We start from the raw sequence: 1,153,433 nt of genomic DNA, 5'->3' as shown, positions 1-1,153,433 counted from the left end.
TACTCAGAACTGGTTTCATATGAATGATATTTGAGTTGTTTGTAGATTTATTTTATTCAAATAATGCAATTTAATCGTGCTATGATTTTCTATGACTTTCGACCTAGATTAAACCAACAACAGTGTGCCTATCAACTCGCTTCGACTTTTGGTGATAAAGCACCATCTCGGTTTTCCGAATTCAATTCAATAAAACTTATTGTCACCACTGTTCCATTAGAGCAACTTTGTACGGTCAATTCTTAGTGGTACACCAGGATTTGTTTGCAATGCGAATTCTCACATATCAGTTGAAACAGTTTTTGAACATCGAATTGATCGGTCATCCGCCGTACATTCGTTGTTTGGAACCATCTTATTCACGCACGAATACGATGTAAACCAATTTAAAATTTAACAATAATATGATGACTTTTGTTGTTAGGTCCCGTTGATTTGATAAAATTCCTCTTGTTAAATTTCTTAGTTCTATTATGTTTTCTAGTAGTAAACATATATATAAAATTTTCAGGTTTTTCTCAAGTCAACAGTTTCTGATAAATGGTAGAAAATTTTTCTTATTGAGATATCCGGTAAAAGGAAAAACCATAACTCAATAAGTACGCATCATATTTCAGAATTTGACAAGAAGAGGTATTAAGTATGATTAAAAATCTCAGTGATCGACATGGAGATAGCACCTCCAAGCAGTAGGAAGCACATGGGGTTTGAAACCCAAAATGAGGAATTGGATATACAAATTAGCCGTGCGACTTTTCATAATCTATGCAGCTTTCATATGGTGACTAAGAACAGAAAAAATTGGGGAAACGACCCTAGATACACTGCAAAGGGTGGTACAGGATCTTTATAGAAAGTGAAGCAGTCAAGTGTGCAATAAAGACACACTTAAATAAAATAAGAAGCCAGACAACGTGACTGCCGAAAAGGATAAATGCAGAGACTGCGCTCCCACAAGGCTAGTAAGTATTCTACAATAATGGCTTAAAATGAAAAATGGAGCCAGATCATTGCGTATGACAAAAACCGCCGCGATGGAAAGGTATTCATCCTATCAGATATCAGAGCAGTCCTTCAAGAGCATGACTTGACAGAAGAATTTGAATAAATTATATAAGTTAAGTTAAGTGATAGTGATAAGTGAATTTTTATAACTTAGTGTAGTGTTTACATAAATTGAGACGTAAGAGACAGTGTCTATTAGTTCACCGCACGAATGTAAATCATACAATAAGTACAATCGAAATAACGCCTTTTAGTTGTGTTCTATTTTAAGATCATGTCGTTCGTGGAAGTAAGTTTTTCAGCGACAAATTAATTTTTTCCGATAGGTTCAAATATTGTGCTTGAAATGAGTCGTGAACTTTAACAAAATTAAATAACTTCAGAGAAACGCCGAGTCGACGAAAACTGAGAAATTCTCCAACAGTTTGCAATTCTCCGACATTTTCTACGCTTTTAAAGTATAACTGCTGTCTTTCGTTTAATGGGGGCTTGTTTGTGAAGAGAAATTCTGCGAGATTTCCTGTTGTATCCACAATTTTAATAAATAAATGTAGTGGATTGAAGCAACAATCAATAATATATCTATTAGATATTAAATTTTTACGAATACGAATAGAGCTATCTAACAAACATTCTTCAACGACTTGTTTTGATCTAATACTTTTCATTATCCTTAATGTGAGTTTTCAATCACTCTACAATTATCAAGGACCATATTATAACGACTGCTATTTCTTTTTTCTTACTTTGAAATTCCGTAAATACTTAGAGAGACTGAATGGATTGGAATTAATCACAAATCTATATGGAGAGCTGCTGAAAAACTTAACCAGCCCATGAAATCAAACCCAAAGGAAATTGAAAACGATCAAATTCAGGAAAAGCTACACCTGGAGAATATTTTTAAACCACATTCAGCTGAAAATCCCAATAATAGTGAAGACATCCTACAGTTTTTAGACTCGCCCTTACAAATGACCCCACCTTTGAAAAAATTCAATATTGCCGACGTCAAATCTGTAATAAAAAAAGATGTAAGCCCGAGGGAAGCTCCGTGCTACGCCCGAATTACTGTTAAACTGCTCCAAAAGCTGCCAGGTGTATACATGAAATTCATTACTTTCTTTCAATGCTATTCGGAGACTGAACTACATTCCGCCGCAATGGATAGTAGCACAAATCATTCCTAAACTTGATAAGCTCTCTGAACAACCAACATCACATAGATCAATTAGTCTACTACCAGTATTTGAAAAATTATTCCTTAAAAGAATGATGCCCATACTAACTAGAAATATAATCAATCCGGATAATCAGTTTGGATTTCGACACCAACATTCAACAAGCGGAATAGTATATAGATGAATCGAAAAAATGACCTAGAATCTGTCTGTTTTCCTTGATGTGTCGTAGGCTTTTGATAGAGAAGACATTCAGACTTGTCTTATTTAATTAACAGGTACTTCCGAATTAGTTATCAAGATGAATATTCATCGCTACATCCTATAATAGCTGCAATGCCACAGAGTAATGTGCTGGGCCTCGTGCTCTACCTGATCTACATAGTTAATGTCGCTACATAAGCCTATGATACTGCAATACTTTCATTCCATACCGAACCAATCAATATTTCTGCAAAACCAAATGAACATAATCCAATATTATGGCATAAAAGTCAATGAATCTAGGTATATCCATCCAATCTTCACACTGAGAAAGGAAGCTTACCCTGAAATAAAACCAATATATACTATAAGCAAATGACGTTAAATACCTTAGTTTACATCTAGACCGAAGGCTTACGCCTTCGGTCCAACACTTTTGGACCAAATGCAAACAACTGGGTTTAAAATTCCGCGACAAGTATTGGTTAATCGGAAGGTACTGTAAACTAAGTCTAAGTGATAAACTCCTACTTTACATTATAATTATCTATGGAATACAGTTATGGGGCGCTGCATGCAGCTCAAATATCGATATACTGGGAAGATTTCAATCAAAACTATTAAAACAGATTTTTGATGTGTCTAACGATGTTATTCGAAGGGACTTAAACTTGCTACAGTCAGAGAAAAGATACAGCACAATTAATGTAAACAGGCTGGATCTACACCTGAACCATCTGGAGCTTCATCCACTGGACAATAGCCAGAAATAATATAAAGTAAAACGTGTAAAGACATTTGACTTAGTATATAGATATGAGTAAATGTAGAAATAAGTTTAAGATCACTAGCTCACACTAGAATTTTAAAGGACAGTAATCAAGCGATTACGGAACTTCATGTATTCAAATCACACTATTTTGATTAATATTAATTGGTTTAACAGAATGCAAATAATAGATGTTTACTTTAGACCTATTGAGTGAACATAAATTAAAGTAAGAGGCGATCAGTTTAAATATCAATTAATTTCTAATTTCTACAACAATTATTTGTTGTATTTTGATTTCGAGCCGTTACTTTAACTTGAGATGTTCTTAGAAACTTATTATCTATTCTTGGAAAGAAAAATGTCCACCCATTTCGCATGTCGAGTAAAGTTACTTTAGGAAATGTTAGTATTAAAAATTTAAGGCATTCAAACCCTTTGTATTATTAAAATCCGCCAGATTGCTAATGGAAACTTCTAAATTTGGAACAAAAGGACGTAATTTCAGTCAGTTTGCATTTGATTGTTTCTCTATTTCACCTTTGTGATTAAGAACAATGAAAGCGTGCACAAAATATAGTCAAATGAATATATTTTTCATGTTTTAACATACGCTAAATCGCACACAGTCCAGACCAATCATGAAGAGCTCTTACCCAACTGATACCTAGTTCATCTGGATACTTCGCACGCCAACGACGACGACGAAATTGAATTTTTAAATTTGTGCTATTGAAATACGTATTGCATGTCGTATTTTTTCAATCATATCATCTCTTGTCGAAGGTCCATTGGTATAAACGAGATAATTCATTCGGCCCCAGAAATTTCAAAGTTTAAATAAAAAATCTAACTTACACCAAGAGACTTACGACAAGAGATATGATTCAAAGAATACGACGATCAATACGAATTTTTCGATAGCAGAACCTGAAACTGTTATCTTATCCACCCACCAACGACTGATTTCTAAGTTGTCAATTGTTACATGGTTGCTTTAATGATTTGTTCTCTAGTGGCATTAAAAAGATTATTATGGGAATAGTTTGATTTATTGCAAGTAAGAACTTTTTTCCAAAATAAATTTTTAATTTCAGTTTGGGCGAGCCAGTAGTTTTAAAAAAATTCTCGCCGCTTAAACATTTATCAAGATATTTCGGAACATAAAAACATATCGATAAGCGTTTTCACTATTTTAATGTTAATTCAGGTTACTTTCAAGAGACCAACTTGAAATTCTATGCTTCTTCTTCAATTTACCAAGAAAAATCACAATATCTGAAATATATGGAACAACGTCCTGTAGAAAGAGGCGGATTTATAAATTTGACGCCTGTAGGCTACTCATTTTCTACCGCCTCAACTGATTTTTGAAATTTGATACCTCAATTCACAATTGTAGCGTTCCAAATCAAAACTCGCCTTATCCATGCCCACACCTAGCAACTCTTGTGCTCTGCTACTTTGAAATATTTTTTCTTTAATGATTTAATTTTTTAATTTTAATTATGGATAAGGCAAGTTTTGAAATATCTTTGTGGGTGAGGTGGATTTTGAAACGTTTTTTTTTTCGCATAAATTAGTTATTGATCAAACTAAGGACCACAAATTACAATTTTTTTTATTGAAATTTAAGCAAAATACAAAAAAAAAGCAAACATATTAACTAAACTCTATAAGCAAAATAATATGAAAATCATAACTAGACCCTAAGCTCTCCATTGTCACTTTATGTTTTTGGCAAAAGTTTTCGATATCGTCAGAAGCACCAACTACTTCATTAGCCACCTCAGGGCTTAAAAGGTTTTTGTAAAACGATAGTTCCTCTTTCTCGACCCATTATTTGCGAAAATGTTTTGATAAAAGCGATCATGTAACTTTTCAGGCTTGACAGGTACTCCTTTTTGAATAATCATAGGACTAAAAGTTGAAAGATTTTTTCCTCTTTTTAAGATCTGTTTAGAAACAGCAGTGTCTGAGTTGTGAACGATTTCACCCCTTATTAAAATATTATTCGCCGAATTTTTGGTTATGATGAACCTTTTTTCCTCGGAGAACTTAAAATGCCAAGACGCTACGTCTTTACAGTAATTTTCAGCCTCCTATTTGAAATTCAAAACTCTGCAATCTTGCCCTAAACTTTTAACTGTACCATGTTTTTGAAAAATCTCTATGTACTTTCTTGGCTCTACTATAGTCGCCTCTTTTTTAAAGCAGCAGAGCAGATTTGGTTAGATCCTTTGGGAAACTCGTTTTGTATGCAAGTGTATAAAAAAACATTGTCTTTAGTTAACTTCTAGTTTGAGAAGCATTTACCACTGTAAAATTGTACGGATAAAGTTGACGACTGTAGTATGCCGATTGATCAGGTGCTTTGGGAATGACAAAGAATTTCTGGATTCTCTTCTTTTAATGTTGAGAAAAAGCATTAGATCTCATTTTGTACACTCGCTTTTCAGTCATAAGTCTTACCTTGGTTTTCTTGAGACTTCTCAATTTTGTTTTTTTCGGTCAGCTTAATGGATTTTGAACAAGCATCAGTTGCCGGGCTGCCAAAACCTAGGTTAAAACAACGAACAAAGATGTTTGTAAAAAATGTCTTCTTCACTTTAGGTGGGCTTCAGCATAATCATTGTACATTCTAAAAATTTTGTTAATATTCAATCCACTTGGTAAATATTGCCTTTGAATATTTTTGCTTCGGCAATAATGACTCTCAACGCCTCTTAATTTCTCAATAAATTCTTTTACGCTGCATCTACGAAAGTGAACGTCTGTCCCCTCTCTTTTCTCCTGAGGCAAATGGCCTGTTGAGGCATGGTCTCGAGCAATTTTCTTTAATCTATATTTTGAAACATCCAAGATCTCCATAAAAGTTTTCTTACAAACTTGTAACTGAAAATGTCCTGTATCAGTTACTTTGATAAAGTATTTTGTAGTGACCCATTTATTACTACTGTTTTCCTTTATACTTCTACTTCTTGTAGGTTTTTTTACTGACATAAATTAAGTAAGAAAGCATCCTGTGAAATTTTTGTTACATTGGAATAAAAATTACTATGAAATGTCCGAATATCTCTCATAGTTAATTTTTGGCACCAGTATGTTTTACCCTTGTGTCCACATACAGGAAATTTAGGAAGAGTTTTGGCAGAAGATCTAAAAAAAAATATATACATGAACATTACTGCGTTTTGTCTTAGGAAACTATAACATACTAAAATACTACAAAAAATAATTGTTTACTCGTCAGGAAACCAAACAATACAGATGGAAAAATATGGAGGTTCTGATCACTTGATGCCGAATCAAGGTTGGGTAATTGGATAAGGCGTCTTTTGAAATGACAATGTACTCGTAGTTGGATAAGGCGAGTTTTGGTTTGACTGGTTAACTTAACCATATAAAATACAGGATAGGGCGAGTTTTGTTTGGTTTTGCGATGCAGGGTGCGTAGGTATTAGGACGAGGAATAATTATAGAGCACAAACTCGATTTTCACTAAAAATGGATTAGGATTAATTTAAATATAGGAAATTTCAATATGATGCTTTTAAATAAGGTGAAGTATATTTTAAAACTATTAAACACTTATACCGGGTGTTCAGGGCACTTGATGCGAAAAATTCGGAAATTAGTAGATAATGTGAAAATAACAAGTCCCGGAGCACCCTGTATAATATCTTTTTTCAATTATTTGTTTTTGTTTATATTTTTGAATTATAAAACCACAGCAATAAATTTATGCTGACTCTTTAAATTTCAATAAAAATTCAAAAACTCTTCTTTATGCGAACAGTATTTTTTCCCAGCTTTGTAAATCCAAATCAAAACTGCCGCACTTATGCTTCTAGCAATTACGTTGCTAATTAAATTGCTTAGAATCTATATATTTTGTATTGTTGGATAAAAGCTCTTTCAAACAACAATGAGCTTCGAAAAATCGGCTAAGCAGAACCGGACTTACAGTCATTTTTTCATATGTTCCCACTCTTCCCCACCTCTTATTTGAAGAGATAGACGGAAACTTTGTTGAAAAATTCGATTATCACATATAAAATGCCCTTAATTTGTTATACTTTTCAAAAAAATTTTTCCCGATTCAATATATTCTAATACATCCTCTAGTGATGGACCTAAAATAATAAAAATAATTTCAACGTGTTTTTGGGGCCACTTTTGTTATATTTTTTTCCCCTGAAGCTGTTATATAATCCGTTTATGACATATGACCGACTACTGTTCTTAGTTGCCCACCCCGTACGTTTTGTAAATCAATATCTTCGATGCCAATCCTGTTGAATGCAAATTTAAATAATTTTACTGAAACACCTAAAAGTTTTGTCAAGTGAATATACCAGGAATCCAATTTATTAATATGATGTACTCTATTTCCAGTATTCGGCACGCGGACTACTCGCTAATATTAATTAGGGTTTTGCAAAATTAATTTTTGAATTTAATGGCATCTCGTTATAAACACAATGAAGCTACGATATCAAATATGGAAAAGGTTTCAGCGTAATCCTGGTTGACGTATATAAAATAACTTCACATTATTTGATGGTTATATTTCAATTAGCTAACTTTATTAAATTTACACTTCTAATCGAATTAAATAATATGTTTTGGATACAATTATGAAATAACAAATTATTTCGAAAATATTCTACTATATTTATATAAACTTCGATTCGTATTTTCATCGTTTATATTAGGTCCTTCGATAAAGGATAATGGAATCTGTTACATCCAATGAATTGCACTATATTTTTGTAATACGAAGTTGATACAAGAGAATAGTTCTAGAAGTACCTTGTCCAACAAAAAAACTCCTTTTAATTCCATACACTTTTCGCTGCGATGTTCCATAACTTCGATACCCTTTTTATAATAAGAATTGTAGGAAAATCTTTGACCACCGAACTATTTTTCTGTCTTGGAACAGAAAATATTCCGAATGAGCTTAATTTGGCGAATAGGGTGGATGAGATAACAATTGAAACTTCAATTCATGAATTTTGACCATTGTAATAACGGATGTGTGAACTGGTGCATTGTCTTGTAGAAACAACACTTTCTTCTTACCCAAATGCGGTTGTTTTTGCTTGATTTATTTGTTCAAAGCGTAATACTCGCCGTTAACAATTTACCATTTTTTAAGATGACCAATGAAAATTTTCTCACGCGCGTCCCAAAAAATCGACGCTCCAAAAAATCGACGTCATTACCTTGCTCACAGATTGAACGGTCTTTCGCAGTTCTTGTTCCATTGTGAGCAAACGCGACACCCATCTTGCTCACAGCTTTCTCGTGTCCAAACTTTCAGTTATTATGCGATTTATCACCCTTTTTTAAACGCCTACTATGTCTGAAAGCTCGCGCATTTTCAGTCGACGATCATCCAGTATCACCTCATGAGGTCGACCACTCCCATGTTGGTCTTTGCAGGTGGTACGGCCTCGTTTAAACTCTACTACCTAATATATTACTGTTGATAACGAATGACCAGTCTCACCCAAAGTTTAAACATGTTCAGCTTTTATATTGGTTAGGCTTAGATCTTTCAAATAAAAGTATTGTATTACATAATGATGAGAAATTTTTCCACGTATAAAAATTCACTGAAAACTTTTGCTATTGGTGACTGCCATACAAATATTAAACAACTTGGCGTCTCCAAAATTGAAACAAATGCTGTATAGATTGTGTACTTTCTAAAACATGGTATTTTAAAGTAACTACCGCTATCTCTAGGTCAGGCCAGGTACTTCTGGGACCATCCTCGTAATACATTAAATTTGTTTTTATTTATACTTATTGGACATTTTTATATGTTTTTCGTGATGATTTGTCGTGATTTTAGGTCTCTTTTCATAAATGATTAGTTAAAAATAATAGATTTGACGTTTGGAGTCATTATCAGAACATGATTGACACCTGCATAATTGTAGGTGATCTATTGAGCAATCTAATGATGTAATTTCATGCAATGACGTTTGACGCTGCTGGTCTAGAGCGTCAAATGAGGTCACTTGGTAGAATTTTGACTTACCCATGTTATCGATACGTGGTACATGATAAATATTTTATACTATTGTATCAATAATTTGAACGATCAAAATAATTCACTCATTTAAGTGAAGAATTTAATCAAGCCACTATTAAATAGGTTATTTACGGACAGAGGTAGTATATTTTATTGTTTTTGTCAGAGTTTTGAAGCTTGACGCTCTTATACTTGAAGCTGCATCAATTTAAGATGGCGCTCCAGTCGAAATTATACTACGTGACTTCATTTGACGCTCTAAGTTGGCGTCGAGGCTCAACATGAAATTGCACCTTAACAAATTGTCAATATCAGCTGTTGCCCATTTAAACATGGTTGCCGTTGATTTAGACTAAATTTTCTCCCGGAAACCTGGTTTTGTTGGTTTTTTTCGACGATGCAGTGATGTGCTTAGTATAGGTAAGCGGTAAATATAGTCTGAAAGACAAAACTTGTGAAAATGAGCAGGATTCTAATGAAAAGATGTTAATTTCATCTAAAGCTTTGAATTTGTCCTTATAAATTTCGGTTGCAGCTGGGTTATCACTTTGCAGCCCTAAACTCACTTATGTTTGATAAACTTGAACGCAACAGTGGAAATTATATACTCCCGTAATTTCAGCACAAAGTGAATACAATTGTTCTAAACTATGTAAATTGTAAGCTTCCTTGCGGACATGAAAAAAAGCTGAAAAAATTCTCAGGTCTATTATTTCCACTGAAACAGATATTCAAAGTATCTATGGAGTTCTCATACTATAAAACAACTTTCACCACCAGAAAAAAACAAGAAAAGCTTAGATGGGTACATATGGGAAAATCAACTGTTTACCCACGGCCGCCATTTTGACGTAGATTAGATGTTTACGTAGTATACCTAATTGATTAATATAATTATTGAAGTTGTCAGTATCAAGTGATGATTTGATCAGAACGGAAGATTTTCTATCAAAATAGACCTAAAATTGAGACGATTTCAAAGAAAAAAGAAAATATGATGCAATAATTCAATTATCTTGTGAGCGGTAATTTGCGCCATAACTTACGCAAGTGAAGTTTGCAGCACGATTCGCATCTATTAATCTTCATTATTCATCATTCATAAAGAATTCATCAATTAATGATTCTTTAGTGTGAAACTTTCAGCCTCTTAGTTCGAGTGAACTTTCTAACAATTTTTGTTTCTATATTTGACACACTAACATAGAAATACATCCTTGGACTTCTAAACCTGTAAAAAAAATGCTTCACTAGAACTTTTAAAAAATTATATAGTACTAAATGATAGTGAACTTTTTCTGGTTGTCGCAGTGGCTACATTTGTATTCCACTTATCGAAATTTTAGGGTTATATTAAATAAAGGTGCATACACTATTTTCATAATTCAATAACTAAAATTTGTTACCAAAAGTTACCATGTTGCCTTTTCCACGTTGAACATTTGTAGCGGCAATGAAAAACTCTACTTTAAAGTAAATGATGCATTACTGTAAGCTTATTCAAGGTGTACCAAGTTTTATCCAGCAAGGATTGTTTTGAAAAGGTTTCCATTTACTCGGTCGTGGTTTTCTCAATATTACATGACAATAACAGAAATGGTACTGAAACGTTTCCTTTCCAGCAGATTCGTTGTTTCCGAGAGAAGTCGCTTGGTCCAAAGATAAAAAAAGACCTTACACATAATGAAGTAAAAAGCTATTGATATGTTTTTCAAAACTTATTATTACGCACTCGTTTTAATAAATTTTGTCTGTTTAAATAATTAACTTGTGGAAATGGCTCTACGTCTCATCATCTGCCATATTTAAGATCTCAGCTTCCAAAGGCAAAACAGCTATGATGACCCTCAAAAGTTCGCTACATGAAGAAAAAGGAAAAAAAGTTTTCTCACTGTTCAGTTTCTCATATTCTTAATCGACGTTCTTGAGCTTCCTGGAACTTTTTCTCGACATGGAATTAAACAAAATAAGATTAGATGTAAATAAATTCTCATCTAGTACCTTCAGATTGCGTTTAGCCGAAGCTCCAGCTAAATACAAACCTGCAACTTGAATTTATCAAACTGCCTTTGAAAATTTCACGTAAAATGCTATGATTGTTTCCTATTTAGAAATTACGTACAAAAAGAAAACGTGAATAGAACCTGAACTAGAAGAAGTCTTGTTATAGACTACAAATCATATAATTTCTATGTTGAAGTTACATCAGATTTAAAAAAATGATTTTATATCCGATTGTTGCAGGTAAATGATGGTATAATTATAATTGCAAGAAAGTTTGTTTCAAAAATAAAAATGCTAACAGCAAGACATAAATTCCATGTTTATTTTTGCTTGGTAAAATATTCACCTATATAGGTGCAAACGAAGTATAAACATTTTAACGAATTATGACTCATGTCCACGATTGGAACAAAAAAAATTATTGGTACGTGAGAATTTGAAGGAGAAAAACGACAACTACTATTTAAATGGGTCAAAAAGATTGGTAAATAGCTGTAAAAAGTGTATGGACTTAAAAGAAGACTGTGTTGAAAGATAAAAATGATTACAACAGAAAAAATGTCTTGATTTTTTGTTAGGTCGAAATATTTTCAGACAACCCTCGTAGTGTCTTGAAATATACACAGTGGCCCCTATATAATATAAAATCTTCCAAATTGAATTCAAAACATACAAAAATAAACAATGACTTGATATTCCCTAAGGCCTGTATGATATATCTCTTTGTTTCATAATTTTTGCTTCTTTCCATTTCTTATTTTTTTCGATTGTATTTTCACAGTTCGTTTAATATTATTTGACTCTTGTTATTGTTATTTTTCATTGTATACAAGGTGTCCTGCATAAAATCCTGGTCAAAGCAGAGGATAAGAAATGACATTTTGGGCAGTTTACCTCTATATCAAGTTACATCTCTAAAAAGTTATGGGACCTCAACTTGACAATAATAAATCTATTACACTTTACGAGATCGTTAGAGGTATGAATTAATGCTATGAAGAGGACGATGGAACAGTTTTGGGGGGTTAATTATGGGTGAATGGGTAAATCGATTTAGAAAATCTCATTTCATACGATAAATAATTTATTTTAAAACTTTTTTTTACTCTTTTTCATAAAATTTCTAGTCGAATAACCAAAGATTTGTTTTCAACAATGAAATGCAACTTGGTTGAACACAATCGTCATATATACGCCTGTATTCTGTATGGTGGATACACCCCGTATACAGTGAGCAGTGGGATAAAATTTAATACCCACATTTTATTGTACTATGTTCCTTAGCTATTATAATATATTAATATATTCAATAATATCAATTTAATCATTTTGTATTACAATGATTTAGGTTTTTTTTCAATTTTTTATCTAATAATTAGATTGCCAAATGACCCCTTCAATTTCCTCCAAATTTCTGTACTTTTTCCAACTTTTCGACATAAGCATCAGCGCCTAAAATTTAGTTTTACATTTATTTGTGTATTTTGAATAAAAACTGTTTCTTTAAAAAAAATTACCCAATGTTTTTCTCTCACACCAATATTTACACATTTCTCTCATCACCTTGTTAATGGAAATAAAAATATTGGGGAAATATATTGAAAAATCCACTTCCAATTGAAAAAGATGAGTTTGAATTGTACAAGGGGAGAAAAATTCTTTCAGAATCAAGACAGCTCCTTTTCATCCCTTGAAAAGATAACTGAATACTCTATCAGATCTAGTCCTTTGAATTGTATTCTGCCTCGGCTATAATTGAATTTTTCACCTCGTTCTCCTGAAGATAATTTCTCTTTATCTATCTAGGGAATTTATTCTGGGTCGAACGGCGATCATCTTCAGATTAGTTTTTTACAGAAGGTTATGTTACGATGTTATGATCAAAGGGTTAAAGAAGGTTTAGGATAAGATTTATTTAGATTAAATTTAATTGAAAATGGTTTCTATTATATTTATCTTTTTGACACTTTAAGAGCTTGAAATTCAGATTAATTATCTTAATCATTTCTATTGATATCTAACTGCTGATTGAGTAAACTCGGATCTTCTCATTGGTGTGAACTTCCTAGACATAATTTTAAATGACGATGTATGGTATCTTTAGAAGGTTCTAATGAAGTCCATTAATGCTGGTACTAGGATCTTTTTCTAGTACTCCACTTGTAACCTTTATTATCCCAGGTGAACGACCTAAACGCGAACGATCTTCAAATATCAAATCTTCACTATTAAGACTTATTTATCTTCTACTTTAAGTTAATTTATTTCCATAGCTGCCACGTCATCAATAAACATAAAGAAAGTGGTTAAAGCAAAGAGGGATCGATTGTACTCTCCATAGAATTAGCGATTAACTTCAACGAGTTAGGACTTGTTTAAATTAAAGCGTAGAAATTTTCACATATGAAAACCGAATTTTGAGAGAAACTTTCTGTGTGTTGTTTAATGAAATTATTTGCAAAGTTATGATAACAAATTACGTTATAAAAAATTATTATATTGATTTTATGTTGTCAAAACACTCTGTCCAGTATATAATAGATGAACTCCAATTTGAATGTAAACGCATTTCGACGGAAATTATGCAGAGTAAATTTTGCTCGAATTTCTTGATTTTTATAATCTATCCCATCGTTTATAAGAAGGGTCGAAAGATGCAACTGAAAATCTTGAATATACTTTCCCCTCAATGTAACGGATAAAACATAAATGAAAATATTGATTTTGGAGAAATAATTCTAGCTAATGAAAATATTCTTTATGATTCTCATAATATAAGCCTGAATTTTTAAAGCTAGATTTTTTAAAATTTTTATGTCCTTGACTTTATCCAAGTACGTCGTTTATTCCATCCCTATGGACTCTTAAGCCATAATATTCATATTCTCATTTTACGTTTTTTTCCATTTACGTATCTATCCAATTTTCTCTCTGAGTACCTATTTATTTCTGAATCTTTGTTTCCTTGATATTCGTGAAAGTTTTATATCTGAAGTTAGTGGAGTGGAAATAATTCATTTCTATCGATTTTTCTTCATTTATGTTGATTTGCCTTCATTTCTTTTGATTTTTGCTTATTACAGTTGACTTCTTCTAATTTTTATCGATTTCTGGTGATTATTACGATTTCCGTATATTTATGTTTATTTCTTATTTTACTTCTGCTCTATTGGTTACTAGGGTTCCTTTTGATTTCTGTCAGTTTTTGATGATTTATGTTGTTGACTTTTGTTAATTTATATTGTTTTCTGTTATTATCTGTAGTGTCTTTTAATGTTTGTTGATTCTGTGACTTTCTGTTTAAATTTTTTCACCACTTTTGTTGGTTTCTGTTGATTTCAGTGATTTTTGCCGATTTCTGATGATTTATGTTAATTTCTGTAGATTTATTTAATTTCTGCTTAGAATCCTGTTGATTTTGTCGATTCCTGTCGACTTTTGTATATTCCAGAGGATTTCTATTATTTTTGTTTATTTTATACATTTTGATTTCTCTTCATTCTGGTGAATTTCTGTTAGTTTCAACTGTTTATTCTTATTCCTGTAGATGATTTCTCCTTATTATGGTTCATTTCAATCCACTTTTTAGGTTTATCTCTCTCGATTTCTGTAGGTTTTTGTTATGTTCTGTTGATTTATGCTGATTTGAATGATTTAGCTTACTTCTGTGGATTACTATTGTTTTTTTGTTGATTTTCGCTGAGTTTGTGGATTTGTATTGATATCTCTCTGTTTTTTTCAGTTTCTGTAGGTTTGGACATTTTATTTTTATTCCTGTAGATGATTTTCTGACGATTTCTCTTTATTATGGTTCATTTTTGCCGATTTCTGTAGGTTTTTATGATTTTCTGTTGATTTATGCTAATTTCTGTAGATTTTTCTTATATTTCTTTTGTTTTTTGTAGATTTCTGTATTTTTTTGTAGATTTCTGTTGTTTTTCGTAGATTTCTATTATTTGTTGTAGATTTATGTAATTGTCTTCTGTTGATTTTTATCGATTTCAACTGATTTGTCAATTTCTGTGAATTTATGTTTATTTCTGCTTGGATTTCTATCGATTTTGTCGATTTCTATGAGCTTTTATCATTTTCCCTTGATTTATGCCGATTTTTGTTGATTTTTCTATATTTCTGTTGATTTTTGTTGATATTTGTTGAGATTTCTATTCATATCTGTTGTATTCATTTATTCTTATTTTTATTATCTTCTAAATACCAACATTCGATTTCGGAAAATTCATGTTTATTTTTTTGTCTGTATTTATTTTTACTCCCAAAGGATCATTCAATCATTTCTATTGATTTGTATTGATTCCCAACCACTTCTGTCGAATTTTATTGATTCTTTTTATTTTATTTATACACGAGTTTTGATTCTATATTTCCCCAGCTTCCTGAAGATTTTTTTCGTTTTTCATTTTTTCATGATTTTTTAAATCAATCCACCTCATATTTCTATTGATTTTCTGTTCAGTTTGATCGATATCTGTTTATATTTGTTGAGTAAAGTTCGATTTCTGTATTTTTTTGTATATAAATTTCTGATGGCTTCCATTGATATATGATCATTCTATTTAATCAAATTTAAATAAAGCCTCCTTCTAATTACTACTACAAAAAATCTTTAGTACATATTAACCAAGTAATTTCTAAAAAATTCAATTCGAAAGCTATCCTTTATTAGTACTAGGTTTTGACGTAATTTAGGTAAAACTCGAAGACAAATTTAATAAAAAATATGTTACAATTTTGTTATCTAGAATAAAAAATTTAATTTGGACTGTTGCGTTTATTTTTTAGTGAGAGTTCGAATTTTTCCATACAAACGTGTTAGTGGGGTTGCCGGGAGTTCACTGTTACTGAACTCATCGGAGACCTTAAAAATATATTACGGAGAATGGGTATAAGACTCAAATGACATTTGAAGGTATTGAATATTCTATTTAGGTTTTAATCAACAAAGGAGCTACTATGTTGGCACTCAAAAAATAGCTTACGACAGACCAATAATCATGTAACAGTCTGTATCTCATTTAAAACAATACGTTGGTTACTCTAGTATCGTTTTCTGCTTCTATATGTGAGCAAATCTAAGTATTATTATAGATTTTTGTTTAAACTTCTTCTCAATGTCTATACCAGATAATTACTTTATTAAATTAACGCTTCGAGGCAAATTTTCTGAAAAATGATTTTTCATATAATATGCCAATCTCGTCTTTATATTGTTAAAAACTGTCAGGATTTAAGTCAATAGACTTAAGTCAGGATCAGGAAGTCTATTGACTTAAATCATGACAGTAGTAAGTAGATTTTAGTTGATTCCTGTTGATTTTTCTGCATTATATCAATTTCTGTCTATGATTTATGTACATTTCTGTTGATTGCTGCTGAATTCGCTCGATTTCTCTTGTTATCAATCAATTTCACTTAAATTTTATTGATTTTTGTCGATTTCTACTGATTGCTGTCGATGTATACAGATTTTTGTAGATGTTTATAGAATTCTGTCAATTTTTGTGGAATTCTACTGATTTTTGTTGTTTTCTCTTGATTTCTGTAGATATATTTTTCTAAATTCTAACTAAAATCTATCGATTTGTCTTGATTTCCATTAGATTTTGTCGATTTTTGTTGATTTCTGCTGATTTCGTTCGATTTCTGTCGATGCTTCACGATTTATTATTATTATTATTTTTGTATTCTATAGATTTCTGTTCATTTCTGTCGATATATGCGGATTTTTGTCGATAGCTGTCGGTTTTTGTCGAAACCTATCGATTCCTAATTATTTCAATCTATGTATGTCGAGTTCTAGAAATTTATTTTTCCTATTTATTGATGTAGATATATATTCTGGTTGATTTAAATAGATTTCTCTTGATTTCTATTGGTTTTTATCAATTTTTCGTCGATTTCTGTCGATATATGTGTATTATGTCAATCCTATCGATTTCTGATTATTTCGATCTATTTATGTCGAGCTCTAAAGATTTATATTTTTTATTTATTTCTTTTCTGTAATCTTCTGTCGATATTTGTCGAATTCAACTAATTTCTTTAGAAGATTGTAAACTTTTATCAGTCGGTTTCTGGTGATTTCCATGTATCATCATTGTTCTTGTCCAATATTGTAGAATTTTATCGATTTCTACCCAGTCTTGTGAATTTCTGTTGGTGGCTGTCGGGTTCTTTCCATTTTTGTCGATTTCTGTCGACTTCTACTTTTAAATTCCTATTGATTTTTATTAACTCCTTTTGATTTCAATTAATTTTAGTTGATTTCTAATAATTTCTATTGATTTTTTTTTTTCATTCCTCCAGATATTTTTTGATTCTTATTGATCATCATGAAATTTCAAGTTGATTATATTGATTTTGATATCTCTTTCGATCTGTTGGTTAGGGTTCTATAAATTTCTTCTGATTTTTGTAAAAATTCTCCACCTCCATTTCATCCTTTTTATAATTCTACATAATCTTCGTTTTTCACAGACCATGTCTGTTCAATTAATTATTTAATAAATACCACTTCAAAATAGCAAATTTGAACATAAACATTCCTCTTAATCACTAAAATGTTATTGTTCCCATTACTAAGAGACATAAATTCACAATATTACTGTCCCGTAACATAACCGGATAGCCTTAAACCCACCCTATTCTGTCTGGTGTCCGTGCGTACACATTCCAGGCATTCACCAAACTCTCCGAAAAGGGGACCGACAACTTTAGGGTATAGCGGGGGGAAACGGAGACCTAAAAGTGGAGATTCGGATCGTGCCCCTTTCCTCCCTTTCTCCAACATTCCGACGAACTTACAAGACAGCAAAACGTCGGGACAATTTTTACCAGCTTTGCTAAAAAAGAGTTTTATTCGTTCTCTTTTAAAAAATATCGAGCAAAGTGGTAAAAAGTATGGAGACAGAATGGAAATATTGACAAGGGATTACACGTTTTCTGGCAATCATTTCAAGTTGATTGAGATGGAGATGGTAATCCTTGAAGAACCCTCGAAATCGAACGAAATAATGAGAGGATGTAGAGGGAAAATTATCCAACAAACTCAATTTTAGTGAGTGTGTCATAACTTTACTTTAAATATAATTTAAAGCAAAAAATAAATGGTTTAAAGATGCAACTCAAATAAGATGAAAATACTCAACAATTTATCGTTAGATACATCATATATATATATATATATATATATATATATATATATATATATATATATATATATATATATATATATATATATATATATACAGAGTGATTCATTAAGAATGTCCAATCTCTGAACTGTAGATTCTAGACCTCAAAATATGATGATTCTCTCAACATGCATTTTGTAAATATTGCTAGTTTCCGAGATACGGGGTGTTCAAAATTTAAATTTAAAGTTTGATTTTCGCAATAATTTTTTATGTTTTCACAATTTCTCTTTGAAAATTGGCAGTTTTACGTTTTTTGGCATGAGGAATCATAATTTGCACTCTAATATAACATTGCTAATAGCGGGCGCTAGTTAAACTTGTTTGTGTTCATTAAATCAAAGTAAACTTTTCTTGGGCTAAACTTACAACTAAAATGATTAAAAAATAGTAAAAAGCGTTGAATTCTACAAAAAAGTTACTCGTCTTTGATTCGTGTAACTCAATCGGTTATCGATTTATTTGCTTCTAAAAAGTTCAATAAATTCAATTTTTTCATAAAAAAATTTTTATTATTCCTTAAATATGTAACAATAACAAATTTGTAAACAAAAATAAAAAACTTCAAAGCAAATAGTCAAAATGCCCACCATTTACTTTATGATCCGCTGTCGTAAAGATTCTTAATATCAAATAATCCTTGTCTATCATTTTTTCTTTGTAAACTAATGCCTTCATTTGCGACCAAATTGAAAAATCCAAAGGATTCAAATCAGGGCCTCTTGGTGGCCAAGCAAACTCACTTCCACGACCAATCTATCGATGCGGAAACTGCTTATTTCAGAATCCCACAATGTTGCCTCATCAGTAAAAAGAATTGTATCCAGAAAAACGTAAAACTGCCAATTTTCAAAGAGAAATTGTGAAAACATAAAAAATTATTGCGAAAATCAAAATTTAAATTCAAACTTTGAACACCCTCTAAGTCATATTTCTAATTACTTATGTCAATAAGTGTTGACTTATTTTATTATATTATTTCTAAATCTATTAATTTCTCTTCAATTCTGTTGGTTGACGACTAATGATTTCCGTTAATTTTCCTTCATTTCCATTGCTTTAAAGTTAATTTTTTCCAATTACTATTTTATATTGCTTATTTCTGTACGCGTTTTCTCATTTATGGTGAATTAAATACGTTAATTAGTTAGTATTTCTATTAATTTTTCTTGATCTTTGTTGACTTCCGTTGATTTTGATCCATCATTTTGTTTTCTGCATATTTTTTATTATTACTATCAATAGTTAGTTAGTTCTGTCTGAAAAGATCTACTAAAATATTATCAATACGATAAAAAAAACCATAAAATATCAAAAAAACATGAATTTAATCAAAAAAATTTTTAGAACGGAATCTAATACATGAAATAGAGAATTTTTAAAAATGGTTCACAATTATAAAAAAAAGCTATAAATGATAAAAAAGGCCTAAATAATTTAAGTAAAATTTATAGCTTTTTTTTAAAAAAAACTAATAAAACTACAAATAATTTAAGGTTAAGATTGAGACTGCTACATATTTGAGATGTAAGAAATGGGGAAAAATTAATTTTCCTCATTACACCAAATTTCAATTTTGATATTCATGATTTAGGTGATCTATTGATTAATATAAATACGCAAATTGTGAGTGCCAATATCATATTTTGATAAAGTCTGAAGCTAGGTCGAAACGTTTATTTTTCATCAATCTTTCAAAAATTATTAAAAAAACTGCTCTTAAAACAGAAGAAAACTAAAATCAAGATTATTTAGAAGCATTAATATATCAAAAGGTGTAAGAAATAAGAAATTGAACAAATTTTGAAACATCTAGAGTTTTAGCAAGCGTTTCATGATAAAAACATTTCTGATATTCTGAAGCCATTACTTTCAATGCAGCTCTCCAGAAACCAATCTTAAAGCAGGTAGTCAAACGCTTAAAATAAATTCCCAATCGTTTCAAAACCCTTAACTCGGAGTTCTCGGAGCATAGGATGTAGACCAATTTGTGTCAGCTCTTATTTATCTTGTGGTTTGTAGTTGTAGTATTATATAGAAATAATGATATTCAAATATCTCGCTTAAGTTTTAATATTAATAGAGTTTATTACTACTTCCGGTACATACATCCGCAGTTAAGTACTAACCAATAAACCAGTTGACATTTTTAACTCCATCTTTTGTTCGGAATCAGAAAAATTGAATTCAAGTGATTGGAGGCATCACGGTAGTGTTGAAGTATTTTATTAATTGGTATGTTGTTTGAAGTGTGAAATAAACAATTTTACCCACGAAACTTTAAACGAGAAATGTGTTACAGTAAGTTCTTTTATATTCAATTGCCTTTATTTGAAAACATTGTATTATATTGAAAAAAAAAAGATGAACAACGAGTAAACTTTCATGTGATACATAAACAACACGCGATTCTGAAAAGTTTCATAAAATACCAGTTCTACAAAGCGTGCAAACACGGCTGAAGTTACGAAAAGTTTGTTATAAACACTGCCGCTATATATACCTACACGGTATAGAATCACAAACAGAAGCTGCTATTCCGAAAATTTGCGTATAAAATATGTAAACAACCAAAGAGAATAAAACATTTTGTTTGTTATGGAAAACATAAATATAAAGTGTTTTTTAATATTATTGACTGTTAAATCGACCCTAAATTGACATAATTTTGCAATGGAATCATACACCTAGTAGGAAACTTAAATCGGCCTTTATATTTTATTAAAACTTCAAAGGACAAAATTTAAACAAAACTGGCCCCGAGAAAAAATGCCTATAAGTTGCTGCTTAGTCTTCTATTCGGCCCCACAAATAAGAATCTAAACAAGTCACCTCCGCAGATATTGATGGCAATACCAAACATATATGGAATAATGTGCTAGGCAACTATCTAGTTGTAAGAATATGTCACGACGAATTGCTAAGGGTATGTATACAAAAAGAAGTGGCAATTCATTTCTCAAAACGTCTACATGTTCTTTTCCCTCAAGTGTGTTATTAAAACATAATTGCCCAATTATTTGTCCGCCTAGAATCCCGTACTACCATGTACAGACCAACGACCCTGATGTTGGATCTTCTGCATCCAACGGGGACTCGTTTCAGACCAGTAGTGCATATTATGATGATTCACTCTAGTATGAAACGTATCCTCATCTGTCCAAAAAATTCGTGAAAGTATTTCAGGATTGCGTGTATCATATTTAATAGCCTGTTGCAATAATAAATTTTCGCCGTTTGCACAATCCGAGACAAAAAAAATATATCGACATACGATTCGCGCTGTTTTAATATTAATTCAGTTTACTACATAAACTTTCATGATTACATTTGAATTTGTTAAAAAAATCATAATATATAAAATGATGCTATATTATCTGCTCTAGCACTCTACAACAACTTCTTATGATGTTTCTAAGGCTTTCGATTGTGTGAATCATAATATTTCAATTAACAAATTGAAGTACTACGGCTACTCTCGCATGGTTTGAGTCGTACCTTACCAACAGAAGTCAGCTTGTAAGGGTTGATACAACGATGTCTCCTTGCAAGCCAATAGAATGTGGAGTGCCCCAAGGATCAGTATTAGGCCCTATTTTGTTTCTTCTGCGTCTTGGAGCAGCCCTTCATACGACCACTTCTAGTGACCTAATCACCCTTAAATCATGGTTTCAACGTCGCAACGTTTCTAAAACTAAAGTTTTATCACATAAAAATACATTGCTGCATTTTCTATTGAATCACCATTGATGTCGTTGAATATGTAAAATTCTTATTGGGGCTGAAAAATCAAGTTCCTTCTGTTTTGAGCTAAGATTAGTTTCTAAATAACTGAACTTATTCACCTCCTTTTCAGTTTGTTATGACCTTATTGAGTCGCATCTCCGATATGCCCTTTCCTTCTGGGGTACGTGGGATGCGATTCAAATTGAGTTTGACTAATTCGTCAGCACGCTTCTCCAATTTCAGGAAGATCGTTACACGGCTATTCACTTAGGAACGCGAAGCACGACCTTTTACTACCTACTCCACGTTCAAAATTAGTTAAAGGCTCAATATTTTACAATACAAAAAATGCACAATCATTTGCCAATTGCAATCAAATTGATATGTGTTGATGAAACCATGAAGATTTCAGTTCTTTCAAGTTTCAACAAAAAACGTTAATTTGAGATATATAAATTTACCGACAAAGTGCCCTTAGTTTAAAGCATAGAATCCAATGGTAAAGAGAAAAATGGGGGTTGCCATTTGAGAAAATTAAGTTTTAGAAGTTTTACATAGCGAAATTCGGCACAATTTTCTGAACACCCTATATAAATGTTTGTCAAGGTTTTCACAGATTTAGAAAGCTGTGAGTGTTATTTGTCCAAATCACAAAAATATTAGACCTGACTCATTTGAAATTAGAAATATAATTTTTTTTAAAGGAGGGCTACATGTGTCCAAAAATTTCGAAAATGTGAAATAATTAAAAAATGGTGAACCGGTATAACCGGAAGCTTCAGAAAACTGAAATTATTTTAGCTGAAACGAGCATTTTGGAAAACCCATGTAAGCAAATTTTCAGAGCACTAGTCGCAGTACTTTCCCATATGCATATCTATTCAGCTCGTCGTGAAGGACTCTGTATAGTATATTGCATCTTATCATCCAGGGAAAAATAGAGGGAAAACGGAGTTCTGGAAGAAGACGAATATCATGGTTGAAAAATTAACGGCAGTAGTTAAAAATTAACGACAGTGGTTCGGTCAGACAACTAGTTCACTCTTCCGAGCTGCAGCGAACAAAAGTATCATAGTCAACATACGATAACGGACTCGGCACTATAAGAAGAAGAAGAAGATAACCTGTTCCGAGTACTATTACATATAATTTTGTTGCTCATTGTGGTTTTATTCTGTGAATTGAAATTTCTTTGTATTTATATCTTTATTTAGTTATTTTCATGTTTGTTTTTTAGTGTTTCAAGCTCTTGTTCACAAATTTTTTTGACAATAATGTCTCTCTCTCTCTCTTTCTTTCACGTTGCTATTTGAGTGTAGAAAAAAATATACCTTTTTTTTATTATATATTTTCCAATACGTGCTCTAATAGAGGACCTGTAATTCTGAAAATAATTTCCAAGTGTTTCTCGGGGCCACTTTTTAAAATCAAATATAGTATTGATAAATAATATATCAACTTCTTCCGTGAATTGTACAATTGTATCCCTTAGTCCTCTTCTGTCAACTGATTCCTTCGTATCACTGAAATATAATTTCAGTTAGAAAGGCATCAACCTGTTAAATCTAGCGTTAGAAGCAACATAGCCAGAAGGTATTTGGATTCCCAATTACGGATGGCTTTCCATTTCACGTCACTAGGTCTTCATCGGAAAAATTGATGACATATTGATAACATAGTAATAAGCCTTATTCTTGCTAGAAAATTTCGATAGAATTGTTGAGAAAATATTCGATATAGTACTAATGATGGCTATTACTCATAAGGATGAGTAAGTAATAAACATTATTCGCAAAAAATAGCATTTACAATGATCTAAAAATCCACATATCTCCTAAGCCCTTGATTTTATCGAGTTAAACGATGCTATTTTGTTGAAAACTCTTTAGATTGTACAGGTTGTCCCTGTAAAAGTTACTGATTGTTAACGTGCTTCCCATTATTTACACCGATGTTATGACATTGGCGCACCTGAAATTAAATCAGACAATAAGAAGAATGAAGAGATGGATGAGAGATCAAGGTCGACCCACTCGATTCTTCTGTAGGACTTCTGTAGGTGGTGAGATTTAGTCAGAGGTGCAGAGGTTGAAGAAATACTCCAAAACGATAACGATTATACAGAAACAAACTGCGCTATAGATTTTCAACGCCTACTGAACTGTCTCTGCACAGGCTATCCTAGTGATAGCGGGTATGATTCGCGTGGGTCACCTGACTTTTTACCGTAACAGGCTCAGATGTACGATGCGGCAACTATGAACCGTGCAAGAACAATACAGATTTGGCAACAACGATGGACGAACAGAAAGTCTGTAGATGTGAACGTTTACATTACTTAGCTACTGATGAAACATGGTTACTTACGATATTTTCACAAAATGAAGAAAGTACGGACACCCGGGTGTATACGAATCAAATGATGCCGAACACATGTCTTAAGTGTGTAACCACTGGGAGATTTTAGGAAGAATATTGACTGCATAGCCCCTGATAATGTCGTTCAGATGATGCTGAACAAGATAGCACTGGTTGCTAAAGAATGCAAACCGCTGTTTAACATGATCATGTAATAGACAACTAACGAATGGAGAAATCAGCCATATACGAAGCTAGAAGTAATTTTACCACAATTTCCAGTTGAACGGAGATGAGGGAACATGGGAGAGAATAATACATAACCATCAGCGCTCCTGATGGAACCTGTCCGCAAATTTCGTATCCTCTTGAAAAAACATTTTGTATGGTACAATTATTAATTACGTCCATCATTTTTATTATTCGTTTTAGCTTGATATTTGTGTTATCGTCGATTTTACTTGAGACAACTGCGGTTAATTTCTATCCTGTTAGTTTCTTCACAGCAAATTATTGGCAATGATCGGGATCAGGAGATCTTTTAGTATTAAGTCACTTTAGGCAAAAAAGGGGTCAACCTCGGAGATAATAAGCTGGAAACTCGTATACAGGTTCATTTTGACGTTCTAAAAGTTGTCTCGGTCAAAAGTTTCATATTAACTCTTGTCTGCGTCGTAAGTTATTCGAGAAGACATAGATTTGCTCGTTATTTCAATTGGACGCACTCAGTTACATCCAGAAAAAACCTGGAAAAGGCAATGTTAAGACACAAGTCTATTCTTCAAAAAGTTTTGGAAAATACCCCCTTTCTAAGAAACATATTCTATTTCTACATGAATTTAGTGGTTGTGATACAACTTCTGCGCTGTTTAATAAAGGGAAAAAAACTTTTATAAAATTACTGCAAAAACTTGTTAATTTCGACGAACTGGCTCAAGTTTTTCTACAAGTACACTGCCCTGTACAGCAATTATTCGAAAATGGAGTACGCATCTTACTAGCAATATATAATGCTCCGAAATCTGAAAATAATATTGATCATCAAAGATACATTCATTATTGAATCTACTAAACTTCATAAACCTGTCCAGCTATCTAATCTTCCACCAACAAGTGCAGCAGCTCATCAACACACAAATCGTGTTTGTTACCAAATTCAAAAATGGTTTGGATATGATTTAGAGCCTCTAGAATGGGGCTGGGTACTCCAAAATGAGTTTCTGCAGACAATAATTACACTATTACCCCCAGCTCCAGATGAATAACTCAGTATAATATTTTGTAATTGTAAGAATGGTTGTGGTTTACGCTGTGTATGCAGAAAATCGCACTTTAGCTTGTGGAAAGTGCAATGGACAAGCTTGTCTCAATGCTGTTATATTGCAACACAATCCCGAAGAAGAAACTGCTAATGATCCAGAAATTTTAGAAGGTTTTGAGATAATAATTTTCATAATAGGTGTTAAAGTGATTGGAACCATAAAAACCGATTTTCGTGACCTTTGACCTCGAATAACTTACGGCGCAGACACGAGATAATATAAGACTTTTGAGTCAACTTTTAGAATGTCAAAATGAAGCTGTATACGAGTTTCCAGCTTATTATCTCAAATTCCGAGGTGAAACCTTAAAGTGACTGGACTATATTAGAAATATACCAATTCGCTTGCCTTATAATTTAAATATTTTCAATTTTCTCTCATTAAACGAATAATTATTGCAGCCCGTTTAAAAAACTAATGAAATTCTTTTAAATTTATTTTTTAATAATTTACTTTAGTCAGAAAAAATATAAGTTCTGGTACTTTACTTCTTCAAGATATTCATTCCGTTCTTCTGGTATAAAAGTTTTAAAAACTATGTAGCTTCATATACCTTTCCAGATAGATGTTATGGTAAATATTCTAGATACGTTTTGATATGTAGAAGAAAGCGATTGGTGACTTATACTTCTTGTTTAATTCAACAAAATACACTTGTACGAGGGTTGATATATTCACATCAATTTGCCATATCTCAAAACATAACTAACAGCCCTCGTAACACGTATGTATGTTGTTTAGAAGCTTTATCTCTTTATTCAACTATGCCTCCAGAATCATAATTGACCCAAAATACGGATAAGTATGTCCAAAAACTGTGCCAAATGTATTTCACTCCTGAAAAGTAGACAATCTCCAAGGGTTATTTCATAACCGGCTTAATGGATTTTGTTATTTATTTTGAATCCTTCACATATTATAAATCGGTTTAAAACTTATTCAAATAACTAAGCTAGAAGCATGTTCCGGAACTTGCTTATGCGGGTAGGTAATATACTATACGAAAGCTCGTTAGGAATCGCCATCTGTTACCACCATGGATGACTACTAGTCTGCGACCTAGCTCCATCCCACGGTCAAACGAACTTGTAAAGGTCTATACAAGTTGTGTCCGAGTTGACCATTTTCTTACCTACAGTACATTTTACTAAGAATTACAGCTAACTTTAAATTTTGATCCGGATAGGCCAGGTTATGTGGATAGGCCAGGTTATGTTTTTGTTCATTAAATTCAAACCAATTACTTCAAATTTATCCCATCAATGGTATTTATTCCAACATGAGAGGGGGTATTTTACTTAAACTTTAGATAAAAAAATGGTTAAGCCGAATTCAATATTCAGCCACGGTGTGTCTGAACCAAAGTTAAATGAAATGGCTCAACACTTTGGAACTTGCTTCAGATATCGAAAGTAGATTACTTATAGGTCATAAAAAACCTATTTCCAAAATAATCTGTATAGCTCTTTTCAAAAAAAACTTTTTTTTTTCGTTTTATTGACCAGAAATAAATAAAAACTAATGAAATATGAAATATCTATCAAAAAATGCTTATTATTATTATTACGTATATGAAAACTATAAGTACAGCTATTACTATTCTCTTATTACATGGTTAATAAAAAATTAGAAAAAGTAAATAGTCTTTTTCAAACATGAAATGCATTATAACTACATAGGGCACTTAACAGTTTTGTAGAATACTGAGGGTTTTGCACATCAACTTTAGTTTTGAGCCACCAAGCGTTGAAATCGAAATGCACCGATTCCATTGCTTGTTCACTAAAAAATCCAAGCCCAGTTTGAGTTTTGCGGCAGAACTGTTCAACGTGAAAAAAAACGGCATGAACCTTGGGAGTGATGTTAATACCTGAAGATATATAGCTGTTTTTGAAACTTTGTATGCACTTCACATAATTTTCATCTAGACTGTTTCCAAAACATGCAGAAACTACATTATGGAAAGTAGCGAACACTTGTACGTATTTTAATACAGCAATATTTTTAGAACTCCGCAAGACGTTAACATTTTATAGAAGTTTTCTGTACGCATTTCCATTGAACCCCGAACCTTGGTGTGTAACTTCACGCTAAACGTGGCAAAATTCAGCCCAAGATTCGGCTTCACTTTGACATTCTTTCAACATGTGCGTAAAAACAGTATTTACCACACCAAGCATGAGATGCAGTTCTGGGGGTGGAATGTTTTATCTCCAGATGCTGTGATTAGAGGGGGGTGGATGCAATTAAAATAATTTTTTGCCAGGCTCTTCAATCCTTTTCCTTCAGCTAACCACTTTTCATAATTATTTAAAACATTTTACCTAGCTCTTAAATCACCACAGGTGTGAAGCTCATTACTTTTTGCGTAACAGTACGTACATGGGTATGTGCTACTGTGTGCCATAATACCTACCAAAATGTTTGCCAATTTTAGATCAGTCGCTATAGTGCCATTGAAAGGACTAATATTCAATTCTGAAAAAAGTTGCTGCACATTTTCATAATTTTCTTGAGCTTGTGAAACGGCTGCTAAGATAAATAATCGCTTAACACCAGAATCCTTGAATTTATTTGCTGCAATTCCTGTTTAAAAATAGACTACATCGTCATATAAAGCACTTTAAATGAAGTTGAATTTTGTACCGTATAAAAGTAAATAATACCTTCAATGTATTTTGCTCGCTTCTTATTTGCACTTTCAAATTCCATATTTGATTTTGATTGTACTGAAAGGCATATTGGCATATTTTTAAAAATCCACCTCCTCCATCAATACCTAACTTCAAGTGGTCTTCTGATAAATTGCGCTCTTGTCTCACATACTCAACAAACCCTGGCACATCATTGCAATAAACTACAACTAAAGGAGTATTCGAAACTTCATCATCTTTCACTTTAACAAGAGGAAATTCTTTATAAGAAAAATATTCATCTATTGAATGAGCTTTGGTAGTGAGCTTCTTTTTCAATCCTGGTTCAACAGCTTTTCTATTCTTTGTACCGGCTCGAATGGAAGCAGCCAATTTCATTGTGACTATTTACTTTTTCTAATTTTTTATTAACCATGTAATAAGAGAATAGTAATAGCTGTACTTATAGTTTTCATACGTAATAATAATAATAAGCATTTTTTGATAGATATTTCATATTTCATTAGTTTTTTATTTATTTCTGGTCAATAAAACAAAAAAAAAATTTTATCTTTAAATCAGTTTTTTTTTGAAAAGGGCTATACAGATTATTTTGGAAATAGATTTTTTATGACCTATAAGTAATCTACTTTCGATATCTGAAGCAAGTTCCAAAGTGTTGAGCCATTTCATTTAACTTTGGTTCAGACACACCGTGTCAGTTATCGCTAATCCTTGGAAGTATAATTTGTTCATAGAAATATTTAGTACCGCATTTCTTGGAAGGTCTTCGGGACGCGATTCATATACGATTCTTACAGTGACCCGAATTATCACAAACTCATTTTTCATCACGAAGTAGTGACCCACCAAACAATTCCACCTTTTCAAATGAATGATTTTCATCTTCAAAAGTCTGTTGCAAGTTTTTTGCCAATAAAACAAAAATATTGTCTTTAATTTGTTGTTATATAAAAATATTTTGATCGAAATACGAGAAGTATTAATTACAAGAGAGAGTTTCGCAAGAAATTTGACTTACCAAATTGTATTATGTAGTATTTTCTTATCTATATGAATTTCAGTATCGTATAACAAACCTCCCAGTTCATTAACCTAAGCAGACGACGATAAATTCAATGTTATGCATTAAAAACCCATAAATTTTCTGTATAATGAAAGTGAAATTTAGATTGTTTCAATCCAGATGTATCCAAGATTAATACCAATATAATATGATTCATGCTAGTTTGAGTACTTCCTATTTATTTTCATTAAACACCGATGATGAACATAGTTAATTGCTTTAAATTGAAATGTGGGTCTTTTTTCGCACGTTATTATAATAATATATTCGGTAATATTGAACGAAATGCGATACTAAATTAATACTAATTTATACATTCAGCGAAATTAATGCTGGAAATACCAACATTTGATCACTTGACAATAAATAACACCAACACATTATGAATAACATCTTTAGTTTTTTTTCCGTTCATAAAGGATGGAAATGTCTATCCCCACATTAGTGGCCATACGAGACGAGCTTACTAAGCTCCTTACTCTTCACGCTGAACCTCTTCGACGCGTTTGCTCTATTCGTAGGTCAGTGATCTTTTCAATATTGTATCAATGATACGGGGCCCCCGGCCTACAGAGGCCCCTCACGTGTGTGAGCAAAAATTAGTGAAATGTTATCGCCAATGTCATATAATCTCGTGTTTTCCGGGAAACAACATATAAAAAAACTGTCACACCTGCCTATAGAGTTTTTACTTCAGCAATCTATTTTTTCCCGGGTTAAGCACTGCGAATCCAAGTATATTATTCTTATAAATACTTTTAACACTCTTCACTATATATTTTTCTTAGGGCTTGTCACATTTTTTTCTTTACTATTTGAAATCATTATTCTGGTTTCTAAAGCTCTATAGTAAGGATATAATGACTTACAGAAAGTTAGTATTTTATTAAGTAATTTTTTGAATAGACTGAGCGAAATAAGAAATCAAAATTTATTTAATGTTTCAATGAGTCCAGAGATTTAGCAAAAGAGTGGAAACTAACAACTGTTTTCAAAAATAAAAGACGAAATATAACGATAGGTTATTTTGATGAGTTATCACAAGATGAGAGAATTTCAGAATATTTCGAAATCAATGTATACCATTGCAGTTTAGATATATTAATTTGTGACCTTTGTGACCTAAGTTATATGTCCGAAGTATTACAACCAGAGAAACTCAAAGAACCTAATACATATTTCCGATGAGGACATGGCGCACCAAACTGTTAACTTGGATGAAAGTATAGGTTGTTGATAAAGTTTTGTTTGTTCACAAATGCCGAAAAATGAAAATGTGCCTCGTCATTCATCCAGAGATTGTGAACAAGCTCCTCATTTTCTTCAACCATGTTCAAAAACGTTTCGCATAATTGCCGTCGGGTATCAAAATCGTTTTCGTTAAATGCCTGAACCAATTGATTTTTGTAAAGTTGATGGTGGTAATATGAACTCAAAATCATTCGGAGAGACCTTTCGGAAAATCCAGCTGGCGTGCTGACCTTCACGGGCTTCTTCCTACAACAACCCTCACGCATTAACATTATCAGGAACTGATCTCGTACTGCCACTCCTTTTGCTAGTTGCTTCACTGATATTGTCAAACTTTTATTGAATTTTCAATGGCTGATTGCAATTAACAAAATCCACGTCCATTTAAAAAATGTAAGGATTGAATGCCCCACCCTTTACATGAAATTTTGATTTAAGAAATCTGGTGAAATAATATTGAGGTGTAAGATCTCTATTATTCTCAATCCACCTTCATGAAGAGACTGGTGTAACTTCTGTCAGCAGAAATTGCAAATAACATTTCCTTGTACTATTTTCTTCAAAAAAAAATTAGGACTAATAATTAATTTAATAATTATCCTTATTCCAGTACCTGAGGATCTGATAATTCATTATAGACATCAAAATTTCGTTCATTTTACTAACAGAATAAATTATACCGTGCTTATAAATATACAAAAAATTAACTGAATTCAAAAAAGAAACAAAACGGACGTTTTCGTGCATATAACGCAAAAATCTTTTACAAAACACTGGCAATTCCCACTGAAAAATCTTTTCAAAAAGAATTTTTCATTCAGTGACAACAAAAAAGGTCATTACATAATTCAAACTTACAATTATTTTCAAAAGCCGGATGAATACACTTTACAAAAGGTGATACTCGACTTTTTAAAGACATCCCTTAATTGCATATAATTTTCCTGGCTATAATTATATACAGGTACACCTTTTTGAATTTGATACAATGTAATAGTGTCATTTGATATACGAATAAAATAAAAATCAGAGTATTATACATAGTCAAATGAAAAATAATTTTCTTAGCGAAAATTTTAATTGATGTTAAAATGAAGTTTGATTAATGCTAAATTTGGAAATAAAATATGGAGGACGAACTAACATTATCGATTCTTCGTCAATTCCAGATATTACGATCTTATTTGTCCACTATGTGAAAAATTTTGTCCCACAACAGTACATGTTCCAGCTGGCAAAGAAATCAAATCCACGAGACAATGCGTCCATCCACTTGTAAATTGAAAATTTGGATAACAATCAACCGGGTACCATTAAGTACTTTACGTCAACCCCAACCATCCCATTATTATACCTACAAGGTCATACGATTTAACATCATGTCAGTTATTTCCTGTAGGGCCAACTGAAGTTACTACTTCATAAAAGTGATATTTAAATTAAGGAATATATAACTGGACTTTTAAACGAAACGAAATTCACAAATGAAAATATTTATCAATATTACAAAGGTCGGCAACGCTCATAAGTCTGGCAACGCTGTCGACAAAGATTGCCGGCAGTTGTGTCTGTATCATGATAAAATATGCTTGTCGAGTAGACGCGTTTTCAGAAGCAATAACTGATACAAGTTCACGCTTCAAGAAGGAGTTTCTTCTGCGTACGAACGCGAATTACGAAGCTATGTTTTCGAAAACAGGCTCTGTTGCCGATGCCCAGCGCTATACACAACCGATATCTGTAACAAGTAACAAAAATGTGTAAACAGTAGCGCTGGCGTTAGTTCGTCTCCTCCACGCACCTCACTAGGATAATTTGGATCGTAGATTGGAATGTGGTAGCTCGGATGCAATCAGGATAATCTGCAGCTCCAGCATTCCATTGTGTGGTCGGAAAAAGCAACCTCCAAACTGAACGTTGCGTTCAATCCGCATAACTGTGTGTACTGGAACGATCGGAGAATGGATAGGCAGACCCGCACGATTTAGTGACCTGAAACCCTGTGATTTCTTTCTGCGAGGCCTTCTTCTAAAGGATCGCGTTTTTACAAGAGCACCTCCGAACTGCAATTGCCGTGAATGTATTGATGAAGATGGGCATCAATTTGAACACTTACGTTTCTTTCAATAAATTCATGTTGGCGCTGCATTTTTTCCCTTAATGCTTCTCCCCTTATTTCCTGACTTATGCCGACCTCTGAATATCCATTTGAAAAGGAATGGAACCAATTAAAAGAAATGGAATGAATAGAAAAGTTATGATGTGAAAACTTAAATGATGTACAAGATAAGGGAACTCATCTGGAGAAGAGCGTGTTGTTTACAGCTCTAAATTGTGGTCTAAGATTGACCGTGTTGTAGCAGTTATTCTTGAGCTTTATAGCGATGATCTAGCAGTATTTTTATTTGCATTATTTTGGCAACTGAATAAAATCAAAATGAAAAATGAGAATAGGGTAGGAACAAATGAAGATAAAACATATAGAGAGAATAGATCTAGATAGAAGAAGATTATGAACACAAAAAGAATGTATGGACAGAAATTTACTAGAATCGTACACAATACAAGTATCAAAATATATGGATAAATATAACCACAAAGTTACTTAAACTATTCAATTATTGTTGCTTCTAATACGATGCAGGATAGAGCTTTAAAAACCGAGATGCTGCTATTGCAAACTACTCAAACTGAGCTATAAAAAATGTATCGCCATTATAAATCTATAAAAATTCTTCATTCTTAACCTAATCTAACCGATAAAAAATTAATTTCATTCACTTTCCTTTGTATTAACTTAATAGAACCTCTCCTAAAGTTTGACATACTAAAAAACAATTTGAATAGCAACAAGAATCAATAAACTCTACATTTATATCATATGACATAATTGAAAATTGATTTTTGATCGCATAAATTGAACGATTTTCGAAATAAAAAAATATCACAATTCTCATGTATGTGTATTTAAGCGTTTTCGTAGTGGGAATGGTTATGTTTATGCTTTGCATTGTCAACTGAAATTTGAAGACCAACTTACCTCTAATATTCAAAATAGTAAATGAATGTACTCACGTGATTCGTCGTTAATTGAATTTCAGATAACCAGAGGGAGTCTATCCAATCTACTAAAATGATTACTGACGGTATCAAGATGATTTGGAGATCTCGCAGATGCTAATTTAGCTTTAAGCTAAGAGATATGGAGCGTACTGATTAACTGGATGAAAAACTCTTCTATTCAATCTAATTGTGGGTGTAGAATTATCTCGAAAATTTAAATGATGTTCTCGTATCTCAAATATCCATTTTAAGTGTTGAGACTGGGAACGTTATTTTAGATATTAATAATAGTTACGTCAAGGTATTATAAAAAAAATAAAGAATAAACAGTTAAGTAACTGTCTTTAATTATAGAATTTTTTAACAGACAATTGTCTTTAATGTTGAAATATAGGGAAATGCACCTTAAAGTGAATGATTTGAAATATTTAAGGTAGAAGATACAAATATAAAATGACTATCTCAAATCAGTCGCGATTGCACACGGGTCTTCAAGTCACATACTAAAGCAGTGGTCGCCAAACAGTCGATCGCGAACCATCGGGGTAATTTTGGGTAGCTCGCGGTGACGTTAAGCAAGTTGGCAACACTGAGTATCTAGGAGCGCTGCAGCCGATTAGTCATTGTCGGAGTTACACGTTTTGTTTTGCAGACTGTTATTGTCACGCGTGTAGCCAGAGTGAGGTTATGTCTGTGCCGTATGTGTTTAATTCACGTGTACACGTTTAAGCTCTTTCCTTGTTTGTTGTTACTATGGCTAGTTCAAGCAAGAAACCGAAAGCCTATCACTATCATGCAAAGTGGGAAACCCAATTCTTTTTTACACAAGTTAAAGATAAATGTGTGGGTACTGAAAGAAAGGAAATGTTAAGCGTCATTTCAAGATAGTTCACAGTGGAATTGTAAAATATTATCTACTGAATTCAGCTCTGAGAAGGTGGAGTGATTAAAATCTCAGCCGAATGCCTAACAGTAAACTTTTTTCAAAACACTAGATAAGAGCTAGTCAGCTACCGATGCGTCAATTTGGGTTTCCAAGGTCATCGCTCAACATAGAAAACGAAGATGGTAAGTTGATTAAAACTGCATTTTCGGAAGCTGCAGATACATTATTTGATAATTTCAAAAACAAAGCTGAGATCATGTCTGCAATTAAATCTGTTCAGCTTTCTGCTAATATACTGATGCGAGAAGTTGAAGCTATGAGTTCTGATTTTGTTTTCACAACTTTGATAGTTGTAGTTATTTTTTCTTCCAACGAACTAACTGATATAGTTATTAGCTATTTTTGTAAGAATGGTATTTGAAGATTTTAAACACAAGAAGAGCTGGTAAAGGTTGTGTCGCTTACTGGGCATACAACTAGAAATTATATATTTTTAGCATTTAAAAAGCTCATTGATCCTGAAAACATTCCTGTGAAGAAGTTGAAGGCCATAGCTACGAATGGAGGAAGAATTTCTTGCCTTGTGTCGTGAAGACATTGACATACCAAAATTACCATTGCATCATACACCAGCAGTCACTATGTGGAAAGTTCTTAAGTATAAACAATGTCAATATAGTAAATAAAATAAGAGCACATGCACTTCAAAGACGACTGTTCAGAGAACTAATTAAAGAGTTAGAATGAGAGTATGGTGATCTGTTGCTTCATATAGAAGTTCGTCGACTTAGTAGAGGCACCGAACTGGAAGATCCCACATAACTACATGATTTTTCCTTTCTTACTGATATAATTGCAAAGTTGAATGGCTTAAACTTGCAGTTTCAAAGCAAATATAATAACATCGGTGGAATGATTTCAGATGTAACATCATTTTCAAAAAAGTTCAAGATGTGGGAAAAGAGTATAGCTCAGTTTAAAGTATATCGTTGACAAACAAAATCCTCCACATCACCCCAGCAATAACCAAGATTACGTGGAAATTCATTCAGACTTAAGATAACAATTTGATAAACGATCCCAAGATTTCAAAAGCATATTTATTGAGGTACAGTTCTTCAACTCTCCCTTTGCAGAGATCGACGCAGAAGATTTTTCAGCTTGTGGTGTAAAACATTTTGGTGGAGATCAGGCTGCCGTTGAAATGGAAGTTGTTGATTTTCAGGATAATCAATCTGTGTTTAAAATCCCTCTCTACCAATTTTGGTTCAAGTTGTATTGAAAAGCTATGTTCAGCTCTACATAATTGTGTGAAGCATCTTTTTCAAGTATGAAATTCATAAAAAATAAGTATCAGATAAAAACAGATTGACTGATGAACATTTGGACAACTGCATCAGAATGGCGGCTACAACATACTCTCCAAACTTCAATAAAATACTTGATGGTCAAAAAGAGTTCCACTCCTCTCATAGAAATGAACATTCAAACTTATTTTGTGACACTTCCTATATATTTTTTGATTAATACTAGAAATGAATGTTCGTTTGTAATAAACTGGATTAAATTCCATTTTGTCTACTTTGTTTGGTCCAATATTCCTAGGTAGCTCACGTTTATAAATTTTACGATGGCTCACTAACTCAAAAGTTTGGCGACCCCTATACTAAAGCATATAATCTAATAAAAAAATTCTATTTTTTGGCAACTATCGATGAAATTATAATTAATCGAAAAATTGCGTTGAAAACTGTGAGCAAAGGGTAGGGGTTCTCAAGGGGATGGGAAAAAATTAAAATTACCTCGAAATACGATTTTTGTATTATATTTCGATAATTTACAAAGAAGTTTTGAATAAAAGTTGTAGGACATAAAATTTTAGGGTTACCTTATTTAAATCACTTTTTAAACTCACCCTTCTACTCCTGGAACGGTTCATAGTAAAAAGTATGATAAAAATTGGACACTGAGACGAAAAAAGGTAAGAGACCAATCGTGGAAAAAATTTTCATCCCTCTTATAAAAATAAAGGGGTGCAAATGGATATTCCATTTAGAACGGTTAATTTTTTTTGGAAAAATTTTTCAATTTATTACTATTTGATGTTAGATTTATATTTATTTTAACTGAAATATTGAATAAAATCCCATTCGATTCCTTCACTTTCAATAGAAAAAATTGATACAGAATTATTTTCCCTACGATTGCTCTTCATAACATATTTAAGAAAGGAAGACATCTAGATGAGGTAAGCTTGAAATTTTATGCTATATGTACAACTTTTATTTGAAACTGATTTCTGAAAATATTTTCCAGAAATCCTATTGTAGTATCCTATGTAGTATGTATTGTAGTACTTTTTTTTCGTCTCCTTCCCAAGAGAGAACTTATTTCACAGTATTTCTGACTATAAATATAGGGCGCGGAAATCATCCCATTCAACGGTTAATTTAAATATTATAATCACTGAAAAATCATTACAATTATTTGATTCGCAAAAAGTACCTAAAGGGTAATTTTCTTTATAACATACTAAAATTTAAAATTTTAAGAAAAAATAATATACAAAGTTTTAGAGATTAATAAATGAAATTGAAACTGACGTATTGAGTTACTTTCCATAACTTACTAATTAAAATCATTTCCCATCATTTAGGAAAAGAAAATTTTCCAGAATATTAATTAACTGTTTCATTTTCATTTGTATTATAAATTCCAACATCTCAAATGAAAAAAAAATACAGTTAATTTATATTTCAAACGATGAAACACGATCTAACTAACCAAACTTTCGGTTATCAAAAGAAAGCGAATGCAGCAAAAAAAAAGTTTGTATCGATCTACTCAATTTTTCAAAATTTTTTGTCACGAAATTGCAGTGCTGGCCCTGAATCCTCTCCCGTCTAATAGGATATTTATAATATTCGAATTTCAGTAAAAGCGCTGTTTTTTGTAAGTATAGCAAGAAATTAACTCAATTATATAAATATCCGATGAATAGATAATCGAAAATTGTAGGAGTAATAAAGAAAAATCAATCGTAGCTGAAAGAAATAGAATCGCGGACCCAAGAAGGTGCAAATTTATTAGTTGTTTGTTGTTTGTACAAATCTCTAGTCAGAATGGTGAGAAATGGTACAACTATTTACTTCAACAAACATGTCCAGATTGAGCTCTTATATGTTTCGAGAAAAGCCTACAAGCCACGGATAGCGTTCATGCGCGTGTGTGCATACGCGCTCTAAAATTTGTCTTTGTACACATTTGAGAAATTTTAGGCACACAGCGTTCGTACGCAAATGAATGCTTAGATCACTAAGCTGCTCAGAATAACAGTTTTTTCGAGAAGCATCCTTTGCCTAACGGGTGGTTTGGGCTGTCCCATTCGCTAGATCTAATAACATGGTAATTCATCAAACTCTTTATAGGGATTCAAATAATTTTGTGTATGGATTTTTATGTGAAAACCAAGCACAAGATTAGACTCGGATAGTTCGAGGAGTGGTGGTTGATATTGATTATAGAAGATCTTGCAAATACTGCTCTAGGTGGGATCATGTTGGACAGCTTGGTCAGCGTCCTTTTTCTCTAAGTATATGTGTATGTGTTGGTAGGCATGGCTCCAGTTCTCGCTATATGTTAACACAATATTGCTTTTAAGACGTTTTAAAGCTGACTGTTTAAAGTTACTGTAATTCTTTTTAATTACAGTTTTATCTGGAATATACTGATGAACAAGTTTTTGTCGCAATATACACATTTAAAAATGTCGACTGGTATATATATTTGGCGATTTAGGACAAATGGGGTCACTCGGTGTAAAATTGTTTAATTTTATATAATTATTTCAAAAATAATTCCTTTCTATTAAGACAAAAGCTTTTTTTAAATTTTAAAAGGATATGTAACTGAAAGGGTCGAGTCTAGCGGTCGAGTGTTTTAACTGCGAGTTTCTATTGTAACAACACCTTGGTAATAGAAAGAATCGACATATCTCGAAATTATTCAAAAACATCCCCATACAAGTCGACGATTTCTATCATTTTCACGCTTTTACTCGACTTCGTGTCGTCACATTCTCTCTTTTAAAGTAGCATTCAGATTATTATTAACAGACACGCACAAGTTCGTTAGTGTTGTATCAGACCCGGATTTGCCAGATTGGCAGCTTGGTGATCGCTAAAAATCCAATAATATTACCCGATTCTAAAGAATTATAACAATGTTATGTGTAATAACAAATTCTGAATTCATCGCTTTGCTCAGAAAAAATTAAATTAAACATATAAATTACAATATACAAAGTCATATTGGAGCCCATTTTAACGTATGGATGCGAGTGCTGGAAAATGATGGATAGACAGGAAAAAATAATGGATTAATTGAGAAGATCGTGTAGGATATCCAGAACAGAGTATATACGACGAAGAATATGTCGAGTATAAACGACTTCAGAGAGAGTACAGACTAAGCTCTGGTACGGACATGTGAAAATGGAGCAGAACAGTTAGCCGAAGAAAGCATTGAAGTATCAACCGTAGAATAGAAAAAAGATCCTCAAGGACCTGGAAGGAAAGAATTCAACAGACCATAAAAAAACGTGTGACGTACGAAATGCGGGATGCGGCAAAGGAAGCTGTAGAACCCCCGCTGTATATGTATGTGTATATGTAATGAATGCCTCTATCATTCTTTGGGCTTAGATACAAAGAAATATCATTGTCGATATTATGAATAACTCATTCGAATTTAAAATTTTCCTACGCAAAAATATTTCCGTGGATCTGATAAATAGTAATCTAACGGTGCAATGTTCTGACTAAATGCTGGATGTAGTAAGAGTTAAATACCACCAAGTTCTTCGATCTTATTCCGTGTAACTTCCGCAGTATGTGGCTTTGCATTTTCTTGTTGTAAGAGAACTCACTTTCGGTTAATTAAACCTTGATGTTTCTCCCATACCTCGGTATTGATAAATCGATCATGTAATGATTCCGATATGCTCTGAAACCTTTATAATCCCAACAGAAACATATCAAAACTTTTTAAGATAGTGTTGTGATTATTTGAAGCATTAATATTGTACAACTTGAACCATTGCTTATATTTATGCCTTGCGACGTAATGAAGCTTCTCAACTTATTACTAGAATCCCCAGTACCATAACTAATAGAAACCAGAAGTACAATATTGGATGATGACGTTTCAAAGTCTGCTAAGTTGTTAGAGGTTCGGATGGTGTGGCGTTTCTATGACTTATCCATCTCATAATTGATGGATTGATCGGCTACTGTCGCTTCCATCCAAATGTATTTATACCAACTGGTATTTATTATTTTGATTTTTTATACTAATAAATTACACAAATCTTCACGCCGACAGGCACCAAATAATCCGAAAATAGTTGGAAATTTAAAATTATTTCTCATCTGGTACCTGTTTTATAAACTTTTGAACTTGATGAGTGAGAATTTTTTATTTTTCGGGACAGTATCCTTCACTATGCGATAATTTAGAAGTATTTACTAACATCACCATCATTTTTAACAAAAGCGCTCGAATTGATTATTGAAAATTTGCTCTACGAAGTTAATTATCTCATTGTTTTTGATGTTTATTGTCAGTATGCTAAAAAAACCGATTCACTGAAGTTCTCTTCAATATTTTTCAATACACAACACGCTAATAAATTAGGTTATGCATATCGTACTGCTGAGCTGATTATTTAGGTATGATTTCCAAAGCTGCTCTTCTTGTAGACTTTGCAACAAACATATTGAACAGTTACGAATCGAAGATGAAAATTGAACAAAACTCAATTTAAATGACAGTATTTTTTATTTATAAACAAGCCTAGCGTTGGCAACGTTTACCATTCACAACAACCTAGTGATTATCTGAATATTAGAATGTATTTTGAGGTTCAATGCCATTCCAAAATCGTCTATTTTATTATCAAAATAGGGCAGTTATAGCAATTCAATTCGCTTCATTAATTTCACAAACTTTTTTTAAATAACATCACTTTTAAGAATAACATCATAAACTGTTTTATTTAGTTTACAGTAACCAAAAATCAAAACAGATACTAACATTGAAGATAAGTATGTAACTGTGGACTTATTACTTGATATTTTAGCTAGTATAGGAAATTAATAAGTTGGTTTAATACATAATTTTCATTAGATATTCGAATAATGTAAAAGGTGAACTCAATACATTCAATTACGTATTGAAAGAAAAAAAAGAAGGAAACGATGATATTTATTTAGTTTAGGTTGCAGATGCCCGATTTCCTTGAAATTTTAGTATGTTATACAGTTTTTTATGCTGAAAAAGAATACATTCTTCGCATAGTTCTTAAGGTTTGAGCATTGAAAATTTGTACACTATCATGAATAGTTGATATTTTGATAATACTTGATGCTGGAGAGGATTAGCTGCGAGGGAGGGGGGTATGTTCTGTTAAAAATTTAGACTATCTCTTAACACACCCCCTCCCCCGCCTCCAATCCTCTCCAACATTAAATATAATTAGTTACGACTAATATAATGACACCAATCAATTTCTACCAAAAATCATTATTTACACGTACAAATAATCATCAATTTCTATTGGATACATTCGTGATATTTCTTCAATAAATGCTTAAATTCTATTTGAATATGAATAATGTCTTTTAAATAGAAATTCCCCAAAATACTGACGATAATGAGATTTAGTTCTTCCATAACGAGGTATGTTATCACAAATATATCGCCAAAGTCGCTCAATATTTTGTAGTAAGAGCTTTGGTTAGGTGCATCCACCGTTCTTTTGAAAGACCTCTATACCCTCGCCAACAATCGGAAATTATCCTGGCGCCAGGAGCATTGCGTCGCGTAATAATTTCTTGCAAAACCTCACCGAATCTATTCGTAACAGTCTGAATGAAGCACTCCTTAGTCACCGGATATATTCCTTTAAACACCCACGTTCCTCGAATGATACGGCACTTGTGGTATTTTCTTTTGCCAAAATGCGCTTCATCCACCTCTCGACAATATGAACTCCAATCAACTGTGGTAGCCGATGAAACATTGAAATCTTCCATCAATTCGGCATGATGTGGTGGCCGGTGATACATAAAGTACGCGATTATTCTTCACGTGTGTTGAATGTCAATAAGGATTCCATGGAATCATGTTCCTGTTAGTGCACTTAAGAACAATCTACAGCGAACTCTGCGACGCCGTTGCCTTCGATGTACTTGATAATAACTATAAGTACAATGGAAAGATAAAGACTTGCGATTTATAGAAAGCAAAGAACCACACTCTGTACATATTATTTCACCTCTTAGCACTTTTTGATCAATTAAAAAATCGTTTAATTTTTCACGATTATCAGCGTGCTCCAAAAATTGATATTGTGAAATCAATTCGCTTCAATATTTCAACTGATGGAATATTTATCATATTTCTAATTTTTTGACTGAGCTAATCATAGAAGCATACAATAACAAACAGATGTAAACAAAGAAATCGACTTGTGGTGCAAATTCTTGCGTGATGATTCCATTATTGTAGGAAAAAGTGCTACTGTGATAAAACCTAATACACGTTATTATCTAAATTTTCAACCTCGAAAAAATATGTGAAGGAATAATTTCCGCGCTCTATATAAATTCGTGGCCATATATAACGCACCACCCTTTATTTCAATATCAAAACCTAAAATAATAATCTTTTTTAAATTTTCAATTTTATGCATATTCTGATGTTTCCTTCATTCTATTGTTGTACCAACTTGTGGACAGCAGTAATTTAAGCCAATCAAGGTGTGTTAAAGTGAAGACTAGTTAAACAAAAAATGAATAGAGTTACGCATTTAAGTGAACGCGAAGCTGAAAGAATAACCGAGTTAGTTGGACAGGGACAAAGTTATCGTGAAGTGGCAAATCTGTTTGGCGTACACCACACAACCATTGTCAGATTGATGCAAATTTTTCGAGAGACCGGTTCACATTCTAGGAGCCCTGGACAAGGACGTCCTTCAATTTTAACTCCTCGAGATGAACGTTTTTTGCAATTAAATTCATTAAGAAATCGGTCAATGGCAAGTGTCGAGCTCAACACCCTTTTACTAGAAGTCCGAAATGTAAATATCTCTGATAGATCAATAAGAAGACACCTTCAGATTGCTGGTCTACACAACAAAAAAGCTCTCCACGTACCTTTGCTAACCAGGCGGCATCGTGTTGCTGGACTAAGATTTGCAAAGCAACATTTAGATTGAAATTTAAAAAATTGGTACCAAGTTTTATTTACCGATCCAGATGGACGTAATCAAATTGGAAGACGGCAAGGAGGAAGATTTGAGCAGTCTTGTATCATTCCCAGGGAGCCGTTCCAAGGAGGGTCTAGCATGTTTTGGGGAGGAATTTGTTTTGATACCCGCATAGAATTAGTGTTTTCTCCTAGATCCGCCCTTAACGCAGCATGATACATAACTGACATTCTTGAAAATCACGTCATTCTGTTTCGGCCATTTATTTGTGATGATTTTCGTTTAATGCATGATAATGCTAGACATTGTTGTGGCAGATGTTCTGAATTACCTAAACGAAGTAGGAATTCATACCCTGGACTGGCCACCAAGAACTCTAGATATTAATCCTATTTTTACTCATTAAAAATCACTCAAAATTACTAAACATTTCTTATTATTGCGTCAAGAGGATTAAAAAGAAGTTAAACAATAGCAATATTAATTTAAATTTATTAAACAAAAAAATATTTTCAGAAATCGGGGTGGTGCGTTATTTTTGCCCACGAGTGTACATATTAAATTATTCAGCATAATTTTCTCCACAACATACTAAAATTTTAACGAAATCGGGCGTATGCAACCTAAACTAAATAATTACCGAAACGATTATTTTAATGTTGTGTTAGTTTAACGAATTTTGCAGAATCTAGTGACGGAATTAATATAAAAATTCATTTACATGACACTTTTAAATATGTAAAATAAAATTTTCTAAATTGTTTTTTTTTTTAATTTCATTAAGATTTTAATTGAAGGTAGTAAACGTAACCAATCCGGGTCTGTGCTTTATATCTACTCTGAAGAGCGAGAGGCGATCAACGTTACGGAAATGATAAAAAAACTTTTTATACCTATTCAGTAAATCTTTGAAAGGATTGCTTTTTAATGATTACGGTACTTCGATTCAGTGTTACCACCTACATTTCTAAATAAATGAATAGTTCGTGAAGGAATTCTCAAAATTGAATGGTTTTCAATGTTGGATTATTTTGATCTCGAAATAATAAAAAGAATAAATGCCTTTATCGCACGTTATGTATCTAAAACTTTTTACGTTTCGGTTTGTTCGCTTTGTTTTGATTTCACATAGCAATTTCACTGTCAAAGAAACCAGCATTAGCATCAAAACAAACTTTGTGAGGTATTCTTCTTTGGATAAAACTGAATATGGGAGATAAAAGGATGTATTATTAAAAAAAGCTGATGCTTTATTTTTCCGATATGCGCGTATCAGGAGAATATTTTAAATTTAAATTTTCAAAATACCTTTGGGAAACTATTCACCTGAAACGTCTAAGAGAGAATTTTTATATTGAAATTTGAAATAAGCTATAATATTAGTTGAAAAATTATATTGTTTTAGTTGCTATTACATTACTATCTATTAGTCTCCCTTTCGTGATATCAATTAATAAAAAAAATTGTTCATTTCGTATAAATTTTGGATTAAGTATTCTCTCTATTAATTACAAAATGTGAGGTTAATTTATTGTGAAAAATCGTTTGCGAGAAGTTAATTGAATGAAACACCAAAGTGTATAGTTCCTCCAATATCAATTGCAGATAATAAAAACTGGTTCAAAACTCTTGCCGACAATTTTGTTTGATCTACCTTACACGTAGATACCTCATTTTATAAATTTATTATTTTTATAAATACTTTTAAAAATATGTAAATCATATGCAAGAAAGTAGAAAAAATCATTATAATATCTCGTTAACTTGCTACAACTGAATATTAAATTATAAAACGTAAATAGACGAGTAAAATGTACCTGTCTGTGAACTGAACCCTTTTTGTACCCCATTCCTTTTTTTTCTGGAAAACGAAATTTTAAAGCAAAAACAATGAAGGGAAATGCATTTTTTGCAAATTAGAATAAAGAAAAAAACATTTCAATTTCAAAGTATGTTTATAAATAATAATGGTAGTCAGAATCGTCTGAACCATAGTCATCATTTATTTCAATTTTGGTGGGTTGTAAAGAGGGTGATATCACATACTCATCTTCTTTAATAACATGTTCAATATAATATTTCCTAAGCTATTGGCGGTCTCTGCTAGAACTTTACGAGCTCTACAACCTCTTTACTCAATTCTAGAGACTGATTACATTTTATAAATATGCAATAGTAAGGAGGTAGTCTGGAAAGAGTACAACCCTGTTCTTTGTAGACCTGTCATACATAGAGCCAAAATCTCTAACAATAAAGATACACAAGAAACGAAACCGAACCAAATACTTTTCTCCTTTCTTAATATCATCATTCATTGTCTTCTATCATGAGTAAGAGTAGTCTTCTATTCTTTATCACTGAAATTCTGAAAAAAAAAAAATTGTTTTCTTTCTACTCCTTTTTGATCTTTAATTTTGTTATTGATAACTCCAAAATCTTCCTCAGAGCTCAATATGTAGATAAGACAGTTCATAGTTGATTCTTCTTATTACTCCTTCGTTGGTCGAGAATGCTATTCAAGTTATTTTAAGCATTTGTATGAACTTTCTCCCAGTTGATGCCTTAGGTGCTACTGGAATACTTTTTTCCTTTCATTGCACCAAAAGTATATAAATGGTTGCTTTTCCAACTAGTGTTAAATGTGAACAAAAAAAAATCTTCAATCACTTAATTTATAGGAATAAAATTCTGAAAAATTAGTCTCATTATTTGAAATGTACATTATCTTCAAAAAAAGCAGTTACCAATTGATACTGTACGACTGGAATCAAAAAAAAGTTCTTTTCCATCAGGACAACGCACCCTCTCGCACTTACGTGATCGCTTTGGTTAAATACCAAGAATTGGTTAACCACTCTCACCAGATCTATTAATGAGTAATACAGCAACTATTATTTGGAAGGGTTAAAAAGCTTAAAGCATCGCTGGTAATTTGGCTTTGGAGGGTCTGAAGGGTCAGTTAATTATGAGAAAAATGTTTATTGTCCAAAACAGTGTTTCGAAATAGGTAATTTATTCTATAAATTAACAAAAAATGCAGTCAACAACAAGTTACCTTTTAGAGAAATGAAAAAAACAAAACTGTAAAATAATGACTACAATCATCGATTGTAGTATTGTGAGATCATCAATAATATTACCTAATCCTTATTATCCAATGCAGATAAAAGTATTTCGTATTCAACTGAAGATGTTGCATATATATCACACGACGAGAGAACGGTTAAAAATCTTTTTATTCGGGGCGCTTAGTAACTACACGTGAAACTGTCGCTCTGTTGCCAAATCATTTCAATTCACTCTTTCCTGATTATTATCACATTTACAACCACGAATAAGATTATCGATTTGCAAACTGCACTCGACTCAATAGATAGAAAAATGGTATGGCATAGTATGCGGAAAATAGGAATCTCCAAAAAATAACAGATTTTACAAAAAGAATATATGAAGACGTAAGAGGAGAAAAAGAAGTTAAGAAAGAAGATGGGAGTGAAAGAAAGAAATATTTTTAGTCTTATTCTATCTATAATGGTCATGGGTAGGATGATAAGATTAATAAAAAAAGAAGAACTATGAACTGGAGACAATAATCGGCCATAGAACCGGTAACAATAGACGGATTTGTATATGCAGACGATATAACAGATACATTTGGAACAAAAAGTATAATGGATGACACAAATAGAAGACCTAGGAATGGAAAAAGATATATAGATATGTAAAAGGGTGGTAGTAAATTAAAAACAGAACATAAAGAAGATTTAGTAATGAAAAGACAAAGAATAGATAGAATGACTACTTGTGAATAACTGGAAGTCGTTTACATGGAAGCCGGAAATTTACAACAGAGTGAGAAAAGCAACTCAAATATACTGTGCTCTAAATAAGATTGGAAACAACAAATAGGAGAAGACGTAATAATGAAAATATAATACTCGATAATAGGAACCACATTAATATATGGGAGTAAACTTGAGTAATAAACAAAAAAATACAGAATACAATAGTAAGAACAGAGGTGAATCAACTCAGGAAAATAGCAAGGATAACGAGGATGGTTAAGATAAGAAATAAGGTAAATAAAGAAAAGCTCAAACAAGAACCAACAGAAAGCAAAATAATTCATGTTTAAAGTGGTACTGGCACATAAAGAAAAGAATACAAAGCTTGCCAAAGAGAAGTGGCAGGAGCAAAAATATATAAGAAAAGAAGTTAAGGAAAATTCAGGAAAACTTGGCTACAGCAAGTACCACAGAAAGGAGAAAGGAAGGGGTATTAATACAGCTAATGAATATACGTTTTCTTTCAACCTCCGATAGGCTATAAATAAAAGACAAGTTCATATATAACAATAATTTTATTACCAAAAGATACTTTTAGCCAAAATCACCGAAGTGATTGTCATTGCCACCAATGTAATCTAACCGTTCAGTAACAATAGAGGACAAAACAGACCTTGAAACTTCTGGAAATTCCATAGACAAAGCTGTAATGGTGAATCTGCGGTTTTTTTAACCATTCTATCAACTCATTCAACCAGCTTTTCTGAAACGACAGATCATGCACCATTCACGCACAACAGCATCACACATGAAGTATTTCTCATACACACGATGGATGGATTTCTGTAGCACTAATGCCTTCAGCCTGTAAAAAACGAATCACACTTCGCAATTCACACTTGGCGGGAGCATCGATAATGGCGGACATGTTTACGTGGCGATAGCACTACGCCGACTGATGCCTGATTGTCAACAATGGTGGAGTGTGTGATGCGAGAGCTTCACAGTCTCCTACAGCGCGCGTAGCGTTTGCACGGAGCGATCGGAGGCTGAAAAAAACGGCTCCCGTAGTAACATAGAGTGGAAAAAATGGATAAAAAGAGAATGTAATCTAAAATTCCAATAAGCTGGAAATGGAATGAAAACTATACCTCTCCATTTCCCTGGAATAGTTTCCCACTAACCCTTTTCTTTCTTAAATTTGGAACATAAAGTAATCCAGATGAATTGTAATGAAATTTGACTAACTTCATTTCTTTAATTCCTTGGAAAAATTTAGTAACTCTTTTTGATTGAACTGAATGAAGTGGATTCAGTTTGCGAAGTTGTTTCAAAACTCAATATTACGTTACGTAAGTTTTTGATGTTTCACAATCCAATGTCGAAAAATCTGGTCATATTGCTTAATGGAAAATAGATCATATAGTGGAGTATTTTCTTAAACTGTACAACACACGTAAAGTGAGACGGAATATCATCTTACTCACGGAAGGCATATATCAATTCTCTAATAAAATCCGCTGGAGCTTCTAAGTACACATTTCGGTTATGGAAACTTTTTACACTAATTTCTGTTCCATTTTTGATCGTATAAAAAAATTGTACATAACATAACTGTAGGATATTCTATGACTTATAAGAAGATGGATTTTTTCGAACATTTATTTTCTCAATCTTATTGTATTTGCAAACTGCACCGTTTGAGCGGAATTTGTTAGAAAATGCAGAAAAATGATTAAGTGTCAATAAATTTTTAATTATAGATTTGATGTGAGGTTTATTTTTCGTCTTAACTTTCCTACACTAGATCGCTTGAATGCCACGGCACCATACACAGAGTTAACAGGGCTTTTTTGGACACAAGTTCATTAGAATTTCCAATAATAAACTACTTTTCATAGATGATTAAAAACAATCTCAATAACAGGAAGTATAACTGCACAATTATAAAAGATCTAGAAACAACGAAATCAAATTCACTTTCTCTCAATTGAATTGAATAATACTGATACGGTTACTTTCCAGCCATGTTCTCTGCCAATTTAAAAAATAATAATTATCTTCATCAATCGTGTGATTATGAAACATAATTGAATTAACATTTATAGTGTCGCTAAAAGTCAAAGCTTATAAACATTTAAATTTAAAACGACGAAATTCTTAATTAATTATTGTGAGAAATTTTTCATGATTGTTATAATTTTATACATATTTGTATATTATACTTGACCATAATTTTAGTATCAGACGATGAAGTATTCGAAAGCTCGGAAATATATTAGTTAGTACCGTTGGTGTTTAATTTTGCCACAATCCTGCGCGATTATCTATCCACAATCAATAATCGTAATATTTCTATCAAGCGTCAATTTGAATATTGATTTTTGAAATCGAAGAATTCAATTTTTTTTAAAGAAACAACGAAATTTAAAGCGCCACAACTCTTAACTAATTAATTCCCAGACGATAAATACACAAGTACTCGAAAGCTAAGAAATATATTAGATTTAGTACACTTTGGTGTTTAATTTTGTCACAATCCGCTTTTATGAAGTACCGTGAGAGCAAAACTGCGCAAATATCATCATTTAATTAGTTTCTGGAAATTGACGAATAGTTTTCAGTATCTCTTTTACAAGCTGGCCGTTTGTAGGCTATTTATTTTTTGTCGCCTCTACTAACTTCTGAAATTTTTTTGGTTCACAATTATTCAAAATACATTTTTTCATTGCAAATAATTGTTGAACTTGATTTGTTGACTTTATTTTAAGCAAAGTTGAATCATGTACTAATTCTACATCTAAATAGCTCTTCACTCTTTTCAAGCGAAGTAAACTTATGGTCACCTGAATGAACACAGAACAATAAGTAATAAAAGTTAGTCGCTTTGAAATTGTACGCGTTCCTGAACTAATTCCGATTCTAAATCACTGGTGTACAATTTTTCCATAAACCGATGGTAAAAACTCACCAAATTTGCAGTTGCCATAGTTATTGATTGTAGTGCATCAAATAAAATGTAAATGCGAATAATTCAAATAGATTCCTCCTTAACAAAGAAAAATTATTTGAATAAAAATTCGATATGTGACACCGCTAAAGATGGTTATTTCCTTTTTTCATATTTCTTGTTCAAGTAATAATGGAAAGACTTTACATTTACAATGAAATATAAAAAGTTGAAGTGTATTATGTTATTATGATAATATTTTTACATTAAATTGTATTATTGGTATATGATATTCGATTTATAGCCTTCTCCACATTCGGCGCAATCGGGCAACGTAGCAAAACGCGCCTCCGCTGGATGGAAATCGAAGGTTTTGAGAAAAGGGGGAACCGGCTCTCCTACTACATACAATAAGGCTCCGTCAGTTGTTCCCCGACTGAGTTTGGTAACATATGGATGCTCGTACATTGCGGGTGGGCGCGTAACGTCGCGTTAATGAAATGCGGAAAGACTAAAGTAACTTATAAGCCCCCTTTTCTATGTTTATATTTAGTTTTAACGTGGATTTTGGGATATTAATAGTGAATGTTGTATTTGTAATTGTGCAGGTGTCAGAAGTGTAAAATGTGAAATATTAATGTGGATTTTAATGTGAAGTTTAGTTCGTAGGATTGTTAGATTTATTTGACATTTGCAAGGTGTTACTACATAGTTATATGGCACGATAGGATAAGGCAGTTTATTAAATGGTAATTATTTATATTTTTGTTCGAAGAACTATAAAATATATATATTTTAAAATATCTGCGATTTATTGTTAAACTATATTATATTACTTCGTACTTATTTCAATTAAGACGAGTTGTTACGCAAATAATGGCTGACATATCTAACGTACGTCGATTTAACAAAAACCTATGACATTGTCATAATAAAAAATTGAAAAACTCTTCAAGAACTCTCGTTAATAGGAAGTCTGGAAGAGTCTAGATATATGTATATAAAGCCTTGAAATACAGTGAAAGGTCACTTAGTTCACACTTAAATACGTTATACAAGGTGTGCCAAAGTACCCAATAATTAGGAATCTATCTAATAATTGGTAAAATATATGGATTTTGATTCCAAGAGTTACAAATTTTCCTCTATTACTACTATACCCTATACCTCTTTATATTACCCAATTACCCCGGAATTTGACTACGTTTTATTGGGAAACCGTGTGTATACATATATAGGTGCGTTGATAGCTTAATTATTAAGTTATAGAGAAATATATGAAAAAAATTGAAAATGATATTTAGAAGGACTGAAAATTAAATTACGAGTATAACTAAAGACATATGCGAAAGGGTTTAAAGACAGAAAAACAGATGAAGTAGCTAAGGGGACATCCAATAATTACGTGAGCCATTTTTTGATTTGTTTAGACTATATCCCCCCCCCCCTTTAGGTGAGATTAGTTTGATTTGCCTGGACTCCCCTTCCATTATGTGGGATTGACGCTAAACATATTTTAAACTTTTCTTTTATACTACAATTAATTTAATAAAATTAAATAAAATTCAAAATAAAAATAGATAAATAAAACTTTTTTGATACTTTTACTCAATCCATGGAGAGTCGCGTGCTTTTTCGATTGAAATAATTGGACAAACCTTATCTGGGTTTTCTGGTAGTGCTGGAATTGTTTAAAGTTTCTTCGTCTATCCATTCCAAAATTCCATCCACAACATGCAGCTCTTTAGCACGACGCTTGACTACACTCATTGGTTGAATCCTGACTACAGTTTCTCGTGAAACGCATGAAAACCTGATGTGTACTTCTGCAGGTTAACACAAGAAGCGAAATAAATGCCACATGTCTTACAATATCTATTATCAAGTTTAATCATTTTCTTTATTACTCTTAAACTGAATGATTTTAATAGTCATGGGATTTATGGCAAAATTAATTTTTAAAATAATTTTTCTTTAATATCTCTAATATTTTTGATTATTCCCTCTCGGTTTAGATGAGATTCCATTGAACCCGTCCTTCCAATTTTGAGCTCACGTAATTAATGGATGCCCTCTACGATGAAAAAAGAGATTTTGACATGTTTATCTCGTTGTTTTCAAATGCTCATTTAGCTTATTTTTGTTTTCATAATACTAAAATGTGTGTCACTTAATATCTTTCAATCCTCTACATCTATAAATGATAAAATGAAATGAATTCTGGGAACGTGGCAATGAAACATCAAAGTAGACTAATTTTAATATTTTTTATAAGAAAACGCTAAAAATAATCAATATTTCTATCAACGTAACGTTGAATATTGAATTCTTCTGAATGTTCTTGATTTTAGGTCTCTTCTGTTTTAAAATTAGTTTTTTTTAATAATTTTTGAAAGAAAGATAAAAATTGACGTTTCGAAATTTCTTCAAGTCTTTATCAAAATATAATATTTCAATAGCCATATTGTGAAGCTAATCTAACTCAAGCCTTGCAGAGGAAACAAATCCTTTATCAGGTTTATCAAAATCGTCAAATTTAAAATGAACCAAACCCTTTCCAAATTACATCGAAATGCATCAACATAATTGATGAAAATTTCGTATTTTCATTCAATATATCGCCCACTACATCATCAAAACTTTTGTAATTTCATCTTCAACGCCCACACTTTTAGTATATGAGCAGTTTTAAAGTGAGATCATCTTTTTGATTCAGTTATACACAATGTAGAATCATTATTATTATTTGGCAACTTTCTCGAAAAAAAAAAATATCACTATTTATCGCATTTCATCAAAAATAATACTTCCCACAACTTCTTTTTCGTTAAAAAATGTTATCTCGAAGTTTTTAACTATGGTATAACAAAGTAAACATGAAATTAATGAACTACATTCTCGGCCAACAAAAATACTTATTATTCTTCTAATTACAACAGGAGTGTATCTTATATAATTTATTCGTTACACTTTAAACTATTCATTAAAATCTACACACTAAACAACTAATTTATTTAAATACAATTGATATTGTCACGAAGTATCCCATTGAATTGTTGTCTGGCATACAACTACTAGACGTTTGTTTTTATATGACTATTAAAATATTATGCCAGATTTTAACGAAAGGTTGAATAGATAACACACTGGTGTTGCAAAAAAATCACACAGTCCCGTATAAAGTATACCCCATTATGGGGTATAAGTTACTACCACAATATAATTCAGCTTAGGAAATAGTTTCTGTGAATAAAATGAGAGACAAGATTTTTTGAGGTAGAAAATATCATTGTTAAAAAAATAAACAAACCCAGACTACAAAAAAAGATCTTTTTTTTCGAAAGCAACCAATGACCATATATGAGTGAGATCTGCAAATAATGCACCCGTTTTTCAGAAAATAGTCCTCCTCCAATGGTTTTTACCATCTTTTGAATTAAAGTTTCGGGGGTTCTGTGAGGTGTCAATAATTTCAAAATGATTGCACGGATTTTAGCAAAATTTTAGTCATTGTGGTTTTTACTAACGTTTTAGACACATTTTGGTTGTGACATTTAATTAAAATTCACAAACCACAACACAAGTCAAGTCCCCTTGGTTCACACTTGTACCTATTTAAGTAGAAAAATGAGGTTAATTTAATAATAGTTACACATATTACATTGTAATTGATGTAGCCTGGTTTATGTGAGCCATTAGATACTAACTTCAATTATAAAAGGAAGAAAGGGAAAGAGCCTAGAGTGAGACTGAAAGAATAACAATCCCAAGTCTGTACGTTGAGTTTTCCTCATCTTTGTTGAAATGTTCTGCTTATATCTCAGACCTTCGGCATTTCTAAGAGATGTTTGTACTTTAAATCAATTAAAATTCAAATCATTATTTCTGAATACTCAAGTGCTAATCCATATTGTAATGTTTCTATTCTCTTTTAGATCACTCCATGTCTAAGCCATTTTTACGTCACTATTCTACTCCACTTCAGACAACAATATAATGTTTTTCTTTTTCATTTTACCTATTTTTTACGGTGGTGCTAATTCATATACTCGATATATCTCACTTACTTACTTGATATATTCATACACTAACCTCTTAATACGTTAAACCTTGCACTAAATACTAACACAAACTATTCAGTAACTTAACACTAAACACTTATCTAATTTATTTAAATCAACCATCTGATGTGTTCGGGATGACATCGGATTGTTTGCTCCTGTTTACACCCAACGGATTTCTCGATAACTCGGTTTTGAGACGTGATGTAAACAAATAAAATGGTCTTTGTAGAAACTGATTTTATAAAAACGACCATACTGTAATCATGTTATGAAAACCATTCAAAGATTTGCCGCTTTATAATTGTTTTTTGAAATTTGAAATTTGTTTCCGGCGCGTTCATCAAATTGTAGAATCTATGAACATAATCGAACAGGACCTGCTTCATGGTCCATGTCGTGGACAAGTTCGAAACGATATTAAGTAGTCCAAAGGTGATTCATAGCTATATAAGGGCTACAATTTTCACGGTGGTTTTATGTATAACGTATAAAACGCTTATTAAATTATTAAGTTTCAAGTAGAGATATTAGAGCCTGAAGTGAACAGAAATGTTCTTACTTAGTTGTGTTGTAATGCAAAATATCAACTTTGTTATATACATCCTCTTATGTTAAAAAATTACCATTAAAAAATGGCCTCCTTAGAACTGAAAACTGTTTGCAATAGTAATTTTTAAGGCTTAAACTCCAAAATATTCATTTAGTGAAATAGTCAAGAATATAGAAAAGACTGTTAGAAAAACTATAGATTTCCAATTCTAAGAAAATAAATTTTTTATAAGTGCTTATAAACTGAAAAATCGGCATGCGCAATTAAACAAAGATGCCTATCATTTTTTAACAGTTGACTCTTTAAAATTTGCTTAATATAATTTTTTTCTATAATGGTAAATGGTACATTCACTATTGAAAAATAAATACTTGAAGCAGTGGTCAAAAATCGATATATATTCCATTAAGATCTATAAAAAAATTCAAGAATATCGGGATGTTTTTTCCGACTTATACTGATTAGTTATACTCAGCGGATATTATTTATATTATTATTAACATTAGCTATTTAGTATTTTAGTTGTTGACCTTGACAATCTCGTTACCAACATTGAAATGTTTAATTGAAATGCTTAATGGTACGACTAAGATGTATTTTTCACAAAACAACAGACTGGTTTACATAAATACTGTTTGAAATCGTCAACATATACAGGGTGTTTCAATTTTACTATAAACTTCGGTATATTGGTTATTTCAAGAAATATCGAAATAGTTTATTGAGACAAATTATGGGTAAATATTTAGAACTTTACCTTAACCTTACTCCAAAAATTTTTTGCCGCACTTCAGATCCTTTTAGGGAATAAAATAAGTTATGTTAAGGTGGGGGTAATATTTTTTTAATATTTTCAACATAATTTCAGTTTACTGTTTCATGATTTGTTTATACATCAATAAAAAGTTATTTTATTTATTACATGAATTATCAACAATTACAAAATAATTAACAAATACATTTAATATGATCCACGAAATTATAAGTATGATTAATTGTCACGTCCTTGATACCTATAATATTAAATGGAAGAAATACATAAATATTTCACGATAAGCTTCCAACGATTGACCTAACCTAATTTATCCCAAGCTTATCTAACCTATCCTAACTTAACCTAACCTAACTTAACCTAACCTAACCTAACTTAACCTAACCTAACTTAACCTAACCTAACCTAACTTAACTTAACTTAACCTAACCTAACCTAACCTAACCTCCTCATGTGCTATTACTCTAGATAACCGCGTATTCCGATATGATTGGATAATTATTGACATTTAATATGCATAAGATAATGATGGTTGTGACAGAAAATATGTGTTTCCCCCACCCTTAAAGTACTTTCGGAGCACTAAAAAACAACACTATATGCGCGACAAAATTTTTGGAGCATGTTTGGAGTGGAGACCCAATTCTAACGAATTACCAAATTATGAATGAAGGTCTAAAAATAGTTTTTTTGAGGAATCACTGTATATTATACAGAACTTGTACTTTTCATGGTTTTTTGAAGTTTTGTTATGTAATATACAGAGTCATTTATTTAAAAGGTACGGAGTCGTTTATGTGAAAATCGTAGGTGAATCAACGTTCTGTACTGTACTCTTAATGCAGGATAATATCCTTCTACATACTGCATAAGGCAGTATTTACAGGATGTAGAAGAATTCTCAAGGATGTAACTTGGTATAGAGGTAAATGACCCCCAATCATCATATACAGTCTGTTTTGTGTCGATTCTTAAGTGGGGTACCTTGTATTAGTTAATGGAAAATAACAATCTATTTTTATCTTTCAATTCCTTCGATGCTGATTTGATCGGTGACATTATTGGTATCATCATAAATGGGGCTCTTCTCCAACCCCAATGATTAGGAATTTTTCTCTTGCCACTGTTGGATTTAAAAGTATAATGTGTATGTTAGTGTTGAGCAAATTTCTTTGGTGTTGATCAAGCTAACATAACTTCTTTGTAAAGTGCAGAGGATGAAAATATATTCAAATGTTTTGGTTTGTTTTCACCATATTATTTTTCCAGATTATTATATTAGTTTTGAAAATTATGTATTTCCAATTCTTCTTAATCGAAGGAGAAATGGCGTCAACAAAAGAAAAGGTAAGCTTACATTTACATCAAAAACAAAGTTCTGGTTCTATATGCTCTCTAAAAAAATGTATCTAAACATACAGGGTGTTTCTAAATTCATGCGACAAAGCTCAAGAGGTGATTGCTCTTATGAAATTAAAATGGGTTTTTTTATAACAAAATTTTACTCAGCCCACCCCTTTCCAAGATATTGATTAATAATAAATGCTGGAAGTAATCACCTCTAGCTAAAAATAAAAACTTGTGTCGACACCTTTTAAAGGGAGATATCTCGGTAATGGGTGGGCTGAGGTAATTTTGTTATAGTAAAGATACATCTTAATTTTATATGACCATTCACCTTCTGCATTTAGAAATACCTTGTTTATCATTTAATGACTTTCCATATTTCGACACCTTCATTTATTTTATTGTAATATTTTACCGAAGCAAGTTACGTCAAAAACGATAAACTTCCATTTCAATTTGGACTAATAAGTAAGGACTGCCTTGTATAATGTGCTTAACTATATTAAATATAAATGTACTTTATTCAATGACCTAATGTATTTCTTTATCGAGAGATTCTGTGTTTATATAATTATATGTGTCTAAATTTTGTGTATTTTTTTATTAAATAAAATAAATGAATTTATTTAGGATTGTATCATATCATATAGCACATGGTTTATAAAATCTGTAAAAACGGTACTTAAACAAATGCCCGTTATTAATGTAGGTCATTTTTTATTCTAAATATAACCCACGACCTTTTCCGCACTGATGGATCTACTCAAATATTATCAAGTTCCGTTAAATGTCAGCCTTCCTTTTTCCCGTGTACTTTTTGAGGTATTTTATAATAACTTCTTGACAAATGCTCTATAGAATGTAATTAATTTTCTACTACCCTATTTTTAATTAAGGTTTACGAGTTTAAAAATATTATAAATTAATTGATTTTGTAAATAATATGTTCCAAACATTTCTTATACTATTATCTAGCTGAGTATAAACCATTAAAAGATATAAATTGTGAAGAACTTTAAATTAATTAGAATTTTTTTTAAAGAATCACACTAATTTACAGTATTTACTCTACCTGTCAAAAGTTTTTGCCCACCGTAATCTATAGTTTGCGTGACACACACCAAATAAATAAAATACGATCGATTTTGATATTCACATTTCAAAGAACATATGCAGTGCTTTTCAGATAAAAGTCTCCACCTTTAATAACTTTTGTAATACTGGTATTTAGAAAAAATCCAAAAACACGTCAATTTATGTTGGAAGGGGCAAGCATTATGGCTTATTTAAACTTACTGGAAAAGCCACCCCCTCACCCCTAGCAGCATCCCCTTTATTTTTTTAAATTACTTTTCATATTTTTTATGTGAAATTTGGATACTCCTCTTTGAGCTGATTTCAAAAATGTATAATACTTTTAGGTTAAAGTGGTTAGTTTATGAGATAAACAATTTTTCTTTTAAGAGCACAAATTTTACTTATTATTTACTTTCACCTTATTTGCCTGTACTAAAATGGGTTGTACAACAGTTCAAACTCTTTAATCTTTTTAACTGTGCTATTTATTCTACTTAAAAAATCCAAACAACAAAAAACTCTACTTTTTATTAAAGTTTGACATTGTCAACTAGAATTTGTAGTCACTATTGATAGTGTAATTTGATACATTATTTATTTTGTTTCTCTGAAATGGTTTACTCTTTGCAAGAAAGAATTGAAATGGTAGGTTTATACTACCAAAATAATAATTGTGCAAGAGCTGCTGCTAGAATATTTAACGAATTACATGACGGAAGACATGCAACTCATAACTATGTAATTCAACTGATGGAGAAATTTACCACAACAGGGTCTGTTTGCAATAAAGTGCATAAGCGAGAGGGACTCGTAAATAACGAAGCAATCCAAGTGGCAATTTTAGGGCAAGTCAGCTTAGAGGCTCAACAACCCCAATCGTTGTCAACAATAAGTAGAGCGATCGGTGTTTCATCTTCTACAGTTTTCCGAGTTCTACATAAATTCAAATACCACCCATACAAAGTTAAGTTGGTGCAAGAGTTGAATGAAGATGATTTTGATCGTCGTCTAGAGTTATGCGAATCAATGACGCAAATTATCAATAACAATCCACAATTGTTAAACAATATTTGCTTTACTGATGAATGCTCATGGTCATTAAATGGCTTAGCAAGTAGGCATAATTGTAGATATTGGGCTGAAAGTGATCCACATATTATGCGTGAATTCCATACACAACATCCCCAAAAGTTAAACGTTTGGTGTGGTATCCTAGGTGACCACATTGTCGGACCTTTCTTCATCAACGGAAATTTAAATGGTGAATCATATCTTGAGTTACTCAGGGAAGGGGTTGACCCACGTATTACAACAATAATAGAAAATGATGATAACCTTTCCGAAGATTTACTGGTATTTCAACAAGACGGAGCTCCCCCACACTATGCTATGCCTGTCCGACAATTTTTAATCGAAACATTCCCCGCTCGTTGGATAGGTAGAAGGGGGCAGATGATGGAGTGGCCTCCTAGGTCACCGGATTTAACACCCCTAGACTTCTTTTTATGGGGGTATTTAAAAACAAAAGTTTATGCTACCCAACCAGAATCTCTGGATGATTTACGAGAGAGGATAGAAAATGAATGTCGACAATTAAATCCAGCCGTATTAAACAATGTCAGAGAGGCATTTCAAAATAGATTATACCATTGTATGGAAGTGAATGGTACTCATTTTGAACACTTATTGTAACTTCATAATAAATAGCACAGTTAAAAAGATTAAAGAGTTTGAACTGTTGTACAACCCATTTTAGTACAGGCAAATAAGGTGAAAGTAAATAATAAGTAAAATTTGTGCTCTTAAAAGAAAAATTGTTTATCTCATAAACTAACCACTTTAACCTACAAGTATTATACATTTTTGAAATCAGCTCAAAGAGGAGTATCCAAATTTTACATAAAAAATATGAAAAGTAATTTAAAAAAATAAAGGGGATGTTGCTAGGGGTGAGGGGGTGGCTTTTCCAGTAAGTTTAAATAAGCCATAATGCTTGCCCCTTCCAACATAAATTGACGTGTTTTTGGATTTTTTCTAAATACCAGTATTACAAAAGTTATTAAAGGTGGATACTTTTATCTGAAAAGCACTGTATAGATAAGAATATAGTAATAATAAAACTACAGTCTATAACTGTTACCTATTAAAATTTTTGATTCATCAATATAACCACCTTTTGATGCAACATTTCGGCATACTTTGTAACAATTTCGAAAACTAATCGTCTTCTATTCGTTTTTCAGCATATTCCAAAAATGTGGGAGATTCATCTCTGACTTCTCTCTGTCCAATTTGTCCTAAAACAACAACTCAATCGGGTTGAGTTCTGGTGATTGTGACGATCAAATCATTACTTTCAGTAAATGCTTTGTTTACAATTATTTGAAATACTCTTTGCACAACTTTGAAGAATGCTTGGGATCTTTGTCATGTAGGAAGATAAATTTTCTGTCAATTAGACGCTTGCCAGAACGAACTACATCTTTCTCATTCTTCATACGTGCAATTTTTATTTTCTTCTTCTTCCTAAAAGGCCAATTTCTCTCAATCCCCTTTCCACTGTAATGCAGAAGTACTTGAAGGCGGATCCCTAGATTCATTAATCTGAGTTGCTATCTCTGGAACCGTGAGTCGTGTATCACGTTTAATACAATCCGTTTATCTTCGGCGTTTCTGGTTTTTTGAGTTGCCCTGAACGTTTTCTATCGCCAAAACTCTTGGTGGATGCATATTTCCCACGATAAGTCGAGGTATTTCTATTTAGGCGGTGACAGTACGGTTAATTTTGCCTAGACTATGAAGACTTGTGATTAATGCACCATTAATTCGTTGGTTTTACCCATTTTACTACTTAGTAGAATGAAAACAATTCGTATAGGAATCTCCCAGAAGAATATCCTGGTCTATAAAGTGTAAATTACAGCATATTTTTGCTTCTCACAAGGCTAACTAGTACTAAACTACAATCATAACTATTGAGGACATAGTTCACAGTTAAAGGAATAATAAACAAACCAGACGGTACTTGCAAGTTTTAACTTGTCGTACTCATCGACAAAATAAACACGCTCGTATGAAAGAAAATTTTTGATTTGTAAGACACCGTTTTAACTTTCGCCTGACGAAATGGAAAATAAATTTGTTAAAATGTATTATTTCCAAATTTAATGGATGGATTATGGGGTGGGCAAAAACATTTGACAAGTAATGTATACTTGATGTAGACGCAGAACCCCACAGCTAGAATGTTATGTCCAAATAGGTTTAAGTATTGTCTTACATACTGTTATAACAAATTGATTGGAAACGACGCTGATCATATAAACGGCTTGTACTTATTGAAACTAAATCGAATAATAATAATATGACACCATGACTCTAAGAAGTAAGGTTTCAAGTACGACCTTGATTAGTGTCAAAAACAATTGAAGGTAGACAACTGTCATTTCTTTCATCATTCTGAGCTTGAGTTGAACAACTATGAACTGGAACCCTGGATGACCAAATTACGCGAATCAAAACAGTTATGTCTACTCGGTTTTTGCTTTATCTTTATCGCCAATTTGTTGTTATAGCAAATTGATGGAAAAGACGCTGGTTATGTGAACGTCTTGTAGTTGTAGAAACTAAATCTAATAATAATAATAATATGATGATGATAAATGGATGATTGCTTGATTAGAATCAAGAGTGCTACAATAACTGTAGTATACAACAGATCTCCTCCACTAATATGAAGGTTGAAAGAAAAATCTTTATTGGATAGTCTCTGAGGTAGTCTGTGATTTTTATGGTACGGATGGAACGGCCTACATGAGTATCTTTTGGTTCCTGCGTCGTAGGCAACAGCTGCTCTTCTTGAGGTTGCTTTTCTTGGATTACCGGCTACTACTGGAACAGCAATTGAACTGGACCATGACTCTCAGGAAAAGGGTTTTGAGGACGACCTTGAGGAATACCAAACACAATTGGAACTTTCTTTCACCAATCTGTGTTTCAATTGAACTATGAACTGGAACCCTGGATGACTAAAATTGATTAATATGTCGCTTTCAGCACATGTCCAGTATCTAGTTTCACCATGTAATGGCGTGAACCAAGACACTTATCTACAATCGGTTTTTGCTTTATCCTCATCGCTAATTTGTTGTTATACCAAATTGATTTGAAAAAACGCTGGTTATATTAAACTAAATCGAATAATAAAGATAGTGACACTAAATCAAATAATAATAATATGACAAGTGACAGAATGAATGATTGCTTAATAAGAATCGTGAGTGGCGCAATAACAGTAGATACAACATATACCATTAATTTACTCTCGATGGATAATGTTTCGCAAATTATCCAATATAGTTTTCAAGTTTAATCCCAATCTGTTTTCTTCTAGTAAAGAGGTGTTTCCTCCAAGAACGTCTACTATCCAAATGGTTTCCAAGATATTTGACCTACTCCCATCATAGAATTTCGTCCTCGTTTATTGTACTGGAAATTAGTTGTCATATCTGACATGATTTTAGTTTTTCGAATAAAGACTCACTATTTGTATGTATGAGCTTCGTGATATGTTTTTATTATGTAACCATTCTCTCACTATTTCTATTGGTACTTAGTTGGTAGTCTGTAAATGCTTGGTATACTTTGACGTTTATGTTCGTAGATCTCTTCATAACTTGTTTTATTGCCAAAAAATGATCGTGTATGCTTGTTGCTTTCTTGAACTCGCTCTGAGATTCTTATAACTTTAGTTCTCTTTTTCTTATCAGTATTTATCTCGATAGCACTTTTAATACAATTTTCTGTAATTGTTGTGGATCACTTGGTGTCGTTTCTGGTAAATAACCTATTATCCAATCTATTGGTATCTTCTTTTCATTGTATATTATTGTCAATGTTTGGGAATGTTTTCTGCCCATAACATAGTCCAGCTGTCTTTCCAGTTTTTCAACTTTCTAATGACATCTGTAATTTCTTCTAATTTCATCTCATCCTCTTATATCTCGTTTGTTCTCAACTCAAGCTTCTTTTGCTTTCCACTTAATTTTAGAGAATATTCCTTTTATTTATTTTCATAAAGCAATAAATAGAAAGTCTTATCTGTATTTGAACGAATTGGTGACTCCACTGGGATGCAATTGGATTATATCAAACCATTTACACACGTTTTTATCAGTGAGAAGTAAATAATTGTTAACATTTCTCAATGTTTGCTTAACCCTCCTGATTATTAAAAATTATATAATATCATATCTATATGGAATAAAATTATTAACTGTAATTAAAAATTTGTTGAACTACCAAATTTATTAGTTAGTTCAACAAACTTCTATCTATTAGACCAAATAATTTTTAATAATTGGAACTTTTAAATCCGCTAGGAATATGTTTGTCTATATCAAGTGAAAACAAATGGTCATTAATAATTAATAATAATAATTAGTCCCTCTTTAATGTAAAATTTTATTTTGCAAATTTTCTCCACCTTGTACAGCGAGCCAGTGGGTTCTATATGCCTTCATGTTTGAATGGTCATGAAGTACAGACAACATCGTCTTTCTTGAAGGATTGGAAGGGATAAAAGTGTAAAAGAATGAGGTCTGACCTATGGGGAGGGTATTCCGGGGTCTCGAAGCTCTATTATCCAAAAGTTGGAGCTGATATGCTTCTGGTGTTACAGCTAGAAAACAACTAATTTTTATGATTATGATTGAATAGCCCATTAGATGCAAATTAAAACTAAAAAATCAAATATAATAAAATGAAATCGACATAACCAGTTATGGAGACGTAGAAGACGAAGTAAGAGGACAAGAAGCAAAAGCGAATGTGTTCAGAACGTAGTACGACAATAATGACTTATACATAAGAAACAAGGCCGGAAGCGTAAACAAACAACTCTTGAAGATCACAGAGATGAAAAGTCTCAGACGGAAATCGGGAAAAAATATTTATTTATCAGGAAAGAAGCGAAAAAATCAGATGGTCATGGGACAAATAACATTAAAGAATAGATATCACAGTGTAAAAAACAGGTACCAACAAATGTATCGATTGACAGAGATAAACTGGGGATATACAAGGGGTAAGTCTCTAATTGGAATACAAACTAGACGTCGACTACAAAAGAGGCGATATTATAGAAAAAAGAATTTGTAATCTATGTCCAGAGTTTTGATGGACCTGTTTCTGTGCCAACATGAGGCATGTATTCTAAGTATCCCTTGAGTTGATCCAAATATACTGGAGAGGTGATGAATTGAGATTTTTTTACGTCATTCATGATTGGTGTGGAATGGTCAGAACGCGGCGTGATGAAAGATGATATTCTCAATGCTTTTATGGAATTGTGGTGTTGCTTTGGGCACACATCACACCGACAAGCAGTGCAGGAAGTGATAGAACCAAATTTTTTCGCTCTATATTTTGACTAAGATAATGCCCAAGAGCTGCTACTGATGATATGTGAATTCGTCACTTGCGATTTCTCGACTACTTAACGACATCTATGGGTACGGAACAATATATGTCTTCTTTGACTAGTTGAAAGATTGTCAAATTGAACGTATCTAAAAATACTAAGTTGGAATATTAGTACCAATAATTTAACCTAACTATTTAGTTACAATTATATAAATATTACTTTCAAATAATAAACTAGTTGAAGTCATGTCCATTTGTTTTTTTTTTGGTTCCGATTAAAAAACCCAATTTATCTCTTGGGATTAAAGAAACCCTTCAATTACGTCTTTGGACGTTGAACTCATCATTTACAAACTCTAAGGGCCTTATTAGACGAGGCAACTAGTTACTTACCCCGTCACCGGGAATTGGTTCATTAGACAAAGGCAACCAATTATCCAGTCACGTTTTGGTTGCCGACTGATCGCCCAGCTCGGTAACCATTGGCTTCTCAGTCTAGTTGCACTTCTATGTACAGTACCATCCCAATTATGTCATCTCTTATTAGGTCTAATAGCTCGAAAATACTTGATTTCGACTTGCGAAAGTAATTTAAAAACTTATTGTCATCTACAAATAGGTCTTCAAAAAGTATATAATCCTTTTGATATTCTTAAAGAAAAAATTGTATATGCATTGCCCTCCTTTTTCTTTCCCTTCCTTTTTTTTATTAGTAGTGATAGAAGAAATATTCATAACTCATCTTGATTGTCATATTTACCAAATGTTATAATCTATAGTGAACAGCGAACTGTGTACTCATTTCTCGTCTTCTTTCATAGCTGGTGATTTTCTGGCTGCTCTGCTCGTCAGCCAGACTTGCAACTGCTTATACAACATGCCTGCCTCGTGTAATAAGGGCCTAAGTACTTCGACATGAGATTCAAGATGATTGGAACGAGATAACTCGAAAGACAATCGTTCATCTTACTAAGAGTGTTTCTGAGTGCTTAAAACAAGATTATCAATTTTTCCTAGGCTTGGATTTTTGTTACTTAGCTCTAAGACACATGTATACAAAAATTTTTGTAATAATGTTATTAATACTGAATGTTCTGACTTCTATTTCCATTTTAAAAAGTAACGACACAATAATTGATTTGAATTACATAAATTGTTGTGATAGACATTTCCATTAAAAAAATGTGTGCTTTTTTTGCTCGCTTTATACAATCTTTTACTTATGAAATGCTTCAATTATCTCACGTATCAGGTAGTTATACACTTTTTTAATTTGAGTTCACAAAGAGAAGGTGCTTGGCCTGTTTTTATTCAATTATAGCATACAAAGTTTGTTACAAAAAATGCAGTCATCGTTGAATAACCTTGGCAAATGTTGAGTCATTTCGAAAGATGATTAAATACAATTGTGGTATTATCTTTGTTGATTGGCTACGTCTTTCGTCTTCTCTAGATTAATCTTTGTCATTATCCACACGATATGGTCTGTAAATATTAAAATAAATTGTTCCAATTTCGTAATCTCCTAAATGATGACTTCGAGTTGATTAAATATTATACAATGTATAATGCCTATAAACATGGAAAATGTGACGTATACAGTATGTGCATTATTTATTAATGTTTAAATTCTTTTTAGTTTTGAAAAAAAAGTTTTTTTTCAAATTATTCAGTTTATCTGTTTGAGGTAATATGTTCCTCCAAAATAATTTATTTAAAAACATATTTTAGTACACACTGTATATATTTTCCTTTCCACAAAATCTATTAAACTAGTAATATGAACATGAATGTTCCTCACTTCCCAGGCTATTAAGTAATTTTGTTCTAGTTGAGGAGAATTTCCATGTTCGTTTGATATTCCTTAAATCATGTCAGGCAGCATTCCTTATCTAAGAATCGTGTCTTTGTCACTATTTTTTCTTGGACGAAGGTTGTTGCTTAAGTTTTGAGATATGACAACACTAATGTCAATATGTCAAATCTGACAATGCCATCATAAAGTTTGACACTCGAATGCTAATTGAATTGTTTACAGATACTTGAAACAATCATCTTGTTAAAAAAATGGAAATGAATTGCGATGATTTTCTATAACTTTCGATGTGGATTCAACCAACAAGAGTGTGCCAACAACTCCTTTCGATTTTTGGCTGGTTTGACAGAAAACAACGATGCTATGCGATATTGCAAAATCGTATATGTCATTCCGTGAGATTGAGGCATACTTGGACATTAGTTCCACACACATACATTTGAAGATTTATTCTCGTTGGATACCGCAAAATTTGACAATCGCTCAAAAAAGTCTCGTGGTCTAAACAAATTAAAAAAAAAAATTGGATAGTGGTGCTTCATAGACGGCTCTAAGTTAGGCGACGAATCATGAATTTATGCAAACTAAACAACAATCTACTGTATGAGTCTTCAAGATGAGTCAAATCCAATAAAAGTCGTTCGCGCACAAAGCACGTCGATGGGAATGGGATGTTCGTGCTCAAACATATATATTTGACCTGTTTTATGACAATCCAACGGAAAATGTCTTTTAATGGATTGGTGTTACGATGTTACACGGTCACATGACTCCTGTAATTAACGAAAAATACATCGAACCGTTAAGTGATACACCTCGTATATACCTTTTTGATATCGATGTGGACCTAGCATATCAATTTTTCGATATACACCCCATATATGCCTCTTTAAATACCCCGATACTTCTTTCGAATAATTTGTTATCTTTCGTTATCTCCAAGTCTGGGGAGATATCTATCTATCTACTAATTAGTATCTAATTGCACAACGTAGAATGGTCAATTTTGAATGGTACACCAGCATTCGTTTGCCAGAAGTGTTTGAAAAAAATCAGAGAAGACGATTCCTTCTCCATCACGACAAAGCGTGTTCCCACACATAAGTTCAAACCAAAATGTTACTTAACAGTCAAAATATAGAATTGATGGATTATCCGCCGTACAGTCCTTGTTTGACATCCAATAATTTCTTCTTATTTCCGCAGATCAAAAATAAATTGCGAGGTCAACGTTTTTCTACACCTGAAGAAGCGATTGATGCGTTCAAATCGCATGTTTTGGATGTACCTCAATCGGAATGGGATAAATGCTTCGACGATTGGTTCAAAAGCATGCAAAACTGTATCAAATTATAAATATTTGTTCTCTTCTTCAAACTTAAGTAGTAACCCTCGCACAGCATAAACTTGATGATATTATTGAGTGATGCTTCCATAAGTCTTGTCTAGTTCCACTTTCAATAATTTCCAGTGATGATACCAGAAAAACTTCCATCCATAATCTTGGGTCCTTTCTCAGACTGCATCTCCATTTACTGGTTTATTTTTCTGTCTACCGTTATTACCATTCCTAAGTTGTAATTTCTGGAATCGGTGGTGATATTCATACTGAACACACTGTTCATACTACCACTACACGAACACTCGTTATTGTCTTCAAATGCTGAAAGTGGACAGTGTAATTGTGAGTGTTTAGTAGTAGTGTAAACAGTGTGTTCAATACGTTATTGCCATCTCTATATCGTCTTGACATGGTCGATGTTGCTGTTACTTTTGTCCTACATACAAGATACTCCTGTAAATTCTCTTGCCTTCGAAAAATAAAATAAAGAGAATCTTACTACCACCACAACATGTGTAGATGCTGTCCTGTAGTATCTGGCTTAAATTATTGAAATTGAAATATTAGTTTATGAACACACTATATATGAATAGAACTGATTTGATGTGTGGGACTAGGTTTTGAAAAAATCTCTCTATAAATATGATACATATCGTATTATGCCCCAATTAGGATATCATATTCTCATTTCCTAATAATAATGGTACTTTTTCTATATATCTATAAAGATCTAATGTCGACTTCAAAAAGAAAAGAAATTCTTTGTGGCTTTCAAACCAGATTGTATCGATCTGAATTGAAAGAAACCGATAAAACGGAATGTAACTTCTTTTGAAATAAAATGACAAAGGTATTAGAGTAAAAGCTGAGTTGTAATTTATCTAGAATGTTCTAAATTCGTTCATCGGTTGCAATCTGAACCGAAAACGCTTCGGTTGATTAGTGCATTTTGTAGAGTTAATAAATTTATATTGAAACAACGAGGGCCACTTTGTATATTTTGGGATAAGCCGTGACTGCAGTTCAAGTGCTGCTATCACTTAGTAAATAGATGTATATACGATTTAGCATAGAAATATTATCTACGATGATTTCAAGATTTGTTGAGTGTACAACAGTTTATACAGTTAGGTTAGGTTAGATTAGCTTAGGTTACAACGCGTATTTGATGATGAAAGAGGACGGATATCGCTTGGTGATGAGACACGGCCATGTTCTTGATGTTTGAAAACATCAAGAGATGGTGAGATATGATCCGAGGTGCACCAATCAACTGATTGATGCAACTCTTGTTGTTCAATCTGCAATAGTAAATTAAATCTTACATGATCATCTTCATGTGAATTTTTGAAAAAAACTTGTTATTCGTTAGGTGCCAACGATTTCCAAAAAGCAGAGCGAGCAAGAATCGTTGGGGAACTTTAACATTCCTACCAACCAGAAGAGCCAATTGGCCAATGAACAAAGGTGTATCAAGAAACTTATGTATGCAGTTTTTTCAAGTAAAACATTAGTTTATTTTTAGGCCTTTGCATTTATACATTTATAAACTGGAGAAGTCCCCACGACGTATGGCACAGTTGAAACCCAAACTCAATAACTTATTTTTGGAGGCATTACCAAATTTAAATATTGGAACTGTGTATTTTAAAGTTTTAATATGAACAATGAATAGCAGATACGAAGTATTTGAAGTACTTTTAAATTTTAAGCGTAACAGAAACTATTTTCGAACTTTCTAGATACTAAAGTTGGAATTATCTATTTTGAAAGCATTAAAACTAACTTAATTTGAAATTCCGAACGATTCCTCCACTTAAGCATTTATATAAAGTTTTAATGGTATGCATTCGATAATTCGGTACTGATGTGGACTACAGTCTAACAAACTACAAATGAAATTAGTCAGCTACATTCTGATTATGTATAATATTTTAATATAGTTTAAATAATTGTTGTCACTGTCTATTTCATTACTAATGATAACCAACAAATATTTTAAATTTCTTCTTTCTGTCTTTTACGTAACAGAGAGCGTTGAACTTGCTTTAAATCAATTTGATCTGTGGCTCGATAATTTTTAAATACCAAAATGACCTTTACCAATACAGATAGACACTTAAAGACCTCTTATAACTTTATACCTCACAACATACGTTGTAACTTTTAAAATTTTGGCGATTAAAAACCTAAAGAACTAGTTTTTGATAAAACGTTTTCAAAGTAGTCTAAACTCGCTACTGTTACTAGACCTGTCTCTGTACATACAATAGATACCGAGATTAAACTTCTCAAAGTCTATCATTTTTTTCGAATTTCTCTGTCTTTTCTTGATTGAATTTTGACTCCGATTATACTAACGAAGCCCTGTACTTTCATGATGGGATGTTAAAAAAGAAAACGATGATGTTTAAAGGTGAAGAATGAATTAGGAAGAGAATGGAATAAACAATTTGGAGAAAAAGGAGAGAAATGTAGAAGAATTGATAGATATTTATTTATGTCAGTTTTACTATTATTTTCGAATAAAACAATTTCATCTTTGATATCGTCTATTACTTATAAAGCTACAAATAATAAAGTAAATAAGATAAGTACAACAAAATAATTTATAAATTAATTTGTTAGAAAATTGAATAATAATCGAAATCAAAAAATTAAATCATTTTAGCTCTTTTAGAAAGTCCCGATTAACGTTCGTCCATCCAGGAGGGATTGTGATGAATCGTCGACGTCTTATGCCCTCAAGTCATCCTCCATTTCGACATTGGACAGCCGGTATATTGTCACAGTACAGTGCCTTCATGCAGCTGCACGCGTTCCAACAACCCTTCGTGCAGCCGCAAGAAATAATCTACAAGAAGTGTTGTGGGGCTGCATCATTTTGGGGTTGAGGCCTCATGGCTTGGATATCCGCCAACATGAGAGAGGGTTCAGTATGACTCCCAACCACGCCTGTACCTGAGAATAGAAAATGATGAATGATATGTAACTGATGCAAGGACATATTTGTACCAGATTGTATGTCCACAAGGAGTGAAATTGAGGAGAACTTCGTGTAGTAGTAATCTGGTTATATTGAGGCTGATTTTGGTAGGAGTTCGTCAAGGTTATGGTTGAGGTTGCCTCCGGATAGAGAAATTACGACACGCACTCCTGCAGCTGCTATCTCGTCAGGTGTAGAGTTGTTGTCGACACAAATCGCAGCATGTTTTTCAACGTTTTTTTCGACCATGGACATCATTTGCATTTTCCGTAAGCCAAAAAAAGCAGTATGGTCGAGTCACAACCACTAAACGCATGTATGGTGAGGAAAGCTCTGGTTTCCAAAAGGATTTTGAAGAAGCGATGCTGAAATATATGACACCTTATGTTTTATCCATTCCCATTTATTGTAAAAAGTTTCACGTTGATTTGAGATCACAGAAAGGATGATCAGCATCTCAATGTCCTCACCAATAACTACCGCTATGTCATAAGTAAAGGCTGTAGTAATGATGAGCCCATCAGCATTTTCCTCTGCTTGAAGTAGTCAGCAGCTTTATGAAACAAATGTCATTTGACTTGGATTATTCATTAGATCAATATTATAAACAAGTCTACAAAAAATCAAAACTGCCGTATTTCAAAAACTAGCCTCTTAGGGTTACAATCGCCAACATTTGGAAAAAAATGATTTTAGTGCGGTTTTTTCGATTTTTGACAAAGTTGCGTTCGACACTCGAGGTCACAAACATCCATTATTAATTAGGCCAAGTCTGCAACAAACTGGATTGTTATATCTGTATAAACATCATTTGCAGAAAATACAATAGTAAAAAAGTTACAGCAGTATAATGATTATGCCTAAGCGAATGTCTGAAAGGCAAAAGCATAGAAACTAAAATTAAATTAAATGAGAGACTTGAGTATGAAGGTGTTGAAAAACAAGATAATCAATATTGGTATCAATATCACCTCTATACAGGCGCAAAATGATTGATAAAAGCAGTTCACATTTATATGAGGGTCGTCTAAAAAGTTTCCTACCTAACCCACCGTGTTTGCGTTTTTCGGAGACAGGTTCACCCTCTGACATTCATTATCTTGAGCGGTTTTTCATTCCAGGAGTGCAATTGTGTATTCAGGTTTCATATAGAGTTACTAATAAGCATCAATAAGTGAGAATCTCTTAACGCATGCGCAAATAAATTTCCTAACTAATATTAACATCTGATACCTTCAGATTGAGGCTGTAAACTCTCGTACATGCTATCAAATTGTAGATCAATCAACTACATTTCTTTAAAAAGCGGTGCACGTTTGATATTACATTTATAAGGAGTTGCAAAAATATGTGCTATAGGTATTTGTCCTAACTAGATAATGTTAAAAAAGAAAACAATTTCTACTCTTCATTTGTGATTTCCCGATTTTTGTTTGGGAAAGCTATAAGATAACTGTAGAGCTGATTTATCAAATGCCTTTGCATTCACAAAGTTCCGTTACCGTTTTCTTTTCCGATTAAATGAAAATTACTTCTCTAGGGTCATGAAATCTACTTAGAATTTTACCTTTGCTTTGTCACATTAGTCTGCGTATGTCACATCAGCTTATTCGGAAGGTAGTTCATCCAGTGCTTCAAAATATCGCTAATTGAGGCCCAAGTGATTCATAAAATTAATGGTATTCATTACCAAAATCTAATTGAAGCAGTGAATGCGAAAAAATGAATATAATTTATGAATTTTTGTACCAACCGATGTTGACATCAAATTAATCAACGATGATGTAACGGAATATAAACACCTATATGTTAAATAAACATTGCCATGTTATCTGGAATATATCAGAGATTACACCAATCGCAGCTTGTTCATTAGAATTATCAAATGCAATGATTTTGATTATAAACAGTTATGGAATTATGAAAGTTTCAATAGGTAGCAATACTTTTAAATAACTATTCTTTTGTTTAATCTTTCTTGGAACCATTTAAATATAATACATTTGATTGGCCGTTGCAAATAGATGAATTTTTCCACCTATTTCAATCCATTTGAGTCTCAATATCAATCAGTTTTGAGAACGATCGCATGCGCACTTTCACTAAACTGATTCGGACTCAGATCCGCAAACAAAAGCTTATCGTTTGGAGTATTCAATCCGAATTGAAAATGACTACAAACAACGGTACTAGTGCTATCTCCACTGAATTTGCGAATCCAATTAACGAGTCACGACGTACGTTCAATTGATATATTAAATTATTACTTGGAGACTATATCTAAAAATGAGCTTCAGGTAGTACATAATGTTAATAAAATGAATTAGAATTAAATGGTTCAGTTTTCTGGGGAGCAAAAGTCTAAATATGTAAATAAAACATAGAACAGCCACAACCTTACCTTTAAAGAGACTTCGAAAAGACTACATCCTTATTACAAGGTACTTAAAGGTCCTAAAACATCAAGAAATCAATTCTCTATTAAAATTGAACTCAGATTATATCTTTTTTCATCTTCAACTAGGAGAATTAAAAAAAAAAGAAGCCTCATTTGATTTACTGACGATTCAAAAAGTATGAAAAGTATTAACTGACAATAACAATTTGGATACAAAATCTTAAACTATTGAAAAATCTAATTTTGGGTCCGAATCAATACACAATTTTTTTATGTCACTTCCGAATTTTTTGTATCAAGTCTTGGAACATTCTGTATATCAGATAACTCCAAATTCTGAGAAGAAAAGCATGATCTGTCGACTGGTTTTGATCTACTTGGGTCTCGTCAGGACACAACAGACCACGCTGCTATTTAGTTCGTATAAGTCTAGGTATTGAAAGTGATAATAAAATTATAGTTCTGCAAGTTTGTTTTAATAAAGACAAGAGTGAGGAATCCCAAGGATATGGAGATTCCTCCAATTTGAAAACATTCCTCACAGCATCGAAGATTTATGAAATTGATGAGAATTGATGAAAAAATTAATATGTAGGAGGACCCTCATTAGATTCAATCACATAGCCAGTTCAGAAAACAGAGTAAGCTTATATAATAAGTACATTTGGTACATTTTTGCTTGAATATCTTGAGATTCTGCTTTTTTGGTTCAAATTCATCACCTTGAAAAGATTTCGTATTTTTTGTAGTTTGTGTTGTCTTCTTGTTTATAATTAACTTTCATATGTATAATAGTCTATAAAATGGTACTAATATTTACAGAATTAGCTAACAAATTGTGATCTCGCTCCCAAAAAATCTTACAAGTTCAAAAAAATTAGAAGACATCTAAATTTCTCCCTCTGTTAGTTGATGCTTTAATATATACCCTCTACGTTTATTCTTATCCTTCAAAAAAAACTTTTTCATTTGATCTGCGAAAAAATAAGTTGTCCGAGTTTTCATCGCACCCTACGGGATAGTTTATTCCCCACGGTCCTGCTTTAAAATGAATGAAAGTAACAACGATTCATTCACCATGGGAACGACTACGAAAAACAGGAATAACACCCCTGCCGACCCTTTATACTCCAAGATATAGGGGTTGCAATAACAATGGCAAGCGCAGATACAGGTTTTATTCAAAAATCGATAATTACAGTTGGCAGAATGTCATCTTAGTCTGGCATAATCCGCATGTACTCGAGGGGTTGTTGTACAATACAAAAAAGTTGAAAATTGAGCAACAAATATTATAAAAATTAGCATAAGGGGTATTAACATAACGTCAATAGAATTTGTTATAGTGAAGAAAATTTCAATTGAAAAAATATAAGTTGAAATTTTTCTCTTTAACAATCCTTTCAGTTCAATAAAAAATTCTAATCAATTGATTGATTAATATAAAACACGTAGTATCTGAAGATGATAAAGCGGTTATCGAAACAGACAGTGTAATTGTGGTTGTTGGTGTGGTGGTAAACAAAACAATTCAATTTAAACGTGCAAATTAACGGATTACAAGTAATAGATATCTAAATAATGAAGTGAAAGCTCAAACAACAAAGGCATCAGATGTCAAATTACAGGTTGGCACAAATAGCAATGGAAGAAAAACCAAATACATCCCGACCATCAGGACGACCACCTACAAGATGGTATGAAAGGTGGTTTTCATCATCCCGACTGCAACTAGGCAATCATCGATGCAAACACAGAACTAAGTCTTAAAGTATGATGATGATGAAGAAGAAGAAGAAGAAACTAACAGAGTGAGATGAATAAATTGTGGTAAAAATGTTTTTTATCAGTTTCTACACCTCGTGTAATATTCCAAAGCTGACCTCATATTTTATAAATAGAAAGAAAAGTTTCTCCATCAATAATCCGCTCAAAGTTTATTGCTATAGAGAAAAAAACGAATAATGGGGATTGATAGATGTTTGCTTTTTCACTCAGCTCACTTATATACAAGCTACCCTTATTATATACACAAAAAACTTTCGATTGTCCCATAATAAATTCCAGCAAGGATAAGACTTTAGACTGATATACGGTGATAAATCAAGAGCTTTAGTTTTTACCAAGTCAACGAGAATTTCTCTCTTTTTATTTATTTATCTTAGGGCGGGGGATTTGTTTGACTCTATGCACATGATAAATAAGCTTTTTTCAAAGTAATTTTCTTTGTAGATTTAAGACGGCGTCGTGTCAGCAGTCTCTACGGATATCGATCAAAATTTTGTTTAAAAACCGTTGACGAAATTTATAGTTATCGTGTTTTGGTTGGCTTTAAAAACCACACAACTTTTTCACTACTGTCTTTCAAACCTTTATTAACTTTTATTATGGTAGAAAAGTTATTCATTATTCACAAAATTGTAAAATTACAAATTCTGCTTGATTAGATGTGGACATTCAACAACCTGGTCAAAAATTTTACACACGTATCCGTACAACTATAATCTTTTCGGAAAGAAATAAGAAAGAAAAATTCAATTGGAAGCAACATCTAGCAAGCAAAACTAAATTATAAAAAAACGAAGGAAAAAATAAAATACATAATAGCCAAAGCAGAGAAAACGAATTAGACATACTTTTGTAAAAAATTGGAAAGCAAAGGAAACTAAAAATTGTTTTGCAAAACAAGTCTTTATAAACGGGCGAAAAACACTAAATACATGAAGAATGGAAATTGTGAAATTTTATCAAAGGAAACAAAAATAAGGAAAGATGGAAGACGTATTTCAAGCAACTACACATGAGGACTGAAGATAATAAGTGATAAAGAGGACCACGACGAGAGCGAAGAAAGCTACAGCTACTGAAGCGATCAATTGGCTAAAAAATGAAATAGTTACTAGAGAATAACACCTGGAGTGTTGAAAGCTATGGAGGAGAGATATTTAGACTTATTCAGATGCACACAGCTTGGAATAAAGTAAATATGAAAATACTGGGAAATACCCTCTACCTATTTCAAGTCAGTAATAAATTTATTCTCTTCTTGACTAGGAGAAGTACATATAAAAAGTAAACATCCTCACAAATTTTCAGTCTACCTCTATTGATGGTTAATATTTGATGAAAACGTAGGAATAATAAATATTTTTTGTATTCCCGCACTCAAGGTGAGTTCTAATACAAAATTCTCATCATTTGAATCAAAAAACTTGTCGGTAAAATTGACCATTTCCACTTTCGCTAAAAAATCAAAGCATCTCTGTTGAAAGCCCCGCAACATTTTAGATGTTTCTGGAAAATTTTAACAAATTCAATCATTTTTTGATTCTTTTCCGAAAATTAACAAAACTCAGTATTTTAATTAAAATTCTCATTATTCTAATTAACGGTAAAATTTTTTCACAGAAGCTGAAAATCTTGCGATTAAAACTAATTAGTGCGATTTTTTGCAGGTGGAATGGCACGTGCTGGCATGGCATTAAGAAGAGGAACGAATCAGGGGAATACAGAGTAAGATATAAAATTTAATTAATAGATTAGGTGAGCTAAGGCGTAAAGGTCGTGAATCTAACACTTCGACCTATTGTGTACCCCTGACTGATCACCAATCAGGTAGCAACGACTTTGGAAAATGAACTACCTATCCCTATAATGGGCTGTGCGACCTACTTCTTCTGGGTTTAACCAAACTCGCACTCACAAAGGTGTTCTATGGTTTTCTTTGGCTCATTGCTTAAACTCCTGTTGTCGGAAGTTTCTTCGCTGTTCTGTAGGTGGCAGAAAGCCAAAACTCGAATATCTGTGTGTATACAACATATTCTACGGGATTGATAGACCATCAATTATTACTATGATCTTTTATATCAATGTTAACTTCAGAATAGAGATTATCCCCTCTGCGAAGTGCTAATCCACCACGATAACACCAGGCTTTGCATAAGCTGTTACAAGTGGAAACGAACTGGAAAATACTTGATCTTTCAACTTACAATCCAGATTTATTGCTATGTGATTTGATACCATCATTAAGAGAAAACATAGTTATATACCCGTCCAATTAAATTGGAAAAAATGTATGAAAAAGTATGAGAATTATATGGAATATATAACTGTTACAAACTCGTCAAGCTAGTCCTGTTCTATTATGTCAATAGAATCAAACCTTTGGCAGGTGTGGACATTATCGGAAGGACCATTTACATACGGCGTCAATTTCTTGATATTGGTTTTTATAACTTATTTAGACGTTGTTATACAATTATATTCTAGGAAGGCCTTTTTGTTTGCCTACATTCTAAGACCTGAATTATCAAGAAATCCGTTTTGTGTAAATAGGAGCTTGTTATTAGCGAGTAAGTCAGTATATAATTGGATGTCATAGTCAACAGATCGAGTTAGTTCAACATAAACGGTCAATTTGAATAAATTATATGAATTAATGATTAGCGAGTAGTTTAGCGTTTAGTGCATGGTTTAATGTAGAAATAAATTAAGTAAATACAAAACATCGTATTTATAAATTCTCCACCGTTAAAAACAATTTAAATAATTGAAAAAACTTTACTATATGTAGAAATGTGGTTGTTTCTTTAGCTCATATTTTCTTGACTGTAACACTGATAGAAAAAATAATACAGGAAGAGAAAGAAGAATTATGGTTATTAGAGATCTTGAGGACTTTTCAAGCTATAGATTTGAGTAAATATTTAAAAGAAATGGATATATCAACAGACTAATAACCGTCATTGAACATGTTGACTTTAAGATGCAGAAAAAATATCAGAAGAATTTCTAATGTAAAGTAATGTTAAAGTAAAAAAAGGAGGCAGTTGTTTTTTATTTGCATGATGGATTAATAAAAATTTGTATAAAAAGACATGTTCTAGTCACGACAATGTATTTTTGACAATATAACTATGAAAATTGAAGTAAACAGAAGCAGTATTCTGTTACACTATTCATCATCTTTCTCCCTTTGTAACAATGCGTCAATATTTTCCCTAAATATGGCAAACTGCCAACAATATTGAATGAAATCTGAATATATATACATTTGTATGCACGGTTTCGGGTATACCATTTGTATACTTTCATCAACGTTGAGTTAAAATTTTTCCTGTCGTTTCAATAATCAGTTTCAGTTATGAAATTCTGAAAAAACACATTGATAAATAGAAAATCTAATTAATAATAAGAACGATCGGATTCTGAATAATACTCGCCATGATACGAGATGTGATAAAAAAATTAAAAATTTCAATTAGTCTCTTCCAAAACCGGAATTTTAGTGACATTTTCAATGCCAGTAATGATCTCAAAACATTTCCTTCTCACATTTTTTCTATTATCTGATAGAACCAGAAATCACATAGTGTTAAATCTGTTAAATACTTCCAATGGCTAAAAACTCCTTATAACTTCTGGAAACTGGTTAAATATTCATACCATATCCGATATGGGCGTGAAGTTTTATAATAAACTTTATTATGAGCTAAATGTTTTCTAATCAACCTTTTGTACCAACTTAAACGAAGAATTCGTTACCAGGATTGTATTTAGATATTGATCCTTTGTACATTTGGTGTCGATTTTTGGTTATTATTGACAATAAACTTCATAAAAGGAGCGAGACGAATACCCCGAAAAATTATGTGAATCCTTCGTGGAATTTTCTGTTTTTATATTTTGTTTGAATGGAGAAAGCAAATGGCTTCCTAGCCTCCTATACTCTTGAAATAAATCCTCCTTTGTGTATTATGTTAATACTCACAAGTATGTTAATACTAACTTTTTAAATATTTGGCCCTTTCAGTCTGGCTTTAGAATACGGGGTCAATTTTTAAGAAGTAATAAGCACCTAGTGTCCAATAATGAGGTCATTGCAGGTTGGACACAATATTTGAAAAATAGTAACTGACACAGATGTTACAAAAGAGGTTCATTGTGTGACTATTGGTAATAGAATTTTGTTTTTAGAGGAGAGAGAGGTCGGGAGGAGCAGCAGTTAGTTTTTGAGGTGAAAAATGTTCATTTCGTAACATTTGTTGTATGTATTCGTGGTCTTAAAAGACTGACTGATCAATATTTGCAAACAGAGGAAAGCAAAAACTAGAGAAGTAGCTTTAGAGTTTTTTTTATCAACTGTATATTAATAAATCATATGCAGGAAAATCTCAAGCTCCAGTTTTCTCTTCTTATAATAATTGGTAATCATTTGCAGAATCGTTTCCTCGTAGTTTACTTTTATATTTTAACCAAAAGTTAAGTGTGCTAAGTCTACAAATTTTAGAAACTTCAGCCATGCCTTTCTACAACTACAGCTGAATAGATGCCCTTATAGTAATTACAAAATATTAGTTTCAAAAGAATCAAGTTCATCAATCTCTTTTAGGGGTTGTACAAAAATGAAATTATCAGGCTCTGTGTTGTGTGTTAGTGAAGCATGAAAAAAAAACTTACTAAAACTCTGGAGAAATTATCTTAACCCAATTATCTATATACCGATTTCTCTTTCTTTTCGCGAAAACGTTGCTCGCAAATGAGGAAAAAAATGTTCGGTTAATGGAATTTTGAAAGCTTGAGGATATTTGTTCTCTAACGGAGACTGTAATTTAGGTTATGTTTGGAGTTCTTTTTTAATGGAAACTTGATCAGGAAATTATTTCATTAAAAACAAAGTAAACTCATCCACAATTGGTAGCATTTGTAATGCTGGTCAGATAGATATAGAACCATTAAGATCCTTACAGGGATAGTTCAAAAAAATATAAAATCATCAAGATCCTAACAGGTATAAGTTAAAAAATATGAAGCCATCAATAACCTTACAGGGATTAGTTAAACAGAAATAAAACCATCAGAATCCTTATAGGAATGACTCAAAAAATATAAAGCCATGAAGATCCCTACAGGGATGGAATAGAAAGATATAAATCCATGAAGGTTTTTACTAGAATTAGTCAAAAACATATAAAACCATCCATATCCTTATAGGAATTAACTAAATAGAAGTAAAACCATTAAGATCCTTACAATAATTAATGCAAAGATATAAAACGATGAATATCCTCACAGAGATGAAGTCAAAAAATATAAAAATGAAACTATTAAGATACTCACCGGGATGTGTCAAAAAAATACAAAACCAACAAGATTCCTATAGAAATTGGTAAAAAAGATAGAAAAGGATGAAGGTCCTCACAGGGATGGGTCAGAAAGATGTAAAATCATCAAGATCCTCACAGAGATGGGTCAGAAAGTTATAAAACCTTCAAGAACCATATAGGGATGGAACAAAAAATATGAAGCCATCAAGATCCTCACAGGGATAAGTCAAAAAGCTATAAAACCCTAAGGATCTTCACAGGGATGGATCAAATAAATATAAAACCATCGAGATCCATAAAATGAAAGGCCAAACAGAAATAAAACCATAAAGATCCTTAAAGAAAATGGAAAAAAGATATAAAATCATGAAAATCCTCACGGGGATGGGTCAGGAAGTTATAAAACTATCAAGATCCCTACAGGATGGGTCAGAAAAATTTTGAGTCAGAAAGATTTCAAATTATCAAGAAGGAATTGATCAAAAATATATAAAACCATCCAGAGCCTTACAGGGATTGATCAAAAAGAAAATTACAACATAATAATGTCTTCTAAACGCAAATCAGGTTAAATACAATGAACCCTTCGAAAAATAGAAAAGAACAAAAAGCAGTTGAAAAGTTCTAATTGAAAAAAAGTGAAATATTAAAGACAAATGGAATAATTTGAGCGTGTTGTGTGTATTGATGAGATCTACGTTCGTAGTAATCAGACATCTTCCAAAAGTTAGTCTGACAATCCTAATTTCTCATTCTATATATACCTATTCCGAATAGAAAAGTTTTTTCCGCAATTTCTGTCTTTAGTTTCATATTTAATTTGACGTATAAAATAGAAATTCAAATGATATGAAAATCGCACAGAAATACACAACAGAAACATAATTTATACTGCTCGAAACTCATTCATGTAGCAACAATACAAACGACAACAGACGACGCAAATCTGAAATCTCATTTCTTCATTGTATCCGAAAATTGATTTAACAAACTTTTGTCAGGCTGTGATGTACTCGAAAGATGCTGAGAATATTTCAAGAGTGTCTCTGTGTGCACCTTTTAATAAAAACCGAAAGCTTTGCCGCCATAACGAAATTATGATATAAGGGCTCTAATGAGTACAGTAGCATCGCACCGAACAATGTAGTTGCAGCCTACAACAATAAACTACTTGTATCTGACTACCCCCTTGGGTACTCTCTATTCACTTTGAAAAAAATTTCTCAAGTCTACATTATCATCGGATACCTCGTTCACTTTACACCAATGAAGCTTTTTGTTGATATTTTCACAATATACGAGTACGGTTTAACGGAAGGTTGAATTTTTAGAGCTACGGTTATTATACTGTTAGATTCCGCCATGTTTCTGATGAAATTTTCCAAAATAAAACAAAAGTAAGCATTTTTGATCAAAAACCTAAGAGGACACCCATTTTTTTAAGGAACTTGATTCGTATGATGGTTTTGATGAAAACGAACTCGTATCTTTCACAAGTCGAATGTTTTGAAATAATTAAACTCGATGCAGTCATGTTTGATCCAATTTAGCTCAACAGGTTTTTTTCACTCTATCCAGTTTTTCAATTAATATATAAACTCACATGACAATAGTAGTGACAAAATTAATCTTAATGATTTCTTATTCAAACTGGATTTGGAAATGACATTTTATGACCTAATCCAACTTCAACAAGACGTGTTTTTACCAAATGTAACTAAAAACAGGTGTTGCATATCAAAATTAAATTGAGGAATCCATATTTGATAAAAAATAATCAGGAAAAACTGCTTATCCAATCTGTTTTGAGAAAATTGAATCATACGAAAAACAAGAATCGTGATGAAAAAATTATTCTCGAGGAAGTCATAATTGATCAAATTAAGCTGAAAGCAACGGATTTTTTCACACTATTAGACTCAGATATCCAGTTTTTCTACTAATTCAAACTCAAATGACAATAGTAGTGACAAAATTAATCTTAATGATTTTTTATTCAAACTGGATTTGGGAATGACAGTTTTTGATCTAATCCAACTTCAACAAGACGTGTTTTTACCAAGTGGAACTAAACAAGGAGTTGCATGTCAAAATTAAACTGAGCAATCCATATTTGATAAAAAATAATCCAGAGAAACTGCTCTTCCAATCTGTTTTGAGAAAATTAAGGTTATACAAAAAACAAGAGGCATTTGAGGAAAAAATTATTCTCGAACAGTCATATTTGAACAAAATGGGCCCAAAGGAACGGTTATTTTACACTAATAGACTCAGAAAAATAATTTTCTCACCTTATCCAAATATTACTTGGAAGAAGTAAAACCAGGCATCTATTTTTCCTCAAAATCTCTTTAGGAAAATTTGGAAAAGCCATTCCTCAAAATTAAACACGGTAAAGCATTTTTTTGACAAAAAAACTAAGACTAGAGGGATTAAGATTAAACTAATTAAACTCAATAAATACATTTCATGACTACAAGTTTAACTTTTCTGATCAATTAGACAATTTTTTGATAATTTTATAAAAGCAGTCGAAACCAAGCTACATATCTAATACAATGCCGGTACCAGAATGGCTAATTTCGAATAATCCGGATTTTTTATCTGAACGCACGGATTTTTGTTGGCAACAGGGTTACGATTAGTGAAATTCTTCACTTTTGTCGTCTTCAAAACTCGCCCTAGTATATCTGTTCTGCAGTTATACTTCTTACAGTCCTTCACATCAAAAAATTCACTTCACGTATTAGGAAAGAAATCAGAAAATATCTGAGCATTGAAGACATTTAAGCTCCCAACAATCATTACAAAAATTAATCTTCATTCTACTGGGAGTAGTTTATATAAAATAATTAAAGAATAATAATATGATTACGAAGCGTTAATGGCAGTAAATGCCCGAACTAAATTTTTTAGATTGCAAATTATAGTTCATTGAAGACTAGAAATTTATGGGTAGGGCCGGTTAACCTCAATTTACTTTCATAATAAACCGTTGGCTTTATTTTTAAATATACAAGGTGTTTTCATTAATAACAGACTTATAGATGTTCCTTTACAAGGTTGAACATGTCTTATAATGCTTTTCTCACCCTTATCTGGCAGGAAAAACGCGCCGTGGAGGAAGACTCTTCCATCAATTTTTGATGAAGAATTTTTAATCAGTGAAGACAGTGTGAATACAGCTACTTAATTTTATTTCGGTTTATAAAGAAATCTCTAAGAGAAGTTTATATAGCGAATCTCTATTCACAGCAGGAAAACCCATAAGTCAATGGTCCAGATTTGAAAACTTTTTATGTCTTTTGCTTTACTACATTTATTTTTGGTTATTTTCTTAGTTTCTAAGTACTTGACTATGCTTTAGTGTGGAACTCAGTAGAAACACTGTTGCAGAAAGTTTCCTGCGCTTCCGAACCACAAAGTTTCACTTGGAAGCAATAAATTTTCATCAGAAAAAGACGATATGGCATATGTAGTCGCCTATAAAAAGAAAACTATGGTGAAAAGTAAAAATTATTATTGAAAAAAAGTCTTGTTTCTTTGTTATGTCTCCAGATCATTTTCGTATGGGTCTAACGAACACTATCCAAAACAATTTCCACTACCTCATGAGTTGGTTGTTGCAATTACGATACATGACGAAGTTTGGTTAGCAACAAATTTTCATAGTATGTGTTGAAACAAAGATTGACCAAGACCGTTCTGTACATCAACCAATTCTCTATATTATTATTTTTGTTTCATCCGTTTTTGACTTGGTTGGGAATCAACTGAATGTTTGATAAAAGCTCAAATCACTCACAAATACATGTCAACGATAAATATTCATTACCATTCACTTATTTTAAAGTATTGTGAGTGCCCAGACAATTGTATAATAAAGTAAGATATTTCTCGAAAGAATTCAAACTGCGCACCGCAGAAGTTTGGAAAGTATATTGTGAAAAACTTTACAAAGATAATTCAGAACAACTGTCAGAAGAAATAACTATCTCTCAAGAGCCTAGTATACTAAGATCGGAGGTTGAGAATACCTTAAAACATCTCCGAAACCAAAAATCACCAGGCAATAGAAATATTTCACAAAATCTGTAACCTTATAAGGAAAACAGGACAGTGGCCTGAAGATTGGGGAGTGTCGCTGTTTATCCCAATATTTAAAAAAGGTTCGCCATTGGAGTGCAACAACTATAGAAAGGTTTCTCTCCCATGCTAGTAAGATATTCTTGTATATCTGCATTTGATCTTCGTTTGATAAAGTTAACTGGACCACAATGGAGGAAATGGAAACGCCAAAACACCTGGTTCAACTAGTTCGCAACCTCTATCAGGAAAACATTGCGATAGTTAGAATCGGAATTTACTCGGGGACATTCAGAACGGCCGCAGTAGTTAGACAGGGTTTACAGCGAATACGTTATGAGAGAGGTTCTAGTTGAGTGGCAAGATGGAATATCAGAAAGATGATCAACCTACTACACACTGATCAACCATACCAGCAATAACAGGAATTATGACCAGACTGTCTCTTATCAGCGAAAAATATGTACCTGGGACGTATAGCTAGAAGATCAGTAACAATGGAACGATTAATCATAGTAGGGAAAGTAGAAGGCAAACGCCCAAGAGGAAGATCTCCAACTAGAAGGGTAGACCAAACAAAATCCTTGATAAGGATAAAAAAACCTGGAAACAACTGCTGAATCAAATATAAACGGGGTAACTTTGGAGGATAACAGAATGAGGAGAGAAAGTGCCCGTTGAGTTTTTTCACGATATGACTTCCAATCTAACAAAAAAACTGATACGGTAGAAAACGGCTATACTGATTTATTTACCGTAACGATTATTTTACGGTGTAAACTACATTTTAAATGGTTTTATAAAATATTGTTCAATATAACCAACGTGTTTATTGCAGACAAAAACAGAAATTTTTCGATTAAGTATATATAAAAAAATTAATTTAGCGGCTAGGCTACATCAATTTGTTTTGGTTTATTTGTTGTTAACTGTAGCGGATCTAATTACGTAGTGACTGGAAAAATCTATATTTATGATAGCAACTCGGCAAATTTTCTATTGTTATTTCTATATTATGTAACGACAACAACAAATGAAAATTTTTGATTAGAAAATTTTATAATTTTGTTTAAAAATCAGACAGTTAGGAATTATTGTAAATATGGAAATGATATGATCACTAAACTAAAGTCAGAAGGGCGCTTCATATACACAAACAAGTGCGTTTTGAACAACTCAACTCCAGTTCAGACAGGGACGTAATTAGGACCACTTATATACTCTGACACCGTACCCCTGCTTTGTTAAAGAATAATTTTTAAAATAATTATTGTTTTGATACATCAAATATCCAGACATTTACAAAACAAAAATATTTTTTTACAGCAAAGTATCTTTTGTTTGGTAAATATATCAAAAAATCGTTATATCATATATCCTCACATCTATTCACCTACTAAAAATTACGCTCCATCCCTGTTACTCACGACATTTTTGTTTCTAATAACCTCCTTCTACATTTCCAGTTGTCTTAACAATTATTTCCATTCCAAAGTATAATTTGCCTGGACTATGAATCGTTTAAGGTAAGTAGCTGATTAAAATGTTTATGAATGTAAGAAATACAAATAAAAAGGTGGAAACAGAAGAAATGAAATGCTATTAACGAGAGTACACTAAATACCCAAATAAATATCAAGTAATATCAAATTATGAATTTAAAGAAGAAGAGAGAGTAGAAGGAATAGAAGAAAATAGTATCATTGAAACTGACAGAGAGACATGTTGTGTATCAAAAATACTTAACAAGCATACAATGAGGATAAAATGGTGAACGGATGAGATAAAAAAGATAATTCAAGAAAAAAAATGAATGATGAATACTTGAATAAAAACGAAGATGATTATGAAGACTATAAAACTATAATATATAATTGGTGAAAGTTGATAAATTACTCAATGCAACGAAAGCAGCTTTCTTGCTACAAAAAGGATTGACAAAAACATGAGAATAGTTATTATGAAAAAAGTAAAAAAGTTACCAGCTGTGAAATGTGGACATTGCCCAGGAAAATAGAAAATAGCTCAAAAACGTAAGAATAAAAAATGACTTTGAAATAGTTGAATATAAAATATATGAAGCACAATTAACATTAGATAATAGTTATAGAGAAAATAAAAACATAGATTAGAAAATGTTGAAGAAGCTGCTGAGTCGAAGAGAATAAAAGATGAAACAAAAGATAGAAAGAAATGGAGTTAAGAGCCGTACATCTCATAGTAATCTGCCTCATGATTAAATAATAATCAAAGTAGCTGATTGATTTATAGAGAAAAATATAGATTACAAAATGTTGAAGAAGCAGCTGTGTCAAGGGAATAAAATGGAAAAGAATAAAAGATTAAGCAAAATATAGAAAGACATGGAGTGAAAGCCATACATGTCACAGTAATCTGACTCATGATTAAATAAAAATGAAATTTGCTGATTAATTTTCAGAGTAATCTCTCTTTCAAATGAGAACAATATTCTATTGTTCTAACAGAATAATAGAAAATATTATTTTAAAAATCTATTATATCCATAAAAAAGTTTTCTAATAATACAAAAACTATACGAGTGCTATTAAAATTGCAACATATACTGTATCCATCTATTTTATGTATAATAAAGCCATGATGGATCACTAAAATTGTTTTTTTATGTAAATGGCTTCCTATGATTTATTTATGTTGTCATTCTAACTAATATATTCAAGGTCACGCGAAATTCAGAACCATTGCCGTGCTAATCAATAATTTCTCTATTAAAACATTTTTGCTTCCCTTATATCCATCTAAATCTGAGCCCAAACGTATCGTGAATGTTTGAAAATACGTGCACGATGTTTGTAGAAGAGATTTGCTTGCCTACACTTTCCTAATCCTGTGGGTTGTCGGTATATTTGTAGAAAAAGAATTCAGTGAAAAACGTTTGCTTGAAAGGTGCCAAAAATCATATTTTTCCCGTAAATCGTGATCGAATTGGTCTAAGAATGATGTAAATACCAGATATTGATAATGACAAAAATGAATGAATGTATGGACCATGGAAACAAGGCTGTGAGAAGTAATTGAAGAGACATTAATATATATTCAGACCAAAAAAAAAAACAGTAATAGATTACTAAAACAAATAGCAGGAAAGACTCCAAGACTATCAGGAGATATATTAAAAAACAATGAAGTAGATGAAATAACGATATAAAGAATTGAAAGAATTATAAAGGAAACAACCAATGCTATGAGACAAGAAATTTTTTAGAAACTATCAAGGAAAATGCGACGAAAAAGACAAGGATGTATTCTAAGCATATGGCAGTTGTTTTAGATTGAAGTATAGGAGAAGCAAAAAACAAGTTAGGATTATGGATTATGGAAGAAGTCAATGTATCTGACATAATCTAGATGAAGATGAATGAGAAAATAAATACTATGCTAGAATGAAACAAAACTGGAACAAGTAAATAGCTCTGAATGTTTAGGATTAGAAATAATAGGAGATGGGCCAATCGTGGATGAAATAAAGGAGAAATCAGGGGCGGCGGGAAGTATCAAAAATACCTTCCTGGTAAAGAAAGAAATGAAAACATAAATTTTTGAAACAGTAGGTACGCACTGTACGTAAGAGAAACATGGATCACAATACAAAGCAAAAGAAATGAGATACAACGCGTTAGACGAGATGTATGAGGATGCAAAGTAATTTGAGATTGAACAGAATTAGATATTATATATACAGAAAAATCTAGGAACAAAATCTTTTTCTTCTTCTTCCTGCTGTGTATAGGCATCATTGCCTGTTTTTCTTCACGTCATTGCCTCTGCTCAGTCACCTGGGAGGTTGTCATTCCATCTTTTCCTAGGTCTTCCAAGGCTTTTTTGTCCTGCTGGTGATTTGTCCCTTGATATTTTCACAATTCGTTCTTCCGTCGTGCTCATTCCATTTTATCTTTCTATCCAGTACCCATTCATTGATATTATCTATCCCGCATGTTCGTCTTATGTTTTCACTCGTTTCCCTATCCATTAGTGTTCTTCCCGCTATTCTTCGAACTATTTTCATTTCTGTAGTCTCCAATATCCGTTTCGTTTTAGAGGTCTCAGGTCGGGTATCTACTGCATAGTATTATATAGGTCTGATTGCGGTCTTGTATATGCGGGCTTTTGCTTCAGTTCGAATGTATTTATTTCGCCAGATTGTGTCATTTAGGTATGATGCTGCTCTTGAGGCTCTTGTAGCTTGGTTTCTTACTTCCGTCTCCACGTCCCCGTGTCCAAATATTTCGATTCCCAGATATATAAATTTCATTTCCTGGTGTATTATTTTGTTATCCACCACAAGCTTACATCTGATCGGTGTCTTGGAAGTAACCATTGATCTTGTCTTTGCCGCTGATATTATCATATTGAACTTTTTTGCTGTTTTGTTAAATTGGTACAGCAGCCTTTACAGATCGTCCTCGTTTTCCGCCAACAGTACCGCATCGTCTGCATAGCACAGGATTTTGACTTCTTTATTTCCCATTTTGTATCCTCTTAGTTTGCGTACTTGTTTTATGATTTCATCCATCACTATGTTAAATAGGAGCGGACTGAGAGAGTCCCCTTGCCTAATGCCCCTATTTGCAGAACAAAATCTATAGATACTAAAATAGAAATAGTGCAGCTTAGATGGCTTGGGCACGTGTCAAGTCTTGGAGAAGACAAAATGGTTAGTAAAACGTACAAAGCGAGAATAGAAAAAAGAACTAAAAGAAAGACCAAGAACACCATGGGATGAAGAAGTAAAGATAGCAGCTTCTTCTGCCATATATTCGAATATATCAGCCAGCACAAGACCAGGAACACCATGGAATGAAGAAGTTAAGAAGCTTCTTCCACCATATATTTGAATATATTAGCTAACACAAGTTTAGTCTAGTCTAGTGGTTGAAACTATTCGAATTAAATCACATTTTCTATGGTTACTTTCTTACAGTTATTTCTCTACATTTTCCTCCTATAACCACTCGGAAGATGCTTTTTTTTCTTTTGTGGGTGATTCCGTAAAGTTTGATTCTATGTAAATTCAAACTCGAGCAATACCAAGTAAATCCTCAATAATTACATCAGAAGAATGGGTTTCTAACAAATAATCTTATTTTCTAGACTCTAGAATTTTCTTAAAAAGATTTGAATACCCCCAGAATTTGAGTATACATGTTGTTTGCCCGCATCGTAATTACAGTTCCAATGAAATCTGGAGACAAACAGTGAACCTTGTTGAGAGAATATTTAGATAGCACTGAAGCGCGAAATATTTGTGTCAATAAGGGTCCAAATTATACAGTGGGACTAATTAAATTTATTAAAAGTCACTATTTGTTCTTGTTTCATACTAGCAATAATGCACAACTACAACTTGGGTGAGAAATAATTGAAACACAACGTGTTGGTTGTTGTACACACCTTTACAATGGAGTGGCTGCGAGAAGCCATAAACAAATATGCAAAAATATAAAACTAAACATAACAAAGGACGTGAATGTTTCCTGTATACTAAATCGCTTGTTTAAACACCTGGTTAGTTCTTATATTGAAGGCGGTTTTATCATAAATATTCATTGATTTAGTTCGCTCCGACTTCTGGCTGTTTTCACGTATCAAATAATTTATACAAGGTGGTAAACTTCTGTGACATATTATATCAAAGAATTCAAATTTCACTTTGGGTACTTTAGAGTTATTGAGACTCATCTATTTTTAAATAATGAATATTGATGAATGAATATCCATCAGTAAGACTAACTATAACAGCATACTTAAGACAGACATGGAATAAAATCTATGTCAGACATTCAAGGAAGTCTTTCAACATCTTAGCCAACTTTGGTCGACGATCCGATATCAAATGCAGCAGATTTGAATTAAATCGCAAACATTTTCGTGGAATAAACCAACAGCAGTGTGTCGATCAACACGCTTCGACTTTTGGTGATGAAATACCATCTCTAGTTACAGTTTTTCGCTGGTTTTCCGAATTGAATCGTGGTCGCTCTTCGATGCGGGATGAATTTCGTTAAGGTCGTCCAAAATCAGATGTTGTACCAAAAAACATCGAGATGCTGTGCGTAAACTGATATTGCAATATCGTCATGTGACATACATTTAGACTTTAGACGATATTCTCCTTGTGTTGAAAGTTGAAATATTCGTCATTAGGAACACAAAGCTGATGGAATATTCTATCATTCAAAGAGGTGTTACGGATTTTATTGATTTCCTTAGTGACATTTTACAGTGATTGATATAGTCGTTTACTTAAATTTCTGGTAACTAAATATCTATGGATAAGGCGAGGACATCTGAAATTTTATTTTTTGAGTACGCTATGAAGCCTTAATGGAACCTTGTTATAGCCGGAGCGCCATCCATATCAGCCGATATAATCCCAAAGCTTTTTCAATGTATTGAATATAGTTTCGCCTTGTATCTCAATCTTTAAATTTCTAGCAAACAATAGTTGTTGACATATTTTCTCATCTTTAATAAACCTCAAGGAAGACAGCAACAATTAGTTGGTATTCATCGAGTTGAATTGAGAATTGACTAGTCCTCATATGATTGCACAATGATTCTTCAATGTTATCAGCCACATCATCAATTCGTTATTGCACACCCGCTATACCTTCCTTCCTTCGTTTATTGCTGGCAAAATAAACTCTCGATGTTGTGTGGTTTACCTTTATGAGCAATTAACAAAGAGATATTGTACGAAGCTCGAGGTCCATCGTCATCTTGTTTAGCAGCAACCGCTAAAAGTTTTGAAACACTTGTAGGAGCATTAGGCTTCTTCTCTAGATCTTTGGAATATGCTACATTATTTTTTATTTATCTGGATGCATTTTATTCAAATGATTTCACAGATTTGATGCATCTGCTTGTTCCTAAAATGTTTTAGACATAGAAGACACAAAGGTGACAATGGGTTTGATGGATTTTCAATGAATCCGAATATATTGTGCTCTATACCACACCCCCATTTTTTCTTGGGTCTCTTTAAGCCTGCAGTAACCACAAGGAGGTGTTATCACCCATTTGGGGAACGAATGGTCTAACTGGATACCTGAAGACACTGAATTTAGCAGAGAATGCAACGGAGTTCCACAATATCATAACGAGGAGTGTGTTAAATAGAAGATCTGTGACAGCTAGAGCAATCTAAAATACTGGAGCTCTGAATTGAATGGGCTTAATAGATCAGCTCTAAAGAAAGCAAGAAAAGGGGATATACTAGGACATAGTGTATATGACATCCTGAGTAACAACAAACATATAGTATCCCTGAAAAAATACTATTAAAAAAAGGCTTGTTGGGTTAGACGAATATACTTCAATATTTTTGTATCCTAACAAATGGTCTCTTCAAAAATGCAAATCATTTTCTGCGGTCTTAATAGTTGGTGCTTATCATATGAGATGGGTCGAATCTGTATTTAATGTATTTTTCGGTAAATCCAAATACATTTACCCCGTTAAATTCCATAACGCTAACCACTAGGAGTAAATATAATCTAGAAAATGTCGCAAATGTTGCGTTTCTAATAGATTAGCGACAACATAATACAAAATTAATGACCACCGCGTCAGCAGTTCAATGTTAATCCTTTTGCTTTTGGGTCCGCAATGGTTATCATACCGATGACATTCTCGTAAGTGATAAATGGAGGTAGTCAACGGATCTACTCAGTTTGCTTAATGTAGAATCGTAAAATAATGAAACATATGTTTCAAATTCGATTTTGAAGCGAAATTCGTAATATGATATAATTATTTAAAATGTAGTAAATTGTTCAAACGCATGAATTGGCAAGAAACGAAGTATACAACTGAATCGATCACAGCGCTCGATGTGGTCAAGTTATCGTCAAATCATGCTCCTTATATAAACAAACACGTGAAATTCTTGAAATTAAAATAAACCATAATAACTAACTTTTGTTGGCAAATAGGTACTTAATAAAAAAAATCATGATACTGCTATGTAATTTTTAATACACAGAGTTTTTGGCATGTCCAAACCTTTTTCTATTGCTCTGTGCAGCTTATCGTTATAATAGACCGATAATTTCAGAAATTATTCTGTGACATCTAATAATCAGAATAATCGTTTTGCATTAGAAATTAGGTTTTATTAACCTTTCATACATAAAATAAGACTATAACATTCGTCTATTTAGGGTATTTTCCCACTAAATACTAACCTTTTTGCGAAACGTCAACAAAAAAACATTTTAAATTAGCACATATACGTTATGTATGAATATATCGAAAAGGAAACCAAATAATAATTTTACCTTCACAAACTGTATTCCTGGCGACGATATTACCACAATTTCCAGTGAAATTTTTGATGCTTCTCGGAAACGTGTTACGTTACAAGATCTCATCGACTCATAAAATCCTCAAATTACTAAATTTCTGCTGAAATATGTATCCAATTCATATTTCGCAGTGAACGTTGTCATAAATTCCAATTCCCTTACAGCAGTAGCAATATCACAAACCAGTGGGGTAACAAAAATAAAATACAGAGACAGAGACAGGTTTCAAACAGCACACTCCAGGAACCAGAGAAAACAGAATTTGAAATCATTTGAAAGAAGGAATTCGAAAACAATTTCCGACAGTTGGCAAAGTTGGATTAGCCTGAACTGAGTCCAAGCCTACTATGGAAATCTTCAAAAGTTTTCGCTGTAAAAAGCGTTCCAAAAGAAATTAGGAACCAAAGATGAAACATCGTGTGGGACAAAAACGAAATAAATTTTGGCAAGTCGAAGACAGACCTTTAACAGACACATCGTGTACTGTGGGTCATTATATCTCCAGTATATCATTGCCAGCTTGAATTGAACTGAACTGGTATGGGTACAGATAAAGGGAGAAGTTTCAAAACAAAATAATTCTTTCAAAATGAGAAATGTGGAACGATTGCATTTAGCCATATAATTAAAGAAGAAATGAAAATGAGGTGCACTTCCTTTACCTTCAACTGTTTGGAAGTTATAATCAGGTCAATTGGACAGATATGAGAACCACGGGAGAATTAATTCATACCACCAGAGACAGTGTGAAATGGTCAGAAGTAATCGCGAACAACTATTAATGGATAGCAGAAGAAGAAGACACCCGATACATTCATTATATTGATACAAACGTTATTTGAAACGAAAATACTCGAGGTATAATTTAGAAATATTTTAACTGTCTACTAAAAGAAGTACGCCTATGAATTACGAATGCTTCATCATTTTATTATTCCCTTATTTACAAAAATAGACTCTAGTTTCAATAACATACGAGGGTCGTTTTTTTCAATCTTTGACATGTTCATATAAAACAATAATTTTGTTACCAAAACATGAGTACACATAATCACTGCAGAGATTGAGACATTAGTCATATCTATGGACAAGCTTTTCAATACCGTCTTCAACGAAAGCTGCCGCCAATGTAGCCTAACCGTTCAGTAAGAATAGAATACAAAACAGACCTTGAATCTTCGGAAATTCCGTAGACAAAGTAGTAATGGTGAATCTGCGGTTTTTGTAACCATTCTGTAGACTCGTTGAACCAGGTCAGCTGAAACGACAGATTTGCGTCCTTGGCCCTCTTTATAATCCTAATCATTACGGCCATCTTTAAACTTTCAATACCATCACTCGTGAAGTTTTCCCCATACACACGACTCATTCTCCGATGAATTTCTGCAGCACTATTGCCTTCAGCCTGTAGGAAACGAATCACAATTCACACTTGGCAGGATCATCAATGGACATGTTTACATGGCTGTAGCACAACGCCGACTGACGCCTGAATGTCAACAATGGCGGAGGGTATAGTGCGAGAGCTAACCAGTTGCCTGCAATGCATGCCCGCTTTCTTATGACCGCGTAGTGATACATGGAACGATCGGAGTTTGAAAAAAACGGATCTCGTATTATTTTATGAGTTTTTTTCAAACTCGCCCTGGTATATTAGTTTGCGGTGGGAATTCTTTGATGCCTTTTATATTCCATGGAGTAAGAAGATAAAGAAAAAAAATATCATTAAGAAAAAACTTTTTTTTTGATCTGTCACATATAACAAATGTAGTATTACTTTTTACAAAGCTATGCTGGAAATTTCTAAGCGATTTAGTAATTACATATAATGTATTTAGGTTTTTCGAGGTGGTTACACTAAAATTTCCTAATAATTCCAATTCCAAGCAGTCTGATAGATTGCACTCTACCGGTAGATGTTTAAATTCTCATTCCTGTTCATTGTATTAAAAATAAATGGTACGGTCATGATTAGAAATAGTTCCAATGAACAAAGAAAGCCAATGCTCGTATTATATTCTTTTGGTCTACACCTCCAGACTTCCGAATCGATATTGATCATATGGACCCCAAAAAGTAAAATTTTATATGCTTCAAATTTAACGGCGTTCGTCATAAATCAACAGATCTAACACACTGCGTCAATTATCTCTGGTAGATTTACTCTGTAAATCGATTTAGTTTACAGTAACGGATCAAGCTACTGCAACCTAAACGAAATCATTTAAACTTTAAACTGTACTGCTTTGGTGTAACCGATTTTACAAGAATATCCAAAATTAATTTTCTTTTAAAAGTATACAACAATATGGACGGTAGTCTTTTTCAATATTTTCATTTGGTACTATTATGGAAAATATAATTTCCTCCAAAAATTGGACAATATTGGATTAGATTTTTTTTGATTTTAAATAAAAATTTAATATTTGGACTTGGTAATAATTTTTTTACATAATTATTATATCGATGTTGAATGAAAATATTTTATAACAAAACATTTGATTGATGGAAAATCATTGGAACTAGGTTACAATTCTCATAACTGAAGAACATGAATAAAGATTTTCTTTAATTCGTTGCAGATTTCTACTCGTAGAAATCAGTTTCTTTATCACTAAGCAGCATTGACTAGGATTGTGACTTGCACTTATCTTGTACCTATTGAAGTAGTTTCATGAAACTGAAGAATTGCTACAAGTTTTGTTAATATCAAAAAAAGTTCTTCACTAGTGTTCAATTCCATTGAAATCAAGGGTAATCCTCCAGTTTTTGGAAGAGATAAAAATCGGATAAGTCCTTTACATTATACAGTGCTTTTCAGATAAAAGTCTCTACCTTTAATAACTTTTGTAATACTGGTATTTAGAAAAAATCCAAAAACACGTCAATTTATGTCGGAAGGGGCAAGCATTATGGCTTATTTAAACTTACTGGAAAAGCCACCCCCTCACCCCTAGCAGCATTCCCTTTATTTTTTTAAATTACTTTTCATATTTTTTATGTAAAATTTGGATACTCCTCTTTGAGCTGTTTTCAAAAATGTATAATACTTGTAGGTTAAAGTGGTTAGTTTATGAGATAAACAATTTTTCTTTTAAGAGCACACATTTTACTTATTATTTACTTTCATCTTATTTGCCTGTACTAAAATGGGTTGTACAACAGTTCAAACTCTTTAATCTTTTTAACTGTGCTATTTATTATGAAGTTACAATAAGTGTTCAAAATGAGTACCATTCACTTCCATACAATGGTATAATCTATTTTGAAATGCCTCTCTGACATTGCTTAATACGGCTGGATTTAATTGTCGACATTCATTTTCTATCCTCTCTCGTAAATCATCCAGAGATTCTGGTTGGGTAGCATAAGCTTTTGTTTTTAAATACCCCCATAAAAAGAAGTCTAGGGGTGTTAAATCCGGTGACCTAGGTGGCCACTCCATCATCTGCCCCCTTCTACCTATCCAACGAGCGGGGAATGTTTCATTTAAAAATTGTCGGACAGGCATAGCATAGTGTGGGGGAGCTCCGTCTTGATGAAATACCAGTAAATCTTCGGAAAGGTTATCATCATTTTCTATTATTGTTGTAATACGTGGGTCAACCCCTTCCCTGAATAACTCAAGATATGATTCACCATTTAAATTTCCGTTGATGAAGAAAGGTCCGACAATGTGGTCACCTAGGATACCACACCAAACGTTTAACTTTTGGGGATGTTGTGTATGGAGTTCACGCATAATATGTGGATCACTTTCAGCCCAATATCTACAATTATGCCTACTTGCTAAGCCATTTAATGACCATGAGCATTCATCAGAGAAGCAAATATTGTTTAACAATTGTGGATTGTTATTGATAATTTGCGTCATTGATTCGCAAAACTCTAGACGACGATCAAAATCATCTTCATTCAACTCGTGCACCAACTTAACTTTGTATGGGTGGTACTTGAATTTATGTAGAACTCGGAAAACTGTAGAATATGAAACACCGATCGCTCTACTTATTGTTGACAACGATTGGGGTTGTTGAGCCTCTAAGCTGACTTGCACTAAAATTGCCACTTGGATTGTTTCGTTATTTACGAGTCCCTCTCGCTTATGCACTTTATTGCAAACAGACCCTGTTGTGGTAAATTTCTCCATCAGTTGAATTACATACTTATGAGTTGCATGTCTTCCGTCATGTAATTCGTTAAATATTCTAGCAGCAGCTCTTGCACAATTATTATTTTGGTAGTATAAACCTACAATTTCAATTCTTTCTTGCAAAGAGTAAACCATTTCAGAGAAACAAAATAAATAATGTATCAAATTACACTATCAATAGTGACTACAAATTCTAGTTGACAATGTCAAACTTTAATAAAAAGTAGAGTTTTTTGTTGTTTGGATTTTTTAAGTAGAATAAATAGCACAGTTGAAAAGATTAAAGAGTTTGAACTGTTGTACAACCCATTTTAGTACAGGCAAATAAGGTGAAAGTAAATAATAAGTAAAATTTGTGCTCTTAAAAGAAAAATTGTTTATCTCATAAACTAACCACTTTAAGCTACAAGTATTATACATTTTTGAAATCAGCTCAAAGACGAGTATCCAAATTTTACATAAAAAATATGAAAAGTAATTTAAAAAAATAAAGGGGATGCTGCTAGGGGTGAGGGGGTGGCTTTTCCAGTAAGTTTAAATAAGCCATAATGCTTGCCCCTTCCAACATAAATTGACGTGTTTTTGGATTTTTTCTAAATACCAGTATTACAAAAGTTATTAAAGGTGGATACTTTTATCTGAAAAGCACTTTATTTATTCTTTGTTCGATGAAATGCTTCTTACAGTTATGTATAAATTTTACCAAATCGTTACGTGTAAATATGAACTGAGTGGAACATCTGTTTTTTTTTGCCCTTTCTACAAGGTGTGGCTATTAAGTAACGAAAAAATAAACTAAAGAAAGTGACATATCAGAAGAAACTTAAACAAACTGCTACTGAGATGTCTAATTTATTGAATCAAGTGTCTGGCAATGAATATTTGTTGCGTCCACGTGTTTTTGAATGCTTTTAGTATTTTCATGACCGCCGAGAAGATGGTAAAGATGATTTATGTTCGAGTCGCCCTTCCACGTAAAAAATAGATAAAAATATCGAAATAGTCGGTAATCAATCCTGTTCGATCTGAATGTCGGCTCAGTATTAGTGGATTGCTCAACATACATACCAAAGATGGTTCCAAAATTACCTATCTTGACCTAGTGATAGCGGTAGTTACTTGAAAAATACCATACAGCATAGGTTTTAAGTTTGGAGACGCTACGTTGTCCAGTATTTGTTCAGCAGTCATCAATAGTGAACGTTTTAATTGAATTTGTAATCTTGGGAAAATTGGTCATCGTTATGTAAGACAATATCTCAGCCAACAAATATTGAAGCTGAATTAGATCCTACTCTGGATGAGAATGCTCCTCCGTTATCAACAGTAAACTATTAGGTAGCAGAGATTAAACAAGGTCGTACGACCTGCGAAGAACAGCATTGCAGTAGTCGACCAAATGGAGTGAGGATAAATGTTGAAGAAAATCCACAAAACGGCACTGGATGATCGTCAACTGAAAGTGCGCGAGCTAGCAGATATAGTAGGCATTTCAAAAAGTGCGATACGTCGCATATTATCTGAAAATTTGGACATGAGAAAGCTGTGGGCACAATGTAATGGCGTCCTGAAGATGTTTCCATCGAATGTTAGGCAATGTTTCACAGAAATACAGACGAAATTTGGCGCCGTTTCATAGCCATGAATGAAACATGGGTCCATCACTTCACACCTGAAACAAAAAAACAATCAAAACAATGTACTGAAAAGGAAGAAACAGCTCCAAAGAAGGCGAAGATCATCTGCATTCTTTGCATTTATTTAAAAAAGGAAAATTATCAACAGCCAGTATTTTGCTAACTTATTGTAATGTTTGAGCTAATAAATCAAGCAAAAACGTCCACATTCGACTAAGAAGGAAGTATTGTTTCACTAAGACAATGCACCAGATCACACATCCGTTATTGCAATAACCAACATTAATGAATTAAAGTTTGAACCTTTTCCAAATTTGATATCGTAACTGAATGAAAAATAAATATTTTTTTTCCTAAATTCTTGTTTTTTATTTGTTGGAACCATCCTCGTATGTGTGAAATCTCTGTTTTTAGGTCACCAGATTCAGTAAATCGTATCATTTGAATGGATAGTTGATATTCTTGTAGGAGGAATTGTTGGTGTTTGTACCGTTATTGTTACCTTTAGTATCAACCGAGTTCATTGTTTTTAAACTGACGACACACAGCGGAAGTATATTTTCTATCTCTCTATTCATCTATAAAACGGATGAGAAACATATATACAGCTGACTCTTTACAAAATTGGCTCGTGATTTACATTAAGCGATGCATGGTCAATTAAATTTTACGCAATACTATTCTGAACATAATATTTATCACTGAGGAAATGAAAGAAATTATTATAAATTACAAGACAAAAGAAATGTTATTTCATGGTAAAAAAGTTTATAATCCCATAAAAGTGTTATTTTTGATGATTTTGAAAAGCTTATCTTCATTACTTCATTACTGTACATTTATTTTCATTTTCGTATTTCTTGATTTGTCTCATTTATTCGATTTGTTTGCTACCTATATTCTCAATTTTTCTATTTTCTCTAGCAATTTTTCAAAATTTCATTAATCTTCATATTTTCATCCGTTTTTTTCTTCTAAAAGCTTGCTCATTGTGTTGTGAAAAGTGAAAAGTTGAGGAAAATCTTCATAAGAAATAATATAAAAAAATGAAAATATCCAAATGTCAAAGAAAGGAAATGGAAATAGTAAAACAAAAAGAGAATGAAATAAAGTGAAGTTGATGAAATAGATAGAAAATAGTATAGAATGTAAATTATCTAAGAGGATGAAAAGAAATGATAATACCGAATTAGTTTAGTCTAGAAAAAACTTGTGAGTGACTATAGCTCTTTTTGAACATAAAAAAGGTACCAAAAGTGATCAATTTTTTATGTTGAGAAAGATGTGACAGCAGATCAAAACCATTCTGTAAAAAGTCTTCCGAAATAGATTCAACGTTGGAAGTCTAAGCATTTTTCCATTGCGATTGAGGTACCTCGAAAACATATGATTTGAATACATCAATTGCTCCTCCAGGTGTAGAAAAACGTTTATCTGCAGGAATAAGAAGAAATCACTGGATCCCAAACAATTACTGTACGACAAATGACCCATCAATTCAATATTTTGACTGTTTTTGTGTGAGAACTCACATTGTCCTGTTGGAGATCGTCTTCTGCGATAAGTTTCATCGACACCAGGTCCGAGCTACGGTATCGAAGGCCCACCTACCTTTCGACATAATGCCATATCTATCCAATATCCATAGAAATCACTTTCAATGGAACCCATCCCAGCAACTGCACTCCAAAAGGTCAGCAATGAAAGAAGACCTAGAGCGGACCTTATGTAGATTGTGTGAGTTGTTTACGTGTTTTTGTCGTCGTCATTAGTATCATTTTGTCCCCCATTCGGCTATGGTCGTGTCAGTTATGTCGATGTTTGTTGGGGGGTATGTCATGTTCATTTGTTGAAGCATCACTAAATGGTGATGTAACTTGCAGTTTTTAATAAATAACGGAATATGCGGAATGAACCTAGGGTTAAATAGGGAAAACTTCTAATGCTTCTCTTTTCTCAAGAATATTCTATCAATCCGGCGTTTTTTTGAAGCCTATGACGATATCTCTAATGTGAAAATTTCGACTCCAATTCTGCAATTTTTAATTTCAAAATAATAGATTTGTTTTTGTTGTTTGCATAATTTTGTGATAAAACAATTCGCCCTTGATACATTGATTGTTTAATAAATTTTTAAAAACAAATTTTCGGACGTCGAAAATATAACTGGCGCAGTCATTCGGATTCGTGCGTTCGCGATTTTTTTCCACATAGTGCGAAAAGAAAAACCGGCTTTTAGTATTTTAATACTACAGTACGAAATCTATGTTCATCCAGGGACAGGACTTCACAACACTGTAAGTGCCAAGTCTTTTATAATTATTCCTTTTAATCTATCCTTATCAACTCGTTGAGTAAGGAAGGGATAATTTGAAATTTTTATAAACGATTTAAATAATTTATTAAATACATTTGATGAATTAAATATAAAAGATAATCCAGATTGAACAAATGGCAACGGCAAATCCGAAAACACTTATTTAATGACGGAGATATAAATACCGTTAATAAATTCCTAAATAGATGCGAAAAATTAATTGAAACAAACGCTTTTATACTGATCATGATATAAATATACAAGAGAAATTAATAGGAATTGCACTGGTCATGGTAGGAAATAGGATAGAATTAAATACATGGCAAAAAAATTAAAGAAGCATTAATACAACGTTTTGCTGACAGACGAGACTTAGATTGTATGCTACAAGAATTAACAAGAACAAGACCGTTAAAAAATGAAAACTTAACAGCTTTTGGAACTTTTAAAAAGTCAAACTATACAAAGAACAAGTAATAATTTGAATTTAATCGAAATAAATGAGAGAAGTTAAATTAATCATTACGAAAAAACGGCATTGAACACCTTTATCGCAGGATATTCAGGCATAATAAGAAACAATATGCTTTTGAAAAAGCTTAGCTCTTTGGAAGACGCTATGGCATACGTTTGAAAATTTTGAAAAACTCTATGGCCAATTCTATGAGCCTAGGGTTCGATATAATATTAATAATTTTGGAATGAATTGTAGTTAATTAGCTTGTGAAATTAATTCTGTCCATTCAACTTTGTAAAAATATTGTAATTTTGAGTTTTTTAAAAATAAATTTTCGGACATCGAAAATATAAATTTTTACAGAATTTTTACGTAATCAAATTACATCCATCTCCATGACGATATATCAAAGTTCAGCCTCCCTTGATAAATTAGTTGAAAAAACTCCCCCACATCTCTGCAATATTAAAACAATCCCTTTAAAACCGCACAACGTCGATCCTCACCCGCACCACGCCTATGGCAAAATCAACCGTCTACGACCCCGAATTTTTAATGGGAGAAGTTCACGTGCCATACGAGGGTAGATAGAAGGGACATGTCACGAAGGAGAGAGTTCATTATGTCCCTTATCTTTTTTTTCACATGTTTAGCATTATTCGGTAACTTGCCATCTAGTATACCGTTTTACTTGAATAAACACTATTGCTAGTTAATAAGGGTTGTCATCGAAGGGTGGCTGCTGACGATTGATTTGTTTTATGAGACTTTCAATTAGTTTATCTTTTTCGAGGCTGCGCGCTGGAAATGTCTTTAGGGGATCGTTTATCAAATACGCGGTTAGTGCTAGTGACATGTCAATAAAGTGCACAGATTTTAGATTTGTAGTGTGAATTTATATACCAGGAATATAATAAGAACGGAGGGGGAAATAATAGTTGCTTGCGTGACGCGAATGAATTTACTTTATTACATTTATATAACAAATGAACTAGAAAGGACAAAAAGTGATTAGACAACTTGATTGTAATATTACGTTACAAAAATATTATCAAAATATCTTCGTAAACAAAACATGTTAATTTTCTTAACACGTTAAGCTCCAACCAAAATTAATAAACTTTCCCCAGGGCCCATATGGGGTGTGGATACAAGGCAAAATAATAAAAAAAATTTATAAAAAGTGCAAAAAATGATGTTTTTTGTGAGTATTATACAAGTTTGGAACTATCCAGGAAGCTGCAAGGAAACCAAACACATTTATTCAGGACATCTGGACTACCGATAAACATTGTTCAAAAGAAGCTGATGAGATGAAATTACTAGTAAAGAAATCGATAAAGGAATAACAATACTAAAATGGAAGGATAATGATGTTTTCTTCAAAGTATGCTGATGAGACAATAAGCATTGACAGATGATCAGAAATGATTGTGAAGTCTTAAGCCGTGATCGACTATAACAAAGGCAAATCTTCTATATATCTGTCTGATCAAATGCCAAGCTACAACACTTCTTTGAGAAGGACGTTGAAGCGGCATAGGAAAATTGCTATTGAGCTGTTATTTGTTACAGAAAGAAACTACGGCTGTTGCTGATTAATAGACGCCAAAACCAAAAAAACCAATTGCCTGGTGAAGAAAGAAGGTCCAAGTCACAAGGTAAGGAAAGATTTTGTAGGGTACAGTGAAAAAATATGGAAGAAAACTAAAGGACCAAGTGTAAGCTAATGTTTCAAGGACCAAGGACAGTTCAACCAAACTGTAAAACACATTTTAATATAGTCCCAATCTCTTTTTTATGTCAGTTGGCATCTTCGAACCTCCTAAAAAGTGAAAAACTAAGAATTTTTGTCCACGAAAGCGCAGATAGACTATAAGAAGAGCGAAAGATAGAATTTCCGTAAGAAAATTAGCGAGTAAATATCATACTTCAAGCAATAGATGGTCAAAAATACTGAAAAAGATGATGAAAGGGTTCTAAATATACCCCAAACTAATTAGCACGAATACCAAGATGTTGTCGTCGACTAAGGCGGATATATTTTGCCGATGAGACATTTATTGATATACACCATGAAAAATACTTCACATTTACAAATTCGGAAACCAAAGAAAACAGTAGTTCTTATACGTACAATCTAGAACAATGTGAAATATAAAAAAAAGCAAGTAGGTCAAGTAAATGCCTTATCATACTAGCAGAATGCAAGCGTCTTCGTTGCGCGCTCGCTCCGCCCCATAGTCGCTCGCAAACCGCTAATATGATAAGACTGTAAATTTATTAGAGAGTAGTAGACGGTTCTATATTTCTTCAAACGGGTTTTATACAAGCCTACTGCTTGCTCATGAATAACTTGAACTCAATCAATCAGAAGAAGTGAAAATTTTCACCTGAGTCAATGGGAAAAACGAAGTTTATTGTTAAATATATTTACCTCCAAACATTCCATCTACAAAGACAAAAAAATCGTTTCTACCTTTGCGATTTTTATCATCGAAAATTGTGTAGGGTAATCGAGTCTATGAAAAGTTGGTGCAGAAAAGTCTATAATCAAATCAAGAGCGGGATATTTGAAGAAACTTTAAGGACTGAGCTGGGCTATAACATCCTTCCGATGAAGGCGGACGTTTTATTGTCGTATAAATAGGGGTTTGGTTTGGTTTGGTTATTATTATCACGACTTTAATGTAGGAGTAAAGCGTTCTGAAGATTCGTTTGAATCATTGAACAGAGTGGATGAGGCTCAGACTGTAGTGGACACTTACTTCAGAATTAAATACAACTCGGATGTTTCAGCTTGTAAGTAAAAGATAACGAAGGAAAAATATGAAAATGTTATTGCTAATTATAGTTAATGTTGGCAAGGGATAGGTCGAGTCGATTCTGACATAGATTTCCTCTTTTTTTCTTCAAAAATCTGTCAAATTAAGGTAAAAATGATTGTTGGACGCATTTGCACGAATTTTGTTAGAAATTAAATCATGATTAAGCTCAAATGAAATTTGATAACCAAATCTAACTTGTATTCAATACTATTTGGTACGAATCTTGTAACTAGTACTATCTATGAGAGTCAAATATAATAACAAATCCATGGGAATAGCTTCCAAACCATATTCTTATAAAATTTCTATCTTAAATCCAGATGGTGTCACGAATTTTATTAAACAAATAACTTTTAGAGATTTTTTTTGCAATCTAAAATGATGCAAGTTGCCAAAATATGTATGACATATTTCAAGTATGTTTGAGAACACGTAGTCAAAATTTCGCACCTGATTAAGAAAAAGAAACTAACAGGAAAAGCAAGTACTGATTGGTGTGATTGAATCAGAAAATGACCAGCGAGAAACATGACACAAAGTACATTTATATACATGTGCTCGACTTCCTTTTTCTTTAAAGATTTAGATATTATCAAATACGAGGATGGTTCAAATATATTTCAGACAACGCTGTAGATGGAGTTCCTGTATATTTTGAGGATCCTGGCTTCATTATGTTTCAGCTGGGCTGCACGTTTAACGCACGTGATACGACAATGAGTGAACGTCAAGCTCTAACCGCCGTTACGCAACATATTGTAATTCATTTTTTGGTATTAAAAACACGGAAATTCTTTGGCCTTTGCGAAATAAATTCCTGAGTACCTGAGTAAGTCTGCTGTATTTCAATGGACCAAAGCGTTCAAATGTGGCCGTGAAATCAACTAGAATGAACTGCATGATCATAGACCTTTAACCAGCATCACACATCATAAAATTCGCCGCATAGAACAATTTATTTTGGAGGATCTTAGACTGAACTCGGCATTAGTATTTGTAGTGTAGACGACACATGGATTCACTATTATACTACCTAAGAAAAGTATCCTCTAAAGATTGGAGGAAGAAGGAGGAAGAGCCGCCAGTCAAAGGGAAGACAACCAGATCCGCGAATACGATTATATGTAGGTATTAAGTCCGACGAGGAGTGATGCACGTTGACTTTCTGCACACACAACGTCCCTAAAAAGCTGCATACTACTCCAACCTTCTAAAAACACTCGCGAAACCCGCTTACCACTAGAAACGGAGGAGCATCCCAATGCGAAGAGCGATTCTTCTCCAGGATAACGCGCGCACTAAATACAATGTCAGAACTTCTGTAGTCCGAAGTTATCACCTTGCGATAACTACATGTTTGGATAACTGAAAAAAGCCCTCCGAGGTCAATAATTTAACAACTACAATGTGTACATGACTATCATAGCTGCCCAAGGGATTCTTCTGTAAATTTTTGTAAATATTTTTGATGATAACTAAAGTGTCATAGCATTTGGCAGAAATTTTAATTCTGTAGTTTAATTAAGTACAGGTTACAAAGACTAGTTCAATAAATTATAAAAACGAAAATTAAATGCAAACTATGTATTTTTCTAATCCTATACAACATTTTCTGTGTAAACTCAGTAGAAATTAGCTAAAAGTTACTGAACATGACGTATTATACAGAATATTATTTCTTTTATTTGAACGGACAGAAACCGAAGTAACATCCGTTGTTATACAATTCTTCCACTTTAATAAGAAATAGGTAGTAATTTGAAACGGTAAATAAGAAAAAAACACGATGAAAATGTCAAGTCTGTTGATGAATGAAAAAGTTAAAGAATGTATGTGAACACAGAGACGGACTACCATCAACAAATACATAAAAAAGTTGTATTGGAAGTTTAATACATACGAGGGCGGTTTAAGATGAGTAGTAGTTGAATAAACAACCTATATTATTAACCATGATGTAAAGACTACAACTAGAACGAAACGTTAAGCGGCGAATGTGAAACAAAACTAATTCAGTATATGGTAAATTGGGCTTGGTTGAAAGTTATTTCAATAGAAACAATTCTCAAAATAATGTGAATTCAATAATTTTAAATAGATTGCAATAATTTTCGCCATGTAAAGAATGTGTATTAAAAACTTTTTCGTTTAACAAGGAGAATCGGAAAATATATAAAATGCATCGAATTATTTTGTCGGGATTCGAAAATATGTTTTAAAAATATTTATTCAACACAAAATTACAAAGTTGCATGAATATAATTAATCTCACAAGCGAATTAACTATTTCTCAAAGTATAATAATATCCTCTATAAGATTACATGTTCCTAAATTAATTGGTAATAATAAATTGTTTATTTGTGTATTTTCTATATCTTCTGTTTTAATTTTCTTGTAAATTATTAGCAGTATTATTATCGTTGTTAATTGGTTTGAAGTCCTGTCTATCGTAGAACGTAGATTTAGTGCTTTTGTATTGAAATTCTTAGTCGAAACTCCTACCGTACTATGCGTGGAAAATCGCGACCGTACTAATCCGAATGACTGCGCCAATTATATTTTCGGGGTTCGATAATATGTTTTAAAAAATTTATTAAACACAAAACTACAATGTTGAATGAATATAGTTAATCTCACAAACGAATTAACTAACTTTCATTAAAAGGTTGTTTACAATAATCCTATTTTATATTAAAATAAATGCTGATACGTTAATCTTTTTACGTCGTAATTTTAAGAATATAAATTTTTCTCCATATAACTATCATGTGTTTATTAACAATTTATTAATAAAAATTTTTCTTCTTCTTCCTGTCCTGTCCTCATTCAAGGTTGTCCCTCTATCTTTTCCTGGGTCGGCCGGTACTCCTTCGGCCCAATGGGGATTAACCCATTCGTTGAAGTAATCCATTTTGCACAATCTTCTGATGTTCTCACTTTTTTCCCTGTCCAGTAGGGTTTTTCCGGCTATACTGCGTAGTACTTTCATCTCTACTGTTTCCATCATTCTGTTGGTTTTCGCCGTTCCTGGCCGTTAACTCAACCACCAAAAAAATATAGGATAAACTTGTAAACACTTACCATGTTGGAGGTTAAGTTGTCTTCCTTCAGTTACTCTTTTCCATTCGTTAAGTAATTTAATATGTTTGTAGGATATCTATGGAAACTAATACCTTTACCTCTTCAATTCGTATTTGTTATTTGTGCATAAAGGTGCAGAATAAAAAGGCAATTTAATTTCAATCTACTCTATACACTCAATGTAAATAAATATGAATCAATCAACTGGTGACAGCCAATATGGCAGAAAGTGGAACTGCGCAGTAGAAGTCGTAAATTGTCTTCGGTAAAAACACACCTTGTAGGTTTTTACATCATGTTATTAACCATTAACCCGGAAGGAAGAATTTTTTGTACAATATCGAAAAGGTGGCATCTGAGGGACTACTATTGTTGGGTGCTATGAGCAATACATGGGCTTTTACTTAAGTTTTGCGATAGACAAATAATAACGAATATTTATAGTTGGATATGGCTTTATATTTTTTCAAAATATTCTCCATTGAGATCAATACATTTTTGCATGCGTTTGAACCGATTGTCGAAGCATTTCTTCCATTCCGATTCAGGTACCTCCAAAACATGTGATATGAATACATCAACCGCTTCTTCAGGTGTACAAAGGGAGTGTATGGTAATGAATACAATATTTTGACTGTTCAAAGAAACTTCTGCGATTGATGTCTTTGATTTTTTCGAACTCTTCTGGAAAACAAATGCTGGTGTACAAGAATTGACCGCGATTTAATTCCATTTTTTGACCTGTTAACAACTCAAATATCACTCCTATGACAATACATTCTGAGTACGTTCACCATTAAAAATGTCAAACTTCGTGATCTCAGATTTGACGGATTCACATCAGTTTTGACACATCTCAAAACTCATATAACATGAGACTTAATTGATTTCAACAGAAAATAAACAAACTTTCACATAACTGCTTGTAGCTAAAACATTGGAAAAACACATTATTTGTATTCAGAAAAAAAAGCGTCTTTCCAACAACCGCTAATTTTCACGATACATGAATCGCATATCGGGTTTGATCATTGTAAGCAAATTGGGAGCTCTCATTTTACAAAAACGTATCTGGTAATTCGGTAAATAGCTCTTGGCCATATTGAACACCGAACATGTTTTTCTAGTGTAATTTGTTCCACAAAATACGGTTTTACTTGGTATCCGCAGTATTCTTCTTATAGAAGATATACCTAACGCCAAGCCATCTCATTTTTCCTCTACTTATTGATTCGCTAGGTTTTTTGGCAAATGAAGATTCTCCTCTAACAGTATCATTGTTTTTGAAGCACTGGTGCTGAGTGAATGAATTTACCATGGAAACGTCAGGAATACGATGACGACTGGTCATTTGGACAATTTTTGTCCATGGTATCCGTCTTTATTGCAGTTATAGTCAGCACTTATTTCAAGCTTATGTGTTTCTGGATCCATGCTATCGTACATAGAGGAAAGAAGAAGTACCGCTTTTACTTTTTCGCATATAGTGGTCACTTCTCGAAATCCGTAATCTGTTGATCCTTCAATTCACTTTCAATTTTAGTTATTTTTAGATATTAGATTTATTAGTTTAATTGAAGTGAACTAATTATCGGCGAATATATTTCTGTTAAAGCCAAACGGTTTTGCAAGTTTTTGCTCTTCTTCAGTTAGTCGAAATTTGATCCTTATTGCATGATAAAGATAAATTATCCATATCTGGATTGTCAATTACATGGCTTGACCGGGCGGTGAGCTTGTTTGTTTACAAATCTTCGCGAGCATTAGTTAACGATAAAAAACAAAATACTCGATCTTGGAAAGCAATTTCAACTTTCATCTGCTAATGATAATTAAACCCTATTTTTATATACTGAACTTATTCCATAATTATTAGTGAGTCGTCATGTATGCCAAAATGGTCATGTTCTTATTATTGTTACATACACCTTCGCTGATTTCATGTACAATATTCTATCACCTACCATCAGCCTTATCTGAAACCTAACCTCAAGGAGACGTAAAACTTTATCTCTCTTCAAGTGTGGGCTATCTCCATCTTCTGTCCTCAACCTTTCCGTAAATGATTAGGCAAGGAATGTAATATTTGGTACCTTGCAATATATGACCTCGTCTGTTTTGATGATGTTTAGGAGTTGGTGATCCTTATTCAAATGTCTAAGTTCATCTCCATTACTTGGGTGTGTAGCCCACGGGATTTTGAGAATTCTCCGATAGAATATTATTCATGATGTCAGCTTTAAGCTTCATCCGTCACAGAGGGATGTTTTTAACCGCATCTGAACTGTGAGCTTTCTATTAGTGAGAGTTGGTTTCCATTTGTTGAATTCCCTACGTGCCTTTTCAATCCGTGTTCTTATCTCTTAGTGGCGCTTTATGTCATTATTCAACTAGCTCCCCAAATCCTAGCTACCTGAAGTCATCCATTTCGTTTTTTCGGTGCTAATAATAATACCCCATCTTTGACAAGCCTCATGGACTCTATCCAGAGCATTTGTAAGACTTTCCATCTATTATGTCGCCACCTATCTTTATTTCCATATGAATCCTCGCGAAATATGTTTTCTTCGTGAAGGTTGAACAACAGGAGTCATGTATTTAATTTGTAGTGCTGTCATCTAGCCTAACTACTGCAGACTGCTTTTGAAACAGATTTAACAAAAGGCGCATATCATGATAGTCTACGTTATATAATTCTAGATATTGGAAAAATGTGTTGATTCGATCAAGCGCTTTTTAGAAGTCGATAAAATATATACAGCTACTTTTTCGATACTCACAATTTTTTTGTAGTAGTATCCTCGTGCAAAAAAGAGCTTCTGTATTCAGATTTAGCGTAAATTTTATTGAGATGTATCTTCAACAGTTATTGCACCTATTACTTTGTTGTTTTTGGATAAGGCCATGGAGAAGAAGTAGTTTTACCAGATCTATAGGAATTTAATGCAGTCTAAGAGTTTTAATTGCTTTCGATTGTTGTATTGCTTTTTCAACTGTTTTTTTTTTATATATGCCAAGAAATTCTTTTAGCTTTTTATGTACATTAATGTCATCGTTTATGGTCTCAAGCTGTTTGGAAGATTCTCGAAGTCATATTTCCATTTTTTCCTTAATTTCTTTGCGAATAGATAGAATGTATTTTCAGTATGATCATTGTTTTTGTGTTTTCGTCTTTTTACTATCTCTCCAATTTTCTTTTTGTTTTCAACTGCCCGACACAATCAAAGAAAGTCAAGAAATAGTGCTATGTTTGCCATTAAACAAAATTGTTCAACTTATTTTCCCAAATGACATCCACGTACCATTCTCAATCTCAAATATTTGGAGAACTGTTAAAAGAGATAAGCGAAACTGGACGACAAAGCATTCCGAAATAAAAACCTGCAATGGTAGCTCTATACAATGAAAGTCAGCTCAAATGTCTCTTTCATTTCTGTAACATATTATAAGAATCGAGTAGATAATTGGAGGTTCTCTTTAATTCGGACCTGGAAAATGCGAGCAAACCGACTGGTATCAAATTTATCTTTTCCGACAATGGTCTTTTGACGTTCGAAAATAGTTTCTATTTCTAAGTGTTCAAATCTAGCGGTTGCTATTTACTCTTCAAATATATCATGTTTTATGATTGATGGACCTATTTATACTGAACGAAGTTTATTTTAATAGATTCAGTGTATACAAGGCGTCCTATAACTGCAAAAGTAAAATTTTCTTTCTAAAATTATGTTGAAATAAAATAATTCAAAAGAGATATCAATCCACTCTACTCGCAATTTGAATTTTGTTGAAAAGGGGATTTTATTGGGTGAAAGAATGAAGGCATATTAAAATTTTGTCGTAGAATAAATGCATGTTGTCAAAAATTGTATTAAATTTTGCAGTGCATTTGATTTCGATTGAGTTAGATGCTCACTAAGTATGTCCCGACTTATACTTCAGTTTATTAATCAAACTCTTAATGTGGTTGAACTTCTAGAAGTATCAAAACAGGCGTTTTCTAAATTGGAAAATTACGAAGACAATAAACGTAAAATATAATTCTTCCAATATGAATTGCAGAAGACAGTTATGCGAGGAATATTTCATAAATACTCACGGCACTTATACCAAATTGAAAAATGAAATATAATGTTTACTCCCTGTATAACAAACCGTCAGTACACGTGGTCTCATCATCTTCATTGTTTACCAATGAAAACATCGAATCGTAAAAATAAATGCATTTCTATCGTCCGAAGCTGTCGAAAGGCGTATGTACCCAATTTCTTCGAAACATTCCTGCCAAAAAGTCTGCGATAAGCAGTGATTGCGCTTGGTGAGATTCATTTAATTTATAAATTTCTTTGAATAAATAGAAATATGGATATCTTTAGACCATGGGCGAACGAAGACAATGAAATTGCACAATGTAGTGAGAATGGTTTTAATAATTAAAGATTAAGATATACAAACACAGCAAGTTATTTTAAATATATTCGAATATTTAAAAAATTTGGGGTTGCTGTGGATCATTCACAGAATGGAAAAACATGTAAAGAAAAACTGAATAGAGGGTGTTTACTTGTGTCTACAATTTTCAACCAAGTTGTTTCGCTGGGAACGAGGATCATTAGAAGACGACTCAGATGTGATCCGATCAGTTGTAACTGGTGATGAGTATAAAATATTTTGTTATAATCCGACATTTAAAAGAGATTTAATGGAGTGATATAGGAAATGAGAGATCGTTCCGAATAATGAGACCACGAAAAGCATCAAAAAAGTTATGGGTAAAGTAATTTGCGACTGAGTGGGTATCGTTTCTGTTGACTTGGAGGAATCACATACAACCGTGAATGCGGCATACTCACTCTGACTTACTAAGGCTCTTGCGTCAAAAATAACGAAAAAAACATCCGAGTTAAGACAATGCTCCAATCCATACTGCTTAGCTTCCCGAGGGATTTAGATAGAAGGTTAACACACGCCATATTGCCCTGATCTGGCCCCGTTAGATGAAGACAGAGTTGTGAGATATATATAACAGTTATGATTAAATTAAACGGTGTACGAACATTTAGACTCATAAAGATGCATCATAATTTTTATAGTGGCAAATGTGTGGATATGAAGAGAGATATCTAGACATTTGGTCCGCTAAGCCCTTAGTTGATTATGACAACTGAAAAAAAATAGAATAACTTACACATGGAATTTAGAGGAAAAATAAAAATAAAAATATCATTATAAACAAAAATATACTAAATAAAATTATGAAATAAAAGCAATTAGACCAAATTTTGTAAGCATGAATTAAAGTTTCAAAAAAAGACTAAACGACAGTCAGCTGTTTGTTTAACTAAATTAAAAAGATATTTTTATGAAAATTGAAAGTCAATGTAACAGCTGTAAAATCCTGGAAAACATTTTCGAATTAATTGACTCCGACAACTTCCTATTCGGTTTTATTTATATAGAAACAAGTGTAAAGCTTCCGTTCCTAGTCTAACAAATTGCTAATGCAAACAAAGATAAAATGAGATACATATGTTTTCTTAAGGGGTCGTATGTAGGCCATATTTATCAAACAGCCTAAAAATAATGATTTTCACACACAAACACATGCTTCTTCATTGCACCTTTACCACATTGCATACTTTGCAAAACGATTGAAAAGTATTGATAAAGATTGTTATCTATTATCTAATATTAAATTATATATCTATTAATCAATTGCTTACACGGAATTAATAGTATTTATAAACAAACACCATAAAACGAAAAGTTATCTACCTAACAAAGAAATTGTCTTTTTCATATTCATTTTTATTTCCAACGTACTCAGCTTTTAAGTTTATATAATCTTCTGTGAGTGAAAATTTAAGGTTTGGAAAGAGAAAAAAGTCGCTGGGAACCATATCTTGTGAATACGGTAAGTGCAAATCATTATTATTAGCCATGTCGACTACCTAAATATGAAAAATGCGTTTTCCCGTCGGGAAATTACTTTTGTCTCAGATACAATTTCTCCCTTTACATCATCAAAAGACAAAATATTCTCTTGTTATTGTTTAACCTTGTTGAAAGTAGTCGATGAATATAATCCCATGCCCATCTCAAAAAACGGTCGCTCTAACCTTTTCGGTTAATGAATCCATTTGCCTCTTTCTAAACAGAATCGTCCTTCACAATCCATTGTCTTGATTGCTTTTCTATCTCAGGAGAATGGTAATAGATCCAGAAATTATGTACAGTAAGGAATCGACTCATAAATACGACACATTTTTCTTATAGTGCGTTAATTTTAAGCAAAATCAATCATAGTAAATTCGGCACCCAAGACTGGATAGCTTAGTCATGCATAATTCTTCAGTGAGCAAACGACTCCGGCTCAAATGGCTCTGATTGAGTTGTCTTCATTCTGTAGGGCACCTTCATTATCTGCCACTAGTAGCTCATCATCCTCATAACACAACAATTCCATTGAAGGATCTTCCATTCTCTAACACTTTATGATTCTCTCATTGCTTAAGCTGTATCTCTGTCGTACACCTTTTATTAACAGTATTGTGATTATGTACTAGAAATTTCTGGAATCGTTTGTGTTATTCATATTAAACTTATTTTTTACTATTACCATGTACTCACAATTATTTACTATTACCATGTACTCACAATTATACTGTATGTAAAATAAGACGCTATATAGGTGACGAAATTTGAAGATAGGATTCTAGAAGATGAGAAAATTTCCATTAAAAAATGTTGACCTCCCGAAACTTCATCTAAATTATGTATGAATTATGTATGATTTTAATTCAACGCTGAAAATAGGTCTCCTGTCATTAATTTAGGGTCGAGGTGTCTCAAGCGAGATACACTAAATAATTTTTTTAAATATTAAATATTAATTTGAAAATGTGAAAGGGTTATAGTACATTTTGAATTTTTAAGGAATATATTCTTGTTCAAATTATTTATAATTATAATTTTTTTAACAAACCATGCTGTTGTTATTTTGTATCCGCGCTAATAAATGTTAGAAGATTTCGTGTATATGGTGGTTTCCGATAATTATCTTAGGGGTAAGTCCCTCCGTCTGTTTTGCGAGATCACCTCAAATTTCCGTCTACTTTCCCTCTTTCACCTCTCAACTTGAGTACATTACAAACACCGGTAGTATTGTCCCGCAAAGTAATAGTTTACATCATGCTTTCTTTTTGCCCCGTCCTTCACGCTCCTGATTAGCCTGTAGGTTCATCGTTTTCTGGTTTCGCTACTACGTCTATTTTGCCAATTAGGAAAGTTTTTTCTCATTCCGTTTTCTCTTCGTTTCTGCAACAAGTAATCCTCACCATCTTCTCCACTAGAATATCTATTGGGACCGTGCCGGTGTTAACTGGAGCTGCTCTTTATGGAGATCACTTATGGCAGTTCCGAGGTGCATCAACTTAATTTTGGAGACGGAATGTTTGTTGTATATGGAGAAAGTGTCGTTATTTACGCTTCTTTCCTATATAGACTCTCCAACGAAGTCTTGTGTAAAATATTTTGCATTGTTAGTAAAAAGTGTCCTAAAATTAACGAAAGATTCAAATTTACCGCCATTTATGTAGTAAAATGTTGACAACGCTAACAAATCGACAGCTGACAGTTTATACAATTTCACACAAAATAAGGTGAAAATAGTGTTGCAGTTTCGTCAACTGTAGAAAGATTAATTAAAAAATTCTGGATGACAGGATTCATTGGACATACTGGTCGTCCAAAAACAAATCGATCGAATGTCAATATCGAAGCAGTAATAGAGAGTATCGGTGACAAAGCTTTCTACATCGTATACTCACTGCCTCTCCATGTTTACAAAGTTCAATTAACTGAAGCCTAGAAGAGAGTTTGTTGAATGGATTATTAAGCTGCACAAATGAATGTTGATCTTTTGAGCAAAACCATATTGAACGACGAAGCATATTTTCACCTTTATGGGAGTATTAATCGCCAAAATTGTCGCTTATGGGGTGCTGAGTACCCACATGGAATTGTCGTTAAACAAACACATCAACAACGTATTAATGTTGTACATTTGAGGCTGGAGGCACCATTGGATTATATTTTTTTGGAAATGAGTCTTATGAAGCAGTGACAGTCCATGAAATACTCTAATTACTTCATGAAATATTTCCAGGTCGTGTACTCTCTAGTTTCAGTGATCAGAATCGCCTTCTAGATGGTGTTATCTAACACCATTAGATTTCTTTTTATGGGGTGGAAGTCATTTTCCTATTTGTTATTTCTTGAATAACTCTAACCTATGTACTTTATCATTGAATGAAAAAAATCGATCCAAAGACTAAAATCAGTGTTTCCTTTTTAATTCGCATTTTGCGTTAATTTTGGGACACCCATTATAACAAATTTGAACATTTCCGACTGAATTATGAAAGTTTTTTCTTTTGTTTGTTGCATACGAGTAATTTCTGAGGTATTATATTCGATTCGGAATCATCAACATATCCAGAGTCTAATTATAGCCTTTGCATTTTTAACTATATTTATTATCCTCTGTGTTATGTTTCAGAAACGCATGTAATTTGAAATAGTTCTTAACATTGACTCCATTATTCATATCAAATGACCTTTTGCGTAGTATAAAGTTCATTAGATTTTTATAGTGAGTTATTATAAGTATTTATACAAACCATCAATATTTCACAATCAGTTGAAAAATTAATATAAAATTTAATAGAAGGACATAGAACCTTTTATCGTTTTCAGTTTTTCCATCTATTTATTCTTTTTAAAAAAAACTCAGTCTCCAAACAACGTTCAATTACATTCGCGCAATAAAACCCTGGGATTTTGTAAACAAAAGGAAATCCTGCGAGTAGGTTATAAAATTTCAGATGAAAATAAGCAAAGAGTAGTGAAGTTTTTGGTCAACAAGAGACTCTAGTTATACGTGTGCCCTTGTAAGTGGCTGCCTCATCTTCTCCCTTTCCAGATAAAGTCTCCCCTTAGGTAAAGACGGTCGTATCGATCGGGGTTGTCACGCCAGAATTAGCACAGGAGATGCTTTCGGAATTTTTGACGATCCTCCGGTAGTTGATGGAAAATTATATGTAGTTCAGAAGCAAGTTGATGTAGTTTCTTAAAAAAAATAGTCTGAAAGGCGAGATTTGAGTTCTAAACATTACAGGTCATCATTTTTGTGATAACTGCGTGAAAAATATACGAGGGTGGCCCTAAGTTTTTATAATCGATATAGGATTTGTGAAAATTGACGTTTGATATTGAGAAGTCAGTGGAAATTTAGAAATTGACTTAGTAAGTTGATAATGAACATTTAAAAGAATCAAATTTGTGCAAAAATGGAAATAACTCGTGAAAGCTTAAGAATGATTTCTTATTATTTTGAAAAATGTCTTACTCAACATCAATGCATGGAATCGCCTAGAGCAACTTTTGATAATGAAGCACCATGAAAGAAGAGTGTATACATATAGTTTGTTGAATTTCGTACGTCCGTCAGTAATGAATGTCAAGTAGATTAGAGAAAATCGGTTGTCATTCTGAGATTATGTGCGCAACATAAATAAAGAAGATCACCCTGTGACTTACAGATAGATAGAGAATCGTTGGTACATAAACATTTAGCTGTGAGATGGATGCATGTTTCCATAAAGCACGTCAAAGCATTGAATATTTGTCCGTAATCATACGATTCTTGTTCTGCCCAACAAAATTTGCGAGGATAGCGATTTTCATCACCTCAGCAAGTCTTTCAAATCTAAGTTTCCAGAATTAGCTTATTCAGAAGTGGAACATTTAACAATAGTCCTCAAGTTCCCAAAGTTCCCACAAAGTGTCAAATTTGAATTTTCGATTTTTTTCCAAAAACGGTAAATATATTCTAGAAGCAAAAGTATGGGGATAATATAAATAATTTCATGATCAGAAATTTTAATCTTGGATTCGAATAAAATTACTGGGGATATTCCCTTTGTTCTCAGAATATCAATTGAACAAAACCTTTTGCTACCCAATTTTCTCTTTAGTCTCTTCATCCGTATTCGTTACCAGCACTGTCGATGGAGTGAACTTCTTCGAAATTATATTCCTCGTTTTCCGTCCTAAAAGGTCTCCAGGTACATGCCAGTGTTGTGTCACATATTAAAGTGTTAACACCAAGGAATTATCTTTGAAATAAATAAAAAGTATTTTAAAAAGAAAACTGTGTGTTCTTTCAATCCTAAAGACTTGGTAACTAAAATGTCATCAGGGATTTTGAGATGAAACGGGATTAATAAGAAAAAAACACCCAAAAAAATATAAAAATCTCTCGTTTTTTAACATTTTATTTTTGTTGTTTCTAAATTTTATAAGTAATGTAATAAAGGATTTTTAAAAATATACGCGAAAGAAGAAACCGTATAAACTGGCGTAATTGAATATACCTACACGCCATAAAATAGCCATCAAAGCGATTTTGTTTTATCTAAACTGGGACCTACTATACAGGGTGTCTCATGAAGAGTTTAAACTATCTGTATATGGCAAAATACTTCAAACTATCTGTATATGGCAAAATACTTCAAACTATCTGTATATGGCAAAATACTTATGGTAAAATCATGAAAATTTCTACGTTTGAATTTTCGGATACGATATTTTTAACAAAAATATTTTCGAAGATGGCCGACTTCCGGTTATACCGAAAGTCGACTGAAACTTTGTTATTTGAAATGAAACACCCTGTATATTAATACATTTTTGAAATCTATGTACAATTTTAGTATACTTTTGTCTAAGAACTTTTTTCGAAAAATGCATACTTTTTGAGTTATTGATTTTTTTGTAGAAATTTTGACCATTGCGGACCCTTATAAATTATTTTTTTACGAGGATACCCTTAAAGATATGAGAATGGTCTTTATTCAGTTGCTTTTAGCAAAATCAGACGTATTTGAATCTATGTTGAAAAATTTTTCATCGTATACAGGGTGTGTATAACAAGTATTTTTCTTTATCTGGTCAAGGTCAATTTGATATTTACGAAGTTAAACTTTGAACACTTTTTATACACACCTTGTATAAAATGAAAAATTTTTCAACATAGATTCAAACACGACTGACTTGGCTAAAAGAAATCGAATAAAACCATTTCCATTTCTACAAGGGTCTCCTCGTAAAATATCATTTATAAGGGTCTGCAACAGTCAAATTTTTTACAAAGAAATGAATAACTCAAAAAGTATGCATTTTTCGTAAAAAGTTTTTGGACAAAAGTATACCAAAAGTTTACGTAGATTTCATATATGTATTAATATACAGGGTGTTTCATTTAAAATAACAAAGTTACAGTCGACTGGTAGAACCGGCCATCTTTGAAAATATTTCAGTTAAAAGTTCCGAAAACCCAAAAGTAGAAATTTTCATGATTTTACTAATAGTATTTTGCCATATACAGATAGTTTTAACTCGTTGTGGGACACCCTGTATACATTATTATAGTATTTAAAAAAAAACTGCCAGAATTTAAACAAAAAATATGAGTAATTATATTATCAAATTACAGATATACATAAACGTATATATATATATATATATATATATATATATATATATATATATATATATATATATATATATATATATATATATATATATATACAACTTACTAAACGTGATATAGTATCGTAAGTGTTGAGTTTCTTTGCAGTGTTGCCAAACTTTGTTCAATAATAGTCGTTGACAGAAAGTTCAGTAACCTTGAAAATGAAACGGTTCTATAGGTTTTCGCCAACCTTTACCGGAAAATGAAAGGACGATAACTGTTTGCGAGGGGATTTCCACGGTCGGGTCGTTAACTCAAATACGGGATTCTGGATATATACTGCTGGCGCGCGGAAACCTTTTTAGCGTCGCCATGGAGGGACTGCGAGTTGATAAGGAAATGATGCTGGTTGTGGTTTTGTGGTATTATACTTCTTTTTATACACTTTTAGTTATTTTTATAGTTATAATAACAGTTTAAACAGAACAGTTTCGAGCGGGATCGAATTGTAAAGAAAGACTTAAGAGAAAGCGAAAGTCGTATAAGAAAATAGACATTTTATGTTGAAAGCAAAAGTAAAAGAAAAATATATGCTAGGTAATTGAGAATTGATAGCGCACTGTTAAATTTGTTGTCAAACTATCGACCAGCGCAAACTTTTTGTGTTCAAGGTACACCTAGGAAAAGATAAATATTTAAAGGTATAACACAAACAAAAAAACATTTTTAAGTATTATTAATCAACATTTATTTATTAATCATCGAAACAATATTCATTATTAATTAGCAAACGTAAAGTTTAAATTGTACAAAAGGTATTTATTGCGAATCGAGCATAGACGGTTCAAATTAGGGGTAATAGTTTACAAAGCTTCGTTCTCAGGCGTTCTCTTTATTTGATGTTTATTGTGATAAGAGTCGAAAGTCCTAATTCACATAAATGGCAAAAGTATTGCGATAGCATTTTTAGAAAGCAAACGATATTTATTTTTCACCTATAGCCGAAAATGTTCTGAAAATTTCAATTTTAATGTGCGATCTGTTTTCATTTCCATCAGTTTCTGCTCATTTCTTGATAAGTGTCCAAAAAGAATACCCTCGTAGAATGCATTTCGAATCCAGTCCATAGGTTGCAGATCAATCTTAGGGAAATAGAAATTCATTCTCTCTGCAAGAAGTTTCAAGTGTTTGACAATCAAAGCCTAAACTCTTTTTTTCCGGATGCCATTACATTCGAGAACATTTCATTATTACCATTGGTAGCGAGACTGATCCATAGCTCTAATTTAGCGCCAAAGCTTTCAATTTTATCCAACGATGTTAAAATATTAGTACTTTGCATTATTTCATTGAGTTCATTCAAATATATCCGCCAGATATACAAGTTTTGCAAGCCATGTTGTTCCCCCATTTCTTGGCATACTGCATTAAAAAGACGAGAGATCAATTTACGATTTTGATAATTTCTTGAAGAACGCTTCCTTGTGTAAGAAACAATGCTGTTTTTCAATAATACTAAAATTTTTTTTAGCTTTATTATAAAGCCTTTCCTGACATAGCTGCTGCCCCGTCTGAGCAAAAACAAATTATGTTCATTAAAATATTCGTCCGTTATTTTGAATGTTTCTTCACCAGTTGTATGGTTAGGCAGTGGGGAACAAAATAAATAGTTTTCTTATAATTCACATCTATAAATGTATCTAACATTTGAGATGAGATGCGCGTTACCACTGATCTCACGGGACTCATCAACTTGTTTCGCAAAAACTCCACTTCAGGCTCAAATCAATGTGGATATAATATCGTTAGATATGTCATTAATTCGATATGGAATAGTTCCTATCGATGCAGGTATTTTTTCAATGTCTTTGGCAGCTTTTTGACTAATCATTATCTAGACGATTTCTTTGCAGATAGGTCAAACTAAAGTTTCAGCAAGAGGGCGCGAAGTTTTTGATTAAACGAGGTCTGGCTATTAAATAACGAGACTTGTTACGAAAAAGGGCTTTATTATAAAAATTATTCTACATTGGAACTCGCCACACACTTTTCCATACACTTTTTCCATTGATCGAAGCAGTGCTGTCAGTCTTCTTTGGTGAGGGCATTTAGGAGCTCTGCCGTTTTTTGATTTACCGCTTCCGTAGACTCAAATCGGGTCACTTTCAAAGCAGATCTTTTTCTTGCATTTCAAAGAGATCTAAACAGATCTGTTGACGCAAGATCAGGAGGCAGATTTTTTGGCACCAACTTTGAACAGCCTCGGCAATCATCCGGATACTTATTCGACGATCTGCACGCACAATTTGATTGATTTTGGTCGCTGTTTCCGGAGTTGGAATAGTCACAGGGCGACCTAGGCGTTGGTTATCTTCAGTGCTCTCTCGGCCCTCGCAAAAGCGCTTACATCACTCAAAAACACGCGCATGAGATATAGAATTGTCCCCATAGGTCTAATGCAACAATTTATAACACTCAGTCGGAGTTTTTTTTTTATTTAACGAGAAATTGAAGTTTCATATGCTGTTTTTCGTGACACATGAACACGTTCGTTTCAAACCGCTACTGCGCAAATACTATAATAATGACGGAAACGTGTTTTGGAACGTGCATAGTCAAGATATATATATATATATATATATATATATATATATATATATATATATATATATATATATATATATATATACCTAACGCACTACTCGTTTTTCATCCCATCCATCTAGGGCGCCCTCTAGGCGAGTAGATCTAGGCGGTTAGGTCCTTCAAACGTAGAAAATACGTTTTGTATTTTTTGGCTACTGATGGGTGTTTAGTTGTTACATGACTTATTAGCTTACTGGGTACTATCGTATTATTACTTGAAGTTTCTCCGCACACAATACATTTTGAGATCGTCTCCGCAATATGTGAAACCGTATCTTATATAGCTTTCGTCATATTTTCGTTCAATCTTTTTCTTCTTCTTTACTTTCACTTGAAAAAATTATACTACGTTTAATGAACTTATCCATTTGTTATAATATTTTTTTACGTTTACAATAAAAAGCAACGTCGACGGGAGAACGCCATCCGCGCTAAACGAAACCACACAATGAAAAAAGCGCTGGAAACACTCAATTATCCATACAAAATACTAAGCTGCCGGTACCATTTTGAAGAGCACGTTTTAGACCCAATTCTTTAATCTTTAATCAAAGCAACAAAATGTCGTTTAGATCGCGTCTCTAGCTCGTCTGGGTACCAGGATATCGCAGTTGGTTACATTAACTTAATACTCCAAATAACTCAAAAATAGTTATCAAGTTGAACGACCGGGGCTTTTCCCGTGAAAAATGGATCATAACATTTGAAAGCATCTTTACTCGAAATGATATATAACTAAATGTATCGCATAAGTCTTTTTTCACAAACAAAATAGTTTCAAAAAAGTTATCTTCATCTCGGGATCCTAATTCTAACAGTAATTGAAAAATGTTTTGAATCAGATGTGAATACAAATTAGTTTCCAATTTCTCTTTGGTTGATACAGTTTAATTTTTCGATATCTAATATGTATCTGAGAATCATAGTTTTAAGCTACCTACGGACTTTACAACTTTTTTCGTCCATTGCGCCTATACCACTTTTTGTCCACAATTCCCTTTATAAAACGATACTCCACCCATACCTGACTGACCGATACCTGACTAATAGCATACACTTAAATCAATCCTCCCCAATATACCTGATTTTGGGAAAAACCAAAAACCTTCTACCTGATCTTTCACATTCACACGAACCCAGGCGAAGCGTTTAGAATCGTGGAGAAATTCAGTCTCGAGACTTAGCTCACGCGACGTAGTTTTATCTGTCGATGTATATAGGTTTGTTGATATATTATAGTAAGTTTAAGTTATTGAACTTTGTTATTGTACTATCTCTCCATTACCCTCGACAATAAGACCATAAACATACGACATATCATATTTCGAAAAAAATATATTAAGTACAGTTTTTAGAGTTAAATCAGGGAATTTATGGATTTTTTGTAATTTTTTTTGGTCAAAAGAGAAACAATAAACAAAGTGGAATCGCTCCAAAAATTTTTCTCCATCTGGAAACTATTTTGTTAGGTAAAAATAGATAATTAAAGGTGGTGGAAACAGGTGGGTTATTTGGAATTTCATCGAAAAAAATACGTTTTTTATATAAAAAAATAAAGTAAAAAAGAGGATAGAGGGTAATACCGTCCATAAAACGTGTCTCCTTCAGCTTTAATTGTCTAATTCTACCTTATAAAATAGGTTCCAGGTGGTGACATATTTCTTGAAGCGATTTTTGCAAACAATCCCAATTCTGAGTAATTATCAATTTTTCGATATTTTTTGACTAAAGATACGGTAGACCCCGCTTCCAAATAATAACCAAATGGCACATTGGAAATCTCATCGACGAATTTAGGTTCTTTGAGCTACAGAAGGATAATTATCCTTCCAAGCAAAGATATTTGTAAATTCACAGAAAAAACCTGTATCGTATTTAAAAAAATGAAGTCGATGATGAATGTTGGAGTACGAAATGTCAAATGGTTCTCTAGGCATCGTACACACTCAAGAAAATAAAAAACTAGTAATCATTTTTTTCTAATTATTTCTGAAACAAATTATATTTTTCAAGATCATCCTATTATATTATTGTTTCTCCATTTTGAGACACCGTGTATATCTTTATAACTTTTTCTTCAACCTTTCTATTAACAAAAACTTGTTACTTTATGATGAATAGATTTATATAAAAACTAGAATAGAAATAAAAGTATACCGCAAAAACCATTTATTACTATCTTGCAAAAACACGTTTCGTTCTCGTTTTCTTTCAATCTTGATTAACTTGATTTCCGATCATTGCTCGCCACAAAATGCAGCACAATCGATTAAACGATAACGAAAGAAAATAATCAGCACATTCTACCATTCGAACCAATAAACTTGAGGGGGCTTGCAATGCCGAAGGGCAACAAAGTATAAATCAATCGTTTTCGGTCAATGACAAGCTATTAATAACACGGAGAAATGATTTTTCTTTGCGGCGGTAATTCATTAAGAGAAAAAAGATTATTCAGCAGCAATAGAGAGATAGTAAATAATTATAAGAAGTTTCCATTGAGATTGTTACACAAAATATATTTTTTGTTGTTTTTTTTTATCATAATGATGACTTTTCAATCTATTTCCCAATAAATGTGATGTTTGTCCGACGTACCACAAAATCGTCTCTTAATCTACAATGTTAGTGTTGCAGAGATGCATGGACGTAGTTTCAGAAGCTGATTCTTAACATACAAATCAATTAATATCAGTTCTTATAATTGCAAAAAAGAGAAAGGGTTAAATGGAATTTGAAGCAGATTTAATAACCCTCCAGTGTTTCAAACAAAACTAACTGAATAATATAACATAATAAAGGTGAATTTCATGAAAAAGTTTGCTGAAATACTTCACCGTCATAGAAATTATAAGAAGAAACTATTTCGACAATATTTATTAGACACCCTCTATATTTTTAGTATTGATTTCAACATGTAGATAAGGGGAATTGTACACTTAAAAGCATCGGTGTACCACATTGTATCTCTCTCTAGTTGCTCTGATTCCTTTACTCAAAATAATGAAGTACGTCTACAAAAATATTCAACAAAAATTCTTTGTTTGAATAATCTAAAAAATTCGAAGCTATGTCAATCAACATTTACAAATAAACACGTCGTTTGGAAATAAATTTAAAGATATTTATGGATAGATTTAAACGTATCATGAGCTTTTTGGCATTTTCAACTTTCTGTAATAACAGATTGACCACTCTAAATGTTTCAAACTTGTCATTGGTTGTATCAGCACAAAAGTTTGACGCCTTCTTCATCACTTATACTTACAAATGGTATTGAATTACAATGATTTTCTAGATAGTTAGTATTCTAAAAAAAGTTATTCTCAATTTTCGGAAATATATCACTTGAAAGACGCTTTGAGTACAAACATATGGAAAGTTTTGTCAAACATAAAATTACAACGTTCGTTTATATCTATAGACTTAACAGATTTGAGTTTGGTTTACCTTGTGCCCCATATACACATATCCCTCTTTCTAAATTGATTTTTCTTCGGGGTTTTGCTACTTCCTCCGCCCTTCTGCATAAATAGGAAGGAAGTTTTTATAAAGTGCTTCGGGTTTTTTCATGTACTCTATGCCCGGATTATCCTATGGAACCGTTTCATGTGAGAAGGCACGGCGGCATGTTCACATATGCTGAATTTATGTATGGCTCCTGACATATCCTGAATTTAAATATCCAAAGAATTTTCCTGTTGAAACATATAATACAGGTATATAAAAAAAGAGAACAAACATGTTTTTATAGTTATATTGAGCCGATCAGGCGCTTTGGATTGAACGTTTTGACGAATCTGGATATTATTCCTAATCAATCCAAGAGAAAAAACGGCCGCGGATTTATTTTATTATTTTTATTTAGCTCCAAGATGGAGACTGCGTGATGGCCCACTCGCTGCGTCGATTAAACCCAGCAGCTATACCTCCGTGAACCCGAATCGGGTTGTCACGGCCAGGCTCAGATTCGATATTACCTCCGATTTCGTGTACGTAGCAGCGGGTACAGCTTATGGGGCCAATTCATTGTTTGATGGGCGTAAAACCAGGGGTTCTTGGCTTTTCAACAAACTTTACCTGGACCTCCAGGCTAGAAGCCTGGGGGGAGTAGAGTTGAACGATCTGAAATATGTGGTGACATTGCGAACCCAAATGTTTCCAAATCTATTCAAAATATTTCTTTTTCATCTAAAACTATTCTAAATGTAAGTTATTAAGAATTTAAACTATCAGTGTATTTGATAGTATTTCATGATAAGCTTATTTGAGTGCTCTAACAGTATTATAAGTAAAAAAAACGTAGAGATGGGTCTATAATTTAGGGTGATTCATTTCCGAAAAATTTTTCAAGCAAAATATTAATCTAGAAAGAGATAAATGCTTTTTAGTCAAAAAATTGTTATAATTTGTAGACAAAAGCTTGTAAAAACTGAAAAACAAACATAAAAATAACTATATAAAGATACAAATGAAATAAAATTTCAATGTACAGAAGAAAATCACAATGAACAATGATACAAAATTAATATATACGATATAAAAAAAATTCTCATCAAGTTTGAGCTCTTAGTATCAATTTTAAGTACTTACAATATGTGTGTTTGTAATTCTCCTCCGAAACGGCTTGACCGATTCCCATAAAATTTTTTTGTGCATATCGGGTAGGTCTGAGAATCGAACAACATTTACTTTTCATCCCCTCAAATGTTCAGTGTAGACCACCCCTAAATTTTTTTATATACAGCATTAAAAATACATACAAACCTAAATTTTCAACTTTCTACGATCAACCCCTTTTTATTTGTTAATTATAAACTTTTTTTGGCAAGATTTTCATTTTATTTGTCATGACAGAATAAAAAATATTATATTACTCTGAATTTTTCACCCCTCTACGATCAACCTCTATTTTACGATTTTTTTATTTTATCCACAAATCCCCAATTTGATTGCAAAATGGCAATGGAATATAATAATACAGTGACTGTTATTCGTATCATTTTGATTTTTCTGTACTCTCATGTTAATTTTACTCTCATCGTAAACTTATCATTAGTTCCATTGCAATAATTATTTATTAATAGCTGAAAAGACAGTTTTTACTCTCATGTAAATAAACACGTGTTGTAAGCTCCCGCTAACAACGGCCATTATCGTACCTGTACATATTGTACTTAACATTTTTTGAAAATAGTTTTAAATCAAAACAGAAACGTGTTTAATAAATATACGTGTTCTCTTATTGTGAAAGTAAGTCAAATAATAAGCAAACGAATACAATATTAAGTCTCTGTTTATCACCAATATATATTTTAAATTTATTTACATGTTATATGTACATTCGGCAATGCCAGCAAGACTTAAAGGGACCAATTTAAGTCGTCGTACAATCAAATCTCATGCATATAAGAGCACGAACATAAGGCGAACAAAACAGAAGTGCGTGTGAGCACAATTAGAACGGAGAAAAACGCGTAGATTGATAGTTAACAGACGTAGAGGAATTTACCAACAAGTTCTTCGAGCATTTAGATCAGATTTATTTCTTCAACTAGCATTCCAGTATGGGCCTGATGTAGAATATTAGGCTCATTTCAAAGTGGTTATTGGACAACTATATGTGGCAAATTCCCGCCCAATTAATAGTAAAAATATGAATAATTAATTTTGATGTCTAGACAGCTATCAAGAATTTTAAACAAGATATTTATATTCTGTCTTTGGCAACTAATAAAGTTTTTTTCAATAGGCTGAACAGAGACGAAATAAGATACACAGGTTCAACGGAACTTCCGGACAAAATTCCAAAGAGGCCCACCGTCCAGACCCTCCATCCTTGCATGGCACATAAGCTTCATGAGCACCAGATCAGGATTGCATAAAAGAGGAGCTGGACGACCCAGCACAAATGTGGAGCGAATACGGCAAACATTCCAGCACAATCCGAAAACTTCAATTCGTTAGGCTTCAAGGCAGCTCCAAATGTCTACAATCGCAATCCACAGGGTTCTTCATAAACAGTTGCGTCTGTATGCTTATAAGGTACAATTGCTGCAGGCACTGTTACCAACAGATCGACCAAAACATGTGGAATTTGCCGTAGACATGTTACAACGTATTGAGCATGATGAAGATTTCTTGAAAAAGGTGAGTTTCAGTGATGAGGCCACGTTTCAAGTGTCTGGTACAATAAACCGCCACAACGTACGAATTTGAGGTTCTGAAATCCCACATGCAGTAGTCGAGCTTCAACTAGACAGACCTAAGGTTAATGTATGCTGTGGGCTTATGCACAACAAAATCATTGGTCCTTTCTTCTTCATAGAATCCACAGTTACTGGCTGCGTGTACCTGGATATGCTTCAAAACTTTGCTATTTCTCAGTTGTAAGAATTACAGTCGATTGTTTACTTCCAACAGGATGGTACACCACCACACTGGTTGACAGCAGTTCGGGAACACCTTAATGAAATTTTTCCCAACCGATGGATTAGACGGGATGGCCCAATTTCATGGCCACCAAGGTGCCAGTATATAACACCTCTCGACTTCTTCTTGTGGGGTTATTTAAAAGACATTGTTTACCGTACACTGATGATTTGAAATGCCGCATTACACAAGCTTTTAGTACAATCACAGGCGACATGTTACAGCGTACCTGGCTTGAAATTGATTATAGAGTGGAAGTGCTTAGGGCCACCAATGGTGCGCATGTTGAAGTATGGTAAAAAAAACTTTATTTGTTTCAGTAATACATGCAAAAGACAGAGTTTATTTTCGAAGTTATGAATAGTTGTAAAGATAATTTTGAAACACCCTGTATATTCGTTATTTTAATAAAGAATACTTTATTAACCTAATTTAGTTGTTTCATAGATATAATTTATATGGCAGAACAACGTTTGCTGGATCAGCTAGTTTAAATATAAAGTTTTGTCATTTAAAATGCATGTAAAATTTTTTCTTTTCCAAATTTCCAAAACTCATTTTTTACAATAATGCAAATCATTTCGATGTACCTAGTGGGGAATTTTAAGCTCTTCGACATCGTTTCAGAGTTTTTTTGTAACTCTGGTTTACCAATGGAAATCGTTAAATTACAATTTTTGAAAAAACTATACAAAACAACTCTAAAGCGATTTCTAAGTGCTTAAAATTCCACAAAAAATCTATCAAACTGATTTGCATTATTGTAAATGTGAGTATGCATAAGAAATTTTAAAAAAAATATTTTTTACATACATTTTAAACTTTATATATAAATACTAAGTACTTAGAATTGATATTAAGAGCTGAAACTTGGTGAGAATTTTTTTTCTACACGTAGATTAATATTTTGTTGAGCATAGAAAAAATGTTTCGGAAATGAATCACCCTAGACTATATATTCTTCGTAAACATTATTTAAGCGATGATTTTGATATTATCACATATTATCTTCGCAGACATCATCTCATTCAATTCCTAATTAAGATGAAAAGTTGACGTAGCGTAACCACCCATAATTTGCTCTTTTATAAAGCCAAAGATTAATTTCGCTTACGTAGGTTGCAATCTAAGTAATCGTTTAATAATATATTATGTACAAATACTACGTTTATTTTTCCATGGCTAGTTTAATGTTTAATGAAAAGTTTAAAGAAAAACTATTTCCATATCAAGAAGTTTATTATTCGATTCGTATTTGCTCGAATTAGAAGGAGGTATGCTCCAATAGAGAAAGTATAATGCATAGAAGAATGTTATGGATTCGGAACCATAACTTTTTATGAAAATTTGTTACTAATAGGCTTTTAGCTCAATGTTAAAAAGTACTTTGAATATTCATTATAACGACAATCTGGAAAATTGTATGAAATTGCAAGACTTTCTAAAACGTCAGTGCGATGGCTATTGACCTAAAAAAAGTCAAGGATGTTTATCTCAGAATTTTAGATACACATTTAGAGGGCGTATTTGAAAATATAAAATTAACACATTCACTATCGCCGTCCACTATACTTTTGGTTTTTCCTCTGTGAACCGCGGCCACTATACTGGCCCTTAAATCAAAATCATTTTCATGCGATACAGTTGAAGTCTGGACTGTCAGTGGTGCCGCGTATTGTTTCATCGGTTTATCGCGAAGTTGGAGGCGCGCACCCTGGTTTGCTGAGTGTGGTTGTGTTTACAGGCGAACACATGCATTTGATATTGCGTTTTTTTTATTACAAAACAAGCGTTTCCTGAGTCTTTTGCGTGCAAAAGTTTTTGTCAACCATCAGTTGGTTATGTATTTCTCAGTGTGTCGAAGAAAAGAAACTTAAAACGTCCGTTAACTCAAGCTGAATTGGATGAAGAACATAGACATTTCGGAAAATACTTTGGCCTTACAATATTTCCAGCTGTTTTTTGATGATTCCATCATTGACATAATTGTCCGTGAAACGAACAGACGAGCCAGAGTTTATTGATAAATAGCCACCATCTACCCGGTAGAAAAAGAAACTACAATGTCAGGATACATCTTTCCTACATTGGGAAAACAGTGGAGCAAGGATGCGCTGTATTTCCATCCTATTTTCGGGCAAACGATGTCTTGGAATAGATTTTCAGATATCCTAAGAATATTGAGATTTGTTGATCATTCTACTGTTAACACCGAAGATTGTCTCTTTAAAATAAGATCGATTTTGAGAAAGTACTTTCAAATATACTCTAGGGCAACATTTGAGGCGATGATTTTATGGCGAAGGCGACTAAGTTTTCGCTAGTGCATACCCAACAAGAGACAAAAGTATGAAATTAAACTCTACAGTTAACACCTGACAGAGGATTTATCCTAAATATAATTGTTTATGTAGGTAAGGTGTTGTTTCATTTACAGTGGGTTTTGGGTTTGTCGTTGCAAATAAATTGAGTCCAATCTTGATCAATGTTCGATTTATTGAACAGGATTTCAAAAGTGCGTTCAAATAACAATAATAACGGAATAACAATTTCGGAGCAGGTTTTTCTTTCGCCTTTCTTTTCGCTCGTGTCACTATTACATAAAACTGTCAAAAGGTGCTTATCGCCTACTAATTTAATAAAATCAGAATACATTAGAATACATAATTACCAACTTTGACTCTATATAAAACAAAAGTATAGTGTGAAGTTGGATAGGGTCAAGGTTGGGTTGGGTTCGGGTCAGCTGTCAATTGATCAATTCTCAACACTCCTCCTTGATCAATTTACAGCGAAGTGTCTCAAAAACTTTTCTGTTGAGTGCTTTTGTGAAAATGTCTGCAATCTGTTTGCTGCTCTCGACGTGTTGCAGTGTCACAGTGTTGTCGACGTGTTGCTGAATGTGTTTTCGTGGTATCTCAATGTGTCTCTTGCCTCTGGTTGTCTTTCCTTCGTGTGCATTCTGTAACATGTGAATCGCTGACATGTTGTCGATTTTCAGAGTGATCGGCTGATCACTTTCCAGGATACCAAGTTCCAGTGCGAGTCTCTTGATCCAGCACTCATCTCCAATCACAGACACTGCGGCTCGGTACTCGGCTTCTGCGGTTGAAGTCGCTACCAAACGCTGCTTCTGTGAGTAACAGACTACTGGTCCTCCTCTCATCACCAATACTCCACTTGTCGACTTTCCTGTCTCAGGATCTCCTCCGAAGTCTGAATCGGATTATGCTACGAGTTCTTTGCCTCCTCCGAAGTAGATTCCTGCTGTCACTGTCCCTCTCAAGTACTGGAATACACGTTTCACCATCGCCTGATGGCTTTTCATGGGATTGTTGCAGAATCGACTGAGGTAGTTCACGGCGAAGCTGATGTCTGGTCGAGATAATGTAGCGAGGTACAACAAACTCCCTATCGCCTCGCGATAGTTGTTCTTCGCCGGTAGTGCCTCGTCGTTCTTGAAATCTGTTTTCTTGGTGATCATTCCTTGCTCAATTGGTGTGGATGCTGGGTTGCACTGTTCGAGTTTCATCCTCCTCAAGATCTTCTCCGTGTACCGAGGCTGGTTCACGAAGATTCCATCTTTGTCGACCTTGATTTCCATGCCCAAGTACGTCAACTTGTCCTGAACTTTCTCACTGTAAGTGATCTGAAACTCCTTGCTTATTTCCTTCAAAAGTCTGTATATTCTCTTTTCATCTTTCCCAATTATCAGTCCATCATCCACGAAGAGTGAGAGCATAATGCTCTTGTCCTTGGTGTAGTAAATACACGGGTCGTCATCTGCGTTGATCAGGCCAACTTTCTTTACAAAGTGTGTAGTGACTCTCTCGTTCCACATCTTTGGGGCTTGCTTGAGTCCGTAAAGACTCTTATCCAACCTGCAAACTTTACCTGATCCATCGTCGAATCCTTCAGGCTGATTCATGTAGATGACTTGTTCCAGATTTCCATACAAGAATGCCGTTTTCACATCGAACGATACCAACTTCATTTTCTCTGACGCTACGTGACTTAGTAGTAGTCGAATCGATGCATGGCGGGCTACTAGGCTGAATGTTTCCTTGTAGTCCACTCCTTCCTTCTGTTCAAATCCTCTGGCTACGAGTCTGGCCTTGTATCTTCCATCTGCTTTCTCTCGAAGTACCCACCGACATGTGATAGGTTTCACTCCTTCAGGGCAGTCCACCAGTTCCCAAGTTTTCATTTCCATTAGCGAGTCGTACTCCTCCTGCATTGCTTTTCTCCACTTTTCATCTTTAAGTGCCTGACTCACCGGAATGTCTTCAGCTTCACCAATCATGGCTACTTTTGCGCTCATTCCTCCATGTCTGTTATTAAGTACATAGTCTTTCAGTCTCGGTGGTGGTTGCAAAGTTCGACGATCTCGCAAACTTCTCCTTCCTGGCTCTTCTTCTGGCGGTTGTGTCCCACTTTCGTTCTCACTTTCCTCTTCAGCACTTTCTCCAGTCGTCCAGTTGTCTTCTTCTTCGTCTGACTCACTGCTGCTTTCTTCTTTCTTCTCAGGTGTACCCTCTGTTGCCGATTTCTCAACTGCAGTGCCTTGCCTCTGTCGTATCCTCTCCTCGTAGAAGATTACATTGTCTGAAGTAATGACCTCCCTTTTCTCTTTCATGTAAATCCTGTAACAGGGCGAATCAATGTCATAGCCAAACCAGAATTCCCTTTTCTGATTTTCTATTTAATTTGCCCCTCTTTTGTGCTTGGGTCAGCACATAACATTCACAGCCAAAAGGTCGCAGTTTCTCAATCTTCATTTTCCTTCCAAACCACAATTCTGCTGGACTCTTTCCTGGTACGTTGCTGGTTCCTGTCTGGTTGATCGTGAAGATCACGTGGTTCATTGCCTCTGCCCATAGTTTCTCGTTCAATCCATCTTCATGTATCGCTGCCCTGGCTGCTTCGACAATAGTTCTCATTTCTCTTTCAACCCTTCCATTTTGCTCTGGCGTGTGTACATTCGTAAAGGTGTGAAAGATTCCCAACTTGTCCATGAGTTCTTTCGTTTTTGCATTCTTCAGTTCCGTGCCGTTGTCCGATCTCAGGCTCTTCACTCTCCTTCCTAGTTGATTTTCTACAAGTCTCAGGTAGCTGGCAATCTTCTCAGGGGCCTCACTTTTCGTCTTCATGAAATAACAGCTTCGGTAGTGAGTGAAGTTGTCCTTCAACATGAGCCAATACTTTGCTCCTCCCAGGGATGGGATGTTCATCTCTCCAGTGTCGACATGAACAAGATCTAACGGCTGCTTGGGATTGTTCGGATGTGCGGATCGATGTTGCTTGCCATATGCGCACCCTGTGCACACATAATTATTCCAGTCATCAACATACTTGATCCCTTTCCTTTTCAGTATGTCCCTCACATACTTCACGTTTTGATGGGCGAGTCTTTCATGCCATACTTTGATCGACTGAACCATCAAACTTGCCTCTTCTTCCTGTCCTTCTCTTCTGAGCATCATTTTGTATAAATTTCCTTTGCGCCTTGCTACTGCCACAACCTCGTTGCTTTTCTTACAATGGAATATCGACTCGTTTTCATCTGCCTTCTGTACATGTCCCTTGTCTAACATCTGACTGACTGAGAAAAGGTTAAAGTTGAGATTTGGTACATAGATCACATCTTCAAGTACCACTGGATACCACTTTTGACCATCAAAAGCCTCCATCTCAATGTTCCCGACTGCAACGCCATCTAGCCTAGTTGAATCTCCGATCACAATTGGGATTGGCTCGTCCAGCTCGACAAGCTGTACAAACCATTCTCGATGAGACGTCATGTGTTGACTGGCTCCACTGTCTTGATACCATGAAGTTGCCCTGTCCTGCGAGATGTCGTTGTCCACTGTCGAGAGAGCTGTGGTCAAAAATGCCTTCTTGGGTTTTCCATTTGCTGACTTATTTCTTTCTTCTCGGGATGGACAATCCTTTGCGAAGTGGCCTTTCTGCTTAGAATTGTTACATGAGCATTTCTTCTTGCAATACTCAATGTACTTCTGACATGCCTTTCCTCTGCACTCCTTGATCACGTGACCTGGCTTCCCACATTTGTAACATGTGAACTGTGACTTGTCCTGCTTGCTCGACGACTGCCCTTGTTTTCCACGTTTTGCCATGAGAGCGTTGCTCTTACTGCCCTCTGCGTTTGTCGTCGGTTCTCTAAGCTGCTCGTCCTCAAGTCTCAGACGTTCGATGAGTGTGTCCAAGTTCTTTGCATGTCCCGTCACGTTGTTCCACGCAGTTCTGAAATGTGCCAGTTTTGGCGGTAAGACACTCAAAATCCTCGTCATGACCCAACTTTCTCTCATTGGATCATTTTCAGTTGACAATTCCTCTGCCAAGTCCATGATCTCCATACAGTTCTCTATTGCTGACTTGCTCTCATCATACTCAAAGGTAAATAATTTGATTCGGGACGTTTCTAAAGTTACATCAGTCTTTGTACCATATAAACTAACTAATTTGTCTATCATGTCTTTGGAAGTTTTACAATTAGCAATTTTGTTAGCTATCTTACTGTTTACATTTAAACCTATCAGTGTTTGAGCTTCGACATCTTTCTTGGTCCAAGCTGAAACAGTTGCATCTGACGCAGCACCTGCTGGTCTGACTTTCGTGCCTGATACAATCTCAAACAGGTCTTTGTTCTTAAGTGCTAGGTTTAATTTAAATCGCCAAGAAATAAAATTGACATTCCCCTGACTATCTTCACTTAACATCTCCAACTGAGATTTTACAGTATCCATTTTGCATTTAAATTCTACAATTTGACTGACTTCTGACAATTTTTTTAAATAAACAAAATGAATTTACAATCTTTCGTGGCGATTTTCTGACTTAAAACGACTTGCGTGTGCGTTGTTCAACGTTGACTTGCTGTGCGAGTCGGATCTGGTCGTCTGACTGCGTGCCTGACTGCGTGCCTGACTGACGTTTTGAACTGCTTTCTAGACTTCGCCGTCGCTTTCCTGGCTTTATTTACAACAAAACCCTTTTACAGCTGCCCTGGGCCCATAACCTGTTGTTTCATTTACAGTGGGTTTTGGGTTTGTAGTTGCAAATAAATTGAGTCTAATCTTGATCAATGTTCGATTTATTGAACAGGATTTCAAAAGTGCGTTCAAATAACAATAATAACGGAATAACAATTTCGGAGCACGTTTTTCTTTCGCCTTTCTTTTCGCTCGTGTCACTATTACATGAAACTGTCAAAAGGTGCTTATCGCCTACTAATTTAATAAAATCAGAATACATTAGAATACATAATTACCAACTTTGACTCTATATAAAACAAAAGTATAGTGTGAAGTTGGATAGGGTCAAGGTTGGGTTGGGTTCGGGTCGGGGCTGTCAATTGATCAATTCTCAACATAAGGGTACCTTGAGCGACCAAAACTAGTCAAACGCCACATCGGTTGTAAAATAACTTTTCGAAAATTATTTGGGCAAAGGTCACAACCTTTACACCAGTGTCTCACTTGCCGATTTTTTTGCTCTTTCAAAATACTGGACTGGTTAACACTTTAAGAGCTAACAGATGAGGAAATCCCCAAAAATACTAAAAAGAGGGGAAGCTATATGGAAACGCAAAGGAAAAATTGTTGTAACCAAATAGAAAGATAAGAGGGACGTCAGAATAATAAGCACTCGTCATAAACATCAGATAGTTGAAATTACAACAAGAAGATGCCACGAAAAACTAAAACCACAAAACGTTCTAGATTATAATTCTCATATATTAACAGAGCCGATCAAATGATGTCATACTATTCCAGTTCAAGAAAGACAATAAAATGGTATCGCAAAATTTTTTTTCATTTGAAATGCCAGTTTCCTTTACAAAAAGAAACGCCAAACAAAAAACTCTTCTAGAGTTTCGTGAAGAACTCTTGAACGAACTTCTCAAACTAAAAGAAATTTCAAAGCCACAAGACACAGATCACCAGTCACACCACTATCCGGCTGAGAATGTTGGAGAAAAGAATACTATAAAAAGATGCAGGTGGAAAAGAAATATAAGAAATAAGTCAAAGTATGACTACCCGCAATATGAAAATCAACCTGGATTATGTGTTACGCCATGTTTTGCACAATGGCACCTTCATTTATTGTAGAATTAATTTTTTTATTTAATTTTCTTGAGACCACCATAATGGCTGTCGGTCTGCCAAAGTGTCTATGACTATTCGCAGACCAGCGGCCAGTTTAGTGGCCCCAGAACTGGCGGAATCTTTTCTGGAAGATCAAACTGAGTGTGTAGGTACTTGTATCATCAAAAAATTCCTACTAGTTTAAATGTTATCGCAGTTGGTTTAAGAGTAACGGGCAGCAAAATCTGGGCGGTAGTAAAGTACACGCATTTTTCATTTCACAACGTTTAGTGTATCTCTTCAAATAAGAGGTGGGGGAAAACCTTGTTATGGAAAAATGCCTATAAGTCCGATTCTGCTCAGCCGATTTTTATAAACTTGATGTTAGATGTCATAAAACGTTTTTGTCCAACAATACAAAATATATAAATACTATGAAATTTAATACTAGAGGGCGTTGTTCCATATATTTTAAATATTGTGATTCCTCTTGATAAAATGAACGTAGATGCCGATGCGGGGTCCTTTAAGGACCCTATAAGGAATATATAGGATATGAAATAAAACGCCATTTTGAATGTAAAACTTACTAACATGTAATTTTTAAGAACTTTTAAGAAACTTTACACAGCTGAATAATAAACACCTTACATTAAAAAAAGGACACTAAGTAAGTTTAATAAAGGATTGCCTAATCTAAATTACATACCCCGCATAAAATTGTTTAGTATTTTTTTCGATGAATTGCACACACAAACTTTTTGCAAATGCCACATCTAGTGTTAACATTTTTGTCTCAGTTACGTGGATAATGTTAATACCTGCTGCACCTGCATATTATGAAACTTTAATTTGCCTCGTTTTTCCATGCTGCTTTTCGTAAGGCTGTTCCACAGTAGTAGAATAAATAAACGACGACGTGTATAACTCAAATTAAGTGAGAGCACCAATATCAACCATGTTGTAAGTGACTAACGAGTAATTGTTCTAGCACATAAATATAAATATCAGTTGTCAGCGTTACCAACTGCGCCCTTTGTTTTGTTATAATCAAAAATTATTTGTGGCTTATTTTCAGTTTCAGTACAAATTTTGTCATCGTCATGTTGCGTAAATAGATGAACCATTTTGTTTTTTTAGGAATGTAAACGCAAACATTGATTATTCTGGAGGCTTTCAAGTTACACTAAGCTGCGGCGATGTATCAGGCTCATTTTTGTGTTTCCAAGGGTTAATTGCTTCGTCAACAACTAATTTGCAAGAGGGATGCTTGTAAAACAATTATCTGTTGTTATACCGCTCCAGCTACCATAGTATGGTTCAACCAAATCTAATACAACACGATTTGTTTCTGCTTTTCCAGTCGACAACTTCCCGGTGTACATTTGAAGATTACAAAGATGCTTTCAAATCTGCGGTTGCCCAAATTTTCATGCCATAATGCCCGGTTTTGATATGATAAACTATCTAAAGGGACCCTTACCGCTAAAACAAACTAGTTGATGATCAATTGGTTGAAAAGTCATCTTCTATTTATCAACGAACACATCCCAAATTTCTCTAATTGCCTCTAATTTGTCATTCTACTCTTCTTGCGTAGATTTGTCGTCGAATCGTAAAAAGTCAATTTATTTGTTTAAAACTATCTCTAGACATGGCGGCTCTAAAAACCGACCGAATTATGGACCTCATTTCTTGGGTTGATTCTTCTCTACATCTCAATGCCCCAGTTTTGTTCGCAATGCCTATAAAACTCTGTAGTTCGACTTTGATAAGTAACCAACTGTTTTTGTTTGTTTGGATTTATGTAATTCCAGTTGTTGTAATATCTAAGGACCTCTTCGTTAATGTGAAATTAAGTCTTTCATTTTAGTCGTATAAAAACAAATTTAAAAAATCTAAGGGCACACTTGCACCCTCACTATATTCCGTAAGACCTGGCCGTGCGCTTAGATTATTTTTTCTTTGTCGTTTGATACGGGCAAATAGTACAGTTTGCCATTTTAGACCAGATTTTGAAGTATATTCGAGCAATTTCAAATCTGGAACGACGGTAATCTTCTTCACTTTCTATTTCTATATTGCCCAATATTTCCGAAACAATTTCAATAATATTGTCCTCACATTCTTTATCTGATTCATAGTAAATTTCTAATTCCAAAATATCTATATTAGGGTTTTCAAATACTTCACAAAATATCTAACATTTTTGACAATGGAACAAAAAAAATTGTTGTTATCGAACTTAAGTTCTGAATCAAAATCGGATGATGCTGAGGACGAAATATTGTTTTATTCCTTGATGAAAGAGTAATTTAAATCACCTAATAAATTTATTCTATCGAGAAGATACTTGCCGGATACCAAAAATACATTCGAATAAACATTTCCCGGGCTTTTTACTACGAATCATAATGTAGGTGAAACCTGCTCCACTAAATGCGACCGGAAAATTGTAGGCGATCGTTTTTTGTGATATTATTATGGACTATCTTTATTTGTAAACGACATTTTGAGGGGAAATAGCTGGAAAGATTGTATGGAATCAAAAGGATACTATGTTGAACAACAATAACAAACAACAAACAAAAAAGTGTTTATTTGATAAGTCGAATACTTCTCTAACAACCCTCGTATTACTCCGAAACGAAATCGAAATTTCGTCATTAATTTCTAGAATAACCGGTATATGTTCATAGGTTCTTCGTTCTCAATCATAATTGTTAATACTTGGTTTTAAACATAAAAGAGGGATTCGAAGAGATGGAGAAGGTTAAGGATATCATTAAAATTAATCTTATTCTTAATCCAGCATTTAAACTAAGTCGCTAAGTTATCTCGGTCCAATTTTAAGTTTTTAGATAAAGTTCTTCCTAAGTTTAATTGCCTTGCGAAGGCCAGACCTTAGAACGAATAACTGACGGCTTTAAAGCTGCCACTGTAGTTTGACGGAAAGATCCCAGCAGTTGATTTCGACTTTTAATTTAAATACAGGGAATACTTCAAATAATGATCAAATTTGAATTGTACTATTTCAAATAATACCTTTTTAATTAACCTTATGGAACTAGCACTCGAAAAATTATCGGTTTTTGCCCAATATGTTATGAGTAGACACTGCTACGTATTTCAATTTTATCAAAAACCCTCGTATTAAACCTAGCATTCATCTTATAGTCGACGCAAATAGAACGCAAGAAAATAATTCACAAAATGACACATTTGAAGTTCATAATATCGATTGAGATCGCTAAAATAATGCATAATGATTTATTTTATTGATTGTTTGCTTATATGGAAAAATAGTTTCCAGTCAATTAAACTTTCTATAAACACCCTGTATATTTACCATTCAAAATAAAACGTTCCAATGAAATATAAAAAATACCAAGACCAAGACGGTCGACCTTAGGTTATAATAGAATAATAATGTTTCGATTGGTAACTGCTATCAGGATTATTTTATTTATTTTTTATATAAAAAAATCTCATCAATTATCAATTTCTGAAAATATCAATTTGTCCTGAACTAGGTATTCAAATATGTTTAGTAGTTCACTGTTTTCTGTTCAATGTGGTACCTCGGTCATTCTATGAGGATATAGTTCATTGTAGTTCATTATCGTATCTCATTTTGAAAATTCGATCAAGTGCTTTGACTTGAACCTTTTGATGTCACTAGGCTAGCTGTAACGCTTGCTCAAAAGTTTGAATTACACTCTGGTGAGAGCTGGGACGTAGTCTGCACATCGTCCTCCATGCACCAGCAGCACTCCATGTCATCCTTGGCGCTCATAGTGTGGCTTATTAGATGACTCTATCCAGTTAAAAGTCTAATCACTAGTCGAATTTGGAGCCTATCAAGTGTTGTTTGGCAAAATAAGAAATCTATATAAGGATATCAATATAAGCGTTGGCTTGTCCCATGTCAAGTATCTCTATCCATCCGTTGGAAGACGTAATAGTAACAATTTTGGCTACAACAAGGATGGATTCATTGAGGAGAAAGTCCGCTTCGTCGTTGCCCTTGTCGACGGGTACCCAAACGAGCTAGATTTGCAACCATCACGGACCAGTTTTTGTAGGACTTTCTTATATTCCATCATAAGCCTAGATCACACCGTTATGGTAGCTGTACTGTCTAAGTGGATTAAGATTACTGTCTTTATTCGGCTTGGAAGACTGTAGCATGTTCTGTAAGCGAGAAAAATTCTCTTATTTAGTTCAGCGGGCTTAGAGTCACCAGCCCACTGATGTCTATCATTCATATCTTCATATAAGCTTTTATTATAACGGTATGCCCATTAAAATGATTGAACCTTCAGATTGGTGTACTCTGCAGTTGGTTGACGATATTCAGCTTCTATACTATCCCTATGGCGCCGAATTGTTAGTTCCAAAGGTGGATACTTGGACCTGGTGATAGTAAGACATGAAATGGCTTTTTCTAAATGCGATGAACTGAATGGTGTTTTGATTAAATAGGTTGTATCGAGTGAAGGCAACTGAGAAAGTCTGTAAAGATTAGGAAATTGTTTTTATTTTATTTGTGTTAAGCCTTGAGATATAACCAATAGCTCTGCTGAAAGAATGTTTATGTAGAATGGAATTTTATATAGGATTTTCTGTGAATTACTTGCGACAATTTTTCCTAGGCCTACCATCGTTTTAAATGCATCTATATCCCTAGGTAGTTTGGGTTATTTTCTTTTGATAAACTTGGATCTAATAAAAGGTGGTCCTGTATTTTGTTTATTATAGATGGTTAAGCTTTTGTCGCAATTTGCTATATCTACCAAGCAGGATTCCATGTTATAGATGAAAATTGAGTAAACTGTTGGTGATCAGATGTCAATTTCGACTGTGACATCGAGAATTTCTACTTATATTTATCGTTTACTGTTTCATTGCTTTAATCTATGTATACATATGAATAAAACTCATAAAAATCGAATATATTTATTACAAATGTTTCATTATTCATTAGTTGTTACGAAAATATCGACTGTGCTATTTTTTAATGAATCTATACACGTAGCTCGTGTTTTCTATAGAAAAATAGGTTGAACGGTTTCTTTTCGTAACGTGATAAACGTATAAATTCGCAAAATATGTCGTGGGAGTAAAGTGATTCGTTAAATTACAATAAAATGGAAATGTTATTTATGAATGAACAAATTACCAGAGTAGGCTAGTGGGTAATAACTGAAAAAATTCACAATTATATATAGTGCATCCCTACAGATCGTCTATGCCCTTTTCTCCAATACTCCCAACTTCTTTTGGGTCCTTTACTACTTATCTCTATTAAATGTTTCCTATCTATATCCAGCTTGACTTCTTCTAATCTTATTTTATGCGGCCTCTTCTTGTACAACTTCTTCAGATACCTTCTGCCATTTCGACATCACTATATAGTTTCCTGATGATTTTTCATTCCGTTATTTTCAGTTTATTCTCATTTATTTTTGTCATTGTCCTTGTTTCTGATGCATGCTGTCCTTATACCTGTTTCATACGCCTTGATTTTGACTGCTATTGAAAAGACTTTAACTTCGAAATATTTGGAAAATACTCCAGTTTTAGTATGTGTGCAAATATTATGTAGGTAAAATTAAGAAAAATTAATATTAGGTTCTATTTCAAATAACAAAGTTGACGTCTACTTCAAGCAAAATTGAAAGCGCCTCAATCAGAACAATATATTATTTGAATTTACCTTCGTATTTTCAAATTCTCAGCATAACTTTAAATCAAAACTTTTCATGCCACACCCTGTAAATATATAATGCAGCTAAATGTTCTTGATTTTGGGTCTCTTCTGTTTTAAAATTAGTTTTTTTATAGATAAATTTTGAAATTTCGACTTTAAGTCTTTATCAAAATACGATATTGACACTGACAATTTGCTTATTTATATTAATCTATAGATCACCTTCATCATAAATATCAAAATAAGGATAAAATCAACTTAGAACCTTTTTTCCAATAAGAAAAATTAATTTTTCCTTGGTTTCCACAGCCCAAATATATTAAATTTATTAGAATTTACAAATTAGAGCTATAAATTTTACTTGAATTATTTAGATCTTTTTTATCATTTTTCGTTCTTATGAATGTGAACCATTTCTAAAAATTTTCTTTTTCGTGTATTAGATTCCATTTCAAGAATTTTTGAAACTTTATAATTGAATATATGTTTTTTTGATATTTCATGATTCGTTAATGCAGTTCTATTTTTTTGTATCGTATTGATGACCTCTTAGTCTATTTTCTAAATACTGAGATGTTTGCCCTATGTAGACAGCGTCACAATTAGTACAAGGCACTTGATATATAATATTACTTCTTTTGTTTTTTGGTGTTTTAGATTTTAATTTAGTGGTGTTGTAAACAGTGTATAAAGACTATGCTCTGTGATCAAAGTTGCAACCTTTTTTAAAAGAAAAATGATTGAATTCGCTTATGAAGTCAAGAAAAGTGGATTGGAACTCTCTAATTTCGATTTGAATTATAATGAAAAAATAACCTCTGCTTTGAAAATATACCTGTCATAAACTAACAAGACGTAGATAATGAAAAAAGTAATGATAGCGAACGAAATCAAATTTGACTATTTACAATTCATTTGATAAATTTTTATAATTGTTGTTCTATTGGATATGTTATTGGTATGAGGTTTTTGTGAAGGAAACTGTAGAGGAAGCGTTGAAGATTATAGGAGGAGGTTTCCTAATCCCGTGGATCCTCGCGAAGAAACATATTTTCTATTGTCGAAAACGTTTGTTCATATTAGTGTGGAAATTGTTAAATTTGATGTATAAATTGATAACTTTGACTTTTTTGTAACTTTTCAAAACTAGTCTTTGATTATTCGACGTTACCTTTAAAATGACAAAGTTTCATGAAAAATTAAAAGAGCAACTTGCAATTATAAGATTAGATCACATCTAATTAAACCCCCGGAACAGTTAGATCGCCTACTTACCATTACTAAATGCCTTTGACAGTTTTATACATTGTGCCAGATATGATATTTTTATGATTTGTAAAGAAATTTTGTGCTCTACTTTGAGGCCCTACAACTCCTCTAGGATGCAATTTGGTTTAGAGGTAAATTATCTCTGCTCTGTGCCGGTTCTTATTAGGCTCACCCTGTATATTTATTCTAGCTAATTATTCATGTTATATAACAGCATAATTAATTATTAAGGAATTCCTTCCACGTTTTGATTGCAAGTCCTTTCTGATTGTAAGACAGGAACATCCAAGAGATTAGTATCGTGTTAATGGGGGAAGTGGATAAGATGCAGGATGGGATTAATGTACTTTTTATGGGTTTGTAGCGAGAGTTCCGCCCTACAAAGGTATTAGGGTGGATCCATATACAATGTCTATTAGAGTCTTAGATTACTATCTGTAGTTGATGTTGGTTGATCGAGCAAAAAGGAATTAATGATAATGTTGTAACATTTATGTATGAGTCATAATGTAAATTGGAGAGATTAAAATGGAAAAATAAGTATAGAAACGACACATCGTTGTGAAATATTCAAAACAAAATAAATAAGACGGCCAAAGTATGTTAAATAAACCAATAAATAAAAATCAATGCATATTATATATAAAATAGATGATAGAATAAATAAAAGTTTCCAAATTGGTAGATCGGCCGCCTTAAATGAAGAAAATAAATAAATAAAATGGAATAAATAATTTTTATTGATCGAATAGTTTAAAATGTGGAATATTCGAGATAAAATAAATAAAACGGGCAGAGTATGTTGATTAAATTAAATAAATAAAAATATCTTAAAAAAATAAATGGTTAAAATAATAAATAAAACAGATAATCAATCGTCATGTGTATGTGGAGACTGTTTTTTTCAAAAACATACCGCCATTTGCCTTTTGAAAATTTTTTTTTCAATAAGAAACCGTTTTCAAAAATCTGCCGGTATTTGTCTTTGGAAAATTTATTTAAAAAAAAAACCGTCATTTATCTGTGGTGATCGTCTTTGGAAACTGCCTTTTTAAAAAAAATACCGCCATCAGTTCTTGAAAAATATCGTTTTCTAAAAGAAACTGTTATTTCTCTATGTAGACCGCTTTTGAAAACTTGTCTTTTTTAAAACAATTCGTCAATTATCATTTTTAAAAACAAACCGTCAGTTATTTGTGGTAACTGTCTTTTTTAAAAACATACCGCCATAAGTTATTTGGAAAATATCGTTTTTAAAAAGAAACTGTTATTTGTCTATGTAATCCGCTTTTGGAGTCTTTTAAAACAAATCGTCATTTATGTTTGGAGACTGTATTTTTTAAAAACAAATCGTCAGTTATTTGAGGAAACTCTCTTTTTTGAAAACATACCGCCATTAGTTTTTGTGAAATTTCTTCTTCAAAAAGAAACCGTCTTTTGTGTTGTGAAAATTTGATTCACGAGAAGAAACCGTTATTTGTCTATGGAGATGGTCTTTTTGAAAAACAAATCGTCATTTGTCTTTGAAAACTGTCTTTTTCCAAAATATTCCGGTATTTGTCTTTGGAAAATTACTTTTCAAACAGAAAACTGTCATTTGACTGTAGAGATTATCATTGGAAACTGTCGTTCTTAAAAACATACCGCCATTAGTTTTTGGAAAAATTCTTCTTCAAAACGAAACTTATCTTTTAAAACATATCGTCGTTTATCGTTGGAAACTGCGTTTTTAAAAACAAACCGTATTTGTCTTTGGAAAATTCATTTTTAAAAATAAAACTGTCATTTGTCTTTGGAGACCGCTTTTGGAGACTTATTTTATAAAACATTTCGTCAATTATCTTTGAAGACTATCTTTTTAAAAAAGACACCGTCATTCATCTGTAAAGATTGTCATTTTCAAAAAGAAACCGCCATTTGTCGCCTACTATTGTGAGATATCCAATTCACTCACACGACAATGAACTAAATAAACTTATGAATATTTCTTATATTACCTTGTAAGTGTTTTTTAAACGTCCCGTTCTTAATTTGACAAAAGATTAATAGAAAATGTTCTGCGCTAATTGTTCCTAAATTCATTTTCTTTTACTACTCCACGTACTTTACGAATAAATTGTACCAAATTACTGGAAATTCGTACTAATTCGTTGAAATTTACATAAATCCGTTTTGTATTTCTATCAGTAACTCTCCCTTTCATTTAAGTATTAAATAGAGCTTTTGTTGTTTATAAAACTTTTTTATCGTGAAGAAATATCATTGTTTTGCTTTTGTGTTAGCATTCCACAACTCGAAATATTCTCGGTAACTCGATTTCATTTCAAGTACTTAAGGTACAAGGAAAACAATTCGAATTTAAATAAACGTAAAAATCGTATATACGGCTTTGGATATCGGCAAACGATAGCTTAGCATAGTACAGTTTAGTCGGTATGAAGGAAAAATAGAACTAAGGTTCTAAATCAGGTATTATAACCTATATAAACCTATGAACAATGACTATTATTGGATACAATGCAACAACCATGCGAAAGTTGGCGCAACTTCGCAAAGTTTAAGTCTTTGTTCTTGTTTCAACATGTGTGGTGTTCGCGGGAAAAGTGTAATCTCCTCCAGCTTCTTTATAAAAATTTGTTGATTCAAGTGATAAAAATAAAGATGCAGTTCACAAAAAAGACAATTTCTTTATGTAGCAAAACACTATACAGCAATTTTTACCGTTGGCAATCAATTAATATTAACAAAAACCCTAATTTATAAAACGAAGTTTCAATTAAAAATAAAACAAGAAAAATTTCATTTCTTTAATAATTGCGTTCTCATTATTTCTTGATAATTCTCATAATAATTCGTTTATCAAATGAAAAATGATTTCAAATGACTTGAATTGACGTCCATTGAAGCCAATTGACTATCGTCATTTGATGTTGATCTATGTCTTATGATGTCTACTGACATCGATTGATGTCGATCCAATTCAAATTTTAGTCAATTTGATTAATTTCTTCGTAATAATGCACAGAATTTTGTTTCTGTACATCAACATCTTTAGTAATAGCTCCAAACAGGAAAAAACGCAGAGAAACAGTAAGAAAAAGAAAGTTTATTTACTGGACTCAAACATGATTGCCAGCCATCGCTCTCGCTTTCGAGTACCAAATGATACTTACATCTACTGAAGTATAAATAACTATTTAATAATCAAATCAAAAAAGTTATTTCTGTTCAAAGATTGAAAACTTCAATTTACTAAACACAAGCAAGGAAAATTAGCGCCCTCTAATATCAATACTAAATTAATAATTAGATATCTTCTTACCTATTTTCATATAGAACCTGTGAAAACATGAAAATTTGCATAAAACAACATTTATCTATTATAATTCTTACTAACCGGTATCATAAAATATGTTGAAGACATTAGAGTAAATCATAACAGTTAAAAAAAAACAGTCCAAGATAAAAATTTCTGACATAAAAAGATAGATACTTGATAGCTTCAAAGTCGTTTGTCATACTTAAGGGTAGTTTTCAGCCGACTCGAAAGTTCTGATTGATATTAACCAGTTATTTTGATAGATTCAATCCAATTAGATTTGATAAAAGTCAACAGTAAATTCATTTTTCACGCGAAGAAAAATTTCTTTTAAGTTTACTGCTGTCTAAAAGAGAATTCTTAATATGGGTTGCGGAACATTTTTCATTTCTTATTTTCAACTAACCAGAAGGTTATTTTAAAACTTTCCGTGTTGTTCTTCATCAATAGAGAATTCTTAGGAAATTTATAGAAATTCCCCTAGATCATTTCTACTTGATGTTTTGCTAATCTAGAAACTTTAATTAAAGGAATTAGATTTAAAGTTAAAGAAATTCTTCAAATTTTATTGGGAGATGGATACAACATGTGGAGGATATGATGCTTTCCAGGTTTGGGGATGGTGAAGCTTTGGTGATATAAATTTGATTGGGAAGCCGAGCGCAGTTCACGACACGTTTCATGTCGTCTTGAGCAATATATTATGAAAAAAATCACGTATTTCGATACAAATTAATATAATTTCTTGTTTGTTTCAGGTAAGTCGTCAATAACATCAAATTGAACTTTTATGTGGTGAGTAGGAAAATTTGAGAAAGTTTCTCTTTTACGACCATCCAAATATGTATCAATATAAAAACTCATTCATTATTTCCGACTCAAATGAAGATGACAACTTCACCACTCACTATTTACTTACTTCGGAAACTTCAAAATAGTAAAGTTGAACGTTTCAATTAGCACATTAACTAAAACGTCTAATTCAATTTCAAATATTCGCACCAAAAGATCTAGCAGGCAAAGTAAATATTGAAATCCACTTTATAAAGTTTAATTTTAATTATAAAGTAACAGTTTAGAGACTTTCTAGTCAGAACTATCGTTGAAGCGATGTCTTTTTATGTTTCGAGGAAGCGTCATTAGTTCGAATTTTCTCTAACCAAAATATACTAGAACCCTGCTAATCTGAATCATAAATCTGAATTGAAAGGTCGTTATTTGACATACTGTGAGATTGAGGCATACTTAGGGAATTATTTCCATCCACATACATACATTCAATATTGCAAGAACATTTGTTCGTATTTGATACCGCATAATTTGACAATCACTCAAAAAAATCTTGTATCGATTGGTATAAGAAATGTTGAATAAATCAACCTGAAACTAAACATCAATCGACTGTATGTACCTTTCTAGACGAGCAAATTCAAACTAAAATTGTCGCCTATTCGGCGGTCAATTCTGAATGGTATACCAACACTTGTTCGTCAAAAGTGCTCGAAAAAATCAGGGAAATCAATCGCAAACGGCAACTCATTCTCCACCACAACATTGAAAGCTCTCGTATATCAGTTCAAACAAAATCGTTTGTGAACAGTCAAAACTTTGAATTGGTGAGGCATCCGCTGTACAGTCCTTTTTTGGCACCCATTGGTTTCTTCTTATAGCCACAGATCAAAAATAAATTGGAAGGTCAACGTTTTTCTACACCTGAAGAAGCGTTGATGCGTTCAAATCACATGTTTTGGAGATACGAGGGTGAATCAAATATAAACGAGACTTTTGGACCTGCGCGCGCAATAGTGATGGAAGAACGTTCCGCTGTTATTGGCTGTTAGGTTGGTTTGTCAGGAGTGGGGGAAGCACGTGACTCATCATCATAGACTCGCTCAGTGTCCATCGTTACGATGTCCGAGCAGGAGGTACATCCCTCTATTGCGCAACGTATTGTTATAAAGTTTTTAGCTGCAGAAGGTGTAAAACCGGCCGAAATTTTGAGAAGATTGACTGCACAGTTCGGGGAAAAGACGTTGTCGCGAGCTAGAGTGTTTGCTTGATATAAACAGTTCGTGGAGGGCCGTGAACGTGTTGAAAATGAGAGTCATGACCGCAGACCCCGCACTAGCATTACAGCGGGCAACATCGACAGTGTTCGTCAACTTGTTGAAGGTGATAGGCGTCTAACAACTTCGGATATTGCAATTAAGGTTGGAATAAGTTATGGGAGCACTTACTCTATACTCTCAGAGGAGCTAGGGTATCGCAAGGTGAGTGCCAGGTGGGTTCCTCGTCTTCTGACAGTTGACCAGAAACTGAATCGTTTTCAAGTGTGTGAGCGTCTTCTTGCTCGATTTCGGGAAGAAGGAGACCCGTTTCTTTCTCACATTGTCACCTGTGATGAAACATGGGTACATCACTACACCCCTGAGTCGAAACAAGCGAGTATGGAGTGGAGGAAGAAAGGAGAAACCGGACCAGTGAAAGCCAAGTCACGATTATCGGCTGGCAAGGTTTTGGCTACCGTTTTTTTTGACCAGTGTGGCCCGCTGCACCTTGATTTTTTGTATGAGCGCAGAACAATTAATGCGGCGTACTACTGCAAAAAAGACGACACCTTCCAATGAGAAAAGTGATTCTCCTCCATGACAATGCTCGCCCCCATACGGCAGCCCTGACAGTACAAAAATTGGAGCAACTGGGTTGGGAGACACTGGAACACCCTCCATACAGTCCAGACCTGTCTCCCTGCGACTTCCATGTCTTTGGTCCTCTCAAGGAAGCTTTGGGAGGGCAAAAATTCCACAGCGATAATGAGGTTGAAGCATATGTGCGCAATTGGCTACAAACACGACCTGACTCTTTTTACCTGGAAGGAATTAAAAAATTACCTATACGCTGGGAAAAATGTGTTTCTAAATCAGGAGATTATGTAGAAAAATAAACTATGATTGTTTGTGCGTTTAAAATCAAAATAAATATTTTAAAAAATAAGTCTTGTTTATATTTGATTCACCCTCGTACTTCGAAGAGAATGGAAAAAATGCTTTGACAATTGGTTCAATCGCATGGAAATTTACTCAAGATATTTATGCCAAAAATGATTGGATTTATGGTTGTTACCATTTACCCCAATTCACAATATAAGTTTGATAAACTTATTACAACAAATTTTTACCACGAGTCGCTACTAAATATAAATAAAATAAGTTTACCTACGAAGCTACCGATGCTTCTTAATCGTCTACCATTTTTTAATAGATCAATTAAAATTAATAATCATTCAAAATCGATATAATTTCATTTCATTCCTGGAATTTAACATCCTTTATCGTTTAACATCGACCCGCAGTGAAAAATTGTTTCTAATTACAAGGAAAATAAATAACGGGAAAATATTGATTAAAAAACGATCAGTTGAAGCCAATTTCCTCGTGCAAAGCGCAAAATAATTACACCTGCAATTTGGTGTCGCATAAATTGAAGTTAAGGTTTTTCCAGTGGCGTGCTAATAGAAACTGGTAAATTCCAAATATTAATAAATATCCTTTTAAATAATATTTTAGTCGTGCATTGGTCATTTCAACGATACGGTCACTTTTCCTAATTTCTCTTAGGCCCATTTCGCACCAAGCCAGTCTAGTCTATTCGCGTCCAGTCAAGTCGGACGCTTTTGAATTGGAAATAATAACTTACCATTAAAACAAAGAGAATGTGAAAATCTGGTCTCATACTAAGCGCGTCCCGTCAAGTCACGCTTAGTATGAAACCAGATTTACACATTCTCTTCGTTTTAATGGTAAGTTGATATTTCCAATTCAAAAACGTTCGACTTGACTGGACGCGAATGGACTAGACTGGAAGCAACAAAAAGCGGAGCGACAGACAAGCGACGCGAGTGAAATGAGTCCCTTTGTCATCTAGCAATGTATCCAACCATTTATTATTACCTTCAGTCTCTGAGGAAGATAACTTGGTTATCGAAACGGAAGTAAGCTCGTATCATCATTATCAGATTGCTGAATATTTTCCGTTTTTAAACATTTGAATATATTTAGAATAACTTGCTGTATTTGTGTATCTAAATCTTTATTATTAAATTTATACCTGCCTTTATTCTTACTACACTGTGCAATTTCATTGTTTTCATTCGCTAATAGTCTAAAGGACTCCATATTTCTATTTATTTAAAGAAATTTATAAATTAAATCAATCTCACTTAGTGACGCCACTGCTTATCGCGGACATTTTGGCTGGAATATTCTTAAGAGGTTGAGTACATACGCCTTCCGACAGCTTCGGCCAATAGAAATGCATTTAAGTTTACAATTCGATGTTTTCATTGAGAAACATTGGAGATGACGGTTTGCTAGATGTTTTATACGGGGAGTAAACATTATTTTTCATTTCTTAATTTGGTATGAGTGCCGTTCGTATTTATGAAATATTGATTGTTCCTCTCATAACTGTTTTCTGTTTTTTGATATTGGAAGAACTATACAAAGTTGCTGTACTCAATACTTATTTTACACACTTCGTAGGATGTTATTATAAGTTTATAGCTAAGATAACACTATGGACTTAAGATATATTTTTATTACCACTTTTTTCTTTGCTTTGGTTATTCCATCGTTATTAGACATAAATAAAAACAAGTTCTATAATTAGGTTTCCAGGAATTTTTTTCAACAGTTTTTACTTTATTTTTAACCATCAATCTGCTGTGTTTAGATAAACGAACGTCGCGTCGTGTGGAATATCAAGTTCATTTATATTAAATTCCTTTAAATGAACTCAGCTGAGTAATTTAAAAGGGCACCACGTTATTGTTACCTAACGTTACTTTTCGACCTTTACTTGACCTTTGACCTACTTCTATAATTATTATGTTCTTTGTATGAAATTTTACCGTTTTTATTTTGTATAATGAACAATTTCATGAATCTAGAAGTAAATACTTTTTTGTATTTCGCTTTTTAACAAATAATTTTTTCCAGGCTGTTTGCCAATGGAAATGAGGCTTCCAAGCTTGTTAAAAAGTAATGAAATTGATTTTCTTGACATAAAATTCCTCGTGAAACAATTTTAATATCATATAGATTAACAAATTAAAAAAGAAATTAGTAAGCTATGTAAAATGAAAATAAATAAAAGCATTCTAATTGAAACGCCAGCTTTTATAGCATCAACTTACATCCACTCAAAGAGCAAGTGACAGTCTTTATACGAGGTATATCCACAAAATAAGTTCTGTTTGGTTATAAAACGTGTATAGATATAGAAAAAACAATTCATTGCTCAAAAATCTACAAGTTTTAAACTAATTTTCTACATAGTTTTCGAAATTTAGCGAGTACTTTTCATAACCAAGGGCAAGTAGAAGGTTTCTCCTGTGTTTTCTACCATGATATTTCAGCTGGTCATCATCGTTGAAGTATTAACCACCAAGGAAAGATTTAAGATGTAGGAAAACATGAAAGACACACTCGATCTGAGTGTAATTTTGACATTAGCTGTCAACTAGAATGTACTACGCTAAATTACTGGTGGGAACGGGAGGTGAGACTGTTCTCGTATTTTATGATATTAAGATTGTGGATTTGTTGAACGAAAAATTACTTTGCATCCCGCTAAAGTAGATCTGGTTCGTGATGATATTTCTTATGCTGAATTGAACAGGAATCAAATACTAGAGTTCTGTTTCTATTTTAGCTATAATATATTTTTTAAATATGAAAGTATATTTTGAAAGTATATAAATAGATTTATTTAAAAACCAGTGATATATATATGTGGAGGAGACGTGTTTTATATGTCCAGAAGACCAATGCTGTATTAAATGTAAAATACCTGCCCACAGTATGCCCAAAGTTTTATAATTTTCATTTTTGTTGCTCAATAAAGTCTGATTAATAAATTATTGGAAAAATATTTCATTATAGGAAGATTGAAACTTTTTCTTATTCATAAAGAATATAAGACTAAGCTCGTATCATTATTAAAACCCACCCTCTCTAGGGAGGCTTTAAGAAATGATGAAAAGAAAACTGAATATTATACAGGTTTACATAATTACACAGTTTTTGATTTCTTGTAATCTTTGAGTCATACAGTTCTCTTAGGCAAAGAAAAGATATTAAAGTTATAAAGTTATTTTTAAATCTGGATTACCAGGTTTAATGATTCCGATGTTTAAAAAAGAAGATAAAAAGTGTCCAAATAACTATAGGGGCATAAACTTATTAGAGACAACTTTGAAACTAGTCACAAAAGTAATAACAAACAAAATTAATGCAATTACATCTTTGTCGGAAGAAGGCTTTAGATCCGGAAGGTAATGCGTGGACGCTGTATTGAGATAAATAGTTGAGAAATCTATAGAATATAACAAACCAGCATATCTGTGTTTCATAGACCTCCAGAAAGCGTTTGACTGCATTCAACTTGAAGATGTTATACACCTGCCATATAAATCATCCCGATAAATATAGTTCAGACCATCGTGAATAAAGGGTACCAAATGGGTAACAAACAAATTAAAATAATTTGCTACGCGGATGATGCCATACTGTTCGCTGAATCCGAGGACAATCTTCAGAGACTAGTACACATCTTCAGCACAGTAGATAAACAATACAATACGACAATTTCCGCTAAGAAAACAAAATGCATGGCAACGTCTAAGGAACATATACGCTGTAAAATAGAAATTGATGGTTATGTAATACAACAGGTACTAAAATTTAAATATTTAGAAATAGACATAACGAGCTATGGAGATGTCCAGAATGAGGTGCGACAGCAGGTCGTCAAAACAAATAAAGTATCAAGATGTCGTCCAGTGTTGCACAGATTATGGTTCTGGATTGCCTTAAACTTCAATTCATTAATCACATGATTCTTATAGTTCTTCCAATATCAGTTGCAGATTATAAAAACACTTGCCGACAATTTTGTTTGATCATGCTAGAACTTCGAAAAAAATCATTATTATACCTCATTAACTTGCTACAACTGAATATTAAATTATAAAATATAAACAGACGAGTAAAATGTACCTTCCTGTAAGGGAGTTTGGTTTAAACAGGATACCAGAGTGAACTGAGTGAACCTTTTATACCCCATTCGTCGATTAGAATTTCGGAAGTCTTTTATCTGACGCAAATAATCTTGTAGCCATCGAATTATCCCTGACAATTCGGTTATTGCCATCCGTTTATTCAGTTTTTTTGTGTTTAAAACCACATACTGACAAAACTTGACGCAATGTTTTTAAACTGGTTCAATTGTATTCTGGATAATTTGGATAATCTTTTACTGTATTACTTCTAATGTCTAAACTGTCCTACGTATAAAATCTTGAATAGTTTTGTCAACTGACTTCGGTTTTTCCTTACATATTTTTCCATTCTCTGAATGATCCACAGCGACCCCATTTGCTACGCATGCATGCTAGGAGGCATATTTTTTAAGTAAGTACCGTTTTGCGATTCCGCCACTGCAACCCCAAGGTCGGCGTTCCGCACAAGCGCGCTGGTTACCTACATCCCTTGTCTACGCACTGATGTCATTACACTCTGATTCTTCACTGTGTACGTTATTTACTGAGTGTTTAAGATGCCTCCGACAATCGTGAGTCCCGCCGATTGTGAAGTACGGGCTTTTATACGATTTCTTAGTGCTAAATGCGTAAAGCCGATCGATATTCATTGTGAGATCTGTTAAGTTTACGGACAAAACATTATGAGTGATAGAATGGTAAGGAAATGAGTGAGAGCATTTAAAGATGGCCGCACAAATGTGCATGATGAAGGACGGAGTGGGCGTCCTTCGATCGTTAATGAAGATTTGGTGCAGAAAGTGGACGAAAAGGTGAGAGAAAACAGACGCTTTATAATTTCATCATTGTGCGACTACTTTCCTCAATATTCTCGTAGTGTTTTGTATCGCATTGTGACCGAGAACTTGAAATACCGGAAATTGTGCTCACGTTGGGTTCCAAAAATGTTGACGGATTTGCACAAAACCCAACGTTTAGGCAGTGCTTTGACTTTCCTTGAGCGGTACCACAATGAAGGTGAAGATTGTTTGGACCAAATTGTTACTGGTGACGAAACATGGGTGGCCTACGTCACACCAGAATCGAAACAACAATCCATGGAATGGCGACATTCATCATCACCCAAAAAAGTGAAGTTAAAGCAAAGAATTTCTGCCCGGAAAATCATGTGCATAGTTTTTTGGGACAGAAAAGGAGTATTGCTAGTGGAGTTTCGGCCTCGTAATGAGACAATCAATGCAGCGTCTTATTGTGAGACATTGAACAATCTGCGTCTAGCAACCCAGAACAAAAGACGTGGCAAGTTGAGTAAGGGTATCGTTTTGCTGCATGATAATGCCCGTTTACATGTGGCTAATCTGACCAAAGATCTCATCAAATCATCTCAATGGGAAACTCCATACAGCCCTGATCTGGCGCCCAGCGACTACAATTTGTTTCTGCACTTTCATCATCTTCAAGACAATAACGAAGTCAAAACAGTTGTGATACAGTGGTTAAAGAGTCAGGCGGCAGAATTTTATGAGGAGGGTATTCAAAAACTGGTGCCACGTTATGACAAGTGCCTCAATATTCACGGAAATTATGTAGAAAAGTAGATTAAGGTACATGCTTTCATGTAGAAATAAAATTATTGCGATATCTTTGCACTTCTTTTTTAATTCCAAAACGGTACTTACTTAAAAAATATGCCTCGTACTTAAGAAAACGTGTCCCATTGTAAAAGAAATTGTATAATGTGCTGCCTATATTTAGGGGCATCTCAATCCTAAATACAGTGCTTTTCAGATAAAAGTATCCACCTTTAATAACTTTTGTAATACTGGTATTTAGAAAAAATCCAAAAACACGTCAATTTATGTTGGAAGGGGCAAGCATTATGGCTTATTTAAACTTACTGGAAAAGCCACCCCCTCACCCCTAGCAACATCCCCTTTATTTTTTTAAATTACTTTTCATATTTTTTATGTAAAATTTGGATACTCCTCTTTGAGCTGATTTCAAAAATGTATAATACTTGTAGGTTAAAGTGGTTAGTTTATGAGATAAACAATTTTTCTTTTAAGAGCACAAATTTTACTTATTATTTACTTTCACCTTATTTGCCTGTACCAAAATGGGTTGTACAACAGTTCAAACTCTTTAATCTTTTTAACTGTGCTATTTATTATGAAGTTACAATAAGTGTTCAAAATGAGTACCATTCACTTCCATACAATGGTATAATCTATTTTGAAATGCCTCTCTGATATTGCTTAATACGGCTGGATTTAATTGTCGACATTCATTTTCTATCCTCTCTCGTAAATCATCCAGAGATTCTGGTTGGGTAGCATAAGCTTTTGTTTTTAAATACCCCCATAAAAAGAAGTCTAGGGGTGTTAAATCCGGTGACCTAGGTGGCCACTCCATCATCTGCCCCCTTCTACCTATCCAACGAGCGGGAAATGTTTCGTTTAAAAATTGTCGGATAGGCATAGCATAGTGTGGGGGAGCTCCGTCTTGTTGAAATACCAGTAAATTTTCGGAAAGGTTATCATCATTTTCTATTATTATTGTAATACGTGGGTCAACCCCTTCCCTGAGTAACTCAAGATATGATTCACCATTTAAATTTCCGTTGATGAAGAAAGGTCCGACAATGTGGTCACCTAGGATACCACACCAAACGTTTAACTTTTGGGGATGTTGTGTATGGAGTTCACGCATAATATGTGGATCACTTTCAGCCCAATATCTACAATTATGCCTACTTACTAAGCCATTTAATGACCATGAGCATTCATCAGTAAAGCAAATATTGTTCAACAATTGTGGATTGTTATTGATAATTTGCTTCATTGATTCGCAAAACTCTAGACGACGATCAAAATCATCTTCATTCAACTCGTGCACCAACTTAACTTTGTATGGGTGGTACTTGAATTTATGTAGAACTCGGAAAACTGTAGAATATGAAACATCGATCGCTCTACTTATTGTTGACAACGATTGGGGTTGTTGAGCCTCTAAGCTGACTTGCCCTAAAATTGCCACTTGGATTGCTTCGTTATTTACGAGTCCCTCTCGCTTATGCACTTTATTGCAAACAGACCCTGTTGTGGTAAATTTCTCCATCAGTTGAATTACATACTTATGAGTTGCATGTCTTCCGTCATGTAATTCGTTAAATATTCTAGCAGCAGCTCTTGCACAATTATTATTTTGGTAGTATAAACCTACCATTTCAATTCTTTCTTGCAAAGAGTAAACCATTTCAGAGAAACAAAATAAATAATGTATCAAATTACACTATCAATAGTGACTACAAATTCTAGTCGACAATGTCAAACTTTAATAAAAAGTAGAGTTTTTTGTTGTTTGAATTTTTTAAGTAGAATAAATAGCACAGTTGAAAAGATTAAAGAGTTTGAACTGTTGTACAACCCATTTTAGTACAGGCAAATAAGGTGAAAGTAAATTATAAGTAAAATTTGTGCTCTTAAAAGAAAAATTGTTTATCTCATAAACTAACCACTTTAACCTACAAGTATTATACATTTTTGAAATCAGCTCAAAGAGGAGTATCCAAATTTTACATAAAAAATATGAAAAGTAATTTAAAAAAATAAAGGGAATGCTGCTAGGGGTGAGGGGGTGGCTTTTCCAGTAAGTTTAAATAAGCCATAATGCTTGCCCCTTCCGACATAAATTGACGTGTTTTTGGATTTTTTCTAAAGGTGGATACTTTTATCTGAAAAGCACTGTATATCTCGCTAATGCTAAGTTTGTAATGTTTTTTAATTTACTAAATTTGTGTAAATAGACCAAATAAAGTCTTACGTAAATAAAAATTTGATTGTAATTTAATTAAACCAAGAAGTTTAAGTTTTGCTTCTCAAAATGCACGTGATGTTATGAGATTTCATTACGTGCATGTTATTGTTAAATGTCATTTACAAGGAATGTTGCCAGTGCGATTTTTGACGTTTACAGTCATTGGCGTAGAAAAAAGTTGTTTTGAGTCATTATTTCATCATAATAACCTTGTGCTAGGAATATTGCGAATAATAATTAAGTGAAATATTATAATTTGATGTTTTTATTTAATGAGAGTGTAGCTGATTAATTTCATTCGAACTTGCGGCATCTGAACTAGTTACGCCTCTGTGTCGTCTTGAAACCAACACCGAAAACACATTCTTTATCTTCATCTGAGAGTATACAAGTAGCAAATTTAATAGCCTGCTCAGCATTCACAAAAAACATCTTTCAGAACAACTTTTCTCATGTCCTTATTCCTAAGAGACTCCAAAAGTTTTGGAGTTATGTTGAAAAAAAAAAAAGATCATTGAACGCCACATTTATTTTACGTCAGATACACACCACCAGCGATATAACTTTTTTTCAACAAGTAAGATTTACATCATTTTAACGAAATTTTGGAAAATTTATAATAAATGATAGAATTAATCAGTTCAAATATTATTCGATGAGCTAAACACTTCACAATAGTTTGACATAACAACCTCATGAAACAGGCAAAACTACATTGTCGTGACAACATTGCATTATTTACACGTGTAAAAAGTGAGGTTATATACAAGAAACAATGGGAAAAGATAATGTTGTTTTCGATCGTCTACTTTTTGAAGAAATATGGGATAAAATGGATTGAATATTTAAAGATAGAATCACAAGTAGTAAAGCGGAAAAACATCTACAAAGGATGTCTGTTATATGTGAAATATAAGTTAATAAGCAAACGGCATATCATTGGTTTAATCGTTATAAAATTAAAGATTTGATGCTTGAAGATCATTCATGCTTAGGTAGTAGACCTCCGTGGGATATTAATGCTACAAGAGAAGTGGTAGAACACCAATTTAGTACCAGCACTCTTTGGACTCCTTTGGACCTTTTAAAGAAATCATACATCGGCATTTAGAATCATGGATTATCTAAACATAATTAACATGGAAAATCAGTGATTAGACAGAGGATAATTACTGGAACCCGTCGCAAATATAGAGATCGATTCGAGTAGAAATTTTTGTTGTGTGTCTTGTAGAATTATGAAAGTTAAGTACACTTCGAAGTCATTACAGATAGTCGAGCTATCAATGTCGAGGTATATAGTGAACAACTAATGCCAATGTGGTGATATTGAGCTCCCAAAACATGCAACATTTAGTCTAGACCCTCCACCATCAGATTTATATAACAATACCAATTGTGTGGACGCTTAAATTTTATATTAATTTTATCTCTATTAAGAATAGTACGAGGGTTGCTGCTTAAGTTTTGAGAGCTTGCAACACTGATTTAAAAATGACAAATCTGACATTGCCACCATAAAATTTGCCATTTTTAATGGTGAACGTACTCAGAACGTGTTGTTATACAAGTGCTATTTGAGTCATTTTGACCAAAAAATATTTTCGTGCGATGATTTTCTATTACTTTCGACTTGCATTTCACCGATTCTAATAGTATTCAAGTTGTCTATGAATGTTGTCGCTGTCGCTTATTCTGTATTAACTCTACTAGTGTGAATAATAATTTTCTGTGGTTGTTTAGAGACCTGATTTCTTCTAATTGGTATAAACTGCATCAGATCTACAAACAAAAGGCACATCGTTGTTCTTGAGCTCCCTCCAACGCGTACCTACAGTTGGCTCTTTAATATTAACGCATTTTATTATGTCAGCTCTCCCATTAGTTGCATAATTAGTCACATGCATTCAAAAGCAAATTCCAACATTTCTTTTTGAATATTCGGCTTCAAGAATCAGTTATAATTAATTATATCAAAAATAAAAATTGAACTTCTTACCAAAACAAACATTTTAAATTAAATAATCTGTGGTGAAAACGAAGGTACGATGATAAGGATTCAAAATTTTGATCAACTTTGTTGAATCCGTGTCCAGCAAATAATCAAAGACGTGAAGCAGTTAGTTGAAATCCGTTTCTATCGAAATTCGAAAGCCAAAAAAAGTATTGAGCGTCGAAAAATCATCTTTGCATTCTATTTTATAAAAAAAATCATATTTGAAAGCGTACAAAGTTCAAATGGTGCAAATATTGAATGATACGTAAAACTTTACGATGATTATTATGTTAATAACCCAAATTATCGAAGCTGTGCATAGGAGAATCCAAAAAGAAAGTATGAACGACATATTTGAATTTTAATTTGAATAGAGGCCGTTAACGCGATATTCTACGAAAGTTATTGATCCCATAGTTGCACTAATTTGAACTCAAGACCGTGGTACTACAGAGACTTATCATACATGCTACGAGGGCTGCTTCTTAAGTTTTGTGATAAGGAAACACAGATCTGGATAAATCAAATTTGACATCGTCTTTACAAAGTTTGTCATTTTTAATGGTGGACGTATTCAGAACGTGTTACCATACGAGTGTTATTTGAGTTGTTTACGGATACTTGAAACATTTATCTAATGGAGTATTTGTTTATCTCACAAATTAAGTAGCAACCTTTGTATAAGTTGCGTTATATCCTCTTAAAAAGTGCACAAAATCTAGGTTTATTATAATAATGTTTCTTCCATTTCTCTTATTATGAACCACCCTGTCCTGTCCTTATTTTTTAAGTTTCAGTACACTTTTAAACTTTTATGAATTGAGGTTCGTGAAAAAGTTTTTTGTTATAATATATTATTTATATTACTTTGATGATTTGGTGTATACCAGTCGTAAACTGTTTCTCGAGTTCTCAAACTTAGTATACTGAAAATAAATTAAAGTAGACGAGATTGAAAATATCTGGGGAGTATGCAGAGGCCGTTGCATAAATTAATAAATTAATTAAGAGCCTATAAATATTCCCGGCATTGTTCCATTAAAATTTTAGTAAAAGTACATTACCAAAAACTTTTAATAGCAGCCCCATTTTTGGCTTGATCCATTGAAGCGTTTTAGTAACTTACGAAATAACGTACGGGTATTAAACAGCATTTTATACTTACTGAACCCAACTAGCATATTTAGAACAATCAACAAATGCAATTATTAATTTAATCACACAAACGGTAGAAGACATTAAACATCAATCAAATTTATCAGATGTAGTTTATACGTTCACTGTCATTAATTTCTAATTCCATAACTGATTTCTATATACACCAGATGACAAATCAGCAATCATTTATCATTGTAAATACACTTTTTGTTTGTTTGCGTTAGTGAATCATTTGAAGATTTCTCTCTATTTATATTAACAGTGTATCAATATCATTTATACATCAATCATTAAACAGTGATAAAGAAGAATTGTTCAGTAATTCAATAAAATCATCGTCGAAACCTTGATTTACAATGCGGTTCATACGTACAGAATAAATTCAATTTTAGTTTTATTATCTGAAACCTGAAACAGGTCGATTTTTATTCTTGAACTAACAATTTTCAGTATGAACGTGGAACGATCGAATAGCCTGCTAGATCCCCCGATTTGACTTTTCTCGATTACTTCTAATGAGGTTATTTAAAATTAAAAGTATACTTTAATATACCAGACAATATTGCTGATTTAAAATTTAGGATAATGGAAGAAATTAACAAAATAATCCCTGGGGTTATTCAAAATGTTGTACGAGAATCCTAAAATCGTCTCGGCTATTATCAAAAAGTGAATTGTGGTTATTTTGAACATTCAATTTAATCGTAAAGTTTTACATCTTAAAAATTAATTTTCTCGGTTATGATTGCACCAAATTTGAAAAATCTTTATAGTGCTGAACAGAGAAGTAAAATCCCTTTACAACAAGATGCAACACGACCCCAATTTAAGAATAAAAATCGACCAAATCTATATTTGACTACTGAATATTTACATTGTTACCAGGGGTAAATTGTTAACCTTCAGTCAGACTTCAGATACCTTGCTCATTGTGGTATTGTTGATTTTGGTATAATGGTGTACTTTAAGAATATTACCAACTGTTCTAAGAATTCCAACTTACTTATATTTGTGTGTATACAAGCCCTTGAACATAATCGATTGAAATACCTTTGAAGATCCCTTTCAATTGGCATTTCCTTCAAGAACAAGACAATTAAAATGGCTACCAATCCATAATCAAACTGTTCTAATGTTTCATTATTATCTAGATAGGGGCGTATTCGGTTAGGTTGAGTATCATGATGGATTTTAATAAAACTATAAGCTTAATTGAAATACCGTTGCTATTACTTCAATATTGAATGAAGTATTTTGTACATATTTAAGTTGAATATGTAAATAAATTTCTTATCAAAATTTCAATATGCGAAGTGAAGTGTACAGGTGTGAGACCTGGGGCTAAAATCGACCCAAGGAAATCAAAATCAGCTCGAACTCTTTTAAATGTAATATATCAGTTTTAAATTGAAATATTATTTCATAAACTATATAAAATTTTCATTTACAAAACTTCTTTCTCTATTTAGTTTTGGCAAAAGTTTCAATTATCTCATCAAAATTTATTTTCTGTTCTATCTTGTTTTCAGTGCTCAGTCTTTAAGTTAATTACGACAATCGTAGACCCATCCTAAATCCGACGTTGGTAAGTGTTCCTAGAGATATTGAGAGCTTTCATTTTGGTCTAGGAATGCCTAGTTCAGCTCCTTGCGCTAGCTTTGAACCTTCTATGTATAAGATACATTTAGGAGCTTGTGGAAGTTTTTTCTTGACCGGACTCACAACAAATCAAATACTACAAAAGTTGCGCAAAATAAGATCGAAGAACTTGGTGGTATTATTACCACATCCAGCATTTAGTCAAGACCTTGCACTGTCAGCTTACTATTAATTTAAAAACCATAGCGAAATTTGAATCCAATGGAAATGTTGTTGCGAATGACAATTTTTACATCTAAGCCCAAAGAATGGTTTTACCAGTTTCCTACTGAACGTTGGGGTTAAAACCATAGAAAATGATGGGTTATACTTTGAACATGAAGTCTTTATTAGTTGAATTTTTCAAGGAAAAATTATGATGGTTTTTCGAATGTCTGTAGTGAATGAATCTTTCGAGGAGTCGCAGTGCAAAAACAGTGGTTTTTGACCTTTGCTTTGCAGGTCAAACGAAAAGCGACTGAAAAATGAAATTTCACATGTAGGTTCAATTAGTTGCGAGATGATTTCCTGTCTAAGGTCGAAACTTTCCATCTCCACCCCTCTCCATTTTATGGTCATTTTTGTTATATTTTCTTATTTTTTGGCAAGAAAAAGTTTAACTAGAGGGTTCGAACTTCGCATGCAAGTAGGGGTGATGTTGAAAAATTGTCTTTCTCAAGTTCAAAGTTTACTTCTTCAGTTTTTCGAGCACAAAACGCCCGAAATCATTTTGCTAGGGTGATTTTTTTACTTCCCATTTTCGAAATTTCTTGTCATTATGACAATTTTTTCTTTGTTGTCAATTGGAATTGAACAAGAGGGTTCGAGACCACCGGGTCTATTGAAATTATGAATTTTCATTCGAGAGAGAGAGAGAGAGAGTTAACTTGTGAAATGAAAAGTTATTGAGGAATAGCAAATTTTCCATATAAAGAAATAAGATTGAGAATTGATATCATTTCCAAGAAATTCATTTTATGCCAAGATTTGTTTGTGTATTAGTTAAATTCTTCATTCGACGAAAAATTCGACTTTCGTGATGGAGCTCTGATGCTCACGGCTTTTTTTAATGCTACAAAAATAGATGCGTCGTATACTGTGTTCTAACCTCGTTTATGTAGGTATATCGAAATATCTCAATATATTTTCAACAAAAATATGAATCATATTGCAATTTTCTTATAGTAATAGAAACATTCGCATCACATGCAAATCAGGCAATAAAGATAAAAAAAACTATCCATAAATTATGTTTATGGTGCAGCTAACTCGAAGTTGCTGGATGAATTTGAAACTTTTATTCGGCAAACTAAATTTCAAAGAGTAGAAAGCCATAAAACAAACAGTTCCATATACGGTATAAGTCAGGCAACAAATTTATAAAGAAAAAAAATGCAGCGTGAAAATTAATTGTTTGAAATAAATAGATAAAGGGATTCGGAAAGGATTACTGTAACTGAAGCCCATATTGATCAATGCATTTACGGCAACGTTTCTCAACGGAGAGGCAGGTCCGTCGAAGCATGTCAAGCTATCCACGAAGAGTTTCACATTCTTCTTCAATTGCAGTTCGGTCGAGAAGAGTCCTCTTGCAAAAATGAAGTCCTTGAAAAGGCCCTAAAGTCTATGTACTCACGTAAATATTTGAAGATTTCCATATAACTTTGGCCCGTTACGTGACCCTCCAAAAAGACAGATAGACCTCCCGCATGGATACCTGCAGATTTTTCGAGAGCGTTGCCTGAGTCATGCCTACTTTTGGAGCATCACTATACAAGGGTGGGAAAAATCGGTGGAACCCACACACAAAATTTTTAAGTGTAAATAATAGAAGAGAGATGGAAAAAAACTAACAAAGATGTGTCAGGCACTGCAAACAAATTTGTGGGGAAAAGAATAAAGCCAGAAAGAAGATGTAGAGCAGTTCATAATAGTAAGTAGATAATAGAAAAGATAAATGAAAAACTAACTGAAATGGAAGAAAAATTACTGAACTAAAAGAATTATAAACTTCTACCAAGAAAAGAAAGAGAAGAAATAGTCATGGACTCCGACACAAATAATAGAATGCTGAATACTAAAGACGAAGAAGGACAGATGTTTGAAGATGGGAGAGAACAAGGGGGAGCGGAAAATCAAGAAAATGTAGAATTTATTGAGCAGGGAATTGACTGCGCTGTGCCAGAGACTGTCCAAAAGCTGTTAAGGAAAAAACAAATCAATAAATAGAATGGTACAATCAGGATTGCAAACAAATGTGTGAGACAGAAAACTAATTAGTGCTACAAGGAACAAAGCCAGAATGAAGATGTAGAAATCGGAAACAGTAGAAAATAGAGAGCTGTTTAAAACAATGGGGGCATCGGCCATAAAAACTAAAAATATTTATACAAGAGGAAAGATGTAAATGAAAAATTAACTGAGATGAAATGAAATTACAAAAATAATAGAAACTATAAAGAAATGAAACGAAGTGAGCAAAAGGAAACCAAAATGACGGGGTATTATAAACACGAAAGAGAACAATTGGTGGAGGTCTCATACACAAATATGAATAGAATACTTTAATTAATTGCTGAATGCTAAGGAAAAACAAGTACAGATGTATGTTTAAAGATGGAAGAGGACTAGAGAGACGGTCAATCATGAAAATGTCTTAGAACCAAGTAAAGATAAAGTAATATTTTGCCTTATAAATTAACGTAATATCCGGTATTGGTCGAATAATAATCCACATTAGATGAAAGAAATTGATACATATAATCCACAAAATACATGATATTTGTGGAAGAGGTAGAAGAATGATATGGACGATAATAAGGACACATTCAATGGTGATTGATATTTACAATTATTACAAAATCAAAAATTACCAGAATCTATTCGTTCGCTTCCCAATCGTATTAATCATTTCACAGTAGAAATTTGATTTCAGCTTTGATTTAAGCGGGAAACGAACATTCAAAATTACATTTAGACACATATTAGGTACGGTCAAAACCTATGGAATCATGAATCCACAGAAAATTTTCCATCTATTTTGCAATCTGAGTCTCACCAAGACTCCCTTGATTGAATCAATCTGTGTTCGTTCTATACGGCATCCACATTGACTGAATTCTCTTAATATCGCCAGACATGTTGTTGGTGAACGAATCTAAGTTGAATAGAGAAAAGACGACAGTCTGAATGGTGGTATAGTGACAAAAATTACTACAACCTCTTATAATTAACGAATACATACATTTGTTTACGTTATTCTTACTAATTACATTCATGGATCCATTTTCCAATAATATAATATTAACCTGTTGTTATTGCTCAACATATCTTTGCAATTTTAAATCGATAACGTATATACATACAATTGAAATGATCAATATTTATAGAAAATATTTGGTTTTCATTTAACTCAAGTTTTTGTTTTTATTATTTTTGGAAAAGTCTCACAAACACCTTGCTGACTGTTTCCATGTGTTAGCTTATAGTTATTTTCGGAACTAGAGCAAGAAGATATCAACCTCTAAAGCCAAGAAATTTCAATATAATGTAACAATATAAACAAACAAACACCTAATGATAATAAACAAATCTGTTAAATAGGATATTAACACGTTATTTTTATTGCCAAGAATTTTTATTTTATTTTTAGTTTTTCTCATTATACTTAAATACGAGTGGCGATTAAAACATATACTTCTCTAGTTTTGTGAGACTAAAAATAGTTTTTAGTTAAAACATCTAAGTTGATCTACCAAACATTCAATCACGAACAATTGAACTATCAAATCTATTTTACTTTTGAAACTTCATTTGGTTAGATATTGATTCTATAAAAAATCAAATTATTAGACCTCTCAATATATTTTTTGTTATGATTTGTCTTTATTTTTTTTTAAACAGACCTACTATCAATCCAAGTTATCACGAAAAATTCTTGTGTAGATTGACAAAAATTTCCTAGTCAAACTTGATTCCGCGACCATATCACTGCAAATCGATGACCTGATCACGCGAATTATTTTTAAAAATACGACATCAAAACCTTTTATAAATATATATATATAGTCTTGGCTTGGGGTCGTTATACTGCTTTCCTTCACTTATTTATCTTTATGGCTGCTTCACACCAGTTCCTATTCCTATTCTCTCTAAATATTTTCTACATATTGTGGTCTATAACTTAATTCGTGGGGTTTCTTTTAAAAATTTGAACGTTTATTTGAGAAAAACATGTATAATAATATTATTCAAAGTATTGAAACTATGACTTTTTCCCATCTATCTGGCAATTTGTGGATCCCATCCCAAAAGAACTGCGCCGGCTTTGCAGCCAAGAATAAATCAAACCAGTGAGGGCGTTCTACATCGACCGGAACAAATGGTAGTCCGAAGGAGCAAGGTCTGGGCTATTAGGCGGGTGGGGTAAAACTTCCCATCCTCTGTTTTCCAAATAGTTCTTAACCGGAATAGCAACAGCTATTCGTTGTCATAATGGAAAATTATTGCCTCGTGTCTGGTCGCATATTCCGGGCGTTTTTCGGTTTCTGCTCTCTTCAAACGGATTAATTGTATTCGGTGGCATTCTCCATTGATGGTTTCACCCGAATTTAGCAGCTCATAATACAGCACACCCTTCTAATCCCACCAAATAGAGAACATTACGTTCGCGCCATGGATATTCGGCTTTGCCGTTGAATTGATTGGTTGGCCGGATTTCACATATGATTTTTCGCGCTTGAGGTTGTCGTTTGTTGTGTTTTCATTACCAGTCACAATCCGATTCAAAAATAAATTCTTCTGTGGCGTTCCAGCAGCATTTCGCACATGCAAAATCGCTTTTTAAAGTCTCTCGGCTTGAGTTCATGTGGAACCCAATTTCCTTGCTTTTAAATATATCCAGCTGCTTTTGAAATGGCTGCTTGAGTGACATCCAAAGATCCAAACTTTTTGGCTGCCCAGGACGTTCATCGTTTTCCAAGCCAAAATCACCACTTTTAAATCGTGCAAACCATTTTTGGCACGTTCGTTCAGCTAGATCATGTTCACCATAAACTTTCACCAAAATACGATGACTTCCGGCAGCATTTACCTTCATATTAAAGTAATGAAGAAGAACTCCCCGCCAAAACACTTTTTCAGGTACAAAGTTCGACATATTTAAGTGAAAAAAATTATTGTTGTTAACGTTTCAATTGAATGACATATACTGAAAAGATGTACAATAACAGTATCTTTCCAACGTAGGTTCGAAATATTGGAACGATGTAATATTATACAAGTTACGCCATCTCTTATCAAACCGCACGAATTAAGTTATAGACCTATACTTCGTCCATCAATATGCCCCAATCCACCGAGGTCCTTCGCTCTGAACATACAGCTCTTTGACCTCTGCATTCGCTCTTCTCCTTCTCCACTCATTCTTAGTACCTTTCTCTTCCATATGTTTATATTGTTTATTTTTCCTTTTTTGTTCATGGTCCAATACTCGCTGCTATACAGCACTCTCGTAAACGCGGCTCTTGAAATATCTTTCTATCTTAATAGTCCTCCTAGGGCTTCAAACGTTTTGTTCCCTCTCGTCAGTCTTTTGTCGATTTCCCTGGTTCCACCTTCTTCGTCTGTCACTGTCACTCCCAGATATTCGAATTTCTGAACTTTATCAATTCTACACTTTCTGATTTGTTATCTCGTCACTTTTGTCCATATACTTTTGCTTTCTAAACCTTTTTTCGATCTATTTGCGTTGACAAGGATGTGTATGTCAAAATATTGCATAACGGAGCTCCATTTTTCTCTATTCTATTTAAAAAATAGAATGCCGGCAGCGTCTGAACAGGATTATCATCAAAATCGACCAAACAAATAATTTTTCGATGCAGCCATAAAATAATTCAAACTGTAAATTTTAATACTCACGAAATAATAATATTTAAAACCTTATTTTTCACCTTCACCTCGTAAATATCTTAACAACATTCTACCTTTCCAAAAAATAAAACTGAAATCGAGCCAGCTCTTAACATAATTAATTTTTTCGTTTTGTTTATAACTCGGTGAAATGATAATTTTTGATTCAAAATTTCATAAGATTTTGTTTCACATGAAAATGGAGTGAATTATTTCACGAAATATTATTAAATATCGAAAGGTGGCAACACTGCATTCGTAGAGTAAATAAAGATACATACGAGTAATCATGTAGAATTTGTGATTACAATAATTCCTTTTTCAAGTTATATCTTGAGTATTTTCTTATGAATTGTTAGGAAGCTTCTGATTATTCGACTGCCATAACCAACAATAAAATTGATCTATTAATATCTCACTAACCGCTACATCAACGTCAAAGTCGGTTATTGCTTATCCGAACCTTTCAACCACCTTAGCGGCGCTCCACAAGCCTCCATTTTAGCCCCCTTCTATACATTATCTATCTCCTGAATCGATTTTTGGATTAAAGCAGAAAATAAAGGGTGACTCTCAATTCCCAAAAGAACCAAGCATCGTGTTCAAACATCCGAATTCCCTGAGCAAACATCATCAACCACAAAACCTTGCTCACCAATAGATGGCTCCTCGCGTCAAAGCCCAAGAGGAAACTCTGTACATTCATCAAATATTAAAATTATTCTGTAATATTTAAAATAACAATATGAAATTTTGCATTACAAAATACCAATTATTTATTATTTAACGTTATCAAAGATTAAAACAAAAAATCAAACCTAACCAACTACTTATTCCATACCTCTACATTAGAGTTATTCAATGGAAGTTATTCTAAAGTGAAATACTTCAATTTTCTTAGTCCTTGAAATTGAACACGTTTTTCAGATTTCCTGGCTGAGAGAAATCGTTTGAAAATGTTGAGAATACTTAGAGAAACATGAAGCATTGCACGTTATAGTAACCGTTAAATGTAATTTATCAAAATATAAAAAAAATATTTTAGTGATATTAATAAATAAGACATTATAGAATGAGTAGAAAATCACGTTGCAAAATTGATGACTTATAGTAAATATCTTTCAAAACGTCTAGTATACCAGATGTTAATACGAAGTTTAAAATGAATAAAACGTACAGATAAATCATAATTATTCGATGAAAATTAATTGGAATGAAATATGGTAATACAACGTGGAATAATGGAAGGATGTTGTAGCAACGGAACCGTGACGAAACTGATGCTTTGACCTACATTACGCCGTTGCTGGGACAATACCTCGGTGCCTGTGGAGTTCGATATGTGAAGGACATGATGAAACTAAAAGGGCGAAAGCTCAGAGCTGTACTTTAAATACAGATTTGAATAGAAAAACAAATTGTATGGTTCTAGAGAGATTCTATTATTGAATATCAACCTCTTTGAACTTGAACAGTGATATTCTACTTTAGATATTCCATTCCTGAAGTGAAGAATTTGTAACACCACCAGCTTCTAGATTGCAATTTTCAATATACGTGAACAACAAGAAATCAGAAGAAGCAAAGTATAGCGATCATGGTAGCCTTTTCGAAGACCGATCCATCCAGGTATCGATGGTCACACCTCAGAAAAGTTTAAGGTCAACGCCGGTGTTTTCCAGGGATAAATCTTGTCACCTTTTTTCTTTCTGCTGTACATCAACGATTAACTCGATAGCTTCGCCGACGATAGCACACCCAAACAAATCATCACTATAAATATGAATCTTGAAAACATTATGGAATATGGTGGAAGCAATATGAGTTTAATGCAGCTAAGACCCATGCTACTGTTTTCGCAAAGAAGGCTGGCACTGCAGATCAGGATTTGGTCCTGTCTGGACATAAATTAACACCATCACCGTAAATTGGCTTGTTAAGTGTTGCGATTGGAAGAAATATATCCTGGTATAGTTACGTGGCCGACTTAGCTAAGACAGCTTCACAAAAACTTGGAACCCTCTTCAAGACCAAAAAGCTATATACTCCGCAACAGCTTCTCGCACATTTGGAGCTCGATTGCCAAGCATACCCTGAAGATGCTAGACTCAATATAGAAGATAGCAATTCGACTTATAGGCGATCCCTAGTTGACCAGAAACTTGGACAGCTTAGAGCATAAAACAAAAGGTTGCCGACCTGACTCTGTTTCACCGAAAATACCAAGGCAAATACTCTTCCTAGCTGTCTAATATAATCCCGCCTATTGTAAGATTTACTTGACAGGCAGACGTGGCTCTTGAACACCGAGTTCGCCTGCAGTGCAAGCCTGTGGAATAAGCTACCAAGGCATGTCCGAAAATACAACATACAGAAGTTCAAGATCAATATTCACAGGCTTCTCCACACGGCAGGCACCTCTCGAATCTCTCGAGTGTAAAAGGGTTTGCCCTCTGGTACGTCGCTCCAAGTACGCGCTTATATTCATTCAAAAATCCTTGATGCACGATAGAACTGGCCTCAATGGTTCGGAGCCACTTCGTTCCTATTAACTCATAGATTTCCATTTTCCTTTTTATTAAGCTATCTAATACATTCCGACAACACTGCTTGAAATTTCAACGTGACCTTCAAGGCCTGAAGTGCTGGAATATATGAAATAGTATCTTCAAGCAAATCCTTTGTCCAATGAATGAGGATAATATGAACTCCAGTTTAAATCAACATTTTTTGACAGTCTTAGTTCATGTTTCATTTCCCAGTCGATTTAATATTAATAGTCATAGAATTTACTTATTTATTGGAAGGTCCAATATTGAGCGGCTTGGATAGCTCTGTCGTTCAGGTTCAGATTTTCTGCAGTGCAAAGTGCAGGTAAATTTGGGCACATGTTTTAATGTTTCTATGATTTACTTGTTTATGTTCACTTGTAAGTTTGGTGGATATGAAGAGGACTTCCATTTCAACAAGTTTAATTTGCTCCTGTTGTACAATAATTTCTCGCCCCTTAAGTTTTGGCAAGTATTTTTTGTCACTATTTAATATGACGTTTCAACAAAGTCTAATTGTAACAATAAAACTTCTACATTCATACTTAATGTGTATTTAAACAGATTTTTTTTCAAAAGATGAATAACCGGAACCAAGTATTTCTTTTGTTCGAATTAAAGGAGGTAGTTTACTATTTCAGCCGATGTTCTAAGCGAAATTCGAATTTTCACAAAAACATCAAATTCTTTGTTTGAAAATTTATTATTAATCAATCGAATCCGAACCTGTATTGTACATATAGGTCAGAAACGTTGTTGGCAATTTACCAATGAAGATTGATTGACATCAATTTGTTTTAATATGTGGTCTTCTAAACTACATTCATTAAAGGATACGATTCGGAAAAACAAAACGGGAATTTTAAATTTTGTCGATGTTTCGTGGTCGAATATTGTTAATTTCTTCTATTTTTATTTAAATATTATATTTATTCTATATCTACATTTGTTTACTCCATATAGTAATGGGTGGGAGTAATAAAAACAAATAATATGTCACATGACGATCTTGCAATATTAGTTTATTCACAGCATTGATGTTTAATGGCCGATTTTGGATGACCTTCACGAAATTCATCCTATAGACAAGTGCGGTCACGATTGAATTCGGAAAACCAGCGAATTCGGTGGTTCGAGATGGTGCTTCATCACCAAGAGTGTAAGCGAGTTGATCGTTGTTGGTTTAATCCACGTTGCAACAGAAAATTATTGCACGAAAATTTATTCAATTCTATTTTTTGACAAAGATAAAAGTTTCTAGTATCTGCAACACGTTCTGAATACGTTTACTATTTAAATATCAAACTTTAAGATGGCAATGTCAAATTTGACATATTCACATCGGTGTTACCTTATTTCGAAACTTGAGTAGCAACCTTCAAGCATATATGACAAGTCCCTTTAGTACCAAGCTCTTGAGTTGAAATTAGTGCAACTGTGAGATCGAAAACGCCTCTATTCGAGTTCAAATAGGTCATTCATACTTTCGTTTTGGATTCTCCCCACAGCTTCGATAATTTTGCTTATTAACATGATTATCATCGTGAAAGTTTTCCATTTCATTCAATTCTTGTACTATTTGAACTTTGCACGCTTTCAAATATGATTTTTTTATAAAATTGAATGCAAAGCAATTTTTTCGATGCTCAATGAGTTTTTTGGCTCGCGAATTTCGATAGAAACGGATTTTGACTAACTGCTTTACCTCTTTGATCGTTTCCTGGCCACGGATTCAACGAGGGTGATCAAAATTTTGAATCCATATTATCGTCCCTTCGTTTCTACCACAGTTTATTTAACTCACACAGTATTTTATTATCAATGACAATACCAGAAATAATCAGAGAATTTCCGAATTAATTGACCATTAATAGATATTAATGAGTTAACATTTTCAATATTTACTTTTGAAATAAGTAATTATAATTGATTCTTGGAGCTAAATATTCAGAAATAAATGTTATTTTAATACAAATAACCTCTACTATTTTTGAACAAATTGTACAGAACCATCTAAAAAAATTATACTTAATAATTTAAGATTAATGTTTCAGAAGGGTCAGCTTTTTCTAGCTCATTCGCTAACTCAGCTTCACAAATTAAACATGTGCGTATGCGATTTTGAGACGTTCTTAATTTACTAAATACCTTGAAATTTCCCAGGTGTTCCCTTTATTACAAAACTTTCTGAAATACAGCCGATCCCACGAGAAACTGAACAAACTTCAGAAACACCGTTTCTGTTTTGGTCTTAGAACAACGTTATTCTTGCACGAATTTTTGTGTGAGGATGGACTCCATTCTTAAAATATTTTTGGTAATAGTGAATTGGTGCTCCTGAATAACAGTTTTATTTTAACAGCTGACTGAACGATGCATTAAGCATTCATGTGTGAAGGTGATGTGAGGTTATATAAATTTTAAGATATTATTTACAGCAAATTATAATGAGTTGTTACACAAAGTAATTGCAGTTATGATATATCGACAAAACGTACAAATCTACACGAAAAAATTGCTTGGAAAGACATAACCTTAAAATGAATGGTACAACATATTGAAATTATTATCTGTTACTTTCTAGAGATTCCACTTACAGGTTGAGTTTTTTTCTGCCATAAGCAAACTTTCAAATTTAAATTCTATTCCCAAAGCCAACTGTCAAATATGAATCAATGCTACCAACCGACCACTTACCTATATAATTTCAACAATTTTGTTATAGACATATAATGTAAATACGAGCCAAAATAGAGAAAATAGTATAAAACATGCCATTCCAGCATTCGTATTTTATTTGAATACTCCCTTAATAATATTTCCAAAGCATATTTTTCACGAATTTCGCAATTTTGTCTCATTTTTTAAAGTGTATTCTATTCCGCGAATACACCAAATCAATTCTCAATTTACTCAAAAGATTTCATGATACGTCGAATGGTATAGACAACGTTCTTCGCCGAGGATTATTTTCTCCGTGTCGGAACAGAAACTAATGTTCTTTCAAGTTCCGATGGAAAAAGGTAGCGGCATCTGTGATGTAGGTTTGTTAAACTTCCTACGGGTTTAGCGTGATTGAACAGAGTTGTCAAGTTGTATTAGATCCTCGGAAAAATGATTGTAATCCCTTATTGGAAAGCAGCGTTGCAGAAATATCACTAGTAACAACATCTGTTAATGTTGAAAACAGAAATACATGATAAGAAAATGCAGAAGTAATAGAAAATTTATAAAACTCTATAATCAGTGTTATACGGGGCTTCTATTCAAAGTTTGAGATATGGCAACACTGATGTGAATATGTCAAATCTATTATAAGTTTGACGTACTCAGAACGTGTTGTCATACTAATGCTATTTGAGATACTATAAATATTCATTTTGATCAAAAAATCGAATTGAATCGAGTAGATTTTCTTTGATTATTGACGTGGTTTAAACCAACAGCAGTGAGCCAATTAACTCGCTTCGACTTTTGGTGATAAAGCAATTTCGTGAAAATCCAAATTCCAAAATCGGCAGTTGTGCTAGAAAACATCGATGCTGTGTGTAAACTGACATTTCAAAATCATCATGTAACATATCGAGCGAGTGAGAAATTCTTGGGCATCAGTTCCACTCGCATATATTCAATTCAACTAAACAATAATTGGCTGTACGGGTCTTTGAAGACTAGCCAAATCTAAAAAAAAAAGCCGTGAGCAGCAGAGCTCCATCACGAAAGTCGAATTTTTCGTCGAATGAAGAATTTAACTAATACACAAACAAATCTTTGCATAAAATGAATTTCTTGGAGATGATATCAATTCTCAATCTTATTTCTTTATATGGAAAATTTGCTATTCCTCAATAACTTTTCATTTCACAAGTTAACTCTCTCTCTCGAATGAAAATTCATAATTTCAATAGACCCGGTGGTCTCGAACCCTCTTGTTCAATTCCAATTGACAACAAAGAAAAAATTGTCATAATGACAAGAAATTTCAAAAATCACCGTAGCAACGATCATACTCGTATTATTCATTAAATAGGAGGCGGTCCAGTTCAACAATTACAACGATCAAAATGATTTCGGGCGTTTTGTGGTAGAAGAACTGAAGAAGAAAACTTTGAACTTGAGAAAGACAATTCTTCAACATCACCCCTACTTGCATGCGAAGTTCAAACCCTCTAGTTAAACTTTTTCTGGTCAAAAAATAAGAAAATATAACAAAAATGACCATAAAATGGAGAGGGGTGGAGATGGAAAGTTTCGACCTTAGACAGGAAATCATCTCGCAACTAATTGAACCTACATGTGAAATTTCATTTTTCAGTCGCTTTTCGTTTGACCTGTAGAGGTGAGAAAAAGTCAAAAACCACTTTTTTTGCACTGCGACTCCTCGAAATATTCATTTGTTTTCAACCAAACTCTAATAACATCAATCCGCCGCCAAAAAAGCCATGTATGCTAATTTGGAACCAAATCGGACCCATAGCAATTGCTCGAGAGACGAAAATAAGAATTGTAGCTTAAACAGATATATAGATGTATATATAAACTACAGTTATTCGAAAAACCATCATAATCGTGTTCAGGAGGTCTCCAAACATGGGAAAAATGATATGCCCCCCATTTTTCTTCTAGTCATGCCTACCGTAATAGTCGAATTTTTCTTCGTAATAATCTAAGAATACTAACAGGAGTTCTGTCAGAGTACTATCATCGCCTCAACAAACACTTGAACACCCTAGACTTAGCAGATAGTGTGAGGACGAAACCTCTATCCACAATCTTTCGAAGTGCGAAACTCCAGTGCACTACACCTAGATGCGCTTGAAATAGAAGACGAAGATCTCTGGTAATTAAAGCTATCCCATATTCTAGACTTTTTAAAAGAAGTGGGATTGATGGATCATCTGTAAACACTAGGTTCTCCAGTATCGGGGCAAGAACTGGGGCACACAATAAATCCTTTGGGTCGCAGTGTGTACGAGACCCCAAATCTATATATACATACAGATACATCCCACTTTTTACTATTTGTTCTACCCATCTATCATCTGTTATTTTATCTGTAATATATCATTCTCTGAGCTTCAATTCTATGCTCAAATATATGTATAATATATTCTTAGAGTTCCAATAAATGATATTCAATTTTTGTACTCTAAAAAAATAATGAAAATCATCGTTTAAACATCGTTCTAACCTTAATGTATTGATTGGAGTTTTCCATATATTGATACGCCCATGCTTTGCTATTACCCACCCGAATACCATCACAAATTTCCGATTAAGCTATAATGAAATCTCATCCTGATTGATTCCTACAGTTGACGGACCACCTTATTACTAGGTAATCATTTTCTCTCAAGCGTGGTCGTTCAAGTATTCATATTGTATCGATCAACGCATTACGCCCCGTCTTTTCACACATCATTTTATCAATAAATAATTTAAAGGGAAAAATTCTAGGTATTCGAGTTTGTATTTGCAATGAGTGTTTCGTCCTGGTTGTTAGCTTTAGTTGTGCCATGAATGCTACCAGGATCGCGTTTTTTTCAACCTCCGATAGGCTATAACTAAAAGACAAGTTCATATAAAACAATAATTTTATTACCAAAAGATTGGTACACTTATGGTTACTTTTCGACATAATCACCGAAGATATTGAGACATTTGTCATATCTGTGGACAAGTTTTTCAATACCCTCTTCCAAGAAAGTTACCGCGAATGTAGACTAGCAATAGAGTACAAAAGAAACCTTGAAACTTCTGTAAATTCTGTAGACACAGCAGTAATGGTGAATCTGCGGTTCCATTTAACCATTCTGTCAACTCGTTGAACCAGATTATTTGAAACGACCTTGGCCCCCTTCATCATGCACATCATTACGGCCATCTTCAAACTTTCGACTCCATTCACGCTCAACACCATCACTCATGAAGTTTTCCCCATACACACGACTCATTCTCTGATGGATTTCTGCAACACTATGGCCTTCAACCCGTAGAAAACGAACCACACTGACGCCGACTGACGCTTGAATGTCAACAATGCGGAGTGTGTAGTGCAAGAGCTTCGCAGTCGCTTACAGCGCATGCCTCCATTCTTCTTCCCGCGTAGCGTCTGCACGGAGCGATCGGAGGTTGAAAAAAAGACGGCCTTCGTATAAATGGAAATAATCACTTTTTCAATCAAAAACAAATGTTTCTGAACCAATTAGGTGGTTATTTTTAGATTCATACTTTCGATTAAATTGGTAGTATGAGATTCGATGGAAATTGTTGTAATTATTACCATTTTATTTGTTTATTGAATCAGAATTAATCAATTATTAAATTAAAAAGAGTTGACTAGTGCTAAGGTGTCCTAGATTACCAGATATAATTCCTTATAATTTTTTCGTCCAAGTATTCTTAAAAAGTTGTTCATTTCGACGTGATATTTATTGACAAGAAATTATTACTTTTGTTATTTTTAAGATTAGTATTGCGATAACTGTTTTTTCAGTGAATCTTTTTCAATTATTTAATGAGAAAAACAAAGCACAATAAATGGTCTATATATTACGCTTATTTACTGGCATGTTCATAGAAGAATAGTGGACCGTCAAGAGCCTTTAAGCACATGGTTCTTCTGATAAGCCCGTCATGACCCACTTGACTCAACCTTTAAAAAGCAGATCAGGCGCTTTGACTACAACCTTAGGATATGATTCCTAACCAGCCGAAGAGAGAGAAACAGCTTGATTCCACTTCCGAATGAAGACCGCATGGTGAATAAAGTCCAGCAGCTGTTATTCTGCTGCACTGGGGCCTACTACAGGTGCAGTTTTATTGCTTTTAGAGCTAACTTGACCTCTTTACAGGCTTTACCTGGATGGAGGAGGGGTTTTCTTTTTTCTCTTTTTTTTCTCAGTATCACTGATGCAGCGATGTTTGCGCCGTGCCTTATCAAAAGCACCGATCGGAGCTTCGACATAGGTAGACACCGATGGTTTGGGGGTAGTGGAAGCAATGGACATGATTTGCTCAGAGTCCTTGGGAAGAAGAGGAGGATTTGTTATGATCCCTGCCCTTGCGGGGTCCTTGGAATTTAAAAAGATTTTCCACGACACCTGATTAGAACTCAGGTGCCATTCTTCTGCTATTTTTTGTGTGAATCACCTCCATATCACTATGGGCGGCTAAACTAAACTAAACTAAACACTAAACCCATTTGTCAAGTTTCTAGTTTATTCTCTTTATCGAGAATTCTCTTTCAAAACCTGTACAATTTCCAATATTCGCTAACATCCATAGGACGATTTTGTCCGGTCTTGTTAATACATTTCTTTCATTTTATCATCGCAGTCGTGTTTCGAACCAACATTAACAATTAAAAGAAATGATGGAGTCCTCAACATCTGGATAGAACACGCAATTAGTAGTCTGCATATTCGCTATTATTGCAGAAAAATTAGCTAAATTGCGTTAAGATTTATCACTATATCTACCTTATCTGGTTTCTTCTAATTACAAGTACTTTCTGTTCACAAACTTGAAAAAGTCTCTTGATTGACAGCGATTTAAGACATATGAAGAGGTGATATCAGACACTCAAGTGAATTTTAAGATAGAAAGTCAGTTTTTGGTTTTCAGAAACTGATGGTTTGATTAGTTTAAACGTGGTGAAATGCGTCATAGCGATTTTTTCCTGTTCTTGGCCAAGAAACCAAAAAAAAAATTATAAATTCCCTTAAAAATAAAAAAAACAAACCGAGAAGAGTCGTTTTTACTTACAAGCTTTCTTTTCGTTTTCTTTTTGTCAAAATCTCCCATCAGAAATAGTTAGGCAAACACAACTCAACGCAATCACCCAGCCATGCAGAGGAGCTATTGCAATATCAGGGCTTACTCTAACAAACCCCTCTTCTTACAAAAATCCCCTCATCCTCCCAAATTTAACCAACGAATCTCTCTCTTATTGTACAACCATAGTAATCGTTGTTTTGCCTTCAAAGGTAACTACTTTAAATAATACAATCGAATTCTATTGAAAAAAAAAAAAGATTTCGTGTTAACCTATGAACGTTTTAGTTCACCCTGTTAACTGTTGTCAATTTCAAAAAGATTAGAAGGTTTTATGTACCTCAAAATTGTGTCTCGAGAATTCGGATACAAAAGACGAAGCATAGTGAGGAAATGAATGTAAAAATATGAAAATTCAATCAATAAGTAAGTTTTGTAAGTATTGTCTTTATTATTATGAATTACGCACTACTTTGAATATTTCGAATTCCAATAATATGTCGTCTACCTCTGGAAACAAAAAGTTCAATATCCGGTTGATGATGATATCCATTTGTTTGTTGGCCGGGTCGGTAGAAAAACTTGTATTACCTTTTTTGTAAATACTTGAAATTGTTGGTCGAAAATCAATTAACAAGTTTACATCTCGTTTGTGAACTATTATGAACCGAACGCAAAATTATTTGTGAAGTTGTTATTAATAAAATTATATTTTAAATTGGTCATTGTATGTGTTTCCCACATTATAGAAAGTTACTCATACAAAGATAAACATACATTGTAAATATAAGTACATAATGAAACCCGAGCGTAGGTATCATATAATATGTACCGCTAACCTACTATATAGGGTGATTCATCAACTTGAAACTGAATTCCACAAGTCAACTCAAAAAATGTATCATTTTTGTATATCATAATTTTGTATTAATAGTAAGACAATTTACTTGATGATGTCTCATAAGTAAAGTTGGTTTTTATACGGTGTGGAACAGCCAAATGGAATAAATGAGAGCGTGTTTGAAAAAACAGCTTGGACACGTCAATTTGTATTAACGCACATTTAAAAATTTTTAAAAAATTTCTCTTGAATAACAAAAATAAAGCTTATAAAAAATAAAGACACTCATACTTAAAGGACCTCTGTAAATTCAATAATAACTGAGTTATTGCTCGTTGAAGGATGGCTATTTTTGTGAAACCCCGAAATTGGTAGCTTTTAACCTCAAATAACTTGAAATGGATACAATTTTTGGAAAAAACCTAGAAGATATTTTCCAAAGCAAATAGAAAAACCTTCAAAAGTCTTTTACATAAGAGTTTACTGAGTTATAACAAAAATAAAGTTTGTTCCTTTATCTTTTTTCATAAAATATAATAATTATACCTCTAACATAACTACCCTAATTAAAATTAATCGTAATCCACTTGCAATTAATTTTATTTATATATTATTGATATATCCATGTGATCCAGTTTTTGAATGCTTATTTTAGAAAAAAAATGATTGATTAAATTGAACACTGCATTTCCGTAATCTTGAAAAAGAATAAACTAAAAACTAATCATCTTATGAGAAAATGTTTCAACTATTGATTGTAGGGTTTTTTTATCAAAAATTTTGAACATTTTTGATTCTGTATATAATAAAAATTGAAGGAGAAACGTAAAGCATACAATCGAGCAACAACTGGCGCGAACGAGAAGAGGAAGAAAATAATAGTGATGATGAAATATAATTATTGGATGAATTCGTCTACTTTCGCCTTCTTCGTATTGAATATGGCGAAAATATCATCCACATACCTGTATCATACCCTGGGAAAATACTGAAACTCTTGACTGATTTGCAAAATGACGCACGGCACTCATACCAAATTAAGAAATGAAAACTAATGTTTACTCCCCGTATAAAATTTGGTAAACATCTAATAAACCGTCAGTCCACGTGGAATAATCATCTTCACTGTTTATCAATAAAAACATCGATTCGTACACATAACTGCATTTCTATTGGCCGAAGCCGTATGTACACAATTTCTTCAAAATATTCCTGCCATAACTTCGAGATAAGCATTGGCGTGGTGTGATTAATTTAATTCATAAATTTCTCTAAATAAATAAAAATATGGCGTTCTTTTAGACCATGGGCGATTGAAGACAATGAAACGATATACAAATATAGTAAGTTATTTTAAATAAATTCGAATGTTTGAAAAAGGAAAATAATCAGCAATCTGATAATGCAAAAATTGCTGAATTAACTAGAATAAATACATTGTGAAAAAAGTGAAGAGAGTTAAATTATCACATACGTTGCACGCAGTAACGCCATCTCTAGTCGAGTAGCCGAACAATTCCTTTTTTTTTAAATAATTTTAAATTATCTTACCTTTTTTTAAATTAATACTTGACTCATAGTGGACGAAAATTTAATTTTCGCACTTATGAGTTTTACCTCCCAACGATATTTCATAAAATATAATTTTTTTATAATCTTTTTATTTACAGAGAGAAATGCTTCACAAATATTTTGTAATCAGAGAAAAACAATAAACAAATATAATATCATACAGTATAATACACCAAAAATCTTATACACATTTTTTCAGGTCAAAATTACTCGGAGAGTCCATTCTTCATCGCTTGTATCATCTATACAAGGCTCTGGAGCTCTTTCATCTGAAGTTTCTAGAAACGGTATATTTCTTTACCACTGCTGGACTTCCTTTGCAATGACTTTTTTGTCACAAAGTTGGATCAAGTCTTTTTCCTTTGCTTTATTTAACTTTAATTGGACACTATAGGCAGGGGCGGGAGCTTGGAAACAGTTGTCATTGCTTCGTGGTCTTCCACGTATTGATGAGCTATTAATATCTAAGGCCTTGTAGTCGTCTTTGTGACTGTACTTATAAAATATTTTGTTTCGTTTTGTTCTCAAAAATTTGATTTATTATCTTAGAACTGAGGTTTCCTAAATCTAAGAAATCTGTATACTTCAGCTCAAAGCATTTGTAGGGTGTCGTATTTTTTCCTGTTCTGGCTCCTTCAAATATTCGTTTATAATCATTCATCAGAAATATCTCTTGATTTTCATTTTCCTTTCTATTGTGGAATGAATAGAATCACATTCCATGTAAGAATGGCCGGATTCCAAAAATTTATGTTCAATCGCCTCTAAATGGCTTGATTTTACAACGGTATAAATAAGAGCAGTGACGACTTGCTGTTTGCGATTTTCGCCTGAGCAGGTGTCAGAAAATAAGGAGATTTCTTTTATCCCAGGGGGTAGCATGGATATAAATTTCATTATAATAGATCCAATTTCATTAGATCCTCTTTTCCCATTTATTTCATTCCAAAAGAAACAACTTCATTCTTTGTTTTTGCTTTCAAAGAAAGTCAAGTTTTACACCGAAATTTTTAGGCTATAATAAAATTGGGAAACCGCAGATATTGGGAGCTGCATTACTTTTTGCAGATCAAATGTAAAGGTTTGAAAGCTGCTATCAAATTTTGCACGCTCTTTGTCCTTACTTTTGGCTTCTTGGCAAACTGTTTTTCTTTCTATGTGAGCATTGTAGGATTCCTCCCGATCTTCACCTAAACGGTTTTTTTAGCAAGATTGTATTTGCTGCATAACATGCATTGATCTTTTTTGGGCACAAAAAAGGAATAATTAAATTCTGTACAAAAGATTTTTCTATACCGATGGATGCTAACAGTATTTATATTTTTGATTTTACACCATTCTTTGTAAAGTCTGTATATGGAGAAAATATTTAAATCGCTAGATAAATACTTTTTCTCACTATTTTTTCTGGTGTAGTGAGATTCCATAGTAGGGAATTCCAAGAATTTATGTGTTCTTTGACATAATTTCAATAGGCTGGGTTTTGTTGGGTGGAGGCTTTCTTCCCCTTTTGTCTATCCCGCCAAATGTCCCTGAAGGTGTGATAGCGGAAAGTGCTTTATTAGTGGGACCATTGGAAATACAAAGAGTTGGTTGAAAAAATGAGCTGCAAACCCTGAACTCCCCTTTGCTATTTTTGAGAAAATATTGCCTTGATTCACTTCGAGTCTTAGAAGCTTTTACAAATCTTCTAGACATCAAGAGTTGAATTTGAAAGAGAAGGTACATACTCTGACCCAGAATCTAAGAGCAGGTTATCTATTTCGTCTTCATTAAGGATAATGTTTTCCTAAATTTAAAAAATAACAACCGCGACTGAGCATTTTTAAGTGATTACAATGCACTTTTAACGAACAAAATAAACACAACAATGTTTTTATTGGGATAACCCATAACTCACTTGTAGTTAACAGGTTGAATTGGATAAAGAGAGATATGTAGTTCCAAAGAAAACTGCTAGGGGGAAATTCACCAAGTGCCATAACCTACAGAAACCATGTAATGGTAAAACTCATCAAGTGACTTTGATGAACTTTAACTTTTACGAAACTTCTCAAATAGTTAAATAGTGAATTTTCTCATTCTCTAATTTGCATTTATAACAGTTATATTCACTTAGTGACTTTTTATACTTATTGGAAATGATTACATCAACACACAATGACTTTTTTTCGAATTTGGAAAAAATTGCACTTAGTGACTTTTACCTCCAAGCAGACGATATAAACGACGCGTGACCGCGCTTATGGCAGTATTGTTTCATGCAAACTAAAAGCGAATAAAAAGTGGTGAACAAATAGTAAAGAGAATTAAGTGTACTGTGTAAGTGAGTAATTTTAGTGCAATTCGGTGATTGTGTTAAGGATAGATGTGTGAATGTCGTAAAATGGAGGGGAAAAGAAAAAGGGTGAAAACTTGAAGGTATGGACTACTTCCAACCAAACCTCTCCAAAACTAAATCCTGGCTACGCCCGTGCAATTGTAAAGCAATTAAATTGTCTTCAATATGTGTAAATGGGATATTGTTTGTTATTAATATGCATAGTTTCTGTATATCTCAACATTGGGGTTTTAAAGTTAATTCAACTATTAAGTTAAACCACTTAACAGAGACGTGGAGAACTTCATCCAAATTATAAGAAGAAAGTTCTACTGAATATATTATAGGTAAGTACTAGCTGCTATTAGAAGAAAATTTATGCTAATAGCTATAATATGACCATGATTTGCATCTTAAGTGATTTCTGTTTTATTCTATATAAAGTTTTAGTATTTATTATTAAAAAAATTCGTGCCAGTTATTGTATAAAAATTCAAAATCGAGAATTATATATTTAACTTCCGAAAATTCGATTTTAATAACTTTATTAATACAAAAAAACACAGTTCTTAATTTTATAAGCGAATGAACTTAATTAATTTCATGATGCAATAAACTAACATTCATTGAAAAGTGTTTCCAACAATCTTATTTTATAGTAAAATAAACGCAGACACATGTTTATAAAATATGATGTTTTTACTTCTTAATTTTTAGAATAATCTAGATTTTTCTTCTAAGAATAAAAAATAACGGAGGAATTTTCAGATCCTGTTCAGTGGTTTCTCTTCTTTCTTCAAGTTAATTTATTTCCTTCTTTTTTTCTTCAATTTATTGAATTAACCAAAATATTTAAACAAGTACACAAATTATTATATTATTGAACATAATCCAATTGACACATGGTTTCTCAAAGTCTATTTTACTCAAATTTGATGATTTATAGATTTGATTGTTTATAAACTTTAAATCTAATTTGCAAGAATTATCGATTTTCCTTTCGTAATTTGTATATTAGTTGAAAAAATTTTCCATTTGAATACTGCAATTTCTTGGGATTTTAATAACTGATGGATGTTTTATTTCTAGATAACGATCTGGTACATTTGGATAACATTTTATTGTTGAAATTTGGAATTACTGAAATTTCACTATTTGTCACTTGTTCAACTATAGTTTCCTGAAGATTCACAACACTAACGAAACAGTTTGAAAGAGAGCGGTCATTTAACAGTTCTATTGTCTTTAAATTTTTTTGCAATATTTTTCTTCTAAAAGGGGACATTCTTCGTTAATCAAAATTACTGGATTCTTGACCAAGTAAGGTTGGGAAGGAATAAATATTTTTTTTATTTTTGATAACAGGATACAAGTGGAAAAATTCAGAGGTTTGGGATTTTAATATTGGTAAATGAGTAGCAAAGATTATCTTCGATTTGGAAAAGGTTACTTGAAATCCCAGAAAGAATTGGAATATTATTAAATTTTGGAATTTGCCCTTCTCTATAAATAGTATTTAGATTTCTTGACTGGAAATTACTGAACTATGGATTGTATTTAATTTGGAAAGTGTAACTGTGTTTTCAATATTATTAATCAGTGTAGTTAAATTTTGATTATTCAGATTAATTCGTGAATTTGTACTATAAAATGTCATGAAATGAAAATGAACTTACATAGTATAAGGAAGTTTTTCGGAAAATTTAGGCTCTTAATATCTATGAATAACAAAAAGCAAGCGTTACATTTTTCATACTACACTGAACTTAAAAAATCGACATCTTTTTTTTTAAATCGGGATTAAAGGCTGGATTTTCCTGAAAAGCTCACTAAAACTATCTACTTTTGGACTTGTACATGTAGATATGGAGATAATTAGAAACTTTGTCACTAAACTTTTTTATTTTAATGTACGAAGTTGAGTTGAAGAATATGCTATTAAATTTTCATAAAGAAATTTTTATTTTTCGCTGATTTGTCGCGAGTTGAATGCAAAAAAAGATGTTTAGGAAAAAATGATATAAACCAATTTTAGCTATTAGTACGAATCTCGTCAGTTTTTCGTGTTTCTAAATGTCTTATTGGGGGTTTTCCGCTAGCCTAATCCTCTGGTATCCAATAATTGTAAAGTTTACCCTAATTTTCTTTTTCCTGGACTAATTTTTGTAACACAAAATGTTAATTTGTAGGAAATTATTGATTATCTTATTGAAAACAGTGGCATTATTTGTATCAATTTTGAATTTTCGATAAAATGTTTTATCTCCGCCACTGATTTTCACCTTCCGCTTTGGTGAGTAGGTAAATCTGTTAATAATTCCCACGTAGCCTGGATGATCGTGGTAGTGGATCCCAAATCAAAATAGGGAAATGAACTACTACTCTGTGGAAATATATGTAATTATGAAAAGCGACGATGGCGCGATGCTTGTTTCCGGTGTCTGGCGATTCCAGAAGCCGGCGGCTGTACGGTTTCACGCCCGAAATTCGTACATTTTTCGAAATCTATAATGGAATGTTGTATAATCAAATATATTAACTAAAAGCGACTGAGGTTTAAAAATTCTCGTCAACGAAATTTAATCAAAAGTCAATTAAAGAACGTTCTGGAAATATTTGAGGGTTAAAAATTTGTTTGAAACGTTTATATTTAAATTCCTATGTTCAGTTTGATCCTAACCTAACCTAACATAACCTAAAAAATTGTGAATCACGCTACTCATGCGTACATATCTTTTTACCTTCTTCCACACGTTCCTCGTCTATCTCAGCGATTCGCAGGACAAACTTTTAATCTGTAATATTCTGAACCATCTTCGATCATCCCATCGAACAACCAGTGTTCCTCAACAACTCGGCCTTTATGGAACTTGCACCTGCCAAATTCAGCACCATAATACCTGGGGCGCCAATTTTTCCCCTCTGACACTACTGACTGAGTTACTGCTGTTATATTTTCTCTACAGTAACTGTACCAATCAGCCACTGTTTCTGGAGATGATTTACGCGACCTTTTTATTGTAGTACTGTATATCAAACTGTAGGTGCGTCTTTGAATTCTTTACACCATTTGAGCACATGTTAAACGTTCCCCACACACCTCACACTCGCCTATGGCTTAAAATTAGGGCGTCAAATTAATGGAATAAGCATAGAAATATAATAAAAGGTTTTAGAAGAACTATCGTTTTGGTTGATAATAATGTCATTGAAAATATATAAGTTTGATTTCACTGGTTAAATTGATTTTATTTGGAAATATTTGGAAATATTTGGCTGGAAAGTTATAAGAATCATCTGCCAGCTTTTATGGAATTCTTTTCTTTTGATACTTTTTGCCGGAAAGAAATCCAGATGAGAGTCCAGCATATGTATTTTTGAGGACATATTACACTTCGAAGCATTGTAATTGTCCGATTTATAGTTTCAATTTTGGACAACTTTTACAAAACATTACTCAGTTAAGTTTTATCTGATCATTTAGCTTTTCTTTCGAAGCTCTTATTCTTCATCAGTTACCGTATTTGTAACCTTACAAATATTTTCTCTTTAGTATTTATCTTCCTGAGTTTGAGGAATTTCTCTTTCAGATTTAGAGCTTCACTGCTATCTATAACAACCAGCACTGAATGAAGAATATATCCATTATGCAGCAATACAACTTTCGAACTATCATTGGTATTGAAAACGAGTTCTTGATTAGCTTATTCTTATAGCAGACTCACAAATATGTGACCCGAATTCTTTCTTGATTCCTCACAGGAAACCCAAAATAATCTAAATAGCACAGTTCAATTGATAATATGAAATTTCGAACTAAGATGTAAAAGTTGATTCTTTAGTTATCAAAAAAGACACGTATATGAGTCAGAATTAGATATGTAGCTGTTAAGATTGACGCATTATAAATTGTTAATGAGGGTACACCAACTTAAATAAAAATCATTGAAAAGTTTTTGTGATAATAACAGTGTTTTCAATAAACCGACACGAATTAAAATGAAAATTCTCCACAACATATATTAAATCTATTTGGAATTGTTGGACATCTCAAGTTTGAGTAAATCTAAAAGTTTTCTTTGAGGGAAAGAATGAGGGCAAACAAACTAAGAAGATCAACATCCGGGTGTCCTGTGAAATCTTATATATCTCGCTTTTTTAGTAATTAGAAGACTCGAAAATGTCAAGTTCTTTTTGTCTATGAAACAAAACAAGAATCAACGAAATGGAATAAATTCCAACAAAAAAACTATTGTTGTAAAAAGATTGTAGAAATCAAATGGATTAATTTTTTTTATTCAATCTGTTAGAAAAAAAGAAAAGAAAGAAAAATTGTAACTGCGAAATTTTTTTGAAAAAAAAGTGGTTTTAAAGACGCAATATTCAACTGTAAAGATGGAAGAAGTGATTAAGAAACTGTACAAATTCGCGAGTAAAAAAAAGACCCAATGGATATTAATTGAATATAAAAAGCTATCACAAATCTTTTAAATAAACATAGTATCTCATTTTAGTAGTAATTATGAATTGAATAAACCTTTAATCTAATAACGACACGATAGTTTTAAAACTATTCAAAAATACATTGTTTTCTCATATATTATTTTCTTAATCCGATATCTACGTATTAGAGGTGTTGCGCCCCAAAGGTTGTCGAAGGTTTTAACCCGCTATTATTTTACATTCAGAGTCTCTATTTTTAATTCTAATTTGTTTAAAAGTCTTTGAGATGCTCTAGTCCACCTCAATAACTGTAAGATGCTATTATCTTAAATTAGAAACCTGTACTCCCTTCTTTTTGGCTTTGAAACGCTGGTAGTCAATTATCCTAAATTAAGAATCTCTACTTCTAGTGCTGGTCCAACTCAACGACTTCGCAGCACTTTTATGCTACATTTAGAGTTTTAATTTCAGCTTTGATTAACCGCATATGCTTTGAGATAGTATTTACCAACTCTCTATGTATTTTTTAACTTACTTATGATAGTATTATCCCATATTGGGAACGTTTAAAATCAGTTCCTGTCGGACTCACGGCTGTAACACTTCAATATTCCAAAATAAGAACCTAAACTTCCATATCACGATTCTAAATTAAGGAACTCTACATTTAATTATAGTTCATTTCGACGTTTTTAAGATACTATTATCCTATATTCAGAGCCTCTATGTTCAACTTAAATCTGCCTCGATGGCTCAAAGACGCTAGTTTACATTTAGAACCTCTAAAGTAATCTATGGTTCGCCTTAACGACTTCAAATCGCTATTATTTAATAGCTCTAGTTGTAGCTCTGTTCTATGTTAATGCCTTAGGACCTTACTACCCTAAATTAAGAACCTCTATTTCCATCTTTTAATTGTTGTGAAAGCTACCATCTTGCTATACTCAATTGACAGCTTCTACTTATAGTTATTATTCACTATTCTGATCTTGTCTGCCTCAACGGCTTTGAGACATGATTATCCTTAAATAAGAACCTCTACTTCCATATTCTAACGATTTTAAAGTAGATCTAGAACTCAACGGCTTTATCTTGTTATTTAGAACTCTCTACCCTATGGTCTGGTCCATCTCAACGACTTCCAGACGCTTACATTCTATATTTATAACCTCTACTTCCGGTCTTTGTCCGCCTCAACGATTTAGGCTGAATATTTGATACTATTCTTTTCAGATAAGTGTGGCAACACTGCATGATATTTTATCGTATTTTGTTGACATCTAGCCGTTCTCTTGAAACCTTTTCAGATTTTTTTTCTCTGAAAGATTACCGGAAATCAATTCTACCCAATATAGTTCGCTAATCTCGAAGTGTCGGATAACTGAGGTCTCTAAATCAACATCGATCCGATTAAAGCCTTCATAGTCCAAACACAAACAACCGAATCGCACTCAATCAAGAGTTTCTCTAGAGGATCGGGTAATTAGTAAGTTGATGCCTTGAAGATATTTTCAAAGTGACTTTCACAGTTTGTCGTTTGATAGTATATTGTTAAGAAAAGTTTTGGGATAGAAGTCAAGTTTTACTACGGAATTGGCAAAGTTTTTTCAAATTAGTAGTGCCATAAAAAGAAGTGTGGAAATATAAAAGGTCCTGTTTATTAAAGACATAAAACGTACACATCATTTTTTATATCTAGAAAGTTTTTAGGAGGCGCTATTCAATCTCGAAAAGAGTTTAGCGATCAAAAAAATGCCTTGATTACCACCATTTTGTTTCACGACGCAAAACTACTAATATCTATATATAAAAAATTAAAAACTAAATTTATCAGCTCTGTTAATAGTTTAAATTATTTGCGACTATATTTCAATAGCTCAATTATACATTTAGAGTCTCTTTTTTCAGTTCTGAATTGTTTAAAAAACTTCAAGACGCTATTATCGTATATTTAGATCTTTTATTTTTAGCTTAAATTTGTCTCAATAACTGTAAGATGCTAAATTAAAAACCTCTACTACTATCTATGGTTTTTTTAACGTCCTTTATATGATATTATACTATGTTCAGAACATTTATGTTCATCTCCAGACGACCTCAACGGCTTTAAGACGCCACTGTGCTAAAGTAAAAACTTTTAAGACTATAAGTACAGAATTTGAGACTATTTAGAACCTATACTAAAATCTATGGTTTATATATAACTCAAAAGCAAAAAAAAACGGAGACTTAGAAATTATCCCACAAATGCTCTATGGAATTCACATTGGGAGATCGAGCAGGCCAATCCATAACTGTGATTCCCATTTGCATCAAGTATTCAGTAACAATTCTGGCAGTATGTGGACGAGCATGATCCTGCATTAAAATGGATTGCTCACCAGCAAATGGATCAATTGTGATCACAGCCTCTAGGAGGACGTACCTCCGCGTAGTCAGCACCTCATTATTTATGAAAATCAGTTCAGGGCGTGGAAATTAATTCCGCTCCAAATCATAACTGATCTCCTTTCAAAAGATGATGATTTACGAATGGTACATTGAGCAGTATCCCGGAGACACCGGAGTGCATCGTGAATGGTAGACTTCGCCTCCCCAAGCGTTTCGTCAATGTACCGAAAGCTCCGACCTTCTCTGACTAAAGCAACAGCTCGGGCTCTGTTAACATTTGAAACAACCATTATTCTGGACCAAAACAGAAAAAAACTTGTCTATGAATCACAGAAAAGGCTTAGTTAGTAAATTAAAGATGTTAAATGTGCGAAAAACTACTTACAGTTTAAAATAGGTCCGACAGGTAAATCAATTTCAAAACAAATAAATAGAATTTGATTTTTATCTAATTGTTTACTTATTCTAAAGGGACTAGTTTAAGAGATTTAGACCTTACATTCTCTTTAATAACTAGAATATCCACAAAAACATTTACATTGATGAAAATTAGCTTTTAATAAGAAAAATATGAAGTGTTGGGTATTTATATACATATTATCTTTTATAGATAATCATTTACTGAAAAACGTATCTTCCATATTCAATATTTTACTATGGGGGGTTTAAACAATTACATTTTTTATGTTAAGGTTACTTCTTGAGCTGCCACTGTTCCTAGTGATTTAGAATAGATTCGAACTGAAAAATACCTCTGCCCTTCTAGCGATACCCTCGACAACTTTGATAAATGGTTCAACGTTTATTTTTACGTGGTCAAGTGGAAAAATAATGGTGAGAGATGTCATTTTTTTCCAACCACGAAATACGTTGTTACCCGAATTTCTTCAGAGCAAAAAAATACCATGAACTATTACCAAAACCATTAATAAAATTTGTCGAAATGAAATTTATATCAATATAAATGAAATATGATGAATAGGTCCACGTGGATGAATTTGATTTTGCAATAACATAGAAATACCTAAGAACTAAATTATTTATCATAAAATAATAAAATTTAATAACTTTCGAGACCGCACACACCAACTAGAAAGGTTAACGTGACTTCGTGGGATCAGTAGCAATTTTTCATACTCTTATCGTTTTTAGCTGTTTTCATAGAACTGATACAACTTTTTTTTCTATCACACCCATTAAAAATAAATGTCAACGTGGAACCAGTATTTTAGCAAAGTAAACAACAGTAATTGGCTGAAAATGTACTTAAACATAGACTTTAGTCAATATGCACTCTTGCAGTCATAATATTCGTACACCACCTGTTTAATTTCATTATCGCTGTTAAATAGTTCATCCCTCAGCCCGGTCTTCAGCTTTGCAAACAAAAAATAGTCGGACGGTGCTAGATCAAGGCTATGAAGTCACATGGACATGGACAGTTCTGGAAAACGAAGCAACAGCCTTATTAAGTAATTTGTCGCGTTCCTTAAAGTCAATCAAAAGGATACCCTCGCAGTCCCAAAATATTGTAGATATCACTTTTTTGGTGCTTTTCATGAGCTTTTTTGGCACAAGCTGTTCTTTCTATTGCCACTTAAAAACATTTTACTCGACGCTAATTTTGCACTGTGCTGATAATTCGAGGCAACTACTAATCCTTAGAAACCCTGTTTTTGAAATACCGGTCTGTGCTGAAATTTCTTTTGTTTTTAAGCACTTAAAACAATTTCTACAACTAATTTAATGTTTTCTGGAGTAGTACGTAAAGATGGTTTCGAACGCACTCTATTTACTATATGAGGCCAAGAACTCATGTACAAGTATTTTAACTTTGTTCAATAGCAGATTTTTCAGTATATTATTTTTTTTTAATTTCAGTTCAACGTGCCTCGACAGCGCTGGTCTTTTTCACCCAAAAACAATCATATGATACATAAGTTAAATAAAGGACTCTTATATTTTCTTATACAGCTTGATGGCTTTAAAAAACTGTAGGATTTGTTTATTTCTGTCGGGAAGTTGAGGTTGGTTTTCATATCAAACTACTGGTAGAGAGGACTACTTCCTGACAACATCAAATAGCAGTGAGTAAGTTTTGTGTGATTGATGCGGAGTCTTCCTATTGTCACAGCTTTTTTTCTAACTCAAAAAGTTTAGGGACAGATGAGAAGTAGATGGGTGGATGTTATGTAAGGCTGTAGTACTTTTGCTCGCTGGCACGCTGAACTGGGATTTCAGGAGGATTCTTTCGGGCTTCTTTGGCATGGCGATCTGTAGATTCGTTTCCAGCGATTTCAGCGAACGATGAAAGCCAGATGAGAAAGACTGTTATATGTATACGCAAGAGCGATGAGAGTTTGGTAGATGTCGTGAATGTTTTGGACTATTGGATGGTCGGTGGATATGGTTGTAATTGACTGTATGGATGAAAGAGAAGTCAGTACATAAGGCGATATAGTTCAACAGTGTAAACATTACACGTCGAAGGTAACCGGAAAGAACTCATGACTTGGTTTCTAGTGACTGTGCAACCGACACCGGATTGAGCCATCCGTATAGATGGGAAGCCTCCATTTTCAGGAATGCTTTCTCTACAAGAATGCTAGTGGATGTTTATTGTAAATGGTAAGTGAGGTGTCTACTAGGGGAAATTTTTGGTCCAAGGAGGGAAAGAAGGCAAAGAAAGTTTGATTTTTTGGAGTAGAGGTGCGAGCAATTGAGGGATAGAATTTACAATTGTTAGTAGGTATGGTCGTGGTGGTGAGTAGCGAATGAACAGGATAGAAGGATTGGAAGATACTTTAGCAGCATATGACAGAAGAAGAGATTGTCGTCTTAAATATATTTGTGGCTCATTAGCTTCAACATTGACAATAGCAACGGGTCTGGAGCGAAAGGCACCAAGGCGTGTTGTGTACAGAGTTCAATAAGTAAGTTTTAGACTTATAGATCAAACAACCATAATCAAGCTTTGAGCGTATGAGAGTTTTGCAAACTCTTAGCAGTATAGTTTCGTTGGAGACCCATTGAAGGTGGCTGAGGGTTTTAATTATGTTTAGGTAGAGGGGAGTTATGAAGGAAAACGTATTTACCTTAGCAGTTAAGGACTGAACCTTGAGGGATGCCAGTATGTTGTGGATCAGAAAGGGGGAGCTTACCATTTGCAGAAACCCTGAAAATTCTACCAGTTAGGTTAATTATTAGAAACTAATAATTCTTATATAAAATCATCGGCATCGTTTCCATACATTTCTGTGCCAATGCTATCAATATAGTTATATTTTATCGTTGTATCCATTTTCTTAATAAGCATCACCTAGAAAATACTAATGCAATCTTTTCGTGAAATTATTTTCTGTAGTTTTCCGACATTTCTCCCAAAAAGGTTGCTTCGTTTGAAATGAATTGTCCTTAACATAGTTAGTACATTCGGACTTTAGTAGTTGATTACATCGTTGTGAGTTTTCAATACATGTCTGTAAACAATTATTATTTGCCTAAGATTTTAGCCACTTTAAAATTTAAAATTTAATATCATACGAATTTTGACTGAATAAAAAGCGGAATTGGAATACCAATACCTACAATTTTTTAAACTTTTCATTTCTAATCAAAAACGGATGAATAACTTTTTGAATGAGTCCCGTGTCTGCATCGTTGCGGTCGGCGTTCTACCAGTACAGCATTGTTTATTGGAATTGGTTGATTTTTGCGTATATTTTAAATGGTTCCGTAATTCAAGAGTCCCACCGACTGCGACGTATGATTTTCTTTGTGTTCAGTGCCCTAAAAGCGATCGTTATCTGTCGAGACAAGAATGCAAAAGTTTCCTAATCAGACTTGATCTCGCGACCGTTTAACTACAAGGCGACGACTTAACCACGAGACCGTTAACACATTTTTTTATTAATCGTTTAGCCACCTCCTTTTAATTAAATGATGTACAACCATCAAAAGCGAGAAAATATACGGAACTTTAAGTGAATACGTTGTTAAAGAGATACTGAAAATTTGATTAGAAAATTCCAAATAATAGTCTATTGAAATGTGAATATTTTTTAGAGCATTCAATTTTATTTATGGGACATGTAGGGGGGGTCAACATAAGCTAAACTGCAAGTTTGTGTGGTTGCCGCCCTTGTTCCCCGGTCGCCATCTTGGAAAAATGGGGCTAAACACGTTTTTCCTGGTATTTTGGAAACTACATATCTTAAAAAAATTTTGTGAAGACTCATTTTGTAGCAAGTCGCTTTGTCTAAAAGTATGTTTATGTGACTTTTTGGCATAAATTTAAAAAGTTATGAGCAAAAAAGTGAAAAAGTTTCATCAAAAATTCCCTTTTTGCGTATAAACTTTTTCTCTATTGATTTGCAGCGCTGTAACGGTTTTAAATGAATGAAATTTGAAAAAATAATTTTGATAATTTTATATTTACGCGGTCCCCTCGTTTTTTCGCTCTAGAAAATCGAAAAATCATCCGATTTCGATGAATTTTTTTTAAATATTCGTTTTTAAGGGCGGATATAATCGGTCATAACTTTTTTAAAAAGCACCAAACGAAGTTCGTATATTTTTTTTGTTAATCTACATAACAAAACGAATATTTTATGAAAAAAATTGAAAATCGCTGTTCAACGTGCAACCTTAGTAAGATACAATTTTTTTAACGGTGAAAATTTTTAATTTTTCAAAGTTAACTTGTAATATTGTACAGTTGATTACAATAAGTGATTTTAAGAATGTTTTTGTTCATATAACATTAAAGATTACTTGATAAAAAAGGTACAAACGATTATATGTGGGAAAAGGTTAATTTTAAGAGAAATTTTATTATTTTTAATTGTAAAAACTTGATAAATCAACATTTCTGTATAATTTTCTTTTCAATTTGTTCGTTTTTCTATGTAAATTATGGGAAAATATATAACATCTTCATTTGATTATTTGGAAAAAAGTTATAAACAATAATACGTGAATGAGTGCATTTTCATGAACATTTAAAACTCTGAAACCAATCATTTTCTTATTCCCATAATTTTATTCATAAATTCGCCGTAAAAACGAAAATTTAATAAAAACCACTGAAAAATGTTGATTTTTCGATTTTCTGGAGCCAAAAAACGAGGGGACCGCGAAAGTATAAAATTACCATAATTTTTTGGTGAAATCAATAGAGAAAAAGTTATTACACAAAAAAGGGAATTTTTAATGAAATTTTTTCACTTTTTTGCGCATAACTCTTTAAATTTTGAATTTATGAGAAGTCACATAAACATAATTGTAGGCAAAGCGATTTGCTACAAAATATATCTCCACAATTTTTTTGTAAGATTGATAATTTCCAAGATATCGAGAAAAACGTGTTCCACCCCTTTATCCATGATGACGGCCGGGGGACAAGGGCGGCAATCTACCAAACTTGGCTTGTATTGACCCCCTCCTATATATCCTATGAATAAATTTGCGTCCTCTAAAGAATGTTCAGCCTATGTAACATTTCACTGGATTAATAAATATACTTCCAAAGTTGAATCAATTTTTAAAACAAATTCTTTATAATAACGCTTAATTATTATCAATAATAAGTCCGTCCATGTTCGAATTAACAGATGTGTATTACGTACCTACGTTTCGTATACATTCGTGACCCGAAATAAATTGTTTTCTCGATCAAACCGGTAAATTGGTCACGAACCGAAAAGGTCGCGGGATTGCGATATCGCCGGCATTTTGTTGTAGTTAAAACCATCCAAAGCAGCTACGAAACATACCGGGTAATATTGCACGAAGACCAGGGTTCGATAATACTATTCCAATACAAAATTTAGAGTGTATACAATTTATCAGTTGAAGTAAAAATACTATAGTTGAGGTTTATAAATGACAATTTCAGTCTCAATACGGCGTTTTTTCATTGCTGTTCAAGTCTAACAAACAATAAAAGTAATTCTGTTTCTCAACAATAAAATTGGTTCAGCACTTCGCATGTCACAGGATTGCGTACGGCCCCAAGAAAGATCCTTAAATTTCTAGTGGGTTTTCTTTTGCATTTAACGATACAATATATATCCTCAAACAATTCTAGGCTGGACCAACTGGCCATACGAAAATCTAAAGGTAGAATAATTTTGATAGGCAGTGATCAAATTGTAACTACGACCGTTATTGATAGCTTGGAGGCCCACATCAATGATATAAAGCGGTGGTTCGGCAACTCCAAGCCATCCGAGTGAACAGGAGGATAGAGACCCCTGACATGAGAAAAGCTGAGGTACATAAAGATGGGTGCTCTGCCTGCCTCTCTTACTAATCAACTTCTCCACTAAAATAGGCGCTAAATTCGACTGGTTACTTCTAGTTCTTCTAAGATGCTATCTCCACATTATGGGCAACATGGACGACTCGGAGCACCGCAGGTACATGGAGAAGGAGGAGACTGTAACCACTTCACCTGTGAGTTCCCAAAACTCACACGGGCACGGTTCCAACTCTTAGGCAGACATTATAACTTGCATTGAGCAAAAGTTTTTAAGCAAAGCGCCTGAATGGATTTTCAAAGGATATCAGCCTTGGCAATTTCAAGTGAGGCACGATACGACTATCAAAAGTTTATGTGCTATGATATTTATGTACGATATAACTATTTTGAGGTTATATTCATATGTTTATATTCATGTTTATGATGGAATATAACTTATTCGGTTGGTATTAAAGTGCAAAATAGCTTTTCTCATAAATTTGTCGTGTTGTCTTTTCAATCTCGCTCTCGATATGGAGTCTAGACGATATTTTAACAAGTAGTAAATTAGCAAATGATACTGGGTTTTGCAGATGACTTGGCTTTTGCCAGATGCACACACGTAGCAGCAAACTTCTTTCATGCTTAGAACCCAAGCAGTAGTGCTAGCGTGACCCGAAGATGATACATCACCTAACCAAATAAAACGGTATCTACTCAGTTTTGGCTGCTGCTCATCTCCGATAATTTTGAGCAGGAAAAAACTGAAAGAAATTTGAATATTTCGCCATTAATAGAAAAAGAGAAAGAATTTGTTCGAAGTATTATAAATTATGAACATGTAATCGCTTGTAATCATGTATAATTGTGATATACAATGAAATGTTGATTCGAGAAGTTAATAATCCACGTATTTCAATAGAATATCTTTTTTTACAATCAATTCAACCTAAAATTGAAAGAAGCTGAATCCACACACAAAAATATGGACAAATGGACAAACTATGAAGCACTAAACGTGTTCCAAGAGGTACTGTGAGTTAACCGATTCAATGAATAACCAGCAGTTTATAATTTACCCTACAGTTATCAGCTAGTTAGTTACCGGCTAGTACAAAAACGCTACAGTCCTTTCAAAAAAACTATGATCAAGAACTTAAAAATTCTGTGAATTAATTCAAAAAATAGAAAAAAATGATACAGAGTTTCATAAGTGACAGCAATTTTCATTCATATGTCTCAATTTAAACATCTCGGAACTTGTCTCAATTTCTATGAAGAATACAATTGCTTCAATTTCTTTAAATCATTCTCTCTTTGTTTATTGAAGACGTAGTGTGTTTTTATAATAAATAATATGAAGGGCGACAAATATTGATTGTTAAGATATGTTAAATATGCAGTGCGACAGTTTCTTGCATCTAAGCCCAAGCCCAAGCCCAAGATCTCAAAGAGCTTGCTGAACGTTGAATTAAACCCATAGAATACTAAGGGGAATACAGGATTTATTTTTGTATGAGGCACATTTTATATTTTTGAAAAAATAATTTGAGGCTATAGTTATATTTTGAATGTGTGTTTCTAAATTCATGCGACAAAAATCAGGACGTGATTGTTTGTATGAAATTAAGATGGATGGTGACTAAAATTGAGTTTTACTTTTTTTTTATAAAAATTCAGTGAAGTTAGAAATTTGCAATACTGTAATTTTCCAGCACTCGCAAAGAACTAATTACGGGTATTTTATCAATATTCCTGTTAAATTATACGGGGGGGAGTAATTAGCAACCATTACTTTATTTCATATTGAAACTTTTTTTCAAGATGAAATTTTTTCAAATAAAATTATAACTCGGAACAGTTGTTTTATTAAAAAACCAATAACTGCAAAGAAAAAAAAATAAACACCATAATTTATAACTTTTTTAATAAATTCAGTGGAAAACAGTAAAGATGTGAAATACGATTCATGCCCTTATAGTATTCCAGGAATATTGAAAATATACTCGTAGTTAATCCTTTACGGAATTTCAAATTTCTCGCATTCCTGAATTTTTAGAAAGAATAAATAAAATAAAAACTCAATATTAGTCATCATCTTTTAAGGGTGATAACTCGGAAAAGGTTGGGCAGAGGGAGCTTTATTATAGGAAAAACCCATCTTAATTTCATACGAGCAATCACCTCCACAATTTTGTCGCATGAATTCAGAAACATCATATATACTAGGAATTTTTTTTTTGAAATTTGAGTCTGATTAATATTTCTCTTAAATTTTGAAAACTTTTTAACTTTCATATCATTAGTCTTAGTGATAAATTAGGCAGGTTATTAACCGTCGTCCTAAACGTGATTAATTTCAATGTTTTATACACGAATTTCACTTTAGCAAACGAGAAAATGGCTTGAGAAAAGAACAGATTAAACCCGAGTTTCCTTCCATTACACGGCTCATACTTTCTCTAAATTATCTTAAACGGCGTTTGTTTTTCACTTTAAGTCCTTTTTATAGCGCGATCTACTATCAGTCATCGTGTTTACTGATAATCTGGGATCAAATTTAATGCGTTAATCAATTTCCTCGAATTATTTTCATTATTAGATCCGATGTTCACAATATATATCCAAGAAGCAAATGACGCGACGACGATGATATATTAAATACAAAATTGCTCTAAGAAGATTATTATGTTTGGTTACGAACTTATTCACGACATAGACCGTGAAGCCGATACTGTTCAATTATAATGGAAGTCTAAAATTTGGCAAACACAACGGTTTAAGTTTTAATACACGAAATTCAATGAACGGACTATGGGAAGGGTAGGTACACAAAGCAAGATGAGAATCTACTAAACTCATCTATACTCACGTAACAAAAGCCAAATCATCCAAACGCGAAAAACAACTAAGGAAGTGATCCTAAGATATTGATAATCGGAATATTAGTAAACTAGGAATTTAGAATTTGGTGAGTTGTGTTAAAGGTCATAAACAAGCTTATGTCGAAAGTATGCCAGAAAACACTTGGACAAAATGGCCGATAAAGCAGAAACCAAAACATGAAGACCAATTGACATGCTACCAAAAAGATGGTATGGGAGCTAAAGCTTAGCATCTCTAGTAGAAGGCTGAATTTTAGGAATTAAGCAATAAAAAGAATAATATTGATAAGATTTTTAGAAAACTGTTGAAACTGGATTGTTATTGATGACTTCCGACTGTTTTTCATATTAATTGACTATATATTTGAAACTATATAAAGTTCCAAAGGTGAGTATAAATATGGAATTTTCACTTCCGCTTTAAATCACAATTTCCATATATTTCAAACATTTTATCGTGTGGATGATTAAGATTGCATCCGCAAGATACAATTCTTTTATTCTCCTTTAGGGTCTACTGAATACACACAATTAATTCCACCAATAAAACTTTCCTTCTTTATATTTGAACGATTGTTTTTCTAAGCAGTTTAACTAAACTTCTTGGCGTTAAATCCTGGTAAAAATAAGATCCGAAATCTAGTGATTCGATTTTATCTTTTCTTGTGATTTTGAATCGTTTTTACGCGTCTGCACATACATTAGGATTCGTACAGGGAGATTAGACAAGAATGTAAGTTATATTTCCGAAACTAGTGTTCCCAATACATTACAATTTTAGTATTGTTTTTCAGTGTTTTGAAAACCAATATATAATATATCGATAGTGATAACACAAAAAGCTTTATCATGTTTTATTTGTTTATTATCTAACGAGTGATAATTTAAGTCATAATTCACGCAGCAGTTTCCAGCTTGAGCCACAAACGAGGTCAATCAAGCGTAGAGTTTTTTAGTGACGATGAGGGAGGAAATACTCATACACGTCTAAGAGTTATAACTCAATACTACATAATCAGACCTACCAACCAAAACCCTAATCACCTTAACTTATTGGAAACCTCTCGTTACTCCTGATTTAGTATAACTCCAAAATAGCCCATTTTCATCACATTGTTATAGTCCCTGGTCCCTTCCGTGCCTTGAAAGGCTTCTTTGTTTTGTGTTATTCTTTAACATTCTCTTTCCTTTCATATTATCTATTGATTTCTTTGTCTTTGAGCACTAGTAATACAGAGGTGCTTACAGCGTCCCTTATTTTCTTCCTTTCTATCATTTTTGTGATAATCGTCTCAGGAGTAAATTCCTCCACTTGTTATGAGAGTTAACATCTAAGTTGCATGTCAAAAGAAGATGTGTGGCTGAGTCTTCCTCCCCCAACATTGCTCATGCTTAAAGTGTCTCATATCTCCTTCCTTTTGATCATTTTTTTTCTTCTCAGGGATAAGTGCCCTCACTTGTTCTGCGAGATCATTCCTAAAGTGCACACTAAAAGAAGGTGTCCATCCTTCCAACATGACGTGCATCTCTCGACTCTACTATCATCATCAAAAAGAACCGGAAGTGTCCATGTCCTATAATAGTCACTTTATGCCCAGTCCTTCACGCTTCTGATTAGCCTGTGGATCCATCGTCCCCTAGTATCTCTGCTTTATCTATTATCAACCACATTTGACAAATATTTACTAAGCCTTCTAACTGCTGTTGAGGCCTTGTTCGAAATATTAAGCTGGGTATTCAACGTCACTCTTAAGTTACCTACTGAAGGTACTGTGATAATAAATTGAAAGTACTGCCTCCATCTTTTGGGTAGCCAGTGACGTCGACTTTGGCTCCATCCAATCCAATACACTACGCATAGTCTGATTCAGCAGTATCTGCAATTCCTCCATTATACGTGTGGTAATTTCCTAGTTTAGACAATCAATTCTAATTGTTTTGGATGCGTGTCTCTTAAATCTCTTTGTGTTTTTTTCAAAACTTTCATGATGTCTCGTTTCGATGTTTTATGTTCGTCGAATTGATCTTAACTTTTTCAAACAAATTCAAACGACTGTTAATAAATTTGATATCCTCGAGAAGTTGTTTTACGAGTGCGGGCATTACATATTCCCTTTATCCTTCACTTTCCTTTTACTTTCCGTTCTTTCACTTTCATCTTGATGTCTTTCGAAAATTCCACAGAATCGAATTTGATTTTGTGGTCTGACTATTTTTGTTGATAATCATGATAATAATTATATTCATTTCTCTATAATACCAATCAATTAATGATACAAGCATCGTTTGAAGATAGTTAGTAATATTTTCCATTTCAAAAAATGGAACTTTCAAAATAAATATGGATAAAAATTGAACCTCATAAGTTAGTGGAGAATTGTGAATTTCAACTAGTTATTCTTAATATGTGATTAAAGTTAGAATTAAATGGATCTAATCCAGCTTCAAACTTGAGCATACACTAGATTCTTGCTGAGTTTCGCTTCAAGAAAACCATTATTCACCCTACTACTCTCATTTCGACAACAATGAGTGATTACATTGTTTGTATGTTTGCTTACAAATATTGTTTGTTCCTTTATATTTCAGAATTCAATTTCTAACTCGAAATTCATCTACTCGACATTAAGACGTTAAAATCTATTTTTTTAAATTGAAAAAATTGTGCAAAGAACTTTTCATGGACCATTTTCAATATATGTGGAATTTCCCCTTGGAAATCTTCAAATTTACATATAAATAAATATGGCTTAAGTGGTTACGTGTAGGTAAATTGAAAAAGATCTTGTGATAGAAGATAGTAGTCTTTTGAGCAGCATTATCGAATTTATTTAAATAAAATTTATCAGTTATTCAAATTTCTCTTTTTCTGAAAATAAATTGGCAGAGGAATAGAGACTCTTAACATCCATGAACGCTGTGGCCGTGTGGTAAATCACTTCGTGGAGATCAATGAATCTTTTAATATAATCAATAAAAATATCTGTGGCTGGATGTACTCAACCTGAAAGTAGCAGAATTACCATTACCAGCAGAAACATATTGGATGGAATTGTAAGTTGAGGAATTCTGGAGTACACGGGAGTGATAATCAAAGCTACAATAACAACCTAACCTAAACAAAACTCATGTGTTAAATACTTCTGAAGTAAAAAATGAAAGCTTGTAGAAGCATGAACCGTTGTAAAATGTTTGGGAGTGCCACGACCAAAATAAGATTTTTGTCATGTTATGAGGATTTAATTCTATAGTTGTTGTATGCTTTTTGTTTGTCTATGTTAAGAGACAATATAAAAAAGAAGAGGAAGAAGATTGTGTTTTGTTGTTTTTTTCTATGCTTGATGCGTATTATTATCTTTATTATAACTTAGTAATAATGAATAAAGAGATAAATCCACAATAATTGAAGTTGTTAATCATAACAACATGGCGCAGTCAAGTCGCCGAAACTTTTAACAAATTTGAGCAAAATCTGGAAATACAACAACGAGTGATAAAAACAGCAAACCAGGCAAGGTGAAATTTGTTTTCTTAATTTGATAGGTGGAGAAGGGGTCGAAACACACTAAAGTTGACAGACGCCCAAAAAAGTTGCTATCAAGCACTTCTGGATGAACTGGAAGCTTTCGGCATTTCAAGAAAAATTGAAATATACGATACGTTTACGCTTTATATAAGATGGCAAAAAAATAGAGTGATTTAATCATTTCTATACAGATCTGAAAAGATTAACTCAAACATGTGAGTTTGGCACTGAATCAGATGAGGCCATTCATGTTAAAATAGTAAAGGAAACAAACAGATGAATGTAAAATTGTTCAACAAAGATAAACTAACTTTGAAATATGCTGCTAAGACATATGCAGAGCATACGAACTAGCCAAAAAACAAATTAAAACAGTAGAACAACAAATTCAGAGTAAAGTTGATGCTATCAAACAAACAAAACTTAAAAACAGAAAGCTCACTAATCAATGGTGTATCCACCATGGGTAGATGACCCATACGCTCTTTTGGTATGGACTCCTCAGAATCCAACCTGTGTAGGAGTTGATGAAAATGTAGAGCATGTATTCTGCAGCATGCTTCTTTATAACTGGGTTCAAATAAGGAGAGACTATATAAAGATTATCCCATTCGCGAACCAATATCTAACATAGGGTAAACAAAGGTCAGAGCTGGAGGAAATGTTAGTCGGTGTTTGCGCGTGATTTAGTTGACTAATCTTTTTAACCATATTCATATCTGTTTATTTCATTGCTTTAACCATCTACACATGAATTCATCTCTGCTTCATTCTGATTAAACATAGAATATTCAGCTATAAGTTTCAGTTGCGATTATTAAAATTAATTTCCAGGAGAAACAACGCGTAACGTATCAACTCCAAATAATCTAATTATATACAAAGTTTCGAGTAGCTTGCATTGTGTCGAGCTTAAATTTAAGCCGGTGACCTACTGTTTCTGGTAGTTATACCAAATTATGAAACCATGGTTGAGATAAAGTTGTAACTTCGGGTTTATTCAATATTCATTGTATCAAACCGAAGGATAAACTATAATTTGATGAAATAAATCCCCACACGTATATAAGGTGATACCTTAGAAGTCGACACAAAGTTTTATATTAGTTTTTTTAACAATATAAGGTGTGATATAGAAAATACGATGATTGAATTTGTATATCATTAAGTCGGGTTGCCACTTTCGCGAAAATGTATTCGGACGACTGGACGAAACGTTTCGGATTCCAGGTGAAAATTGCCCAAAATTTGTCAGAAACTATGATGCCTGATCCATTTTTGGGCGCGGTGTACGTTTACACGGTGAACTGTGAAGCACTTTGATATGCGATCGAAAACCGACTGGTGAAAGCTCACTTCGAAACATACTCGCGAAACAGTGAAAACCCGGATTTATATTCATTTCATTTTGTGCAATTCTGACTTAGGTGACTGTAGAATAGTTTTGTAACGAATACCCAGTGGATGGTGGTTTTGAACGTATTCTGGAGCAGTTTTGAGCAAAAATATAAAAACTGAGGTTGTAACATAAATGAAAACAAGTTGTCATCGTAGTTATGATATACAGTAAAAGCTCTTTATTCGCGGGGTATATGTTCCAAAAATATGCCCGAATAAAGAAACCATGAATACGGAATGGTAATTTATATGGGATTATGGGGGATACGTTCCTAGGTGACAAAATAGATAAATAAATACGTAAAAAACAAATATATAAAAAAATCAATTTTATTTAAGTTTTTGAACATTTTGATCAATTATCTTTAGGCTCAGGCTATGGTTTGTAGAATTTTGTAATTTTCTCTTGCTTGGCAGTTTTAAAAGCTCCTTCAAACATACGGAGCAGTCGCATTAGCAATTTGCCTCTTAAAAATAAGGCTTCTTTCCATAGACGGATCAATGTTCATAAAGATATCGCGAAGCTCATTTGCCATTCTTAAACCTTCACAAGATTTTTCAAATTAAATGTCACGTTTCTAGTGCTTGTTGAAGCCTCTTCTTCAATGGGCTGTGAATTTAATATTTTCTCCAATTCGGTTTCAGTCAAATCTTCAACTTGCGATTCAAGCAATTCCTGAATGTCACTTGATTCTATCTGCTCGAACCCCTCTCGTTCCATTCGCGATTTCGGCTATGTTTGGAGTCATAGTTTGAACTTGCACAGATTATTCATCATTTTCCGCTTAAAGGCCTGTATTATTCCTTGGTCCATAGGTTGAAGCGAAGTCGTCGTGTTGGGAGGTAAAAATGACACTTTTATATTTGGATGCATAGTTTCAAGTTTACGAGGACGACCTGGTGCATTGCCCAAAAGTAGAAGTGCTTTAAAGTCTAAATTCTGTTTTATTAAATAAGTTTCAACTTCGGAAACAAAACAATTCCGGAACCAGTCACAAAAAATAGCGCTTGTAACCTATGCTTTCTTATTAGCACGCCAAAACACTAGCAGGTTATCCTTGTTTTGATTTTTTAAAGCCCGAGGATTAAACGATCTGTAAAGCATCAGTGGCTTAATGACACAATCTCCAGATGGATTCGAACATAGCAGCAGTGTAACTCTATCCTTTGCTGCCATAAATCCAGGAGCAGACTTTTCGCTTTTAGAAATGAATGTTTTGTTTGGCATTCTCTTCCAAAACAGTGCAGTTTCGTCTTGCTCAGGTTTGTATCCTCCATCAGCTACTAGGTTTGCAAATTCTTCTGGATATCGCTCTGCTGCAGCAAAGCGACTTTTACCATAGAACGAAACAGCAATATTCAAAATATGTATATGTACTTCATCATTGAATAATAAGGTTGTATTCTGTTTATTTACATTCTAAAAAACACCGATTGTGGCGAAGGCGGCTTATGTCAAAGTCGTCAGCAATATCATTTAACAACATACTTTAGGCAAAGTTTTAATAAAATCTATTTTACTTTTATTATTATGTATGTACTTATAAGATCCGTGAATAAAGAAATTTTTAGCCGCGAATATAGGAATTTGATTACATTTTTTTACTCCGCGATTAGTGAAAACGCGAACAAGGAACTTTTACTGTATTAGGGGAAAGGAAGACAATTCTAAATAATAAATATTGAAGATGTTTCACCCAAAACGTATTCTATTATTTATCAATTAATACCTATGGTAAGAGATCGTTTTCAACGCGTTCTGGGGTAGTTTTGGAGAACTATTTGAAAATTAAGATTTTCATATAAAACAAATCGAATTTTGATACAAAAGGGGAGAGAAGGAAAGTTTTAAATAAAAAATACGAAAGAGTGGAGGGTGGTTTTCAATTAATTTTGGAAAAGTTTTGAATAAGTGTGTGAAATCTAAGGTCACAACATGGATGAATACAAAATATATATACACTAAAAGAGATACTGAGCTACGGAGAACAGGTGATTTCAAAACCGTGATCTACCAAATATTTGATACATCAATTACCCGTTAAACAATATGTTTTTGTAGCTGTTCTGACTAATTAGGGGAGCGCAAGGCAGTTGTGAACAAAAAATACGAAAGTAATACCATCTGTACTATATATTATTATTTGAAGAGTGGAGGGGTGGTTTTTTATGGGTTCTGATGTGGTGTTGACCAACTATGTGAAATATGAGGTCTTAACATGGATTAAAACACTAAAATCAGGAATACTAGGAACAAGCAACTTTTAAAATATATTGATATCAACAGCTAATGTTTCAAATATATAAAATATCTAAATTCCAATAAAAAAATTTCTATAAAGAATTGAAAGAAGTATTTTCGTTTGAGTCAATAAAATAAACGGTTCAGAAGAAATTTGAATATTTCTAATTAAATAAAAAAATAATGGACATTCTGTATATTTATATACAGAATATATATATATATATATATATATATATATATATATATATATATATATATATATATATGTACACATTTTCAATAGCCTTATTTAGTCTGGTTCAATTGCATTTGTTAATTGACAACTTTTTTAAATTGAAAGTTAACATGAAAATCCCGATGTTATTAAACTAAAACCCTAAAATTTTTTCTCTTAGTGAATTTATTCTTTATTGGTTAAAAAAAAAGTAACCGTTGCAATAATAGAAAAATTATTATTACCACATAAAAGTACTGGGAACTGATACTTGGAGGAGCCGAAGATGAGGAAGTAAAAGGTACTTCGAGACAGAAAAATACAGTAGAAACCCTAGATGATGAGAGACCGCCACTAAAAGGATCCAAAATTTTGCCGAAAAAAAAAATAATAAGAAATGTATATTATTGTTTATTGATTTATCCCAACACTACATGATTTTTTTAATTCTTCATATTTATATTTAATAACAATATTCTTTTGTGCTTTTGTGTCAGAGACGCAACGCGCGTGGAAGCCAGACAACTCATTTTTTTCTCTATTTTCAGGGCTTTGTTAAAATCATAAATCATTGATCTACAATTTCGGGAGTCCAAACTTTTTTTTTTAGCAAATTTACTGATCTTTTCAGTTCTTTCCCCAAATTACCAAAATTTCAAAAATTTCCGGAGATATTAAAAAAAAACCAAACTCCCATTTTTTTGCAGATAATTGTTTATAACTTTTGTTATTTTTTTCAGCGCTTTCTAGGTAAACAAAACAATTCGAATGACACCTTGATCGTAATTTTCGGAGATTACTGAACAATTTTACAAAAAATATTAGTAATATTGTAAAGACTAATTTAACTACCTAATCTGTTTTACACCGTTGTCGGATTCATAGAACATTATATTGTAAATTGGAAGGATTTTCGAGCATATAGTTACTTGTAATCTCTCTTTATTTTCTCTGTGACGCTTTTCATTCTTCTATCTATCCTATCCATTACAATCTGAATCCATTATTTTGTCCCAACAATCGATTGTTAAGGGTCTATTTCCTTCCAGACTCTTTTTTTTCTCCGTGACGCTTTTAGATCTTTTAGGAAACTTCTAGCTCCCTTGTTATTGAATAAATTAACATAATACGGTTTATTAATGAATTTTAAAAATAAATTGAAAAATTTATATATATATATATATATATATATATATATATATATATATATACAGGGTGCGGCAGCATAACTTCCTTTTTTCAAAAGTTAATAAAACTTATTGTATGAATCAGAAAATTTTTATTCGTTTTTTATAATACAGGCACATACATAAAGTTTTGTTTTACTGAGTTTTGAAGATCAAATCAGTTAGGTGACGTCCCCCATTCTCCATACACTGAGTAAACCGATTTCTGGCGTTTGTCATGACTCTTGCCAGCATATCAGGCGTTATGTTGGCAATTTCTTCCTGGATGTTCGTCTTCAAATCTTGTAGGGTCCTTGGACGGTTCACATACACACGGGATTTCAAAAAACCCTGTAAATTCCTGTAACATGTTTACATACCGGTGCGAATTCACTGTCACTGTGACTTCATTTTCCTCAAAGAACCAGGGACCAATAATTCCACGTGAGTAAATTGCACACCACACTGTGACTTTAGGTGAATGCAAAGGCCGTTGATGCAATTGTCGAGGATTGGTATCAGCCCAGTAGCGCATGTTTTGTTTGTTTACGGATCCACACAAATGAAAATGGGCTTCATCACTAAAAAAAACAATAGCGTCCTCAGGAACGACTTCCAGAAAAACCTCACACGCGTTCCTCCGAGAATTGAAGTCACGTTCAGAAAGTTCCTGCACAATTGCCATCTTGTATGGATGAAAATGAAGATCATCATGAAGTATTCTCCTCACAGAACGATCGGAAAGTCCAAGGGCAGACGCATGTTTGCGCGCAGAACGCCGTGGTGATCGCAACACTGAAGTTCTAACTAACTCAATGTTCTCCGGTGATCTAATGGGCCGAGGGACTCCAGTTCTTCGTCTTGTCACACTTGCAGTTTATCTGAACGTAGTGACCCACGTAACAATTGATTTCCGGTCCGAGACAGGGGCCAAGGGGGCTAAATTAAAGCGATTCCGAAAGGCGCGCTGGGTTGCGATCACAGAACATCCGCTCGAAAAGTAAACCTCAACGGCAAACGCACGCTCCTCACTGTTCCAACGCATGATGGCGACTGAACTGTGCCGGGACAAAACTTTATAGTCCCCCCTCTCGAACGAGACCACTAGCACTCCGTTACGACATCTACCGACTAAATGGCGAACTTTTTAAAAAAGGAAGTTATGCTGCCGCACCCTGTATATAACCCTTAACGATTTGAAAAAATAAAAAACGTGGTTTTGGGTCATACAAGATAAAATTTTTCGAAGCCAAATCCAAATTGACTCCAATTACGATTGATAAACTCTGATATAATTAGCCAACTTAATTTTGTCAACTATAAAAAAGTTTTTAATTATACTGAGAAAGTGGGAAAACTTCACTACCATGAATGAAAAACTCTAGAAGTTTTGATCGTTTTAATATTTTCATCCCTCAAAGTTTCCAGTTACTTCCGTGGTTGGATATTGATAAATGAATAAATTAATGAAATTTTCCCCTTAATTTTTATACCTTCTCCGTTAAAAATAGCCGCCCAAGGGCAAGTCATCACGGATCGAATTTAAGTTTATAAAAAAAATAGTCGGGTGAGAATGTGATCCAGATACATAATGAAAGAGGCATTTTGTCATAAATAATCGAACTTTAAGTAAATCATTTGAAAAATCCATCGCTTTTCCTATTATAGTCCATTTACACGTATTTCAAATCCAAGTTTTTCTATCTTTTCCATTGTCTAACTCTTCTATTTTTTCTTTGTCGTCCACCAAAATTGGACGTCGATTTTCTGGCAAGGCAGGACTCCAGTGAAGAAGATGTCAATGTCCAGTAATCCCCAAGTAGTTGGCAATGCCCTTTGGATTTACAATCATTATGAAAATTCTTCCAGGTTATTCTGGATTAGTTCTACTTTGTTGCAAGGCAGCATTGAGCCTGAGAACGAAACTTGTAGAGAAAATTTTTAACAAAACATTTTCGACCTGATACTTCCAAGGTATCGCGTTTCTGGTGGTTTTTCTGGATTGATGAAAACTCAATTTTGAAATGTTATTGCATTTTCGAGATAGCGCAGTTTTAGTGGTTGTATAGTATCTCAATTTTCAAAATTTCGGTGCAAATTTCTTGGATTGAGTGCTTCGTCTATTCTCTTCATTAATCCTTTGCCAAATCTCACTGGATATATTCTGCTTGATTATATCTTCTGATATTTGGTTCTTATGTCAAAAGCATTTTTAACAATTTCATCGATAGTTACACTGTAACTGTCACTTTTGCTTGCTCATCCCAAATCCCAAGTTATTTGCTTTAGATTTTTCTCCTACTTCATACTTTCCAAGTACCAGGTACCAGCATTGTTAGTAATTTAGGACAGTGTCTCGTGACAATTCATTTTGATATTTTTGATGGTATTGTACCCGGTTATCTGTATAGGTTGTTATGTTTTTTAACTTACCACTTCCCCACTACAATACGGCAGCCTTTGTTGAGATATCCTGTATCGAGTGTTTAATCCAAACGACTTCTGGATGTTGAGTTCCTTCAATTAACATGCTCCTGGTCCATCTTTTATTACAGAGCCAATATTTTTAATACAATTCCCGTACTCAAACTTTTCTAATACATTTGTTGCAACATGAAAACACGAGAAGTGACTGCATAATGATATGTAAAGTTTTGAAAATTCTTGTAGAGGCTTAGTGTAAATGAAATTAAACTGATCTGTAAGGAAAATTTCGAATGTCAATATTCGTCGAATCAAAATTTATAGACCCAGTAAGAACTGGGAAAGGGCAAAACTAGATAGTTAGTATGCGTCCTATCGCCCTTACGGTTTTAGTTAAAGGTAAATGGACGGAAATGAATGACGAAAGTTTACCTTCTAAGCGTGCTCCACGTATTAATAGTGATATTCGTAGTTTCATATGTTATTTCGTCTATACTAGGTTATGTAAATTTCCTTAGAATTAGATATAGATAGTAACTTATAAAATTATCTCTACAACTTGTAATTCTGTTAGTATCTAATGCTAAAGAAGCATAAGTATGAAACTTATTTATTCGTATATAATAATATATACTATTATATAATAATTCGTATGAACGATTTAAAAATGGAGAATAATCCGTTCAGAATGTTAGGATGGTCACATCAGTTTTTTAGATACTGTATATCTTGTCTAAAATTGAAAATATGAGGGTTATACCAATAATAATGTTCCCAATCAGTCATGGTCTCGAGGAAAGTCGAGGAATGCTAAATACGACAACAGTGCCGTGCGCACACTCAGTGTTCGCTTGTCAACCATTATGGATGTTACACCTAATTTCCCGTACTTAGTCCCTAGCGATTATCACCTTTTTCTTGGAGCTAAAGGGGCTCTTAGGTGTTGAACGCTTTAAAAGCGCCGATGAAGTCCTTGTAGAGGTCAGACGCTTCATCAACGGATTAGGGGAAAACTTCCCCAACTTAGGAATACCAAATCCTGAGAGTATGTTGAAAATAGGCAACGCTATTTAACTATATATAAATTAATAAAAATCAACAATGTTTTCTATTTGTAAAAATATGGGAAAGTTACTTTAGTTTTGGTTCACTCCTCGTATATTGACCCGCGCGCGGTCACTATTTTGATTTGGTAAAATTGGGAAACATCAAGTTTCATTATTTTTAATATATAAAATTTACAAAATTTTGACCAATTTACGGATTGAAAAAAATGTAATAAGGCATGAAATTCGCTGCAATTTGAAGTCTAAAATTTTGTTCTACGTACAGAAATGAAAGAGATATCAGCATAAAAACGCAAATTGCAACCACCCTAATTTCAATTAGAAATACTTAGAGACGTCACTTTCCCGGACTAATCGACTATTTGTAAGCTAGGAAAAAAATGTTGCAAAACATTTTGATATTTTTTTATGTGAACTTTTTTAATCCAGAGAAAAATCATACTTGAATTTGAGTGGCATTAAAAGATCGTTTTCATTGATCTGAATTTTAGTGCCTCTTGTTAAGAAAATTACATATATGTTTATAATATATAATATTTAGGCAAAATTTAATTTTAAATTTAGTATTCTACTTTCCACTTCAATTCGATTCTATTTAAAGTGGAAGAATCTCATTTTAAGATATTTTTCCCTTTCCACAAGCTACAATTAACAATTATTTTTAGTTTTGCCGGTGTTGTCATCTGTCAAAAGTTCATATTTATTATAGTCTAGGAAAGTAAAGTCTAAAAATGAACGTCACTTTATTTTTTTCGGAGATGGAATATTATGTCGCTGGACTATAAGTTCTAGTATAAATATTTTTTTCTACTACCGTGCGTAAGTATGTACTTTAGACACACTTTCGAGTGAGTAAAACTTCTCTTCACGCACTAGTGCATAAATAAAATTATTATTAAGGTCTAACGTAGTGGCTAGAGTATAAGGGTCACATCTGGGTGGTCCCAGGTTCAAATCGCACTCCTTAATATCAGTATTTTTAATAATTGAATTCGTCTGTTGTTTTGTTAATTTGTACTAATCTTGAATAAATATTCAAAATATTGATAAATATATGATATATTTTGATATAAAAAATATTGTATGTAATTCGTGTGTAAAGGCCTGTTTTCAACTCATATGATTAACTATATTCATATTCGCCGAAATTTACACAATTGTTACATAAATTAGTATTTGTAGAGTAAAGTAATTTTTCCATTAAAAATTCCATTCGCCCTTCAATCGAACATCCCTTGTACGTTATTTCACTGACCTTTAACAGACAAATAACATATTTCTAGAACCATTTTCTATTATCGGTATATCTGGCTCGAACATAACGACATTTCATTAAAATTTGACAACTCGAGCAACCGACAACGGCCCTCGGAATATTCTCCATCATTGCCAAAATCCATTCGTATTAGCCACCGGGAAACTTCATTCCAATCTAATCTCGAAATCCGTGACAAGATTAATAAAAAAGAAATGATGAAAAGCGACGACAGTGTCGTCAATATTTCCAAAGAAATAATATTTTTCGTATAACATTAGAAAATGTTTCCAGTGTATTATTCCATTGGTTTTGTTTCTATGAATATGTTTAATGAATAAAAATACATTTTTCTCTTTCTTATATTGTAAACAATGCATTTTGACACTATTATGAAGGACGGAAATATAGTTCTTCCATTATCTCCAAACCGTTAGTCCACGTGGATTCATCATCTCCACTGTTTACCAATGAAAACATCTAATCGTAAACTTAAATGCATTTCTATTGGCCGAAGCTGTCGAAAGGCGTATGCACCCAATTTCTTCGGAATATTCCTGCCAAAAAGTTTGCGATAAGCAGTAACTGCGCTTATCAATAATAAAGATTTAGATAAACAAACACAGCAAGTTATTTTGAATATAATCGAAAAGATTAGGAATTGCTGAATTAACTAGAGTAAATTATTTTTCCATTTAACGAGGAGTCATGAAAAGGGTTGCTGTGGATCATTCATAAAAACGAAAAACGTGAAAAGAAAAACTGAAATCAGTAATACAGCGAAAGGTAGCAAATTATTCAGAATTCAATTATACTAGTTTAGAAACATTGCATGAAGTTTTGTCAGCATGTGGTTTTAAACACAAAAAACTGAATAAACGGATGGCAAGGATAATTCGATGGCGACAAGATTATTTGCTTCAGATAAAATACTACCGAAGTTCTAATAGACACATAATTTACCTAGATGAAACATGGTTCGGTACTCACGATGTAGTAAATTTCAGTTGGGTTAACAATACTAAAACTTGCTGTTCGAATAGGCCATGTTCTAAAGGTAAACGCATTATAAGAACTGTGCAGCTGATTATCACGACCATATGACAGCAGAATTATTTGAAAAGTGGTTTAATGAACAGCTTTTACCTAACATTCCAGCACAATCAGTAATCGTTATGGACAACGCATCTTACTACTCGCGGCAACTCCTTAAGATACCAAATAGTAATAGTAACAAAGCTCAAATTTTAGTATTTATGTCTAAAAAAATAATCCAATTCCTGTCAGCAATCTTAAGAAAGGCCCAACAAACAAAGAATTTCTTACTGTTATTAAAAGTTTAAAGTTAAGATCAAAGAAAATTTATTATATTGACAAGTTGCGTGAAGGATCGCACGTAAAATCAGAATTTCGAAAATGTAATCAGTCTCCAGAACTGAGTAAAGAGGTTGTAGAGCTCGTAATGAAAGTTCTAGCAGCAGACGGCCAAGAGCTTTGGAAAAACTATGTTGAACATTTTATCAAAGAAGAAGATGAGAATGTGTATCACCCTCTTAAAAACCCATCATAATTTCAATCAAATGATGAATCTAGTTCAGACGATTCTGACTACCATTATTATTTATAAAGATATTTTGGAATTGATTTTTTTTCTTTTGTTTTATTAGCAAAGAATTTATTTTCGTCTATGGTTTTTACTTTGAAATTTAGTTTTCCACAAAAATAAACGAATGGAGCACAAAAAGCGCCCAGCTTACGTCTGGTACCTTATTTAAACCAAACGCCTTTACAGACAGGTACAGTACAGTACTCGTGTATTTAATGGTGGGTCCACACGATACAGACTTCCATAAAATTCTATAGAATTTTGTCTATACAAACTAGACAGTACAGACAAATGTCGGTGCGATCCAAAAGTCGGAGGATGCATCTAAGTCTGCGTATTTATCGTATCTAAGAAATTTAAATTGTATTTTCGAAGAAAAATCCGCAACTCTTTGATTCGATTTTTGCGACTGCAATATTTTTAAGACCCAGATAACTATTTGATAAATCAATAGATTAATTGAATAAAAATATTTTATTTTACTTTTGTCCAAGATTTTATTATCAAATAAAGATCCATATCTCTATGATTTAATTAAATATACATATCCACATAGATGTATTGGAATTGGAGTATCTTTCTGCAACTGTGATTTTTATTAGACCCAAATAATTATTTAATAATCAAATTGTAAATTCTATATATAAGACAAACAAATTTTTTTACAACTTTCTAATTTTTTATTGCGTTTAATGCTAAACAAACATTGACCTACTTTCCAAGTACGGAGCCATTAAATGATGTTCAAAACGATTTTTTATGCTATAGAATAGAAAATATTAACAAACAAAAATTTAAATAGTCCTTAAAGGAATATTTACGCTCACCACTACAACCTATCGTGCAAAAGTTTTATTTTTATGAAAATTCTCGTCAGTCAAGTTATTGGTGAAGTTTTATTTGAATATTTAATATTCATATAAATAAAAATGAGTGATTTTCTAAAATATTCCAAGGAGTAGTGAAAAATCTGTACAGACATTCTATCCAAATGTTTGGGTAAAATTTTTTACTCCGACTTCATGATTAAAAGTTTGTATCGTGTGGACCCACCATAATATTCAGTTGTATCAAGTTAACGAGGTATTTTCAGGTGTACATAAATTTTTAAATACATTAATTATATATTTTTTATTAGTAAATATCGGAAAATTCAGTTTCTAATGTCCTTTTTTTGTTACAGGTAAGTGTCATTTTGCCTACAGGAAAACAGTGAGTTTCTCTCAAATTTGTGCTTGTAGAAAAAATAATTTCTATTTTCCAAAATTGAAATTTGTAGTATGCCACGAGATAATAATAACACTAGTAAAAACAGATTCTGTCACACGAACTTTGTGATTATTTTTATTTGTTTTGATGTACTCTCATTAAAAAAAAAACTATTATTTAGATTCATTCAAATCCAGTTTCTTTGTGACACATTTTCTGACCCCATTTACGTGTTTTTGTATGAATAACTTAATTCAGGCGACAGTAGAATGATTGCATTTAACTAATTTACGTTTGTAACATTGTAAATATGCCGCAAAAGTATTATAATAACCCGGAAAGTTTTTGTTATGTTTGTGGAGAATAATCTTTTACATCTCAATGGCGACAATTCACGCCATCAATTGAAAAGTGCTATTTTGACTATTTTCATTTCCTTGTGTGCCACCAAGATAAATCCTAGGTTCCACATATATTTTGTGTAAGATGTGTGAGTTTCCTATTAGATTGGGCTAAATAAAAACCTAGACATTTGCTTTTTGGTATAACAATGATTTGGACGAAATCAAAAAATCATGTAAGTGATTATTATTTTTGTTTGATTCAAACAAAAGGCATCACAATTAAGACCAAACTTCGGCCAACAGATCAATCCTACATAGTGCCAAACTGCCTGTGCCGAAGCCTCTAAATCAATCAGTCCGGAATTTCTTCTTAATCAACCCGATAAGGTATCTCAAAAGAATGACTCAAGTTTGAATTTGTCTATAAAATATATAAAATAACCTGAGCTTCTTATTTTCATTTTCAACAACGTCACGATGAAATAAAACCTTACTTTTCTAGATGATTTCGTCTATTGTAATAATATTGCTGTAGTGATAAATTGATTGAATTTTGAATATGATTTTAGTCACGGGAGATTAAATGAATAATCTCCTGAAAAACTAGCTTGAACGCAGTGTTGCTATACAACGAAAACAAATGTCCGGCTGCTCATGGTTCTGATATGAAACAAGTTTCTTCTTGAAAACATGTTTGGAAAATTGATAGAGATTTCAAAGTCATCACTTGTTTGCTTAGACTACAGCTTGGTCACACAAATTATTGCTTTGTCATTTGCGAATGGGATAGCGAGACAGAAAAAAGTCACTACTCAAAGAAAGTATAGCCCAATTGAGGATCACTTCCTCCAGGGCAGAAGAATGCTGAAGATGATCCTTTCGTGAACCCTGACGACATACTTTTACCACCGTCGCATATAAAGCTCGGCCTGATGAAAAGTGGCAGTGGATTCTTACACCTAATTAGAAAGGAAATTGGTCCAAAAATATGGGATTGGATGAAGGATATAGTAATAGCCCCTGCAAGTACGAGTAAGGATAATAATAGAATAATACCTGTAATTACTACTTCTCAAAAAAATAAAGATATACGATTTAATGACATACCTTTAGGACGCATATTAATTACTACGGTAATAATTAATTGTTCCTAAAATAGAAGAAATTTCTGATAGATGTAGTATCAAAATAACTAAATCTACTGAAGATCCTCCGTGGGCGATATTAGATGCAAGGCAGGGATAAACCGTTCATCCTGTACCTGCACCTCATTGTACAATTCTTCTCATAAGTAAAAGAAATAATGATGGGGCAATAATCAAAAATCATATTGTTTTTTCATGGGAGTGCTATATTTGGGGCACCGATTATTAAGGGGACTAATCAGTTTCGAATTTCATTATAAATTTGGTCATTTCCAATTTAAGTTCCTGGTACTCTAAGGAAAGTACCTACTATTCCAGCTCAAATTCCAAAAATAAAATATTATGTTCCAATATCTCTATGATTTGTTGAAAACCATCATTTATTCTGTAAAATGGCTGAGTTGTCTCTAAAAATATGTATCCTGCACTCTCATCTAAATTTCTTCCTGGTGCTGTAAGTGATTAACAAGACGAAAGATTTCATCAGGACATTTCCTTAATAGAAAAGCGCTGTCAAGGGAAAAAAGTCCAGGAATACCAGCAGATCACTGTTGCTAAACATTCACGATAATTATAGATGTTTATTATAAATTAACGAATATGTTTTTGTACTTTTTATAAAAATATATGTCTTGATGTCACAAAGGATACTAATGTGTCATTTTTTTCCATTGATATATTATTGTTTGATGGCCATAATACATTCAAAGTTTGGTATGTTTTTGTATAACGAAAAATTTGTAGACCAATGTAATTATAATAAATTCCACTGGAGCTTGCAAATGCTTGTGATACAAGTATTTTGTTTTTATAAGCTGGTATCTTGTCCATTTTTACTTGTACAAAAAAAGGAAATTGTAGTAAAGTTTATGCCCTATAATATTATAAATCTAAATATGAAAACACAAAAATAACAATGTTAAAATTAATATTATAAGATATATAGAAAAATGTTTCTAAAAAAGTTATTTCCAAATTTTTGAATGTTTACAGAAGAGAACAACATGGAAATTATGCTCAATTTTTCAATATTTTTTGATCTAAACTACCAGTGAAAAAAAATATTTAATTTAAATCAACTAAAGCAATATTCAAAAGTGATATATGTATGAACCAGTACAAATTTTCGATAAACAAATGGAACTATTTGCACAGTAGAATACGCTGTTCATTCTCGATATCGCCAAATCTGATTTTCTATTCCATATGACAAACGAAACATTTCCTGTCGAATTTTAAAAGCCAATAGAGCGAGCAAACGCGCTGCCGCAATATTTCCTATTTTTCCATAGACGCAGCCTAAATTAAAAATAAAAACACGAACACGGATTCTCGAATACCAGAACGACATGAAGTATGCAATATATTCCACAAGAGATGGGATCAGTCAGCGGCGGGGATCGATTTACCTAGTGGACTACATAATCTAACATAGAAACAAAAGTCATAAATGAAGAAAACTGTGATTATTTTTTACTATATTCTCTTTTTATTTTCACACACTTTTGAGAACGTCTGATTGAAGCCACTATGATGCATCTTTACCGGCAGAATTTCTGTCAGACGAAGCCAAATCAGGGCTGTATGGTGGGTGCTCAATGTGCACTGGAGCATTGCCATGAAGTAAGCGCTCATCTGATTTTGCCGCGCTTTTTTTCGATAATTTCTTAACGTAACTAACTTAGCCAATCAGAGTAGTATACAGCGTTTACGATTGTATTTGAATTCTCAAAGAAAATCAAAAGAATACCCACGCAATACCAAAATATTGTAACAATCACTTCAGTAGTGGTTTTCGTAACTTTTCCTTCCCAATGCTCTTTCAAGGAATCTCTTTCAGTGTTAAGAATTGATCAAATTGACAGATGATCCGCCCTATCCCAACCTTCATCCTATCCTTATCTCACACTATTTTGTTTTATATAGAGTCAAAGTTGGTAACCATGTTCTTGTAAATTTTTAATTTTGTTAAGTTGGCAGGCGATAAGCACATTTTGATTTGTTCACACGACAGCGAAAACGAAAAAACGAAATGAAATGACTACAGGCAAACGTGCTCAAATTTGTAATCTCAAGAATTGTTAAGTATTGGTAACAAGGAAAAGGGTAACAAGCTACTAAGAGAGATTTCAAATTTCACATTTTAAGCAAATACTGAATTCGAGTTATATTTTCGATGTACGAAAATTTATTTTTAAAAATTCATTAAACTCAAAATTACAATATTTTTAAAAAGTTGAATGAACATAATTGATTTCACAAGCGAATTAACTACAATTCATTAATTTATCATTTACCACAATATTATTTATAATAAGACGTTTGTTTATGTAATTTAATCCTTATGCGTTTTAATTTTTAGAAGGTTCTGGAATTTTTTTTCAAGTAACTTTCATAATTATTAATCATACACAAAAATTTTTTGCAGTGCTATATATAAATGTATTAAAATTATCAAGCAAAACGAAAAAATATCACTAGGTAACAAAAAACTTTTTTTAGAAAAATTTCTCTTTTTCAATTTAGAAGCTAGGCCCTGTTTTAAAATATCGTAAATAATTATTTTCTTAACATTACACAAAATAAACTATTTTCCTTAGCTATCGTTAAGATCTATGTGTTATCTTCGTATAATATGTCGGTGGCCTCCAGTTCTACACCTAATAGGTCCCATGGTGGGTTCGAGGGGAATTTTTTTACCCTTCCAGTTAACATAGGAGTCGCCCAAATTTCTTCGTTTCTTTGCTTTTTCTTGTTTCCTGGATTCTACATTCTGATGACACCATCTGGACTTGAATTTTTTTTCAGGGGTCTCCGCCATTTTTCAATAACGCAAAATACAAAAATCCAGTAATGAGTTACTTCTTTCTTGGATTAAAAGACCCACTATCGTAACTTGATTCCAATTAATCTTCATCCTTTACACTATGTTCTCATCTGATACAGAACTAGCAGAACTATCACTGTTTTTGGCACTTAACACCTGCTGTACTTTTCAACGCCGTGATAAATCACATGTGGTTTGTTTCCGTTTTTACCAATAAAACATATTAAAATAGCTAGACGTAAAAACGAATGCAGCGTTGCCAAATGTTCACGGATTTGCGTGAAAACAGATCTGGGGCTTGTTACCTCTATGAATAACTGTATTCCGTATAATCTCAAGATTTTGTGAATTTTTGGCTTGTTACCCTCTTCCTCCAAGCCTGTAAATTCTAATATAAATTCGATTTCTCCCCATCACCTACTAGAGAAGGAACGATATAAAAATATGATCTAGTAGTTTCAAAAAAACTTCTTATTGTATCAAAAATAAAACAATCCATTTCATTGTCTTCTTACCCCAAGAACGGTTTCACGTTCAAGAAATCAACAGTAGTTCGCTATTGAACACACTGTTCACACTACCACTACACCAAAAATAAATCCAATGTTAAAACCTCTTCGGCGGAAAGCTTCACAATCATCCCTTAACTACTAACCTATAGAGCCTTCAAACGTGTCCAACAATTTATTTTTGGATACATTTTCTCATAATTTTACAAGATTTTATTTCTTTCATGATTATAATAGGCAACGTGTTCACCAAATCCAAATTGTTTGATGCGCTCATATTTTAAATGCACTTTGTGCGGACAATAACGGATCTCTTAGATCATATACCACTCTTTTCCAATTTTACGGTTGATAAACCTATCTACAATTCTCCTATCATAACTACATCTTCAGTAAGTATTTTCCTTATTGTATAGTTCGATGTTAAGTGGAAAATGAATTAAACTATGTTGCATAAAATGAACACTGGCCATCTTATTGTTACGAACAAGTTCGCGAAATGGGTCGTTAAGCCGGTCCTGTCCGGCTATTATTGATTTCTAAAATTCGGCGAAGGCCGCAACCTTTAATATATATAATTGAAATACCAGGAATTCTAAAAGCCTTTTTATATAATTTTTTATTATAGCAGGCGGTTTATTTACATTGTTTGTTTTAATTTCTAGGAATGTCTATTTATTTATTTTTTTGTTTCTTTATTTTTTAGTAGATTTTAATAGTTTTTTTGGGATATATAAGAAGTTTGTATGGCGCAGTTTATTTCAGTTTATAATTAATAGTGAACGGAACGGAATAGAAAAGTAAGAATTTTAACAAATTATTTAAGTTAGTTAAATGTAGTGTTTAAATAAACTAAGAATGTAAGAAACAGTGTTTATTAATTCACCCCACGGATATAAATCTACTTTATCACTATACTTAATTACTAAATTGTCTGTGACGAGAAATATGTTGGAAAGACTAACAAAACCTTTAATGTCAGGTTTAAAGAGCACATGAATGTGAAATTTTCTGCAGAGGAAGTTTTCCCGCTGGAGTTACGAGAATATATTGAAGAATACTTAGCCTACTATAGAACCAAATAAAATTTCAATGTCAAAATATTTTATTACTCAACATATTCTCCTCTTAATTGGATACATTTATTACAGTGAACCTACAACGTTTCTAGACCTTTCATAAAAAATGTTTCTTCTTGCTCTGCAAACCAGACCTCCACAGCTTTTATTACCTTCTCGTTTTCTTATTAATTTTTTCTCGTAGAGTGGTCAGTTATATCGAAAAGTAATCTCCAGTTATTGTTCCTACCCTTATCCAAAAAATCAATCATGATTACTCCATGGCAATCCCAAATTGAAGCAAGAACTTTTCCAACAGATTTTTGGACACGAAACTTCTTAGGCCTTGGAGAACCAGGGTGTCACCACTCCATCGATTATTGCTTTGTTTCTGGAGTCTCATCCATAGTAACAATTCTACATCGTTTTCAAATCGAGCACAGATCGAACGCGATGCTTCTACCCTTGTACGTTTTTGTTTCAAGGCTCAAACATTTGGGAATTCATTTTGCAGCAATTTTTCTCATGTCCAAATGGACGTGAATTAGATGATGAACGCGTTCGTATGAAATATTCAGTGTTTCAGATATTCGTTTTATCTCAATTCGACGGGGACTGCCACAGAAAGTAGCCTTCCCGATCGGTCATCATCTTCAATGGAAAATTTACCTCTTTTGAAGCTTGGAGTCCAATTTTTTCACGGTCGCATACGAAGTACATTGATTACCAAGGGTTTTAAGCATATCTTTGTAAATCTGCTTACCTCTTAAACCTTTTAAATACAGGTACAGATGATTGCTTGATACTCCAATTTTCCGATTTTCACAATTTCGGCGAACATCTTTTTTCTTTAATTTATTGCGTAACTCTGGTTTACTTTTTTGACGTCAAACTTTACACTAACACTTCTAATAAGTTATTGTTCGTTGCTATGGAACCGGTCTAGGCTAACTAGATATCAATACATCCTCATATTTTTCGCGAAAGGAACTATCAGTAGAATGAATTATGTCTAGAATTTTCCGAAAGAAATAAAAAATTACAAATAAACAGGGTGTTGCATTTAATATAAGAAATTTGGTATTGACCATTGTCACATGATGCACTCTGTATATTTGCTGTTTTCAAAATGTGCATTTAGAAATACAAACAGACGTTTTCAAGCTTTTTCCCAACACGCCATTATTTATTTTATTTGGCTGTTATACACACTGTATACAGTGACATTTTATTGTTATATGAACAGTTTGTTATTATTTTCTTTACATCATTTTAATGTCTATTATCTATACATATATACCCAAAATTATAACGTCAAAACAAGCTGATTATCAAAGATGTTTGATTTAGAGGAGGATCCTTGGAAACCTAAGTTTCACAGTAAGAATTTAATAAAGCGAAAGGAGGTTTCGTTAACAAAGGGAATGTCTGATAAATGCACTGAAAATCGCTCTAAAGTACAATTTAAGATTATGCTATATATTAATTAGGATCTTTTGTGCATGTCAGATGTTGATGTCTCCTTAATAGTTTCAATCTTTGTGTCTCTAAAGAAAATAGAAACTAGAGAGACAGTAACTGAGAGTTTATCTAAATGGAAATCTATTTATAACTCAATGCACTGATTATATACATATATATATATATATATATATATATATATATATATATATATATATATATATATATATATATATATATACAGTGCTTTTCAGATAAAAGTATCCACCTTTAATAACTTTTGTAATACTGGTATTTAGAAAAAATCCAAAAACACGTCAATTTATGTTGGAAGGGGCAAGCATTATGGCTTATTTAAACTTACTGGAAAAGCCATCCCCTCACCCCTAGCAGCATCCCCTTTATTTTTTTAAATTACTTTTCATATTTTTTATGTAAAATTTGGATACTCCTCTTTGAGCTGATTTCAAAAATGTATAATACTTGTAGGTTAAAGTGGTTAGTTTATGAGATAAACAATTTTTCTTTCAAGAGCACAAATTTTACTTATTATTTACTTTCACCTTATTTGCCTGTACTAAAATGGGTTGTACAACAGTTCAAACTCTTTAATCTTTTTAACTGTGCTATTTATTCTACTTAAAAAATCCAAACAACAAAAAACTCTACTTTTTATTAAAGTTTGACATTGTCAACTAGAATTTGTAGTCACTATTGATAGTGTAATTTGAAACATTATTTATTTTGTTTCTCTGAAATGGGTTACTCTTTGCAAGAAAGAATTGAAATTGTAGGTTTATACTACCAAAATAATAATTGTGCAAGAGCTGCTGCTAGAATATTTAACGAATTACATGACGGAAGACATGCAACTCATAAGTATGTAATTCAACTGATGGAGAAATTTACCACAACAGGGTCTGTTTGCAATAAAGTGCATAAGCGAGAGGGACTCGTAAATAACGAAGCAATCCAAGTGGCAATTTTAGGGCAAGTCAGCTTAGAGGCTCAACAACCCCAATCGTTGTCAACAATAAGTAGAGCGATCGGTGTTTCATCTTCTACAGTTTTCCGAGTTCTACATAAATTCAAGTACCACCCATACAAAGTTAAGTTGGTGCACGAGTTGAATGAAGATGATTTTGATCGTCGTCTAGAGTTTTGCGAATCAATGACGCAAATTATCAATAACAATCCACAATTGTTAAACAATATTTGATTTTCTGATTAATGCTCATGGTCATTAAATGGCTTAGTAAGTAGGCACAATTGTAGATATTGGGCTGAAAGTGATCCACATATTATGCGTGAATTCCATACACAACATCCCCAAAAGTTAAACGTTTGGTGTGGTATCCTAGGTGACCACATTGTCGGACCTTTCTTCATCAACGGAAATTTAAATGGTGAATCATATCTTGAGTTGCTCAGGGAAGGGGTTGACCCACGTATTACAATAATAATAGAAAATGATGATAACCTTTCCGAAGATTTACTGGTATTTCAACAAGACGGAGCTCCCCCACACTATGCTATGCCTGTCCGACAATTTTTAAACGAAACATTCCCCGCTCGTTGGATAGGTAGAAGGGGGCAGATGATGGAGTGGCCACCTAGGTCACTGGATTTAACACCCCTAGACTTCTTTTTATGGGGGTATTTAAAAACAAAAGTTTATGCTACCCAACCAGAATCTCTGGATGATTTACGAGAGAGGATAGAAAATGAATGTCGACAATTAAATCCAGCCGTATTAAACAATGTCAGAGAGGCATTTCAAAATAGATTATACCATTGTATGGAGGTGAATGGTACTCATTTTGAACACTTATTGTAACTTAATAATAAATAGCACAGTTAAAAAGATTAAAGAGTTTGAACTGTTGTACAACCCATTTTAGAACAGGCAAATAAGGTGAAAGTAAATAATAAGTAAAATTTGTGCTCTTAAAAGAAAAATTGTTTATCTCATAAACTAACCACTTTAACCTACAAGTATTACACATTTTTGAAATCAGCTCAAAGAGGAGTATCCAAATTTTACATAAAAAATATGAAAAGTAATTTAAAAAAATAAAGGGGATGCTGCTAGGGGTGAGGGGGTGGCTTTTCTGAAAAGCACTATATATATATATATATATATATATATATATATATATATATATATATATATATATATATTACAGGTGTTTAAAAAAAAGAAAAATTCCAAGTGAACTTAAACATCATTTAATTTGACAACAAAAAAGTACTCTTGATAAAACTCGATACTGTGTACTGTTTTCGGAATATTTTGATTTGAAAATTATAAAGTAATAACCGATGCTGATATAAAGTATTGATAAAGTTAGTAATTATTATTAATTAGTAAACATTATGTGAATTGAAAATTTTTTGCCGCGTTTTTTGTCAAACACAAAGACCCAAAGAGAGTACCTTTTTGGTGTAAAATTAAATGATGTTTATGTTCACTTGAAATTTTGCCTAATAAATCTAATATTCAAAAACTTATGTTCAATACTACTGTTCAATACGAACCGTATAACTAGCGCCCTCTACGAAAGTCAGACTTAAAAACAAATTCATTGGATGTATCATCTTCCAAAACATATTTGTATAAAATTTCAATACATTGTTGCCAGTAGTTCCGGCAAAATCGTGAAAAATGTGCATATATTTTTTTTCTTCAACGCCGCTTTTTTTTTATTTATTTTTTATTGAGCCAACCCGAATATTTTTCAGTTTTCTATCTATCCTAGAGATGAGATCACCTTTTCTTGAAACACCCTGTACGTCAGCAATAATGTTTAAACGAATCAAATCAAAATTTATGTCAACTCAGTAGAAATAATTGTTGTGACTCATTTTAGATTTTGGTATAATTTTGAGACACTTTTCTCTGGGTCCCAAAAAACAAAATTTATAAGAGTTTGATTTCCACAAGCGCTTGTTTCCGCTTATTTATAAATACTTGAAAATCCATATTCTCAAGCTTCACCAACTTTTTCTGTAAAATGTTTCTATTAGAAAATATCTGTAGGAAAAAGACCAAATGCCAACATTTCTATTTGTGATGCTTTTGAAATCGGATGGCGTTTCGTAAATTTTTTACTGAGTATATCCTAAATATTTTTCAGTTTATTCAGTTATTTCTCTATCCTAGAGATGAGATCACCTTTTTTGAAACACCCTGTATATCAATATATTAGAATTTAAATATTAAAAAATAACAAAAAAAATCTTAAGCTGCAATTATGTTGTTAATGATGAATTATTAAAGTTGCAACAGTATGTTTTGATTTCCTCGATCAATAATTGGTACAAATTAGGGGCTTCGCTAATCGCACTCGTAATTATATGTTTATATCGTGTTGTTTATTATCACGAACTATGATAAATTATTCACCGGAGACCCACTCGATTATATACCGCATCCTGCAACCATGTTTGGAATAATAGCGGAAAAACTAAATGATAAATGGCCAATGCACTTTTCTCTACATGAAAATGTTTTCTCTATACGGTATGGGAATCCTAGTGCTACCGAGCTCTCAAAAAAAAGAGCTAATACATTTTCTATTATTTACTTACTAAAGAAAATTTTCAATACTTGATCAAATCGACCAGTTGACTTATCCACCCACCAACTCGTCCACACCACCGCCAAATCAAGAGAGGCTGTTAAGTCCTTTCCCACCTACAAATCACCGGATATGAAGGGCATTACTACTTTAATAAGCACTGGAAATACTTGTTGCCACTATGAATAGCTTATGTGTAGAGTATCTCATAAATAAGCGTTTGAAGAACATGCTACCCTCTTCCGAGGAAATCAGGCACTGGAACGAATCGTCAGATAAATCCAAAATGTATTCTAAAAAGTATAACTGGAAACAACTGTCGTGAAATAAGCTAAGGTATACATATATGGATCTTCTGTCTTATCAACTGCTCTATTTTAAAGGAGATTGGAAATTTAACTTCTGACTTGTCTTTTAACTGGACAGGGTAATATAAGACGCACGGTACTCATACCAAATTAATAAATGAAAAATAATGTGTACTCCCCGTATAATATTCGGTAAACATCTCCACTGTTTACCAATGAAAAATCGAATCGAAAACATAAATGTATTTCTATTGGCCGTAGCTGTCGTATGCACACAATTTATTCGAAATATTCCTGCCAGACAGCCGGCGATAAGCAGTGGCGTCGCTTGGTAAGATTAATTTAACTCATGTATTCCTTTAAATAAATAGAAATATAGCGTTCTTTAGACCATGGGCGAATGAAGACAATGAAATTGCACAGTATGATGAGAAAAAAGACAGGTTAAAAATCTGTAATTTTTACTGGGACAACCTGTACAATCTAAAGATAGCAGAAATGCATGTTTCATTCGATTTTCCAACTGTTTAACTCGATAAAATATGTAGATGTTTAGATTGTTGTACGTGCCAAGGAAACCGTTCGCCATAAAGAGACATTCTGAAGAAAATTATCATATATTGTATTTATTTATTGGAAATACTCACAGGAGGAGAGGAAACCGTTGTATTATAATTCAAAAAATATACTCAAATATAAGTTATAATTTCGCAACTCTAATATACTATAACTCAGAAACAAGGAGTGGTATGAAAATTTTCTTTAGGTAAGAATGTTTTAAAGAATTCGGAGGTTTGACACCATTTTGAGCTTAAATGCCAGCACTATCATAGTTGTTCACTCCAATATCTCATTTTATTATTGTAAATGTACCTGTCATTTGAAAGGGGTTTGAATGGAGGGATTATATTTTAAATTGAATAATTTATATATAAATTCGTTTTTTTTTTCAATTATGCATATATTTTATCATTCTTGATTCAATTCAAAATATGTTGTTCTGCAATACTACTATGATTTGATCGCGAGGCAATTTACGAGTTTTATTGTTTGCAAAAGAAGTGATGTACAAGTCAGAAAAAAATAACGTATAAATGGAAGTCATTTGTTTTTATAACTTGTCCTTCAATCCACTTTCCATGTTTTTGTTTGTTGTTGGGTTCTAGTGAATTAATTTGAAAAGTTTCCCAAGCCATGAATGTTCCTCTTGAGAGTCTATTGCTGTTTTTTTTGTCTTAGTACTAATAAACTGTGTGAATATAGTTTTATTGCTTCAAATAACGTTCGTCATAGTTTAGATACACCAAGGAAGCCCAATTTTGTTTTATCGACATATCTGTCTCGAGCGTTTTTTCTTATTTGTGAAGCAAAAAATTCTTTATCGGCGACATAGTTGAGAGGAATATTTCTTTATACAGTCATAATAATATCTGTTACATAGATTTATCGTTTTTTAAAACATCTACGAGGGTTGCTACTTATGTTTTCAGATCGATAAATATTAATAATTGGATGTGGCTTCATTGTTTATTAAAATGTTCTCCATTAAAATCAATACACAACTGCATGCGTTTCAGCCAATTGTCGAAGCATTTTTACCATTTTGATTGAGGTACCTCCAAAACATGAGATTTGAACGCATCTACCGCTTCTTCAGGTGTAGAAAAACGTTGGCTTTGTAATTTATTTTCGACCTGCGGGACTAACAAAGAATCATTGGGCGGGACATTACAGCGAATGACCCATCAATTCGATGTTTTGACAGTTACAAAACGTTTTTGTTTGAACTGATGTTTGTCGTGGTGGAGTACGATTATTTTCTTGCTATTCGTTTCCTCTTGATTTTTCCAAACACTCCTGACAAACAAATGATGGCGAACCATTCAGAATTGACCGTTCTACGTTGCTCTAATGGAAAGGTGGCCACCGACCCTATTTAGAGCACACCCGATAATTATTATTATCGAATGTAATCCATTTACATGAACAAACATATTAATATGGTTGTTTCTTACGATGACGTGAGGAGAAAGGCTTCGAAAAATACAAAAGTACAAAATCAAACCTTTCAAAAACTATTAATTCAGTGGTTTCTAGTTTTTCATTTAATCTATACTGGGTGTTTCAGGACTTGATGAAAAATTTGGGAATGAGTAGATGACGTGAAAATAATACTATAACATGAGAAAATTTCTCATACAACACCTCGTTTCTGAGGTGTTATAGGCGTTATAGGTCTCTAAAGCTGCGAAATATTCTTCAATTTATACATTCGAACATTTTGAATTTTTAATGGATGATTACGTATATATATGCAGTGTGTCTGACGGAATAAATAATTTTACACTACTATCTGAAGGTCAGGAGTGGCTCATGCACAAGTTTTAACAATTCGTAACTTTTACAGGTACAACCTGTACAATTGAAATAAATTTTTTAATTTATTATTAAACAAAAAAATACTCTTTTTATAACTCAATAAAATCTGTGGTTTACAAGATATGTAGATTTTTAGATTGTTGTACATGTCAAGGAAACCGTTCGACGTAAAGACACATTCTGAAGAAAATTATCTTAAATTGTAATTATTCATTGAAAATACTTACAGGAGGAATTAAAACACAATCAAACATTTCTAATTAAATTGACTACTGTCGAATATCGTGTTACTTACATATTGAAAAAATTGAAATATAGAGAAATTCACTTGGCTAGCCTACAACTTATCAATTAAAAAAATAAATTGTGATAAATGTTCGCATTGGGTACCTTGTACACACTACCGGAGTCTACGAATTATAATATTTCTTTGAACTTGAAAGAGCATTACAAGATTTTGCCTTATAGTATCACAATGGAAGTTTATTCTATCGATCATTTCATTCTTTGTGTTTACTTTTAAGATATCCCCAAAAAACGGATCCATTGTATTTAATTCAGAGGAACGTGGTGGCCGTGCAAATGACCAATACACCTATCAGAAAAAATGTTATTAAGATGATTATTCACATCATTTAGGAAGTGGGGAGAGGCTCCATCGTGCATGAAACACATGTCTTGTCGAATATTTAGAGGAATATCGCAATACATGGTTGTGTATCGCTAACCATTTAGGTTATCATCAGAAAAATCTGGACCTACTAAATTATTACCCTCTATTCCTGCTCACACATTAACACAAAATCGATGTTGATTCTTTGTTTGAATTGTACCGTAAGGATTCTCATCAGTCAATAAATGTAAATTGTGGCAACTGATGAAACTGTCTTGTGTGAAACCGTGTTCATCAGTAAACAGTACTTTTCCTTACAATGTATTATCAAATCGATGTTTATCTAGATACCAACGAGCGTAAGCCAGTCTTGCTGGATAATCCTTTACTTCCATGGCATGCACTTTCTGGATGTAAAAGGGGTAAAAAAGTTGGAGAATCCTATGAACAGATGTCGTTGATACGTTATTTAATCATTGATCCCCAAAGAAATGTTTGATTGTGTTTTATAACCTCCTGTAAGTATTTCCAATAACTAATTACAATTTATGATAATTTTTTTCACAATGTTTCTTTATGACGAACGATTTCTTTGCATGTACAACGATTTAAAAATCTCCTAACTATCAAGTTAAACAAAGAATCCTTTTTGATGAATAATTAAGATTGTACAGGTTGTTTTTGTAAAAGTTACGGATTGTTAACAGACATATAACTCTGAGAAAAATTTTTCTATCTGTTCCCTCCCGAATTTTTTGCACCGGAACACCCTGTAAACTGTTTTGTTTTATTTCAAAACCATAAAATTATTCCGAAAATACAACGACTTGATTTGATAAAATTGGAATGCACCACAATATAGTCGAAACTGAACCATTCGAATTCTACTCCGAATTACTTCAACAATTAGGTTGAAAATAACCTTAGAAGGCCGTTTTCTTTCTCCCTGGATTCACAGGCTGGTATACCTTGGTAGAATATTATGTGGATTATCAACTGATCTTTCATATATCTTTATTTAATATAGTATTGTATGCAGGATGCAGCTAGGTTTAGTTTCTTCATAAGGCATAGCTTTTATCCACTGCATCTAATTTCCATTATCGTCCTTGAATATCCTTCCAAGAAAACTAAAGATTTTACATCCCGAAATCTCGCATATTTCAATTCTTCCACGATACGAATTATTCTTTTTGTTGCGCTGTGTTTTAGTGTTTTCTGTGGTTTCGTGTAATTTTGACGCACACTCAAATTTGAAATTCGCACATCTGGCATCTTATGGAGTTTTACCTGACCTAAATATCTAATTAGTAAATTATAGCTTACATTAATATCATGTCGACTTGGTTATGTTTTGCGAAAGACGTTCGTTATCTTTAATGACGTGGTTATTATTTGCCAGTTCATTATAGCAATGTGGGATGAATAAAAAAACATGGCATTTTTTTTTAATAGTTCAGTACACTTTTATTAATAACTTGATCATTTTTACTTACAAATAGGTAATTTTGAACTTGTTCATTTTTTATTACAACCCTTTACTCTGTTTTTTGCTCTTAATGTTATCATTTTATCTTTATCTTTAAAAAACTTTATTGATACACTTTCAAATTTGGTTTTGGTGATTCAAAAACATAGCGAGAGTCTTCACATTCAAAACATTCCGAATTTCAAAGCTCGTCCAATGTACTCGCAAGTAATAAATGATATTTTATTTTTATACGGTTTTAACCTGATAACTACCCAAATAAAAATATATGTGGCTCGAAAAGTTACATTTTTGCAGAAAGGGGCCGTTGACGGTATATAACTTTATCACTTTTCCTAATACGGATCGAACATTACTTTTGGGGTTGGCTTTTAGGAAACGTTAAAAGCTCTTTTGGTCCATTATACACATCTGCGTCCACACCACCGAATGTAGTTAAATTCCACGTGGAATCTTGATGCTTCCACGAATTAAAACTGCTCAACATGTGGTCGTAGCAGAACATAAAAGCTGAAAACGTAAAATATGTTGTGAATTTTTTACTCAATACAAGTCAAATATGGATAAAGGAACAGTGTAAAAAATTACGTTCTGGAAAAAAGTTACTTTAATATCATTATAACTGATATCAAAACTGAATATAGAAAACAAGCAATACCCGTCGCGGCTTCGCCCGCGGTTTATTGAACCTCGCGTAATATAGGGATAATTCAATGAGAGATATCTTATGTATTCTACGCATTAATTCAATTTGGAAGTGTTATAAAAGACACATTATACGATAAATAATATAACAAATATATACATACATTTAATTACCATAAAGATATTTAATAAATGATTTATTATTAAAGTAATAATGATTACAGTGACTGATGTTCTATTAACCATCGGATTTTTCTGAGCATACGTATTTGAAGCCCTTTGCAACTGTTTTGTACGCGTATAACCCGTATATCTTGCACGACGTTTTTTAGTTTTCGTACGGTCAGGCTGCGAGACTTGTGATGAACTTATAGAAAAAAGTTCATATATATCGAAATGGCCACTATGAAGATCGCCAGTGAAACGTAATCTTTTAACCGAATTACAAACTGCACCAAAACTTGCATAAAGTTCGTTCTTGCGATAAACTTGAAATAAGAACGGAAAAATATGTACCGTGGCCGTTAATTCACAGATTCCACCGTACGTTGAAGCTTGCGACATATCCCGAACATACTCAGTGTAACTTGAATGATTATTACCTTCAGAATCATGAGTCAAATTATAATACTCATCCCAATTATAAGCAACGTGCCTGACGATATTTTCGCGAACCTCTCTACACAACATTTCTGTGTTGTGCTGCATACTGCATAAGAAAGACAAGTAAAAAGACATGCACCGTCGCCAATAATTGAAATCACCTTATGTGGTATGTTAACCCCATTAACTTAACTCTCGAATCCGTCTGACCTTTACACAACATTAAATTTGACACTTCAACAAATTCACACATGTAATTCAACAGGTAAAGATCGTCACTGAATTATCGGTAAATATCACACCTATAGACTTTTTATTGACTCACAATAAACAATAGTAAAAGTAAATTGATAGTTTAAAACCTAATTCTTAGTAAATTAGGAATTTAATTCGAAAACAAATAAAGAACCATTTCCGATATTTCATGTATGCCGCGGAGAGAGATATTTTTATTAAACAAAATTATTATGATTTCTGAAAATGTCTCCTTCACATTATGAAAAAATCATATATCTATGCAGAATTGGCTGCGTAAAACGCTGGAAACCCAATTTCATATTTAACCCTTCTTAAACAAATCAAAAAGATAATTTCCAAAAACGGAGAAATTAGAAACATACCCTCAAAATTTCATGTCTCTATCTTTAATAGCCTTGGCTGGGCGTTAATGAGTGAATGAATCAGTCAATCAGTCAGGACATCCTCTTTTATAGATATAAATTTTCAAAATATTCATTCCGTCAAAAATGGATCTATTTGGGTAACATCTGATTTTTATGAAAAAAAATATATATATAAGCGAAGAAAAGATGGCATTTTTTCTATAAAAAACCGGATCCAATACGGCATTCCTAATTTTCATAATTTTTGAAAAAACCAATATCCCCTGTCATATAACACAGGTAAATGTTATCATTAATCCCAAGCGTTTACTACCCATCCCTGTACTAAAGTCAGTTTTCCACGGATAGTGTACGTGAATTTTAATAAAATAATATCCGCAGAAAAGTTTATGTATTTAGTTTAAATTATTTAAAACAAAAAATCAAATAAAACAATAATATTTTAACATTTTCCAAAATATATGTAAGCTTTTATTCGGGTTCGAATATAGTCCAAGTTTTCAAAGATTTTTTTTTATAATTGGTATTATGAGATTGTGTAAGAATAATGTTTCAATTTCATCATTATTTTATTTCAGGAACGAAATCAAACACCATGCTCATTTCATGAAAGAACTTTTTAATATTCTCAGAATTTCAAACAAAAATGAAATTGATGAACAGTTTTATTATTTAAAAGATGAAATAATGAAGCGAACTAAATATGAAAGTGTAGAGCTTTTAAAGCGGTTGAATAAAACTTTATCATATTTCAAATCACAGTTTAAATCGCGCTAGATGAAAGCGTTCAGGATAGATACATAAGATCCACTTACCTGGAGCGAAAGTCGTTCACAAAAATCGTGGCAACCTCTTTTAGCGGCCATTGTGCAATTGGCGACCATGAATTTTCATGTTCAATGTATATAAAACTTTAAATTTGCAAAATTTAAAAAAAAACCGGTGAATGCAGTTAATTTTCAATAATATACCTGTTTACACCTGGCGACCATAATGCTGCGGCCGACTGAGAGCTGACAACCATTTTTAGTTTAATTTGTGACATCATTTTCTTTCAAATGCTGTAAGATTGACTGAAAAAACATTTAGCTGCAAGTCATATTAGTATATAAATGACATTAAAATTAATTACAGATAATTGCGGCAACCTATCCTTAATCCATTCCATACATCGTCAAGATTTCTTTGAAATTAACTTCATCAAAAAAACAGATACCTGCAGGATCAAGAAGTGGGATCTTAGACTATAAAGTTAAAATTTAATATATTAAAAACTGCTTCCAACTCATGTTTCCAATTCTTCCAATGCAAACTTAATTTGTATTCAATTCTTGTGAAAGAATCTAAAACCATTTCGGAAACACCAAAATGTTTATTGATTCTTTTAAAGTCACTAAAAACAGCCAAAGGAATATAAAATCTTGAAGTAGCATTAGTTCTTTTGCCATTTACTAAGAAACAAATCAAAATAAATATTGTTTGAACAACTAATAAAAACACTTTTGGAGCTCATCAAACTGAAAAGTTAGAAATATTTTTTCTTAAATAAGCTGAAAGCAATAATGAATGAAAAAATCTAGTTTACTGTGAAAAAGCTTCAGGCGCTCGATGTACGAGAAATATGGAGCAAAGCGCCCCTCAGTTTCTTCTTTATGCCCATAGTTTTAGTAGAGCTTCGCAGTACAATTAATAACATCAAAAATAAATACTCATCTCGAACTGATGGATTTATATTGCGATTGTTTTCGAGTCTGCCCGATTGCACATTACCACTTTAATTAACATTTCGTTTCAGAATGGCACTTTTTCCAAATGAGGAGATAAGAATCAAGCATCGAATTATCGCCCAATTGCACTCCTTCTCGTGATGCTATATTCTACCTCCTAAATAATGTCTACTCTAGCTTAAATAGCCTTCACTCCAATGCAATGTGATTTTTCTAAGGCTGCACTACAGTTTCAGGGGAACACCTCTCGAATTGTTTAAGTTATACCTTACCAACAGAAGTCACCTTCTAGGGTTGATAAAACGATGTCTTCTTGCAAGCCAATAGAATGTGGAGCGCACCAAGGATCAGTACTAGGCCCTATTTTGTTTCTTATATTTATAAATAGGCACTTCATAGGACCATATCTAGTGACCCAATCACACTTAAATCATGGTGCGAATCTAATCTTCTTCGCCACCATTGAAGTTGAATCCGTAAAATTATTAGGGCTTGTTGTGGACAATTTCTTGAAATGGGAGTTACATATTGGTTTCAGTTTCCAAAGAACTGAACTTATCCATCTCCTTAATAGTCTATTATGCCATTATTGAGTCGCATCTCCGATATGACCTTCCCTTCTGGGGTACGTGTAATACGACTCAATCTGAGTGAATCTTCAAACTTCAAAAGAGATCTGTTAGATATTTACTCGGTCTAAGCAGCAGTGATCACTGCAGGGACTTATTTAAAGATTAAAAATTCTGACTTTACTTTCCTATTCTTCTTTGAATCCGTTTGCCTAATTTCGTAAGCACGCTCCTCCAATTTCAGAAAGGTCGTCCCCTTAGAAACGCGGAGCACGACCTTTAACTACCTACTCCACGTTCAGAATTATTTAAGGGCTCAATATTTTACAATGCAAAAAAAATGCACAATCACTTGCCAATTGAAATCATCTTTTCCCGCATTTCGCTATAATTCAAGGGCATATTTTTACTGGAATAGTCTGTAAACGACTATTCTAATAATATTTGATTCCGGGCATGCTGCATACTGCTTTAATTTTTGTTATGGACTATGAATTATTACCTGTTACAATTACTCATAATTTTGGTACTTATTGTGGTTTCTTTTGTACATATATTGAAATTTTATTTTATTTCTCTCTTTATTTAGTTATTTTTATGTTTGTTTTTTATCATTTCTATCTCTCTTTCTATCTCTTTGCTTTTCTTACAATAATACTAGATATGAGAGCGTTTTTTAATGTATATTCATTTTCCACTTATTAGTTCGATTTATAGTCGAAAATAGTTCTAGTCATTAGTATTTTTAATTTTCAATAGAGGGCAGAAAATTTTCCATGATAAGTTCTAAAATGAATTTGCGGAAAAAAAACCAATTATTTTACAGCGTGAACGGGATTTGAACCCACGACCGAATTCACCGGTCATGGGTTAAACGGCTAAGGAACGCAATTAAATTGTTGGGATATACTAACAGTAATAAGCAACAAACAAGGTCACATATGAACATACGAACAGGTGAAGCCAATAAAAAGCGTGTTAAAAAAACCGTTCTATGATTTTATTTTCTGTAAGAAATTGTGTAGAAACGTTTAAACTATAAGATATTGTATAGCAACCATATTGATAGAAACGAACAACCAGAAAGACCATAATTTTTAAAACCAGATAGTGACCTAAGTGAACCAAGTTACACAAACAAATGTCTTGTGGTAATCAGGACAGTATTGGGAAATTCTTTAGTGATTTTTCACAAAATTATTTTTACTGCCAGCAAGAAGAATAATTACTTGTTTTCCCTTGAGCAAAAAGGACTAGTAATTAAGTTGAAAACTAAATTCAAATATAAGGTTCACAAACTTATGGAAGGTAACTTGCTTCACGCAATTAAAGTGATGGGATATACTAACAGTGATAAGCTATAAAGAAACTCATAAATAAACATACTTACAGGTAAAGCTGATACAAGGGTGTTTGAAAAAACCGTTCTATGATTTTCTTTTCTGTAAGAAATTTGTGTAGAAAAGTTTAAACTATAAGAATTGTTTCTCTATTACAACACTGTTTAAAAGTTCACTCTTCTTCGTATAATGAAAGTTACTTGGACCATTTTAACATAACGGAATTTTCAAAAGGAGTTAGTTTTTTGCTAACAAAAATCGTATCATACTTAAAAATCTTACAAATGACGGGATTTTCACCGATAATTTGATCATTAAATAAAGATCAATGTGTAAATGTTGTTGCTGTGATGTTTGGATTGATATTTCCCTATAGCCTTCGTATAGGTATATAAAAAATATTGTCGCAAATGCAGAGAATATCCGGTGAACGGAACTAACCTATTGTTTGTCATTACTAACATAAATAATGTTGTGCATACACATCAACAAACATTGTAAGACTCCGTTATTTATTATCTTTGTTTAAACGAGGTTTTTCCTGTTTCAGATGTAATGCTTTCAGTATTTCTTTTATATTAGAAACGGTTATGTGTGAAAAAAAAATTAAATCAATTGTTAGTATAATTAGGAATTAATAAGAATAGTAAAATGTAGAGGTAAGTTGAATATAATACAATCAGTCATGTTCCAAGAAATGGATTCCGAAGTTGAGGGAAACGAAATATAAATAGCTTACATACTCGGTGAGGAAGGGCAGACAAACCCTTCATAGGACATGAATCCTATCAGTAACAAAACAGAAGAAAAAACACTTGAAAAGAAGGTAGATGGGAGTAAAACCAGTTACTAGGATAATCTACAGGAGTTGAGACAGTCAAAGACACTCCTGGGAAGATCTATTAAATGTATCAACCTAGATAGAGCAGCCTACGAATATTAACAGGTGTCCTGTTGGGGCACTGTCACTTAAATAGACACCTGAAAACTCTAGACAACTCTCTCGAACTATAAGACACAACGGAATTCCAGAGCAGTACACCTGGAAGCGAAAGAAATAGAAAATCTAATATATACATATTTCCAAAAAGACAGATATTGGGATTCTGCTCTAAGTAGAGATTAAGAACTGTTCGTTTAAAAAATTTTGAAACTGAACCTGAAACAAATTCTCTCAATGCTTCTTCTTCAATTTATATGTATTTGTTTGAGCTTTGTAAAATTTTATTTGGTGAACTCTCACGGCCGTTCAGACTATTTGGTGGTTGTTTTCGATGATATCACTGGGTGTCGAAGTTTTGGACCTGTCTAACGATCAGTTGCTAAGAACTTTTTCTAATCACGCAGTCTTCTAATTGAAGGTTGGCGGCCGCGTTTTTAAATGCGTCTCTGTCCCTTGCAATATAAAACAATTTTCTGACGCTGAGATTTATCGATTCTCTTATGTTACGAAGCCAAGATTTCCGTTTTTCTTATCTTAATAATTGTCAACAGCTTTCTCTTGCAATCAATGCGTCTTAGTACTTCGTCGTTAGTGATTCTGTCAGTCTAGGGTAACTTCAGGATGCGTCTATAGAGCCATATCTCAAATGCTTCAAGTTTTTTGATCATTTGAGCTTTCAAGGTCCTCACTGACCACACTTTACATTCCATGAATCCTGTTCTGATGTGGAGGTTTAGATTTCTGTTTATAAACATTGAGGAGTACTTAAAAATGCCGAGCTTCTTCAATTCTGATCTTGATTTCTTCGTTTGGATCCGTTAAGAACAGCTACCTAAAATTTTTGGGTCGTAAATGAAGGTGCAGACTCTCGTGAAGAGTGTATAATCTTTCATTTGCATAGACGTATTCCCTTTCAAAAACAGGCAGATTTATTCTTGATTCTCTCCATTTTCAAAAAAATCTTATGATTTTGCCAAATGGCGTCCAAACAAAATGGATTTGTGATTTTCGTGTAATCAAATAATCAATATTTGCATTATTATTTTTATACGACTTATTTTTTCGTACATTTCCACTCACGATTCCTATATAGAGAATTCTAGAGAATGTTGAAAGACCCAAAGGATGAATTAAAACAGGATTACGCACAGGAAAGGAAGAAAGCAAAGAAAATGTACAGAGAAAGAAAGCGAAAGCATCTAGAGGACAAATTGAAAAAATTGGACAGATGGAGGGAATATTCAAATGAAATGCTAAACGATGAAACAAGAAAACGACGAATTTAAAGAAGAGGAGACACTGAATGAACCAGTCTCGGTAGAGGAAACACCATCGAAAATTAAAATGGAATTCCAATAGAAGTTATAAAGTATGGTGGTGAACTCTTAAGGGAGGGATTATATAATTTGATTAAAAACATATGGGAACAGGATCAGTTGGTCTATTGGATGTATCCAAAGTCCTAACCAGAATTATAAGAAATAGTTTAGGCAAATACTTGGCCGAACAATTGGGTGATTATCATAGGAATTTTAAAAAGGGAAAGTCAACTAGTGATCAAATTTTTGTACTGAAGGCAATCCAGAACAATAGCTATGATCAAGGATTAAAGCTGAAGCTCCTATTTGTGGATTTCAAGCGGGCGTATGATTTAATAAGTATATAATACCTAAGAAAACATTACATTTGGTAAAAATGACAATGAATAACACCGAGAATGAAGTAAATGTCGAAGAAGCCTATCCGAAAAGTTTGAAACTAAAAGAGGTTCAAAACAAGGAGACCCCACTATCAACAGTACTGTTTAATTTTGTATTAGAAATTATCCTGAGGATTAGTGGCATGGGATGATTTACAACAACTTAACACAAATCCTTGCCTACGCAGATGATGTGGTATTAATATCTCGAATCTAGGATCTAGGATCTAGAAAAAATGTTCCTACTATTCGAAAAGAAAGCAAAAGAATTTGGACTGCTCATAAATGAATAAAAGACCAAAAATATTGAAACCAATTGAAAGTGACGACAGAGCAAAACAAGGTGTAGAGATTTGATGAAGTCCAGGAGGAGAAACAGGGAAATCCACTAAACATTGGCGAGAGGGATCAAAAAAACGTTTGGAGCCCTAGGAGGATTGTTAAGATCAAAAGATATTTTAAGAGCCGCTAATTCACGCATTTACAAGACAGTTATACAACCAACGGTGCTGTATGGCATTGAGTGTTGGATCATGAACAAAAAAACAGAAAACAAAATAAACATATGAAAGAGAACGTTACTAAGGAGGAGTGCGAAACGAGTGGAGAAGGAGAACGAACGCAGAGATCAAAGCAAAGCTATGTGGTCAGAGCAAAAAGACTTCGTTGGATGGGGCATATAGCCAGAATGGATAAAGACAGGTGAAAAGGTTTTTGTTAAGGGGAAAAAGAGCGAAAAGGAAAAGAGGGCGTCTACGGAAAAAATGGATAGAAGCATTTAGAGAAGATTTAGATAGAATTTGAATAGAGAAGCAGCTATGAACAAAAGGAAAGCAGTAGAACGACTCCAAGCGTTGCGCCTATAAGGCCTGTGAGAGAGTAATAAAACCCCATTTCCAATGCAAAACTTAGTGAGATCATTTTAAATATTGTTAGGGAATAATCTGAATATTTCCTGAAATTTTCATAAATGTTGAGCTAATACAAGTTGTCAGGCTTTTATTTGTCTCTTATGACCATAAACTATACAGAACAATAGGAAAAGCTTTAAAATGGTGAAAAGCTCTACGTATTAAACATTACATTGCCGTATTTATTTATTTTTTCAATTAGTACCTATCAATAAAGGTTAGGATTTTAATTCTAAGAATCTCTTTCTAGGAAATTTCACCCAAAATACGATTTAGATAAGTTTTTCTATTTAGTAAAGTTAACAGTTAAGTTACAACTTGCAAGGTTCAATCTATTATGAGTTCTATTGTGTTTGGAAAATCTGGAATAGGAAAATATAAATATTTAATTGTTTCCACTCATTTACAGATATAAATTTATGCAAAACTGTTGAATGCGTAATGACACGCTAAAATTATTTAGTAGTAAGCTACTAGTAGTCTACGAGAAAATAAATATGGAGAGGTCCAAACAACACGTAAAGCTCCAAGGAAACTGAAATGTCAAATAGAAAGTTATTCGAAAGAAAGACTTAAAAGGAAAGTACAAGTTCTTCTTGAGAAAGCCGAAATAAGCCGAAGTGTATGATGGGAAAAAATAAATTTTTACTGGAAAAAGCATTCCAGAAAGTCTATTGTAATAAGAAGAAGCGATACTGTAGTATGAAGAAGAAATTACCTGAGGACCATAAAAGAAATGAGAAATCAAAGAATATATTTTATTAAGATGATGATGATGGATCAACGAGGAACATATACGAAATAAATTTTAAAAGATTAAACTGCTACAAGTCGTAGAAGACTTTTTTTAATAATTTGTTTATTGGTATAAATCTACCATCAAGAAGTGGATGCAGGATGATGATAGTACACATCGGTAGTTGATTTTTGAACCAACTCGAACCGATGACAACCCTGGGGACATAATGATGATGTCTTTAAAGAATTGTTCAAACAAATGATAGATTTTTCTCAGAACTGTAAGTTCTGTTTATGACTGATGTGTTTGTTATTGTATGCAGTTTAGTAGCTATGGAGAATTGGCCGGTAAATCAACGCGTGTTCGCCGTAACGGCTTATATTGAAATGAAGTCTGTTATTACGGTCCAAAGACGATTTCGGGCTGAGTTTAATATCCCAAGGCATGGTCGCATTCCATCGTGGAATATTATTTTGCAATGTGATAGGTTTGCTGGTTCTTCCAGTTCTATGCGAACGCCTGAAAATATTCGAAGAGTTGAAGAAGCAGTAACAGCCAGTTCAACACGTTCAGCAAATAAACATGCAGGGGCTCTAAACTTATCAGATTGTACAGTGCGCCGTATTTTGCATGATGATCTCAAGTTTCATCCGTATAAAATACAGATTGTGCATAAATTATCCCCACAAGATGCACCTAACAGACTTGCATTTTGCAGGGAATTCGTAAGTTTGTTGGGCGAAAGAGAAGATCTGATGTATAATTTAATTATGTCGGATGAAGCTCATTTTTATTTATCGGGTTTTGTTAATAAACAAAACTTGGTGTGCAGAACAACCAATGTAGTTGCATGAGAAACCTTTACATGTTGAAAAAATTAACCATTGGTTAGGTTAGGCAACCATTGGTATTATTGGACCGTATTTTTTTGAAGAGAACAACCGAACTGTAACCGTTACCTCCGAGCGATAATTGCAAATGCTACAAACATTTCTTACTGGCGAATTACATAGATTGAGAGTTGAAGATCACGAAATATGGTTTCAAAAGAATAGGGAAACTAGTCATACCACTAGAATAGTTTTTAAGGAATAAGTTTCCTGGGAGATTAATTTCACGAAATGGAAACCTTGCCCGGCCAGCACGTTCTCCTGACTTAACTGCTCCAGATTGTTTCTTATGGGCCTACTTAAAGTCTAAAGTGTATTTAAACAAGCGTCTCACACTGGATGAGCTAAAGAACAACATAACTAAAGAGATAAGAAGAGTTTATGGAAGACTTCGAGGTGCAGTTATGAACCACGTCCGAGAAAATATTGAAAAATGTATAGAGTTTAATGGTGAACATTTAAAATCTGTAATTTTTAAAACATAATAAACTCTTAAAAACTGCATTCAATGGGTATTATTTTTCAGAGATTATTACTTGTTTTACAACAAAATTTCTAATCACCACAGTGTAGCGAAAAACGTCGCATTCTACTGCCGGACCCTGTATAATATTAATAGATAATAAAAGTTGTCACTCGATACTAGAAGAAAAATTGCCCACAACCAAGTGGTTGAAAAAGGATTTACAGAATTGGATAAGTTCAAAAAATATTAAGTGGATAAACGGTGGCTTGATCACTACTATATTATGGACAAAATATTTCAACTGTCTACTAAAAGAAGGCGATGGATTGGAATGGAAGGCTTTATTTTAATATTCTCTCAGAACGCTTTTCACAATTTTCTCTAAAAAATAACGTAAAATGAGGATTCTAAAATAGCACTTGCAAACTATACATCTACTTTTGCTATTAAAATCTTTATTACCAGAAACTAACAGCTGTAGCTCGTCACTGTCTAGAGTATTTTTTTAACAAAGTTGAATTAGAAACAAGAGACCGTTTCATTTTATGAGTACGTACATGACCACGTAAACTAGCCGTATATCTTGATAACTAAGTACAAGAACGTTATCCTTCTACTCGTGAACACATGAGGAATTTTTTTACGTCGTTAGTTCAATGTAACCGGCTAGACATCTTTTTGTTGCTTGTTTCCTAACTTGGTAACACAACTATACGACTTTGTATGGATTTTAAATCGAAAATAATTACGGGTATGTTTAAGTAATTTTATAAATATTTTGGATATTGTTTTTTCAAAGTAAATAATCTAGGGATGAACTTCCGAAAACCGCCAAGAGGAACTGGAAGGTAAAAATGATAGGGAATGGTCACAATCGAATAAGGACTGGGATCGTGCGCATGCGCCGAAAAGTGATATGAAAATTCGGTCAAAAAAGGCCTAAAAAGAAAAGAAAAATAGAAATACAATAATAAACGCACCGGACCTAACCTAACCTAACCTAACCTGAAAAGCAATTTTATTCCACAAAAATTTATTCACTTTCCTCATCCTCTTCCATTAGAGGTCGATCATTCTTTCCAGGATACAAAAATTTTATATCTACAATGATTGCATCGAATCGATCCACATTTTTTCGCCGGACTTGTCGCGTCCAGAGAAATCCACAAAGATGCTTCTTTATCAGCTCCATCAATTTTTCGGCACTTCTAGAGTTATCAGGACATATTTCCAATCGGTAGCTTTCGCCTCCACGCTCGATCATTCCTAATATCCAATGACCAGGGCCGGATTAAGCTAGGGGCTTGGGGGGGGGCTATAGCCCCGGGCCCCAAGTCCAAGAGGGCCTCATCATTTGGAAATCATTCTGTATTTTTTGATGTGCTGATACCACAAATCTAATGTATTGATATTATTTTGTGAATTTTTCTGGGTTTTCGAATTCCTTAAGGGGGCCCCGTCATTATTTTAGCCCCGGGCCTTATAAATGTTAATCCGGCCCTGCCATTGACCCTCGACCATGCGTCCTTTATTGTATTTTCTTCGTCCGATTTTACATTCATATTCATATGCTCGATCTAAACTGGCCATACAAACTTCACGGGCATAGTTGAAGATGTCGCTCACTGATTCTGACGAAACTGTTGTTTCCAACATTGAGGCATCTTTTATCGTCCGTTCAAATGAAAATCCTTGTGAAAAACAATAGGTGATGATTATTCTTTGACGGACGTTAGTGTGCAATCGTTCGAACCATGTGTCTGAACCTCTATGGTCGAACGATCTGCCCTTGATTTTTCCGAAACATCTGAAGTAGCCATAAACGGTACCATCATCATACCGTTTAGCAAACTGGTTGTGCTTGCTGCACCTTCTATTGACTCGCACAAGATTATTATTAATGGCCCAAATTTTTGCTTGAGCCTCTGTTGACATAATTGTTGCTATTTTAAAAAGGTTCCATCTTTTTGGGAGGGTCTGTGGGATGATCTTAACTTGCAATGTTTTATTAACCACTAATTCATTGAACGAGCAAAATGGCGGATATTTCCGCTCCTACTTATCTGCGCAAGAAATGACCGCGATTTTCGACCTTGCGAGGTCGCGGGAATTTCAAAAATATCGACGTCACCTGTAAAATTTCATTGGCATTTTTCGGAATTTCAACCCAATCTAGGAGTAATTCTTTAGGACAAGACATGGAAGTTTCCAAAGTTATCATTAACCTAAGATGAATTATAGTTCGATCAATTTAGACATTGGAAGTTACATGATTTCCCACCAAGATGAAAATCAGTTTCAAATACTTATAATTAAAAGTAAAATTTGTTCCCCATCATTCTCGTGTATGGAAACAATTTTATTCAATGTTGGTCTATATATGTGGGAGAGTTAATAAAAAATCATAGGATTAATTCCACTTTTGGGACATCCTGTGTGGGCACTACTATTCCAAAATTAGTTGTCATGAAATTATTTGCAATTATTAGGCATACTTTTTTCGAAATCTCATTAGTGTATTTTTGTTTATTTATAGTTTAATTGTCAAATTAATTATGTTTTTTGCCCCATTAATTGGTTCTCAAATCATCCGATTTCGATAATTTTTTTCAAAATCTTCGTTTTTACGGCGGATTTACGAAAAAAATTATGGAGAAAAAATGACTTATAATGGTTTCAGGTCTTCAAATGTTTATGAAAATGCACTCATTCTATCATAATTGTTGATAACTTTTTTCTAAATAATCAAATGCAGTTGTTATATTTTTTTTTCGTATTCTATACTAAAAAACGAACAAATTGAAAAAAAATTTACACAAAAATGTTGATTTATCATGTTTTTACAATTTAAAAATAATAACAATTTCTCTTAAAACTGACCTTTTCTCACATATAATCGTTTGTACCTTTTTTATTAGGTAATCATTAAAGTTATATGTACTAAAACATTCTTAAAATCACTTATTGTAATAAACTGTACAATATTAAAAGATAACTTTAAAAAATTGAAAATTTTCACCATTAAAAAAATGATATTTTACTAAGGTTGACTGTTGCGGATAAAAAATGAATAAACAAACATTTTTCAATTTTATTTTTCCAAAAAGTTCGTTTTTTGTGTAGATTAACAAAAAAGATATATGAACTGCGTTTGATACTTTGTAAAAAAGTTATGAACGATTATATACGAAGAAGTGCGTTATGATAAAGTTTAAAATTATAAAACTATATAAAATCTCCAGGTGAGATATTTCCTATATTTTTTCCATAAATCTACTGTAAAAACGAAGATTTAAAAAAAATTCATCGAAATCAGATGATTTTTCGATTTTATAGATCCAAATAACGAGGGAACCGCGAAAGTATAAAATTACCCATTTCTGATATTTATAAATCGGATAGAGATTGAAACTGTATAAATCTCTCATTCAAGTTAGCGCCATTTTGAATTTCAAGGATTTGATTTTGGTTTATTACTATAAATAAGAATAGACACAGTATTTTAAAATTTTTTAAGAACTATTCGTTGAACAAATTTCATGTTACAAGACGTGAAATTTCTCAAAATTTTTTGTACGATCATTAATATAACAGATATCATTGTGAAAAAATCAAATGTCGAGTCCACTAAGCTGTGCTTGGAAGTACGTTACCAGCTTCAGCGGAATCTTTGGAGAATTCAACAAAATGTTTGAAGAACGATAATTTTTAAGTGCAAAGAAAAACAAGTTACAATTTTTGAAATACCTGGATAGAATCAGCTTCAAAATATTTTGATCCAATTTAATTTTGAATAGATCATCCTCTCAACTCACCTAAAATTTGTTTTATCATCTACTTTCAAAACCGTTTAATTTATTAAGATTTTTATCGCGAATTTTCTCACTATGGGCTAAATAAAATTAAGTACATTGCAGTTTACGTTAATTATCCATACGAAGACATCAATCAAAAAATAGGGAATGTTATATTGATTATACAGTATTTTATAAAGTTAATTATAGAGCGCTCAATTCGTCTCGTAGATTTTAGAAACAACGTATTCGATTTCGAACAAGATTAGCATTTTGTAAATAATTAGTTTGTTAATAGTAGCGGGTTATAGAATGAAGTGGTTGGTTAAAATAAAATCAAATTCGATATTAGTGAGGATATTAATGTTATTACTGGGGCGTTTATCGACATTTGAGCAAAATGATTAAGTTTCTTAGCATATTTCATAAGTAAGGCTGTCTAGATCAATTATTCAACGACTATTTTCACATTTTTATGCAACTTTTGTGTTCAAAAGTTTGTGGAAATATTCTTCTGGTTTCTGGAACTATTTCATATAACATATTTTACATTGAAAAGTCTGTTCAAAACGAAGCTTTAATTTTTGATATATTTGGAATGGTTTTTGGTAGTAAAAGTATAAAATTACCTATAATCCATAAAATCTGATGCTATAATTATTTATGGATTCAAATTAATCAAACCATTTCCATATTTTTCCTTAGCAAAACTTTTTACTCGTACAATAGTTTCAATCGACTTGTCAAACCAGGTCACCAAAGTTTACATTGTTTTGTTTTTATTTTTAGACTATTAGGTCATTCGCAAAAAGTGTTGAATATCTTCGTTTTTTATTTTGTTTCAGTAGCAGCGGTGACGACGTTCAACGTTCCATCGAGTTGTTAGATCGAGTGCTCTCCGAATTCGATGATGTGGAAAATGCGAATCAGGTTCAAAACGTAAGTATCGACTATCGAGATATACATTCCATTTTTTATTATTTTCCTCATAAACGGAAAACAGGATCTTTTGTTCACTTTTATGATTACAAGGAAAATAATTGTTTAGACCTTTAGTGTTATATTTTTGTTTATTTCATTCACATTCAAAACCATTCGATATGGATCATTTAAATGTTTAAAAAAAATCATTAAGAAGTGATGAGTTTAGTATATCTTTTGAATTACTATTATAAGAACTGATAATAATCAGTAGTAATAAAATTTTGTAATAGATTTCGCATAAGCAACAAGCTCTGAAAATTTTTGAGAAATATTGGAGAAAAAAAATTATTTAAAGGTGTCATGGGGAGGGACAATATGTGACAAGGGGCAGGATGTAAAAAGTTTTATGATGAATTACTACTAATTAAATTAGTCTTCTATTATTTTCAAATAGTCGTTTGTTTGTTTTTTGATTATCTGAAATATTGGACATTACGTTGATTTGATTATTCAATAAAAATCTAAGTAAAAAATGTTTTCTGTCGATTATTTTCAAAAACTACATGCATTAATTTAAAAAATGTGTCACGTCACATCAGGAGGGACGATTATGAAATGTTAATAACCTTTGACAAGGACGTGGGGAGGGATTCGAAAGTCCTAAAATTCGTGTGACGTAATTTATGGATGGCCCTTTAAGTAAAGATCCAGATGTGTTAGTTTCTATAAAAGTTGTATTTCCAAATCGCATATTGTTAATAATTTGAATATGCAATATCAATTGCAGATTATAAAAACTGGTTCGAAACCCTTACCGACAATTTTGTTTAATCTACCGTAGGCGCAGATATCGCATTTTATAAGTTCATTATTTTTATAAATACTTTTGAAAATATGTATATTTTATGCGAGAAAGTTTTCGATAAATTGGACGGCATTATACGCCGTTATTTAGACAGATGCACTTATTGTAGTCCTACTTAGAACTTGGAAAAAATCATTATTATACCTCGCTTGCTATAATTCAATATTAAATTATAAAACATAAATAGACGAGTAAAATGAACCTGTCTGTAAGTGCGTTTGGTTTAAACGGGGTACTAGATGAGACTGAGCCCTTTTTGTACCCCATTCATTTTTTTATCTGGAAAACGAAATTTCTAAGCAAAATTCATGAAGGAAAATAAATTGTTTGCAAATATAACAAAAAAAAAACATTTCAATTCGAATGTATCTATATAAATAATGAATTAATTGAATTATGATGGGTTGTAAAAAGATTGATATTACATACTGATCTTCTTATTTGATAACAGTTTTTCCAAAGCTCTTGACGGTCTGCTACTAGAACTAATCTGACGTTGTTGCCGTTGTTTTCTATTGAAAATTTGCTTTCAGTACATATTCTTCAACCACCTTGGCTGAATATAAGGTTATATTCAACTCGATTTGTTAGGAAACCATGTTTGTTTGATTTCATGCAAAAAATTCTGTAAAGTAAGCAGCAGCTTCCTCACTTTGCCAAGCTAATTCTACCGCCGCTGTGTGATAGAATTTCCGTTGCAGCACTTCAGGGGTATTTTAATCATGAAAATGATTACTACGTTGATGATATAATAAAAAAGGCAAGTCTTACACACGCCGAAGTTCCGTCTGGTACTTAGCCCATATTACGAGGATGGTCCCAAAAAACCTGGCCCAATAAAGAAAACACGATAATTTTGGAAAAAAATATATTTGTTTTTTAACGTTATCTCCTTTTAGCTCTATACATTCTTCCCAGCGATGTTCAATAAGTTCGATATTTATAGTCTGAGAACATAAAATAATCCAAGAAGGTTAAATCTGGCGAATAAGTTGCATGAGGCAGCAATTCAAACTTTAAATCATTAATTTTGGCCCTTGCAATAACGGACGTGTGAGCTGAAACACAGTTTTGATGAACCAACATCTTCTTCTTAGACAAATTTTGGCCGTTTTTGCTTGATGCTCAAACGTTGCAATAAGTTCGCATAATCATTGCCATTGATAGTTTTTCCTTTTTCAATGTAGTCAATGGAAAATATCCAACGCGTATCCCAAAAACCAACGCCATGACCTTGCCTGCAAACGGAACATTCTTTGCCTTCTTTGGAGCCGGTTCTCCATTTTCAGTCCATTGTTTTCATTGTTCTTTTGTCTCGGGTGTGTAGTGATGAACCCACGTTTCATCCAGAGCTATGAAACGGCGCCAAAATTCGGCTTTATTTCTGTGGAACATTGCCAAATATTCCGCTTTGTGGGTTTTCTTCAACATTCTGGTCTACGCAGGTCGTACGGCCTTGTTTAAACTCTACTAACCAATATTTCACTATTGCTAACGAAGAAGCAGTCTCACCCAGAGTAGAATCTAGTTTAGATTTTATATTGGTTAGGCTAATGCCTTTCAAATAAAAGTATTGTATCACATAACAATGACCAATTTTTTTCATGTTTACAAATTCACTGAAAACATTCACTATTCACTGAAATAACGTGGCGTCTTCAAACTTGAAACATTTGAAGTATAGATTGTGTACTTTCTAATACCGTGGTATTTTTCTGGCAAATACCGCCATCTCTAGGTCAGGACAGGTACTCCTGGGACCATCCTCGTATGCTTTTTTTAATACAGAAGAAATATGTTTTGTGAAAACAGTGCATTTATTTTTATTTTAATCAATTTTATGAAACAGTGCATCTCTTTGAAAAGATCGTATTCTTCTGCATTTTAGAGGCCAGTAGGTGACACATTGTTTTACTTTCTACTATATACTTTTCTATAAACAACAATAACAATAATTTATTGATAAAATTATTCATTTTTCGTACCTACAAAATTAAAAAGTTGTACTTAAATTGTTGAGGCGTACATCAAGTTCGTTACGCATTTTAAGCATTTAATTTTCCTCTAAAAAGTCAAATTAGATTTCAATTATGTGACAATTTTATCTGCTTAAGAGTCACCATCTTCTTCACTTTCAGTTTAATTTTGAAATGTGGGGAAGGAAATGCGTAAAGGGGAGAAAGGTTTGTTAAATTTCAATTAAAAAAAAATAGTGATTCCGGTTCAAGTTATTGAAGCAAAATATTCAAAGGGTGAATATTGAAATTGATAAAAAGTATGTTCATTTTCGTCAATTTTGATTCAGAAAATCAATTAACCCATTAATACCCAGAACTATGAAAATGTTTTACAATGAATAGAGTAAAAGTTGAAAAATGATGAAATCTGACCTAAAAACATATCTTTGAATTGTAGCTCATGATTTTGATCGTGGGTCGTTAACGATCCCTTGGGTACTTATAGAAACAAAGAAAAAATAACGTAATTTATATTTACGTAGATGTAATTGAAGCACAATTTGTAGACTTGATCAAAACATTTATCGTGTAGTGGAACTAGACAACTCACGCAAGAATCTTATTCTGTCTATTGGCAGAAACACAGTACACAGAAACTTTTTTAAGCCTCGTAATTTTTGGTTAGTTCACTTCCATATGTTTTCAGGAGATAATGTGAAATATCTCTCATATACGTAAGAACAGGCTAACTGATTAGAACCTACCATTTATGTGTTGAACATTTTTATTACATGCCGTTGGGCCACATATATTTCCTTCTTGTATTTAACCGAGAAACTTTTACATTTTTGCATGGGCTAAACACCATACTGACTTGACAATACGAAATAGGGTTTTATTATAAAAATTAGTCTACATCCGAATGCTTCCTTTCAATGTACTCCCCTCCCGTCGCCACACACCTTTCCATACTTTTTTTCCATTGATCGGAGCAGTACTGGAAATCTTCTTTGGTGAGTGCCTTTAGGAGCTCTGCCGTTTTTTGTTTTACCGCTTCCAAATACTCAAATCGAGTCCCTTTCAAAGCAGAACTTTTTCTAACCTTTCAAGAAAATTTGAGTAGACCCGTTGACGCAAGATCTTTTGGTCTGGAGTCAAATTTTTGGGCACCAGCTCCGCACAGACTTTTGTCATGTGTAATTCCTTGTGTAAAATTTTTCTAACCGTTTCTTTATCGGCGTTTACCGCTTTGGCAATCATCCGGATGCTCATTCGACGATCTGCACGCACAATTTGGTTGATTTTGGTCACAGGGCGACCTGGGCGCTGGTCATTTTCAGTGCTCTTTCGGCTCTTACTGAAGCACTCACACCACTCAAAAACACGCTCACGAGATTGAGAATTGTTCCTATAGGCCTCTTGCAACAATTTATAGCACTCAGACGGATTTTTTATCAATTTAACGAGAAATTTGAGATTGATACGTTGCTCATGGTTTTCGGCACGACAAAAAAACTGTGTAGCTCCGAAAATCTGACTGAAAAATTCAGACATCAACTTCGCTAACGTAAGAAGTTAACAAAATATAATTAAACACGTAAACCAGGATATTCTTTATCAAAAATATCAGCAAATTTTAGCACTCATTCCTCAAGACCTTGACTTTCTATATTCCTTTCTTGGTCTTTTCAACAATCCTTCTGTTGCCAACATGTTAGGGGGAGAGCTTCGTATATGCCTTCTGGAATAATTTGAATACCATCCTTGACAAAATTTTTGGCCCCCTTTACCAGTTTAGCAGCTGAATATGGTTTTTCTCTAAAAAATCAGAGCTGTAAATAGTTTGACAGATATCCAAGGGTTGTTAACGACCCGACAAACAAAAACAAAGATCTAAATATCAATTTATGAACAAACTAATAACATGAAAGATACTTACCAATGATTGTTTGGTAACGCGAGTCGCGTGTGTTGAAGCATTTACCTTGTTTTAAGAAAGCCCTACACTATCAAACGGCTTCACCTTCGACTAGATCAAAATTTACTCAGTCGAAACTGAGAAGTCAAGCAGTGTATGTTGCGAACCTTTGCGAGTACAGTTGTGGTGTTAAATACAGATATGGTCTTCCTTTTTTTCAGATTCAGCAGATTACTACCTCTACATCCACACCTCAACTACGCCACCATCAAACTACCAATAACCACCATAATTCAACAGCTCCTAGTAGTGGTACAACAACGACAACGCCAGACGACGAGAGTCCTTCACTGGGTGGTCACCAATCGGAAGACGACGGATACATGAGTATGAACGGTCGGAAAGCAAAATTTAATCTTTCTTTCAAACCACTCGCAGAACATCATGAAAATCCCCCGCCTCCTCTATTATCGCCGCACCAATTAAGATCTCCTACGACATTAGTTAGACCAGGAGACCCGGATGATTTTCCACCGCCTCCCGAGGAAGCGCAAAGGTTGATTGCTACGCTGCTACCAAAGTAAGTACCTGGTTTTGATATTGAAATACATCTACAATATACAAGGAAATATCAAAGACGTATACTGTGTGTCCAGATTTTTGTAAAATATCAAAAATATATATTGTCCTGTGCAAAAGTATAAACTCAATAGGAAAAGTCATTGTTTTCGGAATTTGAGTGTCAAAAGATATTATTTCGTCTTTAATTAAACTATTAATTATAATTTTTCTTGGAAATTTAATAATATTATTGAGATTAGCTCCACTTATAACAAAAAAATATAAACTTCAAAGTTTTCTTTAATAAGTAAATTTACTTCAATAATAAGAACTATAATGTCATTTTTTGCTGGTATCTTTTCTCAAGCTACTGTTTTTCTTTGTACTTATCAATATTTTGGATTCCTGGCTTCTGAAGATTATAGACTATTTTTGTTATAATTCGTCGCAAATTATCTATTGAGTTGAGATCCGACCTAAGGACACAACACACTTGTTAGTGCGCGAAAATCGTCGATCCACTTGCTCTTTCTAGTAAGGTTAGGTTAGGTTAGGTGAGGTTAGGTTAGGTTAAGTTAGATTAGGTGACTACACGTCCTGGATTGGCCGGGATAGTCCCCGATTTCCACCTTACGTCCTGGATTTTTCTGGAAGCAATATTTGTCCCGAATTCAGGTTTTTTGTCACGGATTGTCCCGAATTTTTGAAAAGGTTATATCAAAATACACAGCACCCTTGAAATTGTTTGAAGCATACAGTGAACTCTCGATTCTACGATTGCTCTTCTATCTGACATTCTGAGACATGATGTTTATTGTAGGCGCTGGAAATCAGTGCTTCGTAAGGGCGCTTGTGGACGCCCGTTTTTTTCACCGGATAACGGACCATCAATAAACGGCTATCCTTGCATACATATACCGGGGACTGCGCTAGTTAATAGGTTTGAACTGGTAATCAGAGATTACGCACGTGTGAAATGTACACCACGGCGAATCCGGCAAAAAACACGCTCTGTTGTCCGGTTAAAAAAACGGACGTCTACAAGCGCTCTTATACATCGTGTATCTGAGCGTTAGGTGGAAGAGAAAACGCAGAATCGTGGACAGTATGGAGAGATCTCCTTAACTCTCATGTTTTTGTCAACTTGAGTTTATCAGTTTAAGTTAATATTCAGATTGTGATTTTTATTTCCTTTTGTTAAAATATTTTCTTAATGAATAGTTTTTGGACAAATGACAAGACTCAACTTGAAACAGACACGATAAAAGCGATATTACTAAAGTTATTTATGAAGAAAAATTGTACAGAATTGTATGCAATGCTTCGAAGCGAAAAAGATGTACTGAAAAAGATCCTTAGTTTAGAAAAATATAAAAAGTTTTGTACTCAGTAATTCTGGTTAAAAAAAGTTGATTGATTTAAAAAAATACTGATTTTTATTATATCCTCAAATATTATTTGTTATGTATATTTTTTAAAGAATAATTAAAAAAATCACTTAACTACCTACTAACTACCTGAGCGAATATTGAGATATGATACAACTACTTGCTCAGAAAATACGTCCAGACTGAGTCCAAAAGCCATTTGATGTTTCGATAAAAACCCACGGAGGAAGGGTAAACCAAATCGATTAAATTGGTAGGTAAGTAGCAGCTTTTGGACAATCAAAAAACTATTGAAAAATGCGTGGATATAGGAAAAGAATTAGTGAAGTTTCAATCTGATGTCCGATCCAAATTCCCTACGTGGCCTGTGGGTCGCAGTAAACATAGCACCCTAATAAAAATACTGCTTTTCATACAAATTTTTTGCCCACCCCATAATCTGTTCATTAAATTTCAAAATAACAAATTTTAACAAATTCCTCTTGCATATCCTCAAGAGTTCTCAACTCGATTGAGTTGATGTAGGACAAATTGAACATGGAAGTCAGAAATCACGGTGTTAATTCCATTTCACACCATTGGAATATTCTGAACAACAAATGGAACCAAATAGACGACGATTATTTGTCGAAATCTTCTTAGAGAATGTCAAACTATAGGTTTGGCAAAAGCTTTTTATTGGTAGTGTACATAAACACAAGAAGCTGTCTAAATAGTGATTTACTTCGAAAGTAGTGTTTTGTAATTTTTTTATATACGGATAACTTAGTTGATTAATTTCGTTTGTATTTTGTTGACCTATGTAAACATAAGGAAATTTTATGTTATCCGGTTCAAATATATGGAGCTATTTTTTTATGTAAAAAGCAAAGTAATTAACGGAATATTTATTAGAATTTTCATTCATAAATCTTTTCTCTTACGTCTATTATATGAAAAGTCGAGAAAAAAAATCACATAATGGCACATTCACAGCACTGCAATGTATAATGCATACAATCTATTGTCCACTCATCTTTTTCGATCCCTTTTTTCTGCTGACACTTTTTATTAATTTTATATTTAGTGGATTTTTCACTTTTTTTATTTTTCGATGAAGTCGATAACTCGATCAAAGGAAGCGCCACATCTTCATCCGTAATTTGTAAGTTACATAAATTATTCGACGTTAAATATGTGGAATTCTGCGTACCTTCGTCACCGTCTCTTGTTCTATCTTCTATAGGCACAGCCGCAGATAGTAAACAAACACCTCCGCTGCCATTTTGTATACCCACGTCTTTAGTAGTCGCTGGTATCGTGGAATTTGCCGTTCTACCATCTGGAAGTATGAAAATTTCGTTTTTGAGCGAATTTGGAGAATCGCCAGACATAGTTGTGACTTTTTTCGTTTGACGTTTGATGTGGGTCAGTGATGTTAGGTTAGAATCGAAAGGATACATCGGTGGGTGTTAAATAGAGACCTTATATTTTCGAAAATAATCCGATCGCGTATTATAATTATTCAAAAATAAAATAATTGCTTGATGAATGATATTTTGCCGATGTGATCTCACCGATGATTATATTAAATCATTTTTTTGACGTTTTGTCGAATTTTTTCATGACGAAACGGATAATTTGACAAATATAGTGTTATTTCATTAAACCAGTGCCGTTATGTTTTTGCAGAAATCTTGGCATCTTGTCACATCTACTTTAATAGATGATAAAGACAAATGTGGTAGCGGAAAATATAATTCACAAACCAGTAAATCATATCGGGGAGGTATAAATGAATATACGTGGCGTGTTACGAAAATACGCTCAGATTGGTCAAACAGCAATCAAATCGGTTGGAGGGTCGACATGGCTTGAAATTGTTCTACAGCGTGCTGAATAAACCGACGTTTCCGTCGCTTGTACTGACATTTTAACTTTGTTTAGTGTCAAGAATATTTGTAGTTTTGATTTCTAGAGTTTGTTAATTGTGTTTACTATAAAACGCCCGTAGAACGCGTCGAATTGAGTGATTAAATTAAGAGTAGAGGAATAAGAATTACAAAAACTTTAATTTAAACTAGTGTAAATTAGTAGAATCGGTTTTTTTAAACGGGCGGAAGTTCAAGAAAATGGGCTTTCGGAAAACTAAAAAAAAAAACTGTTTAAATCAAAATATTTCACTTGAAATATTTTTAAAAAAATATCAACATGTAAATAAATTCAATTTACTACAGGATTCAAAATTTTACGTTGTATCTTTATTCATAATTTAGTTATACGGGGTGTCCCACGACGAGTTAAAACTATCTGTATATGGCAAAATACTTTTAATAAAATCATGAAAATTTTTACGTTTTGGTTTTCAGATATGATCTTTTTAACTAAAATATTTTCAAAGATGGCCGACTTCCGGTTCTACCGGAAGTCGACTGTAACTTTGTTATTTTAAATAGAACACCCTATATATTAACACATTTTTTAAATATACATAAAATTTTAGTACAGTTTTGTCTTGAAACTTTTTTCGAAAAATACATACTTTGTGGGTTATTGATTTTTTTGTAGACAGTTTGACCGTTACATACCCTTATAAATTATTTTCTTAGGATACCCTTAAAGATATGAGAATGGTTTCTATTCGGTTGCTTTCAGCAAGGTCGGACGTATTTGAATCTATGCTGAAAAATTTTTCTTTTCATACATGCAGTGTATAAAAAGTGTTCAAAGTTTAACATCATAAATATCAAATTTCTTTACTTTTTAAATAGAACCACCTGATTTTTGCTATTTTAATGCATTCAGGGGTGAAAAATAAGGCAATTTCATGTGTACTGTAAATTTTTAGAGATGCAGGTGTTGTCTAAATTTTATTTTTACCCGTTTATACAAGCACTAAGAAATAAAAAAGTATTTTTCTTTATCTTGTCAAGGTCTGAAAAAAAATCAAATCTCCTATAAGGAGATAAAAAATCATTAAATTTCAAGGAAAAACTGTTATTTTTATTATAAGACAATGTTTAAAATTCACTAAAAACATAGTAAAATTACTTTTATGAGTTTTAAAGAGGAAAAAAGTCAAAGTTGTAGATTTGAGGCCAACCTCAGCCAAATCGCTGGTAATCTCTTTAGATCTGTCATTCTTCAAAAAATCCCCGATGCTCGTCTGGAATGTAGGCTCTCATTTTTTTAATATCTTCCATCTTTGTAGTTTTTATTGGCACTCGATCTTGGTAAGACTTAACCGTTATAGTATTCACGTTTTTTTATCATTAATTTGCATTTATAAAAAATGTACTTTCAGAATTGGTCAAAAAGCATGAAAAAGAGTACCGTAGCGGCTCATTATTTCAAGCTTTCGCGTTAAAAAAAGTGCCGTAACGTGTCATTTTTTAATGCAATTATAAAAGGAATATCGTATTATTATTAGTGATGGAGAGTGATAGTGAAGAAAGTTTAAGCTGCACACCCGAAGATGTTATTGAATCGGCAAGTGTAGCGGCTATGAATCTTCTCCCTGAGAAATCCAGGGAACAGTATTTAAAGGAATATGGAGGGGCGTACTAAAAAAGACATCAGCTTCACAGAAAGAGTATTAGTAGCTTAATTTGAAACTAAATCCAAAATGTCGAAGTCTTTGGTCCAATTATTCAAAACTGAAAAGCATCCTAATGGTAAATAACTACGTAGACATCAATAAATACTCGAAACTCATTGCATATTTGAAAAATAAATCAGTTGGAGGGGTGAGTACGATTTCCTCCACGATTTGACAGCGGATTTGGCTTAATTAGGCCAAAATTAATCGAAAATGAAGAATTAAATTTTTTGAATATCTCGCTTCGTTTCCGACATATCGATATTTAGGTTAGGTAGGATATTTAGGTAAGTTATAATCAAACGTTAGTTCAAAATTCGCTTTATTGAACAGATGGCGTTCAATACTTCGTTTCAAATGAAGGCGAAGCCGCCCATAAGAAAAAATAATAATAATAAAATAATCCTCACGAACTTTTTGCACCACGAGAAGGTATTGTCTAATAGCACTTCATTCCAACAAGAAGAGTCGTAAATACCTCGGCTCGTCACTTCCGAGGTATTTAATGACTCCAAACCTCTTCTGTTGGGTAAGATTCTTGTGAATCTTAAAAGACATCCTTACCTTTGTATTCAGAATCGGTTGTGTCTTCTTCAATGACTTTCCCTATTTATATCATCTTCATCATTCCCATCTTCTAATCGCGGTTTTTTTGCCGGAGGAAGATATTTTTCCTCTTGAGATGATGTAAATTAAGGAGGATCATTTTATTTAATTTTTAAACCTTCTTTCAAGTTTCCTTCCACTACTCCCGGATATACTAATTTAATATCAAGAAGAAACTGCATGATTTGGGAACCCAGATCATCCTTGTACTTGTCGAAACATACTTTTCTATAAAAATAGAGAGCCATGTTTTGGTGAAGTAACTATGGACTTCTACGATATTTTATTGATTTTTTCAATAGTTTATTTTGATTCTCCATATCATTAATGGTATTCAATGGATTTGATTGATCAAATGTTATGATTTGTTCGCAAATGAACAATGCCAGGCCCAAACATTATAACAATATAAACCCAGGACGGTTGTTGTCATGTGCTCGGCAATCCGGCCCCGATGATATTTTCTCTTCGTTAAAAACGTTTCATCAATCTGGACCGTTTTACCTTCGCCACCCAGTACCAAATCAGATTGCGAGTGATTACTTCAGCTAATTCTCGCACTAACTGTAGTAAGCAATTATCGTGCTCTTACTAAGCTCGTAGTCAACTCTATATCGACGTCAAGCAACATGAAACAAATGATTAATTATTTTAGGACACGAGCTACTATCTTTTTTTCGATCCTTTTGAGGCGCATCTCCATACCCATTTGAGATTTTTGTCTCCAAAATCCTCAACGCGCATTGGAAAATTACAACATGTTGGTGGTTTTGAAGAACGCGAAGGAATCAATCCAACTTCTTCAAGAAATTCGTTTTTAATATTTCACCAAACGAATAATAGATCGTAAACTTAACTAATTTTTTATGCAAATCAAGACATTAACCTGACATTTTGGAAGCTTAAAAGAATGAATGACAGCTAAAAGAAACTTGAAGTTAACAATATGGAAGAACAATTGAGACTAATGCCAATTGATAGATAATTAATAATTCTGTCAATAGAGATCGTCAATTGAATTTTAAGTTTATTTTCCGCCACAAGACTTTGAAAAAGCGCTAAAATGTATTACTAAATAACGTGAGATGGCGCAACTTCACCGTTCTCATCTTTTAAACTTAGTAATAATAATTTTAGAAAACACATTTACAATAAAATATTTAAAAAATTGGTTACAATTTATCATAATTTATAATTTCTAAATATTTTACTTGATATATACAAATATTAAATAAAAATAAATTTTTCCAACTTCAAGTATCGATATCTCGAAAACTAAGCGAGATATTCTTCATTTACGACTTATTTTGGGTCGGTATACAAAATGGAATAGTTAAATCCAGGCGCCACGGAAATCGTACTCGTGCCCACTTGGCTACAGACTCAAAAAATCTAAAACATTTGCCTGTGAAGGAATTAATAAGTTTCTTTTGAAGGCTCCAGACGATCGATCATTATGTCATGCATAAGGTATGTCTTCTTATCTGCGTTTTCCTTTTGTTTCTTGTGATATACACGATTTTTTTGTAAAACATATTTTGCCATTTCTGGAAATCTAAATCTATGTCAGATGATGTAACCTCATGAACAGTGAACATATTAAACCATGATGAATGTTGCAAAATTTTGCCAGTTATTTTAAGAACATCAAAAATGCGGTCATGTTTCCTTAAAACTTTAGATATTATTCCGAAATCCCTGTCACAAGGGAGGAAACTGTGGCCGCGAACAGGGAAATACTGAATGACTTTCTGGAAATTAACTGAATCTGTCAGGTATAAGCAGAACCTTGGTTTTCGTTTTGGCCTGAACAATTATCACTGAACAGACGAAGCCAGTGTATTGGCTTGGTAGTGATTTTAGGTATTCATTAAGAGAAAATGCTGATTTGACCCATTTCCACTCGTGAGAAAATTACTCTTTTCACAAAAATCGATGTATTTTGATGTTCATACAACAAAACCACCAAAAACTTAAAATCTAAAAAAATACTTATGTCCGTTTGAAAAAAAGCTGTTTCAGTCTGTTTTGTACCGTGGGCAACTAGAAAGACGTCGTCCGTAAGTCAGGAACGACTGATTACAACTTCAAGAAAAAAAATGCTAATAAAATTAGCACTAGAATTACGTGGAAATTATTTTAAGAATTTTAGGTCCAAAATTAGAGGGCGTATTTGAAAATACAAAATTAACAAAACAAAATTTTTTAGAATTTATCCAATTAAGTGGCACTTTATATACAATAATCGAATTCTTCGATAAATACTACGAATTTTTCATTATACAAGTTTTAGTCAAACTCTTCAAATGAAAAGTGGGGGAGACTGGGAATCTTGTTGTGAAAAAATTCCTGTAAGTCCGGTTCTGGTTAGCCGATTTTTATCAACTTGATGTTGTTTAAAAAAGCTTTTGTCTAGTAATACAAAATATACAGGGTGTTTCGGAATATCGATTTGATTCTACAAGTAAATATAAGGAAAAAAGTTGATATAACAAAACTTCCAAAAACGTCTATACGTATTGTGACCTGAAAAAATGATCTGAGATCTGTAACTGTTATAGTTTTTACGTTAACTGACATAAAATACCAAAATAAATTTTGTTAAATACCTAATAAATACATTAAACCTTCAAATAAAACACACATAAAATTACAAAAAAGAAAATTACAGAAACATTTTTGTTTTAATTTTGAATCAATGAAATCAAGATATTTTCAACTTGAATTTACTTTTTATTGAGGTTGGACACATCGTTCTCTTCAGAATTAAATTTTCTGTAAGTTTTACTTGAAAGTTTAATGCATTTATTGGGTATTTAACGTTATTTTACTACAAACGTAAAAAAAGTGTATTTTGGAGTTGAGTTTTTGTATTTTATGTCAGTTAACGTAAAAACTATTACAGTTACAGATCTGAGATCAATTTTTCAGGTCAAAATACGTGTAGACCAAATAAATTTTCAAGACAATTTCAGACCTGAAACATTCAATATGGCTTCCTATTATTGGTGGATCTGAAATCCTGGCGGGAAGCTCTGTTATATCAACTTTTTTCCTTATAGAACCTATAGAATCATTTGCCGAGAGATTGGACTGCTATTCCGAAACGCCCTGTATAAATTTAAAGCAATTCAATTAAGAACGTGAATGCTAGAGGGCGGTGTTTTGTATATTTTAGATATTGTGATTTCTCGTGATAAATTTAAGTAGAAGCATAAAAATTTGAGTGGATATTACAAAAATAAACTATTTCATTTGGCCAATTTTTGAAAAAAAAAACGAACTTTTTTACTATTAACCACCTTTAACTCGAATGAAATTGAAAAAACTATTCTATTATCACTGTATATAGTACTTTTTACAGAGTTTCGCCAACTCACCGCCTTTCAAAAAATCGTACTAGCGGTATTTCGACACCGGTAGGAAATGCTGGTAGAAATAACCGTTCATTTCCTCTCACACAATTACCACAACGTATGGACACGATACCGCCTCCGCAAAGATTTCAAAATGATCATAACGTCACTTCTAATATCAACGGTCTACCTCCTGATCCAATTCATACGGCCACACAAACAACATTGGTAAGAAAGACTAAGTAATAATGATTTGACAACTATGTATATATAATTGTAATAATAGGATAACATTTCTAAATATTCGGATAATTTACTGAATATGCAATAATATTTTACAGCCGATTTCTCAACTATTGGTATCAAAATTAATTCCTTAGTCGTGTATTTGTAAAGAAAAATTCTGTCTCTTGTTTAAGGACTACTTCATGAAACAGTAAGAGACATTTTTGTATGTATAAGAGACAACTTTTAAATTATCATTGTCGTATATAATGTTATGAAATGAGTTTTTATTATCAAACTATGAAGGTGTATTGATTTATAGTTACTTGTGATTATTTATGATAAGGATAATTAACTAATATGAATTCAAAATTTGTATTATCGACTAATCTATTTAATCAGATCTGCATTATCGACATTATCCCTTGCAAATAGGCCCGTGTTTTTATATAAAAAGCAAGCACAAGATAATAAATCTCATTGAGCTCGAGTAGTGTCTTCCGTATGGAAATGCCTGTGGATATTGATCTTGAACATCTGTAGGTTGTAGAGTTCGAGAAAGACGTGCCTTGATTTCGCAGGCTTGCACTTCTCCAAAGAAATGAGTCCCGAAAAATTGAAGTTCTGCAGGCGAACTTGATATTCATGAGCCACGTCTGCTTGTCGAGTAGATCTTGCAAATAAATACTGCTTCAGGTGGGAATATGTTGGGCAGCTTAGAAAAGCATATACAGTGATAGTATTGATTCGAGCATCCTCAGCGTATGCTTGGTAGCTGAGCTCAAAATGTGCGAGCAATACTCCAAATATGAACGAATTTGAGCATGGTAGTGGATTAGAAAATGTTGCGGGATGTAGAGCTTTTTAGTCTTGAAGAGGGGTCCTCATCAAGCAAATTTGTGACGGTGTTATTTTATGTCCAGACAGGACCAAATCCTGAGCTGCCAGTGCCAGATATATTTGTAAAAACAGTCGCCAGGGTGTTTCCTGCATTAAACTCAATCAAAATGCTTCCAGCCCACTCAAGAATATTTTAAAAATCGATATTAATGGTGTGGTGATCTGTTGCTGCCGACGGATTTGGGTATTGGGGGAGTTATTGGGGCGAGAAAATTGATTTGAACGAGGACACTAGCCAAAGAAACTATAGATCGGGTTTGCAGTTTTGTCGAGTAGATCCTTGATGTATAGGAGAAAGAGAGTAGGTGAACACCAGCTTTGACTTCAAACCTTTTTGAGGTGTGTCCATTGATAGTGAGATAGATGGATCGGTTTCAATTTATTGGCTTGCCTTCGATATATCCAGTGCGATTGTTCTGAATTCCTCATATTTTCTTTAGCTTCAGTCCATATGTTGGTGACATATACTACGAGATCCTCAGTTGATATATGTTCTAGAAAGTCGTATTGATGTTCGCTGATGATATCTTAGGATTTTTTGGTTAACATCTTTCTCCATCCTATTCTGAGGCTGATCGTTGGATCAATGAGCAGATAAACTCTTTTTACGCCCGGCAGGTTGCTGGCCTCACCTGATAACTCTTCACCCGGGCTTGGGACCGGCAGTGGCAGTTACGAGACTACTCTATCCACCCAGCAACCAACCACAGATGGAGAAACAAGAGCGGACAACAAAAGAACTAAAAACATCATTCGAACAACAGAAATGAAAACACTCATAAACACGAATGTGAGGTGGAAGACATAGTCAGATGGGTACGTAAATGAAGAAGAGCTTGGAACGAACACGTGGACAGGATGACCAGAGAAAGATTAGCAAAGATCGCACGGTAAACCAGGGACATGACGATCTTTAGGTAACCTCCAAAAAGATGGATGGATTCATGGACATCAACATCTCAAGGATGACAAGTTGGTAACTACAGGCCTAATATCTATAATACGTTGAAGAAGAAGAAGTTTTTCTCCATAACCTTGGCAATGCCAAGAAAGAAAAAGCAATAAAAATTGGAATAATAAAGTCCCAAATCCTAAAATATTATGGTCTCAATTTTTTGAAATCATCTTTTAGAAATAGGCCAGGCCTTATTGATGTACAAATGTAACAAAATCCTGTCTTTTATTTTATTTTAGTTTGAGGAGAGATATTTGAAAAAGGAGAAGACCATTTTATATTTTAAATAATTTTTAAATTTTTATTGTCGTACTTAAGTTCGAAAATAATTTTTTTTTAAATGCGGGAAAAAACGTAAAACGTAAAACGTAAAAATGTGTCGTAATTTCATAATAAAATTTTGAAAATATTTTATCTAGAGATAAACAATTATGAAATAATATTTATAAAATAATTATTTCAAAACAATAAGTTCATTAATATTCAGAGCAACATCATAATACAAAGTCTGGCTATTAAATAACGAGACTGGTTACGAAAAAAATTATTCCACATTCCAATGCTCCCCTTCAATATACTCCCATCCCCTCGACATGCACCTTTCCATACGTTCTTTCCATTAATCGAAACAGCGCTAGAAGTCTTCTTTGGTGAGTGCCCTTAGGAGCTCAGCTTTACCGCTTCCATCGGCTCAAATCGGGTCCTTTTCAAAGCAGATTTTATCTTCGGAAACAAAAAAAGTCGCACGGTACCAAATCTGGTGAGTACGGCGGGTGTTCGAGCACTGAAGTGGGATTACTGGCCAAATACTGTTTCATAGATAGCGCGTTATGAGCAGGTGCATTGTCTTGGTGCAAAATTCACGACTTGCTCTTTCACAACTGGGGCCGTTTTTTACGTGCTGCCAAATCTGACAAATAATAAGTCTGATTGACAGTCTGACCCTTTGGAACCCGTTCAGTCATAACGATACCGTTAATGTCGAAAAAAAAACGATCAACATTGTCTTGAATTTTGATTTGGACATCCTCACTTTTTTTACTTTGGGCGATTCAGACGTCTTCCAAGGCATCAATTGTCGCTTTGTTTCAACAGCGTATTGAAAAATCCACGTTTTGTCATAAGTAATAACGTTTTTCATCAGTCCAGAATATTTTCCTAAACTTTCAAGGAAATCTGAGCACTTTGACGCTTTTGGTCAGAATTAGATTTTTTGGCACCAACTTCGCACAGACTTTTGTGTGTAATTCCTCGTGTAAATTTTTTCTAATCGTTTCTTTATCGGCGTTTACAGCCTCGGCAATCATCCGGATGCTCATTCGACGATCTGCACACACAATTTGTTTGATTTTGATCACTGTTTCTGGAGTTAAAACAGTCACAGGGCGACGTAGGCGCTGGTCATCTTGAGTGCTCTCTCGGCTCTCACTAAAGCGCTTACACTACTCAAAAACACGCGCACACGATATAGAGAATTGTCCCCATAGGCCTAATGCAACAATGTATAGCACTTAGTCAGAGTTTTTTCAATTTAACAAGAAATTTGAGATTGATACGTTGCTCATGGTATTCGGCACGAGAAACAAACACGTTCGTTTCAAACCGCTACTGCACAAATACTATAAAAGTAACGGAAACGTGTTTTGGGTCGTGCATAGACAAGATATCTAGGTACCCATCGCACTACTCGTTTTTTACCTCACCCGTCTAGGGCGCCCTCTAGGCGCGCAGACTCGTTATTTAATAGCTAGACCTCGTATTCATTGAATGCACGCGGAAAAAATATAAAAATCCCATAAACGAAATTTAATTTAAAGAAAAACATTTATAAGTACATAGTTCAATCAATATTTCATTATTTTTTAGCCAAAAACAAAACATCAACGACCATACGGTTGGGAAAATAATGATTTCACGTTAGATCCACCACCTCCTCCGCCTGGTTATCGTTTTGGTAGTTTACCATACCAACACTGTGTTTACCCCATTACCTCACCTACTAGGGTACCTCCTAGAACTGTGCCTACTGCTTTAGAAAGACATAGAGAAGTGAAAAGGTTAGTTTAATCTTCAACAACAAAACCTCGATATAGTATTAGTGACTTACTATGTTTTTAACTATTTTTTATAGACATGGCAGTGACGACAATCTATCTAGCGACTTAGAAGAAACCCCAGCCTTACGTATTCGTAGTGAATTAGACGACGAGCATTTTTCTGATGATTCTTTAGAGGAAATACTTCCCCCACCCCCTCCGCCTGCTTGTAACAAACGAGCTAGTATCGCTTGGGAAGTACCTTTAGACGACGATGCTCTTCTTACACCTGGTAATATTATTTTAATTTTCCGTTTGATTTTTTTTATTTATTTTATTATGATTCATTTTAGGTAGCACAAAAGTAATAGGGAGAAGAAGACGAAAATCGGGTTCGTATTCGAGTACGAGTTCAATACCTAATAGACTTAAAGAACTAGAAGATTGGCCGGATCCTCCTCCTTGCACAACTGAAGATGAAGTAACTTCCCCATTTTCGGATTCCGATGAACACGTTATGTTACCAACGGAATTGAATAACGCTAATATGTCGGGAAATAACACTTATATCGTTAGAAGAGGTGAGTGTTACTCGACAAATCAACACCAATTTAAATCGTTCTAACGCATTTTCTACGAAACCAAACCTTGTTTGCCTCAACTGTCCCTCTGCTCATTAAAAATATAACCTGGTATATATGAAACTAAATGAAAACATCACACTTTTCCTTATCGACGACATTCAATTGGCCTACCAAGCTGACAAAAACTCCACCCTCGGAGAAAGAAAGATCACAAGACCGGCATTCAAAAACTGGCCACTTTTTGTGGACTATTCAACACCTATTTGGCAGTTTCTTATTTCCCTTGTTGTTTAATATCCGTCAATACTGTTTAACTAACCCCACAGAAACCCTCCAAAACCTGGTGCCGGAAATGGAGGTTAACTCTTGTTACCCAAGTCATTGCTTTCAAAACGTGTCAGTACCCATGGTGAGAGACTTCTACCTTAAAAATTCCGCCTGATACTTTGGGTAACACGCCTTGAGATTCACAAGGAAGCCGTTTATTTGATGGCTGCGAAAGAGTACGGATAAGTGTTATATCAAGATACCCAACTCCACACCCGGACAACATCGGATCTCAAGACAGCCGTTTAAAAAGTTACCTCTTGATGGAAATTGGTGCCGGAGATGAAGGGGAACTATCGATACTCAAAAAACTCAAGCTACTGTTTATAATACCTAAGGAAAGAATTCTACCTAAAGATTTCCTCCAGGTACTTTGAGGAAAATGCCTTGAGATTGAAGGAACTCTTTATTTGGAACTACGCCTTTTGGAAAGTGTATCGCAACATGTTATAACAAGATAACCAACTCCATACCCAGAAAAGACCGGATCTCAAGATAGGCATTGATAAACTTATCCCTAAACCACATAAATACACAAAAAGTCCAAGACATTGTCTTCAAAATACCCTAGCATCCTTAGTGAGAAAATAAAATTTCCTCCTAATACTTAGGAGAAAATACGAGATGGAAAAAAATGTCGTTTATTTGGAAAGTCACCCTCTGAAAAAAGTATGAAAATATGTTATATCAAGATACCTAAGTCCACACCTGCACAAGACCGGATCTCAAGACATACATTTAAAAAGTTACACTTTTTGTAGCCTATTCAAGGCCTATTTGGAATTGTCTTTCTTTCCTTGATGCCTAAAATCTGTCAACAATGTTCTTATCTATAACCTATTCAAAGACCCTATGAAACCTATCACTAATCAACACGCTGGGCAGAGATTGGTGCTGAAAAAGAAGGTTTCTTTACCCAAAAAAACCTAAGCTATAGTCTTCAAAACATCCCGGCACCTAGAAAGAAACTTTTCCGCAAGATTTCCGCCAGATACTAAGAGAAACACGCCTCGAGTTCCACAGAGAAGTCATTTAAGAGTGCGTCCTCTGTAGACTATCTGATCCATAATCAAGTATATAGAGTGAACATCCGTGGAGCCCTATATGTAATTCATCCGACAGAATCGGGAAAAAAACCTCCCTGTTTCCTGGTGTAGCAGAGATATCGGTCGGAACGAATCCAAAAGAAGGAAGCTTATTTAGTATGCAGTCGTTTCTATCAAGACACAACACAAAAATTTCCGACAAACCCACCTCTGAAAGTCCTATACTTAATTCTTACTATAGAATAAGACACACCTTTACCAAAAACACCCTTTTTGTTTACTGGTGTAGAAAACTGATCGCTTGGTACTTGGTAGAAAACCCAAGCGTTTAAATGGTTCGTGCGTTTTTGTACAAATTCGATTTTATTACCTTTCATGTTACCACTGGATGAAAAGCTTGGAAATTTTCAAATGTACAATAGACAACTTTTTTTGATATCGTATACAAACAAATGTTTATTACTTTTTAAAGCAATAACAATTTTTTTAGGTAATAAAGAACGCAAGTCCCTCCAAGCTATAGGCAGCTCGTTAACCTCAAATTCTTCGCTTAACTCTAGGTTAAGTTCAGAATTCAGTATACCAACAAGTAGATTCAGTGGAGAAATAAGCCATCGATTAAGTCGAGATCTCCACACGCCGAATTCTAGATATAGCGTAGATCTTGGTACGCCGCATTCGAGATTAAGCAACTCCCCAAAATCTAGGTTAAGTTTGGATTTGAACAACTCGAGATTACTCAGTCAAGAATTGAGTTCGTCCCCTTCGAGACACAGCATAGAATTGTCGAGCAGTAGATCCAGCACACCCAGCAAACACGATCAAGATTTAAAAAAACACAGCACAACTTTTGATAATATTAGATCGTTAATGAAAGATGGAGTCGTTCAAGATTTGGTATCTCCGAAAACGGAAATCGCCAAAGATTTTAGTCCGGTTGTATCCCCGATAGTGAGGGTAGTTTCTCTACCTAGCTTAAACGCCGAAGAATACACGCCGAAGCGGGAATTAGACGTGACAGTTGAAGAAGAAGAAGAAATAGAAAGCTCCCAGCCCAGCGCAGAAATATCCCCTTTGAGGAAAATTGAGCAAAATATTAGCGAATTGTTGGAAAGGAGAGATATCGAAGTTGTACAACAAGATCACGTTTTAAATGGAGTCGAGGATTTGAATAAGGAAAAGAGAAGGGCTCCGTCCAAACCTTGCAGGGATGCCAAACAGAGAATTGATTTGCAGAAATCTAGCAGCCACAATGAAATTCAGAAATCTGAAGAATACTACAGACGACTTTTGATTGAAGGTAAGTAAATAGATCAAGTAAATATTCAATTTAATAATTAATATTGCTTGTTTCTACTAAGAGTTTAAAGAAAACTCAATTATTTAGGTGGATAACTTTGTAGTTTTCTTTTATATGAAAATCTTATAAATTTATCATATGAAACCTACTTTAGTATTAAGTAAGCCTCAAAATATTTTTCAACATGTCATAGTAGTTGTCATTTTTGAAGAAATATGCCTCAAAGATCTTTTTGAAAGATACCCCTTATCACACAGTACATTTGATTGGTTGTAGCTTTTGCTTATTAACCGTTTTTATATTTTCAGTACCCACTAGTCCAATTTTTTGTTGAATAACAAATCCTTTTACGAAAATGATAAAATGCCGAAATGCTAGATGTGAAAAGTTGGCGAAACAAAAAAAAAATTTAATTAGTGACCAAAAACTTGATTTCGTTGCTCCACCTTATATTAATGGAAAATATTTCGTGAAAACAATAATCTCGAAATGTATTTTTGCTAATTATTTCTTTTATTTGATGATCAGAGATGTCATCTATGTCTCAATCACATACAAATACAATGTATACAATGTATACAACACTAATTCATTAGAAATACCATTGATGCCTGGTTTCCATGCAAATACAATAATATCAGAACGCAGCATACATCTATTGCTAATTAGTTGCTAAGAATTTATTTCACTTCTTTAACCAATAAATCAAAAATATATCGTTAATTAGTTGAAAAATTAATCTCCTTGCTTTAGCCAATTTATCATTAATTTCAATATTGCTCACTTTACTTTAAGAAAATAACAATTTGGCAAATACTGTGATCTCAAACACAATATACATGTGTTGCTAATTAATTGCCAATCAAATGACGCTATACAGAAAAATGTGTTGCTAATTAATAGCCAGAAAAAAATTGGTGGTTTCACAAGTGTTTAAAATGCATTTAAGATCATTTGGAAAGTGTTGCTAATAGATTTTGCTAATATAATTCCCTACAGAGCAAAACAAGCTCAGTCGTTCTTAGTTTTTAGTAAAATCACCAAATCAAATATAAGCGATGTCTTACTGACTCTATGAGTAATTATAACAGAAAAATCCGTTGAGAACAAATTCCATTTGATTTAAAATCTGTGAGGCTAACTTAATGCAATTCTAAGGGAATCAGCTACAAAATTTCAATTTTTTAGCAACCAATCAGTTACAAAATATCTAGTAGTGAGCAAATTATACTAATGTTAACATTAACGTAGCTTCAAAAAAATTAATCGGAGCAACAAAATTAATTTCTTGACAATTATTCAGCATCTTTTTCCATCAATTAAGTTTTGATATTGTTATAAATGCAAAATTTTGCTACCTTAATCTAAATTAAGTAATAACATCACTTTTTAATTGGTTTGAGCAACAAAATTGATTTTATAGATACTAATCAGTAACAAATTAGCAATATATATCTGTATAATGTATTTTTGTATTATTGTAATTACAAAATTGTTGCTCTATTAATGTGAAGTAAAAATTAAAGACATTTTGATTAGTCCGTTGAGGCAAAAAATAAATTTATTAGCAATTAATCAGCAATAAATTAGCAACAAAGTTGTTTGTAGTACTTTTTGATAATATTGTATTTATATAATTTTTGCTATTTCAATGTAAAGTAAGACTTTACGGCATTTATAAGAAATGAATTTGGGCAATTAATCAATTTCTTTAGAAACTGATCAGCAACAAATTATCAACGCATATTTCTGTAACATGTGTTTTGATATTACATTTGAAAAAATTTTATACCTAAATTGATGATTAAAACTGATTAATTGACTGGAGCAATATCATTTTTTTGATAAGTAATTAGCAAAAGATTGTAGGACTAGGCAGCATGTGAAATGGGGTCAAAATTCAATGAATAAACCTTCTTGGTAAAAAAAGTTAGACTTCACTGAATCAACTGACAAGTTATTGTCATTGCGGTTTAGTCTATACATTAAAAAATTAACCATATGTACGCTGCGTACAAATAACTGACTGAATGTTTAAAAAATAAATTTTGGGTAGTTGTAATTACCACTAAGCTCTTTCTAGATACTTTTTTTAATAATTTTGTTTAATGAATTCATTTTCTGCTTTGATTTTATCGTTAATTTTTCTCGAATTTCCTTGGGAATTGTGAGTCATATCTGTGTTACCAGTCGAATAAATTTTTGAAAATTATGGAAATTACTATAATTGGCATTTATAAAAAATTCTAAAATATTTTTTTATTTATAAGACTATTACCGCAAGAGAACTGGTAAGTATGTTAAAAAGTGTTTATTATTCATAAAATTCAATCATAATCAGTGACGAAAACCTCATTACATATATTTATTAGATTAATAATTAAAGTGCATTAACTTGGACAAGTCACATCATTTAACCATAAATGTTTCTCTGTCTGCAAAAATCTGGCAATAACGCGACCAACTAGATTGTTTACATACGAGGTTTAGCTATTAATTAACGGGACTGGTGATATGGAATATTTCAAACCTTTGGCGCATGCGTACTTTTTCTGTAGTGGCGCTAATTTTGTTATTCAATACCACACCACCCCTCGTATCAATAAAATCTGCTATCTACTTTAGCAAATCGTTTTAAAACCTGATCATAAAAAGATAATTTTTGATATTTTAGGTGGTATTCCGTTTCCGAAAAGAAACGGCATCCAGAAATCGGAAAGTGCGAAGGAAATGCTGATAGCTCATCGAGAACCAAGACCTCTTCCTACTTCAACATCGGCGGATTTTCCTGTACGAGTGGAGGTCCTCCAGCACGAGTTTCCGCCTTTACCACCATCGCCAGTTGAAGAAGACGAAGACGAATACACGGAAATTTTACATACTGTACATAAAAGCAGAGCCGATACGTTGCCGAATAATAACGAGCCACCCACAGTGCCTCCGCATCGCGAACCGGGATCCAACAGTCTGAAAACCCGATCTATGGACGTTAATTACAGCCGAGGTACGTGTCGGATTCGATCGGATAGTGATCAGTTCGATAATCAGATGATTTTGCAGGTCGTAGAACAAATTTCTATACCTCGTCGAATAGAAACATTCCATCGGAGCGTCGAACTCTTCCCGCTGAGCTGCAAGATAAACGAAGACCTTTCCAAAAACGAGCTTCCCAACAGAGCCCCCAAGACGAGCATCATCTTCAGACATCGTGTAGTCTACCAGAAACTCCTATTTTTGCTAGAGGTTGTGATATACCGAGGACTCCGCATAGAAGAGCCCCAGATATACCTGGCGGTAATCAAACGACGCCTAGGCAGAGTAATACGATAGGTAAGTGTTTTTCTTTTACGATTATATTTATTATAGGCATAGAATACATACAATAATTATAGTGTCCAAAATATTCTTGGAATCACCAAACCAGTAGCAAAATATTTTAAAACACGTTTTTGCTATTAATATCAATTTTCTTTTATATTATGAATTTTGTTATCAATTTTTATTTTGATTATTATCAAATATTTCCTTCATTTTGTTATAAAAAAATAAATATCGTATGAGGAAATTTGTGGGAGAAAACGATAAAAAGAGAGAAACACAAAACCAAATGGTGGACAGAAGAAATAAGTAAAATAGATAGGCAGAAGAAGCAGCATGGAAGAAATAGAAAATAGAAGTGAAGAAAATGAAGAGGCAAAACTATAAGAAACAAAGTCACAAAAGAAATTAAAACGTTGAAACAATTTGAAGAAGGACTAGCAAATAACTATAGAGACAATAATAGAGGCTTTTGAAACGAAATTGGATAAGTAGGAGGAATAAAAATAGGAGAAATAAGAATAATAACAGAGATTGAGGAAATATTAAGAATAAGAGAAGGAAGAATATAAAAAAACACAGAAGACATATTGAAGACATGGAAGGAGTTTTCTAGAGAAAAATTCTTTCACATTAGTGGAAACATTACAAGAGGAGTGAGAAAATCACGAAAGAGGAAGAAGAAATAAGGAAATTTAAAATAAGTAAAGCTTGTTAATCCAAAATAATGAAATAAATATGGCAAGCAAGAAAGAAATGGCTTTTAAAGATACTCCATTTAGCTTGGAAAAAAAATACAATACCCAGGGGCTGGAAAGAAAATAAATTGATGAGATTAAGTTTGAAAACTACATAGTAATATATTTGTAGTCACGACATATACGAGAAACATAGAGACAAATTTGAAGAAGTACATTGGGGAGGGAAATGAGATTGAACAGGATAACAAATGAGGTAATTATGGAAAAGCTCAAATAAAAACCAATAAGAAACCAAAATATTTGAGCTGGTACGGATACATACAGAGGAGAACATCACAAAATCCATTTAGAAGAATGGCAAAAGCAAAAAGACATAAGAAAAGAACGAAGAGAAGACTTGGCTAGAACAAGTAGCACAGGAAGAAAGGGATAAACAATACGATAGATGAATGAAGTAGCAGAGGACCAAGAAAAGTGTAAAAAATGGATAAAAGGACTCTGATGCTCAAAAGGGCATATAGTTTTATATAGGAAGAAAAACTTTTTTTATGTGTAAAACTCTCAATTGTGAAAGGAAGACCGAACATTCATTGGTAAATCTGTCAATCATTTTCCACAAGTTTTTTATTACTTTCCAATATTTCACTTAACCTTACAAGCTTTATAATCGACGTGATTTCTACTTTATCGACTTGAGAGGCGGTAAGATTCAAAATAAAAGAAAAAATTTGATAATTTCATACGATTGCGCCTCCGTCGTTTTTGATTGGTTGTAGAAAATCGAGAACTGATCCGAATACAAGTATTTTTTTTTCTAATTTTTGTTTTAATAGTGGATTTACGGAAAAAAATCATTTGAAATATCTCACTTGAAGATTTTATAACGAAGCTTTTATATTTTTTTGTTAAACTACCAAAAACAATTGACATTTTGAAAAAACATCGTATGAAAATTATTTTTTATTATTATTATTTTTACAAAAATCAACATTTTTGTACAACTTTTTTCAATTTGTGTTTGTATACATCAAGAAAAAATATGAAAACTTCATTTAAATACTTGTAAAAAAGTTCTCAACAATTATACGTGGATGAGTGTGTATATATAAACATTTAAAGCTCTGAAATTTTTTTCCCAATCCCAAAATAAAAATTAAAAAAAAATAATCATTGAAATCTCATGATTTTTTGATTTTCTAGAATCAACAACTAATAACTACTTACACATTTTCATATATTTTTAATAACTGATGAAGATACACAAATATTGAAATGGTAATGGTTAGAAAAAAAATATATTATATGTCACTAATTCATTATATTTCGTACTAACATTCAGCTTCGACTAACTCCATCGCATTTTCCCATCCATTTAGGTAGCCTTAACACCATCGGTACGACGATATCCAGTGGCGGGTACCGCCGCGGTCTATCACAAACCGGTCTCGAACAAGCCATTGTCGGAGCTGAACTTCTTCGTTTAGCTGGCGGACCAGGACGCGGTTGGTATCCCAAACAGAGACATCGACGTCCAGCTTCAATAGAACATCTAGATAGAACGGCGATGGGTCACAATCCGTGGGATACCACGACGTCGAATAGAAAACCGCAGACTTTACCGCCGAATTTAACTCCGAAGTTTTTCCAGAGATCGCCCAGAGATGCTCTTAGAAGGGTTACCAGTTTATTGATCAAAAAAGGTTAGTTTCATCATACATTAGCGGCTTCACTTAACAAATATAAACAAATTCATTAACACATCAAATCTTTAGAATTGTGGAAACTAGAAATTGAACCAAAAACATTTTTCAAATTGTTTGCTTCTATACTCGTAAACTTCTATTCCAGTTCTGTCTGCTGTTGGTGTTATCCGTATACGATTCATTTCTCGTGATGTTTTTTAATCCAATTTGCTTCTACAACTTAGTTTGCAGGTAAATTTTTTCTCAAAGACAAACTTTTTCGGTATTTCGTCTTGCGACATGTCTTAGATGTGATCATTTTTTTATTTTGTTTTATCGTTTCTTTTCGCAACGCTTTCCAAGACGATATTGGAAGCTGGAAGATTTAAAATCACTTCTAGTGCTGGTGTTGGGCATGATCTCATGGCTCCGGTTGCACATGAGCAAGCCAGTCTTCGAGAAATTGTTCCTCGTGGTGTCCAGACTAGTTCTAGTCCCCAAACCACTGCCCAATATGTAATGAATGGTCTCTCGATTGCAATATTGATCTAGTAAGATCTTTGGTTTATAAGCTCAAGTCCTCCCTGCGAAATTTCTACACACCCTCAAGGCTATTCCCTCACTGTTTTCCACTCAATGCGATTGAGATATACGTTTTCCTACCTACAAGGTTATTAAGGGTTGACATTTAGTCCCACCAATCGACACCACCCTCTTGTGCAATTTAATCCTCTCTGATTTTACAGAGTGTACTCTTGAAGCTACTGCTTGTGTAGAAAACTATGGGAAATCTAATTAAATTAATAAGAGGCCTTGTATGTATATAATGAATCACTTAACCCTAGAAGAACATGAGGCTATTCAAATTTTTATTTTAAAAGAGTTGGTGTTGGTTTTTTTTAATAGCACTGTAAATATCACACAAAAATGTGAATTAGAATCTGCCAGCTTCTTGTATTCTTCAGTTAAACCAATTTTAGTTTCCTGTTTTGTTCCAGGAAATAACGGCAAAGAAGGAAAAAAGGAAAAGGATTTGGTATCACCGACAATACACGAAAACGCTAACGGTAAGATCACAAATATCCTGTATAACATTTAGTTCACATAAATATGTTGAATTTCAGGTGAAGAAGTTCAGAAAAAGAAAGGTTTCTTTAAAAGCTTGTGGAAAAGATCTCGGCACTATTCTCTAGAGCAACAATAGTGAACCTCCTCTCTTATACAAGAAATTTTTTTGTGTACATTTTATATACCTAACAATAATTCAATTCTAACCAGTAGTATTACTAAACTTCAGAAAAAAAGGACACTCTTATTTATTACGTTACTGGGTTCGACATTTTGGAAATATTAATCTCAATAATTTTGTTGTTTTTTTTTGGAACATTGATACGATTAGCAACTCACATAAATAAATAAATTTGACTAAGTGCTACCTAACAATATCGAATTGTCTTGAAAATATCTCAGATCATGTGATACTTCAAAATTTGAAAAAGAAGTAATTTCTTATAGAGTAAAAAGTGATATGTACTGTAAAATAGAATGATCAAAGACGTGCTGTATAATACAATAATCAGCGTCATATCTGGATAAAAAAATAAGAATTTTGACAACTCTTTCATCTAAGAAAACAGCTGATCTATTTTAAAAGAACGGCCGTGGGGTAAACAATCGATTTATGTTGTTTTTTCCTTCATAAATTATATGAAAATAGACTTAATCATTTAATTTATGGTTCATTTAGTATTTTTATAGTGTTTCTTAAAATGCTCCTATTGGTTTAAAAACAAACTATAGTAAAAATTGAAAGAGATTAGAACTTAGAAAACACTATCAAAAAAAATTTGCATCTTTAGACTTTTGAATTAAACAAAATATCACCGAAAAAGTACCATTAATTGTTAATGTAAACGCTCTTACAAAATTTCAGAAACAAATTCACTCATTACCCCGACAAATTTTGTATCTGATCAATAAAAAAATTATTTTGCTCATGTCGTACCAAATACTTACTTATAGTTTCAAATTTTTGATATTTCCAAAGTTTTGAACACGTTATGGGATGTCCTTTAGTTACCGAAGTTGCTTTTTAATTTTTTTTACTTCAGGATGAAGTCTGAAAGGGCATCCAGTAGATGTAGATATTATATTACTAATTTATTACATGTAACACGTTTAGCAAACACTCTTTGTATTCGTAAAAAATTTTTGGGCAGTTCAGAACAAAATAAATTTCGAATAACAACCATTTACATATTGTGAGGCTAAGTAGGTTGTTCAGTTGGATAAGTCATTCTACTTTTTCCTACAGTTTGACTTTTTACGATATAATTATGTAGTTATCGTAATTTTTGGGAATAAAAAAAAACGAGCGAAATTGACACATGAGTTTGGAAAAGAAACGACTTTTGTTCATAAATTTAGATAAAATTCAGTATAATTTATAATTAAGTACAATTTATTTTCAATTAATCGTTATATTTTCAGTTTTTTCCTTGAATTTTAGATATAATTCCTAGAAAAATATTAGGCACCCGGTAATACGTCTGTGTGAAAAATTTTTCCAATATACAATAATATATTGTGAAGTATTATGTAACTAACTATAAATCTCTGTAAATTAGTCTGCCATTCTAAATAAATTTCTGCATTTTTTTAGTTATAGTTTTGACAAACTATAGATAATGATTCATATCAAGTTTTTATTGGGTTCAATTAATGGCATTTCTAGAGAATTTTCAAAATTTTACAAATATACAAGGTGCTTTGTTTAAAATAAACTAAACAGACTATTACTTTTTATAAATCACTGTATAAAATTAAGTTTCCGTTTTAATACAAAATTTAATTAGTTTCGGTGTTTAATAAGTATATAAATAATATAAGGGGTAAACACACTATCCATTATTTACCACTACATAGACATATACCTTCGCCTGGCACACGTTTCGATAACCAAGTTATCTTCTTTAGTAATCAAAAGTATTTGTGAGTTTTGGTATAATAAACAGCGGGGAATATAACCAAAGGTTCCTGAAATTCGATCTTAGTTATCTTTAATTGGTGTGTAATTATATAGTATTGAATTTTGTATGTTTCAAAACGTACATTTAGCAATAATTATTCAATATTTTTCTTAAAATTGTTCTGAACTAACCAAATTAAATTTTGCTTTTATAAAAATGTATAATTGTATATTAGTTTAATTTATATTGAACATATTTTTTGTCCTGTGTGTTTTATGGTTTAATAAAATTGATTTAACATTTCCTTTATTTTTATTTACAAGTCCTTTTACAACGAATACATCACAGCGCCATTCGGAAATCTGAACGGTCTAGTACCAAAATGAAAAATTATTTTTGCGTCAATTTTTCCGGGTTTGTTAGGAAATTGAAAGAAAAAATATTTTGAAAATATATTTTTGTTCAAAAATTTATAAACAAATTACTTCATAAAATATCGTGTAACCATACCTATATGAAACATTTTAATTTTGTACTTACATTAAAAAAATTTTAAATGAGGGCACGTTTTTTCTATTTTCCTTTTTTTTCAAAAATACGGTGATACAACTCCATAATTTTAAATTAATGACTAGTGGATATCATAAATATAAAAAATAATATTTATAAAAATATAATCAATTTCAAATAATATTTTTTATCAACTTTTGTAGCAAACTATTCCTATAAAAAGCATTTTCTACAATAATCAAACGAAACAACCTGTATTTTATTCCAATTTCAAAATAATCTCAACGATGTAAAAAGTGTTTCAATATTTTTAAAAAAGTTTAATTAATTTTCAATAATTATGATACCCCCTGTATAATTCAAGCTACTACGTTAATGAATAGATGATATTTTTTAATTTGTAACAAAAGTTGATATTTTGATTTATTTGTGTACATCAAAAACTATTATTCAATAATAAAAATTATCAAAATAGTTTCAAGATCTATTCTGTTTATATGTAACTTTTTATTTTATTTTTTTGGAAAGAATTTGGAGTAAAAAAATTTGTGGGGAAACTGTTAAACTGGTATTAAAGAGTATATGACTAATTTCTGACATCCCCTTGTATCAGAAATCACAGAGAACTTGATAAAGTTAAAAAAATGTTCCTTAATCAAATTTTTTGCTACCAAATCGATTCCATTTTATATTAATTTCTATCTATTTTTGAAATACTTAGTTAGTATTTTTGAACACATTTTTAATTGACCGAAAATTTCTGAAAAATAAATTTTGCCCAAAAAATTACTATTCACCTTCAAATTTGTGGATAACTACATTTTTTTAATTAACTGCGGTTTGTTGAAAAAAATTAAACTAAATATTGGAATTGTCACAACCCTTTTATACTACAAGCTCCTATGGACTTTTGGCAGCCCCCGCGTATCACAAATCGAAAATCAATGTTAAAAAAATGATAAACGTGGAATTATTAGATTTTTTTATCTGTATTATGCGATTTTAATCAATTTCTATATATTTTAATAATATGTTTGATCAAGCTTTTCAATTGAATGAAAATTTTTGAAAAAAATGTTTATCAAGTATTGAATTATCCATTTTTTACAAAAAATAACTGGGCAGATTTAATTTTGAAAGTAAATCGATACAATATAACTTTGAAAGCTCACATGTAACTGAAACCGAAGGGCATTAAATAAATATAAATAAAACATAGAAATTTGGAAACAGCAACTTTTTGCTTAATTTTGGAATCCCCCCTGTATCACGAATTAAAGAAAACTAAAAAATGACGATTGAAACTTAATGTTAATAGAATTTTTTCTAATTATTCCTTCGTTGGTGGAAAATTTTTTTATTTAACTGACATTTGAAGAAAACTCATGAATTAAAATCAATAGTTTTCATAAGAAAAAGTGAAAACTGTTAATTTTGTAAATAAACTAGCCGTAGAGAGCTTTTGACTTCTTTTGGAAAACCCCTTGACTATTTTGGAATCTCCTTTATAGAGATGTAACCATGTATAGGAAATTTATGGTAAAATTCGATGGCGAGAGAAACAAAAAAACCAAATTGGTGATCAAGTTTTTTGCTGTCACAAATATATATTTTTAATATTGAATGTTCCGATTTTTATTCAATTTTTCCATACAAATTTTTTAATTAACTAAAAATTTGCAAAAGAAAAACTGAATAAATCATTAATTTTGCTTAAAAACATGTATGGGTTCCCAGTACTAAATACTTTTTTTTAGACAAGAAAATAGTGTAATCAAACCAAGCAAAATTTTTATATACAAAAAAAAAATAATTTCGTATAAAATATTTTGCAAAAATTGAACATTAGAGTGATATATTTTAGATTACCCCTCGTAAACAACGGAAAAAAATTTGAACGAATTATGGAATTTGATAAAGAAAAAACCAAAATGAAGAGAAAAAAATTTGAAAAAGTTTCCAAAGGGATTTGACACTCTGACTGCCATGTTACTGACAAAGATGACTTGGTCTCTAATCTTAAAGACCATCATTATCTTCATATTACTTCTAGTCTGTGTTAGTTTTTCATCCAGACTTTCATCTGATTCATCAACTCCCTCGTAGTTTTTTTCTTCCATATTGGAGGAATTTTAGAATCGTGCCAATTTGAACATAAATTTGTGCCTTTTAAACTGTGTTACATTTTTCGAAAAATCAAAGTGTAAATTTTAATGAAAACTTCAAAATTGTATATAAAGACGAAAAAAATTTTCAGAATCGAGCTATTGGAGTTACTCCATAATTTTATTTCAAACTAATAGCGATAGTAAATAAAAAATAGGAAAACTATGAATTTAACCATGAATACAACTTTATCGTTGAATAACTTTTAAAAGCTAAATTCTATTAAAAAAAACATTCTGATCTTTTTCGTAGAGCGTTAAATTTCCTACAAGAAATAGCTGTTGAAATAGTTTTAACTACATTTGTTTAAATGGAAAAAAACTGCAAAAAGTACAAAAATCTCATTTTATTTAATTGGTAAATGATTTAGGCACGATTTGTGTGAATATTAAGGGCTGGTTTAGGTCTGATATTTTTTTTAGGTGATTACCTAGAAATTTGAGGGGCGTTTGCAGAACAAAATTCAATTTGGGAAATAATGGACACCCTATTATACAATGTGGTTAAATATAACCATTGTTTATAGAATAGAACCCTTAATACTATATAAATAAAATGAAAAAGTAACAGATTATTAAATGTTTTTGCTCTCCCGAAAAATGACCTTTTTGACATACAATTATTCGCAATTATACGCACGATATAGTGATTAATGAAAAACCTTCAACAAATTAAAAATTAGCTCATAAATTACTTTTTAACAATGTAAAAGATTTCTAATAAAAAATTTTTCGTAATTTCCAAATGATGTATTTCCAGTCCGAAAAGACTGAGGACGCAAAATTAACCATATCAATTAGTCAGTCATAAACAATTGACCAAAAATAATAAAAAAACCAAAATTCAGTACGTTGGCAGTCAGAGTGTTAAATGAAATAAATAAATAAAACACAAAAGATAAGCGAGAACAGTATACAAGAGAAAACAACCTGTCAAATCGACATATTTTATAGAAAATAAATTCAATGGAGGATATTTGAAAGTGAAAGGAAATTAATTGTACCTAAAGTCAAGAGGAAACGATAAGAAATTGAAAAAAATTATATAAATTTGCTAGAAAATCTCTTTATAATATATAACTGTGATAAAATGTCATAAAAATATTTGATATGTATATTTTTTTGCACTTACATCAATTCGCTACTGCGATTTTCAATTTATTCGATTTGAAAAATCGTTTTTTCTTCTTCATCGTTCCATTAATTGTTGGTACTTCTTCCACGCTTTTCTGCTTATCAGTTTTTTGGTTGAGGATTTTTCGGAATTTTTGATATAAAGAATTTTTCTTTTTCAATTCCTTTTGGCACGTTTCTAATTTTTCATTCGAGGACGGAATCGGCGGAGAGGATATTGGAATTTCTACTGTAGATAGTTTTGTTTCGATATGTTTAGTCTGTTCGCTATCGAATTTTACGTGATTCGATAGTTTCATTGATTCGGTACTAAAAGTTGAAAAAAATGTGAATACAAAACAGTTGTTTCTAAATAAATACTTTTCAACAACCCCTCCTAACACTAAAATTATACTGACTCAATCAAAACCTTCTAGAGCATATTTTTTTATATAATCAAGCAGAAATGAAAAAATTTATTGTTACAATTGTTTAAAAAAATTGATCAAGTATTGGTTTTTAACAAGAAAATACTGAATGGGAATGTTATGGAATCAGTATTTTGTTAATTTACTATTGGTAAAAAGAAATGATAATTATTGGACCTATCGAAGCACAAAATCACAACAAAACAGCCCAACAAATAGAGGAAAAAATACGTTTTCCTCCAAAAAGATCATGTACTGTCTAAAATCGATGAAAACAATGGTGAAATTTAATTAATTTACATTAGTACTGATTCCTTAGTAACCATATTCTCCAGATATGATTCCCAGTGACAACTGGCTGTTTTAGACCTCAAAATATTCAATTATTAATTTTGGATAAAAAAATTAATGAAAATATTCAATTTTGAATATAAATTAGCCTTATAAAGTCCTTAATTACTTTTGGAGGTATTGAAAATAGCTAAATAGATACTAAAAAAATTTTTACTATAAAATTATACCAATTTTTAGTCTTATAAATCTCATAAATCAATTTCTATCAATATCTACCTATTTTTCAATTATATAAATATTTGCAGCTTCAAATTCAATACCATTATCATTTAATTTTCTATAAAAAAATTAGTGGGGACTTTCAATTTCAAAAATAATCAATCCTTAGAAAGGTCCTGAGTATTTTTGAAGGCACCCACGTATCAAAAATCGAAAATAAATGCCGAAGAAATGATAAATGTGTGATTATAACAATGAATAGATTTTTTCTGTCCATTTTACTATATTTTATCAATTTCTACATATTTTGAAGATATTTTTGGAAACGTTTTTCAAATGACTGAAAATTTTTAGAAAAAAAAGTTTATTAAATATTTAATTATCAATTTTACACAATAAAATAAGTGGACACTTTTACACTGGATAACTTTTAAAAGTCTCCTTGTATAACAAATAACTAAATAAATATTAAAAAAATATATACACATAAAATTATAACACTATTTAATTTTTGTCATCCTGTATATTCCGTTTCTATGAATTTCTACCTATTTTTCAAATATTAAAATATTTTTGAACCCTCTTTGTAATTGATTGAAAATTCAACAAAAAAATCAAATTAAACTTAATACAATTATTAATTAATTTCGCACCGAAGAAGGTGGGGACTTTCAATAATTTAATTGGCATAAAAAATGAAAGGGGACATTCTATTTTTTATTCAAACGAAACTAAATTAGTCTCCATGTATCAAAAAATCTGAACAACTAAATAAAAATCGAAAAAATGGTTAATACGGAATAAATAGCAATTATTAAATGTTTTTCTGTTTGATTATTGAATTTTTATTAATTTTTACGTATTTTTCAAATCAATTTTGAACACATTTTTCAATGGGGACTTTCAATTATAAGGATCAACTATAATAATTAATCCTTATAAAGGTCCTATGTACTTTTGAAGGCACCCATGTATCACAAATAGAGAATAAATAAATGTTAAAAAAATAAACCTGGGATCATCAGATTTTTTTGACTAGACAATTCGATTTTTATCAATTTCTACGCATTTTTTAGAATATTTTTAAAAATAAATTATATTGCTTATCAAATAACATTTTTTTAACAACCAATGTGGGTTGATTGTGGGCATTGACTTTTAACTGGAAATGTTATGATGTACATTATTGCACCTAATGAAGAAAAAATCGCAAGGAAACAGAAAAAAAAACAGTACTCCATGGTAAGAAAATTGCAAATAATAATAATAATTATTATTTATTTTTACTCACGTTTTTTTGGGCACTTCTTTGGTTTCTTTTTGAGATATCATGTTCGATTTCGTGGACGAAGTTTTAGCAACTTTGACTGATTTATAGAGTTGTTCCCAAAAATTTCCGAAAGCCGATTGTAATCTAGTATAATTGAGAACGTGATATGCTTTTATCTGCAAAGGCATATCAGGATAATCTTTATATATACAAGGTATTATTTTTCTCTCTTCTCGTTCTGAAAATATTAATTATTTTGTAATTTTCCCTAAAATAAACTGCTATTTTTATTTCAATTTTTCCTTTGTAAGTATACACAAAAGTATTAAAAAAAAGGGAATAGAATATTGAAACTAAGGGCCTGGAACACCTGTAGAGCTGAACTATATATAAACTGAAAATAGATATACAAAAATTACTAACATTAATGGTAGATTCTATGTATATTAAGCTGCGGGGGCCATTTTGGAGGGCACGTTCCAAACTGAGCTCATAATTTGTCATAATAATTTCCTATTTAGAATTAGGCAGCATTGCACGAATGTAACCCAGATATAGATATAACCTCTTGTGTTAGGAACCATTAGGATCTGTTAATCATCAAGTTATACATGATACAAAGTGTCTCCCATTAACGTATCATCTCCAGATTACTTAATATTTGTCTTATATTAATGTGAGTGTGAAGAATAATAAATTGACCTACATAACTTCAATTTATTATTGTGTTAGTTAAGATTTATTGTACACTGACAGCTCTCATGAAAACCAACATCATAGTTAAGTGATTCCAAGTATCCCTTAGACACTTGAAGTTTCATTAACGTATTAAATTACTTACTTTTAATTTATGTGACTCTAACATAAATATAATAATTTAGCTCTTGTGTACAATATGATTTTGGTATTCAAAGCGATTTATAAACAGATATGAGGTTCTTAATAGTTTGGCAATCGTCGGATTATTAAAACTAAGTTTAATTACTTATTTTCTTGCATAATTAATAGTTATTTATTTTATTTATATTTATTAATTAATAGTGAAAACAGAAAAAATTTCTCCCTTTAGATATTTCTTAATAGATTTTTTGTAGTTAAATTTCATATAGATATATAGTGCTTTTCTTTCTTGGAAAATTGAGATCTTTCAGAAACAAATCAACATTTTCCAGATATGGAAATAGGGTGGACAAAAAAACTACCTTTTAATCAATTTTAGGCAAAAATAGTCTCATTTGAATGAGAAGAAAATATAAATTGGAGAAGAAATGGTTTTTTGAAGAGTTTTTCGCATACTTTGGGGTGAGGTGAAAGAAGCAACCATTATTAATCCTGGATCCTTTGTTTACAGCTTAAAGGAACCATATTTTTCAATAACAAAATGCATTTTCAGCTTTTTTGCAAAATGTTCACCTTTTTATCTTTTACGTATATACTTATTAATTCAATTAGTTGAAAATCGATGTGGATACAAAAACATTACCCCTCTAGAAATATCTAAATCATTTTTTTGCAGCTAAATTTTATATAGACATAATAGTGTATTTTCTTTTTCGAAAAACATATTTCTCAACCCAATCAACATTTTTCAAATATGAAAAAAGTCTTATTTTGGGAAAAAAAACTACTTCATACTAAATTAATATTACCCATCTAATAATACTGAATTAAATGATTTTTTTATTTTATCTTACTAATAAGAATATTTTCTATAATTTTCACCCAGAATTTCCATCTGAAGGGAACACTATGAACAAATACAAACAAAATAATAGAAACAATCACCCATCACAGGAAAAGCCTTAAACTATTGTTCGAAATTAAAAATTTTCATCACTAACTTACCAATTCCATCCATTTGAGCCAAAGTATAAAAATATTTATTCGAAGGACTCCCCAAAAATGAAGGAGAGACTACAACTACTACTCTGTTGCACCTAGTAGAAATCAACCTAATCACAGAATCATAGTTTGATTCTCCTCCTAGTACGTCTCTATCTTTGACGCACAATTTCAAACTATATTGACCTTCCAAAGTTTGAATAATGTCTGTAGCGAAACCTATATCATCATCATCAAACAAAACAAAAGCGTCGTAAGTTTGCGGTGGAAGCCCTGCTGTTTTACGCTCATAATCATCAAAAGTTATTATATCTTTGTCATCTATTTCTACTCTAGAAACTGTAAAACCCTCAGGATGTTGTGTGTAATATTCTGCATCTTCCTCTATAAAAAAAAAATAAACTGAGGACGGGAAAGAGACATTGTCAAACGCTAAATTAATCTCCAAAATACTGCTGAACATTATTTTCTATCAATCAATCAAATACACCAACTAGTTTTCATACATTTTGTGAAAAACTCACCTATTAATAACTTTACATCGTCAATAACATCAAATCTATCTAGAGTTTCCAAGTATGATATTAATTTGGCAGTGGTACTTTCATCCCCATTCTTTTCAGACCACAATTCTAAAACTTTCTTTGTCGGATCGTTGTTTCGTTCAATGTTTGGTATTTTCTCACCCCCTATACCGCATAGTTCAGCAAGACCATACCAATCACTAAAAAATCGATCATTTAAAAATCCTTCCTATATAAATAATATTCATAAAAAACTTTTACAAATTAAAAAATATGCATAAAAGTTTACCGTGATAGACCTGTCTCGTTTGGTATTATTTTTTTAGGGTTTAATAGAGCAGATATCAAGTCCCTGGTTTCTTTTCTTAAACATCGAATTGGTATGTTGGTCATCTAAATAATAAAAAGCTAATTAGATATAATGTAACATTCTTCGGTTGTTTAACAATCCTACCGTGGTATCACAAATTTATTGGAATAATATAGTGTACTACGCTAAAAGTAAATGTTTTTTCATTTCGCTTGAGAAAAATAGACGATTAACAAAAAATATTGTAATTTTGACAACTGCTAATGTATATATCTACTAATTGACATTTGATCGATGGTTGACTGGGTGCCAAACGTCAAAGCTATAATCCTGTATCAGATAAATCAGATGATTGAGAATCCTAGTCCGCAACGTGTTTCGAAGGATATTTGGATATTCCAAATTTACCAAGTATTTTCATTTTTATTACTAAAATTTCACAGAATATTTCAAAATCATTGAAATATTTCTATAACGAAAAGAAAAAGAGCACAAATTATTGTTGGAATATTATCAGTATAAAGGTATTCGATTCAATTGAACAAATAAAGGGCTTGTATAGAGCGATCTATTATATAGAGCGATCTATTATATAGAGCCATCTATATATAGAGCCATCTATCAACGTTTCAGGTGGTAAGATTGAAAATTATGTAAAAATAAACTCTTTAATAAATCATTTTATCCTCAAGATTAGTGGATAACAAAATGATAATATCAACTGCATAAACTAAACTGTATCGTTTTTTAAAATAAATAATAAATGCCTTACCTCACCTATACCCAAAGGAAAAATAAAAATGTTTAATAATATAAAAGTATTTATATATCTTTAAACTATCAATTGCCAACCTGTGGAAACATTAGCTAAGAATAGAATTGAATGAAATTAGTAGTACTTCCAAATAAGTATTAAATATATTTTGTTATATCTCAAGTTATTCAAACAGCTAATTGGAAAATGGACTGTGTTAACATGTTCTGCTGACCATAGGTACCGAAACCGGTCCATGTCCACATATTGAAACGTCATGAAAATTACGTTTTATTAGTGAAACTATAAATATACATATTACTGCACCGATAAGACTTTTAAGGATTCTTTAAAGTGAATTATTCGTGTCTTATTAAAACATATAGACTAATAAAATATTTGTTTATGCCCAACGAGTCAAGAACGATAAAATTTTTGAGTTATGCAATCATCAATACCTTGGTTTGTTTAAAGTATTGCCTAAATTTGCATCTAATAATCAAGCTTATATGTATTGGTTTTGAATAACAATATTTCATAATAGATGTAATTTATATATATATATATATATATATATATATATATATATATATATATATATATATATATATATATATATATATATATATATATATATATATATATATATATATATATATATATATATATATATATATATGTTGAATTATGCAAAACTTTACTTTCAAAAGCATGTCTTCAATTTCATTTACATAGGTTCGCATTTAGTATTAAAAACGTATTAAATGATCAAATTACATGAACAGGACTCGATTAACTTGATAGGTCTCCAAACAAAAATCAACATGTTCCGAGTTGGTTTCCAGACATTGAGAATATGATTGTGTTAACTCCATCATAGTTTCCGAAAAGTCCTCATATTTTACTGGTTTCTATAACTACTGCTAATTGATCAAACACGTACGTAATATTAGTGTCATTTTATAAATTGAAGGTGACAAAATGTTTTGGGGATTAACACCAGCATTAGATATGCTAAAAGAATATAAAACTTTAAAAAGTGAAGTACCTGAAACACTTAATATACTTATAGTGGGAAGTGCGGATTGTAGACACGTTCTTAAAACAGAAGCTCGAAAATACAGACACGGAAACGTGAAAGTTAATTTCTATTTAGTCGAAGTTTGTGTAGAATTAATAGCGAGACAATTACTCTTATTAAATATCGCACTGCAACCTCAAGAAGTTGTTGGATTATCACAAAAAACGAAAATATTCATGGAAATATACGGTAATAGTTTAGTACGACCATCGGTGGCCAAATTTTTTAAATCTACAGCAAGCGATTTAATAAAAATGATCACCGACTACGATTACTTAAGACAAATGATGAATTTCGTATGTTTGGATATAAAATATAAAGAGAGAGATTATTTGGAAAATCTTTTGAAATTTTGGTGTTCGAAAGACGAGTTCGATATTTGTAACATTTGGGATAGAAGACTTCGGAAATACCTCGGCGTTAGATACGATTCGAAAACCGGGGCTTTCGATTGGGATTTACATATGCGTTTACATGATATCGGCGCTAAACAAATTTGCAATCAGGAATACAGGAATTTTAGAAATAACGGAGTCGCTTTTACTTGGTTGGAATCGGAAGTATCCAAACCGAATCGATCCTTAGTGTGCGCTACTATACCGAACGGAACTAGTTTCGTACATCACGGATATTTAGGTAATGATATAATTTTATTTTTAAATCGATTCATGTATAGTCCGGGAGCCAGCAACAGAAATATACGACTAAGTTCCTCTTAAGGGATAATTAGTAGAGTGTAGTAGAAATTGGACGGATAATTTCGTCCAGAATTAAATATTATTATTAGAATAGAAGTCGTTTACAGAGTAGAAGGCACTTTCCAGTAAATATGCCGTCAAATTATTGCGGAATACGGGAAAAGATGATTTGATTTCAATTGGCAAGTGATTGTGCATTTTTTGCCTTGTAACATATTGTAACTAATTCTGAACGTGGAGTAGGTAGGTAAAGATCATGCTTCGCGTGGATAGTCATGCAACGATCTTTCTTAAATTGGAGAAGCGTGCTTACGAAGTAGGCAAACGGATTCAAAGTTGCATAAGGACGAGCGTATTAGAGTCTAAAAATTTATAAGTTTCTTCGAACAAAGCTACCCTTGCCTGATTGATGCTTTTGACGCGAATTTAATTTGAATTATTTGGCTAGCTCATATTTTTAGGAGGAAGCGATAACTTATAATTGATAAATATTTATTTTAATTTAATGCAAGCATTTTTGTTTCTTTTGTGAGAAAATTTTACCCTTCATTTGGGCCCCCAACTAATTTTGATACAGGGCCCCTCCAGAACACGCTACGCCACTGGTTATAGCCAAATAATATTGAATAACTGGGAACACATGTTGGTGAGGTCCTTCGGGAAAATGATTGAGAATGATTATAGGAATCTGATCAGGATCAAGAGAGGAGTGTTTGAAGGATTTTGATTTTAATGTCATTTCGAACTTGGAGATCTTTGTGAAGGATAATTTATATGTCGCGATTGATTTTGCTGAAGCTTTCCCCCACCTCAATTCTAGTATTACTTTTAATGCAGAACATTCTTCTCACTTTTTGCCAAATTTTGCTTAATGGTATATCTGAGTTTAGTGATAATAGTAGTATTTCCATGGTTTACGTTTACTTTGGACTTCATCGTCTTCAGTCTTTTACATCTATCAAAAGTTTTTTTGCTGGCTTCGATGGCGGTTTCCCATTCGTTGGAACAAGACGGTTTTTATAAAGATGGCTATTAATCGACGTAGTTGCAGAATCAATGATGATATATGTAAACTGCTTTAATGACTTGTCTTTATCAGAAGAAACTGTACAGGTTTCGATTCTTTTCTCCATTAAGGATGAAAAAAGATCCTAATCTGCATTCTTTTAAATTCCATGTTTGGAGAGTTGATACTAATACTGTTACATCTACAGTTATTAGCTACTGTACGTTAACAATGTTAGGCTGCAGATTGAAAGTAAATACACGAAGAGTCTCTAGTTCAAATATTGAATCTGGTAGGTCTCCCATCATTTCAAATAACAAGGTTGTGCTGATCAGTTATGTGTTCGATAATTTCACCTTCTTCAATTTCTTATTTCTTAGACCTTTTGATATATTAATTCATCTAAATCTTCTTGATTTTAGATCTCTTCTGTTTTAAAATCAGTTATTCTATCTAGAACATTTAGATTCATTAATTTCACCTTCAGGTTCGAATAGCATGACCCTCAATTGGAGTTGTGTGCATTAGAGTCCCCAACGATGATTCTAAGTTGAGGTACCTGTCCTAGCAAGTATTTAAAATGGTAAATTTATGTATGGGTGTTTGAGAACCCAGCGACTAATTAAGGAGCGGAGTATCTGTCGTAATTAACTATAGTCCATTCATTTATAGTTACAATGTGATTTGATTGAAAAATTATATCCGTAAAGTTGATTAGAATTTATTTGAAGCCGAAAAAAAAGATTGTAACGTCTATTTTAGGTGATATGTTGACCGGACCTTTCATTACTTTCGGTTTGGATTGCGAAGACGAAAAATTTTTAAAATCCGTACACGGTCAAAATTATTATAGAGCTACAGACGTAACGGAGAGAAATTTGAAACAAATTTTTTATGAAATCGAACATAAACAAAAGTATATACATCAATTCGTGAATGATACTTGTATGGGGAACGTCGTTATGAAAGAAACTGATATGGTGGTCGATGTATCCGGACTGGATTTTATACCTAGACCAACGAAGAAGTGTCTTGAAATCGATGATAAACTTAACATTATCTCGATTTCAATTTATAATTTGATGCGTTATAAAGAACAATATAGGAAATATTTCGATGTCATATATTACGCGAATACACATTTGAAATTTCTCGATCAAGAATTGATAAAAAACGTTGCTAAAAAAGACGCGGTTATGTTTATAGAAAATCAATTGTTTTTTGTGTCCAATAGAAAAAAGGAACTCGAAGCATATGCAGGAAGTATTGATGAGGCGGTAGACGGCTTAGATTTAGAAAAACGCCCATTTGATTGTCTGAAAGATTCATATGTTAAGTTTATCATTCATTAAATACACAGTGAGATCCTAAAATAACCGTTTAAATTATTTTTTTATAACTTTCACATCATCAATTTGAAATAATTATTTTGAACAAAAATTGAAATCTAATATTACAAGTTATGTTATTGTAATGATATTGAACGAGGATGGTTAGTTTCTTAAGTATTTACGAGGGTTGCCTGAAAAGTTTGCGATCAAAGAAACAAGATATCTTTTCTCCATAATCATGTTTATTTTCAACATTTTAAATTTAAACATAACGACTTTGTTTGATGGAAGTGTCTCTCCTGTGAGTTAAATGTTGAGGCTAGAAAGTAGAAAAATATTGCTAAGAATTAGATTTAGTGGTCAAGCAATTCGAAGACCACTTTGTCCACTTCAGCGAATTTGTCCCTTTAGTTATAGCCGATCAAACCGTTTTTGCTTTTTTCAGAGCAAGAACTCCCTTCACAATGCCTTTTATATCGTTTTCGAAGTGTAACGGTGAATTCAGTCATCAATCGACGCAGAAATTAAACTCAACTTTCTTAAACGACATCAATAAAGCTTGGAAAATATTCATTTGAATGCGCTTCTGGTCCAAAGTGAGTAAATGTTGTACTCAACGTGCGTATAGTTTAAACCAACAGCCAACACAACGGAAGTTGACGATAGACACCATTTTTCTTTGATACTTTTCTTATTATGCTTTTTGGTGTACTTCTCTTTATGTGTCCTTACCAATTTCAATAATATTGTTTCTTATTGGTTCCCGTTTTACCGAAAATTGTCTAATTTAGAGCATAATGTAATTTGCTTTTCTTACTTTGTATGAAAATGATTCCCAGGTATTCAAATGTGATCATTCTTTGTCCTTAAATATTCCTCAAGTTCTCTTTGTTGATTTATCACCATTCCTTCGCATTTCTTGATATTTACTTCCATTCTTAGGTCTTCTACAGTCTTTATCCACATGTCTACCTATCATCTATTTCCTTAAATGTATCTGCTACTATTATTTTGTCGTCTGCATATTCAAATCCCTCAACTATGACACCTTGTCCTCCACCACCAACTTACATCTGAACGGATCCTTCGCGATTGTCATACATTTGGTTTTGCTAATAGAAATGTTCATATTGAGTTGGCGGCTTACCAAGAAGAACTAGAAGATTTGTCTCTGTAGGTCGTTTTCTGATTCGGCGAGGATCGGTGTAGCACACCGTACCAACTAACCTAACCTAACCTAACCTAACTCTTTTGTTGCCCATTCTGTATCCGAGGTTGAGACGTGTTACTTTGGTTATAATTTTATCCATGAGGAGATTAAACAAGAAGGGACTTAGACTATCACCCTGTCTAATTCTTCCCGGTGTTGGGATATTTTCAGTGAATTGATCTCCTACCTTGACCATTGTTACGTTATTTAGGTTATGGATTATCTTCGTTATGTTTGCTGGTGCCTCATTTTCCATCAATATATGCAAAATGTCACCCAACCGGACCCTATCAAACGCATTTGTTAGGTCAATGAAGCAGATATACGCTGGCATATTGTACTCTGTAGCCTTTTCTTTTATTTGTTTTATTATGAACACTGCGTCTGTTATTGACCGTCCCTTTGTAAAGCCCTGTTGTTCTTCAGCATTCTTAATTTGTGTTTCACGTTTACGTTGTATATTTTTGTAATAATAGTTGCGCATAATTATTTGTAATTTAAATTATTAATCTGCTGTATGAAATTATTATTAAGTGCGGAGTCCTGTTAATTCAACTGTGATCACGTGCACTATGCGTGAATATGTTTTGGTTTACTATTTTTCTTCGATAAATAAACTTTATACTTTCTTTTTATATGAATATGGAAAGCTACTCTAATTATTAGACGCTCTATATAATTGCTAAAGGTATGTAGGTTTATTTAAAAAAAAAGTTACATTCCTCCAAAATGTTTTATTGGTCACGAAAACAAAACTCCTTATAACTAAGGCAAAATCGGGACTGTTCAAATTTAGAAACTAGTCATATAATTAACAAAAAATTGACCATTTGTTATAAATATAGCAAATAATAGCGAACGCAAACTACTCCAATATTATAATTTCCTCCATTAAAAATACTCATAATATTAGAACTTACTGTCTCTTTAAGTTTTTTTCATCGATTTTTCCACCCTAACAATATGACAATAATACGAGGCGTCAACTGTAGGAAGTTGAGGAAAACTTTTGACAGTTTTCTTTCTACTATAAACTATCACCTAGATTTGTCATAGTCTCCTTGTAACTGTGATAAATTATAATATGACAGGTAGAAGTGGCGAATATGATACAAAAATTGAGAAAGCAATTATATCTTAATAAACAATAATTTTATACTGAAATTATGTTCTATGGACACAAAATTTTGTTTATAATCTAAAAGTTTATCTTCTTATACAGCATCGACACTTAGAACTAAGGAGCGCAGACTCGTTTAAAATGTGGTGCTAGTGTATGTAGATTGCTTTGATTTCTCTGGTTCGCGAAAATAACTAATCAGTCGATGCTCGGTGGGTTAAGTATAACCAATAGATTATTATCGTTATGCATGAAGAAAGTGTTGCAATGTTTTGAATACGTGGTTGGAAGAGGAGATGACAATATAGACAGGCTTATGGTGATGGGAAAAGTACAATGAAAAAGAAGTTCCCGTTCGTCTATAAGATGGTTTGATCCAATAAAACAAGTTACAGATCAACCCCTTCACGTATCGTTACACCAGGCTGAAGATTGAGAAATATAGAAAAAGACAATAAAGAAGGGACTAGAGACGTACCAAAGAATTTAGGAAGCACATGACTGAGAAAACGAGAAGAGGGAAAGATCTGGAAGGCCATTTTTTTTTCGAAAATTTACTTACAAAAATATAACCAAACATTAACTAAGGTTTTCTCAGGAAAATAGAGTTGACTTCTTGACGTTTTGGTCTACAACATTAACTAAAAAAAGTCTTTTTATTTGAGTTTTTCACCACTCAGATTAATTGAGTTAGAGGAAAGTTAAGAGCAGTGGAAACTACTCAATAAAACAACTTCACGTATCATTACACCAGGCTGAAGATTGAGAAATATATAAAAGGACAATAAAGAAGGGACTAGAAACGTACCAGAGACGTACCAAAGAGATTAGGAACCACACGACTGAGAAAACGAGCAGGGAGAAAGATATGGAAGGTCACTTTTTTTCGAAAATTTACTTACAAAAATATAACCAAACATCAACTCAGGTTTTCTCAGGAAAATAGAGTTGACTTCTTGACGTTTTGGTCTACAACATTAACTAAAAAAGTCCTTTCATTTGAGTTTTTCACCACTTAGATTGATTGAGCTAGAGGAAAGTTAAAATTAAGAGTAGTGGAAACTACTTCTCAACTTTCTGGGATTTTGTACATCTATCTTTTTAATTCTAACGAGCAAAGAGGTAAGTTTTGATCTACGAATATTCTCTGAAATGGGTTCATTTAATACTAGAATTGGTTATATTGGAAGAAGGATAGGTGTGGGTATCCGGGTTGATTTCTGATATTTTTGGAATTTCTTCGAGAACCTTGTAATATCAAAGATCTATGATACAGATATTGAGCTTGAGATGTTTTGCTTAAGTTCAGGCAATGAATGAGCTTTCAATTCAATTCAATCAATACAGAATTATGTACATTTATAGATCTATATATGAAATTTTAAACGAAAGGTTCGCTTCGATTCAGAAACATTCGTTTAAATAACTCAATTCATTCAATACCATATTTGGATGAATTCGGAATAATTTAGGTGAGGATACTCATCCAGATAACTGAGCTATCATGGATTTTTTACCGAATTTTATACTTTCAAATATCTATATTATCAATTCCAAATGATTAAGAAATTTATTTTTTGGATATACATTCACTGAAATGAGTTATTTCATTTGTTAACAGAATTTTAGATTCATATTTTCGATTCTGCATAGGTTACAGAATTTGTTTGTTGCAATAAACATTGGCTACATTGAGTTACTTCTTTCTTTTCATACTATTGATTGAACTGGAGTGGATATTGAATTCTAAGCTATCAAGGTTTTTTTCAATAATTTTGTATTTTCAAATATACATATTGTCGATTCTAAATAAACTACAGAATCAATTTCTGAATATGAACATCGACTGGAATGATCTTATTCGCTTGTGTTTTCAAGTAGTGAAATTTTCTGTATTGGAAAGCAGTTTTCTTGGATTATATAAAAAGTTTTATGTATTCCAGATCTATATATCCATCTACCTTAACTTCCTAGATAATTCCTCCATATCCATCAAAAAATAACTCTTTTTACACTTCTCCGTAACCTGGTGATCCGATTTACCCACCAAATGGCCGACGATAGGGAAGAATGTAACCGCAGCTGTACCCACCCGCCCCCCATTTGAATTTAAAATGAACAAAAAAAATTCAAAAACTGAAAAACAAATAAAAAACTTACAAAATATCCCCAAACCGATAACAGCCGTTTTAGTTTACACTAGCTCTTTTTTACGTCTTCTTCTGGTCAATTGTCATTTACTTTTCCTCCTTCCAGCCAGGACAGCAAGCACAACTCCACGCAACCACCACAACCTCAGCACCGTAGAAGAGCAACTCCAACAAACCTACCTTCCTCCAATAAAAAAGATTTTCCTCATCCTACCTAAAAACTATCCAACGAATCTATCCACATATCCGATTATAAAAGAGCTACAACGTTTGTTTTGATTTAAGATCATTCACAAGAGTTAGTTCTTTTATTTGAGTTGGAATTGGTTGAATAGAAAGAAAATTTGGTATCAAAATCAATATTATCAAATCAAATAAGTTCATTACCTTCGCTTCTAATACTGTCTTTGCTCGATGCTCTGGTATATTTATTGTATACGTGTTCCCTATTTAATATGTCTAATTTCTTTTCTGAAAAGTTATTTAAAGATCAAAATGATGAGCCGTAATGAAGATGGTACTAATAAATATCTATAACTTATAATATTATCATTAATTTTTTTGTTAATTATATGAGTAGTTGATTTATTTAGATACACCACAAATTTAGAATTATGCATGTGCTGTTCCGGCGCACGTCATCATAACTAGTCAAAGAAGATATCTACTACCTGCAAAATGGTTATGCTTTCGTGCTAATACTACACTTATAGTAAGGTTTTTGGATACAAATAATAAAAAAAAAATCGAAACAAGTATATTAGATTTAGCAAAAAAGTGTTATTACATTAACAAAATCAATTTTTTGCATAAAATTATTGTAAATAGAACAAATCCTGTGTAGAGAAATTCACTGAAGAATTTGTATTCATTATTTTATATATTGGTAATTGAACATTATTTTGCATGTTAATTAGGAATAAAATTCTTATGTACAACTAGTGATTGAATTCAAAATTTCCGAAATTAATTTTGAATCACCCAGTATGATATGATAAAATCGTTGTAGTCCTGTATTCTAGTTACATTAGCTTTAAAAAGGTTACAGAAATACGTATAAACATTTAATATCTTTCATTTTAAGCCAATTAGATGACTTAGCTGCAAAATTAATACGTGATAATTTCCCTAGATGACAGCTGCCATGTGCTTTGACCAACATCTGCCACTTTAAGTGATTAGGGTGGTATACCTGCTTTATCTTAGTCATATATGTAATACTCCTATATGGACAGTTCCTACGTCGACAATAATCATTTTCTTCTCGTTCGAGACACTTTATATATACTGCGCATGCTTTATGCGCGCAAAAGATGCGCAGAACTAATTGAAGTACCTGGACGAGAGAGAGAACGATACACTAGTTCAAGTGCGGCTTAGTTATCAGCTAGGCCCAAAAGACAGAGAATGTAGGGCTGAAAGCTGGACTGTTTTACTCTGTAGCATGTACAAATTGTCTGGTCATGCTTCAATGTTCCAAGAATTGAGGACTCATTTGATGCTAACAAAGAGACACGCGATATTCCATTCTGATGGATTTCCCTATTCTTTTTTAATTTAAACCTCATAATCTTCAGGTATTTCTATTGTTTTGACATTACATAACCTCGAAATAATCATTAATCAAATTTTTACTTCTACAACGTTACTTGCTCTTATAAAAGATTTATTGTATAAATTTTGAATGTTTGTTGTCACGTTTTCTAATTTTGACGGAGGGTTTTCCAATAAGAGGTGTTATTTTGAACAGACCGCTATTTCGGTAAATGTCACTTTTGAAGCTGTCATTTTTCGACATTTGACAAGTAGACACTACGCCATTAATGAAAATGAAACGATACATGCTTCAACAACCCATTGAAATTATTAAAATTCACTATAAAAATGGTGAAAGTTTGGTAGAGACGGTTCGTAAAGTTAAAACATTTTTGGGTCGACGTGAAGCACCTTCTCGGACCGCAATACAGAAATTGGTGGAAAAATTTGAGCTGTTGGGACAAGTTAGTGATGTGAAGAATAAAACCCGTGCCCGTCGTTCAAGAACAACTGAGAATATTGCTGCTGTAGCCCAAAGTGTTGAAGAAAACCCAGGTTTGTCCATTCCTCGTCGTTCTTTGGAATTAGCTATCCCACAAACGTCATTACACCGTATTTTGGATAAAGACTTGGGTCTTAAGGCCTATAAAGTTCAGTTAACACAAAAACTCAAGCCAGCCGATCATCAACAACGTCGTGTCTTTGCTGATTGGGTCCTTGAAATGAATGAAAATGATCCGGAATTTCATGGAAAAATCATCTTAACTGATGAGGCCCATTTCCACCTTGGTGGTTACGTCAATAAACAAAATTGTCGAATCTGGGGCTCGAAAAACCCAAGAGTTATTGTTGAAAATCCTCTCCATCCTCAACGCATGACTGTTTGGTGCGGTTTATGGTCTGGCGGTGTCATTGGACCTTACTTTTTCGAAAATGAGGCTGGAGCAACAGTTACGGTGAATGGATTGCGCTATCGAGAGATGATTAATGATTTTTTATGGCCGGAATTGGATGGTATTGATTTGGACAACGTTTACTTTCAACAAGACGGCGCTACGTGCCACACAAGCAACAAAACCATCGATCTTTTACGGGAAAAATTTCCGGACCGTGTTATCTCTCGAAGAGGTGATCACAATTGGCCACCGAGATCTTGTGATTTAACACCTTGCGACTTTTTCCTTTGGGGCCATGTGAAAGATAAGATCTACGCCAACAGTCCAGCAGCGATTCAAGGCCTCAAAGATGGAATTCGTGAGGTTATCGAGGACATAGGGCAGCCGCTTTGTAATTTGGTTACGGAAAATTTCATGAAAAGGATATGGTCCTGTAAGCGCAGTCGTGGCGGCCATTTGGTTGATGTTGTGCTCCATTATTAACGGCATACCTTCCTCTTTATAATGAAATAAACATCCGATCATTTATCTCAAAAAATGGCATTTTTCTTTGAATATCAAAATAACACCTCTTATTGGAAAACCCGCTATCTCAAAATGCGATATCCGCTGTCACCCACTAAAAAATTTCTTCCAAAGTTTCTTTCTTCAATTTCCCTTCTCAAAACACTATTGTTGAATATTTTCTGGTCGTGAACGAAAACTTGTCAACCCGCTATAATGTTACGAATCCGAAGTACAGCACTTTGTAAGTTTTGATCTACGTCGAAATATTTTTCGACTTTGTATGAGTTTGAATTTTATGTTGTACGATATCTAGTTCCATAAACCTTTTATAAGAAACACACCTGAGCTAACTTATAATTCAAACATAGCCTTTTAACGTTTGCCACCAAAGAAGACTTCAATGTGCTGAAGTGAAACATTTCTAACTTTATCTTGAGGTTCAAATTAAAAGAATATTCAGGCTAAATGCCTATCACGATCTTGGTGTATCGAAAAGTGTCTGTTGAAAGGAAGTAAACTAAGGTGGAGCTATAGTAGCAAGTGGAAGAATTTTAAAAACAGCGCCACAAACTATAGAGTAGAATAGTAAATTAAATTCTTTTTTGAAAGCCATAACTATTTGAAAGAAACTATTAAAATTCAGATTCATTAGAAAATTGTACATGAAACATTTAACTGCTAAATACATATCATTTCCATTTGCTACACTAGCGCTATTTTGGCGTGTCTTCGTATTATAATTTGCTGTTGACAGCTGGACACTTTTTCAACTAATCCCCCATACAAGATCTTACCTGTACCCTCCATAATATCAAATTAGTTTGACAATTGCGTTTGACATTTTACAAGTTTGCGTAATTTGCTGGGAACCTCTAAAGCCTGCAGTGAATCGTATGTGAGTATGGACGTTAGAAGCAAAGGAAACCATTTTAAATAGGAGGAATGCTATAAAAGTGTCCATCCAGAGAAAATTATTGTTCGAAAACTCACCACAATAGCGCTAGTGTAGCAAATGGAAATGATATGAATTCATCAGTTATAAAGAGAGCGAAGTTGAAAAATTTTATGTTTCACCTGACTTGTGTAGTAAAAAAATATATCTACAATTATTATATAAAATTATATGAATGGTAATATGGAATAACGTATAAAAATAAATTTTAGATGTGAATCTGATATTAAGCTAAATAAGAAATAAATTACTATACTAGTTTAATAATTCGTTTTTAAAATCTTTCCACTTTGCTACTGAAGCGCCACCTTAATTTGATCTTTTTCAACGGAAACTTTTTGATGCACTGACATGTTTCTATTTTTCTTAACACATAGTATTTATATTTTTGATTTGTTTAAAAATTACCTTGAATGAAAAATTCCAATAAAAATAATTTCTCTAAAGTATTTGAATTATAATATAATTTTTAGGTTCTTCAATTTACTGTAAGTACCTTAAAAAAGTTTCACGTTCGAGGTGGTGCCTACAATTTAACATTGATGCGCGGAGGGCTGAGTTTAATTTGTTTTAGGTAAACTTCCTGCTCAAAGATCTTTATAAAAATTCAAAAATATTCGTACTCCACGAGCTACAAGCGGAAAACCAAAAAATCAAACCAAATTCATTTGGAGGTGTTTCTAAATAATTTTTGAAATTTTTTCACTAATTAACTTATTTCTACAATGATTTTCAGTAATTCTATGTCGAATTAACACTGATTTGAATTATAAAACGATTTTTCTGTGAATTTATCTTTTGCTCGTACATAACTTTCTATTAAATCATAGAAATAATTATGCATATGACAATAATGAAATATTTACTGAATGAATGCTACAAATATTCAGTGAATTTTACAGAAAAAAAAAACATTATGAAGATATAAAATAAAATGTTATACAGTAGCGACCGGTTACTCAATTCTAGAACCATTTCATTCTTCCAGTTATACACTATTTATTTTTTTAAAGTATTCTAACAAAACATTAAACGATCATAGCGTACATTTCGTGGAATATACTCAAGTCGTAAGAATATTAACAGTTGCATATCAATTTTTATCGATTCATGGAACGTTTAATGATAATTATATATTTTTAAATTAAATATGACAACAAGATTTATATGAAACTAATAAACATAATTTCTGGTTATTTACCACGCCATTGCTTGGCTATTTTATCTGCAAACAATTATGGAAGTCAACGTTGTCAAATTTTAAAAGTAACATGAAAATCGAGAATATTTTTTCAATGTTTTTGATTTGCGTCTATTCAAAATATATTATTATTTGTAATAGACTGAAAATCAAGTACTAAGAACCGCTGTTGACAATATCTCAATAATGGAGTGAATCACAGTTTCAGGAAAAAGATGATATCGAAAGTGGACTCAAGAAACACGTGGAAGTTGTTTTCAAAAATATACAATTATAAATGCATTTTTTTTCAAATTTATCCAATTAACCAGTAAATTCTCTGCATTTTTGATTCCAAAAGTTCTTCTATGAAAAAGTGCCTGTAATTTTGGTTCCACTTAGCCAATTTTTATGGAAATTAAACTAAAATGTTTCCCTTTTATATTTTACTAAATCCTAACAGAACGCAGTACTTTGATGCAAAAAATATTGATAAATTTTGATTTAATACTTTTTATCCATGATTACCAAAGTGGACCACCAGGGGAGGTTGATTTCTATAATTAACTCTATCAAGCAATCAATTCTAAACTTTTTTGCAAGGCTCATTATTTTTCGAGATTCGGAAATTGGTTAGGTTAGGTTAGGTTAGGTTAGGTTAGGTTAGGTTGAAGCTGCAGTGGATTCAGCAAAATTTTGAAAGTGGTCTATGAAATAAAAAAGATTGGGAACCAATGCTCTAGAAGGATGGAAGATATTCAGTAAGCAATATTCTGGATAAACAGTCATAGCTCCCTGTTGAAAAATATGATACCAACATCTACGCGGTTGTGGTATCTCCATATCTTCATACTTCATAGTTATTACAACATACTAAGAGAATCCAAATATTGAACTAAACATCCTATAGTCCTGACTCATCACCACGTGACTTAAGTGATTTTTCATTACCACAATCACAACTAAAAAAAACGTAAGTTTATTTTGGGAAAGAAGTTTATAGTTGCTTGGATAAAGAGAAATCGGTTTGATGATTGGTTCTTACGTATAGAAAGCTGTTTTCGATGTAGTGGAAATCATTTCAAGAAACAATTTTTTAATGTTAATACCTATGCCGGATCTTTTTAAAGGAAAGGATGAAGTGATACATGAAGTTCTTTTTTGAAAGTTTTAGAAACAATGATATAACTGCAGAAGAAAAGGCCTGTTATGAGTTTAATAGATTTCGAATTTATGTTACATGCTTATTTTAACGTTAATTTCAAATGATAACACATACAAATAAAATAGACACTATAGGAAATAAGTTTAACGAAATACGACGTGTGGTTATCAAGTAACGACACTAGCACTGCTACAGAAAAATTACACATACGCCAAAAGTTGACAACTGTCAGTTGTTTAGCCTGAAGTCTATTCCTTGGAATGCCATATCTGTCATGTCTGTGGACAAACCAGTGTAGCCGTTGCATTAGTTTGTATAGGGGTTGCTTTTTTGTTTTGACCTAAAAATAGAGCAATGGATTCTTGTGAAATACCACATGAAACCTGGAAAAAAATAAGGAGCTGTGCGCGTCCTAAAGAAACTGACAGAAAAAGACTTCCTAAACTGCTTCGATTAAAGGAAGATTCGCATGAAGCGATGTAGGGTTAAAGGAGGGGTATATATTTAAGGAATTTATTTTCTATAGTTTATTAACATTTGAATATATTTAAAATAACTTGTTGTGTTTGTATATCAAAATCACTACACTGTGCAATTTCGTATTCTTCAATTTATTTAAAGAAATTTATGAATTAAATTAATCTCACCAAGGCACGCCAATGCTTATCGCAGACTATCTCTGGCAGGGATATTTCGAATACATTATGTACATGCGGCTTCGGCCAATAGAAATGCATTTATGTTTACGATTTGATGTTTTTATGAGTAAACAGTGGAGATGATAAGTCCACGTGGACTGACGGTTTGTTAAATATTTACCGAATTTTATATGGACAGTAAACATTATTTTTTATTTCTTAATTTGGTATGAGAGCCATGCGTATTTATGAAATATTGATTATTCCTCCCATAACTAGGTACGGTATGCGACATGTGATAGAGATAGAGAGTTTTGGGGGTTCAAACAAAATATTAACTAATATTATACCGGAAAATACGAGGAGTGCAGAGTTTTCAATTATTACATTTGTATAGTAGCGCCTAGCGCCATCTTTTGACGAGAGGTAGACGCAGTTACAGCCGAACTAGTGGACATTGCGCACAGTAACATCATTTCTAATCGGGTAGATGAACTATTTTGTATTATATAGAAATTTTGCGTTGTATCTCGATTATTTGCCACGCTCCTCGGTCGGTATGAGCGGCGCTTTGTGGAAGTTCCTGGACGGCTACTGGGCTGCTATACAAGAGGCGCTTGACCGCGTTTACGGCTGTATTGTTCCATGCGAACTCAAAACGAATAAAAAGTGGTGAACAAATGTGACCGTGTTAAGGATAGATACGTGAATCATTATTACTGGGGCGAAAAAATGGAAAGATAATAAACTCGAAGGTGTGGACTACTTCAAAACAACCCCCCCCCCCAAAACTAAATCTTGGCTATGCCCTTGGTTCTGCGTGAGTAAGTATCATTTTTGCATATTGCTAAATTGAGAGAAATGAAATCTGGGAATCTCAAAGTTTCATATTTATACAGAAGACAAATTTTGTTTATTTGGGTGGTTTACTGATTTAATAACTAAAGACAATTTGTTTGATGTAATAAATGGATGTTTGGGCTTAGTTCATTACCTATGTAAACAAATTGCGATGCCAGTCAATTTCAAAGTTAATCAATAAATTGTTGTATGAGAATCTTTTCCCATATTTTCAACATTTTTTACATATTTTGGCCAAATCATTTAAATATTTATGGGCATATGTTGGGTGTTCCATTTGCATATATGAGTTTCTTTCTAAATAGCAGGGAATTTGACTTTCGAAATGTATTGCAAAATGAAATTTGGACGAACAATAATCAGTGCAGTTTTTTCATGAGTTTTAGGAATATATTTTTACGATTTTTCCTAAGAAATAAGCATAGTAGCGTATTTTCCCACGTAAAATAATGAAACTCCCCAAAAATCTAGTGAATGTCGCTCTAAAATGAGCTGAAATCGAAAAGACCACGTTTGATATCATTTCTATTGAAACTTTAAATAATACAAGCTCATTCTGCTTACAAATTTTTCTTTACCATTCTTTTTTGGACATCCTTTATATTAGATTTGGGCGGTAGTTAATGGCAGCTAGGTGACCATTTGGTGTAGTAAATACGTCCAGAGAAATTTAGTAGGTAACAATTTTTGTACATGTAAATTCGGCCAGATTTTAGGGTGCTATTATTAAAAAAATAAGTCATCATCATCATCATTAAGCCTTTCAATCCTTTGAATTATGACTGTCGCTTTTTTGAGGTGAATTACTCTTCGTTTTGTATTTATATTTTCCTTATAGTTTATAGTTTATTTTGTTTTGTTTGGTTATGTTTTTGTTTTTTAATAGGTTTTTGTTTCTTCCATAGACTCTGAAGCCTTTTTGTATCCTTTCCTTCATCTTGTCTCTGGTTGTTTGTCCATACCTTATTCCTAGATAGTTAAAGGTCGATACTGTTTCAAAATTGTGTTTGTTAGTTTACAGTAAGTTCGCTCTCTCTGGTTCTCCCCTTATTTTCGTATATTTTGTTTTTTGCATTTATTTCCAGTCCGTAATTTCTTGCTTTTTCTTCTAATTTGTTGACTTATTCTGTAATCCTGCGTTTCTCACAATGCCTTCCAATATTATACAGGGTCTTTCAAGACGTTCGTATAACAGTTATATCACTTCATTAAGCGAAAAAAATCGATTAAAAATCACCAAACAATCACATGTATATAACTAATAGATTAATCGCAAATTAACAATAAGGTTTAGCCAAACAAAGTTTTTGTTTTAGAAACAAAGGTAAGTTCGAAAATGCGGCAGCAGCTAAATACTTTATGGCTTTCTTGACGTCTCGAAAGGGAGGAACTTAAGCGTTCCACAAAGCTTTGATTGGTTAAAACTTATTGTTAATTTGCGATTAATCTACGCGTTATAACATTTGATTGTTTGGTGGTTTTTAATCGATTTTTTCTTCGCTTAATGCAGTAATATAACCCGCATGCGAACGTTTTGAAAGACTCTGTATAATAACGTTGGTGTGTGTCTTTTCTGATGTTTCACCTTGGAATATCACTCTAATGTCGTTCTTATTTAGTATTATTTCTATTTATTTTCTTAATTTTTTTGGAATTCCTTGTCTTTTTAGTTCTGTTATTTTTTCTCTTTTTATTGAATCGAATGCATTTCTGAGGTCAATAAAAACTATAAGTATTTCTATTTTATCTTTTACTGCCTTTTCTATTATTTGGTCTAGAAAATGGATTGTTGACCTTCCTGGTCTAAAGCCGTTCTGACAATCCCCTAGCTGTTTCTCTGCGAATTCTTTCAATCTTTTATCAAATTTGTAGGCAATATTTAATAGGGTTATGGCTCTCACATAACTTTCTATTGCCTTTCTTGAATATTGGTGTGATTATACTTGTGTTTCAATCGTCAGATATTTTGTTCTGTTTCCATATCTGCTCCATTAGTTGACGGTTATATTTACTTAGTTTTCTTCCACCATGTTTAAGAAGTTCCTGTACTATCCATCTTCTCTTGGAGCATTATTTCTTTGCAAGTACATCACAAATTATTTATACAGTATAAAAGCAAGCAACCGATTTCACGAACTGATTTATAACAATTTACCAGTGAATTTGAACAGTTGATTTGACCGAATTTACATCCCCTGTGACTTTTAACACGTAAAGCTTTTTATAGAATAATCAATTTGAGTCACGTAGTATGTTATAAATTAATTGTATATTTTTATAATTAAACGTTCCATTATTATATAAAAGTTATCTATTTACATCTTCTTCGAATGTGCTATGCCATGACACGCGTATCACATATTGTTAAAATAGTGTACGGGAGAGGTTATGAAACCACTATTCGCGTATCGTTTGCGACATCGTTTTTATCTATGTCAACAACTATAAAGTCAGTCTATTGTTCGACTGGGCAACACTTAACACTTTCGTTTGTCTTATAACACACGCACTAAGACGTTAGTTCTTTACCGGCAAGCGAGGTTGATTACATCAGTCTTGATTCAAATTCTTTTGGCACTCTATAATTTCGAACTCAACCCCTCCGAAGAGGACCTGTTTTTTAATAGGAGCTTTTATCGATTTTTGGTAAAAACGATTTATTTTATTGACAGTTTTATTAATCAACATCGATAACGAAAAGTAGATTCGCAAAATCATGATGTATCTTTGACTATTTTGTTTGGTTATGTAGTTTAGACATTCTACTAAAAGACAAGTCAAAATTGCACGTCCCAAAAACATTAATAGAGCTCACCAGAATGATGATGACTGAGTGTAAATCACTCTATCTATTAACAAATAATAATAATATCTCACTAGACGGAAACTGACATGTACAATTATTATTAAAGACGTCCAAATATTGGCAGATGATCTGGCGATAATGAAGAGCCTAAAGGAAACATTCTCGAAGATCGAACAGGAAGCTAGTAAAAAGGGATTTGAACTAAATGAAGGGAAGACTAAGTATATAGAGTTGAAAAGAAGAAAACATTACACCAAACATAAAAATATAGAAAGAAAAAGAAAGAAAAATGATGAGAAACATATATATGCCAAAAAAGATAATATAGAATCTTTATGATCGCCGAAATTAGAGAAATCTTATATGGAGAGAATGGGCACCATTAGGAAACCGGCCCAAAGTAAGACCAAAAAGCCAATGGGAAAGTCAAGCAATAAATGATGTGAACAAAATGGGAGTCCGTAGATGGTGGAGTACCTAGGACAGAAAAAAAAAATGGAAAAAGAAGAAAACACATGCAATGAACTTTAGTTTGAAAGAGAAACGTGGATTGACTATAATAAATGAGTCAAAGAGCTCTTGAGTGAGCGGTTATTATTAGATTGTGGAAAAATTGATAAAAAATTTTCGAACTGTCTTATATATCTTAACTCATGCATTTTTTCACAAAATTTGCTCTGTATATTTGTTAAGAGCATTAAATTTGTGGTAAAATAATTCCAAATGGAGCTTTGTAAGTCAATCGATTACACAAGTACAGTATTTTGAGAACAAAGCTGAGTTTTACCAATTATTTACACTTTGATCTAAAATTGTGTCGAAAATACTGATCTTACGAGGAAAACTTGTGGAACATAATTTGTAGATAATTGAATCAGCTTTAAATTAACTCCTAGAATAAGGTCTGTAAGTTTCGTACTTTTCAAAATCTTAAACAAAATTAAACATCCAAACTAGTACCTATTTTATTAATTATCAAACAAAATGGTACTTTAAGGTTGTGGTTGTAATGAATATTTGTTGTGTGGTTTCATTTGCTTTTTCACACCACAGGACGATTTTTATACTATATTTCAAGAAAATGTTAAATTTTTGAAGAAATTACAATAATTTTTGGTAGAAATTTCAAATTCAAAACATGATTTATAAGAACATTAAGTTATTACTGACCACTCTTTAACGATTTACCGGATCACATGATTTTTGCAATAAAGTTAAATACTAAATAGTAATTTTTATGCTGTAATAGCGGATTTGGACAATGTATTATGTCCTTTATGACTTACAATAATATCATATTTATTAAAATAATTAGATAGTTGTTGCTAAAGTCCTTGTACATATAGTAAGAAGACATGTTTTATGTTTTGATTATAGTATATTATTGATCCTTTTCTTAAATAGATTTTTCATCATTTTTTCCGGTTAATTATTTTCTTTCAATGCAATGAATAGCTAAGCATCTCAGTAATGATTTCAAAGAACTCACCAGCTTCTTTTTTTCATAACAAGTTTTTATTAACAATCAGAATATTTTATACATTCTATGGGTTAATTTGCTCGCGAGTGTTGGATAGTATAACATCTATAATGTCTTTGTGAGGCTTACATCCAGTGATGCAGTCTCTTATACCTCATATTAGATCTATTGGCCAACTTTTTTTAGTCTTTTCGCGTTTCGTGGTGTTAACAGCTCCTATAGTAGTGGATTTGTGGTATTTGATGATCCTCTATGGGATAACTTCTTGTACAGTGGGCACTTCCAGGTCCACTTGAATGGTGTGATTTGTTACATACCATGAAGCATCTACTAGTTGACGGAGTATTGTAGATTAGGATCTCTGAATAAAATTTATTTTAGATTTGGAAGCGCAACCCCACAGCTCTATTCCATATCTCTTTATAGGCTTGACGACAAATTTGTAGATAAGGACTTTGTTTTTAAGTGAGACTTTGGTTTTTCTCCGTATCAACCAATGTAGATCTTTTATATTTGAGTAAATTTAAATAATTCCTAAACCATAAATTTCATCGAGATAAACAGAAAATACCTTTTTGTTAAAAATTGGATTGAAAAATTCATTTTTGATATCTTTAGATTGTACAGGTTGTCTCTGTAAAAGTTACGGATTGTTAACCATGTAGATTTAGAGGATCACTATAGTTCTGAAAAAGTTACTATGGAATAGATCACAATCCATCGAAGATTTGTCCAATCAACAATAAAAAATAATAACTTTTGAATAATCAACGTTCACGTCAAAGTAATATAATCTATTTTGAAGTTGCATACTGCATTTTTGATTACGCATTTTTTTGATAAAATTACATGCCTTTCTTTTAATATACCTTTCACAAATTTTTTTAGAGAACTACGAGGCTTACATACTTCGTTCTGCACTCAATTTAAAGCTGATTAAATTAGCTATAAATTCTATTATGAAAGTTCTACTTGTAGGATGAATGGTTTTGCAACAATTTTGCTCCAAAGATGTTCTAAAACCAAAATTCTTGTAAAAATTTACATATTTTCAAAACGTCACAATTCGGGGCTCCATTTGGAGGTATTAATCACAACATTATTTGTCTCGAAGAATTGTTTTTGAAAATTTTTTTTAACTGTAAACTTAGGTAAACATAGCTTTCATAGGTCTAAGCAACATACAAATAATTAGGGATACATCATGTTTTTATGGTATATAAGTACATAAAAATGATTAAGCTAAAATATATTTTTACAGGGTTTCCTATAAGTTTCAATGGTCTTAAGCTTTTTTGAATATCTACTTGATTTATTGTTGAGTAATATTTAGAAATTTCTTTATAAAAAATCAAGTAGTATGAGATCCAAAGATCGCGATGTCTGGCTGGATGTTGATGGCTGATCTGTGCATCAATACCTTTCATTGAGCAAATTAAGCAAATCGGTTGGGTAGAACGCCTGAACGGACTCGGAATGGAAATCATCAATTTTTTTAATATACATATAAGATAAAAAATGTTTCACACTTTCTTGTAATTTATTTTGATAGTAAAACTTGATAAAAATATTTATTTGCATGGTTTCATCTTCAATCAAGAATTAAAAATTTTTCAAAATGATGTTTTAATGGTAATGGGATTATAAGGTATAATGAAACGATGAAATTCCGTATGGAATCTGTGGTAAATGGAATTCGTATTCCACAATGCGTCGTTTGTGTTTGAAGAAACCATAAAAAATCTTTATTATTTCAGACGCGTCGTAAAATGCGTACGGTGTACGTTTTTGGATTTTTGAATAAGATGGAGTGAAAAATATATTTTTGAATATCAAGAACGTACTAAATGGCGCGTTTCAAACAATTCTCTCGCTATTGATACTTTGGGCTTAGTAAAGGAAGAAAATATACCATCCTCTAAATGGAAACTTGGACTTGTGGTTGCAGTATTTCCTGCGTATAGAGTCAGTCGAGTGGCAGACATAAAAACTTCTAATAGTATTATTCGCAGAGCGTTCAGTAAGATCAGTCATTTACCACTTGCACCAGCGTTCAATACCCGGGGGAATGTTTGTACTTAAGTCATACTACATACTACCAAAAACGCATTCCAAATATCAAAAAATGTTGTATCAAAAATTAAAGCTTAATTTTGAACCGACTTTTCAATTTAAAATCCGTTTCATGAAATAATTCCAGTAACCCGAAGAATATTTCTACAAACTCTTGAAACACAAAAGCAAACTTTTTCATGCCATATATTTTTTTGTTTATTCATATCTGAAATTAGAACTTTATGCTTCAAAATGGAAGTTGAATTTGTATTGACTCGTGTAATACGTTGATAAAGAATAAAGTATAAAAACGTGTAAATAGTTGAATGATTTATCTAGACAGCCTCAGATATAAAATATGCTAAAAAACTTAATCATTCTACTCAAATTTCGATAAATGCCCCAGTAAAACATTAATGTCCTCACTAATATCGAATTTGATTTTATTTTAACCAACCACTTCATTCTATAACTGGCCACGTTTGTTTTAACAATCTAATTATTTACAAAGTGCTAATCTTGTTCGAAATCGAATACGTTGTTTCTAAAATCTACGAGACGAATTGAGCGCTCTATAATTAACTTTATAAAATACTGTATAATCAATATAACATTCCCTATTTTTTGATTGATGTCTTCGTATGGATAATTAACCTAAACTGCAATGTACTTAATTATATTTAGACCATAGTGAGAAAATTCGCGATAAAAATCTTAATAAATTAAACGGTTTTGAAACTAGATGATAAAACAAATTTTAGGTGAGTTGAGAGGATGATCTATTCGAAATTAAATCGGATCAAAATATTTTGAAGCTGATTCCATCCAGGTATTTCAAGAATTGTAACGTTTTTTCTTTGCACTTAAAAATTATCGTTCCTCAATAATTTTTTTTTTATTCTCCAATAGATTCCGCTGATGCTGGTAACGTATTTCTAAGCACAGCTTATTAGACTCGACATTTGAGTTTTTTCACGCTGATATCTGTTATATTAATGGTCGTTCAACAAACTTTGAGAAATTTCACGTCATATAACATGAAATTTTTTCAACGAATAGTTTTTAAAAAATTTTAGAATACTGTGTCTATTCTTATTTCTAGTAAAAAGAACAAAATCAAATGTATTTTAAAATTCTTGAAATTCAAAACGGCGGTAACGTGAATGAGATTTATACAGTTTCAATTTCTATCCGATTTATGAATATTAGAAATGGGTAATTTCATATTTTCGCGGTCCCCTCGTTTTTTGGCTCTAGTAAATCGATGAATTTTTTTCAAAATCTTCCTTTTTTCGGCATATTTCATATAGTTTTATGATTTAAATGTGATCATAAACGCACTTCTTCGCATATAATCGTTCATAACTTTTTACAAAGCATCGAACGCACGCAGTTCATATATTTTTTTTGTTAATCTACACAAAAAACGAACATTTTGGAAAAATAAAATTAAAAAATGTTTGTTTATTCATTTTTTATCCCCAACAGTCAACCTTAGTAAGACACCATTTTCTAAAATGTGAAAATTTTTTAACGTTATCTTTTAATATTGTATAGTTGATTACAATAAGTTTTTGTTCATACAACTTAATGATTACTCAATAAAAAAGGTACAAACGATTATATGTGAGAAAAGGTCAGTTTTAAGAGAAATTGTTATTATTTTCAATTATAAAAACATGATAAATCAACATTTTTTTATATTTTTTTTAAATTTGTTCATTTTTTTGTTTAGATTATGAAAAAAATACAACAACTCCATTTGATTATTTGGAAAATAGTTATCGAAAATTATACGTGAATGTGAGTGCATTTTCATGACTATTTTCTTCGAAAAATTTAAGCCAACCAAAAAGCTGTAATATTTAATGTTTACCTAGCAACGATCAAATTTCAGCGATAATACTGCACTAGTGCAAATTATCGATAATTTGCACTAGTGCCAAATTTTCGTCTAGGATTAATAAACATCATTTGGTTTTAATTTTATATTTTAAGAAAGGGAACAATTATTGAAAATGCAATTAGAATATACAACTTTACTGGAGGCCGACGATGGTGTTTCTATGCTGCTTCCACCACTTCTTATTGTTACTTCGCTACTGTCATTTCGCATTTTTTGTACAATTTCCTCGTGGTGTTCACTATTTACTTGAAGGTAACTCTTTATCGAGGCCTGATTTGAGTGTCCGGTAACCTTCATAATTTGATTTTCTGAAACCCCAACCTTGGCAAGCTGAGTAACTGCCGCAGCACGGTTCGAGTGATTTGTCACTTTTATTCTTTTCTCAGGAAATAGTCTGCCAAAATGCCCTCTCGTGCATGTCAAATTGTCTCATAATTTCCTCGAGAAAATTGAATTATCGACAATTTGACATGCACTCGGGACATTAATATTGAACATTTAAAGCCCTGAGACCAATTTAAGTTTTCATTTTTTTTATTCCCAAAACTTTTCTCGTAATTCCGCCGTAAAAACGAAGATTTAAAAAAAATCATCGGAATCGGATGATTTTTCGATTTTCTAGAGCCAAAAAACGAGTGGACCGGAAAGTATAAAATTACTTAGAAATGTTTTGCTGGAATCGAGGAAAGATAGATACCATGAACAAGATTTTGAAATTTTTTCTAGATATTTTTCGACATGTTAGCTAAAGAACGCTTTTTAGGGGTCATGATGGGGGAACAATGAACATATTGGTTCCAACAACCTTTGATGGTATGCGTCAGTTTATTGAATTTTGAAATTATTAGTAAATATGCTACCCTCGTATTATTGTTGCTATCGCTCGAAATATCTACATATAGTTTTCAAAATGTTAAAATATTTTATAAAAAATTGACAATGAGCTCAGATGGAATTTGTAGTCGATCCTGCCAGTGCCAAGTGTTTAATAATATAGTTAGTTAATTCATTTTAACTTCAAAAACAAAATTGTTTTAAGAAAATGGAAAACCTCATTCGAAACAGTGAATTATAGCACAATGTAAAAATAGTGGCGGTGTTACTGCTGATGGAAACAACAGCAAATTTGAAATAGATATTCTCATTGATTAATCGTTAGTCTTATATGATATTGTTGTCATCGTGTTGTCTTTACAACTTAAAATAAGACGAAACATTTTTTAATTTTTGAATTGAATATAATTTTCGTAGACATCATCTTTAACCAATATCTAGAAAAAATTTATAACGTTGCAACGTAAAACATTTGTCGTTACGTCTTTGTAAAGTTATCGCAAAAGCCAGTTTATTATGTAGTTTAAAATGTATCAAATTAACAAGATTTTTGAAATTTTTTTTTAAATTCCTGTCAACTACATTATGAAGTTGAATATGCACACTTCAAAACCGATTAATTTATAATAATATTGGTGAAAGTGTCATATTGTATATTATACATTTTAAATTTTGGTGTTTATTTAACTTTATATATAATTTAATCATTTATTTTGACAATAACAATAAATGTACAAAATATTCTAGTGATTTTACATAATTTTTAGAATGATTTACGATAACAAATGACGTAAGAATAAACAGAAATATTTTATGAGCTCAACTACTGGGTGAGCATTTTGTTTTTGAGTAACCAACTACAATATTTCACTAATATACATCATTGAATCTCAAAGATCATAATTTAGAGAGCTACAAACATTATCCTTCGTTATTTTGAACTTGAAAACAAATTGTACTAAATTGTGCAACTCTTAATCATATATCATAGACTCATACCTTATTTGAAAAATAACACGTGGATAATAATACTAGTAACGACTTTTTAACCGAGTTGTTGACTGTATTTCCTTCACCAAAATATAAAATTCGAATCATATTTGAAAAAGACAAGTTATTGTTATCTATGTTGATGTTTTTCAAAAAAAAGAATAATTTGTAGTCATCTAACAAGAAGAATTGATAGTTTTTTTTTATTTTATTTTGTACCTCCCCAATATTTATTTTTGAATACATCAAATTAAAGGACAGACACGGAATTAGTTTTGTAAAAATTATGTCATCTGAATGTCTTCCATCGAGTTCACGCTTTGTTCGAAACGTAGCCTTGTATTTCACGCTAGACTCTATAGTAGGTTCGTTTAAATTGCACTTATCTCTTGCCGAATGTTTCGTTCCACAATAGGTTTCTTTGGTAAGAAGGTGGATTAAGCAAGCAAGAAGAAGAGAAACTTCCGACGAAGAATGTGAAAAACGCTAAGCAACTATGGTATCTGAGTTGATAAAGATCCTTGAGACTAGGGTACAACATTTTAATGAAGAAGAAACTCGGTAAGTATCAAAATCACCACTACGACACGTTGAGATGATGGAGGTGATGGTCGCAGCACTCTTTCCTGCACACGAGGAAAGTTAAATTCGGCAAACAGAAGTCTTTGTGTTATATATAGTACATGTCTGAAAACTGTCCCAGATATATGGAAAAGGTAGAATCTAGTTTTCATACCTTAGGTAAAAGGAGGCTCAAATAGTGCATCAGGAAACCTTCCACTGGAGGCAAAATGCTAGAAAAGCTTATAAGACTAAGGTTTCTAACAGCAGTGGAAGTTAGTGACCTATCTCACAAGTAGTTCGATTTTTAAAAGGAAATACTAAAAGGAAATCGACATTAGGAAGTATTTTAATTTGGGAAGCTGGAAGAACCCTTAAGAGATATTTCGCATGGAAATAACAGATAGCTCCTTTATGGAGTCGTACGAGGGTTAATTCTAGAATCTCAGTATTGGAACATATCCTTTGACGATATTCTTGGACAAGAGTTGCCTAATAGATGCTGTCGATGGCTATGCCGATGATGTACCTATCGTCATCAATGGAAGGAACAAAGAGGTTAATCAACAAAAGTTACTAGCACTAAGCGGTTTTTTAAAACATGGCTTGTTGGCTAGCTGATTTGATCTTTTGATCGAAGCAAAAATGCAAAATTTTACAATTACCAAGCTATGAGAATCGAAGAAGTTTTCATCGAGTTGGAAGAATACAATGAATATTTAGGATCATGAGAGAAGTATCAATCGATTAGGCGACTAATAAGAAATATTAGGGGTCCGACTACTACCAAGAGGAGACTGTTGATATCAGTCAGAAGTATGGGGAGAGACTACGCAGCAAAATTGCAAAGCTGTTCTTAGTGTATGCAGTGTATACCGTTTAATATCAAAATTAGTAATATAAGCCTTTGTGGGAAGCATTCCAGTAGATCTCGAACTAGAACTCGAACGCGGGTCCAGGATGGAAGCGTCGAAAAGGTTTATCTTAAAGAGGAAGGATTTTAGTATGGTACAGCCCCATACACCAGTCGGTCTTGATGCGGATGCGCATTTTTTTGTATTCATAAATATAGATGGGGATAAATTTCTTAATATTTATAAATCCTTTAAATCAAATTATGATCTTTATTCAATTCACGTTGAATCTAAGCAAATACTGTGGTATGTATAGGAAACGATTGTTTTCTAAATGACAGTTTGCTATTAATTTATAAATAAGTGAAAATGTATATCTTGAATATCAAATCGAGTGTTACTAATGAAATCTGTTTATAATACATTTTGTGCTGATCACAAAATTTTGATAACATGTACTCAAACATTTATTAATTTATTGTGAATTGAAGACATGTTAACCCAATTCATTGCGTCAACAAAGAACACTTTTTTGGATATTAATTAATATATATATTAACTGAATAATACGAATATCAATTTTAGTAAAAAGTGCGTGTTAAAAAGCACAAAAAGTGTATTTCAACAGCCTAATAAATTTATTGTGAACAATTATTATCATTTCTATCCACGTATGTAATAGTGATGCTTTTAAAAACTCTTCCATTTTATTTAATACAATCTCGATTTTGTAAGTGGTCTAGAAAGTAGGTCTACATCATTTTTCTCACATTGTATATCAAATTGAGTGTCTTTTGTTGAAATATGATATCAAATTATATGTAGAATCAAAAAATATTTCAACTAATAAAAGAAGTGATACGCTTATAGATTACGAATACTTCATAATTTTATTACTCTCTGATTTATAAAAATAGACTATAAAATTCATAGTAACGAATTCAGAAGAAAACTAACTTAATCATTTCGACCTAATCACCTAGTAACAAATTCAATGATATTAACCCAAACCCAAAGCTTCAATACCCAACATCTGTACAAAATCAAGCATTTGAACGTGTTAGAAAAATTCCTAACCTTCCAATGGACCTCGAAGTTTCTGAAATTGATGAGAAATCCAAAATTTATAAGAAAATCTTCCGCAGAACTATAAAAATTATCTTTTTCTTTGCCAACATACCTACAGATTTAGACATTGGTTACAGTCCTACTGAAAATAAAAACTCTTTAAAATTATTTCTAGTATCAAAATTTCTACATAATAATCAATTCCAGGAAGACAATGATGCTGAAGATTATCAAGATTGATTGAACAGAATGTTATAAACATCCAATATTTCCATCCATAAATACTGATATTTCCATCCCCAAATATCAGTATTTATCCATCTTTACCTAATTATTTAGTAGAAAAAGGATATAGAAGAATCAGCAAATAGAGCGTGTCTGCCATAAAAATCGAGGTAGAGATATAAAGCAACATGTCAATACCTCCATAAACGGTGTCAGACAAAGACGGCTACTGGCGTTTCAAAAACCCTGCTTTTGGCGTACTTTCACGAAAAATCTGCTGTATTAAATCGCCATGCATCTTATGGTGTGAATATTCCACTCTTTTCGTAAAGGAAAACAAACAAAGAATCCAAAAACTCGCAGGCTCCAGCAACTATGTATGATTCACAGTTTCAAAGGCATTCAGGAGATCAAGGAAGACACTGAGTGAGGGTTTACCTTTTTTAAAGCGAGCTGGAAATTTGATGAAGATATTTTTGTATCAGCATGTTGAGTACTTATTTTTTCTCTGTACCAAATTGTTCCTTCGAGATGATCGAATATTTTTTAAGAGGTTCAGAAGTATCTTCTCAAAAATCTTTGCAAAGAGGGGAAGAAGCTGAAGATATCTTCCAGTAAGTATCTTCTCAAAAATCTTTGCCAAGAGGGGAAGAAGATGAAGATATCTTTCAGTAAGTATCTTCTCAAAAATCTTTGCCAAGAGGGGAAGAAGATGAAGATATCTTTCAGTAAGTATCTTCTCAAAAATCTTTGCCAAGAGGGGAAGAAGATGAAGATATCTTTCAGTAAGTATCTTCTCAAAAATCTTTGCCAAGAGGGGAAGAAGATGAAGATATCTTTCAGTAAGTATCTTCTCAACAATCTTTTCGAATAGGGGAAGAAGATGAAGATATCACATCACGAACACTTTCTCGCTCTTATTGTGATACTTATTTCGAAATTTATTATTTTGCAAATGTATTCTGCCGTTCTTCGAGGGAGAATACAACTACTTTCCTGTCTCATGCTTCTCAAAAATATTTGCCAAGAGGGGAAGAAGATGAAGATATCTTTCAGTAAGTATCTTCTCAAAAATCTTTGCAAAGAGGGGATGAAGATGAAGATATCTTTCAGTAAGTATCTTCTCAAAAATCTTTGCAAAGAGGGGATGAAGATGAAGATATCTTTCAGTAAGTATCTTCTCAAAAATCTTTGCAAAGAGGGGATGAAGATGAAGATATCTTTCAGTAAGTATCTTCTCAAAAATCTTTGCAAAGAGGGGATGAAGATGAAGATATCTTTCAGTAAGTATCTTCTCAACAAACTTTTCGAATAGGGGAAGAAGATGAAGATATCACATCACGAATACTTTCTCGCTCTTATTGTGATACTTATTTCGAAATTTATTATTTTGCAAATGTATTCTGCCGTTCTTCGAGGGAGAAAACAACTACTTTCCTGGCTCATGCTTCTCAAAAATATTTGCCAAGAGGGGAAGAAGATGAAGATATCTTTCAGTAAGTATCTTCTCAAAAATCTTTGCAAAGAGGGGATGAAGATGAAGATATCTTTCAGTAAGTATCTTCTCAAAAATCTTTGCAAAGAGGGGATGATAGATTTTTTCTCGAAGGGCAGCCCTTTTTACTTTTCATATCGACACCTGGTGATATTTTAGAGTCGGAGCTGGTCTTCTTTCTGATTACGAAATGCGTTGAGGAAATATTTTTTACCCTCAGCTATAGATATATCAATTCTTTGCTTGAAAAAGACTTATTTTTTTGTTGTTGTATAAGAAGTCAGTATATTGCTAAGTTTGAAAGAATTATTCGAGTCCTTATTACAGTGATATTTTATTTTCTGTTCACTTAAACTATCGCTGAGTTAATTTTTAGAGTTTTTCTTTGGAATCCACTTCATTCCCAAATTTTGATATAGAATATCCTGTCCGTTATCAATTGGTACATCTCTAGATTTATAAGAAGAAATTCATGTTATCAAATACTTTGACAAAAATTACAACCTCATTTACAACTGATTCCAATAATAATAATTATATAGTAACAAACTTTAGAAAAATGACTTTTCATAGAAATTAATGCCTCTAATTTTGATTGAGTACCATATTTTCGTAGCCTGGCCTTCAATACTTCCACTGATGTTGCAGGAGGTGCAGGTACGTCCTTCTTCAAAAAACGGTATATCACTATCTTCAAAATATTTTAATCTGATTTTTGACGTAGCCTAGTCTTGCTGGAATATAACATCCCCTTTGGAATTCAAGTTACTTCCATTGTGAACCATAAACTTCCAAAAAAATGGTAGATATTTATTAAACGTTTTGTTTCTGTTAATCTTATCAGAGTTGCATCTATCTCGTTACTTTCTTTTGTAATCTTGCTTCTGTCATTCTGTGAACATACCAGTTGTTTCCTTTCTATACAGTCTTTCCCACACCCATTTGTTTCTCATTTTAGACACTTTTCAATCTTGATCACATTTTTTGATTGTATCATTATTTTCCAGAACAAAATCTTGACCAATATGAGATAATATCACATTTTTCGTACTTTTCTTCAAGTTTTCTCCTCATTTACATATGAAGATCATCTTTCTCGTTTGTACATGAGGTGAGATACTTAATGAGTTAAATTGGAATACAATGGAAAAACAAACTTGGAGGAACATTTTGAGCGTATCAGTCCCTCAGGAGGGACCCCCGTAATTGTTCCACACGTTTGCCACTGTTTTCGCCTGCTACCCTGCCTATTTACTTTCTTTTAAAGTAATTCAATTTGCTTTTCAAAATATATAACACGAAATAACAATCAACCTAATACAAGAGGACAAAAACAGTAAAGGTGTTGAGTACTACAGCCTCCAGGGTCGGACTAAGTTGTACAATCCGATCAAATTATAATTGTATATATAAGATGATTAGTTGTGAAGTACGTGTAAGGAAATCGTTTTCTCTATAAATTTCAGAAGAAAACTTTTGCAATGAATATTCTACTTAATTAATTTGATAACGTTCTTAAGAAAATTCAATCTGAATTGGATTATAGTGAGAAAAATCCAAAAGGAAAACGTGATTTTTCTTTTCGTGTCATTTCGAATGAGAATTCTTTTTTTGCTATACTGAAAAAAATCTTTATTACAACAATTATCATAAACAAAAAGATATCAAGTAATTAGCAGAACTGGTTACAGTATCTTGATAATTGATTTCTCATTCAGGTCTTGATATGCGGTAGTTTTAAGTAAAATTTTCCGTGACAACTTTGGCTAGCTAAACCTTGAAAATACCGTGGTTATGAGTGCCATTACTTTGGAGTCATTTTTCCCAATGGTTTCATATGGGGGTTAGAATCCATAGAATGGACAGCGCCACCATCTAACAATAAACATCTAACAAACTTTCAAAAAAACTCTTACTTTCCGTTTATAAATATTTCTCTGTTGCCAAAAGCTTGTTAGTTATAAGATTACAACAAATTCATCTATCAGGTTTTGTTCTACAATGGGTATTTGAGTAAACCACAACCAACTTAGATCCAGATTATCCGTATTAACCTAACCTAGGTTCTGTGAATTTAATAAATTATCAGTATTCGATTAAGTTTTAATAAAAGCATCACTATCACGATTTAAATAACAGTGTCCGCGATTTGAGCGCTCACTCGTCTCGGCAACGAAAGATTCGAGCGGTGATCGACGTACCTCGCGGGCGTATACGTGGCTAGGTCAAGATCGGGCCTACGAGAGTACAGCGCCTCGAAGGCGCCCGTGAGTCACTATCAGTGTTTATATTCGGGGTATCTCTTCGGCCTGTGGATAGTCGCGTGATCGGGATGGGGGACATGACCTCCAGGCGTCGGCGCTGGCGCTCGAGCGATGCTCGGTGGCTCTTCGCTCGTCGAACTACTAGGAGAAGGATAGTATTCTCGTGGTACGGTATTGCTTACGTTGCCGCCGCCGCTGGGACCTGGCTGAACCCCCATCGCGTCTTCACTCGCCCACCGGGCTAGTTGCTGCTGAGCTTGAATAAATTCATCACTAGAAAATAGGAAGACTAAAACAGTACTACCAATACCAGTTGGTAGCAAATTTATTTATATACTTCTAAGGAGAAAAACTTGATTTATATAATGATCGAGAAAATGAAGATGATTGAAGATGGTCTTGGTCAATTCTAATAGGAAATAAAATTACAGATGAAATGAATACAGTGTGGTATAGTGAAAAACCTCATAACAAGCCTATTTTATCATGGATTTCTGAAGTTTATTAGCAAGAAAACAATAAGAAGGAATCTTAAAAGCAGAAACAACACTAGTCGACTTACAAAGAGAAATATAGGATCACCTACATACTAGAAATAGATGTTCTCTGGAAGGTCGTATACCAAACAGAACTAGGATTGAAAAATAACGATAATAATGACTTTCGTTAAGCTCTTACCTTTCACTATCAGGAGTATCACCGCATGGTACTCCTCTTTCATGATCTGCGGTTTCGTATATACTCTCCTCCTCGACTTGGTGATGGCTATGGGGATGAGGATAAGGTAGCCTTGACGACGGCTGCCTATTTAATTGAAAACAAAAAATTATGAAGAAAATTTGATCGAGTAAATATGTTTTACCTGTAGCGACCATAAACGAAGCGTGAGTCCCTGTGCGATTGATGGGAGCTCTCGCTGCAAGCCGAGGAGGATTCTTGTCGATAATGTCGATCGGCTTCGGTTTCTGACATTCGAATATCTTCGGATCCGCTCGGGCTCATGTGACGCGAATGATGCTCGAGTTGCCGGATTAGATCTTCTAGATTACGGATGCGGATCGGCCCGCAAGGAGGGACATCGTCGTCGTCTTCCTCTTCTTGCTCTATCACCACCTTAAGTAACAAAAAAATCGATCAGAGATTCTGTATTCTAGTTTGATGCTTCTAATTATAAATTGAGTGAAATTATCACGAGTGGGTAAATGCCAAACGAGTCCGCTCCTCCTTGCTCGCTTTGCGCATGCTCTAGAACGTAACGTCGTCTGGTTAGTGTTCGTCAAATGTCGTCTGCGCGGTTAGTGTTCGTCAAATGTCGTCTGCGCGGTTAGTGTTCGTCAAATGTCGTCAAACGCCCCTGGTAGAAACTTTGTACTTGATTTCTTTCTCAACCATCAAACAATTTGCGTTAATATTTACGTATAAATATATTTTGTGTTGATAGGTTAATCATTGAAGTAAGTAAAATGTGTAATATTCACATATACGTATCATATTACTTAACTAAAATATCATTTTTTATAACCTCAAAGTAGATTATGGACAGTAATAATAAAGAAGAACTGAAATCTGGATTATTTATTATGGAAAGTAAGAATGAAGAGGAATTGAAGACTGGATTATTTAATTGTCCTGAGTGTCATCGGACGTTCGTCAGCAAGAGACTAATTTAACTGGGAATTGTAATGAAGTACATTCTAAAAAGGACATTGATTCACTTACAAATGTACACACTTGTCAGGAATGTTTTACTCTCTCTAGCAATTTAATTAGGTATTTTAAAACTAAGTATAAAGGAAAATCTGAGACATTTTTAGACTGAGTTTAATCATGAAAATATTTATTTTCATTACAAATGGACAACAAGCTCTGCATATATCCAATAACTCGCTTATTTCAATTAATGTAAATGTTTGTATCTAATTTATTTTTGCTTGTAACTAGTTTACTTCAATTTTGCAATTAATTCTTTCTGATTTATAACTAATTTCACTTGTATTTTGTAACTCAATTATTTCTATGTACATACAATACATACGGTCCAAGTATGTAGGTCTGCAGAATATGTAATCTGAATGTTCGAATATACAATAACACAAAATGTTGAGAGCAAGTGTATTTGTGTCAGTATGTATTTTAAAAATTGCTTGGTGTATTACTCTTTTTGTATACTGTGTTTGATACCTTGGTTATTTTTTTATACAAATTTTTTTAAATGATTTCTTACTATCATGTGACTGATTTCTATGTTTTACATCAGTTTCATATGTACCACTTTATTTTCTTTGAAACTTTAGATATATGTGCGTGTGTGTTTGGAGTGCATTAATTACCACACATATATTTTTCAGATGTAGAACAGCAAACCATATTTTCAAAACCAACGGATATGGAAAAAACTCATTGAAAGAAACAATGATTATCAGAAAAGATTGTGCATACAGAATTCATTAAAAATTCTATATTTATTGTATTTATCGGTTATTAGCCTTGAACCCAAGAACGCCGCACTTTTTAGCCTTGCGAAATTTGAAATACTATTTCAAAAGTACCCGCCGAGACGCAGCGCATGCGCAAAGCGAACAAGGAGGAACGGATTCGTTTGACATTTATCCACTCGTATTATCAGCCTGTCAAGAGTTTGGAATGGTATTTTATTAATTTTTTTTTTGGGGCGTTTTTCGGTCTTGGAGTCACGACTAGGTTATTCTTTATTAAGTCGAAAATACTCTGTTTGAAATATATGATGTTAATATTTTAGCGTTTCCATGCCGCATTTTATTAAATGTTTGTGCTAGATCAATAAACAGTGTACTTAATCGTGTGTGGATTCTTTTAAATTCATTTCTTATGAAATTACTTTTGTTTCTTTTCCGAGGTAGTTTTTTAAAAATTTTCTAAGATTAGATCCAAATCAGGTGCTTTCTTTGTATTTATATTCGTTCTTTTTTCTTCAATAACTTATTTTAGTGAGACAAGTATTTTCTGATTGGTTTTTATCGTTATTTCTATTGTATTGTATTGTTTTGTACATAGTTTAGCTTGAAAAGTTATACATTCTGCAGAAGAATATGCTTTTTGTTTATTATTCTCTGCTTGCAGCTATTAAGATTCAAATAATTGCAGTGCTGCAGAAGATATCCAAGAATAAATTCATAGTATTAAAAATAAAAATATCATAGAGCCTTCATTAGGATCCCCCTTATCAAAATTTAAATGAAGAAGACAATATGAAATATGTTTTAAAGACTGTTGTTTCTATAAATATTTTGCCAGCCGTATAGAAAGTATTTTTCACGCATTTTTTTTGAAATATATCAAATTTAATTTCTATTTTTGAAATAAGTCGGAGAGTAATAACGAAATTGATGAAATAACTTACCGATGGCTCGCAAATAGTTTCTTTACTGCCACTTCTCTTATAATCAGAATAACTTTCTGCTACTTGCGCAATACTCCTTCTCAATAACTCTTCACTCAAAGCACTAGTGCTTCCGCTAGGCGTCGAGGTACCCCTGGGGATAATAATAAAATTACTGATGAGAAAATTAATATAAAAGCGTAAGATGCTCTGTGTGACGTTTCTATACTAACTGCGTTTTGTACCCAATCTGATGCCCAGTCCAGGAAATGTCAGAATGACTTTTTCGATTACTGAAAATTATTCACGGAGTAAAACTTCCCTTTTCATTATTTCTCTTAAAGTCGTCTGCAATATGTACAGATATGTTGATGGTTTTATCTCGATTTTGTAAGTCTCGTTTTGCGCGCTTACCTAATTCACCTAGTCGGTCTATCTTTCTTACTTTCATGTAAAGCAGGGGCTCCCAAACTTTTTTGTACCACCTCCCCCTCTGGTTAATTGAAGACCCCCCGCTCCCCTACACATATCAGCTTTCCATTTTGCAATATCATATTTCCACGGTGCCGTACATACCAACTCCCTAGTATATGTCTACTTGATACGGTGAGTAGGTAGATTTTTTTGTTTACTGTTGAATGCGGTAACGCAGAATGGAAATATTCAATAATTGTACGTACGATGAAAATTAAAACAAGTATTATATGAAAAACGAATATAATTACTGTTCCAAAATTTAACATTGTAACACAGATACATTTTCAATTTAAGGAAGGTAAATCAATAGGTCTACCCACTTACAAAAACAAAACATAAAATGTAATTTAGTGAGATGGGTGCGCTTGCATGTTCTGGATAAGTTGACAGATCCTGAGTTGAGTTTCAGACAAAGCATAGCGTAGGTCATTTTCGACATCAACTTTGAACGAGTCGGTTGATAGTTTGTAAAACTCCTCTAATAAGTTAGGAAAGTAACTGCTGAACTCCTTGAATTTCTTCAAATGGTCAATTATCAAGTTTTTCAAAAACGTCCTCAAAACATGCTTCTTCTAAGACTGACACTACTTTGCTGAAACTTGAATAGTTGCTGGGGTTCATTGACACTTTACGTATCCAAAGTTGTAGTTTCTCAACGTACATCTTGATGACATCCCGATGTGTTACATATTTGAGTCTGCACCTTGCAGTCTCAAGTTTAGGTTATTTAACGTGTCAAAAAAGTCTGATAAATAGGCCAAAATCACTTGGTTACTGGGTTTTTTGAACTCTGCACTAAGCTCGTTTTGTTTCTGCAATACCAAAAACATAATCACTTCCTACTTCTTTATGAAATAGCAGCGTTTTGTGGTCACTTCCTAAATCTTCACAAAGACTTTTAAACAGTCGAGTATTTAATGCACTGTTCTTTACGTAGTGGACTACTGTAATACATAGCTTTAAAACGGCATTGAGTTCGTTTGGAAGCGTTTTTGCTGCCAAGGCTTGACGATGAATGAAACAATGAATCCCAACCACGTTAGCATTCTTCTCTTTGACCAACTGAACAAAGCCTGAGCGAGAGCCGAGCATTGAAGGAGCACCATCTGTGCATACACCAATAAGTTTTTGCCAAGAAATTTCGTGTTTCTCAAAAAAGTCTGATACTGCTTTCATCACATCTACAGCTTTAGTAGTGGTCACCAGCTCAGTAGAAAACATCATTTCATCCTTCATTCTTTCATTTTCAATGTAACGAACATATACAATCAAATTAGAACATTGTGCTACGTCTATACTTTCCTCAAGCGGGATAGCAAAAACTGGGATTTTTTTATTGCATTAAACACCTGGTTTTTAATGTCCTCGGCCGTATTATCAATTCAGCGATTTACGGTGTTGTCTTAAGAAGAGATAATTCATAGGATGCTTCAAGCACTTTAAGAGATGACTGAGTAGCAGATCCAGTGCTATCTAACTTCATGCGCTTTAAATTCTGAGATTTTGCAGCGAAAAACTCTTTAGGTTTGTCCTTTAAAGAGGCATGTTTGGTTGACAAATGTCTTAAAGATGATTAGGCCTCCTCGCGTCATTGCTTAATACTTCATAGCAAATAACGCACTGAGGGTGATCAACATTATCTTTAAACAAGGAAACAAACCCATATTGAATATAATCGGCAATATGCTTGCGTTTCTTTGCCGATATTCCACGGAAAGCGCTGGACCAGAACGACCTAGTTCCAACGCAAGTACTGAACAAACTGCACACATTGGGCTGAAGATGCGGTTGGGGCGCGTATGGAAGGGGTGCGGGGACACTCGCACTCACACCAAGGCCACACGGAGTTATCGGTACACACGGCCGTTGCGTCTGACTGTAACTGCTATGGAGGGGGACGGTTTTGAGAACCTTCAACTCTTGTGTGTTTTGTAGTTTTAAAAACTGTAGCCTTCTTTTATAAAGTTTACAACTTTATTAAAACTTTACAAAAACAATTATGAAAACTTAGAAAGACTTTAGTTCAAAGATTTGAGGAAATTATTTTTGTAACTTTTTTATTTATGTATTTGGGTGTCACGCCCCTCCTGGACTTTCTCCATGCCCCCCCCCATTTTGGGAGCCCCTGATCTAAAGGATACGAAAAGAAATTTATTATTCCTGGCGAATCTAATCGGGATAATCAGATGTTTTGATCGGATCATTTCATTGTCATTAGGATTTGTTAAGTAGGCAGAGTTTAAATTAAAGCTGGTTGCACAAAGTAGCACAAAATCCAGGCTATTGAGTTTATTATTAAACTAATAAAAACACAACTAATCGTGGAAACATATAAATAAGTATTTGCATATAGAAACCAAGTCCTAATTCTAATATATGTAGTCTATAATATTTGTCGTGTTGGCAATGTATTTTTTCGGTAAAATCCAAAAATGGTAGCAGAATTGATAGTTTTTCGAATTAATTCTGTAAAATTGAAATAAGTAGTATAGTTTTTTAACTGTGGATAAAAAGAATTCTCGATAGTGATGCTAATATGAAAAAAAAGGGATTCTGTTCTTGAAATACTGAAAAATGTTAGTTTACAATCTGGTCTTATATAAAAATGGCAAAGATGTCGTTTGGAATGAAATGAATGCTTCGAGCCTTTAGAATTGATGGAGAAACTGATTACAAGACCAGGACAATGAAGAGACTTTTCCTACAGAGTATGATGATAAAGATGATCTCAATATTGACAGATGAAAAAAGTAATGAAAATATATAGCAGAGTAAATCAACGTAGGTGAGTTACAAATAGTAGAGGTTAGAAAAAGTGAAAATGAAAACACTGAAACAGAAAAGATGCCTCAATTACCAAGCATAGTCATTGAGTGCCTAAGCAACAATACAATTAGGGTATCAGTACTTTTATGATAAATATTTACAGTAGTAGACACACCTATGTGTAGCAGCATTCCTTAACGCCTTTATTATATCTTCATGATATCCATTCAAAGTTTTCAAAGTTCTTTCGACTTCCGCTCCACTGGTCAACTCCGAAATATCAACTTGACTTAAAATCTCGTCGTTTTGCGTACTGTTTACCCAATTTTCTTTTCCGTCTCCCAATAATAACATACCGTAGTCGTGCTTCTTCAGAATCCCCTTTTTCTCTGAAAATTTCAAATAATTATAAAGTAGATCTATAGAAACAAATTTTGAATTGCAAATAACCATTGCAATTTATCGGAAACTCCAATTGATTTTGACTTGTTTATACACCCTATATAAGCATTTTATACCAATAATGTTGTTAAATAAAAGTATATAAACGAATTGCTGTTCGTTACTCTCAAGAAAACTCGAGCACGGCTGGACCGATTTGGCTAATGCTAATTTTGGTTTTGCATTATTTGTGGAAGTCCAGAAAAGGTTTAAATGATGAATAAATATGTTGATGTTTTGTCACAAATTAAATTTTCGGACGCAACCATAATATTTGACATTTGACAATCAACTAATATGTTGATACATTCTCTATGTCGATCGATACCTCAGACAAAGAGTGATCCTTGATGATAGTGACATTTTAAGTTCTCTGTCCTCTTTTCTTGTTGATTTTCTTTGATAGTGACACTTTATTCCTAGCAAGCCGGTATTTTTGCAAATGTGTTTGCAAAGCAATTGGACACCTCGACCGGATTCATCACATTACCAACAAATTTCTGTCACATCACAGACTCAAAAGAGGAGCTAATTCAGCGTGTTTTCCCAGTTAGTTTCCTTCAAATCAGTGGATAACCGTTATGAACTCAACTATTCTACTGAGTTTCCAAATTCATTGGAATTGCCTTTATAACCTCCTCATAATTTGCAGTAGGATCAGTTCTCATCATGTTGCCTAACATTAATTAACGACTGTTCAATGGAACAACTTAACAGACTGAATCATAACTGTGACTGTCTGTCAATATCAAATTGAAAGTTTAATATTAGCAGTCGTTGGAGACGGTCGTGTGTGTTTGCGTTTCTTGCTTTGTTTCTATTTGTATTGAATGTTTATTTTGTTTTAATTTGACTTGTTTTTTAATTTTTCTTTTTGTCCGACATCATATAGACGTGCTAGTTTTCGCTACTGCATGTGTTGTTTTACTAAACTTGACCTTAAAAAAACCTTATAGATAGTCAATACTTCAGAAAAACTCTGTTTTGTATTTAATCAACATCATGTGTAATTCATCGAAAATAATAATAAAACTAAACTTATGCAGAGCATTTTGTTTTATTTGTTTTAGTAAAAAAATGTTCCTTTTGTTTATTTTTCACTACTACTATTTTATACAAAAGTTTAGCTCTTTTATTTATCGATTTAGGCAGTACCAAGTCTGCTGGAGCAGATAGTGTGTTTATAATAATAAAAAGCTGCTTATATATAAATTATTTCATATTTGCTCTACCTGATTGAGATTGATCTTCTTCAGCAGATGATCCAACGCCTATCCTTTTCAATTGCTGCATTTTGTGGTCTCTGGAAAGTAACAGTCTATCATGCATTTGTATTTTCATATTCTATATTTTAAATATTCACATAAATGTAGGAAATAAATGAAAAAAACGATATGAAAAAAATTAAATTTAGATTTTTTCTATTAGTATCCCATGTCAGAACTGTCTCAAGCATACAGAATATATTCCAAATATGTGTTGACTTCTCAGGAGAAAGGTCTGAAAATTTATTTTCAGAATTGCATAAGCGAGGATATATTGCTAAATTCTTAGCCTACTGTAGAACTAAAGAAATTTTCAATGTCAAAATATTTTATTGCTCAACATATTCTCCTCTTAAATTTATCATTTTATTACGTCTCTAGACCTTTAAAAAATGTTTCTTCTTGCTCTACAAACCAGACCTCGGCAGCTTTTATTATCTCCTCGTTGGAAGAAAATTTTTCGACCTTATAACCTTTTTTTCAGTTGAGGAAAGAGATGATAGTCGGACGAAGGTGAATAAGGTGAATAAGGGGAGTGTTTTGGTGATTCAAATCACGAATTTTTTGCATGGCAACATGAGATTTTTGTGCAGGGGCGTTGTCCTGCAAAAACAAAACACCGTTGGATAGCTTTCCGCGTTTTTTCTCTTTAATTTTTTCCCGTAGAGTGGTCAATAATGTCGAATAGTAATCTCCAGTTATTGTTCTATCCTTATCCAAAAAATCAATCATGATTACTCCATGGCAATCTCAAAAAACTAAAGCAAGAACTTTTCCACTAAATTTTTGGATACGAAACTTATTAGGTCTTGGAGAACTAGAGTATCGCCATTCCATCGATTGTTTCTTTGTTACTGGATCGTAGAAATGTACCCAATTTTCATCCATAGTAACAATTCGGCTTAAGAAGTTTTCAAATCGAGCACAGATCGAACGCGATGCTTCTACCCTTGCACACTTTTGGTCAACATTCAAACATTTTGCAGCAATTTTTTTTATGTCCAAACTATATGATTTTAATTTATAGCGTAACTCTGGTTTACTTTTTGGACGTCAAACCTTACACTGACACTTCTAATAAGTTATTATTCGTTGCTATAGTAACGCAATATTTTGTTTATGCATGGAACTGCTCTAGGCTAACTAGATATCAATACATCCTCGTACAAAGGAAAAGCAATCTTCATTTAGGTGAACTGAAGTTTATCTTTCTCCTAAGTGTATTTGTCTCCTCAGGTTCACTACGTGCCTACTAGTCTGGTAAATCCGTAGACTTGATCCAATATAATTCGGTGACAATGATGAAACGTGCTTTAGAGACATTTTTTAACATTGAAGGAGCATCTGTAAATCGTCTTTTCAAAATAATTTACCGGGGACTCCAGAGACATGGTACTGAGTCGTTACAAATTGATGAGAGTTATATAAATAGCAAAGTTATAAAGACGGTTGCGGTCAGAGGTTGCCGTAGTTTTTTCTCCAGCCCAGTGGTGTCTAGTTGTTGAAGATTTAATAATCGATTCAATCAATCCTATGCTGACAACTTGGTTATTTTTCTCCTGGAAAAAGACTGATCTCAAGTGCTAACCAGATTCATTTTCTCACATCTAGCGATGATATATATTTGATGCTAGTTTTAAAGGCTCCAACCCCGGCTTCTGTAGTGATTTTTGGAGACATCTTTATTTCATTTAAGGTGGTCAATGAATTGTCAGTCAATGATTGTTTGGAGGTTAGCTGCACTAGGAAAGTTAAATAGGTATTTGGGTGGTTTAATTGATATATTATATGAAAGATCATAAAACTTATTTTACTTACTGGAAATGTGCTGCTCCTCCAGCTCCCATATGGTTCGTTGGTCTAAAGAGCACCCTTTGAGAATCGGCACGGCTACCAACAAAGCAGAATTCAATAGTATACAGTGAAGGGTTGATTCACAATAAGTACAATAGATTGTTTCAAAAAAATTATGTTATTAGGACTTATAGAACAAGATTTTTACCATATTTAAAACGAAATAACCGTTTGCTGCGCCTGCTTGAAGATTTAATAAAAAAATTGATAATTTTAAGAGTATATTGAATACCAGACAACAAATTATTGATGTTAAAGAACATATTTTATAAGTTGTTTTTTATTATAGCTATAAGTTGCAAAGTAAGTGGACACGAGATCAAATCATTCATGTCTGTTGATGCATGGAGGTTCTGTATATAAAAAAATTTTTTTATGCCACGAAGAAGAGTTTTGAAGATGAAAAAGGCGAGTTATTTATTTCAAAAGGTCTTCTATAATATCCCAATTCTTTTTTCTCATTTAAATTGTTTTTATGGGTAATGAGCCTTCATTTTTATGATATTTCTGCAAAACGCAGCTTTTTTCATGTTTTGTTCTCTCTCGAAATCCCTCAAACACATGAGTGGTAATACTCACTGTCTTACAAAGTAAACGTCTAATTTGATTAGAGTATAAAGTGATAAGACAATTTTATGAGCCCGCAGGCCGAATGCGGCGTTTTTACTTTCTTTATTCAGCCCATTCAAAAATCCTGCATGCAATTTTTTTATTCTCTTATATGTGATATTGTTGAAATCAACTGTATTTTTGAGTGTATATACAGGGTATCTCACGACGAGTTAAAACTATCTGTATATGGCAAAATACTTATAGTAAAATTATGAAAATTTCTACGTTTGGGTTTCGGATACGATCTTATCTATTAAAATATTTACAATGATAGTAGAACCGGAAATCGACTGTAACTTTGTTATTTTGAATGGAAAACCGTATGTATTAATATATTTTTGAAATCTACGTGAAATTTTAGTATACTTTTGTCTAAGAACTTTTGTCGAAAAATGTATACTTTTTGAGTTATTAATTTTTTTGTAAAAAAATTGACCGTTGCAAACCCTTCTAAATTATTTTTTTACGAGGATACCCTTGAAGATATGAAAATGCTTTCTATTCGGTTGCTTTTAGCAAGGTTAGACGTATTTGAATCGATGTTGAAAAATTCTTCTTTTTATACAGGGTGTGTATAAAAAGTGTTCAAAATTTAACTTCATAAATATCAAACTTCTTTATTTTTTTAAATAGAACCACCCAGTTTTTTCTATTTTAATACATTCAGGGGTAAGAAATAACGCAAATTCATGTATACTTTCCTATACTTAAACCTCATCGTTATCCAGATATTAAATGTTTTCTGAAAATTTTTCAACATAAATTCAAATACGTCTAATTCCGCTAAAAGCAACCGAATAGAAACCATTTTCATATCTTCAAGGGTATTGATATACAGGGTGTTTTATTTACATTCGTATCCGAAAACCAAAACGTAGAAATTTTCATAATTTTACTATAAGTATTTTGCCATATACAGATCGTATATGACGTAACTCGTCGTGGGACACCCTTTATAAATAATGAGATATATAAACATATCTCTACTCGAATTTATGTGACATAAGGTTTGTTCCAATCCGCTAATCTGGACCGTTCTTAGAACGGTTATTGGAAGCGTTTAAATTATATTTCCGCGCAATCTTCGGCTATGCACGGGTTTGGTAACAGTACTTGCTATTAGCCAAATATTAAAAGGAACTTCCCAGAAGCGATTGAAACACAAAATAGAACTCTTTCTATAACGGTAACTGCCCTTTTGGAACACGTAATCTTTATTGCGCATAATCGTCGCTGTACCAAGGACCGTTCTTTGATGGGTCGGAAAGAACCTATACTCTGATAAAGTTAGTTGGTGGCTAACAACATAGAATTGAACGTGCACTTCTCTTACTCTTCGAGGTACGACAGGTGACAGCACGCGTACTATTTATTTTGATTTCGCACTGGTCGAATTTCTTTTGAAATTAATGTTATTTTGCAAATATAATAATGAATTGAAAAAGTGGACTTTTTGTAAATAAAATTTCAAAACTTTGTGTGTGTATTTTATTGTAAAAATATTATTACTATTATATTTTATTAAGTGTCAATTGATTCTGAACAAATGTTTTAAAATGATACTTATAGTTTATTTAAAAAAAAACATTCGCGTGTGCTCAGCAAGACATTTTGAAAATTTTATTTTGGCCCGCACTTAAAAGTATTTGCCCTAATCTAGTTGGTGAATTGTGAAATTGAGTGAATTTATTATCAGATGGTGAATTCACTCATAGTAAGTTTTGGTGGAAATAATCACAAATATATATGTCACATACGGTTCTATCAGACCAATTAACTTTTTTGAAACATTACTCGTAAGTGAAAACAAAATTCATTATATAATAACAGATTTTCCAATCGTTCTTATTACAAAAATGTCAGTAAATATGTATTTTCAGAAAAAATTAAACTTAGGTTATATAAAATATATTCTATCGAATATACAGAGTGAGTTTTATATATGGCACGCCTCAATTATCTCGGAAACGATTTTTATAAATTTTTGTGCACAAGGATTTTGTAAGACGGCCAGTTTTATGGTGGTATTTGCACTGTTGTCAGATTTTCCCTTTTCAGGAGAAATAATGAACGCTCTGTATAATATACGAGGTGAGATCAAGATGACAATGGATTAAATCTGAAGTGGTATAAGCGATTTAAAAATGGAAATGAATCAGTTAATGGAAAGAAAACGATAAGTGAAGAAAAAGCAAGGAAAACGATCATAATAAAGCTCCGTTTTTGATACGTGAGTTTTCGAGTCTTTTTGTTGATTTTAATCCATCATATTTACCATATTTGTCATCATGGTATTTTAAGCTGTTTCAAAAGATAAAGAAATATTCTAGAAGGTCAAATTAACAACATCGTCAGAAATGGAAATGTTAAATTGAGTTTTTGAATAACATCGTACAATACTATTGATGAATTAATAATAATTTAACAATCTAGTATTCAATTGAAAAGGTTCATAATCTTTTCTATCTCTTGATCTATACTTTGATAAAACATTTAATTCATGCTCAAAATGGAAATACTTCTGATGAAATTAATCTGCCCAGAAGAGCAACAGACTAATGGAAGCAGTGTAAGCTCTCATCAAAATCCAGCAGATATATCGAGAATTAGACCAGACGATGATAAAATAAATCATAAAAGATACCGCTAGACGAAGATTCTTAGAGTTTAAAACCCAACATTTCTATAAATGAGTTTGTGAACAAATCTAGAAAAAAGGTCAAGAGACCAGCAAGAGCGTAACCACTAAAAGTAGCAAAGGAGATGACTTCATCGGATGAGTATTCCAGGAATACATCGTTTTTTGAAATATAAGTAGATTTGGATTAGTATATGTCAAAATTGTTATACAAGAAACTAACGGTATCAAAAATAACTGTGATTTTTCACTTTTTTGTAAATAAGTAGCAAAAACCCATTCTGCTAGCCTTCAAATATGGTGATACTAAACAAAATCTTGTAATAAGAACGATTCTGTGGAATTGAGCAACAAAAGCAACGCTGTTAAATGAATGAAAATGAGACCTAAAATGTTGACTTCACTAATATTATTTCTACTTACTACACTGCGTGCTACACTATACAAATATGTGCAGAAATGGCATGTAATAAATCATTTTGAAACAAAAACCACGTGACAAATTTTGTACTCAAAAAATCATCACATCTTCAGTCTCTTGTTCCTGATTTTAGATGATAACATAAATTATATAGTTCCAGGACACGGTGCAAAAAATTCGGGGGTGAGAAGATGACGTGAAAATAATGTTGTGACAAAAATATTCTCACACGACCCATCGTTTTTAAGTTATAGGCGCTTAATGTTGCGAGAACAGAAATGAAATTTTAGTATATTTTCCAAATTATATATTAGAACATTATGAATTTTGTTTGGATGATTATGTATGTCCATGTGGTGTGTTTAAGGGAATAAATAATTCTACACTACTATATTAACACCAGGGACGGCTCGTGCTCAATGGTTAACAACCCGTAGCTTTTATAAGGACAACCTATACAATCGAAAAATAGCAAAAATAAATTTAAAAATCATTTTTTGACAAAAGTTACTCTTTATTTAACTCGATAAAAGTTATAGCTCAGAAAATATGTAGATTTTTAGATCGTTGTAGATTTTAGATGTAGAAGGAAACCGTTTACCTTAAAGAGAAGTTCTGAAGAAAATTATCTTAAATTGTAATTATTGATTGAAAATACTCACTCAGTATTGAAATATTTCTAATTGAACTGTATACTGTCGAAAATCGTGTTACTTACATAGGAAAAAACTCACGTGTAGAAAAATTTAAATAGTTAAAGTTAAGCAAAGAGTATTTTTCTGTTAAAAAAATTGATTTTTGCTATCTTTAAATTGTAAAAGTTACAGATTGTTAACGATTGGGCATGAACCACTCTTGACCTCTGGAGTGTAGAATTATTCATTGTATCGAACACATTAAATGTATATCCGTAATGATTCATCAAAAATACATAATATACGAATGTATAATTTAGAAAATATACTCAAATACAAGTTTTAATTTTACAACTTTGAATGCCTACATCTCTGAAACGAGGTGTCGTATGAGAAATTTTTTTGTCACTGCATAATTTTCACGTCATCTACCCACTCCCGAATTTTTCGAATCAAGTTCCGGAAGATCCGTATAAGAGGTTTCTGTACACTTCCTGAAAGCTCCTTATACAGCGCCGAATCGTTTATGAATGTGATTATATGACATAATTTCGTTGTTGTGTTACCAACCCCCTTTCTTTCCAAGATTCTAAAGTTACAATCTAGCTTCTACTAGATATTAATGGATCTGACGAGAACGAATAAATTTTTCCATTGAACTTTTATAACTAGAAGAACTCATGAAGCTGAAGAACTTCAATTTATTCAAGTAAGATCGTATTTTGAAGCAACTAACAGGGGGCACTCTCTATATTTTGATATACCACGATATTAGAGGACTAAGAACTAGTAACACTGCATTATAAAATGTCACCATCCTTAAGTAATTAAGTAGCTGCTGTCACAGAGTGGATATATAGTAGTACATTATGTAAATCGATTTTGGAGAGCATCCACCATGCGAATGTCCTGCATATTTCCTTAAAAAGCTTAGGTACCTCGAACAAGTAGCCCTAATACCTCGGGAATTGGGAAAAAACCCCAGAAAAATATTTTAGTTTAGTCTACGTACTTTGGAAGCAGAGCTATGCGATGCAGATTCATGCACAAAGTATTTTTTCAGGTATAGAAAAGCATGAACGACTGCCCAAAAAATCTACAAGGTAGGGGGCGATTTATTTGATCTTATTTTATGCTATATTTCTGATTAATAGAGTAACCAAAGAAAATATTTTGTTTTTTTATCACTTTTTAATTTGTTTACAACAAAATTATACAGACCGAGGATATTGATAATTAAATGATATCTAATGAAATGCGATAAATAGCTAAATGTTGCTGAATTAGCAACATAAAAGTTTTATAAAGAGAATATAGTTCAGCAGCACTACCACAAACAAATTAAAGCTTAAATAAAACTAAATAAAACGATCATTTTGCGCTTTTATTTAATTTTTATAGAATCATTTATTCGTCAAACTTACAGGGTAGTTATGGTCTTGGTATGGAACTAAAGTTATTATGTAGGTGATTTGTTATTATTAAAAGATTCAGCGTTTTTATTTATAAAATTTTTATTCCCAGAATATTGGAAATTATAATTTATTCCTAAGAATTCATTTTATATATGATTTTCATTATATAATTTCGTATTTAAAACTAATATAAAGCGATTGCTGAACGTTTATATGGAAAACAAATTATTGAGCTCTATGTGGAAGAAAAACTAGCTCTTTGTTGCTCTAATGTAATAAAAATGTTTTGTGTTTGTTGTATTCCTAAACACTTGTAAGCCCACTATATAAAATACAAACCTTTTTTGTGATATTATATTGAACAATTACTTATTTTATATAGAGTTGAAGTTATTATAAAAATGACCTCAACAAATCTACAACATAAGCACATAAAACTTTTTGAAAAATGCACAATGTAATCTTACTCTTTTAAATCGTATTCGTTTTATTAAATGCCATCTGCTACAACGCAGCCATGATACTCTTCGTCGCCCTGTACCTAATAATTTTTTTTGTGTTTTCATTTTGTGTCAAACTTCTTCATTTGCGATTCTATGTGCTCATGATATTTGCAGTATTCTTTCCAATATCCACATTTCAAAGACTTTTTTTCATTATTGCTTTGTTTAAAGTAGCCGCCTCCATATCGTACAGAAGGATCGAGTATATGTGACATTTTAACATTCTCTTTTTCAATTCTTACTATTATTTCTTCAGTACTGTGACTTCTCGAATTATTCCAGGTACCGTAGGCACATTTAAGTCATGATAAATATTCCTGTTTGGAATGAACCAAGCAGCATTTGCAATTGCTCTTACTACCATAGATTAGAAGGAAAGTGTACCAAATATCAAGAGAGCGATTTGCAGACTCCTGCTTTGAACAACGAGATGCTAATGGAGGTGGTTCCTACATGATATGGGGTTCAATTTCTATAGGAACACGAACCGAGCCTCTGTACATAAGTAGGTCCGACCATGTACGGAAGAAGAGGTTTAACGGTTGATAGATATACGTTCAATAATTGCGATGTTGCTATCTGATGCTGTGTTCCAAAGTTTAATTCTAAGCCCAGATAGGTCAAATCATAGCATTGTATGCTAGGAGCTTGCTTCGAAGGGATAGTTGCCATTTATGACCAAGCAACCAAACGTATTTGCTGAAGTTGTTTCCATATATGTGTTCTCCACGTTAATTTGGTACCTTGATATTTGGTACTGTCTGCCTTTGGTATTAATTTGTTGTTCATAAAAATATGAAGCGTTTTACTACGGCATTTGGTGAAGACAACAGGATTTTGATTCATTAATTAGTATTCTCCATTTGTTTGCACATTCTTGTGTTTTTTGTATGCTATACTGAAGTAATTCAAAGGATCGTTCCGGTTTCTGGTCATTGGCTAGTATCGACGTATCATCTGCCAAAGTGGCCGTTAATGAACCATCATTTAAGGAGAAATCAGCGGTGAAGAGCGTGTATAGAATTGGGCCAATGATACTTCTTTGGGGAACTCTGATATTTATTCCATGAATTTGAGTAGTGTGGTCAGCATATGTTACTTGAAAGTGTCTTTCTTCAGAGTACGACTTTAAGACAACATACAGTGCATGGGAAATATGGTTTTTAAGTCAAAAGCTTGACTGATATCTACAAATACAACATCGCAATAACTTTTTTCTTGAAAAGTTATCTCTCTCATTATTGCTTAGATGATTTGCTATTCCCTGCTTCGGCAGTTATCTGATTATTTTACTTGTGACTAGGTCATACTCTGAAGACTTTTTGGCACTTAAGTTTTTTTTATTGAATGCTCTATCTTATTGGATGTTGTGGATGTTGGCAATAAAGAGAGTTGGTGGGGTTATTTCAAGAATTCAAGTATTACCTCGCATTCATATAAATGAAAGTTTTTTTAGTACATTAGTGTCCATAGAGCAAAAGTAGTCATCTAGACTACGATGGAATATGAGAATTTACCATGAAATAAATATGTAATATGACTTTAGAGAAATAAGTTTCGAATTTTTGCCGAACAGTTTGCCCCAAAAAGTTTTATAAACTTGCGTGCGTAGAAATCTGTCCAACGTGACCTTTTGACATTAAATATGTTTTTTTTACAAATTATTTTTCAGATCAAAAAAACAGATATATGACAATTGGCGTCCCTAATGACATCGCGTTCTTCGGAGGAGATGTAATTTAATATTATTCGTGGTATTAGCCAAGAAAGTAGTTGTTTTCTCCTTTGAGAAACGTGTGTTTATGTATATGGCACGGTATGGCACTAGCAACATCTGCTTTGGCGAAAGGAGCCTAATATGGGTTGAAATACATTGATTAAGGGTTGAAAAATATAAATAGTATCCTAAAACATCATGCGATCTTTATTTTACCCTAAAAATGTTTTTTTTGTTTCTAAATGCTTTAATTTTTATTTCATTGAATTTCAACAATAAGTAGTAGTTTTCACCCTTACAATAATTCACACATATTGGAATAGAGTAAATTTTGGAGTGAAGGGTGAATAGAACTTAAATCCAGAGTTTCAAGTATATACGTGAGTCTTGATGGAGCTCTGAGGTGATACAGTATTTTCACCGTTGTTCACTGGACTATTTAGTTCTTTTCAGTTATTTATATTATTTGTAATGGAAAATTCTGAATTCTGAATTCATATCAGAGATTATAAAATGTTTTTTGATTCCTCTAATACCACAAAAATAACTTTATTTCTCAATTTAACGGAGAAATTAGTTCTGAAACATAATTAGTTCTAAGACATAATTATAGGGAATGTTTGTTCTTAGAAAAAACGCTGTATCTTTGTATATTTATATCGTGTTTATTATGTGAAAGAAGGGAAAGGGGTGAGAAAAACTTACCCAAAAGACGTCACACTTCCAGGACCAAGTGTGAGTATCTTGTTATTATCTAAACAGTCTTCCTGGGAATGGTTGCCGGTCACTACGAAGTTTTTCTGTATAGGCTGCTTGCATTCTTTTTCATATTTACGTACGGTCGTTTTCCTTCCATTTTTGTAATTTAAATTTTTGGTTGATTGAGAAAGAATAATAAACCGAGTTAATTTTATATGAAACTTAGTGATTCATGTAGCCTCGAGATTATTTTGTTTATCTCCATTCTATAAATCAATTTAGAATTTTCATTGTGTCTAAACATTTTTAATGGTATTACGGATGCTTTTTTGTTAACAGATTGAGCATTAAATCTAGTTTTTGAGCATCGTTGTCGTTTAATGAAGTTTTAGCGGGTCATTTGGAAATTTTTTATTTTTCCAATGGAACTAATTGTACTACTTTTCGTCTTTTTATTTTCGATGGTAACTTATTTTCCCCTTTACATTCAATTGGCTTATGTAATGTGCCCAAACAAAATCTTATCTTAACAACAAAACTTATAATTCATTGATTTCCTATCGTTAATAGAATCTGTTATAAAAAGAGGGTAATATTTGGGTATCTAGTGAACAAACCAACAAAGGATTTATTCTAGAATGAATGGGCTAGCATGACTTTGGGCGTCTCTAATTTTCCGAGGTCCACTTTTCGCCTCTCTCAAAGATGGTTGTATTTCAGTTTTAGTGGTGTACATAACAGGAAGATTCCTCTATATTTATTACAGTCTTTGCTGTCTCTTTTTAGGGCACTTATAGTATCAAACCTACTTTCCAATCTTAGGGATTTGTTTTCTATTTATACTTTTTCTTCAATGTTTCTCTTGGTGCTTCTTTTTTCTTCAAATGTTTTATTACATTTATTATATACTAAAATTTAATATTTCTTGATCAATTCACTATAATAAAATTTTATATACTCATGCATCTGATTTATTTGAGGAGGTCGTAGATTGTATCGTAGCCGATTTCCTTCAAATAATAATCAAACATCTTTCGTCATCTTTCATTAGCGTCTTCACACAAGAATTTTATACAATTTTTGAGCTCTAAATTCTCTATCTCCTAGCAGTTACTATATGTACAGACTCTTTCACATCAATAAACTCCTTTGGACAAATATTCATGATATTCAAGAAACTATTGAGCATCTTACAAGCTCTGGTGTCACGATTACTTTAATTTGGATACTATCGGTTTACATGGATTCGATGATCAAATCAGGTAATTTGAGAAAACACCTGATATATGTCAAAATGATAGCCGTGGGATAAATAATCGACTTCTTCGTATGTACCCGTGTTAGCTTTTTTTGATTTTTTTACCAATTTGGTTTTTCTGTATTGTTTGTTTTTGTTTTATGCTGTCAAGACGACTTTCATAGATAGAAATTGATGTAGCAAATAGCAAAGAATTCAGAAAATTTAGGAAAATTTGTTTTTTTTTAGAAATTACTTTCTACTGTTGCGTTCAAGTTTATCAAACATGAGTGAGTACTTTTTAAAGCTGCAAATGATAACCCGGTGGTAGCGGTAAGGTACAAGGACAAACTTGAAGCTTTAGGTGGAGTTAAGTCCTTTTTATTAGATCTTTAGTCCTACTCATTTACCTCCAGCTTCCAATATATTCGCCTTTCAGAGTATATTGATCTCTTGCATACGTTTCTGTGAGGAAATTTCGCACTTATTCAAGTAGCAACTATTTAAGAAGCCGTTTTAAAATGAAACTGGAAATAATGATGACTGAAATCCATCAAATAACTTCACAAATCGCACATAAACTAACGGCAAAAGCATTTGTTTACCATACGGCGCTCATTTTCAAATGAGCATAAGCTGATTTTGACAATTCATTGGATTTTTCAATCACAAAGAACTCATCGACATCTAGTACAACAGTACACAGTGTGTACAGGGAGGTATTATGCACTACGATAGACATTTAAGGGTGCCATTCAATGCATTGGAAATGTGTTGCATTTGATGGTAAAGTCAGAATTAAACTTTTCATTTTCGCAAAACTTGGTACATGCTATCAAACATATGCTCAAATATCGTGTGTTTCATTTAAGAAGTCCTATGCTTGACTTGCTTAACTCGTTTTTGGGACATTCTGTATGGCTACAAACACTTTTAGTTGATAGCCGTACAGTTATAAGAAAAAAATTCTGGAAAAAGTCTTCGTTTGTTCACTAGAAACCATATAAATTACAGTTGGGACAAACAGTATAAATGAATTATTAAATTATCCTATGATGCAATCATTTGGAAAACATATAAAAAATTCTTTATAAATTCATAAAAATTTTGACATGAAAAATCAAAGCACTTTATTTTGTAAAATCTACTGTTAAATTTCAAATTAAAGTACATATAGTTTGGAAATATAGTTAGTTATAATTATAGTGTGGTTCAACTGAAACATTCAGTCGATTAATGATATTTTTTTAAAATTATTTCGTTCTGATTCAGGAAGGCTACATGAATTGAGCAAATTGTGAAAAATAACTCAATTTACTTTCGGTATAAGTGATTGAAAACATGCTAGTAACATTAGAGTCCAGGAGAATGAGTGCCGAAAACTATTCCACCTCAATTTTTGTATGCGATCCTCTTCAAATCCCCCCACTGATGATAAATATAAATATTATTGATTCATTAAAAAAATAAGAAACCGGTCGTAAGTTAGCTGATAAGTTTGGTGTAGGTACATCCACTATAAGTGATATTGAGAAGAGTATGCAAATTAGATAGTGAAGACGGGAGTGAACTTCGGAAAATGATGGAGAATCCGAAAAACGAACTTTTAGAAGACGCTTTGTATTGTTGGGTTTTACCGATATCTGGCCTTTTACAACCATTACAGTTAAATAAAAAATTAGGTGGTGATGAATCGTTTGTCGCAGGTAACGGATAGTTATACAGATTTAAATCTCGTCACGGAATTCGTAAATGGAAATACAAGGTAAAAAAATGTCAGCGTACCATAATATTATTATTATTTTTGATTTTATTTATTTATTGATAAATATCACTATTATTAAATTTATTTTATTTCACAAAACCCGCTTCTCTTCATACATTTGATTATGCGAAATTTCGATTATCCGAATCCCCAAAGACAACAATTAGTCCGGTTAATCGAGTTTTCACTGTAATTGTAAATCCAAAAAAAAAGTTCAAATACAATTTTATCTTATTATTGTTGATAAAAATTCATGAATTACCGTAATAGTAGCAAAAAAATAATTTATAATATATGTTTCGATTCATACTTCAATAACTTTTATGAAATTTATTCGAGAAAAACATTCATGAAAAATAAATTGTAAATAATTTAATTATTAATAATATTTCTCTCCTTTTTTGGGAAGAGATTTTAGTCCACTGTCCAGCAATATGAAGTTCAGGGGTTATTTTTTTAAATTCTTTCGTTATCCTAACTTTTAAATCATCACTATTGCCTGATCTATTAAAATATAATTTATATTTAGAATAACCCGATAAGAAGTAATCGAGAGAAATCAAATCGGGGGATCTAGCTGGCCATTCGATCGTTTCACGTCTTCCAATTCACCTTTTGGGAAAAACCTCGTTTAAATAATCATTATCAAAATTTCACATCTTAAGAATTAATTTTCTCCTGTTATGATTGCACCAAATTTAAAAAAAAATCTTCAAATTGCTGGTCAGAGGACTGAAAAATTGAGGTGGAATTGTTCTCGCTACTCATTTGCCTATTCTTTCTGGACTGCTAATGTTTAGCGAGGGAAACAGATTATTTAATAACAGAAATCAATAGAAATAAGGCGTCACGACGGTAAATCTATACTTGTATATAGATTTTTCTGTCATTTTAGCTTGACCACCTTGTATCTTATTGAATCTGAAAATTTGGGATAGATGAGAATAGGAGTACATGGATTTGAGTGTAGATAACACCTTGTCCACTGTTTATTAACTTGAAAAGAATGATCTTGAGGTGTTCTTGATAAAAAGCTTAACAACCTTGTTGTTTTCGATATGTTTCATATCCAGTAATTTCTTCTAAAATTCTGTGTGTTTTTTTGAAAACTATTCATTATTACAACAAGTTTACGTTCACAAATAGAGCTCTTAATATTTATAATACGTGATCTTATAGAAAAGTTAATTCTCTGTGGAAAAATTATTTTTATAAGTAATAAAATTAATTGTTTTCATGTAATTTGTATTACAAATTTTGTTTTTTTCTAATTATGTGATAAAATTTGACCGTAATCTACAAAAAAACAACACTCAATACAATTTTCTATACACTAGTAAGCTTCACATAAGATGGCCTCCAATACTTTTATAGCTTCCATGAAGTGAAAAAGTGATTCCTGAAGCAAATTTTTCAGTTAATAAAAGAAGAAAAATATCGCACAATCTGGTACTGAGGATTCACTCGTGTTTAGGGAGTAAATTACAATCCTTTTATAATATGATGGTGCATTAGTGTGGTGGCATAGCTATGAATTTCCTGCTCAAATAGGCAATCAAAGAATGTGGAAACTTTGTTGCCAAACAACGTCTCTAGCTTTGGTTCTTTTTAATTGATTTCCATAAATTTTTAGAAGACTGCTCTTTTGAACCAATATAAATTATAATAAAGTTAATAAATAACGTACAAGCTAGATGGCGATATTTAATTGTTAAGCTTTCATATTTTTCTTTTTCTTGAAGTCGCATTTATTTTCCGCAGTTTTCTCACATAAATCGAAGTTATTCTTATTGAGATATTCGGTATATATCCTAAGCTCTTTTAACTATAATCTTTCTTATTTTATTTCAGAGTAATTTTTCTTTATTTATGCAAACTCAATAATCTTCTACATAAACTGCGCTAAGTTTGTGAGTTATTGAAATTTAAGTATCGTATGATTGCGGAATCATCCTATATGATTATAAAATACAAATTTTCACCTTATTTCTTATTGATTCTTCTCAAGTCAATATGTTTCGCATGCTAAATAAATGGACTATACATTTATACATTTAAGTGTAATTGGGGTGTAATTCTAAACATTATGACTATTGTGAACTATTATTTTTTAATATATGAATGCAGTGGTAGGTTCATTTTTAGCGTAATAGGTAGTCTTGTATATGTTGAGAGCTACCAGTTATTTGTACAATATCAAATAACAATGGTCGACAAAATTTTCGTAGCACAGGCGAGACCTTCTGTTTAAAATGGAAATACCCGACCGATTATAGAAAAAATATTTATTAAGTACTAACACGTACCATTTTTCAATAGCTTGATTATCATTACATTACATTAGCAGGTAGCTAATTTTATAAAGAGGCGTTTAATATAATAGCGAGTTTCGGCCTGGATCTCAAAATGTTAAGTTTAAAACCCTTGTGGATCCCGAGAATGTCCTTCTGCCCCTCCTTTACATTAAACATGGATTGGTGAAAAACTTTGTAAAGGCTATGAATCCAAACAACAGTTAGTTGATAAACTTCTAGACGCTTACTTGGTGCTCGAATTTCATTGGAAATTCATTTCCTCTATCCCCATTTCACATTTTTTCCCGAAAATTTGGGAGCTGTCAATGATGAGCAAGGTTTCATCAAGATATTAGAACAATGGAATTTCGGTATCAAGAACGATGAGATTTGGCCATAATGGGTGATTACTGTTGGGTTTTAATAAGAAAAAGTGCAAAAGGAAAAAATAGAGCTAATTGATATTTAAAGTGATTGTTTTCAAAGTTTTTGTTTTTAATATATGTGAGGCATGTTTATTAGATGTAAACTATAAATATTGTCAATATATACGATTTAAAAAACGTGAAATTATCTTTAAAATAAATATTAAATATTTTACCAATGAATATGATTCTATAAATGTAACATAAAAACCTTACGTGTTACAATAATTTTTTTCATATGTTCTTATTTGAATAGGTCCATTTTATCATAATATGCTATATATTCTTGTTTTACTACAAAGTTTTTTTGTCGACCAGTGTAGTAAATAAGATGAAATGTACAAAATTCATTATAATTATTTCGTTTATAATTCTGATTTTAATCTATCTACTCTTTTTGTAAAATGAATAGGATTTCAAAATACATTAAAACAAAAACTCATTCAATAATCTGGTCAATTTAGACATACATAAATACCCATGAAGCTGAAAAGCAGTAAAATTGTTTAAAATACAATTGAACATAGAATTTGAATGTTATCCATCATTTCCGTGCATGGAAAAAATTTTTATTCAAGGTCAAAGGTCAAAAATTGAGTTTTTCACAATTTTCAACAAAACTGTAAGTTTTATTATGAAAACAATTCAGACAAAAATTGTAGATCATAAAATTATCTACTAAAAACATATCAATATTTTTTCCCTACAAGGCATTGTTTTTGAGATATAATGATTCAAAAAGTTATAAAAGTTGACATTGACATAAAAGACAACATTGAATCGAACCGAGAATTTATTGTTGTGAGTATTTATAAGAAATTTGTTGATTGGTGGGAACTGCCATAAGTTCATCAACTTTTACAACTTTTTGAATCGATATATATCAGAAACAGTGGCTCGTAGGAAAAAAACTATTGATATGTTTTTTGTAAATAATTTTATGATCTATAATTTTTGTAAAAGAATTTTCATGATAAAACTCACCGTTTTGCTGATAATGGCAAAAAACTCATTTCTTTTAACTTTGACCATGAATAAAATTTTTTTTATACACGGCAATGGTGGGGAACATCATTTATTTTTAATTATATTTTAAAAAATTTCACTGATTTTCAGCTTGATGAGAACTTATGTAGTTTCACTCTTATTTTTTGGTCTAAATTGACCGGACTATAATCAGTATCAATACGTTTTAACTATATTTTGTAAAAAATAGAACTATTTTGTTTTTCGTAACGCAAAATAGCTAAAACAACGGTATTATTCACCAGAATCAATTAGTATGATATTAATAAATGAACAAACTTTTCTCTACCACTACTTGAGGCAAATTTTGGCTTGGTTATCATTTCCAGATATTACAACTTGACACAAATTCATCAGACAGGATACGTAATAAGAATCTAACAAAAAACGAGTTGATCTTTGATGTTATTACGATCAAATATATTGAGTGAGCTACAGAAAACAATTCACTCCGATTTATATCAGTTTTGAGATGTTTAGAATTCTCGAATCCTTCTCAATTTTGAATACTTATAGTGATGTATTTTTTGTTTCTCACATTGGATTATCCAAATAAAAAATATTTTTAGGCACAATAATTATTTAAAATGGAAAGCTCAAGTGATCTTTTTATCAAGAAGCAACGATAAAGTAGCACACGGAATTTCTTTTTAATCCATTGTTTTGAAAATAACAAAAGTAGCTTCACATAAATGGCTGTCACTTTTTTCTGACTGATCGAAATGACATGAAATTTGACACATAGTCTTTTGAAGTTTGATACTTCATAAACGTCATATGGATTTGACAATAGCAGCGCCATCTGTGTGGCATTCACACGACTTATTGACTGATGTAATACCTAATGATTGTAAATAGCGATGTACGGTATCTTTAGAAAGTCCAAACGACTTACGAGACACCCTCTGTAATTGTGTGAAGCTTTCAAGCATATTGTTCGTTATTTGGACTATAAAGTGCCCCACGAAAATATCATCTGACGTTTCGCCTCGTACAATTGGTATATTCAGAAGTTTCTTGCTACTTCTAACGATTCTCCTCAGAATCAGAAGTGATTTTCGACTATCGTCATTCGAGGTTATGTTTTTGACATATTTTAGTGACCCAATTATATCATTACACCTTACTTTGTAACTTTGAAGGATTTTTACTATGTTTATTGCTCATTTCACAGTATCTTTTAGGTTTGTATTGTAACGTGATTTTTTCGAAACTCTGGTTCATTTGAATACTTTAGTTAAGATAAAATCGTGTCTTCTATTCATCTTCATTAACGAGCGTATACTGAATTTACGTCTACAAGATAAATTTAAAATTATTAGCCAAAAAGAGATAATTTTGTATTAGGTGCGCAAGTTTATACATTTTTTTCATATCAATTGTTTTTATTTGTACACGGAGACGGTTCTTACAACTGATGATGATTTATTTTTTATTATTTTCTAAAGCCTTCTAAATTGACAGTACTGAGACATTTCCATCATATTTACCTGAATTCTAATAAAAAGCATCAAAAATTATTCGATAAAGCCTTCAATTAAACCTTTACTATTGGTGTAGTGGTATTAAAAAGTTTGTTCAGTCCAAACAAATAAAATAAGCTTTTCATCATATCCCGTTTGTGCTAGTTAATATCAACTTATTTCAACTTTTTGAAATTAATGCATATTGGAAGATGAAAACGTTATTTTTTTCATATCCCAAGGATGGTCACTTTGAATCGAAATTTGGTTGGTGTATTTTAAATTAATTTCTGGAAATTCTATCGAGCTTTCGTAAATATAGTTGTTATTAGACGTGTTATTCTATTTGCGTTTCGAAAATTATTATGAGAAGGAAATATCGGAAAGGTGACCATCAAACACTCTTCACACATATCCACATAGCCATCAAATGCTCCGAATAAAAAATAATGTGGCAAGGCTTTGAATTTTCTCGAAAATAATGTCAGGGATATTTGTTGGTTTTTTTTGTTGAATAAAGTTTTATTCTATATTGTAAATAACGTTAATTTCAACATTTTTTTTATTAATTTATTTATTATTAAGTTTACGATTAAAAGAATATCGATTGTCAAAGTTATTATGATAACATTACTAATGACGTCGGTGCTAGATAAAAAAATCAAACCAGTAGCATTATTAGCAATTAATCACTTTTTAAAAATATTTCAAAATCGCAGGTAGATATGAGAACATTTAATTACCTTTTGACGTATTGGCGGTAGGAACCGTCAAAATTCTATACAGGGTGATTGATTAGTGTGATATAGTTCAGTGCCTCCTTTGTCCTTTGAGGTATCAATTTGAAAATATGAGGGATTATAGTCAACATTAGTCTCCACATTTTGAAATTATTTACAATCTTTAGGGTGATCTAGAATACTGTGCTATATCAAAGTTACACCTTTTTAAATGGATCGCCCTATCATTTATTGCATATTTGGAATCAGCTTGACTTCTCTATTACAATATGGTGTTGTGATGTGTTCTACGGGGTATTAAAAAAATTATAACCAATTTTTCTTAAAAATCGTAACAAGCTCAATACCCTGTATAATGTTAGAGACATTCAAGAATGAAAATTTGTTGCCACTAAAGGATTCGAGTAGGGAAAGATTATTTATTCCGTTAATATTCATAGGAAATACTAATATATTATTCTCTCGGTTTTTTTCAAATAAATTTATCCTGTATTTTATGTGAATCTCGTAAAGTACCAACCAACATACTTCTTATTTTATCAAGCATGTTATGACAACAATTGATTTGGTACATTTTTTGACGTTTTGAACAATTTGAACTAGTGAAATAATGAGTGTCATTAGTGGTGATGAGTGTTTATGATATGTTCTGGATATTGGAAGCTTGAAGAGATTGACGGAGCGGTACAATCGCACGGGTTCAGATAATTATGAAAAGCATCAATGACGAAAACTTCTTTGACAGAAGAAAATAGAACTAATGTTTCACTTGCAGTTACTGAAAACCCTCACAAAAGTAAACAAGAACTGAGCTACTACGGTGTGCAACGAATCCTTAACACAATAAATATGCACCGTTACTACATTTATTTGCGATAGAAATCAAATGAAGTTGATATGAAGGAAAACCAGTATTTTGTAGGTGAGGTTTACGAAAAGTTGATCAATGAAAAGACTTTTTTGGCTTCAATTTGGAGATGAAAATAGTTGTGTTTCACTATTATTCATGAACTAATCCATATAGTGACCCACAGTGAAACTAGATGGTCGTTAAATGCATGGAGAGGTATTGTTGATGAATATGTAGTAGGACCATATTTCATTAACGAAAATTTGAATGATGGGATGTGATTAGATTCTCTAGTAAACCAATAACTTCTTTTATTAGCAGAAGTCCCATTTCGTAAGCGTCAAATGATGGCGCGCCTGCACACGTGAATCAATTAATTAATGGTGAACTAAATTAACTATTTATTTGGAAAATAATCAGGAGAAACGGTCCAGTACAGTGGCCACCAAGGTCACCAGATTTCAACAAACTGGACTCATTTTTCTGGGGTCAAATTGAGAATGAAGTGAAGAAAATACCTCTAACAATAGAGGATGGACGAAATACGGAATGAATTTTGGAAAGTTTCTATAAAATTTATTTGTAATGTGATTATATCTCTCAATAATCGCTTTCAAAGATGCGTAGATATATTTGAAGGTCATTTCGAACACCTATTGTGATAATCAAGACTTTTACGTATACTTTGGTAAATAGAACAGTTTTTTTATTGTATCGCTTCTGTATTTTATATGTCTTTTCGTCTTTGTATTCATAATTCATCTTCTACAGTACCGAATAGCAAAGATAAAAAGTTTTTTATGCACCAGTATTTTGATTCACCCTGCAGCAGATTCAACGAATACTAGCAAAATAAAAAAAGTTTCACTACTATTCGTTTTCTTTGGTCGCAACAGATCTTCATTCTTGAATTTCTCTTACAATGTACGGGGTACGTAGCTTGTTACTATTTTTATGCAAAATTGGTTAAAAACTTTTTAAGTACCCCGTAGAACATCATTGTAATTTGAAAGTCCCGTTGATTCTGAATATGGAATAGAATGTAGGGAGTTTTATTTAAAAAAATGTGACTTTGATATGGCATAACATTCCAGAAGATTCCATGTAAGATTTGAATCATTTTAAAATGTGAAAAAATAATGAACTTTATCATATTAATCCATCACGCTGTAGAGTAATTCTGACCAAGGCCATGACCATGTCAGATCTTGACGAGGTAGAGGTTTCTTCTTAAAATACTGGCAAAAAAAACTAATTTGGTAATTATGAATCTCCGTATCTTTCAAATAATTTTATAACAATCACATCTCGAGGATCATGTGTTTATTTTTGAAGATAAGATTAAAACAAATAATATTTTTCGCTTTTAAAGATGCGATTTTGTTATAACTTTTGACCGTTGTATACAATACAATCCAGACTATCAAAAACACCAGATAACGAAGTTCAAGTGTGCATTAATGGTAAATATAAAAAACCTTCACAACAGCTTTATCAGACAAGGAGATGAAGATCTTCAAAGATTCTTTAAAACCTTTAATCTCAATGGAAAAGAGTTTGATATGACTATATCGACTAAAAAAACTAGAACACACCGATCAAAAGATACAAAAGTGAATGAAAGTCAAATACATACCTTGGAATTGACATAACCAGTTATGGATACGTAAAATACAAAGCCAGAAACATCAAAAACTGGAGAAGTGAGAACATCAGACGATCATTTGACTTACATAACAATAATACCAAAGGATAAATCTCCAATTGGAACAGAAAAGAGGTCTAAGTGACAACTTAGAACCAGGATTAGGACAGATATCGAAGAAGGAGCAGACGATAGACTTATTATGGAAGAAAGAATATATTCTGTAGGTAAAACCAAATGGAATAAACTAATTTTTTTATGACATTGCGAATGACAAATACAGCCTCTATGTTTTGAGTGGTATGTTAAGTTTGTGATATATCGATGAAAAGATCTCTGAATTCTTTATTTGAAAATGTTAATGTTCCCAAGTTTATCACAGCAACCTAGATAGAATAATATGAAATATAGGATTATAGAAATTTGCTGTATTAAAATCAAAAACTGGAATATAATGCAAAATATGAAACAAGAGAAAAAAAAATAAATGAAACTGTCTTTTAATTGTGAGTGTTATATGTTATTTTAAGCTATTTGAATGGAAATGTATAGTTTTCTACACAATGTTCTCCACATATTTTCATGAATAAAAATCTGATAACGTGAGATCAGGTGATTGTGCAGGCTGTTATATCAACCCGCGTTTTCTTTTGTTAGAGACAAATGATGTGTTTTCGAACAATACCTGCCCAACATCAACCTTTTGAGGATATTTCGGATGTTCTCTCTTATCCAGTAGGGATTTCTTGTTGACCAGTAACGGTTCAGCATAACCTTACGTGAAAAAGTGCATTTATGAAAAAAATAAGCTCTACTACGAAGGTTGCCTTTTCAAGTTTCTAAAATCGAACAATAAGTGGGGTTGATGAGTATGGCATCACTGTATTTGTGAACATTGAAGTTTGCTTTTTCGAAACCAGGTGTTTGGAGCAGTCTTATTTCTCAGGGATATGAAAGCTATACTCTATAATAAAGTATCTCCCCTTGGAAAAGTTGATGTTGAAAAATTTAACGTTACTAAACAAATTCTAAGGCTTGCTCATGTTTTTGAACTGGATACGTGGGAATTCAGGAAGCTCATCGATGCAGTAATCTGCAATTTCTCATCCTTCAAGCACCAGTGGAATATTGATTCGTGTCTAAAGCATGTAGATAGCGAATGGGATACACTGTGTTTGGTAAAAAAAGCGGATATCCAATGCGGATATGTGTTTCGCGCCTATCTGAATCGGGTGATTAATTTGTAAGACATACCGAAGATTTATCTATGCTTCAGCTCGTATTACAACAGGTTCTTGCTTCTCTATGTGTGCCTCAGCTTGTCTTATACTTTCCATTTTTGGGAGCAGACTTTGCAGCGATATAAAAGCTACAGGACACATCAAAACGTATCTCATTGGGAAGTTGATCTTGAACATTCTGACGTTACTAGGCAAACTCTAAAACTTGATCATTTGGTTGAACCACATACTTGGGAGTTTGGGGTTGTCGATGACGTAGTTTTCAGTTTTCTACTATTTTAAGCACCAGCGACATTTCGAATCGTCTTTTTTTAACCGTGTTTGGTTGAAAAAGTGTCTAGTCGTATTTCGCACCTATCTAAATAGAGTAGTTAACTTCTTTGGGCTTCTTCTTCTTCTCATATTCATCAATTGTTTGTGATGTTTGTGATCACTTCCGCCCTTTTATCTTGTCTCTGGTGGTATGAATAAATTTTCATGTGGTTCTTACCCCTGTCCAATTTTTGATATTATGGAGCCACGGCATCCTCTTTATCCAAATAGTACCTCTAGCTCCTAGATATGCCATTTGGCTACATTTCTTTTCATATTCTTCTCAGAATTTTCCAATTAGTTTTCATTGCTATCCACGGAACTCTCAGGTAGGTCCTCATCTAAAATACCTCCAATCTGTTCGTGTGAATTTTCAGTGTCCAGCTTTCCATACCGTTCAATAGCACGGATCCTACGTAGGAATTTTTTAATCTTATTCCGACGTTGAGTCAAAGACAGATTTCGTAATAACGTTTCTGAATTTCATGAATGAACTCCTTGCTTTTTTTATCCTGCACTTGATCTCTACGTTTGATGACTAGTCTTTACATAACCAAGTTCTTAGATAGTTAAATTGGGTAACCCGTTCAATCTTTTCACTCAACTAATTTGCGGGTGATTACTAGGAATTTTGTCTTTTCAATGTTGATATTGATTCTCATTATTCGATTGTGGATTCCAACTGTGTCCAGGAGCCTTTGGAGGTTATACATGTTGTCTGCATCGGCATATCGTATATTGTTGATCGAGGAGACGACGCATCCCTGTCTAACTCATTCAAGGATTTTCTGGGCCTTTGAAAGATCGCTGTCAACTGTAACTGCAGCTGATTGGTTCTAATAAAAGTTTTCAATACAGCGTATATCTTTCTGGTCTAATCCTAAAGTTATTATTTGAACGAGTTAATGGTATTGCATTCTGTCAAAAACTTTTTCTTAATCTATAAAACACATTACTATATATTTCCTCTGATAGTAGCTGTTCCGAATCAGTACTTGGGCTGCAACTAGTGCCCCTCTCGTACCAACACCTCTTCTAAATCGGAATTGGGACGAGCGCTTTCACATTTTATGGAAATTCTGTAGTTCAGATATATTTTCAAAGTATGACTTATCAAGATAATTAATCTGTGGTCTTCGTATCTTGTTGCGCTGCTCTATTTTTAGCAGTTGGATTGAAAGAAATGTAAGTTATTTGGTTAGGAAATTTTCCTGTGTTTAAAAAGCATTTGAAGCCTCTTGATAACTTTGTTGTCTAAAAGTTTAAGCAGTTTAACAGGAACTAGATCTGCCCAATCGGTTTTCTTATCTCTTGAGCTATTTATTGCTATAGAGATCTCTTCTGTTTATCTTCCAGGTTATTATCTAGTTGAGGTGTTTCATTTGAAAATTGGTTTCAAATATATTTTTCCCAGATAGCTTTTTTCTGTTCGTTGTCATTTGCCCTATGTATGTTAGGGAAGGTCTGTTTTCTATATATTCCAGATATTTCTTTTATTTTCTTGCGCAGGTTAACTCATCTTAATCCATCCATGTTTTCTCTAGAATTAGGCTTTTTTTTTACAAACAATTCTGGGTAGTGAATCAGCCTCTCACATTACTGATGTTGTAGTAAGCGATCTTAGTAGTTGTGAGAATAAAATGTTTCTTTCTACCAAAGAGAAAATGTTATAAACAAATGAGATGGTGATGGTATTAATTATAAACTTTTTATACAAGAAAATTGTCTAAAACATAGTTATACAATGATTAATCATTTCTAATATGCATTTTGTAGACATCTAATTGATGTTATATATTTGATTATATATTTCAAAAAAGTAGAGGACAAAAGACCAATTTCAATATATATTTTTGATGTTACCTTATTCCCGTAACATTATTTCCAAGAAAATATTTAAATATTAGAGCAGCATGCATCATTCCGTAAATAAAAAATAGAAATATTTTTCTACTTAGAAAAAGAACATGCAATAGTTACAAACGTACAGTGTGAAATTTGAAAATTTTCCGCAGCATCCCATTTATAAACGGTGGGAGGGGGTCTCTATTTTTTTTTAATTGAATTATATTAAGTAGATACAATATTTGCTCTGTTAAGAATATGCAGTTTATCATATAATATTCTTTTTTTTTATTCAATGTTTTTATGAAATTAGTTCCATATAATGTCTGTGTATATATAGTGTGATCAAAAAAGTGCTTTTTTATAATATTGATCTCAATATTCAGTTGTTTGGAATCTAATCGTCAAAACTGTGCGAAACGAAGAGGAAATGTGTTTTTCTAATGACAAACCATGATCTAGAAACCATGGTAATTTAATAAAAGTTAAATTACAGTAATTTGAAGAGCAATGGAAAGGAAAAATATGGAAAGAAAAGAGGAAATAATCAAAAAAAGACAATACCAGAAATCAATAAATGCGAATAACTGAAAAAGGCTACATCCCTTGGGCGCGTATCTAAGATTAAAGCTTCAAGACTACTAGACATCGTACTTTACGTCCAAAGGCACACGTGCGCAGTGACCAATACAATTTGAATGTAATAGACATTTGCAAATAGATAAGAGCGTCCAGAACGAGTTAAAAATTTACCTGAAATTTTATTTTCATCTTTATATTTGATGCTTCAAACATTCATTTGGTACTTGGTGATTTATCAAAAATATTCCATTTACACTGTGGTCACTTAATTTCGCACCAGATGGGAAACTTTCTTATTGTAAATATCACGAAAAAAAGTTCATAGAATACAACCAACAGATTTTGAAATTTTTTAGTCGTATACGAGGTATGAGAAAAAATATAATTCCACTCAAGAAAAAAATATCAAAAGTTACCAGAAAATTTATTTAAAATATTAGAATATGTTAAAAAACTATAATTTTGTACGTTTTTCTATAGTTGACTATGGTTTAGTGATAAATGTACAAGTACATATTGTACAAATTTCTATGTTATTTAGATAACTGACATTGAACATTAAATAAATATTTCAAAGTTTCAATAATTTCTAAGTAAAAATACCGGTGCTATTGAGAAAGAAATGTTTTATTGTGAAAAAATTGTTACAATTTGTAAACAAAAGCTTGTTAAAACTAAGAAACAAACATAAAAATAACTTAATAAAGATACAAATAAAATAAAATTTCATGATACAGAAGAAAATAAATTTTATTATTAGAATACAAGTCGTTTACAGAGTAGAAGGCACTTTCCAGTGAAGATGATATTGATTTCAATTGGCAAGTGGTTGTGCATTTTTTTGCATTGTAAAATATTGAGCCGTTAACTAATTCTGAGCGTGGATAAGTAAGTGCAACTATCTTTCCGAAATTGGAGAAGCGTGGTTACGAATTAGACAAACAGTTTTCAAAGTATCACTTCCAGATGAGTATTTATTTTTGATGTCATTAATTGTACTACGAAGCTCTAAAACTACGGGCATAAAGAAGAAACTTTAAGTTAGCATTAGCATCAGGGAGATATGAGAATCATTTATAGAATTTGTTAAATTTTTGGGTACATTCACAAAGTAATTATTGAGGTTATCAGGTGAAGTAGAGACTATGATCGATGAATTTAAAAGAAAAAATAGAAAGTGTGCTAAATGAGAGAGAAGAAGAAATATTTAATAACAGACATGAAGGGAATTCAAAGTACAGTAAGACCCCGCTTAACGCTGTTTCGGTTTAGCGCTCTTTTATTGAAATTCAGGGATTCCCCGAAATGGGGCGCAGTGCTTGATTTCCAAATAACATATTCGAAGCGTACGGACGTATTTTTATTATTAGAAACAATGGTTGACATTATTCTGTGTCTATCAATTTATTTAATACTATAATAATTGATACATTTCTTTAATTTCTTATTTCTTAGACCTTTTGATATATTATTGCAACTAAATGTTCTTGATCTTAGGTCTCTTCTGTTTTAAAATTAGTTTTTTTAATAATTTTTAGAAGAAATATAAATTTTGACGTTTCAACTTTTCTTTAAGTTTTAAATTTATGTTTCTAATTTTAAAACAGAAGAGACTTAAATTTATTAATTATTAATACAGTGACAAAGCAGTGACAAGTGAGTAGATAAGATTCTAGGAAACGTCAGTCTCAAGTGCTGCACTGAATTTGGCAACTTCAACAATAAGGACAATTCTTAAGAATAAAGAAAGAATACTGTCATTGGTAACTGCAACTGCACCAAGCTCTGCAATTAGAATTCCTAGTTCTAGAAATAACATTATAAAGGAAATGGGAAAACGACTGCCTATATGGATTGACGACGAAATTGAACACAATCTGCCGTTAGGCCAATCTATCATGAAGACTTTTCAATTACATTCAATCTAACGCAAGTGACATAAGTGAAACTTTCGTCGAGAATGGTTTAATAGATTTAAACATCGAAATAATTTTCACAACATAAGGATGGTGATACGAAAGCGGCGGTTGAGTTCTCAGCGACTTCAAAAACAATATTTGAACAAAGAATTAGTTTTTAATGTTGACGAAACAGGTCTGTTTTGGAAAGGATGTCAAAACGAACATTTATATCCCGTAAAAAGAAATAAGCGTCAGGATTTAAAGCTGTGAAAGATCGCTTAACACTTCTAGTGGGTGAGATTTCAAATTAAAATCACTTCTGGTCCGTAACTCCAAAAAGCCAAAAGCGATAACAGGCATATCTAAATCAACTGTACCTGTAATTTGGGAGCTTAACAAAGCACCATGGATAAATATAAACATTTCCCAGGATTGGTTCACTGAACATTTCTGCCCATCTGTTAAAAGTTATTGCGAAATCAAAAAACTTGAACAGAGAGCATTACTAGTAGTTGATAATGTTTCAAATCACCCAACAATTTTATCAGGCTTAACAACATGCAGTCCAGTCGAAGTGGTTTTCGTGGCGCTTAATACAAATATCTTAATCCAACCAATGGACCAAGCAAACATCTAAGCAGATGTTTGAAAAAAACAGACGGATAAGAGAAGCAATCATTAATTTTGGAACAACTGTAATATCATGAATGTTGTAGAAAACATAAATCTTTCTTGGAATGAGATATTAGAAAGATCTTTGGAAGGAGTATGGAAAAATATTTGACCAGATATCGGTAAGAGCTAGGACATTGGACACTCTGTAGTTATGGATAAAATAGTAGAATTAGCGAAACGAAGTGGTTTAGATAAGGTGAATATTGAAGACGTCGAGTAAACAGTTCAAGAAACAGCAGCTAGTCTTTCTGAGCTCAAGAAATTAATTGAGCTAGAAGAAAACAAAAATAATAATAGTAGTGATTTAGAAGAAGTGCAAGAAAACTTTCGATGGTGTTCTTAAAAACAAGTTTGACTACTGTAACTGAAATTATGTACCAATTTGATGAAAATGATACAAATTTAAACAGGAGTGCAAAAGCAAGACCTGGGCTGTTGTATTTACTTTATCCACTTATCAACAATCAACAAAAAGGTAGAGAATTGGAAACACAGAATAGACTGAATGATTTGACTGACTTAGAATTTTATTTGTTTTTATAAGTATATTCGTTCATATTGTTTCAATTTTTGTGAGAAATAATGAATAAAATAGCCTAGTTAAGCACTATTTCATATTACGCTCTACTTTGATGGAACGTATCCCCTACGTTACTGTGTACAGAAATGTTAAAAATAAATGTGACGAGAAACGTGAAAACTTGTAGCAGGTGAGAAGACAAAGTTAGATCTATCTCTGCAATAGAGGGCATTGTTTCTGTTGGTGAGTTTTTTGTTCGTTGAAATTTCTACTTTTTGATGGTGTTAAAAATATCACCATCACCATGCCCACCACCAAATTTCCTGTCACATTGATAAACATAAGTAATTGGAGTGGAAAATTTTAATAAATATTGTACATAATCAAATTTTCGGATGCGAATTTTCTCCTTTTTTTGCCATTTCTGAAAAAGTTGATGGTAATATTTTTTCACACCATCTAAAAGTAGAGATTTTAACGACAAAAAACATCTCATCGACTTTTCAAAAAAAGCTTTTATTTTGACGAGAGAATTTTCGTTCAAAAAGATAAAAATTAAAAGCGAAAATCTTGTTTTTTTTTTGAATTTTTCACATAAATTTTGAGGTTATGTGAAAAATGTGAGATAACAAAAGTTGTAGATCTTCTAATTGCCTACAACTTTTTCCATTGACTTTTTTTTATTGAACTCACAGTTTTTATCGAGATCAAGATAAATCAAGATAAACCGTTTTTTACCCTTAAAAACTCACCCCCTTTCCCCTTCATTTTTATTATGATCTCCTCCGTTTCCAATAGGTATCATTCCACTATTATTTTTTCACTATTTTCACTATTTATTATTTTTAACGTCTTCTATCCTGATCTATAGAGACTTTAATAAGAGAGTAGAATTTTGTTTACTCATTTGAGAAAAAAATCAAGACGATCGTTTTATGGTTCGGAAAATAATGTTTTCAGACGAAGTTCAAATGGAACCGTTCTCAAAATTGTCGCTGGTAGAGTGACAACAATCTTAACTTTCGATTAAGACACGTGATCAATATTCCTTCGAAACAAATTTTTCGTGTGGCATTCACGAAGATAAAATAATCACGTCTTTTATTTCGAGCATCCATAACCTCACAAAGATATTTGAATTTGTTACAAACTCAATTGTACCAGTAAGACGGTGCAACATGTCAAAGTAAGGCATTATTTGGGACATTCTTCTAATGGAAGAGTAGCCAAATAGGTTACCAGATTTAACCCTGTTAGATTATTCTTGCTTTTGAGTGGAATTCATATTTTTTATCATACGACTGAAAAATTTTGAAATCTGTTGACTTTATTTTAGATTTCAAACCATGTAGGAAGTTTCTATGAAGAAAAACTCTTTATCGCAATATTAACAATAAGAAAATGTCCCATATGGTGCAAATTAAACACGGCAAATATAGTTTTGAGCGAGATTTTTAGAATTACAATCTCAAGTGTATTTACTTCCGAGATAGACAAGACTCAAACAATCGTAAAGTATGGTCATCATGTGGACTGAGGTTTATTGATTTTATGGTTTGGACACTTGCTTGCGTTCAAATTTAGTTTCTCGATTTAAATTTATTTCTATTATTGTGCAGTATTTTTAGCAAAACAGCTGTGGTAGAGAAATATCATTCTAGTTACGAACCTCTTTAAGATTGACTACGCAGATTGTATCAGTATTCCTTTACGTTCGAATAAACAAATTGTATAATGTATAATGTATGAGCCCTTAGTTAACACAACAAATTCTGAAAAAATATTAATGAAATATTATTATAATACGTGATACTGAACAAATTATTTCTAATTTTGTTATTTCATTTAAGTGAAAGAACTTTAGATAGATAAAACTTCAAAAGAACATTCGATGCCTTGTCATCAATATTTTTATATAAATTAACCAGACCAAAATTAATTATATAACTTAGTCTGACTTTAGTTTTAGTTTCGTTATATTGTTAATTGTGTATACTTTTGAATTTCTTCCAAGTCGTAATCAATGGAAGTGTTTATACAAAAGTGAGTTCTCAAGAGACCACTCATTTTTTACTACACATGCAACAGATGATATTGAAGATTAAGCTTATTTCAGCCAATGTGAAGAATTTTGTTACCAAACGTAATAGTAGGTACCTTCAAATTCACATCTATCAAGTGACAAGAAAAGAAAAACGTTGGGGTTCTAATGGAAATACAAAGGGAAAAAGTTTAAAGCGACATTGAAAATGTATTTATATTTGTTAACACGTTCATATAAATTTCTTCAATTGTGTGTATCACATATTCGTTTCCCGTTAAAATATTTCTTGATTGTGTTCGTATTGAATTAGTTCAGAAAGACTGAACATACTAGTTATTAACATGTCTGTCTTCATATAAAACTAGGTTTAAAAACAAAAAATATAAAGGCCAAGAAAAAAAAATCATTAAAAAACGATGACCTTTTACAAAGATCCAAAATTTTTGGAAAAGTGCTAGAAATAGAAATAAAAATGTCAAAAAATGAAAAGGTAGCAGGCCCCAGAACATTCCCACTAAGTTGGTGAAGCATGGACAGAAAATATAAAAAATATAAAAAATCTATTAATAAGTGCCTGTTGAATGGGGATCGATGACTGAATTATGGCGTATATTACATCAATAGAGATAGAAAAATAGGTTTGATAGTGAATACAATAGATGAAGTAGAACAGAACTAATTTCGTACTGGACGCTCATGAATTGATAATACATTCGTTTCAAAAATTTAGCCAGTCACCTCGTATTTTTTGATCTCGAAAAGGCAACATTAAGGTGCCGTTGAAACCGCTTTTTGATATATTAACGAAATCTGACATCAGCGATGTTTGAGTTTGAGCTATTCAGAATATATACAGAAAGACAAAAGGTGTAGTCAAGCTATGAATTATTGAATCGAAACCATTCTAGCATTCGAAAGTTTGAGATAAGGGTACAAGTCTATCACCAATATTATTCAAAATATATATTTAGGAAGCTCTGAGTAGATGGAGAATTTAAATTGCAATAATAGGAATTGAGATAAGTGTCTAACTGCATGCTTTCGACGAGGACGATGCAGATTATATGCTAAGAAAAGTGAACGACGAATATGCTAAATTTGGTTTGAATATGAATATGTCCCGAGCTACAAATAAGTAGGGCTAGACAAACATCAAATATTTAGGAAGCATAATTTTAGAAGATGGAGTGCAACAAGCAAAACAAAGCATATAAGAAATGAAGATATACGACGAAGAACAGGTCGAGTATACTCCGGTTCAGAGAGAATACAGACTAAATAACTACTCTATTCTATACGTAAGATCATAAATGTTTTTTTTCAACATTTTTGCAATTAGGGATCATTTTTGAGGGTGAAAAATTTCTGATAAATAAACATTTGAATTGAATACAATAAAAAGAACACTTTTAATAAGAATTCAACAAAATAAAGTACTTTAATTGATTTTTTTGTTCAATTTTTATCATAAGAGGGTTGGTTTTTAAGGGTTGAAATACATTCATTAGGGGTTGAAAAACATGAGTATTATCCTAAAACTTTGACCATACGGGGTAGTTTACACACCTTATACATTGGCATAGGGTAGATTTTGAAGTGAAGGATAAATACAACTCAATTCAAAAACTTCACGCAAATCCCTGCGTCTTGAGGGAATTCTGAGGCGATATATTTTTACCGTTGGTCACTAGAAACTGAAATGTGTATTGCATCTGAACCTAATGTCTTTTTCTTGGCCTGTTTTGTTAAGTTTTGATGTGCTGTTTGCCTGGACTCCTTGTAGTTTTTTTATTCACATTTATTATAAGAGACTCTAGAGCCGTAAATACTTCAATGCTTCAATGTTATATTAACCGACTCTCTCACTGTTCACTGCAACTGGCTGCAGGCTATGTTTCTGCATTATCTGAACTATCCGTTGTATTTATTTTATTTAACGCATTTTCCAGATCATCTTCAAGTATCCGATTTGTCATAAACTGTATCAATTGACTTGTTCAGCTCTTTATAAACAGATTTTTGGCTTTGAATGTGCCTTGACTTTCCATAGGAGATAATGAAAATGGAACAGAATAAGTGACCGAAGAAAGCACTGATGTATCAACCGCAGAATAGAAGAAGATCCTCAAGGAAGGAAGGGATTAAACAGATCAAGAAAGACAGAGGTATCCAGGAAAACGAGTGGATAGGTAGAAAAATGTAGCGTACGAAATGAGTGATGTTTCAAAGGAAGCTGTAGGACCTCCGCTGCATATATATGAGAAAAATATATAAGTTTTGCATTGGTGCGCGAAACTCAAAAAATATCCATTAAAAAAAAGTTTCAAAGTAATCTTATGATAACACTAACATCTATTAAAGATCTATTATCAAAAAGGAATCGAATTAATGATAATGGGCGAATTCCTTAATGTCTGAATATTGGAAAATTATGAAAAAAAACCAAATTTTGCTTTATTTCAGAACAATAGAAATTGTAGTCAAGTTACATTAGATGATAGCAATGGATATTTTATATCAAATGAACTTTTATTCATTCAAAAATACTAATTTTGATGAATAATTTGTACGAGCAGCAGCGAGAAAATACTCTTCTGAACACAGGACACAAGGATACATTCGCGTCTCGTCTCGTTATCTCGAAAACGAATATTCGACAAAAATGAACTTTTCTTGTAGATAATAAGCTGACCCAAAAATTCTTTACATCCCATTTTTTGAGATATAGACGGGAAAATAAATTCGGTACTTTGGGTCATTTTTGGGGCCCTTTCAATCCTGCTTTTTCCAGAATATTTTCCAATTATGAAGTACTATTCAAAATCTACCGATGAAAACTTGGAAGATCATATTTTCTGTTTTTTGTTTAAAAATTTTTTTGTGTTCAACAAATTGATAATGATCATCTCAAATACTATAAATTATTTTATTTTTTCAATCAATTGAATACGAATTTACCAAATTATAAATTGCTGTTTTGTTCAAACGTTTCGCATTGTCCTATCATATTTAGATGACATGTTACGGAAGTGCTTTTATTTTCATCGTATCTATCTTGAAAATAAATAAACTATGGAGCTCGGGAATAGAATACATAATAATAAAATTAATCGATTCTATGACAAAATTTATAAACTGGTAATATACACATATGTTGATATCCATATCCACTCTGCAACCTTGCAATAACTCTTAAAATCTTTTTCTGTTTTATTTTGAATTAACCTGGTATAATTCTTGTGAAGATCGTATATTTAATAGATATATTCAAGGAGCTGGTTGCCATTTCCACTAAGATACTTTTAGAAGGCTGAAACTTTTTTTATATGTTATTTAATATATTTAAAGTAAAAAAATCATTTTCTGACAGAGCTAGCGTTTTTTGCATATTGCAAATTTTTCATTTAAAAAATGTATCTTCACAAATCTGGCTTTCGAGTATATTTTTGATTAGATAATTTAGAGTATAAAAAAATGCCAAATAATTTTTCGGTTGCAATTATTTAAAAAATAAAATTCGTTATCCTTTAGAAATTCATCTCAACATACAATGCAAATGATGAAAATGAACCTTTCATTTTAATTGCCTAACTTTACAAAATAGTTTACAAGATCTGTTTTTTTAGGAATTAGATTTGGAAGATCGTTTTAGACGATTTAGCAACTTTCAATCCATTTTACAGATACTTGCAATCGAGAAAATCATCTGTCAATTTTTGTTTATACTCAAAATTGTCTAATTAAAAATATACTCAAAAACCAGATTTGTGAAGATACATTTTTTTAAATAAAAAATGTGCAATATGCAAAAAACGCTAGCCCTATCAGAAGTTGATTTTTCTACTTCAAATATATTAAATAACATATAGAAAAAGTTTCAGCCTTGTGAAAGTACCTTAGTCGAAGTGGCGAAAAGCTCTTAGACTAATAACCGGTTCAAAAAATTTAATTGGATATTGGACAGAAGAGGAGATCAAACGGGTGTTGTGCCTATTCTTCAAAAAACTCCGAGTCCCGAATTGATGACAAATCACAAACACCTGTTCAAATCTTTTCTAAAGAAATTATAGTAGTATTTGCATTATTGGAATCTTGAATACGAGGGCTATCTCTTTGTTCTGTCCCTGCCCAATTTACTACAAAAACTTGATAAGGATGTAATATTTATTTCTTAATATATTTTCTATTGAGGCTAATACATCTTTCCTTTGCAAACTATTTGATTTTATTGAACCTAGAAAATCTCGTAACCGTATTGTTCCAGGCTTAGAAACAGCTGGTAATCTTTAGGAATTAAATTTGGAGAATACGTTGGAGGTTTAACTAAGTTGGAGCCTGCTTGAGGTATTGCGACTGTTGTATCTCTGAGTGCTTCTTCCTGATGCAATACAACAGCCCTGATGTTTTTTTATCATCTCACGTAATTTTGTAACTAAATTGGTTTAATAAGCACCTATTATTGTTCCCCCTCCTTGTACAAAAAATCTACAAAAATCAAGATTGGAACTTGTTAAAATACGGTTAGCACAACCTACAATGCTAAATGCTGCATTTTGAAAGTGGTGAACCTGGATGTTTCCTTTTCTTGATTTCTACATTATAGTAATCTCCAGACTTCCAATATTCATCTGCTAGGACTCGTAGTATTTATCATGAAAACAATTTCGTTAGATCAGTTTGACAAAGTTTTTCAAGGTTGTAAATAAAGATGTATGAACAAGATTTTTTTTCTGAAATGTGGAGCGTTAAGTTTTTTTGGAGGTTTTTTGTAGAAGCAGATCAATGCGTATAAGACGAAAACATCAGCTATCTTCACATAAATCATGATTCAATACTGTCTAAATTATGCACTGCAATCGTCGTAAATTGAATATTTTGGACGCCACGTCGAACATTTGAATAATTTAATATGTCGTCGCTAATGGCATCATATAAATTTAGTTTTAATAAAATTCATAAACAGGAAATGGTTGAAGGAAGAATGACCATACTTCTGAATCCACCCGGTGCAAGATTATAATCAAAACACGTTAGTTTAGCGTTTTCAAGGTCGTACAATCCGAAATTTGATTGGTTGATTTACGGTTCGGCTTTTTGAATCGGATTTATGAATTAGACAAAAAGGTTTTTTAGAGATGCCTTTTTTTAGAAGATAAGCGATTGGATCAAGAAGGAAAATCCGTACAGTTGAAAAATCATGAATAATTGTTCCCGTTTTCATTTATTTTACTTTCATTTACACTCGAACTAGGAACTGTCAGTAAACTAAGGCACCGATCCATTTTCTTATTATAATCATTTTAGATTAAGGTTAGGTTTACTTTAGCTTCGATTAAGTTAAGTGTTTTAGCTTAAGCCAGGTTAGGTTTACTTTAAGTTCGATTGAAATAGGTTAGCTTAAGCTACAATACGGTTAGGTTTACTTTAGCTTCGATTAGCTTAGGTTAGATTAGTTTAAGTTCACTGTAGCTTAGATTAGGTTCACTTTAGTTTCAATAAGTTTAATCTAAGATCGCTTGACCTTCAATTAGCTTGAATTGAGTTAGAATCACTTTAGCTTCGTTTAAGCTGCGTTTGGTTTAGCTAAGGCCACGTTATATTACATGGCCGATAATTAGAGAAAAAATTACTTTCCTATGGAATGGGATATGTTTTTCTAATCAAAAAGAGCAGCCGTTTCGTCTGATTGATAAATCTAGTTCAAAAAGCCGAACAGAAAGTTAAAAATCCCAATGAAACCGGAAGTATCAATTTCCGATATCTAAGATCTCGATAAAGGGATTAAACAACCTTGAAAACGACAAATTAGCGAGTTTCAATGAGATTATAAATCGTGTGGGTACGAAAGTACAACAATTCTTTTATAATTATATCATACATTTTTTTTTAAAGAGATTTTGAACAAAGCCACTTTTTGAGTACAAACAGGCATCTAAAGAGCTCAAAAGGCAAAATGAAATTTCCAGAAAGTCGAATAATACTTTTTAAAAACAATGAAAAAACTGAAAACTTCTATGATATATGAAATAAATATATTACTTCAAATTTATTAGTGACATTAAAATTAACACGTGAATTAGTTTGATATGGAATATACTTCAACAGTAGATTAAGAACCTTGTTTATTTTGTTGTGTAGTCGCCTGTGAGTATTCAGGTTTTCAGTTTTGACATTCGATTAATTAATAATTTTGCAACAACGCAACTGAATTTAAGCGTTTTCAACAATTAATAAAATAAAAAAATGGCAATTTTTAAAATAAAAAATGTATACGGATGCTGAGAAAAAAACGTGGATTTCTACCTGGTTTATAGCCTGCGCACTAACCTTAGACAGAGCGAGAAGTTTTTGTGTACTACGACTGACCTGTAGCAAAGGGCCATTGTAGCAAATACAACGAACACACCCCCTACCACCGACATGAGAGTGCTCACGAGAAAGATCGTATTAGAGCCGTGATAATCCTCTGTTCGGCGATAATCGGCCGGAGTCGGTTTGACGTCATCCACGGGCAGCCATCGCATGCACATACACAGCAGGCGGTAGACAGACACATAAAGAGAAGGAAAGCACCAAATAAGACACTTTGCTATGCGGTTAGTGTCACAGAAACAAAACTATGATTCACATCTATTTCACTTATTGCTTGGTTTTATAAATAAGTTTCCAAATCGAATATATAATAAGTAGTTACACTAGCTTGAATATTGAATCCATAAATCGATATCTCTAACCAAATTGAACAGATCAGTTGGTAAATGGGTTGTCGAATTGATCAGAGTTGCCAACTTAAAATTGCGTACTTCTAAAAAACAACTTGTAGAATGTATTCGAGATTTAAAATAAGTTTATTGAATTTTTCACTATAAATCACCACTTAAAATGAAAATTGTTTTGTTGCCCTCGATATCTTTGCAAAATATTTCAATACATTAGGCAACCAACTTTACAATTAGGTAGCTGCGTGTTTGAAAGTTTGATAACCTGATTTATTCTGTGAAAGATAAGTGACAATTGACATTTTTTGACTTTCGAAAAGGCTTTTACAGCATTCAAGGCAATAAGATATGATTTATCCATATTTTGATGGTCCTTCGAAGATTTATAAACTTCAAGGCACTAACATTGCTCTCGAAATTACCTTCAGTAGAATTTTAATATTATTACATTAACAAAATTACAAAAACTAAAGATATATATCGATTAGTTTGATTTAAAAAGGAAATTGAAGGAATGTTAATTGAATTTTGCCTACTCAATTTTTTCTTGCACAAATCAGAATACACAGTTTGTAATCAGAAATTTGAATTCAGCAATGGCGCAAATTGTTATTGAAGACGAGCGCATTCAGAAGTACGCTGCCAATTTACTAGAAATTAATCAGTGAACTGTGTCTCGGGTAGTTGCAAGATAACCAAAGATTGAAAGATATCATAAAAGACCAGTGCAGGGTCGACCAGCAGACAATACATTTCTGAGGTTGCAAACTTTGCGAACAAGAGTTAGCTGAAACTAACTTCAGAATCTGTGAGTGATGTGTTAAAAAATGATGCGTAATTTCCAAGTACCACAGGACCTTCAACAAATTTTGGAGGAGGGTTTATCATGTTATGGGGCGGAATATCTATCAGCGACCACATAGAATAGATACAGGATCATCAACTCGTTAGAGATTTTGGAGCTATATGTCCTCCTTTTGTAGGTAATGACTGTGTTAATTGATGATGATGACACCAGTACTTTCAAGAGGTAAATATTGTAGTTACAGACTGGCTCGCACGCAGGCAGGTCTCAAGCCCTATTGAGCATGCGTGGGACAATATTTACAGAAGGTGGAGATCTACAAATTTGATACCAGCATACCTGCAACAAATGTAAATGCTGATAATTACTGAGTAGGAGAATTTGGACCTAAATCACTTGGAGGACATACTCAGAAGAATGTCATGGCGTTGTCGTGATGTTATTTGAGTTCTAGGAAGCAAAACATGTTATTAAATATGATTTCTTTGGTTTAAAAATGATTGTTTTGTAATGTATTTTCCGATTTCCAGGCTCCTTCACGTTTTACGTTACGTTTACGTTTTACTCTGCAGATATCAGTGACCTAAACGTGATTCTTGATAAGTTGTCATGTGTTAATACTTTAATTTATTGAATGATTATTATTTTGAGTATTGCAGTATTAAAAAGTTAAACAAGGTAAATCATGGGTTCCTCAAGAAGTTTGTAAGTTTTGTGTCTTTACGGTTGTGGAAAAAAGGATACCCTCCTGGATTCGATTTCCTATGATCTGGATGAAGCCTAAGATTTATTTTCATGATTATTACTTTTGGATAATACATAGAAAATATTTTTATCGAAATCAAACGTGGGGACGTCCAGAGCTACAGTTTACAGAACGTTTTGTTTCACCCACTAAAAATTTCCCAATATCGCAGAAAGCGGTACAGTCTACCAGTGGAAATGAACATTTACTTCAGATATTTTTCTCAAAAAGAACTCAGTGATTAAGTACATGATCGCAATGCAAGGACCAAAACGAGGATCAGAAATGTTAGCTTCAAGATTTTAAGAAAAACCCTTAATAATTGAAGAATTTATTTCCCCTTAGATTCAAAAGTGACTGAGTGAAGGTATTTGTGTGGGTGGCATATTACTACTGAAGATTATTAAGAAGAAAAATATGAAATGGAGATAAATAAAATGAATTTTATTGAGATATTATATATGTTCTGAATATTTTTCGATTTATTTACTTCGTTGCTTCATAATATTTCGTAATAAAACAAATATATCTGAATGTTTCGTGTTTAGAATTTCAAATGAAAATAAAAATTCTTAAAAACAACCGCTAGTTCTATAAATTAATATATCGATTTTACATGGAGGGCAACCAAACCACTGTTCACCAGTCTAATATACAGGGTGTTTGTAAATTCAGGAGGTGATTGCTCGTATAGAATTAAGGTGGGTGTTTCCTACAACCAAATAAATTTCAGTGAAGCCAGAAACTTGAAATTCTGTAATTTTAGTGCACTAGCAAAGGACTAACTAAAGGTATTTACTCAATATTCCTGTTACATTATACGGGGCTGAAATCAAAACCAATAGCTGTAGAGAAAAAAATTGACACCATGATTTATATTTTTTTGAAATAAATTGAGTAGACTATTTCCTTCGAAAAATTTAAGCCAACCAAATAGCTGTAATATTTTATGTTAACCTAGCAACGATCAAATTTCAGCGATAATACTGCACTAGTGCAAATTATCGATAATTTGTACTAGTGCCAAATTTTCGTCTAGGATTAATAAACATCATTTGGTTTTAATTTTATATTTTAAGAAAAGGAACAATTATTGAAAATGCAATTAGAATATACAACTTTACTGGAGGTCGACGATGGTGTTTCTATGCTGCTTCCACCACTTCTTATTGTTACTTCGCTACTGTCATTTCGCATTTTTTGTACAATTTCCTCGTGGTGTTCACTATTTACTTGGAGGTAACTCTTTATCGAGGCTTGATTTGAGTGTCCGGTAACCTTCATAATTTGATTTTCTGAAACTCCAACCTTGGCAAGCTGAGTAACTGCCGCAGCACGGTTCGAGTGATTTGTCACTTTTTTTCTTTTCGTGTCAATTCCTATAGCTTCCGCTGCATCTCTTGTCCACTTTGAAATTTCATTTCGTCCTACTGGACAATTTTTAAAAAAACCTTTTGATGTTTCTTTCATCCATGATGGGTTTACAGTTAAGAAAAGACGATCGACCGTAATATGTTTTCCTCTTTTTTCTTTCAACATTTTAAAAAGCCTGCAAAATTATAATGATAGATTGTTTGATATCATGCTTTACATTAAATACCTTATTGGGCATTTATCAGGCTCGGTAGTGTTTTGGACTAACCATCTTTTTTTTGTTAACCTATGACTCCCTCCTTGCGCTGTCTTAGAAAAAATAGGATTTTAAGCTATGCGTCCTGTAGGGTTGCCGTAGTTGTCAAATTCTTCTTCAAAGTAACTCAAAAGGCAATTACATGCTTCTCCTCCTCTCCACGCCAGTTCATATGAAGCAATATGAAAGAACTTGCGTTGAAGTCCGTCCGGAGTCGACTCGTCCCAAATGGCACACATTTTATCAATATCTTGTCCTGATAAGCTAGATGCACTTGTTTTTCTTTTTTCAGGACACTTTTGCAACTGCTTCCTTTTTGCGTCTCTCGCAGTTCTGGCGCATTCAAACGTTACATCTTTAAAAGGATCGAAAATAATGTTAAACTCTTCATAACATTTTTGTTGCAAAATTTTCGCTACTGTATTCCAAATTGTTTTGACAACACCTTCTTTATATTCTTCCCCATCACTACGTCTCATGTTGAAAGCGAAATTTCTTAGAATTACGGCCAGCTGTGCGACAGAAGTTTCCTAGTTCAAAGTGTATTTTCGTTCATCACAAAATTGTTGAAACTGTCGCCACGCAGAATCTCTCGACTTTTTCGTATTCAGTGGAGTTAGTTTATCCACTGCGGCGTCTATTACTTGCGTGGAATTCTGCCCAAAACGTAAACTCATTTTGAAATATTTTTTTACGAACAAAACTGTTGTCAATAAGTTACCGTAGATACCAATTCAATGCCAATATGATGATCGTCAACTACGGTATAATTTAAAGAATAACAAATTTTAAACACAGAATGAAGTTTATTTTAAATTAAATTTTTCTCAGGAAATAGTCTGCCAAAATGCCCTCTCGTGCATGTCAAATTGTCTCATAATTTTCTCGAGTGCGCGAATGCGAATTAAATTATCGACAATTTGACATGCACTCGGGACATTAATATTGAAAATAGTAAAGATGTTATACGATTAACGATATATGCCTTGAAGTAAGGAAGGGTTGCTAATTTTACCCCCGTATAACGTAACAGGAATATTGAACAAATAGTTAGTTCTTTGCGTGGAAAATTACAAGATTTCTAGCATTTCTTAAATTTTAGAGAAAAAAAATAAAAACTCGAAATTAGTCACCATCTTTTATAGGTGATATTTCGGAAAGGGGTGGGCTGAGGAAATTTTGGTATCGGAAAGACCCATCTTAAATTCTTTCGAACGATTGTCTCTTGAATTTTGTCGCATCAAAACACTCTATATAATAAAAAAAATTATGCAAAATATAAGTCCATAAATATATTTCGAAATATAACCTAATTATTTTCAATGATACATCCTGTATATATTTTTTTGATATTGAGTCTATGTAGATTGAAATAAGTTTAATAGTATTTTTCTCCATTGGAAAATTAAACGTACTAATTGATTTACACAAAACAATTTTTGACATGAAATTAAAATGTGTCACTAAATTTTTTTATGGTGATTTACATAGTATAACTGTCAAACATCATGTCTAACGATGACAGGAAAGCTCAATTTGGAAAATATTGTCTTGATACCCTAAAAAGTTGGATACACTGTCATTTCATGGAATAAAAACTTTCTTCATTGTCTGTCTGTTCAATAATTTTTAATTAACCTCTTGATATGAAATTCGGATAATTTCTCATCTTTAATGTCAATTTATGATTCAATAAACAAATTCGTAAATTATTTGATAGCATCACATAATTTGATCGATATAATTTAGAATTAATACTAGATTTTTCTCCTTATTTACTGTACTATAGGTCATTGATAAACCGTTCTATTTTGTTTAATTTCTGATAATTTACACTTCTACGAAATAAAAAATAGTAAACCCTCATCTAATCATCAATTTTTATCCGAAATATGGTATAAAACTCCTTTCATTAGATCTATTTGAAATTCCATAGTATTTGAATTGATTTATCTCAATTTTTGTATGTAGATATGATTCATAGCTTTGACATATTATGCAATTGCTTCTGGCATCGTTGTTCTCGTAATCACACCTTATCAACACATTTTCGTATGCTTAATTGAAACAAACACTTTCACTCACATAGACATTTGAAATTATATTAAAATTTATCATATATTCATAAATAGACTATATAGAATTTTAGTCAATTCTTTATCTACATTTTTTCATGAACAGAGCGTTAAATTTTGAGAATATAGGGTACAAAAAGTGTTTTCCTACTTGTATGAATTTCGAAAACCATGATCGAGTTAAATCGATCATGACCTGAATGTTCGGAAACTGATTAAGTTAATCCAATGGGTGAACGCGATCGGCTGACGTGTTGTTTCATTTGTCTATGGTTTTTAGTTAAAAAATTTATTCATTCCCCTTAAGTTGCTGTCTACTATTAATTCTCATTAGCAGTTCAATTAATAGATTAATGAGGTTTGTCGTATTTGCACTTTTTGCTATTTCAACATATGAATAGATTATTAGTATCAAATTTTGTGCAAAATTTGTGCTAGAGAATAAATCATTGATAACTGGTCAAAAACAACTATTAAACATATAGAATCTATTATAAACCAAATAAATATCATGGAAAAGTTAACGTACACAAAGTACTAAAAATCGAAATTTCTTGTAGAACAGAATGTGCGAAAATTGTGATCTAAATTACGTTCTCGATTAGAATCCGAAATCAACTGATAGATAAACTACCTGACCTCGGATCATAATTTCCAAAACGTTCTAATTTCTGACATGAGTATCTTGGACTATCAAAAGATTTTGAATTATGTCAACTGAAAGTTTTTTATGGAATGGTAGCTTTGAAACCTAAAATTGGATTCATATTCACTTTTGTAATATTACGAATAAGACGATGGTGTTTTATGTATGTTATCTTTCGTTTTTATATAAATTTATTTTCAATAGATTATTATAGTTCTCCCAATATCAATTGGAGAAGATAGTCATGCGGGGAAATGTTCCAGCCAGAAAGTCTGCGATAAGCAGTGGTTTGGCTAGGTGAGATTAATTTACTTTATGAATTTCTTCTAATAAATAGAAATAAGTCGTTCTTTAGACCATGGGCGATTGAGGACTATGAAATTGCACAATGTAGTAAGAATGAATTTAATAATAAAGATTTAGATATAAAAACATGGCAAGTTATTTTGAATATATTCGAATGTTCAAAAAAAGGAAGATATTCAGCAATTTGATAATGGTAGATCAAACAAAAATGTCGGCAAGGGTTTTTATATTGAGAGTTATAAATTTATATGATTACGATCTAAATGATAACCAATTTGACGATTTGGTAGAATAGACTGCGTCATAAAATTAACGCAAATATTTAATGGAATCATTCACATAATATAGAGAATTTAAAGGATTGTTATTGGTCATGGTAGCTGAATATGGAATTATCTGACAAGTTTTTGACAATACAAAGCAATAAGTCCTTTTTTCATGGTCGTTTTTATTTTATATTATAACCTATTTTCGAGTTTATACACTCATTACAGTCATTACACTCATTACAATCATGAAATAATGATTGCTGCCTTCATCCTCAATAAAGTTGTTAACGTATGCGATAATTGTTCTAGACTGTTGAGAATGTCTGTCCTCAAATAGAGTCATTGAGGTTAGATGAGAGGAAAAAGTCACTGTGACCTAGATCAGGTAGTCAAACAATATATTATCTATTATTTTTGATTTTTTCTTGCCACTGTCAATCAATATTTTTATATATTTGAAATTTTGTACATCTAAAAATTTATAATCTCCTATTTTTATAGTTTTTTTTCTGAACTGCTTCATCATAATTTATTATCTTTGTTTTATTTTCGTTTATTCTTTATATTTATCTCTTTTCCTTCTGTTGTCAGTTTCCTCAATACAATTTCTTTTATGTTTCTTATTAATAATTAGGACAAAATCGTCTCCATATGCTAAAATTTGACACAATTATTAAGGAAAAAATCTTTTTTAAATAAAGTATAACGTTTCATTATCTCCCAGGATAAAAAGGGGATTCAATTTTTGTTAATTTTGTTGGAATACCTCTTGATTTATCATTGAAAGGCGAAATTTTTGATACTCGGTGAAAAAAAACCATACAATATCCGCAGAAATTGATTGTTTGATATTGTTGAACATAGTATTACTGGATTTGTATTATATTGGTTGAATAAAATCTTAGTAATAAGATTTAACTGATTCAAGAAATGATAAATTTGTAGAAATAAATTTGCAGAGGATTTTATCGACATTATTAAGATGGAGTTTGATAATTTGTCGATTTGTAACAAACAGTTTCTTAGTAGCAAAAGTTTAGCCACCACGATGGCTTAACTTAACCTAGTTTTTTATAGTGGCATCTCAAATTGGTTGTTCATAAGAATAAGATTAATAACATGGAAAATTTCATAAGAATAACAACTACTTAGAAATTTTCTAATAATTAATATATTTCAAAAAAATGTATAAAATTTGTAATTTTTGCAAAAATATTGATAGTAAAGTATCAATAAACCCCCATTTCGCTTTAAATGGTTGTATCTCCTCCCACCATTTGATATTTGTATGTAATTAAATCAAAAATGTGCCTATTGTATCTATGATGAGTGATAAGTTCCTTGATTAAAAAAAATTCTTGAATTACAAATACAACGTTTTGCCAAGCAATTAGCTTCTGTTTTTGGCTTCAATATATACCACAACTTCTTTATATACAAAAGTGAACCACAATATTGATATGTACAGTACACACAGCATATCATCAACACTATACAATATGTGCACAGTAAAAATCATAGAATATTTGAATGAAAAATCCATCTTCATATTAGAGTTTCAAAAAGCTTCGAAGAAAACGGAAATAAAAACGGAAAGTATTGGAATAAACAAGCGATGAAAAAGTATATATAACTTTTGGTACTGGCACTTGGTATTTTGTAAATAATGATAAGTAAAAATTTAGAAGCATTCAAAATAATTTAACAAAAATATTTTCATACTAATAGATCCACATTGTTAGATATATGTTTTGATAAGTAGTTTGATCACTGAGGACGATAAGAAATTTATCGAAACATACGTGAGACAATGTGAATGTAAGATTAAACATTGTGGATAGCTTAAAAGTTTAATCTGTTCAATTCTGATGCTCATGAGTAACAAAATAGTTGTTGAAATGAATTTTGACTATATTACTGTCTCCAAAAATTCTTCTGAAATCCCCGTTTGTGTTTAATTTAAGGTTAGTTAATTATTAAATATAGCGACCACAGAGATTTCTGTATTTAGTTTAAATTTCTTTATTAATTTATGAAAGAATTATGTGCTCTAACTCATATTTTTGGATTTTATTTTCGTTAGTACCTTGTATGAAAAAGTGACAAAAATCCTGTTAAGTAAAATCATTTTCAATAAATTTGGTTTCTTATACAATGTATGTGCATCCACCAAATTTTAAGTATTAATTTAAATAGGAAATTTTATGAATTTCTTCATGTACCAATTTGACTGATATTTGCTTATTCCATGATTCTCTTAGTTTTTGCACTGTTTCCATATATTAGAAGAGATTTTTCATCTCAAAAGGTCTTTTATTTTTCAAGTATTGGATTATAATCAATTTTGGTGGTCACGCTTAGATCGTCCACCAAATATTTATGTTTGTCAAAATTTAGACTTCAATACTTATCAGAGTACAGGCAAATTTGGCCATTTTGAGCTAAGACCTTAAATCAAATTGGGCGGTCTCGATTCTCTAGATTCTGAATAGATTTAGCACCTCATAACAAAATTACGGGCACGGTTTTTCGAAATTTTGAGACTTGAACTAAAAAAAATTTTGAAACTCGAAAACTACGAGGAATTCGCAAAAAAATGTACAGCACAAAATTTTCTATTGATAATTCCTCCAGCATTTTTTCCTAACCTCAAAATGTTCTTCGTAAAATGAGTTCATGTACTCAAAAACATTTTTAATTGCGGATAACTCGAAAACTATGAAGTTTTAGATACAAACTGCCGAGAAAAAAAAATGTGGAGCACAATATTCTGGACAAAAAAAGGTTAAATTATTTCCTAACCTCAAAATTTCTACCACAAAATGGATTTGAATGCACAAAAATATTTTGAAACTTGAATTCTACTACGAAAACCTTTGAGAATCTAGAAAGTTAGAAACGCCCAATTTAATTTCGGGTTTTACCTGTACTATAAGTATTATTACTAAAATGAAGATTCGTTCTTGGTCCTGGCATGGATCGTAGTATGATCAAGGCTTCACAGATCTGAAGAATTCTCCTTGTATCGCCAGTTTTAGAGCAAAGCTTTTTGCACTAGATCTAATATTATACTTTTCCTCCGTGTATCAATGAAAATTTCCTTTTTCTTCGACTATTTTCTTTCAATTGATGGCATGTAGGAGTTTCAAGATTTTTATATTTGGTTCTTCCATCTGAATTTCGGTCTTTTTCCGTTCTTCTGCAATTCTAATTTTGTTTCCTCCTACCATTTTGTTACGTTTTTTGCTGTATATAAGTGGTCGAAATTGATTTTCTTCCAGTATAGTCTCTTTCGACGATAAGAACTCACTCAAAGAAAGCCACTCGCAACATAACGTCAGTAACATAGATCAAGAGATGGTCGAAGAATTTAATGAGAGGAGTATCGAGATTGGCGGCATCAAGAGTATATTGAAAAAAGGCAAAGAGCAAAAAGAATTGGAAACTACATATTTAAATATTCGGATGGTCCCAGAAGTACCTGGCCCACCAAAGAGACAATAATTTTGAGATTAATATTATTTATTCTAATACCCTCAAATTCAACAGCCTTTCTAAAATAAAAATCGTGAAGAATAGCAATGAACTGCCAACATCACCTCTTCATCGTTGGAAAATCTTTGACCACCGAGCCATTTCTTTGAATCTAGGAACAGTGAATAATACGAGGGGGCTGAATCTAGCAAAGGTAGCAATTCAAACTTTAATTCATTAATTTTGACCATTGCAGTAACGGATGTGTGAGCTGGTGCATTGTCTTGATTAAACAACGCTTTCTTGTTAGACGATTGCGATTGTTTTTGCTTGATTCCTTCGCTAAAACGTTACAATAAGTTCGCATTATATTCACCGTTGTTAATTTCATTCCTAGTCAATGGAAATTATATCAAGCGCATCCCAAAAGAACGGATGTCATTACCTTGCCCACAGATGGAACGGTCTTTGCCTTCTTTGGAGCCAGTTCTTCCTTTTTAGTCCATTGTATTGATTTTTCTCTTGTTTCGGTTGTGAAGAAATGGACTCACGTTTCATCCTTGGTAATGGAACTCTTCAAAAATTTAGCCTTATTTCTGTGAAACTCAATGGAAACATCTTTGTTGTCAAACGCGGCATCCATCTTGCGCACAATTTTCTTATATCCGAATTGTCAGTTAATATACGGTGGAGGCATTTTTAGAAATACTTATTATGTCTACTGACTCGCACGCTTTAAGTAGACGATCATCCAGTACTGCTTTGTGGATTTTCTTCGACATTTTAACTAGCCAGACTTCTGGAACCATCCTTGTACATGGAAGTTAACAAAGATAAAAGAGCTAACCAAGGAGGATGTGAACAGGCCAGACCAGATTGAAAACGAAACAGTTCTTGGAGACCAAAGAGATAAAAATTCTTGTACGAATCTCAGGAAAAACTAGACAGAGAAAGAAGACAATGATGTGACGTGATAACATTAACGAATGAGTATTACAGTATAAGAAACGGCTGGAGCACGGAGTAGGGGTCGATCACGAAAGAAATTTGCCCATTTAGAGAAGGTACAATTGAGGTATGGAAGAAAATTTGCGTAAATAGCCTCTTTGCGTTCATTTTATTCAATTAAAATAGTCAAGGACTGCGTTTATGCAGCTATAGACTATAGAAAATTGAGGCTTTCTTCATCTACCACTCCAACTCAGGTCGCCTGATCTGTATCCCATGAGGCATACTTGATATCATTTACATAACACAATTGACGACCGAAAGTCGCGGATATAATTTACTGAGGGGGTTAAAAATCTTCCTGCCCAAAATTTTGGGCAGAAATACCAAGCATACCTAGAATATGTGCTTTGATAAGAGTCATAGAGGAATTCCTTCAGCAGATTTTTAGGTAGGTGATGAAAATTGAATATATATTACGAAACTGTTCAGTGTAATTCTAATAGAAATAATACAATGAAGATGAAAAAACCAAAAGAAGCATGACCACAAAGTTAGTCTGTATATAACAATTAATCTCTTCGCTTGCCTTCTTGCATACCTTCACATGTTGTTTTGTTTGGTTTCACAATTGAAAACTCAAATTTATTATCGTTTTATAAACTTGGTTTCAAAACTTGTTATTGTTATCAAAACTCTTTGATTTCGATGTGCGTTTGCACGCTACTTCCAAGGATATTCTTTTGACATCCTAGAAGCGAGCGCGGTTGAACAATGTACATGGAATGGAATGTTATTCTTACTAGTGGCCAGAAATCAACCGACCATCAGCCTCAATTGATTTCTTATCTCTATATATCTGAAAAGGGTTTTGATGTGTCGTCTGCTGAAGGTTCCACTTTTTCTGAAAGCTGCCTCCAGTTCTTCTGTCACTTAGGTACGAGATTTGGGGAGTTTATTTCACAAGGCATTGGAATATCTAGGAACTATCACAAGATTGACACGAAAGGACTAAAAAACTTGTTGATAATCACAGCAGATATTCTTGTGTTTTTAGTTGACTTTGCGAAATATGTAGAGTGACAACATAATGTTAGAAGCGGATGAAAGAATCGAAAATGTCGGCAATATTGTTCAATCTGACCGTTGTTTCGGTATTCGTGGATTGCTGAATCTATAGGAATTGACACAGAATGTGTGCGGCAATTTTTAACATTCGAAAATTGTGTGCACAAGTACAACATCTCAGTCTTAGACCATCCATTTTATTCGCCGGATCTTGCAACGTACGGGCTCCATATCTTTCTTGTAGTTAAATCTGCAGTAAAAGGGTGAAGATATGATCTGAAGAAGGAAGAAGACTTTCTTTCAGTAGTGCTTCTTCCCCAAGTTTTGAACGATCATTATTGATTTTATCAGCTCCTGCTGTTTTATTTGGTTTATGTACTTTGTAAGTACTTTTTCTCTGTCGTTTATTAGGTTAAATTTTTCTCATTCTCCGTGTTGTTTATGTTTCTCAGCTACTATATTTTCCTTATTTTATTTTCGCATTATCATAAACTTGTAATTTTTGTGAGATTTTTCTCATATTTTCCCGATAATTTCATATAATTTCTATGAGAAAATTGGAACTTTTCATTACATTAACACATAATTCGGTCAGTTTCAAATTGTTGTTTCTCATATTTCAAAGCCGTGCTAAAATTTTGATATTGATCAATTTGGATTATAATAAGTAGAATAGCCACAATGAGCAATAAGAATGAATTGGAGCAAGTCCATTATAATTTATAGTATGTAATTTAACCTTGTAGATTGGAAATTTTCAAATTGTACTAATACAATCAGTAATCCTTTTTAAAAATATGACTTCATATAATGATCTTGATTTCCCTTTCAATTTCATAAAGTGAGTATAAACAAACAAAAAAAAATGAATATAAATAAATGTATTAATGTGCCTACGAATAAAAAATGAGGGAAAATATTGCGAAATTCCGGTGGATTTTTCATTCTATATCTGTTATGAGATACATTACAATTTAATCCAAGGCAATATACACAAAATACACTGCTGCAAACACCAATGGTCATGTCAAATTTACCAAACAACATATATTTTAGGCGATTATACGAAATCCATGATTTGGTGCGAAATTTCAGCTTGTTTGATAGAAACAACGATAGAATTTTCTTTTTTAAAATGATTTTACTACCTGTAACAAACTGCCAATACAGTAAAACAAGCAAAAACCAGTGCAACGACGCCGACCATGAGTATAACCAGATATAAAGTACTAATGTTGTCAGCATTATCGGCATCTGTGAAATAACAATTTCAACGTAATTATAAGGTATGACTGTATGTAAAACATCAACTATTTTCAATGCAACTGATTTATTGATATTGAAAATCTCATATACATTCAAAAAATCTCGTGTCAATATAAATTTAAATAAGAATAATGATGATGACGTTTATTCACTCAAAATTATACGTCTACTAAACAGTTGATATATCTTAATCGCCCTATATGATAAGCAATCTTGGTACAGTATCCAAAGAAATATTTTTTTATGTAGAAAGCAACCACAAGAGGGTAAACCTTGAACTTCTGTATGTGGTAATGTTCGGGAAAGATATGCCTTGGTAGCTGATTACTCAGGATCGACTTACCAAATTATCCTATAAATCCACCTTCTGTTCGTCTGCAGGTGAGCTGTCGAGTCTTACAGATATTGCTCTAGATGGAATTATGTTGAGCAGATCGGAAAAGCATCTACAGTGGTAGTTTTGATTCGAACCTTCTCAGAGTATGGTTTGGAGCCGTGCTCCAGCAGTGCGAGACATACTCCAAAGATGGATGAATCTAGGCCTTGTAGAGGATGAGAAGCTGTTGCGGACTATCAGCATTTTGATTTTGAAGAGGCCTCCTAACAAGTGCCTCCGAATTCGAGTGTTAGCCGAGTCTATTGGGGCGGCTGTCTTAAGTGATGACGCCAGTGTGTATGGTTGTACAATATTTTTAAAACTGTTACACGGAAGCTGCAAATATTGCCGAAAGATGAAGAATAGGAAGATTTGGAGTGACAATTGCTATCAATTATTGTAACCCGGAAATGTGAACAAACTCTGCCTGTTAAAAGAATCCAGTAAAATATCAAAACTCCAGTAAAATTGTTTGTTTATCAAACAAAATTATTTCAGCTTAGAATAACAAATAGAAACCACTTTTGACGGCACTTATCAGATGTACATATCAATTGCTGAAGGATTTTTCTTCAAAATTCTTTTTACTTTGGGACTTTTCACCCGAGAAGAAGGAAGACATTACAGTATTCAGAGTTTTTGACGCGTGGATCTGATATTACCAATTATAGCTCGTTATATGAGTGTGTGCATATATTGAATTGAAATTCTCAATCCCTTCCACGTTACTGACAAAATACCAATTGTCCGGGGATTTCCATAGTTTCCAGTTTCCATAGACGCTCGCGTAACGTATGTTAAGCTGCGGCAGCCATTTCATAATGCACGGTCCGAAATGGGCTCATAATTTGTTGCTATTTTGTCGCTAATTTGTTGCCTAAAAGTTAATTTATTTGATTGTGCCGTTACCGAGGTAACGTGTGGCCCCTTAGTGTAATATTTAGCTGCGGCAGCTATAGAGCATATTTCGGTAACGAGAAACGGTAACGGGTATTTGTTGATTTAGGCTGTTATGGTTCAAAAATTCCCAAAATAGCAAAACACACCCCCTGTATTTGCGATTTTGAACTGCGGCAGCCATTTTACATAATTTTGTAACGAAAATAGCTACGAATGAGAACTTGACGGCATATTTTGTTGCTAATCTGTTGCTTTAAGATATTGTGATCCAAAAATTTCCAGAAAATCCCCTACCCGCAAAACACACCCCCTGCTTTTGCGATTTTGAGCTGCGACAGCCATTTTACATAATTTTGTAACGAAAATAGCTACGAATAAGGACCTGACGACATATTTTGTTGCTAATTTGTTGCTTTAAGATATTATAATCTAAAAATTTCCAAAACACACCCCCTACTAGTGTGATTCAAAAATTCCCAAAACAACCCCGAATCCTGAGAACTAATACGTCACTTAATTCGGTGACTAGAAGGTTCTAATTAATCACAGGGGATTAGAAGAGATTTTCAACGGTGAAACAGATAGGGACTGTTTTCGTGAATTTGGAACCGAATCGTCATTTGCGACTTTTGATTAACTTAGGAATATCGATTGATATCGCCAATTTTTAGTGAGTTGTACGTTTAAGAGTAGGAATTTTTGAGATAAGACCTATTTACAGTAACAAATTAGCAATAAAATATGCTGTCTGGCCCGTATTCGTAGCTATTTTCGTTACACAAATATGCAAAATGGCTGCCGCAGCTCAATATCGCAAAAGCAGGGGTTGTGTTTTGCGGGTTGGGGTTGTTTTGGGAATGTTTTCATCATACCATCTCAAAGCAATAAATTAGCAACAAAATACGCTGTCAGGCCCGTATTCGTTGTTGTTTTCGTTACAAAAATATGTAAATGGCTGCCACAGCTCAATATCGCATAAGCGTGTTTTATGGGTAGGGGCTGTTTTGAGAATTTTTGGACCATACCAACTTAAAACAAAAGTATGCCGTCAGGTTGTAGCTTTTTTTCATTACCGAAATATGCTGTATGGCTGCCGCATCTCAATATTACGGTATGGGGCCACGCATCACCTCGGTACTGCCACAAGCAATAAAATTAATTTTTGGCCAACAAATTAGCAACAAAATTGCAACAAAATAGCAACAAATTATGGGCCCAGTCCTGATCTTGCCCCATGAAATGGCTGCTGCAGCTTAATATACGTGCTCGTGTGCAACAATTTTTTTTCTTAAAGTAGTGTTCAAAAACTGCTCGTACACCAAAAATTATTCCTATTGGCTTTGGTGCCAGGTTAAAAACCTTGGTTCCTGGACTATTATTTATAATATATTTATAATATAATATAAAAAAATATATTTCTTTTTCTTATTATTATTTTCTTACAGTAAATGGATTTTATATTTAGTAAATCGTTGCATTGAAATCCAGTTTATCACTTAACAGTCATACCTTAATTTTATGTTTTTGTTTTCCACTGAAACATTTTTTTCTCGGTATTTATATGCAGTGATTTTGATACCGTTACTGCTCTGTGTACGTACTCGTTAAAAATATCGAACCGACTGAAACCAACTCAAAAATTTTCTTTAAAAAATGTATGAAAAATCAATTTTTAGACAAAAAAATCAACAAACATGGATTACAATAATATAATGTTGATTTGATAGATTTTTCTTATATTGAGAGATTGAATGGGAGTTTTTATATGATTTTTCTCAAAATGATTTAATTTTATTTCCCTTATAAGATATTAGAAAGTATCTACATTTTGATGATATTGGAGAAGCTGGATGCTAATATAAATTTTCCAACAAAAAATAACATTGGATGATGTATTGGATTCTATAGAAGGTAAATTGAATTTTTAGTGGATAATTTTGTAGAAAACTGGATTATATTCGAGAATATACACAATTTAAAACTTCCAAAGTTGATATTTTATTTGATAGTTGATATATATAAGAACACTATATTTCATAATTATATACAACCAGAATAAAACTTTATATATACAGGAGAAAAAACAGTTTTGTGAAAATCCGTGATAAATAAGAAATGATTTCAACCATAAATTTAATAAAGATACTTTACGAGGTGGCAGTAAATTTTTCAAAATTCACTTTATTAAGTGGCGCTTTGTTATGATAATCGAATTCTTCAACAAATTCTGCGTATTCTTCATTTCACAAGGTTTAGTCTATCCCTCCAAAAATACGGTTTTCCTTAGCCGACTTCTATAAACTTGATATTATTTCTAAGCCATATAAAATATATAAATTCAAAATAAAAATTCAATGTTCACATTTTTTTTCTGTCCCGAGATATCTTTAAAAATGTACAAAAGACGAGAATTATCGCTTATTTGAGTTTTTTACAGATACCTCAAATATCCATTTTGGTCAAAAAATGGAAATAAACTACGAACATTCTCATGCGATGATTTTCTATGATATTCGACGTGGATTGAACCAACAGCAGTGTGCTGATCAACTCGCTTCGACTTTTCGTGATGAAGCATCATCTTAAGCCACCGATTTCGGCTGGTTTTCAAAATTCACGCACTTCGCTTCAGGATGAATTTCGTGAAGGTCATCCAAAATCGACTTTTGGGCCAGAAAACATCGATACTGTGCGTTAACTGATATAGCAAGATCATCATGAGACCTACCGTGAGATTGAAGCATATTTGGGTATTAGTTCCACTCGCATACATTCAATATTTGGTTGTCAAAATTTGTTCACGTTGGATACCGCATAATTACACAATCCCTCATTAAAAACACCTTTCGATTAGTGCAAAGTAATCCTGAAACAATCCAATCGCTATCGATGCTTCAAAATACGTCTATAAGATGGTGAAAGGAGAGGAATATGAGCCCTAAATCAAACAGTAATCAACTGTATGGGTCTTTGAAGGCAAGTCAAATCCAACAAAAGGTGTTTGTGCGCAAAGTACTTTGAAGCAGATGAACGCCTGTTTTTCCTGAATAACAGGACATGTCGCCATTGTTCCATTAGAATGGTCAATTCTGTATTTAGAGGAACCAAACGAATCATTCTATACCACGACATTGCGAGCTCTCACACATCACACAAAAACGTTTTTGAGCAGTGGAAACATCGAATTGATGGGTCATGCGCCGTACTATCCTCGTGATACCTTCTTCTGCCCTTAGATCAAAAATAACTTACGAGATTAACGTTTTTCTACACATAAAGAAGTAGTTGATGTATTCAATTCAGATGCTTTGTAGATACCTCAATCGGAATGGAGAAATTATTGATTCAAACGCATGCAAAAAGGAAACAATGAAGCTTTATCCAATAAGAAATATTAAGGTTTATTTTTCTATATTAGAACTAAAGTAGCAACCCTCGTATTAGGCGGGTTCACCAACTATAGAATTGAAAATTTATCCCGAAGTTTTTACATTGGCCTGCCAGCAGTAATTTGATCTCATATCAAGAGAATCTAATATCGCTGATATTATTAACAAGTAAAACAAATTATTGAATAAAACTTGTAGCAAATCTAGCTATTAAGATTGAGACTTATTGACTACGTAATTAGTTGCGCCCCAGGTGTTCAAAATGTCGTCAATTTCTACAATTGAAATATTTCGTATGGCCTGTCATATTATATCAATCATATTTTTTGTCCTGTGTTTATTGGTGTAAACGGGATTTTTTGTTCAGCCCCAGAAATAAAAATCTAAGCAAGTTAGGTCTGGAGATCTGGGTGGCTAAATAAATAAACTTCCACGTCCCATCTACCTATGCTGTTATTCGATAAATAAGTAAGTTTCTACTTATTTTATATGCTTTGATCCACTGGCAAGCATATATAACATTTTTAAATAATGAGAGAAATTCAAAACATTTTATCTGAATATCTGAAATCACAACGCCATCTATCATTCACATTGCTAATTTAATTGATTTGAATTTACATATTTTCTTTTGTTTAGTATAAGTTCTTTCGAACAACATAAAGTTTATAAAAATCGGCCCAGAAAAACTAAAGTTAGAAGCATTTCATAATAACAAGGTTCCCACTCTCCTCCAGGAAATTCGAGTTTCAAACTCATATTAGTTTAGCATGGAAATCCTGGACTTTCCGATTGGTTTATGAGAAGAAATTGTGCAGGAACTGTCCAAACGTGACTCTAATTCTCAGAATAATACAGTTGAGATTCCTCTGGTTGTTTTTTCTACTTTTTTAATTATAGGCTAATTTATATTTGTGTCAATGACCTAAAGAGACACTACAGGCCTGCCACCAAAATCTTTTGTATTGACACGAAATCACAGTGTGTTGTAAAATTTCTTCAATGTAATTATTGTCCGTTGGTTCTTGTAGAAGATTTGCAGTGTTTTATCCGATTTCTTTTTGTGATTTTTCCCTATAAATTGTTCATAAAATGCCGTGTTTTTGTAAACGTTCAAAGACTTTTCAAAATTTGAAGGACAACATCCAGAAAGGAATTGTTGCTATGTTTGAAAGTCATGACAAAGATAAAAAAGGGGATACTCAATATATGGAGTATGGAAAACATTATTTGCTTTTTGCAAATATGTGAAACAAAAATTTAGGTATGTATCAACGTAGTAAAAATCAAATTGAGCTCTAACATTTATACATCATGTTTTATGAAGTTTTGAAAGAGGAAGTTATGCTGAAGTATCTTGCTCTAGCTCGTATTTCTATTGGAGTGTTCTATATATTGATTTTGTAGACTATAATTTGTTGGAAAGTACTGATTCAAATATAAAACACATTTTGATTATAATTTCAGTCGGTTTCAATATTTGTGAATTATAATTATGAAACAGCTGAGATAAATATGCGATTTTTTCTCAAATTAGTCACTAATTCTAGTAAAGTATTTTCGGAATTTTTTGGTTAGCACCCGAGTAAAATTTGAAGTTCGTCTGTTCATTGATAAAATGAACTAACTACAATTCATTCAATCTCTTCGAAATATTTTCATTATTTGTTGTTTAGATTTATTTTATACCAAAACCAAATTTTTTTATCAAAATTCTGACAAAAATAGAGTGATTTGGAAGTATTTCTTTATAATTGAATTATAATAACGATTATCGTATATTCAAACATTATTTCAGTTTTAAACTAAAAATAAAAGCTTGTTGTTTGATTGTATTCATGAATTTTATCAACTGTTCACTTATTAGACCTTATTATTTGTTTTTGTTGATAAATCGTCTCAATTTTTGTTCTCTAATGATAAAAAATCGGTGTCAAAAAGTGGGTAACTACAGAAAAAAATATTTTTTAAGGATTATTATATTTCAAAAATATGTAGTAGCCATCAATTAATTTTTAGTTGTATCAAAAGTAAAATAGACTCAATTGTTTAAGTGTTTATCATTACTGAAAGCTTTCTCGTCCTTATGTATATGACCATTTCTAAAAATTTTCTTTTCACTTTTATTCTGAATTTTTATAATTACATGTATGTATTTTTATAATATTTTTTTTATCGTATTAATGACCTTTCATTCTATTTTCTGGATACTGGGAGATTGGTCCTAAACAACGTCACAATCATCACAAAGTACTTGACATAATATCACTTGTCTTGGTTTCCAAGTATTTAAGAAGTTTTGCCACATCTCGGTATCGAAGTTCTTTTTCTGCTATCGATGGTTAAAATCCAGGTAGGCTGAGTGGTAGCTTTTCCGCGAATCAAGAGCGGAATTTGCAAAAAACATGAGATTCAACAAGTTCGCCATTTTTTTGCGTTTACTACGATTAGCCCAAGTTCTCGAGTCAACGGTGGAATTTTTGAGTTTCAAAAGCTTGGTATGAGCATTTTGGTTACATACCAAAAAGACCTTGAAGAAATAAGGAGTATAGGCTTCCATTCCACGTTTGTGTACACTTGAGGGTCATTGGAAATGAAGTAAACATAGAAAGGAAGTCCTTCAGATACTTCCATTTAGCTTAACTATAATGCCAAACTTTACGTGGTCTATGTGGATCCTAAGTTTGGACGTACTAGATGATGGAAGGTTTTTCTTTTTTAGCCTCGTCAATTGAAAAATCTAAGCCAGATTTGTGATTTGTTTTAGAGAGCAAACTCAGGATGTCTTCTAAATTAGGAGGTGGGTTCGGAACTGGTATTTCAGAACACTTTATGTCTATTCTTGTTGACTTTTTTGGCAGCAGGTTTTGAGTTACATTGCATGCAATTTCTGCCATTTCAGGACGAGAGCAATCAGATTCTTCTTCCTTGTTTAGTTGGTTTAACAATTAGAATTTTATCAATCAAAATTTGAAAAATATTTTGCAGAATGACAATGACGTTTCATGGTTGATGAGAGTACAGAATTATTACAATTACAGAACCTTTCACAGAGCATACAATAAAAATTTATTCAAGATAACTTGATAAATAAATAAATGAAAAATAGTGTATGAAGATTATCCCTTTTGGAAAGTATTGTACTTTTTCACACTCTTTCCAGTGTTATAATGAAACTTCTGTTTAAAAAGCATTATTCTTTTTCGCACGCTTTTAGACTAATTATCGCCCTGGAGCTTGCCCTGTCTGTATTTAGTGGAATTCTAAAAGTCGGCAGATGCGTCGCCTTTGATGTTTGTTTTTTATATTACTTTGTAAGTGTTCTATAACATTGTTCCTTTTGAGTAATTTCTAGGAAGCTTTATTCATTTATTCTTTTTGCTTCGTTATATCTCTAGAACTTCTGGAATTCTTTTGGAATATATATAAGGAGTTTCTGTAGCACAGTTCAATTTAGTTTCTAATAAATAGTCGTAGTGTACCAAGAAGGTGATCGAAGAATTTGAATAAATAAAGTGATCGTCATAGGTGAATTAAATTAATTAGTGTTTAGTATTCAAAAAACGTACGAGGCAGTGTCTATCTATTCACCCCAGGAATAGAAATCGTTTAAATAAATGAGAAAAACATTTTCGTGGTCGTAGATAAAAAAAATTGATAAGATTTTGTGGATATTTTTCCGGTTTTAGGACATCAAAATATGTAAGATAATTTATGAAAAATGCAGTTTTTCATTTGCAGACTTATGTTATAATTACCCCAAATATTTTTGCTGAAAGTTTGGACAATATAAATTAACTTCGAAAACCAGTATAAACTAATTTCTAGCTCTCTAAAGTCATTAGTTTTCGTAATCATACTGCCTATTTGTCGGTAGATGTATTCCCAGATGTAGAGTTTGTTGTTAGTCCGATTTACGTAATGTAGAAATAAAATTAAATAACTTTCAAACTAATTACTATGCTGGTGAATGTGATTTCGTATTGTATTTATACATTCTCTTTTTCATTTATTCATTTTTAAAACTGACGACACAATATTGTTATAATTTTGAATTACTTATATACTTCACCACCTTTTCAAAATTTGTACTTTTCAATTCTAATATTCTACTCTAATTAAATAGTTCACACAAATAAAAACAAATACAATTGTGGCTTAATATCAACAATTTTATATTTGACACTAAACATTCATCATATGTTTAGAAATCTCCATTTCTACACATTATTTAATCAATTCTCTTTTGCCTAGTTATAATTTTTCACAACGTACATCAATAGCATACAATGAATCTTTCTCTTACTTGATAATTAAAAATTATTGTCAATTGAAATTGAATTAATAAATTCGAATTCATTTTCTATGGGTTATTTCAATGAAAAAAAGTGTAATAAATTGAGGAAGCGTTCGTAATCCATAGCCGTATCATTTTTAGAAGACATTCAAAATATTTTTTGAGTTTATACTTGAAGTATTGTCAAATGAAATAACAATTTTTCTTTTTTACCCAATCCGCTTGGAAACGATGTTTGAATTATTATATTATTTGAAAAGGTTCTTTATAACTGAAATCTCAAGCTGGGGCCTTACCACGCAAGAGCTAAGGATGGAGGGGGATCTAGGAGTGACAACCTGATGGTTTCAATTGTCAGAGATTTTCGTCTTCTATTTCAAGCCCTACCAGGTGTAGTGCTCTTGACTTTTGGGTAGAGGTTTTGTCCTCTGTGCAACAAAATTTGCCAGATCTAGCGACTTCAGGTGTTTGTTGAGGCGACCTTGCTCCTAAAAAACTCCTGTTAGTATTCGTAGATTATTCTTACTTGGGTTGATAAATTGGTTTTGAGTCTAATCATATAGACTCAAAACAAACACCATTATTCTTCAAGAGTTAAGTGGAATCTATTTTCTTTGAGATGAATATACTTTTTTTAACCCTTTCAACCCCATATTTCCAACACTACCTATAGGCTTAATAAGCATGTAACTTATTAAAAAAAATGTCCCACTGGTTCTCAGTGACAAACTCAATATTTTAATGTCACTTTCGCTCGATAGATGGCACAAGTGCCCTACCAGTGAGTTTGTTTTGCATTCTAGCAATCATTTTAGTAGAGAAATACCAGTGGGTGCACGTGAATTATTTTCGTATTGTATTCTTTTTCTGAATCAAGCAATTTATTTCAAGTAAGTGCATTTTCATTGTAACTGTTTTTATTATTCGGATATTATTGTCCCACTGGTATGTCCAATTCTCAAGGAACGTCATTTCTCTAACTTTAAGCTTCCAAATATCATGATGCACACTCGTAGGAAAAGATTGACAAACGAAGAATTGATAAAATTGTTAAATGAACCAAATTCAAATAATGAATCGGAGGATTCAGATGCAGATAAAGACTATGTGCCTAGTTGCTCTGACATTAATAGTTATGAAGAATTGGGACAAAATCCAGGAACTTCATCTTGTAGAAGAGATATGCCACAATTCTCCGATAAAAAACTGCAAAAAGAGAATGCAGAATTTCTTCAAAATAGAAAAGGTACTATAGCAGCAAGGTGGCAAGATTCAAAGGAGGCTTTAATTCTTTCCAACCGCCACTTCCCAGGCATCACACAAGTGAAACGTTAACAGAAAGGTGGAGAAAACATCATGACCAATCGTCCTACTGCTATTGCCGATAACAACAGATTCATTGGAGGAGTAGATTTGTCTGACCAAAAGATGTTATATGACTTTGATCTACCAAGTGGTGGAAGAAGGTATTTTATAAACTTTTGACGACGGTGGTTTTAAATACCATGTAATATTCCAAGAAGTGAAATATAAGAAAATGCCTCTTTGTAATTCGTTGTCCCCTTAGCTGAATCAATGAGGCACAAGGAAAGAAAATGCCAAAAGAAAAAAATTGGGTCGTCCTTCAAATGCAACAAAACCCATGATGAATATTGGGGACCACTGGAAGGATCAACAAGAAATGCTGTGCCAAACAACATAAGGGAACAGAAACAAAAACTGTGTGCGCAATGTGTAAAATTGCTCTCTGCAACAACTGTTTTAAATTGTATCAAACGTAGAAAGTTGTATTATAAATAATGTGAAAGGGTGTTACTGAATAAATATTTTTTTGAACTAGTATACAGAAGTTTTCACTGTATTTTATATCGTCGTCTCTGTCCCATCTAAAAACACCGGCGGGACATATATGTCCCACCCTCGAAAATTACCCTACATTAAAAATTTTTACAGGAGGGGTAGAAGATTTTTATTTTCACTTCATTCATCACTTTAAAGTTATAATTCTCATTATTTTGGAAAAGGAAAAACTGGTAATGAAAAGGTTGAATTTGTCAGGCTTAAAAGAAAGTTACCAAATATGGGCTACCATTTTGTTTTTGTTTCAAAAATAAAGAAAAAATCAGAAAATTAAACATTTATTGACTTATTGACTATATTTTTAAACAGGTAAGTAACAATCTTATGTTTTTAATATTATAATATATTATTAAATTGAGCATTAAACAAAATATCAATAAGACGGTACTCAAATATGGGTTACAAATAGAAACTTATAATATCTTGTACGTGAATAACAATTATAAATAATAATCTTATGAGAGATCAAGTTATTTTGGAAGATGGTAGAAATCACATAATTTACTTACAAAAATCACATACCCAAGTGTCAAACTTTGGCCCAGTACAGTCATAATGTGCCCAGAGCTGACACTAAACATCTAATCCACAGTTCTTCTGCTGCGTTTTCGAAAAAACTTTCTGACGAAACATACACGCAGCATCATCAGTTTGTGGAGCCTCTCTTCCTATAGGGGCATCTGGTTCACTGTCTGTATCAAATTGGATCTTCTTCACCTTAACTTCCGTCCCTGGTCTTGGCTTCCTTATTTCCTATACTTCGTTTTTTTGCTTGAGTTTATTTTTTGTTTTATTTTCTCCTCATTAGTTTCTACGAGGTCATTTTTATATGGATCGAAGTTATAACCGAGGCCACAGCACCTTTTCTACCTCTATTAGATGTCTCTCTGACTGTTTTGACACGGGATTTATGTCATAAGGAGATAATAGACCTAGACTGGTACGATCAATTCCGGAAGACGAAGGTTGATAATCATATGTTGGTTCATGTCCAGTTCCAAAGGTAAATTCTTCTGTTTGAGGTTTGAAACCTAGAACTCAAGTCCGGTGATTCGTTTGAAATCAAATTTCATCATTATGAATAGAAGTCAATGGTGAAAGTGAGGATCTTGGATTGTTAGTCGAAGACTCTTCATAATTGTGGGTGGATTTTTCCTGTGCATTCTAGTTTTATTCAATGACCTGTAACGCGAAATCCGTTTGCTGCAATTTCGCCTGTTTGCACTTCCATGTAAGATCATCCAAATAAATCTACAATGTCAAAAGGGCTCGCTGATCTGTTGTTGTTCTGATCCAGGTTTGTATTTCTTCACTGAAGTGATTTTTCAATGGTCTCATAAGCGTCTTCTCCAACGGTTGCAGCTTATGAGTTGTGTGAGGTGAAGTTTTTCATTAGAAATTAAGTTATATCATTCGTATTTTTTCCCAAAAATTTTATGAATTACGTTCAATTGTTAAAGTCAGTTGAGTTTGCTATCATGAACATAAATATTCAGCATAAATTAGGATTATTACTGAAAATTAGTTCAATTTCGATAATATCGAATTATCTATAAAGTTTATAACAATCTATTAGACCAATTTAATTTATTTAGCTAACTTATTCGAAAAGAAAAATATTTAAGTAAGTAATTATTCATTTATTAAAAAATTCTTTGTAAGATTTTTTATACAGATTTAAGTATATAACCACATATAAAAAATTTTTCATTCTGTAGTATACATGCTGGTAAAATGAATTTTCCAATTTCCATGATTGTGACGAATCACGTCAATTGAAAAAATTTTGAATAATGCAGTTTTTAATTTCACAGCAAAAATAATACGCAGATAGGAAATGACTTTTATTAGAACAATCAACTTACAGAAAACTATTCATCTCAATATTCAGCAGTAGTTCCTCTGCATTTCAAGCACACGGTAAAATATTTCGAGAATTATACTTCATTTTCAAATTTACCGTATTATCATTTTTGATTCATTGAATATTATGATTTCAATTCAAATCAATCTCAGCTGTTTCTAATTTCAATTCTTATCATATCAAAACTAAAAGTAAGAAAAAAAAACGAGAAATGTACGTACCGTAGGGGGTTTCTTTCTTTGTCATTTGTTCTTGTAGATTAGTAGGTGATAAACCTGGAGACAACGTCGCTTGAGAAGGTGGTGGAGTCGTTTCCATTTGAATTGAGCAATCACTGCCGGTCCAACCGGAATCACAGAAACACTTGTTTTGGTTAGTGCAAACCTTAAACGAAATAAAATATCAATAACTCAAAACAAAAAACAGGAGGTTGATTATTAGAATTTTCATATTATTATAATAATGAGACTCACCCCATGGCCAGAGCATTCATTGCTGGCTTGGTTCGAAGGACATTTGTCTTGTTTAATATACGGAAAGATGCTAGTACAGGTCTGGTTAAGGCAAATGAGGTTTTCCCCACACGGTGTACCATCTCTGACTAGTCCTAAGTAAGTGAGATCAACAGTTTTCGGATTGGTGATGTCCTTTCGTCCAGCCGTCGTCCTATAAATAGAAATTAGTGTTGTCTATTTTTGTAGATAGGATAAGATTTTACATCTCGACTACTGCCTATTTATAAAAATATGAATGAAATAAAATTAAAATGAATCGAAAATTCTGACACACCGACATACCTGATGAAGTGATTAAAGTTTCATCCTTCACCTGTGAGAAATATCTTATGTAATCTTGAATGCAACAACAATGATCTAAATAACGAAACTCAGAATATTTAGAATTGAGGATATCATTTGGACATATAAAGAAGACGGTGGATATGGGATTATCGAAGATGTTGAGTTGAAACCAGGGAGAGAAACAGACTTAGAAGCCGTTGGATGGAGAAAACAATGAAGAAATCGAGAAGAAAGGACATTAAGATGCAGATTGAAGTATCAGAAGACATTGAATGTTTTAAACCTTGAGGGAATCACACAGAGATCATCAAGTAGATTTATTTGGACATATGAGAAGGATGATGGGAATACCAATATAAGAAGAGCTTATATAAAGATGAAGAATTTCTGATAAAAACTGGAAATGAAGTATCGGAATCTTTGACAGCCAACAATGGCCTGGGACAAGGGCGCCGCGTCTCACCAACACTTTTCAAAATGTATGTTTCCAAAGCTCTAGCAATTTGGGAGAAGAAATGAAAAGGAATGAGGATCCAAATCGATGATGACATCTGTTTATACACACCTCCAATTTGCGTATGATCGAAACGAACAATTATAGAATATATTGGTGGAAAGCCGTAAAAAAATAATGAAGTGGATGTTTTTTATGTAGAAAGTAAGCCCCACCAGTGGTGCCTGCAGTATGGAGATGCCTGTGGATATTGATCCTGAACTTCTGTAGATTGTAGTGCGTTGGTAGCTGATTCCACAAGCTTGCACTTATCCAAAATAATGAGTTCCAATGAATTGAAATTCTGCAAACGTTGATTAGCTGCATCCTTCTATCGAGATCTTCTTCCAAAAATTGAGTCGAGCATCTTCTGGGTATGCTTTGGAGCCGAGCTCCAAATATATATGTAGGGGTATATAGCTTTTTGGTCAACCTCAACAACAGCCATTAAGCTATATTGCGATGATAGTGAGAGAACAGGAAAAAGGAACAGAAAGAGAGAAAAGTCGAGATTAATATGGATGCACGAAATAAGTAAAACTAATGATTGTACGAAATTTGAACGATAAGAGCTGCAACTACAGGAAAAAATGGAAATTAATCATCGGAAATACGTCGTAGGACGCTCTGAACTCGAATTTATTTATTATTCTTATTCAAATTTATTCTCTCTGTCTATAATTTGATATAAACAAATTGAAACGACTTAAATCAACTTACTTGCATTCGTATTCGTGACCTTTCGTAGAAATGATAGTCCTAGAATGATCCTGCGGTTGATCCAATCCTTCTACAACTGGATATCTGTTACCCAGTTGGCATTGCAGCGAACCGCATTTTACGTTTTCCAATGAGCACTTAATAAATCTTCCGGTATTGTCACTTCCACAATGTCCGTTAATAGAACCTTTAGAATTGAACTGTTCGTAGCATTGCGGATCGGCTTCTATCCCTCCTATATTTTGAAAATAATCGTGAGATAATCAAATCTATTTAAAAAATGGTACTTGACACGTTAATTACAATATTTACAGCTTTTATAATTGATATAAATCGCTATAGATGGGCGTCATGATTTAAATGAACCTATATACACAGATTACTGACCTAATCCCCATATATGCTCGCACTGTACGCTCAAAGTCGGACACAATCCGTTGAAACATTGTCCTGTATTGCTTTCACAAGGGCTGCCGTTTTTCTTGAACGTATCTATTGGACATTCTCCTGTAACTCCAGTACAACGTTCCGGTAAATCGCATTCGTTGGTAGCTTCTCTACAAATAACACCTTTCTCTTTTAATTGACAGTCTTCACAACAGCTGCCCGAAGCGCATTGGGCTTCTTTGGTGAGTTTGCAAGTGATCGGATCACAACACGGATTGTTTTTGTGACAGTTCTCTATGCTACCGCAATCACAATCTTCACCTTCTTCCACTATGTTGTTACCGCAAGTGCGACGATCCTAAAATTAAATTTATAAATGGATGCGAAGTTTTTTACGTGGAAATAATGTATAATGGATAATGTTTGATAAAATGAGAAAAGGTTATGATTTTGTAACGCATGTCCAAAAGTTTTGGAAAAACATATTCCATCATATATTTTCATAATAAATATCTTTGAAAAAGCTCTTCTTATTCTCCATAATCAAAGGCTTAGTAACTATCAAAGTTGAAGTGCTGGTGTTTCTCAATGAGGCGTATTTTTCTCCGGACACCTCTCAATTGGTCTTGTACATCTATTTTGCTTATTTTTTTTGTAACTTATACACCGAAATTATACATCATACAATTGAAGTGCTCAAAAATCTATAATTGGATGAGTCTCATCGATTATCGTGGTTTGGTGGAAAAGGTTATTTTGATTTGGCCAATCTTGAGCTGCCTTTACGCTAAGACCCGTCAAAACATTATATCGTCTCCAGCGTGATGTTGTACAAAATCAACTAATTTAGTGAGGCAGTTGTTAATACACCAATCAGAATCAAGAGCTCTATCAGTAAATTTTGCTTCTCCTTCATCTTAGTTGAAGAAAGCATCTTGATATCCGTGCTTCTTGGTATATATTTAGTGGAGTCTTCTTAGATATTTTCAACCATGTATTTCTAATCCTCGCGATATGGTACTCTTTGAAGTATGGTATTTCCAAATTTTTGGTTAGGTTAGGTTGAAACATGAGGAATTCCTTCTTCACATTCATCCGAAGTACGGTAAATGTTTCTGCGTGACATAACTTGGTTTTGAAAATTGCAAGCTATGTTTCACAACTGACATCAATAATGACTTGTATTATTAATTTCAAGATAATAAATATTCACTTGTTAATAAATCCAATTTGCTATTGTATTACTTCAACCTTTGTTCAAACTTCTGAATTTTGTGCTAAAGCTATTACGACAAACGTAAGTGATCCTTGCTGGTTTGGGTTCTATTATTTATATTAATAATTAAAAATCATTAAACGTAACAAATACTTATTTTTATCCATATATTTATCCATAGTGTGAAGATGAGGCGACTTAGACCGCCTTGTCTGGTTAGCTACAATAGATGCAATTGAAACTACTAGAGGCCGATATATTTTGAACATGCGCTTTGGTCTGAACCTTTCCACGTCACTAGACTAGTTGTGAACCTTGCTCAAGTATTGTGACCGTGTAATTTCTGGGCTCTCACGTATTCTGCAGTTTTCTCTTCTTCTATGTACCAGTGGAACTTCATGTCGACATTGATGTCCATAATTTGAAGATGAGGCGAAGGGGAAGGCGGGCTAAAATGGTCTAGTTCTGATGACAAATCATTGGTTAAATAATTGTTCGATAGATTCAATTGTTTACAATAAATATGTGCGTCAACAGTTTATGCAGCACTTCAAAATGATCAATTTATCGTTCCACCAACCAATATAAGCTCTTTTTTGAGATATAACTCTGGGTTTTTAATACAGCATGTGATTTTATTTGGAAACAACCACTATCTTGGGCACTTTGGGGTAGTGATAAAAAAAGACATTGTATGGTGTCTTTCAAGCTTTTTCTAACAGATTATGGGGGACACAAACAACTGCTCTGCTTATTGTTCCAATTATCTAAAAGTTGTCGTTCTGCTTGATAGGAGTTAAAAAGATCAAAATTACAGCTTGTTGAACATAACAAGATCTTTTTGATGTACTGTAGACAGGCTATTCCCTTTACCTTAGAAAAGCACAAATTAATTTTTAAATACAACAATACTTTCAAGTTTCCCTATCATTGACAGTCCCAAAATACATTTAATTTTCTTCGGAATTTAGTACGATGAAACCAGAAGAACGTTCAACGCTACTTCAGCAATTCAATGAAGCAAATTGAATTACAAGACATCAATATATTTTAAACAATTTTATACTCCGAAAATTTCTTACTGTAAGTTCGTTTGGTTTATTGAGCAGACAAATCCCATTTCCTGTTCTTAATCGGTCGATATAATCTTCTTTACTACATTCCGAAAATTTGTAAGGTTGTACGTTGTCTTGTCCGACTATTGCTTGAGCCATAATACATCCATGCCAGTCCCTACAAGAACATTCCTCCCTACCATCATCGTGACCCATACCGATGTTATGTCCTGCAAAATAGAAAAAAAAAATTCAGAAAGATCAACAATAACCACTATTTACTATGTCTTATGCTACTTCTAAATAGAAGGTAGTGACTAGTAGAAAAAAGGATAATAGAAAAAGGAGAAGACGATAATTATGTGGGAGAAATTGATAATAAAGAGTTGAAACATTTTGATAAGTGTTTGTAATACATATTCTTAGTAAGCTGAAGCCTTGTGTATACATTACAAGAATGAAATTTATCTTATTAACCCGTTTAGACAATTAAAATAAAATAAAACATCCTACGTTTTTATAAAAGTGACATTAATTTTGTCATCAGTAATTTTATTCTATTATTTTTCATTTTTAGTTTGATTATTGTTAAAAGCAAGTTACTTCAAACTATTATTTTCATAATGACAATAATATAACTCACCTATCATATGTGCCATTGTTCCAGCTAATAAATGAGGTTCGTAAGTATTGATATCTACGCTAATTCCAACAGATTTCGCTGTACAAACAGTCGCGGGAACAGCCATTCCAGCTTCTCCGCCAACGAAGACTTCACCGGTGAGAAGTTGTGTTGTATCTTTATCGACCTTGAATAATTTTCTTGCAGAATAATCATTGAAATTCGATAAAGCTTTTCCTATATCTTCATTTGGATTTATCATTGCTTGGTTTGCTCCTAAAACAACCAGCCAGAATGACTAGTGAGTTTAAAATTACTCCTACGAGAGTTGCTAATTTTAATATATGGCAACACTGATGTGAATATGACATCGCCATGACGAAGTTTGACATTTTTCATGGCGAAAGTGCTCAGAAAGTGTTGTTCACCCCATTTTCGTCATGAAGCACCATCTGGAGCAGGTTTTCTGAGTTCAATAGTGACCGCACTTCGCTACAGGATGAATTTCGTGAAGGTCGACCAAAATCAGCTGTTTGTTGTACCAGAAAACATCGATGCTGTGCGCGCTGACTTACCGTATGATTGAGGCATACTGGGGCATTAAATTCACTCGCATACATTTAATATTGCATAAAAATTTGTTTGTCAAAAATAATTGTTCGTGTTGGATACCGCATAATTTGACAACCGCTCGATTGGTGCGAAGAAATGCTGCAGAAATTCAATGGCGATGCTTCAAAATACGTCTATAAGATCGTGACATGGATCTATGCATATGAACCCAAAACTAAACAACAATTAACTGTATGAGTTTTCGAAGACGAGCCAAAAGTTGTTCGCGCACGAAGTACGTCGAAGCAGATGGTCGCCTGTTTTTCAGGAAGAACATGATAAATGTCACCACCGGTCCATTATAGCGACTTAAAATGGTCAATTCTGAGTCTGGTACGTTAGCATTTGTTTACTAGAAATATTCGATACAATCAGGGAAATCAAACCCAGACGGATCATTCTCCACCAAGACAATGGGAACTCTCACACTCCAATTCAGACAAAAATATTTTTTAACATTCAAAACATCTAATTGATGGATCATCCGCCGGCCGTACAGTATGTGTTTGGCAACGATGATTACGTCTTATTCCCTCAGATCAAAAATACATTGTGAGGTCAACGTTTTTCTACACCTAAAGAATCGGTCGATGCAATCAAATCGCGTTTTGGACGTACCTTAATCAGAATTGAAAAACTGCTGTGACAATTGGTTCAATCGCATGCAAAAGTGAATATTATCTTGATTGAGAATATTTTGAAAGACAATAAAAATTATTTATTTTTATTAGCCCATCTCAAAATTAAAGTAGATAGAAGAGGAAAGAACATGGAAATTTATGAGGTTTTATCTAAGGAATATTCAACAAGATAATGCTAAACCACCTACTTCGAAGGACTTACCAAATCTAGCATTCAGTCCGGACCTTGATTTAGCACCTCCAACTGAAAGTTGGATAAAATACTATAGCCTATATTTTGAGTATTCAGGCTTTGTTCAAATCAATTCAAATATAGAGAATTGGTCATATTTATCAATTTATAAAGGGATTTTCATAAATTTCTGTGCTTTAGAGTCTTGTGATACGGCCCATATTATGGTGGTATCTACATTGTTGTCAGTTCTTTCCTTTTTCTGTAAAAATAATGAACTTTGTTATATATAATGGGTCACCCTATATATTTTGTGTTTTTAGAAATATTTAAGATCTACAGTATCTACAATTATGTCGATTGACGTTTCGATTAATACAAAAAGTGGCATCTTCTCAAAACATTATTTAAAAAATTTGGATCGTTTTGATTGTAACATTTTTCCACTATTAGGTCTGCAAACTCTTCACGTCTATCAAAATAGTCCTCTGACAACATTTTAACCAACCAATTTATTATCACGTATAATCTTCATTACTGATGTTAAATATCAATTTCCTTGGTTATTTGTTTAGTAATCAAGTGTGGATCACTTGATTACAGTGATTACAGAACACTAACAGATTTGTTTTCAGTTAATGCAGTTTTTCGGCACCCTGATTTGCACGGTTTCGTGAAACTTTTTTACTACTTCACTGACAGTAGATGTTGTGATGGGATTTCCGTTAGGATATAAATTATTAAAGATATTAAACGCTTCTTGTTCATTTCTACGCTTATCATCATATCCTAATATCCTTAAAATATCAATTCTTCTTCAGATAAATGATCCTTCAGAACTTTCAATGAACTTTAACAAAAATAATTTATTAATATGCCAAATTTGTTACGGTAGCAGTCATATCCACCTAAATGAATTATTTTAACTTCGGCGGAGACGAAAATGTATCTATATCTCCGAAATTATGGCATTTAGGTATAGGAAAAAAGAAAAGATCTGACAACAATGTAAATACCAACATAATTTCGGCCGTATCACAAGATCCTCGTATACAAAAATTTATAAAAATCGTAATAGCCGTTTTACGAGATACTTGAGGTAATCCATACATAAAACGCACTCTGTATGTAAATCTCAAATACAACACACTGTATGAATTTTCCATATCCATGTTGACAATATCAGAAAGCGAAGACCAATAGCAAGTGGAATTTAGGCAACAAAACTAAGTAAACAAAGACATGAAAATGCTCGGGGCATCAAATCTAACGAAAGTAGAGATATAATCTGGTGTATAACTTAATTCATGCGGGTTTTTTTTACAAAATTTGAACTTTTATTTGAGAAAAACATGTACAATAGTATTAATCAAAGTATTGCCCATCTGAGGCTATGACCTTTTCTCATTTTTCTGGCAATTTGTGGATCCCATCCCAAAGAACTGCGCCAATCGTTTTCCAGTGAGGGCGTTCTGTATCGACCGGAACAAATTATAGCTAGAAGGAGCAAGGTCTGGGCTATAAGACGGTTGAGGTAAAACTTCCCATCCACTGTTTTCCAAATAGTTCTTAACCGGAATAGCAACATGGAGCCGCGCGTAGTTATGATGGAAAATTATTGCCTCGTGTCTGCTCGCATATTCCAAGCGGCTACTGCTCTCTTCAAACGGATTAATTGTGTTCGATGGCGTTCTCCATTGATAGTTTGACCCGAATTCAGTAGCTCATAATATAGCACACCCTTCTGGTCCCACCAAATAGAGATCATTATCTTCGCGCCATGGATATTCGGCTTTACCGTTGAATTGGCTGGTTGGCCAGATTTCACATATGATTTTTTGCGCTCGAAGTTGTCGTAATGGATCCATTTTTCATCACCAGTAAAAATCTGATGCAAAAATGACTTTCTTTTATGGCGTTCCAGCAGCATTTCGGACATGCAAAACCGCTTTTCGACGTCTCTCAGCTTGGGTTCATATGGAACCTAATTTCCTTGCTTTTGAATATATCCAGCTGCTTTTAAACGTTTTGAAGTGACTACATGAGTGACACCCAAAGATTCGGCGAGCTCTTCTTGTGTTTTTTCATCGAGTAATGCTTCCAGTTCTTCATCTTCAAAATTTTTTGGCCGCCCAGGACATTCATCGTTTTCCAAGCCAAAATCACCACTTTTAAATCCTGCAAACCACTTTTGGCACGTTCGCTCAGCTAGAGAATGTTCACCATAAACTTCTCCAAAAATACGATAATTTTAGGCACCATTTTTCTTCATATTAAAGCAATGAAATACACTTTTTCAGGAACAAAATTCAACATATTTGAGTGAAAAAAAAAATATTGTTGTTAACGCTTCAAATGAATGACATATACTGAAAAACGTACAATATCAGTAGCTTTCCAACGCAGGTTCGGTATACTGGAGCGATGTAATTTTATACAAGTTACGCCATCTCTTATCAAACCGCACGAACTAAGTTATAGACTAGAAAAGACAGAAGTATAAGATTATGATGGATCTTAGTAACAAAAGTAGCTGATCCTTCTTTTAGGTTTATATTTTTTTCAAAACAGCGAATCGTATTTGTTGTTTATTTTTCGTATATAAATACATGAAAATTCACTTACCCTGCCATGTTTCAACGTAAACTACTGATACCCTGGTATTTAAAGTTCTAAAATAAAGATCGGCGATATTTGCCACTTGGATGGAATCGTGTACGACGTCGTTCCTAGTACTCCCGTTTCTTTTGTCGAACATCGCTTTATCTATAACTAATGCTGTCTCGATGTATTTGGTTGCCTCGCGGACATCTCGTTTCACCCTGCAAAAACGGAATATTAGAAAACTGTCACATAAAATATTATGTGTTTTATTTATTTGAAATGACAAAAAAATTGAATTTCAATCATAGAACATCTTTAGAATCAAAGAATTTATCGATGGAATTAACATTAACAATGGAAGGTGAAGCTGAGAGTGGTATGAAAAAATTGTTCATATTGTAAATACTATTTCATAAACAGTGGATGATGTGACACAATTGTGGTGGTACTACTCCTGAAGAAGAATGATATTCTAACACAAAAAAGTGTTTATTTCATAGCATATGAATAATGAAGACACTTATGGACATAAAGTGATAGATACGAGTACTAAGATGTTACTTTTTTTAAAGCTATGAGTAAATTGTCTTATACTTATATCATGTTCCTGGACGTTATAAATTACTTTTTATATAAAGATGGCTGATCCAACAAAGAAAACACAAAATTTTGGTGAAATATATAATAAATATAATAAAATATAAACATAAAATAAAAAAATATATCATTAGAATTATCATCACTCATCATTATCATCATTACCTCTTCATTACTGAAAAATCTTCGATCAGTGAGCCATTTTTTCAAGTCTGGGAACAGAAAATAATCCGAAGAGGCTCAATCTGGTAAGTAGAGTACATTAGGTAGCAATTCAAACTATAATTAATTAATTTTGGTCATTGCATTATTGGATGTGTGAGCTTGTGCTTTGTGTTGATGAACCAACAATCTCTTCTTATCCAAATGCGGCCGTTTTTGCTTGATTTCTTTGCTCAAACGTTGCAATAAATTCGCATACTACTCGCTGTTGGTAATTTCTCGTTTTTCAAGATAATCAAAATTATCCCAAGCGCATTTCAAAAAACCGACACTATGACCTTGTCTGCAGATGGAACGATCTTTGCCATCTTTGGAGCCGACTCTCTTTCCAGTCGATTGTTTTAATTGTTCTTTTGTTTCGTGTGTGAAATGATGCGGCGCAATACATCGGTTTTATTTCTGTGAAACATTCCATTGACGATCATCCAGTACGGCTTTATGGATTTCCTCCAACTTCAATTTCCTCTGGAGTCGTCACCTCATTTGATCGATCTCTGCGATGCTGGTCTTCACAGGTCGTACGGTCTCGTTTAAACTCTACCACCTAATATTTTACTGTTGCTATAGACATGCTTTAGAATTTCTATAACCACTTAAGAAATAGTTTATTGTTTTTATCACACTGCACTTCTTCTGTTCTGTATAATTATTAACAATAATTTGGCATCTTCTTTTTTCTCATATTTTCTTGAGCAACTAACATAACTTTTCATGCATTCCTTCTTTTCAGCAGATTGGTAATTCTGCATTTAAGATTATCTCTTTCATAACTTTTCTGCTCAGTACTTTTTTAATACTCTTAGTCTGGAATTTTTTACCCTACTCCGTCTTATTATACTTCGAAATGTTCCATTCATGCTTCACTCACATCTGCATACTCCACTGTTAGTTTTTTTTGAATTATTGCTGGTTAAGCTATCAATATACTTAAAACAGTTGAGTTTCCATATCATCAGGATATGATAAACTCTAAAAACTAATGCGTGCCCTTGTACTTAAGAGCTCCAACAAATTTTTGTACAGCTAATTTCCACTTTCTCCCTTCGTCTGAGCCATCGTTTGATTTGTAGTACATTGTACATGGAAGGAATACAATCAGTAGAAGATTTGTTGATTGACCACATATTTCAAACCTCCATCTGCTGATATTCCGCAAAAAATCACGTGATTGTTAATTCACTATGTAGAGTTTTATTACCGATATGAATTAGTGCATCTCTAAAAGTTTACTAGAACATCCTATTTGAATCCATTTAGTTTTTCGATTTTCATAAAAAATGATAATTATTCGTAATTGCTTGTCGTATAATTTGGATTCGAGCTGCAACAAAGAAATTCTACTCAATTGCAAATGATTGGGAAAGAGGTCGAAGGGGATGTTAACTATTTATCGTTAAATCAGATTTACATCGTCCATACATGATATATTTTCTTATAATTCTTCAATATCTGCCCGAAGCTAGAGAGAATTTAGCATAAGAATGGTCTAAATTTCAATCTAGTGATATCTACGATTGGCGAAAGCATGAAAAGCATATTTATTCAACACAACCCATAGAAGAAGTGACGACTCCTTACATGGTTTGGGCTACAACATCCCTTTTCTTCCTTGGTATGTTTTATTGAACTTATTGAATTGGATGCAATCGGTAAGTAGCTGGAATATTTACCGCATCTTCCAAATAAAAATTAAATTGAGTGATCTTAGGATACTATTTTATCCAGCTTGATGATAGGTACATTATCAGATTGGATATACCACGGTACAGGTAGAATAGATTGATAATATTCCACCTTTGTACTGGAAAACTCTGTTCAATAGAGATGTTTTATATATTCTATGTATGGCAAGTTATATGGAAGTTTGTGTATAATACCATAAAAAAGTTATATTTGAGTTACCTTGAATTGTGAGGAAAAAATCCAGAATGTGGATTAACCCTCCACTCCATACTTCCAGAATTAGCACATCCCTTATTTGCTTTGGTGCGGGCTTCAAAAATCACGTGAGGATGTTTCTGCTGAAAAAAAAGAAAAGCTGTGCAGTGATTCCTGATACCATAAATAATAATAAGCCACCAGATAAAATTTTAATGTCAAACCTTTCTACAATGTATTGTTATTATTTTTACTTGAAAATAATTGAAGGGGTTGGTGGAAGAGCTTGTACTGGCGCTAGAAAGTGATCGTTCGAGGAGGGAGAAATATGAAGAAAAAGGACAAACTAGGAAACTATATGATGAACAGAGAATTAGCAGAATTATTCAGAAGATGGCTAGGATACCCAGATAGAATACCGAGATCAAAAACGACAAACAAAATGACAGATATAAATATGACTGTAGCATGAAAAAAAGATATGGCGGTACAAGGAGATCTGATGAAGGGAAAGCAAAGATAAGAAATACAAAAGAATAAAAGAAACTTATTAGAACGCTATAGGAGTGGATGATCTATGTGTAACAGCTTCTGTTAATTGTTGAGGACTAATTTATCGGCTATACAGTGCAGACTCGATAATACGAACATTCGATAATCCGAATTCTTCAGTAGTCCAAGCAAGCATTTTCAATACATTGGATACTCTCTAATCTGAATTTCGATTATCCAAACTTTTAGACCTATTTTCAATAGAAATTATGACTAGATGTTCAGGGATTCCCCCAGTTACCCTTTTGTTTATATCTGGAACTCACATTAAACAGGTTTACTGGGATGTTTGTAATGCCATTTTAGGTGATATAAGTGGGCTTTTATTTTAATATTTGATTAAATTATTGAAAGAATTAACAAGGGAGAAAGTGGAAAAGTGTTGGCCATTGAGTATGGGGTTGGAAGATCTACAATCTGTGACATAAAACAGAAAAAGTCTAAAATCTACAGGTAGGATTATTTTTAAAATTTTAGTGCTTTTTTTTGCACAGCTGGTTCCTAAAAATTTGCATACGACCTAAAATTTTTACTCTTTTGAGCAGTGAAAAAACATCATCAATTTGAAGCGAAAACTTTCGACATATTTTGCAAATTTAAATAAATTTTATGTCAGATCGACAAGAATAATTATTGATATAATACTCTATCGCAACTTAATCAACATCTGACCAATATTTTATTAGTATTAGTATTATATAAAATATAATACTAAGATATTAGTGGCCCTAAAATACACTGCACATTTTTTTTTAAAAATTAGTTAAAGAGTCGTATGCATTTTTTTAGGATCCAGCTGTACAATTGTGTACTTTTTGTAGATTCATTAGTCAGTGTGATTCTGGCCCAGGTCGCAGAAAAACTTTGCGAAAAGCTGAATTTCCTAAAATGGAAACTCGTTTGTATGCGTGTTTTTGTAGACAAATATCGAGGCATGTCCCAATTTTCTATAAATTTTATCTGCTATAATGAAATGATAATTTTAGAGCTAGCAGGGGCTGGTTTTGTAACTTTCGAAAAAGGCATAGTCTGCGTGCTTTAAAAGTGTGCGGCGAAAAAACTATCCAATGATCAAAGTGTCGTCAATCTTTTCTTGACTACATTTAAAGAGAAGGTAAGACAATTACATCTTGAAGATACAACGCAGTTGAATCGGCCCTCTACTGGAAAATGTTGCCGGAAAAAACGCTGGCTCGTTCTCAAGAGACGACCGCACCAGGTCGAAAAATAAGCAGAGAACTGGTAACATTTTTAGCTTGTTGCAATGCAGATGGGTCACATAAACTAAAGATGCTAGTGACAGGTAAAAAATCCACGAGCATTTGAAAACGCAGACATTCCTGTTGAATACATATGCTCTACTAATGTATGGATGACTTCAAAGATTTTTATAGTTTGGTTTCATCGATCATTTATACCTCAGATTAGGAGGCTTTTAAGAAGTCATGATTTGCCTGACAAAGCTCTGTTAATCATAGATAATGCCTCAAGTCTCGGAACTGTAAAAGAGATAACTAGTGAAGATGGAAGATTTACAACATTATTCCTCCCACCAATTTGTACACAGCACTATGGATCAAAATGCTATCAAACTAATAAAATCATTTTACCGAAAAAGCCTTTTAGCCCACATTTTATCAAGCAACGAACACAGCGTTGTTACATTGTTAAAAACTCTTAACCTAAAAGATGCATTAATTCTACCATGAAATACTTCGGAAAAGGTCTCTTCTGAAGTCTTACATAAGTGCTGGGACAAAATTTTGTCCGATAACGATGAAGTAATTGAATAGGATGCTGAAGATCTAATTCCTCTAAGTGAATTACGCCTTAATCTGCTTTCGTTGGATGGAGATATGGAAGGTAAATAAAAATGTTTGTTGTTTGTTATTTTTTTTATTTAATTATAATTTTTAGATGTTGCTGGAATGCCTAATTCTTTGGCAGAACCAAATCTAACAAACGTGGAAGTACATAATTGGGTTGAAAATGATGAAGATCTGTTACCACTGGAGATGAAGCTGAAGTTAACGAGCATGGGAGCTCGGAACTAGATTATCAAAAGAAAAATGTTAAAAACGCTGAAGCAGCTAAAAGTTTTAACCTGTGTTTAAAATGGGCCTGAGAAAATGATATTCCATTAAATGATATACTTGTACTTCAAAGATTAGAAGAAATGGCCCTTATGAATAATCAAAGATGTGTAAAGCAAGAGAAAATTACAAATTACTTTAGGAATACATTCATACTCTTTTATGAATATATTTTTTAGTGTTACTTATTCATAAATACTGTTTTTTTTGCGTTTCACGATAAACATTTTGATAAAAAAAAACTGCTTGGGTAATCCGAATTATTTGTTAATCCGAATCGCCTTGGTTTTTATTAGTTCGGATTATCGAGTCTGCATATTAATGACTATTTTTGTAGGTATATTTGGAACTTTTATATCACAAAACAGAAAAGTCAATATTGACTATCTTCTGAAAATAAATTGCGAAATGTATGAGAGAATGTTAGAGACAGATTTGTATTCATACATCAAGATAACTAGTACAATATTCAGGTGTTTTCACGGTATTCGATTTGCGTAAAGTTGTTGTATTTCGTAAAAGCGGAGATTGACATTTTGATTGATAATGGCGTAGGTAGGTACGAAATTTTAATAATTCCTCGTTCTGACCATCCGAAGTTGTTGCCTGACCCTCTTTCGGATTAAGTTTGCTAATTTCCGTTAGCAAAACTGAATTGGAGTTTCGTCGAGTTATATAACTGGATGTAGAAGAGTAACTGTCATATTGTGATGATAACCTTTCAATATACATCCGTACTAGTAGATCTATTAGTCCGCGAAACAGTGATCAAAAATTGATCTCAATTCCAAAAAAAAAACTATTTTCTTTTGGAATGTTGATTTTATGTTATAATAACAAGTTGTATAAATGACAATTTTTAAATTCGTGAATATATGAGGAGCTATCATTGACAGGGACAAATTTGAATTTTTTTATTGTATTACTTCATTTTTAGTCAAATAATAATAAAAATAATGAATACAGTGGAATATTCAAGTTATTTTCCAAAATAACGGCCTTTTTCGTCGTCGGATTGCATTGATCCCTCACGGCCAAACGACCGCATTCTTGTCGATGTCTGTGGTGTTTGTCACCTTTGCCTTTTAATATTTGTTCTGACTTAGTAGAGTTCACGTCGCATCGTTTACGTTTCTTGCCAGCGATTGCAGTTTAGGATTTGTACTGACTCTCTATATTGACGTGATTTGGATTTTGTATTGTGTTTAGGATGGGAAAAGTTACGAGAAATGGCAGAAGAAGTTGAAAAAATTATGGGAAGATTTTTTGTCAGCTAGTGGACACGATTTTTCGTTCTGGTTCAGAAGAGGATCCTGAAAGCCCAAGGAAGAAAATTAGACTTTCCGTTTCACCGAAAGCTGTAGTTCAAACAGTGAGTGTTCAAAGTACTTCAGCAAAGCGTGTAATTTTTCCAAAAGTATCCGGTTCCGCTTGTAATTCTAAATCACTCCCACCGCCAGCTGACACTGACAATGTAGATGATATTATGGAAGTAGTTATACGAAAAAATCTCAACTACACTGAAAAAAACGTAGACGAAGGAGAAGTACAACAAATATTATTTGAATAAATTATACCGTAAGATATTCATTACGAGTTTTATGAGAAATCGACGTATGATTTTTACAAAATGATGTTTACTAACGAACTATTTGATTTCTTTGGGGAACAAACTAATTAATACGTCGAACCACAAACCACAAATCAAGTGCTCGTATACATTATTGGAAGGAAACAAGTCGTAAAGAAATAGAAAAATTTCTTGGGTGTATTATGCTAATGGGTTTGATCAAATGCATTCCATAACCTCTTATTGGTCAACTAATAAGATTCATACTAATTTCCTAAAAACTATCATGCCAAGAAATCGCTTTCAGCTGTTATTGAAGACATGGCATTTCACAAATAACCAAAATGATCCAGATTGTACAAAATAACTCCACTCGTGATAAAGCTTCTAGAAGGCTTTCAGGTCTCAATTGCTCCAGATGAATTTATATGTATAGATGTTTCTTTAGTGAGAGAAACGGAAAGAACAACTCAAAAATTGTTACCCAGAAAAGTCTAGAACGAGGAGAACACATTGCTAAACAGAGTAATAACGGAATTTTTTTAGAAAAATAGAAAGACAAAAGAGATTTTCTTATGTTAAATACATAATTTGTTCTCCAAATGGTTACCCTAAAGAAAAGATCAGGAGAAACAACAAAACCAAAAAGTATTATTAAGTACAATAAACATAAGGCTTATGTTGATTTGTCCGACCAAATGAAATCCTACAATTCATCTTTGCGCCGCGGAGTACCGAAAATTAGCTATAGAGTTGATTGTTGGAAGAACAAGTGTCTGACCACATCCTGGAAGAAGAAAAGATCATCTAGCGGATGCTAAAATTTCAGTAGAATCGGGTCGTCAAGTCGGAGAAAATAGAGCACCGAAAATTAAATTTCCTTGTAATATATGCCAAAAAAATGTTTCTTCGATTTTCACGTTGCATATTCTAAATAAATGTTCTTCTGGATATCAACACAGCTTATATTTGAAATGTTTCTTCGATTTTGATGTTACATTCGTTTTAAATAAATATGCTTTCAAAAATTATTTATAGATCTATTCCATTTAAAAATATGTGACAATATGTAATTTCAAAACCAAGTATACCCCCGTATCGCCTTAAACATACTCAATAACATCACTTGCAGAAGTTTTATTGATAGATCAGCCTGTAAACATTCAGCAGGACCAGTAAGAAAAGCGGATAAGGGTCATAACAGATCTTTTCGTCGCAGCTTCTACGACACCCGAAATTTCAACACACTCCGTTTTTAACAAAATAATTTGTAGTGTTAGTGCCTCACACACGACAAGTACCAGAATAAGAAGTACTCAACAGAGAAAACACAAAATTTTTTGAAAAAGTATAAAGAATCGTCAAGCTTCTCAAAATAGCCATCAACTGTCAATATCAAATCTTCATTGTTGGAAAATCTTGGACCATCAAGCCATTTTTTCAAGCGTGGAAATAGAAAATAATCTGATGGGGCTGAATCTGGCAGGTAAGGTACATGAAGTAGTAATTCAAACTATAATTCTGGCCATTGCCATAACGGATGTGTGATTTGCGGCATTCTCTTGATGAAATAACACTTTCTTCTTAGCTAAATGCGGCCGTTTTTCTTAGCTCAAACGTTGCAATCAGTTCACATAATACTCGCCGTACATATTTTTTTCTATTTCAAGATAGTCAATGGACATTATCTAACGCACATGACCTTTCCTTGCAGATGGAACGATATTTGCCATCTTTGGAGCAGGTTCTTCCTTTTCGGTTCATTGTTTCGACTGTTCTATGGCTTCGGGTGAGAAATTATGGAGCCACGTTCCATTCATGATTGTTAAACAGCGCAACAATTTGGCTTTATTTCTGTCTAGCATTGCCGAACACTCTGGAACCATCTTCACGACGCTGTTTTTGTTCCATTGTGAGCAAACAAGGCACCCATCTTGCACGCAGCTTTCTCATTTTCAAATTCTCAGTTAATATGCCATATCGCCCTTTTTATATGCCTACTATGTCTGCAAACTCACTCACTTCCAGTCGAAGATCATCCAGTACTGCTTTGTGGATTTTCTTCAACATGTCTGGAGTCGTCACTTCATTTGGTCGACCACTGCGATGGTGGGTTTCGCAGGTCTTACAGCTTCGTTTAAATTAAGGAAGGAGCAGTCTCACCCAGAGTTCAGCTTTTATATTGGTGGGGTTACAAACTACACAAGGTGGCATCTTCAAACTTAGACTACATACTGTATAGGTTGTGTACTTTCTAATACAGTGGAATTTTCCAAGCAAATAGTGCCATCTCTAGGACAGGCTGGAAACTTTTACTTCCATCCTCGTCGAATCATATTTCTCTTCACTACAAATTATGAATACTATATAATTTTACAAAAAAAATCCATCATTTTAATCCAGTGTCTCTTGATCACCTCTCAATCTATATACTTTCGAATAGTGGTAGAATCGGCAACCTATAACCTCACTTTTCATCTAAAGGTATCCCATTTTCCCTTTAAATCTCTAATGATTTCAAAGATAATTGAACTATAAATCTTCCGTCGGGATATTTATGTCCGATATTGTACGTTCCAATCTGCATGAGAAATTTTGATAAAATATATGCTATGTTAGAATTCTGTCCTTGTTTGTTCACAAATATAGAGATTTCCATAGTAAATATTCATCACAGGATATTGTACTTGGAGATGCATTTACGTTTGTTAATAAAAATATTATTTACAATGCTGCTTTTAGTATTTAGAGAAATTTAACGCTTTGAAACTCAAAATTCGATGAAATACAATATAAACAAACAAAAAATTCGATGCTGAGAAGCATTACTGATAAAAACCTCAACCAATGAGGTAAGTGTGATGAATTAAAATAGAAAGTGATAAGTTATAATATCGATACATTAAGAAGTTTCTATTGATTCACTATTGATATTAGTTATGAGTCAATTGAGTTATAAAAATATATTATTACTATCATAGTGACATAGAGTTTTTCGAACTTTTGCTTGAGTCCATTCTCCATTTCAAACAGTCTAAATAATATTTAGTTTAAACAGAGATTAGTTCTAATTTCACAAGATATCAATTTAGGCAGATATTGATTTACATGCAGCAAATTTCATTGCTACCACGTACATTTTTTATGAAATAATTCGTTATTATCTCTATACAAGGCTTTTGAACTTAGTTTGAAACAACTACGTGTCCTATCTCAATGTAAAATTTGAAATTGCAGTCATGGAGCGTCTTCTATGTACTGCAATATATGAAGTTAGTAAATTAACTTTTGGACTATCAGAGAATCCTTTCCAAACAACGCAAGTCATCTACCAATAAGTCTGAAAATTGTATTCGATAATCTATCGTATATAGTCCTTCAAAGGATATGCTGCGATACATTTTATTATTTGAATTCATTTTAATCGAAATTTTTGTTTTCCAATGTTACATGAACTGTTGAAAATTGTGTTATAAACATAGATACATGGTTAACTATACATAAAAAATTTAGGGTCGTTTTAACCCTTGAAAACTTTAGCTTGAGACAATAATCTGGACAACTTCATATTCACCATTAGCGCAATCACAAAGTGCCTATTAAAAGAGATTAATCTCTTAATCCGACCGATCTCAATAGTTCGTTCATCATTATCTCAACGACAAGGAAAAGGACTCGACAGGATCAATGTAATAGGGAAAATATTTTTATAATTCAGTTGTAGAAATAACAGCTTCAGGTTATTTATTTCTTAGAATATTAAAAGAAAACAATTTCATTACTAGAACATACAAGATGTTCCAGGACTTGTTACAAAAAATTCGGGAGTAGATTACTTGATAATAATGCTGTGACTTGAAAAAAAATTCCTCATACGACCTCTCGCATAATGGATAATTAAGTATGTCCATGTAGTGTGTCTACCGAAATAAATCATTCTATACTACTATATGAAGTCCAGGGGCGGCTCATGCCCAATAGTTAACAATCCGTAACTTTTATAGGGACAGCCTGTACAATCTGAAGATAGCAAAAATGAATTTCTCAATTCATTTTTCAAGCAATAAAGTATGAACTATGAAATTTGTGGCGTAGGAGATATATAGATTTTTAGATCGTTGTACATGCCAAGGAAACCGTTCACCACCAAGACACATTCTGAAGAAAAGTATGAGAAAAATTTTTCCATGTAGCAGCATTATTTTCGTCTACATCTACACATCCGAATTTTCTGCATCATGTTTCGTAATACTCTGGATACAATGTAAGTCGTTTATATTGGACAAATTTGTCATATGTTCAATTTAGATTTGACTATTTCTGATGAATACAGAGAATAAACGCTATTATGCGATGTACCGCCCTTTTTGAATGCCTACCATGTCTGCAAACTCACTCACTTCCAGTCGAAAATCATCCAGTACTGCTTTGTGGATTTTCTTCAACATTTCTGGAGTCGTCACTTCATTTGGTCGACCATTGAATTGCTGGTCTTTGCGGGACATACGACCTCGTTCAAACTCTGCTAGTCAATATTTTTTTATTGATTACTAAGAAACAGTTACACTCAGAGTAGAATCTAATTCAGCTTTTATATTTTAGGCTGAAAACGTTCACTGTTAATCGAATTCTAGGCAACGTGGCGTCTTCAAACGTGAAACTTTCAATCAACTACCGTGATCTCTAGGTCAGGCCGGGTACTTCTTGGACATTCTCGTAGATGTTTTAATTTGATTTTATTATTGAGGTAGATAGAAATGAATATCAACAGTCCTTCATCGTTTGTTTGAAGAATTCACACTCCAACAAATGATAACTGTATACTCATTCCACAAAAAGGTATGTAGGAATCTGTATAATAATATTGTAAATTGAGTATAACATGTTCGGATGACATACAACTCCTTTTGAAGTCACTATGTTGAAGTAGAAAATGTTTTGAACGTGTTTCCGGTTATTTTAATATACAAAAACATCGCAAATAGATTACAGTAAACCTCATATATGCAAATTAACGCAATGGAATCGGATAGAGAACAAAAAGCCATGAGATCTAGATTCGGATTCAAACAATGCATTTGACATTTGAATTCTGGACGGTCATCAGTTTAGTGTTCGTAATCATTCGCCACAAAGGAAGCTGGGCTATTTGTTTTTACACAAGTTCCCGAGGACTCTCTTGATCACATCCTATTGTACTCCTCTGCCTCTAATTACAGAAAATGGCGCTAAAGGTCAGTCCAAGCTATTGTTCTCTATATCCGAATAAGGCGTTTTGTTGAAAACAAAAACTTTTCCAAGTTTTATTAATACTAGGGACCATACGTGGATAAGTGAACGAGAGTTTTTTTTAACGAATATATTTAATAGTTAAATATACATAATGGACGAATATCAAGTCATATTCAAGTTTATTCATGTTTATTAGCGCAGATTTTCAATTAAGTATATATGAACGAGTCGTTGTGAATATTATATGGGAAAACCAGGTTAACAAAATTTTAACTTCCTTTGTCACATGACAACATTAAATATGTAAAAGTCACGTAAGATTTCTTTCTGACATTGAAACATATATTTTCATAAAAAATACAAGCATCAGCTACATTTGAATATAGTATTGCATTAAAGAAAAATAATACCCATGACTTTCGTGAATATTCAACTTCTGGAAGGACTTGTTAAAGTTTGTATTTCATATTACATCCCAAATCCTTAAATGACATTATAATTTCATAATGTATTAAGTAATTTTTTGATTTATGATTTATTGGAAAATTCTAGACAACATTTACAAAACATTTTCAGTCAGGTTTATCTCAACCATTAATTTTTTATTTAAGAAGCAAACATAAGAGGGTGAACTCTATTACACTCAATTGGGGTCTACCGTGTAGAGATGCCTGTGGATAGAGAGATAAAAAAATGCTTTATTGTCAAAAAATTGTTACAATTTGTAGACAAAAGCTTATAAAAACTGAAAAACATACATAAAAATAACTAAATGAAGATACAAATAAAATAAAATTTACTTAAAAACTCAAATTGATCTATGGTAAGTATGTTATATCAAAATAGAAATGACAAAAGCCTCTTTTTGACCAATCTTACTATGATCTTGATCTTGATAATGATCTTGAACTTCTGTAGACTGTAGTGTTCGGGAACGACGTGACCTGGTAGCTTATTCCACAAATATGTACTTCTCCAAAGAGAATATTTTTGATAAATTAACATTCTGGATGTCTTCAGGTAAACTAGGTTCCCTAAAGGATCATTTTTATGGCATAGAGTCAGTGATTTACGCTTGGGCTACACTTTCTATCCCTTCTGTCCTATTTGCTAATGAATCTGTGCAGTTGTATTCGAATGTAGCTGTGCCAGCTGGACTGACGATGAGTGCTAGCAAGGCCGAAAATTGCAATTACCAGGAATATTATCAAAAAAGCTCACCAAATCATAATGAACGATCGCCATATTAAGGTTAGAAAGATATCAAAGGCTATCAACATATCAAAAGAACGCATTCAAATTAACAATTCCCAGTACTTATGGACGCGGTTTAAGCAAAACCAGACGTATTGGACAGGAACCGCAACTGTTATATAAAGAAAGAAACAACAAACAGAGTGAAGTTGGAAGAGAATAAATGAAGTCATAACTAAATAAATAAATCATACCTTAGAGAATATGAGCCTATGTTTAGTAATATTTGAAAGGCTGGCTAAATTCTTTATATAGTATATAAAATAAAAATGATTATAGAAAAAATTGAAGAATTGAAGATTCAAGAAGAAAATTCTAGAATCAATATTATATCAAGTTTAGATGTTATTCGACTTCGTTACTTTCAAATCGTATCAAAAAATTGTTCATTCACTCCAATTCACTGGATAATCCATCCATATGACAATTATTATTTTGATGGAGTCCCCAAGAGACACATTAATTGAGGGACTATCCATAACACTAATAAAAAACAATGAATATCCCTTTGAAAATTGTGCTTTCGAATAATTACAAATGTATAGGATTGAATTTGAGAGGAAGTTTTTTTTATAATATTGTTCATTGAAAGTTATTACATTATCAACATTAAAGTTTTTGCTGCAACTTTAAGTAACAAATTTGGAAGTTTAAATGCCTCATGTGTAGTTGGACTTTTGGAAAAATTATTCATTCGGGATATTAGATTTAGTCCACGATAATTTGATAAAAAATGTTATTGGTAATCATTTTATGAATTTATGATGGATTGTTAGATGGGCAGTAGCTTCAATTCACTGGTATCTTCAATCATACAATTCCAACCCTTTAGACTATACATTTCAATCAAATCTTGATTTATGGTACGCTTCAGAACTGGAAGATAAAATCCAGATCGTTTTAATGTCCTCATAGTTGATGTTAGAACAATTAGAAGATTAATAATGTCTTTGAAAAGGAGGATATACCTACTCGTGTTTCTATGAAAAAGGCTTTTACTCTAATAGAATTTTCTTCTATGTTTTTTGTTTTTAATTCAATTTTTTCCTTCTGATTTTTTGGTAAATTGATTTTATCATCACTCCACCTCTTTCACGAACCATTTCAACTCTATGTCTGGGGTTGATTGAGAATCTAAGCCCAGAATGAGGAAAGATATCAAAGAAGGAACAGGCCATAGACCTATTATAGATAAAAGAAGATGAAGAACTTTATCGTTGCTTCATACTAATGTAATGAAAACGGCACACAGTATCGAGTTTTGCAAAGAATATTTAAGTTTAAGTTTAAGTTGACTTTTTATATATAAATTTTCACAAAATTCCTTCAAAATGTTGCTAATAGTTTCGATAAAATCGCTGAAAATGAGCATAAACATTATTTTTTCAATACGAATGGCGTTGAATTTTTTTTGATCAAGCAATCTCCAAGAGTTATACTATATGGACCATATTAAATATTTTCTGAATATATTAGGTCCAAATTTCAGCTATTTATTCGAGGTATTATTTGTGAAAAAGAAATAAGTATGGAGAAACCAAACAAGAAAGACTATACTAACTAATTAGGATAATATGGTTTGAGAAAAGGGTGTATATGTATGTATATGACAAATTTTTAATCTAAATTAAAAGGTAATTAACAACAGACGCAGTACATACAATGAAACAAACAATGGAAAGAGCACATGAGCATCAAATAGACATAGATTGATTTTCAACAGGCCTCTTACTCAATAAAAAGAAACAATTCATTGACAGCTCCAAAAGAACAAGGATGCAAAACTACGAAGATTACTCAAGATGACTATGAGCGAAATAAGAGTCATCATATTAGTATTTAAAGAAGAATCTGAAGAGTTTATGTTTACCAAAGGTATAAGACAAGGCCACTCTCTATCGCTAAGACAGATCTATAATGGAGACAATGGTAGATAGTTGCAGAGGGAAAAGGGATAGATTTGAGAGTGAAAACTAAACAAAGTGTCAATGGGGAAAGGTTGAAGTTGGCAATTATCACTTTATGGATGTATAGAAGTTGAAGTACCTCGGCGTTATGATCAATTATAGAGGAGACAGACTACTTCTTCTTTTTCAAGTACCATACACTTTGCAGCGTGTAGGTGTCCTCTTGTACAAAACTTCTGATGTATTATCTAAAGGCACCCTTCTTCTGCACGACGAGAAATTGTTTCCGCACCCTGATTCCCACACTAGTCTCTTATATTCCGTAGCCAGGAATGTTGTTTCCGTCCTGGGCCTCTCCTTCCGTCTTTTTTTTCCCCTCAGTATGAGCTTGAAAGTTGAATATCTCGATCCCAAATAAGATACTTTTCGTTGTTTAATCACAGCGATCAGTTCTCATTCGACACCCGCTCTCCTCAGTACTTCTTCATTCGTTATGTGCTCGGTCTATGGGATCCGTAGAAGTCTGCGCAACAACCACATTCCCATTGCTTCTACTCTGTTAAGGGATTTCACTTTCAGGGACAACGTTTCCACTCCATACAAAAGGATTGGCCAAATATAACATTTTATCACCATCAATCTAAGGCTTTGTAAAAGCTGTTTTTGCAATTGCTATCATTTAACATACATCCAATGAATTTGAAATTATTGACTCTATTTTATTTCCATTGACAAGTGATTGAGCTTCGCTGCTTTGTTGTCTGCTTATGATCATTAGTTTGGTTTCATGCGCGTTTTTTTTGAGTCCGTATTTGGTTCCAATTTCGTTGATAGAATTGACTAACTCTTGTAGGTATTCTACGTTGTCGGCTAATATAGCAGTATCGTCGGCGTACCTAATATTATTTATGAGAGTTCCATTTACTTTAAAGCCTTTTTGATGGTCTTTTAATACTAGCTGAAAAATTCATTATACGTAAATGTTAAATAGTATGGGTGAGAGTATGCATCACTAATGGACTCCCCTAAATATCTGAAGGTGTTCCGTAATTAGAGAGCCGCTAGTTCGCAGGACTACTAAGATCAAATCAAAATAATTAATACAAGTAAATACATTGTCATTGTCAACGAATGGATTCTATCGAGAAAGAAAAAATGGAATGAACACATAAGTCGTATGGATAACAACAGACTGATCAAGATAGCGCGCGATAAATCCTCATTGGGCCCAAGGAGTACCGGCTGATCCAGAAAAAGGTGGAGCGACAACCTTGAAGCAGGATAGGAGGCAAGGATGTCGAAGATTAAACAGGCGACTACGCCTAATACACGGAAGAAGAAGAAGAAAAGAAAGATAATCAGAACAATAATATAATCAAACAAAAGTTAGTGAAACGAAATATAGGAAAAGAATGAAAAAAGAAATCAGTGGTGAAGATATTGTGAAAAAAAAGGATGTATAGAAAGAAGGTACAAAGTCTGTAGCATTCAATATGATGCAATGAGATCCCGGTGGTAGAAAATGACGCGATAGCCTTAAAACAAAATGGTTAAAATAGGCAGAAGAGGACATATGCCTAGTAGGAGTTATAAACTGGCAGGAACATACAGGGAAAAGGAAGTTGTGACGAGAGATAATGGGGAATGATCCACCTTAACAAGAGAATCTTGAGAGTATGTTTGCGGTGTAATGCCAAAAAGTATTATGAATCTTTATCATATTATTATTATTATTCGCATTTCATAGATTTGTTAAATTATCATTATTCCATCTATTGCGCCATGAATATCATTTATGTTGTTAAAACTTCTTAATGCATCAAGTAACAAATTTTATTAATGCAAAAAAGTATAAAAACGAATAATACTGACCGAGAGATCTCCTCCATAAAACGGATGAATAACAAAAGTTTCGTTTCCCACGTGTATTACCCCGCTGACACCGTTGCAAGTATGGAAAGCTGCTGTCGCTCCTGGATAGTCTTGTACAGTTCCGTGGTAGTAACAATGTTCGATATCCTGTAAGAAAAATAGAACATGTATCGTTCCTTAAAAGGATCAAATATCGCTTTTGATGTCTTTCATGAGGAACAAACAAATTTATACAACTTTCTATTGATTTTTGGCAGAAGGTCGAAATATTCTACATTTTTTCTTGAAGGTATCGCGTATCTTTTTCCACAAACAGATTCTACCCCATAGTTGTAAGCACAAGATTGTTTATAATGTTTCCATTGATTTTTATGCTTGCAGTTGTATTCTTGGGGACTTCAGAGTAGAGGTTAAACCTACTGTTTAACCTCTACAATTTGTATTAGTTCAGTTATATTAGCGGTTTTATATCAAATTGAGGCTCAATGAGTATCTGCTGTTACCTTCATATGAAACGCCAAATTTTAAATCATCGACGTTGTCCAGAATAGAGACTCAGTTTTGTCTGTTGGGTAGGGCAAAATATCATACGGATTCATCATCATCGTCTTATACTCCAGTACAGGAATTGTCTGTCCATTACCAGCACAGGCAACTCATCTCTTAAAAGACGTAGAGTCACAGTCAAGGAATGCGGAAATCTATTTTGGTTGATATATAAAATGGAAATTTTTGAATAGAAAATTCGAAGAAATGGTTCATTACGATGAATTTCTTAATATTATTCAACATAGAACCTAAAATAATCATTGTAACATTTCGATATAAAATAACATGCAACGGAAACATTTGAAACAAATATTTTTAATTGAATTATATATTGAACCAGTAATATTAACTCATTAACCGAATCAAAAACTTAGTTTTGTTATAATTATTATAGCTTAAGCTTAATGTAATTTTTCTTGATTGCGATGTTTTCTAATTATTTACTCACTGTTACATACACATAGTTGGACACTATGGAAACCTTCTAAATACCCTCACGGAGAAAAATTAGATTTAAATGGATTTAAAAGACTCCAATGTCACATACAATAGAAGAAATGAGGCGATTACAACAATTTGTTCTTAATAAAAAAGCCTTTTTGGTTTCTAAATATTTCTGTGTCCTCGCTGCTTGGTGATTGTATCAAAATCAAAACCATTGAGAAAGGTAAAGGGAATAACAAAAATAGAAAGGAAGAAATAATTTATAAAAGTTTTCAAGGTTAAATGTGAAAAAGATGATCTGACGTATCCTCCATTGAAAATTGGAGTGCTTTTTTGATATTAACTCAAAATAAGGTAAAAAATAGATATTTCAATAGAAAAAATTACAGTGAGCTTCGTAGACAGAAAGATTTCACTGAATTTCGTAAAATGAAAAAAATTAAAAGATAAAACGAAAAAAAAATAATAACTTGGTTATTTGAATTATTCATATTGATTCTTAGATTGTATGAGAAAAGTATTGATACAAAAGTAGTAGAATTTTTTGTTACCTACAAATTTGTTATGTTTTCTCTAGGATTTGTAGTATAATCGAAAATCCACATAAATCGATTTTAACCCTTAAAAACCTTCACTTTCACTTCCTGATCTCTGATTGCCCGAAAATCATTTAACCTCCCAATTTGGTTATATTCTCTTCCTTTTTCAATGAGGTTCATCTCCCTACCATTTCATTTTCATTTGAATTTCACGACCAAGTAGTAGTAATAGCAGTATCATCAAATTAAAACACAGCCTTTCAACTTTTTTTATGCATCGTTCATTATCATAAGGACCTAAAAAACTATCTTTCGATTTCAAAGTAATGAATCGAGAAAATTTAAATTAGAAATGTAGGAAGCCTGCGTTGCCTTCGTTGTTTTTGAAATGTTTCATTATATGTCTAAAGGATAACTGATTCTGACACTTTTCGTGATACACCCTGTACACAGTACGTAGGACATTATCTAATACATTGAAGTAATCTTCATTATGCGACAAAGTCTACCAATTTGTAAATTGAGCGTAAACATCTATGAATTTTAAAGTGAGGTAATTTGGGAAATTGGCAATAAGGTTCATACAATTTTAATTAAACAACCTTCCTTCGGGTTATTTCCAAAAACCTTTCGTGAAATAACAAATAGGATGATTAAACGGGTTAAGGACGGGAGCTCTTGTTAACAAGAACAACAACGGAACGTAGGAAACTTTTGGCGATTCCAATTATTTCGATAAAATTATTAATTATATGTACATACTTCAATGGATCTTGCCAACAATAAGGCGTAGAACAACCATAATTTCACCAAAATGAGTGGGAGGATGTTTAACGAAATCTTTAATGAAAGCCACTCACATAGCTATAGTTTGTTGTTCCATTATTTTATAATAGGATATTCAAATATTTACATTTACTTTATAATTTCGAATGCAACACACGTTCTATTATTTCAATAAATTAAAGTACTCTAAGTTTTATATTTTTCTTCAACCGCTCTAAAAAGCTATCAATATTGCACCAAAAATAACGTACTTTTCTTTTTACCCTTTATCAAGTCTCTGTTATTGATGATAACGAACAGACTAAGTCCATTGGACAAACCTAGGAAATGTTGCCCTTGGAACTGATAGTAGGAAAAAGGTCAAAAGCACAAACCTACCAGTTTTAGGCAACTCCGTAAATCGCCGAATTGATGATATGGCCGAGGACATTAAAAACCAAGTGGTTGATGCAATAAAAAAAATCCCGTTTATTACTATCCAAATTGACGAGACAGACGTAGCACAATGTTATAATTTGATTGTATATGTTCGTTACATTGAAAATGAAAGAATGAAGGATGAAATGATGTTTTCTACTGAGCTGGTGACTACTACTAAAGCTGTAGATGTGATAAAAGCAGTATCAGACTTCCGAAGGGAGCTATTGTTTGGGGTTCTTATATACCACTTCCCTTGATGCTAGAACTACTCCTTCAAGGTACTTTAGCCGTTTAGCGAAATGCGCAGGACATTCTTAGAGTAGATGCTATACTGTTTCTATAGCTTATTTGCAGCATCAGCAGTTATCGTCCCTTGCGATGTCCATCTCGTGATGCCGCAGTAGTGTTCTGATCCAAGGTATGGAGTCGTTTCCACACTAAGTTGAATATGTATTTTTTAATGCGGTTTCTATAAAAAAATTCCTGAGCGCATTTGTAGTATTGCTAGTAACTCTATCTGAAAAATGGTAAGTGATGTTCCTAGAAGTATGGAAATATCAAGTTAAGCTTCTTGCGCTAGCTTGTGTCTGGGTACCAAAGAGATACATTTCGGAAGATTTTCGTTGACCGATCAATTGGTTGTCGTTAATTACCACTCTTTGATAAACATGCTATGCATTTGGTCTATTGGTTGGTCACGGATTCCTAGCTTTAGCAGTTCTGGAATCCTATCAGATTTCCTGGCTTTTGTGTACTATTTGGATTAACCTGTGGGCGTAGCTAAATGCCTCTTCTTCCACTATGAGGTGAAAAATAGGCAGGTTCAGTAGTGCTTCTAATGCTTTAGTGAGGCAAGTTCACATACCTAGATATAGTAGCCTTTTAATCTTGTTTAGTTTCTTCTGAGCTGTTGTTTGTTGAGTTTTCGACCACGAAACAAGCGCTGCGTGTGTAATCATGAGTTTGGTATACCTCGAATACCATTTAAGGATTTAGTCTCCAATTATTGTCGACAAACTACCGATTTTTCCAATCAAGTGTTTTATCCACTATGACTCCTAGATAATTTGCTACTATTAGATCATTCGCGTAGCCCATAACGCTGCTAAATCTAGTGAGAATTTAGTCCACCATCAATGACCACCGCTTTGCGGACAGCCCTTCACTGCAGTAGCAGTATTTTCGTTGATTTCTTCCGTTACTATACGTTGTTGTAGCATCGCCTCGGTCTATTCTAGAATGGTGACTTTCACTATCATTATCCTAACGCCCTTTTGATAAATTCATATGAAGTGGTATTAAAAGCTCCTTCTATATAGATAAACGATGTTAGAGCAATATCTGTGCTGTCAAGTGCCTCTTCAATATCTCTAACTAGTGCACTCGTGGGGAGCTCGTGAATTGTTTTGGTGTTAAGTAACTTTCTTGCAAGAGGCTTTTTCCATGGTTTTTAAGAAGAAATTGAAGCAAATTGAGCCATAATATTTTGTTGATCGTTGTTTTGCGGGAAGATACTTTTTTCTTAAAAATTCCTTTAATTTTTACCAGATATCCAGTCGCACTTCCTCCAAAACATCCCTAAATCATCACAGAGTCTTTACAGTGTTTTCCAGTTGGGATTACATATGAATTTAACATCCGTTATTAGGTTCATCTGCGCACAAACATCCTCCTCTAAGACCTAATAACATTAAAAGCTATCTCTGGACCCGTGAGTCATCGATCAAATATACTGATCAATACAATATGTTTATCTTTGGCGGTCGTGGTTTTTCATGGCTGCCCTGAACATTTCATATCGCCAAAATTTCTGGTGGGTGTGTCTGGTAGTCCAGTTACCCATGCTTAGTCTAAGAAGACGTTAAATGCACGAGTTTTAACCGATAATTTCTTGATATTATATATTTTGAAATTCACAAGTCTGAATTTGCGAGAATGAAAAGAACTCGTATACGAACTCCACGAAAAGATATCTTGGTCCAAAAAGTATGAATCACAGCACGTTCTTGCGTCTAAAAGGGCTAACTGAAACTAAACTACAATCACAAACACCAAATAAATGATTGCAAGTTGCTAGCAAGTTTTAACTTGTCGCACTCACTAACAAAAGTATTATTTCTAGTAGCTTCTCTTATCTTCTGTTCTATTCCATGGATAAATTCTTCGGTACAAGAAGACATTATTTGAGTGAAATTACGTCTATGAAAAGCTCAATAGCATTATAAAGGGGAAATTATGATTCAGAAGCACTGTGAAAATTAGTCGCTCCATTTATATCGCTCAACATCTTTATCCTGTTTGTTTTTAGTAATTCACATTCTCCTATGACAAGTCTAAAATAAAATAAATAAAAAAAATTCCCTTTGCTTAAGTTCATCTTGGACCTATTTTAGTTCTATTTCAAATTTGATAATATTCTTAAAAGGGATGAGTCTTGATAAGAGACATTCAATTGAGAGCCTTAGATGAAATCTGCCTCTAATACATTAAACGCCACTTAATACAGGGAGCTAACCTATTTTCGGAAGAGTTTACTTAGGACTAACCACTTATGTTTTCTTCCTATATGAAATTTACCCTCCATAATGTGATACCGAATTCAAAACTTGAAATTAAAGCCGCTCATTTATCAATCTTAGAATAATTGTAACGGGACTGACTAACTACTGCTCTGTATCGGAATTTAAACAGGTCAAAAAATGTTTTTGTGCTCTAGAAATCTTCACAAATGTTTTCAAATGCCTGTATGACGAATATTTGTGTAATCATTTTAATGATTTTTGCAAATATTTTAAACAATTATCCGCTAATGAGTTCGTCAATAAGAAAGTGTTATATTATCATATTTTGGTGGTAATATACCAAAAAAATTAAGAAGAAATATTACAAACTTTATGAAGAAGATTTGTGTTAAATATTTCTTAAAATGGACTATTAATTGAATGTTCGAAAACTAACCAAGCTCACTTTAATTGTTCTTCGGAAATTGAGTGAGTTATATTACACCTGCTGAGTGTTCGGACGAGACAAATGCACTCGGCCCAGTATGACAAAATGACCGCGTAATTTTAAGCGAGTCAGTGAAGAGAATCACGTTCTAGTCTTAGCCGAGAAGGGACCCCACCACTCATCCTCACGGTCATCCGCCGCTCGCCTTCCTATTCAGCCAGTGTAATTACGTTTGCGGCTGGCGAGTCCCCGCCTTCTACTTTCTTATCATTAACAATTAATCAACCAATTAATTACTGACTATTACATCATCAATTTGTTCTTTTTGTTGATCCCAAAATGTCAAAGTAAACAAGTGAAACCACAATTTTAAGTTTATTCAAGAATACCAAACTTTGAGGGATTTAAAATCGGTGCTTATAGAGACAAACATCTCGAAATGCTGCTTATTATAAGTTTATAAGAACCAGCAATTTACCCTTCTTCCGTGTAACAGAAGTGAAAAACAAGAAAGACGAAAATTACAGATTCACAAAAATCTGATTCATGAATCTGTCAACAGGCTCGTCGAGAACAAGCTGCAAAAAATTATGGATTGAGAATAAACCAAGATAAAACAAATATATGGTGATTGGTAGAAAGGAATACAGAGATTGAAGCGGGAAAGGACAAAAAAATATAAGATAGAAAAAGTTTGCGAACTCGAATACCTGGGAGCAACACCTTCAAATAAAAATAAAGAGCGGACAGACATAAATAAGAGAATGGGAATGATAAAATTGGGGGAGTTATCTAGAGCAGCCAAAATTAGAAGACACCGAACAATAATACGACTAACAGTTACACACTAAAGTGAAACATAGGTTTTAAGAAAGTCCTTAACAACAAAACTGGTTATATGGTAAAGGAATGAAAACAATGAAGGACTATGGAGATAAAGAACTAATGAAGACCTGAAGGATTTGTATAAATAACCATCAATAACAAGATTCATAAAAGCCCAAAGAATAAGATGGTTGGGGCATACTAATAGGACGTCGGGAAAGAGATTTGCAAAAAGGTCCATTAAAGAAGGAGAAGGAAATACAAGAAGTGAACAAAAGAAAAAATAGTTAATTGCACTTTCGAAGGATATTGAAAAGGTAATTCCGAATTGGAGCCCAAAAGTACAGAAACGCAACTTGTGAAGAAGAATTGTGAAATCAGTTGAAAAGAAAAATAAGTTCAGTAACTAATCTTAATAGCAGTTTCTGAACATCTAAGCTGTCACCATAATCTGGTCCTAGGTTGGGATCCGCAATCAGCTAAAAGGTAATCTATATGAACCTGGGTTATAGTTTTTGGAAAGCCTTATATAAATCACAGAACTCATTTAAAATTTGTTAAGGTCCTGCGTTGAGTTTGTAAAGTTAGTCCTGGATTAGATTTTGGTATGATCTGGATGGAGCCCAAGTATCATTTTGACGATTGAATTTTTCAAAACAAAACCGATATTATTATAAACGTATCTGTTAATTCATTGCATGTTTTCCGATATTAAAAAACTAAGAGCAAAGCTTACAAAATCGTGATAGTTTTAAAAATTTTATAAATATTATATCGAGTACAAGAAAATCATTGTTAACCACTGTTAACTATGAAACTAATCATTCTAATGGGAACTATTTTTTAGAAAACTCACCCTTTTTGATTCGTACTCCGCCCCGTTTGCTAAATAATGTTTTTGAGCGATATTAGGTGCTATCAGTTGCCTGAAACAAAAAAAATACAATTAAAATCAATTTATGATAACTATCAAGTCGTCGTTGTATTAATTGAAGTAAAAAGTACATGTATATTACAAAACGGTGAGATTTTGTGATCTTATTTCACAATTCGAAGATCTAATTTACTAATTTCTAGACATCCACTGTTTTATGCTCATAAAAACGACACTAGTCTACAAAATTCCACTTCGTGTTTGTTGACCGGCATTTAGTGGTTGATAATGTTCACTTATGACTGTTTTTGTCAAATATCTTGTAAAAGTTTTTTAAGCAGCTCAAGCTTAATTAGAATTAGTTTCTTTATTTTGATTTTCTTAATTTTTATCTGTCTTTAGAAATAAAAAGAAACTAATTTTAAATCAGAAGAGACCTAAAATCAAGAAGATTTAGACACACACACGCACACACACACACACTCACACACACGTATGAGCGTTTTCACACCAAAGTGTACTAACTCTAATATATTTCTAATCTATCGAAGACTTCATCGTCTGGGACTGAAATTCTGATCGAGTACAATATGAAAGTATAACAATAATAAAAATTACTTGTTGGGCTTATTCTTGCTCTTCATATCCAGTTTTGAGTCCCTTATTCATGCATAAGAGTTCATGAATATTAAAAAAGAGAACATGAAAATCCTTGCATTTGTAGAATACTACTTGTTTCCAGCTAATACCAACATAAGACGTACCAAAACAAAAATTTAGGAACTCAAAATGCAAAGTCTGTTTTTCAAAGCTTTCGAAGGACGGTGAATGTCGTGTCTGGATTTTCCTTTTTACCATAGAAAAAGTGAGTGATATAGAGGGACTATAAACGATGATATTTCACTCTTTTTTATGTTTAAAACTCACTGAGACCTTCAAAACATGTGAGAAATTAAGTGTTGTAAGTGTATAAAATCAGTTGCTATACTTTTATATCTAAATTTACAATTTTTCAAGAATTTAAAAGGTAAATGGTATATTTTTGGCAACTCATTCTAAATATTTCACATGTGAAATAACAATTCTAACTAATTTATTACTGAAATTAATGAACATAAAGAGAAAACTATTAAAATAATTAGGGAAAAAATTACTAAATTGCTCAAAAATTCATGAAAAATCCCAAATAAGGCAATTCTAAAACCAGGCCTCATTTCGACGATCAAACATCTTCATATTTTGAAATTCAATCCACAGTTTATCAATAACCAAATTTGAATCAATGTTAATTAATATCTCTCTCTTTTTGTGCATCAAAACAAATGCTTCTAAATTGTCATCAGCCGCTATCACTTTCAATCTAGATTTTGAAAAAACTCGTTCGCAGGTACCCTGTACTAGTGAAATTGTTAGTAAACATTTGAACACTTTGTACAATTCCGTATATTGATAAGAGTACATATCAATCCACTATCACTTCAAATACACGAGTTTACTGTGTAAGATGAGAAGTATAGATAAATCATCATCTATACTTTTAATTCCCTGAATGTTTTCAGATTTATCACATCTTTTAGTCTAATTAGTATAATAATTGCTTATTTGACTTCCTGCTTATACTGAACCATTCATCTTCTTTGAGCTTGTCTTTTTTCTGGCAATTTTACCTTCATTTAATCAAATCTTCGAGAGTTGAAGATAGCTAAATACAAATATTTATGCTTGGCAAAAAGGTTTTCTTTTATTCAATTTATTGTGTCGACAATCCAGTTTGAGACATTTATACTAAAATCATCTTCAGGGAATGAAGAAACTTTTCTTAACTTTCATTGTCCGTTTGATTTTTAAATTAGGTTCAATTAACGAATCTTTTAGATCCTGGAACTTTGAGGACGCCTTACCCTTTTCATTAAATTTAGCAAATTAAATTATTTACTACTTCTAGTGTTTCATTGAACGTGCCTCCAAGGTCTTTCAGTCTCATTATTTTTGACTCACCAGCTTGTCCAAAATCAAGGTTTTTCGCTTGGAGATATTTTGATAACAGTGTAGTTACTTGACAAAACAACAACAAATGCCTGAGAGATGGAATTATGGAATAATATGTACAATATTCAAGAAAGGAGATAACAGTAAATGTGAAAATCTTGAAGAATATATCTTCTTGATGTGGTGTATAAAGTTTTGGGTAAAGTTGTGAGAAACAGACTCAACGAATACCAAGAAAGGATAGCTGGGGGTTTCTAGTAAGAAAGAGATGAGATCTATGAGCGAAATCTAGGCCCTCATATAATGTTCATAAATTTTATGCAGGCTCATTCTAGAAAAAATTTTGAATTTGAATATCTGCAGCAAAGTGATACGTCACAATATCCCCCTGGGCTAGCAGGGGCTTGATAGGTTGTACAAAGACACGTTGTTTGAAAAATCTAGATAATTTTTGTTATACAGAGGTTGGTATAAGTCGAAACATCGACAGTTATTTTAAGGGTCACGTGACGGGTCAAATGTATCTGGAAATGCTCGGAGATTTGCGTAAGCAAATAGACAATGATCCAACACTCGCAAATATGAATAGAGCTCCGCCGCACTACGCGTAATTTGTGCAGGAATGTATAAGCAAACGAGGCACCAGACATCATTGCTTTTTTTTTAAAAAGAGCCTCAGATTTCACCCCAAAAATCAGATTGAGTATTTTACAGTAAAACAAAGGTTTATGATCGTCTATTTGAAATTTATATTTTTCCCAATTATGACCACTTCTATCAACCTCGGTCCACTTCTTTTTTTTTAGAAGCAATTACAGAATCTAGAACGTTCTTGTAAGTGCTTGAGAATGATTCTAAGGGACTATATATTAGTACTGCGCAATCATATAAACGAAAACTTTGCTACAAAGGAAAGAAATATAATCTGTCTTGCAATATTGAGAGCATATATAGGACTTGACGTTCTAATGTCTTGAAAATCTGCTATTAATTTTTCCAAAAAATCTGTCAATTTCTTATAAAATCCCCCAAAATTAGTTTTCTGTTATATTCTTTTTATCGTGAACCTAATTTAAAAACTGTAAATTATGTTAAGTATTATAATATGAAAGCTGAAAATCCAAGGGAATATCCCGGACAATCCCGGCCATAAAAGATGGTTAATAAAATTAGAGCTAGAGCAAATGTTGTGGCGAGCTCGCACTCAAGCCGAAGACTCCATAAAACATCCACTGTCACGTTTCCGTGGGGTTAGTTGTATAGTCTGAATAAATTTGACTAAATTAGGATCGCTGCAATGAAATTGCAGCTGTTTTATCCCGTCATTTCGTGCTGGGTGATAGAGTCTTCAGGATTTGAATTTGAATTTATTGATCAATCAATTTACATAATTTGCTCATTACAAAAATTATTTCGATTTTTCATACGTATCACCGGGAAACGATAAAATATATTTCGAATTGAATCACTTTATTCAGTTTCATGAGGAAAAACAACTAGTCTGTTAACTAACGTGCTTAACTTAACTTATTTATTAAATATTTTTCTCAATGTTTTTCTATTTCGGTTACTATACGTATTTAGAATAAGAAATTAGAAACGGTTGACCAAGAGGAATGTAAACAGATACGAGATATCAAAGCCCTACTCCAAAACCAAAATGAATAAAAGATAAAAATGGAGTAATACAAAATGATTTTGCAATAATTGGGAAAATGTGGAAAAAGTACCATAGAAATAAATTATACGAAGGTGTAAAACAACTTAAGAAAAAAAAATTGAGGAATGACAAAGGAGAAAGAAGCAAAGTGCTCAATGAAAACTGAGGTAGGAGAAGAAATAAAAAGACTGCGTAATGGAAAAGCCGCTGGAAAAGATGGAATAGAAGCCAAGCTGTCTAAATATGGAGGCGAATAAATGAAAAAACAAATTCATCAACCTATCTAGATTGGAAACAAAACAGAAGTGGGATACTGTAGTAATTATACCAATATACAAAAAATATGATAAAGAGGAGATACTGGGTTCAGACCAGGATGATCCACAATCGCAATGCAACGCATCTATAAAAATTTACATAAAACATTCAATATCTGGATAACTGTTAGGTTTAGGTATAGGAAAGTACATGAATTTGCCTTATTTTTTACACCCGAATGGATTTAAATGAAAAAAACCGGGTAGTTCAATTTAAAAAAATAAGGAAATTTGATATTTATGAATTTTGAACACTTTTTATACACTCCCTGTATGAAATAGAAATTTTTCAACATAGATTCAAATATGTTCGACCTTGCTAAAAGCAACCGAATAGAAATCATTTTCATATCTGTATTCTCGTAAAAAAATAATTTAAAAGGGTCTGCAACGGCCAATTTTTTTACATAAAAATCAATAACTCAAAAAGTATGTATTTTTCGAAAAATGTTTTCACATAAAAGTATACTAAAATGTTACGTAGATTTAAAAAGTGTATTAATAGACAGGGTATTTTATTTAAAATAACAAATGTTACAATGTTTCAAAATATTTTAGTTAAAGAGATCGTATCCGAAAACAAACGTAGAAATTTTCATGGGTTTACTATAAGTATTTTGCCATACACAGATAGTTTTAAGTCGTCGTGGGACACCTTGTATACTGGTAATGAATAAAGTTTATCTTCTTCTCTTTGGTGGTAGTAGATAATTAGTCGATACGACCTTTTTTTCATGGTAGATTATATTTTTTCATTTTTATTTAAGTTCCACTCATTGTAGACTACTTTTCGTTTTCTTAGTACCTTCAAAAGTAATTCTCTTCATCGAAATTCAATTTTGAGGTAATTGCTATTTCACAACCATCAGATTTGTAGAAATTTTGAAGTAATGGACATCTTCTTTGTCAATACTGATGTGAAATGAGAGTTTATATGGTGATAATCAAATATAAAAGAAAATATCCTACCCATACGTGTGAAAGGACTATTTGTTCCTGTTTCTAGTCTTTCCTGACAGTTTAATAGAAACATAACTCGTGCAAGTTCTATAGAAAGAATCAGAAATTCTTGTCCTCAATAAATATTCACCTTTCTACTAAAACTACATTCAAATATAATTTATCGATCATAGTATTCAATTGTACTTTGAAATTATCTGCTTTACAACTATTTTAAATACCTCTGCTTACCATCCTGCCGATGTTAAGGGCAAATAAATAAAAATATCAAATCACTTATCAGTTGAAGATGTCTGAAGAAATTGTGTCCAACAGTAGATTTAAAAGAATATGATAACGCTCCTCAAAAGACATAGATTTGAAGGACATTCGTTGTGAGTAAAATCAAGTATTTGGGAATATGGCTTTCTGAAGACTGGTCATTAGATATAGAATTAAAATGCCGCAGGAAACTGGCCCAATAGGCATTTCTGAAAATCCAAAAAGGGTTTAGCTGTTTCTAATGGGTGCTTATTATCATCATTAAAGTATCCTGGATGGCTACACTAACAAATGAAGAGATGTTTTAAGAAAAAAACGAGAGCTCGACATGGGTTAACGGCAATAATTCGAATCTTCATCATCATCATCAAGCATTTCAATCCCATGTGAATTATTGCTATCGCTTTCGGCGCTTTAAACCCTATTTTTGAGGTGGATTACTCCTCGTTTTCTAATTTTTATTTTTTCTATAGTTTATCGTTTGTTTTGGCTGCTTTTGTTATTATTTTCCATTCTTTTCGGCTCCGGCATTTTGCTCTCCAGTTTTCTATATTGAGTGCTCTTATGTCTTCCTCTATTTCGTTTTTCCAAGTTTTTCTCGGCCTGCTCCTTCTCCTTGGCTACAATGGGATTCATTGCGTAATTCTTTTCATCATTTCAATTGGTTTTCTGCTCATTATGTGCCAGGCCCAGTTGAGTCTTTGTGCTTTTATGTATATTCTTCTTCCCCATTTCTCTCTCTATTTCTTCGTTTTCCTTTGCTCTTTTTCCTTCCTGTGTTATATTATGTTTTGGCCTATTATAGTTCTCATTATCTTGCTTTCGGTTCTTTTAAGTTCTTCTTCTTTTTTGATTATTACTGTTGTTTCCATCGCATATGTGATTACTGGTTTTATTAGGGTTTTGAACATTTTTATTTGGTTTGTTTGGTTATGTTTTTGTTTTTTAGTTCGAATCACGAAATATTAATGTCTGCAAATTTCAATTAATGCTAGATCGAATGCCGCTGAGGAATGGACGCAGAAGGAAAATATTTTTGCTGTAAAATATCAGGAAAAAGGACAGGCCTAGAGGATATACATTAGATAATACAAACTGTGGAAAAATAATGGAAAATATTATCACAAACAATTTTCAACTTTGCCTAGAATCTTTACACTTTAGAATTGTGATCTAACTATTTTCTTGCCGGTATTAAATCTAGAGAAATGATGAGAGTTACTTATTATGGATTCCAATGCCTCTTCAAGATATTAAAATCGAAACAAATTAATAATACGCTTTGTCCACACTATATAGAACTTCAATATTCTAACTCTTTCACGGAAAACGTCGTTGACCTTACCCCCGGAGATATTTGTGTTTTATTTCATCAATTTTTTAAAAGACTTAGGTGAATGACGAGTTTCGCCGCGGGTCCGACAGGATGAAAAAGGATAGAATAGGATAAAAAAGGATCTGGTAAACGTTGTGAGGTTAAGGAGGTGTTCTTGGACACTGATAGATAGAAACGTTTTTTCTGCTTCTCGGGTATGAAAAGAGAGAAGGAACGCGTTATTTTCATACTAAACGTGTTTCAATTTCGGTTTCGGGATGAACTTGATCTTTCATTTTATATTGCGGTTGAGTAGGTAGTTGAAGTTGAGAGGGTTTTATATTTGTCGAGATTGAAAAGTTCTGCGATGAATCCAATTATGAACTTTGTAATATTTTTAGCAACTCTCAATTAATACATCAATACATCAATCAAAATCTTCTCACGTGATATTTTTAATTATTTTGGTAAATACACTTTATTAAAATGATATTTACTGCAGAGTTATACCCTAAAAACACGTAATTGGTTAGTTGAATGTTGTGAAAAATTGTGGATACATCTTTTATAAAGATCACTATTCTAAAATTAGCGTTTACGCGAAAAAAATATTTTTTCACATGTTTTGAAAAATGTTCTACGTCTACGATACTTAGAAATAATTTGATATTGTATATATATTTATCAAAATTAACATTAGAAGCACTGCTAGATAATTCAAGTTTAACATTTCAATAATTTCAGCTTTGGAAATTTTTCAAGCATAATGATTTGCATTTATACAGGTTGATTCGGGATTTGATGTGAAAATTCGGGAGTGGTTAGATAACGTCAAAACGATGCTGTGATTTACAAAAAAATTTGATACGACCTCATGGACATAGCTATGAAATATCCACATTTCGAGGTGTTTTCTTCTTTCTCGTTCTTTCTAAAAGAATCACTGACAGTCTCTTCCTCAGACCTGTGAATATATCTGAGCTAAAGAAAACCATACTCAGCATCCAAAACAAGACACCTGCGGCATTGATGCAAAACTGTTATTACAATCGCATCTCGAGAGCTGAAAATTCTTCGAAAGAAACTTGGTCTGTTTTCAATGATTTGAGAAACAAATCGCGTGAACCAACATTATCGATCACTGATACTATTTTTCTCAGACCTGTGAATAGATCTGAGCTAGAGCAAACCATACTCACCATCCAAAACAAAGACATCTTGCGGCATTGGTGTATTATCAGCTAAGCTATTTTTGGGTTTTCCGAAAGTAATTATTGACGTTTTATGTTCGCTAATGAACCCTTTGAAAAGGGGTTTTTCCCGAACTATCTTTTCTGTTCTAAACGAAATATATACATCACTTAACAATAAATTTTCTACGGCTTCGGTTTTTTGTGATTTTGCTAAAGCTTTCAAAAAATTCTGATTAACAAACTAGAATATTATGCCATCCGAGTTATTCCATTAAAATGGTTTGTATCTTACTTTGAATGTCGAAATCAATTGGTACGAGTTAATGATAAAGTTTCTAGTAAATTGCCAATTGGCAGTGGTGCGCCTCAAGGTTCAGTTTTGGGTCCAACTCTTTTTTTGATTTTCATCAATGATATCACACACATACGGATCAATGGTTAAAATTCACTTTATTCGCGGATGACTCCAGTGTAACCTGGAGTGGTTCAGATATACAAGTTCTACACTCGACCATAGGCAATGATGTCAAAACTATTGAGTCCTTGTCTGAAGCAAACGGTATCTCTTCAAACACTCAAAAAACTATCCTATAAAGGAGCTTTAAAACCTCTAAAACTCAACGATGACTCAATACGATCCTCAAATTCGATCAAATTTGACAGGATGTGTAAACTGCAGAACCGATATCCACCAACGCATTATTGAGACTTAGGCTCTGCTTTTGTGTATAGTTATAGCATATGCTATATGTATGAGAAATTGTTTCAAGCTCTTACACATGCTCTTTATTTAATGTAATGTATATTTCCCCAATTATTTGTTTTGCTATTTGTACTATACTGATAAATTAGTAATTAATCATTTATTTTATTTTTTCTTCCATATCATATCATATGGGATTTTCCTATACCTATTGCAATGTATTGTAGTTTTTCTATGATTTATATTATTCAAAACTTGAGGCTTCTATGTCTACTTTTTCTGTCTTGGGTCTTTGATAAGCTGTAATTCTTAGGAAACTGGTTGAAATTGAAATGTACCGTGTTTATACAATGGTTCTTTGGTTACTATTAATGCAGACTTCTAGTTCAATCCACAATGAAGTTATAGGGGGACGATTTTTTTGTTCAATTTGGTGGGAACACTGCTCTCAGATTAAATCTCTTTTAGTAATTGTAAGTTTCAACCGATTAACTTTGAGAAGAGTTGTTCGTCGTTACACAACGACTTCAACCTTGCCAAATTCCAATACTAGTACAGAACACTGAATTCAAATTCCAAATCAAAATAATTCACGTATAATCGTTTCAAATATGAGAGAAAAGAACTGTATGTTCTATATTGTCCATGTCGAATGATATTTTGATAAATGTCAAAGTAATAATCGTGTTATTAAGCCTACAACACTCTAGTAATGTTCGTCGGTAGAACATCAGAGCTTGATCAAAGACTCGCGGCAATCAAAAGCCAATTCCATACCCGACATGATGCGATATAGAGATTTAATTAAATTGTATGTACAAGATGTGAATGGATGCCACGCATGGACGTATATTTGGTGATTTCCAGTTAATTAACCAATAGACATTTGTAGTTACAAGCAATGATATAATAATCACGGTATTTGCTACTTACGTAAATACACTGCTTCAAATAAATCACATTTAACGTGTTTCCAATTGTAGAATGAAGTTAAAATTTTACTCTCTAATAAGATAAATCGTAACTTATGTCAGTGAATATTGGTTGATGACACAAAAAGACAAAGAAATATTGAGGGTATTTGGGAGAAAAATTATGAGAAGAATATATGGAGAAATTGGAATGGACAAATCACTGGAGAATCTGAAATAAAAGAGAAATCGATGAAATAATAGTTAATGAAAACATCTTCCGATTCAATGAAGCCCAGAGGTTAAGATGGTTTGGCCAGATTAGAAAAGTTGAGAACAAGAGAATCAAGAAAATAAAAAGATTAACTGATCAAGCTCAAAAAGACTTACAAACACTGTATGTGAGAAGATGGGGGACGTTGGTGAAGAACAGACCAGTTAAATTAGAGATAAAATGTCAATGAGGCGAAAGCTATTGTGTCAATTGGTATGTAAGTAATAGTGTGGATAAATTAAACATCAATAATCGAAATTTTTTATAGAAGTTATCTAGTCAGCTTTAGTTAGTGTTGAAAATAATTTTTTACAAGAGAAACAATGCATTTTATGTTTTTATTATGAAAATCAGCTAAAAGAATACAGGGTGTGGAGTGATAGATAAGAATATAGTCCTGTCAGGAAGCTGACATTTCAGTTTACCCTTGGAAACAGCTAGGAAAAGTTTTAATTTCGAATTAATTCAAATGTGTCAAATACATTAAGACCCAAGAACATATTGTGACCGTTTACTTGCTGTTGCACTCACTAAAGTACAGGTAAATTAAACGATTTTTCGTAATTTTGAAACGCGAATAACTCGAAAACTATGAAAAATTGAAATCAAATGCCAAAACAAAAAATGTAGAGAACAAAATTCTCTACAACAAAAAATAACAAAAAAGTATCTGTTCCTAACTTCATTTTTCACCATAAAATGGGATATGTACAAAAATATTTTGCATCGCGAATAACTCTAAAACTATGAGGAAATTGATAAAAAAGTGCTGGAGCAAAAAATGTAGAGCATAAATTTCCTTACATATTGGTGTGTAAGCATATTTTCTTAATCTCAAAATGTTTACCGTGAAATGAGTTCATGTACTCAAAAACATTTTGAGTTGCGGATAACTCCAACTATGAAGATTTCGATACAAACTGCCGGAACAAAAAATGTGGAGCAGATCATTCTGTACGGAAACGGTTCCATTGTTTTCCTAACCTCAAAATTTCCATTATAAAATGGGTTTCAACACTCAAAAATATTTTGAATCGCGAATAACTCTAAAGCTACGAAGAAATCGAAAAAAAAAATTGCTGAATCAAAAAATGTAGAGCTCAAAAGCTCCTACAGATTGGTTTGTAGGCATTTTTCCTAACCTCAAAATGTTCACCGTAAAATGGGATAACTCGGAAACTTCGTAGAATTCGAAAGAAAACTACTGTAGAGCACAAAATTCTCCATAAAATGGTTCCTAGACAGTAATGCAGTACGGCATGTGTTTACTTCTAAACACATCGTCTGTGGTTTTCGGTGATCATCTCTGCAGGTGGCAAGATGGGAAAGAGACAAGAAGAAAGTTTCCTTCCTCTTAAACCAAATTTCTGAATACAATGTCACGAATCGCAATCGATTCTGAGTAACGTGCTTTCACAAATACAACTTAAAATTATCTAATAAACTTACTTTCGGTTATTTAAGGACATATTTAAGGAAAAAGGGAACATTAACGTTAATTAATATTTAATTGGATGAAGTTCAACAAAAACTACCAAAGTCACTTCGAATTATATACAAATTTACGAAGTGGCGAACGACTAGACTACACACACCTAAGCCGGGGTACTTTTTAGTGAACTCTAGATTTAATTAAACTAAAATAAATTTCAAAGTTGTTAGGAAAGCGTTCCAAACATACTCGTCAATTCAACCGAAATGGTTTAACTTTATTATTAGTATAGGAACAAACTTTGGAGTTCAAGGGTTATTATAGTTACCGTATGACATCGTTATAGTTCTCAAATTCGAACGTTGCGGTTTAATTTTGCTCACCTGTAATAGACACTCAGTTGAGAATGTCAGGTTGATTTTCAATTTGAATTATATTAAAAGTTAATTAAAACGAATTCTATACTACATCGTTTGTTAAGAATAATTATATGATATAGAATGTCAGAAAATACGAACCATGTCTTGTTTAAATAATAACAATAATAGTGAATATTTCAACTTGATTAATATTAATAAACACACAGTCTAGAAGACTGAATATATTTTATACCGTCCAAGATCCGTTCCAAATAGGTAGTACTGAGCAAGGGTTTTTTCGTGGCTCCCCTGACAACTCGCCTCAAATAAATTTCCTTGCAAACAACTATATTTAAATTGTTAAAATTCGGGCATGTACCAGATGTACTAGTAGATTGATAGTATGACATATTTATAAGGCAATAAGTAGTAGTTTCTATGTGCACCAAACCTCTCAATTTTCAGATACTTAGTGTTCAAGTTTGAACAAATAAATTACAATTCATTTGGAGCAAATTCAACCTAATTAAGTTATTGTTTAATAACTAGCAAAAAACTCTCTTAAGTTGGCGGGGACAAAAAATTTTTTTCTACTCTTTTTTGCTAAATCGTTTGTTCTTGAATGTTCGATCTAATTTGAAGTTTGTTGGAAATTAATTTTTTTATAAATTATTATCAAAATTTTGGCCTTAACACAGCTCTTAAGGTAATCAATTATAAGTTTTTTTATTATTCTACTCAATCTCAGTCAGTTATTGTTTGTTCGGTCAAAAAATATGTTTGTTCGATCGTTTTATTCTTATTAATTAATTTTTCAATTCCCTAGCATCATCATGTTCCAATTATCATTTCTGCGTCTGTGTGCTTATACAAGATTACGCGGTTCATTTGAATTTTGTTCATATTAATCAACATGAACAATAATAATTTATTAAACATAATAATAATCAATCAATAAAAGATCAGGATTCTGTATGTAAGCTGTTCTAAAGCTTGAAGATGTGCGTTGAGTTCCAAAAAGTTTTTTAAATCACCATAACTGCCGACGTCCCTTATATTTCGCTCAAACTGACCTCAGATTCGGATTCAGCGTGTTAAAATACATGGTCTTCGAAAGGTCCGGTCAAATGTACGGAGCTCTTTTATTGTTTTTGTGTGCCGGTGAAATTATTATTCGATTGATATAAACAAGATTCAAATGAACCGCTTGATCTTAAGCGCGCATGCGCAGAAATGATAATTAGAACATGATGATGCTAGGGAATTGAAAAATTAATTAATAAAAATAAAACGATCGAACAAATATATTTTTTGACTGAACAAACAATAACTGATTGAGATTGAGTAGAATATTAAGAGAAAAACTCATAATTGAGTACCTCAAGAGCTGGGTTGAGGCCAAAATTTTGATAATAGTTTATAAAAAAATGAATTTCTAACAAACATCAAATTTGATCAACAATCAAGAACAAACTATTTAGCAAAAAAAAAATGTAAAAAAAATTATTAGCCCTCGCCAACTTGAGAGAGCTCTAGCAGCTAAAAGGTGTCAACCAACTTACATGAAAAACCCTAGGGGTCAAATTTCCTCCATAATAAATGTGAATTTTGGAAATTATTAGTTCTAAAAAACCGGTGATGGTCCTTCATTTAACAATATTTAAGCTAGATCTCGTCTGGACATCATGTAATGCAAAAAAAAACAAGAAAATCAAATCACCAGTTATATCACCTTAAGACCAGTATATTATTTTTAGAATAATACATCAAGCTACACCGTAAGTTTTGAATATGATTTTTATAAAATGGAATAGATTTTAATTCTGCTGTAGCTTGTCGGATGAAACTTGATCGGCGCTGGTGACGTAAGCAAGCGATTGGAGCGTTGCAAGAAGAAATAAGGGCGGTGTAAAAATATTACATGTTTAGAAATTCATATCATTGCTATAATGAGTGCTACAAACGTGCGGTCAAATGCAAAATTCATGTTACGGCGTGCCCAATCATTTAAAAATTTTCAGATCCTTTAACGCGTTTCTAAAATGTTCTAAAGAAGAAATCCAGTTGAATGAAAGAATCTGTTTTTTAAAAGATATCTTATAACGAAAACAGTAAACTTTCTGGAGATAAAAGAAAACCGTGTTGGTCTATAATTTGACAACATATATTATTTAATTTTTTTATCTCTTTCTGCAGAAGTTCAGTAAATTGTTTCTATGAGAATACGAAAATTTACTTTGTTTATGTGTTGTTTTTCAAATGACTGACATGATTTAATAGCAAGACATGAAAAAAAGAGAGATTCGTTTTGTATATTTGGATGGGATGAGGATGTTTTTAAACAGAGGAAGATTTATTGGAATTGGCTCTGATATAGGAGCTGCTCCTCTGCAGAGGTCGAGTGGTAATGATAGGTTTGTGATTGCATATGATCAAACGTAGCTCGGACAAAAAAGGAAAGAAAGTTCCAGCCTGAAAAACAAACGCTTCCCTCTAGGTTATACATTCAAGTTTTTCTGTTTTTTGTGGTTATTTTGTTATTTTTTAGTTTTTGTGTTGTTTTCCAATTTTTTTTATTTATTATTTGATAGGAAGCGGATAATAGGCGGGCAGATGGGTACAGCTGTGGCTACATCATTCTCCATCGTCGGCATTTGACTAGTGAATGGATTACGATTTTACAGGAAAAGCGAAGAAAACCTGCAACTCTGACGATGGCTTTTCACGGTACTTTTTGCTTCACGAAACTGTGCCGGAATGAACGCTTAAGAAATATATACATTCATATTAATAAAACAGGAAGAAAATGAAATTTCCGAACAATTTAGCACACCATGAAGAAAATCGTTTACAAAATTCAATATTACCAAGAAATCTGTATGCCAAAAGGGAATTGAACAGAAAGTTGAACATGGAACCTGCATAAAAAAGACAGAGATTTTCAACAAGATGTCTTTAATGCCCTCAAAATATAGTTGGATAGACTTTTTATAACTGTGTCACTAGCATTTCTTATTTGCTAAACATACATGAATTGATTCAATTGATCGTTTGATATGGTTTCAGTAATTCAATGTAGTAAATCTGAATTAAAATGTAGGCTTCCTTCAATGTAAAAATCAGGATTTTATTGAATAAAATTAAAAATTAGTGAGAATGGAGTACATTCCAACCTATTGAATAGGTGTTTGTGAAAATTCTCTAAATCAATACGATTCTTTTAAAACTATCCTCGCATTAAATTATTTTATAATCATTGGTAAATTCAGCGATTTTTCCTCGTACTAGAACTATTCAAACTGAAATTTATTGGACGCAATTAATTAAACCCAGCTTATAAACTTCCAATGAAGGTAATATAGGAAAATTATGTTGTTTTTTGTTCATGCTTTCCCCTTCTCGCCTCCTTATTTATCTCTCATATTTCCAATTTCTCGATGACCCTTCATTGCCATACCCGTTTTTATAGCCGTGTGCCGTTATTCAAGTGTTTTTAGATAGCTCTGCCGTGGATAGAGGGAATTGATTTAAGAGCCGACTGACGCGAGCCTTTGTGAACTAAAATGGAGTGGATTATTCATATGAATGTTACGGACAAGATACGGATGGATTGATGCGAAATAGGCCAATACTTTTTTCTTCGTCGCGTTATTGATGTGTAACTAAGTGTAAAGGGTTATACTGTATCAATGATATAAGAAATGGTGAAAGTATTTCTATGGAAATATATGAAAATTGAGTGATAAGACGATTAAAAGTGGACGATATTGTTTCCAATATCATAAAAATTAAGGAAAAAATAAGACAAAGTTGTTTGCTGTCTCTACTCTGTTTAATTTATATTCGAAGGCTATTTTTAAGGGGGCTCAGAAGATGTAACAGAGTTGATCAATAGAGTATGAGAACAAAGCAAAACAAAGAAATATACATTGAAAAAGAAATATAAGGTCATATTTAGAAACCACGGATGTTCCGAGACTTCATACAAAAAAATTCGGGAGTGAATAGTCGACGTGAAAATAATGCTATCCCTGAGAAAAAAATTCTCAACGATCCCTCGTTTCTGAGTTATAAACCTTTGAAGCTGCGAAATTAGAATTTATATTTAAGTATATTTTCTAAATTATAGGCCAGTAGCAATGGTTAACAGCCCATAACTTTTACAGGGACAACCTGTACAATCTACCTAACCAAAAATGGATTTTTCAATAGATTTCTCGAAAAAAATGTTTAATTCGATAAAATTTAGGATTTAGGAGATATGTATAGTTTTAGATCGTTGTACATCCCGTTCACCATAAAAAAACATCATAAATTGTAATAATTTATTGAAAAAGCTTACAGAAGAGGTAATAATTTAGTAGGTATATACCTTTTAAATCACCTGAATGGTCAAGGATACTTAGAATATATTCCAATGATTTCCCACCCAAGTTAACCGATATTCCTCCAAACATTCGTAGAAATAAGTTCCTTCCCACTTCCCAAGTGATATAAAAAACCATCTTAATAACATTTTTACTAAAAGGTGGATTGGTCGAGAAGATCCATTGAATGTCCACCACGTTCCTCTGAATTAAATACAATGGATTAATTTTTTTTGAGAATATCTTATAAGCTTGATATATAAATCACCGGTAATTACAAGGAAGGAAATGATCTATAGAATAAACTCTAAGACAGAATTTTGGAATGCTCTTCAAAACTCAAAGAAATATTTTTCATAGACTCCGGAAGTGAGTACCAGGTGCCCACTTTGAACATTCATTACAGTTTTTTTTTATTTGATAAGTTGTAGTAGTTGTTGATAAAGTATTTGAGTATATGGCTTTCTGAAGACTGTACATCATACTTTCACCTCAATCTACTAGTAAGATTCATCAAATAGTATGGTCGGCGGTGCTTCGTGTTAAGGGCTCGAATGTCGCACCTTGAAGGAGGATGGAATGATTAGACTAGAGGCTTTCAAAATGGCAGATACCTTGGAGTATCCTGCATCTAGGCTCACAAATGAGGAGCTACCAAGACGAATAAACAAACAATCAGAGCTATTTAGAATTATGGTGAAGTAGAAAACGGCATACTTAAGGCATATGACACGAAATATCAGTCCCTACAATTGAAGGAAAATCGGAAAGGGATCTAAAGAAGGAAAATGTCTTGACTGCGAAATATCAGCCAATAGACAGGCATATACAATATACAGTCATTCATACACGTTGATAAGAAATAGATATACTATGGAAAAGAATATCGCAAACATCCATTAATGGATTGCATTAGAAAAATAATTTTTTGCAAATGATTTTTATTCCAGTAGTAGTTGTCTCCTCCTGGTTAATTCCCACAGAAAACCGTGCAACGCTATAGAAAGTCTTCAAATCCTTGCAGCGGTGCTAGAACTTTCATTGGTAAGAAAAACTTCATTCATTCTAAAGATAGAAAGGCGCATTCTTGATGACCTTTTATTTTATAGGATTTTCATAAAGTCACGGTGAACGTGAATATTTACTGTTTGACCTTGAGATACCAACTCTTTGTTTACAATTTTCGAGATTGAAAGATTTCCGCTACGTAGTTTATCTTTCATCTCAATTCAAAACACCGAAACCACTTGACTTTCAACAAAACAATCTCTCTGAAGTTTTGCAGAACTTTCTCTTGTACTGAACTCTATTCTGAGTCAATTTACTCGATACTGATGTCATTTATTTTGAGAATGCACGCTAAATTATAATTTTACTAGCTGACCCGGCATATAAATTATATTATTGAAATCAATTGAATTTAAAAATTCAATTGATCAATAATTAATAATAATAAATCCTTCTATCAGCGTATTGGTGAAAAGTTTGCTTATTATTGGACTTACCTTTCACAATAATGAAACAGGTATATTTATGAAACACGTACACGTTTACGTTTTGATTTAAAACTATTTCGAAAAAAATTTAAGTACACTATATACAAGTACATTCATGGTCGTTGCTGGGGGAGCTCACAACACGTGTTTATTCACATGAGATCACTCAATTAGCTGAGAGTTAAAACTGTCTACCAGTTATTAATAAATTGTGAATAAATAATTATTACATTGAACAATGCGTTCATTAGCGATTCATATCTATCATGAAGGATACAATATGAGTTATGAATCTGCCAAAATTTTGACTACAGAGAAAAACTACAAAAAACCTCAATTGTTAGAAACAACATATATTTCCCAAAATGATCAATGCATCAATAAAGAAACCGATTTAAATAACCTTAGTGTAATTTATGCATATTTTTTAGATTTTGAAAAAACAAATTCTATGAAAATTCAACGCCATCAACAAACAACTAACCTCATATAACCTATAAATGTCAACGATCTAACGTATAAAATTTATTGTCATTTATATTCGAACCAATTAATATTAAGAGAAATTTACGATGAGAGTAAAATTAACATGAGAGTTGCACAGAAAAATTAATATCTAAACAGTCACCGCTACGATCGATTTACAAATAAAACCAAAAAAACTGGCCGAAAACTGTATAGTGAGTAAGACAGGAGACGGGGTTAACAGATCGATTGATAATTGATCGGTTATCGACCGACTAAGGCGTAAGATCAAATTGAATTGAGAAAAAAATCATAATTGAAGGAAATTATGAAAAATAAAAAAAATTGAGAAATTGCGATGGAAAAATAGGGGTTGATCATAGAGGAGTGAAAAATTCAGAATAATATAATATTTTTTATTCTATGTCATGACAAAAAAAAAATAAAAATCTGGCCAAAAAATTGAAGTATATAATTAACAATTAAAAAATAGGGGTTGATTGTAAAGGTTTGAAAATTTAGGGTAGTTTGTCTTTTTTAATGCTGTATCATAAAAAAATAAAAACAAAAAATTTAGATGTTAGAAATATTTACTGACAATTCTGTTACGTCCTCCGTTTGGAAATGGAAAAGACAGCGCTTAAAACTTTTCTACATTTATAAGATTATGACTAATTCATTATTTTTTGTAAATTAATTATTAGGCGTGAATATTTCATATTTGTATCCCTCATAACACGATGAAATCATTATTAGTCAACTGTAATAAAAGCTAATAAATTCGGAATGAGAAGATAATGAAACAAATTAATAATAAACTCTTTGAAATATAAAGTGGTTTCACAATAGTTTATTAAATGCCTGCTTCTCTTCAAAATTCTGTTCACGTTCCCACGTCTATTGTCAAATCTATATCAAAAGAATCCCTTCTCGCTCTCGAGTATACAACAAGATTTGATAAAATAATTAAATTCCAAAAAACTAGAAATTTGTAGCGAAATTTAGTGCCAAGTATGGCGCTTCCGTTGCGAATATGGAACAATAAAAAACAATGAAATAAATAAAAAAAAGTGGAAACAACGAATATTAATCAACTTCAACCCTCCAAATAAAAAGTGTTCTATAAATACAGAGACGCACTGAAAAGTTCCATAAGGAACCTTATGTACTATGATAAAACACAAAACTTGTCATTCATTGCATTGAAAATATACAGGATGTTCCATTTCAAGTATGATAAAATCAAGAAACAAGAAACAAGTTGAATAGCATTGAAATGTCAACTTTTTGAGACTATACCAAGCTTTCGGAAAAGTTGTACTTGGGATTGTGTCAAAATTCATGTTAAACAAACAACAGGAAATTATTGTGACTATTTCCTTCGAAAAATTTAAGCCAACCAAAAAGCTGTAATATTTTATGTTTACCTAGCAACGATCAAATTTCAGCGATAATACTGCACTAGTGCAAATTATCGATAATTTGCACTAGTGCCAAATTTTCGTCTAGGATTAATAAACATCATTTGGTTTTAATTTTATATTTTAAGAAAAGGAACAATTATTGTTTATTTTAAATTAAATTTTTCTCAGGAAATAGTCTGCCAAAATGCCCTCTCGTGGATGTCAAATTGTCTCATAATTTCCTCTCGTGCGCATTCGCGCACTCGAGAAAATTAAATTTGACATGCACTCGGGACATTAATATTGAGCATTCATTTGGAAGATATTTCTGTTTGAGTGTGGTCCTTCAATATTTGAACAACCGAAAAATGGAACAATCACAATCGATAGATCAAGGTTTCACCCTGAATGAATAGATCAGAAGATGCTCAAAACATTTAACAATTTTAGATTTTCAGTACCATTTCACGGATACTTAAAGGGTGTCATGGTACTCTGGAGGGTGTGATTATACCACTTTAGGACTTTTGGGAAACTATAACCTGGTTTTTATAGATCATCCTTCAGCTGATTGCGAATCTTAAACTGGAACGAGATTTAGATCCCAGTTTAATAAGGTCGCGTTCAATTCTCAGTGAAAATTTCAAATTTAAAATATAGTCTAAAACAACTTTTGTTCACTTTTATGTGCGTTATACTTCTATGTTATTTTTACAGGGTATATAGGGAATTTATAGTTTAGGAGATATGCAGATTTTTATATCACTGTACATGCCAAGGAGGTTTGCCTTAAAGAAACATTCTAAATAAAATAATCGTAAATTGTAATTATTCATTGAAAATACTTACAGGAGGTATTGAAACACAATCAAATATTTCTAATTAAATTGACTACTGTCGAATATCGTGTTTGTGTGTAGAATAATTCAGTTACTTAGCCTACAACTTATCAAATGAAACAAAAAAAAAACTATAATGGATGTTCGAAGTAGGCACATTGTAGTTTCTCACACTTCCGGAGTCTATGGAGGATATTTCTTTGAATTTCTTCATTTCTTCCTTGTATTTAGCGATGTTGCATATACCACATGCCAGTAATATGATCTTGAATAATATGTAGTACAAATGTTTATTTATTTATTTATTAGTTCCCAAAGAAATGTGTGGTTGTGTTTAAAAACCTTCTGTAATTATTTTCAATGAATAATTACAATTTATGATAATTTTCTTCAGAATGTCCCTTATGTAGAACGGTTTCTTTGACATGTACAATGGTCTAAAACTCTACATATCTCCTTAACCATAAATTTCATTGTATTAACCAAAGAGCACCTCCATCGTTCGAAAAATTTATATTTGCTATCAGTAAATTATATTGAATGTCCCTGTAAAAGTTCTGCTTTCCTAGATTTGGAGGCTTCAAACTCAGAAACGAGGGGTCGTTTCTTTTCATGTCAACTACTCACTCCCGAATTTTTTGCATCAAGTCTCGAAACATTATATATATTTGTCTAACAGTTTTTAGATGTCCTATAATTGCTATGAAAGATTCACCCACTCACACGGATTTTGTATTAATAATGTTTATGGTGAAAAACAGAAAGGTATCTAAAACCCCAAACCCATAGTGGTAGGGAATAAGTGATTTCTAAAGCTCAAAAAAACATAGAAAAATGAAATAAACCGGTCTACTATGGTAAAAATGATCCAATGATATGATTACCCGGCTAATCGTAGTTTCCGAAAAGTTAATTTCCCTGAAATAATTAATACAGCTCATTAAATATGAATTTGTTGGTGTCATAAATTCCGCTTGAATTTAACTTCAATTATGTTGAAATGGAAGAATAAAACTGAATAAAATGATAAAGAAATAACTTAGGGCATTAAAACACTTTCCACATAATATATCATATAATAAAACTTTATAGTATCCTTGTTAAATTAATTATCCTTAATCAACTTTATATACAGCTTTTACGAATAGCGTCCCTAGGAAAATACATTATGAAGATTAAATGAATTTGGTATGAGAATTTGATCGACTAGCATATATAGTGTGTCCAGGAACTGGGTGCCAAAAAATCTAAAACATCCGGTAATTCAGAACGCACCAACTAGGATGTACGCACATCTTAAATTTTGTTTTCCTCTTCTCATATTTAGAGCTTTGAAGTCTCAACAGACTTTATATAACTACTTGTTGATTGGCGAGAATAAATTTCTAATTTCCGTTTGAGCAAACTAGCCTAATAGACGTTTACTCTTTTATCTCGGGAGAGAAAAAAGATATCAAACATGCAGCTTCCGTTATTTTAATTTTGTTTTGGTTTATTTCTAATAGATATTATACCACTGTGGCGGCTATTAACCTCTAAGGTCAGAAAGACAAATATCAACTGTGTTGAACTCACACGAGGATACGGTTGATCGTTTTCTTCTTCTTCCTACTTCATTTTAGGCAGATTGCTGTTCATTCTTCGAAGCATGCCTATTGCCTCAATTTATAGTAATATTATCACTCAATCTTTTTCGTGGCCTTCCCATACTGCTTCTTCCCAGTGGTTAGATGCTATCCTTACTATTCTTTCCTCGCTAATTCTACTTATGTGTTCGTAACATCTGTGCTTTCTGTTCAGTACCCATTCGTTAATATTTTCCACTTTGCATTTTTACCTTATGTCGTCGCTACGTTCCTTGTTTACGAGCGTTTTTCCAGTAATTTTTCGTAGGACTTCCATTTCGCTTGTTTCCAGAAGCCTTTTTGTTTTTGCTAACCAAGCCGAGTTTCGTTGTGCACGTCATTATGGGTCTGATTACAGTTTTGTAGGTCCTTGACTTGGCCTCTATACTTATGTATTTGTTTTTCCATATAGTGTCATTCAGATATCCCACTGCTCTTGCTGCTTTTATTTTTTGCTGCCATACCTCTGTCTTAATACCAGCATATTCGGATAGTCCTACACCCAGATATTTGAATTTCATTTCTTGCTGGATTATTTTGTCGTCTACGACCAGCTTGCATCTAAGAGGTATTTTGGATGTTGACAGGATTTCTATTTTGGAGACAGGAATCATCATATTTAGATATTTTGCTGTGCAATTAAAGCAATATAGCAGCCTTTGAAGGTCGTCTTCGTTTACTGCAACCAGCACAGCATCGTCACCATGACACAGGATTGTAATATTGCGGTTACCCATTTTGTATCCTTTCAATCTTTGTACTTGCTTTATTATTTCATCCATAATTATGTTGAAAAGGAGTAAACTCAGTGAGTCGGCCAGTCGTATTCCTCTTTCCACAGGGATTGATTCGGTGAGCTCTCCGTCGATCTTGGACTGGATTTTGTTCGCGCGATTTTGATTAAATTAAGGTATGGGGTACTTGTCTGTCGTAGAGTAAATGTACAACATCCTCTAACTGAACCCGGTCAAATGCTTTTTGCAGATCTATGAAACACATGTAGGCTGGTTTGTTATATTCGATCGACTTCTCTCCAATCTGTTTTATAACAAACACTGCATCACTGCCTGATCTTCCCGTTCTAAATCCTTGTTGTTCATCCGACAGGGATATAATACAATTTATTTTGTTTGTTATTAGTTTAATGCATTTTTTGACACCCTTTTTAAACAAAAGAATGGTGGTGGTTGTTCCCCATCCATAAGGTGTTCTGTGGTATGTAAAGATATTTCTAATCAGTTTGGTTAGTTGTTGACCACCTTGCTTGAGCATTTCATTGGGAATGTTGTCGGGTCCAGGGTTTTTTCTGTTTTTTAATCATCGGATCTCCAATTCTATGTGTCTGCTCTCTATTTGTATATCCTCATTTGTGGTTATATCTAGAGTGTAGCATCTTCTTCTTTACTGTATAGTTTTGTGAGATATTCGACCCAGGTTTCCTTTGTTATATGTTTACGTACAATTATTTCGTTGGTTTCTCTTCTCGGATTTCTGATAAATCTCCAGATATGCTTTTGGAGGCCATAGAAGTCGCTCTCCATTCTTTTTGAGAAAGCTTCATAGTGATCCGTCTTAGTTTGTCTTAGGATTATTTCCGTCTCCTTTCGGATTGTTTTATATTGTTTGTACGATTCTTGTGTCCTCATCGTTCGATATTTTAGATAAGCTTTTTTCTTCTCTTCGCTCTTGTTTTTGATTCCTTGAGAGAACCATAGCGTTTTACTGGGTTTTTTGTTGGATATGTTTATTATGCAGGTACCAAGCGCTTCGTTCGCGGCTTTGGAAAGATTGATAAAAATCAAAATTATTTATATTCCTAGCTCGTCTTGATCGCAGGTCTCTTCTGAATTGATTCGTTCATTATTAAGACACATTAAAATCATATAAAAACTTGTTTTAAATCAGATGAGACCTAAAATCAAAACGATTTAGCAACTTTATTATAATAAAAGGTCTAATAAATGAGAAATTGGAGAAATTTATATATTTTAAAATATTTAGAAATGCCGATGCATGAGAGGTACATGTAGGTATACCGCGTATATATACGAACGATTCATACGGTTTCTATAATTGGATGTTATACAGTATGATGGATTGACACAAAATATTCTGGCAGTTAAGTTGGAAAGAGTTGAAAATTGCTAAAAATCTATCTCTATACTTTTTGTTTTTTGCTGTGACATAAAAAATTATTTTATACTAAAGCTTATTTTAATAAATTGCTTATTTAGTAGGATGTTTTTCATTCCACTTTATGTTTAGATCCATAATTCATCTTTCATTTTGATAAAGCTAAATCCAGAATTTTCACCATTTTAATTGATATTCAAGTTTTAAATTTTCCACGCACGTTCTTTGTAAGTAAATTGTGATAAAGACTTTTTTAGCGTTGAAGCTCAATAATATACAAAAATAGCATAGTGAAACAATCATATTTATTTTTCAATCAACAACTAATTATTTCTATTCTAATATTTGGTGTCATTAGCAACTATTGGCAATACATTAAAATAAAAATAAAATAAAAGTTATTTTTTTTCGTCTTGCCCCATGGTATTGGTGAGATAGGTTAATAAGAATGATCACGCAGAAATATGATTATTTAACCTGGTAGACAGCTTCGTCGACATCATCATCTATTCCTACGCAGCTGTTATGAGTCCATCTTCCACATAATGAGCATGATATCCACTCTTCGATGGAAACGGAATATCTCCTCACTATACATACATGGTGTGTCCTCCTCTTCTTCTTTGATTGTTCATTTTGAATTTTCCTAGCAGTTTTCTTCTGTTTTTTTAACATATTTTCTCTTCTTAGATTATATTTTCACTAGTTTTTGTTGTTCAGCATCTTTTTTTTTCTGGACATTGACTTCTAATTCTTGCTTGTAGAGAGACGACTAAATAAATACAAAAAACGTTACAATAAGTTGTTGGTAGCTTCCCCGGACAGGCTAATAAAAAATGATGCACTTTATTGAGGTGAAGTGTCCTCATTCGGAGCCAGAGCCCACGGTTGAGGTAGAAATAATAGTTAATATGTTATTTAGTGATTAAAAACCCAGTAATCTTAAATTATAGTGGAATAATTCAAAATTACTAAGTTTTGCAACGGAAATTCGATTTTTTATTAGGGTTTCGTATATAAACATAGACTATATAGAAATATATTACTAGTTCGATGTGGACATATCATAATATTTTATTTCTTCTTGTATTTAATCGAAACAATAAGCATACTAATGGCAGCTGTAGATAAATAACTAATTGAGCAATTAGTGTTGAATCAACAGCTTAAATTGAAAATCGTACAAACAAATGGGAATTAAAAGCAAAGACGATATTCGCTGACTAAGCCGAGAAAGCTGTTTCTAAGGCTGGTATTTAAAATTTCTCGTGTTAGACGAAACGGAGAGATTGTGGTTGCTGATTGCGACTTTTGCAGTACGTAAAGTAATAATGTACTTATATTATTTAGCAATGTTCAGATATTTTTTCGTTGTTAGAAAATAACTGAAAAAATTATGAATACGTGATTGAATAGTTTTTTTTTATAACCAACTTTGCTTCCTTCATGTTATTAGAGAATCAATAATGATTAATAAATTTGATATTGAAAATATAGTGCAAATTAACTGGTCGTTCAGTAGAAAGTTTTAGGAAAAGCTCGTAGTCCTGACTACATACCAGCAGATCCGTTAAAGCTAATAGACGATCAATATATAGATGAGATAACCTTCTTGTTGAAGTTTTAAGATCTACGTAGCAGGATCCTTACCAAACGAATAGCTTCAATGATTGTTTATCTCAATTCTATAGGAACATAATGTTTACAAATGTGGAGAGCCCCGTACTTAATTAACTTAATGAACTACATGCTGAAGGGCTTCCTCAAAGTTATTGACCAAAAAGATTCATAAAAAGCTAGAAAACATAACAGATCCACAAAACAAATTTATAAATTAATCGGACACAAGAGAGGCTTTGTTTATCAACAATACCTCAAAGCTTTGGTGTCAACTAAAACATATAATATCCCTCAATAAGTCGTGTGACTAACTAATGAATATTTTTTTACCAAAAATCGATTCTATTAATCAGTGTAATTAACTCAAGATCAATACAATCATTCCAACGCTTCTCTAACTTCTCTAACAAAATAGGGTTCAGTTTCAGCAGTTGCTTCGTTATTTGAGCTGAATTTCTCACTGACGAGCATTTTTTTGAGATCAGCGAATAGCCTGGGAGCCATATCCGGAGTATACGGTAAATGAGGGAGCAATTCGTTCAATTGAACCATCGTTGACATCGACTTGTTAATCGGTGCATTGTTTTAGTGAGACAGTGGTTTTTTCTTCGTCATATGAGGTTGTTTTTATTCGATTTTTGCTTTTAAACGATTCAATAACTATGTTGTATTCGCTACTCTCTTTTCGAGATAGTTGATGAACAACATTCCATACGCATCCCAAAATACTGAAGCAATAACCTTACCAGCTGACTGTTCTGCCATTGGACTGATTTATCACTTGTAAATATGACCAAACATTGCTTTGAATCTTTAATACGTTGTTGTTTTTGATGGACTGTGGAAAAAGGTTTCTCAAAGTCAAATTTTCATGCATAGTATCAATTTACGATTAGATATAACCAATTTGTTGACTATTCTGATGTATTATGGAGTAATCACCGCAATTGGAGGACCAGACGATGCACCACCATCGGTGTCTATATGACCATGGTTCTTTTCGATGGAGCAGAATCCAGATAACATTTTTGTCACTGCCGAGTCACTGCTGAGCTTGTACAGTATTTATTTCCTTAAAGAGCAATGATAAATTAACACACTAAATTATTTTGAAACCATTGTTTGGAAAATAACAAAAGTATCTTCATTTCAATAGTTGTCATTATTTTCTGACTAATCGAAATTTGACACATTGTCTTTCGAAAGTCGGTACTTCATAAACATCATATGGATTTGACAATGGCAGCGACATCTGTGTGTCAGTCACATGAATTATTTAGTGAGGTTATATATGTTTTTTTATCAATTATAGTGAGGCATTCGATAAAGTGAGACACAAATAATTAATAGAAAAAATCTTGCCACAAGGGGTGAACAAATTATAACCAAAGTGTATGGGAATCAACCTGAGTATTTTGGCCTACAGTTTAAACTGACAAATGCAGTGTAAATCAAGCGAAGAGTCATAAAGAGGTGTGCTCTTTTTTAAAGTGTATACAGAGGAAATTTCCACCGGAGCCGTTAAAAATAATGGCGGCAGAATGAGAGTTATAACGGCATTCCACTGAACAATCTGCCACGAAAATATGCAAACTCATGTTTATAGATAGAGACTATTAATTGCTAGAAAGCAAAATAATAATTCTCAATGTTTCATTAAAATCCACATTCAGTGTCATGGAATAAATTTCGAACAAAGTTCGGTTCTAATGCCGAAAACATCGATAATCACTTTTTAATATGCGTTTCCGAACAGTTTGTAGTAACAATAAAGTGCATTTGGTGCATTTTTTCGAACTAAATATTCAGTAATAGACCGGTTAACGTCACAAAAACACTTTTGTTTGTTCGAAACGTTTTTCATCGCGAAAATTTGAATATAGATACGTATTCAATTTTTTGTTCCACAATTTATGATAATGTTTCAAAACGGCGAGGATCTGTTAATAAAAAAAGTACCTTTAATCAATAAAATGAAAAATGACAAAGATGATATATGATATTATACAAGTTATGATAAAACGTTTGTTTCCGCGAATAAAATTGGAATTTTATAAAATCTTCATGAGGCATTGTAATGAAAATCAAAATTCATTGATATTGTAGTATTTTAAGACGAGGAAACGTGTTATTTAAGTGGTGCAGTACTTAGATACAATCGTCGTTACAGATCTCTTGTTAATCCTCACTGGATTCAAACAAAATACCTTTAACGTCCACAAAAAGTTTTGAGTAAGAATCGTGAGACGAAGATTTATTTGTCCTTACATTTATCGCAGAAATGAATGCGTGCATCGAGAACACGTGAGTCGAGCGCACATTTGCAGGTTTAAAGACGGTATCTTCAATCCCTGTATTTAGCTTGAAATATTTATTACCGTGAATAAAACAAGAAAAATTATAAAAAGGTCAACAACAGAGTAACAAAGATTTAATACTTTCTCATCAATGCGATTGTAGTCATTGACTCCTAACCTAATCTAATCTAACCTAACCTAACCTAACCTGATGCCTAACCTCGTAATAAATCCAGTATCATTATTTTTTTCATAACCCTTGTATATAAAAAATGAAAATGGAATCATGATTTTTGACAACTATGCTATAACAAAAAATAAATAACTGTAGCTTTTGTGGAGTATTTACCACATTCTAAAGCTATCATGATCCCTTTGGTGGGTTGGTTTTGTTTGAACATCGAGATGAACGCATACATTTTTTTTTGATTCTGTCACGTCCGATAGGTTCGTATAACCTTTTTCATTTCATGCGTTTTGTTTTGTTTTGTTATTATGATCCATTGTATCATGTTAAACGTACATACGAGTTTTTGAGTTTTTTTTAAATATATATAATGCAACATAACTCTACTTGGTCTATCTATAAATAAGTTAGAAATCAGAAGTCAGAAATCTAAAAGCAAGTAGGTACATAATGAAAATTTATAATTTATTGAGATTAGTTTTACTAAAGTTAATAATTAAACTAAAGGCAGAAAATCGATAAAAAAAATAAAAGAAATTGAATTGATACTTGTAAGTTAATTAATTATAGTTATTTTATATATAAGGAATTATTTATTAAAAATGATATATTCTAAAAGGATTGCATATGTACAAATCATAATTTGTATCATAGAATAATGTTATTAATTATAAATTAATATAAAACTTAGTGGAAGATTGATTTTTTTTAAAAAAATATATGAAACTGTTGCCAAAATGACCCATAATAGTGAAAATTCATAAACTATTAATGAAATAACAGTTTATTTAAAAACATAAATATAAGAACTGACAAGTGTTTGAAAAGTGAAGGACATTGTGAGGAGACAAGAGCAAAAGTCTAGTCAGTCATATTATATGGTTGCTAAGGAAAAAAAAGGGAGGATCATTATTTGGAAAAAGAGTATCAGCAGAAAAGAGAATTGGGAGTGCAAAGTTATAAGAAATAGAAGTTAAATTTGAATCAAAATACAAAATAATTGCGAATTATTAAAGATGAATGGAAGATAAATATCTGGACTGAAGAAAATCCAATGAGTTGAAGATTTGTTACTAATCCAATGAGTTGAAGATTTGTTACTGACAATTCACAGAAGTAAATGCAAGTTTTAGATCTGATATTGCAAGATATTATCATCTCAGGTCAGTTCCTTCACGTATTATTGGCCAATAATAATAATAGTAACAATATAAAATAATTTATAAAAAAAAAGGAATATTACCTATACTTACGTTGACAATGGATAAAATTCCTTATTTGTGAAGTTAAGATTCCTTTTCTGTAGAAATAATATGAATTGTGTAGTATAATTAAATTTTGTTCAATGTATCATATGTAATCCTTCCACAGAAATAGAACTTCTTGATTATATCATATAAAATTGACATAATTTTTTAGTATTTTCCTTATATTGTACATCTAAATAATAAAATATTCATCTGAGTCGATTTATAACAGAGAACTGTGTAGAATTATCAAATTAGAGGAACGGTTAACTTCAGGTTAGACTCATAGGCGTACTCAACTACATTTTATTAAACTTTATTTGAATTAAAAATAATACAATTAACTTTTAACATAAAACTTTTATTGATTTGTTAAAAGGAAAAACATCCATAAGTTATTTATTTATGCCATAACTCAAAGAGAGAATGAGTTTCATGCCCGGCAAATAACGTGCTAGCGACAACAATAGAAAAATAAAAACAATAACAAAAACAATAATAGAGGTAGAAATAAATAATTACAATATATATATATATATATATATATATATATATATATATATATATATATATATATATATATATATATATATATATTCAACGCTTCTAAATATTCTTGTATTTATCTAGAAATCATCCTCCTCCAGCACCTATCGACTTGGGGTGAGGAGTAATAAAGAAAAGTGTACTGAATACAAAAAAAATTATTCCAGCCATCCATTGTTTAAAAAAATAGAGATGGTTAAAGAATAAAAGTTTGTGGGGAATGATTTTTAGATAATTACCTTATCTTGATTTTAGGTCTCTTCTTTTTAAAAATTATTATTTTTAATAATTTTTGAAAGATTGATAGAAAATTAACGTTTCGACTTAACTTCAGTCTTTATCAAAATATGATAATGACTCTGACAATTTGCTTTATATTGATTAATAAATCATCCACATCATGTATATCAAAATCAAAATAGAAATTTGCCCTAATAAGAAAAATTTATTTGGGATATGATGATAAGGGAGAGTCAGAATTTTTGATCTTTTAAAAAAGTCCCTGCAGTGAGCCCTGCTATTTAGTCCGTATATATAACAGCTCTCTCTAGTTTGAAGATTCGCACCAAAAGGAAAGGTCATATCAAAGATGCGACTCAATAAGGGCATAATAGACTGTTTAGGAGGTGGATAAGCCCTAAGAATTCCACAGATTCAACGACGTCAATGGTGATGTTATTTAATGAAAAAGAAACTTTGACTCAGAGAAGATTGGAATCGCACCATGATTTAATGGTGATTTGGTCACTAGATATGGTCAAAGCAAGGTCTAGTACTGGACCTTGAGGCACACCATATTCTATTGGCTTACAAGAAGACATCGTTGTATCAACCGTTAGAAGCTGACTTCTGTTAGTAAGCTATGACTTGAACCATGCGAGAGGTGTTGACTTTTCACTATTTCTTGACCGGATTGATAGTTTTTTAAAAAAAATTTATCGCTTGTTGTAAACATTATGAATAATCCTCGTATGTAACATTAATAAAAATAGTGATAGGTATTTGTTTTTGTATCGCTATAATAGGTGACTTTTTTCTAAAAATAATTTCAAAATGTCTACAGTTGAATGTTTAAGTTGAAATACATGTAGAAAATGTAAATGCGCCATTAAATTTTATCTGGGGCATTGATTTAACAAGCTTTTTACTCGACGTTTCATATTTTATCATACATAACATCAAGCTTTTAGTATCTATAAAAAATATGTTGAATTTACTGAGCGAAATGCATATATAATTTCAAAATAATGTTCAATTATAATGTGTATTTTCATGCGCGACCACAATTATTTCTAATTGTACTAATAGTAGAGTAGCTATAATGGGAAACGAAGGAATTATGATAAAAAACTAGATATAAACTTCATATATTTCAGATTATTATTGAATATTTGATCTCCTCCTGAGCTTTTCTTGAAACACTGATATTTTTTGGTACTTCACCTAGTAGTATCCGCGTGTTTTGTTTTCTGGTGTTTTACCCATTTTGTCTTCATGTTTTGTGGCATCATTATGATATGTTCTCACCAACCTCGTCTAACAATAAGTTGTCTAACTCACTTCACAACATCCTGATATCTCATTCTATCTTTGAGTCCCACTCCCTTAACTCTACTTAGCATTTTCATTCCATGTCGTCCTCATTTCTTTTTTCGTTGTTAATATTTCGGCTCTTGTAAAAGTCAGAGAAGATCTTGAGCCTGTTTTGTACAATCTCATCTTGCTTTGTGTAATCATCAGTTTCGAATTCTACACCTACCAAATATCAGAAGTGAACAGAAGTTTTATTTATAGACTTATCAGTGGAAACTCCTGTGATATAACACATAACTTTAAGAATTAAAATATGAAAAATAAAAATATATATGGAAAGATATATCAATATATAAAGAAAAACAAAGGAGACTAGTAGTACAAATAAAAGTAGGAGATGGAAATAAAAATATAATTAGATGAACTAATTAAAAGAACAAGAAAAAAATGGAAGGTTACCAAAAGATAACAGTATAGAAACTGTAGGGATCATTCGGCACATTACAAGATGTATAAAACAGAGAAAGATTCTAAGAATAATTGACTTAACGTAAATGGGAAAGAAAACAGAGAAAATTTTTGAATCAATTTAGAATCGAAGAGACAATATGTACCAATAACTTTATAATAACACATATTCATGATCATTAGGAACATCAGATCGATTCTGTCCATTGTAAAATGAAATAAAATTTTCAATAGTCAAGCTAGAATTCCACAATTATGGACCTAAGAGAGGGAGCTGAAAACTTCATAGAAGAATAGAAATAAAATTATGTCAATATACTATTTTCTCACGTTTTATCTTGATATTATTCACATAGTTAGAATTGTTGATGTTCGACTGAAACAACTTAATGTTTCCATATTTTCCATGTATATTTTGATTTATTTATTGACTGGTTAGAAGGAATGTTCGACCATTGAATCTTTCTACTCAAAATACAAGAGGAACAAGATTGAGACAGAAATTAAAAGCTGACAATTTTTCCTACCAAGAGTTGCAATTTTGTTCAACTTTTCCTAAGTCGTTGGAAATAACCTAACCTATGGGCTTATTCTGTACTAAAATTTTAGCGGTAACAGCGCTATTAATTTTCAAGATTGATAAAATTTACGAAAATAATATTCTGGATAGTTTACTCGGATTTATAACAACATATTCGTTGTTGAGATAACGACGACCAAAACGTCGGATTGTTCAGAATAAGACTTTTAGCCGCGTTGTTAATTTTAATCTAACATTGCGATGTTAACTACATCGATGTTAAATTTACAGATGTTACGAATAGTTATACAGAATAATCCCATTAATCAGGTAGCTGATTTTAACTGTATACACCGGGGGACACAGCATTGGTAGGTAGTCTTCTTCAACATTATTGTTAATATTAACTTCAAACTCTACATTCCGTGCTTTTTTTTGGAAAATTTTTTGTCATAACTCCTAGGCTACGAAGAAATCTCTACTTCCTGAAGAAAACAGAGGTTAGGTTAAAAGTTCTTGGACAGAACAAAAGAAAACTCTCTACTTTTTTAACCTGGCAAGTTACCAGCAAGAAGTGAAAGTATGTAACTGGTAGAAGAAAGATTCTTACAATTTTTTACTATTAATTTACAGCAAAAATTGAAGTCTATAGTTTTCAGTGTTTTTCTATCTATAGGAATATCTAGAGAATAATTTAAGTTATTATTACAAATTGTCACATAATCAGATATTATGAAATACATTAATTAAAAGAAAAATCTATTATTCTCATAAATCGTTTTCCATGTGTGTATTTTTTTCTTTTTGATATAATTTACTTTAGATTCTACTGATTTCCTTCGGTTATTGTTAGATAGAATACAATAGAAAATGTACATCAATTTGAACGTGACTCAGATTGAATGAAAACGGATTTAGGATCAATTTGGGGTGGATTTAATAAGGGAATTCTGATTAAATTGCGGCTTTATATTTGTACGACAATATTTATTTTTGGAATTCATGGAAATTGGTTCTTTTTTAATTCCACGTCGTATTTTTCTTGAAAAAAACTTTATTAATTAAATTCCTTAATTCTAATTCGTTGATCTATATAGAAGATTATAATAAATCCAACTTAATCCATTTTTTTTGTAAATACTTCAATATAATGAAAAATATGGATAAGAGTAATCACAAGAAAACTGTTTATTGCGTTCTTTTGTGCAACATCTATTGCAGTACGTATCAAAGACTCCATGCTGCGATTTTTAATGTACCTACACATATAATGACGCGCCTTTCTCTGTGCCTAAATGACTTAGTAATATACGGTTGTAATTATGTAACTTTATTTTATCGACAACGTATTAAACTCCTGTTCAGCTCTCAATCTCACCTGCGCCAAGTTTTAATTCATTCTATAATTTTCTTTTCTGTCGGTTGCTTCCCCAGCTTCTCATTTTATATACAGGGATACTGTGAAAAAAGTCAAAGTTTCTCATACCACCCGTCGTCTTTGAGTCGAGGCCTTTGAAACTGCGAAATTAAAGCTTTTATATCTTCTAACTAAATTATATATTCGAACATATGAATTTTTAATGGATGTTTGTGAAAATGAATAATTCTAGTATCTGAAGGCCAGGAGCGGCTTATGCCCAATGATTTCTCACCACTGTTATGTGATATTCCTGTGAACAATTGCAGGGACATGTGGTTCATGCACGATAGAGCCCCTCCCAACTTCCTAAAAATCATCTTAATAACATTTTTCCTAATATGTGGATTAGTCGAGGAAGTACATTTGGGTTAAATACGATCGATTCATTTTATTGAGGATAACTCTCAAAATCTTGGTGTATGCAACACCGGTTAACACAAACAACGAAATCAAAGCTAGAATAAACTTCCAATCTGACGATTAAAGGCAGAATCTTGGAATGGAGAAATATCCTCCATAGACTCCGGAAGTGTGTAGAAGTGCGAGGTGCCCACTTTTTTTGTTTGTAATCAAGTTGTAGGCTAACCAACTAAATTCTTCTACATTTCAATTTTTTCGTAATGTAATTAACACCATGTTCTTCAGTTTGCAGTTCAATTAGTTCGATTGTGTTTTAATATCTCGTATTTCCAATTAATAATTACAATTTATGATGATTTTCTTCAGAATGTCTTTTTATGTCGAATGGTTTCTTTGGCATCTAAAAATCTACATATTCGCTGAGCTATGAATTTTATCTAGTTGAACAGAGAGAACCATTTTGTCAAAAATTGGTGAAGAAATTTGTTTTTGCCACTTTTTTTTATTTTTCTGCATATTAAACACTGATTTTTATCCTTCTAGAACTATTGATGTCTATCTGTGGTGTTTCCAGATTTCTTGGTGAAAGTTCTCCAATTATTTTCCTCTACTCATAATTTATTTTATTTTCTGTCGAATTATTTGTAGATTTTTCAACAACATCTATCATTTAGTTCGTAATCAGATTACTATTTAAACAGATACATGGCGAAATTATTATGTAGGGAAAAATTTTAATTTATGTTATTGCATCTAATTTCAAAGGTGGTTTTACCAAAGTCTAGAAGAGCTTGCTAAACGTATATAGTCCGGTCAAATTAGTCTATAAAATAAGAGTAAAGCTACATAAATTCCCATCAAGCTGAAAATCAGTGAAACTGGAAATAAAATTTGAATGTTCCACATCATTCCCGTGTATGGAAAAAAATTTACCATATATGATTTATGATTAAAGGTCAAAAACGCGATTATCATCAAAACAGTAAATTTTATCATGAAAATACTTTAGACAAAAATTGTAGATCATAAAATTATTTACAAGAAACGTATCAGAAATAAAGAATCAGAAAGTTGTAAACATTATAATGTTTCAGATTTACTGTCGAATTTAATGGATATAATTATTGCTGCAGAATAGCATCCTCGAACTTTAGCAACATATTCCCCAATTATTAATTTATTTGATGAACTTATGACAGTTCTCACCATTCAACAGAAATTTCTTACAAATACTCACAACAAGTCCGACTCATTTCAATGTTGTAAGAAAAATTTACTACTGAAAATATATTGGTGAAAACATTATATACGACAACTTACAACTATTTGAATCATTATATCTCAGAAACAGTGATTCGTAGGGGAAAAAGTATTGACACGTTTTTTGTAGATAATTTAATGAACGGCAATTTTTATCTGAGGTATTTTTATGATAAAACTCACCGTTTCACTGAAAATTGCGAAAAACTCATTTTTGTTTGACCTTTGACCTTGAACAAAATTCTTTCCATGCAATGAAATGATGGGAACATTCAAATTTATGTTCAATTGTGTTTTAAACAATTTCACTGATTGCCAACTTGTTGGAAATTTATGTATATACCTCGAATACTAAAGCTTTCTTTATGTATGATTATTTATTGAACAAAGTGAAGATTGGGACTTTATATGTCACTCGATTTGTGTACCGTTCGTATAGCTAGTTCTCTTTTACTACATTCTAATTCTTACAGTTCTACATTATATAATGAGAAATAAATTTCTGATATTATTAGCAATTTTTTTTGCTACTCATCCACTATTATTGGATTTTGGCGATTACGTTTTTGTAGGCTTCTCTGTACGCCGCCGTGTGTATCAGATCTTCTATATTTCTCAGGCATGTCTTATGTACCTCATCCAAGACATTCACTTTTTCCCGACTCTCCGTTTACCATCTATCCTAGCCTCGACTATGAGTTAAAGAAGCCAGTACTTGAGGTTTGTGAGTATGTGACTTAAATAGGCTGTTTTTCTTACTTTTATATTCAGGAGATTTCCTTTATCTTTTCCCATTGTTTCCCAGCTCCTATTTGATTCCATTGGGAATGAAATATGTCAAAATTTCTACTTTGTGAAAGGTTGTGGTCAGAAGTTGTAAAATTAATGTACTGTGAAAATTTCATGATATGAAATGATTTTGCTGATCAATTTCATTTTTACTTTGTTATTCCAAACATTTTTGCGCTATTACTGAAGAATTCTCAAATATTTTGTAGTGAAACAAAATATATCAAATTATTTTCTTATCAAAATAATAATTTTCCCAATGGAAACTAGTGAGCTAAGCTAAATTTCATTAAACTTGATTCTATCACAAATTTTGCATGAGAACCGATAAAAAATTTGGTAGGAAAAGCAATTTTCCACTCTCGAAAAGTGAGCGTATAACTTGCTGACAAGGCTTGAACGCGAAAATTTATTTTAACTGCATTATTATCACTAAAAAAAAAAAAAAATGTGAACGAAGCAGTATCTTAATTATCACAAAAAAATTGTCTTACGTCGAAGCTTTTTTGAAAAATCTAGGAGTCAATGCGAACAAAAATTAATTAGAAAGTCCCCAGAGAATTTCGGAAACATAACCTTTTTTCACATGTGAATTTAACAAGCTAGTTAAGTAACATGTATACAGAGTGTACTTCAAATGAAAACTATAAGTATGTCGTTAAGAAACATTAATCAAAGTAACAAGAAATTTTTATATCAAAATAAAGTGGAAAAAGTTGAGTAAATTCGATGGAAAAGTCATAAATTAGTCATTTTATCTCACTTCTAGCTAGATTGATCTAAAGTCCTTTGTCTTATAAAAGAAACATTTGATTATTGTACCAATGGATAAGAAAGATCTGCACGAGAATAGTTTTAGAAAGGAAAGAGACTTATTGGTATTTATTACAAATGATCCTCACATTGAGGATTCCAGTTTAACACAACCTGAAAATAAAACTTCAAAGCATAGCACACCACCACTACACCAACACTCACAATTACACTGTCTGGCGCGCGTTTCAAGAAAATGGTAGAGGCTGTGAAAATAGAATACATGAGGAGATCGTGAAGGATATCCAGAGCAGACCGTGTACGGAATGAAGATATACGACGAAGGACAGGTCGAGTATACACGACTTCAGAGAGAATACAGACTAATAATGTTCTGGTACGTGTGTAGAGGATGGAGCAGAACAGAGGAAGATGAGGAGGACCCTCAACGAAGAGAAGGAAGAAATACGGGTAGATAGATAGAAAATGTGGTGTAGAAAATGCGGGATGCGGCAAAGGAAACTGTTATGTAATGCCATAATCGAGATGTTGATGGATCAAGTTGAGGTAGAATAAAATGTTATCTTCTTATAACTCTATTAATAAATCAAATTAACTTTTTTATTAAACTCACTTTAATCAAATTAACATTTAATTGATAGATCACATTACGTGAATTTTTCAGTACACTAATAGTTAATATTATTATTATTAAATATTTAATATGCAGCTGGAGGCGTAGAAGGCATCAGTGAGGTAGCAAACATCGGTGAAGGAGAAGGTATCGGTAAGCCAGCAGATGTCGGTAAAAGAAGAGGCTTTAGTGAATCAGCAAGTGCTGATAAAGAAGAAGGACCAGACATATAATTGGAACTATCATATCAACTATATGACTGTGTGTAAGTCCAATCCTTTTACCACGAGGGTCATAAAATACTCGGAAAAAAGGATCATGCGCTTGAGAGTGATTGGATTTTACATCATATGCGCATTATCAAACTGATGTTAGTAAGTGAATTTTTTTATTTTCCAAAATGGGAAACTCATCTGTAGACAGGTAAAATTATGATTTTATGTGACGGTCAACCGAGCAGTTGAAGGCTATCCTAGTATCCTAGTTCAGCATTGCTATGAGGAGTGGATAAACATCTACAAAGCTGCGTGGCTTCCAAGGGATTTACTTTGAAACAAATAAAAGTAGACACTACTAACAGACGTTCAATTATTATCATTAAATTTTTAATTATTATGCAAAGGATTTCTGCACTACTCGGCTTAGAGCCGGTATTATTTACCTGTCCCGGATACAAAGGATCAAAAGGCTGGGTTCACATAATAAACTTGTGTGTCAAGTATTCAATATTACATCCTTCTGGATGTCGGCGAAGGTGTTTTTCGATAATCCCAGTTTGGTTATAGTGCAGAATCTCAGTCACGACGCCGGTCGCCGACATAATAACTGGGACTTTCCATATTTTGGCTGTGCCACATCTATTTAATTTCAATTGCGAGATACGCGTATTTGACCAGTTTCTCCTGATGTTTGTTGAGAACGTTAGGGGTGTTCGGTATAGCTATCGTAGGTCAATAGACAAGTTGGAATTTTAGCTAATATCCCAGGACAATAGTCAGTTGGCTGATGGCGCGCCACGCATGGCTATTCTCCGGGAATATTAGCTAAATGCTAAATAGATTGTTCGTCGAAAAATGACCAAGCGTTTGTCTATTTTCCTGGGTCTTCAGCTAAAATTCGGATAATAGAATATCTATTGAAAAAGGCCAAATTGTTTAATAGTCAGAAAGGTAATCGCGGTATATGGGATAAAGAACAGTTAGACAAAGTAAAGCAAATTTCACTCGCTGGTCCTCTGAACAGAGAAGTTGGACCCAAAGCTTACAATACTTACTATCATTATGTGAATAGCTATGAACTATTGCAATCGAAAATGATTGTCACGTAATCGCAAAAGAAAAAAAAACAAACAGATGCTGTTATTTACTGTGTACTTGTAGAAGATTATTATGAGAAAATTTTAGAAGCTTATGCTCAGACTGGTTAGGTTAGGTTAGTTTAGGTAAACAATGTGGGAAAAACCGGTGTTCTTGTTTTAAAAATAAAATAAAATGTAAATCACAATGTCACCAAGCCTCCACGTGTTGCAATAAATGATTGATTAACATGCTAAAAATAAATAAATAAGAATTCTTTTATCCTATTTTTTTATCTTATTCTGTAAACCCAATAGTCTGTTATCCGAATTTTAGCTAAAGTCCCAGGAGAATAAACAAACGCTAGGTCTTTTTTCGACGAATAATCTATTGTCCGGCATTTAGCTAATACGGGAGAATAGGCATGCGTGGCGCGCCATCAGTCTATTATCCTGGGATATTAGATAAAATCCCAACTTGTCTATTGACCTATGACATAGCTACATCGATAAGAAGGACTGAATTGACTCTTCTATCAAGCACCGCGGTGTCTATCCGTAATTGATTTAGTAGAGTCTAAAATTGTTATTTTCGAGCACCTTCTGCGGCTGGTACTTGTAATACGGCGTATAAATATTGAGAAGACCGAACTTGCTAGCCAGTTTCTGGTAGATAATGTTGCACACGGTTATGACGGTGTAGGTAGTCGGTATTAGCTAGCACACTACAAGCAGATGTTATGTGTTGAATGGTCTCTGATGTTTATTGGGACTTTCTACATTCGTCAAATTGAGTGTTTGGATCCTCAATAACATTTTTCTTATAGTTATTTTTATTAATAACTTTATCCTGGATGGCCATCATGAAGCCTTCGGTCTCTTAGAAGAGTTTGCCGCGCCAGCAAACCATCTGTTTGAAGCTTCTTCGTCATTATACGACTGGTTGAGGTCGTTATGATATCTACCGCCTTTATATCAGACGTTCACATTCTACACACAACTCCTTTTATGTATATAAGTTTCAATAAGCATTTCAAGTGATAGTGAATCATACAGCATAGTTATAGATCAATCACGTTCACTGCTTCAGAAACTATCTTTGCGATAAACCAGCATCTGGTTAGTAAGAATAGTTCATTATCCATGAAAAATATGTGACCATTGTACATAATGTATTGATTTACCACTCATAGAAGCAAAAGATTCATTTTATATACGATTTAATTTTGGTGCATTTTCCAAAAGTCTCAGAATGAATTTGACATCATATATATATATATATATATATATATATATATATATATATATATATATATATATATATGTACTTTCTTAGTCTTCTTCATCGTAATTGTCAGATTGATAAATGACTTTGCAGGAAAACCGCCTTGAGAAAAGTGGGCTCACCACACATCCATTCCTACAATCAGGAAATGAATGCTATTCATCGAAAGAGAAATTCATTTGGGAGCACTGGACTTAGGGCTCTAAATAATGTATTTTACCTACGCTATTACCATAAGGTGATGGCTCAATGTTTTCTACTCATCACATTTATCTAATTTTTTGGTTAATTGTGTTTTGAAAGAATTTATAATAACAGTTTTTTGTGGAAAAGAATCAATCTAGAGCTTTCTTTGATTCTGCATACTTGTAACATTCTTATAAAAACCATTAATTTAGTGGCGCAGTCAGAAGGATTATATACAAGAATAAAATCTGAACAATAACGAATAAGGATCCACAAGCCAGAGAAGATAGAATCCAGCTTCAAAGCTGGACAGCTTTCTTCTAAAGAAGAAGGTGGACAGTTTAATAGTGTTTTGTGGGAGTTTATAATCACAGTTTTTTGTAAAAATGTGTTAATCGAGAATTTATTTCGAATCTGAATACTTGTGACTTGATTATATATATATATATATATATATATATATATATATATATATATATATATATATAATTCTATGAATAAAGTTTTACTGGGTGTAAAATAATTAAGTATTGTAGTTAGTTAGATTATATACTAGAAAACAGTCTCAAGAAAAACGAATATGTATCCACAAGCCACAGAAGATAGAATCCAGCTTCATAGAGCAGCTTCCTTTTAAAAGAGGAGGTATCACCTAAGCCAATGCCCTAAGGTGGACAATTCTCCGTTGTCTACTTATCACTTTTATGTAATTTATTTGTTTAATTGTGTTTTGTAAAAATAAATAATAACAGTTTTTTGTAAAAATGTGTTGATCTACAATTTATTTCAAATCTGATTACTTTTTTAAATGGATAATTATTTGTAAAAAGCTTTTTGTGAGTGTAAAAACACAAACAGCGCATTCAGTAGGATTATATACATGGGAAAAGTTACATGAATGATAATCCACACGACACAGAAGATAAACTCTAACTTCAAGGAGAAGTTTTCTTCTGATGAAGGAGGTGTCCACCTTTGCAATTGCCCAAAGGTGGATAGTTAACTCTGTTAACTACTTATCACTTATATGTAATTTATTGTTTGATTGTGTTTTGTAAGAATACAAAAAGAACGAATGATAATCCACACGAGACAGAAGATGAAATCCAGTTTCAATGAGAAGCTCCTTTCCAACGGAGGTGGTGTGGTGTCCGCCTCCGGTGGTGACATTACTCAAAAGTTGACAGTTCACTGTTGTCTTCTCATTATCTTCATGTTAATTTTTTTCTTCACTCTAGTTTCAATGTTTAAGTTCTCACTTTCTAATAACAGATGAGAAATAGATGATGTTTGAATCAATTTTTTACAATGTAACTTGATACAGATTAAAACGAAATTTAAAAACACTGTTCCTATAAAATAAATTTCTTCTGTTTAATTTTTTACAAAACTTTCTAACTTGGAATCCTGATAAAATCGTTTCGAGCCATTTAATCATTGCTCACTTGATTGTCGTTAGCAAGAACCCCCAATAAACTCAAAGTTGTATAACTTACGTGTTAAGCTCGAGATCCAGACGAAACTTGTGGTTGAAGGCTTTGATGAGAAGTGAGGTGCGGTGAAAGTGCTTGCCGGTCTGTAACAATAATAAAAGCTAAATTAGACCAGATTATATGGAGATTTATAGGGTAAAATTGGATATTCTCCGATGATAGGTTAAAAGTTATCACCGGCTTTTGTGTCCTAGTGATTTACGTGAGGTTGACTTCTGATTCTTATTTTCTTATCTTTCCTTTTTTCGGTCGGGCTTTTGTCTTCTCGTTACAAATTATTTTTGGGGAGAAATTTATCAAGATTATTTATTGTTGGGATCAAACAAATTCCTGTTGATTTAGAGCGATTGGTCAAGTAAAATTGAAATGTTGTTTCCAAAGATATACTTTTAAAACTAAAATCTAAGGAAATATTAGGCAATTGCACATACTATTTTTCTAGATTTTAACGAGGTTGATTAGTGTTATTTTGGATAGAATTAATGAATAATGTATACAAAAATTCACCTATTAACGATATTTTATGTGTTTATATGAATAATAAGCTTGATTTCCAGCCACTACAAAGCGTCAATGATAGTAACAGATGTCAATACAGTTATTTTATAAATAGTAATATTTTATCAATTTTCTTGTGAAGGTGAATTCTATCTGGTAACAATTACGGGATTCTTTTATTCCTAGATTTGTGTACAATAAAGACCATTATACAAAATTTAACTTTTTTCAATATTCTTCTCGGTTATGTACACTTTCGAGATAACTCTGGCAACGCTGTTGAAAGAGATTAAAACGAAGCATGTTCGTACTTCAAACAGTTGTACTTGTATCATGATAACACGTTCTCGTCGAGAAGACGCGCTTTCAGAATGAATAACTGATACAATTTCGTGCTAAAAGAGAATTTTTTTTCTTTGTTACGAAGATTACGAAACTATGTTTATCAAATTTCCAGATTAATTTGCGAACTCGCCGCTACCAAGTCGTTCGACAGTGTTGGGAAAACGTACCAAAGATCATTAAGAACGGGCTCTGTTGGCGACGCGCCGCGTTCTGAATAACCGGTATCTGTAACAGCTAACAAAAATATGGAAACAGTGACGCCATCTGCAGCAACTTCAAATAGTCGATCGTTTTTACGAAGAATGCTGAAACGCATGCACTATAGAGTTGATCGTTGGCGTCTCTTTCAAGCACTTCCGTGGATGATTTGATTGGAATTTTGCGAATCGTACCAAGAATGCAGTGAGGATGGCCCGCAGTTTCAGTCAATCATATCTTCATTGAAGAAGAATTAAATCTGCCTGGGTGTATGTGTAGGTATCCACGCGGAAGTTATCGTGGAACCGTACTATTTTGAGAACCCCGTGGTGGACCAAATTTATTTGGAAATGCTCGAAAATTTACATGACCAAATATACAACGATCCTACATTCACAAACATCCGTCACTTCATGCAGAACGAAGCTTCGTCGCACTACGCGTTATGTGTGCGGGAGTAGCTTAATTTTTATTTTGGAGAAGAGAAAGGCAGACGAGAATTTGTTAAGAGGCCCGCACGGTCATGTGACTTGACACCATGTGATTTCTTCCTGTGATGCTTTCTCATGGACTGTGATTTTGCAAGAGGAAAACGCACCCTTCTCAATCTCCAAACTGCAATTGGAAAATGATTTGATACTCTTCGCGGATAGATTGACATGCTTTATTCGACTTGTTTCTCCGTTCAGAAAGGTAGTCTGAAATGCATTGGTCAAGATGGGCATCAATCTGAACAATAGCCCTTTTATTTTCATCCATTTCGACCTCTAATGTTCAGACTTCTGTATAGGAGTGGGTATCATGGAGGAGTTTGTCAAATTACTAGATAAAGACGAATACTACTTTATAAGATTTGACAAAAATTTCTTCAGCTCACTATGGAAAAGATTATGGCCCCCAAATTGTACAACTCACGAAAGATTCTAAATTTAGAAATTCAATTACTGAGTTAGAACAGCTTCTACATTAGTTATGCAAAAAAACTTCTGCTACAATTGCAAAAATTGGGGTGCAATATGAACATAAAACTTTACTTTCTTAGCCACCTGAACAGGTTGCCGAAAAATTTGGAGATATTAGCTTCGAGTAGAGACAGTGCATTAATGAGGACTAATGAAAAATCGCTACCAGGGATTCTGCGAAACGTATATATGTCTGAGTCATATTATGTCTATGATATGATGACTACAATTGTGAGAAATACATTACGATAACTTTTACATCTTCATATCTTAATGATGAAGAGAATATTGAATGTAATTATTATTGTAAATATGACAGAAAAAACGAAAGAAATCTTATTTCAAATTTTTGCTACCAAGTTTTCGATATATAACTGAGAATCAATTTTTTATACTTTCTGAAAGTTTATTACAGAATATCTGGAAGAAAAGAAGTTCGGGAAACTAAGCACGATTTTGAAAAAATCGTGGGTAAATTCAAGCTAAAATTGATAAACTGATTGGGAAGTTTCAAGATATTTTCATAAATATACTGTTTGAAGTGCATTTACTTAGAAGTTGTTACCATTAAATTAATTCCAAGAAAAGTTTTATATAAAATTGTAACTAAAACTTCAGAAGAGTTCGGTAACTTAATATTTACGTTTAACTTACTTTCCGATATTTCATTATTCACAACTGATTTTTTTTGAAAATTAGTTCCAACGTTTCTTTGCTACAATGCGCAATTTCCGAAGTTAATACTACAACCGAATTTCTTTCACCATCCAACGAGATTAACAATGTCAACAATGGATACTGAATAAACAAAGCCGTTCGTTGATAAAACAAAACTAATATGGATTCATTGTTAGATAAATAGCCTTTTAACAGATTTGATTTTTATTCATGACAGCTTTCTGATTTTCCTAATAATATCCACAGTAGTAGAGAGAGTGAAATTGGTCATTCATCTATCCAGTTTAATTTTCAAAATTTAGAAGAATTGTTTCAAATTTATGTATATTATATACAGGGTGTATCATAAAAAATGTCGTTTTCCAATTAACACTTCGTTAATTCAATAATCATACTAAAAAAGATCGTATTCGAAGTAGAGCCCATCGTATTCTATATAAAAAAAAACCAAAAAAACCTCTGGGAATCTAGACTGACAACAACTAAAGGCAAATAGCTATTAGCAGCATGTGATAATCTTAAAGATTAAACTTTGTTAACTGAAATTCAACATATTGGCTCTCAGATCAGATCCCTGATCTTATGGATTTCTTCAGAATCAGGAATTTATCCTTAAATTATCTTAACGTATTACAGGCTTGGGAGTGCTGGAATTAGTTTCCCTTTCATCTCTATCTCTCCAATATTGATGTTTATCTTTTCCGCTAATTATTTGCCAATATCGTGCTTTTTGATGGTTGGGTCTAGATCCAGCACAATAAAGACAGCTCCTTATTTTTTGGCTTTGGCTAGCATTTTATCTTCGAAAACTTTTTGCATTGCTGCTCTACTTTCCCTTCTAGCCTCAGTACTTATCTCCGTATTGTGTTTTTTCCTTTGGGATTTCGTTTTTATTAGCAGACTCTCTCCTTTTAGGTCCGAAGGTTTCTCTTTGTAATTATTTTCTCTCCTATCCTCTCAACTGTTATCAGAAACTCTATTGATCACCTCACCTCTTCTAATTGCATCCTTCCGTGCATATTGTATACAGCCCTCTCTGTAGCCTCTTTCTTCGCCGTTTTTATCACTCGTTTTATCTGGTTGTATTTGTCTGATTCTTTTTGTTCCTTTGTCATCACGACTAAAAAATATTAGTTTGAACATCCTTCCCGGTGGTGGACTTATGGTTTCCACTAAAAATTCAGATTCTCCCATTTCAGTTTCTCCTTTTAGGTCTTCAATCTCTTTGTATTTTTCCTTATCTTTCCCAAACATCTTTTCTACGTTGTAACTAGCATCTAGTATTATATTGGCATTATATTCGTTGTTCACCGTTTCGATTGGCCATCTCTCAATTTTGACTTACTTATAAACAGTTCTTTCAATTTAGTTGCATGCAGATATTGAAGTACCATATACACTGTGACCCAAAGGAGATCTATTGTAACCTCGTTTCTTGCTGCGATACTGGGGAACCCAATGTTTACAGCTGATCTGTTAAACTCACTTCGTTTAGAAAGTCCAGATTCTGGGATAGCTCTAAGTGCCGAAGATCTTCGTTTTCTATTTCATAAAGAGGTTTCGTGGTCTGTGCAGGAAAATCTACACGACGCATTATTTGCTCTAACGTCTTAAGGTGTCTATTGAGGTGGCAGTGCCCCGATAGGACTCCTATTAGTATTCGTGGATTGTTCATACTTAGGTTAATACAATCGACAGATCTTCTCTTATTATAACTTCCCAAGAGAGTCATTCCCTGTAGGTTGTCCAAATAATAGGTTTTACTCCTATCTATTTTCCTATTTTCTTTTTCAATGCTTTTTCTATTATTCCGTTGCTGATACCATAGAAGGTCTTGTGTGCACCGGTGTATCCCAGAATCTATTCTAAAGTAACTTTATTATTGTTGCCAAGCTAATTTTTCTAGTCAATACCAAACGAGTATAGATTCTATGATATTGGAGCTTAGAGCTCTAGTAATTGCTTGACTATCAAACAATAATATGATCTCCATATTGCGATAGTTCCTCTCTGGATTGAACTGGACACTATTTTCAATTGTATTTTTGCTTGAAAAATGCTTGGTGTGTAATCCAGACTCTCAGGGTTTGGATCTGGACCCGCACATTCCTATTCCAGTTCTGTCTGCTGCTTTACATCTGCCCTTTCACCATTCAATGGCTATCCTGTTCATTTTTTGTATGGGGTTTTGATCCCAATCACTTCTGCAGTCTATAATTGAGATAAAATTTTTTTCCAAGCTAAACTTTTCTATGCATTATCCTGCAGCATGTCCCAAGTTTGATCATTATTTAGTGACGGTTTTTCTTTGGTGATTCCGTCTCTGAAGATTCTAAGTGATAGAATGCCATATACAAGCCGGTGTTTGTACCTTCGAGATATCGTTCCTCGTGGTATCCAGACTAGTTCTAGTACCCTAAACTATTGCCCAATATGTAATGATGGGTCTCACAATTGTCGTGTACATCCGCAATAAGGTCTTTGGGTTACAACTCCAATTCCACTTTGTGAAGTTTTTGCACACTATCAGGGCTTTTGTGGCTCTAGTTGATTATTTTTATTTGGTTACGAAGATGTGTTCACCATCCTGTCATATTCACTCTAGTATTTATATGATTCATTTATAAGAACTACTTCAAATGTGTTACTGACTCCAATGATCTCTTTGATCTTCTCATCTAGTAGTATTAAGAGAGAGGTACAACACTCCTGTATCAATTACATAAAAACTTTGGTTTTCAATTGCAAAATTTGACAAGCGTTTTTTTTCATAACTTCACTTATTTCTGGAATTTGATGTTGTACTAATGGAAGCATCATCATTTTTAAATCTTATAATTGAATTATTTTGCCCATCCCTTTAATTTTCACTCTTTTCTTTTCAAGTCAGTACTCGTCATAAAAGTTGTACGATCTTCTTTGATTTTTATATATACAGTGTGTTTCACGGCGAGTTAAAACTATCTATATATGGCGAAATAATTATAGTAAAATATTGAAAATTTCCACTTTTGGGTTTTTGGATACCATCTTCTTAACTAAAATATTTTGAAAGAGGGCTGATTTCCGGTAGAACTTTGTTATTTTAAATGGAACAGCCTGTATAATGATTTTTGAAATCTACGTGAAATTTTAGTATACTTTTCTCTGAGAACTTTTTGAGTTATTAATATTTTTGTAAAAAATTTCACTGTAACTGTCACAACCCCTTATAAATTATTTTTTTACGAGGATACCCTTACAGATATCAAAATTATTTCTATTCGGTTGCTTTTAGCAAGGTCTGACGTATTTGAATCTTTGTTGAAAATTATTTTTTTCATACAGGGTGTGTATAAGAAGTGTTCAAAGTTTAACTTCATAAATATCAAATTTCTTCATTTTGTTATATAGAACCACCCGGATTTTCTATTATAATTCATTATTAGTTATTAAATTGAGAACAAGTCATTTTTCGAAACTATCAACAATTGATTGATGATAGTTATATAATAATTGCCTACTAAAAATAAACATAAAAAATTACTTGTTCGAAAATACAATAATAATTTAAAACCTTGGATATGTCGAATACGACTAAAAACTGGAATGGGATTAGTAAATACTATTTGATTTGTTTTTCTTACAGACCTTGACAAGATAAAGAAAAATACTTTTCTTATTGCTTATATCAACGGGTTAAAATGAAATTTAGACCACACCCGCATCTCAAAATTTACAGAAAACAGTTAATATCTGGATAACAGTAAGGTTAAGGTATACTTGAATTTGCCTTATTTTTTACCCCTGAATGCATTAAAATAGAAAAAATCGGGTGGTTCTATTCGAAAAAATGGAGTAATTTGATGTTTATGAAGTTAAACTTTGAATACTTTTGTATATTAATATATAGGGTGTTCTATTCAAAATAATAAAGTTACAGTCGACTTCCTGTAGAACCGGAATTCGGCCAAATATTTTAGTTAAAAAGATCGTATCTGGAAACTCAAACGTAGAAATTTTTATGATTTTACTATAAGTATTTTGCCATAGACAGTTTTAACGTAACCTTTCTTAAATAATGGAAATACAAAACAAATATAAACTGATTCATTTTCTTTAAGAAAAATTAAATTTCAACTAGAGCTTAATTTTTAGTTTAAATTTTTTGTTTTATCTCCAGTTTCCTCCTTAATTGTAAAATTGTAGCTTAGTAATTTGTTTATAACTCATCACTCAATGATAGAAAATGACAATAATACGATTTTTTGATCAAAATTATAACAAAAAAAATAATAGGCCAGGTACAGGAACTAGAATAGTAAGCTTATATTGCATCATAAAATAGTCCATTATAGTGTATGTAGTCCTCAAAAATAAACGAGTTAACATGAGCAATCAATCTCTCCACTATACATATTTCCTCTATTTATTTGGTACGCAATAACGAAATCTGCATATATTTCATATTAATCCTGTATACTCAACCGTTTCCTATCCAGATTGCTTCTTGAATATCCTACATACGAAAAATCTTTGATTTTGATGACGTAGATATATTTTTTTCTCTCAAATACTCTCACTTCAAGTTGATTAATGACCTCGAATTGATGTTTTTAGACTTGTAATCAATCATGACTTTCCGCCAGCCGGTAATTCTTCCAGAATATACCACAACAAGTCTAAACTACTGTTTTCACATCCGTTTTTATTGTGTTTTACACAATTTCTATTGATTCGTAGAATAAAGTGTGAAGAGTAAATATATTGACCATCGTGCCCGCGCCCTGTGAAGGATAGTTTTTAAGTTAGAGTATTTGATATAGAAACATATTTCGTACGTTAAGTGCAGTAGCCCCATTGAGTATTTAGCATGAAAAGCTTCGTCATGAAACGCTTTACAGTATACTAGCGGCGATTAATCAAACCGTTGATGAATCTCGGTCTTTCTAGTGCAATTAAACTATCTGCCAGTACCTTTGATAGCTCTACTATACATAAGAGTTTTGATGTAACCATCGGATACAGAACTGGAGGAGATAGACCGGTAATCGTGTCGTCAATTCTCAAGCTTGACTTAGTTATTCGTAGAGATCTCTTAAAGGTGCTCGAGATACAGTTTCGTAGCACTTAGTCACTGGGAAAGCCGAAACATTTTTTAACGTTGCACTATAAATCCATGATTTAGATACCAAAGCTGCTGCTAGGATTACGGAAACAAAATAAAACTTTCGCCGGGAAAAATGAAGCATTTTTGAACCCTATACCAAAGACAAAAACCGAACTTTTCATCCCGGATATCCCGAAATACTTTTTCTTCATCCCTTGGTACGTACGTGCTTTCGACGGGCTCTGAAAAAAAATCCCATACACTACACGGACCAAAAGTTGAAGTCTAAAGAAGAAGAAGGTTGATACGTTCAAATGATATGTTTTGAGGATACATCAATCGGAATGGAAAAAATGCTTCGACAATTGGTTAAAACTAATTCAAAAGTATATTGATCTTAATGGAGAACATTTTGTAAAACAATGAAGCTATATCTAATTATGAATATTTGTTTTTAATTATCTATCTCAAAACTTGAGTAGAAACCCTCGTATACAAGTTTTATTGTTAGATTTTCATAATATAATAGATATAAAAGAAACTTTAACCAAGTGTATTTTTTTATATGTCAAATTCGAGGACATTTTCACGTTCCAGACACCTTTTTGAATTTCAAATAAGACTTTTGTTCGATACATTAGTTAAAAATCTTTCTCTTTCTCTTTTGACGGATTGTTAAATTTCATATTCGCATAGAAATGAAAGTTATATAAAGTGTGAATAGAATTCGACGGTAGAAACAGGTTTTTTGAGATAAGTGAAACAATTTCTTTCTGCGTAATAGCTTTCAAGAACATATATTTTTCTTTGTCACATTTTTCTTAGATGATATTGGAAATGATAAAAGGTGGATATTCACGATAGAAATTGTATTTGTATATAATTTCAATTTTTTTATACGGTTCTTTTATAAATATGTGTCGTATTTCGTGATGGAATTTCAGTATTGACGAATTCAACGCTCATTTCAAAGATAGAATAGTAGAATCAAATAAAAATTGATAATAAACTATACGAATGTACGAAAATGTTCAATTCAAAATTATAGAGACTCACTCATATGTGTTTCTATAATCTCGAGTGATATCTTTTGTGAATTTTTCACATGAATTGAAGTTATAATTCAAAATCATTCAGTTATAAATTGGCTGCACTAAGAATGATATCTCCCACCTCTCCATAAGGTGATAGAAATTCCTAATTCAGAATATTCACCAAGGATGAACCGTAACCTTCCTCAAATCTGGGACATATCGCATGATGATATACTAGAAAAGTTCAAATTCGAGAAGAAATTAACCTGAAAACAAAGCTGTAAAAGTAAATGGGATTACATCATACTATAAAGGAACGTGAACGATATTAAATAGTACACGGATGGCTTCTAAACAGCAGATGAAATTGAAATAGGAGTTACGAGTTTAAAAACTGTGAGTGAAATATTTTTCAAGCAAAAATTCATGCAATTGGAAAGTGTGTCAAATCAAATTGGGTAGTATATAATAATTTTTTGTTAGTTTTTAAAAGAAAGATAAATTTTGACGTTTCGACTTTTCTTTAAGTCTTTATCAATTTTTTGTTAGATAGTCAAGATATCAAGATCCAAGCTGATTTGAGAGCCTATACGAGTTAAATAAGCTACGAGGTTTGTTTGTGAAATGAAATTCCAAAGGAACTGTAGGGGACTGTAGAAACGCTGTTAAGCAATATTTGGCGATACTGTCTCATACCTTGGGTTCCTTCTTTTGGTTTCCGCCTTGTGGAGCTCTCTACAACGTTCATTCTTGTCTTGGTAGCCGTGAAAGATGGATTTTCCATTTTATTCTCAAGCCAGGTGCCAATTACGCTCTGTGATTCGTTTTTTTCTGTGCAAAAAAGGTTCTCTTGGTGGACATCAATTCCTAACCCTATGAGGTATATGAGGAAAAGTATATGTGCACAAATTGTACAGATAATTCAAGACGGCCATCGCTGTTGGACGAACTGATTTTGAAAATGAAATAATACCTGTTGTCAGCAATTCTTGCAGTCACAAAATTTTTATAAACCGGTTAGGATATGCCAAGGTACAGAATCTCGAAAATGGTAACGGACGGATCTAATAGCAGCAAAAAGAACTGGAATAAAAGTGTACGGGCACAGAACCAAACAATCTGAAAGATTGGATAACATATCAAGTATTTTCAAAGAGAAATTTTTGCAATTTATAAATGTATCCAATTCAATCTAGAGAAGAAAAATCGAAAACAGGAGATCATCCTGTAGGATAGTTAGGCATCTATTAGAGCTTTAAGCTCCAATATAATGAAATCCAAAGATGCTAGGGATTCATGGGACCTAAACCCTTCTGTGCTATCAGCACTATACCTAAGAGCGTATGAAATAGAAGACGAAGATATTTGGCTTTTGGCAATTACAGCGATCCTACATTCTGGATTTTCTAAAAGAAGTGGGATTAACAGAGCAGCTGTAAATACTGGGTTCCCCCATATCGCAGCAACAATATATCTTATGGGTTCCAGTTTATATGATACCAAACTAGCTACGTGTGCACTATATTGTGCCATTATGACTTTCATCATCTTTTTCTTTAATATTTGTTGAAGTTCATCAATCACCTATTTTAGTTCTTCATGTATTGATATAATTCTATATTATTTTCCATGGTGTTCATACCATATCATTCAGCGGGTCTTCTGCGTTATACCATCAACACGAAAATAATAATAATAACGACAAAATACAGTGTTTTAGAAGAAAAGAAATTAAAATTAAAGCGGAAAACGCAAAAAAAAATTATATCTTCAAAAAATTCTACAAACATAATCCCAATAAAGATCACGTGAAAATCATAAAATTTATTTATGAAACATATATGTAAATAGAAGTGCATAATATTTTTTAAAATTTTGTATCGAAATCAGCAATATCTTTAAGAAACATACAAAATAACATAATCAATATATTTCCATCCCTTTATCTCCATAATAATTTTTATTTACCTAGACCTCCACATGAACTCGCACTCCGCCTCTCCCAATCTGATCTAACCTAACCTAACCTAACCCATCCTAATCTAGCCTAACCTAACCTAACCTAACCTAACCTAACCTAACGTAACCTAACGTAACCTAACCTAACGTAACGTAAGCTAACGTAACCTAACGTAACCTAACGTAACCTAACGTAACCTAACGTAACCTAACGTAACCTAACGTAACCTAACGTAACCTAACGTAACCTAACGTAACCTAACGTAACCTAACGTAACCTAACGTAACCTAACGTAACCTAACGTAACCTAACGTAACCTAACGTAACCTAACGTAACCTAACGTAACCTAACGTAACTTAACGTAACCTAACCTAACCTAACCCAACCTAACCTAGCCATTTTATATGTAAAATAATCTTCCACCCCATCCAGATACTTTTATTATTCATACTTCGCAATTTCCGTGGTGGTGTTATAACGAATATGTACCCATTCAGTTATATTCCCTATATTTCCATATTTATCATTATCTTCTCAAAATTGAGAGATATTGAGTGAAATTACCAACTTCATTCTATATTATTATAGTCGAAAAGATAAAAATCTAGTACGCCACTCTCTTAACTATGTCAATATTATGTGGCATGTGCTTTTCCGGTAGTCACCAAACCATGCCCCGATCGGCGTAACGGCGTCTAACGAAAATTCTAACCTAAACAAGCATCTGTCGAGCACGTTTTGAAGGGCGTAGCCCCTTTTATTGATTCGTCATCAGGTTGGTTTTCAATTAAGAGCAAGTGGTTACCAGGGGAACGGTTACCGGCGATGCTAGAAAACAGTGGCGGGTTACAGGCGAGAAGAATGACTTTTAATAAGTAGTCTGATAATGATCACACAATTATATCAATTCTTTTATGATACAAGTATGTCTAAATAGAAAGGTTTTCATTAATTTGCAGAATTCTGGAATTAATTACTAAGATTATTTAATTATTTACACCTAGAATCTACGAAGATTTTGATTTCACCACATGGATGCTATTGATCACGAATAAAAAACAAAATTAGTATTGAAGAAAATTGGATGTTTTCTTATATCTATAACCAGGAAAAGCTCTGGAATGGAAGAAGATATATTTTAGTATTTCTGGAAGTGTCTGATATTGAGAACTCGAAGCTGGAACCTGGACGTGTAATGTACGCTGTATTTCTAATAAAATTTGGATATATTAGTACAGCCACAATTTGCACACAACACTTGTATACTGGTAGTTAGTAAAACTGAGCAAATGTTCATAAAAAGCCCCATGAAGATTTGAATAAAATCGGAAAACTTAATATAAAATTAGACCGATAGCTACGATGAATATTACATAAAAAAATTATGCTTGTGCTGGTTCCTGAAACGCAAAAAGCTTTTTTCAGGACAAGATATCGAGGAGCACATTTGAAGCTTCTTGGATGTGAGATGTAATATCGACGTTTTGAGTAAATTAAAAGCTGAAATGGCATCAGACGATGTAAAACATTTTGCATTGCTGCATGAAGAGCGGTTTCGTACCCATGACAACGTCTAGGTTTTCCAGCTACTGGACTGAAGTGGAATCGTGAAAAAATTAAAAAAGATGAAACTTTTTGGGTTAATGCAGAAATTTTCAATCATCTTTCCACAACCAAAATTTTGAGAAGTATACTCCAAGATTTTTGGACAATTTAGCTACTATACAAACATTAAACAGCGATAAGATCGGAATAATCAAATTTTTTTGCATAAGTTTGAAAACATGTAGTAGACGACGGAAACCACTTTTTAATGGAGCCTGAAGAACAGCTTTGAAACCACGATATCGTCAAATAAATTCGGACCCAACTAGACCAACACCAACACCAAGAGTGGTGAGCTACAAAATGAAATCGTGAAAAGAATCGAGACTGGACAAAAAACTAGTAGGAAGAGCTTGGAAGTAATATTTATCAAAATTATTTCTGGTTAAGATCGATTTAAGATAGAAGTTTGTTTCTTTTTTTAAATAATATTTTGTTTCTGATGTGATTAAATGGAGCAGTGTCATTAAACTGATAACACTTGAGTTCCGAGATGAATTAGTGTACTTAATCAGATACAGAAATAAATATATAAATTAGTTAATTTAGAAAATAATTAAACGTGTATGTGGAAAAAACTGACATCTATAGATAAAATGTACCAGTGTTACAAAAAATGACGGTGTTTCAAGTAATTCTATAGGAAATTGTCCGAGGGAATTATATAGAACGAAGCAACCTCCTTTATTAATTAACATTTAACAACAATGTATGACGAGAAACTCAATAAAAGAGAGATCATCTAAAGCGTTGATAATTCAAGTCAAAATAACTTTTATTGTAAAAAACTGATAATTAAACTATATATTTCGTGTATTTTTTAATAACATCGTTTTTCTTTCTGTCAGCTGATTCACTTCTGTGCAGACATATTTTATAGTTTCTGTCACCATTTCTTTATATCTGTATACATAAATTCGGATGAAAAGATCACGGTGAGTCATTTTATAACGTTTTGCTAAAATGGAGTCGTCCAAGGTGAACAAGCTTTTACGAGATAGACAATTTTATGGGTTAGTTAAGTCTCTATTTGGGTTTGAATGAATAGACGAATGAAAAAAGAATCTACACTGTTAAAAAATTTAAAAAATCACTAATTCCTCTTAGAATACGATAAATTTATTAGAAAGATATTGCAAATAATAACTATGACCATTAACTGAATTCTGTTTACACTAATACTCACGATTACACTGTCGCGTTTCGATAACCAAGTTATCGTCTTCAGAAACTAAACTAAGTTTACCTTCAGTCTCTGAATAGCATAAAAGTACCCAATGGAGGTCAATATATCATCATGTGAAAAAAAATTATTGAAAATTTCATATTTAGGGTTATTATTTAGAATTAGGTCTCCAGACAAAATTCGCTCCAAAAAACTTTTCACGCATTTGGGGTTGTTTCTGAGGGTACAAATATTAAATTTAAGGCAGGCAGGGAGACAAATTATTTCTATTATTTTAGACATTACATGGTTCAACTTACATATGATAAATTAATGAATTTCTTTGAAATCGTTGATTATACATTTCAGAATGTAGAAAAAAAGAATCGAGGGGGAGGAGTGTTTATAATTTGGTTAACGTTTACTCGTCTTTCCCCCGTTCGCCTTCCTTAGGCCACGCTCTTATTTTATTAGAACTTTTATGTACATAAACATGCTCTTGCCATTGCCATTTGCGATTTCTATGTTAAATAATCCACCCACTTGGTGACTTTGGGTCACCATTTCAGTTTTGAGATCAATTTTTATAAAATCTTGAAAAGTATTCTCAATGCGACTCATTGACTTTGTTTCCTTGGTAAAACACTACATAGAAAGTAAACAAAAAAGTAATGAATGTATAACTGAAATAAAATAATACTGCTAGTTACATGAAGAAAATTCCAGAACATTTGTCAGCATTTATTTTATTATAAGATTATTAGTTAGTTCCTGATATTAATTGTTTTCATTCGATAACATGAAAATTGTAATATTTTTGTGTAAAATAAATTTTTCAAATAGCGAAAAATATAATTGGAGCAGTCAGTAGGATTAGTGCGGTCGCGATTTTTCACGCAAAGTGGGATAAAAAGTTTCGACTACGTACTCCAGAACAGAAGCACTAAATCTACGTTCAACGAGGGACAGGACGTCAGATAGCTGTAAGTTCCAAGTGTCCTTATTTTTAATCTTGTTTCCTGTCTCCTTATCAAACTTTTGACTTTTGACTACGACATCGAGGAATTTTACAGATAGGCCTAGTAGAAATTTACCCAGAATTCCATCATTTAACAGAACAACGAATAGATGACCAAAGAAGGAGCAATGTGGAAAACAATTTGCTTCCTGCACCTATCCTGCAGCAAATACGATGAGAGGTCCTTCTAGATCTTCAAAGAATAGATGATCATCTCGCAGTGCAAGATACAAACGGTACACACGGTGAAACACATACTGGTAAACATGAAAATATAATCACTAACAATCACAATCAGACTATACCCGATTTAGACAATACCGAACCAAACTGCGTGAATAAAGTGTCATTCGAAATGCAAAAGGCATTAGCGGAATTTGAGGGCACAGACCCTATACGTCGTCCAAAATTACCTAAGCTGATGACCAACAAAAACTCTAATAACATCATTTCAGGGGTCGATTTATTAATGGGAGGCAACTGAGCCGAGTACAATATGCTCGAGCGGCTTCATTCACTTATTTATTGTGGAGCTGTTGCAGTAATTCGTCTACAAAATCAGCAAATATATGGGACAAATATTCGTACCAATAACACCACCAAAAAACCCTGTGGCAACGTTGCCTGGAACGTTCCATCGATACCATTAGGGGTGAGCTAGGACACCTAACGAAGTATAAGAATTGTGCACAACCTTCTGAACGCTTGAGAAACCATATCAGAAAAATATTCAAGAAAATAGGTATTTACACACAGCATCCAGAACATGGATATCGACGATAGTGAGCGAAATCATAGCGAAGTATTTGAGGAATTAGCTGACGAATTAGAGATTGGTGATGAGGACGATGATGCCAACATTAAGAACATTGATGCCAATAAATATCTTGACAAAGATGGAACTGAATGGCAATCTGAACCGTTCAATCAAGGAAGAACGGCCAGTCATAACATTATACGAGGTCAATTATATAAAGGTGTTTTACCTCCTGGAAAGCGTATGACGATGTAGGCGATGCATTTGAACTTATTTTTGATAGTGAAATTATTGGTCTTATTTTAAAATTTATGAATGGCAATGGCACAGAAAAAGAAGGCCAAAATTGGAATCTCACTAACGCCATTTAAATAAAAAGTTACATAGGGCTACTTATTTATGCGGGCACTAAAAAAGAGGGCATTTTTGATTTTACATACTTAGATGAAATTCACGGCTATTCAGTATTCAGGGCAACAATGTCAAAGAAACGGTTAGCTAAAATTTCTCAACATTTACGTTTCGATGATGCATCAACAAGATCTGATAGACGACAGAGAAACAAATTTGCACCAATAAGAGATCTTTGGAATTCCGTTATGACAAATTTGAAAAAGTTTTATGTGTCTGGAATGAACCTCGCAATTTATGAGCAGTTTGTTCCGTTTAGAGGTAGAGTTTAAGCAATACATTCCTTCAAAGCCGGATAAATATGGCATTAACATCTGGTGGATTTGTGATAGTTCCACATCTTACACCTTATACGTCATTCCTTACCTTGAAAAGGAAGGAAACAAAAGAGATTGCAACCAAGCGGATAATGTACTTTTAATCTGGTTCAAACCGAAATCTCACGTTTGACAATTTTTTTACATCATAAAATCTTGCAAATCAATTATTGAGCAGGGATCTGACTTGTGTTGGAACACTTAGAAAAAACAAAGCTGCATTCCAAAAAAATTTCTTCCAATGAAACCAGGGATCTGGGGTCGAGTTTATTTGGATTCAGGAAAAAAATTTCATTAGTGAGATACGTTGGAATGCATCCAAAAAACACAAAACAAGACCACTCTTTCTTAGGGATCTTGTAATGGGATTGGTTACATCTCAGATTTTACGGAGAAATACTAGATACTTATCGAAGTCACTAAAAAATGTTGTAATGTTGAAATAGTGCCATCTGGAGTAAATTATTCTGAAGACGACAAAATTGAGACATCTAGAAAGGGGAAACGGTGCTACATGTTTTGACAAATGCCACGCTTCAAAACAAATATGTTTCAAGTGCAAGAAAAATGTCTGCAATGAGCACTCTGAAAAATCAGTTCTATGTCAATCTTGTATATAAAAATAGAATGTTTTGAAGAATGCTCATAATATAAAATGAACAATAAACTATAAATTTTATAACATTTGTTTAGTTTTATAAAAATGTTTTCAATTTGCAAGTACTTTTCTGATAAGCTGACTTTGAGTCACCACCCGGGTGGATTAAGGAAAAAATTTACTTAATTTTTTTTTCAAACTGTATTCATTCCAAAATACATATTTGTGTTTTCGATTATTAATAGCATGACAAGCAAGAGGGAAGTTGAGGCGGGGGTAGGGGCGAGTGTTGAGATAGACAAAATAATTTTTTGATTATTCAAAATTTTTATGCTCTTTTAACACCCCATTCCCCCACCGCCACACCTTCCATCCTCCTTGTCACTTTATGATTCGAATTTAAGCTATACCTATACCTAAAAAGGTTTCGATGATACCTCATGAAACATGTCTTTCCCACCTTTAATCATCTAATTCTACCTAATAAAATAGTTTCCAGGTGGCGATTTTTGTCTGCAGCTCCAATTCTAAATAATTACCATATTTAGTTTCAATATATACTTCTTTCTATTTTTTCCCGTGTCATTTCACTTCTCTCAAAAAATGGTGGAGTCCATATTGTACAAATAAAAAAAATATGATAAAATTTATATCATTACAAAACGGTAGAGCAAAAAATCCTCTAGTTTAATAACTTTGGTCACAACTTAAGTTTTGAGATAGACAAATAAAAACAAATATTTATAATTGGATGTGGCTTGAGTGATTGTCAAAATGATCTCCATTGATATCGTTACCATTTTTCATGTGTTTGAACCAATTGTCTGGCTGTTTATGCTAAATTAGACATAGGAGGGGAAATATAGCATCATTTTTGCATTTCTTACTAAAAAACCCAAATTGATGGGTAGTAGGTGATTTATATATGAACAAAAATGATAAAGGTCTAATAATAAATATTCATTTTTTAAGAACATTCCTAAATAATACTGCCTTGAAGTTGTATTAGAAGCTTTAGCTACTAAAGTCTTTGTATCTCAAATAATATAGAATCACCCTTGTATATCAACGAATTAGAAAATAGTATTTGAGATCTGGAGTTGAGCTATTTAAAATAGTGATTTATTTTAATAATATATACAATTTCCAATAATGATTTTCTTTGTTTTTTCATAACATAATTCTAAGTAACATATCAATACTTCAAATATTTATGAAATTATAAAAATAAAGTATGAACAACTTCAATATTACTCCCATACAATTGCTATTGTACCTTCTCTACTTTCTACTCTAAATCAAAAGCTGAATTAAGCACTCCTACTCACTCGAGATTGTGAATATTAAACGTTTGAATCGTTAATTTTCTGACTAATCTCAATGAAGATAAAAGACTTTAATAAGCAAAAGCTTAGTAAGCATTTCAGTCTAGCTAAGGTAAAGGGAGAACAAAATATCAAAGTTGAGTTACTAGATGTCACAAAAGACTTCAATAAATTCATTTTAGTAGCTTGAACAATGTTCTTCATTTAAATAATTATCCATGCGTTTAGAGTTGAGAAATAGTTGGTTGGCTTATATATGTTGATACATCTCACATTATTGAGATGATAATAATTAGATATAAGTTTCCAGAACTCTTTACACATCTGACGAATTTTTTGTTTTCAACATGTTGCTCGCGCAACATATTTGTTATTTTAGTACACGCTATGAAATTTTAACTTCTGTTTCAATTTGCCAACTCGTGATTGTGGTCATGAGGATTAGAAAACTCGAGAAGATTATGTAGCCCGGAATTTCAAATATGGAATGAGAAACATTATAAAACACATAAAAACATTTTGTATCTATAAGAGACCTGTTTTACAAATTCATATCTTTTTAGTTCATTTTCATTCAACATATCGTTGGTGTTGCAGATTTTCTGCGGTTTCCCTGCAATTTGGTGAGTCGGTTCTCCAGCCAAATGGCCGATGGTGGAAAATAACGCAGCCGCAGATGTACCCGCACCCTTCTTTTAAAATTAAATTTAAAATAAACTAAAAAATAAATAGAATTTTCCAAACAATCAGCAGACAAATAAATAAAATTTTTAGAATAATCTCAAATCGAGAAGAGCCGATTTTAATTGCAAGCCTTCTTTTCATCATATTCTAGTCAAAAATCCTAAATCTCCGCTTTTTCTTAGCAAACATAACCCCAGTCCTGCAGAGAAGTAATCAGGACTCACTCCAACAAACCCTCCTCCTGGTAAAACTTCCCTTATCCTACCAATTGTATCCAACGAATCTCTCTTTCTCTCTCTATTTCTCTCTCATTTAACATGTTAATTGTTTTTCTAAAATCGAATCCGCATGTTTTGCTCTTTTAGTTTTCACTTTTACTTAAAAAATCATAATTTGTGACAATATTTGGATCCTCGGCTAAGTAATCGATCAAGTTTCTTGGTCTACATATTGACGATGCCCTTCAATGGTCTGTACATATAGAAAACCTGACAAAAAAATTAACTTGTTTTGCCATTGGATCTGTGTCTAATTAGCCCGATTTTCGTATTGCTTCAACAACTTATCAATCTTTGGAATCGCATCGCTATGTTTTGCCTTCCTGGAGGTCTTGTAGTTTGCACCTCTTCGAATCTATCTCCAAATTACAAAAAAGAACTTTTCGTTGTGTTTATGGTTTGAGTAGTGGAACGGCTGGGGAATTATATTTCATAAAATACAGAAATTCTTCCCTTTTTTTATTTTGGAATCCGTTTGTTTGATTTCCATACAGTTTAACACTCATATGAGAAACCTATTATAGCCATTCATACTAGAAGTTGCAGAAAAATGAAAACCGGAGTCTCCAGTCTATTTTCCAAGTATATTTAGAAAGTTTGACTATTATTTTAATTTGAGTGGTTTGAGCGCTTCAGTAAGGGCCTAGAGACCACTGAAGATCTCCGGAAACAGTGAAAAAAATCAACCAAATTGTGGACATAAGGAATTATTCATGACAAAAGTCTGTGCGAAGTTAATGTCATCAAATCTGACTCCTCACCAAAAGCTCTTGCGTCAACGGATCTGCTCAGATTCTTGTAAGGCTAGAAAGGTTAGAAAAAGATCTGATTTGAAAGGGACCTGATCTGAGTCCCCATCGACTCAGAGGTAAAGCAAAAAACGGCAGAGCTCCTAAAGGCACTCACCAAAGAAGATGTCCAGATGCAGATGTCCAATAAATAGAAAGCTGGATATTTTTTTCTATTACCTTATTTACTTGACTATTATATTTCCGAATTTCAGCTCTTGTGGTATAAGATGTCTATACTTTTCTCATTAAACACAGCGTGCCCATGTAGTTATTATACTGTCTCACAAGTTTTTCAATTTAAAGGCTATTAGTAAATATTCACGCATTTGAATATTCATAATAAACCGTACAATACATAACATAAACGGGAAATATTTTTGACTGCATCGGCTGGACACTTCTCTCCCACTGAAGCTGGATGTTTTTTTCGTTTAAGCTATCAACTTAACTATAAATTTATCAACTTTCAGCGTTTGCTTTATCAGTTTATTCAGTGTGCGTTTTTCCCTTCTTTACGTTAAAAGCTGGGGCCTAATTTCCCACTGTACTTTCGGCTGGATACGTTTTTTCTTTATTTTGTAACATAATGTAAATGTTAACAAAGTTTCAGCTTTTGCGGTATTAGTTTTTTTAATTATTATTTTACATGTGCCGCAGATACACCCCCCGGCACTACGCAAGTTGGAGGTCCATTCACTTCACTAGTGATACCAAATAAGGCTTAAAACAAATTTTCAGCCCTGGTGAAATGACCACCTTCAAAAGGTCGCTGGCTCCCGGACTAATACAATTTCTAGGTTATCAAATCGTGCCAGCAGAGCCGGGTTTACAGGAATTTTTTCATAACATGCTCCCTCATCTTTTATTTGAAGAGATAAACTAAAATTTGTGGAATAAAGAATTCTCAGAATTACTATCAAATATTAATATTCCAGTAATTTGCCCTAAACAAACAAAAAGACTTTTTTTAGAAATTGTCGCTTTAAAAACAGGCCAAACAAATCATAATGTAAATATTAATGACCAGCTCGTTACTACATATTGGAATATATTTCAACAGAACCGGTTTCAAAGTGAGTTTGTTATGAATCAGACTTCTGCTTTGTAACTAACTGCTGATAGATTACTTCAAAAAAGCTGTAGGTGATTACAGCCGGTAGAAATAATCAAAGAGACAAAAAAATTCTCAGAAAATATTATGGTGAATATTTCAATAACAAAATAGGACGACTTATATTAGAAATTATTTTTTTTAGCAATCAACTGAAAATATCCATCATCGTCGAATTCCGCAAATATTTATTTTAGCTCAGATGTGATTTGTACCGGAAAAGAAACAAACAGAAATTGTCGGTGAGTTGGAAACGGACGAAAATAAAGGATAACAAAAAACAAAGGGAGGAAAATATAGATGTTTATGTCTATTCACGAATTCGGGTATGACAGTAACGGCGTGTGATGAAACGGATAACATTTGTCACTTTTTTGTAGCATGGTATGTTGCTTATTTTTCCACATGTGGATGATATATCTCGCGCTATCTAATAATTTACATCTATTGTGAAAACGGTCCCGATGGGTAAATGAAAAATCAATAATTCTTTGTTATACGAATTTTTTTCGGAAAATAAAAAAAGGACAGAGACAAATATACGAATTTCCGTTCGTCTGATTTGAGAAATAGGTCGAGTATTTTTTCATCAGAATTTTAAAGTGACTTTGATTTTGGCCCATTCAACGGCCCAGACCAATAACGTTGAAAGTTCATTATCTAGCCTTTTTTTTGTCAATTATTAGTTTTTGACAGTTGTATCTTTTACATACAAGCAGTTTTGGCTGCTTTTTCAAACCGTAACAAGTGTTGTGTATGTATGTCTATATAGAGTGAGTTTTATATATAGAACGTCTCAATTATCTCGGAAACGGCTTGTACAATTATGGTGGTATCTACATTGTTGTCAGATCTTTCCTCTCTCTTCTCAAAATAGTCATCTAACAACTCTTGAACGAATACCAGCCGTAGACAAGATCCTTATACACAAGAATTAATAAAAATCGTACAAACCGTTTCTGAGATAATTGAAGCGTTCCAAAAATAAAACTCACCCTCTATAGATTTAGGGTCTCGTATACACTGTACTGTGTCCCTCTTTCTTGCTGCTATACTGGAGAACCAACTGGAGAACCAAAAAGTCTAGAATGTGGGATGGTTTTTATTGTTAGACATCTTCGTCTTCTATTTGATACGCACCCAGGTGTAGTGCTCTGGAGTTCCTTAGTGTTCCATTTTAGCACTAGTGCATGAGATAGATACGTACAGTAAGTAGAAAAATAATAAATGGAACACATCCGTAAAGGCTTATGAATTGAGGATTGAATTTTTATTGTTTACTACGCCCGCGGTTTATTGAACCTCGCGTAATATAGGGATCATTCAATGAGAAATGACTTATGTATTCTATGCATTAATTCAATTTGGAAGTGTTATAAAGAAAAGACACATTATCATTTAAAAATTGCACACATTTATTATTTATACAATAAATAATATAACAAATAGATACATACATTTCATTAACATAAAGATATTAAATAAATTATTTATTATTAAAGTAACAATGATTACAAAAACGCTAAACAAAATATTGTATCATATATAATTTATATCAATACTTCTCTGTAAACCACATTAGTTGTTTTTCCATCTTTTGCTAAAATAAATAAACTTGACGAAGAACTTACCCGTGAACAGGCTACATAAAATTGACCATGGGAGAAACAGTTCTCTCTCAAATCGATTCCTGCCACTTTCAAAGATTGACCTTGTGATTTATTGATTGTCATCGCAAAACAGACTCTAATAGGGAATTGCATTCTTTTAAATTGAAAAGGGTAGTCTGAAGGTATAAGGGGTATGCGTGGTATAAAGACTGATTCCCTCTGGCACATCCGGTTATAATTGTAGCATCGATTACGTTTTTCTGAAGAGCGTTCACACGTAGTCTCGTACCGTTGCACAGTTTAGGAGGATTAAGATTTCGTAACATTATCGGTGTTCCAGCCTTTAGAATAAGTCTATGTGGCGAGAAACATGAAGGATTGAGCGTGCTTAGGATTTTTGATGGGTATTGCACAACATTATCAACTTGTAACACAGAATCTATAGATCGAAACTGAATTAAAAAGATTTTGTTCAACTTTTTGAACCCTTTCCAAGTCGAATTTCGAAAATCACAGAAATTGGTTTTCAAGTATTTGTTCGGAGAATGTTTTAGTGCAAAAACGAAGTCGATATCTCAATTAGCGGCCGAGAAAAACAAAAACAACGAATTTGCAAACATACCCCGTTTTACATACCGATACAAACATACACTCAAAATTTCATGTCTCTGTCTTCAATAACCTTGGCTGGACTGAATGAATGAGTGAATGAATCAGTCAGTCAGTCAGTCAGTCAGGACTAGAAATGAGGCCGTCAGCGCAAAAGTGGCCTAACCAACAATTTCTCTATATTGAATTTCAGTATATAAACTAATTCCGTACTGTACAATATTTCGAAGCAAAAATGGCCTCATCTCAGTTTCTCATGTAACTAAGAGATGGTACCACCAAATTTTTTTTCCATAGCAGTAACATCTTGTGACAAAAACGTAAAAGCGGTCTAATCTGGTTAAGCCATTTTTGCATACTATCAACTCTGTAATTTGGCGTAATAGGTTGAAAGTGACATTTGAAGCTTGAGGGTTAGATGTCGAAAGATATTGTTGTCTTTTTGTGAAATAAAATAATTTTCATATGTAAATAAGTATATAAATACTATATTATTAGTAGAAATAATTGTGCTCGAACGTTTAAATAAAAGACTTTATAAACTCCTGTCTATGAATCACATTTCTCTTTACGTTGAAAATCCAGCACCGAAGTTTATTTTTAGCAAAGTATTTAATAAACAATTTAACCTAAGTTTTCATCCCCTGTAACTGATTCATGCGAAAAGTGTGATGCATTTAATATTAAAATTAAAGCGGCCGATAATGATGAAAAAACAAGACTTGAACAAGAAAGAAACTTGCATTCGCTCAAGGCAAATGTTACTAGAAAAGGCTTAAAAAATATATAGAAATCTATAAAAATAATGAAGATGTATTTGTAATTTGTAATATGAAAAATGAAGAAGTTTACATGTTTTTGTGGGGTGAAACTATAACATCCAGAGGTGCTCAAGAAATAGCTTCCTGTTTATTGTACTTCTTAAAAAATATTGTAAAATGCAAACATCTTATAATGTACTTTGATGGATGTGAAAAAACAGAAACGGTTCTTCAAAAACATCTATGTGCCTCAAGACTGGAAGCAAGTTATTTTAGCGGCTAGAAAGACTAAACCAATCAAAATAATTTCTATGTAAAACTATTTATATTTTTCTTGCATACCTCTAGAAAACAATATTACGAATTGTAAGCTATGTGGAGATAAGGGCAAAATTGAATGGTTAAAGATGCAATGGCTAATGTTTTGTGAAATGCATCCTATTAAATTTTATTTTAAATATTCTAATATTTATGATGACTCGTGAAGTTGACCTTAAAAAGAGGAATTCTGTTATCATTGAAAATCTTGAACTTTTATATCCTACTACTCACTTTCAATCAATGAAAATAAAAAGAAAAATTTAATAGACTTATTGTCTTACATACCTTACATACCCCCAATTCATCATAGTAATTACAGCAATTTAAAAACATTTTCAACTGTTATTGATGAGATTTTTATTGTTGTATGTTGGAATAAAAATAAAGGTATTAATAGTAATATTGTTTTTTATTCCTGGTCAAAATAGCCTAACCTTATAAATTAATATCAGAGAAATCATAAATGCAAAAGTGCCTTAACTCGCAATTAGTAAATAAATAATAACTTTTTGTTTCTAAAATAATTCTATCTCCTATAGCCTTACGTTTGATAACAGGTGCATTCAAAACAACACCAGTGAAAAGTCTGTACTGCGAATCAGGGGAACCATCCTTGGGAGACAGAAGAATATATTTGAGCCTTACATATGCAGCCAAACTAAAATCCAATCCTTCCAAACCGTTCTATGCTAGAATTCGATCATATCTAAGCGAATTAAATTTCTTTATTCCTGAATGCCTTCCTATCGAATCTTCTCAAACTCCACCATGGACAATAAGAAGCACGAAATTCATTACCCATCTCACCTCTTTCGACAAACACCACACCAACCATAAGCTAATCGAAGGACACTTAAATAACATACTCAATGAGTACAAAAACTTTGTACATATTTACACAGACGCATCAACATCTCAAGACGGTACGGGGATCGCAATCATTACATCAACCTCCAAATATATGATAAAAGCTCCTCAAACCCTATCCACTTTCACTCCTGAATTATACGCAATATATCGAGCTACCCACTTCGCCGCTTCATCAAACGAGCCTAATCATGTCATACTCACAGACTCTCTTAGCTCAATCCAAAGTCTTCAAAAAATTCACACCACAAATCCATTAGTAATCAAAATCAAGCAAAAACTGAAATACATACAAGACAACAACAAAAAAATAGTATTCTGTTGGATCCCCTCACACATTGGAATAAAAGGAAACGAAGAGGCAGACCTGATGGCTAAGGAAGCTGTAATTAGTGATAGTGTGGAGTGCGTGAACTTTTTAACTACTACCGATATTAAAACAATCTTAAAGCGTAAAGTGTTTAATGAATGGGAAATCAAATGGTCAACATCCACACACAAACTTCGTGAAGTGAAAGACTCAATAAAACCGTGGTCAATACTACCGAAAAATCGCAGAGATGAAGTTCTTCTAACACGTCTGGGTCTAGGCCATACGCGACTGACGCACAGTTACTTATTTGATGCGAAACCCGAACCAAAATGTAGCAACTGCGATTGCAAATTAACTATAAAACACATAATTGCAGAATGTCCATCTCTTAACTCAGAAAGATCATCATCAAATCAACCACTCGGAACAATACGTGAAATTTTAGGACCAAAGTACAACATTACTTACCTTAAAAATTACCTTAAACAGATCTCTATCATAAAATTAATCTAACAATTATTCACAGATTAAATACTTAATCTGTACTAAATCGCTAATAACCAGTATGCGGTTGATGCGAATTTTGTAATAAAAAAAAAAAAAAAATCTATCTTAAAAGTAAATTAGCTATAACAATAACAAACTTAAAATAAAATAAATTTTCATTGAAATTTAAATCTAACAAATAAATTCAAAAGATGCTATTATGAGTGTTATCTATCTTTTAGTTTTGGCCACTTCTGCGCTTGCGGACTCAAATAGCCTCTACTGCTTTATGGGTTATAAATAAATAAATGTTTTAAATTTTATTTTCAACCCTTAACTATAGTTGTGGGTCCGATAGACCCAGGCTGAATGTTCAAAGTCCAGTAAACGCCGCGCCGAACAACATAGTCGTTCCCGCTTCTCAGTACCTTCATCCAGTACGCCGTGAGACGGACGCGTTTTCGCTCTCCACTGCATAGATGCGTTTTAGCTTTTACTTGGGTCCGTTGGACCCAGGACTATAGATAGACTTCTGTATAGACTATTGAATATGAGTGCATTGAACGCTTACATCATTCAACAGAGTCATGAAAGAAAATCTAAAATGACCCGTATGATGTTCTTGAAAGGACTTGCTCAATCTTTATGTGAACTTTATATGAAATTGCAATGCTACAATCAAAGACTGCCCACACCACTGCGAATGAGCATTGCAGCAGCTCTAAATATTGAGTTGACAGAAGCGGGACCTTCTAGAGAGACCATGAATAGATATCCTGTTTGCCTGGGAAAAGAGCTAAGATTGTGCACTTATGTACTAAGTACACGGAGCCCATATACAAGACTTGCGCGTACTTCATGCAAATGATTGAGTAGATGTCAGATTTTCCAAAAAAAAAAAAAAGAATATCTTTTTGTTGGTTTTATGAAAAGATACTTTATTTAGTAAGGAGAAAAATAGACAAAATGTGTAACTTATTTTTTTTTTTGTTTTTATTTAAATTTTTGTATGCCAACTTATTCTGATGGTAAGAAAAAACTGATTTTGTAAGTGCCATTAAAGTAAGGAATGATTTTTATAAATGTGGATTCTTTGTAAAACAAAATATCTGTTTTATTTGAAATAACCTTAAAAATATGTATCATTTGATTTGGTGGCCATTTTAAAATACATGGGTCCATTGGGCCCACGACTATAGAAACGTAAGAATTTTTCACCAATATAGTTGAGGATTAAATAAAACTATAATGTGATTTTTAACCTACCTTTCCTGGGCTATAAGATGCGAGTCCATTTTATGCTATCATCAAACAAACTTTTTCAGGTCTCACTTTAATAAAAATTCTGTGTATCGTTGCCGTTTGGTTCTGCGCAACTATTTTCAAAGTCATAGCTTAAGACGTTTTCCACTACTCTCATTAGCTTTCAGAAAAAAAATTATAACAGATTTTGAAAAATTGTTGCTTAGGAACAGACCGAGGCGGAGATCTGTTGCTTATAAGCAACAAGCTTGAAAAATTTGTTGAGCATTTATCAATATTCGAGGGTTATTTGCATAGAAAATGTTTTGCTAATTGAGAAAAAAAAACAGCAAAAACAATTTATTTGAAGCTGAAATTAACAAAAGTACAAATAGAAAAGTTAAGTGAAGATCCAGACGTGGTAGTTTCTATAACTGATGAAGATGTATTTCCAATACGCATGCTGTTAACTTGTCAATATTCTATAAGGGTTTTATTGAGTTAGCTTTGTTGTTACTCATAGTTTCAAAAGTTCTTGCTCTTATACCCCAAGTGACTAATCGCAGTCGATCAATTGCAGTGATTAGATTAGATTTGTTTCTTGGTATTCAAGCCAATACTCCAGCAGTCAATTTTATTGTGATACCAGTGACTATTTTCTGATTTCCAGAGACGATTTATTCTATTTATTTCAATATTTGAGTCTATTTTTGACATCAATTTATAGTTATATTCAACTCGATTTATTACAAAACCATCGTTGTTTGATTCGGATACAAAAAAGTCAGTCAAGTAAAACAGCAGCTTTCCTACCTCTCCAAGCTAATTCTACAGGAGCTATGTGATTGAATTTCCGTTGCAGCCCCCTTCACGGGTATATTCATTTAATAAATCATCATTTTCTTCATTTCTATGGAACTGAACGCTGTCGAACTTTGTTCAATTTTACCGGAATCTTATTCCAGTTTTTGTCGTATAGTATTGCGGGCATCCCGCTCTTGTTGGGTCAATTATAACTTTCAAATCCTTTTTAATATTTTTTTTGTTAAGTTCTAAATAATTTTGACCGTAGTTTCTTTAAACTACACCGTCCGATTTCCATCTAATTCCATAAATGCCTTTAATACAAATTTTTTACAGTAAGCGACATTTTTTGATATGATTAGCTCTATAATTTCATTGATATTTTCGTCAGTATCATAACCAATTCGTGACATTTCGAAATATTAAATATTTGAAATATAAGAATTGGAATAAATTAATATGTATCCATGGCAACGTGTTAAATTAAAACAGTCCATGTGATCAGCTTTCAGAATAATTTATACTGATTTGTTGTCTTCAATCAGCTGACTCCAAATTAATTATTTTGTCATTGGATTTGAGTGAAGCAGATAAATTTCTTTTTAATAAGTTATTACGATCCAAACAGAACTTTAGTTTTCTATGCCCAACATAGAGTTACAATTATAATCATGATACTCATGAACCATCACAATTTAATCGTTACTTTTGTGATTTTATGAGTGTTACAACACGCAGAACATCGAAAACGTAATTCAAATAATTGCATACTCTGGCATACATTAATTTACGATCACAGAAATGCGCTTATAAATAAAATTGATAAAATCTCTTCAATTTGTCAGAATCCGATTGCAGTTTAATGAATTCAATTGCTGACTCCATTTATTTATTTCAGTTATATGGAGTACTATTAAATTTTGAATCAAACATCAGTAATGCAATTTGGAAACACTACAAAAATAAAAATCATTCCGTAAAGTAACAGGATTGTTTTTAATTTTCAGTCAATGAAACGTTATTACAATATATTCAAAGGATATGGGATAAAAATTTAGGCAGCTTGACATAGTGAGAGACCTCGTGCAAGAAATTGCATGTAATTTTGTCAAGTCACTATATTGTATAGATTAATATTGGACGTCGTTTCACAAGTCTCTTATCACTGTTTCTTGGTTAATCAAACAAATTCCTAAAGTCAAAAATTTTTTAATATTTTGTGGCCCGTTTAAAAATGGAAACAACGGGCTTAGTGAAATGAACAAGAAAGAAGTAACTAGATATCTCCCTAGAATTGTTCACGCAATAAAAACGGGTGCCAGTTCTTGCAAGAAACAATAAACTGCACTCTATATGCGTATGCTTTTGATCAAGATCATCATGATTGCATCGTGACAAGTGATCTTATGAAAATACCGAATCAGTATGTTGGAAAAGACAAAAACCATAGAATGAAAAAATAATATTCACATCGCCAAAAGTGATCAACAAAAAAATAATTAAATAATTCAGTCATAAAATGGTTTGTGTAGTTTTGAACTATTGCAGTTTCTGACCGATTTCAACGCGGTGAATTTTCTTCTGGAATTTCAGGAGTTGTTGCGTTAAGCGAAAAAGACCATCAGCGTCGATCACTATGTCAAGTCCAGCCTTTCAATGTTATTTATTCATATGCATAGCTATTCACACAAAAGTCACTATGGAAAAATGGGAGAAGTATTTTGAAAAACTCTACGAGTCAACAACAACAAGTACATCAACAAAACCTAATTTACATCAAGATTAGGAACAAATTGACGGGTGTACCATATTTTTGGAGAAAATACAACAAAGGGTGACTAAACTGGAAAACAGAAAATCTCAAAGTATTGACGAAATATCAAACGAGTTGATTAAGTATGGAGGTACTACGTAACACGAAGAACTACGGACTATTTTCAATAAAAGGGTATAAGGAATGATTTACAAAATTATCGAGGTATTAGCTTCATGATTTCAGTACAAAAACTTTTTTCTATCTTTTTATGGAAAGAAGTGGTGTCATCTGGTATCTCGTAGGAACAGCAGGAATTTAGAAAGAACAGGTGTGCTGTTAAAAAAAAAACTATTTTCCAACTCTAAGCCTGACACACCTTTTAACATAAAAAACCGATATACTTTAGATTTATTAGTAAATTTTATCAAGGATTTCAAAATTAATATTTTAATAATATCATTGAAAAATTCTGTGGCTGCTGAACTTGCTTTCAAGCTATTTTCTTTCACACACAGACACACACATACATACATCGAAACAAATTTCACAGCTGTATGCCGTACGTTGAAGATTTACTGTATTACTTGCATCGTTATTTACTGTAGCAAACACCTTAAATTTTGTTGTTTATGTTGTTTGAGAAGAGCTGTACATTCGTGCGCCCTATGTGGAAGATTTACAATGACTAATGCTCAAAAAAATTCTTTTTGACAATAAATGGATTCAAAAATTGGAAAACATAGTTAAAAAAAAACTTTTATAATATATGAAACTAAAAACTGAGAAATATGTTTAATTTAAAACAACTGAGAACGAGATTTTAAAGCACATAAAGCTAAAAAGCTGAAAATAATTTTAGTTTAAAACAATAATAAATGAAAAATACTATTATTAACCTTCCATTAGGCGCGCGGGTATTTCTAACGTATTTGGTCGCGTTGTATCTAGCAGATACATATATGAATACTTCTTCTCTCCACTTTTAATTTAACATTTTTTCAAGTGAAAAAAATTATTATTTTATATGTAAAATGTGTAAAATTTTAATTAGGTTATCGACAGAACTAGGTTTAAAGTTACATTATTTATTTAAAGTATTTTACAAACTTATAAAATTAATCAGAGTAATCACCCTCTTCAATTTTTTTATTATAACATTTATTACAAATCATATTTGTATGAAGTTTTATACATAAATGATTTCCACATTTTTTACAACAATATGCAGACACTGACGTTTTCTTATTTTCTACATAGCATGGTTCGCATCGCTTTCTTTTACTTGGTCCAGGTGTTGCCTCTTGAACTTCTTGTTGTGCTTCCAAGGTTTTGTAATTTTTGAGCAAATCTTTGGTTTGTCGTGGGCTCTCACTTTTAGTTGTTCGTCTAGCTAGCTAGTCCTAATTTTTTCAAATATTCTATTCTTGTCACAAACGTATTTTTGTTTCCAAGAAATATCACCCGCGAGTTGATTCCAGCTACGTTCAGTAAATGGTAAAAAATTACCATAGGCCACCTCTTAGTTGATCTAGCAATGTTATAAGTAGCACAAAGTTTGTCGACCACATCAACGCCGGATTTTGTGTTGTTATAAAATAATGTTATTTCTGGGTTTTTTTAAGCATCTTCCTCTTCGTTAGACGCCACATGCAAACTGGAAATAAGGACTACGGTTTTTCCTTTTTTCGGGACATATGAAACTAACGTTTCATTTTTTGTATATCCAAATAAACAAATAAACACTTAAAAACAATAAAATTTACGATTGAATAATTAGAAAGCGTCGAAATGAACGAGAACTTATCCCAACTAAATCTGAATATAAACTACCGCTTTTGGTCGCGCTGTATCTAGCAGATATAAATCCGGCGGTCGGACGGGTTTAGGGTGACCAGGGGTTGTAAAAGTGAAATCAGCCGATTGCACTTCTAGGAAAGGCTTCGAGATACATCTGTCAAGAACTACTGCAAATCTCCATTTTCTAGAGCTATTAAATAAATAAATATTTAGCAAAAAGTTAGCCATGTATCTCGTAGATACACGCGCGACTAATGGAAGGTTAAGCTGGAATATGCTGGAGATTTACTGTATTACCTGCATCGTTATTCACTTTAGCAAATATTTTGAATTTTATTGTGTTGTTTGAGAAAAATTGTACATCTCTGCACCCTCTGTGGAAGATTTACAATACTAATGACTAATGCTCAAAGAAAAAAATTAATTTGACAATATATCGATTCAAAAATTGGAAAACATAGTTTAAAATAGCTTCTGAAGCTATTTTTTTTTAGCTTCTGAAACTAAAAAGTGAGAAATTAGTATAATTTAAAAAACGAGATTTTAAAGCACATCAAACTTAAATAATGAAAATAATTTTAGTTTAAAACAATAATAAATGAAAAATACTATTATTATTATTATTATTATTATTATTATTATTATTATGAAAAAACCGTGTGGGCTATTGCAAATCAAGATAAAAAGTGAGTGCTGCATGTACTTAGTGGAAACTGAATAATTGTTTTACTGAAATATACACATAATAGATAATATTTTGTTAAGATACTAAAAATTAAGCAAAAATTGTATTTGCCGATGTTCCCATTCACACTGTATTAAATTTCTAGTTTACGTGCTCTCTGATTTGTTAAAACGATGGTATAGATCTCCTAAATATTGCATAGCTCGTTCGAATTCATTCAGTAAATTGCCGGACGCCGGCATTCCAGGCAATAATTTGTCTAACAGGTGGGTAAAAATAACATTTATCATTCTCGATTAGCGGTCGAAGACGTGACAACACTGCAGATCACTAAGTATCGACGACGTGGATAGCACATCATGAAGATGGATGTTTTTTGAAATTAATGAAGGACGTTTCGAGTATATCGGTATATATCTCTTCAAAATTAATCGACAAAACCATCAAATAGATTGAAAAATAGGTAATTTATTGTTAGAATATGAAACAAAATTTTTATTACCTACCATAAAAAGCCTTAACCGACATTTACTAACATGGTCTACACTTGTGTTTACAGTTTAGAACAAAGCAAAAAAAAATATTAACCAAAAAAATATGTGGAAAATATGAATTGAACTGAAAATATAAAGGAAAAATTATACGTACAGAAGCGTATATAAAAGAGTGAAAGGGAAAAGACAAAGATCAGAAGGCTTTAGGGTGGAAAAATCGATAAAACAAGGGGACATTCTAAGCTCACTGTTGTACATACTAACGAAGGATGAAATACAAAAAATGTGAAGAAATGGACTAGACACATCTATAAACGAATATATTAAGGCTTACTTTTACAGACGACATTTGAATTTTGGCAGAAAATTATAGAAAGATGGAAGCACTAACAAAATTTTGGTTAGGGGAGATAGGAAAACTGCGAATGAAAATTAGCATGGAAAAATCCAAAACACTGATAATAAAAGAGAAAGATGAGAACAAGGTCAGATTTTAAGAGCAAAAAGAGAACAAAAAAAGTAAGAATTTTCACTGGTTTAACAAGGATAGTACAAGGGACAGATCAGGAAAAGCATGGAATGAACAAATGAGAAAACAAAGACAACAAACAATAAATCGAATGATTGTACTAGCACAAGACAGGAAAATATGAAGGAAATGGATAAATGGAGACAGAAAATTTGGTAAAAGAAGATTAAAAATTCCTCCATTCTTTTCTTTATCAATTATTTTGACAAATAATTATTTGAAAAAACTTCATTATGTAACTAACAGTTTTTACTTTCTAGAAAAAATATTGTCATACATTTTCAAAGTTCATTTTACATACAAAACAGATATTAAGTTCTTAATTAAAATAAAAAGACAACACCTAACATTTCACAAGCTTTCGAATTTTCAGTAATTCAAACACAGATATTAGCTATGTGTTATTTGCAATCTCGCATGGAAGATTGATCAAAACTCCTTGTATAAAAGCTAAAACGTTCCACATAATTTTTCGTCTTAAGATTTTCCATAGGTTGTCTCCAAGACCTAAAAGAAGAGTGGCACATCTTCTAGTTCCTGTTTCTTAAGGACTAAGTATATTTTTCAGTTAAAAATTAAAATGACACTAAACAAAACCAGAAACATAGTAGCCATAGAAAGAAGCTTATCCGGAACAAAAGAAAGGCTCAGGTGGGGAAACTCGTTATCATCATGATTTCCTACTAAAAATGATTCTAAGGGATAGTAGGTTACGATCCCAAGGAATGGTTTAAAATAGCAAAAAGGAAATCCTGGCACATGCAAATGACGTAGTACTCATAACCAGAACAAAACAGAACTACAGAAGAAAACAGTTGGATGAAAAAGTAGAAGATGGCGTTCACGTAGACAATGGCTAGATGCATGTAAGGAACACTTACAGAAGTTATATTCATTTCACATTATGTTTTATTCAATTTCCATGATTGTTCTATATTTACATTTACCATTTCGTCGTAATTCAGTTTCTTGCTTATCTTTCCTTGATATTCCTATACTTTTATTTTGTAGTTTTTATAGATGCATAATCTATTTTTCCTTTTTTGTTGATTTACAAGTTTAGATTCTTCTATTCTTATCTATAATATATTGTAACTAATCAAAAATAAGATGAATGTGAAGTTAAAATTTTCATTGAGAGGGATCCTTTCATTTTGCCTTGAATGAAAAACAGCTCATTCCATGTACTTACGAAAACATCGATAAAGCTTACCGATGATAAGCCAGTTATGTACGGATCCTATTAGTAGATGCTCTAGGCTGGTTCAACAGTGGAAGTGACGTTTATGGGCTACGTTGTAGTATCCTTATCGCCACGTTTGTCCGCAGCATCGAACTATCGAGAAAAGTGGTTTGTGAAAAAAATCGAGGCGATAACGACAACATCGAAGTATCGAAATACGGGGTGTGCTAGAGAACTAATCGAATGAATGATGAAATGAAAAAAGTTTTCACTATTTAATTGTTTTTTTTTGTCAGGAATGCAGAATGCAAAAATTGTGTTCAGTGACGAAGCTCATTTCTGGTTGAATGGATACGTCAACAAGCAATATCGCGGCATCTGGAGTAAAGACCAGCCAGAAGCATTCCAAGACCTACTGATTGGTGTGGATTATGGGCCGGTTGAATCATCGGGCAGTACTTCTTCAAAAGCGACGATGGCCGGAACGTTTCTGTGAATGACGAGCGCTATCATATAATGATTAACAATTTTTTGTGCCCAAAATGGGAGAATTGACATTCCTGACAAGTGGTTTCAGCATTCGGTGCCACATGCCTCACGGTACGTGAAACAAAATGTTGGAAAGAGTGTGCCAAAATTGACCCTTGTGCATGAGTTTCTAAAGCGGATCCCATACCTTTTAAGCAATCACTGATTAATACTAAATTCCTATGAGTTAATTATTTTACATATTCAATTATTTTTAGATTGCACTTCTACTTAATTAATTCAAAATACAAAATATTAAAAAAATATAGTATACGGCGACTAGAAGAATAAACGCTCTGCTGAAAAAAACAGGCAGATGTTCTCTGTAAATTCCTACTTGCGAAATGACGATGATATTTTATCAACAAGAAACATATTGGGCTCCCTCTTTCGAAGATCATATATCACAGCAGTGGAACATATAAAATATATATGGGATAAAAACACATCGAGAAATATCTCATTATATCTTCGGGGTGGTTGTTTTTATATTCTCAAATTCGTACGAATAACTGGAAACATTTTGTACGTATTTTGATAATAAACTTAGTAGTAGATGCAATGATGCTTCTATAGAAATTCACAGGAAGTTAATATATCAAATAATTATTTTATTTCGGAAGATTCATTTTAATTTCCGTGGAAAACTTTCAATGGTTCAATAGGAGGATAGTGGGCGGTGGGCGATCAAGAACTAATAAGTAAATCCGCCTCCTGTGCTGAGTAGTCACAGATTACGTGTAAGGTTAAAATTCTAGTCAATAGTCAAACTTTGTGCCTATTTAAGTGAAGGAGGTGTTGGGTAGAAGAAGTAGAAGGCCCTTATACAGGGTGTCTCACGACGAGTTAAAACTATCTGTATATGGCAAAATACTTATAGTAGAATCATGAAAAATTCTGCGTTAAGGTTTTCGGATACCATCTTTTCAACTAAAATATTGTCGACTGTAAATTTTTTATTTTAAATAGAATACCCTGTATATCAATATATCAATACATTTTTGAAATTTATGTTACGTAAAATTTTAGTATACTTTTGATTAGGAACTCTTTTCGAAAAATGCATACTTTTTGAGTTATTAATTTTTTTGTAAAAAATTTGACCGTTGCAGATCCTTATAAATTATTTTTTTACGAGGATACCCTTAAAGATATGAAAATGATTTCTGTTCGGTTGCTTTTAGCAAGATCAAACGTATTTGAATTTATGTGATAAAATTTTTCATTTTATATAAGGTGTGTATAAAAAGTGTTTAAAGCTTAACTCACATAAATATCAAATTTCTTCATTTTTTCAAATAAAACCACCTGGTTTTTTCTATTTTAATGCATTCAGGGGTGAAAAATAAGTCAAATTCATGTAAACTTTCCTATCCCAAACCTTACCATTATCCAGATATCAAATGTTTTCTGTAAATTTTTAGAGATTGGGGGTGTGGTCAAATTTTATTATGACCCGATAATACAAGCACTGAGAAATAAAAAAGTATTTGAAGTCTGTGAAAAAATCGTATTAAATTGTATTTACTAATCCTATTCCGAGATATTTGAGGTTTTAAATTATTATTGTATTTTTGAACGTGTTTTTTATTTTTATGTATACTTTTGGTAGGCCCTTTAATAAATGACAATTTAATAACGAAGATTATGTAAATTTGCTTTTAATACATGGTGTATGTATTATGGTGGCTAAAAGAATCCTCAACAATTTGAAGCTATACGGTTCATTTGAAGCAAAAGTTAATTGAATTAAACCAGTTATTGACCTGAATTTTTCGATAGAAGCTTTTTAGACAAAAGTATACTAAAACTTTACGTAGATTTCAAAAATGTATTGATAAACAGTTATAGTCAACTTCCGATAGAACCCAAACGTAGAAATTTTCATGATTTTACTATAAGTATTTTGCCATATATAGATAGTTTTAACTCATCGTGGGACACGTATATGTGCCTTAGCTGGTCATTGCCAGATATCTCTATCCTTCTCAACAGATCGTTAAGAGACAAGGATTTTCCGATCCCAATCTGGCGAGAAAAATCGCTTATTTTGGTGTGTCCTCCACAGAAATCAGCTCTGGGAAAGCCTTTTACCCAAGCCTGGCTGAACTCTGGGTAACCCGACCTTGGCCTTCCTATAGTTAAACAGGCTTAGCAGAGGTCTGAATAACTATATAAAGTTTTGTTCTAATATCTTATTCATAATAGATATCTTAACATTAAAAATAATAATTTTTTATGAATAAAATTCCTTTATGCAAAAAAGACAATAAAAAATAGTATCACTTATCTCTATGTTTAATTATTTAACTAATATTTCTATGTACATTAATTAGTAGAATGCATGAATAGGAATTTGTCATAAAACTATAATTTTATGAACAATATATCAAAAATCTATTTTCACAAGCCTGGCCCAGGGATACAGGCCAGTGTTGGATTTCACTAGGCAACCAGTCCTGGTCGAGGCTTGTAAACCAAGCGAGAGACATTGTCCCAGAGTCCCAACAATAACGGCTTCCAAGCTAGGGCCAGAGTTGATTTGGGGCAGCTGTATTCAAACATGATGGTATTAGCTTGCCTGACGACGATGGTGAAAAACTGCAACAATCATACCCTTCACCTTTGTGAGTTATTCTTAAAAATAAATTCTGCGTTTTTTTCTATGAAACGATAGAATGATAACATCGATGAATGGTCCTTATGATTTTATTGTTTGTATACTAACTATCACGTTATATTATCAACAAAGGTTTAATTAACCCTATTTTTGCTAATGCCCTTTGACTAATAACATTCCTTTATCCGTCGACTCTCCAACTGATTTTACCGAAACACTAGTTGACTGGACGATGTGGTTTTTTCACTTTACTACGCTCATATTCACAATGAACTTCAAAGCATCGATGTTTTTTGCATTATAACCAGCTCGAAATATAGCAAAATATCTGATAAACAGATCAAAAAGAAACAAGGACTCGAGTGTTTGTTGACAAAAGAGTTCGCGTTGAAATAAGCCGCTTAAAAACATTTAACGATATAAACTCATAAATTGTATTTTCAAAATAGTTTTAAAGTGTCTTTTCGTCACTATTTTTCGAAAAAATATATTTTTTAGTAACCGTGGACAATCCCTTAATGTTCAACATCGTAGTCACAAAAACGTTTAAAATACACGAAAAGCTTTTTTTTTTAAATAAAACAAACTGTTTCTCGAAACAAAATTCTTGAATAACCTCGAATCCACCCTCGAGGGAGCTGTCACTTCTAGGTGGTATAATATACAAAAAAAAAAGGAAACGTACAATAAAAAATCAATTTCCGAATTGCCTTTTTCGGCTAGCCCATTGTAAAGGGTTTTATATCAGACCCGAATATAAAATTTTCTCTTTGTTCGACCGATATAGCGACTGGAATATTTTGAATGATAAACGTCAATAATAGTTTCCCTTAGTTCAACGTTCTGTTAATTTTATTAAGGAGACGAAACTGTTTTCACTTTAACTGAATATTTTTTCCGAAAATAAATTCACTATATCACTGGTAAACATTATTTTTGTCACATTGCCATAATTTTTATTGATTAGCAATAAAAAATAATTTTCTTTGTGACAGAAACATACGAAGGTTATGGAGAGAAGACAGAAGAGTGAATGTACGAAAATTTTTTTTACCAAAAGTAAGGTACAAATACATAATCACCTTGACGATTAAGATATTTGTCAATGTAACCGCTAATTCTTGAAAGTGGGTCACGTCAGTTTGGAAACACCGCCCTCCAAGCCACTGCTTAAGTTGAAGAGGAAGATAAAAATCATTCAGTGTTAGGTCGGGACTGTATAGTGGGTCCTCGATAATTTTCCATTGAAATTGCTTAAGGCTTACACGCGCGCTGTGGGGACGGGCATTGTCGTGAATTTGAACGATTCCAGAAGTCAGCAACCCTCTTCGTTTCTTTGGAATAGCTCTCTGCAAAGTTCCATAATATAAATCTTCATCAATTATTGTTCCAGGTTATATAAAATTCACTAGCAATACAACTTTAGGTCCCAAGAAACATTTCCCATAATCATACGCTGTTGCAAGTTCGTTGGAGAATTTGTGGTTTTCGTATCGTTTCGAAACTCCAAAGCTGCCCCCATTCGGTGAGTTTTGTGGTTGTTAGTCAACATCGTTGGAACCTAGCGAGCATTAATTTTGTTGTAGCGCAGCTGTTTAGTAACGATAGAGTACAGGGCGGGTCTTGAAACTTCTATCAATTGTATCTATAATTCATTCATAGTGAACCTTTGAGTTTCCAAAAGCTTTTAATCAACTTGCTGAAAAATGTCGTCTGTAGTGAGTCATCTTTAAATGTTTGACACCGTCTCGAATAACACCATCACTCATAAAGGTGTCTCAATACAAGCGAGTCATACTTCGCTGCATTGCTCCCTTATGTCTGTCTATAAGAAACGAATAACATCTCGCAATTCACACTTGTGTCAGTATATTCAAAAGAAAGAGCCATGTGACCGCAATTAGAAGGGATATGATCTGTGTTGAGAAAAAACAAGTCTGGAAATTGAATCTAATCGTTCAAAAGCAGAATTAAGATTAATTTGTAATCATATGAATATTATAAACAAATTGTGATCCACTGGAAATTCGTGTATGAGTTTATTTATTCATTTTGTGCATTATTATTTCTATTCCATCCCTGTGATTAGAGAGTCGTCGTTTTTTTTTCTGTACTTTCTGTACCTTTCAAGTTTGCATTTTCTCACCAAACTTCGCTAGATCCAAACTGGGTATTTCCGGAATTCAACGAGTTGTATGTTTGAACAGTCTATTTTCCTCATTCAATAGAATGTAGTCAAAGCGAAATCGGCTGTATTTACTCACTTCCTGTGCTATATTTGATTTAAAATCCTCTTCTAATTCCCCGGAAGAGGGGTCTAATGTACCCGTATTTCGCAAATTTTAAAATCATTCTATTGGAAAAAGAAAGATTCATGAATAAACGCAATCTCTTCATTAATCGATAATAAAATACGAGAGATGTTCGATTCAGACGCTACGAAATAACTTAAACGTAATCGAGATGCAGCCATTGCATAAGACGATTATGCGAGAATCAATCAATATTTCATAAATACGTAAGGCACTCATACTAAATTAAGCGATAAAAAATAATGTTTAGTCCCCGTATAAACTTTTGTGAACATCTAACAATCCGTCAGTCCACGTGGACTCATTTACACTGTTTATCAATGAAAACATCGAAGCGTAAACATAAATGCAATTTATTGGCCGAAGCTGTATGTACACAATATCTTCGGAATATTCCTGCCAGAGACAGTCTCCGATAAGCATTGGCGTGGCTAGGTGAGATTAATTTATTTCATAAATTTCTATATGTATATATTATTTGTTAATATACTATATGGTGTATCCTGAATTCTATTAAAATAAAAATTTCATATATTATAATTAAAACAAATTTATCTTCACTCTTGAGCATACTAATTGATTTTGTATAGAAATAATAAGCAATAAAAGGATATTTTGAATAATAATATCGAATATAGGGGTGCGAAATTTATTTTTAAGTCGAGATGAGAATAAAATCTTCACTTTTGAATTATTAAGACCGACGGTTTCTCCTTCGCCTATCGATTTATCAAACGTTATGGCCAAGTTTCCTTTTCAAATCTTAATTTTTTTCCTGGATACGGTTAACCAAACTTTTCAAACAGGACAATTTTTCATCGGGCTCAAATGGTTCCAAAAAGGACAATTAATTATCAAAGCTTCCATTGGCGGTTAGTTGGACAAAAGGGCCGTTGAAAAATAGTTTTTTAAAATCGGGAAAATTCTTGAATCGGGCGATGATAAATCAGATACTCGTACAAAGTTTTACAATTTTTACGTACTTTTATGTTCTAATAAAATATAAAAAATGAGATCAATCAGGTATTTATTAATTTTTGATTATAAAATGGGTATCACAAAGTTTTAATTACGTTTCAAAGATGAAAAATTACCTGAAAATAACCTAAGAGACTATCAAATACACAAAAATAATTCTCGGAGATAAAAGAACTTAGTCAAATATCAGGTAACCCATTTCAAATGGATTCACATAGCGAAAAAAATCTGTTTCAAACTTTGGGATATCATTATTTATTCGATTTGAAGAAATATGGCCATTTTCATATTTCCCAAAAACTTTAAGCGTTTTAAGTGGTAACCTCATTTCAAACGACCGCCATTATGATCCAAATTGACCTATCGAGAAATTTTTTTTTAATAATTCATTTTGCAAATAATAAATATAAAGAAAGGAATAATAGAGTGATAAATACGATGGAATTGTTATTTTTCCGAAAAACCCTACATTAAAAGCGCCAAGAGTGAAATTCATAACGTATTTGAGGCTTGGATAGGTGAAAACCGATATTTTCGGTCAGGTAGGTCAGGGGTTCCTGAAAAACTTAGCGCAAATTAAAGGTGAGATTTTTGAGAAATCGATTTCTGCAAAAAATTTATTTTTAGTTTCCAACACCAGTTGGAAATGGAGTGAATAACGCACATTTGAAAAAAAATTGGTCCCGGTAGATCAATTTGGGACATAATGGCGGCTGAATGTATCTCTTGAAATGCTTAAATAGCGTATTCACAACGTAAACTCCCACATGGCAAGACAGGGCTCAAAAAACGTTTTTCGGAAAATGAAAGTTGCCATATTTCTTTAAATTGAAAGTAGAATTATTTCCCAAAGTTTGAAAAAATCGAAGACATAAATAAAAGTGTGCAATGAATAAGTTCAAACAGTACGTATTTCATAGTAATTCAGATAATTCTAAACCAGGACAGATTTGAAATAATATTTTAAAATAAAGCTATGAAACAAATATCCAATTTTAAGGTTTTTTATTGTAAATGAAAATATTTCATTAAGCTAAAACTAGAACGATGCAACCCTCCTTGACGCGAGCTGGTTCTCGGCTTTCCGTGGGGCATTGCAAGGGCTATGCCGAAAACTTCTGGGAGGCAAAATAACTTTTATATGAGCCTTTATCCAGAGTTCAGTTTAGTATGAGGTATTGGAAAATTCCGATGTCAAAATTTAGTGGTAAAAGTTATACCAGGTATTACCAGACGGATCCAGGATATTTAATCGTTATGGCGGCTGAAAAGCAGGAAATTATTTCGGCCCTTTCTTGGACAAGTGATAATGGTTTGTACAGCAAAGAAATCGAGCAATTATATCGAGAAATCCTAATATCTACTGTTTAACTACATTTTCAAACAAGATATGAATCGAACTGTGAAAATAATGCTTCTAGAACTGACCCATACCGATTAGCAGTCTTCTCAGTATAAATTACAGGCATTATTTAGAAAACTTAGTGAAAGGAAAAATAAAGAGAATTAATGCAGATCTAGAATTCATGAAGCAAACGTTAATGAGAAGTGCGAATGTATTGTTTGATGATGTTCCTACCTGTTTCAGTTTGAAGATATAGCAGCATCGGTGCAAATTATTTAGAAACCAGTTACTGAAATTACAAGAAATTTGTAACAGGAACAGATCGATGTAATGATCAAAGCACATGAGGGATTTGTATTTTTTCATCGTCAGATATTATTGATTTTCGAATACATTATTCATCAAGAAAGCTTAAACGCGAAGACCTTGTGAAGAAATTCAAAATCCGCGATAATGAATACTATTGTGGAATTATCATCTACATTGGTGGAAAGTGCATATCCAAAAAAGTCCATAACCTATCATCTAGAGAGTCTGAGGAACTTTTCCTAATGCCCAAAAACAACATGTAACTGGTCATTAGACTTCTGACAGGGGTCTATGTATTTTTGGAACAGAACAATGAGATGTAGAATCTTCACCAGCAGTGTGGCATATAGTTTTTTCCGCGACGCACGTTTCAGGCATGCGCTACAACCATGAGTGCCGTCAAGAACCGACTGCCATTTAGCAATTTATTGTCATACGGTTTTTGGTATGAAAAAGTGACACGGAAATTCCTTGGCATAAATAATATCAATTCGGTAAAAAATGCCTGAGTAAGTCTGTATCTAAATGGGTTGTGTAGAACAACTCATTTTGGAAGATCAAATGGTCAAAAAAATGCGGCTGAACTCGGCATTAATATTTATAGAGTAAAGTCTATCATCCACGAACACATTCAATGTCGCCGAATAATGGCGCGATGGGTTTCTAAACTGCCGAGCAAAAATTCATGCGTTGGGAAGTTTGTCGCCACTTGCTCAGGCAACATACGGGGAGGAGAACGATTTTGAACGCGAATTTCGCATACAAATGTAACATGAGTACACTATTACTCTCAGGAAATAGAGGTGTTGTCTAATGAGTCGAGGAAGAAGGAGGAAGCGGAGACAACCAGGTCCGATGGTAAGATTATGTAAACGTCTTCTTGGACTGAGGGAGTGCTGTAAGTTGACTTTCTACACTCAGAAAGTTTTATAAATGCTGTATACTCCTCCAATTTTCTAGAAATACAGCTTATCGCTAGAAATGGAGAAGCATTTCTGCACGACGAGCGATACCTCGCGACTCACGCTCGATACAATTTCAGAAATGGGGTGAGAAATTGGTAGGGTGAGGATTATTGAGCACTTTTTTACTCAAGCGGTTATAGCTCGTTATAACGATAAGTGTTATTGGGTTGATATGAATACTGAACGATTATCCGTTTTGTAAAAGTGTCCATAGTAATTGATTTTCCACATTTCGAATTTAAGTGCTACAGCTGCTTAAAATCAGAAGGTAAAGTATGTTCAATGTACTACATAGGTGAGGTGAGTTGAGCAAAGGTCTAAAGCAAATCGAGCACTTCGAATGTCTAGCCAAACGATGAGTTAAATGTCACATGAACGAGAGCTAGACCAGAACCTGGCGCATCTATTCCTTTCACTGTATCCATGTTTCTTTGGTAAGCTTTCAGAATAAGCTTCGTAAAAAATTAGACAAAAATAATCAACAGCGTTGCTTTCCTCAATTGACTGGAGTACTTCTTTTAAACTCTCTTCTTTTCTTTTTTATCTATTATCATTTATGGCTTTTCATTTTTCCAGCAGTTTTATTTCCTTCCTCTTCTAATGCGTTCTTTTAAGGGATGTCTGTTAGAACAGCAGCTTTTCTATTTCTTCCATTAGTTTCAGAATATGTGTTAGATCCACCATCTCATTTTCATTGTTATATACACCAGGATCGGATTCAGCTTGACTGGTTGAGGTAGAAGAAGTGGAATTAGTTTCAGTATTGGACATCATTATATTACGGACTGAAAATAGTTGCAGAAAAAACAAAATATATGAAAATAGGAGGAAAACCAAAATAAAGAGCAAACCAACTGAAAACTATCTAGGAATAACGTTGCGACAACAACCAGAAAGAGAATACGGCCTATGGAAGAAACAAAAACCTACCAAAAAACAAAAACATAACAAAACAAAACAAAATAAAATTGCACAAAACCCTAATAAGACCAGTAATCACATATGCGATAGATACAACAGTAATAAACAAAATAGAAGAAGAAGAATTAGAAAGAGCCGAAAGAAAGATAACGAGAACTATAACAGGCCCAAACATAACACAGGAAGGGGAAAGAAGAGCAAAGGAAAACGGAGAAATAGAGAAAGAATTGAGGAAGGAGAATATAGTGAGATACATAAAAGCAAAAAGGCTCAACAGGACCTGGCACATACTGAGAAGAAAACTAATTGAAATGATCAAAAGAATAGAGCAATCGATCCCATTATGGCCAAGGGGTAGGCCGAGAAAAACTTGGAGAAACGAAATAGAGGAGGACATAAGAACCGGAACCGATAAGAATGGAAAATAATAACATAAGCAGCCACAGCGAACGACAAACTATAACGAAAATAAAAATTATAAAACGAGGAGTAATCCACATAAAAAAAGGATTTGATGCCCCAAAAGTGATAGCCTTAATCCATATGGGATTGAAAGGCTTGATCATGATGATGATGATTGGACATTATGGCTTGCTCTGGGCGATCTTTTTCCAGTTCGACAATTTGTGGATTTGGGAAGTTTATAAAAAATAATGGTGAAAACTCATCTTCGATAAATATATTCCCATTATTTGGGAAGATGCCATTCTAACCGAAACAGTTAACAGCATTTCAGCGTGATACAATAGAGCTTAGGTGGGAGATAATAGAGCATCTCCCTTATAATCCATATTTATCATCCTGAAACTACCACATGTTTGGACCACTGAAAGAAGCCCTCGGAGGTCCAGCGGCGACGAAGAAAAAAAGTAATTTGTGAGCACATAATAGTCCGAGTTGTCCAAGAAATTTCTCGATATCGGTATTAAAAAGCTTCCGGAGAGGCTAGAACGTTTTTCTCGATCATATTCGAATCTCCCTCGTAGTATTGATTAACTCTGTGATGAGAGAGAATGATAAATATGATATCTAGTTGTGGCACTATTATCAAAATATCAACTATCTACAAAATATTTACAAGGTTTTTGTTTAGTAAATTGCTTGATAAATAATATTTTATAAATTTCTTTCTTAAAATGAAGTAATATCTAATTTCTTTATTGATTCAACTAATTCATTTCCTTAATCCGGTCATGTGAACAATTGTTTAAAAGCAGGCCATTCTTCCTACGTGCATTATAAATGAAACTTTTGTTCTTGTAATTATGATGCTGTAGTTCTTTGAAGAGTCTTTCTCTATGGCATATATTTAAAAAACCGCTGTTCCAAATATACTCGCGTCTACATTTCCGCCAAGTCCCCTTACGAAAATGCTTATAATTTGCCTCCTTTGTCAACACTAATTTCGCTTCAAGTTCTTTCATAAGCTTCATTAAGAGTAGGATCTAACATGTGAGTTGAATTAATTTTTTTTCTGTGGTTGAAACTTTTTTTTTTGTACGATAAGCAGAATCTAGGTCACAGAGCCATTAAGAAAAATCATTTATAGTGTGATGACATTGTATCAGAGCGTTTTTTAATCAACTACTATTATTTTAATGTTCATATTGAGAAAAGGAAACTTCTCGAATCCATTTACAGAGAGTAGAGCACAAGATATGCTGCTAAGTATGAGAATATACATCATATATTCTTACTCAAAGGAAAATAAGAAGTTCGAACCGCTAAACTGATATAATTCTTGCTCATGAAGAAAATGATAACTATTTCTCATGCTGGTCTAGGATTTTTTCACCAAAAACTTCAATTTCATCTGACAAAATCCCAATATTAGTTTTGATTAGTAAAGATGTCTACATTTATGGAAACTATTCTCTTCAAAGAGATTATCAAAAAAGAGTTATTGATAGCATTGGGAGGACTCATGTCTCGGTATTATCGTGTGATTAATCCTACAAAAATGGTTTGTAGTACTTGTATTCATGTTCACCAACTTTAAGTGGGGCAAGTCACTAGAATCACAAACAAGTGTACCTAACTTTTTTCGACTACATTTTTATATAGCGCCCAGGCATTCGAACTGCTACGAGGGACTACTATACAAAATTAGAAAAAACTTCCCTCTCTATCTTATATAAGGTCTAGCAACTCATCAGGACCTAGTTGTTTTCTTTTAAATTTGCAAACAAACTTTGTTTGTGGAGGAGAAGGGTCTGTCCAACAATGATATTAAATAAGCATTTTTTGCAGCAAAATACCTTGAAATTAATCTGAACCGACGATTATCCTTTAGAACACACATACTAAGCAAAAGAAAGCAATTGGGCCTGATACTCAGTGAACTGTGCTGGTTAATAGATTGAATTAACAATCTATAACTAGCGGCTACTATAGAAGGTCATACTGTTCATCTGAGGCAATGATATCCAACTATGGGGCACTGCATCCAGCTCAAATATACCAATTATAGAAAGATTTTAGGCAAAAATACTTAGAATGCTTGTGAATGCTCCATGGTGTGTATCCAATAAGGTTATTGCTTGTAGTTTTTTCAAATTGAGTTATATATTCTATTTCTTCTACAATATTCACCGCATTGAAATTCATTCCAACGCATTGGCTCAACCTCTAATGGATGTGTGATCTGCAAAAATTTTATTGTCAAATTAGTATTGTTGTGTACTTTCCCCTCATAGTTTTTGAAGAGAAAAGAAATTGTAACTTGACAATCTTTCTACAAAATGAATTGCTCCAACTATCTGCTTATTGTAAATTCCACAGATTGCAAATAGGAAAAGGTTGTTTCAGATTTTGGAATTAGACAATTAGTTGTAGAGAAATTGGTTGGAATAAGGGTTGCGTGTTCAAATTGATGCCCATCTTTATCAATGCATGTCAAGCTGCTCGCTAAGATTTTCAATTACTTAAATTATTTTTCTATTGCAATTTGGAGGTCGGGAAGGGTTTGTGGTCCTCTTGCAAAAACGCGGTCCTTGAGAAGGCCCCCCCCCATTCTCCAAAATGAACTTTGAGGTACTTCTGCACGAAGCTCCATCCTGCATGACGGATGTTTGAGAGTGTCTTATTGTTGTCCATTGGATGGATACCTACTCACTCAGATACCCACATCCCAAGCAGGCTCCAGAGCATTGCCTGATTTATACCGACCTCTGTATTGTAGAAAAGCTGCCCTTGTCTACCATTTCCAATACATGTTGTGACTTTCAGTCTATCAGCATCTTAATAATATAATATGATTTTTCATTATTTTTCAGTACATGAATGACTCACTTTTTGTTTTTGTCACATTTTCTGTGGAATTACAACATTCACTTGCTCCAGTTTTAGGTGTCTGTGGTAATACAAAGAGAGTTTGTTTGAAACAATCAAATAACAGTTTAAAAAACTGAGAAAAAAACACGCTTCATAGTCATTGATACTTATATTAATTCGGTAAATTTAATTCGTGATGTTAAGAAAATGTTCCTTGAGGATAAAAATTCGTCAAAGCTGCGAAATTACAACTAACGAATACCGTTATATGTAGAAATATTTTTCTGAGTCTTTATTGGAATTTGCGCAGCAACAGCGGTTTGTTAGAAGGAAAATACCGGTAGCAGCCTTCATATTTGGAAAAGCAAAGTCAGTTATCGAATAACCAGCAGCCGTCCACCACGAGATCTACAGCGAAAACAAGATCCGGAGCAGAGTTAGTGCTCAGAGTCCATTAAAGGGTTTCTACACCAGTTCGACCACATTCATTGCACTTATTAATACCTCTATGATAGAAATTTTAATAGACCTTAGCTGTCATCTGGTAACCTCAATATCTCAAGCAAGTGGTCGACATAAGCGCGAACGATCTTCAAGCGTCAAATCTCAACTATTAAAATGATCGAATCAAAGCTGTGCCATTAACTGTGTCTTCTCCTTCTATTTTACATATTTTCTTGTTGCAGCGGCTGCTTAGTTTCCAATAATGTCTTGACAATACACGAATTTTATATTCATCGCACTATTTATTATACCTACGTATTGCATCTTCAATAAACTAATTGATTTTCAACCAGTTACGACATGTATAAATAGAGGCGTAGAAATTTTAACACGTTGTGCTCTGGTGCGGTCCATACGTCCGCAAATGAACTTTCCCCACAGCCCAGATCGGTCCTATGAACCGCACGAGATATTTCATTCCGAACCTGCTTCACGGCACTAGGGAAAGTATTTAAATGTGTTTTACTGTTTGTTTGAACCACCCTAGGCCCTTGAAACATTATCCTACACTTGGTCTATTTGATTTTTTTCTAGTATTTTTAATTCCTTGTTAACAAAAACACGGATTTTAATAATGTGGTTTTCCAAAACAAACACTGCAAAAATTAATCCCTTTTTTACTTTTGATTTTCCAATGATTTTTATTTTTTCCTGCTGTATTCTACAAAATATCTTCTCTTTTTGTGACTTGAACTTTATTTCTTCACTGGTTAATGAGTTTCTTTTTTGGTTTTGGCGTTGGCGGCGTAATTACTTTCTTCAGTAACTTATCTGCTACACTGATTTGAGAGTCAGTAATTACTTTATTCTTTTTTGTTATTTTTTTTGGGCATTTACCATAGCTGTAACAAATAACAGCTCAATAACAATTTTTCTATATCATTTCAATATTCTTCCCAAAGAAGTGATGTAAGATTTGCTTTTGTTCTAGTTGACCACGGCTTGAGGCTTTACAACCAATCCTGATCGTCTGTTGATGCTGACTATTTCAACGGTATGCTTTGTACAAAGCTCATCCTTCCATTTTAATATCGTTATTTCTCTTTCGTTTTCTTTGCTTGAAATTTCATGTTTCTTGAGCTTCTTTTGTACAACGTCTATAGGAAAGGACCCCTTTCCTATTTTTTCGCCAAGAAGATGTTTTATCAGACTTAGCACAATATTTGTGAATACAGACATACCCTCTTCTCTTATTTCCTAGTATAAAATTTCATATTCGAAGTGTATCCTGCTTCACAGCAAAGTTTGAAAACTTTTATGCCGTATTTGTTTATTTTGTTTGAAATCTATTGACATATTAAGAAATCATAACACATTTTCCTCATTTCGTATTGACTATTGTGCATGTTTCTAAGTGTCTTAACATAAAATAAACGCAGATAACTAAGTATTACCTCACCCAAAAGCATTATCTTTGATCTCATATGATATTTTCCAAAACACATATTTGTATACTTCACATTAAAACGTAGATTATTTTTCAAAGGATAAAAAAACAACCAAAATTATGGTTTTCTATATTGTTTGTAGGGTGTAGTTTTGAAGAAATATAATGTAAAGATTTATTTCCATTGAAAAGTCCAAAAAATAATGTTTCCTGTGTGCGATCAGTAGGACCGCTCTGGATCCCGTGGAAAATTTTAACAGTAAACTTTTTCTGGTATCCAGAGAGAGCATATTGACCGCACCCAAAAAACATTATTTTCTGGAACTTTTAAAGTTTCTCGATAATTATCTAGATTAGGTTACACCCCTCCGATTTCGTTAAAACTTTAGTATGTTATAGAGAAAATAATGCTGAAAAATTTGATATATACATGTAGGGCGCGGAAATCATTCCTTCACATAGTTTTTCAACTTTGAAGTTTCAGAAAAAGGAAAATAATTTATACATCATAGTTTAACTTCGCATGTCTAGCCTAACCTGACCTAACCTAACCTAACCACTAATTTTAACTAAGAATATTGATAGAATATCAATCAATAAACAGCAATACATAAAAATTCATAGAATTTTATCTTTTACGTGGTCAAACGCGAAAAAAAAAAATATTGATAGATTTACTAACGATAGTCGTACGTAAACAAACTAGACTAAATTCTCTGCAAATTTTATGATACATGATGCCATCATTAGGTAATGAAGACATGCGAAGCTAAACTATGATGTATAAATTATTTTTCTTTTTCTGGAATTTAAAAGTTGAAAAACTATGTGAAAGGATGTTTTCCGCGCCATACATGTATATATCAAATTTTTCAGCATAATTTTCTCTATAATATACTAAAATTTTAACAGTATCAGAGGAATGTAATCTAATCTAGATAGTTACCATTTTCTCTTCATTTTTCCTTGGACCCACACCCTAAATGAAGTGTAAAAATTTTTTGCCCCAGGGGAAAGTTTGTCAGTTTTGGTTGAGGCTGAACGTGTTAACATATGAAAAACAACTTTACGATTTAGTAGGGGAAACTCTCAACTTTTTTAAAATACAACATAATAAGTATTTTGTTTTTTATAGTATAACAATTTACCTTATTGATTGTTGCTTTAATATGATTTGTATAGACTGAAAAACGTTTAGATATTGCTGATTGAATAGAATTTACAGCCGGATCACATTTTTGAAGTTACTAGGCACCATTGTATTTAATCAAGCCGTTGCGTTATATTATACTTCGTAAACAAGAAGTAGCGGACTAGAATTCCTAAATGTATCGAATTGATAGAATAAGGCACGTCAATATAATTGAATAAGCATTAATAACACCGCATTAACAATTGTTCACCACGTGCAAATTATTTTAATTAAAACCAGTGCAACGAAACTGCATAATTAATAATTCAACTAAAAGCACAGTATTGATTAATTAAATTAATGAATATACATGTTGAAATGTTATTTATTCGAATGTCAACTTAGAAATACAGGGTGTTCCGTGACTTGATGCAAATTCCGGAATGGAAATAATGCTGTGACATAAAAAAATCTTTGATGGAACAAAAAAAAATTTGTTAAACAGTATTATCTTATAGGGGGAAATTGACAATGCTAGTACAAACTTTATATCTAACATAGCTGGATTCACCAATCGCTTATAATCTCGTATTTTCATGAAGAGTTCTGTTGCACTTTCAAACTCATAGAAACTATAAATTAGTTGATACGTCATATCCACATAGTTTACATCAATATCTCATTTCAACGTGCTGTGCTTATAATCAGTAGTTTGAATGGCAAACTTGATTCATCACGAGAAATCAAGTCAGTTTCAATGGCAACTGTGGAAGGAAACTGTGCGCCATGGAAACTTGTGGATAATTTAGATTTAGATTTCGAGTTCGCCAAGCAGGCTATGAAACTACATCCGTATACAGGAGCGAAGTTTGAAGGATATTTATTGGGTCCAATCGAGATTTATAGAATTAGAAATATAATAGATGATTTATACAATACAAATAATGGGTTATATATAATTGGATTGAAATTTTGACATTACTTTTGGCCTTCGAAAATGATAATTTGGTTATTTAGTCGTACATCAACAGTGTGATTACAATATTGACTTTTTGTTCCTAATACACTTTGAAGAATGATTTTTATAACTTTGTTGTGTGACAAAAACGCCCTGATTAGAAAAAGAACATGAGAAAGTTTTCTTTAAAACCTGTTTAATAATGAAAAGTACATTTTGTCTCAACAATCAGTCCATTGGTGTTTATTGGTACCTTCTAATCATAATAAGATATATACAGTGTGTTTTTAAACGAACGATATTCACTTTTCACTGCCTGTGGTTATATTGAAGACTAATAAATAAAACAAACGACAGTGGGAGGATGTTTTTCCACCTGAGTCTTTATTGTTTATGGTACAAAAATCTGCCTATATCAAAATGCAATTATTTTTCTTCAGTGGATGCGTGATTTTTTGTACTTATAAAGTCTAAGGTCAAGTTAAATCCTATTGGTACTCGACGGGCCTTTCATATAATTCAGTGGGAGATAGAGTTTGCACAATGTAATCAAATCATCATCCTCTCTGGTAAAATTATGAGATATTCGCCTCAAAACATCACAAAAGACACAGAATACTCAACGAATAAAAATTAATAGTTTGTAAAATCTAATTAAATAATCATATTATGTTTGCCCAGTCAACCTCTCAACCTCAATAAAAATTAACCAAAAAACTGAGTGGATTGGAGTTAAAAACAAAAAAAGGCAAACAATTCCTGAAACAAGTAGTCAACAACAAACTGGAAAAATGTGATACATAAGCCAAGCACTTATTAAGTAAACAAATAGCTTTTAAAGCAGGCATGATGTCAAGATCAAAGGTAGTTACAAGGTCTTGACAAAGGGGGGGTCATTAGTATTGGGACGAGTCCTCACCCAAAGACATGGCATTTTAAGTCTTCTACCAACAAAATATAAGTTAATTACTTTCTTGTTGACAGCATAATGACGAATTTTACGCAATTTTTACTTTAAACCTCAATTCCTCCTCGATTTGAATCATATATGACAACGTCAGTCAGTATACTGTTTATTGTAGTTTTGTCTAGGGCAGGGATGCTCAAACGGTCGATCGCGAGTGCTTTTTGAGTAGATCTCGAGAAGAAAAAAATTTTTAATAAGTAGGTAGGTAACTAAACTACAAAAATGTATTACGTAATAAAATAACACTGCTTGCGGCAAAAGGCGGCTTTATCAAAGGAACGCGCGGCACTTGTCAAAGAAAAGCAGCGTTGTTTCTAGACTAGACTGTACTGTCTAGTTTCGGGCGGCGCGTTTGACGGGAACTTTCGAGACTTTCTTTCACACCGATATAAATGTTGCGCCTGCATGAATTGGAGTCATTCTGAATTGTAACTTGATAGCGATACTACGTCGATACAAAGTTTATTATTAAATAGTGGAAAATGAGTGCAGTGAAGAAATCTAAAACGTATCATTTTAATAAGGATTGGGAGGAAGAATTTTTCTTTTGTATGGTGAAGGATAAGTGCATTTGTGTTATTTGTCGTGCGTCAGTTGCAATACCTTAGCGTGGTAACTTAGAGAGGCATCATAAACCGGTTCATAAAAACTATCAAAAGGATTTTTCGCCACAGAGTGAATTAAGAAAACGAAAAGTAAGTGATTTTATATCTTGTTTGAAAAAAGAACAAATCATGTTCACAAGACCAGCCAAACAATCAAAAGCTGCTACGATCGCCTCATTTAAAATATCTCATATATTGACGAAACACAAGAAACCATTCGAAGATGGATCGGAGGTGAAGGAAGCATTTATCGAAGCGGGTGAGATTTTATTTGGAGTTTTTAAAAATAAAACAGAAATCATGTCTGCTATTAGAGAACTATCTCGTCCGACTGTCACAAGGCGTATTGAAGTCATGAGTCAGGACATCGCAGATAAACTAAAACATGATATCATGGAATGTACATACTTTTCTTTACAGTTCGACGAATCCACCGATATGATAGACACTGCCCAGATGTGTATTTTTATTCGGATGGTATTCAATGACATGTCGTCTAAGGAAGAATTTTTGACAATCATTCCTCTGAAGGGGAAGACCCGTGGCGAAGATATATATGAAGTTTTCTTTAATTTTGTAAAAAACTACGAGCTACCAATATATAAATTAGTGTGCATTACAACCGATGGAGCACCAGCAATGACTGGAAACAAAACCGGTTTTGTGGCATTGTGTCGAGCTAATGAAGAATTCCCTTCATTCTTTTCATTCCATTACATTATATATCAACAAGTTTTGTGTTCCAAAGTTTTAAACACGGAGGAAATTATGAGCATTGCAACAAAAATTGTGAATTCCATCCGTGCACGTAGCTTGCAACGGCGGCTCTTTCAGTTGCAGTTGAAAGATAGGGAGTCAGCTGAACACACTGATTTAGTTCTTCACACAGACGTCAGGTGGTTGAGTCGCGGAAAGTTCCTACATAGGGTTTCAAGAATTATTGCCCGAAATAACAGACGAAAGAGGTTTTGACACTCAGATTTTGAAAAACGAAAAATGGCTGACTGATTTGGCATTTTTGACTGACATCACAATATGCACTTAAACATCGTTAACTTGGAGCTTCAAGGTAAAGGAAAAACTATTATTGAGATGATTAGCGCAGTAAACGCATTCAAAAGTAAATTGCAACTTATGATAGATCAACTGAAAAGAAAGGATCTGAAACATTTTCCGTCTTTGAAAGCAAGGATTCCTCAGTTTAATTATGATACGTATGAGGCTTAATTATCAAATATTTTGGGACAATTCGAAATGCGTTCTTATGATTGCAGTAAATTGGAAAATATAGCATCATTTATGAATTATCCTTTTTCATGTAAAAACATTGAGGAATTAGCTACTGAAATAGCAAGTCAGTTTAATATGAACTCATATTCTACAGCATCTGATACAAATTTCTGGTGTTTTATATCTGAAGATAAATATTCGAATCTAAGGCAAATCGCCCTTCAACTGACGGCATTGCTTGGGTAAACTTACTTGTGAGAGTCTGCATTTTCTGAAATGAAGATAATTAAGTCAAAATATCGCAATCGACTAACTAACGATCATATGTCATCATGCTTGCGATTAGCACTCAGTGGTTACGTACCATCTTATGAAAAGTATGCTGAGGACATGCAGTGCCACGCTTCAACATCCAAAGCCACTCTTTAGTTAGGTTTAACACCATATGTAACTCTTTTGTTTTGTAACAACCAATAAACTCACAATTTTGAATAACTTTGAGTGTTTTCGTTGATATTGTAGAGAAGAACCTAACTAAACCTAACCCAAACCTTGACTAAAATAATGTACCTATATTGTGCAGAAAGCTAATATCTATATATGCTACGGTATCGTGTATGTACGACAACCCTGCATCACACATACTTGCAGCCTCTCAGAGTCGATCGTAGGTAGTCTAAAAATATTGAGGTAGATCGCCAGCAGTTCAAGTTTGAGCACCCCTGCTCTAGGGTAGTTCTTCATTACAGTTTATCAATTCTAACTCAAAACTACATTAGGTATTTGAAGGTAGACGGAATAAGGATCTAAGGACTACAGACAAAGACAATTTTACCAAAGTAATTTATAAAAAATTAAACTATGCTAATATGTACATATCGGAATGGATATTAATTAGGGTTTAGGGAAGGGGGTGTCATGACTCCCCTGGATCCTCGCTTGAGTGAGATAATTAGAGGAACTTGAAAAGGACCTTGATTGATACAGAGTTCCAATGGTATCATTTCTAATGAAAGCAATTTAGGTTCCCTCAGCTTGGAGTGGGGAAACTGCATTAAATTTAACGTGTAATGGTTATATTAAAAGATCCTAAAAATGAAGGATACAGAATAGAAGACCTAACACAATTATTAACAGAGTGAAGGATAAACTGAAGGAATTCAATATATATGTTATATAGAAAAAAAAATGCTCATGTGCAAGTTTAACGTTACGCAATGATAACGATGATAACGCCTGTTGCATATCCCAAAAGTCACCGTGTGGGTCGCTATGGAGATAACAGAGGATATGCAGTGACTGTAACTTCTACACTCTATGTCAAAATAATATTTTCGAGCCTCACCTGGAACCACTAACAACTCTTTAGCTGCATTGCACCAGCTGTTCCCAGAAAAGGTGATTTCACGGAGAGGTGATATTGATGGCCAACTCGGAGCCCTGACTCGACCCCACCTGATTTTATTTGGTGAGGTCATTTTTATAGCGTAGTCAAAGACAGAAATCCGCGAAATTTGACAGATTTAAGAAACAATATTGAAGAAAAGATGAGGAGTATTCCTCGACTACTTCTTCAAAAAGTTTTTGAAGATGTTCGCAAACAGATTGAGAAGTGTCGTCAACGTGATGGCCACCATTCAAACAATGTCGTGAAATTTTGTTCCTCATCTTTCAATAAATACCAATAGATACATACAAAAAGAAGTATAATGGAGTTTTTTTCCAACTGAAGTAGTTGGGTCGTTATGAGACACCCTGTACTTTCCAGTCATTATTTATAAAGTCTACTAATTTTAGATATAGTAATAGATGATATAGAATTAATCACATTAACCACCAATAAATTTCATATGTTATCTTCGAAATCTTGAATAAAGTAATACAACAAGTAAAGATAATAAAATTTCAACTTACCTTAATACATTAATAATTATCGTGAAAATTATATTACAAATTATAATAATATTGTCATAAATAACATTTTTACTTCGATTAAGTTTGTCATATGAAGTAATTTGATTTTATTAAGTGAATTTCAAGCCCACTAACCATAAAAGAAAAAAAGAGATCAATAGAAATATTGGGCAGAACTTTTTAAAGATTAATACATTTAATAAAATATTTAAAATCAATTCACATGAATTGAGGACATGAATAATACTTGATAACAACAGAAGTCATAATTTTTATTTATTTTTACAAACTCCTCGACATTCTGAGTAAAAAATGAGGAATGATTTTTTATATTTGCATCGATTAGAAAATTCATTTCTTTGCAGATAATGGACAGATTTCTCGCATGAAGTTCATTTAGCATTCCATGCTTATCGTCTAACCTATACAGAGTGAGTTTTATAAATGGAACACCTCAAAAAAGGGTGATATTATGGTGGTATCTACATTATTGTCAGATTTTTCCCACATTTACAATATCTCCACCAAAGTTATAATAAATATTGTACATTTAGATAGCTACGATTAAATAGACTCGTTTAATTTGTATCTACAATCTTGTCGATGTACGTTTCCCTTATTACAAGAAGTGGCAAAACATAACAATACTTGAAAAATTTGGATCATTTTGGCTGTAACATTTTTCCATCATTTTTCTATCTTTTCGATAATCACGACACTGTAAACTCAAACGCACCAAGCCTTTCGAACTTGTGTGAAAAGAAATAATTAAAGCCCAATTCAATTAAGAAGCTACAGTAGTTAATTTCTTAACTGGACCATTGGAAATGCTTAGGAAACCAGAATATATAGTGGGTTGAGCTGTATGTAAAGTATCCGTTAATCGTGAGACTATGTGCGATGTTTCTGTCAAATCCGATCATTAACATATGTTTAGCTTTACGAGAATTGGTAGCCAGCGTATTTGGCTGCTTTTCGGATCTCAATCGTGAGTTTTGTGAAGGTTGTCGAAAATAGGCTGTTGTGTCAGAAAACATTGATGTGACATACTCCTAAATTGAGTCATACTTGGCCATTAGCTCCACTCGCCTACATTTGATATTGCATGAACATTTGGCTGTCAAGAAGATTTGTCCGAGTTGGGTATCACAAAAAAACTCGTGTCGATTTGCGCATGGAAATTCTGAAACGCTTCCATAGACGTCTTAAAAATGGGCAATGAATCATGGATCTATTCATATGAATCTGAAGCAAAACAACAATCGACTGTCTGGGTCTCTCAAGACGAGCCGAATCCAGCAAAAGTTGTTCGCGCCTAAAACAAATGGTCGCCGATTTTTTCGGTAAACTGGACATGTTGCCACCGCTGCTGGAAAGCAACGTAGAATGATCAATTCTGAATGGTTCACCAGCATTTGTCTGCCATAATGAGGAAAACCAATCGTAGAAGACGAATCATTCTCCGCCACGACAATGCGAGCTTTTACACATCAGTTCAAACGAAAACATTTTTGAATATAACATCAGATTGATGGATCATCCACCGTGCAGTCCTTGCTTGGCACCCAAAAATACAGATCAAAAATAAATCGCGAGGTCCACGTTTTACTACACTCGAAGAAGCGGTTCATTAGTTCAAATCACATGTTTTGGAGGTACCGCAATCCGAATGGGAAAAATGCTTCGAAAATTGGGTGAAACGCATACAAAATGGAGAATATTTTGATAAACAATGAAGCAATGTAAATACTAGCAACTTTCATTTATTTATTATAGAAATTTCACAGATTTATGGCCGTCGATACCCAAATAACTTCTGACCCTCTACTAATTTGTATTTTGTTTTGAATGCCAAAGGTCATTCAAGCTGGAAATAATCGATATTTTAGTACATAAATGGAAAAAAGGTTCTTCCATTCAATTTTCTAGTTTCACAATTTTATTACAATTAAATTTCTGAAAAAAATTATTATCCGTTTTTTTCACAACACACAAAAAGTAATGAAATTTGGGGAGCAAAATTATACATTGTTTTTATTTTGTTCCTCGTTAAATATTTTTATGAAAAGGACAAATAATTGTCTCCATAGGAATAAAAGAAAAAAGCAATACGTCCTTTGAGTGTTTGTTGGGCCGTGCGCTTTCATTTCTCTTTATTAACAATAGTCTTCGTGAAATAAAAATATTTCAGTTTATATTAAAAAGTCAACTGGAACGGGAAATTTTATTATAAAAGGTTCACGTTCATAAAATTCATGGCAGAAAATGAATTACTTACTTTAGTTTGACGACCTCTTCCGGAAAATCCAGAAGATGATGTGCTGCTGTCACTGCCCTGACCTCTCTGAAAAGAATACTTATATCAGTTATATTTCTCAGCATATTTTGACTCCCACCTATTCTCATTAATTTTGAGAATACAAAAAGTAATTTATAGTATTCTTTATGCCGATTAAGAATCTTATAATTTTGAAGAGCCCTGTATATGCAGAGTGTAGCATTGATACTTGAAACGATTTCTTCTGGATACTCTCTGTATATTTCTACAGTTACTCACGCTGATTCTTAATAATTATCTTTGAAAGGAAGTCTCAATTACATGTGTTTATGGTGCTAATTTAGTTTCAAAACTAAAGATGTGCCAGAGGGGGCTTTAGACGTTGGGGTGATAGGTTATTTTATCAAAATATATTCGTAGATCGATAGATTGACTAATTCCTTGACTTTTATTTTTAAAATTTTTTTCTAAAGTTGCTACTTTTAGAATTATCAACGATTGAATCTTTTTATTGAACAAAACGCATATTTTTTACCGTTTTTCACGAATAACTAAAAAAGTTTCCATTTTATCAGCAAGATTATGAAAAACAAAAATGTAGTTAATGAAAAAACGAAGAGATTCGTTTTGTTTAGGGATCTCTGTAAATTCAATAATAACTCAGTAGTTGCTCGTTGAACGATGGCTATGTTTGGAGAGCCCCAAAATTGAGAACCTTTAACCTCAAATAACTTCAAATTGATGAAATTATTGGAATAAACTCAAGAGATTTTTTTCGAAACACATAAAAATACCTTCGAAATGATCACTGTCAAAGGTCTTTTGCATAACTAAAATGAAGTTTCTTCTTTATTTTTTAAAAAAATGATCCATGTGATTTGAACGGTTTCTAATGCTTATTTTCGAAAAAAAGTGATTTAATTGAACGCTGCATTTCCGTAATCTTGAAAAAAATTTTTCTTAAATACACCCAAATTGATTCATGTTATGAGAAACTATTTCAACTATTAATTGTAGGGTTTTTCTTGCCGAGAATTTTAAGCTTTTTCAAACCTATTTATCATGAGTATTTAATGGGATACCTTAGTTCAAAGTTTGCATACCAAATGTGGCTTATGCAACCCCTATGAGTTGCACCATTTTTGAAACTGGGAATTGAAAGTTTTAATATGGACCTTAAAGTACTTGGAATTTCCCAAAAAATACTCTTTCAAAAAACTGTTTAGCCTTGAAATTGAGCGATTTATTGTCGAAAAACCAACTGTTTTTTTTTTAAATTTTGGAACGTACAATCGAGCAACAACTTGCATATAGTGAAATTATTCTGTGTATGTGTGCAGCACTTCTTAAAAATACTGACGAAATATTCTCAATTCAATATAAAAACACTTTTGAATCATTTTTAATTATAAAAGAATCGTTGAGATTATTTTTGCATGATTCATATGATTAGGAGACGATTTGGACAGGTTGTATAAATCTGATTGATTATAAACGTGTTCAATAATGTCAACAGATTCACGAATAATACATTTAAACTTCATTTTACCGCAAACATGCATAAAATCTGAGACTTGAAATTCTTATGAAAATCGAGATTATATAAAATGTCTTTAGAAAGAACTTTTAATATTATTATCCTTAGAGGATAATAATATTAAAAGGTTATATGGGGGGTTATATGAGTCCAAATAATCATAAACTTGTTTGAGAATATCAACATATGTACGAATAATTCTTTTAAATTGTATTTTACTCAAAAAATAAAAATAAAAAGCACCTTTCGGTAAAGGTAGATTTTGAATAAGGGGGTAAGTAGAGCTTAAATCCAAATTTTCTTAAAAATCGACGTTGATTACCAAAATTTTACAGTTTTAGCGTTTTTTACCGCTGGTTGCTAGCCTAAATAGCCAGACAAACAGTTTACGATATCTGTCGGCGTGTGGAGGTAGCTACTTCGATCGAAAGAAATTCAGGATCAGGCAGAAAGCAAAAAAAATGCCAAAAACGAAGAAAGAAGCTTTAGTTGAAGAGGCTCACAGAAAACTGGGAGTAGGTTTGCGCTAAATTGGGCATATAATTCAAAATCTATAAGCGAGCAACATCGTAAGAGAACAGAAAGTAGTTAATAAATAGAGGGAATCAGCACCCAAATATTTTGAAAAGCAGCAAATGGAACAGAAATCAGAACTTAAAAGTCTCAGTGACAACGAGTTCTCGCCCGCTAAAGGTTTGAAAATCGTTAAAGAGAATGAGTCATATTCTATTTTCGTAACTACGAATAATAATATTTTCAGAAAGCGAGGAAGTAAATTTAGAAGTATACTTCAAAAGTTCAACTCGAAAATGTTGGTATGGTAGGCGATATCAATTCGTTGTCTTTCTAGATTGATACAGATCATAAAAAGGTATCCTGAAGGAAATTTTTGTTTTGGCCAGATATGGCAACTGATCATTATGCAAAGTACCTAGCGGGAGAGGCGTAGAGTTGAAGCTGACGCCAATCGAACGTTTTTGTGAATTTTAGAACGAAACGTATATTCCGAAGGTTGGGAAGCAGCTACACATGAAGAATTGAAAAAGGAAGAATTTTGAGCAAACTCCATATTCAGTATTTTATAATTCGATACAATATTTCAAAACAAAAATTATAAATGCGACTTGGTACTGATTCAATGCAGCGCTGACATTAAAAAACATGGTGTTGCCTTGAAGGTGGTTGCATCAGGCAGAAATACCCAAATATTCAACAGCTGCAATAGTGCAGTCAGTCTCCGATGTTTTCAAAATTTCTGTATATTCTTCAATTTGCTCTTCGGCGATTATCGGCTGTTTCTGAAACTTGGTAAGCGTTGCTAAAAACCTTTTTTGTATTCCCAGAATAGGAGAGTCAAAATATACTAGAAATCTTGTGAATTTGTTGAATAAAAATGTGATTCATGCATAACATTCGTCAATTTTATTGTAAAAAACTAAATATACAGTAAAATAAAAATCAGTACTTTCCAGATATACTTTTGAGTATTGTTTCTATACACTATTATTGGAGTAAATAATGTCTAATTCGTACTATTCACTTTTAAATAGTTAAATGCAGATTTTCAGAGCTAAATATAATGCATATAATATGTGTGCAAGTAATAATGCAACTGGCAACAATAAGAGCGATCTGGCATCTACATCTACGGTATAGTCCACTTTGGAGGAATGCAGATTAGAAGTTTCTTTTTATGTCAATTGCAGTGAAATGTTTTAAAAATGTGACATACGATAAAATATTTATGATTTGTCGATTCGGAAACCATTAGATGATATAGAACGCCATCCGAAAAAGGTCAAAAACCCATCGAAAACCGTAGTGCTCGCTTATTTTTCAGAAAAATCTACATGGGTATGGTGGGTGGGCTTCTTCCACTATAACGGAAGCTTATATAGATGACTAAGTAATAAACAAGATTGAAATTGCTAACAGAATACTTTCTTTCACCACAGATACGATTCAATCAACAAATTCTATCGAAGACACAAACACATCTACAGAGATTCCATCAACATCTAGTAGAGAATATTCCATCTGCATCTTATCCAATAAATATTAATAATTTTCCTGGAGGTATAATCAACATTACTTTTTGCATATTGACATTGCAAATATCATTAAGTACATTATATTGTTCAACAAATAAAATGTTTATAATTCTCTATTATTTATTTTCTTTCCTCACTCTAATTGAATAAGTTATGAATCTTATGCGTCGTCTAAAAAATGTTGTGTGTGCCACGGCTGAAATACTACTTTGTTGGACTCGTCTGTTGCTAGCCTCGCTTTGCCTATCTCGCAATCTTCAGACTCGTCCAACAAAATAGCCCTTTAAGTAATTGGCATGCAAATAACTATTGATATAACTAATCATTTCATAATATTTTTTCAAAATGTGTTTACCGATTTATCGAAGTTTACAACTTTTTTTTGTGAAAATTTTGAAAATCTTCCAATTACTTAATCAAAAAATAATAATAAACCCAAAAAGTGTTGGGATACATTTGCACTTGGTATTTATTGCAAGTTTTCGACCACGGGTTTATAAAGGTTAACATCTTCATTAACTGCATGAATATATTTGGAGTTCTCATTAAAATAACACGTATTTTCGACAATCCTTTCCAATTAAGTTCACATAATTCGAAGTAAATGATATGAAGAGATCATAAACAAGGTCTCCGCAATGCGGAGTAGAATAAATCCGCGAACTTCTTAACTTCGCTAATAATCTTTTCGTACTTAACAGTCGAGATTCTAGTTAAACTTAGTAAAACGACTATTAGAATTATTATTTGAACAAGTTTCCACCGTTTCTTTAACGATTCAGCTTGGCGTCGTCGGAATACACTTTTTAAAATATGCAAAAGATCCGAGAAGTAATCAGGTGAGTATACCAGCAATTTGGGTTGGTGTGTTGATGACATTCTCCGGGTTATTATACAGTTGGGGTACAAATTGAGTTGTTTAGATTTAATTTCAGGAATTTAACTCGTGAACATTCATTTGTTAATTTTAAATAAGAGGGTGTGCGACTTTAATGTAGAAGGTGTGGTATTTAAGAACCAAAATTCAACTCAAGATAAATTTACGCTAAAGCAAAACATGTACTTTGCTATTTGCACATTTAAAATTTGGTAATGTTAACAACGCACTTATAATGTCATTATTTATACTGTTTGTTTCGAGAAAAGTTGTATGAAACATTCACTTAGTAAAAAAATTTCCCAACGGCATCCGTATTCAAGAAAAACAATCTAAATATATATATTTTTTACGTTTCTTTCGGAATTACTGACAACATTGTAACGGAATTTTATACTTCATTGAAGCTGAAACATCCCATGAATTAATTTTTATATCTGACTCTCATAGAGGGCGCTAGTTACAAGATCCGCACTAAGTAGTACTGAAAATAAGTTTTTTAAGGTTAGTTTTATATACAATATTTCAAGAGAACACAAATATCATTCTACAGCAAAAATTTGTATCATTCTGGTTTGAAAATTATAATGTAATAACCAATGCTGGCATGATGATTAATATTAATTATTAACCATAGAAGATGATAAATCATTCAATAAAATGTTTAAATACTCATATATTAAGCTAAACTTTTATCTACAGATACACAATAAAATGAAAAACAATTAAAAACACATAACCTCAAATTTTTAATAGGAAAAAAAATAAAAATAAAGCATTATTAAGCTTTACAATCTCCATAAATTTTAAATCGATGCTTTGCTCTCATATTTCTTGAGCAAAGATCACAATGTGATGTCCTTGTCGATCCCAAGATCGTGGGCAGATGTCACAACGATGTAAGATGTTTGGAAATTGCTGCTACGAAATATTGTCTGCATAACTAAGGTAGTAATGAAAATATTGCTTCAATTCTACGTATAAAAGTTAGTTCGAAATCAATACAGAAGAAAAGAATTGATTTCAGTCGCGTATTCGTGTTTTCCGAGCAAATGGTTTTGCTTTCCATTATTTTCGCATTTTTCCTCTATAGGTTCGAAGTTTATTACCTACTTGTTATTTATTATCTCCCCACCTCTATAGGTGATATATCCATGATCTTAGTACGTTCATGTTCCTCAATGTTTGCTATTTCCTTCTTCAGGTCTCTTCATATCAATTCATCAGGTACTAAATCGTTAACTACATTACTGTCTTAATTTTCGCTATTTTCTTCATCCAGAGCCTGTTTTCTTATGTATTCTCATTATCTTTGTTTTTGTACGACTTATCCTAAAGTTCCTTGTGACTCAGAGGGCGCGTTCTTTCACACAATAATCTTCAAGCAAGTTCTTCATGTTATTTTCCTATAGTTTTAATAATTTGACTAGAAAAAAAACTAAAGTAGTATTTCAAACTGTCAAATAATGATCACGTAAACCACTAATTCAATACGAAAAGGTCATGGGCAATCAACAGTGGAAAGACAGATGATAACGTTTTCTTCGAGCTCTTGCAGGAGCAGTAACTACATTGTTATTACCAACAAATATAGGAGCTTTTCCAAACGATCTACCAGATTTCTGTTTAACATTACAAGAACAAACAGCTCTTAATACAAGTTATTATAGATTAATGTTTTCACGGGACAAAGTATATTAACTGCATTAACTCCATTATTGGTGTGATGAGAATTCACAAATCAAAAGAGTATCACACTACCAACATTAATATATGGGGGGGGGGGTTAGGGCAGCTGCAAACGTGTAATTAGCGCCATCTAGTCATCTTCACAATGTCGCTAATAGTTTATTAGATTATTTTTCAGTTTTTTTTACCCATTCTAAGGATCAATATTTGTTTGAAACAGAGCATTAGGTATGTGATCTACTGTCTATTCATACCAATTTTTGTACGTTCGCATTCCTAATTTGACCGTACTAATACTATAGTAAGTTCTTTCCAATTTAATGTTCTCGATTGTTACGCTATAATGGCGCATTGATTCGGCAACACTGACGTCGTTTCCTGTATTAACTATTTATCGGTATATGTTGCTCGGTACATGACATATTCAAACCATAAAAATTTCGAATTTTACGGTAAGAAGAAGCTATAAATCCTTCAATCTTGAAATTTACAGCGTTGTTTAGATCCGTAAAACCTCAACTGATATATATTAGCGATAAAATTAGTTTAGGAAAGATTCATACAACACGTTTTTAGATCGTGTACAAGAAAATTTGATGATGTTAGAGAATAGGCAATTGACAGTTTATTACCGAGGCTACTCAATTACTCTTATAATTATTTTCAAAATTGAATCGGTTGTTGTGAAATTGATAACAATACTCAAGATTTATGAATTCTTGTCCTCTAAGGTGTATTAAAAATAAGCAAAATAAACTCTGGGCCACTAAAAGTTAACTTGAGCAGTGTCTCCATCCAAAACTATAAAGAAAGAGCATAAGAGCTAATGTTGCGAAAGAAATCTGATCTACTGTACATAATCTGATCAAGACTTTTTCGTCAAGGGAATCTATGTCTCCTGATAACCTTTCATTTATCTCTCTGATGCTGATGTTTCATCTTTATACCCGTAGTTTCAGCAGATCTTCGTAGTACAGTTAATGAAAAATAAATCCACGTCTGGTACCGATGAACTTACATCAAATGTGTTTTCGAGTCTGCCGGAATGCACTTTGATACACACTTCAATGAGAATTTCGATTTAAAAAGACACTTCTCTTAATTGCTTTAGGATCGAGTTATCATCCAATTGAACTCCATGTAAGGATGTCTAGGATCATTGAAAGATTGGTCGAAAAAGGCTTTCATCATTTCTGCTTAGATATAAAATACTTATTACATCAATTTGCATTTTCAAGTAACAAATGCACAAATGATGCTATATTCTCCCTCCCAAATAAAGTTTACTCCAGCCTTGGCAATCATTATTTGACTGCAACTACTTTCCACGATTTTTCTGAGGCTTTCGATTGTGTTAATCATAATATTTTAAATAACAAATTGCAGTACTACAGTTTCAGGAAAACACCTCTCGCGTGGTTTACGTAATACCTACTAACAGAAGTCAGCTTGTAAGGGTTGATACAACGATGCATCAAAGAGTAAGCCCTGTATTCAGCTGTACAATAGGTCTGTTTAGTACGATATGAATTCGCTCTCTCAACGTTTTCAAAATTAAAGATACGCTGCAGTCTTTTGTGCTAAATAACACATCATTGACGTCTTTGAATTTGTAAATGTTAACTAATGTTATCAACCTCTATAACAGTTTATTATATCTTTTTGAGTCACATGTTCGATTTGGACTACTGGGATACATGTTATGCGACTCAATTCGAGCAAATCTTCAAGCTACAAAAGACAGCTGAGGTATATACTCAAACTAGACAGTAGTATTCATTTAGGAACTTCTTCAAAATATTCAAAATATTGCGTCTTTGGATGTAGTGTGTTTAGTGTTAATATCATCAAAGGATCCAGAAATTGCAACTTAGTACCTACTTCACGTTCAAAATTAATTAAAGCTCAAAACTGTCAAATGCAGAAAATGCATAACCATTTGTCAATTTAAATCAAATCTATAATATATTTTTCCGAATATCGCAAGAATTTGAACGCATATTTATTTGTGACAATGGAGCATTCAATTTCACAATTTAAATTATGACTTTCAAATATGAATCTTGTTAACATGCAAAATATCGAATCTTCTTTCTTTATTCAAATTTGAGTACATTTTCTGAATCCATAAGCACGCTTTTCCTATTTTAGAAAGGTCATTACACAGTTATGCACGGAGCAAGATGTTTATTTACATACTTAACACTGAACACACGTTTATATTACCACTTCACCGACACTCACAATTATACTGACTGAGGTGCGTTTTGATAACCAAATAATTCACTTCCAGTCTCTGAAGAGTTGTTTATCGAATCGCGCGTCAGGTAGCGGAATTGTGAGTGTTGGTGAAGTGGTAATGTAAACAGTGTGTTCATTATGAATATCACTAACGGATCCAGAGATCCCAGCATAGTACTTACTGCACGTTAAAGGCTCAAAGCTGTTAAATGCAATAATGCATAATCATTCGCCAATTGGATTAAAATCTATAACATATAATTCCTAATATTTATTTTGTAGTTATTCACAAGCACTTGTCCACAATGTGTGAACAATTTTTGACAATGAAGCATTCTTCTTCTTTTTTCTCTTCATGAGTATCACCATTTAAAATAGTACGAATTTTAAATAAAAATCTTGTTAACATTCTAAAATAAAACGTTATCCAAAAGCAGTTTTTGTAACGAATGTCTTTTAGATTCCAATAAGTTTGATATTCATACTATTTAATCGTGAAATTGTTAGGTATGAGAACGTGTTTGATATATTTCTTTGTCTCTATATAAACTACGGTAACTCTGAAAAGGCGGCGAGAATATGACACAAATATACGTCTGGATTTTCTATAAAGTCTTGGGAAATTCGATATCCTAACGTTTAAAACAACGCGTTTGTGAAAACAATGGAACACAATGAACTAGCTAGTCATCCATTTGGCTACGCCTTGAGATTCTATTCTGTGTATTATCCCCAATTCTTTCATATTTTTCGATGATTTTTTGTTCTTCACGGATAGATTTAATGTATTGTTCCCATTGAAAATCAAGTATGAGTATTGATAACAGAAAATACAGATTTCTCATTATAAAATACGAGGAAAGTAGATCTACGATTCATGAGAAATTTTTAGGAAATGACGATTTGGTATATTGAAAATTTAGCATATAATGAATAAAAAAATAATTGATTAATGAAATTATTTTAGGCATTTATGACGCTCATCTGTAAATATATTGGTTTCACATCATTGACTTTTTTTATTTATGATTTCTCTCATACGATTATTTTAAATAATATTACAGAATAATCTGAACGTTTACCAAAAATTTTCTTATTCATAAAAATTGAGAAAATTGTTAAGCTGTTTTATTTCAGTTGGTTTCTTAAAGTTGATGAAGGTAAATTGAGTCAGAGTCTCAAATAAAACGTGCTCTAAGTAATAAAGTTGTTTATTTCAATTTTTCGAAAAGGTGGGACACGATCACCAGTTTTTCCCAAAGGGAGTACACAATTATTAATTGAATTTAACATAATTAATGTGGTTATGGTTCACCAGAACTAATTAAATTGTAATGTAAACTGAAAATACGATGACAATAAAAGTTATTTAAGTCTCGTAAAACATTAATATGTCGATTTAATGTTTTAATCGCGTTATTCCGTATGTTGCAACTGTCATTTTGTACTGTATGAGGCCCTAGTGTCAGGTATAATAAAATTCCGCCATAACTTCGCTATCGAATATATATTTTTGATATTATATACGATCGATGAATGCAATAGAGACCCAGCTGTTATAGCTTTGAATGGTGAGTTTCTATTTAAAATTAATTTGTCAATAATCCGACATGGAATATGGAACATTTTTCGTATGGAATTTCAATTGTTGAAATTTGAAATAATGACCAAACTCATCAACTCAAAAATGAGTTTAAATTATAGAAAATGCGACGTTTCACAAAAATAATAACTGAATGTAAGTTTTAATTGGAAATGAAACTAAATAAATAAAAGAACTTTTCGGAAACTATGATCTGAATGATTGAAAAGAGGCTTGCGTCAACTCGTGATGAAAGATTATGCTGCTCGGGATTTGAATTTTGAAATGAAAAGCAAAAATAAGATATAGATTCACAGTGTCATTCAGCGAGAATATTATTTTCTAAACACATAACAAAACAATAAAAATAATTTGACAAAGGGTGCAAAATTTAGGGTGGAATTTTAACCAATTGAAAGTGTGGATTATTATGTTATATGGAATTTTACTAATTACGGTTTCCGCAAATTGTGAAGATACATTTCTCAATTGTATATTACTTGGTACCTATCTAATATTAAAATGCAATTTGAAGGATTCAGAACTTTTAGGTCCTATTCGTTTACCTGAAATATTCCAAAGTTGGCGTATCCTTACCTCAACTGATGAGAAATCGTTGTAGCCCACTGTAAATTTATAAAATGACTCATCTACGCCTATGGTAGATTAAAGAAAATAGTCGGCAAGAGTTTCCATAATCTGAAATTGATATTTAAGGAACTGTACGAAAACTGACCGAGATGATCGTCTCGTACACTTATGTTGCGATTTTTTTACCCTGGTTAGTCGATAACAGGGGAGAAATATCTGGGACTCACACTAGATAAAAAACAAACACGATGGGAAGTTTTCTAGATAAAATTTATGACAATTAATTGATTTTTGTGCTGTGAGTTGGACGAAGTCATTTTTTCGATTGCCTGCTTTGCTTTTAAGATATAGTCCGGCCCGTAGCCCACGGCAAACGGCTTTGCTCCAAAAATCGGCTGTAATATATTAACTAATTGTCATGGAATTTCAAGAGAGGGCTTAAAAGTTGTCTATATTATCATATTACTATGCGGAAAAAAATGGCGCTATTAACAAATGATAAATTGTCATTTGTCTATTAAAATTTTGTCTTCCAATTGCTATAAAACTGTTCCAAATGTTTGAAAATGTACGTATGACAACTCGTTTTGGAGGAAAATGTATTTTCTTTGGAGTGTCAAATGAATTTGCCCAGACCGAAACACGACCGATTGAAAGAGCGCATTTTTACATTTTTTCAACACTATTTTGCCTACAACTTTGGTTTTAATGAATATTTTTCAAAAGTAAAAAACGAAAATATTCGTTAGAAGATTTGCAGCCAGACTGATAGTTAAATTGTTAATAACAAGAACCTGACCAGAATGCCGACCTCACTCCTTAAAAATCTATTCTCCGGGCCAAAAACATAGATATCAATAATTTTTTCGTGGCGACCTATAAAGGCCTACGGGAACCCTTGCCAGCGCCCGGACTAATCCACTGACAGCACAATCAATCAAATTTTAATTGAAAATTTGTTTGGTGAATTTTATTAACAAACAATTAACCCTATCAAGCAAACAATAATAACTTTTATGTCGAATACTGTTAATTCTCAGCCACAACTTAAGTCTTCATTTATTTGGAAATTTATAGTTATGCATTGGATCCAGCAAAATTTTTATTTATTCTAAATATTAACAAATATTATAATGGAAAATAAACTCGATAATCTACGTACGGTACCCTAGTTGTTATAAAATCATTTAGTAGTTATTAAATTGGAATATATCTCATTTAATGACATCTCGAAGTACTCTCCATACTTTCCCCTCTGAAATTGGAGTATTTAAAAAAACCAGCAATAAATTTCAACAAAGCATTTTCATTCCTTTGGTAGTTTTCCATTTCTAAATATCTACCTTTGACAAATTATACGCGTCTTTATATTTCCGACTGAATAAATTCTTTTGTAGTGAAATTTATTATTGGTTTTTATTAGAGACAGAATTTCAAAACAATTTCATATTCTATCTTCCAATTATTAAAAGGAATTTAACTGTTCATAATTTCTAACGTTAAAAGAAAATTTTAACACTCAACTGCTCTCGTAGATTATAAATTCATATGAATGAATAATCATCAAAGTAAAAAAATTGTATGGAAATCGTTTGGTTAAAAAATGTATTTATTTTTTCCAATTTGTTAAAACATTATGTATAAACTCCGATAGATTTGATTGTATATTAGTATTCATTATATTGAATTTTACCTATATTTTTACATTAAAACAAATAATAGAGAAGAAAACAGCTAGTACACAAAATTCGTATCTTTAATTTTTAAATATAGAAAAAGCATTTGACAGTATACTTAGGTTGCAGATATAGAAAGTCTATATAGAAGAAATGTGAACGAAAAGCTGATTACAAATATTATATCAATTTATGAAAGAATGAAAAATTAAGTGATTAGTAAAAATATAAGATCAGATATGACACACGACGGACTGAGGCAAGGAGCTGGGCTAAGCTCAATACTATTTTTTATATTTATGGACGACACCATCCAAGAGTGTAGCCAAAACACCGAAAAATTATTGGAAGATGGCTGGACTGTTAGACGACTGGCAACTTATCTATGTCTTAATGCGAGTGTAGCTAGAGTGAAATAAGCGATTGGACGGGAATGTGGCTTGGATTAATTTTTTAATATAACATCCTTTTTAATCAGCTGCTGGTGCTGCATATGCATCAAACTTCCAGGACCCCCTCCTAAGACACAAAGACGATTTAATGCTTCTGGTATGAGAAACTATGTAAGTGTGTAATCCATTCGGCTTTTTACGTTTTTCTTTAAACATTTTTAATATTACTTTGTTCACGTATTGTGGCACGGTAGTCATTTCTGATTTATTCATTCTAACATTCGAGTTTTTGGAGAAATTAATTTGTTTAGGTTATGTTAGAATTCGAGAAATTCGATAAACGGAGTGTCTATTGGCACTCTCCACGGAAAAATCTGTGACTCTAATTTCAACCAAAGATACACGGTCATTTTTAAGAAAATGAGCCGAATAAAGCTCTATCCGTGTCTCTAATTTCAGACGTGAATGTTACAATAATAAGTTTAAACTGACGGATGAATAATGTCCACAGATAAATATCATCCACGGACAAATACCACCTACAGATGAAATCTGACAATTATACAAAAAGTTTATCAATAAATAATTTGACTGTAAGAATAACTTTGCACAACCTTACACGAGTGACTAATATCCGTGGTAATTGGATACGGATGATTAGGTTAGGTTAGGTTGGTTCAGTTGTAAAATTTCCGTGTTTCTCAGATTAACATTAGACCACGGTTTGTTCCGTGTAGGGTGGTGATTTTTGATCATATAATAGAGATACGGAAAAAGCTTCATTCTGATCTGTTTCTTTGAAAATTTCCGTGTCTCTAAGAGCCACGGAAATTTCCTCGGAGGATGCCAATAGCAGCACCGTTCAATAAAACCTTAAAATTGAATCAAATTCTTCCTCTACACTTCAAATCGAAGTTAATTTTGGTGAATTTTGTGGTGATTTTATTCTTCATATTCGCTTTTCTACAGCTGCCAGGTTTCAATCACAAATGATCCAACGACCAGACTACAAATTCAACTTACTTAAATATCTGGAAATCCAGTTGAGGCCTGCAACCATCCCGGATTTCCATAGATAATATATAAATAAATCTGAGTTGTTTTCAATTTTCAACTACTTTTGTTCATTGACCTTTTTTTGATACGTAGTTGATGCGACGTGAATTTATTATTTTTCCAATAAACTTATTTGTTGTTGAAACTTTTCTTATTGTTCTTGCATTGAAAATTTATTTGGATAATCGTGTCCGGGGATAGTTTTAGATTGTTTAAATCAATTTATAGGGTGTTTCCAGCTCTTTGCCTTCTTTTATTATTTGTTAACGTCGTTCGTTGGTGGTGGCGTCCAATTTAATATTAATCATTTACCCCACATGAGTACCAGTTATTTATATACTTTAACTGAATAAACGAATACCACTTCCTAAAGAAGAGTCTCCTGTCTGGGTACTAGGAAGGCATTGCTTTCAAATGAGTGCAAGCAATCCAGAGTTGTGTGCACTAAATTATGTGAATCTTGATCTGGATTTTTGGGAACGAATCAGCTTCGCAAATGAAAAACATTCGAGGCGTGCAATGAGTTATTGGCGTTTACGAATCACCAAATTCCAGATTTGAAGAACAATATGTAATTCGACAAATTTTCACCAGATGTTTAGGTTTGGATGAGTATTAATGGCCAGGCGGACATCAAATTGCCAACGGTAAATAACCTTATAATGAAAATGATTTGATTCAACACCATGAAAATTTCTCTGTCCACAACGCCCGCTCATTTCAACAATAGTTTCGACAAAACAATATTGAGACTTTAATCTGGTCGCCAATAATTTTGATATCAATCCCATTGAAAATATATTGTGGTGGTTAAGAGAAAAAATTACAAAAGGAATTAAAAATTAATTTTTAGAGCAAACTTAATGGTAGATAAAAGTATCGATAGAGTATTCTTATTAATAATTTTTGCTTGTGTGATCCTCCTACACCGTAACAAACCAGAAGAAAAATCTAATCAGGAATATGCTAGGTAATCGTGATTAAAGCAGCCCAAGGCAATCCTTGGATCAGAAATATATGAGGTAAGCTTAATAAGGAACTGATGAGGCAATTTCGTTAAGGCAAAATTGATCAGGACTATCAAGGTAGTTCAGATAAGAACTGTATAAAGTAAATTTGATCAGAACGTTACAAACATCATCAACCTTGTCAGGTAATCCTGACCTATACCTTACCAGACTGCAGAATTACCTGATAAGATCCTTATTGGGTCCTCACAAAAAATCATAGTCGGGAAGCTGTAGTGAAAAATGGTAAATAAGGACTTCTGCTCAATATTTTTTAGTGTTTTACATTACAGACTCTGAGAAATAATTTGTTGTGGCTGCTACTTGTCTAAGTCTTGAGGTATGGCAAAATTGATGTGAATATGTCAAATCTGACATTGCAATCATAAAGTTTGGTGAACAAACTATTAAAGTGTAGTCATAAGACTGCTTTGGTTGTTCACAGATACTTTAAACTTTATGCTGTGCGTAAAGAAATGCTGAAAAATTCTATCGTGGTGCTTAAAGTTGTTCGGGCACAAAGCACTTCCAAGCAAATGGTCGTGTGTTTTGTCTAATAACTGGACATGACGCTAACGTTCTATTGGACAACGGTCTATTCTGAACGTAGCACCAACATTTGTTTGCCAGAAGTGTGCGAAAAAATCAGGGAAATCAATCGCAGAAGACAAATTCTGCAACAAAGACAATATAAGCTCACACATCAGCTTAAGAAAAAATGTTTTGGAATAGTCAAAACATCGAATTGATGGGTCATCCGCCGTAAAGTTCTTATTTGACATCTAGTGATTTCTTCTTATTCTCGCAGATTAAAAAATGCTTCGACAATTAGTTCATACGTATGCAAAAGAGTATTGATTTTAATGGAGAATATTTTGATAAACAATAAAACCGAATCCAATTACAAATTTTGGTTGTTATTAGTGTATCTCAAAACTAAAGATAAATATTAGTTATTATAAACAAAAGCCAGTTGCCGCTTAGCGGTTTCAAACTTCATAATTATGTTGTTTTATTTGCGATATGTCGAGACATTTGTGAGATTTGGATTTCTAAATAATAGACAAAACAAGTGATGGATTCCAATGTTTTCTATATACAATATAAGGGGTGTAAAATAATTTTATATCACGGAAATCTACTGAACATTCTATGTAATTTTTTACAAGCAGGCTACAAAATTTCTAAAGCTTTTCAGAATGCTAAGACTATTAATGTGGAAATAGAAGAATGTACATGGAAAAAATAATGGTTGAAAATGAACGTAGGCGTATTTTGAAAGCTACAGCAAGAATATATAAGAAATGTGCTTGAAATACTTGAATCTAGTTTTTGTTTTGTTTGTACTGTATTAAAAAAATTTTTTTCTTGTTCAATTCGGCAGTATGTACTAGGACGACTATCTCCTACTTTCAATCTGATAGTCACATAGTTTTGAAATGTAAATAGTCCAGAGAAAAGCCTATTAAAAGATGAGCGCCATTGGAAGTGGTTTCTAGTGTCCATAATTGGCTCAACCATTCCATCTTTTTAAGTGCATAGGAAAAGAATAAATCCTTCCATTCATCTATGTGAAAAATAGGACGTTTTCCTTCTCTATACAGAGTGTTCCAGGACTTGATGCAAAAAATTCGGAAGTGAAATATGCGTGAAAATAATTCTTTGACATAAATAAAAATAAAAAAGTTATAGGCATTTTAATTCGCGAAATCAGAACTTATATTTAAGTACATATAAATTAGGGAATTGAAAAAACCGTCTTGTGTACGACCAGCTTAATTAGTGAACATTTCAGTATCTTCCATAGGCTCCGAAAGTGTGTAGAAGTGCATACTTCGAGCAATTACTATAGTGTTTATTTGATAAGTTGAGGCAAATTTACTGAATTTTCCCACATTTCAATTTTTTCTTCATGTAAATAACATGATGTTCGACAGTATGCACCACTCTGTTAAATATTCGGCGAATGTGGTGGATGATATCTTCGCTATAATTAATAGGAAAAAGGCAAACGTGGATGAATTAATTTTGGAACTGAACTGAAAAGATCCATCTGTTGTATCTTTTCATTATGTTCATCTTTATTTGATTTTTACATTTTTGTTAATGATCGAGAATGTTATAACGTTTTTTTTCTTCTTAGCAACCAATTTAATATGTAAAATCAATCTAGAAAAATAAAAATCTTGAAAAGAACCAATTACAAATTTTATAAAACCTAACGAAATTATTAATCCCGGACGAGACAACTATAAAGACCGCCTATAAAGTTTACCTATGGAATGGAAAATGATGGACTGTTACCATTTCTAGATACTTTAGTGATTAAAAATATAGAAATGAGCTAGTATTTTATGTATTTAGGAAAAACACCGCTTCATGAAGGTACATTCCTACTGATTCTTTTCATTGTATCCAACATAAAATGGCCATTTCTTAGTACATCATTTAATTGACTTTACCACTCAGAGAATTGTAAATAGGTTACTTAACCCTCGTGAGTTTAAGAAATCTCTTTGTGAAACTATTTTTTTTCAAATTCAAAATAAAAAACATGAAAATTTGCTTCTCAATCCTGTTTATCCAAAGGGATAAATCCAACAATACATTAAAATATTTGTTGGGTAATAGAATACCAAATACCAAATCATGATATAAATGTTAATAAAGTAAAATTGTTGAAAAATGTGTCCAATAATAGATTCCCGCCAAGGAGGTTATCCCCCTGGAATTAATTTTCGCAGGATAAGGTTTATTGATGGCAAAATTTAGTATAAAACAGTTAAGTCAAGTCAATACGTTTTAGTTTACCTTCAGTCACTGAAGACAACTTGGTTTTTGAAACGCGCATCAGACAGTAATTGTGAGTATTGGTGTAGTAGTAGTGATCTGATATCGCGAATATTAAGGCCAATAACAAATCCCGAAACACTCTGTATATATATATATATATATATATATATATATATATAATGATTTTTACATGACAATTGTGTAGTGTAATGAGCGAATGTTCAACATATGGTATAGTTGACATAATTAAGAATATTGCTGCGATTTTTTTTCAATTAAATCTATATATTATTGCTGTATTTTATGAAATGAAACTTAGTGATTAGATGAGATGAAAAAGTGCTGTAACATACCGTACTCCTGGCTTTGCGTACCTTAGACGACCCTATCTCCCTAGTCGATATTCCCATTTTCTTATGTTGCCGCAATTGTACAGGATAGATAATCTGATAATAATGGGAACCGATATTTCGTACCATCTCCTGATTCTGGGTGTATTCCCGAAGAAGTCTCTCCACTTCTCCTGAAATAAAGAAAAAATAAAACATGTTGGTTTAGCATTCTATTCAAAATAATATTTTTAAGAATAGAAAGAACTTTCTCAATTTCTATAATCGACAATAACGAATTATTGGTTAGAAATGTATAAAAAATAATGTTTGGTGAAGTTGGTACAACTATGTAAGTTATGGTTGAAGAGCGGATTTATATCAGAGAAATTTCCATGAAATATGCGCATACATATGTACTAGAAAACGAAATATGTTTAATTTTAAAAATAAACATTTCACTTTTTTTTTATAAATATATTTATTTCTAATACCCACAAATGAGGTATTTGTATATTATTCCATCGAAACTAAAAAAATATTTCATTATAATTTATATGAAAGTGTCTTCCTATGTTATATATCCGCATATTTTGCCTTTCATCTAATAATACATTTTTATAATATGAAAAACTCAATATCTACCGATGTATATTTGAAACAACTCAAATCTGAAAATTCTATGTGAACATCAATTTCAAAGTTTTCTGTCAAAACTCCATGAATTTTTTCGAGGGATTTTAAGCCGCTGTTTTTTTCCTAAAACGGCTTTACATTTTTCATTTACTGAACCACCATTTCTACCTGAAGCTTTTTGGAATATTTCCCTTAAATTATTCATTAATTTTAACAGATTTTATCATTTCCATCAATTCATGAAACTTTTATGCATTTTCAAGACGGTTAGTTTATATGCCAATGTAGCTTTTTTCATAATACAAGGGTTGTTTCTTAAGTTTTGAGATAGACATATAACAACAAATATTCATAATTGGATATGTCCATGGCCAAAATATCATCTACCAAACCAATAAACTTTTGCATGCATTTGAACGTGAACACGATTTTTCCCATTCCGATTGAGGTACACCAACAAAAAAAGCGATTTGAACGCATCAACTGCCGTGCGTAGAAAAACGTTGACCTCTCAATACATGTTTTATCTGTGGAAATAAAAATAAATGATTGGGTCCCAAACAAGGACTGTAAGGCGGATGACCCATCAATTCGATGTTTTGACTTTTCAAAAACGTTTTTGTTTGAAATGATATATGAGAGATCGCAGGTCGTGGTGCAGAATGATTCGTCTTCTGCGATTAGTGTCCCTGATTTTTTTGCAATTATTATTATTATTATTCAGAATTAACAGTCGACCATTTGCTTCAAAGTGCTTCGTGCGCGAACAACTTTCTATGAATTTGCCTCATCTTGAAAGACACATACAGCATTCGTTCACCCACAGCCTCAATGTTTTCTGGCAAAACAGCCGCTATTGAATTAGGATACCAGTGAAACACGGTGTCTCGGGTTAATGCTTCATCATCAAATAGAAACGAGATGATCGGCACAAAGCTGTTGGTATATCCACTTCGAAAGTCATAGAAAATCATCGCACCAAAATGTTACTCCACTTTCTTAACCAAGAGCACTCGTGTGACAACACATTGTGAGTACGTGCACCATGAAGAATGTCAAACTTTAAGATGGCGATGTCAGATTTGACGTATTCGCATATCTCAAAGTACTCTATCTTCAGCATTAACCTCTAAATGTGATTCCTCAATTTCTACGAAATGTTCAGCATAGAATATTTTGCACCATGGAGTAAACACTGATTCGGAAGGTATATCTACATTCGGGAATCATTCCCTGTAGAACTGATCAGTAAACGACTTTCAACACTACTCATTTACATCAGAAAAATCACATCTAATATTGATCTTTCCCAAAGAGATGCTGCATTGTTTACTTTGCTTCAACACGATTTTTTAGAAATTAGTAACAGTTGTCCTAATCACGAAGAAGAACAGTAGATATCGAAATTTCGAGTATAGCCCATCGTATCCTATGCCTTTAGTCTATCGTTCAGCAGGCTCTTCAGAACAAATTTGGTGAAACCATTCTTTGGGTTTAGATGGAAAACATTTATTGTCGCTCGGCATTTTTAAAGTTTAATGCCACCAAGCTCTTCAATATTTTTCCTCGCAGCTTTCACAGTATGTATGTAACAGAGCACTCCGTTAACTAAACCTATATATTTCTCTGATAAAACCTTAAACATTCAAATCAGCTTGCCACTATATACCTCGACATTAATAGTGTATCAAATCTCCATTTTGAAACGATTAAACCAACAATATGCTGTTCATTTATTAACTGTATATTCTCCTTCGATTTCACATAATTTCATTGCTGCTATGGTTGCTTTGAACCTCTGTTTCCAATGAGGAGAATAGTGCAAATTTTCTCACTCTTGCTCTTGCTCTTCTCACTATTTATTATGAAAACTTACTGCGTCGTCAATAAACAGAAAGATGATGAATATGAGAACCTCAGTTCTCATTGGAAGGAGAAGCTTTTTTAGTGTTGGTAACAGTTTGGGAAACTTCACTCTATCATTTGCAAAGACAAATACTTCCACAGAACCAGACATATGATACAGAAAAGTGTAACATTTTCATAGAAGATGAGAAATACAACTAGTCTGCAATACTGGATCATTTGAAGTTTTTTCAGAAATGGCCTCTTCCAAGAACATTATCACAGAAATCTATGAGCGCTGATTCTATCGGAAAGATCAAAAAATTCTGTCTTCTGTCACCAAATGACAAAGTAACAGATGTTGATGTGAGCGGGATTACTTGCAGAAGCGAAGATGTTAACAACTCAACTACTTAAAACAGCTCTAACGCTAGATTTCAAGTATTTTCGAATTGTGTATGATTTTGAACAGAAGCTGCTATGTCACAGAGATCACGTCATTATATTTTGGAATATATCATATTAGGCTGATTTCGGTTTAAGATGCGAAAAATTCGTGATACTTTCCGGTAACATTCAAAATGTAACTATTGTTGAACCAGAAGGTCGTTAAAGACTAATGAGGTTAATTGTAAGACACTATTTATCAAAAAAGGTGATTCCAGTCAAGTAAAAGACAATAAAAGCACGACGTTAAGAAATAACAAACTTTGTAACTATAACATGAAGACGGCTCACGCCCAATGGTTAACAAACCGTAACTTTTACAGAGACAATCTATACTATACAACGAAAGGAAAAAATTTAATCTTCAATCGATTTTTTATCAAAAAGGTACTATTTATTCAACTCGATAAAATTTATGGTTTAGGAGATATCTAGATTCTCAGGTCGTTGTACATGCCAAGGAAATCGTTCGCCATAAAGAGACATTCTCAAGAAAATTATCATAAATTGTAATTATTTATTGAAACTACTCACCGAAGTTATTAAAACACAATCAAAGTCGAAGATAATGATTTATTACGTTCTCACACATTGAAGGCCTCTCGCCGTCAATCAACAAATGGCGATAATGAAAATTTTTGATGTTTGGTGTGATTACAACGGATGCATAGTTTCATAGTTAAATTTAAGAAACTGGCTGTCAAATATGGGGATTTGGGATAATAAAGTGGTGAACAAATTTATGGAAGAGGATGAAATTTCTACAATAAAGACAACATTTTTGTTATATATCATATTAGTCGTCATTGTGATTGATTTCATATGGTATTTATGGGAAACTAATATATGTATAAGTCTATAGCGGAATTTAATTGGTATGCAGCATGTCCGGAATTGAATATTATCATTAGAATGTAAATTGTTTACGAACCACTTTCCAGTAAATATGCCTTCAAATTATTACGAAATTCGGGTAAAGATGGTTTCAATTGGCAAGTGATAGTGCATTTTTTTAAATGTAAAATATTGAGCACTTAACTAATTCTCAACGTCGTGCTCCACGTTCCTAAGTGTATAGTCGTGCAACTAATTTTTGTTTAGTCTGTGTAGATATCTTTCTCCTTTGTAGTTTGAAAATTCTCTCAAATTGAGTCGCACCACACGTACCCCAGAATGGAAGGGTATATCGACTGTTAAGAAGGTGGATAAGTTCAGGTTTCTGGAAACTGTTCTCAGCACAGGAGGAACTTATTTCTTTGATAAGGCGGCAATATGTAACTCCCATTTGAAGGAATTGTCTACAATAACCACTTAGAATTTTACGGATTAAACGACGTAAATTGTGGTATTATAGGGCCTAGTACTGAGGCTTGGGGCACTTCACATTCTATTGGCTTGTAAAAGTTATCAACCCTTACAAGCTGACTTCTGTTGGTAAGTTATAACTTAACCATGCGGGAGATGTTGCTCTGAAACTGTAGTATTGCAACGTGTGGTAAGGTGATTTAACGTGCAATCGGGTAGGCTCGAAAACATTTTTGATGTAATTATTGACCTCAGGGAGATATGAAAGCGGATCATGAGAAAGAGTTTGATTAATTTTTGCCTACATTCACAAAGTAATTATTGAGGTTATCAGTCGAAGTAGAGATTATGCTCGACGAAGAAGCCTTATTTCTCAGATCATTCACAATGGACCATGTTTCTTCAGAAATTTAACGAGAATTGGCGAGTCTCCTATTGTAATAAATTTCTTTGGCAGCTTTTATTTTCTTATTTAGAATCTAGAAAATTCGAACTCTCCAGAGAACATATTCCAGTCAGTTGTTTGACAACGGTACTTGAAGTTTTGAAAACTTTTTTCCAAAAAGACACGGCATTATTTGCGAGAGACATTTTTAGTATTGGATTTTACCTAAACTTTTGTTTCATGAAGACCTGAATTAAAGACAATCAAAAATCGACTGAAGAAATTCTTGACCAGCGCACACACTGGAATATTGAGATCGTCCCATTAGTTTGCTTTATAGAGGTGATTACTTGAAGCATAGGAATCCAGAAGACAGTTGGAACCTTAAGGGTATAAAATTGTCAGTACTTATAGAATAAGTTTTATGAACGAGTTTCATTGTATAATATTCAAACGTATCTGAGCTTACTTTTTCCTAAATATCAATTACGTGAGAAAAATTTGAAGATAAATTGAAATTAATTGATAAGGATATTAGCAAGTAACGGTAAAGTATTTTATAGATAGAAATTCCTACCATACCTAGTGAAATGATTTAGTAATTCTTTGTAATAATTAGAAAGTGAAAAATTTGAATAATTAATTATAGTTGTAGCAGTTATTTTGAAAAGAAATTATAGATAAAAATTCTAGGTTGTTCCAAGCGCTAAACTGTATTATTGAATTATCTGTATCAATATTCCAAGTATTATAAACAAAAGGCAAAAAAGTCAAAATGGATTTAAATGCCTTCTTTGATCTGGTTCAACAACCGTCACAAAAATTATTCGAGAACTCGATCATTCGATGATATTTCAAAATGTTCTCATCTTATAACTATTACTAACAATCAGTAGTAACGTTTCGGATCAATAAACAAATAATCACTGAAGATGGGAGATTCCTTAAACTTCTTGGTGATAAATCCGAAACTCTTAAGTACTACAAACATCAACTTTTCCCAATTTTATGGAACATCATCGCTTTGTGACCGATCTTTACAAGTTTTGCGGTCTGTTTCTAACCCACTTCAAATTTATCTCGATGTTTTCTCAACCTAAGTGTGCAGAAATAGCTGCCGTAAAATGTGGAAAGTGACGCCCTCTCAAAATTTATGAAAGAACGTAGGAAATATAGAAGAGTGCAGATGTATTTAGTGTTATGTACGAATGAAGGATTTGAGATATATTTATAGAACTAATCATAAAACGATTATTGTAACCATTGACAACTGGTTTATGCAGACGTGGATGATTCTCAATCACAGATTATTGTGTATGAAGATCAAAAGCATGAACCAAGCTTTTAATCAGAAATTCATGCTGTATATCCTTTCCTGTTTCATATTATTAATATCGGTGGTGTATGAGTGATCAATTAACAGTAAATTAATAGGAGTCTTAATCACCTAAGGCATATACTATATACAATGCGGTCCATACGTTTTATGATGTACTATGTGAAAAAATCTGAAATAGGTGGATTTTCATTATTAAATTGACAATTCACAGTATGAGAATATTATCTTCCCCTAGCACCTAGTCTGAATTATAAGCACCCTCTCGAAAGTCTTGAATAGGAAAGGAACCTGGATGTAGTCCTCGGCTTTGCAGTATGAGGTTTTTTAAATTTGGTAAATCATAACTGAGAAAATTAATTTTTAAATGTAATATTTTGATAACTTTACATAGAATGGAGATAGTCTAGCTTTACTTGCAGAATGCGGTGGAGCTCCGTCTTGTTGATAGTAAATAGATAAATTCATCTAATTTGGATGAATAACTTCAGAAGAAAGTATTTGTGAAGTAGGCACTAACAAGTTAATGAAAAAATTTAAATCAACCTCATCTCAAAAAAATAATTGTATTGTTAATGTTACCAGCCCAAACGTTCAATTTTTTAGGATATTGAGTGTGAGCCTCAGACATCCAGTGTGGATTTAATTTGCTACAATATCTACAGTTGTGTTTGTTAACCGTTCCGTTTAAATGAAACTTCGCTCCTTCAGAACAAACTATTTGGTTTATGAACTGTAAATCTGCGTTAATTCTATCCATCATCAATTCACAGAATTCTTATATCAGAATTATCATCATTTAACATCTAAACCAACTGAACTTTGTATTTGGTAATTTTCTTCATGCAAAACTTTCAAAGTAGATGATGATTATACATAATTGTCTGTAGCAGGTTCTTGAGTTATCTTACGTGGATTTTTCTGGATCTGTAGAAGTACATCTAACTTTTTTTCTTAACTGAATATTTCTACCTGGTTTTTCAATATTTTTCACATGTCCAGTTTCACGAAACTTTTTGCTAACCGTAGACTAGATAGATAAGAATATATATTATTAAAAATTTCACAAACTCCTTTTGAGATCTTGTTCTATTACCGCAATTATTCATAATTGAAATGTCTTTTTTTAATGCCTAAATAACAGCTTACTAGATTCATATCAATTATTTATTTGGCTTTTTGACTAATATTTCAGTATCTTCAAAGCTTTTTTCTTCATTTTTAACAGAACAGATAGAAGTAGTTTTCAATAGACCAGACAATATTTCTGATCTAAGAGTTAGAATTAGATACGGAAAAAATTAACAAAATAACTCCTGAGGTCATACAAAAGTTCTACAAGAACTCCAAAATCGTCTCGGTTATTGTCAAGAAGTAAATGGTGGTTGATTTAATAATAAAAATCGACCTGTTTGGGTTTTTTTCACATAGTACATATTAACGTGAAAATTGAATTTATTCCATACATATGGACCGCATTGTATATATGAGGGCTACAACTTTCAGTATTTTGTAAGTATCCGCTTCCAGAACTCACAACAAATATCAGATAAAAACATGTCCTTCCAACATTTTTAATTATATCCACTATTTTAAAAACTTTTCACTGAATTTATACTGAAAATCCTCAAGCACAATCAGTTAAAAAAAAGATGATAACTTAATCTCCAAGCTTTTTCCTCTGTTTAGATTTTCTAATGAAATTTTGACTTCGAATCAACTTATTGACGGAAAATTTCTCGCGTTTGATGACAATACGTGGAATTCTGCGAGATTAAGAATAAATCATTGGGTGCCAAACAACGGTGTTTCTGTTCGAACTATGTGTGAGATTTCGCATTGTACTGATGGACAATGATTAAGTTTCTGCGATTGGCTCCTTGATTTTTTCGAACACTTCTGTCAAACAAATACTGGTGAACCATTCTACGTTGCTAAGTTCAAGGGTAGCGATATTTCCAGTTTTTCCAAAATAAAAGGGGAAATATCATATTTTGATAAAGATTAAAAGAAGTCGAAAGGTCAAATTTTCATTCATAAAGAATTATGAAAGGAACTAATTTTGAATCAAAAGAGATCTATAATCAAGAACATTTGGAAGCATAAATATATCAGGTTCATAGCCCTGTAATTTCTTCCATTTCTTTCGGTCTTTCGGTCCCTTGCTTTTCTTTCCAGTTCTGGATGTTTCCCCCTCTAAGGTTTTCTTCCTTAATTTCCCTCCACCGTTTTCTCAGTCTACTTCTTTCTTCCAAGCAACTCATTTCAAGAGTCTGTCTTTGTCCTTTTGTTTTAATTGACCTAGTCCGTCCTTACTCTTTCTGTTTTCGTCCAAAAATTCTTCTCAGTATTTTTTTTTCAGATTTCCAATTTCTGTTAAGTTGTATTCGTCATTATCCAAGTTTCAGAGTCATAGGTGGAGCTCAATATTATTTAATAAATTCTAACTTTCGTTAATCTGAATATCTTTTTCGATGTTAATATTCTTCTAAGGCTGTCGGCACAGCTGTTACTTCTTGGTTTGATTTCTTTTTCTTCTTAGCATTCATTATCTAGTATTACACCCAAAAACGTAAAATTTTCTACTTTCTCGAATTCTATTAACGTCCCATTGACGTATATTTGAATTGTTTTCTGTCTTGCTTCCTTATTTATTCTTTATTTGCATAAACTTAGTTTTCTCATCAAGTGTGAGCCCACCTCTCCTGCCCCTGTTATTATTTGTTTTGTGGTTTCTTGAAGCTTTCTTCTCTTTCTTGCTATAAACGCCACATCATTGGCATGAGCTACTCATTGATGACTACTGTTAAATATCATGCCCTTTCTGTTGAGATTGGTTCTTCTTATTATGCCTTCCAAAGCTAGATTAAATAGTATCGTTAATAGCGGATCCTAATCTTATCTTAATCCTTGTTGTATTTTCGAAAATTCACTTTTTTTTTTTACTTTATTGATTGTGTCCTCTAAAGTCGTTCTAACTAGTTGAATTATTTTGTTTGGAGTTTCTAGTGTCCATAATATTTTAATCAACTTTTTTCTGTTTGTATTACTATCATGAGCTCTTTTGATATCAAGAAAAAGGATCTGTGTTGGAATCTCATATTCATTCATTCAACCATTAATCAGCTGTTTTATCAGAAAAATTTGGCTGGATGTTCCTCTGCCTTTTCTATACCCTCCTTGATACTTCTTTAACAATTTTTCTGCATATGTTTCCAATCTTTTCAAAATTGATAAGAATATTATATATGTGACGTTTGGAAAGTCTATTCCTCTATAATTTTCACACATTATTTTGTCTCCCTTCTTGTAAATGAAAAATTTTTTTCCATGCTTTTGGAGTTTTCTCCGTTTTCAAGATCCAACTTCTATTGTTTTACATCTTATCAATTACTTCTTCAACTTCTTCTCTGTTCCTTAAGGCCGTAAGCTACTTTTCAAGGTTTTCTTCATTTGCTATTTCTTTGAGTGCATTCGATATTTGATATTTCTTCGAATTATCCTTTTTTCTCTTCTTTGTCATCTACAAGGTTTCCTTCTTTGTCTTTTATATATTTTATAGTACAAGGTTTGTTTTATAATGTCCTCAACATCTTTGTAAAAATGTTTAATTTCCTTTTATGGGCATACATTCTATTTTCCTTTAATATTTCCAAAATTGATGCGTGGCTCGCGTTGAACAGTTGTTTTGTTTTTCCACTAGAATTATGAGGCTTCTTAAACCTCCAACCTTCGTAACCTAATGAACCAGTTTATCAGTTTACGAAGAAATTCCATGTAACAGTTATAAGTGGAGTTATGGATATAGATTTTTGGAAAGTAATCGATAAGACATTGCTAGCAGTCGTAGAAGGAAATATAAAAGTTATCTGTAGATTGTTAGAAAAAAAAGGACGTGAATTTGTCCTGAAGGTGTGGAGGGTGTTTTCCGCGATTCCTATTAGTTGGAAGGCATTGACATGAATGTTATTTCTAGAATAAGACTGGTGTTAGCATTAGAGAAAGGTGAGACACAAGATAAGAGTCGTTATAAAAGACAATTCGATAGGATGTACTAAATGTTTTATCAATTACAGCCTCATGCTTAACTTAAATATACAGAATCTATCCAAGAAGCGATGCTCTGTTTCCATAAATCTAAATATTGTCGGTATACATTAGAATGAGTTATATTTTGCTTTAGCAATATAATCAAAATTTTCTTAATATTTCATTTTACAATCTAGAAAAAAAAATAATAATTGTGTCCTAATTACTAAGAACTTGAAAAACTTTATCTGAATATCTACGAATTGAATCATGAAAGGTTGTAAATATGAAAAGTGTTCGAATTATTTTCAACAATCACAATCCGCCAAGTATTTTCTTCCCTTTAGCTCTAAACCTATATTTAGTACACAATCTATTTTTGTTCCACACCATATTTGATGCTTGAATGTATCAAATACAACTTCTTATGAAACTAGTTGTATTGATCTAAAAGTAAACAGCGCTTGTTATCTATTGTTAGCTGACATGAGTATTCCAACTTTAACCAAACACAAAATAACAAATGATACTTAGGAGCCGCACTAATCGGGGTAATGGTATCCGAAGAACAAACTGAAAGCGAATCTCATCAATAAACGTCACAAACTGACAACTAAATCTGATGAGTAGACAAACCTTGCTATATTATAATTTATCTTTGATAAGATTGATTTATTAACTTCATGAAACTCGGTATTTAAGAACAATGAATCGTAATAATATACATCCAGGAGCAAAAAATTCATTTCATATATATCGCGGCTTATAAAACATATATTAATTTAGAGAAACCCTCGTATGAGTATGATATTTTCCACTGAAATTTGTTTTGAAATGGCTTTATTGTAAAATTGTTTCAACCAATAATATGATGTAGTTGAGTAGTGTTGTTAAACTCTTTTGGGGGTTCGATTGGAATGGCAATTACTACGAGGGCTGCAACTTAAGTTTTAAGATCTACAAATATTGATAATTGGATATAGCTTTATTGTTTTCCAAAATATTCTCCATTTGGATGACTACACTTCTATATGCGTTTGAACCAAGCGTCGAAGCATTCTTTCCATTGCGATTGAGGTACCTCCAAATTATGTGATTTGAACACATCAAGCGCTACTTCAGGTGTAGCAAAACGTTGACCTCGCAATTCAATTTTCTTCAGCAGGAATAAAAAGAAATCATTGGGTGTCAAACAAGCACTGTAAGGCGGATAATCCATCAATTCGATATTTTGACTGCTCAAAAACGTTTTTGTCCGAAATGGTGTGTGAGAACTCGCAGTGTCGTTGTGGAGAGTGGCAAACAAATGCCGATGTACCAAAATTGACTGTTCTATGTTGCTCTAATAGAACGGTGGCGATGTGTCCAGTTATTTTGAAAAAACAGGTCACCAATCACTTCGAAGGGGTTCCAACTTCTGTTGGATTTTGATCGTCTTGAAAGACCCATTCAGTTGATTGTTGTTAAGTTCAGGTTCATAAGCATATATTCATGATTCGACACCTAACAAGTTCTTGTAGACATCCAGGTCTTAAACGGCTAAATGTTCATGTAATATTTAATGTATGATCCAGGTTTTGAACAGTCAAATGTTCATATAATATTTAATGTATGCAAGTTGAACCAATGCCCAATGTCAATATTAATTAATATTGCAATATCTCATGACGATATTGTAATATCAATTTACGCACAGCATTGATGTTTTCTGAAACAACACCGACAACCTCCACGAAATTTAAAATATGGATGTGAAGAAGAATATTCCACCACCCCCTGTCATTTCGAGTTCCTCTGAGTTCTATGGGAGATTCCGGGAAGTCTTATCTTTTTGTTAAGAGCTAGCTTGTTGGCTTCTGTCTTCTTATTCTGGACGTCTTAATATGTATATTTTCGCTGTAAACCCTTTTCCAAAGTTCTTTGGCGAGAAAAGATATAATCCGAGTGGTTCTTCGCCTTCTTTACAGCTGTCCCCGATGTATAACTCAGCAGTAACTTATGAAGTATGGAATTGCCATGTCAGGGGTGTCCTCTTGTAGGCTAGGCAAAATGATTATAACAGTTAAAGTTGTTTGGAATACAAAATTCAGGTCTTGTAGGGCACAAATTATAAACGTATATAGTATCGCGTCTGATGTTATTTGACACATCTTCATTGTGGACGCTGACGACAACGATTAGGTGGAACAATAGGTTCATCACGAGCTTCAATTTGTTGCCTTTAACGACGCCATCGATTTCTTCTGAACGTCCTTCCACGAAATAATCAGTTATAAAATTTAAGTATATTAATAATGTCACATAAACCAGGAGTATGATTTACGGAAACAATAATAGGCATGTGATAATTGATCGATTTTATCGACGCCTCGTATAAACGGAGTGTATTGTTGAATTATTGCGGGTTTCATAAACAATTCTCGCCGACCACCTACAACATATTAACTCTCTCTTCCTGCAAGTTCCGCACTAAATTCTGTCGAAAGACCGTACATGTCTCTTAGGTCAAAATATTTTGAAATAATTACATTCTTTTTCTTGCAAATGCTGACTGGTTCCTATTAAGTGTAGAATTTTTTGATATATTTGGATCCCCTTTATCCGATCGCATCGTACCGTTTCTCTTTGTAATAAATATTCAGCAATTCGATTGCTACTGTACCAACCAATTATCTGTATAGAAAGAATAACCCAAGTTTAGTGAGTTTCTACCAAGATGAACTAACATTCTTTCTGAAAGCAATAATCAATATCGTCAGAAAGAAGAAACTGCTACTGACTTTGTCGAGTATAAATTTCAAAGCTGTACGTATATACATCAGAGGTGAATAGACTAAAAAACTTTCACTCCGAATCTGGAACGCTTTCACTTTATATATTTTACGATTCATCAACCACAACATTCTTATTTGGTTGATAGTTATAATGAAAAATTATCTCCAAGCGTTCTAAAAATTTGGGTCAGCATTTCTTAAGAATTGTAATATTAATAAAAATCTGTTCCTACTCAGATCTTTATCCACAAACCGATACCTTGAAATCTGTGGTTTTTTATTGGGGTGCATATTTTGTAGATAACCAAAGAATATTTTAATTTCTTTTGTAGTAACATCGCGATATTGTAGACCTTGAATTTTAAAATCTGGATGTGGTTGATTTGCAAAATTAATGAAACTTTCGTATTCGTACAATGCAATGCAATAAAATTGAGCAAATCATCTGACAAAAAGGCATCTACACACCTTGTGAAAGATATGTCTTCATCAGGAAAACATCAGGATTTGGACCAGCAATTCCAAGGAATTATGGCACATTATCAGGTCGAGTATCTCCAAATGGATCGATTATCATATTCCATGCAGGTGGATCGTCATCAACAGATGAAGTGTTACTAAGGTCTGATGAAATTTCATCGTCACTACCAGTGATATTTTAACTTTCACTGTCGGAATTAATATTGTCGAACAAAAAATCGCAGTCTGAATCACTGTCACGCACGATTAGAGAAGAATTTATTGCAGATATTTGCATAAATAATTCAAAGAAAATTGTTCTTCAAATCAAAATTTGAAATTAGAATACTCGCAAATCCAAACTTAGATTTTAAATAGAATTAAAAACCATTGCTAGGCTTATCGGACAAATAAGACAGAGGAGAAGAACGATTATATTGGAATATATACGAATAATCATAGTTTTTCAGTGTAAGCAAAAAATTCAAGTTAAAATCATAACAACGTATCTTTGACGTACGTCCACTAGTGCAGGGATTCAAGCTCAAAGTGGTGTCAAACCTACAAATTCTTTAATGCAGCGCTAATTTTCCTGAAAATTTATAATTAAGCTCATATTACCCTCCATTTCAAGATCTACATGGACGCAAGGTGTGTAAATTGTTTTCAGTGGGTGAACACCACGCCTTATCGAAAAATACCAATATTATAGTTTTTCTAACTTTTTTTCGATTCAAATGTTTTTCGTTTATGCATCATAAATATCGTAACATACAATATAATAGAAAATTTATATGTTTTGAGGTATCAAGCATTAAAAATATTCAAAAACTACCCTTCTGATAAAAATAATAGAGGCAAAAATCTTTCAATGATTTAAAACATTGCAATTTCATTTTTACTGTGAAAAATTCATAGCATTCTAATAAAATTTAATTGGTTATTAATCTTTATTAATCAACCCTTAAAAATACCCCTTTTCAGAATATGAAATAAAAATAAATCTTATAACTGCTAACTTTTAGATTTTGTATTCTTTCTTTTGTATTTCTAATTATACCCTGTCAACCCACGGTACTTTCAAATGTACCTACAGACAACTTACCATCAACAGAAAAAATCCGTGCGCCAAAAGTTGAAACTTTTTCATTCAATTCACAAAAATAAATTTCATATTCTTATTCTTTATGCAACTCAATTAATTTTAAAGCTATCGCATCCTACAGAAAACCATTTTAAAGGTAATTTTCAGGGCTACAAGCCTATGTACGTTAGAAGGGTTTGAGATCCTTCACATCTTATTAATAAAGGGTCAAAGGGCTGTGGATAAGTAATCCTCGCACTATAGTGACAGATTAATTTGGTTATAACTACGTTAATTTTCTTGCTGAAAAGAAAATAAGAAAAGCAAAATAATTGTCATGAAAAATGCGTCAATTTGCTTGCTCATTTGTTTTTGTATCTATCATAGTTATAGAGAAAAATTTTTTTTTTCAAATTATGCATTTTCAATCAACCAAACTTTCAGATGTCGTAAATAACATCCAAATAAAGTATTTGGTACAAGGAATAACTTTAATTTTGATCTTCAATGAAATGGCATTAGTTTTAGTGCATTATTTTAGCTTTAAAAATCGAAACGAATTTCATCAGTGGTCATTTGAAAGGTCTTTTTAAGTTCTTTGAAAAGTATTCCATTACTTTTTGTTGAAAAATGTACCCTTTTTCCGTATTGAGGTTAAATGCTCAATTACGTAAAACAAAAGCTCTTCAAGTATCTATAACTTGCTTTGGTAGAACATTAAGATCTTGAAATATAGCTCAATTTATTTGTTTTTTTGTAAGCTTAATTTTTGTTCATCACACTTTTTTCGATAAAATGCATCATTACAGTACGGAATTATACATAAAAAACTATTGAAAAATGCAGTTTTTTAAGGAAAAATCGTAATTTGATTGATTGATCTGACGAAAAATTTTACTTGACATTTTTTACTTTAAATTTGCTGATATTTCGATTTCTGGGTTTATTTTGGGTGAAACATTCCCACCCCCGAAAAAGGGTGGTATTCCCCTAGGGGAGGGATTGCTTTTCAGATGCACACCTATTATCTGTCAAAATTTCAAATGAATCGGTGGTGTATTGAAGAATTTGGAGGGAAAATGCTTAAATACCTGGCCTACACTGGTGCTAAAAGGGTTAAGACGAGACATATTGAGTTTGAACTCAGGACCTTTTTAGACCACTCTTATATATATATTATATATGTTTATATTTTTGATCCGATTCATTATTTCAAATATAAAGCACCATTTCATGGGATATTCACCAATTTTAGAATATTTTTATCCTTATATCGACGTACTATTTTAGGATTAAACCCATCCACGACTCTTATTAGATCCCAAATAATTTGCGATGTGTTGAAGCAGCCACTTATGGATTCATAGTCTGTAACTGATTACTTGAACAACGTTACTAATAAAGCCATGCGAACCATACTATTACTGTTCATATCAATCATTTCCGACAAAATAAATTAATTATCCTCCATTTCGCGTGACGGTTTCCCATTACGGAAGGCGCAAAAACCGACATTTCGATTATTTGTCACGCGAATCAAGCTGCTGATTGATTACGGCACTTTATTTCAAATATTCTACCTCAGAATTTCTGGAAAAAAAAATTCGATTACCTGCCGACAGTTCCCAATACAGTTATGAAATCTGTTTTCTTTGTACTTCTATATGGATTTTTGTTCGGAAGATTTTCTGAATATGCGGCGATTATACTGATTTCAAATCTATATATAGAAAAAAATCAGGGAATTTTGAAAGAAAATGTTAGCAGATTTTATGAGCCAAGTAAAAATTATAGCAACTGAGTTTATTTTTATTTCTGTTTGTCGTGGATATATATATATATATATATATATATATATATATATATATATATATATATATATATATATATATAAGCTATATTATGAGCGGTTTCTTATTGGAAACGTGGCAATGAAACACCAAAGTGGACTAACTTCAATATATTTTCCGAGTTTTCGAATACTCATTTATAATAATATGATTACTTTATCACTACAACGAAATATTACATCAAGCATCGGCTTTGTGTTTGATTTGTATCTCTATAACCATTTCTTTTTCAAACTTCATTTATCTAAAAATATCTAGCGGAACAAATATGAAATTTTCACTCATGAAAATACATAAAAAAAAAACGTAAATTGAAGCCTGTTATCACATTTACTTCTCTGAATTCAAAACCGATATAGAGTTTTATTGCAAATCTATGAATACGTAAGTATTGGAAAGCTCGGATATATATAATATAATATATATAAAAAATAGTCCACTTTGGTATTTCATTGCCACGTTCCCAATAAGAAACCGCTCATAATATAGTTGGCAAAAACTTCTTTACAATTCACATACAAATATGGGATACTTCCAAACCATCTCAAGAACTTATGGTCAATTAGCTGTTGAAAATTTGAAATTATGGTCCAAAATCGAAATGAAAATGGCGAAAGAATATAACAGAAGACTCGGAAAATATATTAAAGTTAGTCCACTCTGGTGTTTTATTGCCACATTCCTAATAAGAGATCGCTTATATTTATATATATATATATATATATATATATATATATATATATATATATATATATATATATATCTGTTCTGTAGAAGTCTGAATGTACTAACAGTAGCTCCACTTACGGAGGTAATTTGTAAAACCTACGCCTTCACACACGAGAAAACTGACGAAAGCGATAAAGGCAACATGATAAATGAAAATAAAGTAAGTATAAATAGGGGTTTCTCCGAATATGTTTCCTCCTCTATTATTTCATAAATAACTGGCGAGCGGTGAAGAGACGGCTTCGAAACATTTTTCAATGTCATAGCAAGGTAACGTAATAGCGTCCATAGCTCGGAGCAAACAGGACGGCGGGAAAAGCAACATAAATTTCAAGAATGCTCTACTGGATATAGATCTACAACAACAAATTCATCAATTAACTATACTATAAAGGTATAGGGTGAGCGATTATAGAAATACGAAAATTCATTTACGCTTTTTTTGTTACTTTCCTATCTACTTAAAGTGGGCTTACGAATATTAATAGAGTGTGTCATCTGTCTTTTACGGCTACCTTCTTGAACTTATAATTTGGAACTTATTCTGACTAAATTGAATCCAAGTATTGCAAATATTCAAGATTGAGTAGAGGGAGTGAAAATAATGCTAAAACATAGAAACATTTTCTCATACGACCTGTGGTTTCTGAATCATAGGCGTTTGAAGTTGCGAAATTAGAATTTATGTTTAAGTAAATTCTCTAAATTATATATTCGAACATTATGTTAAACATCGTGTAAGGAAAATTTGAAAGTTTTTTAGCTTACAACTTATCAAATAAAAACAGAAAAAAACATAATAAATGTTCGAAGTGGACACCTTGCACTTCTAGACAGTTCCGGAAAATATTTCTTCGAATTTGAAAGAGCATTCCAGGATTCTGCCTTATAGCGTTACAATGGAAGTTCATTCCATCGATCATTTCTTTGCTTGTCTTTATATATTGCGTGTTTCAAACTTTTAAGGTATCCCCTACTATATGAATCTATTGTATTAAATACAGGGGACGTAGCAGCCATGCAAATCGACCTCTCCGACCTATCCATCGTGCATGAACCACATGTCTTTTCGAATATTTAGAGGAATATCACGTGAGTAACAATTCTTGAGAAATTTTAAGTATTGCTGGCCATTGAGGTTATTATCAGGTTATTATTTTCACATAATCTACTAACTTGCGAATATGTCGCATTAATATCCAAAACACCCTGTATATGGATATAGGAGGAAGGATTTGGAGAAAACTGGAAATGCTTGATACGCTAGTAGCGCTAGAAAACTAAAGTTACAGTCCAAATTTGTTTGAATATGATAGAGGTAGCAACGTAGAATCAGTTTTGTGCCACTGACAAATGGTTCTGTGCAATAATTCGCTACTATTATACTGTTGTAAGTAAGAAAATCTAAAACATCAGCGTTCATGTCCTCATGGAAGTCACCGAAACGAGTAGAAACAGAAGTCAATGAATCACCTTGAATAAAACCATTTGGAATGCCAGTACAAATATTTTATATAGAATGTTTGTATTTGATGTGTAGCAGTTTTATCTTCTCAAAATTTATTTGGTGTATATCCCTTATTGATCCACGTTTCATCAAAATAAAATATATTTCTTCTCTTATTTCTATTGCTTTCATACTCCTCACGTAATTTCTTCTCCATACTAAAATTTCGTTTCTCTCTATTAAAATAGACGATCTGGAATGCTTTTTCCAGTGACAAACTATTTATTGCAAAACTTTCCATAGTTTTCTTTGACTGGGCTCTTGGTAATCTTCATCATCTCGAACCGCGTAAAAAACTATGTCTACTGCTAGAAACACTTTCGTTTAAATTAGAACGCATGTACTTTCTTTTGAAGTCTTCCTTTCAAATGAACTTTTAAGATATACAAGAAATGTTGTAGGACACAAAAAACATTTTATTGTTCTGACATCATCAGCAGTCAGAAAAGCTGGACATCATTGAAAACAGGTGAGTATTCACTTTCAGAAAGGTAGATGAAAGTCAACGAAGAAATGTAATACGCATCTCGACGAAAAACTGTCCATTCCTTCAATCGTTGTCCTCTGACTACAAATCTGCCGATACGTCTATAATAGTTTTGTTAATGAAGTATCTACTCCACTCTCATTATCTTGGAAAAAATAAACATATATATTATTTCTTTTGATTGTTCCTCAATAACCTCACAAAATTAACACATTCATTCACGATAAAGAGGAATTGTAGCTACAATTTTCATTTTTTAATGGAAACAAAGGTTGTTTATCTGAATCTAATAATTGAACAATCAATTGTGAATTGGCTATGATTTATTTGTTAAAAACTGACATTTTATCATTGCTGTAGATGTTAAAAAAGCTATCCTATTCACTACAGTATACGAACACGTCTTAATTATCACAATTGATATTCGAATTGACATCCAAAGACAACTATGTGGTCTTAGAAACGATAATTGGAAGAGTTACTAACATTACTAAATTCATTCCATATTCTCTCCATAATGAAATCCCTTGTCGTTGAAGGAACTTTGTAGACTTCAATCCCAATGTAACTTCAGAAAAATGAGTCCATGGTGACCTTGGAGGTCAATGTACTGGACCATTTCTTTCGATTGATCTTCCATAAAATAGTTCAGTCAGTTCATCATTAATTGATTGATTTGAGTGAGTAGATCACTATTGAAAAGCCACAGCCTTTGGAAATATAAGAATTGGAATTTCTTCCAATAAAAGAGGTAATTAGTTCACTAGAAAACCTAAATACATCTCAGCATCTAATTGTTCCTCAAAAAATATGATCCTATTACATATCCACCAGCTTTACCTTTCCATACTTTCAACGATCATCTAGTTTGATTGTGTGTCACTATGTGATATGGATTAGTGTGTGGGTTTTTAATAATTGCCAGTAAAATATTGATTTCATTCTCTTCTGTAATAGACGTTTTTAATCGTTCATGCTTTTCATAGTTAACTGAAGCCGTGCGATTGTACTGCTTCATAAATCTCTCCAAGCTTGCTTTTGTAGGTTGTCGGCTTTCAGGAAAACGTTCATGGTATAAGCTTGCTGATAGTAAGGCGTTTTAATTGCATTTTCCAAATATCCATATCAAATCAATCGTCTTTTCATCATCAGTGAAATTCATTTTTGCCCTGGTTCATATTCTTCAAAGCTTCAAAAAATTAACCAAATCGCTACATCAAAAAGCGATAATTTACGTATTGTCATGGTTTTTTCACAGAAAAATCAAAATATCTAAGGAACTAATAATTTTAGGTTTAGGAAATACTTGATAAAGAAGAAGTATGGTGGTAATACTATTCGATATTCATATAAAATACAGTGTGATTCATTTGAACAAACCAAGAAAATAATGTATTAATATTTTTATTTACCCTCCAATAATTGCTATCTAACCAATGTAATACAGTTTATTTTGATAGACAATCAGAAGTATCTTCCAGTGAAGATACTCCTTTGAGATATGTGGTGTTGATTTTAATAGACATTTAGAAGTATCTTCCAGTGAAGATACCTCTTTGTGGTATCTGCCAGGAGTGGAGTATCAATCACAAAAGATCCAACCACCAGAACCCCAAATCACCATCAACTCATTCAAACATCTGGGAATCCCGTTGAGGGCTGCAATAATTCTTATCTTTAATATATTAAAGCGATTTCATAATTTTTTAATAAATTTATTTGTTGCTGAAACTTTTTCTATTGTTCTTAGCAATAAATATAAATCGTGTATCGCTATAGTTTTAGATTGTATAATTTCATTCCTAATTTAATTCATAAGATAAAAAGCTGGTGTTAATATTAACACTGTTCACCCCATCTGAATGCCAAGAAGTGAGGTTATAAACTAAATTAGAGACAATAAAATCAGCTCCAAATCAATCAACAACAGATCTAAAGTTTATAAAAGTTTCAAAATAGTAATACAAAAAGTATTTCTCTAGCCAAAGCATACAATTTCCCGTTTAACTTTATAAGTAATTCGAGGAAACATCGTAATTTTCCCAGGCTCAGAACCCTTTTATCGACAAAGGATTTCTCACATCATTTCCTTGTTTCACATCATTTCCTCGTGTGATTGGATTATCACAAGGATAAACTCACCTTAACAATAGGCTAGTTCGGTATCGATCTTGAATATAGGTGTTGTTGGCGCTTTGAGACCCTTACAGACCCAGTAATAATAAGATTATGGTCTATAATATCGACTCTAATTAACCTCTAGATGGTACTTAACGCACTATCTGGCGGTAGTTTGTCTCATCTCATGTAGATAAACATGCGAAAATGGGTCTTTATTTTACTGTAAGTGATGTTAGATGTAGAGGATGTCCCACGACGTTTTCACCGTCCTCTGCCAATCTAATTCCTAGATTTGAACGTCGTTATTATTCATTCTAGTTTATATTTTTTTGATATTGTTAGTTACAATGTGGAGTTGTGGTTCATTATAATTTTGTTTGTTTAAAGATGAAGGAGGACACGAGCGAGTGGGAAAAGGACTTAAGATAATTAAGTGCTCCTGGAGAGGTCCTGAAAATAGACGAGCAGCATCTGAAAACCGTTATCACAAAATTAATATAAGAAAGCTGACTACCAAGTAAACACAATAGTGCAGACGTCTGTCTCTCTTTATGATGTTACATTACAAAATATTTAGGAATATATTGGGAAATTGGGATGTTATTACAGTATCAAGTAAGGTTTGGTCAAAGTAGAGGTACCACACATGACTAAAATGTGTTAGTTAATAATGAACAGCTGCACATCGTATACATTGTTTTCACACAAGCATACGACACAGTTAGTAATCCAAACTTTTATGAAGCAATTGAATACTTTGGAATGCCAAATAATTTAATGAGAAGTAAACACAATAACCTAACCTAACCTAACCTAACCTAACCTAACCTAACCAAATAATTTAATGAGAAGTAATGATGGAAGTTGGAAGAGAAGGTGAAACTGATCATCCATGTGAAAACTACCACCCATCATGCTTGGATTTGATTTATCCATGCTAGAAATAGCATTTCGACACCGACATAATCCCACCTAAAGTGGTATCTCCAGCACCACACCTGCTCAACAGGCCAACGTAGCTTATGATTAACAAGTTTGCCTGCATACGCCCAGAACGTCAATTTATTGGGACTCCTCTCTTTGATTAAGTACAGTTCTATTGAATCAGCTATCGAGGAACGGTTTTTTTTAACAGTACATCTTACAGTGGTTTAAGATCAATATCAGGAGGCAACTTCACATGGTGAAATAAGGTTTATCCTCTTCTGCTTGCTTCCATTAAAAAAAATTGAGGCTCTTAAAACATAATGTTGTAACCCTCCTTAATTCATGTTTTTCCATATGCGTAAAGTATTATAAGTTTCTGGTGATGATTCTATGAGAAGTTTACAAGTGTTTCATCACAATTAAATTTTCAAAAAAGACGAAACGCCAGTAGGAGGACCGGTGGAGTTGAAAATTGACACGAACAGTTCGCGCCCTAGTCCACCAGGATCGTCTCCTATGAAAAACATTCAGACCTGTAGTCTGGTAAGTCGGTGGCTTGGCGATTGGAAAGGCGGCTTCGAAAAACCACAACCGCTGAAGATAAATGTTTGTATTGATGAGTAAATGCGATCGACGACTCACGGGCCCAAAGGTAGCAACTCAAATCAATTAATCCAGGGATCTACCTTTGAGTATTCCTACAATGGAAAGGAGATTGAGAGAATCTGATACTTTTGGGAGAGCCTCAGTCGACAAACCTCTTTTAAGAAGTTAAAATAAAATAAATAAGTTGCGATGAACCAAAGAAAATTAGACGCATGAAGAGTGCGAGAGAGTTTTATAAAGTGATGTGTAGTTTCAAGTATTTGTGTGTAGGGCAAATAAAAAACGTATGCACTAGAACCATGTATAATTGACTATTAAGTATGGCTGAGGCTCAGTAATGGTTTGTGGATGTTTCGGAGGAAGGGCAACTGGAGATATAGTAAAAATTGAAGAGATTTTCAGTAAAGAAGGCTATCAAAAACAAAATGTAGAACGCCTGATCCACTTCTTCGACATATCCTGAAAAGCGCATGGAACCAGATAGACAACGTTTATTTGTCGAAATTTTGCACCGAAATAATAAAAGCGCAAGGGGGTTACATCGATGAATCAAAAATTTTAATACGTAACTGCAGACTTTAGTATCATTATTACTATATTATTATCAATGATATCAAAATTTCAAAAAACATAATATGTTCTTTCCAAATTACGATCCAAATCAATCGTATTGTTTTTATCGGTTGTGTATCATGCAAACTATATGGTTCGCAAAAACTTTTGACTGGTTGTGTACCTCGTATATATGAGACATATATTAAAGATGCTAAATTAAGTTACACCTTGATAAGTTCAAAAGCCCTATTGATCACATCCGCTATCTTTGTTATATCAACTGACAATACATTGTAGCTTTTTTTAAGAAAAGTCGGTCTTCAAAAAAAATGCATCCTCTTATAACACTTTCAAAGTTTTGTCGTTCAAGCTGAACACTTCGAAAGTGCCCTTTTATCAACCTAAGGACTCGTTTGGCAAGTATTCAGCTATTTCGGTATCTCCCTTTAGCTACTTTTTCTTTCTATCCGCAATATAAGAAAAAAAAAACACTATCGAACATTACAAGCGGAAGCTACTTAATTTGAAACGTGGGAGGAATTTTCATATTTTAAATTTTAGACGAGATTATACAGGATAATTCGGAAAGTTCTGGTTTTATTATAGAATCACGATCTATTCAAGGAACAAATACTTTGATGAATTTTTCATCAGAACAAAGATGATATAGAATAGCATCAGTTCACCAACAAAAAGTGAAACACCATAACTTTTCCATGATAAATGGTATATTTGAAGACCTATATAAAGTATCTTAGTTCCGAACGCAAAAGTTACCGAGATGAGTTTCAAAGAAGCGCTTATAATACCCATTCGCCATAATTTCTGTATTCTCAGTGGCTCAGGTATGTCTCACCAAAGAATATGTACTCTTATAAGTATTCAGACGAGACTACCAAAGATATTATTCGTTGAAGATATTCAGCCTGTTTGCTATCCTATTGGTTTCGAATTGTCACTTCGGGTGAACGACCCTGCAGGATATCAAGGACACTACTTGAGGTCTTACGTATGTGATACTAAGACACCCAAAGCGCTGAACTCTGCTCAGTAGTTGCCCACTAGTTTTTAATCAATTCATATCAGGATACCACACGATAGCTCCGTACCTGAGAAGTTTGACCATTGGATGATCTTTAATGAAAGACACTTCTGCATACGAGTGGATAAATGTCAAACGGGTCCGTTCCTCCTTGTTTGCTTTGCGCATGCGCTGCGTCTCGGCGGGTACTTTTGAAATAGTATTTATTCATTGGTAGAATATTATTATTATTAATGGATTAATTTCATGTCAATTGAAATTAATTAACAATAACATCCTTCGATCACAAGAAACTTCAGAAAATTGGATTTGAATTAGTTGGTGATTAGTTTTGTTTCATTAAAATGTTGATACTAAAAATTGATATGTGTTCAGAATATTTTTTCGATAAAATTTGGATGGACTTTAGTTATATTTACTTTTTTTTCCTAAAATTAATTCAAATTGTTTTCTTTTGATATTACCAACACATTGACAACATTCTCTTACAATAAATTGGATTTATATTCATTTGTTAGTTCTGGGATTATAATGTAAAGTATTAAATAAAGAGATAGTATATCACTATTTTTTATTTCAGATTGTATAAATTGTTACAACAAACAACTTTTCCTTAACTTAACTATTTTTCCAGACTATCGTTAAAGTTGTTAGCCATTGAATGAAAATTTACAAATAAAAATATTCGAATACTACATATTTTCACATAACTCAACATTAACAAAGAAAATAGATTCGGAAAATGTGTATTTATTAATTAGATATTGAATTTGTAATTGTATGTAGATAGAAATCTGTAATATATAGAAAAGTACGTACGTATAATATTTAATTCAGGACAATTAAATAACGGTATAAAGTAAAAAACGGCAGGGATTCTAAAGGCACCAAAGAAGACTTTTAGCACTACTGCGATCAGTGAAAAAACGTATGGAAAGGTGTGTGGCGAGAAAACTGGAGTATATTGAAGGGGAGCATCCGAATATAGAATAATTTGTATAATAAATCCCTTTTTTGGACCTGGTATTCTACTTTTTTTGTTGATTTGCATTGGTCTTAGGTTCGACTCTGCTTAAATCAAAAGCATACGTTGAATTATGAGCTCTTACTTATCTCTATTAATTTAAACACTTCCTATAAATATCTTCAGCGATAGCAACGATAAAGCGATGTTAGCATTTTTACTGTATTATTTCAAAGTTCAATAAACTGTATTGCACACCATCACACCATCCCTGTATTTCCACTGATTTGCTTTCATAGTTCAAAATAACATTTACACTTTTGTCCTCAACAATCATATCAAGTCATCTATTCAATTTTTCCATTTTGTTCGCAATAATACCTTTCCACCTAGTTGATAATTAATTTTAAATACTTCTTTTTTCACATTTTGAACATTATTTCATTGCATTATCTCAAGCCTTCTGTAGTCTAAATCTGAGTTTTTGTGAACAATTATCAGAAGGATCTATATTATTGGTAACATCACTTAAAATTATAGAAAATTTTTTAAAAACAAGTTCAAATTGTGTTTTTTTGTGCATGTATTTATACTATTATTATATGAAAAAGACCAGAAAGGTACCCAGGTGCTCCAATTATTCATACCATTGGCAGCTTGCATTCAAAGATATGGTGTTCAATGTGTATAAGAATATCCAGGAGGATACCAAAGCAAAATATAGAGTTTTCCAGGAATGATTTTGCTTGTCTGGTAACTGAATTACATTCTGGAAAGATCTCATTGGATTGTTACAATGTATTTATTATTTTGTATATCTTCAGGTAAAGGACCTACTAAATCTAGACAATTTTTTTCGAAAGCTGGAGCAGCTGTTGTACTATTACCAACGGCTGCTTGATTATATTGGAATACTTGTACTTTTAACATTCATCGCACCGCTCTAAACCAGTCGAGTTGAATTTTGTTTTTGAAATTTTTTAAAACGAATTAACTAACTATACTATCAAACACTTATGCATTGTATTTGATGTTTTTTTATTGATAAACATTAGTTTAGGATCTACCTTGCTCAAATCAAACGCACTCGTTAAATTCTAAACTCTCACCAATGTTTATTAATCACCAAAAAATACCACAATCAAACATAGATGTTGAAATTGCTCATTCTACAAATATAGTTCATTCCAACTGAACTCGTTAGATCAGGTGTAGTACATGGACTGCATTGTATCATAATTCTCTTAAACAAGTCCGACACGGAGACAGATGATGAGGTGGTTGATATTAGTTATACTCTGCCTAAGAAAAGAATTAAAAAGTTTCATTTTTGGTCCTAGCGAAAAACAAATATCAACAACTTCATTACCTGTCTCCATGTCAGACATGTTTGAGAAAATTGTGATACGATGCCATCTCTGTACTACACCTAATCTAACGGCTTCTTCATCGATGCGGTACTCGCACCTGCAGCGCGGCGTTTTATTTGTGGTATATTACGAACCCACTGATTTGGATGCCGCATCGCCTTACTCTCGGGATGCTCACGTGCTGATCAGGCACTGATCATTGTATTGGTTCACTATTTTTCTTCAATAAATAGACTTATACCTAATATAATTACACGTATCTTAGCAAAAATAATGTTTATCATGGAACAAACTTTTAAGTTTCACGATATCATCCTGAGGAGAAACTTTCAATATTATATCATTCGAAGGTTAATTCAGTGAGAGGTTATAGAGAAACTTCAAGAATACCAAACAATAGTTCAAAATTAATGTCGTTTTGTCCAATAAGTTTCAACTAATTGAAATCTCAATTCATCAAGAGATTTATAGTTCAAAAATGATTTAGTAACAATATGATGGTTTTTTCTAATAAAATAATATTTTTTGATAGAAATATTCCGTTGAGATGCTTTCAATTTCCTTTTCGAATTAATTTAATTCCATAGTTCGGAGTGATACTGCCTCAGGAGTCTTAAACTTCTGGTAAAAATCCCCCGATGATAGATCTAAACTTTCTTGAACATCACAAATTGTTTCAACACTTCTTTTATCCGGAATATTTTGGAAAAACTGATGAGAAATAGTTCGGCGGTAGAAGATTTCTCGAATTTCGTTATAAGTATCGGTCAAATATTAGAGAATTTATCTAGAGATTTAATTAATTATTGATCAACAATAACAGAAGCCCATTTTTATAAACTTCGAAATAGCTTCCGTTCCGCAATACCAATTATATAATTTTAAGTAATTCTATTAGCAACGTGAAATATAGATGGCGTGATTTCATATATTGAGTTTTCTTTTGTCAAATTTCAATAGAAGCAAAACATAGTTTAAGTAATTCATTTAAAAGTACTGTTAATTAATATTGAAATAGCAAAAATTGTCAATATCTTTTTCTGTCTTCAAAAAAGCCATTTTTTTCAATAAGGCAATTATCAGGGAAAGGACTTCTTTCGGAAAACATACATATTTTTACCACATGTATAGTTGCCCGCCACATTATTCCAAATATTTCAGTATTTTTTAGATCAAACATGCACTGATAGGTTATTAGAATGTGAAAGTTTATTTATTTAGTCAACCAGATCTCCAGACCTAACTTCTCAGATCTCATTTACACGTAGACCCACAACAAGAAATGATATGGTTGGAAAAATATATTCAACAGGCAATATGAAGTATATCAATGAGAGAATAGATTTAGGACGCCACTGAATACATTGTTAGTGGTCTAAGCTGTTAATTGTGAGATTTGTTACTTGCTTTATTTAATGATTTTTTTATTTGCTAGTACTGGACACACTGTTCACATCACCACTACACTCACAATAACACTTCCGAAAATATGTTTCGATAACCAAGTTATCGTCTTCAGGGGCTTTTACTATTATTCGTTTCTAACGGTCGACGGCCGTTCTTTATATAAATATCTAGCTCACTATTTCGCATGTCCTTGTACTATTGAAATAAATCATCTAGTGTATTGATTCTTATATTGGAAGTATTGTCATTAAAGTTGTTTGAAACGATCAAATACCAACGAAGTCTTGTGATTGTTGGAATGTGGGGATAGAATGAGTAGACGAAATCTTGTCAGTTTCACATTAATCTGCTTTTCATTTCAGTATTCCACCGATTTCATAGAAATAAAAGTGGTACGAATCTCACTACTCTCAATGGATAAACGAAATCTCCTTTTAAATATAACAGGAGTTTCAAAAGGAAAGTTATTTTCAAGCTTCTATGCAAAAAGGTCTAAAACATCTAATATACCAAAGTGGATTCACTAGAATTCTGTAGAAGTGCTGAACATGACTTCAAATAGCAACTCAGCTTTATTAATAATATATATCCAGAAGCTTGAATTCTATGACTGGAAAAGAAGCAAATGGGTGTGAATAAATGAAATACGAATCGCGAACGAGATATTATTCGATATTTCTTTATTTTAGTATGAAAATAAAACTGTCAGTATCAATATTATTCTCCTACTCTATATATAATTCAATAAAAAATCTATTTTTGTCAAACTATTGATTATTTTCAGTGAAGCGACTATACTGGGAGAACAAGAGCGAAAATAAAAACGGATAATACACACACAAACAAACATCTGACATCAGTTACGAACTAGACACGAAAAATATACTCAAATATGGAAACTTCTCGTGGTGACCAGGCTATATAGAAACCAACAAATATGTGGAGGTCATATTCCTCGTATACCCGAGCGTCAGCATAATTCTTCAAGGGTAGAAAACTGCACTTGGAGCAGACGTACCGTCTGGAAGTATGTTGAAGACCATGTTGTGTACAACAACGAGTAAATTTGCCGCTGATACTTTCCTCCGAAGACAAAATAAGAAGTTAGAACAAAGTCGAAAGGAAGGAAACAATTCACAAAAGAGGTTTTTCCATGAAACAATACGTGTAAAAGTTTATATCTTTATATCACAGGTTGCAGGCTGCTGAATCTAATCCCAACAAAACTCAATTCGAGTGGCTGCTTGTTGAAAGTTTCCTAACCCAACCGTCGGCATGGAGCCGCTCTCTCATTGAGTAATAGCGTATCAACATCAAATTCCATGCAAAGAAAAGAGTGTTCGTTGAGCGATTGGAACAAATTTACGAAGACATGTCTCTGGAGAAACCAATCGTGAACAAGTGGTTAAAACGATTCGGGGAAGATCAATAAGAACTGAAAGGAGACTCTTGCCCAGGACGTTCGTCGACATCGAGTGATGAAAATGTTAAACGTATTCGGGTTTGTGTTCTTAAAGACCATCGATTGATAAGATTGGTAAGATAACTAATGAGCTGTCAATCCGCGAAACAATTGCTCTCGATTCTAATACAAAAACTTGAATTGAAAAAATTGTGTTTAGGTTAGGTTAGGTTTCTGATTTCAAAACAGAGAACAAAGAATGTCGAATGCTGTAGGGATTAGCTAGAAACAGGGGAAAAGGAGACACTAATTTAAGAAGACTTTTCTCTGGAGGAACCAACCGTTGTGCTTAAAGAGGTTCCAAGAAGGCCAAGAAGAAGGAAGGAAGCAAAATGAAAAGGGAACTTTCTCGATCTAGTCATCACTGGAGACGAGTGTTTTAGTTCTACGAATTCGATGTGCAGCTCAATTCTCAATGTGGAGAATGGAAGTTAACAACAGATCTGAGAACAAGTCAGGAAAATCAAGGTCCACTGTGAGGACAATGTTGATTTTTTTCCTAGATTTCTCATGTCATTTTTTACTAAGAATTTATTCCACCCGGCCAGAGAGTGAGCGGAAATTTTTACATTGAAGTTCTGAGAGGTCTCAGAGTTAGTGTGGCCCAAATTGGAGTGGATTTGGCACAAGGGGGCAGTTGGATTCTACATCACGACTTATATAGAAGCCCTCAAAACAAAAACGATATGGAAACTGAACAGTGTCACATCTGAAAACTTTCAGCAATGCCATTCTACAGTGAAAACGGCGTTAGCAGAAGTGCATCTTGTCACAGGGGGAAGACCATATTGTAATAACTGATTAATTATGAAAAAAGAGTTATCATTTAACTTTTATTTATTTAACTTATATTTATTTAACGTATTTTCTGGACAAACCTCGTATAGCTTAATTCCATTTCGTAGGAATGCCTAATGTAGCGAGAATAGAAACCAAAGGTTGAGAAGGGTTTGTAGTCGGTATGAAAAATCTTAGAAATCCGACATACCATGCCCTGGAAATACGAAAAAGTATTCTTCATCGAAACATGTATAAAAAAACCAATGTTATCATAAAATCTCTTAAATGAGAAAAATGTCCTATTTCAAGTCATAGTTTTTTTTATTACATACTATATAATAATAATCAATTTAATTTCAATTCTACCGATATTTCACGATTACAAAATGTATATTTTCATCTCTGCAGTAAAATTGACATTCTGTATATCAGAAATTCACCCAAAAATTTTTTCCAATAAAGTTTAATATTGAAAACGCGCCCTTCAATTTTTCTTTGACAAATTTCAAATTAACGACTCTGAAGAACATTGAATACATCGTATATTGTTATTGAAATTTGTTTAAGAATGACAAAACTTCGTAGAAAACTTGTTAATATTTCGTCCGTTATGAGAGTTTGTCTATATTGACTTTCGAGTTGGGAAACTTGTTTCTTTTCGATGGAACCAGAAAGTTTCTAGATAAGCGCGACAAAGACGACGAATTCTCTCCCGGACGTCTAAATATTTTATTCACGTAGAAATTCGAGAGTTTTCACAGAAATTGTCGACCTCGAACCGAAGATATCAGCATTTATCAGAATAAGTTAGAAAATATACCCGCGCGTGTGTTGAGAAATTATCACAGAAATTTTATCCATTTTTGAAACTAACTTTCTGTCAATGACAATCGTTGTGTAATTAGCTACGAGCATTAGAAATGTCAAAAAACTGAGATAACCAGCGATAGATATTATCGAAAAATTTCACTCATTTGAATACAGGCAAATATCATTTGTATACTTGTAATGCTCGCGAATATCATATGAATACTCACGAATATCATATGAATAATGGCAAATATCATTCTAATACTGACGAATACTGGCAAATATCATATAGATACTGGCAAATATCATTGGAATACTGACAAATATCATCTGATTACCGGCAAACATATGAATACTGCAGAATATCATATGAATACTGGCAAATATCATTTGAATACTGGCAAATATAATTCGAATACTGGCAAATAGCATTCGAATCCTGGCAAATATCATATAGATACTGACAAAATCATTTGAATACTGGCAAATATTATTCGAATAATGGCAAATATCATATGAATTATGTCATATATCATTCGAATACTGAAAAATATCATCTGAATACTGGCAAACATCACATGAATACTGGCACATATCACATGAATTCCGGCGAATACCATTTGAATATAGTGTGGATTCAAGATTCATTGTCAAACTAACAGCAAATATCATTTGAAAAAATTCCTGTGAACAAACAATCAAAAAGAGATTAAGACAAGAGCCACTATTCTTAACTCACTCCTCTCACAAGCGAGCGATTAAAAGAAGTGATTTGATTGGCAGCGCTTTGGCATTTTCAGATTTTTATGTAGCCCTCTGTTCACAAATTTGTGACACGAGCGACTAGTTACAGTAAGAGCGGTATATTAGCACATTATGTCAAACTTTAGTCAAATTTTAGTTCTGTGCTTGTGATCTCCACTGAACGTAAAGAATTCTATTCTAACCTAAAACCTCCTTTTAGTCCTTCCAGCAGTCCATTATACAGAAGTTTATCCCTTACTACAGTCCCTTAAGTATGACCACAATTATAATTATATTATAATTATTTATAGACTATTATAATTTTCCAAGCAATGTTCTAATGAACATTGTCTATTTACAAATAACATTTGAGTACTGAGTGTATTCAAGATGCATTGCCAAACTAAAGATGAATATTGTTCGAAAAGCTTCCAATAACCGAACAATCAACAAGAGATTAAGACAAGGTCTATCTGCAATTTTCTTCTGATTTTCTTTGCAATACATAATAAGGAAAATTCATTTTAGTCGAGGGGAAGCAAATATCATTTAAAAACTGGCGGTTATCATTTGAGTACTGTGTGGATTCAAGATTGAATGCCAACCCAAAAGCAAACAGTTTTGGAAAATATGAACATCAGTAATTTTATTTTTATGTCAATAATTATTTCTCAATTTGTACATTCCTAAGAGTTTTTTTATCAGTTTTCTTAAACTATAAAAATTTTGTAACATATTTGATAATAAAATATAAAATTTGCGACTGGTCATAGATAGGTCCATGTATGGGTTCGTGACGACCTAAAATTTGTGATCAAGATATTGTCACCATACTTTTCTTCACATGAAGTTATTTTCCATAAATTTGGGAAGAGATAGTTCTAAATCATCCTATTCAAAACTAGTCACCAATATTTACAAGATTATGTGTTCGTAGGAAAAACAACACACATAACTCGATAGAAAATATATTTTTCCATAGTTTGTTGCAAAATTTTCCAATTTTTGTTATGTTGTATTTTTGTCCTGTAGATGTTAGAGAATTCGTAACATTAAAAGAATAGCAAGAAGAAATTCTTTTGAAGAAGAAATAAAAAGTAAAAACTATCTTCGTCAATTCAGTTATTTCCGAATCGAGTACATCTCAATTCACAAACATTCATTTTTAAATTGATGGTTAAACATCACGTCTGAAATTTCCCAAGCTTGACGTTATATCGAGAATGCAATTGGTATTTTGGAGTAGACGACATAATTCCTCGTTAAATTCTTAACTGCATTCTGCATTGTTGGAAATTTATGTTCGCAGTAAGGGAACTGATTTAAAGCAACAACTTACTCAAAAGTCTTCTAATATCTTGTTGTTGACAATAGGAAAATATTTATAGTAAGATATTGGAGCATAGTTTACCGACGATCTCAGCATTGGAAATCCCATTTTCAATTTAACGAATTCGAAAGGAATTATGACGAGAGGGTTGAATTTCAAAGGGAATTATTATTGTAGATTCAAGAAAATACCATATTTTCTCTTTTCTCATACAATAATATGTACCTATCTCGAGTAAATCGTATTTCTACTCAAGAGTTTACTTATAGTAAATCATAAGGGATCATATAACATGCGATTTTTTTTATTTTTTTTTATATACATATAATAATCCTTGTCTACCTAGAGGTATAGGCAGGGCCCCCGTAAGGGTTACTGCTGTGTGCAAAAACCTATTTTGGCATTCCTAAGGCATTTTGGATCATTTTTTTTAAAGTATGTAGGTAGGTAGGTGCTTGAAATAAAACAAAAAACTGAACCTTAGAAGTCACATTTACTTGTTAACTAGAATATCAAAATTAACCAAACAGAATAAAAACATTAACAAAATAAATTCTTATTTACATCCATTTTAAAGCTTTTATTCATTTAATGGGGTATAGATACGTTGTTTATAAATACTATAAAATAACCCAAAACTAAAAATCACATTTTTTTAGAAACATAATATATTGAAATATTGCCTATAAGTCGAAACATCAATTTGTTTTATTAATCTTTCAAAAATTATTTAAAAAAAAACTAATCTCTCTAAGCTCTACTTGAAAATATGCAGATACTTCTGAAAAAAATTGTTTTCAAATATATATCGTAAAACTCTTGAGGGGGTCAGTTTCCTCAAGTAATGAGAACAACTTTAACGTTTTGATTTCATTAAACAAATCATTGGAGTCTATATTCTTATTATACTGATCTGTCAGTCGTTTTTCAAGAAAAATACGTTTTAAAAAATCGCTATCACCCAATTTGAATCCGACTCATATTCATTCAATAAGTAAAATCGGTTTTTTAGAGAGCTTGAAGTTTGATTCATAATTAAAAAAAATTTTTTTTAAGGTGGTTTTTCGTTCATGAAGGATCTAATCTCGGTGTTCATAGTCAGTTTTAGTTTAAATTTCCTCCTCACCGTTAGTAACGGTGGAAATTATTTTTTTTTGGACCCTGGGCCTTGGCGCTTCTAAAGGATGGCGCCCGTGTGCATTACATATAAGAGCGGGGGCCCTGGGTGTAGGGTATAATATTTTCTCTATTTTTATGAATGAACTGCATTCTTTTTTATTTCTTGTTTAGTTTTATGTTTTCTAATATTTCCGCCTATGTTGAGTCAACGTTTTCTCTTCTTCATTCTTTATTTAATCTTGCTTTTCATATAGATTTTATTTGTTTATTATTTCTCATTCTAGCCATGTGTTTTAGCTTGTTGCATTGTATCGTTTAAGATATTGATTTGCTTTTAATTTTGCTTGTTCTCTTTATCATAGTGAATACTGTATCTCTATTGCATGAATTATTCTTTTGCTCTGTCTATCGGTACCCAGCTTTAACTCCCCTTTGTTATGTCTGTCTTCTTTTACATTTCCAACATTTCAACTTGGTTCCCATATTTCTCATCTGATGTTCTTTTCCACATCTTTTGGTACTATTTATTATTATTCTTCTTTCTTTAATGTTGGTAAAATGCTTGTTTTTCCTCGTATCATCTGCCGCTTAATTATTAGAGAGGTTGTCGCTCCATCTCTTACAGGATCTTTCAACGCTTCGTTGCCCTAAGGGCAACTTGTCTCTATCTATTTTGACCATTCCGTCGTCATTCATTCGATCTATGTGTTCGTTTAACTCTCTTTTTCTTCCCAATACCCATTCGTTAACGTTGTCAATCTTGCATGTTCTTCTAATGCCCTTGCTTCTCTCTCTGTCAAAAAGTATTTTTCCAGCGATCCTGCGCACTATGTTGAATCTATGTTTAATGTGTCTGGTCTGGTTTTCGCTGTGTATGTTAATATCGGCCGGATGACAGCTTTGTAGATTCGGAATTTGGTCTCGATTCCGATATATTTGTTTTGGAAGATTCTATCGTTCAGGTAAGCTGAGGTTCGTGCTGCTTTTGCCACTTGGTTTCTTCGATATCACCTTATCCTGATATTTCTATGCCTTGATATTCAAATTTTATCATCTTTTGTTGTATAATTTCATCATCTACAACCAGTTTGTTGAATTTGAATAGCATAGGATCTTGATGTCTTTGCTCTCCATTTTATACTCTTTCAGGTTACGATTGCTTTTTATTACTTCGTCCATAATGATGATTGTTCTATTAACCATTGTAAAGAGAAGGAGAGCTTCCTACTTTGGCAACATTTTTAGAAATCGAAAATATGCCTTGTTACAGCTGATCTTGGAAGGGAAGATAGAAGGCAGACGCGGCCTGGGTAGGAAAAGATTTTCATGGTTGGAAACCATTCGAGATTGGTTCCATGTACGTGAAGCTGTAAATCAAATACGCATGACTGAAGGTCGTGAGAAATTCCGAAGGATGATTGCCAACTTTCATTAGAATGAAGCAGGAAGAAGATAACGATGTTGAACAATATAATTCTGTAGTTCTTTTCCACATCTTTTGGTATTACTTATTAGATCCCTCAAATCATCAACTAAGTCGTATTCAACCTATGATATCCCATTATAAATTTGTTGTATTCTCGTTTTGACCCTTTAATTATGTCATCCATTACTATTGAGAACAACAAAGGGATTAGAAATTCTTCCTTCCTCTTACGTTAATGTAATTTTCGGTGAATACACTTCTTTGTGTGCATCAGTCTTTTAGGCACATTTTTTTATTTTAGGCTATCCCAAACAATTGTTTGCTCCACACTATTGTAAACTTGTTATAACTCAAGAAAAGCAATGTGTACTTCAGTTTTCCTGTTGTTTATTAACTATCTAATTGTGTGTGTCCTAATTTTTGTATACTGTATCCTTTCATGAGCTCCTTTTGAGCTTCTCTAGTTGATCCTCAACAAATGTGCGTATAGTTAGTAAACAGTGTCGACTGAAGTAACGTTTTTAAATTTGAGCAAATCCTGATGTTTTCTTCCGTGTCTATTAGAATCAGAACTGTCTTTCTTTCTCTATTCGTTGAATATTCTCAGTAACAATAGACCAGTATTATTCATCTAGATTTATCATCATTTCCAATGATATCCTAACATGTCTCACCGATTTCCCCCTTTTAAACGGTTTCTTTTATCTCCTTCATAACTATTGTCTCTTATTTTTTATTATAACCCATGTCTAATTCTTCCTCTTCTTCTCTATCCTCCTATATGTACTGATGATGATTGTTCAGTATTCCGTAGTTTTTTCATCGTTGCATTATTTCCTGCTCATATTATTCCCTTAATTTTGTCCTTTTCCCTTAATTGTTTAATAGAATAAGTTGTGCAACTTGCTCCATTCTGTATCCAAATTTCCTCCATAACATTTTTCAGTTAATGTCATTATTTTCTACATTTTTCTTCTCTGTTCCCATATTTCTCTTCCCAAATATCTCTGCAACAAGTTTTTTCCGTTGTTTTTCAATTGATGGACACCAGTCTCTGGAGATGATAACGTGGTTATCGAAACGTGCTTGTTGTTACAAAATAATCTTTTCTGTCAAATATAACTAGAACTATGAGACAGGTAAAAATTGTTTATAACATACTTTTAAGGTTATTTTATTGTTAAAGTAATGAAAATACTACTTATTACAAATCAAATTGAATACGTACTTGATCTCATTGGACAAATATTACGATGATAGTTTCAGAAATACCTAGACCAAGAGATGGTGGTAGTTTCTTGAAAAATACCACCACACAATCCATAGAGCATATGTTTCAAGTTGGAAGACACCACGTTGTTTAGTATTGGTTTTGAAGAAATCTATAGTCAACGTTTTCATTGAATTTATAAAAATGGAAAAAATTGCTCATCGTTCTGTAATATAATACTTTGATTTGGAAGGCGTTAGTCCAAGAACCGGATCCAAAGAAGATGAGGACTGTTCCATCTGTGAGCAAAATCATGGCAACAGTTTTTTGCGTGTGGAATGGATAATCTTGAAAAAGGGAAAACTATCAACGGTGAGTATTATGCAAACTTACTGCAACGTTTGAGCAAAGAAATCAAGCAACAACATTCGCAGTTAGCCAAGAAGAAAGTGTTGTTTCTTCAATACAATGCACCAGATCACAATTCCGTCAATTAAAGTTAAAGTTGCTACTTAATATATCCTATTCGCCAGATTTTAGATCATTTTCTGTTCCCAGACTGGAAAAAGTGGCTCGCTGGTCAAATATTATCAAAGATTTTCCAACAATGAAGAGTGAAGTTGGCAGTTAATGGTTATTTCGAGGAGCTTGACGGTTCTTATTATAAAAAGGGTATCGAATTTATTTCTTGGAAAAGTCTATGGAGCTAGAAAAAGATATTATTTGTTGGGCCAGGTATTTCTAGGAGCATCCTTGTAGCTAAGAAGATTTCGAATTTGATCTATAAGAACTCAAACTTTTGTTTTTTTTTTCAAATTGTACTTATATTATGTATTACATTATGATAAAACTGTTCAATACATTAAAAGAATATATATATATATATATATATATATATATATATATATATATATATATATATATATATATATATATATATATATATATTCCTTATTATAGTTTATTAGATGAAAATTTTCTTTTTGGAGTAGGTTTCCCCGTGGAATTCTTTCCTCTTACTCACAATTGCGTTTAAAATTTAGTAGGATATTTAGGATAAAGTAGATAAGTTTCAGTTCATCTCCGATCTCTGGAGACGATAACTTGGTTATCGAAACGTGCGCCGGACAGTTTAAGTGTGAATTCTGGCCTAAAGGTAGTAAATAAGGTATTCAACGTGATAGGTTATATCTTCTTTCTATCCTTCAAATATACAAGCCGCTTCGAAAAGAATCGTCTGATATTATAAGTTTATATTTTCAAAACAAGTTGATAAAACTTATTCGCATACCATTTTTTAAAACTTTTATGAAACATGGATTGTTTATTTATAAATTGGAAGATCGACAATAACTTATAGAGCAGGAGTGATGTGCCTTGCAAAGAAATACGAACCAATGGAGAAATAAGACTTTTTAATTACAAAATAAGGAACAAGATTGTCAGATGTAACAAGAAAACTTGGTGTTTAATCATGTGAACTGTAAACAAAAGAAATATTTAATCGGCAACTAGACTCCTTCTAGTTTTATGTAAACATCAAGGATCCGTCTTTATTAAGTAATCCAACTGATTTAGAAAATTGTGCCAGAGTCTCAGAGACTTGCGGGAACTGGAATTTGATTCTGAAACTCTCATAATTTTTCAAACCTCTCCTAGAAGGCGGTTGGCAATCCTCGTGCATTCTTGATCCTGGTTGGGACATTGTATACAAGTCAATACTCTTACGGAAAAGTGAACAAATCTGGTCGTTGTTCTATGGTGACTCCATATATAACTTTTCTGGTCCCTCTATACGCACCCCAAAGTAGGATCAGGATCTTTCCATATATGGTTCACTCATTTTTCTAGGTCATGGTCTCCATCGAACGGCGAAGTCGAATTTGGTAGACTGCTTTCGATTTTCCATCTGTTGATGCGGTAGATGGGGTAATTGATCCTTTTTTTCTAAATAATTTTGAAGAAAATAATTTTCTCCTCTTTGAGTTGTGTCACCAGACCTTATTCTTTAAAACTGCTGTGGTTTCCATATCGTAGCGTTTTTCTATCATGTCGCTAGCAACTTGAAAATTTAATCGAATCAATTCGTATACATCGTCAATCTTTTTTTCCAATGAAGCAGTCAATATTTTGCTGGATCTTCCTCACCTTCCAAATTATAGATCTCAATGAAGCCTCTTTCCAAGTCCAAGCAGAGTTTTCACAGGTATTTTATTTCACTGGTAAAATCATTGATAACAAGTCTAAAAGCCAATCTCTCTGGTGATTTTGGACCTATATCTTCCAATGTTCCAATGTTCCAATATAGGGCTTTCGAAATGTTTTCCTTGATATTTAGGAAATAATATTTATCACGGGGGTCTGCCTTTAGCTAATTACTATGTGAAACCTTCAACTGTTCACGGTACCAAAAACTAGATGCTGGCCATTGACAATTTCTTACAACATGTTAAATTTCGCGCAGAAATTTAAGCTCTGGTTATAATTGAGGAAAAAATGGAAAGTATGAGTCGAGCAATATTACAAGATATTTATTTTATTTTTATTTTATTTTTATTTCAAATCAAACTAAAGGAAAAAAGAAGCCTACTACAGTTTTTACAATTTATTATCAAGTTCTAAATAAACAAGAGAGGTATACGTAGGTATATGTAATTTGGAACGCAATGTAACCAATTCAAAGTTTGTAGTACCTCCTTTTGGTGCATAACTTTTTTTTAAATTCAATTTGCGAATTTGATACATGGATGAACACAAATTAAAATGACCGATTCAAATTCTTGCAATAATTATTCATTTTTTTATGTTAAAGTTTCAAGGTACAACAGTCTCATCTAAAGTGAAATAAATAATAACTACAGCTACGGTCTGGAATATCTTGAAACTATGGGTTCATAACACTGACAAAAAGTACATTGGAGAAGCTAAAAATGCATAATTTCAATTAGCATCCAGGCCTTCCCTTAATATCATTTCTATAAGTGCCCCGTGGTGGCTAGCGCCACCACTGTATAGTACATTACGTGAATCAAATAAGTGCTAAATAAATTTATTTCCTATCATTGTTATAGTATATTTGAAAAATGATTACATTTAACTAGATTTTAAATAGAATTATCCAAATTGTTTCTTAAATATCTCACCGATTGTGCCAAATGGTGCCGTTAATTAAAACTTTTCTCATCTTGTTGATGCTCAAGTACCTACTTAAGAAGTTTCAAAGAGACCTATTAGTCTTTCCGCCGAAACAAAGCCGTTTTAACATGACTAATGGGCAGGCAATAAGCAACCAATCCAAAGGGTCGACACGTCCAAACCCTAGATTGGCGTTGTTTGTTGAACGATCACGTATGCTCATCAATCTTGACGTCTCTCTAGAGACTAGAATATTATCTCATTTTGGTCTACACACACGTTATTCGTGTGTAGGTAAATTGCTAGAGCATTCAAATTTACGGTTGACGTTTTTGGAGTTTATTAGTGTTAACTTGACATTTTTTCAACCGTATGTGTGTAAATGACTTTATAGCTTTCGATTTTACGCTGCTGGGAACCATTACGAATATCGGGAAAGTAAAAAATCACAGGAAGGGAAATTCTACTCTGTAAATCATTGTCAGTAATTTATAAAAAATCATTCGTGAAGCTCCCTGACTAGGAATCAGACTCAGATATATTGATTACACAAGTAAATTTTTTTCTTAAACCATATTTCACTTTTCGGTATAGTTAACTCACCATGTTTCTTAGTTTTGGTATTCTGTTTAAAAGTTACAACAGCCTAAGACTTATGTTTCGTTTCAAAATATGTGGTTTTTACCAATTCGATATCTGATAAGAGAAATTTGAAGTGTGTGGTAGCGAAACAAATATTTTAATATTATGAGAATTACTAATTTGAATGTTTATTATATAAGGGTGTGCTGGAGGGTTGGTTTTTTCAATTCAAATTAAAATTCAAAATCGTTTGCTTAGATTGACAGAAAAATTTTTTTTCTCCATCAACAATCTTCATTTTCAACACCTTCGTTATCAATCGGTTCTTGGAACCCTTGGGGCTCCACTATAACTTATTAGTTCTACCACATAGTGAGACAAAAATTGAAAAATTCAGAGCAACTTTGATCGTGCAATGATACTAATATTAATACAATCATACAAAGTCCATCTAAAACTTGTATAAAGATATGAATTCTGCAGGGAAAATCTAGATCCTCCACAGTCAACAAAAACACTTTTCACAATATATATGCTTCAAATCATCTAATTATACACTCTTCAGTTTGCATATTATTAGGTAATTTGTCCAAATGTATGGCACACAGAGAATAAGAAGGAAGATTAGGAAAAATGAGGACTGCAGATGGGCATAGAAAAGACACTGTGCTTACGTAGGGAAAAGGATAAAAACAATATACTACTAGAAAACAACGAACAAAAATAGGAAGGACTGGAGGAGAGCAAATAGAATCTCAAGGTTAATTCTAATCAGAAACTACCCAATAAGAAAAGAAATTAATATGAAAGGATCAATTATAGAACATACTGAGAAAAAGCAGTGATTTGGTACGGGCACGTGCTGATGATTGGTGAGGAAAGATTACCAAAAAAATATAATGAAATGGATTGATGAACATTAAGATTATTATAGATGTATGCAGTGAAATCGATGAGTGTACGAAAAATGAATGATAAGAATTGCAGCGACAAGAAAATGTGGCAAATAGGCATCGGAAAACTGACAACTAACTACCTGACGTCTTGCCTGCTACTTGCTTAACACAAATTCAAATTTCTTGAAGATCAAACTGTTCTAAATGCTAAATAACTAAGTGGATACACGATGGAAATGATATTCGAGAATATTTTATTGTGTTGATTCTTTGGAAACGCTTTAAATCTTCATCTCAACACTCTGTTAAGTGGCGTATAGGCAATGAAGCACAAGACATCACTTGAGGTGAATATAAGTACAAAAACTTCATGAACTAAAGGTGCTATATGAACTAGCTCAAATGTTCAAATACCTCGTTTCCAAACAATATGTTGAACATTTTATATTAATTTGGAAACTATTCACCATAGCTCGCAAAATTACTCCAAAAAGCCTTATCATATCTTCATCAATTACTCTATATAATACTTAATTATGATGTTATATTTATTTTATGACTAAATTTTATTCATTCTTAAATTTCTCTCAATTTAATTTTGTTAGTTATCGTTATTGAAAGACAAGTCTACAATTTATGTGAAGAATGCATTCCATGACGCTTATCAGTGCATGAATACCAGATAAACTATATAAAAAAAATATGGAATCACCATTTCTGCAAACATGTCTTAAATATCGTTCATATCTCTTGAGCGGGCTTTAAAAATACATGTTTGCGTCTTAGATGATATGACGCCGTCAACCTTCCCCCTTACTTTATCCAATAATATTGCTTATGCTATATTAGTGGTTTTTCTGTCTATTATTGGTTGAGTAAGCTGCAGTTTTTCAATTTGTTTGAACACACGATATGTGGTACATTAATGCTTGACCTCATGTAGTAAATAGAGTAGGATCTTGAAAATATTCCTACACGCGTCAGTGAAGAATCTCAATAACTTCACACAAGTCTCAACTTGCTGCTTCAATTCGATCCATTTTATTATAGTAGAACCTCTTGAGGAATGTCTTTGATTGAGTTTCGCACTGTTTTAAAATTTTTGACTAGAGAGAAATTCACACCAACACAAAACAAAAACAGAATGGAGGCTGTTTACGGTGACTTGTGTCCATAATTTTCCACAACAAAAATTGGTCTGAGCTGTGATTCTAAAGATGAGGCTTAGAAGCTATGGTGACATGTTCTGTAAAGTGTGTTGAAATAAAGGGATAATATATTAAAAAACAATTTTGATCAATGACCTCTCTTTCTATGTTAGGCTAAGAACTCACTGACCTTATTTCGTTTCAAATGACTATTCAGGACTACCATCAAGCTTTTATTTCAATTAATTGTCATCGTAAATTGATTTTTTTAAAGGTATATATTAAGTAGTAGTAAAATTTTCTTGTCTTTGTACTTATACCTTCAATTAATCATAAAATAAGAGGTAACTTACCAGCAGGGCTCTCTGCGATCCAATAGGATTCATCCAAAGTATAATCGGCTTCTGAAATAAAAAAAATATACATTAGGAAAATAAATCTATTACACATTAGGTATTCTAGACAGAATTGAATATAAGAAAAAGAAAAATGACAAAAATAAAAATTCAGTTAGATATGTTGATAAAATGGTAATTAGTAACAGATTTCAAGAAATCTATTCTAGATATCGAAAGATGAGTAGAGATTAAGGAAAAGTTCAATGTAATAAGACCTCTTTCTATGTAGGCGATTTCAAACCAACGTATAAGCATATGAGAATCTTAAATGACCGATTGGAGAGAAGCTTTGACAACTTCTAATTATTTTGTATCATACCACTGTTGTCGCTCGTAAATACGGCTGCTGCTGTTTGTATCTCCAGTGTTGTTCACAAGGACCCATTCGTAGACGACGTCAGCCTTTTGCCCCATCATGTGTGTGCATTATTGTCTGTGAAAGAATTCATTGCTCCAGTGAAAAATCAGCAATCAATAACATTAGATACACCGGCGATATAGTAATAGCAAAGAATGATGATGAGCTACGAAATATTATGCAAAAAATTTAAGCAGAAAGTGGACTCTCCTTAAATAAATTTGATAGAAAGTCAAGACATAGATAGGGTGGAAATAATCTTGGAACCATCAGTAAACGAAACTGGGACCAGGCATCAGAAATACCATCACAGATAGAAAGAGGTCGAGCTACGTTTAACAACATGAAGAAACTATACACCAGTAAAGATATTCTTCTATAACTAAGATTAAGACTAGTTAGGTGCTACAAATTTTCTGTTTTGTTCAATGGTGTAGAAACCTGGATCACAGATGGGGCTACTTAAAATATTGTAAAAGATCACAGAAGAATTTAATAGAATTGAATCTTGAAAATACTTAATTAACTAACTCTTGCCAATTCTGCATATTCCAGGTAAAGTATATTGTAGTGGTAAAACTGATTGTTTCAAGAATTATTCACATCCATGTCAATCGCGTGTCTCTTAACGTCAATCCACAATTCTATCGAATTAAGAGTTCCGCTGGTGTCGCTCTTGTTGCTGCTTTTTCCCACCCAAAAGGGATGTGATACTAGAAATATGAGATTTTCAGGCTTACGGGAGAAAAAATTGTTCAGTGTTTCACAACGACTGGAGTGCGTCAAACTTAACAGCATATGGGTCTAATATTATGTGAAAATTATTTATTATTTTCCATTTCTATCATCACGAATGGATTTAATATGTCTTTTCCTAGGGGTAGTATATGAGCAGTCAACTTTTTAGCTAGATATCTCAAATCTCAAGCATTTTTGTTATTATAATTCCTTGTGCAAAATTTTCCAACCGTATCTTTATCGGCATCTACAGCCTCTACAATCATCCGGATGCTCATTAGACGATCTGCACGCACAATTTGGTTGATTTTGGTTACTGTTTCCGGAGTTGAAACAGACACAGAGCGACCTGGGCGATGGTCATCTTCAGTGCTCTCTTGGCTCTCATTAAAGCTCTTACACCACTCAAAAACACGCACAGGAGATAGAGAATTGTCCCCATAGGCCTCTTGCAACAATTTATTGCACTTAGTCGGGGTTTTTTTCAATTTAACGAGAAATTTGAGACCATTACGTTGCTCTACTGTACAAATACTATAATAGTAACGCAAACGTGTTTTGGGCGTGCATAGACAAGATATCTAGATAGTCTAGATATCTAGTCTAGTCTCGTTTTTCATCTTACCCGTCTAGGACGCCTAATGGACGCGTAGTCTCGTTATTTAACAGCCAGACCTCGTACCCTTCATTCAACGTTACTGAGACGGTAGTTTATTTTGTGAACGGCCATTCATCGCAGTGTTTTTCCATCCAGAGCCATCGTTGTTAGTCAATATGGTAGGGTAATGCTAAGAGCTTTGTATAGAATCTCCAGTCCCTTAGTGACATTTGTATACTCAATTTTCTCATTTTTAAAAAAATTTTCACATCGCATCACTTAAACGAATGTCAAACAGGAACTAAGCATCTAAAATTGCTCAAACTGAAATGAAAATCTCTTGATACATGCGCAAATATATCTCTAAATTTATTTTGATAAATTCTGACATCTTCGTATTTTACATGAGCATTTGGGCATAAGAGAATCAAGAGTATATACCCGAATCAAAGAGATCAAAATAATATAAATCGACAGATAAGAATATGAATTTTGAGATACATACGAAATAAGAAAAACTATTTTTTACATTATTGAAGAAGAAAATCACAATGAAACAGAGCCATGAAGAGATGGAAGGAATTGTGACAAGCGAATATAAAATTTTTTCCACATTCACTGTATTTTCCAGATTTAACCCTAAGCAACTACTGACTTTTTTTTGTTCTGGAACAAAATCCTTAAGGAAATGATTCATAAAAGGAGAGTCATGTTGATATAATTTTATAAAATTAATTATATCACTCTTGAAGGAATTATCTTCATGATATTTGTCTAAAAAAATTGTTTTCCTTTACAATACCGAGGTATATATCAATAAGAAGACAAGATATCATTTATTATCCTGTTTCTAGTCTTTAAATGACAAAAAAGTCCATTTTAAGCTGAACAGTCATGATTTTTGAAATAGAACTTGATCGTAAATTCATTTCGATGTCCAACGGAAATTGAAGTTATCACGTGCGGAAGTTTGCTAATAATTTAGGGAGGAATCGGGAACTCGCCGGAATGCCGGAACGATTCTATTTGTAGGATTCCGAATAAATTGTTGAATATTAAATTTCATTTCAGATGACGTTTATAATCGTCTGCTGAAGTAACTACACTGGCTTACACAATTCAAACAATTATTTTTGTGCTAATAACACAAAATGCACTTTTTAAATGTTATTTAGGCTCTTTTGTTAAAAGGTAGTAAATTTTATGAGTTGGAGTATGAAGTTGTCTTCAATATACAAATACTGGTAAGCTAATGATTTCATGTGAAAATATGTGAAAATATACCTTTTTAGATGCATCCTACGTAGAACAAACATTCATAGTTGGAAAAGAGAGATATTTGACAGATTCGGACCTCAAAGGCAAGCCAGGTATATATAGAAAAGTTTCATAATGATCTCAAATGCTAAAATTCATAAATAATTTTCAATACGAATATATTGGGAAATATTTGTGATGGAAACTTGGGAACATCCTGTGGAACTATCAATTATATTATGTTAGTTTCACCTATATGTTTGTAACTGACATTTTGGTCGTTTTACCCTACCTTGAACGATGAAATTTTCTTTAATATTCGCATACTTTTTAAAGACTGACTATACTTCAATAATTCGGACAAAATAACTGATTATCCTGATTATATTCACTAAGATTTATGAATTTCTGTAATAATTTGTGATAATGGAAAGGAAATTCATACTTTATGAATTATTTTCAGTAATCGTAAAATTTCTTCTGATATTCTCAGACTGGGATTGACTCAGATCTATTGGTTGCAAAACGCAAAGTTAGTTTTAAGAAGTCGTAGAAAGTACCCCATGTTTTTGTAATAATGACATTTATTTTTTCATCAGTAGTTCTATCTTCCAATTTTCAATTTGAGTGAATGTAAAAGCGTGTTCTCTAGATTTTTCATACAATAATTTATTTCAACATACTTCACTGGATTTATTCATATGTTTTATGTTTGTAATAATGTATTTGAATAGGATTTCTCGGCACTTAAAAATGTCAAAGAAATTTCACGTTTTGTAAACTGATCAAGGATTGATGACAATATACTTAGTATATCGTATTTACCGATAAAAATTCACTTTGAGTTTTCATTTGAACTGAGCTACTCTAAACAGCTCGCCAAAATGAACACGCTTTTTCGATAGGTAAATTCTTGTAGGAGTTTCTCTTGCGTCCGTCCATCTCGAATTCCAGGATCCATTCTTTTAAGAATCATAACCTATCTCTTCTTAAAGTCGCAAGATAAGGATAGCTGCTTAAGAGCCGTAACGAACTGGTCAAATGATTCACCTTGTTGTTCTCATTAAAAAAACTCAATGCTCAAACACAAGATATTTGATCGGTTTTCATTACTATCCGAACTTCTCAAGCACTGCGGACAATTTCTTCTCATCCCTTTCATCCTCAAATTTCTGTGCCCTCATCGTCTAAGAAATTTAATAATATTGCCACTTTAACTTCGTCCGTTTTGTTGGATTTAGCTAACATATGAAGTTCAACTTTTCGTTTTCATAACCGCAAGTTCACAGCTAAATTAACCTTGAAGTTCATGGTTCAGGGGGAAAGGACACTGTCTAACATTTTGAACAATATATATATATATATATATATATATATATATATATATATATATAACGAGACTTTGTTAAAGCACCTTTAATAAGCGAGTAAATCCCAGCCAGCAATATTTTCTTACATAATTCCCGTCATGTAGCGAGTTGAGTTTTTTCTTTTTTCTACGCAATCTACACCTACTGAAACCTCGAGATGAAACTGAATCGATATCTAATGATCCAACACAATTCAGGGGCGCTACACATGTTTTGTATGGGCAACTTGCGTGATACATAACACCGATCAACTCGCTTCAAATATTGGTTTCGTGAAGGCCGTCCAAAATCGGCTGTTGTACCTTAAAACATTGAGGATGTGTGTAAACTGATACTGCAAGATCGTCATGTGACATACCATAAGATTAAGGTATTAGTTTGAATGAATATTTGACTGTATGAAGTATTTATTCGCATTGGATACCGCATAATTTGACAATTGCAAAAAAATGCTCGTCTCGATTGGTGCAAAGCTGTTCGCGCACGAACCACTTTGAAGCAATTGGTCGTGTGTTTTTTTGGAATAACTAGACGTGACCGCACCGGTACATTAAAACAGTGATCGTCAAACTTCCAAAGCCAAAGAGCCAAATATGAACATTATAATAATTGAAAAAAAAAATTGGAGCCAAATATGCTTTTTTAGTAATGGAATTGAATTTCATATTTATTAATGGGAATAATGGGCTTGGATCTCCTTCAAGTGAGACAGGTTTGTATGTTTCTAATTTCAGGCATCAATAAGACGACTTCTCAGCTTAGTCTTCATAAGGTTCATACTTGAAAAAGATTGTATCAAATTTATATTTAGAGCCGAAAAGGGAAAGCTAACATATGCTTTTTCAGCTAATCGTAAGAGTCAGGAATACTTTCTCAAGGAAATGATCACTTCTTCCCTTTCAAGGTCATTCAAAGCAGATCACTTCTTCTCCAAATTTTCAATTCAACGCAAAGACTTTCGAATTCAAAGCACCATATCTCCTTATTTTTTGAATTCGAAGCAAATATGTCAATTTCAAAAGGCTGCTGAGAAGAGAAATGCTTCCCTCCTTTTTTTAAAATTGTGTTTATCAAACATTGTTACCCTTCCACAATCCTGGACAAAAATTGATAATTTGTTTTTGAATCTTATCACTTTTTCAAATATCAAAAAAACTGAGATTCCTTTCCCTTTTAGTTTAAGATTAAGATGAAATTTAGACATCGTAAAGTTTACCATAAAGTTCTGAATCTACTGAAGGTCAGTTAGTTCTTGATTGTGAATGGATTTATTAGGAGAAAATGCTTTAATTTCCATAAAAAAAATAGATGCAAAATGTTTTAAACCGTTGTGAAATAGAAGATCAGCTTGCTCACTATCCATTTCAAATAAGGATTCTTTTAATTGGTGATGAGTAAGCTTTAGGTAAAATAGAGTTAATGGTAATCACTAATTCCCTAAATTCATAAATTCCTTCTCGAAATGTGTGACACAATGGTAAACAAGTATTTCATCATGAAGTTTTTTTCCAAATAGCAACAAACTCTTCTTAAACCGGACAAACTTTTTGCCCCATTTATTGTGGATATTTGAGGCAGAACCACAATTAAAGAGCTAAAGAGCTACATAGTTTTGGAACAGCTATTTGCCGACCACTGCATTAGATGAACGTAGAAGGGTCAATTGTGAATGGTACACCAGCATTTGTTTGTTCTAAAAAATTAGGAAAATCTATCGCAGACGACGAATCATTCTTCACTACGACAATCTCACACATCAGTTTAAACAGTCAAAACATCGAATTGATGGGTCAACCACCGTACAGTGCTTGTTTGGTATCCAATGACTTCTTATTCTCTCTGAAGAAAAATAAATGACGAGGTCAACGTTCTTCTAGACCGGTAGCGGTCGATACGTTCAAATCTCATGTTTTGGAGGTATATCAATCGGAATAGACAATTGGTTCAAATGCACGGAAAAGTGTATTATAAATATTGGTTTTTATTTGTCTATTTTAAAACTCAAGTAGCAACCCTCGTAGTAGGAAACTGACCTATCAATTTCAAACTATTAGAAATAAGAATATTTTCATCTCAAACCGATATTTAACGCAAGTGGCAGATTAAGATTTGTTTTATCTGGTCGAGTTTCATATAGTATATAGTATACTTGGAGAATAATTTTGTACTATCTTCAAAAAGAAGTAAATTGCCGGTGTTTATAAACTTTTCTAAAACATGTACAAAGCTGGCTCCCATGTGTTTGACATTCTTATATTTTCCTATTAAATTCGAATTCAGTTGCACAAAGTGATATTTCTACTTTCATCTGTAGTTTTATTGTCTTTATTATGAAACTATTCACGAAACTTTCTATTGAATTTCGCATGAAATATCTTTAGCTTCCAAATAACGGCGTAGATAGTAATAAGTTGCAACTTATTCAGATATATTCTTTTAAAAACACTATTTCCCTATAAGGGATAACGGGAATTCGAGGCAATGTCTTTATCTGACGGGCTATCTTCGATCCGCAGCGAACGTCTTTTACGTGACCCGCTTACAATCATGGTATTTCAAGTTTAATATTAAACCACATTAGCCACGACAATGCGACCAATCGAGGATGTTATTCTCTTTATGGATACTGAATTTATTTACCTCACACGTCTTGTCTGAAAACTGGATACGAGGATACTGAGGATACGGAAGGATTTGAATCTAATAGAAGCATTTTTGAGAATTTACGAGGGATTTTTTATAATCGTTTCAAGCAAATAAATTTTGTCCAGAGAAACTTTTATAATCTCTCCAAAGGACAATTACCGTCTTTCCCATCAAAATAGACGTTTAAATCAAACAACATAATATTCTTACTACCCATCACTTTGGGATTTTAAGTAACAAATGCACAAATGTTTGTATAATCTTCAGATTAAGAATTAGTTAAGGGCTCGATATTTTAGAATGCAAAAATTGCACAATCAATTGCTGATTGAAATTTCATTTTATTTGTATCTTTATTATTTCTATACTCTTTTTCCAATTTTCACAAGCTTTTGTCCACAAATTGTAACAATTTTTTGACAATAAAGCATTTCTCTATTTCTCATCCTCATCTAATGCAAACCTTTCTCTTGCTACCGAAACTTTGAGGTTACGAAACAGAAAAAAGTCACTGAGGGACAGATCTGATTAATATAGCAGATGAGTGACTAATACGAAATGCAATTCAAGAATTTTACTTTCTACTTTCCTATGGAAAAGTACTCTCTTCTTCGATTACTATCGCAAATTCTTCCTTTTTTAGCTAGCAATGATAAGTGATATAGTTTTTGAACATAATCTTATGACTTTTCGAATCGATGAAACCATCTTTGCATTTTTCAGAGCAGGTTCGCCCTTTGCAATTCACTGTCTTGAATATTTTCAAAGTGTTTCGATATCGGTTTTCAGTGTTACACTAATAATGACAACTGCTGATAACTTTAAGTTGAGGACGGAGAGCTTTCAGACAACATTTGTACTGGCGAAGCTTATGTTTTATTGATATCTCTGGGTTGAGAAGATCTAAGAGTGTATTCCTCATTTCACCAAGTATTAAAACTGAAAGTAATCAAACTTCACTTTTTACTGGAACCCAGAATCCTAGTGGTGAAACAGGTATAACTTCAGAATCTACTCCGACCGGGCACTTTATTCTAGAGAAGACTGCACTGGATGTAGACGAGTCAGTCTAAACTATAGAAGCTACTGCAGGAGCTGAGATTCAATCATTGAATCGAGCGTAATCAGCTAATTTTCTTATACTCTGAGATTCCACGACAATCGAAAATACGTAGCTTAAAAAGCTCAAACGGTGCGAAATTAATTTTTGAAAACAAACGGATACTCGCGTGATGATGCGAGGCAGCTGTTCGAGCTGTTAATGCCGAAAGGAAAGAAAAAAAACTCTTACACTTGAAGCGTGAAGCGTATGAGGTCGAAGGATTTCCCGAAACATACCAGTAATATGCTAATAGGGCAGAGGAAAATGAGTTTACTAAAGAACAGTACGTGGGAGAGCATCAAAGCAAGGGATTATAAGTAAGAAAGTTTGTGAAGCAAATTTAAAAAGTACTGTGGTTCGAAGAATTCACTTCATTGGGTTAACAGTCATGAGTACACAATAGAAATAGATCAATAGGTCAAAATGTCATTAGCCAGTATCGACAATTTTGTTTGTTAACGTTGATTTATTAATTAAATATCGATCGACCATCTACAGTCTCGTTCAATTTTTGAACTAACATTGTCGTGCGATGATTTTCTATGGCTTTAGATGTGTATTTAACCCTCAGCAATGTGCCGATCAACTCGCTTCAACTTTTGAGGATGGACCACCATCTCGAGACATCGTTTCTCGATGGTTTTTATAATTCCATCACTTCGTTACAGGACAAATTTCGTTAAGTATGTTGTGCCAGAAAACATCAATGCTGTACACGGACTCATATTGCAAGATCGTTATGATATACCGTGAGATTGAGGCAAACGTGGGCATTGGTTTTAGTCGTATACGTTCAATATTGTATTAACATTTGGCAACGTTTTTGAACAGTCAAAACATCGATTTCATCTGGTGTACAGTCTTTATTCAAGCAAACAATCAATACTCTTATGTTGATCTTAATAAAGAATAAAATTTTTTAATATCTAGGAAATACATACTTGATTTCGTGAATTCTATTTGTTATTGAATATATTATATGAAATCTTGGATCCATGCTATTACATGTTAAATTTCTAGTTTAAATACTCCTAATTTCAAATTGTTTTGTAAAATATAGTCGCAATCAATTGGGAGATCGTCGTAACTCCATCAGTAAACAATGACAAGTCTGCTTTCTCAGTAATAAGACAAATATTTGTATAATACAAACTGTAACTATTGTTACAAACACTTAAAGTACACGAAGGCTTGTCAATTTCGGAAGTGCTTCAATTATAGTTTATATTTGAAAGCATCTCGAAATTTATTTGGTGTGTTTTAGCTTTGAGGATTAAGATTTAATATTTCGTCCTATTTGGTGCCCTATAAGGTACTGAATATAGGGAACTGCTGATATTTTCCTTAATTTCAGAATGTGACCTGATAGCTCTGGTGAATTTTGATTTGTCAGCTCATAATTTATAAAGAATTATGGTGTTTCTCTTTTCTACCGACACCTGAACAAAGTATATAAAACTTGTGACTATGAGGATGGTCCTAGAAGTATCTGACCCAACAAAGGGTCATTTTAGTTCTATACACATTTCCTAACGATGTTCAAAAAGTTCGATACCCTTTTTATAATAAGAATCGCAAATCTTCTCCTTTGATTGTTGGAAAATCTTTGATAACTAAGCCATTTTTTCAAGTCTGAAAACAGAAAATGATCGTAGGAGGCTGAATCTGGCGAATAGAGTGCATGAGATGGTAATCCAAACTTTAATTTATTGATTTTGGCCATTACAATAATGGATGTATGATCTGGTGCATTGTCTTGATTAAACAACTCTTCCTTGTTAGCCAATTGCGGCTGTTTTTGCTTGATCTCTTCGCTCAAACTTTGCAATTAGTTCACATAATATTCACCTTTGATAGTTTTGCCTTGTTCAAAATAGTCAATGAAACTTATCTGACGCAGATCCTAAAAAATCGACGTCATGACCTTGCCTGCAGATGGAACCGTCTTTGATTGTTCTTCCATGGTTATGAATCGACACAGAAATTTGTCTTTATCTCTGTAAAATATTTCTTTCTGGAGAAATATTCTACTGTTGATAACGAAGTAGCAGTCTCACCCAGAGTAGAATCTAATTCTGCAGCTAAGGTCTCACAAAACGATGACCAATTTTTTCCATAGTTACAAATTCACTGAAAACGTTCACTATTGATAACTGTCAAACAAATACTAAAAACATATAACAACTGTATATATTGTATACTTTCTAAAATAGTTGTATTTTTCAAGAAACTACCGCCATCTCTAGGTCAGGCCAGGTAGTTTTGGGACCATCCCCGTAAGTCATATCCTTCAATTCACATAGCATTTGCTGGAATGCTAACATCAAAAATCTTTGTTTATGAATCTAAACATTTCATTTTTTCACCCCAAATTAACATTTTAGGGAAAAAATCTGATTCTCAAATACAAGAGATGGAATTTTACGACTTATTTCGAGAAAGAATCAATGATGTAGTAACTACACATATTCAAAAAGTGATTTTCACTTTAAAAGAGAATATATGAAGAATTAAATAATGATAATAATTTTCTACATAGCTTCCGAAATTTTGTAGGCACTTGTCATAGCGTGGTACAAGTTTACGTATGTCTTCTTTATAGAATAGAATCCAAACATGTAATCATCGCTGAGGTGTTGACCACCAAAGAAATATTTAAAGTCTTCATTGTAGTATTACATTGCTGATACATTTTTTATTGTGCTGTTCTGTGAGAACTTTGGATATTCAAGGTGTGCAAAGTGTTCTATATTTCAGTTTTTCAGTAACAGTTCCATGATTCAGTAATCGTGAAATTTACAAAAATTTTGATCACGTCCAACATTGAACTGTCTCCCTCATCTTATAATCATTGGAACACTTTTAACATTTTGTCCACAAAAATCCCAGATTGATCCATAAGTTTCAGAACGTGCATTGTGGAGATAATTTGTACATATGATACTTTATTAACCTTTCCAATTATTTTATTGAATTCAATAGTTTTCCATAACAAAATTATGGGAAAATTTGTCTAAGAGAAAGGTGGAAGGAAATACATGAAGGAAAAGCAAAAGAACTAATCAAAAATCCAGCAGAACTAGAAGTTATATTGATAGTTAGTCAATAATTTTTATAAGCAAACAATATTCTAGCTGATATCATTAACAAAAGATGAATTCTGAAACGGTTCTATTCTTCACACGATGCAAAAGACGTTTACTACAGACGAAGACAATGAGAAATCTTGGATAAATGAAAGAGATTCTAAACACAATCATCAGTAAAATTGTCACACATACATAAGATAATCTAGTGTTTCTATTTCTGATTTTTATAAACCACCAGTATAAATACAGGTGACTCACCCAGTATATTCATATATTTAATCCGCTTAATCTTCACAAATGCTTGAAAACGTTCTAGAATCCTGTATATCCCTCAGAATTGAGGCGTCTTAATCTACATAAGGATTTATAACTCGTAATAATGCATCTCGAGTATCGAATACTCTCATAGTATTTGATCTTAGAACAAGGCGCCGCTTCCTGTTTCATTACATTTCTCTGTACTCGTCCAATTCAGGTAAATTTATTGAGTAAACTCAAATATGGGTATTTGGTTTCTGCCCTGAAAGCTCTACAAACTGCAGTTGCTTGATAATGGGTTAGTTTCTCAATGGTTAATGGAATATTACAAGAAGGGTGTTATATACTTGTGGAGCAATATTGAGACACGAAGGCATAAAATTACTTCCTAACTTAGTTGAAATATAATTTTCTTTATAATGTATCAAATTTTTGTATAATAGGAGTTATCTAACGAAAATAATCATTATAGTGGGTGACAATGATTTAGAGTAGACAATTAAGTGCTAAAGTAATTAAAAAATATATAGGGTCTCCCGCATAAACACCGACACAGATTGATTTCCTATAGCCCAAAAAATGGATAATGGGGAGAATTTACCTCTATACGTTGCATCATTTGTTTTAAAATTTATCTTCATACCATAGATATTTTAGAAAAGGACCTTAAGAATTTTTCAACTTTTGTTATTTTTCCTGAAACTTCGTCATTTTTAATGAAAAGTCGACCAAACTCATGTTTTCAACAATGTTATTCATAATATACAAAAAAGTATGGATGGATTTATATCCATCGAAGGTTTTTGCCTACCGAATATTTTGCGTGATACACAACAAATAAAAGCAATATAATCGATTGTAATTGTTGAATATTTTAATTTTTGATTCGTCGATGTAACCTCCTGTTGCTACTTTTACTTTGGTGCATAATTTTGGCATTCTCTGCAACGATTTCAATTCTTTCGAATACTCTTTGCACAACTTTGAGGAATACTTGAAGTCGTTTTCATGCTGGAAGATAACTGTTCAGTCAGTCGGGCGCTGGCTAGAACATATTACATTCTTATATGCTTCTTAGCCTTCTTTCATCAAAATCCCTCAAATTTTTATCAGTTCTCCAGTCGCCCTTCCTTTAAAACATCCCCAAACCATCTCCAAGCCTCCGCCATGTATTGCAGTTGAAATTACACATGGATCTAGCATCCGTTCTTCCTTTGGCCTGCACACTCTTCTCTTAGACTTAAAAACTTCAAACTTCGACTCATCACTCCATAAAACTCTCTACTATTGTTCCCGCGTCTAATTTTTATGTTACTTAGCTGATAATGATTTCTTAATTTTATTTTGACGTTTTCCAAAGAGGACAACTATTTTAAGTCACCTTTCCACTGTAGAAATACTCAAATGCAGATTCCTAGAATCATCAATTGTATAACGTTTGCTATCGCCAAAGCTCCAGGTGGAGACAAGGGCTCAAAAACAGCTAATCTAGAATGTTTTCCTTCTAATTTGAGCAAATTTCAAAAAATTATTGGAATTTTGTGAGCATTTTATATAGAAAGCAAAGTTATGAAGATATTAGGAGCTAATATGAAGAATAATATTACCAAAAATTTTACTTTGATTTTCCACTTGTGTATCGTAGAATGTAGATAAAAAAGTTTTAGCTGCGACAATAATGTTTTATTAAATTCTTCCAATGGAGTTGGATTGTTAATAACAAATTGATTTCTTTAAAAACTTTACCATTAGAATAAATAAATCAGATATGACTACTATGCTATAATGAGTGATTTGAGGTATAATCAAAGTATTTGGAGAAAAACCTAACAGACCTAGTGGCGTGCTATAATTCCATTGTCAGCTACGTCACTTCCTACTATAATTACTTTATTGAACACGCTTATCTTCACCTGTATGTGAGTTTGTTTGTGAGCTCATTTGGGGCTTATCACTGTTAGTATATCCTACCACTTTAATTGCGTTCTTTAACCAAGCGTTTCGGATTCGCCGGTAGTGGGTTCAAATCCTGTTCACGCTTTAAAAAAAATTTATTTGGCGTTTTTTTTTTTGGAAATTATCACTGCAAATTTTCTCTTTACATCGAAACAAATTTTACAACTATCTGCCTTCTATTGAAAACTAATAATACTAATGACTAGATCTTATAGAAAAATTCCATTTTTGTATACTAAATCGAACTAAAAAGTGGGAAATATAGTTTAAAAAAACTAAAAAAATACGCTTTCAAAGCATATGGAACGGAAAAGTGTAAAATAAATTTAGTTTGAAAATACTAATAGACACGCGTTTAAAGCAAATAAAACTAAAAATAATTTCTTAAGTGAGCAATAAACGTTAGAGGCTTAATTCCGTATTTCTCGTACATCAAGCTGCAGACGTTTTTCATTCACAGTAATACTAGTATTTTCATTCGTTATTGTTTTGAACTTATTTTAAAATTATTTTTTTTCAGTTTATTTCTCTTTAAAAGCATGTTTTTTAGTTTCTCTAAACTTTATTTATTTTCAATCTCTCCTTCATCTATACTGAATAAAGATTCTTGCTTGATGAAGAAGTAGAAAACTCACAAAAATATCTCAAAATTACGTTGATAGAAGATCTAAAATTCTAAATCTTATATATAAAAAACAAATTTTCGATTAAAGAAGATGGTATGTTGTAAATTGACCCTCTGTATATTATTGTCTCACTCAAAACATTTCTCTAATCAACATATCTCGATCTGGCAACGAAACCGATTTCAGGAAACAATAAACCTCATCTGGGGCAATAATTAGACCTCGATCTTGTTTATTGAAATTCCCGACATTCTCAATTCAATTTTAAGCATTGTTTTCCAATTATGCCTAATAGGCCAGTGTTCCAATAGAATTTAATTAGACTACAGTAACAAACATCAAAGAGAATACAGAGAAACTATATTCAATTACAAACTATAGTATGCTGCTTCTTTTCATACATTTACTAATTTTCTTGTATCGTATTTCTACTTATTACGTTATAATAGACTTTCAGAGGACCTGATACTAAAAATGCTGAACGAAAAAACACTGATGTGAGTGAAAAACAAAAAGATTCCAGACAGAAGATATCAAAAAATATTCATATTGAAACACAAAAAATTATCGAAGATAGAGGTCGGCATAAGTCCGGCAACGCTGTCGAAAAATTTGTATAATTTGTGTCATTATAACACGTAATGAATATTCAAGAAAGTGTGAAATTATATCGGATATTCATTACGTGTTATCATGACACAAATTATATTATACAAATATAATATATATATATATATATATATATATATATATATATATATATATATATATATATATATATATATATACACTGCTTTTCAGATAAAAGTATCCACCTTTAATAACTTTTGTAATACTGGTATTTAGAAAAAATCCAAAAACACGTCAATTTATGTTGGAAGGGGCAAGCATTATGGCTTATTTAAACTTACTGGAAAAGCCACCCCCTCACCCCTAGCAGCATCCCCTTAATTTTTTTAAATTACTTGTCATATTTTTTATGTAAAATTTGGATACTCCTCTTTGAGCTGATTTCAAAAATGTATAATACTTGTAGGTTAAAGTGGTTAGTTTATGAGATAAACAATTTTTCTTTTAAGAGCACAAATTTTACTTATTATTTACTTTCACCTTATTTGCCTGTACTAAAATGGGTTGTACAACAGTTCAAACTCTTTAATCTTTTTAACTGTGCTATTTATTCTACTTAAAAAATCCAAACAACAAAAAACTCTACTTTTTATTAAAGTTTGACATTGTCAATTAGAATTTGTAGTCACTATTGATAGTGTAATTTGATACATTATTTATTTTGTTTCTCTGAAATAGTTTACTCTTTGCAAGAAAGAATTGAAATTGTAGGTTTATACTACCAAAATAATAATTGTGCAAGAGCTGCTGCTAGAATATTTAACGAATTACATGACGGAAGACATGCAACTCATAAGTATGTAATTCAACTGATGGAGAAATTTACCACAACAGGGTCTGTTTGCAATAAAGTGCATAAGCGAGAGGGACTCGTAAATAACGAAGCAATCCAAGTGGCAATTTTAGGGCAAGTCAGCTTAGAGGCTCAACAACCCCAATCGTTGTCAACAATAAGTAGAGCGATCGGTGTTTTATCTTCTACAGTCTTCCGAGTTCTACATAAATTCAAGTACCACCCATACAAAGTTAAGTTGGTACACGAGTTGAATGAAGATGATTTTGATCGTCGTCTAGAGTTTTACGAATCAATGACGCAAATTATCAATAACAATCCACAATTGTTAAACAATATTTGCTTCTCTGATGAATGCTCATGGTCATCAAATGGCTTAGTAAGTAGGCATAATTGTAGATATTGGGCTGAAAGTTATCCACATATTATGCGTGAATTCCATACACAACATCCCCAAAAGTTAAACGTTTGGTGTGGTATCCTAGGTGACCACATTGTCGGACCTTTCTTCATCAACGGAAATTTAAATGGTGAATCATATCTTGAGTTACTCAGGGAAGGGGTTGACCCACGTATTACAACAATAATAGAAAATGATGATAACCTTTCCGAAGATTTACTGGTATTTCAACAAGACGGAGCTCCCCCACACTATGCTATGCTTGTCCGACAATTTTTAAACGAAACATTCCCCGCTCGTTGGATAGGTAGAAGGGGGCAGATGATGGAGTGGCCACCTAGGTCACCGGATTAACACCCCTAGACTTCTTTTTATGGGGGTATTTAAAAACAAAAGTTTATGCTACCCAACCAGAATCTCTGGATGATTTACGAGAGAGGATAGAAAATGAATGTCGACAATTAAATCCAGCCGTATTAAGCAATGGCAGAGAGGCATTTCAAAGTAGATTATACCATTGTATGGAAGTGAATGGTACTCATTTTGAACACTTATTGTAACTTCATAATAAATAGCACAGTTAAAAAGATTAAAGAGTTTGAACTGTTGTACAACCCATTTTAGTACAGGCAAATAAGGTGAAAGTAAATAATAAGTAAAATTTGTGCTCTTAAAAGAAAAATTGTTTATCTCATAAACTAACCACTTTAACCTAAGAGTATTAAACATTTTTGAAATCAGCTCAAAGAGGAGTATCCAAATTTTACATAAAAAATATGAAAAGTAATTTAAAAAAATAAAGGGGATGCTGCTAGGGGTGAGGGGGTGATTTTTCCAGTAAGTTTAAATAAGCCATAATGCTTGCCCCTTCCAATATATATACAAATACGCCGCTATCAAATTCTTCAACAGTGTTGAAGACGTACCAGAGATTTTTTAAAAACGGACTCTATGGGCGACGCGTCGGGTTCTGGACGACCGATACCTGCAACAACGAAAATATGGAAACAGTAGCGCTGGGGTTAGTTGAGCAACGGAACCAATCTGCAATCAGCTGCCGGGAGAACTTCGATCTTTTTCACGACGAATTCTGAACGCATTGACTATGTAATTTACCGTCCACGTCTCTTCCACGTACTTCACAGGGATGGTGAAAATCTGGGACTCAGCATTATAGAAATAAGGCCGTATCATAGCTTTCAGAATTTTCTAAGAAATGCTACCAATGAAATAAAGATAGACAGGTAGAGATCACTGAAGAGATAGTAAGAAATATGGTACTGAACATCGCAGGAATAAGGACTAATAGTAACTCTCCAATTTGAAAAAAAATCATCAGTTATATTGAAGAACTGACAAAACAGGGAGACCACTGAAGGACTGATGCAATAGCTGGACCTCAGTATCCCAGAATAATGCCAAAACGTAGCTTCAAAAAATATAATTCGAACATGAATTTTTCGAGCTTCATTTTCTGTTTCCAAAAAAAAAATAATGAAAATAACTTCAGTTTGCGAAGTATAATTGTTTTAAGATCAAAACAGGCCTACAAGATATTTGTTGGATAGGGCTGGGGCTTCTCTAATTGTGTGCTAATTTATAAGGGTCAAGTTATTTGAGTACATTAGCCAATCTACCATATTCCTTTTATCATTATCGCAGCAGTTGATAATCTCCTTCGAATTCTTGTATAATAAATAATGTCGGTTTTCATATGTAAATTCATAGGCCACAATTCAAACATGTCATAACTTGTTGAGACCAATTCTATAGAGAGTTCTAGTTAGATCTTTTTCTAGCATTTGGATGGCGTTATTCTTGGGTTTGGAAGAATTTGGAAGAAGATCCAATTTTCCGTATCGAAGCGCAAAGAATGGTTCTACTAAAGTCTCAAAGAGCTTGGTAAATATTGGATTGAAACCATTGACATTATTTATGAGACTATATTATTAACAAAATATGTTACTTTATTACCGTAGTGAGTTTCAGAAGGTTTGGAAATTCCAAAATTATTCTAAAAGCATATTTAGAATACCTCCGCTACTGGAATCAAATTTGAAATAAGATGAACTCAAATACGGATTCAGACATCGAGCGTATACTAGGCGATGGCGCATTCAGTTCTTGGGAGTTGATTGTATTGTTGCTATCACTGCAATTTGTTTGTTTTAACCAAATTATCACCGATATTGCGAGAACAGATCCGGAAGATTATGGTACAATGTTGTTTTGAGAGGAAAATCTTGGAGGAATATCTTTCTAATAGCTAATAACTATATAATTAGATATGCCTAATAATATTTCTGTTACATTAAAGAAAAGGGGTATTGGGGGTGTTAAGAATTTTTTGATATAAGGATTCACAAAGGTTGTTAGAAACAATCTGACCCTACAAAGGAACAAGAGTTTTTTGTAGTATTTTCATTCTCATTTTTCAGTCCCTCTTTATATAAGTCTGGAAATCATTTAACGTTCCTTATTCTTCAAAATAATAATGACCGTCCTCCTCTGATGAAATCTTTTTCATATGAAATTTTCACGCTAGGAACTCTGGTAAATACTGGTAAATACCTAACCAATTCGTGAAATGTGAGAAGGTGCATTGTCCTTCTGGAAAAGCACCTTATTACTCACTTATACTATTTTAGAATAGCATCCAAATTGACTTGAATTATACTTAGAAACTGTCAACACTGTCAACGCATGCGTAAATATATTTCTCAAATTAATTTTGGTAAATCTTGACATCTTCAGATCGATAAACAAAATTGGAAATTCCAACAATAATTTTGAAAGTAAAATCATAAGAAAAATCCGTAATTTATATGAAAACTGTTTTATTTATTAATTATTCCAACTTAAATGAACGAAAGTTATTTAGAAAGTAACTTGTTACGTCAATACATTCAACACATTCTCGTTCCCTTTTTTGCGATATCCATATTTGAACTAATTGCTAATGATGATGATAAATCTTTTTCAGAATAACGCTCGGGTTTCCAGAATTTCGTTGACTTAGTTCCCTCTAAGCAATACTTGAATATATGAACAATACTTTTGGAAAAAGTTTTCAAAACTTCAAGAAAAGTTGTCAAACAACTGACTAGAACATGCTCTCTGGTGATGTGGAAAGAATTTTCTAGATTCATCAAAACACTAACTAGTCTGAGATCCAATTCTCTTCCCCTCAGGTGTAGTAAAAATAAGCAAAATAAACCCCTGGTCCACTAAAATAAATAAATTTTATCCCAATCACTACCGCCTCATTAGCCTTACACCAATCATCTGAAAGGTTATGGAATCTCTAATTTCAGAATATGTCAGTGAATTTCTTTTAATCGAAAAAATAATACCTGAACAACAACATAGATTTGTAAAAGGACGTTCAACAATGACGAATCTACTTTGGTGTGTTAATGAATGGACAAAATCTTTAGACAGCATTCGACCAAGTGCCAAAACGAAGATTATTGTATAAATTGGAACATCTTGGAATAAAAGGTGATCTACTGGAGTGGATTGACTCATTCTTAACAAACAGAAAGTTCTGTATGAAAGTGGGAAAATGTTTTTCAGGGATCAGTATTGGATCCTCTCTATACGCAAGTGACCTCCAATTTAATATTCAATGCAACAAAGTTTTCTATGGCGACGATTCGAAAATATTCGCTGATTCATCTCTTCATATAAATCTTCAAGAAGACTTGGATTCGATCTCTATGTGGTGCTCAGACTGGATGTTGCCTCTTAATGCAGATAAGTGTGTAGCTCTTTACTTAGGTAAAAAAAAATCCGAGACATACGTACTTCTTAAATTTTAGTTGGTCCGAACATGTTATAAGTATTGTCAACAAAGCAAAAAGTAAACTGTATCTCCTCTGCAAGTCTTTCGAAAGGATATCATTACATAATTCAACTCGTTTATATAAAACTTATATTCGACCAATTGTGGTGTATTGTGGAACTGTGTGGTACCCGGAACTAATGTGGGATAAAGATATTCTCGAAAAAGTTCGGCATTGATCAACCAGACAAGGCATAGTTATACAGAAAGACTAAATATAATGGATTTACCGACCTTTGCTAACTTAAGAAACATTTCTTTTCTATTTTCTATTTTTTAATTAAACCTTTTTTTTCCTTCTAATTTTTAATTTCCTAACGAGGTACTATGACAATAAAAGCTGCCGAAGACATTTATTGTAATAGGAGAAAGAAGAAGCATGGTCCATTGTGATTAATCTAAAAAATAAGGCTTCTTTTTGTGATTTCCTTGAGGCTTTCGATTGTGTTAATAATAATATTCGAATCAAAAAATTGCAGTACTATGACTTCAGGGGTACACCTCTCGCATGGTTAAGTCATACCTCACCAACTGTTTTTTCCTTAGTCATCTTTGAATCCGTTTGTGTAATTCGTAAGCACGCTTCTCCAATATCAGATAGATCTTTGCAGAGTTATCCACTTAGCAACGCGGAGCACGACCTTCACCTACTCACTCCACGTTTAGAATTAGTTAACGACTCAATACTTTACAATACAAAAAAATGCACAATCACTTGCCAATTGAAATGAAATCGATATCATATTTTGTCGCATTACGCAATAATTTGAGAGCGTATTTACTGGAAAGTGCTTTCTACACTATAAACGACCTCTATTCTAATAATAATATTCAATTCCGCTCTCTGCATACTGGTTAAATTTTTGCTATGGACTAATTATTACCCATAATTTTGTTACTCACCGTGGTTTTCTTTTGTTTATTGAGATTTTATTGTGCTTGTATCTTTATTTAGTTATTTTTATGTTTGTTTTTCAGTTTTTATAAGCTTCTCTCCCGCTTTAAAAGGACGCAGCTTTGAAATTTATAAACTCTTGCAATAAAAATAGTAACCGTAACTGATTATAAACCCTCAGTGAACATTACATCGATTTTAGAAAAAATCCCAGCCTGTGTAATGAAGGACAAAATGAAACCAAAGAAATATATGCAAACCTTCTCATTAGGGTAACTCTGTTTTGAAAACATGCGCCAGGTTCGCATGAACACGCTCTTCCCATAAAGTCGGATAGAGAGGAGACAAAGCAGTGGTTTTATACAAAGCATTTTCACATTTACAAGTAGGGGAAGAAAAGGTACACCAATATCATTTCCCACTGATATTTTTTCAGACATAGTCCAGAGAACTGGGAAAGATCTATTTATTGAAGTAGAAACAGAAAATGCTGGATACAAGAGTACTTTAAATAAGGAGAAGTAGCCAATTTATTACAGTTCATTCAGTAGTCAAAGGATGCATGTGAAGATTTCCGCCAATGAGTTTTTTCCCGCTGGAATTAATTTTCGCAGGAGAAAGTTGATTGTTGGGAAAATTTAGTATAAAACAGGTAAGTCAAGTCATTAGATTTCAATTCACCTTCAGTCTCTGAAGACGATAACTTGGTTATCGAAACGCGCATCAGACATTATAATTGAGAGTGTTGGTGTAGTGGTGGTGTAAACAGTGCATTCATTATGACGAGAGTTAAAAAAAATACCTGAAATAGATGTTTGAGGTCTACTAAGAGATATTCGTAGGAATTTACACCTAGAAGCACGTGGAAAATGGCTTGAACCAAGGGCATTTAGTTTAAGGTGTTAACTTTGTTAGATACTGAGCCGTTAATTATAACAAGTAGTGATAATTTCATCGAAGATACTAATTAGAGAAATAAATTGTCAAATATTTTGTGCCAAATTATTTTGACATACGTTACTGTCAACAACATCGTGCATTATGGTTGTACCACCCTTGATTATTCACATATATCATCGTCTAAACGAGGTTATTTCAATTTTAGTATCAATTGAAGCAACAGCTGTGAGATAAGAAAGTAAATCATTCAAATATCACGACCGTTTTTGCTCGATGTGACTTTTATGATTCAAATATACACAGGACTATCAATCCTAAGAAAATAAAATCTCTAACTCACATTTTTCGAATATCTTGTTTGATTGTTGATAAAGAAAACATTGCTACGAATTTAATATTTAGATATATTTTTTCTTTCCAAGGCTTTTCAGATAAATCGCTTGATTGATGATAGTCTGACATTTTTTTTAGTGGGATGTGAAGCTATGTCGCTTTCCTAATAGTTGGTTGAGCTATTTTAGGGACACATTGTGACTGTTCCACGAACCATGACGAGCTTTCGTTGATAAGAAGCTTTTTGGGGTGTTATTGAAGAATTTTACGTCGGTTTAGCGCGATCGCTCTATTTTCAAGGAACGATTCCAGTAATTGAGTTTATCTACAGATCAGTGTCACTAGATAGGAAATAAATTCGATTTAAGAATAGCGTCAGATATTTTGATATAAATAACACGATTATTCAATAAAAACACGGTAAAATGATTAAATGATTTCTTACGAACTCATTTCTAGTGATAAACTTAACTTTAACTGTGGAAGTTTCTGGGTTTCATCTGCTCTATACTGGAATTTTCAAAACCAGGATTGTTGTCAGAGCTTTGTTGCATTTGAAACGACATTATTATGAATTATGGAAAATAAAGGAGAAATTATGGAAGAATTAAAGGAATGAATGCTAGATTGGTCATCAAAATGAACGAAAAATATTGATAGAAAAAATGTATGAACAATAACAGGGTTTATTTTCATGACTCGCCTGCAAAAAAATATCCACAAGTGTGAATGTGTCACGTGAGAATGGTTAGCAACTCTCATTCAGTCGCAAGTTTTTTTTTTTAATTCGATACCAAATTGTTCTATCTCTACCAGCGATTAGAGGTTTCTGTATCTTAGAAGCTCAAAATGATAATGTACATGATTTGTTTACTTCATACGAGCGCATGAGAAGAAATTATGGAAGAATTAAAGGAATGAATGTTAGATTGGTCATAAGAATGAATGAAAAATATTGAAAAAAAATGTATGGACAATAACAGAGTTTGTTTTCATGACTTGCCTACAAAAAGCTATCAGCAAAAATTGGCGAAGTCAGTAGGATTCGCGCAAGTCGTGGAAATTAAAAATCACTAAAACGTTTACGGGCATACGGTGCTTAACAGAAGTTCGGATAGTGCGAAATGATTTAGTGACTTCACGACTTTAACGTTTCAACGTTTTAAGTGCGAATCCAACGTACAATATTAGACTTGCAATTATCGTGCAATAGTCCTTTAGTTGTGAACATTGGAGACAACAGGGAATCAACCGAAGGAGAAGATTTTAAGAGCCCGATCTTCAGAAACATAAGTGCCTTATTGTCCCCTTCTTACCTTTCCTACCTTTTTTAGATTTCGGAAAGATACTATTGATTATTAAGTTTCAAAGTTTCAAAAATGTATATAATTAATAAAAAAGGAATTACCAATTTATGAGTGAATTAAACTCTAGTAATCTCGATAACATAGTTCAATTGTTCAATAATATTTCTTTAGTCGAAAATAACGTCGAACAAACTGGTATTAACAAAATGGCTCCTCCTGCAATGAATTGGGATCTTTTCAAATCCAAATTATCAAATATTAAACCTTTTAACGGTGACAGTGAATATTTGAATAAATTTATTACAAGGTGTGAGCTATTAATAGAATCATATAGAATTTTAATAATGATGCGGAATTAAATTTACACATTATAGAATGTATTCAAGAGAAATTTGAAGGTGGAGCAGCCTTCATGGTCGGTGACAGAGTTGAATTAAATACTTGGCCAAAATTAAAAACGGCCTTATTTCAGTGTTTTGCTGATAGAAGGGATTTAAATTGTCTTGTGTAAGAGTTTATCAGAGCCAAACCATTAAAAAACGAGCATCTTATTGATTTTGGAAATAGACTTAGACCATTAATTCGTAGTAGTGTAATTTTCAAAGAATTAGCAATGACCCCAATATAACTGTTGAAGAAAGAAATTGTCAAATAAATCAATACTATAAAACCGCTTTAAATACGTTTATTGCAGTTGCGACGGTACTCAGAAAATAATATGCATTTACGAAAACCACACTCTTTAGAAAACTCGATGTCCTATGTGGACGAATTCGAAAATTTTAAAGAGACTGTACGGTTCTTTAAGCGATAAAAATAATCAACAAAATGAACTTAATAATGGTAATAGACTGCATACGCATACCCAAAATTTTCAAAAGCCCAATTCAAATTTTAATAAAAATCCCACTGACTGCGCCAATTTTGGTTTTCTTAACGAAAAATTCATTTTTAAAAAATTATTGAAAGAAAATGTGTGAATGTGTCACATAAGAATGGTTGCCAACTCTCAGTCAGCCGCATCGTTAGGTTTTTTTTTTAAATTCGAAATAATTTGGTATTGTCTCTAATCACTCTATCAGTGATTAGAGGTTTCTGTGTCTTAGAAGCCAAAAATGATTTCTTTACTTCATACGAGCGCATGTTTATATTTTGCTGGTAAGTGCGACAAGTTGAAACTTGTAGGTGCCAGATTTGTTGATTATTCTCCAACTGTGTTTCTTTCTTTGGCGTTTATGATTGTAGTTTAGTCCCTGTTAGCCCTGTACTCGTAAGAAAGTACTGTGATTTATACTTTATGGACCAACACATCTTCTTATGTAATACGTTCACCAGCCAAGAAATAGCAACTCCAATCAATTAATCTACAAATCTGTTTTTGGATTCTTCTACAGTAAAGAGGATACTGAGAAAAACTGGCCTTGTTTTGAGGGTGACGGTTAATAAACCTCTTTTAAAGGCCCGTTTACACGAGTTTAGTGAGTATTTAGTTAAGTGTTTAGTATAGGTACTAAACACTAAACTGTGTGTTCACACGGCTTAAAATTAACTAAACACTCAACTAAATACTTGCTCACTAAACTCACTATGTGTAAAAGACATCAAAATAAAATTAATAAGTTGCAGTGGGCTTAAGAACAATTAAAATTGGAGGCATGAAGAATGATAGAGAGTTTTATGGAATGATGATTTAAACCTCAAAGTATACGAGAAAAGTATGCGCGTGTCAATGGAAGACCTGATTGGTTAGATCTATGTGTTTTCTCGAGTTTAAAACACGGCGGAAGCTAGTTGGTGATTTAAGGTTCTTTTGGATGAAGGTCGACTGGAGACCTGGTTAAAATTGGACAGATTTCAACAAAAGAAGGCTACCAGAACATATTGAAAAGTGTAGTATGCTTGGGAAGGAAGTGATGATGTTCTAAAAGTGATAATTTGGCCTTCCCAGCCTCACTAATGACTTTGATATCACAATATCATTTTTCTATTCTTAGTAAATTCAATTTATTGTATTGAACGAGATGTAGCATCATCTGGAAACTGATTATTGATTCAAGTCTGCGGAGAATTGTGGATACTACTGCAACGAACGTGTTCTTACAAGTAGATACTCTATTTATCTATCATTTTAGTTTCTCTAGTCGGGAGTTAAGAATGGAGGACCAATGCTAAGATAACCTTGAACCAATTCTGGTATTCCAATCAGTAGTCAAAGCAGGGAAGGTCAATTTTGGAGTATCCTTGGTTTATCAATTTTTGGTTATCATCAGATTTTTCAAATTTGTATCCAAAGATAAATAAATAAAGGTCTCGCTGCAGCTGGGCTCTCCAGTTTTGATGTTAAACCATAGAAATAGTAGATTTTAAGCCCACCAATATTGTACCAAAGTTAGAAATTGCCAAGTCTGAGGTGCTGAAAAAAATCGAATGTAATGCTTCAAAAGACATCGATAAGATCGTGACAGGCGACGAATCATGAATATATGCATATGAAATCGAAACTAAATAACAATCGACTGAGTACATTATGCGCCGGTTGGGCCAGACGTTCAAAGGTCAGCGCCACCAATGTTTATCGCGTCGACGTCACAAATTAACGGGAAAGCTCGCAGGCGAAGAGACATCGGGGAAAATTATACGGGGTGTTTAAAAAAAATTTTATCCATGTAATTAACATGTCAAAAGAACCATATATGATGGGATATATAAGGTTCGAGTCACGTGATCGTTCAGATATTGTGTCGACAAAAGAGCTATTGATGTCAAAAAGTCATGAGGTGCAGTACGAAAAAGATACTACATAAAGATGTTACATGAGATGCCAAGGAGGCATATACGATGTAGTTCTATTTATAAGGTGCGAGGGTGTACAGAGTGTATCGAAAATTGATGTCAGAAAGGGATACAGGACGAGAAAGATACTCTGATAAATCATAAAAACACTCAAAGCACTCTGTACATTATGTTAAATATATCTCACAAACGTTCACCGGATTAACTTTAAATTGATATAAGAATTCTGAGTGTTCAAATTATATGTTTGAAAGTACTTCAATCGGAAATTTCAATTTTGTATAACAATAAAGTCTTATCTAATTATAAATATTTTTTTTTAGTTGCCTACATCAAAACTTGAAAACTCTCTTATTACTTTATGAGTTATTGTTTACAATAGCTAAGTGAAAAATCTATTTGAAGACAGTTTCATTTTCAAATACTGGTTTTCCCTTTTGTTTATAGGGTGAAACTAATTTTTTTTCTTAGTTAGCCACTCCTCTCTAGACAATATTTTTGAAATAAAAATAGTTTTTCAACGATATACTGGAAAAATTTTTTATACAAGTGTGCGGCGTCGTGCTGTATGCAGCTCTGCGCTATGTGGGCTTATGCTGCTTCACTTTTTAGTCAATTGGAGGTTTTAATGTCTTTACGTAAAATTCTCATTTTTCAAAGGAAAAGAACTCTTTTCTCTCTTCTAACCAGTCGTTTTTGTCATTCTATACTATACTACAGACAGTTTTAACTACAAGATAGCAAGTAGGGGATATTTGCAAGTTAAAGTTTATCAAATATTCATGAAAGTGTAATTATGACGATTTCTTTCTTATTTACAATTTTTTCTAACTAAAATTGATTATCTAGTGATCCTTTGTCAAAATAATCGATTTGTAAGAAAGGTACAACTATAATTTTTCCGAAATTTTCACGTTCCAGTTTCTACCCCCGTATCTTTTTTCAATTTAGGCGTTTATTGTAGAAATTTTCATTGATTTTCTCTTGATTGCAACATATTATATGAGAAACTCGAACTGAAAATCCTTCCGAGTATTTATTTTCCTTTTTGCAATTTCAAACGAATTTTCGTTATCAACGAAAGAGAAACTCAAAACTGCTATGTTATTACTTCCAATAATACGCCATGTTCAAATTGTCAATGATTATGATTTGGACGAAGATTACTGCCACAATGGGGACCAGATATAATTGGTGCTGATGCTGATAAAACTCTCTGTTCATGAATCCGTAGGAAAGATAAAAACCAGTGGCGGACTTGTATAGAAAACTTGTTCAAAAGCACATAATAATAATATGTTGATATTTGTTAATAAATAAGAATAATATGTAGATAAATAACAACAACAACGTCTGATTTATTTCATCCACTACTAATCGATATGGGGTTTTAGTAACAAATACACAAATGATGCTATATTTTCCCACCTAAATAATGTCTACTCTAGCCTAAGCAGCCATAACTCCACTGCAATAACTTTTTGGGATTTTTCTAAGGCTTTCGATTGTGTTAATCATAATATTTTAATTAACAAATTGCAGTACTACGACTTCAGGGGAACACCTCTCGCATACCTTACCAACAGAAGTCAGCTTGTAAGGGTTGATACAACAATGTCTTCTTGCAAGCCGATAGAATGTGGAGTGTCCCAAGGTTCAGTAGTAGACCTATTTAGTTTCTTTCCTTTCATAAACATCACCTATCTAGACATTAGTAGTGAAATATGTCTTTTTGCAGATGAAATTAGTTTCTCTTGAAGCAACCCTGATCTTACGGCACTTTATATCTAGTGACCTAATCACCCTTAAACCATGGTGCGATTCTAATCTTCAACATTTTAAATAACACCACCATTGACGTCATTGAATCTGTAAAATTCTTAAGTCTTCTTGTGGACAACTCCTTGAAATGGTAGCCTTATCTAAAAAATTGAATTCCTGTTTTGCGTTGAGATCAGTTTCCAAAGAACTATCGAGTCGAATCTCCGATATGCCCTTCCCTTTTGGGGTACGTGTAGTGTGAATCAATTTGAGCGAATCCTCAAACTACAAAAGAGAGCTGTTAGATAATCACTCGGACTAAACAGCAGAGCTCACTGCAAGAACGTCTTTAAAAGATTAAAAATTCTGACTCTTCTTTCCTTATTTATCTTTGAATCCGTTTGCCTAATTCGTAAGCACGATTCTCTAATTTCAGAAAAGTCATTGCACGACTATCCACTTAGAAACGCGAAGCACGATCTATACCTAGCTACCTCCACGTTCAGAATTAGTCAAGGGCTCAATATTTTACAATGAAAAAATACACAATCACTTGCGAATTGAAATCAAATCGATATCATGTTTTCTCTCAGTCCGCAATAATTGGAGGGCATATTTACTGGAAAGTGTCTTCTGCTCTGCTACATACTGGATTAATTTTGCTATATGGACTCATATACTAATTATTACCTTTCACTAATACCTATAATTTTGTCACTCAATGTGTTTATCATCTATTTAATGAAATTTTATTATGTTTGTATCTTTATTTAGTTATTTTTATGTTTGTTCTTCAGTTTTTACAAGCTTTGTCTACAAATTATCACAATTTTTATGACAATAGAGCATTTATCTATCGTTCTTTCCATATCCGTTGCAAATTTTGTATATATTATTCATGTTTCTACGAAGTAGTTTCACTTTACTTCACTATGTATAATGAAACAAATCCGATTCGTAATAATAGAAGCAAACAGTCAATATCCTCGTTTCTTCTTTGAATTCGAAAATGAAAGGCCAGTACATTTCGATTCAGAATCCAAACGCTTTGCCTCCAAAAATGTACGGTAAAGCGTAGGAATTCTAAACCAAAACATAGGAATCATTCGTCTTAATATACGTATCGCAATGCCTCCTGGGAGCTCATAATTATGTGTTCACCATGTCACTATGATGATCAGAGATAAAGAGAAGAACAGATGTAAACTGGTCACGAATGTAGTCCCTTTACCTATATTTCAGAAATTGTCACAACTAATGACACCTAAAATTCATCGCCGATGTTTTCGTAAATATCTTCATCTGTATGTACAGGATAATAAGTTAATGGTTATTATATATATTTTTTTATATGTTTTACATCCATATAGTCTCAATAGCTGATACAACTAACCTAACCTTACCTATCTAGCCTAACCTAACCTAATCTAACCTAACTGCCTCAAACATAAAGTTATGTAGCGAGGATTGATTTTAGTAATATATTTTTTACATTAAAACGACTGTTAATAATTTATATAAACTATTGACTATATGGATATAAAACATATATAAAAAAGTTACCATTAAAGATTTATTCAAATAATGAGTGTTTTGTTACCAAATGATTATTAATAAGCAGCACTATATTCCGTGAGCTGACGTCTTCTAAATCTCCAATAATTTCATTCTGGCTATATATGAATGAATGAACTTCATTTCCTTCAATTTATTTCTATTTCTGCATTAGATCGAAGCGTAAGTTATTAGAAATGAACGTAGAAGTTTAATTACTCACGAAATTTTCCAAAAACAAGGTTTGAAAAATCATGGAAGTATTGCTAAAAAAGCCGTATTTTGGAGGAACGAAGATCCTTATATCCAGGACATAAGATGAGCACAATCAGGAGACTTTGAGGAGGAAAGGAGCAGAAAAACTATTTTAAGAGGCATGTAAGAAAAAGGCTAAAGAAGATATAAGGTATTCAAAAGTTATTTGTAAAATTGTAGCAACAGATTTGCCATCGTCTCTTACAACTACTGATGTTGACTACATTAGAAAAAATATATATTGAAGTGACCGTAAAATCCTTCCAGATCCAATTTCTAAGAAAAAAGAGTCTTCAGCATCGGATCTGGCGAAACGTTGTCAACCAATAAAGGTGAACAATACTGTACATCGACGGAACATTCTAATAATTCGATAAGATCTTTTTTCACTATTCGAGGATTCGAGGATTCCAAAATGGTCCACCAGTTTTTTGTTTGCTACCAAGTAAAATAACTAACTGAAACTTAAAGGCACAGTGTAGAATAGTAGTTGCCGAGATGAAGCAACTGAGGTAAATAACATGAAAACGAGGACGGATATGTAACAATAGGAAACGAAAAAATTGAAAGATTTTTAAACTGGATCAAAGGGGAATTGAAACTAAAAGACCAATACGCTTGCGCTCTAAAGGACAAAGAGACATCTAGTGAAATAGAGTAAACATCTTTCCACTTCATCTTCATAATTCTCATACCAGTTTTTTCCTTATACATTTCTCAATGAAAACAATCATATACAGTCTCTTGGATTTGTTCCTATTCATCAGCAATTAAAATACCAGACATTCGGAATTAAAAGTAAGACTAAACTCGAGTTTAAATACACAGTTGATAGTTGATTTAATTGTTATATAAATATATAATTACCTAGGGTTTTCCAGGCCGTTACTTAAATTTAAATTTAAGTTGTGATATATGGAAGTACGGCCGTTTCGGATGGGAATCAGGATATATACGTAGGACTATTAAAAAGTAATTAAGACCATCAAAAGCACGGTTGTAGTCAGTTGAGATTATTTGAATTACGATACGGAAACACGAAATTAAACTCCGTGAATACGGTTTAATAATTGGAAGTAAATTTAATTTGTTACTGCTACTTCTGAAAAGTTCAGAATTCTTTTTAAACTTTGTAATATTCATGAAAAATTGTTTTTTTTTGTTAACTACAATTTATTCATTCTTCAAATTAACTATAATGTCCAAGCAACGTAGTCTCTTTGTAAATCGGATCTCAGGAAGTGTGCAGTACAATTGCTGATCAAAACTCTGAGTGCTACTTACTACTTTTATCTTTAAACCAAAATATTTTATGTGTTTTTCAAAATTTCACATTCGAGGGATCGAAGTATCTCATAAAGATAAAGATAATTTTCTGAAAGCAGTGAAAGTGTTGGCCAAATTTTTTCTTCTAGCAGGCAGACTGAGTGGTAGTTTTCCCCGCCAATCAAGAGCTGAATTTGAAGTTAGCATGTGATCCAAAATATCCGCTCTCTCCTTTATGGTCATTATATCATTCCTTGCAAGCATCTATGGTCTGCTTGCTGGTGTTTCACAAGCCAACAAGGGTTGTATCATTTTCGGTACAAAGATTTGAACAACTTTCGCGATAAGCAGCATTTTTGTTTTTGACTGCTCTGGTGTAGTTTTTATCAAACCATGGATTGTTGTTTGCAAAGCATTTGGAGGAGTGAAGAATAAAGGCTTTTGTACCTGCCAAACTGTTATTAGAAACAAGTCTAAGAACCTAACAAAGACACCAACGTGATCGGGAATTCTGGTTGTTTTTTTGATAAGTGTTGGAAGTTCTGTTGGAAGAATTCAATCAGTTGACGTGATGAACATTAAAGTCATCAACGAAAACAATATTTGCGTTTAGATAGTTTCAATGTAGGTAATCGATTTTATCGAATCGAATTCTGAAGGCTTAAGATTTTCTTCAGAAAAACACCTGAATACTCAGCTTTATTGGATTACGAGGCCAGTTCAAAACTGCTTTTTTATTTGTTTTGTGAGAGTTTCATAACATTTCTAGTCATAATCTTCTAAGAGCCTAATTGGACTTAGACATTGAATTACAGATACAGGAGTAAAAAGAAGTCGGTATACAACTTTTTAATGAGATGTTTTTATCAGAAGATCCACTTTCTAGACAAAAATAGTCAACAATTATATTGCATATCATATGCAAAAATGAGCTGGTTCCTTGTTCCACAAATTATATTCTGGTATTTGGAATTTTCTCAACTTTTAACCTCTTTCTAGTGAAAAAAAAAAATGTTCAGTACATTAAAAATCACTTAAGAACTTATGAAACACACGAAAGGCTTACAGACCTAGCTATCATCTCTATCCAATCGTCATTCTCTGAATGAATTTGTTTTTCAGAAAGCCGGAAAAAATAGTTACAATTTATTATTAGTTATGGGTAGTTTGTGTTTCACGTGATATATTGTTTACATGTTATTAGATTGTACGTGTGATTACTTTCATTTTGTATTTCCAATCATGAAATTGATATTTTTTCTCAAATCAAATATCGAACATTATCAAGAGAGCGGCACATTAGATCTTTGCATTATAACGACACCTTAGAATCGACCATGTCATCACTCTTCCTCTATTCACCGACTCCTTATCATATCTCTCTCATTTATGTCGTCCTTTTGTCAATACTCTGTACCGTTTCTTTGGCGTCCCTTTATTTTCTCTCTACAGCCCCTTTGTCGTATTTTTGAAATTTCTTTATCACACTTTTATCATTTCTTTGTCGTTCCTTTACAGTCTCCTTATCGTCTTTATTGTCTATTTGACATCTCTTTGTCGTTTCTCTGTCAATTCTTGGTCGTCTCTCTACCGTCTCTTTGTCAATTCTCTGTTGTGTCTCCTTCGAGTCTCTACAGTCTCTTTACTGGGTCTTTGTTGTTTTTTTGAAATCTTTTTGTCGGCTCTTTATTGTCTTTTGACATCATTTTGTCGTATCTTTGTCGGCTCCTTGTTGCTTCTTTGTCGTCTATTTGTTAATCCTTATTTGTTCCTACCGTCTTTTTGTAATCTGTTTGTTACCTTTCTGTCATATCTTGTCTATCTCTTTATCATCCCTTTGTTGTCTGTTTGACATCTCTTTGTCTTCTATTTGTTACAGTACCTTTCAGTAATCTCTTTGTTGTCCCTCTGTCATATCTTTACTGTCTCTTGAGTCCCTATCGTCTCTCTATCAATTATTCTTTGTCACCTCTCTACCGTCTCTTTGTCATTCCGTTGTTGTCTCTCTTTCGGCTCTCTATAGTCTCTTTATTGGCTCTTTGTTGTCTTTTTGTTGCCTTCTTGTTATCTTTTGTTTTCTTTTTGACATCTTTTTGTCGTATCGTTTTTGTCATTTTGACATCCCTTTGACGTCTTTTCGTCACCTCCATTTTCGCCTCTTATTGCCTTTTTGACATTTCTTCATAATTTTTTCTGTCATTCCTTTATCGTCTCCTTTTTGTCTTTTCTAAGTTTCTTTATTGTCCCTTTGCTGTCTGTTTGGCATCTCTTTGACGTCTATTCTTGGTTGTTTCTTTGTCGTCTCAATGCCGTCTTTTTGTAATTTCTTTGTTATCCCTCTGTAATATCTTTACTGTCTCTTTGTTGACTTTTTGTCTTCTCTCTATCAATTCTTTGTTGCTTTTCAGTCACCCCTATATTGTCTCTTTTTCATTCCTTTGCTGCCTCTCTTTACGGGTTCTTTTTGTCGTATAACTATCGTCTTTTTGACGTATTTTTGGCATATTTTCGACACCTTTATTGTCGTCTCTTTATCGTCTTTTTGACCTCTATTCATCATCTCTTTTCCGTCACTCTGCAGCCTTTTTGTCGTTCCTTTACCACTTCAATGTCATATCTTCGTCGTCTCTTTGATATCTCTTTGTGGTCTTTGAGTCGTTTATTCTTTGTCTCTCTACCATTTCTTTGTCGTCTCTCTACCATTTCTTTATCAACTGTTTTGTTGTCCCTCTGTTGAATCTTTACTGTCTCTTTGGCATCTTTTTGTCAACTTCTTGTTATCTCTTCATCGTCTCTTTGATATCACTTTGTGGTCTCTATATCGTTTTTTCTTCATCTCTCTCCAGTCTCTTAATCGTCTCTCTACCATTTCTCTATCAACTGTTTGTTGTCCCTCTGTTAAATCTTTACTGTCTCTGAGTCATCTCTTTGTCAACTTCTTGTTGTTTCTTTGTCGTCTCTTTTTCGTCTTTTCGTCAATTCGTCTTTTTTCCTTTTGTGTATTGTCTCTTGAGCTCAATGTATCTTAACACCTCTTCGTTTAACAAAATTTCCAATTCATTATAATACGAAGTATGTAAGACTACTTTGTACATTGAACATTCATTTTCCATAGCAGTTTTTCGAAATTGAGAAAATAAAATAAATCAGTTATATAATGGACAAATTTTATATAAACTACATACTTATGAGAGCATGCAAGATGAAATTTCATTTTAATTTATATAATAACAACAATTTCCTTCTTTATAAACGAAAAAGAATTAAAACATCACAACGAATCATGCATATTTAATTTCATATTTGGTTATACGGGTCTATTTGTGTCTGCGACATCGAACCTAGTTGTTTACTTTATTTCATACTATTTATTCGAATACTTTCGTGGTTTTACCGAGAAATCTTTCTATACAGTTCAATTAAGGAGGTTTATTGATATCTTATGTAATACCCAAAGTTATAGATTATAGAAAATGCTCGTCAACGATTTCTAAATATCTAAACAGCATAGTATAATATATAATTTTGTTTGTACAATATAAAAAGTGAAAAACTCTCGATTTGCAGCATTTTATTTTCGACAACAAAACTGGAATTACGATTGCCATTGAAATAACATACGTTACCCATCGAACAAACAACAGTTTGAAAATTTGAAGCTTCTCTTGACAGATGTAACATGTTGCGGTCTATTTATAAATCGATTCGCACCACAGCTTTCAAAATAACAATGTGGTGCCAAGCGATTTATTTTAAACAACAACACTTCAGTAACTTTTCGCTCCAATATCAAGTCCTTGATCTACTTTCCAAATTTATTATGAACTAGTGTAGTCAACTCCTCTTCTAATGAAATTACATCATGAAAGAAAGCTGTTAGAGTGTTACCCGTTGTTTCAAAATTACATATTACATGTATTTTGATACAAAAACATGTATTTTACGACGGATGTTTTTAGATTAGATAATGTACAACTACTTCTCTTCCATGAAGATTTGTTCTCATTTCTCGATAACGATCTATGATGGCCATGAATGACCAGAAATCTTGAAATTTTTAGCCCTATTTAATATAGAATCAGCAATAACAAAATTTTAGAAAGAAAATCATGTATATCTCAAATAAACTACTAAATATACAGGGTATTTCGGGACTTGATGCTAAAAATTCGAGAGTGAGTGAAAATAATTCTATTACATAAGAAAAATTATTTTACAGATTTATATGAAGTGAAAGCTCAAACAATATTAATATCAGGGTACCTGAGGGATGTAATTTGGTGGAATAACTATATGACTAGAATATACAAGACCTGTGAGACCAGTAATGACGTACGCGATAGAGACCAGAACAAAATAAAAATACCACAGTTAGCTATGCAACGAAATGAAACATGCTTAAACAAGGAAAATGCAGATTTCCAACAGTTGAATGATAAAAAATGTTTGTATTTTGATCATGTCCTCGGAAGAACTCGTTACCTGTTATAGTAAAGGGAAAAATAGAGGACCATAGATAATAAGTCTTCTGGTTGATGAATATTCAGGAATGAACAGACATACGAAGCATCAAATAATTTTTTGGAAAGGCTGAAAATAAGGATCATCCATTGTGATTGAAAACATCAGAGAGACAATAAGAAGACAAAGATTTGTCAAGATAGGTAATCAGGTTTCGTATATCTGTTTCCAATGAGCTCGATCCAATAAAGTATATAGCAACCGCCCTAGGTTTAGCCGCTATGGAAAAGTTGAGTGGTGTTGATTAAATAAAAAAATTTGAGGGAATTATGAACAATAATTTTTCATACATATAAATTTATCATCAAAAGATATCTATATAATAATTAATATACATATAATTCAGTTGTTGTGGGTTCTAGAAACTGAATAATATTTTGTTGATAAGATAATCGTCACCTACAATTGTTTGGCATATTTTATCATAAATAAGTTGTTTTGGGCTAAATGAATTTGCAAAAATAAATTTATCAGTTGCATTAATTACTCGATTATTAATTTTGAAAAATTATTTTGAAGGCTAAAGATTGGTTTGTTGTTCTTGACGTATTAATATTTTTCCTATATATGTGATATTATTCTGTGGAAAAGTGAAATAAATGTCATTTTTGACATTACAGTGTGTTGTGGGATTTTGACAATAAATTATTTACTGATATGTATTTCGTTCTTATAATAAAGACAACAGGCCTATTTTGGTCCTTAAATCAATTCAATCATAATCATTAATATTTTCAAATAATTCTTCCATACACCAAATCCATAAATGCTCTGATATTTCAAACTCTTTTTGAACAATAATTTTCAACTTACTCCTCAATATATTCCTCATCCTAGTCCCTATTTTGCAAGTGAAACTTTGAGGTTAGTAAACAGAAGACAGTCATTGGAAGTCGGATCTAGGTCTGGACGTCAGATCTAGATGTGTAGTCAATTAAATTGAAGTGTATTTCGTGAATTTTCCTCCACCGTGATTAATGAAGTTTGAGAAGATACGTTGTCCTAACGAAAAAGCATTTTCTTTTCCTTAAAATGCGGTTGAGGTTGGTAAATGAAAACAATTCAATTATCAACATTTTTCCGACCGATATTTGCCATTTTCGAAGCAAGTGCGCCCTTTGGAATCCATTATTTCGTTCCGCGTTAATAAGGCCAGAGAAATATTCATTTAATGACCATGAATAGCAGCCTGGATGGATCGTTCTCTGGAAGATACTTAGCCGTACGATCTCAATTTATTTAGAAGGTTGCTATGCCACACCGTGTAAAAAGCCTTTAGTTTGTCCAGTACGATTGCTCGGGATTTCCCATATATCTCTATAGTATCAGTCAATATATAGGTGACATGGGCCAGGAGATGCCGTTGATTTATGTTGACGAAAACCGTATTGATGTTAGCAGACTCAATATATCTTAAGGTTTGCTGGTTTAACTGGTCTGCATGACCTTAGCAACCGCTAGAACTAAGGCATACTGACAATAGTTGCCGTGAATTGTGTTTTCTCTTTTGTTTGGTATGACTTCACCCCAACAAGTTTATAATCTAGTGAGAAAAGAGCCGTTTCATATTTAGGAAGGTAAATAGATGGAGACATGCGAAGAGGACGGCAAACCAGAAAATGAAAATATGATAATCAAGGAATTAGCAAAATAATATCTAAAAGACTATGGTGGCTGAATAACTTGGAAAGAATGCTGGGTACAAAACTCACATATAATTCAGACTGGATGTGTTAACGTGGGATTTTGGAATATAAAAAGTGGCCAAAAGGTGGCGCTTGCAATGTCATTTTGTGAAAATTCAAAAAATACATTGAACAATGCTGAACAAACAACCTCGGCTTCAAATTACTAAATTTTGTTAATATTCCATTTTTATAAAACATGAAAATGACACTTTAAAAAAATCATTGCGTTTTATTTTCAAAAGGTGTTTCTTGCACACTACGTAAAAATCGTTTCTTATGTATGTACTTGTAGTTTTTTAAAATCTCCTAGTGTAATTTGAATTAGTTAAACAGTGAAAAGAAAAATAAATAAAAGCGTGAACTCGAAACTAGAGAGAGTCTCGTCTTGCTTTAAGTGACGAACATCTTTTAAAGACATAAAAACCAAATTTTCTCCGCCATAAATCAACTTGTTAACTTCCAAAGTATTACTCAACTCCTTATAAGATTCATATAACTAACTCGAAAAGTAGTTTCGTCACTGCTTTTGTAGTTCCGAAACCGCAGATATATCAAAACTTATATTTTCCACAGATTTATTTTAACCTATGTTCCAGCAAAGCAAGGACATCTTTTAGGAATGACTGTTTTTTTCTACTCCTATTTGGATTTATTAGCTGACAATATGGTTGATTTAATGTCGACACAAGGAGAGCAGTTGCTATAAATTTAGAATGAAAATATACCGGATGCCGTTGAAAGTAAATGTTCGTAATATCATAAAAAATTTAACCACATTTTATCAACGTGAACATGTTTTTCCTGGTTACGTCGCAACCATGATAGAAATAGATATTTCTAGAAAGTGATAAGGGCAAAATAATGTGTCGAGTTAATTTTATTAACTCATTTAATAATATTTTGATCATTCAACTGCAGGTATCAAAATGTCGTGATAATTTTGGCAAGAATTGAATTATGTTAACTTTGTACGAGTCTATTTTCCTTTTTTCTTCAAATAAAACTCCATGCCGTTCTGGATTCCGAATAAATAGCCCTTATTCAGATGCTAAGCTTCAGTTGTCATATCCTTTTTTTTACATTTTTGCTAATTTATTTCATTTTTACCATTCTCACCAATCCACTTCAACGAATTCTGACCTCTTCTCAACTTCTCATTCTATATTTGAGGATCAATGAAATGTTCTTAGCATTTCCATCTCCATCATCCTTATCATAATTTTTGATGTGGATGATTGAGCTTTAGTTTCCATTCTATGAGTGGGAGTAAGTCTTATTTTCCTCAAATACTTATCTTGCTTTGTTTACTCAACATTTGTCTATCTACGAGGATGGTCCCAGAAATACTTGGCCTCACCTAGAGATGGCAGTAGTTGATTGAATAATACCCCTGTACTAGAAAGTACACAATTTATACAGCGATTAGTTCAAGTTTGAAGATGCCAAGTTATTTAAATATTTGTTTGGCAGCCATCAGTAGTGAACGATTTCAGTGAAAAAAAGGCCGTATGACCTGGGAAGACCAGCATCACAGTGGTCGACCAAATAAAGTGACGAACCCAGGAATGTTGAAGAAAATCTACAGAGCCGTACTGGATGATCGTCGACTGAAAGTGCGCGAGTTAGCAGATATAGTAGGTGTTTCAAAAAGTGCGGTACATCGCCTATTAACTAAAATTTGGACATAAGAAAGCTGTGCACAAGATGGAGGCCGCGTTTGCTCACAACAGAACAAAAACAGGGTCGTGAGAATGTTTCCATCGAGTGTTTGGCAATGTTCCACAAAAATAAAGCCGTCACTTCACACCCGAAACATAATAACAATTGAAATAATGGATTGAAAAAAGAGAACCAGCTCCAAAGAAGGTGAAGGACGTTCTATCTGCAGGCAAAGCATGGCGGCGGTTTTTTCTGATGCGCGTGGTATAATTTTCATTTACTGTCTTAAAAAAGGAATAACTATCAACGGCAAGTAGTATGCGAACTTATTGCAATTTTTGAGCGAAGAAATCAAGCAAATTCGGTCGTACTAGGCTAAGAAGAAAATGTTGTTTCATAAAGACAATGCACCAGCTCACACATCTGTTACTGCAATGGTCAAAATTAATTAATTAAAGTTTTAATTGCAACCTCATGCATCCTATTCGCTAGTTTTAGCCCCCAGGACTATTTTCTGTTCCAAGATTTGCAAAAATGGCTTGGTAATCAAAGATGAAGAGGTAATGCTGGCAGTTACTGGCAATTTTGAGAAGCTGGACCATTCTTTTTATAAAGACGATATAGAACTTATTGAACATCGCTGAGAAAAGTGTATGGACCTAGAAGAAGATAACGTTGTAAAATGAAGATATTTTTTCCCAAAATTTTTGTGTTTTCTTTGTTGGGCCGTTAAATCTGGTACCATCACCGAATATTATTTTGATATAACTTTCAAAAATCAATGGAAGACTAACGATTCTATAGAATATTTCGAATGGATCAAATAATCTAAGTTAGTGAATAGAGTTCTCACCAATAGATGAACTGATTCATTCGCCTTCATGATGTGTCAAGGTTTGGTGCAAATTAGTGGAAATCACATGATATAACAATATAAAAACCAAATGCTGCTTCTGCGGTTCGGTATATTCTCAGTAACTCAAAAACTACTGGACCGATTTTCACGCAATTCCTACCAAAAGATAGAGTAATGCATAAGAAAGATTTAGATATATGGAATGTCGAGATTTTAAGTGAATTTGTAGAAATTACTAGATATTACAAAACAAAGACCTATCCTGCTTTTGCGGTTCGCTATATTCCTAATTAACTCAAAAACTACTGGAGGGATTTCCACGCAATTTTCACCAATAGATAAAGTGATGCATGAGAAATATTTCAGTATATAATATGTGGAGGGTTTGGGTGAATTAGTGGAAATCACTAGACATTACAAAAAAAAGACCTATGCTGTTTCTACAGTTCAGTATATTCGTTATAGTTGGAGCCTCATAAAATTCCCATTTGAAATGACTACCACAATAATGGAAGCTCAAAAACAACCGCGAAATTCATAATAGTTTGATCCTGTTGATTGTCTATTTTTGAGACAAATAGTTTTCTTCAAACAACCAAAAAAATATTAGAATTTATTTTCATGTACAATTAATTCATTCCTTCGCACCATAAAATTTGATATTCTACTTTTTATGATTGATCTCCTAGAAACTCATACGGAAGATGAAATTGTCCTTCAAATTGTTTATGTATTTCTAACAGCTTGTCGCATACTTCCAATACCGATTACATATTAAAAAAATATAAAATCTGATGGAAAGTGCTAGGGTTTGTAAAATTTTTGAAATTGGCTTCATTTCCAATGAAAGCACGAGGATTCTGACGGTATCACAAACCTGTTGTTTTTGTTTTAATTAGTACGCGTCAAAAAAGGGACAGTTTTCATTTGGAGTTTCACTTTTTGTGCGTTTTTTTTTCCTAAACGAATCTAATTTACTTCGTTTTTAAATCAGATTTCTGCTAAATTTGATTCCAAACAAATAGCATTTTCAAATAACTAATTAAATATTTTAAAAAAGTGGATTTAGGAATTAATTAACAGAATAAAGAGTTTAATTAATACAAAAAAAATATTTATTATAGAAATGGATTTTTTAGGAAATAACTGAAGAAAGAAGTGATAATTCCCCTTTTATGGTAGAGAGCGATAAAACAATGCAAAACATAAGTATGGTGATTTCGAAGATTTTATTACAGAATAAACTGAATATTATTTTAAAACCATACGCTATACAGAAAAATAGAAAATAGTTTGGACAGACCTAAAGCCCTGTGTATTGATGTTTACATCATAAGATTTTTTTCCAATAAATGCATACTCAAACTCAAACTACAAATTGAAAAGTGTGAGAATATTGAATGGAAAAATCTTTCCCTTTTAAGATATTATACTTTTATAATATTAACTCAACATATGTTGAACATGTTTTCAACTTTATTGAAGAATATATTTTGAAATTTCATAAAAAAAATAGAAAAATGTTATTGAGCTACAGGTCATAAACCCAGGTTTAAGTTTCAATATAAAATTGACAATTTATTGAGATTCGGTAGTAGGTAGTTCGTTCTATCCGATCCTCAACTTTGTAAACTCTAATAGAAATAAAATAATTTTCCAATTGATAACGTATTTTATCATAAATACACCAATACCTCATCCATAAACCCAACAAAAACTTTGTTTTATTCCAATTCCAACACTCTCTTCCCAACAAATTTCGCTAAGAAAACGATTGTAGGTTTTTCCATTTGGTAAGAAGATACAAGTTGTGTATAATTAACAGAAAATTTGGCGATATTCAATCAGCACGTAAAGCTTCAGGAAAACCAAAATTTCAAATAGAAAATCATTTGAAAGAAAGACTTCGAACGAAAGCGAGTGAGTTCTTTAGAAAAGAATTTCCATCAGTAGACAAAGTTCTTGCCACGGTTCGAGATGATCAGAATCACCCTAAAATGAGTCGAAAGACACTATGGAAACTTCTAAAAGAAATAGGTTCTCGCTGGAAAAAGCAACATTGAACAGGGTGCACCAGAGAAACTTACTTATTTAAAAGGTCAATAGAAACAAAAGTAGTTCATATATTGTTTTAATTATTTTTTTATTTGAGAATACAATGTCCCAAGTTTTTTTTATTCAGTGCTGAGAATAACATCTGTTAAATGGCGAGCTCCATTGTGTATACAGTAATTTGGGCGATTTCGGAAGTTCGTCTCCACTCTTCGCAGTATATCAATGGGTATGTTGGCAATGGCATCACGAATGTTCTTTTTCAGGTGAGTAATGGTCCATGGTCGATCGTCATAAACCGGGGATTTCAAATGACACCATAAATAAAAATGTCATGGAGCCAAATCTGTAGAGCGTGCCGTCCATGGGAAATCACCTCTGAGAGAGATGAGAGATGGCCGGGAAATGCTGTCGCAACAAATCCATTGGGACTCGTGCAGTGTGTGCTGTAGCTCCATCTTGCTGGAACCACACGTCCCTAACGTGGTTCATGTTACTGTAACGAGCTGCATTCATGGTAACTGCACGCTCGTTTTCTTCAAAAAAATTAGGACCACTTATTCCCATTACCGATATCGCACACCAGACAGTAACTGGTTCGCAATCAAGTGGATTCTGATGAAGTTTACGCGGATTTTTGCCAATCCAATAACGCATGTTTTGTTTGTTGATGCAGCCCGAAATATGAAAGTGAGCACTGAACAAAACTACCACTTCCTGAGGCAGGTTGTAAAGCAGCACTTCTCATGCGTTTTGACAACAAAATCGCGTTCAATCAATTCTTACACAACAGCCAATTTATAGGGATGTAAATGGAGGTTTTCATGGAGAATTCGCCGAACAGTAGTGTAAGAAATTCCCAGAGCAGCCTCATGTTTGCGAGTGGACGGCCGAGGATAACGCAGAATTGACTGACTCACTATTTCGATATTTTCCGGAGTTCTGGTGGTCCCTTGATGTCCAGGTCTGGGTTTATTGACCAAATACCATAATATGGGTGAGAAACCAATGAAAAAAGATATTCTATTTAGATGGAACATGGATCAACAAGAAACATACACTAAATAAAATTTGGCAAGATGAAACTTTACAAAATGAAAATATGCATTAAATTAAAGGGATTTTGTTGACTATTGAATCTACTCGTTCTAGTGACTACCTTGAGGACAGGAAAGATGATGTTTGCAAAGAAAATATGTACTAGAAGAAATGATACGACTATGAAATACGATTGTTTCTCAATTTCAATACCCTCTAATGCATAAAAATAAACTGAAATAGAATAGAATTGTGGAAAATTTGATAGAACATTATATTACCAGAAAGAAAAAGACATTATTCTGTGTTGAGCTAGAAAATTTTGGTGAAGCGGTGATTTATTTTACAGCATAGTCCTTTAAGCACGATAGACTTGACCAACTTATCAAAAGTGATTTGTAAGTTTGGAAACAATGAAAAATCGTACGGTTCCAAATCTGGAGAATATAGTATTGATGGTAGCGATTTCCAGCTCAATTCAAGCAACTTGATCTTAGTGAGGACAGAAGTGTGAGCTGGTCCATTATGATGATGGAAGAGATTTTTTCTCGTCCAAATAGAGCTGTTTTATCTCCAATTCCGCGTCATAACAGCCCAACAATCAGTTCTGTAACCTTTCTATCCATTCCGTGTTAATTGATGTAAATAACACCTTATGAATCCCAAGAAACGATAGTCAAACTTTTCGGTTAATATAATAGTCTATGCACTTGTTTGGAGCACGTTGGCCAGTTGGAGTCCACTTATACAACTATTGTTCAGTATGTGTTTTATACAAGTGGACGCATGCTTCATCTATCATTCCAAACTTTTTTGAATTGCGCATTATCAACGTCACAAAATGCTCTAAAGTGTTGACACGTGTTAAGAACGAGCCAATTCGAGAGCCATCGCGCCGACAGACTTGTCATGTTCAAATTTCATGTAGGATATAACGGACGATTTAAAATTCAAATGTAAAGATTTACTTTTCTAAAAAACTTTATTTACTCGATGACTAGAATAGGTGATGGAATGAAGACTAACTGTATCAATAAATAAACAAATAGGTATTAAATAAATGGAAAAATGCTGAATACAGTAGAATGTAACAAAATGATAGTTATTATATTAACAGGATGTCTACATATGTTGAAAACATTAAAAAATATTCTCAAGTTTTAGGAGAAAACTAGAAATGCTGCATACAATTAAATATAAAAGAAATAGTGAATATTTGTTAACAGGATGTTTCAACACATGTTTGCTGATAACGTTAGAAAATTATAATCAAGTTTCACTATGAGAAAAGAAGTTGTGTGAACTGCACTGCCATCACTTTATTATATTGAATTATGTAATTGTCTCTATATGACTCATGAATCTTGTGGAAGGCTATCAACTATCTCACACATCTTTAATCGGGATTCTTCGAATAAGAAATCGTCGATTTTTATAACGTTATTCTCAATAGTATAGGTTCAATTGGAATATAGAGTGTTTTAAGTAGTTAAACCAATTCAGATTCAATGCAGTCCTATCTTTTTAGATAGTGGTATAGTTGAAGAATCAATATATGAAAATATATATAAATCAATAGAGGTGGATGAGATTGAAAAATCTAGTTTTTTGAAGTGAGAATCTTGATTCACCTCATGAGTTAAATCGCGAATATGTTCATCGCGTTCCCGCTTCGATATACAACTTTTCTGGACGAAAATGATAACTCACGGTATATTGTTTTTTGTTATAGACTTTTATTATCAATACGTTCTGACCAAAAAATAGCCGTTCCTTGTACTATTCAATTGAATATATATTTGAGGGAATACTGAATGTATTTTATAAATAAAATCATTAGGAAACTACATTCGACTAAATTAACGAAAAGTGTTTTATACTAAATAAGGAAAAAATCATCAATAACCTAAATCTTCTTCTTGCGAATACAATCAAAAATCAAGAAATATGAACGTTTAAATATTCATGTTTCTTTGATTCTGAAATGAAAGGAATCTAGAGATATTTCAGTCTATTCAATGGTTTTACAGCTTCTAATTAGAAGTAGAAAGAACACTGAACAAAAGCTCATTCAAAATTAGGTACCGAATTCCTAATTAACCGAATGAAACTGGTACGCCCGCTGATAATATTTTCTTTTCTTTGTAGAACAGTCGACAATTATGAACGACAAAGGAAAAGGATTGAATTATACAAAGCATGAGTGATAGTATCATTTACTTCTATTATACTCCTATTTCTTCATTCTTTTCTTATAAATCGGAAAATATTGGGAAAATTTCATGTCGCTTATAGATTTTCAATGTCTTATATATACAAGAAATTATCGTGAAATTACCTGGTAGCAACAAAATAATACAAACTAGAGAACAAACATTAGAATAATTAAATAAAGATACAAATAAAATGAAATTTCAAGATTTCGAAATTTCGAAGCAGTTGGCATTTCAAAAAGTTGCATACATCGCATAGTAACTGAAAATTTGGACATGAAAAAGCTGTGTTCAAGATGGGTTCCGCGTTTGCTCAAAATGGAACAAAACAAACGTCTTGAAGATGTTTTCATTGGTAATGTTTCACATAATTAAAGCCGAATTTTTGTGTTGTTTCTTAGCCATGGATGAAAAGTGAGTCCATCACTTCACACCTGAAACAGTAGAGCGATTAAAATAATGGACTCGAAAGGGAGAACCGGCTCCCAAGGGGACCGTTCCATCTTTAAACAATCATAGCGATAGCTTTTTTGAAAGCGCCTGAGATAATTTCCATTGATTAGCTTGGAAAAGGAAAAACCATCAACATCTAGTATTATGCGTATCAGCGAAGAAATCAAGCAAAAACTGCTGGATTTGGCTGAGAATAGATGTTGTTCCATTAAGACGAAGTACCAGCTCTCAGATCTGCTATTGCAATTGCCGAAATTAATCAGTTGAAGTTTGAATTTCTATCTCATGTACCCTATTCACTAGACAGAGCCTCCTTAGATTATCTTCTGTTTCCATACTCGAAAAAACGGCACGGTGGTCAAAGATTTTGCAACAATGAAGAGGTGATGGCGGCCCTTAAGATTATTAAAAATATGGTATCGTAATGGTTCCCATCGCTGGAAAAAGTGTATGAAGCTGAAAGAGATTACGTTAGAATATGAATATATTTTTTCCAATTTGTTTTGTTTTCTCCGCTGGGTCGAGTACTTCTGGGACCATCATCGTATTGTTTCCTTTTAGTTCGATACGCTAGACCTAGCGATGCTGCAGCTTTTCCAGCTCTTCTGTAAAATATAAGTTTCTTGCAGTCTAAAAAATAGACTTCCGAGATTGATCTAGAGCTACAGAAAAGGTCGCCAATTAGTCGAGCTTATGAGCTAGTGAAGCATATTGTTATTGATATAGATTATAGACCGTGAAGACCGTACTATTCCAACATACATGCAAGTAGTGGAAGTAGTTTCTTCAACAAAAGCAAATGCATTTTAATAGCGGAAAAAACTGAACGTACATAATTATACCATAAACAACTTATTCAGACACGATGTTTCATGCTACTGGTTTGATTAAACTGCCTCTGAACTTTCATCCTCGACATTCGCTTTTTGTATTATCGATACGCTAGCAAAAACATTGGAGCAGAAAACGTTAACGATTATAATCTGGTGTCACTATCAGAAATACAGTCCATCGCAATGTCCTATTAATATTGAGTCAACAATATAAAGTCACCATTGAACAGAAATTTATTATTAAAGGTCACACACAGATGAAGCGTGCCTCAGTTCAATTGAGTCTAAGTAACATCCCTTCAAAGTCAATATTCTAATATAACTAAGGAGGAATTATCAAAACCAATACTTTTCATCTTCAATACTGTAACATTTTCACTGCTCACAATTTGCGTTACTTTTGTTGTTATAAACATTTTACGATATAAACTTACCAACTTCTCATTGTAAATAATTTTGTCATATTATCGTTGAGTAGAAATATCTACATATTATATTTCATATCTCTTTCGTAGTTTTGTATATAGTTGTTGCTGACATACTGGGTTCCCGAAATTTAAGTTATTTAGTGCAGTTTAATTTGTCTTTTTGTTATACTATTTTAATTTAAACAAATTTAATGTTTGGTTTATTTTCTTATGTGGTTGAGTTTTGGTCTACAGGACGCACGCATTATTCCAAATTTGCCAGACATGGTATAATTGGTTACAGAATTATGTTGCTTGTAAGAGAAAAGTTGTTTCCCCTTGGAAGGTTCGAGCAACATCCAGTTAACTGTTCATATATTAAGTTATTTGTGCAGTATTTTTGTAAATTTTGCGAATATTGAATTTGGTTGTTCAGTCCGTTGAAAGGTTGTTTTAATGAGTGAATTTGTTTTGAAATTGAGCTATTGTTGCACCTGGATAGATTGTCGTCATGACGAGTGACCCGATTTTGTTCAAGAAGTCTACTGCTAACTTTTAAATTTGGTTATAAATTTTTAAATTTGGCATTTTTGCTTGATTCAGTAATATAACTCGCATGCAAACGTTTTGAAAGACCCTGTATAAATGAGAGGTTTTTGGCCTTTCTTTGAACTAAGAACGAACTAGAAAAACTCTCATTGGAAGAGTGACCATGTACTGCGCAAGGTTGCCTGTAAGTTACTAGAAGCAAGTGATTGACTGTTTGAAATTATTAGAAATGATTGATGGAAACACATGCTTCAATGTGTTCCAAATAATTCAATGAATGAATAATATTGGAGGTACTCGATTTTCTCATGGGCTTATTACACTCCAAGTCTAAATAAAACACTGACAAACAAATATAAAAAATTGAAAATGAATCATTTTCCCAATTATAATTTCAATTACATACTTTATTTGAACTATGAATAGCACCGAGAACCTTTCTATGAATCAAGATGAATTATTTTCTCAATAAAAATAGGTCGAGTTGAAAGCTAGTTTATTAAAATCCATAAACTAGCACTACTACATGATTCATTTTAGGAACTGAACCACGGTGACAGTTTAATTTTCATAAACGGACCAAAACGAAGTATTTTCTGTGTTACTAATTGCGGCAAAAGTCGTTAGAATCGTTGTAACGAGCAAATGGAAGCTATGTTTTATGGCCTACGTCCTGCTGACGAAATTCATTGATGTTTTTAGTTGGGTCAATTAGTCTTTTTCTATTTTTGGAACGCTTTGAACATTTCGAGAATAATAAACCTATTTTGTATTATGTGTCATCCTCACTGCAACCAAGCAGAAACTCCAAGGAACCCAAAGACAAATAAATAGGGATATAAATATACAAATATTTGTCAAAGAACAAAAATTTTATCAGAACTTTTTATTAAATATAGACAGCAAATCAATTTGACGAAGAAGAGAGTGTTATTTTTACAAGTAAAACTAAAATAATTTATAGTTATTTTCTTGAATATACAGCCAGCTTGGACGGGAAAAACCTATGTACACATACAAACTCCTACTTTTTCTTACCATAAATTCCATAATTGAACTTATAAGTATAACATTCTATTTTGATTTTGTGATCGTTTTATGGTAATATCTAAATGAAATATCAAAAGTTGGTACACCAAATTTTAAGTTTAAGAGCAAAATGAAATTGGAATCGATTTAAATACGATCATGGGCGACATTGGAACGAGTACCCGTTTCATCAAAATTCATCATTTCTAAAAAAAGTTAGCACGCTTCTCCAATTTCATAAAGGTTGTTGCACGGCTATCCACTCAGGAACGTGGAGTACGACCTTTATCTATCCAATCCACGTTCATAATTAGTTAGGCGCTCCATATTTTACAATGCAAAAAAATGCACAATCACTTGCCAATTGAAATCCTCTTTTCCCTCATTTCACAACAATTTGAGTTTATATTTACTGAAAAGTGCCTTCTACTTTGTAAACGACTTCTATTTATTATACTTTATTCCGAGCATGCTGCATACTGGTTACGAGACTGCGCGCCTAGAGTGCGCCCTAGACGTGTGGGATGAAAAATTAACCCCGCCTGAGTGCTGTGAATTGTTGCAAGAGGCCTATGAAAACAATTCTCTATCTCGTGCGCGTGTTTTTGAGTGGTGTAAGCGCTTAAGTGAGGGTCGAGAGAATACTGAAGATGACCAGCGATAAAGTCGCCCTGTGACTGTTTAAACTCCGGAAACAGTTCAAAATCAACCAAATTAAGCGTGACCAAAAGCTCTTGCGTCAACGGGTCTGCTCAGATTTCCTTGAAAGGTTGGAAAGATTAGGAAAAGATCTGATTTGGAAGTGACCCGATTAGAGTCGATGGAAAACGGTAAAGCATAAAACAGCAGAGCCCCCAAAACCCCTCACCAAAGAAGTCTTCCAACACTGCTTTGATCGATGGAAAAAACGTATGAAAAGGTATGTGGCGAGAGAAGGGGAGTATATTTAAGGGGAGCATTCGAATGTAGAATAATTTTTATAATAAAACCCTTTATCGAAAAAGGTGGAAAATCTGAAAACACAATAGTATAGAAATTTCTTGGATGTCTAGAGTTTTTCCTCTTCGTAAAACGCCGGGTACATGGAAAATACAATGAAAATGGTTCACAAGTGATTCCAAAAGATTGAAAAATAGACGTGGGATTGATATTCAAACACTGAATATCGTTATACGTTGTAGTTATAAAATTAAATAAGCGGGAAACCGTCTTTACAAGCACGGGAGGCATCTTTGGCCCCGTAACTTTCATCTTTCGGTATCTTATTTCACACTGAATTGCCTGAATACTTTCACTGAACTATGGCTGCTTGAGGAGAACTCGTGGCAGTGTCATGCTTCATATTTAACAGTGGGGTGGAGGAGAGTAATAATTGTTATCTGTTTTATTGGGGTTCCAAGATTGACTCAATTCTCTATTAATCAGTATTAAATATTTTTCCAAAATAATATTTATTGCTGAATAACTGCATCTGCTAAAAGAAACAGATACGAAGGATTATATCGTGAAAGCAGCTTTAGATTTTTATATTCCAGAAAACAGGAGAGGATACATTTAAAGAAGGCTGAGTGGCCACAACTATCAACTATGTCAAGCGGTTGGTGGTGATATAGTGTGATGAAGTTTTCAGCCTTCGCTGCAGAACAGTGAAAAAAGTGGAATATTAGAAGGAAAAAATAGATAGCACAGATTCGTGTGAAAAAACCTTATGCTCTAAGACCGAACAAAGAACTGTATTTGTCAAATGTTATCGAAATAGACAAAAAAAATTTACACGAGGAATTAAACATGACAAAAGTCTGTACGAATTGGTGTCAAAAAATCTGACTCCTGACCAAAAGCTTTTACATCAACGGGTCTGCTCCGATTTCCATGAAAGGTTAGAAAAATATCTACATTGAAAGGGACCCGATTTGAGTCGATGGAAGCGGTAAAGCAAAAAACGGCAGGAGCTCCTAAAGGCACTCACCAAAGAATACTTCCTGCACTGCCTGGAAAGGTATGTAAAATTTTGATTTCTGTAACGTGTATATCTCTCTAGCTCCACAACTAACTTCTGGTGTACTGATGAAATTGGACCTTATTCAATGAACAGTGGCCGAAAAACTGGAATAATGAAGATAGTGGTCGGTCTAAGCTACAATTGAAATTTGTTATGGATATGCAAACATGAATATATGATTCGTTTCATTACGCTTTTTCTCTTTTCATAATTGCTTGTTATAAAAAACACACTCAAGATGAGTTAATTCGAGAGAATTAGAAACGAATGAATAATACAATAAAAATAGAACTTGTTTGGAAATGATAAAATGGAGAAAGAGGAAGAATAGTTCTAACCAAATCAATTACTCATTACTCATGAGTAATGTCGGTTTTCATATGTGAAAATTCCTATTCCTCAATTCAAACATGTCGTAACTTGTTTAGAGTAGTCCCTTTTTCTATGAAAACTACAATTGCTTCTCTTTCAATCAATCGCTTTTTAAATATTGACAATGTAATACGTTTAATAGGTTCGTTCCGACCCATACAAAGCCCTACGGTTCCAATTCTGCGCAATAGAGATTACGTGTTCCAGCATGGTGGTTGGAACACGGAATCCGGTTATACGAACGATTCTGATTTGTGTTCCAACCGACTTAGGCATCTTTCGTGAACCGTTTCTGGGACGGTTTGTCGGTACTTCGTTGATAACAAGTACTGTGTACAGCTGGAGATTGCGCAGAAAATACACTTCCATACATACATACATTTCCATACTTTGGAAATAATCTAATAAATATTATGGAGTATGCATATGAAATATTGAATTGCCATGCCGGAAGATAACATCACATTGCATAAAAATATAAAAATTTTCTTACTGATGATTCAAAGCAAAACGTTATTTTGATAAACGTTTCACAGAAAAAAATTCTTAAGAACCATTTTCATCTGTTGTTATTTTCAGTGGATTTGGGTTCTTTATTGAGAAATGATGAACTCCAATGTTGACAAAATCAGTCAGTTTATTGAACAGAGCTTCAAAAGGTATCCTTTGACTCGTTTGACAATACTTGTTTTAAATAACAAAACTCTTGCTAAACAATCGTCAGATTTTTGCTCAATACTTAACAATTCTTGAAATTACAAATTGGCCATTTCATTTTGTTTTTTCGCTGTCGCGTCAACATATCAAAATGTGTTTATCGCCTGCCAATTTAACTAAATTGAAAATTAACGTGAACATGATTACTCAATTAGATCAATTCTCAACATTCGCATATTTTCTATTTCTATCTTTTTCATTTTTTCTGCAAATTATTTGTGTAGTATTGTCACTATCGGTGTATTTCATGAGCAGAAGTTCTGTTATTGTGGCACCTCCAGAAGAAAGCCGTGGTCAGCGTGAAACGACGAGAAACGTGCTTCTCTAGTGTGCAACGAGTATTGCAGCCGTTCGAAGAAACGCAAAGACCTGATCCTGGACGAGGCAGGACCATACTACCAAATCAAACAGTCACGGCAGTCTCCCTTTCGAAATCATCTGCGAGAAGTGAGTGAACTGTTAGGAGGCCACTTGCTAGATTATCTTCTCGAACTAAAGCTACTGGACCGTCGCTTTTCTGTTAATACCTGATTGTTAGGTCTAATTTTGCATAAGAACACCTTGCTTGGATAATATCGGATTGAAGTTTAATAAATCGATTAGAGATCTTCGTGACTTATTAATTCAGGAATGGGATAGGTTTCTGTAGAATGTAATCCAAATAATGGCTCGTGGTTTTCAAGCTTCTAACCCTTAATTTGATAGTGTAACTTGCAAGATTCATGACTTTCTGTGATTTTTCGTTTAAATTTAGCGTCTTGATTTTAGTTCCATTTTCTACCGCATCGTCTCTTTAGGCCTTGTGCAGTAACCTCCAGTTTATTTATTAGCAAATTGGAACAGTGAAATCAGCCTCATCCAAAGAAATGGCACCGACCTCCGGTTGAGTAAGTTTTCAGTCAATTCACTATCATTTATCATCTGAATTCTGCTTTTTTAAATTATGATTCACCTGTATTGACATATCAACATCTGTTTTGAACAAAAACTGGATCAAATCAATTGATATTGACCTAGACAATTACATTTTACCATCTGTATCATATAGGATACATTGCCAATTCGGCTAATGGTTTGAACATTACTTATAATTTAGGAGAAAAAAGTTATTACTTTAATAAAAATGTTATTTTTTTTAAATCCTATTAATTTCAAACAATGGAGTATAATTTGATAAATTAGATTTATTTTATCTCAATTCAAAATTTATTTTATTTAGGAATTTGTTAGCATTTTTTTTCTTTTTCAAGAAAAAATTTTACTTCTAGAGCTGGCTATATTTTTTCATTACTTCCTAAGCCAAAGGCGGACTCTAGAGGTAAGGAAGAAAATGAAGAAAATTTGGAGAGGGAAGATGTATTACTTCAGGCAACGTGCAAATTTTTAGATGTATACGTTGAAGAACGTTTTGATGCAGATGATGTTTCACAAGCTCCAGAAGTGTCAAAGGATGAGACAATGATGGACCGGTCGATTGCTGTTTCCATTACTTCTGCCGCGAACCTTAAACCAGCTTATTTGGCAAGGTATTCTACAAGATACATATTTCATATCTCATCCAAAAAGGAAACCCAAATTTTTCAAACTGAAATTAGCTTATTTAGACCTTGAAGAACAATTTAAAAAAGAAAATTTTAATCAATAAATTAGATCTTCGCCAAATTAAGAGCTATCTTTGCCAAAGAAATAAATACTCGCCACTGAAGGGTTTGAAATTTCTTTTATTTCAACGGAAATCATAGCAAAGGAAAATTTCTGACTACTTAGCATAATTCGAAATTATTGCAAATGCTAATAGTCAGGATACTAAGTTATAACCGAAAAAAATCGGAGGAACAAAAATTTCTTGAAGAACTGAAAGGAGTAGGACAGTTTAGTTGAATAGTTTACTCATATTTACCGGACTATCTCTGCATAAAACGAACTTTTGAATTTGATAGATGCACACTGTAACTATTTGAATTCTTCAATGTCCTATTCATAAGATATGTAGTATTACCACTTAAAAAGCGGTTATTTATAATTAAAAAATTACAGATAAGCAGCTTATCTATAAACGGAGTGAGGATAAAATAACCTTCAGACCCTGGTAGTTGTAAATTTATTGTTGTGTAATTTATTTAGGTTAACACCTATGTAGTTTCTTTGACACAAATTGAATAATAAAAGGTTACGTTTTATAATATTTATTTATAACAATATATTATTACAAATTTGAAGTAAAAGTGAAACCATTTAAAATACATACAAATATTTTGGATACAACAAATGTGTCGATATATTGGTACAATAAAAGTTGTTGAGATATATACAGAGTGACCGTTTAAAACCCCTCCTAAAAGTGTGTTTGAATTAGTTAAACGGTTCAAATATAGACTGGAATCGGTTGAAGACGATCAACGTGAAATTTCTCATTTAATGTGAATTTAATAATCATTACGACGCGAATATCTAGTGTTAACAAAAGCTAATTACATCCAATCGTGATGATAGTACAAGTTATTACCAATGAACAGTGACATCCAGAGCTACGCCTCAACCTGAACAAGTCAGGTTATCACTTGATACTTGAGTATAATTCCGACACTTTCCAATATACTTAAAAGAGGGGGGAAATTTGTAAGGTTTGAAACAAAGATGACGTAATCGTGACTGTTAGCTGTATTGTTTGTTGTTCATATCCACGGCATGGAGAATTTTTTTTCATTAGCTACAAATAATGAGTGGTGCATCTTAAGGTATAAACCGAACCTACTAAGACAAAGTGTATATCGTACCACGACATTGTGTTGGCCTATTTCTTATTACCCTATCAACAGTCCTTATATTACTACCTGGGTTCTCAAATATCTCAAAGTAGTACATTATATGAAGCTTTATTCACCTTGTCTGTAGTTAAAGATGGCCAAGAATAAAAAAAATTGAAAACAAATTATGAAAAAAAAATTTAAAACAAAGTGATTGTATTTTGCAAGATTGCTGAAAGTCATAACTTGTTTCATATAATTCATATTTTCTAGATAGAAGGATGTACTGGATTTGCGAATTTGTTATGAACGTAATTCTCGTGCTGTTCATATGTTCTTTATCGATTTATGCTTATTTCTTATATTCCTACAAATACTGGGCTAGAAGGAAAATTCCATATCTCGAACCGAGATTTCCTTATGGCAATCGACGCGAGCTTTTGTGTTATACCAAAGGATTTTGTTTGGAATTGATGGATTTGTATACACAAATCAAAAACAGAGGATGGAAATTCGGAGGATTCTACGGTGTAGTTTGGCCTATATTTATGGTAACTGATCCCCAATATATCAAGGATATTCTTAAAAAGGTAATACTGTAAATTTTATAATTATTTTTTATACGAAGAAGTGAATATACTCGATAGGTATAACCGTAAATTAATGTAAGTGAAGTGTACTGTGCGAGACTTTGAGTACTCTTTTTTACGTATCACAAACATTATTTTTTCTATGTTCATATTAAACCTAAAGAAATGATATCTTCTCCTCTTGATGAAGAAAATTGATATTTTAAAAAATGTATTTCAATTAGAACAAGTATTTATATAGAGTTCAATTCGTGCTCTTGTGGAGTCGATTATTTCTTTCTCCTCTCCATCTGTCTGTTCCAGTCACACACTCCTAGACTTTATAAATCCTGTACAATCTGATCTTCCCATTTATTTTTTTTTTTTATTTTTTAACAGGTGATTTTTTGTATACCCTGTCGTGTTTCTATTCTTTCAATTTATCGCTCTTTCTCTCCAATTCTAGATGTTTTTCTTCCTAAGGTCTCCTTCTACTACTTCCTTCTATAGTTTTGGTGGTCTACCTCTTTCCGCTTGTCTTCTGGTATCTTCCATGTAACTCGTTTGACGAGTCTGTATTCGTTCTAAGTGACCTAGCAATTATAAACTTCTTGTCTTTATAAACGCGCTGATTCGTGACTCTCCCATCCTAACTGTGTTTGCTTTCCTCCAAAAATTCTTCTTCGTATTTTTCTCTCCCACATTTCCGATTTCTGTTTAGTTTTATTCGTCATTACCCAAGTTTTACGGGCATATATCAGGGTGCGTCTCAAAATTGGTTCGTACATTAGAACTTCCGTAGATCTGGATATCTCTTTCGATCTTAATATTCTTCTAAGGCTGCCTGCATTGCTGTTACTCCTGGCAGTTGTTTTTTAAAATTTCTGTTTCTTTGATCCTTGTTGTGTTTTGAAAGGTTCACTTGTCTTGTTATCAATTTTTACTATGATGGTTATCCCGTTTAATGCCTGCCAGTAATCATGAAAAATTTTCTGTCTTCGACATCTTAGTAAAAATTTCTAATTTCCTTTCTTTCATATTCATACTTTCTATTTCATCTTCTGAAGATTATCTTTTTTCTTACTACAGTTTCTTTACTTTTTTTTCCATATTATTGTTATATTCACTCATACTTTTCTATTCTGCAACATTTCCTGCCTTGGTTTAATTTTTGTTGTATTCCACTGTCACATTCATCATCTACCCAACTTTTCCTTTTTTGTGCTTTTTTTTGGCTTTCTTCTCTGCTGCTTAAGTACTCTATCGTAGATCTTTTTTCAATATTTTCTCCCTTCAAATCGCCCAAGTTGTATAGAATTTGTTTCATCCTTGCTTTTTTCGTTTTCTCCATTTTTTTTTTATATTTTGACACCTACAAAAGTCATCCAAACTTATGTCTGTTCCACGATAAGTTTTAATTTTCATGATTAGCTTTGGATAATGTTGTATTAGAACATAATCGATCTGATTTGTATCATTTCTACCTAGGATCATCCGAGTTCTTTTATAGATTTCTTTTCTCTGAAAGTGGGTACTCATGATGATCATATATTACTTTATATATTTTTTGTGTCTTCATATTTCTCTTCTGTTGGTGCATGTATATTACCAATAAACATGTATCCATTATTTCCTTTTATCCTAATGCCACATAATCTATCCGATATTGGTACAAAGCCTATCAATCTATCTTTAAACTGTTGGTTTACTAAAAAATCCATTCAATATACCCGATTTTGAATTCTCCTGTAAAAAAATACGTCAATATTTATTTCTTGTATATCGTTTCGTGTAGGAGGACTATATCCATCTTATAAATGTTATTTCTTTGATAAGTGTTTATACGCCCCTATTTTTGTACTCCTATCCTGCATAAATTATTTATCTTGTCTGGTTTCTGGTTTGTCAACTTCTTTTCTCTTTTGTATTTCCATATATGTATCTCATATTTTTTATTTTCAATCATCTTTTTACAGTTTCTCTTATAATTTTTTCTAATGTGCCTTCAAGACTTTTTCTACCCAAAGGTACACCGATCTGCATAAAAATCGACACCATTTTGGACGATTATCATGTAAAATGACCTTATGAATCCAAATTTGACCTCAGTTTTCCCTTATCACCCTCGGTTTGTGTCAGACATCCCCTACTTATTTTTCACTAATTTTTTACATATTTCAATTTCCATCCGTTAAGCGTACGAAGCAGGTAATAAAATTTGTACCAAAGTGTTGTTATATAAGTATATGGAAATTAAAATAAAACAACAAAAATATGAGATTAATAATAAAAATATAAAGAAACAGGCATATTTATTGCACGACGCCGGTGCTTTCAATACCTTACGTGTACAGGTTTGCGTTGTTTCGATCTTCCTCTATGAAAAAAGATGTCGCCCTTGATCCATTGATCTCTGCACATCAAACTTAGATTGATTTAGCAATTTTTGAAAGCAAAGAATAAATAATCTCCTGTTAGTGAAGCTAGAATCAAAGAAGGAGTTTTAGTGGGTCCCCAAATTAGACAACATTTTCAAGAATCGACGTTTATTGAACAACTAACCACAAAAGTGATGATTACGTCTCTCACGTTGAGAATTGCTATGGAAGTGGAAAGTATCCACTATGAACACGTGAAACGGTTTAAGCAAGACATCGCTAAATTGGTGGAGAGATTTTCAGGGAGTGGAGTGCAAGCATCTTGGCAAAGTACTGCTGGTTTTTGGGACGAGACAACTGTACCTCATGGTATGAAAGGAAAGCAAGAATCAAGTAATTGTACATTTCTTTTTTGTTTCAATCCTAAACAGATCTTTTCACCTTTTAAAATCAAAAAACTATCCATAAGTTTGCTATTATTATCGAGAAATGGAGAAAATAGAAGTAGGGAGCTCCCTTAAAAATGGTGGAAGACGAAGGTGATGGAAGAAAACGGTAGTTTGGATCGAGGACGTCATGTTACATAATTATCAACAAGAAAAGTGGTTCGATTAAATTTTTTTTGCAGAACAGTGTAATTGGAGTTAAATCTTCAGCACATCCTTTGATGATACTTCCATCAGTATAACATGTCTTTTTAATGTTTTTATTTATGTCTAGGTTCAGTATTGATAAAGAAACCTGTATGTATCTAAGTGTACAAACTATGGGTATAATTATTTTCGTGAAAAACAGTTTTGGTTCTTGAACAACAATTTAATTGAGATGGGTAATTTCTAGAGATATCTAAATACAAAAATTCCTTTTCTTACATGGCTAGGATATATCTTTCCTCGTTTTTCCAATACATACTTCTTTTGACTGAGTTAATTCCAAATTTTTTGAAATATCAATTTTAGTATTTCAAGTCTTTTTTCATCATCTCTTCACGATATAATTCATAGTTGAATTATTAAAACAACCAAAAACTGATATTTTTGGAAAATCTAACCAGACATCTTGAATTGAAACTCTTAACAACACTAAGCAAGCTATAAAGGTAGCCATTTAGTGTACTCTAAAGTACTTCTAAACTAATTTTTTTAGGATTTTCAATATTTCATAGACAGAGGTTTCTATTATCAGAAATATCAACCAATCACCCACCATTTATTTAACGTTGATGAAGTTCTATGGAAAAACCTTAGAACCAAATTAACACCAACTTTCACAAGCGGAAAAATGAAAATGATGTTTCCGTTGATAGACCAAACAACCGAAGGACTTTTGGGAGCAATAGAGAAATCTATAGATAAAAAACAAGATATAGATTCCAAAGAGGTGAATAATAATTTTCTGGTTATTAATTATTTGAGTTAATGTGTAATCCTTATGAACATTTTCGAAATTTCAGTGTATGAGTATGTTCACGATAGACGTGATTGTATCTTGCGCTTTCGGATTAAACAGTGATTGTTTTAATGATCCTAATCACAAATTTAGGCACATAGGAAAGGAAATACTGACACGCCGTAATATATTAGAGTTATTAGCGCTAATAATTAGCAACTTCGCACCAGATTTAGCTCTAAAAATGAGTAAGTAATCGTTAATGTTGTTCTTTTAATGGCAGACATGTTCCATATGAATAACAATCACTAAATAAGACACGAACTTTTATTTCAAGATTGCAATTATTGATTTTCCTTTAATATAAATACCGTATCCACATTTTTTTCTTTGGTAAAAAATGTTTTCGTTTCTTTTTATTGGGCTGTCTGTGCAGTAGAAGTGTTAAATACATCTTCAAATTGCGAATTTCTGAATGTTCAATGGGTAGAATAGCTTTCTTGTCCCATAGAATTTCCTAAATAAATTTTCAATCACAGAAATGGTTGAAAATAACACAAATCTATTCTAGCTTTCCTACAAAAAATGTAGATTCAAAGCGGAAGGAAAACTGAGAATTTCCTAGACAAATACGAATTTTCCAACAAATCGTTTAAATTTTGCAAAATGGTACACTGATAATGGAAACAATTTCATTCATTCCCAGAAAGCGCAATCACAGTTGGGTAATGATGACGATGACCAACAGAAGTTAGCTTGTAACGGTCGATACAACGATGTTTTTTTGCAAACCAATAGTACTATTTTGTTTCTTCTGCTCATAAACGACATGGTCTATTTGCAAACGACACTAGTTTCTCTTGAAAAAACTCTAATTTCATGACACTGTACCTAGTGACCTAATCACCCTCCAATCAAGGTGCGATTCTGATATTCTCTGTCTTAATGTTCCTAAACTAAAGTTTTGGAACATCCATGGGAGTTAGATATTACCGCTTTATCTAAGTAATAAAGTTCCTTCTGTTTTGCATTAAGATCAGTTTCCAAAGAACTGAACTGATCCATCTGAACTTAATTTGAGCGAATGCGAATTGGCTAACGGCTCAATACAAAAAAATACAATACAAAAAAATGTACAATAACTTGCCAATTGAAATCAAATTGTTATTATATTTTCCTGTATTTCGTAATCATTTGAGGGCATATTCACAGAAAAGTGGTTTCTATTATTCTTGTTTTTTAGTTTTTACAAGCTTTTGTCCACAAATTGTAACAATTCTTTGACAATAAAGCATTTCTCTCTCTTTTAGTGATGATGACTAGTACACGAATAAATATGATCACTTTAAACAAGCTCTCAGGATTATGGAGACTTTCCTCTGACGAGTTTTAAAAAATCAAAGTTTATCGACAATTTTTTTGCTGTACTATTTGCTTTCGTTTTCAAACTCTGTAATTTCGTTACTTTTGTAGGTATTCCAGTGAGACTTTTGAAGCTTTTTGAGGAATTTGAAAGATCGATGGATTTAGATTGAAGTGCTTTAGAGGCAACGTCAATGGTTTGTAAAATTTTGCAATGGAAAACCATAATGGAGTTCTAGTCTTCTTCTCCAGTAGAATAACATTTTCCTCATCTTCTTTGGAATTTGATGAAATAATTTTTGTTATCGATTCTTGAACTTCAATAAACCAAAATTTCAAAGCAAAATTGGCATCGTTACGTCCTGCCACTCATGTTGGATTTAATGTTTTTAATGTTGCTAAAATTGAAGATTTTCCAGACTCTTCTTTATTATTTATATGGAATAATATTTAAATATTACTATGATAATGTTTCTTCTTGATATTAGGTCTCTCCTGTTATAAAATTAGTTTCTTGTATACTTTTTTAAAGACATATGAAAATTTGACGTTTCGACTTCTTTTAGTTTTTCGTCAAAATATCATTTATTATTATTTTCATTGATATGACAATATGATATGATAATATATTCCAATTTTGACACTTTCTCCAAAAAATTGTTGAATTTATTGCAGTTTCAAAAAAAACATCTTTTGTTATTTTCTACTATATCTATGCTTTTGAAAATTTTCAATTTTATACCAATGTATACTAAAACTTTTACAACTTTTTATATGGACGGGCATAAACAACGCATAAACAACGCCATCTATACGCCCATTCTTACAGCAACAGTGCTGTGTGTAAACGTGAAGAGGATGGATGACAATTTTTCCAAAAAATTCATGGAAATTTTCTCTTTATCTTGTATATGCACGTAGATAATTCAAATAATACTAAATAATGTAATAAAAATTTTATAGTGCCCACGACTCTCTTGAGCTGGAGACCTCTTCCGGCTGAGGGCTCGTGTCATTTTGCCCATTATGCCAATCTATTGTTATGCCGCTGGATGCTAAAACTTTTAGGTCGTGAATTATTTCTATGTTTCTCTTCGATAATTTCTAAATTTTTTATTGTGATTGATTCAATAATACTTAGTTGGAAATTATAGAAACGTTGATGATATTCATACTAAAAACACTTTTCACATTACCACTCGCAATTACACTGTCTGACACGCGTTTCGATAACCAACTTATCGTCTTCAGATACTGAACGTTAACAGTTCTATAATTATTATTGAATCTTTTTAAGGACTTCCCAGTACGAAGCCTGAAGCTTTGAAATTTTTCAAAGACATAATATCTCAAACTATACAGTATAGAAAAGAAAACAATGTAAAAAGAGATGATTTTCTGCAGCTTGTTATGAATTTGATGGAAGAAACTCAAGATACAGATTTCCCTTTCACTTTAGATCAACTGGTAAGTTCAAAAACCAATGTACAAGGGTTCACAATTTTTTGAATCTTCTCATTAGGTTGCCAACGTTATTTTGTTTTTCGTTGCTGGTTTCGACACCTCATCTTCGGCTTTGAACTTTTCATTGTATGAACTAGCAAGGAATCAAGATATTCAAGATAAATTGAGAAATGAAATACAGGATACGTTGAAAAAATCGGATGGAAAACTGACCTATGACACACTCAATCAAATGTCTTATCTTCAACAAGTCATAGATGGTAAGATATTTATATATAATATATGTTTCAAAATTGGTTTTTCTTAATCATTTCAATAATTTTTGAAAGATAAAAATAAATTGACGTTTCGATTTGATTTTAGTCTTTATCAAAATATGATATTGACACTGACAATTTGCTTATTTATATTGATTTATAGATCACCTTCATGAATATCAAAATTGGATTGAAATCAAAATAGAACTTTGTTCTAAAACGACGAATTAATTTTTCCTTAGTCCCTTCTTCTCAAATAAGTAGCATTAATGAATTAAATTATTTGTAGTTTTATTAGAATTTAAAAAATAGAAATATAACTTTCACTTAAATTGTGTATCATTCTAAAAAATTCTTCTTTTCTTGTATTAGATTTCGTATCAATAATTTGTGAATCTTATGTTTTTTTCATATTTCATGGTTCGTTAATGCAGTTGTATTTTTTTTATCGTATTGATGACCTCTTGGTCTATTTTCTAAATACTGAGATATCTACCCTATGTATACAGATCCAATTTAGTGAAATATTAGGATAATGTATGTCGTTTATGACTTATACTGATATCATATTTATTGAAATAATTCGGAATAATTGTTGGAAATGTCCTTGTACATATGGTAAGTTCAAAGAAAAATGTCGAGAAAGAGCTGAATCACTATTTAATAAATGCATAGAAAAAAATATCAAGAAAATTTCACTAAATCAAAATCTATCAAAACATTTTCATACCGACTTGAGGAAAAATCAAATTTTATCTTCCAAAAATTATTATGAACACTTGGGTGGAAATCAATTATATATACTCCCCAACAAAATAGTTAACTACCTATAGAGCTTTCAATATTCCAGAGATTACGTCTCGTTATTCGTAAAATAATCGATTATTTTAGATCTCTCGAGATAATCGATACGATTATATAGTAAGTTAATCGATAATAATTAATTATTTATTCTATAAGGGATGGAGGTAACATTTACCAGTGGGGAGTAATAGCGATAACTGGGTTTCAAGTTTGAAACTAGTTAATATACTTACATCCCTTGTAGTATACAAGATTTACTCTCCTTTCCGCAGAATTTGTTCTTGGATATTAATCTCATTCAATATCCCTACAATAATATCAGTAGTTTGAGGATATTATTGAAAAAATGCGTAATTATTGACCAGAAGTTTGATCAATCTAACATTTCATTGAGATATATTTTCCTTAGGGTTAGTATGGTCTAATATTTTTTGGCTCATTATTTAGAGCAATTTTGATGAGTTCAGTCACGTGTAGAGTGAAATCGCGCATCAAAATAACGAATAATTCGGTGAAATACACGGAAATGCATCGAATTATATAGAAAACTAATTACTAATTTTGAAGCAAATAAAAAGTATAGGGAAGAAGAAGAATATAACTTCGATTTATCGCTACAAAGTTTAATGTTTTCACGAGCAATGAAAGATTAAAAAAAATTGAAAGCTTGAGAGCTATTTCCCACAAAGAACTAAGCAATTCTTCAAACTTTGTAATAATTATTCTCATATAGTTTTTGGAATGTTAAGTTCTTTCAAAGCCTTTCGAGGTTGTAGAAAATTCTTTTCAAAACTATATTTTGGCATTATTACTAAATACTAGTTTTTACCTACGACTTCGCTGGAGTTGAAGCCATTAAATAAGTATCAGAGATCGTTATGATAACTATATTTTATTGATTGGGTGGGATTATTAATTTTTAAAAACTACTATATGCAGTTGAAGTACAAAAAACTCAAATTACACTGTATTGAAATACAACAATAAACATTGAAATATATTTTTCTGTGAAATAAGTCTATAATTTTGAATTTGAAATTTTTCTGTCAGGTGCGAATATGTGTAAATTCGGGGCATTAGATACAAGCTGTGAGCCAGCAATGTTCAAGTAAAAATCTGTTCAAAATGTTGGCTGAATATGTGTCATAGGAAGGTTTGTTTTGTATTGTTCAATTCATCATTTTTTATGTCAATAAATGAATTTATTTTGAACAAACTGTTTTTTACTGATAATAAATAATAAAAAAATGAAAAAATGAAGGTATTTCCTATCTTTGTAGTTGAAACTTACTAGATATAGGGTGTTTTATAGGTCATGAATTATTATTATCTAAGAGTGACTTACAACCCGTTGACAAGAGTAACCGATATCTTTTTGGGCATTCTTAACAATATCAAATAGCGTTTCTTATAATATAGAAAGGAGAAAAATTTAGATGTAACCAATTTTTGTTAAATATATAAACTATTGAAAATAAGATTCGTTTTCAGAAAGTCTTAGGCTCTACCCATCAGTTCCAATTTTACAAAGAAAATCTGTGAAAGAATATACACTTCGAGATACTGATAAGGTTTTAGAAAAAGGCACTTTAATCACTATACCGATCATTAGTCTTCATAGAGATCATGAATATTTTCCGAATCCGTTACAATATGATCCAGATCGATTCAGTCCAGAAAATAAACATACTTTGAACCAAGATTGCTATTTACCATTTGGAGACGGTCCTAGAAATTGCATTGGTAAGTCAAATATCTTTTTGCACACAATTTTTCTCAATAAAAATCAATTGGTGGTTCACATAAAGAGAGTTATAGAGTAACTGGACTGATAACATGGTCCCATTCTGTTTTCTCTTCAGTACTGATACGCCGACTCCAGATATTGTTCTTGTAAAAATTGAAAGCGAAAATGAATGTTGGCATTATAAAAATAGAGAAAAAATTAGAATATGAACATATGGTTGAAATCAATCTGATTAAATCTTTTCTTAATAAGTTATTGAATATTTTCAGGTTCACGATTTGGACTAATGCAAGTAAAAACAGGACTTGTTAGGATATTGTCAAAATATAAAGTGAACGTAAGTCCAAGTATGAAGATTCCTGTACAACTTGATGAGAGAGTTTTCTTGATACAAACTACAGAACCAATATTTTTGAGATTTGAACGAGTTTAATTTGATTTTAATAAAAAAATTTACTCCACTAATTTTGATTTTTTATTCCTCCTATCTCAAATATTGGATATTTACACGTAGATAACGTGTGCGAGGATTATTACTTAAGTTTTGAGACAAATAAAATATTCTCCATAAAGATCAAAATACTTTTGCATGCGTTTCAACTAAATGTCGTAGTTATAATTGGAATACTTCAAAAACATGTGATTTAAACGCATCAACCGCTTCTTCAAATACAGAAAAACGTTGACCACGCAATTTATTTTTGGTTTGCGAAAATAGGACTATTAAAGGACGTTTTTGTTTGAACTGATGTGTTGGAGCTCGCATTGTTTTGGTTGGGAATGATTCGTCTGTTGTGATTGGTTACCATTCAAAATTGACCATTTGCTTCGAAGTGCATCGTGCGCGAACAATTTTGGTTGTGTTTCTCTCGTCTTGAAAGACCCATAGTGTCGATTATCGTTTAGTTTCGGATTCATTTGCATAGATCCATGATTCTTTACTTGTCATGATATGATGAAAGTCTTTTGCGTTTGCACCAATCGACACAAGCTTTTTTTTTTAATTTTCGAATTACGCGGTATCCAACGTGAAATGTAGTACCCTTGTAGTACACTTTTGGTTTCTTTATAGCGCTCATAAATTACTTGTGTTGACTACGTTTCTTATGGTTCCCCAAGATCCTTCAACGACTCTAATTAATCAATAATTCTTGGTAAATTGATCATAAAATGCATATGTCTTATATTTTCTAGTGTAAATTGTAGCTCTAGCATATTCATAGTTGGTTAAATACTTCATCCATCTATTGGTCTACTTTATCAATCGACTCAGAAGAATAATCAACACTTGAACATCAGCTTGATATGTGAATAATAAGGAAACTAATTTAAACTTAACTTTCTGTTTATAATAGCAGTACAAAACTAGCTTCTAGATGTAAGCTTTTAAGTATTTATACCTTATGCATTGGCAAGGACCACGGTATGAATTTATGAAACGAATAGAAAGTAGAGGTTTGTCCAGATAAACTTCCAAAGAAGTTCCAATCACTTTACCCAAAACTATTTATACAGGACGACTAAAGCTTTAGATGCTCGACTTTCTTTGTTACCAGCAAATAATGGAACGAAAACGTAATTGGTCACCGAATTATCAAAAAATGTCTGTGATTCTATCGCACCAGAAGGATTTTTTGAGCAAAAATAAATAAAGATTTGGGGAGAATTGAAGCTTTCCTGGGCAAAGTGCCATAAAGTTAGAAACCATCGCTAATGCAGTGCATACTTATTCAAGTGCACTAAACAATTCATTGTAGTTCAAAAGTAGAGCAGTAGATCGTGCTTGCATCAAGAACCACATCCACCTTCCATCAAACCGATCTAAGTGCCTATCGTTGTCAATAATTGTGCAAACAATTTGTTATCTACTCGATGCTCATATATACGTTAAAATGTCATATTTGACCTCTACTACTCGAATATCGTATTGAAAATTCGATACTGAAAAATGTATTCGGTCTATTGAAGAAAAACCGCAATTTTGACGTATTTTTCACAAAAATCAGGAAATGTTGTTGAAATTTTTGATAGGAGCGTCAAAATATGTAAAATCGACCCTAAGAACGTCAAAATTGCTCACCCCACTTTTTCACATTTTCTTTTGGTATCACTGCCCGACGTACCAATTTTCATGCTTCTATCATTAATTGCCACTTTTTCTTCAAAATTTACTGTTTGCCACTGCACTATTTATAAGATGGCCCATTTAAACAGCAAATTTTACTATTGTCAACCCAACTGAAATTTACTACATCGTGACTGTCAAACCATGTTTCATCTAGATAAATTATGTACATATATATATATATATATATATATATATATATATATATATATATATATTATGTGTTTGTATATCTAAATCTTTATCATTAATTTTATTCTCACTACACTGTGTCATTTCATAGCCTTCAATCGCCCATGGTCTGAATAACATTATTATTTTTATTTATTCAAAGAAATTTATGAATTAAATAAATCTCACCAAACCACGCCAATGCTTATCGCAGACTTTCTAACAGCATAATTTCGAAAAGATCGTGTACATACGGATTCCTATAATAGAAATGAATTTATGTTCAAAATTCGATGTTTTTATTGATAAACAGTGGAGATGATGTAATGGAATTTAATACGGGGAGTAAACATTGTTTTCCATCTATTATTTTGGTATAAGTGCCGTGCATATTTATGAAATATTGATTGTTCCTCGCATAACTGTCTCCAGGAATGGAATGGAATTATCACTTGGTTTAAAACAAACAATGTTGAGTTTAATGAGAACTTCTCAAGATTTGAACTATTACAAGTTGCTGATAAAAAGAAAAAAAATGTATACGTCATTGGTTTATTGAAAACCTAGTCATGAAATTTCAAAACTATCATTCACCCTTTCGTTTTTAATGCCTTGTTTTTGACGTTTCTCACTCTACAAAAAAATTTCCAGATAAATTTTTTTATTGGTTCATTTTTTAATAAATCTTCAACACAGGTTTCAGTATAAAAAATAATTTGGGAATATTGGGGACGCACAGTTTCAGGAGGTTTGGAAAATATTTAGAGAACCACAAATATAGAATTATGTCGTTTCGAATACAACAAAAAGTACTTTAAATTCGAATGAATATAGTTAGATCCATATAAATCGAGTAGACGCCAAAATAAAAATATAAATCATCGTATTGACTACCAGATATATATATATATATATATATATATATATATATATGGATAGTAGCTACCAACTCGCTTTTACTGAAAAAAAATGGTGATGAGCAAAACCAAACGATCCATTATTTCTTATATTATTATACGTTTTTCTGTTTCAGCCGTTATGCTGACCAAAAATATCCGAAATAAATATAGCGAGAATAAATAAAATTGTATAGTTTGAGATAAAATATATATAGGGTGGTAAATGGGAATTTTTTTTAGTCTGTCATAAAACTATGTATTCTTAAGATGAAAAGGCATAAAAAGAGACAAATGACGCAAGTATGTTCATCATCAAGGATATCTATCATCACCCTGTCTTCTAAACTTCAACCGAGGTAGTGAATTTTTTTTTCCATCATTTACTATCAGAATTCCATCCACATTAGTTTAAAGTTACTTCTAGTATTGTAGAACTCTGGGAATCTTTATAATCATGCCAAATCTGAGCAGAAAAGGAACCATCCCAGGATAACTAAACTGTATAGGAAGTCTAAGTCTAAGGAACTTGCACCTCCTAAAAAACAGCAAGGTGATTGCTGTTTTCAACGCTTTTTCCGGGACACTGGATCGAATATGATTGTATTCAGATTTTGATCCCACGTGCCAGACTCTGCTGAAATAGTTCAGCTCTTTTCTAGTTACTAGTGAAAGAAGAAAATAACAAGAATATTGAAAAATATGGAACACACCGAAAAACTCGAGTGAGAATACGTTAAGAGATACATGATAAAGAGGGATTCTGTTTTTTCCACCTCCAGGCAAAGAACTAGAGACGACCAATTAAGGACTCAACGGACCATAATGCTAATAGTATTTTTTCTAAATCAAAGGAGAGATGCTAGAAACTACAAATAATGCAGTATGTGGATTCTGCTACATTTTTTGGAAGTTTGAGGGAGATTAGGATAGAAGATAAAGATTTTTGGCAGCTGGACATATACCGCATTCTGTACTTTCTGAAATGATGGATATTAGAAGTTTTACTATGAATTCTTAGCATCCTCAGGGCCATAGTGATAAAAGAAGGTCTTTTGGATTGCAGTACATATGACCTCAACCACTATCTAGGTATGAAATCCACTAGTTTAGCGTGGAATCACATTTCTTTTTTGAGACAATGATCCGGACTATTCAAATGTTCTTAAGGTTCTTCGAAAACTTACTTCACTCACTTAAAGACGATCAAAACTGAATTTGAACTGGTGAAACCTTTTTATAGACTTTTATCTTAGTTTTTTGATTTGTCAACTTCATCACTATGGAGTGTTTTTGCCTAAATTCTCACACGCACATGAGAGTTCTCTTTTTTTCTAAGATTTCTTGATTTTGTTAACGAAATCATGCATTTTTATTGCTTCTTGATTGACTAAATATCTATTTGCTCCGTTGTCGAAGAGATCGTCTTGTAGTAAACGGGAATGTTCTATATTTATCCGTTGTGAACGATTGAAGAAAATCGATTCTGTGCTTTTTCTATATACATGGGAAATGTTTCGTCACGAAATCGGCAAGTTTCAATGAATTTATTTATTCTCAATTATTTAGAAAATCTGTAATAAAGTTTTTTATTATATAAAAATCAAAAATTCAGTTTATTTTAGAACGCGCAAGTAGTTTATATATATTTAAATCTTGCTATTATTGAGCTGCGAATATAGATTTTGAAATTGAATAAAAGTAAATAAAACATTTTAAGATATTCTGTTTTTTTGTTTGCAGTCTTTCAAACATGAAAAAATTTGACCCCTGAGGCGAACAATTTAGAAACGCGTCTGCTTAGGAGAAAAGTATTTTTTCTGTTTTCCAATAAAGTCGTTCTAGTTCCTGAATTTTTGTTGACCACGAAATATGTTCACATCTGTAGAAAAAACTTTCTCGTCATAAATAAAGAAGAGTGATATTATATTGTGTAGTATTTTTGATTTTTGTACTATGTCAGTGATTTATAGATAATATAAGATAGAAGGAAATATGAAAAATAAACAAATATATTCAATCAAAAAAATAGAAAGTAGAGTAACTTCGAAAAATAAAAAGGAAATCTAGGATAGATAGAATGAGAAATGAAATTATGAAAATGAGAGAAAACAACGAGAAACAATCGAAGAAAAAATAAATAAGAGAATCTTAAACTAGTTTGGATATTGAACAAGATAGGGAACAAAATTAATATAGAAAAAAAGGACTATGGAAAGAAGGAGAAGGGGCAGATTAAAAGAAAAGATGGAACAATTACATATTAGATATAGAAAAGCAAAGACAACAGACAATTTATCAAATAATGATACTAGCGCAGCACAGTAGAAGTTTGAGGGAATGGTTGAATGGATAATAAATACATTCTCGATGTCCTAGATAGGACGAAAGGAAAAATGGAAAGAAGAAGAAAAATATAAACAAATCAAGCTCGTTGTAAGGTGATTTACTTCTGAAATTTATCATTATATAATTCAAAGAAATATATTTAATAATTGTCAAATATGAAGATCATATTGGATCTTGTAAATCGTAAATTACGTGGAAACGTCAAAATTATTCTCGATAGCAAAATTTTGGACAAATAAGTAGTTTTTCGCAACTTATTTCGGAACAAATCTTTATAGAAAAATTCATTTTTCCAAATTTAAATTATATGAATTTGCTTTTTAAAAATAAATTTGAAAAAAAGGCATTTTCAATAAGAATTTTAGAACCAAAAATGATGGTTCCGAATATATATTCAAATAAAAGTTCTTTCTCAAATTTAATTTGACAAAAATGGCTTTTTCCTTATAAATTCATAGAAAATTATTTTTGCTAAATTCAAAGCCGTATAGAAATGATTTTCTGAATTCCACTTGAACAAAAATGAAATTTCAAATCTATTTTTGTAAAAGAGCATTTTTTTCAATTTTGACTTATTATAAAAGTGTTTTTCCAAATTAAGTTTAAACGAAAATGAAAATTCAAGTATAAATTTCTGCGGAAAAAATGATTTTTCCATATTTCGATTCATATAAGCGAGCTTCACCATATTAAATTCAACAGAAATAGCTTTTTCTATGTAAACGTTATCGAAAAATTTATCTTTCCAAATTCAAAGTTCTATCAAAATGATTTCAAATTAATTAATCAAAATGACTTTCTCAATCCAAATTTTGTGAAAGAGTGCTTTTTCCAGTTTTTAAATCGTCACAATAGTGTTTTTCCAAATTAAGTTCAAACTATAAGGCAGAAGTGATTTTTCCAAAATAGTACTAAATTTAAAAGTACTTTCCCAAATTTAATTTGACAGAAATGGCTTCTTACATACAAATGTTTGAGAAAATCCGCATAATGATTTTCTGGATTTCACTTCAATAAAAATAGCATTTCCAATCCAAATTTTGTGGAAGAGAAATTATTCCAATTTTTAATCCATATAAAAGTGTTTTTCTTTATCAAGGTGGAACGAAAATGAAACTTTAAATATAAATTTTTGTGGAAAAATGATTTTTCCAAATTTAAATTCATATAAAAGTGCTTTTTCATATTTAATTTCACAGAAATGACTTTTCCATCTTACCTTAATCAAAAAACTGATTTTTCCAAATTCAAAATCAAATAGAATCGTTTTTCTGAATTCAATTTGAACAAAAATGACTTTCCCAATCCAAATTTTGTGAAAGAATGATTTTTCCAGTGTTTGTATTATTATAATAGTGTTTTTCCGAATTAGGTTCAGAAGTGATTTTTCCAAAATAATACTCATATAAAAGTACTTTCTCAAATTTAATTTGACAGAAATCCACATACAAAGTCATATAGAAATTATTTTCTGAATTTCACTTCAACAAAAATGGGATTTTCAATCCAAATTTTGAGGAAAAGGAATTTTTCCAATTTTCAATCCATATAAAAGTGTTTTTCTAAATCAAATTTTAACGGAAATTGAATCTCAAATACAAATTTTTGTGGTAAAATAATCTTTCCAAATTTTTATTCATATAAAAGTGCTTTTCCATATTTATTTCGACAGAAATGGCTTTTCTTATGAAAACTTAACCAAAAAATCGATTTTTCCAAATCCAAAGTCATAAACAAATGATTTTCCGAATTTTTCCAAATTTATATACGTAAGTAGTTTTTCTGAATTAATTGCAAAAAAATGGTTCTATATGTGTACAAAACTGTTTTTCCAACCTCTTCTTGGCTTTCCTTATACAAATTTATTGTACAAAATAGTTTCTCCAACTTCGAATTGATATTAAATCATTTCTTTGAACTTAATTGACACCAAATATCTTTTCCAGTTTCATATTGAACAAAAGGTTTTTTTTTATCCTAATTAGGACAAAAATGATTCCGAATTTAATTTTTATGAGAAATTGCTACTTCCTATTTAATTTGTACACAAAGTGCCTTTATTAATTTTAACAAGAACCGGAAAGCTGGGTATTTTAATACAGGGAATTGTGATTTTTCCAAATTTAGCTTTGTCCAAAAATGTCATTTTCAATTTAATGTAGAAAATAATCATTCCAAATTTCATTTCTAGACATAAATTTGCTTAAAACTTCACTATGAAAAATACAATTTTACATTCATAAAAGAAACTGAAAAGGAACTGAAGATTACCTAAGAAAATGAATGTGCCATTCGAAAACTGCACTCATTTCTTTGAGAACGTCAATATAGATTTAACAAGCAACTACATCATGGATTCAAACTTATCTCACAAAAAAATTAGACGCTACCAAAACTAGGTTTAATTATATCAAGCGATGAATCTAAATTGTGATGACTCCTTCGTGAGAAGAACGCTCAATAAAAAGAGAATTGACTAAAATGAAGAACTCTTATCAAATGATATCTATTTCTGATTTTAAATTTTCTAATTATCTATCTAATATTTCTAATTCTTGTTGACTGTACTGCAAGAGCCCTCCTCAAATGAAAAACAAATAAGAGCTTATACAATTTCTAGATAAGGGTCAATGTGTCTATATGGGTCAGATCTCCTCCCGGGTTTTTCTGGGTTAGGATTTACTAAGAGAAAGACATGATTGAACTGAAAATCAAAGTGGAAAGAAGACATATTGATTATTGAGGAAAGAGAAAAATCCATTCATACTATTTATACTTGGGAAGTGGATACGGTTTGTCCCAGAAAGTTCTAAGTGAATGGTCGTCAAAAAGGAATCGATTCAAAAGATATTACGAAGGTTACTACTTGAATTTCGAGATATGAGGACACTGATATGAATATGTGTTGTGCCTTATACCTCGTACAAGATTTTCTTACTAAAAAGTTTAATTTCAATTTCGTTTTTTATTTTCTATTATCCTACTTTTAATTTGATCGTCATAAAATTATTCGCATTTCTATTATGTGAATATAAATGTTCATTCTCGTAAAGTGAATCAATCGAGAGTTTTCAATCAATTACTCCAATAACTCTTTCTTATCCAGTTATTCTGTTGCATAAGTCGAACTCTTCATTTATGCATCTTGTGCTCAACGATTTTTTTTATTATCATGCACAAGAATAAATATTGAAGATGGTTTTTCGTTAATATGTCACATATAATCGACCATGGAACAAACATGGATTTTCTAGATTGAGACCACAAACTTTCAAATTGATATTCAGAGAAAAGGAGTTGTTATATATAAGGTTTAGTCAAAACATTCGAAGGAATTATGATTGTCACTATCGTGTACATGGTATACTCAGGAATAGATCAGACCAAACTGCATATAAAATCTTACAGGTTAATCGATGAAAATAGTAGTTTCTGAAATGTTTTTTAATGCTGATTCTATACCTGGTTTCCGTGTTTCTCTATCACGTTTAGATTTTGTACAATCTCATAAATTGATTTCACTCGACTATGATATGTAGAATATGAAGAGAAACAAATTTTTTCACATATCAAAAATAGAAATTTTATTTTCGATATCAGTTTACGTGCACAGAGAATCATGAAGACATAAGCATGTAAAACTAGATAAGATAGTAGCGTAAAAAATTTTTTTATGTCTTAGTTGTAATCCTCTAGGTTCTCAGGGCAATAGTCAAGGTGGAAATGTAGGAAGCGCACTTTCACGTTTATTTTCACTCAACATAATTATAATATTGCTCATAAAACCAAGCACAACTTTTTTAAAGCCCATCCAAGCTAGACTTCTTTCTGATTCATACTCCTTTAAAAATTTGCGACCTCCATCAAAATTAGGATTTGTGGACCCACGAAAATTGTCGTCTTGATTTTTTCTTAGGTAATGCGGAGAAATTTTCCTAAAAGATATTTGAAGCGGGGGAATTTTTCTAATAACTAAGTCACAAGGTGCTTCATAAATCCGAGCATTGTGTGGTGGTAACATAATCTCTTTAGGGTCAATTATTGGTCAATGCAAGATGTCATACCAGGTACAATTTTTGTTTTCAGTATTTATCACAAGCTCTACTGTCCCATTTACATAAGATATGTGTTGACCTTTGGTGCTTCGTATATTTGATGTTGCCCAATAGATTTCCTACAATTCTATTTGTTTCCTTCAAATGAAAAGAATGGCAACTGAATTGAAGGTATATTCATTGCCATTATTTAGAAGAACTTCCCTTAAACTTTTTTCATAGAAATTGATAAAAATCTCCACTTAGACGTTTCTTAAGTGATTCCAAAATAGTTCATTAGATCAGGAATATCAGAACAAAACATCATTAACTTTTTTCCTTCAAATAAAGGTTGTTAATCTCGTTGTCTATAGCGATACCATGAAATGAATGTACCTAGGACTAAGAGATTTTCTGTTTCAAATCTAGAACTTCAGATTCCACTTTCGATAGGTTAAGATCATTAAATTCTGCTTCAATTTCTTGAGTGACATAGCTGTTTCTTTCAAATTTTAGTGAAACCATATACCTTTCTCTTCACTGTAATACCGTAGATTCTCAGAGAAATAGTCAAGGTGGAAATGTTGGAAGCGCGTGTTGCATCTAACATAATTATAATGTTGCTTATAGAACCACGCACAACTGTTTTAAAACTTATTCAAGCTAGATTTCTTTCTGATTCATACTTTTGCGCTTTCCTTCAAAATTAGGATTTATAAAACTCGTTCTCTATAGCGATACGATGAAATGAATGTACCTGGGACTAAGAGATTTTTTGTTTCAAATCTAGAACTTCATATTCCTCTTTCGATACGTTTAGATGATTTAATTCTGCTTTAATGAACCTGGGCTAAATCCATCCTTCGATGAATTGGCTTAACTTTTATATTTAGCGTCGCGGGTATCCAATTATTTTGTGGTCGGGAATGAATCCTAAAGATATAAATTATCGATTTGTTAACCAAACGTGGTAGGAAAAACGAATTGCATTTGGAGTCAGCTGGAAGAAGATATATTCTCATTTCGTCAGATGTACTTCATTGGTGTTAGATAGAATCTTCTTTAAATGGCTCCGAATAATTGTAGAGATTTCTGGGGTGATCGTAATCATATAATTGTTAAAATTGAGTCTTTAGGAGATAATGGAACAGTTTAAAAAGAAATAATTACCCCGTAAATAATAACGACTGTTATTCGCTCAAAAAAAGACAATAATGTTTTTCCTAATGCGATGATTCCATGAACGAATCTCAAATTACTTTAGCGAAAACAAAAAAGAAAATTGTAATTAGAGAGGAAAGAAAATCGAGGAAAGCTCCATATATTTCTGTTTTCCACCAAACGAGTTTTCTTTTATGGGAAACATGAGAAAGAGATATTAACGTTTAAAAAGAGCTTTGTAATACGAAACTGTATTTCGTTGGAAGGAACGTAAAATCATGTTAATATTGATTATTAGATTCAAAAGAACTACGCGATACGAAATTATGTTGAATAGGATTTAACTGAAGTAACAAAAAAATTGGTGATTTCATAATATCGTGTTTCCTTCATTTTCGACACTAAAAAATCGAAAAATTAACCGATTTCGATGATTTCTTTATTGAATCCTCATTTTTACGTCGAATTCTAGAAAAAAATTAACTGGATATAACTAAAAATTGGATTTTTTTAATCAATTTCAGTGCCTTAAATGTTCATGTGAATGCACATGTAAGCGGGGTATCAGAGCAAGTATTACCGATGAGAACGTTAGCTCTATAGAAAAACTCATTTTGGAATACCGACGCTGTACTCTACGCGATATTTCTGAAGAATTGGGTACGGCTCGGTTACCGCAAAATTTCAGCGCCATGGGTGCCGTGATTTCTCAATTTTGAGTGGTAATTAACACGTTGGGAAGATTTTAGGCATCTCCACTATACACGACGAGTTAAAATTATCTGTATATGGCAAAATACTTACAGTAATATCATGAAAATTTCTACGTTTCAGTTTACGGATACGATCTTTTTAACTAAAATATTTTCAAAGACGGTTCTACTGGAAGTCGACTGTAACTTTGTTATTTCAAATATAATATCCTGTATATTGTATAATTTCGGAATCTACGTGAAATTTTAGTATACTTTTGTCTAAGAACTTTTGTCGAAAAATGTATACTTTTTGAGTTATTAATTTTTTGGTTAAAAATTTCAACGTTGCAGACCCTTATAAATTATTCTTTTACGATGATATGAAAATGGTTTTTATTCAGTTGCTTTTAGCAAGGTCAGACGTATTTGAATCTATGTTGGAAAATTTTCCATTTCATACAAGTTGTGTATAAAAAGTGTGGACAGTTTAACTTGATAAATATCAATTTTCTTTATTTTTTTGAATAGAACCCCCTATTTTTTTTCTATTTTAATGCATTCAGGGGTGAAAAATGAGGCAAATTAATGTACTTTCCTAAACCTAGACCTCACCGTTATCCAGATATTAAATGTTTACGATTTTCGGAAGTATCAAAGTAACTAATGACAATTAAATGACAGTTAAAAAATACAATAATAATTTGAAGCCTCAAATATCCAGGAAACGACTAAAAGTTGGAATAGGATGAGCAAATACAATTTGATTTGATTTTTTTCACAGACCTTGACAAGATAAAGAAAAATACTTTTTCATTTCTCAGTGCTTATATCAACGGGTCAAAAAAAAAATTTAGACAATACCTGCATCTCTAAAAATTCACAGAAAAAATTTAATATCTGGATAACGGTGAGGTCTATAAATTACACTTGAATTTGCCTTATTTTTTACCCCTAAATGCATTGAAGTAGCAAAAACCTGGTGGTTCTATTTAGAAAAACTCAAAAAGTATTCATTTTTCGAAAATAGTATTCAGACAAAACTATAGTAAAATTTTACGTTGATTTCAAAAATGTATTTATACTTCTGGTAGAACCGAAAGTTAAAAAAACCTGAACGTAGAAATTTTCATGATTTTACTATGAGTATTTTACCATATATAGAAAGTTTTAACTCGTCGTGGGACACCCTGTATTTTGAAAAGTAAACGGGCATCTAAGAAATGGAGGAAGAAAGACTAAGGAGTGCCAGTTCATCAAGCATATACTGGTTATTACTGATTCAATTTTTTTCAAAAGTACAAGTTGAATATTGGTAATCTATTCACAGATATTTGTTGAGTTTATAATCTGTCTGAGGTAACTTTTGAGGTTCGTTATATTGTATTTAGGCTCTAAATTCAAGATATTGTTCATAGTGGTAGATTTGATGATGATCTTTCTGGGTTAAGTGTTTTGAAAGTCAGTTTTAAATAGCAGTTTTCACCATTGACATTTGGTTATTTCTATTGTCCATGGTGCAGTCTGAAAATAATCGATGAGAAGACATTCAGAATGAAATAAACTTACTTTGCTTAGACTGGACCTGTTTCTAGCATGGAAAGGTTTGGCGATTCTGGGTTTAGGGAAAGGTGTTCTGTGTTTTGGGGCATGAGAGGAAAAATTTTGGCTAGGTTTTTCTCTCTGAACAATGAACTATGAAGACCCAATATTATAGTACAAAAACCACGACGAAACTTATCTACAAATGAAAAGGACGCGATATTCCAATCCATAGTGCTTTATTGCAGTTCAGCTTACGATGAAAACGATAAACGTATTGGGTTGGGAAACACTGGAATAGCCTCCTTATAGCCCCGATTTGTCGCTATGCAATTAATATTTATTTGGTCCATTAAAATAGGCATTTGGCGGTTTGCGATTAGGAAGTAATGCGGAGAAAGAATCCATCTCGTGTGAATGAAATGAAGGATCTAAAGAAGATCTTCAATTAGAAGGCAGGGAAATTACAGGGCGAAACTCTGTGAACAACTAGAAGATGCTGTTAAGAGGCTGTATTCTTCTCTCATTATTCTAGTTAACTTAAACAGTACCACCTAAGTGGAAAAACCTTTTATTATTACTAACTCCGGTTCATCATCAGAAGGACTGAGATGTTGCAAAGACGCTTGCTCAACTTCATATGATTCAATTTTATTAATTAACATAAATAACTTAAATTAAAAAAGAAAAAATTTAATGAATGTCTGCTAATGTAAGTATCATCAGTACCTTTACTATTTGGAAAGACCGCTTTAACGTTTTTACAGGAAAAATGTTTTGTGGTGATTTTTCAAATCGAATGCTTGGCGACCTTAAGGCTAAATCCTTGGTTTTTATCACTTACTTCCTACAATGATTTTATATCAAACGAAAAATGTACAATAATGTTCTCTCACCGAATTTATAAGATTTTTAATTAGTTTTTCCAAATCTCTCAAGATATAACCTTTTCCCTGTCCAGTAGTTAACAAAATTTTCGGAGCAGAAAAAAAAATAAATCGCCAATATTCACTCTATAATTACTCGGAGCTGAACTCTGTATCTGGAATTGGAAATAGGTCGAGATTAAAATTCCTCGGACCGAAATCGTTAGAAGATGGTAATAAAACGAATTTTGGAGCAGAAGCGAGGGAGAAATTTGTATCGACAAGGTAAAAGGTTTCTATTTACCCAGCAGATATGTTGTTGATCAAATCGGGAGAAGCAATCAGTCAGGCAGTCGGGAAAGAGCTAGAAACGTCAGATTGTGAAATCGAAAAACGAATATATACATAAAAAGGAAAAGGTAAATTTTTTAATAACAAAAATATATTGGGAACCGAAAGCTTATGTTCATTTATATAAAGGGTGTTCCGGAACTAGATGTAAAAAATTCGGGGAAGAGTAGAAAACGTGAAGATAATATTGTGACATCGGAAAAATTTCCTCATGCGACCCTTCGTTTATGAGTTATAGGCCTTCAAACCTGGGAAATCATAATTTATAATCAGGTATATTTTCTAAACTATCCATTCGAACATTATAAATTTTTAATGGATAATTACGTATGTCCATGTATTATGTTTACGGAATAAATTCTACACTACTGTTTGAAAGCCAGGGGCGGCTCATGGGACAATTTCAATCAAAAAATTCATTTTTGCTATCTCTAGATTGTACAAGTCATCTCTGTAAAATTACAGATTGTTAACCATTGGACATGAGCCGCCCCTGGCCTTCAGATAGCAGTGTTAAATTATTTATTCCGTCAAACAATCTTTTTAGACATACCTAATCATCCATTAAAAATTAAGAATGTTCGAATGCATATTTTATAAAATATACCAAAATATAAGCTCTGATTGTGCCAATTTAAATGCCTATAGTTCAGAAACAATCTTATGAGAACTTTTTTTCATATCACAACATTCTTTTCATGTCATCTACTCATTCCCGAATTTTTTGCATCGAAAAAATAAATAAAGCACGTCGAAATTCACTGTATTGTCTTTATTGCTTCGAATAGTTTTTTTAACAACGAAAGGTCAACCGGATATTATCTATAAATAATAAAATCATCAATAACTGCCTTGAGAAACCTACGAGGGTAAAAAGAAGAGATCGAATGAGATGTCAGAATGTATAAGAAACAATCATACTTGAAATGTTGTGGGAAAAAGAGGCAATGTAAATGTGTTTAAAGAGTTTTCAATGTTTAGTTTATGATATGCAGGTTTTTATATTATTATAAGTATGATTTTGGTTAAAGCTAATATAAAGCTATAATTAAATTCAATTCCAACTTCAGTTAAAGTTATGCCTGTTTAATATCGTTGATTGTGTAATGTAATTACTTTATTATATTCTTGATAGATATGAGGGTTGTATTATTACTATTTGCAATATTCTCCCTTTCACACTTCCACACCGTAATGTTAATATAGAAATTACTATTGGGAATTAATTCGTTAGACCAGCTTTCGTATAGGGCAATCCAGGGCAAACCACGACTCTCTTAAATGACATTGAAAGAAAAGCAGAGCCACGGATATACCGCATATAGAAGGGGAGATAATAAATAACGCGAAGATTATCAACATCCAGCTGATAGAAATGAGAATGAACAATTATGAAGAAACTGAGAACATTGCACCTGTATAGAGAGGTGCAGACAATGATTAGAGTGCAACAAATGAAGAAGCTTACATAATACTTTTGTCGTAATTGATTCAAATAGTACTTACATCTTAGTTTCGACAAGAACAAGAAGCTTTGCAAAAATCATTGTTGTGGATTTACCTGACCGAAAACCAAAACAATAAAGATTGAGCATGGTAGCGGTACCACCAACGGTATTTTGGAAATAATTGTTGGAAATATAAATAAAAAATTGGAGATTCAGAAATTTATATATACTTAGCGAAATCTACAAGAAACAAAGTGGAAATTATGACTTTGTTTGGACTACTTAATTTTGCTTCAATTTGGAAAAATGCATAAAAAAAATTTAGTGCAGTAATAATTTGATACATAAACCGATTTAAGTTTCTTCTAAATTGTTTGTTGCAATTCAATGCAAGACGCAATATTCTTGGATCAAAAGCATTAGCAGATGAAGTTCAACTGATTGTTCCATGCAAGAATTTGCACTTGAAATAAAATCGATTTGATGCTACTTTCATTGAGTGGAAGTTGCAATTCTAGAGTTAAGTCTAGTTACTTCTTTTTCGTTCTTTCATGTTTTTTTTTAAGTTTGCTATTTTCATTTTCAAACCGGTCGCAATATATTATATGATATTTGACGTTAGGAATTTATTTAGTTCACTCGATTATTCATGAACAAACCTCAAACACATCAAGCTAGACGGTCAAGTAATCGAGTGGTAAACGGAGGAAAAATATCTGGGACTCACACTAGATGGCAACATAAAAAATAAATAATGTACAAAACCTTGATTGTGTGCAGCAACTTCGCAGAGAGTAATTGGGACTGTAACCCAAAGATTCTACAAAAATGTTCTAATGTGGATGTACACGACGATTTTGAGACAAATCTTCACTTATAGGGCAGTTGTTTGAGGTATTAAAACTAGTCTGAATATCACGAGGAACAAACAATTTTTCGAAAGTACAAAGAGATGCCCAACAGCTGCATTAGAAGTATTATAAATCTCCCACTTCCCCACGTACTACTAAAACTCGTGGCAGCTAAAACATCACTTAGAATGTTCAGAGATGGAATCCCTTGATAACTACCGAACCTGGAACCTCATTACAAAGCTGTAGAAATTGAAGATATCATAACATTATACAAGAAATGAATAGAGATGCCATTACATGGTATTCTAAAGCAGCAGACAGAACTTGAATAAGAGTGTACGGGCCCAGAACCATGCACTCTGAAAGTCTGGACAACAAACCAAGTATTTTTCAAGTAGAAATTTATGCAATGAAAAATGTGTCTAGTTCAATCTAGCGAGGATCTATCGCAAATAGGAGATCATCATCCTATTCGAGTCAAGCAGCCATTAGAGCTCCAAGCTGCACTATCATAAAATCCAAACTCGTTTGGGGTTGGCTAGAAAAATTAGACGAGCTAGGCAAGAATAAGAAATCACAATAGATTCCGGGACACACCAGAGGGAAGGGTAACGAAATATTGATAAGCTCTCTAAGCCGGGGGCAGACAAGCCCTTTATGGAACCTGAGCCCTTCTGTGGTGTCAGCTACAGAATAAGAAGAAAGATAGGAGCAAAATCAATTATTGGGATAATCAAAAATGCCATTAAGAATTTTTTACGGTATGCTATATTATTGTTGAATTAATAAAAGTTTAGTCAAATATATAAGTATTTAAAAACTGGAAAAAAAATTGGAATGGAAACATATTTTTTGACCTCATCAGAAAAGTGATTTAGACATTGGGTCACCGGCGACCCCATGTTTTGGTTTTTTTTCAGTTATTCCACGGTTTTAATGTAAGAGATAAATATAATGTTAAATTGTAGTTAAAAATTTGGAAATTTCAGATTTTTTTTAACCATTCATACTAAATGAAATAACGAATACATCCCACGAAGTTTTTTCTACACTAAATAAAATCAGTTGAATAATGAAAAATCATATATTTCTTTAGAATTAATTGACACTATTAATACTGAAAACTCATCCGATGCTATCTGATAATCACTCTGATGAGGTGATTTTTAATGAACTAGAAAATTTTCAATGAACGTGAAGAATTTATGTAAAAAAAAACGTAAAATCGTGTAATGAATGCCGCTAGCAGGTATATCTTCGTTAAGAATTTATTGGAATTTCCGCAAGAATGTTGGAACGAACCGCATTAGAGTTCATTCTGAATAAAGATACTTTTTAATTAAAGTTTGATAAAATCTCGTTCACATTTCTGTATTTCAATCAAATAGACAGGAAGCTGGGGACATTCTGAGTAGTGAGAGATTTATAATATTAGTAATTTAGTACATGCCAATCGATTTTTCGTCAAATATTACCCTATTTTATTTATCAATTATTGTGAGGGAATAATCAGATTTTTTTATGTATCTATAAGGAATAAGTTTTCAACTTTTCCCTACTCCAGATATTGAACTAGAAATTTTCTTACAATTGATAACATCACGATATAGGGCAATATATTTATTTACATCAAGAAGAAGGTCAGGTTTTGTAAATGTGCCATAGATTAAATATTGAAGAAGACGAAAGTTAAGTTTGGAAGGCTGTTCAAGTAAGCTCGACCTGCTGATAGAAAAACATCGATATACTTTCTAGCTATCTCTATTTTATGGACCTATTGCATGCGTAACCAAAATTTTAGTTGACAGGGGGGGGAAGCCATTGATCCGAACGTTTTCTATCGTTGAAGCTAGTGGTGGATGCATATTTTTTCACGTTGTGGTCTACTATACGTTATGGTATTCTTCATTCGCTGAAAATTGTATGGTTAATTTTGTCTAGGCTATGAAAACTTACGATAGTTCCTTGATCTTATCCATTTTAAGACATACAAATCTTAATTTGCAAAAACGAATTCTTATACGAACAAAGATGTTTTGTCTTTAAAGTATAAATCACAACTTGGTCTTGCATCTGAAAGAACGAGCTGGGACTAAACTATAATCATCAACATCAGAGAAATAATTTACAGTTAAGTATAAGTCGGTACTTGTATATTTCAACTCCGCTTGATAATATAAAAAAGAAAATTTGTATTATTTTAAAATTAAATGAATGGATTATGGGGTGGGAATCATCAAAGGAAACCCGTTTGTAAATAATAACCAACCCCAGGACATACCTCAGGACGTTGCCTCAAAGTAAAATTTAGCTTCGAGAAAATCTGCACCTCGATAAAAAACAAGTAAAAGCAAGTGGGATCAAAACACCATGCAATAAATGAACATAAATGCCGTTAAATGGTATAGAAATGGATCAATAATACCAAACGGAAATGGAATAGGGCTTATAGCCAAACACTCTGAAAGTCTGGGCAACACACCAAGCATTTTTCGCGAAGAAACTTATGCAATTGAGAAAAGTGTCCTGTCTGATAGCCAAGCAGACATTAGAACTCTAAGCTCCAATATCATAAAATCCAAACTCCAAAGAGTGGGATTGATGGATAAGCTGTAAACAGTGATTTCTCCAGTATTGCAGCAAGAAAAAGGGACACAATAGATCCTTTGGGTTACAGTGTATGTGAGACCCCAAATCCATAAATACATAGTTTTTCCTCTAGTTATTTCCTCTTTTTTGGTTTGTAGGTGCGTTTTGAACTGATTCTCTTGTCGTCGAACTAGACTTAGAACTAATGAGCATATTATGATAAATACCTTTTCTCTATTGGATAATTATTACAAACAATACTTACATTGTATATTGAGATCACATTAGCAATATAAAGTTTATCTTGCTATTTTTTTAAATATCTTGTCTTTTCATCGCATGATATTTTTATGACATTAAGTTTCCTGTTGTTTTAAATATGATCCTCATTTCCGCCGTGTTTCCTACTGCTTCTCATCTTATTTCAAATAATAATATGAATTTGGAAAACGAAACTCCCAAACAACATTATGTTTCTTTTTTGTCTGCAGTTTCGTGTATTTCTATGCACTTCTTGTGTACCTTACTTGAAATATGAGGAGAGGGAACGCAAATTAAGCATTAGAAGGTCTGAATAATTCGAATTCCTAATGAGCATTCGTGTACGGTAACGGAGTCCTTTGTAGATTAAAAAAGGAAGAGAGAAACCGAAAACATAAAATAAATTGCTTTTATTCTATGTTCATTACGGTTGTTCGCAGTGGTCATTTAACCGTGGAACAATCGTAGTAACGCTCTCCTCGCTTTGCTGACAACATTAATAACAAAAATTGAGAATTAACAAAACGCGGCGATTCATTTACATCACAAAGAGCATCCTACTAGACTGCGCCAATTATATAAAATAAATATAAACATAGTAACATCTTTGTGAATATGAATAGCTGATAGAAATGTATTTCATTCTACACGAAAGTAGTTGATGAACGAGGTCATAATATATTTTCAGGGAATTTGTGTTTTGTATGTTCATTTTTTCATGTTGGAGGTAAGTATAGATTATAATTATCTATTTGATATGGAGAAACCACAGTAAACTTAATTTGGGGAAGAATAATTGATAATCCATAACCAAACACAACTAATAAAATCTCAGTCATTGATATTGCATGATCAAGGATACCCTCCACAACATAGTTTCTGAATCAGGTAGTAAATACTCTCAAACCGAGATATCCTATTCTAGTGGTCCGATTTGAATGATATATCCACCAATCCAATCTAGCAGAATCTAAGTTAGACATGAGATCATCATGGATAACCCCTATACCCGCAGAGTAATTGATCTTTTTGATTCATTGAACATTTCATTTTTCCATGAAATATCTGATATCCACCTCCAAAAATACTTAAATCAATGTTGGTGACTCTGTTTCAATAACTACTTAGTATTACAAGAAAGCGCAATGCATAGACGACTTTTTCGTGTGGAATGAAGTTGTGAAAATTATTTAGAATCGTTCAGGGTCATACCAATAAATCACTTCATCGTCTTTCGTGGAGGGATTTACAAAATAATAATTCTACGAATCTGCTTGCAAACCGGCAAAAATTAGTAACTGAAACCGACTGGTCTGCGGAACTTCACAAAAGAGGCGTGTGTCATCTCGTGATTTTAATACCCGCCAAAAAATATCAACTTCTGATTATGTAGATCGGGATTTTAAGTGCCATCCATTTAAAATGTTGAAATTTTAAACAGTTAAAGTTATTTCCAAATGTAATTATTCAATAGTTAAACCATTATTTATTACTTAATATAATACTATTAATAAAAAATTGTCGCCAAACTGAAAAATATTTCAAGTTTGGTCAGTAAAAAATGTTTATAACGCCATCTGTATTCACGATAATGGGCGTTGAAGAAAAATATTATTGACATTTTTCACGATTTTGCCGCACCTACTGGTAACATTGTATTAAAATTTTATACGAATATATTTTAGAAACTGATGCATCCAATAAACTTATGTGTGACTTTTATGTGTGACTCCCATAGATGGCGCTAGTTACACGGCTCGTACCAAGTAGTAGGACCCCCCTCTGTAACTTTTTCCTTTAGATTCGAAAGGCTCGTAAGTGAATGGGATTGATTTTCACAACTTCAGGTAGTGACAGTTGCATTCAGTATCGTTAGAGATTTCTAACAGTGTGTTTCGTTTTCGAATCGTCCAACTGGGTGATTTTTTATGAATTTTCTCCAATAAATTGTTTATAAGTAAGTATAATTTATTATTCAATGGATATTTATTTCATGATTTGATATATTTAAACATTATTCATTAAAGTGTTGAATTTTTGTTGCAGCTTTCGATTAACAACGAGGGATATTTTGTAAAAATCAGCGTTCGATATAGATTCTTGGGAGTCACCGGGTAATGTTTGCTGTTTATCACATTTATTGTAGCAAAGTATTTTAATACATTTAACTATATTAAATATAGTTCTATAATTTAAAGAGTGGATATTTTCTTTAAAAAATAAAATAAATAACAATGTAAATAACTTATTACACTCTTTGATTATCATTATTGTCCAAAAAAATAATTATTTGAATCAATAATTATATATAATTAGTAATTGTTATTTGCTATTCTAATAAAAATTGTCTACAATTCTGGAGTTTTCTTTCACAATTAATAAACATTAGATATTAGGTCTAGGTATATTAGGTGTAGCGGGATTAGCATAAGTTGACCTAATGGGCGTGTATTGATACTAACCCTCAAAGCAGGTGAAATCCCTCGCTTACGGGTTGACCTTCCAGAAGGACACTTCCGGAAATATACTTCAGGTTAATTTTTTGTTGGATTACTATTAGAATCATGATAAAAAAATGTCTGTATGAAAAATTCCAACAAAAAATGCACCCCCAAAAATGACATCCGCAGTGAAAGTGTTGAGCAAAATTTCGAGTGAACTTGAACATCATCCAATTTTTCAATAAACAGGTAGACATGGTAAAACTCGATATGGTGTACCGTTTACCAAGTGCGAGGAAACATTTTTGCATAACGCGTAATAAAATAAGATGAAAACTGAGGGATTCTACCTAAATAATTTGCCCTTCGTCAACGATAAACTTTCAATTTCCAAAGCTATTGGTAAACTTAGAAAAATGTTGGGAGAAGCGAAGAATGTTGCATTAAGAATGAACGTGAGCAACACAAAGATACTGAGTGGTATATCTTATCTAATCATAATTGGGCAGAGGAAACAAAACAGCCGAAATGGACAAAAGTATTGGTTTAAATTGGACATTGGCATTTAGTGAGCTTCATCATATCCTAAATGACAGAACCAATCCCAGTAACGAGGAGAGAACTCGTATATGAATCATGTATACTTCTCGATGTGACACACAGCCTGGAAATAATGACACTCACATAAAAAAACATGAACTGACAAAGAACAACACAGACAGCAATGGAAAAGATTCGTGTTAAAAATTTCGTTCATAGATAGGATCCATTACAAGGAAATCATAAAGCGTACAGGAGTTATAGATATAATAAAACGTATAGCTAAAATGAAGTGATATTATATAAAGCTGGATTTATAAACTCTTATGTTCACGCTCGTGCTGACGCTCTCGTTCGCGTTCCGTTCAAGTCAGAGTTCGCGTTGGAAACTATTTATAAGTTTTTCCACTTCTTTTTTTTTTCGTTAGGGATTATTTGGACCAAATGTAGCTTCACAAAATATTTTTTGTATTCAGATATCAATTCTGTATCATTTGTTTCAAGTTTCAGCATCTTTTAGATTTAATGTTGTGTCTATTCTAATTATAGTTGAATTTGGTTATTTATATAAAGACAAATGTAAAGAAGAAAAAGATGCGTCAAAAGTCATGGGGCTGATAAAGAAACAGGTATAAGAAGAACGTGATCTATATAAAATGAAAATAATTAAAATAACATAATTGCTGATGCTATTTATTGGTATTCTTCCAATTTTCCGGCGCGAACTCCGCGTTAACTTGAACGCGAACGAAGATGTTTGTGTTCAATTTATGTTTAACGTGAACGAGGGTGTCAGTTCTAACATGCCATTCGGGCTTGTTATATTTTTATTTGAACATTTTGATTATTCCTTGATTCACTTATTGTGTCCTTGATTCACTTATTGTGGCACAGTAGTCGAAATGTATTCGAAATCTTCTTCTTCCTATTTATAATCCAGTTTAATTTTTTTCGCTAGTAAATTTTTCAAATATCTTTTTATTATAATGCTCAAAATAATTCCTCAAATCTCAACCTGATAGCTGTAGAATTGCGGAAAAAAAAATAAAATGAGGAAGGTAATGTGAACACTTCTAAAGAAGAAATGAGTAGAGAAAACAGATTCAAATAAAGAGGAGCTTATGCTCTAGCGTATAAAAAAACTGAGTTTATATAATTTTTTAAGCATAACCAAACAGGAATCTGTTTCATACATTTGTTCTGTTCCCCAAATAAATAGAAAATATAAATTTACATGAAAACTATCATACAAAATTTGATTAAATAAAAAGGATAAAAGAGATAACTGGAATTTTGGTGAGCACTAGAATAAATTGTTTATAAAAATTTTCTCATTCATCACGAGGCTTGCAATCTTCGGGACTATGTATTGAGAGGATGTTGAGTTTTTTCTTATCGGTGGTAATTTTAACACATACTATTCTTTCAAAAACATATTGGCCGCTTTCTATGTGAGAAGGGAACGCAGGCAAAACACTTTTAGGCAGAGAAAGAAGTGAAAACATAAGAAATACGTGCAAGGCAATGTAACTGGGTACTAAAACCAAAATAAGAATGGAATAGTCACATTAACAGAATGACATGCGAAAGACTAGTGCGTATCGCAAGAGATAAATCGCCAACAGGTCGACCGAGAAAGAGATACTATACAAGAAGGAAAAACGAAGAAGAAGACTATAGTAAAAAAGCTAAGAAGATATTTGAAAAACTTCCCAGTGAATAAAAAGAATAAAATCATCATAAATTTACTAGCATTTACCTTGATTTGAATTGGACTGTAGATAGATAGTTAGAGGTAGATTTCGGATACATTTCAAGGCTTCATCGAATTTCTCGAATGAATTGAGAGGTCGATAAAAAATTAATTTCTTGAATGTTAGAATAAATAAATCCGAAGTGACTCCTGTACCACAAAACGTGAACAAGGGAATATAAAAAATGTTTGAAGAAAAACGTAATAAGCCGTCATGTTGGAAGATGAGATGGATCAAAAACATCGCAATGTGGCGACCAAGAAAACAGGAAAATTGGGCCTAGAATCGCTGGATACGAACGACAGAAGATCGAATAATTTGGAAAACATTAAGAGAGGCTTATGGTCAGTACTGAATGTACAAAGGCTGATGAAGTTAAATTTATGAGGGAGGCAAGATATATATTTTTAAGGATGTTTGTATATGATTCACATACAACAAAGTGGTCCTTAAAGGAAATTGACTATTTCATCAAATTCATATTTCATATACATATTTAATACAAATTAGAAATATGAGTTAGACGGAAAGGACTGGAATATTTGTCGCGATTATCCTTATGACTATGGCTTCTATGTTGTTAATATTCATAATTAAAGTTGTAGGGTAGAAAATGTGTAACAATTTTTGTCATATCCTTTTTTTCATACTGGATTTAGTAGAATTTCAAGGATGAATCGTGAATCTCCGAGTTTGTGAAACGTTTTCAAGTACAATTCATTTTTTGATAGATAATACTAATTCCTATTTTTTATCATATTCCAGTGATTTAATGACTTGATAGGAGGTATTATACTTGGAGACTTACAATTTACCATGCATTAAAATGTATATTGTTGAGAAAACTGTCAATCTTAAATGAAATTTGTTGTAGATTTTATACTCTATAACTTTGATAAAAAATATTAAATTCATTGGTGCCGTAGAAGGTAATAACGAAAAACCGTTTTTTCTTTAATTTAACATTGAATAACTTACTACACAGAGAACTTCAAAATAAAAGTACATACGCGTTCACATATTATTATCCTATTGCGAGAAGAAACCCCTAATATTACTACCCTATACAACTTCCCTTGACTAGAAATTATTCGATTCAAAATAATACTAGTTTCTACGTCGATGTTTTCTATCTATTCGATATTTAGAAAGACCACATAAAGTGAAATAAACGTCAAAACATCGACCTTTCGTCTATAAATTCAACAGTTCTGCTTTGTCGGCAAAAAGTATAAAAAAAGCTGCAGACATAGGAAACTAAAACTAGCAGAAGTTTGACGATTTACGGAAATCTGTTGTAAATCTTGAAAAATAACAAGTAAAAATTAAAATTTTCAGCATTTTTACTTTTTCGAACAAATTCCACCACTTAATAAAATTATTGAAAAGTGAACAAAAAAAAAATTTACAAGTATTTTGACTGTTACCATTTTGTCAACGTTCTGTTAGGCGCGCTTCTACACGTAACTTCGTTAGTCGCGCTGGGACTGGCAGTCCCAATTCCGAAAACCTTTGTTTTACCTTTGAATATGCTATGCGTTCTAAATCCTTACAATTCTCTAATACTCCATATCACAATAATTTGGTGAACCAATTTATACTTATAATGAATTTTACGAGATTGAAGTTACAGAATTCAAGTGCTTAGCTAAAACTACATTTTCGGAAAGAGAAAATCGAATATTTGATTTTATTCAAAAGTAATAAATCCAAAAAATATCAATTAACAAGACTATGAGTTATTATGAAGTAATTTATTTCACTAAAGATTCACTTTCCATTGAACAATTTCAAGTTATTGTATATATACTGCCTAACGTTTCACATTTTCACCGTTCTTCTTGTTGTACAAATGCCAGGTCGATTTTCATTACTTGGGAGTGGAACTGGTTCATATTTTCTCAACATTTTCATATGACACTATTTCAATAAGCGACCTTCTTTTCAGCTGTTCACTAACTGAGCTCAGAGATAATTTTTTAGGAAATCTTGCCTAGTAACATTCGTTTTCATTAACTAAAGCATTTATCCTTGTTTTGTTCAATGAATGATTGAAAGTAATCAACAGTCATCTTCTTGATGGTTGAGCAACATTGTATGTGTTACAAAATGTATCAACGACATCTACTTCTGACTTGGTGTTGTTATAAAATTGGATAATTTCGAGTTTCTTTCTTTGGTAATCTGCCACTTCATTGCTTGACGTAGCAAAACTATTCTTCCTTTTACGGCATATTAAATGAAAGAGTTGCAGCATTTTTTCTATAATCAAGTACACTATCATACTTCTCTTTATTGTTTGTCGAAGAGAGCTTCTTTATTTATTATTATTAAAATGAGAAAATGGAAATTCGAATAAGAAATATTTCTATTTACAGAAGAAAACTACAATGAATAACAAAATTATAGTTAATAGTAATAGGTAATGATTAGAATATAAGTCCGTAGCAAAATGGAACCAGATGATATCGATTTGATTTCAATTGGCAAGTGATGGTGAATTTTTTTGCATTGTGAAATATTGAGCCCAAGTAATTGTCCACAACAAGTCCTAAGAATTTTACAGATTCAACGATGATGATGAAACTTTCGTTTTAGAAACGTTGAGAGAGAGAGAGAGAGAGAGAGAGAATCTTAGAATTGCACCATGATTTAAAGGTGATTAGGGCACTAGATATGGTGTTAAGTACCGTAAGATCAGGGTTGCTTCGAAGGAAACTAGTGTTGTCTGCAAAAAGAGATATTTCATAACTAGATAGGCGATGTTTACAAACAGAAGAAACAAAATAGGGCCTAGTATGACTCAAACCATGCGAGAGGTGGAATGCGATAATTTAATAAAAATATATGATTAACACAATCGAAAGTCATACAAAAATCATAAAACAGTAAAGTGATGACTGTTTAGGCTAGAGAATACAGCATCATTTGTGCATTTATTACTCAAAATCCCAAATTGATGAGTAGTAAGTATTTTATATTTATTCCGAGATCATAATAGCCTCTTTTTGACCAATCTGTGTATGATCTTAGATAACGTTGGAAGGAGTGCAATTGGGCGATAACTCGATGCTTGATTTTTGAAGAAGACACTATCCCAGAATTTTCTTGGGTGAGATAAAGATCGCATGTCCTCTGCAGATATACATGAACCTTCAGTGGTCCACGAGTTATGAGTGTTTTTATGAATTTAGAGAATTTGAAGTCCACATCACCAGAGAGCATGTTCCATTTGTTATTTGACAACAGTGCTTGAAGTTTTAGGATTTTTTTTTAGAAAAGATACGGTATAATTTGCGAGAAGCATTTTAAGTATTGGATTTTACCGAAAATTTTGTTTTATGATCTAAGAGACCTGAATTAAAGACAGTACAGTGGAGTCTGGATCATACGATAATACGACATAGTCTACAGTACTAGAACTGCTCTTAGTTATTCTGGTTGGTGCCGTTATATACACGATAATACCAAAATAATCTAAAATTGACTGAAGACATTTGAAACAAGTACAAACACTGGAATAATCAATATTGACATCGCGACCTAACCAATTAGTTTGTTTTTTAGAGGTAAGGACTCCAATAGTTTTGGACAAAAAGTATGCACGTCAGCGTCAAGTGTTCTGTAAATACAAACAACATAGAGGTAGACAATAGAAAATTCGAATTCTTTCTCAGAACTCGCGTGGGAACCACTGAGCTTTCATATATCCAAAAATTCATTCATAATATGTCCAATACGTTCTTTTCATATTTTTATGGGCTCAGCTATCTCAATTAACTTCGGTTTAGGATTATTCGGAATAATTTTCTAGACTTATCTGATGTTTTCGTAGGCGACAATTTTTTTGAGGCGTCCACAGCGGGCATCGTTCTCGGTGATCATTTTGTCTCATTTGATCTTAGCAAAACACTTTTGAACGATTGATTTTCCTGGGTTAAAGTTCGAGAGCTGTTATATTTATGCACGTGTCTTCTGAATGTTGGAGCTAACTGAAAATTGTAGCACCATCTATGTGTCAGTCTACAAACTTTCTTGTCATATCACTTTTGCCCTCTTGTCCAGTAATTAGCCACAAGCAGGGAAAAAATGTCCACAACTCTATTCGATGAAAATCTTGCTTGATATATTAGTAAGTATATAAATCATTATTCTCTTTTTTTCTTACGTTAACAGTTTTTACTGTAAATTATTACTTTCAACGTAAAGTCACGATTCCTCTGAAAAGTTTTCAGTTCCGAAGCACGCATTCCATTTTCCGTCTTAATTCTGACAAAAAAATAATATTTCATTCTAATGACGACAGATAACTGAATTGGTTTCGTTACTGGAGCTATTGGCAATTTCTTAAGATATTTAAAGAAGTTTACAACGAATCATTCGCTATAACGGCATTAAAAATTTGTAAAAGTTTTGATTATCCTATTCATAAGTTGGAAACATAAGTTTTTGTTAGAAAAACTTCTTAATTTAAACAAGCGTTTGAAGCTTGCCTTCTTTCACTCATTTATTTTGAACAATACTCAATAATAAAACTCTAAAACATTTTGTAACTCCTTAAAATGTATTATTAGATATGGAGGACAAGCATATCGTCCACCATTTTAATTATGATACTGAAATTGGCTTAAAGACTATAATTTCTATTTTTATTTAATGCATTAGATTGAGAGTAGATATCAATGCTTGTCGTGCTACTTTAACTATTTTGATAAGAGTAAATACAAGGAAAAAAAGACTTTCAAACATTTCCAATAGAGTAAACATGCAAATGTAACCCGGACCCTTATCCGACTAATGTCGTGCCTGAATATTCGTAACGAAATTTACTGATGCACGATGAAAAGAAATCTCTACATGGAGGCACACGCTACGACAGATAAATGTAATAACAGAATTCAATAATGAAGCAAGTAGAGCATAAAACGGTCAGTTCTCCAAATGGTGCAACCTCCTCAACGTTGATATCCTAAAAGAACGTCGATTTTTAAGTATGCTTGAAGTACTTTGATCTTGTTTCCTATAGAGGTACAAGATCTCATTTTGTATTAAATCAACCATTGAAAAGAACGTTTTTACTAAAAGTAAGGTTTCTTTATTTTTTACAAATGTACAAATATTGTTTATTTTAATAGTGTTATTGTAATTCATCATTCATAAACTTACACTGTTGTCTATTCTTGAACATACTCTCCATTCTTTTTAACAATTTTTCAATCTAAACTGCGGCTTTTGTATTTTTAAGTCTTCTTCCTATCGTTGAACAGTGATCCTCAGATCTTTGAGCAGCTCACTGTTGACCTTCTGGTCAACCGCATCCGCATCTGACATCATTGTGAACTTCTGTGCGACTTCCAGTAATAGCCCAGTACCATTTGCGGATATGCTAAACAGAAGTATATACTTCACCATAAATCTTAGTCAGTTGCTGATGAATCTTCCCAGGCAGTAACTTCCTTGCGTGTAGAAACCAGATTGTTGTGGGAGCTGTAATCAATTGTTCCAGTTTGTACGGCACTTCTGTCGGATTTAACACAGGACCTACCCTAGGCTGACTTTTCAGTATAATCCTTGTATGTTAATTTCGAAAAATGATAATTATGGAAAGCTGTTGGATGATTAATTTCTATTTTTTAACGTTTTGTTTATGAATTTCTTCAATATGTCAGGATCATAATATGTTGGATTGGCTTTAGAAAACCTATATTTTGGTTATTTCCCTACGAAGTAGATAACCCAAAAACAAGCTTTTGCTGTCTTAGAGCTGCCTATATGCCAGCTACCATTGAACGTCAAACTAGTACCAATTTTTTTAATATGAAACTCCCAGTCCCTTCTTCATCCACTTATTTTAGAACTTGCCATGTTTTTTCCGATTTCCCAGTTTTGTTCATAGGATGTTTATGATTTACCCCATCTCTTTGGAGGTCTGCCTATTGATCTTCTGGTTGTTGGCTTGTCAAATCTGTTTTTGATCGCTGGCCTGTCTAATGTCGAAACTAAGTTTTCTGCCTCAGAGGGTTACTCCGACTATTGATCAAATGGTTTTAATTTCTGTGGTTTGGATAAGTTGTTTTGTTTTGTATGTATCTGCTCTCAGTTCAGCTGTATAGTTTAGGTACAGCTGGTTTGCATATAGACACCTTGCTTGAGGTGGACATGGATTTGTTGCATCATATAACATCGCGCAAACTTCCGAATATTCTGGTGACCTTGTTGGTTTGTATGCTTGCTTTCCCTATTCCTTGATGTGATAGTTCCTAGTTCATAACTATTATTTTATACGGGGTCTTTCTTTATTGTCATAGAATTTGTCTTGGGGATAGATGTTTTCATATTGGACTGTTCTGCATTTGGTAGCATGGCATTACGAATTCGGAACTCTCTGCTTGGACTTAGACTTTTACCTCGCCTAGTTTCTGTTGTTATTGGAATGTCATTTATAAATGTGACGTCCTGCTGTATTCTTGTGTGGTTTGGTGAGGTAAGATTCATGATTATTTATTTCACTTTTTGTTGTCTAGTTCTTCCTATAAAATACGTGTCTTAGATATCTGCTCTGTGAAAAGTCTGGATTGGGTCAACAAAGCATAGAAAGGCCGGTTTATCATACTCCAAAGCTATACACAATTCCCAGTCCCATTTCTCATAATTCATAGTAGAATAGTGGGCGGCGTACTCTACATTACTAAAATCCGATCAGAAGCTTTGGCTTGAACCTTGTGAGGTCACTAGGCAAGCTGTGAGGTTTGTCCTAGTGTTTGAACTACTCCCGTGTGAATGCTGGAATGTGGTTTGTAGTTTTAGCTGGACCGTGTCCAGTTAAAAGTTTAGTTTCTAATTGAATTTAGCGCCTATTTTAGTGGATCAGTTGTTCAATAAATAGCTTCTCTCATGTCATGTGTCTCTATATATCTTTGCAGAACCTGTCTCATATGCAGACTATTGAGAGACGTAATAACAAATAGTTTTGACTCCACCAAGATTGAGATCTGGTTCTATTGGTGGATTTGTCGATCCCAATCTAGTTAGCAAGTCCGCTTCGTCGTTGTCCTATTCCATCACTTAAATTTGTGCTATCAAATATTTCAATTGATCGACCTTAACTGGAACAACATTGACCCTAGAAGTAGTATCTACAACTAAATCGATACTCTATGAGATAAATCGACTATATTTCTAAATTATGTTGATTTAGCACAATAGAAATAGCTTATCCACAAGGTTGCTTTGTATTTGAATCATTGAAACGTTTGATTGGTGTAACGACCAGATCCAGTCTAGTTAATTCGAACTATCGTTAATTTATTGATGAAATCCGCTATCCGAAGTGAAGATAATTTTGATGGATAGTCTACACGGCTATTCGGCATATGTTTTCATCAGCTCCAAAGTAGTTATATTGTTTGATGGGAACACATAAAAGATAGTGTCATAGTCATTGATAAATAGAATGTATAGTGTTCTATCTATTTTCGTATACATTAACTTCGTGGTTATTCTTCCAGATAGATTATTTATTGTCTATTCTATATTTAGTTATATGTATCTTTTGGAGAATGCATCTTTTGTCCAAAATACATCAGAAGTGACTTTACTATAACTTCCAATACTAATAGAATTTAATATCAATCAAATAGTTATATTTATTTGGAGAAAGTACCTTTCGAACTTGTGTATAATCAGTTTTAAATAACTTTCCGAATTATGTTGTGTCCACGTTACCTCAGGTAAAATTGATGGAGCACCATTATAAACCAACCAATATTAGAGTCACGTCACAAAATCAATAAGAGCAAACATTAATTCCGAGATAACTTGATTAGAGACTAATTGCCAGTCGAGTCGGCATTCCAGTTTTCAAATTTACCGTGAAAAAAGAATAAGAACTACGAACGTAGAGTTGGAGGATGGAAGGAACTTTTATATATTTATAACTTTGTTACTGTGACTATATTGTGTTATTCGGAAGTATTAACCATTCTTATCTTTAGATTAGCTTTGGTAGCTAAATATCAATAATGGATGATAATAGTAGTGATAATACATGAGGTATTCGTGAAATATTTCTTCAAAGCCACATGGTTCACTTATTCATTAATAATAATCTTGTTTATGTTTATTTATACTGGATAGAATTGCTCTTGGGGAGCTCCATTCACTTACTGACAATGGAATATTCTATTTTGCGTTGCCTCAATTTAATTTTAAATATTTTTGAAGTCAGTTGCTATAGAAAACACAGATTTTATACCGTTTCAATTTTCATTCACATTTATTTCAAATTTTAACTTAGTTATGGCATATAAGCTGGATATTCGAAAAAGTATATACGGTTTAGTTGAACGGTTGTCAAAATTTTTCGTAAATTAGTTTTTGTTGGTGCTGAAGGACAATTTTAGCCTGGTAAATTACTGAATCAGAAGCTAGCTTCCATCAATGAAACAACATTTTGTAAGGTACAACATTTGGCGCTCGTTTCGCTAGCACAATTATCATCTTCAGAGACCAAAAGTAAAATGTTTGAACGCACGTCTGACAGTGTTGGTATAGTGGTGTCAGTGAATAGTGTGTTTAGTTTAGTGATAATTATTAATCGATTTTCAAAGGATCCAAGTCTGAAGCTATATCATTTCTCAAACTATAAAGTATAGAAAAGGAAACGGTATAAAGATAAATGATTATCTACAAACTATCAATTTAATGGAAGAAACTTTAGATCAACTGGTAAGTTCAATAATCGAAATAACTTATGTAACGAAAGTTTTCGGATAAAATTAGTTTCCATAGAAAACACAGATTTCATAATGTTTCAATTCTTATATGTCATATCGATTTTTGTCAAATTTTAACTTAGTTATTGCGAAAAAGTTAGAGATCCGAAAAAGTATATACAGTTTAGTTGGACGGTTGTCGGAAACATATATTTAGATAGTAGAATATTTAAAAAAATTTACAATCACAGCATCCAGCACATGATGTAACGCCTTAAGTCAAAATTACGCGCAATTGAAGAAAATGTCTCTTTAGGTATCATTAGATTGTTTTTATCAACTATATCTTAAGAAAATAGAGCTGAATAAATGGAATGTCGGCATTATTTTGTTGATTCGAATTTAAACTACAAATTTTGACCGAAAACCACACACCACTGTATGTAGAATAAGCACAATTCTATTGGAACTACTAAAGATGAAATTAACCAATAGTTATATTAATATTTACAAAAACAGACCCAATAATGTTATTTCTCACATTCATCTTGCCTGGAAACTAACTAGAAGATAATGGTCATCGTCTGAGAATAAAAAAATTCAAAAACTTGTCTGCTTTACTTGACTGTACTTCTTAACGTTACTATAACTTCTACTTTCTCTGTTAGATCTTTTCTAATCATTGCAATTCGTTTTTCCGAACTTACGAAGAAGCTTCTCAGATGAGTTCACGAAACGCTGCGATTGGATTAACAGCGTGTTGTACATAAATATTTTGTTTAGATCCACTAAGTATCACTTCAACACCTGAAGCACGTAGTAATTCGCTTTCTGGACCACTCAAACGTTCGGCTCACAGTTGAACAAATTATTCAATCTGAGAATATTCAGATCCTAAGATACTCAAAAAGCAAAAAATGCATCAACAACGAAACATGATCCTTAATAAAGGATAAATATACTTCAATAAATGAAAAACAGAACCGATATTAAAACGTAAAACATTTCTCTTTGCCATATGTACAAAGACAAAAATTTTCGAAATATTTCACTAAACCAAAATATGAAATTCCCGAAAACCTTCTAATGATCGTAACGCTGTTTATATAGTACAAACCTCTCAGTACTGATGAAATAGATTAAAAGGTCAACAATATGATATCAAAAAATGCATCAACGAATCATGAAAACATTCAATAATAAAAATTCAAAAATTATCGGAACGACAGAGAAGATAAGAGATAAGAACGGAGAGGCTGTAAAATTCAGTCTCTGAAGACGATGACTTGGTAATCGAAACGTGCGTCAGACAGTGTTAATATGAGTGTTGACGTACTGGTAATGAAAATAGTGTGTTCGGAATGATTATCACCAACTTAAAATACCAATTTACAAAATAATTCATATTTCAATGCTACTATAAATAATCCAATTGCAGGCTGCTACTTATTTTTCAAGAAAAAAAACACAGATATTTAGAGCTACCTTGTACAATTTTCGTATATTCAATAGGATAGAAAACATCTGTAACAATGGATTACCTTTGTTAACTTTGAATGTATCAATTTTAGATTAACATTTTTGATGTGTTACTGAGTATATTTAGAAATTAATTTCACTGGAATTTCGGAAACATATAAGCAAAATACATGGTATTTCAATACAAATATATAATTCAAGCAATAACATAGCTGCTGTGGTATATTTCTGATGAATTTTTCTCGTATTCGGTACAAAGAGAAATCATTTTGAGTAAACATGTTATTGACAATAACTCTCTCACAATTTCAGAATATTATATTTTTTTCTCTAAAGTTTCTACTCGCATATTCAGAATAAACATTTTATGGATGCTATTAGAAATAACCGAAATAACGATTTCAAGCATGTTTTTCAGTTTCCAATTCCAAAAACAAGCTGCTTATTTTCATTCAAACAGCTGTTCGTAACACCGATATTGACAAATGACAGCGTTTGTTGACAAGCTCTCGTAAACTGTGTTCATGTTTTGTGAAAATTAGTTCCGTGTCAGAAACTAATATTACCCTTGTCAAAAGAATGATTCCCGTATAGGAATTTGTGCATTGAAGTTTTTCTTTACAAGAATTTCAAATAATAACAAATACTACTACTACTAAATAGAGTTTGTTCGATTATTATCGTCTCCAACAATTATTAGTCTATTACTGGTGTTTTTCTAATTTGTTTTGCGTTATTTATAATAATAATCAATTCAGTATATAACCACAAAATGTGGAGGAAAACGCCAACGCCTAATCGTGCAAATTTTCTTATTTCCGAGAAAGTTTTTGAGTAATTTCTTGTGCCTTAAATATGTGAAGTTCCTTCTTTGTGTAAAGCATTTCCGCGAATTAATTTCAATGAAACTAGCATACTTCATTTACTATCAAGCTTTATTGACGGTACAAGTTTCAATTGTCTGTAGTATGGTGCATTATTCACTGTTAATAGTCCCACTGGACATGGATGACTTATATTTCTATTCTCTAAGCGACCCAATAATATTTTAAATGATAGGGGATCAGCTCAGAAATCATTGGAGTGACTTTGAGTTTTTTTACTCCAATTCCAAAGTTAATTTACCTGTGGATGATAGACATAGACCAACTGTATGTGAATTTATCTCTGTAACGTAGAATTTTTTCATAAGATACGACCAAACTGCGTAGTCTAATATATTATGATTGTATGACCTAGGAAGCTGATGAATCGGAGCTTCTACACATCTACCAATCCATCAACTAATGATTTGAAAGCTTTTTCCTTGTTTATTTCATAATAGGTCTATCGCCTGTATCTTGGTGTACGTCTTTTCTCATTCTAGCTCTAGGTTTCAACTCCACCTCTTTTTTGGTCGATCTCTAACTCCGTGTTCCAATTAAAGACTTATTCCTTGTTATTTTCACCACTCTATCGTTTGTCATTTGACTTATACGTTGTTTCTTATGATGTATTTATGTTATCACGTGATAGTTTTTTTCTAGGACTAGTGGTGTTTTTTCTGAGATCTGTTTGAGAATATTCAATTCTGTGGTTTCCAAAAGTAATTTCGTTGTTTTCCTTTTTGCTTCTGATGTATTGGTCATTATAGATTTAAGTGTTTTTTAAATTCTTGCATTTGTTTTTTGTTATATTACATGCCATACTACATTCTCAAAAAATTATCTTTTTTGTTCAGGCTATTTGTCATCTCACCTCGTCTTTTTTATCTCCATGACTGGTTGTGTCAACTCCAAAGTACTTTAATTTCATTCTCTGTTGTATAATTCGAATTTCTAGTTCTGATTTGCGTCCAATGGCATTTTTCGATAGATTTCATTAGCAATTGTCATAAAAAATATATAATAAACGATCTAATATGGATCTTTGAGGTACACCCAAACTCATATTTGAAATTTTAGAATTAATTGTTTTCATTATATTTCAGTCATGTTGTATAGTGATAAATTTATTATAAAATATAAACTTGATGCTTCTTGGAAGTGAAGATACAATGCAACGAACAAAACTATGAACATTTCCCACAACAATCTCGCTTCTACATAACAAATTATTTATTCTGAACATGAGTTGCTTGTAAATGGATGTCGGCTTTACTTAAATGCGTGTAAATTAATACCAACAGCCTACATATATTAATTTCATTCATAAATCAACTTTGTGATGTATATTTTGGACAAGTTTTTGTAGTTAAGTTAAGCTGGAGGGATGTATGTTTGCTCTAAATAATATGGACAGTATTTAATCAGTAGTTTGTCCTATAATTACGATGATAATCATATTGTAGTGGTTCTCTGATCAGATATCAGTACATTAAGACTCATAAAGATACAATAATTGATATAGTTTTATTAGTTTTGTCCTAACCAACAAAATTCGTTGAAAAAATGTTACTACGAGGCTTTAAAAACCTTAATACAAAATATATTTTTTCGATATCATATTTTTAACTAAGTAAATAATTTCCTTGAGTCTATACACTAAGTTCACCATTGAACTTTTTCCTAATAGGAGTTTACGATAATGGTAATCTTGATGGTAATCTCTCATGTCCGAATTAAATTTTGAGAGGTTAGGAAACACCTGGTGAATGCTTATTTATCATCTTTGGTTGAGGGCTAATGGTACGGTTACTTTTGTCCAGACTATGAAGACTTGTCATTGATGCACGAGTTTTACTGGCAGTTCCTTGTTTCACCAATTCCAAAACTTACAAGTCTGAATTTTCGAGAACAAAAAATAATTCCCATACGAACTTCAAAAAAAGACCTAGTACTAAAAAGTATGAATTACAGCTCGCTCTTGCGTCTCATAGAGCTAACTGAAACTGATCTACAATCATACGCTCTAAAGAACTGATTCATAGAAAAAAAATCAGCTGGAAGTAATTGTAAAAACTTTTACGAATTATTTTGGCAGATAAATGAAGTTATGCATCAATAGAGATGCAGAAATGTCGAATTTGGTCAGTGGTACAAAAATGTGATTAAAATAATTGTGAACTGCGAATTTCCGGAGTCTGTAGAAGATAATTAACTCACTTGTAGCAAAATGAATCCACCACTGCTCTCTGAAAATAATTCATCACAATTTTCGATATTTTCGAATATAACAATAATAAATATGGTCTATATTTATCACAAAAAATAAAATATTTCACTTATATTGTGTTTTTTCGCGACTTGGTTGAATTTTGAAGGGAATCTGATTACTTGAAGCCATGAAAGAGGAATAATAATTTCCTGTCTTTATATCTAATTGACATTCAACGTGGTCGTTAACAGTTCAAGAAAAAGATGAAATAGAGCTCTCGGATTGAAGATCATCTGTTGTTCCAACAGATAAAAACTCTTCCAGAAAATTGGATACAGGCATTTAGGAAATAATTGAAAATGTCTTCATATTGCTTACATCTATGATAAAGTAGCTAGCTTTACAGCGAATTTAATTTTTTATTGTTACCGAAAAGTCGAAAACAAATTAAATCATCCCTAATTAACTATGTACTAGTACCTCTAATTCCTTATTTATTATTTTACAACTCTTACTACTATCTGCTTTTGACACGTTCAGAATATATGTAGATCGAATTTGCTGGGGATTTGTACCGATACACCAGTTTTAACCTCTATCAAACTTTCACTTCATGACAGACACTCATTAACGTTCACTCACGCTTATATGATACATCATGTACCTAGCAAATTTATCATTAATCGAATATTTCCACTGTAGATTGAAATACTCAACTTACCCACTTCAATGTGAGTACCAAGTTGTATCTGTCTAATTTATCTTATATACACAATCATTTTTTCTTTAATTAGTATTTCAAAAACAGGTTTATGTAGAACAGACATGTTTTTCTTCAAATGATATTTGTGTTTTTATTCTCGTTGTCGTTGATCGATGTCACTACTGTTTCTACATATTTTTCTGTTATGTATCCTAGATCTGAATAAATACAATCACTAACAGTCTCTAAAGTATTCTTCAGAACACTTCATTGATTTCCATAAATGATTAGAACTCTTTATTAGAAGCAGCAGAAGCATAGAAATAAGCTAGATCCCAATAAACGAAGCCTAACAAATACTCCCAACATACAACACATTGGTATTTATCCTCTGAATACCACGAGTATTGTACAAATATTGCCCAATGACAAAGCTGAAGAAGTAGAGGAATATGTTAACGACACAAAAACAAACCTAACGAGATGCTGGACCAAACCAAGACCGAAAAGGAAGATTGCAAGTAGATAGAAGTAGAAAAAAGTATCATCACCAAAAGTTCTTCAAAAGGTTTATCCAGAAATACAATGGGACTGTTCTTGTGAATGGAATGAAGAAAACGCTACGGAGTTATTGAAAGAAGGTGGATTGCTAGAACAAGTAAACTATGTCCTTCCAAAATTCAACGGAACAGTCAGCCAGTTCTCCATACATTTATGTCTGTTGCATAACCGAAATAACACCAGATTATGAAGTTTCCGATCTCTCGGGAAATGGATGACATATATTGAGGTCTGTTGAAAATGGTAGTTTCAAATACCGATTCTATTCCCACTTTAGCAACAATGAATAAAGAAGGCAGTATCCATCACCATACTATGTCTCTTGTTTGCTACACCATTATGACTTAACTGACAGGTCCTACATTATCATGGGTACTAATTGCTGACCCAATGAAATTATCGTTCGATTTCATAAAAGAAATGAAAGTGTATTCCTCAAAATTTGGGTCATAAGAAGCCCTCTCCTATTTTAACCAACATTGATTGGTATCAACGGACAGGTTTTCACGAATTGTCACTGAGGCAAATAATACTCTCGACAACAGTTGGTGAGAGGCGATAACTAATCAAAGAAGATAACTTGATTCTGAACATTTCTCGCATGCGACAAAAATTGAAGGACTACACTCGCGATAAGTCCAAGATCAAGTAGATTGTCAACACAGGTCTCAAATACAGGTTTTGCTTCGTCGATCTGAACTTATTCCAGCAAGAAAATTTAGATCTGTTCAAAATGGTGGTTTTAAAATCCGTTTTCAATTCCACTTTAGCAATTTCCGTTAACAAAATATTGACGACTTCATAACTTGTGTCGCGGAATGAAATGGATTGTTCAACGAGTTTCTACATGTTTTTCAAAAATTAAAATTGTACGTTTTATGAATTTTGTGCATTTCTTTGTTATAACCCTTTATACACCCTTGTTGCTATGGATGATTCGCATTAATCTAACTTCAACAACATTGACTCGATACTCATTAAACATCGTCTCACATTTACTTATAACAAATAGAAAAACCTTCTGTATCCTTCTGATTTCCGAAAAATATTTGACATTCAGGTCTATATATTTCCGATAGAAAGCGTTTTCGCAGTAATAAGCGAAAACATCTAGGTAAGAAAGGAGCTCACATTGGAAGAAACTTTAGAAAATCTGCAGAATCGTGACGACAAAACTTTTCATGCAATTACCTTTAGCCGAAAGACATCAATATCATCGGCGGTTAATCGCCTGGAAATAAATTTCCCTTTCGAGCGGTTATTGCTGTGCCTCTAAAAAGAAATTCCAATAAAACCTGCCTTAATTGGGCCACCGCAAAGAATTATTAACAATAACTCGAGGCTGGCGGTTTGTCAACGCCCTTTCGGCACAACATCAAGTATGCTAATTTTATTTACAGTTTCAAAGCGTACAAGGCGACTTCAATTGAAAAAGTTTTTCGCTCGGTAATTGCCTGAGAGGATTAGATAGTTTTTATTGTATATTAGATTGACCCAAAGCAACTTAAAAACACATTTGCAAAAATTAAATATGGACAAACCAACATTATTATTCCGAGAAAAATTTCTATAGCGTTCCTTTTCACTTGCAGGATATTTATTAGCACTACACCAAGAATACTGTTAATGATAACAAAGGCCTACAAAAAATTCTTGAATGAAGCTCCTAATGAGTACCAAGAATCAATTTGACTTCGACCAAATTAAAAATTTTTTTGTAGATAGTTTTAAATCTATCACAATTACAAAAAAATATGAAAATTTCTTTATTCTATATGTTCAGGTTGTTTTTGTCGATGTTCAATAATAAGGGTTGATCAAAGCTACTGTTGAATTCTATTCAATATGCATAATCAAACTCAAATCAAGCACTTGATTCTTCAAAGCTTCTTTATTTAGAAAATTTAACGCTCAAAACAACATCATTGTCATCGATGACGTGTTTACACAAAAAATTCTTAAGCTGGAATAAATCCAGATCGATAAAGCACAGCCTGCATTTTAATGATAATAACAAATAATAAAAATTTTCTAAAATTTCTTCCAAAGCACCTTTCTTACTCAGATATTTTTGCTTATTAATGCGAAAAAGCTTTCTATCGGAAATCTATGGACCTGAATGTCAATTATTTTTCGGAAATCAGAAGGATACAGAAGGTTTTTCTATTTGTTATAAGTAAATGTAAGGCGATTTTCAATGAGTATCGAGTCAATGTTGTTGAAGTTAAATTAATGCGAATCATCCATAGCAACAAGTGTATATATAGGGTTATAACAAAGTAATGCAGAAAATTCATAGAACGTACAATTTCAATTTTTGAAAAACATGTAGAAACACGTTTAGCAATTTATTTCATTCTGCGACGAAAGCTAAGTCTTAATTAAAAACGGATTTTAAAACCACCATTTTGAACAGATCTAAATTTTCTTGCTGGAATAAGTTCAGATCTATGAAGCAAAACCTGTATTTGAGACCTGTATTGACAATCTACTTGATCTTGGACTTATCCCGAGTGTAGTCCTTGAATTTTTGTCGTATACGAGAAATGTTCAGAATCGTAATCTTTTCTTTGATTAGTTATCGCTTCTCACCAACCGTTGTCTCTTTTAAAAACTTAAGGATTTTTTGCCACAGTGACAATTCTCGAAAATCTGTCCGTTGATACCAAGTAAATCATTGGTTAAAACAGGAGAGGGCTTCTTATGACTCAAAGTTTGAGAAATCCACTTTTATATCTTTGGTAATGTCGAACGATAATTCCATCTGGATAGCAATCAGTACCCATTATAATGTAGGACCTGACAGTTATGTCATAATGGTGTAGCGAACAATAGACATCTTGTAGTGATGGATGATGCTGCCTTCTTTCTTCATTTTTTAAGAGTGGGAATAAAATCGGTTTTTGAAACTACCATTTTCAACAAACCTTATTGTTTGTTAATTGTTTCATGAGAGATCGGAAACCTCTTAATCTGGTGTTATTTCGTTTATGCAACAGACATAAATGTATGGAGAACTGGCTGACATTCGCGTTTAATTTTAGAAGGAAATATTCTTCTTCTTCTAGAAATCAATTTCCTTCCAATCACCCAGTAGCGGTTTCCTCATTTCATCAAAAGAACAGTCCCATTGTATTTTTGGATAACGCTTTTGAAGAAATTTTTTCTAGTTCTACTTGCAATAATCCTTTTCGGTCTTGGTTTGGTCCAGCATCTCGTTAGATTTGTTTTTGTGTCGTTAACATATTCCTCTACTTCTTCAGCTTTGTCATTGGGCAATATTTGTACAACACTCTAGGCATTCAGAGGATAAGTACCAATGAGTTGTATGTTGGTAGTATTGGTTAGGCTTCGTTTATTGGGTGGGATCTAGCTTATTTCTACAATGCTGTTTCTGCACAGAGTTCTAATCATTTATGGAAATAAATGGAGTATTCTAAAGAATACATCAAAGACTGTTAGTGATTGTATTTGTTCAGATCTAGAACATATAACAGAAAAATATATAGAAACAGTAGTGACATCGAACAACGACAACAAAAATTACAACACAAATATCGTTTGAAAAAAAACATGTTTGTTCTCTCATAAATCTGTTTTTCAAATACTAATTAAAAAAGAGTTTTTGTGCATATAAGATGAATTATACAGAAATAACTAAGTACTCACATTGAAGTGGGTAAGCTGAGTGTTTCAATCTACAGTGGAAATATTCGATTAATGATAAATTTTCTAGGTACATGATGTATTATATAAGCGTTATATGAGTGTCTATCATGAGGTTAAAGTTTGATAGGGGTTAAAACTGGTGTATCGATACACATCCCCAACAAACTCGATTTGAGTACATACATTCTGAACGTGTCAAAAGCATATAGTGTGAAATAATAATAAGGAATTAGAGGTGTGATGAATTACGTATTAGTACATACTTAATTAGAGCTGCTTTAATTTGTTTTTGACTCTTCGGAAACAATAACAAATTAAATTCGATGTGAAACTAGCTCATTCATCAAAGATGTGAACAATATGAAGACATATTCAATTATTCTCTCAATGTATGTATCTAAATTAGAAAAGTTTCCGGAAGAGCTTTTATCTGTTATGACAACAGATGAGCTCCAATCTGAGAGCTCTACTTCATTTTGTTCTTGAACTGTTAACGACGACAATGAATTTCAATTAGATATAACGACAGGAAATTATTATTCCTCTTTCATGGCTTCAGGTAATCAGATTCTATTTAAAATTTAAACAAGTTGCGAAACGACACTATATGAGTAGATTATTTCATGTCTCGTAAGATATATAGCCTATAGTCATCATTGTCATTTTCGAAAATGTCGAAAATTGTAACGTTTTATTTTCAGAGAGCAGTGGCGTATTTACATTCCTGCATGTAAGTTTATTATCTTTTGCCGCCTCTAGTGACTCCTGAAATTCTTTACCGCAGTCCACAATTTTTGTACAACTGCCGAAACTTGACATTTCTGCATCTCTATTGATAACTTAATTTCTGTACCAAAATAATTCATAAAATAAGCATCGAATCTATTGAACGAATTAAAAACATAAATAATCCCTCTATACTAGGTGGAACCTAATAATCGAGATAAATTGAGAAATAGAACACTGATAAAAGCTCGTCAAATAATAAATAAGTACACTACTGGTCAAAAATTTTTGCTCATCCCATAATCCATTCATCAAATTTCAAAATTTTACATTCTAATAAATTTCTCTCGAAATAGTGTCAACAATAATAGTGTCCGTTATTTGTACTTTGTACGGGCGCATGTTTATATATTTTGACGGTGAATGCGACAAGTTAAAAATTTCAAGCATCCGCTATTTTTCTTTACTTTTCAACTGTGAATTATTTCTTCGGCGTTTATGATTGTATTTCAGTTCCAGTTAGCTCTGTGGGACGCAAGAACGTGCTGTAATGTATACTTTTTAGTACTAGCTGTCTTTTCGTGTAGGTCGTATTGGAATTGTTTTTTGTTTTCGCAAATTGAGACTTGTAAGTTTTAAAATTGGTAAAAAAAAATGTCAGCTGAAATTCGTGCATAAACAGCAAGTTTCCAGGAATCTCCTTGTGAATACTTCTATAGTAGAAAAGAGGTTGAGAGAAGCTGGAGAGAGTTTTATGTAGTGATGAGCCAAAGTTTGAGAGATCCATGTAATTCCGACTGTAAAGTACAACGGAGACTCGGTGATGGTTTGAGGATGTTTTGGAGGAAGGGCGACTAAAGATCAAGTGGAAATTAGGGGATATTAAGGAAATATTGATATCTAAACAAAAATTAGTACGTTCTGATCAGTTTCTTCTAGCATAACAACGAACCCAGTCAATCTCGAAGCTATGCAAAAAGTATTTGGAAGAATTAGAAAGGAAAATGTACTGACCGTCACAGTCGTTCAACCTCAATCTGATTGAGTTGTTGTGGGCCAAACTGGACAGTCAGAAAGGACTTAACATCTTTAGAATATTCTGAAAAATGGATGAAAACAAATAGGCAACGATTATTTGTTGGAATTGTAACTGAAATTTCCAAAATTGTGAATCGAAATGATCAAAGCAAATAGCAATTACATCTATGAAAATTTAAATATACAATAAATACAAAATTTCAATATCAAAATAGATCATATTTTTGCGAACTGTAAGGTGAGCAAAACTTTTGACCGGTAGTATATAATTATCAACTTCTATATCTCACATGTTATTTTATCTACTCTCCTTTATTTTAATGTTAATATTTTCCATCTTTTTATTCATTTGAATATCTCTATCCACCTTCTTGTGCTTCTGTCTATTTTTCTGTATAGTTTTAGATTATTTTTATTTGTTATCAATTCTATTATTGTACTTCTATCCTCTAAAATTCTTTTCTCTTTGCCTCCAGTTTCAGTTTCTCGTATTACAACTCCTTTATCATTTATTCGTACTACTCAAAAAGCAACATGCTGGAAGGATGACAAGGAGGAGAGCGAAGAAGAGAACGCAACGCGTTTTCACAAAAAGTCATCATTTTTTATTTTTTTTTTTTCTAATGCACTCCAATCTTCTTTAAACTCAATTAGTCTTTGAATCTACTTATTTTCTTATTATTAATTCACTAATATTCAAGTTCTAATTTAATGTTATAATCAAGGCTCCTAAAAAAATATATATTTTATTTATAATATTACGAAAAGGTCCACGACATAGGCAGTGATGCCGGTCCTGTCCGGTTATAATGGAATTCTGCAATTTAAAAATTTCGCGGCGATTTGATGTTTGTTTTTATTACAGCAGCGGTTTGCTTACGTACATTGTTTTTTGAAGTAGCTTCTAGGAAGGTGTACTTAATCATTTGTTCTGATTGTTTATTTTCTAGTTTTTTTTAGAAATTTCTTTTGGGTATATAAAGGACTTTGCTTAGGGGAGAAAATCAATCGTTAAATTTACATAAATTTTGAAAATTTAAGTTAAGTATTAGTTAATAGTTAATTACTAGTTAAGTGTAGGGTGAGGTGTGAATAGGGTGAATAAATTTTTTATTCAAATAGATTTATCCATACGATATAAGTATCACATTTTCATGAATCATAGATAATTAATCGAGGTGAAACTTGAAAGTAGAGAAATTAAATTGTTCGAAATTGATTAGAAAGGTGTATCTGACAGTCCAATTGCGTATCGGAGTCCGAAAAGTCGAGTAAAATTCGGTGAGAACATTCCGTTTGGATAGATATTAATTGTTTCCAAGTTTTATCAGTCGAATCTGGGTTTCGTCGATAAAACAATCAATTTGATAGGCAGCAGTTTCATTAAAGTTCACTTTCAGTTCAATACGATAGCCGTTGCATCAACGTCAATTAAGAGACTATTCCATTTAATTGAATACTGGGTTTATCATTAATATAAACATTTCTCTATTAATACTAGTTTCCATCCAAATCCGCTGAAAATTTTTACAAAACTGATGCTTCGACAAACAATATATGATATTAGATAACGAAAGGGATTCTAATTTTACCACATACAAAATAGACAGTGACCAAAAAAGTATCATTTTGACATTCTTAAATTGATCGTTCTCACACTAACTATGAGAAAACAATGGAGTTCGATGTCGGTTGATTCGAGAAACGGAACTAACGGGATGGCTTATACAAAAACTGAAAGAAAAAAGCACTGAAAAAAACCATGGAAATTCAGTCTATACTGAATGCAAATCCCGTGGATTTCTCAGACATGGCAAAAGAAAATATAAACGAATAATTGGACGAGTAGAAGAAAGAGAAGAACTGATTAGGGTCCCATCGGCAAAGAAAGCTACCGGAAAAGACGGAATTTAAAATAGAGCGTTGGAATGCAATATAACTCAAAAAGTCGTGTGACTAACACACAGATTGCGCTGCCATTGTCAAATCCATATGAATTTTGAAAGTACTAGCTTTCAAAAGACTAAATTATGATATTTCATGACATTTCAATTAGCCAGAAAAAAGTGACACTCATTTAAGTTAAGCGGCTTTTGTTATTTTCAAAACAATCTCGTGTTCTAATTTATCATTACTTCTTGATGGAAAAAATAAGTACAAGCACAGCAATAGCTTTAAAAGCGTTATCCGGACTCTGCTCCATGGGGAAAAACCATTTGTTATTAGTTTGCTGAATTTGAACGTGGTTGAACAAACACCGATAATGGTGAAGTTCTGGTCATCTAATTGAAGTGATTACTCCAGAAAACATGTGAAACGTCCACAAATTGGTCATATGTAATCAAAAATTGAGATAACGTAATAGCTGAGGCCGAAAATATATCAGAAGGCAGTGTGTTTACAATTATGCATGAACATTTGACCACGAGAAAGCTTTTTTCAAAGTGGGTGTCAAGTTTATTCACAGTCGATCAAATACCACAAAATATTGATTATTCAGCGCAAAATAAATCAGACTTTTTGCATCGATATGTAAAAATGTATGCAACATGGATCAATCACTTCACTCCGGACTCAAAACGATCATCATCTGAGTGGAATGCAGTCGCTGAATCCGAAGCGTCCAAAAGCCGAACAGTCGGCTATGGCTTCAGTATTTTGGGTTGTTAGATCGTTTGAATGCAAAAATCGAGGAAAAACGGCGTCATGTCAAAGAAAAAACCACTGTTTCACATAAACAATGCACCGATTCACAATTCGATGGCAACGAAGGTTAAATTGAATGAATTACACTTTGAATTGCTCCTTCATCCACAGTATAGTCTAGATAGGGGCCCCAGTGACTAATGGTTATTCGCTGATCTCCAAAAAATGCTGGCAGGTGGAAAATTTAGCTCAAATGAAGAAGCAATTGCTAAAACTGAAGCCTATTTTGAGGCAAAAGAAAAATCTCTCTTCAAATATAAAGTGTTTTCATTAGTAAGGCACACGACAAATATAAAAAAGTATGTTTAGGACGAAATACTTGCTATTGAGAAACAAGCGCTAAGAAAGCCCGGAAATAATCTCATTTTCACTTAAATGACGAACCAATAAGCTTGCTACCTTCCATGAATGAAAACTCAGAGATTGATACTGAGAACTCTCAACGAACAAACGAGTTTTTTGATATCCGACGAAGACGCTGACAATATCACAACAGTACGTGAAGAGAAAAAACATGTTAGATAGAAATTAACAGCGAGGAAATTCAAATTGTTGAACCAGCCACCAATCCGATCACACGACCAATGCCAAATACCTGGACATGACTTTGCAGCAAAGTCTCACCTTCAATAAACACGATAAAAACAATATCTATGAAGAGAGAAAGCGACAGCAAGTCAGGTTTATAGGGACTATAAGAATACTGATTATCACGTGCAGGAGGACACACATACACAACATCCACTGGACAACAAGAAACAAAAAGAACTATACTGGGAAACGGGGCTACAAGAACTACTGGATATATGACGCCAGGGCAAAAACCAAAAAAAAAGAAAAAGAAAGTTGTATAATAGAAGAAATTTGCTTTGCTACTGGATACGTGCATGTCCCATCCATATATTAATAGTTTTAATAATATAAAGTTCTCTTGCAAATACAACATCGGCTTGCAACTGTTAACTATCTGCAACTACTAAGGATATTTTGAACCTCATTGATGATGTATATATCGTGATTACACTATGGAAGAACCTTTCCTCAACCACCATTTCTAATTATTTTGGAACAAAATCCGTACTAGCGGTAACACAGAAATAAAAAGGATGAAGGCTTACAGGCGGAAGAAATATCCTCGAGGATATTCAAATGAAAGAATATCTAACTAAAGATGAGATTGTTTTGATTATTGAATATACCAAAAAAACCTGAGATGGATGAATCTTATAAGATTGACAAAGGTAATAAAAATGATCTTATTTTCCACTAACTGCGAATGATTTTCACCACGGTATGCAAATTATAGAGAGAATACATCTTTTATGTTCAATGTATATGTTACATGGCAACTAAAGTCTAGCAAAGAAAACTCTTTTTATCGATAGAATCTTTATTATTAACTATAGTTGCCTTATAGGGCCAGTTTTTATATAAGTATTTAGCCTATAGCCTCCAGATAGGTTTCAGCTTTGGTGATAACTTGTTAATCAACGTGAAATTTCTGTTTAGCGAGCATTCTCTTGAGATCTTAAAAATGTCGCTTGGGGCCGAATCCGGAGAATACGGTGAATGCAGAAAAAATTCTGGATCAAAAACTCACAATTTTGCCATCAGTTTCATTGATTCATGACACGATGCATTGTCTTAATACATCAGTAATTTCTTCATCCCCAAATGGGACCGTTTTCTTGCGATTTCGTTCTTTTTAAGATTGTCAATATATATGATACAATCCACATCCCAATATGGTGATGCTATATCATTGTTAGTCACCTTTTGCATCTTACGACGGTTTGAAGTCAGTGGATCACGTGAGGTCCAATCAGATGACTGTCAATTGGATCAACACTTCCTGTATTATCTTGAGGAACTAAACTGACTCAATCAGCTCCACGCAAAAGTTTCTTTGGAGTATCTACTGCTTGCAGCTTTTAAAATTAGCAAACCATTTCTCAACGGTTGATTTTCTTGGAGTTTGAATAATAAAGAATATAAAGTCAAGCCTTGACTCCAATAGTGTCTTTTATGAGATGGAACTATTTAATAATATCGTATTTCTTATATACCAATAACTTTTATATTCAATGTTTTTGTTATTACAGTGTACTGTGATTGAATCTGTGAAAAATAATGAAAACATAGAAAGCATACGTAAATTATTGTTAATCGTTTTCCTGGTACATTCGAAAGAAAAAACCTAACCTAACCACTTTGTAGGGTTATTTATTAGATGAATTCGACATAATGAAGATCTATGATAAATTTTTCGTATAAGAAAACTTATATCAAAATGTAAAGGGGTTTTCAATGCAAAAAACTTATACATCCTAATTCAGAATAGATATCGATCTTACTAATGATTTTATAAATCTTTTAGGATATTTTCTATTCACGATATGATAATCTCCAATTTATAGGAGTGTATTGAAAAAGGTCTTGATTAAAGGATTAGATAGTTGAGCTCCCACGTTTGTATCATTTCCAAATTTGCTTCAACGACGTCCACTGAATATCATTTTAATTGAAAACGTCCCACGAATCAATTCTCCATTAACCAAATCTCGATTTCGATTTCCATGTATTGTGAGAAAATTTCTCATTAATTGATTTTGACATATATTGAAATATTCCACGCTATAACCCTATTCAAGTAGCCGCAGGTCATCCGGAATTTATCTTCGACAATTTTAATGTATAATAATCCGGTACCGTTTATCCTTCCATTGTGGATGAATATCATCTTGTTTCATTCGTGGAAATTCCTATGTCACCTCAATTTAAAAATATCATAACTATAATTATAATTATATATATGAATATAATTGCTTTACTTTTGATCATTCTCTTTTTGTTTATTGAGAACACTGTATGGTTTTTTAATAGATAGTATGGGGTGCGATTATTATAAAAGTGGTGTATTGTTCACACATTTGGGTGAAAAGTTTAAGGCAGTCGTAGCAGCAAATTAAAACCATTAGGTGGAAGATCTAAAAAAGTTATCAATTAAATAAGGTTTCCAAGGAGGTGTGGACGTTAGGGATGCTGTTAGCCGGGATTTGGCGAGACTGGTGTGTAGCTAGGCTGCCTCTTTCCAGTTTCCGCCAAGCGAGCTGTTTACAACATTCATTCTGTTTTGGTACACGTGAAATACGGAATTTCCAATTTAATATAACACCAGGTGAGAATTTCACTCTGTGATTTGTTTTTGGTGTGAAACGTCAAGTGAAAGTGTGTGATGAGTTTTATGCTTTATCGAAAGATGATCGTTTTTTTAGACGTATTTACCTAAACCATCCGAGCATGGAAAATGGATTGTTTGACAAAGGACAATTACCAAAATCCGTCCCAAAGAGAGGTCGAATCGAGCAGAAAGTCTTCTGGTGTGTGGTGTCTACGTCTGTTGGAATTATCAAGAGATAATTAGTTTTCAAATACGTCAGTGAAGTAAATTTGATGCACCTCTTACTTCACTAAGTAGTAGAAGCTTTGAAGGAGGAAACATTGTCAACATACAATCATAATGAAATAAGGGTGTGGTGAAAAAGATCCGTATCTTTTCAGACAGCTTAGCAAGTAAAGTAGGTTTTGAATGTTATGGAATGTGTCTCGTAATTTTGCTGTCGTAAAATGTCTCAAGTATAAACATTACGGATTTGTTGGGAGTATAGTTTCAAGTATGGAAAATCTAAAAGAAAACGAACGACCTAAAATGATTGCCAAGTTTTATAAACAAAATAAAGATCTGAAAAGATCTTCTACGATTAATCACCACGTAAGAATGGTCAGAAAAACAAGTATTTCGATTCAAAGAGAGTTAGAATCAGGCAGAAAAGCGAGAAAAGTACCAGCGACTCACGGAAAACTAGGAGTCACTTTGCGAAAATTGATCAGAACATTCTAAATCAATGAGAAATATGTAAGTAAGAGTCTACGGAGTCGAAATCCCAATATTCTGGGAAACTGAACAAAAATCCAAACTCAGAAGTCTCATTAGTTTTCGCACGGGATTAGAAATCATTATGGACGACGAGTCATATTTTACTTTTGACGGGAGTGTAATGGCGAATAATAAGACTTATTACCATCAGAAAAACAAAAAGTAAATTCAGAAATGTATGTCAAAATACACAAAAAGTTTAATTCGAAAGTGTTGGTATGGTTGGCGATATTTTCTCGTGGTCTTTCTTCAGCACGTATTTCTCCTCCTGGAAATTCTGTAACTACCAAAATAGGTATATGAACAAGCGTGGTAGGTCTAGATTAATGCAGTTCATAAAGAAAAAGTATCCTAGAAAAAATTTTATGCCTTAGTCAGATATGGCAACTGCTTATTTCGCAAAGGACGTTGAGAGAGACGCTGGTAGTGTTGAAGCTAAAACATTTTTGAAACTTTCAAACGTTCTGAAAGTTGGAAATCAACTATACATAAAGGATTTAAAAAAGGATTTTGAGTAAACGCCAGATTCAGTATATCATAATTCTTTGCAAACAATTAAAAAGAAAAATTAAGAAAGTCATCCGATTTGCTGCAAATTAAGTTATATAAAATGTGTTATCATAGTGTAGTCACCATCGTTTCATAGAGTAAAGTGCAAATAATTGAATTAAAACAATTTGTGCAGATTTTTCGTCTCCTCAGCCATAAGGGATGAAAAGAAAATAAACAAACTAATAGAATTAGAAACCGAGATGAGGTATTAGGAAAAAGAGTAGAAAATTGAGTCCTACTACCTATATATAAAAGTGGAGACGAATTAAATTGTGAAAACTACCTAAATATAATGATAATAAGCGAAGCAGCAAAAATAATGACTGAAACAGTGTAGAAAATAATAACTTTTTTAGAGGACTCACGATGTGGCTATAAAAGTAGAAGAAGCACAAAAAACGAAACAATTTCTCAATTATACAATAGAATAATGAACTTGAAGTATGAATATCGGGAAGTTCATTCATGATTTTGATTTCTAGTAAGCCTTCGACTAAATAATGAATAAGTGAATATAAAAGAAATGATGAAGAATATAATGTTCAAATACAAGAGAAACAATTTGAACAAGTAAAAAAATCAAGAAAAAACAAAACGAAAAAACTGGAGGACTACGTGAAAGGCATTAAAAAACATTTTTTAAACGATATTATCAAAAATTTGTATGAAAAAATAGAGGGCAGAATGTATAAAACCCGAAAGAGAGAAATAATAGAATATGGAGAAGAGTTTGAATTTCTAGAACCTTTGATGATTGGTTTGAGGATCACGGGGATGAATGTTAAAAACATCACGAAGTCAGGAAAAATGAAAGTCGATGCCATGAAAGAAATGTTCTCGACTTCTGAAGAGAAATTCGGAGTAGAATATGGTAACTACATTGGCGACGGAAATTCTAAAACATTCAAGACTATTCTAGATTTAGAACTTTACGGTAATGAGTTACCAGTTATGAAGATGTGAATATATTGGTCATGCAGGCAAAAGGATGAAGTTTTGACTTAGAAATGTGAAAAAAGAGAAGAAACTTCCAGGAAGAGGAAAACTCACTGATGATTTGAGTATTCAGAAAAATTGAGAGTTGACGAGATAAAAAAATCATAATGGCAACTTATAATCATATTTTTTCTACTAAAGAAAAATCTTAACATGATAACTGCCCTATAGGTGTTGATAGCTGGTGCAATTCTCTAAATGCTCTAAATCAAGATCCTCTTAATAAAGATTCAGCGCCATTACTTGCTGAAGAAATAAAAGAGCATTTTTTGTCAATATACGAATATTTGTCCAAAGGTGATATGTTTAAGCGATTGTTTGGTGGTCATACGCAGAACCCGAATGGAAATTTAACTCGAAAGTTTGACGATTATCACCAAAACACCTGCATTCTGGTCCAAAAGTAGTTGAAATCTCAACATACATTGCTACTGGGATATTTAATTAAGGTTATGATTCAGTATTAAAAATAATGTACCTCAGGAATTTGACTATTTGCTTATAATACAGACCAGGCTTGAATAATCCGACAAAATCAAAGATGCTCATACAGCTCGCAGGCAACACCAAATCAGCTTTTCGAGGAGGAAGAAGGACTGTTATATGGGCCTGGGATTGCAGATTATTCGGTAAGGAATCGAAACTGGCCATTTTTCTATACTTAAATTTTAAACGCGTGTTGTAACTCAAAAAATTATTGACCGATTTGGCTGATTTTTTACATCAATATCGAAACGATAAAGCCAAAATGTCATATAATTCGCGTTGATAAAATATTTTTCTGGAGTCAAAAATGCCAAAAGAATAGCAATAAATTCTTTTTTTAAGCTTATTTTATATTGAAGTTTATACTTTTTGTCAATTTTATTGGTTTTTTCTTTTCGTTTATATATCTCAGAGAACAAAAATCTTTTTTTTGTTTTAGATCAATCGTTAATAAGTGACCTTTGGGACCTCGCGTCGGAGACAGCATTCAAGAAATTATATCAAGCCGCCATTTGAATTGAAAAATCAAAATGTTTTTTGTATTCTAGAAATATTCAATAAAATTTTGTTTAAATTAGGAAACAAGCAAATTAATCTATCACAGTTGAAAATATTATTAGAAAATGACCGATTTTGAGGCTTCTACATGAACTTAACACTGAATAAAATATACTGTCTGCACTAATACAAGACCAATACTAACAAGTACACTGCTTAACGCACCTTTCGATAAACAAGATTGGCGTAGTGTTAATGTGAACAGTGTGTTCATTAAAATGAGGATAAACAGTACTTTCCAAACTACGCCATCTTACAAATGAAAAAAGAAATGGGAATGAGGAATAGCAAGACAAAAGAAAAGGGAATCCCTTGGAAATACAACTGGAGCTTACAAATTACTTTGGTAGGGGATCAAAATAACAAACTATGATTCAATAACAGCCATTTGTTGACAAAAAAAATTTTGTAAGCAATAATATTACCAAGATATAAGAATAGTAATTAAAGAACGGAAGCTGTATTTAGTTCCCAACTCAAGAAATGGCAAAATTCAAACAAAATGTATGGAAAAGGTCTATCCTGGAATTCAAGCGTTCACTTCAATTATTATTCTTTTCATTCCATTCCTATTAAAACCAACTGTAACAATTATTAACAAAGAAAGTTTTAGTTCACTAGAAAAACTACTAGCATAACGACCAAAAATATTTTACAATGTATAAAAACTTTTACTTTGTCCCAATTTAACTCGACGAATATCTAGATGCGGAAAATTGTCTAAATAGTTTCCATTTGTGGATACACTAACAGTGACCACATCAAACTAAGCTACGCTTAAACCGTCTTCTTCGGTTAAAAGTGAATAAAGCCGTAGGTAAAAGGGATTAAAGGATAGGCATTCAGGGAAATTATGTCAAAAGTTAATCGCTTGAAATCTATGACTGTATTAAAAGTCAAATACCTGATATTGTATTGTGTTCATACATTGAAGCTCGACAGCTTTCACGATTCAGTATTACGTTTGATAACAAGTGCATTCAAAACAACACCAGTGGAAAGTGTGTGCTGCGAATCAGAGGAACCATCCTTAGGATACAGAAGAATATATTTGAGACTTACGTATGCAGCGAAAGTAAAATTCAATCCTACCCTCCAAAATTACGTCTCCAATCAATTCGCAAATCTTTTTTTAAATAAACCCAGCACCCTCAAACCTTTCAATGCTAGAATTAGATCTTATCTAAGCGAATTAGATTTCTTCCTTCTTGAATGCCTTCCTATCGAATATTCTCAGACTCCACCATGGACACTAGAAAGCACCAAATTCATTACTAAGCTTACCTCATTCGACAAGCACCACACCAACCATCTATGGACACTTTAATAACATACTCAATAAAATAAAAAAACTTTGTACATATCTACACAGACGTATGAAATCTTATGATGACATGGGTATCGCTTTTATTACATTAATCTCTAAATATATACTGAAAGCTTCTCCAAACTCGTCCACTTTCTCTGCTAAATTATATGCAATATATCGAGAAATACATATCGCTGATTTTTTGATTATCTCATTCTCACAGCTCAATCCAAACACCACAAATTTTTGGCAATCAAAATTGAACAGCAATTGCAATATATACAAGATAACAACAAAACAATTGCATCCTCTTGGATCTTCTCACATACTGGAATAAAATGAAACGAAGAGGCAGACCTGCCCGCTAAGAAAGCTGATGGTGCCGAGTGCATGAACTTTTTAACTAATGCCGATATTAAATCAATCCTAAAGCGTAAAGTGCTCAGTGAATAGGAAAACAAACAGTCAATAACCACACAAAAGCTTCGTGAAGTGAAAGACTTAGTAAAACCATGGTCAATAGTACCGAAAGCTCTTCTAACGCATCTCCGTCTAGGCCGTAAGCGACTGACCCATAGCTACGATTTGATGCGAAACCTAAACCAAAACGTAGTATCTGCAATTGCAAATTGACTTAAAACACATAATCGCAGAATGTCCATCTTTTAACTAAGAAAGATCATCATCAAATCTACAACTCGGAAGGATACGTGAAATTTTAGGGTTTAAATACAATTTTAATTAAAAATCACTTTAAACAGATATCGATCATAAACCTAATTTAACAAATATATGTGGATAAAACACTGAATCGCTAATAACCATGTTTGATGCGAATTTTGAAATAAAAATAAAAGCTTTCAATACCTTGGCAAGATACCAACACAAGATGGAAGATTAGAACAAGAGATAAACGAGAGAAGTGGAGCAACTTGACATTGTTTTCAGCCGTAAAGGAAATAACAAAATAAATGTATAGAAAAATAGCCATACCTATATCGATATTTGGATCAGGAACATGGATACTGCCACAGAAACAAAAAGCGAAAGATAAAGTACAGAAATGAGATTCCTCTAGAAATAGGGAATAAAATAATATGATATTATAAGATAAAATTTGAATATATTACCAATTCGAAACAAAAACGAAGAAGAAGAAGAATAGAGGGTGGATGACTAGAATATATAACCAGACTCGATAACTAAATACTGTCCCTATTATTTTCAACAAATCATTAGTACTTCGAATACAAGTTACATCAGGGGATATTTTTTTTCGGCATTTAATTTCAAATTTTTTATCAATTCCAGTACTCACCATTCTTCTTTATGATATGAATCCATTTTTACCTTATGAACCAGAAGTTTCAATTCATTTCAACCACCATCTCTACTGCTTCTATTTTACTGTAAAATTTCCATTTTCTATTTGTCTTGTTTAGTAATCACATTTAACTACAGCACTAACTCTCATAAATTCTATCTATCATTTGTTTCTGTTCTTTCATCACCTAGTGTTATATGACAACTTTCGAAGACATATTTATACGATTCAGTATATTTGAAGCTTAAGCAACACTGTGTTCTTTATTACACGTCTTACAAAATATTGATATTTGATCTATTTTATATAAAGTTTCATTAAATCAGTAGATCTTGGTAATTACTCATAGTGCGTGGATCTTTGACCTTGTTTGTACAATTTTCGACCTTTTTTAGTGACGTCGAATCCGTCTGTTCTCTTTTACTATTCTGTATTGCTTTTTCTTTATTCATTTGCTTCGAATGTCTCATCTACTGTATTCATTTCATTTTAAAAGCAACAACAACAACAAAATATTATTCATTACACACTTCATAGTTTGTGTTTTATGAAACATTTCCATGTTAATAATTCAAATTCCACGGTTTACTTCTTTGGAAAAGTTTTCGAATGTTACTTCTGATGTGACTTCCAATTTGAAACGAAATTTTCCTCAACTTTTCAATTGATGTCGTACATTTACAAGATTAATGCAAAACAACCAAAAGCAAAGTCGTATTTGAGGCATTACACCAATTCATCATGTTTTATGTTATTAGAAAGTTTTAGATCAAGAGCACTTCCCCTCTAACCAACATAGTTTTCGAAAAGTAACTAACTAATAAGATAAAGAATGCAGTAAATGTTCTACAAAGATAGATTTGTTAAAATTGTTCTAAAAATCATTTCGATATCAGTATTTCTATGTTTTAAACTTCCCTCAAGCATCATTTATTGGAGTAGTTGACACATTAAGACATAGGAATGATTATAAATGTAACCATCTACCTAAAATAATCTAGTCATTTTGGACCAAATTAGGTGGATATCTCGGAAAATCTACATACCCAGTATATGATCACGTTGAAATATGTATTTTGGCATCCTAAAATTATTCTAAAAATTCACATACAATTGGATGGTCGCAAGTTTTAAAGTTAGGGGTCAAAAGTCACAAAAATTTTCAAAATTTTGCAAAAATCTCGTTTTCTATCGGTTTTACACTATTTGTTTTCATTATCAATATTATAGAGAATCAAATTCTCTACAATTTTTGTATTCAACATTATTTTATGCCTGGAATTGTTTTCGACATAGGGGACGTACAGCGCGTCAGAGAATAATGTGAGGTCAATTGGTAGGTCCCATCAAAAACTCATTTATCATTTTTTATTAACTTTTATATCAAATTCATGTTTTTTGGTTGCTTCAACAAGTTCTGATTTCAATTCTCTACTTCTTCTTTTGCTTCTTCATCTTTTTCATCATCGTCGTCAAGGTCCGTCTGCTGTAGAATTTGAAGTTCCTCTTCATTACCATCTTCAACGACATTTGTATCCAACTCATTCATGATTACTGTGTCAAAGGTTCTTTCATCATTAATATCGGACTGATATGGTATAGCATTAAGACAAGCGTGTCTATTACACTGGCCGCAAGCTTTAGAGCTGTAACCTGTATCCATATCATGAGCCACAGCAACTTTGCAGTTGTATGTATGTAGGCAGGTGGTGAAAAAGTCATGAAAGAGTCCAGAAATTCATTACTCACTGTCCAATCCCATTCCAGGGGTTTTAAATCATACCTTAACCAAATTTGATAATAAACGCGATTGAAATGTAGGTGAGTTACTCCACTCGGTGGAAAAATATCAATTTAAAAATAAATCAACAAACAATAGATGGTATTTTTGTGAATAAATCGTGGGGCGATTCTCAAGAAGTGATATATGGAGCCCTCTACGGTTTATTGGTACCCATATCACAACAGGAAATAAGAAGCGTGTTAAAAAGAAGAATTACAAACAAGCAAACAAACATACAAGTGGAGATAATATAAGCGTGTTGAAAGATATTTTCGTAAAAAAATATTATAACCAGTATCCTACAAAGGGATAATGTTGATAGTATAAGTGGGCATTTTATAAAAACGGTTGTACCGTTGAAATTGCAGCCAGAAGGTATTCAGCACTTATTATTTTTGAAAAAATTTAGTTAACAACACTTTGTATTATACAACAAAATAAAAATAACTTTAAATATAAAAATTAATTAATAGGATGACTTTTTTATACACTTGTTGCATAGTCCAGTAAACTAATAAGTTTAAAGCGCCTCTGGTGTTGCATCACTTTCAAATCATCCGGCATTTTTCATGTCTGGACAGGAAAAATCAAGAAACTACCGCCTGGCATATTCTTGCAAGTCTCGCAACATAGAAATCAACAGTAATTGGATGATATACTAATAAAATTTTGTGTGTACTTATACTTAATCCTATTCAACTTCTTAATTCATTTATTTTAAAATTATTTTTGTTTTTTTTTAATTTTTTTGCGCTCTTGGTTTTGTCGCCCCTAAAAGATGGCGCCCGTTTACATTGCATTCAATTAAAATATCAAGTGGAATGTGCAAATGAGTACTGATCGTTTTTGTTTACGTTCGAAGAGAGTTTATGGTTTTTTGCAGAAAATTTGTTTAAAAAGTGCATACGAGGAATGCTACTTGAATTTTGAGATAGACAAATGGAAACAAATATAAAATTTTTGCATGAGTTTCAACCAATTGTCAAACCATTTTTTTTTTATTCCGATTGTACATATTATCCTGTATATGACTACCTCACAGATCCATAAACTTTTTGGTACTGTGTATAGAGAAGCTACTTGTGTCGTATATTAATGTTGTATATTAATCTGTATTTGGGCCATGTAGGGTGCACACACACACACATTTCCCTTGAGACGAGCCCGTCCCTCTAGGCATCCGCCCCCGGATAAATCCACGAGTGGGTGCGAAGAAGAACATTCCGACCACCCCCTGTCAATTCCGACAGGTCCTCATCCTCTTTCACGTCGCAGTTTCGCGTGTAGAATCCCTCCTCTCCCCTTATGTCTATGGGAGATTCTGGGATGTCTTATCTTTTTATTAAAGAGATTAGCCTGTTGGCTATACACTCTTGGCTTCTTGTTCTGGACGTCTTCGTGTGTGTGTGTGTGTTTCGCGGCCTCGGGTAAACCTCTTCCTACCTCCTGCCGATAGGAAAAGATCTAGTCCGAGTGGTCCTTCGCCTTCTCTATAGCTGTCTCCGATGTATAACTCTACATTTCCTTGTGAAATGCAGAATTACCGTGTCGGGGGGTGTCCTCTTGTGGTTTATTTTTGTTGGGCAATGAGTGTTGCTATGAGTATCTGCATATTTTGCAACATACTCAGTAGCTCTGGTGTTTTTTCTTCTGTCTTTGTTGTTTTCTTCGCAACTTGTGCGTAAGTGCGTCCTGTATTCTTTGCTTGGTTGTTTTCCGTCTTTTTCGGGTGTTTCGGGCACCCCTTGTAGTTTGCGGGGTGTTCTCCTCCGCAGTTCCTGCAATTCGGTTTTACAGTCTTGTTGAGCGTGCATTCCGCCGCTCTATGCGCTCCCGCGCATCTCACGCAGTGCACGTCCATGTTGCACGTGCTTTGTCCGTGATGGAATCCCTGACACCTATAACATTGTACAGGTCCGTCGTGCCTTTTTTGTTCTACCACACTTATTTTTGTGTGGCAGAGGTATCTCAACTTCTTATAAGTTGGTTCTTCTTTAGGTTCTATTACTACCATATATATAGGTAGTAGTTTTCGTGTGTTGTTCTGATTTCTTTGTGTACGGCTTGTCAACTGTCATACTTTCTTCGGTCTAAGTCCATTTTCCTTCAATTCCTCCTCTACCTCCGACACTGGGATGTTAACAGCAAGTCCTTTTATGACGAGCTTCCTCTCCTTTTCTTCATTGAGTAGGTATGTATACCACTCAATCTCCTTGTACTCGCTCAGGAGCATCTTCATCTTGTTAAAGTCGTCTTCAGTCGCCGTCGTTATTTTGCCCGTGTGTATTCCCATTTTACACTGGGCATCGATTTTTCTTTGCACTAGCTGTTTGTGTAGTGCTGTCCACATCAGTGGGGATTTTAGAATTATCGGAGGTGGCCTTCTCTCCGGTTTTGTCTGTTTCCTTTGTTCGTCACGTTTTATATTTTCCAATTCTTCTTGGATTTGTTTGTCCGTTGATGTTTCTTCTTCTTCATCTGAGGATTGTTTATCTGCTTTCTTCCTTTTTTTTGTTCTTTACTTCCGTGAAGTCTCCTTCCATAGGGCAGTCTTCGATTTGTGTTCCTTCTTTTATTTTTTCTTGAGTTTTCATCTCATCTTCTTGGGTTAGCTTCTTTCTCATATCTATTATTTTTCTTGCCAATTCGTCGTTTTCGGAATCCAGTCCTCTTATATTGCCCTCTAAGGACTCAATTAACTTGTCTTTACCGATGATCATTTCTTCGTAGTTTTTCATCCTCTCTTCAAGGGATTTAATTTGCTGTCCCATCTTCTCGACCAGCGCTTCATAATCAGCTTTTTGCTGAATTATGATTTTGGATAACTCAACCCTATTTTTGGAGTTTTCAGGCTCCATGCCTGTTACTCCCTGTCTCGGTTTTCCTATTTTTGCTTCGGTACCTGGAAATTACCTAAAAGAAAAGTTTAAGCCGTACTGATAAGTACGGCTGTCTCGAAAAACGGATAAATTCCGCACAATCAAATTTGTGTTGACAAACACAATTCTTTCATGCAGAAATGTTTTTTAGCATTATAAATAAAAGGCTGTGTCAAAGCACAGCTACCTGCAAAGAAAAGAAAGTTTAATCAGGGTCTCACCTGACTAACTGAGTCCGCTTTCACTTCACTTCACTGTCACACTTGTTCACTCAGCTACTGACTCCATGTAGGGTGACGAATAACAGATCTCATTTATACCAATTGACCCAAGACAAGAGATGATATGATTGAAACAATTTTTATTATTTTTTTCCAATATTTATTTAGTTTTCTTTCAAAATACCTACTCAAAATTTCATGCTTCTGTTTCAATTTGTGAAGAGAAAACACAATATCCAAAATATAAGAAGCAACTCCCTCTAGCATTCACGTTGTTAATAAAATTGCTTACAATCAATATATTTTTATATAACAGAGTTCTCAACCTCCCCCACATCTTATTTAAAGAGATAGACTACAACTTGTAATGAAAATACGCAGAATATATAGACGAATTTGATTATAGTATATGAGGGGCCACTTAATTGTGTGAAATTTAAATCATTTTGCTTTTATAATCTTTTATTTTCAAAGGCACCTTCTCATGGTGGACCTAAGATTCTGAAAAAAAATATTCACGTGTTTCTCGAGGCTACTTTTGTTACAATTTTTCCCTCAAGCTGTAATATCGACTGACGACCGTTCTTATATGCCCCTCCGTGTTTTCAAAAAATTGCAGAAGGAAAACTATAGAAGGGATATTCTATTGACCTCCAGATCCGTAAAATTATAAAACATCCTCAGAAGTTTCTTATCTGACAAAAAAAGCTACTTGGAAGCATTGAGATATCAACAATAACTTGTTTCAAGTCTACTATTTCCCTCAATAAGATATCTTGTATGATTTTTCTTTATGCTTTCATTATTTTTTGATCACGTACCTAGTAGACACATGACCGCTTATGGAGCATTACTAATTCCCAATATCTGCTGTAATCATATTTTCCTCGTAACATTATTCAATATGGCCGTTCGTTAATTGTTGATTGGCATATAAAACCGCTACACACAGAGGGGGTTGCAAAAATAAAGCGCTGACATATTTCATAGTTCGAACATCGGTTCGATTTTGTATAAAGGCAAATTGCAATTGATCAGTAACATAATTTATGCATAGAAACTTTCGAATTTAAGCAGACATATTCAGTAGAAAGTTGCTGTTTATACAACGAACAGCACATAATTTTCATATTAATGAATTTTTTCCAATTTCAAACTTCGCGTAAACTGGATTCATCCTCAATTTCAAAACAGAAGTACCCAGATGAAATATCACAATTTCAGATTCTTGTTTCTAAAATGTATTGGTGTAGCAGCAAGACCTCAATTGTAGCCCCATTTTCCAAACAGCACCTTAGCTATCTTTGGATTGAATTTATAGTTAACGACATGATCGCTTCGTTTGTGGTTTTCAATGTTTGAGTGTTCCATAATACAAATATACGAGGGTTTGAGATATGGCAATACTGATGTGAATATGTCAAATCTGACATTGCCAACAATGAAGCGCCATCTCTAGACACTGTATTTCGTTGGTTCTCCGGGTTCAATCGTAGTCGCAAGGAGGATTTCATGAAGGTCGTTCAAATCCGGCTGCTGTACCAAAAAACATTGATACAGTGGGCAAACTGATATTGTAAGATGGTCATGTGATATAGCGTGAGATTGAGATTGACAATCGCTCAAAAAATTCTCGTGTCGATTGATACAAAGAAATGCTGAGAAAATTCCATCATGGTGCTTTTAAAGACCGACGACGAATCTACGCAATCGAACTCCAAAATAATTAACAATTGGCTGTTAGGTCTTTTAAATCCAACAAAAGTTTTCACGCACGAAGCACTTCGAAGCAAATAGTCGCCTGTTTTCTCGAACCAACTATGACATCACCGTTCCAATCGAGTTACGTAAAATGGTGAATTCCAAATGGTATAACAGCAGTTGTTTGCCAGAAAAAATCAAGGAAACCAATCGCAGAAGAAAAATCATTCTCCATCCCGACAATGCGAGCTCTCACACAGAAGAAACAGAATTCTGAATAGTCTAACAGCATTCGTTTGTTCGAAAAAATCAAGGAAACTAATCGGTCTTCAGCCCGACAATGCAAGCTTTCACACATCATTTGAAACAAAAATGTTTTTAACAGTCAAAACAGCGGATTGATGATCCGCCGTACAGTTCCTATTTGGGACACAATAATTCCTTCTTATTCCCACGTATCAAATAAAATGCGAAGTCAACGTTTTTCCACACCTGATGAAGCGGTTGATGCGATCAAATCACATATTTTGGGGAAACCTCAACTGGAATAATCATATGCAAAAGTGTATTGATCTTAATGGAGAATATTTTCTAGCATAATGAAGCCAATCCACCTATAAATATTTGTTTTCATTTGTATATCTCAAAACTTAAGTAGCAACTCTCGTATTCGTAAGTATTTATTTTTTTCTGTATTCTCAGTGGTGTTTTTTAGACATTTTTTGTGTCCATTTCGTTCACACTATTCGTCATGAAGATTTAGGACTCTCTACATTCTTCAAGGCACCTCTTTCGTGAACTAGAAAATATTGTGAGTTTTGCTTCAGGTAATCATTGTTCAGTTTGACCAAAATAATAAATCTCCTCCCACCCAACCTCCATCGAATCTTATTATATTGGTAGCTCGACCCAGATTTTATTATATTCTTCACCATTCAAAAATTACAGTTGACGTACCTAATTCACCCATCGTCTTAACAAACAAGGTGATAATGTCAATTTTATAACAATTTTTGGTAGTGAAGTCACTACTACTTCCAAGATCAGTATGTTTAGATTATCCAGCAAGTGTCACTAATCGATTAATAGTGTAAAAGCCGAGCGCACACCTGAAAACAAGGTTGGAAACACTGATTCTGCGGTAATATCACCTACCAAAAAGTTCTTGGAAGTTACAGTTGGATTCTCTCCACCCGTCGTATTATAAATAGTACTTCTTGATAGTTGTACTTTTGATATTATGGATACTTCATGGTTAATCATACCCACAATTATTCTTCGTTTATCTTATTTGTTATTTATGTTATTGTCGATATAATCCTTAGCAACTGCGATTGTATACCAACGTTTCATACAGCTGTAATATCATTACCTGGCTCAAACAAATGAAGTTCATTTGAGGAATATACCAATTTATTTGCCTATATTTTTATATAATGCATTTGCCATTTTGATATTTCAAAAAATGGAGATTCTGATGAAATATGAGGTTGTCGAAAAGAAAGATATTTTTTACTAATTTTGTGAAATTCATCCACATTAATGAATGTAATTTCTTGGTGCAGCAGGATACTATTAAACACATGATAAATAAAATCTGTGCAAAATACTGACGAAATAATTTATAATTTCGTTTCAATAGCTCGTAATTGGTGCTTGAAAATAATAGAATTGATGTTTGTAAAAACTACTATCATCACAAAAGCACCTCCGTACCTTCTGCATGCGCCAAAATAATGAATAGATTTACAGAAATATCTCGTTCTATCAACGGAAGCTACGAAGTGTGCTGGTGATTAATGTATATCCAGAATAAGCAATAAATTAGATTTCATAAACAAAGTACGAATGTTGAGTTTACAAATTACGAAAGCTTTGAGCTGTCAATAAACTCCGTCTTAGTTCATTTACGTTTGATCAAATTCCTTCATCAAGTTAACAAAGATCGGATAGTGAGATTTAATTGAAGTAGCAGATGCAATCAACGCAAATCCTTGCTATGTCAGTCGCGTTTCTAACCGTTATTTTGTTACAAGAAAATACTACTAGTTATTTTGGGATATATAAAAATTATACAAAGTATATCTACAAAATAATTTAAGGTTATATTAAAAGAAAACGTTAGCAGATAATTGTTATATCGTTACAAGATTTGTATATTTTTAATCGCAACCACGTGGTAACGAAAACGCGCGTCAGCAAGTGTAATTGTGAGTGTTGGTGTAGTGGTAGTGTAAACGGTGTGTTCAGAATAAATATCACCAACAATTCCAGAAATTTCAGCTTGGTAACAAGTCGTCATCATCATTGAAGTGTTGATATCTGAGGTGCAAGAAGAGATAAAAGTTGCTAAAAGCGAGGTCTGGGCTTTAAATAGGATGATCAAACATCTCCATACAAAATTCCTGTGGGAGTTTTTTTGTCAAGTGAGTTTAGGTGGTAAAAAACAATATCTTTTGATGGTAATCGTGATTCGCATCGGAAAAAGATTATTTGAAATGAGAGTCAAAATTCTATGATTTAATATTTTCATTAGAATACGAAAAAAAATAATTTTCCTAATAATTTTTTCTAATACGAATAGAACATTTACAGACAAAATTTAACGATAGCAACTTCGAATATGACAATGATTTTTGTACAAACATTCATCTCTCCAACATTCATTAAGGATATAATTCTCAGAAACGATCACATACGTAGCTATTTTTTCAATCTTCATTATAACAAGGCAAAGTGACGGAGAGAGTGTGAGATTGAGAGCTTCTAAACTAGTAACAGCTCAATATATATGAAAATTAACGTAAATAAATGACAGCTCCAACAGGAAAATCGTCACAAGAGAATAGTGGAATTGGACCACTCAGTACGCTGAAAACATCGATTTTCAGGTCATGCTTCCGTTGTAGAAACGTTAAATGGCGACACAGGCATAATTTATGACACTGTCCCATTTTGCTTTACAAGGCGTTCTTGTTTCCCTATATTCCTCTTGTTCTCGTGGTTTTATGTCTCACAGATACAAAATAGTTTTCTTAGAAAGTCAGTCAATCTTTCGCTCGTAACTACCTCAAAATTTTATGAAAAGATTTGAAAAAATAATATCTTCGATATATATAATGTATTCCCGTAAAGGTGAATCGACGAACGATGAAAAATTATTGATTACAATTTTTATTTTCCGAGGTTAAGCCCTACTAACACACTGTTGACATTACCACTTCACCAACACTCACAGTTACAACTTATCTTCCTCAAAGTTTGAAGTTTATCCGTATTTATTATCAAAAAAGAAGAATTTTCAATTTTCCTCGATATTTTCATCTAATTTCACTATCAAATGTTAAAAGACGTCATAATGTTTGAAGTTTTCATATCTGAGTTTTGAAAAGTAGTTATGTAAAATCTGTAAGTTTCAAAGAACTATTTATCATTACTGTAAAAACTAATGAATATTCCATTATTGAAACTGTCATTTAACGCATTATTTTAAGATTTAAAAACATTAAAAAAGACATTGATAAAGGCACTGTTTTTTGAAGTAAGTCTATTTTTTTGGTGAATATTCTCTTGAATTTCTTGTCTAACGTTGATTATATTTGAAACTGTGTTATCAACATATATGCCAGGGGCTTGACCCAGAATGTTTTCTGAAATTCTTCTGTCTATTTCTAATGAATTCTCAACAAAACCTTCGACCACACTGTTGGATCTTCATCCTCTGTGTTGTTTTATTTTCAGAATGTCCGCTCCTGAGTCTGCAAGGAGAAACGCTGACGAGGATCTGAAACAATGTCCTGTGTATCTTTTAACATTAGATAATTCAGGTACTGAGCTATCTTTACTGGTAATTAGTCAATTGTATTCCTGCCGACGGGTTGTATGCTACATTATCCATTATGATTCGCACAAAAAATCTGTTTTGCTTCACAGTAAGAGGTCCAGTATTTCTATACTTTTTGAAGAGGTCTACAAAATTGAAACCAGCAATATTTCCAGCAATGACCACAAATTGGTGAATAACGTGTGTTTTGCTTTCTGGAAATCTAATTTTAGAGGAGGTGCCTTCATAAAATACATCTCCTTCTCGTAGGAACGTCAGTTCAGCCTTCCTTCAGGCTTCCGCAATCCCAAGTATCATTGCGACCTAAGGAACATATCTATTTAATAATAAATTATAATCATTTCGTAAATGGTATCATGCCAAGACAAAAACATAGTGAACTTCTTGATATCGATATTTTTGCGCACGGTGAATTAAAATATTGAATATTATGTAGCCCACAAAGTCAATGCCTTTAGTGTTTTTATCAGTTCAAACAAAAACGTTTTCAACATTCAAAACATCGAATTGATGGATAATCCGCCTTACTTTTTTTGGTACCAAATGATTCCTTCTTATTTCCGCAGATCGAAAATAAATTGCGAGTTCATCGTTTTTCTACATCTAAAGAAGCATTTGATGCGTCAAAATACATGTTTTGAAGATACATCGATCGGATTGGGGAAAATGCTTCGACAATTGGTTCAAAATCATGCAAAAGTGATTTCCATGGAGAATATTCTGAGAAACAAGAATTATAACCAATTATAAATATCCAAAACTTGAATAGCAACCTTCGTATAATCTGTAATTTTGATTATTTCTCTTGATATTTCCACGATAACATTTGGAGAAGCACCAAGATCAAATTCGTTAGACAGTACCACATCTTGGCCAGTCTAGGTGTGGATATTCCTGTGAATATTGATCTTCCGTAGGTTGTAGTGTTGGGTCTTCATGAGCCCCTTCTGCCTGTCGAGTGGTTCTTGCAAATATTAGGTTGGATTCTGTTGGTCAAATCGGCGACATTTCGTTCTTGTTTATGTAAGTAAATACTTTGGCCATTTTCATAACCCGAAGAGATTGACAAGTTTTCTGGAAATATTCGCACCTCGAACAAATTTCCGGAAATAATTCAAGCTCTAGAGAGATTGAAATTTCTGTTCTTTTTGATGAATCAACCTTTCGTAACTTCAATAACATTTTAATCGTTGCAAACTCTAGTAGAAATGAAAAATGATGAAAAATTGGAAAATAATATTAAAGCGAGTCACAAAGGACACATTTTTCTTTTTTCTCTGTCTGTACTTTTTCCAAATGTCAGGCAACTATGACTTTACGTGACCTGTTATCCTAATCGCCTCACTTAGGACAAAGACTATAACGTTCAATTAGGAACACTAATTGAAGAATGCGGGAATAGACAATGACTTTAATTTATTCTTTGATTAGTAATTTAATTTGAGCTTTAGAAGCTGTACGTTTTTTCGAATTGTGACTGTAAATCATTTGCATAAGCTACGATTTGCAACTTAAGTGTTTTTGGATGTTGGTGCATTTTATCCGGATAAAAGAACAATACAGAATTTATGAATTCTTGCCATCTCAACGGTACATTAGAAGTAAGAGATCCACGAAATGAAATTTTCGAGTTGCGGGAAAGGTCGCATTTATAATGCACATCGATTTGCTTTAATCATTCAACGATTTCGTACGATATCTTTCAGACTTCAAGAAAAATATTATCAATTAATTTTTACGAAAATAATAATTTTGAGAACAATATATCGTATAAGAATAAGGACTAATGTCTACTTATTAGTTAGGATTTAATGTCTATAAATTATTTTTTCTATTTGTTAATTCGTCTTGAATTTAGGTCTTTTCGGATCAAATTCTAAAACAGATAAAAAAGGACCCTCCGATTCATTTCGTTGTTTTTCGAAATAACATGACTATGTAAATGAGAATCTAACCACAATAAGAAATTATTATAACTGAATAATAATAATTCCTGTTGTAAAGTTCAATTTCCAATGAGAAGAGACTTAAAATCGGGTTGATTTAACAACAAAAACATATTGAAGGGTTTAAGAAATAATGGGCATCCACCATCTCCATTGTACCTGAGCTATTTGTGATATTAGCAACAGAACAATAAAGAAAGCATTGAAAAAGAAATTAGATAAGGTTGAAACCAGTTACTGGAGTTGAAACAAGCGAAGACATTATCAACTTAAATAAGAGCAGCCTACGGATACTATTAGGAATCATGTCGGGACTCTACGCACAGTCGCCTCAATGTACATATGAAGACGCTAGATAATGCGACGTGTGGATTGTACTGCACAGAAGAGGAAACCTCTATCCACACTCTCTCGGAATATGGAACACTACAGGACTCTAGAGCACTACACCTGGAAGCGTACAAAATAGAAGACGAAGATCTCTGGCAGCTACAGCCAACCCACATTCTGGACTTTCTAAAAGGAGTGGGATAAATAGATTAGATGTAACCACTGGGATATTAAGTATCACATCAAGAAAGGGGTGTACATGGTAACCTAATAAACACACGCGTACGCCAAGGTTGTTGTCGTGGTAATCGTAGCAAAACATCTAGAAGAGATTAACTTAGCATTTACTTCAAGAAGATTAGCTAATCGATGGACACAGCTAGCATGAAATCGGCTAAATACAAAACTGATGCATTACTCGCAGCTGGAAACGATAAACCTGCAAGTCGAGGCGAATAAAATAACATCTAAGTTTAATATTTGATACCTAGATGTAATGATTTAATGATTGACGCTCGACTCAACTTCAACCAGCCAGCACAGCACTTGAGCGCCAAAGGGGCGATGGTCAGAACAATATTAGCATAAGTAAAACCCAACATCTACAGTGACCTGTGTACTCACTTATGGCATTCCTATATAGATTGATGCATTAGAAACACAGGAATCGCGGAGGTAGGTGTTCTCAGTATATCGACTGAGTAGCTTGGGAGTGCCAAGCGCTCTCCTCACGGTGTCCAGGAAGCTATGAGCATTATAACCTAAATGCAGCCTATAACCTTGCTTGCTGAAGAGATAAGTGCACTCCACCGGCGAAAAGGTACTATCGAGTTAAACCAAGCAGAAATCATGAATGAGGGACGGAAAAACAGTCTACAACGATTACAAAACCAGTGGAATTTCTCGGAAAATTGCCGACGGACATTCTACAAATAGACGCCTGGAGCACGAAGAGATTAATTAGTACTTGACATGGATGATAAGGGTGCTTCCGGAAATACCTTATCGTTTTAAAACACGACACGTCTCCTGTTGAGTAAACGAAGATGCTGAGCATGTATTTTTACATGCCCCCGTTGAATCATCCCGCAGGGGAAACTATAAGTTTCATTCAGAGACCTTGATAAGCACCATGTTCTCATTAGAAACAGCCTACGAAGAGACTAGCTCTTTCGCGACTAAGGTTCTCAGAAAACTCCTCTGCTTAGAAATGGATTGTACAGCGGGTAAAACAGGCAATTGAAAAAGAAGAAGCTGTTGGCTTCAAGGACCTAAAGCAAGAATATAATAACTACTAGGATATATTAAAAACTTCCTAGTCTACTATAAAACCAAACAAAATTTCAATGTCAAAATATTTTATTACTCAACATATTCTCCTCTTTATAGGATATATTTATTACAGCGAATCTGCAATATCTCTAGACCTTTAAAAAATATATTTCTTCTTTCTCTGCAAACCAGATCTCCACAGCTTTTATTACCCTCCTCGTTGGAAGAAAATTTATGACCTTTTAAACATTTTTTCAGTTGAAGAAAGAGATGATAGTCGGACGGAGCCAAGTTTGGTGAATAAGGGGAGTGTTCTAGAAATTCAAACCCTAAATCACAAATTTTTACCTTCTTTTTTCTTTGATTTTTTCCCATAGAGTGTCTAAAAGTGATCTCCAGTTAATGTTTCACCTATATCTAAAAAATCACTCATGATTACTCCATGGCAATCCCAAAAAACTGGATCGAGAACTTTTCTAGTAGATTTTTGGACACGAAACTTCTTAGGTCTTGGAGAATCAGAGTGTCGCCATTCCATCGATTGTTGCTTTGTTTTAAGAATTCTACATCGTTTTCAAATCGAACACAGATCGAACGCGATGCTTCTACCCTTGCACGCTTTTGGTCAACATTCAAACATTTGGGGATCCATTTTGCAGCAATTTTTCTCATGTCCAAATTTGACGTGAACTAAATAATGAACGCATTTGTATGAAATATTCAGTGCTTCAGATATCCGTTTAAGCCCAATTCGACGGTCTGATAAAATCATGTCATGAACTGCATCAATATTTGCGGGGACTGACATAGAAACTGGCTTTCCCGATCGGTCATCATCAACTTAAATAGAAAATTTACCTCTTTTGAAGCTTGCAGTCCAATTTTTCACGGTTCGCATACAAAGGACATTGATCACCAAGGGTATTGAGCATATTTTCGTGAATATTTTGTTAAATGGGTTTCGAGTCAGTAGGGGAAACAAGTTCAGAATACTAGACTTAACATATTCTCCTTATAATACATAAATAACTACGAAAAACACACACAGGTTGTAAGAAGTAAACAATTTCATAGAAAGTTCGGATAACTTATGGATAATTTATGAAGGATAATCCTATTAACAAGGTGAAAATAACTGAAAAATGTACAAACAATATCTATAAACTATTGGTTGGAATTTCATTTACCAGGACATCAAAACAAAATGAAACCAAATGATTTGTGTCAATGTCAATTCGGTATTAGTGCCTAGAGAAAGAATCTCGTGTGTATGTGATCTAAATTTGGTTTTTTTGTCTGTTAGTTTCTTCAAGTTTCATTTCCTGAACATGTTTAAGAATAGTTTTGATTTAATTCAATACTGCTTCCATTTTATTCTGACCTTTAAACGATACAATGCGTGCTCCGATGTATCTGATACTTCGTCTTAATTTCTTCTTTGTTTAATTTTGTGGCCTTGACTCGTTCTAATCGAATTTTTATTTCAACTAAGTTGTGATCGGTGAGTACGTCTGCGTTAGAGTAGATTTTGTAATAAATCTGGTTATTTTATACCAATGATAATTCAAGCATTTTCTCATAAGACAACACCCCAAACTTAGTTTCATCTGATCTGTTACCCACATATCTCATGAATATAAAAAAATGAGTTTTGGTTTCTTTGTATTTTCGTGCCATATATTTGTTGTTAGTTTAGTTATATACTCAGCACTTGCCACTGTAAAAAATATAATAATAATTTGTAAAACTTTTATTTTAGAAAAATTGATGAAGCATAATCGTTATATGACATAATTCAAAATTTCCACGTGTATTTTTAGAATGTATGTAATAAAAACCCATTTGCAACGAAATTCACGATCTCAGCATAAACTAGAAATACAAACGAGAGCTACATGTACGGTGGTTGTTTGTGAAGCATTTTTTTCAACGTTATATCCATTATTGCGACCACTTTTATACTCCAATGAAAAGCAGGTATTTCACTTAAAAGCAAAGTTACCATCGACTTTGATACATAATGTCAACGTCTCAAAATGTGTTTTTAATGTTCCTAGGGCTTAGTCGAGCTTTCACTCGTTCAGAATAAAACGGTGAATTATACGACGAATTTCAATATGAAATAATAATAATATGACGCTCATTTCACGGAACCAATTTTGGTTGTATAATGTACCTGTGGCGAAAATGAATAACTGGAATATATAATCGCTTTATCAATTCTTTTCATACTTGGCACTCATATAACAAAGTTTTTTTAATATCAACTCGAAAATTATCATTTATACATACATGTATATAACATCTGCTATACAAAAAAGCCTTTTCAGTCACGTGGACGCAGCAGACACTAGTGCTCATACCAAAAGAAAAGAAGCAACTAGAAGAAAATCGATACCGTTGACGATAAGGTCGCTTCACATTTGATGGTTGTACTACAAGTACTACAAGGGAAGCGATCTCAGGGGTCACATGGAAGAGAGGAACAGAAAAGTACTGCCTAGTTACGACGTTTAACATAAAGAACTCTTCCCACACAGCCCGATGAGACTGGAGGCAAGATAGGCGTGCCAGGATACCTATAGCTACTTTACAAATATAATTCTTAAATACAAAATTTCCAAGGAGTATAAAGTCACGAGAAAACTACCTCTATCTTGTGGAACACATGTACAATGTGAAATACTGCTGGGAAGGCGAACCTCGTAGAATTCGTGGACGATGAAGCCGTAATAATTTTGATAAAATACATAGAGGATATTAACTTCACGTTAAATAAGTCCGGAAAAGGTCACCAGGTGGATAGTCAGTCGGCTTGAAACTAGTAGATTACCAATAGGAAAAAAGGAGAGACGATTAACCTGGAAGTTAGGAAGCAGTTGTGTAATTGCCGGAATGCTGCTTATTCTATTTTTATCGTAAGGAAGCAGATCTCTTCAACAACAAAGAAAATCTGCTGCACTAAGTGAAGATAAGTTGAGATAAGATGATCTGGGAAAGAGCTTAGAGCGTTGGCAAATGTGACATTTAGCTTCACTGCTCACAAGGAGAAGTGAATTACTACTCGATTTAGATGCTCGCTGGTCATGTATCCTCTAGAGAATACTTTCTCACTCCCCGGAGTGGTGTATGCTTGCATTTCAGTATGCTGTATCATACCTGGGATGTTGTAATAGAAGTTGAAGTAACACCTGGATATATATTGGAGGCTTTTCTGTTAAAGGAGACTTCCTAGACAGCAGTGAGCACATTGGTCTCTGGATTGTTCAGAAAACTGCGGTTTTGAGAAAAAAAAAAGAAAAAAGTATCAGAATTGAGTATCTATCTCCACTGCTCACATGGAGAGGTGAATTACTACTTGATTTAGATGCTATCTGATCATGCAGCCTCTAGAGAATTCTCTCACACTCTCCAAGGGAGAATTCCTAGATAGCAACGAGCACATTGATTTCTGGATTTTTTAGAAAACTGAGCTTTAAAGAATAAAAAAAGAAAAAATAGTAGAATTGAGAGGAAAGAAGAGTTATATGGCTAGATTTTTTCTCGAATCAGTGCCTAACGGCTCTGGGAACAGAGATAGAGGAAGTTTTTTCGTCAGGATGGGAAATGACAGGCAGAAAACGAAGCCTTGATAATACAAAATTTTCACCAAAATCTTTATAAAAATGGGAATAGTTCACATATATACTAGTTTAACTCCCCCTCCTGAAAAAAGTGGGATTTTAAAATTCTTCTCATCATATATGCTACTCGAAAGGGTTTAGTGAAAGGTTATTTTCTTGTTTACTTCAGAATAATTCTCTCATTTTCCTTCCGTTTGGACATTTCAGTTGGCTATGTATTTTTTATAGCTTCGATAAGGGTTTAACTTCGTTAAAGTTTATTTTGAGTTACTCCATATCAACCGAAATCAATTATTGATTGAAAACAAAGCTTACGAATATTATTACAGTAAAATTCAGGATGCAGTGTCTTAATATTTACAAAACAACCCCCAGATACATGAAAAAACAATATTCACAACCTAAAAGTGAAAGATGGTCTGTTACACAACATTGAGAATACTAATCATAATAATGAATAACTACACTGAATTTTGAATTCTACAAATCAAAATTATAAGAGATATACGTCACTATAACCACGTAAGGAATGTAGAACAATAGCTAGCAATTGATCCTAAGAAGTTAATGTCTCATATAAATTTTAATTGCTAGTCATGTTCTATTCATCTTCTACTGAATCTGGAGCCTCAACTAATTTCAAAAAATTAAAACCAAACTTTTTATATTGTGTCGTCTTCCGTTTGGACATATATTTTTTCTTACTTCATAGTAGGTGTCTCTACTGTAGATTCCTATGCACTATAGTAGGTGATCCTGGTGTCTGTCAGCTATCAATCTCTTGAATGCCTATAATTGCCTAAACTGGTGTAGGTTTTTCCAGGCTATTCCGACATTTCAATTTATGATATACACGATATAAAGGACGTTTCGACTTCTTTTAGTCTTCATCAAAATATTTTGAGACTAAATGAAATCGAAACATCAATTTCTATATTTTTATCTGTCTTCCAAAAATTATTGAAAAAAATAATTTTCAAACAGAAGAAACAGAAAATCAGGACCATCTAGAGCAGGGGTGCTCAAACTTGAACTGCTGGCGATATACCTCAATATTTTTAAACTACTTACGATCGACTCTGAGAGGCTGCAAGTATGTGTGATGCAGTGTTGTCGTACATACACGATACCGGAGCATATATAGATATCAGCTTTCTGCACAATATAGGTACATTATTTTAGTCAAGGTTTGGGTTAGGTTTAGTTAGGTTCTTCTCTACAATATCAATGAGAAAACTCATAGTTATTCAAAATTGCGAGTTTATTGGTTGTTACAAAACAAAAGAGTTACTATATATGGTGTTAAACCTAACTAAAGAGTGGCTTTGGATGTTGAAGGGTGGCAATGCATGTCCTCAGCATACTTTTCATAAGATGGTACGTAACCACTGAATGCTAATCGCAAGCATGATGACATATGATCGTCAGTTAGTCGATTGCGATATTTTAACTTAATTATCTTCATTTCAGAAAATGCAGACTCGCACAAGTAAGTTTACCCAAACAATGCCTTCAGTTGAAGGGCGATTTGCCTTAGATTCGAATATTTATCTTCAGATATAAAACACCAGAAATTTGTAACAGATGCTGTAGCTTTGAGATGTATATCTGATATAATCTGTACAAACTCATTTTCAACAGAACATGAGTTCATATTAAGCTGACTTGCTATTTCAGTAGCTAATTCCTCAATGTTTTTACATGAAAAAGGATAACTCATAAATGATGCTATATTTTCCAATTTACTGCAATCATAAAAACGCATTTCGAATTGTCCTAAAATATTTGATAATTCAGCCTCATACGTATCATAATTAAACTGAGGAATCCTTGCTTTCAAAGACGGAAAATGTTTCAGATCCTTTCTTTTCAGTTGATCTATCATAAGTTGCAATTTACTTTTGAATGCGTTTACTGCGCTAATCATCTCAATAATAGTTTTTCCTTTACCTTGAAGCTCCAAGTTAACGATGTTTAAGTGCATTGTGATGTCAGTCAAAAATGCCAAATCAGTCAGCCATTTGTCGTTTTTCAAAATCTGAGTGTCATCACCTCTTTCGTCTAGAAAAGCTGTTATTTCGGGCAATAATTCTTGAAACCTTTGTAGGAACTTTCCGCGACTCAACCACCTGACGTCTGTGTGAAGAACTAAATCAGTGTGTTCAGCTGACTCCCTATCTTCCAACTGCAACTGAAAGAGCCGCCGTTGCAAGCTACGTGCACGGATGGAATTCACAATTTTTGTTGCAATGCCCATAATTTCCTCCATGTTTAAAACTTTGGAACACAAAACTTGTTGATATATAATGTAATGGAATGAAAAAAATGAAGGGAATTCTTCATTAGCTCGACACAATGCCACAAAACCGTTTTTGTTTCCAGTCATTGCTGGTGCTCCATCAGTTGTAATGCACACTAATTTATATATTGGTAGCTCGTAGTTTTTTACAAAATTAAAGAAAACTTCATATATATCTTCGCCACGGGTCTTCCCCTTCAGAGGAATGATTGTCAAAAATTCTTCCTTAGCCGACATGTCATTGAATACCATCCGAATAAAAATACACAGCTGGGCAGTGTCTGTCATATCGGTGGATTCGACGAACTGTAAAGAAAAGTATGTACATTCCATGATATCATGTTTTAGTTTATCTGCGATGTCCCGACTCATGACTTCAATACGCCTTGTGACAGTCGGACGAGATAACTGAAGTTCTCTAATAGCAGACATGATTTCTGTTTTATTTTTAAAATCTGCAAATAAAGTCTCACCCGCTTCAATAAATGCTTCCTTCACCACCGATCCATCTTCGAATGGTTTCTTGTGTTTCGTCAATATATGAGATATTTTAAATGAGGCGATCGTAGCTGCTTTTGATTGTTTGGCTGGTCTTGTTAACATGGTTTGTTCTTTTTTCAAACAAGATATAAAATCTCTAAGTTACCACGCTCAGGTATTGCAACTGACGCACGACAAATAACACAAATGCACTTATCCTTCACCATACAAAAGAAAAATTCTTCCTCCCACTCCTTATTAAAATGATAGGTTTTAGATTTCTTCACTGCACTCATTTTCCACTATTTAATAATAAACTTTGTATCGACGTAGTATCGCTATCAAGTTACAATTCAGAATGACTCCAATTCATGCAGGAGCAACATTTATATCGGCGTGAAAGAAAGTCTCGAATGTCTAGTCTAGTCTAGAAACAACGCGGCTTTTCTTTGACAAGTGCCGCGCGTTCCTTTGATAAAGCCGCCTTTTGCCGCAAGCAGTGTTATTTTATTACGTAATACATTTTTGTAGTTTAGTTACCTACCTATTTTTTTTTCTTCTCGAGATCTACTCATAAAGCACTCGCGGTCGACCGTTTGAGCATCCCTGATCTAGAGATATATCAAAACATATCAAAAGGTCTAAGAATTAAGAAATTAACCAAAATTACAACTATATTTATTTATTTGCATTCACGAATTGAATATTAATTTTTTATATCTTTATTTTTCCGTTTATTATCCTTGAACCTTAATTATATATTAATTATGTAGCTTGAACAAAAACAGCGAAGCCAATGTTTGCGGCTAGTATGGAAATAAAATATATTTGCATGTTTTCCCCTTCAATATCTTTCTCATATTCACGATTGCTTATTTACGACTACTGAATCGTAAATCAACTCATCCATGAAATTGACTGACTAACAAGTATTAGAGAATTCAATTAGAGAAAAGTGAAGATTTCAATCGAATATTTGAAAAAATCTAATTTATTTCCATCCATTCATATGAAAACTATTACTATACCAACATTAACTGTCTAAAGCACGTTTTCATTAAACGTCAATTTAGATGAATTGTAGTAAATATAAATACTTTTCAATAACAAGGGCTGTGGAAATCGTTGACATTACTGCATAAACAAATTGTTGTTTTCTGTTAGAAGTTTATTTAATCATTTTTCATTTAAATATACCAAAAAACAGCTTCTTCTTGTGATAGTTACTGTAATAATAATCATTTTCGAATTTTTTCCATCAGTTTTGATTCATTAAAAAATACTGCGATGACAGATTGGGAATTGATTATGGTCAAATCTAGTCAGATCCAAAAATGTTTTATCTTTTTCGTCTTCTGTGTTTTGACGGCAAAAGAAGGATGTTGGTGTCTTCGTTTAGATAAAACTCTAGCTTACTGATACTACTTTACTGTGGGAAACGACTTGGTTTGGAACATACCTTAAAGCGCTGCTTATCTGTTTTACTACATCAAAAAGTTTATGATACTAGCTGTGCCCCATAAGTATACCCATGGTGTACTTCCATTCATGCTCAGTGGTAACTATTTCTTTTATTTGAACGTAAAATTACGTATTACATCACATTGGGAGCTATATTGGTTCAGTAGCATTTGTTTGAAGTGCTAGAACTAAAACTGTCATGATGAACCTACTGTCAGCGAATGTTGTTATTAGCAGTGTATGGGAAATGAAGGGCTTTGAAGTTTACCTAGTAATAATTTGTCAAACAGGTACGACTGAAAAAGATTTTATGTCGGGTGAGGAGAGTTTTTGTTTATTCAGTAAGACCTTTGAGCTAGACGTAATCGAAGACCGAGAAACATCCTATTTTAACCACTCGGTACACTTATTCTACTATAGTGCAATATTATTTGTAGCCAAATCGAAATTTAAAGTACTTTCTACCCCTCCAAAGCAACAAAAAAAATTTATGGAGGTTTGGCATCCTATTGCATAGTAAAAAGAGTATTTTTTGTACAAATTTGTTGAAGTAGAGCTTCTCGCCACTTCTTCAGGCCATGATTCCCACGCTACTTTCTATATTACAAGAGCTGATGGCTGGTAACAAGATGGTGGAACAAAGATGTATCAGAACAAACTAGACTCAATAAACAAAACTGCAGAGAATTATCTTTGAAATAAGACGACTGAAGTATACGAAAATCATAAAATTACAAGAGAAAAATTGAAGACATGATAATCGCGGCTAAAAACTAGTATGAGAAGATTCCAGCAAAAAGACAGTGAAATAAATAAGAGACTCTTCCTCAATGTTCTAAAAGTACTAAGAAATAGTTTTTCGAGGAATATAAACCAAATGAAAAATGAAAATGTTGTATATGAGACAGTACAGCAGTGACCGGAGGAACTACTTAATGTAAAAGAAGAAGAACAACTCGAGATCCAAAATTGAAGGCATCTAAAACTAGAAAACCAAACAAAGAAAGATTAGAAGTCAAACTTTCTGTACTTCCAAACACAAAACAGAACATCAAAAATTATGGAGGCATCACATTTGCTAAGCGCGGTACTGAAAATCCAATTAGAGGCTTTGAGATAGTGAGGAGTGAGAGAGTACACAAGATTATGTATTTACATTGAGACAGATAGTAGAAAAAACTAAAATTGAATTAAAAAGTAAATCTACGTTCTAGAAAAAACTGAAAATCATATACAACAACGAGAAATTGGGAGTCAAATTGAGAAACAATTTCATATGTTTATATGGAACAAAAAAGAATCGAACATTTCATAACTAGAGAAGAATTAAAATATGGAGGACTACTGATCCTGGAGCTATGCATAATGATAATGGAAGAAGTGGAAACAAAAGTAAAAAAGGTACAAGTGGGATATAGAAATAAAGGAATAGCTGTAATCTCTTAATAGGTTTTTGTCGACGATTTAGTATTGTTCCTTAGAAATATGAGTAGAAAATAATAATAATAGTAGTGGAAAAGCAAGAAGAAGAAATGTTCTTATTCATGGTAGCGGAAGCTGGGTACTTACCAACTCACTCGAAAGCAAAATTCAAACAGCTGAAATGAAGTACCTACGCAGATTCAGAGGTGTCTTCAGAAAAGAGCGTAAAAAGCAGAAATCGAATTAATACAAATGAAAAAAGCAGGTTAGATGGTTTGTACATCTTTATAGAATGAAGAACCATAGACAAAGGATTTGAGAAAGCTGAAGAAATGGAAATGAGAAAAAGGGTACGCCCAAAGAAATCTAGGGAAAACATAATTGCTACAACTCTGGGACTAAAGCTAGCATGGAGAGATGCCATGACAAAAACTATAAATAGAGTGGCAAATATTTGTGCACGAATAAAAAGACACCCATACCCAACACCTGCAAAGGGTTTATGATTTTACGAGGATATATTGAAAAATTTTTAGCCTACTATAGTACCAAAGAAAATTTCTATGTCAAAATATTTTCTCCTTTCAATTGGATATATTTATTACGGCGAATTTGTAACGTCTCTAGACCTTTCAAAAAAATCTTGATCTGCAGACCAGATCTCCACAGCTTTTATTATCCTCCTCTTTGGAAGAAAATTTACGACTTTTTAAACATTTTTTTTAGTTCAGGAAAGAGATGATAGTCGGGCGGAACCAGTTTGGTGAACAAGGTAATTCAATCCCTAAATCACGACTTTTTTGCATCGCAATATTTGGTTTGTGTGGAGGTGCGTTGTCCTGCAAAAACAAAACACCTTTCGATAGCTTTCCGCGTCTTTTTTCCTCAAGTTTTCCTCGTAAAGTGGTCAGTAATGTCGAATAGTAATCTTCAGTTATTGTTCTACCTTTACCTAAAAACTGAATCGAGAGCTTTTCCAGCAGATTTTTGAACACGAAACTTCTTAGGTCTTGGAGAACCAGAGTGTCGTCATTCCAGCGATTGTTGCTTTGTTTTTGGATCGTAGAAATGTACCATAGTCTAATCCATAGTAACAATTCGGTTTAAGAATTCTACATCGTTTTCAAATCGAGCACAGACCGAACTCGATGCTTATACGCTTGCACGCTTTTGATCAACATTAAAACATTTGGGAATCCATTTTGGAGCAATTTTTATGTCCAAATTGACGTGAGCTATGTAATGAATGCATTCGTATGAAATATTTAATGCTTCAGATATCTGTTTTAACCCAATTCGACGGTCTGATAAAATCATGTCATGAACTGCATCGATATTTTCGGGGACTGACACAGAAACTGGCGTTCCCGATCGGTCATCATCTTCAATAGAAAATTTACCTCTTTTGAAGCTCACAGTCCAATTTTTCACGGTTCGCATACGAAGGACATTGATCACCAAGGGTTTTGAGCATATTTTCGTAAATCTGCTTACCTCTTAACCCAGGTACTTGATGATGACCCGATACTCCAATTTTTCGATTTTCACAATTTCAGTGGATCTGTTTTTTCTTTTATTTATTGCGTAGCTCTGGTTTATTTTTTTGACGTCAAACTTTCCATACACTTATAATAAGTTATTGTTTGTTGCTATGGTGACGCAATATTTTGTTTATGCATGGAACTGGTCTAGGCTAACTAGATATCAATAAATCCTCGTATGTAACATATACTTTCTACGTTCTCCTATAATTTTAGCTTCATTTCAGATATTTTTTCTGATGAGATCCTGATTATTTTTGTACCATATTCAGCGTGGTGGCGACCTGATTCTCTTTTTCTAGTTTCATAGTTTTTTATAGGCTCAAATAGAGCGATTTTATGTTATAAGGAACAAAAACATTTCGAGAACGCGTTAATTGGTTTCACGTAATCCCCATCGTAGGCATATCACCTACTTTCCTTTCTGTGACATTAAAGTTTGCAGTTATGCGACCCTTGATCTAATTATTATATGTAAACTCTCCTATCTAAATATATTAGAGTATGAATTAAGCAAAGAGCATATAAGTGGATTAAACTTTCGGGCTTTAATTTGATTTTACGTTAGCAGAACCTGAAATCACAAACTTTGTTAACAAACTTCGCGAAAATCATAATTTTGATAGGACCATATAATAAATTAAAATCTATTCCAGTCAGTCCGGTAATCCGATTAGAAGAAGAGTTAAAATTTATTATACGGATATTTTCAGAGTCGAGAAAATTCATTGGAAAATGTTTTTCTATTATATACTGACAGTTTCTTTGTTTCCATGACTCTATCAAATGATTTGAGATCATAGAATTTAACCCGGGGAACTCGCTAGGTGAGATTTTCTATCACCTGCAGACTTTTTTGGTGCCAAATCGCTGCTTAGCAAGGAAGGAACATGATCGTCCGTCTAGCTGTTTGTGGAAGGGGAGGGAACGTGACGCCATCATTGGTTTAGGTTCAGTATTCATCTGGAGCGTATACTGGCAGGTGATTTCTGATCTCTGAATGTGAGCGTTTCTCTCAAAGCGAGTTCCAATGTAGCAAATTTTGTTTCAGCTTTGAGATATTTTCTCGTAGCGAGTTAATTAGCCGAATTCTTCAATCATATTTCTTTTAGTGAATTATTATTATTTTTATTTTCCTAGTCCAACTATCATGGAATGTCCAGCACTCCGACAGACAGGATCTGAATGACCAGGCAAACAGATTAGATTATCCAGAAACTGATGCTGGAAGTGATCATTCTGATCACGATAGGGATTCTGAGCAATCTGAAGATGATCTCAGTTCATTTGAAAATTATTTATCCAACTATTTTATGAGAAGAGACAGAACAACAGTTTGGCATTGGAAAAATTACCGTACTGCCAAGAAAAACATTATCATTCGTTCACCTGGTGGGAGAGTTTTCGTTCGCAGTTCGATGTCACCAATTGATTGCTGGAAGCTTTTTTTTTATAACTATGTGATTGAGACTATAGTACGATAGACAAAACTATATTTAGATCGAATGAGGAAACATTATAAACGAACTCGATATTGTTGGCAGACTGATTTTGTAGAGATTTATGCCTTACTGGGATTACTTTACTTGGCTGGGCTAAAAAAGCTCAGCACTTGAATCTGATGGAACTATGTACTACTGACGGCACCGCTTCAAAATGCCTTAAGGCAACTATGTCACGTGAACGATTCCTTTCACTACAGAGGTTTCTTCGATTTGACAATCTCTATGACAGAAAGAATCGTAAGGGACAGGTTAATCTAGCCGCAATCAGAGAAATATTTCAACATTTGGATTTAAAAATTTAGTTAATATATAAACTATATCACATTCTTTTCATAGATAAACATCACAAAATGGAATAAAATGTTCATTAATTCATGGTAAAATTATTTAAATAAGGCACCGAGAGAGAAATTCTCACTAGCTAGTTCTGGTGTGATGGAAATTCTAATTCTCCCGGGTTAATAAATAAGGAAGAAACTCGTTGAAGACATTTTAAAAAATAATATATAGTTCCTTTTGAAATTGAATTCATGATTTCGTAATAAATCTATTGATTTTTTTCACGAGAAAAACGTATATAAAAACGTATATATATATATATATATATATATATATATATATATATATATATATATATATATATATATATATATATATATTGCTAATAACATTTATTTATATGTACCTGATGTACATTATTAAATTTTTCCACAACTATCCCATGTATTATTGACAATTAATGACTAGTCAATTGAAAATGAATTTTTTTGGTTGTAGGTCCTACTATAATGATATCATTAGTTTTTAACAACAATAATTGTATTATTTTTTACATTCTGGAATTCTGGTTATTTCGCATTCAACTAAAAGAACCGAATGAATTTGTTAAAGATCATTCATTTATTCCGTGGTCATGTATGTGATTCTATGCTTTTTGTCAATATCCAAGTAATGCCTGTTTGTCACGCTGGATACGTTTTTTTGTTTTATTTCTACCATTAATTGAGGTTCCTCTTTATTTCCATCCTACATGTGTATAATCTGGTCCTAAACGCAATTTTTAAATCGTTATTTTGGTTATTAGTTTTCTTAGTAGTATAGATTTGTTTCGATTATAATTTATGAGACACCTTGTCTCAGTAGGTTTCATAATAGAAAAAAGGTTAAAATAAGTGGGCAGTATAAATTCACTAGAAGAGATAGAAAAATGGAAATCAACATTGAATAAGGTAAGACAATGATAATAAAGGAGAGAAATAGGAACAGGCTAATAGTCAAAGAAGACCAAATAGAAAAAATTACAATTTTTTAATATCATGGAACTGTAATAATAGAGGTTAGCAAATGTTACAAACAGAATAAAAAAGGCAACATATATATACCATGCATTGAATGAAACAGTATTAACTGAGAAGAAGAAGAAGAAGAAGAAGAAGGAAAGAAAGTTGAACTGAGCGTTTACAATAGAATAACAGTTCCAGCACAGATATATGGAAGTAGAACTTGTCAACTAACTATAGAAAAGATAGTTGAGTAAATGCAGATCTGAAGTTCTTACGACAAATAGAAGGAAGACCAAGATGGATAGAATAAGAAAATGAAATTACAAGAAACTTACAACAAGAAACAATCGAAGAAAAAATACATTAGGAAATCTCATAGAAATTTGCTTAGGTTAGGTTACGTCGATTAACAACACAAAAATGGTAAGCAAAAAATATAGGAAGAAAGAGAAGAGGCAGACGAAGAAAAACATGTAACAGATAATAGATGAAATGATCATACTGGATACAGGACGGAAACAGATAAAGGAAATGGGTGAATGGATAATAAATATATTTCATACGTCCTAGATAAAACAAAGAGAGAAATCATAAGAATAGAAGACACATTTTACCATAATTTTTGTTTTAACAACATAACTATTTGCATGTTTTCATTTATAAGCTACTAAGTCATATAATAGATGAACAAAGGAGTCACTAGAGACAAAAATGCTTGTTTGCAGATATTTAATAACATATTCTAATTTATAAATAGTGAGCCAATCACAAGGATTTCATGTGAACTCATGAACAAAAAAATCGGCTCAGATAGTTCACCTGCAATCGCAAGCCACCGGTAAAATAAAACCAAACACGAAACTGTATTTTACTCAAACGAATCTTGAAGAAAATGGTATCAAATATGGTGATGTTACTTGCTTTCACACTTCAACAATATGTTATGATGGGTAACCAGCCGTTGACAATAAACAAGAATTCTACCTGAAGAGGACGCAACAAGTTGTGCAGCTACTCAAGCTTTACCCTAATGCGTCAAACCCTAATCAAGCGAAAAGTGGCCAATGCGCTGAACATGAATTAGTTTGATATTTGCTACTTCCGTCTAAAACCCAAAAGAAAAAGGTGCACATCCGAGAGGGATGACCGATTCCTTTGCAGCACATGGCCGAGAAATCGGGCCCATATTGGTGTTCAATTCCAACAAAAGCTTAGAAAAAAAAGAGTGGCTGTGAGTGGCTGGATAGCAATAAGAAGCTTTGAGGCAGCTTTTTTTGAACTCAAAATACCAGCTATAGTCACTAAATTAACCCCAGCCCACCTAGTAGCCCGACTACGATTTGCCAGAGAAAACATTAATTGAACTGATGAACAATGGGGGTCCGTTCCCTTCTTAGACGAAAGCAAAAGACCTGGGAAAATATTCACGTTGTATAAATGAAAACGTGGCTTTTGGAAGAGGTTCCTGGATGGTTTGGGCGAGAATTTCCATGGAGGCGAAAACCGAGTTGGTTTTTATTGAAACTGGTGTTATAATATCTACAGGATGTCGTAACTATCGCTATGGATTGACGAGCGAGTAGCCTGGACTCAACTCATATGAAGCATTTATAGGACGAACTTAAGGAGTTCAGGCTAGAAATCCTGTACCAGCCACAACCTGTACTTCAAAATTGATAAGTAAGCTTCAAATAAATTATTATTTCGATAAATTTAAACTGGTACTCGTATTCTCTCTACTGTTAATTATAATCTTTTTTCATTGTTTAAGATTCCTTTTATTTTGATATTTTTTTTACCTAAAAAATAACTCATTAACAGCACTCGCAGTCCATTCCTCATGAAGTTAAGACTAATCAAAAAAAGGATAAAAGCTACAGATTTTTGCTAGAAACTTTCAACCGCTAGCGTGTGACTTCAGTCGATTTACTCACGTGTGTATTCATTGGCATATCTTTCGTAGCAAATATCTTTCACATATCATATCAAACATCCTATTTTCTAATGATTATACAAAAAACTGGCTGTCAAGAGCAACCAGCTCTTATCATATATATTTCTAAAACTTTTACATTCATTTCGTTGATCCTAGGCAATAATTTGTGTAGGTATTTATGGTGTGAAAACACAAGAGGTGTGGACATCGACGACAGCATAAATAACAAGTTAATTACCATGTTGACAATTATTAATAATATAATATGTTTAGTTTTAGATGAAATGAAGTATCCTATTCGCGATGTAAAATAGATTATTGCGGTAATAAATATCATTTAATATTAGTTTAGAAAATAATAATATACTTTCAGAAACTAGACAATGATTTCACTACAGATTCACTGAAACTCACATATGCTCCAGTGTTTTCTTGAAAATTTGAAGCTTTATACAAATTCCAAACAAGTATGAGAATAAGAAGTTTATATCCACAACGGACGTAATTCTACGAACTGTAATTACCTCTGTTGTATATGTTGCGCAATTTAATATGTATCCCAGATGACTTGCATCTGCATATAGCTCTATGTTACTTACATCTTGATATATGTAAATTATGTCTCCAAAATTTATTTTCATACTATAACCAGAAATGATACACTTTTACTACTTCTTTGTTATCATCAATTTGGAACAACTGAAACAAACAACAAACAAACAAAGAATTCACTAGTTTTAATCTTCATTACAGATTAATATGTATCTACTGCTCATCACTAAAAAAAACTCCTTCAACCTTAAGTCCACTCATTTTATCCCAGTAAATTCTGAGGCTACTTGGGTACAGATTGCTAAATATTTAGATCGCCTTGCTAGTCTCTCAATAGATAGCTCAGTACTGCGTGACTCCAACGTCCATATGAACGTGTTGATTGTTTGTTACAAGCAGAAAAAGAATTTAGAAGGTGAAAATGAAAAACTTGAAAAAGAGCTACAGGAAGACGTAACACCGGCAATCGTCATAATCACCGCTTAAACAGATCCAACAATGATTCAGTTATATCATGCTTTTGTAGCTATTACCATCAAATTTATTTTAAAGATGAATTTATTGTTAAGTATCACTTTGGAACATGAAAAACATCTAGCATTTCATTCTACATCCAATAAGATACAGAGATCGAGATAAGTCAGGGGCGGCTCTCAAAAAATCGGTATAAGTTTAGCAACGCGTATAAGTCTGCCGAAAAAGATTGAATCGAAGCATATTCGTACTTCAGGCAATTGTATCTGAGTAATGATAACACGTGATCGCCGAGTCGACGCGTTTTGGACATGGAAACAATGGCGCTGGAGTTAGATGAGCAGCTGAATCTGCAGTGTGGCTATCGGGGGAACTTTAAATCTCCGATCGTTATTCACGACGAATGCTGAAACGCATGTACTGTCGAGTCTACCGTATTCTTTCACGCACTTCACTAGGATGATTGAAATTTTGCAGTTGGGATGATCTGCAATTCCAGAATTCCATTTTGTGATAGTATGAAGCAACCTTCAAGCTGAAAGGTACGGTCAATCGGTATAACTAAGTGTATTGGAACGACCACGTCTTCATTGAAGAAGAATCCTGTTTGGGGTGTGTGTGTGTGTAGGCAAGTAACACGCGGAAAATCTCGTGATTCCGTACTTTTTTGAAGGGCACGTGTCGGGCCAAAGTGATCAGGAAATGCTGGACGATTTAGTGGGCAAATAGACAACGATCCATCTCTCACGAACATCCCTCACGGTCATGTGACTTAACACCTTGAGATTTCTTCCTGTGGGTCCTTCTAACGGACTCTTTTTTAGTAACAGATCCCCCCATCCCAACTTCCGCACTGCAATTAAAGAAGAATTTTGAAAATCTCCTTTTGATTTGCTTAGCCAAATCTGCCTCTCCGATGAGAAACGTTGCCGTAAATATATTGATCAAGATGTGCATCAATTTGTACACTTAGGCCCTCCGCATACGGGAGTCACGCGCAACCTTGTCTGTATTTCAGAGTGGGAGTCCTCACACAGGACAACTGCCAGTCGTTAACTCAAATCCATTTGGCAACGTGAATCGCACGAGTTGCACGCAACGCTGACTCAAGGTCGCCTGAAATCTCAGTCGCGTAGATACGTGCCGTACAATAGAAAACCACGGGTGCAGAGGGCCTTATATTATTTCAAATTAGTGATCAATCTCAATCGATCAATATTTCTTTTGTTGAAGAGGTGGAGAAGCATGGAGTGTTGTACAACTACCAACTTCCTGGTTATTCAAAAAAAGATGTGACGGAGAAGGCTTGGCTGGAGGTAGCTGCCAAAGTACTAATGTAAGTAGTAAGTAGTTTATTATTAATTTATCACATTTAATTAATCCAATATGTTATTTTATTTGTACAACAGGGTAAAGATGCACGAGGAGAGGTGAAATAGTGCGCCAAATGATTTCTGACAGCATTAGCTGAAGAAGTGTTATTTATCGCAAGTTCTTTTTGCATCATAATATTTGTAGAAATTCCTACCAGATCAGTATCCTCCTGTATGTCCCTTGGTAGGTAGTCAATTCGTTCTTTTGTGCGTACGTAGCTGTGGAGTGCGCAAGCAGCTTTCACAATGTCACTCACTGTCCTTTCCGTTCGACATCTTATCAGCCGACAGTTGCGGACTGAAGTTGCATACATGGCCCTCATGTGTGCGGACTCCAGTTGCAAACAGGTAGCACAACTCCGATTGCACGATTTCGATTGCGCGTTGCGCAGTCAAGTTGCAAGCTCAAATTGCAAATGAAACGACCCGTGTGCGGAGGGAGAGCCTTTTTTCGAATCCCTTTTGTTCTAATTAATTTATTTTGATGTTGCATTTTTCTTTTAATGCAAATCCGTTGCCTGAGTTATACTGACCTTTGTATGAGTCGTATAACTCGCGTCACTGCCGACGATGATAGCAAAAATTAGTCGCTACTGTTCAAATTAATGAGGTCATAATGGAGGATCCAAGAGAAAGTATTTAAAAGACTAGTGTACGCATTGACAGTATATATCCATGAAAAAAGATATATAGACTGCATCTCTTGAAAGCCTTTTTACATATTTTGGGTAACACGATGGGAACTTTCTCAATTCTAATTAGAAATTCAGAGGAGGTTTTAATGGTTCTTGGACTGTTGTCGAAAATTTAATTGATGGATTAAACCAGGGCAGACGCTGCTCTTGAGGCCTAAAAGAGATTATGAGACAAATCAAGCACAAAAGATACAACGGGAACTTCTTTTGTTCTTCGAGGAATAATAAAATTTGATTGATAAGCTCTCTGAAAACAATGAAACTAATTCTGTTGGAGACTATCGTAGAAAATAAAAGATTCCGACGAGAAACAATGCAATACTTCATTCGCAGTCTTGGTTAAAAGACATAAAATAATATTAATCAATAAGAATATAAGTTCATATTTTCATACACACTATAGTTTATTTATATGATCATCTCAAACTCAGTGATTCAATATGTGTTTAATTTATCAAAGCAAGAATCAGAACTGTTAGTCTTAAGATTAGGAGATTAGGAGAGTGAGTTATCACCATTTTTAGGATACAATGAAGAGCGGGTGTACCATATTAAATTCTATCAAAGTTTTGGAAAGTGAAGCTTGGACAAGTTTTGTGTTGATAGTCGAGAACTTTTTGGGTAACCATATAGAATCAAATTATGAAGAAATTGTGCAAAATTTCAGATTTTAGTAGTAAATATGAGAAAATTATAGTCAAGAACTTTCTAAGGACTTCCACCTGGATTAAAAGTGGAGGAAACAAATAATGTTGGTGGAAATGCAGCATGATGGTAGATCACTGCTGGTTTTTAAAAAGAGATTCTCAATATTCTCCTTCCAATTTACTTAGTAGTTGGTGAGTATCAAGGAAGCTTCAGCTAAACACAGCCGACCAGAGTTTCAATGTATACAAGACAGAGTAATAATCAAAGCAAAAATCTAGTTGTAGATCTAGATCTACAATTTCATATATTATGAACAAGATTACGATACAATAGAGAAGACAAAGTTGTATGAGGCTCTAGATTTTTTTTGGTGTCCCAATAAAACTGATGACGATGGTGAAACGGATTCTAGATAGAAGTTAAATCAAAGTATTTTGGAAAGGAAGGCTATCAGAAAGTTTTCTAGGAAAAAGATGACTGAAGCAATGGGACGCTTCATCTACATCACAATTTAACCTCTCATTGGAAGTAATTATACGGAAATCACAAATATAGCTACAAGATTTGATCTATCACCGGAAGCATCAAATATCGTATCACGGTTCTTCACAACATTCCAAGGGGAATTGGAAAAAGTATATAGTAAGTTTGAAAAGAATACTGAGTCAAAAACGGATGAAGAGGTATGAAATATATATTCACATGGTATCTTAATTTTTCAAAACAAAACGTTACAAGAGTGGTTCAAATATAAATCGAATTTTTATTATTAAGTTATAGAGCTAGAGTTTTCTAGAGTTTTTCTAGATAGTCTCCATCGTACTCTAAATACTTATGCAGCCTCTTTGGAAGATATCGGATGCCTCTTTGTAAAAATCTCAATGTAGCCACTTTCTTCTTCTTCACGACAATAAACTTTATTGGAAAATTCTGATTTATATTTAATGTTTTTTCAAAGAAACAGGAGAAACCCTTACAAAATCGTTGACAATTTCATGAAATGTGACTATTATTATATTCAAAATCAATCTTATATTGGGGTAAATAATCCACATTCAACCAGTATTTCATAAAATTGAATATTAGCTCCATAAACTTTACGTCGTCGATAATTTTTTTGAATAACAATTCATTATATAGAGTCATCTAATGACCACTGTTTTCTGAGTGTATTCGAATTTAAAACTGATAAATCAATATCTGAAGACTTTCCAGAAAATCAACCTCATACAAAATCACTTTCCAACGATGTCTTACTCCACAAGTGTCTAACTTAATACTATTAGAAGCGTGTATAAAACCATACGTGTACTGCAAACTCACGTTCAATAATTTATGTCCTCTACCTCATCCCTTAGCGATAACTTCGGGTAGTCGGCCCTAAAGTATTAAAGTTTAGTTTGAGATGGAGCGCTGCTCGTCAATTTATTTGGGTTTTATTTTTAGAATCAAACTTTAGGGTAGCGCAGTTTATGTTGTTAGAGTTTTGGTTTTATGAATCATTCAAAAACTGCCGGAACTTGACCAAAATTAACATAATAAATCATTGCTTTAGTTTAGTTCAGGCAAATATGTCAGAACATTAGTTATTTAATATAGAAAACTGTCCATATTTAATAGGAATCGTTTTCCATCACTTTTTTATATCCTAGGGAGCTTAATTCTACTAATTTTGCGAGATTTGTTAACTAACCAGATCTTTTTTTAAGATATTCACAGCCAGTTTATTTAAAAAAAAAAACGCTGAGAATTATTGTTAATAAATGATTTTGCCTTCTTCTTGCACGATTTCCGAAATCTAAATACCTGGTTCATACCACAACTTGGCAATCAGTTTTGATTAAATATCATGATGTTAAGCCCAAGGATCATCTACAGATAACAATCACCTCATGAAATTCTTTTGATCCTTTCCAAAATGCTTCAAATATTGTTGAAAAAGTCTTTTATATTATATTGGTGTTTTAGCGCTCCAATCCTCTATTTAACATATATTTTACGAAAACACGAGCCTTTTGCCAAAATATCATACAAATTACCAAGTAGGATGCACGTTGTTTTGTTCCTGAATTTTTATATACATTTATGCATCAAAAGTTATAAAAACTTGTCTTAACCTTTATTAAAATCTCGAGAATTTATTGATAGAGTCTCATGTGAGTAAATTTTCGTTACAGGCCTTTATTAAGCACTTAACTTTCTAAAACTTAAGATTTCTGTCAGAAATGGTACACAATACCCAGTAGAATGCAAATGTCATAAAATTTGTGTTCTGATTGCTTAATTCTTTTGACGCTCCAACATATACAATAACAGAACGACACAGAAAGGACTTTTAATAATTTTTAATATGCTCTAAAGTTTGTTGTAAACATCTCATATGAGTGGGTTTAAGTTCGAGACCTCTATTTAGCACATATTTTTCCAAAACCTAAAATTTCGTAGTAAGATCCATGTTTTATGGAATTTATATACTTATGGTGTAGTTTTTAATTTGACTTTTAATTCACTTAGAACTTCAAATTTTATAAAAAAAAGTTTACAAGGCATTCGTTACGACGCAATACAAATTCATTAACACATAATTGGTAAAACTTTTTTTGTGAGCCATCTGGTGAGTTTTATCACTGAACACTGTTGTTCTTTTGGTCATAAGTGCGTTGCTGGTATGCTCAAAAACGGGTCTTAGTGCCGACAAAAATCTTGAAATTACTTTTTCATAACTTCTACCTTAGGATCGGTGCTGTTAACTAGCTTTCGAGTGTTCATAAAGTCTCTCCACACGCATTGCTACGTTTTTAAAATATTCCGAGGCATGAAAAAACCAATTGCTTCGGTCATATCTAAGCTTAAAGGTATTCCAAAGTGATTAATTGCAATTTCAAGACGTTTAAGGGTGGTAATTTGATGTTATTCCCATAACGAGGATCTGTCAACAATGTACGAGATCTGACTATTGAATAATGAGACTACGCGCCTAGAGGGCGCTCTAGACTTGTGGGATAAAAAACGAGTAGTGTGTTGGGTATCTAGATATCTTGTCTATGCACGTTCCAAAATACGTGTCCATCACTATTATTGTATTTGTGCAGTAGAGGTTTGAAACGAACGTTTTTTTTTCTCGTGTCAAAAACCATGAGCAACGTATGCTTGTTGTGACTTTAACCAGACTTACTATTTGTCAGTTTTGGCAACACTGCGAGTTCGTAAAAAACGGGTTGTGGAAGAACAACTCGTGGATTTTGCACCAGGACAACGCACCTGCCCATAACGCTCTATCTTTGAAGCAGTACTTGGCTAGAAAGTGCACTTTAGTGCTCGAACTCCCGCGGTACTTACCAGATTTGGCACCGTGCGACTTTTTTTGTTTCTAAAGATAAAATCTGCTTTGAAAGAGACCCGTTTTGAGTCGATGGAAGTGGTAAAGTAAAAAACAGAAGATCTTCCAAAGGCTCTCACCAAAGAAGACTTTCAGCACTGTTTCGATCAATGGAAAAAACGTTAGTAAAGGTTTGTGATAATGGGAGAGAAGTATTTTGAAGGGAAGCATTCGAATATAGAATAATTCTTAGAATAAAACCCTTTTTCGTTACCAGTTGAATCAGTTTATCTTGAAAAAATGGTTTGATTGATGTTTAAAATTGCATCAAAATTTATCAGTTTTTTCAGGAATTTTGTATATAAACTGATAAATACGGAAAGCAAGTTTGTTAACTTTTGTTAATAAACCTTAAACGTTAAAATCACGAACAAACTTAACCCCTTTTTGGCATAAACTAATTAGTTCCTACCTAGGAATCTCAACAAAGTTATGTCTAAATAAATTTAGCGTCCGAGGTAAAACGTTCTAATTTGAGAACATGAAAGTTTAACGTTTGCGGTCAACATAATGGCCGACATAACTATTATTGGCCAAATAGTGCCACATGTATTCAGTTGGGACAACCACAGCTACAATAGGTGTGAAGACAGGTTGGTATAACGTGTAATTTTGGTTAGGAAACACCTTTATAATAATTTATTACCAAGTTCAATATTTGACTAATAAAAGTATATGTACGACATTATGATTCTTTAAAATGTTTTTATCACATATCCCTCAATCCCAAATAAGACGATTTGACGTTTTGTAGCTAGGGAAAATAAGGTTGAGAAATAAAGCTAACAGCAATGTTTTCCCCATAAATAATATCATGTCCCCACTAAAAATCTACCTATCATTTTAAAAAATAACATTGGTAGTAGGATGTCTACAGGGTGTTTCAAAAAAGGTCTCTAGAATAGATAGAAAACTGAAAAACAAAAACCAACTTCACAAATAACAAGGTTTCATAAATGTAATTATTATTGACTCAAAATCATAACTATCATTAAATGACAGTTTTCCATTACAAACTTAAAGAAAAATCTATTGCCGTGTAAAATTCAAAGTTAAATAATTATGGGGACTCAACTATTGGGGGCCTTAGTATGAAACAAACAACAGTTGGAGAACCAAAACCGTAGTACATGATCATCGATTTGTTGTTCGTTTCATACTAAGGATTCCAAGAGCTCAGTGCCCATACTTATTTAAATTTGAAAAACAAAATCATATACTGATTAGATTGGATTTTTGTTAAACGAAAGCCTTCAGTCCTAATTTTTTGAAATGTATCTGTTTTATCGATAGGGTCTCATTTACGCGACAAAAATTTTCAATTCACATAATTAATAACTTCAATTCATAATTCTCAAATATTGCGAAAACAGTACCAGTACAAAGAGTTTATCAAGAGTACCTTTTTGGTATAAAATTAATACTACTTGGTACAAACCGTGTAACTAGCGTTAAAAATGTTTACTCTTCTTATCTTGAATACGAATTTTTTTTTACTAAGTAAACCCCAAATCATTTTCTCCCTATTCTAGAGACGGGATCACCTTTTTGAAACACCCTGTATATCGGATTCATTAAGAAAAGCCCTATTCTTTTATCCTGTAACCTTATCGAATTGGAAGGTCTTCAGGAATATCTAGGAAGGATCACTGGAAAATTATAAATAAGATGGGACCATATGAAAATGTTATTTGAGCAGTAATTCAAATACAATTGATATATCTTTACCAAATAATAAAATTTCAAGATATTTTTAACATTATCTCTTGTGATAAATCTGGATTTTGTCGCTTGATATACAAAGAGAACCAGATTCAAATGTAGGCATTACTGTTTTATCCAAGTTGTTTCGCAGGAAGAGGCATGATCAGTTTCTACAACATCTTTCTATGAGAATACATTGTTTTCAATATGATTCCAAACTATGTTTATAAGAATAACTAGAAAACTGATGGTTCCGCAATTTTTTCGCCAATTAATAAGAATAGTCATGTAAATTAGTCATTAGACTGAATGGGATGTTTACACCACCACTACACTAACACTCACAATTACCCTGTCTGAAGCGCCTTCACCTTCAGTCTCTGAAGACGGTAACTTGGTTATCGAAACGTCAGATAGTGTAATTGTGAGTGTTGGTGGTGTAAACAGCGTATTCAGAACGAATATCGCCAACGGTTCCAGAAATTCAAATTTAGTTGGCACTAAGAAGTAATGGAGATATTTTTCAAAAAATATATTTCAATTGTTGTCGTTGTATAAATATATAACGCATGTGAAAGTTTACTTTATCAAAACTCCCTGCTGTGATTTATAGTAACCCCATAGAAACGATTATGACTACAAATTATGACCCCATTGAGCCTGTGGGATAACAAACGGTTTCCATTAGTCATTTCATTAAATACGAGGTATATCCACAATACAAGTTCCGTCTCTATATCTATCAACTATATCTATCACAGTTCCAAGCATGCGTGGAATTTACTATGACTCAAACAGAAGAAACGTTATTTCCAGATCGCTGCTCCTGATGTGTTCTTTGGAGTCCTTTTTAATTAAAAGTACTGCTGTTTGTGATATCAGATCTATATTGTCAAATCTACAAGGCTCACAGACAAAATATTAGGAGTTATTTAGTGATTAAAAGATGGATCAGTCAATGAAGGACAAGATCGACAGCTCGATTAAAAACAATGTGGAACAAATCTTGACATCTTAAACGGCATTTCGCTAATTAATTTCTTAGCACCTGTCTAAAGAATTCATGCACATATTCAGTGAGACCATTAAGAAAATACGCCGATGATTACTATCAAAAGGTGCTATGTTTTTTTTCACACTGGGAAAGTAACAAAAAACCTTGGAGGAATTTGATTGGGACTATGGAGAACGCATAGAAAAATTTGTGCCACGCCATAAAAAGTGCCTACAAAGTTTCAGAAGCTATGTAAAAAAAATTTACTGTATCTATGCTACTATTTTCATATAACCAAAAGAAACTTTTCAATTATATCTTTGAGTATGTTATCAACTATTGTGTTATTTTGTATTTGTTATCATGATTAGAAATTGGCGCTGTCAGTAGGATTATCATCATTAGCTGTACGAAGTATCGAACATGGCATAGATCTCATCAACCAGAGGCATAACTAACAACCCTAATCGAGGAGATATAAGAGGAAGGATTCAATGATCATACTCACGAAGGGACCGAATACGTCTTATCCGTATCATTAGACAGTCTTATCTACGCAAACAAAATGTTATGATATGTATAGGGTCTATAGTTCTGTAGACAAGACTCATCAAATATGGATGACTTATATTATACAGAGTGTTTAAATAAAAGTAACTCTATCTCTGAATTGAAATAAAAATAGAGAGCGATGGAAAAACAGAAATGTATACACATTTCTGACGATTTTGCCGAAGCTATTCGCAAAATTTAAATTATTTTTTTTTGCGTCATATTGTATAGAAAAAGTGAATCATCGTTATGCAGTGAAACTGCCTTCAAACTTCTCTAAGTATGTCAATAAACAATCTACAGACTTTTAAAAATTGCGTGTGATCTAATGTTGACAATATCATGGCAGAATACTAATCATCTTCGTAAGAATGAAAACTTGTTACTTAACTGCATTGCATTATTCCTATATCGAACCTAATAATTCAAATTTTTCACCTAATCCAACCTATGAACCTAACCTAATCGAATCTCAACCCAATCTAACCAATTATTAACCTAATCTTGACCTAAGCAAAGATTCGGTTAGGTTAGGTTAGGTTAGGTTAAGATTTGGGTACGTTAGGTTGAGATTCCATTAGGTTAGGTTAAGATTTGGTTAGGTTAAGTTTATTTTAGGCTGGGTTAGGTAGGTTAAAATGAGGTAGGATTTGGTTGAGAGAGATTGAGTCAGATTGAGATTAGGTTAGGTAAGTTAGCTCTAGAGTATGTTAGGCTGGGTTAAATAAAAAAAAAATAAATACTCATCTGGAACTGATGGACTTGCACACGTTATTTAATATCATAGAAAGATGCGTCGAAAAGAGGTTTCAACAAACGCACAAATAATGCGATATTCTCCCTCCCAAATAATATCTACTCCAGCCCATTATCTATTGTGACAAATTTTTGTGATTTTTCCAAAGCTTGCGATTGTGTTAATCATATTTTAATCTATATTAATCTTTATAAATATCTTAAACTATTACTTTAATAAATGATAATTGATATTTTTCAATAAAACAAGAAACAAGGAACATTTAAATTTGATTGTTCCAATTGCGTCTGTAAAAAAACCTTTTAAACAGTCAACATTCATTAAAGTTTCACATTGACCCAACTAAGAAAAAGCTATTATAAATAAAGATAAAAGCCCCAATTCGTTTCACATAACGCTATTAGAACGAACATTCATCACATTAAAAAACAAAGTGTTTGTTTTTAGAGAAAGCGAGTTATTTCACTAAAAAAAAATGTGATACTGAATTTTCGTATTGTTGACTATAAACTACGTCAACCATGTTAGACTAAGTGATACTGAAAGATCTATTTCATTCGAACAGCTTACGATTCATTCAGAACGGATTAAAGAAATTGGATGCAAGCGTTCGAAAGAATGTTCAATCGTTTCAACAAATTACTGTTTGTCAAGTCGAATTTGAATTGTCATGGATACGAAGATTGGAGCGCAAGCCACGAAAAAAATGGTCGCAATTTCTTAAATTAATCAAGTTGAATAAACATAAAAATGAGATTTGACGAAATTCGAGAATGGAATTTATAAAAGACTTAAATCGATTGCAAAATTAATTTTATCTTTTATAGTCAAATGATCGTGAGATATCACGATTTCTTGGCCTCTATAAATTTAGAAAAACTATAGACTTTATTGCATCTGACATATTCCTAAATGTCAAAATTAGATAAACCACATAACGCCCAGAAATATTTATTTGGAAGAGTTTTGATTTTCGCAATGATACCTTCATAACATTTATCGTGTAATGGAAAACTACAAGAATTACAAGTCATTTTATTGCAAACTTTACACCCTCTAGCGTCTATGTTGTAGAGAATTAACAAGATGCATTCCATTATAGACCAGGGTCGATCATTTTTGAACCAAAAAAACGTTTTGAATTGAGAAAATAATATGAGAAAATGAAAAGAAAAATAATTTACGAGCAATCGAAGGCAGGGAAGTAGGAGGGGGTGAGTTTTCAAGGGTAAAATAGGGAGAGGTTATTTAGAAAAAGTAAAAAAAGTAGCTACAGCTTTGCCATTTAAATCCCTTCCACTTCCCGACCTTAGATTATCACTCTAATATTATTTGTTATTAACTTTCCACCATCTTTGAAGGTTTGAGCCCTGGTCTACTATCAATTTGTGGATTTCTAATATGAGATAATTCGGGACAAGAGTTTGTAACTTTGTTTTAGGAAGTTTTCGTTAAAGTCAACATAACCATATTCACGTGCTAAAAGCGAAAGATTGGTTGTATTAACATTAATCATCTAAGATAGAATTATTGGTATATACCATTTTTTCCTTCTCATTGAAATACGGTAATTGGATTTCTGGTGTCTAATTGATCGACACCTCCTATGAATTTATTAGTTACGTGTTACATTGGGTTTGGTGGTGTTTCCTTCACTTTTATCTTTTGCGGAATATCTTTGGCATTTGTTTATTGGATGTAATCCCCAATTCATTAGAAATAAGCGTAAGAATCCTTTTGTCTATACTTCTTCCACCCATTACATTTTTGTCTTCAACACCACTGCACATAGCCCCGCATTCTAGTTTTTTTATCACAGACATATGTACGTAGTGCCAATCATGAGTTCTTGGTCTCATATAGTGAATAGATTACGTTCGCAAAAATCTTTATGCGTCAGTGATAAGTCTCAACCAGCTTCACACAAACTTTCAACTTATTGCTTTGTTGCATTTTAGTATAGCGAAGCTCGACAACTACTCAGTCCAGATGCTTTGGCAAATATTTCAAATTGAGTTTCGACTGAAGGATGAGTAACAGCAACACAAATTAAAACCAGAAGGGGGGCTGATTATGTTGACTTGTGTCCATCATTTGCAACAATTGTAAATGAAATGTTAATTTCATGTTTCGAAAATTATTATTATAGTGGAGTTCGAACGGCTACTCAGTCAAGTTGCTTTGAAAAATATTTCAAATTGAGTTTTGACTGGAAAAGAAGTAACAGCTACACAAATCAAAGCCAGAGTGGAGGGTTTTTATGGTGACTATCGTCCATCATTTGCAGCTATTGAAAATTGATTTCGCGGATTAAAATCATTAGAAGATGATCCACATACGGGAAATCTTTTGTAATTTTAATCGTACGGTTCGGTTATCAACTCCTTTTAAGATTTCTAAACTGTTGAAACGTTGTTTGTTTTCTCTTTATCTAGCCTTAGTTTTCTGTTTCAAATTCAAATGAGTTTCATGATGACGTCTTTCAACATTTTACCATTATTTGAGCAGAAATTTGAATCAGTTTTCTTTACATAGTTCTCAAACCAGAGGTTCCCAATAATATACTTTATTTTGATGTGCCATATTTTTCGGAAGATGTGTTCCTAGGTAGACAGAAAATCTGTTTTGGTGAGATGCAACATTTGAAATTTTGAATTTGTAATAATTAAATTGAAAATTGATGAAAAAATGAATGAAATTTTTCTATAAATTATTACTGGATTAATTTCCAAAACTAAGGACATCAAATTCACATATTCTACTCTCAATTTTTTTCAACACATAATAATTATAAAGTATGAATATATTACAAAGGTGCTTATTCAAATATTGAACGAATTTCGATTATTATTTCTGTAACTCACTTTGCAGTTAATATTACAGGTTCCATTAACGTTTTCTTAACGGGAAAACTTTTTTTCCTCTTCTATATTCTGTTATAACCTATTTCCAATACATATCTACTAATCCGTATGAATGAATCTTTTTTGTTTATCTAAAAGAATTTAAAACCTGTAAGCGCTGTGCAAAATCAGCATCGAGGAGAATATTGTGAGCGATTTTCAAAGCTTTGTTGCGATACCCAAGGAAGAGTAATCAATTTTAACAAGTGATAAAACTATATAACTATATCCAAAAGAGATTTCATAAACTAGCATCGGAAAGAACAGCCCGCGCCAAAGAAGCAAAGATCACAAGAAGCATCATAAAAGTTATTGCTAAGGTAGGTGTTGTAACGAACATACCCATATTGGTTATATGCTCACACCGTAACTTCTACTTGCTTGCAACATAGACAACAGATGGCATAGCAAGTATAAACCGATACTATTTGTGGCAGTTTGATCTTAATCTAAATCTATTTTAATACTGGGAGTCGTGGGAGATGGTCTAGGTTCATTTTCCATGCGTGTATTATAAGAAAGCTAACTTTGGCAATGGTACCATACTTTGTAGGGTAAAACAGGCAAATGTGCCCCACTATTCGAAAAATCGAAATAAAAATCATTTTTTGTTTAGAACATGTTTATTAAAGTAATCAGTCTTAACCTCTGACTCAATTGGCATGAAAAAAAATCTTCTAAAATATAATTGAATATAACTGAGATCAACAATTTTGTGAAACTTAGGGTGGGGCACATTACAAGGATAGATCCGTCTTATGTGCCCCAGCAAAACCTCTCATTTAGAGGTTTTTTTCCTTTCCCTTTTCGTTTTTCTTTGGTACCGCAGTTATTGCATTTCTCTCTATAACTTGTACAGTCTTCATGTAACCAGCCAGAACACTGCAAACATCGAATCCATTCGCTCTTTTTCTTGGTACGGTAGTAATTCTCGTGACATTCTACACATGTGCTTTTATTTTCATCAGAACATTCTTCGCTAGATTCACTAAGCTGCAGCTCTACTTCACTTTCTGATGACGATGATAAATCCCTCACAACAGTCTTCTTACGTTTTTTCTCCTGTATTTTTTTTGTCTTCAAACAGTTTACGAGTTGTCAAATAAATTTTTGATGTCAAAACCTTAACAGATTGCTTCCTTTTACTTACTTTTTGTTGAATAATAGGCAATGGACTAATTATTTGTAAGGTCTCAGATGGTGTTAATTCTTGTGCAGTCTCAGAAGATTCTGATGTGGACATTTGAATGGCTTGATTATTATTATTACTAATCAGAGATGTGGATGTACTTGGCAAGGAAAGAGCAATAGTGTTCTGAGTTGGCTGTGAATGATTATTAATTGCTTGCGAATCATCATTATTCTGAATACTTCCCATTGATGCATCAGAAATTCTGAAGAAATATTCAGGCACAGCATTGGGATCATAAGGGCAAATCCCTGTCGCTTTATATCATGAAACGCCAATTGCTGGTATAGCAGACTTGAACCAGGCATCACCAACCATTTTTGAAATGTGGTATCGATTAAAATGTCGGCCTTTGTTGTTGATAAATCAAGTGGAAACTTCTTTAGACAAGTAACTTTTAAATGGCTTAAAAAAACTTCTATCCAATGGTTGAAGAGCCTGAGTAGTATGACTTGGTAGACAGAGGATAATCACATCGTTTTCAGATGCCAATTGTAGCATTTCATATGAATTGGAATGCGAAGAATGCCCATCTAAAATCAGAAGAACCTTGCCATCTTGCTTTCGTGGTATAAAATGCTCTTTCATCCACTTCAAAAATAGTTCAGCGTTGATGTAAGATGATTTCTGATTCATGTATACATTTGAGCCAGGTGGTAGACCCTCACAAAATTCCGGTTTTTTGTATTTACCCTTCAGTATCAAAATAGGCGGAAGGAAAGTACCTTCCGCATTGCAGCACGCAATCAAAGATATATTTTCACCTTTTTCGGTACTGGTTACAGTATTTACACATTTCGCACCCTTGCTAGCAATTACGCGTCCAGTTTTATTGTTAACTTGTATTCCGCTTTCGTCCATGTTGTAGATTCTTTCTGGTTTACTAATCAAATCGTTATCAGTCAATACCTTCAACAACATTTCAAAATATTTATCGACATCCTGTCTATTCATACCACTAGCTCTTGCCAATGACAGGCCTTCTGCTTTACGTTTACTCAGGTCTGGATGACGCTTCATAAATCCTTGAAACCAATCCCAGCCTGCTGACTTCTTCTCATTTTTGAATCGATGTGGCAATCGAAGATTTTCAGCAAAGTCGTAAGCTATAGACTGCAGTCTCGATGGCTCCAAGGGAAATCCGATGGATTCAAGCTTTTTAATGTGAGCTACAAGTTTTAGTTCGTTCTCATATCCCAATTCAGAAGGTCTTCCAATTCTCTGCTTAGACCTCCAACCCTTGAGGATGTATCTTCGCAATGTGCGCGAAGGTATTTCATATAAACGACTCGCTTCATTTACTCCCATTTTCTTATTTATTACATCCTCCACCGCCTTCTGCATATTTTTTCCGTCCATTTTCTTGGATCAACAGCTTCAACCTTTCCCATTTCCTAAAAAAAAAATATTAAAAAGTAATCAAAATAAGAATTCAGGAATTATCTCCAAATGGGGCACATTAGCCGAAAAAAATCGGGGCGCATTAGACGATGTACAGTGTAATGTACCCCATTTAAATAATTCTGATATTTGTTACGAAAAACGGAACGTAATTATAGGCAAATAAAAGTTAAATGAGGTTAGTTTTCGATAAAAACTTTAAAAACACGAAATAATATGGAGCAAATACTTTTAATCAACGTGAAAATAGATATAAAACAAATTCATGTAGTCATACAAACCTTTTAATCACTTTTTCTCACTAAAACTAAATAAAAACCAGCACAGTGTTGTTTACATCGCGGCCATACTTGGAACACTGACCAGCTAGGATCAAATAAGCGCCAAATTTAAAATGCTTCACTGAGTTTCGCGAGTGGGGCACATATCCGACTGGGGCACGTTTGCCTGGTTTACCCTAGTGAAATGTTTGCGAAAGGGTAAGTACAGCTTCTCAAAGTGTGTTACCTTGTGATTATTCTGCACATGACTGAATGGAAGTAATAAGCAACCAATGATCCATCTTCATTTTCAAATAAATATTTTTCGCAGATATCCCCTTACAGCAACAAGAGACCATAGAGGACAGAGAAAAATCTTCAACAATATTTATTGGTTATTCAAAATGGAGAGTCAAAACTTTGAGTCGTTACATAAGTAAAAAAATAGATAAAAAGCATCCATTTGAAAGAAAAACGGAAAATGGAGCCGAATTGGTGACTCGAATTATAGGACTGGATTTTGGGTTATCCAAACGGATTCTGCAGATTAACTACTGTGAGAAAAACCATTTACCTCATATATTTGCGCATGACAAACGATTTGCTGGTCGGTTGAAGGCGTTCTTCAATCGTAATCGGGAAATCATTATCAGGTGAGCGCAAAATATTGATTCGGCTAAAGCTCAAAAGATGAATAGGTATATTGCAAAAGAACATTTAGACAAACTTAGGAAAGTCTTATTGGAGCTTGATTTGATGAATAGACCAGGGACAATATACAACGTAGATAAGATAGAATGTAGGTTAACTTAACAAAGTGTTCTGATTAAAAATGAGCAAAGCGAGTACACTTAAGGGTTCCAGAGCACGAAGAAAATGTGGTTCCATGCGGCACCATTAGTGGGGCAAATTATTTTATTTGAATAGCGAAGGATACAGCCAGAGTGATGCTTCAGGTGAGGCAAAATAAGCAGAGAGTTGCGTTTGCTTCATGACTATGCTCCAGTCTACACTGATTCGTTTTCCAATACACGGATATGGCTTTATACAAATTGATAACCCAATATATAAAAAATATTTCTATAATAATTAGTACCGCATTCCAAATATTCGATTTTTATAGATATCTTAGGTTGTTATTGAAGATTTTAGGTTATAACAAGACTAAGATTTTCTGATTATTAGTAGAATGAACCCATCTTGGATTATATAGTATATAAATATAAAATAAAATTTTTCTTTGTAGAAACCCTAAACAGTGGAACAAAATAATGAATATACTGATAAATATATAAAGTTGGCAACTAAGAACTTTCGCGTTTTACTGATAGAGAGCCTTGCTTGGTTTTTTGGATAACTTATATATCGAAGTTCCTACATTTATCGCACATAACATTTGAAAAACACTTTAGTTAAGAAGCTTGATATTTGGGTACCTCACGAATTGAAAGAAATTCATTTAACACAAAGCATCAACATTTTTTGCGATATCCACCTTAAGCGGAATGAAGCCGACCGTTTCTTGAAAAGAATCATCACTGGTGATGAAAAATGAGTCCTGTACAGTAACATAGTTCGAAAATGGAGCAAACAGGATGAACCAGCACAAACCACATCAAAAGCTGAAAAACAACAAAAAAGCTCATGCAGAGAGTTTGGTAGAACTTCAAACGTTTTGTATTTTTTGAGCTACTTCCAAGGAATGGAACGATCAATTCTGATATTTACTGTCAATATTGAATGAAACTGGATGAAGCTATCAAAGAAAAACGACCAGAACTGTCAAATAGGAAAGGTTTAGTGATCCACCACGATAATGCAAGGCCTTACACAACTTTAGCAACTGATTACCATTTATATCATTGTCAAATTTTCGTTGTTTTTTGCTGATAAGCACCAGAAATTTTATGAGCACAGAAACGTGAGGCTAGAAGAAAGATGGTAAAATGTCATTGAGCAAAATGGAAAATATGCAATTGATTAAAACTACATCTGATACATTCTTAATTAACTAAAATAAATGTTAATTATATTTAACGTTGAATTTATTCTTGATTAGAATAAGTCTCACCCTATAACTGAGAAATTGTATTGGCTATAAAAAAGTAGCATGGGAATATTAAGCTATATTATTCCTGCTTCGCAGCTATTGCAATTTGTCTAATGGATTCTATCAGTAACAGTTTTTAATTTGCCTAAAATGTTGCACGTGTACAGACGTTTAACTAACTTAGGTACATAGAATAAATAAGATGAAAAAATATGGGGATAAAAAAAGTTTATGAAGTAGAAACTACGCAGTTACTTATTAGATTATGAAAAGGAAGAGGACGTTTTTCACTATTGTGAACTTTGCGAATCAAGTCAAATGGATAGACTAACTACGAGGTTTTAAAATACTGCCACACTAATATGAATATGTAAAATCAGGCATTATAAAATTTGACAATATTAAAGCTGAATGTACTTGTTAAACGAAGCTAATTGATTTATTCACAGATACTTGAAGCATTCATCTTGGTCAAAAAATGGTATTGAACCGCGGACATTTTCATGCGATTATTTTGTATGACTTTCGACGTGGCTTAAACCATCAGCAGCATCAACTTCCTTTGGTGATGAAGCACCATCACGTGTCACCGTGTTTCGCTTGTTTCCCAAATTCATTCGTGGTCCCCTTGCAATATTTGACTGAAGATTTGTCCGCACTGGATACCACATAATTTAACAAATAGATCAAAACAGCTCGGGTGAATTGGTGTGAATAAATGCTGAGAAAATTTAATTGCACGGCCTCAATAGACGTCTATAAGATCGTGACAAGTGAAGAATAATGGATCTATACATGTGAACCCAAAACTGAACAGCAATCGACTGTATGGGTTTTTCAAAACAAGCCAAATGCATCAAAAGTTGTTCAGCAAATGGTCGCCTATTTTTTTCAGATAAACTGGACATATCCCACCGTTCTACTAGAGCAAAGTAGAACGGTTAATCCTGAATGATACACCAGATTTTATTTGGCAAACGAATCGCAGGATGCGAGCTCCCACTCATAAGTTCAAACAAAAACATTTTTGAACAGTTATAACATCGAGGTGATGGGTCATTCGCCGTATATTCTTTGTTTGACACTTTCTATTCACGCAGATCAAAAATAAATTGCGAGGTCAACGTTTTACTACACGGTTTTGGAGGCACCTTGATCGGACAATTGGTACAAACTCATGCAAAAGTGTATTGATCTCTATGGAGAATCTTTTGAAAAATCAAGTCACATGCAATTATGAATTTTCTTTTTTATTTTTCAATCTCGAAACTTTAGTGGCATTAACAGGAGAATACTAAGAACATACCGCATAAGAGGGATATGATGAAAGTCCTCATTCAAGAATTCGACCAAGCCCCAAAGATATTGAAAAATAAAGAATCTCCTAGAGAGAATAAATAATGGTTTACTGGCTTATGGTGGCCAACATCTCAAACAAGAACTCACAGAATATACCTAAAATGTAATACCAGGCATGTTTAAATTGTTAGATACAACAATGAGACTCGTTAGAAGAGTTATCACCTACAAAATTAATTCAATCACAACACTAGAAGACAAGCAGCAACGATTCAGATCAGGAATATGATTCTTAGATGCAGTATTTACTTCGACTACTGGTTGAGGAATTCATATACTATAATAAACCACCATTCCTTTGTTTCAATCACCTCACAAAAGCCTTTCACCTTATTGGGAGATGTTATTCACCTATATATTAAGCCCAGACCATCGAAAACAGGCTCGCATTAATGGTAGACAAACAAACCCCATACAAACAACCTATAGATCAGAAAAAAGATCGAGAACATGAAAACATCAGATGATCATGATAACATAAATGGATATCATAAACAAACAACATGTCGAATGCCAGTCGAGTAGAAGTCGAATACGCTGTATTGGTCGACCACGAAAGAGGTGAAGTGACAATCTAGAGCCAGGATGAGGAAAGAATCGAAGAAGTAGGAAACGATGTATATATGTGAATATAGATTTGGGGTCTCGTATACACTATGGTCTAAGTGTAGTGCTCTGAAGTTTCTTAGTGTTTCACTTTTCACGAGATTGTGGATAGAGGTTTCGTCTTCTGTGCAATAAAATCTGCACGTCGCTTTATCTACTAGGTCTAGTTTCTTCAGGTGTTCAATTTAACCAACATGTCGAATGCCAGTCCACGTATCACGGAGTAGAAGTCGATCACAGTAGAAGAGAAGTAGAGCTAGGGTGAGTCAAGAATCGAAGAAGGAACAGGCGATAGATGTGAAAAAGAAGAAGACTAATATGCCCAAAAACTAATGCAATTCGTTGGTATTCATTTCTTTATCATAATTCCTTGTCGGTTTACTTGGATATTTCCTCATTCACAGCATTTGAAGAACTGTGAAATATGAAACTAATTATTCTCCTCACGTAATCAATTAAGCACGTCTTTCATATGAACACGACTTTTTTCAGTAAGAAATAACCCAAAGACATTGATAATTGTTCGAAAAAGTGTTGTAACACATTTCGAAAGATTCTTTGTTGGAAACCGACCGACACCGACAACATTCTCAAGCAACAATCTTGAGAATGTTGTTATAAAATTTTTGAGCATCAATCAATATTCGAAAGTTATTCAGATACAAAACTTTTTGCTGAGTATAGGAAAAATACAAAGCAAACACCATTTTTTCGAAGGTGCAATTAACAATTGGAAAAGTTGAGTGAAAATCCAGACGTGTCAGTTTCTATAACTGATGTATTTCCAAATACGAATGTTGTTAATAATTTGGTTATGTTCTTCGTCAATATTCAAATGAGGTTTTATTGAGTTGACATTGTTGTAACCTCTCATTTTTATTTTATTTTAAGTTCTTTAATAAGCCAATCGATTCACCGTGATCGATCTATTGGAGTGATTAGTAATTTTTTCTCCTTGGTATTCAAGCCAATCGTTTGGGCAGACAATTTTGTCCAATTTTGAATCATATTTCTTCCTACGTGCATATTATCATACCAGTGATTATTCTAGGTTTTTCAGTGATGATATATTTTTAGGAATAATCTGTTGATTTTAATATTTGGGCCCCTTTTAGAGATCAATGTTTGTAAATAATCTGACAAGACAAACGTCGCTGTCCTTATTTTCTATCAACAATTTGCTTTCAGTTCACATTCTTGAATCAAATTTCTTTCTTTATGATATTTTTCATATATCTCCTTAAACTCTGTACCAAATTTTTTTCTCGGGTGAGAGTCTAATTGTTCAAAATTAACGCCAATTCTTCCGCCGTTCAATTTCCATCTAATTGATACATTCTATCATTACAAAAGTTCATAAAGTGAAAAGAGCCATGGTATCTGTTTTCGCTATAATGTTGTACTGATTGGTTGTCGTCAGTCAGACTAATTAATTTCATTCGATTTCTACTGATAAAAAATTTTCACTAAAATTTTCTTAATAGAGTTGATATTCTGTGAAGTTAACAATGATATGAACCACTTAATTAGTACGATATACATTGTATATCGTACTGTATATATATGGTTGGTGTTCATGGGTAAGGAACTTCATAACATCAAATGTTTTTCTAATCCCAAAATCCTTTCTTTCCTATTTTTGCGAAATATTTTATAAACAAACAGAAGGACGCTTAAATTCGACGAAATGCTGTAAAGTATCGATTGTATGATATTATTATGGAAACAGAATCCATTTGAATCCATTTGAGCAAATACCGAGGATTATAAGATTATATTTTGCATATATGGTGCCAATGTACACTCTGCAACTAATTAATACACACTATTAATAATCAATATCGTTGGCAACAGCGACTAAAGCAATCCTAGAACAAATATTTTGTTGTCGCTAACCGTAAACTCTGCACCATATTCTAAACATAAATACGTAGGGGTAAAAAAATAAGTGTGAATGTTTATCATAGAAATTTTGAATTATATAAATCCTTAAGCGAAATAATAATAATTGTATGAAAATTATCGGTATTATCTTTACTTCAAAGAGTTCAAAGAACTCAAAAGCTTTGTAGTTCGTCTTCCACAAGAAACACAATTCGTTTAAATATTCACAAACTTGGTCAAAATCAATGTTTCTTTCCAAGAATATGTAGCAAATAATGAAAATACTTAAATCAGGTTTTACAGAAGACTATAGATAAAGTCGTGTGTTTTGATCTCAATTGTATAAGCTCACATGGCAAGAGAGGCGCACCTGAAAGTGCAGGGTCAAAAATCCTTCACGCCAAAAGATAACGCCATCGTCTTCAGAAACATCCAGTAAGCTTGTTCTACTCCAACTGACCATTCTTCGATGTTGGAAATCTATTCTCGTTACCAAAAGCCTAAATCTCACCACCCATCAGCAGGTAAAGTTTTTCAACATTTGATCAAGGAGATAATCTAACACATCTAACTAGAAATATAACCCGCAGATCCAACTAAATTCTTAATCATAATAAAAACATCTCACTTAACGCATCTTTCACTATTGATGTTGTTCAAACGGCTTGGAGAGCTGGACGAAAACTCTACGCAGGGATTAGAAAACCCACCAGATATGGTTTTTCTCAGTTCTGCTGATTATTCAACGCCTTTCTGGTGTTATTATACTTTCCTCGATGTGTAAAATCTGTTCTCATAACCAAACGCAGATACAGAACCTGGAACTTCTAACCAGAAATATAACCTGAAGCCCCAACAAAATCATCAATCTAAAATAGAACATCCCACTTTTTGTACTCTTTTGTATAGAGGTATTAAAAAACTTACCTGAGATGATTTGGCTCAGATCTGCCGTCTATTTAACGCCTATTTGGCATTTTTGAACTTTCCTTAATGCTGGATATCCTTTTTCATTACAAAACACGCAGAAACCTGAATTCTATCGCCCCATATTTCTAAACAAGGGGTAAAATTTGATTTTAGAGATAATATTGGACTTCTTACCAGAAATCTAGCTCGCAACCCCAATGCATATACAATCTAAATGGGAACATCCCCTTCATGCAGCCTTCAATATCAAGGTTATTCAATTATCGAGCTGGACAGAATCTCTAGGCAGGTATATGAAAATCTGATCATTACTGATGATTTCCAAACCCAGAAACCTGAATGAATCGTACCTAGCCAACACAGCAGCACAACACCATGACCAATCTTGGTACTATCTCAACTCAAGCAATCATCCAAAAATACTGTGCTGTCGCAAGTTTTATATGGATTTCCAGGTAGCTTTTGATTTGGTCTTATAGAAAGCTTCTGATTATTTGTTTGCCATATCTAATAATAAAATTTATTTACACATATCTTCTGAAAAAACCATCAAAAAGGCATTAAGGTAAATGGAATTCTCATAAATAATATTAAGTACACCGACTATACTACGATATAGCCGACAACGTAGAATACCTACAAGAGTTAGTCAATTCTATCAAATTGGAACCAAATACGGACTCACAATAAACGCGCATGAAACCAAACTAATGTTCATGAACAGACAACAACACGACGAAGCTCATTTACTTGTCAATAGAAATAACATAGAGAGTCAATAAATTTAAATACCTTGGATGTATGTTAAATGAAAAATGGGAATGCGACGAAGAAACTAAAACTCGGATAGCAATTGCAAAAACAGGATTTACATAAGTTCCTAATCCGCCGAGAAGTCTCACTAAGCCTTAGACTGTGGGGGATAAAATGTTATATTCGGCCAATCCTTTCGTATGGTTTGGAGACGTGGTCCTTGAAAGTGAGATCCTTAAACAGAATAGAAGCAATAGAAATGTGGCTATTGCGTAGACTTCTGCGGATCCCATGGATCGAGCACATAATGATTGAAGAAGTACTGAGGAGAGCGGGTAATTAAACAACGAAAAGTATCTTACTTGGGACATATTCTGCGAGGACCGAGATATTCAACTCTGAAGCTCACATTGATGGGAAAGATCTACCAAAGAAGATGACCTGTAAACTACATTCCTGGCTACGGAATATGAGAAAATGGTGTGGCATTCAGGTTGCGCAAAAATTTTTAGTCGCGCAGAAGAGGGGTGCGTTCAGATAACATATTAGAAGTTTTGGACAAAAGAACACGCTGAAAATTGTATAGTACTTGAAGAAGAAGACTCATATCTCACTGGCAGTACTTGAGTGTCAAAATCGATTATTGTTTATCTTATCACTGGTGCCACACAAAGATCCATACTATTCTTCCATCATTCATACGTATGATAATCTAGTGCCAATAAACGATCAATTACCCAATACGAGGGTTGCTACATAAATTTTGTGATAGAGAAATAAAAGCAAATATTTATAACTGGATAAGGCTTTATTGTTTTCCAAAATATTCTGCATTGAGATGTATGTTCATCACTCAAAGTCGAAGCGAGTTGATCGGCACATTGTTGTTGGTTTAATCCACTTCAAAAGTCATTGAAAATCATCGTACGGAAATGTTTCAAGTATCAATACGTTTTGAGTACGTTCACCAATAATAATGTCAGATTTTATGATGTTAGATTCATATATTCACATCAGTGTTGCCATATCTCAAAACTGAATATTACGTATTAACTTACTCAAGGTCCTATCCCAAAATTGGGTGCTTGAATTGGTGTAGGATATAGAAAGTGACACTCAATATCAAAGGATTTTTGATAGATACTCCATCGGAGTCGATTATTTTGGATTATTTCATATAGGGTGTATCATTTCTGGAAATTTAGAATCAATTACCATTCCCAGTAGTCAATCCCTGGCTTGAAGGCAAAACTGTTGATTTGTTCTCCATATCAAAATAAACATTCATATACACATTATAGAAATGCCAGGAGTTTTATATATATGTTTCTAAATCTTTTTGAATTTAGGAATTTTAGATTTAGACATATAAACATATCAAAAAGTCTAAGAAATAGGAAATAAAAGAATTTAATATACAGTGCTTTTCAGATAAAAGTATCCACCTTCAATAACTTTTGTAATACTGGTATTTAGAAAAAATCCAAAAACACGTCAATTTATGTTGGAAGGGGCAAGCATTATGGCTTATTTAAACTTACTGGAAAAGCCATCCCCTCACCCCTAGCAGCATCCCCTTTATTTTTTTAAATTACTTTTCATATTTTTTATGTAAAATTTGGATACTCCTCTTTGAGCTGATTTCAAAAATGTATAATACTTGTAGGTTAAAGTGGTTAGTTTATGAGATACATAATTTTTCTTTTAAGAGCACAAATTTTACTTATTATTTACTTTCACCTTATTTGCCTGTACTAAAATGGGTTGTACAACAGTTCAAACTCTTTAATCTTTTTAACTGTGCTATTTATTATGAAGTTACAATAAGTGTTCAAAATGAGTACCATTCACTTCCATACAATGGTATAATCTATTTTGAAATGCCTCTCTGACATTGCTTAATACGGCTGGATTTAATTGTCGACATTCATTTTCTATCCTCTCTCGTAAATCATCCAGAGATTCTGGTTGGGTAGCATAAACTTTTGTTTTCAAATACCCCCATAAAAAGAAGTCTAGGGGTGTTAAATCCGGTGACCGAGGTGGCCACTCCATCATCTGCCCCCTTCTACCTATCCAACGAGCGGGGAATGTTTCATTTAAAAATTGTCGGACATGCATAGCATAGTGTGGGGGAGCTCCGTCTTGTTGAAATACCAGTAAATCTTCGGAAAGGTTATCATCATTTTCTATTATTGTTGTAATACGTGGGTCAACCCCTTCCCTGAGTAACTCAAGATATGATTCACCATTTAAATTTCCGTTGATGAAGAAAGGTCCGACAATGTGGTCACCTAGGATACCACACCAAACGTTTAACTTTTGGGGATGTTGTGTATGGAATTCACGCATAATATGTGGATCACTTTCAGCCCAATATCTACAATTATGCCTACTTACTAAGCCATTTAATGACCATGAGCATTCATCAGAAAAGCAAATATTGTTTAACAATTGTGGATTGTTATTGATAATTTGCGTCATTGATTCGCAAAACTCTAGACGTCGATCAAAATCATCTTCATTCAACTCGTGCACCAACTTAACTTTGTATGGGTGGTACTTGAATTTATGTAGAACTCGGAAAACTGTAGAATATGAAACACCGATCGCTCTACTTATTGTTGACAACGATTGGGGTTGTTGAGCCTCTAAGCTGACTTGCCCTAAAATTGCCACTTGGATTGTTTCGTTATTTACGAGTCCCTCTCGCTTATGCACTTTATTGCAAACAGACCCTGTTGTGGTAAATTTCTCCATCAGTTGAATTACATACTTATGAGTTGCATGTCTTCCGTCATGTAATTCGTTAAATATTCTAGCAGCAGCTCTTGCACAATTATTATTTTGGTAGTATAAACCTACAATTTCAATTCTTTCTTGCAAAGAGTAAACCATTTCAGAGAAACAAAATAAATAATGTATCAAATTACACTATCAACAGTGACTACAAATTCTAGTTGACAATGTCAAACTTTAATAAAAAGTAGAGTTTTTTGTTGTTTGGATTTTTTAAGTAGAATAAATAGCACAGTTAAAAAGATTAAAGAGTTTGAACTGTTGTACAACCCATTTTAGTACAGGCAAATAAGGTGAAAGTAAATAATAAGTAAAATTTGTGCTCTTAAAAGAAAAATTGTTTATCTCATAAACTAATCACTTTAACCTACAAGTACAAGTACATTTTTGAAATCAGCTCAAAGAGGAGTGTGCAAATTTTACATAAAAAATATGAAAAGTAATTTAAAAAAATAAAGGGGATGCTGCTAGGGGTGAGGGGGTGGCTTTTCCAGTAAGCTTAAATAAGCCATAATGCTTGCCCCTTCCAACATAAATTGACGTGTTTTTGGATTTTTTCTAAATACCAGTATTACAAAAGTTATTAAAGGTGGATACTTTTATCTGAAAAGCACTGTATATACAAAATTGTAATCAAACTTTGAAGGGTGTAGAAAAAGTAGGAATAGCTGATACGATGAACTTGAGATTATTTTGGTTCATACTTTCGAGACATCCTATATTCTGCAAACAGGTATATTTCTCGTTGTCTCGTTTTGTTCAAAATCAAATTTTGAAACGAATTATTTTACTGTTTTATTGAAAGATAAGAAAAGAAGTTGTTGGCGTTAATGGGTTTTGAAGTAATGTAGAAAAATACTCAAGCAACAAAGTAAACAATGAAATGTACTTACTCCATGTTAAGGACAAGTTCATTTTTATCAGTGAATTAAGTGGCGATTTCACAAAAACCTGGAGATTATAAAACGTTGATGATACTTTATAAAACAACTTGGAAGTTTCTCCATTTGTGTTCGAAATCAGAAACCCCGCGAGAGAAAATCGGCTATAAACTGCCTTCATATCGCACGGCTCTCGAAGTGTATAACGAAAACATTTTATAATGGAGGAAGAACAATAAAAGTTAATCCTGTTTGTTTATTGGGGTCTCGTTTTAATTTCAACTTATTTTAGGGACGACGAAAAGTGTTGGTACAGCCGATAGAATTTTTAATTTTGACAGAAAATGAAAAGAGTCGAGATTTACTTTAATATGAAAACTCGGTTCTATTTGTTTTTTTTTTCTGCTACTAAAAATCTTTTTCTCCTCTCCTAAAACGAATATATTTGAGCTAGAAAAATTCGAAAACTCAAAATTGGGATAATTCTCAAACAAACTCATCCTCAAAATATCTTTCAGTTGTACAATTTGTTCCATTGTTTGCCTCTATTTGTTCGCGAGTCATAGTCAAGTGATCACAGTTCCTGACCCACGAAAATTAGTTATATCGCTGATTTTCTGGATTTAGGTACCTAGTTATCAGGGTGCTTTATCGATACAGTGAAAGTTAACATCGAAATTTTGGCCGTTAAGCGATATATTTTTGTTTAAATTTTCAAAATTCGAATTATGCAAATAACTCGAAATCTATCCCAAATTTCGGAAAAAGTAAAGAGATCAAAACTGTAGTTCAAGAAACTTTCTACAAAAAGGATTATTTGTGATTTTTTCCTAAGAGCTGTCATTTCTTTGTAAAATTGTAATCATTAAAGTCTGTTCTTTTCAAATGCATCTGCAAAAAATTCAAACTTGAGAAATTTTCTTGGAAAACAAGACGAATGGGATTGTATTTTGCTGGTTATCTGGGTGAACTTAACACACATTTGTCTGTGACTCTGCTACACCCAGCAGCGAACACTTGCTTAAGGTCATCAATTGGACGATTACCTTTAAAATGATACCAATTATGCCCTCAAACTCACTCTGTGATAAAACTACTTTTACTAATGTTAGATTTTTTCATAGTTGACACTTTTTATAAGTTGTTGAATACCAACCATTTTCGCAAAATAATGAGAAAACTAAACCATACATTTTGTAGCTGAGTTGTCGAGCTTCAATTTCCTCCCCAATAAGTTCGTGAAACCTTTGGTTTCCCATCAAAAATTTGAAAACTCACCAAGAGCTCCAAAACGACATTTTTTTCTGAAATCTTTTGCGATTTTCGAGGGTTTGGCTTTATCGCATCATACTAGGGAAAACGAAAGCTTACGTAATAGAGAATTGCAAAAAAAACCTCTTTCTACTGGGACAATTTTTTCAATACATCAGCCGAAAATTCTACGGTGTAGAGGGCGCTGTCGAAGTAAAACAGACAGACGGCAAAAAAGATCTAATTAGAGCACGTGTAAAGTTTCAACGTTAATTGTTGAATGAAAATTGTTAAAAAAAATCGTGAAATGGCAGAAAAGGAACCTAATGGGAGTGCTTCAAGATAAAAAATTAATTGTGTTCCTTTTATAGTACGTGAAGTATCGTAAATGCCAGCATGAAAATACTCTTTGATTATTTTCTATTGTTTTGATCACGATTTTCTTCGATAAATATAAGAATGAAGGAGACTTTCTTGACGAGTCTGATGTAATTACCAAGTTGTGAAATAAGGTTTACTTAAGTGGACAGGTATACTCGAGAACAAGGAGCTGCTATATATTTATAATTAAATGATGAATTATACAATCTTCTACCGTGATTTGATAAGCCTACTAAATTTGACTTTGTAGAGCCTCACTTTCACAAAATTTATTAGTTAATAGGAATTTTGGATTTGCTCGAGTATGGTTCCAGATATTCTCATTGTCCCAGCTTTTTCAATTTTGGATTTTTTAGGTTCTCAATGGTGAACTCTACTATGTTGAGCCCATATCTTAATAAACAGAGCTAATTTGAGTTTGTAGAGGCTCCCTTTCACAAAATTGATCAGCAAATAGGAATTTTGACTTTGCTTGAATACAGTTTCAAGTATTTTCATTGTATCAACTTTTTAATGTGTTATCTCGATTTTCAAACTTTTAACTGCCAAACCCTAAAATTCTCATAAGAATAGTGTTTTTAAGGATTATCCCTGTCTCAAGTTTTGAGTACTTACAACAATCAAGATTTTATAAGAGGATTTCTGGCATTTTAGAGTTTTTTGTAGGTTAGGAAAAATCATATTTGAGCTTCTTCATAGATAATTTCCTGCTCAGAATTTATTTTCATAAATTCACCACTAAATAAGTCTTTTTTGAGTTGTCTGCAGAAAAAGCACTGTTAAAAAATCCAGAACACGAATTTCGCTTTTTGTGAGAGTAATTTTGAGATTAGGGAGAAATCACAGGAAATCTTTTTTGTATAAAATTTTTGGAACTACATTTTTGATCCCTTTACTTTTTTCGAAATTCGGCATAGATTTCGAGTTATTCGCAAAATTCGTAATTTTGAAAATTTAAACAAAAATATATCGCTTAGCGGCCCAAATTTTGAAATTAACTTTCACTTTATCGATAAAGCACCTTAAGAACAGAAAATCAGCGACATAACTAATTTTCGTGGGTTTTGGTTCTAATTTGGCGGCTGTACTCACTGGACTATCAATTTACAATCTCACAACATTTTTGTCACAATGTATATTATTGCGAACTCATTACCTGCTATTTAAGTTTAGATAGGAGAGTAGGATTTGCATCATGACTAGAAGTAAAGGGAATAAGACGTTTGACACTGTCTATTCAAATCAATGTGTTTCGTAACTTCAATATTTGAGCTGATGTTGAGATATTTTCTGTTTGATGGCAAAAAATAAACAAAATATAACGGTAAACATGATAATTAAATGAACGTTTAAAAAAATATTGCTCTCCAAATTCGGTATACAGCAAATCAGTGGTTTTGATTAAATATTAATATCGGTTACGTGGTCATATACGTAGCCAACTGTTAAAATTCCATATTAAAACAAAGAGAATATTAAAGTGGATTTATAATATAAAACGATCCATTTAAATTTCCACAATGTATGTTTTTGTTCGAATGAGCTGTACCAAAAACAATATGGTATATTATACTCGAAATATCAATAGAAAATTGTACGTAGAATAATGTATATATACAGAGTATTCTTATGAAAAGTAACGTCTAAATTTGAATATATCAGAAGGCTATAATATCAGCTTCGACATCACGTAAATGATTACATTATTTGAAACTGGTACAGAAGTAAATTGAATTAAAAAACTATCATAACATAAAATAATGAGAGTAGAGATTGTAATTAATCTATGATTAGAAATAGAGATTTAAATTTAAGTAGTGGTAAAATACACCAACACTCACAGTTACACTGTCCGACGCGCGTTTCGATAACCAAGTTATCGTCTTCAGAGACTCAAGGTTCAAGGTTCCCTTTAGGAAAAAGAGCCAATTCCACAAAAGTGTGAATAAACGATTTTAAATACGATCATTGATATTAGAACAAGCACACGTCTCATCCAGATCCACCACCTATCGAAGTAAAAGTCATTTAAGGAATTTTTGATGGTCAAATGTTGAATATGGAATAGTTTTTGAGAAGAATCTGTTGCACCTAAAAAACATTTATGTGATACAAAAAGCTCAAAATTATTTAAATAGGAACTAATAGAGTCGTCTATAGAAGTTATTTAAAAGTTCTAATTAGTGTATAAAAAATTTAATTAAAAAATCAAACATTTAAGAATTTAGATGAAGCAATGGGAAGGTTATGGTGGGTGGTTTTAACTAATAGAAAAATGTGGTATATATGGAATAAGCTGTGATGATTGTGACGGAAAGTATATTGGGCAGACTAAAAAATCTGTTACTGTCCGATTTAAAGAGCACATAGCTCATTTGATATATCACAATCATAACATGAATATTAATAATGTAAAATTGTATAATGAGGAGAAGATAAGATAGAACATAAGGAATCAACTGGAAGTGATTTAAATAAATGAAGTGTATGTTTATAAACAACAAATAGAAATCACAGGCAGAAAAAACAAGCAAGCTTCTTAATAAATCAACTTCAGTTTCACTTAACATGAACAGAAAAAAAAACCAAGATTACAGCAGAGCAAGTCAAACAAAGGAGAATAGACTTGGTGTAAAATGCCTTAGCATCACTGTATAAAATTTGGTTCTCAAAAATTGTCTCAAGAACAACAAAAGTAAGACTGTTCCAGAGCAATATAAAATCTGTGTTATATCCAGAAAACTCAAACGTTCTGCAACAGGTGCCTAATAATTATGTGAATAATTTTTAGGAGAAATAGGATGAATAATCCATACACTACGGAAGACAGTAACAAAACTAATCAGACAAGCATTGAATTATAATATAAAAGGCAGACATATACGAATATGGGAAAGAACTATCGAGAAAAAACTGCGACAGGTAAACGTAACATGGAAATAAGTTACAGAAATAACCAAAACCAGAGGAGAATTGACCGTCAACAAAATACCGATCTAATCGTTTTTCCTACAGCTGCTGAAACACCAACAGGTGCCCTTTGCTCCACTGGGAGGTATATGACGATGACGATGAGCGTAATAAAGCAAATGGACAAAGGCTACAACAAGCTTGAATAGTATGAACGAACAATGTTGAAGTGAAGACATATCTGTCTTAGATATTAGCTTTTATTTTGATAATATGTATAAATTACCTAGTTTGTCCACATTTCCTCCATTAATATACAAACTGTTGACCTCTTTGTCATACATGTATCATAATACTAGCTCTCAAGTAGTTACATGAACTATATAACTATGGGTGGAAAACACAGGCTTCCATCCACCAAACAGTTTTCACATCCGCCCACGCTTCACTTATTTTTTATAAATAAATTTGATGACTAGAAAAAGTGTTGTGCAACCCAAAATCTTCTAACTTTTTTTAAATATATTTTTAAGGATTTCAATTAGAGATTTTGTATTCAAAGGAACTACACTTCATTTTCACGTACCATGACCGTTGTCGCTCTTTGGCTCCTAAGTTGACTATCAAAACCGTTATTAGAAAATGCTGATTCAAAATTTGAGGCCCATATAAATCAGTCTAAAGAAGAATATAAGACTTAAATATCGATTCACTGACTATATTTATTTAAACAATAAAATCCTGATTGCAAGGATTCCCAACGAAAAGCGAAATACAGTCAGAGAGTTAGAAATCCATCAAAAGGAAAGTTTCCATCACCGAGCTGCGTCAGGTATTTCGAACAAACAATTCTGCTGTCGCATTCGAAAATGAATTTCTAGTTTTGGGAAGACAGGAGTATGAGAGAAACGACATTCGTTATGCAGTTATAAGTCATTCATTATTACATCCGCTTTATTATTGCACCTATTCATAAATTAATTTTGAAACCGCATTCATAATTCATGTCGAATATATTTCTTGATTGTAACATACTGTTTCTCCTTCAAACATTCGATCAAATTATGATGTACAATTTGAATGATTCCACTTTTAGTGTGAAATGTGCAAACAAAAAGCGGAAACTGAACTATAATGAGTAAAATTCCATGTATTAACTCTTCAAGAAGAAATTTCAACATGTCCCAACCTAAGGGTTTTTATAATCTGCAACTGATATTGTAAGAACTATACTTATTTGTTGAAATTCACATTATAACTAAAGACTAAAGTTTGAGATTTATACATCTGGCATTCCTTTTGAAGTGTATATACTGGGATAAAAAACTGTCGATTTAAAAGTCTATTTTTCAGTCTAGCTTTGCTTGATTGATGACTAATTAACGTTTTGTGGAACTAAATATTTAGAATTGTCCTAAGAACCCTTTTTTCTCACAGTAAAGTGCCTTCTCAAAAGATTATTGAGAACTCCGACCAATATTTATAACCAAAACTGCTATGGTGAAAAAGTAGTGATTGTCATTTCATCAAGAGATTTTTTAATACTTGCAACATTAATTTTGAGCTAGAATTCTTTCTTAGAAAGCTCATGATGAAATTAATGCAGCAACTTTAGTTGCTTTAAAATCAGTAGATGCATATCTGTCAGTAGTGACTCATTGTAGTCATAAACAAAAAAAATTAAATTTACAGAGAATTTATGAAGCAAATAGAATGTATTTGTACAAAGTCAAAATTTTTTACACTTCAGAAATGGGTGGAAAAGCGAATCGATTGGATTTCCGTCTGTATTCCAGGGAACTATTTCTAGAAACCGAAAACTTTCGTAATTTTTTCTGACGGTCATAAATTTTGTTCGGTCTTACCAATATTATTAATATTGAAGTCAAGATAATCCCCATGACGTGATTAAAGCAAAGGGGCAATAAAACTCAGTAAAAATTCCTTTAAATATGAAAAAGATACTTTTCTTTCAGCACTAAAGCGTACAGCGATGCTGTTAATTCTACACTGATTAATCGAATAATCAGTTTGGTGAAAGATAATTTGGGAATGAGTGCGACGCTTGCTAGATCCCCAGATCACACAATAATTGATTTTTGTTTGGAGAGGATCTCAGTCAATAGTGTCCCGTGAGGTTCCACTGACTTATCAATAGAAGATCGTTGGATTTGTGATTATATAACGAAGCTAATTCAAGGAGAAATTAGAAATCACAAGTATGACAAATAAGGGAAATTTTCAACCCCCATATAAGGATTAAAGAAAAAACATTTATATTTGATTCCTCTATTAAGTCACTTTATGAGATTTAGTTATAGATACCTTTTTTGGCTTTAGATTTCCAGTTCATTCCAAATCCTCGATCAGAAATTAATTTCTTCTAGAAATGACAATTTTGACATTGACCTTGAGATCACCTGTGCATTGAAATCGAGTTTAATGACAAAAACATATAAATTTATTATCTTCTCAAAAAAGAGAGCTTCTATCATCAATTAAACTGTCAACTAACTTGATGTGAACAAGCAGTCAGTGGATTTGTAATTAGCAATCTTGAAAATATGGAGATCTACTTCGCGGAAACAAATCACTTTTTCATTTGTATACCTGTGTTATTTGAAGTATTTTGAAATGGACATCAGTTCTACAGCTTCAACAAATTTATCTTTAAGTATTTATGTGCGTTTTAGAATTTATGCTTTTTGTGTCAGCTTCCATATCTTCTATACAGAGATAACTTCACCTAACTACGTCAGATAATACACATACTGTAACAAATTCCAATGATGCTACTTCACTAGCTACACACCCAGGTATTCAAACTGCACTACAAATTCTTCAACCAAATTCACAACTATCTGACGAGAATCAGTTATTAGTATATAACACAATAATCAAATCTATTTGGACATATGGAATCTGGCTTCGAGGCTCAGAAAATACGAAAAAAATAAATATCATCGAGAGATTTTATTCAAAAGATGATGATTATGACAATTGCTACGGTGGGGTTCGAATAGAACATTTAGAAAACATTTCATGTATCTAGTACACACTACCTGTGTTAAATCCGAAAGATGGATCGACGAGAGCAAGAAAATTTGATCTGCCAAAGTGAGTCCTAGAGATTGGCAAACGTACGAACTTTTGAATAATTATTATCATTAAAACAAAACGAAAAACTATCAGCAACATCTAAGATTTTCCAAAATGAGCAATGTGGAATATTATATAAAATATTGAACAAAAATTGATTGGAAAAAGTAATTTTCTAAGAATGATTGCATTTTTGGTATTAGGTTCAAAATAAGTGAAAAAATGCATATTTTGAATTTTCAACAAAAATACTTTCAATTTAAGAATGGTTAGGTTAAGTTAGATAAGGTACACAACACAATAACAAAATCATATCGTATGAAAAAATTTATTATGGCTGACTTTATGCATAAAAGAGCTAAAACTTCTCTCACCTGAATAATTCTATGCTGACGTACACAGAACAATATGAATTCAAAAGTTAATAGCTTTGAAAGTGTTGGCGTTCCTAAACTAATTTGGATTCTAAATCATTGGTGTACAATTTTTCCAAAATCAGATGGTAAAATTTCACTTAATTTCATAAGAAAAAAAATATCTAGCTAAATCCGTTATACGCCTATTTGCTAATTGGAATATGCGACAACGAAAAACGTATTAACTATAAAATAATAACTAGTGTTCCATTAAATCTTCTTCCTTGTTGTCTTTTTTCCATTTTTATAGCATATACTTTCTATCAGCTTCATTTCATCGCCTTTTCGTCAAAATTCAAATCTTTTCACATATGAACAATAATTATTTCCAATCTTAAGCATCGAAATCAAACATTGCGGTACAAAATTTAGCCTGATGATAAGTGCCCCATTGGCTTCAAGGTATATATTATTGCTAGGAATCTAAGTTCTCTCGATTAGAGAACAAGTTGAAGCTACCAGTTAAAAATACGACAAAACATTTCAGCTTCATCCCAATCAACTGGCAAAAAACTAGTTTCAAAAATACATTATATCTCTTTATAGATATAAAATAAAGATCATTTGTTTAGGAATATAAATATAAAAATTGCGTCTCTTTTATCTTTGTATGATATATCCAGTCCATTTATAGTACATAAATAAAATTCCCATTTTCAAAATCAATACATCTGCAGTAGAACGACACACGTACACACGTCGTGAATTTTTTAATACCGGTGACATTTACACACATACATCTATTTTTGACGAGAGTTTTGCGAATTCCGTAGACTATGGAGCACAAGATGTGATTGTAAATTCAAATGATGCGCGTGAAATTGGTAAAGGGATTTGTGCAAAAAATGAAAAAAAGAACGCAAACGTCGCAGCATATTTCAATTTTCGCATGAATGAAATCGAGTTCCAGATTTCTATGTATGAGTGAGTATTTAGAAAATTGCGAAAAATTCATTATAATACTAGTAGTTGGGTATAAAAACAAGTTGTAGACAATTTTTTCTATCAAATAGTACTTTATTTGTATAAAAATATTTTTGTAGTACGTGCAAATAGAAAATGTTTGAGTATATGTATATACAGGATCTCATTACTCGAAAAATAGAAAAAGACACGAGCTTTCGTTCATCATTAGTACCAAAAACAGATTCTTTTGATGATGCACCCCTTTGTTCTGTCTAACTGGAGGTTTGAAACCCTTATAACGCTGAAAGATGCAATAAGGTCCAAGCGGATTCATCTTGTGAGGTTAGGTTTGTTTAGATGAAGTTAGGTTAGGTTGGATAAACGCGATTTCTATGGACTTGAGAGAAAATCATTTAGTTCTCTGGATCCTTTCGTTGCTATAAATCTGGTAACTCCACTTTCGATCTATGAATCTTTTTTTTAAGAATACCCATGAGCTCAGAACCCAGAATCTTTTTTTCAGTTCATCATCAGTACCAACAACCGATTCTTTTGATGATACACCCCTTCCTCTGTCTGATTAGAGGTTTGATGATTAATTCCCCAAAACTATTTTCCATCAAGACTTTGAGTTTGTATGTTTATCATAGAAACCCTAGAGAGAGCTAAAACTTTCTGAAAAAAACCAGATAAAACTGGATAAACCGAATATGGGAGCAAATCGAAAACAGTGTGCGTGTCAGATTTCTATGCACTTGAGAGCAACTCCCTCGGTTCTCTGGATCCCTTCGTTGCTACACTCTTTGTCTATAAACTTTGAGCCTATGAGCTCAAAACCTATAATCCTATATTTTCGATCAACATATCATTTCAGGGCGCTGAAATCATTTTTGCCACATTTCCACTAGGAAGAGAGTTTCCGCAGTAACGAATTTCTTTAGCATTATCCTTTTCAACACGTCCCACATACGAAGTTTCATCGAAATTAGAGATATTGGTACTGCTTAAAAGTATTACACGAATTTTATTGGAAGGCGGTGAAAATTACATACAAATCTCATATCCCAAAAACTTATACTCAAGACCTTGGATTATCATTAACTTTCCACCCCATCTCGTTGCTAACTTGTATCACAAAAGCCTTTGAAACGTTAATAAAAATTCGATTAGAACATTTTGTAGAGAGTAACTAGCATTCCATATGGTTTTCGCAAAGGACGTGTATCAATAGACGCCGTAGCTCATTTAATTTCAGATATACAGATAAGTTTTTCCAAAAATTTCTACGCATTTAGTTTGTTTGTATATTTATGAGGTGCGTATGATGTAGTTGATCTGAATATTTAAGCAAATAGATTGGAAAAAACTGGAATTAATAAAACGGTTTGTGCAATCTATTTCATAGCCGAAAAATATCTTTACGTGATCATAATAACGTATTACGTTATCCGCATACAGTATACAACGACTTACCTCAAGGATCTATTCTGAGCTCTACCTTATTGCATAAATTGTTCATTACATCATACCAGTTCGTTCTTAATAAAATATTTTTAAAAATATAAATTCATTTACAAATTTCTCATTTTTCCCTTTACTTTAATTGTAACATTATTGTTACTTGGAAGATAACTAATATATCAAAGTCAAAACTCAAAGATTCTGAAATTCCTGGTGAAGAAAGGCAGTACAAAACTTATTACAGAGAAACTAGAGACTCATAAGATAAAGAATATTAATATTAATATTAACAAAACTGTGCTGTTCGGATGTGTTATTCATCTGTCCGAAAAATTTTCCATGAGCTCTATGTGATTTAATTATTTGATAATAAAGAGGAATTCATTTATAAATGAGAATATCAATATTTGTGATTATTACAAGGGGTTCTTTGTTGAGAAATGATGGAGTCCAAAGTTGACAAAACTCAGTTTATTGAACAGAGTTTCAAAAAGTACCTTTTGAATCGTTTTACAATACTTGTTTTCATTAACAAAGCTCTTGCCAAACAATCTTCGGATTGTTGCTCAATACTTACCAATTCAATATAAAAGAAAATAGTGTGACTTGAGGATAGGATAGGTCGGGTCAGCTGTCAATTTTATCAATTCTCAACAATTTTGTTTATATGTCAGAGAATTGAAAATCAGTTTTTGTTACAATGCTATAAACTAAAAAGAAGAGTTTGAAACATTTAAGAGACTTTTCTGCGGCTACGTGGCTACTCAGAAAAAAGACAAAGCCGTTGATGGAAAAGACACAATTGGGAAAAATTCTTTACGTCTAACGTCTGCAATTCTTTTATTGATGGATATCCTTAAAAATGCGCTTTCCAGGATATCGGCAGGAGTTCTATCTGGATTTGACATTTGCCTTCAATAATTAGAGAACCAGAAAATGAATCATGTTCTAATGTTTGGTGCAGGAAGTTTATGTATCAGTGAAATCCTCTATAATTTCCAATTCTATGTGAAAGATAAGACAAGGATTGTCCCAGATGTACCTGGCCCAGCGAACAAAATACAAAAATTTTGATAAAAATTTATTCACTTTTCGAAGTTCGATACTCTTTTTATAATGAGACTGGTTTCAAAATTACCTTTTCTTTGTTGGAAAATTCACCGAGCCATTTTATCAAGTCTGGGCGCAGAAAATAATCCGAGAGAAAGGTATAAATATGGTGAGTAGGGTACGTGAGGTAGTAATTCAAACTTTAAACTTTGATAATTTATCAATTTTGTCAATTGTAACAACGGAATTATGAGCTGGTGCATTGTCATGATGAAACATTTTCTTCTTAGCTAAATTCCATCCTATTTGCTAGATTTCTTCGCTCAAGCATTGCAATTAGTTCGCACAATACTTGCCGTTGATAGTTTCTCCTTTTTCATGGTAGGGTAATGGAAATTATCCCACGCATATCCAAACAAACCGACGCCATGACCTTGCCTGCAGATGAAACGGTGTTTGCCTTCTTTGGAGTCAGTTATTCCTTTTTAGTCTATTGGTTTGATTGTTCTTTTGCTTCTAGTGTGAAGTGATTGACCGACGATTTCATCCATGGTTTGAAACGGCTCCGTTTCTTTGAAATACTGCCAAACTCTCGATGTAAACATCTTCATGACGCTGTTTTTGTTCCATCTTGCGCAAAGCTTTCTCATGTCCAAATTTCTAGTAAAATTTGATGCATCGCACTTTTTAAAAAGTCTACTAAGTCTGCTAGCTCGCACACTTCCAGTCGTCACCTCATTTGATCGACCACTGCGATGCTGGTCTTCACATGTGGTACCGCTTCACTCAAACTCTGCTACACAATATTTTACTGTTGATAATGAAGAAGCGAGATTAGAAACTAAGTCAGCTTTCGTATTGTGGCCTTTTAAATAAAAGTATTGTATCACTTCACTATTGATGGCTGCCAAACAAATACTAAGCAACGTGATGTCTTCAAACTTGAAACATATGCTGTATACATTTTCAAGCAACTACCGCCATTTCTATGTCAGGCCAGATACCTCTGGGACCATTCTAGTATAATAATCCTAACAAACCAGAAGTGTTTAATGTTTGGAACAATAAAAAATCAAGATTCAAGGTTACAGAGTGGATATATATTTTTTAAATATTTAATTAATTAGAAACTTATTCAAGTTTATATATGATTTCAATTAATACTGGATAGACGACACCGTTTTCAACCAAAAAATTTGACGTTTTTGATTTAGTTTCCATTAAGTTTTTCACCATTCTACATCAAGCATATTAACTATGTTCGAAGCTAAGAAAAAAGAATTACGTTGTTGGAATGTCTCAATGTTCGCATTTTATCCAGCTAACGCCTAGATTACGTATAAACTACCGATTTGCGCCACCGATTCACTTTCAATTTCCGCATCGTTTTTAACTTGTTCCCTAGTTACTTGGTATTCCAAGACGATGTGTTTATTTCGATTACCGAAGTTCGTTTATTTCAATCTAGTCGCTGAATTCGTTTTCAACATCACAGCATTACCCGGACACCTGATATACCTGCTTACTTGCATATATATACTCAGTTATTTTGATATTTACTTTTTCTTGGATCCAATTTGAATATCTCGAGATGGTATTTTTAACATCATCCAAATTATTGAAATCGGATGCGGTTTTGTCTCCCGAAATAACCCTTCATGTATTGATTCACTTTGTATAAGGTCTTTATGGACATTTGTGAGGTATTAGCATTATAATAATATAATTGCTTAAACTGTGTGACAACAATATGTAGCCCAGTATTGTTGCAATAACAAGTAATTGCTCCCCACTTAACTCTTCTTTCTAAAAATATGATTTTCTTATGAATTTTGATCAAAACAAAATATTCATGTCAATCAAAGTCAGTTTTCATTCCAGCTATGAGTCCCATCAATATAATTTCCATGAAGAATTTCCCACGGGAATAATTTGAATAACTCGACTTTTCGATCTCTTTTTCAAGACGTAGCGCGTCAGTCACGTCAGCAATTTGGTGGTTGGAGTCCGTATCGCAAGGGAATATGTTTCATTCTCCCAACTAGTGTTATGCATAAAAAAGTGAAGGGATAACAACAAATCCAGGGGAATTTTCTATGGCCACAACAGTTGCGGATGATGAAAAAAAAACGGATGTCACGTTCGTGATATAAGTCGAAGACGGTGCACTTGCAGCCAATATGAAATTACTTTTCAACCGAGTTATCGGAATTCATGTGAAAATTGAACTGGAATAATGTTAGTTCATCCACGGATTTAGAATACTAAGTATTCTGTTCAATATGAAAGTTATGAATTACTATGTGATATTTTTTATAGCACACTCATATATAATTTCATGATTGTTTGTAATTTATACATTTTTCAACAAAATTCTCATTTATTTTCTCAATTATCTAACACTCTATCTTGCAACAAGCTCTATATCAATTACACTTATTTGTTTGTATTTATTTATCTTTAAATTCAATTTTCATCAATTTCAAAACATTGAATTAATTTTAAGATTCTCAGAGATATTATACAAGAGTATAATATCACAAGAGTATTATTATTTTCACCTATTATCCTAAAGTTATAAAAAAATATCAAGTGCCTTGATATACAGACCACAGAAATTATCGCATCACTGGTATTTTGGGATATTTTTGATACTTAATTCTAGTTTTTTGGGACAATCTGTATATGTATCATCTTAATAGATATTTCAGGTTTCTTATCATGGGTAAAAAATATCACAATTTCTTACAAATTTTTTTGGAAGAAAAAATGCTCGAGCAAATCATTTCTGTCTTGGAGAATGCATAGAGATCGAGAATTTTCTAAGCAAATTGTGTTATTGTATAGTGAAAATTTAAATTTATTTTGTTAATAATGGATGTCCCTCAACGTTTAACAAGACATGTGACGAATGAAGTTGCGCTCATACAAGATAGCCGCAGTCAAAGAAAGGTCGCCGGAGTAATTGGAGTTCAATAAAGCACCATATCCAGATTTGTTGTTCGCTACCAAGAAACAGGGCAGCTAACCAGAAGACCCGGACAAGGCCGCGGAAGGGTAACTTCGGTAGTAGATGATCGTTATTTGAGGTTAACGGCGTTAAGAATTAGGCATACCACAGCACGAAGGCTGCAAACAGATCTGTTGGCTGCTCGTAATGTCCGAATAAGCCTAAAAACAGTTCGAAATAGGTTGAAAAAAGCAGGTTACGAGCCAGAGTGCCAGCTAGAGGTCCAAGTCTTACCAGAGAACATTGAGTAGCAAGATTGGAATTTGCTCGAGAACACGCAAATTGGAATAGATTGGTCCAATATTTTATTCACGGATGAATCAAGATTTTGTTTGTATTCATCAGATAGGCGTGTGGTGAACGGCATGATCAGGTTAATTTTTGTCAATCTGGTGGTGGCTCTATCATGGTTTGGGGAGGAATTTCTTTCGAGGGTCGCACGGGGTTAGTACCAGTGAGTGATGGAAGACTAAATGCTGATAGGTACATAACCAGTATCTTAGAACCCCATGTAGTGCCCTATATGCCTCATATCGGTGGCAACTTTGTGCTAATGCACGATAATGCTCGTCCACACGCTGCTAGGGTGGTTCGGCAGTACTTAGAAGAGGTCGAGATACCCACACTGAATTGGTCTGCACGTAGCCCGGACCGTAACCCAATAGCGCATGTCTGCAACCATCTGGGATGGCAAATTCAGCAACATCCGGCACCAATTAGAACACTAGATGATCTTCAAAATGTTCTTTTCAACTTCTGGGAAAACAAGCCACAATGATACATTCAGAACTTGTTTAGAAGCCTTCAAACACGAATGGAAGCTGTAATTAGAGCGAGTGGCGGCAACACACGGTATTAGAAATTCATTGGCAGGTTTTAGTTTGAGCACCGTTCATTTTTTTGTATAGATGTTTGGTACAATTTTTTCGATATTTTCTATGTTTTGGTAAATCAAACTTTTTGTCCTCTGTTGATTGAAGTGATATAAAATAATTATTGCAAAAGACGTATCTTTTGGTGTTTTAATTCGTAATAATAATAAAATTTCAAAAACAGGCAACACATTTAAAATATTTAAAATATAATGAGTGTAGCGATAATTTTTGTGGGGTGTTTAGTTGTTCATTGAAAAGTATAGAATAGAAAAGAATTATAATAGTCCGGTCAATTTAGTCATGAAGTTAGTGGTCAAATAAAAAAATTCCATATATGGAATCAAAGTTCAACATTTGAGGTTTTTTGGGATTTTCTCGGAAACGGTGAGTTTTATCAAAAAACCTCGCACCCAAGTTGTGAAAATCTCTACAAAAATGGTCTCAATTTTTTTTTCTTAAGAGTTACCATTCCTGAGATATACTGATTCAAAGAGTCAGGCTCAAAATGACGCATAACTGAAACAGCAATAGAAAAATTTAATGCATCAAACACAGCAATTGTAGTTGGTGCAGTTGGTTTATCTGCTTATCCCAAATGCCAAAAATATAGTTTATTTTTACATGTCACTGCGTCACATCGTCAGTAATTTACAGAAGGGGCAAAATGTCAGTGTTTAAATTGAAATTAAAAAAAGACTGACAGAAGAATTTACAGAAATTGATTCCACATCTCAAACAATAATTACGGAATAAATTCGCTTTCTTTGTGAGGTTTATGGAGCTCCAAAAATAGTACTTGCATTGATATATACCAATACTTAACTTTCTTCTTCCCACATGGGTATCTGCTCTTCAACACTTGTATCGAGTATACTACAGTTCAAATATGGCTAGTCAATCAACTGAGATAATACTCTGGAACCGATTAAAACTTTACTCCCAACTGCTCCAGAAAAACTCATCCACACTATTTTTTGCTATTACAAAAAAGGTTGATTGGGTTGCTGTGCTCTCCAGTGTATACCAATTGCCAATGTCAGTTTTGCTCAAATGTCCAGTTGAGTACAATTTTAATGAAGAAACCAATGACTCAGCCATATTTGAACAATTTATGAACGTCCAGTAAAAGGGAGAGGAAAAAGAGCATGACTGTTGAAGTAGACTTTCAAGAGTATGAATCTGATTAAAATATCTGAAGAAATCAAAACAATAGTTAACCCAATAATTACTAATAACATCAATAATCAATATCAATAATCAATATCAATAATCAATATCAATAATCAATATCAATAATCAATATCAATATCAATATCAATATCAATAATCAATATCAATAATCAATAATCAATATCAATATCAATAATCAATATCAATAATCAATATCAATAATCAATATCAATAATCAATATCAATAATCAATATCAATAATCAATATCAATAATCAATATCAATAATCAATATCAATAATCAATATCAATAATCAATATCAATAATCAATATCAATAATCAATATCAATAATCAATATCAATAATCAATATCAATAATCAATATCAATAATCAATATCAATAATCAATATCAATAATCAATATCAATAATCAATATCAATAATCAATATCAATAATCAATATCAATAATCAATATCAATAATCAATATCAATAATCAATATCAATAATCAATATCAATAATCAATATCAATAATCAAAACACTAAGAGCAATGAAATCAGAAGAATGTGTGACGTTCCGGATATAGTGAGATGGACCAGAACTAGAAGAAGAGCATGGAGAGATCATGTCAATAGAATGAACAACGATCGACTGGCGAAAATCGCAAAGGAAGAGAGACCCAATACAAGTAGACCGCCTGGAAGACCACCAAAGCTCTGGTATGAGAGCTGGTCCTCGCAGTCACAACCTAGGCTGCCTCTTTGAAAACACAAGACACAGTCTTAAAATAAGAAGAAGAAGAAGAAAAAGACAAATAATGGGCAATGTAATTGATAGTTTTGATAAACTCTGAAATGTTTATTTGTTACAATTAATATTAAATGAAAAATTCATATCTGCGTACCGAAATTATTGTTTTCAGAATGAGGATTATTATAATAGGTAAGTTCTATTGAAAAAATGCCTTTTTTCATAACATTTGGGAATTTCCTCTTTTATTCAGGTACCTGATCTTGCTATAAAATATATTCCAAATCAATGGAAGAAGTGATAACAGATATATTGTTCTCCTAAGGTCTATCACATACTGATATTTTTGATGATTTATTTTTATTTTTACATCAAATAATAATCAACTCGCAATCGAACATTTTCTCATATTTCATACTGAACCAATTTTTTCTTCAACTGATCTGATTTCTCAATCTTAGAAAAATAAACATCCTCTACTATCTGAATAATGCAATTTCCTATTATAGTTTCTACATTCTAAATTGTTTTCACTTTATCAGAAACGACTTAGATCCTATCATTGCTTTAATAGTTATTTGTATGCCAAGAACTGAAAGTGCTACTTTGTTGGACAAGTCTGAAAATTGCGAGACGAGGGAAGCGAGATAAGCAACAGACGAGTCCAACAAAGTAGTATTCCAGCCGCGGCGTACACCACATTTTTTAGACGACGCATAAGATTGTAACAAGAATTTTATTATATTTTCTCTAGTTAAGGTTTTTGATTTTTCTGTAGTGTAACTTTTGTTTTGTTTCTTCAGGATATTGATGAGTTTTGGATATTTGTTGATGTAAACATATTGTTTTATTGCGAGAGTACTTTTAATCATCGAGAATGTAGAGCATAAAGTAGAACTTTTCTAGATTTTAGATTTTTTAGAAAATTAAGCGAATACTACGTTTTCCGTTGGGTTTTTCGCCTTTTTCTGGTGACACCACTTCATAAAGAGCTCGTACTGTTTTTCGTACCTTGTACGAGATTTATTCGGCCACGAATTAAGAACGGCCGCATTGCTTTTTTCGGTGAGATAAGGTGGCGTGGATTCGAGTAACTCTTCATCGCTGATGTTTTCTTTTCATCATCATTCATTGTTATTCATTAATTTAGATAAAACTTTGGATAAAACAAACAATTTCAGAAAATTAAAAAATTAAGGTTAGGTATGCAAAATCATCAGCAAGTGTTGAAGGTTGATACCTTCTTACAAACGTTGTCACCGACTTTGAAAGTCTTTATAGATCTAATTTGTTTCCCCTTTTTCTATCTAGCCAGGGCAAAAGCTGTCATCCCCTGGGTGCTATTTTCTCTTTATCAGACTCCCAAAGCAAGGCAGCAGCAGATATAATTATTGCCAGTGATCTACTGAACCTTTTCTTCTTATTTAGTTTACCTAGCTTTCTATTATCATTTTTATAATATCCACTAAAAATTGAATAAAGTTTGAGGTTGGGAAATTATTTACTTTTAGTTTTGGAATTTTGATTAGTACCAACAATTTTTCTATGTAATGTTTTGATCTTGCAATGAATTCCATGCAATTCCTTGCATGTTTTCTTGCGTCATGTCAAGCGGTTTCTAAGTTTGTAATCCATTATTTTCACACTGTATAATTTTAGTATGACTAATATTTGATGTCATAGCTTCCAATCTAGAAACTTTATTAGTGTTTTCTAGTAGTGTGATTCAGGTTTCTTAAAATGGTTAATAGCCATCCTCTTTCTTATATAAATTTCGTGGATTCGTTTTTCTGTTTAGTGCGTTTTGTTAGATCACCTTGTATGTTCCTTCCCTCGGAAACGGGATAAAAAGTAGAATATACTGATGATTCTAAGCTATCTCTTTACCAATTTTTAGCCAAATCGGATCGTCAGTTCTTGAGAGAAACAAAAATATACATTTTCGGATATTGCTTATCTTATTAATATTAATGAACGGATGTTTTATTGATTTGTGATGGATATAAATATAGATCTTTGGATGGTAAACACGATGCAATAAAATTCGCAATATAATGAAAAACAAAATAGCAACTTTATTGAGTATCTATTCCGATAACAAAATATTTAGATACACTTTAATAAGCTGAGAGCAAAGAACGGTATTAATTTCGTATGAAAATTAGATGAAAAAACCAGTGATGCTTTCAATGTTTATCGAATAATAGATTACTGAATACTGAATTATTGAAATGTATTGTTTGATTAACTCTCAATTAGTGAACAAAATGGATAGTATAGTCTAATAAATTGAAAATTGAATTAGATACTTCAAATCAGTTTTCTTCTCTTTTCTGATGATAATCTCTCTATAATTATTTCTTTAATATTGTTGAAGATTTGGCAGGAATTTTTTTTTCACACAAAAAAACTGAGCAATTATTTTAAACACAAATTTTTCAAATATTGATTCCTTTCTATTGTATATCTGCATGGTAATTCCTTGCCAAACCTAGCAAAAACAAGAGGCTATTTATTCGAAGTAGTTCTACGTATTTTCAACGCCCCTTTAAAACTTTCTTATGAATAAAATGATAAAACCACGACAGGTTTAATCGTGTTCCGCGTAGAATTGTTTTACGTACGCAGAGCGTTTTACTTATAATATCTAATTATGTCGTCTAAAAGAACGAAAAATGAGTCATTTGAGCCTAAAAAGTAAAGAAAAACACTCTCTTTGGAGTGTAAACTAAATATAATCAAAAACTTTGGAGCAAAAATTAAAATTTGTGTTATACAGTTATAAAAGGTAAAAAAATATGAACGCTTTGGATTCAAATATCATCTGTAAGCGTCACGGTGTTATCGCACAAATACTACAGTCATGAGGTGATAATCAGAAGTAAGAGTGAAAAATTTTCCTGTTGATCAAAATACACTGTGCTTTCAAGCAAAGAAGATTTTTGAAAAACTGAAAGAAGCTGGTGGGGCGGTTAAGAATGGAGTGTTTAAAGCTAGTAACGGCTGGTTCAGCCGATTTAAGAGTCATTGTAATCGGCATAGCATCGGAGCGACTGGAGAAGCGACAAGCTCTGATAAAGAAGCTGCATCTCTCTATCCAGAAAAATATAAAACAATAAAAGATGAAGGTGGCTATACTAGCCAAACCATATTCGACGTAGATGAAACCAGTTTTTTTGGAAGAAAATGCCTAAAAGAACTTCTATTGTGTTTAAAGAGAAAACCTTTCTAAAACCGCCAAGGATCGGTGCTAATGCAGCTGGAGATTGTAAATTAAAACCTTTCTTAGTTTACCGCTCAGAAAATCAAAGAGCCTTAAAAAATAAATCCAAAGCTGGTTTGCCTGTCATTTGTAAGTCTAATGCGAAAGCTTGTGTGACAGCTTCTCTTTTTGAAGACTGGTTTGGCCATCATTTTATTCCTGAAGTCGACAATATACCAAGTCATCTTCCCGCAACTCCACGCGTGTAAGTTGTATTTTGCCACCAAACAGCTTGCTTCAACTAATGGACCAGGGAGTCATTAAAACATTTAAAGCTTAATACACAAGGCGTCATTTGCACATCTACATGAAGCTATGAGAGTTTTGGAAGCCATTCAATGTTTTAGATGCTGTATGAAATATTGGACAATCTTGGAATGAGGTTTCACAAAGAATTCTTCATGGTGTCCGAAAAAAAACTGTATCCATTTTTTTTTCACCACTGAAACCCAAGGAGAATCAGTTTCAGATCCTGAACAAATCGATAGCATAATAGAAGATGTGGTCGATGTCGCCAAACAATTAAATTTAGAGGTCGATAATGATGAAGTTTAAAAATTGCTAGATTCACACAATCAAGAGCTAACAATTGACAAAGTTATAAAAATACGTGAGTATGAGCAAGACATTGAACAAACTAATTCGCTAGAACCAGTTGAATCGGTAAATCAAATGTGAATTGCAAACTTTACAGAAGGACTCAATTGAAAATCAATTGAAAAAGGGTTACAAATTTCAGAAAAAAGTAGATTCTAATGAAGAACAAATACTACAAAACGGGAATAAAAAAATCACTGGTTTGCTACAAGGAAATTTTGCGTGAGAAGAAGAAAAACTTAAGTCGTCAGGCAGCATTCTTAGAATATATGGAGCCCTCGACATTAAAATAACTTCGATTTAGGTTACTTCATTCATAACAATGTGAATTGATTCATTAGCTTACACTTTATTGAACATTATATGCGCGGATTCGACTTCACGGCAATTATTCGGACCCACCTACCGCGTAAGTCCGGGGTATTACTGTACTATTATTATTCAGTATATTAATCGAGAAAAAGCTGGAATATTTTGCATTTTTGGTCTGAATACAACTGTATAAATAATTTGTAATCTCATATCATTCATAAACGAGCGGAAATTGTTGGAGCAACCCTCGTAGAAAGGTTAGAACCTAAAAATGTATGTGGAATGTTTTGTTTCAACAGTTTCTGGAACTGGAAACTATCATAAACTACATTTTTACAAATAAATGAAGATATCTTGAAAGTAAAACTATAATCTATTATTTTTATGCTAATTATTTGAGCTAGTTAGTTTGATTATTATTTTTATGTTCCATACAATTTCTTTGTTGATCAAAATTATAAATAAATATGAAACTTCAGTAAAGTGATTCGATATCTCGTATATCCACAAAAGTGAGGATTTAACGTCGATGCTGATGACAAGTATTAATAGTTTTCAATGGAAGCAGTTGCCTGGGACATGCGGTGAAGTTTTGTAAACATACATGTTTTTATTGGGAGCTATTTCAACGCTTGTTGGTTGAATATTTTACGAAAATAGTGACTTATAGCCGAAGGAATGCATCGATTTAAAAAAACATACAAAATTCTCACATTTCTACAAATTCCGAATACAAAATGAATATGTTGATCAATACTGTTCATTGAAAGTTTGTAAATCTATGTAAAGTTTTTGGAAATGGTGGTAAAATGTTGGTGTCTCAGATTTTGTATAGAAACTTGAAATCTACGAAGCAATAAGTCTTGAGAAACGCTCATTAATTCCTGGGTAGGGCTTTAACAAATCAAACTCATCTTTACCAACAAACCATATTTTTGTGTCCTCCAGTTTTTTCATCAAGTGACTTCTGGGAGCTTTCCATAAATGGATGTACAGAAGAGAGAGGGTGAAAAGCCAGTTTCCAGTGCTTTATAACTGGAAGATGTCAACTAAGAATAGAAGGCCCCGTAAGGTATTACAGGCTGAGGATTGTGATAATGGGATTGCCTAATGGTAACGTCGAAAATTTTAACGGTCCTAAAAGCAAACGGCAATGACATGAAAAAAAGGGAATAAACGTTGAAACGATAATCTCACGAGGTAGCAAAAGGGAATTGATACAGATTGTACGCGAATTGAATAAACATAATTTTGCAATGATATCATTCACTGAAACGAAAAAGAAACGCAAAGGTACGGAATGAATGGCAATTATATTCATCTTTATAGTCGCGTATCCAAGCGTATCCAAGGAACAGTAAATATCCCAGTGCAGTAATTTGAAGCAAATATAAACAAAAATTGATACCAATGGGTGTAGCATATGGGCAGGAAGCGATGTAAATAGTTGAAACAACTGAATCGATCACAGATAAATGTGATTAAATTATCGTCAAATCCTACTCTTAATATAAACAAACAAGTGAAAATTTAATGAAAAATTGTAGAATGAAAAAAACAATGAGTGTAAACTTCACATATTTCCATTACCTATGTGGAAAGTGGATAGGAATAGTAGATAATTGAGTGCAGTAAATAGTGTATAACCTTATTTTCGAGCGTACTAATTCAGAGTAGTGTATATTCTACTCTAAAGTTAATAACTATTTTCTGAATATACAGAGGTCAAATAAATGTTTATGGTATATAAAATGACGCTCCTGTGAGTGAGTGAGTGAGTGTTTTTTTTAAACATTGAATGAGGTGTCGAAGTAGGTGACAACTGGTGAATAAAAATTTTAGGAGATTTGAATAGTCGGATCGGAAAAATGACAAACAGCAATACGAGGGTGAATCAAATATGAACGAGACTTTTGGACCTGCGCGCGCAATAGTGATGGAAGAACGTTCCGCTGTTATTGGCTGTTAGGTTGGTTTGTCAGGAGTGGGGGAAGCACGTGACTCATCATCATAGACTCGCTCAGTGTCCATCGTTACGATGTCCGAGCAGGAGGTTCCTCCCTCTATTGCGCAACGTATTGTTATAAAGTTTTTAGCTGCAGAAGGTGTAAAACCGGCCGAAATCTTGAGAAGATTGACTGCACAGTTCGGGGAAAAGAGTGTTTGCTTGGCATAAACAGTTCATGGAGGGCCGTGAACGTGTTGAAAATGAGAGCCATGACCGCAGACCCCGCACCAGCATTACAGCGGGCAACTTCGACAGTGCTCGTCAACTTGTTGAAGGTAATAGGCGTCTAACAACTTCGGATATTGCAATTGTGATATGCAAGACTTGCATATCGCCGCAAAACACGACACCTTCCAATGAGAAAAGTGATTCTCCTCCATGACAATGCTCGCCCCCATACGGCAGCCCTGACAGTACAAAAATTGGAGCAACTGGGTTGGGAGACACTGGAACACCCTCCATACAGCCCAGACCTGTCTCCCTGCGACTTCCATGTCTTTGGTCCTCTCAATGAAGCTTTGGGAGGGCAAAAATTCCACAGCGAAAATGAGATTGAAGCATATGTGCGCAATTGGCTACAAACACGACCTGACTCTTTTTACCTGGAAGGAATTAAAAAATTACCTATACGCTGGGAAAAATGTGTTTCTAAATCAGGAGATTATGTAGAAAAATAAACTATGATTGTTTGTGCGTTTAAAATCAAAATAAATATTTTAAAAAATAAGTCTTGTTTATATTTGATTCACCCTCATATAATGGGACCATTTGGAAAAGAGATGACAACGAAGAAAGGCTCATTGATCTATATCATGATGTAAGAGAAAACAGATATAACTTACTCAAAGACGAAATATTCTAATTCAAGAAAAAACAACACAACAGAAACAAAGCAAATATAGATCACCACATTAGAAATATTACAACTTTTTTCCGTTTGATGTTCGTTTTATATATGAGGAGTTTGTGTAGCACAGTTTAGTTAGTTTATAATAAATAGTCGTAGTGAACAGACCGAAATAAGAAGTCATCGAAAAATTCAAATAAATTGTATAAGTTAGTTAAGTGTAGTGTGAGGTATTTAAATAAATTAAGAACGTAAGAAACAGTATATATGAATTCACCACACGAATAGAAATCGTATAAATAGATAAGAAAAACATTACATAACAGAAACAATGCACCTAATACATTTAACCTAATTTACCAAGTACTTTACTGTTCTAAGTATTCCAAATGGTTCACTTAAGAAATATACGTTTATGCGAATTTCACTATTGTAATTACTAACTATCGAACTGGGCTATAACTGGCATTTTTCACATAAGTTCAAAAGGCTTGGTGCGTTTGAGTCTACGCAGTGTCATGATTATTGTGAAGTTCCAACATTTCGTTATTTATTTGGTTATGGATTTGTTCTTCGTGACCTTCAGCAATCTTTTTTATCTTGTCTTTGACTGTTTTTATATAGTGTAGATATTTATTGCGAATATACCATGGGGCGTTAACTATATTCCTCAATGTTCAGATTTGGACTCTTTAGAGGCAAGAGTAATTATTTTTACTTGTATAGCCCCATAATTGTGAAGCATAGCTTCGTTTTAGTAATTGATATAGTTTCTGGTCCACTGTTTTGATATGCTCTTGCCCCTCAAGTTTCGTATCCAGATGTAGTCTTAGATATTTGACAGTTTCCTTACATGGGACAATCTTATCCTAACTAGGAAATTGTTTATCTTCTCATAGGTAAAGTTGATATGGACAGGTTTTCCCCCATTAATTTGAATACGCAATTTGTTATTCCAGACAACTATAACAGATGTAGTATTGGTCTCAAAGTACTGCCTTGAAGAACCCCTGCCTCAATCAATCGAAGGTCTGAATATTCGTTTTCTTGTTTAACCCTGAACGTACTGTCTTTCAGGTAGGAGTCTATTAGCTGAACATATCAAGCAGGTAAATATTTTTTTATGTTCAGTAACAAACCCTTATTTTATTTTCTTCAATATATTATTATATTTATTATACGATGTACATGATCTATTGTGGAATGCCTGTTGCAGAAGCCAAGCTAAGAGGATGGAATAATTTAGTTTTTATTAAGTACAGTTTGTATTTTTATTAATAGTATTTCTCAAATAATTTTAAAAGAATTGGTGATAATTATTTCGGTTTTGAGAATTCTACTTCATGCACTGCAATGCAACTCAATCAATTATATCGATAGAAAGGCCATCCAAAGGTTATTTAGAGTTATTAATTTTGCAATAGAAATCGGAATCTTTCACAGTTAAAAATGGCCTGATAAATGGCCTACGTCTCACCAACAGTTTCTAAAATATATCTGTCTAAAGCTATGACAACTTTGGAGAAGAAATGCAAAGGAATATGGAGTCAAATCAATGATAATACCTGGTTGTATACCCTCCAGTTTGTAGATGATCAGGTACTATGTCTAAACGAGATTAATGACTTAGAATACATGACAAGCAAACTGAAAGAAAAATAAGGAAAATAAAGACTGCACATAAACGTAGAATTTGTTTTGAGGAGAAGATACAATCGACATATAACTAGAGAACAACGAAATTATAGGGAGATGTGAGAACTATAAATATACAGATTATCATGGATGTTGTAGCGAAAGAGTGTCAATCAGGCATCGGACAACGATATCCATTCAAATACTTTGTATTCAATAATATATGAAGTATGTACGTGAAATATATGCCTTCGTATTAGTATTTTAAGTAAAAGTGTCACTCCAAACTCTAATGAAATCTGTGAAATGAAAGGACGAAATGTTCAGTCCATATAGTCCACTAATTGAACCTTTAGAAAAAATTTTCTCTCTTGCAGGATACTATTCATCCTCATACGTATTGATTTGGGGATAACTCTCAACGAAATCGAAAGAAAAAACAATCTTGAGAAAAAATCTAGTAATTTCACAAAGTAGCTTTTCCAAAGAGTTTTATCCCACTTTAAAATCATTCTCTATTTATTTAGTCGGTTACCCGGTTACAGAGATCGAGAAATTCAAAAAAATTTGAAACTTTGAAAATTTGATGTATGATTTCAGGAATATAATTTGAAGGTTTCAAAACAAAGAAGGTTTTGGAGAAAAACGTAATGGAACCAGAAGTTGGGGAGGATCAAAAAAGTTTTAGACAAGGAAAACCAACAGTAGATGTCATACATACTATGAAAGAAGTTATAGAAAAAAGGCTATGACCACAATATTAGTTTGCAAATGCTTTCTATCGACTTCAAACAAGCATTTGACAGTCTGAAAAAAAGGACATGGAAAAACTACAAGTACCCCAAAATCTATATATATAAAAGAAAGTCGTGTTAGTTACTCCACTTATAACTCAAGAACGGCTGAACCGATTTAGCTGAAAATTGGCAGGGAGGTAGTTTAGAGCCAGGAGAAGGACATAGGATACTTTTTATCCTGTTCGACAGCATTCCCGTGTGATTTGACATGAAATTTATCCCGTTCGACAGCATTCCCGTGTGACTTGACATGAAACGTCAGTCACTATAAAACGTGGTATAACAAAAAAGAATCAGACTTGGAATAACAAAACGCAAATGACAGCTATGTAATTGACGTATAATGACAGATATGTAATGACGTATGGATGACAACTTGATATTTGCAAGAAATCAATGCTAAAACTATTTCTATTAAATAAATAATTAACAATTATAATGTAATGATAGTGCCATTGCCCATTCGTAAAAAGTGAAGTGAGAGATGTTTTGGAGGAGCAATGATTTTACTGTCTGGCGATTTCCGCCAAATACTGCCAGTAATTCCAAGATCTACGGCTGCCGACGAAATAAACGCTTGCCTCAAATCGTCAAATCTATGGCGCTATGTGAAGAAACTGCAACTGACAACAAACATGAGAGTTACATTGCTTAATGATACATCTGCTGAAGATTTCTCGGAGCAATTGCTCTGGTCAAGTACCTGTCGATGAATCGAGCGGATTAATATAATTTCCAAATAATTTCTGTAATTTTGTCTCATCAAAAGACGAATTTATCAACAATATATTTCCAGAAATTATTTCTAACTACAAAAATAATGAATGGTTGAGTGAGCGAGCAATTTTAGCGGTTAAGAATAAAGATGTAGATGACCTGAACTACATAATTCAAAATAAGATCATTGGAACAATGCATTCATTCATCTATCTATCTATTGACTGCGTCACAAATGAAGATGAAGCCACCAACTATCCAATTGAATTTTTAAACTCTTTGGACGTGCCTGGCTTACCACCGCACAATTTAAGCCTAAAGGTTGGCTCCGTAGTAATCATGCTTCGAAACATAAACCAACCAAAACTGTGCAACGGTACGCGTTTGGTGGTTAGAAAATTGATGAAAAATGTAATTTACGCTACGATAATGATAGGAAAATTCAAAGGTGAGGAAGTTCTCATTCCGAGGATACCGATGATCCCAACCGATATGCCGTTTGAATTTAAAAGACTTCAATTTCCGATACGTCTTGCATTTGCCATGACCATCAACAAATCACAAGGCCAATCCTTAAAAGTTTGTGGTTTAAATCTAGAACATTCATGTTTTTCCCATGGTCAACAAAAAATGTCGTGTATCACAAGGTACTTAATTGAAGAGCAGCCTATGTACTAAAATACAGAAATAATGAAGGATTAATGTAGGTATTTAATTTTTTTTGTATTTTTTCCAATTAAAAAAAAACTGCTTATTTATTGCCATTAAGGCGGAACAAAGTTCGCCGGGTCAGTTAGTTTGATATATTTGGTGAAAATGACTATGTTAAATTCTGGGGAAAAGATAAAAACAAAAAACTGACCATCTGAGGATTTTGAAATGAACGCTGGGGTAAGGCACATAAGAAAAATTGAAAGAGAAGCAGGAAAAATAGTATTGAAAATTAAACAGAAAAAGACAAAATATGTGGAAATTGAAATAAAGGATGAAGTTTATCAATAAGAAACGGTAAGACCAAGAAAACAAGCCAGGCAATCAAATTAAGAGTCTACAAGACTGCGATAAAACCATTATTTACATACGCCTCTGAAACTATGAGACTAACAAATATGGTCAAAGATATATAAGAGAAGAATGATTAGGAAAATTTGTGGATCATTGAGATTGGGAAATAATGAGTATTGAGGAGTTATCAACTATGAAATTAACAATAAATTAGAAAATGAGGATATAGTAAATACAATAAAAGCAAAACGAATACAATGGTAAGGGACACATTAAAAGAATGAAAAAACGGCAGGTTATAAAGAAAATGAAGACCAAACGAGAAAAAAATTTCCAGGTAGACCAAAAAATAGATGAGAAGATCAGATTGTACAAGATATGCAAAAATACATGACTGGAATAAACAGATGCAGGGTAGAGAGAAATAGAGAACAATAGTCGATAAAATAGTGATAAAATGTGGGTTGCTGACCACCCACAAAAATACAAGGTCGAAACAGCTCAATCTGAGCGGCTAAAATCAGACGTAACAAGTTATTATTTTTTCATCAAGAAATGATGGTTCAAAATTAAAAAAAAAATACATTTTATCCAGTGGCTGAGAATCCAAAGAAGTGATACACGTTCTTTTCAACTACTAAAAGTCACGCCACGACACATGTTGATGTGTAGTCGCTGGATAAAGAAAGATTTTTACACATTTTTAATAGGTAATATGATAAAATTGAGTGTTAAAATTCAGGTTAGAAGTGAGATATTTAGCGTTCAACATTCAGTATGAATACGATTTTTGATTTTGATTCATTTCACAAACATTTTATTAATTATTCCGCCAAAATTTTTATCTAAAAAAAATTGTTTTAGTTCGTGTTCATTATCCTGGGATCTCAAAATTACCTATATGCAATCCTAAATTTCCGGGAATTTCCTGATTGCTACATTCTTATCAAATTTTCCGTTATTCCTTGTATACTGAATTGATTTTTTTTCTCGCTTATTTTTTTGTTAAATGAGGCTCCAATTCAGTCATATCTTTCTTCTATCAGCTTTATTTTTGTTCGATGTTTATGTAAACAGATTAATTAGCTGAAATATTATGTAAAATCAAAATATTTTCAAATAGCTCTTCAAGTAAATTTACAACCTATTCGAAAACCTTTTTCTATTTATTTAGCTATCAAATGGAAACTGAAAAAAATACGCTAAATTAGGAAGAGACAGAATGAAAGATACCTTCCGTTGGGTCCTCGTTTCGTGTGCTTCGTAAAGTTATGGACGGGCCCTTTGTCAAGTACGAAGTAGTCTGTCACCGGACACTACACAACCACGCCTCCAAGAAACTTGCGGGAATGTAAAGGATATATAACTTTAGGACAACAATTGCGAAGGGAAAATAAAGATTAAGTTTCGCTGGGCTGCTGGACATGAAAGGCCATTCATAACTTTGGAAGTAAATCGATTACTTTAGATTGAATTGAAAACTCGCGGTGATTGTTTCCACATTGTTAGACTCGTGATGAATGAAAAAGGAGAGCTCTTTGAATCGAAAATTTATCATAAATATTAATAAGAAGTGTCTTATTCAGAACAGAAAATAATTAATGCGTAACGCTGAAAAAAAAATGTGAAAATACAAAGCGGTAGTTTTGAAATTCATTCAAATGCTTCCCAGAGTGAACTGCAACAAAGAACCTTCTATTTTATACAAACAAATTCAATGGTTAGCAGTCATATGAATTGTACAGAAATGTATCAATCTTTTTTAATTCGTTTCGATTTATTTAATTTCAATAGTTTGAAGGTTGCAAAGATATAGATGTATCTTTCTTCTTCAATTTGTTTTTAAGAGTTTCTATCAAATATGATATTTTTAATTCTTGATTATCACTTTATAAGACTTCTTAAAAAAATTATATACAAGGTGTGTCTATCAAATAATGAGAGTGATGATACGACACATTCAATTTCAATATTATGTATGTTCCAAACAGTTCAATTGTTCCAGGAAGTCCATATTTGGTTTGTTGCACGTTATAACCTTTTTCATAAGTTTGGGTCACTTTAAATCGCATTCAAGGTGCCAATACCAATATTTTCGTGAGCTTCCTGTTGTTAAAATGTAACAATTTCAGGCACAACCTTTCCACGCAATTTTCATGTAAAATTTTCCGCACACATTTTTTGTCAATTCCGGTCAGACTGAACAAGAAAGTGAAACATCTTCTCAGCCATATAGAAACCGCTCAAACCCCCAAAAACACTTGGACACAACAAACATACACTTGTTTCAATCCACTATGAGTTTCAGTTTTATCTGAAATTTCACAACAATTCGATTCTGTAGCAGCACTTTTCTCGTTACTTAATAGCCATCCCTCGTATACAGGGAAAGTATGAAAAGGCAAAAATTGAGACCTCCGACACCGTTGGTGATACTGAACCCACTGTTCACACTACCGGTATATCAACACCCATAATTACAGTGTCTGACGCACGTTTCGAAAACCAAATTATCGTCTTCAGAAACTGAAAGTTAAAGTAGTAGAGTGAATAGTGAGTTTAGTACGTCAAGGCATGAATTTGAGAAGTTATTGAATACAATTTGTCAATATTTTTCAAAATACGATCATCCTCCATCAATAAACTTTTGTGTTCTTTTTCTTGGAAGGCTCCAAGGGGATTATCCTTCATCTCTAAGATGGTCAGGGTATCAAAATGTTATCATTTTAGTTGAGGGAACAGAAAGAAAATTGGCGAGGTGACCTCGGAGCTGTGAAGGCCGACTAAGCGGGTAAATTATCGTTATAGAGCTTCCAAGTAACCTCAAGCTTCGGCTTGTCTCGATTAACTATTTGATTTAATCTTTATGGCACTTCGACAGCAGTAACGGTTTGTCCAGGTGACGGAAATTTGGAGTGATTTTGGACTTTCTCATTCTTGCCTTTCTAGGTTTTGGAGTACTGGCAGTGTACATTCTCAGGTATACTTCTATTGTAGTTGTTTGTTGAATAGTACACAGTTTCACTTTTTACACTTCACTATTGTGATTAGAAATAATTTGGGCTCAATGAGTGGCAAGGAATGGTATACGGACGGATTAATAACAGTATATGGAACTGGAATAGGACTGTACGGGCCCAGAACCAAAATTCTGAGTGCCTGGGCAGCATACAAAGCATCTATGCAATTGAGAAATGTGTCCAGCTCAATCTAAATATGAAGTCTAAAAAACAGGAGATCATCATCCTGTCCGATAGAGAAGCAGCTATTAAAGCTCTAAGCTCTAATATCATAAAATCCAAAATAGTTTGGGATTGCCTAGAGAAATTAAACAAGGTAGGCAAGAAAAATGAAGTTACCCTACAGGGGGTTCCAGGACACAAAAGAGCAAAGGGAAATATAGCTGATAAGCTTGCTAAAGGGGGTGCAGACAAACCCTTCATGGGATCCGAACCCTTCTATGGTATCAGTTACAGAACAGGAAGAAGCACTGGAAAAGAAGGACAAACACTTGAAGACGCTATACAGATAATGCGGAGTGCAGATTTTGCTTCACAGAGGAAGAAACCACTACCCACATTCTTTTGAAGTGTGAAGGATCATCCCACATTCAAGACTTTTTAGAAGTAGTGTGATTAATAGAATAGAATAGAAATTAATAGAAATAAACTATAATACTGATTCTGATCGAATCTTGACACTACTTATTGTATATACAGTTTTCAGTCTCCAAGGCCACTCTATAGAGATTCTTAATAAATTTCGGAATCCTCCAGGTATTTTCAGCGTTAAAGCTGAGCTCTTACACTAAGACAAATCCCAAGACTTTTCTTTTTTGAGTTAATAGGAACTTAGGAGTTGTGGAAGATGTGTAACTCAATTCCATTCCGTTTTTACTTTCAGTAGTAGCCAAGTCTTTGAAATAGGCGTTTACGTTTGTGATAACGTCCTTGTCTAATAAAAATCTTTCTTCTGCAATTGAAAATTTAAGGTAAGGAAACAGGAAAAGGTCACTGTGCTTGCAATCTTCAGCAAATAAAACGCCTTTCCGTGAAAAAATTGATATGAGTTTAATTTTTTGGACTTACGTTTTTATATTATCAGGAACTACTTGAGAATATCATTTTATTTGGTTATTCGAAATACATATGTAACTAAAATCTCTCTAAATTGGTTTTCCTTCTTCTTCCTGCCATATAAAATTTAGTACGTGTATTAAATTCATCATAGCAAGTAAGTTTCCTAGTTTGATTTCACGTCTAGAAATACGGAGGTTTCTATGACAATAGTTGATTACATCGCGATAAATCCAGCTTCGAACGTATCTTGTCTATGTGACGATGTAATTTGAAGCAATTTCAATTTTATATTCAACGACGACGTTAGGGAGTGGCTGTTCACTTATCGAGAATAGGCACCACAAACAATCTTAATTTTATGACAACATTTGTTTTTCAAACATTTTCAAATTCGATGGAAATGTTTTTGTCATATCAGAAAAAGATCTAAATTGGTTAGTCAAATCAACAACTCAAAATAAATTGGAAAGAATTATAATCTGTTTAAAAGTACTGTATGCAAATTTTTTCTCAAAAAGTAACTACAGCTATGCACTGAGTCCTCAACTAAATTAGTATTTTGATACAAAATTTTCAGTTTGTGTAGCAAAAAAAAGTAACGGCATCAATTATCCCAACCGAAATAATTCAATAGTACAAAGATTTGAAAAATTATTTGCACAATCTAATCGTCTGCACAAGAGTGCTGGACAACACTCACTACGAGGAAGGTATGAAATGATCAATTTTTCCTCATAAGGAATATTATATCACCAATCAAAAGCATATGGATTCATAATAAAGAGAAGATGATTGTAGAAATAAGCAATAAAGAAAGAGATTGATGAATTATATATATATATATATATATATATATATATATATATATATATATATATATATATATATATATATATATCCTTTTCAAGCATAAAAAGTAATTTGCTTAAGGTACTGAAGGCTAACCTTGCCTATGCTCACAACAAGTGTATGGGAGATTGGAATAAGCATTGGTATGTAGAGGATTGGCTCTTTTGTAGTAGCTCGGTGGTTTTCCTACCTCCCCCTTCCATCAATGATGATGTAAAGTTTGGAACCTGTAAGTTCGTTATATCATTTACACTATTCCAAATTGCTTTGGTTCTCAATATAGTGGATTAAGCAAAACTAACGAGCAGTGCACTGAACGGATATCGTGGGTTCTGTTGAGAATTCTAGATGCATTGTAGCGGCTCTTATTCTCCCATTCCGAATAGAAATGAAATGTTGTTTGATTAATATTCAATCCAACATAATTTATTCACTCTCTGTACTGTTGGATACAGTTACTAATAAAAGTAAAAGAATTTATATTCGTCTCAAAATAATATGTTATATATTTGCAAAATACAGAAGTGATCATGAATATGATAAGCGTGTTTTGGGTATTTGAGTGTTGTTTGCAATGGTGGCAATAACAACGTTGACTCTATAAGTACCATAAGTGTCCTGATTCGATTAGAGCGAGGCTGGAACTAGAGAGAATACCCTAAGAAGAAATGCCAATTTGATTTTATTCAGTCGAAACAATTTGGCAGATTTTGGAAGTCAGTGGTCTCGATGGTACGAGGCAAAACTAACTTATTTTCGCGGTACATTCGAATTTACAATACGGAATATCTACTGTATTCTTTGTTATTCATTTACATCCAGTTCTGATTTAGTAGTATACCAAATTCACGATAGAAAAATTCTTGAAACTGGGACATGTTTATTTACATACATTTCCAGCTAAACCAAGTAAAATGAGTAAATTTGGTAACAATATCAATTTGAAAATGGAAACAAACAGAGTACAGATTTTCCTAATTAGCAAAGTGAAAAGTGAAATCGATATATATGAATTAGTGTTCGTTAGTCTCGCTAAAACTAGACAACGGCTAACCGATTTGGCTAATTTTGAACTTGACTTATTTGTGGACTTCCAGAGAAGGTTTATAGGTCAACAAGTATGAGAATGGTCAAAATTAAATAAAAACAACAATTCCCTTTCCCAAATTAAATTTCTGAACGCAACCATAATATTTGACGTTTGACAACCAACTAATATGTCGATCCATCCTCAATGTCAATCGATACCTCAGACAAAGAGTGCGCGATAACTTCGTGATAGTGATATTTCAAGTTATGTGCTCTTTTTTTGATGATCTTTTGTGATACTGATACTTTACTGCTAGCATGAGAGTTTTTTTGCAGAGAGATGAAACTGCAAATGAGTTTGCGAAGCAGTTGTTAAACATTGGAAATAATAAAAGTGCAGTGGATACTTCGACCGGATTCATCACATTAGCCACAGATTTCCGTCACATCACAGACTCAAAAGAGGAGCTTATTTAGCGTGTTTTCCTAGATATAGATAATCAGTTCAATAACCATAATGAAGATATCGAGGATCTCAATGCGACCAAACAGAATTTTATTCCAGGACAGTTGGTTTCCTTTAAATAACTCGACACCGTTATGTACCAAGATGACGTAGTCAACCATCCCACGGAGTTTTTAAATTCACTGGAATTGCCTGGATTATCCTGGATTACTTTGTCTGGGCAAAGGATCAAGACTAGCTGAGAAGAAGGTGATAAATAACAATCATGGATGGTACGTCTGGCCTTTGCGATGACAATAAATAAATCGCAAGGCCAATCGTTGGAAGTTTGCGGAATCAAAGTGGAGTTTGTTTTTGTTTATTCACGTACCACAAAACAAAACGAAAAATATAGTTTATCAGAAAGCTTCGAATTGATTTACAGATTGTTTGTGCAAAAACATGTATAATTAATCGAAAATAATGATAAAACTTCATTCAAAACGAGCATTTGTTTTAATAAAAAAAGGATTCCTTTTATATGTCTTAAGTTTATTTCATACAAAATTACTTTCATTCATCGATTGAGGCAGTACAAAATCTACCGAATCAGTTGGTAAGTAAATAAAAACTAACCAGAAATAAAACATTAATTCACTTGAACAGATTGCACATCATCATTACAAAGATATAATTTTGGGATTGGACAAAAAAATGTTTTATCCTGTACAGCCCATCATTTTGCTGTACCTTGTCTGTGAATTAATGAAACTTTCTTCTATACACTAAAATGTTCCAATTTCATGCATCTTCTTCAATATCTTTAACTGCTCTTCGTTATTCTTCAAACTGTTTTTTAATTTTGATATTTTTGTTGTTATATTTTGGAATTGATACATTACCATTTCCCTGTTAAATTATTCTACTAGTTCGAGTTAAAGTGAAAAAATCCGTTTTTTGTTTATGAAGACTATTAATTCCCTCTGCAAAAATTGAGTCTGGAAATTAACATGAAACATCCAATGGCTCTTGTGTAGATAAATTTCCAAATGTTAAGGAATCAACATGTCAACTCGATGCTCTTCGGCGATAATATCTTCTATACCTGTATTCACAGCATATGAACATTCTTTGTTTAATATACAGTCATGAACTTGAAAGTAGACAATGAAGACAGATGAGAGGTAGGAATAGAAAGAATAGCTTTATAGTTTAAATGTTTTCTAATGAAATTTGTAAAATCACTTTCTAGAAAATGATTTTTACAAAAGCGATTATTTTGATTTTGAGCATTAAATTTTACAAAATTTTCACTATTTAGAAAACATATTAGGAAAGCATTTGGAAATTGGAACAAATGATTATTTATCTTGACAACTGACATTGACAGTAATGTCACATTTTTATTGCACTAGCGCCACGATTGATAAGTGGCAGACAAAATTTTATGTTGCTGAAATCTAGATGCAAGTTGATCTTTTTATTGGGTATGTTTTGTGGTTGGAATTAGTAGCCTATCTAGGTATAGAAAGCAAAATGGTGAATAATTGAAGATCTCAGAGGTGGGATCCTTCAAATTTAAATGCTTGAGGAAATCAATTCACGTAAATTTTCCCACAACTATTGTCTCACTGTGCTTGGATATTATTTTGCGATTCAGCATCCGATATGCTTCATTTCTATTTCGCTCCCACTTTTTGCAATTGAAGATAGTGAGTCCAAGGTGGCAATACATGCAATTTTCTGTGTCGCTCTTTGCAAATGATTTTGCATCCATCCGGAACATCCCATATTCTGACAAATATTTGCTTGTGGTCTAGATTACTCATCTTCTACATATTAAAGTTCCTTCTTCAGTTCTGCATAATTTTGTATTGGAATAGTTGGAATTGTTTCAATCTCTTCTTAGTCTGGGCCAAATTTGACACAATAAAAACATTACACATTTTTTTATTGTCGCTCATCTCTTTTAGAAGTATTCTTGTATAGAAAAATTGTAGCAGCAATAACTATGGAAACGTTTGAATTTGAGTGTAAATCCAACTAAAGTGGTCACTGTACCTGTCGCGTAATTGAAAAAGATCCTTTTGGCTTTCGCGTGGTTAGTAGATATTTGATTCAAACTACGGCGATTATTTTGAAGGTGTGTAATGCCGTTCGTTTTGAAAACATTGAATAGATGGAATTGTGGTTGAAACTGTTGGTGACGGAAAGTAAATGGACATTGCGGTACTATTCCCATTTATATAGTGAATGTGTTGATATTGAATGACTTTCAAACTCACTTTACCTATAACTAATATAATTTGTGTGAACATTTACCACAATTTGAAGTTTCTACAAGTTTTTGAAAGTAATCAACGTCGACAAATCTAGTATATTATTAAACTCTTTGTAATAATAAATTTATTTATTCGAAATTTGGAATAGTGATTAGATAATGTTCAATGATTTTTCCAACGAACTGACATATTCCAGACTTTATAGAGAAAATTTCTTCATTCTATTTTATCTAATTCATCGAGGGATATCAAATAATTATTTTTCGTGAATTTAATCTGTTCTTACAACATCTATCCATGAGTTTATAAGTTTTTCGTGTCGATACTAATAACTCTCTCCAAAAGATGGGATATTTAGTAAAATTAGTCGAACTAACAATATAATTCACAACTAATGAGCAAAATAAATGAAGTGATTCAGTCATGTATAAAATGGGTTAACATCACAAAATTTTATTTTAGTTTGGATCCCAAAGTGGTCCAGTTGAACCACTAGGGACCCACGGGAGTTTTGGCGGGGGTCTACGTCACAAAAAATGGGGGTCTTCAATTGTAAGCCAGGCTCTATGAAAATTTGTTTCCGATAGTGAAGAACTAAAATGTTCTTGACTTCTGTCAATATAGGCAAATAATATTTCAAGAAGCTCAGCGACTCTATAACATATAAAAACTTATTCATAGCATATATTCCATATTCAAATACAACGCGTAGAGACTTGCTGTTGTCGCGCTGGCCGCTGTCCCGACCGCAACACTTGTTGAGAAGTGGACAATCTTATATTATAAGACGTGCTACTGGAGCTTAGCACTAATCAGGAGCTAAAAGTGACATTTGAAAGAGGGTATAAGAAATTTTGGCTGCAAGTAAGTGAGATACTTACTCGGAAAATATCTTCGGCTGTGGGAAATTGTTAAAAAACTTCTGATCGCGTTTTCCCGTCATTTCTTGTCGGAAAAAGTTTTTGTGCCGTTATAAATTTACTAAGAAGACAAAAGACAGATTGAATATCACAGAACTGGCATATATTTTTTGTAAAGTTCATTACAGAAGTTATAAAACAAGATAAGATATAATATTCTTTTCACCACATCAATGGTAAGTTTCCTTGCGTAGATCTAATCTTCATTTTTTTCTGAGATTTGGATATTGAGAGTGATGTACCTGCAGGTGGTCAATCAATCAAAAAAGTTTGGGAACCAATGGTTTAGATCGTGGGGAACGGAATGAATGTACGAAATGTTTTGTTTCATTTTACTTAGAATTCTTGGATAAAACTATACTGCTCCATCATATGTGTACGTACGTACGAACTTTCCCTGATTAAGCCTATACTAGAATGTTCAATCATATTCTCATATTTATTGACTTGGATTACATTGTTCGAATTTCATGATGTTCTGATCACAACATTCTCTTAGTTTTTCTCCCTGGAAGTTTCCGTCCTCAGCCTGAAGATATCGGCACTTATTGCCGCGGTTTGAGCAAAATGAGTTGGTTTTTTTATAGAATGAAACCTGGATTCTCCACTTCTCACTCGAAACGGAAAAACATATTAGGAAAACAGCAAACCGAAGGGAAAGAAAGTGTTTTTCCATAAAAACAGCACACCTTCTCACACTTCTGTGATCGTGATAGTTTAAATTCACAAATCGTTTGACCACCCACCGTATCCAATAGATCTGACCCCCAGCGACTTTTTACGTTTCCTCACCTCCATATTTCACTTGCAGGAGAAAAATTTTCAACCGACGAGAACGTTATTCATACATAAACGCCCATATTCTGTCTTTGTCTGGAAATTCATTGAGTTTCCCCGGAAACGAATAAGTTTTCGTCACTTTTTGTAAATTTCTAGATATTTCTCAGAATTATGGAAATTTGTAGGAAATTTGTGGGACATCGACAACTTATTTAAGCAAAAAACGAATTTTTGGAAATTTCAGGAAAATTAAAGCAATGTCTTTTAATTCTGGATATAATTCGGAAAGTGTGAAGAATTTTTCATAATTATCTGGATGTGAACCGATTATTAAACACAATTACATGGAAAAGAAATAATTTTTAAACACTTTTCAAAATTTTTTAGCCATTTCTCGACATTCCAATGGAATTTTCAATTTTTCTAGAAACTACGAGAAAAGTTTTCATAATTTCCTCGATCTGAGTCGAATATTCAACACAATGAATAATATTCTCGATTTTTCTAGAAATTATGAGAAAATTCCTGGATTTGTGGGGAGATTCAATCATTCTTATTAAAAAATAATAAATTTCCAAGAATTTCGGGAAAATTTAAGCGTTGTCTCTTAACTCTAGACAGATGCGGAAAGTGAAGAAATTTTTTCATAATTTCCTAGGTGTGAGCCAAATATTTAACAAAATTACGTGGAAACGAATAATTATTCGACACTTTTTGGAGAATTCCAGTCATTTCTAAATATTATGCGGAATTTGTGAAAAATTTCTCGATTCGTGGGGACATTCAATAATTATTTTGAACATCAAATAAAATTTTGGAAATTTCGGAAAATTCAAGCAATGTCACTTAATTCTGGATTCTACTCGATAAGGGTAGAAAATTGTTCATAGTTTTCCGGATGTGAGTCGAATATTCAATACAATTATCTGGTAATGAATGATTTTTCAACACTTTTCAAGAAATTCTAGTCATTTCTCTACATTTCAATGAAATTTTCAATTTTTCTAGAAATTATGAGTAACTTCATGGATTTGTGGGTAAATTCGACCATTTTCATTCATAATTTCCGAAAATTTATGGTTATAATTTATATATCCCTGAAAATGTTGATCGATATGTATATATGGAAAATCTTTGTTTAATATTTTCTATTATTTCAACCTGCATCTCACAATTTCTTAACATGAAATATTATAATCTCTGTAAAAATTATTGTCGATTTACGGATCAAATAATCAATTAACATCCATCTTTCGGATTGAAATACCCAACTCCATCATATTTGTAATCACCGCGAACATTTTTGCTCCAGTGAACTCCAAATCTTTGGCGCTCGCTGTTTTTCCTATTCCATTTTTGTCGCCGCATTTTCCGCTTTCCATTCCGTCAGCCGAGAGCATAAACTATTGTTCCATATCTTCGGTTTGCCACCGTAATGACGTCACCAGTACTATTAAGTCACAGGAGAAGTAATAGGGACTTTAACGCAGTGACGTCACCGTAGTCGATTCACCTCCTGAACAGCGTTGCCAATATTCTTAACTGGTAAATCCTAAACGAGGATATCGTTCGTGAGAATCGGTTTTGATCGAGCCTTTCACAGTTTGAGCCACAATAACAGGTGAAAGAGCTATTATTTCATAATTTATTTTAGTTCCACAAAACGTGTGCAAATTATTACATATTCACTTTGAATTAGTTGCATAAATATGGCTCAATTACAAATTATTTGTATTTTGCAGCTACTACTACTTTTTTGCAGAATTGACAGCACTGCCTGTATGTCGGCCGTTGTCAAGGCAACGGTTGTCCTCTCGTTGCATTCGGAGCAAGATGAGGAGAATTTAAATTAGCAGATATTTCACGTCAAAAAATTTCACGACCTAAAGAAAACCAGTAAATAGGAATGTTTTAAATTATTTTGAAATGATTATTCAATTTTGAGTTGGACGTTTTAACAAATTTAATTTATTGAACAGTTTTTATAATATAATATAATACCACGTGACATGAAAGAAATAGTGTATGGAAATATGCCCAATATCTTACATAATGTAAGGGGGTGAAAATGGAGGGGTGGAAAGTAATAAGGGTATATATAGGAAATTTTTCAATAAATTTTTTTTGAAAATAAGTTTTGCTGTTGCATATATGTTTTCGGATGGAAAATGGATTATGCCTGTTCAATTTCTAGTTTGATTTATTTCTAAGTTTGTTAGAAAAATTTGGAAAATTTCCAGAGAATTCAAATATGTTTTCTTAAAAATCTTAAAAATTTCAGCGATTTTCTTGAATTGAGAAAATTTTTGGATTTTTTTGAGAATTATTTCTGGATCTGTGGACAAATCTCCTTTACATCAACTGAATTCAAAGAAATATTTCGAAAATTCACGAAATTCCTCTAAATTTATGTGAATTTAAGAATTTTAATATATAATAATAATAACAATTATAATAATAAAAAAAATTTGAATCTCACAGAAAAATTTTGAACAATTTGTTGAGAATTCTCCGAATCTGGAAAATATACAACTAATTTCCACAAATTTGTTAACTTTTGTCTGGATATACTAGAAAATTTTACAGATTTCTTGAATATTGACAAAATTTTTGAAAATACCTGGAAAATTGAAGCAATGTCTCAGAATTCTGATGAAGTTTTGGATCTTTTCCATTTGAATCTTTATTTAGTTATTTTCATGTTTGTTTTCCAGTTTTTACAAGCTTTTGTCTACAAATTGTAACATTTTTTACAATGAAGCATTTCTCTTTTTCTCACTGAAAATTTGACCATTATGTGTGGATATTCATCAATTATTTGGAAATATCTGAGAAATTCGAGTACCTATTCTTGCAGGATTTAAAATAACACGTTTTATTTCAATTTTTCCTGAAAAAACGGAGAATTTGGTGACGATAGATAATTTTTTAGATTTTTGTTAATAATGAAGCAATTTTTTACGGAATCAAAACGTTTTTTAAACCTTCTGCAGAAGTGAAATATTTTTTTCAATAAATTTCTTGAAAATTACCTCGATCTCATCGAGAAATTATATAAATTTCCGGTAAGATCATTTCAAAATTTGCTAGAAAATTGTAGCAATTTCTTGCAAGATGTAACAATAATTTGATTTACTTCTTCAAAATTTAATGATTTTCCAAAATAGGTTCTTGGACTTTACTGTGAAATTAGATCAATTATTTGAATACACACCAAATACCAGTAAAATTTAAGCATTATCTCGGAAGATTTGAAAATAACACGTTTTATTTCTGGAATTTCCAGGAAATTTGGAGAAATTAGTGACTTTTTAGGCTATTTCCGGTTGATAGAGGAAAATTTCTGGAAAGATTTTTCTTACGGTAAAGTTCGATAAACTTTTTGAACATACATTGGAAATTTCTGGAAAATTCAAGCAAATTTTCATTTGAGAATAATTCAATTTTGTTTTTCATTTTCGCTGAAAAATTGGAGAATTTATATCAAATTTAGTAGATTTTCATGATAGTTGTTCGAATTTTACTACAAAATTGAATCAATTGTTCGCATACACATCAATTACTTGGAAAGAGCTGCAAAATTAAAACAAAACACGTTTTATTTCAATGTTTTCTAGATAAATAAAGAATTTAGTGATGTTCCATAATTTTTTTGTTTTTTGTCAATAATCAAGCGAATTTTTATGGAATCAATACTTTTCTCAAACCTGGAGAAATAAAAATAATTCTGTATTTTTTTCATGAAATTTCTGGAAAATAATCTTGGTATAACTAGAAACTTAGTTAAATTTCAAGTTGATTTCTAAATTTGTTAGAAAATTCAAACAATTTCTTGGAAGGTATGAAAATGATTTGATTTATTTCTTGGAAATTTAGTAGCATTTCAAGATAGGTTCTCGAACTTTACTGTGAAATTAGAGCAGCTGTACACATCAAATATTTGGAAATATCTGCAAAATCCGAGCAATTTCTTGCAGGATTTGAGAACAATGCGTTTTAATTTCCATTTTTTATGAAAATTCGAAGATTTCAGTGACTTTTTAGGCTATTTCGAAAAAATAGAAGCTATGTTCTAGAGAATAGAGGAATTTCTGGAAAAATTTACCAATCCTATTGTATAATTCGATAAATTTTTTAAAACTACATCGAAAATTTCTGAAAAATTTAAGATAATTCTCACAAAATTTGAGAATAATTCAATTTTTGGTTCTTTTTCCTGAAAAATTGGATAGTTTTCATCAAAATTTAGTAATTTTTCTAGATAGATTCTCCAACTTCTCTGTGAAATTTGACCTATTGTTTGGATACACATAAAATATTTGAAATATCTGTAAAATTCAAGCATGTCCTCGCAAGATTCGAGAATGACATCATTTTGTTCTGGAAATTAGAAGAATTAAGTGACTTTTTAAGCTATTTAAAGGAAAATAGAGGCTATTTTTTGAATAATCTAGAAATATATCTAATCTAGATATATTAATCTTTTTGTAAAATTCGATTCATTCTTGGAATTTACACTGAATATTTCTGGAAAATTCAAGCAAAATTTTGCAATATTCTATTTTGTTTTCCATTTTTTCTGAAAAAAGTCTTATCAAAATTTAGCTTTTAATGATATATTCGCGATTTTTACTATCAAATTAGATCAATTTTTCGAATACACATCAAATATTTGGAAATGTCTGGAAAATTCAAGCATGTTCTCGCAAGATGACAAATTTCATTTACTTTTTTCCTGGAAATTCCTTTAAATTTTGATGAATTCATAGAACCTTCTTGAGAATTCTCTAGACTCACCACTAATTTTTTTAGTTCCATTTTTTCCGGAAATTTGAGAAATTTAGTGACTTTTTCGGCTATTTTGGAAAATATTTTGAAGAATTGAGAAATTTCTGTGGAGACTTACCAATCTTATTGTGAAATTTGATTGATATTTTAACATATATTGAAAATTTATGGGAAATTCAAGAAAATTCTTTCAATATTTGAAAAAAAACAAGTTTTATCTCTATTTTCTCTTATAATAATAGAATTTATTGACTTTTAGGCTAATGCAAGAAAAATTGAGGCTCTTAATAAAGAACCTAAAAATTTCCGTAACATTCTAGCAAATAATGGCAAGATTTGGGAAAAATTCGATTTTTCACCACTTTTCTCAGAAAAAGAGTGTTTTCTCCAATTTGTGATTTTCTAGGATTTTTCTGGTAAATAGACCTATTTTCCGATTAATTCCGGAATCTAGCTGGGAAATTCGACTGATTTCTTGAATATTCATTATCAAGAAATATCTGGAAAAAACATCAATTCCTCTAAATTTTGATAAAAATATGAAGACTCCTCGAGAATTCTTCAAACTTATCACTAAAATTTCTTGATCAAATTATTAAGTTCCATCAATTCCTATGGAATCGATTAAATTTTCAAAAATTTCCGGACAATTCAAGCAATTTCGTCGTATAGATAAATTCTTTCCACAAAAGTCCAATATTTCTTATGATTCAAGATTTAAGTAATTTCTCAACAATTCTAGACTTTTTAAAGTTTGGAAATTTCTCCTTAGTCTCCAACACTTGCGGTTCCAACTTTATACGTATCTGAATAAAGCATCAATTGAAAAGGTATTTCATCTTTCAAACTTATTTATAAAATATATTAATTTAAAAACAATGTAATTCTAAACTGAACTATGGTATTATAGTGATGAACAATACATTAATCTTCCTTTTAATCTATTAATCAAAAATCTAGGAGTAGAATATTAGAATAGAAATTAAATCTTTAACTGGTAGTAGTCCATGATTTCCATTAAATTATGGATTAACTATGAACAAATTATTGATATTCGAACAACTTGAACATGAACAATTTGATTCTTTATCAATAATATCTCAGAATCACATTAGTGTAACAGCTTTGTTCTTGTGAACTACCCGGGGTATAATCTTGTTAAGCTCCGTTTTAGAACGGATGAAAGATCTACTACCAATTTATCCCATCTAAATTTATAATAAAGTATCATTGGTTTAACGACTACGAAGACAATTGCCGTATATCGATTTTCGAAACAGGACCGTACTAGATATAAATTAAATTATAGCAGATAGTATAAACAAATCGTTATTCTTCAAAATTTTATCAATTATGGAAGTATTGAATTACAATTTGACCTAATTCGGAAATATCGAAAATAAAGTTCCAACTAAATTGATATAAATTTTCAAACCATATTTTCATTATCACAGATAATTAAATTTTATAATTAACTTACCATTTTATCAGTTTTTTTATTTGATCTCTTGTTACCGAAGTTTTCAAGCCGCTATATTGGCAGTTTTTCTTTACAAACTTCAAGATAAAGAAGGAGAGAAGGCAAAAAAAAAACGCGTTATCCGTCTGAGAAACACATTTCGTGGTAAACGGAATGCCTCTTTGAAATTCTGCCCGTAACTCTTTTTGATTGGAGTCTGTTCTATTGAAGTCGAATTCAATTCGATGATTTTCTATACTGCAGTAATCGCATCCAATGGTGCAACGAAATGTTGGAAATGAAAGAGAAAGAGAAAACAACTTGTTTCAGTGTAGAATTTTCATAGAAATTTGTTGAATAGTTTTTTGTTGCTTATAACTTACCCACTTCAATATTGTTATTATTGATCATAAAGTGAAATTTTGAAACTTTTAGATGAAATTATAGGAAGAAAACACTAAACAGATGTTAGGTTACACCAAAAAATAATAGGAGAAAATACGGGACTTGATGCAAAAAAGTCCTGAGTGAGTAGATGACGTGAAATTATACCGTGACATGAGAAAAATTCCGATACGACTCTCTAGTTTCTGAGTTATAGGCTTTCAAAGATGCGGAATCAGAATTTATATTTAAGTAATTTCTAAATTATATATTCAAACATAATGAATTTTCAATGGATGATTATATATGTCCATGTAGTTGGATTGACGAAATAAATAATTATACATCACTATCTGAACGCTAGGAGTGTATACAATCTAAATATAGCAGAAATGGATTTTTCAATCGATTCAAAATGGCCGCCTGCTATAAAAAATAGATTTCATCTTATGTACCTGTGTTATTTTCATCAAAAAATTGTTATAATTTGTAGACAAAAGCTTGTAAAAAACAAAAAACAAACATAAAAATAAGTAAATGAAGTTACAAATATAATAAAATTTCAAAATATAGAGAAAAACCACAATGAGTAACAAAATTATTATAGTTAATACTAAAAGGTGATAATTTGAATCTCATATGAGTCCATATCCAAAATTAAACCAGTACGCAGCGTGTCCGGAATTAAATATTATTATTAGGAGTCGTTTACAGAGTAGAAGGAACTTTCCAGTAAATATGCCCTTAAAGGCATAAAGTGATTGTGCATTTTCTTGCATTGTAAAATATTGAGCCCTTAACTAATTCTAGAAACGTGGAGTAGGTAGATAAAGATCGTGCTATCCCCCTAAAATTGGAGAAGCGTGCTTACGAATTAGGCAAACGGATTCAAAGATGAATAAGGAAGAGTCATAATTTTCAATCTTCCAAAGAAGTCCCTGCACTGAGCTGTGATAGTCCGAGTAAATATCTAACAGCTCTCTTCTTTAGTTTGAAGATTCGCTCAAATTGAGTCGCACCACACGTACTCTAGAAGGGCATATCAGAGATGCGCTTCGATAAGGGTATTATAAACTGTTGAGGGGGTAGATTAGTTCAGTTCTTTGGAAACGGATATCAGCGCAAAGCAGGAAGAACTTAATTTTTTAGATAGGGCGGCAATATGTAACCCCCATTTCAAGGAATTGTCCACAACACGGATTTTACAGATTCAATGACGTCTATGGTGGTGTTGTTTGTTGAAAAAGGCAGCAATGTATTTTCATATGATAAAACTTCCGTTTTAAAAACGTTATAACAGAGAACATTAGAATTTCAACATGATATAAGGGTGATTAGGTCACTAGATATGGTCTATGAAGTGCCGTAAGTTCAGGGTTGCTCCAAGAGAAACTAGTGTCTGCAAATAGACATATTTATGAACAGAAGAAACAAAATAGAGCCTAGAACTGAGCCATGTAGGACTCCACAAGAAGATATCGTTGTATCAACCCCTAAAAGCTGACTTCTGTTGGTGAGATATGACTTAAACCATGTGAGAGGACTCCATATTTACTTTCAAGATTTGCTTCATCTGCAAGTAAGCTTTCAAGCATTTTACAAAATTTAGAACGCTTCTCTTTATTTTGTGCTGAAATAATAGAAATTTTAATGGATAAATTTCCATTATTATCTCATTCATATCTCGTTTTTAAAGTGATAAACAATTGACAGCTGAAAGGTGCAAGAACGAATTTGAAGCTTTATGTAGATTGAGCCTCTTTTTATTAGATAATAAGAGCTTTCGTTAGAATCCTGCTCATTCTTCACAAGTTTTCAATATATTTGCTTTTCAAACTACATTTACCGTTTACCTAAACTAAGCAAATAATCCATAGTCGAATAAAACCAACAAATCCACGTTTCTGGGAGTAGGTTTCGCACTTTAAGAAACACATTTTTAAGAAGCTACTTCTCAATAAAACAGGAAATGACTTCTCTCCAACGATGGGTATTTTTGAGCAGCCGTCAACTGATTCTAGCAATTTGTCAGATTGCTCTTTTTTCAGTTCAGTAGAAAATTTATTAGCTGTCGCCCACATTTTTCGATAGTTCTATTAACCCGCTAGGTGGTTCAGTTGTCGAAGACATTTTCTTAATACAACTAACAGTGCAAAGCAGCGTCAGAAGCGTTAAGCTTTTTCCGACATGTAACTTATAAGGTGCAATTTCATGCTGATACTCACTCAGAGTATCAAGCCTGAACACGTGGTACAATTTTAACTAAAGCGTAATTTGAAATTTATGCGGTGTCACAACTAAACATTTTGCACCTTTTAAGTCAGGTAACCAGCTTAAAAATGCGATACATCCATTAATATTCAATAACTGACCATTTATATTTAACACACATCTTATGTTTATGATTTAACATTAACTGAGGTGGTATATTTAAGTAATTTTTCCAGCGTTTCGAAGCTTGACGTTGTTGTATTTGACGTTGCATCAATTTAAGATGGTGCTCCATTCAAAATTACATGAACATAAACATGAGATTGCACCTATTCGCATCTGCATCAAATAAAAATGTTAGTGGAAATGAATGTTATGACTAAAATTCTGAAGGTCGCATTTTTTGGAATTTTATTATCAATGTTATATAATGAAAACTAAACAATTTCCTAATCTGGGTTCTCCTTATTTCTATTTATTAGTATTAATTCAAGGTATTTCGAAAACTAAGATCGAAAGTCGGGTAGATCATCTATCAGAACCAGATCATCTAGGCCGGAGCCAACTTTGATCACAGGGGACTTTTCTAATTTAAATCATGTTCTACAAGAACTTTCATCTTCATTACTTTTATTCAGTTGTAGAAGAGATTCTAAATGTTCAATAATTATTATTGAGAAGTTAGCAACGATTTATTTCCTCACACGGTATCTTTAGTTAACGGGGAAAAATAATTTTTTTTACTCTTTTTTGCTAAATCTTTTGTTCGTCCTTTGTTCTTGATTATTCGATCTAATATAGATGTTTGTTCGAAATTAATTTTTTTATAAATTATTATCAAAATTCTGGCCTTAACCCAGCTCTTAAAGTAATCAATTATGATTTTTTTTCTTATTATTCTACTCTATCTCAGTCAGTTATCGTTTGTTCGGTCAACAAGTATGTTTGTTCGATCGTTTTATTCTTAATAATTAATTTTTCAATTCCCTAGCATCATATTCAAATGATCATTCCTGCGCATGCGCGCTTATACTAGATTACGCGGTTCATTTGAATCTTGTTCATAATAATCAACATGAACAATAATGATTTATTGAACATAATAATAATCAATCAACAAAAGACTATGATTCTATATGTAAGCTGTTCTAAAGATTGAAGATGTGTGAAAAATAAATAATTGAATCCTAACTATTACAATAGAATCTTCTCAGCTATTTCCAAGAGATTTTGACTTACAAAAAAAAATTTACTTGGGCTCCGAAAGTAGTTCTTTCAGGCAAATTTTAATAATTTGATATATCTTTTTGAGAAAATAGAAGAAAATAATTCACCAGTAGAATTTTTTTTTGTATGGTGCAGGTTGTAATGCTAATAAAAAACTGTTTTAATAAGTAATCTTACAAAACCCCAAATTTATACTGCATAGACCATATAACATGAAAAATACTTTTTGTTCAGATTTAAATTTTTTTTATCATAACAACTCCCATTTCTAGTAGTTTTCAAGGATTTTTTGCTATCGACACAGACTTTCGAAGCCAAATAAACTCAAAACTTCATTCAGCAACTTGATTCAGCAAATCAAAATACATGAAAATCATAAATTGGCTCCATAAAATGTTTTATATCATCAAAAACGCAATACTCTAGCATTTTTTAACATTTATTCAGATTTTAAACGGCTAATGATCAAAATACAATTGAGACTCATATTCGGCAGATCAAAATGCATGATAGTCATATTTGGGTAAGTTCGAAAAATTTTTTTATATCACCATAGCTGCGGAATTCTTTTATTTTTCGGTTTCTCAAGTTTTCTTAAAATTTTAAGAGTATACAGGGCACACTGACCTTGGATTCGGATTCAGCGGGTTAAAATACAAGGACTTCAAAAGATCCGGTCAAGTGTACGGAGCACTTTTATTTTTTTTTGTGTGCCAGTGTAATTATTATTTGTGTTGATATAAAAAAGATTCAAATGAACCGCGTAATTTTGTATAAGTGCGCCTGCCAACTTAAGAGAGTTCCCTCCCACCGTTTTGTTTATTACTAATGAGCTATTTTAATGTTGAAATGCGAAAAAGTATGGAATAATCTATCAATTACGTTGCAATTACGTTGTTAATAGTGGACAGCAATAAATAAATCCAAAAAAACATAGACAAATGAAACAACCCTTCAGCTGATCACATTTAATCACTGGTCTAACAGGGTAGACCATTACTGCGAATCGATTAATCCGATCAGTTTCCGAACAACAATGAACGTGATCGAGGTTAATTTCCGAGCATTGAGATCGTGATTGAGTTGATTCGATCCTAGTTCCCAAAATATTCTTATATAAATGCTTCTAAAAGTTCTTTATTTTTGGTCTCTTTTGTTTTAAAATTATTGAAAAAAACTAATTTTAAAACAGAAAAGACCTCGAAACAAAAACATTTAGAAACATAAACATATAAAAAGGTCTAAGAAATAAGAAATTAAAGAAATATACTTATATTGACAAATGTTGCTTCCAATGAACCAGTCTTCTTAAATTAGTGTTGATTAATCTAGTGTTCCTGACTCACAACATTTTAGACATAAATTGGAAGTCGTATGGTTAGAATTACATTACATCTCTACTTACCAGTATACAATGAAGTAAAAAGTTTTATAGAGCTTTTAAGAGAAATTATTTTAGCTATAAATGGGTCATTTTTCTGAACAGTTTGCTAAATAATGTGCAATAATGAGAAAAAACAACATAACTATGAAATTTCTGAATATCAAACTAAAATTGTACCTTCCTGTTAATTATAACGTTAACTTGGAATTACTAAAAGCAATTGTTTTCAAAATCTAGTCAGAAACTTTAACTAGAATCTTTTAATGTGAATAGACAAATTGTGAGACTTGCTCAAATACATAAATCTCACCCGCGTAAGTGCTGAGCATTCAAAGATGACGTGGTATGCAGTTTTTTCCTCTTCCACGCATAAGCGGTACTCCAGATTAACCTATAGTGTACAGATGGCGTCTTAGATAACCTTTTCGAATTAAAAAACTAGACATTAGTTGAATTCAAGTATGTTTAAGTGGAATAGTTGTTTTATAGGATAGGTATAAGCACCATCTATGTGTGCCTTAGCTCAGGTTATTCTATTTACCTCCGCAGAGCCTGCCCTGCAAGCAGACCGTTGAGAGACCTGATAGTAACACGGTCACTACAAGAATAGGTTCTGGGCTATTTGGTTGAATTGCTGATCCAAGCATATAGACTATATATGTCTTTAAATCATTGTGTAGCATGTGAGTACCACAACTAGACAAGTAGCAAACTTAGCCATGTTCATTTATAATTATGAATGAAAATCTATAATATTTAATTGTTTCTGCATAGTTCTTTTAAACACATAGGTGTTAGAAGGTTAAATATTCACCATCTTGTGAGATCAATTTTTAGTAATCATTTTATTTGCTGTATTCAAATGTAATACTTACGATTTGGGTTATTATCAAATTGACCATTACCTAAAACAACATAAAAATAATGAATATTTGTTTGGTCGGTGTATATAATATCAATAATAATACTTATTATTGTTATATGGTATATAGAGTTAAGATAAATTGATGCATAAATTCATCAAAAAGCTTAATGTTTTTAAATGCACATAACAAAAAACTGAGAGAACTCATTTTCCATTATTACAGTTATTTTAATAAGGCATTATTGGATTTGTACGTCAGTAACATTTGTCATATCAACTGGTACAATTCCCCCAGTAACACAACCGGGATATTCAGGAGTAAACTTTAATTAGGGTTATAATTAGTAATCCAAGCTGACTGCGACTTTTGTCGTTTGTTGTTCCAAAGGTTCTTCGCAACTTTATAGAAACTATTAAATTAAACGAGTATGTGGTCCCACATCTGTCCCCTTAGAAATATACGAGATTTAATTTAAGCACTTAAGAAATTTAGGTTAACACAGATGATATTTTGAATTGTTTTATTTCAAATAAAAAGTGAAACGAGAATAGGATGGTCCCAAAAGTACATGGCCCAAAAAAGAGAACAAAAAAATTTTGGAAAAATATATATTTTTCTTCTAGCTCTCTACTTTTTTCTCAGCCATGTTCCAAATGTAAGCCAATGCTAAATCCGCTGAGTTTGGGTTAAACAGTTAGATCATTTAATGATCAAGAAAAAGGATTCATTGTCATAACTACCACAAAAGCAAATGTCTCAAGGAAAGTGCGTACACATCAAAGAATAAATTTTTCATAAAAGATAATTTTTTCACGTTATGTGATCCATCGTATTCTATGGTTTTACCTCAACGTTCAGCAAGCTCTTTGAGTTTTCCATGAAGCTATTCTGACTGCGCAAGCTCTGAACTAAATAGTGGATGTGGTGGGAAGTCAATACAAACAAATTTTTCTGCCTAAATTTCGCAGTATTGGGTTTAGCATTGCAAGAGAACCTGCTTTAGTTCAACTGAACCTGCATGATTCTCCTATAAACTGCAATAATTATTGAGAAATCATATTAAGAACAGTCAGTAAACAGGCTAAAAGATCTAGTATAAAAACTCAACAAGGATGTAGAGCAAACAGATAAACAACAGATACAAACTTCATAATTAAACAAATAATAAAAAAGCGGTAAGAGAGACATTATTACTTCATAATGGAGTTTGTCAAAAACCATTTTTCCTCTCTCTAAATTCACTTATTTTACCAAAATCTCTATTTCACCTAAGCCAAAATTATGCAATGATTTTCTACTTGAATTTATCATAAATTTATTATTAAAGTTTGAAACTACTTCCGCAAAATACATTTTCAATTGAATATTACATCATGCAACCAAGTCCCGGTGGTATTGACGAGCGTAATATTTTTCCCACCCAATTCATCCATACTCCGAGTTAGCTAGAAACTTTATACATGCAGTTTTGTTTTTCTATCTTAAGAAAGTTTCGGATAAATTACTCTACAGTATTGTATATTTGTTAGAGGTAAACTCAAGATAACAGTGTTGATTTAGATGGAAGTTAATATAATAGATATGAGTTTGCATAATAAAGTAGTTCAAGATTTTAATAAACGTATTGGTTTATAAATCATACTAAATTTCTTCAAATATTTACCTCATATTACAATAAAAATAGGCAATTAAGAAGAAAATACATACATCAAATTGTAATATGCCTTGTTACGTTTTTCTTCAAACATTTTTAATATTCCTTGTGTACAAAGGAATAACACAAAGGAAATAACAGAAAAATAACACAAACACAAAATAACAAAGGAAAAACACAGTAGTCACTTCGGATTTATTCATCCTAACATTCGAGTTTCTGAAGAAATTAATTTGTTATCGCCCTCCCACTCTATTTGAGAAATTCGAAGAACCTCTAAATTGATTCGAATTCTTTCTCTACCTATCTACACTTAAAATCAAAGTGAATTTTGGTAAATTTGTGGTGATTTTATTCTTTGTATTCGTCGGTAAGTTTTTCCTTGTTTCTTGTTCTCTTTAATCAAATTTTGTATAATAGTTTCCATATAAATTCGTATTCCTTATTCATTTGGGAAATAGAACGAATAGTATAGAACAGATTCCTCTTTGGTTATATTTTAAAAAATATATATTCGGATTCTTTATATGCTAGAGCATAAGCTCCTTTTTATTCAAATCTATTCTTTCTACTCGTTCCTTCTTCAGTAATTTCAATCTGTGTTCCCGTTTCCTTTCTCATTCCACTTTTTTTCCGCAGTTCTACAGCTGCCAAGTTGGGGGAGTTTGCACTACTGGTTTGGTATTGTTATTTCTGACCTAACCACTAACATCTCACAGAGTGCGGCACTCTTATGGTCGAAGTAAATCAAAAATCATTTGACGGGCATCTAAAGAAAACTTTCAATTGAGAAGTAATCAAACAATATGTTAAAGACATCTGAATGCAAATAAAGCTGCAAAATAATAACACTGATCGACAAAAAAATATCTTTTGCAAGCCCAACAACAACAGAACAATAAAAAATATCATCAGTGGTGATAATTTTAAGTTAGTTAGCAGGATTTTGTGGATATGAAAGAAAATACTTATAGTTGAAATTTTACTCAAACTGATACATGTTTCATTTTCAAAAATATTGAGTTGAACTACTTTCTTTTTAAGATCTAGATCTACATCTTCTCTCCTAACATCCCACATTAGTTTACTTGCCGAACAACTCATTATCAGTGGGCAAAAATTTTATTGAGCAGTGTATATAGAGATGCAAAAAATTCGAGAGTGAGTAGTTGACGTGAAAATAATGCTGTGATTTGAAGAAAAATCATCTCCGAATAATCAAATTATAAGGAAAAATTAAATGATTTTTTACGTCATTTAGGAAGTGAGGAGAAATTCTAAGTATCGCTGACCACTCAGGTTATTATAAAAAAATATGGACCTAATAAATCGTCCCCATTATTCCTATTAACTGAAAATCGATGTTAATTCTTTGCTCAAATTGTATCGTGACGATTTTCATCTGCCCATAAATATAAATTATGGTAATTAGTAAAACCGTCTCGTGTGAATCCAGCTTCATCAGTAAACAGTACTTTTCCATCAAATGTATTTATTATCAACTCGTTGTTTTTCTTGAAACCAACTTGCGTAGGCCAGTCCTGCTGGATAATCCTCTACTTCCATGGTATGAACTGTATGTGAAAGGGGTAAAGAAGTTACTCCTGGGGAATCTTATAAATTTTTGTCGTTGATGCGTTAAATTGTAATGAGATCAGCATTAACTGTATCTCATGCATTTTGCTCTATCGCTGTTGACCTTTGCCACATTTTTTTGAAAGGATACTTTCTAAGTTATTATTTTACATAAAATAATGGAAATGAGTTTACTTTATGTAGACAAACCTGTTTTCCGTAAGCTGCGATCAACCCTAACAAAAGTTAAATAGTCGGGTATGATTCTGCCAGGGAAGCGTTCAGTATACAACCTTCTGGCTGTTACCATACGAGTTACCAGAAGACAAACCACACATCAAATGCATGTCGACATATTAAGTAGCCTGAAATGTTTAATTGAATATCACGTAGTAGCTTATTTAACAGTAGCCTCCTAGATGGAAAATAATTATCAGCTTCTTTCAAGTTTTTCCTTATGCCGGTAATATGAACTTTGCTAGTATGTGATACAAAAGTTTACTCATTATTTCATCAGCTCTCCAAGAAATGTTTGATTGTGTTTCAATAACTCTTGTTAGTATCTTCGATGAATAATTACAATTTTTGATAATTTTCTTCAAAATTTCTTTTTATGGCGAACGATTTCTTTGACATATACAACGATCTAAAAATTTACATTTCTCATAAACCATGAATTTTATCGAGTTAAACAAGAAGTAACTTTTTTTTGAAAAATCGATTGACAAACTTATTTTTGCTATATTTATATGGCACAGGTTGTCTCTGTAAACGTTACGGGTTGTTAAACATTGAGCGTGAGTCGTCGCTAGTCTTTAGATAGTTATGTAGATTTTTTTACTTCGTCAAATACACTCAAATACATGGACATATTTAATCATCAATTAAAAATTCATAATTCTCGAATGTATAATTTATAAAATGTACTTAGATATAGGTTTGATTTCGCAACATTGAAGGCCTGTAAACTTATAATAATTTTTTTACGTCACAGTTTTTTTTTTCACGTCATCTACTCATTTCCGAATTTTTTGCATCAAGTCCCTGAGCTCCCTGTATATGTATAAAACATGATTTATATTCATTTGAAAATATATTGAGATTCTGTTTGATATACTTGCAGTAGATTAAGTAGATATATTTCTTGTTAAAAGGGGCTTTGAAAAGTGGAAATAACAGATTTTAGTATCGCAAAATAAGCCCTAATGAATACTCACAAATATCGAGATTTACTGTTTTCTATTTACACATCCTGTATACATAATTATTACGACTTAATCTTACTTTCACTTAAAATTAACTTATTAAATTCCCTATAGATGAATGACTTTCAATTATGGGGGAATATTTTAAAGTATAAATCTGTAATAAAAACTATCAAAATATGGAACAATATGAGGTCTGGCTATTAAATAACGAGACTGCGCCCCTAGAGGGCGCCCTAGACGGGTGTGTTCAACAACAGGTAGTGTGTTGGGTATCTAGTTATCTTGTCTATCCACGTCCCAAAAGACGTTTCCGTTACTATTATAGTATTTGTGCAGTAGCGGTTTGAAACGAACGTGTTTTTTGAATAAAAATTCCGACTGAGTGCTATAAATTGTTGCAGGAGGTCTATGGGGACAATTTTATATGTTTTTAAGTAGTGTAAGCGCCGAGAAAGCGCACATTCTTCATGCATATCGTCTAATGAGCATCCGAATGATTGCCGAAGCTGTAAACGCCGATAACGAAACGGTTAAGAGATTTTACACGAGGAATTACACATTACAAAAGTCTGTGCGAAGTTGGTGCCAAAAAATCTGACTCCTGATCAAAAGCTCTTGCGTCAATGGGTCTGCTCAGATTTCCTTGAAAGGTTAGAAGAAGATCTGCGTTGAAAGGGACCCGGTTTGAGTCGATGGAAACGGTAAAGCAAGAAATAGCAGAGCTCCTAAAGGCTTTTATAACAGAATACTTCCAGCACTGCTTGGATCAATGAAAAAAACGTATGGAAAGGTATGTAGCGAGGGGATTGGAGTATATTGAAGGAGAGCATTCGAATGTGGAATAATTTTTATAATAAAACCAATTTTCGGAACTAGTCTCGTTATTTAATAGCCAGATGTATGCACTTGTGAGTAAAATATTTGTCAAAGAAGAGAATCTTTTTAATATGAGATCTTAGTCATCCTTTATGATTCGTGGCTCAATACGGATTCGATCTGACGTTGAGAAACTACCTCCCGATATCCTCTACAGCGTTAACAACCTTCAGAAACAGAAGTAATTAATCAGGGATCCATAATCTTATTCATATGGTATTATGACGACGACGTACAAAGCTTCTCATACAAAAGGAACGAAACTTGGCCGGATTCATCATCCCACATCGCTTGAGTCCCGAAATGGAGATACGGGAACAATAAATTTAATAATTATTACATGAAATTAATCGTGGGGAATTGGAAAGTCATCAGATGACCAAATTGCTAGTATAACTGGAAAAAATATTATTTCGGAAAATAAATTTCCAGACATGATCAATATGTTACTTTATTAAAATTAAGTAATTATTTCTCAACATAGTCTGCTCATGAAAATCTCCTTTCCGCAAGTTTTTTTTAAGAAAAAACTCAAATTGGGTATTTTTTGTTATTTTAATCCGACCAATCATCATTAGTATACTTTACTGACTAGAAATTTTAGCCACCACCATTTTGGGCTTTAAATTAACACCGTCATTCAAGCTAACTCACTAACTCGAGGAGCTGGATAATCTCAACGTTCTCATGTAGTGTCTATAAGTCATAGATACAGGCAAATTTGGCGATAGTCTGGTCAACAGTTTTTATATCGAGGACCCCATAGAGATCTCTGTTAGGATGATACCAAGATACATCAACGATGTTTCCTTATAATCTATTTCGGAAACGTTGTAACGTTACCTTAACTGACGCAATCCTAAAGTTGAGGACAATTTGGAATATCTTCATAAACACCAGTAAACATTTTATACCAAGGTATAAAGACTGAACATTCCTTTATGGTACTAGAATCGTTCGTTAAGATCTGTTAATCCAGGAGTTAATCAAGTCTTTGGATGTTTTTAATATCATATTAGCTTCTTCGGAGGTTTTTCCGGTAGTCAGAATGGCCGCATCATCAGTAAACTGTATAGTATTCAGGATTTGGTATATCGCTGGTATACAGTCAGTAAAGAACAGTAGACAAAAGTTTGCTTCTTCCTGTTTTAGTCTAAAGTTTTAAGATATCAATGATGCTGAATATTGGCGTAACATACTTAATATGTAATTTAGACTCTTATGCCAAAATTTATAGAAGGCTTGGGCCACGTCTAGAAAAACAGCCGAACACACTTTGTTTTCCTCTTAGGACTTTTCGATCACGTTTGTGATTTTATTAATTGGTCGAATTGATGAGATGGGATGGTGTCCTCACCATCTATTTCTCATTTCCATCTTCTAATGAGCAATTGTTAGTACAATATCGAAAAAACACGCAACAAAGAGATAGGCCGGTAGGATGTAACATCCTAGAGAAGTTTACCTAGCTTAGTTATCATTATAATCCTGCTCTTTTTCTGAAAGTGAAGCTTTGAAGTTAGGAAAAATTTGTTGGGGAGCAAAGCATACGTTGGTTGTTTAAGTCATTCGAAATGTAAATCGTGAATTTTTTATGTCGTTCACGGAAATGTGGAAGGTGCGTTGACTTGATGGACAAACACTTTCTTTCTCTTCAAATATAGTCTTTAAACATGTTATCTATGTTGTCGTCGATTCAACTCTAACCAACTGCGACTCATTTCTATCGACTCAATTTTTTCAAGGCTGCGTTGTAGCCGTCCTTGCTCATGAAAATAATATACAAGTTCATCAATTGAAATTTTACAAACATATTGAACACAATCTTTTTTATAAACATTTTCTCTATATTTCCATATATTAGTCTGATTTTTCTATTTCTATTGCACTTGCAGATATGAATAAGCAAATAATCAAATTTTTCATAAATTTACAAAAAATTGATAGTTTTGAAAAATGTTACTGAGAATCTGGTTTCATTACATTACGAGGCATGAAATTTTCCACAAATATGATTTAAAATTCATTCGAAAGCAACATTTAAAGTGATAGAGTACAGACTCAAATTTCGAAGCTCCTAAGCAGTGTTCACATTCTTGAGCGGGATATAATAGAGAATTTATGGAAATGATTGGGATAAATTGAATCATAATATTTTGTCTTCAAAAAAATTGATGTTTCTCTTAAATTTTCCGAACTATTCTAAATTCAGTAATAAGTTCATTTTATTTCTGAATACTAGATTCATATGTACTGAGTAAACACTGTTGTTAATAATTTTTATTTATGCTGATGTATCCTCATTATAGTCTATTTTAATAAATCAGAATGTAATGAGATGATAAACTATCCGTAATTTTGACCACTCCAGACCTTGTTTTATTGTTATGTACAGCTTATGTTTATAAAAGACTAATACAAGTCCAAAAGCTTGTATTAGCTCAGCTACATTCATGATAATTTTAGGAAGATTTGGATTAGTTTGTAGGTAGACAAATTCATTTATGACCTCAAACATTAATCAGACAGATGTCATTTACTTTATCCATGATTAGAACCGAAAGATTATGTAAGTGTTTGTTATTTTTGTTTGAATCGAAGAAAAAGTCCAAACACACTATCCAGTATCCAAATTTATCTTCGGCTAACAGATTCATTCTATATAGAGACAAACTGCCTGTGCAATAGCCACCAAGTCAATCAGAAAGTCAGAATCGTACTTAGAACTTGTTCTAAGTCAGCACTGAAAATTTTGACTGAAGTTATGAACCGTCAAAGGAATCAAACTTATTGACACGAAGTGATTTAGACGATTTATTAGGTGATTGGGTGAGCTTTTTAAGTCTGGATCAAACTTTTATTTGTTGTAGACAACGCGATTTATTTATGACGTTCTTATTTTGATGACTTAATTAAATGTTCATCCAAAACATCGACTCCTCAAAAACTAAATTGAAAGCTATGTTACTGCATAAAGGAAATAAATTTCTACCTTCTACCCTCTAAGAGAATATGCGGCGATTTCGAAGTCATCGCATTTTCACTTGGACTACAGCTTCTTTACACAAAATTTTTTTAATAGGACGGTAGTTACAGAAAAATTCACTATACAGAGAAAATGTGGTTCAATAATAAATTATTTATGACAGACCTAAAAACTGTTGAAAATGGACTACCAATTTCTGAAATTCGGCTTTGAAGAAAAACTTAATGATCAGGAAAGACTCGCCTGGAAATGTTTTGTTAATGTAGTCCAATATTTTTTAAAAGAATAATGAGTGAATCAAAAATCTACAAAATTTTAACGAATGAAGTTATGTCAGATAAAGTTTTGGGGTATAATATGTTCTTAAATAAACATAAACTGGGCTCTCACCTGGATTCCTTTTCGTCAAATTTGGGTACTGCAAGTAAGGAAAAAAAGCGAGAGGATACATCAGACCATTTCCATAATGAAGAAGTGCCATGAAGGAAAATGGAGTCAGCCAATTAATCATTGTTATGGACTTAAAAGAGAATGATCAGGAAAAACTCGCCTGGAAATGTTTTGTAAATGTTGTCCAACATTTTTTTAGGAAATTACGAGTAAATCGGAAAACTACAAAGTATTAAGGAATGAAATTATGTCATATAAAGTTTTGGGGTATAACATGTTCTTGAAAAAGCATATGCAGAGCTCTCATCTTGATTTCTTTTCGTCAAATTTGGGTACTGCTAGTAAAGAAACAAAGCGAGTAGACACTACAGATTATTTCCATGAGATGAGAAGAAAAATAGAGTCCAGGAAAGCCATCTGATCATTGTTATAGAGTTAAGAAAAGATGATCATGAAAAACTCGCCTGGAAATATTTTGTAAACGTTGTCCTACAATTTCAAGGAAATCATAAGTAAATCGGAAAAATTACAAAGTTTTAACGAACGAGATTATATATATATATATATATATATATATATATATATATATATATATATATAAAATTTTGGGGAATACTAAGTTCGCAAATTTCATCTGGATTTCTTTTCATCAAATTTGGGTACTGCTCACAAGGCGAAAGATTCATCAGAACATTTCCATAATGGCAAAGTACTGTCAAGGGTAATGAAGTCCAAAAATCGCAACATATTATTGTTAGGGACCTCTCAGAAGTCAAATGAAAATCATATGTATTTACTCTTTATTGAGCGATAATATCTCTAAATGAAGCTGATGTTCGTACTTTTTAAGAAAACATATCTCACAGAGAAACCTGATGTGTCACTTATTTTTCATCCAGATAATATTATTTGGTGGCCGTAGTTGATTAAAAATTCGATGTTTTCATGTGACCAAAAAAATTAAACTGTTATTAACCAGTGTAATTTCAAATTTATTTCTTCTTCTTGTCTTTTGAAATTTAGCACATTTCTAGTAATACAGATTTCCGAGACTAAATTTTCCTCAGATTATAGGAGGCAAAAATAATTTGGTTTTTCCAAGTAGAAGCACGGCACTGATGAATAATATAACGACCATTGGTTTTTTTTCAGTTGCCGTTTAATGTAATCAAATTTTAGTTTCATTACATGTCGTACAAATTATATTTACCTATATTTACAGCCAATACCTATGTATGTTATGGTTATCAATTTGTTTGTTATATAAACATAATTTCACATATATGTACACAAATATGTTTTGTTTGATTATGTATTTGTGATAGTTCAACATACAAACTCGGTAGTGAATATTTGCATTTACATTTTTCTTATAAATGTTTCATGAATAATCAATACTCGTTAATCATGGCGTACCGAGTAAATATATCATAGTTTGTAGGTTTTTTTGTAACAAATATATATCTTTCATAAAGAGCAATAAAACTAAATAAACTTTTTTTCGCATGATTAGTGCTTCTATTCGTCCCAGTATTCTACGAGGGTTGGTACTTGAGTTTTGAAAGACAAATAAAAAAAATATTTAAAATCTTTGTTTCACAAAAAATATTCTCCATTATGGTCAATCTGCGAGAATAAGAAGCACTCATTAGGTGCCAAACAAGCAGGTGATTTATCACTTCGATATTTGGACGTTTTTGTTCGAACTGATGTATGAAAGATCAAAATTCTCGAGGTGTAGATTCGTCTACTGCGATTGGTTTCCCTAATGTTTTCCAACTCTTCTGGGAAATAAATGCTGATGTTCCATTCAGAATTGACCATTCCTCGTTGCTCTAATGGAACGGTGGCGACGTCTTCTGTTATTCCGAAAAAACAGACGAAGTGCTTCGTGCGCGAACAACTTTTGTTGGATTTGGCTCATCTTGAAAGACTCACACAGTCGATGCTTGTTTAATTACGGGTTCTTATGCTTAAATTCATTATTCGTTGCCTGTCACAATCAGATGGACGTCTTTTGAAGCACCGCTATTGCATTTTCTGAGCATATCTTTGCACCAATAGACACGAGATTTTTTTTGAGCAATTGTCAAACAAGAACAAATCTTTTTGACAGCTGAATATTCATGCAATATTAAATGTATTTGATTGAAACTGATGCTCAAATGTGACTCAATCTCATGGTAAGACGATCCTACAATATCAGTATCTGGCAACAACTCAAATAACACACGTATGACAACTTGAACTAACTCTTTGATGGCAATGTTAGAATTGACATAGCAACCCTCGTAAATGATCATAGACAGAAGGCTCAAGTTCACTGAACACCTCAGATATGTGAGTAACAAAGCGAACGTTACAGTTTCTGCTCTCAGTCGTCTAATGCCTAATATGGGAGGCCCATGTGAAGCAAAAAGGAAGTTTTCTGGGGTGCGTGGCGGAATCTATACTTTTATACGCAGCTCCAATCTGGGGTAGTGTTCTAGAGATTAACAAATATAACACCGTAGCCAGCCGAGTGCAAAGAAGAGTAGCGCTGAGAATATGCAGGGGCTATCGTACTATCTCAACCGAGGCTGCAAAAAAGTACTTGCTCGAATAGTACCTATAGATCTTTTAATTGAAGAGAGATCGAGAGCGATAGGAATGACAGCAGATGAGAAAAAGGCTCTTCGAAAAGAAACGGTACAGAAATGGCAAAATAGATGGAACGCCAGCCGCAAGGACGTGTGGCTTCACAAACTGCTACCAGATATTACGCCGTGGTATGAGAGATCCTGTGGTGAAATTGGATACTATTTGACCCGAACAATGACAGCCCATGGCTCCTTCCAAAGTTATGTTAGGAGAATAGGTGAAGCTGAAAATGACCTCTGCCTATACTGTAGCTCGGAGATAGATAATGCAGAGCACACAATTTTCAGATGTCCTGCGTGGGCGGATATTAGAAACTTGTCTGAAATAACAGTAAGAGCTGAGTTACGACCAGAAAATATAGTGCAGATCATGATGGAAGCAGATTTTAAATGGAAAGCCGTTGAGAGTATGGTGGAAAAAATTCTAAAAAGAAAGGAACAGGACAGTAGACAAATAGGTCCAAACACACAGCAACATTAGAAGATAATAGATAGACCCGAACTCCTCATCCCTGCATGCAGCAGGGGAAGGGAGACGTAGGGAGCAAAACAGAAACGAAGGAATCACAAGAAAGGCAGCTCATCATTATGAAGAAATATTTGTTAATGGTGCCATAATGATTAATGAGCGGAGTTCATATAAAAGCGACTAACAGAGGACATACAATCCGATCGAGCCCCACCGCGACGCAGGAATACGCAGTGGAGGTGAAAGTTTCCCAGCAAAACTATTTTCTGTGGAAGTGCGATAAGTCGGTATTAAAAAAAGAAAAAAAACCCTCGTAAATGAAAAAATAAGATATTATTTCGAATCATACATTCAACATGTTAAAAATTGGAAGATATGCCCAGCAAATAGAACACAGCAATTTTATATCCCAAAGTTTAGTATCGAATTTTGGAATTGACATTTTTTTACTTGAATTCGATATAAAAGAATTACTAATTGAATCTTCAATAGATAAATTACTTAATTCCCTTTCTAGATCAAAATATATATTGTCTTCTGTATCATTTATATCAAAACTAATCACAGTAAGGCGATTTTCTTCAATAGATAATGCAATAGGTGAGGAGAAAAACAGAAATTAAAATGAATGCGCAACTTATGGAAATATATACGCAGATCCTTTTTATCACTAAACAAATGATCGATACCATAAAATCCCTTTCAGTATCTTACTGATTGCGCCTCTTTACATATTTTTGAAATCACAAAGTAAATTCAATTTATTCTACACGGATTTCAATGTAAACTTTATGAAGTTTAGTATAAATTCTTGCAAAACTGCAAACTCACATGTATGTGACAATTTACAAAGGTTTTTTGCTTAACTAGGTCTACTTAAAGATCTGATAAATACTAAACTGGAGTCGAGCAAAAGTATTGCAGACTATATTAGTAATGGAGTTATAGAGTTCTGGTATTCAAATCAGTACTGATGCATTTAAATCTAAACCCACACAAGAAATTGATACATCAAAGTCAACGGCTTTCTACATAAACACTAAAAAAAAAAACAAGAAATAGTGCGCAGAGAGTGAAATCGAAGGGACCTAGATGCTCCAATTGTAATAAGAGTGGTCATTGTGCTAAATATTGCAAACAGCAAAAGAAACAATCTGCAAGCAAAGAAGAGAAATCCAGTTTTGTAGAAGAATTTTCAGATACCACCTAGGAAAACATAAATGATGATAAATGGTGTCTAGACTCCGATGCATCCATACACATAACAAGTAGAAATTATTGAATGATGAAGATGAGGTGGTGTGCACTGCAACATTGAGCAACAAGTTAGACATCGTTAATAAAGGAGTGGCAAATTTAAATTAAAATTCTCACATTTTTCCAATAATGCTTGCAACTTACCTAGGTCAAAACATATTGACATTCGTTTTCCTCGAAGATGTTAATGATTTAGAGATAAAGTTTTGTTATATTAAGGGTGAAGGAATGCTGATAATTTAACTAAAGGCACTACCGATTAATATTTGTATTGTGTAATGAAGATGAGTGTTAGTGAAATGGAACGCAACCAAATTAATTTCTTTTTAAGTGTGCGTTGTAAGGTTGGGTTACGTTTTAAGGTTGTAAGACTGTAGCCACGCTTCTCAAATTGTATAATAAAAAATACGTTCAATTCCATATCACAAGTACGCAATATTCTTTAAGTACAATGAAGTGTGTAGTCATTCTCGAAAAATTTATTATAATTAACAATAAAGAAATATCGCATTGCTGCTACTAGTAGACTAACGAATTTATACAAATAGAGCAATGATCTAGCGGATTCTGGGTAAATTTCATTCCATAACTGTGCTGTTTAATTTCCTACTAGAAGTGATTCTCAGGAGTAGTGCATTGCGATCCCAAGGAATGACTTATAATCGCAAAGGAGTGCTGACATATACAGATAACGTAAAATATTGCTTACAGTAAAAAAATTTGTATTTAAAGCATTTAAGAAGTACTTCTGCAATTAGATGGGAATCGGACGGTTAGGTTTCAAGAAACTACGGTCAAAACCATGTAAAACGAAAAAAATTCTAAAAATAAATGAAAGTTATACTTGACTCAACAAGCGCGAGCTGCCCGCAATTCAATACGACGAAAACTGGAATCAGATCCCTGTAAAAGGGAACAAAGTTCGACAGCATTCAGTTCCATAGAAATAACGAAAATGATAATTTATGAAATTAACATACCCCTGAAGGACTGCAACTGAAATTCTATCACATAGCCTCGGTAGAATTAACTTGGTGAGATGGGGAAGCTGCTGCTTACTTGACTGACTTTTTATGTATCCGACTCAAACAATGGTTTTGTAAAAAATCGAGTTGAATATAACCCTGCATTCAACGAGACTTGCCAAATGCTTATAACCATAACAAAACAGGAACTATAAAAATTGTTTTTACTGTATGAAAAGACAGCAAAAGAATATGGCTTACAAGTCAAAGAATATAAGACTGTGTATTTGGAAATGGATAACGACTTCTTAAGTGACAACCAGTTAAAAATCACAATAGAGCAAAACGAAAAGTTCCGGTTCGAAAGAGTAGAAGAGTTTGATGACATAGGAGTGAAGATGACAAAATAAATTCCAAAAACATCTCAAAAACAAGGAAGCTAGATGAATGGAGAAGAAAAACGAATGTAGAGATTGGAGGGGGGTTCTAAGATCAGGCAGAAATCGGGTACATAGTAAAGTCGAAAAGACTTTTTTGGTTGCGGGATGAATCCAGAATAGTAGAAAACGACTAGATGCGTCTAAGGTTAGATGTACAACAAAAGGGCTAAATGCAATCGTTAACAAAAGGAATTGGAGAAAAGCAGTGGAGAAACTTCAAGCTATGAGCTTATAAATAAATCGAGGGATTAACAAATCTAAAAAAATCGTATAAACTGTTGAATCAACAGAACATTTTTTATCACTTATTCAATACTTTTTAATGATTAATAGTTTTGCCTTCTGCCTTCGGTCGTCAATGGACGGGGATATTTTCAGCGTCCCTGTTTTAGAAAGTAATTTATATCACTGGAAATGCAAACGTTGCCATCGTTTTCATTGTGTGTATACTTCATTCTGTAAAGTAAATTCTCGTTTATTTCCGTAACATTTTGCTTTTCTTGTAGCCAAAATATATTTCCGAGTGATATTTCACAGTTGAGATAGAGGGAAACCGTTGAGTATTCACACGTTTTTCCTTTTTCCTTCCATTAGCGAGGTAATGCCGCGGTCTATGCATCTCTTATAGCGAATTTTCTTATTTTTTTTTCCACCGTCTCAAAACGATTCTACCAATACCGTCGAGACATAGATTTCTGATTCATTTTACACAGAAATTGTTTTAGTCAGATGATTTAGTTATTAGTATTGGTTTAGAGGAATGCTTATTAGAAAAAACGCGTTTCAAAGTTTTCACTTACACACGCATTGTATTGATTTCTGATTCGTTTTACTCAGAAAATGGGAGGCCCTTTGGGAGAAGAATAGTCGATAACTTCGATTCTTGAATTTGGGAATAACTTTATACAGAATTTCTCTCAATGAAATTATTAGTTATTAGTATTGGTTTGGAGGAATGTTTATTAGAAAAAACGCGTTTCAAAGTTTTCACTTACACACGCATTGTATTGATTTCTGATTCGTTTTACTCAGAAAATGGGAGGCTCCTTGGGAGAAGAATAGTCGATAACTTCGATTCTTGAATTTGGGAATAACTTTATACAGAATTTCTCTCAATGAAATTATTAGTTATTAGTATTGGTTTGGAGGAATGTTTATTAGAAAAAACGCGTTTCAAAGTTTTCACTTACACACGCATTGTATTGATTTCTGATTCGTTCTACTGAGAAAACGGGAGGATCTTTGAAAGAAAAATAGTCAAAGAGATTGTACGGTTGAAAATTTAATCAGAATTTAATTTGCCTCTCGCAATTAGGAGAAACTCAAGAGAGCTTTGTGAAGAGAGAACAAGAGCTTTCTATAACGAGTATTTGCAATACTTCAAACATATTTTTTTCAATTAAATGATTGAGGGAGAAAAAAAAGAGTTGTATAACTACACAAATCGAAATTTGTTTTTCAAGTTTATTTATTATAAATAGATTTCTTCTCATTTACGATTTATATCCACAATGTAAGTTCGCAATTCCGATCAGTTACTTTGACTTAAGAAAAAGTACTGACGTGCTCTTTTTCTTAGCTGAGGGATGCAATCAACCCTAATTTCCATTGGGAAGTTACTGAAAATCAGATTAGACGAGAAAATTTGTTTGTACAAAATATTAGTGTTAACTTTAGATGTGATATACCAATCACGATTATGGAAGACCTTTCAAACATAGATATTGAGGGAACGTTCTCACCCAATTTTTAAGAGAATTGAGCCATATTTTAAAACCCCACGTCATGTCTTTGCTTCATTCATAGGTAAAAATTTCAGTTTCATCATGATAACAAACGCCTCGAACAAGAAACTACCTTAAAGGGGTAAGTTTCACCCAAATGAACTGGACAGCAAGATATGAAAGCGATAGAACATATCTGGGGCTACCTGGAACATGGATTTGACGAGGTTAAGAAAATCCAGCTCCTAATTCGAAGAGAATTGTCACGTTCACCAACTCTCCAATAAGAGACATTGCGTATGTTACTTCAGTACCAATGTTAGTGAGGATCTATTTATTTTTAGACATAACTTTGTAAAAGAATATAAATATATAAAAGTTTCCTATATGCCATAAATTTATGTAGACACACTGATTTTAATCTCAAATAGATTTATCTCTTAGATTCTAAGTTCTTTTCCAACTAATACGATTGTTAGAGCTGCAATTAAGAATGAATTATTGATTTGAACCCGTTCATTGTTCTCACGTATTCACAACTATTTTATTTCTAGGGAATTAGAGACAAATCCACAAGCTGAAGTAAACAAGTAGTTGCAATATGGAAATTCCGTATCCTAGTTTATTCAAAGTTGATATTTGCATCACGTTTATATTCTGTGGAGATTCCTCATTCGTTATCGATTCCAAACTTCACAGCCGCAACTTTGTGGGTACATTATATTGATTTATTGCTGAACATCTTTCTTTTATTTATATGGAAGAACGAGACTATGAAACGTTTAGTTTTAGATGATTATTATAAGGTTTTTCGGGAGTTGATGCAAAAATTCGGGAGATGATAACGTAAAAATAATGCTGTGAAATGAGAAAAGATTTTCTCATACCCCTCCCCACTTTCTAGACTATGTGAAAAATCATTTAAATGACATTTTTTCTAATAGATGATTGATTGATCGGGGAGTCCATTTGCATGGCCACCACGTTTCATGGATTCATTTTTTTAGAAATATCCTGAAAGCTTGGTTTATGCAACACCAGTAAAAACAAAAAACGAAATGATCGATAGAAATATCCTCCGTAGACTATAGAAATGTTTAGAAGCACAAGCTGCCCACTTCGAACAATTATTATAGTTTGTTTTTGATAGGTTGTAAACTAACCAGCTAAATTAGTAACATTATGATCGACAGTATGCGATTAGAAATATTTTATTGTGCTTAATACTTCCTGTAAATATTTTATGATATTTTTTTTTTCAGAATATCTCTCTATGGCGAACGTTTTCTGCGGCATGTATAACGATCTGAAAATCTACATCTCCTCAACCATAAATTTTCGAGCAACCAGGAAACTTTTTGTTGAAAAATCGAATGAAAAATTCATTTTTGCTCTATTTAGATTGTACAGGTTGTCCCTCTAGAAGTTTCGCATTGTTAACATCTACTAACTAGTCCCGGAACTCCCTATATATGGAAATACTCAGGACGAGCAGTTCTACAGAACTGCAAATTTCTCAAAAAGAATTAAAAAAAATGTTAATCACATAATTTAAATAATCATTGATAATAATACATTTCCCATTACTTAACCAGAAGATTTTTCATACTTTGTGAATATTAATGTGAAAAAAATATTGAGAATTTGAAAAAGAGGTAGGTTATGACTACATATTATGGAAAGAAAAAATCAAATGCATTATATTATCTTTTGGTAGAAGAACAGCGATGAAAGCACTTTGAAGATAGAAAAACTTGAGAATTCAGAAGCTATTTTTGGAATATCAATTGTAGATTATAAAAACCCTTGTCGACAATTGTTTGATCTACAAAAGGCGTAGGTACCTGGTTCCAACCTTGAAAGTGTTATATTCTTATAGATAGTTTTGCCATATTTGCCTTTCCTTTCATTTCTTCAGGAGAACATATTCCAAATCTTCTCTTTCCATCTATTTATATTGATAAATCAATATAAATGATATTTATATTGAAAAATCGAATTACTGATTGAAGCCAAATCAATTCATGTGCTGTCATGTTAAAATCAAAAGTAACTTCATATTTTTTTTCAATAAATCTGTGGACGAATGGTACAAATCAACTGTGTTAGCTCATGGGAAACGCCAAATAAAGTAACTTTTTCATTTATTTCCACTCTAACCATAAACAACGATTTTAAGCCTTACAAATCGATGAAATACAAGGTACTTAAAAGATAGGACGTAGAAAAAAGTTATTTCTATTAATTCATTTACGGGATAAAAACGTTTTCCAAAAAGGCGTGAAATGGTCAATTCGTTAGCTCCATATAACAAGTTGGGTCAAAGTTGATCGACGATAATTAGATTAATTCCGAGAGAATAGCTGTAATGGAAAGGAGACAGTGGAAAAGACACGGCGATTAATAAACCTAATGTGCACGTTATTTTAACATCTTACTATACTATGTCCACTATTAGATTCTTGGTTCAAAATATATCTCTGTATCTGATAAAGCTAATCAAATGAGATGTTGAACAAACATTACTAAAACAATATTTCGATTACACAACAACTCATTCATTAGAGAATGTACTTTTAATATCGCTAGCGTATTATACAGCGCAACACTTTGATTTATGCCCGGAAACGCAGAGGAAAATCCCCGGTGAATTATTCGACACTGTATTTTCCAACAAAGGTGGTATCTCCGTGAGAGATTATATGTTTGATATTCAATATTTTAACGTGTGCTTTATCTGTTACTTGTGGTTCTTTTGTACTTCGAGTTTCTTAATCTAGCATCAAAACCTCACATATTTTAGTTGCTTAAACTGTTATTTATTGGTACGGATATTTTTCATGATCTTGTACGGTAAATATGAAGGATGTTCAGTGAAATTTTCAAGAATTATTTTTATTTTCATGATTCTGATTGCGGCAATGATATACTTCACTTGGCATCGGTTAAAAGCATTTTTTCTACTACCGTGTATGGAGTACGTACTTTAGGCACATTTTTGAATGAGTAAAATTTCACGCACTAATGAGTGAAGAAACATATTTTAAGTGGTAGTGTGTGAAAACATGTATTATTAAGGTCTCCGTAGCGTAATGGCTAGAGTACAAGGCTCACATATGGGAGATTCCAGGTTCAAGTCGCGCTCATTCCAATTTTGTTTCTACTTATGTAGTAATACTTATTTTTAGTTGGCAATATTCACATCCGTCGTAAAAAGGCTACGTTACACGTTTGTTACTTAAATAAATATTTTTGGTTATTTACATTATTTGTTTCCTCCTTTATTTTCGCTCATATAATAAAAAGAAAAATTTTGGAGACAAGGAAACAGATAAAATATCTTTTTCTACGTCCGTTTTTTCATTCATTTGCATTCATAAAGAATGTAATTTCTGAATCGGTGAAAACACGTGAAAAATGTACCGTAGTGGTTCAAATAAACTGTCACATTTTTATTTCTTGATATTCGTTAACGAAAATCCATTTTGTGTCTAATTAAAAGAGTGCGGGATTATTATTAGTAATGGATAGTAATAGTGAGGAAAGTTTAAACTGCACACCAGAAGTTGTTCTGGAATCGGCAACTGCAGCGACATTGAATCTTCTCCCTGAGAAATCCAGGGAACAGTTTTTAAAGGAATATAGAGTGGCGTACTAAAAAAAGGCATAAACAGCTTCACAGAAAGAATGCTACTAGCTCACTTTGAAACTAAATCCAAAATATGAAAGTCATCAACACTTTGATCGACTTATTCAAAACTGAAAGGCGCCCTAATGGTAAATAACGAAGTAGATATCAGTAAATAATCGAAACTCATTGCATATTTGAAACATGAATCAGTTGGCTATAGACCCTAAAAATCTAAAAAATTTGCCCGTGAAGGAATTAATAAGTTTCTTTTGAAAGCTCTAGACGATCGATCATTATCTCATGCATAAGGTATGACAGCAAAAAATTTCAATTTAAGCTTAGATATTATTTGTAACATCTTTCAGGTTGCTTTGTATTCGGAATCGCAGGAGTTCTACGGAGGAAGAAATTATATAAAATTAAGTGTAACGATATTAATAATGCCGAAAATGTTTTAATTATCACAATACTTGATAGATAAAATCATGTTCAAAGTCGATTTACTGCTACTAGTAAAATATCTGACAATAGATTGAACTTGGTGAACATTTATAAAAAATATAACAACTAACGACCCTCAAATGTCGAAATAGATCATTTCTTTTTACATTATAGAAATGGAAAATACAAAATTCAAGTTGTAGGTATCAATACTTTTTCCGAAATTCCCCCGCTTATCGCAACATATTTGCGCTCTTCGTCGTCTTTATTAGTGGATTCCGGTGATGATATAATTCAACTAAAGAAGCACGGTGGTTGGAAATCCAACACGGTTCGGAGGGTTACGTAGACGACTCATTAAAAAACAAAATGGATTCCGCACTGAAATATTTAACGAGAACAACTACCTCGACTTCAAGCAACATTGTAAATGTTCACTATCCTATCAACAATCAAATAAGTACTAATAACTATAATGCACGATGTTAATTGTTAGTCGCACCATAACGTCAAGTTTTGGCCCAACTTAACTTGACATTTCTTTGTTTCAGTGTTTGACAAATTCAACCATGGAGAGGTACACAATTGAGCAGCGCGTTAAGATTGTTGAAGCCTTTTATGAAAATGGGCGTTCAAATCAAAATATATTTCGTGCCCCTCGGGATTTTTTTGGTCAGCATAATCGACCAAATGTGTCTACAATCGGGAGAATTGTACGCAAATTTTAACAAACCGGGTCTGTAGGAAATGTGAAAATACATGTGCTTGCTCGCCCCATTCGCATGCTCGCGGAAAACATTGCTGTTGTTCGCGATAGTGTGGCAGAAGAGCCGTCAACCTCGACTCGTCGTAGTGCCAAACAATTAAACATCTCACGAACATCACTGACACAATAGTGCGTATGTTGTTTCCTTAGTTTGTTCTATTTTTGTTCAAAATACTATTCAACATTAACATATTTTATCAAAAATTGATAAAAGCGTTACATTTTCTTCTGAAGAATAATAAAACTTACTTTACGCACTAGTGCGTGAAATAAATTACTATTAACTTCTGTAATTTGATCAAATATTGTATACAATCAGTGTGTAAAAGCCTTTTTACAGCTCATGTGATTTCGAGAATATTCACATTCGTCGACAAAAGGCTACTTACACACTTATTAAATAAACAGCTATTCTAAATTATCTCCGCTATTTTCGGTTGAATACTCTAGTTTTATATGATTTTTACATCAATTTCATTATTGCATAGCATTAGAGACATTTGATATCGAATATCTAGTTACATATGTATAGATATGAATACAGAGAGAATAAAATTTTGGTTTGCTTTTTTTCTGTATTCAAACGAGCACAATTTTATTGTTGAAATGACGTTGAAACCCAAATATTACACATAAAACAGTAATAAAGAGGCAATTTCATGATACGAGTATTAACAGTGGGATTATCTTAACTAAATCATGTCTCCAGCTTTTAATATTTACGAAATAATTATATAATTGTTTAAACGACCCTGTGTAACATTGGATAACTCTAAATAATAGTAACAAACATAACGCAAATAGTTTAAAAATTTCTATGTTCTATTGGAAAAGAAAATATAACATTTAATCTTAAAATGCCAATTTTACGAAGTTTTTCACTATTTTTTATAGAATAGTTCAAAGTATTTTTATTCCACACCCTGTACGCAACAGAGATGTGCCGAAAAGAGGACGTGAAATTGCTAGATTTTTCCAAGAATTGTTTGTCGACATAATCTTCTGAGTTTATATACTTTTTTTAGCGAAGCTCCAACGTTTCCAAGCAAAATAATAATTGAGTAGTGCAAGTGAAACCTCAAGGCCAGAAAATAGATAAAGTCGCTGGGGGCCAGATTTGATTAATACTATCTATGGTCAACCAATTCGATGCACAAAATCACATAATAATTAAAAAAAATGATCATAATCACTTTCCCCTCTTTATCTTTTCCGAAGTAGATTCGCCCTTTGCAATCCATTTTTTTGCCTGTCGATCCATTTTAAAATTATAGTATTGCATCCAGTTTTCATGTAGTCATACGTCGACTCATTTTGCTTGAACAGCGCCTATAAGGTCTTGTAAATGTTCATTTAAATGTGCTTTTGGTGTAAAGTGACTCTTGAAATTCCCAGCAACTTGAATCTTTCATCGCCACTGGGAAAATTTTGAAGCTTATCCGTTTTCTAAACACTCACCGATGACATGGTTTGCAGTTTTTTTACTCTTCATGCACCGGTGGCATTCCGGATCGTCTGTAATTCCTATAGTAAAGAGGGGTACGTCCAGCATTTACGTTGATAGTCTGATACCGATTTTCCGTGTCGATTGTCTGACTCCTAGCTGCTGCGTGGTAATAGACATAATGCAAACAGGTTAGAAAACAGCAAACAGCACAGGAAGAATTTTAATAAGAATTTATTAGTGCACCATAGATCTAACTAGATAAGTTCCACTGATGCCTAATGTGTGGAAATGCCTGTGGATATTGAACTATGTCGAGAAGGTCTTGAAAATATTGCAATGGAATTATGTTTGACAGCTGGGAAAAGCATCTATCGGGGTAGCATTAATAAAACAGTCTGAGGTCAGCCACCTTTCTTGTATGCTTGTCCAAGTTTCTTGTACACTTTGGGTCTTTCTTCTGTATTTATTCTAGAATCTTAAGGGTATACTTGAAAACCAAATGGACGAGTTTGTGCCTTGTTAAGAATTAGAAGCTGTTTTGATGTGTACAGGTTTTTGGTCTCAAAGAGAGCTACAAGTTTTTATTAAGCTGCCTCAGGTAATTTTGCCACGTGACTATGCCGAAGAAAATAAATTTTTTGAATATTTTCTAATGAATCTGGATACATTTTAACCAAAATTGAACGCAGGCTTACCAAGAACTGGTCTAATTACCCCTATTCAACTCAAAGAAGCATTAGTAGTCATATTAAGGTCAGTAAAACCCTTATTTGCTTAATATGTCTGAATTAATTGGAAAACTAAATATATTTTAAATACATAGTATTCCAACTTTTTATAAAAATAATTCTGTATTATGGTTGGAACAAACAATTCTTTCGTTGAATGATGCAGGATCGTCCGGCAAAAAGATAATCTGGAATCAGGATGAGCCATTCCGGTCAAAAACGGAATGTCTGAGTCAGAGAATCTGCTTACAGGTCTATTATGGACGGTCAACAACAATAGATTTTAGGCTTGTCTAGCACAGAAAACTGGCGAGCAAGCTAAACCTACTCTAGAGATATCGTGTCCAATGAAAAGATCAATAAACAGCTAACTACTCAGAGCTGTAATTGCTACATAAACAGAGAGTTTTGTATCCGTTGGTGGTTTCCTGATCCTAGTCTGACGTTCTTGGTCGTTGTCCGAATGTCTAGGCACCCAAATCAGCTAGACCATGTAGCTATCACTAATCAATTCTTGTAGAGTTTGTAGCACATCACTACAGCCGCTATGTTTTTTATAGTACCACAAATATATTTTCACATCATCAGACTGTTATGCAGGTGATTGGTAACACAGGCAGATGGACCAAATGAGTGTGCCATGTGTGCATCAATCTCCGCAGAGTTAGTCTTCTCAGTTGATTACTCAGAGATATAATGGCTGCACAAAGAATGAATTTAATTTTGTGCCTATTGATGGTTTTGTGATCCCAGTTTACCGGACCTCGTCGTTGTATGAGTGCCTAGGGACCCAAATATCAGTTGGACCATGTAGCTGTCACACATCAGTTTTTGTATGACTCTTTGCTCAAATTTTGAGCACATTACTTCAAACGCTAGCAGCTCATTGCATCCATAATTTTGTTTTCGATACAGAGTAATTAGAATATGGGTTATACAGTATTTTACTGCTGTTATAATTGATTTTTTTGTGATTTTCTTGATTTTCATAGTAAATATGAAATGTACTTGAAAATAAGTGCAATTTTATAGCTTAGACAGTGAAACTTTTTAGATAAAATATAGAACTGCTTATACTCGCAACTTTTAAACAACTATGTATTACATTACATAGCTCTTTATTGTAGTATCGAAAATATGACAAAAATATATTTTTCCTAGAAACATTAAAAGAAAAAGAAATAATGCCGAAGCATTTTCATTTGAAATGAAATACTTTGTAAAATTTCCATGCACTCGTATAAACAGGTATTTTCTTTTAACGATGTTCCTTTTGTCGAAACTCGTACAAAAGAAGGTCAAATTCATAGTGGGTTGTGCGTGCCTGCAGGTGTTTGTGATGTTCTCAGCTATAAATTCCTGCAAGATTGTTTGAGAATAACGCTTTAAATCACGTCAGGTATTCGAACACAAGAATTTTGGAAAAAAGATTAATTACACTAGTTTACAAAATTGAACTTATTTTTGATACGCCAAAATAAATGTATGTAAATTTGTAAATCTTCTCACAGTCAAATGTTTTTTTCAACTACCCAACGTGGGAAAGAAGTTTATGATTTCTCGTTCGCTTCAAATGACAATTATCTTGTTTCGGATTTAGAATGTCGAGTAGAAAGTGTAAACAGAGCTCTGATCATTTTTGTTGTTTGAGGACAGTTTATGTTTTCAATAAAAAGAGAAGATAAATTGTAAATTTGTTAAAAAATGCGTATTTGGGATTTTGTGGTATCGTATACACTAGTACCCAAAGGATCTATTGTGTCCATCTTTCTGGAGAACCCACTGTTTACAGCTGATCCATTAATCCCACTCAGAGATTTTCGTCTTCCATTTCAAGCGCTCCCAGGTGTAATACTCTAGAGTTTCTCACACTTCGAGAGAATGTAGATAGAGGTTTCGTCTTCTGTGCTGCGAAATATGCACGTCACATTATCTGCTAAGTCTAACGTCTTCATATTGTTGAGGCGACATTACCCCAATAAGACTCCTGTTAGTTTCCCAGAAGGGTCTCCTTACCGCCTGGCTTGATTGCAACAAATAATCAAACTAGATTGATTTTAAGAGCAGTTTTAATAGTCAAATAACAGTCTAACAATAGATTCTCCAATAAATATTTATTTTGCATAAACTACGTATACTGTTAATTACTATTTTGTAAGCTATACATAATCTACATTTTTTTTGATAACTCATTGGTAGTTTACCATTAACTTCTTGTATAATGTACATTTATTTCGTTTAATGTGAATGATGTTTATTTTTATACAGTTTATATAGTATATATATATATATATATATATATATATATATATATATATATGTATATATATATATATATATAATTATTATTTTAATCGTAATTTTGTTTTCCCTAACCTTAAATAGCTAGACGGTTTTTCAAATTTATGGTATATTAAATAAAAATGTAAGGGTACCTAATACTGTAAAGTAATATCTAAGAAAGAAATGTCGTGCTATATGTTTTATTCAAATACGTATCAAAGGTTATAAAGTAAATTCATACAAAACGATATAAATAATAATAATAATAATACCTAATAATAATAATAATAATAATAATAATAATAATAATCTTTATAAACAACAAAAGGTCCTTTTCTGATAAATTCTTTGTTTTCAAAAAAGGTTGTTGAGAGGGATATAAGGGCGGATGAATTTTTATTTTAATCTAAATCGGAATCTGATTCCGACGAGGACGAATCAGCTCTTGAATTTATTATTAGAGGTTCCACTTGTTTTCCATTAAATTATCAATGTCCCAAATTTTATTTCAAAAAAGCGGACATGTTGGATTGCCTTACTCCAATTGGTTTGGGTAACATCATTTAAAACTTTAGTAAATAAAGTTTGGACATCACTAATTTTGAATGTTGTGTTTTTCCTTGCCACTTCACCCTTGATTTGTGCCCATATGAGTTCAATTGGGGTGAATTCACAATGGTAAGGTGGCAATCGTAAAACAATTTTATTTTTCTCTTTGGCCATCTCATCAACGAGATATCTTTGGACTAATGGCCGATTCTCTTTAACCAATGCCAATAGTTCTGCCCGCACCATATTGTTTTCAAAATTAATATTTCGTTCCCTTAACCACTGTTGTATGTCCGCTTTTCTTGTGGAACTTGTGGGACACTGGTCTAATTTTCTGGAATGGTAGGATGCATTGTCCATTACAATGACTGATCGGTCCTCAAGTTTATTTGAAATTCCCTTAAACCAACCCTCGAACCTATTTGAGTTCATCTCATGATAGTTACCCGTTTTCTTGGATTGAAACATATCTAGACCATACTCTACAAAACCATTTTCGGAGCCAATATGTAAGATTATTAATCTTTGTCCTTTGCCCGTAGGATTTTTTAAGCCCGTTGAAAGACCACGGATAAATGCATCTCGTGCACTTAAGACTGTAGTATCAGTCCACACTTTGTTCACCGTGTGGCCGGCATTTACCCAAGTCTCGTCAAGATAATATATTTTTCTACGACCGTGCGTTTTAACCCACTTTCCCGCACGCATTTTAGTTTTGAAAGTGTCACTTTCCCGCACTAGTGCGGGAAAGTAAAATTATGCAAATTTTGACCTTATTAGATAGTTTTTTACTTCTGAGATTATAACTATTGTTACTACAGGTAAATAAATATTCACGGAATAGTCCATCAAATAAAATTTAAACATTTTCTAGATTTTTGTAGCATTTTTAATTTTTTAAAAATATAAAATAATACAGATATTTTTTATTTAACATGTAATTGTTACTAAAACGTGAAAGTTGTTCAAATCGTCTTGGAAGTGACCGAATAAGTACAATCTTCTTCTAAATCAAACCACATTGAACCGAATCCGATACAATAATATTAATGGATTCATCCGACGAAGAACTTCCCGAAGCCATTTTGAAGGCTGCAAATGAAACTAATTCCGAGCTGTTACCTGCCAAATGACTTAAAACCGTCGCCGTCATCGTCATCTTTATGCGACCTGCAACCGATGCCATCCTCATCGACGTCATCTACCTTCCAGTTGAAACCAAATTATTCCACTGGACCGGCAATTCTTACTAGTCTACAGAATACAACAAATTGAGTTTTCAATATTAATATTTATAATAATTAGTAGTTTTTAGTTAAGGTTTTGTATATTATTATGTTTGTTGGAATAAAATAATTTTTGAAAAACGGAACTTTTTTGTATATACGGTCGTAGAAAAAATAATGTTCCTAACTCATGCGTAAAGTGTCTTTCCCGCACAACTGCAGTCGCGTGCGGGAAAGTATCACTTTCCGCACTTGTTAGGAAAATAACTATTTTCTTCCTTCCTCCTCCAATTTTTTAATATCCCTTAGAAATCTTCTTCTCCAATTAATTATCTCGTTTTTTTCTTTCAACAGTTTAACATGTGCTATTATACAGTCACATAATTCTTACTGTAAAAGCGCATGTTAGAAATGTAGTTTAATTTTTAATTTTTATCAAAGTAAATTAATAACATAATAAAACAAAAGCTTAAAATAATTATTAATATAAAATTTTTAGAATATAATAATAATAAATTTATGTAACATGCAGTTGTATGAACTTGACTTTCTCAGACATTGCTTCGGCCAATACGATTCGTTATAAAAGGTACCACTAGCATGCTATGAGCCGATCACGCATTTTTATCACTCTCACTACCGACCGGCCCGATTATAATATGCACAAAATTTGAAAATTTACCTGTTTTTCAATACCTAGATATTTTAATAGAACCAAATGCTTTCGAATTAAGTTATTTTCTTTAAAATATGAGTAATTGGTTGCTTATATTTTAGTGAGCACTGATAAAAATTAGAAAAACCTTCAGATGAAAAATAATCTCATCGAAAGTATATTTGTTAAGTTCATAAATTTGTACAGGTGTATTATTTGAAAAAAGAACGTCGATATACCACCATACACCTAAACTGTATTTTCCATATCAATGGAAAACATTTTTTTTGCAAATTATGTGATGTATTAATTATACGGTGTGAAACAAGAAATTCAAGAGAATCTCAGCACAAACCTAAGAACAATGAACATAGACGACAATGTGGACATGGAGTGGATGCAAATGGAAAAATTAATGGCACAGGTGGTAAAGAAAACACTAAGCTTGGAGAAAAAATCGTGGAGTCTAGAAGGGCTTGAGTTCCATGAAGGATTTATCTGTCCCCGCTTTAGCGAACTTATCAGCTATTTTATTTTTATTGCCTACCTCGTTTAATTTTTCTATGCAATCCCAAACATTTTGGACTTTATGATATTGGATCTTAAAGCTTTAAAAGCTGCTCGTCGATCGGACAACATGATAATTTCCTGCTATTTTTCCTCTCTAAATTGAGCACAATTTTCAATTGCATTGCATTTTTTGCTTAAAAATTGTGCTACCTATGCTTTCAGAGTGTTTGATTCTTGACCCTATTCTATTTCCATCTGCAAACTTCAGTATTTTGGATTTCCTTTTGAAAATCAAGACAAAAAGTAGGGGCGTCATGTGTTTTGCGTAAAATCGTGTTACTTTAGTGGTCATCAGGAGAAAACGTTCACCTTCCATTTTGCTCACCAATACTATGGAGAGAACCTATTAATCATGAAAATGATTGTTACTTTTGTGTCACAAAAACATTGGGATATAATAAAAAAGTTAGACTAGTATTATATACACCGTAGCTCCGTCTGTTACTTAGCCAATATTACATTCGAAAGATCTATCACATTCAGTGTTTCCCGGTAATCCGAGTACAAATATATCAGATAGCAATGGAAGTAATGTTGAATACAAATCAATTTCTAGTGAATCTGACAAATTCTCACTTTAAGACAATATTCCACATTTAATTAACCTAGCCGAACTGGATGATCTTATTAGAGATTTACAATTATCAAAATCTAAAGCAGAGTTAACCGTATACTTGAGTCTATGTCAATTAAAACTGGTAGATCGCTTGAAATTGGTTCAAGATTATGATAAAAGCGGATAATCAAATTAAAAACAACTCGCAATCTTACCAATAAACACTATCACTTTGAAAGTAATATTTACTACATTTTTAAAAAATATTCTTTAATTTATTTATATAATTAAAATTTTTCAAAGTATAAGGTTATTATTGTTATTGTAATGATATCCTGGGACTTTTTGAGGTAATGAATCAAAACTATGATAAAACAGAGTGGCGCTTCTTCATAGACAATTCAAAATATATTCTAAAAGATGTTTTATCACACAATGGTGATAAAAACCATCCATATAGGACACGCAGTGAATCGTAAAGAGAGCTATGAAACGATGCGAATTTCAATTAATTTGATAAAGTATGAGGAATATGAATGGGAAGTGTGGGGTGACCTCAAGGTCATCATTATGTTATTGGGATCGCAGGGTGATTGCACAAATTACTTTTGTTTCTTTTTTGTTTGTGGGACAGTAGCGGAAAATGAACATTAGCCACGAGCTATTGGTGGATCCCAATAACATCACTTTTACGCTTAACAAAAACAGTGATGCTTTCCGGTATTGAGAAAATGGAAAACTGGAAAAGAGTATATTTGTTGACCCTCAAATCCGTGAAATTATGAAAGATTCTCGGTTTGAATGCCTTTCATAGATTAATGAAAAATCTGCTTGGAAATCATTCAAAATGGTTGTGAGAAATGTTTTGAGAATAAAGTGGAAATAAGGAGAAATTTCATAGGATAGAAGTGGACATGTCATTAAAGTTCAATTTTCATACTTTCATTTAAGTTTTTTGCTGAAAACTTTTAAGAGAAACTGATTTAAAAAGCTATAAAAAAGCAAAAACTTTCTTCTTTGTTTTTTCTAAATTATTCTCTTTAAATAAATAATAGAACAAAATTTATTTCGGGTATGAAAACCGTTCAATCAGTATTATTATTAGATATTCTTCAACACTTTATAAGAATTTTTTTAGTTTACAAAGAAAGTTTACAGCTCGAAAAATGGAAATTTTCAACAAAAGTATGGTATGGAAATTGAAAGGAATATATAGTATACCGTGTATCCTTAAGGTTTCTAGTAAACATTTTTTCTAGTAATGATACAAATATCAATTACGGCTAATGTTCAAAATTATTTACAGCCATACACGATGTCCAAAAAGGAGTTAGATAAATAACCATATGATTTTTTATGTAACTACCTATAATTAATTACATTTTTTTATTCAAAATAAAAAACTAGGTCGCCCTGTGTCAATTCTATACATTGGGCATATATTCATTTCCAATTAATGAAGATAATTAGTGTCATATATCGCAAACTCAATTTCTTAGAGAAAAACAACGAAATAATGACTTAATTTGATATTGAAACAGTGGAACGGATATCAAGAAATAAATCCCAACAGTTGCTTACGACTCTCAAAATGTCATGTGCAATTGCAACGAACATTTTCCTTATTCTAATACTCATATCATGAATATTTTCCTCATGCTTCATGAAAAAATCCATCCAGATATCTCTGTGGTCAAGTCCCCTTCCTATCCATCTATTTGAAAATATTTTTAGATTATTCCTAAAGGTGATATCAGACGGTTCTCTTTTTATTCATTTCTGCCTTTCATCCAGAATCTTTCAGTAAGAATGAAACGTCTAGGAATTATATGAATCAAAAGTGATAAATGAATTTATTAGTGAAGCAATACAGTGATGTTGGATTTCGACATTCGGCATCAATCACTCGCACTCCGAATGAACGAAAAATGAAACGTATGTACACGAACGTTCACTCAAGTTCGGTCACTTTAGTCCGCCTAATGTGACTGTTTGTAAAATGGTGGAATGATCAAAACACGGTGCGGTTTTTGCAGTGTTGTAAAAATAATGCTTGTAAATTGAACCACAAGCTCAATGAATATGAAGACTGAAAAAAACGGGCTAATGCTATGAAAGCGTTGATTAGAGATTTAAACTTAGAAGTAACTGAAGAAGATATTAAACATAAAATATTCTATATAAATATTCCAAACTTCCAAAAAAATCTCTCGTAGCAAGGTATCTCAATATTATTTGAAGGTTTATGCGTGCAGATATCTTCTTTCGTAATGAAGGGAGTAACAAGTTGTAAAAGTTCTTCAATTTTTTTTATCCATTTCAAGATGGTTATGGTATGGATCAGAATCTTCATCTGCTAATTCACCTGCTTCACAAACATTTTTCCTTGCAATCCATGGTCGCACCGACCAACGACGACTTTTCTTTGCCTCTTTTTTTCAAATTCTTCGATCAAATGATCGCACAACGGCGCACAACTTCGTTTGATGAAATATTCCAGGATATGAGCGAATAAAGTTCATTTTTTGTCATTTTGTGCGTGGAATGAAAAAAAGGGAACATTCATCCCAATGAACCAAAAAGTGAACTGTCTGATATCACCTTCACAGCATATTTAAAATGCGCCGTTGAATTGTCCCTTCTGAAACAATTGACCTACTCAATAGTCCTCTCTTCTTCTGTAGAGATTATGGAAGATTTTGACGTTTTTCCATATTGAAATGTCGACTTCTGTTAATTCCTTCCGACGTACTCTTCGGTCCCATTGTGAGCTGCTTTCATAGCCACCACGAATATGATAGCTGAATACTGATCTTGACAAAGATCAAGCTACAGGAAAAAGAAGAATAAACCATTCGGCTTTGTTATATCTATAAAAAAATCTAAAATATCGGATGAAAGTATTCTTTTCTCGAAATTCTTAATGAAGATGATTTTTTTCTAGTCCGGGAACGATTGAGCATTTTTTTTATCAACTTGCACTGTTAGAAGTGATGCTTACCATTTTGTTTGAAAAATCAAGTATCAAAATTATTTTTCTACTTATTATAAATGAACAACTCCTATAATTGTTTTGGTAAATGTTCAAAGTGCACTTGGCATAAACTGAATTTCTCTTGCAAAATTTGACCAGCTAGATGTTCAAAAACCACCCTTGTACATGTTTCACTTGAAATTTCTAAACTGTTTCTCTTCATTCAACCACGAAAAAGGGTTTTAGAGATCCTCAAAAGCGGAAATCATTATCTCCCTTTATAACCGTTAAAAGGAATTAGATTGGTCAAATTACGTGGCAAGTAGAAGCATTTTAGAAATTTTGTTAACATAGTTATTATTATGTTGAAGTGGTTTGTACAAAATAACAAAAACAATATAAATTTCTAGTATGTTATAAAATAATCTTCTTATATCTTATATTCCCTTAGGATTAATACGCTCGCAGTTATTAAAAACAATATGGGTACATAAAGTGAAAAATCTTCATATGTGTAGAAAATTTTGGGGTAGGGATTTGAGAAATAAAAAAAATATCAATGTATCGATATTTATTAGAATGTCAATATTAGCATCGATATCTCAAGGAAAAAATATCGATATATCGATACTTTTTTGGAAACTATACATCACTCATTACTGTAAGTGACTAAATTATTTTTTTTATGCGGATTATTTAGAATCCAAGAATGACGTACCACCACCATTTTTAACACATAAACTGCTACGGGGGCTCAACTTTATCCCCTATTTTGCTAACAAAATGTTATTGAGTATGTTTTAGGCAATACTTGATTTTGGAATTAGACGTTGTCACATATTTTTAAATGGAAAAATAATAGATCCATAATTAATTTTTGAAAGCACAATTATTTAGAATAAATGCAACATCAAAATCAAAGAAACATTTCAAATATAAGCTTTTTTGATGTCCAAAAGAACATTTATTTAGAATATTCAACTTGAAATGAAAATCGAAGAAACATTTGAAAGACAAGTTTTTTTGGCATATATTACAGGGAAATTTAGTTCTTTGGTGCTCTATTTTTGTGCGAATTGACGACCAGATTCATTATGGAACTCTGCGTGTTAAGATCTGAGGATGCATATTATTTTTAATTCAGTAAATGTACTGTTAAATTTTTTGTATTGCCATTAGTTTTATAATTTTTACCACTTAAACTATAAGTAGCATCCTCTTTATTGGTCTTTTTAAAAAAATTCCACACTACACTACCGGAAAAAAGTAAACAAGGCACGAGATTGAGGTTATCTTTTCCTATCTTTTATCGTTTTGTATTCCAGCAACGACAGTTGCATAATAAAAACACTTATATCGTTTTCAATACTGGAAATTTTGTATCGATAATTCGGTATATCGTATCAATATATATATATATATATATATATATATATATATATATATATATATATATATATATCGATTGAAAATATCGATATATATTTTCCTAATTATTCAATTGTAGACTCCAATTCAAATGTTTATATAATTTGTTAACATTGTAGATAAACCAAAACTTCGAATTTGAAATACTGTGCAAATGCTAGGAAAGCATCGGTTTTAAATTAGTACAAGCAATCCAGAGTTGTGTTTACACTTAATTATTTGTATCGTGATCTGGCCTTTTGGAAACGAATTGTCTTGTCGTGCAATGACGGTTATTCGCGTTCACAAGCCACCAAATTCTTTGTTGAAAAATTGGTCTAAGGTTCAACTTTGAAATTTACTTCGATATTCTAGACTCATTCCATTAAAATTTGAGGAGGTGGTTGATAACAAACATCTATAAAAGGAAAATTTTCGTTCAAGAAATCAAGAACTATGGAAAGTCATTGGGAAAACTTGATATAAATGGAAATATTCGTCGAAATCTTACTCACTTCAAGCCAAGAAGATTGGAAAATGCGATTCATATATTTATTGTCAAAACATTTTTTTTGTGATCTCGTGTTTCATCATCATGATAAGTATTACTTCTATTGTGGGTTTTCAAGTTTTATTATGAATTCTTTTGAACGTGATTCATTTATATGTAATATAACAGGTCATGGGAAACTATCTTAATTCTTCCAGTACAAGAGAAGTATCTAGCAATCAATTTTGCTGTTCTCGTATAAACCAATACGATTTGTTTAAAGGTTTCCATTCTGTAGCTCAGTTTGGTAATAATATCGGAAGACCTCATCGTTTTACCTTTTTTGTTTCATTATAGATCACCCTAAACATTTTTTCTAATGCTCAAGGAACATTAGGAAAGAAGTTTTTGACCAAGTGTCCAAATCCACTCAAGCTCTTCTAGGTCGATAAATATTGGCAAAAATGACAACAAATGTCAAGTTAATTTACACAGCTCAAAAATTACAAAAAACTGCCCCAAGAATTATACTCGTATTCTATGAAAAAAATTCAAATTATGTGATTTGTTTTGAGATGCAAAAACTAACTGCATTGCAAATTTTGTCATTAGCAAAAATTGTAATCAATGGGTATCTTTTTTCAGCACGAGTATGATTTCCGTGGCGCTTGGATTTGACTATTTCATTTTATAAATCGAAATAAGACGAAAATAAAGAATAAAATTTTTCGATATCTCGCTTTGTTTTCGAGATATCGATACTTGAATTTGGGAAAATTTATTTATTAATTTAATTTATTTAATATTTGTATATATCAACCTAACCTAACTTAACCTTCTCGTGGTGCATTTTGAGTGTAAAAGGTTCAAAAATCGTGAATTTTTCACAGCCACAATTGTATAAAAACATTTTCTTTCTGTGAGAACTATTTTGGTTTTATTTTATTTCCATTATTTTCTTATGGGGGACTTTGCCACTCGACCCGCCTCAAGGCTTGCATATAAGTTACAGGCCACGATGAACAGGTGAGGGGTCATTTTTCTTATTCGGTTGATTTAGTCGTTAAAAATAGGATAAATGATGCAAAAATAATTGCTAGAGAATATTTCCAGGATAATTATGAAATACTACAGTAGTGTGGCTTTTCAATTATAAAACAAACGAAAATAAATAACTTTTAAAAGCATTCAGAACGTACTTTTTACTCGAAAAAAGATATTTTTACATCAAATTACCAATTAGATAATCAAACTATCATCAAATATTTTTTTCATTTTATAAATAATGACGAACAACCGACAATTCTTCATAAAAAACATTATATTATTCATGTATTTATCGTATGTTAAGTTATATTTATCACAAAGTGATGAAAGTTATCAAAAATGGCTCGTTTTTTTTTTCAACATAATTTTCGAGTATTAGAGTAAATAATATAAAAATTAAATGGAAAATACTTTGTTTATTGGATTTGAAGTGATAAAATATTCATTTGAAACGAAGTATTGAAGCCATCTGTTCAATAAAGCGTATTTTGAACTAACGTTTGATTATAACTTTAATTTTCGATATCTCGAAAACGAAACGAGATATAAAAAAATTTCATTCTTCATTTTCAATTTATTTTGGCCTAATTAATCCGCTGTTAATTTGCGGCGCCACGGAAATCGTACTATCCCCGTTTTTTTCTCATAACTTCATTCTTCTTGCCGTTTTTCAAGCAATTGAAGGTCTTTCAAAATGTGTTTCTCTTAATACAGCACATTCTTCTTTATGACCCCGCAGTCGAGGTCTATTGTCAACATAAGACTCCTCATCGTCTATATTTCGGTTGAAATAGCCTTAATAATAAATTTTATATGACGTTAATTGTGAGACTGACATTGATAAACATATTCTATCATTACGACATTCAACATTCAAAATAAACGTCAATAATAAGAAACTTATGAACATGCCATTTTGGTCGTTTGTAATATTATACTGCATACAATTTAGAATAATTTCATCGGAGGATGCCCATCTACGCATAATAGGAGGAACAAAATGTGAATCAAATTTCCCATTCATGGTATCTATAAGAACGAATAATCACCATTACTGCGGTGGAACACTAATAGCCCCACAATGGGTACTCACTGCCGCACATTGCCTCGTAATAAAACTAGAAGACGTCGTTATCGGTAGTAATTTCCTGATTCCGAAAAGTACAGAAATATTTTTTAAAACATACATAATCAAACAGACGGCCCATCCTGAATTCGATATGGACACTATGATAAACGACATAGCTATTTTGAAGTTAGCGGAACCAGTTTCCTTTCTCAAATTCGTTGAGCTTCCTAAAGGAAAACTGCGTGCGGATATAACGACTTTTTGTAATGATTCGACGGTTATGGGATGGGGGTTGCAGAAGGTAGGAGGTTCACCTGTTAACGAATTAAGTTGCGTTCACTTAACACCGATATCCTTGAAGAAATGTCAGGTTTTACTTGGAGAAATTATAGCAGAGGAAGCGAAACAAATTTGTACTTTTAGTAGTGGTAAAGACGCTTGTCAAGGAGACTCGGGTGGACCTTTACTGTGTGACGACGTGCAATATGGGATTGTTTCTTGGGGAGTTGGATGTGCTGATGATCACTTTCCTGGAGTTTTTACTAGAGTTGATGATTATGTCGATTTCATTGAATACACTGTGAATAATAGTAAAGTACCACGAACCTGCGTCAAATTTATCTTTTTAATGCTTGTATTTCTACAATTCTTTATAAAATGAAAATATAAGATACTATATACAATACAAAGTAGATTTTAGCAATGATTTAAGTTTACTATCATGACAATCTTTTGGTACGAAACATAAAACGCTCTTTTTATAGTTTGAAATTATGATGAAAAAGAGAGTGTAGAATTTTTAATAAAAAGTCTCATGACTTGTCTCATATACTAGTTGGCTCATATGACAGAAAACTCTTAAATTTGTCGCTTTCCTAAAATTGAATGAGAGATATCCATATTCGTCAGTGGTAACTCTTCTTCACAATGGATACTTTTCCTTAATTTGTTGAATCATGTTAATCCACTTGTCTACAAGGATTCCTACTTAAGTTTTAAAATAGACTCTCCATTGAGATCAATCTGCGGGAATAAAAAGAAATCGTTGGGTGTCAAACTGTACGGCGGTTGACCCATCAATTAGATGTTTTGACTGTTCAAATACCTTTTTGTTTGAACTGATATGTTAGAGCACGCATTGTCGTAGTGGAGAATGATCAGTTTTCTACGATTGGTTTCTCTGATATTTTCGGAAATTTCTGACCAACAAACGCTGGTGTACGATTCAGAATTGACCGTTCTACATTGATCCAATGGAAAGCTGGTAACATGTCTAGTTGTTTCGAACAACAGGCGACCATTTACTCCGAAAAATTACTTTTGATGGATCCAAGGTTCCAAGTATTTGTAAATAACTCAAATAGAACTCGTATAACAAGACATTTTAAGTACATTCACAATTAAAAACGTCGAACTGTATGATTGCAATATCAGAATTGATCAGTGTTTTCATTCCGCAGTAGTTCTTAACTTTATTTTTCTAAATGATAGTTCCAGGCTCTACACACCCTAAACTTCTAGTACATTGTAGGTCCTCCCTGTTTCTTAACATAAACAATGACACTTCGGCGAGTCTGTTCGTCGATCAAACCCAGAAAACAGGTGGTCTTGAGGTGCTTGCCTTTTGGCTACTACACTTTCATCGATCTGAACTGTATTTTTTTTCCTCCTAAAGATTGTTTCTCAAGTGGTAGTAGCTTTGAAGTACTGAAAGAATTGGTAAAAATAATTTTGGAATAGTTGGTAAGATTGCAAGCCACTTTCACAATATAATGAGAGGCCAAAAGCCACATCAGCCCAAAGAATATTTCAAAGTGGATTTTAGTGGTATAAAAAAAATATTTTCTTTTGTATTTTTCAATTGAACTGTGAGAAAAGTAACATTCAAATCAATACACACCCACGCGTTGGTATCGGATTTAACTCAAAATTCCTAAATACGAAATACCTTTGAAGATGTACTCGGGTTCTGCATTCCTTTTTTGTAGAAGTTCAATTATATCTTTTGATCGTTAAAATAAACTTTACATGTTGTTAAAGGACCTTGATGGTAAATGGGAGGCTTCTACACAATGTGACAGGTTTATACCAATAGAGGGGGTGGATGTAGTACCAAAAGTGTCTGCTTAATTGCGTTACTACCTGCAGCGCCCAAATCCGAACTATCACACCGTTTCCGAGAAAAATAAAATTTTAGTAGTTTTTCCTGGTCTTATTGTGTTCTGGAAATGAAATTAGGAATACGTGAGGGTTTTTGGGTAAAGTGGTGAATTATTATGAAATATTCTACTCGGTTCAGCCAAAAAGGAACGCAAATTAAACATAAATGACCATGATTCTTCCAAAAATGTACGTAAGAAGATTGATTTTTGCAAGTCCCATTGAGAATCCGCACAGTTTTAGCAGATTTGTAGAAAGAAGATACTGGTAGCTATCTTAACATTTGAAACCAGCAGCCAGGATACCACGCAGTATATAGCGAAGAAAAGATCCAGAGCAGAGTGTCCAAAGTTTTGCTAAATCCGTTGAAGAGTTCGTACACCAGTGCGTACGAACTCAAGTGAGAGAAAACTTTGTAAGCCGTCATTAAAATGTGAGAAGTAAATCAGTAGAAGTATAGGCGGCAACCGCCGGAAATCAAACCGGATCTTTCAGGTTAGAATCCAAAATTGGTTTGTATTTATTATATGTGTGTAGAAGTCACCAAACTGCTATTGAAGAAGCTGAGTATTCACGTCTCGGTGGTGGTCGTAGTAGTACATTCAGCCCAATGAGTTGGGAATCATTTTGAAAAATCGTTACCAAAATTGATAAACGCCCATGAGGTAATTTGCTAACTGGATATATAAAAACCATCGATGTTAAGGTGAAGCTTAATTTCTGCATGCTGCTTCTGCACGCAACCGCTTTCGCTTTAATGTTCTGCAACTGTTCATGTCTCACTCGGTAGTTACTAGGTAGTTACCGTAGAGTTTAACGCTTCTGGTGTCTTTCTTTTTTCCGGTTGGTTTGTTTTTATCAATGTATATCTTGTTTTTAATAAAATAAATTGTGTTTCAAAGTTGTATTGCTGTCTTCTACGTTTCCATACCTGAGAAGCTTTGTAAGAAACATCAAGAGCAAATAAGTACCCAGGTAACCAATCAATAAAGTATTACATTTTCATCAAAGACTCTCTTCCGCAAGTGGAGCGTACTACGATAAAAAGCTGGTCCTCGGTCTATCTGATACCTGAACTTTAGCGTCAAACCGATATGAAGCGACGAAATAACGTTACAATGTTTTTAAAATAAAAGAAAAATATGAATAATTAACTGAATATAATAATGAAGGAATTCCGAATTGAAAAATCAGCGGAGTCGAGAAAATCGTCCTTCTAAACTTTTCCAGTTTCACCTGACTCTTCGAAAAGTTTTTAAAGTATAAAAATAGAACCGGAATATCAGGAAAGACCGAGACAAAAGAGTTGAGAAATATTTTACAACGGTTGTCATCCGAAGAAAAATTATCGCTGTTATTTTAATTTGTTTCTTCTTGTCCTGTTCTCGAGAATTTTTCAAATGTGCCCTCATTTGCGAAATGGATGTCTGTTATGAAATATTTTCTTTATTGAGAAAAGTTTAAGACCGAGGAATGTCGCAATATCTTTTTCACGTTTTCCACTAGAACTTCCACTATTAATTATCAAAAAATCAAATACAGAAAAAATTAATTTAAAATATATAGGAGGCTCTATGAAATATTAGGATATATATACTAAAGATATGTGGAATAATGTAGAGAACGATACAGCTATGATTGATTTTACCAACCCAAATATGCAAATAGAAAATCCAAATTATGCGAATCATTTAGTCAAAATGTTCACAAAAATGTTGTATGTATGTATGTTGATGTATGAAAATAATTTTCATACATCAATTTATTGATCCATTCTAAAATGAACATATGTAGCTACTAAAAAAATTCGAAATATTCACTTATATTTTTGAAAAATTATGCCTCCAGTTTTGTCTGTGACATTTTGAAAAGTTGCCTCAGATTGTTTTATCAGTTTTACACCTTGGATTAATGGTAAATTGAATTCTTCTATTTCTGTTATTATTCTAGAAACAAAGCTATAATTGGTTTTTATAGACGAAAGTTGTTGTTTTATTTCTGTGTTTTTGAGTAATTGCTCAACATCAGTAAGGATAATTCTGAAATTAAATCTTTTACTTAATCAAAATTTTCGCAATAAAATAAACGACTTACAACTAAGCTCCCATCTTGTGGTAATAAGTTGAGATGGAAGGAAAGGGAAGGGTTATTTTTATTTATAGAGATGAACCTTTATAGACGCTCTATAGACAAGTTACAAGGTTTTAGTTGAGGAATAAGATTTTCAAATTTTGACCAACCTTTTACATTTAAGGTACTGAATACAACCAAATGAGCAAAAACAAAGAGGCACAAATATTTTTGAAAGAGTTTCTTGTACAAATCTGACCACCATCAGTGTATTCGTTTCTTCTTCTTTTTAATGTGGAAATGGTCACAGCTGCAATCGCTATTCGGCCTGTCTTTTAGTTACTAACTAAGTTCCTACCTATCTATGATTCATATTTGGCTTTATTCACATTGTAGACTAAACTGACCAAGTTTGATATGAGTTTTTAATTTTACTGCCTGGAAATTTGAAAATTATGTCTTGCACTGGATATACGTAGTTTTCAAAGAACTGTGGAGAGATTAAATATTAGAATTATTAAAGGAACAGTTATAAAAAATGTGGTATAGGTCTTGTTTTTGGCCTCAGCGATATAAATCTGAGGACACTTTGTTAATTTTATGTCAGAAGGCCAATTCAACACAGTGGTTAGAGCGTATTCTTGGGTTGAAGCATTAATCTTTTTTGGATAAGTTAGCCCCCGCGGAAAACCAGGGGTTTCTTCTCGGAAAGTTGATAAATTGCGAGTATAAATTTCCTTCTAACGAATTAAGTGTTCTAAATGTTGAATGCCACTTTTCTATAACATTACTATTTATGGGCTGTACCAAATCTCATCTAGATGGGATTCAGCAGAAAAGATGGAACATTTGATGGTTTTTCACTAGGATACCGAGATCATCCACTCCCTTATTTCCTGGCTGTAACAACTCACAAAGTAGTTCCCTTATTTTAAGAATGAAAGGATTGGAGGATGAAGAGAAGGATAGGTATGAATTGATTGCGCTCTAGGAATCGTAAAAGATTGTAGTATTTTTTTCAAAATACTCATGATAGCCATAACATTCTACTGAAAAAATAGAGGAATTGGACAAAAAGGAGAATAAGTTGGGGAAGATTACCCCGTATCCTATTTTTCTCTCTGACTTGGAAGCATCAGTGATAAGAATAGAGCCAGAGAAATTGGTAGATTGCATCTTTGGAGTAGAAGATATCTCGATATCTTTTCTACGTTCAATTCTAACAAATTGATTCGATCAATTTGAGATTAATATAAGAAAAATAACGAGGAAATTTATCATATTATACAATAAAATATGGGAGTACTTGGAAACCGATTTAAACGTCCATGTGATAGTGTTTTTACATTTTCAATACAAAGGGTTGACAGTAAATGAATCGATAAATAATGATTTAACTAGATTGCAACTTGTATGCAACTGTTACAGATACATATTTGACTGATAATATTTTCCGACGTATTTATAGAGGAACCTACCTGCCTCTAGATAACATAATAGGAGTTCATTTGACAAAATGTCATCGTTAAAACATCACAGACTTGAACGAAGAGGTTCTGGTAAAACAATAATGGCCCAAGTCTGGTTGAAGTCTGGGTAACTTAGCCCTGATCATCCTATAGTCGGCCAAGCCTGGCTGAACTCTATGGAACGTTACCTTGGCCATCCCATATTCATCCAAGCCTGGTTGAACTCTGGGTAAACCCCCATCAACCATCCTATAGTCAGTCAGACCTGGCAGAATTCTAAATAACTATGTAAGGTTTTGTACTAATATCTTATCCATAATAGATATCTTAAATCTAAAAGTTATAATTTTTCACGAATAAATCTCTTTTAAGCATAAAAGACAATAAAAAATAAAATAATGAAAAATAATATGATTTCGTTATATGATTAATTATTCAAATAAGATTTTTATGTACATTAATTAGAAGAATGCATTAATAGAAATTTGTCATGGAACTATAATTCTATTAACAATATATTAAAAATCCATTTTTACAAGCAACCAGCCTGGCCCGGGATTGCAGACCAGTTTTGGGTTTATCTAGGCAACCAGGCCTGGTCGAGACTTGCAGGAGTTGTACATACTTGGCCCAAGTCTATATAACGTCCTCGGAAATGGTTGATTTCAATAATAGATATATGTAAAAATGTTTATTCCGAATTTTAGCTTTATTACTTCGGAATATAAGGAACTTTGTAGAACTTGCAATACTTATGGATAAAATACGTGAATTTTCACGCAATAGAATGAAGTTTCCATAATTCAATCATGAATCAATCCAATCAAACTTCTGTTGATTACAATGACAGTCAACAAAATTGGATTCTTAAGAAAAAGTATGCTAAATAATTCGCTCATCATTCAAAATTTCCGAGTAAAAATTGTAATCAGAATTGCAAATCTCGTTTGAAAAATAAAGTATATCAAAACGCGAACAGGTAATTTGAAAATGATAAATATTTTCCGAGCAATCTGCCATTCATCATTCAAATTCCAAAGGTTGAAGTCGAAAAGCAAACAAACAATTTCGAACTATATAATCCAAAGTTAATTATACCTCTAGACTTTCAAGCAGAACGGAGAAACGTCAACTTTGATATAAAGTCGGGCTTAAAAGCACGAAAAAATGCCGCTTTACAAATAGGAAAGTCTTGTTTGGTTTACATCGTCTATATATATATATACTATTTCAGTGGGCTATTCGAGCTAAAAGCTAAAATCACTTTCGAAAATAAAAAGAAACTTCTCTTTAACCTGACAACGGTTAAACGTGAAGTAATAAATTAACGGTTTCTAAGGAAATGTAGTTCCAGAATGAGATACGTGTCGTTTCTGCCAAGTTAAAAAAGTCTTCTAAGAGATTTAAAGTTTGAACAATACTTTGAGCTTGTAATTTCAGTCTCTAATTATTTCACACAAATACTGTGTGTTCGAAAAACATTATAAACTACCGACTAACCTTCATTTTATAGGCATCGACAAAAAGAGAAAGTATCAAAAGTATCAGTATTAGTTAATAAAGAGTTAGTTTTCTGTTTCAATATCTTTTTTATGTAAAAAGCAAACACATAAGAGTGTAAACCCTATTACACTCGAGTAGTGTCTCCGAGTGGATATTGGACTTAAACTTCTGTAGGCTGTAGGGCTCAGAAAAGACGTGCCTTGGTTACTCATTCCACAGGTTCGCACTTTTTCATATATAGGAGTCCTAACCAATTGATGTTATGGGCATACTAAGTCAAGCTCGGGGTTCATGAGCCACGTCTGTCTCTAGAGTAGGTCTTGCAAAAACTGCTAATGTCGATATTTACCTTTTATTTGTTATATCATCAATACTAGTAGTGTATATGTGTGCGCTGGTATTTGACAGGTGCTTTTCTTCTATTTTCTGCTGTATGTGAAGGTATGGATCAACTATTTTGCAACAATATCATCTAACTTAAATATTTAGCTTGACGCTTCACTTTTAAAATATCTTTACTTCCTAGTTTAATTAGGATCATGTGAAGACACCTTTATGGAACGTTATATGAAGTCTCTATAATATCCTGGATGTAATTACCCATTCAGCGTCGGCCATTCGTAAAATCATAGATAATAACACCATCAATTTTCCTATTCAATAATACTTTTTTGACATTAATTTTTTGCTCCGCCTTTTTAATGCCATTTCAACATCGATAGTTTCTCTTGATCCTGTATGGTTATCTATGGTTGGATAGTACGTGTCCAACCTCAATGACTCATCAGAAACGGCCTTTTTGACCTCGATTCTTCGACCCTGTATAATGTGTATGGCTGTATTGTATGAGCCCAGCCCCCACAAGTAATCACATAGAAGCCCTTAGGTTGTTTCGCCCTGTATAAAATTTATACCGGTATATTATCTTCCCAACTACCACGAGCAATAACAGAAATGTTTTTTAACATAGATAATTTCTTTCTTGCCTGTATAATATGTAGAAATGTATAGTATGTGCGCAACTTCATAATCACAGAAACGGCCTTTTTGATTTCGATAGTTTTTTTCGCCCTGTATAATATGTATACCGGTATAATATGTGCCCAACCTTCACGAGTAATCACAAAAACGGTCTTTTTGACATCGACAGTTTCCAGACGTGTATTTTTCCCACCTCTTTGGATACTCTCCGCATATTTTTTCCAGCCGCGTTTTGGAACGTTTCCCGTCCACCAATTGCTGTGACGCAATAGAGATTGACCTTTAGAACAGCGATCCCGAGTGACCCGTACTCTACTACTTAGGTAGGATCATTTTGGACAGCTCGAAAGAGCATCTGCCATGGTAGAATCGGTAGAACATCGTTCCAAGTTTCTGGTAAACTGTAGATCACTCAAAAGTCGATTTTCTATCTTCTGTATTGAATCGATCTCCAAGCGATAATCCAAAGATGGTCAAATTTAGGCCTTGAAGAAGATTAGAAGTAGTTGCGAAGAGTATAGCTCTTTAATATCAACTTTTCCAAAACGTATTGCTCCCAGCCTCAACAACGATTGCTGCGACGCGATAAGGATTTTTCCCACCCACCGACTGTTGTGGCGCGATAAGGATTTACCTTTGAAACACAGGTCCCAAATGACCCTTAGTTTACTACTTAGGTGGGATCATTTTGGACAGCTCGAAAGAGCATCTGCCGAGGTAGTATCGGTAGAACATCTGTCCAAGTTTCTGGTGAACTGTAGTCGATTTGCTCTCTTCTGTATTGAGTCAAGATGGCCAATTCTGGGCCTTGTAGAGGATCAGAACCTGTTGCAAAGTGTATACCTTTCTAATATTATCTATGTCAAGACATGTTGCCCCCAACCTCAATACCCAGTAAGCGAATTTGCGATGATGGTGATATTTTATGTCCAGACAGAATCAAATCTTTAGAAGGTCTTCTTTATTACGTGTATCGAAGACTTTTTCTACATCGATGAAACAATAGTGTAAATTAATCTTTCATCATATTGCGTTTTCCGCTGTTTTTCATTTAGGTAAATATTTTTGCTACCTTACTCAATAAGGTAGTACTTCTTTGGTTATTACATCCTTGGCTATGCCCCTTTTGAAATATTGTTGATAAAATTACTATTTGCCAGTCTTTGGAAGTTTTTTCCTGTGAGTAGTAGTGCTTTCATTATTTGATTTCACCTTTTGATTTGTCTAGTGATGGTGTTTTGGTGCCTTTATCTCTACTTATTTCCATTTGTATCTTTTCTAATATAATTTTCTCTTTTAGATTTATTTTATTTTGTTCATATTTTGTTCAATAATACAAAATCTTCAATAACAATGTGAAAGGCGAATTTATTTAACTGAGGTATAGATTGAGAAGAATATTTTGAAAAAATCGTTTTCATATAATGCTATTTTCAATTAAATACGATCTATTTAAGAACACTTACTTCAAACCAATATATTTGTGGCGACTATCACGGTCGTCTTGGTCGTATTCCACGTCTTCCTTGTCCAACGAACCGTTAAACTTTCTACACTATTTATCGATCTTTTATTGCCACTTAACCTCAGGATAAACCAATAAAATTACCTCGTGAAAATATCAATTTTCCAATGAACCATTAAATGAAATATTCTCAGGTTAATTCAAGTTGATAATCAATTATTGAAACGATGTTTTGTTAAATTTTCATACTATTACGAGGTCGATACTATATATTTAAAGATACAAGAAGTTTATAGTCTTTTTAAAATAATTGTTGTATTTATGTTCTCAATAATGCCCTTCTGTAATCGAAGCTTCGATAACTAATCTATGATGACATTTAAAAATGAGAAATTTCTCTATCTTGTCTGATTTTCGTGGCATCTCAAAATGATCTTCGTGCCATTGATAATAATTAATTTTTAGTGTCTTCTATCGCGAATCACATTTAATTTTTATTTGATAAACACATCTAATCCAAAAAATAACAAATAGATAATGCAATATTATTTATTTTTAGAATTTTTTCATGTTTTTACAAGTTTGTTAAGCTAATTGTATCAGAATAAAATTTTATCATGATAATTCTGATATTTAAAAAAATTATAAACGTTATTATAGATTTGTTCCTCAAATGACTGACTAAATGATAAGTTATCAGGTATGAAAGAAGAAGTGAAAAAATTCAAATTTATAATGGAAATTAGTATCATATTTTTCAATTGATATATAGAAATGTAATTACAAAAAGTCGAATAACGATAGCCGACTTCATGCTTAAATTTTCTTGACTCATTTTATTTATTGCTATTTTAACTCTAAGTTGGTAATAAGTGTATTTTTGGAAACAAAATTGTTTTTTAAAAGTTACAAACAACATTACTATATACATATTTTTGAAATATTGTTTCTAAAACAGTTTAATGTCATTAATATCAATAGTTGGCAAATTTTTGAACATTTCTGCAAATATGCTTTAAATAATAATTATACAAATGATTGTTTATGGAGGTAACACACTGAGAGAGAAATTTCATCAGAAATTTCCAAAAAATAATTAAAAAAAATAGAAAAGATGAAACAGAACAGATGAAAAAAACTAATCATTCAGTAAGTTATGATAGGGGACTTGATATTATGCTTGATTTTTAAGGAAACTTATAATGAAATTCTTGTCGAAAAGCATACATTTAGACGATTTCGATGGAAAATCGTATTTTTGTTAACAAATCATGGCGATGTCAAATCTGTTATTTGACATCCATTTAGAAGATGTTTTCTATTGTTTTCAAATTTTATGATTTTTGTTTAAATATAAAATATACTTACTACCCATCCATTTCAAGTAAATTATGTTATATTCTTTCTTCTACATAATGTTTACTTCAGCCTAAAGAACCATTATTCTACTGCAAAAACTTTCTGTTATTTCTGCAAGGCTTTCAATTGTGTTTGGTAATCATAATATTTTCAATTAACAAAGTGCAGTTCTACGGTTTCAGGGGAACACCTCTCGCATGGTTTGCTGATTGATACAATAATAACTTCTTGCAAGCTAATAGGGGGGATCAAGGTTCGATATTAGGCCATATTTTGTTCATAAAATCTACCAACTACATTATCTATCTGGAAATCAGTGATAAAATAAGTCTCTAGTGCTAGTTTATCTTGAAGCAACTCTGATAATCATTCTCCCTTTTATATTCAAAAAATCTGACAATTGTTTCAAAACTATGAAGAATGCTCCTTAATTTTTTGTTACACATGAGTTTTTCATCGAAAAGTGAGATCTAAAATTAGAATTTTGTATTGTTACATAAAATTTTGGAAGAGCTATCTCGAGACTGCCGAGTGGTAGATAAATTGTTTTTTTAAATTCGCCGATATTAATCTGTAGTCGAAGCAAGTTCTAATTTTTAAAAATCCCTTCCACTTTTGAACTTTCAGTTGTACCAGTTTGTTCCTTTGTATACAATCACAGTATCATAATCAAAGCTGATGATTAATCCCATTTTCTCCTATAAAAATATGTTATTCAAGTAAATAGTGAATAACAATTCATTTTATTTTTTATTTATATCTGTTGTCTTCGATTTTCCAGATTACTTCCAAAAAAACTGAATGCCGGACCTCTTATCATAGGTCCTCTAAGGTTTCTAGTAAAATGGAAAGCTTTTGCCAAATCAAGAAATATCCCTATTACTGGTTAATTTGTTAATTTTGATTTTTATAAAAATTTCTTTACTCTAATTTTAACGATCTTTTCTAATACTCTGGCTAGGCATATTATCAATGAGATTAAGCGATAATTTGCCACATCATTCATGTCTCCAAATTTAAAAATTGGTATCACAACACTATTTTTGAATGTTTATATAATCTATTATAATTTTAAGCGTTTCACCACTGATATAATCATACCCAGGGGTTTTTATGTGGGTTTCAAGTCATTATTAATTATTTGTTTCACCTCACTCTCAGTTGCTGGATACAAATGTAACTTATCAAATATATTGGCCATTCGTTCAATGATATTGATTATTTGGTTACTGTCTTTGATACTTTAAATCTCCTTTCTTTTTGTTTTCAAGACAACATAGACTAGTTTCCATAACTTTATCGACGATTTTTCCTCATTTTCACTTTCTTATTATAATATTTTTTTTGCTTTCTTCACTAATCTTTTTGTATCTTTTCTAAAGATAAAATAATCTTTTTTTGTCTCATATTGTTGTTAGTATCTTTTGTCAATTTCAATTTTTTCTGCTAATAGTTTTCGTCAGTAAGGAAGTAATTCATGTTTCTCGTTTTTTTTTCTGCTTATATATTACCTTTGAGTAAATAATAGATTGTACTGCTTTCTGTATTATTTTTTAATAATTTGTTTGTTTTGTTATCAGGACTTTGTCCCAGAAGGATGTCGTTCAATGAGGCGCACTGTATATTTTTTAATAATTTTTTGCTATAAATTATTCTTCATATTTAATATATATGACAATTTTAATATGTAATATAATTATTTGCATGAACAAATATATGGCCCAGACATGTGAGGAAATTTTTGTGTACTCTGATGGGAATATTAATTGTTAAACTAAAACCATGTTCACTCATGATATCAAGATAATTTTTTGTTTCCTTTGTTTCTTCTAGAATGTTAATATTAATATCACCCAAAAAGAGCTTGTAGTCGCATTTTTCATTATCATTGTCCAAAACGTCGTTCAGCTCCTTAATAAATTTGTTTCCATCACTAGAGGGGGATCTTTGAAATTAATTTATTATTGACTTTATTTTCAACCTAAGAAGGTTACTCCCATTCATACTGGAACTGCATAAGAATTAAAATGGTTTATCTTGTCTATCCTTCATCAGCAATTTGATATATCTAACTTAATTTTAGCCTAAAGTTAACAAAAGATGTTTCTATATTAACTGAGTTTATCAAAAATGTCACCACTTCCTATAATCTAGAGGCATTTTCCGAAATATGTGAGGTAATTCATCTACTACTAGACTCCAAAAAAGGTTAGGTTAGGTTAGATGCGATTAGGTTAGGTTAGATTGGGTTAGGTTAGGTTAGGTATTTCACAAAAGCTACCACTGTAAAAATTATGTACTGCTTCAACAAATATTTCTTTGCCACTCAATGTGATTTCATATTGAGATCAAATTTACATCAGATTTTACATCACCTTTATGTTTAAGAATATATATATATATATATATATATATATATATATATATATATATATATATATATATATATATATATATATATATATATTTCTAGAGAAACTGTTGTGTATTTGAATCGAATTTTATTATATCACATTTGAATATATTTAAAATCTCATTTTATATGTCATAAATAATCCTAGCTGGAAACTGAAATCTCGTTTCCTCTAAAAACCACGTGCATTTTCGCAAATCGCAAAAATTTACCCGCTAGTTTCTCGCACATAAAAGGATATGTTCGGAAACGCGAAGCAGTTTCCCAAAATACCGGAAACAATTTCACGTAGAACCATTTATTCCATGGAATGTGGAGTTTTTAGTACGAAACTTTGAATTTGTATTGAATAAAATTATTTTATTATTGTCTTAATAGTCGTTTATTATGAGAGTTGTCTAAAAATGTTTCTATCTAACAAAGGAAGAAGACATTTTCACGTTGTTAGCAGACTTGGTCTTCTAGGCAAAGTTGTATGTAATATATGATCTACCAACTTCGATCAAGACAAATCCTCCAGACACACGGTAGCCTACACATTACCCATTTTTGTGAGAATCGTCGATGTGAAGCTTTCTCATTCTGCGTTAAGTTTTCGTTTACTGGTTCTATCATTCACTTCCAAGAAGCTAGCAATCTGTGACGCTCGATCTGTGAATCCTATATTACAAAGGACTTCTCATTCTGAGATGCAATAGATTGTTTGCGACCTTGACCTCTTCTCCTGAAGCTTTGCGTTTGCTTCCAACCAATTAAATTGTGGTCGAATATATAACTGGTTATTTTAAAAAAAAATTTGAAAAATAAATACATTCATCTTGGATACAGACGGCCTTACGGAAACTTTTTACTGAGCAAACCCCAACAAACCCCCCAAATTTTTCAGTTTTCTATTTATCTTAGAGACTGGATCACCTTTTATTGAAACAACCTGTATAATTCGACCTTGTTGGATTCACGTATAAATATAAAGGTAGTGTCTATTCTATTGCATCTCATATATCAACTGGAGTCACTTTCTTAGTTCGTGAACAACTTTATAACATTCATACTAGTACACGCTCTACTAAACAAATGGTTTCAGGATTTCGAAATCATTATTTTCAAATGGTCAGCTCTTATTCTAGGTCAAAATTCAATAGAAAATGTGCAGGGGGTTATGTCAAGTCTGCGACCTCCAAAAGCCAGTTGAACGATTTCGAAATCAACATGTTCAAATGGCCAGCTCTTAGTCTAGGTCTCAATTCAATAGAAAATGTGCAGAAAGTTATGGCAAGTCTGCGACCTCTAGAAGCTAGTTTGAGGATTTCGAAATCAACATATTGAAATGGCCAGCTCTTAGTCTAGGTCTCAATTCAATAGAAAATGTGCAGAAAGTTATGGCAAGTCTGCGACCTCTAGAAGCTAGTTTGAGGATTTCGAAATCAACATATTGAAATGGCCTGCTCTTAGTTTAAGTCTCAATTCAATAGAAAATGTGCATGAAGTTATGGAAAGTCTGCGACCTCCATAAGCTAGTTTAAGGATTTCAAAATCATCATTTTTAAATGGCCAGCTCTTAGTCTAGGTATCAATTCAATAGAAAATGTGCTGGAAGTTATGGCAAGTTTGCGACCTCCAGAAGCTAGTTTCAGGATTTCGAAATCATTATTTTCAAATGGTCAGCTCTTAGTCTAGGTCCAAATTCAATAGAAAATGTGCAGGGGGTTATGGCAAGTCTGCGACCTCCAAAAGCCAGTTGAACGATTTCGAAATCAACATGTTCAAATGGCCAGCTCTTAGTCTAGGTCTCAATTCAATAGGAAATGTGCAGGAAGTTATGGCAAGTCTGTGACCTCCAGAACCTAGTTTAAGGATTTCGAAATCAACATTTTCAAATGGCCAGCTCTTAGTCTAGGTCTCAATTCAATAGAAAATATGCAGAAAGTTATGGCAAGTCTGCGACCTCTAGAAGCTAGTTTGAGGATTTCGAAATCAACATATTGAAATGGCCAGCTCTTAGTTTAGGTCTCAATTCAATAGAAAATGTGCATGAAGTTATGGCAAGTCTGCGACCTCCAGAAGCCGGTTTGAGGATTTAGAAATCAATATTTTCAAATGGTCAGCTCTTAGTCCAGGTCTTAATCCAATAGAAAATGTGCAGGAAGTTATGGCAAGTCTGCGACCTCCAGAAATCAAGAATTTGGAACATTCCTAATCTCAAAGAAGAAATAACACTAGCTATGGAAAACACATCAGAAAGTATGTTAATTAATTTAGTAAGAAGTGTCCCCAAAAGACTGTTGGAGGTAATATAAAAAATTGGCCCATTATTTCAATAAATTTACGCATTAGAGAAACAATGAGATTTTTACTTTATACTTCTTCTTAGGTTTTTTTGTTTCGTTTTACTAAGTGGAGCTAATTTCAAAAATATTATCAAATATATGCTGATTAACTAGATTCATGTCATTACATAAGATACGTATGAACAATAAACTTCATAATCGAATGAACTATCGACATTTTCAACTTGGTTACCCTCATTTCGAAAATAACGACTGGCCGAGCTTATATTCTTCCGGTTACCTAGATTGTATATTAACAACTAACGTCCTCTGGTTAACTTTTTGTTGCGGTTGTTTCGCTCGTGAAGAAGATTATTTGATACCTCGAACAGACTAAAATTACCAAACTTCTGTTAACATTCCGCTTTGTGTCTTAGTGAAATTGAGCCTGGAACTATGTTCTAAAACCTTGATCATACATTCCCGTGATTAATTCGCTAATTTCCTAGGAAGCAAGATTACTTGATACTGTCAATTGATAATTAGTTTAGCCCCAATGTTTTTTACTAATTAATAATTTTCGTGTCGCTCTCATAGAAAATTACTTTTCTGATGCAATAATAAGACTACGCTTCTGTCTTTATTTCTGAGGTTTATAGTTGAAAAAATCATTGTGTAAAGCTTCTTTTGATTGCATCCAAGCCTCAACGATTATCTCTTCAACACATTATGGTATTTCGTGATCCCTGTAATGAGATGTCTTGATTTCATTATATTTCAGCAGTTACTCCATGTGGAATTGTAGTGTCGAGCTGCTTTGAGTATCCAGTTCAATGTAAATGCTTAAAAATTCTTCTACCGTCATCATATACCCCCATAGTGGTAGCGCCATCGCTCTACCTTGATGTTTGAATAATTTCATGAGCTCTATCATTAGTGGATACACCAGGAAGAGTTTTATCTTCGAAGACGGAAGTCTTCATAAATTTGTTGTTACAGTTTTTTCTTTGAGAAATAAGAAACCGTATTGAATGATCTTTTACTGAAGTTTTGGAATGAGTGAACAATATTCTTTGTACCATAAGATATAATAGTAAACTACAGTTTATATCCCACTAAAAAAATATCATACATCTTTAAAGTCAAAATGTTCCGTCGCTGTGAAATATTATACCGCTTAACTCATCCTTAAGCTTTGTGGACAAAAAAGCCTTGGGAAGCGGAGCCGTGTGGACGATACATCACTTTTTTGGTGTTTTTCATGACCTTTGTTTTCTATGCACGGACTTTACTTTCCGATTTCCATGGAATCTCTTTTGGTTGTCGGATCGTAGTGAAAGGCTTTAGTTTTATCATCCGTTACTATTAATCGGATTACATTTTCTTTGTCCTCGTGATAGAATCGTTCAGAACATTCTACTCGACTCTGCTTTTGCACTGCGCTAAGGATTCGAGGCATCCATTTTGTATCAATTTTTGTCATTTTTGAATGCTCATGTGAGATCCTTGAAACACTTGTGCTGGAAATGCCGGTTTGTGCAGCAATTTTTTCTATTTTAAGGCGCCGGTCTGAAGTAGTCAGAGTCACCGCTCCGCACGTAGGTCGTCTTATAATGATTCTCGTCCCAAGCGAAGCAACCAGCAAACAAATTTTTTAATTATCTAAAATGATATAGATAATATGAATATTCACGTATAAGGGATAATTTTACTTCCAAACTAGTATTAGAACTCTTTCTTTCCTATGATTAGATATGAGTTATTCGTTTGTCGTATATATAAAACCTAAAATCTTTTCTTCATTCTTCTCTATTAGTTAATGATATTTCACGCCCCTTATACGGGGGTTGAAGAAAAGTGAGCAAGCGCGGTACCTAAAGCGCGGATGCAATTCTTTCAAAATGCCGATTATTTGATACTCAATTTTTACCATTTAAATAAAAGGTTGTTTTTAAATAAGCATACAAAATGGCTTATACTAGGAATTTCTCAACACATGCGCATATATTTCTTATAAGAAATATTTGTAAAAATATACCACATTACATTGGAAGTCTTAGAAGATTTTGTCATACCAGAACGCAACTGATAAAACAGGATCAACGTGTGCAGATTATGTGGAATGTGAAAGAAATTCGAGATCATCTATACAAACCTAATTAAAAATTAAGTCATACTGTTTTGTGTGAATTATCTAAGACCTGTGTTTTGAAAATTGGTATAATATAGGTTTAAATAAGTTTTTCAGCTTCTCCATGTAATGGTTAAAGTCGTAATATCATTTAAAAGGTTAATATAAGAGATGAGGCTATTAAATAACGGGACTGGTGGTTGAAAAATATCATTTTAATAATATTTATATTTATTACTACCTACAATATATACCTCTATTCCTATCGCTCCATGTGAATCAAAGCAGTACAGGAAGTTTTTTCTGTCAGTTCCTCCAGGACGCACGCTTCCTTCTATCTCACAGCTTCAATAGACTTAAATCTTATCAATTTTAATGCAGGCTTTTCTAATAAGTTTGATACATTTTAAATCGCATTGAACGCGTCGATACAAATGTTTTTGCGAACTTCTTTTTGTTCAAATGCGAGGATTTTAGACATTACCTCTTCACAAATTACTAGTATATTAAAATTTTCATGTAAATTTCCCGCATACATTTATTGTCAATTACTATAGGTTTAGCAATCGCCTGAATAGCCGACCCGTAGTAGGAAAAAACGCCAAAAAACTGGCCAAATTTTTTTAAGATAGGACATTTTTGTTCTAGGATATTTAGTAGGGTACCCTAGGAATACCCCGATTCCGGGAGATATCTGGCCCCAAAAGTTTCTAGCGGCAGTCTGAATGCAACCGTCTCAGATAGCGTTTAAGGTGTTATATTTGATATATTGCACATAAGTATTTTACCATGGATTCTACTACATGGATATGTATAAATAGTAGGAAAATCAAAATTTTGTAATTATTAACCCGTAAAAAGTTATTAATCTCACAATGGAGGTAGTTGTTGTACCATATATTTTCTTATTTTTTTATTGTTGAAAAACCTTATCACCCATCCACGCTTGCTCAATTTTTTATGAGATTCTATGAATGTTCAGCTATTGAAAAATCGAAGAATTGGGGCTGCGCCAATTAGCAACATTGAATGTGCCACGGTGTCAAAAATAGCGGCACTTTAAGAGAAAAGTAAGGTTTACTTGCTATTTTTTTGTTTTCGTGTTTCTGCCGATGAAATATTTCAAACAAATAATTATTTCCAGAATTAAAAACGGGGAACTGTAAAATTTGTGGGAAGTACGTGGTGAGCTCCGGTGGAGAACAACTGATTTTCAAAGAATAATATACTTGATCTTGTGGAGAATTGGCACGTTAATACATTTATGAGCTTGATATGGTTGATAGTTGGAGGTGCTTCACACAGGCACTTTAGTCCCTTAGCATGGAAGTGATTCCTATCCACTTCTTCCCTCTTTTTGCTTTCGTTTTTCAGTCCTCCCTAAGGTCTTCCATCACTTATGCGTACCACCTTCTCCATGGTCTTCTTTGTCTTCTTGTTCCTCCTTTTTCTATTTTTTTTGTTGCTCTAAAATCGGGCATTCTCTGTTTATGACCCAGCCACTTTTTTTAATCTCATTATTTTGCTTAGTTGCCCTTTTCCAAATGGATTTCTTATTTCATTATTTGTTCTCCTCAACCATAAAACTTCCTCCTTTTTACCTCCTAGTATCCTTACAAGTATTTTTCTTTCTCATATATCTAGCTTCTCTTCCTCTGCTTTCTTAAGAATCCACGTTACACTTTTGGTCTTATTATTGTTTTATATAGATGTAGCATTGTCTTCCTGGATACTTTCTGGGATCTTCATATCAGTGCTCCCAAGTGTCTACTTTCTCTCGTCATTCCCGCTTCCAGATTTTCTTCCTCGTCATCATCGTCCTTGATTATCACCCCAAGATATACATAACTTTGAACTTGTTCCCAGGTCATTGGCAGTATATTGACAAACTTCTCATTGCTCTTTTCCTTTCTGGTGTTTTCATTATCATGAACTCTAATTTATCTCCGTCGACTCATAGATTCACTGTCTCCGCAATTTCTATGAAGGCTCTGCAGGTTTCCTAAATCACAATTTCCGATGTTGAATGGATGGCATTTCAAGACATATTGTAGCCCTAGGTTATAATGGCCAATTTTACAAATTTATGGTTTTGGCATGGGACTGATGATATTCATTAAGAAATTCCATTGCATTGTACAAATAAACGAAAGTTTTTTTGTTATTAACAATTGTCCAACAAAGTATTTGAATTGGAATATCCTTACTCTTACAGAAACAATGTCAATGACTCGGATGTCCTAGTTATACTTACCGAAGACATAATAAAAAGATAAAGTACAAGTCATATTAAACATCGTCGAGTATTACGGTTGCTAGAAAGTGCGTTGGTCATATCGACTTTTTAATGATAAAAAACCTTACGTAAACGATGGAGATACTTCTTCTTCTTCTACTGCCTTGCACCTACAGTGCGTGGGCGATTATCTTATGTTCAGACATCTATTTATAGCGGCACAACGGTGTTATTTATGCCAGTCCAGCTTTTTATATTGTGTAGCCAAGATATTTATTTCCGGCCTGCGCCTCTCTTGCCGTCGATCTTTCCTTGTATGATGCTATTAAGCAGTAGTGATAGCGCTGTATTCTTTACAAAAGAGGCATAAGAGACGATGAACAACAAAATATGGAAAAGCCAAAATTGATAACTACACAGCTTCAATGGGTGGCGTTGATCACGATGATCAATACGCATCATCTTAATTTCTTAAGAAAATACCTAATATCGTTGAAAATGTCCTTTGAGGAATGGAGATGTCTGTTATAAAGACATACATTTTATATAAGTTTGGGATAAAAAGCAAGAACGAAAAATCACTGTTCTATTTGAGGTTTGTCAAGAGATTAGTCGATCAACTTTAGATGAATTCCGCGAAGATCCATCAAGACATTCCAATTCAACACATGAAACAAGGCTGGACAAAGAAATGAAAAGAAAAGAGATTGTCTTGTGGGTTCTAATAGACAGAAAAAAGGACAAAGACACGAAACTTCGGAATATTGTGATACTTATAATTTTCTCTTATAATATAAGTAAGGATATGTTTTTTTATAAAATAGCGAAAAAATCTTTTGTTTTATTCTAACGACTCCATTTTTCTTCACATTCCACAGATTTATAATTATAACTAATATAGTGCTTTCCTTTATGAATCCTTGATGAATTATTAAGCTGTAGTGCTAAAGGTTGATAAGATTATCCAATTTTCACAATTTTGGTCAGCTTTTTGACCGAAAAAAATTACCGATTTTTTCATACGTTTTTGAGAAGGAACGTGAATCACCTTCAACATTTTTTCGGCTATCTGGAAAACTCTTAAACCATTCCAAGGCACATGGACGCTAAAAACATTCATTGCCATACAATTATTATAAGTTATGGTACGAGATTTTCCAAGTATCTAGTCCGGTTTCTCTACAAATATAATATAGATCGCATTCGAAAGAGCTAAACTACTGACAGTCGTTAACTTTTGATGCATGCGTACTTCTTCTGTAGCTGTTTCAGTTTCATTATTTAATAGCCAGAAATCTACCTTTAGTGGTCTTCAAATTAAGTCCAAGTTGATTAAAATAGGTTAATGCATTCAGAAGTAACGTGTTTGTCTCATAAAACAACTTTTCCAATGAAAACCGTTCAGTCTAGTCAGGTTTTATGTTGATAGATGTATTAGTTAACATGAAAGATATGTGCTGAAATCATCTTCACAAAACAACAAACTTTATGAACACCATAAAATTCTCCTGAAGGAAGTATAAAATAGCTCTCCTTTATTTTATGAAGTTAGGTAATTCACTCAGGTAGAAAACACCTAGACATGAACTTAATATCTGTTTACCTTCTCCATCGAATATATTATGATTCCGGGAGAGTATTCAGAAGCACAAGTGCTCCACTCACACGAAGATTAATTAGAACTTTTTAATTAAATAAATTTTGTTGTACGAACTATGACCGTTGCATTAATTATTCAATTAAGCGACTTGGTTTTTTCCCAAATATTTACTGTAGGAGTTTTCGATATATAAATACAAATAAATTAAATTCATTTCATACAAAGACAAATGTTTTTTATGTATTTTACATTATTTATTGTTTGAATAATCGACGAATACATACAGGATCTTTATAAATTCATGCCATAAAATTCAAGAGGGGATTGCTCGTATAAATGCAGATGCGTCTTTTCTATAACAAAATTTCCTCAGTCTACGCTTTTCGGAGATATCATCCTTGAAAAGTATTGACTAAAATTTGAATCCTTGTGATTTCTGTCGATGTGGTTACCTAAATTAATTAGACAACCCGACACTCATACTTGGTAGACTAGAAATCTCAAATCTTTGAACGTGTACAACAATCGACACGTTGTTGATTATTTCCATCATTTATTATGAATCCTATTGTATTTTATGTCTTTACTGTTTTCCATTCAATTTATTAAAAAATTATATATATATATATATATATATATATATATATATATATATATATATATATATATATATATATATATATATATATATGCTTTTCAGATAAAAGTATCCACCTTTAATAACTTTTGTAATACTGGTATTTAGAAAAAATCCAAAAACACGTCAATTTATGTTGGAAGGGGCAAGCATTATGGCTTATTTAAACTTACTGGAAAAGCCACCCCCTCACCCCTAGCAGCAACCCCTTTATTTTTTTAAATTACTTTTCATATTTTTTATGTAAAATTTGGATACTCCTCTTTGAGCTGATTCCAAAAATGTATAAATAATACTTGTAGGTTAAAGTGGTTAGTTTATGAGATAAACAATTTTTCTTTTAAGAGCACAAATTTTACTTATTATTTACTTTCACCTTATTTGCCTGTACTAATATGGGTTGTACAACAGTTCAAACTCTTTAATCTTTTTAACTGTGCTATTTATTCTACTTAAAAAATCCAAACAACAAAAAACTCTACTTTTTATTAAAGTTTGACATTGTCAACTAGAATTTGTAGTCACTATTGATAGTGTAATTTGATACATTATTTATTTTGTTTCTCTGAAATGGTTCACTCTTTGCAAGAAAGAATTGAAATTGTAGGTTTATACTACCAAAATAATAATTGTGCAAGAGCTGCTGCTAGAATATTTAACGAATTACATGACGGAAGACATGCAACTCATAAGTATGTAATTCAACTGATGGAGAAATTTACCACAACAGGGTCTGTTTGCAATAAAGTGCATAAGCGAGAGGGACTCGTAAATAACGAAGCAATCCAAGTGGCAATTTTAGGGCAAGTCAGCTTAAAGGCTCATTAACCCCAATCGTTGTCAACAATAAGTAGAGCGATCGGTGTTTCATCTTCTACAGTTTTCCGAGTTCTACATAAATTCAAGTACCACCCATACAAAGTTAAGTTGGTGCACGAGTTGAATGAAGATGATTTTGATCGTCGTCTAGAGTTTTGCGAATCAATGACGCAAATTATCAATAACACTCCACAATTGTTAAACAATATTTGCTTTTCTGATGAATGCTCATGGTCATTAAATGGCTTAGTAAGTAGGCATAATTGTAGATATTGGGCTGAAAGTGATCCACATATTATGCGTGAATTCCATACACAACATCCCCAAAAGTTAAACGTTTGGTGTGGTATCCTAGGTGAGTACATTGTCTTCATCAACGGAAATTTAAATGGTGAATCATATCTTGAGTTACTCAGGGAAGGGGTTGACCCACGTATTACAACAATAATAGAAAATGATGATAACCTTTCCGAAGATTTACTGGTATTTCAACAAGACGGAGCTCCCCCACACTATGCTATGCTTGTCAGACAATTTTTAAACGAAACATTCCCCGCTCGTTGGATAGGTAGAAGGGAGCAGATGATGGAGTGGCCACCTAGGTCACCGGATTTAACACCCCTAGACTTCTTTTTATGGGGGTATTTAAAAACAAAAGTTTATGCTACCCAACCAGAATCTCTGGATGATTTACGAGAGAGGATAGAAAATGAATGTCGACAATTAAATCCAGCCGTATTAAGCAATGTCAGAGAGGCATTTCAAAGTAGATTATACCATTGTATGGAAGTGAATGGTACTCATTTTGAACACTTATTGTAACTTCATAATAAATAGCACAGTTAAAAAGATTAAAGAGTTTGAACTGTTGTACAACCCATTTTAGTACAGGCAAATAAGGTGAAAGTAAATAATAAGTAAAATTTGTGCTCTTAAAAGAAAAATTGTTTATCTCATAAACTAACCACTTTAACCTACAAGTATTATACATTTTTGAAATCAGCTCAAAGAGGAGTATCCAAATTTAACATAAAAAATATGAAAAGTAATTTAAAAAAATAAAGGGGATGCTGCTAGGGGTGAGGGGGTGGCTTTTCCAGTAAGTTTAAATAAGCCATAATGCTTGCCCCTTCCAGCATAAATTGACGTGTTTTTGGATTTTTTCTAAATACCAGTATTACAAAAGTTATTAAAGGTGGATACTTTTATCTGAAAAGCACTGTACAATATATAATTTCATTGAGAAAAAAAGTTTGGATATTTGCACCCTACTATAATTTAACAGGAAGATTTAAAAAAATACTCGAGTTCACAGAATTTCAGTGCAGCTTGAAAAATGAAAACTCAATTTCAGTCACCCAGTCACCAGTCTGTGCATATGAAGAATTTTTTAATTGAAAAAATGATAAATTATTATGCTATTTAGTTTGGAAAAAAAATTTAGAATACAAAATATTTTTAAAAGAGACGAGGATTTTAAGTTATAATTCTATTTTATTAATTTTTTAAGAAATTGAGAAAAAAGGTTGGATATGAAATAAAGTAAGGGTTACTAATTGCACCCCACTATAATTTAATAGGAATATTGAAAAAAATAAACGTAGGTAGTCGCACTTTGCGAGTGCACGGAAATAACAGAATTTCAATTTTCTAGCTTCACTGAAACGAGAAAATAAGCTCAATTTTAGTTACCCTGTATACTGAGAATTTTCGATAATATAAAGGGTGTAGTTCATAAAATGAAACCTGGGCACAGAAATAAATCGTTTGATAACACGAAAAGGTTTGTAAAATAGGAAAGTTTTCATCTTGAAGTTAGATAACATTGAGGATGAAGCTGATGTTCCTTCATTCGTCTCCAAAATATCAATCACTAACAACTAATTAAGCAGATGTTTAGTTTTTTTAGCTGACCTCACTCATCTCAGGCACAGCTAGTACATTAGCGCTACACAATTCTCGAGGAAAAAAATAAGAACTGAAAATATTAATAATAATCTAAACTGATACAACATCAATATTAATCGGGGATACAAAACATATTCTGCGCATTCTTTCCATGAATTAGTAGGATATCATATAAATTGACTAATATTTGTATTGACACGTAGACCTTTGGGGGTCTATAGCAAATGAAATCGACAAATCAGAGGCGTGCAATAGTGATTAATTATAAAAAATTTTTAAATGTTACATATAATTTTTTAACCTCAATATCCCACGCAGGTGGAGGACTTCCTGCGAGCGAACGATCTCTTAGCGTCAAATCTCAACTATTAAAATGATTAAATTAACGCTGTGCAGTTCTATCATTAACTAGATTTGTTACAGATAATAATCGAAACCGAGATGAGAAGAATAACTATCGCCATTAGTATTTACAGTGGTTCATTTCATCAGTAATATTGTCCAACTTTCAGATTTTGTTTTCTTCTTTAATCGTATGATTCACAGCCTTTTCGCATTTTCCAGGTTTTACATCACTTATAGCATCTAAAAACCATTGTACAGCATTACTCATTTCGGAATAATTATTTTTTCTTGACACTTCTTCCGTTATCTGTGCCCATGTTAGTTCAATCGGCATCAGATCGGAATTATAGGCTGAGTTGTGTCTCGAGTGATCACTTTGTTAACCATTTCTTTTATTCAGTTTAGAGGAAGGATATCTATCCTTTGTTCAAAACATTCTTCAAATACATCAACATTCATGTCCTAATGTTAATCGATACTCCAGTATATAAATTATTCCAAATTTATTTCATGTATGTCCCTGGTCTTTTCCTCCTTGGGTGTTAATGCACGTATAATCGAAACTGAACGTGAAAAGACATCATTGTTAATCTCGTGTATTATCTACTCATAGAGAAAAAAATAAACTACAACCATGGAGGTAGCTTCAAGTTTACTTTAAGGGGGTTTCACACGCTACGATAAATCGTGATTGACCGATTTATTAATAAACAAAACGAAAGAGTAGAACAAATTTACACGCTACCATAAATTGTACCGATTTCTTGTCAAATATGATTTACTTGATCGCTATCGACCTCAGAAAAGCTTTTAGCCATTGAGGACGTAGTGATGGTGTCGTTGTACATCGGTTGTTTAGTAAGTAAAGTAGACACTAGAACCAAGAGCATAGTGGAACCGCGAATGGTTTTATGTGATGCGTAAATGAACCAAATGACTGGCGAATCTGAGAAAAAATCACCAAATGAAACAAATGAAAAATGAATGGGAAAATTATCTGAGACTGTAAACAAGAACTTTCTAGCCAGTCCAATAAAAGCCTTGTGTTTTTATTCGTGCTTATTTTGCGAGCTGAAAATACGTTAAACTTCTAAGAAGTTCGACAAATCGACAATAGAAACATCTCGAGTTTGTTGACATTTCAGCGTAAAAACGGATTGGTCACAGTGAAATCGTAGTGATAAATGCCTGTAACTGTTACACGTGCCAGCATTTCGTCACGATTCCCAGATATTGCCGGTCAACTTCAACCATCCAATCCAACTGCAATACCAATAAATAACCCTGTGACGTTGCAAAAAAACACCGAAACTGGCAGAAGTCTCCACGAGAAGTTGACTGCATATCAACTTCCACTCACCTTTAATCCTCTAAAAAACATACTTGTTCTATCTGTCCAATTTATCGGCTAATAATTCTTCTTGGTTCCAAACTTTGGCAAAATATTTCGTGATATCAGTATTCCCAAAATAAAACCATCTCTAGCTTCATATACTGATACAGTATATGAAGTGTCGCTTACGTGACAATTTTGACACATCTTCCCACCTCATGAGAATGACAGAGAAATCGTAGAAAATGAGTCATCTTCTGAATGAACCATTTTCTCAATTTCTTCATCGGTCAATCGTGACAAGATTGGAATTTCAACATATTTGCAATCATTCCAATTTATTAAATCTATTTATTCAGATGCATCAAAATTAAGAGGAGGTACTCCAAAGCACCTAACACTTTCATTATGATCTGATCTAGTCACCATAATCCTCCTAAGCTCAAATTCAGTTACCATCATTAGAAGAAAATTTTTTGAGTTGACAAAAAACGTATTTGTTTGAATAACTCATCGACCACATCTCTTTACGGTTTTTTCTAGGTACTTAGTATATTTGATGATTGTTCACAAATGAATTTTTATGCTGAATTACATTTGATTACAAACCTTAATGATAAATTTGGCAAGAAATTCAAGGTTTCAGGGAGAAGTTTCACACGAGACATATAAACGTAAAATTATATTCGCAGTCGTTAACCATCGAGAATGAGGAACTATTCCTTGTTCTTTTTTTGCCAAAGATAAAATTAAATAACTCAATTCACCAACTTCTTTTTTAAAAACAATTTATTCAGCAAACTGATGATTTAATAATTTAAAGTTACAATTGGTTACGCTAATCTGACTGGCATACTAGACCAATATCAAATTGAATGAACGAAGTATAAGTTTTACAGACTTCTTCATATATTCGTTCTTATCTTATAGAATAATAATTATGAAATGAGATAAATATGAGTATGGTTCATTATTGTCTCATTAATAATAAATAATTGAAGACGATACCTCAATGGGGTTGAAGTGGAATCTATAAAACTCACAGAAAGACCGAACACAGACAAATTTATAGCAACGATAACTTAATGAGGTTAGAGTTCATAATAATAAATAAGTATTTGATGATGATGCGCCGCTGTCGAAAGGGTTGTTTTGGATTACTTAACTATAATATTCCGATTGATACTGTTCGACAAATATGAAATAAGTACTTCTGGTCAACACTTGAGTCTTCCCAATCAATTTCTGGCAAATTCAATTTTTTCATAAATTGCAAATGGAAGTTCTTCGCAATTTTCAAGCTGTTTTCCTATTGGACCAGAAAATCTTCTAGGACCCGTAATCTGTCCATCAAGATATTAAAATAGGTGCCTCAAAGGAAGTTCAGTTGCATCTAGCGAACAAATTATCCATTGCAAGGGTCTTCTTATAATCGTTTCTAATATTTTGGTGACTCCAGATTCACTATTCATAGTATAAGCCCACTACTCGGAAAACAAATGAACTGAGCACAAAGACAAACGAAAGATTTGAATTTATCAAGTTATTTTCAGTGATTGAGAGCACCATTAGATTTTATTTTCACTATTACAAAACAATATTCGAGATTTAGTTTACTTCTAGTCTCTGAACAGTGTTTCAAAACTTCTAACTGCGCTTTAACTTGAATAATTTATAATCAAGCCTCGTATATCCAAGTATCCGTAATATTTGAATCCTATTAAGGTCTTGTTAATTTAAAATAGATCATATTCAATCCAAGACACACTAACTTATTCCTAATTATGACATGTATCCCCTAACATTCTATATAATATCTATTTTCAGTATAATAATGAAAGGAGATGATTCTGAAGCATAAATATCACACGTATTCAATCTCCTCATTAATCAAGTTTCGAGGTGAATATTCCACCAGCTGTATATATTACGTTACATAGTTTTCACCTTATTATATGAATTAGCTTTGCAGAATTTCTAATTACTAATTTATAATTATCGAAAACAGCGTTCTCAAACGGAAACTATGTCGTTCATGTTGGGATCAAAGAAGATATTGTTGTATCTATTTCTGGAATGTGGAACGACTCAATTAGTTAAATTAAGCTTTGACTATATAAAATTGTGAAGAATGTAATGGAATATTTTTTAAAACAAGTTTAACTGTTCGCTGGCCGTATACAATTATTGTTTCTATTAAAGTTACGACAGTTTTATCTTAAAAGAAATGAAGGGTTGGATGAGATAATTACCTTTAGTATTTGTTTGGCAGCTATAAATAGTGAAAAAGTTCCAGTGAATTTATAAAAATGGAAAAAATTGGTCATCTTTATGTGATACAATAATTTCATTCGAAAGATATAAGCATAACCATTAACCAATAAAAAAGCTCAACTACTCTGGGCAAAAATACTCCTTTGGGTGCCCGGTCACTCAGGCAACAAAGGCAACGACAAAGCAGAGATGGATGGAGGCGCCTGGCATGAGACAAGCAAAGGCCCATATAGATGGACCCCGTTCGTCTCTCACCAAACAACTGCTCCAGCTAAATAGGCGCGAAATCAGAATAGTGACCGGACTTCTAACCAGACACTGCCATTTAAGACGTCATCTTCACACCATGGGTATCACGGCTGATCCGGAGTGCCGCTGGTGCATGAAGGAGGACGAAACTGTAGACCACGTTATCTGTGAGTGCCATGCACTCACACAGGCACGGTTTAAACACCTTAGCAAACCCCACAACCTGCCTAACTAAATCAAAGGGTTCAAGCCAAAGCGCCCAATGTACGTCGGACTTTGGTAATTTCAAGTGGGGCACTGAAGGCCTATGTGCTCAACAGCTTCAACGGTCTTCCATATCCATGAAATACGAACTATGAACTAGTACTTTATAATGAATTAAGCCAGATATATACGCTATTGAATAAATACTAAACTAAAAATCAACTCTGTATCAAAATAAGCTTTTTGTTATAATTTATGTAAAAAAGTGCCCACTGCTCCCCTCCTACATCCTCTTAACCCTATAGATTATAACCATTTTTTTCTCAGTGTATTTCGTCACGCTCGCCATTGGTATAGTTTCCGAGCTTTTCCTCTGGATCGTTTGGGATGGTTAAATATCTCACCTTGAGGTCTGCTATCTCCACATCGTAACCGCATCTTTACCTAAGTTAAATGCTGGGAATAGCGATGATTTCTTGGGAATTCGATTGAGTTCGGGGATTTACTCATCGAACTTGAAAGATAAGTGGAATATACGAACGTGTGGAATTTGTTTATTCAGCATAGAAATGCATTTTCACTGACTCCGTTCTAAAAGACTAATGTGAACTTTTTGATGTTCAAATGGGTATAAGCTATTACCCCCAAATAATTTAACTTTATCGTTTCGATGTGATTGGGGTATTATTCATATAGTACAGTTTTAAGAGGTAGAGTAAATACACATTTATCTTAAAAACATGGTTTATTTATAAAACACACAACATACACTAAACTACCCACTAATTTATTAACATACACCGTTTGATTTATATCTCGATGTATTCATTATGACATCAAATTGTTTACTGGTTCCTAGGGCTGAAAGAAACGAAAAGAGAAAGATTCATTGTGTTCTTTATCATTTGGAAAAGGAAACTATTCATGTGGAAGGGATATAATACGTTTGGTCGAGGAAAGATTCATCAGCAAGACTGGAGTTTTGGTGGATTAACGGGAAGAAAGAAAGGTCCAAGAAATAAACAGTTCTTCGCAGACAGCAGAAGTAGAAGAATCACGGTTCGAGCTTGGAGGTCATTTAGACGGCTTGGAATGTCAATATCTATATAAACTATCTTACTAAGGCTACTTGGAGATTTGTCGAAATTTTTCTATTGTATTAATTTTCAAAATTAAAGTGAGTAACTTGAGTATTTTGTTTGATTGGGAATAATCTTTATTATTATCGATATCATCACTATTTCCACGATATATATTAAATATATAGAGAAACAACAATTTGTGGAAAAAAGCTTGTAAAAACTAAAAAACAAACAAATAAGCTGAAGCAAGTTATTCGAATGATCGTTAATTTATTGAAAATGTGATTAATTTTCCTTCAGTACGATTGTAAACAAGTATTACAAGAATAAACCGGTGTATATATACACTCGTGATCAAAAATAACGCACCATCCAGATTTATGGAAATATTTTTCTCTTTAATGAATTTAAATTAATATTGCTATTGTTCAACTTCTTTTCAATCATTTTGACGCAAAAATAAAAAATATGTAGTAATTTTGAGTGATTTTGAATGCGTAAAAATATAGATATAAAAACATTACGATAAAACCAAATTTTCTTAAGAATAAAACTTGCATTCAAAACAAAAATGTTCCTTTTTTAAAAACGCTGGTTAGTATGTTTCCACCTTTGGATATAATTGTTGCTAACATTCTCCTGAGCATACTTTCAGTTAGGTGCTGTAGCATTTCTTGAGATATGTTTTCCCATTCCTCTAATGCCGCTTGCTCAAACTCATTTAAATTTTGAGGAGATGGATTTCGACGAAGAATGCGGCGTTTTAGAATGTCCCAGATGCGATTCATATCTAGAGTTCTTGGTGGCCAGTCCAGGGAATGAATTCCTACTTCTTTAGGTAATTCATTGAACGAAAATCATCACCAATAAATTGCCCAAACAGAACGACGTGATTTTCAAGAATGTCCTTTATGTATTTTGCTGCGTTGAGGGCGGGTCTAGGAAAAGACACTAATTCTGTGCGATCTTCAAAACACATTCCTCCCCGAAACATGACAGACTCTCCTTGAAACGGCTCTCTGGGAATGATACAATACTGCGCAAATCTTTCTTCTCGCCGTCTTCGAACTTGATTTCGTCTATCTGGACCTCTTAGACTGATTCTTGTCTCATCAGTAAATGAATCTTGGTACCAATTTTCTAAATTTCAATCCAAATGTTGCCTTGCAAATCTTACTCCAGCATCGAGATGCTGCCTGGTTAGCAAAGCATTCTGAAGGTGTCGTCTTATTGATCTATCAAAGATATTCACATTTCGGACTTCTCGTAAAAGGCTGTTGAACTCGACACTTGCCATTGACTGATTTCTTAATGAATTTAATTGCAAAAAATGGTCATCTCGAGGAGTTGAAACTGTGCCTTCTAGAATGTGAACCGGTCTCTCGAAATCTTTGCATCAATCTGCTAATGGATGAGTGGTGTACACCAAAGAGATTTACCACTTCACGATAACTTTGTCCCTGTCCAACTAACTCGGTTTCACGTTCACTTAACTGCCTAGCTCTATTCATTTTTTGTTTAACTAGTCTGGACTTTAACACACCTTGATTGACTTAAATTACTGCTGTCCACAAGTTGGTACAACAATAGAATGAAGGAAACATCAGAATATGCATAAAATTGAAAATTTAAAAAACTAAAAGAGCGGTTATTTGCTGATAAGAAATTTTGTTACATTTTATCGCTAACATTTAAAATACATTTTGCGATGGAAAAAAAAGAAACCCAAAAGATTAATATTTTAGGTTTTGATATTGAAATAAAGGGTGGTGCGTTATTTATGGCCACGAGTTTATATTGGCCTGTCAAGGTTTATTAGGAATTATCAGTAATTTTCCTTTGATTAGAGGAAATAAATTTCCCTTGAGAACCTCAACATTTTTTTTTATAAAGGTGAACAGGTGGAATGGGGAAAGCTGACAAAGTTATAATAAAATAATTTCGGGCAAGTTTTCAATTGGAAATTTCAATGATATTATTTTACATTAATATTACTGGGATCTTAAATCATCAACTTATTTCAAGTTAAAAGGGGTTTGGAATAAAATTGACGAAATTTAATGAATAAATTATTATTGAGTTATTAATTTAATAATTAGGATTCTAATTATAAAGATGTAACTTGAACGGTATTGAATATTTGAATAATATATTTGGTTAAACAGCAGCGGTACTTTTTCTAAGTTATTATTTTTGCGTTATGATTTCATTAGAAAGAGAATAGTTATGATTAGAAAATTAGTTCGGGTGATGATCTTCTAAAATATGTCTTTATCTATGAAAAACCAAGGTAATGAAGCTATTGAATAAACACCAAATACTAAACAAACAATTTATATTTTTAAACACCTGGTGTAAAGTTATTTATTAATTGATTATCAACTTATCAAACTATCAACGATTTAATTTTCTTTTTTTTTTAAATCTTCATTCCCATTTGAGCGTACAAATATGGAGAAACGGGAAATAAAATAACAGATATGTTCATAATCTTGTTGTGTTTTTAAAAATCTTTCTTCTCTTTCTGTCTGCTTTTTTAATTTTATAATCTGTTTTTTTTTTTGGTTCGGAAACATTATCACAACTCAACTTAGAGACCCGTTCGTGCTTACCGCACCAGAAGAAGAAAATTCGACACTTACATAACTTTACTTAACTTAACTTTACTTCTGACCTGGTGAATAAATCCTGTATAAAATCATGAATAAAATCTGTATCATCAATTGCTATATTTGAATATCACATCACTCAACGCTTCCATACTGAATTCTCAGATATAAATAAAACTCCTTTAAAGTTCGAATTTGCTTTATAATTCCTGAATTGATTGTGTAATGTTTTTCGTATTTATTCACACTTTGGATTTATGGAATGAATTAATGGACACTATCTCTTACGTTCTTAATATATTTAAATACTATATACACACTTAACTTACTCATAATAATTAATTCATCACTAACACTTGAATAATTCACTATGACTATTTATTATAAACTAGCTCAAACTGCGTTCAAAAAGCTTCTTATATATATTCTAACAGAATTCTTAGAAGTTTCATGAAATAAAGAAACAAAACATATGAATAAATAGATTTCCTTGAAATTATTCGAAAGAAACAATGTAAATAAACCGCCTGCTATAATAAAAACTTCGAATATCTCCAATGTACACCGAAGGCACCCCGCTTCTGCGGAATTCTAGAATTCCAATACATTTAGGCAGGACCGGCTCCAGGGCGGAGACGCATCCGTAACAATTGTAATGGTAGAAGTGTGATTTTGTATCTGCTCCCTTATAACATTGTCTGAATCGATAGTTCCAGGCCTATTTTTCCCAAAGGATTCGTTAATGTGGTTACTCTCATGGAACATCTACAACAAGGATATTGCATCTGTCTACCTCTATTTAAGATCTACTTGGAGCAAGCACTCAATATATGGAATTGGAAACGCTATAAGAGCTTTACTCCGCAGCAAATAGTAATAGTACAGAATTATGACGATTTAATTTAAATGGCTCAGAAACATACTGAGGAATATAAGGAATTAGGTTTTTGTTAGAAAAATGGAATATATATGCATCGACACAGCACAAGACATCAATTTGCAGGACAGGACACAAACCACCGCAAGGAACACAAGTTCTTAGGAATGGAAATAACAAAAAAACACAACCATTGAAGAGATAATACAACGATGTCTTCTCAAAATACTATTTTATCTTGGGAACAAACCTCATGTCTCATATCTTTTCGCCTAATCGCCTAAATAATGATGTGATTCTAAACCTATGTACCTCAACGTTTCTAGAACTAGTTTTGTCATATAAAAATACGTTGTGGCATTCTGAACTAAAAATCATCATCATTCTGCGCTGAGATCAGTTTCCAAAGAACTGAACTTATCCACCTCCTTAACAGTTTATTGTGTCCTTATTTAGTCGTATTTTCGATATGCCCTTCTCTTCTGGGGTACGTGTGGTGCGACTCAATTTTAGTGAATCTTCAAAGTACAAAAAGAGAGCAGGGCTCACTGACGGGACTTAAAAGATTCAAAATACTAACTCTTTCTTATCCTTATTTGATTGCATTCACAATTATCCGTAAACATGCTACTCCTATTGCAGAGAGTTCATTGCACACTTAGAAACGCTTAGCACGATATTTATTTCCAAGTACAGAATCAGTTATAGGCTCAATATTGTAAAGTTCGGACAAAAATGTAGAATCATTTGCCAATTGAAATCGAATCTATAAAATCTTTTCCCGCATTTTGCAAGAATTTGGAAAACGATTCACTGGAAAGTGCCTTCTATTCTTTGAATGACGTGACGACTTTATTAAGTTGGTAACAACTTATATGTAAGTGGTGACATCTAGTAGCCTAGCTGAAAAACCAATTATTACACTTTTCATAAAATCTGTTTGGAAAACATCCGCATTTATGTTCCCAAAATTTGGCAATTTTATACTTTCGCGATTTTTACGACTGATTTAGGAAAAAAAATATGGGAATAAAAAAAATGAAGACTAATATTAGTAGGTTAGATTAGGCCCCTCGCTCCACTCCCAATTCTCTTTAACAGTCAACCTTAGTAATAATTTTTATGCACCATCAACTTTTTCAAAATTAAATTTCATTATAAGTTACATTAATACAAGCGAATTTTTCATCTGAAACTTTGAAACATCGATTTATCGAATCCCTTAGAAATATCAGCGTTATATCAAACATTCAATAGCCATGTCAATAAATCAATTAATTTAATACACATTAACTCTTTTAAAAAACTCGAAAGTACACTGACACGTATACAAGTCGATGGCAAATTATAAAATATGATTAATTGTGACACGGGAAATGCTAGGAGTGACTAATGCTCTGACATGCCAAAATACAAACAATTTGTCACAACGCCGCCAAGCAGTATTACAGAAAATAAAACTGGATAACGGGACGTTGTTTTTAATGCCTTGTTCCCGTTACCCCGAATTCAGTATGATACCGGGCTCCGTAATGAATACGTTACGATAACTATATAATTTATGATACTGCCTTTTATACGCCTCTTGATGAATGCTCTTTGATATGAGTTTGTATGTGTGTTACTATCGGACCGATATCGAACTGACATCAAACAAATATTTTACACCACAACAAAACTACAATAAAAAAACGCTTTGCTCGTATCATATTTGCAGCTCATGCGGTTAACAGAACGAACATAACTACTGACTGCGTTAATAATAATGGCAAACTCTGTAAATTGAATAATCAAACATTGATAACAGAAGTAATATCTCTACTTTTATAAAAGAAAAACAGTTCATCATCATCATCATCATTATCATATGGAGATATTAGATATTAGAGAGCTTTCTAGCTGAAGACAATATCTGAACATCTCGTATCCGTAATATCGAATACCTATAGTCTATTTTTATACATGAGTGAGTATTAAAATAATAAAGTATTCCTAATCCATAGGTGTATCACTTCTTTTGGTAGTGAGTCAAAATATTTTTTGAAATTATACTTTATATTACGAAATACCATTTGTATGAATAGGGGGAAGTAGCCGATTATCGGATAGGCTTCTTGTATATCTAGGTTTAAAAGGCAAAAAACAGCTTGGTACTTTATCTGCATAAGAAAGAGATGCTACAAATACTCTCGTCACATGCAGGAATCCTTCAGGCATATTTATTCCTTCACTTATAGTATTTCCGATGCAAAATATGAAACCTGAACTTTTGGATATCTGCCAGGAACCATCGCAAGATTCAAGCTTATATTTTTACTGACTGGTTGCAGCATTTCATAGACTACGTCAAATCGACTCCAGAGGATCCCGTTGTTTTAGTTTTAGATGGTGATGAAACTCATGTAAGGAACATGATGGAGTTATCATTGTCTCCATCCCTCCCCACACATCGCAAAAACTCCAGCGAATGGACGTTGCATTTATAAGCATACTACTGAACTACAGGAAGTTGAAATGTGGCTTTCTAACAACCCATTCAGAGCTTTAACCTCTCACCAACTCGGCGAACTGATGGATGAGGTCTATGCCAAGAATGCAGCCAATGGACATTGCATTTATGAGCATACTACTCGCAGGAAGTTGAAACATGGCTTCCTAACAACCCATTCAGAGCTTTAACCTCCCACCAAACTCGAAGAACTGATTTCAAGATTTTGGTTTGGTTCCCAATGAAAATCCTGTTGATGAAATGAAGCCCACATCCATGGATATGTCTGGTAATCCAAAAATCCAAACGTTTATAACTGCAACTTATAGCTTAGTAACATCGTGACTTTTGTGAAAAAAATCAAGAAATGTATTGAATTTAGTTTAATCATTCTGAAAGTCTCAGATCTTGTTAACAACATAAGAAAGTATATCTTTAGACTCTTTGAATGTAAAAAACATAAAACCTACAGAGTGTAAGAAAAAACAAAACTGGGCACTTTTAAAATGAATATTTCAGGTGAAAAATTGATTTTATTTCCTCAAATTTTTCATGTTAAAAATATAATCTCATAATAGTTATATAGGTATAAAGACTCAATCTTTGACTTTTAAATATTACGTTAAAAAATAATTATGATATATGAAACTCACCGATATACGAGAACGGTTTCAAAAGTACCTGGCAAAACAAAGAAAACACAAAAAGTTTGGATGAGTATATATTTATTTTTCAAAATAATATCTTTTTAGCTTCATACACGTCTCCAAAGCTCTTTAAAACAGCGATTAACTGTCGAAAACACCTCTTCCTGGCTGGAAAATTGCTAATCACCTAACCACCGAGCAATTTTTCTCAGTCTGGTCACAGAAAATAATCCGAGAGTGCTGATTATGTCGAATAAGGTGTATGAGGTAGCAATTCAAACTTTAATTGATTAATTGTGGTCATTGCAATAACAGACGCATTCCAAAAAACCGACGCCATGACATGCATGTAGATGGAACGATTTTTGCTTTCTTTGGAGTCGGTTCTCCCTTTTCAGTCCATTGTTTTGATTGTTTATTTGTTGCGGGTGTAGAGTGATGGATCACGTTTCATCCATTATTATGAAGCGGCACAGAAATTTCGCTTCATATCTGTGAAACATTCGAATGCAAACACTCGATGGAAAAATCTTCGGAAGCTGTTTTTGCTCCCTTATGAGCAAACGCGGCACCAAGCTTTCTCGTGTCAAAATTTTCAGTTAATATGCATTGTATCGCACTTTTTGAAATGACAACTGTGTCTACCAGCTCGTCGCACTTTCGCTAATTTTGAACAAAATGTGAAACAATGACCATTTGTACCAATAAAGTCTGGAAAGATAAATTTAGTCCAGAATTCATAAGTGGTTCCTGAAATAATTATCCTTCCGCCGTTATATATGAAACTGATAATCATGAAACAATTTGTTAATTCACTAGATAAAGACTGCTTTTCTTACATTTGCTGAAAATTTCCTCAGCTCACTATGGAAAAACATTAGAGTTGATATTAATGGCTCCAAAATTAAACAATTTGCGAAAGATACGCAATCTTGAGATTCTATGACTTAGCTAAAGGCTCGGACAGCTTTCGTTTCTAGGATTCAGAATGTCGTCGGAAATGAAAAATTTCAAAAATTATATTGAGCTTATAGAAGGCCTTCTGCTACAAACAAAAAAAATATGCGATGCAATATGAGCATATAACTCCACTTTCTAGTAGTATGGGACAGCTTTCGGACAATCCCAAAAACAGATTAACATGCGCAGATATAGGAGGGGGATTTGTGGAACCTACAATTAAATCTTATATAAACTGAAAATTTTGGTTGACAACTGATTTCGGTGAGGTGCGAGAAGCGCACGTGCATCGAGCGTACAGGAACATTTAGAAAACAATTCGTACATCTAGCGCATACTACCTGTGTCCAATCCGAAATATCGTTCGACGTGTGCACAAAAAAATTTCATCTGCCAAAGTGAATCCTAGACTTGGGCCTTTTGAATAATTATTATTATTAAGACAAAACGAAAAAACATCAGCAACATCTAAGATGTTTCAAAATGAGCAAATGTTCAATATTATATAAAATATTGAACAAAAATTGATTGAAAAAAATTATTTCTTCTAAGAATGAATGCATTTTTGATAGTGGATTCCAAATTATTGGAAAATGGTATTTTGAATTTTCTACAAAAAGCTTAATTTGAGAATGGTTAGGTTAGGTTATTTTTTTAGGGTAATAAAGATTTCAAGCTAAATACAGGGATTGAAGATACCATCTTTATACATGCAAATGTGCGCTCGATGCACCCTATATAGGCCTTGATGTTGCAAAATTTCAAAGTATAATTAATTACTCGAAACCTAAATTATATAATATTTTGTTAGACAAGCTTAAACTTCAAAAAAATGAGAATTTAAGTAAAGAATTTTATGAAAATCGTTTCACCTATTCAAGAACACGTTCTATATAAACCATATTTATCTCATTTTATTAACATAAGAATCGTAAACTGTAATTTTATATACGAGGTATGTTATTTAAGTAGTGAGAGTGATTTTTGTGTCAGCAACTGAACTTCTACTGCACCAAACTTTTAATAGTGGCGATTTGTTAAAATATAGATTGTTCTGGAATGCTCCGAAAGAAAACGTACCTTGCAGAAATTTTATAGTTTTTTAAAAAATTCCATTGAGTAAAAAATTTATTTTTTGTATATATGTGTAACATCCACTTTATATTGAAACGAAATTTAATATTTACCACGAAACTTAATGAAATTTGAAACCGTAAAATTGTAATTTCAGCCTCGTTTTTTGAAAAATAATACAAACAGAGGGAACCCTCTTGATTAAATAAAGATTTTATCCAATTACGCATGTTTCATCAAGTATTGTATCTTTGTTTTATAAATTTCAAGTTGGAGGATCCTTTCGGTTCGCTCCGAAAACAAGACTGCACGCTATGAAAAACACTTGAATTTGTTTACTTTCTAATTGATTTTAAAAGGGTCGGTCGAATCATTTTTCAGAACGTTCGTTATTTAATCTACAAATACACCTGCATAATTTTGTACTTCAATTAAAAATATTTCAATAAAAATGTTAATTGTCGTCCTCAAAATAGGTCAATCCATTAATGCCAACACTAAATTCAATTTTACATACATTTGTCAACTTCGGCTGGAATGGCCTTCAATACCTTAAACTAATTACTTTTTATGGCTTCAATAGACCCATGGGGTATTAGTCAGAGGTCCTCAGAGATTACAATAAGAGATTGTTTTGTATGGGGAAGATTAGAACAAAAACATTACAAGTACATCCAGCTTTCAAATAAATTCCAAGGCAAAGATACAAATTTTACTCATAGTATAATTGTTTTGATTGAATTTTCTATCTAATATAGATTTGGTAATAAATGTAAGCAAATAGTTTGATCAAATTATATTACAGATTCAGGGAAAAAAAGGATTATAACAAAAATGACCCTGAAAAATACATGGAAATTATTTTCAGAATTTCAAGTTTGCTATTAGAAAGCGAATTTGAATATAATCAATTGAAAAACCAAAATTGTTGAAAATTAACTGAATTAAAAATTAAAATAGCGAAAATCGCATGTCTATACTTTTTTCTGTCACGTGATATGTGTAACGGCAACAGTTTTTCTGCAAACGTCTCTTAGGCTGGTTTGTTTTATAAAAGTGGCAATTCGTTTCTTACAAAGTCCAAGAAACATCTTTCTCCAAAAACTGTCGCAATGAAATAAATACCTCATTTAACATAAAATTTTATACGGCTTCGATTTTTTATGATTTCGCTAAAGCGTTTGATTGTGATGATCATGAAATTCTGATAATCAAACTAGAAGAATATTATGGCATCCGAGGTGTTTCTTTCAAATGGTTTATATCTTACCTTGAATGTCGAAAGCAATTGTTAATAACTAATGGCAAAGTTTCCACTAAATTACTAGCTAGCAGTGGTGTATCTCAGAGTTCAGTTTTGGGTCTAGTTCTTTTTTTGCTATTCATTAATGATATCACAGACTTGGGCAAAAATCTCAGTACTATTAAGTCCTGATCTGACGCCAATTGTCTATGTTTAAACACTGAAAAAACTTTAGTTTATCCTATAAAGGAGCTTTACCAGCTCTAGTACTCAACAGTAACTTGATACGATCCTCAAATTCGATCAAGTTTCTTGGTTTACATATTGACGGTGCCCTTCAATGGTCTGTACATGTAGAAATTATTCTCTACTTGTTTTGCGATTGAATCTTTGTCGGAACAGCTCGAGTCTCGTATTGTTAATACTCGTTGTTCGAATCGCGTCTTCAGTATGGTTTGTCTTTTTGAGTGTCTTGTAGTTTGCACCTCTTCATTCATTCGTTATATTTGATGTTTGAGTAGCATTGCGAATTCTATTTTAAGAAACCCAAAATTCTAACCCTCCCCTCTCTTTTCATTTTAGTATCTGTTTGTTTGGTTCGCAAACACTTTCACAACTCAACTGAGAGACCCCATTCATCCATCCATCGACTCCAAAAACGTACCTCCCATGAGTCGTAGACTCAGTTGTTGTACGCAGACACGTATCGGACATACTCGACTGACTGACAGGTATTTAATGGCCACTTCTGATCTTTCAAAACGACAGTACTACAAAATACCACTGACAGTTAAACACAAACGAACAAGCTGTTCGCAATACTCCAATAAACACCGTAACCCCCTCCAAGCAAATTCTCTCAAAGAAAGTTTAAATAATGCGGAGCAGTTACCACGTCTGATTCATTGTTTAAAAGATATCAATCTATATAATGAAATATAAATTCTTAATCTAAGGAATCCAGCCACTCACATTGTATTTGTCACAAAGGCCTACAACACGGTGTCGCTGAAAACTCTGTTTAATATATTGACGAAATCTGTCCTGAGCAATGTTTATTTTTGAGCTATTCAGAATATATACAGAAAGTCAAAAGGTGTAGTCAAGCTAGGGAGTGCCATATCGAAACCATTTTCGCATTCAAAATGTTTGAGACAAGGGTGCAGTTTAACACAATCATTATTTGAATATATTCAGCAAGCTCTGGACAGCTGGAGAACTAAAATTGCGAGAATGGAAATTGAAACAGAGGATAAGTGATTAACAGCTTCATTTTTCGCAGACGACCAAGTTATTATAGCTTGCAACGAAAACGGGGCAGATTATATGCTGAGAAAATTGAACGGCAATTACGGAAGATATAAATATGTCAACAACAGAACATCTGCCGATAGACAGTAAACAAGAAGACACCGAACTGCAAATAAATAGGGTTAGGAGAAGTATACAATTCAAATTTCCGAAAATGGAACACCAACAAAAGATATAAAAAATAGAGTGCAACAAGTGAAAAAAGCTGCACAAGTTCCGAACTCATTGCTTTGGTCAGAAAAACTTAACTTACATACAAGTTGTAGTGGAGCCCATTTGAATGTATCCATGCGAGTGCTGGCAACTGACGGATAGACAGGAGAAAATACTAGAGGCTGTGGAAATAAATGGAAATTAATATTATCTTTCGAAAATTCTAAAAATTCACGACATGTTTTTTTTCCATTTTTCACGTCCTCGGCTACTATTTTATGGTATTCACTTCCGTTAAGAATGAAGAACGAAAGAGATTTGCTTCAAGTCATGCCAAGGATGTCTTTGTAATTGGTATTGAACTGGAACTACAATCTTTGGGGACATTTGTGGCATTCAGTCAATACATATGTGTTTTATCGTCAAATTGGAACTACAACTCGTGTAAATGGGTCTGGAGGTTATTCTGGTTTTCCTGGTTTTTCTTTGTGAGATTTTAAGTCTTCATGATTAGTTATATTGTCGATAATAGTATGAGTTAAAGAACTTTCTGCTTTTTAGTCTGCTAGCTCGTTACCTACGATTCCAACGTGGAAAGGTAAATATATTTTTAATGGATGAAATTGAAGCGAGTGAGTCTTAACGTATTGCAATCTGCTTATAAGGAAGGGATTTATGGCTTGTATAATGCTGTATAAACGCTGCAAGTTTATTTCACTGTTTCATTCTTAGAAGCATCTGTATTTTACTACTAGATCATAGTTGGTATCAGTTGTTATTTCTTTGAAATAATTTTCGATTTCATGTTTGGATGTTAAGTGTTTAGAGTATATCGTAAGGGATGTATTGAATTAAGGAGGGTCGATGGTTCATGGTGGGGTATTGGGAATAGGAAAAGAGCTTGTTTGTGAGAGAAGCTGTGATAAAATAAATGGGATGGGCTTTATTGGTGGATTGGTTGATGGTTGTGATGAATTTTTACTGGTTACGAAAAGACTGTAAACAGGTTTAAATGATACAAAGGCAGCTTAAGAAATAAGTAGTTGCTGCCGTCTGATCCAAAGTGGAGACTCATTAGCTTCATTTAAATATTTAAAATAAGACTTGGGAGAAATTTTCACATATGAAAATTGAAAATAAGTAATATTTTTGACTTATATCTTTGTATAATATGTCTTTAAGAAAGATTGAAATAATCGATAAACTATATTCCCATAATTAAATGTTATTTAATTTCTCTCCATAATATAAATTATTTCCAAAAGATTCTTTTACCAATTGGCACATATTTGTCCTTCTAAAATGTGTTTTATCATGTGCGTCAAGATTTACTACTTCCCTTATTCTTATCAGTTTTACACCCTACGGTGCAGGTCGACATAACCCTAAAAATATAAAAAAGCGAAAATGTGGAGAAATTTGCTTCGCTTGCTTTTATAACATTTTTTATTGACTCTTATTTTTTAACGCGGTTTCAAGATTTTTTTTATATCTAAACTCTTTTCCTGTATTCACAGCTTTACAAACACCACGTTTATAAATTACAAGTTTGTAACAAGTTTTTGTTAATATTTGATGTTGACTGAATTGAATTTTTCTTCAAAACGAAGTATATTTAATACGGAATACGAGTAATAAATATTCAAACACACTCTATATTTCAATTCCGACTCTATTTTCAAATTCATCGCATTTAGATTAAATTTGGGGTTAATTAGAACGAGAAGTATCAATAATTTATGTTATTAAAATGAATTCACAGCTTTAATTCAAACCAAACACAGGAACAACAGATGCAAACTTCATAAATAGACAAACACTTGAAAAAGCAAAAATGGAAGTATACCTGTATTTTATAGATATTGAAAAAACATCCAACGGTGTCCACAGAAATGATAAAAAGAGAAATTCACTCCGTCATAAAAGTATCCTAAATAAAAACAGCAGCATTGCTAATAAAAGCAGCATTAGTGGAATTTTATTATTGTGACAATACTAGAATTAACCAAAATATGAAAACCAAGCAAGATAAGTATTATTTTCAGAAAACCATCTATAAGAAATGTTTTGTAATCCACACGATGGGTCCAATGCTTCCAACGCTGGTATAATTGGACGCATACTGTGGTCGTAGTGCGCATGCCAACAGACGAATGTTTTGCTTTAAGTGTTGATATTGGAACGTTGGCTATTGAAAATTGGTTTTATTGACAAATGAATACCCAACATTGAAACGAAGCTGGATCCACACACACTTTCTTGCGTATTTGTACGAAAAACTAAAGTTGCTTGATTCATCCAGTTCATTTTGCTAGAGTTTATATCTGTTGCACGCTGTTTTTATAATTACAACAGTATATTTAATAGATTTTTTATGCTATTTAGTTATCCAGCTATGAACATGACTATATCCACAGAAAAAACGAAAAGCATAACCTTTGCTAACCCGTATGATGTAAGCTGGTAGTTCAGGACAAAATCATCGAACAAGGCTCACAATTTAAATACCTGGGTATGGACCTGTCGAGTTATCACGATCCAATGAAAGACCTAGGAAGCCAGATCAATAAATCGACTGCCATATCGGGCTGCTTAAGGCAGATAATATGGACGAACGAATACATGCGAAAGCATAGAAAGGTTAGGATCTATAAGACTTGTATCAGGCCAATCATGACATACGGAATAGAGACCAGAGATAAAACCAACAAAAAAACAGGAACACTGACACCAGGGAACAAAGCGGGGCGCAAGACATCGTGAGATGGAGAAGACAAAGAAAAAGATTCTGGTACGCCCACGTGAGAAGAATGGAAGAGAATATACTAACATGCATCGAACTTGAAGGGAAGCCAATAGGGAAAAGAGAACCCAGACGACCACCTAAGAGATGGATGGACAGCTGGCAATCCACCACCCAGGAACTGATACAGAGGAACTTGCAAAACTAACAGATCATGAGATCTTAAAAATGAATAAGAAGAAGATCTAGTGAGTAATCGTTAAGTAAATATTTGTATTTTCTTCTTCAGATAAGATGAATCGACCCGTTTTGAGAAATGATTACACTTTCATACACCTTGGAAGTTTTATCATTAACAGAAGTTTGGAGTTGAAAACAAACCATCGATTTTATGAATATGAATGGAAAGTATCCTATTCTGTAGGATAGTAGACACCCAGGTTATAAAAACAAAAACCTTCTGCTGATTATTTATACAAAATTGGTGGGCGAATTCAGTACAACAACAACAGTTATGATATTGAAGAAGAAAATCTATCCCATCTATGTTCCATGTTCCGCTTGTGATGTTATGTGAAGTCTTACTATTGTCAGAAAATGTCAACAAAATTCAGAAAGTAATCTGGTGATTGTTCAGTCAAAGTTGGGGAGTGAATGCTACAGCAAACGTTGAACGCATCGTTTATGATATGCATGAAGACTGGCGCATTCTAAAGGAACTCCTATAAATTAATCAATCAACTATGTCCCACAGTCCCCCAGTGCTGATAATGTAATTTTAGGACTGCTAGCTTAACGAAAAAGACATATAACGTCAAGACAGCTCCAACTACATATAGCTCAAGTTAGAAATGTTAAAGTAACTTCACAAATCATGAGAAATATTTTAAAAATGCAGGAACTATAACCAGAATAGCTTACACTAATTCTCAACTATCCAGAAAACTAGAGTAATCACGAGAACATTTGAACTGGATTGTTCAAGACAATTCTAAGGAGCGAGTCTATATCCTATTTATAAAAGATGATTAGAGGTATTCCAATTTCAACAAATTTTAGAGTAGGAATTATCACGTTGTGGGGTGTAATATATCTAAGAACTTTAAGTACACAAATGGTATTTCTACGGAAAATAGAGAATCCATCAAGGTACGACAAAATAAGAAATAATATAAGAGAAAAATAAGCCCAAAATCAAATAAATCACCAAAACGAAAGAGAAGAAATGAGATGTTTTGGGCACGTAAATATGAATAAAAGAAGAAGCGAAGATATACGAAGATACTTACAAAAGCATATAAAAAAAACGGAGGAGAAACTGAACAAAAGAAAAACAAACGCCAGGAGAAAAACTGATTAACTAAACTAACTGAAATTGATGTAAAAAAAGAGGCCTCAACTCTGATAGGCGTTCCAACTGTAAAAGTAGAGAAGCATCGGGATAAATAAGTTGATTATTCATTATAAATATTTTCAAGACAAAATTATATTCTGTTTGAAGTGAACTTTTTATCCATATACCAATGCCAATCCCTTCAGATATACCCGAGAACCAATCAAACTTTAGTATAGGAATGTGAAAGCTAGAGGTATTGCAGAAAAAAAAATTATGATAAATTTCGTTCAAAAACATTTATATTAATACAACTGTATCAATATCCTCTGTAAATTAAATGAGACTCGATTCAAACGAAGCACCTTATTTGGTCATATAATTTGATTGAGACCAGAAAAAACTGCCAAACGTCGATAACACTTACAGAGGGAATTAAGACAATTTCAGAGATATTATACTTTTCAATATGGAAAAATAAATCACGGGATACCTTACTCAATTCAATGAGTTTTGATTTGGAGAGTCAACATCCTGGAACCTTACTTGTATCTACACCGTGTGCGTTTGTATGTCAGCGTGTCATGTTATTTGCATTATTGGAATTACATAAAATTTCTTCGCGGGAGCCCTCAATGTGTTTGTTTGTTTTCTTTCCTGCCTTTCCGATGGGGACATTGAATCTGTCAGAAAAACAAGTTCAATTAAAAACTCAATTTCTTCCAGCCTGGTCACCATAATCAGCTTCCATATTGTTCTAAAATGCTATTAATAGTTTACATAGATTTACAATATATCAATACACCAATATCAGCGATTTTTTCTGGAAGTCCTTCACAAGGAACCTCTTACAGACGATATATCTGGCTTGGACTTGCTAGAAGATAAAAATTGTATCACACAAACTCAACGTTTACAGACTACGTGCATTGTCGTAATGTACCATTTTCTAAGTTTATCTTCGTCTTCTTCTTCTGCAACCTCTCTACTATTATTGGACTTTGGCGATTAAGCCAGTACTTTGGGTCTCTAAGTATTTCTTCATTGTCTCTTTGTCAGACAAGGGTACTCTTAGCTTCTGACGATAGCTTCATTTCAAATACTTCCAATTCATTGATCTCTCATTTTTAACGTCCATGCTTCCATACCATAAAGGAGTCCAAACTAATATCTTTGTTGGTGAGGATATTCTTGAATTTGAAAAAATAATTGCGGGCCAAATTTGAATTCTCTCTATCATCCTCCCAGTTCTTGTCCAACCAACTTTAGGCTCTTTACGTCTACAGATTATCATAAACTTTTCTGCTTGCTGTTTATATTTAATCCGTACATTCCGCTAGCATAGATTGGTTAGTCGATTATGTATTATGAATCATAGTGTCTGCTATTAGAACTGAGTCGTCTCTAATATTGTTTACATACTTTCACTCCTTTATCTTAATTTTCAAGTACTTCATTAAAGATGGTTAAATAGAGGTTAATTGGAAGTAAAAGTCTTTGTCTGACTCCTCTGGTAATTGCTATGTCATCTAAACTCGTTGTAGAACATTTCATGGGTATCTATCCCGTCAAATATCACCTCAAGACGATAGGAATAGGACGACAACTACAGATTTTGCGAGCGATTCATTTCGACAACAGAGAATCCCATCAACAAAGGGCTTAAGTACCTAGAAGAAGGACCGCTAATATCTTAGGAGAATTATTTCTAAAAAATTAGACCCCTTTGAGGAAAGGTTACGTATTTTTGAGGTGCACAGTCACACCCGAAACATTTGTTTGGGTATAGGTGCAGAGCTACTAGTTAGCAAAAACTAGACCCCAAAAAATTTAGGAAAATGTATAAGTGTATGGTTTATAACAATGTTTATCAACAATTTTTTATTGTATATATAATTGAATAAATAGTCTAACAACCCTCCCAAGCCATTTAAGAAGTTATAATCATCATTTAACACCAGAAAGTGCATCAGCACATCGTTTGTTGAATAGAATGAGCGTCATAAATGTGTGAGTAAATTGAAGGTTATCGATTCAAATTTATCCCACCCATCAAGATGAATAGTAAAAACTAAGTAGAAAATTAGATCTTTTCACTTTTTCTATTATCATATTATGTGTTAGTTTTATTTGCATCTTTACTTGGAACGTACGTGAATACTAAATTCCTTCTCGGAGCAGCTTCTTTCTTTTGAATATTTGAAACAAATTCAAAATTTATATATTCGTATACGACTTCTCGTATAGTGGAACCTCCATCACGATTACTATGCAACACATATGTTTCCCAGTAAAACGTCTTCAACTACCTGAGGCAATTGTAGGTAAAGCTGAAAGATAAGTTTGTTTTGAAAAGTTTCCAATATAGATGTGTATTTTGGTTGAATAACAATCTGCAACGTTCCAAATTGTGAATTTGTTCTAAAGGAACTCAAAATTTGAATTTCGATTATCATAAGCAAACAATTTATATTCACAAGGTGTTTCAAAAAAAGGTGATACAATCTCTAGGATAGATAGAAAACTGAAAAATATTTGGGGTTTGCTCCAAAAAGTTGTATTCAAGGGCGTTGGAGGAAAAAATTATACATTAGATATGTAAATATTGGCTAGTTTCGCTGTTTGAAAAAATTTGATGGATCTGAATACCCCCTTTCGTTGTTCTATTGCTCCGTGAAAAATCAGATAGGTCGCTCGCATTGTTATCACCAAAGAAAACCCATTAACTATATTAAACCCTCCGGAAACAGGGCCCGTCAAGAAAACAATTATTCTGAGGTGATTTTATAAACATTTTGGACAGTTCTGCTGTTCAAAAACACGATCTCATTCCTTAAGGAACACTGGGTTAGGCTAGGTTATATTAGGCGAAGTAAGGTTAGATTGATTTGGTGGATCTGATTACCTCCTTTTGGTGTTCTGTGAAGCATCAAATTGGTCGCTCGCATTGTTATCACCAAATAAAACCCATTAACTATATCAAACCCTCCGGAAACAGGGCCCATCAAGAAAACAATTATTCTGAGGTGATTTTATAAACATTTTGAACAGTTCTGCTGTTAAAAAAGATTATCCCATTCCTTAAGGAACACTGGGTTAGGCTAGGTTATATTAGGCGAAGTAAGGTTAGGTTGATTTGGTGGATCTGATTACCTCCTTTTGGTGTTCTGTGAAGCATCAAATTGGTCGCTCGCATTGTTATCACCAAATAAAACCCATTAACTATATCAAACCCTCCAGAAACAGGGCCCATCAAGAAAACAATTATTCTGAGGTGATTTTATAAACATTTTGGACAGTTCTGCTGTTCAAAAACATGATCTCATTCCTTAAGGAACACTGGGTTAGGCTAGGTTATATTAGGCGAAGTAAGGTTAGGTTGATTTGGTGGATCTGATTACCTCCTTTTGGTGTTCTGTGAAGCATCAAATTGGTCGCTCGCATTGTTATCACCAAATAAAACCCATTAACTATATCAAACCCTCCGGAAACAGGGCCCATCAAGAAAACAATTATTCTGAGGTGATTTTATAAACATTTTGAACAGTTCTGCTGTTAAAAAAGATTATCCCATTCCTTAAGGAACACTGGGTTAGGCTAGGTTATATTAGGCGAAGTAAGGTTAGGTTGATTTGGTGGATCTGATTACCTCCTTTTGGTGTTCTGTGAAGCATCAAATTGGTCGCTCGCATTGTTATCACCAAATAAAACCCATTAACTATATCAAACCCTCCAGAAACAGGGCCCATCAAGAAAACAATTATTCTGAGGTGATTTTATAAACATTTTGGACAGTTCTGCTGTTCAAAAACATGATCTCATTCCTTAAGGAACACTGGGTTAGGCTAGGTTATATTAGGCGAAGTAAGGTTAGGTTGATTTGGTGGATCTGATTACCTCCTTTTGGTGTTCTGTGAAGCATCAAATTGGTCGCTCGCATTGTTATCACCAAATAAAACCCATTAACTATATCAAACCCTCCGGAAACAGGGCCCATCAAGAAAACAATTATTCTGAGGTGATTTTATAAACATTTTGAACAGTTCTGCTGTTAAAAAAGATTATCCCATTCCTTAAGGAACACTGGGTTAGGCTAGGTTATATTAGGCGAAGTAAGGTTAGGTTGATTTGGTGGATCTGATTACCTCCTTTTGGTGTTCTGTGAAGCATCAAATTGGTCGCTCGCATTGTTATCACCAAATAAAACCCATTAACTATATCAAACCCTCCGGAAACAGGGCCCATCAAGAAAACAATTATTCTGAGGTGATTTTATAAACATTTTGGACAGTTCTGCTGTTCAAAAACATGATCTCATTCCTTAAGGAACACTGGGTTAGGCTAGGTTATATTAGGCGAAGTAAGGTTAGGTTGATTTGGTGGATCTGATTACCTCCTTTTGGTGTTCTGTGAAGCATCAAATTGGTCGCTCGCATTGTTATCACCAAATAAAACCCATTAACTATATCAAACCCTCCGGAAACAGGGCCCATCAAGAAAACAATTATTCTGAGGTGATTTTATAAACATTTTGAACAGTTCTGCTGTTAAAAAAGATTATCCCATTCCTTAAGGAATGCTGGGTTAGGCTAGGTTAGATTAGGTGAAGCTAGGTTAGGTTGATTTGGTGGATCTGAATAGCTCTTTTTGGTGTTCTTTGAAGCATCAAATTGGTCGCTCGCATTGTCATCGGCAGAGAAAACCCATTTTCCATATTAAACCCCTCCGGAAACAGGTCCCATCAAGTAAAGAATTATTCTGAGGTGATTTTATGAATGTTGGAATGTGAGGATTTTGTATTAGTGCCCATATTACTGTGATATATGCAGTGTTTACTAATTTTTTGGTTTTTTTCACATATAGGATTCAAATTGTTTATATTCTAACTCATAATGTATACTGATGTTATTCAGAAGAAGTTATAGGCAGTCACTCTATCGATTTTTAAATTTATTTATTTTATTCATAAAAGAAATTGGAAACTATTTAGAATGTAAAATAGTCTTAATATTTCTCCTATGTATCCAATTACTCACATTAAAACTTGAAAATGCGAATCATATTATAAGAAAAATATATCTAGCAGTAAAACAGTTAACAGGGTCGGTGATTAAAAAAGGAATTTCCAAAAAGAGAATGTTCCACAATTTATTTTTACAATTCTGTTGAAACTGCCATTTTGTCTACAATCATAGAAGTCTGCAATTCTTAGAGCTGCTGGGTCAGATAAATTGTAGCATTTACTTCCAAAGAAGAGGATTATAAAGATTAGCATCACGAAGGGGAAATGCGAGAGTAGGATCTTTTTTTTTTCGGAAAAAAATTGTTATTGGTTTTATGTGCCTTGCGGCACAAGTGATAAATTTTATAAGATTCAAGACATATTCATACATTTGGATATATTCGAAATGAGTAATGATTATTAATAACTAACTACTAATTATTTTGATTACGAAATATTATTACAGTGTGTTTATAAAGTACAAGAGTTGTCTGAAGAATTTTATAACTTAATCTGAACCACTTGTCAATAATTAGATGGGAAATGCAGAGGATGTGTCATAAGTAATGTCGATTTTCATATGTGGAGAAAGGAGGTAAGTAACATTCAAAAAACGGCTCAATGAAGTTCGATACCAGTTGTATATGATATAGGGAGGAGGAAAAATATATTTAAAACAACCCTTTTGACATTGGACACGTGAATCTTTGTGCCAAACTCCACCACGTACTATAACTTTTTTTACTATTCCACTCTATCGCCCAACAATTACAGTCACCAAAGGTTACATTGACGACAATATAAATAATAAGTCAATACGAGAAAGAAATAATTAACAACGTACAAACAATTACCACCGCAAAAACATTTGACAATATGACAGATACGCTACGCTGGTGATGCTAATCATTATGATGAGTAATAGCCATCATTACTTACATTAATATTCAAATAAATTCATACATCAATATTCATGATTGTACATAAAGGAGAGCTTTCTTGGAATCTATAAAGATTAAAAAATTATCACTTTTAATAATGTTTTCCAAATATGGACGTTGTTACTTCAAAAAAATCTCGCTTTACGCATAAAATCTTGGAGATTATTGATTAGTTAGTAAATTCAAGACCCAAACTAGTTCAATAGTTAGTTCACAAGCAAATTCATTTCCTCGCGTGCTGTAAAGTGTATTTTTTTGAGGTTATGGGGCTGTGGAAATCTTTCTAATCGGGTTAAAAGCCGAACGGAAGAAGGACCATCCCAGGATAGCCAAGTTGTACACGTAGAGTCTTAGGACTTTGCACCTCCTTAAATTGGCCACCAAGACAACTAAATACTCCCCAATACGATTGCGAGTATGCGACTTCGATTGCATCCTTCTTGTGGTGACCCTGTTTAAACTAAATGTAGTTGATCTAGACCGGAAGGTCAATAAACATCCCCCGAATCCAAGTTGGAAGACATCGTGGCTACGGATGAATGGCAGCAGGTTGATGAGTGTCTCGAACGATTCTCCTGGTGCACCGGGACACACTCCACTGTATCCAAACCTTACTGTGGTATGCGGGGCTCTACTGGAATGGATCAAGTGAGAATACCTCACAAGAAAAAGAAACAGGGAGAACAGGGATCCCGGCTTCTACGAAAAAAGAGAAAAACTTGCCGGAACTTGGACAACCTAGAACCAAGAGGCAGAGATGACCCTCTGAGGCATCAACTCAGCGGGGTGGGCTGTCGATGGTATTTGCGGCACCTCAACAATGGACTTGTGCCAGAGGAAGCTAGATGCATTAGAGCATAGATCCAAGGGAAGTGAAACAAAAACACTATCCTCAGCTTCAAAGATGGAAAAGTTGAGACTACCCCAACCCAAAATACCGAAAAAAAGAAATTTGCGCAAATAAAGCCATCTCACATTCTAGACTTTCCAAAAGGAGTGAGAGTGATGGATCCACTATAAATACTGTTTTCTTCAGTATCGCAGCAAGAAAGGGGGACACGATAGATCCTTTGGTCTGCAGTGTATATGAGACTTCAAATCCATAAAATACACACATACATACAAAGTATATTTTTCCTATATGGGGGACATACACAAAATAAAATATTCAAAAAGCAAAAACGATACAAAAACTAGTTTTCAGATAGTAATTTAATATACGAGTATATTGGAAATTTAGATACGCATCCTATTTTTCGAGATTTTTATTTATTTTCTGAAGTTATATATTATATAGGATCGGATGAAAGTAATATAGCCCATGTCTCAGTTTCGTCCACTTAAAGCTTTTCTAGCTCTACATATGTATATTAGAGGAAAATCGATGGGATATGTTACACCTAGAAGGTAATTGATTTGACTCTTCTTCGCTGCGTATAGTTTGATGTCATCTATCTAGAGAATATTAGAAATGAAACAGCTGGTGTTTTTGTTAGCTTTCATATCAAAACCGTAGTTCGTATCATTGAACCTGGATGATAAATGATTCATCGCAAGACAGAACCACAACAAGCTCAATGAGTCAACCTGGTATATTCCCTTATTTTAATACATTTTGACGACATTCCACAACTAATCAAATTTGAGAATTTGACAGAGGTTAAAAGATTACTTTGGTCTATATATCGACCCCAGTATATTTGAAAAAATAAAAATTGTGAAACCTACCGCGAGGGTGTTGCCTGCGCAGTTTTGGTTTTGCATGAGTCTGATGCTTGTATGGTTTTTGTTTCTTCTGCAATCTTGCTCATCCTTATTATAAGTTAAGAGTATTGATAATGACATTCCATGTAAGAAAATATCTTTCAAGTATCTACACGTTTTCAGACTCTCCATATTTGCTCCAATGGCAACCATTTAACATTTAATAATATTTAATTTCTATCCTTTGTGAGATACTCACTTTATTCAAACCCACCCTATATATTTGACGTTTCGGCGTTACAGTGACACGTCGAAATATGAAAAAGCTTCGTTTCGAGAACTCTTATCAATATAGGATTAACAATTACGTTTCGTTTCAAAGGTATCAACATCGTTTTCTCTATTCAAAATTTCACAATTAGAGAGAAAAACTAATTAAAAGTTTCATTACGAGTGAACGCTAGGTTTTGGTACGTGCAAGCTCGAAATAATTCATCATCCCTTTATCTCCTACGGTAACATTTTTTTTGTGTTTAGAAACACTGAATCCATGTCAAGATTATGTAATTAGAAGATGTGACAGAAACCATTTTATCTCGTTTTATATGATGATGCATAACATTATTTCATAGTTTTTACTTGAGTTGTCGGTCGAGTAGTGGAAAATATAAATTATTTATGAAATTTATTCTGAATAACAAACTAAACACACCCCTTATATTTAGAGAACCTCATATGGTAAAAACAAAACTAGATGGTCATAGAAAAAGCTGAAACTTTGAAAGTATGCGGTTAGATAAATAAATATAGAATTTTGTATTGAGAAAAAGTTGACTTTTCCCTTAAATGCTTTCTGGAGAAATTCCAAGTCAATGGAAGGATTGACTCCTCTGTATAAATCGGTTAAATTGAACAATTATAATGATATTACAATGGAAATTTTTGCTCCAGTATAAATTCAATGAAATTAATTAATTTGGAGTCATCTGATTGAAGACAACAAGTTGATACTGAAAACAGAACCGAAGAAAGAAGCGATCTATTGATTCGTAATTCTTATATTGCTTGGTACAAAATGTAGGCGTTGATAGAGCACGTATTCATCATTTGTAGGAAAACAGCCATGGGCCATCTGCAAGTCCTCCTACAAGAAGAATAATTTTCGCATTTCTTATCTAAGCTATCTACACATCCCTTGGACATATTTTAATCGGCAATCATTTCTGGCTTTCCGGTATCTGGGTCATCTTTTGGAGAATGGTGCAATGGATAAGTTAACAATATAGTCTTATTTTTCTTAGGAACATGGGAAAGCAGAGTGATGTTTTCTTTGAATCCGTATTATTCACTTCCTTCTTTTTGTCTGACAAAAAAGAGGCAGGAATCATAGGCTTGTTCTTTTTCAATGTACCCAAAAATGTTAGTCCCCTGTTTTGTAATTCTGTCACAAGTTGTAAACTGCTAAACCAATTATCTACTGTCACGTTTCTGTTGGTCTTTTCTATGAGCTCTACTAACCTTACCACAGACTAAGTGGGAACCTACAATTTTTTTTCTCTTGTTGATAATCCATGACTATCTGAACCTTTTCTTCAATAAATGTAAGCACTATACAAATAATTATGCCTGGCATCTGTAAGGCAGATAATCTTTATACCATATTTTGCAGGATTTTTTAGCATGTACATTATGAATCCGCATCGGCCTATAAAACCCACTAGGCTCTCATGCACGCTAACAAGTTTCACCAAAAAAAAAGTTTTTTTGAGAATTATCAATAAACTGTAGCTCTATCTTCCTTAGTTCTGTCTGCTCTCTCCGTGTCATTATCAAATATCAGTGCCACTAATAAAGTTTCAAATCTTTTTATTGACATTGTACATCCAAATACATCTCTTCCAGTGCCATCAGTAGCAAACAAACCCCCACTAAACTCTCTCTTCCTGCCTTAAAAACTTCTGTGTATGTAAACAACTTCATAAAAGCTCTCATCTCATCAACATCTACATCTTTCATTGGTGAATGGTCTTGTACTTTGTTCGCATTTGAGAAAGTTTATGATTTGTCCAATGCAAAACTTCGTGCAGCATATCTGTGCCAAATACTAGTTCCCATACTTGCAGAGGGCTTGCATTTTCTCTCAATGCTTTTACTGGATCTCGTAACCCGGGTGAACTCTTCACTAAGTTGTGATTTCTTGTTTTAGAGTTAGCTAGAGGCGGTTGTTTTGACCATTTCGTATCGTTAACCTTTTCACGCCCGTAAAAAAATCTTGTCTTCTTAGATTTTCTTCAAGTTTATTGTTCACTTCCTCGTGTTTTTCTTCATTTTCGGATTGCTCCGATTCTGTATCATGATCACTTTCAGAGAAGTAGCTTTCATCTTCATCGCTTATGAAATTATTGTTTTCTCTTAGTTGATTCCAGCACCATTTCTCAAATTTTGGATCATTTGGATGCATTGACGAAGGCTCCGCCATCTGTGACGTCTTTATAAAAGAACACGAGAAATGAAAAAGAATACCAAAAATTCCAGCACTTATGCTACTTCCCGTATGTCTCAAAAAATCGCTCCTAACTTACACGTGTTATTCTACTGACCGCCAGCGTGGTACTAATGAACGCATCATCGTAAACTTGAGAGTCTCAAGGTCAGCAAAAAGTCATTTCAAAAATTAAGGCAGGAAATTCAATACGGACGGTATGAGATACCTCTAGGTAGCGGTTAAAGGTTAACAAAATGATAGAAACAAACAAAAAAATACCATTTACAGTAGAAAACTTGTATGGGAAGCATTCACCTAGGTCCTCTTACAATTGTGTCAATTAGAAGAAAATCGGTTGGCTGAAGAATTGATTTGGCTATGGACATTAGAAGAAAAAGTACTAAAATGAAAGTTATTATTGACCCAACAATTGCGTACTGCCCGCGACGAAAACTGCAATCAGATCACTGTAAAAGGTTCGACAGCTTTCAGTTCCGTAGAAATAATGAGAATGATGGATTCATGGAATGGAAATACCCCTGTAGGGCTGCAACGGAAATTCATTGCCGCGGAAGAATGAGCTGGGAAAGAAAGTAGGGAAGCTGCTGCTTACTTGACTGACTTTTTTTGTATCGAATCGACTAACGATGGTTCTGTAACAAATCGAGTTGATTATAACCCTGCATTCAACGGGACTTTCCAAGGTGGTTGAAGAATATGTACTGAAAGCAAATTTTCAATAGAAAACAACGACAGCAACGTTGTCCTGTCAGATTATTTTCAAAATTGATGTCAAGAAAAGGTCCAAGCAAGGGTTCCAAATAACAAGCTTTCAAAAAATTTGTTCGAACAATTATCAATGTTTTTGGGTTACTACTAGTAATAACATAAGTCAACTTTTTGAGAATTTATTGGAAAGGGGGGTTATTGATTTTATGTATTGATGTAGTGACCGATTTTCTGGAAGAAATTTTAGCTTATTGAATGAATCATTTGAATATATTTTTAGTCGTATTTGTTGGCATGTCCAAAGCATTTGATATAACGTTCTACATGTCAAATGAAGTTATTATTACCTAATAGGTATAGCATCAGGTCTCGTGACAGATTATTTATAAAACAGAAGCCGATGCTTGAAAGTAGGTAATGCGAGAAGCTCCAACCCCATATTAAAGATAGAACTTTTAGGTCCATAGCAAGATATTCTCTTCCACTCTTTCCTATGTTTTACTCTCATTCTCCAGTCCTAAATTCCTCTCTCTCTCTCTCTCTTTCAAGGTTTCCACCACCCCCGTGTATTATCTTTTCCTTGATCTTCATTTTTTCTTGTTATTCCTTCTACGTCCATCCTTGTTTCATTATTTGTTCTCCTCAGCCATAAATATCCCTCCTTTTTACCGTCTAGTATCCTTCTAAGTATTTTTCTTTGTCATATTTCTAATTTCTCTTCCTTTTCTTAGTTAAGAATCCATGTTTCGCTTCTTCATTAGCTCACTACGGGGATTAAAGTTTTTTCGAAATTTATTATTATTATTTATTATTATTATTATTACTATTATTATTATTATTATTATTATTATTATTCAGTGCTCCCAATTGTTCACTTTCCTTTGTCATCCTTGCTTCTATATCTCCTCCCTCGTCAACGTCGTCTGTTTTAACAATCTCAGAAATAAACATAGCCTTGAACTTGTTCTGGAGTCAAGTCAAGTCGTCACTATGATCTTCGATTTATCTTCGTTAACTCGTCGATTCACTAGCTCTGCCGTTTCTATAAAGACTCTACAAATTTCCCCATTTTCTGATGTTGAAAGGATAACTATATCGTCGCCGGTAACTGCGTGGTCCTAGTTCTTACTGTCCCTGCTCTATTCAAATCCAATCTGAAGTATCCATTCTCATCTTTTTAGTATGTTCGAGTGTCAATGTGGTAAGACTTAAGAGCTTTTTTGGAATGAAATAAGATCCTTCATAAAGCTGTAAAAATCTATAAGAACTGAGTAAATTGGCAGATCATATTCGTACTTCATTCTTCGCGTTTAATTTAGAGTCACAATATGGTCTGTGACTGATCTCCTAGATTAGAAACCTCATTGGTAGTCTCCATATTTTCTCAAACTTCTATATATGACATTAGCCATTATTTCGTAGATTGTATCTAGTAGCGCTATACCTCTGTAGTTTCTACGGTAATCTTTTTCCGTTTCTTGTGTATTAGCAACCTTTATTGCCATTTTTAACGCTTCTGGTATTGTCTATTATTCCTATGAATCACTTATTAAATGATAGGTTTTCTCTACTACGTCTAATTCATTCTGGTTCTATTTCGACTTCTCCAGAGCTTTAATTGTTTTTTAACTACGAATTATTTCTGGTATTTCCTCCTTCAATGGTTGATATATATTTTCGATACTATTTCAATCTTGAGTTGTAAACTCCTATTATCGATTTCTACATTCAAAATTTCTTTGAAGTGCTCTTTCCATCTTTGGATCATTCCGGTCTCACCCATTATTATTTCCCCATTTTTAGTTTTTATATACATGGTCTTCCACTCAACGTATTACTTATGAAAGTTTTCTATTCTTTGCTGATGGAAGCGCCGCCGTACAGACGAATTAGGGACGTAACAACAATGTCTTCTCAACAAATATTCTCCTGTAATATTTTCGTTTTTTGGAAATAGTCGATGAACACACAGAAACTCTCACTTTTTCTCAAAGTACAAATATTTTCTTAGTTAAAGTATAGTTTTAAGCCGAATTCAACTCTAATCACTTGAATAAGCATCAAAATTTCCTTCAAGCATTACGAAGAAAATGCGATTAAGCAGTTAAGGCAACTATCGGTAATTGCCCAAGTTGAAGCTTTTCGTGTGACCATTGTTCTAGCTTCTCAGTATATAAGGTCAGATTCTAGCGAGGCGAGGTTGTGAGGTGAGTAATCTTTATCTGCCTTGAATTTAATCCACTGTAGAATTAAGGATTTTCTGTAAAAAAATTCACGTAGTTTCATTACCTGCTCGAGTGTATGTTAAGCAGGTTAATTAAGCCTCTTCCATCCTCTTTTTTTAGGTTATTCTAATAGTAGATTACTTCAAGTGGTGGTGGTTGTTCTACTCAATTGTATATTGATTATAGGTTTTGCCTGCTGATGGTTCTGTAACCTATCTTACTAAAATCACAGCTTTTTACAGGTTTTCCATTGCCTGTACGATATATCCATTGAGCTGTACATCTAGTCCAAATTGTAGGCTATTTTACTATTGAAATAAATTGAGTTGAAAATATATATATTTAATGTACCGTACATGTTCCGATTCTCAACTAATTCACAAAATCTCATATTATCAATTAAATTTCTAATTAATGTTTGATCTAATCATAGCCCCCAAAATGTATGTAACGAAGCCAATGTGGATTCAAACCATTTCCATCACTCTAATTTTAACCTAATTCAGTCCTACTCTTCACTCTATACACCCCTTTCTACTTTGACAGACGCAATTAGAGTTTGTGACTAGTGTGTAGTTATAAGCAGATGCTTATACACATTAATCAGTTGTTGATCAGATTTAACATTAATTAGTCTAGCCGCATTAATTACCCAAAATACAAGATGACGTCTTTTTCATTTCACGATTACGTGTAATTTGATGTTATTAGCTTCAACATTTGGGCTTAATTATTTCAGCATTTCTATCATTTTTGTTATAAATTTGAGGTGGTAAAAGCAGTTCAATTTGTATTAATAAATATAAAAAAAAGTTATGTTCAACACCACTAAGTACGAACCGTGTAACTAGATATTGAAATAAATTCATTGGACGTATCGGTTTCCAAAACATATGAAATTTGATTACAATGCTACCAGTGTTTTCGGCAAATCGTAATAAAAGTTTTCACCTTTTTTTTTCTTCAACGCCCCTTACCTTGAATTCAGATTCTCCAGATTTTTACCTATCGTCCAAGTCACCCTGTAGTACCAATTGAAGAGGAAAGCTTCAGTAGAACTAAGAAGAAAAATTTTCCTGTTTCTTCTTGTTTCTTATTTCACTTAATTAACTCAGTGAATTATCTACGTCGTGTAGTCAAGAGTATGTTCCAGGAGTAAACCTTCCAAGGACTCTTTCAATAACCATGTTTTGATATTTCATCATTAGTTCTTCGTTGATTCTTCCACAAAAATATACTGATAATACAAAAAAGCAAAAAAAAAATGGAAAACACCATGCATAGACATCCTCACGTTCTTTGTAAACAAGGACACGAAAAGAACCACTCGAAGAAGTTTTGAAAAGATTTCAACTGAACATTAGCGTGACAACAACTAGAGATAAGTTTTTGAAGACGATAAAACCTTTTCGAATCCCCCACAGAACTAGGTGGAGAGAAATAAGACTATTATCGTATCTATCCAGATTTGTATACTCAGCTTTCTCATTCAGGCGTTTATATTTTACTCTCTATAATTAAAAACAATATAAATTCAAGTATTGCTGGCTCTATAGAAATTTTCGCAAAGGCAATGAAAAAAGAAGGTCTTTTATTGAAATAAGCGTCCAGTATAACCGGAGAAAACCAGTAGTTTCCATACACACACGACAAATATCGAGGAAAATTGCTACAAGTACTGAAAACGGTTCAAATTGGATAAAAGTGAACACTTACTAAGAACACATAGAAAATAAACTGAAAAATGAAATCCGGAGAGACCTCCAAACAGGATATCGATAAAACAACGTACCATCCCCTTTATATCTGCCCCCGAGGGCTGAAAGTTATTTTATTTTGAAGTACCTTCAACTACTTTGTAAGAAATAGTGAATACATCAATAGCTTTTAATAATAATCGTGAATTTTGTAATCAAATATAGCTCTCAGGAAATTTTCCAGAAATTCTAATCATGCAATAGATGCAGGATACCCTATTAAAAAAAATGTCTAGTATAACCGGAGGAAACCAGTAGTTACCAGACTCAGCTCACTGTGTACACTCTGTAGAGCAAAATAGAACAAGACTCGTTATTAAGTGAAAAAAGTGCTTAGAAAGGTGATTAGAGAAGGTTGTTTAAGTAACAGAACCGGATGGTTAGACTACATAATTTGAATATCAGAAATTACTTGAAAGTGGCTACAACAACTATAAAATGGTTCAAAAAAGATGAAAGTAAGAAAACATAGAAAATAAACTGAAAAGTTAAATCATGCAAGACCTTCAAACAGGATGTCAATATAAAAACTTACCACTCCCTATATATCGGCCCCTGGAGCTGAGAGTTACCTTATTTTGAAAAGTACTTCCAACTGCTTTGTAAGAAAAAGCAAATACATGAATTCTTTTCAATAACAATCGTGAATAATCGTAAAGGTTCAGAATTTTCCCTGAAGCTTTATACATGCAACTACGCCATGTCGAGCAAAATCTTTGTCGCCATTTTATTGTCCATTCTAAATTTAGTAATAAATTATTATGAGAATTATGAAACTACTGAAATTCCGGTAGCTGTGAAGAGAAAGCAGAATATGATAAAAATATCTACAGTTTTTTTTATCACAGCTTGTTGTTTTCTCAAATGAATCACCCGCTGTTTTTCTTGAATATTAAAATAGTGGCACTGATCAAAACACTCATTCTTTCATAACACTCTGTAAATATTAACAATATGCTTTATCACGCAATTGTCTTCTTTTCATAATCTGCCGTCTAAGATACGCGTTGGTTCCTACTAGGAAAACATCGCAGTCCCTTATCCCTTGTACGCCTTTATTCAAGCCCTTGGCACTAACATGTAATCGTTTATGTTACAAAACAGGATTACTTCAGTTACTGTCGGGGATAACATCGTTATCCTTCTCTCTCTCGTCTTGAAGAATATCGCAACAGTCTCATGTGCTGTCTAAATTATGTATAAGCATAAATTTCAGTCTTCTTATCTAAGTAAACATTCAAAATAACAAATCATGTTAAAGCTTATTATTATTACTCATTAACAAAACAGATTCATAATAGGAAAGATGCTAATATGTTAGGTGAGCTGAAAAATTCGTAAACAAACACATACATGGCACAACTAGTATTAAATCCATATAATTTGATAACTGTACATCTATTAGTTTGTGATTTATAGGATTTTGAGTGCATCAACTTTTGTTAGTTTTAAAAAATGGAAACATAATTCAGACTTCGCCCAAAAAAAATCAACCGTTTAGGAAGTGCTTTACTCAGTTTAACGAGACGAAATTAGGACCTAAAATGAGGCACGCAACGGAAGCACCAAGGAGGCTGTCAATAATGAAAAGACCTCAAAATAATTTTGGATAACCTTAATGTGAAGCTAATTGAGATAGCTGAGATCATAAGTTATTATAAGGACATTTTGTGAAAGAGTGTGCGATTGCTCTGTTCAAAATGGGTGCTGCATGAGCAAAACTCGATCAAAAACAATGAGATAAACCCGAATTTTCACGTTAATATGGCTCTATTCACACCAATCGACAGTTAGTCGAGCGGACGGAACGTGGAAAGAATTTATCTTCGACAAATAAACAATACCCCTTAAGTTGCAAAATGTAAATTGTTCAAGATATTAAAAAAAACTCTTAAAATGTTGTCGTGTCTGCGTTCTCATAACGAATTGAGTCACAGAAAAAGAGACAGCAAGATATGAGAACAATTTCAGTTCCTAGAGATAGAATCACCTAGATTTTTCCAAGCAGAAATAAAACTACTTGCGTATCCTTGATAATCTGAGTAGCATCGTTTTTTGTAGGCATATGTAGCATCACTAAAACGTGAAACTTCAATCTCAGCTCATCCACGCTTCCGCCTAACAATAATAACAATCATCAGGCCAAAGTGGTGAGAATTTCATTCATTGAATGTTACGAATTTGATGAAATATTTCTTTTTTGGTCCTTCGAAGAATCGTTTTTCCCTTTTGATCAAAATATTTTGATAGAACGTAGTTTTAAATAACAGAAATTGAGAACAGAAAATTTATTACGAGGTTGCTACTCTAGTTTTGAAATATGGCAACACTGATATAAATATGTCAAATCTGACACTGCCACCATGAATTTTTACATTTTTAATGTACGTACTCGAAATTTGTTGTCATACTAGTGCTATCTGAATTGTTTACAGATACTTGAAACATTCATCTTGGTCAAAAAATAGAATCACATAACGACTATTTCCTTTTGACCTGGATTAAATTAACAGCAGTGTGCTAAACAACCCGCTTCTATTTTTGGTGATGAAGCACCATCTCGAGCTGTTTTTCCGAATTCAATCGTGGTCGCACTTTATGAGGAATTGCGTCAAGGTCGCCCAAAATTGGTTCTTGTAGCAGAAAACATTAATGCTGTGCATAAACTGATATTGCAAGATCGTCATGTGTCATACCGTGAAATTGAGGCATACTTTAGCATTAATTTCACTTGCATACATTCAATATTGCATAAAAATTTGGCTGTCAAGAAGATTTGTTCGCGTTGGATACCATATAGTGTTTGAAAAAATCAGAAAACCAAAATCAATCGCAGATGAGGCATCATTCTCCACCACGACAATGCGAGCTCACACAGTTCAAACAAAAACGTTTTAGAACTGTGAAAACGTCGAATTGTTGAGTCATCAGCCTTGATTTCTTGTTTAGCATCCAATGATTTCTTTCTATTTTCGCAGATCAAAAATAAATGTCGAGCTCAACGTATTTCTACACGGTTGATGCGTTCAAATCACATGTTTTGGAGGTACCTTAATCGGACAATTAGTACAAACTCATGTAAAAATGGATTGATCTCAATGGAGAGTATTTTGAAAAACAATAAACTTGAACTTAGATAACAACCCTCGTATGAAATCATGTCGTATTGTCGAATTTTAAGAAGAATATTTACGAAATGTCAAGAGAGACAATTAAAAATTAAATGTAACATATAAACGGCAGAATCCTTTGCTATTCTTAACTTTCGCCGTAGTTTTTTCCTTCCAAATTAATGCTTATTATCCGTAGAAAAATAATTATTCATATCATAACTGTATATCGAATTATTCCCACTTGTATGTTTCCAAAAAGGAAAAAGGTGGCATTCCTTTCACGTATAATTAGCCTCGAATATAAATCAAACAATGATTTATTCTAGATTTTTTTCTTCATTTGAATCCATAAATATACTTGCAATATGTTTTGTTAGAGCAGTAATGGTAGAATCTACATCATCGATTTTATTTTCAGTGATAGATAATCCAAGGATTATTCTTTTCCTCTCTTTGAAAAATTCACGCTAAATACGTACGCGCATTTTTTGGTTCTTTTCCATAGAGGAATTTGGATGAAAACCTAATCTCGGCTTTGAAACAAAGTTGTAAGGGTGACTGGGGCCTGGGGTGGAAATAAAAGATAAATTGAGCTATGCGTTTTATGAGTTGGCGTCAGAGATTTTTTGGTTGACTAACACCCAGTGCCTGCCAAACATACTTTTTAAGTTAAAAGACCGTCTGTATCGTCTACATTTGTAAAATAGCTCAACTGATGTCAAAGCAAACAAATATTTATTATGAAATCCAAAATTTAGTTTTCTAGTGAATTTAATGAACTTTTCATTTATTATAATATACAAAAATTCTAAATCTTTCGTTTGGAGGACGTGTAGAACGTTAAAAGTAAATATTTACATTACAAAAAAGGTAAATTCTCAAGTTAAGGTAAATTTTTACATTAGTATTTGCTTGAAGTCGGAACTTCTGCATCAACACAATCGTTCCCCTTTTTTCTCAAATATTACTGAAGATTACTCTACAGTCATAAGTTTGTTGATTATTTTACCTTCTTAAGAATAATTGTGTTGGTCTGTTGCATCTACTACATTCGCAAGAAAATTGACCTGGCTCTAAGATATATAAAGGTTAATTCTTATTTTTGATAAGAGCAATTTATTGATTATCATCAAGCAATGGTACTACCTACCTTGCACATAGAATTAAATTTTGAAATATAACATTAAAAATAAAAAGTACAATGAGTAATTTTCTAATAAAGCTGATGGAAAATGTATAATTCATTCAGAATCCAAAGCTTCTGGTGGATGGATGATTTGAAAAGATTTCTTCCAATTGGATGCCGAAAACCGAGCAAAATGGTTTGATTTAAAAAAGGCTTATGTCCATAAGTGGATGAAAGAAACTTCTGAATGATGACTATTATGATGAATTCTCTTCGAACGAAATGGATTTCTGAAGAGGAGCAGGATGGATAGGATATGAAATTATAGAATAAGGAAGATAAAGGAAGTCAGACACACATTAATCGATGACATCAAATCTAACTAATTAGGTTTAGTCGTGTACAAAGAATGTCAGATAACAGAATACCTGAACAGGTCTTAGTGAGCACCAAAAGGGAAAAAATATAGATGGCTTATTGATATATCCTTATTCAAGCTAGAGTAACCTAAACTACCCCGAAAATGGATCTATCCGTTCTGAAACTTGACATTCCAAAATAAAACTTTTCGTTCAATTCATGAATCCAGTTCAAAAAGTCGAATGGAAAAAAAAACAATCGAATTATTGGTAATATTTTGACATTTGGAACCTGTATAAATGGATTCTAAGACTTCAACAATGTTTAACTAACGTGATTTATAATGATCGTAAGTCGGGTAGATACGGTACGGTACGGAGATTAAAAAAAGAAGAACTTACAGACGTTGATACGTAATATGTATGGTACGCTATAATCATGGGAAGGAACTAATCGTTTCAGAATTGTGAGAACAACTACAAAGAGTACCTGATAACATTCATATAAATATAAATAGTTATTCTATTTCATTGCAATGATCAGAAACCATAGTAGTGCGTTTTGTTTTTTTGGTGAAACGTATAATAAGCAATTCCCATCTCCAATACCTGGAATTAACATTTTTTGCATATTTTCTTATGAAACATAAGTAGAGTTTTGAGCACCAGTCCGTCTGTAGCAGTCTCTAGCGCCAGTCCGTCTCCTAGTCGTTCTCGTCTTCGGGAGGGCCTCGTCAATTATCCTGCTTTTGGTGCCAAAATGGGTTCAAACCTGTGGGCATGAGCAAAGAAACTTGCTATTGTCTACTAAGGAGTTATCTGGTGCTGGAGGTCTTCAAGGATGATATATAACTTCTAACGAGCTCAATTTCGAGAAGGTTCTCGGACGACAAGATGAACCAGATTGCCAGTGTATCGATTCGGTTACATATCTATCCTATTTCGCCGCTTTGGCTTCCTAACCGAACTAACCAATGGCACCACATCTCCCCGCCGGAAGAATCTTTTCGGATTGGAGTCTGATGCAGCTGAAGAATGGGAAAGTTCTCGTTCGACGAGTTGAACCAGACTGCTGGTGGATCTATTTGGTCGCATATTGATTCTATTTCACCGCTCTGGCTTCCTGACCGAATCCACCGATGGCACCACACCCCCCCACCGAAAGAAAATTTCCGGATTGGAGTCTGATGGAGCTGAACTCGAGAAGGTTCTCGTTCGACGAGGTGAACCAGACTAACAGTGTATCAATTCGGTCGGTTATTGATTATATTTCGTCGCTCTAGCTTCCTGACCGAACCAACCAATGGCATCACTTCCCCCAGCCGGAAGAATTTTTCCGGATTGGAGTCTGATGGAGCTGAATTCGAGAAGGTTCTCATTGGACGAGTTAAACCAGATTGCCAGTGTATCGATTCGGTCACATATTGATCCTATTTCGCCGCTCTGGCTTCCTGACCGAACTAACCAATGCCACCACATCCCCTCACCGAAAGAAAATTTCTGGATTGGAGTCAGATGGAGCTGAATTCGAGAAGGTTCCCGTTCGACGAGGTGAACCAGACTGACAGTGTATCAATTCGGACGCTTATTGATTCTATTTCGTTGCTCTGGCTTCCTGACCGAACCAACCAATGGTATCATATTCCTCCGCCGGAAGAATCTTTTCTGATACAATGGGATCAATAGGATCATATGATATCATTGATCAACGTCTTTTGAGGTCATTTTTTCTTTCATAAACCAATTATTATGTGTATTGTCAAGAATTGATGAGAAAAATATTATTGAATGAATGAAATTATTGATATTTCTCATGGAAACTTCCTTTTATTAATTGAGATCTCTGTTAAAATCTACTGATTTCTAGCGGTAAAAAATATTCTCTCGTGGAGAGAGTACAAAGACTTTTTTACTTGTTTGTCTAGTCATATTCATGTATCATCAAATTATTTTGAATAACAAAATGATATCCTTCAATAAGTACGACAAAACTATAGTTATAAAAACATTCTCTAATAAACTACTACACAAGGTCTTGCTAATCTGGACTAGTTCTAAATTCTATTTGAAATGGATACCATAAATACCGCTTGACTTATATGTAGTTATATATAAGTGACATGATTGTTATCAATCGATAAACAATGCCCGGCGACTATTCTTGACGTTTCCTCTCTCACCTTGCTTAAGTGAATGCTAATTAGAAAAAGACAAGGAATTTAAGATAATTGTTAACTCCATAGCGTCCCATGAAAAAATCTACTTTAAAAATGCGCACATATATGAGGGGGATCAATGGAACTTACCATTTAATTTGAAATTTTTAACTTTTATTAAAAAATAATCGGTAATCAGTTTTAAGTGATAAGCCATGAATGAATGAGCTTATGAAGAAACTTATTTCTAAATTTGATATTTGTAGTTTGTAAGAAACTTTTTGGAGTTTACTCCTTAAGAATCGATTTGCATATATAAGGGGCCCGGTATGAGAAAAATATGAGGAGTAAAATCTATCGATGAAGGACCTCGTTACTTTTTTGGTGCGCACCTTATGATGCGCAACTTTCTAATTTGGTTGTGAGTGTGGGGTATAGGGACACGTGCATAGGGTATACTGCAAACCGACTATACCTATATGTTATTGGATTTGTTTATTTCTATCAGTATCGACATACTTATGTTGCTGTTTTTATTATAAATATCAATAATTAATATTGTTATTGTGAAGTTTTCATTTTTATCATTGTGTTCCGCTAAAGTGAACTGAAAGTATTTTCAAATAACTATGGCAGAAAGAGGTGTAGATGATATTGCCGGAACATCTAACAAACACGTGGTTACAAGGTACGTTATAATTCATGTATTATATGTATGAGCATGTGCAATTTATATTTATTAAATATTTTAATAATTATCGATGTAGTTCATATAATACCATTTACTGCCGCTCGTACTAAGTGACGATTTTAATGTCGATTTTAACAAAGATGATGGATTGACAATAATAAAATTTTTAAAATCTGAACTGAATTTAGATATTGTTTCTGATAGAGCAATGGGGACAACGAGGTATGGTACAACCATTGATGCGGTATTTTCAAGATTCGTGAACCACGTATCTACGAACGTCCGTGTGTCTTATTTTAGTTACCATAAACCACTTGTCGTTGTAATTAATAGTGCAGACAATGTTGATTAAATTAATATTGAAAAAAAATGATCATAGTCTGATAATAATAATTACATAATTTATCAACATTCCTAATGATATATTTATGCACATCTGAAATTGACTATTGTAAAAAGTTTAAAGTAAAATATTTCGTCGATTAGTTATAATAAATGTATATGAAATGAATAAATTGAATAAATATATATTTATATATGTATATTATTCTCATTAATTAACAAATTTGCCCTTTTATACAGTATCAATCTTTTTTGAGTTAAATAAACTCATTTTACGTCTGGTTAGACTATCGAACTTAAGGAGTAAACTCCAGTCGTGCGTCGGAGCTGCCAAACAAAATTTTTTTTCAATAATTTCTCAATATTTGCCACTTTATTCTACACAAAAAATGTATTTTTTAAAAAATTTCTGAAGCATTTCTCAAATCTAATGGTTAGCGACTAAGTAATTTCGGTTTTGTAGTATGAAAGAAAAAAGTTTTTTAATAAAGAATAGTTTTTAATCAATTATATACTTTCCATTTTCCTCAATGAACTTTTTCCATCTTTCTTTCACCTCTATGAATCCGCGCTCTTAAAATTTCTCCTCATTATTAGCAAAAAACTAAACTAGGTGCGATCGAAGGTCATCGTAATTTGTAAAAGGTTCAACAAACTACGAAATAGATGGTGCCAGATCAAGGCTGCACGGAGGATGTGGCATCACTTCCCAGCCAAGCTCCAATAGTTTCCCACGAGTTGCCAAAGATGTGTAAAGCCTTGAATTATCATGGTGAAATACTAAACCTTTCCGGATGCACAATTCTGGCCGTTTTTCTTTGATTGCTTCATCTAGTTTCATTAATTGTTGACATTCAAAATCAGAATTGATCGTTTGGTTCCTTGTAAGCAGCTATAGCAGCTTTTTTTTTTCTTCAGATTTCGATGTGGTTAGTGCTGTTTGCTCCACGATCGTTTTCGAACTATTTCATCCATTTTTCATTATCAGTGATGATTCTGTTCAAGAAAGGGTCGGTTACATTTCATTTAAGGTGCATATCGCAAAAAATGTTGATGCTTTGTGTTAAACAAATTTCTTCCAATTCGTGAGATATCCAAATATTAAGCTTCTTAACTAGCCCAAGCCGTGTTTTTCAATTGTTGTATGCTACACATGTAAACTCTTCGCAACCTCTCGAACAGTTATCTGACGATGACTTTGATTTGGTCATCATTAACACAGTAGGTCATATTTCTTTCTGAGATGCAGCAGCTTTCTTTCCTTTACAGAATTACAAAAGTAGAATGTGCCGAAAATTTTCGATTCTGCCCATCATTCGAAATTAACCCTCAACTAATAGCTTTAATAAAAATGACGCAAAACTCGCTTCTAAAGTTACATCAATGTGACAAATGGAAAAGTACAGCACTGACATAAGTTATTTAAAAAATGATGCAAGGCTTAGTGAAAAGTGGAAATTCGTAGTTACCAAACTTGTAGATATATATCAGAGGCTCAAACCTCACAAAATAAAAATTGGAATCGAGAATTTTTTATCTCGTTCCACCTCGTACATACATATTGTATGTACGAGGTCCGATTCCTATGAAAATATAAATTAAATATCCAAACGATGAAATATCAATTCAAGAAATTTATTTATAAAAAAATCTGTGAAAAAACAGATATATTCAATTCTGGTGTTCTGCGTTCTTTTCAGAACACAGTGTTATTATCAACACTAATTGAGGTAACTCTTCACATTGAAGTCTCAGGCGTATTCAATTCAGTGTTAACATTGAAACACACCCTTCCGCAAATGTAATTAAAAATTAACAGATATAATTAATCTTTTTTTACAAATGAACTTCTTTTTTAGAAGTTTATTTGTGATGTTTCGTATCGCGCTTTGCGGGATTTTCTCGTTTTAACAAACCAACTACTAACTGGGAAAATAAATATCCGTGTATAATGGAAATGAAAAACGTCTGCTTTTGATTTCTTTCCCTTTTGTTTCTACTGATATATTCACCAGTAAATAGTAATAGCAATATATGAACATTTTTATAATAATGTGAGGGAAAAAGTGTGTAAATAATATTTTAGGAAATATATATTGCCACTTTATCTGAAAAATTGAGTTCTGCCTCTATTGCGCTGAAATCAGTTTCCAAGGAACTAAACTATCAACCTCTTCAACACGTCTTAACACGTCTTTTTTGAGTCGCATCTCTGATAAACTCTTCTCTTCTGGAATACGTGTTATGAGACTCAATTCCAGCTTACCCAGTCAAAACAGTACGACTCACTACCAGGACTTCTTTAGAAGATTCAAAATATTGACGATTCATATAGGAATCTCTTATCCACTTAGAAATGCAGAGCTCAGTTATCCACATTCACAATTTGTTGAGTGCTCAATACTGTACAATGCGAAAAAATGCAAAATTATTTGTCAATTAAAATCAAATCTGCAGAATCTTTCTCCGCGTTTCGCTAGAAATTGAGGGCATATTTGCTGAGAAGCGCCATCAATAATGTCGGGTCTGGTTGCCCTTTTTATCAGAATTATTGGACATGTCTCCACCTTTCAATTAGAGCAATGTAGAACGGTCAATTGTGAATGATACACCAGCATTTGTGTGTGATAAAAAATCAGGGAAACCTATCGCAGTAGACGATTGATTCTTAACCACAACGATGTGAGCTTCCACTTATTAGTTCAAACAAAAGTGTTTTTGAATAGTTAAAACATCGAATTGATGGGTCAGTCGCCGTGCAGTCCTTGTTTAGCACCCAATGTTTTCTTCTGAAACCCGCAGATCCATAATTAATAGCGAGGTCTTCACATGAAAAAGCTGTTGATGCGTTTAAATTACATGTTTTGGAGGTATGATCTCAGTGGAAAAAATTTTGAAAAACTATGAAGTCATATCCAATTCAAAACTGAAGTAGCAGCCCTCGTTTATTATTTTTATTAGTATTTTATAATCTGGTTCAGTTACATCATTGTACTACATATGCAATTTTTACAATATATATTTTAACTTTTTGTGTTAACTTTATTTTTCATTTGTCTATTCATTTAGTTATTTGTGTGTTTGTTTTGTAGCTATTCACAATTCTTGACTATAAATGGTAAACAACGTTTTGACAATAAAGCTAGGGACACATTTTTAACACTGCTGTGTTAACACGTGTCAACACGAAACAAACAAACACGTTATAAAACGTGTGTGCCAGCTGACATTTTGATGTTTTTAACTTGTTAAGTAGTATCCTCGACCTTCAGGTTCACACAATACACGTTCACAATCCTCCGGTGCTTATAATATAATGGAGCTACAAGAATAGATGGATTGGTTGGATGAAGAAGAGGAAATGGTTGCGGTTACTGCAGTATTGCTTGTGCTACAATATGAATCCAGGGAGTACTGGGTTCATCCAATAAACCAACGTAGGCACGAATGTTGTGAACATCATGTTCTGAGGTGCGAAATTAGCAATGACGATGACAGGTGTAAAGTGTGTATCAGGATGACCAAGAAGGAATTCGACGTGGTTTACAGTTGACTAGAAAGTAAATTAAAGAAGCAAAATACAAATATTAGAGAAGCAATATCTCCAGAGGAACGAATAAATTTAAGGTAGAAAAAAACAAAATACAATATTATATTTTCTTAAATATAGTCAACTGTAAACCACCAATGAAAATACCATTTGGTAATAGACAACAAGTGTTCAACATACGTATAAGTCATTTTATTGAGTCTATATAGGAACGGGGCCAATTTAAGCAAGGGTTTTTATATAATCCAAGGTAATCGACTCGAATTTGACACACCTCGCTGTAATAAGAAAGGTTTCAATAGGTTTTGTGGGTTTGTGATATTTTGTTCTGCTTAGCGGCTATTATAGAGTTATTATTCTTTTTTTCTAATATATTGTATTCTTTATTATGAAATCACAATGCCCTCGCTATATGCAAAAAGACTAATTGAAATACCAAAGAAATAGGTATAAAACACATGAAGCAGTGGATAGGAACTTGTGGTCGGGTCGATGAAATTAATTCAAAATATTGTTAATAAATGTCTTACTTCACAAAATAACACTCACGAATAAATATACTTATTTTATGTTGTTGTCGATTTACTTGAGGAATTATCAATAAAAACGGTTTCAGTCTGGTTGGAAATATTAAGATACATCGATTATAAATGTGTTATCTATTTTATCACGTGTTTGTTCCATTAATTTCGAAGAGAATAGTTGTAAACCGCATGCAGCCTTAAGAAGGTTAATCAATATAAATAATACGTATATAAACATGTTTTTGAATCAAATATTAATTCTGGAATCAAAATAAAACTCAGTAACAGGTATACAGGTAAAGTATTATGTATACTTTACAAATGATTCCAGCGTGACGTCACATTGTGCCTGCCCATAAGCATACCGGTGAATGTATATTTTTGTTCATATATCAATCATTCAATATAGTTCTAATTAAGCAGCCTAACCTCACTCTAGGTGGCTCGTACTGTACCAACTTAAATAATAATTTGATTATAGAGATGGTATTCAAATCTTAATACCAGACGTACAGTTTATGTAAATTGTATAGAATCGAAATTTTTACAAATATTCAATAAATTTTCTATCACTTTTGAATATATTTGTAAATGATAATCGTATGTTTGTTATATCGAAAGGTACTTCTTTTGTTGTTCATAAGCAAGAAGTTCCACTCATTTAATACCTTCCGAGTTAATAAACTTGGAGTTAACCGCAATAATAAGCAATTAAGAATGACCGCTAACAATGAACTCCCACTGTGATTACAATGACAAAGAGGTCGTGTCGTACGAAATTCCTCAACCTCGTTATGGTCGAGTAAATCCTAAACTCAAGATAAATTTCGTGCGAACCTTTCACGGCAAACATCCCATGAAAGGAATAAGAACACGTATACTTTGTAAGAGTAACTAATTATGGAGAATATAATATATGGCAAGGATTTTGAGAAAATATTTTGTTAAATAATAGAGACGAGGATAGATAGAGGAACTTCAGTTGTAGGACTGTTTTCATAAGGATGTGCAAACAGCACAAGTTATTACAAAATTTAATAACAGATGTTGAAAGACAAGTAGGTAGATAAACTTGTATAATTAATGTATGTACACTCAAGGTCAGAAGTTTTTGCCCACCCTATAGTTTGAGTGATACATAACAAATAAAGAAATTCACAAAGAATTTTAATTTATATTTCAAAGAACATATACAAAATACAGTAATGATAAAATTATAATTACTTATCCAAATTTTTGTTTCATGGATGCTTTTTTTATTTCTGTTTACAATTTAGGCATTCTCTGTAACCATTTCAACAATTAATCATCGTCTATTTTCTCCCATTCGACTGTCCTGTCTAATTTGTCCCACAACTCAATCGGGTTGAGATCGGGCGATTGTGATGATCATCATTACTTTAAGTACATTCTTTCTTATCTATTTTTACACATACTTTTTGCACAACTTCTAGAAATGAATGGAATCGTTGTCATACTGGAAAATAAATTTTCTGGCCAGAATGTATTACATTTTCCTTCAATAGTTGTTTATAGTATTATTACTTCAAAATCCCTCCAATTTTTATCAGGTCTCCAATCGCCCTTCCTCCAAAAAATTCCCAAACTATCACCGAAACTCCGACATGTTTTACAGTCGGGGTTACACATGGATCTAAAACCAATTCTTTCTCTAACCTGCGCACAAACGTTCTTTTCTTGGATTCTAAGACTTCAAACTTTGATTCATAACTCCATAAAACTCTCTCCCATAGTTCATGTGTCCATGTTCTTCAGTCCTACAGCTTCTTGTTAATTTTATGTTGACCTCTTACAAGAGGTTTCTTCATTGCTACCCTCTTAAAAAGGGCCAGCTTCTCTCAATCTCCTTTTTACTATAGAAGTACTCAAAGGCAGATCCGTAGATTCACTGATCTGAGCTGCTACCTCTGGGCTCATGAGTCGTCAGTATATTCATATATAGTCAGTATATTCGCGATCCAAATTTTTTTGCGCCCTAGTTGTAATAGCTTAATTTATTTGGTTCTGGTGTCTACATTCTTGTCTCTCATATTTCTCGAATGAAAATTCAACAAATTCCGTTACATATAATGACGTTTAAAGGAAAATATATTCCAGTGCGAAATATACTGACAAGAAACAGTACCAAAACGTTATTTAGCTAGTATTTCATTTTCGAGAGCTCTGAAATGACGAAATATTGTATGTTCATGGCATGTAAAATAACTATGGATATTCGATTGAAAATCGAGATACGGTCCAGTTTAACAGCTGCTTCTATCTGACATCGACATACAGCAGCGATCTACGCACACATAGATTCTCAACAAACTCATCATTGAGTGTCGATACAACACACGCTGTGATAAATTGTTGTCGCAGAACGTTGCGTCCTCATATCAGTGGCGTCCCTTGAAAATGAGGAATCAAATGCCACAATAATATGGACCTTGGAAATTTGAGACATATTAATATAGCATTCCCATCATATTTTGTAAGGTTAATATAGGGTGTTCCGAGACTTGATGCTAAAATTTCGGGATGAGCAGATGACGGGAGAATAATGCTGTGACGTGAAAGAAAATTTCTAGTACGACACCTCGTTTTTGATTTGATTGGTCGGGGTGGTTCATTTACATGGCCACCATGTTTCCCTGAATTAAATACAATGGATTCTATTTTTTTTTGGGTATTATTTTAAAAACTTGGATAAGACCGGTAAACACAAAGAACGAGATAATCAATATAATTAACTTCAATTGTGATGCTATAAGGCAAAATCCTGGAATGCTCTCCCAAGGTTAAAGAAATATCATGAGTCTATATTTACAATGGATTTACCAAAAGAAAGGCCTTGTGGAAGGTGCTAACCTAACCTAACCAAATTCGACAATAGTGCCGTATAAAGTGGTTCTCCTACTCTCGAGCTCTTCCATGGTTTCGCCCATGGAAATTCACGGATAATTCTAAGAGGTTTATGGTGAAAAGTATATGCCTGTCGAGCACATCCGCATTTGGTATAAGGCTTTTACTGATGGTCACACGAATATTAACCATGAGTGGAAGACCACCGAGACTTTTAATGCTATTATCTAAAAAATCAACACCGATGTGCTCAAAAATCAAAGAATTACAGTCCTGAAAGTTCACAAGGTATAATTGAAAGAACTTTAACAGAAATGTTTGGTTATCGCAAGGTCACCAGAAGCAACGTTTCACTGTGTTCGCAAGATACTTGGATAACAAGAAAAATTTGTTGGACTCTTAGTGTTTTGTTCAAACAAAGCAATAATCGAATCAGTAGCGTTACTCTGGTTCATCGGCACTGGAAGCGTTTTTCTTTTAACACATATTCTCCAGAGAATAAATAAATTTACTACGCGTTATTTTAATGAGTAAGAAAGCTGTTGATCCATCCTTTCATATAGTTTTGGAAACATCACAGTATTAGTAAAATTCTATATTAATATGAGTAGATTTTCTAAAGGCAACTCAGGTTTGTTTGTCAAATGTCATATGATACCAGAAAAATGGTTATATTATTTATGAAAAATGCCAATTGTGATGATTTAAACAGACATAGTTTCTTGTCAATAGAGTTCATTATCATTGTTTCATCGCTATAAAGCGTTAATTATTATAACAAAAACAAGTTGTTCTTCATATTAATAAATAATTTATGAAATTTCCAATCGCTGATAGTGTGATCAATTAATTTTTTTCTAATTTTAAAAACAAAAAAATCATTATAATAGCTAACTGTTCCAGTTTTTTTATTCAATTCAACTGAACAACACTTATTGTGAGAAAAATGAAAGTTTTTGTGATACACAGGATGTTTCTCAATATAAAATTAGGATAGGTCCATTCTATAACAAAAAATTTCCTCAGCTCACCCTTTTCCGAGATATCGTTGTTATAGAAGAAAAATTATCGTCCTCATAAATTTTTCGCTTGTAAAGAATCTGTTTCTTAGCTTTCTTACTAGTAAACTTCAATTTATTGTATTAGCCAATTTTATTACCAACTAATAAGCATATTGAAGATATTAGTCAATTGATACAGTTTGGTTCGGAATATACAGGTTACTTGGGAAATTTTCCGAGAGATGTGAAAACTGGTTTTATAGATTTTTCGAATTTAAACTTTGCCCCCTCGTATTTTTACAGCTCGAGACGCTATATTGGAAAAGTGGCGCGGCGTCTAATAGCAATTTTTTGACAATATCTCTTTTCCGACTCATTTTACGATAGAAAAAGGTAAATGAAAAATTGTTCTAGATGCAATTAACTACAATTTATGTATCATCTGTTTTTTCCGTAAAATCGAAAGTTTTTGCTTTCGAACGTTGCAAATTCTACTTCAACACTCATTTTAGCCAAAAAAATCATCTCCACACCACTTTGAAAGTAAAGTAGGCGGCGCGTTTGCATTATCGTGGTATACCCAATAGGTTTAATCCACTTGCAATTCAATTTCCTGAAATTTGGCGCATGTTCCTCCGCTATGCGGATCTTGATGGCCCAGGTGTTGCGAATTTACTGCCTGTAGTACCAATAACAACTTGACAGCCCGGAATTTCATCCATATAATCCGCGATTATCAGTTTCATCGCAATCCACTTCGTCCTCGAATTTATCATAAGTTTGCTTCAAAATAGTCTCCGTTTCTTTCTCTTTATCGCTATCTTATAATATAACTTGCAAGTTTCCATAGGTATCGCTATAATTAGTGTATATAACGGAGCACTTTAACCCAGACTTTCTGTATCCATAAGCTTTCTCACATACCTTCTTGCATTTGTAAGAAAGTGAGTATAAGTCTCATCCTAAAGTGTACTTATGGGCAAAGTTGCCTTAGTCTAAAGCTGACTCATGCCCAAATTTTCTCCATGATCAAACTTGTCGAATCCTGAACTTGTCTTACTCTAAACTTGCTTCAACGAAGAAAGGTGCTTCGGCCAAACAGAAAAATATGGCACCCGTACCAGGTTTACCAAAACTGTTGATAAATAAATTGTAGACAATTGTTTTTAATTATATTTTGTACATATGAGAATGGTCCTAGAAATACCTGGCCCAACAAAGCAAACAAAAAAATTTTGGGAAAATATTTATTTATTCTTCTTTATTATCTCCTTCTAACTTTATAGCCATTAAATCCCGACATCCCCTGCGCTCATTGTTAGAAAATTTTTGACAACCGAATCAAGTCTGGAAACAGAAAATAATGAGGTGGCAATTATTATGGCCATAGCAATAACGGATGTGTGAGCTGGTGCATTGTCTTGATGAAACAACAATTCATTCTTACCACAAGTGGCCGTCTTTGCTTGATTTCTTCACTCAAACGATGTAATAAGTTCGCATAATACTCGCCGTTGATGGTTTTTCCTTTTTCAAGGTAGTTAATGGAAAATATCCCACGCGCATCTCAAAAAACTGACGCCATGACCTTGCCTGCTGATAGAACCCTTTCTTTCTTTTCAGTCTATTGTTCTGATTGTTCTTTTGATCCAGGTATAAAGTGATAGACACTCACCAAACATCTTCACGCTGTTTTTGTTCCATTGTGAGAAAACGCGGCACCCATCGTGCGCACAGCTTTCTCTTGTTCAAATTTTGAGTTAAGTTGCGATGTACCACACTTTTTGAAATGCCTACTATGTCTGCTAGCTCGCGCACTTTCAGCCGATGATCATTCAGTTCCGCTTTGTGGATTTTCCTCAACGTTTCTGGAGTCATCACCTCATTTGGTCAACCACTGCGATGCTGGCTTTCGCAGGTCAGACGACCTCGTTCAAACTCTGCTACCCAATATTCTACTGTTGATAACCAAGAAGCAGACTCACCTAGAGTAGAATCTAATTCAGCTTGTATATTGGTTGGGCTTACGTCTTTCAAATAAAAGTATTGTATCACATAACGGTGACCAATTTTTTCCTTGTCTACAATTTATTGTTTGTTTTTTCATAAAAAGAGTCAGACAGGAAATATTGTCAAAAACTGCTATGAGGCGCCATTTTTCCAATATGGCGACGTGAGTGCGGCAAATTTGGCATTCAAAAAGGGAACATCGAAATCTGAAAAACTATTTTCAAAAGACCTGGAGAACTTCTCAGGTAAAATAACCAAATGTATTAAATACTAATATTTTTAACTAAATATTTTTTGAGTGTACGTATCTCTTGGGTTAATTCATGCCTTATGAATTTTTTATCTATTAGAAACACAAAAAATATTGATCTATACCCACCACTGTTATTGGTTGGTTGGCTCATACTTCCAGCTTGACTACTGATATTAATGATTATCCAGCAGAAATATTGCTTGTCTTCTCTGAATCAGCTGTCAATTACTGATGTGTTTGCTACCGAAAATTGTGTCCCTCGGCTATAGAACACGATTTTTTATTAGATGAAATCTCATTGAATGGATTTAGGAACTCGATAAAAAAATTTTAAATCATATTTATCAATCAAAACAAAAGTTCTATTACATTCTAGGGTTCCAATTTTTGTAGAAATAAGAAAATATTTCTTGTTTTCGTATTATCTATACTCTCTTTCTAACTAAATGTTTTATTTGTTTCCATAGAACTGAGTGAATATATATTTTCGTACTACAAAATATTGCAAATTCAATGGTGTGGAGAAACTGATAAGATTGATGTTTGTCCTAAACAGTCTACAGTATATTTTGAGTGAAACAGCAATTTAATACTGGTATTGGTAGTTTTTTTCATATATTCGGGGATAATATTGACATCAATTAACATCAATTGACATCAATTGACATCAATTGACATCAATTGACATCAATTGACATCAATTGACATCAATTGACATCAATTGACATCAATTGACATCAATTGACATCAATTGACATCAATTGACATCAATTGACATCAATTGACTTCAATTGACATCAATAAACATCAAAAGACTTCAATTGATAGTTGATATCAATGGACGTCAATGGATGACAAACATAGATATGAAATGCCCACAATTGAGATTAATTAACGTCATTCCACGCCAATACAGATCATAAGCCATGAATGAACATCAAAAGACATCAATGGACGTCAATCGACAATAATTGACAAACATAGACATAAAATAATCTCAATTGACATTAATTGACGTCGATCGACAGATCAAAAGACATCAATAAACATTAAATCGATCGTCATTGACAAAACTAGGTATAAAATGATCTTAATTTACATGAATTGACGTCAATCAATTTCGGTCGATATCAATAAACACATGATGTGAAGACTACAAGGTGTTTTCTTCCCGAGGGCTCATCTTCGACTCGTTCTGCGCATCTCTTTGGGAGCGAATTCTCATTGGCTGCTTCCCAGCTGGTGTGCTATAGCATATCTTGCAGTCTTTACATCATGAATAAACATTAATCCACATAAATCGACCTGAATTAACAGAAATAGATATCAATAGACTTAATTTTTTGTTAAAAATATATTTTTACACACCATTGCTACTCTGAATATAACTTCGCAGCATATGTATAAGATTTCTATGAATATATTATTAATTCATCAACCACTTCATCATCAACTTAAAAAGAGTGAAAAATAATTCTTCTTTTTACTAATCTTATTAATAAAACAGTTTTTTTTTGGCTATTTCAATATATACAAAATGTATTGATGTTTGTATCTCGTTTTTTTAAGTCTGGTACTGCGCGCTTACGTCATCCGCCCATAAGTTCTTTCTTTTTACTCTTATGTTAAAAATACAAGAAGAAATTTATGAATTCCGGCAAAGCTAATCACGATAATCAGATATTCCGACCGAATTATATCATGTCCTCAGTCATTGACAATTGTGCAGGGTTTAAATTGAATCCAACGTAAGGCAAAATAGAGGCGAAAAAGTCATTAACAAAGTTACAGGTGAAATTAGCAACATGTTAATAAAATAACAGTGGCCTGTCTCGAGCTCGGTTTTACGTACAAAAGAATGCTTGCAATTTCAAGGGTATTAGATTAAACGTCGTAATAGACAAAAGATTGATACAACTAAGGTCGTGATAAATAAAAACCACTATAGTTCTAATAAATATTTGGGTTTATAATTCCTTCACCTTGAACCGCTACTGAATAACATTCAAAAAATGAAAGTTAACTGGAAAGGTAAATTAAAAAAGTTTGTCTCTGATGAAGTTTGTTGAAGGAAACTTTGGAAATGAGAAACTTCCTGTTATTCTATTAATTAAAAATTTCCAGGCCATTTAACACAAGATTAAACGAGAATAGGACAAAAAAAAATTGACAGGAATGTATAACGAACTTGTGAAAGTTTCTGAAGCAATTTTGAATGGTGATAAATTATGATACAAATTTATAAAATTAACTTATGTCAATATACAACTTCCTTAGATCTTCTTTCGATTAATGTATTGATAAACATAAGTGGAGAATAACATTTTACTTATTTCTTTATTACGGGTACTTTTAATTTTATTGACTTGCCAGAGATCTTCGTCTTCTATTTCACCCAGGTGTAGTGCTGTGTAATTTCTTAGTGTTTAAAACTTCGGGAAAATGTGGATAGAGTTGTAAGTTTTCTGTGCCATAACTTGGATAAATATTTCACTGCACCATTTTTGTTAAAATTTTTTCTAACTGGATCTTCATTTTCAAATTAAACGATTTTATTCAACCGTAGCCATCTAAATATCCAATATTTATTGTAACTGCAGATACTAAGAACACAAAATATATTGGGTAATCTATCTCTCTTGCGCACGAAAATTTTAAAAATTGTACAAGTCGTTTTCGAGATAACTAGGGCGTTCCGTACATAAAACTCACTCTGTATATAGGGTGCCCAATTAGAAATTAATTGTAGTAAATACTTCAGGCGGTTCAATCGTACTGAGAACTTTGACACAATCATATTTTTTTAATGAATACTTCCACAGATGTAAAATGTATTTTTATTAAATATATTTTCTTATTTGTAGCAATTGGCATTGTGATTGATCAATCTTTTCCATCTTGAAGTGATACGTCGTAATGTAATCTTTTCGACCCCGTACATACATTATTGTGATTGCTCTTTTCTCAAAATGCCATCCGACCTTTTCAATGACGCCACTATCAGTAGAGTTATAGGAAATCGATCGACAATAAGTTTTTCTTGAAATCCACGTTCATAGTAGCTCATCAGCCATATGACACAATCGGAAGGAAAATCAATCCTTTATAGGATGATTCTTGATAGGATTTGATTCAAAAAAAATATTGTTCCGTTAAATCAATAGACTACTTTGTATAATTTGTTTTACCATCAAGGTTTTTTACCAATAAATGATATAAAAAATAAGAAAAACAGTTTAAAGTACCGCTATATAATTTATTTTGCTCAAAAGTTAAAGTGGAAATCCAGGTGCTGGAAATCTCAATTTTATTTATTGTCACGTCTTTCAAACATAAAGATTATCTTTCCCATTTCAAGCTAGAATATCTATAGACTTTCGTTAATTAGATTTCTTGGAGGTTTCTCCACGAATTTATCAAGAAAAGGAAATTGAAAAACATTGGTTTAATCTCCTAGAAAATATTCTATCAGCATAAGTTGGGGAACTTGATTAAAAATTAATTAAAATTGAAGTATACAAAAAATAGTATTTCAAAAGCACATCGACACAATTAGAGAGATTATACGAAGTTTGCTCTGAAAGTTTCAGTTATTTTTAACTATAAGAAAAAGCGGCGAATATAATAAATAAAATGGTGGAAAACCAAACGAAAAGATAGAGGAAGATGAGATGAAGTTTAGAGAAAAATGGAAAACAGAATAAACATCAAAATAAAACAGGAGAAAAATCAAAGGAAAGAGGATACATGGAAATTACAAGCATGGATATGGAAACGGAATAAAAGCAAGAACAATAAAGAATAAAACAGGAAGAAAACGGATAAGAAATAGAGCAAAGGAAGGAACCAAGAAAAAGAGCAGGAATTTGAGAAAAATCAGGAGAAGAATCGAAAAAACAAATGAAGAGCATAGAAGGAACCAAAAACAAAGAGACAAAACGTGGGTAAAGAATAAGAGTAAGAGATAGAAAAATAAAAGATAAAGCGAAACTGAGAGGTAGTGCAAAAAATCGATATGAGAAAGAAGGAAATCAGAAAATTGGTGACAAAAAACAAGACAAAATATTAAAGGACAATACAAAAGAGAGAAAGGAAATAGGGAGAGTAACAAAGAAAAACATAAAGAAATAAGAGGGAAAAATGGGAGAAAACAACAGAGGAACTAACGGGAAAACAAGAAAAATGTGAAAGAAAAAAGTGATAATGGAAAGATAAAAGAAAATACAAAATTATAGAATGTGAGTGAATATGAAGAGAAGATACAAGAAAAAAACGTTAAGTATTGAAACAGTGGCAGATGAAAAATTGCAAAAAATGCAACAGCACAAAACAAAACCGAGAATGGAGGAGATTGGGTTTAAGAATTAGAGTATCGATAGAAAATTAACTTCAAAAAATATCAGAAGGAACATAGGGGGAGGAAACTAAAAAGAAGAAGAAGAAACGCACAAAGATAAATGGAGAATTAAGGGATAAACTGATGAGTCGAAAGTAAAGGAAAAATCAAAACAAAAAGAATAAAAGCAGAAAAATTGCGAGAATAACAGGAAATATTCAAGGAATTCAGAAAAAAACAAGGAAACGGCTTGAGAACTAATAATAGATAAAGAAGAATAAAGACGCATTAAAATTGAAATAAGAAAGTAACAATAGATTGATAAATAATGAAGACAGAAAAGACCTACAGGATATGAAATATAAGAATAACAGAAAACAATCGAAGGGAAAAGAGGAAACAATAAATGAACAACAACAAAAAGAAATCGAAAAAAACTACAATAGATAAAAGGGGACAGTAGGAAAAATAAACTGTAAAAATAGCTTAAGAGGGAAGAATAATTTATAAAATAGTAATAAAGGTGAATAATGGATATACAAAGAAAAAACATGAAGAAAAAAAATGTAAAAGTCGCTAGTGACTTCCATCAATTTGTTAGACTGGTATGAAGTATCCTTCACCACGCCCAGCTTCTGATGTCAGTATTGCAAAATGACTAATCATTTTTTCGAATGAAAAAAATAATTTGTTTCAGTTTTCGAATTCAGAACAAACATTCAACGACTCATCCCGAAAACATCAATTTTGTTTAAGGTCTTTCCCCGTCTCTAAACCACTTCAATTTCCTTAGGCGGTGAGCAATTCATTTCCGACTTCCGAATTTCCATTTCTCACCAGAAGGAATTTCTACCGAATGTGATTAAAACCAGAACGAGAGAAGTATATGAGTATGCGTGATCCAGAGCCGTCATCTACATTTAAATCGATTTAGATTCAAGGGTTATTCAATCAACGCCGTGGTTTACTAATATCTGCTTAGTAATTCCATTGATGAATTATCAAGATACCGCTCGGAGCAACTCCGAACGGTAAACGTGTACGATAATTTAGCAGAGATAACGTCGGGATTTATTTGCAATTATGTAAAAACAGTATAAAAAGTAAAAATTCGTTCGTATGCTCACATTGACAAACAGTTAATTAAGAGGGTTACTACTTAAGTTTTAAAATAGACAAATAAAAACAAATATTTATAATTGGAGATGGTTTCATGATTTTTCAAAATATACTACATTAAGAACAATATACTTTTGCATTATTTTCAACCAATTGTCTAGCATTTTTTTCATTCCGATGTTGTGCACAGAGTGTCTTAGGACTTTGCACCTCCTTAAACTCGTCAACAAGACAGCTACGAATACGATTGCGAGTATGCGATTTCGATTGCACCTTCTCGTGGTGATCATGTTGAAATTAAATCTAGCTGATCTAGACCGGAAGGTCGCCCAAATCCAAATTGGAAGACATAGTGGCGATGGATGAATGGCAACAGGGTGATTGCTGTCTCGCACGATTACCCTGGGGCGCCAGGTCGCACCCCATTATATGGAGGGCTCTGCTGGAATGGACCTAGCTACTCGTGGGAACAACCATGAGAGGAGAGAGGAAAAAATAAAAGAGAAGGAAAAAACCACAGGGAAACAGGGAGAAGAGAGATCCTCTTCTTCTATGGAAAAAGAGAAAAACTTGCCGGAACCTGGACAACCAGGAGGCAGAGATGGCCCTAGGAGGAGTAGACTCGGTGGGGCGGGTTGCCGATGGTATCTGCGCTACTTCAACTAAGGGCTTGCACCAGAGGACACTAGATCCAAAGCATTCGAGCATAGATCCCCATGGGTAGTGAAACAAAAACACTACCATCAGCGTAAATGAAGAAAAGGGTTGAGACTACTCCATCAATAAAAAAAAAGAGAGCAATTGAAGCTATGCCACATTCACACTTTTTAAAAGAAATGAGTTTAACGGATCAGCTGTAAACACTGGGTTCTTCAATATCGCAGCAACCAAGGGGGACACGATAGATCCTTTGGCTTTCAGTGTATACGAGACCTCAAATCCATAGATACCCACATACATACAAAGTGCATTTTTTCCATTCCGATTAAGGAACCAATTGGAATTGATCATTTTACGTTACTCAATGTTTTATAAATCAACAGTCAATTATGAACAATCTTCATGAAATTCATCCTGTAGCGGAGTGTGACCACGTTAATTCCTGAAAACCAGTGAAATACGGAAAATGTGATTTAATTCTATTTTCTGGGCAAGTTGAATGTTTCAAGTATATGTGAAAAACTCAAAAAGAACTTGTGTAACAACGCGTTTTAAGTATGTTCACCATTAAAAATGTCAAAACTCTTGAAAGCAATGTCACATTTGATATATTCCATCAGTATCGCCATATCTCAAAACAAGCTGCAATCCACGTAGTAAGAATGCGAATCGCTTCTAGTCTCTATTTTATAATTCATATTCCAATTATTTCAAATACCTTTAACAACTTTAGTGAAATCTCTATAAAATGTTCCAAGTTTAAAAGGTTTGTTTCTTAATAGACCAAACTTTATTTGTTTCACGAATATAACTTTAAAAAATTAAAATCTTGCCGACGAAGTAATATAAGTGAATAAGCCTCTCAATTATCTCTCTTAAATCCGGATGAAATTGAATTTCTATTCCATTTAGTATAAGAATTCTGCTTCCAAATAATCCCTAGTATATTTTTTTCTCCACTTTAATTTCATATATTGATCAATAAATAATGGAACATAACTTCAAGTAAATTGACTTTATGAATTTAGAACAATTTTTTTAAATGAACTAATTTCGCAATTATCTAATATCAGAAATAGTTTACATATGTTCATATGTGCAAATAATAGCATTGGATTGCATGTGGAACATCGAATTACCATATTAAGACAATAACATACAGAACAGACTGTTGTAGTCTGGTTGTAAATTCTATCTAAAACGTTGGACTTCTGTTTAACATGTAGCGGTGAAGCTGAAATATTTATGATGATTTTCTGTTGGACGCTTTTTCAAGAATGAATATTTTCATTCAAAAATATACTGCTGTAATCATATGATGATTAGAATAAAGGTTTTTGGTCCTGGTTGACTAAAGAGATTACTGTTTCATTAACTTTAATAATATTCTTCTCCAAAATAAATCTCTTAGGAACGCAAAACTTTTGAAGATAATTAAAATAAATTAGACTAGACTATGGATTAATCTCAAAAAAATCTTGTGAAAGAGATAAAGCAAACGAAGTGATAAGCAAAGGACAAAGTAGGATAGAAAAGAACGAAAATGAGAAGTTGAGAGTAAAATTTTATGAGTAGAGAGCAGAAGAAATACAGAGGGATCAAATAAAAAGGAAAATTGAAAAATAAAACAGTCTTGAGACCAGAGCATTGAAGATACGGAAAGGAATGGCAAAATGAGGACAATAATATACAATATACGTTGAGAATCGAAGCGAGAATGGAGAAAATCTACGATGATAAAAAAGCATAGGGAGAAAATTTGAATATATATATATATATATATATATATATATATATATATATATATATATATATATATCATATAATCATAATTTATAACGAAAGATATAACAATGGAGAAGGAAATTACTGGTGAAGAATTGAAGAAAAATTCTAAAGAAAGTACGAAGATAGAGCCAGTGAAACTAGACAATAGAAACAAGAAAGCAAAAAAATAGAGGAAATAGAATCACAAATGAAATTATAAAGAATCCAAGAAAAATGAAAACAAAGATAGTAGAAGCAATAGCAGAGAAAATTGATGGAGGGGAATAACAAGTAAAATAAAAACAAATAAAAAATAAAGTGCAGAAGAAACGTTAGAAAAAGAAAAAACGGAAGGAAAGAATGTAATATCAAATGAAAAAGAATAAAAAACAATAATCAGGAGAAACAAGAGAAAGCAATACTAGACAAAAAGAGAAGGAAAAAAGCAATTAAAGAGAAAATTGATAATAATAATTGAAAATAAAAACAATTGGAAAGAAAGTACAGAAAGAATATCGATAGAAACGTAAAGGAAAAAACGTAAAAAATCAAAGGAAAGGGAAATGAAAGAAACAGTAGAGAGAATAGGAAGCGAAACTAGAAAAAAAGTCACAAAAAATTGAAAAACAAGGAAAACATCAATATACAAAGTGAAGAAAATCAATACAGGGAAAAAGGGAAGAAACACAAAAATAAATGGGAAAGAAAGTATTGGAGGGACAAAAACGAACAAAAAGAATGAAGATTCTACGAAAAAAGGATACAGAAAAAATAGGAAAAAAATAAACAAGCCAGGAAAAACATAAGAGACAATAATCGTAAAACAGAGAACGTAAAACGAAAAAACAAACGTTCAACAACATGTAAATTTAAGGGAGAAGTAAAAATAGAAGAAAATTCATTGTAAAAGTGGAAATCAGGAAAAAATCGATTGAATACGAAGAAAAATCGAAGTACAAGATTGCAACAATTATGGGACGAACAAAAATGATTAATGATTCAAACCTCCAAGAGTGCGGTTGTGAGTTTCAAAATGTTTTAAACATAGAAAACATAACAAAATATTCAAAAGAGACATTAATAACACTTTTTCAACAAAAAAATAGGGTTTCATAAAATGTAGATCCCCATTTAAAAGAGTAGAACAATTAGTAAAGTTCCCAATTGAATGACCTTACACTAAACAAGAGGAGGTCTGCCGTGATAATTTTTGATAACACTGATTTGAGAGTTTCAAAACATTTTGGACATGAGTGGCTGAATGTCTATGTTTTCAAAGTCAAACTATACTTGAATGGTAAATAATTTAAATGTAACTTCATTTGAAACTATTAACAATATTTATAATTTATTTTTATACGTATAATAGTAGAATGATCCAACAAAGAGGATAATAAACTTTATTCAACAAATAAAAATTGAACTCAATTTCATAATTTAAAGACTAGGTTTCCAAATACTTATTTTTTGCAATGTTTCAGTATATATACAAGATGCATATTTGTTGTCAAGTCATCTAAAATTATTCTGGACCATTGAGCCGTACCATTCCGTATATCCCTGTTTTGTCGAAGAAAAGAAAAATAAAGTGGAAACGGTCGAAACAAATGCAGTTAGTGCCTAGAGCTGTTTCTCTCTTGACCTGTTTTCGAGAAAAGGCAGATAAATGAAAGTTTTATAGATCGTCAGAGATTCATAAACCACTTTATTGCCGAGAAAACTATCATATTTTACTAGTATCATAAACGAAACAAGTAGAATATATATCAGTGAGCTATTGACATCAATAAGGAGTAGAATATAATTTTTAACCAAATCCATTGCATTAATTCACTTCATAAGATATCAGATTGACTTTCAGCAAACAAAACTTCGACGGATTATTACATTAATTCCAAAATATATGCATGCTGGACTAGACAGGATCGTTAACATTGACATTCGATAGAAAACTATTTATAATCCTTAAAATATTATGCAGCATAGGATAATTTTATCATGAATGATATTAGAAGGAATTATTTCTTATTCGACAAATTGTAAATCGTCGAATGTAGACATCATAAAACGTTATATATTGAGATTGTCAAAAGGAAAATGTAAATATCGTCAAATATCAGATGTACCGAACCACAGTTATCAAATATAGAAATCGTCAAACGTCAAATCAAAAGAACGTCAAATGCAAAGATAATAAAACGTCATATTTAAAGATTCTAAAACGTCAAATGCCAAGATTGTCACCAGTCAAATGTGAAGATCTACAAACGTCAGATGTAACGGTAGATATTTTTTAACCAAAAATGGTTTTCGGTTAAGATTGTCGGTTGTTTTCGGTTGAATTAATTCACTTTATTAGATATCAGATTTACTTTCAACGAGAAAAACTTTAACGAATCATTATATTATTTCCAAAATTCATTCAGGTTGGATTAGACAGGATCATCAACATTGACATTCGATAAAAAACTATTTATAATCCTTAAAATATTTGTTTCTTGTTCTTTACCATATTTAAAGCTAGCAATGATATTGTACGTCGAATGATGAGCTTTTTCCAAGAATCAGGCGTTAATAATTTGCCGTGACCATCCCTTAATCTACAAAATTAAATTGTTTGGAGCGAAGTGCTACAACCAGACATCTAAAATGTATTATTGTTGATGCCTAGACTTGTACAGGAGTGTATTTAGCTACGGCGTATCTCAAAAGTACGCAAAGGTTATCATTTATTTCATAATTGGAAAAATATGTACAGACTTTATATCTCTTAAGGTTAAAAGTAAAAATTTTACTTACAATATTCATATTAAGATACAATTGTCAATCTCGTTTTTAATGCAAAACTAACAAATCATTGCACTGAAAAATTTTACCATTGAATATTTTTGAAGAAAAAAATTAATTTCCGACAAAAAAACCCTGTTTGAAAATTATAATCTAATAAACAGTTTCCAAATATGCAACTAGGAGATTAAACTATGTTTTGAAGTTAGTTCTTGGATTTTCATAAGTTCGACTAATGTAAAAATCAAATGTAAAGAGCTCCAATGATCAAATATGAAAAACCTCAAATATCATATGAATTGAAAGTATAAAACTTCAAATATGAATACTGTCAACTAACTAACGAAAGTAAATCGAACGACAAGTGTAGATAGAATCAAAATAAATAGAATCAAATGTCAAATGTGGGGAATGTCATATAAAAAACAAGAAAAATATCAAATCGTTAAACGTTGAATGTAGAGATAATAAAATGTTATATATAAAGATTGTCAAAAGTAAAATTCAAATTTCGTTAAACATCAGATGTAGCGAACCACAGTTATCAAATATAGAAATAGTCTAACGTCAAATCCAAAGAACGTCAAACGTAAAGATTATAAAACGTCATATCTAATGATTCTGAAACGTCAAATGTTAAGATTGTCACCAGTCAAATGTGAAGATCGACAAATTTCAGATGTAACGAACTACAAATATCGATAATGTCGAACGTCGAATGTGAAGATTATCAATAATCATATGTAAAAAACGTCATTTGTTAGAAACGACAAATATAAAGATTATCAACCATCAAATGTGAAAAACGTCAATTGTTAGACACGATAAAATATCGAACCGTCAAACGCCAAATGTCTGGTTATAAAACGTCATATCGCATATCCGCTAAAATAGTATAATAAGTCAAAAAATTTTAAAATGTCTTCCATTGAATCATCCAAGAAAATTTCATCTCAAGTGATGTAATATGGATAGTTACTATTTTCGCCACCTATTCAGTTTTTGAGTTATAACTCGAAAAGTGAAAATCGAAGTTAGAATTAATTTCTAACGCTTATATCTAGATACATTATTTTTTGACTTATGACACTACTAAAACGTCAAATGTGAAAATTGTCACAAGTGAAATGTAGAGATAGTCAAACTTTAGATGTAACCAACAACAAAAATCAAATATAGAAATCGTCCATAGTCAATTCGTGGGGAATTTATATTGGTAGAACTTTTTATACCTATTTTATTAATAGAAAATTATTTCATTGTAACTTCCATGCATTATTAGAGACCCAATCTAAAATGGATTCATGTTATTCTTCAAATTAATTAGTGAAAAAGAACTTACCTACTGACAAGTATTTTGTTTAAAACAGTAGGAGAAGGCGGAAGTTTTTGTTTTCCAACTTAAATATTTTTCATTCTTACCTGAAAGAAACAAGAAATAAACATATATATATATATATATATATATATATATATATATATATATATATATATATATATATATATATATATATATATATATAATACTTGATGAGATCTTTTAAAGCGGACAGAAAATATAACTTTATAAAATCACATACAATTAAAGCTCAGTTATTGGCAAAACATCATTTAAATTCTCTATACTACGTCCATATGACACTAATTTTTGGAATTATTTTCCATTAATACATTAAATGACACTATTTAATAACCGCTACACCAGCCACTCTTCACTTGAACTTAAAAAAATAGCTTGTACATTTCTGCATTTCTGCATGACTCTGCATTTCATTGTCCTGTCCCCAAAATACGTAGACTCTTTTCAAAGGAGGCTATGCTTATATATTTAATTTATTTTAAAATTTATTTAATTTTATGTTTAAGACCAACCACCAGTTTAATGTCGTTTCGGTACAAGTTTCTCAGATTCTTTAGTCGATATGGTTATAAATTTCTTGAATTGTCTGCAGAGTATCTTCAGTAAGACTTCAACTGATTCTTCAGTCATCCATTCAGTTCGTTGTTGTTGTGATATTTCATGAAACTCTGGTCCAAAATATGGAGTCTCACCCCTTTTTTTTGATAAAGGTCACCCATACAAGATCTGAAGTTAATAGCCGTCAGGTCTCTCAAATACTGCTTGAGAGGGAGTGTGAATGTACTTTCTAGCTAAGGGCTATAGCCCTCAACTGTAGTAGTGGTGGAGGTGTTTATTTCTGCCATCACTATAAGCTCTTGGAGAATCATATCGGTCCATTCGAAATTTCGATTTTTTGTTGTTCTATCGCTTATGGACTGTTGTCAAAAGTGAGCGCTAGGTACGTCAATGAAGGCTGCTATGTGATAAAATTATTTAAAAATTGATTTCATGTGAATACACATAGTAATACCATAGGTGTTTTAAATTCTTTCCCACTGTCTTCGAGCCCACTGTATATGAATTGATGCAAGAAGAGGAATAGAATGGCCATCATAATCACCCGAGGTAAGGTATCTGGATTTTTTACTTATGAAGGCAACTGAAATAGTTTCAATTCAAAATACAGTTTTTAAATTTCGAAAGTAGAACAACAATTGTGTTTTCTCAGAGTCTCAAAGCTTTAGAAAATAACTGGTTTTTCGAAAAATAATGAGATTAGTATTAGAAAAAACAGTACCACACATCTCAATTGAGATTCTAGAGCTTGTTTTGCTTCTTGCTAAAGGTTCAATACAGAGGTTGACATAAACCAGGCATCGCTCTCGAAAAATCAGCATAAGACCGGCAATGCTCATAAATCTGTATCAGTTGTGTTTGTATCACGATAACACGTGCTCGTCGATTAGACGCGTTTTTAGAATGAGTAATCGATACAAGTTTACGTTCAGATAAAAAGTTTTTATTGTTTTATGTACGAACGCGGATCTATATTAATCGAATTTCAACAAGAATTTCCGAATTAACCGCTACCAAATCATTCAACAGTATGGAAGCTGTACCAAAAATTCTTAAAAAAGGGCTTTGTCGCCGACGCGCTACGTTCTGGACGACCAGTATCTTTAAAATGGACAGGCAGTCGAGGATTCGTTGAGTGGCCCGCGCGATCACATGACATCTCATCCTCTGATTTCTTCTCGTGGGTTCTTTTCAAAGACCACAATTTGAAACTCTTCGCGGACTGCTTGACTAGCTTCGCAGGACCGGTCTCTCGGGTCTCTCCGTTGCTGTAAATTCATTGATCAAGATGAGCATCAATTTGAACACTTACAGTTATCCTCTATCGAACCCTTTTGTCATTTCTTCAAATAAATTCATTTTGACGCTGCATTTTTTTCTCTTATTGGAAATTTGTTGCCTTAAGACGACATCTGTATAATTATAATTTATAAAACTTACAAACAGTTTTCTGTTGAAGCTAAAATATATAGAAAGAGGTAAGATTTATATCCTTATGAATCCTTAACCCCCAAATAACTATAAATAGTTAATGATATTGAAAAAGAACCAAATAAATGGTAGTATTTTGAGAATTTCATTTTATTTATTACAAATTTCTGAAATCTTCATTGAATAAAATCAATATGGAAATATGTAAGTAATTTCAAACAAATAAGTTTCATATTTTCCTTCTCCTTGCCAGGATTTTGAGGGCTTAAGAATTTAGCATACTGATTGAATTTTTCAGAAAGATTAACTAAATTTCCATAACTTGATTAATAAAAAACTGAAGCAAGTTATCTTTAATAGAATTGTTTTTATCTGAGTAAGCTGGTATTAGGCATTAACCGTGAAAAAAAAACCGTTGGTTGGTACACCCAATTGGTACGAATCGCTTGACTTTAGAGATTTTCCAACTCACTTTCTGAAAAATGGGGTATGTCTCCCCACACATAGCAAAATCAGACACAATTATTACAAGTGTAGAACCAGCAGAGAGGCTTGTAGTGACCTTGAGTGGAATGAATTATATTAACTACTTAAGAGATTGCAAAATATTTTCACCAGAATATATCTAATTGTGTGAAGTGTATTCAGAAACAACCAGTAGGCTTTGCGCACAGAGCTTGCAAAACGGCACATGTAGAATGACACCTCATTTGCATTAGAAGCGTCGAAGCGCTGGTTAACGCATCCAAACGCGACCGGAAAAACGTCTCTGTACAATGGTCAATTTAATTTCCGGGTTTCTATAGCACATGCGTGATGAACTCGTATCTCCAGATCTTGCACCGTCAGTTTATTATTCATTTAGATCCACAGCATTGTTGGAAAAAAATTTGACACCAAAGGACTATCAAAAATGCAGAGCGACAATTTTGTGAATATACGCTCTAAGAATTGATTTCCCAAGGTTTTAAAGAGCTTATTGAACGTTTATTCAGAAGCGTAGAATATAATGGGCTATACTTCTAGCGAACTAGCTAACCCAGCGAACTTTGTTTAGCTTTAGAAGCAATAATGAACAGATCTTGGATTTTATAAAGTTGAATTTCTATAAGGATAGTAGAAAAATCAAAAAATCAACTATTTTAATGATTGTTTTTTCGCCAGGTACTTTAGTGCATAGGCTGCACTCTTCATTGAAGCAGCTTGTGATAGAAGAGATTTTTTTATTTTATTATCAGTGGCAACACCAAATATGCAGATGGTCTTTCGACCCGTGAACATGCCACATATAATTAACCATGGAAAAAAGATGGATTTGTTAGATTCAGACAAAAATTTTCGAAGGTTGGACTTGTGATTTGTTAATAGTCATGTCGAATACAAGACGTATCGTAAGTCGATTGAACTCGAACGGCAAATCGGTTATGACCATCAGGATACTCGAAACGAGAACTTCCTCACCTTCGTATTTTCCTTTGAGTATCGTCACGTAATCTCAAATGTTGAGTTCAAAACTCGGCCTTCTATAGTGTCTGCCCCAAATTACATCATTTGGAAAGAGTGTTGGCTACAAAATTTATTTATTCGAATGTTTCGACACGAAGCAATGAACGCAATAGTTCATGTTGCGGAGTTAATAATTTATTACTAGGGTAGTACCACTCTGGCTTGTCTGCGGAAAACTTCAATTCTCAACAATATTAGCAAACAACGTTCATTAACCCAATGAAAGCGCAGTAATCAGTGCAGCACTCGTATCTAAAAGATTCTCGATTCAAATCACTACCTCACAATTTTCATGTTGTGCATCGAGAATTATCTAGTTGTTGATGTCAGAGGTTTGCTTAACTATTTCGCATTGCAAACCGAGCTGTTTCGCGGACTGTCTCATACTAACGCTGCGCTCTATACGTGCACTTTCTACAGTGGGCCGAAGGGCAGTGTTATAGACAGGTAATAGGCAACTTGTTGTGTAAATTTCGTTTTTAGCGCTACTACGAGCGTAGTCATTACTAATTGGGATTTGCCAGGATATTCAAAATATACCTCTGTTTTAAAACAAGATTTATCTCAGACCTTCATTATTAAAATGAAACACCATTACTTAATAACCATATTGAGTAATGATATGGTGTTTCATTTAAATAATGAATAGTATAGAATTATTATTTCCAACTGCAAATAAGGCTCTTTACTTTTTTCTGAAGAATGTAGTTGCTAGGATATGAAAAAACGACTTTCAAGTTAAACTATTTATTTTTGATTACTTCGGTTTCAGATATAACAGTTATAAACTAATTCTTATTAGATTCATATAATATTCACGTTTCAAGCATTTAAATGCAACTATGAGTCTTTTAAAACAAATATTAAAAATCATGGAAATTCCAGCTGCCAGAATAATATCAAAAATAAAGTATCATAAAGGGGATTTGTAGTTATTAATCCAATTAGAGTACTTTCTGTAGCCTATTTTCTCAAATTTAGGATGCTGCGTTTAGACGCCCGATTTCATTTTATTCATTTTTTCTTTATGAATTAGATATTTGTTCACGCCAGTTGTTTGATTTGGTAAGTATATGACCTTTTTGGTATCTTACCTTTTAATGTCTTATTTGTCACTTGTCACAATCAGCGATCAACCTGATGCAAGTGATTAAAGGCTTTGGGATTGAGATAGACTGTCATCTCTCTTCATTATCTGACTGGGGTCAATGTGGTAGGAGAAATTGCGAAGGTCAACATATAAAGTTTCCATGGCATGTTGGCAGATAGGTCGATATTTTCAGTACCAGCTTAGGCGCCAAATTTAAATAGCGAGTTTAACGCATTTGCACTCGGAAGTGTATAAAACCTAAATCGAAATAACTCAGAGTAGTTTTAACCCTAAATATAAGCCATTTTGCCAATCGTAGAGGACTCAAAAGGTTTTATTTTTAATGTTTGTGTGGAAACGTGTGTCACATGTTTTTAAAATCAGTTATTCAAAAATAATCATGCAGTTTTGGCACATAAGTTGTTTCATCCTATATCCTTCTGGTTCTAAGCTACCTACTTACCAATTTTCGGCTGTTCTCCAATTATAAATAACGGAACTATCACGACTTCTTCCTATTTATATTTAACAGGAACGGGATAAGAAGTGTTCCAAATTATTCTTCTGGTTCTAAGCTACCTCCTCACCAATTTCTTCGATTTACAAGTCACAAAAACGGCATAAAAAGTATCCTATCTGCTTCCCCTGGTTCAAAGCTCATTCCTCATCAATTTTCGGCCGTTATCCAGTTATAAATAATGAAACTAACACGACTTTCTCCTATTTAAATGTAACCATTCCTCTAGTTTTAAGTTACCTCCTCACCAATTTCTTCTATTAATATAACACGAGACCGTCATAAAAAGTATCCAATATCCTTCTCTTGGTTATAAGCTACGTCCGTGCCAATTTTTTCTGATAATATATCACGGGAAAGTCATAAAAAGTATCCTATATCCTTTTCCTGGTTCTAAGGTAATTCCTTACTAATTTCTTCTATTAATATGTCACGGGAACGACATAAAAAGTATTCTATATCCTTCTCCTCATTCTAATCTACCTCCTTACCAATTTCTTCTATTTACGAGTCACAAGAACAGCATAAAAAGTACCCTATATCCTTCTCCTGGTTCTAAGGTACCTCCTTACCAATTTTCGGCCGTTCTCCAATTATAAATAATGAAAATAACACGACTTTCTCCTATTTTTATGTAATAGGAACGGGATAAGACGTGTTCCAAAACATTCTTCTGGTTCTAAGCTACCTCATCATCAATTTCGTCAATTTACAAGTCACAAGAGCGGCATAAAAAGTACCATATATCCTTCTCCTGGTTCTAAGCTACCTCCTTACCAATTCCTTCTATTAATATGTCACGGGAACGGTATAGTAAAAGTATTCCATATCCTTCTCCTGGTTCTACCAATTTTTGGCCGTTCTCTAGTTATAAATAAACTTTTTTCTATTTATATATAACAGAAACAAGATAAGACGTGTTGAAGTATTGAAGTATGAAGGTTATATTATTATATAATTAAGTATTTAACAAAAAAAATTGAAGATTGGAAACCAAAATTATTCATGATATATGATATATATATAGATATATATATATATATATATATAGATATATATATATATATAGATATATATATATATATATATATATATATACCATATGGCCGACAAGGACCATAATATCAGGATTATAAAACAAAGGACACAATTACGTTTTGTTATGCTAATGTTCATCAGTGAATATTCACATGAGTTTGCATATAAATTATATGCTATAGGACTTTTAAATTGAATTATCAACAATTTTTCATGTTAGAGTAGTCGATACTGAAAACACATATTGCTAATGTCTAGTATTAAAAAATAAACCAACATATGATATAATGTGATAATTTACTCACTTTTTGTGATGATTTTTTAAAAATACACACTTCACATGGTTCCAATTCCCTTACATTTGGTTTTACAAAAGAGTTTAAAGATTCAGTACGTGATTATTGTTTTGCTAATTTTTTGGGCATTATTTCTGACAAACTTGGTTGACATATCAAAATATAGACTAAAAAATTTTTATTTGCCTCCGCTTCACATTAAACTGGGAAGACTTGCGGGGAATGCTATGAATAAATAAATTCTCTCATCGCAAGTGATAATGCAGTTGAAAGTTTACATACCAAAACGGCGATGTATGGTATCTTTAGGAGGCCGGAGGGAATCCGATATAATCGACAACTGCTGGTACTACTTTGTTTTCTACCGCTTTGCTTGTAACCTTAATATCCCCAAGCAGGTCGAGCACCCATAGATTTTCAAGGGCCAAATCTTCATTATTGAAAAGATGAAACTAATGCTGTACTGTTCGTTAAATTCACCCCATCATGCGAGAGACAATTCTGAAAGTGCGCATGCGATCTGTTTCTAAACTGATTCGGAATTTTAATTGTTTTATTTGTATCCCTTCATTCTTATCGTTTCCAATATACACGCAAATTGAGATACGCCTCAACAATTTAGAAATAATAAATTCCTATGGTACATAATCAACATTATTATCATAAATAGGAAATTTACGATCTTTCATTAGAAACCTATGACACAATAAATGTATTGTCTGTTCCTGTATCGATGTTTTGAGATCCTTTCAGGAAGGAACCGGGAGAATATCCCTAAAAATTAATTTGATATGGACGTAGGGTGAATTCAGTGAGGGTAAACTTGAAAGTTTTATATAGAATAACAAATTAATGGAGCATCAGATAATTTTATGTACAGAATAGATAATTTATTAAACAGTAAAAGATGTGTTTAAAGCTGTTTCATAAGAAAACACGGGAGAATACATAGAAAATGTTATATATGAAGTAAAAGTGAATGATTTTACACGAGAAGAAGATATTAGAACCTCCAAAATACATATCATTGCTGATTATGATAAAAAAAACGATAGAAATCTCAGTAAATTAATGAACGATTGGAGACACACTATGCACAAGTGAACGGACCACCCTTGTTCGTCGTCACAATCTACGTGTTCTCGATTTGCTCGATAAGTTGGGGTTAATTTGAGGTCAGAAGCTGGGGCTTTAGGTTAGCTAGCGTTTTTGTAAGCTCTGACAATGAATCACTGATCTTTCTCGGATGTGGACCTTTTTTATCGGAACCGCTTCTTCAATGAAAATTGCCAGTCTTTTGAAAATGACGGTAAACTCTGGACACAACAAACCTATTGTTCAGTTTACTGGTTATTTTTCGCTGACTCTGGCCTTGTCATAATAGGGTGACCGATCACTTTTTCTGTCCAACTTTGTCAAGGTTAATGCTAAAACTTTCCTCTAAGAACAAAAGAGGTTCAGACAGAACAGATCGACTGTAGAGGCAATATCAAAAATATTAAACTATTATCAAAAAACTTATAATGATCGGGATATAAAAGGAAAGTAACCTTTTCCTCAAACTACAAGGCATATTACTGAATCGATCATTAAAAGTTTTGCAGATGATGGTGTACTAGTGGTGGCAGGGAAAAGATATGAGCTGCAACACCTTCTTTATTAGGCCAGGGCATTTACGAAATTACGTGACAAAATTAATAGTAGAAAAAAAACAACGCCATCGTGTTCTAGGGGTTAAATGGAAGTTATGTGCATGGAATTCAACATTTTTTTATATGCGTTATTTTTTTAAACAATAAAAACACCAAAAAACTGGTACAAATTTTGTTTTTTGCGTTTACCGCTGTACCTATTCAAGACTCCTCTTTGTTACTTTGGGCAATATTGTAGAGAATTGAAAAATCTTCAAAATAAGCTTTTATAAATTGAATTTCGATAATTTGTTGCTTAGATAATTTAACCGAAAAGAGAAAATTTTTAATTTTTTAAATTTTTTATAATTTGTTCGATTTTGAATATAAAGGTTTCTTAATCGCTGAGTTTGTTTATAAATTTTTTTACCCCTATTTTGAACAGTTTTTTGAGGTAAAAAAAAGAAGAAATTCAAAAAACTGAAATGATGGATTTCTAGTTCAACTCTTCTTTCCAACGCAACTTTTCAAATGATGATAGGACTATCCGGTAAGCAAGAATGTCCCTTTGAAAAAAGGGCCTCCTATGGTTTAATTGTCATTTTGCAAAAACAATTGGGGCCACGGGGCCCATCTTTAGAGCATTGATTAAGTACATCGAAATCTCGGTTTTCAGTGAATAAGAAACCTATATATTCAAAATCGAACAAATTATAAAAAATTTAAAATTTTCTCTTTTCGGTCGAATTATCCAAGGAAAAAATTATCGAAATATAAAAGCTTATTTTGAAGATATTTCAATTCTCTACAATATTGCCTATAGTAACAAAGGGGAGTCTTGCATAGGTTCAGCGCCAAACGCAAAAAACAAAATTTGTACCGGTTTTTTGGTGTTTTTATTGTTTAAAAAAATAACGCTTAGACAAAAAATGTTGAATTTTATGCCCTAGAACACGATGGCGTTGCTTTTTTCTACTATTAATTTTGTCACTAAAAGCCTTTTTTTCGTAAGTGCCCTGGCCTATATAGGACGAGGACAACAGTAGATCGGAGGAACGGTAGATAAGTATTTCAACATAATACAACAAATACTAAAACTGCTATGCGTCAGATCTATTCTTATATGTTTATTCAAAAAAAGCAGTCGAAATATCAACAACAATCAATGGAGACGACTGAAATTTAAACGCTGGAAACAATTAAAGGAGTGATCCTCAGAGATAGATACGAGAAATCAGGATATTAGAGAAGACCTAGAAATTCAGAACGAAGTGAGAAAAATGGGTAGAAAACAAAAACACTTAACACAGGCAGAGAATTAGAAATATGGTATGAGTGCTGAAGCACAGCGTCTCAAGAATAGCTCAGAAAGAGGCTCAATATTAGTAAATAAACAGGACAAAAGAGATAAAGAAGAGGAGTATCCAAATATGTATATTATACAGTGTGTCTGTTGTGTGATATCAATTTGATTCTAGCTAAATAATAGTAGTACAGTATGTCGTACATTAAAAGCATCCAATACTGTTATAATAGTCACATCAATTTTTTCGTAACTAATTTTATTTCTATGTTTTATTTTTAGAACTGGTCTGTATATTTCTGCTTCACATATTATTTTTTCACCTTAATTTCAATTCCTTTAATAATGAATACAAGGAAGTTCTTTTGGTATTTGACAAATTTTCTGTTGTTAATTTTTGATAGCATTTTGTCGAGTAATAGTATTTTATAATTGGAAAAGAATAGTTCATGATTCTCTTTATAAGAATCTGTAGTTTTAAATAAAAATCTAACGCTTTCTCAACATATTTCACATAAATGAATAATGATCATGATGTTTATTTTTCTTAAAGCGAAAGGAATCATAATTTGCCATAGTATATCGCAGCTCAACCCTTTCTAATCAATATTATCTACTGTATAAATCTTTCTTCAATCTTTTCGACCTTAATTTGGCAAAAGATTAATATGAAATGTTCCTAAATACATTTTATATTCTGAATACACTGCTCACACCACAACTACACCAACACTCACAATTAAACTGTCTGACGCGTGTTTTAATAACCTGTTTTATACTAAAATTTCCCACCAATAAATATTTCCATTCATTCCTGGACTACTTAACTATGGAGTGGACTCTAGGAATTGGCCCTTTGTCCTTATTTTAGCTACTCTTACATCTAGCAATTTCAATACTTTCGAATGCATCTAACAATTTATTATTGGATACATTTTTTAACAATTTTACATTATTAATATTTATGTCATGATTATGACTGGCCGCGTAATCGGCAATACCTGATTTTCCGGTCCGTCCATATTTCAAATGCTCTCAAAGCCGGACAATAACGGATCACTTAGTCTGCCCAATATACTTTCGGTCACAATGATCACAGCTAATTTCATAGATATCATTCTTTTCCAAATTTGGTATTTTATCCTTAGGATTGCCCCACAATTGTTTTAATGTATTATTGGATTTACAAACCAATTTAAAACCTGCTAAATATTCCTTCCAAGTCATTTGTATAAAGGTATCAGAGCAAATTTTTTTGTTTTCCATTCTGGGTTAGTTTTCTTCTTTCTGACAGTATAGCAGATTTTTGACGACTTCACGAAATTCATCCAGTAGCTAAGTGCGACTACGATTGAATTCGGAAAACCAGCGAAACACGTTAGCTCAAGAGTCCTTCATAATCACATCAGTGTTGCTATAACTCGAAACTTAAGTAGCAGCTATCGTATTTAAAAAGTGTCAGGTACTATTGAATAATTCCATTCAATGATTTCTTTGAATTTTTTCAACATCTAATTTGATTTATGTGACAAAAAAGAGCAAAGTCAATCATTTTCACGTATCATTTCGATTCTGTGATGGCTTTTATAAAAATAAAAAGTGTTTTTCCCGAACATACAATGACGAAACTATCAAAATACCCTCGGTGACCGAATTAAAAGCTTTTTTGTTGTAATTGTATTCTGGCTCGTAGTTTTTAATTCGATCCAAACATTTTAATTCGAGGCGTAGGCGTCGGATTTCAATACGAAAAAATAAAACTTATTTAACGGACCTGTCAGCGGCAAAATCGGGCGGATCGCATTCATTAATTGAATGTCATGAAATTTTTCTGATAGGAATGACCTGAATCATCACGCGCCAAAAATTATCCATAAAAGAAAAATATGAACAATAAATTGAGAATATATTTGTCACAAAATGAAATAATAGATATAAAAAGTTTGAGCAAGCAAAACAAAACTTATCGAACAAATTTTTTTTAATCCTATATGTAAAACAGACATTTTCAAGTCAAAATTCAAGAACATATTATAATTCTACGGCAATAATGTCAAGCGTTTCACTTGGTTTCATCTCCTGTATACTGATATTAGTGATATTCCCACACACAATACAGCATCATGGTACGTTAGCATTGCTTCCCAAATAATGGAGACAAACATGGAGGCTATGTCCTCGAAGCTAAACTTTTTTTGGAATTAAAATGAATCAAAATAAATCTATTTATCCACGACTGTTATATAATATACCCATTATACGTCAGCTCGCTAGACCTTAATAATACCAAATGAATTCATTAATCACTGCTGTCAGATGCTTCCTTGATTTAGCAATATTTTCTACAAAATTTTTGTTTCAAATTATGCCTTGTATAACAATACTAAATATTATCAATTTAGTTTTGTATACATGGAAAAATAAATTTTCCTAAGCCAGATTCGAGCCCGAGATCTGCAGTTTGAATACACAGAGCATTAATATTGAGCTCTCAGCGACATTGGATATTTTTGTCGTAATTCGGTTCCTTATTGTACCATGGTTTTTGAAATAATTTATATTCATGTCAAATTATGTTGAAAAATCAACTGAAATTGGATATATCAAATGAAAGTGACTTTTCTTTGACACCATCAGAAATTACACAAGCTGTTGAGGTTGCCTCATTAAATTTATTGCCGGAAAAGTCAATGAGAGTATATAATATTGCATATGAATAATAACTTTCATTATATGAATGATATACTATTTTGTGATTTCAATGCAACAGAGAAGAATCTCTTCAACTGTGATGGTAAACGGGCATCTTCTGCAACAAAATAAAGTACTTAGTAAACTATATTGGTTAATAGGTCGAAGATCCCAAATAAAAATCTGCATGTTTCCCATTTTCTGTCATTTTTTCGTGTTCTAGCCTAATTACTGGTTTCTGCATTTTCCTGAGGTTTTGCAACGTGATTTCTGCTATTTCTGTTCCACTACTGTCAAAATCTGTATTTTTCCTCGTTTTAGCTTCATTATATTTTGTGTTTTCAATCAATCCAATCACTATTTTTGATATTTGAGTTTCATTATTGCTTCAATTTGATTGTCAAAATCATTAGTGCTTCTTTTTTCTTGCAATCTCCACTTTACTCCATGTTTAAACTCGCTTATTGCTTCAAATTTGATAATTTTTGTAGAATTCATGACTTTCTACATGTTTTAGCTTCAATATTGGTTGTGTTTTCAATCATTGCTTCAAATTTCCACACTTTTTCTATGTTTTAGCCTCATTATAGCTTCAATTTAGATCAAATTTGCCAGCTTTTCACTTTTTCCATGTTTTAAATTCATAATTTCTCCAGTTTTTATTACGTTTTTCACTATTCTCCCTTGTTATATGATGTAGTCAGATTTTGCCTTTTACATGGTTTCACTTCGTTAATAATTTTATATTTTGTTTTTTTTTGTATTCAAGCCTCATTCTAGCTGCAATTTTAATCAAATTTTTGAAATTTGCATCAAATACTTGCGTTTTCTATGTCTTAGCTCCAATATTGCATTTAGTTCTAATCATTTTTCTCAATATCCGCTCTTTATTCTCGTAGCTTCATTCTTGCTTCAAACTCAATCATTTTGGTCAAAATTCATGGTATTTTCAATATTTCATGTCCATTATTGGTTCTGTTTTCAATCATTGTCTTCAATTTCTCATCTTCTTTTATATTTTATCCTTATGAAAGCTTCAATTTCAATCAAAGTTACCGAATTCTCTCCTTTTTCAAAATTTTCTTCCATCTTTAATTCTATTCCAAAATTTTTGTTCAATTTCTGTCTTTTCTCATTTTTTAGTCTCAATATTGCTCCAGCTAGAATCTTTTTCATTTTTGGTTTCATTATTACTTTTGTTGTCATCATTTTTTTCAATATCCACCTCAGTAGTGCTACTATTGAAATAATTCTGTAAATTTCTTTCTTTTCTCATATTTCTGCTCCATTATTAATTATTTGCAGTAGTTTTGGAAGACAGTCGTTTTATTTAAATCACTTAGATATCGATTTCGAAAGTTGTAATAACTTTAGCTAATTTTGCGTCATATGTATCTTTTGTCACATTGTTTGTTTTTCTTATTTTCTGTCTTTTTTATGTTTAAGCCTCATTCTAGGTGCAATTTTAATCAGAATCGTCAAATTCTTGACATTTTCCATGTTTGAGCTTCATAAGAGTTTTTTTGGTAGATAAATTTTTCAAATTTTTATCAAATACTTGCGTTTTCGATGCCTTAGCTCCAATATTTCATTTAGTTCTACACAATTTAATTGACTTCTAATACGGTAATAGTTGATACTAAGGTCAATAACTGACTATCGTGCCTATCGATCACTATTAATTCCATTTTTATTTCAAGTTAATTCTCAGTACTTGTTAGAGAAATGTTGAATCTCAGCTTGGTCATTGATTATGCTTATTAATTGATATCTATGCTAAAGAAAGACATTTTGCTCAGTAATATTTTTGGAATCTCATACCCATATGCTCCTTCGATTCAAAACATGTACCTGTGCAGTAACCCTCTAATTAAAATCTAAACTTAAGCTTTTTGGCTTCCCTTTTAGTCGTGATGCACCGTAAAAGGACCTTGGGGACAGATTTAACACATCAAAGTCAAGTTTCTCTCGGGACAAAGTATTATTTTTAGGATATCTTCGTCGAGATTTCTTAAGGGCATTGTTAGCGGAATTGAAACGAGAAACGAAATTACCTGTTTGATGTGAACATTGTTTTGTTTTTTGACTTCAGATTCGGTTGAATAAGTTCGTGAATAAATACGTTCCCTTATTCTATTTCCGAATTCCATTTTTGTTATCATATATTGGACGCTATAAATTTAAGACCTTGTATTGACGCGTGTAAATTATGCAACGCGAGGAAAAGGGCTTGAAAAAAATACCAGCGAAGCGAGTGTTTACACCTAGTTTAACTTACTAAATATGTACGCTTATTAAGGAGAAAATGAAAATCTATTAAATAAGCAAAGTAAGCAGGTCTAGAGAATTATTAAATAATTAATCTTGGTTATCTTTAATTATAGGAATTTTGAGGAGAACTAATTACTTGAAGTCGATTAATAAAATGGGGGTACTAGAGCTGAAGGAACGTTAGGGGTGTATCTAGTTTGTATATAAATTAATACTATTAATTATCTTGTATAAATGGTCTCAATTTACCCGCAATTTCAATAAGTAACTTATTCTTTATTTTATAGAAACTAGTTAAATTGGTTTAAGTGATTGGAGAAAAAATATCGCCCAAAATATTTTACGATAGAGGTTATTTCTCCACGTCATTAAAAAATGAAGTGTTTTGTATATACCAGCCCCATCATTATGCAGTAGTTCTACATAGAAGATAAATTATTTAAGAAGTAATCCTCTCTATAATTATGTTATTAAAGTTTTATTTCTATTTTCTATCGAGAATTTCCAAAATAATTCACAAATTATTTCAATTATTCCAAATTCTTCCACGTTATTACCTTAACAAGTGAAGTCTTTTGTATATACGAGCCCCCTCATTATTCAGTGATCCCACTTTAAAGAAAAATTATTCAAGAAGACGGAATCCTCTCTATAAATATGTTATTAAGTTTTTATTTTTATTTTTCATCGAGAATTTCCAAACTAGTTTACAGATTATTTCAATCATTCCAAATTCCTCCACGTTATTACCTCAACAAGTGAAGTATTTTGTATATACCAGTCCCCTCATTATTCAGAAGTCACAATTTAGAGAAAAATTATTTAAAAAGTCGGAATCCTCTCTATAAATATGTTTTTATAGTTTTATTTTTATTTTCCATCGAGAATTTCCAAAGTAATTTACAAATTATTCCAATTATTCCAAATTCCTCCACGTAATTACTTTAATGAGTGAGGTCTTTTGTATATACGAGCCCCCTCATTATTCAGTGATCCCACTTTAAAGAAAAATTATTCAAGAAGACGGAATCCTCTCTATAAATATGTTATTAAGTTTTTATTTTTATTTTTCATCGAGAATTTCCAAACTAGTTTACAGATTATTTCAATCATTCCAAATTCCTCCACGTTATTACCTCAACAAGTGAAGTATTTTGTATATACCAGTCCCCTCATTATTCAGAAGTCACAATTTAGAGAAACATTATTTAAGAAGTCGGAATCCTCTCTATAAATATGTTTTTATAGTTATATTTTCATTTTAGATCGAAAATTTCCAAACTAGTTCACAGATTATTTCAATGATTCCAAATTCCTTCACGATATTACCTTAACAAGTGAAGTATTTTGTATATACGAGCCCCTTCATTATTCAGTGATACCACCTGTAACCGAGTAGCCTGCGAGTAATGGGATTGCAAAGTGAGAGTCCGGGGTCTTTTCCCCGGAAAATGACAACACTTCACTATAACTGTCATTACATATGACACGTGTAATGACAACTATCAGTATTAGAAGTAATTGTATACTTGTACTTACTCATTTATTAAATGAGATAAAATTATAATAATGATTCTAGAAATTGGAAATCCCAATTATCAATATTTAACAATTATTAATTACGAACATCAATCGTACAACTAGAATCATTTCTAGCATTACTGCCTGCGACTTTATTTAAGGAGCCTCGCAACACATTACTAGTATCTCTAGTATCATCATAACTAAAGTCTATCTATCGAAGAAAAGTAGTGAACCAAAACAATGATCAGTGCATGATTTTCACGTGAACATACCTGACGAAACGCTATTATTGGTTATTGACCCAAATCAAAATCAAAGTTATTGGCATTAGCTAAAAATGAATGATTGTGTATATTCATAAGAATGAAATGCAAGAAAATTATGACAAGACCCTTGATGGCGTATCTTCTTCAAGTTTCTACCAAATCGTTCTTGAGTATAGAGCTAATCATTCTGTGGCCGACCCAAAAAAGTATCTATCAAGAAAAAAATTAACAATTCAATTGATGATTTCGACAGGAACGCCATCTGAAGAATTGTGTTCAATTTTTTGTTTCAAAATAAGTTACCAACAGTGGATAAAGATCTGAGAGTAGTTAAGGAAGATAAGGACTTGATTTTAAGAGATCAACATTTTATAATTCATTAAAAGAAATGGGATTTCAATATAAAAAACGAGGAAGGAACAGTTTAATATCAGAAAAAGCAGACTTCCATACAATTTTTCATACAATCCTCAGGTCAAGCATTATTGGATGGACTTTCTAAATACTTAAAAAACCCGCCAGGTAGGTAATATTTCAAAAAACCATTTTACAAGCTTTTATTTAATGTCACCTGTCTGTATATGTATGTAATCATATCTAATCCAATTTAATCAAACGCTACCTCCAAAACTATAAAACATAAATGAATTTTTTAATCTTTATTTATAATTTCTCACTTAATTGTCTAATTTTAAACAGTTAAAAGTTACTTGAACTTCTTCCATTTTTAAAGCCATATTCCGAATCGTCTAAAATTTCACTCAAGTAAAAGCTTATTCCTAAAATTTTAAGATTTTTTCAATATTATTTATTATTGGGATGGCTTAGATAATTTCCATATCTATTACAATTCAAAAGAGTTCAATTGATAGCACATTTTATGCTTGGTTGTATACGTGCCTAGTTTTATAAGGAAAATTTAATTTTATGAATAGGACAGAGACTAATAATTTGTCACATTGGTAATGAAGATGATTTCCTGCCAGATATTTTATGGGTATTTAAATCTAAAAAAACGGAGACTATCACGAGGAATTGGACTTTCGAAAACCCAAAATTGGTTTTCGAAAACTCTACTGAAGCTTTAAGAAAACTACGTTTTTGTATTAGACTATGCTTCGTATCACAAGAGAAAACTTGAGAAAATTCCAACAATGGCCACAAGGAAAGCAAATATTCAAGAATTGCTCACTTCTAAATATATCGATGAAACTATGGTCAAAGCAGAGCTTTTAGAAATTTCGTGGCCATAGTATTTTCAAAATTTGGTATAAGTTTTCAGGAGACAAAGAAAAAACCCTCGGTTCTCTTCAAGCCGGGCCTATCGTTCTGTCCAGTCCAGACTTGTATCTATATAAACTTCAAATAATCTAACATAAACATTAACGAGTTGCGTCATACCGTAAACTTCTATATCTGTAATTTACTGTTGGGTGTCTTAGATTTTAGTTTGGTGGAATATTTCGATTAAAAGTGATATCTTGTAACTATTGTGATATTGTTTACATAGGACAGACATCTCAATATTTAGAACCTAGATTAAGAAGTCATCGAATAATTAAATATCAAGAAAAATTCTCATACATTATCATACATAGTACAAACATCTCAATATTTAAAACCTAGATTAGGAAGTCATCAAAGTCAGAGCGTTTTCAGAAATAGTTCATAAATTGTCTATGATTTTGGAGTGAACAAATAAAAATATAGTCAGTCGATGATGTTGGTAAAGGGCTGTAAACTTTGATTCAAAACAAATATTTGTCGTATATTCCACATAGAAGGCACTTTTCTGTAGAGAAAAAGAAAGTTGTTATCTTTTAATAGCAAATATAAATGTATAAAATAACTTCAGAAACAAAGAAATATCAAATTATTAGACTCAAAAGTCCCTCTACTTATCCAAAAATCTCGTCAAATTAGTTCAGACGAAAAACAAACCACCAGAATAAAATTTTCAAGAGATTCATGCAAATTCGAAGAAGCAATTCAAACTTGTAAGTACAAAGCATACAAATGAAAAATTTATTAAATATCCTTGTCAGAAAATTGTTTTATTAGTACTCTAGCTACATAAATAAAAAACCTAACGAATAAGTTTAAACGAAGTTTGAGCGTTCAACTTTGAACGCAATAAAAAGTTAATATCAATTTAACTTCCAATTTGATAAAGCCCTTTTTGGAGGAACTAGATTAGGAAATGTATAAAAAGTCTTCTTGTAGTATCTGCCAAATGAGAACAGAAGCAGCTACTACAACTTCTCCAATATAAACAAGATATTTCAAGGACTGCTTTTCACAAGTTGGAGAAAAATTATAATATAATAAAATTGCTAAAAGAAAATGTGATTTAAATTGTTTTTAGCTTAAAAGCTACAGTCGAAAAAACAAAATAGATTTGAAACTGAATATTAGAGTGAAAAATCATATGAAAATGAAAATATTTTCTTAATTAGAGAGTATGTTACAGCAGCTATAATAATGATGTCTAAATGTGGATTGCTCAGTCTGTTTCTATAATTAAAAGAGATGTTTCACACAAATATATAAAGCTAAAAATAGTTCTCTATCAATGCAACTTGAATCACTGTTGAATATTCTTATTGAGAGACTAGAAACTAAACCTTTGAATGCGTTTGAATTTATAGAATCGTAGATCAAATTGATGTCTTCAGTTAATTTTTGATTCTTTTGGTATAGTCATTACCAATCAGAATAACTAAGACCAGTTTTATTACTATAGACTATATCGTGTCATCGTCACCGACTGAACTGTTTTTAATTCAGATCTCTCCGATCATGAAGAAGTGTTAACAAAAATCCAATACTAAAAATGCTTAGTTAATGTGAACTCTAGCCTAAACAGCCATACCTTCACTGCAACAATTTTTTTGATTTTTTAACGCTTTCGATTGTGTTAATCATAATACTTCAATCAACAAATTGCAGTACCACAGTTTCAGGGAAACCTCTCGCATGGCTTAAGTCATACCTTACCAACAGAAGTCAGCTTGTGGTGTCCAATAGAATGTGGAGTTCCCTAAGGCTCAGTACTAGGCCCTATTTCATCTCACGGCAATTCACAGATCCATATCTAGTGACCTAATCACCCTTAAATCATGGTGCGATTCTAATCTTTTCTCTGAACGTTTCTAAAACCAAAGTTTTATCATATAAAAGTACATTGCAGTCTTTTTTATTAAATAACACCACCATTGATGTCGTTGAATCTGTAAAATTCTTAGTGCTTGTTGTGGACAATTCCTTGAAATGGGAGTTACATATAGCCGCCTTATCTAAAAAATTAAGTTCCTCCTGTTTTGCGATGAGATCAGTTTTCAAAGAACTGAACTTATCCACCTCCCTAACAGTTTATTATGCCCTTATCGAGTCGCATCTCCGATGTGCCCTTCCTTTCTGGGGTACGTGTTGTGCGACTCAATTTTAGTGAATTTTTAAACTACAAAAGAAAGCTGTTAGATATTTACTAAGACTAAACAGCAAGGCTCACTGCAGGGACTTTATTAAAAGATCAAAAACTCTGACCCTTCCTTTCTTATTCCTCTTTGAATCCGTTTGCATAATTGCACACCTATCCACGTTGAGAATTTGTTGAGGGCTCAATATTTTAAAATGCCAAAAAATGCACAATCACTTGCCAAATGAAATCAAATCGATATAATATTTTTGCTATGGCTCAAGCATTGTGAAATCATCGTACCAATGTCTTTATCACAGTCTTAAACCTGCAAGTTCAAAGAATTTTATCAATGCAGGGAGTAATTGTAACAAATGTTTTATAGCTGTGCTTTGGATAAATCAACAAATAATCCTATTGGCATTCTAACTCTTCTGCTTGTTTTCCAACGGTCTTTAAAACGCACAAGCTCTTACGTTATTTATTGCCACTGTCTTTACTACACAAAGCAATAAAACACTAAAACATCTACCATTGCATAAACTCCCTAAGCTTCTTCAGAGAACTACTCCTACATTCGATAAGCTTTTTCCACTCCATCTCTTTTTTTGTTTCAAAATCTTCACATACCATTCTCATAAAAACGATAAACTAGCTATGCACGTTGATTCATCAATGATTTGTCAAGTTGTAAGAAATAATTTCAGTTAGATCAAATTTCATAGCTTCAGCTCTTCGCATCATTATATTATAAGAGAGCCTAACTGATTTGATGGCATCATCATCTCGGTTTTGTTTTTGTAATTATCACACAATATATCCACATAATAGCTGCTCTCCATTTGCATTTAAGTGAACTCAGTATACGATTATTTACATCGATGACAGTTGGTAATCATTTAGTATTTATTGTATACTCACTTGTTTATTTTGAAGACCAGATCTGACAACGTGATGTCCTCAACCTTAATCTGAGTACACAAAACTCACCAAAGCACATGGTTTCCAGCTTGTGCAGATTGGTGGTAAACTAACTAAAATTGTTAGGTCATACTAGTGAAACTGAAAAAGATATTGCATTGAATGATATCTTAAGTGAGAATGATCTGAGTTTTGATGAGAATAGAAAGCAGCTAATATATTTGCAGCTTCTAAAGAAGCAACTTAAAGCAATTCGAAGTCTTCGTACGGCATCTGATGGTAGGCTATAGCCCTGAAAAAGCAGGATGAGGTTTCGGTGGTTGTGTCGTTCTTGTCATATTATATATAGCCTATTTAATTGCTACTTCAACTACATCAGCTCTTTTGTTCTTAGCGTTGAATTTGATTCCATTGTTAACGGTCTTACACACTCTCTATTTGTGCGAAAAAGTAGTCAGTATGCACGAAAATGTTGAATATTTGACTTTTTTCTTAACCTGCGATCGGTCGCTATGAGAGAAAAAATCTAACAATTTCGATACTTTGCTCAGAGAAATTTGACAAGTATTAATATTAATATTAAAATACTCTCCCCTCTAGAAGTGCCTGGAGACAACAATATGCTAGCGCATGGCAGACTGGAGTTTGATGTAGTTAAGAGCAATCGACCGCAGGGGCACACGCGACTGAAAAAGTTCGATAATTTGTTGGAAAAATTCTAGCTAAGCGACCTATCCCGTTTCAAAAATTTAGTTTTTGTGGTGTGAATTGTTTATGTTTTTGATAAGTTTGAACAAATATTTTGGTATAAATTTTAGTAATATTATTTTTTCATTTCGTTTATTGAATTTCCAATTTAAAAATGGTTAAGAAAGTTGAGAAGCAACTATGGAATTGGTATAACGATTATTCCAAGTAACACAGAGCCCATGGATTCAGACGACGACATAAGTGATGCTCCGTTATATAAACACAGTTTATATAATACTGACACTGAGCAACCAAGTAAGCGTTACTACGGCTCGACCTACTGCTACTGTCACAGAAGCGGAAACAAAAATAGACCCTATTTTTTTAGGTAAAAATCTCAAGGAGTGGCTAAAGCACAAACCTGTCATGCCTAGAAGAAAAGCACGTCTTCACAACCTTATAAAACGACTACCTGATGTTAAAACTATTGCCAAAGGAGCTAGTACTACTTTAGGTTGCTGAAAACTATTTTTTCTACGACCGTGCGTTTTAACCCACTTTCCCGCACGCATTTTAGTTTTGAAAGTGTGTGAAAATTATGCAAATTTTGATCTTATTAGATAGTTTTTTACTTCTGAGATTATAACTATTGTTACTACAGGTAAATAAATATTCACGAAATAGTCCATCAAATAAAATTTAAACCTTTTTTAGCTTTTTTATCATTTTTAATTTTTTAAAAATATAAAATAATACAGATATTTTTTATTTAACCATGTTATTCTTACTAAAACGTGAAAGTTGTTCAAAACGTCTTGGAAGTGACCGAATAAGTACAATCTTCTAAATCAAACCACATTGAACCGAATCCGATACAATAATATTAATGGATTCATCCGAAGAAGAACTTCCCGAGGCCATTTTGAAAGCTGCAAGTGAAACTAATTCCGAGCTGTTACCTGCCAAATGACTTAAAACTGTTGCCGTCACCGCCATCGTCATCTTTATGCGACCTGCAACCGATGCCATCCTCATCGACGTCATCTACCTTCCAGTTGAAACCAAATTATTCCACTGGACCGGCAATTCTTACTAGTCTACAGAATACAATAAATTGTGCTTTCAATATTAATATTTATAATAATTAGTAGTTTTTAGTTACAGTTTTTTATATTGTTATGTTTGTTGGAATAAAATAATTTTTCAAAAATGGGTTGGTATACTTTTTTGTATATATACGGTCGTAGAAAAAATAATTTTCTTAACACATGCGTAAAGTGTCTTTCCCGCACTTGACCGCTTGCCCGAACTCCGCTCCGCGTCATTCGGGACATTCGAAACCATTGACAAACTTGTTAGTTTCACGAACCAGAAACTAGCGATAATCATATTCGCGCCTCAGAGAATGTCCATCAACTGATATCGAGGAAATTCACGCATTTCTTGGGCTATTATACATGGTAAGCGTAAAAAAACTCAGCATTTAAATACTTCCGATTTATGAATTACTGATGGTACGGCCCCTTAATACTTTGCGGCTGTTATGTCGGAGAGAAGATTTCACGTACTAATTCGGGCATTATGTTTTGACGAGAGCAATAGCAGAAAAGAAAGAGCCAAATATGATAACCTAGCACAATTCGGGATCTATTTAAAAATTTTGTAAAAGCATGCTATTCATATTTCTCCATTGGAGAATATGCTATGATAGACGAAATTCTGAAGGCCGCTTCAGGCAGTATATTGCTAATAAACCTGCAAAATATGGCATAAAGATCCATAGTCTAGCAGATGCACGAACGTTTTATATACACAATATGAAAATATATGCCGGAAAACAACTGGAAGGACCATACAAGTTGCCAAACGATACTTCCAGCGTAGTGAAACGTTTGATACTTACTATTAATAAGACTGGACGTTACAATGAATAACTACTTCACATCAGTTCCCCTTGCTAAGGATTTACTTCTAAATCACAAAGTGACTTTAGTTGGTACACTGCGAGAGAATAAGCGGGAGATCCTATCCGAGTTTGTTCAAGAAAAAATCGTCCAGTATGCAGTACTATGTTTGCTTACGGGAAAAATAACAATAACTGTATTCTCGCGTCGTATATTCCAAGAATTAATAAATGATTCAATACATTCGTCCAATAAACAAGCAAACAAGCCAGAAATTATAACATTTTATAATTCCACGAGAGGTGGGGTAGATGTTGTAGATCGATTAATGTCCGAATATTCCGTAGCACGAATTAGTAATCGTTGGCCACTAACATTTTTTATGCTCTATTAAATATTGCTTCAATAAATTCCCAAATAATTCAGAAACACAACATGGGTGAGACAAAAGCAAGAAGACTTTTTATTTCAGATCTGTTCAGAACAGTTGGCATTACCTCATCAAATCAGGCGCTCTTCTATTTCAAATTTGTCTATTCCTCTTCGAAGATGTAAATATTGCCTCAAAAGAAAGAGCCGATTTACACAAGAATTACTTATATTTGTATTGAATGTGGTAATAATTATACTTAAGAATCTTTGTAGTTTATATTTTTATTAAACTTATATTTTTGAAATGTTCTTAAAAATAGTTATTAGTATATTCCCCATTCTATTAAAGAAACTTTCTTATTCCATTTTTTAACTTTATTTTATTAAAATTTTAAAATTTATTTAAAAGTTCAATATTTGTAATAATATTCATACATAAACACATTAAAAATATTTCTTAGTTAAAATCTAACGCGCGACCTATCGAGTTATGAAAAGAGTAGCGACCGTTCCGTGGTTAAACTAGCAACTACAACTGACAACGTTCTGCATGGCGGTGGTGGTTTGCATACATTGATATACCCATAACTCAAAATTTTCAACCCGAACGTGACTGCGAACTATCTAGAACTATGCCGCGAACTATCTAGAACTATCCCGTGAACTATCTAGAACTATCCCGCGAGCTCTCGGTATATCGCGAGTGGCCAATAATAATAAACATATAGATATAAAAAATCTTTGACTTTCCACAAAAAATTTTACTGTCGGAAAAGATTGTTATAAATAAAAGTGTAGAGTCGATTTTTTTTATTTGTTAATATTTCCAACTCAAGCCCGAGATATACTTTATAGAGATCCTGTTAGATGATGAAAAAACAAAAGACATCCTTGACAATTACGCTATTCAGACGTACTCGAAAATATGGATTAAAGAGAAAAAGAATTTCGAAAAGCGCAGGATGATAAATGGTTAGAGTAAAAGGACGTGTTGGACACAAACATTAATATATAATATAACATAATCTTTTAGTGGCCGGGAACCGAAACGTGCACCATCCCATTTCTCCTTCCTTCGCAAGCGTTAATTAATCCGGTAATTTCCGGGACGTCATACTCGAGAGATATCCTCCCAAAGTTTGTTATAATAATGGTAACCTTTAAACTTTCACACATTTTCATTAATATTTTCCAGACCTCTGGAGCCCTTGTTTCTTATAGAGATAAAACTTTTTATTATCAGGTTGACATCGTCGCATGCCGTTCTTCATACGACAATTCAATTATTAATATATATCTAGAGTAACTCGAGTTTAGAACAATTTTTTTCATACAAAGTTCAAGATTTTCTTGTATTCTTTATTGATGTCAATTGTGTATGTGTATGATGTATATTAACCGAGGCTCGAGAGGACAAAGATTGAGTAGAGTCCTGTTCTGGTCAATGACGAATACAATTTTTGCGTAAATTTCGTGAATGTGGAGACATCGGCAGGAACGTTAATACTCAGCAAATTTCGCCGAAACTCATTCATATGGTAGATTCATATGGTAACACGGAGTTAAAGAAAATCTTTCGCCTCATTCATAAATGAGAATTTTATTTTCGTGCACAGTAAAGAGTTACTTCAATAAAGGCATAATTCAAATGTACTGCCCAGCACGATCACTATCTATGAATCTAATAGAGCTTATCTGAAACTACTTGGGAAGATATTGACAGAGCTCCAGCCTCCAATAGTGTTGATGCAGAAGATTTAGCTTTAATAATCAAAATTAAGAGAGAAATGGAAAGAGCATTCTGTAAACTGGAAGAGGCGAGAAAAATTATGGATTATGAATATACCAAAAGAAAACAGAGTATATGGTGCTAAAATAAAAAGCGATTAGTTGTAAGAAATACATAGAAATTGAAGCGAAAGCGGAGGACCAACATAAGAGAAGTTTTTGAATTCGAATACCTGTGAACAACACTGTCAAATAAAATGAAGATTGGACTGAAATAAATAAGAGAATAGCCGAAAGCAGTGAAGCCGAGTATCAATGAGTAAATTGAACTGAACAATAATAATGATTTTAGGTCTCTTCTGTTTTAAGCTTAGTTTCTTTAATAATTTTTAGAAGATAAAATTCTACTTTTCTTTAAATCTTTAAAATATGATATAGACATTATTTATATTAATCAATAGATCACCTACATTATGAACATCAAAATAAAAATAAAATCACAATAGAAAATGTTATAAGTTTTATTAGAATTTGCAGAATAGAGATATAAATTTTACTTAAAATATTTAATCTCTTTATAGGTCTCTTTATAATTTATAGATTTTTCGTTTTTATGAATATGAACCATTTTTAAAAATTTTCTTTTTCGCATATTAGATTCCGTTCCAAGAATTTTTGAATCTTTATAATTGAATTTATGTTTTTTGATATTTCATGGTTCGTTGATGCAGTTTCAGTTTTTTTATCGTATTGATGACCTTTTAGTCTATTTTCTATATATTGAGTTGTCTGCTCTATGTAGAAAGCGTCACTTGGTATATAATATTACTTCTTTTGTTTTTTGGTTTTTTTTAAATTTTAATTCAGTGAAATATTTAGATAACGTATTATGTCCTTTATGACTTATACTAATATCATATTAATTAAAATAATTTGATAGTTGTCGAGAAAGTCCTTGTACTGTTTCGTTTCTGTTCTGTTTTTTACTTGATTGTAGTGTCTGTTGTTGAATATGTTGTTTATCATTTTTTCCGGATAATTATTTTCTTTCAATGCAGTTTTTGTTTTTTGAATAGCTAAGCATCTAAATTCAGGATCTGATAGTTGAATAGTTTTATCAGCCGAACTCACAATCACTGATCATTATTGTGACAAAGGATGAACATGAACATAACATGAATTCAAATATCTTGATGACCAATAATAAGACCAACAGTTACATACGGAAGTGAAACATGGGTTTAAACAAATATTGAATAAATAAAACTAATTATATGAGAAAAGAATATATTACCGAAATTTTAGGAGTGTTGAAATCAAGTGAAGGACTACTGAGAAAATGAACTAATGAAGAACTGAAGAATTCGTATAAAGACCCATCAATAACCAAATACTTGTAACGTAAGATGGTTGGAGCATACTAAAAGGATGCTGGAAAATAGATTTGCAAAAAGTTGGTGGATGCAGTTTTGAAGGATATTTGAGAGGTAGAACCGAATTGGAGCGCAAAAGTACAGACTCAAAACCTGTAAAGTATAATTGTGAGATCACTTGAAAGTATCAAAGGCTTGTTGTATTGTAAATATATAATAATATCGTTGACCATTGATGGAATTTTGGGACAGTTTACCCCAAGAATTTATCGATAACGTAATACAAAAAGCGAAAGAATCATTAAAAATCGACAGTATTCATGAGACACCTGATCCATTTAAAATAACTAAGTTCGTTATTTTTCCGTGAAAAGGAAAGATCTGGCAACAATGTAGATACTACCATAATACCGGCTGTATCGCGAGACTCTTCCGCACAAAAAATTATAAAAATCGTACAAGCCGTTTCCGAGATAATTGTGGCATTTCATACATAAAACTCACTCAGTATAGAACAACATAAATTTGTTGAAAAGTGTTTTTTGCGTTTTCTGAAAAATAATATAACTTTTAAATTCTCAGTTAATTATAGTCCGAGCAGTGATAAATACATTCGTGAAATTTCAGAAGTTTAATAAATTAAAAAGATTTCTAGTAGGATATCATATAATCTAACCTACATCCTGTAGACACAGAAATAAAAAAAACATTCTTACTCGTTTCGGCATTCGAATAGGATTCGTAAATTTTTTGCTTATCTTTTATATATCTAACAAAAAGTAAGGACCACAAAAAATTGGATTCTTTATAGCGATAGTGATAAATAAAATCTAGTAAAAGAAGGTCAAGATAAGTATATACAACTTGTACGAATTTCGATAGGAAATATCATGATGCTTTTCAATATGTTGAGGGACTCTTTTATTGATTGTAGGACATATTTCTCGTTTCACGTTTACTCAGACAATTTTCTGGATACGTAACAGCGAATTTTTTCAGTCTACTAGAAAATATTTAATAAAACTAAACGCAATTGTTTCTCAACCTTATTAATTTAAGATCTATAAATTGTACTGAAATATGTTACGTTATACTGTACAGTGTGTCCCCCTATAGGTGAAACGACTCTTGTAAGAGTAGGATAGTGAATTAAATTGTTGATTGAAATTTTAACTAAATTACTAATATACAAATCCATTCGAAAATTGTATATAAAATATATATGGATTCCTGTTATTATGATCTTGATTAATCCTACAATGGACAGGCTCTGGGTATTTATAAATGAAGTAAGACCTAATTATCGGAAGGATCCTAACTTAGCAAATCATACTACAATTGAAGAGATGAAAGTCTACTTTGGGCTTTTGTAGATAAGTCGCGTTCTATATGCCTTGATTTATTTGTTTCCAATTGCAAGACATACTATTTAATTTTTGAGTGCGCAGCCCTAGATGAGACACTTGTCCCTTTTCGCGGTAGCTGTAGGTTTAGAATGTATATACCTTCAAAACCTAAAAGGTATGGCATAAAGATATTTAATTTGGCTTGCTCTAAAACCTACTATGTTAAAAATCTTGGAGTGTTTTGTGGAAAACAACCCGTTGGCCCTTATAACGTAAGCAATAAGATCGAAGACATTTTTGACAGATTTGTAAGATCTACCAAAGGTAGTAACAGAAATGTAACCATGAATAATTGGTTTACATCTTACTAATCTACAGCAGATCTTCTTCTTGATTACAACAAATTAACTATTGTAAATACCCTTGAAAAAAGAACAAATACCACCATCCTTTTTAGCCAACACCAAAAGAGAAAAATATTCCAGCTTGTTTGGATTCTAAAACGACATGACTTTGGTCTCATATGTACCAAAATGCAGCAAATGTATTTGGTTACTCTCAGCAATGCATAGAGACAATGAAGTTGATACAGATACAGGAGATCAAATGAGTCCAAACAATATTACTTACTACAATGCTACAAAAAGTGGCGTTGATGTTGTCATATGGGCAGAATATACAGTTGCAAGATGCACGAAGCGATGGCCTTTGAGCTTGTTTTACCAAATTATAAATATAGGTGCTCTAAATGCATGTGTAGTTCTAAAAGGAAATCAGCCTGGATCAGCCTCTTGCTGCTGCGAGCACAACCTCGAGAAATACTCAACTTGACTACAAGAATCAATGGCTTTCTACAAAAATAAAGAGAGGAACCTCCATCAAGGAATAAGAGGAAGAGGCTATAACTGTCAGGACAGTGAAACAAAGTATTTTTGGAAGAAATTCAAGATATTAAAATAAAAAAATCATTCATGTTCTACTTAATGTATGATTTAATTGCTTTTGGTTAACTAATATCTTGAAATAAAACAGTAGTGCATACTATTAATTTATTCAGTTAATATTTTTAGGTCATTTTTCAAAATTTCATGTTAAATTTGTGTAGAAGTTTAGTTTTTTAGTACCCTTTTTTGTATAAATGAAATATAAATTTGACCAACAACTAAGTAACATTCAAATCATGTCTGTAAACTAGAAAATTGCATAATTCGTAAAAATAAAACTTGCTACATTGAAAAAAAAATATTTTTGATTTGTGTCCATAAGGCGTCCATCCACGTAACTTTTTCCACCCATCCACTCTAAGTTAAGTTTTTAAAATATATTTCAAATTCTTCTCTGTAAATGATATTTTTGGTTTTATTTTCTTGTGGCAAAAGAACATACTGATTTCCTCCGCAAGCCAAACTTGACAACGTGACATACGAGGATATATTGAAAAATTCTTAACCTACTATAGAAGCAAACAAAATATTTTATTACTTAACATATTCTCCTATTAATTGGATATATTTATTATGGCGAATCTGCAACGTCTCTAGACCTTTCAAAAAAAATGTTTCTTCTTGCTTCCTGCTCTTTTTTTCAGTTAAGAAAAGAGATGATTGTCGGACGGAGCCAAATCTGGTGAATAAGGGGGGTGTTCTAGTAATTAACCCTAAATCACGAATTTTTTGCATGGCAACATGAGATTTGTGTGCAGAAGCATTGTCCTGCAAAAACAAACCACTTTTGGATAGCTTTCCGCATCTTTTCTCTTTAATTTTTTCACGTAGAGTGATCAGTAATCTCCAGTTATTGTTCTACCCTTATCCAAAAAATCAATCATGATTCCTCCATGGCAATCCCAAAAAACTAAAGCAAGAATTTTTCTAGCAGATGTTTGGACACGAAACATCTTAGGTCTTGGAGAACCAGAGTGTCGCCATTCCATCAATGGTTGCTTTCTTTCTGGATCGTAGAAATGTACCCAAATCTCATCCATAGTAACAATTCGGCTTCAGAAGTTTACACCGTTTTCAAATCGAGCACATATATCGAACGTGATGCTTTTATCCTTGCATGCTTTTGGTCAACATTCAAACATTTGGGGATCCATTATGCAGCAATTTTTCTCATGTCCAAATTGATGTGAACTATATGATAAATGCATTCATATGAAATATTCAGTACTTCAGATATCCGTTTTAGCCCAATTGGACGGTCTGATAAAATAATGTTTGGTAATGGACCACATCTTGATCCACTACATTATCGATCGAAGTTTAGTTAAAATTATGTCGTTAATTTCGTCAACGCTACTGTTTCTCGTCACTAATAAGGCCTTTGACGCATCCATTGATAATCTTTCCATTTTGACGATATCAGGGTAAACTTCCTATAATTAATCCCCAGTGCTGGTGACTGTATAATATGAATTTGGTCGGAAGCTATGCCTAGTTCTTTGGCGATCTTGTTGAACTTGTCTTTATAAGGATCGACCGCTTACTCAGCAGACGAATTCCAAAACGCTTCTTAAATTTTCAATCCATCCTTCACTGGCTTGAAAATCATATTACCTCATTATTTTACGGTAGAATAATCTGGCTTTTTCTTTAAGAACTTCTCCTGAGATCGTGTATGTGTATTTCGCTCTTGCAAAGCTTACAAGGCTGTCTTCAATCTGAGGAAACTCTCCAGCTCTCAATCTTTCTCTTTTGGTTTTCAAATTATCAATGTTTCTGCGAAATGATTTAATTTTGTCACTGTTTTTTCGTTTATCGTGTACCGTAGTCGACTCCTTATTCATTTACAAGGTTAAATAGCTTTTCACCTTTCTCGGGTGTCTTCAGAATCTCGTTTTCTCCAAACGTCGTTGAGTTTTTGTGTTTTTGTTTATACTGTGATGACATTTCTCCCACGAATAAACTGATACACTAATGAACAGCAACGTTGAGAATAAGACTAAAACAATAGATGTTCGCGATACACGAAATAAAGAGGTTATAATCAGGAATTTTTGAGGCGAGATTTTACAATTTCTTTTCTGATTCCCCTTACTATTACCGGTAAATTTTTTCGAGAATACTCAGCATATATAACATTGATCCCACCTATGATTTTATCGCAGCTTCAAATATATTTAAGAGTCCTCAATCTAGAGCCTCTGCATGAGCTCTATAGATCTTTCGTCTCAGATCATTAAAGTAACTTCTTGCAAAAATTTTCCCAAAAGGTCATTTTCACGAATAGAACACACGCCATCTTTCTGTGAAGAAACAGATATTTAAAGGTGGAATGAATTGTGTGTCCGCCTGCTATTAAAGTTGCAGCAATTGCCAAAGCTAGTTGTTTCATGCATTTTTGGGTAACTTGAACCGTTTACGCAGCGCACGCAACGGGAGCTCTCAAATATAAGTGCTTTTCTCCGTTATCGCAGCATTTTTCACTGATGCTTCACAGTATCGTCGCAGTGTTATGTTATATAACCTAAAGCCTACCTCAATAAATGGACTATTCAATATAAAGAAGAACAAGAATTTTTCAATTCGAACCAGTAGTTCCTGAGGTTAGAGAGAACAAACAAACTATTTAACTATATAATATGAGTATAGATAATATTTGGCTGTTGAAAATTTTATTAAAAAATATTGGTGAGCACTTTTGTACAATTCTTATTGTGTAATTGAATTTACTGTGAATAAGTTTCGTCTTGAAATAACTAATATTCATGTTATGGAGCTCCTCAGTAGGTGTCAATCAATTGATGATGTTTTTAGAAGAATTTCATTTCTGATTCTGGTGGATCTTCGAACAATAATTTGTTGTTTACAGATGGACACTTTTTCAGCTTTCTCCCCATACAGGACGGTTCTTCTTACCTCTACATTCCATACTCTATACGAGGATGTATTGATATCTAGTTAGCCTAGACCAATTCCATGCATAAACAAAATATTGCGTTACCATAGCAACGAACAATAACTTATTAGAAGTGTCAGTGTAAAGTTTGACGTCAATAAAGTAAACCAGAGTTACGCAATAAATTAAAAGCAAAAAGGTGTCCGCTGAAACTTGTGAAAATCGAAAAATTCGAGTATCGAGCCATCATCAAGGACCTGTATTTAATAGGGTTAAGAGGTAAGCAGATTTACGAAGATATCGGGAAGGCCAATTTCTGTGTCAGTTCCGGAAAATATCGATGCAGTTCATGACATGATTTTATCAGACTGTGTAATTGGGCTAAAACGGATATCTGAAACACTGAATATTACATACGATCGCTTTCATCTTATAGTTCACGTCAATTTGGACATGAGAATAATTGCCGCAAAATGGATCCCCAAATGTTTGAATGTTGACCAAAAGCGTGCAAGGGTAGACTTCATAAACTGAATTGTTACTATGGTTGAGACTTGGGTACATTTCTACGATCCAGAAACAAAGCAACAATTGATGGAATGGCGACACTCTGGCTCTCAAAGACCTAAGATGTTTCGTGTCCAAAAATCTGCTGGAAAAATTCTTGCTTTAGTTTTTTGGGGTTGCCATGGAGTAATCATGATTGATTTTTTGAATAAGGGTAGAACAATAACTGGAGATTACTGACCACTCTACGTGAAAAAATTAAAGAGAAAAGATGCGGAAAGCTATCCAAAGGTGTTTTTTTGTAGGACAACGCCCCTGCTTACCAAACCAAATGTTGTGATGCATAAATTCCTGATTTAGGGTTTGAATTACTAGAACACTCCCCTTATTCGCCAGATTTGGCTTTCTCATCTCAAACTGAAAAACAGTTTGAAATGTCGTGAATATTCTTCCGACGTGGAACTAATAAAAGCTGTGGAAGTCTAGTTTTTTTTTAATGTCTATAGACGTAGCCGGTTCGCTGTATCCTGGCTCTAGGTAGTTAGACCACCTATTTTGTGGTCGACCTCTACTCCGAGCTACAATTTAAGATTCATTCCTTGCTATCACCAGTCTATCGTCTATAGTCTTTTCGGTCTAATAGTGTTTCCCCATTTCCTTTTTTGTGGTCTCAAAAAGTTGCTTCGTTTTTGATATGTTTGACTTTGCTTCTGATGTATCGGTCATTATAGGACTAATTGTTATTTTGTAAATTCGGGATTTTCTTTCTTGTCTTAGCTATTTGTTTTGCCATATTACGTTCCGAAGGCATCCTGCAACCTTATTTTATCTGGCTACTTGTCCTCTAGCCTCGTCTGCCGCCCATCTGTACCCGTTGCTTGGCAACAAAATTTAAGATGACTCTGATTTCGTTTGCAGTGTTTAATTCAATTCAATAATTACAATAGTTGTTTGCCAATCACCAAGGACAGCGACACAAACAAGGCCTTGTATATAAATTTGTTCATTTCCCTCTTCCTATTGCTCCAAATTTATTATTGCTGATAGGAATAACTAATAGTATAAAAATCAATGAGCGAGTGAGAATTGAATTCATTCTAATCATTACTCGCGATTAGACTATTATATTTTATCTACATCTATCCGGAAAAACATTATATTATTAATTTTTGTCAATATAATTATAATTACTGATAAAAATGTTATTATATGTATATTATAATTAGTATTTCCTGTGGTAATTGTACCGTGTGTACCACCATTATGGAATTATAATGAATAGAACTAATCATTTGGAATCCAATAAATCACGAGTATAAAATTAAAGATAATGACGTTTGGGATTGGATAATTAGTAAATAAAATATTGGTGGAAGAACAGATACAAGTATCGAATATTTTTACTTATAATCCATTTTTCTGTACTATAGAGTAATAAAATCTGATTACTAATGCACAACTGAGTACTATCATTTGAAATTTTATTACAGAATAATCAAAATATTTACTAAAATGTTCATAAATGTACTTTAGTCAATATAAGTTTTTGGGCTTTTATTGGTCTTTAATAACCATAAGCTGTACAGAACAATAGAAAAAGGTTTGGACTGGTCAAAAGCCCTTTGTATTAAAGATTACATATCCGAATCACAGGATCTATAAATACCTATTTGCCAATAAAAGTAAGTTCATTTTAATTTCAAAAATCTCTTTACAAAAAATTATACCCATAGGATATTATGTGATATAATCAGAACTCATTATATAATTGTTAAGTACCTAAAGTAGCTTACTCAGTACTTTGAATCACATCCATTTTGTAGTAGACTTAGGGGACAACTAATATATTGAGAATCTGTATAGCAATCACTGCTGCCATGAGCCTCTAGGAGGCGCCTAGCTAGAATTTGAAGCGGGTATTACAATGGTTTCTGAGGCATTCATAAGTAGAGAAAACTTTAATTGAAATTAGCACCGTCTTAATGAATACAAAAGAATTAAATAGGTCAAAGGAAAACGCGACGCTTGAGTCCTTTACATTTTAAGAATATGTAAATGTCGAAGTCTTTCCTGTAGTAGATCCAGCATAAATGTTTCTCAAACTAATTAACAACTGTCTCAAATTGAATATTTATGTACAAAGTTTATTTATTTGAAGAAGTTTAATTAGATTTTTGGTTTGAATGAAAGAGTCTATTGATTCAGATTGTATGGATTGAAAGGTTAATCAATTTTGTTTATAAATTACTCAAAACTTGATAATTATATTACCAAATATATCATTTATAACTAATTTTTCATAAGAAATATAACCTACAGAATTAATTGAATCAAATAGCTCAAAATTTAAGATGCGTTTAATAAATATAAATAGAAACTAAATGATGATAATTTACTTCTATATTGTGATGCTATTTCATAAAAAATGGAAATGAGAGAAGAAAAAGGACAAATACAATGAAAATAAAAAGGAACGAAGAAGCAATACAATATGGAGATGCTGTGATGATGAGACAATGTGAATTTAATTTTAATGCATGAAGTTAAAAAACAGTTTTTACATAATTATGTTCAGTTTTCGATATAATTTCCTTTGGAGTGTATACACAATAATAGTTGTCGTCTTTCTTTGAAATTGGGAAACAAGAAATAGTCCCTAGGTCTCAGATATATACTCTATCCATCTATCCAAGAAATGGTGTGCTCTAAAATATTATCGCGCACAGTTCACGTAATCTCTAAGATGAGGCTACATGTGCCCTTAGCGATGACCGAGAATAAACTAAAATCATACATGGACATTGCTCATATTGGCAAACCCCCAGGAACAAAATTCTTCTTCTTCTTTTTCTTCTTCTTCTTCTTCTTCTTCTTTCTTTAATAAAAGCAAACTGCTTGTTTTTCGTCGTATTCTCTGCCGTTTAATAATTAGAGAAGTTGACGCTCCATCTCTAGCGGTGCTTCCAACGCTTTTGCTTATATTCTCTCATCACTACATGAACTCTTAAAGTAACCACTCCTACTTTTTTTACGGTTTAGTAGACTGACAGAGATACAACCTCTTGCGTTTAGAATCATCAGGATCTGTTAATCGTCTAGTTAAATGATACAAAGTGTATCTTATTTTACTTTATTGTTTTGGATTACTTGATTTCTTTATTGTATTATTTGGAATCATAGGTTTGCCTACCTGACTTAATTTAATGTACACTGACCGCTCTTAATGGAAACCAACGCCAGAGTTAAGCGATTCCATGTGTTCTTTAGACACTAGTCTCAGATTACCTAATTTTTGCCTTGTATTAATGTGATTGAGAAGAATCATAAATTGACCTACCTAACTTCGAGTTATTATCGTATTCGTTGAGTCTTATTGTATATTGACCGTTCCTTATGGGAACCAAAGTCATAGTTATGCGATTCCGAGTGTCCCTTAGACAGTTGAAGTTCCATTAACGTATCAAATGACTCACTTTTATAGCTTTTATAAACAATAGGATTTTGGTATTTAGAACGAGTTGTGAACAGATACTAGGCTGTTAATAGTTTGGCATTTGTCGAGTATGGTAGTGGGATTATTGAAACCATAAGTTCAATAATTTTTTTTTTGCATAATAAATAGTTTTTTACAATGTAGTTTTAATGTTTTAATACAAAGAATATGATCATCTATCATTAGTTAGCCCGAAGATACATTATAGCTTCACCTTTATTTTTGTAAATGTTCAAAATTACATTTCTTTCATCAATATTGGAATGAAGTTTTTTTACCTTTTTCCGGTGGAGTGTGGAAACCCAAGTAGTCAGTCAGTCAAGTAGTCAAACGCTTTCGACTCAGAAGCGTTGTACCAAAATCAATAAATACCCTTGGCCGATTGCAGCTAAATCTGATTGGCCAGCGTGGCAACAGATGCGTGATGATCATACTTCGATCACGCATCGATTGTTGTTTGGATCGCTCTTTTTTTATATTTATTTAGTATAGTGAATACTTTTTTTTTAAAAGTCCAATCCAAAATTAAAATTCAGCTATAGGATAATTTATCTATTATCTAACGATGAATTTGACGTACAAGCATAAAATGAATTATTGAATACGTCTTGATCCCAAATTTATACACGTTACCCTTCAACTTCGGCTATTCTTTTTTCTATTACAGACGTATTTTAAGATAAAAGCTCGAAGATGCTCTAAAAATGTCGCTTACCAAATATGGAGTCATCAAAAAATTGTGAAGGTTATCAATATTTCTGTCATTTTAAAAGAAAAATCTCATGTTACGGACTATAAGAGTCGTATCAATCTTGCTATAAAGAAACGCATTATAGTGTGATAAAATGAAAACCAATATTCTTCTATAGACGAAAAGATTATAATAAAAAATTATAAGGGATATATAAAAATATAGTGTAACGGTTTGGGGTAACTTGAGTGCGATATGATTCAGTTGTAAAAAAATTGTTTCAATGGAAAAATAATCGAAATCTATGGGATTCTTTTTAGTTTTGATCGCAAGATTTAAACAGAGTTCGAGTTTGTTAGTTCTATTTGATACTAATATTTTATATATGCCTAAAATAATTCAAAAAAATGATTCCCAATAATCACCTTCTTTCTGGTCCTGACAGGATCTACCCGCGCAATATCTAGATGAGATAACCTCCGTTTTATCTTTACAACAGGAGATATATCGAGGAAACCGAACGGCTTCAATAAATTTTTGTCACAACTCCATAGAATTGCATTTTGCATTTCTTTATCTATGCCCTCTCTTCATCTCCTTCGAGGTCTTCTTCTTCTACTTTTTCTTTGAGGTGTCTACTTTAGGACCTGGTTAAGTATTTTCGAAAGAAACCTAAAGCTAAAAAATGCAAAAAACTATAGTCTACTGAACCACACGTTAAAAGTCTTTCTAATATTTATCCATTGTAGGATAAAAATCTGAAAGAAGATATAACAGATACATTGATCAGCTTAAGAAATGGTTTCGGTACAAGAGAGGCTTTGTGTGCCCACAATGTCTTGATACAGCTAATGTGAACCAAAATGTATATGTCTGTTTAATCTTTTATACTAATTCATTTATAGGGTTCAGTTTTATTGGCCAATCAATAAATATTAATAAAAATCTCAATTTATAAAATGAAATTTCTATGAAAAATATCAATAATTTCATGTATTTAATAATTTTATTCTCATTATTTCTTGACTATTCTCATAATAAAAATAAAAAATTAGCTCAAATAACCAAAATGAATTGATGTCCATTGATGTCAATTGACATCTATCATCATCTATATGATCAAATTTTAATTTTTGATTAAATTATTTTCTTATTTTTTTTATTATTACAAAATTCGCATCAAAAGTATACTGGTTATTAGCGATTTAGTAAAGATTAAGTATTTAATCTATGAATAATTGTTAAATTAAATTTATGATAGAGATCTGATTAAGGTAATTTTTAAGGTAAGTATTATTGTATTTTGGTCCTAAAATTTCACGTATTGTTCCGAGTGGTTGATTTGATGATGATCTTTCTGAGTTAAGAGATGGACATTCTGCGATTATGTGTTTTATAGTTAATTTGCAATTGCAGTTTCTACATTTTTGTTCGGGTTTGGCTTCAAATAAGTAGCTGTGCATCAGTCGCGTATGGCCTAGACGCAGACGTGTTAGAAGAACTTCATCTCTGCGATTTTTCGGTAGTATTGACCATGTTTTTATTGAGTCTTTCACTTCACGAAGTTTGTGTGTGGATGTTGACCATTTGATCTCCCATTCATTAAACACTTTACGCTTTAAGATTGTTTTAATATCGGTAGTAGTTAAAAAGTTCACGCACTCCGCACTATCACTAATTACAGCTTCCTTAGCCGTCAGGTCTGCCTCTTCGTTTTCTTTTATTGCAATGTGTGAGGGGATCCAACAGAATACTATTTTTTTGTTGTTGTCTTGTATGTATTTCAGTTTTTGCTTAATTTTGATTACTAATGGATTTGTGGTGTGAATTTTTTGAAGACTTTGGATTGAGCTAAGAGAGACTTTGAGTATGACATGATTAGGCTCGTTTGATGAAGCGGCGAAGTGGGTAGCTCGATATATTGCGTATAATTCAGCAGTGAAAGTGGATAGGGTTTGAGGAGCTTTTATCATATATTTGGAGGTTGGTGTAATTATTGCGATCCCCGTACCGTCTTGAGATGTTGATGCGTCTGTGTAAATATGTACAAAGTTTTTGTACTCATTGAGTATTTTATTTAAGTGTCCTTCAATTAGCTTATGGTTGGTGTGGTGTTTGTCTAAAGAGGTGAGATGGGTAATGAATTTCGTGCTTTCTATTGTCCATGGTGGATTTTGAGAAGATTCGATAGGAAGGCATTCAGGAATAAAGAAATTTAATTCGCTTAGATATGATCGAATTTTAGCATAGAAAGGTTTGGGGGTTCTGGGTTTATTTGAAAAAAGATTTGGGAATTTCTTGGAGAAGCAGTTTTGGAAAGTTGGATTGGAAGGATTGGATTTTAGTTTGACTGCATATGTAAGGCTCAAATATATTCTTCTGTCTCCCAAGGATCGTTCCCCTGATTCGCAGTACAGACTTACTTTCCACTGGTGTTGTTTTGAATGCACCTGTTATCAAACGTAAGGCTGAGTTGTGGAAAGCTGTCGAGTTTTTTCAGTAGCGATTTGTTTGCTGTTGATTATACAATTGATCCATAATCCAGTTTTGATCTAATAAGTGTTCCGTACAATGTTAGTAATGTTTGTCGATCTGCACTCCATTCTTTGTTCGTTAGCGTTTTCAGTAAGTTTAATCGTTTGTTGCAAGCCAGGAGAAGATTTCTAATATGGTAGTTCCAGCTTAGTGTGTGGTCGAATAGTATTCCGAGAAATTTTATTGCTGTTTCCATTTTTATGTCTTGATTATAAAGTTTCAGTACCGGTATGTTTGGTATGTTCTTTTGTCTTGAGAAAAGAATATAGCGAGTCTTTGTAGTTGAAAAATTAAAACCTGTTTTTTGTGTCCACAGTTGTAAGTTATGGATAAAAGCCTGACTTTGTGAGAAGAGGTTTTTAATATTTTTTCCTTTTACAGTAAACAACTAAGTCATCTGCGTATAGTCGAGCTTTTACTGGTAACTTTAAGTTTTTCAAGATGTCGTTGATTGCGATGATAAAGAGCGTGGGACTTATGATTGATTGATCCTTGGTGTACACCATTATTAAAATATGTTTCTTCGGAGGTGGTGCCGTTAGTTTTAACTTAAATGTTCGATTTCTCAGGAAGTTTTTGATAAAATCCAGGCAGTGACCATGTATGTTGAATTCGTATAATTTTTTTATGATGTAATCATGCCTTGCAGTGTCAAAAGCTCGGTTAATGTCAAAGAAAATAGCTAGACAGCTGCTTTTTAGGGCAAATGCTTCGTTGATTTCACTTTCCAAGTCTATTATGTTATCCAGGGCAGTCTGTTGTTTATTATTTTTTCCATTAGTTTGCACATAGCACATGTGAGCGATATAGGTCTATAGGATTCAGGATGGGTTCTAATGGTTTGTGGTTTCAGTATAGGAATTATTATGGATTCACGCCACTTTTCAGGAAAGTTATGCTGCAGCCAGATGGTATTGAACAGGTTAAGGATGTATTCGTGAGCTATTAAGGGAAGATGTTTCAAGAAGATCACTGCTATTTCATCTGGTCCTGGTGACGTTTCTATCAGGCTTGAAAGAGCTTCATCATATTCTTGGGTGGTAATAGGTAAATTGATGGGTTCGTTTTCATCGAATTGTATAATAACAGTATCATGGTAATTGCGTGTGATGGAGCGGTTTTTCTAAGTGGTAGCTAGTATTGAGACTATTTTGGAGTTATCTGTGGTTGTGCGTTCATCTTTCTCTAGTATGTGTATATTATGGTGCTTGTAAAGTCCTGATATTTTTCTCACTCTTTCCCATACCTCCGTCATGAGTGTTTCAGAATTTATTGTAGAGACATATTCTGTCCAGGATTTACGTTTAGGAGTTTTTATTGTACGTCTAGCTTCGGCTCGGGTTTTCAAGAATTCGATTTTGTTTGCTGATGTATTGTGTCTTTTATATCTATTGAAAGCTTTTTTGTTGCTCCTTATTGCTGAATCGAAGTCACTATTCCATCACGGCACAGGATTGCGTCGTTTCAGACGTGTAGTTCTTCCGATTGATATGTTTGCTGCTCGCTGAAAAATACTAATAAGGTTTTCTAAAGCTTCGTCTATATCTATTGTAATTGTGTAAGTTGTCAAACTTTCTGAGATAATTGTTTCGAAAAGAGCCCAGTCTGCTTTTTTTAAGTTCCATTTTGGATATCAGTCGGTCATTGTGATTTGGTTTTCTATTGTTATGAATGACGATTGGATAGTGGTCACTGTTGTAGGTATAGTCCAACCGATCCCAGGAAAGAGCAGGAGTCAAAGTTGGGTCACAGATAGTGAGGTCAATACATGAGCCCTGTCCTGATTGTATGTTAAATCTAGTTGGCTTCCCATCATTTAAGATGAAGAGATTTGCGTCATCAAGAATATCTCCTAGTAAGCTACCTCTGTGGTTTATTGATGTTGATCGCCACATGGTGTTATGGGCATTGAAGTCTCCGACTATTATTCTACGTTGAGGAATTTGTTCCAATATTCATTTAATTCTTTAGCATCTACTTGATATGCTGGAAGGATATATACATTGCATATATTTACTTTTAGTGTGTAGTTCGATAGCTACGGCTTCAAGGTTTGTAAGTATCGTGAATTCTGCAGCACGGAGAGATTTTTCCACAAATATTGCTACTCCTCCGCTAGCTATTTCAGCATTTATTCGGTTCTTGTAGGAGCTGTTAAGTTGCCTCAGTGGTTCGCTGTTATTGTATTTGAAATTGGTTTCTTGAAGACAAATAACTTCACATTTCTGTTTGGATAGGATGGTTTGCAACTGGTAAGTTGTTATAAAAGCCATTGATATTGAATTGTAGTATAGATGTAAAGTCCATGAAAATACGGGGAGAAAAACATTAAAGTAAATTATTGGTTCAGTTAGTTAATATTTGTTTGAGATAATTCACTTTCTGTTTCTGAGAGGTCCGTTTCTGGTATGTTCAATTGTAGGTGAGAAAACAGTTTCTTCTTGAGTTTAGTGCATCTGCTTTTGATAGATATGTACTCAAAGAAAGGGTAAATTTTTGTTAGCATGTCTATTAATCCAGTAAAATCATTTGTGTAGTTCTTTATTATACTAATTGGATCAGATGAGCCGTGGACATTTTCAAAAAGGTCAAATATCTGGTTGTGGTCCAATATGAAAGGAGGATTCTCTTCTGAAATGACTTTTCTAATTGGTTCCATGAGAATTTCTGTAGAGATGTCTGGTTTATTTTTAGGCTTTTTACTTGACCTATTTGGTTTGGGGAAAGAAGGTTTCTTATGGTTCTCTGGTTTAATTCCTTCTATTTGAGGGGGAGGCGTAATTATTTGCTCGTAGTTGCGTTTGGTGCTGTTTTGCGGAATATCTTTTATATTTATGAGGGGTACATACTGGGAGTGAGGTGTTATAGGGGTTTCTGATAGGATCTTGGTGTGTGCTTGTGGAGTGTTCATAAGTTTGTGATTGGGAGTTTTTACAGTTTGCTGCAGTATGACCTGGTTTTTTACATGTAAAACATAGTAGACGGTCTTGGGATAGGTAAATTCTGTAGCTGGTGTTCTCGTGTGTAATCATTAGACAGTCGGGTATTTGGATTGTGGATGGTGAAATAAAGATTTGTCTTCTGAGAGTGGATTGAGACCTATTTTGCTAAGTTCATCGATTAGAGCTGAGTGTGGTATGGTGGGGCATACATTTGAGAGTATTAATCTTTCGGAAGGTGTTATAAGCTTTCGGGCTTCGATTGAAGTGTTGTTGATAATGATCAGCTCTTTATGAAAGGTCATGAAGCGGTCTACAGTATCTTCATTTGCGAGGTACATGCATATTCTATTGTTTGATAGCCTTGATGTGAATAGTATATTTTTTGAACTAAGTATAGATGAGTATGTTTTTGTAGGGTTTATATTCTGAGAGCTTCTGTAGTCAGAAGTCCCAACATTTGTATTGTGCATCATTAATTTTAGAAATATTTCCGCTTTGATTCGAGATTGCGGACCTGTTTTGGCACAGGCTTCATATCAAGTTGATAAGAGCTGGTTTGTTTTTTTTTTGCGAATTCTTCTTCCAAACCGGTGCGGTGTAAAATTGATAGCGCAGTGTGTAATAAATTCACTGTTTTAGTATGAATGTATGAGATTCTACTTACAGTAATGTCTCTGAGTTAAGAACACTTCTAAACGATTCTATCTATAGTTTCATACATTTCAGGACTGTGATAACTATCGAAAAAGAGTTATTTTTATAGGAACTGACTCTTTCACTGTTAACGTTACGGTTGCCAGAGCCGGACTCATTTTCCTATTAATGCCCAAAATTTCTTTCGTTTTGGAACATCTACAGCTATAAAGGAATTACATGCAAATAACCCAAGCTAGCTACATGTTTACACACATTTTTTATTTAGAGACGCGTCAATAAAATACCATGAAGAAGTTAGTTAAACCCTACATAGATGTTGACCTAAACACACGCTATTTAATATCTACAACTAAAGAACACCGAAGGCAATTGCACATCGGTGTTCTTTACCTAACCTAACCAGTTATTATTTTCATTTTTTATTTGTACCTGATATGAAAAGTTTACGCTCACAAACATTCGTAGGTTAAAAAAATTATTCATATAAGGTGACTAAAAAATTACTAGTGATATTTGAAATGGAAGCAAAATTTTTTAGAATTAAATAACTCATTTCACCAACTTGTTGTTTAAAAAACAATTTATTTAGCAAACTGAGGATTTAATAATAATTTGAAGTTACAATTGGTTACACTAATCTGACTGGCATACTAGACGAATATCAAATTGAATGAACGAAGTATAAGTTTTACTGACTTCTTCATATATTAGTTCTTATCTTATAGAATGATAATTATGAAATGAAATAAGTATGAGTATGGTTCATTATTGTCTCATTAATAATAAATAATTGAAGACGATACCTCAATGGGGTTGAAGTGGAATCTATAAAACTGACAGACAGACTAAACACAGACAAATTTATATCAACGATAACTTAATGAGGTTAGAGTTCATAATAATAATTAAGTATTTGATAATGATGCGACACTGTGGAGAGAGTAGTTTTGGATTACGTAACTCTAGCCCACTTGTTCTCTCGGTCGCTTCTGTTCAAAAACCACATTAGACATTTTGCACAACTACTCTAATTAAATTCTATTTTTTCAATTTTCATCTCGGGATTTTCTGTTTAATTAATACGTTTCAAATCAAAATATTACGAAAACGGTACACAGTATCGAGTTTTATCAATCGTACCTTTTTGGTGTAAAATTAAAGATGTTTAAGTTCACTCGAAATTTTGCTTGATAAATCTAATATACAGTCTAGTCGACAAGTGAGTTTTCTGCCAAAAATAGTTACGAGTCTCTTAAAAATATGGTGATTAGTGCATTGGATTCAGAATTTAATTCTGAGAATGAGGAATTTTTGAATTAATCCGCAATTAAAAATTTCATTTGTTATAAACAAAAAAAGAAAAGATAAAAAGGGAGTCTCCGTTTTTTAGCTATATTTTCAAAAATATAAAAGATAAATGAAATTTGAGAAAAGATCCCAGAAGAAGAGGAAATTTTAGTAGAAAAAGTCCCGACTTCCGGAGCTGTAGCTCCATTATCTATAATTTTACTTTAACATTGAAAATTGTGCTTCGCGTGACCGTTTTGGTGCCTAGGCGCAGGACTAGATTACTTTAAGTGTCTAGATGACTCTATAATTTATTCAAATTTTTAAATTGATATTAAATGTTATGAAAAAATTATTTTGTAATGCATGCTTTTCCTGGCGGCTGAAAATATAGCTAAGAAACGGAGACTCCTTTTTTTTCTTCGTTTGTTGGCAAGGATCTATGTTAGGGATAGGTTAATATAGAGGTAGGTATGTATAGGGTCCTTTACTAGTATTCTGAAAATTTGTTTTCATGGGTTTTCTGAAATGCTTGTTTCAGCTAAAATAATTTTAGTTTTCTGAAACTTCCGGTTATACCAAACTTCGCTATTTTAAACGGAATACTATAGTTTTGATTAAATTTTTGGAATCTATGCAAAATTTCTATACAACTTTATATGAGGCATAGTATGCCTAAAGTCCATCATTTTTTGATTATTTCACATTTTCGAAATTATTGTACACATTGATCCCTCCACTAAAAAAATTATATTTTTTTTAAGTGAGTCAGATCTAATATTTTTGGGATTTGGACAAATAACACTTACACCTTTCAAAATCTGTGAAAAACATTGACAAAAATTTATATAGGGTGTTCAGAAAATGGTGCCGAAACTTCAAAAACTTAATTTTTTCATATGGCAACCCCCTTTTCCTCTTTGCCATTGGATTCTACGCTTTAAATTAAAGAGACTTTGTTAGTAAATCATATATCCCAAATTAACGGTTTTTGTAGAATCTTGAGAGAACTGGAATTTTCATGGTTTTTAATTGTCGGTTGTCTGGAGCGACCAAAAAAAAGCTAACATATCAACATACAAACAAACAATGAAAACAGCTTGACGTTTAAGCGTTGCATAAAAACCGTATCATATTCCCTGTATATTACCGGCAAATTGAAATAATCTTCATCAATAAATCCTAAACGGGACATAATGAACACTTTTGCAACGCTTAAACGTCAAGCTGTTTTCATTGTTTGTTTGTATGTTGATATGTTCTTTTGTTTTTTTTGTCGCTCTAGACAACCGATAATTAAAAACCATGAAGATTTCAGTTTTTTCAAGTTCCTACAAAAACCGTTAATTCGAGATATTATTTTGAAGCGTAGAATCCAATGGTAAAGAGAAAAATGGGGGTTTCCATTTGAAAAAATTAAGTTTTCGAAGTTTTTAGATAGCGAAATTCGGCACCATTTTCTGAACACCCTATATAAATTTTTATCAAGAGCTTCACAGATTTAGTGGAGGGCTAAAATGTTCTGAAAATTTGCTTGTAAGTTTCAGAAAACTGAAATTATTTTAGCTGAAACGAGCATTTTGGAAAACCCATGCAAAGAATTTTTCAGAGCACTAGTCCCAATACTTTCCCATATACACATCGATTCAGCTCGTCGAGAAGGACCCTGTACATATATATGTATGTACCCTTCTCCCTATTTCTACTCGAATGCGTCAGAAGGATCAAATACAGAAATTTAAATAATCATATTTATTTATTCACATTGCACACGTTATATAAAACAATAATTAAAGGTTTAGTCTACTTGCAAAAGTCTGTAATTTTCTTTTGTTTTAAATAATTCACAGTTTCTAAATCGATTTGATTTTCAACGACAAATAGAGAGGAGAATACATTATCTTTTATGTTGCTACAGTGTTCTATAAATGATCGTACAGTCGTTAAAGCACTTTTTGCTTCGTTGATTGGCACGCTCGTAGATGAAGTTTGTGGCTCGTCGTTAAAATCATCGTCTTTATCACTTTCAATGCAGTTGTTCACCGATTCCAATATTTCTTCCTCTGTTAACGTCCCTGCCGTGACAACTTCATTATAGTAAGTGATAAGGTCTACAAAAGTAATGTCTAACCCAGACATGTGCTTATTCCATTCTTTAGGCACATTATTATCTTCCTCTTCAATGATTTCTTGAGGTTCTGAAGAGAAACCGCAGATTCTAAAGCAGTTTTTTACTACCCTGATTCAAAGGTTGAAGTTGTGATATTGTGTTTGGTGAGAAAAATTGTCCTTTGACTACCTTTAATGATGGTATGTCGCCGTGTGCTGTGCAGTTGTCGATAAACAGAATAATTTTTGGCTGTCATCCATGATCTATTATTGCCTATAATTGAAGGTTTCATTTTTTCTTTGCCCGTAGAATTTGCACAAAGCAGAATCGTAAATCGTTCTTTGCTGTGCTTTCCTCCATGACATTTTTCATTTTCGAATGTTAATATTTTATCGGGACATTCGAAAAATAGACCCGTTTCGTCAGCGTTGAAAACATCATTGGGATCATAATCATTCACTAAATTATGTTGTACCTCTGATTTCCATTCTTGGCAAACTGATTTGCTTACGCTCGCACTTTCGCCTCACATTTTGTTAAAGACTAAATAATGTCGTTTCTTAAAATTCTCCAACCAGCCATTGCTGGCTTTGAAATTTTCGATTTTCAGTGAATTAGCGAATTCTTTCAGTTTTTTCTTTCAGTAGGGGTCCGCTAATATTCATGTTTTTGTTTCGACACTAAGCCACGTAAACAAAAATTGTTCTAAATTAGGGAATTCAACAATTTTTCGTCTTTTACATTGAAGACTTTCTCCTGATTCTTGTTTCTTCAAGATTTCAGCTTCTTTTTTAATGATAATTGATAATGTTCTCTCCCAAATTGAATCGCAACTTCTTTCCTTTTCAATTAATTTTATATTGCTTCTATAGCTTTTAATTTGTCAGAGTGTGTGAGTGTTGTTAGTTTTATTTTTGAACTCATTCACAACCAGTTTTATCCCACAGTAGATAAAGCGATATTTCCAGGATAATGATCAAAAACTTATGATCCAAGTAAGCCGTTGTCTTAAGGCTAACCGCCGAAAAGCATTCGTTTCGAAGAAACCAAAAATAGGTGACATATATAATGTTTTCGTTAACAAATAACCTTTTGTTTTGCATACTCTTTCGAAATGACTCATTGACAAATAATTTTATGTTATAGAGGTTATGGAAACATTTCTTTAAGTTACTGAGGGCCAACACAGAGATTACTTATTTAAGTTAAAGATGTTGCGTATTTTAAGTTATAGAGGTCTTGGGCTCTAATGGGAAGGGCACATATTTATTTTTTAAGTTATAGAGGTGTTTAAGTTACCGAGGTTTGAGTTATCGAGGTTCTACTGTATTGAAAAAGTGTTTCAATACTACTTGGTACGAACCGTGTAACTATCTCCGTCTATGAGAGACGTAAAAACAAATTCATTGAATGTATCAGCTTCCTAAACATATTCGTATAAAATTTTAATACAATGTTGCCAGTAGCAGAATCGTAAAAAATGTGATTAAATTTTTACTTAGCAAACCCCAAATATTTTTCAGTTTTCTATCTACCCTAGAGAACGGATCATCTTTTTTGAAACACCCTGTATGTAAATTTGTCATTGTACTCACTTGAGCTTCTTTAAAATTTCTTTTATCATTATCATTTTTCGTGCATAGAAACTTGGAGAACTTTACTTTCTTATCGTCCTCAATTTCCTTGTCCCACCAGTACGTTCTTGGTCTTCTAGTGTTATCGAATCTTCCCAGGGCTTCTTCCGCTGCAGCAATCATGCTTCTTTTGATAAAGCTTTAGTGTTGTTCCGGATTGTCAAAATTTTCCTGTACCAGTTTTCCATCTAGACGTTTTTGATATAAGTTCTTTACACTTTACACTATATAGATTGAATCTATTAATTTTTATTTCAAATGCTTTTTCTTGTTGCTGTTTTTCTATTTTATTTATCTGCATGAAAGGTAAAATTTTTGTTCTGAGTTCTGTACCCATGTGTATTTATGTATCATTTTGTGTTGGAAGAAGCCATTCAGTATTTTAATGTATTTTGTTGGCATAATGTAATAAGTCTGTTTCCATTAACATTTGTTACTTCTTCCCCGAATCTTCTTACTATCTGATCGTCTATTTTCTTGCCTGTTCTTGCATTAGGTCTCCTAGGATAATTACCTCTCTTGAGGTGCCTACGTTAGAAATTTCTTCGGACAAACATTCAAAATAGTCATCTTTGTTATTTACTGTGCCGTCTTCATTTACCCCATATGTTCCTATGACTGTCGTTTTGTTTCCGCAAATAGCTATATTGATTTTGATTGACTGCTTCCCACGATGACACGTATTTTCTTAAACTTTTCTTAATTAATATAGATACTCCTTTCTGAGCTCGTTTGTCCTTAGATATTCCCGAATAGAAGTGATCATAATGACCCAAATTTTCTGAACCTTGTCCTTTCTTCTTTGTTTCCGTTAGCACCACTATATCCATATTTAGTTGTCTTATTTCTCGTAGAACTTCATTGATTTTGGTGGAGAGGCCTTGTACGTTCCATGTTCCTAAATTCATTTTCCGTTACCGTTGCTTTGGTCGTCTTAATTTTTTACTTTTCCTATTCCGAGGCTTTTGACTGAGATTTTTAACCTTTATTCGTTTTTACGAGTCTCGAGGGGTTAGCCCGACGCCTCAACCCCCAACCTGGAGGACCAGGGTTTTAAATCGGAGTGCCTTCTCCTAGATAAATTGCTTTCTCTGCAGCTAATGAGTTTTATCTACCCACTTTCCTCTTTTATTAACCCTAGAAGCAAGGGTTGCCACTTGCGCCGGATCCGCCGAGCTGAAGTTCTTCTTCTTCGCCTTCTCCGCCGGTGTGGTCTTCACCCGTATCCTTGGGTAGGGGATTGCGTTATACCCCGCAACATTGGGTACCCCAGTAGAACTTAGCCACCGACTCTTTTGAGTCGGGCCCACCCCCGCGACTTGGACGCGCCTGCTGAGATTTACCTAAGTGAGGTCAGAGACGTCAAAGAAGCACAGACAAAAGTAAGAAAAGCTGCACTCAAATAAACACCTACCTAGGAGGCAGCAGAAACACAGAAAGTTGGAAAACCTTAAAATCTCTTCGAGAAGATAGATCAAATAATCTTATATCGCCAATAACATTAGAAAAATGGGATGAGTACTTCTCTAAATTGTTTACAGAAACAAGACCAGAGTTCAAAAATCAAAGACAGGACAATATAAACATCATCACATCTCCGCTTAGAATTACAATTAAAGAAGTAAAAGACGTTTGTCGATCACTAAAGAATCGAAAATCTCCAGGCCCGGGTCAAATAGCACCAGAGTTAATTAAAAATGGCACTGAAAAACTTTTTTCTCATCTGCAAATGCTTTTCCAGAAGTGTATAAATGGTGAAGCGCTACCCCAAGAGTGGAAAACATCTTATATGACTACCGTATATAAAAAAGGGGACAGAGAAAATTGCGACAACTACCGGGGACTTACAGTGCTGTGTACAATATCCAGAATTTATGAAAAAATATATGGAAAAGGAAATGTAAGAACATGGGCATTCCACTAATCGATTCCACACTATATACCCTGTGTTTTGCAGATGAGCAAATAATCTTGGCACAGGACTACGAAGACTTAAAATATATGACAAGAAAGCTAGTAGAGGAATACAGGAAATGGGGTCTAGAAGTAAATTTTAGTAAAATGGAATATATGTGTATTGGAGGAGAACAACAGAATTTAATATTTGAAGAAACACAACAAAAAATAAGTCATTGTACAAAATACAAATACCTAGGCATGATCATCACTAATGATGGAAGATTAGATGAAGCAATAGCACAAAGAAATAACCAAGGAAGACAAGCAATAAGACAACTAAATAGTGTATTGTGGGACAAACAAATATCCAAGGAAAACAAACATCGAATATACAATAGCATAATAAAAAGTATAACAACATATAGTAGCGAAGTCTGACCTCTAAAAGAAAAAACAGTCAAAATGCTTGAAGCCACAGAAATGGATTATTGGAGACGCGCGGCAGGAATATCAAGACTGGAAAAAATAAGAAACGACAGAATCACGGAGATCATGAAGGTGCAACACACGATTACGGAAGACATTATGGTGAATCAGTTAAGATGGTACGGACATGTCCAAAGAATGCCTGAAGACCGCATACCCAAACAAATTTTAAATGGGGCACCACAAGGAAGAAGAAAGAGAAGAAGACCAAGATTAAGTTGGAGAGAAGGTATCGAGAAGGATATTCGAGAGAGAGGATTGGAAGAAGATCTTTGGGAAGATCGAGAAAAATGGAAACTGGGAATCGGAAGACGGCTAAGAACGTTTTAACCCGATTAATATATATATATATATATATATATATATATATATATATATATATATATATATATATATATATATATATATATATATATTTGAGCAATTTTACGCACACGAATACCCAAATCAGTACTACATAGCATTTACATTTACATTAACAAACAATTTGGAATTAAACGAAGCAAAGATACTAAGGTACTAAGGTACCCGAGGGAAATCCGAAATTTTTGGGACTCACATTAGATTCTAGTATCAATTGGAGAGAATATATAGACTTACTTTGCTCAAAAATTTCGTCACAGCGTTTTGCAATGAGACAATTGCGCTCCTCTATTGGTAGTAATTGCGCTTGATTTACATTGTTTTGTTTCACAGTCTTCTGGCTGATGGTATTTCTCCATATGACAACTCTAGCAAAGTTTCCAAGGATTTTTACTTTTCAGAAGATTGCTTAGCAAGAGATCGAAGATATTGCCGGAATATTCTGTTATAACCACGCGTATGTATATTTGAAACATTTCTGTGTATTCATAGGGGTGTGCGAGATATTCACAGAAATACTACCAGTGGTGCGGGTAGACTCAATTTATCGTTTCCAAGGCTACATCAAACAGAATATAACAAACTTGACTTTAGACCCTATAACAAATTTCTATATTTACATATTGATAAGAACATGAAAAGTATGACCCAGAGTAGGTTCTATGAACTTTCAAAGCAGTTTTTATGCAGTTGGAGACCATATGCCTTCCAATTTTCAATCTTACTCATCCCATTCGTAAATATATGTTACGTTAGAAATCTAATTTGATAAAAATATTGATTTTACTTTGTTCAAATTTTCTACTTGAACAAGGAGTATAAAAATAATAACTAAACTGTGCCTGAAACAAACTACCTCTATTCTGCAGTAGAAAGTAGGGCTCAAAGAGGGTTGTGCTCTTTTTCCAGCCCATCTAAACATGTATTCAGAAGAAATATTCACCAAAATGATGGGAATAATGATCTGCGAAAACCAAATATACAATTGTCCCCAAAACTGTAGCGACCAATGAACAAATGTATGCGGAAGCGAAAGACTCGAAAGATACAGCGGAAAGCGAATACTAGAAGTCTTAGAAATATGATCCTAACATAGGTTGCTGAGAGTATCATCGTACAAATCTTGTGACCAATGTATAAAAATGGAGAAAGATGTAGAGATCCTTCATAAAGTGGAGAGAGTATCTTAGACACATCATGAAAAGTTCAAAATATTCAAACAGCTCATAATTTAGAGGAAAATTTAAGAAAAAAAGATCTATGGCAACGAGAAGAATATCTGGAACAGAAAGCAAACATTTTTGCTGATCTCATACAACTCAGCTTGGGTATTTCTATGTGGTTGTAATAAAGTACTCGATCTATCGCTCTCTATTTCTTTCTTCTGTTCAAAATCCAAACCACATGAAAGCACCAATAAATAAAAAATTATTGTTGTTGTTATATATATATATATATATATATATATCAATAAAAATCCAAAATATTAGATCCTACAGCTCATAATTTAGGGAAAAATTTAATTAAAATAGATCTATTGGAAAGAGAAGAATATCTTGGATCAGAAACCCGCGAGAATGGTTTAAAGTTACATCATCTGACCTATTTAAGGCAGCGGGTTTCAAATTCAAAATAGTTATGATGATAGCCATCCCCCGAAACGGAGCGGGCGATAGATATGACCAATAGGGTGACTGGATCTAAATGGAGAAGAAGAATTCTTAGAATATCATGTTCAATTCATCGAACAAGACGTGGCAACGTAGAAGGTACCATAAGAATGAGATTAATCAATGGAAAGTAATGTTAATACATATTTTGTTTATTGATAAAGTTTCCATCAATATAAATGGCATTACTAATCACCTTACCATACATATTTGGGCTTCTCTCCACCAAATGACTTTTGGAGTAAATATTTGGACAAACATAAATCCTATAATACCAATATTATCAAATTATTATTATTATTATAACAAAATGCTACATCCTGTATATTACACTGACTATATTATTGTCTCCCACGTGACTTTTCGAAAGTAAATAATAATGATAAAGTTAACAAAGTGCAGAAGAACACGGGCATAATTTAATTTAGTCCTGAAAATTGAAAGTTATCGCCTCAAGACGATTTTATGCAACTAGGTCGTATGTTAGAAGTTTATATGAAGATATGACAACGTATATAAAAGTTACGAGTAAATATTGCTCGATAGCGATAAATATAACTAGAGTTTTTCCTTTTTATTTCCAATATATTCTTCAACTGTTTGTTTTTTCAAATAATTTTTGTATAAGATTATCAAAAAGTGGATTAATACTTTTAAAATGAAATTCTACATATAAATACATTGTATTGTATGTTTCGTAACACTTTTTATAATTGAGATCTACAACCATTGTCACTTATTATTTAAATGAAATACTGTAAATAAACCGCCTGCTATAATAAAAACTTTTAAAAGGAAACATCAAAGGCGCGTCCGCCATTCATAATAAATAGATGAAAGGCCCGCCCGATTTCATCGAATATCAAAATTCCATTGTAGCTGTACAGGACCGGTCTAAAAACCCATTTCGTGAGATTTTTCGTAACAATAATTTATACCATGGACGTATGCCATGAAAACATTCCTCCAACATCAAAGTCATATGTACAAAATATCCTGACAAGTCAATCTGCAAAAATTAATTTTTGAATTGGTGTTGGCAAGATTTTTTTCACGAAGCAAAATAAAACGATGGCAGTTACCACCGATACAGTGCCAACAGTAGCACGATGTAAAAATGACGCTCAGTCGACAGTTATTGCTAGTTCAAATCAAAGTTTCGAAAGTTTCCAGTACATGGTTTTGTGCAAAACACAGATTTGAAGGCAGCGATTGAGCCATTTAAGATTCCTAACCAAAAAAAAAATAAACTATTTCCGGCCTAAAATTTTTGTTATCTTTACATGGGGCACCTGCAAAAGTAAACTGCATTAACAAACTACGATATTTTGCGTTTGCAAAAGCAGTTGCCAATAACACAAAGAGTTTGAAGGCAGTCAAACTTGAAAGTTTGCTATCCACAGTTGATGCAGCTAGACAACATTTTTAGTTGTTTAGAGTTTATTTGCAGGTTCAGAAATGGTTATCCTATGAAATGAACCCTAACGATTGGAGGTGGAAAAAGGGTGCCACTCTGAAATGTATTGAAATGACAATTCAAGCTGCTCCAAATTCTATTTTGAAGATGATTTTCTGTAACTGCACAACCGGATTTATTAGAGGTACCTGTACATGCGAAAAGAGTGGTCTAGAATGTACCAGCATTTGTAATAAATGTACGACGGAAGTCTGTTGGTGATAGTCCCAGACTGTGAAAACGAAGACGCAGATAGTGACGATGAAAGTGATGATGAGTTCAAACAAATTGAGTTCGATGATTAAATAGATATATCCATTTCTTAATGGTGATTTCTCGAGAATTCATTTTTTTTTTTACCCTTCCACTTATCCGTTAGGTCCGGTCTCTACGTTTGATTTATACAAGTTTCAAAACTCAATAACGACATTTCACGAGTTTTCATTCGTATTTATATCTGAAAGCAGTGATTCCATATATTTTTTCACACATCCCCCTCAAACACGTTTCTGGGATAATATAAGGGTTCCGTGGCCCGGGGAGTGAAGAATCAGTGCTAATGAGTTTTTCTCGCTATTTCTAACAATTCTGATTATATTCATTACGCAAGATCGATAATCTCTAGAAAAAACTCCCAAGAAAGACATTTGATTGATTTGGGGAGTGAGGATATGTCACACCAAAGGGTTAACATCGTTACAAGGAATTTCACGTTCATTTTCATTCATGTTTATAGCCCAAAACTGATAAATTGTACGTTTTTTAGAGAATACCCCACCAAAATACATTACAGACTTACCAATTTGCCTTTACTGTCCTAAAGTGGAATATACTGCAGGGACATCTATTTTACGTAACAAAGATAGCAGAAGGAACCATACAAAAAATCGGGAGCTTACTATCACCAGAAAATATTGTTGATAATATGATAGCTAGTGAGGTAGCGAGAGTAGATAGTAAATCGAAAACAGAAATATTTACTCCTGGCAATTCCAAAAGCCAAGATGTTTTATGAGGATTTCCCCTTCACAAAAAAATACTCGACCAACTATTCCTGGTGGTATGAAAATTTCAAATTAGGAACAGGTTTAAAAATACGGTTAGTTGTTCAAAAGTAGTTTAATAATTCATATATAATTTGTATTTAACTGGTTTTATTGGATTTTATTAGAAAATTTTTGAGGTTAGATAAAAGCACCACCAATCTAAATTATAGATTTCTCTGTTATATACAACTTTTTATATTATGTGTTAGCTATGCAATAGACATTTTAGAAAGAGAAAATAAGCAAATGCAGTAATAAAAATTATTACCTACATCTGAAAGAAACACTCAAACTCTTCTTTTCCACATAGTCGTCAAACGAAATCTCGTGTTCAATTTTTATGGTCGATTTTATTGGTTTGCTGCTAAAATATGAGTGACAATTCAAATTTAAATATCTGAGAATTATGTCAAAGCTATTTTAAGAATATTTGTTAGCTTTTATAGGAAAACTTATTGAATTATATTGAGTTTTGATATTAAATTTGACTAAAAATGCATGTACACCGTTCATCTGTTTTCATTTACAAAACAAAATTATAGGCTATATTCAGTGATCATAGAGTGATAAAACGATGAAGCATTTTTTTAGTAGACAGTTAAAATATATTGTCAAGGTATACCTCGAGTATTTTCATATGAATTAGTATCCGCAATCATTTGACAGGTCTACTACCACAAGATTCTTCGTGTATAGAGCTCAGTCTTCGAGGTATATCAAATTGAAATTCGTAGTAACCATAACCTCAATTCTTTTTATCAAGAAACCTCACTGAAATTGTAAACTTATTTGAGGGAAATTAATTATTTTAATGGTTCAAACAATGTGGGTTCATAAATCGTCGGTATGTGCATCTTGGATAATATTTTTGGGGATATAAATAACGTTATCACCAAATTATTTTTCACTATCAATAATACAAATATTAAACAAATATTATTGACTGATTTTATTTCTCGAAACATTATGCTATTCACAAATCGGATATTTTGTATTAAATTATTAAAATTTATAAAAAAATTATTATAAAAAAAATTTTTAAAATTATTAATTTATTAAAAATTATTTCATTATTTGATAATCACATTTTTTACATGCACATAGCTGTAAACTGTAAACATAACCTTAAAACTGAAAATCAAAGTAAAAATTAATTGTTATGATTTATATCACATGAATGTTAGTAGAATTTACTTTTTTTAGATTGTACTAGATAAGACAATGGTCTTTATGCATTGAATCTTTTGAATACTGCAATGCCTTATACTTTGAAATTTCAATTTTCAACTGTCCCTTGTACAATTTCTTTGGAGTATGGAATTGTAAGTGGATCTACATTGTGGCGGGAGAGGCCATACATCGCTATGCTTGAGTTTGTGAGAGACTTTACCATTACAAGAATGGCCCTGATATTTGAAACTGTGGCATCACCTGTCTTTTACCCTGGCGTTGTCTATGGAAAATTTTTTTAACGCTTTCAAAGTTTTAAAAAAGAATATTGTGATTTGTTAATTTTCTTTATGAGGGCATGTCTTCTCCTCTAAATTCCTTGCTTATCGGAGCCAAAAGATCATATAAGTGATTGTTATATTTTTTTTATTCAAAAAAAAGGCGTTAGAATCAAATCCAAACAGACTGTATTGCACCAAAATTTGTCATTGGCACCAATCATACATAGTGCCGAACTGCCTCCAAATCCAGCAAAAAAATCAGGATTCTTTTTCTAGTCCGGATTGTTCTAAGTCAACCTGATAAGGTATCTCAAGAGAGTGATCCAAGTTTTGAACCGCCAACTTCAAAAGAACGGTATTTATTGATACAAACTAATTTGAAAGATTTAGTACGTGATTTGAGTCAGTCTTAAAAAATGCAGAGCTTCTGGGGTCTAGATTAAACGACTGGAATTTACTTTCTCCTGGTACGAAAATTTCCTATTTCCGACATCGTCACGATGAAATGAAACCTTATTTTTAAAGCAAATGATTTAGTCTATTGTAATGACATTCCTGTGATGATGAATTTATTAAATTTTGATTATGATCCAAATCACTGACAATTGATCATTGACTCCTCAAAAACTAGCTTGAAATCGGTGTTGCTATACAACGGAAACAAATGTCCTTCAGTGCCAGTTGCCCATGGTTCTGATACACTAGAGACTTACCAAAACATGAAGTTCATTTTTGAATAAATTAAATACAGTGAAGATGTTTATGGGGATGTTAAAGTCATTACTCTTTTGCTTGGGTCACAGCTTGATTACACAAAATATTGCGGTTCCATTTGTGAATGAGACAGCAGAGACAGAAGAAAACACTACGCAAAGAAAGTATGTCCCAAGCGTGGATCATTTACTCTAGGACAGAAGAAAAATGATCCTTCAGTGAACCCTGGTCACATACTTTTATCATTATTGCACAACTTCGTGGACAGACAAAAATTGAAGAGGGAATATTTATTGATTCACAAATACGGGAACATGAAGGATTCAAACTTCATAGGAAAGCTAAATGATCTAGAAAAAAAGTCGCTCGGAAATATTTTATGAATGACTGAACCAATGAGCTGATTATTTTATAGAAAGCTTTGGGATGTATGATGTCTTTGAAAATACATATCCTGCACTCTCATCTAGATTTTTCCCCGAAAATTTGGCTGTTGTCAGTGACGAACAAGGCAAAAGATTTCTTGAGGATATTTCCTCAATAGAAAAGCACTACCAAGGGAAAAACGTTCAGGAAAACTAGCAGATTACTGTTAAAGACTTACCAGAAGGCAAACATTCATGAAAAACATAGCTATTTATTTTACATTAAGGAATATTTTTTGTGATTTCTGTCAAATCTATCAAATTTAGTCGTAGAATCGCAATACAGTGATCTGATCTCATCAAAAACTGAATTATTGATTGAAAATATAAAAACCATCACTAAAAAATCAGAAAACGGCCATATGAATAAGTAGGACTCCGCTATGTGTATTATGCTTGCACACATAGAGAGTGTGAGAGTCCCAATACAAATAGGTTAAAGGAACTGTTAGTGCAGGAAATTATTATTTTCTTCACACTTTTTGGATGTACACATACGGTGATTTATATTTTCGTTTTTCTGTAACAAAATGCAAAGTATTTTCATATTAAGCTGATTTTCAATCTACGTCATTTGATTCACTCTTTATATTGAAACTAATATCTTATTTTGGCCTAAAATTGCACATAGCTGTTTTTAAATAATAACTTTTAAAAACATTCAATGAGCTGGCACCAAAATGTCGTAACTTGATAGCGTCATTGTGAAAAATGACCTCAATACCGGATTTCCACGTAAGTGGATTGATACTAATGGGCCATTTGGATTGCCTTCACGACCCTTAACCTTTTTGATTTCGTTGAATAGAATTTCGTATCAGATCTTGTTTACACTGCATAATGTAACGAGTGATTTTTTTGTTGGTATCTTTTTGGCAACACGGTTTTTGACAGATCACGCGTGAATCATGTCTTGTGTTGTTTAGTTTGGACTATGATTTAATCATGAATCGACTTACGAACGTACAACGCTTGCAAATTATAGAATTTTACTATCAAAATTCATGCTCGGTTAAGAGAATACGTCGCGCATTTCTTCCAATTCATTGGCTGTTTGGTCGACCTACTAAGGGAACTATTCGGAAGCTTGTGACTAAATTTCGAACTCAGTTTACACTATTGGACATTAAACCACTAACACGCAAACGTACAGTTATGATCGAAGAAAATATTGCGGCTATATCCGCCATTGTTAGTGATTACCGTGAAATGTTGATTTTGAGCTATACTTCACCTCTACTCAAGAGTCATTCAATCCAATAACACGCTAGAAAATTTTGGAATAAGTTAATGAATTGAAAGTTGTGAATGAACAGATAAGTAATTATGAGTTGTGTTATGTTTGCCAAAAACTTCATAGTATATTGTTACTAACTCGTCGACGACATGATCCGTGGAGCCGGTCTTGTCGTGTTATAATGGAACTTTCTAAAATTTGGCGAATGCAGTGGCGCCTTTGACGCTTTTTTATCAGCAGCCGCGAGCTGTTCATGTTATTTTTTACAACTAGTTTCTAGGAAGATCTTTTTATTTATTTGTTTCATTTGTCTAATTTCTAGAATTCTAGAAATATCCCTTCTGATATATATATTCGAGTTTGTTGAGTAGCGAGTAACGAAACGAAAAAGAAGAGTACAAGAACCAGTGAATTCAAATAAACGTGGCTTCTAGGGATTACAAAAGGAAATGTGGAGATTTATAAGAGGACAGAGGCATGAAATGAAAGAAATAGTAAAAGCAAAACATATAGCAATAAAAACCTGGATAGACTACCTAAAAAGATTGTACTCACAAAACCAACTCACAACAGAAGAACCGGAAACACCATAAATCACAACTGATGAAGAGACCAAAATAAGTACAAAGGAAGTGTTGGAAGCTCAGAGAAAACTAAGAAACAAAAGGCTACAAGCAGTGATGGAATAGCAAATGAACTTTTAAAAAATTGTGGGAAAGCAATGACTGACCAGTTGGCATTGTTGATTAACAAAATATTAAAACACAAAAACCAACTAATAAATCAAAAAATATATTTTGAGGACGAGCAACAAGGTTGTAAAAGTAGGAGATCATGTATAGACGCAGTATTTGAGCTAGACAATTTTGCTTAATTGACTTGACAAAAGCCTTTGACAGAGTTAGATTAAAAGACGTGGTTCACCTTTTATACAAATAATCGAAGACATATAATATAAGGACAACAGAATACAGGCTAGAATAGATGAACAACTTACAGAGGAAATAAACATAGGGTATGAGACAGGGATATTCTTTAAGCCCCCTACTATTTAATCTCATAATGGATGAAATAATAAAGGCAGTGAAAAGGAGGAAAGGCTATAAGATGTTGCTAACCTCATAGCAGAAAGTGATAACGACCTACAAAGATTGGTCCTCAAGTTTAACATAGTAGCAAAGAAGCTAAACATGGTAATTTCATCCCAAAAAACAAAAACACTGGTCAATAGCAAAGATTAGATGTTAGATAAAAATTGACGGTACCAGCATTGAACAGATTATGGAAACTAACTACTTAGGCTATCACAGTATCAAGCTATGGAGATGTGGAATCAGAAGTAAAAAACAAACAAATACAGAAAGCCAATAGAGCAGAAGGATGCTTCAATAATAAAATATGGAAAAGCAAACATATTAGAACGGAAACTAAAACTAGAATTTACAAAGTTACAAAGACCAATAATGACATACACAACAGAAACGCGACCGGAGAATCACGGGAAACACACTGAAAAGTAGCGACTACATTAGAACAATATGTAATATGAAAAAGATTAACGAGTGGTTATTGAATAGAAAAAAAGAATGGAACAACCATATAAGTAGAATGACAGATGATAGGGTAGTAAATCGCCAGCCGGGAGGAGAAGTATCGGTCTACCCCGGAAAAGATGGAGCGATAATATAACTTAAAAATACAACAAAAAAAATATTTAGAATTTCCTATAGAAAAGATAGAAGAAGAAAAAGAAGAAGAAGCAGAAGAAGAAGAAGAAAAAGTAGTAGTAGTAACTTAATTATTATATAAGTTGGTTAAGTCCACTATGTTTAAATAAATTAAGTGAGTAAAAAGGCAGTGTATATATTCACCCCACCGTTGAAAAGCAGTTCAAATAAATTAGAAGAAATCAGAAAAACATTACAATATCACAAATAAATTACTAATAAGATAAATTGTGTCAATGTAAACGTTGATTAGATGCTGCTAGTTGAGTGAAGAAATTGCACTGCCAAGCCAAGTTAATGGGTTCGATTATTACGAGGGAGCCGCGAAAATTCGGTGCATTGCATGCCAGAATGGTGTATTACTAACCATTGAGAACCTACCAGTACTGCGTAACACGGCTTTCCAGTATACTCATAGCGCATCATTATTCGTTTTTTCGCAATTCGGAGTGCCTTTCCAAGATTCAAATGTATCAATGGTGTTCGGAGAAGGCAAATTTGCCACATAAAAAGTTTTACCGATGAGAACATCCGCATTGTAAAAAAACTTATTTAAGAAGGCCGACGCAGTACTGTACGCGTTATTGCTTAAGAATTGGGCATCAGCGTAGATATTATTGAATAAAATTCCAACCAAATGCGTACCAAGACTAAATTTTAAGCAGTATGCTGGCAAGTTTGGCAGAGTCTCCTGCAGCGATATGGAGAGAAAGGAGAACAGTTATTGCACTGAATATTCACCACAGACGACACATGGTACCATAACATATTCTGAAGAGTAAACGCCCCTCTTAGCCCATGGAATCAGTGTTGTGTACCGTGTTTTGGGAAATGAGAGTAATAATTGCGGTAGGTTTTTTTCACTGCACAACAAGATTTGAACGCGCAATATCCTAATAATTTTCTTAAAAACACGGTCTACAAATAAAAACGATGGGATATTCCAATCCGTAGTGCGATATTGCTGCAAGACAACGCCAGTCCGCATACAGCTCAATTTACGATAGAAACGTTGAACGAATTGGGTTCGAAAACGTGTTGGTTAGGTGCCAAGATAGAAAAGGGATTTGAAAGAGGTGGCATACGTGTACAGAGTGTGATGGGGACTGAAAAATTTCATCTCCGTAACTTGATAACTTTCTTTAACTTATATTTGAACCTCCCTCGTATTAGCAAGAGCAATGTCATATTTCACAAACTAGATTTTCTACATTATCGTTTTTCGAAAGTAACAGCCCAAAATTCATAGAATGTGATGATTAAATATTTTCAAACGACTAGAACTGTCAAATACCCGAACTTACAAGTCGTTTGCCAATCCACATACCACGTATCTTATTTCTTTCTAAATATTGTCTATAAACAATATCGAAACTTGTTGATTGGAAATGATCTGTATCGAAATTTAAGCTTGACGTGTAGCGAACACGATACTCACGCTCAAGAACATCTTATCGGAAGTAAATTTAGAGTATTCGGTCGAACGAGTTAATTAAGTCTGATGTACATTAATCATAGAAGTGCTCACTAGGAATGCAGCGCAGTTTCTGTGATCTTTAATAGGTAGCGGCACTTACCCATTATCAATCGTGAAATGATCTAAAGCCGAATGTCGATATTAACATACCTTTGAGAAAATCTAATTAGCAATAGCGATTTTGAAACAAGAAGTAATTATGCATGCAATATATTATCTACTTGTGCAAGTGTATTGCAATAAATTTTAATTAACAAAAGGCGGAAAGGGGGACATGAAAATTGACAAAAATGTATTGTTTTTTCATCTTAGAATCGAATTCATTCATTCATTCAAGCTAGCCACAGATAATAGAGAGTATAGATTCATTTCAGAGAAATATTGCTCACGTCTATACAAATATTCTATCGAAACCTTTTTCAAGGTAAAACATTTTTTCAATAAAGAGATTTGTTAGTTTTTAACCTTCTTCCTTCCACGTATCCGAAGCCTTATTTTCAAACAATGAATTTACTGACACATCAATACAAACTTATTTAGAAAAATTACGGGGGTGATTGTATATGAAAGTTCTGACAAAGATACAAAACATTTTTTACCATAATCATTTTTATGTACGCATGAGTCAAACGTTTGCAACTGTTAGCTGCTTAGCATGAATCCTACTCGTTCGAATGCGATGTCTACAGTGTCTGCAGACAAACCAGGAAACCAAAGAAAAATCAGTGCACGTCTTCAAGAAACTGACAGATAAATACATGCACTATTTGGAACAATGGAAGATTCACATGAAGCTTTGTAGGGATAGATGTATATACTGAGGATGATAATGAAAAGATATACATAATATCAAAATAAAATATTCATTATTATCCTTCTCGTTAGTTAATAATCAATCCTCGTACAAGGATGGTTCCAGAAGTAACTTAGAGATAGCGATAGTTTCTTGAAAACATCACTGTATTAGAAAGTACATTATATATACAGTATATGTTTCAAGTTTGATGCCTTGTTGTTTAGTATTTGTTTGCCATCCATCAATAATGAACGTTTACAGTGAATTTGTAAACATGGAAAAATTGGTCGTCGTTATATGATACAATACTTTTATTTGAAAGGCATTAGCACAATCAATAAAAAAGCTGAACTAGATTCTATCAGGGAGAGATTGCTCCCTCGTTACGACCTGCTAAGACCAGCATCGCAGTAATCGACCACATGAAGGGACGGCTACAGAAATGATGAAGATAATCCACAAAGATGTACTGGATGATCGTCAACTGAAAGTCCGCTAGCTAGTAGATACAATATGCATTTCAAAAGTGCTGTATATTGCATATTAACTAAAAATTTCACAATAGTGTCCACCATAGTGACCTGTAAAGTTGGATAATGTTGACCAGACCATCAAGAAACAAGAAACCAGAGCCATGACGACAATCTCCATGATCATGTCAATGTCTCAACTTATAATGATGTTGTTGATGTCATAAACTTTTCAGACAACCTTTGTATTAACCGAACCGCAATAAATTTAAACTCCCGCTCCACTGAGACTCTAGCTTTACTGTAGAGACATAAAATCCGATGTAAAAAAATGCGAGGATCAATTTTACAAGTTGAGATACACGGAAAACAGAAATATTGTGTTATCTGTAGTTCAAAGCAGATTTTTCTAGGTGGTCTCCTGAGATTAGATCGATTACAACTAAAGTATCCGTATCCGTTTTAAAATTGTACATCTACGAGTTCGAAGACAAAAATAAATAAAATGAAAAAAGACGACGACTTCAACGGGATCCGTTGAAATGTTCAATTTAATATAAGCTGGGATTATTTCGTCCTTGTATAGACGAAGGATATTTTTTAAGTAGCAGCAGACTTTGTTTGTATCGGTCTTTATAATCTTATCATTAGTATCGATGGCTCTGTGTAAGAATTCGCTACGAGCTATGCGTTTACTTAATCGGGCACTGACTTCTTTCTGAAAATTATAGTTGGATTACGTCAACTTATATTTAGGTCGATCACTTCATTGTAATTTGTTCTAACCAAATTGACATCAACTGGGGGATTGTACTTGAACTACTGATATGACATTCTTAATAAAATACTTGCTAATTCAAATTTTATCAAAGGCGCGTAATTTAAATTATTTGATGTAGTTAATACTGACACATTTTTAAGATATAAGTAGTATCATAAAAGATGATAATTTAAAAACTATTATGAAAAAAATTATAAATCTAGAAATTTATATAGTTGAGTCTTGTTAGAAGGTAAGTATTGAAGTTATTTGAAGAACGCTTATTTCCTTACTCGAGTGAAATGTAGACAAATCGGGTTATGGAAGAAATATGATAATCCTTCAATTATATTAAGAATCTAAACATTCATTCATTCATTAAGATGTAACATATAATGAATAGTATTAAACCTAATTTTAATAAATTTTATCACTTGAACTTAACAAATCCCTTGCATTCAATTTAATATTTATATTTTTTGAAGCATTCTCTGCACTTCCGAACTTTTTCTTTAAACAGTCTACAAATTATCAAATTTTCGTTCGAATAAATAATTAGGAATCCATTCAAGAAACAAATATCAATTCCCTATAATAAATTATCATTTAAACCATTCGAATCATACCCTTGATTTATCATGGGTAAATCCAAACCCACTAATTTCTAGCCCCTCTTATAGATCTGATGTAGGATCTGCAATATTTTCAAATAAAATTCAGGAATCAAACTCTATAATATTATTCAAAGCTTTCTGCTACAATTTCGGAATCCTTCAAAAACTCATTATTACAAACAGACTCTTTAAACGCTTCACAACATATGCAAAGAGTCTTTTCTGATCCTATTTCCTAACCGAAAAATCTTGAAGTGAATTTCATCTGATTCCTAAGTCACAAGGGAATCCAAGGTAACGAAAGGGTCGACAAACTAGCAAAACAGCCAACTACAGTTGGTTTAACTACCCCATTTCTTTACTATTGAATAGAATTCAATTTCTTTCTCTACCCCATCGACCGAAAGTGAATTATTCACAAAACTTAATACCAATGGATCAACCATATGATTTTTTTGAATTATCATAGATAAACACACATAAAAAAATTTGATATTGGTGATTCTAACCTAATTAATTCATTCCTTTACAAAAACGATCCATTTCTAAGTTTCCTTCTATGTAGGTAATCATAATATTATAATTTTTCTAATTTTTTCAAAACGATTATATCCTCAAATTCAATTTCGGCCAAACTGCATATAAACTACATTTTCTTGTCTAAGTTGGCACAACTTCTTTTGACATTCGTGTGAAGTTTGAACGCCATATTTCAATTAGTGGGTGATTGTAAGCTGCGAAAAATTTATATCTGGTGATTTTGACCAGTTGACCAACTATTTTGCTCAATTATTATCTTCCAATGGAAATACGGCAGCGGAATCGCTGAAAAAAAATACAGATACAGAAATGTTTCTGGAAGACGTAAAAAATATTCAGTTAAGTTCGTGAAGCCCCAGAAAATTTGCCTTAACGAATCAATTCTGTTAACTACGATAAAATGGTGTTCGAAAATCATCTGGTTGCAATCGAAGATTAGCAGAGACTCCCAACAAGCGTTTTAATATTAGATTCCTGCCAAAAGACCGTCTAGTAGAAATCACAAAAGAGATGCTTAAAATTGTAGTTGAGGACATTCATCAAACGTATCAGATGATACGTGGATTAATAAGTATGGTTGAAATTTACCAACAATCTAGACAATGCTGTTCTAAAAATGAGGCAGAGTCAGTTGAAAATCATCGTTCTCTTCAATTACTGTAGTGTGGTTCACCATGAATTCGTTTCATAGGGTCAAACTGTAATTAAAATGTATTATTTAATAGTTGTAAGATGCCATTCGGTTTTATACGTTTCTCTTCAAACATTTTGAATATTTCTTTGTTTACGTATTGTAGCAAAGTAGTCACGTTCGATTTATTTATTTCAGCATTCGATATCTTGAGGAAATTAATTTGTTATCGACCACCTACTCCAATCTAGGAAGTCGATAAAACTCCTGTTTCGTTGTTAAATCGTCCTCTAGCTATCCACAGTTTAAAATTGCTATTTGCTGCTAAGTTTCTCAAATATCTTTTTAACGTTGCTTTCTACATAGAGTTCAGAAAATTCCAGTTATCTTCAATATTTTCCTTTTGTTTTGAGCAAATTTTGAATAATAGTGTAATTTGGTATTGTCTATTCATTTGGTGAACACAACGAATAGAATAGACCAGATTCCTGTTTGGTTATATTTCAAAAAAATATAAATTATGTTTTTAATATGCTAGAGCGCAAGCTCCTTGTTATTCTAATCTGCTTTACCTACTCGTTCCTTTTTTAGTAATGTCCATATGTTTTTTTCCTGCAGTTATACAGCTGTCAGGTTGGAAGTCTAAAACAAACCAATTCATACAATTACAACATCTGGGAATCCAGTTCAGGGCTGCATATTTTGAGGCATCTAGGTGAAATAATTTGTCATAACCAATCAAATTTGTGGGCAGATGATTCATGTGACATTGTGATATTTTTTGGACTTATGGCGCCTCCACATTAGTGTCGTGAATTAACGCCATGAATCTTTGGCGAAAGTTTTGTCTTCCATGCTCTCAATCTTTCGCAAAACTGCAAAATGGACGTGGAAGCTGGTGCTGCAAAAATTTTGTTTCATGTTCCAACCAATCACTATTTAGGCGTCCTAACCGATCAAAATATGTTTTTTGTGTAGTGAATTGTTGAATTGATTAATAAACAGTTTCATATATGAAATTAATTACAAACTTTCTATGTAGAAGCAATTATTAGAACTGAATTGTGAACCCAGTGGTTCACTTGAATGTCAGCAATTTTCTATGATTTTGGAGTAATATAACTAAAATCACCTTCAAGAAATAAGATTTAAAAAAAAACAGATGTAATAATAGTCCGGTTAATTTAGACTTTCGAAGGTACATAAATTCCCATAAGCTGAATATCAGTAAAATATAATTAAAAGTTAAGTTTTCCATGATTTCCGTATTTGGAAAAAATGTTATTCAAGTTCAAAGGTCAAAAAATGTTTTATCAAAAAAATACTGCAGACAAAAATTGTAGATCATAAAATTATCTACAAAATACCATATCCATAATTTTTCCTACGAAACCCTGTTTCTGAGATACAATGATTCAAAAATTGTAATCATCATAATATGCACACGTTTCCACGCCATCTATGAGGTAGATTTTTTTAACGTGGTTTCTTCAGTAGGGTTTGTAACTATTGCAAAATAATGGAAATTAGCAGTGATTGAAAAGATAAAAGCGATTCTTCTTCCTGTTTTTCTTCTTCATCTTCATTCTCAGAACATGTAAATTGCGTCAATAGCGATGTATCGCATGTCGCCTCGTTGCAATCAAACGGGTCCACCACTGTTGGTGATTCAACATTGGAGCACCACCCCCCATGACAAGGTATACAAGCCAGAGAACAAAAACGTCCTACTTTTTTGCAACCACATTTAGCCACTGGATCCAATTTTGCAGTTGCAAAAAAGTGTGTTCAACAGTTTTTCCAGTGGAACTGGAGTAAAGTTTGTACTAGTTCTAATGTATTGTTGACCAACTTCCCAGTCTGTAGGGTCTAGCTGATAACCAAGTCACATTTGAACTTGGTAAAATAACCGAAAAATATGTTGGTAAGCATCAACTGAGATTGGAGGAAGACAAACCAATTGAACTTATTCTATAAATTGATACTTATCCATGCAAGTAGTTTTTTTAGGAGGATCCTACATAGAAAAAAGAAAGCGAATGCCATTGGTAATAACTTCTTATCGAGTTGAATTATTGTTTACAAAAACTTCAGTACATTAAACTAAATCTTCTTTTTAAAAAAGAACAACAATTTTGACACTTTGTAAAAAGTAGATAAACTTTTTGATGAATGTCAATTGATATTGAGCTTCTCATGGTTTTAAGAAGAAAATAGTTTTTTTAGTTGGAGTTTGAGCAATGAGTGATACGATTAAGTCTACATCTTCGCCAACAACAATAGTTATATTTGTCAAATTGAATTGTTCCATTGCTGTTTCAATAATTAATACATCAGCATCATTATTAGCTTGTTACACCTATATATTTTCAGCAGCAACTTTGAAATGAATCGAGACTTGGTATGAGCATTTGTAAGAAATTTCTGTTGACTTGTAGGAACTAGAACATCAAATAAAATATCAATTGTCTAAGATTTGCGATATGACAGAAAAGAACAGAAAAATATTTCGACGTATATTACAACTCTGGAGATGTATATACGTGGCGACCTCATATTTATTATGACGATAACAACTTTTACAACTTTTTGATTCGTCAAATCTCAGAAAATAATAACATTTTTTGTAGATTTTATGATCTACAATTTTTTTGTCCAGAGTATTTTTATGATAAATCTTCTTGTTTTGCTGAAAATCGCGAAACCTATTTTTTGACTTTAGATTTGAATAAAAAATGTTCTATACACGGGAATGATAATAAATTCTATATTTAATTATATTTGAAACAATTTTACTGATTTTCAATTGGTGGGAATTTATGTAGCTTCACTCTTATTTTTGGTCTAATTTGACCGGACTATAAACGAAGTTTGGTCCCGATATAGGGTTGATAACAAACGCAGACATTCCTTTCGGATGGTAACTTGAATTTGAAAGTACAACTCAGGAGACTGCTCCAGATTATAAATAGATTTCTTAAATTCCTAAGCATCATTGAAATTTCTTAATGTCATCCACACTCGTTGAATAGTATCATATTTCAGTAATAACATACCTTTAACTTTCAAAATTAGATATCGAACTAAGTTAGTATGAGACAATGAATGTTTCAAAACCAAACGAACAAGCTGAAAATGTTATAATTAACGACTTTGAAGTTCGTATCACAAGTTAAGTTCTATATTATTATATTAGTAAATAAGGCATTGCAAAACTGGGAGTCTAAAGTTTGATTCTAATTCAAAAGTTTATACTCTTACTGACGTTTTACGATAAATACAAATCTTAGCTTAATATACGGTATAAAGGATGGCTCCTAATATGTGATTTTAAATAGAAAACCACGTAAAAATTTGTCAAAATCTTCAATATATCATAAATTATTATTGGTATATGGTCATTAGTAGCAAACTAAATCATTTCACTGTTTTGAAGTATAGCTTTGTACACGACAAAATCGTAAAGTGTTATTAGAATACGTCCTTATTGACTGATCGACTTATTTATTAACGTAAAATTCGAAGAACTAAAGCTACAATCACAAAATTTGGATAGTATACTAGTTTCACAATTAATTGGCACGAAAAAATGATTTTTGGTTTTCCTTGACGTAGTCAACTATACCACGCAGTTTTTAAAGTCACTCATAATTTGCGTAACATTAATCAACCTCGACTGTACAATGGAACAAGACTAGCTGTGAAAAAGGTGATTGAGGCAACAATCATAAAGGTGAAATACAAAGGAGAGGATGTCTTGTTCCTGTGTATATTCTAGCTGAGTTACCATTCGGGCTTAAACGCTTACAATTTCCGGTACGTCTGGCCTTTGCAATGATCATAAATAAATCGCAAGCCCAGTCATTGGAAGTTTGCGGAATCAACTTGAATTGCCCCTGTTTCGCGCGTATTCTCGGAAAACCATCATCTTAGTTTATTCGCGCACCACATAACAAAACAAAAAATTTTTGTCTATCAGAAAGCTTTAAATTGATAAACAGACTGTATCATAAGTGTGTGTATCTTTCAATATCAAATTGAAACCTTATAAACAGGCAGTATTTCAGGAAAACTCTTGTTTGTAAGTAAGCAACATCATGTATAATTAATCGAAAATAATAATAAAACTTCATTTATACCGAGCATTTTTTTCAATTTGTTTTAATAAAAAAAAATTGTTTTTGTTTGGGCCTTCTATTTATCGATTGAGGCAGTACGAAATCTGCCTAGTTTATAATAAAAATTGCGTCAATAAACAATAAGAGAATGGTTATAAGAAAGTGAAGCAATTCTATTAGTAACTAATCTTAACTTACATGTTTAAATTGAGTCGTAGTAATTTTCACATATGAAAACTGACATCCTCTATAATAAAGTAACAAATTGATCATGTGAAAACGTGAATTAATAGGACTGTGTATACTATATTCCATCTATGCCGCTTTTAAAGATCTACTATATACTACAAAAGTGAGAAATGTAGTGAAATGAAAATTATCAGCAGTTGAGTACGATAGAAATTGAATTGTTGATCTTGGGGCTGTCGTTACGACAAATTACGGCTAGAATAAACAGAAGCGTAGATACGGTTATCAGATATCACCAAGCATGGCACCAAGAAGATCGAACACGAAGAGCCAGAGGCAAAGGACAAGTAAGCAGGATAACAGATGGCCAAGATCGACGCCTAAGGTTATTAGCTCTAATAGATCGTTTCTCATCGACATGGGCAATAACAACTCAGTGGTTTACAGAATTGTGAAATAAAAATAGTAGATGTTTCTTGAAATTGTCTCCAAATATACGAGTGTTGCATAACTAATCAATTTTCATTATTTGAAACTGTTTTCGTTTTTTAAATACTTTTTTATTGTGTATCTTGCGGTCTTCACATTATTCATCCCAAGTTTTCCTCATTTTATTGCAAAAAAGTATTAAATTTGCTAATAAAATATATAAACAGTGAAAAACTATCATTATGGAGATTTAAGATTTTTGGCCAGAGGAAATCGAAAATTAAGTAAAAACGGTCCTTTTCATTTTTTTTGATTCTTTGAAAAATTTTTTGCATTATTTTCTATCGTCGGCCATTTGGCTGGAGAACCGGTTCACCAGGTTGCAGGGAAACCGCACAAAACCTGTAACACCGACCATCGACGAGGAGTGTGTGGGCTGTGTGTTAGGGGTAGGGTTTTATCTGATGGATATGGGAGAACCGGCGAGAAGTCTGCGGGCAAAGTTTGTTTTAATACCACCAAAAAGGGCATTCCTAGAGTTATACTTCAGTGGAAGGTACTTGCCTTTGGGTAAAAGCGAAACTGATGCGGTTACCTAAGCCGACCGTAACGGTACAGTTGTATCTCCGTAAAGGGGGAAATGAAGCGTTGCAGCGTTTCGGCTACTTGCATGCGAGAAGTGTGGGTGGCATGGTACTTCATGATAGTAGTTGCCAGAATTTCAAGGATTATGGTATCAGTTGAGAGGTCGTAGGAAGTTTGAGGTTTTTTCAGGGTGACTGGGGCTTTTGGGGTTTCCATCCTCTCCGGATAAGAGGGGTGGAAAGCGGGGTGAGAACCGCCGCAATTTCGATTTAGGACATGTTCCGGGTTTTTGCACCGATGCACCACAAGAGGGACAAATGGGTTTGGCCTTGGAAGAATCTGCGGAGTGGCCGGTTGAAGAGCAGCGGATGCAGTATTCGTGAACTGCGGGAATAATGTTGGAATTTGAGGCTTCGAGAAAACTCGAGAAAATTGATGCTCTTGATAAAGGCGTGGTGGTAGGTTGTTTCTCGGAGTCGGTGATTATTCGAAACATTAAGCTGGGTTTATTAGTTGACCTGGCGATCCTCCAGGATTTCAGAACGGGTAATTTATGAGAGGTGAGAATTTCAGATAATTCCTCGTCGTAGTAGGATTGGTCTACATTCTTGGAGATCAGAAAAAATGTGGTTTTTCTGGGTTTCGGTAGAGAGAGTTGAGCGCGTTGAGCAGAATTTTTTGCTATTTTATGTAATCCTAAGCTAGATTGCTGTGAGATGTATGACTTTTCGATTTGGGATCTTTTTCCATGCCTTTCTATCTTTTATATGCCCTTTGATCCCTTTCCAGGTTATTCCTGTTATCTCGGCTGCTTTTCGCATATTTTCAATCCACCTTTTTCCTTGGCGTTTCTCTATAACTTTCATATGCTGGTTTAGATTCAAACGTTTGTTTTATATTCCATTTTCGGGCATGCGACATACGAGGTTAGTCCGCAAAATACGTGTAGAAGTTGAAAATAATTTTATTCCACAGGTTGCAGGTGCCTCCAGGTTCCAATACTGCTGCATCCAATCCCATCAACACTCAGCTCGAGTCAGAGCACTATACTTGTTGAAAGTGACTTTTTTCACTTGTCGTCGACATTGTGCTCTTTCTAATTTAGGAACAACGCATTAACATCAAGCGAAAATAGACAAAAATGGCCGTGAAATAATTGAGTGTTTCAAACAAGTTGACAAAGATGATTTTCTAAGGAAACTAACCGTAAGCAATTGGTTAAAAAGGTTCCGGAAATACCGAGAAGTGGTGTTAAACTCTTCACTGCTAGTATTACTTAATAAATAATTTATGACATCCATTAGAATACGTTTATGAGACTATTTTAATCAGTTGCAGCAGTCAGATGTTGAAAATGTTGCAGCCGATTTTGGAGAGTGTCCGCAAGCAATGAATATGCGTGTAGACCTACTAAAATGGGGCAGAGCTGGAAAAGCTCCACTGACCCGATTATAGTAGAGAGTCGCAGTGAAAAGATTAAAGACCGTAGATTGACAATAAAAATGATAGCTGACGAAAGGTTAATCCCCATAATAATCGCTCACGCAATTATGAAACAAAAACTTGTGATGAACAAATTATGTACGAAAATCGTACCGAAGCTCTTGACTCTAGAATAGAAAGGGGATTGAATGCTATGAGAGACGGTTGGAAATAGAGGAAAGAAGAACTTTCTCAACAGAGTCATCACTCAAATTTCAAAGTAAGGCAGCTACCAGGAGAGCAGAGAACAAAATTCGCCAAAATGATGGTTCAATGTGAAGACAAAGTTGATTGTTTTTTTTTAATTGTAAGGGCATTGTTCACAAGGAATTTGTCCCTCGTGGTCAGAGAGCGAACGGAAATTTTCACATCTCACAGCACGTACCACCGGATTTCGCACAAGGTAGCAGGTGAGTCCCGAAGCTCAATCACCGTGAGAGACTACCAATCTTATTATACAAATTAGTTAGCTAATAATTTTCAACGAATCTAATTCATATCTTATTCGTTAGCCTATATGACTTATGTCTTCAAAGAAAATAATGTTTATCTTGATTTTCACCTCAACCCTCGTAATTCATATTTGAGTTAAGAAGAAATACTGTTAAAAATAATGTCATCGTATTTTTTTATGTACTGGAAAGCTGTCTGTGTATAAAATACATAGTTCAAATTGATGTCTAGCGTTAAGAAAATTCGTTAGAAATCAAGGGCTCTAGTAAAATAACTGGTGTTTGTTAGATCTCAAGCAAATGAAGATAAATGAACGACGTTATTACCTTACTTTAGTAGACATTGTCGTTGGTTACATACATAAATGAAAGTGTCTTCCTGTTCTTTAGGTTGATTCTAAATTACGAGTCGAAAACAGAATGAGGAATATTGTCTACTAGATTTTCGTAGCTCTTGTTCGAAACTAAGAATTTCTAAAAAGACGATGTCGATAGGATTAATGAAAAAACTGTGTTCATTTTTCAGTATATTCTTCCTTTATTTCAACACACTTTTCAACATAATATGTTGCATTTCGTACATCGCCTGTTTGATTTAATTTAATTTGGTTTTCAGCTTTAAGAACACAGAAAATATTAGCACATGGATCGCTCAAGGCTATATGGTGAGTGTTCAATAAATGTGAAGTCACAAAGGCCTTGGAAAGCAAAAAGCGCACATAGGCTGATTTAGCCGCCTTTTTAGAATCGAAGTTTTTAGCCCCTGTTATTTGTCAATATAAAATCTTAAAAAATCCTCACTGGATAGAAGAAGAAGATATGCAATACCCTGAAAAGGTTAATATTTTGGCAGGTGTTGTTTGAAACACTAGAAGCACGTGACTTGGAGACATGACAAGTGGACTCGCCATTAAGTCAGTTATTTCTATATTCTAAATATTCTTATAATGACATTATGACTTGAGCTCGATGCACAAACTATGAGGAAAGTGCAGCAGCGCTACAGGGATATTGAGACATTGATTTTGTAAGAATTCAAGTTTTAAAACATTCGTATGTAGCGGTAGGCCTTCAGGTTCAAGAAACAATCAAAATGTATGTTCGTTTGACAATTGAATTTATCGCAATCAGTAACACCACCGTCAATAAGATAATGAATTGCGTATGAGATTGATGTATTTCAATCTATTTGTTCACCTCATTTTGTCTTCGTTTCTAAATTGAAATCTCATCAGAAAGCATGTCTTTTAGAACTTAACAAAACTGTTGAATCGTTGTAGCCCTCCAACTGCAGCCTATACAAGTATCAAGAGCAAGAAGGCAACAACAACAACACAACTTGATTCTCTGAAGGCAGGATAACTTTCCATTGAAATTACTTTGAAGACGACAACAACAACAACAACAACACATTTGATAGTTGTTTGTAATTCAACTGCAGTTTCAACATGAGGAATTTTGAATAATGGAATGGATATGTTCTCTGCGAAAGTGACTATGATGCTGTGTTCTAAATTGGAGATTTTTAAGCAGAAACAATAATTTAGAAGGACAAGAAAGGCTAGATTTCGGTAGACAAAGTGTACAGACAAGCAAGTGAGTGAGTAAAACAAATCATAACATCACTTAGCTCTTTTAATGCTGAAATTGGAAAAATCTATTCATTAGTCCAGTTAAATAAAACTTTGAAAGCTAAACATTGGTGTGAATGTTCAGAATTGTGAATTGTGAAAAGTTCTCATCAATCCCCCTTGTGCAAAAAATTTTTTTGATGGTAAAACTTTGCGAAAATAGATTTTTTGGTGAGTTTTACAGCAATAATAGTTCAGGCAAAAATTGTATATCATCCAATTCATTACAAACAATGTATACACACTTTTTTCATAAGTATTGCCATTTCTATGATATAGCGGTTGAAAGAATTGAAAAAATATTTTATTCGTATTATGCACGTTAATGTACTTTCATATACATTTTGGAACCGTTATACGAGTAAACATATGAGACCCTAAGTCTTGTAGATAAAAATTATAAAATTCTTAGAATATAAATGAAAGCCCGTATTTTCATTTAGTTGCTTGGTCTTGAGTAACATCTGTGTTCCAATCAATTGTCAGCGTGGCGATGCTCGTATACCTGCTCCTTTTCAAAGGTCTCATACTCAACAAAATACTGTTAGTGGAAAGCATTCCTTCGTAGTGGCAACTCGTGGCTATCGCTTATATTTTGTAACAAAGCTTGTGCATTTTACTATTTTTGAAAAAAATGTCGCAATCCTGCTGTATTTGTGGTCAACCTTTGACTGAAAGTGGAGTTGTTACTGTTAATCGCTGCATGAAAGCATTAATTGATGCAAGTATTGAAATAGGTGATAAGTTTTCGGAGTACCTGAAAGACCAGACATCTGTAAAAATTCATGTGCAGTGTCGAAAAAATTTTATTCGAAAAAGTAGCATTGATGCCGTGAAAAGACGGCGCCAAGTATAAGAAGCTGGTTCATAAAAAATAAGTGCTCTTCGTACTAGAACACGAGTAGGTGAAACTACATTTTGCTTCAATCAGTGTTGTTTATTTTGCGGAAATGAATTAAATGAAGAGTGCTGCAGTACCCACGTAAGTGACTACACATTCGTTCAAAGACAGTATACTAACTATAGCTAAAACTCGTTGTCATGATGTAGCCAAAACTGTTGCTGCTCGAATTGAATTTGACGCTAAGTATCATAACGATTGCTACAAGTCGTTTCTGAAACTCACCACTGGGGGTAAAGTCGGTCGTTCTCAAGATATTTAAGTATATTGAAAATAACGATGATTGATAATTCACACTAGACGAATTGAAAAGTATTTGTGAAAAATCTAAAACTATTAAAATGCGATTGAAGTTGGAGTATTGTGATAAAATTATTATTACAGAAAAATCAGGATCGTTAACATTCGTAGGTTTTATTGATAGTCACCATAATATTTCAAATCAAGCTTGGTACTAAAGAAAAACAGATGAAAAAGAAGAGCGATTTCAGAAACTGCGATCTTAGAAACTGCACCAGCAATTATTCGAGAGGATATTCAATGCGCAGTTTTAGATCATTCTAATTATCCTCCACCAGGTCGTATGTTTGAAGATATTGATATAGACATTCCAAAGTCACTGACTTATTTCTTGGATTATTATGAATAATTTTTCTAAATTATTTTTTCATTTATAAATTACATAATTTACACAGCTTTCATCATTTTCAATACTCAATTTGAATTCAATAGGATCACAATAGATCGTGGAATAGGCCTACCGGGGAAACCACGTTAACAAAACTGACAATATTTATATATATATATATATATATATATATATATATATATATATATATATATGTAGAGAATCGGATGATCTACAATTTGTTTCTGAACTATTTTTGATGTAAAAATCACCGTTTAGCTGAAAAACGCGAAAAACCTATGTTTGCAAAGTTTCACGTTTCACCATTAATAAAATTTTTTGCACAAAGGAGATTGATAGGGACTTTTTACAATTCATTTATAATAGTATTCTGAACATTCTTACCAATTCATACCTTACTTCTATTTTAAGTACTAATTTGACTGGACAACATATTAAGTTGTCTGTTTGTTGTAACTAACATGCATCCATCAGTCTATTATTGGATTTATAAAGACATTTTTTTCCAGAAAAAGAAAATAAAGATTAATACTGTATAATAAATTCACATCGTTTGAAAACCGTAAAAGAGCAGCATAAAATTAATTTAAAGTTCGCTGAATTTGTTACCCGATGGAAGTTTGCGAAAATTATGCAATTTGTAAAAGTCAGATAACGAGCGATGTCGAGAAAAAAATGTGTTTTATTTGCTAGAACGAAGTTAACATCGTGATTCAGAACTTGTTATGTCATTTCTATATATACGGGGAATTCCTGTTATTTTCTATTCCATTTCAAGAACTGAGATTACAACACACGGAATGTTTCAATTAAATTCACCACCATGTTTTATATGAATTTCAAATACGAAGGCAGTTCAAACATGACAGAAGAATGCTATAGATGGCAAACCAGTATGTTTAAAATACAATTGAACATAGAATTTGAATGTTTCCCATCATTTCCGTGTATGGAGAAAAATTTACGAATTTTTTGCATGACAACATGAGATTTGTGCGCAGGGGCGTTGTCCTGCAAAAACAAAACATCTTTAGATAGCTTTTCGCGTCTTTTCTCTTTAACTTTTTCCCGTAGAGTGGTAAGTAATGTCGAATAGTAATCTCCAGTTATTGCTCTACCCTTATCCAAAAAATCAATCATGGCAATCCCAAAAAACTGATGCAAGAACTTTTCCAGCACTTCTTAGGTCTTGGAGAACTAGAGTGTCGCCATTACATCGATTGTTGCTTTGTTACTGGATCGTAGAAATGTATCCAAGTCTCGTCCATAGTAACAATGCGGTATAAGAAGTCTACATCGTTTTCAAATCGAACACAGATCGAACGCTTTTAACCAACATTCAAACATTTGGGGATCCATTTTACAGCAATTTTTGTCATGTCAAAATTGACTATATGATGAACGCGTTCGTATGAAATATTCAGTGCTTCAGATATCCGTCTTAGCCCAATTTGACGGTCTGATAAAATCATGTCGTAAATTGCATCGATATTTTCTGGGAATGACACAGAAGCTGGCCTCCCCGATCGGTCATCATCTTCAATGGAAAATGTGTCTCTTTTGAAGATTGCAGTCCAATTTTTCACGGTTCGCATACGAAGGACATTAATTACTAAGGGTATTAAGCATATCTTCGTAAATCTGCTTACCTCTTAACCCTATTAAATACAGGTCCTTGATGATGGCTCGATACTCGAATTTTTCTATTTTCACAATTTAAGGGACACCTTTTTGCTTTTATTTTATTGAGGAACTCTGGTTTACTTTTTTGACGTCAAACTTTACACTGACACTTCTAATAAGATATTGTTCGTTGCTATGGTAACGCAATATTTTGTTTATGGATGGAACTGCTATAGGCTAACTAGATATCAATACTGCCTCGTATATTACGCCAAAGAAAACACCATCATCCAGCCGTTGTAGTCTGCTGTTGTTGTTAGTTAGTAGTGTGACCATCGGCAAACAATATAAGTCGTAATGGTATGTAATTTGCCTTTATGTTGTGAAACAAATCGTTGATTATAGGTACGTGTAAAGTAATTTTGTGGAAATATCCATCCAGATTCAGACAATCCTATGACCCATCCTTTCGACCTTTTTGTAATAATATTGGATACAAATATATGCAAAGTGAAGATTGCAAAATACCATATGCATAGATGGTAAGCAAAACTGTCAGGATTTCTTTTCATTCTTTCATCATGCGGCTAAAACCTCTTTGGAACCTCTTCTCTCAAGTATCGGTTTCTCTTTAGGACTCAAATAAAATTCTGTTCTGCCTTTATAAGCCCTAATTTTATGTCGTCCTCTGTAGAACTAGTGTATCTAAGGATCTCTTTAGATCTCGAGATATCTTTATTGAAGGTTCTTGACACCATATTTAAAGGGATTCTCTCTTTTTAGTTCAAGTACCAATTTAGCTACCGACTCTAGCAACTGATTTTTCGTGACTAAAAATCCCTGTTCTTCTAAGTGTATTTTTACTCCACCTGTCTATAGCAATCGATTTTTTTATTCCAGTTCGCATCCCAAAACACTTGCTAGTTGATTATTGGATTGCTTCGGACAGCTCTAACTAATTCCAGTCCTCTCAAATCCCTACTGTTTTGATTCGGGAATTGAATAGTGAATCCAAGCTCTTTCTAATTATGAATGAACGTAAAAAAGTCTTTTTATTTGTCTCAACTAACTCCAAACGCGTTACTAATTTAGAAAGAAGAATTTTCACATTCTAAGGAACAAATTACTAGAGCGATTTGGTTTTAAATTTGATAGTACCATTTAAAATATGACACTTTAAGGTTTATAGGTTAAGGTCTATAATATTTCTCAAAGGTTCATGCCAGGCAAGCGGAACAGATCATGATATTCTAATTTTGAGAGGTTAAGAAACTCTTCTGAATAGATCGTCAAAATATACCTGTTTGTATTATAAGAAACTGAAGTATAAAGTTAGCTTCGTACAATTTTTTGTAAATCCATGAAAACATGAGATTCATTTCTATATAGGGTGTTTCTAAATTCATGGAAACGAAATTAGAGAATTATTATTTTCATGAAGCTAAAAAGAGTTGTTTCGATACTCAAATATCTTCATATCGCTGATTGAGAATGATGTACTGATTTGTTTCGCGTGATCTTAGAACCGCCCTCTATAAGTCACCTTTGTATTAACTTCGGAAATTTTCGCTAGTCGTTAAATGGCTTTCAGCTTTCCAAAAACGATAGAAGCTTTGCTCTGTCTGTAGAATACAAATTTCTCGAACACAACAAACGTTTCGATATTTCTTTTCTTTATTTTTCGATAACAGAATGTGCTGAATAACACATCTTCCGCTATTTCTAAACTCGATTAAATTGTTTCTCCTTATTTAAAAGAGAGCTGATCAAATATTCAGTTCAACAGAAATGTCACTTAAATGAATTCTCCAATTTTCAATAGACGAAACTTTGTATTGAAATTATCTTGTCGGATACAAGAAAAACGCTTCGCAAATAAAACTTCACAACTTTTTCTACTATCTTTTTAAGAACAAACTCACGTTGAATTATTCTCAAATTAATAATCAAAAATGATTAATGTTTCTCACCAATTCCGAAGTGTAGCCATTATAGTTCTTCCAATATCAATTGCGGAAGATATTTATGCGAGGAACAATCATACACTCATACCAAATTAAAAAATGAAAAATAATGTTTACTCCCCGTATAAAACTCGGTAAACATATAACAAACAGTCAGTCCACGTGGCCTCATCATCTCTACTGTTTACCAATTAAAACGTCGAATCGTAAAGATAAAAACAATGATGCACAGAATGAAATTAATAATGAATATCATCCCAGGGAAATAGTTCATCATGTTGAAGGAGAAATTTTTCATCCACTCCCAGCTAAAACGGAAACTAAACTGTTTACAATGTCTGAGGATCTGAAAGTTTTGCAGTCATAAGTTGAAGAGAGACCTGATTTAAATTTCGATGTAATTTTTTAATCAGAGAACTGCGTTGGACAGAACAAAAATAAATATATTTTTGAGCTATATCTATTTACCTTAGAAAAAAATTTTAAAAATTACAGTGCATAACCCATAAATTTTTAATCAAAGGCCACCAAAATGAGGGCGACGTAATACATTCCGTAATCGAAAAACAAATTAAAAGTTCATTGAGATCTAGTCCAATCTACATACCGGCACAATATTCACGGATCGTGAGAGACTCGAAGAAAAAAACCCATTTAAGCCACAGTGACTTTTTTGATTTCAAGGAATATACTTCGCGAGTGGGGAACAATTAATACAGATAGTCACAAAATTCACTTCGCTGACATAAAAATATTGAGGGTTACTAAAAACAACCCCAATAGTTTCCAATACAAGGCATGAGACATACAAAACTATTAGTCTAAAAACAAGACTATCCAGACAAAAACTGCCAATCAGTGCCAATGGAACTTATAGTCCCAAAAGAGCTTACCACAAACCTTTTGGATGCAACAGAGAAAAAAAAAGTTTTGCTCAAACTAATTGAAAAAAAAACCTTAATCCTCAGGTGTATCCTTGCTTTTATGAAAGCTTGTAAGGACAAGTTTTTATTTTTCAAATTATTTTGCATTTTTTTTTCAAAATATCGTTGGGTTTTCTTTATCCTTTGTTTATTTTATTTATTAATTCTTCTTTATCAGTATTGAACTTGGGAACTGTAATTTCCCAAAGTTCAATTTATAATCGTAATTTTAGTTGTAAAACTGATAGTGAATATTATTATTTAACTAATTAACTGATATTATTATTGTTAATTGCAGTAAGAGTAAGATTAAATATAAAAATTTGTTTGCTTATTATCAAAACAATCAATTGAATAAAAAATTGATAAAGATAAAGAAAAAAACGTTATGTAATGAATAAGTCTTGGTATTTCTGTCCTGGCAGTTAAGGATGGCCCAGCCCTATCATTTAAGCACGGCTCAGTCTTGGTGACCAAGCTTGGCCCATTTTTATCACTCCAGAGTTTTACCAAGACTGGACAGAGTTCTACATAGTTGGGCCAAGCCTGAGCCAAGCTTCGGCCCTTGGAACTTTCCTCTATGGGATATCATGTGACTACTACTACTAGAAATTCCAAGATTGGCTCCGGAAAAATCATTTAAGAAATATTTATTATATCATTTATTTATTATTTATTATTTATTTATTTATTATTTATTTAATTATTATAGTGTGGTCTTAAACACGTATAAGATATTTCTAAAAACTTCTCGATCTACTTAACATTCGAAGAGAAAAAATAAACTTGTACAAATTTCAAAAATGTTATTCATATTTTTTCGTGATACTCCCGAAATTATATTCGTTGAGAGAAATACCTTCCATTATTTAAATCGAACGTAACCGTGAAAAGCCCAAGATAAATCGCACACATATGCAAATAAAAGGAAAACTTTTTTCATGAGAGTGCGGAGTAGTTCGATATGTAAATCTGTCGTTTTTCGCCCATCTTGCCTGGATATTAAATGGGGAACTCGACAGTATCTTTCAAATACTCATACCAAATTTTTCTAAAAGTACCATAGGCTCACTCGAATATAATTTCATAACAGGGTATACGACCACCAAATTTTTTTTATGTCATCTAACAAAATTTCACATTTTGATCAATTTTTATATTGATATACAAAAATTGGTTGTGAATGGATGAAAAAACTCATTTCTCTCTAAAATTGCAACTTACACGCAATAAAAATGACATCAAATCGATAAAGTTGCAAGTGCGAGATCTTGCATGAAACAATCAACTGAACTTTATCTGATCATGCTTTTGATCAAGAGATTATGAGTGCTAGAAAGCGGTAAATAGCAAAAATACCAATCATTTAAAAATTTAACCCGACATCGATTTCAGACCCATTCTCCACGTTAACAGGCTGCAAATAATCAGAAAATAGTTGTGACCTCACCCATCAAGAATTTCGCGTCTGATGCCTGATGTTCAACTTGTTCATGTGTGATATTTTTCCATTTTTTTTGGAACGATAAACTCCACGTTCCGTCTTAAATATACCATTTCCTCGAAAATTTTACTATACTCTATTTATCGAAGAAAAATAGTAAATCAAAACATTTTAAAGCATAATGCACGTGATCAGTGTTAAGATCGCTAATTCCGAGAATGTAACAGGACCGTATTTGAGAAATAGTTTGCATTAAATCTCAATTTTTTACCTCAATAAACATAATTTATTACCCCACATAAAATGACATTGAGCTTTCACTGGCGTTAATATTTATAATAAGAGGCACAAATCAATGACAATGTCTATATCCCACGTTTTGGTTTCAAACTTTCCCTGGTAATGTTGAATACACTTTTTCCACTTCTCAGGTGTAATTCTTTGAATAGCTTTGAGAAAATATTTTTAACGACAGAAAATTTAAATATTTTATTTTCAGTTGCAGCATATTGCTACACATCTGCACAGGTCAACTCAATAGGATTGATTTCACGCGCGGTAATTCCATTCTACTCTCAGAAGTTTATCCACTGAAGGTAAATCATTTGAAAGAATGAATTGTGCACAATTCTCCGAATGGCATTTCTGTTGAAATCAGTAATTGAATTGTTAATTTCTTTTCATTTAAGATACTTTTTTGAGTCGGTCACCGAATGTTAAACTCTGCAATTACGAACGAATCGGTAGACACTTAAAGAAGACACTACCGAAATATTTGCCGTTTTGGAAATAACATCATCAACAGTCTTTTCATAATTTTCTTGTATTTCATTCTAATAAATATTCACAATCATCTGTGCTAGCGTTAAAATGAAGCTCTTAGCTCTTATTTAAGATGGAGTACAGTTAATTTCAATAACATCATCTGTTGGAAAATTACGCAACAGACAAAAATGAAAAATCTCACTGCAGTACGATAAGACGATGCCTAATGCCGTCCCTGTACTATACCTGATCTAGCAATGCGGAAGAGGTTCTCCTCCCACGTGGATTTTTATGTGTGGTAACATTATAGTGCCTTTAATGTGGACCAATAACGATGCTGCGCCCCGTTTCGCCCGAGATGGTCACGTCATAATAATGGACTGATCATTGTTTTTGTTCATCATTTTTCTTCGATAAGTAGACAAGGGCGTTTAACTGTATCATTGATGAGTTCTATATTTTTTATTGTTCTTGTAAAAATGGTAAGAAAACATGTTCATTGAAGTTTCCTTCTTCATTTTACATTTTATACCAGGGAATTGGTATTTGCAATAATGTACTGCTTAGCTGATTTTATTGGTAGGAGTTGCTCTTTTTGCAGACTCTTCAATATCCACGGAAACAACTGAATCAACACTTTTATTAATTATTCCATTATTGACACCCCTATTAAGCAATGTATGACGTTTGTTTAATTTCTCAAAATAACCATCTTTCCACTATTTACAATCCAAATCGATTCCTAGTGAAAACAAAAATCATGAGATCACGTTCCATTTATTTCTTCCCTTTATTTTCCCGACGTTATTTTTTTGAGTTCGGCTTGAATAAACCACGATTTAACAAGCAACAAGCTCGACTTGTTTCCTTGCTCGATTTTGAAAGTTATCTGATGGTATAAAGGCAAAGCTAATCGGGATGTAAAGAAAGTATGATTAACTCGATTTTTTCGGGGGGATTTGGGGTTGTTTTCCGTTCACTGAGCAGAGGAAATGTGCTCCATTTTACGCGGCAAACTTAGCTCGTAGAAAGAACAGAAAAGAAATATTTATGGAACAAAAATGAATTATACTAGATCGATTTTCATAAGGATATTGGTAGCGAGTGTTTCGCTTCCATTTTCTTGTAATAACCTCGAATTTTTTTGATAAAAACTTCTTAAACTAATTCTGAATCCCTATAAATATGGTTAGTAATAATGCATTTTCCCTTTTAAATCACATATAAAATCTAGACGTTTATTTTCTATATTGGATGACAAACTCCACCGATCTTTTGAACGTACAAAAATAAGAGGAAGCCGAGATAATTGCCAGTTGCGATTGATGAACAATCATGAATTTTAATGTTACAGAAAAGTGCATATGAACTTTTAAGTAACAAGACATTAAGGAAAGGTATCTATAAGACAAGATTTCATTGGCGAAAAATGAAAAATTATCGTCTAGTGTTAAAGTCTATTTCAATGAAACATTCCTAATCCACTTCTTGTGGTAGACAAATAAAATACTCCGAGTATTATGATATGATATAACATTTGTTTAAATATAATGAATATATAGGGTGTACTCGGTGAAATTTGCCAAGAAGATATCTTTAGAATTGGAATAAAACAAAATTTCTCTCTTTTATACGCAAATATGTACTTATAGATATCATAATACGTGTTCAATATACAGGGTGTCCCACGACGAGTTAAAACTATCTATATATGGCAACATACTCATAGTAAAATCATGAAAATTTCTACATTTGGCAGTATTTTCACAGATGACTTCCGACTTCACACTATAACTTTGTTATTTTAAATAGAACACCCTATATATCAATACATTTTTGAAATATACGTAAAATTTTAGTATACTTCTGTCTGAAAACTTTTTTCGAAAAATGCATACTTTTTGAGTTATAAATTTTTTTGTAAAAAATTTGACGGTTGCAGGTCCTAAATTATTTTTTTACGAGGATACCCTTAAAGATATGAAAATGGTTTCTGTTCGGTTGCTTTCAACAAGGTCAGACGTATTTTAATCTATGTGAAACAATTTCTCATTTTATACAGGGTGTATATAAAAGATAAGGCAAATTCATGTATACTTTCCTATACCTAAAATATTACCGCTATCCAGATAATAAATGTTTTCTGGAAATTTTTAGAGATGCAGATGTGGTCTAAATTTTATTTTGACCAGTTGATACAAGCACTAAAACATAAAAAAGTATTTTTCTTTATCTTCTCAAGGTCTGTGAAAAAAATCAAATCAAATTTATTTATTAATTCTATTCCAACTTCTAGTCGTTTCCGAGATATTTGAAGTTTTAAATTATTATTATATTCTTGAACAAGTTTTAATTTTCTATGTATACTTTTTGTAATAAATGACACTTATTCAACTGTCATTAGTCAGTTTTTAATACTTTCGAAAATCGTTAAAATGGCTCGTTCTCAATTTAATAACGAAGATTATGTAAATTTGCTTTTAATACATGGTTAATATGATAATAAAGTTGTTACAAGTTAGAAGAATCCTCAACAATTTGAGGTTATACGATTCATTTGAAACAAAAGTAAATCGAATTAAACCAGTTGTTGACAATAATAATGCCGAAATTAATGCTGTTGCTAATTTTACTGCTTATCCAAAAGTATCAATACGTGTTGCCGTAAGACATCTTGGAGTAAGCAAATCGTCGATTTATCATATTTTACGAAAACATGAAATGCATCCCTATTCTTACAATTTGTATCAAAATTTAAAACCAATCGATTTTATTAAACGAGTAGAGTTTGTTGAATTTTTAATAATAAAATGCCAGGAAGACGTAGATTTTTTAAAAAACATAATTTGGTGCGACGAATCGAAATTCACGAAAAATAAATGGATTATTTAATAGACACAATTCCCATTGTTGGAGTCGAGAGAATCTTCATTTAACCAAAGAAAGTGCTTTTCAAAATCGGTGGCAGTTCAATGTCTTTTGTGCTATTAGAAATAATCAAATAATATCACTTCATTTTTACGACGGGAATTTAAATAGTTTGGAAATACAATCAATTAAATTATTCTCAATTAATAATGTAAAAAACACTGTTATTTTATTTTCCATGTTTTTTATTTTATTTTTAGATGAAAGATATATTAATATTTTTAAAACTTTAAAACAAAATTATTAGACCACTTGCCACCAGACGTATTAAACAAACTTTTTTTTATTCATGGCGGTGCTCCTACTCACAATTCAATAGTCATAAATACATTTTTAGAAAAGCAATTTGAAGACAGGTGGTTAGCAAATGAAGGTCCTTTTCGGTGGCCCCCTCGTTCTCCTGATATGACGCCTTTAGATTTTTTATATGGGGTCACACAAAACAAGAGGTTTACCCACAAGCCTTACCTAAGAATTCGAAATTCCTTCAATTCCCTTTCTGAGATGATTATGAGCTGTGTGGCGAATGAAAGCATACTGAGAAGGCTTGAAATATGCATTGAAGTTCAAAGGAGCAATTTTGAACATTTACTTTAAAACATCAAACTATTTTCCTTTGACTTTTAATTTTTCTTAAAATTTTGTAGCATATCACATGTTCTTGTAACAACTCTGCCATATTTACCATGTATTAAAAGCAAATTCACATAATGTTTTTTATTTCTTAGTACTTGTATCAACGAGTCAAAATAATTTATAAGGGTCTGCAACGATCAAATTTTTTATAAAAAAATTAATAACTCAAAGTATGCATTTTTCAAAAAAAGTTTTTAGTCAAAAGAATTCTAAAAGTTTACGTAGATTTCATAAATGTATTAATATACAGGATGTTCTATTTAAAATAACCATTGGCCGAGCTCCGGCAGAACCGGTCATCTTTGAAAATATTTTAGTTAAAAAGATCGTTTTAAGTCGTCGTGGGTATAAACTCAACTTGGACCTCCTCACTATATGGAAAAAGTTCGGTTTATCGGTGAAATTTATCAAGAAGATATACTTAGAATTTAAATAAAACAAAGTATCTAGTTTTTATTCGCAAATAGGTATTTATAAATCTTATAATAAGGCTATGTAATGTTCAATATATAGGGCTTTTGACCACCCCAAACATTTTCCTGTTAGCTTATAGTTATTAAGGACCGAAAAATTGTATAAACTTAAGTACATTTATGAAAATTAAGGGAAATATTTAGATTTTTCTGTGATAATATTTAAAATGACCGTACTAAGTTTTGTATTAGTATTATCTTATCACTTTCTCCTATATATATATATATATATATATATATATATATATATATATATATATATATATATATATATATATATATATATATATATATAAACCTTATCACAATCGGGGACTTTCTGGAAATTATGATCAAGTTAACTTTAGTGCAGGATCCACGATTTAACAAACAAAAAAAGGTGTTGAAAATCAAAAGTTCATGTTTTAAAAGTGAAATTTCCACCGAAAATTATACGTGACGTTCAGAAACTGTGATCTAAATATAGTTCTGGGTTAGGTTCCTTAATAAGCTGAAAGATGATCTACCTGAACTCGGGTTACAGTTTCCGAAAAGTCCTTCAAGTAGTTCGAATGGTGCCTACCATATGAAAGAGCTGTAACTATCGATCTTGAACTTCAGCAGGTTGTAGTGATAAAGAAAGACTTGCGTTTGAGCCTTTGTAGCTGATTTCATAGGCTTGCATTTCCCCCAAAGAATGTAGTCTCGACATTCTTGGCATCCAGAGGCGATTTCGATGTTCAAGTGTCACATCTTCCTGTCAAGTAGGTATTGCAAATACAGCTCTAGGTGATGTTATGCTGGTTAGCTCGGAAGAGCAACTGCCGTGGTACTATCAGTAAAGTCAGATCAGCAACCTTCCTTCTATGCTCTGGTCCACTCTAACTCGCCTCTAAGTTGAATTCCTCACTTTCGTATTGAGTTTAGCATCCTCAGGGCATGCTTGTGTGTTTTCAAGAATTAAGAGTACCACTACAATTTTTCGTAGTCATTTAAATGATAATTTGCACAGTTTTCTCTTTTGCTAAAATAAACCTGATATTAATCGAAACATTTAGAGCAGTAAAACAATTTTCGTAATGGATATTTTCAGTCAATAACGTCAGAATTGAAATATATAAACGTACGTAAGTACATCTTAGAATAGCTTGAGGTTTCAAAGCATCTCTAAACTACGATTTAAACAGACATTACAAGGAGTTACTATCGATATATGGTAACCGGCTTATGTTTATGGTTAGTTTCCCACATAAAGAGAATTATTGATGTCAGGCTATCATCTCATGAATAAGTGAATAGCTTCATACGTTAAACGATGGGATTTTCAGATCATCTAACACACGAGGTGTTTCAAAAGAAGTTCTTAATTTACTTAGCTTCTTAGTTATTTTATTTCAATCGCGCGTCTAACAAAGATTTTCACATTCTTATTTAATTGATACTTTAAGCATCTCTTTTATTCGAGAATCATCAACAGATTTGTCAAATAAATCAAGAAATTTCAAATTCAGTTCAAGTTTATCGATCATTGGACCGTATTTTACTTTACAAAATTCAATTAATGTTTCAAGATGGTATTAATATAATTAAGCGCTCGCCAATTTTCAGATAAAGTCAAATTTTATCTCACTTTGTTAGTAAAAATCTCGTTATTAGAATAAGACAATCCAAAAAACAAAATTGAGAAGCTTGAGTGGTACTTTATTATATGAGGTCCCTAATATGGGAGTATTTGGAGATATCTGCAATATTTTAATTTGAGATGAGAGCAATTACACACTACACTAACAGTTTCTTCTATCTCAAACTAGACCTGAGTCTGTGTGCTTATTTTCCTTATTTTAGAAGCATTTTTGATAAGTTGTGTGAGTTTTTTTTTTCATTTTTTTCAATTACAGTACAAAGTATCATAGATGAGAAGGCACAAGTGATTTACATTGGTTTGCTAAACTACAACCCACACACTTCCACAAAATAGTAATCAGAAAACTATTTTGACAACTTTAGGAATAGGATCATCATTTTCTTCGTCATCAGGCCTAGTGAGGACTCAAGATCAGATCTGAAAGAAACTGAAGATTACATCAAAACGTTTTCCGAACTGATAGAAACCAAAGGATACATCTCCCAGTAAGTTTTCAACTTGGACTTTTCTGGAAAAGGATGCCGAGTAGGACTTACAAAACGGCTAAGGAGAAAACTCATGAAGGATAGATTAACTCTAGTACTTTGTGCTAACGCGCATTCGGCAGAATTGAGTCTCTGCTAGTAAATCATTTGAAATATCCTAGAGCTTTCAAGTCTCATATGATTTTGAAAACTACAAGTTATGTGAATAGGAAATGCTAAAACCATCGGGAAACTCTTTATGGAATGTTCAAATCTGGTGTTTCATACTTCTGTTAAGTAATATACGTAGAAAAACAAACTATCCATAGAAGTCTCTCGTCCTGCCCAATTACCAAACCTGATGATTTACTCGAAGAGTTTCAAATTTGAAAATTTGAGAAAAACCTCGCACTTAATACCACTGCTATTCTGCAGCCCAAAGATCAGCACTTGATTTCTAGTTTTAAGAAGTTGTCTACTTTTTGTATTGGAATTGAGGGCACAATCCTTGATCTTCGTAAGTTTTGTAAGTACTAATTTAAAATCGTCATAAGACTTAGAATTACTGAGGCCTGGTTGTAGCTGAAAGGGCCCTCCCTCGAAGAATTGAAACCCGAAGTATTAGTGGTAGACAGGGTTGCCAGATCCTTGATTTTATAACCAAGACATTTTAATCAAATTATTAAAATATAATAGTAAATAAAAGAAAGTTTGGTTCGATTCAACTTGATTATTTGAAATAATGATAACAAAGTTCGTTTTATTTTGATTAAAACAGTATTTCAACCAGATATTTAATATTTCTCTTTTTTTTAAATAGAAAATATTTTAAGCGAAAGCTTCCTACTGAACATATGATTACGCTAATAATAGTGTCAAAGCAATATAACTTCACATTATGGTATACATTAAATTAATATTTGTTGTTAGATTTCACTGCTTCAATAACGTTCATGAAGTTCTTGTCAACTCTTATATTAATAATAAAAGAATCCAAACAGTTCTCACCAGATGAATTAATTGCTACAATTTAGCTCCGCCTTGATAAGTTCAGATGTGCATCTGTTTCTAATATCTGTCCACTTTAAGTTCATGTATGAAAATATTCTTTCCACAAAAGCATTTGAGTGAGGTATGCTTAGACAATAAGAAATTTAAATATTTTTAGTAGATTCGACGTATTCTTCTCAAACAACATCTTTCACTTAAAATCAACATTTCTTTCTGTTCTGTTAAATATTCAAGGAATTCCCTTATAATGGAAAATTCCTCGTACATATTGTTTCAATACGAAGCTAATCCACAATTCAAAATTCAAATCGAGGTTTAAGCTCATTGGTCTCTGATGTAGAACGGGTTTTCTTCAGAAAAATCAAACAATTTATTTAAATAATTAAAAGCTGTTTAGAGGAATTCATTTGGCATGGCTAGCCACTTGCTATCACTGAGCTTTTGATACAAAGGACCCATAAAACTTATAATTCACCCTGCTTTCTAGCTGCTTGACCAATTTAACCATTAAATCGTAAATTTTACCCGCTGTTGTTCCTTCATTTTGCAGTTCTTTGTTAGCAACTTCATCACGGAAACATTACTGATAAAGTGTATAACATTTACTTCAATACTTTCAATAGAGTGGTCTTCTGACGAAAATAAGACATTTCTCAAGGTTTTTGGAAGATTGTTCTTTTCTGGAAGGATATATGCCATCACAGCTGACCAGTTTCAAATAACTCTAACGACAGCAGGTGCTAAACTTAACCACGTTGTAGTAACATGCCTAACTAGATCCTTATAGCTGTACTCTTCATCAATATATTCAAATAAGTCTTTCTAAGAATCTTGACTAACAGCAAATGAAGAAAAATTTGAATACATTTTTAGGACTACTGCTTTAACATCAACTTCTAACGTGTCAATAGCATGACGGAAAACAGAGTGAATGCTGACCGGGTCTTACCCATGTTTACATTTGTATTATCAGCTGAAACTTGGCTTAAACCTAGATTATGTTTTGTCAAGCAAGTCTTAACACAATTAACAATGTTATCAGGTTTTATGAGGTGCTTCTGGAAACTCAAGCAGTTCGGTACAAATGCTCTTTTTTTCGTAAATTATTGCACGCACAAAAGAAACTGTTCCTAATATCAATTAATTACAGATTTTGTATACAATGAGCTCAGTAAATTTTTTACATTAGCTTCTAGTTTAGCTCTTCTACAAGAAACTTCTGTGGCCACATTTGAGTCATCATATAGTTTAGATAAAAGCTTGTGACTACAATCCGTTGATATAGAAGATAAATTATGTTTAACTGTATTAAATAAAGAAGTCAAATCATGCCTGTTACTTGCAGAAACAGTTTTGTTTTAGTTTTGTGTTCTTCACTACGGTCTCCTTGAGCAATAGAGAAATGTTTATTGCAATATTTGCTTGAAGCCTTCTGAACATTACCTGTACATGGTTTAATCCACTCCTCCCTAAATACGCACAACCTTTTCTTTGACATATCTTCAGGGCTACAGCTTTTTTTTATGATTCATTGCATGTATGAAGAATATAGCAGCAGTACCGATAACCTAAATTTACTATATTATGAAAGAAGAAACTTTTCAAAACACACGGCAAACCTATATAAATTAACAACCTAACTCGGTTAGAGCTTAACTCAAATGCTGTGAACTGAACTGAGGGTACCAATATTAATGTTCTTTGTTGTGGTATAATACAACGCCAACGTTTACTAAAACATTTTATGTAACTTTTCATTTAATTTTGTTACTCGTGAAAGTAAAATACTGGACAAACAATGTCCCGTTTCATTTTGTTCCGGTGCGCGGGACAATCTAGGCAAATAGACTGTCTCTTGGAATCCAGGACGTCTGGCAACCCTGGTTGTAGACGAGCTTGTTTTTCTGGGAAATACTTTGGGATTGCTAGGGAATCCTTTTGATTGACTTTAAGGCATTAAATATAACCGTGAACGAGGCACATTGCTTTATTTAATAGAGATTGAACACCCACCATATATCTCTGATCTGACCTCATTCGACTATTTTTTGTTAGCGAAGCTGACGATAAAATTCGACAGGTGGACTAAGAAAACTATGATTCATGCATGACAGATGCATCAAATTTTTATGATGACATATGAACTAGGATGAGCAAATAACGGGATTAATATAGAGGGTACCATATTAAGTGCTGCAATTTCTATCAAAATTAAAATGAAAAAGAAAATGTATAAAAAAGATAAGAAGATATATTAGTGAAATTCTATAGAGTGTTTCGAACAAAAGTCAATTCTCTATTATTTTTGTTCAACTTTGTACATAACAAAAAACCAAATAACATCATTATCCAAACAATGATGCTCCTGATGGAAAATCCACAATTGATAAGATAGGCCAAAATATTGAAGATAATCGACATTTTCGTGAAGTTTTTATAATTCCCTCAACACTAGAACGATCAAGATTTGGCACCTGGAGACATTTTTTTGTATCTGCTTTAAATTTTCAAGAAAAAATTCTACATTGTTTCACATGCGGTACTTTCTTGTAAATGAAGAACACGAAGGTGGCCCCTTGCTATATTTTATGCTATTATAAATATAGCTGGTGTAAACAGTCGAATCTTATTCGCGTTCGCAAATGTAAACAATGTAAAAACATGGAGACGATTGTTTCTAAAAAAATTAGGACTATCTCTGATTGAAGATCATATGAAAAGACGATCCGAAAATCCGCATATCTCCCGACAAACACGACAACAAATAAAACATAGTCTAAATATCGAAGAATTAGCCAATGAAGAAGAGCCACCGACCAAGCGCAGAAGTTGCAAGGAATGCCCTTCAACAATCGATAGAAAAACATTTTGTAAGCCACACTTGCTTATAAATATTATTGTACTTTCATTCACTGAAGGCCTGTGATGTGTCGATTCGCATACTGTTCGCTTGCAGTCTAGAACTGTCAATTTGTATATGATTTTATCAGATTTTAATATTATCTCCATATTTTAATTTAAAACTTGTCATTATTCAAATGGAGTGTATTTGTATTGATAAATTTAACTGACAATATAGAAAATATGCAAATCTGACACAATAATACGCAAATCGATAGTCTTAGACTGTCCCAATGTTACGCCTCTGGTAGAATTAATTTTCAAATGTTTTTTGTTTCCTAGAAGTTATTGTTTTAAATAATTTTTGTTGGTTTTGAGACATATTAATATATTTTTTGTTTTTTTTTTGCCAATGGATAGGGCTATTAATTTTGTGAAATTTTTTTTTCCAAGTATTATGAAAAAATAATAACAGTAATAAAACAAAAACTTGTTTTTTACTTTTAGATTCCTCCATAATTAGTTGGTTATATGAGAAAAATAAAATCTTTATTAGGTTCTTTGAATGGGCCGTGGGTGAACCGACCATACCAGTTACGTCATTTAAAATCACCATACCAGTTGAAGGTTAATTAAGCTCAAAATCAGTTGGCTAAAAAGTGCCATGCCTTGGTCCAACACGCTCCCCGCAAAGTCATCAGCTGATTCTTTTGTTTTCGTGAGTTTTGTTCAGTTTTCAACTTGAAATCTGCCTGTGCGCGTTGCTGACTCATTTTTGGATAGCAAATTGTCTAATAATAGTAATAATAGTTTGTTTTTTTTTACAATTCCTCAAACAAGTGCAAGTCGATATTTCTCTCAGAGCAGGCTTGAAGAAGTGGAAAATAATCAAGACTTTGAGGTTATTGAGTGTGACGAATCCTCAAGTGATACTGATGAAGAAGATCATGTTAGTGAAGTAGGTGAGGGTACGTCTAGTGAAGAAGAAGTGGCTTCAGATTTATCGTCAGACACCTCTAACAAGACACGATTTGTTGCGAAAAATGGTTAGGTATATATAAAATATGTACCTCGAATTTCATGTCGTTTTCTACAGAATATATTGCGTGTAAAACCAAGTTTGTGGTGAAACGGAAAAGTACAAACTATATTAGAATCATTTCTAAAGTTTATTATGAACGAAATTATGAATGTTACTGTCATGCACACTAACAAAGAGGCAATCCGACAAAACATTCCTCTTACGAGATGGGCGCTAATGATGATACCAAAATGGACTATCACGATCTTTGGTCGAGTAAGTTTGGAAGGTCAGTCTATTTTAGTAAAATGTTCCGTAAACAATTTGTTCAACTTATGAGAAAAGTTATATTTGATGATAAACACCCACGCGAAAAGGGCAGAAAAACCGAAAAATTTGCCCCAATTGGTAATGTTTTTGAAAAGTTAAACGCATTGCTCTACGATTCCGGGAGTAAATGTTGTTATAAATGATATGCTGTCACTTTTTCGAGAACGATGCCCGTTACGGAATTCTCATTAGAATGTTGACATATTGAGAAAAAAGATGTGTTTTGCAAATGGGTGTATGTACTGGAAAATCTAAAGACACTACACTCGCATCAAGAGGTCCAACAACCATTGTGAAGAGATTAGTAGAACCACTAAATAATACAGGATGCAGGATACTAAGGAGGATAGAGAATATGGCGAATACAGTAGAAAAAGGTGTGTTGAAACAACGCACCAACTACACTACCGCCAGACTGATTTTCGATATAGACCTTAACATCCTTATATCAACGAGAGAGGACTGAGAAGAGAACCCAGGAACAGTAAGTAACTTGATCTTCACGGACGGGTCCGTAAAGGATGAACGGACGGGAGCGGGAGTATACTCTGAAGTTCTGGGAATAAGGGAACCCTTGAGACTTAGAAATGGCTGCAACATACTGAAGGACGAGCTACGAGCAATAGAACGAGCCGCGGAACTAATCCGATGCAGTGATGAAACGGTGCGTGACATCACAATCTACATGCCAAGCGGCTCTGAGATCACTATCGTCTACGTCAGTGAGAACTAGGTTAGTGGTGAGCTGTCGTGAAGCTCTGTTATGGATTCGTGATCAAAAGGTTACACTTTGCTGGATACCTGGACACAGCAATTTAGGAGGGAATTAAATGGCAGACAAACTATCTAAATTGGGAATGACCAGGAGCGGGGAGGAAGCGGTGGGTTTGCCATTATCACCGATCAAATTGCCGAGAAACACGATAGATAGAACTTTGAGGGAGAGCACGACAAGAGATGGAGTAATAGAGATGACCTTGTCATCTCACGCTCCTTGTGGCCGGTGCTACAGAAGAGGAAGACAACAGAACTGCTAGGCTATGGGAAAGCCTTGATCCGAAGGGTCGTAGCAGTGATTACCTGCACAGTAGGCTCTAGACTCAGGAAAATGGGTATCAGAACCGACGATCTCTGTGGAGAATTCAGTAAAGAGAAAGAGAGAATAGAACACTGCACAGCATTGGGGTCGAAACGACTACAACATTGGAATGTCTCGAAGAAGCAGCGGAACTAAATTACTCCATTGCAAACTGGAAGAGCTTGGGTAGGGGGCAAGGACCTGGCAACGGAAGAGATAGGGAAGGGGAGAGAAATGGTGCTGACTGAGAAGTCAGCAAGGGTATCACAATGGGCCTAAGACCGAGTGGATCTACAGGGCGCAACTTGACCACTCACAAGTTTAGTGATTTAGCAAAAATCAATGCTGAGTTGAAAAATAAGAGTGACGTGAATTTATTAACTAAGAGAGGAGTCGATACGGTGGACCAGATGGTCAGAAAACACTCTACAAAAAGACCAACAAGAAGATGACCCCTGCCTGTATTTTTCACTATAATTGATATTGCGGCATTGAATACCTGAAAGCATACCAACTTGAAATAGCAACTAAACAAATAGGAGGCTAATCTACTTACAAGAACTAGGACTTCTCTTGTAAAACCATTAGTTGAGCAAAGATCAGACAATATAAATGGAATTCCTACGTACAAAATACTGGGAATGGAGTCAATACTTGGTAAAAAGTTGCGAAATCGTTCTGATTTCAAATTTCAAAAACTACAATAATTTGTAGCAAATGTAAACGTTTTTCTTGTGGGACTCATTCCCAAAAGTCTTACGTGTGTGAGGCTTGTACAGTATTTCATAAAAAATTGTAATTAAAATTTTCTTCACTTTGTTTAGGAGTATGTATTTATCATTGAAATGTAAATTATTTTTTTAATTGTATTTCTCAATAAATACTTTCCATTTGAAGTTTTTGTTATTTATACATAATATTTTACTACTTCATGCAATCTATAAAAAGCGGTAGTTGGTGGCATTTTTTATCACGGTACAACATGAAACCAAAAATATCTTGGTCTTCCGAGGGTTCATTTTTCTGGTGTATGTATATATTAAAGTCTTGTGCGCTGCAAACTTTGAATAGAAAATTACCTTGATGTATAAAAGTTATCATCTAGCAGTAATTTCATTAAAAATTATACACAATTGTCACTTATCACACAAAAGTTCAACGCGGTGTAACGGCCCGTCAGAATTAATCTTTTTATTGCTTTTTTTTGAGCTTTCTTCACGTTTTGTTACTGCAATCACGCCTTTTGCCGGACGTCCTGTTCACAAGTTTTATTGGGACTGTTGAAACAATTGCTCGATGTTTTATTCAGAGTAGAAAAGGGTAATAATGTCGATCGTTAAACGATGTTAAATACAATCTTGGTAAAAAGTATTGAACACTCCGTAATAGCAACTTAATACGTAAAGATGGTGGTATTTGATAATATACTTACTACTACGGTGGTTCATCAAAATATACAGAGTGGTATTGTATACGTTTGCCTCAAGACAGAAATTCCTTTTGGGATAGAACACGTTGGTAAGCACTAATTTATCAAAAATAATAATCAGTCTCCTCAATATTTGGTAAAACATCCATTGCCACATCATATCTCCCATTTCTGGATATATTTAGATAACCTTCTTCAGAAATAACTGTTCAAAAAACTGTCCTCCACAATGAATTGATAGATATATCAAATTATCAATTAATCAATTTTACTTTTGGCAATATTTGCCTCGCCAAGTTTGAAAATTGAACACGTAGAATTGGCCAAAGTAATGTTAAGCTTCTGACAACTTTCTCTACTTCTCACAATTGTAGAAAAAGATTTTCCTCTATGTTAAATTTGAGAAAATAATCAAGAAATCGTTTGGCATTAGAAAATGATATTTTTTCTAACGAGTGATGTTTTTGCTGGTATCTTTTTGGCAACACTGTTTTTGACAGATAACGTGCGAATCGTGTCTTGTGTCATGAATCGACTTATGAACGAACAACGCTTGCAAATTATTGAATTTTACTATCAAAATTCATGCTCGGTTAAGAGAGTGCATCGCGCATTCCTTCCAATTTATTGGCAGTTTGGTCGGCCTACTAGGGGAACTATTCGAAAGCTTGTGACTAAATTTCGAGCCTAGTTTACAGTATTGGACATTAAACCACTAACACGCAAACGTACAGTGAGGACATTTGGGGTCCGTCAATTGGCATTTGGACTATTTCTAGAGAGACCATGCTAAAGCTAATGTCTACAGGGATGAACCAGCAAAGATTGATGCACTGGAAGCCGATACTGAAGCATTGATTCGTGAAATACCAGCCGATATATTGGAGAGAGTGACACGAAATTGGACCTTGCGCAAGAACTATCTAGAGCGGAGCCGCGGCCAACATTTGATTGAAATCATCTTCAAACATTAAATTATACTGATCATTTCATCGATTCAAATAAAGATTTCATCAAATTTTTAAATTTTTTCTGTTTTTTTTTCAAAATAAAATCCTATACCTCTTAAAAAATCATTGATTACAATTAGTTAGTTCCAAACAAACTCAAAATTCTCTTCAAATCATTTTAGTCCGGGTGCCAATAGCATATTATGGTCAGTCATTCCATCTCGACTAATAATTTGCAGAATGATTTAGGCAGTTGGGTAACGAAGTCTCGGCAGCTGCAGCACCAGGGATGGAAACGTTAGAAAAAACTAAAAATTTTCATTATTTCATACCGGTTGAAAATTAAAATCAATAGTTTTCATTAAGTAAAAAAAAGTCAGCTCACCATAAGGCCAGGGATTATTCGTCAGCTTTCATACGAAAATCGAAAATGAAATATTTTTGGTGTTTTTCTTTGTCTATAAAAGGCATCAACTGTAAATTTATCATGCGTACATCTAATGAGTTTACCGAGGGCTCAATTCAGATGTCATCGGACACATTTTTACCTAGATAGAGCAGTTTATTTGTGGCATGTAAGGGCTCAAATCACTGAGAAGCATTAACGAGATTGTCACATTTCAAAAAACGTACAATCGCAATCTGTGATGTGAGTTACAAGGCCACACTACCATTCCACAAATTATCGGTCGAGATGAAATTGGTCTCAAAATCTGTCGCTGCTCCCAGACCTGTTGGATTTTATAAAAAAATTTAAGTTTGTCTTACAACACAGGCTTTATGATACAAGATGATGGCGTTATGAGAAAAGATGGTATTGATTTGATTTCAATTGGCAAGTGATTATGCATTCTGTTGCATTGTAAAATATTGAGCTTATAACTAATTCTGAACGTGGAGTAGGTAGGTAAAAGTCTTGCTCTGTGTTCCTAAGTGGATAGCCGAGCAACGATCTTCCTGAAATTGAAGAAGCGTGCTTACGAATTAGGCAAACGGATTTAAAGATGAATAAGAAAGAAAGAGTCAGACTTTTTATTTCGTTAGCGTCCCCCAGAAGGGAAGGTCATATCTGAGATGCCACTGAATAATGGCATAATAGACTTTTAAGGGGGTGGATAAATTCAGTTCTTTGGAAACTGATCTCAGTCCAAAATAGGAGGAATTTAATTTTTTAGATAAGAGACTCTTCTGAGAGATAAAGTGCTATCCTCATACTTTTGTAATCTTATATATTCTTTATAATTCATCATATATTCAATTTTGTCAGGTTTTTTTCATAATTTGTTCTTAATATATTAATTGCACATTTTTTAAAAATTAAAAGTTTTTGAAATGTTTATAACAAGTGTCTATTTTCTGAACAAACAACTTTCGTCTCACAAAAAGCATCACAGGGAGCATCATATTAAGCAGCGCTGTTGGGTCATTTATACCTTCACTTTTTCCTTTTTGATAATTATAGTTAGATATTGCATTGATGTCGAACAGGCGGACTGAATAAGGGTTCTAAATGAATACATGTCCGTTTTATTTATTATCCACCGCTCGTATAGTATCTGTGACCTGAATTTTTCGATTTTTATTTGTCACCTTCCCTCGTGACACCCTTAGACCCAGTGGTGGAGCCCTTCGTATAGAAAATATGAAATGTTCACCGACTTTACTAGTAATTGAATTCTATACGACGCATTTGCAACGTTTCGACCTTTCTTTGTTATCGATTATATGAATCTAGAAACTCGATGTTATTTTCTCAAAGCCATGTCATATAACTCCTTCCAGGTTCTTGGCTTAAAAGAAGGCGTCAACGCTGATTCTAGTGCATGCATGCAAATGATTTGCCAATTCTAGAATCAGTCATAAGACCCCTTACCATTGTTCGACTACTCAGTGACGTACAAAGGTCATTTCAGAGGTATTAGATTTTCTCAATTTTCATGAATCTACCTGAAAGTATAGTCTTTAAAGAGTGAAGGTTTTTGTAAGAAATTGAACAGAACCCACTTATATTTTCACCAAACATTATTCAATTCATACTGTTTGTCTTTTTGTATTGTAGAAAATTTTGTAATCTATATTCAACTAACTTTCCGTTAACGAATTAACTTCAAATCATTTTCATTAACTAATTCTGAATTATTTTCTTTTTGTCGCTTTTCAAAAATTCCAACCAACTTTTTTCACACTAAATCACACTTTACAATACCAGGATTCAGATATAGGACTTGTACGATGTTGTAAATCAATACCATGATGTTTTATTAATACTAAGCTGATGTACATTGATCAACTTTTTTGGATTGTATCGTATTTTATGGTCTTGATCTTGGAAATACAACATGATCTGGTAGTCCACTATACAACAGGGTTTTCAGTAATGAGGAATTTATATTTATTATATTACGAGTCTCTATCTATCCACTACTAGATTTCTTCATTTACCTCTCGTATTCTTGATGATATTAAAGTGATTAATCACAATAGAGCTTACAAACTTTATTTGGAATACTTGAGTCTAAATTACCTTGCCTAAATTCTTGACACCACAACGAATATTTGTTGCGAAAGTGTTTAAATGTTACGTCAGACAGAAAATTAGAGCATAGCTAGAAAGATAAACTACCCATTTTGTTGAACATTTTGCTATAACCCAGAGAAGATAACAAATAATGAAGCTCATTTAAACCTCTATAAAAAAGGTTATGTATATTTTTCTCGTAAACCCATTTTTTGTCTGTTATGATCCATAATATCTCGGCTAGAGTCAAATTGACTATTTTTGTGGTAACTAACACTCGCTGTTGCTTGCTTACAAACTCGGAAGGTATTAGGTTAGGTTAGGTTAGCTAATTTGATTCCTGTTAAACTTTTATGAGCCTCATTATTTGTCTCATTTCTTTAAAATCAATATTTTAACAGAGGCTGGTTAGTGAACGAAGCTTTGTCTGTAAAACTCCTTTCAGAGATTACCTTCTCTAATTATGGACGAGCTTTAACAACCTTATTTCGGGATATTTTGTTTCAGAATCATTATATTGATTAATATAAATACGCAGATTGTCAGTGTTAATATCATATTTTGATAAAGACTTTAAGAAAAGTCGAAACGTCAAATTTTAATCTTTTTCAAAATTTATTAAAAAAAATAATTCTAGAAAAAAAGAGTCCTAAAATGAAGAACATTTAGATGCATTAATTTTTTCTTTAAATGTATCAAAGCTCCAAGTCTCACTTCTACGAATAGTTAGAGAAGAAATTTTTCTCTAAATTCCTACTGACAGAACAATGAATTTTTAGAACTAAATTTACAAATTCTCAATTAAATAACACTTAACTTGCTGTATAAATTTCAAGCATTTTTTATTGTAATAAATATATATATGATATTATAACAGAAATAAATTTCATCTTTTAACTTATAAGTTGGATTAACTGTTATATAAAATAAATATAGAACTTGAAACCCTCTGTATGACTCAAGGAAAACACGCCTTGAAGCTGTTTTACTTCGTAACAGTAATTTAAAACCATCAATTTCATTACACAAAGACAATCTACAACAATGTTTTATTTATGATAAATTTAATTAAATATTTATCATCTTTGGCGTGTATGTTATCGCATTAAAGTTATCTCATTATCCATTTAATCATAAGAAGAGGAAAATAATAATGAGAATAAAGGAAAAATTGATATTTTTTTCTCAAAAACTCAGTAGCAATTTAGGAATATATTTGTTAGAATTAGACAACTTTTTTCATTGGTGTATTAGATGTGAAAAATCTTGTTTCTTAATTTGATCTCGGACATCGTCGGCTTATTGCTGATTCCTACTTGATCCTTTAATGCTGGTTCTTTCAACAAAACTTCTGATACTCATAATCCTTTGTCTCACTCATGTCAAATTAAACTCTTCGTAGCTTTTTTTTCAATACTCAACAAAAGCATTCGACGTTCTTTTAATACTGAAATCTTACTTTCGTGTGGTTTTCTAATTTGATAAACAATTTCGACCAAATAAAGCTATTAGGTTAGGTTGGTAAAGTGGTCGGCAGTCGACATCGCTCTGTATAATACATCACGTATTGGGAGTCTGCTTACTGTGGGTATCGCCATAGTTTCACCCCAATTTCTGAAACATAATTTTCTGCTGTCTCTCTTAGCCTTTTTGGCATCGAATCATCACGTAACTACACCTCGTATAATGGCCCAACGTCTTTTTTATGCTGGATATTATTTCCTGACATCACACTGTATAATATATTACGTAATGGGCCTCTTTTTATTGCGGTGCTCACATAATATTTCTCCAAGTTTTGTCTCAAATTCTACTAACTCGCTCAGCCTTTTTAGCAACGTAACTACACCTCGTATAATGGCCTAACGTCTTTTTTATGCTGGATATTATTTCCTGACATCACACTGTATAATATATTACGTAATGGGCCTCTTTTTATTGCGGTGCTCACATAATATTTCTCCAAGTTTTGTCTCAAATTCTACTAACTCGCTCAGCCTTTTTGGCAACGTAACTACACTTCGTATAATGGCGTAACGTCTTTTTTATGCTAGATATTATTTCCTGACATCACACTGTATAATATATTACGTAATGGGCCTCTTTTTATTGCGGTGCTCACATAATATTTCTCCAAGTTTTGTCTCAAATTCTACTAACTCGCTCAGCCTTTTTGGCAACGTAACTACACTTCGTATAATGGCCTAACGTCTTTTTTATGCTGGATATTATTTCCTGACATCACACTGTATAATATATTACGTAATGGGCCTCTTTTTATTGCGGTGCTCACATAATATTTCTCCAAGTTTTGTCTCAAATTCTACTAACTCGCTCAGCCTTTTTAGCAACGTAACTACACCTCGTATAATGGCCTAACGTCTTTTTTATGCTGGATATTATTTCCTGACATAACACTGTATAATATATTACGTAATGGGCCTCTTTTTATTGCGGTGCTCACATAATATTTCTCCAAGTTTTGTCTCAAATTCTACTAACTCGCTCAGCCTTTTTAGCAACGTAACTACACCTCGTATAATGGCCTAACGTCTTTTTTATGCTGGATATTATTTCCTGACATCACACTGTATAATATATTACGTAATGGGCCTCTTTTTATTGCGGTGCTCACATAATATTTCTCCAAGTTTTGTCTCAAATTCTACTAACTCGCTCAGCCTTTTTAGCAACGTAACTACACCTCGTATAATGGCCTAACGTCTTTTTTATGCTGGATATTATTTCCTGACATCACACTGTATAATATATTACGTAATGGGCCTCTTTTTATTGCGGTGCTCACATAATATTTCTCCAAGTTTTGTCTCAAATTCTACTAACTCGCTCAGCCTTTTTGGCAACGTAACTACACTTCGTATAATGGCCTAACGTCTTTTTTATGCTGGATATTATTTCCTTACGTCACACTGTATAATATATTACGTAATGGGCCTCTTTTTATTGCGGTGCTCACATAATATTTCTCCAAGTTTTGTCTCAAATTCTACTAACTCGCTCAGCCTTTTTGGCAACGTAACTACACTTCGTATAATGGCGTAACGTCTTTTTTATGCTAGATATTATTTCCTGACATCACACTGTATAATATATTACGTAATGGACCTCTTTTTATTGCGGTGCTCACATAATATTTCTCCAAGTTTTGTCTCAAATTCTACTAACTCGCTCAGCCTTTTTGGCAACGTAACTACACTTCGTATAATGGCCTAACGTCTTTTTTATTCTGGATATTATTTCCTGACATCACACTGTATAATATATTACGTAATGGGCCTCTTTTTATTGCGGTGCTCACATAATATTTCTCCAAGTTTTGTCTCAAATTCTACTAACTCGCTCAGCCTTTTTGGCAACGTAACTACACTTCATATAATGGCCTAACGTCTTTTTTATGCTGGATATTATTTCCTGACATCACACTGTATAATATATTACGTAATGGGCCTCTTTTTATTGCGGTGCTCACATAATATTTCTCCAAGTTTTGTCTCAAATTCTACTAACTCGCTCAGCCTTTTTGGCAACGTAACTACACCTCGTATAATGGCCTAACGTCTTTTTTATAGTGGATATTATTTCCTGACATCACACTGTATAATATATTACGTAATGGGCCTCTTTTTATTGCGGTGCTCACATAATATTTCTCCAAGTTTTGTCTCAAATTCTACTAACTCGCTCAGCCTTTTTGGCAACGTAACTACACCTCGTATAATGGCCTAACGTCTTTTTTATAGTGGATATTATTTCCTGACATCACACTGTATAATATATTACGTAATGGGCCTCTTTTTATTGCGGTGCTCACATAATATTTCTCCAAGTTTTGTCTCAAATTCTACTAACTCGCTCAGCCTTTTTGGCAACGTAACTACACCTCGTATAATGGCCTAACGTCTTTTTTATGCTGGATATTATTTCCTGACATCACACTGTATAATATATTACGTAATGGGCCTCTTTTTATTGCGGTGCTCACATAATATTTCTCCAAGTTTTGTCTCAAATTCTACTAACTCGCTCAGCCTTTTTGGCAACGTAACTACACCTCGTATAATGGCCCAACGTCTTTTTTATGCTAGATATCATTTCCTGACATCACACTGTATAATATATTACGTAATGAGCCTCTTTTTATTGCGGTGTTCACCATAGCTTTTCTCCCAATTTTTGACTCAAAATCTTCTGCTCTCTGAGCCTTTCAGGGATCAAAACAATTATCAAAGTAATTATACTTTGTACAATGGCCAAACGTCTTTTTTAACTGGAGATTAATCACTGATATCAATCTGTATCATATATCATTTAATGGGTCCCTTCTTACACGTGGATCGGCATAGTATTTCCCTAATTTCTAGCTCAAGTTCGTCTGCTGTCTCGCTCACCTCTGAGGTCGTTAACTGGCGCGCTGCTCTTATACTAACCAAGTTTCCATTCTAAAAGAACAGCTGGATATAAAGGTAAAATAAAAAAAAATCATTTTTCAATTTCAATCCCAATTTTCTTTGCCTTCTTCAGTAATCAATTATTCCTTAGTTCGGTAGGGTTTTATCCTAGAATGTTTCAGACCTCCCCATCTAAAATTGAGGAAAGACGATCAAGATGATTTGGCCAGGTTATTAGAAAGGGAAAAGAACGATTAATATGGAAGATATACGAAGCAAGAATTTAGAAAAACATGGGACACTCAGGTGGAGCTGGACAGAAGGAAAATCGAGGTATAAAGCAAAAGAAACTGGATAGGAAAAAATGAAAACTGATGTGGAGAAGAGAGTTCACATAATGAATCAACTCCTGCATGTCTCACTCCTGAAAAGGTTGAAAGTAAATTTCAGGAAAGTGTGTATGTACTATTTATAATGTCTAAGTTTACTTTTGTCGATAATTTGTCATTTAATTTTATTTTTAGTTACAAACTTTTCTTGAAAATTCGTTGAACCTTTTTTTTGTGACTATAATGTAAATTATATCATACAATTTCATTCACGTGTGTAAAATTTCTCGAGGGACTAACGGTGTTTTTTTAGGCTCAACCATTTACAGACCCCATCCAGACCAATCGCTCAAGTCGCACTTTTGCAAATTTGTTCAGTTCTTGAGAACTAATTCCATACCTCCTTCAAGTAAAGAAACGGGATAAAGAAAATAGGGATCGTATTTGTTAGAGGCTTATCTTTCCATATTTTGTTTCTTCACCTCCAGAGTGAGGGCATTAAACGCGTAGTGAAAAAATAAATGGCGACTGCTATATTTCTCTATTTAATCCAGGTTCTCTCAACAAGAGATCTAAATAAAGCGTTATTTTATCAACAACATAGATTTACTCAGTTGAGTTTTAATCTATTTGAAATCGATTTCATGGAGATCATGAAGTTCACCACGTTCTATTCGTCCCTGAGTAGTTTTTGATGTAGAAACTGAATCATATATTTAAACTGTAACACATGTTTCATTATTTGTCGATTAAAATTTCACGTAAACGACTAAAAAGTAATTTACCTACGGGAAATCAACGTTGCCAACGTGTACCTACTAGCAAATCCGCTATACGTTGTAGAACCAGTGAAGCAAAACTCCTTGATGCAGAAAAATGGAAAATCTATCGAAGCCTATAAACAAAAGAAGAATACCAATGATAAATTATGGAAAAATCACTCTAATAACCTATGAGAATCTCAGATGAACAGGATGATACCACCAGCATACTGAAACATGAGTTTGAATACAGTGACAGGAAGGTTGAAACGGCGATCCTAAGGCTGAAAAATAGGTAATTTTCGAGGGCCGGACTATACCACGAAGTAATTGAGTATGTTGGCAACTCACCAACTGACAGCATCATTTAACTTCTAGATGTCTTCGGGGATAGTACCAAATGAGTAAAAAACTAGGATCACAATCCCTAATCATCAGCAAGGAAAAAAGGAATCCTCAGCATAAGGAACTTTCTTATTAGGATATGAACACAATTCCTCTCGCAAAATATAGATGCTTTGTTAACCTTAATCAGGCTTTCAGCAGGGTAAAACTCAAAGACATTAAACGCATTTCACGAGGGAAACGAGTCAATAACACACACAGAAAGAGGATACACGGGAAGCAGTGAATTCCGAATTGTATGCCACAGTACCAAGGAAATGATGATGTCCTCATAGTAAAATATGAAGAAAATCTACATATAATGATTTTGATATTCAACTAAATGACAGAATAGTTAAATAAGAAGCTGCAAATTACCCATAGATTAAAAAATGATAGGACTAATGATGAGTTTCAAGTTTCTAGAAGCTATAACACCAAGCAGTCTAGAAGAAAGCACGCATACAAACCAACAAAGCTGCCAGAATCTTCAAAGTTTGCGCAATGTTTTATGACGCGTATATACAACAAAGTTGTATTGTTATTACTAACCTATACAGCTGAAACGAGATACAAACAACTTCAATAGTCGAAGAAAGGGCAGAAAACGCAGTTTCAATATTAGACACGCCTGTGACCAGATAACAGATGTAGTCAGATGTGTACGAAGGAAAAGACGAGAGTGGAAGGCACACATCAACATAATAGAGGAGGATCGGCTGGGGAAACAAGCATTCGAGAAGCCAACCACCAGAAGATCGGCAGGCCGACCTCGAAAGAGATGAGCCGAATCAAGGACGTCGACATCCCAAGATCGTGTCTAAAGAAATTAGAGAATACAGCAAGTTCCTTAAAAATTTTTGCGAACGCACTATTTACTATATGAAACCAAGAACTCATACTACATATATTTTTTAAAATGTATCAGTCCGTAGTAACGTTATATTCATATAAGTTCAAATTTAGTTAGTCATCCAAAACCCACAAACTTTCTTTAATCAATCTAATGGATGTATATCGGAAGTAACTCATATATTTCATACATTATAAAACTTATTGTGATTTTAATCGTGATTGTATTGGATTCTCTATCAATTTTCAAAATGAATTTCATACGAATTATGCGATTAAAAGACTTTTATGCGGATTTCCTATTATCTTCAATGTCAAAAGAATATTTTAATGTATCTCGAAATGAGAAAAAAAGTTTTAGTATTATATACCTGGATGAATGCAATTCAAAATCATATATACAAGCTACTGGTTTTTATCATCGAAATTAATATAAATGTATACAACGTTGCTACTTTGAATTGATTTTCAAAACATTCTCCATTAAAATCAATACACTTCACGTGTAGAAAAACGTGGACCTAGAAAGTTATTTTTGATGCGGAAATAAGAAGAAGTCACTGGGTACCAAACAAGCACTGTACGGTGAATGACCCCCGTCAATTCGATGTTTGAAAGTTTTTGTTTGAACTGATGTGTGAGAGTTCGCGTTGTCGTAGTGGAAAAATGTACCATTCAAAATTGACCTTCTACGTTGCTCTAATGGAACGGACGTGACATTCCGAAAAAAGAGGCGACCATTTGCTTCATTGTTGTTTAGTTTCAGATTCATATGCACGGACTCATGATTCATCGCCTGTCGCAGTATTTTTAAGCACCTCGTTGGAATTTCTTAAGCATTTTTTTGCACCAATCGACACGAATTTTGTTTGGAGCGATTTACAAATTATGTGGTATTCAACGCGAGCAAATCTTTTAGACAGACAAATTTTGAAACATTGTATGGAAATAATGACCAAGTATTCCTCAATATCACGATATGACACATGACGGTATTGCAATATCAGTTTACGCACAGCATCGATGTTTTCTAGCCGATTTTGGACGACCTTAACTTGTGGCGAATTGCGACGACGATTGTATTCGGAAAACCAGCGAAATTCTGTACGTGCACCGTTGAAAATGTCAAACTTCACGATGACAATGTGAGATTTGACATATTCACGTCGGTGTTGCCATATCTCAAAATTTAAGCAGTAGATTGTATAGTAAATTGATTATGAGAAATATAAAAAACATATGACAGAAGATTTAGGAATTACGTGCCAAATATGTTATCGCATGGAAATATGTCATTTAATAAGTAGATTTGCATTATTTAGTGATAGAACTTCTGTATATAACTCTGCAGAGTGATTATTCCAAAAGTACAACTATATGACGAGAATCCAGAATCGGTTTGAGCGAATATGTATAGACCTTAAGGGAGCATGTTTCGTAACGCAATAAGACACTTGGCTTCTTTTTCCCTTTTTATGAAAATCCAATAAACAGCCCTCGTATAAGTTATAGGATCCATTAAAAATCTTAATTAGTCTCACATCTGTAGGATACTTGGCATTTCAGACGATGGTGTTAAGGAGATATTAATTGAGTTCTTAAAGTTCGAAATGAGTTTCAATCAAATTTAAGTATTAAATCGGAATAATTAATATAGAATGAAATGAAAATGTACTTATTATTCAAATATAGTTATATTATTTTTTCACCTAATCCTTTCAACAATGAAGACTGGAATATGAAGTAATAACTAATTTTATTTATCTAAATTGAGATTTGAGACATACAAACAGTACATAAAGCATATTAAGTTTTGTAAAACTATGAAACATAAACCTTTATATAGCAAAATTTCAGATAATTCTAGCAGCTCCTAACAAAATGGCGGGCATTAATTATCTAAATTTTGGGACTGAAACTCAAAAAAACGTGAAAAACTCGAAAACAATGAAGAATTCGAGAAAACTGTCGTAACAAAAAATGTAGAGTTCAAAATTCTCTACAAAAACGTATCTCAAGTATTTGCAACTAACCTCAAAATTTTCACTTTAAAATGGGTTTGTATACTCAAAATTATTTTAATTCGCGAATAACTCGAAAACTACGAGGAATTCGAAAAAAAGTGCTGAAGCAAAAAATGTACAGCACTAAATTCTTCACAGATTGATCTCCAAGTATTTTTTTCATCAAAACTTTCACCGTAAAATGGTTTCATGTACTCAAAAACATTTTGAATTGCGAATAACTAAAAAAAGTATGATATCGATACAAACTGCCGGGACAAAACATGTGGAGTACAACATTCTGTACAAAAAAGGTTTCAATTTATTCCTAGCCTCAAAACGCTCGAAAATATTTTGAATCGCGACTAACTCGAAAACTACATAGAATTCGGAAAAAAGTGCTGGAGCCAAAACTGTAGACCACAAAATGAGTACCCACATTTTTGTGAAAGAGAAACTATTAGAAGTCTGTGAATATGAATGAATGAAAATAGAGATCTTAACAATAATGATACATTTTGATATCTTGGAAAGAAGTAGTTTTCCAAGAGCTAGAGTAGTTTCCATGAGCGCCTGGAACGTAAATTGGCCTGAATTGCAATGGCGTGAAGAGAATGCTCCGGCTTTCGGCGTTGAGGGAGATTTTCTCAGAAATGGTGGCTCGAACGAAAAAATAACCATCGACCTTTTTTGTAGAAAATTTTGTGCTCTATATTTTTTGTTTCGACAGGTTTCTTCGAATTCCTCTTAGTTTTAGAGTTTTTTTTAATTCTTCATTGTTTTCGAGTTATTCATGTTTCAAAATTTTTTTGAGTTTCAAGTCCCAAAATTTCGAAAACCCATACCCGCGATTTTGTTAAGAGTTGCCAGGCTTATTCTGAAACCGAAACCCTCTGTGAATCCAGAAAATCAGTAGTGCCCAATTTAATTTCGGGTTTAGTCCTATTTTACCTGTACTAGAAGGACAATAACATATACAGGGTGTCCCATAAAAGAACCAATACAGAGCAGAGTCCTATAGGGAAATTAAAATATGGTAATTGAAGGCAATTCATCTCTATACCAAACTGCATCCCTTAAAAACTACAGAAAGACAAAGTAGGACCCGAAATTTCGAAAAAAAATTTATTTCCTTTCAACCCTTCAACTTAAAAATACTGAATTTGGTACACTGTATTAGATTGGTGGGGATATTGAGGGAGGGTAGGAAGAAGGTGAAAATATAAATTCATACCATGGACAATTTATTTATAAAATCTTTCATAAATTCTCAGAAATGAACTCGCTGAAATCTTGAAGTAACTACCACTGGTGGGAAAACCAAAGCATTTTATATTTATTAATTATTGAACGTGTAAAATGTAGAAAAAAAGTGTTAAAAAGTGACTTTTCTACACCATATTTCATATTGAAAATACGATTTTTGAATACATTTATGTTAATTGTGAATACATTTGAGCCAATAAAAATTTTAACATGTATTAACGCCCCGATTTATTTTCAGATTTGCAAATGCTCCTATCGATTTTAACAAGAACAAAGAAATTGACACACTCCTAGGAAAAATTTTTTTTGGTTGCAACATACCTTTTGTTATATTTGAGTCAGAGTATTTTAGAGATTTCGCGGAAGCTTTGAATTCGCATTACAATGTGCCTTGAAGAAAAACTGTAGCTGGGCCTATTTTAAACAACTGTTTTAATGAGTACAAAAAGCAGGTAAAAAAAATGATGATCTCGTCCAATGTGTATTGTTGATTGACAGATGGAAAAATAATGTGACAAATACTGAAAATGTAGTTGATATGGCTCCTTTGGACAATGGACGTTTTGTTTTTTTAGAGTCTTGGAATTTCAGTGTAATTAGTGAAACGGGAAAATAATGAAGATATTATAAATGAATCAATAGCTATTGCTCGTGACTCTTTCAATATCCACATTTATGCTGCAATTTCAAACGTAGAAAACGTCCGTATACTTTTTTACGTCCCACCAGTGTTAACTACTCTTGCAGTTTTTGTGCATGACATGGTTGAAGTAAACTATGTTTAATATTATACTATACAGATAATCTTAATATGCCACTCTGTCTAGATAAAGTTCTAGTGCTAATGCGCCGTTGTTTGTCAGAGTCTTCTAAAATAACTTAAAGATCTTGATTAACACTATAAAACTTTCCTGTTTCTCGAGTGTAATTTTTAGCACTAGAAAATGTTTCGATGGGTTTCCTACTCAGAAACCTAATAACTTATTTTATTGAAAAAAGAGAGTCTTCTGAAATGAAAACCCATTAGACAAGGGTCACTAGGTCCCAGATTAATGAAAATAAGTGAACATTTTCAAAAATATTTTTGATTGTATTTTATCGGGTTCAAATTTTCAGAATCGCCGATCTAAGTGCGTACACGTGGAAAATTAATAAATGTATATATAAGAGCTCCGATTCTTGAGCAAAACACAATATTTAGAACGGATGATAAAGTACTACCTTCTCAAATTAATTTGTTTCGTAGCTTGTAAAATTCAGTCCCATCACTTGAATGTCGCTTTTTTATTTTAAAGAAATTCTTTTAATTTTCTCGAGTATATAATACGCCAACGAAATTTCAAAGAAAATCAAGTTTCGTCATCGATTTTTCTTTCAAATCCGAACCGAAGCAATCCGAGTGATATATAAAAATTCTTATTATTTGTTCAGGTGTCTTATTGCTCGATCTGACAAAAACAGTAACAGACAGGATAAGGAAAAAGAAACGAACACGACAGACAATCAACGAGAACCTTATTTCCGGCAAACTTCATTTTCGGGCGTACTGTCGACATTTTTCACACCGAAAGAAGCTTTTTTGGATAATTGCAATCAATTGTTCCCCTATAACCTGGAAAATTTGTATTCAGTAACTTTGAAAATAAAAAATTTCATTTCTTGTTTCAAAAATTTTATAAAGACACTTATTTCAAAAGATATTTAACTGGAAATGAAATTAATTATATTTTTATTTAGGGAGTACGGACGGGACGTTTTGAATATTATTACAGAATAATCCAAATATTTCATGAAATTATCATAAATTTACCTAATACAAGTTTCCGGGTTCGTCTTAATCCGGATTTAGAAAAGGTCTCGGTACGAGATGGGCATTATTCACAGCAAGTACTGATTCAGAACTGCTACGACCAGAGGAAAGATTCAGTTATGTGTTTTATAGGTTAAAAAAAATCTTTTGACAGAATACAACATTATAAACTCCTTCAAATACTGAGGTGACTTAACATAGACCAGATAAACACTATATTGAAACTAAGCAGCTGCAGTTAGAGTTGACAACGAACGACCCAGAAAATCCTTAGGCATGTGTTTTCTCTCCTTTCTCGTTTAACTTTTATTCGGAAGACATACATAGATGGAGCAACGATATACGATATGCCGATGACACAGTCTTGATAGCAGTTAAAATTAATGACCTCCAAAGACTCTGGAGACTGGACATAGTTAGAATACATAAACGGCTTAAGGGAATCAATATAAACATATAACGTTATAATAATATATATATATATATATATATATATATATATATATATATATATATATATATATATAAATATTTAACTATCTGGGTTTATGTGAAGACTGGTCATACGTAGAAATCAAGTTCCGGATATAGAGTTCATTCATGAAGTTGACACCGTGAAGAAATTGGATTTCCATGGACGGCAAAAAAAATAACGAAGGAATTCTGAGAAGAATAAGAAGAAAACGTGAATTACTGGTCACGATCAAACTTAGAAAAATAGCTTAGGTGTGATACGGAGCGAACGGTACTATTTTATTCAACTTTAATTGGGCAAAAAGTAGATGTCGTGGATCCACAATATTGAAAATTGGACAGGAATAAAGACCACAGGAAAATTCATTTATACTACCATAGACATGATAAAATGGTCAGAATTGATCGCAAGCATCCGTTAATGGATAGCAGGAGAAGAAGAACCGGTTTTTTATAACCATAAGCTGTACAGAAGAATAGCAATAAGTTTACACTGGTCCAAAGCCCAGTGTATTGAAGATAAGATAGCCAAATAATAAGATCTATAATTTGGAAAGGTCCAAGTTGTGATTTATCAACAGTTCAGTTTAGTCTCAGCTTTCAAGATGCAGTGTGATGAAGAATCACACGAAGACACGATACAGAATTTGGAGAAACAACTATGATCTAAGAAATAAGGCTTTACGTCAAGCATAATCTCTACCTTCACCTATATCTCCCTGTTGCTAAAGTGAATTCACACAGATTCTTCTTTATGTCCGTAATTTTAGCAGAGCCTCGCTGTACAATTAATGACATCAAAAATAAATACTTTTCTGGTAATGATGGATGTCCGATTCTTCCGGAATGCACATTAAATCACTTTTACACTTTAATAAACATTTCACTTTGAAATGGCACTTTTCCAAATTGCTGTATTCTCCTTCGTAAATAATGTTTACTCCACCCTAAACAACCATCACTCTAATGCAACAGCTTTTTGTGATTTTTCTAAGGCTTTCGATTGTGTTAATCATAATATGTAATTAAAAAATTGCAGTACTACGGTTTCAGGGGAACACCTCTCGCATAATTCAAGTCATACCTTACCAACAGAAGTCAGATTGGAAGGGTTGATACAACGATGTCTTTTCACAAGCCAATAGAATGTGGAATGCCCCAAGGATCAGTACTAGACCCTATTTTGATTCTTCTGTTCATAAACGACATCGCCTGACTAGACATCAATGGTAAAATAATATGTCTTTTTTTGGAGCAAACCTGATCTCACGGCACTTCAGAGAACCGTATCTAGAGATCCAATCACCGTTAAATCATGGTACAATTCTAATCTTCTGTTCTGTTTTGCGCTTAGATCAAGTTCAAGGAACTGAATTTATTCTATAACAGATTATTATACAATGCACGACCTTTACAATGCAGAAAAATGCACAATCATTTGCCAATTGAAATAAAATCTATAGCATCTTTTTCCGCATACCACATTAATTATATAGCCATATTTTCTGAAAAGTGCCTTCTAATCTATAAACGACTATTATTTAATTCGGAGCATACTGTGCCGTTGGATAGCAGACAGGAATTTCTGTTATTATTAGGAAATTGAAAGTTGTCAACTGCCGTCCGAATTATCTACTGACAATTGGTATACAAGTGTCGACTTGACTCAGATTCTTTTACCATTTTCAAAGGTAATTCTTTCATTTACTGTAGTTTTCTTGTGTAAACATTTAGTTTTATTTAGTTTTGTACAAGATTTTGTCTACAAATTGTAAACAACTCTAAAAGATATGAAAAGAATTGCTCCGATTGTTCCATATATGCTGAAGTAAAACTTAAATTTCATAGGAACTTCTTCTTCCAGTGCCTGCTTCATTCTAATGAAGGTTGGCAATCTTCCTTTGGAATTCCTCACGATCTTCAGTCAAGCGTATTAGATTTACGGCTTCATGTACATGGAACCAATCTCGAAGGTTTTTCAGCCATGAAAATCTTTTCCTACCAAGGCCGCCCCTGCCTTCTATCTTCCCTTTCCATGATCAGCTGTAACAAGGCATATTTTTGATTTCTAAAAATGTGACCAAAGTAGGAAGCTTTCCTTCTCTTTACAATGGTTAATAGTTCTCGTTCTCTGTTCATTCGTCTTAACACTTTTAAGGATCTGTCTAAAGAGCCACATTTCAAAAGCTTCCACCTCACGCATGCTGAAGACCTTCAAAGTCCAGCTCTCAACACCATAAAGTAGAGTAGTCAAAACATAGCATTGTGTTATTCTCCAGCGTGTTCTCAGGTTAAAGTCATTACTTGTGAGAAGCGATTTAAAAAATTAAAAAGGTGCTTCTGGCAATCTCTATTCTTGTCTTAGTTTCCTCATCTGGATCCCACTCGTCATTCAGCCAGCTTCCCAAATACTTAAAACGGTGTACTCTCTCTATGAGTTGGTTATTAATTGACAGCGACACATTATTAATACTAGTTTTCGATATTTCCATGAATTTCGTTTTACTGTAGTTCATTTTGAGTCCGTAATTTTCACTGATACTCTGTTAAATAGCTGTTGAATATCTTGAATGGTGCGGGCTACTATTACAGTGTCATCTGTATACCTAATATTGTTTAAGATTTGCCCATTAATTTTAATTTCAATTTCAATGTCTTCCAGAGCCTCCTTGAAAATTGCCTCTGAATATATATTAAATAGGAGCGGGGAAAGAACGCAACCTTGTCTCACACCTTTCATAATTTTGATTTTTCCGAGAGACGGTTACCGCACTTTATCTAGGCCATTTGATTCCAATGCAGTTGTTTAATTATAGTGATGTCTCTACTATCGAATCCCAGTTTGTTTGATAAGTTAATCAGGATATCATGCTTTACATTGTCAACAGCCCTTTCTTAATCTATGAAGCAAGCTATTACTGTTGTCTGTTGATCTAGACATTTCTGTATTAAGACTTGTATTGCAAAAAGGGCCCGAAGTCGTTCCTAAATCCGAACTGAGTTTCGCCAATGTTAGTATCTAATCTTCTCCATATATGGGTGTGTATGATCCTCAAAAATGCCTTTAACACGTGACACATGAGACTTATAAGGCGGTATTCATTACAACGTTTTGCATTTGACTTCTTGGGTAGGGTGATAAAAGTCAAGTCAAGCCATTCTTCGGGAATATTTCCTGTCTCGTATATTTTGTTTAAGATTCTGAGCAATAATGTAAGATGTTCATAATCAAGAAGTTTTATTAATTCTACGTGGAGATCATCTGGACCAGTAGCTTTCCCATTTTTGGTCAGCCGTAGTGCATTTTTAAGTTCTGACATGATAATTTCTGGTCCCTCCAGCTTATCCGCATCCTGCTGGTCTGTGCGGTTGTCATCAAACATTTTTTTAATGTATTTGCACCATACTTCATGTTGTTCGGCTATCGTGGTTCTTCTCCAGGTCCTTAATTTCTTGACATTTGCCCAGATATTTTTTGCTTCTCTAACTTTTGTTCTGATTTCTCGCTGTAGTTGTTGGCTTTATTATTTTTTTTTGCTGCCTTTGTTCCATTGAGCACGGGGTATTATTGGTCATCCATTCCTTTTTCTTTGTTTGTTGTTTTTGGCCAAGAATATTGTTTGTTGTTTGTTGTATTATTTCTTCCATGTTATCCCACAGTGTATATTCATCGTCGTCCTCATTTTGGGCCATTAACCATAGATTGTCATTAATTGTATTTCTCAAATTGTCTTTAACCTGTGTGACCCGTAGTTTTTCGATGTTTACACCACTGTTTGTTGTTTTTTTGCTAATTTCTTTAGGCGCAGTCTTAGTTGTGCAACCACCACTTAATGTCAGAGCCAGGGTGAGTTGTTACTGATTTTACTGAGTTTCTAAATCTGATTTCTAACGTTTGACCATCTTCATACTGCGGAGATTTTATAGGAACAATGGAACTTTAATCCAAAAGTCGATTTCAAATGTCATTACCTTCTAAAAGGAATACCAATGTGTGTTTCCATCGGATCCATATCAAGAGGTAGTGCCAGTTCTTTCCAACAGTAATTATCAGTCATAAGTCTTAGGTCGACTATCTGTCCCATGCAAATGTCATTCAGAACTCTCGTCGTACTCACAACGGCCCCAACGTGAACCAAAACCTCCTACCTACTCAAGAGAGTACATTTAAAGCTGATCAAAAAGAATTGCTATATTCAATTGTCGTTACCTCATATGATTATTCAATGTCACTTATTGCAGTGCTTTTCTTATTTTTATATTAAAGTTAATAACTAATCCACAAGGTTGTTAAAAAATAATGTACACAATCGATGAATGATTTTTCGGACTATAAAACAATACTTATTACGTAAATTACTATTTAATTCAGAATGCTATTTAACATTATATCAAGGCAAGAAATTTTTTGTCTACTGATTGAATCGTTCCAACCCTCCATTTGAAGATATGTCATACGAATCAGTGGATAACTCAATTTGAGTATGAGAAATTACACATCAGAGAAACGGAAACCCTACAAAGATCACTTAAAGTTGGTACAATTGTTCCGGTAGAGCATATATCATCAAAAAGGAGAAATTCTCATCAATCTTTTAATTTCTTTCCGTTTTATTTTGAAAGATGGAAAGAAGATTTTAAAAAATAGATTCATTTTATTCTTAGAAATATTAAAATCAATGATTTTGTCTTAAAAAATAAATACTACTAACCACGATATGAGGAACTTCATTTATAAGAGATTACTGAGAAAATAAGTGATTAGATCTAAAATTGTAAACCTCATTTGTTTTCTTATAATATCGTGGAATACATAAAAACGATCAGTGAGGCGCCAAGCGTTAAGCTGCTATGTTGTGTGCTTGCGTCTCGATTTCAACCAAGTAGTAAAAACGAAAGAATGTAGTGAGATACACAAAAGGCTCAACTGGGTTGGGCACATAATGAGAAGAAAACTAATTGGAATGATCAAAAGAATAACGCAATGAATCCTCTTGTGGCCACGGAGAAGAGGCAGGCCGAGAAAAACTTGGGGAAACGGAATAAAAGAGGACTCAATAAAGAAAACTGGAGAGCAAAATGCCGGAACCGAAAAGAACAGAAAATAATAACAAAAGTAGCCAAAACAAACGACAAACTATAAAGAAATAAAAATTAGAAAACAAGGAGTAATCCACGTCAAAAAAAAGAAATTAAAGCGCCAAAAGCGATAGCCATAATCCACATGGGATTAAAAGGCTTGATGATGGAGTAAAAAGATCTTTTAAGAAATTTCCAATTCCTGACATCTATGTTTTTTATTTTATCAAAATTTTTACCCTCAAATGTATATTATATCTGCCTTCACCTCGCAATATTATTTTTTCTACTATCGATATCCATTAATGGTGAGTTCAATTTATATTAAAAACCGTGCCATGATACAGATAGTTACAATTTTTCGGTGTTAATTATCTTTCTTCTTCTTCTTCATCGTAAGTTAGGACCTGTGTTTGCATCAATGGTTGTCTAGCTGTAACTGGGATAATGAAGACCAGCTTTCATACCATCTTGTAGGTGGTCGAGATGTATTCGGTTTTTCTTCCTTTGCAATCTTGGCCAACCTTTCATCTGACATTCTCCTGTGGTCTTTCCATTCCATTCGCAGATTTCTCCCCCATCTCAATACATACTGGATGTCACATATCTCACTCATTCCATCATTTCTCTTGTGGTGAAATTGATCTCAGCGTTCGCATTTCAGTTCATATTAATGACGCCTTTGTTGTTAGATCTTTCACTTCGTTTTTTATATTTCCATTACTTGTTTTGTTCGCTCCTAGATATTTGAATAACATCATTTGTTCTACTATCTGATCGTATATTGCGAGATTGCATCTTCTCAGTTCTCTAGATACTATAAAAGATTTGTTTCTCTTCAGGAATATTTGCATGTTAAAAGCTGTCGCCATTTGTTCAAACCTATACAGTAAGTTATCTTCGAATTCTGAGATGATCACTGCGTCATCAGCATAACAAACTATTTTCATTTCTTTGTTTCCCATCCGGTATCCTCTTCCAGCTTGCTTTACCTCGTTTATAATCTCATCATGTTAATTATTATATGTAACAAAAATTATCACACCTAGTATTAAATAAATATTCTTTGTTTTTATTTTCAGGATAAAAGGGAAACAGATAGAGGTACAACTAGTTAAATGCTCAAATCTGCTGCAGCAGAAGTACTGCAGAAAAAAACGAGCAGGCCTGAAGCAAGTGAAATGTTTAATTTATGTCAGATGTTCAGGTATGTCAGAAGAAGCAAAAACAACGAAAGTTGTTGGCTTTATAATTTGAGAAGTATACAGTTAAATCGTGGGAGTGATAAAATAAAATTGTGAATAAAGTAATAATCTATAATTACCAGAAAGTTCTGTTGTTGTGTAATTGCAATTTATCATATATTACTGGTGAGTAGCTCCGAAACATTAATATAAGAGAAAACCTAGGTATAAAACAAATCAGGATTATTAAAACCGATCATCCAAATATTGATAAATATCAACAAAAAAGCGATAAACAAATATCGTTGAAAACCAATAAAAATAGAAATCCAAACTGATAAAAATACAGACCCAGACTGAATCCAAATAGAATAGCAAAATTCAACCACAATAACGTTTTTTGCCAGCCCGGGTAAATGTTGGGGGCTGAATTGAGTAGGCGCCTAGCGAAACTGAACTGTTGAACAAAATAAAAGAAAATGAATGATAAAAATGAAAAAGAACGATATGGAAACAATAAAAGGAATGTTCTTACAGATAAAAGGTAATCTCAAGAGCAGGGAAGAAAAAATAGACAGAAATTCATATATTATAGATAGATTAAAACAAGAAAATCAAAAGCTTAATGAAATAATAGCCGAACAAAAAGAAATACTGGAATAATAATATAATAATTCAAGGAATCGAAGATGGGGAAAATGAAACTCAACAAAAAATGAAAGATAAGATCCAATTCATAATGGGGAAAATAAAGGTAGAATTCAAGCAGAAGCTGATTTAGTAGAATGCTACAGAATAGGCGGATTTAAAATGAACAAAAAGAGACCGATTATAGTAAAAATGGAACAAAAAATTAGAAATTATGAAGCAAGCTAAAAAACTGAAAGAAGACCACTCAAAGAAAGTGCAAATAGAAAGGAAAAAGTTGTTGCTTAAGATGAAATTAGCCAGAGAACAAAGGCACAACGCAATGGAATGCCTAAAGGTAAAAACAAGAAAAACAAATGGAAGGATGTAGTGGGAATGGCATCATGGAATATCAGGACAATGCTGGCAATAGGTAAATTAAAAGAAATTGCAAAAGAAATGTTGGAATAAAAAATAGACATATTAGAACTCCAAGAAATATGATCAGCAACAGAATGGAGAGAAATGTGGTAGAATATGAAGATATAAGTGGGAGAATATCAAAGTTTTGAATAAAAAATAGTATAGCAAACATAACAATAATTAATATTTACGAATCAACAGAAGGAGCAAAAGACAAAGATGAATTCTATGAAAACCTGATAAAGGTATGCGAGGATGATACATTATTAATTATTGGAGATATGAATGCAAAAATAGGAAAAGAAGACTATTTAAGAAGTGTGGCAGGAAAACACACCCTACACGAAACAACTAACAATAATGGGGGGCGAATATGTATTCTAGCCGAGGGATTCAACATGTATATTAGTAGCACTAGCTTTAAACATAAGACAGTACATAAAATTACGTGAATGATACCAGGAAGTACCAAGGGAAACCAAATACACCTCGTCATAATATTAAAAAAGAGATCGAAGGTGTAAGATCATACAGAGAAACAGTTGTTGATACTGATCATCATTGAGTAATAATCAAAATTAAATAAAGAATTGCAAATATAGTGAACAAGGCGATAAAAAGCAGAAAAAGGAATCTGCAGAAACTGAAAACGAGGGAGGAAAATACGGAAAAGAAATAGAAAAGCAACTTCAAAACAGTAAAGAAAAAGATAATATTGATGAGCAATGGGAGGAGATATAGAAAAGTGTTATAAATGTAACTCAGCAAGTCTTCTTATTATACTTCCTACTCCATTTTAGGCAGATTACGTGTTCATTCTTCGCAGCATGCCCATTGCCTCAATTGATGATATTTTTCGAGGCCTTCCCTTGTTTCTTCTCCCCAGTGGTGAGCTGTCTATTTGCTGCTTGTTGTGCTATCCTGACTATTCTTTCCTTGCTCATTCTACTTATGTGTTCGTCCCATTCGCGCTTTCTGCTCAGTACCATTCGTTAATATTTTCCACTCTGCATTTTTGCTTTATGTCGTCGCTACGTTCCCTGTCTAGGGGCGTTGTTCAAGTAATTTTTCGTAGGACTTCCATTTCGCTTGTTTCCAGAAACCTTTTTGTTTTTGCTGTATCTGGCCGAGTTTCTGTTATATACGTCATTATGGGTCTGATTACAGTTTTGTAGGTTTTTGACTTGGCCTCAATACTTATGTATTTGTTTTTCCATATAGTGTCGTTCAGACAAACGGCTGCTCTTGCTGTTTAAATTATTTGCTGCCTTACCTCTGTCTCAATATCACCATATCCGGATAGTTCTATACCAAGATATTTGAATTTCATTTCTTGCTGAAAGTCATTGGTATAAAAGATATTAGAAAAAAAACGATTGGTTTGACATGGAATGTACAATAAAAATTAAAGAAAAAAAGAAGTTAGGTTGAAATGGCTAAGAACTATGAAACAAAATGATTATAATATATACAGAAAAAAAGAAAAGAAAGCACTAACATAATAAAGACAAAGAGAATAAAATGGCTAAACAACAACTTGGAAAATGACAATAAAAATGTAAAATTATATCAACATATGAAGAAACAAAATAGAAAACGAAATACAACAAATATTAATGAAAGAGAATAGATTGAGTATTTCAAAAAATAATTAACGGAGTAAGAAGATGATATAAGTGACCATACTAGAAAATGAAGAAAAACCGACGGAAGCAGAATGTAATAACATAACAAACAAATTGAAATACAATAAAACAGGAGGACCTGGCCTGGTAGACCACAAAAAAGATGGGAAGATCAAATTGTACAAGATATGGAAAATCTGGGTGTACGTTACTGGAATAAACAGATGCAGGACAGAGAAAAATAGAGAACAATAGTCGAAGCTGCAAAAATATGTGATAAGCTGTAATTAAATAGGGTAAAATGTGGGCTCTGACCACCCACAAAAGAGCTCAATTTGAGGAGCGGCTACAATTCTCAATAGAATGTGTATCCTTGGGTAACGTTGAACCTCTCATAGGAAACAAAACATGAATTAGCTTGTTCTCTAAGTACTGAGAAATTCATTTTGGTTTACTACCAACAGAAGTCCGAAAACTAGCTCACCAATTTGCTGTATCTCTACGAACAGCAGAAGCTATATCTTTGAATAAATCAACGTCGTTCAACACAGCCAAGATGAAGATTTTTTTGACAAACTACAAGGCTTACTCCAAACATATGAATTCAATACTTCGCGCATATGGAACGTTGGTATCACGACGGTGTAAAAGTCTGCCCGTAGTCAAAAACATATCAGTGCGATTACATCTGCCGAAAGAAGAACACTTTAACCATTGCATGTGCCATAAATGCTGCTGGAAATTCAGTTCCACCGATGTTCATATTTCCTAGAATAAGATACACAGATCTTTTTTTGAAACAGGTCAATCCTCGATGTGGATGACGGAATTTTAAAAGTAATGTATTCATTTCATTGAACATGTCAAGCCTTCTGCTAACCAGTCCAACCCGTTTTCCTCCTTTTGGATAACCACAGCTCTTATGTAAATTTTCTGAAGAAAATACTAGTGAATTAAGATGCACACGGATATGGGCCTAAAATCCTGACATTCTTCAAGACAATCGTATGTCACTGATTGCTCCAATAAAGGAACTGGTTGACCCATGACCTCGCAGAACATCTCGAATTTGAGACTAGAACCTGGTAGTCTGGAATTGTTAGAATGCAAAATGTGGGCTCATGTAAATGTGTAACTAGAAAAGTTCATTCATACCTAGATATGCACCAATTGCAATTCTGATGATGAACAATTTAATATTAGTGTTGCCACCTTTGCATAAACTATATTTTTTCCTATAAGTGCCTTTAAAAATGTCAGAATCCAAAGTATTTTAGTTTGCTAAAGGTTCATTAAAATAATTATAAATTTACTACAATTTGTTATTCGCAGAAAAAGTTTCTGTGTTTTTATATAAGGTTTAAAAAAGTTCCCGCGAAAGTTATATCATTTTTGAAATTACGAATTATTCATAATTGTAAGAAGATTTTTAATATTAATTTAACATAAAATCGTGCCCCGAAGAAGTAACAACCAGCTCCAAATCAGGAGTAAGTTATTACAATCGACATTCTCGATTAAATTTTCCATTGTGAAAAAATTACAATAATTTTATTAACCTTTTCTTCATACTGTAAACCTTGTAGTTTGCAGTACTCTTAAACTCTCCCAATCCCGTTTGAAAGAATTGGAAATAAAAATACAATTAACATCAAACTTTAATTCTAGTTTTTGAATGTTGACAGTAATGATGAAACTACTGTCAACAGAAACATTTATTGTATGAATTACTGGATGTACTTCTTTATTTTCATTTTTTAATAATCAAGGGGGCTATATTTCAGTAAAATTTTCAAATAAGACATTTTATATGTTAATATAATTTTTATTTTCACTTAAAACCGAAAACTGTATAAAAAAACATATTACGATATACGTTCTTGAAGTTATTATTACTCAATTAGATGTTCTTGACTCGGCTCCTTCGTCGCCTCGACCTTAAACATCTAAACATCTACTCGTACTGTACTAAATCACTTACCGGACTTATAACATAAATAGAAGTAATCAAATGTATAATTTGTTTGATAGCTATTTTCATTTCGACAATAATCTAATAATTATAACATCGTGCCCCCCGCTTCCCTAACTATAAAAATTTGTGAATACATTATCTGTTTTCATAGCCCTGAATAAAATATTACAACGGTCAATTTTGACTTAAATTTTTGCTCGTTGAATTATATACTTTTTTGGTAGGTTGTATAAACAAATAACAACCAACCTTTATGTGATTCACATAATTAAATATTTCTGAAAACACGCTAATTATACAATAAAAACATATATTCAGTATTACTATATATCCTAAAGGTCCCGAAGGGCTTTACTACCTTTCGGTGGAATTTAGCTGCCGTTTGAATATTTACCGAGTTAGTTTTTGTTTACTGTAAACATTTGTGCAAAGTTTGACTGTAAAATTAAGTTCTTCGGGCTACTTTCCTCTTTACGAGTTTAATATTTCAAGCGTACACTTTCTCTGACTACCTAACTAGAAACAAGAAAGCAAGTTTTGAGGTTAGGGTGGAATCGTAGCTGTAATTTCGTGAAACAACAAGCGTGTCGGGACATAGATAATATGGGATCATTCTTAGTAATAGTTTTGTAGTTTATCCATCTTCTTATTCTGATTTCCGTTTGGATTTTGTTTCATTGAAATTATTCTTCATGAACGTCACGCTGCTTAAAATTCAAAGTTTGAACCCTTATAATTATATAACCAGTATGACACAATGTTCATCATACCTTGTTGGAAAATGAAACATTTTAGAAAAACTTGTCAATTAAAGTGTATATCCGATATATTATTATATTTATACAAATGTTACTTTATACGAGAATAAAGTAGAAACGTTGGAGGTCTTCCATCCATCACATGTCTAATTCGTCAGCAATAATATTCATATAAATCAAAAATATCAAATGATAGAAAATTTCATATTAAATTATGCACTGAAAAACAGTTAAGAGAAAATAAAAATTCCAATTTTCCAAATATTTCGGAATTCATCATATTTGGACCGAAAAAAATAATTTTCACCTAATGGACACTTGATTTTATGTGTTAACATAGAGAAAACAGTTTTCGAGCAATAGAAACTCAATTTTTGAAATTTTTCGGATGTTAGCATGAATATGGTAAGCGCGAATTTAACCGCGACCGCTTAGTTGAAGAGCACTGAGATCTGAGCATTAGTTCAAAAGAAACCCGGGACTTTCGTATGATTGTCTGGCCTGAAAACAGCCGTGCTTACTCCTATAATCGACGAGCACGTCGTGCCTTGATCGTCATAACACCCATCCCAAGTCGTCTAAATAACCTCCAAGCCCGCCAGGTGAGTCGTACCATCGAATCAAACAATTCCGCTGCCAAACAAACTCTTATTACCCCCTGGTGACTCAACAATATACGGTCCTTGGACTCAAAGCTCAAGAGGAAACTCGAAGACCTCCTTGATATCTACCTCAACTTCCTTGACAACTCTTTTATATACATAAAACCCTTCCTCATCACTTCCTCGATTGTCGGTGCTGCAATTTTCCCTGAAATCTGGTAACCGGTTCAAAAAACATAAAATTTCCAAAAACAAACAAAAAAACTCACAAAATACTCATAAAAATAACTCCAAACCAAAAATAATAATCGACTTTATTTACTAGAGCTCTCTTTTCGTTTTCTTTCAGCAAATGTCATTCGCTTTTCCTCCTTTCCATGCAGGAAAGCAAAAACTCCACGCAGCCTTCAAAACCCCAGCTCTGCAGAGGGGCAGCTCCTACATCAGTACCAACTCCAACAAACTTTGCTCCTATAACAAATTTTTCTTATCCTACCTAAAAATTATCCAACGAATCTCCAGTCAAGTTATTAACCACAAATGTTTATGAATTTTAAACAATATAATTGATAATTAAACTGATGAATTTTCAGCTTTATTAGATTTTCAAAAATATTCACAACATAAAAACTACCTTCACCTAAGGTACAATGTATCACAATTGAGTTAGTAATTTTTAATGTGAACATAAACTGGAATTGTTCAACGACACATATTCTATCGTCGATAACTTCAGATTTGTAACAGCTAGTTCATTCAGTCAAGCGCGAATATCCATCAAACATATTTAGGCCAAACTGTGAGGATTTATGTCATATAAAACATTATGAAATAAAAAGGTATTAATGTGGAATCGCTTTTTTTGCTATTAATATTTTTACTATAGGAAACTATTACAGAATGAAAAAATTAAAATGAAAATATTGGTCTTTGGAAATGATTTAAATAAACAATGTGTCGTTTGCGCAGTCACTACAAATCACGAACTCATAAGCTCTTTCCGCTTACCCTCGACGTGCAGTTTTTACACTGATGAACTATACAGTATTCTTCAAGCATTCAAATTTATCTCTCCTCCCCATAAACATATCGCCATACAGTCAATCACAACCATATTCACCGACCATCCAATAGTCCAAAACATGCATGACACCTACCAAACTCTCATTGCTCTTGATATAACAGTCTCTCTCATCTGGCTTCCATCGCAAGCTGGAATCGCTGGAAACGAATCTGCAGATCGCCACAAAGCCACAAAGAATCTTTCTGAAATCCCAGTTCAGCTTGCCAATGATCTGAAGACTTCAAAAACCTCATTCAAAAATCCTTATGCCATATATGGAGCAAGAGTCCTACAGCATTACATAACATTCACCCATCTACTTCTCGCCTTTCCCTAAACTTTTTAAATAGGAGAGAACCTGAGACAATAAGAAGATTCCGTATCAACCACACAAAACTTACTGAAGGCTATTTGATGTCGTCAGAAAGTCGTCCTGTCTGCCAAAGTTATCAAGTTCCTGTGTCTGTTAAGCACATCCTCATCGACTGCAGAGAATATTCTACCGCATATCAACAGTTTGATATGAAAACCAATATCAAGGAGACACTTAACTGCCCGATGGAAATGAAGAAAATCATAGTTTCTTAAAGCCACCAAGCTGTATGAGAAAATATGAATAATTTACGTTTTGTAATAGATTTTGTAACAGTACTTATGTATCTTATGATTGCTTTCGTGTGCCAATGAACAGTGCTGTCGAGGCACGTTAAACTGAAATAAAAAAATAAATAAATAATCGATGCTGGTGATGACAAAGTTGAAGAAGTATATTGTACACATATAGGTAGGTACGTAACTTATTTGAAAAATCCACTATTGAGTAAAATTAAATTTGATCTAGCGTATGCTAACATACAATGTACAGAAACAAATTGAAATTATTAATAAATGGTAATGTGAAAACAAATAATTAAACAGTGAATCAAATTAGTAATACCATAAACTGTGGGTGTTTTAAATGTATCAAACTGCTTCCAAACTCACTGTAAACATCAAATACCCGCACGTCATTGTCATGGACAAATATCTACAACACGAGAGTGGAAAATCGAATAATTAGGTCTTGAGAAGGATAAAAAATATATTGGTGTAGCAATGGAATGGAGGAATCGGTTAACGAAAAGAATATATTATATCAAAAATGCCTCAACACTAAAGACAAGGAGGACTGCACCTAACCATGGCTGATCCTTGGTTGTTCTTTTGAACCACCATTAAAACACACATTTTTTAATGACGGTTTTCGTCTCGTACTCTGACTACATTTGACTATTTATAGCGGGTTTTTCCATTACAACCACGAGTATCTTTGTCATGTCTCTAGATCTGTTTCCAACCTTTTTAACTGGCGGAACTCTTTTTCAGGCAAAAATCAACGTAGGACCGCTTTCAGTCTACAGTAACCTATGAAAATCAAGTCGAAGCCCACCGTAATACAAATGCCATAATAACCCCACGACAAATCCAGACAATGGAAACAACTTTTAACTAGCGACATCTAGCACCTGTTGTAAGGGCAGGTTGTGTTTTGCAAAATAAGAGGTTCTCTTCAAAACATTTCACAAGTATGCATATCGAATAAAGGTCAATAAGATCGCTAACCCTGCTAATAGCGCAAATTATACACTGAGCTTCACCCTCCTCTGTCTTGATAAAGCTTATTTTCAATTTCATTCTACATCAACAGAGTACTACAACTAATCGAGAACTTGTATAGTAAATTGCTTCATGTGACTGTTGTTCATTTAGGCTTTCTCTCATCATTAATTTCAACCAGGAGCTTTCGTTGCTATGGAGGCGTTGGAGAAATCGATGGCTTCTTCAATGATCCTGACACTGAGCAAAAAAACAAATAGTGTACTGACGAATGAATTCTTTCGGCAGTGAAACGAACGAAAAAGAAAGATGACCGCCCACCTCAAACAAAGCGATAAGAACAGATGAGGCAGTGGACACTCTCATTGATCGACAGAGATCGTACCATTTCCGATTATAGATTATAGAAAAAGGTTTCTACACATCGAGCGCCATAAGATAGGACCCCCGAAACTACCTGCAGGTCAAAACTTGGGAACCGCTGTCGCTGTTCGAAGGTGGCCACGGACTTCCTAGTCTTCCAAATGTTCTTGATTTTAGATCTCTTCTGATTTTGAATTAGTTTTTTTTTGATAGGTTTTAAAGACAGATTATAAAATAAACTAATTTCAAATCAGAGCAGGCCTACAATCAAAACATTTAGAAGCATAACAAAGGTTGTAAGACATAAAAAATGAAAGAAATTTATAATTTTGTCTATAGCTTGGCCTATTCTGTTTTCTGCAATAATACAAGAACTAACGATATATGGATTGTAGCTATTAAATTCTTCATGGATACATACCGGAACAGCTATCAAACATATTTTACCTCGTTTCGTAGTAGTTTGATGGAAATTCTAAATGAAAGTTTGCGGAGGTAACTGCATTTTATGGTTCTATTAGTTTCATTTCAATTTTTATTGTTTCTACTTTCTGGTACGGAAGAATATTTCAAAAGAATAAGTTATAAGCAAAAAGGTTGATTTTTCATATCATAAAAAAATCTTCAGAGACCTATCGATTTCCCAAAGTAAAAAAAATTTTTAAAATCATTTTGATTTTCAAAATTTCGCATTATTTCAGTCAGTGATTAAGATAGAAGAAAATGAAAAATACCACGTGATAGGCTAAGTTAGATAGAAAAAGGTTGTTACACTTTTTTATAAAAACTATAGTTCTCTCGAAAAAAATTCGTTAATCGTATATTTTCTAAGGTAATCAACCCCAGCTTTCAGAGGATTAACTTCTATATTATGGCCAACTCCAAAAAAACTTCCTCGTATTACAAATTTCCCTCATCCTACCTAAAAATCCTCTCACTCTCTATAAGGCAATCAAGCTTATTAATACCTCCTATGGAGGCCAAAATGATCAGTTTTCATTGATTCATAGAAATGGATATTTTTGTTTTTTTAAGCAAACAACTGAAATTTTGGAAACATTTTCAATTTTCCAAAAAGTTTTCAAATAGATTCTTGTTTTAATCAATACATATCAAAATTTCTTCTTATTATATAATATTTTATTGAAAATCTCATCTAAAATCTACATCTTCATCAATGCCGATATCGGAATCAGATTTTTCACTCTTAACTTGACTCATTTTGGAGTTCAGCCTCATTGTATTTTGTACCTGTATACTTTCTTACCTGTACGATACTTACATTCTCTGAACCTACTTGTATGTGTTATAGCAGACCCGAATTTCATAATAGAGTGATGATGGAGAGCTCACAACGAGAAAAACAGTTATTTCCTTGTATTAAAAAAATTATATGTACTTACCAGTGATTCTCAGTTGGAAGTGAGCGTTCGCTGAGGAATTTTTAACTACATGAACTAAATATCGACGTTTCGAAGTTTAAATTTCCCGCTTCAGAATGCGTAGTTTCAATATAAAATTCCATATTCGTATTTTACGCAGCCAGCGTATCCATTGATAGTTTCCATAATTTTTTCCCAGAAAACTAGAGCTTCTACTAAAAAAGTATAACGGATATTTTTTATCGAGAAAAAGTTACCCTACGATGTAATATTTTTTATTTTCTTCTAAATTCGTCACAGACTGAAATAATGGAAAATGTTGAAAATCAAAATGATTCTCGAAACTTTGAGAAATCGATAAACCTCTGAAGTTATTCTTTTATCAATTATAAATGCCTACTTTTTGCTTAGCTATTTGTCATATATAGTAACAATCACTTCTGGATATTTTGATGACATACAACGATGATATTTTTGTTAATACGTTTCTCCTTCAAACGTTAAATAAACTATCTTGTCATAATTTTCAGGCTTCACATTATTACAACCTAACAAATCTCCAACGGAGTGTTTTTAGGTAGTTAACAGAATCAAGTTTGGTTCTAATACCGTTAATTTTAAAAAATGCATGAGGCAGTGTATGAAAATCCATCAAGAAAACTAAGTGGAACTGAAATCTAATAATAGCTAGAAAACTCATTGTTTCCAATTGAGTATTCAGTGCTACTTCTTCTAAAGTTTCTAGACAAGGATGAGACGCGGTAATGAAAGATCTCGCAAAATCTGATTTGGAATTGCAAATTTTATATAATAGAGCTTCAAAGAAGCGTAGTTTTGGAATATCTCGTCAGATAACTATGTATATTTGAAAGAAAAAAAACTTAAATAAAGGATGTCCCGCATAAGAGTCGACACAAAGCAGAGGCGTATAGGAGAGCTCAAAATATCAAAATTTGGGGCAAATTACTTTTCTACTAAGTTACATCCCTGAGGAATCATAGTAGAACCCAAAATAAAAACTCTATAATGACCGATTGAACCATTTTTTCAAAATTTCCCGATAGACTGCCTTCTACAGATATTTCGTTCTCGGTGTTATTCGGTTTATCAAATGTAGTATTTTGTTTGGTATTCTTATTATCAATTGCCTCCACTATGAAAATTTAATCACTAGTTGACCTTCCTTTTTTAAAAGGCCTCTGTTACTTACCCACTTATTATTCTGGCTAGGACTCTGTATATGAGACTAAGCAAAGTGAAGCTCCTATAATTCACGCAGTCTATCACATCCCCCCCGGTATCTGTACTTTGTACCATATATCCACTCCGTCTATTATTTATTAGTTACTCTACTTTTAATTTCAACGATGTTTCCTCTATAGAGACTGATTCTCGAACTGAATCATTCTCCCCACCTGTCCAGTTTTTTTTCTTCTTATGAGTGAGCCGCCTTTTTTTAATATTTCTTTTCAGTCACGTTTTGTATCTTATTTCATTTTACCCTGTAATAAGCATATCTTCATGGAATAGTCTTCAAGTTTTTTCAGTTCGTCCTACAGCTACTCTTATATTTCTTCTATGCACATTTTATTTGCTTTTTTCTTCCGTCTTGTTTTTATTTGCATTTGGATCTTCCATCGTTCACTGGCGTCCTTGGTTTCTTCTTTCTAATGTCTGTTTACAGTCTTCATTAAAACATTGTTTTTTGTCTTCTGATATTTCCTCGGCTTTTTTCCCGCCTTCTGTTTGAATTAACATTTGAATCTTTCAACATTATCTGTTTTGCTTAGTTTCTTCCTTTTAATACCTGATTGCAGTCTTCCTAGAAACCATTCTTTATTGGTCTCGTACCACGGAATTTCTAGAACCGATGATATTCAGTCTGATCACACTGTACAGTCCACCAACTTTCACAATTACACTGTCTGACGCAGGTTGCGTCTTCAAATGCTAAAGGTAATCTCTCAATATTTCTAATTGTTGCTATATCAAATGCTTAATTGTTTTCTCAATCCCCATGCACTTTCATCCTTTAATACGACTAGAACCTGAGGCTTTCCTTTGTTTTTATTATGCATATTATTCTCATTATCATCCACTAATACATTGCCGATTTTTTGAAATGAGCCTGCCCGTAATACGGCCATGGTGGCCAGAAAATTGATAGCGATCGTTTTTTGAAAGTCATGAGAATATCTTCAAAAAGGAAATTTTGAATTTGAAATAAAAATTCAGTTTGCTAAATAAAGGTTCATATTTCGCCGTGGAGACAGGTGAAGTAAGATTGTGAATGGCGATATTCAATCCAATGTATAATCACTATTTTTTTTACCATAAATCTCTTTATATTCCAGCTCAAAAGAGAATATTGTTCGATTCGAAATTCGAGTCCAACAAACCCATAAAAAATCTGAAAACGACGGTGCGGTAAATTATAAAAGCTTATAATAATATTTTCGGAGATAAAATTCATCCTAGAAGCGGCTGGTTTTCTCCTCAAAACTCGTTTAATTTCAAATGGAATAAAAAGTCGAGATAGCTTTTAAATTAACTTTAGAAGGGTCTAATAACGATTGTTAAGCGTCACCATGGATTAAAGGATGAAGATTATTTTTGTATCTTACTTAAAAAAGAAGGAAAAAAATTATGATATGATCAATGAAGTAGCGTCTCACTTCGTAACAGCATTGATGTAATATTTATGAAAAAGTATATTCAAAAGGAGGTTCATAGCACTGGGAGACAATAACATATAGTAGAATGAACCTAAGTAAATATGAAAATAGTCATAAAAAGCTGTAGCGCGTATAGTTTTCTTTCACACTGCTCGTCGTTGATAGTTCTAAAATAGACAGGAAAATATGATAAATTAGAATAGACGAAATTAATTTTCAATGACATTCGACAGTGAAGCGATTTATAACAATCTAATAGTTCATTAATTAATTGTTTGCATCAATCCATATAGTTACACAAAAATTCCCTCAGAACACTAACGAATCAGTTCCAAGCTCTTTGCTTAGTAAGTTTTTTTATAAAATTGCCTCGTATCCTGTTTTAACTGGGAACAAACTTGTCTTGGATGTTTAACTCCTTCATTCTATTTAGGATTTGCGAATGCAAAACGGATACTTTTTGTGATCATAATATTTCTAAATCATGGTTTAAATCCAGAGTTTTTCTGTCAAATTTACTGCAACTGTCTCACAAACAAAGAAAATAGTAATACAAGGATGGTCCCAGAAGTACCTGGCCTGACCTAGAGATGGCGGTAGTTGCTTGAGACATACCACTTTATTAGAAAGTAGACAATCTTCTACAGCATATGTTTCAAGTTGAAGACGCCACGTTGTTTAGTATTTGTTTGGCAGCATCATTATGTGATATAATACTCTTATTTGGAAGGCCAACCAATATTAAAGCTGAACTAGATTCTAATCTAGTTGAGGTGCGCGAGCTAGTAGAAATAGTAATCACTTCAAAAAGTGTGTTTCTTCGCATATTAATAGAAAATTTAGACATGATGAAAGCTGGGCGCAAGATAGGTGCCGCGTTTGCTCAAAATAGAACGAAAACAAGCAAGTTGTGAAGATGTTTCCATCGAGTTTTTGGTAAAATTTCACAGAAATATTTGAGCCGTTTCATAACCATGGATGGAACGTGGTTCCATCGCTCACCACCCGGAACAGAAGAATAATCGAAACATTAAACTGACAAGAGAGAAACGGCTCCAAAGATTGTTCCATTCGCAAACAAGGTCATGGCGTCGGTTTGTTGGGATGCGCGTGGGATCATTTTCATAGACTATCTTAGAAAAGGAAAAACTATCAACGGCGAGAATTATGCGAGCTAATTGCAACGTTGAAGCAAAGAAATGTACCAAAAACAGCAGCATTTGGCTAAAAAGAAAGTGTTGTTTCATCAATACAATACACCAGCCGTTATTGGAATGACCAAATTTAATCAATTAAAACTTGAATTGCTACATCATGTTCTATATTTACCAGGTTTGACCCCTTAGGATTATTATCTGTTCCCAGACTTGAAAAAATGGTTTGGCGATCAAAGATTTTCCAGCAATGCCGGCAGTTAATGGCTATTTTGAGGAGCTTGACGATAAAAAGTTACACCATTAATTGTAAATTATTATTTAGACTGTTTTCGTTTTCATAAAGATTACCAATTCTTTCCATGTTTAAAAATTCACTGCAAACGTTCACTATAGATCAAACAAACACTAAATAAGACCTGGTCAGACCAGGTACTTTCGGGACCATCCTCGTAGCATTAATGATATTCTACTAAAATAATTATAATAGGTCATTCTATCACTAAAATTGCCATCAATAATAATGTTAAATAAATGGAAAATGATAAAAAACCCAATGTAAAAAAGCGGCATTCATTACAACAATCCAATAACAGAATTCTTGGTATTAAGGGAACCAGCATTATGCGTACGTGTAAATAAGCCCAATTAGGTATCCATTTCACCACTCCCTGTCACTCTGACAGGTCTTTGTCGTATGTCGCGTCGTGGTTTCGCACTGCTTACAGTTCTATGGGAGATTTCGAAAGGTCTATTCTTGTTCAGAGAGATTTCTTAAGCCTATGGAGAAATCTTTAAGCGAAACAGTTTTTTCCAAACCCAAAAACAAGAAAAAATTGCTCTGATACATTTTAATCCTGTTTATAGAAAAGGATTGGAAGTAATATTTAACACAATGGGTTTTAAATACGTTTATAAATTCAACAATACATTAAAACGATTGTTGGGCAATACTGAGGATAAAACAACAAATTTGGAAAAGTGGTGATTGTGACCGAAAGTATATTGGGCAGACTACCGATCACGCTGCCAGTCATAATCATGACATGTATCTAATAATAAATTATTGAATGCATTTGAAAGCACTGCAATTGCTAAATGTAAGAGTAGCTTAAATAAAGAAAGGGCCAATTCCTAATAGCCCACTCTATAGTTTAGTAGTCTAGCAATAGATTCCCGTCAAGGAAATTTTACCGCTGTAATTGATTTTCGCGGGAGAAGGTTTCTTGGTAGGAAAATTTTGTGTAAAACAGGTGAATCAACTCGTTAGGTTATAGTTCACTTTCAGTCTCTGAAGACGATAACTTGGTTATCGAAACGCGCGTCAGACAGTGTAATTGTTAGTGTGTGCGGTTTGTTCAAACAGTGTGTTCAGTATAACATACTCCGACAAGAAAAGATTTAATCCGACTCGGCATTTGCTTATGAATTATGGAGTTACCGTGTCAAAAGAAGTCCTCTTGTAGATTGACTCAAGTTCTAGGATCTTATTTTTCTGTATTTTTTTGTTTTTGTGTACTTCGTGAGTTTCCCTAATTCCTCATTTGAATGTATTTCCAGCTTTTCTGTCCATTACGACGTAAACTTTTTGTGGTAGTCGAGTGAATATTCAACACTTGTACGTGATATTATAGTTCTAATAAACTTAAGTTTGGTGTCCATCTTGTCTCACTTTATCCACTGTGTTTTTAACATGTTTGTTGAAAGTGAGACCTTGATCCAATGTCAGTCCCAAGTATTTGGCCTTTTTTGTCCACTGGCTTACTTCGTCCTTGATTTTTACGTTCTGGATCTCACGTTCTTTTCTCTTCTAAAAGACGGCTTGGTTTTTGTCGCTATTTATTACTTTTTTCCATGTTTTATACCATCGTCTATATCGTTTATGGCGTTTTGAAATGTTTACGTGAAAACCATCAATATATTTCTTTAAATTCTGTTTATAGTCCCCTAGCGGAATTTCACGAGTCCCAATAGCGACTATAAATGTATTTATAAAAATACTGAGAGGTTTATATCCACTCGATATGTCGGGTTGTTTAAAGGTTTTTTTTTATTAATACAATTTAATATTAAAAAGTGGAATATACACCGCAATAACCTGAAAGATTCAAGAGGAAACTTTTTCGTATTGTGGAATGAATTTCCTCGATTGTTACTCTGTTTAAACAGTGTTTCACAAATAAGAACTCATTCATATCAAACTTTAGAGAGAAAAATATTAAACATTTCGAGTGAGATTCAGGCATCGAGATATCTACCGGTCCTCGTTTGAGTTTGGAAGATATGGTAGATCTATTTTCACTTAAAGAAGCAGAAAATACACTAAAAGTGGAAAATAACAAACGATTCTGCTACCTGTGAGGTTTCTAATTGGCCAGCGGTGACTCTTTTTCAACTTTTTCTCAATATCCACATTGTTGTAGTGGTGTCAATTTCTTCTTCCATTTTTCCCGAAATTTCATTTTCTCAAATTTTCTTAACTGGTATTGTTATCTTTTCTTCGTAGGTGGCCCCATCATGCTAGTTTTTTCCTTTCTGTGTATCCTATCATTTCTAATTAATTCTTTCACTCTTGTAAGGTATTACATATCTGCTGCTCCAATTTCACAGGTTCCAAGTTTCCCAGCATTTTTGTTTCTATGGAGAATACCATACTGTTCAACAATGTGAAAGACGTACACTATCAAGTTTACCCTCTGCGTATCCTCCACGCTTTTCACAAGAATGAAGGATACAAATCTAGCATTCCATTTAGTGATCGGATGAAGCAATCTTCAAACTCCACGGTATTTTTATTCGGCATAACTACGTGTACTGGAACGACCAAAATCCTCACGTCTTCATTGAAGAAAAATTAAACCTGCCCGGGGTTTGTGTGGCCAGGGTCACGTGACGGAACAAATGATTCAACGCTCGCGAACATCCGTTATTTTATGAAGAATGGAGATGTGTGTAGGAGTACCTCAATATTCATTTTAGAGAATTGATAGATAGACAAGGATTAGTTGACCTAACACTCCGTGATTTCTTCCTGTGGGGCCTTCTTAAGGACCGCGTTTTTGCAAGAGGACCACGCACCATTCCCGACCTCCGAACTGCAATTGAAGAAGAAATTAAAACTCTTAGTGAACAGTTTGACATGCTTCGTCGGACCTACCTCTCCGTTGAGAAACGTTAAAGTAAATGCTTTGAATAAGATGGACTCCAATTTGGACGCTTATCGAAACCCTTTTTCGAATGCCTTTTGTAATTTCTCTTAATAAATTAATTCTGATGCTACATTTTTTCTCTTAATGCAAATTTTTTGCTTGACTTATGCCGACTTACGTAATAAAGACTTTTTGGTTTGGTCTACTGTCTAATTATAACTTTTTCTCAAATTACTCACATTATCTTAGTTTGGAGTGCAATACCAACTTTTCTACTTCATTCTTTGTGCTCTTGGTACTGCTCTGCATTTTTTGTCAGTTATTTTTGACATTTCCTCTTTTTTATTTTAATTTGGTTTCAAAAGTCATCATTCCACCAAGCTGTGTGTTTTTTGCTACTGTTTTGTCTCATTGTCTCACAGACGTCTCTCGCAGTGTCTGTGATGGTAATTCTGTAGAGCGGCCCTAGTTTTTGTAGGCTTCTATCTATGAAGGTCTCTTCCATATTCTTTCATACCTTTTTTGCTATTGCTTGGTGCTTCAATTTGTAGGATTCTATCATTATATTAAGGAGGTAGACCTTATTGAATTCTACATAGATCTTCTTTAAATGAGGTGCTCATCTCGTAACCAAATAACAAAATGTTTTTAGTTGAATTGAATAATTATTATTACATTTTTTTAGTGTAGGAATATTCTTAAAACAATCTCTCCCTCTCTCCTAACACAAATTCATACAGGATTATTCGTTTTTTTTTTTCTCAAAAATTTAAAACTTCTGGAGAAACTTCGTTTCCAAGCTTCATAATGGTTTTCAAAACAAAACGGAGAAGTTATAAATCATACACTTCAATCAAAATGGAATTTTCTTGGCAAATTTCCATTTGCAAGCAAATATTCCATGACGTTTCTTAATGATACGAAGTTATCATTATAATTTGGATATTCATAGAAAAACATTCAGAATGATTTGGAAATATTTATCATAACAAAAGATTCTTTTTAAGACGTCTTAGTTTTTTGTGGTATCTATTTCAACAACACGTTATTTTAACATAGATGCCGATAAAATCAATTCAAAATTTGAGAAGAAGACAAAATTCCTACCAGGAAAATGGAATAACTTTCAATAACAATTGATATGCTACAATACACCGATGATATGGTCCTAGTTGTACTCTCAATTAGAGCTGCAAAGAATTTTAGATTTCTACTGTGAAAAATTCAAGTGAATCCTAGTAAAGATGAAATAATTATTCCCCTTATGAATGCTATTATGTGCTAACAGCTACAGTTTCGTTATAAAAAAATGAACACTCTCAAAGACCTATCTTCTAAGCAATCTAAGGAAACGAGAACAAAAAGTGAGACTTTCCCAAGAAGTAACTCAGTGGGTACATCGTCTATCTAGTCAATAAAGACAATTGTATAACAACGTTGTACTAGCTACATTCAGATAAGCAAGGATTTAAGAATAAACAGAAATATAGTTTCTGGAAGAACCTTCGATTTCTTCAGCTTAGAACAACAGTCTACATCATTAAAGGTGGAGTTGTTTTCTGTAAAATGAGCTATTTAATAATTAAACAGACTTAAAAAGTCTTTCCATTGTACTTTTTATTGAACTATTAAGTAGATAGATAGAAGGACAAATGACCTCCACAGCTTTGCATACACATACGCATTCGTTTGTTGAAATTTTCTATGACAATTCTAAATGGGGCTGAGCTTCGTTCTTGCAACGTTGAATCTCCTCCTTAAATGCACGCGTGGTTGTGGGCTTCTTGACGTAGACCTGTGATTTCAAATAACCTCATAAAAAAATCTAATGATGTTAAATCACACTTTCTAGAAGGCCAATTCTGAATACCGAAACAAGAAATGGAAATACCTCATGCAGTAATTGAAATGTTTCATAAAGCTGTATGGCATGTGGTACCGTCTGGTTGAAACTACATAATGGCAACATCAATATCATCTAATATGATTGGGCTTCACCAGCTTCATTTTCAAAAAACTATGATCCAATTATGCCTCTAGAACAAAATACACACCAAACAGTGACGTCTAGTGGATGCAATTGTTTTTTTACAATCATATGTGGGTTCTCAGATCCTCATTAAGGTGAAAATGTGCTTGCTCGAAAAATCAGCATTCATTTTTTGATGCTCAATTATTCATTCAACGAACTCTTTTGCTATGCATGGTCATCAGGCTTCAGTTGTTGTCTTAATTGAATTTTGTAACCATAGAGACGCAGATACGCTGTAAAGAGCTTCTTGTCCACGACGCCGATTTCCTGGATTGTCATCCACAATCTCACGTACCACATCGATATTTACATTTAAACTATTTGTTTTTAGACGACCAGTGTGTTTGACACTTGACAAAGTTAAAACATCATTCCGACCATATTTTTTATGATATTTTCGAATTGACAAGTTTTCATTCTGTTTGATTTATTGCCAATTATGGAGATACGTTTTTCTATCCTATACTAACCTAAAACTATCAACTGTCAACTTGTTGTTTTTACAGGTTTGTCAACACTTTACTGTATAAATGGCGGCAAATTTGAATCTTGTCAATTTTTGGACAGCGTTTATAACTGAATCGAACAATTATGAATTCTAATGATTGTAGGTTACGGCAATAGACTTCGAAGTCATAAAGATCTTTAGATTTTTAAAGATCTCCAATTGCTAGAAGCGCCTTAAGCAGATTTTTTGTAAAATTCAATTAAACAGGAAGCGGGAGGGCTGCTCCAAAAAACCAGAAATAAGCGACGATGCTGAACTACATACTACTACTGCGTCATTAGAAGACCTCACATCACTAAATTCATCAAAAAAATACCATAACCTCGTGTTGATATCCCATTTTTTGAACATTCAACATTTTTTTTTAGTTCGAGGATTGTTATACTATTGAAATAAACTTTTGACATTCCATTTTAAATCAAAATGTGCTTGTTCAGAAACTCAACTGTTGTTTTCCACATTTGCTATCAATTTTATCGATGGTATGCTAAACGATATTTCAGTTCATACTATATGAAAACAATTCAATTTATTATATAACAAAAAAAAGTATCTCATGTCAACGGATGTTTTTTATTATTTCCAATAACGAAAATTATTAAAAATAAAAAAAATTGAATATTCATATCAATCCATAAACTGAACCTTACATACTCGTACAATCAAAATATTAATCTCCTACAGGGTGTACAAATCTTATGAAAAAGTAACTGAGCTTCTCTATCTTATAACCGATTCTAACTTGACACATGCACATTTTCTATTAATCTGGAACATGTCTTTATGCTTTAACGTACAAGCAAATATTTTATCTTGGACAACTTTCATGTTATATCTTTTGTAGGTGACACTATTAAGGGACTTTTGCATCTGTGGCGTGAAGGAATAACTGGTCGAATTGAAAATGAGTGTGTTTTGATAACATAAATCCAAAATTTTTAATATCAGGACATTCCTCTAAATTATGATGTAAATTTGGTGTGTATTGAAAAATAGGAATCCTTTTATCATAAACCTTTCGCAAGCCAGAGATTTCTTTGATTTTAAAGCTGCTGCTGAATCAATTTCGAACATAGGCCAGACAAAAATGTTAACAGCCTAATGGATTTGAGTTTCATCTGAGAATACCAAATAGTCTAAAATCAATTATTCCATTAAACGAAATGGAAGATTGGAAGTACGTATTTTCATGGTTATATCAAAATCAGTTTTAAAGAACTAAGATTTAAGTGCTATCTTGCCATTTTTGAGGCCTGAACGGGGAATTTTTTATAAGAATATATGAATTTTTGGTAGTTTCTCCATAAAGTTTGGAATAACAAAGATGTTTTATTTTTGAAAACTTTACATAAAAAAATGGTTAGTGTCTACAGTACATCACAGTTGTAGGTATTTAGCTCATAATACCTCTTTATTAAGAATATCGTAATTTTATTTTCATAGAGGTTCCCACAATCTTTTCTTTGAAGAACCAATCCAATATAATTGAAGAATTATACGGGGTACTTTCATGAAAATTTATGTAGATAATTAAACTGCAAAAATTAAAAGAAAAAACATTTTGCAAGTTAGCCCGAAGAACCTTAAAAATGCCACATCAGTTGATCAGAAAGTCTTTAATATCACAAATTCAGTGAACCAATTAAAGAAACGAGAGATTTTGAATGATTTTTTATAGATATCCATCTAGAAACAGAAAGAAATTGATCGCCTATTCTATGACAAAAATAGTAAAAACCTTTAGATATCTAAAATGTGATAATAATTGATCAGAAAGTATCTGATTCTACAAATTATGTTGTAGAAAGTTAACTAATGTGTGACACGACATGTTTAAAATGATTTTTCATGAATATACACTCAAAACAGAGAGAAACTGCTAGCCTATTTCACGAAAAAAAGTAAAATAGAGGAAAAGCAGTAAATTTCTAAAATCAGTTGATCAGAAAGTCTTTGATATCACCAATTCTAGTATAAAAAGTTAACGAATGTATGTAACGATAGTTTCTCAATGATTTTTCATGAATGTACACTCAAAAATAAAGAGAAACGCTCGCCTATTTCAGTAAACTATATATAAAGTAGTAAGTCTTCAAAATGCCATATCATTTGATCAAAAAGTCTCTGATATCACTAATTATAGTATGAAAAGTTAACGAATGTATGGAACAATTATTTTTCTTGAATGTACACTCAAAAACAAAAAAAATTGCTCACCTATTTCATGACAATATTAAAATATATATAAAGCAGTAAATCTCTAAAATCCCATATCAGTTGATCAGAAAGTCTTTGATATCAGTAATTCTTATATAGAAAGTTGAGTAATGAATTGAACGATGATTTTAAAATGATTTTACATAAATTTACACTCGAAACAATAAGAAATTGGTAGCCTATTCCATGACAAAAAGTAGAATAGATAAAAATCTCTAAAACTCAATATCATTTGTACAGAAAGTCTTTGATATTAGAAATTCTATTGTAGAAAGTTAACAAATATATGACAGGACATTTTTTAAACGGTTTTTCATAGATATACACTCTAAAAATAAAAATATTGATAAGATTTGACAGCCAGAGCAATTATAAATTTTATTTAATCGTATTATATAATTAAAAAATCTAATTCAAATACAAAGTTTTCACCAAAAGGTAAAATAAATCTAGAGTATTGAAAAAGTTTATCAGGAAGTCTCTGATATCTCAAATTTTGTTGTAGAAAATAAATGAATGTATAGAGAGAGAGTTTTGAATGATTATTCACAAATATACACTCAAAAATAAAAAGAAACTGTTTCCCTATCTGTTTATGCAAATTTTGATGTAGAAATTGACCTAGAAGCTATTTCAAACAGAAAATCAAGTGCAACTTTTAATTATTTCTCGAGTTAAAAATGTTGTTTCATTCGCAGATTCATAACACAAGATATTTGTATAAAAAATTCAGTAAAACGTTTTCAATGAGATAAAATTTCTTTTTATGTTTATTCCAGCAAATAACAGAGATAAATCGTGTAAGTATAGACGCGTGTCGATTATACGTAAGCGTGAAACTTCAAAGTTATTACCTCAAAAAAACTCACTTACCTCTTTTAGTAGCAGCCGATGAGCATCCCCTAATAGCCGATAGCAGCCACACGGCAGCAGCCAAACAGTATATCCAGCAGCACAGCATATCGCGTTAAGTATAAAGAACATAATTCACAGCCATTGCGATGTCTATTTTTATAATTCACAACAACAACAACGTAGAGTCGCGATTTTTGTGAAATTTTTGGTCACGCACACCCTCTACCTGTTCTGGCTCACGACGAGCCCCATCGCGAAATGCATGCGCGCGTAGTCGCCGTCCCAGACGCAAATTCGGTGCGACGGCGCTCTCAAAACCACCCTACGACGCCCTTCCCTGCTCCAACACGCTCAGGATCCCCAGCATCCCGGACGGCGTGCCTGCTCCAGCGAACGTCAGACCGGATCACCTTGGAAACCTTGGAAACAACAGATATATGTAAATTTTTCATTTTTTCCTCTCGAAGATTACTCATATTTTTTTTAAATTGAGACAGATTTTTGGAAAAAAGTTTCTATTAATATATGTGGAGAGATATTAATATCTTTTTATAGAATTTACGAGGGTTGGATGAAAATTAATGAAAAGTATTTTATACTGAGTGGTATATCGTGACGAAGTTCAATGGAAACTTTCATAATTTCATTTTGGACAAAAGTTTATATCAATAAACGTCAATAGATATTAATATATTTTTATAGATTTTACGAGGGTTAGATGAGAATGAATGAAAAGTATTTTATACTGAGTGGTATATTATGACGAAGTTGAATGGAAAGTTTCATAGACTTATTAATATAATACCCTATCGTTATTTGTTAAATCCTATTCATACAGGATAATTTGAAAATAATGTACTAAATTATAGCTACACATTTGTTACAACAATGCCTATACCCAGGATATTAAATTTAGAAATGAATGCACCATATGAATTAGAATTAGTTGTTCTTATACATCGTCTAATACGAGGATTGTCTAAAAAGTTCTCTTTGTCTCTAGCGGAATTTTAAGGTTAGGAAAAGTAAAAAGGTTTGTGAAGGTGCAATGTCCTGTTTTTTTCCTCCCTATAACATAATAATCTCCTGTTTCACCTGCAGATATTCAAGAAACAAAAAGAAAATATCGGCGTCCTCTTCATCAAAGACCCTCTGTTTCCAAATAATAAACTCAACTATATTTCTAATAACTCTAGTAAGTTGATTTATCACCAAGGCGAAGCTCCACCAAGCGCAACCTTATTAATCAGAAAAATTATTAAAAATTCTCCTATTTCTAGATTTATACAACGCGATATCGCAGCAATAAAAATTAACGCGGATCTGCAGGGATATATTTCGAGGTAGCAATTGATGATGCGTCACCACCAAAAGATGTCTCTAACTCCATAAACTACTGCAAAAATCACAATCTACAATACATCATAGGTTACGACAGCAACACGCACCATAAAATCTGGACGAGCCCCAACATAAAATCCGCAATTGGCATGTATTCATGGATGCTTCACTTTCCAACCAAATGCACTTTCGCTTTAATAATATATCAAATGACGAGGAACAAACAACAAAGAGAAATCTGTGGTGCACAAACTGGGAACTTTTTCTCGACCTCAATATTGATGAAAAACATCCAAGAGAGTTGGTAGTCCACACTACTTAGAAACTACAGTTAGTAGCCACCGAAACTACGCTTATAATTTCGGTAAGACTTGCTCTAGTGGAATCACTATCTGGCACATTTGAGACAGATCCCTTTATAACTGATGGTTCAATTTTAGAAAAATGGAGGACAAGATTGCGAACAGAGTAGCCACAATGAAATACTGCAGATAACTGCGTAAACCTAAAAGGAAAACGTGGCGTGACTTCTGCAAAGCCGTGGAAGATACAGCAACTGTCGGTAGAATATACAAAGTGATAGCATAGCAATAAAATAGTCAAGTCAAAAAGGAAGATGGTACTTGGACTAGCACACAAGGTGAAACAGTGACGTTTCTCTTGGATATCCATTTTCCAGTTTTCACCGTAGGAGGAAGCAGATCCTGCCAGAAGGTTTAAAAGCCAAAGCGGAGCTCTCGTAAGATTTCCCAAATCTCTACTGCAGAAAGTATCACTTGGTGTATAAAATCTTTCAAACCATACAAGATTCTACTCCAAAAAGTACTACCAATCCTCATGAATAAGCTTATAGTCCTCTTTCGAGCTAGCTTTACTTGGAGTTACATCCTGGAAAGTCATTAGTAGGGAGAAGATCCAGTTTATAAATCCTGTCATAACAGAATTTCTTATCTTTTTGTAGATATTCGATAAACAAAACAAATGCTACTCAAAAAAACAGTCAATATCACTTTTCATTGTCTTAACTGAGTTTCCATTTCGTGAGTGTAATGGTGATTTCAATCGATAAATTGACAAACTGGTGGAAAGTGCTTAATTAATATTGTTAATTTACTCTCTCGATAGATTATGAAACTACGTGAATTATTACAGGAAAGTAGAATCCTGAACTTTACATCGAATTATTTCCAAAAAGATAGGATTACTCACCTCCGAACCACGCATCGCCAGAATCTGACTTCAAGTTAGTCTTAAACATCGAGAATACGGAGCCATGGTCACAAAAAGCATTACACAACCTTATCAAGCCGTATATTGACAAAGAAAATTTGAGCAGATAGCTAACTAAATCTTTTTCCAGAGATCGAAGGCTTCATGACTATCCAGGATCATTTATTAACATTAACAGCTACAATATTAACAACTAACACCGTACTACAAGTACCAGCCGTTCAAGATGGACAGGTGACGAATAACAGACCTGACATCATTGTGGTTGATAGAAGAGTCAGCTTAGTCCTTCGTATGATAATAATAATAACTCGCTTAATTTGCAAAACTAGCTGGTGCTCGTTTTGGCAAATATTACGCTTGATGAACAGTATAGCTCATAACGTTACGTAAATAATTATTATTAGGTTAACCCAATGTCGTATCGTTAAACTGCATTGCGCATGTGATTATCAATTCTTCTATCACAACGCCGACCTGGCCGTCACTGAGATAATTACGCACCCATGAAATAAATCCACACCGTTGCCTTCGTGTCGAGACCTATATGTAAGAGCCGTGTAAATGATTCTCAAGTTTTAGTGATTTTTCAAATTGACAAAACGCCTTCTTTACCTTGTTTCATTGTGTTGGAATCTACACTTACCACAGATAGAAGAAACTCACAATTATAAATCAATGTCGGTGGTTTCTGAGAGGTGATAGGGTTAATTTTTTATTGTCTGTTGTTGTCTGGACCCGGGGTCGAACCACTGCTACCACAAAATGTCCATTTCTTAATAAAAGAATTAATTTCTTACACTAGTTATCGAGTATAAATTCGTTAAACAACTTTTCTAATCCGATTTCGAAACTTAAACTCGATTTTTAAATAAATTTTCCAGTAAAAAATCTTTTCGTAATATAAATAATGTATAAGTCGAAACTGGTCGACGACAGCGCGTTTTCTCGGTTATTATTGATTCCTTTTTGTTATTCTAATAGGAGGATATGCAAAGTTGAAAATACTCAAAACATTCCCGTAACCTGCATTCGATAATCTGCGAGAATGGAATTGAAAACGACGGATGAAAAAATTCATAATACCAGTGGCGTTTTATTTGAAACGCGAATGGGGAGTAACTTCACGTTCATTCACATTCAAAATGAAAATGAAAGAAGAATCGGGTGATTTTGACATAGCAGAAGGAATATTTCTTGCAGTTATTATACACAGAGTGAACTAGAATGTCTAGATGTAATAATAATAATTAAACTTCATCAGATTAGTGTTTATTCAGAATCATGGTTGTATTCTTACTCAAGAAAAAATTTGAATCAAAATGAGATATTGGAAATGCAATGCGAAAATTTTTGCATCCAAGCCCAAAGTCTCAAAGAGATTGCTATGTTCGAATATGAAGGCTTTCTATTTGTATGCTTAATTAATAAGCAAAGTGACCATTGACCACTATTTATAAAGCAGTTTTTCATATAAAAAGCAAGCACAAGAGGATAAAACCTATTCCGTTGAAAGATGCTTGTGGATATTGATCTTGAACTTCTGTAGGTTGTTATGTTCAAGAGAAAGTCAAGCCTTGGTAACTGACTCCACAAACTTGCACTTCTTCAAAGGAAGCAGTCACGATAAATTAACATTCTGGATATCTGCAGGAAAACTCGGAATTCATGAGCCATCTCTGCCTGTCGAGTAGGTCTTGTTAAAACTGCTCTAGGTAAGATTGTGCTGGACAGTTCGTAAGAGCATCATCGTCATCGTACCAGTAAAACAGAATCAATTCAGCAGCATTTGTCCTACTCTCTACTCTCAAGTTTCTGGTCAACTCCGAATTGCCTATAAGTCGAATTGCTTTATTCTGCATCTGTCTATATTATCATTCGAACATCCTCAGGATACGATTGGAAGCCGAGCTCCAAATGTGCGATCGATACTGCGAATCTGGGCTTGGTAACAGATTAGAAGTTGTTGCGGAGTATATAGCTCAAGTTTTTGTGAAGCTGCCTTAACTAATTAGACCACGTGACTATGCCAAGAAATATTGCTTCAGTGCTAGCATTCTTTGTAAAAACAGCAGCCTGGGTCTTTGCTGTAGCTGCTATCGTCAGCGAAGCTATAGATGGGACAGTTTAGTAGTAAATCGTTGATGTACAGGAGAAAGACCACCAGCGTTGATCTCAAACCTTTCCGAGATGTATACATCGATAGCGACCTGGATGGATCGGTCTTTGAGAAAGTTTTCTATGATCGAGGAACCAATCGACAATGTCATTATGCCTGGTTTGAGAGAACTCTTGGAAAAGGGATTAGTGTCTGGGGTTGGTTTGGAAGAGGGTGTCGACGATATGGTTGTATGGGCTAAGAGTTCTGTTAGCGTTGGTTTTATTAAGGACTTAATGGAATTATGCTTACTAATAGGACTGTTCGTAAATTATTTTTGTTGTTTGTTGTTTGTATTTTTTTTGTATTATTTTGTACCACCATTTCTATAGATTTCTATAAAAGTAATCATTCTACTATACCCAGACTTTTGGTAAAAAAACTTCTCGGAGTCGACCTCACTTCTCATAGAAAAATAACTTTTTTTATTTCTTTTGTTTCTACTAAATTTGATAACCGGCAACGCCGGTTATTTTTCAATTTGCGCTTCGTTGCGATAAAAACAACTGCCCCGATATACAAAGTTATTTTTTATCACTAAATTATCTTAATTGTTTTTGTTTAAGCATTTTTTTCTCATTTTTAATGGCCTTTGTTTAGTTAGTTTGTAGTGAAGACGACGAACCGTTCTATTTTACTTTATTCAAAAGGCTGATATGCCAAACCACGTCAAAAGCCTTCTGTATATCCAGTACGATTCGGGATTCCCCATATTTCTCCATAGTTACAGTCCATACGTTGGTAGCATACGCCAGAAGTATTAATGGTAATGATATTAGCAGGATAAAGACATCTCAAGAATTGCTGTTTAATGACTTCCTCTATGAAATTCTCAAAGAGTGGGACTAAAGGACCGACGGTAGTTGTTGGGGACGGTTCTTTTTTCTTTTTTTGGGGGGGGGGGGGTAAGGATGGGCTGAACATGAATAATTTTCTAATCTGCAGAAAAGAGCTTGTTAGTTTAGCTGCGCATTTCACGATTGGTGGTATTCCATCGGGGCCAGTGGCTTTATTGATTGAAATCCAAGCCGTTGAGAAGTTTTGCCACATTCTATTCCTGAGATCGATGAACCAACTCCAGGCAGAAGGTTACTGCGATTGACCCATCTCCTCCAGTCAAAAGTGGAAATTTTGATTTACAAAAGCCTCCGCTTTCGTTACAGATCGGAAAGACCTTGATCCATTTGGGCAATTAGAAAGTTTGATTTTCACTCTCTTATTAAATCGTTCCTCGTAAGCATCTATGGTCTGCTTGCAGGTATTTCTCGAGACAACGAAAATTTTCGGCACTAGGCACTAGCTGCATTTGTGATAAGCAGCATTTTTATTAATGACTGCTCTAGTGAAGTTTCTATTAAACATGGATTGTTGTCTGCAAAGACATTGAAGGAGTAAGCTATATAGATTAAATAATGTCGTTTGCACACACTTACAAATCATTGCACTTGAAGCAAAAGTCATTCCAAAGAAACATAGAAAGAAAATCGTTTAGATACACCCATTTAACCAAACTATAATTCTAATTTTGGATGGTCTAGGTGGATCCTGGATTTGGATTTCTAGTTCACACGTTGCTGTAATTAATTTGTAATTTGATGTTTCGAATGGTGCTTATACAGGCTGGAAATTCGGTACTGTGTTTTTTTCATGCTCGGAAGCTGTTTCATTTCTCAAATAATTCTATTATTTTTTTATCAGTACCTATATAGTTTGATATACATAAAGTACACTCATTGTTTTTTAAAATATTTCAAGTTATTGATGCTCAAATCGACCCTACAGTCTAAAAATAATTAAAAGTATATTAAAATGAATAGTCAATTTCGTTTTATCTACAGATAAATACTAAACCTGTTATTTTATTTTTGAAGTTACAGTTTTAATGGCTCGTGCAAAAAATATTCAGTTTGTTGTTAGCATAGCAGGTAATTTACATATGTACTCAAAAAAAACATTCATATAAGAATTTTCACGATATCATCAGTATTAATTTTTTATATAAATGATACATATAATTTGATGTTCATTTTTTAATAGTATTCTTGTTTTTAATTTTATTTTATTTCATGGAAATATTTTAATACATACAGGGCTATAATAATCATATAGTCAATTCTATTTTAAAATTAAGTTACGTCCGTAAGATATTTTAAAAACCATAGAGTTGATATTTTGGTGGTCTAAAATGGCGGCATGTTTAAATGTTAATCATGCCTACAAGTTTTCTCTTCTTTTAAATCAAGTTAGGAAAGTTTTATTATATTCAAATGAAAAAAAAAGATTTTCCTCCTTTCTTCAACTTAGAAAGTAATGACATTGATGGTGTTTAACGAAAATTGATCTCTAAAGTGACAAAACTGTTGATTGGAGATTGTTAATCATCAGCTTAAACCAAAGATTAAAATGCCACATTTTTCAGTCAGTTTCAGCCCACTAAAAAATTTCAAAATCTTTCAACAACCATAATTACTTTCTTATTGGTTAAAAATTTATCAACGAATGCGAAAACAATTTTGGTTGTGAAAATGTGAGAAGGGAAAAGTATATAGAGGTGAAATGATTCACGTAATATGATGCCTTATCTCCGTATTCTTGAATTTTGATTATTTTCTCTTTTGTATATATGATGGACGAAAAATCTTTTCTTTTTTCATCTCATAGTATTTGCTTTGTTGACATATATTTTTACTAAACACCCTAGTTACACCACCACTACACCAACACTCACAATTACACTGTGTTTCGATAACCAAGTTATCGTCTTCAGAGATTGAAGGTCAACTGCTTACTACTGAAGACGTAAAAACTGACATCTGCAGAAATGTGGCAACTTTTGAGAGTACGGCCACTTCCTAAAGAAAGCCAAAACATAAGTAGCCGAAACGAATACTAGAATGGAGTTCTTCGGGAAGAAAACGTAGAGAAAAACCAGTTCTTAAATGAAAAACTTGCTTGGACACAGCTCTGAAATTAAAGACAAGAACAGCGAACTCTCAAGTGAAAATGCTGTAGAAAAAGAAGAAATATCCCAATAAAACGCAATTAACTCTTGCGCACTAGGTGGTCAAGGTGTAAAACTGAATTTTCTAAAATGCGACAAACGTTAGAAATTTCAAGCAGCAAGTTTATAATTTTCCTAGCAGTATGCGCAGCTGTTTCGAATTATTGAAACTACAAACAGTTTTCGAAGAAGTGTATGGCAATTGGAGTCCTAAAATCTAGAGTTTCTTTTAATGACATAAAGATAGTAAATTGTAGTCGTTTTTTGAATTTGTGTGGTAACCGTTTTGTACAATTTGAGTTTTCTTAAGGATTATTATAAGATCCAGTCATAAATTTCTGAAAAATACCATCCTCTCGTAACATTAGATAATCAATATTTGTTCAACTAATACATAAATTTTTGTGTTAATTATTATGGAGACATTATACGATTATTATAATTTTTAATAACTATGTACCATGAACAATCATATATATAATAATAATAATAATAATATTGTAACAAAATTTTCCAACAAAAAACCTTAACAAAAATATTTAATAGTGGATCAACTCTAATATTCTACTCGCATATAACGAGTTATTATTCACTCGGTGATTTATCTTTATTATCTGGTGGTTCACGAAAATAAATACATAACACGAAACAGAAAAACATTAATATAGTTTAGTCGATAAAAGATTCAATTGTTTTTAGCTTCAAAATAAGCTTTGGCAGCATGAATTTCACCAATAACAGCTCGTTGGCTTTTTTTCAGCCCTTTTAATAGCGATGTTGAGACCATCATCAGCGTCGATACTGTTGCTTCCTCTTTCTCCTCTGTTTCAAAAGCATCTACATCTACATCATCCATGAAAATTTGGTGTTTTTTTTTTGGCCGGTAAGCCACTCAGAAACGTCCTCGATTGTTAACACCGCTCAATTAATTTGCAATAATTCCCTAGCTCAACTTGAAAGTCGTTGACTAGATCGGTTTAAGAGCAACCTTCATTGTCTTCTTTTCCTAGTTTATACTCTTTCAAAAGCTCCATGTAAGGCCACAACTTATCTCAAGAGCAACCATAAATTTCTGACCCCAAGAGCATGCCAAAGTTTTTTCTCATAAATTAGCCAAAGAAAAAACTACATCTTTTAAATTTGTTTCTTGGAGAATGTGAACAATATTTTCATAGCTGTCTTTTGATAAAACTTTTGATCCATTGGCTGGAAAAGTGACAGCTATTTATGGCAATTTCCTCATCTTAAGAAATTGTTTCACTGATAGGACGAATTGCTCGTGAAATCATCATCATTTACGCTTTGCTCTGGTTTTTGTACACCATCTGAAAGCTCTCTTAGCTTTCCAATAACTAGCATTTTAAGCTTATGTGTACCACTTGCATTAGAAGAGGGCATGAAAGTTATCAGATCTTTGACAAGTTTGCGATCTGGTGCACTTGCTTCTCTACGACAAACGAAGGGCATTTTCGGTAAGAGGCTCCAAATCAAGCCGCTCTCGTTTGCATTATAAATTTCATCAGGTGTTAACTATGACTTTTTGATCACATTTTTTCAAATTTATTTGTAAGATTCTACCGCATCACCATTACAAAGTGAAGCAAACAGCCGAATCCCAAACTGTTTCTTGAATTTCTCCAAGAAAATCTTCCTTTTCCTTAATTTTTTAAGAAAAGTTTTTTATTGAAGAATTTCTCCTGCGATTAGCATGTGTCTTCTCCTGTCCCACTGGAGCCACTCGTAAAGACAGTAGCCTGCCTGGGGAAGTCTACAGCGTCTTTCGAAGGTTCCTCAAGTCTTCATTGTTTAAAAAAATCAATCTTCTACATTCGAACTCATCGAGTTTCTTTGAAATGTATGTTTCCACGAGTGAGCTATTTGTGTTTGCGCTTCGACATGTTCCTTCAAGAACTGAGTATCAAACACACTAAAAAACACAAAATAAAAAATGTTATAGATATTATTTGGTTCGCTTGGTACATTTCTTTATAAAATTACATCAATTTCTATATTAAAACATGTTTGTGACTAATTACCAAATTCGAAAATATGAAAATGTTTTTAAAACTTTGTTAAAACATATATCACGTTATGGTAATGCTGGCCAATACTTTATCTTTATGTTTAATTATAGCTTAAAATATCTTTTTGCCGATACGCAAAATTTTGGCCTTTCTAAAAATATTACATGACATTGACAAAATTATTTATCACTTGATTATCAGAACATAAATCGGTGTAACTTCAACAGGACCGGCTAAACCCGGGTTCGAAACACCCAAAAAGTTGAAATTAAAAGGTGCAGAACCGAAATAGACATCAATTATCAAAATTAAAAATATCAGAGAAAATTCTAATGATTATGTCTAGGGAAGAAAACATGCATTTCGCAATGTATTTGATATGCTGACTGCTAAATTCTTATGAAAGTAACAGAAGATTTTACTTGGACGGCAAATATATATAATCAGCACTGAACTTTAAGCATACTTTTTTTAAGCACATAATGTCTTAAAGTTGTTTATTAATTGTTGTTTATCAATACATCAGTATATTCAATGTAGGACCGTCGCATTGGGCGCTACGTTGCGGGGGACGCCACCGTGGTTAAAAAATAATATTATAAGAGTTTGTTGAATCGTTGTATTGTTCTATTTTATAAGCACTTAAACGACTGTACCAATTGCACCAATTAAAATCAGTTGTAGTGTCGATATTAATAATTTAATCAAATACGACACTCCGGAATACAAATTTCAAGCTCTTTCGTGGTAACCTTTTTTATAAAATTTCTAATTTGTGGCGCTCTTTTAAAGTGAAAAAGATTTTTCTTAGATATTTGCATTCTTCACTCATAGCTTTCACAAAATTTTTGAATAGTCTAACTGAAGCCGAAGCAAAAGGAACATACGTATTTCGAGATTCCGGTTGAAAATCAGACCTGCTTGTCCAAAATTGTATTATAATTTCTCGAAGAACAGTTAATATCTCCATTATTTCCAAAAACAATTCGAAAAATATTATCTTCGATGTAAACAGGATATAAAAACAGCAGACGGAATTGGAATAGGAGTGTACGGGCCTTGAACCAAACACCTGGACAGCGCACCAGGCATTTTTCCAGCAGAAATTTATGGAATTCAGAAATGTGTTCAGTGGAAGGTAGAAGGTAGATAAGAGCAAAATCAATTATTGGAACAACCTACAAGGGCTGAGATAGGCAAAGCCTTTTCTGGGAAACTATAACCAGAGTAGAATATATCAACCAAAGTAAGAACAATCTACTAACAGGAGTTGTATTGGGACATTGTAGCCTCAAAAAAAAACCTGAAGATGGTAGACCTAGCAGATAACGCGGCGTACAGATTTTGTTGCACAGAGAACGAAACCTCTATCCACATTCTCTGAAAGTGTATAACACTGAGGAGCTCCAGAGCACTACACCTGGGTGTTTATGAAATAGAAGATGAAGATCTCTAGCAAATGAAGCCATCCCACATTCTAGACTTTTTAAAAGGAGTGGGATTGATGGATCAGCTGGAGTCTCCGGTATCCCAGTAATATAAGAGGACACAATAATCCTTTGGATCGCAGTGTATACGAGACCCCAAATTCATAAATAAATATAGGAGAAGAACATCCTAACGCTGCAAATTCACCATGTTTTGAAACATGGCTCAACGAAAATAATGTGTAGTAATCATAATGATTTTTTGTCTATTTATTTATTTTTGTTTCATTATGTACTCACATTTCATGTAAAACAACTAAAAATACTTCGCTGTATACCACAAATTGTTGGTGACATAACTATTTTAGCTGCAACTTAATTTATTCAAACAGAAAGAGTGAAATTATACTTGTAATAATCTAAAAATTACGAAAACAAATTGTGTTAATTTGCTTTTGCTATCTGGCAACGTGTTAAACCTTTTTTTGATCTTACAGCAACAATAATCTCGATAACAGATGGCATGACGGTAGCTTGGAGCGCTCCCATGATTCCCTATTTCATAAGCGAAAATAGTCATATACAAATGACGCAAGACCAAGCGGAATGGATCGAAACGTGCTTTCTAATTGGAGTAATTATCGCTATACCGATAACAGCATATTTAACAAATAAATTAGGTAGAAAAAAGTGTCTCTTACTAGCAGCTACGGTATTAATGTTATGCTGGATCGCTATAGGATGCGTCTACAAAAAGGAATATATTTATGTAGCCAGAGTTTTCATGGGAATGGGCACTAATTTGGGCTTCGTATCTGTGCCGGTTTATATAGGAGAGATCGCTCAAAAGGAAATCAGGGGATTCCTCACCAGTTTTATGCAGATCATGGTGATAATAGGTAATAATTTCAAATTTCAACATTATTAATTACACAATGGTCAAAGTTCGTTCACTGATATAGACTGCGAAGCCGGTCTTGTTTTAAAATCGGATCGAAACTAAAGTTTGGTGAACGCGCTGGCTCTTTTCATTTACGTTATGATTTCTCGTGACCTATTTAAATTGTTTTTGTTTTTTTATAGCAAACTAGAGATTATCAGGAATCGAAGATTCTAGAAAGTGATGATAGTATATAAAACCGAGTGTATAAATTCATTTCACTCGCTTTGTGATTAAAAACATAAATAAGAAGAACATTACAATAATTTAACTGATAATAATCTAGATTAATATTGGTAGACAGTAGTAATTGCGATTAGTTAACAGAAAACGTTTTACATTTTACAAAGATGGAATCTGTATCTACTGCACCACGTGTGTTCCGTATGTTGTTCGATTGTGATCTTCCAGTGATAATAACAACTGTAAATAACGGCAGTCTTTGAAAAGAACACGGCCAGGAGTTAGTGAAGAGAATTTTGAACGAATGAGAGTTCCGTTGACTAAAGAAATTAATTCGGAAGACAAGTCGCGAATTAGTCATTTCTATGTCGACTGTTTTGATGATTTTAACGAAGCACAACCACTTCTTCACCTTTTACAAGCTCTAAAGCCAACAGACTACGGATTACGTGTTATGTTGTCTTCAGTGACGAATCACCTTTCGACAAAAAATCGTCACTACATGAATCCCTTATAATTAATGTTTGTTGTGCCATATCTCGGTGGAAAGTTTATAAGCCTCTCTTTGTTCATGATGGTGTATTGTACCATGATACACAGAACTTCAATTTATAGCAAGATAGTGCGCCAGTGGCATAATGATGTACGCGATTGGTTGAACATCACTGGATTATCTTAAGGATCCTAATGATAGAACGCCCCCACGTTCATCAGAGCTGACGCTATGTGATTTTTACCTTTGGGGCTTCATCTAAGATAGTTTGGATGTGTTTCCGGATCAGCTAACATTCCGGACGCACGAAATTGATTGAAGAGGCGACTTCAATAATTAATGAAGATAGACTTTATTGTACTGTGTAACAACTGGTGCCTGGTATAGTAGAGTGTGTGAAAAGGCAAGATATATATCAAAAAACGGAAGGTTAGACACTGTTTTACCGATTGTACTTTCTCAGGAATAGCAGGAATTTCTCATTGCTTCAGAATTTTACACATTAATGTTGATTTTCCACGTTGTATCTTAGTCCAGGTATCTAGGGCAGAATCTTCTGTATAAAAAACCATCGGAATGTTGTCGTAGACATGCATGTTGCGTACCGAGAAAAAACAACTTCTTGTGGTACTCCTGCTTGATCTGAACCTGTTGATATTGAACTAGAATCATCAATTCAATAGCTTCATCGGAACTCTGGAAACTTTCATCTTAAATATCAAGTTTTTATGCAGACAAAAACAGTCTCAAAGGGTGGATCCACTTGATATGACCCTACTCGAGACTCTGCCAACAGACGTAGTCTTCCCTAATTGAATCCGTCTTTTCCTCAGCATTTATCTTCTAATCACGGCAGCATCGTTCACGATTTTTTCGTATCTCCAGCTCTTGGTAGATTTATCAGTATGTACCACTGAAGTTTTGATAAGCTTGAGATATAGACGTTATAGATGCATATAGCTTAATGGAAAAACTAATATGCAGATCACGTGGAAAATTGTCATCATTTCAACTAGGATCGTATTCTGATGAAAACATCTTTCCACTAAATGTAGTCTTTTAACGTCAGTCTTTAATTTACGATGATTTCCAGGTATTTCGCCTTGCTATTCCAGGTGATTTCGTTTCCTCCGAATTCCATACCGTCTTCTGGTGACTTCCTGTTCTTTTTGTTTAATACAGCATAAATCTTTTCCATATCAGAACCGATTGTGAATCCTAATAGTTTTGACAGTATTCTTTGTGCTTAGAACTTTGTCTTGAGAACGTGGAGGTTGTAGCATATCAAGGTAAAACTGCTTTTGGGGTACTTCTGTTTGATCTAAACTTGTTAATCATGATACAGAATCTTTTATAATTCAGATAGTTGCTTAAGAACTCTGTCAGGGGCTTGAAAAATCCCATTTTGTATATCAGGTCTCCATGCAGACTCGGTTAATTCTAAAGAAAATGATTCCAGTTGATTTGTACCTATTGAATCTGTTTGTACCAATAAAAGTTATTGTTCTTTCCATGCAACATCATATATATAAATTCTTTATCAAGACCTTTCTTGAGAAATATCACATTGGCATCAAATAATTAAATGATCAATTATGATTGAAATGATGAGAAAATATACATAATTTTCCAATTTTATATTGAAAAATGTTAGATTTTCTGTTATAATATTTTATTTTATCGATGTGTGGGGGGATCAAGGTAAGCTTAACCGCAAGTTTGTGAGTTCCGCCCCATGTCCCCCGGTCGTCCGCCATCATAAATAAATGGTTGAAAAGCTATTTTTGACGATATCTCTCCAACTACTGTCCCTAAAAAAATTCGTAGAGACATAAATTGTGACAAATCACTTTGCCCACAATTTTTTCATGGCACTTTTTGCCATTAAAGACGAATTTGAAAAGTTATGAGCAGAAAAGTGCAAAAATTTTGTCAAGAATTTCTCTTATCGCTTAATAACTTTTTATTTTTTGATTTTTCAACAAAATCACCTCAGAAAAATCTTTTATATCGTTGTTGTGGCTCATAGAGCGCTCCAAACGTGCCGGGGCGCGTCTTTGCTCACCACATTGTGCCAAAAACAAATTATTTGCTATCTTCTCTATTTTTTTTCTCCTTGCAGATTTTTTCTAACATTTATATATAATCTATTAATTTTAATCGAATCTTTCCCCTCCACCATGAGGTAGAGTCCGTAGGCGCGTTTTATTACGTGGTATCCCCAATAGGCCTAATCAACAGATAAGTTGTAGGTGAGAGAAATTGGAATAATGATTAAATTTACCTGGAATTTTGTATTATCTAGTCTATTTTAAATCTTTTTGATGGTCCAGGTTGTGTTTCAGGGTCAGTATCTACATCTGTGTCAAGAGTAAAGGTTTATGGAATGACGGGAGTTGAAATTGAAGTCATAGTTGGAAGTTCATCTTCTAATTCGTTTTCTTTTATTAACTTTGATATTTTCATGATGCTGCTGCAAATTTCGCGAGAACAATGTAGATATACTGCAGAGCATTTGAGGCCTGTTTTTCTGCAGCCACATATGCTTCCACAATTTCCTTTTCATCTGCAGAAAATTAATTTCATAAGCTCCGGGGTAGCTAGAGGCTTGGAAGCTTGTGTTGGCATCCACATGGTTGTTTACTTTTTCCAGTACCAATCAGCGCCACTACTGAAGCTGGTGATATACTCAAAGATTGTGGAAACGAGCTGCATCTTGGGTTGTAGGTAGTGATGACAAGCTAAATAAATTTTTAGTCACAGTTTTGGTAAATCGCTGATATAGCAAGGTGTCCAGTGAATCTTCTTTATTACCGCCATATAATACTATGAAAAAACATTCACCAACAAGAACCAACAAAGACATCTACGTTTTCAGGCAACAAAAGCGCGACACCACCAGCTAATTCTATATGTTTTTCCATAATTTTGATAAATTTAAGTTTCCTCATGTTGTAGGCTGCTGATGTATCAGAAACAACAAATTCTGAGCCATACAACAAAACTTGAAGGGCTATATAACTGATCTGATGCACCACCTTTAGAAGGTTTTAAAAATAATATGTTTGATCATTTTCTACCTACTGCCGTAAGCAACACAAGAATGTTAATGTCCTCTGCCATAATAAAGGCAGCATCACAAGATTGAGATGTAATAAGCGCAGAAGAGACGATGAGTGGATCTGCATCTGATACAGCTTGGTCGACATGAAATTTGTTTTTTTCATTCATTCATTTTTCATTCCCAAGAATGTTGTGTACTGACGAATTTCGATCTCAAACCACTTTATGCAATAAAAAACCACCATCAATAACAAAATGACTTCTGTTTGTGTTTTCAGAGGTTTTGTTTGATCTAGCGGTGTAAAGTATTAAACAAAGACGACTTGGTACCTTTCAGAAATTATTAGAGGAAGAACAACAATGATTAAAATCACAGTCGATTAGAAATTATAAATGTTCAGAAAAATCTGTAAAGGAAAGAAAAACAAAATAAATTGTTTTTGGCACAATGTAGTGAGCATAGACGCGCCCGGCAATTTTAGAGCGCTCTATGATCCCCAAAAATGAGTGGAATTCAAAAAATCCTCAAAAAAACGATCTAAAAGTTTGTTCTGGTGGCCAGGGGACAAGGGGTGGAACCCCACAAACTTGGGGTTAAGCTTCCTTTGGCCACTCCTCACATCGGTAAAATAAAATTGCGTCCCAGGTGATTGTTTCGCCGATTGTAGTTTCTCAAAATAGTGATTTCGTGTTATCCTTTACACAGCTAATTTTTCGTTTATGCTCTGCGCATTTGCTTTTCTTTTTTCGTTTGTCAAGAATTACTTAATATCGCATCTATTCTTATATAAATTTAAATAGCATTCAAATTAACAAAATTCATTGGAACGTTTTACATCAATTTATAGAAATTATGGTTTAATAATTTCCTAAATATTGAAATATGTTTTTGACAAGAATGAATGCTTCTCATTTTATCTGATGTTACTAAAGTTTCCAATGGGACATTTTCATAAGAATAAATCACGCCAAATTTATTACCCGTTATTAAAGATGCTCCAATAATATCTGTCGTTTGGGACAAACAACGGGGATTTTGTTGTGACATAAATTATTCCAGAAAACCAACGGAGCCATCAAAAGTAGTTCATATTTTATTTGTATAACGCAGAGGTTTTTAAACTCTTCATTATTTTAAAAATTTGTCACTTTCAAATATATACGTACCTAGTAAAATCTAGAAGTACACGATGAAAATTACACATAGTTCAAGTGACATGTTAATCATCCATATGTCGGTTTTTTTCTCCAAAAAACTTTTTGTAGTCGAAATTTAAGTCTTTTTCCTCCTAGTCAGACAACCATCAGTTACAAAATGCTTTGAATGTTAAATCGGTTTGCAAATTATTCTTCCACTACACAATTTTGTAGCTTAAAAAACTTCTACATCTTTCGGTTTTTCAATTATTTGCACTTCAAATTTCTATTAAAAGTTCATCTTTGCTTTAAATCCATCCACATTGTCCACTGTGGAATATTCAGCTTCGCGGCAGCTTCTTTTTGAGACTACTATTCCAAAGAATCAAACTCATTTAAATTATAAGGTCTCAGGTTATCCCTCCATCTCTATCTTAATCGTTCACGGCTGCAGGGCCAGCCGATATTCACAATCCGAGCGTTGTTTCCATTAAGGCTGTCACAATGCGAATATTTTCTGTCACTTTACCGGAAGGTATTTGTGCAGTATATTCCGAAAAACCTCAGTGAATCGCAAAAGGGATTGGATCTACGACTAGCCCTGTGGATTGTCGCTGATGTCATCACTTCGAGTATGAGATGAAGCAGGACAATATGCAATGGAAGTGTGCATCGTCACCACTCTAAAAAATTCGTGGCTCTGCCCTCAGCAGACAAGATCATGCTCACCGAAAACCCATTAACAAGACGTGTATTAAGACAATTTGTATCTTACTCATCATCGGTGTCTCTCAAAGTGTACTGACGATGTTTTAATGGGAGTTTGAGTCGGTTCAATGTCAGCAACTACTGCAAACCACGTAGTCTGTTTAACAATCCTTATGATTGTTAAACAGTGGAAAAACTATGCTGAGGCCAGAAGGTTTCTTATCATCTAATCGTTCAATAGTATAGTTTTTTTTTCTTGCTAGGAAATTGTTTGACAATCAACTTGATTAAACTATTTAGAGCAAATATTGATTTAATTATTTTCATAAAGAGCTTGAATTCGTAAGCAGAGGTAAAAAAAATTCAGAACAACAAGATAGTAAATAGAAATATAATTTTTTTATTTTGCTATATGCACAGCAGTTAACCGGCAATTAACAGCAGAAGGAACTCTTAGTTTGATCACCAACCAGGCTTATTGTCCAAAAAATATAATTTCCTTCATTTTGAAAGATTTTCACTGCCAATAGCCACCGAAATTCATTTACTTGATATCCTGGCGCAATCTTCGAACACACACACACACACACACGCGCGCGCGCGCGCGCGCAAATAGAAGGCTACCGGGCGACCATCATGGAAACGCTGAAGGATGATGCGACAGTAGAGATGAGGATTCCAGAGACGGAAATAGAAGTCATGGGCCTTGATGAATAGGCAAACAAAGATGAGGTAATCAAACTTCTGAAAGACCACATCCCAGACCTGAAGAATCTCACCTCCGACGCAGTGAAATCCCTGAAAAAAAACTGGTCCTCGTCGCAAATTGCGGTGGTCTGCCTGCCGGCCGTCCACGCGAGGAAAGCTGCGATGCTTGGTAAGATCAGAGTAGGCTGGGGCACAGTCCGCATCCGCGAGAAAGTGTCACCGAGCAGATGCTTCAAGTGCTGGCTTGGAGGCTCTTGATAAAATGGGCGTACCCTACTTTCTACAAAGGTGGGTCAGATCGTACTTCAGCGATCGACTACTACACTACGAGACGGAACAGGGACCAGCGGTGTATCGGGTAACGGGAGGGGTACCTCAGGGTTCTGTCCTGGGGCCACTCTGGAATGTGATATTCGACGGTCTTCTCCACCTAGAATTACCAGAGAACACAACACTCGTTGCATTCGCCGACGACGTGGCGGTCGTACTCGTGGCGAAACATCTGGATGAGCTACAAACAGCATTTTCCACAACCATCAAGAAGATAAAACAGTGGATGCGAGCTGTCTTTGGCGGAGCACAAGACGGAGGCACTTCTCCTGAGCAGCCGGAAGAAAATGGAGGCCATCACCATTAGAGTAGACGACCACGACATCCAGTCGGTACCCAATATTATGTACCTTGGAGTAGTCTTGGATGCCCCACTAAAATACAAGGAGCATATAGCTAGCGTCAGCAGGAAGGCATCAGCAGTCCAGGGCGCGCTTTCACGGATTATGCTCAACATCGGAGGCCCTAGGCAAACCCGGAGACGACTACTGCCAACTGTAGTCAGCTCCGTCCTGCTGTATGGAGCACCAGTGTGGGCAAAATCGCTGGAGATAACATCATACCGCAAGACAATGTCATCAGTCCAGCGGCTCTCAGCGATCAGAGTGGCGTCAACATATCGAACGGTATCACACGACGCGGTCAATGTCGTTGCATCATGCACGCCTATTGACATCTTAGCAGGAGAACGACAACGGCAACATAGGAGGAAGAAGGAAGAGCAGCGGAAGTTCCTCTGCGACGAGGAGAGGCCTGAGAGTCTTCGTCTCTGGCAAGAGAGATGGGACTACTCAACGAAAGGTCGGTGGACACATTGACTTATCCCAGATATAATCAAATGGGTCAATCGCCAGCACGGGGAAGTCGGGTACTACATCACCCAGCTCTTGACTGGACATGGGTGCTTCCGGGCATACCTACACCGATTCAAGAGAAGTGACTCTCCAAACTGTCATCATTGCGGCGATGCGACCGAGGATGCGAAGCACGTGTTCTTCCAGTGCCCCTCTTATGAAGAGACACGGGAGGAACTAGAGAGGAACCTAGACCACACCATCAGTCCAGAAAATATAGTGGAGCACATGCTGAAGAGCCAAGCAGCATGGAACAAGGTAGCGGAGTACGCGGAGACCATAATCAAGGACCTCCGCACCACGTACGAAGAGTAACATCATATAAGAACGCCCCGGCGAAGTAGTATTTACAAAGAGTGCCGCCGGGGAACCACCGTTCCAGGAGCAGGGTCAGAGGTGTCAGGGAAGGTTTAGTGCGGTAAGAATCCCACATAACTTGCCTGGCAGGTAGAGGGTTCATCTAGGCGAGTACCTTTTGAAGGTTCCTCCCTGCACCTCATTAATCTAAACACAAAAAAAAATTGGATCATCAATCGTCTTTGCTGTTAGCTCTCTTTTCTACTTGTCCATATATCCTCTTCTCTTCTTTACGGAAGCGCCACGCACATTACCCTTTTTATTTCTTCTGTTTTAATATCTCGTATATATCTTTCGCACTTGCTAAAGATGCCCCTAAGCTTGGTCTTACCAATAGACGTAGTCTTCCCTGATCTAGTCAGTTTCTTTTTCAACTCTTCGAGTATTATCCTGATAATATCGTCCACGATTTCTTGGATCTTCTTCTGATCCATCTCTCAGTAGATCTCATGCTATCTTGCTGGGCTTGAACTGCTATTCCCGACGGCTTATTGTGGGTAATTATGACCCAAATGACGTGGAAATTATCCCAATCACCCTTTTATCTCATTTCCCTCACTAAGATATAGTCCTTCAGCATTAGTCTTTAATCAAGAATAACTCACCTTAATACTCCAGATGATTTCCTATCCCCCAAAGTCTATGTCGTCTTTAAGTGTCTTCTAGATCTTTTTGTATGACGCTTGAATTTTTTTTCTCTTTGATGTCGATTTACCAAGTTGTATACTAGTCTTCTTCACATTTCCATCACCAGTTCAGTACTCCTGGTATCGAAAGCAACACTTATCTTCTGTGTAAAATGCCTGCAGAATATTGTCTGTCTTAAGGACATGCATGTTGTTGCGTACCGGACAAATAACTGTTCTTGTACTACACCTGCTTATCTTGCCTATCTTATCCTGTTGATCTCCATCCAGAGTTTCCTCTTCTTCAAATGGTTGCGCTGAAGCTTTATCGGAGCTCTACAAAATTTCTTTTTGAATATCAGGTCTTCATGAAGACTAAAATCGGCTTTAAAGGTTAGGTTAGTGCTAAATATGCCCTAATTCGAGGTTCTGTCAATAGACGCAATTTTCTCTTATCGAATTCTCCTCTTACTCACTTCTCCAAATCTTCTCCTGGTAGTATCGATCACGATTTCTTATATCTTTTTCTGATCAAACTGTCGGTAAATTTCCAAAGTCCTAATGTACAACTTAGCGTACACTGCTTGTCTTAGGCTGGTGTTATAATGGACTTGGAGACTATCTACACACTGTAGATCCGTGTAACTTATTGGGGATAAGTATTACCCAGATGACGTGGAAAGTGGTCATCATTTTAATTTCGTTCGTTTTCTAATTAATCATTTTCTCATCTTATCATTTTTTCTACTAAGATGTAGTACTTAAACATCAATGTTTGATCCAGGATGATTCCCATGTTTTCGCCTTGGTAGTCGATGTGATCTTTCTCCTCCAAAGTCTATGTCGTTTTCTCGTGACTTCCTGTTCGTTTTGTATGACACTACTTGGATCGTTTTCAGTCTTCTTCAAATTTTCATTAACAGCTAAGTACTCCTGGTGGCGACGGCATTATCTTCAATAGAAAGAGCTATCAGAATGTTGTCTGCCTTAAGGATGTGAAAGTTGCAGCATATTGAGGAAATAGCTAGTCCAATTAATCTTGATCTAGAATCTTCTATACTGTAGCTAAATGCTTAGTATAGTGGTCTGAAAAAGCCCGTTTTAAATTTCAGGTCTTTATTCAGACTCTATCAATAACGAAGAAGATGGTTCTAGTAAATAGGCGTATTTCTACTATCTACAGTAACTAGTTTTTGACAGATCTTGTCTTAACAGCAGTAAATTCTTAGGTATAACCAATGATTGTCGTGTTTCTTTCCTTGCAACATCATATTTGTAAATATTACTTTTATGCCCTATCAGAAAACAAAGAATCTAAAAACGCTCTTATGTGTCTAACAGACCCTTTTCTTCATGTCTCTCTTACAAAAATTATTCATTATTCCTTGTCAACTGTTCTATTAACATAAGATAATCAATTATGATTGAAAAAATGGAAAAATTTGCAGTATTTTTTTATGCAAAAAGTAGTGGTGCCTACCGTGAAGATGCCTGTGGACATCGATCTTAAACTTCTGTAGGTTGTAGTATTTGAGAAAGAAGTGACTTGGTGGCGAATTCCACAGGTTTGTACTACTTCAAAGAAATTAATCCCAATAAATTTGGTTCTGGATATCTACAGGCGAACTCGATGCTTATGAACCACTTCTGCCCGTCGAGTAAGTCTTGCAAATATTGCTCTAGTTGGGATTATGCTGGACAAGTCGAGCATTCTTAGGGGTATGCTCAGAAGCCAAATATGGACGAATCTGGGCCTTGTAAAGGTTTAGAAACAGTTGCGAGGTATATAGGTTTTTGTCTTAAAGAGGGTTTCAAGTTTTTGTGAAGCTGCCCATTTATTTCCTCCGCATTTTTCAATTGTTCAATTTTACTTTATGAATGTTCGATTTTGTAATTTTCTATTTCAAGAGATATTAATTGAATATTATTAATACATCAAATAAATCATAAATTAAAAATAGATCGATCTTTTCAGGTATTCTTCTAATGTACTGCATCGGACCGTTCACCTCATTTTCCACACCTCCATTTTTAGCAGCTGGACTTCTAATGTCCAAATTAGTGATATTTTCATTCATGCCAGACACTCCTTATATTTTGTGTATGAAAAATGACGTGAATCAAGCCAGAAAATCACTTCAGAAATTAAGAGGAAAGGAAGACGTCGAAGAAGAACTCCACGAAATAATGGAAGCAATTAATAACGATATGAGAGACAAAAAAGGAGCTTTTAAAGAATTATTTGTTGTTAATCGGTATAGAAACGCTTCTATTATAGTGTTGGTTTTCGATTTTACCAAATTGTGTAGTTGTTTCGAAGTTGTTTTGATGAATATGCATCAAATGCTAGAACAAGCTGGTTCCGTTTATATAAAACCATCTTCAGTTGCGATTATTTTCGCTGCATTATTATTAATATCATCTCTTATATCATCTGTGACGATTGATAAATTCGGTAGGAAAATTATATTCTTCGTATCGAGTATGCTAACAGCTTTATGTTTATTACTATTAGGAATATTTTTGAATCTGAACCAAAAAGGTTACAATGTTCAAGCTATTAATTGGATACCAGCGGTATCCGTTATGGTATACGCTGTGGTGTTCAAATTAGGTATGGGAACTGTACCGTTCGTAATCCTGGGAGAAATTTATTCAACTCGGATTAAAGGACGTGGTATAGCTTTTTGTAACGGTTTCCATACTTTAACATCTCTAGGAGTGTTCCAAGTTTATTTCATGTTAAGAAGAGCTTATGGAATTTATATACATTTTTATATATTTTCTTTTTTGACTGTATTTACGGCTGTTATTATAATGTATTTCGTGCCCGAAACTAGAGGTAAAAGTTTGGAGGAAATACAACAATTATTAAAGGAGAATGTTTTTTTTAAAACTTCGAAAAAAATTGATAGTGATTGTGAAAATAATATAAAATTAATTACGAGAAGAAATAGTGGATTTATAGATAAGAAGGAACGATTAAAATAAATGAACAAAATCATTTAGCGAAGTTTCTTATCAGGAGGATGATTAAGAAACAAGTTTTTATTAAAAAATGTCTCCGCCAATTTAAAAGAATCAAAATAAAAAACTTTCTGATCATTACACAACAACACTAGCCAATTTTCTCTTTTTTCTATTGCATAAAGTTTTTACTTACCATAGTTTTTGATGGGAACTCTAATTTTGTAGTAATTTAAATGTAACGAAATACCTATAAACTGTTAACAAATTCTCTGTTGAATAAAATGTTATTTAAAAATTCTACTTTCTCTTTTTAAACCTACAACTAATCAATAAATCTGCTGATCTGACATATTTGGACTTCTATCTGTAGTACCGGTTGAAATATACTAATCATAGTTCATAGTTGTGGACGGCCGTGAAGCCGTTGAACACACAGGCCTTCAGGTAGACCCGTCGTGCCCCACTTGATGTTACAAAAGTCCGATGTCCTTTGAGAAGCTTTGGCTTGAACCCTTTGATTTAGTTAGGCAGGTTGTGGGGTTTGCCCAGGTGTTTAAACCGCGCCCGTGTGATTGCAGGGCACTCACAAATAATGTGGTCTGCAGTTTCGTCCTCCTTCATGCACCAACGGCACTCTGGATCATCCGGGATGCCCGTGGTATGAAGATAACTCCTTAGATGGCAGTGTCCGGTTCGAAGTCGGTCACTAGTCTGATTTTGTGACTATTTAGCTGGAGTAGTTCTCTGCTTAGCCTGCCTTGCGAGAAGGCTGTTAAGAGACGTGATGACAGCGCTTTTGGCCACACTAAGACTGGGTTTTGGGCCCAATGGTGGGTTCACCGATCCCAGTCTGGCGAGTGAGTCCGCTTCGTCGTTCCCTTTGTTGCCCGAGTGACTGGGTACCCAAACGAGCATACTAGTTCTCTACCCAGTAATGGAACTCCGCCTAGTGGTGAAAAAGTGGAGGTTGTACCAAGAGTTGTATGGTACTTCCAAGTCAATGCAGGACGGAACTTCTTCTTTGGTGCGAAAAGCTAAAATTATAAACTCGGCTCTACCATTAGAGCAAAACAATAGACTGGTCCCCCAAATTGGGGGTTGATCATAAGGTTAACTATCTTACATCATAAAAAATTTATTTTGCGAAGCCTCGACGCATGTCTCGGATGATTGGACATCAAGTTTGGATTTAAACCGGATTGTACACACGAACATAAATTTGGAATGTCGGAGCAATTACGGCAAAATAAGATTACAAAGGGCTGTCAGGAAATTAAAAACCTCACTGCAAGCTGGGGAAATGGAAGATGAAGCATCAGAAATGCTGAAATATGAAATTGATATTATGACCATACAAGAAACTCCATAGCAAGAGCAGGGCAAATTTGATAAGCCGTGAATGTTCAGCATGGCCTTAAGTGGCTGGGACTATTTTATCTTGCCTTAATTGAATGATGAATTTTTATAAAGTTACTTATGAACTTACATACGCAATTGACGAACAAGTGAGTCTACATAGTGCCAAGTTTCAGAAAAACTGGCTAAGACCCAATTTCCTTAAGGCTTCAGCGGGGTCTTTTAAACAGATCACCAAAAGTCTCTGAAGATGATGTTATCAAAACTCGTATCAGACAGTGTATTTGTGAGTGTTAATGTAACTGAAATATTAAATAGTTGGTTTATCATGAATGGTTCTAGAAATTCCAAATTAACCCCAATTTAAAATCTATTAGCATTAACTTGCAGTTGACAGTTAATGATTGGAACATCCTGTGGTTACTCATAATTATCCATTTTGTATATTTATGAATATCAAATAAAATGAAATATCTTAATTAGCCAACATTAAATTGGTTAGGTTATTCTTCTTTACTCCTGTAAAGGCCTTTATCTAAGTGATTACGCAGTTATCGAATATTCTGAAATATTTTAGCTAATCTAGACGGTTCTGATCACGTTTTAAAAAATTACGAGAGTATTAGGTAGATAAAGAATCGAATTGGATATAAAAGTAGCGTATTTGATGTAAAACAATATAAAACCGAAGAATTTTAAGGAAAAAGTGAAAAACCTCGGTTTGGGATAATTCTTAATATCTGCAATGAACAAAACTTCCTGGTGTTTTATAGTATACGTTTAAAAAACATATTAGGTTTCAAATATTTACCAGGTTGCCAGATAAGAATGTAAAATAATGTATCTCGTAAACTATTAGTTCTAAAAACTTGTTTCACAAAATCTTTATCATTAAAATGGTCAAAAAGAAGAAATGTTTGCGTTCCAACGTAATGTTGCCTCTTTTAGTCAGTTCTTTGGTGCGCTGACGTCACAACCAGTCGCCATATTGTTTTTGTGGACAAACATTAAGTTATTTACATTAAAATTATTAGTAGTGGGGGTGTTTTATTTTCATTTTTTGTCCGCACTTGAAGGGATGCATCCTTTTTACTTCAGACGATAACAATAAAACGAAAAAAACTATTTGAAGACAAAAAATATCCATAATCTTATGGATAAAATTCGGGGAGATTCGTGAAGAAAAATTCATCGGAAAAATTCCAAAGTGGGTTAAAAATTTTGTTTTTTCCGCAATTTTTTGACGTTATTACGCTAGCGCGACGTGTCTTGACATACTTTCGGAGGGGTACAGAAATCGCTAAATATTGAACTTGGAGCCGTAATTTTCTGAGGATATTCTAGATTTAGAGTGCCGATGATTGAATTGTGGGCTCGTAATATGTTTAAGGACACCCCTCCCCACTAAGTGAGCATCGTGTATATAGCTACTGAGGAAGGGAAAAAATTTTAAAATCAAAATTTGTGCGATACCTGTGACGCCATATTTTGTCTGTGATGGGTTAAGTTATTTATATCAATCGATAGAGGAGGATTATAGAATGTTTGTGGTCCTATACAAAGTCAGAATAAGAGGTTGTTGAAATTTCTCAGAATTGAATTCTCGAAATTTCGAGAATAATCATGGAAGATGTGGGCAGTTACTATGAGCCTATGTACGTGTATAGATGTTTCCTTAATTTTTGTTGTCCATCATATTTTCTGTATCTCGCATATCAAAAAAGTTGTGTTTCACTTGGGGGAGGGGAGATTTTTTTATCAATTAATTCCTGTTTTCCTTCAAAAAGTATCACTAGGTACGGAGCCAAAATATTTTGAGAGGCGTGTGGTTCGACCCCTTTTCAAGATTTTTGGTGGTCAACCTCCATCTGAATGTTTATCATTTTGGATTCACTTATGACACATTTTTTATTTTTTTTTTTTTTAACGACGGCTCCTTCCTTTTCAAAAAGTCAATTCATGGTGCTCGTAAACGTAGTGCAAGGACCGGCTTTAAAGGTCAAATTGTCAAAATGCTACGGTTAGCATGAAAATTGTCGAGGTTATGGATTATGGATTAAATAATGGTGTGCTTATGAAAAATAATTAAACACGTTAATAATGGAAAGATTATTTTATTTCTATTAGAGTTTCGTCTTTACAATTATTGTACTATGTTTGTCCCTAAACTTAATATATTTTGGGTTTTTATTATCTATTACATATTGAAACTTTACCTGGTTTTTTGACTTGTAGCTCGGAAAAGTCTATTTTCGGGAAATGCTAAATGTGTTTTCGTCTTCTGAAAAACAGTTATTCACTCACGATTTCGAGAAAATTTTAGATTTGTCATTTTGAGGTTATCAGAATTCTCGTATGGTAATCGATTTTTTTTTTTTTCGATACTTCACTTTAATAATTTATAGAAAATATTTTTCCCCTTCTTAACTATTACAATTTCGAAAAACTAACTTCGAAATTGTTATACCCGTATAAATTACATTTCTCTCAATTTTTTTAAATCCAATATCCAAAATACTCAAATTTTATTTAAATTAAATTCATATATTTTCTGTCAAATATATCCCTTACATGTAGCATCATCCTGCTGAAACCATATATCATCAAGATCAATAGCTTCCAAATGAGGCACATGGAAACGTTCACCTTCCACCATTACTGCATTACCTTCTTCGTTTTTAGTAAAAAACGGTCAAATTATGCCTCCAAACCATCGTGCACTCCATACAGTGACCCATTATGGATGCATAGCTTTCTGATGAATCATTCATGGATTTTCAAGTCCCAAATGTGACAGTTATGCTTATTAACAAAGCCACCGAAGTGAAAATGGGCCTCATCACTGAAAATGATTTTGTTTGAAAAATCAGTAGGTTGCTCAAATATCCAATTGGTGAATTCTCTTATCTGTTCATGGTCTATTAGCAGCAGTTGGTTTTTCTAGGTAAGCAGCTGTAAATCTTTAGTGAGAATTTGCTGAAGAGTACATGTCGAGATGTCCAATTCTTGTGCCAGATGATGAATATAAATCTCTGGCCTTTCTATTATACTCTCTCGAACTACTGTGATGTGTGGTTCTGAATCTACAAGCTTTTGCATCACTAACTGATCCAGTAGTTTTGAATTTTTTCATCATTCTTTTAACAGTTGATTATTTCAATTAAACTTTCACCATTTTGATCATAATTTTGACAATTAGGACATGTTCTACAGTGTAAAGCTCCACGTTTATGAACTACCAACTGTTAAATTTTGACATGTCACATCATAATCATTTGACATGACTGTCTAAGATGGCACCATTTACAAACATCTAAAACTTGTATTTTCATTATTTTTCAAACCAAAAAATGTTTACTATACAACAAATTTCCATTTAAAAATCAAGGAAAGTAAATAAAAATACATGAAAGATTGCATAATATATTTATATACTTATAAATTAAATAAAGTGATAGAATCACTTCTTTTTCCCTTTCTTTGTATTTTCCTTATGTTGACCATCGGAAGTTCTTACTGCCTGCCAGTTCAGTGATTTTTTTCTATAAAGTGGCCAAGGTGGAATAGTTAACTACAAGAAAATAAAAAAATTGTATTCTACCACTAAATATACAGATCAAATGGCAATGGGGGGCAATAAATAAACAAAACAAAAAGAAATGGTAGTACATTTGACTGGATACATTTAAAAAGAAATTACTAAAAAAGCTATAAAAACTCCTAAATTTGTATAATAAACAATTAAAAATCCTTTTTATCAACCCCCCGTGTATACAAATTTATGAAATTATTTGGTTTAATGTAAAAAACTGGAAAAAAGTACTTACCAGTGCGGCTAGGACAAATCCGGCGCCTAAAATGTACACAGTTTGTGAAAATTGTTGGATAATGTATCCCCAAGTTAGACCCACTACTCCAAATAAAGTTATAATGATCCTTGATAATTTTTCTGCCCTAGCCTGGCCTTCAAAGTCCTGAAAAAAGAAATACTCTGTATAGATTCTAGAAAGTTTAGTTTCAATTTTCATCATTTTATATATATATATATATATATATATATATATATTTCTAATAAAACAAACAGAAAACAAATTTCTCCCAATTTCTAAGAATAATTTATACTTTAACAATATTTTAATACATAAATAACAGTAGGTATATTGAAATTTATGTTTAAAGAATTAAACTATCAGAAAGTAGTAATAAGATAAATAATAATACCATATGTGTTGGAATACTATTAATAAAATCCATTTTTAATATATTTTTTTTAATTTAATACACGTAAACCTTAAACAATTCACGTCATTAATTCTTCATTTTCATAAGGAACTCTTCTATTTGCAATATGACCTAGACAATTATAATACAAGACATTAACCACATCGGTGTTAAAACAGCTAAAATTTTTATCTTTTTATCTATGAACTCTATAAATATTCAATTGACTACAAATTTGTAATTTTTCTTTGATTAAATATTTGTTTATTTTTAAGCTTACAATATCCAAATCACAGAATTAATACTAATAGTATCAATTATGATTATGATTATATAATAGTGTCATAGTTCTGTGATTCGAACGAGAATAATATTATAATTGGAATAGAACGTAGATAACTCAAATTTAATCTCAAAATAAAACCAATATGAACCCCAACTTTTGAATGTGATAGTTTAATCCGAACTTTTTGACGCCCAAATTCGATATACATTTTAGTTGGAACAAATCTATTTAGAACCGAAGCGTGTCAAAACTGTCAAATGTCGTGTTCACATTCCTAGCTTCCTCTTCGCATCCATTTTCCCGAAGAGTGTAACTTGGTGTTTGCATTTTCGTTGTTTTGAAGGAAATTTTTATTAATAATGTCTGGAGCTGGTCGTAATGATTGTAGAATATATGTTGGAAACCTTCCACCGGATATTCGTACTAAAGATATTCAAGATTTATTCTATAAATTCGGTAAAGTAACATTTGTCGATTTAAAAAACCGACGCGGTCCGCCATTTGCATTCGTCGAATTTGAAGATCCAAGGTAAAATTTTTTATATTAACATAATTGAATGAATTAAAGCTTTTTTTTAATTACAGAGATGCCGATGATGCTGTTCATGCTAGAGATGGATATGACTATGATGGTTATAGACTAAGAGTTGAATTTCCTCGAGGAGGCGGCGGACACGGTGGTGGTGGCGGATTTAGAGGAGGACGAGGCGGAGGAGATAGAGGAAGAGGCTCTAGAGGACCCCCTGCTCGCAGATCTCAGTTTAGAGTTCTAGTTACAGGTATTTTATAGTAGTTTTTCATATAGTATGTACTTTGTTTATTTCTTATTTTTAAGTCCAAACTATTCGTCAATAAGTAATAATTAATGTGTTTAACGTCGTTTTTGCTATTTTCAAGCTCAGTAACAGTGAAAAAGTGTATTTATAAGTCGAAAAATTAGGTGCTGAGTGTTTTTCTTTTTCGTGGCAGGATTACCACCATCAGGATCTTGGCAAGATTTGAAAGATCATATGAGGGAAGCAGGAGACGTGTGTTTTGCGGATTCTTTCAAGGATGGTTCAGGAGTTGTGGAGTTTTTGAGATATGAAGATATGAAATATGCAATTAAGAAATTAGACGATTCCAGATTTAGGTCTCATGAGGTATTTATTTGAATCTTGTTGTTTCTGCTAATCTTCTCATTTCTTTATCGAATTTTCCATGTTTTTAATTATTTGGAGATTTTAACTGCTTTTTTCACACTTTTCTTTTTGTATTTAATATGTTCCATTTTTTATTTTGAAAATTTTCCAATTTTTGTCAATTTCTTGAATTTTTATTTAATTTTAATAACATTGCGCATTCTCAATTTTCTTTTTTTTGTCTTCAGTATGTTCTCTTATTTTTATTATTTATCCAACAATTTTCTATAGATTTTAATTTTACAAATGTTTCTGTTGTTACTTACTAAATTTATTCATCAAAATTCCAATTTTAAAATTATTTTTTCCTTTCCTCTATTTTCTGAAATTTTACTAATTTTCCACTTATTGTGAATTTCTTGAATTTATATATTTAAATTCTAATTTCAGAATTTTACCATTTTTTTAATAGAATTCCCAAAAAATATTTGGAGATTTTAATATTTTTTTTTTTAATTTCAATTTTATTTTGGGATTTAAAAAAATAAAGAAATGTGAAAGATTTTTAAAATTCCTGAAAAATGACAATTAAATTTTTTGTATTCTTCATTGTCAATTTTTTTTATTTTCCAGAATTTATAGAATTTGTACCTCATTGAATTTTGAAATTATTAGAATAAAATTTTTATTTCATTTCAAGATTTTTATTTAATGATTTATCAATCAGTTTTAATTTCTTGGTAATTCCAAGTTTTTTTTTTATTTTTCCATTTTTTTTTTTAGAATTTCCAAATTTCTTTAATTTTTATATCTATTTGTTCTGTATATTTGATATTGTTTCTTTTTCAAGATTTTTGAGCGTTTTGCATTTTTTTTATTCTCCAATTATTTTGCACTTTTGCATCTCTTATGGAATCTTATATTTCTATTATCCAATTAAGTTTCAATTTTTTCTCTCAAAAATTTTTTTCCAATTTTTGGTTTTGTTCGAGTTTTGTGTTTATATTCAATTATGTTCCAATTCTTTTTTCAATTTCCATAAGATATTATGTCTTTCAATTCCTCAATTTTCCAGAATTTTTTTAATTTTTTCTAGAATCCAATTTTTTTTTCATTTTCAGAAGAATTAGGTTTATCACATTCTTGTTTATTTGATATTTGAATTCTTCAATTCTGTTTCCATCTATTTTTGATTTACCATGTATTTTATAGTTTTCATTTTATTTTTTTAAAATGTTTTCACATTTTTTTTTTTCATTTGAAATTATATTTCAAGTCGTTCTTAAATTTCTAAGAATTTTATGATTTTTTTTTTTTATTCATTTTTATAATCAAACTTCTCAAAGATTTAACCATATTTCCCCAATTTTGAGTTTTATTCGATTTTGATGATTGTATTCTTCAATTATGTTTAAATTTTTTTTTTTTTCATTTCCTAGGAATTTCATGATTTTTTTTCTCAATTTTCATAATATTTTGAATTGTCCAGAGATTTTACGATATTTTCAAATTTTAATTGGAAATTAATATAATTTTTTTCTTATACCTTCTTTCCTCTGAAATATATTCAAACAATTTCCTTTTATATACCTCAAATAATTTTTTTTTAGAACTAAGTGTTAAAATTTTTTTCTTATTCTCGATTAGGGTGAAGTGGCATATATTCGCGTCAAAGAAGACAAAGGGGGTAGCGAAAGAAGATCTGGTGGTAGATCAAGAAGCCGTTCGTTTTCACCACGTCGTCGCGGTTCTCCTACCTACAGCCCCGTCAAGAGAAGTTTCTCTAGGAGCCGTTCTCGTTCATAATTATCTAAATTTGGATATTATGTATGTATAATTCTTTTCAGGGCAGTTTTCTATAGATTTAGCTCTATTCGTTTTCATTTTACGAAATTTTTATAATTTTGATTAATTCCTGAAGTGTTTTAATTTTATCATAAAGGAAAAATATGCTCTGGGAATTTGTAATAATTTACGATGAGATAATTTTATATAGTTTTTTTTTATCAAAAAATTTGTGTGTTGTACATTCCTACTATATTTTAACTATGGATTTAAAGCGCTGCGAAACCAAAAGAAATTTCTCGACGCTCATTTATTTTTTTATACAAATGATTGAATTTTTTGACTTTTGGTTTTTGTCATTGAAATTCGTCTTTAGACCCATTTTTAAAAATAGTGATAAGATAATAGGCACTAATGTATTAATTTTTTGTTTTCTGATTCTGGTACCTTTGCTGAACCTGTGTTATCAGCGTTGGACGATTTTGGAAAAAATAAAAAAAATAAGATAAAAATAATGGCGTAGAATTCTGTTAAAACACCCAGTTAAAACTGATAAGGAAGGAGGGAGAGAGAGAGAGAGGAATTATGAATAATATATGTATATAAATATATTATTGGATTTATGACAGGAGTGGAGGGAAAGGATTTTGTCTAAACTAGGATTTTTCGAGGGATATATAGGATTAGGACTGATAATAAAATAAAGGAATTTGTGAGGATCGGGAAAGGATTATTGGACAGCTTGGATTTTTATTTCGATGAGTATATTTCATGGCTGTTTAAATTTTCATTCTGATTGTTGGAGTTCCTAAATTTTTTCACCTTTTTTGTTGTTTAATTTTTAATCTTTTTATAAAGAAATTTCAAAACTTTGATATTTTATTTCTCATAATTGTTGAAAAATTTTTAATAAAATTTGTAATTTTCCGTATTTTCAAATTTTTTTGTTTTTCAAAATTATAAATTTTCGGAGAAAATTACTGAATATACAATATAATTGCCGAGAATGATTTATTTTTTGAATTGTTTCACCTTTTTGTTTTTCAAATTTTTTCAAACTATTCTGAGGAATTTACAGTAAGATAATATATTTATTTTATCCTTCCAAAATTCTTTTATTTCTGAGTAATATATACACTGATCAAATTTCATTTGTTATACTTGAATTATCAGTTTTTTACAAGGATATGTTGAAACCTATTTTATTTATTTTAATTCACTTTATTATTGATAATTTTTAGTAAAATTTATAATTTTGTGGTTTTTCCAAATTTTTCCTTTTTTCATAATTCTCTTCAATTTTCTGATGATTTACTCAGCAATCAAATTCCATTTGTTTTATTCTTTATTTAAATGTAATTTCTTCAAATTTTCGAATTAATTTTATTTTACATTCTTTCATTTTCTTTATATTTCTTCCTACAAGATTTTAGATTTTTGTGATTTTTCCGCGTCTCTTTTATTTTTTCTTTACCAAATTCTTTTTAATTTCTTATTTTTTCCCATAAACTGAATTTTTTTATCAAAATTCATGGTTTTTTACCATTGTTTCAAGGCTTCAAATTTTTTTTGTATTCTTAATATATTGATAAAGCAGGAATTATGTTGTATGTATCTAGAAAGGGTTCAAATTTGCTACTGATTATTTTTGATTTTTTATCGTTTTTCTTTATAAAAAATGAATTATTACAAACAAAATCAACAAATACATCAAAATAATTGCCACGAAATTTCATTGATTTTTGTCATTTTGCCATGATTAAATTCATTAAATATGGATAGCCATGAAGTATACTGTGGATTTTCAAATTTTGGACGTTCGGAATTAAGAGGAGAGTGCTTAGGAGGAAATGTAGCTATAGGAGGATTTTCGGATGATATTAAAAATTGGAAGGAAAATAATCTGGTAAATAAACCATTTTTATATCATTGTTAACATTTTTAAAATGACTTTCTATTTTAAAATGCATTAAAAATGAAAACAGTTTCTGCTCTTTTACTAACTAGTTTTTTTTTCTGCGTTTTCTAATAATTTTAACTTGGTGGTGGAATTAAGATTTCAATTTTACATCATACCTAAATCGTTTTTCTTTAAATCAAATTGGTATAATTATATTTGAAGATTAAAACTTTGCAACGTCGTATATCTTAATATTAATTAATTGATGAATTAGCAGAAAATGTTTAATAATTATTCGTTTCTAATGGATGGGGTTTGAGTTCTTCAATTTATTTTCAGTAATTTAGAATTTTTTCAAGTTTAATTTCTCTTGGAATTTTAACAATTTTTATATTTGTATTTTGAGCACAAAAATTGTTTTGAATTCAATAGTTTTTTATAATGGAATTTGCAAATTTCTTATTTTGAGATCTTCCATATTTTTTTAATTTTAACTTTTATATTCCATATTCATCTAAATATCATGTTTTTTGTGCCAAAAATTTCAGATTTTATAAATTTTCTCGGTATTATTTTGATATTAATGTTTTTTTTATTTTTTCAATAAGTTTTTTGTGTTTTGACTTTTTCTTTAGATTTCCATTTTCTCAGTGTATTTTTTCGTATTTTCTCAAATTCTAATTATATTCGAATTTAATCAATAGATTCTGTTCGTATTTCCAAATTCTTTCATATTCATTTATTTTTTTATGAAAAAATATCAATTTTTATGAATTTTCTCGTATTTTTTTTATTTTAATATCTATGTTGTCAATCGAGTTTCCGAGCAACTTATTTCGAATTTAACTGAATTTTTTAGCGTTTCGACTTATCTTTGCATTTTCAATATCTCAGTCTATTTTTTTAGATGTTTTTTCGTATTTTTTCAATTTTAATTTTTATATTCGGATTTTATCAAGAGATTTTATTCGAATTTCCAAATTTCCTCTTAATCATATAAATTTTATGTTTTTAAGACAAAAATTTCCGATTTTAGGAATTTTTCTGTTATTTTGATTTTAATTTTATTTTTTGGATTTTTCAATAAATTTTGTTTGACTTTTTCTTTGGATTTCTATTTTCTCAATCTATTTTTTTGAAGATTTTTCTTATTTTTTAATTTTTATATTCGAATTTTATCAATAAATTTTATTCAAAGTTCCAAATTTTTTCTTATTCATATAAATTTTACGTTTTGACTTATTTCGAATTTATCTCAATATTTTGAGTTTCTAAACTTTCTTCGAATTTCCATTTTCTCAGTCTATTTTTTGATATATTTCCGTATTTTTTTAAATTATAATTTTCATATTCGAATTTCCTAATTATTTTAAATTCATATAAATTTTCAGTTTTTTATAAAAAATTTCATATTTTACTAATTTTCAATCTCTCAATCTAGTTTTTTGATGTTTTCTCATATTTTTTGATTTTTTTCTCATATTTTCATATTCAATTTTTGCCTCTACTTTCCAAATTGTTTAAATTTTCCGTAAAGTTCAGTAAATACCCAAATAATTCTAACCTTTTTTTGTGTTTTAAATTTTTTCACTCAGATTTTTTAAGTCCTCCCAAATTTCCAGTTTCTCTATAACTTTTCATAATTTCACGAGTTTTTTTCGCATTTTTAATTTTATGTGTCCAATTTCCGAATTGTTAAATTTTTTTAGAAATTTAACTGATATTTTGGTATTTCCAAATTCTTACTCAACAATTTATATAACCAAATCTCTATTTTGCTTTGAAAAAGTTTTTTATCTTAATTTTTCAATATTTTTATGAAATTTTGGCATTTTAGTTTTCTTAAAATTAATTCTATTTCTTTCAATATATTTATATGAAAAAAATAAAGCTGAATCCATACATTTAAAATCGTTTTGTTTTCCACATCTTAATCCCACCACAAACTATTGTTGCGGACACCATTTTTTTTTCAAAATTTCTCCAACGTATCTCATTTTTAATTTTAAACATTAAAAAAACAGTATGACAGAATTTGATTCAACACTTCTAAATCTCATTAATTTCTCGAATTTATTAAAATATTTCCAAATTAATCCTGTGTACATATTAAGCTGATGTTTTAGGGTGTGAGCGTTTTGTGTTGTGCGAATGATAAATGAGAAAAATTTTGCGCTAAAATTTTTGAAAAAAATAAAATAAAAATGAGATACTTTCCTCATCATAACAACAATATCATCGGTGAAAAAGTCAAAAAAAGTTTGTAAATAAATTATTTTTTGCCACGCGGTAGGTCTCGCATTCTGGAGACTCCCGAGAGGATCAGGATGTGAAATTTTCTAGGATAAAGATAGGATATATTCCGAAATATGTAGGGTAACTAAATGACGTTCGAAAAAAAAATTAAATAAAAAGAGCAAGTGGAAGATACTTCGCAGGAATATTATTACTAGCTTTTTCTAAGAGTGTCGACGTTTCTGAAAAATATTTTTCGTTCGTTTCAAAGGATTTGAGGATCTGTTTGCAGGTATAATTAATTTTTTCTATTTTTTGTCTTGTTTGTATCTATTTGATTCTTGAATAAACTGCTTTTTCACTATTTTCTTATTAATAAACCCCCCCCTTTGTTATTTACATTTTTAGATTTTATTAGGTAAGTATCATACATTTGATAATCGTCGTGCAAATTATTTCAGGTATACAAATTTTCAGATATTTGAAGAATAATAGGTAATTATCTAGATTAGGTTAGACCCCTCCGATTTCGTTTAAATTTTAGTATGTTATAGAGGAAATTATGCTGACAAATTTGATATACATAGTAGAGCGGGGAAATCATCCCTTCACATACTTTTTCCAGTGTTTACATACGACTATCGTTAGTAAATCTATCAATATTAGTTTTTTTTCGCGTTTGACCATGAAAAAGATAAAATTCTATGAATTTTTGTGTATTGCTATTTATTTATTGATTGATATTCTATCAATATTATTAGTTAAAATTAGTGGTTAAGTTAGGTTAGACATGCGAGCTAAACTATAATGTATAAATTATTTTTCTTTTTCTGGAACGTCAAAGTTGAAAAATTATGTGAAAGGATGATTTCCGCGCCATGTATAAATATGTATATATATATATATATATATATATATATATATATATAAAGATTGTGCAGCATAATGTCCTCAATAGCATTTTAACTAAATCTTGATATTATAAACATAAAATCTTGATATTATAAACATAAAATCTTAATTCGATTTTTTTTTCAGTTATTTTCAAATGTTTTTCGATTTTTTCATATTTTTTAGGGTTTTAAATTACCTATGAATGTTCTTCAATTTTTCCTTTTTCAAAAACTTCTATGAATTTTCTAAAAATTATATTTAGGATTTTCTACTTTTACCAAAGTTGTCTGGAACTTTCCGGTTTGTGGAATTCCTCCCATTATGTTGTGTTTTTTCTCATTTCCCAGTTGTGGAATTCTTTTTGAATTGTACGGATGGAAATTTTAATAATTTTTCTGAATGTTCGAAAACGTTTTATTTTTAATTTTTCCACTTTTTTATTCTTTTGCATTTCAAATTTTGTTTTTTGAATTCCTGAATTTTGTGATAAATTTTCAATTCTGTCTCATTTCAAATCTAATATTTTTGAACGATTCAGTTTCTTATGATTTTTTATTTGTATTTATCTTGTACTAGTTTTTTACTTTCCATGTTGTTTTCATCTTATTTTCAATTTTGATTGGTTTTAATATTTTTCTATCGCTAATCTAGTGAATCTTATTCAAAATGTTGTAATTCACAGAAATTTTAAGAAAATGATAAAATTGAAAAGCAATAAATAAAAACTTATGAAATTTATGAAAATATTTATTAACAGGAACAAATTTTTATTTCTTAAACTCATTAATTTCACTATAATCTACATTTATCCGAATCGAAAATTCATTTTTCATTTAATTAATATACAATCTCACAATATCAAGTGGTTTAGCTGGAAGACTAGTCACCGGACATTTTTGATGCTCGTTTAAATGCCTCAATATACACCGGAAACAAAAAATGTACCTAAAAAGTAAGTTCTATCGTTCAATAAAAGATGGCGCTAGTAGGTCGTCGATTCAATGGTATAAATCATGTGAAACCTCACTATTATTATGTGATGAGATAAACCTGGTTTACATAAAAAAATAAGTTAATATTCTTTTACACAACTAACTTTACAAGTGTGAATTATTGCAACGTACACCTTATTCGCCAAATTTGGCCCCCTTTGATTTGTTGCTGTTTTAACGTCTCCCAAAAACTAGTGCATGGACAACCATTTCCATTAAAAGAAACCATAGAACGAATGGGATTTATAATAGGAACAAGCCTTTGAAATTTGAGAAGAGTAGAAAGAAAATCTTATCGAACAACCAGGTATTTTTCGTCTAACGTGTATAATTTTTCTCTTCGACAATAAAAATTAATACTTACCCGGAAACTTGTAAAACTGTGGGTATCGTCCAGGATTTTAAACATAAAGGACATTTTCCTTCGTATTTTTTCGCCTTATTATCCAACTAAAAATGTAAAAAAATTGAACCTTGCAATGCAAAACATCGTTATTTTATTTTTTTGCAAGGTGTATTTAAAATTAGTCTTTTAAAAATAAAGATAAATCAATTTGCAGTGCTCCATTTATCATTTTTTTTTTCAAAAATTATAGAAAACAATGTTTTCCAAAATAATTTTTTTTTCTATCAAATAATGGTTTGGCTCGATGATGTGAAGAAATTTGAACTAAAATCAAAATACTTTTTTCAATAACCAAATTCTAATTAAATTTTTTTGTTTCGTAGTAAAATGAACATACTGTATATTAATACTGAATAATGATAAATCTAAAATAATTTTTCGGTTTATATTGTATATCTTTGCTTACCATCGGTGCTGGTACATTTGGTAAATCTGTCATATTGTAATTGGATTTTTGTGAATTCCATACTTGCAAAAATTGTAAAAAAAATGCGCCCACTTCTAAAGTTGTCGAAATTCCGTTTCTGATAATACCAAAATTTATTTGCGATAAACTGAAAAGTTGAATATTTCAAAAAAAATTGAATTCTAACACTATTGTAATGAGCAAGCAATTTTCCCCAATATACCCATTTATATTTCGATCCTTTTGAATTACTCAAGGATTTTTCAATTATTTTGAGTTTTTTTGAAAAATTTTTCCCAAAATTATAACTAACCCTTCTTTGGTAATTCTTTTGAATTTTACAAATATATAAGGATTTTTGTGACTCATTCCCTTTTTGAGAAATTCTCTTGAATTTTCTGAGAGTTGAACGACTGTTTTGTAATATGCATATAAACAAAATGTCCTGAAACTCTCCTGCCAAACACAATTTACAGATACTAATTTTAAGTTCATCTACAAAGCAACCATGTCAATAACTGAAGGGAGAATTTTCGATTGAAAATTAGGGTGCTTCTTAATATTAAGCCAAAATAAGGTTGAAAAATAAATATTTCAAATCAAATAAATTATAGTGTGTTTGGGACAAAAAATGTAAAGTTTTCACCAAATTTTGTGAAAAAAATATTTTTTGTAAAAGATAATATTTCAATTTTTAACATAAAAGTGTGAAAACAAAACCTGTAAATCTTTTTATTACCTACAACTTTCCAGTATAACTTTTTTCCAAAGGAATCTAGTAAAACCGTTTTTTACCCTCAAAAACTCATCCCCTTTCCGACCTCAGATCTATAAATTATTGTTCATTATAGTTATATTATCTTCCTTTTTTTAATGGGTTTCATCATACTATTATTTTTTATCATTTTAGGCCTCGTGGTCTAATACATTATGAATTATAAGCTATTTAATTGTTTGATGTTTTCAAACTTTTGACTGCGAGGCACCTCTAGAGTCGAGCCAGTAAGGCTCTCCCAACGTGCTATGCTCTACTTTAGTAAATCTAGAGGAATATTTTGTGATGCAGACCCCAACATAAAATGGGGCGCAAAATTTTTAACATATAACTGCTACACCGACTAAAATTTGCCCTTAAATTCATTTAAGTGTATTTTTTTACAAAATCAACTCAAATGGTTTTAGAAATCCTCACTGAAAGTCCCATATCACTTTGGTTATAACATTTTTTTATGAAATTTTTAACGTTTATAATTAATTTGTTTGAATGAATTTATCGTAAATAATATTTTTCACAATAAATGTCAAATGTTAGTAGAAACAATAATTGTTTGAATGAAAACTCAATAATTCCGACAAAATAGGGAAGTGTATAAATACTCAGTGCAGGAGATAAGTTTAGGTGGGACAGACCAGGCACCATCAGCTCTCCAATGAATTAATGAAAAAGTCAATATTATCAATGTATTATGTATCAAAATATTGCCAATACAAAAATTCATTTACAGTGTTCAAGAAATAAAAAAACAAATAACCTCTCTCAATCCTAGTTTACTCCAGTCCCCTTACCTTGTACTAGTACCTTCTAGATTAAAATGTCAAAAAAATATAGAAATGATTAGGAGACAAAAAATAATAGAAATCCCTTTCAAACATGTCATATTTACCTCAAACTGCCTTTAAAGAGAGACGTCCAAAAACCAGATTGATCTTCAACATTTCTATCATACACTAATTTGGTATCTATCAATTGATATATTGGTGTTTGATATTCTGTACTTTGTGCCATATATTTTATATAATTATGTATTAAAAACACCCCCCAAACAAATTCGAACGTCGAATGTGTAAATAACAAAAATTTCTTCATAATACTCTCAAAATCCTGCAAATAAATGACTTATAACACACATATATTAGTCAAAATAAACAACTTATTTTTTGTCCTATCTTTATTATTAAATCTTAATACACTTCAAAATATTCAATCACTGTATAATTGTATAAGTAAAGGCAAATTACAATGAAAAAAATAATCAATTAAATAACTTATAGATTTGTTATTAACTGAATACCAATGATAATACTTACACTTTTTAATGCGCCTTCAGCTTGTTCTATCCTGATAACTGTTATTTTTTCTTCCAACTTTCTCTTAAAATAAGGTATTCCTACTAAAAAAATTAATGATAGTTCTCTATGTTTTTTAGTCAGTGTTTCATTTGAAGAAGTCAGTCTTTTAAGACCATAAAAGTTCTCGGAAAAAGATGCATCTAAAATAGTTTCCTAATTAGCGATACCAATATGTCAATCTAGCAACAATATAAATTAATATGATGAAACAGTTTTACTTACTAAAGTAGTGAAGAACAATTTTTTGCATGCAACTACTTACCATAATATGTTAAATAATGATATTGTAGCAAACCATTTAATATTGCAAATGTTTCCTCAAAATATTTGTTTAACCATCCGAATTTATAAGGTACATTAGTAGATAAAAACTGAAATTATTTGAATTTTAAAATTGACCAAGAAATGGTACGTATATTTACCAAGGCGATCTTTTGAAAGGCAGGATGTAAAGTGTTGTTTAACGACTGTTGAGCAATTACTTCTAAAATACTAGGTCTGTTTTGGAGAGTAAATGTAAAATTTGCAGCATTTTCTGCCATCTTATAATTAAAATTCTTTTAAATTTACATTACATATCAACAATACAAAAATTGGGTTATCTTCTTTTTTTTATAAATTTATGTATAATCATAAAGATGCGTTCGCTTTGAAGGCATGAAAATAGAAACCCGATCAAATAGTGTTATCGCCAAAGTACGTTCGAAAAAACTTTTAAAGCTTAATAGTATTAAGAAACAGTCGAAATACGTTTCTAATTATGTTCAATAAAAAATTAAATTTATTGAAGGATTCTCGGAAACTATGATTCACATTAAGTAGTGTAATAATAAAGGTACGTTCAAAAAGACTTTAAAAGCTCTATAGAATTCTGTATGATAGCTCTAAAACGTTTCTAATTAAATTCCATTACTCTTTTTCAGAAAGTATAAATCAGATTTTTGTATTATGTGTTGCATAGTTCACGTAAATAACGTCTACAACTGCATAGTAGGAATGCACATGTAATAAATGAATTTTTTTATTCTTAATTAAGAAACTCTTAAAATAATTCATCAAGATATCATAATGTGAAGAAAATTTTTTTTATTTCAATATAATTTGAATAATTGTTAATAACAATTTATTATTCTCAATCATTATCAGCATTTTCTAGTTTGTTTTTCATTTTATTCCAATAATCCCTCCGCAAATTTCTAGATCTTGCTGTTTTTTTTAAGTTTAGTTATTACAAGTGAGCACACATTATTGCCCAATAGAGACAAAGAAAGACTAAGTGTGGTAATTCAATTGGGGGAGATAGGGGGGACATTTTATATATACAATTTTCCCTGATATCCAAGGTAATATTTTTCCTCCACAAGACTAAGTTGGGGAAGATTTTTCGTGTTAGAACGTTTCTTTCAGTGTATAGCTCATTCAATGTCTTATGATACTTTATTTTACAAAAACCATGTTAATAATTTTCTTATTTTAAAGTAAGGGAGAGTGGGGTAAAGACAAACTGTTCCGTCTTTAAAGACTATCTTTTACCAGATATGACTGTCATATATTATTAGATACTCTTTTACAAAAAAAAAGGATATGCTTATAGGAAAATTTATTTTTATATCATGCGAGTGGAAATGAATTTGAAATGGGTTAAGAATTTGATGAATTTGATTCACCTAATGGCGATAGGATTGTCTAATGGTAATCTAGTTTTAGCGATTAGAAGCATTAAAATTTTTTTTTGTTATTTAGGTTCCATTATTTTCGGCACCCCGATTTACATTAAAACTGTAAATGCGTAGTTTTTGCAATTTATTAATGTAAATGTTAAGACACGTAGTTGATTAAAATTTTTATTAAAAATGGATACAAATTAATGTGCAACGTATTAAAGTGATATAATAATTTATTTTAATGAGGTGGATAATAAGAGGAGACGAAGTCAAAAATAATAAATAAAAGATAATTCGATCATTAAGGTATCAATTTTCTATTATCAGTGTAAAATCACGTATACAACAAACTCCATACTATTTCATCATGCAGGCATTCATTACGAAAATCACTAGAGACCGAAGAGCAGTCTTGCACTTAAGTCGTGCACCTCGTTATAATATCATCAAATTAACAACACTGGCAACGCAAACTAAGGGGAAATAGGAGATACTCATAATGTTATTAGAAAAAATAAAAATTTGTTTCATAGACTACAAAAAATACAAAAGAGAAAAACGACATTAAATTGTTTCATAAAATCTACTAGCACTATCTCGGTGTAGTTGATATAATTACGAAAGGTTTTTTAAAGAGATTTACTTGTTACATATGTTATTTTTGGTGCAACTATTCAATCATAACCCAAAACATTAGATTTTTTTAAAACGGAACGAATTAAAAGAACAGTTTATTTTTGAAAATCAATGAAATGTTGTTGTAACTTAGTTGAATAATACTTATTTTAAACCTAACCTAACTTAATTACACTTATTTTAAATTTAATCTCATCTAACCATATTTATGTTAAACTAACCTAACCATTCTTATTTTAAGTCTAACCTAACTTTACTTATTTCAAATCTAACTTAATCACATTTATTTCCCATCTAACCTAACCATACTTCTTTTACGACTAACCTAATCGTAAATATTTCATGCTGGGTTAGGTTTTAAATAAGTATGATTAGGTTAGGTTAAGTTTGAATTAAGTATGATTTTAGACTTATCGCATCTACAAGAAATGCGAACAAGACATTAGCGACAATTTGGTTTCTGTAATGGATTTAGGGCACGTGAATAACCTCTTTTCATGTTTTATTGATTACGAAAAGGCTTTCGACAAAGTAGACACGATAAGCTAATGGACTGCTTTACAGGAAAGGTCTAGACGAGAATGACCTCAAAATCATACAGGCGCTTTATGCTAACCAAACTGCACCGGTGAGAACTGAAACCGGCGACACAGAGGCATACAGCATCAAAAGAGACGTGCGTGTTGTCTCCTCTACTCTTCAATATATATTCAGAAGAAGTCTTTGCCAGAGCGTTAGATAAAGCAAGAGAAGGTTTTAAAATCAATGGAAAAATTCTTAATAATATAAGGTACCCTAATGACACGGTTTTAATTAAAACATCGAAAAGACCAAAACCATGATTGTCTCCAAAACATCCGACCAACCTCCCATGTCTATCCACGTAAATGGTGGCATCATCGAAAATGTCGAGAAGTTTAAATATCTGGGGTGTTGGATTCCACAAGATGTAGACCCAGATATAGAAATAAGATCACGCATCGAGCAAGCAAAAAATGTCTTGGACCTTTAAGGTGAACTCACTAAGGCGCTTAGAGAGTTTCAAAATTTGGATCTTTCGGAGGATGCTGAGAATCCCCTGGACCGCTCATTTCAGTAAAGCAAAGAATTGCCACTGACAGGGAACTATAGAATTAATAAAATCTCGAAAAACCTCGTATCTAGGACACAAATACAGACTGGTGCAGCTTCTAATTGAAGGGAAAATCGAGGGAAAACGTGGTCTCGGCAGACGACAGGCTTCATGGCTGAAGAATATTCGCGAGTGAACCGATTTAGACTCTCAGACGCTGATAAGAAGGACCAGAGACAGAAATGACTTTGCTGGGGTTATCGTCAACCTTCGTTAGAAGGGGATATCCAAAGAAGAAGATTATTACCATTCTTGCCATACTTATTCCCAGCTGAACCTATCTATACTTCTTTAAAAACTTACTTTTTGACTTGATTTAAAGTTAGGTTAGGTTTTAAATAAGTATGGTTAGGTTAAGTTTAAATTATGTATTCTTAGGTTAGGTTATGCTTAAAATAAATATGGTTAGATTAGTTCTAAAGTAAGTATGGTTGGGTTAGGTTTGAAAGAAGTATGGTTAGATTAGGTTTAATTTAAGTATAATTTAAAAAATATATATGAACATCGTCTGATGCTTTCTAAAGAAGCTATGTAGGATCATATTTAAAGAAGTGTGTTTATGATAACATTCGAAGTCATAAAACAGTATAAAATCATCCAATAGATTTTTTTTCGAAAATTAAAAAAATCCTTGATTATTATTACATTTACCTGGTGCTTCAAGCTCGACTGTCTTTTTTAATTTTGACGTGACAGATATTTGTAGGTTAAGATGATATGATTTACATATATGCAATACTCAATATATACAATATTAATTTTCTCTCTCGTTCGAGACACTTTATCTATACTGCGTATGCTTGAGAATGCGCAAAACCGAGCTGGAACCTAGAAGGATAGAGAAATCGTTGCCATTCTGTCTTCTTTAGTCGGAACAGCTTCCACTTATAGAAACTGTCCATATAGAAGTATTACATATATGATAATTTAATAAATATTCTATAATGGAATACCTCTTTGGAATATTATTTGTAACGACTATGGATAATTATCTCTTTCCTTAAATATCACACCCATATTATGAAGTGTAAAAACTGAAAGAACCGTTAACTACATGTGGCTTATCGATATGTTTTTGTTTTTATTTTCTATGGAATTAATTCGCTAAATGGGCATCTTAACTCTATAAAAATTAATGCATGTCATAGGGCGAGTATAACGTGACGTTTTAACAACGTTGCCACTTTTAATAATAGTAATATGAGTGAATGTTGATATCTATATATATATATATATATATATATATAAAATAAATTATTACTGTCGTTAGTCTCGCTAAAACTCGAGGGCGGCTGGACCGCTTTGGCTAATTTTGGTTTTGAATTATTTATGAAAGTCCAGAGAAGGTTTAAAAGGTGAATAAATATGAAAATACTCGGAATTAAATAAAAACAACAATTTTGTTTTGTTACAAATTAAATTTCTGAACGCAACCCCGAAAATATTGGTATACTTACGGTTACTTTTCGACATAATTACTGAAGGGATTGAAACATTTGTCATATCTGTGGACAAGCTTTTTAATACCTTTTTGAAAGAAAGTTGCTGTTTGCGTGGCTGTAGCACAACGCCGACTGACTACTGAATGGCAACAATGGCGGAGTGTGTAGTGCGAGAGCTTCGCAGTCGCCTACAGCACATACTAGCTTTCTTCTGTCCGCGTTTCGTCTGCACTGAGCGATCGGATGTTGACAAAAGGCGACCCTGATATGGAGATTTTTAGATCGTTGTAGATGCCAACGAAACTGTTTGCCATCAGGAGACATTCTGAAAAAATCATTAGAAATTGTAATTATTTATTGAAATACTTATTAAAACAACCAAAAATTTCTAATTGAACTGCATATCTACTTACATAAGAAAAAAATTCAATTGGTTAACCTACAACAAACAAAAATATAAATGTTCGAAATGGACATTTTGCACTATTACGCACTTCCGGAGTCAACGGATTTATTTCACTTATGCAAATGGCCTGAATTGGTTGACAAAACTTATGTCTCTAAGATGTTTTCACTTATGCAAATGGCCTGAATTAATTGACAAAACTTTAGTTTAAGATTTTTTTCACTTATGCAAATGGCCTGAGTTGGTTGACAAAACTTATGTCTCTAAGATGTTTTCACTTATGCAAATGGCCTGAATTAATTGACAAAACTTTAGTTTAAGATTTTTTTCACTTATGCAAATGGCCTGAATTGGTTGACAAAACTTATGTCTCTAAGATGTTTTCACTTATGCAAATGGCCTGAATTGGTTGACAAAACTTATGTCTCTAAGATGTTTTCACTTATGCAAATGGCCTGAATTAATTGACAAAACTTTAGTTTAAGATTTTTTTCACTTATGCAAATGGCCTGAATTGGTTGACAAAACTTATGTCTCTAAGATGTTTTCACTTATGCAAATGGCCTGAATTGGTTGACAAAACTTATGTCTCTAAGATGTTTTCACTTATGCAAATGGCCTGAATTAATTGACAAAACTTTAGTTTAAGATTTTTTTCACTTATGCAAATGGCCTGAGTTGGTTGACAAAACTTATGTCTCTAAGATGTTTTCACTTATGCAAATGGCCTGAATTAATTGACAAAACTTTAGTTTAAGATTTTTTTCACTTATGCAAATGGCCTGAGTTGGTTGACAAAACTTATGTCTCTAAAATGTTTTCACTTATGCAAATGGCCTGAATTAATTGACAAAACTTTAGTTTAAGATTTTTTTCACTTATGCAAATGGCCTGAATTGGTTGACAAAACTTATGTCTCTAAGATGTTTTCACTTATGCAAATGGCCTGAATTAATTGACAAAACTTTAGTTTAAGATTTTTTTCACTTATGCAAATGGCCTGAGTTGGTTGACAAAACTTATGTCTCTAAAATGTTTTCACTTATGCAAATGGCCTGAATTAATTGACAAAACTTTAGTTTAAGATTTTTTTCACTTATGCAAATGGCCTGAATTGGTTGACAAAACTTATGTCTCTAAGATGTTTTCACTTATGCAAATGGCCTGAATTGGTTGACAAAACTTATGTCACTAAGATGTTTTCACTTATGCAAATGGCCTGAATTAATTGACAAAACTTTAGTTTAAGATTTTTTTCACTTATGCAAATGGCCTGAATTGGTTGACAAAATTTATGTCTCTAAGATGTTTTCACTTATGCAAATGGCCTGAATTGGTTGACAAAACTTTTATCCAAGATTTTTTCACTTACGTAAATCGCCTGAATTAGTTGAGACAAAACTTTTGTCTAAGAGTTTTTTCTGTGATACACAATTTAACATGAATTTGTTCAATAATCGACTGCGTCAAACAATAGCTCATCTAAAATTAAAAAAAAAATAAAATAAAACAAAAGCAAAAAATATACGCCCCGGCGTACAAGAAATTTATAATTCATTCTAGTGATTACAATAACGATTTGTAGCTCATCCAATCAGCATAGATATTGGTTATTGCACTATAAATATTAAAATATTTTCAATTGGAATACCTGACTGCGTGTGGCTCCATAAATAAACGGAAAGGTGGGTAAAAGGAACCCATTATAGTGTAAATAAATAATTAAATAAATAACTGCTTGTTATCGGGGTGTGTGGCTGTAGATATAGAAAGAAAGAAAGAAAGAAATGTTATTGTGAAAGGAAGAAAGAGAGGTACAGGTGATAAATAAGGTGCCTAACAAGATGTTGTTAGTGAGAATACCCCCCGAGGATAAAAACACAGCGTATGGCTTCCAGGAACTCGAGCTTCAACATTTTATGCTTTTCAATTTGATTACAAGGTACTTTAAATTATTAGCTTTGGATTGGACGGTTGTTTATATTTATTCTCACCTTACTGCTTTAGTATTATATTGAAAAATGTAATTTTGTACCTCGAGTGGTTTTTCTTCGATTTTATATGTCTTATCTTACCCCGCGGCCGATTTGATTTATCACTGTTAAGTTCGTTAAATATTATTATTCATGCAACTAAAAATTATTTAATACAATAAAGAATTTTCGATGAATTGTATATTACAACAGATATACAAGCCAACAGAAAATGTGTGAATCAATTTGAAAACTTTATTGACAGTGAGCGGGGTATATAGTGGATCGATCACAGCGCTCGATGTGGTCAAATTATTGTCAAATCATGCTATTGATATAAATATGTGAAAGTCGTATGAAAAAGGTTTCATAATAGTTGTTGTGTTGTGGAGTGGCGTGTGCTACAAACTAGTGTCGATTTTTGATCCAATGGATAGGGAGGTATCATATACAGTGCGACCTAAAGGATCTATTATGTTCCCTTTTCTTGCTACGATACTGAAGCTGATCCATCAATCCAGAATGTGGGATCACTTTAATTGCCAGAGATCTTTGACTCCTTTTTCAAGCGCACCCAGGTGTAATGCTCTGGAGTTCCTTAGTGTTTCACAGTTCGAGAGAATGTCGAAAGAGGTTTCGTCCTCTATGCAACAAAATCTGCACGTGTCTGCACAAGTCTAGCGTTCTTACCTAAGTTGATGCATTCAGCAAATCTTCTCTGGTTGTTTCCCATGATCTGGTTTTGCTCCTATCTACCTTCTTTTCTAATGATTTTTCTATTGTTCTGTAGCTGACACAACAGAAGGGTTCATGTCCCATGAAGGGCTCGTATGCCTCCGTTTTAGTGAGCTTTAAATAATATCATTTCTTTTCACTCCGGTGTGTCCATCCATTTTTCTTGTCTAAGTTGTTTATGATATTGCATCTTAAAGCTCTAATGGTTACTTGGCTATTGGATAGATTGCATAGATTTTCATTTGAAAAATGCTTGGTGTGTTGCCCAGGCTCTCAGAATGTTTGGTTCTCGGCTCGTACCCTCCTATTCCAGTTCCGTCTGCTGCTTTAGATCCATCTGTACACCGTTTAATTGCATTTCTGTTCATTTTTTGTATGGTGTTATGATCTCAAGTTAAACTCTTTCGATGCGTTATCCTGAGGTTTGTTCATTATTTAGGAACGGTTTTTCTATGGTGATTCCGTCTCTGAACATTCTAAGTGATGTTTTCTATGACACGTTTCCCAGTATTATGTGGAGAAGTGGGAGATTTAGAATCACTTCTAGTTCAGCTATTGGGCATGATTTAATGGTCCCGATTGTACATAAGTCTTTGTATCATTGAGAGATTGCTCCTCGTAGTATTCAGACTAGTTCTGGTCCCATATGTGAGTATTGGTTTCTAGATTGCCGTGTTTAACCTCAGTAAGATCTTTGGATTGCAACCCCAATTTCTTCCTGCGAAGAAAACAAACCCAATGGGGTATATGATATTCAACGTATTACTTAGACTGCACCGTGTAGATCTGTTTTTTCATCGCTCTTTCCGTATCAATCACCACGAAATACTGCGAAGCTGGTTTATATTTCAAAAAGCTACTTCTGTGTCTTTGGTGAAAAGTACACGGTATTGACGGTGTCAAGTTCTGACATTGTTAATGCAGATCTTCATTATTAACAATTGAATCGAGTGAACCAATATTTAATGGAATAATTTGACGATTGTTAACAGAAGAAGCTACATTTTCTTATATTGGTCCGAGATTTAAAATTTACAATCAAAGGCAAACCTTTATACCTATATATCTAGTATGATACAATGTTCTTCATACTTTGTGTTGAAATGTAACATTTTAGTTAAAATTGCACTTATCTACCCTTAGTTCGGGAGCGGTCAATCCAAATATTTCCGTGAAAATTTACAATTTTTTGACGATTTTTACTAACTTTCGATGTTAATAACTTTTGATCAACTGAGAATTTTTTAAAATTGAAAAATCGTCCTTCTTCTTTGAATCTCACTCTATAAATTGGTATACTTCGATATTAGTGCAGGTCCGGCGTTTGGCAGTTATCGCGATTGACAATTAAGCGCGATAATTGTCAATCGCGATAAGTGCCAAACGCCGGACCTGCACTAATATCGAAGTATACCAATTTGTAGAGTAAGGTTCAAATAATAAGTACGATTTTTCAATTTTAAAAAATTTTTAGTTGATCAAAAGTTATTGATAACATCGAAAGTTAATAAAAAATGTCGACTTTTCGACATTCAAAAATTTATAAATTTTTAAATATGCATTATACGGAAAAATGACAAGAGACCTTATCTTTTAAAAATGGGCCATATTTGCATAAAAAAATTGTCCGAACCGAAAAAACCAGTTATTAATAATTTATTCAAACAATTTCGATTTAAACAAAACGCTGGGCTTATTTAGAGTCAGTGTCTCAAAATAAATAAGAATAACTTTGTTTTGAAATTTAGGTGAAAATATAAATCTACGCTTGATATATTCAAATGTTATTTCATACGAAAATACTCCAGGTATAACTTGAAAAAATATTTCAACTGTCCACTAAAAGAAGTGATTCTGCCTACTCCTATGTTGCCAGACAACGTTTACCTTGAATAAATACAATGCTGTGCCTGAACACCCAATAGCGCTTGCCAACCCGTCTGGAAAAGTACCAATAAATGAAAAGAAGATTGATGACTTAAAAAAGCTCACCAAATGTACCACAGGGCATGGATCTTTTTATGACAACAGTGCAGTGTTATGTTCACAGGGTGTACCAAGATGATTAGTGCTATATACAGAAAAAAATTAATAAAAATTAGAATTTTTATAAATGTTGGGTATTTTTATAACTTCGCGGTCCCCTCGTTTTTTGGCTCTAGATAACCGAAAAATCATCCGATTTCGATAAATTTTCTTTTGAAATCTTCGTTTTTACGGCAGATTTACGAAAAAAAATATGGGAATAAAAAAAAATGAAAACTTATATTGGTTTTAGGGCTTCAAATGCTTTAAATGTTCAAGAAAATGCACTCATTCACGTATAATTGTTGATAACTTTTTTTCAAATAATCAAATGGCGTTTTCATATTTTTTTTTTTCATAATCTACACCAAAAAAAACGAACAAATTGAAAAAAAATATATACAAAAATGTTGATTGGAAAAGCAGACCAAATGTGAACATTTGTTCTGAATTTTTAGCAAGCCCCCCTAACCTTATCTAACTTAACCAATATAAGTTTAGTTTTTTTTATTGCCATATTTTTTTCGTAAATCCGCCGTAAAAACAAAGATTTAAAAAAAAATTCATCGAAATCGGATGATTTTTCGATTTTCTAAAACCAAAAAACGAGGGGACCGCGAAAGTATTAAATTACCTAAAGATATTTATTAGTAAAACCTTTGTTTTCTAATGTTTATAATACTAAATTTAAGTTTATATTATTGTGTTGAACAGTCTACTTAGACTTTGTGAAAGGTTATTAAGTATTATTCGCATTTTTTGAAACCAAAAATCAGCATTAATACCACAGATAATAAGTTTTTCTCCGTTTTCCGAAAATTTAAAAAAGTTAACGGATTTTTGAAATAAACGATTCGTTTACAGTTTTTTGTAGGTTTGCTAATTGAATTTCGACTCAAGCTAGTAGGGTAGCATATATTAATGCTGAATATACAAAGTTTACGTCACGTAATTCAAATTTCAAGGGAGGTTTATAAGAATTAATAACAATAGACCCAGCCCAAAAAAATTGAAAAAACATGATCGAAAATGCGTTATGAGGCACCAAAACCAAAAGAATCCAAAAGATGATAAACTTAATTAATGAGGTTCAAGTTCATAGTAATAAATAAGTAATTGATAATGATACGCCGCTGTGATAAGGTTTGTTTTGGATTACTTAACTCTATAACAAACTATTTTCTGTAAAATCAACGTAACAAATAGTGATATTACGTGTTTAGTGGCAGTTTAAAAAGGGACTCCCAACTTTCCAGACTATTAATAAGACTAAACTGCTTTCTTATTAAAGTTTGAGTTATAAGTTCGACGATAACAATCTTTAATTTCGTTTTTACATTTAGCCATTGTTATTCAGAATTGTAGTATATAACTTCTCATTACCGTATACTAATTTGGATAAATCATTTTATGTATTTATGTCTCGCAGAAACCTGCTATTTACCGAAGTTAATATGATATATACAGTTTGTCCAATATCACTATAACCGACTAAAGTCTTGAAAAGAACTGTAATAAATTGAAAACAATTTCGTGTGTTAATTTATCATCACTTCAAATTCAGCAATGGCTTCAACAGTGTTATCCGGACTCCATCGAAAACAACCATTGGTTTTTACTTTGCTGAATTTAAACGTGGTCATAAAGTCACCCATGATGGTGAACGTTCTGGTTGTCCGATTGAGGTGGTTACACCAGAAAACATAAAAAAAGTCTTCAAATTAGTTATATCTAATCTTAAATTGAAATTGCTTGAGATAGTTGAGTCCGTAAAGATATCAGAATGCAGTGTATTTACAATTATGCATGAACTTTTGACCATGAGAAATCTTTTTTGAAAGTAGGTGCCGCGTTTACGGTCGATCAAAAGCAACAATGTATTGATAATTCAGAGGAGTGTGTTTACACATAATAAATCGGATTTTTGTGACAATGGATGAAATATGGATCCATCACTTCACTCCGGAATCAAAACGATCATGATCTGAATCAACTACAGCCGGTGAATTACGTCCGAAGCGTCCAAAGACACAACAGTCAGTTGGAACGAACGAACTACACTTCGAATTATTTCCCCATTCACCGTAAAGTCCAGATCTAGCCCCCAGTGACAAGGCTATTGGCTGATCTCAGAAAAATGCTGACCGGTAAGAAAATCATCTCCAATGAAGAAGCTATTGCTGAAACTGAAGTCTTTTTTGAGGCAAAAGACAAATCCTTCTACAAGCAAGCCATCGAGAAGATAGAAAAGCGTTGGAATAATTTTATTGCTCTTGAAGGAGATTAAATTGATGAATAAAATCTATTTTTGAGAAAAATGTTTTTTTCTTAGTTAGTCACACGACTTATTGAGTGATGTGTTAAATATTTTCAGGAATCAAATGCAAAGTACTATAATTAATATTGAAGTATGTCAAACCTGCCTAAAAAAATTAGTTGATCACTTCCAGCAATATAGATCTGACCAACCATTTCAAGAAATTATTGTACAAGCGAAAGAAGTAGGATCCTCTTTCGAAATTGAAGACTTCCCAACGTTACCAATGGTCAGGAGGAAATTAAAACCAAAACTGTTTGACTATGAACACCGATGATCCAAAAAGCGCTTTCAAAATTAGTTTTTTGTTAACACGTTGAGTCCCCACCAAACTTAATAAACTTTCTCTTAGGATTACAAATTTTTAATGCTTCATATTGAATACGGTCCATCCTTAAGATGTTGCCCCATATAATGTACACCCATAGTCCAAGATGGAACGAATATAAGCCTTATAGAATGTATACGCAAGGTTCGCATTTGGTTCCCATTTTCTTTTGAAAACTACTTTTAACAGATTCATACCTTTTTCCGCATTATTTTTAATACAATTGATATGGTTCGTCCAAAGTTATTTTTTATCTAAGACAATGTCTAGATATTTGAATTTGTCGACGAATGGAATCGTGAAATCAGCAAGGAAAGAAGCTCTAGGAGTCCTAACTCGATAACAAGTGAAACAATGGAGTTGATAATGCCAAAAAATCGGATGATAGTGTAGGGTAACGTTTCTATGACCCAGGACGGTCTAACCAAACTGTAAAACATATTTAAATACAGTCCCTTAGCCCGAGGAGAAGGTTTGGAATAAAATACATCGTGCGGTCCATATAACCTCTCCGGGCTGTAGAAAAAGTATATGAAGCTTAAAGCTTTCCAAGAAACTGAGTTGACTTATTAAACGAGAATGGTAATATTTGCGAATTGTTTAGCGAAATAATCAAATTAAGTGACGGTGATATTCTAAAACGTTATTCTGCTCTTAAAGAACGACTGACAGATCAGGATAATAAGGACATGGCTTCAAGAAAGATTGTATGAGCAGCAATGGCTTCAAAAGTGTCATCCGTACTCTGCTCCATCGAAAAAAACCTTTCATTATTGGTTTGCTGAATTTAAACGATGATGATGAACGTTCTGATTTTCCAAGTTCACAAATTGGTTATATCTAATCGTAAATTGAAATTGCGTGAGATAGCTTAGGTCGTAAAGGTATCAAAAGACAGTGTGTTTACAATTATACATGAACATTTGACCATTTTTCAAAGTGGGTGCCTCGTTTACTCACAGTCAATCAAATTCTATATACAGTTTGTTCAATATCAGTGTAACCAACTAAAGTCTTGAAAATGGCTGTTAGATAGCGGCTATAGTAGAATCGGTGAAGGTTTTCCATCACGTGAAGCCATCTACGATTTATCGAATACATATTTTCTACATATTATCTTCTTCTTCTTCAATAAAAAACAAACATTCGAACTTAATACTTTTGTTCGCGGGTCTAATTCCGAATCAGTTTAGGACCGATCGCATACGCACTTTCCAAATTGTCGTTCGTGGGTGGGGAGAAGTCATCGAATCGCGAACGATAATTTTGAAAGTGCGTATACGATCGGTTCCAAACTGATTCGGAATTGGACCAGCGAACAAAACTAATATCGATTGACATCTTCACAAGACCCACTAAAAGACATACGCAATAGTTTCTTTAAATTGGAAGTAGTATTTGTAAAAAGAGAACGATATAATTGACGTAACGTGAATAACTGATCAACCTTAAATTTGAATTTGAAATGAGCTTTGTTCACTGTTTATATTTTAACGAATTTTAGTACTTTTAAGAACTAATTTGACTTTTTAGGCTTCCATTCTATTATTCTTTTTGCTTATATTATATTTGTGTACTCTTTACCTATTTCTTCATATTTATCATAATCAGTTTATTTCTTAGTTCGTAACCATTTTAACATAGCCCCTTTTTTCTCTTTAATTTTCATTGTACTTTCCTGATCAAACCAATCTTTACTTTTTCTTGTATCTTTTGTACCAATAACTGACTTTTTGTGCTGAATTCATTACACTTTTCTTTATATCTGCCCATTGTTTATCAATATTCTCTTTTGTAGGTGCTTTTTGAATTCTTTTATCGTCTTGTTCGCTATATTTACCATTCTTAATTTCTTTTTCTTCTTCATCTTTCTTACATAATAGGTCTACTGCCTATCCTATTTCGATATTTTTTCTTATCCTGGCTCTAGCTTGTCACTTCATCTCTTTCATGGTCGACCTCAACTTCGTGATAGTGCGCTCCATGAGTTGTTAACCTAACATAGAAAGAAAGCTCATAGATAAAAAAAACTGTGATAATTTTTCATTATAGTCTCCCTTTATTTCCACACAATTTTCAGAACGTTTCTTAGCCACTTTAGAGTCAAAATGTTCAATTTCATCATCGCTGTTAAATCTTTTATTTCTTAATTCAGCGTTTAGCTTTGCGAACAAAAAAAACGGAGGGGGCCACGTCGGGGCTATATGGTGGGCCTTTGATCTCTATGATGCCGCAATCGTGTACAGTAAAACGAAGCCCTATGGACAGGAACATTGTCATGAAGCAACTGCAACTGCCTTAGTAAGTCATAGTAATATGCCAAGTTCACGGTTGTAGTTGATTCCTTAATGCAATCAAAAGGATACCCTTGTAGTCTCAAAATATTGTGGCCATCATTATTTTGGTGCTTTGCTTTTATAGGCACGGGCTCTCCTTATCTATGGTACTCCATGGAATCTCTTTTGGATATCGTATCATATTAAAAGACCATAGTTTCATAACCAGTCACAATTTATTGGATCGAACTTTCTTGGTCCTCGCAGCAAAGCTCTAAAAATCGCTCACAACATCCTCATGTAGAGCAGTGGCTTTGGAAATTCCGATCTGTATTGTAATTCCATTTGTTCTTAGGCGCTTGTTACTTGAAAAAATTTCTTCTACTAATTTAACGTTTTCTGTAATAGTCACAGGACTTCCCGTACGCGGTTCTAATGATTTTCGTCCTCTGCGAAAAACTTTACACCAATTTTAAATTGTTGAAAATGATGAACAGTACTCACCGCAAACAGCTTCTATTCTCTTTTTGTTTTGTGTTGATGTTAATCCTTCTTTAGCCAAAATTTTTATTCCAGCGTGAAACTCAATTTAAAACCTTTTTCAAAATATATGAATGGTCGTTCGAGCTCTACTATAATAAAATAGATCCAAGCAGCAAGTTGAAACTTTGGGCAAAGCTTGTCAGTGATTCGTGCAAGAAAATTTTTCGAACGGACTCTATTTACTTCATGAGGCCAAGGACTCATGGAACGCACTACGTTCTCACTTCCGAGATTCACCTGAGAATTTCCATTTCTGTAATTCCTAATAGTTGTTGCGTTTGATTCTTAATTTCATTTTGATTATTACCAAATGATGATCAATCTCACCACCAGTTCCTTTATATGATCTTACATCTTTGATATCCTTTTTGTTATTGAGACGCGATCTATGTGATTATCCGTGGTAGTCCCTGGTATCATCCACTTAATTTTGTGTTCATGTTTGAAACTAGTGCTACCGATCTCGTCATACCAATCATTAATCGTAATACAATCATCTGAATGTCAGTTGAATTCATCTAAAGTCATGTTCAAATCACATAAAGTCATAGGTAACTACATTTGAAAATCCACAAGAAGTTTTTGATGTTTAAAATTGAGGTAGTGGTTTACACTTCGTTTTTATAACGGCACTAGTAGACTTTCAGGGATACATCGGGTTAACTAGTTATTAAAAACAAATATATATATATATATATATATATATATATATATATATATATATATATCAAACTGTGAAGTAGATAGATAAATAATTTTCACAAGTTGATGCATTATCTTTTTCTCACATCCAACATCGATCCTTCTTCATAAAATAAAATAAAAACAGCTGTCTACTATAGGAAACCCGATACTTTTAAGAGTCCTTATTCGTCTCTTTTCAACATACTACATTTGTTATTTCCCGTTTCTGTTTCTCCCACAGCAGAAAAACAAACACATTAAAATGAACAGTGCTGAACATTGACAATGCCTATAAATAGACCATATACCTCTTTACGGTTTATCGCAGCCCAGCATCTAAGTTGCGTAGGACCCCTGCTATGCGATATTTAGTTCTGAATGTGGGGTCGATCAGGGCACTACACTAGTGACAGATAATTATCAGTAGATTGTTGTAGTTACAGTAGGTATCAAGAAGAAAAAAAAAGGGAATAGTTCACACTCCAAATACCATGCGTTCTTTCTAAATTTCGATATGAAAATAATATTAAACAATATGTTTAGTACGAAAGAGTAATAAAATATAATTTCTAACGCACATAATTAATAGTATTAGATAAACAGTTTCTTTTTTATGCCCGTAGTTTCGCAGTACAATTAATGACATCAAAAATAAATAGTCTGATGGACTTACATTGAAAATGTTTTCGAGTCTGCCGATTGCAAATTAAATCACCTTAATACTTTAATCAACGTTTCATTTTAAAATGGTTGATACAACGATGTCTTCTTGCAAGCCAATAGAATGCGGAGTGCCCCAAGGCTCAGTACTAGGCCCTATTTTGTTTCTTCTGTTTAAAAACTGCACCGCCTATCTAGTGGCAAAATATGTCTATTTGCAGACGATACTAGTTTCTCTTGGAGAAACCCTGATCTCATAGTACTTCATAGGACCATATCTAGTGACCTAATCGCCCTTAAATCATGGTGCGATTCTAATCTTCTGTGTTCCAACGTTTATAAAACTAAAGTCTTATCATATAATAATACATTGCAGCGTTTTCTATTAAATAGTACCAACAATGACGCCGTTGAATCTGTAAAATTCTTAGGGCTTGTTGTGGACAATTCCTTGAAATGAGAGATGCCGCCTTGAAATGGGAGATGCGGCCTTATCTAAAAAATTGAATTCTTCCTGTTTTGCGTTGAGATCAGTTTCCAAAGAATTGAACTGATCCACCTCCTTAACAGTTTATTATGCCCTTATTGAGTCGCATCTCAGATATGCATTTCCCTTCTGGGGTACGTGTGGTGCGAATCTTTAAACTACAAAAGAGAGTTGTTAGATATTTACTCGGCCTAAGCCTCAGGGCTCACTACAGGGACTTCTTCAAAAGATTATGTGACCCTTATTCACTTTTGAATCCGTTTGCTTAATTTCGTAAGCATGCTTTTCCAATTTCAGAAAGATTATTTGCACGGCTATACATTTAGGAACGCGGGACATGACTTTTATCTACCTACTCCACGATGAGAATTAGTTAAGAGCTCAATATTTTACAATGCAAAAAATGCACAATCACTTGCCAATGGCAATCAAATCGATATCATCTTTTCCCGCATTCTCATTTGGGGGTATATTTACTAGAAAGTGCCTTCTACTCCATTCCATTCTAAGAATAATATTTATTTCCGGGCATGCTGCATCCTGGTTTAATTTTTCTATAAACTCATATACTAATTATTATCTATTACTATTACCTATATATTGAAATTTTATTTTATTTGTACTTTATTTGGTTATTTTTATGTTTGTTTTTTAGTTTTTTACAAGCTTTTGTCTACAAATTGTGGAAATTTTTTGACAATAAAGACTTTTACGTATTTTAATACTAATAGGCTCCTCTCGAGCTAATACAAGCTTGTCAAAATTCCATAAACTTATAAACCATGGGAATGTCTTCCATATCTTGAACGAATTAGTTTGTATGGCTTCAGTGAACTCATGGTGCGTTATCTAACAAGGATTTTTGAATTTCGAAAGGAGGATAAAGTCACAGGAAGATAAATCTGTAGAATATGGTGGCTCTCGAGATTTTCGAGCTATTACGTTATTTAATATCTCTTTTGTGACCTCTACTCGCCGTTGTTTTTGCAAATGAATAGATTTTTTTGATTTGCTCATGTGAGCTTTTTTGGATCTTTTGGTAGTAGACATTGTTGACGCTCCAAATGATATTTTGATATTGGACTTTATTTTTGTTCTTCTAAAAGATGTTTCTGGTCTTGAAATAAAACCTGTATGACGTTTTCACATTTTCGCTTGGTATCATTCGAATTGTTATTTTGTGTCATAGATAAAGCAGACCGACGATCTTGACAGATAGGAACGCGTACAAGCTGCAACTTCGCGTTAGTGTGCATTTTGATTGGTCTTCAGAAAAGTCTTCACAACGACTCATACGATTGTCAAACAAATATTAAGCGTCCAAAATGGCTGAAATTTGAGTTTCTGTCATATATTTCTCATTATTTCACATTTTCATGTTGAGGTCGGAATCTTTCCAACGATCCTAAATAAAACCATGACGTATTAATTGAGTTTTTCAAAAAAAGTTCTAGAACTTGATATATACACTTGTAAATCGACGAAGATACATTCCAAGAAAATTCTCTCATAATAAATTAATTCCCAGCTTTATAGTAAAATCTGGAAATTACACATCGCATACCCGCATGCCATCTCGCTGCAGGTAGGTGTAATTTATCAGATTTAGTAACGGATATTCCACAAATCTTGTTATCTGGTCACGTGCAAGCGTTAACTAATGATGTACACGTGGCCTTTGTGTTTTCTAATTTATAATTCGGTCTCGTGCAGGTAGATATTTAATTTACAAGATCTAAAAGTCTATTATTAAATTTTATGGGTATTAAAACCATGATGTATACGTAGTTTAAAAAAAAAAGTTTCCACATACTTAAATCGTAGTATACAAGTCGTGGATATTAAATATTTTATTTCGTATTCAATTATTATCATCAATATACGAGGTGTGGCTATTAAATAACGAGACTAGCGCTTATACAGAAAAAGTAGGCATGCGCCAAAAGTTATCGACTATCTCCTATTTAGTGTATGTAAATAAATCAGCCGTCGCCTTAGTCTGCATTGGAACTGTTTTGTTCTGACGAAGAAATAAAGCAACGGATTGTTGTAGAAACTTGAAAAAACTGCAAACTGAAACTTATAACTTTTTGAGTGGTTTAAGCGTTTTCCAGGTGACCGATAAGATGTAGATGTCGATTCACGAGTCGTCCTTTCTCGTCAAAGAGGATGAAAATATAGAAAAAGTCGGTAATCTTGTTAGATCTGACCGTCTGCTAAGTATTCGTGCGATTGCTGAATCTACAGGAAATTATAAAGAATGTGTACGCCAAATTTTTCATGAAAATTTCAACAAGCGAAAATACTTGCAAAAATATTGATTGAAAATGAGTCAAACTTATTAGAAAAATTAATGTATGACGAATGAAATCTGCATGAAATGGAACAAAAAAACGCCGTGGAAGTAAAAGCGACGCGCGTCGTCAAGGAACTGACAAACAATGACTGATTCGAACAATGGAAGATTCGCATGGAGCGATATAGGAATAGAGGCGAGGTAAATATTGAAGGAGATATTGAATAAATATGCATAAACAGAGCTAAGAGTCTTCTTCTGTCTGTCTTTCACATATTTAACCAAATCAAATCTCGATTCTTTCATTCTTCACTAGAAACAGAATAATCACATGACGAATGAGGTGAATGGTTAAAAATAGAGATGTTTAACTGCTCTAGGAAATTTTCGATGGACAATGGAAAACTCCACGTTTCCCACGGGCAAGTATACATGAAAAGAGTCCGAACGGTATAGGATTTTTTACATTATTTATATACACATAATAATAAACCAGATCATAGTTCTCTTTTTTGCCACTTCGTATTTAAACGTAACTGTCTTAGTGAAACGGTGGTTTTTTCTTCGACATATGATGCCGTTTTTCCTTGATCTGTACATTCAAACGATTCAGTAGTATTCACTATTAATTGACTCTTCCTTTTAGAGAGAGTCACTAAAAAACATTCCATACGAATCCCAAAATACTGAAGCCATAACCTTCCCAGCTCAAAGTTGTGCAGTCCATACTGGTGATAATGGTTTTGATTCCGGAGTGAACTGATGGATCCATGTTTGATCAATTGAATGAGCTACTCTGAATAATCAACACGTTTTATCGACTGTGAGTAAACACGGCACCCACTTTAACAAAAGCTTACATGTTCTTGTATAATTGTAAACAAACTAATTCTCTACGGCCTTAGCTATCTCACGCAATTTCAATTTAAGATTAGATATAGATTAGACCTAACCTCAATTGGACAACCAAAACGTCCACTATCATCGGCGACTTTATGACCACGTTTAAATTCAGCAAACCAATAATAAAATAGAGCCGAGTCTGGATAACACTTTTGAAGCCATTACTGAGCTTGTACAGATTTCTTTTTATTAAGAAGCGATGATAAATTGACACACGATATTTTTTTAATCCATTGTTTTGAAAATAACAAAAATAGCTTCACTTAAAAGGCTGTCACTTTTTTCTGACTAATCGAAATGTCATGAAATTTAACACATTCCCTTTTGAAAGTTGGTACTTCCTAAACGTTATACGGAGTTGGCAATTGCAGCGCCATCTGTGTTTCAAGCATACGACTTATTGAGTGATGTAATATATACTATGAGGGAAATTGAGTGTAGAAGCTGCGTGAATAAAAAATTAAACTTGTTTCAATTAAAGCTGAAAATGAAATTATTTTAGAACATGTGTATTTATTAAATTATACAAAAACTCAATTTATCATAATGCCATTGGATGTACAATATTTTTGGTTAATCCTAATATTTGAATTCACGAATCGCAACATTGAAAAACCCTATAAAGTGAATGAAGAATATGTTGAGATCAATAATCGTATTAGAAGAATCTCAGAATTGGTATAACATATTCCGTTCTGGAGGTTTTTCCCTCAAAGATTAGCAACGTTCTGGTCGGCCTACTGAAGTTGTTGATGACCAAATCAAAGTCATAATTGAAGAGGATCGTCATATAATTGTTCGAGAGGTTACATGTACCGCACACAACAATTGGAAAACACTTAAAATTTCTTGAGCTAGTTATGAAGGCTTTATATTTGGGAACCTCACGTATTGAACGAAATTTATTCAACACAAAGAATCAACATTTGCGATATACACCCTTAAACGAAATGTAACGAATCATCGCTGGTGATGAAAAATGGGTTCTGTACAGTAACATAGTTCGAAAACGATCATGGAGCAATCACGATGAACCAGTACGAACCCCATCGAAAGGTGAAAAACAACAAAAAAGTTCATGCTGTCAATTTGGTGGGATTACATGTTGTGTTTTTGGGTTTAGTGCTCCACCATGATAATGCAAGGCCTCACACATCTTTGGCCACTCGTACGAAACTATTGAGACTTATCTGGCTCCATCTGATTACCATTTATTTCGAAGTTTGCAGAATTCTTTGAATGGAACAACTTTCACAAATGACGAGGACCTTCAATCGCACCTGGTTCGGTTTATTGCTGATAAGAACCAGAAATTTTATGACTGCGGAATCATGAAGCTGAAAGAAAGATGGCAATGAATCAATATTTGCGATGTGCACCTTAAACAAAATAAAACCGATCCTTTTTTGAAACGAATCATCGCTGGTAATGAAAAATGGGTTCTGTACAGTAACATAGTTCGAAAACAATCATGGAGCAATTACGATGAACCAGTACGAGCCCCATCGAAAGCTGAAAAACAACAAAAAAGTTCATGCTGTCAATTTGGTGGGATTACATGTTGTGTTTTTGGGTTTAGTGCTCCACCATGATAATGCAAGGCCTCACACATCTTTGGCCACTCGTACGAAACTATTGGGGCTTATTTGGCTCCATCTGATTACCATTTATTTCGAGGTTTGCAGAATTCTTTGAAAGGAACAACTGTCACAAATGACGAGGACCTTCAATCGCACCTGGTTCAGTTTTTTGCTGATAAGAACCAGAAATTTTATGAGTGCGGAATCATGAAGCTGAAAGAAAGATGGCAAAGAATCAATATTTGCGATGTGCACCTTAAACAAAATAAAACCGATCCTTTTTTGAAACGAATCATCACTGGTGATGAAAAATGGGTTCTGTACAGTAACATAGTTCTAAAACAATCATGGAGCAATCACGATGAACAAGTACGAACCCCATCGAAAGCTGAAAAACAACAAAAAAGTTCATGCTTTGGTGGGATTACATGTTGTATTTTTGGGTTTAGTGCTCCACCATGATAATGCAAGGCCTCACACATCTTTGGCCACTCGTACGAAACTATTGAGACTTATCTGGCTCCATCTGATTACCATTTATTTCGAAGTTTGCAGAATTCTTTGAATGGAACAACTTTCACAAATGACGAGGACCTTCAATCGCACCTGGTTCGGTTTATTGCTGATAAGAACAAGAAATTTTATGACTGCGGAATCATGAAGCTGAAAGAAAGATGGCAATGAATCAATATTTGCGATGTGCACCTTAAACAAAATAAAACCGATCCTTTTTTGAAACGAATCATCGCTGGTGATGAAAAATGGGTTCTGTACAGTAACATAGTTCGAAAACAATCATGGAGCAATCACGATGAACCAGTACGAACCCCATCGAAAGGTGAAAAACAACAAAAAAGTTCATGCTGTCAATTTGGTGGGATTACATGTTGTGTTTTTGGGTTTAGTGCTCCACCATGATAATGCAAGGCCTCACACATCTTTGGCCACTCGTACGAAACTATTGGGGCTTATCGGGCTCCATCTGATTACCATTTATTTCGAAGTTTGCAGAATTCTTTGAATGGAACAACTGTCACAAATGACGAGGACCTTCAATCGCACCTGGTTCAGTTTTTTGCTGATAAGAACCAGAAATTTTATGAGTGCGGAATCATGAAGCTGAAAGAAAGATGGCAAAGAATCAATATTTGCGATGTGCACCTTAAACAAAATAAAACCGATCCTTTTTTGAAACGAATCATCGCTGGTGATGAAAAATGGGTTCTGTACAGTAACATAGTTCTAAAACAATCATGGAGCAATCACGATGAACAAGTACGAACCCCATCGAAAGCTGAAAAACAACAAAAAAGTTCATGCTTTGGTGGGATTACATGTTGTGTTTTTGGGTTTAGTGCTCCACCATGATAATGCAAGGCCTCACACATCTTTGGCCACTCGTACGAAACTATTGGGGCTTATCTGGCTCCATCTGATTACCATTTATTTCGAAGTTTGCAGAATTCTTTGAATGGAACAACTGTCACAAATGACGAGGACCTTCAATCGCACCTGGTTCAGTTTTTTGCTGATAAGAACCAGAAATTTTATGAGTGCGGAATCATGAAGCTGAAAGAAAGATGGCAAAGAATCAATATTTGCGATGTGCACCTTAAACAAAATAAAACCGATCCTTTTTTGAAACGAATCATCACTGGTGATGAAAAATGGGTTCTGTACAGTAACATAGTTCTAAAACAATCATGGAGCAATCACGATGAACAAGTACGAACCCCATCGAAAGCTGAAAAACAACAAAAAAGTTCATGCTTTGGTGGGATTACATGTTGTGTTTTTGGGTTTAGTGCTCCACCATGATAATGCAAGGCCTCACACATCTTTGGCCACTCGTACGAAACTATTGGGGCTTATTTGGCTCCATCTGATTACCATTTATTTCGAAGTTTGCAGAATTCTTTGAGTAGAACAACTTTTACAAATGACGAAGACCTGATAAGGACGAGAAATTTTATGAGCGCGCAATCATGAAGCTGAAAGAAAGATGGCAAAATATATGATTGATTAAAAACTATTTTTTGTTAAAATTTCGTTTTATTTTATACTACAAAATCGAAATTACTTTGTCACCAACCAATATATTGGAAGAAATGAGAGTTTAAAAGCCTGTCTTATATTTGTAGCAGGATGTTGAAAAAAAAACGACTGGTGTGATAGTTTGGGGACGTGAAGAGAAGAAGGTTCATTATTGAATGACATTATCGTGATAATAAATTATTGTTGTACAGCAATAATTTATATTTAAAAAGCAGTTAATCAAAAGAATTCATTAAATATTTTATTATGAAAAAATAAAAAAATGAAAGTCGCTAGGTAGATATTGGTCCCGACAAAACGTCTGGTCCTAGTAATTAGTCTGTCAACAGGCATTATTTCCCGCACCTTTTGTGCTTCTCTTCAGTTCACTGCATCTTTTCAAGTTCATTGTGGGGCGGGTGATTCTTTCGCATGCTTATCGGATCCTATTATCGACATTATATTTTACTTTCTTTGTAATTATATAATTTTAGCTCTATAACGACAAATTACGATATGCTTTTTTGAAATAAATATCGTTAGGAGAAAATTTTGAAACGACCTATAATATAATCTACAATCTATCGCTGTATTTCAATTTGAGAATTTTGGAAAAATAAATACGGAATTGCAAAACCTTCAATTTCATAGAAGAGCAACCTAACCTGACATAATCTAACCTAACCTTGTTTACATTTGTGTACAAAGAAGTAAAGGTGGTATTTTCAGAACAGTGCATGGAAAATTTTACCCGATGTCCGATTTTTTTTGTAAGCTAAATAAAAAGAATACAATTGAAATTAATAAGGAAAAAAACAATTATTTATTCATAACACTTTTCTGAAAACAACAACATAATTAGTATATATAGGAATCGTTGTGCCCCAACAAAAATTAACAAACTTTCCCCACAGGCCAAAATTTTTTTGTGTTTTTACACTCCATATCGATACCTTAATCTGCAAATGTCTTAAATTGTGTTCAGAAAAAAATAAGCCATCGAATGGAAAGGAATTATATCCAGAAAAAATTCTGCGTGGCAAGAAAGAAAATGTTTTAAAATCCTGACCGGTTAATCACGTGCGCAAATATTTTAAATCCAATATATATACATGCAAAATGGCGGACAGGAAAATATTGAAGTCAAGGTGAGTAATTATTTTCATTTTTTTTTATATTATTTTATAGTTATATTTTTAAATTATTGGATATTTATGGAATTTTAAACATTCTTTTCGATTATTTGTTGGATAAAGTTAATGTTTCAACAGTAAAATAAATTAAATTTTAGTTTCAAAATCGGTATTGTGCCGGTATGGATTTAAAACTTTTGCGTAGCGCAATGTACTTGATTCCATACTGGATTTAAGAGATTTTCTCCATTGTAAACAAATACATAATACTTATTTCCCGTAAAATTACGTTGACATTTCATTCATTTTCTTACTTTTTTTTCATCATATCTTTGTTGCAGGGCCGAGAGAATTATGCTTCTCGCGTTAGAAATCCAAGAAACCTCTAATAATGTCATCATGGTGCCACAAGAAGGAAAAGAAAAAGATGATAACGGATCGTTGTAGCGCAGACTCTTTTGGTATTTAGCCCACAGCCTAACCCTTAAAAAAGTAATAGTTTTTATTATGGTGTTGGTAGAAATTTCTTTTACAACTCTTTAGCATTGAGAATTGACTCCATATGGTAGAAGATTTCATTTTTGGCTAGAATATCAATACTTACAGTTATAACTTTTTTGAGATTTCGCCATTCTATGAAAAATTGATACCCGTTTTCATATCTCGACCTGGATTTTACTGGAAACAAACCAGTACTGGCTTATGCCGCTAGCTCTAATATATTAATATATTTTTATGAATATATGAATTTTTTCATAGTACATTTTTTATTACTAACAGAAAATAAAAAGTCATTGTTTTTTTTGAAAATTAACCTTTGTTCTAGAAGGTACCTACTGCTAGCTCTTACAGCTTCACACTGCTCGGTTTTTCAAGGCTACTGGCATCACAGATATTGAATACCCACCATATAGCTCCGATCTGACCCCGTGCCACTATTTTTTTTTCAAACTTGAAGAATGACTTAATGGGTAAAAAATTTAAAAGTCATGATGAAATTAAACTGGCGGTGTACGAACATTTTGACTCTAAAGATTCTTCGTTCTATGCTAGACTAAGAGCTCATAGACCGCACTACGTAAATTGTATTTCTTTTGAGATTGACGGTTCATCACTATCTTCAGATGCCTTATCGTGCTGACTAGGAGCAAGTTCCGGTATAGAATGCTATTTTTCTTAATGATTTGCAGGTTTTAGCGCAGACATTTCTCTGCTCTAGAGCCGGTCCTGCCCACATGTATTGAAATAATATAGTTCGTAAATAAAAGTTTGATGAATTTATTTGTGGTATATAAATAATTTTATGTAACGCAGTTTACCTCAGTTTATAATAAATAGTCGTAGTGAACAGAACGAAGAATTTAAATAAATTTTGAAGTTCGTTAAGTGATAGTGATAAGTGAATTATAAGTTAGTTAAGTGTAGTGTATGGTGTGTAAATAAATTAAGAACGTAAGAGAAAGTGTTTATTAATTAATCCCACGAATAGAAATCGTATAAATAATTAGAAAAACATTGTAGCCGTCTTCGCGTTCAATGAGATCCATCTCAAACTGAGATGGAATAGAATGTTTGAAGTGGTGTATCGGCTTCCCAGGAACTTATAGGTATATTTTCACCTTCGACTCATTCTATAACCAGATAATCCAGAAAAGAATACAGCTTTTCATTTCCATTTTTAAGTAGTACCCCTCTGGTCTCGCTGCTCTACCATATTTTAGATGTTTAATTGCATTTTTTACTGCATTTTGATCTATATTTATTTCTTCGCCTGGGATTTCTACTTCGGAGCTCATTCTTTGTTTGTAATGTATTACAAACAAAAATTCCATTTCATCTTATTGTTACCAACAAGTCCGCGATATGAGCACTTGAGCCGGTCCTGTCCGGTTGTATTGGAATTGTAAAATTCGACGTAGGCGCGGAACGTTTGATATACCCGGAATTCGTTTTTTGTTTGTTTTTATCACAGCATGCGATTTGTTTCTATTATTTTTTTTAACTAATTTCTACGGAGGTCTATTTATTTATTTGTTTTTTTTATTTTCTAGAATTTTTGAGAATTTCTTTTGGATATTTGAGCGAGCGCAGATTAGTTAGTTCATAATAAATAGTTATAGTGATTAGAAAAGTTTTAATAGTTATTTAAGTGTTAGTGATCAATTAATTATTATAAGTTAGTTAAGTGTACTGTATAGTGTTTAAATAAATATTTTTATAAATTCACCTCGCGAATAAAAAGAGAGTAAATAAATAAGAGAAACATTACATTATTTTTTTTATTAAAAAAAATCTTAGTAGGGTGAACGTTTCACATAAATATAATAAACCCGATATAATTTTTTTCTCACTCTCCCTTAAGCCTCGATTTTATAAATTAAAACATTAACTAGAAACGTTCGTTGAAGTATCAATTTTTTGATAAAGAAATTTGTATTATTGAAGTCAGAGTAGCAAACAATAAGTGCAATTCCAGAAAAAGGGAAATATTCCCATTTTAGATAAGATAAATGACTTTTACTAACTAGTTTCATTGTATTAAATAATCACCGTGCCCGTGAGGGTATTCTACTCTCATTGTCATCTATTATTCTTCACCGTCTATTGAATTGAGTGTATGTGTAATCTCAATTGTCCCGATTGGATTATCTTTATTCCCTTGAGAGTGATCGCATTATTTCTTTTACTAAGGGAGGAATCTGGTTATTGTAATTTATAATGTTTTATTATTGGTTTAACCTGAAAAATACCTTCCCAAAGTTTATAGACCATTCATAAATAATAAAAGCAATTTGCAATAACTTTATTTTATATACAGAACGTGGATAAATTATGGAACGTATTAATAATACCTTGAAGATTTCGAACAACTTTTACTGTTTTTATACTAAATTTAAATATACGAGGATAATCTTATGATTCAACGATAAGACACGATTCCATAAAAATAATTCTGTTGTAGAGTTTTTTTTATCAAAACACATCAAAATGTATTCAAACATTTATAATCATACATACAGGGTACAAAATCCTAAACTAATAGTCGAAATAATATCTATGGTTACTTTCTTTATGGTATATGATCTACAGGGTGTTCCGTGAAAATACGACCCCTCGTTAACAATTCGTATCTTTTACGGGAACAACCTGTACATTCTAAAGATAGAAGAAATGAAATTTTTCAATCGATTTTTAACAGAAAAGTACTCTTTGTTTAACTTAAATTGATCTGAATCGATTCTAGTTTTTTCCGTCTCTGCAATTTTGGCATTTAAAAAATTTTGCCAACCCTCAAATGCCTCCAGAGTCAGAAAATTATCTGTCTCTCAGGTCTTGGAGGAATACAGCCAGAGATCTATAGATAAGCACAACGGATGAAAAATCAGCTTGAGATTCTTGAAGTTTCTTACTAGCAGCATTAAATCGATCTGAAATTACATGTAGTCGGTTTTTAATTTCTGCTTTCATCGATAAATTCCAGGGCGTCAATTATTGCAGACCATTCTTTTTCTGATGCTTGAAAGACATCGTGTCAAACAGACCAACGAGTTTGAGAAAGACTCTTAGGTTTTAAATTTGTACGCTGCAAGATTTCCCTACGATGGGTTGATATAGTTATAGAAAATTCTTCACAAAAATTAATTTGCATTGATTTTACTTTTTTCCGTCTCTGAAATTTTGCCATTTCGAAAATTTTGCGTCCTAGGCCCGTGCCTCGGCGTGAATTCTATCGGAAGTCAGTTGAGTGACATATTAACTCAATAAAATTTATGATTTAGGAGATATATAGATGTTTAGATCATGGCACAGTTCGTCAAGACGAGGCATTCTGAAAGAAATTATCATAAATTGTAATTATTCATTGAAAATACTTTCAAGAGGTACTGAAACACAATCAAACATTTCTAATTGTAGTGCATACTGTCAAACATCGTGTTACTTACATAAGGAAAAAATTTAAATGTAGAAAAATTTAGTTGGTTAGTTAGTTGATGATACATTTGTTGGAAAAGTACTTTTTACTGATGAAACGGGTATAACATGAGACGGTTTTATTAATTTACCTAACCTCACGGTACAATTCAAACAAAGAATCAACATCTTAATGTGTGGTTAGGAATAGTAAGTGATAATTTCTTCTTTTTCTTACGAGGCCATCTCCCTACGGAGGTTGGCCATCTAAATGGCTACTGTCGCACAAGAAACCGCAGCTCTAAAAATTTCTGTAGACGTCTGTCCGAACCAACTGCACAACTGCACGATCGACCGTTTTCCTTCGATCTTCCCTTCTATCACCTCATATCCATACCAAGCATTCTGGACCGGAGTTCTAGGCTGAGGTCGCTGTTTGCCATAAGTGTCCTCATGTTGTTTAGGGTTTTCCGCGCTTGCTCAATTCTTGATCTGAGTTCGAGCTTTGGATCGGATATTGCTGGTTGACGAATGTGCCCAGGTATCTTAGAGATGACACTTGTTCAATGATCCCTCCATGGAATCTTATGGTGGACGTTTCTTTGTGATAATAATTTAGTAGGTCTATATTTCTTTGACAATAACCTGAATAGTTTGTGATACTTACAATAGACCCCCTCCCCACTTCCTTAATTATGTGAAAAATCACTTATCCTAGGTGCATTGGTCGAGGAGCTCAATTTGCATAGCCACCACGTTACCCTGATTTAAATACAATGGATAATCTTAAAAGTTTGGTATATGATCGATAGATTAAATTTCCATTGAGGTGCTATAAGGTAGAATCTTGGAATGCTCTTCCAAGTTCAAAGAAATATCCCACTTCGAGTATTCATTATATAAATATTTCGTTTTTATTTGATAAGTTCTAGTCTTGCCTACTAAATTTTTCTACATTTCAATTTTTTCCTCAAGTAAGTGAGGTGATGTTTGACAGTATGCACTACAATTAGAAATGTTTGATTGTGTTTCAGTACCTCCTGTAAGTATTTTCAATTAATAATTACAATTTATGATAATTTTTTTTTT

General features: G+C 32.8%; 10 protein-coding genes across 21 annotated transcripts; 6 read left to right on the top strand and 4 right to left on the bottom strand.

Moving 5' to 3' along the window:
- The first annotated feature begins 42,601 nt into the window (after window positions 1-42,601).
- LOC130453201 (uncharacterized) lies at window positions 42,602-43,027 on the top strand. Its single transcript, XM_056792824.1, has one exon. It carries the CDS (start codon window positions 42,602-42,604, stop codon window positions 43,025-43,027), a length of 426 nt encoding a protein of 141 aa, XP_056648802.1.
- Window positions 43,028-50,128: 7,101 nt separating this feature from the next.
- On the top strand, window positions 50,129-276,439 carry LOC130440832 (uncharacterized). 6 transcript variants are annotated; one of them, XM_056774187.1, is made up of 15 exons: window positions 50,129-50,502; window positions 75,984-76,041; window positions 245,786-245,879; window positions 250,827-251,185; window positions 260,102-260,321; window positions 264,040-264,230; window positions 264,305-264,501; window positions 264,563-264,790; window positions 266,657-267,466; window positions 269,737-269,757; window positions 270,141-270,470; window positions 270,527-270,796; window positions 272,862-273,185; window positions 274,166-274,234; window positions 274,292-276,439. In XM_056774187.1, exons 2-15 carry the CDS (start codon window positions 75,989-75,991, stop codon window positions 274,369-274,371), a joined length of 3,246 nt encoding a protein of 1,081 aa, XP_056630165.1. In that variant the 5' UTR covers window positions 50,129-50,502; window positions 75,984-75,988; the 3' UTR covers window positions 274,372-276,439. The 6 variants fall into 6 exon arrangements, with proteins under 6 accessions (XP_056630165.1, XP_056630166.1, XP_056630170.1 ...); XM_056774188.1 differs by having other exon boundaries at window positions 245,789-245,879; window positions 274,292-276,433; XM_056774192.1 differs by lacking the exon at window positions 272,862-273,185.
- A 137-nt stretch (window positions 276,440-276,576) lies between these two features.
- LOC130453462 (myeloid differentiation primary response protein MyD88) lies at window positions 276,577-285,116 on the bottom strand. 2 transcript variants are annotated; one of them, XM_056793230.1, is made up of 6 exons: window positions 284,956-285,116; window positions 284,791-284,894; window positions 284,502-284,701; window positions 283,981-284,361; window positions 282,157-282,373; window positions 276,577-280,254 (listed from the first exon to the last, which is right to left on the bottom strand). In XM_056793230.1, the coding sequence occupies exons 2-6, from the start codon at window positions 284,892-284,894 to the stop codon at window positions 279,945-279,947; spliced, it is 1,212 nt and encodes a 403-aa protein (XP_056649208.1). In that variant the 5' UTR covers window positions 284,956-285,116; the 3' UTR covers window positions 276,577-279,944. The 2 variants fall into 2 exon arrangements, with proteins under 2 accessions (XP_056649208.1, XP_056649207.1); XM_056793229.1 differs by having other exon boundaries at window positions 284,791-284,909; window positions 284,956-285,069.
- A 1,430-nt stretch (window positions 285,117-286,546) lies between these two features.
- LOC130453198 (dynein axonemal assembly factor 3 homolog) lies at window positions 286,547-289,702 on the top strand. The gene is made up of 2 exons (XM_056792819.1): window positions 286,547-287,282; window positions 289,113-289,702. Exons 1-2 carry the CDS (start codon window positions 286,547-286,549, stop codon window positions 289,700-289,702), a joined length of 1,326 nt encoding a protein of 441 aa, XP_056648797.1.
- Window positions 289,703-315,615: 25,913 nt separating this feature from the next.
- On the bottom strand, window positions 315,616-1,084,485 carry LOC130452643 (disintegrin and metalloproteinase domain-containing protein 11). Its single transcript, XM_056791998.1, has 25 exons — window positions 1,084,447-1,084,485; window positions 1,081,915-1,082,315; window positions 585,106-585,156; window positions 542,291-542,439; window positions 524,425-524,490; window positions 465,920-465,999; window positions 424,305-424,374; window positions 416,937-417,083; window positions 402,481-402,599; window positions 399,781-399,977; window positions 395,752-396,006; window positions 395,136-395,338; window positions 392,838-393,195; window positions 392,451-392,685; window positions 390,911-391,103; window positions 390,659-390,821; window positions 377,634-377,739; window positions 337,242-337,385; window positions 328,560-328,631; window positions 326,709-326,779; window positions 325,211-325,424; window positions 321,814-321,946; window positions 319,297-319,547; window positions 319,113-319,238; window positions 315,616-318,707 (listed from the first exon to the last, which is right to left on the bottom strand). Exons 2-25 carry the CDS (start codon window positions 1,082,000-1,082,002, stop codon window positions 318,449-318,451), a joined length of 3,750 nt encoding a protein of 1,249 aa, XP_056647976.1. The 5' UTR covers window positions 1,082,003-1,082,315; window positions 1,084,447-1,084,485; the 3' UTR covers window positions 315,616-318,448.
- On the top strand, window positions 638,350-649,450 carry LOC130452644 (cytochrome P450 6a2-like). Of its 3 annotated transcripts, none has more exons than XM_056792001.1 (8): window positions 638,350-638,437; window positions 639,293-639,605; window positions 643,109-643,342; window positions 643,416-643,599; window positions 646,011-646,180; window positions 646,236-646,437; window positions 648,730-648,981; window positions 649,255-649,450. In XM_056792001.1, exons 2-8 carry the CDS (start codon window positions 639,297-639,299, stop codon window positions 649,416-649,418), a joined length of 1,515 nt encoding a protein of 504 aa, XP_056647979.1. In that variant the 5' UTR covers window positions 638,350-638,437; window positions 639,293-639,296; the 3' UTR covers window positions 649,419-649,450. The 3 variants fall into 3 exon arrangements, with proteins under 3 accessions (XP_056647979.1, XP_056647980.1, XP_056647978.1); XM_056792002.1 differs by having other exon boundaries at window positions 639,289-639,605; XM_056792000.1 differs by having other exon boundaries at window positions 638,360-639,006; window positions 639,289-639,605.
- A 3,959-nt stretch (window positions 1,084,486-1,088,444) lies between the features above and the next one.
- On the top strand, window positions 1,088,445-1,105,738 carry LOC130452800 (facilitated trehalose transporter Tret1-like). The gene is made up of 3 exons (XM_056792254.1): window positions 1,088,445-1,088,550; window positions 1,093,575-1,093,976; window positions 1,104,452-1,105,738. Exons 1-3 carry the CDS (start codon window positions 1,088,508-1,088,510, stop codon window positions 1,105,465-1,105,467), a joined length of 1,461 nt encoding a protein of 486 aa, XP_056648232.1. The 5' UTR covers window positions 1,088,445-1,088,507; the 3' UTR covers window positions 1,105,468-1,105,738.
- A 4,473-nt stretch (window positions 1,105,739-1,110,211) lies between these two features.
- Window positions 1,110,212-1,111,290, bottom strand: LOC130453066 (signal peptidase complex subunit 1). The gene is made up of 3 exons (XM_056792660.1): window positions 1,111,024-1,111,290; window positions 1,110,630-1,110,776; window positions 1,110,212-1,110,373 (listed from the first exon to the last, which is right to left on the bottom strand). Exons 1-3 carry the CDS (start codon window positions 1,111,054-1,111,056, stop codon window positions 1,110,263-1,110,265), a joined length of 291 nt encoding a protein of 96 aa, XP_056648638.1. The 5' UTR covers window positions 1,111,057-1,111,290; the 3' UTR covers window positions 1,110,212-1,110,262.
- A 274-nt stretch (window positions 1,111,291-1,111,564) lies between these two features.
- LOC130452931 (serine/arginine-rich splicing factor 1A) lies at window positions 1,111,565-1,118,714 on the top strand. Of its 3 annotated transcripts, XR_008911009.1 has the most exons (6): window positions 1,111,572-1,111,838; window positions 1,111,895-1,112,088; window positions 1,112,279-1,112,451; window positions 1,114,078-1,114,257; window positions 1,114,686-1,116,121; window positions 1,118,409-1,118,714. XR_008911009.1 is itself a non-coding variant. In XM_056792471.1 (4 exons), exons 1-4 carry the CDS (start codon window positions 1,111,669-1,111,671, stop codon window positions 1,114,234-1,114,236), a joined length of 696 nt encoding a protein of 231 aa, XP_056648449.1. In that variant the 5' UTR covers window positions 1,111,585-1,111,668; the 3' UTR covers window positions 1,114,237-1,118,714. The 3 variants fall into 3 exon arrangements, 1 of the variants encoding a protein (XP_056648449.1); XR_008911008.1 differs by having other exon boundaries at window positions 1,111,565-1,111,838; window positions 1,114,078-1,116,121; XM_056792471.1 differs by having other exon boundaries at window positions 1,111,585-1,111,838; window positions 1,114,078-1,118,714.
- A 1,264-nt stretch (window positions 1,118,715-1,119,978) lies between these two features.
- On the bottom strand, window positions 1,119,979-1,123,807 carry LOC130452696 (peroxisome assembly protein 12-A). Of its 2 annotated transcripts, none has more exons than XM_056792104.1 (7): window positions 1,123,601-1,123,807; window positions 1,123,441-1,123,549; window positions 1,123,137-1,123,318; window positions 1,122,713-1,122,930; window positions 1,121,049-1,121,196; window positions 1,120,601-1,120,686; window positions 1,119,979-1,120,189 (listed from the first exon to the last, which is right to left on the bottom strand). In XM_056792104.1, the coding sequence occupies exons 1-7, from the start codon at window positions 1,123,718-1,123,720 to the stop codon at window positions 1,120,078-1,120,080; spliced, it is 975 nt and encodes a 324-aa protein (XP_056648082.1). In that variant the 5' UTR covers window positions 1,123,721-1,123,807; the 3' UTR covers window positions 1,119,979-1,120,077. The 2 variants fall into 2 exon arrangements, with proteins under 2 accessions (XP_056648082.1, XP_056648083.1); XM_056792105.1 differs by having other exon boundaries at window positions 1,123,137-1,123,219.
- Between the last annotated feature and the right edge of the window lie 29,626 nt (window positions 1,123,808-1,153,433).

The sequence above is a fragment of the Diorhabda sublineata genome, chromosome 2 (genome assembly GCF_026230105.1).
Source record: "Diorhabda sublineata isolate icDioSubl1.1 chromosome 2, icDioSubl1.1, whole genome shotgun sequence".
Taxonomy (NCBI): Eukaryota; Metazoa; Arthropoda; class Insecta; order Coleoptera; family Chrysomelidae; genus Diorhabda; species Diorhabda sublineata.
This window is presented reverse-complemented; position numbering and strand designations above follow the sequence as displayed.

Excerpts from the sequence above, each read along its gene's own strand:
- LOC130453201 (XM_056792824.1), top strand. The coding sequence starts at position 42,602 with ATGAATAGAGTTACGCATTTAAGTGAACGCGAAGCTGAAAGAATAACC.
- LOC130440832 (XM_056774187.1), top strand. The coding sequence starts at position 75,989 with ATGGCACGTGCTGGCATGGCATTAAGAAGAGGAACGAATCAGGGGAAT. Across the intron at positions 76,042-245,785 it reads ACGAATCAGGGGAATACAGA|TAGCAGCGGTGACGACGTTC; the intron begins GTAAGATATAAA and ends ATTTTGTTTCAG. Across the intron at positions 260,322-264,039 it reads CGGCCACACAAACAACATTG|CCAAAAACAAAACATCAACG; the intron begins GTAAGAAAGACT and ends ATTATTTTTTAG.
- LOC130453462 (XM_056793230.1), bottom strand. The coding sequence starts at position 284,894 with ATGACCAACATACCAATTCGATGTTTAAGAAAAGAAACCAGGGACTTG. Across the intron at positions 284,362-284,501 it reads CGATGTAAAGTTATTAATAG|AGGAAGATGCAGAATATTAC; the intron begins GTGAGTTTTTCA and ends TTTTTTTTATAG. Across the intron at positions 282,374-283,980 it reads GGCTCAAATGGATGGAATTG|AACGAGAAGAGAGAAAAATA; the intron begins GTAAGTTAGTGA and ends TAATATTTTCAG.
- LOC130453198 (XM_056792819.1), top strand. The coding sequence starts at position 286,547 with ATGTTTTGGGGATTAACACCAGCATTAGATATGCTAAAAGAATATAAA. Across the intron at positions 287,283-289,112 it reads CGTACATCACGGATATTTAG|GTGATATGTTGACCGGACCT; the intron begins GTAATGATATAA and ends CGTCTATTTTAG.
- LOC130452644 (XM_056792001.1), top strand. The coding sequence starts at position 639,297 with ATGTACTGGATTTGCGAATTTGTTATGAACGTAATTCTCGTGCTGTTC. Across the intron at positions 639,606-643,108 it reads TCAAGGATATTCTTAAAAAG|GATTTTCAATATTTCATAGA; the intron begins GTAATACTGTAA and ends TAATTTTTTTAG. Across the intron at positions 648,982-649,254 it reads CGGTCCTAGAAATTGCATTG|GTTCACGATTTGGACTAATG; the intron begins GTAAGTCAAATA and ends GAATATTTTCAG.
- LOC130452643 (XM_056791998.1), bottom strand. The coding sequence starts at position 1,082,002 with ATGCTGTGCTGCTGGATATACTGTTTGGCTGCTGCCGTGTGGCTGCTA. Across the intron at positions 377,740-390,658 it reads AAAGAAAGAAACCCCCTACG|ATGCCGATAATGCTGACAAC; the intron begins GTACGTACATTT and ends GTTATTTCACAG. Across the intron at positions 321,947-325,210 it reads AGGAATGCTGCTACACATAG|GGGTACCTCGACGCCTAGCG; the intron begins GTGTGTCTACTA and ends TATTATCCCCAG.
- LOC130452800 (XM_056792254.1), top strand. The coding sequence starts at position 1,088,508 with ATGGCTCGTGCAAAAAATATTCAGTTTGTTGTTAGCATAGCAG. Across the intron at positions 1,088,551-1,093,574 it reads GTTTGTTGTTAGCATAGCAG|CAACAATAATCTCGATAACA; the intron begins GTAATTTACATA and ends TTGATCTTACAG. Across the intron at positions 1,093,977-1,104,451 it reads GCAGATCATGGTGATAATAG|GTATTCTTCTAATGTACTGC; the intron begins GTAATAATTTCA and ends CGATCTTTTCAG.
- LOC130453066 (XM_056792660.1), bottom strand. The coding sequence starts at position 1,111,056 with ATGGATTTTATTAATAGTATTCCAACACATATG. Across the intron at positions 1,110,777-1,111,023 it reads ATAGTATTCCAACACATATG|GACTTTGAAGGCCAGGCTAG; the intron begins GTATTATTATTT and ends TTCTTTTTTCAG. Across the intron at positions 1,110,374-1,110,629 it reads GATTTGTCCTAGCCGCACTG|TTAACTATTCCACCTTGGCC; the intron begins GTAAGTACTTTT and ends ATTTTCTTGTAG.
- LOC130452931 (XM_056792471.1), top strand. The coding sequence starts at position 1,111,669 with ATGTCTGGAGCTGGTCGTAATGATTGTAGAATATATGTTGGAAACCTT. Across the intron at positions 1,112,089-1,112,278 it reads GTTTAGAGTTCTAGTTACAG|GATTACCACCATCAGGATCT; the intron begins GTATTTTATAGT and ends TTTTCGTGGCAG. Across the intron at positions 1,112,452-1,114,077 it reads CCAGATTTAGGTCTCATGAG|GGTGAAGTGGCATATATTCG; the intron begins GTATTTATTTGA and ends ATTCTCGATTAG.
- LOC130452696 (XM_056792104.1), bottom strand. The coding sequence starts at position 1,123,720 with ATGGCAGAAAATGCTGCAAATTTTACATTTACTCTCCAAAACAGACCT. Across the intron at positions 1,122,931-1,123,136 it reads CTGAAGGCGCATTAAAAAGT|GATTTTGAGAGTATTATGAA; the intron begins GTAAGTATTATC and ends ATTTATTTGCAG. Across the intron at positions 1,120,687-1,121,048 it reads CAAATGTACCAGCACCGATG|TTGGATAATAAGGCGAAAAA; the intron begins GTAAGCAAAGAT and ends TTACATTTTTAG.